At 42.0% G+C, this 1,143,387-nt stretch overlaps 7 protein-coding genes and 1 long non-coding RNA gene across 25 annotated transcripts; 4 read left to right on the plus strand and 4 right to left on the minus strand.

Moving 5' to 3' along the window:
• The first annotated feature begins 560 nt into the window (after positions 1-560).
• ankhb (ANKH inorganic pyrophosphate transport regulator b) lies at positions 561-144,022 on the plus strand. 2 transcript variants are annotated; one of them, XM_068001890.1, is made up of 13 exons: positions 561-962; positions 58,359-58,575; positions 62,861-62,979; positions 72,707-72,790; positions 74,508-74,678; positions 76,648-76,782; positions 78,361-78,453; positions 86,960-87,046; positions 121,259-121,388; positions 133,905-134,028; positions 138,662-138,761; positions 141,386-141,530; positions 142,463-144,022. In XM_068001890.1, the coding sequence occupies exons 1-12, from the start codon at positions 864-866 to the stop codon at positions 141,497-141,499; spliced, it is 1,473 nt and encodes a 490-aa protein (XP_067857991.1). In that variant the 5' UTR covers positions 561-863; the 3' UTR covers positions 141,500-141,530; positions 142,463-144,022. The 2 variants fall into 2 exon arrangements, with proteins under 2 accessions (XP_067857991.1, XP_067857990.1); XM_068001889.1 differs by having other exon boundaries at positions 141,386-144,022.
• An 18,232-nt stretch (positions 144,023-162,254) lies between these two features.
• Positions 162,255-221,440, minus strand: LOC137339377 (fap1 adhesin-like). 5 transcript variants are annotated; one of them, XM_068001891.1, is made up of 13 exons: positions 221,335-221,440; positions 220,803-220,972; positions 203,990-204,448; positions 195,143-195,355; positions 190,811-191,044; positions 189,478-189,687; positions 185,523-185,813; positions 184,199-184,278; positions 181,157-181,257; positions 178,478-178,618; positions 175,368-175,493; positions 172,462-172,731; positions 162,255-162,828 (listed from the first exon to the last, which is right to left on the minus strand). In XM_068001891.1, exons 3-13 carry the CDS (start codon positions 204,223-204,225, stop codon positions 162,634-162,636), a joined length of 2,097 nt encoding a protein of 698 aa, XP_067857992.1. In that variant the 5' UTR covers positions 204,226-204,448; positions 220,803-220,972; positions 221,335-221,440; the 3' UTR covers positions 162,255-162,633. The 5 variants fall into 5 exon arrangements, with proteins under 5 accessions (XP_067857992.1, XP_067857993.1, XP_067857995.1 ...); XM_068001892.1 differs by lacking the exon at positions 221,335-221,440 and adding an exon at positions 221,100-221,190; XM_068001894.1 differs by lacking the exon at positions 220,803-220,972 and having other exon boundaries at positions 221,335-221,421.
• LOC137339460 (uncharacterized) lies at positions 220,739-268,940 on the plus strand. 6 transcript variants are annotated; one of them, XR_010966628.1, is made up of 7 exons: positions 220,739-221,086; positions 222,786-222,850; positions 235,384-235,448; positions 239,797-240,268; positions 257,453-258,006; positions 266,199-266,317; positions 268,630-268,940. It is a non-coding gene; the product is annotated as an uncharacterized lncRNA (long non-coding RNA). The 6 variants fall into 6 exon arrangements; XR_010966626.1 differs by lacking the exons at positions 266,199-266,317; positions 268,630-268,940 and having other exon boundaries at positions 257,453-259,477; XR_010966629.1 differs by lacking the exons at positions 266,199-266,317; positions 268,630-268,940 and having other exon boundaries at positions 240,079-240,268; positions 257,453-259,477.
• On the minus strand, positions 244,745-305,591 carry LOC137339433 (inactive ubiquitin thioesterase OTULINL-like). 2 transcript variants are annotated; one of them, XM_068001897.1, is made up of 9 exons: positions 305,522-305,591; positions 275,127-275,283; positions 273,770-273,792; positions 273,576-273,667; positions 268,738-268,887; positions 266,297-266,422; positions 256,985-257,254; positions 253,241-253,437; positions 244,745-246,167 (listed from the first exon to the last, which is right to left on the minus strand). In XM_068001897.1, exons 1-8 carry the CDS (start codon positions 305,553-305,555, stop codon positions 253,258-253,260), a joined length of 1,032 nt encoding a protein of 343 aa, XP_067857998.1. In that variant the 5' UTR covers positions 305,556-305,591; the 3' UTR covers positions 244,745-246,167; positions 253,241-253,257. The 2 variants fall into 2 exon arrangements, with proteins under 2 accessions (XP_067857998.1, XP_067857997.1); XM_068001896.1 differs by lacking the exon at positions 244,745-246,167 and having other exon boundaries at positions 253,141-253,437.
• A 10,581-nt stretch (positions 305,592-316,172) lies between these two features.
• LOC137339496 (ubiquitin thioesterase otulin-like) lies at positions 316,173-356,280 on the minus strand. 5 transcript variants are annotated; one of them, XM_068001898.1, is made up of 10 exons: positions 356,143-356,274; positions 350,449-350,984; positions 346,600-346,661; positions 344,961-345,031; positions 341,828-341,959; positions 334,706-334,825; positions 332,827-333,096; positions 321,667-321,718; positions 318,218-318,296; positions 316,173-317,432 (listed from the first exon to the last, which is right to left on the minus strand). In XM_068001898.1, the coding sequence occupies exons 2-10, from the start codon at positions 350,973-350,975 to the stop codon at positions 317,426-317,428; spliced, it is 1,320 nt and encodes a 439-aa protein (XP_067857999.1). In that variant the 5' UTR covers positions 350,976-350,984; positions 356,143-356,274; the 3' UTR covers positions 316,173-317,425. The 5 variants fall into 5 exon arrangements, 3 of the variants coding, with proteins under 3 accessions (XP_067857999.1, XP_067858002.1, XP_067858003.1); XM_068001901.1 differs by lacking the exon at positions 356,143-356,274 and adding an exon at positions 352,804-352,879; XR_010966633.1 differs by lacking the exon at positions 316,173-317,432 and adding an exon at positions 322,899-323,082 and having other exon boundaries at positions 318,263-318,296.
• A 22,899-nt stretch (positions 356,281-379,179) lies between these two features.
• LOC137339542 (triple functional domain protein) lies at positions 379,180-901,605 on the minus strand. Of its 3 annotated transcripts, XM_068001903.1 has the most exons (58): positions 901,379-901,601; positions 711,135-711,209; positions 699,314-699,428; positions 687,148-687,340; positions 683,648-684,160; positions 673,910-674,032; positions 659,373-659,564; positions 648,233-648,364; positions 644,843-645,073; positions 630,528-630,650; positions 614,135-614,326; positions 605,179-605,348; positions 603,156-603,330; positions 600,103-600,138; positions 598,675-598,870; positions 596,792-596,958; positions 589,998-590,117; positions 575,164-575,355; positions 572,641-572,790; positions 570,653-570,767; positions 568,788-568,903; positions 567,168-567,290; positions 566,231-566,419; positions 566,016-566,131; positions 565,490-565,556; positions 564,610-564,719; positions 562,196-562,265; positions 556,684-556,773; positions 554,682-554,774; positions 554,219-554,330; positions 553,502-553,692; positions 551,569-551,670; positions 547,432-547,571; positions 533,773-533,872; positions 502,836-503,079; positions 437,189-437,478; positions 434,034-434,204; positions 432,586-432,681; positions 431,505-431,659; positions 430,949-431,015; positions 430,186-430,289; positions 427,922-427,991; positions 427,261-427,350; positions 425,996-426,088; positions 425,498-425,548; positions 423,401-423,478; positions 422,535-422,726; positions 421,001-421,181; positions 417,762-418,495; positions 414,225-414,472; positions 412,267-412,405; positions 409,143-409,170; positions 407,933-408,095; positions 407,713-407,834; positions 405,781-405,859; positions 403,546-403,746; positions 382,668-382,806; positions 379,180-381,098 (listed from the first exon to the last, which is right to left on the minus strand). In XM_068001903.1, exons 1-58 carry the CDS (start codon positions 901,443-901,445, stop codon positions 380,556-380,558), a joined length of 9,174 nt encoding a protein of 3,057 aa, XP_067858004.1. In that variant the 5' UTR covers positions 901,446-901,601; the 3' UTR covers positions 379,180-380,555. The 3 variants fall into 3 exon arrangements, with proteins under 3 accessions (XP_067858004.1, XP_067858005.1, XP_067858006.1); XM_068001904.1 differs by lacking the exon at positions 600,103-600,138; XM_068001905.1 differs by lacking the exons at positions 379,180-381,098; positions 382,668-382,806; positions 403,546-403,746; ... (3 more) ...; positions 409,143-409,170; positions 412,267-412,405 and adding an exon at positions 412,579-412,783 and having other exon boundaries at positions 901,379-901,605.
• A 43,294-nt stretch (positions 901,606-944,899) lies between these two features.
• Positions 944,900-994,894, plus strand: LOC137333563 (leukocyte elastase inhibitor-like). The gene is made up of 7 exons (XM_067997763.1): positions 944,900-944,960; positions 946,520-946,696; positions 967,007-967,144; positions 972,908-973,025; positions 982,972-983,114; positions 983,213-983,380; positions 993,959-994,894. Exons 2-7 carry the CDS (start codon positions 946,529-946,531, stop codon positions 994,460-994,462), a joined length of 1,239 nt encoding a protein of 412 aa, XP_067853864.1. The 5' UTR covers positions 944,900-944,960; positions 946,520-946,528; the 3' UTR covers positions 994,463-994,894.
• A 7,623-nt stretch (positions 994,895-1,002,517) lies between these two features.
• On the plus strand, positions 1,002,518-1,037,730 carry LOC137339579 (1-aminocyclopropane-1-carboxylate synthase-like protein 1). The gene is made up of 14 exons (XM_068001906.1): positions 1,002,518-1,002,769; positions 1,008,999-1,009,058; positions 1,009,290-1,009,363; positions 1,010,685-1,010,754; positions 1,012,775-1,012,841; positions 1,012,923-1,013,020; positions 1,013,117-1,013,194; positions 1,020,788-1,020,888; positions 1,022,939-1,023,022; positions 1,024,354-1,024,399; positions 1,024,670-1,024,811; positions 1,024,894-1,025,036; positions 1,028,549-1,028,702; positions 1,036,737-1,037,730. The coding sequence occupies exons 1-14, from the start codon at positions 1,002,617-1,002,619 to the stop codon at positions 1,037,003-1,037,005; spliced, it is 1,539 nt and encodes a 512-aa protein (XP_067858007.1). The 5' UTR covers positions 1,002,518-1,002,616; the 3' UTR covers positions 1,037,006-1,037,730.
• The last annotated feature ends 105,657 nt before the right edge of the window (positions 1,037,731-1,143,387 follow it).

Consider the following 1,143,387-nt stretch of genomic DNA (forward strand, 5'->3'; position numbering starts at 1 on the left):
CTGTAACCTCTCATACTCCATGTAGATATGACACACAGACTCATCCAGGCTGCAAAAGTCACAGGGAGTCCGTGAAGTGACTTAAAACTTAAGGGTCAGCACTGTTCGGTGCTACACTCTCCACCCCGATCCCCAATGGTGCAGGGGAGGACTGCTGTGTAGAAAGCCCTCCATTGAGGTCCTCGCCTCCGCTGGACAGCAAGATGGCACAGCCTAGATGGAAGATGAGGGCAAGGAAGTGGAAAGTGTGCAGAAGCAGCCAGTACAGAAAATCCCTACACGTGCATTTTTTAAAAAATGAATTTGGTTTGATTAATTTTCTTTTTTACTCAGCTGTCTTCATGAACCCCTTCCTTCCTCTCGACCCAGTTGGGCTCCTGAGCCGCTTGTATCCTACATGTAATATTGAACCAACGTTTTAATCATCTGAGCTAATAAACAGTGCGACCTTGAACCTCATACTTTACGTGTTGTCGATGAGCACTGACGTTATGAGGGAGGGGCTCTGCAGCCGTATTAGTGTCAAGGCCACGTGTTTGTGTCTCACCGCTCCCCTCCTGCTCTGGCCACTCTCAGTTTTCCTCCACTCATCATGTTCTCGGTGGATTCCCCTAGCAGCGTGACAGGGAGAGGCTTCTGTGTATGAATCACAATTGTTCCGCTCTGCTGTTGGTCGGGGTTTTTTTTCCGCCCTCTCCTTGTTTACTGCGCAGCACAATGGCAAACCCAGCAGAAACTTCTCCTCTTTTATATTGTGTGGAAAGAAAAGAGATCGTCAGCTCTTCTAATCCGGTTTGTTTCTACTGAATCCCCCGCCCCCAGTCTCACCCATCCATACATGTAGACTGCAAAAAGCAGGTACCATGGTAAAACTGACGGGGTTTCAGACCCATTATTGGCCGCTAGTGCGATTTCTCGTACCCCTGGCGATCACCAATATAGCGGTAGACCTTGGAGAACAGGTCAGTGGCTTTATTTTTAATCTGAAATGCAATTTGTGACGTACTTTATTTTCCAACGGGATTGATGGCGATGGGCTGTGAGAGCTGTCTGTTTAGTCTACGCTACTGGGCGCTTTAAGTGAGTGCACGGTGCCGTGACACTCTTAATGCATGACATTTTTTGGCAGAAAACGGACGAGACGGTGCGATTCGTAAAACGCAGGGGGATTGAGGATGGTGACCGTGATCAGCTGTTCTGGCCAGCGATCACGGCCCCCTATCTGTGGTGTGATGTATGTTCAATGTGTAGGGCTGAAGCGGAACTTGAGGAGAGGTAGCCCCAGATGATTATTCTGCTTTTTTTTTTCGTGTGCCAAGGTTTTAAAATGATAAATATGATCTATGTGCATCGAATTTGAATGCAGCGGAGTCCGGATAAAGGCGCGCGCGGATGCGAGGGTGGGATCCCAATGTATCACTTGCCGTTCCTCGCCCTTGTTGCGCAGAATTCCATATCCCGTAATAGAATGCTAATGTATCACTTGCCCCGTGTGCTCAGAGTTCCAGGTTCGGAGATGGAATGTCACCCGTTCATCACCGTTCCACACACACACACGCCTGATTGCATGTCTACATTTTAAATGTGTTGCCAGTCACTTCCAATACCTGTTAATCATACTGTCCATCAGGGTATGGCTGCAGCAGTCTGCCTTTCTGGCGACTGCTATCTTTTCTAGCTGCAGTTGAGTGAAGCATTCACCTTAATCAGGCAGATCGTATTGTGTTCGCATCATGCCGTTGATTCAGGCAGTGTTTGTTTAGTTACCGGCTCTCGTACTAAGCAAGGTACATACTGTAACAGGGTGTCAAGATTGGCGAAAGATGCCCAGCACAATGTGTGAAATTAATCTTTGCTAAAAATGTGGAACGTCTCTGTTATTGAAAAGTTAATTGTGAATTTATTAACTTCCTCTCCGCTTATGGTGAAAAGAGCCAGTGTAATTTCTCTTGAGGTAGCAGTAAGTCGTCTGTAACAGCTGCCGACACTTGTATCAATTATAGAATTCATGCTTCAGGGATGCTGCAGCTGGCCACATCACCTGGGCTAGGAAGGTGAACAAACAGCCAGGGTTTCTACTCCAGCTGTTGACCTGTGCTGGAAGTAAGCATATATGGATATCGAATGAGGACAGGGTTGGATTTGGCTATGATGCCATCAAATAGTCAAATAGTCTGTCAGCAATCAATATGAAGGCTCACACATGACAAATGGCCACTTGGGTGAAGTAGTTGAAGTCGACCAGCCCCTGTCCTCACCGACATCCATGGCTCCCCATTTCCCAATGTATTGATTTCTAAATCTTCATCTACAGATCCCTCCACAGTCTTGCCCCACCCTACTTCTGCAACTTTCTCCAGCCTTAAGTTTAAGTTTGCAACCTCTGCTCTTCTGCCTCTTGCCCATTATGTGTATTCTCACTCCACCTCAGCATTTGTAGCACAGTCTTTAACATCAAGATCCTGTGGTCTTGAATTTTTTTCCTAAATTTTTCCATTTTGTCCAACTTCAAATGCAGCATAAAACAAATCTTACTCTTCAACAACACCTTTGGTCCCCTCCCTTAACTACTGTTCATTGTCTGTTTATCTTGTCCTTTTTTTGTGGGACACTTTGCTACATTAAAGGTGCTATATATCATTTTGGAAATGAAAATCAACTGCTCTAGCCAGAGACATTTCTTATGTAGACCATTGCATACTTTGTAGGGATAACCATTCGACTAGATCAAAGAAATCTGAATGCACTTATTGCAACTGGAGTGGGCCAGACCTGAACTTGGCCTTTGTGTGAATCTTTGTCTGTTTATGATAACAGAGCATTACTGCACCCTCTAAAGAAGGCATAGGCAGTTCAGCAGCAGTAGTTGCACAAGTACAGTAATGCTTAAGTTCAGAACTTATAATTTGAAAAAAAAATCAAGAGTTGTATTATATCAAGGATTTGTCTCTGTAGTCAAATCTATGTAAGTACAAATCTAATTCTAAAAAAAAATCCATGTAAGCAAATCTCTATTAAAGAGGTGCTATTACACTACTAGGGTGTATTCTATAGGCCACCAACTAGTGGGAAGGATATAGAGGAGCAAATTTGCTGGGAAATTACAGAGAGGTGCAAAAGCTACAGAGTAGTGATAACTGGGGACTTCAACTATCTTATTATAGACTGGGCTAACAATAATAATTTAAGGGGCACAGAGTGGGAGGAATTTTTGAAATGTATTCAGGATAACTTTCTAAACCAGTACTTTTCCAGCCCAACGAGTAAGGAGGTATTGCTGGACTTGGTTCTATGGAATGAGGTGGACCAAGTGGAGCAAGTGTCAGTGGGGGAGCATTTAGGGAGCAGCGACTTTCAAAGGTTTAGAATAGCTATGGAAAAGGATGCAGGCCACTCTAAAGTAAAAATACTCAATTGGAGGAGGGCCAATTTCAATGGGATGAGAACAGATCTGGCGCAGGCAAATTGGAATCAAAGATTGGCAGGCAAAACTGTAATTGAACAGTGGGCGGCCTTTAAGGAGGAGATGGTTCGGTTACAGACTAGGCACATTCCCACGAGGCAGAAAGGTAGGGCAAATAAAGCCAGAGCTCCCTAGATGACAAAAGAGTTAGTGAGTAAGATCAAACGGAAAAAAGGGGCGTATGACAGATGTACGGTTGATAACACAAGTGAGAACCAAGCAGAATATAGAAAGTTGAGAGGAGAAGTGAAAAAGGAAATAAGAGGGGCAAAGAGAGAGGATGAGAATAGACTGACTGCCAACATAAAAGAGAATCCATAAGTCTTCTACAGGCATGTAAACAGTAAATGGGTAGTAAGAGAAGGGGTGGGGCCGATTAGGGACCATAAAGGAGATCAGCTCATGGAGGTAGAGGGTAAAGCCGAGGTACTAAATGAGTACTTTGCATTTGTCTTTACCATGGAAGAAGATGCTGCCAGAGTCTCAATAAAGGAAGATATAGTTGAGATACTGGATGGGCTAAAAATTGATAAAGAAGAGGTACTTGAAAGGCTAGCTGTACTTAAAGTAGATAAATCTCCCGGTCCGGATGGGATGCATAGGTTGCTGAGGGAAGTCAGGGTGGAAATTGTGGCGGTACTGGCCATAATCTTCCAAACATCCATAGATACTGGGGTAGAGCCAGAGGACTGGAGAATTGCAAATGTTACATCCTTGTTCAAAAAAGGGTGTAAGGATAAACCCAGCAACAATAGGCCAGTCAGTTTAACCTCAGTGGTAGGGAAAGTTTTAGAAACAATAATCTGGGACAGAATTAACAGTCACTTGGACGAGTATGGATTGATTAGGGAAAGCCAGCGTGGATTTGTTAAAGGCATATGGTGTTTAACTAACCTGATAGACTTTTTTGATGAGGTAACAGAGAGGGTAGATGAGGGCAATGCAGTTGATGTGGTGTATATGGATTTTCAAAAGGCTTTTGATAAAGTGCCGCACGGTAGGCTTATCATCAAGATTGTGGCCCATGGAATAAAGGGGGCTGTAGCAACATGGATACAGAATTGGCTAAAGGACAGGAAACAGAGAGTAGTGGTAAACGGTTATTTTTCGGATTGGCGGGAAGTGTACAGTGGTGTTCCCCAGGGGTCAGTGCTGGGACCACTGCTTTTCTTGATATATATTAATGACTTGGACTTGGATGTACAGGGCACAATTTCAAAATTTGCAGATGACACAAAGGGTGTTACAAGGGTAGTGAACAGTGAAGAGGATAGTGATTAGACTTCAAGAGGATATAGACAGGCTGGTGGCATGGGCAGACACGTGGCAGATGAAATTTAACTCAAAAATGTGAGGTGATACATTTCGGTAGGCAGAACATGGAGAGGCAATATAAACTAGAAGGCACAACTCTAAAAGGGGTACAGGAATAGAGAGATCTTGGGGTTTATGCGCACAAATTGTTGATGGTGGCAGGGCAGGTTGAGAAAGCGGTTAATAAAGCATACAGGATCCTGGGCTTTATAAATAGAGACATAGAGTATGGAAGGCATGATGAACCTTTATAAAACACTGGTTCGGCCACAACTATGTCCAGTTCTGGGCACCACACTTTAGGAAAGATGTGAAGGTCTTACATAGGGTGCAGCAGAGATTTACTAAAATGATTCCAGGGATGAGGGACTTTAGTTATAGACTGGAGAAGCTGGGTTTTTTCTTTCTTATGGAGAAGCTGGGGTTGTTCTCCTTGGAACAGAGATGGTTGCGAGGAGATTTGATAGAGGTATTCAAACTCATGAAGGGTCTAGACAAAGTAGATAGAGAGAAACTGTTCCCATTGGCGGAAGGGTAAAGGACCAGAAGACATAGATTTAAGGTAATTGGCAAAAGAACCAAAGGTGACATGAGGAGAAATCTTTTTACACAGCGAGTGGTTAGGATCTGCGATGCACTGCATGAGGGAATGGTGGAGGCAGATTCAAAAGGGAACTGGATAAGTACTTGAAAGGAAAAAATTTGCAGGGCTAAGGGGATAAGGTGGGGGAGTGGGACTAGGTGGATTGCTCTTACATACAGCTGGCGCAGACTCGATGGGCTGAATGGCCTCCTTCCATGCTGTAACCTTTCTGTGATTCTATGATTATAACCTAATTTGGTCCTGACATGGTCAGCACTGATGTAAGCATTCCGACTATAATCAAGTCAGCAGCCCCTGTACTGTAAATGAAGTTGCGATGCTGCTCTTGGATGAACAGAGAACCACTCAGAAGGTGTTTGACCAAAGAGGCTCTTTTTGAAAGCAAGCAAATGTAAGCAAAAATTGAATCGCTGGTCTTTATGGACAGACGTTGGGGATGTCATCCAGAGGAAGAGGGTGTCAATTGTGACTCTTAAACATTTTCCACCAGTGCTGTGGAATACATTCTGCAATATAAATGGTTTTAAACAGATTTTCTGCCTGTTCTAACCTACAATATATATCAAATATATCACTGAATGCTTTCCTTATTGTGTAGTCTGATGCACACACTTCATTTGTTGTTTGTGTTATGCAGTCCATTATATTAACAGTGACATTATTCTAGCAGGAGAACAGACACTGATCTTCACTGATAGCTTGATCTTTAATAGTATTTGTGGGGATGTCTCGGTGTGATTCCTTGACAGTAGAATAGTTATTTGTAAAAAAAAAGCTTATGAACTCTATAATGTATGTGGCCGCCAGACTATTAGGATCCTCATGAGAGAACATTTCAACTTTTTAAATGGTATATTACATAGAATTTACTGCACAAAAACGGGCCATCCAGCCCAACACATCTGAGCTGGTGTTTATGCTCGACACAAGCCACCTCCCACCTTACTTCATCAGCATATCAAATAAGCAGTAATATAACGCTTACCCCAGATGCGTTAAAGATTTATCAGCGCCATGTGAAATATGTTTGCACTGAGCCACAGCAGTGGCAAGCTCACAATCAATCAGTTCTTGATTTTTGCCTGCACTCTAGCTCTGCTGCACAGTCTCATACTCTTGACTCCAGGCTCAGGCCAACACTAAAATCGTGCACTGGTTCATGAGGCCTGACCTCACTATAGTATTGCTCTGTAGTCCGAATGCAAAATGAAACAAAAACAGTATTTTGCACTACTTTAAACTATTTACACAAATACTAATCTTGCAATAAATGTAGTGGATGAGTGGGTTAGATATAGAAAACGTAATTTATTGACCACAAACTGCTTGTGTCACGGTCAACAGAATTCAATCATGCTTGGAGTGCTGGTGAGTTAAACGACCAGTATCATTCAGTGGTTTATTTTCTGTAAACCGCTGGTCCCTGACATTTATCTTCCATATCCTGATTTTTGTGAGGCTATGAAATTTGGTCAACTGTTATTTTTTTTCCCGGCAACTGAATTGTTTGTATCCTTTATAAAGAGTTTATTACAGTAGTTGTTAAACCATGCTCCATTGCATACATGTAATTATGGATGGTTGGAAGGAATAATAAGGCTGCAATTTAATTGAGCATTTTGGATGATGTCAACCAGTAGATTCAATTGCAGCCTTTTATTTGCTTTCTCCCAGATTTTTTTTTAAAAATCTGATATAATAGACTTTCTGTTTGGTGAATCTAGCTAATACCTAATAAAATATTAGTGCCAAAATTCCACTGATTGAAGGCAGTTAGATTAGTTATTGTGATACTATAACTGCAAAATAATACTGCACGATTCACAAGAACTGGATTAAGAAAATTATTTTCAATTTGGGGGAAAAAGAAACTTGAGTTATTACAATAATTATAAATTGTATCATTTTTACTATTAGCGGGATGGCTAATATTACCATGGTTTATACAGGTATGTCAAATAAGTATTGTTATTTTGAAAAATCCCTAATTAATTGGTGATTGGAACAAAATGGGAAATGTTCAGCTGATTCATGAAGAACACTCCTTTTGTGTAACAGCACTGTTGTGTAAATGAGGCAGCACTGCTGCTAGTACAGAACCAGCACCAGAAGTAGTTTTCCAAGGCAGTAACACAAGCAGTCTCTAGCTTAAGGATAAGGGTCTTCAGTTATGTGGGGAGACTGGAGAAGCTGGGATTGTTCTGAAGATTAAGGGGAGATTTAATAGAGGCATTCAAAATCATGAACGGTTTTGAAAAGAGTAAATAGGGAGAAACTGTTTCCACTGGCAGAAGGATCTGTCATTAGAGGACACGGATTAAAGGTATTTGGCAAAAGAGCCAGAGGTGAAATGAGGAGAATCTTTTTAACGTAGTGTATTATGATGATCTGGAATGCACTGCCTGAAAGTGTGGTGGAAGCAGATTCAATAGTAACTTTCAAAAGGGAATTGAATAAATATTTGAAGAGGAGACAGCTGCAGGGCTATGGGGAAAGAGCAGGGGAGCGGGACTAATTGGATAGCTCTTTCAAAAAGCCGGCACAGGCACGGTAGGCCGAATGGCATCCTGTGCTGTAATATCCTATAAAAGGCTGACAATGGTAGTGCTGGCTGCCATTATTTGGGCTGTCCAGTACAGGCCAGTTTTCTCATGGCTGGCCTGCACAGGCCTTCCCTAGACACAGGCAGGGTCCGGAGCTAGAAAATGAAAATCCCAAAAGTGACTTTAGTAATTGCTCCGTTCAAGCTCGCATAAGTTCTGGTGGTGCCTATATCCTCCCTGCAATGTAAAGGGAGCAGCTTTCAAGCATGGAGTGACCCAGCCTATCGGAGAGCCAGTTCAGTCCAAAGTAGTTCATTGTGTCGTACGAAGGTGGGGTAGCATTATTATCTTTATACTTAAGTGATAGATTTGGTGCATCCTTGTGTTTGTCAAAAATTGTTCCAGCAGTTGGCAAAATATTTGGTTACGAAAAGTCGTTTGGCTCTTGCTTTGTTTATCCATCAATTTGCACCAAAAAACAATTTAAATCTTTCTCACACAGAGTTGGAGTGAATTTTGTCTCCCTGCTACAGACCTCTGAATCCCCAAATCCTTTACCTCATTCTGATTTCAATCATAAACAATTTTACAACACCAAGTTATAGTCCAGCAATTTTATTTTAAATTCACAAGCTTTCGGAGACTTCCTCCTTCCTCAGGTAAATGTTTACCTGAGGAAGGAGGAAGTCTCCGAAAGCTTGTGAATTTAAAATAAAATTGCTGGACTATAACTTGGTGTTGTAAAATTGTTTACAATTGTCAACCCCAGTCCATCACCGGCATCTCCACATCATGATTTCAATCATGTCACTCTTTGGTTCATTTAAACCAACCTCAGTGCTAATGTCTCTTACAGTTCTTACTAACTTACAGTAGATGCATAAATAAGCTTTAATTTTTTTTCACCCATCTTTTTTCAAAACATTGACCCCTTGCTGTGGCACATTTTCACAAGTGCCAGGCACCCTATGGAACCACTCTCAAGTGGCCATTCTTCATGTATGAGCCTAAACACTGAATGTCAGCAGTCCAATCTAGTTGGTTGCCAGAGGGGCCTTACAGCTGTACTCAGTCTTGTTCTTACTCAATATGCACACAGGTGCTTTCTCGGAGGTGGTCACTGGTTAGCTCCTAGGAGCAGAAACATTTTGTTTTATTTTCCCTCCCTTCTTCTGCCCCCCCACCCCACCCCACCTTTTCACCGAAGCACTTAGGCCATTTATAGTTTCCATATTGCTACTGAGATCAGTTAAAGAAGTAATGAAGACTTTATACAAAACGTTGGTTAGGCCACAATTACAGTATGGTGTGCAGGAATTGGGAATTCCATTGTAGAAAGTACATGAAAACTATAGAGTGCATACAGTATAGATTCACCAAAATGGTACCAGGGTTGAGAAACTATAATTATGGAGAGATTTGAGATACTCAAACTGTTTCCACTGGAACAAAAAGGGCTGAGGAGATTTATTCGAGATTGTTAACATTTTTACAGTGATCAACAGTTTTGATCGTCTTTCCCGATTCACCTTATTTCCTTCTGGTTGGAGAATCAGTGAAGAGGGATCAGCAACTGAAAATTATCAATAGCAATGTGAGGGCAGAGATAAAGAGCAATTTCTTTACACATAACTGTCAGCGCACGGAATGCTTTATCACAGGGAATGGTTGATGCAGTGACCATTGCATCTTTTAAGGAAAAGTTGGAAAAATATTTGATGCAGAGAAAGATACAAGGCTATAGGGAGGCAGCAGGGCAGAGGGATTAGTTTTGGATTTCTTTAGTAAAGAAACAGCATAGATATGATGGACCAAATGGCCTCCTCCTCTATTGTAAACTTCTATGGTTCTAATTAAGCACAGTCCAGAGACTGAACTTAGAACTTTTCTGGCGTGCATGTCGCACACTGCCGCAGCGTGACCTGCCTTAACTAGCCGAGCCATTGAGGGTACCAGATAACAATATGTTACAGAAGACTGGAACATGTTGAGAGATTAGGACAAAATGTAAACACAAAGTGAAGCTTAAATGGTTTATGAATGCCATCAAACCCCAGAAATGCATTGTAGCCATTGACATCTATTGCAATGTATAACATTTTTATAAAATAAAATGTACAAGACTTGCAGAGAGTGTACAATATCAAAATAATGTTAAAGCTTGCAGTGCCTGAGGAGCTTAATAATGACTGAGAAATGATCTCAAGAATGAGAGCTGAAAACATGCTAGTGTGGTAGCAAATTGGCTGTTGCTGTGATTTGGTTCATTTATAGTGCATAAAATGCTTTCACATTTGAAGGTAATAATGTATAGGTGCAGTTTCTTGTGTATGTTTTACAGTAGTGTTTCTTTTGTTTTTGGTGTTCTATTTGTGCTTTCTTGATTTCCTTGGTCCTTGCAGTGCCATAGCACTATCTGCAGTTGTTTTATATGCAGTATGCACTGTTTGTAGAGAGCATGTTCATGTATTAAAGAGTAATTATCCTTTTTTAAAAAAGTCTTCTTTTTCTCACGTCTCACGTCTCATGAATGTGCTGACTCCTGCTGGGATACTGCACCATGGGTGCTAACTGACCTCCAGTACCTCACCCATTTTGCTTTTCTTTATATGTGATCTTTGACAGTGAATGGTGGCATGATTCCAATCATGGAGCTGTGAAGGGCATCGCTTTTCAGTAGAAAAATCTGGAAACATTGGCAACTTCTTAATCATGTTTAAGACAGATTTACACTTGTCAATTTTTTATAAAAAGTTCAATCAACTGATATTTCAACAAAGGTATTTCCCCCTTCCCTATAAGTTGAATATGGCATTTGACAGAAAAATATTATTGAGACATTGTGGGAATTCTCTGTGATTTACTGACTCCTAATTTGCAGTATATCTGCAATAAGGGCACCAGAAACTAGTACAATGCCTCCCGGTGAACATCATTCAGTGTCACATCTACACTCTAAAACAACAAAAACACTAACCTGCGCGGAGAAATTTCAACTGAAAATTCCAAACAATGGGCTCGATTTTCGCACCCCCGAGCGGGTGCATTCGTGGCGGGGGGGCTCCGAAAATTGGGGATTCCTGGGGCAGGTCCGGAGCCCGGCTCCAACCCGCCCACTTGTGGGTTCCCCAGTGACGTGCTTACATGCGCGTGCAGCCCCCGCATGTGGGACTCCCAATTGAAGCCGGCGGGATGCCACTTAAGGTAATTATTTAAGTACTTCAGGTCATTTACAGATCTGATTAACATGATGTTTTAGGAGGGGTGGGATTTTCAAGTCAACTGAGGCTGTTTCCCATACTGGGGGAAACACTCCCAGTTTAAATGGACGTGTTGCAGCCATCAGCTGCAGCATCAGCTGTGGCAGCTGCAAAGGTCCATTTGACAGGTGTTGGGGGGGAGGGGAGACCCTCACTCATTGCAGGAGGCCACTCTGTCACTTGGGACAAAGTTTGGCCTCCACCACCCTCCTCCTGACAATAAAATTCACCAACTTGCACACTTACCCCGGTGTCCAGAGACATGTACCTACCTTGCGGACCTCCTCAAACGTACATCTTCCGGATGGAGGCCGCCATAGCTGCAGTCATGACCTCCTCAGAGGACGAACAGCATCACCGGCCTCACCGTCCACCTCTGACACGTGGAGCTCCACAACACAGTGCTGTGACACATCCACCTGCACAGCAGGAGGGAGGGCAACCGCAGAGGGAGATGCGTCGCAGAAGGCACTACCCTCGCCGCAGGGTCTACAGACCGAGGCTCAGCTTCCTGGACCTCTCTGAGCAGCTGTGCACACGGAGGCTCAGAGTCACTCGACGTGTAGTCATGGACATCTGCAGCCTCCTTCATGCCGAGCTGCTCCCGGCTGGCCCGAGCACCATCTTCTTACCTGTTGCTGTCAAAGTCACCACTGCCCTCAACAACTTCTCCTTCGCATCCTTCCAGGGTGCCACCGGGGACATCGCCGACGTCTCTCAGTCGTCTGCACAAAAGAGCCCTGCAAATACACCTACACCCTGCAGTGTCACAATGGGTGTCATCAGTTGTGGGTCTTCATAGTGACCCTCAGGAAAGGGCATTATTGCACAAACCAGACAAGATTTGCAAAGACGTGACAGTAGTGGTGACAATATAATATGTAATGTGAGTTGGTCAGAAATCAAATATAAGTAAAAACCATGACAAACCCTCAAACCCTTGTGCATCCCCTTCATGCTCACAACACGTTTGCCTTACGCTTCCTACTGCACATATGTGATGCATGCCCTGTGGCTGCAACACAGATGGTGGCAGGTTGAGTGAGGCTGACCGTGAAAGAGATGCATAAGAGGGTGAGTATGAGATACAGCCATGAGATTGTATGAGGATTGGGTTGAGTGGTAGTGGTGGGATGAGTGCTGGCGAGGTGAGTAAGTGCAGGTAAGATGAGGATGAGCTTTGAGTGGGTGTGAGGAGTGATGTGATCGAGTAGTGTTGGCAGTGCAGAAGGAGATGTGGGGTGGGGGCAGTGATGTGGCAGACGGAGTGTAGGGGAACGAGTGTACTCACTTCAGCTACCTACTAGGTCATTGAAGCGCCTCCTGCACTGTATGCAGGTGCGCAATATGTTGGTGGTGCTGGTGACCTCCTCTGCCACCTCGAGTCAGGCCTTGGTGGCAGAGGCAGGCCACTTCCTCCCGCCCGCTGGGGAGAAGATCTCTGTCCTCCCCCTTCCTCCTCACCCCATCCAGTAAGACCTGGAGTGAGGCATCATTAAACCTGGGAGCAGCCTTCCCCCTGGGCTGCTCCATGCTGTAATTTTGCCTGTTTTCTGCAGCCTCAGTCAGTGGAGGACTGCCCCTTTAAATAGGGCTCCTCCAGCTGACAGCCAATGCTGTGCATGCGCAGTCTGCTTGCTGCGCAGCTTTCGAGCGCGAAACCCGGAAGCAAAGGTAAGTACCTTCAATCAAGCTGCGATTGCGTGCGGAGCACCCCGATTTCACTGGGGGCGTTACCCACGTGCCCAGTCGACCCCCCCCCCCCCCCCGCTGCCAACTCGCCGCCCTCCTAATATCGGGCTCAATGTGTATTATATAAAATAACAAATGCCAAGGAGTGAATCAAATGCTATAGCCCCACTGATGATTGTAACTGGTCTGAGTGTATATAAACCTCTCAATTAGGATACCATTGAAACGACAGTATTTCATACTGTTAATTTCATAGATATGGACAGAATAGATTACTGCTATCTGAAAAAATGTACTGCAATATTTTAATCGGCCTCTTTCTGTTTTTGCTATATCATGTTTGCAGCATTCACCCAGATAGAGTTTTTTTAATCAACTGAGCCACATTAACACAAAGCTTCTAACTGTTGTCATGCACCAACTTCACTGTGATCCAGCAAACTATCTCTCAGCAGCAGGTTTGCCATTGTATATATCGGAGTTGTCATGTCACAATTTGTGAATTATTGGAAAGCGTAAGTGGAAATATGCACCACATGTTGAACCATGAGGGGTTCCCAAAGGCACTTCTTTAAAAAAAATACATATAGGAAGATATGTCTTCACTAATCGACCATGAATTAGCACAGCTCCACTGGATTGAGAAGAGAACATTTAGCAATAGACAGTTGACAGTGGGTGTGCGTCTACTCAGATGATCATTTTCCAGGTTCCAGTGTCAATGTATGATTGCTACACTGTGTTCCCACACGGAGGAACATAGGCTTTTACAAAGCTCCTTGAATGTTTTCCACTGGTATGTACTTAAAAGATGAAGTGTTTTTAATTTTTGTTATGTTGACAAACCAGCAATTTTTTTTTCTTTTAATTCATGGCTCAATAACTTTTGTTGGCTGCTGATTCTGCAACCATTTTTCCCCCAACCTCTGCCTTCCCACCCCAACCTCTGCCTTCCCACCCCCACCTCCCAATTTTCTGTCCTTCAATCCTAATGTACCCACTCATGGTGGGGTTTGGTTCCACAGGTGCCAACAACCCTTGAGTACTTCACCCATATAACCAACAGTCATGTGTGACCCTTGACCATAACCATGACAACATATCAGAGCCCAATCCTGTCCTCATCTGACATCCTCTCACAGTATCTAGCAAAGGTCACTGGGACAGAAGTGGGAGCCCTGCTACTCAACTTTGGCCAAAAGTAGCATTTGTAATGCTACCCTGATGAAGATAGTTAACTCAGCACAAATTGTGGATTGAACCTGGGACCTTCCTGATCTGCATGGCTTAGGAAAAGAAAACTTACATTTATATATTGCCTTTCATGACCTCAGGACGTCCCAAAGCACTTCACAACCAATTAAGTATTCTTTGTTGTAATGTAGGAAACGCAGCAGCCAATTTGCACACAGCAAGGTCCCACAAACAGCAATGAAATAATGATCAGATAATCTGTTTTAATGATATTGGTTGAGGGATAAGTATTGGGCAGGACACTGGGGAGAACTCGATTGGAAATAGTGTCATGGGATCTTTTAACATCCACCTGAGAGGACAGATGGGGCCTCGGTTTAACTTCTCATCCGAAAGACAGCATCTCCGACAGTGCAGCACTCCCTCTACTTCACTGGAGTGTCAGCCTGGATTATGTGCTCAAGTCTCTGGAGTGAAACTTGAACCCCACAACCTTCTGACTCAGAGGCGAGAGTGCTACCACTGAAAACGTGGCGAATATCATATAGGGCAGTGTATTTATCCACTAGGCCATAGTAGAGATTACAGCTTATATTTTGAGCCCTGTAAAACATTTCCCAATATTTTGAAAATGGGATACAGATGAAACTTTGATTAGAAAGCAGACTGAGCACTTAATAACAACCCAAATAACAGCACATGGTTGGATGCAATATTGGGAACAGAAGTGACCCAATGAATAAAGGACCTGGTGTTACAAATGATGAAGAGGATATGCTTTATTTCCCTTTTTGTTATTAGAATAGTTTGTGAAGTGAGAAATTCTTTCAATTTTCTGTTAAACATTAATTTCTTTGACTTGCAGATTATGAAAGAATGCCTGACCTCTCTATCCCCACCCGATCTCTTTCTCATATATATTTTACTATTGGGCCCCAGAGATGGAGCTGTCAGTTTTAAATCCCATTTTAATCTTGATGTACATGATATTATAGGATATTGCATTATGATGACCTATAAGAATTTGGGATCACTGATTTTTGTAATCAGCAAGTTTTGTAGAGCAGCTGATCATGTACTAGGCCCCAAGGACTGAAAATAGATCAGTTCTACTCTTCTGTTTCCATCACACCTTTTTTATATAAATCAATACTCTGCAAAAAAAAATAATGTTGAATAAGAGAAAATGTAAAGAGTGCAGTATAGCACACAGCAAGCATGTGCCTGTACAGTATAGTACATCCTCTGAATAGGAATATGCCTGATACAGAATGTTTTATTTAGGCAATTGCTGCTGTTTGACAGAAACTGAGTCTAATCAGCAGTAAAATATGTCTATGGTCAAGAACTGAAGTCAATAATTTACCTTCACCACCCCCCCCCCCCCCCCCGCCCCCCATTTTCTCCACTGAGGGCGGAGGTGCCTTTCACTGAGGTAGCAGTAGGTTTGTACTTGGTAACCAGAGGCTGTAAATCTCCCACTGAGAGCCTTTGGTGTGCAACTGCAGTATATAAAAACAGCTGAGTTCATTTGTATATAAAAAAATCTAATCATTAATTGCAAAACGTCACATTCTTCATTACATATGAATAGAATCCTGTCTATTGCTCTTGTTTCAGGGATCTACCATTTAAGTTTGGCTCTGACCTGTAAGTCACCTGTTTTATGCATGTTTTTATGTTTCCCACCCATTCCCCTTTACACTGATGCAACTTGTAGGATTTTAACTAAAATACCAAATGCAAAATAGGGAAATAGTTTGTATGCTACATTTATTTATAATCCAGATTTTAAGGTACTCTAATGCTGGATCCTCCAATTACGGTGCCCAAGAACTATGCCCCGAAAGCTGTACCCTTCCCTTTCTTCCCCTCCCCCAATGCAGGCTAATCTGGGCTGACACTCAAAGATGTACAAATTGACTAATTTTATCTAGAATCCACAGATAAATCCTGATCCACGCAGAGTACCAATCTAAGCACAGCATTTATTAGCAAACTATCATTAAGAATTCAGTTGTATTGCTGGGGATGTGTGGAATAAGAGCTAAAAGTAGAACTGTTCCTCCTCCCTGCTACCCCTGGGATTGGTTTCTTTTGATTGGGCCTGGCTATAAGCCGATTTTATAATTTATTTGTAAATTGGTATTTATTCAGTATTGACAGTTTTCATTTTTTTCCCCAAGAGAAATATGCAGCCACGTCTGTGAGACAAATCGCTAAAATATTTTTTAATGCAAAATGATGTAGCTCTACTGGTGCTGTCACTCATTTCAATAAGTGTTATAAGTAGTCACATTCCTGAGGTCAATGGATTATTTGGGAATTACAGAATAATCCAGCTGGTATATATTTTCTAAAGAATCTGAAAAAGTACATTAAAATCTCAAACTATCCCTTTAAAAATGAAAATTAGAGTTAATCGATTTCCTTTAATAAGAATAAACTGACAGATTGTAAAGTGAACTACATGCATCAGTTAAACGGTGCTGATTTGATTTCATCAGAAGAGTTCAATTACATGGTGTTTGTACTGTACTGTACTATCCTATGATTGATGAAGAGTATTCTGCAGTAAATTGATGGAAAAGGAGAGAATACTTGAGGAATGGTGTGATGCAGCATTTATTCCACGAGCAACTGATTTTCTCTGCTGTATTGCTTACTGTCAAAGTGCTCGTATTTTGAGGCCCACGAGTGCATGTTGACCCAAATTGGAATGAAAACCTTTTTTTTAATGCATGAAGGGTATGTTTTGTACTGCGTCAAAGTTCGATCAGGGATAAATCTAGACAAAATTCAGTGTGTGGAACAGTCAAGGGAAATTCAGAAATAATCCTGGAAATTCCGGGGAAACTTTGCAACCTCTGAATACTGCCAAAACCTGTTATGACCAATGCATTGAAGTCATGAGTGTGATGGTGGTCCCAGTAGCATAGTGTGTTAGTACACTGTTACCTTACCTCATAGGGCCTACTTGGTTGAATGATGGAATGCAGGTTACCTCTATGATAACCACCTCACAGACTTCCTTATACAGAGTGATTGCAGGTTAATTGAAGACCAGGCGCCTTCCAACTTAGAGAATACAATACTTGGAGGATGATTCCTGTACATCTCCAGGAGTTGGTTCCGAGGAATAATGCCACAGTCTTGGGAGAAAATTGCCTGCTTTCTGCGTTAGGAATCACGTGAGATTAGGAAAACATGATACAGGCGGAGCATAACTTGTAATTGAGAACGTAGCTGAGATTTCGGAGAAATGAACCCCTGATTAGGCTTGCATTGTTGGTCCATACAAACTGGATTATGTACACTACTGCACTTTTTTAACAAGGCATTATGGAATCGCTTCTACAAGCATGGACGATCTACCTCTGAGTTAGAAGAACTATAGGTGCAAATGATCCACTGCAGTCTTTTTTAATGCATGCATGAATGAAAGAATGGATGTAATGCCTGTCAGTGGTGTAATGGTCTGTTTATTGGATGGGTTAACTTTTCATATGTGCTTTGCAATGTGTTGTGCTAAAGGATATTCAGCTTCATTTAGACATTTCTTTATTTTCACTGCAGTTAATTATCTTGCTCCTGGGCTAAGGATTTCTCCATAATGGCCCAGAATAAATCATACCCCTTCATCCATGATTATTTTTTGCTTTTACTGTCACCGTGGTGGTATTGTGCTAATTTTAAACTATGATTACCATGGTGATCAGGATAAGTCATTGATGGCTTAATATTAAAAAAAGGCTTTAATTTGAGGAAGATGTTGAGATTTACCAGAGCATCTATTAAATCCAGAATCATTTCTTACTATCCCTCATTATCTTAAAGTTCAAACTCGTGATATTTTCATGAGAGGATTCCTCTTCTAAGAATTGATTCCTCTGATATGGAAGAGTCTTAGTTCCCTAATCTATAAACAGCGGCTTTGATTGTCTAGTGCTTCCCCGACCATTGTAGAGGGATTCATCAGGTGGCCGGTAGTGGAAAATGGGTGGGAATTCTGTCCTGTCAGAGCTGTACCCACTTTGCACCAAGATGGTAGTTTCTGAGGGGTGGGGACTCGTGGCAACGAAAGCGCTTGGCTCAAACAAGTGCCTACTTTATTTAAATATTAATTTGACTGTGTATCCATCCGACACACAATTTCCCGATGATCGGTTGTGCAGGACGTAGTTTCTAAAAGACCCTTATGAAATGGGTGTCACACAATGCTAGGGAATCAGCTGTGGCAGTAGCAGATTTTTAAGGGGCACAGGTGAGTAAATGTCATTTTTTGACTGGTTTGCTATTTTCTTTTCTGCTGGCACTTTGATTCTCATCAGCCTTTATGCCAATTGTTCTTTTTTTTTGTCTCCTGTACCATTACTGGCACCAATGCCTTTCCTAGTGGGGGATCCCCTATCTGAGAGGTTTGATCCACAGAGAGATGCCAGGCAGGTTAGATTGCATGAGAGGTGACTTTTGCCCACTACCAAGACCCTCACACACCTCAACCTACAGATAGAGGCGGCCAGACCTCACTCTGGCAGACAATTAGTGCACACAGAGTCTCCCCTTCCCAAACTGCAGATCCAATGGTGCCGCTTAAGATCTGTGAATACCTGACCAATGATAATGTTGGATCATTCCTCGGAAGCACTACAATCATAGAAATGATGATGGCGGAGTCCAGCACATGAGTGCAAAATACAAGGCTGAAGCGTTTGCAACCATCTTCAGCCAGAAGTGCTGAGTGGATGATCCATCTCTGCCTCCTCCCGATATCCCCACCATCACAGAAGCCAGTCTTCAGCCAATTTGATTCACTCCACGTGATATCAAGAAACGGCTGCGTGCACTGGATATAGCAAAGGCTATGGGCCCTGACAACATCCCACCAATAACCTGCTCACCGATGCTCAGTTTGGGTTCCGCCAGGACCACTCGGCTCCAGACCTCATTACAGCCTTGGTCCAAACATGGACAAAAGAGCTGAATTCCAGAGGTGAGGTGAGAGTGACTGCCCTTGACATCAAGGCAGCGTTTGACCGAGTGTGGCACCAAGGAGCCCTAGTAAAATTGAAGTCAATGGGAATCGGGGAAAACTCTCCAGTGGCTGGAGTCATACCTAGCACAAAGGAAGATGGTAGTGGTTGTTGGAGGCCAATCATCTCAGCCCCAGGACATTGCTGCAGGAGTTCCTCGGCAGTGTCCTAGGCACAACCATCTTCAGCTACTTCATCAATGACCTTCCCTCCATCATAAGGTCAGAAATGGGGATCTTCGCAGATGATTGCACAGTGTTCAGTTCCATTCGCAACCCTTCAAATAATGAAGCAGTCCGAGCCCGCATGCAGCAAGACCTGGACAACATCCAGGCTTGGGCTCATAAGTGGCAAGTAACATTCGTGCCAGGCAATGACCATCTCCAACAAGAGAGAGTCTAACCACCCCTCCTTGACATTCAACGGCATTACCATCGCCAAATCCCCCACCATCAACATCCTGGGGGTCACCATTGACCAGAAACTTAACTGGACCAGCCATATAAATACTGTAGCTATGAGAGCAGGTCAGAGGCTGGGTATTCTGTGGCGAGTGACTCACCTCCTGACTCCCCAAAGCCTTTCCACCATCTACAAGGCACAAGTCAGGAGTGTGTTGGAATACTCTCCACTTGCTTGGATGAGTGCAGCTCCAACAACACTCAAGAAGCTCGACACCATCCAAGATAAAGCAGCCCGCTTGATTGGCACCCCATCTACCACCCTAAACATTCACTCCTTTCACCACCGGCGCACAGTGGCTGCAGTGTGCACCATGCAAAGGATGCACTGCAGCAACTCGCCAAGGCTTCTTTGACAGCACCTCCCAAACCCACGACCTCTACCACCTAGAAGGACAAGAGCAGGAGGCACATGGGAACAACACCACCTGCACGTTCCCCTCCAAGTCACACACCATCCCGACTTGGAAATATATCGCCGTTCCTTCATCGTCGCTGGGTCAAAATCCTGGAACTCCCTTCCTAACAGCACTGTGGGAGAACCGTCACCACACGGACTGCAGCGGTTCAAGAAGGCGGCTCACCACCACCTTCTCAAGGGCAATTAGGGATGGGCAATAAATGCCGGCCTCGCCAGCGACGCCCACATCCCATGAACGAATATAAAAAAATATGATCAACAGCCAGCATAACCTGATTGGCTGCACCACCAAGTTGCATATCTGCTGGCTCTTGCACACATACCCTGCAATGACTGTGATGACCATTCATCACAGGGTCAAGATCGCGAGTCAGGACACGTGCAGCTGTCATGTAGCACAGGGCTGGCACAGCCTGTGACAATAACAGTCAGCTGCGCTCCACTTCCTTGAAGGCATGCTGCCGGGAGGCATGATCTGTGGGAATGGTGCTACAGAGAGGGCAACCCTCCATGCAACCACCTCATGCAACACCGCCTCCCCTTTAGCAGCTGTCAGGTGCTGGGCTTCTCTATCGTTTGCCCTGCACACTCATGCATGCACCTCGGATTTTCCCTTTCCTTCATTTTTGCCTGTCCTTTCTTAGTTCTCCCAGTCATCCTTGGCAAAGGCTGCTCATGGGTTGAAATGCCTTATGAGCCATTCCAAAGTCTGGCAGAAAATTTGGGCCCCTATTCTTACACTCCTCTAATTGTCTGCTCCTCTAAATTTCACTTACACCATTTTCTGCTCCCATGATCAGTGTACCCATCCAAATCTGCACCTGAAGTTGTGCATTAAGATGACTATGGAAAATTGGCTGCAAACAGTGCATTTCCATTTGATTCAGTTCAAAACCTGCAAATAACCATTCCCGTTTAAACTGTGGAAAGTCTGGGCTAGTGTGTGTATAAGCTTCTGGAAAAAAAACATTGTTACACTGAAATGTTTCAATGAGACAAATGTGAATTTATGTTCTCGTGAATTTTTCTGCTGCCAAAAGCTCTGTTGGAGGAATGCAACAAAACCATTATACTTAAAACAAAAGGGTTTTTTGTCTTGTTTTTAGTTAATTCCCTCCTTTCCACCCATTCATCTTGCTTCCTTGGCTGAGCGAGCAGGCAAATGCCCTTCTGTAAAGCCTCTCTAATCCTGCCCCCAGCACAGCTCATAGCAAGGAATGAGAAAGACTATTTGCTCCATTAAATCCATTTTGTTCCACAAACCATGCACAATCTGCTCTATTGTGAGCTCAAGTAATGCCATGAGGAAAGCTTCTGTAAATTTTTCCAGCCCTTCCCAAAATGCTTTAAAACACCAGAATATCTGCTTAATCTTGTGTCTGATCGTGTACCTGCTGGACCAATTGCCTTCCTTGGAAAAACATTTTGGTTGTCCTAGCAGTTCAGGTAATCATTATGTTCCACAGAATTTGATTATCTGTATCAGTATTTATTCTTAATTCAGAGCAGTTCCTTTGCTCAAATATAACAGGAGTAGACTGTAACGCTTATCACGTTCTCAAGACATCCCAAGGCATTTTACAACTTATGGATGACTTTTGAAGTGCACTCACTACTGTTATATGGGCAAGTGTGACAGCGAATTTGTACATAGCAAGGTTCCACAAACAGCAAATGAATGATGACCAAATAACCTCATCTCATTCTGCACCTCGAACAGTGCTGCAGATAGTCCCTCAGTACTGCACTGAAGTATCAGCCTAGATTGCATGACTTGAACCCACAGCCCTCTGACTGAAGGGAGAATGCTATCTCTGAGCCAAGCTAAGCTTTACAAGTTTTACAATTGGGGGATACTTTCACTGAACTGTCAGTAATCAGGCCAAATCTTTTTCCACCTTTACTAATGGACATTCCTTTATCGTATACATATAGATTGTGTTTCCTTTTCCACTTTGCTTAACGTTCATACTTCTGTAGCGAATTACATCTGGTCTTCCTTTGCACATCCACTTAATTTGTCCAGAACCCATTGAATGTTGCCAGTTTCTCTTGCACTTTTTCATATGTGAAAACTGATATGAAGCATCCATTTAATATTTCTGCCATTTCCTGATCCTCTAAAATACTTTCCACTTGCTCTGTTCCCTATTTGTAGTGAAATCCTAAACTTGTGTATAAAGACTTATTTATTATTTTCCTACAAATAGCAAACAGAGCAAATCTTCCCCTCTGCTCTATTTCCTTCTGATGTGGAGATGCCGGTGATGGACTGGGGTTGACAATTGTAAACAATTTTACAACACCAAGTTATAGTCCAACAATTTTATTTTTAATCCCACAAGCTTTTGGAGGCTTCCCCCTTCCACACCACCTGAGGAAGGGGGAAGCCTCCGAAAGCTTGTGGGATTAAAAATAAAATTGTTGGACTATAACTTGGTGTTGTAAAATTGTTTACTATTTCCTTCTGTTTGCTACTTGTGTCATGCTCTCTTGCTGGTATCTGCAAGTTGTCTTTCTAATGCACTCATAGAATCATAGAAATTACAGTACAGAAGGAGGCCATTAAACCCATCACACCTATGCTGTTGTTGGCTTTTCAGCAAGAGCTACCTACACTAATCCCATTTACTTGACATTTTCCTGTATCCTTTTACATTATTCTTTTCAAACACTTATCTAGTTCCATTTTAAATGATGTTATGGTCTCTGCCTAAATAGCCATTTGTGATCCTCTGAAGTATTTCCCAGTTACTCTGGGGAAGATTTCCTCTGTTCATTATTTGTAGTGAAAGCCATACATTCCATGTTCTAACAATCCTCTGTATATAAAAAAAAAGTAAACCAGTCTTCTAACTTTCCCCTTCATTCTCGGAGACAAGAAAGAACTTTCATGACTCCAAGATGTCCTAAAGCGCTTTACAGCCAACTTTAAAAACTTCTGAAATGTAGTCACTGTTGTAGGGAAATGCACAGCACGGTCCCACAAATTAAATAAATGATTAGATAATCTGTGTTAGTAATGTTGGCTGAGGGATAAATCTTTGAATAGTGTACGGAATCTACATGTCCACCTGAGAGGGCAGACGGGGCCTCAATTTATAGTCTTATCTGAAAGACGGCACCTCTGACAATGCTCCCTCAGTAGTGCACTAAAGTGTCAGCTGAGATTATCTGCTTAAGTCTCTGGAGTAGGGCTTGAACCCACAATCTTCTGACTCACAAGTGTCAGCACTTTACCGCTAAAACCTATATGAAGCACCATAGAGTGGGCTGGAGCAACTTGCTTTTCCACCTTGTGGAGAAATAGCTAACTTGTTATCAGTGCCATCACCTTCCCCTTAATGATCAAGCCAAGATTGAAAATTCACCATGCAGAGAAGCACAGGAATGAACCCCCTGTCTTATCTCCAGCACCTCTCTCTGCATTGTGATGTTTATTCAGACAGATAATTAGACTGTTCATTCAAGAAGTCAGATTGTGCCACCAATAGCCTTGAGACAAGGTTGCAAGTAATGTTTGGGTATTTGTAATGTTCACTAAATTATTCAGTTAAAACTACAAATGGGATTCTGACTTGAACTTTCAGTTATGTTATTCCAGAGTGAACAGCTGCTCTTGTACTCTATTTGTCAAATTCTCCTTGTAATAGCCCAACAGCCTAAGCCCAGCAGCCTAAACCCACCACTTATCCTTTGCTGGCGCATCTGTCAAAGGCCTACATATATAATATGCATTCCTGTCTTACCATTTCACTACAGGTTCATTTTTCAATGTTTACATCCTAATCTGTTTTGTACAGGAAAAATATATTCCCAGAATAATGTATCATCCCTTTTGAAATATGTATTTTCTGACAGATTTCTCAAAAAATAAATAATTGCACATGTAGTACCGTTCACTTGAGCTGTCTCAAAATGCTTCACACAATGAATTACTTTATGAAATGCAGTGGCTGTTATGCAGGCATGTAACACTAGATATTTCATAATATTCTTGGAATAACCCAAAAGGGCAATAATCAGAGTAATATTTATGGAAATGTTGCACAAATCCTTGAATGGTCTTACTACTGGATATGTTCTGTGTAGTCTGCTAAGGTACATACCATATGTTAATAAAAAAGCAGGTAGGCAACTCCCTTTGCAGCTCTATTATATACAGTAGATTTGAAGAAACAGAAAGTTGCTTAGGTCCTTCAACTTCAGCTCAAAATTTTTTTTGCACCATACCTTGTTGGAAGTGCAAGCTGATAACTACATGGCGAGGGCAACGGGGCATCTGGGGCCCTAGTGAATGGCGGGACCAACCATGTAAATCTTTAACCAACGAGATTTAAGGATTGAGAAAGAAACAGGAATCACGGAGAAGGAGGGTAAATTACATTGGGGGAATTAGTCAAATCAAAGAGAAACAGAGAGATGGAAAGAAAGGTTGGATTAAGAGAGAGAGGAAAAAAAGACAAAGGAAAAGTAAGAAAAAAAAATTAAAACAATGACTACATGCAGGATTGAGATTGCACCGTTATTTTTCCAGCAAGATCTGGCCCAAAAGCCTTTTCTGATTTCTGCATACCCACTGTAGCTGTTGAATAATAAATGAGTGAGATGTTAGATAGTAATTTACTTTTGAAGTTTTACTGGTATGATGAACTGTCTTTGTCTTTTAACAGCATCAATTACTGCCACATACCTGCAGACTTTTTCTTCCATAATATGTGATGTGGTTCAAGCCCCACGACAGACTTGATTACATAATGTATGCTGACATCTCAGTGCAGTACTGAGAATGCTGCATTGCTGGAGGTGCCAGCTTTTGAATGAGATGTGAAATTGAGGCCCGTCTGCCTATGGAAATAGTAGCCATGATGTGGAGATGCCGGTGATGGACTGGGGTGTACAAATGTAAGGAATCTTACAACACCAGGTTATAGTCCAACAGTTTTATTTGAAAATCACAAGCTTTCAGAGGCTTTCTCCTTCGTCAGGTGAGTGTCGAGATTCATTGAAAATTACCGCATATATAGTCATAGAACAATGCCTGGTGATTACAGATAATCTTTCCAACTGCCAGTTATCAAGGCCATCAAATTAATTGAATAGTGTTCAGACAGAGAAACCTTAGATACCCCAGACAACTGAATATACAAACGGCCAGAACCAAAGACAGAGAGGGAGAGAGAGAGAGAGAAACAGCCGAAAGGAAGAGAAAGAGAGAGAATGACCAGTTGTATTAAAAACAGATAACTTTTATTCGCTGGTGGGGTTACGTGTAGCGTGACATGAACCCAAGATCCCGGTTGAGGCCGTCCTCATGGGTGCGGAACTTGGCTATCAATTTCTGCTCGACGATTTTGCGTTGTCGTGTGTCTCGAAGGCCGCCTTGGAGAACGCTTTCCCGAAGATCGGTGGCTGAATGTCCTTGACTGCTGAAGTGTTCCCCGACTGGGAGGGAACCCTCCTGTCTGGCGATTGTTGCGCGGTGTCCATTCATCCGTTGTCGCAGTGTCTGCATGGTCTCGCCAATGTACCATGCTCCGGGGCATCCTTTCCTGCAACGTATGAGGTAGACAACGTTGGCCGAGTCACAGGAGTATGAACCATGTACCTGGTGGGTGGTGTCCTCTCGTGTGATGGTGTTATCTGTGTCGATGATCTGGCATGTCTTGCAGAGGTTGCCGTGGCAGGGTTGTGTGGTGTCGTGGACGCTGTTCTCCTGAAAGCTGGGTAATTTGCTGCAAACGATGGTCTGTTGAGGTTGGGTGGCTGTTTGAAGGCGAGTAGTGGAGGCGTGATTTAATTTTTTTTTCTTACTTTTCCTTTGTCTTTTTTTCCTCTCTCTTAATCCAACCTTTCTTTCCATCTCTCTTTCTCTTTCTGTACCTGATTTGACTAATTCCCCCAATGTAATTTACCCTCCTTTTCCGTGATTCCTGTTTCTTTCTCAATCCTTAAATCTCATTGGTTAAAGATTTACATGGTTGGTCCTGCCATTCAATTAATTTGATGGCCTTGATAACGGGCAGTTGGAAAGATTATCTGTAATCACCAGGCATTGTTCTATGACTATATATGCAGTAATTTTCAATGAATCTCGACACTCACCTGACGAAGGAGAAAGCCTCTGAAAGCTTGTGATTTTCAAATAAAACTGTTGGACTATAACCTGGTGTTGTAAGATTCCTTACATATTGAAATAGTAGATATAGTTGACACTATTCAAAGAGTGGGAAGTTCTGCCCGTGCCCCGGCCAATATGTCTCCCTCAATCAACACCACCAAAAACTAATTAGCTGGCCATTCATTCATTTGCTGTTCGTGGGATTTTGCTGTGTGCAAAATTGGCTGCTATGTTTACCTACAAAATAACAGCCATTTAACTTCAAAGTAATGCATTGGTTGTAAAGTGCTTTGGAATGTCCAGATGTCATATGACACCAGATAAATGCCCCTTTACAAGCTATAGCTCCCATTAACAAAGTCGTCATAAGAACATAAGAAATTGGAGCAGGAGTAGGCCAATCGGCCCCTCGAGCCTGCTCCGCCATTCAATAAGATCATGGCTGATCTGATCCTAACCACAAATCTAAAGAACACAAGAAGTCGGAGCAGGACCCGGCCACACAGCCCCTGGGCCCTCTCCGCCACCCACAGGGCATTGACCGATCCGAACTCAGCTTCATGTCCAATTTCCTGCCCGCTCCCCATAACCCCTAATTCCCTTTACTTCTAGAAAACTGTCTATTTCTGTTTTAAATTTATCTAATGATGTAGCTTCCACGGCTTCCTGGGGCAGCAAATTCCACAGACCTACCACCCTCTGAGTGAAGAAGTTTCTCCTCATCTCAGTTTTGAAAGAGCAGCCCCTTATTCTAAGATTATGCCCCCTAGTTCTAGTTTCACCCATCTTTGGGAACATCCTTACTGCATCCACCCGATCAAGCCCCTTCACAATCTTATATGTTTCAATAAGATCGCCTCTCATTCTTCTGAACTCCAATGAGTAGAGTCCCAATCTACTCAACCTCTCCTCATATGTCCGCCCCCTCATCCCCGGGATTAACCGAGTGAACCTTCTTTGTACTGCCTCGAGAGCAAGTATGTCTTTTCTTAAGTATGGACACCAAAACTGTATGCAGTATTCCAGGTGCGGTCTCACCAATACCTTATATAACTGCAGCAATACCGCCCTGTTTTTATATTCTATCCCCCTAGCAATAAAAGCCAACATTCCGTTGGCTTTCTTGATCACCTGCTGCACCTGCATACCAACTTTTTGATTTTCTTGCACTAGGACCCCCAGATCCCTTTGTACTGCAGTACTTTCCAGTCTCTCGCCATTAAGAAAATAACTTGCTCTCTGATTTTTCCTGCCAAAGTGCATAACCTCACATTTTCCAATATTATATTGCATCTGCCAAATCTCCGCCCACTCACCCAGCCTGTCTATATCCCCTTGCAGGTTTTTTATGTCCTCCTCACTCTCTACTTTCCCTCCCATCTTTGTATCATCTGCAAATTTTGATATGTTGCACTCGGTCCCCTCCTCCAAATCGTTAATATAGATTGTAAAGAGTTGGGGACCCAGCACCGACCCCTGTGGAACACCACTGGTTACTGGTTGCCAGTCCGAAAATGAACCATTTATCCCAACTCTCTGCTTCCTGTTCGATAACCAATCCTCCACCCATGCCAGAATATTACCCCCAATCCCGTGATTTTTTTATCTTAAGTAATAATCTTTTATGTGGCACCTTGTCGAATGCCTTCTGGAAGTCTAAATACACTACGTCCACTGGTTCCCCTTTATCCACCCTATATGTTATATCCTCGAAGAACTCAAGCAAATTTGTCAGACATGACTTCCCCTTCATAAAGCCATGCTGACTTTGTCCTATTAAATTATGCTTATCTAAATGTTCCGTTACTGTCTCCTTAATAATAGACTCCAAAATTTTACCCACCACAGATGTTAAGCTAACTGGCCTATAATTTCCAGCCTTCTGCCTACTACCCTTTTTAAATAACGGTGTTACATTAGCAGTTTTCCAATCTGCCGGGACCTCTCCTGAGTCCAGGGAATTTTGGAAAACTATCACCAAAGCATCCACAATCCCTACTGCCACTTCCCTCAAGACCCTAGGATGGAAGCCATCAGGTCCAGGGGATTTATCCGCTTTGAGTCCCATTATTTTACTGAGTACCATCTCCTGAGTGATTTTAATCGTATTTAGCTCCTCCCCCCGTAGAGTCCCCTGTTTGTCCAGTGTTGGGATATTCTTAGTGTCCTCTACTGTAAAGACTGACTTTTCATGAAATAATGGAAATGGAATTTATGAAGGGTTACCAGAAATGGGAATGATTTAATGTACGAATGATATTATGTGGCAATGCAGATAAGGTTTATGGGTTGTGTGACTAACCCTTCAGTAACACCAGATCATTTGGAAGTAGGATATAGAAAGATGCATAGTTCCCAATATAGATTTGACCCAAAAAAATAGAATTATCAGTGCTCCCTGGATTGAATCATGTTTTCCTTCCATCTGTACTTGTTGATATAGAAAAAATATTTATTAGTCATAAAACAACTTGTATTTGAGATCTTATCACATAGTAACCAGTTCACCCTTTGTTGCTATCTTGTTGAAAGAAACATGCATGATGAAAAATCGTCAGTGCTTCTAATTAAAGTAATACACTCCTGCTGCTGAATTAAAGAATGAAAATATGCTATATGATCAAAACATTACAATGAACACAATAACAAACCTTTTATCCATCTGTAAACTCATTTATAGTAGAGAAAACGTACTGGAGAAACTAATGGGCCGATAAATCCCCTGGACCTGATGGCCTACATTCTAGGGTTCTAAAAGAGGTGGCTGCAGAGATAGTGGATGCACTGGTTATGATCTTCCAAAATTCTCTAGGTTCTAGAATGGTCGCCGTAGATCGGAAGATAGCAAATGTAAACTCCTTTCAAGAAAGGAGGGAAAGAAAAAACTACAGACCGGTTAGCCTGACATCAGTCGTCGAGAAAATGTTGGAATCTATTATTAAGGAAGTAGTAGCAGGGCACTTGGAACATCATATTATAATTAGGCAGAGTCAACATGGTTTTATGAAAGGGAAATCGTGTTTGACAAATTTATTAGAGTTTTTTGAGGATGTAACTAGCAGTGTAGATAAAGGGGAACCAGTGGACGTAGTATATTTGGATTTTCAAAAGGCATTCGATAAGGTGCCAAATAAAAGATTGTTACTCAAGGTAAGGGCTCATGGGTTGGGGGTAATATATTAGCATGGATAGAGGATTGGTTAATGGTCAGAAAACAGAGAGTAAAGATAAACGGGTCATTTTCAGGTTGCCAGGCTGTAACTAGTGGGATGCCGCAAGGATCGGTGCTTGGGCTTCAGCTGTTTTCAATCTATATTAAAGACTTAGATGAAGGGACCGAGTATAATGTATCCAAGTTTGCTGACGATACAAAGCTAGGTGGGAAAGTAAGCAGTGAGGAGGACACAAAGAATCTGCAAAAGAATATAGACACGTTAACTGGACAAGAAGGTGGCAGATAGAGTATAATGTGGGGAAGTGTGAGGTTATTCACTTTGGTAGGAAGAATAGAAAAACAGAATATTTTTTTAAATGATGAGAAGCTATTAAATGTTAGTGTTCAGAGAGATTTGGGTGTCCTTGTACAAGAAACACAAAAAGTTAGCATGCAGGTACAGCAAGCAATTAGGAAGGCAAATGGAATGTTGGCCTTTATTGCAAGGGGGTTGGTGTACAAAAGTAAGGAGGCCTTGCTGCAATTATATAGGGCTTTGGTGAACCCTCACCAGGCGTACTGTGTATAGTTTTGGTCTCCTTATCTAAGGAAGGATATATTTGCCTTGGAAGCGGTGCAACAAAGGTTAACTAGATTGATTCCTGGGATGAGAGGGTTGTCCTATGAGGAGAGATTGGGCCTATAATATCTGGAGTTTAGAAGAATGAGAGGTGATCTCATTGAAACATACAAGATTATGAGGGGGCTTGATGGGGTAGATGCTGAGAGGTTGTTTCCCCTTGTTCTAGACTCTCAAACTAGGGGGCATAGTCTCAGGATAAAGGGTCAGCCATTTAAGACCGAGGTGAGGAGGAATTTCTTCACTCAGGGTTGTGAATCTTTGGAATTCTCAAATCCAGAGAGCTATGGATGCTTAGTCCTTGAGTGTATTCAAGACTGAGAGATTTTTGAACTCTAGGGGAATCAAGGGATATGGGGGTTGGGCTGGAAAGTGGAGTTGAGGTCAAAGCTCAGCCATGATCTTAATGAATGGTGGAGCAGGCTTGAGTGGCTATATGGCCTACTCCTGCTCCTTTTTCTTCTGCTTTTTTACAATACATTGGCTGTTTTTTTGCCTGCAGTTGCTAATTCCAAGTAGGCCATGCGCCTCTTTTGTCTGATGGAGTAGGACAGGCAGCTGGCTGCAGGTCTCTACCGATGCTGGTTGTAGAAAGCCTCCAGAGGTACTTGAGAGCAGCCCATTGGAGACTCCTTATCTGATTTACTTAGTCATTTCTTTCAATTAAAAGTGTTGGGATATGGAATGTGTTTTCACTATAGATTTGGTTTCACTATATCTTGCCTCACTACAAGTGGGTTCCATTGTACTTTAACTTCACGAGACGATATGGTAATTTCCTTTAGACTATTCACAACAGTGGCTGTCTATTTATTTGGACAGAGAAGCTTGCAGCAGTCCAGAGCTGTTTAATTATTACATCCACATTGTGCTAAATTGAGTGCAAAATACTATAATCTTTTCTCTTCCAACAGTTTCCTCCAGTACTCTCCTTTTGCAGCCATTGACTCCTTGCTGGGATATGGTTCCACAGGTACCTTACCCATTTTTCATGCATGTGCCTGGACAGTGATTATTGACTGGTTGACTGTTGCTGCCATCACAGTTCAGCCTGATTCTGTCCTCATCAGTCGCACTCGCACACTCCGGAGTGGGAACCCTGAACGTTCATCAGTGCGCCAACCAATTGTAGGACCCCTACCATAAGCCAGGGATTGACCCTGGAAAGTCTGGCTCTGTATCACTCGGCTAGTTGAGGCATTAAGTACCTGAGTGATAGGGTGCCCTACCGAGAGTGCGGAGGGTTCATTGAGTTGTAACATGCCAGTAATTTTGGATTTCATGTGAAGACTAGAAGTAGTCCAGCGTATTGTAGTACAGTACCCGTACTTTATAAAACCTCTAGTTTGTAGGTCGCTTTGTAACTCCTCACTTGCTTTTAATTCCTGAAGACCATTACACTTCAATCTCCTGAAGATAAGAGAAACGCTGCAATTTACCAGCACAGTACCTATATGTGGGAAATCGTGATTCTCCAATGGGAAGATGGAAGTTACAATAGTGCATATAAGACTCCCATCAAATGTGGGAGACTTGGTAGGCCTGTTGCAGAGGGAGCTGCAGCAGATAACTACCATGTCGGGATGGTCATGAGCTGGCGTGGCACCTGATATTTTACAAAATGGCAGTGACCTCTCCTCAAAGGGTGGATCAGTATTGGTTCCACTTCCTCCTAACCGAATACCACAGACATACAACACAGCAAATAGGACTGCACGTAATACATTTCAACTGTAAACTATAACTAGATAAGCTATAAACAGAATATTACCAGTAAAACCACAGGACCTCGACAAAAGTAAGGGTTTAACAGCATAATAGTGCTGGGGATGTGGCAAGCCATGATGGCAATTGGGAGCAATATTCTTCCTTTTCCTGCATCTGATTTATAATCAGATGGTTATATACAGGAGTTTTATTTTGCTTGTTTAGTAAGAAAATCAGGTTGTCTTTAAAGCAGCAGAATGTTTATTATGATGGATGGTAAGACTGGCTATTTATTGGTGTGGGTTGCAGATTTCCCTTTGGGTGGTAGAGTGTTGGTGCTGTAATCAGAAGGTATTCAACCTTGTCTAGCTTTTCCCATCTCTGAAATACTGTCTCCAGTTTATTAATGAAGAGAAAGTAAAAGAATGAAGCTGAAGGTGAACATATTTTCATAAGCTCCTGCACAACTGACTTGCTTTTAAAACCCGATCCATGCAACGTTCTCATGGGAAATATCACAGTTCACCCTTTCAGTTAACTAATTAATTCCTACAGTGCTTTAGCACCAGCAAATGTCCTAAATAAATTTCAATTACAATGTAGTGTTTTTTTCAACTCTAGTATTTTCAGTGAATTTGTGCACATTTTGCTTGCTGCTCCGGACCCGATCCCATTACTTCTAGCTCCATTTTTTTTCCCTCTTTGCCCCTCTCAAGCACTTCTTTCCCGTCTTCTCCTCTTCCTATCACCTCTTGGGTACTTTACTCCGCCCCCAATCCCCATCCCTACGCCAACCCATCACTCCCCTATCTTTCTGCTTTCCTGCCACCGTCCCAGGCTTGGATTCCCCTCGAATAAGCACACAGCCATCCTCTATGGTTCACTTGGCATGTTTTGAAGGGCCCATCGAGGGCCCCATTGCTGCTGCCTTGTGAGGCGCAACCCCAACTGCCCCATCCTCCTTTCTAGCTGACGCTGCCCAGCATGCCCACTGGGGGCTAACCTCACTAACCTCCTTCCAGACCCATTTCCGAGGCCCCGATATCCATGACTTTAATTGTGGACGATTGCTTTGATTGAAACGTGGTTCTTAGGTGCAACACTTTTTCCCCTTACTGAAGCCTCTCCACCTGTCTGTTTTCTATTGCCTGGCTATACTTTTCATCACCTGCCCCACCCAAGCTGCTGCAGTGGCAATGTGGCCCTTATCACCAACTCACACTTTGGACTTTCTCCCTACTTCTCTGGTACCACCTTCTTAGAGCACCGCAGCTTATTCCACCCTGCTTTAAAATCCTCATTGTCCATCGCTCTGCCCAAGCCCCACCCTGAGTATCTCCCCTAGATATCCTCACTCCTTTCCTCCCTCAGCTTCCGCATTGAGCAATTCCTCATCCTCGGTGATTACAGTCTCCACCTCAGCTCCCCTGCCCGCTCTCCTCTGAATTGACTTCTCTCCTGCTTTCCTAAACCTCTCCCTAAATATAAACTCTCCACCTATATTCACAGCCACCCTCTCAACCTTGTTATCTCGTGTGGCTTCCCTACTTCCATGATCTCTGATCACTTCCTTGTATTCCTCAGCACTAACATAGGTTCATACTGTGACGCAACTTTAGTTTGCAAAAAAATCAAATATCCTAAGTGCCCAACAGTACATTTCTCAAACCACATGGCTGTGTGTCTGAACAACATGTGGATTCTGAGAGACTTTTAGGCTTTACAACAGTCAGACCCACGAAGCATGAACTCTTGGCCAATGCCTAAAAATGAAACCAAATTGAAAACAAAATTAGATGTATGTATTTAAAAAATAAGATCTACAAAACAAGAAAGAAAGAAGGAAGATTGAAAATCCAAAAAGGAGTGTCTCGCTCGCTCTGTGTGTTTTGTTCATTTGTGCTCTCATATCAGCTATCCATCGTATTTAGTTCATGTTTATTTATATCGCATTTGAATACATGTGAATTTGATTAGTTTCCAGTGCTTTGGGTAGGGCAATGATGGATCTTCCAGACATCTGCTCTACCACCAGCCTCACTGAATGAATATCCCATGTATAATTATTCCAAAATAAGTTAGAAGAGTCTGTCTTTATAGAGGTAGTATTGTCTTGGGGAAATAGCAAATCTGAGTACTAAGATAATCTCTGCAAGGAAGAAAGTGTATACAAGGCATACAGCGTGGGAGACATATGGAACTGAGAAAGGAGACCCAGGGATGGAGGGACTTGCAGAAAGAGAGAGAAATAAAAATGTCAGAGAGAGCAAAAAAGAAAGAACTAACATTTAAAATAGCACCTTTTAATGTCCTCCGAACATCCCAAAGTGCTTTACAGCTAATGAAGTACTTTTGAAGTGTAGTCACTATTATAATGTTGACAGATGCAGCAAGCAATTTGCAGACAGCAAGGTCCCACAATGACATCAATGACCAGATAATTTATTTTGGTGGTATTGGTTGAGGGATAGACGTTGGCCAGGTCACCGGGATAACGCCCCTGCTCTTTTTCAACCATTTGTGGTTGGGCTGAAAACAATGGCTTCAGTCAACAAGCTGCATTTAATAAACAACAACAACAACAACAACAACTTGCATTTATATAGCACCTTTAACGTAGTAAAGCGTCCCAAGGCGCTTCACAGGAGCATTATAAGGAGATATTAGAACAGGTGACCAAAAGCTTGGTCAAAGAGGTAGGTTTTAAGCAGTGTCTTAATGGGGTAGAGAAGCAGAGAGGTTTAGGGAGGGAATTCCAGAACTTAGGGCCTAGGCAGCTGAAGGCACGGCCGCCAATGGTGGAGCAATTAAAATCGGGGATGCATAAGAGGCAAGAATTGGAGGAGCGCAGAGATCTCGGAGGGTTGTAGGGCTGGAGGAGGTTACAGAGAAGGGAGGGGCGAGGCCATGGAGGGATTAGAAAACAAGTATGAGAATTTTAAAATCGAGGTGTTCCTGGATCTGGAGCCAATGTAGATCAGCAAGCAGAGGGGTGATGGGCAAATGGGACTTGGTGCGAGTTAGGATATGGGCAGCAGAGTTTTAGATGAGGGTATGTTTGTGGAGGGTGGAAGATGGGAGGCTGGCCAGGAGAGCATTGGAATAGTCAAGTCTAGAGGTAACAAAGGCATGGATGAGGGCTGGTCTAAGAGGTAGGTTTAAAGAAGTGACTTAAGAGGTGAGAGAGGTTTATGGAGGGAATTCCAGAGCTTAGGGAGCTGAAGCACTGCCACTAATAGTGGAGTGATTAAAATTGCGCAAAGAGGCCAGAGTTGGAATAGTAGCCAGAATGTAGACAGGAATTGTTTCATTAATGTAAAACAAAAATTCCCAAGGTGCTTCACAGATGTGCAAGGAATAAAATGCTAAGCCAAAGAAAGGAAATATGTGAAGTGATGACCAAAGGCTTGGTCAAAAACATGGGGTGCCCATTGCTTTGGTGCCACACGGCCTCTCTGACATCCAAGATGGTGTCTTGGATGCGCGCACACGTTTCCAGCGTGACTTGTGCCGGACGCCATCTTGATATAGGAGCTAGTGAATGCCCAAGTACCGAATGCTGGAAGTATGCAAAGTAGGGAGAAAATGCGTGCAATCAGTGTGCAACGCCGATTTAAAGTAATAGATGCCATTTTGGACCTTAACGCTCAATTCAACGCGCAGTCTTAACCCCGACCATCTGAACGTGTCTTATAGTGCCTGAAGGAGCCCCCCACCAGCGCTATTTAAAAGGGCCATGCAGGTTAGTTGCTGGATTATTGCTTCTGGCTGCTGGTGGAGTAGAAAGTGTTTTTTGAAGCTCCCTATTCTTACTGAGAGTTCCTAGATTACATTTGAGAGTGCTTTGGCAGATACTGCCTTACGGTTCGGAAAGTTACAACTGTGGTTAAACAACATTCCTGGCAACCATGGGCGGTCTGCTAGGGCTCCTGCTGGGCATTGAGCACCATTGGGAGCACGCATAGCAGGTCAAGCTGCAAGGAGACGGATGACGAGGAGGCGCGGGCACTGAACAGGAGGCCCTACCCAATGAGGGCCTTCCAGGACCAATTCTCTTACCTCAACATGACCAAGGAGGATTGCATCCGATGCTTGAGGTTCACCAAGGAAGCCATGACAGATCTGTCAACTGGCCACAACTGCAGCCTCAGAGCAGGGCAAGGACAGCATTGCCTGTGGCTGTGAAGGTCACCGTGATGCTGAGTTTCTACGGCTCAGGATCATTTCAGGCCTCTGCTGGCGACATGTACAACATCTCGCAGTATGCAGTACTCTGCTGCATAAGGGAGGTCACAGATGCACTGCACCAGATGAGGAACAGGTTCATCACCTTCCCTCTGCACAGAGACAAGTAGAACGAGCGAGCACGGCGGTTCGCTCGCATTGCTAGCTTCCCCATGGTGCAGGGTGTCTTTGACTGCACACATATCAACTCTGACGTCTTCGTCAATCGAAAGGGCTTCCACTCCCTGAACGTGCAGCTGGTGTGTGACCACACGCATCGAATCATGGAGGTCAATGCCCGCTACCCTGGGAGCAGTCACTATGCCTTTGTCACGCGGCAGTCCAACACGCCAGCTATCTTTCACCCGACTTGGCAAGTCAAAGGCTGGCTACTGGCCGACAAGGACTAACCCCTCACGCTGTGGCTCATGACACCGGTCAGGAACCCATGCACATGTGCACAGCAGGCTTATAATGAGAGCCATGCTGCCACATGCAACATCGTGGAGCACCCAATGGCCTCCTCAAACAATGCTTCCACTGCCTGGCCCGGTCTGGAGGAGCCCTGCAGTACTCCCCTGAGCGGGTGGGCAGATTCGTGGTGGTATGCTGCATGTTGCACAACCTCACCATCGTGAGGGACCAGCCTTTGCCACTAATAATTGGAGAAGACCATGAGCCAGAGGAGGCGGAGGACGACTATGACGCAGGGGTGCAACAGGAACCGCATACCTTGTCTGCAAGGGCTCTGCATGCTCGCCTTTTCCATGCCCACTATCAATGATGTGAACTACATCCCCCAACTCACTAACAGTCCTACACTCCCCACCTTTCCGCTCCCACAAGACAATCAAATCGCCCTCCATCTGATTACACATTGGTTTCCCTCTCAGCTCATTGCATAAATAAAAACCACCACCAAATGCAAAATCAAAGTCTTATTTATCAATGAAAAAATGAAATTATGCAAACACAACAGAACTATTCACCCTTGTGCATTCCCTGAGTGCCTTTTGTTTGTGTGCCTTTACCTATCCTAGTGCTCCTACGAGGTGCTTCCCCATTGGCTGGAGCATGGGTGGTGGGAGGCTGCTGGCCTTCAATGGAGGAGTGTGCAGATGGCCTTGGAGGACGGCTTCAGACTACATCATCTCAGCATGGGCTGCAGCAGTCTGGCCTGGCTGGCCGATAGGCAACAACAGGGGCACTGGTGGAGTGAAGGGGTGGGAGCAGGAAGGCTGTCCTGAGAGAGGACAACAGGTCCGACTGCCATGGCGCCACTGCCACTCACACGGGGCGGTGCCTCAGCAAACCTGGTGATCTGCTGGAGAACAGATTGCTGGAGTGCTGTGATGCCCTGGAAGCCCGTTCCACAGTGGTCCCCAGAGCCACGATAGCAGCAGCCTGAGCTGCAAATGCAGCAGTCAGACCTTGGATGGCAGATGTTTGTGCTGCAATGGAAGCTGTGACATCACTCATCAGACGCTACATCATGGTGGGTTCCACAGGTGCGCTGATGGTGGTGACCACCCGTTCCATGTTGGAAAGGATGGGCTCCAAGCTCTGCGCAAAGCCCTGCACCAAGTTGAAGCTGGACTCCTCCATGCCCCTTCTCATTATGCGCAGACTTTCTGGCAGGCTTTCCAGTGCCCCAAGCATTTGTTGGTTTACGCCCATGAGCCGTCTTCTGTAGCCTGGCCCATCGAAGTCCTCATCTGACTCCTCTGCAGAACTAGTGAGCGACCTCGCCCTCCGGCGAGTTGGCTCCTGTGGTATCTGTTCCCATCCCCCCCCCCCCCCCCCCCCCCGCCCCAACTCCTGCGCACTTGTGCTCAGTGAATCACCACATGCCGATCCCTTCTCTAACCCAGCCTCTAAAGGATGCGCAGTGCCAGTCTCTGAGCTGGTGGAAGCAAGTGTCAGGTGGAGTGATGGTGTGGCTTCAGTGTCCCCCTCCTCCTCCTCTGGTGCCGCCACGTGTTCTTGGGTATCTGCAATGCCAAAGGGAAACAGGTTGAGTTGTGGAGTGGGGAGAGGAGCAAGTAAGACGTGAGTCAGAAAAGATTATGGGAGGAGGGAGATGTGGGAAAGGAGAAGGATCATTAGATATGCAGAGACCACCTTCATCGGGACCTCCAGTGATGGCCCACCCAATGATCCAAAGCACTGCCTCCTCTAGGGGAATGAGGATGTGTAAGCATCCCCATCCACCCTCAAGTCCCTCTTGCGGCCGGCTGTTACACGCCATCTTCTCCTGCAAGATAGAGGACAGTGTGTTAGTGAGTATCCTGCAAGATGTGTGGGTGATGTGCCTGTCGTGGTCGAATAGCTGCCTGTTTGTGTGACCTGTGAGTGGTGGTTGTGTGGCCTGCAAGTGTGGTATTATGTGCGGGTGAGATGCAGCATGCCGAGTGTAGCATTGCGTATGGATGGGCAGTGTTTGTTGGTAAGTGGGTGACGGAGAGTGTGATGCATGGAGCAGTGGTGCAGTTGGTAGGATGTGGCACTTGACACTTGAATTCACTCACCTTGACCACTCGTGTCAAATCATTTAACTTCTTTCGGCACTGCACCCACGTGTGTGGTGCAATGCTCCTGGCATTGACTTCCTGCGCCACAGCCTGCCAATGCCTGCGGAGCTGCAGTCTGGAGGGTCGCCTGCCACCCTGCGGATACATGTTGGCCCTCCTTTCATCCACCCCTTCCACCAGGGGCTCCAGTGTATCATCAGAAAAGTGTGAAGCCCTGTCTCGTGCCGGTCCTGCTATCCTTGTGGCCATCTTTCCCTTCTCCTAGTAAGCTGTGTACCTGCCATTCCTCATTCTCCGTGCAGCCTCTCAGCAGCGCGGATTGTGCTGGCTGTACGAAGATATCATGGTAAGTAGCAGGCAGCATGGGGCCATCAGGCGCGGGGATCTAGCGCATCACGGTACCCCCGCCCGAAAACGGCCCTTATCTAATTTTCCCCCCATGGTTTTTATGGAGGATCTTAAAGGAAGAGTGGGAGGTGGAGGGCTTTGGAGAGATGCTGTAGCTACGATCGGATAGGTATGAATGGAATCGAGCGAGAGCAGTCCCACCAAGTGGGATAACAGAAGGCAAGCATTAGAGGCGGATGATGTGGTCTACCTGTCAAAGGCTGCAGAGAAGACAAAGAGGGATAGTTCACCATGGCCACAGAGAATGTTGTTTTCTACTTTGGTTAGGACCATTCTGGTGGTGTAGGAGGGATGCAAACCTGATTGGCGGAGGATGACAGCAATTTTAAAAGGGAGCGGGACAGTACCTGAGAAGAGGAAACTTTTTTTTTTTAAAAATCAGCTAGCATGGGTGCCAGGAAGGGAAGCTCGGTGGTTGGCAGATTAGTGGAAATAGGCTCAAGGGCGCAGGAGATAGGTCTAGGTTTGCCAACCCTCCCGCTTATGGAGAGAGTCTCCTGAAAAACTAGAGAGACAGAAGTTCAGGGCTAGTGTTCAGAGGTCTGGGAGCTTTGGTGTGGTGAGCAGTTGGAAAGGGGGAGAAGCAGAAGAAACAGGTGAACAGAGGGTCTCTATCTTGATGCAAATAGAGTCCAGAAGCTCCTCGCACTTGTTTTAGGTGAGGATAGAGGGGGCATAGTGTTTATGGAAACGGTTGGTAGCAGAGAAAAGAAGACGGGGATTATTTTTGGTCTTCAGGATGATCATAGAGTAGCGGCAGTTTTGTTAGAGAAGAGCGAGACCTGATAGTGCTCGGCATAGTACAGCCAGGTCTGGTGATGGATAGTAAACTAGATATGCATCAGCTACGATGCAGTCTGAGCCCCTTGGACTTGAAGGGGTGACGATGCAGATCATGCCAGGGGTAACAGCTGGGATGGGAGATGGTGACTATTTTGTTGGGGACAAGTGCAACAGAGGTGGAGTGAGGGAGTGATTGAGCAAATAAAAGCTGCAGAGGTATTGTAGCGAATGTAGGGCTCAGGGCTTGGCAGTTAGTAGTTTGAAAGTGCACTTGGAAGTGACTCGGCGGAGAGTTTTCTTTCCCAGGGTATGCTCAGAAGGAAGTGGGTTGGAAGGGGATAAGAGGACCTGGGTGATGGGTGATACAAGGCAGTGGTCAGAGATGGCCTTGACAGTGATTGACACCTCGGGAGTAGAGAGACTACAAGAGATGGTGAGATTGATAGGGTGGCCATGAATATGGTAGGAGAGTTTATATGGAGCGAGAGGTTTGGAAGGACAGGAGGGCAGTTAATTCAGTGGAGATAGGGCATGGGGAGCTGAGATGGAGCTTTGGGTCATTTAATGCAGAGAGAGGAAAGGAAGGAGGATAGCTTGGTGAAAAAGTCAGGGTGGGGTTTGGGTGGATGGTAGACAACCAGGATTTTTAGAAGAGCAGGGTGAGATGATTGAAGAAGGTTCCAGAGGAGTAAAGGGAGAAACTAAGGTGTTACTTATGATTGGCACGTTGCCACTGTGGCGGTTTGGCCGGTGCAGGTGGTGGTGGTCAGATGGGGAGGCTTCAGTAAGGAACAAGATGAAACTCCTCTTAGAAACAGTGCGTTTCTCGCATGCTGATTAAGTGTTTCAGTTTTTCTTGCATGATATTTGAAAATTGATTTTCTGCACACTTGTAATAATTAAAGTAGAGTTTGAGAAATACATAGAACAGCAGAGCATTTCAGCATTCATCATATGGCTGAAGTGCTAGAAGTAATCTATCATATGCCGGTTAGGATGCAGAATGCTGCTGCAGCCTGAAGGGATTTTTAATGTGGTGAATGTTGATCCAACTAGAAGTTGGAGTCCACTAATCATAACCCATCTGAGCCAAGATGTTTGCAAAAACTTGTCAATCTGAGGCAGATGCTGTCAGGGCATGGAAGTGCAGACCATGACAATTTTGCTATTAAAATGCTCAGTAATGAAAAAAAGAACAATTGCTGCATTTTATGTACTACATAGAGAGATATATTTTCCTCTTGCGTATAACATTAAAGAAAAATTCTTTTACAAAACTGCCATTGGTTTATTTTACGAGTTTAGTAAAACTTCAACTTTATACAAAGAAAGATATACCCCATAGTAGAACGTGCAGTTTATAGTGTGTTGCGAGGCTTCATTGCACATCGAACGGTTAACATAGTCTCGGGGACTTTGAGAGCTAATTTTGAGCACCTTTACCAAATTTATCTTAACCCTGAGACTGCTTACTGTCTTGGTCACATGCAGTGCATTGCTTTATAATGTACAATAAAGCAATTTCTTACCCTTTTCCATATTTGGTTTCCTGTTTGCCGTTTTTACTTTTTTTTGCTGGCAAAGATGTTTTGGTGGAAATAAACAAAGTTGGTTGCTGCTTGCATATCATTTGATTAGGGTGTAAGTAAAACTGAAATTCATTTTACTTATTGAGGAATACCGTGAGCAAAATAAATAACTATACATTTTTAGCATTGGATGAGCAGGTATCTTCTCCATTGTGCAATCTGAAGACCTTCTTTCTTAATAGAAAGTGTTTTTTTTTAAAAAGGGCCTTGTGCTGAAAGAAATGTTTCACTGATCCTGCGCACTTCACTGTTGAGGCAATCATTCTCCCTGCCCCAGTCTCATCTCTGCCTAGCTTCCTTTTGCCTCTTTCAGTCTTATAGGAAAACAAAAAAACCTGCATTTATATAGCGCCTTTCATGACCTCAGGACTTCCGAAAGCGCTTTACCGAAAATGAAGTGCTTTTTTTTTTAAGTGTAGCCACTGTTGTAATGTAGGAAACTGGCAGCCAATTTGCGCACAGCAAGGACCCACAAATAGCAATGTGATAATCTGTCTTTCTAGGTGTCGGTTGAGGGATAAATATTGGCCATGATACAGTGGAGAACTCCCCTGCTCATCTTTGAAATAATGTCATGGGATCTTTTACGTCCACTTGCGAGAGCAGACAGGGCCTCGGTTTAACATCTCATCCAAAACATGGCACCTCCTACAGTGCAGCACTCCCTTAGTAATGCACTGGAGTACCACCCACCTCCATCATTACACTATCCAGATGTCAGGTCGTCAAGTGTTGTCCAGTATGACCCATATTCCTTGATCTATCATGCTAGTTACCCCACTTGTACCAAGTTATTTAGGCTGGTTACCTCAATGTGGATGGTCAAAGCTTGTAATAACCTATAGTACTGCTTGAGCAGAGAAGTCTCTCTTCCTCATGAGCAGCAGTTTGATGCATTGTAAAATGATGGGCATTTCACAATGTCAGACTTGTTTTTTAATAGAAGGAAGCGGATCACGGCTGACAACAAAAACCTTTTCTCAAACAGTTTACCTCAAAGTAACCATTCCTGGATCAGTTAACCAAGTTCATTTACTGTTACTCCTCATGGATTTTGTTAAAAAATCTCACTTGCTGCTTAAGGGAAACAACTCTTAAAAGAAGGATGGACTGGAGTTTTACGTATTCAGTGAGTGATGAAAGGCTGTGCAGACATGCTTTTAAAAAGCACTGAAATGGAACTATGTGACAGGTTTTGACTTTGCAAGTATTAGTCCACAGTGGGAAGAAAACCATAAGAGAAACAAAACTTCACATTGTAATCAAACAGGGCTCATCCATCTTCACATTGATATTATTTCAACCAGACTGAACCTTTTAGCTACCCATTCGATTGTGCAGGTGACAGGATGTTTGTACAGCCGGACAGCAGCTGGTTTGAGTGGAACTTTTCTGATCGATTTATAAATTGTAACAAACGGGTCAGACCACAAACATAAAAGCATCCTGGTTATGCCATCCTAATTTTTTTTTACCTTTGCAATTGCTGAAGTACTTCAGTGTTTTTTTTAAAAAAAGTTATTAAAGGGTAATAACTGGTGAAGACTGAGGAGCAGATCTAGAAAGAAGGAAAATAAAGAGCAACGGAGGTAAAAATGATATAGAAACTAGATGTTTTATATCAAAGGCTGGTGGATGACCGTTCAATCGCTGACATGGATTTAGAAGGTAGGTATGTGGAATATAAGGATTTGACAACATGGGAAATAAAGTCAGTGCTCTCATACATTATAATGTGCTACGTTATGCTACCTCATGTTCCCCATTCTTAAGTTTCTTTTTCTAGTTTCCCCATTTCTCTGTCCACTCCTTAGCCATGAGGCCAGGCAGGTAATTGTCAATGACACTCTGTAACTGGACCTTATGAAATTTGCACAAAATGGCTCTAATTGACCCATTCTTTAATTTTTTTTTCCCCTCGCCCATTTAGTCTTAGTAAGATTAAGAACCAAAACCCCAATTTTAAATCTGGACATGAGTATGCCGTTGGGGGAAGGGGCAAGCGACAAGCTCGCACAGCCGAGTCAGCGAGGGGCGCTTGCTCCATTTTAACTCCTGGGATTTGTTTTAATTTTTTAATTCAGACACCCGACCGAATGATGAGATGGTCACCGGGCGGGAGGGGGCAATCGTGCGACAGCAGGCCATCGCCGGGGACCGGAGGCAACAATCCCTGACATAAAGTGAGCGATGGGAGATGATCACATGAAGGAGAAAGGAAGCCAAGGGCAGGTTCATATTCACATATATATATTGGGTACAGCGCAGGAGAAGGCCATTGAGCCCATCGTGCCTGTGCCGGATCTTTGAAATCGCTGTCCAATTAGTCCCATTACAACAACAACTTGCATTTATATAGTGTCTTTAACATGGTAAAACGTCCCAAGGCACTTCACGGGAGCAATTATCAGACAAAAATTGACACTGAGCCACATAAGGAAATATTACAACAGATGACCAAAGATTTTATTAGTCACCTGTTCTGGGGAGGCCCCCAAGGATTCCTTATGGGTCCCAGACGAGTACTTGTGCTCCTCTTGGCCTACGTGGAAACCTTCTTTTGAATGTTCACGAGCATGGTGAGGGCCCGACACTCCTCCCGAAACATGGAAGTTAAAGTAGTGGCTGACGGGAATGTGGCGCCCGTGGGGGGTGGGGGGATGGTAAGTCCTCGTCCCCTATTTTAACCCCTTGCTGGGCGCAAGGCAGTTAAAACCAGGGCTTAAGTGTGTAGGGAATCCTCATTAAGGCTGATGTGCATGTTGTCATTAGTTTGCAAATGTCACAGTACAGAGCAAATTAATAGCTGTGAGAATATATTTCTGAAAAATTAAACTTTAATTTAATGAAGAAAAAAATATGGTGTCAGATTATTGCATCCTGGTCGTGGTTGCCAGGGTGTTACCAAGGCAACCGAGACCAGAGTTTTCTTGCTCTGTGCAGTAATGGAAACTGCTCTACGGTTCAGTAGATTTGACATTGTAAAACCCTTGTGTCATCCTGTGCATGCTACCCCAGTGGTCACAGGCTATACAGTTCGGGAGCAGTGATACATGGCAAAATTGAATGATTGGATTTTTCAGCACAGAAGAAAGCCATTCAGCACATCATTCCTGTGCCAGCTCTTTGAAAGAGCAGTCTATTTAGTCCCATTTTCCTGGCCTTTCCCCATACCCTTTCTAAATTTTTCTTCTTAAAATATTTAACTCTCCACATAGAATGAATAGGGATGTTAAGTTTCTTCCCTGAAGGATATTAGCGAGTTGGATTTCCTTGGTCATTTAGTGACCAAGATTTAGTGAATTCAATCTCACAATTTGCCATGGTGGGATTTGACCTCCTGACCGATGGGTGCTAGTTCAGTACCATAACTGTACCCATGATGTCTACAGTTTGTGCTTTTTTCTTCTTTGTTCTTAATAAAAGAATACACTGTTTTTGTTCAATCTTGTATCCAGAAACAGTAACAAACTTTAACACGTGGATAGTTTCATGTGCGGGTTAATGTTACAGTGTTAGCTTACCCATGCCTAAAATAATCATTGGCATGACTATCCCTCCCTCCTCCTCGTCTCCCTGATATAACAATGTTTTAGAAACCATTATTGTGTAGATATAGTACCTGTGACATCAGACCTCATAACCCAAGTCACCCCAGGGTACTTCTGAGTTATTTGTGCAGTGACACTTGGCAGACATCATTGCGTCCATGTCCTCTATCCATAGCGGTTAGCATTTAATTCTGGTGTGTGTGAACCATCGACAGGGCTACGGTTGTTTGTGTAATACTCACAGTTCCAATAATACCCAGCTTGGTGGGAAGTCTGGGACACCAAATCAGTCAAATGTGTACAAGAAATGATATTGCAAGTGTAGCGCATATTTTTCATGCCTGTGTTATGCATCATTTTTATTTTAACTGATACCTTCTTGAATTATATAGAATAAATGACTTAAGATATTTTTCTCCTGCTTTTATACCATGTGTCAGCATTGGTTTATAGCCAGGAAAGGAACACAAAGCCAGATGTGCATTTGATAAAATATTAACATTTTTGTCATTAAAACTAGATTATTATAAGACTTTCTTTCTTTCATTAAAGTACATCAGCCTGAAGGCCTGTGTTGTGAATTCTAGAGTTATTTTGTTGCGTTCAGCATATATTGTGCATAGAACTGTGCCTTTTATATTTTTGTTTGGCCATTTTAACACAACGTTTAGCAAAAAGGTTGTGTCTGTTGTAACTTTTGAATCATTTTAATTCAGAAGATATGTCACATCCAGAAGAGTGATATTCCAAATGTCAATGTAAGACTGATTGAATGAGTGACTGAATAGTGGTCAAGGCCACTGACTTACAATTTTTACAGGAAAATGTGATGCGCAAAACACAGAAATAAAAATACCAGAATCCCGTGTAATAAAATCAGAATGTGACTGAAAAGTCACCATAAGCAATGGCCTGGTAAAGATCATGCTCGTAATTGGAGAAATCTATCACGCCACACTGGAGGCCACAGCATACACTAGCGCTTTATTAAGCTCAGGAAAATCAGTTGAAATTGACATTTTTAAAAAAAAATTATTTCTGCAGATACTTCTCCATGAGTGTTGCACTCTCTGATATACCATTCCTTCACACATTGTTACCAACCAAACATTTTAAATAGCTTGTGTTGAAGTCCATCCCTATATGATGCATCTTATTCAAAGCTTCCAAAGAGAGCCTTATAGAGTAAGTGTGCTACATTTTGTTTGATATCCACCAGTATGTTTAGGAATTAATATCACGCACATGTCCTCATGGCTAGTTTTAAATGATCTGTTGGAGGTACAGAGTCTCAGGTCTACTGCCTTGCGTGCTCCATGTGTTTCACGACTCAACATGTATTTCTATCATAATGTACCAGATGAATACACAGGCTGCACTGTAGCGAAAAAATATCTCGTATGCCAGCTGGCTCATAAATATTTTAATTTAATCACAGTTAACAGACTTGAAATATTTTCTTCTCTTCAGAGTTATAGTATAAATGTAAAATGCCAATATTCCCCTTCCCATGGTGTATGTGTTCAAGTATAATACCTCTTATGGCTTTTCCTCTTGACTGCACACTTGCAACATAGATTATATGATGGCAGTGAAAGGCTGCTGGACTGGGGTTTTCAGTGGGCCTCTGATGTTGAGCCTCCCCCTTCTGTAGCACAAAGCCTTCATCATTCCATCTGTAAATGTTGTGTTTCTGCATAATAACAATTATTCACCCTTCCTCATTCCTGCCTGGCCTCACTAGCTCTGCTGCTGTGTTGGTTACTCTGGGAAATTGATAACTTATTGAAAGTATAATTTCATGACTTTTTTTTGGAAAATGATTGTGCAATCAATCCTTTGCACACACTGTCTTTTATGATCATGACATGCCACATCCTTCGATCACGTTCTACCATGCATGCTGCTACAAGGGGAGCCAATTTGCTGATGAATGTGAGATTACTGTGTAGTGTATATGGCAGTTGCAAGATGGGGCTCCAGTATGTCAAACGGTTTTACATGAAACTGCTTAAATCAGGCTTTTCCCACCAGCCGATCTTAACGAGTTCCCACAGTGTTACATTTGGCTACAAAAAACAGCAGTTGGGGAGCCCAGCAGCACCAGCATAAGTCTTAGCAGTATGGAAGTGTCTATTGTATAAAGGTGATATAAGACAGGCAATATAGATCTCTAGGAGAGTAGTGCATCACCTACATTTGTGCCACTGCTTGATCACCAAGTCTCTCCAGAAACTTCAAATAGGAAAGGAGATTTGCAATTAAACAATTATTTATCCCTGACTACAAAAGTTACAAACTGTAGATAACGCATCCTATTAGGATATTGACCTCACAGTGCATGTGCACAATGGGCTTTATCACCATCTGTGAAGTCTTTAATCCTTCAGTAGGACATTAGGGAGTGAAATTGAGCATTGACCGGCTGTGTGGAGACTGTTCGCAGCTGAGTGAGTTTGGTGGACTGCAAGTTGCTTTCGGAGCGCTGAGCAGCCAAACCTCGGGGTGAGCAGAAGAGTGCCCATGCATTCAGACTAAGATAATTATAAAACACTTTGGTTAACGTATTAACATATTTTAGGGAAAGGAACAGTCTATTAAGGAGGATGTACGTTGTAAATTTAGCAGAATATACATGGAAATAGAGGGAAGTGTTTAAAGTGGATTGGTTACATATTTAATCTTAAAGGGAATACTTTGCATATTCACTGAGTCAATTTCAAAAATTAGCATTTAGAGTACAAGGAAAGAAAATACCAAGAATATGAGATGTACAGATCTAGTGACCCAGGTGATAAAGGTTGTGGTTAGGAAGGAGAAACAGGAATTTGTATCTATCAAATGCAAATAAATGGATCAGCTGAAGTTTTATCATTTTTTTTAAAAAAAAGCTTGCTGATGAAATATAGGTGAGGCTTCGTAACAGGTGATTCGGTAATGAGATACATGGAAAAGGAATAAGGTTAATAGGACTGACTTAGAAATAAGGGCTGATGAGCTAATGAAAGGGGTTGGGTTTAAAACATTAGTAGTATTACATATTGGTACTAACAATATAATGGACAGAAGGTTGAAGAACTTAAAATGTTAATAAGGAGGTATGATGGATACATTTTAAAGCAAATATATTGTATCCGAGTTGCTTACAGTGTTATCTGGAGGAATGGAGAGAATGAACAGGATAATGGTGGTTATTGAAAGGAATGGCAGGGAGTGGGAATTGACTGGTGATGGATGGAAATTTTTTGGTTTGATAGAAGCTATGTAGAAAGAATGGGCTGCATGTAACCAGATGAAAAACATAGGAACAGGAGTAGGCCAATCAGCCCCTCGAGCCTATTCCGCCATTCAGTTAGATCATGGCTGATCTGCATCTTAACTCCATTTATCCACCTTGGTTCCATATCTGTTAGTACCCTCGCCTAGCACAAATCTATCAATCTCCATTTCGAAATTTTCAATTGACCTAGCCTTTTGAGGGAAGAGAGTTCCAGATTTCCACTACCCTTTGTGTGAAGAAGTGCTTCCTGACGTCACCCCTGAACTGCCTATCTCTGATTTTAATATTATGCCCCCTTGTTCTGGATTCCCCCACCAGAGGAAATAGTTTCCCCTCTCTCTACCCTATCACATCACAGAATTACATAGAATTTACTGCACAGAAACTGGCAATTCAGCCCAACTGGTCTGTGCCAATGTTTATGCTCCACACAAGCCTCCTCCCACCCTACTTCATCTAACTCTATCAGCGTATCCTTTTATACCTTTCTCCCTCATGTACTTATCTAGCTTCCCCCTTAAATGCATTTATGCTATTTGCCTCAACTACTCCATGTGGTAGCAAGTTCCACATTCTAACTACGCTCTGTCTAAAGAAGTTTCTCCTGAATTCCTTTTTGGATTTATTAGTGACAATCTTATGTTTATGACCCCTAGTTTTGGACTCCACCATGAGTGGGAACATCTTCTCTATGTCTACCCTATCAAACCCCTTTATAATTTTAAATACCTCTATTAGAACCTCCCTCAATCTTCTCCTTTCCAGAGACAAAAGCCCCAGCCTGTTCAGTCTTTCCTGCGTTTTAAAAATCCTTTGATCATCTTAAACACTTTAATTATATCATCCATTAATCTTCTATACGCAAGGGAATACAAGTCTAGTCTATGCACCTTGTGCTCATAATTTAGGCCCGGTATCATTCTGGTGAATATGCGCTGCATCCCCTCCAAGGCCGATATATCTTTCCTGAGGTGCGGTGCCCAGAATTGAATGCAGTACTCCAGATGTGGTCTAACCAGAGCTTTATATAACTGTAGCATAACAAATAATAAGGGTCTTGTCTTAGCTGTTGGTTCAGAATATGATCTAAGTAATTAGGATTTATTTAAGTAGAGAATATGAAGTGGAGAGGCAGAGAAAATGGTAAAAATGAGCAATTAGCTATTAACAGAATAAAGGAATATATGAAAATGTAGTGATGCAATTAGGATAATAGAAAATAATAAGGGTTCAATCAGAATCTGAAATGCTTTTATACTAACGCAAGAAAGAAAAAACAAGCGTGCGCTTTGCGCCTTGTCTCAAACATTTGAAATTAGGTAGTCACTGTTGTGTAGGTAGTCACCATTTTGCACACAGCAATGTCCCACAAACCGCAATGAAATGAATGACGAGTTACGCTGCTTTTGATGATGGTCAAGGGAAGCGATGTTGGCTCGAACGCGAGGAGAACTTGCTGCTCTTCGTTATGTTGATCATGAGTTCTTCTACATCTACTTAAGCCATAGGAAAAGGCAGAAGAGGCTTCAGTTTAAAGTTTCATCTGAGGGATTGCACTTCTCTGAGGTACGCTAACGTGTCAGGATACTTTCATGTACCAAAGTCCTGGAGTGGGACTTGATGCATTAGGATTGAGTTACTGAAATTTGACATGTACTCCTATATTAGAAGTGCAGACTGGAGAAAATATTAATGATATTGGTATCACAGAGACATGGCTAAGAACAGATGAGGAACAGGATATGGGATTAGGAGGTATAGAATGTTTCATAAAGTTAAACCCAACAAACAGTGGAGGTACTATGGCTAAACGAGAACATGACACTTATCGAAAGGGTGGATACAATAACAAGCAACTTGGGTAGAAATTAGTAATGATTAGCAACTGCTACCAACCCTCGGCTCACAATGAAAGGATAGATAATGAGATGTTTGGGCAAATATCTTTTTTAAAAAAAGAGCAGCAAGAATTTGTAATAATCATGGAGCATTTCAGTGTCCCAGAGGTAAACGGGCTGATTCTGTGGTCAGGTGCTCCCAGGAGGGAGAGATGATTGGGAAATTGCATGCCTGCAATGCCTGATTTTGTGTTCATTAATTTAAATAAATGGAAAATCGGGCTCTGCGGACTCTTAATTTCCCAGCCAGTGATCCTTGGGAGGGCCATTCTGCGCTAGGAGCATAAGACTGCACAATGAGCCCTTAAGTGGACAGGTCAAGTGCATCTATAGAAAGAATAAGTGCTTCTTAACATGTGAAGCAAATGCCATGCTACGTCTAGTAGTTAGCAATCCTCTAGAAATTATTAGAAAGTAGGTGAACATTTGGGATTCAGCAGTCATTGTATAGTTAGATTTGATATTGTAATGAAGGCTGAAGGCTAAAGCCAAAATCGGCTGCAATACTTTAGAAGGGCAAACGTTTGAGTATTAGGAAGATGTTGGGTAGGATCACTGGGAAACCTGAACGTGGAAGTAAAGCAACAGAAGAAAAAGATAAATATTTTAAGGATACTTTGAGATGCAAAAAGGAGATACGTTCCTGTGAAGAAAAGTAGAAAAACTAACAATGCTTAAACCATGGTGGCTTAATCAGGAGGTCAGCAATAACAAAAAAAGATACAAGGCTGCTGAGACAGAGAAGAACCTGCAGGTATAGTTCATAAGTCATTGAAGGTCCATGACCTGTGCCATGAGGCTATTGTCAACATGAATAGGTTGTTAGGATCTTTTGCCTGGGCAATTAAGCAAGAAACACAATATCCTTCCTTTTTATATAAAAAGAGAGACTTTCATTTATATAACACCTTTCATGACCTCAGGACATCCCAAATTGGCTGTAAAGTGCTTAAGTACTTTTGAAGTGTAGTCTTCAATTATGTAGGAAACACAGTAGTCAATTTGTGCACAGCATGCTTCCACAAACAGCAATCTGATAATGACCAGTTAGGTGTTGGTTCAGGCCTTGGTCATGTCACATTTAGAACACTGTCTCCAGTATTGGTCCCATCTCATGGTGGGGGATATAGAGGCCCTGGAAAAGGTTCAGAGTAGGGCCATTAGATTGATACCTGATTTAAGGGCCCTTATTTGCCAGGACAAGGTTAAACAGCTGGGGCTATTTGCTTTGGAGAAGCGTAGACTTCAAGGAAATATGATTGAGGTCTTTAAGATAATGAAAAGACTAGATTCAGTCCAAGTGAAAAGGTCATTTGAACTGGTTAAGGATGACCGGGGACAGATCTATAAGTTACAAAATCAACTAACTTGGTTAGATGCTAGGACGTACTTTTCGCAGAGTTGTCAACCTCTGGAATAAGTTGTCAGCGTGTGCAGTGAGTGCGGATTCAATGCAAGCATTCAGAAGGGAGCCGAACAAGTTCCTGAGCGTGACAAACATGTCTGCTTGTAGAAGGTTAGGGGGTCATTTGGGTTTGTGTCACTCAGTCACTGTAGTCTCATGGAGCTTGCTTGATCACCTTCAAGGACTAGAAAGGAATTTCCCAGAATTTTTCCTAAATTTGCCTAAGGTTTTTTTAACTGGTATTTTGCCCCTCCCAGGAGAATGCATGATTGCAAGAAGGATGGCTGTGATGGTGTGTGGTCATTGCATCATGCCAGGATGGGACAGGCTCGATGGAAAGGCTGGACTTTTCCTGTCTTTTTTTTCGTATGTTCGTGTGAATCTGACAGCAATTGGAACTGGAGTTATATACATGTCAATTGACGATATCTAATATTAGAGGCATCAGGAAAATAGGAAGGTAGAGGGGAGGGGGAGCAACCTACAGAAGAGATGGGAAAGACGAGCAAAAAAAAAAAAAAAAATATGCAGAGAGAAAGCCAAATCTACTAGGATATAAAATAGGAGAGAGAGTGCTATTGGAAATGTGGGTGTCCACTGCCCTCTATTTCCTGACCTCTTTCCAACTTTCGCTGTTGGTGGGCAAGGATCACCTGCTGATAGCACAGACTTAAAGGGCACTATTTTAAAAGGCTGGCAGGATGGCAGCGGGGTGGGGGTGAACGTGCGCGCAGGTAACCCAAATAATAAAAACTTAACCTTCCCCACACGGTCGCAACTTAATTGATGGCCAGTAATCTTGTTTCCGGGTTTGGTGTCCGAAAGCTGTGCAGCGGGTGGCCTGCGCACCCGCATGACCTGCTATTAGCTGGAGCATCTAGATTTAAAGGGCCATGGCTGCAATGGATTTTGCAGGAGCAAGGAGCAAGTAGACACAGTAGAGCAGCACAGGGGCAAGGCAGCTTCAAGGTTCAGCAATGCCTCACTTGAGGTGCTGCTGGTTGGTGTGAGGAGGAGGAGGGAATTATTTTACCCGGCCGACAGGAGGAAGTGCCCTGCCTCTGCCACCAAGAATTTGAGGTGGCAGAGGAGGTCACCAGCAGCAGCAACATATCCCGCACTTGGGTCCAGTGCAGGAAGTGTTTCAATGACCTAACTAGGTCAGCAAAAGTGAGTACACTTACTGATTCTCCTGCATTCCATGTTGCACATCACCCCCCCAACCCCCACATCATTATGCGCTGCCAAGACTACTCCATCTCATCACTCCTCACACCCACTTAAGGCTCATCCTCAACTTACCTGCACTTCCTGACACTTCCTCACCTCCCCATTTGTGACCCCACCACTACCACTCACCCCAGTCCTGATCCAATGTGATGTCTCTGTATCTTACTCATGCTCTGATGCACCTCTCTCACGGTCAGCCTCACCCAAAGCAATGCATTTATCGGCTGACCACTTCACCATCATTCACTCACACGACTGTACTTTCTCCCCTTCTAGAAGAGAGCGCAAAATGCACGCGAGAGGGCGAGGACTGGAGGGGGGCCGCAATTAATAGTGGTCCTCACAGAGGTGGAAGAGGAGGCCCTGGAGATCAGCCACATCCTCGAGTGCCTGTCTGTCGGGGATGCCGAGACTGGCACCCCACAAATGACTGGTGACACAACTTTAACATTCATCACTCACAACGTGAATTGATGTTAACAATGATTGGCATGTTGTACACCTCAGTATGCTCATTGCAACATGACTCATCTGTGCTGATGCTTAATTTGCCTTCTGTTCTTTTATAGGCCCTTCAACGACCGCAGTGACTGGAGAGGACGATTCCTCAGAGGAGCTCCCGGCCTCTGAGGGCGCACCGTCACATCTTAGTGAGCCATCCACCAGCGCAGATATTCACACCTTGGTGGGTCCTAGTAGTCCCCCAAAGCAATGCATTGTTAGTTGGGTTGGCACCTGGTGAGTCACCACACAGAAGTGAGCACGAGCAGACACTGGTGGCAGCGGCAGCTGAGGAGAGTCCGCGTCACTGGGCTCGCTCTTCTCCGGGCTCTGCTCAGCTGGATGCAGATACTGAGCCCCGAGGGCCATCCTTTAAAAGGAGAATGACTGAGGGTCAGCAGCACATTTGCAAGGTTCTGGAACAGGTGCCGTGCACACTCTCCGCAATAGCGCAGAAGATGGAGGAGTCCAACTCCTGCATTAGTGGAATGATGACACAGGTACAGGAGGGAATCTCTGAGGTAGTGTCACAGGGACATGAGCAACTCTCTGAGATACTGTCACACATAACTGCAGGAATGTCTGCGATGGAGAGAAGGCTAGCCTCCATTGAGTTTCAAGCACGGCTCACAAATTAGTCCATTTGAGGCCCTGACGATGGCCGTTTGGACTCGAGGTGAACAACATTCTGCCGTCTTAAACAGGCAGACAGAAACTTTACAACTGGGTTACAAGTATCATACATGTCCTCCAAACTGTTCTCCAGCAGGGTGGTAGGAGTGATATGGGCCTGGTCCAGGAGAGGGATGATGGCGAAAGGGGACATGGAAGTGGGGAAGCCACTCTAAGTGCTCCCACGTCTCACCCGTTGCCCCTCTCTCAACCAGTACCCGCAATGCTGCCTCCTCTCCAGGTGGCCGAGTCAGCCCCTGCGCACGTGCAGGTGGAGCAGTCTTTGGTGCGGCCCTCACAGGCTCCAAAACGCAGAGGGCGTAGGCCGAAAGCATCTATGCAGTCCTGGCATGGACATGAGCAACTTGCCACTACCTCTGCTGCAGCCACAGGGGATGTACCACGTAGAAGTAGTAGGAAGAGAAAGGCTAAGGTTTTGTGATCACAAATGGTATGCACAAGGGTGTTTGACAGACTCATGTTTTTCATTTATATTTGTTTTTTGATAGTCACAATAAATGTTATCATTCTCACCACTACTGCCACGTCTTGCCCATTCTTGGCTGCCTTTTGTGATACCGCCCTTTCATGTGCTTTAACATGAAAGGCGCGACTTGATGCCACCCAGTGGGTGTATGTGTAGTTGCAGGACTGTTTGTGCAAGGGAGGGAGGGGTGCTAGTGTTGGCATGCCCTTTCCAAGTGGTGTGAGGGCTGGACTGTTCTCACTTTCTGATCTTCAGAGGATCGTTCACATATGAGTGACTCCCTGGCCTCACGATCAGCCAGGTGAGCCGCTGCTCTGCCCATGGGTTCGTTCTCCTGCTCCTGCTGATGCTGCTCCTCAATGTTCATTGCAGATGTGGATGCTGGATGAGGGCATGGCATCTCCTCAATGTGGATGGCAGATGTGAATGGGGCCTCCTCCAGCGGCACTCCTCTGTGTTGCGCATGTTGTGCAGGACACAACACACTACTATAATGCAACCCACTCTCGCTGGTGGGTATTGAAGTGCTCCCCCAGAACGATCGAGGCACTGAAATCGCATCTTCAGCAGTCCTGTCACATGTTCGGTGACCGATCTGGTGGTGATGTGGCTCGTGTTTTATTGACGCTGTTGCTCACTGATGGGATTCCTCAGAGGCGACATCAGCCACGTGTACAGGGAATATCCGTTGTCCCCAAGGAGGCAGCCCTTAAGGCTGTTCAGTGCGTGGAAGAGGTCCGGGATGTTGGATTCCCTCAGAATGAAGGAATCGTGGCAGCTGCCATGGAATCTCACGCACATGTGAAGAAATCTTTTGCGGTGGTCACCAAGGAGCTGAGCGTTGATAGTGATACCCCTTTCTGTTGATAAACAGTCCTGGCTCGTGTGGAGGTGCTCGGATTGCTATATGCGTGCAATCAATTGCACCCTGTACCTGTGGGAAGCCATACAAGAGTGGAATCCTACTGCCCTCTCCGTCTGGCTGAGGTCGTCCATGGGGAAGTTGATGTATTGCGAGGCCCTGCGAAGCAAGCCGTCGGTGACTTGTCTTAGGCATTTGTGGGTAGACGACTGAGAGACCCCAGCAATGTCACCGGTGGCACCCTAGAATGATCCAGAGGCAAAGAAGTTGAGGGCAGTGGTCATTTTAATAGCGATGGGTAATGAGATGTTGCCAGGCCCAGCCGGGAGCAGCTCGGCACAAAGGAGGCTGCAGATCTCTGTGACCACCTGGTGATTCGCTCTCAGCCTCCGTATGCGCTGCTTCTCAGAGAGGTCTGTAGACCCTCTGACGAGGGTGGTGCCTCCTGTGATGTCGCTCCCTCTGTGCTCTTGTGCAGGTGCCTTTGGCGCAGCACTGTGTTGTGGAGCTGCAAGTGGTGGAGGTGCACGCCGTGCCTGGCAAGGATGGTGATATTCCTCGTCCTCTGATGTAGCAGTGAATGCAGCCATCGCGCCCCCCCCCACCCCATCCTGATGGTGTCAGTTTGAGGGGGTCCGAAAAGTTGGTAAATATGTGTAAGGAGAACAATTCTGGGTGGAAACCAAGAATTTTCAGTCTAAACACAAAGATCTCCCAGCCAAAAGTTTGTTTGAGAGAACTGAGTGCCCTGCTGCAATAACTCACCTTTTATCCCCATCTGTCAAACACAGATTTAAATGTCCATGTGGTTGCCGGCTGAAACCCGACTACTTTCCCATTGCGTGCTTCACACAGCACAGGAGACACGTTGAGGCAGCGTTGAAATCGCTTGCCTTCATTCTTAATTAGATTTATGTACATTTCAAGTACTTGAATTGCTGCTTTAAATGTCGTCCCGCTGACTTTAATTGCACTTTTCTTTCAAAATTGTGCCCATAAAGTGAACCCCTTTAAACTTTTACTTCTGTAAAAGCATTCAACGTAGTATAACAACTGTGGGAAGGGACAAGTTTATTACCAACTGCAGTACCACAATCTAGAATATATTTTTTGACTTCCTGTCAGCATTTTTCATAAATTCTTATCTCCACATTTGTAATGTAAACTTGTCACATGGAATTTGCAGCCTCCTGCCTGTGGTGGTGCTGTAGCATCTCAGTTTTACATCTCCCAGTCCCTTAGCCTGTAGTGTAGAGAAACTCCTACGCTCCAATCAACCCCACTTCTCTTTCCCAAATTATTGACCGGTTTGCTATTTAACTATAAACTATAATATTACTTAAAGCATTACTTAAAAATAAGGATAGAATATGTGGCTTTAAAATAGCAACTGAATTATATCTCTTGTTCAATTATCCCCACCCTCTAACCCTGCTTCACCTGAAGATTACATTGGTTTTGACTCCCTATGTGCTACTTCACGGGAGACCAACTAGTGAGTTTGAATTATTTAGAGTAGCTCGGTTATTTATCATGCATAGTCTATTGATATAATCTCCATATATGGTTTGTCTATTTAATATATGTTTTTCTTTACTGTACTTAAATTGTCTATGATCTATTTATTGTATCTAGCTATTCTATATATCATCTTTGTAAATATTTAGCTAGTTATCTATTCATCACATTGCAAGGAGGTCATCGGGTTTCTGAATGGTTTTGTATTTGTTAGCTTACCAGTGTGTTCTGTTGCTGTATACTATTAACACACATTTTATACAACAGTAGCACTATTTTTCTTTGGGTGGCTGACACTGTCTCTCGAAAGTTAGGACCGAGAGTTTCTCTGAATGTTGTCTGTATTTACAAGGGATTCCAGGCATGTTCTAATATTAGCAGGAGGTCCCCTACATGGAAAAATCTGAAAACCACTGTCTTAACATCCAATCTGTTTTTAATTCGGTACTCAGTTCTGATGCTTGGACCATCAAAGTCTAGATGCTAAAATCGGGATTTCAAGTTTGTCAGGGCAGCAGGGCCTTTTACTTTTAGGACTAATTTCATGTGGAGTTTTGCTCGTATGGGCCTAACCTCTATCAGGGGCCTAGGCATGAGTTTGGCTGTGAAACCACTGTCTGTGCTCCCAGTACAGCCACTTTCTGGCCCCAGTGCAGCCGTGAACAATAGCACAGGAGGTCTTTTCTCTTTTAAAAAAGAAAAGCCTGTTCCTATCCACCCAGATACTGCTGTACCTGCCCTGATATCCCACCAGCCCACCTTGACCCTCACCTGAGTGCATCATAGTGGGTTGGGCTGAGTTAGTCTATGATCTGCCCTAGCTAGTTCTCAAAGAACCCCCGGCCTATTCCCCACCCATCAGGTTAGCCTCCAGCTTGTAGCCAGCTTTCTCCCCTATTTCTGGCTCTTTTACTGTGTTTGTCAACTCTCGTTGTTATTACAGTCAGCAGATACAGCGGCAGAGCTAGTCATAAGTGCAGGAAAACAGCTTTGCATCTGGAACAGGCCTTTCCTCCATTGGTAGTCTGTACGGACTTTCCTCTATTGTTGCAATTAGCTCAATGGAAGCGATTCTGCAATATAAATTGATATCTATTTACCCCTTGTTATCTATTTTTATGAAAGAAAGACTTGCATTTATACAGCACCTTATGTCTCAAAATGAGGCGCTATATGGCCTCAGTGCTTCATTTACATTAAATGTTTTTACTTCAAAGTGTTCTTTTTAAAACCCATTAATTTCCCCCATCGCTGACCAAATCTGAACTATCCTGTACTAATTGGGTACACTGGAGGATCTGCTGGAATTTAATGCTCTATAATTCTGACCCGCTTATACTTTGTGGTGTGTATTGCACCAGCGAAATTATTGTGTAATGTTCTGCGTGATTCTCACCCTGATGGGACAAGGCAAAGATCCAGGAACTCTTCACTTGCTCTTCCATACTGATACTGTCCGCAGAGATCAGTCAACCTCGCCTTGCTCACTATCGCACAAATGTTCCATTGTTGTAACAGCAATTATTCACAGCATGTTTGAGAGCTGATTCTCGTGCTGCCTCATTTTTTGCAGGATAAAACTTTTTTTTCCCTTATGAATAGAACGTGTTGTGCAAAACAAAGTTTCAACAATGTCTTCTTTTTATCTCTTAAGTCTTTGGACCATCGCACCACAGTGTCCCTAATGTTGCTGGTGAATTATAGATTTTTCACACTCGTAGAATGCTAAAACCTATTGAATATATACTAAAAAGTACTTTTATGGATTTCATACTAATTACTTCTTTTCCACCTCCTGTCATTTCTGATTAGGCACTTAACAGGGGTATAGCAGCTGTTAAAGAGGATGCCATCGAGATGCTTGCTAGCTATGGACTGGCTTACTCCCTCATGAAGTTCTTCACTGGGCCAATGAGTGACTTTAAGAACGTGGGCCTGGTATTTGTTCACAGCAGGCGAGATAGGATCAAGGCTGTCCTCTGCATGGTCACAGCTGGTACTGTGGCTGCCACCTTTCATATTCTAATAGGTAATCTTTCATCTTCACATCTGTGACAATAATTGGAAAGTTAAGTGCATATCTGTTAATTAGTTTTGCACATAAATATCAGATATTTGAGTTTCTGTGTGCAGATACAGGACTGTCTTGCATGCTTTTAAGTTTTATTTTGAAATTTTTTTTGAAGCTTTTTATCTTCTTCATGCTCCGGGACCAGAAGTGTGTTCCCCTGCACTAGAGGCTATATTTTCCAGAACTTGAGACTGTGTAAACAAAATAATAAACAAACAAAAATGATATTGAAGGTTTATAGCTATCAGAAGAACATCAATGATAAAAAATATTTAATTTCCTGTTTTTGACCCAGGTGTGTGTGTGTCGCTCTGTCTGTGCATGTGTATGCCTGACGCTCTGTCTATCCGTGCGTGCATGTGTGTGTGTGAACATAAGAATTAGGAGCAGGAGTAGGCCATACGACCCTTCGAGCCTGCTCCGCCATTCATTCAGATCATGGCTGATCTTCTACATCAACTCCACTTTCCTGCCCGATCCCCATATCCCTTGATTCCCCTGCAGTCCAAAAATCTATCTATCTCAGCCTTGAATATACTCAACGACTCAGCATCCACAGCCCTCTGGGGTAGAGAATTCCAAAGATTCATAACCCCTGCATGAAGAAATTCCTCCTCATCTCAATCTTGAACGGCCAACCCCTTATCCTGCGACTATGTCCTCTAGTTCTAGACTCTCTAGCCAGGGGAAACAATCTCTCAGCATCTACCCTGTCAAGCCCCCTCAGAACCTTAAATGGTTCAGTGAGATAATCTCATTCTTCTAAACGCCAGAGAGTATAGGCCTATTCTACTCAACCTCGCCGCATAGGACAACCCTCTCATCCCAGGATCAATCTAGTGAACCTTTGCTACACCGACTCGAAGGCAAGTATATCCTTCCTTAGATAAGGAGACCAAAATTGTACGCAGTACTCCAGGTGAGGTCTCACCAAAGCCCAGTACAGCTCTGTGTGTGTGTGTGTGTGTGTTGCCCTGCGTGTGCGTGGGGTGGCGGGGGGATGGCGGGGGGCGCTCGCTCGCCTGCTCTTTTTCTTTCTATGTAGTGCACATGCTCGTGTGTGTGTGGCGCTCGCCTGCTCGCGCTCTCTATGTAGAGCGCATGCGCGCGCGCTGTCTGTGTGCTGTGCTCGCGCACTGTCTGTCTGTCTCAGACTTGTTCAGATTCATACTGTATCCATATCTTTCTGTTAAAAAGCTAGCTGACATATTCTAAAACTATTAATTATATTTTTCTTTAGGCTACTAAACAGTTCAATTGTTTTGCTTTACCTCATTTCTTTTTAAGCTGTGCTTTATGAATGAGTCTGTGTATTAGGATAAGACGTCATCACTTCAGAACATAGATTTTCTTTTTTAACAGGTGCAAATAAATAACCTGATTTGTAACTTGATTTGCAACACCATATATTCACTATTTAAAAGGCCCAAGCTGGCTGTTAACTAAGACCACACAAGTGGTGTGTGCACTCAGATGGTAAAATACACCACTACTATTACTACCACTAAATTCCTGTCCGTCAGCTCAGCAGCGCTGATAAATTCACTCCTCTGTTGTCAGTTCTGAACTAGCCTGGCCGCTTCAGTCACCTGTATCCATTTCTGTGACAAGTCACTCCTAACATTGTCTATCAATTGCTTCCTTGGTTTTCCTCCGCTTCTTGTTCATGTACCTCTATACAAGGCCATGAAAGGTATTCTAGCAGTTTCCATTCTTGAAACCTGTCTAAGCCCATGTTTTTTATTATATCATTCTTGATTCTTTACATCCTGGATACTCCTAGTATTCCTCTCGACAAACTCATCTCTGCTGTTAGGATCTTTTGCTCGTTAACGTTTCTCATGTTCCAACATTCAGATCCGTATAGTAATACAGCACAGTGTAGAATTATTTCACTTTGAAGATTAAAAAAAATATAAATTAAGTAGGATAAAGTCAACTGTGACATGAGAGTTAAAAGTGATAGCGGGAATTAAAATGAGTGAAGAGTCCTGATGAATCACTTCTTAGTACAATGGTTGAATCATAACATCTTAATCATCTTGTGCCCTTCAAGGGACTACAAAACTCTTATTTCTTTCAATTCTTCAGAGACAAGCTTCCTTCTGGTCTCTCAAACCCAACCAATAACTACCACCTCTTGCCTTTGGCTCTACCCTTAGTTCTCCTTCACCTAATGACACTCTTGGCCTCATCTCCTCTGAACTCTAGTGGAACCCCCACCTTCCCATATTGCTAAAACTGCCTCTAAGAATCTTGGCTTGATTTCCTCTTTTCTCTTCCTCTCAACAACTTCCATCTGGCATGGCTGGAATATCTAGGAATATCTCCCATATCTAGGAAGGCTTTCAAATTCCCCTCTCGCATTCTCAGACAGGATATCAAAAAGCTTCTCAACTGGTCTCACGAGTAGCCTCAAACTTCTTTCTCTGTCACAATCTTTTTTTTCTATTTAATCGATACTACTACAGTCACTGAACACCCTATACTTCTCTTGTTTCTTCTAAACATCAAATAATGAGATCCCTCAGATTCTTCCTCACTGTTGAAATCAAGCCCCTTTACAGTTACTCCTGCTACATCATTTTTTTCAAACATGACATAAAAACCAAGGAATTCCTTCCTCCATGAAGCACATAAGATTAGCATTGTGTCATCACTATTACTTGATTTATCCCGTCTTCCCTATTTTATCAACCTTGATGATGTCTTGCAATATGGGCTTTTCCTTCACTGAGGTTACTCAATCAAAATAAATAATATTTTAAGGAATATCTAAATACTGTTGAGCTATTGAACATGTGTAAATGGCCAGGGGCACTTTGGATCATGTTGGCAGTCAATGTCACTAACAGCCAAAGGCTCTTGTGACACAAGGCTTTTCTAACTCTCTGCACTTACGGATGTTGCCCACTAGCTTCAAAAGTATACGTCAGTTCTAAAATGCTGCTTATTACAAATTCAAATAATTTGATTTGGATAGCAAAATTAATCAATACTAAATGCAAATTGTGAGGTAATTTCAGTTCCAGGAACACTGTTACAGTTTTTTGTCTTTCCCTTAACTTTTTTTTTTCCCCCTTCTTTCTAGTTATAGTAATGCTTTCTTTAAACCGAATCTGGAACCTGTTGATGGGATATTTAAGCACAAACTATGTGAAAGAATATCACAATTATTTATAACATTATTTTCACTAATAGAACAGATGCAATTTTATTCAAATCGCACTAAATCTTCTGAAATAAGTTTTCTTGATAATTATAACCTCTCTCTCTCTCTCTCTCTCTCTCCTCTTTTTTTTCCCCCCAATCCCCCGGCCACTTTCTCCCATCTTTTGAGGAGGGAAGTTCCAGCATGGAACAACTTTCAATCACATAACCACTATAAAACAGTTGGTGGATACGTTTCTTGGGACCTGGGTTTAGATTCCATCCCAAACTAATGAGATGAAAATCTCTGCTAGTTTGAAGTGCTATAATGAGCTTGGGAAGTCTCGCCCGAGTTTCTAGTGAATGCCGATCCACAACATAAAACTGTTTATAATTCAGCATGATTTAGTACAAAATTCAGTCTTGTCAGAGAGGTCACAAGAATGGCTAGTGTGGGAAATGGAAAAATTCAGGTGGGTGAAGTAGAGGTTGGCATTTAAAGCACTGACAGTGCAGCGTACAGAGAGCTTCATTCTGCCACTGGCCACACTATTCCTGACTGATCCTGAATGTTCTAAGTAGAAAATTGTTCCATCTCACAATACTGATGTCACTTGTCTTCTCTGAGCATGAAAATTTACCCCAAAAAAGGAGCTTACTAGTCCTTGGAGGTTCTCGGTTAGGTTGCAGTTAATATTTTTGTTGATTAAAGGGCCTCTGTTGTAGTTGCAGTGTAATACAGTAAACGGAAGCTGTCCAGTTTGAATCTGCATGCTGGAATGGTATATATAGGAATGGAGCTATTGATCAATCTGTCTCCTTTCCCATGGGACGATCTTTTAGACAAAGGGGTACGTTTTCTGATACATGCCTCAGTACCAGTACATACTTGGAAGATTTATGCTACTATGTAGCTTAAGCTACTGTTTTAAGTTCATTGATGGAGTTTACTGCTGACTTACTCCTTTGAAAGGATTTTAATTTAAAATGGGGGCATGGAGAATGACCCCAGAACCTGTACAGTACCTTAGTCGGCTGCTAGTGTGACATTTGACCATGCTCAATTTTGCCCTTTTATTTTTTTTCTGTTCAGCGTATACGGATCTGGGATATTACATCATCAACAAATTACATCATGTGGATGATTCTGTGGGAAGTAAAACGAGAAAGGCCTTCCTCTACCTGGCTGCCTTCCCGATGCTGGATTCGTTGGTAAACTGAGACATGATTTTTGTTTTTTAATGAATAGTACCTGTGTTTCCTCGGCTTCTGTTTCCTGCAGTGGTGGACTAACATTGGTCCTTCATGTGATCCTGGTACCAATGATGGAAAATAGAAATGACAGATCTCCAGACGTTTTGGATTCCTTATTTTAAACTCTGCTAGAGAGAGAAAAGGAGTAAAGCGAATATCTTGGCTGTGGGTGTTTGTAAGTTACTGCTAGCTAAATATTCAGTAGCTCCACCATAACGGTTTAGTTTCCATTTTTCAAATCATCTAATTAAAACAAATTAGGGCCTGAATCACATGCAAATATCGCTTTAACCACACGCTCTACAGTGTTGCGCTAAAAATTCAAGTCTTTGTCTGACTCAAATGAAACTTTAGGGGCTCGATTTTCAAATGAAAGTCCTGGTGCATTGAGGGTGGGGAGACAGCAAAAATCGGTAAAATTCTGAGCAGGTAAGGAACCCGGATCCAACCTGCCGACTTCCACGTCTCACAGACACATCTGTGTGAGCTGGCGGGACGATCTTTAAAGAAGCAAATGTACCTCATTGAGGTACTTAAGGTTCTATATTTGTTACATAGTAGATAATCACAACGATTTTCAACTTAACTGGGCTGCTCTCCCACGGTTTCCGATTCACGCCGATAAACTAAATAAAGTAACATTTCACAAAGTTTAAAAAAATAAATAAACCTACTTTTTCAAACGATCTCGTCTGCACCACCGCCCCCCCCCCCCCCCCCCCCCCGGCTTCAATGTCTCACTTCCCCTCCACCCCTGCCCGATCTTTGTCATCACCCCCCACCCCACCCCCGCATTCTCTGTTCCAGCACCGGATGACATGTCTCTCTCTTCGCCCTCCCCCCCCACCCCCCCCCCCTCGGCGTTGTAGCTCCTATCAACAGCCAGTCTGTCAATCAGGCTGGCTGCCGAGCTCAACACCCGGAAACAAGATTAATGAGCATCAATTACCGTTCCCCACGATCGCGTGGGGGACGGTAAGATTTTATTATCTGGGTTTGCTGCACGCTCATTGACACCCCTCCTCCCCTCCCCCGCTGCCGTCCCGCCATCCAGCCCTAGGTGTCTGGATGTAAAAGTGGACAAATAGTTATGGTCTGGTGTGTGCTACAAATCTAGTCATTATGAGGAAGTCTACCTCTATAACATGGAAGAACACATCCATGCTTTGACAAGGGATGATGTAGGGCTGCATAGTTAACGATCGAAAACTATCCACAGTACCTTATTTCATTCAACTATCCAAAAAAGCGTCCTTATGCTTTTTCTGTTCAAAAATACACCAGAAAATAGGAGGTCATTTGCAGTCACCCACATTGCAGTGACGAACAGAAGTAGCCTCACAAATCATAAACCATAATTTTATTTTCTATTTGTGATATTGGCAGCAATACTAAAGGCACTAAAATCCCAACTTTCCACTTGAGCACAAAATTGTTTTTTTATATTGTAAGGCAACTTAGCATTGATCAGTGAATTCTTAAATAGGTTAATTATTATCGACTGCAACCTCTGTTCCACTCTGACACCAAGCTGTTGTGTGGTCAACAGGGCAGTCGGGAAGAATGGCCCATCCTGTAACAGGAATTTACAGATCAATTTATTTCTGTATCTGTTTTCTCTTTTTTCATTATGTAAATAATATTAGTGAGTAAGCTTTCTTTAATTTTTTTTGGGCAAGGGAGAAAATGAATTCAGTATTTCTATGTCCACAAGAAAGGCGTATTAAAGTTGTCATAACAAACATCTTTGTTACAACTTAAAAGCATTAAACATTAATATATGTGGCTGCTAAAATGTTATCATGGCTCCAATACATGTGCACACAAATCACATATGCATGTCCTTGCTCTTTTCTTTTATGCTATCCTTTTTTTCTTCCTTTTCGCTCTTTCCCCACCCTCCCACTTTTTCTCTTTCTCTCTATCTTTTTATGAGGGATACATTGGTCCTCGATGAGCCGCTTTCTCCCCCTTCCCTCCCTCTTTTTTTCTCTCCCCTTTCTCTTATTCTTCCTCTCCTCCGCCCCACTTCTCTCTCTCTCTCTCTCTCTCGTGCAAAATTATATTTGTGTTAATATTATGTTTTTTGTTTTTTTAAATTGCCCCTTTTGGGAGGTTGCGCCCGTCCCTTCCCCGTCCGCGGGAGGTTGCGCCCGTCCCTTCCCCGTTCGCGGGAGGTTGCGCCCGTCCCGTCCCTTCCCCGTCCGCGAGACAACAGCCGCTGTACAAAGCACTGGCAGGTGGGCTCTTCCCTTTATATTTTTCCATTTTGCTATCCTCTTCCCTTCCTCTTTCATGTAACCAGCACTAACCAGCATGTGATTATGTTTTCACACACCTTTCTCTGTGTCCATGTCCACATCTTAATGCATGCTTCATTTTGATTTTTAGATTATTGGCTGAGGTTATCTCTTATTCTCTGACTCTTTATTTTGCAATATAAAAGTGTTTTAAAAAATTGAAGAAAATTAAATAACAATGGCTGGAAAAATGGTTTTGTGTTAATAGGGGAGGAAATATGAAATCAGATTGAAACATAGGAACAGGAGTAGATCCTTCAGCCCCTCGAACCTGCCATTCAATTAGATCATGGCTGATCTGTATCTCAACTCCATTTACCCACCTTCGTTCCGTATCTCTTAATACCCTTCCCTAACAAACATCTTTCAATCTCAGTTTTGAAATTTTCAAATGACCTAACCTCAACAGCTTTTTGTGGAGAGAGTTCCAAATTTCCACTACCCATTGTGTGAAGAAGTGCTTCCTGACATCACCCCTGAATGGCCTAGCTCTAATTATATGGTTATGCCCCCTTGTTCTGGACTCCCCCGCCAGAGGAAATAGTATCTTTAACTTCAGTCAGGAATGTTTTGAGGTAAAGGCAGTCTGGTAAAAGCACAGTTAAGTAAAATGAGTTTGAAAATCTTCACATTGGGCAGAGCAGTATGGACTCATCCATTCAAGTACAATTTGTACAGTGGCTGCATCTGAAGGAACTACAGGTTCAAATTCAAATTGGAGGGTATGACATGATAGCTATTACTGAGACATGGCTGCAGGATGGTCAGGATTGGGAACTAAACATACCAGGTTATAAGGTCTACAGGAAAGATAGGGAAAATGGAAGAGGGGGAAGAGTAGCCTCAATGATTAGAGATGAAATCACTTCAATGATAAAGGAGGATATAACGAGAGGTAAGCAGCCAACAGAGACCTTATGGGTTGAATTGAGAAATAGGAAAGGATCTAAGACTATAGTGGGAGTTGTATATAGGAGCCCTGGCAGCAGCTCTGAAGAGGTAGATTGCATAAATGCAGAGAATAGACAAGCGTGTAAGAAAGGCATAGTGGTCATAATGGGGGCCTTTAACCTTTACATAGATTGGGAAAAGCAGACTAGCAACTGTCAGAAAGGAGGCGAATTTCTTGAGTCTGTCAGAGATAGTTTTCTACAGCAGTATGTCCTAGAGGCAACAAGGGGGCAAGCCATACTAGATTTAGTAATGAGTATTGAACCAGATTTAGTTAACAGCTTAACTGTGCGTGAACATCTATCCAATAGCGATCATAACATGATCGAGTTCCATGTAGTGTTTGAAAGGGAAAAAAGTGAATCAGCTCCTAAGATTCCAGACTTGGGTAAGGCCGACTTCAATGGGATGAGACAGAGACTGTCCACAATAAACTGGGCAAATCTGTTAATGGGTAAAACGATGAATGATCAGTGGGAAATGTTTAAAGAAACATTTAACGTGATACAGAATCGGTTTATACCCCTGAGGGGCAAGAACTCTACTTGCCAAAAAAAACCACCATGGACAACTAAAGAGGTAAGGGACAGTATAAGACATAAGGAAAGGGCATACAAAAAGGCAAAAAATGGCACAGATCCTGGCGAATGGGAAAGATACAAAGATCAACAAAGGGTCACAAAACAGATAGTAAGAGCTACAAAAAGAGAGTATGAAAAGAAACTCGCAAGGGATATCAAAACCAATACGAAGAACTTTTATAGTTATATTAGGAAAAAGAGGGTGGTCAGGAGCAGTGTTGGCCCCTTAAAAACTGAAAGTGGGGATATTGTCATTGACAATGGGGAAATGGCGGACATGTTGAATAATTACTTGGCGTCAGTATTTACAGTCGAAAAAGGGGATAGCATGCCGGAAATCCCAAGAAAACTTATATTAATCGGGGACAGGGACTCGATAAAATTAACATAAGTAAAGCAACAGTAATGAAGAAAATAATAGCACTAAAGAGTGACAAATCCCCAGGACCAGATGGTTTCCATCCCAGGGTTTTAAAGGAAGTAGATGAGCACATTGCAGATGCCCTAACTATAATCTTTCAAAGTTCTCTAGATTCAGGAACTGTCCCTCTAGATTGGAAAATTGCACATGTCACTCCACTTTTTAAGAAAGGAGAGGGAGGGAAACCGGGGAATTATAGACCAGTTAGCCTAACATCTGTTGTGGGGAAAATGCTGGAGTCTATAATTAAGGATAGGGTGACTGAACACCTCGAGAATTTTCAGTTAATCAGAGAAAGCCAGCATGGATTTGTGAAAGGTAGGTCGTGCCTGACAAACCTGATTGAATTTTTTGAAGAGGTGACTAAAGTAGTGGTCAGGGGAATGTCAATGGATGTTATTTATATGGACTTCCAGAAGGCATTTGATAAGGTCCCGCATAAGAGACTGTTAGCTAAGATAGAAGCCCATGGAATCGAGGGAAAAGTACGGACTTGGTTAGGAAGTTGGCTGAGCAAAAGGCGACAGAGAATAGGGATAATGGGTAGGTACTCACATTGGCAGGATGTGACTACTGGAGTCCCACAGGGATCTGTCTTGGGGCCTCAATTATTCACAATATTTATTAACGACTTAGATGAAGGCATAGAAAGTCTCATATCTAAGTTTGCTGATGACACAAAGATTGGTGGCATTGTAAGCAGTGTAGATGAAAACATAAAATTACAAAGCGATATTGATAGATTAGGTGAATGGGCAAAACTGTGGCAAATGGAATTCAATGTAGGCAAATGGAATTCAATGTAGACAAATGTGAGGTCATCTACTACTTTGGATCAAAAAAGGATAGAACAGGGTACCTTCTAAATGGTAACAAGTTAAAAACAGTGGATGTCCAAAGGGACTTAGGGGTTCAGGTACATAGATCATTGAAGTGTCATGAACAGGTGCAGAAAATAATCAATAAGGCTAATGGAATGCTGGCCTTTATATCTAGAGGACTAGAGTACAAGGGGGCAGAAGTTATGCTGCAGCTATACAAAACCTTGGTTAGACCGCACCTGGAGTACTGTGAGCAGTTCTGGGCACCGCACCTTCGGAAGGACATATTGGCCTTGGAGGGAGTGCAGCATAGGTTTACTAGAATGATACCCGGACTTCAAGGGTTAAGTTACGAGGAGAGATTACACAAATTGGGGTTGTATTCTCTGGAGTTTCGAAGGTTAAGGGGTGATCTGATTGAAGTTTATAAGATATTAAGGGGAAACAGGGTGGATAGAGAGAAACTATTTCCGCTGGTTGGGGATTTTAGGAGTAGGGGGCACAGTCTAAAAATTAGAGCCAGACCTTTCAGGAGCGAGATTAGAAAACATTTCTACACACAAAGGGTGGTAGAAGTTTGGAACTCTCTTCCGCAAACGGCAATTGATACTAGCTCAATTGCTAATCTGAGATAGATAGCTTTTTGGCAATCAAAGGTATTAAGGGATATGGGCCAAAGGCAGGTATATGGAGTTAGATCACAGATCAGCCATGATCTTATCAAATGGCGGAGCAGGCACGAGGGGCTGAATGGCCAACTCCTGTTCCTATGTTCCTATTTTTTAATTGACTAATAAATAAAAATAAAGAACAGCATGGCCACACTAATTGAAATAGAAGTGCTTTAGAAAAACACAGCTGCTCTGGGAAGGATAGGCCCCCAATTAAAAAATAATTTTATTGTAGGCTGTTTACAATGATCCAAACTGTGCAATGTTAAGTGCTACATGTCACGTGTGCAGTGAACGTAAAATGTGCCACATAACTGAAGTCAAACTGGCCACAGTTCAGAGGTAATGTCACAGCAAATGCAGTACTGTTAATTTTAAAAGTTCTCAGGTGGCCTGCTGGACTACTTTTAAGTTTTTAATGGTAGTAAGGGTCAACAGGACATCCTGATCTTCACTAACGTTATTCATTTCACTGCCATTCAGATCACAGTTAGCGGAACACTGCACTTGCTTTGAGGTATGTGCACGTGGTGCTCTGCTTTCCCCCATTTGAGAGCAGTAAAGAGCCATTGTATAACTCTCTGGTTCTGGCTCACTCCACTCCTAAGAAGGTACCAATGTTAGATGTCTCATTAAGGTGTAAAGGAGGCATTAGACTTGATTGTTAATCTCCAGTCCCAAGCTTCAGTCATACAGTTTAATAATTGTTTTGGCTCTAAAAAGAAAAACTTGTTTTTATACATCAAGTTATCATGTTTATCGCAAACATCTCAAAGCAAATCGCATGCAGTGAATTACGTTGAAGTGTAATTATGTAGACAAACATGTTAGCTGTTTTTGTGCACAGCAATATATCACAAATAGCAATGAGATGATTGGCCAATTAATCTGGTGGTAAAGATTGAAGGAAGGTTGTTGGCTAAGACACTGGGAGAATGCATTGTTCTTCAAACACTGCCATGGGTTCTTTAATGCCCATTGGCATCTGAATAGAGGGCACTTCTGATGTACCTTAGTCAATACTCCAGTGCAGTACTTGGATTATGAGCTCAAACACCTGGTATAGGGCTTGCTCCAGCAAACTTGTCCAAAGAAGGAATGGATGTTTAAGGCTAATCAATGTCTCACCTACTTTACATTTGTTCCTGATTAAGTTTATTTCGGCAACTTATGTCCCAGTTATATTGTATCGAATCGATTGGAATTTTAACCATGGTGAGAAGAGAGAGCCACCATTATACTTCCCACACATCACTATTTAGTTGGAAGTTTTGTACAAACCCACTCAAATGAAGGCACAGAGTGGTGTTTACTGACCTTCAACTGCTGGTGAGATTTATGATTTAAAGAAGAGACAGTTGACTTTTACGTCTACCAATAAACTTTCGAAATGGGGGTGGAATGCTCTCTTGACAATGCAGGTGGCTTGTTCCTGTAAAAATGAATCCTTCTTCAGTATTGGAATCTGGAAAAATGTCAAAGTGCTAAAAGACTAGTCAGTTTTTTTCAATCATTAAAAAAAATTGAATGGAGGCACAGAGAATGGACTCCAGGTTTGCTGCATAAAAACTCTAGCTAATTCGCAGCATTAACACCACTTCTAGGTAATCTCAGTGCTGGTGCCAGACATCTAATTCCTACTGAACTAGCAATGCTATATGGTTTAACATTAGCACAGATTGAAAGATTGTACTTCACTGATGCCCAATGTACATAATAACCAGGTATCAATAACCAGTGAGGGTAATGTGTATTTAGAGATATTATACACTGACTCTTGTCTACCTAATAATCTCTTGAAAATTACCACCTGGTAAAGTTGCATTGTCTGCATCACAATCATTAATTCTTCTGATTGGGTGCCACCATATGTAAAATAAAAGACCAATTCTCCCCCCCCCCCCCCTCCAAAAAAAACCTCTTCAGTACATCTTACAAAAAATAATAGATTCAATGCTGTAATTCCACTTCTGGCTTTAGATTGAGTTTATGATGTTTCCTGATCCCTTACTGAAATCACAGGCCACTTAATGACTCCTGATTATTTATTCCCTCTGTACACCTTTGTATGGTATAAATACTACAAAGCCACCTTTCTTTTCATTTATACTGCAATCTTCCTCACTTGCATTAAAATACAATTCAAATGTAACCACATTGACTGGATGTACTTGTCCAGGGACAGACAGAATGCATTGTACTCTATTAGTTCCAGTACACTCACAATACAGGTGCAGGGAAAATAAAACACACCTGGGGATACATTCTCCTCTGTCCGTAAAGTTTTTTTTTAAAAAATCACCTTACTGAGCAGTAGTCATAAACTAATGGCTGTTTAGTAAATAAATATTTCTTCTAATTTTACATGGGGAATATACCCCCAAATGCTTGACCCAGCCAAGGAAAGAGCTGTAATCTGTCTGTGACCCATCTTTTAATTAACATGGGCATTAAAATCCTACTGTACTTCGTTAAGCATCATTGAGGACTACTTGGAAAAATAATTTTGTGCTATGCAGGAGGATTTTTATTTAACCTTTGTGAAATGGCTGCAGCATTTCTAAAAGCAAATTTCACCAATTGTCTTACTTGACAACCAGGAGAAGTTATTATCCCATTATGCCCACTCATTGGAAGGGTGTGCAATTATATAGACAAATTAGTTCAGTTTAATGCGCTTCCCAAGTAGATTTAATCTAAATATATAAGCAGATTTGTGATGGAGCCCTGGAATTAATTACAAGACAAACGCAGCAGAGAACGCCACTGGTCTGAATTCAATGTTGTAACTGTAAGTAGAACTCTTGTTCATGCAAACAGGCACATATTTGGGAAGACTCTGTATTCTCTATTCTGCTTTGGCACTGAATCATAGCAAGACTTTTAAATGTGCCGTAGAGTCGAGAGCACTGCTCTGAAGTGACTCGCTTTTCATTCTGAGAACACGTGATGAGATGCTGTTATAACTCCAAATTTTGACTTGTGCTGACAGGATCAGTAATTGGAGCAGTTTTGGGCAAGTTTAACATTATGATATTCAGAATCTCTGGGCTTGATAGTTCTAGAGGGCAGATTTCTTACAAACTTCCACAATTTAGGAAAGATAAGTGATCTTTCCCCATCAAACAGAGTTTCATTGAGCTTTGGTATGTTTATGTAACACTTTTACAGGATTGAACACAAGATATATTTAGCTTTGTCTTTTTCCCCTGGCAGTTTCTTCTCTTGTTCCTTTGCCTATATTGGGGTATGATTTCACGGGTATTTTCTAATACCTCACCTGGCCTTTCTTCGTGTATTGGCAGGCTACTTGAATGTGGGATGTATCACAGCAAAGCTCAGTGCTGATCTCACCTGGCATTCACACGCACTGTGTACTTTCCAGCCTGGGTGTCTGAATATACATCAGGCACAAAAACTCTGACTGATTTCTTCTCCACCTCTTATTTTTCCTGAGGTCGAGTGTAGTGCACTGCCTGCTGCAGTGTTTTCCAAACAGGGGAGGGAAAACAAGGGGGAGGTTCAAGACTGGGGTAATCCATGGTGCTTCCTAGCAGCTGGCTACAGGGGGCATTGGATGAGTCCTCTCTGCTTGAGGCGGGAGGACAATAAAACGAAGAAAAGAAATACAGCAGGAAAAAGAGGGAAGTCTTGCCGCCGCCCTCCCCTCCCACCCTCACACCGCCCCCCCCCCCAAAAAAAAAGAAAACACACACAGAATTAAAAAGAATAGTTTTAATTACTTTTCCATCACTCTGAGCAGGGACAGCTTTACACAAGTGGACATTGCTCTGCCGTCACCATCAAATGGAATTGGTTCCAGCATAGTTTGAATGTATAAACCACTTTTATTTTAAAATAAAACCAGCCTGGAAACTCTGTATTACTGATATTAAATGGAACTGTTATCTGAATTCATTTATATTTAACTTTTTTTTAGGCTTGGACCCATGCTGGCATTCTACTGAAGCATAAGTACAGTTTACTGGTGGGCTGTGCCTCAGTTTCAGATGTCATTGCTCAGGTAAGATGTCATTGATTTGTGGAGAAAAGTATAAGGGTTTTAATGCTCTTATTTTGTATCTAAGCTTTTCCTGTAGAGCATTCAATACTTTGTTGCATTTTTTCATGCAATTCCTACATCGTTTTCTGATATACATGCATGGGGGGGTGGGGGTGGAGTATAGAAACAATGTATAGAAACTTCAGTGATATTTTGCTAAATAACTGTCTTAAAAATAATAATTTGTTAATTGTGTCTGAAATATGTATTCAGTCCATGATGTAATTAAAATGCTGCATGTGAGTTGTGGGACTATTGTAGACTCTGGAAACAGTAAATAGGCCAGAAAACGGGTTATTGGATATAAAATACAGGAGTCTCCTATATATGGGAATACTGGTTTTAAGGTTATCTGTAGTAAATTAATGTTTTATGTAAGATCCTTTCTGTAGAATATTGCAGTAAAATCTGTATGAAGGCATAATTGTAAATGAAGTGTAACACTTGTATTACATAAATACTGAATATAAGCTGCTATTCTTCCTCGTGGTCTTTATTTTAATGTTTTAACATATTCTAATAGGAGTTCTTAATAAAGAATGTGTTACAAATAATGCACCAGAAAAATATATAACTTCGAAATGGTGCATTAATTCAACGTACGAAGGAGGGAGAGCCAGTGTCTGGGTTATCGCACCATTCGTCCACCTCTTAAAAGGGGGTCAAGTTTAGCACAGACTGATTGAATGAGAGACGCCTCTCACACTTGTTGTAAAAATCCTAAATTACATCAATTTGGATGAAGAAGGCCAATTTGATCTTTCCAGAATATCCACCCTACCATCTTCACATTACAACATCGACCTGTTTCTTAAGAGTTCAGTGTTGTGGCCTCAACCATCCTTCCTGGCAGCCAGGTCGAGTTGTTGATCACCTTCTCTGTAACAAAATTGGTCATTGACCAAATGTGTACCCTGTCTAGCTTCCTTTGTAGAATCTTGGCTGTTGCCTCCTGATCCCACACTTCTCCCCAGCTTGGTGTTGCCTATAAGCTTAACCTCATTGAGCCTGCAATTCCAGATCTTTTAGTATACCAGTAGAGGAAGACCCTAGGGCCACCCCATTCAATATCTTCCTCCCTTTATTTCCTCTTCCCCCTCCCCCCCCCCCCCTCCCCCCCCCCCCCCCCGCCCCCCCCCCAACTACTGCCATTGTGATCATGACGGGACACAAAGAGAAAGAAAAGGGTGAAGATGGGAACCAAAGGCATGGTTGAAGACTCAGTTCTTGAAAGTAAGAAGGGAGGTAGCAAGATAGAAGCAACGGAATAGGGAGTTCCAACGTCGGCTGTTGTGGGAAGTAGGAAAATTCATACTGGTCTTCTTCTGAGGTTATGTCTAAAGCATATTGTCGTAACTGAGCAGACCCATGTTGTACCTGACCTGCAAGTGCCTGGTGTTGGTACTAATATAGAAAGTAGAAAAGTGTTTCATTCCCCAGAACTAAGCCAGTAATATTTTCTTCCTAACTTGTACTTATCAGCATTGTATCAATTGAACGTAGACTGTTACTGAAATGGCAGATTCATATAATTAATTTTACAAAGCCAATATCACAAAGGCTTTGTGGTCAAATTATTTTTGTCTCCATGTAGTCATTAATCTGTAGTTCACATTAATTTAACTATTTGCAAATCATAAGATGCTGTTTAGCTTAATCTAATTTACTTTCTTTCCAGATTGTATTTGTATCTATCTTGCTTCACAGTCATCTAGAATGTACAGAACCCCTCCTGATTCCGATTCTGGCCTTGTACATGGGAGTGATGGTCCGTTTTACCATGGTGGGCCTTGGGTACTATAAGAATGTGCATGACATCATTCCTGAAAGAAGTGGACCTGAAATGGGGGTAAATATTAAGGTCAATGAGTTAGCAACAGGGAAAGATTTTGAACAGTTTAGGATCAGTGGAGGTCGTGCGCTGTAGATTTGAGTGGCATAGCAAGTGTTAAAAATGACCTTGCATATCACTGTGAGAACCTTTGACAACATCCTCTAACTAAGCATTACAGGCACACAGCTGGAATTTCTGATATTTATAATAGGTCTGATGCTTATCCTCAGTCTTCTGCCAGTGCCAGTCTATAACTGTCCTCTGGGAGTCACAAAAGCACAGCTCAGGATGACTCACTTCCTGTGAAGAGGAGTCTAGCCTGCAAACATCACCTGACCTAAATGGTGCAGCTGGAGTCAACAACTGACATTATAGTGAAACTATTGACAAAATCTGTTTTGGGTTTATAGTGTGCCAACTGGTTGATGCATTCAAAGTGCTTAGAGGTTAGCTCTAGCATTTTATTGGCTTGTTAAAAGCGTGAAAATATCAGTTCACATAAGGTTATCCAACGTAGCTGCCTGTTAAGTCCCTTAGCCATTTTAAAACTTAGGGGCGAAAAAAACTCAATACCTATCTATCTAATAAAAATCTTGTATCTACAACTGTAAGTTCTTACTTTTATGGGGGGGGGTCCGGCCTTTAATCAAAAAGACTCGCAGGTAGTTTGTTCAAAGTATAATGGTTTTGTTAATAGTTACAATACAAGATACAATAGTGCAATTATAACACATCAAATAAGACATTAAAGAATACAACCTGACAAAAGATTCACACGACAGCTTCTGGGTGATCAAATCTGAATGACCCTGCCCATCGAGCTGTCCAGCCGTTCTGAGAATATTCTAATAACTACATGTTACGCTGTTACCTATGTGCCTATAATCACACAGTAAAATCAGCTGTGTCCCAAACAACATTGGTGTTCGCAGATCAATCAATTATTCTGTAGGCCAAACACCATCTGCTGATTCTTACACTCCCCAGGGAGATAGTAACCATGCCACCATATTTATAAACATTGAAAGTACCCTGAGACATGGCGTCTCTTAAAATCATCAACCAAGGACATTTTGAGTCAACAAGTTTGAAACAATCTCAAATACATTCAAAACAAGTCCCTAACGAAGACCTTCATGGAAAAATACTGGAACTAACAGCAACAAAAATTTGCATTTATATAGCTTCTTTTTTTAAAAAAAACATGCCGAGGCACAAGGATAAAAATTGGATGGCTAGCCAAAGAAGGAGATATTAGGAGGGGTGATGGAGATGAAATATGTCAGAAACTCAGCTTGAGGTCACAGAGGATGCCAAAATTGCGAACAGTCTGGTTCAGTCTGAGACAGTGGCTGGGGAGTGGGATGGAATCGGTGGCAATGTTAATGAGCTTGTGACGGGGGTAGAAGACACTGGCTTTAGTCATCCCATTGTTTAACCGAAGGAAATTGCAACTCATCCAAGACTGGATGTCAAAAAGCAGTTTGACACCACAGGGATGAGTAAAGGTTTTGTTGGGGACAGGGGCATCAAAGGTGGAGGTGAGCAACTAGTTGAACAAATTGATGGCTGCAGAAGTATTGTAGCAAATGGAGGGCCAAAGGTCAGGTTAGTTGGGAGTTTGAAAGTGTAGTTGTAAACGACTTGGGGAAGAGTTGCCAGAGGTGGACATGGAAGGAAGTGGGCTTGGTAAGGTGTAGGGGGATGTGGGTGGTGAGGGATACAATGACGTGGTTAGTGGTACTCTTGTCAGAAAGGAGAGATGGAAGGTGGCATTACAAGATGACGACAGGAAGGGGAGGAGAGAAGGCCCTTAGAGGGGTCAACAGAAAATAACAGTGAGATAGCAGTAATGGGCTCGGGTCAAGAGTGGCAGCCAAAATGCGCCACGACTGGACACAAAGGGAATTCAGTGCTATATGATTGCAGTGTTTGAATTTCTGCACTGTATTGAAAATGAACTTTGTTCTATTCCACATTCCAGGGAGAAGCCACAATCAAGAAGATGCTGGCTTTCTGGTGGCCTTTGGCCCTGATTCTAGCCACTCAACGAATCAGCAGACCCATAGTTAACCTGTTTGTGTCTCGTGACCTGGGAGGCAGTCCAACAGCCACTGAGGTGAGTTGTTTCAATTTAACAGAAAAACCTGTGCCACCCAGTTATTACGTTGTAAGCTCATAATTCAGATCCACAGGAACAATGTGCAAACCTAACGTAAGCACATTTCTGCCACGCCCCAGTTTGTTCATCATTTAGTGGTAATGCAACATGGAGCCTTGTATTACATGCAGGTGATTCTTAGCAGTATCTCTATCCATCTTGACTTATTGCAGATATGTGGATTCTATTGCCAATAATAGGAGACTGTTGTGTTTTTAAGAATAATCAATTCAGTTCTTTTTACCTGATACAACTAAAAACAAAGAGGAGGCGCCATGGTTCCCATTTGCAGCTAGGATGTTTTGTAGAAGTGTTTACTAAAAGGAGCACCACCTTTTATAGAAAAATAATTTTTTCAGTTTGTTTACAAGAACACATTTTTTCAAATCGCACCTTGACATTGCTTGCACATGTCACCATTGTGACAAAAATGGCGCACAGCTCCTCTGCTTCTTCTCCCTTCCCAAACTTAACAAAAAAGGATTTGTCAATCATTCTTTCATGATGGCTGTGCTCCTTTTATAAATAATTTTAAGTAGCGTTTTTGAAAGATTGGGCACCTGATATAACCAATGTGCTGACTCAAGCATTTGGTAATTTAGAACAGCACAGCTACCAGATTAATCATTTATAATTCTAGCCAGTTTGACTTGCAGCATCATGGCATTTAGAAAAAGTAGCCACTCAGACATTACCTGTGTAATTGTATTAAAGCAGTACTATAGTGAATTCTGATTAGTTCTTTGTTAATACTGCATGCTGAGGTAGAGGTCATAATATATTTTTAAATTGGATCAGTATTTCAAAATGGAGAATATAAAAGGAAATGGGAAAAGAGCAGGAAAATATGAATGGAGTAAATGGGGCCAACTGTGGTGTCTGTCACCCCTGAAAACAGGTGCAATCGCAGTGCAATGGACTGCGAAATTGGGTGGAAATCAGTTGAGCCTTATTTTGCTCGTGCTGGATTTCTTGGTCAAGTTTGGGGCAAACAGTGGAAGCTCCTGTCCAAACTAGATGGGAGCTTCATGAATATATTCAATGTAAAGTTGCATTGTTTATGCCCCAAATTGTGGGTTTTGAAACCCTGGGGAGGGGGGTGAATTTCCTTGGAGCTTCTGCCGGTTTGCCACTGGAAGTTCAATGGAAACCCTGTTTGCGCATGTAAAAAGGTCTTCCACGAAGTTATGGAGAGAGAGAGGAGCTCCAAGGAAACTCCACCCCCCCCCCCCCAACCTTATGCCTTTGCCATTTGAGATTCGACTATTCTAGCACCCTCCTTGCTGCTTCCCATTGTTCTCCCTCCATAAACTCCAACTAGTCCAACGTGCTGCTAGTGTCTCACAATAAGTCCCATTTTTCCTTGCTGACCTTCACTAGCTCCCCTTCCCCAACATATTAAATTTAAAACCCTAATCTTTGTCGATAAATACCCTTTATGTACCCTTTAACGGTATCCGGATATATGAGAAAATTATACCTACAGATTTTTGTGAATTTACTAACATTATATTTCTGTTTTCTTTTCACTTTAAGGCTGTTGCAGTTCTGACGGCAACGTATCCAGTGGGCCACATGCCTTATGGCTGGCTGACTGAGCTCCGAGCTGTTTACCCTGCTTTTGACAAGGTAATGCTGAGCATGGCAAATGTACGAACTGTCAAACAAAAAAACAAAGGGAAAAAACACATTTGTTAACACAGCAGGATACTCGAGAAGCAGGTCGAGATAAATATAGAATATGCATGTCGCTGACGTACAGATCTCACTATTTTCTAATCTGTTAATGTCATATGCACTTTTTGCTCTTATTGTATTTAACATACTATAACTGGTATCTGCTTGTAGACCTTACTCCAAATTTATTAGTCCATGTAATTTAGAAATAATATTTGCAATGATACAAATTATAATTTTTTTAAAAATTGAGTTCAGCTTTTGAAAGAGTTTTTAAGGGCTATATTTTCCTTTTGTGAATAAAGTTTAACCAAAAAATGGGTGAGCAGGTGACCAAGACCAGTGGAAAGCAGTAATGATTATTCTTATGTTTTTACTGCTACTGGAAGCCTTGCTCCCATGCAGAAATATGCTTGTGAAAGTCTGCTTGTTGAGGATTGTTAAGTCCTTGTTCGTGGACAAATGGGAATAAATACAAAAAAATTGGATTAATTACTCACTGTCAGACTGGTGAAGTAGTTTTAAGGAAGGGCAAAATTTCAAAGTTTTAATAGAGCACTGATGGAAGTAAATAGTGTGGCAGGCTTCATCCCTGCAAAATTGTTGCAGCAACCATTATTGGTTGTACAGAGGTGTTATGTGATCTCTTGACAAAAACATGTGGAAGTCAAGAATCCAACTAGCGACCAAGCGAAGATTATGCAACTGTCTTGTTATCCCAATCTTGACATATGGAGCAGACGCATGGGCTCCTACAGACTGAATGCTGTTTACGACAAATAGAGTTAGGTAGGAGAGTTTATATGGTACAAGTATTTCAGGAATGCAGAGATCAAAAGGCGCACAGCATAACCTGCTGTCTCCGAAACCATCAGACTCACACCACTGCAACTATTTGGGCCTATCTCCCGGCCATATGAGAGACTTGACATGAAGAGAACTCTGCAGCAATTAAGGTTGCCTCCAGCTTGGCACAGACCTCGAGGCCGGGCAAGAACCACTTGGACCCACATGGTTGCGCAGGACCTTGTATTTAAAAAAAAAAGCTCAACTTAGGCCTCTACACTGCGCACAAGACAGAGGAGGCTGGAAATGTCACATACGTACCAAACCTTTCCATTAGTGGAATAGGTGATCAGTAGTAGTAGTAATAGTGTAGCAGGAGTTCAAGGAGAGCGTAGCCTGGGAGCGTAGGAGAAACATTGCTCATAAAATAAATGATCCCAGGCAGTGGATCTATCAAAACAGATGCAGCTAACTGGACCTCATGGAGAAGCAGTGGATGAAATGGGTTTTGCATCTTTGTGATGCTATTTTTACACAACTTTACATACTTCACACCTCGATGGACATTTCACTATTTATACTAATAATGTGGTAATTCAGCTGCTTCAGAAGGAGTATTATTAACAAGTACATCCTAATTGGCCGCTCGGTTTTCTTTTGTTACTGCTAATGATAAAGATTGCATGAGAAATTAGGAAACTAAATGCATGTACCGGGAAACAAAGTTCATTTTGATTTGGGTTTGTTATTTTCTACAATAGAAGGACAATTAATCCTTTGTAAAAATATATATTTTTAAATGCATAAATCGCCCCTGAATTTTGAAATGTAATGTGCTGGTATGGTAAAAACTGATGGCTTATAGAGCTCAGTATTACTGACCAGTGAACCATTTTGAAGCCAATGACACAAGTTTCCAATGTCATGCATGATTCATTTTAAAAAGGAACGATTTTTATTGAAAAATAATTTAGCAAAAAACTCAATCTAGTGATGCAGTTTGCATTTATGTCCCTTTTTTATTCAAAAATTGTCATTGTGTCACCAATATATGATTAATACATAATTGAGGAAAAAGTGATGCTGCAGCTGCACCTAATTAAATAGATGCGTGCTTCTGTCTCCATGTCGATGTAATGTACCTCTCTAGATTCAATGAACAATTCTCAGTTTTGGTTGATTTTTAGTCTATCCAGTTTGAGCACGTGCATTCCTTTGGTTGTCAGTCATCAGCACTTTGTCACTCATAAGTGAGATGGCCGTGCTTAGCCAAATGATAAAAAATAGGAATCTGCCAATACCCTTTCAGCAGCCTCTGCAGTGCAATATGTCTGAACTTACTAACCTGTAGAAATTCAAGGGCTGCCATAGATTTCAATCTGAGATATTGGTTATGAAATAATGGAAGGAGCTGGACGGTCCAAATGGCCTTTTCTTGTTCATGCATAAAATAGAATTAAACATTCTTGCTAAAGACCTGTGCTGCAGTGCAGAGAGGAACTTGTTGCAATCGTTTTTCTACAGTGTTCCCCCCCCCCACACACACACAATAGTTTTTAATTAATGAAAGTTATGAATTGAGCCATTTGTGCAAAACAAAATGTACAAAATCCCAGTCTGGCTGTTGGTTCCTCATACAGGAAGTGTCGAGTGCTCTAAAACTCAGATGACCTACATACAGTTCCTATTGTCAACAGCATTGCTCAGCTGGACTCTAAAACTGTTCCTAGCTGCAATGTTTCCACTCTCCTAGTATCAGAGATTAGGATTCAGTTTCCTGTAATGACACCGAAGTAGATAGCAAGGAGGCTTATGACAAATGTACGGTTCATAATACAATAGAGAACCGGGCTGAATAGAGAAAGTACAGAGGAGATCTAAAAAAGGGAATAAGAGAATAAGGCATAGAGAGAATATGAGAATAGATTAGCGGCTAACATAAAAGGGAACCTAAAAGTCTTTTATAAACATATAAATAGTAAAAGGGTAGTCAAAGGAAGGATGGGACTGATTAGGGACAAAAAAGGAAATCTTGTGGAGGCAGAGGCCTGGCTGAGGCACTAAATGAATACTTTGCATCCGTCCTCACTAGAGAAGAGGTTGCTGCCATTTAGTAGAAAAGGAGGAGGTAGTAGCGATATTGGATATGATAAAAATAGATAAAGAGGAGGTACTTAAAAGATTGGCAGTACTCAAAGTAGAAAAGTCACCTGGTCCAGATGGGATGCATCCTAGGTTACTGAGGGAAGTAAGCGTGGAAATTGCGGTGGCTCTGGCCATAATCTTCCAATCCTCCTTAGATAAAGGGAAGGTGCCGGAGGACTGGAGGGTTGCAAATGTTACAACCCTGTTCAAAAAAGGGGAGAGGGATAAATCCCGTAATTATAGGCCAGTCAGCACAATGTCGGTGGTGACGAAACTTTTAAAGATAATAATCCAAGACAAAATAAATTGGCACTTGAAAAAGTGTGGGCTAATAAATGAAAGTCAGCACGGATTTGTTGAAGGAAAGTTGTGTTTGGCTAAATTGATTGAGTTCCTTGATGAAGTAACAGAGAGGGTTGATAAGGGTAGTGTAGTTGATATGTATATGGACTTTCAAAGGGCATTTGATAAAATACCACATAATAGACTTGTTAGCAAAATTATAGCCCATGGGATTAAATGGACAGTGGAGTGTGAATGCAAAATTGGCTAAGGGACAGAAAACAGAGAGTAGCCGTGAACGGTTGTTTTTCAGACTAGAGGGAAGTATACAGTGGTCTTCCCTAGGGGTCTGTATTAGGATCACTGCTCTTTTTGATATATATTAATGACCTGGACTTGGGTATAGAGGGTATAATTTCAAACTTTGCAGATGACACGAAACTCAGAAATGTAGTAAACAATGTGGAGGTTAGTAACAGACTTCAGGAGAACATAGACAGACTGGTGAAATGGGCAGACACATGGCAGATGAAATTTAATGCAGAGAAGTGTGAAGTAATATATTTTTGGTAGGAAGAATGAGGAGAGGCAATATAAACTAAATGGTACAATTTTAAAAAGGGTTCAGGAACAGAGAAACCTGGGGGTGCACATACACAAAGCTTTGAAGGTGGCAGGACAAGTTTGAGAAGGCTGTTGAAAAGCACATGAGATCCTGGGCTTTATTAATAGAGGCGTAGAGTACAAAAGCAAGGAAGTTAAGCTAAACTTTTATTAAATACTGATTAGGCCTCAGCTGGAGTTTTGTGTTCAATTATAGGCACCACCTGCACGTTCCCCTCCAAGTCACACACCATCCCGACTTGGAAATATATCACTGATCCTTCATCGTCGCTGGGTCAAAATCCTGGAACTCCCTTCCTAACCGCACTGTGGGAGAACCGTCACCACACGGACTGCAGCGGTTCAAGAAGGCGGCTCACCACCACCTTCTCAAGGGCAATTAGGGATGGGCAATAAATGCTGGCCTTGCCAGTGATGCCCACATCCCATGAACGAATAAAAAAAAACACACTTTAGGAGGGATGTCAAGGCCTTAGAGAGGGTGCAGAGGAGATTTACTAGAATGGTACCAGGGATGAGGGACTTCAGTTATGTATGGAACAGAGAAGGTTAAGAGGAGATTTGATAGATGTGTTCAAAATCATGAATGGTTTTGACAGAGTAAATAAGGAGAAACTGTTTCCAGTGCCAGAAGAGTTGGTAACCAGAGGACACAGTTTTAAGGTGATCGGTAAAAGAGCCAGAGGCTAAAATGAATGACTGGAGCAAAATATACCCCATAAAATTTTAATAGCAGAATTCTTACTAACCTTTCTCTTTTGTCAGTACAGCAATTTTTTTTTGCATTTATTTTTATTACTAATTTCCTTCATGTCCATACAGATGCTCTGCAGCTATTCATGCCTTAGATTTGTGTTCTTTTAAGTATGCTTTTTTTTTCCAGATCTCCTGCCAAGAACCGAGAGTCACAGATACAGCATTGATGCTGTCTGCCACATAATGCCATGATTCACACATTCTTTCTATGCCACAGTCTGTTCTTCACCCACCAAAAATGTTGCCTTCTCAATTCATTGCTGTGCTTACCAACATTTTCAGAGTCTTCTGAGCAAATTGGCTTTTTCTGTGCAGGTGTTCAAATATTTTTTCCAACAGCTACACACTACACAGCTGAATGATCCGGCATTTTGACATTTATGATGGTCAAATAGCTATCTAACTTTTTTTTATTCGTTCATGGGCTGTGGGCGTCGCTGGCGAGGCCAGCATTTATTGTCCATCCCTAATTGCCCTTGAGAAGGTGGTGGTGAGCCGCCTTCTTGAACCGCTGCAGTCCGTGTGGTGACTGTTCTCCCACAGTGCTGTTAGGAAGGGAGTTCTAGGATTTTGACCCAGCGACAATGAAGGAACTGCGATATATTTCCAAGTTGGGATGGTGTGTGACTTGGAGGGGAACGTGCAGGTGGTGTTGTTCACATGTGCCTGCTGCTCTTGTCCTTCCAGGCGGTAGAGGTCGCGGGTTTGGGAGGTGCTGTCGAAGAAGCCTTGGCGAGTTGCTGCAGTGCATCCTGTGGATGGTACACACTGCAGCCACGGTGCGCCGGTGGTGAAGGAAGTGAATGTTTAGGGTGGTGGATGGGGAGCCAATCAAACGGGCTGCTTTGTCTTGGATGGTGTCAAGCTTCTTGAGTGTTGTTGGAGCTGCAGTCATCCAGGCAAGTGGAGAGTATTCCATCACACTCCTGACTTGTGCCTTGTAGATGGTGGAAAAGCTTTGGGGAGTCAGGAGATGAGTCACTCGCCACAGAATACCCAGCCTCTGACCTGCTCTTGTAGCCACAGTATTTATATGGCTGGTCCAGTTAAGTTTCTGGTCAGTGGTGACCCCTAGGATGTTGATGGTGGGGGATTCGGCAATGGTAATACCGTTGAATGTCATGGGGAGGTGGTTAGACTCTCTCTTATTGGAGATGGTCATTGGCGCGAATGTTACTTGCCATTTATGAGCCCAAGCCTGGATGTTGTCCAGGTCTTGCTGCATGCGGGCTCGGACTGCTTCATTATCTGAGGGGTTGTGAATGGAACTGAACGCTGTGCAATCATCAGCGAACATCCCCATTTCTGACCTTATGATGGAGGGAAGGTCATTGATGAAGCAGCTGAAGATGGTTGGGCCTGGAACACTGCCCTGAGGAACTCCTGCAGCAATGTCCTGGGGCTGAGATGATTGGCCTCCAACAACCACTACCATCTTCCTTTGTGCTAGGTATGACTCCAGCCACTGGAGAGTTTTCCCCCTGATTCCCATTGACTTCAATTTTACTAGGGCTCCTTGGTGCCACACTCTGTCAAATGCTGCCTTGATGTCAAGGGCAGTCACTCTCACCTCACCTCTCGAATTCAGCTCTTTTGTCCATGTTTGGACCAAGGCTGTAATGAGGTCTGGAGCCGAGTGGTCCTGGCGGAACCCAAACTGAGCATCGGTGAGCAGGTTATTGGTGAGTAAGTGCCGCTTGATAGCACTGTCGACGACACCTTCCATCACTTTGCTGATGATTGAGAGTAGACTGATGGGGGTAATTGGCCGGATTGGATTTGTCCTGCTTTTTGTGGACAGCACATACCTGGGCAATTTTCCACATTGTCGGCTAGAGGCGCAGCTAGTTCTGGAGCACAAGTCTTCAGCACAACAACTTGGATGTTGTCTGGGCCCATAGCCGTTGCTGTATCCAGTGCACTCAGCCGTTTCTTGATATCACGAGGAGTGAATCAAATTGGCTGAAGACTGGTTTCTGTGATGGTGGTGATATCAGGAGGAGGCAGAGATGGATCATCCACTCGGCACTTCTGGCTGAAGATGGTTGCAAACGCTTCAGCCTTGTCTTTTGCACTCTCGTGCTGGACTCCGCCATCATTGAGGATGGGGATGTTTACAGAGCCTCCTCCTCCCGTTAGTTGTTTAATTGTCCACCACCATTCACGACTGGATGTGGCAGGACTGCAGAGCTTTGATCTGATCCGTTGGTTGTGGAATCACTTAGCTCTGTCTATAGCATGTTGCTTCCGCTGTTTAGCATGCATGTAGTCCTGAGTTATAGCTTCACCAGGTTGGCACCTCATTTTTAGGTACGCCTGGTGCTGCTCCTGGCATGCTCTTCTATGCTCCTCAAGGTTGATCCCCTGGCTTGTTGGTAATGGAAGAGTGAGGAATATGCCGGGCCATGATGTTGCAGATTGTGCTGGAATACAATTCTGCTGCCGATTGCCCACAGCACCTCATGGATGCCCAGTTTTGAGCTCCTAGATCTGTTCTGAATCTATCCCATTTAGCACGGTGGTAGTGCCACACGACACATTGGATGGTATCCTCAGTGCAAAGACAGGACTTCATCTCCACGAGGACTGTGCAGTGGTCACTCCTACCAATACTGTCATGGACAGATGCATTTGCGACAGGTAGATTGGTGAGGACGAGGTCAAGTAAGTTTTTCCCTCATGTTGGTTCACCACCTACCGCAGGCCCAGTCTAACAGCTATGTCCTTTAGGACTCAGCCAGCTCGGTCAGTAGTGGTGCTGCCGAGCCACTCTTGCTGATAGACATTGAAGTCCCCCACCCAGAGCACATTCTGTGCCCTTGCTACCCTCAGTGCTTCCTCCAAGTGGTGTTCAACACGGAGGAGGACTGATTTATCAGCTGAGGGAGGGCGGTAGGTGGTAATCAGCAGGAGGTTTCCTTGCCCATGTTTGACCTGATGCCATGAGATTTCATTGGGTCCATAGTCAATGTTGAGGACTCCCAGGGCCACTCTCTCCTGACTTTATATAACTGTACCGGTCGGTCTGCCCTTTCGGTGGGACAGGACATACCCAGGGATGGTGATGGAAGAGTCTGGGACGTTGGCTGAAAGGTATGATTCTGTGAGTACGGCTATGTCAGGCTGTTGCTTGACTAGTCTGTGGAACAGCTCTCCCAATTTTGGCACAAGTCCCCAGATGTTAGTGGGGAGGACTTTGCAGGGTCGACTGGGCTTGGTTTGCCGTTGTTGTGTCCAGTGCCTAGTGGTCCGATGCCAGGTGGTCTATCCGGTTTTATTCTTATTACGACTTTTTTTAGCGAGATATTACTTGGCTTGCTGGGCCATTTCAGAGGGCAATTAAGAATCAACCACATTGCTGTGGGTCTGGAGTCAAATATAGGCCAGACCGGGTAAGGACAGCAGGTTTCCTTCCCTAAAGGGCATTAGTGAACCAGATGGGTTTTGGTTTTTACGACAATCCGGTAGTTTCATGGCCACCATTACTGATACTAGTATTTTAATTCCAGATTTTATTTAATTAATTGAATTTAAATTCCCCAGCTGCCATGGCAGGATTTGAACCCTTGACTCTGGATTATTAGTCCAGGCCTCTGGATTACTAATCCAGTAACATAACCACTATGCTACTGTACTCTTGAACATTGAACAATCATTATTGCAACTGTCATGATTATCTGTTAAACTTCCATTGCCACTAACAAAATTGAATTTTCAGAATTTGCAAAAAGTAAAAGCATGTTTCCTTAACATTGATAAAAAAGGGTACTCTCCCAGTTTGTACAAGAACAGAAATTTCAAATCCTGGATTTTATTAATATAAAGTGAAGCTAGCAACTGAGATTTTTTTTAAAATTTATTACAGAACAATCCCAGCAATAAACTTGGGCACATCATCAATAAGTCACATATCAAGAGGTTTACTTTCACCTGTTTGGCTATCTCCGTCACAGTAAGTATACAAACTCCAGAATGATCTCATATTGTTCTTAACTTACTTTGATGTTGTTGGAGGCCAGTTTGATTTCCTTTAATAAATTCCATTTATCCCTGGGATTCAAACAACAGGTATGACTACTTTACGTTTCTGTTGAAACACTTGACCAGGATGTCAAAACCAGCTGTAAACTTGTCATATTTGCTGATGATGCAAAAATAGGCAGAGCAGTCGAGATGTAGGAAACAGCAAAAGATTTGCAAAGGGATTCAGGTTGATTGTGCCATTAGGCAGACAGATGATAAGTAAAATGCAACACTGATAAATGTAAAGTACTACACCATCAAAATTTGTATGACAGTGAATAGAAATTAATGGACACAGAGAACTGTGAAAGGGTCCTGGGATCATGGTAGGCAGTATCTAATGTTGTGAAGCAACTTAAAAAAATAATAGAATTCTAGCGTGTATCTATAGCAAGGACAATAGGGCATTGGCCGATAGAAGTTATGCCAAGACTTTACAATCGACTGGTTAGGCCACACTTCAAATACCATGTTCAGTTTTGGTTAGCATACCACAAGAAAAATACTTACATTAAAAGGGTACAGACAGATCACCAAGACAGATCCAAAGTGAGGCCTGTGAGGAAATATTTGCGAGGCTTTATAATCTAGAAAGAAGTTGGTCCTCATCAAAGTGTGTAAAATATTGAATGCTATAGATATGTTAAATCCAGATTATTAATTGGTAAGAAGGTAGGATCAAAGCACATAACAAATAGCAGCAGGAGTCGGTCATTCGGCCCCTCGAGCCTGCTCCGCATAGATGGAAATTAGTGGAAAAATTAATTTCAAACAAAGATCTAGAAAACATTTTGACTCAAAAAATGATAAAAGTTTGTAATAAGCTGCCAAGCAAAGTAATAAATGCAGAGACATTGGGATTATTAAAAATATCACTGAATGGAGTAATGGAAGGGTTGATGCATTAGAAGAAAGATAGAAAATAGGAGCAGGAGTAGGCCATTCGACCCTTCGAGCCTGCTCCACCATTCAGTATGATCATGGCTGATCCTCTATCTCAATATCATATTCCCACTCTCTTCCCATACCCCTTGGTCTAGAAATCTATCCATCTATCTCTTAAATATATTCAGTGACTTGGGGCCCGATTTTAGCACCTGCTCTCGGGTGCGATCTCGGCGGGGGGGGCCTCAAAAATTGCGAAATCCAGGAGCGGGACCAGATCGCGCCTCGATCCCGCCCACTTCCGGGTTCCCCGCTGACGCGCGGGCGTGCGCGCGCAGCCCCCGCTGATGGGAATCCCGCAGGCAATTAAAGCCAGCGGGATGCCACTTGACGCTATTTACTTTGCTATTTCAGGTCATTAACTGACCTGATTAAGGGACTGTGTGTGATTTTTGAGCAACATGGGACTGTTTCCTGTACTGGGCGAAACACTCCCAGCTGGAATGGACGTGTTGCAGCTGTCAGCCTGTGGCAGCTGCAAAGGTCCATTTGACAGGTTGGGGGTGGGGGGAGACCCTCACTCATTGCAGGAGGCCACTCTGTCACTTGGGACAAAGTTTGGCCTCCACCACCCTCCTCCTGACGGTCAAAGTCACCAACCTGCACACTTACCCCGGGGTCTGGAGACATGTATCTACCTTGCGGACCGCCTCAGATGTACATCTTGCGGATGGGGGCCGCCGTAGCTGCAGTTATGACCGCCTCGGAGGGCGAACAGCCTCGCCATCCACGCCGTCCACCTCTGACACGTGGAGCTCCACAACAGAGTGCTGTGACACATCCACCTGTACAGCAGGAGGGAGGGGTACAGCAGGAGGGAGGGCTACCGCAGAGAGAGATGCGTCGCAGAGGGCACTACCCTCGCCACAGGGTCCACAGACCGAGGCTCAGCCTCCTGGACCTCTCTGAGCAGCAGTGCACACGGAGGCTCAGAGTCACTCGACATGTAGCCGTGGACATCTGCAGCCTCTTTCATGCCGAGCTGCTCCTGGCTGGCCCGTGCACCATCTTCCTACCTGTCGGTGTCAAAGTCACCACTGCCCTCCTGCATCCAGTCTGTCTGGCCCTGTCAGAATTTTATATGTTTCAATGAGATCCCCTCTCATTCTTCTAAACTCGAGTGAATACAGGTCGAGTCGACCCAATCTCTCCTCATACAGCAGTCCTGCCACCCCAGAAATCAGTCTGGTGTACCTTCACTGCACTCCCTCTATGGCAAGTATATCCTTTCTTAGGTAAGGAGACCAAAACTGCACACAATACTCCAGGTGTGGTCTCACCAAGGCCCTGTATAACTGCAGTAAGATATCCTTGCTCCTGCACTCAAATCCTCTTGCAATGAATGCTAACATACCATTTACCTTCCTAACTGTTTGCTGCACCTGCATGTTTGCTTTCAGTGACTGTTGTACAAGGACACCCAGGTCCCTTTTGTACATCAACATTTCCCATTCTATCACCATTTAAATAATACTCTGCCTTTCTGTTTTTCCTTCCATTTATCCACATTATACTGCATCTGTCATGTATTTGCCCACTCACTCAACTTGTCTAAATCGCCTTGAAGTATATATGCATCCTCCTCACAACTCACGATCTCACCTAGTTTTGTGTCATCAGCAAACTTGGAAATATTACATTTGGTCCCCTCATCCAAATCATTGATATATATTGTGAATAGCTGGGGCCCAAGCACTGATCCCTGTAGTACCCCGCTAGTCACTGCCTGCAGCCCCAAAAAAGACCCATTTGTTCCTACTCTCTGTTTCCTGTCTGTTAACCAATTTTCTATCTATGCCAGTATATTACCCCCAATCCCATGTGCTTTAATTTTGCACACTAACCTTTTACTTGGGACTTTATCAAAAGCCTTCTGAAAATCCAAATACACCATATCCACTGGTTCTCCCTTATCTATTCTACCAGTTACATCCTCAAAAAACTCCAGTAGGTTTGTCAAACATAATTTCCCTTTCATAAATCCATGTTGACGTTGTCCAATCCCGTTGATATTTTCTAAGTGTCCTGTTATCACATCCTTTATAATAGGCTCTAGCACTTTCCCTACTACTGATATTAGGCTAACCGGTCTGTACTTCCCTGTTTTCTCCCTCCTTTTTTTAAATGGTGGATTTACATTTGCCACCCACTAATCTGCAGGAACTGTTCCATAATCGATAGAATTTTGGAAGATGACAACCAATGCATCCATTATTTCTATGGCTACCTCTTTTAGTACTGTGGGATGCAGATTATGAGGCCCTGGGGATTTAGAATCATAGAATCATAGAAGTTACAACATGGAAACAGGCCCTTCGGCCCAACATGTCCATGTCGCCCAGTTTATACCACACTGCTTTCAGTCCCATTAATTTCTCCAGCACTTTTTTTTACTAATACTAATTTCCTTTAATTCCTCCTTCTCACTAGTCCCTTGATTCCCTAGCATTTCTGGCAAGTTATTTGTGTCCTCATCCATGAAGACAGAACCAAAGTATTTGTTTAATTGCTCTGCCATTTCCTTGTTCCCCATTATCAATTCTCCCGTTTCTGACTGTAAGGGACCTACATTTGTCTTCACTAATCTTTTTCTTTTTACATACTTGTAGAAGCTTTTACAGTCCACTTTTATGTTCCTTGCACGTTTATTCTCATACTCTATTTTTTCCCCTCTTAATCAATCTGTTGGTCCTTTTTTGCTGAATTCTAAACTGCTTCCAATCCTCAGGCTTGCTCCTTTTTCTGGCAACTTTATATGACTCCTCTTTGGATCTAATACTATCCTTAATTTCTTTTGTTCGCTATGGTTTGGCTGCTTTTCCTTTTGTGTTTTTGCGCCAGAATGAATGTATAACAGTTGCAATTCACGCATTCATTCCTTAAATGTTAGCCATTGCCTTTCCACCGTCATGCCTTTTAATGAAGCTTCCCAATCTATCATAGCCAACTCATTCCTCATACCTTTGTAGTTTCTTTTGTTTAGATTTAGGACCCTAGTTTCGGATTGGACTACTTCATTTTCCATCTTAATGAAGAATTCTATCATGTTATGGTCACTCTTCGCTCAAGGACCCCGCACAACAAGATTATTAATTAACCCCTTCTCATTGCACAATACCCAATCTAGGATAGCCTGTTCCCTAGTTGGCTCCTCAACGTACTGGTGAGCTTCGATGGGCTGAATACCCCTTTGTCATCCCTGACTTTTATGTTCTTGATTGAACATTTTTTTAATTTAGTTTGGGATTACTAAGTGGAAATGAGTTGCCCCCGAGTAACAAAATTGAATGCAAGTTAAAACAAATGTAGCATACATCCTTTTTGATATAAAAGTCAATTTACCGTTTATACTGGTAAAGAAACAAGTGATGCAGAGCCAAAATAACTTCTGATGGAAACGCTTTTAAGTGAATGTTCTGCTCATTAAGGTGATGAATGTTGCTGCTGAAATTTTTCTATCTTCACACTCAGAATCAGCATCAAATTGTTCCAGCACAGGCATAGAAAGGTCAATATAGTTCAGAGCTCATCTACTGTGTATCAAAAACATGACAGACCAGTCTCATAAGGGAACATTTTGCTAATACAGTTATGTGGAATTTCCACTTCCCATGCTGGCCAAATCTATCCTTAAATGAGGCTGCTTAATTTTGTGAGCAAACATTCTTCACCTTCATCTTAATTAGCAGAAACTTCATTCAGACGTACTTCTATGCAATGTTATTTTGGCTCTGCAACATTAGTTTGTTTTTCCACTATGAACTGTAAATTGACTTGGCACTGGTATCTCAAAGAAGAAATTAAATCATGCTATGTGGTAGTAATGACAATACGTTAACACGCTTGTATGAAATTCCGTTGTCTTCCAGCGAAGTTATGGCAGCAGAGCAAGAGCAGCTCCGAGAAAATTCCTGGCCTGTGCCGAAGTACAGTGAAAAGAAAACTAAAAATCTAGTTTACTAGCATGTGTTGTATACTTCTCTACTTGAAGTCCAAGTGGTTACAAAGGAAGTTTGACAGGGTATCTTTCAGAATTAGATAAGACTGTCAATTAAATAACAACAACTTGCATTCATATAATGCTTTTAACGTAGAAGAACACCCTAAGGGGCTTCAGAGAAATGCAATCAGACAAAAATTGATGCCAAGCCAAAGAAGGAGATATTAGGAGGGAGTGACTAAAAGCTTGGTCAAAGAGGTGAGTTTTAAGGAGGGTCTTAAAGGAGGAGAGGGTGGTTGAGAGCTTTAGGGAGGGAATTCCAGAGCTTATGGCATAGACGACCGCCAATGGTGGGGCAAAGGGATTGGGGGACCGACAAGAGGCTCTGAGGGTTGTAGGGCTGGAGAAGTTTAGAGATGGTGAGCAGTGAGACCCTGAAGGTGTTTGGCATTGGCGGACAGGGAGTCAGTGTTGGTTAATAAGCAAGGGGTGATGGGCGAGCAGAACTTGGTGTGGGATAGGATATGGGCAGCAATGTTTTGAATGAGCTGAAGTTTATGGTTGGTGGAGGATGGGAGGCTGACCAGGAGAGCATTGGAATACTGGGGTCTAGAGATAACAACACCATGGATGATTTTTCGGCAACAGATGAGCTGAAATGGATAATGTTACGGAGGTGGAGTGGGCAGTCTCTGTGATGGGTTGGATATGGGGTCCGAAGCTTAGCCGAATAGGACGTTAAGATTGAGAACAGTTAGCTTCAGCCTGCGACAGTGGCTGGGGTGGAAAATGGCTCATCCAGGACTCGATTTCAGACAAGCATTCTGATAACACTGAGGCTATAGAAGGAGGGAGAGAGATGGAGATGATACTGGGTGTCATGGAAGCTGACTCCATGGCCTGAATTTTAACCACCCCCTGACGGGCATGAAAGGGTCAGGCGTGGGGTTAAAATCTTCTTGAAAATCAATATCCCGCTGCATTCCCAGCCTCCGTAATCTTAATGGCAGTGATTCACACCATCGATGAAGCTCCCACTAAAAGGTAAAAGCTGGCTTAAGATGCAAAAGTCATTGGCGCCAGGACATAATATTAACGTCAATCCAATGAGAGTCCCGCACTGTCTGCTGCCTGGCAGCAGAATGACGGCGGGAAGAGCAGACTGGCCAGAAGTGGCTACGGTAATTTTTAAAAATGTCCTTCTCTTTTGAACTCCTTGTGGGCCAGGAGGAGCAGCAGTGTTGCCCCCACCCTGTTCCCACGGACCCCCAGCTGTGGCATCCTCCGGCCAAATCTGGCCAGGTTTCGGGCGGGTCACCAAGTTTTATTTAAATGAGACCCTGCCGTTAAGATCGGCAGGACCTGACCTCTTCGTGTGCGCCATCCGCTACCGAGCTCGCTTACGCTGTTTCTCCACACACCTTCCCCTTTCGCCCCCCCCCCCCAGTAAAAATCAAGGCCCATGTCTTTGGATGATGTTGCCAAGGGGCAGCATGTCAATAAGGGTGGGGCCAAGGGCAGATCCTTTGTGGATTCCAGAGGTAATAGTGGGGGGGCAGGATGAGAAGCCATGTCCACCCCTACTCCACAATTTCTACCTTTTTAGCAGTTGTGCTGTAATTCCTAGAGGTATAAATAAGTGTATGTTTATAGATTTTTGTGATGTATGCAAATGTATGCTACAGCATTGTGACACTAATAAGGAATCACAAGATAATTTTTTTGCAGAGAGGTGTTGAACACTTCGTTGTCTCGTATATTACTGCAGCTTGTAGGGTAGATTTTTATGGTTTAACAATACCGATGCAGAGCTTTGTGCAAAAGGAACACTTCAGGCGAGAAGTCAGTGTATGTAATTTATGACTTGTATGATTTTCTATCTATTAGTTTTAATGAACAGAAAATCATACTGGCAGCAAATCAGGCATGCTGATCGCTGCACTTAAATTCCCGATATATATTCCCATCGCAGGATGCTCTGTGCTGAGAGCGCTATATCATAACATTTACCTCATAGCTGTATATAGGGGCATAAACCACTGGAATAACTGGCAGCAATTGTGTTGTGCAACATTATACAATAACAATCTACCAGGTGTGCATTCCTGAGAAAGTACTGAACACCATCGCTCTAGCCAACCTCTCCTTGATACAAAACCGTTGCCTGCACAGAAATTTAAATTGGATAATACCAGATTGGAAGGAAAACCAGCTCAGAGCAACTACTGATGGTGTAATCACATTACACAATGGTTGTCGTAGTGTCCGGGGTATACTGCACACCTAAATGCATGTTTTTTATGTCCTCTGAGTAAGTGACTTGTACACTTTGTGCAGATTGTAGGCTTTTTGACTCGGAACATAAACCATGAAATTGGGTTTTGTGTTAATTATGAGATTCACCCGTAAGCCCTGGGATAAACATGTTTCATAAATAACCCATTGTTGAGTGTATGGCTATGATTTACATAGACTGTTGGTTTCTTATGTTTATGCTGGCAGAGGCAGGTAGATAATGTGATGCAAAATTGTTTTGGTGGAATCAGCATGATGCTGATGTGGAATATAAGCAAACACAAAAAGGTCCTCCATGGATTTCCTAAACTATTCAATAAAAACTTTAATTAATTAACCTAGTGAACAGCTATAATAGGATGCATATAAAAAATCACATTACAGCAAGGGGCACAAGTTAGAGGTTTGACTCTCCCAGTAATATGTGGGATTCACTCTTCAAACACTCCTCCAATTATTAAAGGAATCACATAATAGACAAACAGCATCATAGCAAGAAGTTGCTGTACAATGTAGTCTGGCAAACTGTAGCATTGGGTCAGTAAATTCTGCGCGACTTTAAATACAGAGTTGAATTCCGTACCTATAAAGCATGTTTTTTTTTTGTTTTTGCTCTTTAATCTATTGGCAGAGAGGAATGAATTTCATTGGTGTGAGGCCTCTCCATGCTGCTGGGCCGATATAAATGCTGAATTATCCTAGTGGAACTGCTGACTGGTCTTGCCTGTCAGCACAGAGTGAACTAGGTGACCCCTGGTTTGTTTGTGACTTTTTTTTTGCCATTCTTTGCCACAGAATGGAGGTGGGCAGAGTAGAATGAAGCATGAGTCATGTAAGCATGAGTATGAGACTTATTTGAAACCTGCTTAGAGTGCTGGAAAATTGGAAGATCTTTTGTTGTTCTGATGAAATACAGCCCATTTTGTTTTGTCTAGAGTTCAAATCTTTTCTGAACTATATTGCAAAAGGTTACCAAGCCCTTTTCAAAATAGGTAAGCTGCCAGCAAGCTGTGTATGTTCATAGGTAATAACTACTTCGCTGCCCACTCATGATTCTGTCAAAGTAGCCTGTGGCAGTAGTCTTTGAATACAGATTTTCTCTGTTATTTTAAAGATGTATTTTTATAATACTCCTATTGTCTGTATAATTGAATGAGACATAGTTATCAAATTATACTGATTGCATACAAGAAGTGTTGCATACAAACTGTTGGTTAACGGTTAGGACTTATATAGACAGTCTTTTCTATTTACATTGGCACAGGGGGTAAAAAAAACATTGATTAAAACCTTCCAGATGCATTTTGAGCAAATCTAAATTCAGGTTTGTGCCAGTGAAGGGATTATAATTTAAAATTGCAATTAAGAGCATAATCTTATGTTCTGCTGGCCTCAGCATATTTTCAAGACCCATGTAAAGCTGGAGCAAAAGTCTCGACATTTCTAAAAGGGCTAGATTTTTTTCTCTGTCGGTCAGACAATAGTACATCAATCCCACCGGCAATATAACCACTGCAACCAATTTGAGAAATGTTTTATTCAAATGTTGGCATAGCTGACTTTCTTATAGCTACTTTTCTTCTGGATGCTGTAGTCCAGAAGACAGTTCTACCCAGGAGTAAGTAAAGGCCTCTTAATAAGAAATAAAAAATGCGAGAATGCACAGCTGGAGCTTTGCCTTGCTGAGGTGACTCTGTTGCTGTGTACTGATTAAAGGCAGCCAGGGGAATGATTGTAGTTACTGTCGAAGAGAAATAGCATCAGAAAAAAGTGGTTGCCCAATGGGAAGGTGTTAAGTGTAGGAGCTCGCAAGTGAGAGGAGTAGGCAGTTGCTGCAGTAATAGTAAATGTGAGTCCCAAATGCTGTGTTGCTCCCCAGGTCCCAGGGCAAGTGACGGACCAGTTCTGGGCTGGGAATGAGGAGCACCAACAGGCTGGCCTACACCTGAAGAGAGTTTGAAGCAGTATCCTTGGAAAGAGGTTAACTAGATCGGCGAAGGAGAGTTAAACTAATATGACAAGCGGGAGGGGAGAAAGGAGGAATTAGTAGGTTAGAAGGAGAAATGAGCTTTGATTTAGGTGTATGGATTCTAGGAGTTAGGAAAGTTGAGAGATTAAATAGGAAGGTAAATTGATGAAAAGTTGTCAAATCAAGGAATCCAAACTAAAACATATGTATATTAATGCAGAGACTATAAGAAACAAAAGTGGAGAACTAGAGTCATTCTCGCATTTTTTATTTCTTATTAAGAGGCCTTTACTTACTCCTGGGTAGAACTGTCTTCTGGACTACAGCATCCAGAAGAAAAGTAGCTATAGAAAGTCAGCTATGCCAACATTTGAATAAAACATTTCTCAAATTGGTTGCAGTGGTTATATTGCCGGTGGGATTGATGTACTATTGTCTGACCGACAGAGAAAATCATGACATAATAGCAGAACTGAAACAAGACTGTAGCTGGGTCAGGATTGGCAATTAAATATATATGGGTATAAAAACTTTCAGGAGAGATTGGGAAAGAAGGAAGGAAGGGAGGACAGGGAAGAAGTATTAATTAGTTACAATATCATAGCAATATAGTGTAAAGTTTAAATAGAGAAGTGGTCTAAGCACAATCTGTATGGAATAAATTGAGGAATATCAGGCAGTCAATCACAGTATTGGAAGTATATTATAGATTGTCAAGTGGAAAGGAAATTGAGGATGAAATTTGTTGATAAATTAGAGAAATCCATATTAACAAAAATTATAGAAGATTTCATGTATCTAAATAGATTGGCGTAGGGAATATGTCCGCAGTGAGAGAGAGGAGTTTTTTTCGCAGTGTATTCAGTTTTCTCAGTCAAATTATGTTGCTATTCATCAAGGAAGGAACCTGTTACTTTATCTTATCCTGGGAAGTGAAACAGACTAAGTAGGCTAATTAAAAGTAAGGGGACATTTGGGAAACAATGGCCGCAATATAATTAGATTCAGTGTAAGAACAGAAAAGGATAAAGAAAAGTTGAGGGCAGGAGTATTTGATTTGTAAAAAGCAAATCATAGCAAGATAAAAAGAACTTTGCCAAATTTTCCTTCCATTTAATCTTGGCAAATAGAACCAATGATCAGTAATGGGAAATATTTGAACAGGAGATGGAAATGAAAATTGGATGGGTTCTATAATGGGCAGGCTGTTCACTGCCCAAGTGGTGAAAGTGAAATTTATCCCCAAAGTGTATTCCAGTAAGGAAAAAAGGGAAGACTGAGGTTCCATGAAGGAATAGAGAGAAAATGAGCAAAAAACACAAAGTCTATGTATAGGCATATTACTGGCAAGAAGATAATTAATCCAGGGGTAGGGCTGCTAAGAGTTGAAGGAAAACTTGTAGTGGAGATTGAGGGAATGATAGTGACATTAAATAAATACCGTGCCTCAGCTTTCACAAAGGAGTTATTGGGATTGTAGAAAAGCAGCAAGCTGACGCCTTACTCCAACTCCTGACTCTTGAACATCTCTCATTGTGAGTCATGCTGAGTGGTGGACAATGAATCTGTCCCAAGCAAGCCAATTGCCACTCGAGGGGATATAAAACGCAATGAGGAGGTATGGCAAGTTATGACTAGGCTTGTAAAAGACTTTAGGAAGATTAGGATGGGTAGATAGGTGGCAGATGCAGTTCAGTATAGAAAAATGTGACCTAATAGATTTTGGAAGTAAGAACAGGGAATAGAAACACACCTTAAATGGTGAGATTTTAAATGGAGTAGAGAAACAGTGCAAATTACATGCATCATTAAAGATAGCAACAAACAGAATCCTTAGTTTTGTATCCAGAGGTATAGACTACAAGAGCAAGGAAGTCATGTTGAACTGGTATAAGGCCTTTCGTTAGGCTGAAGTTGGAGTAATAGGTGCAGCTTTGGGCATCTTGTTATAGTAAGGACATACAAGCAATGAGAAATGTACAGTTGGATTCATTAGGGTTTTCCCAGGGATGAGGGGTTACAGTTATGAAGGGAGACTTAAGTTACAGCATTTTTTATTAAAGCTGAGAAGGTTAAGGGTTGACCTAATGGAGGTCATCAAGATTATGAAGGGCTCTGATAAGATAAATAGTGATGGATTGTTTCCAGTGGTCAGTGGGACATGAGAGGGAATAAATTTAAGATGATCACAAAACAATTAGAGAAGGCTAGAAAACATCTCTTTCCAAAGAGGGTGGTTAGAATGTGGAATTATCTGTCGCAAACAGTTCTTGAAACGGAGTCTATAAATTCTTTTAAAGGAGGATTAGATAGATTTGAAAAAGAGGAATATTTAATAGTCATAGGGAATGAAGGAGCAGTAGAGTGGGATTCAATTAGTTGACTCTTGAAGAAAAACATTTGGTGTAGACTTGATTGGATGAATGTTTCTAGGGCCTCATCCACACAAATCTTATTGTTACCACTGACTCAAACCCTCCTACACCATTAGACCTATTGCCCCTTAGCTGGACCCCAGAAGTAGCTTCCTAATAAAAGTACGTGAAAGGGAGAGGAGTGTGTCATCTGTAGAAACAAGCCAGGGCCCCTGCCAACTATTTTTTAGTTTGGGTGGTAAGTTTATTAAAATATATACAACCAGTGGTTCTCAGCATTTTAATAACCAGAAACAAATACCAGCACCATAATGTTTATGCAGGAAAGTCAAACATCTGCTCCTCCATTTTTTGACATGGCTGGATTCCTCCCCATGCTCCAAAGGATAAGACTCCAGCCTGTTAGTGGGTAGTAGACTTTGAAAAATAAAAAAATGGGATTTATTAAATTATTAAATTCTATTTAAGATTTAATGTTCACTTTACACATCCAAGAACTGAACATTGGAAGAGGGTCTTTGGAATTTTTTTTGTTTTCCAATCCTTCTTTAAATGCAAAAATACATATTTTGATCTCCAATTTACTTTTGATTTCCTCTACACAATGTACAGTTCTGGGCACTGCACCTTAGAAAGGATATATTGGCCTTGAAAGGAGTGCAGTGCAGATTCACTAAAATGTTAGCAGGGCTCCAAGGGTTAAATTTATGGAGCAAATACATTAAATAGGCTTGTATTCCCTGGAATACAGAAGGTTAAGGGGTGATTTGGATGAGATTTTTAGTAATTTGAAAGGAATTGATAAGGTGGATAGAGAGAAACTTTTCCGCTGGTGGTGGCATCCAGAACAAGGGGATGTGACCTTAAAATTAGAGCCAGGCTGTTCAGAAGAAAAGTTAGGAAACACTTCTTCACACAAAGTATGGTACAAGTATGGAACTCTCTCCCACAAAAAGTGGTAGATGCTAGCTCAATTAATAATTTTAAATCTGCGGTTGATTAGATTTTTGCCAAGAGTATTAAGGGATATGGAGCCAAAGTGGGTAAATGGAGTTAGGATACAGATCAGACATGATCTCAATGAATGGCGGAACAGGCTCAAGGGGCTGAATGGCCTACTCCTTTTCCTATTGTTCCTAAAGCATAGAAAATCATTGACGTGATCCACTAACTGTTCCTGGAGTTTAAGTAGAAATACAAACTCAGTAGACAGTGGCATTACAGGAAAGTGAGACCGGGGATAGATAGAAGAGCCAGAGAACAGGGCTTTGCAGACTACAACAACAACTTGCATTTATATAGCGCCTTTAACATAGTAAAACATCCCACGGCGCTTCACAGGAGCATTATCAAAAAAAATTTAATATCAAACTCCATAAGTCGATATTAGGACAGATAACCAAAAGCTTGGTCAAAGCGGTAGGTTTTAAGGAGCATCTTAAAGGAGGAGAGAGAAGTAGAGAGGCGGAGAGTTTAGGGAGGGAATGCCAGAGCTTTGGACCTAGGCAGCTGAAGACACAGCAGCCAATGGCAGAGCGATTAAAATCGGGGATGCACAAGAGGCAAGAATTGGAGGAGCGCAGAGATCTCGGAGGGTTGTAGGGCTGGAGGTGGTTGCAGAGATAGGGAGGGATGAGGCCATGGAGGGATTTGAAAACAAGGATGAGAATTTTAAAATTGAGGCGTTCCTGGACCGGGATCCAATGTAGGTCAGCGAGCACAGGGATGATGGGTGAACGGGACTTGGTGCGAGGTAGGATATGGGCAGCAGAGTTTTGGATGAGCTCAAGTTTATGGAGGGTGGAAGTTGGAAGACCATTGGAATAGTCCAGTCTGGAAATAACAAAGGCACGAATGAGGGTTTCAGCAGCAGATGAGCTGAGGCAGGGGCGGAGACGGGCAATGTTAAGGAGGTGGAAGTAGGCTGTCTTTGTGATGGAGCGGCTATATGGTCGGAAGCTCATCTCAGGGTCAAATAGGACGCCAAGATTGCAAATGGTCTGGTTCAGCCTCACGTTGGCCAGGGAAAGGGATGGAGTCGGTGGGTAGGGAACGGAGTTTGCAGCGGGGACCAAAGACAATGGCTTCGGTCTTCCCAGTATTTCGTTGGAGGAAATTTTCGCTCGTCCGTTACTGAATGTCTGACAAGCAGATTGCTCATGAGCTGTAGTTTGACCCTCTCTGTATTAGATTTCCTCCAACTTGCACTTGGGGCTCGATTTTCGCACCCCCGAGCGGGTTCGTGGCGGGGGGCTGCGAAAATCGGGGATTCCCGGGGTGGGTCGGGAGCCTGGCTCCAACCCGCCCACTGACACGGGCACGCAGCCCCCGCATGTGGGACTCCCCTGGCAATTAAAGCCGGCGGGGTGCCACTTAAAGTAATTATTTAGGTACTTCAGGTCGTTTAGAGACCTGATTAACGTGATATTTTAGGAGGGGTGGGATTTCGCAAACAACTGGGACTGTTTCCCGTACTGGGGGAAACACTCCCAGTTCAAATGGACGCTGCAAAGGTCCATTTGACAGGTGGAGGGGGGAGACCCTCACTCATTACAGGAGGCCACTCTGTCACTTTGGACAAAGTTTGGCCTCCACCACCCTCCTCCTAACAACAAAATTCACCAACTTGCACACTTACCCCGGTGTGCAGACACATTTACCCACCTTGCAGACCCCCTCATAAGTACATATTCTGGATGGGGGCCGCCGTAGCTGCAGTCATGACCTCGGAGGACGAACAGCATCACCAGCCTTGCCGGCCGCGCCGTCCACCTCTGACACGTGGAGCCCTACCACACAGGGTTGTGACTCATCCACCTGCACAGCAGGAGGGAGGGCTACGGCAGAGAGAGATGCGTCGCAGAAGGCACTACCCTCTCCACAGGGTCTACAGACCGAGGCTCAGCTTCCTGGACCTCTCTGAGCAGCAGTGCACACGGAGGCTCAGAGTCACTCGACGTAGTCGTGGACATCTGCAGCCTCCTTCATGCCGAGCTGCTCCCGGCTGACCCAAGCACCATCTTCTTACCTGTCACTGTCAAAGTCACCACTGCCCTCAACAACTTCTCCTCCACATCCTTCCAGGGTGCCACCGGGGACATCGCCGACGTCCCTGTCGTCTGCACAAAAGAGCCCTGCAAATACACCTACACCCACTCTGCAGTGACACAATGGGTGGCATCAGTTGTGGGTCTTCATTGTGATCCTCAGGAAAGGGCTTTATTGCACAAACCAGACAAGATTCGCAAAGACGTGGCAGTAGTGGTGACAATATAATATGTAATGTGAGTTGATCAGAAATTAAATATGTTAAAAACCATGACAAACCCTCAAACACCCTTGTGCATCCCCTTCATGCTCACGACACGTTTGCCTTACGCTTCCTACTGCACATATGTGATGCATGCCCTGTGGCTGCAGCACAGGTAGTGGCAGGTTGAGTGAGGCTGACTGTGAAAGAGATGCATGAGAGGGTGAGTATGAGATCGAGCCATGAGATTGTATGAGGATTGGGTTGAGTGGTAGTGGTGGGATGAGTACTGGCGAGGTGAGTAAGTGCAGGTAAGATGAGGATGAGCTTTGAGTGGGTGTGAGGAGTGATGTGACAGAGTAGTGTTGGCAGTGCAGAAGGAGGTGTGGGGTGGGGGCGGTGATGTGGCAGACGGAGTGTAGGGGAATGAGTAAGTGTACTCACTTTGGCTGACCTACTTAGGTCATTGAAGCACCTCCTGCACTGTATGCAGGTGCGCGATATGTTGGTGGTGCAGGTGACCTCCTCTGCCACCTCGAGCCAGGCCTTCTTGGTGGCAGAGGCAGGCCGCTTCCTCCCGCCTGCCGGGAGGAAGATCTCGGTCCTCCCCCTCCTCCTCACCCCATCCAATAAGACCTGGAGTGAGGCATCATTAAACTGGGAGCAGCCTTCCCCCTGGGCTGCTCCATGTTGTAATTTTTCCTATTTCCTGCAGCATCAGTCAGTGGAGGACTGCCCCTTTAAATAGGGCTCCTCCAGCTGACAGCCAATGCTGCGTATACGCAGTCCGCCCGCTGCGCGGCTTACCAGCGCGAAACCCGGAAGCACAGGTAAGTGACTGCAATTAGCCTGCGATTGCATGCGGAGCACCCTGATTTCACTGGGTGCGTTGCCCAGTCGATCCCCGCTGTGAACCCAGCCACCCTCCTAATATCGGGCCCCTTGGTCTCCAGCCACAATTAATTGGAGCAATCTGATTTTAAATGCTATAAGGCAGGTCAGATTATTTGTATTGTTCACATATTCTATTTTAACTCCTGTAATCTGTAACCAAAATGTAGAATTAATGAGTAGTAGTAGTAATAGTAGTCAGCCAAGTGTAAATCTCTCTAACTGTGTCGCTCCTCAAGCAGGTTAAAGTTTGTGGGATATTGTGACTCATTGAGCAGGGCTCCCAGATATGTAGGCAGTTGAGCAAGATTAGAAAAAAATACACTTTTAATTGAAAAATAGCAAAAACAATGTAATATTAAGCTAATATGCTGTGAGAAAATGTTTTACTTCAACTCCTGTACTGTGGAACATAAATTATGTTTATTGTCCTGCTAAATTAGACATTTTTCAAGTAGCTCCTGCTCTACCAGATATCTTCTCAGTGTGCAGTTAGTAAAATGTCCTTTTTCACATTCTGCAGTTCCATCAGTCAGGCCAGCATCACTTCCAATTTTCTTTTGAGAAGAACATTATAGTACGTTAGCAAGGAGAAAGAGGCATTTATTTTATCCAGTGCGTTCTTCATCGTTATCCTGTTTCAATTTTAGAGTAATTTTCTCCTTTAGTTCCTTCATCTCCTGAAAGAACTTGCTTCATGCAATGGTATGGCATAAACAGACTGTTTGATCATAAAGCCAAACCCAACACTGTCCTCACCAATGTGCACACATACACACATTTTCCAGCGGTGGTGATTTGGACAGAGATCAAGTGTGCGGACTCTGGAAGATTTGTTTTCCATTCCCTAGCCGAGGCCAATTATATACCCTTTCAACCATTTCCCTGGCTGAGCTCAGCACAGGCTAGCAATTAAACCTGGCATATCCCTGGTCTGCTTGGCTCAGTACCACTTCTTTCTAATGTGAGTCATGATTCTTTCTTCTATTTTGAAAATGTTGATTAAATACAGTTACAAAAACAAGCCTGAACCTCTGAAACTGACATCACATTTCTCTCAAACCATTAAAAATATTAAAATGTGTAGGATTTTTTCATTATAAAAATATATGCAAAACATGCATGAAATCCACTGAATTATCCAAGTGGATTGTCCCATTGGTTGACTGCTGATGGCACTTGACATCTTGATAGTGTAGGGCATTAGCATCTGTCCACAATTTGATTGTGTATTTAGGCACAGATAAATACCCCTCTTGATTGGTTGGGTGTGACAGGGTGATTTGTCAATTTATTACTGATGAGCCTTGCTTAATGAGGAAAATCTAATGAATGAGACAGTTTGCTTTCTATTAGGGTGCCCTTATTACCATAACAACTCTGTTTATAAATTACGTAGGATATTCAAGTTTTCTGATTTTGTCCATATGTATGAAGCTGAGCCATGTTGTTGCCACCTTGTTATAGGCAGGAATAGTGTAGTATTTGTTCAATCTGTTATATATTGAATTTGGTACATGGGGTGCACATTTAATTAAAAACATTCATGACAGCCTTGGCAATTGACTGTAGTACCAATTATGTCTTTAGGTGGCACTGTGTTGGGAGTTTTCAATGTCAATAGTATCACACCTAACCTGCTCCACACTTGCCCAGCATTGCATCCCATAAAGCAGCATTGAATATACTGGTAGGGTTTTAAGTATCGGGTGGATGCGGTAAGGATGTTCCCAAGGATGGGTGAAACTAGAACTAGGGGGCATAATCTTAGAATAAGGGGCTGCTCTTTCAAAACTGAGATGAGGAGAAACTTCTTCACTCAGAGGGTAGTAGGTCTGTGGAATTTGCTGCCCCAGGAAGCTGTGGAAGCTACATCATTAAATAAATTTAAAACAGAAATAGACAGTTTCCTAGAAGTAAAGGGAATTAGGGGTTACGGGGAGCAGGCAGGAAATTGGACATGAATTTAGATTTGAGGTTAGGATCAGATCAGCCATGATCTTATTGAATGGCGGAGCAGGCTCGAGGGGCCGATTGGCCTACTCCTGCTCCTATTTCTTATGTTCTTATGTATTCCTGGCACAATCTTTTTTCCCCCTCAAAGCTCTTTTTTTATTTTCGCACCACTTGTTTAAAAAATTACTCTTTCAGATAACCATTTGAAGTTGAAACATATTTACTATCTTGCACATCTGATGACACTGTCACCTAAAGCTGAGTAATACTAAGCAAACTGTAAAGACCTTTTTCTCCACAACCTCAAACTGAGATAAGACAGTGAAATAACCTGAGTTAATTGTTTATCATCTGCACTCAAGAACCTAGAAACATTTGATGAACCTCCACTCCTTGATTGTATCTGCCTTCAATGCTGAACACATCCCTGGCCCCGCAGCTGCTTAAATCACACATCAAGCCACAGTACACTCTCTCGCCATTCTCCTCTCCCCCCATCCCAACTCTAAGACAGCAGGCCACCGGTTGTAGCGTGCCCCGATTCCTGCCTCCTTCCCCTTACTGCAACCTCTCTGCCGGGAATAGAACTTGTGGCTATAGGCAGGAGGAAGGGCTTTAACCCTATCCTCAGTGACCATAATTTTGCTGGCAGATGGTAGGTCAACCTTGCCTGCCATTTCCCCCCCCCCCCCCCAGCCAAACAATGCAGGACATCTGGATCTCACTGAGTAGAATTGCATGTCTTTTTGTGTGGATGCAGTCTCCTCCCCCTCTCAGAAGAATTTCTGTTCCTGAGTGGACTGCAGGCAAGCCTCCACCACCTCACTAAGCAGAATTTCAAATTTCATGGCCTGGCAGTCAGATAGCCCCCTCCCCACCCCCCCCCAAACAGAATTTCTTGTTGTGAAAGGTAGGGTTCCCCCACCCTACCACACAGATGAAAATCTGGTTGCTTCTCCCTGCTGAGAGAACTTCCCTCTCCACCATCTCCCTCCTACACCTCATCCACCTCCTTCTCCCACCCCCCTTTGTCCGCTTCCTCTTCCCCTCCTCCCTCCTTTCTTGTTTTCCCCCTCTCCTTTCCTCGTTTTTCCCCCTCCTCTCCTTTCCTCTTTTTTTTCCCCCCTCCTCTCCTTTCCTCTCTTTTTTTCCCCCCTCCTCTCCTTTCCTCTCTTTTTTTCCCCCCTCCTCTCCTCCTTTCCTCTTTTTTTTCCCCCCCTCCTCTCCTCCTTTCCTCTTTTTTTCCCCCCTCCTCTCCTCCTTTCCTTTTTTTTCCCCCCTCTCCTCTCCCCTTTCTCCCCACACTCTCTTTGCCTCTCCTTCTCCCCACCCCACCTTGAGATGTGGGCATCGCTCTCGAGGACGGCATTTATTGCCCATCTCTAGTTGCCGTTGAGAAGGCGATGGAGAGCCTCCTTCTTCAGCTGCAGTCTGTGTGGTGAAGGTGCTTCCACAATGCTGTTAGTTAGTGAATTCTAGGATTTTTGACCCAGCGATGATGAAGTATGTTACTTTTGACTATGTATACTAACAAAACAATGTTTTGTGCAGAGACAGTTCTATTTCTGTTTGGGTGGTTGATGGTGTCTTTTGGAAATTAGGACAAAGGGTCTCCACACAGAAAAAATTGAAAACCATTGCTGGATTAGCAGACAATCCTTTCATCTCTGGACCTGGGTTCAAACCAGTCCACATTAAGGGAATAACATTGTTTCTTTAAGTGCTAGTGATAAGGCTCCCTTTGTCTGGACAGTTTCAACCTAGTTTGCACTGGATTTAAGTCCACAGCACTATTGAGCAGTGTTGCACAATTTTAGTGTAACCAGAAAAATGAGTTGTTTGAGAAATGATAGAATACCAATGTAAATGTTAGAATACCTTTCTTATTCTTTGAACTATAGTTATTTTCTTCCTATAAATAAATACTCTGTCATCCAGCAAAGGAAAACACCGTGGGCCATTATCCTTTTAAGAGCCCTCGTATCGTACAGACTCATTTGGCCCATTGCCAAATAGAAATATATGCACTTGGAAATTATCTGTTTGAATGTTATTATTTCCATTTTTTTTAATAACTAATATCCAGGTTGATGATTATCTGTACAACAACGTCTCTTCAATAACAGTGGACCTAATTTTGTCAGAATTCACAAAATCCGAGGCAAAAAGCAATTGCTGCTACTCTCCACAATGAGGTTCCACATCTTATCACTCGTTTTTTGAAAATGCAGTATATGTTTGTATGGATTATAAAAAGGTGTTTGATAAGGTGATGAATAGGGTTTACGAAATGACGGTGCAAGGTATTAAAGGGAATGTGGCACTTGGCTAAAGGACAGAAGACAGAATTGTGGTTAATGGATTTTTTAAAGCTGAATAGAGTAGATTTTAATTTTCAACTTGGGGTGGAAAACTGGCAGAAGCGAATCGGCCGCCTGTTGTACGCTGTACCCATATTTCCATTCCATTGAAGTGACTAGGAAGGAAAATCGGATCGAGTGTATAACAGGTAGGTGCTCTGCTGCTGCCGGTTTTCCGCCCAACAGTGAAAGTTAAAATCTACTCTATTGGACGTAATCAGCGATGTCCCAAGGGGTCAGTAGTGGAAAATTACTTATATGTAGAAATGTACTCAATATGTAAAAAATTATCGGGATTCTGGTATAGGAGGCACAATATCAAAATTTGCGGATGGCATGCAAATAGGGAGTCTGATTAATTGAGGAGCACTGTAAGGGGCTTCAGGACGGGATAGACAGGTTAATAGATTGGGTAAATATGTGTTAAATGAAATTTAATGTGGAGAAGCATGCGGTTATGCATTTTGGAAGGAATAACGGTATTGGGAAAGGACAGGGCAGTGGGACTGATCGAATAGTCTTTCAGAGAGCCAACGGAGGTCCAGTGGGCCAAATTGGCCCTCTTCTGTTCTGTAAAATTTTATGATTCTAAATAGTGGATGTGCGTAGAATGAGTTTGCCATCAAGAAACATTTTAAGGATAGTGGAAAATGCTTTGAGTTGTCTCTCTTCTGTGCAACAGAATGTTTGGTACTATTCGTGTAGAAATTATAGCCCCAATTTTAACCCCCTATGCCCAATGAGAGTGGGATATGCGCCTCATAGCGTGTGAGGCCCTTTCCTGAGGCAGGCCTTATTGAAGTTCAAAAGTTGGGGTCTGTTGATGTCGTTCAGACCCTGACGAGATTTTTACGCATTTGGTACCTGGTGCCAGCCTCACTAGGAACACCAGGTGCCAAGGAGCAACGTGCCCAGAGGAGGGCCAGACTTTAAACATTTTTGCGGTTTCCTTGTGGGCCAGGAGGAGCAGGAGTGCTCTTCTGAGCTCTCCAAGGAAACTTTGGGCTTCCCCCTCCCTCCCTGACCGCAATCAGACCTGGAAACCCCCCTGCCCCAAATCCATTTACCTGACTGCCAGGGACCATTCCCCCGAGTTCCTGACAGTGGCCTTCTACGCTTACCCCACTCCCGATAACTGACCTCGTTATTCCCACCGGATTCAGGCAGGATTCAGGCCTGGACTATGTTAATGAAGCTTGGGAGTTAAAATTACCCAAGCCTCATGCTGTTGAGCCGGGGCGAGCCTGCTGCTCAACCTGCCAGCCCCAGGCTTGCCTCTTGCCCCAGGTTAAAATCTGGGCTTACATCCCATCTTCAGACATTGACTACACAGAAATGTGAAGTCAGACTTGCAGAGTAAAGGCCTTTGACTATGAGGTAGTTTATTAATTTAAATCTTTGAACTGTTATTAGTACAAACTGAGAACGTTAGGGGGATTCATGAGGCATGCAGCCCATAATCCCTTGTGGATAGTTCAAGATAATAACTGTCTGCTACACCATTGTTGATATGGCAAGATACCCAACTCAGTGCAAAGTGAGTGTGGTGATATGATGTGAGCCTGAGAGTGTCTGTTTAATAGCAGCTTTACACTTAACAAAAGTTGTATTTGAGTGCATTACAAATGCATTTATAACCAATATGACTGTTCAATCACTACGTGATCAACACAGTTTGCAGTAGCCCAGTTAATTCCTAGATCCAAATTTGCCTGTTTTCCTTCAAAGCAAAACATTTGAATGAGAAGCTGGAGTTATTGGGGTTATAGAGCGACACACACTGCTGACCTTTGCTCTGCATTTTTAGAACGGTTTCCATTGTTAATACTTGTCATGTTTCAGCAATGCATTATCATAGCACTGAGCTATCACTGACGTCACTTTGTGTTATGGCTACAGAACATTATATCACCGTGCTATTAATGCCAGGGCAACCATTAATCCTGCCAATGTCAGAATCTCTTTTGCATTTTTACAAAACGAAAACACGTTTGTTTTGATTAACTTTTATAAAATGAATATCATAAGTGGTTCCTTTTCCTATTTTTATTCATCTCTTTCCATTTTTTAAATGGAAGAGACAATGAAGTATGCCTTATCCTTCATAGAATTAAATCTGTTATTTACCAGTCAGGATGAGATCATAAGTGCTTTTTAAGCTGATAATATCAGTTGGATAAGAACAGATATTGCATCTAGTTATTGTGTTTCTACAAAGTCAGGCACCTGGAATATTCTCATAAAAACTGATACAGGTTCTACTTATCAGTTTCACTCCATCACTGGAGTACAATCAAACCAGAGGTTAAAAAGTAAAGAAAGCTATAGAAACCTGAAATAACAACAGAAAATTATGGAAATAGAAAGCAAGTCAGTCAACATCTGCAAGAGAAAGATGGGTTAACAGTTTGGGTAGGGCCCAATTTTAAAGTAATTAAATCTCACTTATTTGCTTTTCCCCTTCTGAGCTGGAGTTGGTGTCCCCTTGCGGAAATCGGGCGGGCGGGGCCATGGCGTGTGTACAAGACATTAGTAAGGCCACACTTGGAATACTGTGTACAGTTCTGGTCACCCTACTATAGAAAGGATATTATTAAACTAGAAAGAGTGCAGAAAAGATTTACTAGGATGCTACCGGGACTTGATGGTTTGACTTATAGGGAGAGGTTAGATAGACTGGGACTTTTTTCCCTGGAGAGTAGGAGGTTAAGGGGTGATCTTATAGAAGTCTATAAAATAATGAGGGGCATAGATGAAGTAGATAGTGAAAATCTTTTCCCAAAGGTAGGGGAGTCTATAACGAGGGGACATAGATTTAAGGTGAGAGGGGAGAGATACAAAAGGGTCCAGAGGGGCAATTTTTTCACTCAAAGGGTGGTGAGTGTCTGGAACGAGCTGCCAGAGGCAGTAGTAGAGGCGGGTACAATTTTGTCTTTTAAAAAGCATTTGGACAGTTACATGGGTAAGATGGGTATAGAGGGATATGGGCCAAGTGCAGGCAATTGGGACTAGCTTAGTGTTATAAACTGGGCGACATGGACATGTTGGGCCGAAGGGCCTGTTTCCATGTTGTAAACTTCTATGATTCTAACCCCCCGATGTCGTCGGCATGTCCCGGTCAGTCACGCATCCAAAACCACCAGGAAATGCCAGCTGGTCGGCGGGCGGGAGCGCAATGTCGGGCGGCGCTGGGGACCAAAGGAACGGTACCGAGCCCTCCAGTAATTTGCAGGGAGGGGGGTTTCAGGAGGGCCTCGTGATTGGAGAAAGGCCTAAACTTTCATTGTGGGTCCTGAAGAAGCACTCCACTCTTCCTCCACAGGACGGGCAGGGTTAAAATCACCTTTCATATTTCAAGTCTGGAATGAAAAGATGGCATTGATCCCTTTTATCCTTTTCATAGATATTTTAAAATCAGTTGATATCACCTGTCAGTAACTACAGGCTAACGTCCCCAACCTTTACAGGCTGAATATTTTGTATTTTCCTCCTATTTCAACAGCTGTTATTTTTGCAGTACAAGTTATGATTGTCGTGTATTATATCATCAGTAAAAAAACATGGGACTCTCGCTGTTCTCTCCAGGTTTGGAGCAGCAAAATTTAGTGGCTGCAGAGGATTATGAATTGCTAGAATTGCCAAATACTAATGGCACATCATTTGTTGGCAAACACTGTTTACGTCCCAGCAAAGTAGAATCAGAAACCAACTCCGAGTGCCCTTGTTTTGGTTACCTCGTCAGGTGATTTTGTACAGGTAATTTTCTGACTTTGAGCTCTTAGCATTCATTTCAAATGCTAGGAAAATCATGCGCAGCAGTTACCCAAATTTCCAATATGTGCTCTCGGTGGCTAAGGGTCCCCGCTAAAAGCACAAAGTCAGAATATTTACACCATAGTAGCATGGGATTCCTTTGTGTGAGAGAGAGAAGTGAAATATGTAGAGGCCTTTTGCACATCCTCGATTTTCATCGCTCCACCTTTAGCGGTCGTGCCTTCAGCTGCCTAGGCCCTAAGCTCTGGAATTCCCTCCCTAAACCCCACTGCCTCTCTAGCTCTCTCCTCCTTTTAAGATGCTACTTAAAACCTACCTCTTTGACCAAGTTTTTGGTCACCTGTCCTAATATCTCCTTATGTGGTTCGGTGTCAGATTTTGTTTGATAACTCTCCTGTGAAGCACCTTGGAACGTTTTACTACATTAAAGGCAACAAATAAATGCAAGTTGTTGTTGTTGATGAACTTAAACAGAAGAAAAGTCAGAGATGTGAAAATGACATTCAGCCCATTGGAGCTCATCCCTCTAGTAACCTAACTCTTTCGTTGTGGCAGCCAATAGTATTTTCAACAGCCTAATGTTTATTCCGCTGCCTGGAAGATTAGGTCAAACATTTAACATACTTTTCAGATAAACTGTGAAAAATCAGTGTGAGATGTAAAATCTAAGAGACAGGCAACAGAATTTTTTTTTAAAGTCAAAGAGACAGTTAAGGGCTGTGAGACAGAACAGGGAGAGTGAGACAAACATATAATAATGTGGGATTGATTGTATGAAAAGTGGGAAGGTACGAGGAACCATTTTTGCCTGAGAAAGGGAGGTGGGGGCAAGTGACAGCACATTTGAAGCTTGGGAAGAGTGAAGCTTGACAGAAGGGATTTTTTGTTAAAAGAAACAGAAAATCTTAGTAATGAAGATAAAAGAACGAGAAAAGGAAATTGCTTTTTAGAGGAATTTGAAACTAGAGAAAAATTAACAAATTAAAAAGTTAATTAATTTGTGACAGATGCCACAACTTTTGTGATAGTTTGATGCAATGATCCCTTGAGTTACAGCTGGTTACTGACTTTTTTAATGACCCATAAAATATGGACTTCAGATATAGTGATGCCAAAATAAAAACCTTGGTGGGGGGGAGGAATTAATCCACCCAGCCCAGCGGGAACTTTAAATGGAGCATTCAGCCACTGGAATACTACGTTAACAGCGCTGTATAAATGCACATTTTTCTTGTTGAATCCTGCTGGCCATCATTTTAGTTAGGTGACTGAAGAGCACACTGAAAGCAATAGAAGTCTCATAAACTTATGTAAATAGTGGGTCCATTACGTCAACAGAACCCCATTGCATTTTAACCCGGGCCTGAGGGAAGTTGCTGCGGCTTTCTCACCAGCTGAAGACTCATCGGCAGCTGTCGAGAGGATGAAGAGGCCCTCCAAGATAAATGGAAAACTGTCCTTTGTGGGACCAAAGGGAGCAGGTGTGCTCCTCCAGGCCCCACAAAGAAAGTCATGGCCTTCCCTGCAACAAACTCTTCCTCCTCCCTCCCCCCACCAACTGAGACCCTCTCAAAGCCGCTCCCCTGAGTTTCTTGCCTTCCATTGGTGCTGGCCGTGGCCTCTGGCTGCCTGAACCTGCACTCCTACCTACTAGCCAGCTGCTGCTTTCTGCCCATTTCGAGCAGGTAGATGACTGGAGGCATGAAGGTGATGGCTGGGAGCTAACACTTAGGCCTGTGAATGCATGTTGCACTTGCCCCACCCCTGCCCGTTTGAAACCTGCTGGGTTAAAATCAACCCCTTGGAAAAAACCTTAATGTGTGGAGTTTCGTTTCTGATTCCATTTGTAAGTACTGGAGAAACTGGTCATATTTTGCATTAAGCTGCCCGAAAGAGGCAATGCTATCAGCTCGGGCTGCTTGGGATACCTGCATATCTGGTGCCCTGTCTTTTCAAATAAGGATTGTACCATAGTCATGCTTTAGTTCAATAACAGATAATCACTTCAGGCACAGTGGGACCTACATATGATGGGCAGTTGCCTGTCACTTACAAGCACTGTTGTGAATTATTGATGCTATAGAAAGATGAAAATGGGAGAAGAGGAAAATCACCAGTTTGCTGCAGTGGAACTGCAAGTGTGTAGATCCTATTAAGACAGCAATACAGCCATGATAGCATGAAGGCGGCCACCATGGTCTTGATAAAAGTCCTGTCCAGGTCTCTTAAATTTTTATTAAATATATATTGGGCTGCAAGCATATCAGTAGGCATAATGAGAATGACATTGCTGCATAAGACTCCTGGTTTTACTTTCAGGTTGCTATAGTAGTGATTCTTCAGCCAAGGACTGTTTGAATGAATACTCCTTTAAGTTATTTACAATGAGTTTGTCCTCTTTAGGACCATCAAAACAAACAATGAGAAAGTGACTTATCCCTAAGCATAATACTATCATTTTTTGTTATGCTGCCGTCACTTCTTACAAATAGGATAATAAAATTCCCTGAGATAGGAAACAGCGGAGAATAGGATTCAAATAACGTTATCAGTCTTTCTCCGACTCTTTGAATGGCCTTCGCAATTGGAAATGGATGAGATATATGCTAAATGAAGATTGAAGCAGCTATTTCAGCTCTACGTTGATATTACACAGTCCATTTGTGAATTTACATTGTAAATGTCAAGAAGCAACAGTGTCGTCTTTACACATAGATAGTAGAATATGCTGCAGGCTGGATTGCCTCTTCAAACTGCTCATTCTCCTCACCAGTAGGAAAGATTCTACAGCATCATTTTGCACTTCCAGGACTAAGCGTTAACTGTTGATATGTCAAAGGTATTGGGCATCTGTTATGGGTAAAATTGACGGAGGAAATAATGAAGTGTGAAATATGAAAGAGGTTGTGCTTGACAAATTTGTTGGACGTTCTGTAAGTAAATAATAGACTTTGGCGGCGATAGGGTACTCAGTAGAAGTTATAGGGATAATTACAAACTTGTGCTCCTGGTGTAGAGCTTCACCCAGTCCAAGAGGGAGCAGGTATCTAGAATTCAGGCATGTGCTCCCCACAATTTTCCTTCAAATTAATGGATGGAAAATTGTGGGGAGCGCAAGCCCAAATTCCTGGCGTGCACTCCTGGTGGGTGTAACGCCATGCCCTGCACTCAAATTCATAAAATTACCGCTTAAGTACTGAGATTTTAGCGAAGCTTTTAACACAGGAGGTTGTAACAACAGGCATGGTCCTGAAGGATTGGAAGACTGCTAACATTGTACCATTGTTTAAAAAGGGAGATAAGGATAAACCTAGTAATTACAGGCCAGTCAGTCTAACCTCAGTGGTGGGCAAATTATTGGAATCAATTCTGAGGGACAGGATAAACCATCATTTAGAAAGGCACGGGTAAGTCAAGGGCAGTCAACATGGATATGTTAAGGGAAGGTCGTGTCTGACTAACTTGATTGAATTTTTTGAGGAGGTAACAAGGAGGGGCGACGAGGGTAGTGTGTTTGATGTAGTCTACATGGATTTTAGCAAGGCTTTTGACAAGGTCCCACATGGCAGACTGGTCAAAAAAGTAAAAGCCCATGGGATCCAAGGAAAAGTGGCAAAGTGGATCCAAAATTGGCTCAGTGGCAGGAAGCAAATGGTCTAGAAGGCTGTTTCCAGTGGGGTTCAGCAAGGCTCAGTACTAGGTCCCTTGCTTTTTGTGGTATATATTAATGATTTAGACTTAAATGTAGGGGGCATGATTAAGAAGTTTGCAGATGATACAAAAATTGGTTTGATAGGGAGGAGGAAAGCTGTAAACTGTAGGAAGATATTAATGGACTGGTCAGGTGGGCAGAAAAGTGGCAAATGGAATTCAGTCCAGAAAAGTGTGAGGTAATGCATTTGGGGAGGTCAAACAAGGCAAGGGAATACACAATTAATGGGAGGATACTGAAAAGTGTAGAGGAAGAGAGGGACCTTGGAGTGCATGTCCACAGATCACTGAAGGCAGCAGGACAGGTGGGTAAGGTGGTTAAGAAGGCATACGGGATACTTTCCTTTATTAGCCGAGGCATAGAATATAAGAGCAGGGAGGTTATGCTAGAACTATATAAAACACTAGTTAGGCCACAGCTTGAGTACTGCAGAAAGTTCTGGCCACCACATTATAGGATTGCACTAGAGAGGGTACGAGGATGTTGCCAGGACTGGAGAATTTTAGCTATGAGGAAAGATTAAATAGGCTGGGGTGTTTTCTTCAGCGGAGGCTGAGGGGTGATTTAATTGAGGTATATAAAATTATGAGGGGCCTAGATAGAGTGGATAGGAAGGACCTATTTCCCTTAGCAGAGAGGTCAATAACCAGGTGGCATAGATTGAAAGTGATTGGTGGAAGGATTAGAGGGGAGCTCAGGAAATAAATTTTCTCCCAGAGGGTGGTGGGGGTCTGGAACTCACTGCCTGAAAGGGTGGTAGAGGCAGAAACCCTCAACTCATTTAAAAAGTACTCGGACGTGCACTTGAGGTGCCGTGACCTACAAGGCTACAGACCAAGTGCTGGAAAGTGGGATTAGGCTGGGTCGGTCTATTTCGACTGGCATAGACACGATCGGCCGAATGGCCTCCTTTTGTGCTGTAAGTTTTCTATGTTTCTATTGTTCCACAAGATTGGAAAAAATCTAATTGGGGAGGGGTGTCTCTAAAGTGGAATGGAAATGGACTGAATCAGGGAATCAGATAAGTACAGTGCTTCCTTGATTAGCGCTCGGCCCATTATTGCTTACGATGCACATGATTTGGAAGTGGGGACAGAAGCAAAGCTAAGTTCACTACTGATACTAACCTTAGATGTGGATGGGATGCAAATAAGTGCAAACAAGCAGACTGGATATCTGAAATAAAAACAGAAAATGCTGGAAATTATACAGGTATGGTAGCATAGTGGTTATGTTACTAGACTAGTAATCCAGAGGCCTGGACTAATAATCCGGAGTCATGAGTTCAAATCCCAACATGGCAGCTGGGGAATTTAAATTCAATTAATTAAATAAAATCTGGAAAAAAAAACTATTATCAGTAATGGTAGCTATGAAACTACTGGATTGTCGTAAACACTAATGCCCTTTAGGGAAGGAAACCTGCCGTCCTTACCCGGTCTGGCCTATATGTGACTCCAAACCCACAGCAATGTGGTTGATTCTTAATCACCCTCTGAAATGGCCTAGCAAGCCACTCAGTTGTACAATCTCGCTACAAAAAAAGTCACCACACAGACTGCAGCAATTCAAGAAGGCGGCTCACCACCACCACCTCAAGGGCAATTAGGGATGGGCAACAAATGCTGGCCTTGCCAGCGACACCCACATCCCATGAACGAATTTTAAAAAATACACAAGTGAAGCAACATCTGTGGGGAAAGAAACCGAGTTAACGTTTCAGGTCAACGACCTTTTGATTTTGCTTCTGAGCAGACTGGATAGTGTTTTGGATAGATTGAGAAATTTGCCTGGCAAATGACGAGTGTTGTTTACTGTGGATAAATGCTGAATGATGAGATTGAGGAAGGGGAGTTTGTAGTGGGAGTTTAAGCTAAATGTTAGTACTCTGCAGGACACAACACAGGAGATGAATTCGGGCATTCTTAGGGATAGCTCGCTGAAACCATCAGCGTTATGGTGTAGCAGCACCAGTAAAGAGAGCAAAGAAGACATTGAGGTGTATAATAGGCAGGGTAAGAGCACTGGTCCCAGGAAGGTACTGAGATTATACAGAACATTTTTTCTGGCCTCACTTGGAGTACTGTGTACAATTCTGGTCACCATAATACAGCAGGAACATTTTGGCTTTAGAGGGGGTATGGCAAAGGTCAACTAAATCGATACCCAAGATGAGGCACATGAACTTTGAGAAGAGGCTGCAGAAATTGAGAATGTTTATACTTGTGCTCTTATTGAGGTATTCAAGATCCTTAGTATAGTCAAAATGAACCATAATAATATTTGATCATAATCACATATCATATGTTTGATATAATGGCAACCAAGGGGACACCGACTCCAGCTCAGAAGGGAAAAAGCAAATAGTTTAGATTTAATTACTTTACACCAAATGTGTGGGATGGACTGCTCAGGAAGGTGGTGGAGACAGATAATGTTGGTAAATTTAAAAGGGAGCTGGGTGGAGGGAAGTCATTGAGAGACAACGGTGAATGATATTTTTCAACTTTGGTCCATCAGGCCTGTCACATAATGGTCTTTTAAGGTCCAGTACATTCCTATTTTCTAACAATCCTAGTCTTGTGTGAAATGTTTGCTAATAGGATGAAATTATTGATCATTTATCCCAATACCCTATTTTTCTGGGTGCTCTTCTCTACTGCGGAGAGGAACGGTGGGCAGCCTGCTGTCACATTTGTTAGTGTCCCATTTGGCCAGCTGCTGGAAGGTGCAGGTTACCTGATGAGATGTTACTATCTGATATTTCTCCTCTGCACCCCCCCCCCCCTGCAAAACTCTCCCCAACCCCCAAAACAAGAGATTTTGTAGCTTCCAACAGGTACCTCCTTCCCCAGCACAGTTCAGATCTGGAACTGCACAATAGTATTGTGGAGCTGCACAATAGTACTGCAATGCACAGTGCCATGATACTAGCCCATCAATAGAATATACTTTGTGTGTAACTTAAAATCCATCTGACTGCATCCATCAGTTTTTAGTCTGTCTTTGAATATGGGAGATGATTTCATTTATTTTTAAATTCAACCAACTGCACTACTTGACCTACATTACATGCCCCTGGGCTGAAATTAAGAACTATTGCTCTGAGATACTTTACACAAAGCTCTTCCCTTATGTATTATTAAAGGCTCTTGCATAAGGTTTCTTACAAACCCACACATCCTCCAAAGGAATTGTCATTTCAGAATTTCTCTCATTCTTTCATAGAGGGCATTTCAACCATCAGCTGCTCAGCATATTGGAAAAGTGTAGAGCCTGAGCTTGTTTTGTTAGTAATTTAAAAGTCTGACATAAGGCTATATTAGTACATGCACCATGGGGTTACTTTGTATTTTAAGTGTACATTCTGATGAAGGAAAGGCCATTTTAAATTTGTGCGCTATGTAGGGTGGTTTCTGTTTTCTAGATAATTGTATCAACCTTCAGTTGTCATAAAACATCGGGACTGCTGAGTTTGGGTGCAGAATTACTGTACCATTTAAAGCCCTGAAATTATCTGATTTCTTACTTTGAATCAAAACGATAGAGAACTGTAAACAGTGCAAGGTGATGACATTCCCGAAGCGGATGAGTGCTGCAGTCAAGGTGCAGCTGGTGCACAATTGCTAATGGAAACAGTGGTTAATGATATTGCTGTACCCAATGCTGCTAAATGTATTTTATATTACACTACCTTTTTTATTGACATTACAGCCTCTGGCTGTTTTTATTAAACATCTAGGGAGTAAATTTAACCCCCAAGATCATGTGGGTTGGGGATGGGTGGGCAGTAAAAATAGTTTGTTTTTGCAGTGGGATTTCCGGGTTTAACCCAGGCGTGTTAGGATGTGCGTGCAACAGAAATCCGGAAGTCTCGTCCCCACTTAAAGCCAGCGGGCTGATATTTAAAGGGGCAATGTACCTCATTGTAATAGTTGAGGCATTTAATTTTTTTGAGTGTTAGAAATGTCAAACAAATTTTACCTTACCTGTTCTGGTTTCCTATCGCTTCTGATTCACGGCAGGTGAAAGCAGGCAAGAAGGGCTGGATCCATGAGGTGACCGCCTTTATTGCACTGCTTGTGGGCCCGGAGGAGCAGGAGTGCTTCTTCCAGGCCCAACAAGCTCACCTGGCCGACAGGAACCCCCCTCCAATTGGTGGAGCCGCCACCACCACCACCCCCCCCCCCCCCCCCCCGATTTTCTCCAAGGTACACCCAATGTCGTCCACGGCTCGCGATCTCGCTCTCCCACCCCCCCTACCCCCCTCCGATTTGCAGCTCCTTTCCCTCCCAGTCAGGCTGGCTGCCCAGCATGTGGGAAATCCGGAAGCACAAGTACTTACCTTCAGTTGAGTTGCGATCGCAGATTGCGATGCACTCACTTGACTTCCGGGTTCCCCACGCAGATGTCTATGGACGTGCTGGGTTCCTGGCTCCGAGCTAAAATCATGCCTTGGAGATCAGAAAAAGAGCCATTCAGCTGTGTACCTATTAAGTGTACAACTTTCTAACATTCTTTCCTGTTCATTTCTGTTTCTGTTACATGTGTAATTAGGTAGAGCGGGGGTGGTACATTGGGTTAGCACGTGGCCCTTTAACCTTTGAGCCTCAGTTTGAATTCAGTTGAGATTGATGGATTGAAGGACTCTTATTCTGCTGGTTCATGGCACTGGTGCCGATGAAGAGGGCCATTTAGTGCGTCTTAGCTCATCTACCCAGAAATGACAGTTTCTCCCCCCAATCACAGCATCCAACTGTTAAATGATTCCAGAATTTTTACCCCTACTACCTTGTCACTGTCCTTTGATTACTCCTTGTGCGAAGAGCTGCTCAGTATCTACTAACTTTGACTTTCACTATTTTGAACTTGCTTTACTTGTCATAGTTCAGTTTGAAATAGTGGGCTTGATATTTACTACTAGTTGGGAACGCGATTTAGAGAGTAACCAAATCATCCGGGAGGCTTGATTGATTTTAACAGCCTGGCCTCATTAGCATGCCGCTTGCGAACTTCCCGACCAAGGCGACTCGTAAGTTGGCGGGAGTCGTCTGCCCTGTAGTTAAAATTGGGCTTCTTGGAGGCCGCCGCCTCGACCCGAGGGAACAATCCCTGGCACAAGTTAAGTGCTTAGGAAGGCTGGGGAAGGATAAATCGTGGTGGGGGAGGAGCTGGAGCACAGTGTGGGAGGCCCAAGGTTTTCTTGTGGGGCCCGCAGCAACAGGAGTGCTTCTCCTCATTCACAATAAAACCTGTATTTGAAAAAAAAATGTTTTATACTAAAAATGTATACTTACCCGAGCCTCTTGTCTTGGATCTGAACTGCAACAGCTTTGGCCTGGCAGGGAAGCCACCACTGCTTCCCTACTCGGGCCTCAGGTGAAAATAGCAGTGGGGCCTCAACGATGTCTTTGGAGCCCAATCTGCACATTTAAAGAAGGGCCTGCCGGCCAGATCAGGGTGGCAACAGAGTGGGTAAATCCCCCACACCAGTTGAAATTGACTCTTTCCAATTTACATTTCCTGTACCATTTATGACCTTGTTTAGCTCTACAAGGCCGCCTCCTTTGTCGTCTCCTTTCAAGGTTGAAAAGTTAAATTTTCTCCAGTCTTTCCTCATCCCTAGAATCAAAGGATTGAGTTAGCAGTCTCGTCGCTCTTGGTTGGCATGTATGGGCATTGGAAATATCAGTGTTTTGCACTGACAACCAGGGTTTTGGGGGCCCAGTCAGTATGTCAGTTGTTGCTGACACACATCCGTGCAACCAGCCATGAGAATGACTGTTCAGGTAATTATTTTTTGTGCCTTTAACATTTGAATTTCTCCCTTCTGACTTTCATTGACTTAAGCCATAAAACAGGTGATAGCAGATTGTACACGCCGCTGGTTTTTCCTTTCCATGTAACAGCCGATCCACTACCACTCATTTTACGCCCCGACTGAAATTGCCTGTTGTGTATAACTGCCACCTAACTTACAATGCCCATGTAACTACTTGTTTTATGTGCCGGGGCCATTCTTGAGTTAGTAGGCCTGGCATAGGGTGCATAGGTAAGACAATATATATGGTCTAGATAGTAGAGAGTGAAATGCAAGAAGGATGCACAAATACTAGTGACAGTCAAGTTCCCCTGTAGTAAAACAAATATCACACTGATCCCAGAAACACAATCAATCTAATCGAACAAAGCAAGCAAAGGGGATGGTGCTTCATCCACGGGGTAAGTAAGCGCTCAGGATTGTAATCCCATGATATGCTTGGACATTTGACGGCCATCCAGTAAAGGTGAGAATGTCCCATTGCAGCTATAGAAAGCGTACACCACTTTGTTAACATGAACTTGTATATCTGCCCAGGTGTTAAAATGGATTGAATGTATTAACAATCATTTTCCCGGCGATTGTCCGAGAGCCTGCACCACTGGCGGGGCCTCGTGCAGCAGTCGGCTTATCAGAACATCGCTGCCAGTACAATACCATTTTCTGATAAGCCGCCTACTGTGTGCGAGGTCCCACCAGTGGTGTGGAGATCCTTGGAAAACTTTGACCTTAACCTGATACTTCGAGCTGAGGTTCTGAACCCGGAGATAGTTTGTGTTCAGACCATGGTGTTCAGATAACTGTTAAGCTACACTGTGATGTTTTCTAATTTGAATTTCTCCTATTTCTCCAGTTATGCTTTGTTGTGTTCTGGACTCCACATCTGTCAGAAAAAATTCTGGTTAACCTGATCGGTGTGAATTTTGCTTTTGCCGAGCTCTGCGTGGTTCCGCTCCGGATCTTCTCTTTCTTCCCTTTCCCAGGTATGAAGTTTTATTAGAAGTAATGCCTCAATATTCAAGCGATGTTGCAATTGGTTGGATACTAGGTTTCCTCACTGAATGGCACTGTATTTTTCCAGAAATACCTACAAAACAGATAAGTGCCTTGCTGTAGCCACAATAGGAGAAATGCAAGATCAGATGTAGTTACTTAGCTTCTCTTTGTATCCTTACTATTCTTGTTTAGTATTCAACAATCATGTAGACCTGCTTCACGAATGTGCAGCTTCTTCAGGATGTTGCAAGAAGAAGTTAGAATGAAAACAGGAGCTAAGGGAATTTTGAGTGTCCCACTCTATTCATGGGAACGCCTAATAGTCCTTTACCTTTGACTCTGAAAGATCATTTGGGGTTTCTCTTATGATGAGGTAGAGTCAAGAGAATCACTGAATAACAAAACAAATGTCCCACAAGTGATCTAGTTACCCCTCCCACAAGAAACAAAGGAGGTGAAATTCCTCCTGTTAATTTTACTAAAAATGTTGTTATAAATGACTATTTCAGCATAATTATTGACAGGAGAGAGTATCTTCCAAAGATTACAGTAGTTGTGACAGTTGGGTTTTGAACTGTTGGAACATTCAATGACCCACTTAAGCATATTCTGTTAATCATATGACTAATATTAAAACCCTTTGAACCATTTCAAAAAATTGAAACCATTTTTTAAGCTGGATATATACTCCCTTCCACAGAGACAGGCTAGGACCTGACAAAATTGGTAGCTTTTATTGATTGGGTTACTGGCCAGCATGAAGTAGACTTCTGACATGTGCACTTAGCAGTTCCTGGGTTACTTTGGCACCTTTTCCAATTAAAAGTTAGTTAGTGTAATGGCTGCATTTATATTGTAGGATGCAGCTAGCAGTAACCCCAACTTCAGCATCTATGCTGTAATGGAAATGAAGCAACGCCAGTGTCTTTGGAGATATGGAGCACCAGCTCAAAAGGTGTTTTTTTTTCTCCCGTTGATAAACATAAACAGCTGCTATTTTTTTTTCTGACCACTGGCAGACTGAGCCCAAAAATATAGGCTAGCAATGCAAATTTTGGTATTGTTGGCTTGTACAGATTTTCCCCTAGCCACAATGGAAGGTCTATTTCCAGAAAACAAAAATTGTGATTATGCGTTCTCTTTAAAACAAATTTTAGGTGCGCCATTGTTTTTGTGTTTTTATCTGCACTCTGGAATCTGCCTACAATGTAATTCCAAAGTACCACCAGCCAAGAATCTGAACCGCGATATAATTCCAAAGTAGCAGCAATGAAGATGAACAAAACAGCTTCTGTATAATAGGGATGTAGTGTAAGAGTTGCTGATTGTGCCAATTGAAACATAACATGACATTTAAACTCAATTTTGTCTTAAAATGCTCCTCTGAAGCACCTTGGGACGTTTTGACTATGTTAAAGGTGCTATATTAATGCAAGTTGTTGTTATTGTCCCATTGTGAAATGATTTAAAATGGCATGGTGGCTGCTATTCTGGAAAATCATGGACAGTGTGCACCCAAATTTCTGATGTGCGCTCCCCGCAGGTGATGCTGCCCACCAGGAGTGCACACTTAGAAAAGTATCACTTCTGTACTCATGGGTATAGGAAGGCTTATGCAGTGTATGAAAATGTGTTCAAATTTATTTCAATGTCGTCATGGCAGTCATAGATGTAGTCGATGCAATTTTTTTTTAACACTGATCCAGCAGATAGGAAGTGACACAGAGGCTGATTTCTACAAGTTAGTGTCTGGCCACCAGCAGCAACCATTTACATCTTGGCACCAGCTCTTAATGCCGGCAGAAACCTAGGGATAAACTGCTTTTTGAGGTGGATCTCCATTTCTTTGGAAGCAGGAGCACTGCCTGATTTATATTGCAAACCTGCTGACAAAGCTGGAGCTCCTGCTGTAAATAAATGCATTATAAATTTCTTCTCAATCCCTTGCATCCCCCTCCCCAGTCAAAGAAACACAGTTTCATTTAAATAAATGTTTAGAAAACCATTTTTGCTTCTGGGAGGGAGAGGAGTTGGAAAATTTGTGCATTATTTTCATCCCAGGTAAAAGTAAAATGATGGTGCAGTTCATTGTGCTATTTGCTAAATGCTCCAAGCCAAAACAGTGCTCCCTTTTTAAAAAAAAATTGCTGCCCAAGCTGGAGAAGAATCTGGAGGACTTCTATACACACACACACACACACACACACACACACACACCCCACATATTTTGGGAACAGATATAGATAGTAGGCTCTGCATGACTTGAGGCTCCATGGTGACACTGGCAAGAAGTCCATTTATGCTGCAGGGCAAGTGAAATGGACCATGTGCTAGTGAACTCACTGAGGAGAGCAGGTTTGAGACACTGTGGGGGCTTGAACCAGTGACCACAGCAGCATGAAATAAACATCTCAAAACGTCTGCAGCTCTACTTGCCGCAGGAGACACATTCACACTTGGGGGAAAATCCATAAACTTCTGTGAAAGAGGGAGGATTCCAAAAGAGAGAGAATGGGGTAAAAATATCCAAATAGAGGGAAAAGTTCCAGGATTCTTCCTTTTCTGTAAGAATTACAATATCATCTGTTATCTTGTTTCTTGACTGTATGATTAAGTATTTTATGTAATCTAAAGCTACTTAATCTTTTGCACCTTTTAGTTTGGCACACGGCAATCTAAATGACATGATGGCACTACCTGCAAGCCTTTAAATCAAACCTGGAAGCAAATTGTAATGCCACAGCACATTCTAAAACACCAACTTCCATCTAGTTGGAACTCAACATGTCATCACAACAATTAACAATTTGATTCCCCAGGCTTTTTGGCCAAAAGATTGATATATCCAGACTCTCTGGTCAATAACACCTTTCTCCTCATGTGTCATCAGCAGTTCTGCTTCCTGGTGCCATATGTCATCCAGTGCACTCCCCTCTGGCTCACTTTCTAACTCCCCTGGGGTGGACGTCTCTGGGCAGATGCTTGCTCGGAGAGAATGAGTGCCTGCGTGTGCTCTTAAGTGCTGGCAGGACCAGGAGCACAAGGGTTCATCATCTTTGGACACATCTAGAGGAGGAAAAGAGTGAGAGATGTTGCTGTCACTTTCAGTAGAAGGAGTGACATCAGTGTTTTATGATGTGGTTTGCTGACGGGTTATGTGAGGTACAGCAGGATGACGAGGAAGAGAAGCAGAATGTGCCTTTCCTTTGGAGCTGCTGCATTCTCCAAATCCTACAGCAGGATGCATTCTCCAAATCCTGCAGCAGGATGCTATTTCTCACCCTGCAACTGTTGAGCTCCATGTCAGTGGCATTCCTGATCAGCTCGTCCAAATATTTTATTTAAATTGACCCAAGAAGCTACGATGGGGTCACCCACTTCACTTGAGACAGGTGCAAAGTGCACTTTCCTCTACTTTCACTTGGATTTCACCCCTGCAGAAGATCTAGTTTGTTGAGTGAGCCCATGTTCACTATAATCTGAGTTGAAACTGGCCAAACCCTCAGGATCTTTCCAGCTGCCAGAGGGAAAAAGACCTTCATCCTGTTAGCTTTAACCCAGCCCCTAGAGATGAATTAAAGGAGAGTGTCACCAAGTCCCCCAGAATCATCGATGTTAATAATTCTGGGAAAAGGAAGTGGGTAAATTATGGAAAGGAAAACATATCAACAATAAGTTTAACAAATGATGACAAAAAGATGGCAAAAAAGTTTTTTTTTAATTCATAAAATATAATTGGGAAGCGATTTCCAAGAGCCTGATTTCTGTTCATTCCTCTCCTGAAGAGGTATTGTTCCATGGGTCTGTTACCTTACGGAGGTGGCTGTTCTTTATTTTTAAGCTAAGACAGTGAAAGTTGGAGGGCATCAAAGCTGAGCCCAATCCAGGCGTTGCATCACTTCCATGTATATGTATTGTTTTGCTCCTGATCCAAGGGTTGTTAAATGACAAATGCATCTGCTAACTCAGCACAAATTGACAGTCATATTCTGGTTTGTCTGATTCAGTGTTACACTGCATGTGGTAGTGCCTTTCAGATAGAAAGTGGTTGATATATTTGTCGAAAAGCTATCTATATTGATGACATAATGGGGCACATTTTCCTCATTGGGCATAAAGGATTGCCTGGGCATAGCGAGAAAAGTTGGATGGGGTGGATAGTACGTAGGTAATGGGACCTGATGTGTTTCTGCACCATGCAGCGGCCTCTGTTGATTAATGGGGTTTATCTGTGACATACTGTGTGAATACAACAACAACCTGCACTGATTTAGAAAATCAAAAGCAAAATACTGCAGATGCTGGAAATCTGAAATAAAAACAGAAAATGCTGGAGAAGCTCAGCAAGTGAGGCAGCATCTGTGGAGAAAGAAACAGAGTTAACGTTTCAGGTCAGAGACCTTTCATCAGAACTGGAAGATGTAAAGAGTTAAAGTTTTTGAGCCAGTACAGAACCAGGGAAAGGGGGGTGGAAGGGAGGGGAGGGGAGGAAAGAACAAAATGGAAGGTCTGTGATAGGATGGAGGGCAGGAGTGATTAAATGACAAAAGGGATGATGGTGCAAAGCAAGGAGAGTGGTAATGGGACAGGTTAAGAAACAAAAGATTAATCAGGAGTGGTTGTAAATGGCAGCAACAGAACCATTACCAGCACCTGCTGACCGAAAAAATGGGAGCAATGGTTATGATCTGAATTTATTGAAATCAGTGTTGAGTCCGGAAGGTTGTAAAGTGCCTAAACGAAAGATGAGGTGCTGTTCCTCAAGCTTACGTTGAGCTTCATTGGAACAGTGTAAGAGGCCAAGGACAGAGATATCACAGTGGGAATGGGAAGGGAATTAAAATGGCAGGCGACTGGCAGGTCAGTGTCACGCTTGCGGACAGAGTGGAGGTGTACAGCAAAGCGATCACCCTGTCCGTGTTTGGTCTCCCCAATGTAGAGGAGACCGCATTGTGCGCAGCGGATACAGTACACTAAGTTGAAAGAAGTACAAGTAAACCACTGTTTCACCTGGAAGGAGTGTTTGGGCCCTGGACACTGGGAAGGGAGGAGGTGAAAGGGCAGGAGTTGCAACTCCTGCGTTCGCACAGGAAGGTGCCGTGGGAAGGAAAGCGGGTATTGGGGGTGATGGAAGAGTGGACCAGGGTGTCGCGGAGGGAGCAGTCCCTTCGGAATGCTGAAAGGGGAGGGGAAGATGTGTCTGGTGTGGGATCGCGCTGGAGGTGGCAGAAATGGCAGAGGATGATACGTTGAATGTGGAGGCTGGTAGGGTGGAAGGTGAGGACAAGGGGGACCCTATCATGGTTCTGGGAGGGAAGGGAAAGGGTGAGGGCTGAAGTGCGGGAAATAGGACGGACATGGTCGAGGGCCCTGTCACCTACAGTGAAGGGGAATCCTTGCATTATTATATTTTAATTGGAGGAAATTTCTGCTCATCCAAAACTGGATGCCGGACAAACAGCGTGATGAATCAGAAACAGTGGAGTATAACACACGGAAGCAGACAGTGAAACAAAACTTTATATAGTAATTTGTGCAAAATTCATCCCAAAACAATGACAATCAGCTAGCTGACTGTTCTGTTCAGTGAGGAGCACTGTTAGCTGAACAACAGACTTTAATCTGAATAAATTGCCCCATAATCATAGAAAGGTTGCAGCACGGAAGGAGGCCATTTGGCCCATCGAGTCCGTGCCGGCTCTATGTAAGAGCAATCCAGCTAGTCCCACTTCCCCGCCCTATCCCCGTGGCCCTGCAAATTTTTTCCCCTGGTAATGGTCACAGTATTGAACAATTTTATGAATTGGTGCTCCTAACACAGAGCATCACCCACCGGGAGTGCATATTGGCTATATGGATTTGTGCACATCATACTTTTCTGTCCAATAAATTGAATGGATGGAAGATCGTGGGAATGCATACTTGAATTCTCCCTTCCACAGAGACAGGATAGGACCTGACAAAATTGGTAGCTTTTATTGATTGGGTTACTGGCCAGCATGAAGTAGACTTCTGACATGTGCACTTAGCAGTTCCTGGGTTACTTTGGCACCTTTTCCAATTAAAAGTTATGATGTGGAGATGCCGGTGATGGACTGGGGTTAACAATTGTAAACAATTTTACAACACCAAGTTATAGTCCAACGATTTTATTTTTAATCCCACAAGCTTTCGGGGGCTTTCCCCTTCCTTTCCCCTTTTCCACACCGCCTGAGGAAGGGGAAAGCCCCCGAAAGCTTGTGGGATTCAAAATAAAATCGTTGGACTATAACTTGGTGTTGTAAAATTGTTTACAATTAAAAGTTAGTTAGTGTAATGGCTGCATTTATATTGTAGGATGCAGCTAGCAGTAGCCCCAACTTCAGCGTCTATGCTGTAATGGAAATGAAGCAACGCCAGTGTCTCTGGAGATATGGAGCACCAGCTCAAGAGGTTTTTTTTTCTCCCGTTGATAAACATAAACAGCTGCTATTTTTTTTTCTGACCACTGGCAGACTGAGCCCAAAAATATAGGCTAGCAATGCAAATTTTGGCATTGTTGGCTTGTACAGATTTTCTCCTAGCCACAATGGAAGGTCTATTTCCAGAAAACAAAAATTGTGATTATGCGTTCTCTTTAAAACAAATTTTAGGTGCGCCATTGTTTTTGTGTTCTTATCTGCACTCTGGAATCTGCCTACAATGTAATTCCAAAGTACCACCAGCCAAGAATCTGAACCGCACTATAATTCCAAAGTAGCAGTAGTCAAGATGAACAAAACAGCTTCTGTATAATAGGGATGTAGTGTAAGAATTGCTGATTGTGCCAATTGAAACATAACATGACATTTAAACTCAATTTTGTCTTAAAATGCTCCTCTGAAGCACCTTGGGACGTTTCGACTATGTTAAAGGTGCTATATTAATGCAAGTTGTTGTTATTGTCCCATTGTGAAATGATTTAAAATGGCATGGTGGCTGCTATTCTGGAAAATCATGGACAGTGTGCACCCAAATTTCTGATGTGTGCTCCCCGCAGGTGATGCTGCCCACCAGGAGTGCACACTTAGAAAAGTATCACTTCTGTACTCATGGGTATAGGAAGGCTTATGCAGTGTATGAAAATGTGTTCAAATTTATTTCAATGTCGTCATGGCAGTCATAGATGTAGAGTGTTGCTTGTTCACATGTAGTCGATGCAATTTTTTTTTTAACACTGATCCAGCAGATAGGAAGTGACACAGAGGCTGATTTCTACAAGTTAGTGTCTGGCCACCAGCAGCAACCATTTACATCTTGGCACCAGCTCTTAATGCCGGCAGAAACCTAGAGATAAACTGCTTTTTGAGGTGGATCTCCATTCCTTTGGAAGCAGGAGCACTGCCTGATTTATATTGCAAACCTGCTGACAAAGCTGGAGCTCCTGCTGTAAATAAATGCATTATAAATTTCTTCTCAATCCCTCGCATCCCCCTCCCCAGTCAAAGAAACACAGTTTCATTTAAATAAATGTTTAGAAAACCATTTTTGCTTCTGGGAGGGAGAGGAGTTGGAAAATTTGTGCATTATTTTCATCCCAGGTAAAAGTAAAATGATGGTGCAGTTCATTGTGCTATTTGCTAAATGCTCCAAGCCAAAACAGTGCCCCCTTTTTAAAAAAAAAATTACTGCCCAAGCTGGAGAAGAATCTGGAGGACTTCTATATACACACACACACACACACACACACACACACACACACACACCCCACATATTTTGGGAACAGATATAGATAGTAGGCTCTGCATGACTTGAGGCTCCATGGTGACACTGGCAAGAAGTCCATTTATGCTGCAGGGCAAGTGAAATGGACCATGTGCTAGTGAACTCACTGAGGAGAGCAGGTTTGAGACACTGGGGGGGCTTGAACCAGTGACCACAGCAGCATGAAATAAACATCTCAAAACGTCTGCAGCTCTACTTGCCGCAGGAGACACATTCACACTTGGGGGAAAATCCATAAACTTCTGTGAAAGAGGGAGGATTCCAAAAGAGAGAGAATGGGGTAAAAATATCCAAATAGAGGGAAAAGTTCCAGGATTCTTCCTTTTCTGTAAGAATTACAATATCATCTGTTATCTTGTTTCTTGACTGTATGATGAAGTATTTTATGTAATCTAAAGCTACTTAATCTTTTGCACCTTTTAGTTTGGCACACGGCAATCTAAATGACATGATGGCACTACCTGCAAGCCTTTAAATCAAACCTGGAAGCAAATTGTAATGCCACAGCACATTCTAAAACACCAACTTCCATCTAGTTGGAACTCGACATGTTATCACAACAACTAACAATTTGATTTCCCAGGCTTTTTGGCCAAAAGATTGATATATCCAGACTCTCTGGTCAATAACACCTTTCTCCTCATGTGTCATCAGCAGTTCTGCTTCCTGGTGCCATATGTCATCCAGTGCACTCCCCTCTGGCTCACTTTCTAACTCCCCTGGGGTGGATGTCTCTGGGCAGATGCTTGCTCGGAGAGAATGAGTGCCTGCGTGTGCTCTTAAGTGCTGGCAGGACCAGGAGCACAAGGGTTCATCATCTTTGGACACATCTAGAGGAGGAAAAGAGTGAGAGATGTTGCTGTCACTTTCAGTAGAAGGAGTGACATCAGTGTTTTATGATGTGGTTTGCTGACGGGTTATGTGAGGTACAGCAGGATGAGGAGGAAGAGAAGCAGAATGTGCCTTTCCTTTGAAGCTGCTGCATTCTCCAAATCCTACAGCAGGATGCATTCTCCAAATCCTGCAGCAGGATGCTATTTCTCACCCTGCAACTGTTGAGCTCCATGTCAGTGGCATTCCTGATCAGCTCGTCCAAATATTTTAATTAAATTGACCCAAGAAGCTACGATGGGGTCACCCACTTCACTTGAGACAGGTGCAAAGTGCACTTTCCTCTACTTTCACTTGGATTTCACCCCTGCAGAAGATCTAGTTTGTTGAGTGAGCCCATGTTCACTATAATCTGAGTTGAAACTGGCCAAACCCTCAGGATCTTTCCAGCTGCCAGAGGGAAAAAGACCTTCATCCTGTTAGCTTTAACCCAGCCCCTAGAGATGAATTAAAGGAGAGTGTCACCAAGTCCCCCAGAATCATCGATGTTAATAATTCTGGGAAAAGGAAGTGGGTAAATTATGGAAAGGAAAACATATCAACAATAAGTTTAACAAATGACGACAAAAAGATGGCAAAAAAGTTTTTTTTTAATTCATAAAATATAATTGGGAAGCGATTTCCAAGAGCCTGATTTCTGTTCATTCCTCTCCTGAAGAGGTATTGTTCCATGGGTCTGTTACCTTACGGAGGTGGCTGTTATTTATTTTTAAGCTAAGACAGTGAAAGTTGGAGGGCATCAAAGCTGAGCCCAATCCAGGCGTTGCATCACTTCCATGTATATGTATTGTTTTGCTCCTGATCCAAGGGTTGTTAAATGACAAATGCATCTGCTAACTCAGCACAAATTGACAGTCATATTCTGGTTTGTCTGATTCAGTGTTACACAGCATGTGGTAGTGCCTTTCAGATAGAAAGTGGTTGATATATTTGTCGAAAAGCTATCTATATTGATGACATAATGGGACACATTTTCCTCATTGGGCATAAAGGATTGCCTGGGCATAGCGAGAAAAGTTGGATGGGGTGGATAGTACGTAGGTAATGGGACCTGATGTGTTTCTGCACCATGCAGCGGCCTCTATTGATTAATGGGGTTTATCTGTGACATACTGTGTGAATACAACAACAACCTGCACTGATCTAGAAAATCAAAAGCAAAATACTGCAGATGCTGGAAATCTGAAATAAAAACAGAAAATGCTGGAGAAGCTCAGCAAGTGAGGCAGCATCTGTGGAGAAAGAAACAGAGTTAACGTTTCAGGTCAGAGACCTTTCATCAGAACTGGAAGATGTAAAGAGTTAAAGTTTTTGAGCCAGTACAGAACCAGGGAAAGGGGGGTGGAAGGGAGGGGAGGGGAGGAAAGAACAAAATGGAAGGTTTGTGATAGGATGGAGGGCAGGAGTGATTAAATGACAAAAGGGATGATGGTGCAAAGCAAGGAGAGTGGTAATGGGACAGGTTAAGAAACAAAAGATTAATCAGGAGTGGTTGTAAATGGCAGCAACAGAACCATTACCAGCACCTGCTGACCGAAAAAATGGGAGCAATGGTTATGATCTGAAGTTATTGAAATCAGTGTTGAGTCCGGAAGGTTGTAAAGTGCCTAAACGAAAGATGAGGTGCTGTTCCTCAAGCTTACGTTGAGCTTCATTGGAACAGTGTAAGAGGCCAAGGACAGAGATATCACAGTGGGAATGGGAAGGGAATTAAAATGGCAGGCGACTGGCAGGTCAGTGTCACGCTTGCGGACAGAGTGGAGGTGTACAGCAAAGCGATCACCCTGTCTGTGTTTGGTCTCCCCATTGTAGAGGAGACCGCATTGTGCGCAGCGGATACAGTACACTAAGTTGAAAGAAGTACAAGTAAACCACTGTTTCACCTGGAAGGAGTGTTTGGGCCCTGGACACTGGGAAGGGAGGAGGTGAAAGGGCAGGAGTTGCAACTCCTGCGTTCGCACAGGAAGGTGCCGTGGGAAGGAAAGCGGGTATTGGGGGTGATGGAAGAGTGGACCAGGGTGTCGCGGAGGGAGCAGTCCCTTCGGAATGCTGAAAGGGGAGGGGAAGATGTGTCTGGTGTGGGATCGCGCTGGAGGTGGCAGAAATGGCAGAGGATGATACGTTGAATGTGGAGGCTGGTAGGGTGGAAGGTGAGGACAAGGGGGACCCTATCATGGTTCTGGGAGGGAAGGGAAAGGGTGAGGCCAGAAGTGCGGGAAATAGGACAGACATGGTCGAGGGCCCTGTCACCTACAGTGAAGGGGAATCCTTGCATTATTATATTTAATTGGAGGAAATTTCTGCTCATCCAAAACTTGGGATGAAATTTTGCCACGCAATGTTAGCTTGATATCGTTTAGTGCAATTCATCCCAAATGGAAGTTAAGTAACTGCCCAGGTTTGGATTATGATTTATCTAATACCATACGAGTGTATGACATGTCACTGGATTTCTGATAAACAGTCTGAATGTTTTGTTGTGTGTGATATTACTACTCAGCACTCATTAACATTCTCTGTTTCCAAAATCTTCCTCTCGAAGTGTACCATTACATATAAAGGGTAATTTTCCGACTCTGCATTACCATAAGGAGCCTTGCCTGCTGGGAGCGCGTGGCAGAAATTTGGTGCAGATTGCACACAATTCTATAACCATTTAAATATTGTCAGAAATTCATGTGTCGAACTTGCCCCAATTTCCAATATGTGGGCAAGTGAGGTCAGAAAATGACCCCCAGAGTAACAAATACATGGGAGTCTACTTAATTCAACTCTGGGTTCAAGTGATCCTCACTGACCACCTTACTGGTGGTGTTCCTGCACCATTGGCCTTGACCCTTCACCTTGGTTTCAGAATAAAAATAGACCATTTGAGCTCCACTTGCAGTTTATAATTTTACCTGAACCTCTCCCACGTTTCGCTGTAATGTTCCTAACGCTGACTTATTCGCCATTCCTCATTTAAACTTTGGCTCCATATTTTCTCGGGACCTGGGATGCATTCCTAATGTAAATCAGCCTCGAGTGCAGCAGAGGGGACCTGAAAATGCTGGGTCTCTGTCCAGAAAGCCAGCGAGGCCTGGTGGGGAGGGTGGAAGTTCTGTCCAGCCAAAACAAAGCCCCAAATGTCATTAAAAAGGTGAAGCTGATGGGATGACTTACCCTGTCGGGTTTCTACAGCTCTCATTTCCTTTCTACCCAACCATCTGGATGCCAGGAAGAACTCAGAACCCAGGTTATTGTAGGGATGGAAGTGGGGTCCACCTGGGTTTCAAGACCTGGATCCTGGCTTGGACAGGCCTGAAAACTGCCCTTAATAAGGGGGCCAATTGGCAACAATGGGGGGGATAAAAGATTTGGAGCCAGTGACACCATCTGACTTCCCAAGCGATTTGCCTGTCCTCCATTTCCGCCACCTTCCCCCCCCCCCCCCCCCCCCACAATGACCTCCATTAGGGGCCAAAGATGTGTCCATTACTTGTGCAGGCACCCACTGGCATTACCCTAATTAATTGACCTCGAATACTCTTGTGGGGTCAGGAGCAGAGCTCAGCAACAAAACAGGATTTCTGCTTCACCACTCAGCCGATGTAAAGCATCGGGTCTGCAGATTTTGCAATCCTTAATGTTACAGTAACATGCAGGATATCTGAAAAGAGCAACATAGATTAGTATATTTAGATTTTGACACGTGCTCAAAGGAAAATGTCTGTTTTGAATACACTTGCACTGACCCAAACCTCTAACAATGTTGGTGCAGAAATAGAATTTTTTTGTCTGTTTGAAACTAAAATAACGATCTGCACTCAGCAAAAATAAATATGAGGAGAGCCAATACATGTCATTAATCACTCGCTCTTTCTTCATAGTTACAATTCGAGCACATCTGACTGGCTGGCTGATGACCTTGAAGAAGACTTTTGTGCTGGCACCCAGTTCAGTGCTGAGGATAGTGCTTCTCATTACAAGTCTGATCGTTCTGCCTTATATGGGGTCAGTATCAGTCGTGGCTGTGGTTAGAATGTAATTCTTGGATGGTTGTTGACTTTGTGAAGAATGAGACATTTTCTGCTTTACATCAAGGGCCAAGTTGTCCTAGTGTCAGCCGTGGCTCAGTTGGTAGCACTCTCCTCTGAGTCAGTAGGTTGTGGGTTCAAGTCCCACTCCAGAGAATTGAGCACTAAATCTAGGCTGAAACTCCATTGCAGTACTGAGGGACTTTCGGATGAGAAACCGAGGCCCCGTCTGCCCTTTCAGGTGGATGTAAAAAATCCCATGGCACTATTTCGAAGGAGAGCAGGGGAGTTCTCCCCGGTGTCCTGGTCAATATTTATCCCTCAATCACCATCACTAAAACAGATAATCTGGTCATTATCACATTGCTATTTGAGGGACCTTGCTGTGTTTCCTACATTACAACAGTGACTACACTTCGAAAGTACTTCACTGGATATAAAGCGCTTTGGGATGTCCTGAGGTCGTGAAAGGCGCCATATAAATGTAAGTCTTTCTTTTGCTGAGGGCCACATTTGACACTATACCTTCTGCTCACTGTGCCTGACACAGCTGAGCTTACTACACATTCAGAAGAGAGATTAATGCACTGAATCACAAAAGTAGAAATTTTCAAGTACTTTTCATTTAAATCTGGCCAATTTTACTTTTTTCAATTACTCTTAAATTTGTATTTTTTTCCCTCTTACATACTGCTTGTCACATAGTGCACCCTGCAAAGAGGTTAATGAGTCTAAACTTCCTTGTTACTGGAAGTAATGTTAATACCCCTCCCTAGTTGAAGAGTTTTAACAAACAGTTCAGTTTAAAGGCACCACAACAGAATTGGAAATCTCTGCTTTTCAGTTGAATTCAAGCCCACAGATGCATTGTCTTGCGGTTAAACTGTCTGAGCCCATCTCATCGGGCCAGACCCACTGACTCAAGTAAGAGGGAAGGGCAAGCCATCTAGTCAGAGTGCACGTTATTTGAGATTAATCAGCTGGTAAACCTAACTCGTACATTCACCATTCTTAAACTAGTAATTCATTACTACATTAGTTATTGGAGGTTGAAGGAAAGTCAGGAAGGAAAAGATCAAAGTCTGCACTTCAAGCTCATATTTTTCTCGCTACAAGCATTGCCGATAGTCAGTCAGAATGGTGGAATGTTTCCAATGTCTGACTTTGATGTTGTTTTGTGTGTAGTTGCCTAACGCTTGATTAGTTGCTTTGTTGTATTAGCAAAAGAAAAGAAAAACTTATCGGGGTCAAATTACCCAAGTGCTGACCCATTGCAAGTGTGGATTAGGAAAATCTCACAGGCCCTGCTTGTGATTTTAAGATATTTGCTCACAGCTACTTGCCGCTGACAGGGACTTGGGAAATCTGTACCAAGTTATCTTTTGATACCTTAACCAATGTACTACAAGTAGACGGCAGCTGCCTGAAGATACTTTTTAATGTGTTTTTCCCCACATAAGTAAAAGTATTTATAGATATATTGCATTTATTTATTTGAGATATTGTGAAAGTTTTTTGTGCACTAGTACCATTTGCTTGTCACAAACATTGTGGGGGAAAAATTGGATAGGGGCCGTTTTTGGGCATAGGTAGCGTGATGTGCTATTACCCCCTGCCCAATGATCCCTGTGCAGGCAGGACGCAAATTTTGGCCCACCCAAGGACTCGCCTGCAAGCAGCGTTCCATTCATTTCCAGGCCTTGCATGTGGAATCAATGCGGTTTGCACTTTCCACCATCAGGGGGTGCTCAATCTCTCAAAGGGAGGATATTTCTTAGAAATTTCTTAAAGGTAGCTGGTACCTGTTATTTGCTGAAAATAACAGTCTACTGTCTTCAGAGTCTGAACCGAGATCAGACATCGCACAGGTAAAACACAGATGCAGGTCACATCCCTATGTTTACACACTACTGAGTTATGTTAAAACATTGAATTAAGGTTGCGCACTGCTAAATCCCACATCCTCCAATCTGCATGTCAGACCTCACCAATCTGCCGATCTGAGTTGGTACCGGGTCTGCGAGAGTGCGTGCATCAAGGATCTCTGCTGATGCACTAGAGACCTTGGTGCAAGAGGTGGACAGTAGGAGGGACATCCTATATCTGCAGGGGGGCGGGCAAGAGGCCCTCCAGACCTATATCCAAAAGGCAGTGGGAGGCAGCAGGGGACGAAATCAATTCCAGGCGCACAGCATCATGAACATGGATGCAGTGCAGGAAGACGTTCAATGCTTTGACATAAGTGGTCAAGGTGAGTGAGGTCAACTGTCAAGTGGTGTCTCATTCCAAGTGCACCATTCACTACACCCCCCATCACCCACATACCAATAAACTCTTTCCATCAGTACTCAACTCTTTTTCAATCAGATGCTTCCTCCCACCCTTACACATTACCACTGTTTCAAGCCGCCCACCCACAACTCACAGGCCACACACACTGGCTGCTATTCAACCATGACGGGCATATCACCCAGACACACATCCCGCTTTCTTGCAGGAGAAGGTGGTGCATTTCAGAAGGCAGCAAGTGGCAGTGGCATTTAGCCCCTCGAGCCTATTCCACCATTCAATGAGATCATGGTGGACCTGTGACCTAACTCCATATACCTGCCTTAGCCCCATATCCCTTAATACCCTTGGTTCACAGAAATCAATCAATCTCAGATTTAATATTCACAAGTGAGCTAGCATCAACTGCCGTCTGCAGAAGAGCATTTCAAATGTCTCCCACCCTTTGCTTGTAGAAGCATTTCCTAACTTCACCCCGACACGTCCTAGCTCTAAATGTTAGGCTTTGTCCCCGCGTCCTGGTATTGAAATCTAGGAGACCTCCAAAAACAGTTACAATGTCTCGGCAGCCAGATGCAATGGTCCAGCCACTAACCTGTAAATCCTGCATGGTCCCTTTAAATAGTGCTGATGAGGGCTCCTTCAGGCACTATAAGACACGTTCAGACGGTCAGGGTTAAGACTGTGCGTTGAATTGAGCGTTAAGTCCCAAAATGGTGTCTATCACTTTAAATCAGCTTTGCACACTGATTGAAGCCATTTTCTCCCTACTATACATGATTCCAGTGTTCGTTAACTGCGCCTGTGCTAACTCCTATACCAAGTTGGTGTCTGGCGTAGAACACACTGGAAATGTGCGTGCGCATCCAAGATGCCATCTTGGATGTCGGAGAGGCCGTGTAGCACCGAAACAACAGGCACTACACGGCCCAACTTAGTGCCCTATGTATCTTTAAAGGGATAAAGTACATTCTGGCTTCAATGGAATGATAAATCACCTAGCAGTCTCACTGCAAATTATTTTGTTGCAGTTGGTCTTTGGTTACATGTTGGTATATGTTGTATTATATGTTGTACTCTCCTTGCCAGCTTCCCCACCTCCACCCTCTACAAACTATCAACCCTTTTTAAGCATGCTTTAGCTCATACTCCCATAAACTTGTTGAACTCCAATGCCTTCCTGTGCCCTGATGAATTGATTTTAGACTTGTTCTTGGTTTCAAAGCTCACACCCTGCCCTTCATCATCCCTGCCATACATATACTGCTCCTTTATCACCAATCACCACAGCTGCTACATCCCCGTCCTTTGCAAGTTCTTCCCTAAATCCCTTCATCTCCCTTTCTTTGCTTTCAAAAGTCTCCTTTTTTAAAAAAAAACTTTTCTTTACCTGTTTTCAGTCCCTTTAAATTTCTGTTTTCCTTTCTTCCTCTTTCTTGACATCTGATCTTTTCTTCTGTACCATAAAGTGCTTTATCTGTGTATGAGCAGTCTATCAGAAATATAAACTGTCATAGTGCATGGCACATTGTGGTAGTGAATGAACTGTGCTGAGTAGCTTGTGTTGTGGACAGCCTTGGAGATTGATGCTCGGACCGTTTGTATATTCAGTAGTCTTGTATGCACTGTCTCTCTGTCTGATTGCCTTGACAACGGGCAGTTGGAAAGATTATCTGTAATCACCAGGCATTGTTCTCTGACTATATATGCGGTAACCTTCAAGGAATCACACACTCACCTGACGAAGGAGAAAGCCTCCAAAAGCTAGTGATTTTCAAATAAAACTGGACTATAACCTGGTGTTGTAAGATTCCTTACATTTGTCCACCCCAGTCCATCACCGACATCTCCACATCATGCTATTTTAATGGAAGATTTAACCCATTTAAAATAAGCAGATTAATGCCTCCATTAAAATAGCAGAGAGAGAGGATTTAGTACAAGCACTCATTTGACAACAGTTGCCAACAGTAATTTCTAGACTCATGAATTTCTGTTCCATAAGATGGACTGTTCACCGTGAAATAACCCCAGCCAAAAAAACTCCATCACCAAAATTATACCAGGCCTGCTTTACTTTGAAATGCCCTCTGTGATTCCTTTGAACTGTCCAGCAGAAAATAAGATAGATGATCAATAAATATAGCAATCATTGGCCTCCAGTTAATCAACTGAACAATAGTAAACCAATTTGATTATGTAAAGTTTTAGGCAGTTTTGCACCCTGTAACTGGCAGTGAAACTTCTGAATTGCTTCCTTTTCTTTTCTTTTGCAAAGATGTTGTTACATCTACTTATAAAAGTGTTTCTGTATTTCTCAGGGTCCATGGAGCTTCTTTAGGGGTTGGCTCACTTCTTGCTGGTTTCCTAGGAGAATCGGCCATGGTAGCAATAGCATCTTGTTATGTTTATCGCAATGAGGTAAGAATTTTTCCTGCAGCTCTTTTGATGGCTATTTTATTTTGATATTGTGCTCATGTGCAACCATGTGAAATTGATGGGCAGGAAAATACCAGCTGGTCCATCAAGCCTGCCCCACACCGTGATGGCCAGACCGTCATGACTAAACACTTCTTCCCTCCCCCGACCTCACACCCATGTAATCTCCTGGGAGAGGCAAAAAACAGAAAACAAAAACTGGGTCAATAAGGGAAAAAATACACTCAAATTCTTCTCCAACCCCCTCAAGTGATCAAAACCAGTCCAGGAGATAACATGGACTAAGTGTTATCTATAAAGACACGTACCTTCTATGTGATACGATCTCTGTCCCAGTCAGGAACCGGTCCAGCTTCTTCTTGAAGGCATGTAGAGAGTAAGCCTCCACCACACCAGCCGGCAATGTATTCCAGAGGCTCATTACTCTTTGGAAAAGAAGAACAGCCTAACATCCAGTCTATTCCCACTCTTCCATAGTTTAATCTCCTGTCCTCTGGTCCTCCCCAATCTGTTAAACTGGATTAATCTATCAATAGGTACGCTATCCAGCCCTTCAATTATTTTATAGACCTCTATCAGATCACCTCTAAGCCTAGGCTGCTCTAAAGTAAGTAATTGTAAACAATTTTACAACACCAAGTTATAGTCCAGCAATTTTATTTTAAATTCACAAGCTTTCGGAGGCTTCCTCCTTCCTCAGGTGAACGATGTGGAAATGAAATCCTCGAAATGAAGTCGCATTTATAATTCACAGAACAATGCTTGGTGATTACAGACAGTTTTTTCAACTGCCCGTTGCCAAGGCAATCAGTGTGCAGACAGACAGGTGTTACCTGCCAGGTCTCAGAATATACAAATCACCAAAAAAAAACAACAAACAAAAAAAAACAGAGATAGAGAGGTAGAAACATAGAAAAGACAGCAACTGACCCGTTATGTTAAAAACAGATAACATTTGTTCGCTGGTGGGGTAACGTGTAGCGTGACATGAACCCAAGATCCCGGTTGAGGCCGGGATCTAAAGTAAGTAGACAAAGGTCCTTGAGCCTATCTGAGTAGCTGAGGTTCTTTTAAGCTAGGAATCATTCTTGTAGCTCTCCTCTGGACATTTTCCAGCGACACTATATCACCCACCAAGTTGGGGGACCAAAACTGGGCACAGTACTCTAGATGCAGCCTGACCAGTGACCTGCATAGTATCAAAACGGTGTTTTGTTTTATACTGACTGGTTCTATTAATACAACCCAATACTCTGATAGCTTTAGCTACAGTTTCTCTACATTGGTCATGAACCTTTAGTGATCTGTGCACAATAACGCCTGGATCTTTTTGTCTCTCAACCTCTTTCAGTATTGTTCCCTGCAAATGATACGTGTATTCTGTGTTGGCCCTCCCAACATGCACGACACAACATTTATCTAAACTAAACGCCGTTTGTCAATATGTGGCCCACTCTTCTAGCACATCTAAATCTTTTTGGATTTGATTGCTCAAAATCTTAACCCTTGCACAGATTTTGGTGTCATCAAATTTACTTACCATACTTCCAACACCACCATCCAGGTCATTAATAAAACCCAGAAAGAGTAGCAGGTCCAGGATTGATCTCTGGGGGACACCACTAGTAACATGTCTCCTGGCTGAACCACATCTGTTAACTGCAACTTTTTGGCTGCTGGATTCGAGCCAATTCCTAATCCAGCTTTTCAAATTTCTACTAATACCCCTGTAATCTCTATGCACTACACAACTACTTTGTCCAAGAAGACAGGCTGCAAGACCTTCTTTCATGGAGGTGTACCTCAATGGCAGGCTTCCAGCAGCAAGAGGCCACCTGTTCAGCCCTTAGTCCTAATTGGGAAATGTCTGAGACTGGACAATTCAGTGCCCAACTGTTACTGTTCCAGTCTTGGGTGGTCCTGATTGCAACTGAGGGTCTAAAAAGGATGCCAAAAGAATGAAAATTTATGGAGGCTGTAGCTGAGGCCCTTAAAGCCAGGTCTAGTCCCTTGGCACTATGGTGGAGAAGGTACATTGTACAGGGCAGATTATAGATAACTAGTTTGTGTGAAATTAATATTGACAATATAGTTCAGAAAAGTAGTTAAATATACATAAATAAATGGACACAGTTACCATATGGTGGGTTTGTAATAGTGGCCATGAATCGAGCCACTGCTTGGGAGTTTGGCCCTCAAACAAAATCTATAAAGTGTCTCTGTTTTAGTTAATTGGTTAAATGGAATATAAAAAGCTGAATGAAGTACAACCTCCAATGAACAGAGGCACAGCATGTTGGGACTGCAGCCTCCTGTGGCAGAGTAGTAGGGTGCAGGTGCATGCACCTCGATTTTTCACATGGAAATTTTCTGATCTTTAGTGCAGCAGGTTACCAGCCACCTCTCTGTCTCTGTCTCTGTCCCATAGAATTGCACGGGGCCAGGCAGAGACACCAAAATCAAAATGATAAAATAGGAGAAGTAAAAAGAATGAAGTAAAATCTTATTCAGAGCATCATATTTTGCCCTCTGCAGAAGACAAACAAGTGACTGGTATCATACTGCTGGAATGTAATCTATGATGCTAAAATTGTGCTGTTCTACAGAAAAAGAAGAGAGTCCTGGATGAGCCAGCAGTTGAGGGGGAGGACTCTGCAATGAATGATTCAGTTATCCCTGAGGAAATGTCTGAGGTAGTGGAGTTGGATGAAGACGAGTGAGCAGCATTTACACACTGCAGGGATCACTATGGTACAATATAATAATGTTAAACCTCCCACCCCTTCTCCCTCTTCCATCCTCCATTTTTTTTCCCCTGGAAAGCATCTACCAACACCAAAGACAACTTTCTGATTGTGTTGGTGAATTGCTCGCACCATCAAGCAGGCTCAGAAAGGGAGGGACCTTCTTGCATGCAGTGCTGTTCCATTTCTGCTAATACATGGATGAAAGCAACTTCAAAAGAAAACATCCAGAAAGTCTTCCACGAGTTAACTTGGCTGACATCCTTCTTCCCATGATATTAGCAACACATCTGCAACCAAAGCACCTTCATCTTTTGCTGACTATACTGCCGTCCTGTTCTTCATCGATATCTTTTGATAGACTAAGGGTGTATATTTGGGATTTTAACTTTATTTAACTGCTTGAATAAGTATTATTATGTTGTTTTTTTTGTAAATTTGCAATTTAGGTTTCTAGTGACATGTTTGATTTATTGCCATAATGTTGCTGCTGAAGAGGTAGAGTTCTCAAGGCACCATAACCGCAAAGGACATAACTTTAAAAAAAACAAAAAAAAGTTGACATATCAAATTATTTTTTTACATACCAAAAAGAGTTTGATAGCAGTATTTGAGAAGAATGGTGTATATGTGGTGGTGACTTGTAAGTAAAACGGTAAACATAGGGAAATTAATATTGAAAAACACAGACATGACTTGAATTTCATAAACTCGTAATATTAAATGACACATGAGAGGACAATACTTGAAAAAAATTAGATGATATGATGGTGTGAAATTTGACAGCTTAAGTAATGTGCTCAAAAATAGTTTGTTACCCACATATAAACAAACGTGTTACATCATTTAGATACCTGTGTACTGATTCAGAGCATTGTATATTGTAAAGCAACAGGTACCATATAATTCAAATGAATTTATATTTTCTTTCCATTGCAGCTTGTCTGTTAGAGCAACGGGTTTACATGCTGAGGAATGGCTGTCTCTTACAGTTGAGGAATGTTCACACCAGGGATGTTGCAGCTCAGTGCTTGGCTGGTTTCTCTCAAGGAGTGTCACCAGCACAGACTTGTCCACAGTTGCACCATTACCCCTTTACTGCACTAAGTGACATTTCTTTTCTCTGCATATTACACCAAGGACTCTTAAAGCAGCCTAGCTTTCAATCAGTGTTCATTGGGAGACTAGTAAATGGTGCACACAATCAGATTTAGAGAAGCCAATAATTTGCATCAATCGACCTCCACCATTTGTTCCCAGTTCCAGATTGGCTGAAGGTCATCCTACAGATCACTATCTAATTTGGATCCAATCCTTCTGTTCCTTCATTTACTTCACTGATGAATAACTAGAATGAAAACATTATGCAGAAAAAAACCCTTTAATATTGATTGAGCAGTCTGAATTCAGTTCCCAGTGGGTATGGAACCACGTCAAAGAACGTTTTTTAATTTATCACTAAAAGGGCAATCTCATTCAGAGGCCACATGGTTGTTGTTATTAGAAATAGGAAAGTATCACACTGGTACAGTAGGGTGCACTCTTCTGAGATTGGGACAGAAGCACATTGTTGAGGCAGAGTAGAGGAAGCTTTACTCTGTATCTAACTTCACTACACTTGCCCAGGAAGTGCTTGATATTGCGATTGGGTGCACAAAATGGAAAGTATTCCAAATTCCAGCAGTGACTCCTTGAGCAGAAAAATTTAGGGGAAAAAAAGTTAAAATGAAAAGGATTTTAAAAAAATTTCTCACAATCACCCATTTGTAAATTAATGCAATATTGTGTGTATTAAACACTTCACAGCAGGTGCGAAGTTGATGTAATTTGGTTGGAGGCACTGCAATATTGAAATGTCTTTACTCAAGATGTTTGGTAAGCAGCTCGCCCATGCTGCAGGGTATAAAAGGGCTCGACTGGAGAGGTGTTTTGGCCAGGAGAGTGAATTTTTTTTTAAATTAGTGTAGCGTGCACTAGAAGTGGTCAAACTCTATTGTGCATTCCAAATACTTAAGGAGTTCATAATATTCTCCTGAATAACTTTCAGAAAACAAAGATTGCCCCGGCCATTTTCCTTGCATTTAACCATCACATCACATAATTATTTTAACATAACTCTTGACATTGTTGCTAAGTTGTTAGATGAGATATTTCATGTAAGTGAAGTTATGAATGTTGTGTGTAGTCGAGTGGAAACTGTCCTCTTTATTATAAATAAACTGATTATGCGACAACATGCTTTAATTCAAATCTCACCAAGCGGTGAATTGTTTAAAAATGTACAAGTTTCCATCAATTATATTTAAAGCAGTCACTTATATACTATGTTTAATATGCAAGCATAATTTTAATATACCAAATATAGAATGTTCTTTCTTTCGATATATAATGTATGTATATTTTTCCATGGTATTAATAGATTTGAATCTATTATTTTGGATTTTTGATCTTGTGCCCTTTTTTCATTTTGGCTACTATTAAAAATGATTTTTTTTCTCACCTTGATTATGTTTTCATAGTGCTATATATTAAACCCTTGACATATATAAAATAACATTCAAGATCCAAATTTCAGTCAACCTCACCAGTGGAACATGTAGTTGAAAGAAGTATGCCAACTGGGACTGCTGCAGAAAGAAACTAAGCATGTTTAGGACAGCACATGCATTGCTGAAGCTATTTGGATCATGTTCCTGACAACCCACGACATTATTGTGTAAAGCATCAACCATGATTCATGATAGTGACATTGAACATTCACTCTAATATATCAGGAGACCAGCGCCCATGTAAGGCAAGAGATGTCACTTCAGTGTCTTTTGAGTTGGGGGAAGTACAAACGCAATTGGGGGATGGGGGGATGTCTTGGTTGGGTTTATTGTTACATAAAATTAGCTAATGTGCAGCTTTATTTTGTAGATCATGATAACGTTAAAAAAAAGTTCTGTAACATTTGTTTTTGGTAAAGGAGAAAAAGCCTCCCAAGAAATTTGGGCAGCAGTGTCCACTAGTTGTACAAAAGCATGAGTCCAGCCCATTGTTAACACTTATATTAAAATAGCAGACACAGGCTACTTCTGTGATGACATTCCTAAGTGTTTATCCATTAATAATACCAATGGTAATTTCCAGGATGTAATTAGGACAATCCTGTATCCTGAGTTTGACACCTTTTGTCTCTCCTTTCCCTACCCCAAAGCAAATTTCAGCGTATTGAGAATAAACGAGCATCTGGATGACTTCTAGCCACAAGGTCACTTATGCACTACTGAGAGATTTTAAAAATAAAATACTGGATATAAGTTTACTTTAGGCAGAACATCATGATTTAAAAAAACACTTGCTAGCCGAACACACTTGAAGTTCTAGGGAGTGGGTGTTACATCAAGTTACAACGAAAATACAGCACAGAAACAGGCCATGCGGCCCAACTGGTCTATGCTGGCGTTTATGCTCCACACGAGCCTCCTCCCTCCCTACTTCATCAGTATACCCTTCTATTCCTTTTTCCCTCGTGTTTATCTAGTTCCCCCTTAAATGCATCCATGCCATTTGCCTCAACTACTCCTTGTGGTAGCGCGATCCACATTCTTACCACCCTATGGGTAAAGAAGTTTCTTCTGAATTCTGTATTGGATTTATTAGCGACTGTTTTATATTTATGATCTCTAGTTTTGGACTCACCCACCAGTGGAAACATTTTCTCTGTGTCTACCCTTTCATTATCTTAAAGACCTCAATCAGATGTAATCAATTTGACTCTCTGTTCAATTGTTCAAGACCATGCATTCCTCAAAGGAACAAACACAACATATCATAAGTAACTGGCCAGCAGAAAGTTTCTTTTTCTTCATGGTATTTCTGAATGTGTTTTCCATGGCACACATCATATGTCCAGTAAGATTCAATCCTGTAAGAGCAACTGCTCTGTTTAAAGATTGTTCCAATAGCTCACCAGGCTGTATGCCTTTGTAATCATGTCCTTCATCCTGGTCTCTGTTTCCAATTGATGACAACATAGATTTGTCGCTTTCATGTCCACTGTAGCCATTCTTGGGCTTTCAGGCTTTCTTATCAAAAGATCGGGGCGGGGGGGGGATAGTGTCTGGAAGTCTTTGCTTATCTCCCCCTGCCTTGTCCTGATGTCTCAGGTAGTGGCCAGGCTGTCAAATGCAGTTTTCTCTTTGTTCAGTATAGGTAAGAACACAAATCTCCAAGAGAAAGTTATCAATTTAATATTCTCAACTACACTTTCCTGACTTTCACTAGATTGTACACTTATACCAGATTGATATCTTTTGATTTAATTACCCATAATCACCCAGGGCAATGACTTAGAGAAATTCCCATTTGGTGGTGTAATTTCCCTGTTTCTACCTTATATTCTCAATCAATTCCTCTCATCCAATTTTACACATCCCATTATATTACCATTTTATCTCATTGATGAGCCCTAGAAGAACTTTACTGTCCAATACAATATTTACAGTCTGGTCCAATATCTTAATTTTTTTTTAATATGCTTGAATTCTTGGACTGCTTTTCATTTCCCAAAAGCAACAGACAATTCATTAATTTTCTTCTGTCACCCTTTATCCCGGGACCAGAGAGGACTCCACATATGGTTCCGTGAATGAATCTAATTATTCCTCCTGGAGTAAGGTAATCAGCAAAGGAAGCATAAAATTATGCCCAATATTTCCTTCTATAGTGTGGGGAAATATCTCCTTACACTAAGAAACTTATTTTAACTAAACGCAAAGGTTGTTGCTCAGTGAATTAAAACAGACGGCGGTGTCCTTGGAAGGGGTTAACTTTTTTTAAACAAAACGTACAACCAGGATGGTATCTCAATTTTCAAAATTGATGCCCTGTACTAAATCAGATATTGTTCTTTGATTTACAGTTACACACTAACTCCTTACACATCAATTCACACCCACCAATACTCAACACAACTCCAATCCGATCAATTCATGCTCTCCAATAGTCAAAATAACTTTATCATATATGAAAATGAATCTGTTTAATCTCATGTCTAGAATTTGAGACTCTCACATTTTTTGTAAGAACCAGAATTTGATAGGTTAGTTAACCTTAATAAATCCAATTTTAATTCAGCAATATCAAAATTAAACACAAGACAAAACAATTAAAATTATCAATATAGCATGTTACTAAAACCCAGTAAATGACATCGTCTTTCGTTTCATTCTTTCTTGAGGCGAGGCGTCTTTCCAAAAACTGAAAATACTGGAAATAACTGCTTTCACAGCTAAACAAAATCTTTGTTACATTTCACAAAAGAGGAAAATAGATAACAAGCGTTAAAATGAGCTGTAGCCCAGAACAGCGAAAAGAAAGTGTTTACAATGAGAACAGGCTCTTTAAAGAGAACAAAACAAAACTGAACTGAAAACAAAAGAACAGATCTGTAGCTTGTGAACCTCTCCCTTTCTCCTTCTTGATTCCATCATAGAACCCCATACTGTACCGACTCAAAGTCTCAAGCTCACAGTCTGTGTCCTCATCGAAGCCTGTGGTGAAGGTCCCGCCATCTTTTTGTTCTTCTTTCTTCCTCATTTTTCAACCTACTTGGTTGAATTTCAACTTCCTCTCTTAACTTCCCTAACTCCTGTGGCTGAAACAAGAAGACCCCCACTTTCCAATTCTCTTTAATTTCCTTCTCCTTCACCATTTTCATCATCTTAATCTCCATCTCACACAAAGTCTGACAGATTTTAACTAATACAATACAAGTTCCTATTTTAACTCCTCGTCCTCCTGCACAATTTGTTCCCTATTTCTCTTTCACTTCAAACATCCATTCTGTTGCCTTTTGACACGAGCCCCTTCAGGACTGTTTTAAAAACGACACTAAATCTGTTACACATTATTTGTCAAACTTCTTATCTCAGGCGCTCTCAACATCGGTTGAGCTAGCCATTCTGTCAACATTAACGTGTTAATGAACCATCACTATACTACTGGTACGTCGCAATGTCCTACATTCCCGAAGGTTCCCTTCCTTAACTGACTAGGTGATCAATCCTAGGATCTCGCTTACACCAAATATGCCAACAGCTATTTTGTGTAGTCAATTTGACTCTGGTCAATTGTTTGAGACTGACACCATATTGGTTAAAGCCATATGACTTTATTTAGCACAAGCATGAATCAATACATTACAGTATTTAAGCAATAGTTTACAAAGCACAATTGAGAATTATATTACCCCGTTGTCCTTTGGGTAGATGCCGCGACCCCGTTCCTTTATTCACGTATTCTCGTTCACCCGCCTGGTGCTTTCTTTTCTGTCTTCTACACTAACAAAGTCTCAGATCCACCCAGAAATACCCTAAAAAATGGAACTGTGGAAAATACTTCCAATCAGGTATTTTCCCCAATACTCCCCTTAATTTACCCAATCATATGGACAACACAAACTTGTCCAGATGAGACTGAGCCTTATGCCCCCCACCACCCGCCCCCTTATCTCATTCTTAGTGCAATGTTTCTCTGTCCCTGCAGTTGATGAATCATCCTGTAGGCCTTGAAGATAACAGGAGTTCCAGCTAGCTCCAACATTCCAGTATGTCTGAAGGAGTGGGGATACCGTTATGTTCCTCCTTTAATTTGCAATAACAGAATGCTTATGGCTGTTAGTCATCCTGCAGCTACAGTAAGTTAATTTGAAAACAGTCTATGTTGTGGTACAGCAGTTCTAGCTAAAGCCTTGATTATTTAACCCTTTCGAGCCTGGTTCCCCTAAATACTTTCTAAACCTATATTTCCTTACACAGGTCACCCATCAACCTTCTCTTTTCTAGAGAGAAGAACCCCAGCCTATTCAGCCTTTCCTGATAGGTATATCCTTTCAGTTCTGGTATCATCCTTGTGGATCTTTTTTGCACCCTCTCCAATGCATCTATATCCTTTCTATAATATGAAGACCAGAACTGTGCACAGTACTCCAAGTGTGGTCTAACCAAGGTTTTATACAAGTTTAACATAACTTGTCTGCTTTTAAATTCTATCCCTCTAGCAATGAATCCCAGTGCTTGGTTTGCCTTTTTATGGCCTTAATAACCTTTGTCTCTACTTTAGAGATTTGTGTATCTGTACCCCGAGGTTCCTTTGCTCCTCTATCCCATTTAGACTCTTAATATCCAAGCAGTTTGTGGCCTCCTTATTCTTCCTACCAAAATGCACTACCTCACACATATCTATATTGAAATTCATTTGCCAATTACATGCCCATTTTGCAAGTTTATTAACATCCTGTTGCATTTTGACGCATTTTTCCCTTGTATTAACTACACCCCCCAATTTGGTGTGGTCTGCAAATTTTGAAATTGTACTTCCGAATCCCAAATCCAAATTATTAATGTAAATTGTAAACAACAGTCTTCCCAGCACCGATCCCTGTGGAACATCACTTCCCACCTATTGCTAGTGCATTAGCAGCTCCCTTATGTTTGTCTCCCTAATATCTGTCCAGTGATACCTTACAGAAAGTGGCTGCTCTGTAGCTATTGAACAAATATAGCAATGTTACTACACATCTCTGGAGACAGGAGAAAAGCAGAAACAAGCAGTTTTTATTTAATATTTTACCTCCTCACTAGGAAAAATTCTGTATAGTATAATAAACTTGGGATCAAGAATTATAAAGTGATCCGTAGATGGAAAAGGAAAAGGACTTGGGTGTGATTATGATCATCTGTTGAAAATTTCCATTGTGAATCAGTACCAGCAAAACTAAAGTACAGGGTTATATCCTGAGGGGAATAGGCTATGAATATTTTTTTTTAAGTTAGCCTAATCAGTTAAGGATTCCTGATGAGGACACATTTGATGTATTCTGGATACTATGACATTGATGGGTTGAAGAGGGTTCTGAGAAGAGTGATGAGAATGAGGAGAGTCTCCGAGCTGAATTTACATTGGAGAAAAGATTGAGAGAGGACATGATCTGGATCTTCTGCTGAGATATACTGAGGTGGGTATTTGCTGTGAGCACAGAATTGGCAACAGGTTTGAGATTAACAAGCTCTAGCCGAGTATAAATTAGAAGATTGTCCCTGCTCTTCGCTAGTAGTAGAGCAGATTCCCAAGAAAAGCAGCTAATGCTGTATCCATTAACTTCTTCAGTGAGAGCTCGATAAATAAACAGGAATAAGACTGAAGTTATAGAGACTTAGACAGAGATCAAATACTCCAGTGTCTTCTGTAGAGAGAAGTTGGTCATGGTTCTATGTTTCTATTAAATAGTGATATGGGGATGCTGGCATTTTGCCTGATTTACATTTTGAGGATCAGACAGTTTTTTTTAATGCAGAACTTTCCCTAAGCTAGTCCTATGATAGGATGCATTTTATGCCTGTAGATGGAGCAGGCTTCAAGGAATGATTTCTATGCTTGCATTTCTGATATGTCACACACCACGAGAGAGATTGCAGTTTGCTTAATAAGTTTCTTGCATCTACCCTACCAATAGGTAGAATACTAATCTAGTAGAATGAATATTCCACATCTTCAATTGATAAAGTGAATTGTTTGTGATAATGAAGTTCATCACAAGTTTTGAATAATTACTGGTGTAAACTATTAGCAACATAACATTTTGGCTTATTCAGAAGTTTTGGTTTTCATTTTTGTTCTATTTTTCTTTCAACATGCATCTGTTGCTGTAGCATGTCACTGAAGCAGATTCTTCTCCAGTGCTGTGATTCTCCTGGTAATCTCTTTCTGCAAAGTAATGTCACTATTAAATTACAAAACTGGAGTACCACCAACATTTGAGACTCTGGAGTGACAGAATCTTTTAAGACTACCAATGAGTGACAAAACAACTAAAAAAAAAACTTGTAATCTTTTGATTGCAAGTAGATTCACACTTAACCACAAAACCAAAGATATTTACAGCACAGAAAGAGCCATTTGGCCCATTATGTCTGTGCCATTTTTTTGCCAGACCAATCCAAAACTAATCCCACTGCCCTACTGTTTCCCAATAGCCTTGTGTCTTCTAGCCAATTCTGGCCTCTTGTGTAACCCTGATTTTCATTGCTCCACCATTGGTGGCGATGCCTTCAGCTGCCTAGGGCCTAAGCTCTGGAATTCCCTCCCTAAACCTTTCTGGCTCTCTATCTCTCTTCCTTTAAGTCCCTCCTTAAACCCTAACACTTTGACCAAGCTTTTGTTCACCTGTCCAACTATATGTGGCTCGGTATCAAATTTTGTCTGATTATCATCTGGTTTACTCAGTCTGATTATCATCTGATACTTTTGTCTGATTATCATCTGGTTTACTTCGTGTATGTGAAAGGAAATAGTCATGTCGGGTGGATTCAAACTTGAGCTTTACACCCTGGAACTACTTAACCTAGGTACAAGGAACCCACTCTTCCATCTCAAAACATATTGAATTTTTTAGTTCTCATGAATCCCAGTTTAGATTCTTCAGGCGTTGGATCTGGCAATTGGGCTGAACCTATGGAGTATGGTGGCTTAGATTCCAATCACAAATAAAACTACTGGAAACATAATCCACTTTATACAGCAGATACATCTTACCTATAGATTTGTGTTATATAGAACAAAACCTAAACATGTCAAAAGATAATTATATACAAGCAGGAGTACCTCCACTATTTTTTTTAAAAAGGGAGCTTCTTCTAAAAGTAGGTAAGGAAAGATCAGAGAGGGTGGGGGGAAGCATTCAGCAGGAAAGAAAATGAAAGGAGTTAAAGGCCATAGAGTAACTTACCTACATTAAAAGGCAGTGGGCTAAGGATTGCTGCCATTTTAAGTTTACTAATAGGAGCTACTGTTGGTGGCATGCTGGAATGCATTAAGCCACTCGCAAAACTGCAGTGTAAACAAGATGGAGCTTGTGCCACTAAAAGCAGTGTACACCACAGGAGAGATGATTTCAATAAAGATCTCAATAGCAGAAGCAAGCAGTTGCTCGCCATTTGAGGTGGCCAGATTTTGGCTAAACAGCTCGAGTACCTACATCCACCCTGTAAACTGCCAAAGAGGTTTTATCATTGACCTGTATGGACAACTTCTAACTATTGGGGAAGATGCAGGGCCAGGTGAAATGATCACCATTTGTGGCTTTAAAATTTCCATACAAGCAATGATTTCAAAGTGGATCCAGCTGCCATAAAAGCCAGCTCACTTTTTTTGGCCAATATAATACAGCATTCACCAATGAAACTGAGGGAATTGAAGCACAGAGATAATAAAATAAGCCAGAGTAACTTGTGAGAATTAGTAATCAGTATTTGTAAATGGGAGAACGTGGGAGGTGACTGGTTTGTGCTTATTTGAAAGTTGGCAAATCTTTAACTTCCAATTATGTAAATGACAACGGTCGCATTCAAATATGATTTGCATCTTATTTCCCGAAGTTATGTCCGGTGCACACAAACTCCAATTTATTTTTCTCCCCTTTCATCTCCTGATGTTGGGTGTGCCAGATGGCATGTCAGGTGATTCAAGACACTTTATTTTGGACTATAAAAGTCCACCCAAACTTAACTAAGTATTATATTCATAGCTGGATACTAATACTATTGACACCTATTCTATTATGAGCCATAAGTAATTGCGCACTCATGACTCAGGGCACCTCGGCTGAGTCCCGTTCTCCCAAGGTGGCAGATAACTAATCTACTCCCTCTCTTTTACACAGCCGTTCTTGTTTTTACCTTTTTCAGCCGACTGTGGCGAACAGACTTCCTTCCACACGAGTAGATAGAAGTAGAGCCATAGTTACTGCAGAGGCCCCACTCTTATCTATACTTTCTCAAGGTAGTAGACTCAATTCACTCCTTTCTTTATCCAGTATTTCCTATTGTCCCTCTGCTTCTACTTTCTTAACCTTATCTTCCTATTCTGTCTGGTTTGCTCAAAAACATGTTTTCTCGTCGCTTCATGTCAGCAAAAGTCTGTCAGGCTATGTGACTGGCTGTATGTAAAGTCCCCACCACTTACAGCAGGCACCTTTGCATGAATGCGATTTGTCCACTATTCGCAATGGCCGGTATAACATGGCACAGTTGCAGGTTCCCTTTCACTCACTCTCCCGTTATACAGTACCTGCTTTCAATTTAACTGTCTCGCTACCCGTATAGTATATTGAAATCCCCTCTTTAGGGTTGCCAACTCCAGTTGGAGATCTTCCTGGAGGTTTCATCACATGACCTCCCGCCTCCATCCACCCCATCCAATCAAACAGCCTTTTCTCCCCATCTCCAATATTTTTATAACTAATAAGCAAAAATGTTCAAAGAAAATGAAAAAAAAATGTTTTAATGCCTCTATGATTTTTCTCAGTTTGCTCGCAGCAGTGTTCAGGAGGTTAATCTTTAATTCCTGGATACTCCAGGACAATCCTGGAGCGTTGGCAACCCTAGCCATGAACCAAGACCCAGCGAACAGCAAATGCCTTAGAAGTGAAATGAGCTGCAAACGGCCCCGACACCTGACTTGGGAATGCCCGATAAACATAATGGATAAAAAATTGAATGGAGAAGTGTTGAGTTTCTCAGCATTGCTGCTCACAAATCAGGAGAGAAATGAAATACAGTGGGTGGACTACTTCAAGATTAGTGAGTAAGCACAGCTGTTTCGGCCTGAAATAAACGGAGCACTCAAGACGCTATAACCGGCAACTTTAAAATTGATGTTAATGCAAATGGCTAATGGTTAGCGCATTTTGACCCATATAAGCGAGAGCCCGTTTTAAATTTGGGACGTTTTAAGTGGTGGGGACTGTACTAACTCAAACTAACCTCGCTTACCGATTATGCCTGTCTTAGCCATTTTGTCATTGTTTAATGCTAAAACATATATAGAACCACATTTATTTTCTAACACCAGTCATGAAGTCTTCCTATGCCACATACCTATCCTGCCTGAAATGATGAACACAGAGAGCAAGTTCGACAGGTGGTCAGAGATTATTACCTGCAACTTCCACGGGGCTTCTTCCCGAGTGTCCAGGCAAGTGCTCGAGAGAGCCACAGGAGTGGCCAAGGAATTAGCCCTCTCAGTTTTTATGCTTAGTAGATTAGTAATTTCTTTATTTTGTCTTCTACAGTTCCACAAACATCACTCAGTCTCCTATGTGGATTCAAGAGCCCATGTACCAGTGTAGAAAACAAGCATTAACATAGAAACATAGAAAATAGGAGCAAGATTAGGCCATTCGGCCCTTTGGGCCTGCTTCGCCATTCAAAATGATCATGGCTGATTGTCTAACTCAGTACCCTGTTCCCGCTTTTCCCCATATCCCTTGATCCCCTTAGCATTAAGAAATATATCTATCTCCTTCTTGAATATATTTAATGACTTGGCCTCCACTGCCTTCTGTGGTAGAGAATTCCACAGGTTCACCACCCTCTGAGTGAAGAAATTTCTCCTCATCCCAGTTCGAAATGGCATATACCATATCCTGAGACTCCAGCATTTTCCCCACTACTGATGTTAGGCTAACTGGTCTGTAATTCCCTGTTTTTTCTCTCTTTTTAAATAGTGGGGTTACATTTGCCACCCTCCAATTTGTAGGAACTGTTCCAGAGTCTATAGAATTTTGGAAGATGATCACCAATGCATCCACTATTTCCAGGACCACTTCCTCAAGACTACACATCAGGAGGACCACCACCAACCTCGGCCCTGTCCTTAAAGTGTGCATATTCCAGGGTCACTGAATACCGACCTGGAGCACTAATCCCGATTTCCCCCTCCATAGTCCTGTGGAAGAGAACTCAACTGTAAAACCCTTGCTGCCATCACACCAGACGTCAGTTAAGAGATTGGCAGTAAACCCTGGAGCTTCTGGTCTGCTTGGCTCTGGTTGTACTCTGGTGAGGGCGATGGTTCCTCTGGGGAGTACAGCCAGAGCCAAGTCCACGGCACCACAGGTGGCTCAGCTGTACCGGAGGGGGGGGGAGAAGAAGATCGGGAAAGCAATAGTGACAGGAGTTTCTGCGGTCGCAGATGTGATTCCAGGATGGTATGTTGCCTCCCTGATGCCAGGGTCAATGATGTGTTTTTGTTTATTCGTTCATGGGATGTGGGCATCGCTGGCAAGGCCAGCATTTATTGCCCATCCCTAATTGCCCTTGAGAAGGTGGTGGTGAGCCGCCTTCTTGAACCACTGCAGTCCGTGTGGTGAAGGTTCTCCCACAGAGCTGTTAGGAAGGGAGTTCCAGGATTTTGACCCAGCGATGATGAAGGAATGGCGATATATTTCCAAGTCGGGATGGTGTGTGACTTGGAGGGGAACGTGCAGGTGGTGTTGTTCCCATGCGCCTGCTGCTCTTGTCCTTCTAGGTGGTAGAGGTCGCGGGTTTGAGAGGTGCTGTCGAAGAAGCCTTGGCGAGTTGCTGCAGTGCATCCTGTGGATGGTGCACACTGCAGCCACTGTGCGCCGGTGGGGAAGGGAGTGACTGTTTAGGGTGGTGGATGGGGTACCAATCAAGCGGGCTGCTTTGTCCTGGATGGTGTCGAGCTTCTTGAGTGTTGTTGGAGCTGCACTCATCCAAGCAAGTGGAGAGTATTCCATCACACTCCTAACTTGTGCCTTGAAGATGGTGGAAAGGCTTTGGGGAGTCAGGAGGTGAGTCACTCGCAGCAGAATACCCAGCCTCTGACCTGCTCTCGTAGCCACAGTATTTATATAGCTGGTCCAGTTAAGTTTCTGGTCAATGGTGACCCCCAGGATGTTGATGGTGGGGGATTCGGTGATGGTAATACCATTGAATGTCAAGGGGAGGTGGTTAGACTCTCTCTTATTGGAGATGGTCATTGCCTGGCACTTGTCTGGCACGAATGTTACTTGCCACTTATGAGCCCAAGCCTGGATGTTGTCCAGGTCTTGCTGCATGCGGGCTCGGACTGCTTTATTATTTGAGGGGTTGCGAATGGAACTGAACACTGTGCAATCATCAGCGAACATCCCCATTTCTGACCTTATGATGGAGGGAAGGTCATTGATGAAGCAGCTGAAGATGGTTGGGCCTAGAACAGTGCCCTGAGGAACTCCTGCAGCAATGTCCTGGGGCTGAGATGATTGGCCTCCAACAACCACTACCATCTTCTTTTGTGCTAGGTATGACTCCAGCCACTGGAGAGTTTTCCCCCTGATTCCCATTGACTTCAATTTTACTAGGGCTCCTTGGTACCACACTCGGTCAAATGCTGCCTTGATGTCAAGTGCAGTCGCTCTCACCTCACCTCTGGAATTCAGCTCTTTTGTCCATGTTTGGACCAAGGCTGTAATGAGGTCTGGAGCCGAGTGGTCCTGGCAGAACCCAAACTGAGCATCGATGAGCAGGTTATTGGTGAATAAGTGCTGCTTGATAGCACTGTCGACGACACCTTCCATCACTTTGCTGATGATTGAGAGTAGACTGATGGGGCGGTAATTGGCCGGATTGGATTTGTCCTGCTTTTTGTGGACAGGACATACCTCGGCAATTTTCCACATTGTCGGGAGATGCCAGTGTTGTAGCTGTACTGGAACAGCTTGGCTAGAGGCGCAGCTAGTTCTGGAGCACAAGTCTTCAGCACTACAGCTGGGATGTTGTCGGGGCCCATAGCCTTTGTTGTATCCAGTGCACTCAGCCATTTCTTGATATCACGTGGAGTGAATCAAATTGGCTGAAGACTGGCTTCTGTGACGGTGGGGATATCGGGAGGAGGCCAAGATGGATCATCCACTCGGCCCTTCTGGCTGAAGATGGTTGCAAACACTATCACAGAGCAGCTGCAGAAAATTGTGAACGGGGAGGGTGAACAGCCAGAGTTCGTGGTCCATATCGGTACCAACGACATAGGTAGAAAGAGGGATGAGGTCCTGCAGGCAGATTTTAGGGAGCTGGGAAAGAGATTAACAAGCAGAATTACTACCTTTGAGGTCCTGCTTATTAATCTCTTTCCTAGCTCCCTAAAATCTGCCCGCAGGACCTCAAAGGTAGTAATCACCGGATTACTCCCAGTGCCACGCGCTAGTGAGTACAGCAATAGGAGGATAGAGCAGATGAATGCGTAGCTGGAGAGCTGGTGCAGGAGAGAGAGCTTTAGATTCCTGGGGCATTGGGATTGGTTCTGGGGGAGGAGGGACCTGTACAGGCCGGAGGGGTTGCACCTCAACAGAGCTGGGACCAATGTCCTTGCGGGGAGGTTCACTCGTGCTGTGGGGGAGGGTTTAAACTAATTTGGCAGGGGGATGGGCACCAGGATGTAGCATTGGAAAGGAGAAACAAGGTGCACAAAGGATTGGGAGAGGCTGTTAGTACTAGAGTAAGCAATAATACAGTATTAGGTGGGATCAGGCTAAGAGAGAAGGTCTAAGATAGGTTTAGAGTGCATGTGTGTAAACGCAGAAAGCGTGGTAAATAAGGTTGGGGAAATGCAGGCGCAAATAATCACATGGGAATAAGGTGTCATGCCGATAACGGAGACCTGGCTCAAAAAAGGGCAGGATTGGGTCCTAAATATTCCTGGATACAAGGTGTTCAGGAAAGAGGGGGGAGCGGCCGTATTGATTAAGGAGAATACTGCCGTGCTGGAGAGAGAGGATGTCCTTGAGGGGTCAAGGACAGAATCTATTTGGTTAGAGTTTAGCAACAGAAGAGGTATCATTTCACTATTTGAGATACTAGATGGGCTGAAAATTGTTAAAGAGGAGGTATTAGAAAGGCTGGCTGTACTTAAAGTAGATAAGTCACCCCGTCCGGTTGGGATGTATCCTAGGTTGCTGAGGGAAGTAAGGGTGGAAATTGCAGAGATACTGGCCATAATCTTCCAATCATCCTTAGATACGGGGGTGGTGCCAGAGGATTAGAGAATTGCAAATATTACAGCCTTGTTCAAAAAAGGGTGTAAGGATAAACCCAGCAACTACAGGCCAGTCAGTTTAACCTTGGTGGTGGGGAAACTTTTAGAAACAATAATCCGGGACAAAATTAACAGTCTCTTGGACAAGTGTGGATTAATTAAGGAAAGCCAGCACAGATTTGTTAAAGGCAAATCGTGTTTAACTCGCTTGATATAGTTTTTTGATGAGGTAACAGAGAGGGTAGATGAGGGCAATGCGGTTGACATATATATATATATATATATATATATATATGTATGGACTTCCAAAAGGCATTTGATAATGTGTCCCCACATAATAGGCTTGTCAGCAAAGTTGAAGCCCATGGAATAAAAGGGGCAACGGCAGCATGGATATGAAATTGGCTAAGTGACAGGCAACAGGGAGTAGTGGTGAATGATTGTTTTTCAGACTGGAGAACAGTGTACAGTGGTGTTCCCCAGGGATCGGTACTAGGACCACTGCTTTTCTTGATATATATTAATGACTTGAACTTGGGTGTACAGGGCACAATTTCAAAATTTACAGATGACACAAAACTTGGAAGTGTAATAAACATTGAGAAGGATAGTGATAGAATTCAAGAGGACATAGACAGGCTAGTGGAATGGGCAGACATGTGGCAGATGAAATTTAACACAGAAGTGCGAATTGATACATTTTAGTAGGAAGAACGAGGAGAGGAAATATAAACTAAAGGGTACAATTCTAAAAGGGGTATAGGAACAGAGGAATCTGGGGGTATATGTGCACAAATCATTGAAGGCGGCAGGGCAGGTTGAGAAAGCAGTTAAAAAGCATACGGATCCTTGGTTTTATAGAGGTATAGAGTACAAAAGCAAGGAAGTCATGATGAACCTTTATAAAACACTTGGTTCGACCACAACTGGAGTATTGTGTCCAATTCTGCGCACCGCACTTTAGGAAGGATGTGAAGGCCTTAGGGAGGGTGCAGAAAAAACTTACTAGAATGGTTCCAGGGATGAAGGACGTCAGTTACGTGGATAGACTGGAGAAGCTGGGGTTGTTCTCCTTGGAACAGGGAAGGTTGGGAGGAGATTTGATAGAGGTATTCAAAATCATGAAGGATCTAGACAGAGTAGGTAGAGAGAAACTGTTCCCATTGGCAGAAGGGTCAAGAACCAGAGGACACAGATTTAAGGTGATTGGCAAAAGAACAAATTGCAAATGAGGAAAAATATTTTACACAGCAAATGGTTAGGATCTGGAATACGCTGCCTGAGGGGGTGGTGGAGGCCGATTCAATCATGGCTTTCAAAAGGGAATTGGATAAGTACTTGAAGGGAAAAATATTGGAGGGCTATGGGGAAAGGGCGGGGGAGTGGGACTAGCTGGATTGCTCTTGCAGAAAGCAGGCACGGGATTGATGGGCCGAATGGCCTCTTTCTGTGCTGTAACCATTCTATGATTCTAAATGTCTCTGCTTTGAGACACTCCGGCTCAGAGTCCTTGAGCTGGAGTGCGAGTTAGAGACACTCTGACACATAAGGGAGGGGGAGGAATTTTGAGATAATTTTCTCCAGTGTACAGTCACACCTCAGAGGAAAGCACAGGTGCAGGAAGAGAGTGTGACTGTCAGCCAGCAGGGTAGGGGGAAACCGAGGGGAGATGGCAAAGGAGTTCCTGCAGACACTAGTCCTATCCAACAGGTACATTGCACTCGATACCTGTGAGGATAAGGAGAAAGACTGTGGGGAAGACAGCCACAATGCTGACTTAGGCACCGTGGAGCAGAGGGCTGTCCAAAGGTGGTAGGAGGAAAATAGAAATATAGTAGTTATAAGGGATTCAATAAATAGGCGGATTGATAGCATCCTCTGCAGCCACAATCAAGTGCCCCGAGGATGTGTTCCTACCTAGTACCAGGGTAAGGGATCTCTTTGCGGCTGGAAAAGGAGGGGGACGATCCAGTTGTCGTGGTCCATGTCGGGACAAGTGACATAGGGAAGAAAAGGGAGGAGGTCCTGCTGAGGGAATATCAGGAGTTAGGAGCTAAATTAAAAAGCAGGACTTCAAGGGTGATAATCTAAGTATTATCTTCTGAGCCATGTGCTAATTGGCATAGGGACAAACAGATCAGGAAGGCAAACACGTGGCTAAATGAATGGTGTGGGAAGGAGGGGTTCCATTTCATGGGACACTAGAACCAGTACTGGGACAGGACGGAGCTGTACCGTTGGGACAGGCTGCACCAGAACTGGGCTAGGACCAAAGGCCTAGTGGAAAGGATAAATAGGGTGGTAAAAAGGATTTTAAACTAATAAATATGTTTTGGTGGGGGGTGCAAGCTGAGTCAGAGACAATAGTAAAAATGATAGTTTAAAGATTTAAAAAAAGGGAAATACAGTAGAGTTCAGGTAACAGTGATAAAGATACTTCAGGTGAAGGGAATGCTAAAATAACCAAAGTAGTTACAGCAGGAGTGACAAATAAGAAATGTGTTAAGTTAAACGGTGAGAAAGTTAAACAGGCAGAAGGACAGATTAGGGTCTCTTGTCCAAACAAGAGTTTGGGCAAGAGACTTGTAAGGGATATCAAGATTAACACAAAAAGTTTTAATGAGTATATTAGAAGAAAAAGAGTAGCCTAGGGTAATGTGGGCTCTTTAAAAACAGATTTGGATAATAATGCAAATGAAAATAAGGAAGTGGCAGACTTGTTGAATAATTACTTTGTCAGTCTCCACAGTAGAGGAAGAGGATAATATACCTGACAGTCCAGGGAAACTAATAATGAATCAAGGACTGGAGCTCACTAAAGTTAACATAGGCAAGAAAACAGTATTAGAAAATATAATGCCCAGGACCCGATCGTTTCCACCCCAGGGTTAAAAGGAAGTAGGTGAGGAAATTGCAGATGCTTTAGCCATAATCTTCCAAGGCTCTTTCGATTCAGGAATTGTCCCTTTAGATTGCAAAATTGCACATGTAACTCCATTATTTAAGAAAGGCACAAGAAACTAGGAAATTATAGACCTATTAGTCTAATATCTGTTGTGGGGAATCGATAAGAGCAAGGTGACTGAGCACTGGAGAAATTTGAGCTGATTAAAGAGAGCCAACATGGATTTGTGAAGGGTAGGTCATGTCTAATAACCCTAATTGAATTTTTTGAGGCAGTAGCTAAAGCAGTAGATAAGGGAATGTTTATGGATGTAGTTTATAGGGACTTCCAGAAGGCATTCAATATGGATCCAAACAAGAGACCGTTAGCTAAAATTAAAGCTCATGGAATTGAAGGCAAATTATTGACCTGGTTAGGTGGTATAAGACAGAGAGTAGGGATAATGGGTATGTACTCAAATTGGAAGGAAGTGACTAGTGGTGTCCCACAGGGGTCTGCGCTGGGATCTCAACTATTCACTATATTTATGAATGACTTAGCTAACACAATAGAGAGCCATATATCCAAGTTTGCAAAGATTGGTGGCATAGTGAGTAGTGTAGTCAGGAACATAAAATTACAAAGAGACATTGATAGATTAAGTGAGTGGACAAGACTGTGGCAGATGGATTTCAATGCAGGTAAGTGTGAGGTCATCCATTTTGAAACAAAAAAGGCATTTTTAAAATGGTGAAAAGCTAGGAACAGTAGAGGTCCAAAGAGATTTAGGGGTCCATGTACACAGATCACTAAAATGTAGTAGTCAGGTACAAAAAATAATCAAAAAGGCTAATGGAATGTTAGCCTTTATAACTAAAGGGCTAGAATATAAAGGGGAAGAAGTTTTGCTACAGCTATACAAAGCCCTGGTTAGACCTCATCTCAGATACAGTGTACAGTTCTGGGCACCATACTTTAGAAAGGATATATTGGCCTTGGAAGGAGTGCAGATTCACCAGAAGGTTACCAGGGCTCCAAGTCTTACATTATGAGGAGAGATTACATAAACTAGGCTTGTAGTCCCTGGAATATAGAAGGTTAAGGGGTGATTTGATTGAGGTTGTTAGGATTTTGAATGAAATTGATAGGGTAAAGAGAGAAACTTTTGTATGCAAACAAATTGCTGAAACATCCAGAATAGCTTTTGTTCTTTGAAGCATGTTGGTTTAAGACATCCTGAGATAGCTTTTCAACTTAATGCCTGGGGATAAAATTGTGTGTTGCAGATCAGACACCCATTATAGAAACCGCTCGATTTCATTGCCATTGACTTCAGTGGAAATAAAAACTGGCCATTTTTTGTAACGGGCGGCTGATCTGCAACTAGTTTTACATCCCGAATGGCAAGCTGAAAATCCACCCCCAAATCTCAACTGCCCTTGGAAGGAACGCAGCACAAATTCACCAGAATGTTACCAGGGCTCCAAGAGTTAGATAATGGAGAAGAGATTACATAAGCTAAGCTTGTATTCCCTGGAACATAGAAGGTTAAGGGGTGATTTGATTGAGGGTTTTAGGATTTTGAAAGGAATGGATAGGGTAGATAGAGATAAACTTTTTCCACTGGTGGAGGAGTTTAGGACAAGGGGACATGACCTTAAAAGTCAGAGCCAGACCATTCAGGACAGAAGTTACAAAACACTTCTTCACACAAAGGGTGGAACTCTCTCCCACAAAAAGCAGTAGATGCTAGCTCAATTAATAATTTTTAGATCTGAGATTGATAGATTTTGCTAGCCAAGGGTATTAAGGGATATGGAGCCAAGGTGGGTAAATGGAGTTAGGATACTGATCAGCCATGATCTCACTGAATGGCAGAACAGGCTCGAGGGGCTGAATGGCCTACTCATGTTCCTATGTTCATTATTGTCCTTGAACTGATCAAGTACTCAAAAGTTTAAGAGTCAAATCACACACACCAACAAATGCATTTAACCAGTCACATTTATTTTTACCATACCCAAGAATCACTTATAAAGGCAGTTTCCCATTTCTGTACAGATTTAGTCATCAATAATCTTACAAAAATGTCAAAGGAAGATAAAGCAAAGTCTAGAACAGCAGATTTGTCATAAATTTATTCTGCTTGCTCCCCAGCCTACAAGTTCAGACACCCAAACTCTTATTTACAGATAAGTATTTCTTAAGCTTCAAGCCATACATCTTCCCAGCTCATGTCTGCTGCAAATCTTTTCCACAAAACCCAATCAAGAAGTTTAAAAAGATCAATCTCTGATCAAATGAAAGTTATAACCAACTCTTGCTAGATTAAGGGCAAAAGAGAGACAGTCTCATAAAATTCAGCTTATAAATAGGTCACTTCAGCATCTCCCACAGGCACATTATAATGTCTGTCATCTTCAGTTACTAGAGTAACCGTTGGCCAGTCCTCCTTATGATCATCAGGATAGAAGGTGACAAATTCATCAGTTCCAAATTTGTATAGCCTGAAAACTCTGATAGTCAACTGTAAGGAGTATCCCAGAAGAAACATTTCAACCTAAAAAAAAAGCCAGAGTGTACGTTACCTTGATAACTGTTGCTGTGCACGGCATTTATTGTCTTTGTCGAATGCTGCAGAGGCAATAACTATATATCACACACCATCAATCAATAGCTTAGTTCACAAGGCCCAATCTGATTAAAGTAGCTACTATATGTAACCTAGCCATTTCTCCAGGTTACCTATATCTACGATTCATGTGGGTGGCCCCTGTTCACCTAGAAAGTAAAATGTAGGCTCTGAACAAGTATTTACAGGTCAACTTAATGTATGGCCTATATTCTTCCTTCTGTGGACATTAGAGTTGTGGGACTGAAGTAACAGAAGTAAATTTGGAGAATTGCAAAATCACTGCAAAATTTGGAGGGGCAGTCAAGTTTAAATCCCTGCAGTCAAACCTACTAATGATACATTAACATGTCACGCATAGGAAATCTCCCAGATAAGCAGCCTAGCTCAGAGCAGAGCTATGGTCATGGGGAAGGAGAGAAATACAATAAATTAACTTTACCAGAAGGTACTTTATTGCACTGAAGAACAAACTGCAGGAACTAACAATTGAGGATAGCTCCGCACAGTCAGGAGAAATAAAATTACAAAAAGGTGGAATTTTGTGAATGTTCCTTCCTTCTCCCACCAAGCAAAAGAAAGAGTAACAGGAGGTGCTCTCTACTGTAGGGGGGGGGGGGGAAAGAGGAGAAAGAGCTGAAGATAAGAAAAAAAGGTATGGGGTGGTGGGGGAGGGAACCCAAAAATACAACTCTTATACTTTTTCCTTTCAAGGCGTCAGGCTTGGCTCTGTGGTTACATTCTTGGCTTGGAATAAGAAGGTTGTGAAGTCCAAAGACTTGAGCACATAATCTAGGCTGACACTCCAGTGCAGTATTGAGGGAGTACTGCACTGTCAGAGATACCATCTTTCATATGAGATGTAAAACTAAGGTCCCATCTGTGCTCTCAGGTGGGTGCAAATGATCTCATGACACATTGTCTTTTTTTTGAAGACCAGAGGGAGCTCTCCTGGTCCCTCAAGCAACATCACTAAACAGTTTACACGGTTGTATTGTAGGAAAACATGGCAATTTGCACACAGCAAAGTCCCACAAACAGCTGTGACATCAATTCAAATGTACTTCATTGGCCGTGAAGTGCTTTGGGACATCGTGAAGTCACGAAAAGCACCATGTAAATGCAAGTTGTTCTTTCTTTCTCAACTAAATCATACAGCAACATTGGCAAAAGGATGCAAGTGTTACCGCCCTAAACAAGCATTCACTCCCTTCACCACTGGCGCACCATGGCTGCAGTGTGTACCATCCACAGGATGCAATGCAGCAACTCGCCAAGGCTTCTTCGACAGCACCTCCTAAACACACAACCTCCACCACCTAGAAGGACAAGAGCAGCAGGCACATGGGAACAACACTACCTACACGTTCCCCTCCAAGTCACACACCATCCCGACTTGGAAATATATCGCTGTTCCTTCATAGTCACTGGGTCAAAATCCTGGAACTCCCTACTGTGGGAGAACCTTCACCATACAGACTGCAGCGGTTCAAGAAGACGGCTCACCACCACCTTCTCAAGGACAATTAGGGATGGGCAATAAATGCGGGCTATGCCAGCGACGCCCACATCCCATGAACGAATTTTTTAAAAAAGGTCCTCTGTTGTCAAAGGATACTAGTGGCAGAGAAAAGGAAAGAAACTTAGAATACTAAAAAAAAAGAATTTCCACAAGGTTCTCCCAATCTCCCGCTGTAACTTTGATGGAAGTTGTGGAGAAATGGTATGAATGACCATTTTTAAATATCGTTTTAGGGGTTCCACCAATCTCCCACCAGAGTGTGTCCATGGAAATTCCTGGCACATGTATTTATAGTACAAGGTCCATGATTGCTACAATGGAAGCCAATTCGATTCCTCTCCCCACCACAAAATAAAATATTTATATTCAGTGAGACGTGAAGAGAGATTAACAATTTACAAGAAACAATCTGCAGAGCAATTAGGGCTCAGATAATGTTAAACCACCTTGTGACATAGCTTTTCAGGCTCATGGGTTATACAATGCTAAGATCAGGTTCTTATTTTTAAAATTTCTACTTGCTTTTCTGGACTAGTGATTTCAATTGGTTGAACCTTTAAGCACCCAGTTACAAATTAAGAGGTCTGCCATAGATACCTTTGGGTTCAATGGTGTCAGTCATTCCCCTAAGTGGATCCAATGTTCCTTACATGCCATAGTCTCTCACACTGCCCATTATCTACTTACATGACAGCATTAACCCAGGGGATATAACAACGTACCCCCCCTTGACCTATAAATTCAATACCATAAATTCACACTTGCCCCCACGTGCTTATCCAATCTTTTGATAGGCAGAACTGATAAATGATCTGGGAAGCGATCATATATTTTGCAGAATACACGTGACTGAACCAAAGTAGCAATTCCAGACCTTAAAAGCATCTCATAACACAAATTAACAAAAAATATGCTACACTCTATCTAATAGAAGGGAGATTCACTTTTTGTTTTGTTTCTTTTCGGGTCAACTTCTAGCTGGGTAAGCTGACATGCGATATCTTAATTCCCTTCTTGCAGCCTTATGATAGACCTGACTGACCCTAAACATGAGTTTTTCCCTATCCTTTTCATTAATTCTGATCCCAAGAAGAATCTAACTAGACTACTCAGGCAACTACCCCCTGCTATCATCAAATGAAATCAAGTCATCTCAACCAGAATACATGTGCACAAACAAATCTCCAAAATAACTTTCATTCTCTGAAGCGTGTTGGTTTAAGACATCCTGAGATCAGATTTTCAACTTACCACCCGGGAATAAAATTGTGTGTTGCAGATCAGATACCCATTATAGAAACCACTCGCTTTTCATTTCCATTGACATCAGCGGAAATAAAAAGTGGCCATTTTCTGTAACGGGCGGCTGATCCACAACTAGTTTTACATCCCGAGTGAAAAGCTGAAAATCTAGCTCCAAATCTCAACTGGCCCTGGAAGGAACGCAGCGCAGATTCACCAGAATGTTACCAGGGCTCCATGAGTTAAATTATGAGGAGACATTACATAAACTAGGCTTGTATTCCTTAGAATATAGAAGTTTAAGGGGTGATTTGATTGAGGTTTTTAGGATTTTGAAAGGAATTGATTAAGGTAGATAGAGAGAAACTTTTTCCACTGGTGGTGGTGGGGGGGGGGGGGGGGAGTGTAGGACGAGGGGACAGAACCCTAAAGTCAGAGCCAGGGCTATTCAGGACAAAAAAGTTAGGAAATGCTTCTTCATGCAAAGAGTGGCACTCTCTCCCACAAAAAGCAGTGGATGCTAACTCAATTAATAATTTTAAATCTGAGTTCAATAGATTTTTGCTAGCCAAAAGGTATTAAGGGCGGATCAGTCATTATCTAATTGAATGGCAGAACAGGGTCAGGGCTGAATGGTCTACTCCTGTTCCTATGTTTAATTTAATCTGCGGCCCAGGTTTTCCTGGAACGGTGAGATGGGTGACCTAAATCACAAATTCTGCTGTTCAGCGCGCTGATCTCATCATTGCCAACTTACTCCATATTATTCGGCATTTCTAATTCGAATACGTCGCAGTGGGCATAGCAGCAAGTCTGAAACGGCACACAGCAGGCAGATAGCGACCAGCGTTCCCCATTACGAGCATTCTGGTGTTGGGGTAGTTCCTATTATAGATTGAGAGTCTCCACTGTATTATTAAATGAAGCAGTCATTGTGGGGGCCAAAAAATGCAACTGTTTGATTAGTTTGGATTTGACATGTCCCAACGCAAAAGGTAGGGCCAACATCTAATGGACTCGGTTATTTGTCAAGTTACCGTAATTTCTTTGGATGAAGGCATTTTGGAAGGAATGCTACCTGATTCTTTCCAAAAAAGCGCTTGTTCAGATTAATCAGGATAAAGAAGTGTTTGCCTCACCAGCAAATCCAGCATCTGAACAGTGTGTTAGATCAGCAGCCAAAGAGGTTTATTACCATGAACCAGTCCCTCTGCATAATCGGGATCGCATTTCAACTTAATGCAATACAAACAAGTCCATGGAGAGCCTTAAACTGTTCAATAACCTTGAAACACATTAAAAAGTGTGTCCAAACTGATTTAAATTTAGTTTTGACTCGGGATCACTCCTACTTTAAAGTGAAGCTTTGCGTGCAAAAGTTAAGCAGCTTTGTAACAAACATACTGAGCCCATGAGCAGTATTAATTAACGGCTTAACTAGCAGTGGCGATCAAAGTAGAGCTCAATCAGCAAAATCACAACCACCATTGATTTTATTTGGTGGGGGAGTGGAACTGATTAGAATTTGCTGTTCACTATCTCGGCGAGGGAAACGGTGGAGTGCCACAAATGGCCCAGGAAATTTTGGCACGGTGTGAATAATTGCATAATTCACCTAATCCATAATTTCTGGGACTTTTATGGTGCAAGTCAAACCCCACACCACAGATGCGCCATTCTAATGGCGCAAGTATCTCCATGAAAATCTGGGCCTACATCTCTCAGGCCTGCAAATTTAACTCCCCCTGCCACCCACAAGAAACAAGTTTAACTCAATAGTAGCATTAACACATTACAACAAATTCTCCACACTGCAGCAGTCAGAAATCGCAACAACCCACCCAATGTCCTCTACTATTTACACCACCTTAAAATACCAAACAGTTGCAATTAGACAATTAAGCTTTTTTGCCATTATAAGATCATTGCATGACTTATAGTTTCCAAACCTGTGAATATAACTAATGTTCCACAACCTGTTTACTTCCCAGGCACCAAAGATGTGAATTTATGAACATTTATGCTCCAGATTGGCAGGACACGTGATGCAAATATATTTCAGTAAGGCAAAAAAAAGCACAAATGTCAATTTAAGAAACTTGTTGCAAATTACAATACTGCCATCTGGTGTTACTGACCAGTTATTTATGGGATAGTATGGTGAAAATAGAAGCAGTTGGTGTTTCACAAACCAGTTTTAGCACCGGTTTTGGGGAAGCAGCGCTAAACCAGACTGCCAGCGCTACACTCACCCATTTGCCTTTCCATTTAGCACTGCTCCCCATCAGGCATTGGGTAAAGGTGGAGCAGAAGAATCTGGTAACAGCCCACAAGATCTACTAAAAGAGATCTCTACTGCCACCAGAATAAAGTCAGCCAGTAGGTTTATATTACTAACTACAGCCGGTGGCAATAAAATCCACACATGTGCCACAGTTTAAGTGCAAAAGCATCTTTTCTCTCTCCCCTTCTAGCAATTTTCTGAGTCCTTTCTCTCCTTTCCCCTGCTGAGATGAAAAGTTTTTTGGGGGGCGGTAGAAGTATTGTTGTGTTAATCTTCTAGATACAAAAGTAAGTTTCTACTAATTGAGGTAGATTTTAACTAATTTGCACTCCCAAGAGTTCACATCAAGAATTCAGGTTAGCAAGCCTCAGAAGATTTTCCTTCCATTAAAATTGTGGATGGAAAAACTTGTAAGCCATGTCAGGCACCACAACCAAATTCCGAATGTGTGCTTGGCAAGAGGAGCGTAAAGTCATGAAATTCCTCCGCTATTGGGTCAACTTGGTTCAGTTAGTACTCTTGCCTCTGATTAGATGCCCACACCAAGGTTTGAATTCATTATCTTGGCAGATGTTGAGTGCAGAATGAAATGTTGCTCTGTTAGTGATGGCAATCTTCAGATTAGAAATTAAACAAAGGTGCTGTCTGCCCAATCAGCTGAAGCTCGAGGTTATAAATGAAAGTCAGTAAGGATGGGATTCTGGAACGATGGGATCAAATAGGCCAAAGGGTCATCTTCATCTGAACTTAGTGATAAAAGCTCCAGTTCAGCAGAAAGCTGTTATGGGCTGGGTATTTTAGTTTTTGGCCAAGTTTTGATTAATCTTTTAAGTGCAAGAATGGGGTCAATCAATACAACGAGCAAGGTTTGCATGAAATTAGAAACAAACAATTTAGGGCTGCCAACAATCCTGGATTGTCCAGGAGTCTCCTAGAAAGGAAGATGAATCTCCTGGGCACTGCCACTAGCAACCCGAAAGAAATGTATACCTTTGTGCCTGCGTACTTCCTCCCCCAGCAAGATTATTTATTTGCGTGATTTCCCTTTGTTTTTTGGGGAATGATTTCTGTAAAGTGCGGATGCTCGGAGTTCAGTTGTAAATCTGTTAAACGCTAGATTCTTGGTGCTTTTTGTTTGAATGTCAGCTGATGTTTTAAAACAAACCTTCCCGTTAACTCCCTCGGAACAGTATGAAAGTATTGATCATAATGTGAGTCCTGTATAATAAATTATAAACTGCTCTTCCTGTACCTGCTTTCACTTTTTTTGTGTAGTGTGTATTAAGGACCATACTTTGGATCTTTTCCCACCAGCTGTCAGATTCAGCTGAGGTATTAATACAGGAAAACTTCACCACCACCCCCCCCCCCCCCCGCCCCCAAGATCAGCCCTGGTTTTCTTTAAATCAGAGCACTTAGTAGCAAAAGATTGGCAGTTCTTATAGAATGAATGTCTGCAAGAGCAGAGATTGTCTCAATTTCCATCAGGATCCATGGAGAGGTGATGCTAGTCTCCTCGACCTGGCTGAGTTAAAATTCAGCTGGCATGGGTGAAAGTGCTGTTCTGACCCACTGAGCCAGCCTGTCACGCCTGTGTCTTGTCTATAAGAACTATCTGTGCATTAGATGGCTTTGCTCTGGTATTGGGAGTTAGGGGGGAAAAGAAATACATTGTGATTTCTAGCCATAGAAAGCCTTGTGACTGACCTGCTATGAATTGGAATTTAATCTTCCTATATTACAGCAGTGATAACACTTCTAAAGTACTTAATTGTCCGTAAAGCATTTTGGGGTGTCCCAAGGTCGCAAGTTCTTTCTTTCATTCAAAACAGCATAAAATTCACTAAGTACTCTTGCTGCAGTAGATACAACATTTGAAATATGGGCATATATTGGCCAAAACAATCAGCTCTGAGCAGAGTTTGCACAGCAAGCAGTTTCTAGCCCATAGGCCTACAAAGAGTGGTATCTAAATTTTCAGATTATACCAAATTAGGAGATATAGTTAATTCTTTAGAACTGCAAAGGGATATTGATAAGGTGGGGGAATGGGCTGAAAAGTGACAGATGAAATTCAATGTCAGTAAGTGTGAAGTGATGCTTTTTGGTAATAAAATTAACAGCAGTAATTATACTCTGAATGGAACTAGGCTTGGTGCTGTGGAAGAGCAGAGGGATTTGGGGGTACAGGTTCACAGAACAGTAAAGGTAGCACCTCCAGTTGATAAGGCTGTTGAGAGGGGTAGAAATTGGACTTAGTTTTAAGGGTGTAAAACAGGTGCAACAAGGGTCAATTTCAGGGTCTAAAGTCTTGTGCCCCAAGGATGCCAATATTGGTTCAGGCCATTTTTCCTGGGTCTCTGGTGGCCACATAAAACAGGTGTTATGCTCCTTACATTTTTTAAAATTCGTTCATGGGATGTGGGCGTCGCTGGCGAGGCCAGCATTTATTGCCCATCCCTAATTGCCCTTGATAAGGTGGTGGTGAGCCGCCTTCTTGAACCGCTGCAGTCCGTGTGGTGACGGTTCTCCCACAGGGCTGTTAGGAAGGGAGTTCCAGGATTTTGACCCAGCGACGATGAAGGAACGGCGATATATTTCCAAGTCGGGATGGTGTGTGACTTGGAGGGGAACGTGCAGGTGGTGTTGTTCCCATGTGCCTGCTGTTCTTGTCCTTCTAGGTGGTAGAGGTCACGGGTTTGGGAGGTGCTGTCGAAGAAGCCTTGGCGAGTTGCTGCAGTGTATCCTGTAGATGGTGCACACTGCAGCCACAGTGCGCCGGTGGTGAAGGGAGTGAATGTTTAGGGTGGTGGATGGGGTGCCTATCAAGCGGGCTACTTTATCTTGGATGGTGTCGAGCTTTTTGAGTGTTGTTGGAGCTGCACTCATCCAAGCAAGTGGAGAGTATTCCATCACACTCCTGACTTGTGCCTTGTAGATGGTGGAAAGGCTTTGGGGAGTCAGGAGGTGAGTCACTTGCCGCAGAATACCCAGCCTCTGACCTGCTCTCGTAGCCACAGTATTTATATAGCTGGTCCAGTTAAGTTTCTGGTCAATGGTGACCCCCAGGATGTTGATGGTGGGGGATTCGGTGATGGTAATGCTGTTGAATGTCAAGGGGAGGTGGTTAGACTCTCTCTTATTGGAGATGGTCATTGCCTGGCACTTATCTGGTGCGAATGTTACTTGCCACTTATGAGCCCAAGCCTGGATGTTGTCCAGGTCTTGCTGCATGCGGGCTCGGACTGCTTCATTATTTGAGGGGTTGCGAATGGACCTGAACACTGTGCAATCATCAGCGAACATCCCCATTTCTGACCTTATGATGGAGGGAAGGTCATTGATGAAGCAGCTGAAAATGGTTGGGCCTAGGACACTGCCCTGAGGAACTCCTGCAGCAATGCCCTGGGGCTGAGATGATTGGCCTCCAACAACCACTACCATCTTCTTTTGTGCTAGGTATGACTCCAGCCACTGGAGAGTTTTCCCCCTGATTCCCATTGACTTCAATTTTACTAGGGCTCCTTGGTGCCACACTCGGTCAAATGCTGCCTTGATGTCAAGGGCAGTCACTCTCACCTCACCTCTGGAATTCAGCTCTTTTGTCCATGTTTGTTTACACATGTAAATGAGGGGCCTGGAGCCTGTTTTAGGCCCCCCTTGCAGAAATTGGATTCAACAAAAAATAAAAATTTTCAGAACATGTTGCTGGTGGAGCCAAGTGGAGCAGGAGTGCTCCCCTGACTATCGTACTTGCGATCGGCCCCTCTCCAATCGTCGCTACACCACCCCCACCCCAGGATTTAGCTTAGGGCGGGACAAGCGACCCAACATTCAGCTGTTTAAAATGGGCGAACTGACTGAGGAGGCACGACAACCACCAGCAGCTCGCTCAAATAGTATAAATGTGTCCTGAGGCCCAATATCAGGCCAGCCTCGAGGTTCAGGTGCTAACAGTACATCACTGGTTAAATGCTCAAACCAACATGGTTGACTCTTAGCTGCCCTCAGAAGTGGCCTAGCAAGCCTTCTCAAAAGAACTAGTGATTGGCAATAAATGTCAGCCGTACCAGCGAGACCAACATCCCGGGAATGAATAAATAAACTCACTTCTGGGCAGAAACCCGAATCTAGGTTTATTCAAAAGGATCATCGTTTAGGTGACCTTATATTTCCATGTGGTTTTTTTTGCCTACTAACCAGATAACACCAAAATCAGATCTACTTTCATCCATTTAGTAGTTAAATGACCAATGCCACAGTGCAACATCTATATTCAGGTTAGCAAGGGAGCCATTTTACTTTCTGTATAGCCCATGAAAAATAAGGAGACACATGAATGACATGCAAAGAATAATACCCCTGTACTTTTCAGAATGAAGTGAGCTACATTGCATTCATGAAAACGAATACTAAAGCTGAGGAGTGAAATGGTAATTTTGGACTCGCGGTGAAGCACAGCTCTTAGTCTTTGGTAGTTTATTTCAAGATTTTTGATATTGCGATCGCTTACCTGATCCAGTCCACCAGTGCAGCCAATATGATTCAAATGATTTTTCATGAAATGATAAGGGTCAGTAGAAGTATCACGAGCAAACAGCAGCCAGCAGAAAAGAGGAACTTCCCTTTCTTGCACTTTGTCACCATCAAGTTCAATGGCCTTAGCCAACATGACAATTTTCATAGCTTCATACAACCTGTATTCTTCTGTGTCACTTCTGAACACCTCTTCACAGGCAGCCTGTCGCTCTTCCAAGGAATCCATTCCACATATGTGTGTCCACTGGGGGCAGGGGGAAATAAAATCAGAAAATGTATTGATCCTGCTAATACCAGGTATTTTGTAATTCTAGCTGTCGACAACATTTGGAAATTAATGCCAGGAATTACACATGCTTTGTTTAAATTTGCACAGCCTCAGCTCTATGAATATTTAAAAAAACATGCACTATTGTTGTGTTAAAAATAAAGTTCGTATGTCCTTTAGGTCCACTGCATTACACACTTTTCCCCAAAAAACAACATTCTGCACCCAAGTCTTGCCAATACCATAACTGACAATAAGAATTGCTTGAGCCCACAGACTGAAGTGATTCACCCTACAAATTTACTTGCGTAGAAATCACTGGACTCAGTTCCGCACCTCACGTAAGTATATCAGAAATTCTTGTGTTTTTTTTAAACTTCTGGAGGGAGAGAGAGCACAAAAGAAAAAGGGAAGAGAAAGGAGAGAGGAAACCAAAAAAGTGTGAAGCAGACGTACCACTTAATGGTACGGTATGTTGAAACACCATGGCAATGACATCTTAAAACTTTAACATACGCAATAAACTAGTCCAGAAATATCTTGTATAGTTACTGAAGCATATTGCTTACAAACATGCATGGACCTAGTAAACCATACCAAAAGCATTAATCGGGCAGAACACTATAGCACTCAGTTCATCAAGATTCCTTAAAAAGCCACACAGGAAACATTTTCAGCCACAAGAGTTCCTTGCCTTAATCTGCATAACAAGCCTAGAAAAATTGGTCACCACTGGCACCACCTCAGACATGACCTGGCCCGGCCTTTACCAAGGCCTTCTGCCCTTAGCGGTCTCAGCTACCACTTGCTCCCTGCCTTGGCTGCCACTTCTTGGTCTACAAGCATCAGCATGGGAGATGCATTAATGCACAAGAACACAAAAGATGTTCAAAGAACATATCCTGCCATAAAATAACGGCAATGAACATTATGACAAAGAATCACATTTTAGCTGTGTCATTTCATTAAGCAGACCCACCCTGAAGCCAGCCACTAGAGGTGTACAACAGCTGCCTGGGCCTTATTACTTCAATTATTCCCTTCCTCCCAATGGAAAATAGAGCAAGCAAACACATCCCACCATTCTGTGGCACAAAGTATTCTACCTACTACCTACAATGATTATTTTCACCTAAAGGTTTGGTGCACAATTTACATGCATTGCAAACGGAGAAGAATTGACTAGTTCCGGGGGACCGAAAATGTAGACAGAACCTTTTTTTCCTCCAAAGAGTTGTTGTTAATAGAAGGCAAATGAAATTCCAAGAAAGTTCATTTTTAAAAAAAGGAGCCAAGAGTTTGATGAGGGGAAAGACAAATAAGTTGGTGGCAAATGATTAAGAATTGCGTGAGTGACAAATTAGCATAGTGCATTAGTTTACTGGGTCCCAACATGCCAACCATTAATGTCTCATACCAACAGTCAGCACTCCAATGGCATTCCACATTTGCAGACTAATACCAGCATCAGGAACTGCAAGAAGCAGGTGAGCAATGGAGGCAAATAAGGTGCACAATACAAAGCAGCTCAGAAATAGACCCTTTTCTGGTCCTTACTCACTTCTATTATTCTCCAATTACTTAGATATGGCTCTCTCCCCACTTAGCTACTCCTGCATCTCAACAGCTCATCAGTATCCTTAAGAGGGCAAGGGGCATTTTGTGGACCTGGTTGTTTTTTTTTAAATTAATAATTTTGGGTGCTGAATCAGATCGGTTTAGATTTATTGTCAAGGTTGACATTAAGGGAGTTAGCAAGCTGTGGGCAAACACGGACTGAAAAAACGTTTTGCTCCAGAGCTTCAAGATTTTGCTCCAGCACATCGCGGGCTGCCCACATGACCAACATGCTTCTTGTGCAAATGCTTGAATGCTGATAATCTGTTCACACGGAGAGGTTGGGGGGGGAACATGGGTTCGGCACTGGTTCAGCCCAGCATCAGCCCAGCATTTGGAAGCAGACATGCAAGGAAATTCTCAGCTAATCTTTCCTTTGAATGAGAGAGAGTTCTGTACTGCCAGACTAAAGATTTTTTCATTTCTAGCAATTAAGATTGGTTGTTACCATAAGCTGTTGCCATTGTGGGATAATTATTCCTATATTAATAGCAGCATTATGCTATGTTCTACTCACTGAGGTAGAATTTCCATGGGTGTGAAATCCCAGGGCAGCCAGGGTAAGATGGGTATAGAGGGATATGGGCCAAGTGCAGGCAATTGGGACTAGCTTAGTGGTATAAACTGGGCGACATGGACATGTTGGGCCGAAGGGCCTGTTTCCATGTTGTAAACTTCTATGATTCTAATCTCCTGCCGAAGTGACAGCGGGAGATTGGCAAAGCTCCTGTGGAAATTCCAGAGGACTACGTTTGATATTCTGATGGCACAAAAATCAAGAGTCAATTGTAACTTATAGATATTTTAAATATTTAAAGTAGTTACAACTTGTGAATTGTCAGCTTTTTTGGAGGGGTTAGGCAGCGTTTGAGTGTTTTTGGGGGTTGGCATGTGTGAGTGTGGGATGGAGAGACGAAAATAAGAAAAAAGATGGACGGTTAAAATTTTAATAATGATGAACATATGTATTATACAAACCCCCAGCAAAAATGCACCTTTTGTTTCAGCACTGCCAAATATCCCTTCAGCGTTTTTACAGGATTTTCATTCCCAGAGTCTTGAACTCCAAAATGCCACTGCTTAATCCAGGTATTGTTTTCTGCAATCAGCTTTTCTGGAATCTAGAAAATAGATAAATATTGGATTACTACAGTATCTTGCAATTAAACAATGAGCAAGTCAGCCCACTATCAAATCCATTTTATAATGAATTACACACCCTAACAAGTAACTACAGCAATGAGAGGCCATCTAGTGGTATAAACTGGAAATTTACATTCATTCTTGCGGTGACATTCAAACAAATTCCCTCTCTTCCCCCTCCTCCTCCTCCCACATGCACATCAAGGTGAAGAAATGCCAGTACTGGCAATTGGAACATTTTCCACCTAGTTCTACTGGAAGCAATCATACACTAATCAAGCCTTTTGTACAATGAAGATCAAGCGAACATAGTTTTAAATATCCATTTAGCACAGAATCCAAAGTCCCCTGTCGTTTTGGTTCAAATTGCAATTCTAGCCTGAACAACTGTTATAGAGTGAGGTTGTATCTCCTTAGTTACTTTGCATCTCACCAGCCCAGTGCGCCATTGTGATGCTAATCAGGATACTGAGAAAATAGTTTTAAAACAGAAAACCTCATCCTACTTACTTTCGTCAACAATTGTACCTCTTGGAATAAGTACAACTTCTCACAGGCTTGGAAATTATTTAATTCACTCATAACCAAGTCACTTATGTGCACAATGTCCTAAGCAAGTTGTGCAACACCACTCAAGGCAAACAAAACTAAAAAAAAAGTGTCTCAGGGATGGATCTTTTCTTCAACTCTTTCTTTTTCTCCTCCTCCTTAAGGCATACTTGTGCTGGCACAGTCAAAATAAAAAACTACAACGATATAAATCTAAAATTAAAGTTAGTGCTGCAGATGCACAACAGGTCGATCAGCATCTGAAAGAAAAATAGGTAAGTCTTAAACTCTTCCAAGTGCAACGCTACCTGAACGGGTGAAAGCTGTCCTGCTGTGCATTTCTAGCTTTTAAAAAAAATTCACAGCTGCTGGCAGCCTTCTGGTACATGGACAAACTGGCCATTTTTCACATAGAAGCTTGAATTGCAAAAAAGTCAGCAGGCTACTGAACTCCAGGGAGATATCTCAGCCAAGTCTAGTCCTGACCAAATATCCATCCACCATGAGCACATTTGCCAGCACAGATCACTGGATAACAATTAAAACTCCTTTCCTCCTTAGCCCAGGGACACAGAAACTAACTGTGGAGCATCCACCTTAACCCTAGATCAAAGGAATCAACTAATGCCAACCCAGAATCAAACCTCCATCCTTCCTGGTACATATGGCTCATACCATGATGCATTACCCTACTAAGCCATCAAGGCGTCCACTTGTTAGGGCAAAGATCAATTTCTCACACACAACTTGTACTACTTGTTAGGTGAACAATATAGCCATAGTCTTATATGACTGTCATGTGCTCAATCCCAATTCGTTAATCTCTAAATTAAGTAAATCATACATTTTGTTTTAAATATAAAAAAACGTGGGGAGAGGAGAAAGAACACACTGCCATAGCTCCCGAGGGAAGTAAATACTTTTAACAAACATGAATGGATTGAGAACAACTGACTCACCACTGCAAACATTGGTCAGTGAGCTCAAAGGTTGTTTCACTTCAAATATTTTGCATCATTAGTGAAAACAGTAGGGGAGCATTGCCTGTCAACCATCAAGCTAAAGTTCAATTTTTATAGCCAGATAGCATTCCTGACTACAGATTATCAGGAGCGACTGTTGCTCATTTCCAGCTATAGTTGACATGCAGAGAAATCCATCACCATGTTGAAGAGTCTCTGAAACAAGCTACTGATGGTAAGTGCGGGTGTTCCCAAGTTCAGAGACCTTGTGTACAGGCTGGCAGAGCCAACGCTTACAGACTACTAGAATTTAGCCAGCTAAAACCAAACAACTTACTAGCACAGAGGATCATAAGCTTTTCACTGCTCGTTCAGCCAGGACCACCCCAGTTAGGGCACTGATTTGTAGGGTTACCTGGAGTGGGGCTTGAACCCATGGCCTTCTGACTCAGATGAGAGTGCTACCACTGAGCCACATGCCTGCTCTGATTTGACTACATCAAATGCTATGAGAACCATTTGGTGGCAGAGTTGTGAGAACTCCAGATGTTATAATGGAGCCGACACTACCCCAGAATCTAGTGCACATGCTCGACACCTACCCTAGAAAGATGCCTTCTGTGCCCCATTAGCCTCCTCTATATGGGGTCGGAAAAAAAAAGTGGCAGATTCAAAAATCTTCAGAGATTCAGGATAAGTCCCAGGCCTGGATCAAAGTGAGGCTCATACACACCAGTCAGCAGGCCAGTGCACCTGCTTTTATTTGGTGTACTGACCCAGTAGAAGTTTCCCAAGTTGGAGATGAAGAAACTCCCAGCCTGGGAATAATACCCTCTGACGTGGGTAACATTTTTCAGTTCACCTGACGAAGGAGGAAGCCTCCGAAAGCTTGTGAATTTAAAATAAAATTGCTGGACTATAACTTGGTGTTGTAAAATTGTTTACAAGTGGGTAACATTGTTTGAGGTGAGCAGAGGCTCCACCCTAAACAAGGCCCCTTGGAAACTGGCAGAAGGCCCGAATCTAATTTCCAGCCCTTCCACTGCACTCTTACCAGACTCATGTCAGGACCGCACGAGAAGGACCATGGATTTTTGGCGGTGTCCCCGCCACCCCTCTCCAAAGTTTGCTCCCACATTACAAGCCAGCGAGGGTACAATTAACAGTCATCTACACCCTTTCACACAGAAACCACTACTTCATTTCAAATGAGAGAAAAATTCTGCAATTACAGGTACCATGCTGCCAAAATTAGATTCCTGCCTTCAATTAATAACTGCAGCACTTTCATACAATATGCAGCCTACTGCAACTAGCAGTCCAGGACAGAGTACTGGAAATCTGGAGCTAGCTGCAATCCTTCTTTCCTAACCCTCCCACCCACAAATATCATTTATAATGGCACACACACAAATTCAGAAAAACACATGGACACACGCACACAAAAGTACCTGGACTAGGTCATCCTGTTGCAGCCAGGAAGGAAGTTCAACATTACTCAATGCTTGAAACAATGTTGCTCTTAGGGCACAATAATTATCACCCCGAACTCTTCTTACAGAAGAGAAAATTTCACGTACAGCTTCATACGCCTGTTAAAAGAAAAACTGCATTTACAGCATCCACAAATACCTTGTAAAATTTTCACTACAGTAGTCCAAGATGAAAATTCCACTTGCATCAACAGTCAAAGCAATTGCTTTTTTCTCCCCCTTCAGATCCATTCCTGCTTTTAAAAAATAAATCTGCACTAGAAAAGAGATTACTTTATTTCAAGAATTCATTAGCAAGACCACTGGGCAACATTGTAAAGTTACTGATCCATAGCAAGAACACATACACCTACCAGAATTCCAGGAACTATAAATCTGCTGAACACAATAGCCATTGGAGGAAACATTCAAAATCATAGAAAACTAACAACTTTTAAGCAACAATAGCAAACATGCATCAGGGAAAATGCACTCAATACCCTTGGACCACCATTCTACAGGCCCATTGTGGAGTTCCCAACTATGGTCTAGCAAATTAGTGTGTTCTCTGTTATGATCACAAAATTATCAATGCATTATGGATCATGACACCCTGAGTGGATTGTTGAAAATGTTATGAAGTGGTGTATCTAGACCCCCAAAAAACTTTTCAAAGTTCCACATAAAAGGCTGCTACTTATACTTAAAACAATGGGAATTCAAGGCACAAACTGTGAATGGATAAAAACTAATCGAAGGTAGGAAACAGCAGGTTCTTGGTGGTGGTGGCGGGGGTGGGGGAGGAGAAATGGGTGATTGGGATGGTAGAGGCAGAGGTGGTGGGGGGGGGACAGAAATGCTGAGTGGAGTTCCCCAGGGATCAATAGTGGGAACCAAACTATTAAAGTTTAAATCAACACCTTGCAATCAAAAGGCTAAATGTAAACTGATCAGATGACATTAAAACGGAGAGCGCTTTGGCAGGAAAACAATTGATTCCAGAGGCAAAGGACCTACAAAACAAGTTACAATAAGTGCGTCAAGGACAATAAAATTCAACAAGAGATTGCATATGGAAAGGAAAGTGGGCAACATCTAGTACTCTATGATTGAGTTAACAAAGTGAAGTTAATAGATCTGAGGGCATCAGTAGACTCGGTGTTTAAGATATCCAATCACTGCAGATCAATCAACAAACCAAACAGAATGTTAGACTAAGCAGTAGAGTACAAGAGGAGGTCATGCTAAACCTACACAGTATACACAACACCTTGAGCAAGGTATCCAGTTTTGATCAGAGGCACAAGGGTGACTTTCAAGCCCTGAAGAAATTTCAGAGAAGAACAAGAGTGATGCCTAACATCAGACGACTAAATTAAGATGAAAGACTAGAATAGCTTGGACTAGTCAGCTTCAAAAAAGGTAACCTCACAACAGAAGCTGTTTTGTTCAGGAAGGGACAGCAACTACTGCAGATGGGAGCAGGAAATTGCAAATGGACATAGACAGATTAAGTGAGTGGGCAAAGCTATGGCAAATGGAGTTCAATGTGGGCAACTTCGGACCCAAGAGAGGTAAATCAAAGTATCTTCTAAACGTTGAGGAACTAGGAACTGTAGAGGAGCAAAGAAATTTGGGAGTCCAAGTACGTAAATCATTAAAAGCCAGTAGACAGGTACAAAAAGCGTCCCTAATGGAATGTTGGCGTTTATCTCAAGGGGACAGGAATACAAAGGGAAGGAAGTTATGCTTCAGCTGTATAAAGCACTGGTCAGACCCCATCTGTAGTACTGCGTTCAATTTTGGGCACCATCCCTCAGGAAGGATATACTGGTCTTGGAGGGGGTGCACCGCAGAGTCACCAGAATGACACCGGGCTAAGAGAGTTACATTAGGCGAACCGGTTGCATAAACTTATTCATCTATACTCAAGGGACTAGAAGCTGAGGGGTAATCTGATCGAGGAGTTTAAAATGTTAAAATGGTTTGATAGGGTAGATACGGAGAAGCTATTTCCTCTGGTGGGGAAATCAGACAAGGGGACATAATAATAGAGTTGAGGTGCAGGTCAGCCATGATCTAACTGAATGGGCTCGAGGGGCTGAATGGCCTACTCTTGTTCCAGAGATGACACAACCATCTCTGTGCTGCCAGAGATATTAATTGGTTCAGAACAGAATTGTTACCTGTAGTCCTTCAGATACATTTAATTTTTAAACTGCTGAACAAACTCCTGCCCCAGTTGAAGTCAAGCAACACAGCACAAACTGTTTTTATATTGGCAGCATATAATAATTCAAATTCTGGGAAATCCACTGCCCATGTGCCAGCTCCTGGTGTTTAAGCTGCTAAATCCAGCTTCTTTATCTTGTGGCATAGTTATAGAACCGTTTAAAAAAAACAGGTTTTCTGCCCTCCCAGAAGACAAATTAAAACACTAATATAAAAGCTTGCATTTATGCAGCACCTTATGAAAAAAGATCTCAAAATCCTTCCCACACAATTATTTACTTTTCGATTCCAATTTATTACGTCGTATTTTTGCAAGTAAGCAAGCCACTTGTATCTTACATGGACCTCAGCCAACATTAAAGTAAGAACACAAAAAAAAACTAATTTAAGAGCAAAGTTTAAAACACCGAAAGTAAAGTTATCTACCTTTATCATCAGCTGTGCTTTTGCTGTGTTTCCTTTCCACTCTCTGGTACAATATTCCAAAATGTCCATACCGGGTTCAACAGTGGACTTCTCACTTACAGCTACAGGTGGAAAATTAAGCCAAATGTAAAAAAAGTCACATTTTGCAAAATACATGAACAGTTGCCATACCAAGGCTAAATGTAATCATTTTAGTTATTAATCAAGATATAATGTATTACGGTTGTTGGAGGCCAATCATCTCAGCCCCAGGACATTGCTGCAGGAGTTCCTCAGGGCAGTATCCTAGGCCCAACCATCTTCAGCTGCTTCATCAATGACCATCCCTCAATCATAAGGTCAGAAATGGGGATTTTCGCTGATGATTGCACAGTGTTCAGTTCCATTCGCAACTCCTCAGATAATGAAGCAGTCCGTGCCCTCATGCAGTGAGACCTGGACAACATCCAGGCTTGGGCTGGTAAGTGGCAAGTAACATTCACGCCGGACAAGTGCCAGGCAATGACCATCTCCAACAAGAGAGAGTCTAACCATCTCCCCTTGACATTCAATGGCATTACCATCGCCGAATTCCCCACCATCAACATCCTGGGGATCACCATTGACCAGAAACTTAACTGGACCAGCCATATAAATACTGTGGCTAAAAGAGGTCAGAAGCTAGGTATTCTGCGGCAAGTGACTCACCTCCTGACTCCCCACAGCCTTTCCACCAACTACAAGGCACAAGTCAGGAGTGTGATGGAATACTCTCCACTTGCCTGGATGAGTGCAGCTCCAACAACACTCAAGAAGCTTGACACCATCTAGGACAAAGCAGCCCGCCTGATTGGCACCCCATCCACCATCCTAAACATTCATTCCCTCCACCACTGGCGCACTGTGGCTGCAGTGTGTACCATCTACAGGATGCACTGCAGCAACTCGCCAAGGCTTCTTCAACAGCACCTCCCAAGCAACCGCCACCACCTAGAAGGACAAGGGCAGCAGGCACATGGGAACAATACCACCTACACGTTCCCCTCCAAGTCACCCACCATCCCGACTTGGAAATATATCGCCGTTCCTTCATCGTCACTGGGTCAAAATCCTGGAACCCCCTACCCAACAGCATTGTGCAAGAACCTTCACCACACGGACTGCAGCGGTTCAAGAGGTGGCTCACCACCACTTTCTCAAGGGCAATTAAGGATGGGCAATAAATGCTGGCCTTGCCAGCATCACCCACAACCCATGAACAAATTTAAATTGGTTCAAGTCCTCCTCCAGGACTGACATCTACCTGAAAATGTGAAAAATGACCTGGTATGTCCAATCCACAAGGACGACAAATGTAACCTGGCCAATTATCATGCTAGCAGCCTCCTCCCACTTATCAGCAAATATGATGGCATTAATGATGGCTACTTCAATCAAGTGACCCTAACTCATAAATAACTTGCTTGCTGACACTTGATTCAGGTCATGCCGGAACCAGCTTCAGAACTTGACCATGCCTAGATCAAGGCTCTGACAAGAGCTCAATACAAGAGGGAGATTAACTGCCCTTGACATCAAAACAGCTTTCGACCAAGTGTGGCACCAAGGAGCCCCAGCAAAACTGAGTAAATGACTGTCAAGGAGGAAACCTTTCAGTGGCTAGAGTCATAACTGAAACAAAGGTCAAATCATCACTAACCTACATGGGTGCAACTGCAACGACACTCAAGAAGCTCGACACCATTAAAGAGAGAGCATTAGGATTAGGGTTAAATCGGCACCACTGCCACTGGACTTAAGATTCACTTCTACACCACCACTGCACTATTTATAGGGTATTTTTTATGCTGAGCTCCCTTCAATGGCAATTGTTTGTGAGCAAACCTTGGAAAGTGTTAGCAAGATATTTAACTGTGGCCAGGTTGAGGGTGGTTTGGAGGGGGGGGGGGGGGGGGGGAGGGGGGTGGAGGGGTAGGAACGACATCATACTATAGCTGAACCCAATCTTGTCCTTATCTGGTGTCCACGCATACACTCTAGCAAGTGCAGCTGGAACTAAAATTTTCCCCACCCTTAAACCAGGGACAATTACAGCAACTCTTACATCCTGGCTGAGATGAGCCAACTGAGGTCAGACTGGGAGTGAGCAAGCCTACAATCATCTTTGTATGGATCAACTACTCACTAGATAAACCAGCTGAGCCATTGGGGGATCCAACAGCAAGATTTTTGGCAAATTTAAACTGTAAAAACAAAACCTCCCAAATGAAAGCAGTGCCATACAAATCATCTCCTGGTAAAGTTACCACCTAGTTTTGGTCTGGATAGCTCTATTTTTGAAATAAAGTCTATTTTTTCCCACCCAGCGTGGAGGCATTAGGCGAAGACTGATAAGCATTTCATTGAATTACCACAAGCAAATGTAATGTGATACAGGCCTGAGTGCTCAATCTCCCCATGCCAAAATTTATTTTCAAACTGTGTCAAGCATCATGCCATGATTTAGTTACCCACCATTTGCTTTTGGCAATAGAAAAGGGGGAAGGGGAAATCTGAGGTGAGCCTCCATTACTCTGGAGCTACTTGCATTGTCTTTATATTACACTACTACTAAAGTCAGGGTTACTATCAGCAGTGCTTTAATGCAGCACAAGACTGTGGAAATGCTCTGGTGGCATTTGATATCTTGCAGCAGCAACTGCAGTCACAATTCTTTTCTTAAATTAGTCATTTTAAGCTTTGAAAAGCTACACATCCATCAGCAGAATCTTAATAGCATACTACCAAATTAATATATATTGGAGGACTATATTTTGTTACAAATAGTTAACAAAAGGGTAGAAACCATATAGGCACCAAAGCTTCACCTGGCTCTAGCAGGAGCTTGCTTGTCCATACAGTTCATATAATCATTGTAGCTCCTTAATGTCAGTATTACCTTACACTAAGAAGCCAAACTCCATAACTATCAATGCTGATTTTGGGTTCCTGATGACTTAATTGGTGGGATGGCAAAAAAGTCAGCAGCAAAACAAAAAGGGGGTAAATAAGAAACAAGATTACCTGCAAGCTGGTTTTCAGACAATAGTCTTTGAGATTTTTCTTTTTCTATCTCATCTTCATCACGGTACAGGTCTTCCTCTCTGCAAGAGAAAGATAAAATAATTTCTCTTACACAATTAGTGGCATTTCAGCACTATAGTATAAAGATACACAAATAAGCGGTATAACTAATGTGCTCCCTCCTCCTTCTAGTGTGGCATTTGGTATCTGACCAGGAGTGAGAGCACCAGGACAGGTGTCTCTGAAGAGGTGATAATGTCTTTAATGCAATGTTTTCTGTAGAATTATGAGAAACAGTGCATCTTTCATACAGCTACAATGTTTATGTGCATCAAAAAACAATTTTGCAAACTGTTTATTCCAAAAACCACGGTGAAAGAAAATCCTGTGGCTTTAAGCATATTTAACTGCTTACTGAAATCGAAGATGCTTAAAAAAAATCTTTGCAAGAATTACTACCAATTGGTATTTCTGGGATTTCATTTTTATCCCCTGCCTCTTAGAAGCTCAGTTTCTTCTGCTGTAACTTCAAAAAAAAAGGCTGTTTACAGGTCAAAAAATAAAGTGACAAAATGAATATCTAAATTAATGCACAGGGTTGCAAGCACAGCAACTGCAAGACAGACTCAACAAGTAATGCATCAATCAAACTGAACAACTAGCTATACTTACCAGCATTGAAGAAATGAAATAATCAAGGAGCTGTGTTCATAAAAGCTTGAATTATATTGTAAGCAACAACAGGGGATGAGGATATCAAAATTTGAGTAGAACAGGACAGCTTGGAGAAGAGGTTGGAACTTGTCTCGGTTACTGTTCAGTTGGAATAAAGCTCAGTCTTGTTCCAAGCTAGATTAGCACCAGCATACCTGTTGGCAGCCAAGACAGCAATATTCCAAAGTGGGAATAAAGATTAAATCACTAACATAGATAACTGGATGCCAGGCAGTATTCTACTGGACAGTGAATAAAAAAAATCTTATACATTAGAGGCCTAGGGCTAACTGTAAAACATCCAGAGTGAACACACATGTCCAATTTTCAGTAATGGTTTCTCTCTCTCTCTCTCCTGGCTGCACAGACAGACTCATTGCAGACCACTTTGGTTTGGTCTGGGGTCTTCCAAATGCTTTCATGTTAATGCAGAGTTTAGACTTTTTAAAAATTAAGTCTTTCCTGTCGTTGTTCTACTGTAAACAAAGTGTATATTGTATTTTGAACTTTGTTATTCGAAAAACTGTTTGCACCCATTTGGAGTCAATTTAGAAAATTTCTAGATTTGTAAACCAGTAAATGAAGTTATACACTAAACTTTGCAACATACCCATCAATGCATTCTTGATTGCAGCCCTTCACATTTTCATGAGTTTCTTTAGTAACAGCTTCACAAATGTTTTTTTCATTGTTGAAGAGGTTTCCTTTCAGTTCTGGCAAGTCTGGTTCTTCAGACACCCTCTCAGTCACTTTCACACATGTATCGGTGGGCTCTTCACTTTGCTGGCTATTCTCCGTTTCTTTTATTGCACAATCAGATTGTCTATTTTGCAATTTTTTGGCTCCCTCTTCATCCTCAGGCAAGACCACCTGTGTGTGGCCATGCTCCCCTTGATGACTACTGTTTTAAAAAAAGATAATCAAGGTTTACTGGAACCCTTTGAAGAAAATGCAACAGCGACTAATTTGGTACAAAACTGACTCAGGCCTGCTCCTATTATCAATACACTCTACATTGGTTGAGTTTACGAACAGCTAGTTGAGCAGTGTGCAATAAAGTATCTCAAAAAAACTAGCAGACACTTCACCTCTCCCTACATACTTCAAAAAGAATTTATTTTTTAATTTAGCACAACATTTTTTTCTCTGAAGAGTGGTCATGTTCTATTGCCATTATTTTTCTTCTAAACATAAAGTCAATGGCCCCCATTTAAAGCAAAAAGCACCAGCAGCTAGACCTAGTAAATCGTATGGCTGGACAGAAGGAGGTAAGAGAGCAGCATAGTTCTGCTAGGAGGGAGAGGAGAAAAGTAGGGGTAAAGGAAAAAAAATGAATTCATGGTATTAAAATCCTATTCAATAGATTAAACATCAGGTATTCAAGATGCTGTAAATATTAATAGTGAATCAATTTCAAATGTTGTAACCACTGCTTCTTGCTCCACATACTTGTCCTGAACTACCCCATTGGGTCAATTAGTCCAGAGACAGACCAGTGTCCATCAGAATACTTATTTACAAATTTCTGTATCACACTTTCACTTGGTCATTGTCATTTCATGAATACAAGATTTCAGCAAAATCACAACTGGACAGGTAGAGAACATACCAATCAAGTAGGAACTAAAACTACCAACAATAAAGTTCAAATCAAAAGTGAACGATCAGTAGCTACCAATAATAGAAGAGACAAACAAACCAAATCACTAATTTTTTGGAAAATCCTTTTGGCTGCCATCGTAGGACCTCCAATAAGCTGAGCACCTACTACTAAAGGAAAAAAGTCTAACATAATAGACATAAGTTACAGACATAAATTATAAAATTTACAAGAAAATGCACCTATACAATGTCATAGCACTGTTTGAAATGCCCATTTCTACCCCAAGCTGGTGCTATTGCCAAGCCTGAAGATCCTAGACCTATTACTGTTAGGTCAGGAGACTCAAGCAAGCATGCTACAGCTCCCACCATTTGTCTGCACATACAACTTGCACAAGTTTTGATTGACAGCAAAACAATTCAGAAGATGCCAGTATTTTATAAACCCTGCTCTCATTTCCAAGTGATGGAACCATAAACCCTATCCTCCTCCCATTTACAAATGACGGCAAATTCCTGACAGAAAAAGTTATTTTCAAAGCTCCAAAAATGAATGAAAGCACTGACAGTAAATTATACATAATTAAATTAGTTGTACATTTACACTCCTCTCAGTCACTTTCAGGAATACTCTTCTGGCTTGGTTTTTACTTTCATAATGCACAGGTCCAAGTGTAGATGTTTGTGGTCGCTTCTTGGCTGCATATAGTGACACCACTATTCCCGGCCAGAATGGAGATAATTGGGCAATTCCTCTGTCAATAACACCTGGAGTGACTGGGATTGATTTTAGCCGTATAATTTGTAGCATGTAATTATCCTCCACTCACTGGATTTTGCTGGAGAAATCACCCTGCTGTTACTGGGAGAAGTTGCTGTAGTTTTGGTCACGAGTTCTGTTTGCTGTAGTTCCTAGAGACTCTTTTTAAATAGACTTTGTTTGCTTTGCTGTTTTTGAGTAAATAGTCTTTGTTTGCTGTAAGTACTGCATCGCCTCCAACTCACTGGCTGACACAGTGGTGTCAATCAACACTCTGTCCCATCTTACAAAGCCTGATTAGCAATTGAACACACCGCCACTTTGTCACTATACACTCCACTGCACAAAAGAATTATGTAGCCACAATCCTACTTAAGCAGGGAAGAACTCAGACAGGTCAAGCTGCAAAAAGTCTTGAGGCAGAGTGCATCAGAGACCGCCAGTGTGTTTGCCTACCAACTCATGCATTCATTCATCCAGCCCAAGTGCTTCCTGACTGACCTGCCCAAAGTGTTCCCACACAGGCTTGGGCTGAAAAATGGCAAGTAACGTTCGTGCCACACAAGGACCATCTCCAACAAGAGAGAGTCTAACCACCTCCCCTTGACATTCAATGGTATTACCATTGCTGAATCCCCCATCATCAACATCCTTGAGGGGGGGGGGGGGAAGGGAAAGGTCACCATTGACCAGAAACTCAACTGGACCAGCCACATAAATACTGTGATTACAAGAGGTCAGAGGCTGGGTATTCTGTGCTGAGTGACTCACCTCCCGACTTCCCAAAGCCTTTCCACCATCTAAAAAGGCACAAGTCAGGAGCCTCCATTTGCCTGGATAAGTGCAGCTCCAACAACACTCAAGAAGCACACCACCACCCAAGTCAAAGCAGCCTGCTTGTTTGGCATCCCATCTACCACCTTAAACATTCATTCCCTTCACGGCCAGCGCATTGTGGCTGCAGTGTGTACCATCTACAAGATGCCCTGCAGCAACTCACCAAGGCTTCTTTGACAGCACCTCCCAAACCCGCGACCTCTACCACCTAGAAGGACAAGTGCAGCAGGCGTATGGGAACACCACCACCTGCACATTCCCCTCCAAGTCACACACCATCCTGACGTGGAAATATATAGTCATTCCTTCATCGGCGCTGGGTCAAATTCCTGAAACTCCCTTCCTAACAGCACTGTGGGAGAACCTTCACTACACGGACTGCAGCGGTTCAAGGAGATGGCTCACCACCGCCTTCTCAAGGGCAATTAGGGATGGGCAATAAATGCTGGCCTTGCCAGTGACCCCCACATCCCATGAATGAATTAAAAAAGCTTACCGCTGTATCCTGAGTACTTGTTGGCCGTTGTGCTCTCTCACCCTGTCCAAGTGCATTAGACCACAATTCCACGTAGTCTCCATAGACCGAAGTGCTCTCAACAGCCCCAACCCCATAAGTGTACCCATATCCAGCCTTCCCCTCCCTCTAGTCCTAGGTTACAGCCCTTTGCTCCCACACTCCAACCCAAATATTCCTCTTGGTTGCAGCCTTTCTCCCCCTCCAAATCTCTCTTTTTGTCCTTGACCTCAACCACCCTCGCTACAGCATCTCTCAGATAGCCTTTCCACACACCATCTCAGTATGTATTGCCTCCCAACTTCCTGCATACCCTCGGCAAAAAAAAGTTACTTAAATATGGGGTACTTCAGTAGAGGAACATACATTTGAAAGTCAGAGAGACATATTAAAGGAGGTAGGGAGGAAAGAGACAAAACAAGTCAGTGTAATAAAGCAGAGACGAGTAACAGAAGAGAATTGTGTGTCTCTGGAATGCCACAGGGGACAAATTACGCTTTTAGGTGGAATAACGCTCTGGTTACAAAATAAAGTATCCTCCAATTCACCATAACTATTGTCAAGGGAGCTTAAAATATACAATTATTGAAGTATTATAAAATTGGCCCTTCTAAAATAAAAAGAAAATAATTTTCTTTTGCCATGTGCACCTACTCAATTCTGGGGTTTGAAAAGACTTCCAAATTTTACAGCTGCTTTTTACATTTGCAGGCAAAAATTAAAATCAGAACGACAAGTCTTGAATCGTCTGCAAAATATTTCCTTGCAATACACAGTTATCTAGATAGAGAGAAAAATCTACAAAAACGTACTAAAAACTATAGTCACAGCGCTTAAACAAAGAGAACCCACCTATCGCTCAAGTCACTACCGTGAGAAAGTCTGGCTCTTTTTGCAGAATCTTCCATATCAGAAGAGTACGTTCCAGCTGTAGATTCTGTTAGCAAGCCACTCTTATGTTCTTGTGACACGGAATCCATCACCGTGCTGCTTTCATCATTTTGCACGGTCTCACTGAGAGCGCATTTCTCCCCTTGTTCAGGCTGTTCAGAAGTGTTGGACCTAGTTTTTTAGAAAGATTTCATTTAAGTTGAAGTTATTGATGGGGCTGTTTTTAAAAGGCCTATATAAATCTTCGATTGCTACACCTATTATTTTTAGAAAAATAGACACCTGTGCTAGTGTTACTGTCACTGTCTCATACACACTTAGTTATTTGGAGTTGTTTGGGTTGCTATGACCAGTTTCTCCACCTCTTTCCAAAAATTATGGGTAATCAAGAAATCAACATTACTCAACTTTGTTACTTAAGCACTGCAGGCGCCACAGTTCATAGCAATAAAAAACAAGGGCCAACGTTAATTAATTGGAAACCAATTTGGGTGTTCCATTTGGTGCTCAAAAGAAACATTTGCAAAAGTGAAGTGGAAAGAACAAGTCATCCCAAGCACATCTTGGGAAGTTATTAAAACAGCTGACCATGGCTGGCATTGCCCAACGATGATCTGCAACCTTCATACCCAAGAACTGGTATGCAGAACTCAATTCAGTTTTCTTCCAAACCTCCATGAACTAGTTTGCTGCCACAAGATGGGCCTACCTGCCAATTCACAATTAGTTTAATATTTTCTTGGAACATTAGGTAAAACTGTAGGCCCAGTTACTAGTTTTTCCCCACATGTCCAATTAAACTAAGCCTTTAGATGGCAAAACATAATCTGCATTGAAAGTGAATTTACCATTTTACACCTCTGACACTGAGCATTGTGACAGCAAGCTTAAAAATAGGCCCTGGTAGTTAACTTTAATAAAGTACTTTTTTGACTTCACAAAAGTAGCCAAAGAACAGATGGCATAATTAAACTATGATCAGCCTGCAGTATGTCCACCAGAGTGGCAGTTACCAGCATAATGTTAAGTTAAAATAACACCAAAATCAGATCAATTCTGTGGGCCTTGCAAGATGAACAAAAAGTTTGCTTGAAATATCAATAATTACTATACACAAGGGTGAGTAATTGCTGTTCAAAGTGGCTGCAAGTTTGTTAATACATAAAAGCACCGAGTGACAAGAATTGCTCAATATAGTTTTATTGAGGTTTGGAAGAATTGCACTCTTGATACGACTTCTTGATGAAGCCAAATATGCAACAAACTAAGCACATCTACATAAAATTCACTTTACCTTATACTTTCCCATGTATCAGAACCAACCCTCCGATCTTCTACATTTGCAATTCCATTCACATCAGGTGCTGGTTTGAGTTCCGATGTAACACTAGTATCCTGGACTTTGACAGCAAGTTTCTGAAAGTCACTTTCACTTTCTACTTGCTGTGCACTGGAGAGAGCATCATCCTTTTCAATCTTTACAACATCTAAGTCAGGTCCACTCTCCGTCAAAGCCTGCAGGGAGAAACTTAAAAGTCAAAACAAACAATTAGACTGTTACCCTGCAGAGTCAGACTCCAATTATACACTAGCTTCTCTTATGCAACAGATTTGCTGAAATGTTCAGCACATTTCCAGGATATGACCAGCGACAACGATCTGTAGCGCAAATCAGTATTTCAAACCACTTAGCGAGTTATACCAGATTTGGTGCAGTATTGCTGTTCCAGGATTTTGTTTAGAGAAAAAAAAATCAGACTACATACTTAAAATATCAGAACTGATGTACTATACAGATATGAGCAGATCATACAAAAGGGAGAAGAATTTGTTTGATCCTTTGTTCTTCGCAATTAAGATCTCAGATCCATAATCACTTCCCCACCTAGAGTACCCAACGAAATAGAGTGCATATATGGAGTTTCCTCTTTATTAAAAAGGACACCACAAACAGAAACAACCCCTCCCCATTCTCTCAAAAAAAAATAAAACAGACTTTGGTACAGCCCAGTGAGTATGCATGGCTGCTCAGAGCCTAGCCAGACTATTCAGTGAATTACAATAATAAAGGATGACATAAGGACCGTGGTCAGAAAGGATCCTGGCTCGGAAGATCAGGAAGTAGAATCAGTATGGGTGGAAATAAGAAATAACAACGGGCAGAAAACTCTGGTGGGAGTAGTTTATGGGGACCCTAATAGTAGCTATACCATTGGACAGAATACTAATCATGAAATGATGGGAGCTTGTAACAAAGGTAATGCAGTAATCGTGGGGGACTTTAATCTTCATACAGACTGGGCAAATCAAATTGGCAAAGGTAGTCTGGAGGACGAATTCATGGAATGCATGCGAGACGGTTTCTGAGAACAATAGGTCATGGAACAAAGCAGGGAACAGGCTATTTTAGATCATGTATGGTGTAACAAGACAGGGTTAATTAGTAATCTCATAGTAAAGGATCCTCTGGGGAACAGTGATCATAATATAATGAATTTCACATTGAGTTTAAGAGTGATGTACTTAAGTCAGAAACTAAAGTCTCAAACTTAAACAAAGCCAATTACATAGGTATGAGGGGCAAGTGGGCTAAGGTAGATTGGGAAATTAGATTAAAGGGTATGACAGTTGATAAGCAATGGCAAATATTTAAATAAATATTTCAACATTCTCAACAAATACACATTCCATTGAGAAATAAAAACTCCACGGGAAAAGTGATCCACCCCTGGCTAACTAAAGACGTTAAGGATAGCATTAGATTAAAAGAAGAGGCCTATAATATTGCCAAGAAGAGTCGTAAGCCTGAGGATTGGGACAGTTTTAGAAACCAGCAAAGGATGACCAAAAAATTGATAAAGGGAGAAAATAGAATATGAAAGTAAACTAGCAAGAAATATAGAAATGGATTGGAAGAGCTTCTACAAGTACGTAAAAAGGAAGAGAGTAGCAAAAGTAAACGTTGGTCCCTTAGAGGCTGAGACAGGAGAAATTATAGATGGGCAATCAGGAAATGGCAGATGCGTTAAACAAATATTTTGTATCTGTCTTCACAGTAGAAGACACAAAAAGCATACTAGAAATAGTGGGGAACCAAGGGGCTAATGAGAGTGAGGAACTTAAAGTAATTATCAGTAGAGGAAAAGCACTGGAGAAACTAATAGGACTAACAGCCGATAAATCCCCTGGACCTAAAAGAGATGGTTGCAGAGATAGTGGATGCATTGGTTGCGATCTTCCAAAATTCCCTTGATTCTAGGACAGTCCCAGAGGATTGGAAGGTAGCAAATGTAACCCCGCTATTCAAGAAAGGAGGGAGAAAGAAAATACGGAACTACAGGCCAGTCAGCCGGACATCAGTCATCAGGAAAATGCTGGAATCCATTATTAAGGAAGTGGTAACAGGCCACTTAGAAAATCATAATATGATTAGACAGAGTCAACATGGTTTTATGAAAGGGAAACAGTGTTTGACAAAATTATTAAGAGTTTTTTGAGGATGTAACTGGCAGGATAGATAGAGGGGAACCAGTGGATGTAGTATATTTGGATTTTCAAAAGACAGTCAATAAGGCGCCACATAAAAGGTTGTTATGTAAGATAAGGGCTCATGGGGTTGGGGACAACATATTAGCATGGATAGAGGATTGATTAACGGACAGAAAACAGAGAGTAGGGTTAAACGGGTCATTTTCAAGCTGGCAGGCTGTAACTAGTGGGATGCCGCAAGGATCGGTGCTTGGGCCTCAGCTATTGCAATCAATATTAGTGACTTAGATGAAGGGACAGAGTGTAATGTATCCAAGTTTGCTGACGATACAAAGCTAGGTGGGAAAGTAAGCTGTGAGGAGGACACAATGTGTCTGCAAAGGACTATAGACAGGTTAAGTGAGTGGGCAAGAAGGTAGCAAATGGAGTATAGTGTGGGGAAATGTGAGGTTATTCGCTTTGGTAGGAAGAATAGAAAAACAGAATATTTTTTAAATGGCGAGAAAATATTAAATGTTGGTTTTAAGAGAGACTTGGGTTTCCTCGTACAAGAAACACAAAAAGTTAGCATGCAGGTACAACAAGTAATTAGGAAGGCAAATGGCATGTTGGCCTTTATTGCAAGGGGTTGGTGTACAAGAGTAAGGAAGTCTTACTACAATTATACAGGGCTTTGGTGAGACCTCACCTGGAATGCTACGTATAGTTTTGGTCTCCTTATCTAAGGAGGGATATACTTGCCTTAGAGGTAGTGCAGTGAAGGTACACTAGATTAATTCCTACGAGGTGAGGTTGAGTAGAATGGGCCTATATTCTCTGGAGTTTAGAAGAATGAGAGGTGATCTCATTGAAACATAAGATTCTGAGGGGGCTTGACAGGATAGATGCTGAAAGGTTGTTTCCCCTGACTGGACAGTATAGAACTAGGGGGCATTGTTTCAGGATAAGGGGTCAGCCATTTAAGACTGAGATGAGGAGGAATTTCTTCACTCAGAGGGTTGTGAATCTTTGGCATTCTCCACCCCAGAGGGCTGTGGATGCTGAGTCATTGAGTATATTCAAGGCTGAGATAGATAGCTTTTTGGATTCTAGGGGAATTAAGGGATATGGGGATCGGGCATGAAAGTGGCGTTGAGGTCGAAGATCAGCGATGATCTGACTGAATGGCGGAGCAGGCTCGAGGGGCCATATGGCCTTCTCCTGCTCCTATTTCTTATGTACAGCAGCTGAATGCTGTGGACAGGAAGCATACATTTGAATAGAAAACCAAAATCCTGATCAAAAAGGCGACCAAAGAACCAACTTCCCTAGTACCAGAACTTGGCCCTATTTTCTGTGGTAAGCTACTGAACAGATTTACTTTCAAGGTATTGCTCAATAACATGGATACTCATCAGTCCAGACTGGAAGTCTGGTGCATTAGTCCTGCTTTAAAAAAGGTACGTGTGGGATGTCCATTTGTACACAAATCAAAAATCTTCATAAATTCAAATCTTCTCTCATGCACAGATATGATGTTAATAAATGCAATGCCACATGGGATTTAGGGGCAAGGGGATTTTTCTTTACCACAATGGAATTTATACTCTCCACTGAAGTCAACAACTAAGGTCATTAGTTGGCTACTTGTTGCACTTTTAATAGCGATTTCGCAAATACAGGCTCTACTTTCCCAAAATGACTAAAAATGGTACATAGATTATATATGGAGTTATTCTTTTAGGTTATTTCAGGACAATTTGTTTGGACATTAGGCTGTACTATATTTGTCATTACATACTTGCATTTTTAAGAAGTTCTAATCTAATTGCTTGATAGGTAGGCATAGCTGTGAACTGTTTGAGTATGAGCTCAAGTGAGCCACATAGTAATAAAATAGTCAAAGGAATTGGTCTTTTAAAAAAAAGTACATCAAACAACTGTTGATTTTGGACTACTGTTCCATGTAGCTGCAACATACTTTAATAGTTCTTCTAGAGCACCATGATTAACAAACTACGTTTTAGAACCAACGATTTTAGATTAATGATGAAACCGTCACATTCCCCCTCCTCCCTCCTCCCTCCTCCTCCCACACAAGTAGCTTAGACATTCTTATGGGCCTCAATGTGAGACTCTCAAAAAAGGGACAACTTACTTTACACTTTCCTGTGTTTCAAAATTGGAGCATTGATCTTGTAAGTTTGCAGTCCTTTCCAATACAGGTGGCACAATTAGTTCTGAAACTACATCAGTCTGCTGGACTGCACAAACTTGTTCCTGATGATCACTTTTTAACTGTTGTATGTTGACGTCATATTCTTCACTTTCCAAACCTGCTCTAATTACAGTTGAAGACTGTGGGGAGAAACTAAAACAAAAAGTTACTTTTAAAAGAGTTGTTAATATAGACTACTTTCCCTGAAAGATTACAATATGTCCTGGATATGTGCTTAAGAGTCATTAATATAATGCGGATATGAAATATAGCCAAAATGATATTTCCTTTTAAAAAATTACATCCGCACTCATTGCACACTTCCATTCAAAAGTATCCATATTCCACTGACCATAATCATGCACCACCATCCCAGCCCCAATAAGCAGCTATAGTTTCAATTATCCACTTCCCTTCTCAGTAATGCCACCCAATTACACTGATTGAAATAACAAATGTACAAAGAAATCCAGTTTTGTTACAATACCAACTATACTGTAGCAAGTTTCTGAAAAAAAAGATTGTAGATAGATATTTGAATGCACACTAGATTTTTGCAGCTTCGTGCTTTTTACTATTCATTTTGTCCTATGTTGAGCACCTATGAAGTGCTAGTATATGGATAAACCCAATAAATTGAAGCTGGCACGCATCAATTGCGTGATTGGGAAAGGGGAAAAAAGTTGTAGTTCACTGTCTGACAAATACACATGCATGGATGTTGGAGAAAAACAGGAATTGGCTCAGTTGTGAACACACACACACACACACTAAAGGATAGTGTAACCCAGTCAGGAAAGTTCAAAAACCGAAGGCTTTTCACTTGAAATGCCTCAATACCTAGTCATTCCTTGAGCGAGTAAGCAAAAAAAAGCTAGGATCACTAAATCTAAGTAGCACTCCCAGCTTGTATGAGGTATCTAGATCACTGCAGGGCCAAATTTTTATACTTATCTTTATGACAGAGATGGCACACCACTGGATTCACTTAGCTCCCTCACTCAGCCATACTCTTGTGCAAAGATGAGCAGAGGGCCAAAATCATCCCATCTGTGCTCAGGACACCATCAACAGACTATGAAACCACTAGCAACTGGTGCATGGCCCCAGGAGAAAGGATACATTTGACCGGCCAGATCCAGACTCAACATCTTGATCAAGATAACCATATGTACATTTCTTGGCAGCATTAAGATGGATTTCCCTTTCCCTCCCCCCACCCCCCTCCAAAATACCATGTTCCCCCCCTTCCGAAAGGTGGTGACTCATGCTGTGGTGTAGTTCACAGATATTGGCAGTCTGGAGAGAAGGGATCTTTAGAACCTAGATTCAAATATATTCTAGTTGGGATTGTCTCCTCTCTGCCAACTACAAGACTTCTATACCAAGATTTAGTTACAGTGGATACCACAACTTTCTTGACAAAGCAAGAAAGTCATAAGGATTCCTGGCACAGGAAATAATACATATTGCTGCAATCTCTCCAGGTTGAGTTTAGCAAATTTTTAAAAACCTTTCAACACGGGGAATGTTTATGAATGAGATATACAGTCAGTGTGACAGCTTGTAAATCCACTGAAACGTTTCAGTTTAATTTTCAGAGGGAAAATGTTTTTGGATGGGCAAATGTCACCCAAAGGGTGTGACGGCTGCAGGTATGTATTTGTTTGGGCTGATATAGAGTGAAGTGTCTGTGCCCATAGTATCACAGTAGGTACAGCACAGGAGGCGGCCATTTGGCCCATCGTGCCTGTGCTGGCTCTTTGAAAGAGCGATCCAATTAGTCCCATTCCCCTGCAATTTTTTTTCCCCCCTTCAAGTATTTATCCAATTTCCTTTTGAAAGTTACCAGTGAATCGGCTTCTACTACCCTATGAGGCAGTGCATTCCAGATCATTACAACTCACTGCGTAAAAAATGCTTCCTGATGACACCTCTGGCTCTTTTGCTGATCACCTTAAATCTGTGTCCTCTGGTTATCGACCCTTCTGCCACTGGAAACAGTTTCTCCTTATTTACTCTGTCAAAACCATTCATGATTTTGAACACCTCTATTAAATCTCCCCTTAATCTTCTCTGCTCTAAGGAGAACAACCTCAGCTTCTCCAGTCTCTCGACATAACTGAAGTCCCTCATCCCTGTTACCATTCTAGTAAATCTCTTCTGCACCCTATTTAAGGCCTTGACATCCTTCCTAAAAAGTGTGGTGCCCAGAATTGAACACAGTACTCCAGCTGCAGCCTATCCAGTGTTTTATAAAGGTTTAACCTAACTTCCTTGCTTTTGCATTCTATACCTCTATTAATAAAGCCTCAGGTTGACAGACAGGAAACAGAGAATAGGAATAAACGGGTCTTTTTCCAGGTGGCAAGCAGTGACTAGTGGGGTACCGCAGGGATCAGTGCTTAGGCCACAGCTATTCACAATATATAATCAATGATTTGGATGAGGGAACTAAATGTAACATTTCCAAGTTTGCGGACGACACAAAGCTGGGCTGGAATGTCAGCTGTGAGGAGGATGCAAAGAGGCTCCAATGTGATTTAGACAAGTTGGGTGAGTGGACAAGAACATGGCAGATGCAGTATAATGTGGATAAATGTGAGATTATCCACTTTGGTTGTAAAAACAGAAAGGCAGATTATCTGAATGGTGATATAGGGAAAAGGGGAGGTGTAACGAGACTTGGGTGTCCTTGTACACCAGTCGCTGAAAGCGAGCATTCAGGTGCAGCAAGCAGTTAGGAAGGCGAATGGTATATTGGCCTTAATTGCAAGAGGATGAGAGTACAGGAGCAGGGATGTCTTACTGCAGTTGTACAGGTCCTTGGTGAGACCACACCTGGAGTATTGTGTGCAGTTTTGGTCTCCTTATCTCAGGAAGGATGTCCTTGCCATGGAGGGAGTGCAATGAGGGTTTACCAGACTGATTCCTGGGATGGCAGGACTGTCGTATGAGGAGAGATTGGGTTGACTAGGCCTATATTCACTAGCGTTTAGAAGAATGAGAGGTGACCTCATCAAAACATATAAAATTCTAACAGGACTAGACAGACTAGATGCAGGGAGGATGTTTCCGATGGCTGGGGAGTCCAGAACCAGGGGTCACAGTCTCAGGATACAAAACATGCCATTTAGAACAAGCATTGTTCTGTGAATTATAAATGCGATTTCATTTCGAGGATTTCATTTCAACATCGTTCACCTGAGGAAGGAGGAATCCTCCGAAAGCTTGTGAATTTAAAATAAAATTGCTGGACTATAACTTGGTGTTGTAAAATTGTTTACATTTAGAACAGAGATGAGGAGAAATTTCTTCACTCAGAGGATGGTGAACCTGTGGAATTCTCTACCACAGAAGGCTGTGGAGGCCAAGTCACTAGATGTATTCAAGGCGGCGATAGATATATTTCTTAATGCTAAAGGGATCAAGGGATATGGGGAAAAAGCGGGAACAGGATACTGAGTTAGACGATCAGCCATGATCATTTTAAACGGCAGAGCAGGCCCGAAGGGCCGAATGGCCTACACTTGCTCCTATTTTCTATGTTTCCATGTCTCTCTGATCCTGCACTCCCTTTAAAATTGTACCACATAGTATATATTGCCTTTCCTCATTTTTCCTACCAAAATGTATTACTTCACACTTCTCTGTGATAAATTTCATCTACCATGTGTCTGCCCATTTCACCAGTCTGTCTATGTCCTCCTGAAGTCTGTTACTATCATCTACATTGTTCACTACATTTCCAAGTTTTGTGTCATCTGCAAACTTTGAAATTATACCCAAGTCCAGGTTATTAATATATATCAAAAAGAGCAGTGGTCCCAATACTGACCCCTGGGGAACACCACTATATACATCCATCCAGTCTGAAAAACAACTGTTCACCACTACTCTCTGTTTTCTGTCCCTTAGTCAATTATTGTATCCACACCACCATTGTCCCTTTAATCCCATGGGCTTTAATTGTGCTAACAAAATTTACAGCTCCTCTAGATCCATCTTTTGTTTCTCAACCTGTCCCATTACCACCCTCCTCCCTTTTGTCATTTAATCATTCCCGCCCTCCACCCTATTACCCCCCCACACCCCTATCTGGCTGTGCACTTGCTTAAAAAGTGTTCAATCTTTAACTTCTTCCAGTTCTGACGCAAGATCAGCCATCTGAAACGTTAACTCTGTTTCTTTCTCCACAGATGCTGCCTGACTTGCTGAGTATTTCCAGCCTTTTCTGTTTTTATGTATAATTTACTTACCTCAACACTCATTCCACCCCGAACTCAAGTCGAAACACAAATGAGGAGTTTTTAAAAATCCCGAGTCCCATTAAGCATTTGGAACAACTCCAGAATTGTAAAGTTCCGCGGCAATTGCTTAAAACTGTAATTATTTCAACAAGTCCACATCCCTCCCCCCCCTGCCCCGGACCAGGAACTACCAGCAACAAAACACATTGTCACCTCCACAAGTTGCATCAGGGGGCGGCACTTGGAACGCAACTCAACTCGTCACAAAAGGACCACCCGCTGATTGAAGAGCCACTTTACACACAGACTGGAGCTGGTACATCCGGGCCGCTCCAGGCCCCGCCCACAGGCCGCACGCTCCATTCCAGGCCCCGCCCACAGGCCGGCAGAAAGGAATGAGAACGACTTGCAATTTGTAACAGGGGAACTGGCCCAATATTAGAAAATCATCGTCACTCGGAAAGTTGTGCAGTTAGTCGCACCGCTAAATCAGAACCGTAGGGCACGTTTATACTGAAACTTAGGCCAACTTAACAGCTTTCTGCTTTGCAGCAAAACACATAAAAGTTACAATAGAATTGTCAGGTCCCAACCATCGCCGCCCCCACCCCCCCAATCCATTTTAAAAATATAAAAACACAGGCAAGGTAAAACCTGCAATAGGTTCCAATTCAATGCAAGATATATTGGGATATCAATTTTAACCAAAGTGCAACAGTGGTTTTTAGGTCGTGTTATAAAGAACAGTTCAGTGTACTTTGTTACCATGTATTTCCCAATAGTAACACTTGCAATCCAAATAAGAGAGTTCTGCAAGTTTTCTTCTAGATGGCCTCCCATCTTCCCCCCCCCCCCCACCCCCGTAAACTTGAGCTCATCCAAATCTCTGCTGCCGGTATCCTAACTCGCATCAACTCCCGTTCACCCATCACCTCGTGCTCGCTGACCTACATTGGCTCCCGGTCCTGCAATGCCTCAATTTTAAAATTCTCATCCTTGTTTTCAAATCCCTCCATGGCCTCACCCCTGCCTATCTCTAACCTCCTACAACCCTCAGAGATCACTGCGCTTCTCCAATTCTGGCCTCTTGCGCATCCCCGATTGTAATCACTCCACCATTGGCGGCTGAGCCTTCAGCTGCTAGGCCCCAACCTCTGGAATTCGTTCCCTAAACCTGCCTTGGGCTGTTTTACTACGTTAAAGGCGCTATACTCAATATCAAAACATTGAGGTTGCAGCTTTGACTGCTGTAAGGACTTTTTCCAGCATTGAAGGAATAAGAAACATAAGGCGTAAGCCATGCAGCTCCTTGAGCCTGATCCCCATGTCCCTTAGCGTCTCTATCTCTCTCAGCCTTGAATATACTCAATGACTGAGCATCCACGGGCCTCTGGAGTAGAGAATTCCAAAGATTCACAACCCTGTGTGAAGAAATTTGTCATCTCGGTCCTAAATGGCCAATCCCTTATCTTGAGTTTAGGACCCCTATTTCTAGACTCTCCACATCTACCCTGTCAAGCCCTCTAAGAATTTTATACGTTTCAATGAGATTACCTCTCATTCTTCTAAACTCCAGAGAATATAGGCCCACTCTACTCAACCTCTCCTCAGGACAACCCGCTCATTCCAAGAATCAATCTAGTGAACCTTTGTTGCACCCTCTCTAAGGCAAGTATATACTTCCTTAGGTAAGGAGACCAAAATTGTCCACAGTACTCCAGGTGTGGTCTCAACAGAGCCCTATATAATTGCAGCAAGACCTCCTTACTCTTATATTCCAACCCCTTTGCAATAAAGGCTAACATACCATTTGGCTTCCTAATTGCTTGCTGTACCTGCATGTCAACTTTCTGGTGATTTGTGTACAAGGACACCCAAATACCTTTGAATACTAACATTTCTTAGTCTCTCACATTTCCCCACATTGTACTCCATCTGCCACCTTCTCACCCACTCACTTAACCTGTCTATATCCCTTTGCGTCCTCCTCCCAGCTTACTTTCCCACCTAGCTTTGTATCGTCAGCAAACTTGGATACACTTGGTCCCCTCATCTTAGTCATTGATATATATTGTAAATAGTGAGGCCTAAGCATTGATCCTTGCGGCACCCCACTAGTTACAACCTACCAACCCGAAAATGACCCGTTTATTCCTACTCTCTGGTTTACGGACAGAAAACAATCCTCAATTTAGTTCTAATATATTACCCCCAATCCCATGAGCCCTGATCTTGTGTAACAACCTCTTGTGTAGCACCTTATCGAATGCCTTTTAAAAATTCAAATATACTACATCCATTGGTTCCCCCTCATCTTCCCTGCTAGTTACACCCTCAAAAAATTTTAATAGATGTCAAACACGATTTCCCTTTCATAAAACCATGTTGACACTGCCTAATCAAATGATTTACTAAGTGCCCTGTTACTACGTCCTTAATAATAGATTCTAGCATTTTCCTAATGCTAGCTAACTGGCCTGTAGTTCCCTGTTTTCTCTCTCCCTCCTTTCTTGAATAGCAGGGTTACATTTGCTACCTTCCAATCCACGGGGACAGTTCTAGAATCTAGGGAATTCTGGAAGATCAAAACCAACGCAGCCACTATTTCTTCAGCCAACTCTTAAAACCCTAGGCCATCAGGTCCAGAGGATTTGTTGGCTTTTATTCCCATTAATCTCTCCAGTACTTTTTCTTTACTAATATTAATTACTTTAAGTTCCTCACTTTCATTAGACCCTTGGTTCCTTAGTATTTCCGGTATTTTTTTTGTGCCTTCTACTGTAAAGATAGATACAAAATATTTATGTAACGTCTCTGCCATTTCCTTATTCCCAATTATAATTTCTCCTGTCTCGGCCTCTAAGGAACCAACGTTTACTTTCACAAATCTCTTTTTTTACATACTTGTAGAAGCTCTTACAATCTGTTTTTATATTTCTTGCTAGTTTACTCTCATTCAATTTTCTGGTCATCCTTTATTTCTAAAACCCTTCCAAACCTCAGGCTTACTACTCTTTTTGGCAACATTGTAAGCCTCTTCTTTTAATCTAACACTATCCTTAACCCCCCTAGTTAGCCACAGTTGCATTATTTGTCCAATGGAGTTTTTATTCTTCAAGGGAATGTATATTCGTTGAGAATTATGAATTATTTCTTTAAATATTCGCCATTGTTTAGGGGGCCTGTAAACTACTCCCACCAGTGTTTTCTGCCCCTTGTTATTTCTTATCTCCATCTATATTGATTCTACTTCCTGATCTTGAGCTAAGATCCTTTCTCACTACTGTCTTTATCTCATCCTTTATTAATCGGGGCTACCCCTCCCCCCTACTCCTTTTCCATTTTGCCTACCTTTTCTAAAACTCAAATACCCTTTATTTGGTTCCCAACCTTGGCCACCTTGCAACCACTTTAATGAGTTTGTTGCTGGCTTTGGTTAAGACAAACAAGACTGCAAACAAATCAATAGTTTACACTGACCGACAATGAAGCTTAAGCAATTTATAGTTATATAAACTCCAGGAGGTTCAGTGCATACTATACAAGCCAACTAAAAATGCCATCACTAAGTTTTGGAACTTTTAACATTAATTTCAAAGACAGACTACAACACAGTCCAAACAATGGTGCTCTTCAAAACAAATGAAGTTATTTCCCGAAGTTTCTTTACATTACACCAATGACCACACCTCAGAAGTACTTAATCGGCTGTGAATTGTTTCGGGAATGTCTTGAGGTTATGAAATGTGCTATATAAATGCAATTTCCTTCTTTCGAAGACTTAGTTTGTTAGAAAAATCTACCATTGAAGTTGTAGGAGGAATTGCAAACAGTCCATGGGATTAATTTGTACAAGTAATGATTTCTTCAAAAACTGCCGTGTTGGTATTGCAGTCATGTCACTAATGTGCACACTAATGAGCATATGGACTACACAACAGTTAGTCTTCACAACAGTGGCTACTATCAGCACAAAATGTGAAACCCTCCCAACACAAAAGATGGCAGTACAATAGATGCAATTACAATGCACTTACTGGTTTTACACCATGATGTGGAGATGCCGGTGATGGACTGGGGTGGACAAATGTAAGGAATCTTACAACACCAGGTTATAGTCCAACAGTTTTATTTAAAAATCACAAGCTTTCGTAGGCTTTCTCCTTCGTCAGGTGAATGGTTTTACACCAGTAAAGCTTTGAGAGCAGTGCAAACTGGTAGTACCAAGTTCTGAGACCTGAGTAGTGCAAGATCATCTGAGGTAGTCACATCTCAGATTCAGTGATTCAGCTGCACAGCAATGCAAGACGTAGTTACCACTTCCTGATAGCAAACCTAAAAGTTAATTCCAGCTTACAATTTAAAGGGGTTCTAATAACTGCTGCAAAGATATCACTACTGTGGTTTATAATGGAGAGCTATAACTGAGGTCATATTACTATTTTGTAAATCACAAATATAGAACAAATACCATGAAATAGTTGTGAAGCTGATGAAAAACAATGAAATCAGCAGAACTGAAAATAAAGTAATTTACCTCTTTGTCGGAACAGCACCATTATTACAAACATCTGTATTGTCAATTTTGTTTTGCAGATCTGTAGGATCCTCGCTGAGAACAGACTTCTGTAGAGATGTTGGCTGCTCGTCAACAGCACTTGCATTGGTTGGATTGACAGAACGTAATAAAGCTTCCCGTTCACTTTGTGGTACAGTTTCCTGCTTATTATGGTAGAAAATACCTCGACAACACAAAGCATTAGAATTACCCATTTTAATTTTTGTAGGACACTAATCCATGTTAGGAACTCTGTACAATGTTGAATATAGCCACCATGTAATCTTTATGGACAGTTGCCACTGCTTGCAAATTTGTTTTAATGCAACTTTAAAGAAGTGCAAGGCATACACGTGCTTGAACTAGGTGTTCACTCCTTGGTGTAAAGTTTTTTGTTAGGTATTCACCAATCCTATCAATGCTTCTATTTCTCCAGACCTACAACAGAAAAGTATTGAGTTAATAAACTAGAATTGTCATATCACATTCTTCTTTTCCTATTTGAACAGGAATTATCAATTTATAACTTGCTGAGATTTTGGTGAGGTTTGAGTTCTGCACATACACACTCAAAATATGGACAAAAGCACAACTTACACCACTAAATGCAAATTTAAATGATTTAAATGAGAGCATGGTGGTTCAGAGGGCCAATGCCAAATTTACTTTTTTGGTTGGTTTTACATGACAGGTAGTGCCCATTCTTAATGATAACTTCAACATTGCACATTTGCCCAGTTTATACTGTACTTTTGGCATTGGGTCAGCATTTAGCAGAAAGCCATACTGATCTATGAAATGTAATACAAAAGCAGCTTAAGTGATGTAGTACAGGAATTGGATGTCTTGCAGGAACTGAGTTCAAGATGTTGGTTATTGTGCTACACAAGTGCAAACCAAGGCTTAAGAGATTCTTGTGCAGGCAGAAACTTGTGGCTTTTTAAAAAAAAATAGATCATGTCTCCATTAGCTGGGGGAAGTGTAACAATATGCTATGGAGAGTGAGACACAGTATTATCTGATTTTTTTTTTTAAAAAAGGAAAACCAGGAGGAGTAACTTGCTATTCAATTAGGACGGCAGACCACAGGGAGGTGAAATTGAGAGACAAGGATTGATTCGCCACAGGACTATAGAAGCCAGCAAAGCATCCACATAGCAAACACAATGCTTGCTGGTTTCTAGAAGGGCCAATGTCCCAAGATTAGCCTTCAATATTTGTTCAGGACAAACTCCATATTGGTTGTGCTGGGAGATTGCCAATGGATACATAGAATGTACAGCACAAAAACAGGCCATTCAGCCCAACTGGTCTATGCTCCACATGAGCCTCCTCCCTCCCTGCTTCATCTAACCCTATCGGCATATCCCTCTATTCCTTTCTCCTTCATTTGTTTATCTAGCTTCTCCTTAAATACATCTATGCTATTCGCCTCAACCACTCTGTGGTAGCGAGTTCCACATTCTAACCACTCTCCAGGTAAAACAGTTTCTCCTGAATTCCCCATTGGATTTATTAGCAACTATCTTATATTTATGGCCCCTAGTTCTGGTCTCCCCTGCAAGTGGAAACATCTACCCTATAAAACCCTTTCATAATCTTAGAGACCTCTATCAGGTCACCACCTAAAGCTTCTATTTTCTAGAGAAAAGAACCTCAGCCTGTTCAATTTTTCCTGATGGGTATAACCTCTCAGTTCTGGTATCACCCTAGTAAATCTATTTTGCACCTTCTCCAGTGCCTCTATATTCTTTTTATAATATAGAGATCAGAACTGTTCACAGTACTCCAAGTGTGGTCTAACCAAGGTTCTATACAAGTTTAACATAACTTCCCTGCTTTTAAATTCTATCCTTCTGGAAATGAACCCCAGTGCTTAGATTTTTTAATAAAACTGCCTCATTAACCTGCATCGCTACTTTTAGCGATTTGTGTACTTGTATCCCCAGATCCCTCTGCTCCACTACCCCATTTAGACTCCTATTTTCCCCAGGAGTATGTGGCCTCATTTTTCCTACCAAAATGTACCACCTCACGCTACATAGTGAAATTCACACCTTTGTTGAAATTCATTTGCCAATTACACACCCATTCTGCAAGTTTATTAATGTCTTCCTGTATTTTGTCCCAGTCTGCCCAAGTATTAACTATTCCCACCCAATTTGTTGTCTTCAGAAAATTTTAAAATTGTACTTCAGATTCCAAATCATTTATGTAAATGGTGAACGGTGGCCCCATCACCGATCCTTGTGGAACACCACTTCCCACCTTTTGCCAGTCTGAGTAATTACCTTTAATCCTTACTCTCTGTTTTGTAGCCAGCTTGCTTTCCTTTCTGCTACTCATCCCCTGACTCCCCATGCTCCCCAAGTAGGGAGCAGCAGGAAAGTTAAAAGGGATTCAGCCACTTAAAAGACATGGCCACATATCTTTTGGACCAAAATAAAAAAGGCTGTAAATGTTTCCTCTGCAGAGGTCAACCTTTCCAAGTGCTATTCAAAGAAAAAAAAAAGTGACTGACAAAATAAGCGTGGAGGTAGGAACTGGAGTCCGTAGGCACGTGATATAGCAGCACAGCACCTGTACACAACTTTCCCCCCACTCTGTTCAATGGCTCGCACCAAGTTCTGTTCTCCCATCACATCTGTGCTCGCTGACCTACATTGGCTTTCGGTTCAGCAACGCTTCGATTTTAAAATTCTCATCCTGGTTTTCAAATCCCTCCATGGCCTCGCCCCTCCCTATCTCTGTAACCTCCTCCAGCCCTACAACCCTCAGATCTCTGCGCTCCTCCAATTCTTGCCTCTTGTGCATCCCTGATTTTAATCGCTGCACTTCTGACAGCCGTGCCTTCAGCTGCCAATGCTCTAAGCTCTGGAATTCCGTCTCTAAACCTCTCCAAATCTCTCCTCCTTCAAGATGCTCCTTAAAACCCACCTCTTGGACAAAGCCTGTCCTAATATCTCCCTAAGTGGCTCAGTGTCAAATTTTGTTTGATAACGCTCCTGCGAAGCACGTTAAAGGCACTATATAAATGCAAGTTGTTGCTGTTGTAGTGAAAGTGCTGCTCGATGAGGAGGGTCATCTCATTTGACACTCAAGGGTATCCTCCCCAGAAAACAAGTGCAGCATGCCTGGAAAGAGGTGGCAGAAAAAGAGAGTTGAACGAGGAGGTGACCTTGACTGACTGGCAGTGCCCATGGCGAGGCTGGCTGCAGCTCACCTTGCATCAGATAGCATAGATCTGCAACGGCCCCATGCCTACAAACCAAGTTCCTCGCAGCCATTGCCAGGAAGGTGCACCAGGGCAAAAGTGGTTGGTAACATAATGCCAGGTGTGGTCAGTCCATCATTGGTGTCTGCTGATCTCCCAAGCATGCCTGTTGCCTCATACCACTCCAACCATGAAATATTGTATTTAGAGCATATCCAAGCCTTGTCTCTCTTTCCCCTGCCAAATTATTAAATTCCCCTTCACTTGATGCCCACCATGGGATTCTTCAGCTTGCAACTATGTCTCTTATGGAATCAGAATTTTACAGCAGACAAGGGGGCTATTTGGCACACTGCAGCTATGCGGATTCTCAAAAAGTTAACTGTTTAATCCCAGTCACATTTTGAAATTTTTCCACAGAAAGGATCCGGAGAGAAAAAGTTACTTTTAATGTTAATTTTGTTTTTAAAAGCATAGTGTATTCAGACAAGTTTTTTTTTAAAAAAAGAGAAAATGGGCAGTTAACATTCTAAAAAACTAGCTATTTCCTCAGACTCTAAATAAGCAATTTATTAACTTCTCATTTATCAATAAACACCTCACACCCATTGTATTGCAATGTCTTTGATCCCCTTTTCTGTTTGCACACAAAATGTAGCCAGACCTGGGGCGGCAGGGGGGGGAGGGGGGGGAGGGGGAGGGGGGGGAGGGGGGGGAGGGGGGGAGGGGGGGAGGGAAGGAGAGAAAGAAAATGAAAAACAGTGCAGCTGTTAGTGAAAATCTACCCTCTAGTGCCACGTCACGTATACCAGCAGGCAATCATACAATCATTTGGTTATAGAATCAGTTACACCTTTACAAGAACATAAAACAGAACTTCAAATTTGGTCCAGTAATATATATTCAAGTAGCCATACTGTTAGTAATGCTAACTGTGCCATTAAAACAGGTTTAGTTTCAGACAGCAACACCATCTCACAAAAAAAATCTTCTAATTCAGAATCCAATATCTGTCCCCCATAAAGGATTTCTCTCCTCTCTCCGACTTAAAAAGAACATCTCCAACTCCCCAGTAAACTGAGCAGCATCCAGTTTGTGCCTTGGAGGTCATTCCATAAAACTTCCCAATAACATCATGCTCTGCTCCTTCTCTGATTGCTCAGTAAGCACCTACTCGTGAGACTGAATACGACTTTCTTCTTCCACCAACTGCAGCCATAAATTTTCAAACACTTTCCACAGATGCTCACAGGAGAAGCAGCAGAACCTGAAATGCTGCTGTACTCCAGTGATTCCCACCTCCACTAGCACCTGTGTCCAATCACAGGTAGATCTCTCATCGTGAGTCTGACCTTGCTCAGGCAAATTAGCTGACCCCAGAAAATACGTCATTCAACATCACAGATGCATTAGGTGGAACTGCTCTCCTGAGATTTTGCCACCACGATGGCCTAGCAAAAAGGTATCCTAGAAGATTGATAACACCATGGTATTAGTTACCAATTGGTAGGGAGGGGGTGCAGGGGAGAAAATGATTGTGGTAAAAGAGGACCCTTTGTAATTAGAAAGATGTCTTGTTGGTATAGCCAGCCCTGGAAATGTTTAGGGTTCCCGATTCAAATTCTTGTTAAACAGTATCCACTGTCGTTCTCCTAAGATCAGTATATCTACAGATCAACAATTATTTCAGATTTCATTTTGTGGATGGAATGTATTCTCCTGTATCTCTAAATAATTCTCCCACCTTTAAAATAGAGGACAAAATTCACTAGGTATTGTACAAAGCTGCTGGAAAACACAAGCATCTCCCATTAGATGGTCATGGAATATGAGCCTACTATCCTTCTTTATTTCTCTCCTCCCCTCCACTAGAAATTTAAAAGCACTTTTGAAATAAAATTTCAAAACATATTCTTACCTGGTTTTCCAAATTCCAAAATCAGATAGGATACAGAATTCAAGCGGGACAGGTCATATTTGATTTACTGATGAAAATTCATTGAAAAAACTTTGTTTAATATTAAACACTGTTGCCTCCAAAGTAGAAGTAAATAGGACAAAAATGACTGTTACTGGTGCCCCATTTTAGTCTTGGAAAGTTCCAAGCAAACATTCAAAAACCAAATAGGTGGTAACCCAAGACTAGCCACTCTTTCTTCCACACTTTGCTTTCCTACCCTTCCCCCAAATAAGAAGATTGAAAAAACATTCAATCAAAATTGAAGATAAATTTCTGATGGAATATCAACTGTCCATGTAAAAAGGGACACAAAAGTGCTGGGATGCAGAGAGATATTTGTGGGCGGATTAAACAGCAAAAACAAACAGGCATGCAAGGACCACAAGTAAGTTATGTTCGCATAGCAAGATGCTGCTTACCTCTTGCAATTCCCTGCATTAGTTAGTTAGTGTGTGGGCTGTATTATTATGGAGAGGCACAAAGTAGAGGCAAGGTGCTTCTACCCCCCACAAAAAAAAGGAAGGTGTTTGGAAAAGATAGAAAAGGCAACAAAATCAGAGCGGTAATTGTGTTCAGAAAAAAAATTGCATTTTCAACAACAACTTGTATTTATATAGCACCTTTAATGTAGTAAAAGGTCACAAGACACTTCACAGGAACATTATCAAACAAAATTTCATACTGAGCCACATAAGGAAGCACGAGGACAAAAGAGGTAGCTTCTAAGGAGTGTCTTAAAAAGGAGGAGAGGTAAAGAGGTTTTGGGAAGGAATTCCAGGGCTTAGGGCCTAGGCAGCTGAAGGCACAGCCGCCACTGGTGGAGCGATTAAAATCGGGGATACGCAAGAGGCAAGAATTGAAGGAGCGCAAAGATCGTGGAGGGTTGTAGGGCTGGAGGAGGTTACAGAGATAGGGAGGGGCGAGGCCGTGGAGGGATTTGAAAACAAGGATGAGAATTTTAAAAATCAAGGTGTTCCCAGACCGGGAGCCAATGTAGGTCAGCAAGCACAGAGGTGATGGGAGAATGGGACTTAGTGCAAGTTAGGATCCAGGCAGCAGAGTTTTGCATGAGCTCAAGTTTATGGAGGGCAGAAGATGGGAGGCCAGCCAGGAGACCATTGGAACAGGTCTGGAGGTAACAAAGGCATGGATGAGGGTTTCAGCAGATGAGCTGAGTCAGGGACAGAGACGAGCGATGTTACGGAGGTGGAAGTAGGCGGTCTTGGTGATGGAGTGGATATGTGGTCAGAAGCTCACTTCAGGGTCAAATAGGACGCCAATGTTGTGAACGGTCTGGTTCAGCCTCAGACAGTGGCCAGGGAAAGGGATGGAGTCGGTAGCTAGGGAACGGAGTTTGCAGCAGGGACCAAAGACAATGGCTTCGATCTTACCAATATTTAGCTGGAGGAAATTTTTGCTCGGACAAGCAACGTGTCAAATGAGACACAGTGGAGAGAGGTGGTTGTGAGGTAGGGCTGGGTGTCGGCAGCGTACATGTGGAATCTGATGTTGTGTTTTCGGATGACGTCGCCAAGGGACAGCACCTAGATGAGAAATAGGAGGGGGCCAAGCATAGATCCTTGAGGGACTCCAGAGGCAACGGTGCGGGAGCGGGAAGAGAAGCCATTGCAGGTGATTCTCTCGCTATAACTGGATAGATAAGAATGGAACCAGGCGAGCATAGTCCCACCCAGCTGGACGATGGAGGAAAGGTGTTGGAGGAGCATGGTGTGGTCAACCATGTCAAAGGCTGCAGACAGTTCGAGAAGGATGAGGAGGGATAGTTTACCATTGTCATTCACATAGGATGTCATTTGTGACTTTGATAAGGGCTGTTTCAGTACTGTGGCAGGAGCGGAAACCTGATTGGAGGGATTCAAACCTGGAGTTGCGGGAAAGATAGGCATGGATTTGGAGGAGACAATGCATTCAAGGACTTGAGAGGAAAAGGAGGTTGGAGATGAGGTGATAGTTTGCAAGGTATAAGTTGGTTTAAGTTAATCTAATAAATTAAAGCATGGCAGGGCAGCTCAGACCCATGGAATGCACGACCTGTGCCATGTGGGAACTCCAGGACGCTTCCCGTGTCCTGGACAACCACAGGTGCAGGAAGTGTTGTCAGCTGGTGGAGCTCGAGCTCGAGATTTCGGACCTTGAGCAGCAGCTGGCGTCACTGCAGTGCATCCGCGAGGCTGAGAGTCTCGTGGATAGCACGTTTCAGGAGGTGGTCACCCCGCAGATTAAGAAAGTGCAGGCAGAGAGGGACTGGGTGAACGCCAGACAGACAAGGAGGACCAGGTAGGTAGTGCAGGAGTCCCCTGAGGGAATTCACTCTCCAATCAGTATTCAGTTCTGGGTACTGGTGGGGGAGAGGGTTCCTCTGGGGAGTGCAGCCAGAACCAAGACCAGAGCACCATGGGTGGCTCAGCTGTACGGGGTGGGGGGGGGGGGGGGGGGGAGAAAGAGGAGGAGAAAGGTCGAGAAAACAATAGTGATAGGGGAGCAGACAGACGTTTCTGCGGCCACAAATGTGATTCCAGGATGGTATGTTGCCTCCCTGGTGCCAGGGTCATGGATGTCACTGAGCGGCTGTAGAACATTCTGAAGGGGGAGGATGATCAGCCAGAGGGTCATGGTCCATATCGGTACCAACGACATAGGTAAAAAGAGGGATGTGGTCCTGCAAGCAGAATATAAGGAGTTAGGAAATAAGTTAAAAAGCAGGACCTCAAGGGTAGTAATCACAGGATTACTCCTAGTGCCACATGCTAGTGAGTATAGGAATAGAAGAATAGACCAGATGAATGCGTGGCTGGAGGGTTGGTGCAGGAGGGAGGGATTTAGATGCCTGAGGAATTGGGACCGATTCTGGGGAAGGTGGGACCTGTACAAGTCGGACGGGTTGCACCTCAACAGATCCGGGACTAATATCCTCGCAGGGGGGTTTGCTACTGCTGTTGGGGAGGGTTTAAACTAGAGTGGCAGGGGGATGGGAACTTGAGAGGGGAGTCAGAAGAGAGTAAAGTTGAAAGCAGCGAGAGGGGAGGACACAGCGGAAATTTACAATACAAATAGTTGTTCAAGAACAAGTGAAAGGGAAAAGCATAGAGCAGTAGAAAGGTGTACTTCAGGAACTACAGATAAAGTGAAAACTAGAAGGTGTAAAGCAATTAACCCAGTATCAAAGCTGAATGACAGGCTAGGATGTGTGGCCCAACTAAGAGTTCTATATACAAACACACGGAGTATAAGGAATAAATTAAATGAACTACAGGCACAAATTCAAATTGGAGGGTATGACATGACAGCTATTACTGAGACATGGCTGCAGGATGGTCAGGATTGGGAAATAAATATACCAGGTTATAAGGTCTACAGGAGAGATAGGGAAATGGAAGAGGGGGAGGAGTAGCCTTAGTGATTAGAGATGAAATCACTTCAATGATAAAGGAGGATATAACGAGAGGTAAGCAGCCAACAGAGACCCAATGGGTTGAATTGAGAAATAGGAAAGGATCTAAGACTATAGTGGGAGCTGTGTATAGGACCCGTAGCAGCAGCTCTGAAGAGGTAGATTGTATAAATGCAGAGATTAGACAAGTGTGTAACAAAGGCATAGTGGTCTTAATGGGGACTTTAACCTTCACAGATTGGGAGAAGCCAACTAGCAACTGTCAGAAAGGTAGTGAATTTCTTGTGTGTCCGGGATAGTTTTCTACAGCAGTATGTCCTAGAGGCAACAAGGGGTCAAGCCATACTAGATTTAGTAATGAGTAATGAACCAGATTTAGTTAACAGCTTAACTGTGCGTGAACATCTATCCAATAGCGATCATAACATGATCAAGTTCCATGTAGCGTTTGAAAGGGAAAAAAGTGAATCAGCTCCTAAGATTCCAGACTTGGGTAAGGCCAACTTCAATAGGATGAGACAGAGACTGTCCACAATAAACTGGGGAAATCTGTTAATGGGTAAAACAATGAATGATCAGTGGGAAATGTTTAAAGAAACATTTAATGAGATACAGAACAGGTTTATGCCCCCGAGAGGCAAGAACTCTACTTGCCAAAAAAAACAGCCATGGACAACTAGAGGTAAGGGACAGTATAAGAAATAAGGAAAGGGCATACAAAAAGGCAAAAAATGGCACAGATCCTGGCGAATGTAAAAGATACAAAGATCAACAAAGGGTCACAAAACAGATAGTAAGAGCTACAAAAAGAGTGTATGAAAAGAAACTTGCAAGGGATATCAAAACCAATACGAAGAACTTTTATAGTTATATTAGGAAAAAGAGGGTGGTCAGGAGCAGTGTTGGCCCCTTAAAAACTGAAAGTGGGGATATTGTCATTGACAATGGGGAAATGGCAGACATGTTGAACAATTACTTTGCATCAGTATTTACAGTAGAAAAAGGGGATAGCATGCCAGAAATCCCAAGAAAACTAATACTGAATCGGGGACAGGGACTCAATAAAATTAACATAAGTAAAACAACAGTAATGAAGAAAATAATAGCACTAAAGAGAGTGACAAATCCCCAGGACCAGATGGTTTCCATCCCAGGGTTTTAAAGTTAGATGCCCTAACTATAATCTTTCAAAGTTCTCTAGATTCAGGAACCGTCCCTCTAGATTGGAAAATTGCACATGTTGCTCCGCTTTGTAAGAAAGGAGAGGAAAACCAGGGAATTATAGACCAGTTAGCCTAACATCTGTTGTGGGGAAAATGCTGGAGTCTATAATTAAGGATAGGGTGACTGAACACCTCGAAAATTTTCAGTTAATCAATCAGAGAGAGCCAGCATGGATTTGTGAAAGGTAGGTCGTGCCTGACAAACATGACTGAAATTTTTGAAGAGGTGACAAAGTAGTGGACAGGGGAATGTCAATGGATGTTATTTATATGGACTTCCAGAAGGCATTTGATAAGGTCCCACATAAGAGACTGTTAGCTAAGATAGAAGCCCATGGAATCGAGGGAAAAGTACAGACTTGGTTAGGAAGTTGGCTGAGCGAAAGGCGACAGAGAGTAGGGATAATGGGTAGGTAGTCACATTAGCAGGATGAGGCTAGTAGAGTCCCGCAGCAATGAGTCTTGGGGCCTCAATTATTCACAATATTTATTAACGACTTAGATGAAGGCATAGAAAGTCTCATATCTAAGTTTGCCGATGACACAAAGATTGGTGGCATTGTAAGCAGTGTAGATGAAAACATAAAATTACAAAGGGATATTGATAGATTAGGTGAATGGGCAAAACTGTGGCAAATGGAATTCAATGTCGACAAATGTGAGGTCATCCACTTTGGATCAAAAAAGGATAGAACAGGGTACTTTCTAAATGGTAAAAAGTTAATAACAATGGATGTCCAAAGGGACTTAGGGGTTCAGGTACATAGATCATTGAAGTGTCATGAAGAGATGCAGAAAATAATCAATAAGGCTTATGGAATGATGGCCTTTATATCTAGAGGACTAGAGTGCAAGGGGGCAGAAGTTATGCTGCAGCTATACAAAACCCTGGTTAGACCGCACCTGGAGTACTGTGAGCAGTTCTGGGCACCGCACCTTCGGAAGGACATATTGGCCTTGGAGGGAGTGCAGCGTAGGTTTACTAGAATAATACCCGGACTTCAAGGGTTAAGTTACGAGGAGAGATTACACAAATTGGGGTTGTATTCTCTAGAGTTTAGAAGGTTAAGGGGTGATCTGATCGAAGTTTAAGATATTAAGGGGAACAGATAGGGTGGATAGAGAGAAACTATTTCTGCTGGTTGGGGATTCTAGGACTAGGGGGCACAGTCTAAAAATTAGAGGCAGACCTTTCAGGAGCGAGATTAGAAAACATTTCTACACACAAAGGGTGGTAGAAGTTTGGAACTCTCTTCCGCAAACGGCAATAGATGCTAGCTCAATTGCTCATTTTAAATCTGAGATATAGCTTTTTGGCAACCAAAGGTATTAAGGGATATGGACCAAAGGCAGGTATATGGAGTTAGATCACAGATCAGCCATGATCTATTCAAATGGCAGAGCAGGCTCGAGGGGCTGAATGGCCTACTCCTGTTCCTAAGGACAGAGGGGTCAAGGATGTTTTTTTTTTAAAAGGAGGGGTGTGATGATGGCAGATTTGAAGGGGAGGGGGTCGGTACCTGAGGAGAGGAAACCATTAACAATATCAGCTAACATGGGGGCCAGGAAGGGAAGTTAAATGGTCAGCAGTTTGGTGGGAATAGGTCAAGGGAGCAGGAGGTGGGTCTCATGGTCAAGATAAGCTTGGAGAGGACATGAGAGGAGAGAAACTAGAGAAAGATGAGAGTTCAGGGGTAGGGGCAGGGGAGACCCATAGGGGAAGTTTGGCTTGGTGGGCTAGGGGAAGGGAGGGATATGGCAGAGGCAGCTGAACATTTGGTCTCAATCTTAGTGACAAAGATTTCCATGAGCGCCTCGCACTTTTCATTGGAGGTGAGGGGGGAGGGGCAGGGGAAAGGGGTTTAAGAAGACGGATTCTAGTGAAGAGAAGCCAGGGGTTATCTTTACATTCCAGGATGATCCAGGTTTTAATGGGGACAATTCAGTTCCGTGAAAAACTTCTGCTACATGTGTTAATCAGTTTACAAAATTCTAAAATATTTCTAGCCTTATCCCTCCATACCTAGCTCCTCAAAATTCAATGCAAGAGACACATCATAAGCCCTCACAAATTTCTCTATTCCAGCTCCTCACCATTTTTTTTTGCTTATTTTTATACCGGCAGTTAGTATTCCATCAATAGTTTTCAGAAATCCTTTAACTTCTGAAGGACCATGTCAGCTACCTGTAGAAAAGTCCTGCTATCATTGCAGAAAGTGTGTTTTATTAGAATGCAGCAGTGGAAATAATGTTAGTAAGTCAACAACCAAAGAAAATGGATAACCTCATGAAACTCTCTAAGGTCCAGTTACAGTTTTAAGACTTAATTTAAGTATTAGGGTGACACCAAGTGGCTGTTCCTTAAATATACCAAGCCTTTTTCCTTTTCCAGCTGGTTATTTTTCTAACAATCTTATCCAGATTTATGATCCAGTTGCTTAACCTCATTTTTCCACTTTATCATGTGGAGAGAGCCATCTTTAGCACCCGCAAAAGACACAGCTGCTAGGCGTGTTTTGGGCTGGCGGGGGACGCAGAAGTCAGCCTACCAATAAGTTTTAGGTGTCAGCTGTGCTCCAGTCAGAGTCAGAAGGTCATGGGGTCCAAGTCCCACTCCGGAATCTTGAGCACATAATCTAAGTTGCCACTTCAGTGCAGTACTGAGGCAGTGCTGTCGGAGGTGCCAACTTTTGGGTGAGACATAAAACCGAGGCCCTGTCTGTCCTTTCAGGTGGACGTAAAAGATCCTATGGCACTTTTGAAAGAACAGCAGGAGAGTGCTCCCAGTGTCCTGGCCAATATCTATCCCTCAACCAACATCACTAAAACAGATTATCTGGTCATCTACCTCATTGCTGTTTATGGGACCTTGCTGTGCGCAAATTGACTTCCGCATTTCCCTACATTACAACAGTGACTACACTTCAAAAAGTACTTAATTGTCTGTAAAGTGCTTTGGGACATCCTGAGATTGTGAAAGACTCTATATAAATCCAAGTCCTTTCTTTCTAAGCTTCTCCATCAAACGCAAATGTGCATCAGTATTTTTACTGGATATTCCCATCAAGAATCTGGATCTCCTTAAGACTGAGAGCAGTCAGATATATAACTTCTCACATACACTCTCAGTGTTACAAAAGCGCAAAGAAAAAAAACATAGTAAATACAATAGCTAAAACAGTAGCATACAGAGAAAGCTATGGTTAAATTGTACAGTGTTCAGACCATACCTAGAGTACTGCATTTAGTTCTGGTCATCAAGACACAGGGAGACATTCAAGCCCTAGAAGCAGTGCAGACAAGAACTAGGAGGTTTATCCCTGGTGCCAGAGCAGAAAGATCATGGTTAAGGAAGAACTGGGGCTTTTCACCCTGGAGAGACAACTGAAAGTTGATCTTATAGAGGTACATAAGAAAGCTACATCAAGGACACGACTCTAAATTAAAACTAAAATAAAAAGGACAAGAAGCTAAAAGTTAAAACTAGGTAGGGAAAGGCAAATTTAGGACTGATATCAGGAAGAAGTTATTCGCAGAACAATCAACACATAGAATTAATTTCCAGGTAGGGTAGCGTAGGCATTTAAAAAAAAACTGTTGACTGCTATGATATGGAGACTATAAGTTCTTCATTGATTGGTGGATTAATATGAGCTGAAAGGCCATCTTGATCAGTGTTCAGATTCCAACTAAGGATATATGTCACTGGCACTCTCATTCTCAATTAGCATTCCTGGATAGTCAGAGGACTGAAGGAAGAAGCTGGTTCAACACAAGAGCGTGAATCTTAAAAAGAATGTGATAAGTTCCCAAAATTTATAACAGTATGTGGTTGTACAAAAGCATTTTTAAAAATCCTTGAACATATGTTTGGTTTAAGGTCCATTTGCACTAAGTTTAGCATCAATATGAAGTGACTGCAGCTTCGCACCAATGCTAAAAATGGCAGCATTTATTGAGAATCAGGTCCAAACCCAAATGAAACTCTGCAACCAGGAGTCTTACACCACTTCATTTTGACAAATCTAATGTGGTGCCACACCTGGTTCACAAAGTACAGGCAGGCATTCTAACACTTTGTAAAGCGACCTGACCTTAATTTAAAGCTAAAAAAGTAGAAAGTCACTCCTCCCAATTATCAAATTCAAATTTAGAACTTTTGGAAGTCAGCTGTGCTCACATATATCCAAGATAAACAGGACAGTTAAAGCTCCAGCCAAGCAGAAGTAAAGCAACATAAAGAGGCCTGCCTGGTTGGAACCCTGGTAGCTGTGGTATAAATGCACACTTAATTTTTTTTTAAAGTTTAGTATTAGTTGTAAACTTCAATGGCATTGTAATGATTAGCGTTGAAAGTATTAAAGTAATGAAGTAAAACACTTAAATGTCATTTGTGATTAAGAGGTGGACTGGTTAAAAAAAAAAGCTAACCTCACTGTAGGCTTCCAAAATCTTGGGGATGCTGAAACCCTTGTACAGCTTTTAAAAGGACCACAAAATTTAGGATAAACAGCGATCCCCACACCTTCTGCAACATAACTTCACAGGGTTGGCAGTCACCAAGAAGGTTCAACCCTCATTAAAAATTCACTTGAAGTTGATCAGCTGTCAATGCAAGTAAATCTGCACAACTTTCCTTAAAAAGAAAGCCTGAAACTTAGTCTGTCAAACATTAAGAGGTTCTGAAGAGTACATCTGCTTCCATCCTGGCAATAGCACCAGTTCAAGCAGCAATGCAACATTTGGTTAGTCAACTATGAACTAATCTTGTGATGTGAGTGACACTGGCAAGACATGATTTATTGTCCATCACTAGCTGCCCTGTGAGCATTAGAAGTCAACTACAATTGTGTGGGACTGGTGTCACACATAGGCCAGACTGGATAGAGGTGGCAGGCTTCCTTCCCTGGAGGACATTAGTGAACCAGTTTGGTTTTTACAACAATCCAGCAACTTTCATGGTTATTTTTCCACTGCTAGCCCACAAATCATTGAATTCAATTTCACAACTTTCCACGATGGAATTTAAACTCTCAACTAATCCAACACCGTAGCCATTAGGCTATCTTACTGAATCAGTTTTTAGTGCAAAAACTAAGTGCAACATAATGGCTGATGCTTGTAGTTACCTACAACCAAAAGAAGCACTTTTTTAAAAAAAAACACCTCCACGGTATGAATCACAAACAACTTCATTGAGATTTTACTATAGCTTCACTGCCCAGTTGAGACATCCAAAATCCTGACAATTACTGCATTATTCCTAGGTATCAGTTACCATCTATTGAACACATCAGAAATTGACATCAACTAGTTAGTTATAAACTGACAAGAGTGCAGGGAATCCCTCTTTACCTCTCATTCAGCTATCACAACACTACATAGTTCCTGTAGTTGACATGCTCCAGGCCTCCACGTCGATCTCTCTTCCCTCCAACACCACTTTTAGCTGGCTAATAGGAAATGTACAACAGCAACAACTCTCCCCTCAATTTCTCTTCCTCTTAAGGAAATTGCTTAGCATAGCAGATTGAGAAGTGAAAAACACCTGTTGGCAAAAAGAGACACCTCACTTCATGGCACTAAGAGAAACCTCACTTCATCGTCACTGCGTCAAAATCCTGGAACTCCCTTCCTAACAGCACAGTGGGAGAACCTTCACCACACGGACTGCAGCGGTTCAAGGCGGCAGCTCACCACCACCTTCTCAAGGGCAATTAGGGATGGGCAATAAATGCTGGCCTTGCCAGCGACACCCACACCCCATGAACAAATAAAAAAAAGTTATTGTTCCACATGCCAAAAAGTACATTCTAAACACCAATTTAAATTAAGTTCACAATAACACATCAACAAGATACTTGGTGTTACATTCAGGCATCACATCGCCTCAATTCACCAAAGGAACACAAGAACAGGAGTAGGCCGTTCAGCTCCTCAAGCATGTTCTGCCATTCAATTAGATCATGAGCATCAAGCTTTTATTTTTTTAAATCATATTAACCTGCAATATAATCTTGAATAATTGACTTGCAAGGGGTGAAATACCGCAAAGTAATTCAACCGTTGCTAGCAAGTGCAGCTACATACTCGTTCAATATTCCTGTCGTCACTCAAATGTTTTGCAACATTCATAGCACTCATTTTTAAAAATCAACTTATAACCACCAGCTATACATTAATAATTGGTATTCCTCAATTAGCAATCACTCTTTATCCCATAATGTTTTCCATTATGGAAGAGGCAAACGGGTTTGATTTAGGACAGTGATCAATAAATGTAGAATTTAAAATGCCACATATCCATTGTGAAGACATCCCAAAGCAGTTGCAACCAGTTTCCTTGGACTAAAATTAATTATTCACCCTTCTAATTGAAGCTCGATTGTTGCCATTTATATTAGAAGTTTACAACATGGAAACAGGCCCTTCGGCCCAACATATCCATTTCGCCCAGTTTATACCACTAAGCTAGTCCCAATTGCCTGCACTTGGCCCATATCCCTCTATACCCATCTTACCCATGTAACTGTCCAAATGCTTTTTAAAAGACAAAATTGTACCCGCCTCTACTGGTGTAAATTTGATTTTTTAAAAAGGTTCAGCTGTTTGAACTCAAATTTTCAACTACCTTTCAGGTCTGACGACCACGTTATTTACAGAAGGCCAAAGATCTATCTCCATCCCAACTGCATAAAATATACATAATACCACCCACCGTACACGACCAAAGATTTAATGAATCCTTCCCCGGATTTCTGAGACACCAGCCAGCCATTGTTTACTCACTAGAATTCATGCCGACGGACATCAGGTGCCATTGCCCACATGCACTGCATTTTTCGTGGACCGGGACACCACTATAACAACCAACAGTTCAAATTGAGCATTATATTGACTCCTGGCTAGTTCCACTTGTAAAATGTACCACAATCCAGTCCCCTGGTGGTGGTGGAGCCCCCAGTTGTATTCCCCTGACCGACCTGTTAGCGGTCCTGATCAAGCCTCCTCATATCTCCGCAGGCTGTTTCAAGTAATTCATTTCTTTTATAGCGTGTTTTTTTTTTGTTAAAAGAGTTTAATCGACATCGTTCACATATTTGCATCACATTCCCCGAAGCTGCGTGTCGCCTGCGTTGCGAACTGATTCAGCCTGAAAGAACCAAGAGAGAACGAGACACCGTGTGAGTGGAAGCAGAATATTAAACTATTTCACAATCTCCCACGTTGCCAGCATTTCAGCAGCAGCACCGCCTCACATTACAAGGTATCATTCTTACCCTTTTTTTTTGTATTTAATGGTGGACACCAGTTTCGGCTTTGGAAATACCCATTGCATTCCTGGGCTTAAAACCCCCACACAAAATGGCACGGGAAGCCGTGCAGTTATACTCATCCTTTCCAGCAACAACACCCTGCCTCACCCTTTGCCGGCAAATAGACACGAAACAGCTCTTCTTCTCAGGCCTGTCCACAGTCGGACTGTTTTCATTACCTGATCCCACTAATATTCACCTTTCATGTTCTGCGTTTGCTTTTCCACTAACCACTCCTCCACATAACAGCTAAACGAACTGATCTCCATTTAAAGCATTATGGTTTCACTTTCATTTAAGTAGGTTGTTCCTGGCCTACACGGATCGTTTTCCGCTTACGTTTTATGCTTATATACAGTTAATAAAAGAATATCGCTTTGCTCGCTTTTGATTTCGTTTAAATACACACACAGCTCCAATTCAATAAGTTACTTCAAAAACGTTATTGCAGCCCAGGAAATGTCAATTCTTTGTTTGAAATGATGTTTTTATATTTTAAAGGACACTGTCACTAGAAAAGTGCTGGGCAAACTTCTGTTTTGGTCTGGGAAGAGAATGGACCTGAAAGCCATGTGCCATTTTTGTCCTGATGCCATCAGATACAAGTAGGGTTGCCAACTCTGGTTGGAGGCATTCCTGGATGTTTGATCATGTGACATTCTGACCACATGCCATCCATTCATGTGTCCCCTGTAATTGAGTATCTTTGCTTGTGATTTTGTGCCAGCAGCTGTTGTGCAAGAAGTTCTGAGAACCAGGAGCAACCCCTGACCTCCGACCCCCCTCCCCTTTGACTCCCGAGCCCCCCCGGCTCCCTGCACACAAAGCTGGTCCCGATTCTCTGTGGCGGGAGGGGGGAGTGATGTCACGGATCTGGAGGCTTCTCTGTGGAGGCAGCCGGTGTTGTCACCAGGCAGGGGTGGGGGGCCCGCCGGGGGACAGAAAATTTAAAGCACAAGATCTCCTGGGCTGATAGCAGCAGCGCCTGGGAGATCCATGCCCCATTCCGGGAGACTCCTGGGCAATCTGTGAAGGTTGGAAATCCTAGATACAAATAATATGACTGTGTTTCAAGGAGATTGATATCTTCACGTTGTATGTTTGTAAATAAATAAGAAAAAAATTGGGCATCTCAATTTTTTTTTCCTCCTCTATTAAAGGTGGTGACTCATAAATGGTAAATGTTGACCGGCTATTTGATTGCGGGTGGCATCAGTGTTAAGTCCAATGAAAATGTGAATAAGACTTCGCACTTGCCACACGTGCACTTTTCCAACAGAGGTCAGTGAATAGTTTTTCAGGAGTTGAAGCCCTGGGTAATTTTTTCCCTCCTTCCCACAGAACGCTAAGGCGAATTGTAGTCACCGTCATCCTGGCTGAGATCAGCTAACTCAGCACAGCCTAGGAATTTAAGCTGCAGCCTCCTTACTCTCTGTAGAGCCAGAAAAGGAGTACATTTATGTGCAGAGTCATTGGGGGAGTAAATGAGAAAAAGAAAATTCACCACATACCTGTTCATGAAAATGCTACCCCTTAAAAAATCTAAACTAGTGCTGGCTTGTGTGCTCCAGCATAAAACGGGACCAGTTAATTTGTTCATGTTTTCCTCTGAAGTGATGTTCTTATATTTTGTTTCTGGGTCTGTTTCAGCTCTTTGTTGGCTTTTACAGAGCAGTAACAATGTCCTTCACTGCAGTGAACACAGTTTAATATTGGTGAGTACAACCTGTTGGTTAAAGATATTATACAATCAATGTTTTGTCTATGTGCAAAACAAGAATTTAAGAAACTCAGTCACCTTTATGTGTGGATTTCATGTTCCTTTCATTTGCAACAATGTTACTAACTATAAATGTATCCTAAAGAGTGCACTGATCTAACAAGAATTATTAACAAAATCTAATATTGACATAAGTGAAAGCCTTTGACAATTATGAAGTGTCATGAGTTGGTTTATCTTGCAATGGTGACAAGTAGCAAATTGCAAAATGTTAACAAAATTGGTAATATTGTTAACTGACAAAAATTGACAATCCCTCTCTGTGTAAAAATGCCTTTTACTTAATAATCCCAATTAAGGCACGAAGTGGTTTTGTTCCAAAGTATAATGGCTTTATTAAGAAATAACAACTAGTTATTAAGAGGTTAACATACAAGAATACAACGCCAGATAGACCAATACAACCCGATACAAGTCGGTCACTCGCCAAAGCCTCGGTGTGCACCCCGATGACCTTCATAGTTATGATGTGGAGATGCCGATGATGGACTGGGGTGGACAAATGTAAGGAATCTTACAACACCAGGTTATAGTCCAACAATTTTATTTTAAAATCACAAGCTTTCGGAGATTATCTCCTTCGTCAGGTGAGTGAGTGAAAGGTTCTCAAATCGCATATCTTATATTAGACTGTGTAGGGGGTGGTGGTGTGTGTCAGCTTCACCTGACTTCTGAGCGGTCCGAATCGCTCCCACTCCCTGGGTTCTAGACCTTGGACTTATTTGGGGGTTGTGACAAAGTGCAGCAGACAACTGGTTTTGGTGCAAGAAACGTTGACCTTTATTCAAGAGAGGAAATACAACACAACAATCTTAACGCTCTAACAAAATGGGGAACACCAGTACACACGAGGGAAATTACAGTCAGAAGGATACCTCACCCCTCCCAATCCCACTGTACTAGCTAGGTTGGACTCTAAAGGACCAGGGATAATGCTCACCACACGAAACCTTGACAGTAATTCACCCAGAGGTAAGTCAGAAATAGATTGTAGAATGGAAACTTTGTGGATCTTCGGTTTTCTCCCGAGTTGGTTTTCTTTGGTCTCGGTGGCTCAATATTACCCGGTTGGTTGGTGGTAATATTCGGTTGGTTGTTTCGTAAGGCCCTTGTTGCCGCGAGGTGTCTGGCGGTCACTGGGACTGTTGCTCTGGTTTCTTCTTGTGTGTCGGCGTGCTTCTAGAGCTGCTGACCTTCCCTGTCGAACTGCTTTCCTTGTTGTCTGCTGGAAACTGCTCTTCTTTCCAGACACAGGCAGAACCAAGACAAGCAGCCCATCAGAGCCAGCAAGCCAGAGAGAGAGAGAGAGAGAGAGCTTTCACCTTGTGGATGTCTCTTTTACAATGCTCTGTTTAAACAGTTCTTAACAAGTTCTTAAGAATCTTTGATGGCCTTTTGATGGTCCCAATCATATTGCAAATTGCTTCTCCCATTGTGTCATTGTTAATTCTGATTTTTTTCTAGAGCTTGTCACACAAGGCTTCCTTTTGTATCCAACGTCCTAGGTGTTGATGGTTTTGCTTTAAAACAAAGGCATGGCCCCACCATGTCTGGAACAGTTGTCTCTTTCAATGGGAGTGATTGTCGACCCCCTGCTGTCCGTTTTGCATTAAAACAGAGACATGTCTGAAGCTCCACGGTGTGTGTTTTGTTGATTTCGTCTGGTGACCTCTCAACTATCCCTCCATTTTAGGATTATAGTCAAGTTTTCCCATACTCAGGGTTTTTTTAGGGTTTTTCTCCGAGTTTTGGGGGATCTGTGAATTTTGAGAATCTTACAGCTGGGACACGCTCACACCAATCAAAGGTGTCGTTGGTGTTCAGACAGATTAGCCACAGAAAACAGTTCTGAATACACATTGGGTCAGGTTACAAAGCCAGAGAGAGAAAGAGACCCGAAAGGCAGAGAGAGAGAGAGAGAGAGAATGTTCAGTTGTATTAAAAACAGATAACTTTTTTTTCCCCTGCTTACGTGTAGCGTGACATGAACCCAAGATCCCGGTTGAGGCCGTCCTCATGGGTGCGGAACTTAGCTATCGATTTCTGCTCAACGATTTTGCGTTGTCGTGTGTCTCGAAGGCCGCCTTGGAGAACACTTACCCGAAGATCGGTGGCTGAATGTCCTTGACTACTGAAGTGTTCCCCGACTGGGAGGGAACCCTCCTGTCTGGCGATTGTTGCGCGGTGTCCATTCATCCGTTGTCGCAGTGTCTGCATGGTCTCGCCAATGTACCATGCTCCGGGGCATCCTTTCCTGCAACGTATGAGGTAGACAACGTTGGCCGAGTCACAGGAGTATGAACCATGTACCTGGTAGATGGTGTCCTCTCGTGTGATGGTGGTATCTGTGTCGTTGATCTGGCATGTCTTGCAGAGGTTGCCGTGGCAGGGTTGTGTGGTGTCGTGGACGCTGTTCTCCTGAAAGCTGGGTAATTTGCTGCGAACGATGGTCTGTTTGAGGTTGGGTGGCTGTTTAAAGGCGAGTAGTGGAGGCGTGGGGATGGCCATAGCGAGGTGTTCGTTGTCATTGATGACATGTTGAAGGCTGTGGAGAACATGGCGTAGTTTCTCCGCTCCAGGGAAGTACTGGATGACGAAGGGTACTCTGTTGGTTGCGTCCCATGTTTGTCTTCTGAGGAGGTCTCTGCGATTCTTCGCTGTGGCCCGTCGGAACTGTCGATCGACGAGTCGAACGTCATATCCCGTTCTTACGAGGGCATCTTTCAGCGTCTGTAGGTGTCCATCGCGTTCCTCCTCATCTGAGCAGATCCTGTATATTCGTAGGGCCTGTCCATAGGGGATGGCCTCTTTGATGTGGTTAGGGTGGAAGCTGGAAAAGTGGAGCATCGTGAGGTTGTCCGTGGGCTTGCGGTAGAGTGAGGTGCTGAGGTGCCCGTCTTTGATGGAGATTTGTGTGTCCAAGAAAGAAACCGATTCTGAGGAGTAGTCCATGGTGAGTTTGATGGTGGGATGGAACTTGTTGATGTTATCATGTAGTCTCTTCAGTGATTCTTCGCCGTGGGTCCATAGGAAGAAAATGTCGTCGATGTATCTGGTGTATAGCGTTGGCTGGAGGTCCTGTGCAGTGAAGAAGTCGTGCTCGAACTTGTGCATGAAAATGTTGGCGTATTGGGGTGCGAATTTGGTCCCCATGGCTGTTCCGTGTGTTTGGGTAAAGAACAGGTTATCGAAGGTGAAGACATTGTGATCCAGGATGAAGCGGATGAGTTGTAGGATGGCGTCTGGAGATTGGCTGTTGTTGGTGTTGAGTATTGATGCTGTCGCAGCGATGCCGTCATCGTGGGGGATACTGGTGTAGAGTGCCGAGACGTCCATCGTGGTGAGAAGTGTTCCTGGTTCAACTGGTCCGTGGGTACTGAGTTTTTGTAGGAAGTCTGTAGTGTTGCGACAGAAGCTGGGGGTTCCCTATACGATGGGTTTCAGGATGCCCTCGACACATCCAGAGAGGTTCTCACACAGGGTTCCGTTGCCTGATACGATAGGACGTCCAGGTGTGTTGGCTTTGTGTATCTTTGGGAGGCAGTAGAAGTCTGCCACGAGGGGAGTACGTGGGATGAGAGCACGTAGAATGCCTTGAAGGTCTGGATCGAAGGTCTTGATCAGTTTGTTGAGCTGGTGGGTGTGTTCTTTGGTCGGATCTGCGGGTAATCGTCTGTAGTGTTCCTGGTTGTCCAGTTGTCGGTATGCTTCTTTGCAATAGTCCGTTCTGTTCTGTATGACGATGGCTCCTCCTTTGTCCGCTGGTTTGATGACGATGTTGCGGTTGGTCTTGAGAGCGTCGATGGCGTTGCGTTGTGCTCGGGTGACATTCTGGACTGTCTTGTGAGTGCGGCTAATGAATCTGGCGTTGATGCATCTCCTGACAGCTTGAGCATACATGTCAAGCTTAGGGCAGCGACCCACCGGAGGAGTCCAGTTTGACTCTTTCTTCTTCGATTGCTGTACCGCGGATCCCTCTGTCTGCTGTTCCGGATCGTTGATTGTCTCATTGGGTTCGCTTCATAGTTAGACAGAGAATTCTGACCAGTTGTCGGAAAGCACCTTTCTTATATATGTTTTAAACACAAAGAGCTCTGTAGGAGATGCCCATCAATTATCCTCCCTGTGTTATGGGGCTGCCACCTCCTTACCCTCCCTTCACATCTCAATTGTAAACAATTTTACAACACCAAGTTATAGTCCAACGATTTTATTTGAAATTTACAAGCTTTCGGAGGCTTCCTCCTTCCTCAGGTAAATGTCAGGAACTCCTCGAAGCCTACGCATTTATAAATCACAGAACAATACATGGTGATTACAGACAGTCTTTGCAACTACCCGTTGCCAAGGCAATCACCGTGTTCAGACAGAGAGGTGTTACCTACAGAACCCCCGAATATACATTCAACAAAAAAAACAAACAAACAGGAAAAAAAAACAGAGAGAGAGAGGCAGAAACATCCGGAAGGCAGAGAAAGCCAGCAAATGACCCGTTATATTAAAAACAGATAGCTTTTGTTCGCTGGTGGGCTTACGTGTAGCATGACATGAACCCAAGATCCCAGTTGAGGCCGTCCTCATGGGTGCGGAACTTGGCTATCAATTTCTGCTCGACGATTTTGCGTTGTCGTGTGTCTCGAAGGCCGCCTTGGAGTACGCTTACCCGAAGGTCGGTGGCTGAATGTCCCTGACTGCTGAAGTGTTCCCCGACTGGGAGGGAACCCTCCTGTCTGGCGATTGTTGCGCGGTGTCCGTTCATCCGTTGTCGCAGTGTCTGCATGGTCTCGCCAATGTACCATGCTCTGGGGCATCCTTTCCTGCAACGTATGAGGTAGACAACGTTGGCCGAGTCACAGGAGTATGAACCATGCACCTGGTGGGTGGTGTCCTCTCGTGTGATGGTGGTATCTGTGTCGATGATCTGGCATGTCTTGCAGAGGTTACCGTGGCAGGGTTGTGTGGTGTCGTGGACGCTGTTCTCCTGAAAGCTGGGTAATTTGCTGCGAACGATAGTCGGTTTGAGGTTGGGTGGCTGTTTAAAGGCGAGTAGTGGAGGTGTGGGGATGGCCATAGCGAGGTGTTCGTCGTCATTGGTGACATGTTGAAGGCAGCGGAGAACATGACGAAGGGTACTCTGTTGGTTGCGTCCCGTGTTAGTCTTCTGAGGAGGTCTATGCGATTTTTCGCTGTGGCCCGTCGGAACTGTCGATCGATGAGTCGAGCGTCATATCCCGTTCTTACTAGGGCGTCTTTCAGCGTCTGTAGGTGTCCATCGCGTTCCTCCTCATCTGAGCAGACCCTGTGTATTCGCAGGGCCTGTCCATAGGGGATGGCCTCTTTGACGTGGTTAGGGTGAAAGCTGGAAAAGTGGAGCATCTAACAATGTTATGCGAATGCCTTGGAATGGTGCAAAACTCCCCTTCCAGGAAGGATGCCTCCCTTTCACACTGATAACCAAAGAAGGCGCCAGTGTATAATTGCTTTGAGAAAGGTCTCGCATGACCCTTATCTCCACATCAAGGCGATAACGCCTTGTTTGATTTGTTTTACTGCTGAGAAAACAAGTCTTGAGGACATTGCCAGGTGCCATTATGTAAAGGGCCTTACTTTTGATCAAGGCTACAGAAAGCCTGTTGTGATAGAAAGCAGACAATCCTTTGTTCACAGCGAAGCACTAAACTACATACATTTGACCTAAAACCAAGTTTGTAATAATGAAGGAAGCTGGATTAAAGCTTTTCTTACACCCTCCCCTGCTGTACAGCTCTACAGGCACCATCTCTCTACAGTACCTCACCCAATTGCCCAATATTCATTTGTGAGCCTCGACAATGAGCATCGGCACATTGTCCAACTGTGGGAGGCATCACAGCCAAGCTCAGCCCAGCCTTCACCTGACATGCACATTCAGCAGTGCTTGTTGGATATGAGTTAAGAGTTGAAACTTTACCACCTTAACTCAAGGACACAGAAGCTGATTGTGGCACCCCTACTGCCTCACCAGCTGACATCAGCTAACTCAACACAGACCTGGTATTGTACCCGAGGCGTTCCTGGTGTGTGTAGCTTAGCAATTCAATGCATAAATTCACAGAGCCATTGGGGGAATGATGACAAATTTGATGAGAAAATGTAATTCTTAAGTTGTGAGTGATGTTATGATACTGTACTACATTGCTGGTTTACAGCAGACATGAAGCCAAAGTTGGTATTTTTGACACTAAATCTCAGAAATCAAATGATCATGTGGTTTCAGAAGGACAAAGTTTTGTTTATAGAGAGGTTACAGAATGTCAGAGTGACTTGGATACAATTGGAGAAGAGTCCAGAAGGTTAAAGTGTAGAATAGCTGGTGAGGTAGGATTTCAAAGCTAGAAGTGTCGAATGAGTCTTTAAGTTTAAGAACTCGAACCAGAAATAGAAAAATAGCAGTGTATTACTTGTATATAAGAGTTAAGTATCTGAGAACAAAAGCAAGGTTAGAAAGAACGAACTTGCATTTATATAACTTCTTTCATGAGCTAAGGACCTCTCAAAGCTCTTAACAGCCAATGAGGTACTTTGAAGTGTAGTCACTGTTGTAATGTAGGAAACGTGGCAGCCAATTTGCACACAGTAAGATCCCACAAACAGCAATGTGATAACGACCAAATAATCTGTTTTTTAGTGATGTTGGTTGAGGGATAAATGTCGGCCACAATAACAAGAAGTCCCTTGCTCTTCTTTGAAATAGTGCCAAGGTTAGTGCTACTGTCAGAACAGACAGCAGAATAAGTAAGAAATACTACAACAGCTTAACAGAGATTCATCGCGCTGATGTCCCGGAGGTGAGCACAAGCCTCCTGCCGATAAGTTGTCTAAGATCCAGGAATTCTTGTTAAAACTGTGATCTTATAAGCTGAACTAACTAAACTCCTAATATATCAGGTAGACTTGTTATTCAAAGCTGTTAATTTATCAGCTATACAGAGTCTAACCTAAACAAACCTTGCAGACTTTGTCAATCTAGGATTTTGAGCATAATATCAACCTTTAATAAGTAGAACCCAGCTCATGCTGAGTAGCTATGATACACAAGGATTAGCTTTGCTACCTCATATTAATTAGTTAATAATATCTACCTAAATACCTTGCGTACTTCTGTTAATATTAAAATGCTGATGTTAATAAAGAAATGTTAGTTGATTATTTTGTTGTCTAACTTCCTTTGATGACTTTGGAAGTAAGAGGTTGACTCATTCACTTAATAGTGGACTGGTCCTCTGCAGGTTGGTTGGTTGTGTAAATGTTGATACAATTTGGACCGATTAATGTAAGGTGAGCCAAATTTAGACACCTAATAATCCTTAAATGTGGACAGTAAATCTCCAGAAGGTTCTTGATGAGGAGTTAAGTACTCATCTGGTCCCTTTTTCCCTTTTTAAGGGAAGATACCTTGTAAGGTTTTTGGGTTTACTGACCACAGCATTCATCTTGCACTACTGCGGGCTTGTGGCCAAGATCTTCAGGGACACTGTTAAACTGGGATTAACTTTTTAAAAAGGTATGAATTGACTTTGATGCCTTTGTAATATACAAGCTAACTAAATAAAACTGAGTGAATTGCATTCTTGCTGAAAAATCAAAGATTGAATAGTTATCAAGTTCGTGTTTGCTGATGTGTTAGCTAAGTCAGAATCTTATTGTTAAGAGTGAAGGGTTAATCACTACAAACACCCTACCGAATTGACTATGAGAAAGAGGCGGAGCTAGTCTCAGCACAAGCTGCTTAGAGAATGAAGTCAATTTAAAGAGACAGTCCATTGAATTGATCAAATGCAATTGATTTAAATCTCAAATATAGTGCCCAACTAGAGTTTCAAATTGGATTTGTTTGATATAGTCATCATGGCTGTTGTCTCCTGAAATTTTAAAGCCATTTCATGCTGTTTAAGAAGAGTGGCCTAATAATGATACTGATGAAAAGTCTGAAAGCGGATAGACTAAACAATTGAAATAAGCTAGCACCACTTGTTGTTTTTTTATTCGTTCACGGGATGTGGGCGTCGCTGGCAAGGCCGGCATTTATTGCCCATCCCTAATTGCCCTCGAGAAGGTGGTGGTGAGCCGCCTTCTTGAACCGCTGCAGTCCGTGTGGTGACGGTTCTCCCACAGTGCTGTTAGGAAGGGAGTTCCAGGATTTTGACCCAGCGACAATGAAGGAACGGCGATATATTTCCAAGTCGGGATGGTGTGTGACTTGGAGGGGAACGTGCAGGTGGTGTTGTTCCCATGCGCCTGCTGCCCTTGTCCTTCTAGGTGGTAGAGGTCGCGGGTTTGGGAGGTGCTGTCGAAGAAGCCTTGGCGAGTTGCTGCAGTGCATCCTGTGGATGGTGCACACTGCAGCCACAGTGCGCCGGTGGTGAAGGGAGTGAATGTTTAGGGTGGTGGATGGGGTGCCAATCAAGCGGGCTGCTTTATCTTGGATGGTGTCGAGCTTCTTGAGTGTTGTTGGAGCTGCACTCATCCAGGCAAGTGGAGAGTATTCCATCACACTCCTGACTTGTGCCTTGTAGATGGTGGAAAGGCTTTGGGGAGTCAGGAGGTGAGTCACTCGCCGCAGAATACCCAGCCTCTGACCTGCTCTTGTAGCCACAGTATTTATGTGGCTGGTCCAGTTAAGTTTCTGGTCAATGGTGACCCCCAGGATGTTGATGGTGGGGGATTCGGCGATGGTAATGCCGTTGAATGTCAAGGGGAGGTGGTTAGACTCTCTCTTGTTGGAGATGGTCATTGCCTGGCACTTATCTGGCGCGAATGTTACTTGCCACTTATGAGCCCAAGCCTGGATGTTGTCCAGGTCTTGCTGCATGCAGGCTCGGACTGCTTCATTATCTGAGGGGTTGCGAATGGAACTGAACACTGTGCAGTCATCAGCGAACATCCCCATTTCTGACCTTATGATGGAGGGAAGGTCATTGATGAAGCAGCTGAAGATGGTTGGGCCTAGGACACTGCCCTGAGGAACTCCTGCAGCAATGCCCTGGGGCTGAGATGATTGGCCTCCAACAACCACTACCATCTTCCTTTGTGCCAGGTATGACTCCAGCCACTGGAGAGTTTTCCCCCTGATTCCCATTGACTTCAATTTTACTAGGGCTCCTTGGTGCCACACTCGGTCAAATGCTGCCTTGTTGCATTAATGTATTTCCACACTCAAAAGTTAAGCATAGAACTTGGAGAATATAAACAGCAGCAAGCCCAAAAGGTGTTAGAATTTCAAAACAGGAAAGCAGACTGCAGAGAAATTGAAGAGCAGTTAGCTCACAAATAAGCATATCTCCAAACGAGGGAAGCAGACTTGCAGGAAATAGCTAAAAGGAAAATAGAAATTCAGCAAATGAAACAAAGTACGATCAAGGGATCTCATAAATAGCGGAGATAGTGGCACAAGGAGTCACATGACACTCTGAGAATCAATGATTGTATGATATAAATGGCCTAAGAAATTTAAGTTCAAACAAAGGGCTCACAATATACACCATTTCTCTGAATAGTCGGGAAATGTGGCTTTTGCACTTCTATCACCAGGAAGATAATCTAACGTAATCCCTAGTGGTTATGTTGCACTGCCTCTGTTGACAGATTTGATGGAAAGTCCGTAACCACCAAGATGAGAGGGGGTAACTCCAGTTGGGCCTACTGTGGCATTCACACATTCACCATCAGATAGGTTACCCCCTGCAACTTATGCTACTCAGGCAGGACTGGTGAAATTAATGAGTGGACTCCAACCCCTGCCAGGAACAGTGACCCAAGCCAGGCCCCTCCCGTTCGTGGAACCCCCTCGTGTCAGTCAGGCCGCCTTTCGTGATTCCCGACAGTTATATGCAACAGCCAGCAGTGGCAAAACAAACAGCAACCACCGAGCAAGAGCAACATTTTTATATTTGTTTTTGGATTGTGGGTGACATTGGTACGGCAGAATTTATTGCCCCTATTGCCCAGAGGGCATTAAGAGTCAACCGCGTAATTTAGGACTGGAGTCACGTGTAGGCCAGATTGAGAAGAGGTGGCTCGTTCCCTTCTCTGAGTGAACCAGTTGGGTTTTTATGATAATCCAGTGGCTTTTGTCATCATCTTCTCTAGATGAATTTAAAGCAGAAATAGACAGTTTCCTAGAAGTAAAGGGAATTAGGGGTTACAGGGAGCAGGCAGGAAATTGGACATGAATTTAGATTTGAGGTTAGGATCAGATCAGCCATGATCTTATTGAATGGCGGAGCAGGCTCGAGGGGCCGATTGGCCTACTCCTGCTCCTATTTCTTATGTTCTTATGTTAGTGCCAACTCTTAAATGACCTGATTTATTGAATTCAGTTTCACAACTTGCCATGGTAGGATTTAAACTCATTTTGGCCCAATAACATAGCCATTACACTACCGTACAATTACATAAGGCCCTATTGCTTCTCTCCCAAGAAGCAATAGGGCCTTATGATCAAATGTGTCACATTTGTAGGTTTGACCAAAGAAGTCGGGAAACTATTTGAGAATTTGCCAGTTGTTGAATCTCAACTGGAACAGATAGGGATCACATTAGATGATAAACAGACCTTCTTTATTGCTTCTCAGTTGCCTTTGAGTTCTGGTCATGCGCAGGAACCGACCGTTGGAGCTGGTGGACTCATGAAGACTGTGTAGGTTAATGAAATGGAGCTATAGTAAGTTCAGTAAGGTAGATGATGCAAACAAGACTGGATACCACACCAGGCAAAAAAGAGGGAAAGACATAAGAATCTTTTGTGATTAAAGCGTTGTACATATTTCGCAGGAAGGGAGATAGTCCAGGGGATGATGCAGAATTTACCTGTGTTTCATAATAACATTACCTGAAATACAGGAAAAGGTCTTCTTCCACAGAGGGAAAAGTCCCAAGACTTCTGATGAGAAGTAGCCACCATAAAAAATTTTCCAAATCTGAGAAACAGAATCCACCCTTGGTGGTGGATTCTTTTTCCACCACACGTTCCCCATTATGGATAGAAGGGGAAGCTATACCCAAAAAAACAACACTGATGCAAAAGAGGGATTACCCACACAGTGTTTACTTGTCTGTGTTTGGCAATGAAAATCAGGGAGGGTTTAAACTTCCTGTACTTTTGAGGTCACCCCAAGAGCCAGCGCAGCTCAGTTCTTCTGTACATACATTACTGGCCTGTATGGCTCCTGTACTTGCCAAGAGAGATTATTGGTTATTGGTAGAGATTTGATGAATTAAAGCCATGGTATTCATATTTTTTTTTAAAAGTGGAAAACATGACTGTGCCAAAGGACCAGAATAATCTATTTTACTGGTAATCCAGCACTCCCTTGAATACACATCTGCAGGGTCTCCAACCTGCACCCCGAACACTCGCAGCCTGGCCTGAAAGTCTCAGTTCTATTTGCACTTATATTTCTTATTTGTATCTGGAAGTTTGGAAAAGGTTGTATTTAGTACTGTTTTCTCATCCTAAACAAGAATGCCTAGATCTGTTAGTATCAGCAACTTGAGATACATAGAATATAAGAAATAGGAGCAGGACTAGGCCATACGGGCTCTCGAGCCTGCTCCGCCATTCAATAAGATCATAGCTGATCTTCAATCTCAACTCCACTTTCCCGCCCGATCCCCATATCCCTTGAATCCCCTAGAGTCTAAAAATCTATCTCAGCCTTGAACATATTCAACGACTCAGCATCCACAGCCCTCTGGGGTAGAGAATTCCAAAGATTCACAACCCTCTGAGTGGAAAAAATTCCTCCTTATCTCAGTCTTAATTGGCCGACCCCTTATCCTGAGACTATGCCCCCCTAGTTCTAGACACTCCAGCCAGAGGAAACAACATCTCAGCATCGACCCTGTCAAGCCCCCTCAGAATCTTGTATGTTTCAATGAGATCGCCTCTCATTCTTCTAAACTCTAGAGAGTATAGACCCATTCTACTCCATCTCTCCTCAAAGGACAACCCTCTCATCCCAGGAATCAATCTAGAAATGAAAGGGAATGTGGATTTAAATTTTATTTGTAACCCCCTGAGGCTCCATGGTATGTATACACTTTTGTAATGCACGGAGACAAAAACTTGGTAACCCTTGACTTACAGAACCAAATTTTTATCCTCAGAAGAGGAGACTTTAATTCAGGGATCATTAAATTGAAAGGCTCTGGGGGGAATTTTTAACCCCCAAGAACTGGTATGTTGGGGGCGGGTGGGTAATTAAATTAATTGTTTTCTCAAGCACGATTGCAACCCGGCTCCAACGCGCCCATTTCCGGATTTAATGGAGCTGCGTTTGGAAGCGTGCAAGTAACCCACTGGCCGTAGTCGGGATCTTAATTAGTGAAGGTGGGCGGGTATTTATCGCAGCAATTAACGTTCCTTATGAAACGTTAATTAATCTTGTAAAAGTAATTTTCACTGACCTTTAAATTTAACGCCTCCAGCACAGGTTTCATGGGCCTCGTGAATCTCACCGGTGACAAGGAAGCAAGAAGGGCTGGATCATGAGGTAAATGCCTTTATTGAATTGCTCGTGAGCCTGGAGGAGCAGGAGTGTTTCCTCCAGCCCCAACAAGCTTACCTGCCATGATCGGACCCCTGCGATCGGCCGCCCTCCCCGATGTCCGAGACCCCCCCCCCAGTTCCCGAGACCCACCCCAGTTCCCAAGACACCTCCCCCAGTGTCCAAAACAACCCGCCCCCGCGGGGTCCAAGACCGCCCTCTCCTCCCAATGTCTGAGACCCCCCGATGACTACTTCTCACCTCCCCAATGATCACCGGTTTCCCCCACCTTTTCCCCGCCTGCCCCCCCCCCGTGTGATCACCCCCCCACCCCCCACCCCCCCGCGTGATCGCCCCCCCCCAGTGTGATCACCGCCCTGCCCCCCACCGTGTGATCACCCCCCGCCCCCCCCCGTGATCAACCCCCGTGTGATCACCCCCCCCCCGTGTGATCACCCCCCCGCACCCCCCCCGTGTGATCACCCCCCCCCCCCCCCCCCGTGTGTGATCGCCCCCCCCCCCCGGTGTGATCGCCCCCCCCCCCCCCCCGGTGTGATCGCCCCCACGTGATCACCCCCACCCCCACGTGATCACCTCCCCCGCCCACCCCCACGTGATCACCCCCCCATCCATCCAAACTCTGACTTACCTTCCATCCACTCCCCGGCTGCTTTCCCGCCCAACAGTCAGCCAGCCTGTTAATCAAGCTGGCTATCAGGCGGGTAAGCGTTTGAAAAATTTTAAAGCTGGTCCTACCACTAAATTCAGTAGGACATGCAGGAAACCCTTATTTCGAGGTCCACAAAACAACCCTCCCCCAGCCTTTCCGGCTCCAAGTTAAGATTGGGGCCTTTTTTTCAAAGAGTTTTCACAAATGCTCACTCCATTGGGAGCACATCTTGGGAAAATATGGTCACACTTCCCATGAGTTTCCATCCACTAAATTCACAGAATTGTGGGGAGTGCATCCATGATTTCCCAATATATGCTCTTAGCAGTTGCTGCTAGCATGCCTGTACTGAATTAGACATCTCTCTCAAACAGTCAATATTAAACTTTTCTACATAAGAAAAAGGAGAATATGAATCTTTTGAACTAGTGGTAACCAGAGTGACTGGGAGAAGGTTCAAAAAGATTTATGAAACAGTCAAATCACATCCTAAGATTGGTAGAAGTTCAGAAAGATATATTTAAAAAGTGCCAGATGGGTCCCCAGAGGAGAATTTCTGTGAGGTTCACTCGATCTCCTGCCATAACTTTGGTGGAACGTCAGTAGAAACCCTGGAGAAATGGCGTAAATGGCTGTTTTTAGCCACTTCTCCATGGGGGTTCCCCCAGTCTGCTACAGAAGTTATGGCAGTAGATTGGGACAACCCTCACACAAATTCATAACTCATTACTTTTACAGTATGCGATTATTGTGCAAGGAAAGGCAGTGATTTTACAAATTCTTTGGAGCAGTTGAGCTGCCCTGTGTGGATCCGTGGGATTTTACCGTTGACAGAAACAGCAGACACCATTTCAAAAATCTGATTTCCCTTGGTGCTGCTGCAAGCCTTGAAGGCCAGCAGCAGCATAAGAATTCCCACCTCTTACTTTGATTAAGTGCCAAATTTGAGGCGGTATTCCCACCTGTCAATCACCCACGAGATTCAAGTGAGTTAAACCTGGATATACAACCAACTTCAACTTAGCTCATGTGAAAGTCACACTGCCCAAATTACATTGGGGCAATCGGTTGGGGGGGGCGGTGGGGGGAGAGGGCTTTCGGCCCCGATATGTTGTGCTTAATCCTTATCAACACAGCTTCCACTTACATATACGCACTGGGGTAGATTTTGAGTTTGTGCTCAGCACACAGTTTCACGCAGAGATCAAAAGCCATGTATGATTTTCTGTCCATTGTATAAAGCATTACTTACTGAGCTCATTATTGCACTTTTACTTTTGATTGAGCCCTAGTTTTAAGGAATTGCATATTAAGAGGCAGAATAATTTTGAGATAATTAAGGGTAAAGAGAAATGACAATATGTGGATGGTCTGTCCTGTAGGATAGCATTCTATTTTAGAAAGTTAGAATTTTTTGCATTGCTGTATTACTTTATCTGCAGTTTCATTGGTTCTTTAATTTTAGTTGCTGTTATGGTCTGATTTCGCATTGCAAAAATTTTAAGATAGTCTTGCTTCCAACTCATATTTTACTTGCAGCAACCAGGTGGGCAGGATAGGAATTCCTTTCCGGGTTTCAATTTGCTCCTGGATTTGTAAGAGGAAGAGCAGATGCTCAGGGGACCAAAAAGGAAGGCGTAACTATATCTCATGTTATGTACGCATCCACCTTTATCCTAGGACTATATTTACTAGCCCCAACAACAACAGCAGCAGCAACAACTTGCATTTATATAGCTCCTTTAACGTAATAACCATGGCGCTTCACAGCAAAGATTATGAAACAAAATTTGACACCGAGCCACATAGAGATATTAGAACAGGTGACCAAAAGCTTGGTTGAAGAGGTGGGTTTTAAGGCGAGTCTTAAAAGGAGGCGCGGATAGGTTTAGGGAGAGAATTCCAGAGCTTAGGGCCTAGGCAGCTGAAGGCACTGCCACCAATGGTGGAGAGAAGAAAATCGGGGATGCGCAAGAGGCCATAACTGGAGGAGCACAGAGATCTGAGAGTTGTAGGAAGTTACAGAGCTAGGGAGGGGCAAGGCCACGGAAGAATTTGAAAACAAGGATGAAAATTTTAATCGAGACGTTGCCAGACTAGGAACCACTGTAGGTCAGAGAGCACAGGGGTGATGGCTGAATGGGACTTGGTGTGAGTTAGGATATGAGAGGGGCAGAATTTTGGATGAGCTCAAGTTTATGGAGGATGCAAGGTGGGAGGCCAGCCAGGAGAGCATTGGAATAGGTGAGTCTAGAGGTAACAAAGGCATAGTTGAGGGTTTCAGCAGTTTTTCATGGGCATGTCAGAGGAAACCTGCCTTTGGTGTCTCCATTTCACAAAACTGCCTGATAGCTATGCCATCTCCTGGATGCTAACCAGTCTTGCAGGGACAAGTTTGTTTTCCTCTGGTGAAAATGTAGTATTTCTGTAAGGAGTGCTTGTTTAAGTGATTGCACAGACCTTTCCATGGCCCCATTTGAGGCAGGGTGGTATAGGGAGCTAAGGATATGTTTAATTCCTTTCACTTTCGCAGGGCTGACAAATTATGGAGCAATGCAATGTGCTCTATTGCCAAAGACCATTTCCTTTTCAATTCTATAAGTAAATACATTCTAAAGGATTTCAATTTTTTTTGGGATATGGGAAAAACCTCCAACCACTTTGGCTATCCCGTAGCACTGAGAAGCGCTATTGATGCATCTCCACATGCACGTGCAAACATTGCCAGACTGGTGGGCCATCTCCAGGGATGCAGAGGTGCCACTGGTGCCGTGTTTACCACCACCATGCTCCCTTAATTTCTTTATCAAGGCCAGGTCATCAGAGGTAGCCTTTGGCCAATGCTTTTCCATTGTAATTCTCAAAGATCCTCCAGTAACCTGACTTAGTGTACTGGTGGAATTACCACTCTTAGCCCCCAATAAACACAGCCATGTTCTGCTGATAATTGGTCTCTCCTGGTAAAACAAAGCTAAAGGCCTTTAGTTTCTAAAGGGGTTGTCCAGCTATTTAATATACAACAAATATGAAATGCAAGCTCCAGCATGTGAAAATATCAGAAATTGCATTGTGATCCCCACAATATTCTATACTATACAGAAAATCAATTTCATGATAGGCATTCTTGGTGGATGGGACAGTGACTTTATAAAATTAGCCCTATTGTTCCATACCCATGTCTTCTTACATATAAACTTTGCCAAAATGGGCATTTCTTCCAAAGAGAAATAGAAGACATTTACATCTTTTTCAGATACTTCCAACTCAATTCTTGGTGTCAGCACTTGCAAGGTTGGTGGTCCTTTGCTATTCAGTTTCATATGTATACATGAACAAAATGATGCCCATCCTTAAAGCAGACAGGTGACTTGGATCCCAAAGTAGCCAATAATGGTTTGTGATTGAAAAGGAGGCTCTTGGAGTGAAGAAGTTCACTTTGGTCATCAATGTGGGCATATTTTTGTTCATGACTGGTTAATGTCTAAAAAGCCAAAGTCAAGGCTTACTCTTCAGTTCCTGGCATGAAGGATTACTGTGCCCGTCCTAAACAATGAAGCATCATAGGCTAAAAATAATGGTTTTCTCATGTTGTAGTGCACTAAAATTCTATTATCTAGTAGCTACTGTTTGCACTAAGAAATCCTTCATGGCATTTTCTTAAGACCGAGATTCCTTGTTTTTCAGAAGCCACGCAAAGGCTGCAAGATGGTGGAGAGGTTAGACAAAAAATTGTCTGCAATAATTTAAAAGTCCTAAGAAAGATTTCAAATCAGACATTTTTTCAGGTCTGGATACCTTTCCAGTCACCACAACTTTTCACTAGTAGGGCTCTGAATGAAGGCGTTTAAGACATGGGGTCAATTCTCCAGCTAGCACTTGGCCAAGGCTTGCAGATCTTGGACAGGAGTTACAGCCAATGTGAGTGCCAGCAAATCAAAAAACCCTGGATGTTTTTCTCTTCCTTAGCCCAAGAACGATGAAGCCAATTGTAGTACCCTACCACTGTTCCAGCTGAGATCAGCTAACTCTGCACTGACGAGGGATTGAACCTGAGAATTTCCTGGTTTGAATACCTTAATTCTACCCAGCGGTGATTTACTTACTGAGCCATTGAGGAAGCTGACTTAATAAAAGAATATCCTCCTGTAAAACCTGGGTAAATCTAGATTTTATTTGCATATTTTTAATAAGCAAAAATGTTGTATGATGTATAGATTTAACAAGTTTTGGAGTGTAAGATTCACACTAACCATGTCCTGACAGTGCCGCTGTCCTTACCTTTTGTGGTACCATCACTTTTTGCAGCCTAGCAGTCAACAGGCAGTTATTGAGTGCATTTCTCACGGCCCTGCTGTTTTGCTGTGGAATTCACCTAGCTATACCCACTTCCCAGTGTCATAACAGAAGCAACAAAAGTGGAATTTTTTTTTAACATTGCTGACTTCCCCAAAGTCATAGAAACCATTGACTGAAGCATTGATGTAAGTGGGTACAATCACAAATGAACCTATTTGGTCTAACAGAAAAGGCCTCTGTTCTATTAATAAGTCGGTGACATCTAATGTCAAGGACACCATTATGGATGTTAGTGTCAATTACAGCAGCAGCTCCCATGACTGTTTTAACCTTGCCAATTAAGGACTAGACAGGAGGGGTTTCCATAAGGAGAACTGGCTTGTGGATTATTGCTAGGCAACAGCTTTGCATGTCAGTATGCCTTTTCTTTAATTAACTATAAAGGAGCCCCAGTGTCAAACAAAAAACCTAACAAAAGGTGTCCACTTTTTCGAGGGGTATAACTAATAGAAAACAAAATCATAAAAAGAACAAAAAGGAAACTTATGCAATTTGATATCAGTATGTGTTGCTTTTAGATACTGCTAATTTCATTTTGTCAGATGATAGAGGGTGAAGAATAAAGCTGGGCCTCATGATTCCACTGCCAAATCCTCAAATAAAAGCAATAGAGAGGTATAACGGGACAGACAACACCACAAATATACTTCCACAAACAAACACTCATGGCACTTTCAAAATATATTTTTCTAGAAGGCAGATCACTTTCTAGCCTTAAGAAATTCTGCAAATCCTTTCTTGTCTGCTATGCATAGCATGTTGACATTTGTCAGATTCCATGCACATCCAGACAAAGCCTTATGAAATTCTGGAGGTGACTGCAGGGATGGAGAGAGACATTATTCTTGGAAATATACTGCTGCGTTGACTTAGGTAGAAGATGAATCACACAAAAGCAATCCCACAGAGGAAAGGCAATGAAAGAGGATAGTGTGGTCGATTTGTGTTGAACGTCACATGGACGCCTGGCGAGGGCAGTCTCTGTGCTGTGAGCAAGATGGATGTTTATTTATGTCCCAGGGCCACTCCCACCTGACCGTATCCTGCTGTGCCCCACCTCAGGTGGGTCTGTCCTGCAGGTGGGACAGGACACAACCAAGCATGGAGATGGAGGAGTCTGGGCTGTTGAAAGCAGAGGTAAAGGATCACTTCAATACAGAACAGTTTTACAAGTTGAACATTATCACAAGCTACTTGAGCCCTATAGATATCTAAAAAATTTCTTTGGTAATTATTAAAAGAAATAAAAATGTAAAAGGATTTAAAGAATACTTTATTGCTCATAGCTGATTTGTGTGTTAATTCCAACAAATACATTAATATGAATGTTTCAATCTACAGAAATCCATGAAAAATTGAATACAACTTTAAATCAGTGTTTGTAAAACAATGACATTACTCAGTTTTGTATTAGTACCAAGCTTAACTACAATCACTATAAATGACAATTTTTTAAGAAACTCGTATCATTTTGCAAAAAAACCGAGCAATTTAAAAATATCAGGAATGTGAATTTGCTTAACCACTATTACATTTATAATGCAAGACATTAATTGCTCTTTAGTCACACCTTTTTATGTTTAGCAACCTTTTTAAAAAGTAGAAGGTCCCACATTAGAAAAATATTTATATTTGCTGTAACAAAAAGCCCTAATTTATTCTCCCCTTTTATAAAGCAGACTATTCAGTGTCATATGTTTTTGACAGAAACTAGGCATTTACTGGGAAGACTGTAGTCTGATAGAGTACAGCACCACTTTACACCACTGGAAAGCTCTGCAGCTGAACAAACAAACCTGCTTATGGGCAGAAGCAAAATACTGCGGATGCTGGAAATCTGCTTAAAAGCAGTCTGGCCTGGTCAGTAGTTCAGTTCCATAAAATATACAAGGAAATCACAGTACATTTATAACATTTGCTCTTGAACAGAGCAGCTTACAATAACCCCTTTTCAAATATTATGCATTTCCTTGTTCCCAACAAACAAATTTATATTGAAGATAGTTTTAATTTACCAACATCTTATTGACTAGTAGACATTATGGAATGCATAATCTTCCACAGTTTATCAAAACTAAAACATCTTAAAACTAATAATTAATGTCTTTCATTATTGAAAGAAGTCACAGGTTTTTTTGGTTACAAAAGCCTAAGTATACAAACATATTAAATAGATACACAAAAAGATTGAATTTCAATTTCCCACCACGTATTTGTAGGACATATAACAAATCAAGTTTTACATGAAAAAGGCATAACTAATTATTTTGAAATGACTTTTGCTGCCCATTTGTTCATATTGTTATGAATTACCTGAAAGGTGCAACAGAAACAGCAACTTGCATTTATATAGCACTTTTAACGTAGTCAATCGTCCCATGATGCTTCACAGGAGCAATTAACAAACAAAATTTGACACCGAGCCACATAAGGAGATATTAGGACAAGTGTCCAAAAGCTTGGTCAAAAAGATAGGTTTGAAGGAGCGTCTTCAAGGAGAGAGAGGCAGAAAGGTTTAGGGAGGGAATTCCAGAGCTTAGGGCCTAGGCGGTCGAAGGCACGGCTGTTAACGGTGGAGCGATTAAAATCGGGGATGCGCAAGAGGCAAGTATTGGAAGAGCGCAGAGATCTTGGTGGGTTATAGGGCTGGAGGAGGTTACAGAGATAGGGAGGTGACTGTCTTGTCACCTAAATTTTCAAATACTGTATCAAGTTCTCTATCCCTCATAACTAAAAAAATGCAGCTATAAACAACATATAAATCAGCTGTGGAAACAACATTCTCCAAGTTGCCACCAAGAAGCAAAACAGTCCTATGGAAACTGAGCTTTCCACTGGTATTAATATCAGGACACCACTATACAGTATTACAATAGGATACAGCTACAAAAATATTGGTCTAAAAAGTAAATTAACAAGCTTTTTTTCCTCTCCTGGGTGGGGGGGGTGGTAAGAGGACAGGAGAGAGTAAGGAACAAATGTACCATCAGTTAGCATAAAGAAGATGAAAGGAAAAACGTGTATTTATATAGTGCCTTTCACAACCTTAGGTCATCCCAAAGAGCTTTACAGCCAATGAAATACTTTTGAAGGGCAGTCACTTCATCAAAAGCACCACATTATTTCACTCACTGTCTTGTGTAACAGTATTAAACTACTTCATAGTTGAATGAGCAATGCAACATAGGTGGCACAGTTTGTTGGTGTTCATTTTTAACATGAGAGAAACTCAAGATTGCTGTCATAGATCTCATTACAGACCAGCAATGTAACAGACTCAGAGCAGGACAAGACTGTTGGAGTTCAATATGTCCCAGTGGTTATACCCTTGTCTCAGAGGGAGAAGGACATGGGTTCAAGACACATACAATGGACTGAGCACATAATCTAGGCTGACACTTTAATGCTGTACTGAGGGAGTGCTGCATCGTCAGAAGTGCCATCTTACAGATGAGATGTTAAACTGAGAATCCTGTCTGCCTATCCAGGTGAACGTAAAATATCCTTATTTGAAGAACAGGCGAGTTCTCCTGGTGTCCTGACCAACATTTATCACTCAGTTAACACCTCCAAAAACAGATTAACTGATCATTTATTTGATTGCTATCTGAGACCTTGCTATGCACAATTTAACTGCCACCTTTGCCTACAAAAAAGTTACTACACTTAATAAGTAATTCATTGGCTGTGAGACAATTTGAAACATTCCGAGGACATGAAAGCTGCTATATAAATACAAGTTCTTTCTGTTTTTCTTGCAAATCTCCTTCAAACCAAAACTCACATCTTTACACATGTCAAAGTGAGATAGTGAGCCACAGGATTAAAATTTGTCCATTAATTACACTGTAGAACATCCTCCTGCCTTCTTTAAAAGGTGATATATACCACAGTCAGAAACTTAAATTCTGGCTGAAATTAATGATCAACTTTATTTACAAGTGAGGTAACACACAGAAGCAGTAAGACACAGCAAGTAGTGATGGCACAAGTTAATCTTTTAAAAAAAAATTACTCTTGGAATGTGGGCAACGCTAGCAAGGCCACATTTATTGCCCATTCCTAGTTGTCCTAAGGTGGTGGTGGGCCTTCTCCTTGAACCACTGCAGTACTTGTGGTAATGGTGCTCCCACAATGAAGTTAGGTGGGTTAACAGAATCAGTCCACACTTTCTCAGGACAACTAGGAATGGGCAATAAATGTGGCCTTACTAGCTTTGCCCACATTCCAAGAGTGCCATCACTGCTTGCTGTGCCTTACTGCTTCTGTGTGTTACCTCACTTGTAAATAAAGTTGATCATCTTTAGAATAGTTTTTTAATAATCTGCAGAATTTGTAGCTGAAACAGACTTTTGTAAACTGCCTAACTTGATGACCTACCATGTGATGCAACTCCTAGGTCACTTCCATGGCGTTCAACTTCATAAGTGAACTAAATGAAAGTTGATCTGTAAAGCAGTGTCTTCATGTGAAAAAATGAAGATGTCGCAGGTGTTAATGTTGAGACATTAACTATCTTCCTCTCAAGCATATCCTTCAACGGGTCAGCTACTTGAGATAATGAATTAATTTATTTCCCCTGCCCCACCCCAAGCCTGCAGACTTGCATACATTAGTTTCAAAGACAGATTACCCAGTTGCCAAGCAAACGTTGATCTAATTAGCTTCTGGCACCAAAGCAGCACAGCCAGCTCTCAGAAAAATGTAAATGAATCTGGTTAGTTTTACATATTGGCCACTCTCCAGACAACCAAAAGGATTCCCTTCAAGCTACAACTAGCTGAAACCAATTTTTAAAATCAAAATTTACATCATCATAATAAAGGTACTACAGAAATGTTCCTTATTTGATACAACCTGAAAGCTCTTTTCTTCCCCCCCACAGAGATCAACTCTCTATCCGTCCAGCCAAGAACCACCAAAAGGGGATGTGTGATGCACTAAGGCTGTTAAGCTACAGTGCACCACATATCAGTTTATTTATAAGGGCACACACCCCATGAGTATTTCAGGTGTTTATTTTGGTAGTTTACAACAACTTGCATTTCTACAGCATCTCTGATGTTAAAATCGTCACAAGGGGCTTCATAGATAGGTGTAAGGAAACAGAAACTAAGCCAGGAAGGGAGAGATTAGGAGAGATGACTGAAAACTCAGTTGAAGAGTTAGGTTTTCAGCATTTTATTTTTAACAGAGGGAGTTGGAGTGATGGAGAGGTTTGGAAAGGAAATTCCAGAGTATGAGCCAGGTGGCTGAAAGTTCTACGAAGGTTGCTATTACAGTAATAAATGTATTCCTCATGTTTGGAGTAGCTTTATTACTATATTACCATCATGTATGAATTGAAAACATACAAAATCAGTCTCCCTGAATCTGTTGACACTAATGTTTAAATGAAGTGCAGTAACTTATACCACCTGAAGGAGGAGTGTATGAGGCTTCAGTAGCTTGTGTTACATTACTAAATTTATTCCAAGTCAATATATTGTGCAAAGCTGGAATTTAGTGATATTCCACTTCTCTGGACATTCCAAGATACAGTATTGAAATCAAATGCTGGATCCACTGATAGTCCATAAAACATATGTAATATATGTCTATGCATTAAATCTGCAAGAACAGAATTAATACATAAAATTTAATCTAGGAATTTGTGCACTGCATTCACCATCTGTTATGTTTGGAGTCTTCATTCAATTCTAAGAAAAAGAGAAATTAGTTTATTTACTTGCCTTTGTAAATATCTATGAATTCAACTACACTATTACAAATCAGAATTATAGGTGAACATCTGATTTGAGAAACGTTAAACAGATGATTACCAATAATTCTATCTCTCCATTGCCACTAAAATAACATTAGTCATAAGCTTTGGATTTAGGTCACATGTTCTCCTAATGTCATAAACGACAAGGAAGGAATTTTATTTTCTGTATTGCTCCACCTATATAAATGCATATAGTATGTATACTGTAACAGAGTGAGAGAGCGACAATATTAGCCATGGGCTTTTGAGAGCTTTGTATCTGCTATAGGAGTACAGTTTTAAGAAATTGAATAAAATGTCAGAATGACCAAGACAAAGTGGTATAGCCATAAGAAATCTTTAAAGGCAACTAAGGTCAATCAGAAACGACACCCAGCCTGGAAGGATAAAAGGCAGGGAAACAGTTCAGTTAGGGGAGGTTGGAGAGGAAGGAGCCAACAGTGAAAATCTGTATGCTGGAAAGTAATTCCTGTTATTGCTTTGTTCATCTCTGCACTTAAAAGACACAGTTGCTGTGGGTGAATAAACCTCACTTGTTTTGAACATTAAGCTCTAGTCTGTGTGTCTAATTGACCACTGGATCCTGGGCCTGCTTCATCTTGTGACATTATATATATATTTCAAAAATTGTTTATTGTGTACATACATTTATCAAAAGTCTTTTATGTAGAGTATTATATACCAGTCAAACCACTCTTACTGCCAGTTGATACTACCACAATGCAAGTTAACTTTTAAAATTATTTTTATTCATTCTGGGGATATAGGTGTTGCTAGCAAGGCTAGTATTTTACTGCCCATCCCTAGTTGCCCTTGAAAAGATGGTGGTGAGCCTTCTTGAACCTCTGCAGTCCATGTAGTGAAGATGCTTCCACAGTGCTGTTAGGTAGGGAGTTCCAGGATTTTGACCAAGCAACCATGAAGGAATGGCAATATATTTCCAAATCAGGTTGGTGTGTGACTTGGAGGTGATGGTGTTCCCATTCATCTGCTGCACTTGTTCTTCTGGGTACTAGAGGTCCCTGGTTTGGGAGGTGCTACCAAAGAAGCCTTGGCGAATTGCTGAAATGCAACCTGTAGATGGTATACACTGCAGCTACGGTGCTCCAGTGGTGGAGGAAGTAAATGTTTAAGCTGGTGGATGTGGTGCTGATCAAGCGAGCCGCTTTGTCCTGGAGGGTGTCGAGCTTTTTGAGTGTTGTTGCAGCTGCTTCGACCCAGGCAAATGGAGAGTATTCCATCACACTCCTAACTTGTGCCATGTAGGTGGTGAAGAGGCTTTGGGGAGTCAGGAGGTTAGCCACTCACTGCAGAATACCCAGCCTCTGACCTGCCCTTTACATGGCTGGTCTAGTTGAGTTTTCTGGTCAATTGTGACCTCCAGGATGTTAATGGTGGGGATTCTGCAATGGGAATACCAATGAATGTTAAGGGGAGGTGTTTAGACTCTCTTCTTGAAGATGTTCATTGCCTGGCACTTGTGTGGAATGAATGTTACTTCCCACTTATCAGTCTAAGTCTAGATGTTGTCCAGATCTTGCTGCATGTGGGCATGGACTGCTTCATTATCTGAGGATTTGTGAATTGCCATTGCAATCCTTGGCGAACAGCCCCACTTCTGACCTTATGATGGAGGGAAGGTGATTGATGAAGCAGCTGAAGATGGTTGGGCCTAGGACACTGCCTTGTGGAATTCCTGCACCAAACTCCTCGGGCTGAGATGATTGGCCTCCAACAACCACTACCATCTTCCTTGGTGCCAGGCATGACTCCAGCAACAGGAGAGTTTTCCCCGATTCCCATTGATTTCATTTTTACGAGAGCTCCTTGATACCACACTCTGTCAAATGCTGCCTTGATGTCAAGGGCAGTCACTCACCTCATCTCTAGAATTCAGCTCTTTATCCATGTTTGGACCAAGGCTGTAATGAGGTCTGGAGCAAAATTGTCCTGGTGGAACCCAAACTAAGCATCGGTGAGCAGGTTATTGGTGAGTAAGTGCCGCTTGACAATTCTTTCCAATACTTTGCTGATGATTGAGCGTAGTTTGATAGGATGGCCGGATTGGATTTGGCCTGCTTTTTGTAGACAGGACATACCTGGGCAATTTTCCACATTATTGGGTAGATACCAGTGTTATAGCTGTACTGGAATAGCTTGGCTAGAGGCGTTGCTAATTCTGGAACACAGGTCTTCAGCACTGCAGTCAGGATGTTGTCAGGAACTTTCCTGTGTCCAGTGCACTCAACCGTTTCTTGATATCATGTGGAATGAATCGAATTGGCTGAAGACTAGCTTCTGTGATGGTGGGGACCTCAGGAGGAGGTAGAGATGGATCATCCACTCGGCACCTCTAGCTGAAGATGGTTGCAAACACTTCAGCCTTGTCTTTTGCACTTACGTGCTGGGCTCTGCCAGCATTAAGGATGGGGATGTTCACAGATCCTCCTCCTCCTCCCCCCGTTAGCTGATTTATTGTCCACCACCATGCTTTTGCTTTATGATGTTTCCCTCTCATACTTGATAAATATCTGAAATAATACTGTTCCAACACACTATGCAATGGGTGCAGGGATGGATTAACTGCTACATATCCCTACACAGCAGATAGAATGGGCAGATGTAGAGGAGAACTTTAATATTTAAAAATTATATAAAATTTAAAATGATACCACAAATATCAGGGACTGGTAGTTTATGCTGCAGGCTACATAACTAGCACTGCATTATCACGTCTCAAAATCTTGGTAGGCATAAAGTTGGCACAGGCACCAAAGAGAAGAGCGCAGCCTACAAAAGGGAAGTGGGATTTAGGGAGAAATTCTGTAAGGACTTCACAAACAGTCACCAAAGTCTTGAGACCAAGGTTGGGCATGCAAGCTTTGCTAAAGACACAGGGAGAGTACATAGGGAACTGAGATGAAGGAGGAAACTTTACAGAACTAAAATGCAAAGAAAGAAGCCAGTTACTTGGAACTGACAATATGAAGGGCAACCTTTTTATGACTAAGATTAACTCTGGTTGTGCACCAGGATGTAGCATTAGAAAGGAGAAACAAGGTGCACAAAGGATTGGGAGCGGGAGATAGCACTAGAGTAAGAAATAGTACGTTATTAGGTGGGATCAGACTAAGAGAGAATACGAGACGGTCTAAGATAGGTCTAGAGTGCAGGTGTGTAAATGCATGAAGTGTGGTAAATAAGGTTGGTGAGCTGCAGGCGAAAATAGTCACATGGGAATATGATGTAGTGGCAAAAGTGGAGACCTGGCTCAGAAAAGGGCAGGATTGGGTACTAAATATTCCTGGATACAAGGTGTTCAGGAAAGATAGGGAATGAAAAGAGGGGGGGTGGTGGTGTGGTGGTGGCAGTATTAAGGAGAATATTGCAATGCTAGAGAGAGAGGATGTCCATGAAGGGTGAAGGACAGAATCTATTTGGTTAGAGTTGAGAAACAACAGAGGTGCCATTACACCACTGGGTGTATTCTATAGGCCACCAACCAGTAGGAAAGATAGAGAAGCAAATTTGCAGGGAAATTACAGAGAGGTGCAAGAACTATAGACTAGTGATAGTGGGGGACTTCAACTATCCTAATATAGGCTTGTATAGTAATAGTGTAAAGGGCAAAGAGGGGGAGGAATTTCTGAAGTGTGTTCAGGAGAACTTTCTTGATCAGTATGTTTCCGGCCCAACGAGGAAGGAAACGTTGCTGGATCTAGTTCTGGGGAATGAAGTGGGTCAAGTGTCAGTGGGGGAACATTTAGGGAACAGTGATCAGAGTATCATAAGGTTTAGATTAGTTATGGAAAAGGAAAAAAAGCACTCGAGTAAAAATACTTAATTGGAGGAGGGCCAATTTCAGTGGGTTGAGAACGGATCTGGCTCGGTTAAATTGGAATCAAAGATTGGCAGGCAAAACTGCAATCGAACAACGGGCGGCCTTTAAAGAAGAGGCGGTTCGGGTACAGTCTAGGTACATTCCCACGATGGAGAAAGGTAGGGCAACCAAAGCCAAAGCTCCCTGGATGACGAAAGTGATGGAGAGTAAGAAGAAGCAGAAAAAGGGGGCGTATGACAGATGTCAGGTTGATAATACAAGTGAGAACCAGGCTGAATATAGAAAGTACAGAGAAGTGAAAAAGGAAATAAGAGGATCAAGGAGAGAGTATGAGAACTGACAGGCAGCTAACATAAAAGGGAATCCAAAAGTCTTCTAGAGGTATATAAATAGTAAACGGGTAGTAAGGAGGGGTGGGGCTGATTAGGAACCAAAAAGGAGATCTACGCATGGAGCAGAGGGTGGGGCTGAGGTACTAAATAAGTACTTTGCATCTGTCTTTATCAAGGAAGAAGATGCTGCCAAAGACACAGTAAAAGAAGAGGTAGTTGAGATACTGGATGGACTAAAAATTGTTAAAGAGGAGGTATTAGAAAGGCTGGCTGTACTTAAAGTAGATAAGTCACCCAGTCCAGATGGGATGCAACCTAGGTTGCTGAGGGAAGTAAGGGTGGAAATTGCAGAGGTGTTGGTCATAATCTTCCAAACATCCGTAGATACGGGGGTGGTGCCAGAGGACTGGAGAACTGCAAATGTTATACCCTTGTTCAAAAAAGGGTGCAAGGGTAAACCCGGCAACTACAGGCCAGTCAGTTTAACCTCGGTGATGGGGAAGCATTTAAAAACGATAATCCGGGACAAAATTAATAGTCACTTGGACAAGTATGGATTTTTTTTAAAGTTTACAACATGGAAACAGGCCCTTCGGCCCAACTTGTCCATGTCGCCCAGTTTATACCACTAAGCTAGTCCCAATTGCCTGCACTTGGCCCATATCCCTCTATACCCATCTTACCCATGTAACTGTCCAAGACAAAATTGTACCCGCCTCTACTACTGCCTCTGGCAGCTCGTTCCAGACACTCACCACCCTTTGAGAGAAAAAATTGCCCCTCTGGACCCTTTTGTATCTCTCCCCTCTCACCTTAAATCTATGCCCCCTCGTTATAGACTCCCCTACCTTTGGGAAAAGATTTTGACTATCTACCTTATCTATGCCCCTCATTATTTTATAGACTTCTATAAGATCACCCCTCAACCTCCTACTCTCCAGGGAAAAAAGTCCCAGTCTATCTAACCTCTCCCTATAAGTCAAACCATCAAGTCCCGGTAGCATCCTAGTAAATCTTTTCTGCACTCTTTCTAGTTTAATAATATCCTTTCTATAATAGGGTGACCAGAACTGTACACAGTATTCCAAGTGTGGCCTAACTAATGTCTTGTACAACTTCAACAAGACATCCCAACTCCTGTATTCAATGTTCTGACCAATGAAACCAAGCATGCCGAATGCCTTCTTCACCACCCTATCCACCTGTGACTCCACTTTCAAGGAGCTATGAACCTGTACTCCTAGATCTCTTTGTTCTATAACTCTCCCCAATGCCTACCATTAACGGAGTAGGTCCTGGCCCGATTCGATCTACCAAAATGCATCACCTCACATTTATCTAAATTAAACTCCGTCTGCCATTCATCGGCCCACTGGCCCAATTTATCAAGATCCCGTTGCAATCCCAGATAACCTTCTTCAGTGTCCACAATGCCACCAATCTTGGTGTCATCTGCAAACTTACTAACCATGCCTCCTAAATTCTCATCCAAATCATTAATATAAATAACAAATAACAGCGGATCCAGCACCGATCCCTGAGGCACACCGCTGGTCACAGGCCTCCAGTTTGAAAAACAACCCTCTACAACCACCCTCTGTCTTCTGTCGTCAAGCCAATTTTGTATCCAATTGGCAACCTCACCTTGGATCCCGTGAGATTTAACCTTATGTAACAACCTACCATGCGGTACCCTGTCAAAGGCTTTGCTAAAGTCCATGTAGACCACGTCTACTGCACAGCCCTCATCTATCTTCTTGGTTACCCCTTCAAAAAACTCAATAAATTCGTGAGACATGATTTTCCTCTGACAAAACCATACTGACTGTTCCTAATCAGTCCCTGCCTCTCCACATGCCTGTAGATCCTGTCTCTCAGAATACCCTCTAACAACTTACCCACTACAGATGTCAGGCTCACCGGTCTGTAGTTCCCAGGCTTTTCCCTGCCGCCCTTCTTGAACAAAGGCACAACATTTGCTACCCTCCACAATCTTCAGGCACCTCACCTGTAGCTGTCGATGATTCAAATATCTCTGCTAGGGGACCTGCAATTTCCTCCCTAACCTCCCATAACATCCTGGGATACATTTCATCAGGTCCCGGAGATTTATCTACCTTGATGCGCGTTAAGACTTCCAGCACCTCCCTCTCTAATATGTACACTCCTCAAGACAACACTATTTATTTCCCCAAGTTCCCTACCATCCATGCCTTTCTCAACCGTAAATACCGATGTGAAATATTCATTTAGTATCTCACCCATCTCTTGTGGTTCCGCACATAGATGACCTTGTTGATCCTTAAGAGGCCCTACTCTCTCCCTAGTTACTCTTTTGCCCTTTATGTATTTGTAGAAGCTCTTTGGATTCTCCTTTGCCTTATCTGCCAAAGCAATCTCATGTCCCCTTTTTGCCCTCCTGTAAAAAGTGATGCTTGTGAACAGTGTCTAGGCTCACACAAGTACCAGATGCTAGAAAGTCTCGGTAGAGGTGGAGGGGATGAGACAGGAGAAAGATGGCAGAAAAAGGAGGATTTTAAAAAAAAAATCGATTGGTTCACTCTTTATACAATGATCCTATATACATGTTTTTTTTAAAAACTGATTTGAATGTTTCCCATTGTTTAGATGAAGATGTGTGTCTTACAGGGTACCTTTAGGCATGCAGCATATGGCAAAACTGTATTATATGTGTGTTCAAAGAAAAGTTTTAAAAAATTAAGATGATAGGCTTTGTTGCTACAAAGGTTTGCATATAATGATTGGCACAGCTGCATTAAGCCAATATAAATACCAAAAGATATTTACAATGTAGACAAAATGTTTCCTCACAGTCTCAGTAATGTCATTCAGCTCCAGGTAATGGGAACATTGTAATGCCGATCATCCTCAGTTAGAAGGAGAACTTCATGCCATTCCCTATGGCAATCTTCAGGATAACATGATAGGAATTCTTCAGTACCATACTTGTACAGTCTGAAGGTTCTGATCTTCAAATGAAATGTGAATCCAAGGAGAAACATTTCAATCTAGAAAAGAAATAAACAAACACACAATAGAAATAATGATTTCAACTTTCAGACTGAAGATTTTATTTCAAGTAGGATCGAGATATTACCATACGACAATCATGTTCGATACCCAGCTCTTTTTCTTCACTATTTCTAAAACTAGCTGTTAAGTATTATTTTCTAAAAAATAAGTAGAAACTCAAAAGAAAATTATAAGCATTTGGGCAGGATTTTCCCCAGTTATTTCCCTCATTAGACTGAATAGTGGTGCTTGAACCAGCCAAAAATTTTGCTACTGCCTAAAAATTTTTTTAAAAAAGTTCCCTTAGTGGACACAGTTTTAGAATGATATCAACCACATTCTAACTTTACCTGTAACAGTCTACAGAAGTTAGCATATCAATACAAAATTTACTTAGTTATTAGAGAGAGCGAGCGAGCGTGAAAGCCAGTTCGATTTTTCAAATGTCTCAGGGTTTTCGCCTTTCACCTGCCACCAAGATCAGTATTTTTATTTCTCTCCTCTGTGTAAACTCCAAGTGTGTGTGTGAGAGAGAGAGCGATATGCCGTGCCTATTTAAATGATTATCTTTTTGACAGTACATTTCTGAATTACATCCAAAGGCTTTTAAATGCAGAGCTGTGACTATTGACAAAACAAAGATGCCAAAAAACTAGTGGAGATTTTCTTACAACTATAAAAACAATAGTTCTACATGTACACAGCATTTAACAGCACAGACAGGTGCGAGTGGTGGGTCAACCTGCATTTCCATTCAGTAACATGCATCTGTAAATAAAGGCTCGGCTTGAGCATACCAGGCACACAACTGGCTTAACCATCCATCGCCAGATCTGGCCAAACCACATCAAGCTCTACTGGGCCTCGGTCTCCTCAGTCTAAACCATCCAGTATTCTAGAGGGCAATGATAATCCCACCTGCTTCCTCCTTAAACTTCTCTCCCCGCACCCTCCATCCTCACCAACAGCAAGCGCAAGGAGCTCATGATTTCTTTGTTACCAAGACAGAAATCATCTGTTCTACTGCCTCCGTTGCATTCGCCTTGCCTACCAAGCCAAATCTTCCCCTTTTCCCCCCTCCTACCCTAGTCGTGAACCCCCATCTCACTAGTTTCTGCCCATCTCCCCCACTTGCCTTTCCCACTAAAAACTGACCACCCAACTCCCCTTCCTGGCCCCCTTGCTACATGACACTGTAAATGGCTCTCTCCTCAGGCACTGTCACCCTCCTGTTGTTTCCAACATAACAGTGATTACACTTCAAAAGTAATTCATTGGTTGTAAAGGTCATGAAAGGCACTATATAAATGCAAGTCTTTTTTTCTTTTCTTTCAAACCATCAACCCCCCGCCTCAAAAAAAAACCCTCTACCCCTCTGCCCTCACTACCTACCATCCCATTTCCAGCCTTCCTTCTTCCCCCCCCCCCCCCACAAAAGGTTCTTGAATGTACCACCTTCCAGATCCACGCCCAGCTCTCTCACAACTACGTTTGGATCCATCCAATCACAGTTCTGCTCTTCTCCGAGCACTGAAACAGCCAAAACCAAAAAGTCACAAATTACATTCTGCGTAATTATTACCACGGTGCATCCCTCCTCAACCTCTACGCAGCCTTCAATATAGTCGATCACATCATCCCCCTCCAATGCCTCTCCTCCACTGTCTAGCTTGATGGATTACCCTTAGTGGATTCCACTCTTACCTAGCCAATTGTAGCCAGTGCATATCCAGGAATGGCTTCTCTTCCTGCCCCCTCATCAACTCGGAAGTCCCCCAAGGATCCATCCCTAGCCGCCTCCTCATCTATATGATGCCCCTATATCATCTACAGACATGGGGTCAGCTTCCACATGAATGGGCAGTCTTGATGTAAGCACAGCAAAAGCTAGACGGATTTTCGGTGACCAGCATGGAACTGGGTGACAAGCACATATTTGTGGACCTTTTTAAAGTAAGGTTAGAGATGGGTCAATTGTTGAATGGATGGATTGAGTGTGGTTATTTTGAGGAAGGGGGCGATTTTGAAAAGGAGTGTCATTGTGCCCAAGCAAAGGGAGCCACTAACAATAGTGGCTTGCATGGAATCCAGGAGTAGTTGAGCGGTTAGACATTGAATGGATTAGGAATCAAGGAAGAAGTGAGCCTAGGAGAGGTCATGGGGGAGGGAAATATTAGAGACTGCAGAGTGAGCAGGTATCAGTGCTGGAGCGGATAAGAGTTATGGGGAGATTCGAATCAAGGAAGAGAGGATCGAGAAACAGTAACAGAGGTAGCCACGCAGACAACCTCAGTCTTAGGGATAAAAAGCCCATTAGATCATCACACTTTGTGTTGGAGGGGAGAGTGGGGGACCAAGGTAAAAGGGTTTGTGGAGGTGGTTAGTCATGAAGAAAAGCCTTGGGTTGTCTTTGGTTTCCTGAAGCGGGGAGGGGGGATTTGGCTCAAGAGAGCGAAGCACGATAATGCTTCACAGTCGAGCCAGATCTGCAAATAAATATCGAGACCAGTGTTGCTTCAGGAAATAAAAACACAAGACATCCATTCAGTACGATCTGTATCTGAGAATTCAGATTGCCAGCAAACAAGAACTTCCAGCTTTTGAAAGTGGAACTTCTGGAATGGATTAAAATGAGAAATCCTCATTATATAACACTTTCCCTAAAAACATATTTATTATTTCTTCTACCTGATAAATTTCACAGTTGAACAGCTGAAGGTAGCTTGCTAGAGACTTGCCGCGTCAGGTCCAACAACTGGAAGAGAGCCATTCTGCTGATATACATGGTATATACCTTTGGGTGGGTCTCATTGTTTCGACGGGGGATTGGCATTCCCTCCTAGTCCTGAATGCTGATCCTGATTCTCTGACATTAGAAAGGTAAGTACTAGCCAGGTGTTTTCTATTTCCCTCCCTCCACACAATGCTGCTCCCCTTCAACTAAAGAAATATAATTCAAGACTTCACCCCTTGCCCTGTATAACAGCTGTTGACCAAGCATGATAATCAGGGATGAGCAAATGCAAATACTTCTTTGACATACAAAGAACAGGCCAAGGATCGTAATGCTGGAAACAGAACCAGAGACATTCAAATCAAAAGTTAAAAAATGTTACACCTGTATGTGACATTTGATCTGCCAGAAGAACTACAAAGAGATGCGCTTATTTAGTTAATCCTTTGTAAATGATCTCCAGACCTCTAGTACTGAATGCTAATACCTCACCTTCATGCTGACTTCTGTAAATAATTATACTTGTGTATAAATCAGATCACTAAATTACCATTATGAAAAGTGTCTTACATGGCTGAGATTATTAGTCTTCTGAAGTGATGTGTGGCATGGTATTATCCATAATTATATTATCCATATCACACTATACCATAAAATGGTTGATTATTAGCCCTAAGGCACACTATCCCATTTACTGCATCATCTAAAATTGTAAGTTTTGGCTATTGGGAATGCAGATTCACCATTAGAATCTTCCATTTACATGAATAAAGAAGATTGGGAGGGTCCAAACCATAACAGCTACATACCTGCTCCAGTCCACCAGTGTCACCAACATAGTTCAGGTGGTTCATCATGAAACTTAAAGGATCAGATGAGGAATCACGGGCAAAGAAGAAACCACAAAAGCCGGGAACATCTTCTCCATTTTTTAGGTCCTCATGAAGCTCAACAACAACATGCAACATGAGAAATTTCATGGCTTCATACATCTTATACTCATTCTCCTGATCACTGAATAATTTCATACACATTTCTGTTCTTTTCTCCTGGTCTTTAATTCCATGAATGTTGATCCACTGGAACAAAATAAATAGATTTATAATCAAAGCACAACAAATTGGTTTAAACTGTGATCTACGAATCAGACTCAACTGACAAACAAAAACAAAACACTGCAGATGCTGAAAGTCTGAAATAAAAACAGAAAATGCTGGAACTGATGAAATTCTGATGAAAAGGTCATTAACCTAAAACTCTTGTTTCTCTCTCCACAGATGCTGCCTGACCTACTGAATGTTTCCAACATTTTCTGTTCAGATTCAACTAACTAACTGTGAGATGGGCACACAATCAATTAGCTTGACACAAAAGACGTTAGAAGTAAAATCAAGCTGTTGGACAGTCAAGAAATGCAGACATGAAGTAGCATTTCAAAAGATGAGATGTTAGTGCTGGGGAATGGAAGTCTTCCCATTTCAAGTCAGGTATTGTCAGCCCCGACCTCAGAACCACACTTCCTACTGTACCAGCGTGACATCTTTTCCCTTTCCCACACCAGCCATCCTGTGATGTCTCGGAGTGAGACTGCCAATTAGTTCTGAATTCGGAAGATGCTGATGCAGCAGAATCTTTTGCAGAAAGAGAGATAGAAACAACATTAAAAAAAAGGCCATTTTAGACTGCGTGTGGCATTTCAATTTCCTATAAGGTGGCCAACTAAAAGAGAAGCGAGAATCCGGGACTTGAGTCTAACTCAGATGATGACCCTGGGTCAGGAAAGAAAAACTCAAATGCATCACTAAAGAGGTCCACGGACATTAAAGAAAGGGTAGGCGTGTTTTCAGCAGTCTTAGTTGCTTGTCTGCAACTGATGTGAAGTTAATGTGGGATGTTATAGTGCTGCTTTTTGTCTGATTACACCTCTGAAGTGCCTTGGGATGTTTTTCTACATAAAAGGTGCTATATAAATGCAAGTTGTTGTTGAATTCGGGACAGATTCTTGCAAGAGGCCTTTATAGCCAGCAAACAAAAGAGATATCAATCAATCTGGCCTGGATTTGAACTCAAGTCCTAGAGGTATGAGACCAACATGTAACCCAATGCGCCATCCACTACCCCACATTTCACAATTTGCTTCGGAAAGCATTACTTAGAAAATGATGCGAAGGATGTAGTACTCAAAGTGGAAGAGGCGTGGGACCCTGGTGACATGAATCTTGGAATACTGAGGGAAGTCAGGCAGAGAATAGCAGATGTTCTGACCACTATCTTTCAAACATCCTTGGATATGGAAATTGTGCCAGAGGACTGCAGGGTTGCCAATGTAACACTTCTGTTTAAGAAGGGAGAAAAGGCTAAAAGATAACCATAAACCATATAGCCTAACATCGGTAGAGGCTATAATAGGGGATAAAATGAATACTCACTTAAGAAGCCATGGGTTAATTAAGTGCAGCCAACACAGATTTGTAAAAGGCAAGTCATATCTAACAATTTTTTTTTTTAAAAGTTCTTGAGGAAATAATGGGGTGTATTGATAAAGGAAATATATTGTACATGAATCTTCAAAAGGCATTTGATAAGGTTCTGAATGGAGGGTTGTTGATAAAATTAAGGGACACAATATTAAAGGGAATGTAGATGATGTTTTTCAAACAGCAAGTGTCCCCCAGGGTATTAGAACCATTGAACTGTACTCAGGTATATGGGGCATATCATCAAAATTTATAGACAACATAAAAATAGGCAGCATGATAAACAATGAAGAGGACTGTAAGCAACTTCAGAAGGACATAGACTAGTTAGTAGTCTGGGCAAATAGATGTCAGATTAAATGGTGAAACTTTAAAAGGAATAGAAGAGCAGAGACCCTTTGGGATACAGATACACAAATCTTTCAAACTGGGAGAAGTTGTTGATAAAGTGCTTTAAAAGAAGTAAAAACACCACTCAGGTAGGGCTTAATGTAGAATACTGCAGAAAAAAAGAGGAAGCAAGTAAGACACAGAACCGACAATGAACTACCAGGGCTGAAGAGGGAAAAAAAGGAGACAGAAGGAAATCAGTTAATGGGAAGTGAGAAAGAATTTAAATCCAAGATATCAATTAAATCATTTTAAAAAAAGAGAATTTAACGTCTTACAAGAAAGTAGTTATTTTAATAAAGTGAAAAACAGGTGCTGGGAATACTCACAATGCAAAGAAAAAATATAAAACCAATATCATACTGCATTCTATCTGGGAACTTTCAGAGAACCTCAGTTTAGAATATGGTCTATTCAAAATTATAAGTTCCATTCTTTGATTCAACTAGTTGGTAGCCTGTTGTATTTCTCATGGAAAACCTATCAGAAAATTGTATCTCTCTTTGGTGAGAGACAGTGGGCCTTCAGAATCATTTTATTTATGATTGCTGGTTAATAGATGGCACTGTCTACTGTCATAGATTTCCATGCAAGGATCTGTTCAAAAAATTCAAAACTTGGTGATCCTCTGGTTAAATAATGAACACTCCGCTACTGAAGCTACGAGGTTGGTTCAACTTATGTTTATGTTTTCCACTCATAGGGTATCCACAAAGTTCCTTCTAAACATATACATTAACCGATTAACTGGTCGATCATCTCATTGCTGTTAGTTTGACTTTGCTGGCTGCCGCATTTGCCCACAAAACATCAGTGACTACACTTCAAAAGTAATTAATTGGCTGTAAAGCACTTTGGGACATCCTGAAGATGTGAAAGGTGCTATATAAACACAAGTCCTTTCTTTCTTTGAGGATTCAATTTCCAACACCCCTGCCACCCGCTGTCCACTTGCTAAACCTCCACAATCCTGTTTTATTAAAATTGGAAGATGTAAATACCAAATTCTATGCTTGGACATAAAAACTAAACCATGGTCAAGGTTTCTCCCTTTTTAAATATAGGAATAACGTTAGCTGTCCGCCAGTCTTCTGGCACTATTCCCTTTTCTAGTGAATGTGTATATAAACATGTATACATGCATGCATACACGTATACATGCATGCATACACGTAAGCATGCATGCATACACGTAAGCATGCATGCATACACGTAAGCATGCATGCATACACGTAAGCATGCATGCATACACGTAAGCATGCATACACGTATGCATGCATACATACACGTATGCATGCATACATACACGTATACATACACGTATACAATATATGTTTATATATATATATATATATATATATATATATTTATATATTTATATGTTTATATATATATATGTTTATATATATATGTTTATATGTTTATATATATATAAAAAAAATAGTGCCATTGCTATCTCCTCCCTAACATCTTTTAATATTTGTGGATGCAATCCATCTGGATCAGGGGTCTTATCCTCCCTAAGATTGATTAGTTTATCAATTATCTCCCCCTTTCTATCTTAAATATCTTTATATCTTTTTTGATATCCTCTTCTAAATGTCCTGTCCACCTTGTTAGTCTGTCTGGTAAATACTGAGGCAAAGTAACTGTTCAATATTTCTGCCATTTCGCTGTCGTTATCTATGAATTTATCTTAGTGGCCCTAGATCTATCCTGATTTTTCTTTTGTTATTTATGTATCTGTAGAATACTTTACTATTTTGTTTTATGTTCCTTGATAATTTAATTTCATAGTTCCTCCTTGCTTGCCTAATTGTTTTTTTGACATCTTTCTTCACCTTTTTGTATTCCCTTTTGTCATCCTCTCCTTTATTGTCTATATACTTAGAGTGTGCCTTTTTCTTTAATTTCAATTTTGCCCTTATCTCTTTATTCATCCATGGTGTTTCATTATTGGTTAGTTTGTTTTTTTTTAAAAAAAGGAATATATTTCCCCTGAACTCTATTGATCACTGTTTTAAATATTTCCGATTTTACAACACCAAGTTATAGTCCAGCAATTTTATTTTAAATTCACAAGCTTTCGGAGGCTACCTCCTTCCTCAGGTGAACGATGTGGAAAATTTTCCACATCGTTCACCTGAGGAAGGAGGTAGCCTCCGAAAGCTTGTGAATTTAAAATAAAATTGCTGGACTATAACTTGGTGTTGTAAAATTGTTTACAATTAAATATTTCCCACTGCTTTTCTATCTCTGTCTGTTAATTTTTTCCCCCGTTTACCATCCCTAGTTCCATTCTCATCCCCTCAAAATTAGCTTTTTTCCCCAATCTATTACTTTGGTTTTTGTCTTACTCAATCATTATTTTAAACCTTATTATGTTATAATTGCTATTGTCTAGATGTTATAATTGCTATTGTCTAGATGTTCCCCTACACTTACTTCTCTTATCTTCTCTGGTTCATTTCCCATTACTAGATCCAGCAATGATTCCACTCTTGTTGGGCTTCTCACATTCTGGGTAAGAAAGGAGTCCTGCACACGCTGTAAAAACTCCATTCCCCTTTCCCTACCTCTTCTTGCCAGTTCATAGAGGTAGTTGAAATCTCCCATGATTATTATTCAGTGTTTTTTTTAAAACTCATTTAATAGAAACATAGAAACATAAAATAGGAGCAGGAGTAGGCCATTCGGCCCTTCGAGCTTGCTCTGCCATTCAATGTGATCATGGCTGATCCTCTATCTCAATACCATATTCCCGCTCTCTCCCCATACCCCTTGATGCCTTTTGTGTCTCGAAATCTATCTATCGCCTTCTTAAATATATTCATTGACCTCCACAGCCTCCTGTGGTAGAGAATTCCACAGGTTCACCACTCTGAGTGAAGAAATTTCTCCTCATCTCAGTCCTAAATGTCCTACTGCGTATCCTGAGACTGTGACCCCTCGTTCTGGACCCCTCCCTGCATCCAGTCTGTCTAGCCCTGTCAGAATTTTGTATGTTTCAATGAGATCCCCTCTCATTCTTCTAAACACGAGTGAATACAGGCCGAGTCGACCCAATCTCTCCTCATACGACAGTCCTGCCATCCCAGGAATCAGTCTGGTGAACCTTCGCTGCACTCAGTCGATGGCAAGTATATACTTTCTTAGGTAAGGAGACCAAAACTGCACACAGTACTCCAGGTGTGGTCTCACCAAGGCCTTCTATAACTGCAGTAAGATATCCTTGCTCCTTTACTCAAATCCTCTTGCAAAGAAGGCCAACATACCATCTGCCTTCCTAACTGCTTGCTGCACCTGCATGTTTGCTTTCAGTGACTGGTGTACAAGGACACCCAGGTCCCTTTGTACATCAACATTTCCCAATCTATCATCATTTAAATAATACTCTGCCTTTCTGTTTTTCCTTCCGAAGTGGATAACTTCACATTTATCCACATTATACTGCATCTGCCATGTATTTGCCCACTCACTCAACTTGTCTAAACCGCCCTGAAGCCTCTTTGCATCCTCCTCACAACTCACGATCTCACCTAATTTTGTGTCGTCAGCAAACTTGGAAATATTATATTTGGTTCCCTTATCCAAGTCATTGATATATATTGTGAATAGCTGGGGCCCAAGCACTGATCCCTGCGGTACCCCACTAGTCACCGCCTGCCACCCTGAAAAAGACCCATTTATTCCTACTCTGTTTCCTGTCAGTTAACCAATTTTCAATCCATGCCAATTTATTACCACCAATCCCATGTGCTTTAATTTTGCACACTAACCTCTTATGTGGGACTTTATCAAAGGCCTTCTGAAAATCCAAATAAACCACATCCACTGGTTCTCCCTTATCTATTCTACCAGTTACATCCTCAAAAAACTCCAGTAGGTTTGTCAAACATGATTTCCCTTTCATAAATTCATGTTGGCTTTGTCTAATTCCGTTGATTTGTTCTAAGGGACCTACATTTGTCTTCACTAATCTTTTTCTTTTTACATACTTGTAGAAGCTTTTACAGTCCACTTTTATGTTCCTTTATAATGGACTCTAGCATTTTCCCTACAACTCATGTTAGGCTAACCGGTCTGTAGTTCCCTGTTTTCTCTCTCCCTCCTTTTTTAAATAGTGGGGTTACATTTGCCACCCTCCAATCTGTAAGAACTGTTACATAATCTATAGAATTTTGGAGATGACAATCAATGCATCCACTATTTCCATGACTACCTCTTTTAGTACTCTGGGATGCAGATTATCAGGCCCTGGGGATTTATCGGCTTTCAGTCCCATTAATTTCTCCAGAACTATTTCTTTACTAATATCAATATGCTTTAATTCCTCCTTCTCACTAGTCCCTTGGTTCCCTAGCATTTCTGGGAAGTTATTTGTGTCCTCTTCCGTGAAGACAGAACCAAAGTATTTGTTTAATTGCTCTGCCATTTCCTTGTTCCACATTATAAATTCTCCCGTTTCTGATTGTAAGGGACCGACATCTGTCTTCACCAATCTTTTTCTTTTTACATACTTGTAGAAGCTTTTACAGTCCACTTTTATGTTCCTTGCAAGTTTACTCTCATTCTATTTTTCCCCTTTTAATCAATCTCTTGGTCCTTTTTTGCTGAATTCCAAACTGCTTCCAATCCTCAGGCTTGCTACTTTTTCTGGTAACTTTATATGACTCCTCTTTGGATCTAATACTATCCTTAATTTCTATTGTTAGCCATTGTTGGGCCACTTTTCGTTTTGTGTTTTTGCGCCAGAAAGTAATGTATAATTGTTGCAAATCATGCATTCGTTCCTTAAACATTAACAATTGCCTATCCACCGTCACGCCTATTAATGAAGCTTCCCAAACTATCACAGCCAACTCACTCCTCATACCTTCGTAGTTTCCTTTGTTTAGATTTAGGACCCTAGAAGAAAGAACTTGCATTTATACAGTGCCCATCACGACCTCAGGACGTGCCAAAGCTCTTAGAATAGATCTGCCTACATATTTCTTCCTCCACTTCCCTTCCATTATTAGGTGGTCTGTCGAATATACCTATTAACACGATCGATCCCTTTTTTCTTACCTTTTGTCTCAATCCATGTGAATTCTGTTTCTATCTTATTATTTATGTCCCTTTTTTCTATTGCCATTATGTTATCTCTAATTAGTACAGCTGCCCACCCCCTACTTCATTCCCTATCCTTACTAAATACGTTACATCCTAAGATATTTAACTGTTCTTTACATAGCCATGTTTCATTTATCCCTACTACACCTGGCTCCTCGCTACAAATTATTGTCTCCGGTTCCCCCATTTTATTTCCGATGCTGTGCACATTGCTGTACAGGCAATTTAATTTGTTTTTAATAATTGTTCCCCCTCACTTTATTTAAGTCATTTTGTACTTACATTCTAAAACTGTATTTGTTCCCTGACCATTTATATTACCCTTTTTCTTTACCTTGGTCTGACCTTTACTCTCATCTCCTATTTCCAGGAAACTATAGACCAGTTAGCTTAACGTCGGTGGTAGGAAAGATAATGGAACCTTTACTCAAAGATGTTATTAATAAAAAAATCTAGAAAATGAAAATATAAGGATAGACAGCATGGATTTCAGAAGGGAAAGTCATGCTTGACCAACCTTACTGAATTCTTTGAAGTAACAGGAAGAGTAGACAAGGTTAATGCAGTAGATGTAATATATTTGGATTTTCAAAAAGGCCTTCGATAAGGTACAGCATTGTAGACTCATGACTAAGGTCAGAACATGTGAAGTCAGGGGACAGGTAGTAGAATGGATAGTAAGCTGGCTACAAAAACAGAAAATAGGGGTTAAGGGCAGCTACTCAGACTGGCAAAAGGTGGGAAGTGTTGTTCCACAGGGATCAGTGCTGGGACCCTGTTGTTCAGAATTTATATTAACGATTTGGACTCAGGAACCGGAAATACAATTTCAAAATTTGCGGATGACACCAAATCGGGGATGTAGTTAATATAAAGGAAGAATGAGTCATAATGCAAGAGGACATTAATAAACTTGCAGAATGGGCATGTAATTGGCAAATGAATTTCAATAAGTGTGAAGTGGTGCATTTTGGTAGGAAGAATAAGGAGGCCATATATTGCATGGATAAGAGTATAAGTGGGGTAGAGAAGCAAAGGGATCTAGGAGTACAGATAAACAAATCACGAAAAGTAGTGACAGGTTAATAGGCCATAAAAAAGGCAAACCAAGCACCGGGGTTCATTTCTAGAGGGATAGAATTGAAATAGCAGAGAAGTTATGTTAAACTGGTATAGAACCTTGGATCGACCACACAGGGAGTACTGTGCACAGTTCTGGTCTCCATATTATAAAGGCATTGGAGAGGGTGCAAAAAAGATTCACAAGGATGTTACCAGAACTCTTATCAGGAAAGGCTCTTTTCTCTAGAAAAGAGAAGACAGAGTTGTGACCTGATAGAGGTCTTTAACATAATGAAAGGTTTTGATAGGGTAGAGAGAGAAAATGTTTCCACTTTTGGGAGAGTCCAAAACTAGAGGACCTAAATATAAGATAGTCACTAATAAATCCAATAGGGAATTCAGGAGAAACTTCTTTACAGAAGAGTGGTAAGGACGTGGAACACGCCATCACAATAAGTGGTTGAGGCAAATAGCATAGATGCATTTAAGGGGAAGCCAGATAAGCACGAGGAGAAAGGAATAGAAGGATATAGCGATAGGGTTAGATGAAGTAGGCTCATGTGGAGGATAAACGCCGGCATTGACCAGTTGGACCGAATGGCCTGTTTCTGTGCTGTAGACTCATTGTAACGTGTTGAGCTTTTTAAAAAGTTATTAAATGGTTAGTTGTGATACAGTTTTATTCTCTTTGTGCCACAAATCTTTCCCAAGATGATGGATTGTAGACACACTCTCAAGTCTCTGCTATCTGCTAGTTTTGCAAAAGCAGTGCATGGTGACTGGCTCTCCTACCTTCCCTCCCTGAATCTAATTGCTGCCTGAAACCTTCCACAGCACCATGGCTAAAATCAGGAATTCAGTGTTTTGGGGAACATCACAGGAGATGTTTCACATTTTACACTAGTTACTGCATACAATTGTAATACTGCTATTTGTCTCAAGAACCAGATGTGCAATTATTCTTGTTATTCCATTTCAGATGCAGAACAAATTCTTTGCACAACAGTCCTCAAGAAGCCCACCAAATTTAGATCAGTCTGATTCTGACCAATCCTTATTTCCACACAAACACTTTACCTGCACTTTAAATAATTCCAGGTACTTGCGTAATTTTCCAAATACATTATTGCCAGTATATTTCTCAGGACCAAAACAAAACAGCTGTACCCAGTTGCAGCCTTGTGTAAATACTTTTTCAGGAATCTAGAAAAGAGGTTTAACAAAAAAGATCAAATAAAAATGAACGCTTTTCTTACCATCTTTATATTTCAACTACCAATTAAATATGTTCAGACAGTGTAGGAGCCATGATTAAAAGAAAATGTCAGTTTTCAAAACAGTTGCACAGAAAATTATTTTGCTATGCTTAGATCACAAACAGGACTTAATGGATCACACCTCCCAAATGTTTATAATATGTTACTTATCAGACAGGAACAAAAATGCATGCAGTGTTTAACCTCTGGTCTAAAAGGCCTCAGGTTCAAATCCCACTTGGGGGGGGCGGGGGGGGGCTGAAATTAATGCTACTTCAGTCACAAATTTCATGAAGTTCTTAATATAGAACAGATTTCCTGATCATGTTTAAAGCCACTTTTACCTTATTCTAGTACAGTCGACTGCCAACTCATAGGTCTCAGATCACCAATGACACTCGGGTGTAAACAACCTGACTTCCACACAGCCAATATTAGCAGAGACCGACTTTTTTTTTTGTGCATCAGAACAACCATCCTGTTGTCTTACAAAACATACTGAGCCAGTTCAGTGCATCAACATACTTGCATCACAAGACAAAGTAATAAATCAAGCATGTTGACACATGGGATTAGTTCAGCATCAAATTCCTTGGCCAACACCTTGATTTTACATGCAACTGCATCATGGTGGAACATTCCCAGGCACAGCTCTTGAACCAGCCTGACAGGCCTACACAGAGACCAGATAAGGTGGCTGTATAAATGCAGGAAGGCAGTGCACAGTAGGTTGCTCCCCTGTACCAATCTCCCTGAAGTACCTTTACAAACAACAGCAGCCCATTACAAATTAACATCTCAGTTTGTTAAACTAAAGCTGTTCGAGACATTTTTTCAACCCTTACTCAAGCTGATTTATTTTATCTAGTTTGTCTGAAATCAGCAAGAGTGCTTTAAATGTAATGAAAGGTCCATCTGGTCAGTCTCAGTAAGCCAGGTAAAAACTAGGGATATCTAGTTAAAACTCAAAAATGTTCTCCTTGGTAATTTTTTTAAAAAAAAGTTGTTGGCAGGTTCAACAATTTCTTTAGTAAGATCTTTAGTGTTAATAGAAAAACAAATCAGGCCAATAATCCATTGCTCAGTTTCAGGACCTGTGAGCAGGGAGTATCCACACTGACAGCCAGATTGATGTGAAACTCACTCATCTGGTGGTGGCAATGTGATCCTGACACATCTCTAAACCCAGCAGTGTTTGTGGTAAATTAGGTTCATTAGGTGTCCAGATAATAATAAATAATAATAATAAAAAAATCTTTGACTCTCCCATGGGATTTCAATTAAATCTGCTCCATTAATAGTGCTGGTGCCCTTAAAGCCCAGGAAGCACCAAGACTTCCTCCTTTTTTGGCTGTAGCCAATAATGTGGCCGAATTGAGCTTCCTTTGTTTTAATTAGGCCTGAAAGCAACCTTGGGTCCCGGCAGATTGCAATCCGCACTAATTGCTCCTGGATTGTGCTAGCTGAGGAAGGTTTCATCGTTAAACACATAGGTCCAAAACAAAACAGGACCCGATAACAGACCAAGGCAATCATGAAAAAGAATAGGTCTCATACTGTAATGATCATGCTCATTCATTTCAGTGGTACAAATTACTGGAAACCGCAAGCCTCCATTCAAAACAAACTTCCACCTTTCTTTCTTTCTGTTTCAATGACAAGCTATGATGGAAAGGGTTTTAGGATGGTTTGACTGCTCACACAAAGTTGAACTGTTGCACTCTCCTTAGATATTTCAACATACAAGGTGACCGCTTGGTCATTCGTATCTGTGCTAATGTAATATTAATGACAATAGAACAAGCCCCCTTTCTGGGCCACCACTGTCATGACATCACCAATAAACACTAGGGGGTTCTATACAAGATTGCTCACCCCAACACTCCTAAGTGACTCTTGGCTATGCATCATGCACCATATAATGTGTGCTAGCAACAGTTGAGATTCCCTAACCACTGTGCGTACTCTGAACATTTAGGCCCAATATTGCATTCTCTTCCCCTTCTTAGCAATAGGGACAGATGGAAGAGAAGAATAAAAAGACAACATTATTTGATACTTGGGGAACAGATATGAATTTGCACAACACAAACAGAAAATTTGGTGTATGCCAAACAAAAACTCAACGTTATATATATAATTTTTTTTGTGTAGAAAAAAAAGCGTGCATTTTGGAAACGGAGACAGCCCTTCAGTTTTTCAACGGATCGAGCTGCAACAGTTGTGCACTGGCCTGTGCATCCTTTGCAAACATCAAGTTACCTTGGTTACATCCTGATCCCTCATCCACGATGGAAGGGGTATACCCTGGCTGAGAATCTGAAATAAAACTGCCCTCAGTGCACAGTAGTTATCTCCTCTGATTTTTCGCATGCGTTTAATGTTGTGCGCCAAATAAATATCTTCGTAAGCCTGGAACACAAATGGGTTCATACAATAAATATTTTACAAGTCTACTTTAAATAGTTTCATCCCCATAACCAGTTACAATATTTGTATTTTTTATATTTAGCAGCAAGATGCACCACATTAGGATTGAAATAGCACACTGAATTTAACAGCACCATATCAATGTATAATATTTGCTATAATAAGGCACCTTGGAAAGGCTATTCAACTATAAACTTGTAATTTTATCTATATACAAGTTCTTGAGTTTCCTGTATTCTAGTCACATAACATGCAACTTAGTGTCAATTTATAATCATGATGCGAATGGATTATATACTATATAATTTTCAGTTGGTTTCTCCATAATCCACAGCACAATCATTATTTACCTTCCTGATTATCTTCACCTCTATATTTTGCATATGTAACATCACTGAACGTTGCTGTTAGTTTAATGTTAGAAAGCAATTGGTTTTATTAACAGCACATTCACACGTCATAATTTTAGCAATGGCGTGAAAGCAAAACCTTTCTGCACAGACACTAAACTTGGGAGATTATTAAGGCCCCAACTGACTCCCCAAAGCAGAGCAAGACTCCCTCCTTCAGGGATTCTTTCTCCCTCAGCTTTGTTACACTGTCAGATTGGGTCTTGACACTGGGTGGAGGCTGTATTTATACTATAAGTGCAGTGTCAGTGTGAAGCAAAACCCCTTCACACTGATATTACAGTTCTAGTGTAAATGCAACATAGGAGTGGTCAGTAGCAGTGCTAAACACTGATAAAAATTGGGCAACACGTGTTCTTTCCCATACACAACTTCATAGTTTTAAAAATATTTTAGCAACCAATAGCTTCATATTCATCTTGCTGGGTGGCTCTCCCAGTTCTGTTAGTCCACTTGGTGGAACATTTTGCAGAGGGGCAGAAAAGAGAGAAAAGCATACGATAGGCATTTCCTGCTGAAGTGTCAACACATTATTAAAATCAAGTGATAGCCACTGAGACTTTTGTGCTGCAGACCATACATATTATATGTCTATCTGCATGTGCTCCGGATCAACTTTTTGCATTATAAATTGCTGTGTCCACATTTATGAAAACCGTCTATGTAAACTTGTCACGCTATAATTACATCCTCCAGCCAGTAGTGGTAATGCAGCACCTCTGTGGCAGGAGCATGTAATTGCAGCATGACAAGTTTACAGAGGCCGTTTCTATTATGAATAGGTGCTGTACTACCTTTCATTTTCAAATTTGAATGGTTAGATACTGAAAATCTAGAAAGTCCCAAAAATTCTTTCCAGGACATAAAAAAAGGCTGTTCTGTTTAAACCAAAAAGTTTGTTAGAAAATCTCAGAGAAGGAACTGACAAATTTGAAACTTCTGAAAGACAGAAAAATCGTTTTGAATTTTTAAGAAAGTTTACAATAATTAGGCTCCCACAGCAGCAAGAAATTGTAAGAAAAGTAGCACTATTAAATAGTATTTACAAAGGATTAGCTTGGTTCTTAATAGTTGTAAATCTTATTATCTACTCAAGTGGTTAGGTTAAAAGTACCTACTGTAAATATATAGGGCTCGAATTTAGCAGGCCTGCGGGTTCCCAGCGGGTGGTCCTCCGGGAGCGTCGAAAACGCGGACGGCGAAATTAGTGGGTTGCCCAAGCGATCGTAGCAGGCAACCCACTAATAGGAATCAATTACCTGCTCCTCCGGGGTCCACGGCGCTGGCCTGCGCGTCGGTCGGGCTGCGCATGCGCAGTACGATCTGTCAGCTGGAGGCTCTCTAGTTAAAGGGGCAGTCCTCCACTGACAGATGCTGCAACCAATGGAACAAATTGCAGCATGGAACAGCCCAGGGGGAAGGCTGCTCCCAGTTTAATGATACCTCACCCCAGGTATCATCAGATGGGGTGAAGAGGAGGGGGAGGACACAGATCTTCCCCCTGGCGGGCGGGAGAAAGCGGCCTGCCTCTGCCACCAAGAAGGCCTGGCTCGAGGTGGCAGAGGGGGTCACCTGCGCCACCAACATATGGCCCACCTGCATACAGTGCAGGAGGCGCTGCAATGACCGCAGTAGGTCAGCCGCAGAGAGAACATGAAGTCTTTCCCCTACACTCCGTCTGCCACAACACTGCCCCCACCCCACATCTCCTTCGGCACCGCCAACACTATTCTGTCACATCACCCTTCATACCCACTCAAACCCCATCCTCATCTTACCTCCACCTACTCACCTCGCCAGTACTCATCCTGCCATTAACACGCAACCCAATCCTCATACAATCTCATTGCTCCATCCCATACTCACCCTCCCGTGCATCTCCCTCACGGCCAGCCTCACTCAACCTGCCACCACCTGTGCTGCAGCCACAGGGCATGCATCACATATGTGCAGTAGGCAGCGTAAGGCAAACGTGTCGTCAGCATGAAGGGGATGCACAAGGGTGTCTGAGGGTTTGTCATGGGTGTTACCTATATTGAATTTCAGAGCAACAAACAGCACACATTATATTGACACCACCACTGCCATGTCTCCGCGAATCCTGTCCGTTGTGTCCAATAATGGCCGCTCCTGGGTATCACTATGAGGACCCACCACTGATGCCACCCATCGTGTTACTGCAGAGTAGGTGCAGGTGTATTTGCAGGGCTCGTCCGCGCAGACGACTGAGAGACATCGGCGGTGTAGCCGGCTGCACCCTGGAAGGATGCGGAGGAGAAGGTGTGGAGGGCAGTGGTGACTTTGACAGCGACAGGTAAGCAGTTGGTGCTGGGGCCAGCCAGGAGCAGCTCGGCATGAAAGAGGCTGCAGATCTCCACGACTACATGTCGAGCGAATCTGCGCCTCCCTGTGCACTGCTGCTCGGAGAGGTCCGGGGAGCTGCGCCTCGGTCTGTGGACCCTGTGGCGAGGGTAGTGCCCTCTGCGATGCGTCTCTCTCTGCGGTAGCCCTCCCTCCTGCTGTGCAGGTGGGCGTGCAACAACACCGTGTTGGGGGGATCCACGTCTCTGCGGCGGACGGCGTGGACTGCAAGGCTGCTGGGGCTGGTCATGCTCTTCATCCTCCGAGGGTGTCCACACACCACCCATCTGGCAGGTGTTGGTCTGAGGGGTTGTGCAGGGTAGGTGGGTGGTTCCTCGGACTAGGGCTGCGGTTTCGTGTCGGTCTGTCCTCTGGCTTGGCGGGGGGTGGTGGAGGGCAGGGGTTGCCCTATGTGACGCGGTGGCCTCCTGCGTGGGTGAGGGCTCTCCCCCGTGGAGCGCACCTTGGCACCTGCCACAGGCTGCTGGCTGCAACACGCCTGGTTGAGGAGGGACTGTTTCCCCCAGTGTGGGAAACTCACTGCCTTGAACCGAAAATCCCACACTTCCTCTTTTGACAGCTGCTTCAGCTCATTAACTGACCACAACGAGCAAGGTAAATACTCTCAAGTGGAACCCCGCTAGCTTTAATTGCCTGCGGGATTCCCACCAGCGGGGCTTACGCGCGCAGCCCCGCACGTCAGCGCGGTACCCGGAAGTGGCCGGGATTTCGTCGCGATCCGGTCACGTGACCGGATATCGGGATTTTCGGGGCCACCCCGCTGGGAACCCGCCGGAAACACGATCCCAAAATCGAGCCCATAGTATCACTATTAATTATGTACTTGTACATCTTTTGTAAAATAAAATAGGCTTGATATTTTAAAACAAATTCTGATGTGATGCTTTGCTACTTTTGAAGATTGGAATGGGTTGTTAAATGGCTGCAAAGGCGGAGGTCAGAAGTTAAAAGCAATTCCAAACTGGGTTTGCTGTTTTGTTCCCCAGACACTTTACTGAAAGCTTACCTAGCTCTCAAGGCTAGGATAGATACTCTTGAAGGCATGCAGAGTAGGGACTCACTCATAAGAGTGATCCAAGATGGAGGCAAAATAATCTAGATAAGATTAGAAAAGACCCCAAAATATAACATATGTACCTTTTAAATATATTAAAACATGTTTGTTGAATAGGCTTTTCTGTTGAAAATCTACTCATCAGGTTTTTAAAATATTTTGAAAAGTGTGTTTAGATCAGACTTGGATCTTGGTAGTTGTAAATAAAATGTTGAAAGAAACATTTCCTTTTTAGTAAAATCTCAGTGGCGAACCACTGTTATAAAATATTGGAGCCTGAGCAGCAGCCAATGCATCAACCGTTTCACTACAATGATATTTTCATATTTCAACCAAGTCACCATCAGCAGTATCGCACCTCAACTATTGCCAACCAACCCTTCCAAAAGGAAAAAGAATTGTCTGTCCACTCCATGTTTTCCTTGACAAAGGACTAACGGAGGTTTAAGCTACTAGCCAAGTAAGAGAAATTTATCGTACAAGTATTATGTAGAGGGTAGTGCAACGTTCCTTGTTGGTATTAATCCACTCTGCAAGAGGAGTTCTCAATCTCAGCTGAGCTATCTAGGGGCAGTGCTGAGTGGATGAAGAAAACTAAACAGTATAGAATTTGGAAAATAGAACTGAGAATTAATTGCTAAGTGACATTGTAGCTATGGAGTTGTGCACAGTACAGCAACATCTCAGTCGCAGATTATGTTGCAACCACCCATTTACATTGTTTCAGGGAGGCAAATACAGTCTAAACACACTTATTGTATTATTCCAAAAGACCGCATTTTAGAATAGGGGTCTCAAATGGTCATAATATGCAGTATTATTACCCTTCTCATCGTCTCAGCTTGCTTGGTATCTCCCTTCCATTCGATGTTTCCATATTGAAAAAGGTCAGTTAATGGACCAATAGCAATTTTTTCTGAACCAAAACAAGGCACAAAAATATTATTCCACTGCTTAATCTTTGGAATAAAATCATTGTAAAAATTCAAAAATATGTGATTTAGAAAAAAAAACTTACTTTTGTTTCTTATCCTAAACGGCCTGTAATGGTAAAATAAGAAAAAAAAGAGAAATCAAGCACTAATAGTTGGTTTACTCTTCAAAAAGGTGCTTACAAAACACAAAATAGTCACCATTATTTCAGTTCAATTCAAGCATATAGTGCAAAAACAAGGCACCCATGAGCTCCAGGGTGGACGAACAAGGAATCATGCTCGCAATTCCTTATATGGGAAGAGTCCGATCTCTGATATGAAGTGTAAGCCAGGCGCATCCTGAACGAAGGGGAGCCACCCTACCATAGAGGCTGGTTCAAGAACTATAGGCCTTTCTGGCCTCTCCACTGAGGCATAGTGCATTGCATGGAGAGCTTTACAAATACAGAATTCCAAAATCCATAATATCCAGTTAGCCATTAGTATACAGGCTGGTCAACAATATTTTGGTGCAGTGTATTAGTGAGCACTGTTGCCAGGAAAGCTGGCTTTCAATACTGCACATCACCAACCGGCGTTCCAATTGAATTCTTTTCAAAAACAGGGATATTTGCAACATAGAAAACTTTTCCCCAAATCCATGAGAACGTACAGAAGAGTAGTCACTTTACTGCTGATATATTTAATCTTATTAGTCTATCAAAAGTAGTCTATGACAATTACTGTAAAAACTACTGTCCTGCAAATATAAATATAATTCTTTGTTGAAAAAGCTTTTAAAAATCCTAGAATTTAATCTGATAAAATCAGCATCTGATTGATGAATCAATCTATTAATCAAAGCTGGATTATGGTTTTGTGATAAAATTATAGTGTAAATCCTGCCCATATGTCTAACATCAGCACAAACGATTATTCGTTTTCCAGATAGCCATTTGGGGTGTAACTTGAAGACAAAGTACTGTTCTTAAACTTTTCTTCCCCTCTAGATACTGGTGCCCATGGTTGGTATGTATTTTCCTGAAGGTAGAACTAAGTTTAAGGACACAAACTTACTCAAGTTACTGTTGGTGATAAAAACTTATTGTGCTGTTTTCTCGCTGTTGCCACCTGCCGTTGTAACTGGGGGGGGGTCGGCATGATTTCAGGCAGGGACCTGTTGTGTTGGTTTTGAGAACAAAAGAGGCATACAGAGCAGCGGCTAGCTACACATCAATGGCTTTCAGGAGCTGACAGTAGAGGGGTACCAGGCTAGTCTGAGAAGAGTGCTCCTGAAAAAGGTACAGCTAGCTAACCCCACCTGGAAGGGAGGGAAGAGAGAAAAAAAAATGAAGGAGAAAGAGAGCAAGAAGAAAGACAAAGAGTAACAGGAAAAAGCATTTACCTAGAACACAGCAGTTATATATGTGTAGTAACAGTAGATAAAATCAGTGCACTTACCATTTTAGAAGATATCTTACCCATGTGTAAGGGGTTCTGATAAACCACGAACTCAACAATATTGCTACTATTCCAACAATGACTGGACTCTGAAGTTTTTTCCAGGTACAGCCAATGATCCAGGAGACTGTTTGTCTCAAGGGATGTATTTTTTCCTCTGCAATGAGAAAAATAACCAACTTTAGGAGGCCTTCCCTTTATACTCAGCAAAAAGGAACAAAATCATAGTGCAAAGGTTTCAGGTTCACTAATTTCAAAACAATTTTGATCTGAAGGAGGAAGTAAGAGAAAGAAAATTAACTTGCATCTATATCGCACCTTTCATATCCTCCACATGTCCCAAAGCGTTCTACAAGCCATTGAATTACTTTTGAAGAATAATCACTGTTGCTATGTAGGCAAATGTGGCAGTTAATTTGCTCGTAAAGCCCCACAAACAGCAATGAGATAAATGGCCAGGTTATGTGTTTTCTGGTGAGGTTGGTTGAAAGATAAATGTTGGCCAGAAGAACTCTGCTGCTCCTCTTTGAATAACACCATGGGGTGTTTTACATTCACCTAAGCAGGCAGTCAGGGCCTCAGTTTAACATCTCATCTGAAAGACAGCACCTCCGACAATGCAGCTCTCCCTCGCTGAAATGTCAGTTTGATTAGATGCTGAAGTCCTAAAGCACGTCTTGAAACCATAATCTTCTAATTTGGAGGTGGGAGTAACACTTTTTTATTCTGCAATTTGAGAAAACTAAGTGAAGAGCCAAGACACTTACTCCAGGACACCACCAAGTTAAAAGGCGGAGGATAGAATATGATGGTAAAACAAGAATCAATCGGGAAATAGGCTCACTTTAATTGTTTGAACAAAATGTTCTCTTTTAGAGGCATACAGACTCAAAGTAGCATGGTACTAGATCCATCAACAAGCAACAATGGCTATTCAAGGCAACTTTTTTGAAGTGGCCAAATGGAAATTTCTTCAAGCCTCCCTGAGCATTCTCTGCAGGTAATTATGCACATCACAAACCAATTGTTAGTCTTTTTGAGTCATTACACTCAGAACAAATATTGCAAGATAGGAGCGCCCAAGCTTATTGTCTTCAAGGGACACATAGGTGCATACCATGGAAGACACATACAAAGTTCCCAGTAATTTGCATCTATCTCAAGCTGATGCTACAACAGGTGTTGTGATTTAGGACTTATCGAGCAATGAGGCACCAGTGCCAAGAACAGCCATTTCTAAACATCCAGGCGCACAGTATTCAAACAGGACATTGAGTAAGAAATACAAATATCATTAAAGAGAGTTGCTGGGCTTCGAAGGCAGAATTGCAAGATTTCGGGGTCTGCGTATGGCCCTTAGACCCCTGTTGTAAAAATCAAATAAGCAAGTGCCTCGAGTATGATATTTGAGATAAAGCCTTTCTGACAGCCACCCAGTGAAAATCATGCTTCACTTCATAAACACACACAGCTATCCAAAAGGAGGAAATCATAACATCCTGTGACAAGGTAATTAATCCTGCAGATGAGACCAAATTGTGGTAGAGTCAGGACCTTACAAGACTAAAATAGATTGCAAAAGGATGTGGGACAACTGGAGAAGATGGCCCAAGATTTTAAAACAACTCAATATAGATACACAGAATATAGTATAAGTGGGTATAGTTTAGAGGGAGGGGAACTTGGGACAGATCACTGACCACTCCCGTAAAGTTCAAACAGTGTCAGGAGGCTGTGGCCAAAGTGAACAGGGTCTGAGCTGTAATGATGTGGGTGAATGCAGTCCCAGTTTCCTCTTTCCAAATGCTTTTTTGTCGACTGTCCATCTAAGCAGTCAGTTTAAGAGCTAACTACCAGAATCTAATGGAGTGGAACTGTCCTACTTCATTGGACAATCAATAGGGAGTTAGCTTGTTCTATAAACTATTCTGTGGCAAACACAAGTGCTTACTTTTCCTCTAGTAGATGTTATATATGGCTGCTTACACTAGGCAGAAGTGTATAAACATGGACATATCACTCAAGATCACAAGATAGGATTGTATCTTAGTGAGGGGACTTCAGGTCAATTCTTCCAGAATACTGTCCCTACTGCTGCACCATTGTTAGAGAATAGGGCCCCTTCCTTCCTAATTTGGCCATTTCCTCTTGAAATGGAACAAACTGTTCTAACCACAATGGAACTGCACTCAGAATGAGCCAGATGCTATGGAAATAAAACAAAGGACAGCTTACTTAGAGAAGTGGTGAATTTAATAATGAGGTGGCATTGCAAGATATATAGGACATAGCTGCGAATTGGAAGGGAATATAAATTAAATGCTAGAGGCAGACTGAGCTGAGAAGCCGATGAACCCTCAGCAGCATATAAACCCCTGGGCAGATGAAACCTTAGCCAATGATCTGCAACCGCTTGCTTGGCAGATAGTAGACTGATTGTGGACGAGCTTATATATTTTTTTGGCTATATTGCTGTTGTGTACGTAAATTGTTCTGTTATATGCCTGCCTTTTGCTGAATTAAGATTTATGTATGTAGAGAAATCTGATGCTAAATAAACAATTAATTATTTAGACTAATCTATTTATTGGTTTGGTTAATCATACTCGAGCCTAAGGTACAAATCCCTCTCCCTGGCTAGTGAACTGCAGTCGGTTTTGCCAGAGATAGCTGTCAGTCAAGAGGTACTTGAGATAGAAGTTCTCAGGTCCCAACCCTATCTATCGTGGCAGTACTGCCCGAACTGTACCGAAAACAAACTAGGACCACAACGTTAGGGTTATAATACATTGGTAAAACCTCATTTGGACTGGCGACTTAAGCCTCTAAGATGGCAATTTAGTAAGTAAAATATTTTATTTCACAATATGTTAACAATTTAAAGAGGGATATATAAGCTTGTCTAACACCAGATTTAAGATCCCATGCCCTGACCGATAGCAAGTAAAAATTTGTGGAATTTACTTCCTTCCTTTCTCCTCTTCACTGTCTTCCTCCCCCACCACCCACCCCCCCCAACCAACTGATAAATTGGAACACTAAAAAAAAGTGGATGCTATATGAACACTAATAGAACTAGGTTTTAGTTCCCTGTTTGAGTACTGTATCGTGAAGACTCAAAATTGAACGAAACTTCCTAATTACCAAGATTCAAATAGTTATGAAAATACCTTCACAAAGTGGGGGCTGCATGTTGCATTGAGTTCATTTATTGCTCTTTCACTTTTAACAACAGGACTCAAATGCAGCCCAGGTGCATGGGATGAATAGTCCATGTAAGATGTGTTTGGAGTAAAGTCAATACATTCGAGGTCATCTCAACACAGTTCCAGTTAGGTGCAAGTCCATAGGCCAACATTAAACACAGACTTAGTTCTAAACGAGACATGTTATTCAGACAGAAGGTACCCTTTGGCTATTTCCGGGCAACTGTTTCTACATCCTGCTCGTCCTGCTTGCATCTTACTTTTTCTTCCTCTCAGCATCTGCATAACAAAAAGAAGCCCCACACATCTGAACTCTCCTTCATAGGAGATGCTCACTAACTCTCGCTCTGGTATAATTCTGGTGAATCTGTGCACCCCGAAGGCCAATGTATCTTTCCTAATGTTTGGTGCCCAAAATTGAATGTAGTACTCCAGGTGGGGTTTGACCAAGGCTCTGTACAACAATCTCACTTTTGATTTTCAACACCCTTGAGATAAAGGCCAATATTCCATTAGCCTTTTTGATTACTTTTTGTACCTGTCTACTAGTTTTTAGTGATTTGTGTACACTGACATCTAAATCCTTTTGCTCCTTCACAGTACCTAGTCTCTCACCATTAAGAAAATATTTAAATTTGTCTTTCTAGGATCCAAAGTGGATGATCTCACTTTTCCCCACATTGAACTCTGTCTGCCATAGTTTTGTCCACTCACTTAGTCTGTCTATGTCGCTTTGTAACTTCTTGCACCCGTCTATACAACCTTCTGTGCATCCTAACTCAGTGTCATCTGCAAACTTGGATATATAACTCTATTCCTTCATCCAAGTCTATCTATATATATGAAAAGCTGAAGCCCCAGTACACTTTCCTGGGGACCACTAGTCACATCCTGCCAATCAGAGAAAGTTCCTTTTATCCCTACTCTGTCTCCCACCTCACAATCAATTACTAACCCATGTCACAAGGTTACCTCTAATTCCATGTGCTCTCATTTTTGCTAATAATAGTGTAGAACCTTATCTAATGCCTTCTGGAAGTCCATATAGACAACATCCATAGACACTACCCTATCAACAACGCTAGTAAACGCCTTGAAAATTCAACTAGATTAGTCAGACATGACCTGCCATTCACAAATCCATGCTTAATCCATTTGATTAGCTGACACTTGTTCATGTGCTCAATCATTCTGTCTCTGATTCCAGTAACTTCCCCACAACTGATGTTAAACTGACTTGCTTTCTCTCTCCCTTCTGAAATAATGGAGTGACATTTGCAATTTGCTCTCAACATTTGCCAGTACAGTATTCCATGAATTATTCAGGGATGAATTTTTTTTAAAAAACATGTCATTGTTTTTGGACGACCTTCTAGAACAGAACCCAAGGTCTCTAGCTGCAACCACTGCTTACTTATCTTTGCAAAAAGCTGCCATTGCTTCTAACTCCCACACAACTAATAAAAAGAGAAGAATCCCGACTCCATCAGGTGTCCAGGAAGAAACTGTAAAATAAGTCAACTGACCTTTAACTTGCCTCTGGACTACTTACACAAAATGGTAACACTAAAATTCACCCAGCTACCTTCTGTTGGGTCACTGTTTTCTATGATGCAAAAATCCAAGATAAACCAAACAGTTGTCAAGGCTTGTGAAACTGTTCCGTACATTAACATGAAAATACCAAAGTTATATAAGTATCTAAACACTGAATGGTCTATTCCTGTACCTATGAACAAACAAGTCCCCAAGAACAATGAACTGATCTACAGAAAAACCTTTTGTTGGGGAGTTCAGAAATATGCCCCTGGGGATGTTAGGACCAATCACGGCTCCAGATCAGCTAGTCGAACAGATAGAAGATACTGCAACCTGAGATACACTGCCACCACAGATAAGGCACTTCACGAAAACTCGATGTGCTGAGAAGAGACCAAGAAGCAGTTGGTTGTGCTGAATTGGAGTAATTTTCAACAATAATCCCAATTTTAATGTGCAAGTCGCAGTAAACATTATAGGGGAACAGGGCAAGCATGATAACTTTCATATATCTCTGCAAAACGTCCATATCCCAGAGGAAGGCTAGTATAATGAATCCTGGAAAAATGTTTGTCTGGGGTCTGCATGAAATTTAGACAACAGGTTATATTTTAGGGTAGAAGCCTCAGGAGACCACATTGGAAGCTTAATCTACCCACAACTTAAAGGCTTCTGTATATAATTAAGGTTTAATTCTAGGAAACCTTATGCTGGCATACCTTCCTAATTTTTTCCATACTTGGGACGTTCCCTTTCTATTTGTAAATGCCTATATACCTACATTACATTACAACAGTGACTACACTTCAAAAGTACTTAATTGATTGAGTGTCAGCTGTGGCTCAGTAGGTTGCACTCTCGCCTCTGACGTAGAAGGTTGTGGATTCAAATCCCACTCGAGACTTTAGGACAAAAGCTGACGCTCCAACGCAGTACTGAGGGAGTACTGCATTGTGGGAGGTGCTGTCTTTCAGATGAGACGTTAAACCGAGGCCCCATTTGCTCCCACAGCACTATTTAGAAGAGGAGCAGGGGCGTTATCCCCGGTGTCCTGGTCAATATTTAGCCCTCAACCAACATCACTAAAACAGATTATCTGGTCATTATCAAATTGCTGTTTGTGGGAGCTTGCTGTGCACAAATTGGCTGCCGCATTTCCTACATTACTTCAAAAATACTTCATTGGCTGTAAAACGCTTTGGGACGTCCTGAGGTCGTGAAAAGCACTTTAGAAATGCAAGTCTTTCTATTTTCACCGGGGGGTGGGGGGTGGGCAGGCAGTGATGGGGTATACATCTATTTATTGTGCCTCAGCTGGTTCCATGGGAACCAAGCTGGCAGAGCTGGGCGTCACCAGACTCAGCACAAATATCTGGCTAGAGACTTTCCTGAGATTCTCACTAGCAACCAGCATAGAAGTCTCCTTCATACTATTGAACCTTCAGTGCAATTTAGTACTAGTACCTCTGTGCCAGGCAGTAGCACTCTGAGATGGGTGCCAAGTGATGTTGACTTGATGCTGGGTGAAATTAACTTCAGGCCAGTGTTGAATGGTGCCAGTTTTGACCTGGTATCAGATGGATGGTGCCAATTTGGACCCTGTGCCTAATCTCTTTAGTTTATCCTCAGTACCCATGGATACAGAGGCACTTCTGGTGCCAGATGTTGCAGGTAAGATACCCATGGCGTTCGATGATAACGAGGGCTCTGCACCAGTAGACCCCTAGCAAAGCCAGTCTTTCCCTCCAATCCTTTCTTTGTAGTGCTAATTTTTCTTACCCTTTTTACAGTTTTCTAGTTTATCGTGCTGCTTGCAGGTCAGGTGGAGTGCTCTGCTCTTGCAGGTACAATTAGAGATCCCGAGACAGGTAGTGCAATTATTGGTGTCATGATCTGACAGATATTTGACACACATTTCATAACCGGCGGCTACTGAGAATGGGCTATTACAATCTTTACATTGCTTGAAATCACCCATTCAAAAGTAAATTAGAAATCAGAGGTCAGAAGAGTTCCACTCCCCCCCACCGCCATCCCCCTCCACCATGTATTTTCCACTTCTCTCTTTTCCTTTTTAAAGCAGGCTAAGCAGAATTTTCAGTTGAAACAAGGGAGAAAGCTGACACTAATTCTTTCTTGTAGTCAGGTCCAAGAGTTGATGGAGTGAATGAACAATGCTAGGAGCAGCAAATTCAATGCTGAAGCTGGGGAAAAGTGAACTGACGCATGGGAGTGGTGCCTGCTTCATAAGGAGTGGGAGGAACAGCAAGCCACGTGTCAGCACTGGTGCAGATTACGTTTTGATGTTTTTCCGTGCCAAGCAGAAACAAATTGGAAGACAGCCAGGCTCCTACAGTATGTGGAATGGTGAAAAAAGGGTCATGCAATAACTCCAATCCCTTGGAGTAGAAAAAAGGCAAGAGTTCTGTGAAAGCTTCCATCATGATATGATTTGTTTGGATTTATTGCATGTCCCCCATTACACACAAATTAAAACCTAAAAAAAAGCAGGTAATGTTAGAGTCTTCAGATACTGTAACTCCATTACATAAAAGCTTTCGTTACAATGATTAAAGAATTACACTTACCATACATAGAAACATAGAAAATAGGAGCAGGAGTAGGCCATTCGGCCCTTCAAGCCTGCTCTGCCATTCAACATCATGGTTGATCCTCTATCTCAATACCATATTCCCGCTCTTTCCCCATACCCCTTGATGCCTTTTGTGTCTAGAAATCTATCTATCTCCTTCTTAAATATATTCAGTGACTTGGCCTCCACAGCCTTCTGTGGTAGAGAATTCGACATGTTCACCACCCTCAGTGAAGAAATTTCTTCTCATCTCAGTCCTAAATGTCCTACCCCGTCTCCTGAGACTGTGACCCCTCGTTCTAGACCCCTCAGCCAGGGGAAACATCCTCCCTGCATCCAGTCTGTCTAACCCTGTCAGAATTTTACATGTCTCAATGAGATCCCCTCTCATTCTTCTAAACTCTAGTAAATACAGGCCAAGTCGACCCAATCTCTCCTCATACGACAGTCCTGCCATCCCAAGAATCAGTCTGGTGAACCTTCGCTGCACTCAGTCTATGGCAAGTATATCCTTTCTTAGGTCAGGAGACCAAAACTGCACACAATACTCCAGGTGTAGTCTCACCAAGGCCTTCTATAACTGCAGTAAGATATCCTTGCTCCTGTACTCAAATCCTCTTGCAATGAAGGCCAACATACCATTTGCCTTCCTAACTGCTTGCTGCACCTGCATGTTTGCTTTCAGTGACTGGTGTACAAGGACACCCAGGTCCCTTTGTACATCAACATTCCCCAATCGATCACCATTTAAATAATACTCTGCCTTTCTATTTTTCCTTCCGAAGTGGATAACTTCACATTTATCCACATTATACTGCATCTGCCATGTATTTGCCCACTCACTCAACTTGTCTAAATCGCCTTGAAGCCTCTTTGCATCCTCCTCACAACTCACTATCCCACCTAGTTCTGTGTCGTCAGCAAACTTGGAAATATTACATTTGGTTCCATCATCCAAATCATTGATATATATTGTGAATAGCTGGGGCCCAAGCACTGATCCCTGCGGTACCCCACTAGTCACTGCCTGCCACCCCGAAAAAGACCCATTTATTCCTACTCTCTGTTTCTTGTCTGTTAACCAATTTTCAATCCATGCCAGTATATTACCCCCAATCCCATGTGCTTTAATTTTGCACACTAACCTCTTATGTGGGACTTCATCAAAGGCCTTCTGAAAATCCAAATAAACCATATCCACTGGTTCTCCCTTATCTATTCTACCCGTTACATCCTCAAAAAACTCCAATAGGTTTGTCAAACATGATTTCCCTTTCATAAATCCATGTTGACATTCGTTTTAACTTTAGTATGATTGCCTTTGACTTTCCATTCTTTAAAAATGTGTTGATAGGTATCAATTTTGTTTGGGGTTGGGAGAAAAAAAACAGGGCGAGTGGGAAAATTATGCTGATAGTGCTGAACGTAATGAATTATAACTTTCCAAAATACGCAAGTGAGTGGACCAATGGCAGATTAAATTTAATACAGACAAGTGTAAATTATTGCACATTGGAAGAAACAATAGGCAACACACATACTCCATGAACGGTTTTAAAATAATTAAGGATGAACTTTTAGTAGAATCGATACCCAACAGGTCCCATCTCTGCAGAGTAGCAATTAACAAATCAAATGAAATGTTGAACTATATAGCCAAGACAGTAAAGTCTTGGAAATTCATGCACAAACTGTATAGTGCTCTGGTCAGACTACACCTAAATACCATATCCAGTTTTGGTTACTGAGGCACATTCAACCCTGGAGGCAATTCAGAGGAGAGTCATGTGACTAATCTCTAGCAATAGAAGTTTGAGTTACGAGGGAAGACTGGAGAAACTTGAGGTTTTTTTTAAGGCTTGAGAGGAAGCATCTGAAAAGATAATCTTATTGGGATGTATGAAAAAGATACACAAAAAAAAGTTATGAAGGATAGTTTCAAAGGAAAATAGTTGTGATTCAAAGCAAACGTTGCTGTTTTCAATGGCTTCAAACTGAACATTGCCTGTACGAGTCACAGGTTCCCATTAATAAAAGGTAAACTTAGTGTTGATGATACGACTTTTTCCATCCAAAGATTGATCAACACACGGAATGGACTTCTGGGTAGAACAGCAGAGGTGAAAACCCTGAAAGCACCCAACCAATTGGGATGGGAGGACTGTATAACCTTTCTGGATGGATGAGCTAAGATGCATGGAATAACCTTTTTCTTCTGTGTCTATCTTAACAAATCAAAATACACGTTTTGAGTTCAGTCAGGATAATACATTGCCACTCCAATGTGCTGCACTACCAAATGCTAGATTGTAGAATCGTGCACACAATCACTCTCCACACAGTAGGATCCCAATCTCAGCTGTACCACGAGTAACAATTTACTAAGCAGGTGCTAGGTGATTAAATCAATAGAATCAATAAAATGGAGGCAGGCAGGCAAGGTGAAAATGTCATTCATACACAGCCTAGCAGCCAACTCAATAGTCACATTGGCAAAGGCTTGGAAGAAGCCACATAACCACTTTTACCCAGAGCCAGGCATAATGACCAAAACAAATGGAGAAAAAGATAATTTAATAAACTATGATTTTTTTAACCTTGAATGTCTTAACACTTATCTCAACCTGGTGAATTTATTACAGTCTAGAATACATTTGTTAAAAATCTTGTAAAGAAACAGAATTATGTATATGTTATTTACAATCTTACTGAAGCTTTCCAGTTGTAGTTGTGACTGCTAAGTTTTGCCAATGACTGCATGTCATATGACACAAGGAAGTTTGCATTATGCCCCTGTATCTAAGTTATAAAAGAACATGAGATTTTTTTTCTTCCTCTTGTTCCCCCCAATAACTTTCTTTCCATCCTCACCTAAAAAGGTACTGATTCCTTTCTATGACTCCTCAGGCACCAGCCATCCTCTGGTACCTCTCAAATGGCTATTTTTCTTGTGTGTGCCTAGACATTGAGCATTAGCAGGCTATTTGCCCAGCGCAGACTCAATGAGCCGAATGACCTCCTTCTGTGCTGTAACCTTTCTATGATTTAACTGTAGGATCATCACAACCAAGGCCAGTCCAGTCCTTAATGACATACAAATACTTCATCAGGGATCACTACAAAGCGATCAGCAGCAGGAACCCTGGCTAACACTTCCCTCCTGAACTCAGGGATACTCAATCTACTGCTCCAGCTGAAAGAAGCTAACTCAGTACAGATCAAGGATTGAACCTGGGACTTTCTTGGACTGTGTGGCTCAGTCACTCAATGCATTAGCCAGCTGAGTCATCAGGGAAGAGCTTTTAACTGGGAAACAATGTAATCTGATTTACAAACAATCCCAAATTGTGTTGCCAAACTCTTACTTATACAAAGTCATCCAAATTTTGCTGTAGGACCTGGACTCCTGTTTATGAATTTAATTCATGAATTAATGTCTGAAAATACCATATAACATCTGGAAAATAAATGCCTCCAAAGGCCGTTGGAGAGCAATATTTGCTTTGAATTACATTTTCCTTCCTTTGAGATAACTGTCATTTTCTGTAACCTTTTTGCTCCATGCTGTATCAGCATCAATGGATTTAAAAATAGAAACCCACAGCATTGACCTTCATTATTCATGACCTCACTTGAGACACCAATTTAGGCAATTTAAATCAGATCATGCAAATATTGACTGCTAAACGAGACTAATGACAAAATAAATGTAGATAGGCAGCCTTGCTAAATTTTCCTTCGTCCTCCACCACCCTTGAAGCATTTCACTATCATTCAGCTGAACAGCCAACACCCAGTGAAACAAGCCTCCAGATGACAATCATATTGCAATGACAAGGGCTGGCATTCAAATCCTCTTTATAGTGGCAAAAATGAGCTTTATATTAAAAAAATCTGATTCAACTCCTGCATGCTACTGAATTAATTTCTGGTCCATAAAATCAGCCAACATTGACAGCTTCATACCAAGAGTACTTTTAAGGCATGCAGAGTTCAGCCAACATAAACCAATGACTAGAGACTCCACTCCTAGATCCCTAGCACCATAACATGGTGTCCTAATGCCAACTGCACTTTCACCATTCCCCAAAGATAGGTTGTAAATTAAGTTATGGCTCCAGGTTTCAACATAAAAAGGAGTCTATAAAGGCAGCATGGTCAGGCAGGGGTTTCTTCCCATTAAATTCCCAACCTCAGCCACTGCTGTAGAGGAACGTTAAATGGAGGTCATAATGGAAGACACAACGAAAGTAACTCAAATGTCAAAATGAATTCCTAAAAACTCCAGCTGTGTCCATTGCCTAAAATATATAGTGAGGGACTTGAAGCTAAGCTTATTCTTCTGTATGATTTTTGGTACAGTAAACATGAATTACCTCCTTAAACATCAAAAAATGACAGCATAAATTTTCTAGCATGTCTCATAACCTCGGAAGGAATATACATATAACAGAAAATCAATCTCTGATGCATCTCATTTACCTTCCAAATATTCATTTTAATTCTGTTCTATAGTTTCATCAAACACTCCAAGAACTTTTCATTCCATTACATATTACATGTGCTGTAGGTACTGGACATTTTTATTCAGTCACAAAGTCACACCTTCATGACAGTGGCTAAAAAAGTACTTGTTCTCACACAGGATCAATGGGCCCTCAGCTACAAGTTCTTACTAACCGCTCACTAAGTTTCTCTTCACAAGATCACAATATAACTAAGGATGAGGAAGTTTATTCAGCCCATCTTAGCTTATCCATATACAAAAACCCAAACATTCCCCCGATTTCTGCATCCAATTGGCATTTAAATGATTCCAAATTTCCACCCCCACTACTCTGTCTGGAAGTCCATTCCATATATTAATCACTGAAGAACTTCCTTCTATCAGTCCTAAATGATTTTTTAAATAGTTTGAGCCTGCATCCCCTTGTCCTTCTCCCACAATTTAATTTTAAATATTTTTCTGGTTTTACCTTTTCTATACTATTTACCATCTTAGAACATAAGAAATGGGAGCAGGAGTAGGCCATTCAGCCCCTCAAGCCTGCTCTGCCATTTAACAAGATCATGGCTCATCTTCTACCTCAACGCCATTTTCCTGCACTATCCCCATATCCCTTGATGCCTTTAATATCTAGAAATCTATTGATCTCTGCTTTGAATGTACTCAGTGACTGAGCCTCTACAGCCCTCTGGGGTATAGAATTCCAAAGATTCATCACCCTCCGTGAAGAAATTTTTCCTCATCTCAGTCCTAAATGGCCTACTCCTTATTCTGAGACAGTGACTCCTGGTTCTCCTCAGCCAGGGGAAACATCCTCCTTGCATCTACCCTGTCGAGCCCTGTAAGAATTTTGTATGTTTCAATGAGATCACCTCTCATTCTTCTAAACTCTAGAGAATACAGGCCTAGTCTACTCAATCTCTCCTCATATGACAATCCTGCCATTCCAGGAATCAGTCTGGTGAACCTTCGTTGCATTCCCTCTATGGAAAGTATATCCTCTCTCAGGTAAGGAGACCAAAACTGTACACAATACTCCAGGTGTGGTCTCACCAAGGCCCTAATATAATTGGAGTAAGACATCTTTACTCCTATACTCAAATCCTCTTGTAACAAAGGCCAATGTATCATTTGCCTTTCTAATTGCTTGCTGTACCTGCATGTTAGCTTTCAGTGACTCATGTACAAGGACACCCAGGTTCCCTTTGAACAAAAATCAACATTTACCAATCTCTCACCATTTAAAAAAAACTCTGTATTTCTGTTTTTCCTACCAAAGTGGATAACTTCACATTTTTCCACATTATATTCCATCTGCCATGTTCTTGCCCACTCACTTAGCCTGTCTATAGCCCCTTGAAGCCTCTGTTTCCTCCTCACAACTCTCATTCCCACCTAGTTTTATGTCATCAGCAAACTTGGAAATATTACAGTTGGTCCCCTCATCCAAATCATTGATATAGATTGTGAATAGCTGGGGCCCAAGCACTGATCCCTGTGGTACCCCACTAGTCACAGTCTGCCAACCTGAAAAAGACCCGTTTATTCCTACTCTCTGTTAACCAATTCTCAATCCATGCCAGTATATTACCCCCAATTCCATGTGCTCTAACTTTGTTCACCAACCTCCTGTGTGGGACCTTATCGAAAACCTTCTGAAAATCCAAATACACCACATCCACTGGTTCCCCCTTATCTATTCTACTAGATACATCCTCAAAAGAATTCCAATAGGTTTGTCAAACATGATTGCCCTTTCATAAATCCACGTTGACTCTGCCAAATCCTATTTTTTTTTAAGTGTCCTGTTATATCACATCCTTTATAATAGATTCTAGCATTTTCCCCACTACTGATATCAGGCTAATAGGTCTGTAGTTCCCTGTTTTCTCCCTCCCTCCTTTCTTAAATAGTGGGGTTACATTTGCTACCCTCCAATCTGCAGGAACCATTCCAGAAACTATAGAATTTTGGAAGATGACAACCGATGCATCCACTATCTCTATAGCCGCCTCTTTCAAAACCCTGGGATGTAGATCATCAGGTCCTTGGGATTTATCAACTTTCAGTCCCAATAATTTCTCTAGTACTATGTTTTTACTAATACTAATTTCCTTCAGTTCATTCTCGCCAGATCCTTGGTTCTCTAGTATTTCTGGGAGGTTTTTTGTGTCTTCTTCCGTGAAAACAGACACAATATACCTCTAAGATCGCCTCTCAAACACCTCCTTTCAAATGTAATTGTAAACAATTTTACAACACCAAGTTACAGTCCAACAATTTTTATTTGAAATCTACAAGCTTTCGGAGGCTTCCTCCTTCGTCAGGTAAATGTTCAGGAGCTCCTCGAAGCCTACGCATTTATACATATAGAACAATACATGGTGTTTACAGACTGCCCCTGCAACTGCCCGTTGCCAAGGCAATCACCGTGTTCAGACAGAGAGGTGTCACCTACAGAACCCCCGAATATACATTCAACAAAAAAACAAACAGGAAAAAAAAAAGGCAGAAACATCCGGAAGGCAGAGAAAGCCAGCAAATGACCCATTATATTAAAAACAGATAGCTTTTGTTCGCTGGTGGGGTAACGTGTAGCGTGACATGAACCCAAGATCCCGGTTGAGGCCGTCCTCATGGGTGCGGAACTTGGCTATCAATTTCTGCTCGACGATTTTGCGTTGTCGTGTGTCTCGAAGGCCGCCTTGGAGAACGCTTACCCGAAGATCGGTGACTGAATGTCCCTGACTGCTGAAGTGTTCCCCGACTGGGAGGGAACCCTCCTGTCTGGCGATTGTTGCGCGGTGTCCGTTCATCCGTTGTCGCAGTGTCTGCATGGTCTCGCCAATGTACCATGTTCCGGGGCATCCTTTCCTGCAACGTATGAGGTAGACAACGTTGGCCGAGTCACAGGAGTATGAACCATGCACCTGGTGGGTGGTGTCCTCTCGTGTGATGGTGGTATCTGTGTCGATGATCTGGCATGTCTTGCAGCGGTTACCGTGGCAGGGTTGTGTGGTGTCGTGGACGCTGTTCTCCTGAAAGCTGGGTAATTTGCTGCGAACGATAGTCTGTTTGAGGTTGGGTAGCTGTTTAAAGGCGAGTAGTGGAGGTGTGGGGAAGGCCATAGCAAGGTGTTCATCGTCATTGATGACATGTTGAAGGCTGCGGAGAACATGGCATAGTTTCTCCGCTCCGGGGAAGTACTGGACGACGAAGGGTACTCTGTTGGTTGCGTCCCGTGTTAGTCTTCTGAGGAGGTCTATGCGATTTTTCGTTGTGGCCCGTCGGAACTGTCGATCGATGAGTCGAGCGTCATATCCCGTTCTTACCAGGGTGTCTTTCAGAGTCTGTAGGTGTCCATCCCGTTCCTCCTCGTCTGAGCAGACCCTGTGTATTCGCAGGGCCTGTCCATAGGGGATGGCCTCTTTGACGTGGTTAGGGTGGAAGCTGGAAAAGTGGAGCATTGTGAGATTGTCCGTGGGCTTGCGGTAGAGTGAGGTGCTGAGGTGCCCGTCTTTGATGGAGATTCGTGTGTCCAAGAAAGAAACTGATTCTGAGGAGTAGTCCATGGTGAGCTTGATGGTGGGATGGAACTTGTTGATGTTATCGTGTCGTCTCTTTAGTGATTCTTCGCCGTGGGTCCGTAGAAAGAAAATGTCGTCGATGTATCTGGTGTATAGTGTTGGTTGGAGGTCCTGTGCAGTGAAGAAGTCCTGCTCGAACTTGTGCATGAAAATGTTGGCGTATTGGGGTGCAAATTTGGTCCCCATGGCTGTTCCGTGTAAGGAGTCGAACAACACCAGGTTATAGTCCAACAGCTTTATTTGAAATCACAAGCTTTCGGAGCTTTACCTGACGAAGGAGAAAAGCTCCGAAAGCTTGTGATTTCAAATAAAGCTGTTGGACTATAACCTGGTGTTGTACGACTCCTTGCATTTGTCCACCCCAGTCCATCACCGGCATCTCCACATCATGACCTCCTTTCAAGGTTGAGGTCTAAGTTTCTCCAATCTTTCCTGATAATTCAAACCTCTTACACAAACTATCCCAGCACCATCTCCAATGCTTGAGTGTCTTCCTTATGTCTCAGTGGCCAGAACTGAACATATTACTCAAGGTGTGGTCTGACCAGAACACTATGCAGTTTGATCATGACTTCTGAATTGTATTTTACTGTGTTGTTTATATGGTCCAACATTCTTTTGGCTTTGTTGGTTGCTGCTCTGCCTTGGTTGGACACCGAGTGTCAAGTCCACCTTTCAACTTCATTCTTCGCTAAATTAGCACCATTTATGGAGCATGGGTGCCAACCATTTTTCCTTTCTACATGCAGTACTTTACACTTGCCCACATTAAATTTCATCTGCCATTGTTCTGCCCACTTACATATTTTGTTCAACTGATTTTTTTTAAACTGAGCTACCTCAAATCGTTTCTACTGCCCCTCCTAATTTGGTATCTTCTGCAAATCTGACCAATTTGCTTTGGGTTTCTGAGTTTGTCATTGACATAAATTAGAAACATTTTCTTCATTTTTCAGTCACTTTCCATAGTGCTGCTATTTTTGGTATCTAGTGACCAGCTCAGATCAATGTTAGTTGAGGCCTGGCAAGAGGTTATCTATCAGGCATGACTTTCAGCCATGGTTGGTGAGCAAAAAATAGCTTGAAGGAGTTTTATATTTGCGTGTGTGCATACGTGTTTTTTCTTTGGGGGGGGGGGGGGGGGGGGGGAGGCGGGGAGAGAGGGGCGCAGCGGCAGCAACCCAGGCTAGTTTTGTGCAGTCTGGAGGAGCACTCCTGCTCCTCCCAGCCCGAAAAAAGAGGAACTTACACTTGGGATGCTCAGCGGGCCGCCACATGATACTGGCTCCACCCAGTTCAGTCCAACAATGGTAATTGGGAGCCTATGTACGTCAGGGGCAAAAACAATTCCTGCACTGATAGCACTGTTTACTTTTGGGTAGCTCTCCGATCCCTCAGAGTTAATCAATACAGGAAATCCCCAATACAGAAAATTTTGAAAACCACTGGGTTGCTGACCAGTTGCTATCTTGAAAAACCTCCAAACTGTGGACGAACAATTAAATTCACAGTCACAAAAATACAGTCTGTTGCTGCAATGAGGCACAAAGCTAGGGTGGGTTTTAGATTCATAACTGTACTATAAATCAGAAGATGGTGGTGAAGTGCATTGCTATTCCAACATGCTGTGCAATGGAGTGGTAACACTTAGAGTTGCCATGGTCAATCTCATTTTAAAAATCACACCTCTAGGTCAAAGCTGAATTGTCCATCATAGCAACAGTTCATGGCTATCCATAGCACCTAGATTGTTGGATTACAGTGATTTTTAATTGAATAAATGTTAACCAAAGATCATGTTTACACAGTATACAAAGAATTATTCCAAGCTGAGAATATTTAATATGCGTAGGAGGCGTAACAATTTGTTGCAATGGAACAAGAGCCCTTTGAAGCACTAGGCATAACTTAGGATCAAAATAGGGAAGAGAGAGCTCAGAGCTAGATTGGGAAAGAGAGACAAGCAAGATCAGACAGGAGCTGGCATCTTTGAACCAGAGTAGCAGAACTGTGGGATAACTCAAGAAATAGGGAAGAATGGAGCTTCAAAGTCCAAGAAAGCAAGTGAAGCTTCTACAGTCTGAGAATTAATTTTTCAGTATAGTCTACTCTCTTTTCAAAGCTGCTTAATTTGAATTATTTATTAGAACTTTTTCATGCAAAAAAAATATCTCTTGTGCTGTATTATTTAATTTGCTTAATTTGAATTACTGGATAATTCATTTTTTTAAAAAAAACTTTGAATTAACAGTGGCAGACTGTAACATGATCTCAGTATCTGGCACCCAAAAGAATTTGGCTTTTAGACAAAACTGATACTTATTTGGAAAAGAATGAAGGGAAATAAAAAAAACAAAATTATTTTCAAAGATTGGCAACCCATTGCCTGAAAATGTTTACAGTTTATTCTCCAGCTTCTAGACATTACATATAACTAAATTAAATCTGTAGGCTTATTTACAATAGAAACTTTATGGTATAAATCTGATTCTGGTACATTATACATTGTCCAGCGTAAGAAAACCAAATATATTATTCCAGTGTGAAACCAAGAGAGTACACTATGTGCCCTGTTACTGGTTTGCCAATAGTAAATACAGCTCACAATGATTAACCCACCCCAAATACATGGCTTTCAGAAAACTCCGATGACGTATAGTGAGATTGCCAAATTCTGGCATCGCTATTATAATCAACCGTGCTGAGAGAACCAAACTTATATAGTACTATCTCCTGTTTTAACAAAACCTCAACACAATGGGTCTGATTTTATTGCCTCTATAAAATCACTAATGAGTTACCATAATTGTCAGGAGTGCTTGGGTTGTGCAGTTCTATTGTTCCCCAAAAATGTGGGAATCTGTGACCTTACTTAAATGTTCAGGTTCCAATTAGCATAATTGTACCTGAAGCAATATGGCAGTGGGACTACAACACTACTTACTAAAACTCTCAATAACAAGGCATTAAATTAATTTCAGATATTTTATTCCAGAGTGCTAGTGATTGCCAATGAACGTAGTAATGTTTGCTTCTTTTCTGTTCAGGCGGTGAGGAAATGGCTACTTTCAATTTTGTGGGCCATATGAAACTATTTCCTTCCTGGTGTAATCGCAACATAAAAGGTCACCAAATACACAGTTAAATCAGTACAGAAAAAATAATTTGGAAAACAAAGCCATTAAATAGCCTTATTTGCACTGTGGCATGTGGAATTTTACTTCAATGCAATACTGACTTAATGCTGTCAAATCTAGAGTCCCCCAGATGATAAGGAGCATACAGGGTAAGATAAGGCAAAAAAGGGAAGCTTATGTCAGGCACCGAGAGCTCAATACTGCAGAAAGCCTAAAGTATAGGAAGTGCAGGGGTGAAATTAAAAAGGAAATTATGAAAGCAAGGAGGAGAGGGCATGAAAAAATACTGGCAAGTAAAATTAAGGAAAACCCCAAAATGTTTTATAAATACATAAAGAGCAAGAGGATAATGAAGAGTAGGGCCTATTAAAGACCAAAAAGGTAACCTATGTGTGGAGGCAGAAGATGTGGATATGATTCTTAATGAATACTTTGCATCTGTCTTCACAAAAGAGGGGGCAATGCAGAGATTGTAGCTAAGGAGGAGGAGTGTGAAATATTGGATGGGATAAACATAGTGAGAGAGAGGAGGTATTAAGGGGATTAGCATCTTTGAAAGTAGATAAATCGCCAGGCCCAGATGAAATGTATCCCAGACTGTTAAGAGAAGCAAGGGAAGAAAAAAGCAAATGCTCTGACCATCATTTTCCAATCCTCCCTGGCTACAGGCGTGGTGCCGGACGATTGGAGGACTGCTAAAGTTGTACTTTTGTTTAAGAGAGAGAGATAGACCGAGTAATTATAGGCCAGTCGGTTTAACTTCAGTGGTGGGCAAATTATTGGAATCGATTGAGGGACAGCATAAATTGTCGTTTAGAAAAGGCATGGGTTAATCAAGGACAGTCTGCATTGATGTGTCACGGGAAGGTTGTGTCTGACTAACTTGATTGAATTTTTTGAGCCGGTAACAAGGAGAGTCGACCGGAGGAATACATTTGATGTAGTGTACATGAATTTTAGCAAGGCTTTTGCCAAGGTCCCACGTGGCAGACTGATCAAAAAAGTAAAAGCTCATGGGATCCAAGGGAAAGTGGCAAGTTGGATCCAAAATTGGCTCAGTGGCTGGAAGCAAAGGGTAATGATTGACGGGTGTTTTTGCGACTGGAAGGCTGTTGCCAGTGGGGTCCACAAGGCTCAGTACTAGGCCCCTGGCTTTTTGTGGTATATATTAATGATTTGGACTTGAATGCGGGGTGCATGATCAAGAAGTTTGCAGATGATACAAAAATTGGCTGTGTGGTTGAGTGAGGAGGAAAGCTGTAGACTGCAGGAAGATATCAATGGACTGGTCAGGTGGGCAGAAAAGTGGCAAATGGAATTCAATCCAGAGAAGTGTGAGCTACTGCGTTTGGGGAGGGCAAAGAAGGCAAGGGAGTACACAATAAATGGGAGGATACTGAGAAGTGTAGAGGAAGTGAGGGACCTAGAAGTGCATGTCCACAGATCCCTGAAGGTAGTAGGACAGGTAGATAAGATGGTTAAGAAGGCATACGGGATACTTTCCTTTATTAGCAGAGGCACAGAATATAAGAGCAAGGTGGTTATGCTGGAACTGTATAAAACATTGGTTAGGCCACAGCTTGAGTACTGCGTACAGTTCTGGTCACGACATTACAGGAAAGATGTGATTGCACTGGAGAGGGTACAGAGGAGATTTACGAGGTTGTTGCCAGGGCTGGAGAATTTTAGCTAGGAGAAAAGATTGGATAGGCTGGGGTTGTTTTCTTTGGAACAAAGGAGGCTGAGGGGAGATTTAATTGAGGTCTGTAAAATTATGATGGGACTAGATAGAGAGGGTAGGGAGGACGTATTTCCCTTAGCAGAAGGGTCAGTGACCAGGGAACATAGATTTAAAATTAGAAGATTAGAGGGGAGCTGAGGAAAAATGTTTTCACCCAGAGGGTGGTGGGGGTCTGGAACTCACTGCCTGAGAGGGCGGTAGAGGCAGAAACCCTCAACTCATTTAAAAAGTACTTCGATGAGCATTTGAAGTGCCGTGACCTACAGGGCTACGGACCAAGCTGGAAAGTGGGATTAAGCTGGATAGCTCTTTTTCGGCCAGCACGGACACGATGGGCCTAATGGCCTCCTTCTGTGGCCAAACTTTCTATGATTCTATATGAAGAGAATTTTCCCATAGAACAGCAAGTACCAGGGAGTGAGTTACAGGGTAGAAATGTCACTGACGTTTACAAACGTCTTAGCCCAATGATGACATTACTACTTTTAACATGCAAGTCTTGATCAATGCTGTAAAGTCAGTCAGTTTATTATTTACACTTTCAAGCAGATTTTTACAACCTGAAAACTTGATGATGTGACTTGTGCATACCGACTCACAAAAAGGTGCAGGATTAAATTTTAGAAATGTATAGTCAATTCAGTATGCATTATTTAAGAAAGCTCTCAATTTCCATCCCCTCACTAACACAGATGTTACTAGGACACACATTTCCTGCAGCTGGCTAACTTAGCCCCATGCCTCAGCCAATGCCATTCTTTAGTCAGTTGAGAGAAGGTGCATAATGGCCCCTTCTCAACAACTCTCCTTTAAACATTCGCTCCAGAGAGCAGTGCAGCCAAAATTAGAAACTCAGCAGAGTGAGGCACAGCAGAAGTACAAACCTATCTTTCTCCATTCCATATCACTGCGTGTTTGTACTCCAATCCACTGCAGCACACCTGTTGTAACTAGTTTATTCCAAGTTTTTTTTGCTCTGATATCCTTTGGCATTCTTGCAGCAAAGTTATGAGCTCAGCATATCATTAAAGAACACCATAATATGATAATTAGCCAAGTACTAGGATAAATATATATATCATAGGCTAACAGATGGCAGAGAGTAAGACAGTGGTAATTCAACAACGTGGCTCTATCATAAACTACACACGCAAAAGGTACAGTAGATAATAAAACAGCAGAACTCCCAAAGTTTGAATATCAAGCTTCTGACCAGCTACTGTATATTTTAAATATACAAGTTTTGAATACCATATTTTTTAAAAAAAGGTTATTCACTGATAACTGCATAGCAAGGTAGTATACTAGACATGTCAGGAGAGAGGATAGTAATGTAGGAGTGAAGGTACAGTGAAACCTGTATCAATGGACACTCCCAAAAAAAGATGTTTATTGAGAGACCCAAATAACTTGCATGGTAAAATATACAAGAGGCACACTGAAACCATGGACACTCGCAAATTATGAACTACAGACAACCTTCAATGCACCAAGTCCTTTTACAATTTGAAACACAGGTCAGTGCGAGGTGGCAGCGGGTTTTGTGAAAGAAACCGCCTTTGTGGAACGGGGAGCTCTTTCCCCAGCATCCATAGCGGCAGAGAAACCGCTCTGTCTCTGGGATCGAATGTTTGCACGGTTCAATCCCAGGGATAGAGCAGTTTCTCTGCCGCTATGGATGCTGGGTAAAGAACTTCCCATACCACAAAAGCCATTTCTTTCACAAAACCCGCTGCCGCCTCGCTCTGACCTGCATGCACTGACCTCACCAGCCTTCCAAATCAAGGAAAGCGCATGCAAACAGTGAGGGGCCATCCTTTCCTGCCCCAGCGTTGCGTCTATACACTCAGCGGCTGCCGGCAGCTCCGCTCCCCCTGGCCCTGCCATCGTCTTCTTTCCCTTGGCTTCTGATGGTGGATCCGTTTCTTTGAGGAACTTTGGTTCTGGAGAGCAAAGGTGGATGGTTGTCGTGGGTCTCTCTGCTGCTCTCTGGTATGATGGACGGGCCTGAGAGTCCCAGCTATCAGTCAAGTCTTCCTGCAGACTCATTGCTCAACCAGAAAACTGCAGTTCACTCCTACACATAATGCGACCTGTTGTGTTTTCCCTCCCAAATGTTCTCAATCCGTTCCAAGACTTGCCTTTGGAAGCTTTAATATATCAGCACAACCTGTCAATCACATTTCCCCTTTTTTTTGTCCTGTGACTGCCCTAATGCTGGTAAGTAGAACTGAGAAACGCAGTTTATTACTGAAGTTACACTCTGCTCCAAGTGAGAGTGGTTTGAAATTAAATGGGAATTTAGACTGTTAAAACTGTTAAGTTAACAGAGCTGGATGCTGGTGTGTAGGAGGGGGATTCTTAGCATCGTTGCAGTTGATTAGATGCTGATCATAATCTCAGCTGGTTCTTCAAGGTTGTTGGGGACATTTTTAAAGTTCATACAATGACCATTTTGAAAATAAAGACACCTGCAAAAAAATGGACAGCTGATGCCAGTCCCCAAGGTGTCTGTAATTTACAGGTTTCACTGTATATGCAAATCAAATAATACAACCAACCAATTTACTTCTAGCTGGATGCAAGAACATTTTATACATCACAATTTTGCTCTCCCTCCCACCCCCACCCCTCCTTTAGTCTTCCCTTCTGAAGGCATTGAATTTTGCTGGGACACAGTTCTATGGTTACTGTAACCCTCCACGACTTCACCCAAAATGGCCATTCTTCATGTTTGAGTTTTGCAGCAAGTGGCCAGCTATTCAACCACAGAGGGCCATGCTAACTGAGCCCAATACCTAAATATCCATGTTTATGGGTATCAGAAGTCTGGATCAGGTTCAGTTAAGATGTCCCTCTGTAGATGAATAGCTTGCCAACATCTTCTGGCAGGGATTCACTGACCATTGATCAGGAGCAAAAATTTTAGCTGATTTTCCCCTTTCTAACCCAGAGACGTCAAGGCCAATTGTAGTATTCCCAATGCCACCTTGAGTAAGATCAGCCAACTTAGCACATATTACAAATCAAACCTGGAATCATCATAGTCTCTTTGGATCAGTATTACAACACTGTGCATTTACTAATTAAACCATCAGGCAGCTTATATTAATTGAGTGAATGATGTAAACAGCGCAATTTGTTAGCGTGCAGTGTGGAATATACTAGACTTCATTCAGTCACAATTAATCAGATACACTGCTGGCAGTGGAGTAATAGGACTTCTACACAGGAGTGCAGATATACCCAAGGCACAGAGCCTGTTTATATATAATCGGTTTACGTGCAGATTTTATTTTCCAGCAAACTGTAAAATCCCTTTCCTTAAATGTTTAGGGGTCCTCCCTTACATTTACTATAATGTACTTCAGATATAAATTAAAAGGTAAAATGACATGAATGAGCCATTTGCAATCCATTCATGTCGTTCCTCAGCTGTCGGTGAAAACAAAAAATCAAGTCTGCAGTGTTTATATAATTTTACTGCACATGTATCAAGCGGATCAAACCTGGTCATGGAGGTAATGCTCTCATTCATTTGGTAAACTCCTGAATGGAATGCAGCTGAAATAATGATCTTGTAAAAATGAATGTAGATGAGTAGGTTGTCTATTTTATTACTGACCTCAGTCAAATGTTATCAACTCTAATTATTATCTAATTAGAGTTGATAACATGGCCCCGTTATTACCAGGGAGGCGGGTTGGCAGCGCCCAGTAAAATCGGTGGGTTCCCCACGCGATCGCGAGTAAATTGAAGCCACTTACCTTGGCTTCCAGGTTTCCCGTTGGAAACCTGCGCAGTGGGCGGACTGCGCAGCCGCATCACAGGCTGTCAGCTAGAGGAGCCCTATTTTAAGGGGCAGTCCTCCAATGCTGTTCCTGCAGCAAACAGCCAAAATCACAGCATGTAGCAGCCCAGAGGAAAGGCTGCTCCCAGGTTTAATGATGTCTTACTGGATGTGGTGAGGAGGAGGAGAAGAGAGATTTTCTACCCAGCGGACGAGAGGAAATGGCCTGCCTCTGCCACCAAGGCCTAGCTCGAGGTGGCAGGTCACCAGCACCAGCAACATATCCCGCACCTGGATGCAGTGCAGTAAGCGCTTCAATGACCTAACTAGGTCAGCCAAAGTGAGCACACTTACTCATTCTCCTACACTCCGTCTTCCACATCACCGCCCCCACCCCACAACTCCTTCTGCACTGCCAACACTACTCTATCACATCACTCCTCACACCCACTTAAACCTCATCCTCGACTTACCTGCACTTACTCATCTCCCTAGTACTCATCCCACCACTACTACTCAACCCAATCCTCATACAATCTCATGGCTCTGTCTCATACTCACCCTCTGAAGCATCTCTTTCACGGTCACCCTCACCCAACCTGCCACTACCTCTGCTGCAGCCTCAGGGGATGCATCGCGTATGAGTAGTAGGAAGTGTAAGGCAATGGTTTCGTGAGCACAATGGGGATGCACAAGGGTGTTTGACGGTTTGTCATGTTTTTTTTATTTTTATTTGATTTTGGTTCCACTCACATTAAATATTATATTGTCACCACTACTGCCACATCTCGGCCATTCTTGACTGGCTTGTGCAATAAGTCCCTTTCATGAGGTTCTCCATGAACACCCACACATGATGCCACCCATTGGGTCACCCTGCAGTGGGTGTACGTGTAGTTGCACGACTATTTTTGTGCAGGTGCCTGTGGCGCAGCACTGTGTTGTGGAGCTCCACGTGGCGGAGGTGGACAGCGTGCCTGGCGAGGCTGGTGATGTTGCTCGTCCTCGGATGAAGTGATGAATGCAGCCATGGCGCCCCCCATCCTGATGGTGTGAGTTTGAGGGGGTCCGCAAAGTAGGTAAATGTGTTTGCACAGTAGAGTTTAGGGTATAAATTAATAATTTTAAGTGGAAAGACAAAAGGAGTTGCAGCCGAAACTTTGTCTGAAGTGACAGAGTGCCCTGCTGCAATAAATGAAGTATTCCCCCCAATTGTCAAAAAATCCTTTGCATCTCCCATTGGCTGCTGGCTGAAACACGTCTGCTCCAACAGGGAGTGTTTCCTACAGCACGGGAAACACGCTGAGGATCCATGAAAATTGCACCCCTGCCAAAATCTCCTGTCAATGAGGTCTGTCAAGTACCTCAACTAGGTAAGTATTTAAATTGTCATCCCGCTGGCTTTAATTGCCGGTGGGAGTCCCGCATGCAGGAGCTGCGCGCTCACCCGAACGCATCACTGGGAAACCCGGAAGTGGGCAGGTTGGAGCCGGGCTCCGGACCCACTCCGGGATTCCCCGATTTTACGAGCCCCCCACCCCCAACGCACCCTCTCGGCCATCCTAAAATCAACCCCAATGTGTCTGGCAGTTGAATTCAGTCATTGTTGAACGTTTGATTTTTTGAAGCCGAGGAATGCAGTGTTTAAGACAAGACATATGTATCCAACAGATGGAGGTAATGATACCAATAACAAAAAATACTGGAAATACAGAGCAGAGCAGTCAAGAGAGAGAAAAGGGTCATGACATTTTGTGTGTGTATTCTTCATCAGAACCCATCTAGTGAGGGGATTACACACCAGAAACATCATAACATGTCTTTTCTCTTTACAGATGCTGACTGGTCTGTTGCGTATTTCCACCATTTTGTGTTTTTATTTTAGATTTGCACAATTGAAGTTTTTGTTTTATTTTACAAGGCAATTATATATTCATTTGATGAACACCTGGTTGGAATGTGAAGGAATAAGTTAGATCACATGCCTCTGAAACAACAATCTTAACAGGAAGAAAGATACAGTGATCTTGTAAAAGGAGTGGTGTGTCAAATTTTATGTGAACCTAGCAGCTCCCCCCTCCACGCACACAGAGTTACAAGCTGAATGAATTTGTTCTTAAAAACAAACCCCCCTTTTCATTAATTCCCCTACTGTGCCAGTACCTGGCTCAGAAGGCGAACAGATCACCCGTCCAGCAACGCGAGGTGTGGCCTAGAACGGACAATGGTCAGATATAAACAACAAAAAAAATAGTTTAAAAATTATGAAAGACTAATAAGTAAACATAGAAGTTGAGAATGCAATGCCTGTGTGATGGAATGAATTAGTTCATTGGATTTTCATCTCTTGGACCTTGGAATCCAGCACAGACTGATGGAATGAAAGTCTCCCCTCACTTGGCTGTAAGGATGAAATAAATCTGAACAATCTCAATGTTCACAAGGGACAACTGTTCACAGCTCAAAATTGCCATAATAATTCACCATAAATTGTAAATCTCACCATTGAGGCCCTAAAAAGTTATTTGTACCTTTTTTCTATTTTCCATAAGTGCCTTTCCACCATCTACAAGGCACAAGTCAGGAGTGTGATGGAACACTCTCCACTTGCCTGGATGAGTGCAGCTCCAACAACACTCAAGAAGATCGACACCATCCAGGACAAAGCAGCCCGCTTGATTGTCACCCCTTCCACCACCAGCGCACTGCGGCTGCAGTGTGTACCATCCACAGGATGCACTGCAGCAACTCGCCAAGGCTTCTTCGACAGCACCTCCCAAACCCGCGACCTCTACCATCTAGAAGGACAAGAGCAGCAGGCACATGGGAACAACACCACCTGCACGTTCCCCTCCAAGTCACACACCATCCCGACTTGGAAATATATCGCCGTTCCTTCATCGTCGCTGGGTCAAAATCCTGGAACTCCCTTCCTAACAGCACTGTGGGAGAACCTTCACCACACGGACTGCAGTGGTTCAAGGCGGCGGCTCACCACCACCTTCTCAAAGGCAATTAGGGATGGGCAATAAATTCCGGCCTCGCCAGCGACACCCACATCCCATGAACGAATAAAAAAAAAATTGGAGGTGATACTCTGAGGCTTGAGTTAAGGCACATGGGGCCGGGAGGAGTGGGGGTGCGGGGGAAGGGAGGGAGGGGAGAGAAGAGAAAAGACTTCAGGGCACCTAGCTATTCTAAAAACTTATCTGAGAGTGGGTGAAAATATATAAGTGGAAGGTGAAATGTTCCCCAACACCCCCTCAATTTGCATCACCGAATATAATGGAACAAACGCAAACAGTCATGAAAATATGGAGGAGAAGGGAAAAAAAAGTTGTGCAAATATTTTCAGGATATGTAGTTTTACAAAACCCTCCAGGGCCCTAATGCACTCTAGCACTGCAACTTTCTTCAGCTTTACATTGCAGCTTACATTCTTTAACCTACTGTTGATTCCTCCCTCCCACGTTGCCATCGGTGAACCTTCAGCCCTCACGGTCCTGCAGTCTGGAATTCCCGAAACCCCTCCACCTTGTTACCGCTCGTCCACTTTCGAAAACCTCAAAACCTACCTCATTAACCGTACCTTTGGTCACCTCTCCTAACTGGGGCTGTTTTCATTAGAAGAGGAGATTGCTTTGATAGAGGAGTTTAAAATTAAGGGATGGGACAGGGTAGATAAAAACATTCTTTTTCCAGTGACTGAGGGGTCTAGATGAGTGGACATAGATACGTCCGCCTTCTGAAGTGCCTTGGGACATTTTGCTACATTAAAAAGGTGCTAAACAAGCGCAAGTCATCGGTTGCTGTGTTTTATTTCCAGTCCAAGCACCCTTATTTAAAGTAGAGGTTATAATAGTAATACTTACTATAAAATGAAACATAGAAACATAGGAACAGGACTAGGCCATTCAGCTCCTCGTGCCTGCTCTGCCATTTGATAAGATCATGGCTGATCTGTGATCTAACTCCATATACCTGCCTTTGGCCCATATCCCTTAATACCTTTGGTTGCCAAAAAGCTATCTATCTCACATTTAAATTTAGCAATTGAGCTAGTATCAATTGCCGTTTGCGGAAGAGAGTTCCAAACTTCTACCACCCTTTGAGTGTAGAAATGTTTTCTAATCTCACTCCTGAAAGGTCTGGCTCTAATTTTTCGACTGTGCCCCCTACTCCTAGAATCCCCAACCAGCGGAAATAGTTTCTCTCTATCCACCCTATCCGTTCCCCTTAATATCTTATAAACTTCGATCAGATCACCCCTTAACCTTCGAAACTCCAGAGAATACAACCCCAATTTGTGTAATCTCTCCTCGTAACTTAACCCTAAATGAAGAGCTATCAGTGGATGAAATTCCATCCAAAAAACAGAATGCTAAATAAATAATCGCAGATATTATACAACAGGTTTACTAACCACTGCAGACTTTCTCACACCCTAAGAAAATAAAAAGTCCTGTTTTACTCATTTACATAAATTATTACTGCACATGACTTAAATATCAGTAATAAATTAAAGCATTCAAATCAACGCATACAGCGTTTATATGCAGAACATCAGGCAACTTAATAAAGTCCCTGAGGAAAAGGGGAAAGGGGAGTGGGGGAAGGTAGGATAGGGGGAAATTGGTTGAGGGCAAAGGGGTCCCTGACCACCGATCCTTGGCAGGGGGATCTGGGGGAGTTGAGGAAGGGTGAGGTGAGTGATAGCGGAGGAGGAGGGGGGGGGGGCAGAGGGGTCAGGAGACAGGGGTTGAGAGGATAGTTGAAAAAAGAAGAGATAGGGTTAAAATGAATAAATTTACATTTATATAGCATCTTTCACATCCTTTCGACATCCCAAAGTTTTTTACAGCCAATAAATATTTGAGATGTAATGTAAGCAAATGTGGCAGCTAATTTGCACACGGTAATGATATAGAGAACCAATTAATTTTTTTGCTGGTGTTGGTGAAGGATAAATATTAGCCAGGACACTGGGGAACTGCCCTTCTCTTTGAATGGTGCCATGGGATCTTTTATGTCCACCTGAACAGACACACAGGACCTCGGTTTAACATCTCGTCTGAAAGACGGCATCTCCCTCAGTACTGCACAGCTTCAGTGGAAATGAAAAGCAGGTGGTGTATATAACGGGTGGTCAATCCAATATCGCCCTGTTTACACCATTGCCAAAGTTAAAATTACACCCTATGAGTAAGTAGAAAACCAAACAACAATTTACATTTATATAGTACCTTTAATGTCCCAAAATGCTTCACAGAGGTGCAATCAAACAAATGGACACAGAGCCAAAGACAATATTAGAAGGGATGGCCAGAAGCTTGGTCAAAGAAGTGGGTTTTAAGGAGGGTCTTAAAAACTGAAGAGGCACAGGACTTTGTAAATATGGGCACTGAATACAAAAACAAAGAAGTCATGCTAAATTTTTACAAATCTCTAGGCACCACACTTTAGGATGGATGTCAAGGCCTTGGAAAGGGTACAGAGGAGGTTGACCAGGATGATACCAGGGATGAAGGACTTCAGTTATGTGGAGACTGGACAGTGTTCTCCTTATATCAGAGAAGGTTAAGGGGAAACCTAATAGAGATATTCAAAATTATGAGGGGTTTTGTTAAAGCAAGTAGGGAGAAACTGTTTCTTCCAGCAAGGGGTCAGTAACCAAAGGTCATAGATTTAAAATAATAGCAAAAGAACTAGAGGGGAATTAAAGAGAATTTTTTTCCCCCCACACAGAGGGTTGTTGTTAAGATCGGGAACACACTACCTGAAAGGGGGGTGGTGGAATCTAATTCCATAGGAACTTTCAAAAAGCAATTGGACATATACTTGAAGAGGACTAATTTGCAGGGTTATGGGGAAAAGCTTGGGTGTGGGACTAAATTGGACAGCTCTTTCAAAGAACCGGCACCAGCACGATGGGCCACATGGCCTTCTGAGCTGTAAAATTCTATGATTTACCTACTCACTGAACCTTACCCCTTCTGTCCACCGAATATCTCCCCCACCCCGCACTCAATGGACACTCCCCCTCACATACACACCCCGAATCTCAACGCTGCATGTCATCTGCTGCAAGGAAGCAACTACAAGAAACAATGCACTCAAACCCAAAAGCAACAAGGCTCGAAATACACAAGAGGAAGCGGGTTCCCCTCCAAAGCATTGCCCAGGGACACCTAGGTTGCAGAATCTACTTCGTTCACACAGCAGGGCGAAAGCTTACACGGCTGGCTAATATCACAATGCACCCTTTCCCCACTTTGAACGGAGATGCAGCATTTACCTGGCACGGTAGAGTTGGTGAGTGAAGTTCCCATCCTGCTGATTCTCGCTCCTGCAGCTTTCACTTTGAGCAACGTCTCGCGCACAACTACCGCATTCTGATAGACAGCTCAGACAGCCAATCAGCTGTCGCTGAGGGAAAGTGATGAACCAATGAGAATAAGAACAAAGGATCGGATTTAAGATTGACAGCTGTGAATACCAACTGGAGGGAGGCGTGGTGGTGGTGGTGTTCAAATGGGAACTGGGGCAGTGAGTAAGTGCAGGCAAGGTGAGGGTGTTGTGGTGGGAGTGGGAGTGGGAGTGCAGAAGGAGTTGTGTGGTGGTGGAGGTGATGTGGAAGAATGCATAAGTATACTCATTTTGGCTGACCTAGTTAGGTCATTAAAGCGCTTCCTGCACTGGACCCAGGTTCAGGAGATGTTACTGCTGCTGCTGACCTCCTCTGCCACCTTGAGCCGGGCCTTCTTGGTGGCAGAGGCAGGCCACTTCCTCCTGTCCCCTGGGAAAAACGTTTCCTTCCTCCTTCTGACCCCATCGAGCAGCACCTGGAGTGAGGAATCTGAGAACCTTGAAGCAGCCTTGCCTCTGGGCTGCTCCATGCTGCCAATTTGGTTCTTTGCTGCAGGAGGAGCATTGGAGGACTGCCCCTTTAAATAGGGCTCCTCCTGCTGACAGCCCGTGATGCAGGTGCGCAGTGCGCCCGCTGCACAGGTCTGGAACGGGAAACCCGGAAACATGTGTAAGTACCTTCAATTATAAACAATTTTACAACACCAAGTTATAGTCCAGCAATTTTATTTTAAATTCACAAGCTTTCGGAGGCTTCCTCCTTCGTCAGGTGAACGATGTATTAAATAGTTTCATAAGTAGTTTCACATCGTTCACCTGACGAAGGAGGAAGCCTCCGAAAGCTTGTGAATTTAAAATAAAATTGCTGGACTATAACTTGGTGTTGTAAAATTGTTTACAATTGTCAACCCCAGTCCATCACCGGCATCTCCACATCATACCTTCAATTAGGCTGCGATCGCCTGCGGAGCACCCCGAATTCACTGAGCGCATTATCCACACGCCCAGTCAACCCCCCCGCTGCCAACCCGCCTCCCTCCTAATATCTGGCCCATAGTCTTCCAAACATACTAATTCTGCTGAATCTGATCTCCATTTTAGAATTTAAATGATGGAAACTGCAGAATTTCAATAAGACATTGAATTGGGTCAGGCACACCTCAGACTTTGTTCTAAGACCCAAACAAATTTGAAGACACTGATTAGGTGTGCATATTCTGCTTCCAAATACTGGGCTTGAAATAGTCACTGCTATTCTTTTAACTGCTCAACACAAACTTACTCAAAATAATCCCATGAAAATAACATTTAAAAAAAAATACTGTGCACACATTAGCCTTTTTAACCATTCCCTCAAGCAGTTTTTACTCAATATCCAATGTACATCGAGAGAAAACCACCATGAAGGAGTATGTGCTACAGAAGGGTAGAAGTAGCCATAAATCCAGTATTAAATAGTTTCATAAGTAGGAACATGGTCATTGGATTCATGTGATGGACTTGTTGTCCAAAGAATAGATGGGCAATCAGTCCCAGCTATATACCTATATCAAGGATTTCAGCTCTCAGAACATATGAGTGATGCAATAAAACAGTTGTGTTCTGGCAGTAACAATACACACATTATCACGCCTGAGGGAGAGCTAAACTATGAATGTTAAACCAAAAGCCCATTTATATTATCAGAGTTATAATTCTTCAGATGGCATTTGACCTATGTCAGGAGAACTCAAACTGAATTGAATCCCTCAGGACTTCCAGTGAAGAATCTTTGAGTCAGTTCATGGGGCAGGTATTAAATTACCATGCAGTAATTACTGAGTTTAATTTAAGTACACATAAAGAAATAACTTGAATTTATATAGCACCTTTCACATCCTCAGGACATCCCAAAGCACTTCCCAACCAATTAATTACTTTTGAAGTGTAGTCCTTGTTTTATATCGGCAAACGAACAATCTCATTGCTGCTTGTGGGACCTTGATGTGTCAGTTTGCACACATCAAGGTCCCACAACCAGCAATGAGATAATGACCAATTAATCTGGGAATAAGCTTGGCCGGAACACCAGGAGACATCCCTTGCTATTCTTTGAATAGTGTCATGGGATCTTTTACATCCAACTGAGCAAGCACCCATTATCCATGGACCCATTACCTCAAACAATCTATCTGCCTGTATGTTGTCAATGATCTAAATCATTTCAAAGGCCTGAATCAGAACCCCTTTAAGTCCATGCTTCTCTACCAAATCCAAGTCTATTTCCATAGCTCAATGCACATAGACCGGGATCATCCTTGTTGCCATTCTCTGTACCTTCTCCAGAGCCAAAATATCCTCCTTGAGATGAAGGATCAAAAGAGTACAAAATGCACCAGATAAAAACTCACCAAAGCCTATATTATTCTGTTATCGTGGCCCTAGTTGCAATCGTGGCAATGCAGCCCAGCGTCTTGTTCACTTTGGTCGCACCCACCTGGCACTCGCTTGAACCTTTAGAGAACAGCCAATGATCGCCGCAAAGTTTCTCTCCCTCCCTGTCACCCTGAACCCACACCGGCCTATGCAATTCTCTATGCCTAATAATGGCACACCTCAGTGCATAACTTCATACTTAGCTACATTGAAGAACAATATTGAGCCCATTTCCCCAATCTATCCAAATCCAGTTGTAATCTATTTCTTTCTATTAAGGTCCTTACCCTACCACACAACTTAGTATCAGCTGCAGATTTATTAACCATACTATCTATACCCTGCTCTAGATAGTTAATAAACAGGAGGAGACTCAGCACAGAACCCTGGGATACCTCATTACTAATGGGAAGCAGTCCCATTTAAAACCAGCCTTTGCCTTGGGTCCTTTAATCAATTTGTTATCCATCTCATAATATCGCCTTTGACACTTTGAGAGTAATTTTAGCACAGAGCCCCTCACATGGCACTATATCAAAAGCTTTTTGGAAATTCAAGTAGAAGACATCTTTCCCTGATATACTATTCTAGTGACTTCTTCAGAAAGCTGGATCAGGTTTGTCAAACATGACCTCTGTTTTCTGAAGCCATGTTGAGTATTCCTTATCAAATCCCTATTAAGCCCAAATGTTCTGGATGATCATTAATAGCATCCTTAATGATGCTTTCCATTAATTTTCGCACCACTGTGGGTAAACTCACCATTCTGTAGTTACTAAGTTGTGATTTTATTCATTTTTAACCGAGGGCACCATGTGTGCCTTCCTCCAATCATCCACCACTTCCTCAGTTTTCAGTGAACTATTTAAAGATTTTACATGGGCATCACCAATAACCTCAGCCATTTCCTTCAGTAAACTGGACTGGGGTTGACAATTGTTTACAATTGTCAACCCCAGTCCATCACCAGCATCTCCACATCATGGAATAAATCAAATCTGGCCCCGGTGCCTAGTCCACCATGAGTCCCTGTAATATAGCCGTGGGCACATAATCTAGGCTAATGTTTCGGTGCAGTACTGAGGAACTGCTAAATTGATGGAGGTGCCATCGTTTGGATGAGATGTTAAACCGAGAACAATCTGCATGTTCAGGTGGACATAAAAGATCCCACAGCACATTTTCAAAGAAGAACGGGGAGTTCTCCGATTGTCCTGGCCAGCATTCGTTCCTCAACCAGCACCACCAAAATAGATTATTTGGCCATTCTTCTCATTGAGATATCGCAAAGTGGGAGCCAAGTTTGCCTACAAACTAATAGTGACTAGACTTCTAAAAGTAATTCATTGGTTGTGAAGCATTTTGGATGTCCTGAGAATGTGAAAGGTGCTATGTATATGCAAGTCTTTCATTTTTCTCCCTCTATACAATTGGCACCTGCACTTTTAATGGAGGATGGCTATCAACTCCAAATAAAGCCACTCTCGTTTAGGGCACTTCTTGCAGCGGGACCGCCAACTATTTTGTATCAGAGGAAACAGTGTTGTCTACATGGCTCTCTTCGGCCACTGTGAACAACTAGTTCACCTTTTGCTACTTGCCATTTCAGAGCTGCTTGTGCACTGGATTTTGTGATCCCAAGCCAAGTATGCTCAGGACAAGCTCTGTGGGCTATGCCTTTGCCATTAGTCTATTCAAAGTAGGTCCAGAGATTATATTGCAAATTTCAGCATAGCCTGCCATTTCTCAACCCCCGTGCTATGGATGTGGGTGTGCACACACCATGGGCGTATGCACACTCAAAATGTGTTCTATATCACAAAATTGGGCTACTACACTAAAATAAGATAATTGTAGAATAATTTACATGTAATTCTAAAAGGATGTTAAGTTACCTACTATAGATATAATCTTCCTCACTCATATCCATGTATAAATAGGAAATTGTTGTCATTGCACTGGAGAAAATAATCAATGCCCCTTTTGTATGTGGAGTATGAAGAAATAAAGAATGGTGTTTTATGGCACTGATCAGGAAGTTAAGGCTTTGAGAAAGAAGTAGCTATTTTTATGTGCATAAGGAAACCATGAGTTACATCATTTTCTTTTCAGTTGAATTGTTGTAACTGTTTTTTGTGTGTAACTGAGGTTCACTTCAGTACCAGCAATGATAGTTGTGAAACATAAGTATCTTCCCATTTGACATTTGGACCTCATTTCTGGAATTTCGTATGATGTATTTGGGATTCCATTTGGATGTCAGATGTGCACGCTAACTTGCTGAAACCAACATTCTTTCGGGAAACTAAATAGCCCTGTGCACGTGTATTCAGAATTTCCCATTAATCACCTCAAAGGTAGTAAAAACAACATTTTTGTGAAACTGGCAGGCATAAAAGTGCTACTATAAAAGTAATTTTCAATAACAAAAGTCCACATCCACAGCCAATAACCACAGGATATTTACATAGAATTTACAACATGGAAACAGGCCATTCGGCCCGACCATTCTGTGTTGGTTTTTATCCTTCAAACAAGCAGTTGTCCTAATCCCATATGCCCACCATGTCGGCGTACCCCTTTATTCCCTTTTCCTTCAACCACTTATCTAACCTATCCTAAAAATGTTGATACGATCTTTGTTTTAATCACTAATTCTGGTAGTACATTTCACAGCCTCAGAACTGTCTGTTAAAAAAGTCTCTCCTCTCTCTCCTAAATCTCTTACATTTAATCTTGTATCTATGTCCATTTGTTTTAGACGCCTCAATCACTGGAAACAGAATGTTTTTATCTACCCTGTCCCATCCCTTAATAATTTTAAACACCTCTATCAAAGCAATCTCCTCTGTTCTAAAGAAAACATCCCCAATTTTTCAAATCTTTCTTTACAATTGTATTTCTTCATGCAAGGCAGCATCCTAGTGAATCTGCATTTATATGGAACCAGCCTGGAGACTAATCCAGAGTCACCCAACCCTGGAAAGCATTTTACCAGCTGAGCCATGCAGTGGAACAAAGTATCAGCCCTTACTGATTTTACTGGAGCCTCTCTGGGAAACCAGATTGTCATGGTCAGTGTGTGACTGAAAGAGTTAAGTTGAAAGAGAAAAAGAAAGATAGATGCCAAGACATCCACCTTAGGACGTCCAGAAGTGCTTCACAGCCAATGAAATACTTTTGAAGTGTAGTCACTATTGTAATATAAGGAAACACAGCAGTCAATTTGCGCACAGCAAAGTCCTAATAAACAAAAATGAAATTAATAGCCAGATAATCTGTTTTCGGTGGTGTTTATTGAGGGATAAATGTTAGCCAGGCCACCAGGAGAACTCCACTGCTCTTCTTCAATTAGTGCTATGGGATCTTTTACATCTCCCTGAAAGGGCAGACAGAGTTTCAGTTTAACATCTTAAATAGAAGTCAGCACCCCCTTAGTACTACATTGAAGTATCAGATTATGTGCTCAAGTCTGTGGAGTCGGACTTGAACCCACAACCTTCTGCCTTATAGGTGAGAGTGCTATCACTGAGCCAACGCTGACACCTAATAGGGTGATAATAGGAAAAATCAGCCTGTGTGGCCAAGGCAGAAATAGTTTTGAGGGCAGTAGCAGCTTTTGAGGGTTTGTGTACAACTGGGATGGGTCCCCCACTGACTCCTCCTGGTCGGCTGTTGCTCTTGCCCCACCCACCTCCCACCAGTTTCCAACTGCAAGATATCCATATTACTGCAACGAGCCTGTAAAGTTGCTGACTGGTCTGTGCTAACTACGTGCTATCATAGGAATCAGATCCCTGCAGGAATACATAAGGCAACCATTTGTTTTTATTTCCTAGTTTTATTTTTACCTTTCTATCTTTGAGCAGCTTAACTGTTTTTAATTTTTAAAAATATAATCCAAGTAACAAAAGTTTGGTTTTCCAGTTTTTTGTTAGTTGATTTTTTTTGTCCATTATTGTGTGCTTTGTAATAGGGCCTCAGAGGGGGCCACTAGCATACAAAAGCAACCAGTCACGGGAGCTAACTGTTAAATATTGGGAGCAGCAAAGTGAGTGGCCTTCGATGAAGTGTAGCTTGGATTGGCTGCAGTGGGAGTCACTCGAGGCTGATACAATGGAGATTACCTTTAATCTGGGTTCTGACTTCTCCTTAGTGTGCACGAATGTTGAACTCAGTAGAAAAGTTCAGATTCCACAATTACAAGACAACTATGAAATATCCACTGCAACAGGTTAGTAAATCAGAGAAGATTCCCATTTGCAATTTAAAGTTATAAATTAACCAAGTTTCTAGAATACTTTGATTTGTAATCAGCTTTGAAAATTAAATTCATTGATTATAATAATGTTACAACACTTAAAAACTATTTCAGTAAAAAGTTACAGGGGAAGATTTTGCAAACCGATGTTGCCAGTGGGGAGCAGCGCTTGCAGGGAGCACATCTCGGGAAATCGTGGGGATGCAGCCTGTGAATTCTAGACGATGTGTTCCCTCTGAGTGTAGGTGTCAGCCTTGAATCAGTGGTAACACTGGGTCTCGTATCTGTCCTCGTATTTTTTCAATACTCATTTTAGTTATTTTCAATTGACTTTTATATAAATACCAGACCATTTTCCCTGTATGTGTTCTTTCTGCCTGAAAAAGCTCCCAAATTAGCCAGAAAATCAAATTCTTGCAGTACAGATCATTTTAATAATCACCAATTTAAGTCAATTATCCTACTTATTCTTTTCATGCACCCAGACAAAATAAAAGCTATCCAGATACCACCAGCTTTTAACTCTTTGCCTTAAATTATTTGTCATTTCTTTAGTTTGCATCTCTACTGTTCATGATATAATTGGTCCCCATACATAATACCACTACTGGATAACCTCCCATGTTAATTCATCAGCCTTGTTTCTATATCCCTTACCCTTAACCCAAAAAAGAACATAACTACCTTACGAACGTCATCATCTCTGTATAACTCACTGTCCACATAATTGGACAGTTAAATCCTCTATTATAATGTCTCATCAAGCTGTATTATGTCTTTACATCACCTGAACAATTTGCTTCACTTACCTTCTGTTCATTTTGGGTGTGTCTGCACTGTCATAACTTACATAATTTCATTCACCTAGGAACACAGCATTGACTTTCAAATGTATACTTGATGTGGCCTCAGGCAACTTCTGATTTTTATGCCAGTCTTCCAGTCTTTGCACTTTTGCTTCTGGTTCAGCCACTGTCATTTTAAGCTCGTCCAACATGAATTTGGAACAAACTCTTGTTAATTCTTTAATCCAACTATCTCTCTCATTTTGTATTAATCTGAATTGTCTATTTAAGTACAAATACTGCATGCTTGTAACTTACTTTCGTTTTTGACTTCTACTTCCAACATGCTGCTTCATTCCCCAGCCGGGAGGGCAGGCAGGTGATCTGCTCCTGGCTCCTTTCAAATTGGAATCTATAATTGGTTCACAGGCAACAGTGGCAAGATACAATTCCTCTGCCCCCTAATTTTGTTTTCATGTATGAAAGTCCTCAGGAGCATGATTAAGGTTGTGCAACCTGCCACTCCAAATTTTTATGTACTTCTGTACTGAATTTAGATCTAGTATGTTGCATGCACATTGACTTTTTTGGTACAAGGAAATTTGCACATATAAGTTCACCATCAATACATTTTCAGTGAACATTAGTATAAATTATGTGCATTTATAAAAGATTCTGGTAAAGAGCTTTGTTCATTTGCAGTGAGATGAACAGTAAGACAGAAATTTACAGGGACGCAATGGCTACAAAATACCTTTCTTATTAAAAATAAACTCCAGCAAAAGAACCCAAAAAGTATCTTATTAAACCACACTCACTGTTAACCAGTGTTTCGAACAGAAAACAGATCTTTCCATTTTTGAAAGCAATTACAAATTCCATGTTGAAAATGACCAATTTGTGAGTAATTACCACATAGTTTCAATTGCAATATTAAGTTGAGCAAGAGTCTTGCTTCCCCCATCCGCACATATAAAATCATTATTTTTTTAATCTCCCTTCCTCTCCATGCGTTAAATTAATAGGTCAACTCATTTATGCAATTAATCTGCTAAATTTTCCAAGAAATATTATTTTTAAAATGTGCATAACCGCTCAAATACATCTTTTGTTGAAAAACTTCTTAGTACAAAGCGAAGGCCAAACATCTGTGCTGTTTTTGGCGAGGTGGGGGTGTAATATTGGTGCATTTCAATTTTCAGGGGAGGATTTTGGGGCAGGACCGGTTGCTGTAGGTTGACACCCTGTTTTGACTCCACTGAAATTTTCCACTATGGGTGGGAGAGGGGCTAGTTTTCTCGACCTGACGCTTCACCAGCATACATATGCAAATGAGATGGATGCTGTAAGATGTTAGGATTCCTGTCATTACTGCCCCATTGAACTCTATCTAACATGACCAGATCAAAGATTTCATGAGCAGGTCTGCCTGGCAGAACTGTTGGACTATAACCTGGTGTTGTAAGATTCCTTACATTGATCCATTTAAAGCTGCTTTCTCTGTCCCACTCCACACTGGCCCTTGACAACTTGGCTGATATTGTGGAATTATCATGTGAGGGATTGGCTCTGCTGTATAACATTATGATACAGTTTTTTTTATAGAAAATATTTCATATATGCTGACAGTTTTTAAAACATTGTTTATTCACTTATGCAAATAAACCTGGAGGTTCATGAGATCCATTGTTACTACTTTAGCCCACTATCTACAAAAAGCCACTTTAATTGACTTGTCAACATTCATACAAGTCCCCTCTGGCTATCCTGTCATATTTTTAAACAGCATATTTATGGCTATCCATTTAAATTTGGCTTGTGTGGGCACAGCTGTCCCGATCAAACAGCTGAATTTGCCTACTGTGTTTATTGATTGAGTTTTCGGCTCACAGCTTTCTGTTCCAAGCTGTCACATAGTTTAAAAATATTCAACAAATGTGAAGATATTACCTTCTAAGGTATCAACATCTGCTGTGATTTGCTTTCCTCGATTTGGTACTGTATACAGATTATGGAGAGAGTTTTATTAACAATTATACTTTCAAAAACAAAATGTTGTTCCACCCCCACCACCTTCTTCCACTTTCCCTTGTACTCCCCTGAAGGTGCTGACTTTTGCTATCGTTTGGTTCCATAGGTTCTCATCACCGTCTTGGTACCTCACTCAAAAAGGCCGTTCTTCATACAAGCCCAGACCGTCAGCGTCAACCAGCAGATCAGCTGCCGAGCACAATCCTGTGCTTAACTCACGTGGGTCCAGCAGAGATTTCTGTGGAATTATTAGGAGTGAGAGCCCCTGCCTAATTTTCTCCTTCTTAGTTCATGGATGTTGGAGCCAACTGTAGCATCTCCACTGGCTGAGCCAAATTCTTTTTTTTTCTAAAAATAAGTTACTGTAATATCCACAGCAGGATAAGAAATTCAAAGTGGACCCTGTACATGGACACACACATTTACACATCCTGATTCCACATGCTGCCCAGAGTGATTGGGATTGTAAAAAGAAAATTATGATGGGGTAATTTTCTGAGATTGTACTCCTGGCTGGGAGACTTGCCCACCAACAGCATATATTGGAAATTCACACACGTGTTGTGCGTGATCTTCCTAACATTTAAATTAATAGTCAAAAAATCATGCACTATATGCTCTCAAATTTCCAAACTGCACTAGCAACAGGTAAGGCTCCCTGCTAAGAGCACAAAGTCAGAAAATTACCCCTCTAGCCCCTGAATGATGACTATGGATGTTAGATTTTTCTTATACTGTATATGCTTTGGCAATACCTTGTAATATGAGACTAATCACAGGATAATCACAGGAATGGATTAGGAGATGGTTTTCTGTGCCAGGCTTTTTGTATTGATGTAACTGCTGATGAGGAATCTGGACACAATGAGCTGTTGTATTAAGTGATTTGCTTCAACAAGCAGATTCTGTAAAAATCTCTATCAAGCGATTTATATAGTCCACTCAAGTTGATGCTGTCTGTTAGCAGACTGAGTTAGAACACACTGTTTGGCTACTGCTGAGCTTCATGCTGTTTGTCATGTGGATTTTATTTTTGTGATTTTTTTTTAAAAGAACAGTGTAACATGATAACTAGCTTACAAAGAAGATACTTTTTTGAACTTTTATTGGTTTAACAAGTAGTACAAAATATCAAATTTATATATCAGCTCAGCAAGAATACATCAAGTGCAAAACAAACTTTGTTTTAACGCACAGATAAGCAAAGCTGCTAATTACATATCATTTGGTATCATGTAAAGTGTTGTGACAGCGATCCCTATTCCCTATGTCGGCAAGATACATGCCCTGTATGTGCTTTAATGCACTGCGCTTTGGAAATGAGGTTATTATTAATCAGTTCTATTCACACTCATGTAGTGTAAACATACTGATATGACAGAGATGCAATAATATTAAAGTATCAATATAGTTGCCATTGACAAAGTAACAAAGTATAAAATGGCATGAATTTGGCTCAGTTTAGAAAAACAACTAAAGAAAAGTTTCTAACAGATGTAATAACAACACTGCAAATGTAACCAGGACAATTACTTTGCATAAATCCTTTTGCTCTAACAAGTGAATATTTAATCTAAGTATTTGGTTTACGTCATTTGTGTATCTATTTTTAAAAAAAGATATCTCAAAACACTAAAAAAATTCAAACAGAAATGTTATGGAAGATAAGAAACAACCGCAGAAATAACAACAAACTCACTGCATACATGGAAAGACAAGGATGAGGAGACACCTAATCAAAAACCACCCAGTATAATTGTCCCAGTGACTGGAAATGAGACTTGCAAAATTTAAAATGTTAGTAGCATTGTGCATCACTAGGACATTAGCAATAGCTGAAGCTTTAGTTTTACCACCGTTTTTCACACAAGTCACATGAAGAAGCTACTCAAATAGAGTCTGTTTTGTATGTTTTATTCCCTTCCCCATTTCCTATTTGCTCTTTCTTCCCCCCACCCGTTTTTTAAAGATTTTCTTCATGCCTATATTTCCAGAAATCTGGGCAGCTTTGAGTAACTGGCAATGTTGCAAATTTCAATAGGTAGTTACGTCTATTTGTATTTTGTTGCAATGTCTGTGTATTAGGCAGTCTTGATATAATTTTACCTGCTGGCACACTCATCTACTAGCGACTGCTATTTCAATGGCCAGTCTATTTTAGTATTACATGATATGCAGAGGCAAGATAAATTTAATTGATCCAAGATGAAAAACACAAAAGGCATTTTTTGACAGATTCTTAGATTTTGTTGCAAATTGATTTGAAGTGTTTTCTTGAAGCAGTACAATTCCTTGCAGTACAAAGTTGAGATAGATGTAACTGTCAGACTATTTGTAGGGACTAGTTGCTGTAAAAAATTGCAAAAATCATAACCATTCCTGAATTTCTTGATCATTAAGTTATTACATGTCATCTAACATAATTAACGCTATATCCATTAGTTCCTATGAAAGGGAGCTGGGAGTGTTTCTCCTGAGAGCTCAGCAAGTTTCATTGGTGAGCGGCTGAGCCACACTGACTGAAAGGATCCCAAGTTTGATCCTTGGGGCTCGATTTTAAAAGTAAAGAACGGGTGGGTTGGGGGCAGAGGGCATTGAAAATTGCCACCACTTCAGACCCGCCCCCAACCTGCCCATTTCCAGTTTTCAGGGGGCGGGACGAGGGGCAGGCAGCTAACCCGCTCCCAGGAGGTGGGTCGGGCCTCAAAACCTTCCAAGGAGGCTTCAAACCTCCATTTTTAACTAATTCCCGATTTCAACCCCGAGGGGCCGGGTTTCCGGGGCCTTCTGTTTTACGTCTCGTGAAAGGAGGTGAGAAGGTCTGAGACTAACAGGTAGGTACCTAGAAAGGCACAGCTTGTGGGCCCAGAAGAGCAGGAGTGGTTCCCCCAGGCACAACAAGCCTACCTGCACCGATCACGGACCCCCAACCCCGATCCTCCCCCTCTGACTCCAGATCCTCTACCCCCAAACCTCAATGATTCTGGACCCCTGCGAAGATCCCTGATCCTGCACCCCGTGACTGACCCCTGATCCCATCCCCCATTACTCACGACCCCCATACCCACCCATGCCCCTTGCCCACCCATGCACACCCCCTCCCCCCACCCAATCTATGCAAACAAAGACTTACCTGCAGACGTCCTCTCCCTGGCTGGTCTCCCATCCAACTGAGACCAGCCTGTCAATCAGCCGGTCAGTCGGACGGGAAACTGACAAAAAAAATAAAAGAAGTTCTTACATCAAAATCGTAAGAATGTCCGAGAAACCCGTACTAATGAGTTTCCCGACCTCAATTTTACCCCCCCCCCCCCCAACCTCAACCCGGCTCCATTTGAAAATTGAACCTCTGGTCTATGCTGCGCTACACTAATCTCAGCCAGTGTGGCAGTAGCTACAATCGGCGGATGGGTTAAGTAGGAGAAAAAATCATCCAGGATTCCTGTGCCTGATTGCTATCTACTGACCCCGGCTGGAAGTATGCATGTGCGGTCTTGAGGTGAGAGGACAGGATTGGCTTTAACTGTGCTGAGTTCCACAATCAAGTGGCCAACTGACTCTCGCTGTCTATGCTCATACATGAATGGGCCTGGAGTTTTCCAAATGACTATTCTAAATGCTGTTGCCTCATTGGTTAATAAATCCTGAATCTGAACAACAAGATACTGTTAGTATTGGCAACAACAACTTGAATTTATATAATGCCTTTAATGTAGAAAAATGTCCCAAGGCGATTAAAGGAGGTGTGATCAGACATAAATGAATGCCGAGACAAAATAGATATTAGAAGGGGTGATCAAAGAAGTGGGTTTCAGGGAGTGCGTTAAAGGATGAGAGAAAGGTGGGGGGTTTCATGGAGGGAATTTCAGAGAGTTGGGGCTAGATAGCTAATGACATGATCGCCAATGGTAGGGTGGGGGGCTGGGGGAATGCACAAAAGGCCAGAGTTACAGGAACAGAGGGTTTGGTGTGGGGGTGGGGGGGGGGGTTGTAGGATTGTATAGAGATAGGGAGTGAGGCCATGAAGGGATTTAAACATGAGGATGAGAACTTTAAATTTAAAGTTTTAGGAGAACAGGAGCCTATGTAGGTCAGCAAGGGCAGAGGTAATAGGTGATCAAGACTTGGTGCAAGATAGGAAACGGGGCAGCAGAGTTTAGGATCAGCTGAAGTTTATGGAGGGTGGAGGATGGGAAGCCAGTCAGGAGAGCATTGGAATAGTTGAGTCTGAAAATGACAACGGCATGGATGAGGGTTTCAGTAGCAGCTTAATATATATGCAGATTAATGGATCACAAGTAAAGTTTAAATCAACCAGGCTCCATGGCCCATTAAGCCAAAAACCTTGGACACTCCTACTATAAATGATCCATGAAGCACTATAATTACTGTGCTGTGTGACCATGGGAATGCCAGTGGTGTAATGCAAATGACCATGGCTGAATAATGTAGTTTGTAATGTTAGAATGAGATTATGGAATTTTCACTCAATTATCATTGGGGATAAAGAAGAATTATGCTTCTGAAGTATTAGCTGTAGTTATTCACCTCCCATAAGATAGGGACAATCTGTATTGGACTGAGCATGTTCTCTTTGCACTTTTCTAGTTTCGTCCTTAGTTGTCCCACACCAGAAGTCAGTCTGATTAGTTTCAGAATGTGCCCATTAGTAGTGTGTGACTTAACAAATATGTACGTATTCTTTTGTTTCAACAGTCAAATCCTCTTCCTCGCCACAACTGCTTAGTAGACACTGGAGTGAGACGAAGAGATCTGGAGAGAGTTGGGCATTGTTGTGGGTTGAGAACTTGAAGCCAGAGTGAAGGCAACACAACGGTAAGTCAACTTGTGTAATTTTTAATTCTTTGTACTGAAACAAGAGATAATTCTTTAGCATTCTGCTATTGGTTATAAGGGTTCAGAAAAGTAGCTGGAACTGTGGTTTATTAGACTTTTATTTAGTCCTTTCAAGGCATTTCAATCTTACTAAAGATAACCGTGTTTCACACCTCATTAGTTGCTTTCTGATGGCGTGACTGGCTGTGAATTTTATTTTATTTAGCAACATATCCCCGACATGCAAATAGAAGTTGAGAAATGAGACTGTGGGGATACTAGTAATATTAGAAAAAAGTCAGAGCTATTGCTAACACTGTTTAAATATGATGTGGAGATGCCGGTGATGGACTGGGGTTGACAATTGTAAACAATTTTACAACACCAAGTTATAGTCCAGCAATTTTATTTTAAATTCACAAGCTTTCGGAGGCTTCCTCCTTCGTCAGGTAAATGACGAAGGAGGAAGCCTCCGAAAGCTTGTGAATTTAAAATAAAATTGCTGGACTATAACTTGGTGTTGTAAAATTGTTTACAACTGTTTAAATATGATGTGGAGATGCCGGTGATGGACTGGGGTTGACAATTGTAAACAATTTTACAACACCAAGTTATAGCCCAGCAATTTTATTTTAAATTCACAAGCTTTCGGAGGCTTCCTCCTTCGTCAGGTGAACGATGTTCACATCGTTCACCTGACGAAGGAGGAAGCCTCCGAAAGCTTGTGAATTTAAAATAAAATTGCTGGACTATAACTTGGTGTTGTAAAATTGTTTACAACTGTTTAAATAATCAGTACAGTATACTCAATTGTGGCATACAACTGATTTTTCTACATTGTTTTATTTCATGCATTTATGTTTTATAAGCTTAAGAAGAGAATATTCAAAGTATATTTAGGGCAAAAACTAAATTTAGAATGTCATTGTATTATAATGGTGATACGGTAGTTAGTTAGACTTTCATGGTGAATTAACAATGGCAGACTTGATAATCCAGTGCCTGAGCCAAGCAGGTACACAGTATTCCAGGCACTGTTGATAATTGACCAGCCAGACTAGTTCATTGATGGTACCCAGAGGGCTAGATTTGTCACAATGGGCTCCTCCTAGTCATCTCCAGTTAACCCTACAACAACTTGCATTTATATAGCGCCTTTAACATAGTAAAATATCTCAAGGCGCTTCACAGGAGCAATTATCATACAAAATTTGACACCGAGCCACATAAGGAGATATTAAGACACGTGACCAAAAGCTTGTTAAAGAGGTAGATTTTAAGGAGAGCTTAAAAGGAGGAAAGAGATATAGAGAGGCGGAGAGCTTAGGGCCTAGGCAGCTAAAGCATGGCTGCCAATGGTGGAGCAATGAAAATCGGGGATGCACAAGAGGCCAGAATTGGAGGAATGCAGAGAACTTGGATGATTGTAGGGCTGGAGGAGGTTGCAGAAATAGGGAGGGGCGAGACCATGGAGGGATTTGAAAACAAGGATGAGATTTTTTAAATCGAGACGTTGCCGGATTGGGAACCAATGTAGGTCAGTGAGCACAGGGATGATGGGAGAGTGGGACTTGGTGCGAGTTAGGAAACGGGCAGCGGAGTTTTGAATGAGCTCAAGTTTAGGAGGGTGCAAGGTGGGAGGCCGGCCAGGATGTTTTACAGGTTTGGTTGGGAGTGGGGGGGGGGGGGGGGGGAGAAGCGCTCTTGCTCCTCCTGGCCCGCAAGCAGTACTGGAAAGGCACTTACCTGATCCATCCAGCCGTTCTCGCCTCCCTTTAGCTGCCGGGTTTCCTGAAACCTGAAAGAGGTCAAATTTGAGGCAAGCAGCCTCATTAAAATATTTAAAGGACAGACCCACCTCCAGAGAGCAGGTTAAAACAAAGTTGGAGGCGGGTTTCCCATTAAAAAATTTTTTAGCCACTACCCCACCACCCCCCCCCGTCCCCCGTTCTGGGGTGTTAAAATTACCTCAAAGTGTCAGCCTAGATTACTTGCTTATATCCTGGGGTGGGGCTTAAACCTACAACCTTGTCACTCAGAAGCAGGAGTGATACTAATGCGCAAAACTGACACTTGTAGTAGGAATAGCATACTGAGGTTGGTTTGTGGGGATTACTTGGGAATGGGCAGTGATGGGGAGAACAAATAAATACACAGAAGATATTTCAATCTGGTTTACTGTGATCACTTGCTCTTTTCTACTTGAATCAGGTCTTACGATAGCAAAATGAAGAACTGACTGCAGAGTCCTTGTATTCTGAATCTTGCTAGAAAAATACTGACATTCTAATTAAGTAAAACTGGAAAATTACATTGGTGTTTTCTTAGCAGCATTAAGTTCAAGTCATAAATAGGGTGTTTGTCTTGTAGGTCACATTCCATCAGAAATTGATACTTGATGAGGCAATTATTTGGCATCCTATCAGTATCAGCTTTGCTCAGTTGGTATAAATCCCGTCTCTAAGACAGAGTTGAGGGGTCAAACCCTGCTCCAGGACTTCAGTGCAATAGTGAAGGAGTGCTGCATTTCTAAAGGTGCTGTACTTCGAGCAACAATGAGATATTAAAACTGAGGTCCTGTCTGCCTGTTGTAGTCTACGTTAAAGATATCACAACACTATTTGAAGAGTAGGGAGTTTTCTTGTATCCTAACTAACGTTCTTTCCTCAACCAAGTAGAGTAACTGATCATTCATCTCACTGCTGTTTATGGAATCTGTGTGTGCAAAATGGCTTCCACGTTCACCTACATTGAAATCACTGTTGCTAAGTACTCATTGTACGTGAAATGCTTCAGGATGTACAAGAGATTTAATACGGGCTACATAAATACATAATCTTTCATTAAAAATGTTTTTCGTTATTAAGGTAATTAACCTTTTACATGTTGGGTTCATTAAATTTATGTGAGGCAGCCACTGTCATTCATTCCAAATAAGCATGAATTTCAAAAGAATTCAGCAGTTGCGAGAATGTCACCTGTTCATTTCATGGTAAAATACATATGACCGGCTTGCTGTCTCCAATTTGATTGCAGACATTTATTCAGTAGACGTGTAACGACAGGTTTCGATACTTGAGATTACCAGTGATCCGACTACTCCACATCAAAGCTGTCAGCAATTGTCACTTCCAAAGTGTATTTCAGAAGTTCCATTTCAGTCTAAAATAAAATGACAGTTTATAGCTATTCCATGAGTGGCAGTTCTAATCCTACTTTATCTAGTAACAGTATAAAAAACAATGTGCTGAAACATAAGCTGGATAACTAATCCTTTCATGAAAGCAGTCAACTAATGGCCTTCAAATATTATGGAGAGTGAGATTTCTCCCCATACATTTAGCTACAGTGTGTGTACACATGTACAGTGATTTCACTAGAGGGAGCCAGCGCAGCAGAAGACAAGGTGATCATGGCAACGACCATACCAGGATTGCCACAGCCCTACATGTAACCGTTGAAGAATAAAAATCTGGGGGCAAGTAGCATAAATGGTAAATACTTACCTCTAGATATGTTCCTGGTCATTTAAAAAAAAAAAATAGCTTTGTTTTCTAAATAATCCCATGTAGTCCCAGTTGGTCTCTATATTCATTCATTTCAGCAGCTGAACAGTGAAAACAACATGGTGGCCTGTATGTAAACCAAGGGGATTAGTCACAGTGGCACCACTGGCATGAAGCGAACACACTTCAAGAGGTTTACATCACTCAACGCCACTGTAAATGAAGGAGTATACAGCTCCACAGAGGAGCTGTGTAATTGGAATTAAGGAAATAAACTGTAAAATAAACAGAAATAAGGGCTAATTTCCCAATCGGACACTTTCAGTGAAGGCTGCTGGTTGGGAAATCATAGGCCTGCAGCCCTTGATTTTCTTTTCATTAATTTCAGGAAATCAGCCCTTCCCCTTTAACAATATGATTATTTCAGTATCTGTACCGTATCATTCTGAATATAAAATCATGCACTATTTTCATTTATATTATAATAATAACCCGTTGAATAGTGAAAGACCGTTTCAGCTTTCAAAATGCACAGATTCTTTCTTTCATGCTAAGAGGTAAAGTCATTAAATAGTCACTAAACAGAAGTGAGGAAATAGAACCACAAATAATTCTTGGGGAAAAGGATCAATTCTTGTTTTTGCTGTTACCGTATCAAAGAAATTCAAAAACAGTTGTAATTACATTTATATCTTTGGATGGTAGAAATCTTGGAAAATACACACATCACTACCTGCAAAAAAAAATGTTTTGTAGCACTAAAGACAATGAAATTATAAATTTCTGTTCAATTTGGACCAGAACACACCCAATTTCAATTACTGATCTGTGCTGAGTTTGCTGATCTTACCTGGGGCAATACCCTCAAACTGAATGTGTAGTGTGGACGGGCTGTCAACTTGAACCACTCAGCCAACGGACAAAGCTAAAGCCGTCTTCTCCGATCTATTTGTACCTTCCAAAAAGAAGTGACTTAACCTTACATTACTGTAATTCAGTAAAAGCAGCCTAATGGATATGGAGATACTCAGCTGTGATTACATGGTTGTATCAAAGGGTTTCAGACTAAGTCATAAACTTCCTAAACCATTTACTAACTAACTATCATCTGAAGCCAAAGATGACATTATTAAAGAAATAATTTGCATTTATATAGCACCTTTCACATCCTTAGGACATCCCAAAATGTTTCACAGCCAATGAAGTACTTGTGAAATATAGTTACAGTTGTAGTGTAGGGAAACGTGGCAGCTAATTTGCACACAGCAAGGTCCCACAAACAGCAATGAGGTAAATGGCTAGACAATCTGTTTCAGTGGTCTTGGTTGAGGGATAAATGTTGGCCAATACATCGGGGGAACTCCCCTGTTCTTCTTCGAATAGTGCCATAGGGTCTTTTATGTCCACCTGAACGAGAGACGGGGCCTCAGTTTAATGACCCATCTGAAATACTGTTGGCAGTCCAACTTAGAACTGCATTGAAGTAATATTTTACTAGTCAAAGGGTGTTTCAACTTAAGAAGATTTGGAATTAACTAAAATTTTTGCCTTAAAGTGGTTGAGTTTTTTTTTTAAAATAAAATTTGAAAATAGTTATCATTGTAGGCATTCTGTTGTCAGCTATGAAATACAAAGTGCTGGGAACGCCACAACTCAAAAACTGTGTCTAATTCACAGCTTCCAAAGATTTACTGCAGGATTTAGTGTGCTACCACGAAGACAGAACATGCACAGGTTTCCATAGTTTACAGTAACAATCCCACGCCTTAGGATTACCACACTCTATGCTTAAAATTTAAAATAAATTACTTGGATTCTGAGGCCCCCGGCATACTTAATCGCAGATAAATGTTTTTTTTCTGATTTCCATAGTTCAAATTAGCTAATGGATCAAAAATACATTACAGGTATTGATCTTACTTTTTCCAATAACTTCTGGTGCAGCTCAACCGAGAGAGAAATGCTCACTTGATGTTTGCTATTCACTATTGAATATTCATACTGGCTCTTCATTACTCCTTCAGAGTGATTACATACTGCATTCATTTTCAGAAACAGTAGAGCTTACGTGCCCAAAATACTGGCACTGATGAAGTAAGTACAACGGCTCACCACTCAGCATCCTGGATTATTTGCCCCAGTTTGTTTCTCAGTAACATGGGTGGTGAAATTCCCATGGAGCTTCTCCGGCTTATCCATCGTAACTACAGTGGAAGAGCCGCGGAAACTGCGGGAAAAAAAGGGGGAACCTCCATGGAAATTCACCCCACTATGTTCTTTGATGTTACATAAAGCAGAGAAGGCCCAGTACACAAGCAATGACATCACTACTTAGCTACATGTCATCATGTTGAATTATTTAGTCACTCATTTCTTTTGTTTCTAAAGAAAACACTGATTCAAATCCCTGACACATTCACCAGACAGCTCAGACCCTGTAAGAAACACTCAATTCATATTATTCACATGCTCTCTGATTAGCACTGCTTACGTCCTACAAAAAAACACCAGCTCTTGCTGGGATGTGTTCAAATAGGGGCTGCCCTTGAAACCTTGTCCAAGTGCCATTCTTCACGTGAGCCACTCCCAGGTTAATGCTTCATCATCTTGCTTTCTCTCCACTTACTGCTTTTCATTATTTTCTTCTCAAATTTCTTTGAACTTTAACTCGTTTGTCCTTATTTTGCAATAGCATTGGCTAAATGTTAGTTGCTTTCCATCTTATTCTCCTTCTTCCTCTATCACCCTCCATTTTTCATCTTTATCACTCGCTTCCATTCCTGGTCCTCCCAAAAATGAATTTGTATGTGCAATACAACTTCTAGAAATATAACCCCTATTGACATGAGCTGATGTTGGCCTCTTCCCATGCAGAGTTACCTGCTTAAAGCTATAGAGTGGGAGAGGAAACAGGGGTTATGGGTTGTGAAATAGGGTGTATGGCTAGGACAATTAAATATAAAGCTAGAAATATGATACATTGTAAAAGGCCTTTAACAGCTGCATCTAGAAAATTGTGTTCAGTTTTGGTCCTCCCACATGATGAAGGATATCACAACCCTGGAGAAGGTCTAGAGGAAGATCACCTGTATGATAACTAAGCGCCCCTAAGTCTAGTTATCAAGATAGGCATGGGGAACTGGAACTTTTTACACTTGAGAAGCATAGAGTTTGAGGTCTTTGTAATGATATGGGTGGGGGGTGGGGGGGGGCATAGATTCCGTTCAGAAGGATAGGTTATTTGAGTTGTATAGGAAGGGTTTTGGAAGAAGAATCATACAAAATAAGAAAACAGAGTTCGGTTTGAAGTACTTCTATTCACAGAGAGTCAGTGACCTCTGGAATTGATTGCCAGAATATATGGTGAGTATGGATGTGCTACAGGCCTTTAAAAAAGGATAGTTTCTGCGAGTGGAAGGCGTCTTGAGTTATGAAGGTAGATGATTTAGCTGTGACTATCAGTATTATATCAGTTACTGCAGTCTCCTGGAACTTGCTTGATTATCTTCAGGGATCGGCGGCGGCGGACCTGAGCGGGAGCAGAGGAGAGAGACCGAGAGCGGGGATAAAAGAGCGGCGGACCGAGGCCCGAGACCAGAGCGGCGGCGGACCTGAGCGGGAGCAGAGGAGAGAGACCGAGAGCGGGGATAAAAGAGCGGCGGACCGAGGCCCGAGACCAGAGCGGCGGCGGACCTGAGCGGGAGCAGAGGAGAGAGACCGAGAGCGGGGATATAAAGAGCGGCGGCCCGAGGCCCGAGACCAGAGCGGCGGCGGACCTGATCGGGAGCAGAGGAGAGAGACCGAGAGCGGGGATAAAAGAGCGGCGGACCGAGGCCCGAGACCAGAGCGGCGGCGGACCTGATCGGGAGCAGAGGAGAGAGACCGAGAGCGGGGATAAAAGAGCGGCGGACCGAGGCCCGAGACCAGAGAGGCGGCGGACCTGAGCGGGAGCAGAGGAGAGAGACCGAGAGCGGGGATAAAAGAGCGGCGGACCGAGGCCCGAGGCCAGAGCGGCGGCGGACCTGAGCGGGAGCAGAGGAGAGAGACCGAGAGCGGGGATAAAAGAGCGGCGGACCGAGGCCCGAGACCAGAGCGGCGGCGGACCTGAGCGGGAGCAGAGGAGAGAGACCGAGAGCGGGGATAAAAGAGCGGCGGACCGAGGCCCGAGACCAGAGTGGTGACGGACCTGAGCGGGAGCAGAGGAGAGAGACCGAGAGCGGGGATAAAAGAGCGGCGGACCGAGGCCCGAGACCAGAGCGGCGGCGGACCTGATCGGGAGCAGAGGAGAGAGACCGAGAGCGGGGATAAAAGAGCGGCGGACCGAGGCCCGAGACCAGAGCGGCGGCGGACCTGAGCGGGAGCAGAGGAGAGAGACCGAGAGCGGGGATAAAAGAACGGCGGACCGAGGCCCGAGACCAGAGCGGCGGCGGACCTGAGCGGGAGCAGAGGAGAGAGACCGAGAGCGGGGATAAAAGAGCGGCGGACCGAGGCCCGAGACCAGAGTGGTGACGGACCTGATCGGGAGCAGAGGAGAGAGACCGAGAGCGGGGATAAAAGAGCGGCGGACCGAGGCCCGAGACCAGAGCGGCGGCGGACCTGATCGGGAGCAGAGGAGAGAGACCGAGAGCGGGGATAAAAGAGCGGCGGACCGAGGCCCGAGACCAGAGCGGAGACGGACCTGATCGGATCAAAAACAACAACAGAAAACCAAGGAGTGACGTCACAGGACAGCAGGTAAGTGATTGGTTGGTGAGTATTACTGTTTTTTTTCTTCTCTAAATTAGGGCATTGGTTTAAACTAAGAGCTGGGAAACTAAGCAGCTTTTATAGCAGGTAGTTTTTTTTTAAGTGAACCTAGGTCCCTGGTATAGTTAACATTTTCAAATTTCAACGTAATTTAAAAGGGGTAACTAAGCTAAGGCAAATCATGGCAGCAGACCTCGCACCCGTGATATGCCCCTCCTGCAAGATGTGGGAAGTCATGGACACTACCAGTGTCCCTGCCGACCATGTGTGCAGGAAGTGTGTCCACCTGCAGCTACTGACCGATCGTATCTCGGAGCTGGAGCTGCGGGTGGACTCACTGTGGAGCATCCGCGATGCAGAGAAACTCATGGATAGCACGTTTAGCGAGTTGGTCACACCGCAGGTAAAGGCAGTACAGGCAGGAAGTGAATGGGTGACCATCAGGAAGAGTAAGAGGTGCAGGCAGGTAGTGCAGGGGTCCCCTGTGGCCATCCCCCTCTCAAACAGGTATACCGTTTTGGATACTGTTGTGGGAGATGGCTCACCAGGGGAAGGTGGCAGCAGCCAGGTTCATGGCACCGTGGCTGGCTCTGCTGCACAGGAGGGCAGGAAAAAGAGTGGCAGAGCTATAGTGATAGGGGACTCGATTGTAAGGGGAATAGACAGGCGTTTCTGCGGACGCAACCGAGACTCCAGGATGGTATGTTGCCTCCCTGGTGCAAGGGTCAGGGATGTCTCGGAGCGGCTGCAGAACATTCTGGAGGGGGAGGGTGAACAGCCAGTTGTCGTGATGCATATAGGTGCCAACGATATAGGCAAAAAACGGGATGAGGTCCTACAAGCTGAATTTAGGGAGTTAGGAGTTAAACTAAAAAGTAGGACCTCAAAGGTAGTAATCTCAGGATTGCTACCAGTGCCACGGGCTAGTCAGAGTAGGAATGACAGGATAGCTAGGATGAATACGTGGCTTGAGAGATGGTGCAAGAGGGAGGGATTCAAATTCCTGGGACATTGGAACCGGTTCTGGGGGAGGTGGGACCAGTACAAATTGGACGGTCTGCATCTGGGCAGGACTGGAACCAATGTCCTAGGGGGAGTGTTTGCTAGTGCTGTTGGGGAGGGTTTAAACTAAAGTGGCAGGGGGATGGGAACCGATGCAGGAAGTCAGTGGGAAGTAAAGTGGTGACAGAAACAAAAGGCAGTAAGGGAGAGTGTACAAAACATGACCGGACAAATGGTCTGAGAAAGCACGGCAAAGACCAAGGGAAGTCTAGATTAAACTGCATTTATTTCAATGCAAGATGTCTGATGGGCAAGGCAGATGAACTCAGGGCATGGATGGGTACATGGGACTGGGATGTTATAGCTATTACTGAAACATGGCTAAGGGAGGGGCAGGACTGGCAGCTAAATATTCCAGGGTACAGATGCTATAGGAAAGATAGAGCAGGAGGTAAGAGAGGAGGGGGAGTTGCGTTCTTGATTAGGGGGAACATCACGGCAGTAGTGAGAGAGGATATATCCGAGGGTTCGCCCACGGAGTCGATATGGGTAGAACTGAAAAATAAGAAGGGAGAGAGCACGTTGATAGGATTGTACTACAGACCCCCAAATAGTCAACGGGAAATTGAGGAGCAAATATGTAAGGAGATTACAGACAGCTGCAAGAAAAATAGGGTGGTAATAGTAGAGGACTTTAACTTTCCCAACATTGACTGGGACAGCCATAGCATTAGGGGCTTGGATGGAGAGAAATTTGTTGAGTGTATTCAGGAGGAATTTCTCATTCAGTATGTGGATGGCCCAACTAGAGAGGGGGCAAAACTTGACCTCCTCTTGGGAAATAAGGAAGGGCAGGTGACAGAAGTGTTAGTGAGGGATCACTTTGGGACCAGTGATCATAATTCCATTAGTTTTAAGATAGCTATGGAGAAGGATAGGTCTGGCCCAAAAGTTAAAATTCTAAATTGGGGAAAGGCCAATTTTGATGGTATTAGACAGGAACTTTCAGAAGTTGATTGGGAGAGTCTGTTGGCAGGCAAAGGGACGTCTGGTAAATGGGAGTCCTGCAAAAATGTGTTAACCAGGGTGCAGGGTAAGCACATTCCTTATAAAGTAAAGGGCAAGGCTGGTAGAAGTAGGGAACCTTGGATGACTCGGGAGATTGAGGCCCAAGTCAGAAAGAAGAAGGAGGCATATGACATGCAGAGGCAGCTGGGATCAAGTGGATCCCTTGAAGAGTATAGTGATTGCCGGAGTAGAGTTAAGACAGAAATCAGGAGGGCAAAAAGGGGACATGAGATTGCTTTGGCAGATAAGGCAAAGGTGAATCCAAAGAGCTTCTACAAATACATAAAGGGCAAAAGAGTAACTAGGGAGAAAGTAGGGCCTCTGAAGGATCAACAAGGTCATCTATGTGCGGAACCACAAGAGATGGGTGAGATCCTAAATGAATATTTTGCATCGGTATTTACGGTTGAGAAAGGCATGGATGTTAGGGAACTTGGGGAAATAAATAGTGATGTCTTGAGGAGTGTACATATTACAGAGAGGGAGGTGCTGGAAGTCTTAAAGCGCATCAAGGTGGATAAATCTCCGGGACCTGATGAAATGTATCCCAGGACGTTATGGGAGGTTAGGGAGGAAATTGCGGGTCCCCTAGCAGAGATATTTGAATCATCCACCGCTACAGGTGAGGTGCCTGAAGATTGGAGGGTAGCAAATGTTGTACCTTTGTTTAAGAAGGGCGGCAGGGAAAAGCCTGGGAACTACAGACCGGTGAGCCTGACATCTGTAGTGGGTAAGTTGTTAGAGGGTATTCTGAGAGACAGGATCTACGGGCATTTGGAGAGGCAGGGACTGATTAGGAACAGTCAGCATGGTTTTGTGAGAGGAAAATCATGTCTCACGAATTTGATTGAGTTTTTTGAAGGGGTAACCAAGAAGATAGATGAGGGCTGTGCAGTAGACGTGGTCTACATGGACTTTAGCAAAGCCTTTGACAAGGTACCGCATGGTAGGTTGTTACATAAGGTTAAATCTCACGGGATCCAAGGTGAGGTAGCCAATTGGATACAACATTGGCTTGACGACAGAAGACAGAGGGTGGGTGTAGAGGGTTGTTTTTCAAATTGGAGGCCTGTGACCAGCGGTGTGCCTCAGGGATCGGTGCTGGGTCCGCTGTTATTTGTTATTTATATTAATGATTTGGATGAGAATTTAGGAGGCATGGTTAGTAAGTTTGCAGATGACACCAAGATTGGTGGCATCGTGGACAGTGAAGAAGGTTATCTAGGATTGCAACGGGATCTTGATGAATGGCAGATGGAGTTTAATTTAGATAAATGTGAGGTGATGCATTTTGGGAGATCAAATCGGGCCAGGACCTACTCCGTTAATGGTAGGGCGTTGGGGAGAGTTATAGAACAAAGAGATCTAGGAGTACAGGTTCATAGCTCCTTGAAAGTGGAGTCACAGGTGGATAGGGTGGTGAAGAAGGCATTCAGCTTGCTTGGTTTCATTGGTCAGAACATTGAATACAGGAGTTGGGATGTCTTGTTGAAGTTGTACAAGACATTAGTTAGGCCACACTTGGAATACTGTGTACAGTTCTGGTCACCCTATTATAGAAAGGATATTATTAAACTAGAAAGAGTGCAGAAAAGATTTACTAGGATGCTGCCGGGACTTGATGGTTTGACTTATAGGGAGAGGTTAGACAGACTGGGACTTTTTTCCCTGGAGAGTAGGAGGTTGAGGGGTGATCTTATACAAGTCTATAAAATAATGAGGGGCATAGATAAGGTAGATAGTCAAAATCTTTTCCCAAAGGTAGGGGAGTCCATAACGAGGGGGCATAGATTTAAGGTGAGAGGGGAGAGATACAAAAGGGTCCAGAGGGGCAATTTTTTCACTCAAAGGGTGGTGAGTGTCTGGAACGAGCTGCCAGAGGCAGTAGTAGAGGCGGGTACAATTTTGTCTTTTAAAAAGCATTTGGACAGTTACATGGGTAAGATGGGTATAGAGGGATATGGGCCAAGTGCAGGCAATTGGGACTAGCTTAGTGGTATAAACTGGGCGACATGAACATGTTGGGCCAAAGGGCCTGTTTCCATGTTGTAAACTTCTATGATTCTATTCTATGATCAGAGGAGTTCCTTTTCCTTTCCCAGTAGATGGAGAGATTTGGGGTTGGGGGGGGGGGGGTGGAGTTGACGATGCATGAAGTTTGCACTATGTCTGGATAGGACAAGCTAGATGAACCAGTTAGTCTTTGCCTGTCCTTTTTCATATATTTCATGAGGCAGCTAGGGGCAGGCGTTGAATAGGCCTAATGCAGATCTGTTCAAAAATTGGACCCTGAGTCAGCTCTGATTATTCTTCCATATCTTCAGTAATCAGTTCAGGAAGGCAGTTAGAAGTCTACAAACAAACTCTCTCCTCTGTCCTCTCTATGTCTGTAAATTATATGCAAGATGTTGCAACCTGACAAAAGAAAAAAAAAACCTATCCCCCAACATGAGCTGAAATGGTTTTGAAAGATTATATAGAACAGAGAAGATACAGATAATTAGATTTAGAATACATATGTATGTTTTATCCAAGCTATTCCTTGCCCATCCAATTTGGTATATGATGATGCATCATTGCTTACCTCTTCAAGATTTCTGGTGTGGCCAATCAAATTTAGATGGTTGACCATTAGATAGTATGGGTAAAGTGAGGTACTCCTTGTAAACAGATGCTTACAAAATTCAGGAACATTTCTTCCATTTTCCAGGGCATTGTGAAGGTGAATGGCTTTGTACAACATTAGAAACTTCATGGCTTCATACATTCTTTGTTCAGTCTCTTCATCTTCAACCAGATCTCCACATTCATTTGCTCTTCCAGTCTCACTTTCTAAGCAACATATTGCCGTCCACTGTAAAAGGAGAAATTGTATAATTTTTCCAACCGATGTAACTGTTTATGGAGAAGTTTTTTTTTTAGTTCACGGGATGTGGGCGTCGCTGGCAAGGCCAGCATTTATTGCCCATCCCTAATTGCCAAAGAGCCAATAGGTTTTGTTTAAGTTACCTATTATCCTTTGGAATAAAGCTCAGAAGTTACTGTGCGCAAAATTATTGTACACTTAACACATTTGTATGAAATTGCTGTTTTAATAGAAGCATTATTCCATTTATTTTACTTTATTTCAATGGGTTAACACCTCTATTAAAATAGTGGATTCGGAAATTTGATACATACATGTACGGAATACTGCACGGTGTAATTTCCAAGCAGTAGTTATATTTTTTCACGTGATGTACTTTCAGTGTACGGAATGCAAAAAGCCTATTTTTTAAAATAAAAACTGTCATTAGGTAGACTGGCTAGCTATGTAGTAGTTTATCCTATTCAGAAGAGCAGAGAATCTGGCAACATCCTTGATTGGCATTTGAACATGATTTTCTGTAATAGTTGAGTTTCACTGGTTTCTAGTTTGCTTGCTGGTTGGATATCTTGTTATGGAGCAGAATTTGATGTTAATAGGGAGAAAATCTGGAACATACCTACAGCAGGAGTTGCTGGATGGCTATTATATGTGGGAATCTTGGTTAATTTCTCCTCTCCCTAGTCACAGAGATATGGAGACCAATTATGCCATCCTCATCCCTCAACCAGGCCTGCATTAAGTAATCTTGGATCTTGGGCACCATGAACGTTTGTTGTCCCCCTCCCATCCGTTAAAACACAAATGTGTAATAAAATGCCTAGAGATTAAATATCCAACTTGTGAAGAGCTGAAGAGGGGCTTCTAGAAGTTCTTACACCACATTTTCCCACCCTCCTATGAGGCCCTGATGGCATCTTCCACTCTTCCAGCTCTGTTCAGTGGCTTCTTTTACAACTTCCTGTCCTGCTGTGAGGCTCAGACAATATCTTCTACGCTTCACGCTCAGCTCATAAACCGCCTCCAGCGCTCAAACTCCAGTCACTACCTGTCATGCGTTGCAATTAACGTAACTGGCAGGCAGCGCTGTTTTAAGTTTACGGTGAGCTCTGTTCATGGGGCTCCTGGCAGAGGCCCTATATTTGGCTGGGGCCCCTGGGTACGGGTCCTGTAGGCTTGTACATTAATACAGTCCTGACCTCAACCTCACCTTCTGCTGGATCAACCAAGGACGAACACTGACTGTATCCAGGAGGATCTCTGTAGACTGGAGTGTCCAATCATCAGACTGAAGGATAGTATGAGCTCAAATAAGGAAGGAAGTGGTGAAAAACTTGGAAGAGGGCAATAAATTGTTTTAGATGATCACACTTTTTCTTCTGCACAAGTTTTTTTTTTACTTCTTTCAATTCAGACACATCTGCTGCTTTTGTTTTTTTCTTTGACCTTGTAGCTTCTTTTATTTTCCTGGCATATTACTCATTTTGAATTGCCTGCTCTCATTTGTCACCACTGTAGCTAGGTGGATGGATAGACAAGCACTTTATATAATCATAGGAAATTTTGATTTGTTGTATTATGGAATCAAAACATGCACCTTCTTCTGGAATGTTTCCAAACATATCTCCAGTTTTTCAATGGAATTTCCACAAATTTTGTGTTCCAAACACCACTGATTTATCCAGTCATAGCCTTCTTGCGACAACTTTTTGGGAATCTATGGATGTTAAAACGAAGAGTTAATTAAGTGGTTCTGTAATTCCAACAAATGTGTTCATGACATATTCACTGGGCTTCTGAAAATGTTTTTGTTTAACTCAGGTACAGTCTACTCAAGTGGAGTTGAGGTCGAAGATCAGCCATATCTTATTAAATGGCGGAGCAGGCGCAAGGGGCCATAATGCCTACTCCTGCTCCTATTTCTTATGTTCTTATCTTATTCCTTTTAATTTAAAGTTGCTTAATTCGAATTATCTGCTCTTTCAAATTGAAATTGTGGAAAAAGTGGCTCCTGTGCTTTTTTATTTAAATTCCTTAATTCAAAAGACTGGATAATTTGAATTTGACTAATAAGAGTAGACTGTACTGTATGTAATCAGCAAATTCAAATTGTGGAACAAAAAAAAAATCAACCAAGCATTTACATTGTTACAAACTGGAGAATCACCTAATAACCGTGTATTTTTTCAGTAAATCTTCATGTCAACATGAAAAGACACATACTCAAGCCTAGTGTCATAAATCTTCTTTTAAAACAACCAAATTTCCTACTGCTGATTGCTATGTGGTAATTTCTGCAGAAAGTTTGCGTGTGTCAGCTTTTGGTTGAAAATATGATCAGGTTTGTTGCACTAGACCCCAGCAAGAGTCTGTATCTTCAGAAAAGAGAGTTTAAGAAGAGAAAATTCAAATTGGGAGGGGGGAAATGGATGGGTGTTCAAAAGTATAACACTCTCAGGATGCAAATGACTGTGTAAGTTGTGCATGTTTTATTCTTGCTATTCATATCATCACATGTGTAAAACCTTCTTACGTTCTCCAAGTTAGCTGAAGTTTCCCAAACAAGGTACTTTATTTCTCCCTCCCCAACATTTTCAGAACACTTCAATGTGCAGTTTATTCATCTGTAATTTTTATTTTGTCCTTTACAAGGAGCATCTTTGTTGTGTTGTTATACCCGTGATCTCATACGCCCGCTGTTTATCATATTCCACAATCTCGTGTGAAGACCTTCCACTGTGACCCAACAACCAGTCAATTTTCATGAACAAAAACAGGATTAGAAAATTACCTGGTATGTGAAGTGAACACCCGAGATTGCATCCTCTCAACAAGATGAACCTGATCTGAAACAATGAGAGATCTTATCGGGGGGTGGATTTTTCCTGAAGATCAGATGCCTTTTTAAAAATATATATTTTTGTCCCTTTTATTGGTCTCCCTATGCCATTCACCATCTGCTGCTGAGAGGGATAGCAGCCGAGCAATCTACCCCTTGGCCTCTGCGAATATCACTCTAAAACTGGCTGCCAGGATATTCAAAAGAATAAGCTGGAGATGACTCTCTCCACGGAGCAATACCTGACCTCCTCGCAGTTCCTGTTCATGGCAAGACTGCTGTTATTGGATACACAACAACTGTAGGAATCATGGGTACAAAACCATATCTCACTAATATTTGACGTATGTATCATGCTGTCATATTTGGCTCAACTTTTGGCTGGTGATTATAACACTGGTGTATTACTAGAAAGTTACAAAACAACGATTCAAGAGTAACATCATAAATGGAAAACCAATGGAGTAAAAACAGAAAAAAAAAATGTTGCTTTGTATCTAGTGACAGCACAGTGCTAATCACTCCTTGATGAGTTATAATGCACCTTATATAAAGTTTAATCCAAAAAGAAGCAGCCCCTGTGGATCTTGCATCCTGTTTGCATAGCACCTTGTTCTGAACTAGGTTAAAAGGAAGACCAATCAACACAGCCAGAGCAGTGGAAGTAAGCAGCACCCAGCCTCAAAGCCCACGTCTAGGAGGTGGGTGCAATCACCTAGTCCACAATCAACCTCCTGCCTGCCCTCCTTCCAAAGCCATAGATATAGATTTTCTTTGACCTCGTCCCATACAATGGTGTCCAAGGACATTCAGGCTTTTTATAGGTGTTTTACACCTATTATCTATTAATGTATAAAGTATCCTCTGAATATAATGTAAATTGACTGAACCTAATCTGCAAATGTGTTAAAGTTCAAGAAACAAGCAAATGTCTGGCGAGAACAAGATTGGGTCTGGCTGTGAATAATCTGCTGACATTCCCTATCTAGGATCACATTTGAAGAATGGTCACTTAAGGAGGGCAACTGGAATTGTACATCAACCAGGAATCAAAGTCTCAAGGAGAGGAGAAAATTGGCAGAAAAAAAGAGAAAAGAAGACTGATCATACAAAATCACTGTCCATTTCATGTTCATGTTCTCTTTTGCACTAAGGAGTGGAGTGGGGAAATTCAGTGATCCTGTGCACCCAGCAGGGAAGTTGTGTTCAGAAGGAAACTGGCATCACACATATATATACACAACATTGTTGCCTATATTCTCCAACCCACGCTCCCCTTGAGCATGGTTCATTATTGGATAGGTGAGATTGCTGAATTTACCCCATGCTGAGGGATTCAAATCAGGCTATTTGTCCTGATCCAATTTTAGTCATTATGAATCAATCACATTTACTGTGGAAATACTCAGCATTAGATATTACTTTCCCTTCCACGACAAAAGCAGATAGATTTTTAGCACACTCTATTTACATGTTTGACAGCTGAAATCGAAGTACAAATTAAATTTGCAGTAGCTGTGTAAATTAGATTTAAATCAATTACAACGGTAGAACCATTCTCACCCACTAAAGTCTCCATATTTTAAACTGCCCAATTTCTGAGATAGGGCTGACGGTAGCTGCTTTTATAGCTGTTTTTACATTGGTTTCAGTGATGTGCTGCCAGCTACTGCTGTGTGGGCCTTACACAGCACCGACAGCCTTAAATTTTCCTGAATCACTCATGCCAGCAGCCAGGATGGCCCCATAAAAATAGCACAACACTAAAACCAATATAAAAGCGGCTTTTAGCACCTTACTTAAATGGGCAGATTAACTGGATCTGCTCTGCAGTTCAAATAGGACAGCTCCACTCAATCTTGCTGTGCTGCACAGATTCAATAGCTAATCCCAGATTACAGGACAGAGAGGGTATCTGAACCTTCTGAACGTGCAACATGAACAGGATTTAAATCCTCTATTTTCCACTTAGGTGATTTAAAGATGATTTCAAAAAGCATTTGATAAAGTACCACATGGTAGGCTTACTATTAAAATTGCAGCCCATGGAATAAAGGGGGCAATAGCAACATGGATATAGAATTGGCTAAGTGACAGGAAACAGAGAGTAGTGGTGAATGGTTGTTTTTCAGACTGGAGGGAGGTATACAGTGGTGTTCCCCAGGGGTCGGTGGTGGGACCACTGCTTTTCTTGATATATATTAATGACTTGGACTTGGGTACACAGGGCACAATTTCAAAATTTGCGGATGACACAAAACTTGGAAGGGTAGTTTTTTTTTTATTCGTTCACGGGATGTGGGCGTCGCTGGCAAGGCCGGCATTTATTGCCCATCCCTAATTGCCCTCGAGAAGGTGGTGGTGAGCCGCCTTCTTGAACCGCTGCAGTCCGTGTGGTGACGGTTCTCCCACAGTGCTGTTAGGAAGGGAGTTCCAGGATTTTGACCCAGCGACGATGAAGGAACGGCGATATATTTCCAAGTCGGGATGGTGTGTGACTTGGAGGGGAACGTGCAGGTGGTGTTGTTCCCATGCGCCTGCTGCCCTTGTCCTTCTAGGTGGTAGAGGTCGCGGGTTTGGGAGGTGCTGTCGAAGAAGCCTTGGCGAGTTGCTGCAGTGCATCCTGTGGATGGTGCACACTGCAGCCACAGTGCGCCGGTGGTGAAGGGAGTGAATGTTTAGGGTGGTGGATGGGGTGCCAATCAAGCGGGCTGCTTTATCTTGGATGGTGTCGAGCTTCTTGAGTGTTGTTGGAGCTGCACTCATCCAAGCAAGTGGAGAGTATTCCATCACACTCCTGACTTGTGCCTTGAAGATGGTGGAAAGGCTTTGGGGAGTCAGGAGGTGAGTCACTCGCCGCAGAATACCCAGCCTCTGACCTGCTCTCGTAGCCACAGTATTTATATGGCTGGTCCAGTTAAGTTTCTGGTCAATGGTGACCCCCAGGATGTTGATGGTGGGGGATTCGGCGATGGTAATGCCATTGAATGTCAAGGGGAGGTGGTTAGACTCTCTCTTGTTGGAGATGGTCATTGCCTGGCACTTATCTGGCGCGAATGTTACTTGCCACTTATCAGCCCAAGCCTGGATGTTGTCCAGGTCTTGCTGCATGCAGGCTCGGACTGCTTCATTATCTGAGGGGTTGCGAATGGAACTGAACACTGTGCAATCATCAGTGAACATCCCCATTTCTGACCTTATGATGGAGGGAAGGTCATTGATGAAGCAGCTGAAGATGGTTGGGCCTAGGACACTGCCCTGAGGAACTCCTGCAGCAATGCCCTGGGGCTGAGATGATTGGCCTCCAACAACCACTACCATCTTCCTTTGTGCTAGGTATGACTCCAGCCACTGGAGAGTTTTCCCCCTGATTCCCATTGACTTCAATGAGGAATTGACTTTAAGGAGGACAGCGATAGACTTCAAGAGGATATAGACACTCTGGTGGCATGGGCAGACACGTGGCAGATGAAGTTTAACGCAGAAAAATGCGAGGTGATGCATTTCAATAGGAAAAATGAGGAGAGGCAATATAAAACTAAAGGGCACAATTCTAAAAGGGATGTAGGAACAGAGGGATCTGACAGTGTATGTGCACAAATCATTGAGGGTGGCAGGACAGGTTGAGAAAGAGGTTAAAAAAGCATACGGGATCCTAGGCATTATGAATAGGCATTGAGTACAAAAGCAAGGAAGTCAAGATGAACCTTTATAAAACACTGGTTCAGCCACAACTGGAGCATTGTGTCCAGTTCTGGGCACTGCACTTTAGGAAGGATGTGAAGGACTTAGAGAAGGTGCAGAGGAAATTTACTGGAATGATTCCAGGGATGAGGGACTTAAATTACATGGATAGACTGGAGAAGCTGGGACTGTTCTCCTTGGAACAGAGAAGGTTGAGAGGAGATTTGATAGAGGTGTTCAAAAATCATGAAGGGTCTAGACAGAGTGGATAGAGAGAAACTGTTCCCATTGGCGGAAGGGTCAAGAACCAGAGGGCATAGATTTAAGGTGATTGGCAATAGAACCAAAAGGTGATATGAGGAAAAACTTTTTTTTTTTAAACACAGCGAGTGGTGAGGATCTGGAATGCACTGCCCAAGGGAGTGGTGGAGGCAGATTCAATCATGGCCTTCAAAAGGGAACTGGATAAGTACTTGAAATGAAAAAATGTTCAGGGCTACAGGGATAGGGCAGGGCAGTGGGACTAGCTGGATTGCTCATGCATAGAGCCAGCGCGGACTCAATGGGCCGACTGGCCTCCTTCCGTGCTGTAACTTTTCTATGATTCTATGAAAGACAATACAAAACTGAATACAATTTAACTTGTGAGGGTAAAACTCTGATTGGTGAAGCTCATGTATGAATGTTTAATGCACTCATACTACATTCCTGTGAGCTAGTTCGACATCTGTTTTAAATGGCTAACGCCTTGTAAAAATGGCACACAAAAGTACATACATACAAGACCAAAAGCTTCATCAAAGATGTGAGTTTGAACAAAGGTCTTATAGGAAGAGGAGGTGGTGAAAAAGTTTAGGGAAGGAATTCTAGAGCGTGGCTGAATGAGATGGAGCGCGCATTCCAGGGCCCACAACTGCTCAGCTCATCCTTCCATACAAACTACCATCCCCATCACAGTGTCCAGCTAATAACTTAGACTTGGGTGTACAGGGCACACTTTCAAAATTTGCAGATGACACAAAACTTGCAAATGTAGTAAACAGTGAGGAGGATAGTAATAGACTTCAAGAGGACATAGACAGGCTGGTGGAATGGGCGGACACATAGCAGGTGAAATTTAATGCAGAGAAGTGCAAGTGATACATTTTGGCAGGAAGAATGAGGAGAGGCAATATAAACTAAATGGTACAATTCTAAAGGGGGTGCCGGAACAAAAAGTAACTGGGGGTGTATGTGCACAAATTTTTGAAGGTGGCAGGACAGGTTGAGAAAGTGATTAAAAAAGTATACAGGGTCCTGGGCTTTATAAATAGAGGCATGCAGTATAAAAGCAATTGTAAACAATTTTACAACACCAAGTTATAGTCCAGCAATTTTATTTTAAATTCACAAGCTTTCGGAGGCTTCCTCCTTCGTCAGGTGAACGATGTGAAAATAAAAGCAAGGAAGTTACATTGAACCTTTATAAAACACTGGTTCGGCCACAACTGGAGTATTGTGTCCAATTCTGGGCACCGCCCTTTATGAACGATGTGAAGGCCTTAGAGAGGGTGCAGAAAAGATTTACTCGAATGGTTCCAGCGATGAGGGACTTCAATTACGTGGATAGACTCGAGAAGCTGGGGTTGTTCTCCTTGGAGCAGAGAAGGTTGAGAGGAGATTTGATAGAAGTGTTCAAAATCATGAAGGGTTTAGATAATGTAAATAAAGAGAAACTGTCCCCATTGGCGGAAGGGTCAAGAACCAGAGGACACAGATTTAAAGTGATTGGCAAAAGAACCAAAGGTAACATGAGGAAAAACTTTTTTACACAGCAAATAGTTATGATCTGGAATGTGCAGACTGAAAGGGTGGTGGAAGCAGATTCAATTGTGGCTTTCAAAAAGGAATTGGATAAATACTTGAAGGGAAAAAATTTGCAGGGTTATGGGGAAAGAGTGGGGGAATGGGATTTACTGGATTGCTCTTATAAAGAGCCAGCATGGGCTTGGTGGGTCCAACAGCCTCCTTCTGTACTGTAACCATTCTATGATTCTACATAGTATAAGTACATTAAGCATTCATATATGAACTTTGCCGTTCAGAAATTCTACCCCGTGCAGTTTTTTGGAAATGTATATGGTACAGACTCTAAAATGTTGTGTACACTGCACAAACCATATAGAAGGACAATTGAAACATCAGTTATTTAATTACCTTTAAAGCTTCCTCAGTCATTATCCAAGATGGGAGTCGCTTGCCTTTGATCAGTGCCTCACACATGACCAACCTCAATTGTTGATAATTATCATTCTTCAAATTTATAGAATTTAACACTGAGCTTTCAGCCTTAGAAACAAATAACAAGGTATTCAATTAAAAATAGCAACTTAAAATCCAAATGTTGGTACAAACATTACTACAAAGTAAATTCAATTGAATATCTAAACAAACATTTTCCTGCTCTCAGTTCCGGTTCAAAAATGTTGTTTTCCCCTATTTTAGGTTACCCCAATGCAATTCCCAATTTATCCCAGGTGCTGGGAAGTGAACAGCTAAACTTACTTGTGTGGAGCCACCTGACTTCTGCTCAGTGCCTGCTGAATAACACATCAGAGATTGGTAATGTACCACATGGGCATGAACCCATGTCTTGTGATAGCATGTTGGAGCATTAACAAGAACATCAACTTGCATCTATATAGCACCTTTAATGTAGAAAGGTGCTTCAGAGAGGCATAAATAAAAAAGGATGCTAAGGCAATGATGGTGGTATCAGGATGGGTGATCAAAAGCTTGGTCGAAGAGTTGGGTTTTAAGGAGAGTCTTAAAAGGGGGAAGGGGTGGATAGGCAGATGGATTTAGGAAGGGAATTCCAGAACGCGGGGGATGAGTGACTGAAAGTATGGCCTCCAATGATGCAGCGACGGTAGAAGGGTTGCACCAGAGGCTAAAGTCACAGGAATGGAGTGTTCGGGGTGGGTTGTATGGCTGGAAAGGAAAAGGAAAGGACTTGCATTTATATAGTACATCAAGCCAATTAAGTACTTTTGAAGTGTAATCACTGTTATATTGTAGGGAAACGTTGCAGCCAATTTGCACACAGCAAGGCTCCACAAACAGCAATGAATTTTAATTATATTGGTTGAGGAATATCAGCCAGGATACTGGGAGAATTCCCCTGCTCTTCTTTGAATAGTGTAATGGGTTCTTTTACATCCACCTGAGAGGGCAGACGGGGCTTCAGTTTAACATATCAGAAAGTCGGCACCTCAGACCTCAATAAATGGTCTCAACCTTAGTGACAAAGAAGTGCATAAGCTCCTCGCAATTGTTGAAAGCGAGGGTGGAGGGGGCAGGAGAGAGTGGTTTAATGAGATGATTGGTAGTGTTGAAAAGAAGCAGAGGATATCTTTGCTCTCCAGGATGATCTTGGAGTGGTGGGCGGTTTTGGCAGAGGCGAGTGAAGCCTAATAGTGCTTGATGTGGTCCAGCCAGATCTGGCGATAACAAGTGATGGATAGCTAAACCAGATGTACTCCCGATACACTCATGTCTACATTCCTTGGATTTGAGGGGTTAAGATGAAGGCCATATAGGTGGTATGACCAGAATGGGAGAGAGCAAATGTTTTTCTGAACACAAAGGCAAAATGGAGGTGAGGAAGTGACTGAGCAAATCAACAGCTGCAGAAGCATCGTGGTGAATGGAAGGCCAAAGGGTAGGCAGTTGGGAGTTTGGAAGTTTAGTTTTAAATGAGTTAGGGGACAATTAATTCTGAGGATGGTCGCAGAAGGAACTGGGGTTGGAGGGGGTAGGGGTATGTATATGGTGAGAGATACAAGGTAGTGGTCGGAGATAGCCTTGAAGAAAAGTAATCAAGACAAAGCGTAGAGAGGCCACAGAAGACACCAAGGTCAAGGGGATGGCCATGAATATGAGTTCATATAGAGGGACAGGTTTAAGAAGGACAGGAGGACAATGAAGTCAAAGGAGAGCGGGCACAGGGAAATGAGATGGAGGTTGAAATCAGAGGTTTAAGGAGTTTCTCAATATATAGGCTGAGGAAGGAGGATATTTCAGGGAAAAACTCTGGGTAGGGCTTGGAGGGGGCAGGGCGTATTAGTAGACAGGAAGAATTTTAAAGGAAAGCTGACATGGGTGGAGTAAGACGAGCTGCTTGAAGGAAGAGAAAGTACGAGGGGAGAACGGAGAGAGACTATGGTGTTATTGGTGATAAGGGCCGTGGCGGTTTGGGTGGGGGAGGTGGTGATAAGTATAGCCAGGCCAAGTTTCAGTCAAAGGCAGGACGTTAATATAATCATCCACAATAAGTTTGTGGATGGCAAGGGGTTTGTTCATGAGTGAACACATGCTCTGGGGGGAAATGCGGAGAGGGACAGTGATTGCTCCACTGGCAGAGTCCAATGGTGGATAGGATGCATGAGCTGGGAAGGACGTTGTGGCAGGGATATATGTTACCTATCTATAGTAATTGATTAATAGAGAAAATATATAGTGCTGTATATCAGCCCAGTAGCTATAATGTTAGAACACTGAGTTATCAATTACAATTAAGTCTATGATCACATTTAGGTTCTTTCAAGGTCAAGTTTACCATCTCTACTTGGTCATCAGAAGAAAAGAAAAACTGGTTTAAGAAGATCCCGTCCCATTAAATTGTACTGCCTGGTGGATTGCCAGTATTCACGAGATTCTACAGGCTGGAGTATCTCACCTTGCTCACTGAACATCGTCCTATAGCAAGAAAATTGGGTGGAGGAAGAGTGGAATTGCAAAATCATGTGACGCAAAAAGATAAATTCATCGGAGAATGAGAAAGCAGCTCTTCCTGTCAAAGGTCCAATCAATCAAGGGTTGAACTTATTTCCCCAACTTTATCCCTTTAACACAGACAGATTAAAAAAAATAGAATTTTCTTTCCTTTTTCAGGTGTTACCCATGCACTGGAACTCAGGGTATTTTATGAAGTGCCACACTTTCCAGCTCAGTTAAGTAAATGCACTACAACATACATGGAGATGTATGCACGATGTACAGTCCCAGCCTCCCAACTGAAAACAGCACGGAAAAAGTAGAAGTAGGAGAGAAACTTGAGGGGAGAAAAAACAAAGAAGGAACTGTGACATTATCTTCATAATATCCATTCATGGATAAACATGAATGAATTGGAATCATTTCTAAAGACTCTTCATACAAACATGTTACAAATATTTCCAAGTTTGCTGAGAGACCACTAAAAAGTTATGCTACTCTGCATCATACACTAAAACCTTCAAGATCATTGATTACTTGGAAAAATTCAAAACAATGTTCTTCAATACCTTACCTCCATTCTAGTAGTGCCCTCTGTACTTTCATTGCATAAAATGAGGTCACCCTTTAGACCACTGCCTAAAACTGTCAAAAATCAAAAAGAAAATATATTTTGTTATTGAATCATCATTTCATCTTTAGACTTTTTTTTACTCTTGACTTCTTTACTTCTGGTAGGAAATTTACCTGAGCACAAACACCAAGTTAAAATAAAATACAGAGAATAACAAAAGAACCAGGCCATTCAGCCCATTCCATATGAGGCAGTGTTCTGAAATCATGTGCCAGGCATTCAGCTCTGGCTTTCTCTCAGCCTATGACCATTTGAATCAACAACCAATTAGTGATCGACAAGTTTGGGCATTTTTTAAAACTGCTTTTTTCATAATTTCACAAATGTTAGAAAAGTACAGATGTGTAAAATAAAAATAGATAATTGGCAGTTCAAATGTATTACAGAAGGTGTATGTTCGCACAATTTATTTTTCAATAAATAAATAACTTTGGCAGCCGTTTGGGAAAAATCAGTATCCAGGCCCACCTCACACTGTCCCACTTGTTCTCCAAGCTAAAGGTAGCTGCATGGACAGCAGAAATCTTATGAACAGAAGGAAGAAACCAACAGGTGACAAAATACTTTCCACACAACTATTACACCATACTGGGATTGAAAATCCCTGGCTCATGATCCTGGCAATTACACTGGGAATACACCCACAGGTACCCAACAACATGGACCCCCTCAGAGTTTGCGGAGTTTTCATGGGACTGGCAGACGCCCACACCACTACAGGCACATCTTGAGCTCCCGCCATGCTGAAACTCCAGTGCTTGCCAGCATCCAGAGGTGGTGGTTGGGTTGTGGGGAGGGGGTAGAATGGTGTCCAGGGCCCCTCATATATCCTATAGACCATTTGCAACTTCCTTCAGTTTCTGTGTAAGGGAGCTGATACTGAAACTTTTGGAGAAAAAAAAATCCTAATTTTTGGGAGATCGAAGTTATTTCCTTGGACTCCCCCGGTGGGGTCCACATGTGTCCTTCTGGAGGGCAGTGTGCTTCACATGGCTCCAGTTTTATGCCGAACACCATGTGGGCCAGGGAAGCAGGATCTCTTGTCCCTGGCCCCACCCCAAACATGACTGGTATTGTAAGAGGGCAGGCAGAGATGCACTAATACAAGACCGAGCATTCGGAAAAGCAGCCCTACTATTACAGCATTATTTTTCAGCAATCTTTTATTTTATTGTGAAGAAGAGTAATGCCTCCAAATATGACTTTTAAACTTTTGTGATAAATATGACATCACAGATATCGGCATACCTCTACCCTCGATACAGATTGAGATGTACAGGACTTCCATTTTCAAGGGACAAATCTATTTTCCCCCAAATACCTGCGCAAGCAAACAGTACAAACACCCACTCAGCATGGTGGGTTAAAACAAAAGTAGCTAGTCAATGCTTATCATTAATTTTTACAACACTATGGTACAACAGGGAATCAGTCTACATACTACACTTGCTGTGGGTGCAGTCAGGCCTTATAACTTCTCACAATCAAAGCTGTGCTTTGGCATCTTCACAAAATGTAACATGCCATAACTACACATGGAGACACTACTAACAGTTACAAGTAAACATCCATTGATTACCTGATTTACTGAGCCGACTTTCCTTAATGTCATCCACACTACGGTATAGATCTTCTTCATCGCTATTGGGAAAAATAAAAGACATAAAAATCACTGCACTGAAACACATTTCATACTTGAACAACAAATATGAAAGGTGGAATCTATCTTCAAGTTCATCCATTTATCAGGTTGCAATCGAGGTCATAAATACAGTATTTCACTCACTTATAGTATACTTACTGCTTTGTTTGTACTATTTTAATCTCTTGTAGTTTGCTTCAGGTTTGTTCACAGGAAAGAACCCATTCTACCCCTCCAAAAAATAAACCCGAGCTGTGGAATGTCTATGGATCCATATTGAGAAAAGAATTTTTGAAATGTTTTAAAAATATTTCAGTAGTATCTAGGAGGAAAATATCTAGTGTAACTTCCTTTTACTAAAGTTTAAAGCAGATATTTACAAACCTCTCTGAGATTCAGATTCAATTTACATTAAATGGACTAATCAGTTTAGAAAAATATTGATCTGCAGTTCAATGATTAAGTCATACACCACATTTTTGCCCTTAGCTAGTTTGGGAGAGAATTTACATACTCTTGTGTGGGTTAGGGATGGAGCATCCACAGGAATGAGCGAGATAAAAGATGTCTGTTGAAATTTTGGAGCACAGGTATTGTAGAAGTTCTTGTGCTTACACCTTAAAAAAATTCTGCCTTTTAAAAACAGTGTGTGCCTTTGCCACAGGCACTAATATTTCCACCCCCCCCCCCCAAAAAAAAACTGTACTTAAAATGTGTGAAATTTAAACAAGTTTTACAATCCAGCATTGTTTACTGTTTGGATACTGTTGGTGTTTTCCCATGTCAACTCCTCACCATGGTAAGATTTTAAACTGGTAAAAATATAAACAATTTTACTCGCCTGAAATATCACCCAACAATTGCTACCATTCAATTCATTCTGTAACATTATTACCCATGAACTCACGAATGCCCAAATTAAAAACAGTAAATACTTGTGTGTGAGAAGCATATAAATCGCTTGCATTATTTGACAGATTCATACCAGAGTAGAATAAATTATGATCTCATCACACAAGTTGTAAACACATCAGTTATTACAGCTATCTGGTATTAATTCTTAATCCTATTATGTTAATCATTTTTTTTAGATTGAGTCGGTGTCCTTTATCTGAACCCTTGAATAATCCCTTGGAAATGGTAATCACTACTGATAATGGTTGTTACTGATGGGATTCGAGAGTAGTTATTAGGAAATGGAGATAAAGTATTTTCTCCTTCACGGCCCATGCGCTACCCAAATACAATAACAACCTACAAGTTTACTATGATGAGATAGTAAATATAAATTGACCTAGATTTTTACATTTACTGCTTTTATACCGAGGTGAAAGGACAATGTTCTAACTCACTGAATCAATCAATCCTGTTGATTATTTTTGCAATTATCCATTTTGTATTTATTTATGCCATATCCTGAAATGTTAAGTTGTGGTTTTGTTCCCTTGTACATACAAAACTGGTGTGTACATTGCTTTCCACAAGAAGGTAGAATTGAGAAAAGATCATTCAACTATTATCCAGGTTATTTTCAAAATCCAATCTCGTGACTTTTTTCAATATTTTCCCTCCCTGTATCTCACTGCTCCCTGCTGAATGAGGAATTGATCCAAAATCTTTTTATTGTTTCAGTTGAGTCAATATTTAAAGCACTGGGTGGCAGTGTGTTCCATAAACTAACAATTAAGCACATGATAAATCATTAGAAATAGCCATTCAGCCCACTCCTTCCACAGACCATGTATAATCTGCTCAAATACAAAGGCTACTTAATTTATTTAATCTCCTGGGGAACTGCTCTATAAAATTTACCCCTACCCACCAAAAGGTAGGTTGAGCAAGAACTGCAGAATATCTATCCTCACACCTCCATTCCTCAGCCCTCACTACTTGCTTTTCAAAAAATGATATTTGCAGTCTTCCAACATGGGATCATGGGGGTAATTTTCATTGTCACCCTTGGGCAGATCGCCTGCCCGTTATAGAAACTGCCCAAATTTTAATTCCAATGAAATCAATAGGAATAAAAATCTGGCGGTTTCTATAACAGGCGGCCAATCCGCAACATCAGTTTTACACCTGGGCAGCAAGTTGAAAATCTACATTTTCAAGTGTATATCTCTCTACACTTAGCCCTAAAGTGTTTTAATCTCTTGCCTTCTTGGGGGCTGTTTAATTTTTTAAACGTGTATTCCAGTTCAAGCTGAAAAACCTACTTTCATGCACATAGCAACATCTCCCAGTATTTTAAAAAACCTACATCATGTCAATGTTTGTTTATCCAATGAAAACAAGCTCAGCTTTGCTCTACATAACTTTATAGGGGGTCATTTTATGAGTCCACACTGTCAGTGGGGAATCTTGTCTGCGAGTATTGGAAACTGGAGATTTGGGCATGCACTGCCCACAATTTTCTGACCGAATTTCTGATTTACGCACCCGGTGGGCGAGGCCCCCGCCAGCAGTGTAGATTCATAAAATTATCCTCATAGAATCCCAAGTTTTAGAAGCATCCATGTTGCTTCTCCTTGAACCCTCTTTAATGGATCAATGTCATTACGAAGGCAGGGTGCCCAAATGATGCTCAATATTCCAAATTTGCCATCACTGGTGATCAAGCCACTGATTTATGATTTTCACAGAAAATGAATGGAATCATGAAATGGGATCCCAAAACACCAGTAAAAATCCCTTGGTCCTATGTAATAAAAACAGAATTTGATTTATTTGGTTATTAAATCATGATGTGGAGTGAGCCTTGGTAGCATTCCTGACTGAATCAGAAGGTGGTGGGTTCGAGCCCCACTCCAGACAGACCTATACAGCAGGGCACCAGAGCTCTGGCCTCTGAATACTGGGCTGACATCCAGTGGGGTACTCGCTTTTGACAAGCACAGAGTGGCGACCCCCCCATTGCATCTAGCCAGTCCCCCCGATCATGCTAATAGCTTGTCCACATAAAAAGGGGTCTTTATTACGGAGCATGATCTACTGGATGAAAAAACAGTGGAAAAAATGGGTTACCTCACATGTGGGCAAGAAGTAGTAGAAGCTAAATCACGATCTATGCAAGGTTAATATAACTTGTCTTGACTTAGGATCAAATACCTGGCAATGCAGCTCAGTAAATAATTAATTAATTAGCAACATGGGTACAGAATTGGCTAAGGGACAGGAAACAGAGAGTAGTGGTGAATGGTTGTTTTTCGGACTGGAGGGAGGTGTACAGTGGTGTTCCCCAGGGGTCAGTGCTGGGACCACTGCTTTTCTTGATATATATTAATGACTTGGACTTTGGTGTACAGGGCACAATTTCAAATTTTGCAGATGACACAAAACTTGGAAGGGTAGTAAACAGTGAGGAGGATAGAGTTAGATCGATAGTGTTGATCATTAAAGTGTCCAACAACTGGATACTTTCAGCTGTTGGTCATTAGCCACACCAAAATCCGTTTCCACCTTTGCTAAACCTCACAGTGTCTTTCTACATCATGATCTAAAGGTTAGCACAATCATCGGCAATGCTTATGCTAGTAATGTCCTGCATTTACAACGGCTGATCACTAGTTTCAAATCAATGGGAAAGTAACAAAAAAATAAACAAAATTGAAGAATGTAAGCTGTGTCTGACAACGGGATTGAAGCTAGAAAGAGGGGAATGTCTAATAATTCTATCCCACAATCTCTAGAAACTGGCCAAGAAATAGAAAGAAAGTATGGCAGTGAAAGGATCTGAGCACCATGTCATACAGTTGTTCTTGTACCAGTAATGCTGCTTTACAGTACCTGTCCCATTGCTTTGTGTTGCTAGTACCACCACAGGTCACATCAGCGTAGCATCCCTCATCGGTGCTTGTGTAGATATCAAGTATTTCTGTTGGGTTCCCGATATACAGTTCAGCACTCCTTAAAGAAAGATCTTCAATACGATTAACTTCAATTAAAGCATCAAGTCTATCTTCTCCATTACTGTGCTGCAGCAGATCAACAGAGCTGCTAGAAACATCCTTACTGTTTTCACTCTCTAAGATTTTCCTGTGGTTTTCAGTCTTTGTGCCACTGCCGAAATGTTCCTTTACTTCAGACATTTGTTCACAGGCACTAAAACCTCTATTAGATATGGTGTCTTCTTTAGATGTTAATCTGTCTTTGGTCAAGAGTTCTGCGTAAGTGTAATACAGGACCAATCCAGTGACTGATAGTACAATAAAATAATACAATATATAATCTATTGCACAAGCTACTGCTTGGATCCCAGTGTATATCCAATCCAGAATCTGCACGACGTATTCCATTTCCAATGTTTCCCACATTGCAAGAAGCTGTAGCAAAAAGATAAAAAAAAACTATAGTCCTGCAAAAATTAAATCATTTTCAATTAGCAAAAAAAATTAGTGGTTTTAGCACCAATTCCTTAAGCATGTGACATCACTCATCATGGCTAAAGCTATGTGGAAATACATGTTAGAATATATTAGCATATTTGAATTCTTTTTTGACAAAAAGCCACCAGCAGCAGAACTGCATTTAAATAACCCCAACATGAACACTATAAAAGGATTGTGGCAATCGAGGAGCTTGGATTAAAACCTCCCGATTCTCACTTATCCGTTTCCTCCTAATATCATCCCCCCAATGCATTGGCAATCAGCAGAAACATGAACTCATCCAACGGTCCCACAGACATGGAAGGACAACAAGTGCAGTCTGCTGAGGCAGAAAGTGGTTAGGTGTGCATGCGTGTTTTAGTTGCCCTCATCGCGAACATCAGAAACCCATAAATGGACCCCCTTGTTGGAGAACAGTAAGCTGAAACTTCCTAGCATCTGCACCTAGGATCTCTACCCCCTCACTGAACCTCACACTCAGAGTCCCCCCCGCTCCTCACTGAGAAGAAACTCCATCCTCCTTCCCCCTCCATGTTGAGGGCCCAAACTTGGACCTCTTCCAACCAATCCTCCAATGCTGAAAAGAACTTAGGAGGAGGCTGAGTAGGATCGTCCACTCAGCAATTTTGGTTGAAGACCATTACAAACACTTCAGCCTGGTCTCTTGCATTCATGTGTTGGGTTCTGCCATGGTTGGGGATGGGGCAACTCCTCCCATTAGGTACCTGATTGTCCACCACCACTGTTGTAATATGTAGTAGGGCTACAGAGCTCCAATGGTTGTAGAACTGCTTAGCTGTGTCTATAGACTGCTACTTTTGGTGTCTAGCGTGCTAGCAGCCCTGTATTATAGATTCACTAGGTAAAGGTATGCCTGGTGCTACTGTGGGCACAGCTTTCTACACTCCCCATTGAATCAGAATTGGTCTCACGGAGAATAGAGAGATCGGCCGGTAATGGCAGTTGTATACAAATCTTGTACTGAACTTGTACAATATTCGAGTACTTTACAAAAAGGTGCACCACTTTTGCTTTTGTGGGCCACAAAGTTACAGTTTATGTTTCCATTAACTTGTACACATTTCAGGTTGCGGATACTAACAGATCTTGGTATTCTGGTTTAGGATGTATCCATTAATGAAGCAACAATGTTAAAAACATTCCTAAGCAAAAGTCCAGAAGGGTCACTCTGATTGCTTGCCGCTCTTTCAAATGCTTGTGTGAGCCCAGATAACCTTTGAGAGAGATCACACATGAAGCCTTCCACGACCGGTAGGCACTGTTAATTGTTATAAATGAATTACATCAATTGATGAATGATTAAGCTCAGGTGCATGAGCAATTGGGAACTTTTTGGCTCCCATATATAAGGGAGTAGGCTTGGGGGAGAGGTGATGGATGATTTGGGTGTAATGTGAATCCCAGCAAATAAAGTTTATAGGCAACTAAAAGTCCTTCACTGTCTGGCTGTCCATTTAGAACAGGCACTGCTGGATACAGTTTACATAATTGACAATGAAAATCAGATCTTGATCTAACTAAAACATTTTGGTTTAAATAGGCCATTTGTATTTGTGGTGCCCTCCTCATGGGGACGGAACTTGTAGAGTGTGTTTTTGTCCTGGTGGCATTGGGCATACTGCTGTGCCACACTATTGGCCTTTTCAAATTAGTCCCAGAAGTCCAGACCTACAAAATCCAAACAGGACAAACCAGCAATTAAGAAATACAACTGCATGTAGGACCAAGTTACCTGGGCTTCGTGAACTGGGCTTAGAGATTCTATGGCCACTTCTGATCATGCAGTTGGGGCACTCCAACTGTTCCAAGCACCCCTGAGCTAGGGAGGGAAAAATCAGTCAGGTTTGTCATTCCTGATAAATATCTAGTGGCTCCTGCAGGAAGGTATAGAGTTTATGGATGTTGGGGGAGGACAGAATTGGATTTGATCATACTGCCACCCCCCCACCCAGAAGTCTGTTGACACTCATTCTTTAGGCTCAATAGCCACTTGAGAGGCACCAGATGGCTGCCAGTACCCATGTATAAGTCACCATCTTCAGTGCCCGAACTCACTGCCTGAAAGGTTGTTTGAGACAGAAACCCTCAACTCTTTTAAAAAGTACTTTGATGCGCGCTTGAAGTGCCGTAACCTACAGGGCGACGGACCAAAAGTGCTGGAAAGTGGGATTAAGCTGGATAGCTCTTTTTTGGCCAGCATGGACACGATGGGCTGAATGGCCTTCTTCTGTGCTGTAACTGTCTATGATACAGAAGAGGGGAGAAAAATTGGAAAATTGTAGCAAGTTGTGACCATGAGCTGCCGAATTATTTTTCTCCCCTTTTTCCTTGTCTTTCTTCTCCTCCATCTCTCTTTTTCTGTATTTCACTTTGCTTTTTCACAGCCCTCTTGGATGTGCGATTTGCTTTCTCTTGCTGTAGAGGCAGAGAAAGCAAGAGCCAACTATGGAGGCAGGTGCATCCCAGCATTTACTGCAGTAGTGAAAGCTCTTAGTTTAAAGTTTAGGGTTATAGTTTTAATAAAGGGTTTTCACTATCTTTATGATTGCTGGGTTAGCCCTACTTCCACAGAGATGTTTTGTTTTCTCTGGTCTTCCCCGCAAGTGGAAACATCTTCTCTATATCTACCCTATCAAACCCTATTATCATCATCTTAAAGACCTCTATCAGGTCACCCCTCAGCTTTCTCTTTTCTAGGGAAAAAAGCCCCAGCCTGTTCGATCTTTCCTGACAGTTCTGGTATCATTCTTGTAAAACTTTTTTGGACCTTGTCCAGTACCTCTAAATCCTTTTTATAATATGGAGATGAGAACTGTGCACAGTGTTCCATGTGTGGTCTACCCAAGGTTCTATACAAGTTTAATATAACATATTACGAGACCATAAAGGATGAGCTTGGCACCATGGAAGTTACAACGACATCGCATCCCCCACAACTCCTCCTATGCCTGTCGGATGTTCGTTTCCATTGCGCTGTGACCGTTTAATTATATTTACTATACCGCCACCACCACCAGACATTTTTTATGGATGAAAGTTTTTGTGAGGTCACACACTGCAGGCAGCAGATATCCATCTGGTTGTGTGAAGATGAGAGAGAAAAGCACAATGTGTGGGGAGATGCCTGGTTTTTGAAATAGAGATTGAAGGGAGAATTGAACCTGCATCCAACCACTCAGTGACACTGCATATTAATGTTCCAACAAACTGCATCATTTTAGACTTTTTTTACTTTACCTATTTGACTAGACAATGTAATTTCCATATTTAATAAGTTGACAATCATACTACCAAGTTAAGCTATTGCATGGTCAGTATGACCTTTGCTTTTTGCACCATTACTCTAAATTCACAAACTTTCCAAAATAGACAGGAATGTATGCACATAAAAACACAAATTAAAAAAAATACTAATCTGCAAATACTTCTTTATGCAAGAGGTTACATTAATCGTGATAGACTGAAAGCAATAACCTATATTTATAATTTTTTTTAAAGTGTATATACAAGAAATAAACATTACACAACAGGCCCCCTGGTTACTTCAGCTAGTCTGTCAAATACTTAAATGATCAAAGTGTCTGTCAACAGGATTTACAAATTCCCTGGGGGAAAATGGACAATTTAATTTAGATAAATGTGAGGTGATGCATTTTGGTAGATCGAATCGGGCCAGGACCTACTCCGTTAATGGTAGGGCGTTGGGGAGAGTTATAGAACAAAGAGATCTAGGAGTACAGATTCATAGCTCCTTGAAAGTGGAGTCACAGGTGGATAGGGTGGTGAAGAAGGCATTCGGCATGCTTGGTTTCATTGGTCAGAACATTGAATGCAGGAGTTGGGATGTCTTGTTGAAGTTGTACAGGGCATTGGTGAGGCCACACTTGGAGTACTGTGTATAGTTCTGGTCACCCTATTATAGAAAGGATATTATTAAACTAGAAAGAGTGCAGAAAAGATTTACTACGATGCTACCGGGACTTGATGGTTTGACTTACAGGGAGAGGTTAGACAGACTGGGACTTTTTTCCCTGGAGAGTAGGAGGTTAAGGGGTGATCTTATAGAAGTCTATAAAATAATGAGGGGCATAGATAAGGTCGATAGTCAAAATCTTTTCCCAAAGGTAGGGGAGTCTATAACGAGGGGGCATAGATTTAAGGTGAGAGGGGAGAGATACAAAAGGGTCCAGAGGGGCAATTTTTTCACTCAAAGGGTGGTGAGTGTCTGGAACGAGCTGCCAGAGGCAGTAGTAGAGGCGGGTACAATTTTGTCTTTTAAAAAGCATTTGGACAGTTACATGGGTAAGATGGGTATAGAGGGATATGGGCCAAGTGCAGGCAATTGGGACTAGCTTAGTGGTATAAACTGGGCGACATGGACATGTTGGGCCGAAGGGCCTGTTTCCATGTTGTAACTTCTATGATTCTATGAAATACATCCATTCTTGAGGTCTAATATTTTAGTTTAGGCTTTTCGTTTCCAACATGATCTGGGGTCCATGTGCTAACACAATATGCTAAAAAGTATCTGTGTTTAATGTAACAATCCGACCAACAAGAGGGACATGTTCATACACAGGAACGGAAGACGAGGAGGCGGAGGGTAAAGGAAAATGAAGGGACTGTTATGAACTGCAGACACTCTCGCCCAGCTTCCGGGTATCCTGTGATGGTGGGAAGTGAGTCGCCCTGTTGTTTATATACAAGAAACACATTACATTGCGCCAGAAAGGCCGGTCAGACCGGCTGGTGCGGCTCCCTCCCTGACCCAGAATGTGAGGGCTCCTCAGAAAGTGGAAATTAAATAAACTCCAATGATTCTAGTTCACTAGAAACAAATTAACAGCGGGCGGCTGCAATTCAATTCCACGTTGACGCATTTAGTGAAATAAGTGAGTTTAAAAAAAAATTCTCATCATGAAAAGTTGCTTATGGAAGAGTGGCCGGGTTAAACCAAGACCGAGCCGGAGTCTGCAATTGTTGCATTTTGAGTAAATAAGGCGAAATTCATGTTGTTTCCCTGGGGGAAAATGGACGATTTCAGCGAGTTGCCGATCGCCGGGCTCCCTACCTGTTGCTCGCGTCTCCGCTCCGCTCCGCTCTCCTCTTGGTGGCAGCGTGCAGCAGCTGTCAATCACCGCAGGAAAGGCAGGACAAAGACTGCGGGCGGTGTTCACTTTCCACTATTAATCTGAACAAGTGAAGACTCAGACAAGGGTCAAAAGCACAATATCTAGTCAGACTGACTGGAGACTCATTTAACTCCACTCCCCATAAGCTTTGGTTTGTCACAAACTCTCTTTATTCTGAAATGCTAACAACATAACTGAGGACCCCTCAACATCTTCTTCAGGGCGTATCCTATCTTTTCTCTTTAACAGATACTGACCCACCTGCTGTGTATTACCATATAGGGTTACCAACTATGGTTGGAGGTATTCCGGGAGGTTTGATCACCTGAGCTCTGATCGTGTGACACACAAATGTTACCGCATTTCTTTCTCCCTATCTCCTTCGATTCTGGTTCCATGTGAAGGTGATAACTCTGCACTGGGAGCCTCAGTCAGAGCCGATCTGTAATTGTACTTCACACATCAAATCCGTCTGGCACAGATCAACCTGAACCAAACTAAGAGATCACACAAAGGGACAGCGAGCTCAGTGTTTGGGGGCACTTCTCACAGGGCACATAAAAATTGACATTACTGTATTGATCACCACAAATTGTATCGAAGAAAAATGTGCTCTTTTTTTAAAAGGATTAATACAATTCAACTTCTTGCGAAAACCCAACTGGTTCACTAATGTCCTTCATTGAATGGAGTCTGCCACCTCCACCCTGGTCTGATTTACATGTGACTCCAGTCTCACACTATGTGGTTGAATTTTAATGCCCTCAGTAGTGGCTTAGGAAGCATCACCTTAATTTACAAAAACATTTCTGGTTTTGTTTCTCTACCAGTTTGTCTTTTTCTCTGACCTTTAAAGGGGCACTTCCTTGATGGAAAAATGCTTAGGGAGAAGAGCTGGAAGATAGTCATTTTCATCAAGTCAATGTAATAAATTACATGCAAATAAGACTGATGCATTTCATACAATTTACATAATTGCAATATATGTTTGCAAATAAAAAGCAGCTTGTCAATCACCTATTCATGAGAATAATTCTCTTTCCTGTTACTTTTGTATCTGGGGGAACAAAGGATTACATGCAGGCCAAAAACTGCAATCAATATTTGTATTAATATTATATGGCCTGAAACCAAATTAGTTTAAAAAACAGGCCCACTTTTGTGGTGTTATCTAGCTATGCATGAATACAAATTTCACTGTATGTTTATTTAACTGCAAATAAAATAAATTCTGCACCCAGTTATCTTGTGTATGATGTGTTCTGAATACTCAGCTGAAATGTTTGACAAATATATCACAAACGGTGATTAAATACAGATTGTGATCCTTGGAATGTGGTTTGTAGATCTCCATAGAATTGATAAGTCAAGGTTTCGAAAATAAATCATTAGATTTTGTCTAGAAAGGAAGTCATTTTAGAAGTGCAGTTGCTGGAGTAATATCACATATACAAGGGATCAAAATAAAATACACAGACCTACACATATTACGGCAGTGGTAAAATATAATAGATAAGCCAATCCAGAGATGGGCAATTTATTCTAAAATTGCATTATTCAGTAAATTTGAAAGGCGAGTTTGCACTGTTTCTTAATTCTTACTCTATTGGTTTTACCTGTTTGAATTCAGCAGTCCTTGAGGTTTGGGGCAAAAACAGAAAATGCTGGAAACACTCAGCAGCTCAGGTAGCATCTATTAAGAAGCAACCGGCCTCATGGGGCAGCAGTGGGCCCAGGTCAGAGCAGCATCAGGGAAAAGAGCAGGGAATTTCAGCCAATGGCAAAAGAGAGAAGCAGCACAATTAACCAGTGCGACAGCTGCGAGTAAGGCCAGTGTGAGAATTGCTTGTGGATGATCCTGCAAGGCTGGCGAGTAGTGAATTATCTGGTGTTTTGCTGTTGATCTAATGTTAGTGTAACATTGCCAGTCTCTGCTCCTGCCTCAGCCAATCTGCTGCTGAAACCGTCATCCATGCTTTTGTTATCTCCAGATTCGAATATTCCAGTGCTCTCCTCTCTGGCTTCCCATCTTCCACCCTCCGTAAACTTCAACTCATCCAAAGGTCTGCTGCCCTTATCCTGACTCGCACCAAGTCCTATTCACCCATCACCCCTGTTTTCGCTGACCTACATTGACTCTCGGTCCAGCAACGTTCAAATCCCTCCATGATCTCACCCCTCCCTATCTCTGTAACCTCCTCCAGCCCTGCAACCCTCCGAGAATCTGCGTTCCTCCAATTCTAGCCTCTTGTGCATCTCCAATTACCTTTGCCCTTCCATTGGCGGCCATGCCTTCAGCTGTCTAGGCCCTAAGCTCTGCAATTCCCTCCCTAAACCTCTCCACCTCTCTCCTCCTTTAAGATGCTCTAAAACCTCTATTACCTGTGTTAATATCTCCTTATGTGGCTCGGTGTCAAATTGGGTCTGATAATGCTCCTGTCAAGTGCCTTGCTACGTTTTACAATGTTAAAGGTGCTATATATATATGCAAATTGCTCTTAGTTTAGCCAACAATAGAGACCAGGCTTTGAAAATTATTTCTTGAGTTTACTCTCAGTGAGCATATAATTTTTTTCATGTCCATTTTCATACTGTGAATGAACTCGTATCAGTGTACCTGATGCCATTTTAGTGGGATGCACTATTGGATTATAGTTAATGAAAAGTCTTCACTCTCGGATTTCACTCTGATCGGACCAAGTAACTGCATGGAGTAAAGTTCAATGGTGTACTAGGTAATTTTTTAAAAACAAAAACAAGAAAGTGAAAGAGGAGAGAGAAAAATATAGTAGTGGAAGAGAAGAAGTGAGGCATTTTTTGCGGACTTATCACTAGACATATCCTTAGCTAAGAGGGCATAAAAAGCTGAGAATTCTTTTGGTGAGACCTAGACCAAAAACATTGGGGGCCACTGAATTAGAAAGTTTTGTTCAAATTTATTGTTGCAAATGTGTGTTTGAGCTCCCTGGGTTATGGTTTGATATAGGACCTATGGTTTTAATAGAGGACTTTCACTACCACTGAGGATTCTTGGGACATGCCCAAGAGAAACGATGGGAATAACCAGCACAGAACATTACAAATGTAAGATTGCGACTTTGAGGCATGGGTGAAGGGAGCAGAAGATCGTAATCTCATTTGAGAGAAACCTGGCAAATACAGGAGAGTTGCTGGCCCTGTTAGTATTCCAAATCAATGGATGTGTTCCCTCTTTAGTGAAGCTGAAAAGTGTAAACACTGCAACAGAAATACATATTTTGAGTGCAAAGCTCCATGCTTGCCCTTGCTTAATAGACCATCATCTCTGGGACTCTTTGGAGATTATTATTAGTCCTTTGTAACCCTCTTCAATTATAAGATTCCATTTATATTTTGGGTATATTAGCTCAGATATTTAAAAAGCCACTTGCTGTAGGTAAATGGCTACGTGAGCCCATAATTTCATTGTCCCTTTAATTAGCTAATTTGTTAAATTGTAAAGATTTTGCTTCCTGAAATGTGGCTTACACCTCAGTTGAATTTTACATAATATTTTGCTTCAGTTACTACCAGCGCTAAATAACTCAGTGTCATTAACAAAGGTCAATTTGTTAATTTTTGTTGTTAAACTGCTTTATTTGTACTGAACATTTCACTGAATGACTTCACTTACTGCCAGCAGTAAATTAACATGTAAAGAAGCGAACAATCCCATTATAACAGTTGGGTGGTAACTGCAAGTAAATCTCCTTAATGTTCACTGCCTAGACATCGTTATCATGGGACTGTATCGGTAATAGAAACATTGCAATACATGAGATGCTGTAAGAAACAGACAATCATCTCCCTAAATGATTTTAAATTGGTGCAATGATTTCAGAAGATTTTTTAGAGAAATTATATATTTGAAGTGATTAAAAGAGGTCATCTACTGACTACAGTGTGAAATAAATATCAGCATAATGTGCTGAGGAATAGCACTGCCTCGTCCCTCAAGAAGTACATTTTAAAATATAGTCTACTGTACAAAATATAAATAAGCAATGATGGAAAATAACCTTAATTAGGCTTTATTATTAAAGTGCAACATAGAATGTTACAGCACAGAAACAGGCCACTCGGCCCATCTATGATGGTGTTTTTTCTCCACATGAGCCATCTAGTCAAATCCCAATAACTGTAATCTCTCATCCCCGGTAACATTCTAACGAATCTATGCTGCACCTTTTCCATTGCTGTTATATCTTTCCTATAATGGGGTGCCCAAAACTGCACACAATACTCCAATGGCAGTCTTATCTAATGATGTGGAGATGCTGGTGATGGACTGGGGTTGACAATTGTAAACAATTTTACAACACCAAGTTATAGTCCAGCAATTTTATTTTAAATTCACAAGCTTTCGGAGACTTCCTCCTTCCTCAGGTAAATGTTCAGGAGCTCCTCGAAGCCTACGCATTTATACATATAGAACAATACATGGTGTTTACAGACTGCCCCTGCAACTGCCCGTTGCCAAGGCAATCACCGTGTTCAGACAGAGAGGTGTCACCTGCAGAACTCCCGAATACACATTCAACAAAAAAACAAACAGGAAAAAAAAAACAGAGAGAGGCAGAAACATCCGGAAGGCAGAGAAAGCCAGCAAATGACCCATTATATTAAAAACAGATAACATTTGTTCGCTGGTGGGGTAACGTGTAGCGTGACATGAACCCAAGATCCCGGTTGAGGCCGTCCTCATGGGTGCGGAACTTGGCTATCAATTTCTGCTCGACGATTTTGCGTTGTCGTGTGTCTCGAAGGCCGCCTTGGAGTACGCTTACCCGAAGGTCGGTGGATGAATGTCCATGACTGCTGAAGTGTTCCCCGACTGGGAGGGAACCCTCCTGTTTGGCGATTGTTGCGCGGTGTCCGTTCATCCGTTGTCGCAGCGTCTGCATGGTCTCGCCAATGTACCATGCTCTGGGGCATCCTTTCCTGCAACGTATGAGGTAGACAACGTTGGCCGAGTCACAGGAGTATGAACCATGCACCTGGTGGGTGGTGTCCTCTCGTGTGATGGTGGTATCTGTGTCGATGATCTGGCATGTCTTGCAGAGGTTACCGTGGCAGGGTTGTGTGGTGTCGTGGACGCTGTTCTCTTGAAAGCTAGGTAATTTGCTGCGAACGATGGTCTGTTTGAGGTTGGGTGGCTGTTTAAAGGCGAGTAGTGGAGGTGTGGGGATGGCCATAGCGAGGTGTTTGTCCTCATTGATGACATGTTGAAGGCTGCGGAGAACATGGCGTAGTTTCTCCGCTCCGGGGAAGTACTGGACGACAAAGGGTACTCTGTTGGTTGCGTCCCGTGTTAGTCTCCTGAGGAGGTCTATGCGATTTTTTGCTGTGGCCCGTCGGAACTGTCGATCGATGAGTCGAGCGTCATATCCCGTTCTTACTAGGGCGTCTTTCAGCGTCTGTAGGTGTCCATCGCGTTCCTCCTCGTCTGAGCAGACCCTGTGTATTCGCAGGGCCTGTCCATAGGGGATGGCCTCTTTGACGTGGTTAGGGTGGAAGCTGGAAAAGTGGAGCATCGTGAGGTTGTCCGTGGGCTTGCGGTAGAGTGAGGTGCTGAGGTGCCCGTCTTTGATGGAGATTCGTGTGTCCAAGAAAGAAACTGATTCTGAGGAGTAGTCCATGGTGAGCTTGATGGTGGGATGGAACTTGTTGATGTTATCGTGTAGTCTCTTTAGTGATTCCTTGCCGTGGGTCCATAGAAAGAAAATGTCGTCGATGTATCTGGTGTATAGTGTTGGTTGGAGGTCTTGTGCAGTGAAGAAGTCCTGCTCGAACTTGTGCATGAAAATGTTGGCGTATTGGGGTGCGAATTTGGTCCCCATGGCTGTTCCGTGTGTTTGGGTAAAGAACTGGTTATCGAAGGTGAAGACATTGTGATCCAGGATGAAGCGGATGAGTTGTAGGATGGCTTCCGGAGATTGGCTGTTGTTGGTGTTGAGTATTGATGCTGTCGCAGCGATGCCGTCATCGTGGGGGATACTGGTGTATAGTGCCGAGACGTCCATCGTGGTGAGAAGTGTTCCTGGTTCAACTGGTCCGTGGGTACTGAGTTTTTGTAGGAAGTCTGTAGTGTCGCGACAGAAGCTGGGGGTTCCCTGTACGATGGGTTTCAGGATGCCCTCGATGTATCAGGATGCCCTCGATGTATCCAGAGAGGTCTTATCTAAGGTGTTGTACAAGATCAACGTAAACATACCTTCTTGCTTTTGTATTCTATGCTTATGGATAACTTCACCTTTTTTATGATCTTTAACAACCTGTGCAAGGTCCTTCTGCTCCTCTCTTCCATTTAAGATCTTACCATTAAAGGTGTGTTTGCTTTCCCTATTCTTACTTTAAAAATCTATTACTCTATATTGTTCATGATGTGGAGATGCTGGTGATGGATTGGGGTTGACAAATGTAAGGAATCTTACAACACCAGGTTATAGTCCAACTGTTTTATTTGAAAATCACAAGCTTTCGGAGGCTTTCTCCTTCGTCAGGTGAGTGAGGGCTCACCTGACGAAGGAGAAAGCCTCCGAAAGCTTGTGATTTTCAAATAAAACAGTTGGACTATAAACTGGTGTTGTAAGATTCCTTACATCTATATTGTTCTATATTGAACTACATCTGGCACATATCTCCCTACCTATTCTGCAATCTTTCACAATCCTTGCCACAATTTGCCATATCCTTCAATTTGGTGTCCCTTAATTCCTAAGTTCACATCATTTATATACATAGTAAATAAAAGTAGTCCCAACACAGGCCCACTGACCACATCTTACAAGTCCAAGAAACTTCCTGTCACCCTTAACCTTTGCTTTCTTCCCCCCAATTATGTCTCTATCCTTCTGGTCATAGAGCTCTTAATTCCATGTGCAATTATCTTTACCATAAGTGGCACATTTTAATTCTTACTGCCTTTTTAACCCTATCTGTTCACTTAGTTACACTGGTACTTCATATACATCATTCAAGTGGCTATTGTTCATATATGAACACAGGCAATGAGTATCAGCAGACTATTTCACTGTGCGGTGGGGTGAGGGGGAGAACAATACAGTGAAGCCTAATCTTGACCTCACTTAAAATTCATACACATGCAATTTCTAGAGGGCGTCACCAGATAGCAATCAGGAGTGGGAACCAGGGCTGATTGCCTCCCTCCAATCTAGGAGTGCAGAGGGTAATTGTTGCACTGCTACTGCTGAATTCAATCAACTCAGCAGAAACCAAGGACTGAATCTGAGATGTTCCTGGTCAATATGGGGGGGATTTTCAATATTTTCCCATATCGGGCTGGAGTTGGGTGGAGCGATCGCACTACCCGCCTGATACCAGTAGACTGAGTCCTGAACCATTTTCAAGTACGGGCCACATTTGTATTGGGTTGGTGAGCTGCTGAGCACTCGTTGATCCAGGGGGCAGGGAATCTAATGGCTGCATAGTGGAGCCGAGCTTGAAGAAAACTGTAAACGAGGCTGGGGGGGGGGGGGGGGGGGTTAAGGCACTCTGGGGGGCTCACTGAGCAGCGGGCAGCAGATCACAGTATTTTTGTGGGACCAGGAGGGGTGTTCCTGCTCCTCCTGGTCTCACCTGAATACACAGAAATATTTTTAGTGGCTGTTTGTAGGTAGCTTCCAGTAGTCCCTTTAAGGACTGCTAGCTGGGCCTCTTAAGGCCTAGTTCCAAAGGCAGGAGCATGCGCAGCGCATGCTCCCCCCAACTTTGGTACTGAAAATTGCAAATGGGGTCGTACAGCCGGTGTAAGACCTGATTTGCATAGTTAAGTTGGCTCCCACTTACTTCGGGCAGGAGTCCATTTGCAGGCTCCCCTGAAAATTGCATCGGACAGGCCTCAGGCTGTCAAGGGGCTCCACTGGCGTACCCCGCCCCCCCACCCAATTTCTAGTGTTGACGGGGTGGGCAGCAGTTAAAAATTGCCCCCTATGCCTCAGTTTCACACTGACTCATCGGGGGAACATGAACATCAGTTTTGGTTTAAAAAATGAAGGAATAGAAACTCAAAACTAGCAACATATTAACAAGAATTCACAAGGGAAGACATGAGTAACATGCTCTTGCCAAACAAAGATAGATAAAATCAATGACTTCAATATAAATGAGATGGAAGTCCTGGACAGGCTGAAAGGGTCACAAAACAAATAAATCACCAGGGATGGATGGTAATTATCCCAGCATGCTGAAACAGGCTAGGGAAGTGCCCAATGTGGTGCCTATATTCAAAAATGTGACAAAACAGACCCATTAGTCTCACTTCCATTCTGTGTAAAATAATGGAATTGATTATCAAGAGCAAACTTGATGAATAACTGCACGTAATAACCTAGTAAACCATAGCCATGGATTCAGAAGGGGAAGACCATCCTTTTCAAAGACTTTGAGAAATTGACATCCTAGGTGGACCATATAAAACCCCATGACATAGTGTTCCTAGACTTCCAAATGGCATTTGACAAAGTACCACACAAAAGATTATTAGTCAAGCTCAAAGCTCTAGGGATTCAGGACAAACCCTGGGAATTGATAAGAAACTGGCTGAAGGGTAGAAAACAAGTACTCATTACAGGAGTTACATCGGGGTCGGGTAGTATTGAGTATGGTGCCCCTAGGCTTGGTGTTGGGACTACAACTGTTTCTCATTTACATAGAAGACCTGGACTTAGTACCTCAATGCAAACAGGTCAAATCTGCTGATGATATTAAACTAGGAGGGGCAGTGGAATCAGAGGAAGCAGCACAGAAAATACAGGACAAAATCTACCATTTGGGCAAATCAATGGCAGATGAAATTTAGTGCAAAATACTACACATAGGAAGGAAAAGTAAGTGGCACATATACTTCATGGAAAGTGTTGAAATAACTCAAGATGAAGCTGTAGGAGACCAAGGATTCTTAGTAGACTTGACACTCGACATGTCCAACCAATACAGAACAGCAATCAACAAAGCCAACAGAATGTTCAACTGTACACTTTAGATCCACCACCTGCCTTGACCAAACTATTGTGGTGGCACTGTACCCTTTTCATTAAATAACACCTTGGTCTCTCCCCCTACTACTCTGGTACCTTCCCCTTCGAGCACCTCATCTTGTTGCCCCCTTTCCTTTAAAATCCTCATTGTCCACCACTCCCCCAAGCCCCACCCTGAGTTTCTCCCCAAGACATGTATCCTCCCTGCTTTCCTTTCTCAATCTCTGCACTGAGTGATTCTTCATCCTCAGTGATTTAAATCTCTATCTCAGCTCTCTATGCTCTCTATCTTCTGAATTCACTGCCCTTCTGTTTTTCCTAAACTTCTCCCTCCATATAAACTCTCCTACCCATATTCATGTCCACCCCCTTGACCTTGCCATCTCCTGTGGCCATTCTACTGTATTGGATCCCTGTCCCTCAGCGCCTCAAATTCAATATTCTCATCCTGTGTTAAATCCCTTCATGGCCTTACCCCTCTCTAACTTCCTCCTGCGCTACAACCCCAATCCCTTGAACTCTCTGTTCCTCTGACTCTGACCTCTTGTGCATAGGAACATAGGAACAGAAGTAGACCATTCAGCCCCTCGAGCCTGTTCTGCCATTCAATTGGAGAATGGCTGTTCTGTATCTTAACTCCATTTACCCATCTTAATACCCTTGCCTAACAAAAATCTATTGATCTCAGTTTTGAAATTTTCATTTGACCTCGCCTCAACAACTTTTTGGGGAGAAAGTTTCAGATTTCCACTACCCTTTGTGTGAAGAAGTGCTTCCTGACATCACCCCTGAACAGCCTAGCTTGAGTGTAGGGCAAGCAGACATTGCTTGAAACCAGTAAGAACAAATTTAAGACATATCAGGAGATTCTTCTTCACACAAAGAGTGATCAACACTTGGGATGGATTCCCAGGTCGATTAGTGGAGGATAAAACCCTGGAACTATTTGAGAAACAATTGGATGCTGCAATGGGGAGACTGTAGGATGTTTCTGGGTGGATGAATTAAGATGGGCCATTTGGCCTTCCTTGTTCATAATAATCTTGATGTGGAGTCTGTAAACACCATTTATTATTGTTCAATATGTATAAATGCGTAGGCTTCAAGGAGATCTTGAAACATTTGCCTGAGGAAGGAGAAAATCTCCGAAAGCTTGTGAATTTAAAATAAAATTGCTGGACTATAACTTGGTGTTGTAAAATTGTTTACATAATAATCTTGTGATCTTCAATTTCTCAATTCCGTTGTATTTATTGAAAGTAATAGATACATGCTGGGGATCCATTGATTACAACACTCATGCAATGAACAGTGCAAACATCACTCATGTCATAACTCGTCATCGAATAAATATCAAATTCAATGAGTCACCATGTATACACAGTTATAGTGGAAAATCTAATCTAAGATTATGTTCCATGAACTATATTAGTCTAATAATGTATAAAAAGAATCATATATTGAGCAAGAAGGAATATCCTCGCCACCAGCATGGTTGCAGGTTTGATCCCGGATCTGTGTTGTGTAATCCGATCTCAGCCAAGGGAAGAGGGCTTACTATTGGTCTCAGCTTCCCTGGGCTATTCCTCTTGTAATTTTTCTTGTACTTAACTTGTTTATCCAACTTGGTCAATTGAATATTAAAAAAATACTGTATTCTACTGCACGACGATAATTCTGAAGCTTTATAATTGATTTCATAAAGACAGAACATTTGGGTGCAATTTATTTCAAATCCAGCAGATGGCAGCCACATTTTCCACTGCACTATGAGCATTACGTAATCTTCTAGGGCAAACAATTCTGCCTAATATATTCATCACCAGCTGTCAGATTTCAATGTTAGAATTGGCTTTAGAAAGGATATAAATATATAAGAAAAATCATGCTTTGGTGTATAGATGCACTGCCTGGTGTGGAACAAAACCATACAAATGAGGTCGATCTGGGATTCAGTCTCTGGTCTGGGCTGAGTTACCTGGTCAGCCAGGGCAGCAGTAAAGGGTGGAATAATTGACTATTGACCTCCTAGGCCAAAGGGGGTAAAATCAGTCATGGTTCCCACTCCTGATCCTGGATGTTGGGTGAGGACCAGATTGGCCACACCACACTTCACCAATGCCACTTTGAGGAGTCTGGAAGGTCTTTCTTGGTTTAAAAAGGTGGTTGCAAAACAGTAAAAAAAAATCATGGATGTTTTATGATAGATATGCAACCTTGGGGCTGGGTCTTCGAGCACCAAGATGCACCGTGGACAAATAGTTTTGATAGGTAGTATTGATACACAGGCTGTTTAAGCTGTTTTTTGGCGGTGGTTCTGACAGAGTGAACATGAGGATTCTGTAACACTAAAGGATCAGTGATTTTTTTTTACAGGTATAGGGAGATGTTGCACAGAAAAAAGATAACAGTGTGCCTTTCTTTATTGCTTTTAACGTAGTAAGATATCCCTGGCCACTTCACAGAGGTTAAAATGGACACCATGCTGTAATAGAATCATAGGAATTTACGGCACTGAAGGAGGCCATTCGGCCCATCGTGTCTGTGCTGGCCGAAAAAGCGCTATTCATCCTAATCCCACTTTCTAGTTCTTGGTCTGTAGCCTTGTAGGTTAGGGCACTTCAAGTGCATATCCAAGTACTTTTTAAATGCGATGAGGGTTTCTGCCTCTACCACCCTTTCAGGTAGTGAGTTCCAGACCCCCATCACCCTCTGGGTGAAAGAAATTCTCATCAACTCCCCTCTAATCCTTCTACCAATGACTTTAAATCTATGCCCCCTGGTTATTGACCTCTCTGCTAAGGGAAATAGGTCCTTCCTATCCATTCTATCTAGGCTCCTCATAATTTTATACACCTCAATTAAATCTCCCCTCAGTCTCCTCTGTTCCAAAGAAAATAACCCCAGCCTATCCAATCTTTCCTCATAGCTAAAATTCTCCAGTCCTGGCAACATCCACGTAAATCTCCTCTGCACCCTCTCGAATGCAATCACATCTTTCCTGTAATGTCGTGACCAGAACTCTACGCAGTACTCTAGCTGAGGCCTAACTAGTATTTTATACAGTTCTAGCATAATCTCCTAGCTCTTATATTCTATGCCTCGGCTAATAAAGGAAAATATCCCGTATGTCTTCTTAACCACCTTATCTACCTGTCCTGTTACTTTTAGGGATCTGTGGACATGCACTCCAAGGTCCCTCAGTTCCTCTATACTTCTCAGTATCCTCCCATTTATTGTGTATTCTCTTGCCTTGTTTGACCTCCCCAAATGCTTTACCTCACACTTCTCTGGATTGAATTCAATTTGTCACTAGAAGAGTTAGTGGAAGTGACTGAAGGCATGGTCAAAGAGTTAAATCTTGAGGAGGCGTTTAGATGCAGGAAGAGGTACCAAGGTGGAAAGGTTTAGGGAGAAAGTTCCAGAATATGGGGTCAAAATGGCTGAAGGTTCTGTCCTAAAGGTGAAGTAAAGGGAGGGGGAATGCAAAGGAGGCTAGAATCAGCAGAGCTGGGGGTGTGTGCACACTAATATATAGCGCTTAAGGAAGTTGAAGAGGTGAGTGGGGGTTGGAGGGAACAAGGCCATGAAAGATTTGTAAACAAGATTGAGGATTTTGAATTCAGTGTCTTGGGGGGAGGGGGCAAGGAGGTGATGGAGGTTGGAAAGGGCAGGGTTGATGTAGTGGAAGGATTTGGTGTGGGACAGGTTTGGTTGACTGGATTTTAGAAGAGTTTGAATTTATGTAGAATGGGAGACCAGTGAGTAGAGTGTTGGAGAAGTAGAACCTAGAGGTGATCAAGATGTGGATCAGGGTACAGTTGTGTAGTGTTATGTTATTGGATTAGTAATCCAGGGAACGTGAGTTCAAATCTCACCATGGCAGTTTGAGAATTTTAATTCAATTAAAAAAAAATCTGGAAATAAAAAAAACCCGATATCAGTAAAATTGACCATGAAGCAGTCAATGTCCTTTAGTGAAGGAAACCTGCTGTCCTTACCTGGTCTGGCCTATATGTGACTCCAGCCTCATACCAATGTGGTTGACTCTTAACTACTCTCTTTAGTGGCCTAGCAAGCCACTCAGTTAGGAACAGAGGAACAGGAGTAGGCCATTTAGCCCTTTGGGAAAGATCCGCCATTCAATTAGATCATGGCTGATCTGTATCTTAACTCCATTTACCCATCTTGGTTCTGTAATCCTTCATACCCTTACCTAATAAAAATTTAACAATCTCAGTTTTGAAATTTCCAATTAACCTAGCCTCAACAGCTTTCCAGGTTTCCACTACCCTTTATGTGAAAAAGTGCTTCCCGACATCAATCCTGAAAGGCCTACTTCTAATTTTAAGGTTATGCCCCCTTGTTCTGGATTCCTGCACCAGAGGAAATAGTTTCTCTCTGTCTATCCTATCAACTCCCTTAATCATCTTTAGCACCTCAATTAGATCACCCCTTAATCTTCTATACTCAAGGGAATACAAGCCTAGTCTATGCAACCAGTTCTCATATTTTAACTCTTTTAGACCCAATATCGTTCTGGTGAATCTGCGCTGCACCCCCTCCAAGGCCAACATATCCTTCCTGAGGTGTGGTGCTCAGAACTGAACACAGCACTCTAAATCGTAAATAAAGTTGTATCAAACTGCTACAAAGAATTGCAGAAGTTCAAGAAAAAGGGCACACAACCACCTTCTCAGGGCAACTTGGGATGGACAATAAATGCCGGCCTTTCCAGCAATGCCCACATCCCGAGAATGAATTTTTAAAAGATCAGATATGATGGAACCAAAATAAAGGTGAAGGATGGCAATGTTGTGGAAATGGAAATAGACAGTCTTGGTAGTAGATAGGATATATCGTTCGAAACTCAGCTGAGTCAAACAGAACACCAAGGCTGTGCATCATCAAGCTCAGCCTGAACAAACAGTTGGGGCGGGTGACAGAATCAGGCTAGAGTGTGGAGATTTTGGTGACAGCAGAACAGGGTGGCTTTGGTCTTGTTGATGTTGAAATGGAAAAAGTTCTTGCTCATTCATTACTTGATGTCAGGTAAACAACTGACCAATAAGTCAAGGGTGTCCTCTAGTAATAGAAAGGCAATGGCTTGGAGCTATTGCTGGATCCTGAAAGGGAGGAGTTGGGAGCAGAGGCTGTTTTTTTTGCCTGGCACACTTCTGTCTGCCTTATAAGGGATGCTTACTATCTAAATGAAGAGAGATTGCAGAACTCTGAGGTACAGAGGGATCTGGGTGTCCTAGTACATGAATCACAAAATGTTAGTATGCAGGTACAGCAAGTGATTAGGAAGGTAAATAGAATGTTGTCATTTATTGCAAGGGAAATGGAATATAAAAGTAGAGATGTTTTACTACAGTTGTACAGGGCATTGGTGAGACCACATTTAGAATACCGTGTGCAGTTTTGGCCTACTTAAAGAAAGGACGTAATTTCTTTGGAGGCGGTTCACAGAAGGTTCACTCGACTGATTCCAGGAATGAGGAGGTTATCTCATGAGGAAAGGTTGGACAAGTTGGGCCTGTATACATTGGAGTTTAGAAGAATGAGAGGTGATCTTACTGAAACGTACAAGATCCTGAGGGGACTAGAAGGGGTAGATGCTGAGGGGGTGTTTCCCCTTGTGGGAGAGACTAGAACTAGGGGCCACAATTAAAAATAAGGGGTCTCCCATTTAAGACGGAGATGAGGAGAAATTTTTCTCTCAGAGGGTCGTATGTCTGTGGAACTCCCTTCCCTAGAGAGTGATGAAGGCAGGGTCATTGAATATTTTTAAGGCTGAGTTAGATAGATTCCTGATTAACGTGGGAGTCAAAGGTTATAGTAGGTAGACAGGAAAGTAGGGTTGAGGTCACAATCAAATCAGCCATGATCTTATCAAATGGCAGAGCAGGCTTGAGGGGCCGAATGGCCTACTCCTGCTCTTAATTCGTATGTTTGTATGTTGAAGTAAATTCTGCCTTGTTTGAAAGGGGAACTGATACCCAGCCAAGGCAGATCAGGGTGGGGCACTCTGTTTTATGACCCCATCCTTTGAAGGTCATCCCCTAAATAGCTCACAAACTCTACTGCTGAATTTTTGAAGCTCTCAAAAGCAACATGCACCTGCTTGCAGAACAATCCTTTATCAGGAAATGGCAATTACACCAGCCTTTTCTATAGGCCTTATAGAAATCCTAAAATCTTCAGCTATGCAGAATTACAGAATACCTTAGGTTCCCTATCCAAAACTCTGACTGGTGTAGCAGCTTACCTGTCTAGACCCACATTGTATGTGTGTTAAGCTGTAACCGATTTCTAGCTATAGGCGACTGGCACAAACGTCAATCTTGGTGGTTTGTCTGTGAATAAATTTCACTTAATGAGCCTAATAGAGACCACATATATCTAAACAGCAACAACTTGCATTTACATAGTGCCTTTAACAAAGTAAAATGTCCCAAGGAGCTTCAGTGGAGCGTTATCAAACAAAATTTGACACTGAGCCACATAAGGAGATATTAGGATAGGTAACCAAAACCTTGGTCAAAAAGGTAGGTTTTAAGGAGCGTCTTAAAGGAGGAGAGGTAGAGGGGTGTAGGGAGGGAAATCCAGAGCTTAGGGCCTAGGCAGCTGAAAGCACGGCCACCAATGGTGGAGCGTTTAAAATCGGGGATGCACAAGAGGCAAAAATTGGGAACACCACCACCTGCATGTTCCCCTCCAAGTCACACACCATCCCGACTTGGAAATATATCGCCGTTCCTTCATCATCGCTGGGTCAAAATCCTGGAACTCCCTTCCTAACAGCACTGTGAGAGAACTGTCACCACACGGACTGCAACGGTTCAAAGAAGGCGGCTCACCACCACCTTCTCGAGGGCAATTGGGGATGGGCAATAAATGCCGGCCTCGCCAGTGATGCCCACATCCCATGAACGAATAAAAAAAAAATTGGAGGAGCCCAGAGATCACGGTGGGTTGTAGGGCTGGAGGAGGTTACATAGATAGGGAGGTTGCGAGGCCATGGAAGGATTTGAAAACAAGGATGAGAATTTTAAAATCGAGGCATTGCCGGACCGGGAGCCAATGTAGGTCAGCAAGCACAGGGGTGATGGGTGAGCAGGGCTTGGTGCGAGTTAGGATATGACCAGGTGGTCAGTTCTTTGGATTCTTCCCTGAAGATATTGGGGCTTTATTCTGGGGGTAGACTTCTCACAATTTGTAGTTAAAAAACAAAGGATTGTGCTGGTAGTGGTCTGGGGGAAGCCTATCATAACTAATTGTGAGTGTAAACCTGCTAAATATTTTCCAGGTAATTCTTGTCGCAGATCACATAGGCCATTTGAATAATTGAGCACGTTTCAATATTTGACCTGTAGAGATAATTAATAAGTCCATAATTACATCTTTGTTGCCCCCTGGATGTGTCTGTGGTTAGATCCCCAAATGAGAAGCAACCCTTCCATTGAACTCATCAGAGATATATAGTGATTCAGCAGCAATAGCTGCCTCCAAAAGTTATTGCTTGAGGCTACTCCTAGAACAGAATCTTTTCCTCTTCAAAGAAGCTGGGGGAAATATGCCTGTGATGCTGGATAATGATCACTGGTCTTGGCTGAGCCAATGCACTAACTAATAGTTGAAGGATGAACAGATTTGTTACAGATGTTGGAGGACTCTGTGTTCTCTCTCATTACAGCAGCAGAGATAGATTTATCGGATGTTCCTGGGAATGTTCTTTGCTAACAATATATTCCCTATCCAATTCTGAATTCCTATGAATGCAGTTGTGTGTCTATACTAAACCTGAAACAGAGGTCTCTGTACCTAAGGGAATCAAGTTTCAATATTCCTGTAGCCAGTGTTGGTATCCAATAAATTAGAAGTCTCCTGTCATGGGCAACCTTTCTAAGTGTGAAGTTTGATTCGAACTCAGTATAAGAGCTTGAGTCATTTCATGAGTTTGAATGAAACTGCGCACTTAGAAAAGCTGTCCATGATAGAAGGCAAGTATTACATCAGTTGATCATTGGGAAGTAGCCACAATATTCTGCACAGATTTTGAAACTGGGAGCTGGCATTGATTGGAAGTTGGGACTGAACAAATTGAGATTGGGCACAGTAAATCTGACTGGGATAAATTTGATGGAGTGCAGTGTGTTGATACATAAGATAGGGGTGGTGATTCTGTACGAGAAAAGCTTTACAATGTTGCAACAAAGTAAACTCAAATAAAAACGTTTCCATGGTTCCAAGCGACTACAGGTTAACTCAGGACTGTAGAACAAAACCAAAGAAATTGATATGTAATGACTTCACTCATCCTGATGAGAGATAAAGGATAGATATGGGAGAAAATGAACTGAAAGCATAGCCCAGAATGACGTTTTGTACAGAATGGAGGAGAGCGTCATTGGACTATGTATAGTGATACTTACGGGAACAATGTTCATAAATTGTTTTCCTTTGGGAGGTTAGCAATATCTTATTTGCATTTGGACATTAAAGAAATGAGAAAAAATGGAGAAATTGGAACATCTTAGTTGCAACAAAACAGGGAGGTATTGCTGCAGTTATATAGGGTATTGGTGAGACCGCACCTGGAATACTGCATACAGTTTTGGTCTCCATACTTAAGAAAAGACATACTTGCTCTCGAGGCAGTACAAAGAAGGTTCACTCGGTTAATCCCGGGGATGAGGGGGCGGACATATGAGGAGAGGTTGAGTAGATTGGGACTCTACTCATTGGAGTTCAGAAGAATGAGAGGCGATCTTATTGAAACATATAAGATTGTGAAGGGGCTTGATCGGGTGGATGCAGTAAGGATGTTCCCAAAGATGGGTGAAACTAGAACTAGGGGGCATAATCTTAGAATAAGGGGCTGCTCTTTCAAAACTGAGATGAGGAGAAACTTCTTCACTCAGAGGGTGGTAGGTCTGTGGAATTTGCTGCCCCAGGAAGCTACATCATTAGATAAATTTAAAACAGAAATAGACAGTTTTCTAGAAGTAAAGGGAATTAGGGGTTATGGGGAGCGGGCAGGAAATTGGACATGAAGCTGAGTTCGGATCGGTCAATGCCCTGTGGGTGGCGCAGAGGGCCCAGGGGCTGTGTGGCCGGGTCCTGCTCCTACTTCTTGTGTTCTTTAGATTTGTGGTTGGGATCAGATCAGCCATGATCTTATTGAATGGCGGAGCAGGCTCGAGGGGCCGATTGGCCTACTCCTGCTCCAATTTCTTATGTTCTTATGTTCTTATGTTTAGTATTTGTGAAATAAAATTCTCTATATTATGGGACTGCACAACTTCAAGAAAAAGTCTGTATGGGGCATAATAGTGGTCATTAGTGATGGAAAGTTAAAGTGAACTCACACAGATGTTATTTGACTTGATCTTGTTCTGACAGGTTTTTCCTCATGTCACCTTTGGATCTTTTGCCAATCACCTTAAATCTATGTCTTCTGGTTCTTGACCCTTCCACCAATGGAACAATTTCTCTCTACCTATTCTGTCTAGACCCTTCATGATTTTAAATACCTCTATCAAATCTCCTCTCAATCTTCTCTGTTCCAAGGAGAACCACCCCAGCTTCTCCAGTTTATCCACATAACTAAAGTCCCTCATTCCCAGAATCATTCTAGTAAATCTTTTCTGCACCCTTTCTAAGGCCTTCACATCTTTCCTAAAGTGCAGTGCCCAGAACTGGACACATTACTCCAGTTGTGGTCGAACCAATGTTTTATAAAGGTTCATCATGACTTCCATACTTTTGTACTCTATGCCTCCATTTATAAAGCCCAGGATCCCGTATGCTTTCTTAACCGCTTTCTCAACCTGCCCTGCCACCTTCAATGATTTGTGTACATATTTCCCAGATCTCCCTGTTACTACACCCCTTTTAGAATTGTGCCCTCTAGTTTATATTGCCTCTCCTCATTCTTCCTACCGAAATGTATCACTTCGCATTTTTCTGCGTTAAACTTCAGCTGCCACGTGTCTGCCCATTTCACCAGCCTGTCTATATCCTCTTGAAATCTATCATTATCCTCCTTACTGTTTACATTATTGCCAAGTTTTGTGACATCTGCACATTTTGAAATTGTGCCCTGTACACTCAAGTCCAAGTCATTAATATATATCAAGAAAAGCAATGGTCCCAGCACTGACCCCTGGGGAACACCACTGTACACCTCCCTCCAGTCCGAGAAACAACCGTTCACCACTACTCTCTGCTTCCTGTTACTTAGCCAATTTTGTAACCATGCTGCTACTGCCGCTTTTATTCCATGGTGTTCAATCATGATGACAAGTAGGACCCCTCTTCCTTCCGGTGGGTGTACTGCTCCTCTACTCAAAAGAACATGTTAGTAACAGGACACGGCAGGAAGGAAGCAGGATCGAAGGAGGTAAGTGACTCACGTTATTTTAACAGCGCCCCCGCCCCCCCAGGTTTCCAGCCAGATGGGGAGAGTTAAAATTGAGACCCTAGTATGTGTTAATATCTCGTGTTTGTTGCACCTTTCTCCCTCTACTTGCTATAAATGCACAACTAAAGTAATTTTCAAATGCATCATCTTGTCCAGCATGACTCATAGTAAAGTCAAATAAAGCCTGCATAGGATGGGTTCTTTAAAGTTCAAAACTGGCAGGAATAGTGCTGGTAACTCCACATAAACCTTGATGGATGGTTGCACAATTCAAGATTTGTCTTTCTTTGGAATCGTTTTAAAAATGATAATGATAAACGGTATGCAACATAATGAAGGTTTCGGTAGCATAGTGGTTATGTTACTGGACTAGTAATCCAGAGACCTAGACTAATAATCTGGAGTCAAGAGTTCAAATCCCGCCACGGCAGTTGGGGAATTTAAATTCAATTAATTAAATAAAATCTGGAATTAAAATGCTAGTATCAGTAATGGTGACCATGAAACTATTGGATTGTCGGAAAAACCCATTGGGTTCACTAATGTCCTTTAGGGAAGGAAAGCTGCCGTCCTCACCCGGTCTGGCCGATATGTGACTCCAGACCCACAGCAATGTGGTTGATTCTCAATTGTCCTCTGAAATGGCCTAGCCAGCCACTCAGTTGTACAATCTTGCTTAAAAAAAAGTCATAATAAGAATAAAACCGGACGGACCACTAGGCACCGGACACGCCAAAGGCAAACCAAGCCCAGTCAACCCTGCAAAGTCCTCCTCACTAACATCTGGGGACTTGTGCCAAAATTGGGAGAGCTGTCCCACAGACTAGTCAAGCAACAGCCGAACATAGCAATACTCACAGGATAATACCTGTCAGCCAACGTCCCAGACTCTTTCATCACCATCCTGTCCCACCGACAGGATAGACACACCAGAGGTGGCGGTACCGTGATATACAGTCAGGTGGTAGTGGCCCTGGGAGTTCTCAACATTGACTCTGGACCCCATGAAATCTGATGGCATCAGGTCAAGCATGGGCAAGGAAACCTCCTGCTGATTACCACCTACCGCCCCCCTTCAGCTGATGAATCAGTCCTCCTCCATGTTGAACACCACTTGGAGGAAGCACTGAAGGTAGCAAGGGCAGAATGTATTCTGGGTGGGGGATTTCAACGTTCATCACCAAGAGTGGCTTGGTAGCACCACTACTGGCCGAGTCCTGAAGGACATAGCTGTCAGACTGGGCCTGCAGCAGGTGGTGAGCGAACCAACACGAGGGAAAAACTTACTTGACCTCGGCCTCACCAATCTACCCGTCGCAAATGCATCTGTCCATGACAGTATTGGTAGGAGTGACCACCGCACAGTCCTCGTGGAGACGAAGTCCCGTCTTTGCAGTGAGGACACCATCCAACGTGTTGTGTGGCACTACCACCGTGCTAAATGGGATAGATTCAGAACAGATCTAGCAGCTCCAAACTGGGCATCCATGAGGCGCTGTGGGCCATCAGCAGCAGAATTATATTCCAGCACAATCTGTAACCTCATGACCTGGCATATTCCTCACTCTACCATTACCAACAAGCCAGGGGATCAACCCTGGTTCATTGAGGAGTGTAGAAGAACATGCCAGGAGCAGCACCAGATGTACCTAAAAATGAGGTGCCAACCTGATGAAGCTACAACACAGCCGGAAGTGCCAAGTGGATGCTCTGTAAACATCCCCATCCTCAATGCTGGCGGAGTCCAGCATGTGAGTGCAAAAGACAAGGGTGAAGCGTTTGCAACCATCTTCAGCCAGAAGTGGATGATCCATCTCGGCCTCCTCCCAATATCCCCACCATCGCAGAAGCCAGTCTTCAGCCAATTCGATTCACTCCACGTGATATCAAGAAACGGCTGAGTGCACTGGATACAGCTAAGGCTATGGGCCCTGACAACATCCCGGCTGTAGTGCTGAAGACTTGTGCTCCAGAACTAGCAGCGCCTCTAGCCAAGCTGTTCCAGTACAGCTACAACACTGGCATCTACCCGACAATGTGGAAAATTGCCCAGGTATGTCCTGTCCAAGAAAGCAGGACAAATCCAATCTGGCCAATTACCACCCCATCAGTCTACTCTCAATCATCAGCAAAGTGATGGAAGGTGTCGTCGATAGTGCTATCAAGTGGCACTTACTCACCAATAACCTGCTCACCGATGCTCAGTTTGGGTTCCGCCAGGACCACTCAGCTCCAGATGTCATTATAGCTTTGGTCCAAACATGGACAAAAGAGCTGAATTCCAGAGGTGAGGTGAGAGTGACTGCCCTGGACATCAAGGCAGCATTTGACCGAGTGTGGCACCAAGGAGCCCTAGTAAAATTGAAGTCGATGGGAATCAGGGGGAAAACTCTCCAGTGGCTGGAGTCATACCTGGCACAAAGGAAGATGGTAGTGGTTGTTGGAGGCCAATCATCTCAGCCCCAGGACGTTACTGCAGGAGTTCCTCAGGGCAGTGTCCTAGGCCCAACCATTTTCAGCTGCTTCATCAATGACCTTCCCTCCATCATAAGGTCAGAAATGGGGATGTTCGCTGATGATTGCACAGTGTTCAGTTCCATTCGCAACCCCTCAGATAATGAAGCAGTCCGGGCCCGCATGCAGCAAGACCTGGACAACATCCAGGCTTGGGCTGATAAGTGGCAAGTAACATTCATGCCAGACAATGACCATCTCCAAAAAGAGAGAGTCCAACCACCTCCCCTTGACATTCAACAGCATTACCATCGCCGAATCCCCCACCATCAACATCCTGGGGGTCAACATTGACTAGAAACTTAACTGGACCAGCCACATAAATACTGTGGCTACAAGAGCAGGTCAGAGGCTGGGTATTCTGCGGCGAGTGACTCACCTCCTGACTCCCCAAAGCCTTTCCACAACCTACAAGGCACAAGTCAGGAGTGTGATGGAATATTCTCCACTTCCCTGGATGAGTGCAGCTCCAAAAACACTCAAGAAGCTCGACAACATCCAGGACAAAGCAGCCTGCTTGACTGGCACTCCATCCACCACCCTAAACATTCACTTCCTTCACCACCGGCGCACTGTGTACCATCCACAGGATGCACTGCAGCAACTCGCAAGGCTTCTTCGACAGCACCTCCCAAACCCCCAACCTCTACCACCTAGAAGGACAAGAGCAGCAGGCGCATGGGAACAACACCACCTGCACGTTTCCCTCCAAGTCACACACCATCCCGACTTGGAAATATATCACTGTTCCTTCATCGTCGCTGGGTCAAAATCCTGGAACTCCCTTCCTAACAGCACTGTGGGAGAACTTTCACCACACGGACTGCAGCGGTTCACCACCACCTTCTCAAGGGCAATTAGGGATGGGCAATAAATGCTGGCCTCACCAGCGACGCCCACATCCCATGAAAGAATAAAAAAAAATTTCTCAGTAGCTCCAATAATACCCTCTTCTGCACTGAACCACAAGGAATGGACAAACAGAAACTGATGCAGGAGAAATAAAAATCTGTGTTGCATACATTTAATTTTAATAAACAGATGGCAGAGAAAAATATTTACAGCACATATTCGGCAAAACACTTAATGGATGCTGTACAAAAGAAATATACATGCAAAAATAGATTTCAAACTTAAAAAGGAGATGAACAGGCTATAATACATTAAAAAATAAAAATGCGAGGTTGATGTGACAATACATCCAGTTTTGAGTTCCCATTTTCCTTCTCTCGCGGATTTGTTTCTGGAGACCCTACAGTACAAGTTTATGTTTGATATAAACATACTGAATAGTTAAAAATACTGGGTTTGGTTCATTGTTTGTTCATGTTCCACAACGTCTAGATTGTGATGCAATTCCTAATAGTCAAATACTTTTCTAAAAGGTCAGCGCAATAAAGAAATCAAACGACAGTATAGTTTGCACTACGGAGTACTTGCTTTTTTTTAATATTTAGTACAGGTACAACAGAGGTCTTCATAAATAGAGTTGCATAAAATGTTAAAGCCACAACATTGCACAGGATATGAATTAAAACGTAAAATACAATGAATGCATTTACAGTACATATTCCTCCTTAACTGCTCTGCAATCTGATTGGCAGGTGCAACTCCAAAATCCCCCTCCAGAAATAAAAGAGCATTTGCGGCTTGGCTCGGGGGAGTTTGGGGGAGGGTTCCAGAATGGCAAACCAGCATTAAAAAATACAGACTGAAGGCAGATAACGGTCTTTATACAAGTAAGGCTTATATATAATCAGAGCAACACAACTTGTTTCTATTATACGCAAAAGGTCCGATGTTCAACTTGCAGCATTAAAAATTTGAGCCATATCTGGCTAAATGTAAGGGATTATAATTTAAATACATCAGTGAGGCAATTGGAAAGCTTTATGACCAGTAAAAATCAGAAGTTTCACAGGAGGCCATTTTATATTCAGTGGCTGTCTTGATTAAAATCAGTCAAGGGGGAAAACAAAATCTTGTTCTTTGTTGGCTAATTTTTAAATCACATAATTAAATGTTTCAAACTCCAGTGAGTTGAATTAAATATAATAACAATAATGATTTGTTCTCTAAGTTTTCCTAGGCGATGTGTGAAAAATGGTTTCCAGCGATCAGAAACGGAATACTGTCAAAAGAATGAGAATCCAGCTGGTTGTGCAGAGCTTGTGTAGTCCTCCCCACCAGCTTTACATTGCATGGGTGGCAATGAATCCCAAGTACTGTTTGTGCAAGGTTCCTTGGCATGCAATTCCACACAATGATACATGTATATAGCAGCTGATTTGCTGTCAGTTTTATTTCAAGTCAACAGCTGACTGGCTGAAGACACAGTCTCCAACCTTATTGGCAGGTGAAAGAGAATGAGCAAAAAATCTCCACATTAGGGTCACACTCTTGACAAGAGTCTACTTTGTAAGAAATTCTTTATACTACCAACTGGTCGAACATCATTCTGGTGTTTGCGTCGTTCAATGAATGAAGTCAGTCTTGACGTGTTTAGAGTTTCGGTATTTTTGTTAATGCCTGGCTGCAGCCAAGGCTCCTGGAGGCACACTGCAGCCAAGGGGCGTTTGTTTGGATCTCCCTGCAGTAAGAAGCAAACAAAATCTTTGGCAGCTTGACTGACCCCTCTGAAGTAGTCGTCAGGGAAGCTGAAGTCCAATCGGCAAATGTTCAAACAGGTTTCCTCTACACTCTCGTCCAAAAAAGGAGACACACCGCTAAGAAGGACGTAGGCAAGTACCCCAACACTCCATGTATCTGACGTAAGACAGGCAGAATTTCCTAAAATAATTTCTGGAGCTGCAAACTCAGGGTTTCCCAGCAACTGGTGGGTGTAATATGTTGTGGTTAGCTGCATGGCATCCCCAAAATCAGCAAGCTTGATGAGTGGTTTGGATCTGCTATGGTCCACCAGCACATTTTCTGGCTTTAAATGATAGAAACAAATAAAAGATGAGTAATAGATAACTCACTAATATAACAACTTACCATAACAAACCAGTAACAACTTACTAAAGAAATCATTTAACAACCACAAATATCTTAAAATGTCATTAGTAGCTAACAAAATAAGCAACATTGAGAGAACGGAAAAGGCAGCACACTGGATTCCCAATAAGCTGCTCCATGAAATAATAGGTTACAAGATGCAATAAAATAATACAGATGAGGTCTGAAATGGGTCTGACCCATACTATGCCTGTGCATTACATTTTCAATTATGGTAAAAATGGTGTTATTTTAGTAAATTTTACAATTGGATTACAAAATATAGTTCAGAAGTTGGTGTTTTCGGAAGGCATTTATTATTTTCCTGCTCTTTGTTTTCGCTGGACTTACTGTGTTACACACTGGGCTCAATTTTAATTCGTAAGTGCGGGTGCATTGGGGGGGCTACAAAAATCGGGGAAATGAGGAGCGGGAAATGAGCCTGGCTCCAACACGCCAACTTCTGCGTCTCACAAAGACTCATCTGGGTGCGTGTACCGTGCCCGAACCGGGAAGTCCCGCCGGCAATTAAAGCTGGCGGGACGTTATTTAAAGAAGCAAATGTAAGGTACTTTATTTCTTACATATTAGGTAGTTAAAACTATTTTCAACTTACCTGGGTGGTTTTCCCACGGCTTCCGATTCACACCTGGTTAAACCAGATGTGAGGGGCCGGATCAGGCAAAAATAAAGTAAATAAATGAAATAAAATAACATTTCACAACGTAAAAAAATAAATAAACCTACCTTTCAAACGATGTCACCTGCACCCCCTGCTCCAATGTCTCTCCGATGTTTCTGCCCCCCCTGCTCCGATGTCCCCCACACACCCCATCTCTCTTGCAGCGTCAGATGACGTCTCTTTCTCTCCCCCCACCCCTCGTTGTTGCAGCTCCTGTTGGCAGCCAGCCTGTCAATTAGGCTGGCTGCCAGGCGTGAAACCAGGAAACAAGATTAATGAGCACCAATTAACTCGCGATTGCGTGGGGAAAGGTAAATTTTTATTTTTCGAGTTTGCTGTGGGCCCATTGAACCCCCCCCCACCCCACCCCCGGTGCCATCCTGCCATCCTATTAAAATTGAGCTTCCTATCTCTGCACAAGATGGGATCCAGGCCTCTGCTATTGGCCCTCCAAAATCAGCTACCAGAAAGTGCTCAAGTGATCGCGGGAGACCCGTTTCCTGGTTTCCTTCTCTTCTTGTCAGAAGTACGTGACCTCCACCTAGTACTTTTTACAAGGCATGGCTGAGGTTGGCAACTGAAAATGTTAAGCCACATCCTACCATTCCACCACAAAGTGTGTTGGAACTCCAATGTGCCATAATACTGTGCCTTACAGAAATTTGGACACCTTACAGAAATTCAAAGTAAAAGAAATAAATATCCTTATTATTCACAACATATGTCAGTAATGACTAACAGCAGCATAGTGTGTCAGCAAGAACACATCACACTTTCTGAAATATGAATTTTACAAAGCTGTTAGAGTGGACTGATGGCACTAACCTTTATATCTAGGTGAGCTATTCTGCAGTTGTGTAGATACTGCACAGCTTCCAGAGTCTCTCTGAGGTATGATGCCACCTTCTCTTCAGTCAGATTCCCCCACTCTATTATGTAGTTGAGAAGGCGACCTTGGTCTGCTCTGAAAAATAAAAATACTAATTAATTTAATAAACACTATTTTGTAATTATGGTGATAAAATACTGTTTTTGTTTTACATTTTTTTATTTCTTTCCTCTCTTTTAAGCCTTAAAATGATACTGAGGACAGGCAATGATCTGCACTCACATCTCTATCATTGCTGCTCTTAAGCTAACCACAAGGAGATATACAAGGCTAACTAGGGTGAGCCACCTTTTAATTTTCTCCCTCACTTCCAAGATGTACCTGACCTCCTCTTAGCACCACTCACCTAGTGTGGAATTGCTACGATTGGAAGTTTGACTTGTGCAGAATTTCTAGTGTCAATCTTAGTATCATAGTTCTACTGCACAGTGTTTGTGCACTTTATTTAAAAAGTAAACAAATACTGTAACATTTTCAGGATATCAACATTAAAAAAAATGTTAAAAGGAGAAAACAAATCAACATTGAAGAAATTAATACTTTTGGCCAATCTTATACAAGCACTTAGCTCTAAAGAGGCAGTGGTGTAGAAAGTTGTTGGGGGGCATGGTCCCAGCAGTTATGTTGGGGTCGAGCCTGCTGTGGAGTTCCACCATTTATCACCGCTGAAGTTGGCGGGGTTTGAGGTCTCTATGAGTTGGCCGTTGGCTGTTTGTGGGCTGTATTTGTAGTGGCTCCTTGCGGAAGGTCCCAGAAACACCAGCTGTAGCTGGCCAGCCAGTGGTGGGGGAGGGGGTAAGGAAGAACCGGTTTAGCGTGAACAAAAGTTACCAGAACAAAATGATCCAAGGCTACGTTGGTGGTTCTTCCTTCTCAGTAAGCAAGACAGTCTCTTTAAATTAGACGGTTTCAGAGGGAAACTAATCTGACAGGTTTGTGGGTCGGAGCAGCTGGGGTGCGGGTAAGATGTGGTTTCCCACCCACAGTTTCCTACATTAAGTCTCCAACCTCAGTTCATGGGAGGGGGCATAGGAGAGACGATGGGAATTATGAGTTCCTGTTGATGAATTGTGCTTTTCTTCACGTTATATTTAACCCAAATACTGAACACTGATGGCTTCAGCACCCAGCAGATGGATTTTATTGAACTGAGGCACAAAAGAGTTAATTATTTCCATTTTACTTTATACACACGCACAAATATATGACTAAAAGTTTTCCTGAAAACCAACTGCAGATACTGAAATATGCCTTGATCTATTGCACCCCAACATGTCTCTTCAGTTTCTAAACTTCTAGCGAGGTAAAATATTTTAAACTAAGTGGTAAAAGAACAAATGAACTAGCATTTATATCGCGCATTTAATGACATCAGGATGTCTCAAAACGCTTCGCAGCTAATGAAGTACTTTTGAAGTGCAGTCATTGTTGTAATGTAGGGAAACGTGGTAGACAGCTCCTGCATAGCAAGGTCCCACAAACAGCAATGAGATAAATGACCAGATAATATAAAGTACATTTAGCTGCAGCATGCAGGAGTTACCATATTACCTCAATCACAACATGCACATTTATGGTACAAAACTAATTCAAGACTTGATTTGTTCTGTACAACTCACTTTATGACTTTTTATTGAACAGCACATATTTGTATTTATAATTTGCAAATATTTTTTCCTCATCAACTAAACACAGTGCAAATGTTAGTTAACTAGCTAACTATGTCAGAAATATAATTATTTAAAATCAGTATACATAAATGTGTTGAGAAAATTTATAGGAAAGATACACAGTAAAGTCTGATTGTGATCACTGCACTCCAACAATTGGCATCCACATCAACAGCTTGGAGGAAGATCAGCAACAGTACGCCAGATGATACCCAGGAATCAGGGATTTAACTATAGTAAACTTGGGTTATGTTCCCTAGAGATGAGGAGGTTAAGGGGTGACCTGACCGAGGAGTTTAAAACTCACCATCTAGATGCTGAGAGGTTGTTTCCCATGGCTGGGGAGTCTAGAAGTAGGAGGCATAGTCTCAGGATAAGGGGTTGGCCATTTAAGACTGAGATAAGAAGGAATTTCTTCACATAGAGGGTTGTGAATCTTTGGAATTCTCTACCCTAGGGGGCTGTGGATGCTGAGTCATTGAATATATTCAAGGCTGAGATAGATAGATTTTTGGACTCTAGGGGAATCGAGGGATATGGGGATCGGGCAGGAAAGTAGAGTTGAGGTCGAAGATCAGCCATGATCTTACTGAATGGCGGAGCAAGCTCAAGGGGCTGTATGGCCGACTCCTGTTCCTATTTCTTATGTTCTTATGTAAAACAATGAAAGGGATTGACAAGGCAGATAAGGAATGACATTTTCCTCTTTTGCATGAATCCATAATCTTAACATTTGAACTAAACCAGTTAAGAGTGAATCCAGGAATAAAATCTTCACACAAAGGGTTGTGAGAATGTGGAATGTACTGCTCCAGAATCAATTTGAGATGTTTAAAAAGGTAGATACTTGGGAAATAAGGAAATTAATGTAATTGGAGAAAGGGCAGGGGAATTGGAATTAGAAGATAAAGTGCTGCTACAGCTAATAAAATGGCAGAGCAGATTTGAAGGCCTGGATGGCTTAATCGTTGTTCCCATGTAAGAGTTACTGCTGACATAAAAATAAAATAATCCTTTCCCCAGGTGGCAGGGCAGGTAGAGAAAGCAGTTAAAAAAGCATAGGGGATCCTGGGCTTTACAAATAGAGGCATAGAGTACAAAAGCAAGGAAGTTATGAAGAACCTTTATAGAACACTGGTTCAGCCACAACTTTCTGCGACCGCAAACGTGACTCCAGGATGATATGTTGCCTCCGTGGTGCTGGGGTCAAGGATGTCACGGAGCGGCTGCAATGCATTCTGGAGGGGGAGGGTGAACAGCCAGTAGTCGTGGTCCATATCGGTACCAACGACATAGGTAAAAAAAGGATGAGGTCCTGCAAGATGAATTTAAGGAGTTAGGAGATAAATTAAAAAGCAGGATCTCAAAGGTAGTGATCTCAGGATTACTACCAGTGCCACGTGCTAGTGAGTATAGGAACAGGAGAATAGACCAGATGAATGCGTGGCTGCAGGGATGGTGTAGGAGGGAGGGATTTAGATTCCTTGGACATTGGGACCGGTTTTGGGGAAGGTGGGACCTGTACAAGCGGGACGGGTTACACCCGAGCAGGACCGGGACCGATGTCCTCGCAGGGGTGTTTGCTAGTGCTGTTGGGGAAGGTTTAAACTAGAATGGAAGGGGATGTGAACCTGAGCAGGGAGACAGAGGAGGGGGAAACAAGGATAGAAACAAAAGACAGAAAGGGAAGAAGCAATAGTGGAAGGCAGAGAAAACAAGGGCGAGAAACAAATAGGGCCATAGTGCAAAATAAAACTAAGGTGACTAGCAATCTTAAAAAGACAAGTCTAAAGGCACTGTGTCTTAATGCGCAGAGCTTTCGCAATAAGCTAGATGAATTAACAGCGCAGATAGATATTAACGGTTATGATACAGTTGCGGTTACGGAGACATGACTGCAGGGTGACCAAGGATGGGAACTGAACATCCAGGGGTACATTAATGACTTGGATATGAATGTAAAAGGTATGATCAGTAAGTTCGCTGATGATACAAAATTGGTAGGGTGGTAAATAGCGAGGAGGATAGCCTCAGTCTGCAGGACGATATAGATGGGTTGGTCAGATGGGCGGAACAGTGGCAAATGGAATTTAACCCGGAAAAGTGCGAGGTGATGCACTTTGGAGGGACTAACAAGGCAAGGGAATACACAATGAATGGGAGGACCCTAGGCAAGACAGAGGGTCAGAGGGATCTTGGTGTGCAAGTTCACAGATCCCTGAAGGCGGCGGAACAGGTAGATAAGGTGGTAAAGAAGGCATATGGGATACTTGCCTTTATTAGCCGAGGCATAGAATATAAGGGCAAGGAGGTTATGATGAAGCTGTATAAAACACTGGTTAGGCCACAGCTGGAGTACTGTGTGCAGTTCTGGTCGCCACACTACAGGAAGGATGTGATCGCTTTGGAGAGGGTGCAGAGGAGATTCACCAGGATGTTACCAGGGCTGGAGCGCTTCAGCTATGAAGAGAGACTGGGAAGATTGGGTTTGTTTTCCTTGGAGCAGAGGAGGCTGAGGGGGGACATGATTGAGGTGTACAAAATTATGAGGGGCATAGATAGGATGGATACTAAGGAGCTTTTTCCCTTAGTTGAGGGTTCTATAACAAGGGGACATAGATTCAAGGTAAAAGGTGGGAGGTTTAGAGGGGATTTGAGAAAGAACTTTTTCACCCAGAGGGTGGTTGGAGTCTGGAACTCACTGCCTGAAAGGGTTGTGGAGGCAGGAACCCTCACAACATTCAAGAAGCATTTGGATGAGCACTTGAAATGCCATAGCATACAAGGCTACGGACCAAATGCTGGAATATGGGATTAGAGTAGACAGGGCTTGATGGCCGGCGCGGACACGATGGGCCGAAGGGCCTCTATCCGTGCTGTATAACTCTATGACTCTATGATTTAGGAAGGACAGGCAAAAAGGGAAAGGAGGTGGGGTAGCATTGTGAGTAAAGGAGGAAATCAATGCAATATTGAGGAAGGATATTGGCTCAGAAAATCACGATGTGGAATCTGTATGGGTGGAGCTAAGAAACACCAAGTGGCAGAAAACGTTGGTGGGGGTTGTCTATAGGCCCCCAAACAGTAGTGGAGATGTAGGGGAGGGCATTAAACAGGAAATTAGAGACGCATGCAAGAAGGGTACAGCTATAATCATGGTGACTTTAATCTATTGTAAACAATTTTACAACACCAAGTTATAGTCCAGCAATTTTATTTTAAATTCACAAGCTTTCGGAGGCTTCCTTTTTACCTGACGAAGGAGGAAGCCTCCGAAAGCTTGTGAATTTAAAATAAAATTGCTGGACTATAACTTGGTGTTGTAAAATTGTTTACAATTGTCAACCCCAGTCCATCACCGGCATCTCCACATCATGACTTTAATCTACATATAGATTGGTCAAACCAAATTAGCAATAATACTGTGGGGGAGGAATTCCTGGAGTGTGTACGTGATGGTTTTCTAGACCAATACGTTGAGGAACCAACTAGAGAACAGGTGATCCTAGACTGGGTATTGTGCAATGAGAAAGGATTAATTAACAATCTTGTTGTGCGGGGTCCCTTAGGGAAGAGCGACCATAACATGATAGAATTCCTCATTAAGATGGAGAGTGAAGTAGTTGAATCCGAAACTAGGGTCCTGAATCTAAATAAAGGAAATTACGAAAGTATGAGGTGCGAGTTGGCTATGACAGATTGGGGAACTTTACTAAAAGGGATGATGGTGGATAGGCAATGGCTAATATTTAAAGAACGTGTGCAGGAATTACAACAATTATTCATACCTGTCTGGTGCAAAAATAAAACAGGAAAGGTGGCTCAACCGTGGCTTACAAAAGAAATTAGTGATAGTATTAGATCCAAAGGAGGAGGCATATAAAATTGCCACAAAAAGCGGCAAGCCTGAGGATTGGGAGCAGTTTAGAATTCAGCAAAGGAGGACAAAGAGATTGAAAAATAGAGTAAGAGAGTAAACTAGCAGGGAACATAAAAACTGACCGTAAAAGCTTCTATAAATATGTCGAGAAAAAGATTAGTGAAGACAAATGTAGGTCCCTTACAGTCAGAAATGGGGGAAATTATAATGGGGAACAAAGAAATGGCAGAACAATTAAACACATACTTTGGTTCTGTTTTCACAAAGGAGGACACAAATAACCTTCCAGAAATGTTAGGGGAAACAAGGGTCTAGTGAGAGGGCGGAACTGAAGGAAACCAGCATTAGTAAAAAAATAGTGCTAGGGAAATTAATGGGGCTAAAGGTTGACAAATCCCCAGGGCCTGATAATCTACATCCCAGAGTACTAAAGGAAGTGGCCCTGGAAATAGTGGATGCATTGATGATCATCTTCCAAAGTTCTATAGACTCTGGAATAGTTCCTACAGATTGGAGGATGGCAAATGTATCCCCACTATTTAAAAAAGGAGGGAGAGAAAATACAGGGAATTACAGACCAGTCAGCCTAACATCAGTAGTGGGGAAAATGCTAGAGTCTATTATAAAAGATGTGATAACAGAACACTTGGAGGGCATTAACGGGATTGGATAAAGTCAGCATGGATTTATGAAAGGGAAATCATGCTTAACAAATCTACTGGAGTTTTTTGAGCATGTAACTAGTAGGATAGGGAAGAACCAGTGGATGTGGTGTACTTGGATTTTCAAAAGGCTTTTGATAAGGTCACACACAAGAGGTTAGTGTGCAAAATTAAAGCACATGGGATTGGGGGGAATATACTGGCATGGATTGAGAATTGGTTGACAGACAGGAAACAGAGAGTAGGAATAAATGGGTCTTTTTCCGGGTGGCAGGCAGTGACTAGTGAGGTACCGTAGGGATCAGTGCTTGGGCCCCAGCTATTCACAATATATATCAATGATTTGGATGAGGGAACTAAATGTAACATTTCCAAGTGTGCAGACGACACAAAGCTGGGGTGGAATGTGAGCTGTGAGGAGGATGCAAAGAGGCTCCAATGTGATTTAGACAAGTTGAGTGAGTGGGCAAGAACATGGCAGATGCAGCATAACGTGGATAAATGTGAGGTTATCCACCCTTGGTTGTAAAAACAGAAAGGCATCTGAATGGTGATAGATTGGGAAAAGGGGAGGTGCAACGAGAGCTGGAAGTCCTTGTACACCAGTCGCTGAAAGCGAGCATTCAGGTGCAGCAAGCAGTTAGGAAGGTGAATGGTATTTTGGCCTTAATTGCAAGAGGATTTGAGCACAGGAGCAGGGATGTCTTAGTGCAGTTATACAGGGCCTTGATGAGACCACACCTGGAGTATTGTGTGCAGTTTTGGTCTCCTTATCTGAGGAAGGATGTCCTTGCCATGGAGGGAGTGCAACGAAGGTTTACCAGACTGATTCCTGGGATGGCAGGACTGACGTATGAGGAGAGGTTGGGTCAACTAGGCCTATATTCAATAGTAAACAATTTTACAACACCAAGTTATAGTCCAACAATTTTATTTGAAAATCACAAGCTTTCGGAGGCTTCCTCCTTCCTCAGGTGAATGTGGAAATGAAATCCTCGAACCTTTCGCATTTATAAGAGGATTTCATTTCCACATTCGCCTGAGGAAGGAGGAAGCCTCCGAAAGCTTGTGATTTTCAAATAAAATTGTTGGGCTATAACTTGGTGTTGTAAAATTGTTTACAATTGTCAACCCCAGTCCATCACCGGCATCTCCACATCATATATTCACGAGCGTTTAGAAGAATGAGAGGTGATCTCATCGAAACATATAAAATTTTAACAGGACTAGACAGACTAGATGCAGGGAGGATGTTCCCGATGGCTGGGGAGTCCAGAACCAGGGGTCACAGTCTCAGGATACGGGGTATGCCATTTAGAACCGAGATGAGGAGAAATTTCTTCACTCAGAGGGTGGTGAACCTGTGGAATTCTCTACCATAGAAGGCAGTGGAGACCAAGTCATTAGATGTATTCAAGAAGGAGACAGATATATTTCTTAATGCTAAAGGGATCAAGGGATATGGGGAAAAAGCTGGAACAGAGTACTGAGTTAGATGATCAGCCATGATCATTTTAAATGGTGGAGCAGGCTCGAAGGGTCGAATGGCCTACTCTTCCTCCTATTTTCTATGTTTCGAGAGTATTGTGTCCAATTCTGGGCACCACACTTTAGGAAGGATGTGAAACGTAGAAAATAGGAGCAGGAGTAGGCCATTCGGCCCTTCCAGCCTGCTCCGCCATTCAATATGATCATGGCTGATCCTCTATCTCAATACCATATTCCCGCTCTCTCCTCATACCCCTTGGTGCCTTTTGTGTCTCGAAATCTATCTAACTCCTTCTTGAATACATCTAATGACTTGGCCTCCACTGCCTTCTGTGGTAGAGAATTCCACAGGTTCACCACCCTCTGAGTGAAGAAATTTCTCCTCATCTCAGTCCTGAATGTCCTACCCCCTTTCCTGAGACTGTGACTCCTTGTTCTGGACCCCCCCCACCCCCCCCCCCCACCCCAGCCAGGGGAAACATTTTCCCTGCAACCAGTCTGTCTAGCCCTGCCAGAATTTTATATGCTTCAATGAGATCCCCTTTCTCTTCTAAACTCGAGTGAATACAGGCCGAGTCGGCCCAATCTCTCCTCATACGACAGTCCTGCCATCCCAGGAATCAGTCTGGTGAAGGCCTTAGAGAGAGTGCAGAAGAGATTTAATAGAACGATTCCAGGGATGAGGGATAGACTGGAGAGGCTGGGATTGTCTCCTTAGAGCAGAGAAGGTTGAGAGGAGAATTGATAGAAATGTTCAAAATCATGAGGGGTCGAGACAAAGAAAAACTGTTCCCATTGGCGGAAGGGTCAAGAACCAGAGGACACAGATTTAAAGTGACTGGCAAGAGAACCAAAGGCGACATGAGGAAAACCTTTTTTACGCAGCAAGTGGTTATGATCTGGAATGCACTGCCTGAGAGGGTGGTGGACGCAGATTCAATCATGGCTTTCAAAAGTGAATTGGATAAGTACTTGAAGGGAAAAAATTTGCAAGGTTACGGGGAAAGGGCGCAGGAGTGAGCCTGGATTGTTCTTGCAGAGCGACTGCATGGGTTTGATGGACCGAATGGCCTCCTTCTGTACTGTAACCATTGTATGATTCGCCACACACACTACATATATTACATATAATATGACACCAGAGAGTAAGTTTTTTGTAATCTTATCTCAAGAAGTTCAGATGATGGTCACAAACTGCTCAAACTTTGTCTACGGGGTTTATGTTATCTAAATTGCTTTATTGGATTACAGAAGTCTTGCAGTCAGCTCCCAGGTATTTATTACTCTGTATGGAACTGATAATGTATATGTTCATGTTACTCTACTTAAACCATACTTTCAAAGCCGATGCAATTTTAGGATTTTTTAAATTTAAAGGCTGTACATACATTAAAATTTATAAAATGGTCCCTGATTTTCTCCCTGATGGCACCATTAACAATTAAGTAGTTTATTCACAGATGTGCTTTTAGTAGCCCAATACTAAATCTGTATTGCTTTGTATACAGTAATATTTTTATTTTATTAAACAACCATTTGATATAAAATGTAAAACTATTAATAGCCAGACCTATCTTCTTGGAAAATAGTAGTTGCTGTTATCCAAACCATACACATATCCTTGTGATGCAGCTACCATCTGTTATTCTCACATGCCAAAGCTCAAGATGTCACTTGTGTATTCGCAACTTTGCAACAGAATAAATGCGAAGTGTATTTTGCTGATTTGCTGAACAATGTAAAATGTTATAAATCTGCACTTTTACTGGTGTCTCTCAGTTGTTCTTTGTTACCCTAATTTCTGCTTCAGAATTGCTAGAGGCAGCTGGCGCACAGACATTCATGTCATGGGACGTTTTACTACGTTAAAGGTGCTACATAACAACAACTTGCATTCATATAGGGGACTCGATTGTAAGGGGAATAGACAGGCGTTTCTGCGGACGCAACCGAGACTTCAGGATGGTATGTTGCCTCCCTGGTGCAAGGGTCAAGGATGTCTCGGAGCGGCTGCAGGACATTCTGGAGGGGGAGGGTGAACAGCCAGTTGTCGTGGTGCATATAGGTACCAACGATATAGGTAAAAAACAGGATGAGGTCCTACAAGCTGAATTTAGGGAGTTAGGAGTTAAACTAAAAAGTAGGACCTCAAAGGTAGTAATCTCAGGATTGCTACCAGTGCCACGGGCTAGTCAGAGTAGGAATGACAGGATAGCTAGGATGAATACGTGGCTTGAGAGATGGTGCAAGAGGGAGGGATTCAAATTCCTGGGACATTGGAACCGGTTCTGGGGGAGGTGGGACCAGTACAAATTGGACGGTCTGCTTCTGGGCAGGACTCGAACCAATGTCCTAGGGGGAGTGTTTGCTAGTGCTGTTGGGGAGGGTTTAAACTAAAGTGGCAGGGGGAATGGGAACCGATGCAGGAAGTCAGTGGGAAGTAAAGTGGTGACAGAAACAAAAGGCAGTAAGGGAGAGTGTACAAAACATGATCGGACAGATGGTCTGAGAAAGCAGGGCAAAGACCAAGGGAAGTCTAGATTAAACTGCATTTATTTCAATGCAAGAAGTCTGATGGGCAAGGTAGATGAACTCAGGGCATGGATGGGTACATGGGACTGGGATGTTATAGCTATTACTGAAACATGGCTAAGGGAGGGGCAGGACTGGCAGCTCAATGTTCCAGGGTACAGATGCTATAGGAAAGATAGAGCAGGAGGTAAGAGAGGAGGGGGAGTTGCGTTCTTGATTAGGGAGAACATCACGGCAGTAGTGAGAGAGGATATATCCGAGGGTTCGCCCACGGAGTCTATATGGGTAGAACTGAAAAATAAGAAGGGAGAGATCACCTTGATAGGATTGTACTACAGACCCACAAAAAAGTCAACGGGAAATTGAGGAGCAAATATGTAAGGAGATTACAGACAGCTGCAAGAAAAATAGGGTGGTAATAGTAGGGGACTTTAACTTTCCCAACATTGACTGGGACAGCCATAGCATTAGGGGCTTGGCTGGAGAGAAATTTGTTGAGTGTATTCAGGAGGAATTTCTCATTCAGTATGTGGATGGCCCAACGAGAGAGGGGGCAAAACTCGACCTCCTCTTGGGAAATAAGGAAGGGCAGGTGACAGAAGTGTTAGTGAGGGATCACTTTGGGACCAGTGATCATAATTCCATTAGTTTTAAGATAGCTATGGAGAATGATAGGTCTGGTCCAAAAGTTAAAATTCTAAATTGGGGAAAGGCCAATTTTGATGGCATTAGACAGGAAATTTCAGAAGTTGATTGGGAGAGTCTGTTGGCAGGCAAAGGGACGTCTGGTAAGTGGGAGGCTTTCAAAAGTATGTTAACCAGGGTTCAGAGTAAGCACATTCCTTATAAAGTGAAGGGCAAGGCTGGTAGAAGTAGGGAACCTTGGATGACTCGGGAGATTGAGGCCCTCGTCAGAAAGAAGAAGGAGGCATATGACATGCATAGGCAGCTGGGATCAAGTGGATCCCTTGAAGAGTATAGAGATTGCCGGAGTAGAGTTAAGACAGAAATCAGGAGGGCAAAAAGGGGACATGAGATTGCTTTGGCAGATAAGGCAAAGGAGAATCCAAAGAGCTTCTACAAATACATAAAGGGCAAAAGAGTAACTAGGGAGAGAGTAGGGCCTCTTAAGGATCAACAAGGTCATCTATGTGCGGAACCACAAGAGATGGGTGAGATCCTCAATGAATATTTCGCATCGGTATTTACGGTTGAGAAAGGCATGGATGTTAGGGAACTTGGGGAAATAAATAGTGATGTCTTGAGGAGTGTACATATTACAGAGAGGAAGGTGCTGGAAGTCATAACGCGCATCAAGGTAGATAAATCTCCGGGACCTGATGAAATGTATCCCAGGACGTTATGGGAGGTTAGGGAGGAAATAGCGGGTCCCCTAGCAGAGATATTTGAATCATCGACAGCTACAGGTGAGGTGCCTGAAGATTGGAGGGTAGCAAATGTTGTGCCTTTGTTTAAGAAGGGCGGCAGGGAAAAGCCTGGGAACTACAGACCGCTGAGCCTGACATCTGTAGTGGGTAAGTTGTTAGAGGGTATTCTGAGAGACAGGATCTACGGGCATTTGGAGAGGCAGGGACTGATTAGGAACAGTCAGCATGGTTTTGTGAGAGGAAAATCATGTCTCACAAATTTGATTGAGTTTTTTGAAGGAGTAACCAAGAAGATAGATGAGGGCTGTGCAGTAGACGTGGTTCACATGGACTTTAGCAAAGCCTTTGACAAGGTACAGCATGGTAGGCTGTTACATAAGGTTAGATCTCACGGGATCCAAGGTGAGGTAGCCAATTGGATACAAAATTGGATTGACGGCAGAAGACTGGAGGCCTGTGACCAGCGGTGTGCCTCAGGGATCGGTGCTGGGTCTGCTGTTATTTGTTATTTATATTAATGATTTGGATGAGAATTTAGGAGGCATGGTTAGTAAGTTTTTTTTTTATTCGTTCACGGGATGTGGGCGTCGCTGGCAAGGCCGGCATTTATTGCCCATCCCTAATTGCCCTCGAGAAGGTGGTGGTGAGCCGCCTTCTTGAACCGCTGCAGTCCATGTGGTGACGGTTCTCCCACAGTGCTGTTAGGAAGGGAGTTCCAGGATTTTGACACAGCGACAATGAAGGAACGGCGATATATTTCCAAGTCGGGATGGTGTGCGACTTGGAGGGGAACGTGCAGGTGGTGTTGTTCCCATGCGCCTGCTGCCCTTGTCCTTCTAGGTGGTAGAGGTCGCAGGTTTGGGAGGTGCTGTCGAAGAAGCCTTGGCGAATTGCTGCAGTGCATCCTGTGGATGGTGCACACTGCAGCCACAGTGCGCCGGTGGTGAAGGGAGTGAATGTTTAGGGTGGTGGATGGGGTGCCAATCAAGCGGGCTGCTTTATCTTGGATGGTGTCGAGCTTCTTGAGTGTTGTTGGAGCTGCACTCATCCAGGCAAGTGGAGAGTATTCCATCACACTCCTGACTTGTGCCTTGTAGATGGTGGAAAGGCTTTGGGGAGTCAGGATGTGAGTCACTCACCGCAGAATACCCAGCCTCTGACCTGCTCTCGTAGCCACAGTATTTATATGGCTGGTCCAGTTAAGTTTCTGGTCAATGGTGACCCCCAGGATGTTGATGGTGGGGGATTCGGCGATGGTAATGCCGTTGAATGTCAAGGGGAGGTGGTTAGACTCTCTCTTGTTGGAGATGGTCATTGCCTGGCACTTATCTGGCGCGAATGTTACTTGCCACTTATCAGCCCAAGCCTGGATGTTATCCAGGTCTTGCTGCATGCAGGCTCGGACTGCTTCATTATCTGAGGGGTTGCGAATGGAACTGAACACTGTGCAGTCATCAGCGAACATCCCCATTTCTGACCTTATGATGGAGGGAAGGTCATTGATGAAGCAGCTGAAGATGGTTGGGCCTAGGACACTGCCCTGAGGAACTCCTGCAGCAATGCCCTGGGGCTGAGATGATTGGCCTCCAACAACCACTACCATCTTCCTTTGTGCTAGGTATGACTCCAGCCACTGGAGAGTTTTCCCCCTGATTCCCATTGACTTCAATTTTACTAGGGCTCCTTGGTGCCACACTCGGTCAAATGCTGCCTTGATGTCAAGGGCAGTCACTCTCACCTCACCTCTGGAATTCAGCTCTTTTGTCCATGTTTGGACCAAGGCTGTAATGAGGTCTGGAGCCGAGTGGTCCTGGCGGAACCCAAACTGAGCATCGGTGAGCAGGTTATTGGTGAGTAAGTGCCGCTTGATAGCACTGTCGACGACACCTTCCATCACTTTGCTGATGATTTAGAGTAAACTGATGGGGCGGTAATTGGCCGGATTGGATTTGTCCTGCTTTTTGTGGACAGGACATACCTGGGCAATTTTCCACATTGTCGGGTGGATGCCAGTGTTGTAGCTGTACTGGAACAGCTTGGCTAGAGGCGCAGCTAGTTCTGGAGCACAAGTCTTCAGCACTACAGCTGGGATGTTGTCAGGGCCCATAGCCTTTGCTGTATCCAGTGCACTCAGCCGTTTCTTGATATCACGTGGAGTGAATCGAATTGGCCTAAGACTGGCTTCCGTGATGGTGGGAATATCGGGAGGAGGCTGAGATGGATTATCCACTCGGCACTTCTGGCTGAAGATGGTTGCAAACGCTTCAGCCTTGTCTTTTGCACTCACGTGCTGGACTCCGCCATCATTGAGAATGGGGATGTTTGCAGAGCCTCCTCCTCCCGTTAGTTGTTTAATTGTCCACCACCATTCACGACTGGATGTGGCAGGACTGCAGAGCTTTGATCTGATCCCTTGGTTGTGGAATCGCTTAGCTCTGTCTATAGCATGTTGCTTCCGCTGTTTAGCATGCATGTAGTCCTGAGTTGTAGCTTCACCAGGTTGGCACCTCATTTTTAGGTACGCCTGGTGCTGCTCCTGGCATGCTCTTTTACACTCCTCATTGAACCAGGGTTGATCCCCTGGCTTGTTGGTAATGGTAGAGTGAGGAATATGCCGGGCCATGAGGTTACAGATTGTGCTGGAATACAATTCTGCTGCTGCTGATGGCTCACAGCGCCTCATGGATGCCCAGTTTTGAGCTGCTAGATCTGTTCTGAATCTATCCCATTTCGCACGGTGGTAGTGCCACACAACACGTTGGATGGTGTCCTCAGTGCGAAGACGGGATTTCATCTCCACGAGGACTGTGCGGTGGTCACTCCTACCAATACTGTCATGGACAGATGCATTTGCGACAGGTAGATTGGTGAGGACGAGGTCAAGTAAGTTTTTCCCTCGTGTTGGTTCGCTCACCACCTGCCGCAGGCCCAGTCTAGCAGCTATGTCCTTCAGGACTCGGCCAGCTCGGTCAGTAGTGGTGCTACCGAGCCACTCTTGGTGATGGACATTGAAGTCCCCCACCCAGAGTACATTTTGTACCCTTGCTACCCTCAGTGCTTCCTCCAAGTGGTGTTCAACATGGAGGAGGACTGATTCATCAGCTGAGGGAGGACGGTAGGTGGTAATCAGCAGGAGGTTTCCTTGCCTATGTTTGACCTGAAGTTTGCAGATGACACCAAGATTGGTGGCATTGTGGACAGTGAAGAAGGTTATCTAGGATTGCAACGGGATCTTGATAAATTGGGCCAGTGGGCCGATGAATGGCAGATGGAGTTTAATTTAGGTAAATGTGAGGTGATGCATTTTGGTAGATCAAATCGGGCCAGGACCTACTCCGTTAATGGTAGGGCATTGGGGAGAGTTATAGAACAAAGAGATCTAGGAGTACAGGTTCATAGCTCCTTGAAAGTGGAGTCACAGGTGGATAGGGTGGTGAAGAAGGCATTCGGCATGCTTGGTTTCATTGGTCAGAACATTGAATATAGGAGTTGGGATGTCTTGTTGAAGTTATACAAGACATTAGTTAGGCCACACCTGGAATACTGTGTACAGTTCTGGTCACCCTATTATCGAAAGGATATTATTAAACTAGAAAGAGTGCAGAAAAGATTTACTAGGATGCTACCGGGACTTGATGGTTTGACTTATAGGGAGAGGTTGGATAGACTGAGACTTTTTTCCCTGGAGAGTAGGAGGTTAAGGGGTGATCTTATAGAAGTCTATAAAATAATGAGGGGCATAGATAAGGTCGATAGTCAAAATCTTTTCCCAAAGGTAGGGGAGTCTATAACGAGGGGGCATAGATTTAAGGTGAGAGGGGAGAGATACAAAAGGGTCCAGAGGGGCAATTTTTTCACTCAAAGGGTGGTGAGTGTCTGGAACGAGCTGCCAGAGGCAGTAGTAGAGGCGGGTACAATTTTGTCTTTTAAAAAGCATTTGGACAGTTACATGGGTAAGATGGGTATAGAGGGATATGGGCCAAGTGCAGGCAACTGGGACTAGCTTAGTGGTATAAACTGGGCGACATGGACATGTTGGGCCGAAGGGCCTGTTTCCATGTTGTAAACGTCTATGATTCTATAGCGCCCTTAACATAGCAAAATGTCCCAAGGCGCTTCACAGGAGCAATTATCGAACAAACGCAATTTAAGGGCTCATGGAGTTGGGAGTAACATATTAGCATGGATAGAAGATTGGTTAACGGACAGAAAACAGAAAGTAGGGATAAACATGTCATTTTCAGGTTGGCAGGCTATAATTAGTGGGGTACTTGGGCCTCAGCTATTTACAATCTATATTAATGATTTGGATGAAGGGACCGAATGTAATGAATCCAAGTTTGCTGATGATACAAAGCTAGGTGGGAAAGTAAGCAGTGAGGATACAAAGGGGGAAAAATTGGATAAGGGCCGTTTTTGGGCGCAGCTAGCGTGATGTGCTATTACCCCACGCCCAATGGCCTCAGCACAGGCAGGACGCAAGCTTGGGCCCACCTGAGGACTCACCTGCAATCAGCGTTCCATTCCAGGCCTTGCATGTGGAATCAATGCAATTTGCACTTTCCACCACCAGGGCAGCTCAATCTCTTAAAGGGAGGTTGTTTCTTAGAAATCTCTTATAGATAGCTGGCACCTGTTATTTGCTGAAAATAACACTCTACTGTCTGCATGGAGTCTGAAAGGAGACCAGACATCGCACACGTAAAACACAGATGCAGGTCCCATCCCTATGTTTAGACACTGATGAGTTTTGTTCAAACATTGAATAAGGGTTGCACACTACTGAATCTGCCGATCTGAGTTTGTATCAGGCCTGCGAGAGTGCATGCACCAAGGTTCTCTGCTGATGCACTAGAGGTCTCGGTGCAAGAGGTGGACGGAAGGAGGGACATCCTATATCCTCAGGGGTGGTGGGGGCAAGAGGCCCTCCAGACATTTATCCAAAAGGCAGTGGGAGGCAGCGGGGGACGAAGGAAATTCCAGGTGCACAGCATCATGAACACTGATGCAGTGCAGGAAGAAGTTCAATGCTTTGACATGAGTGGTCAAGGTGAGTGAGGTCAACTGTCAAGTGGCGTCTCCTACCAACTGCACCATTCACTACACCCCCCATCACCCACATACCAACAAACTCACTTTTTCCATCAGTACCCAACTCTTCCAACCAGATGCTTCCTCTCACCCTTACACATTACCACTGTTTCAAGCCACCCACCCACAACTCACAGGCCACACACATTGGCAGCTATTCAACCATGACAGGCACATCACCCAGACACACGTCCCGCTTTCTTGCAGGAGAAGGTGGCGCATATCAGGAGGCAGCAAGTGGCATTTAGCCCCTCGAGCCTGTTCCGCCATTCAATGAGATCATGGTGGACCTGTGACCTAACTCCATATACCCGCCTTAGCCCCATATCCTTTAATACCCTTGGTTCACAGAAATCTATCAATCTAAGATTTAACATTCACAAATGAGCTAGCATCAACTGCCATCTGCAGAAGAGCGTTCCAAACATCTCTCACCCTTTGCGTGTAGAAGCATTTCCTAACTTCACTCCTGCACGTCCTGGCTCTAAATGTTAGGCTATGTCCCCGCGTCCTAGTATTGAAGTCTAGGAGACCTCCAAAAACAGTTACAAATGTCTCGGCAGCCAGAAGCAATAATCCAGCCACTAACCTGTAAATCCAGCATGGTCCCTTTAAATAGCGCTGGTGGGGGGTCCTCCAGGCACTCTAAGACATGTTCAGATGGTCGGGGTTAAAACTGTGCATTGAGTTGAGCGTTAAGTGCCAAAATGGTGTCTAGCACTTTAAATCAGTGTTGTACACTGTTTGAAGCCATTTTCTCCCTACTTTCCATGATTCCAGCATTCGTTATCTGCGCCTGCGCTAACTCCTTTACCAAGATGGCGTCTGGCCCACGCCACGCTGGAAACGTGCATGTGCATCCAAGGCGGCATCTTGGATGTCGGAGAGGTCGTGTAGTGCTGAAACAACGGGCGCTACACGGCCCAATTTAGCGCCCAATGAGTTTGCAAAAGGATATAGACAGGTTAGGTGAGTGGGCAAGAAAGTGGCAGATGGAGTATAATGTGGGGAAATGTGAGGTTATTCACTCTGGCAGGAAGAATAGAAAAACAGAATATTTTTTAAATGGTGAGAAACTAGTAAATGTTGATGTCCAGAGAGACTTGTGTGTCCTGGTACAAGAAACACAAAAAGTTAGTATGCAGGTACAGCAGGCAATTAGGAAAGCAAATGGCATGTTGGCCTTTATTGCAAGAGGGTTGGAGTACAAGAGTATGGAAGTCTTACTACAATTGTACAGGGATCTGGTGAGACCTCACCTGGAGTACTGCGTTTAGTTTTGGTCTCCTTATCTAAGGAAGGTATACTTGCCTTAGAGGCGGTGCAAAGGAGGTTCAACTGGATTAATTCCTGGGATGAGAGAGTTATCCTATGAGGAGGGGTTGAGTAGAATGGGCCTATATTCTCTGGAGTTCAGAAGAATGAGAGGTGATCTCATTAAAACATATAAGATTCTGGGGGGGCTTGTCAGGGTAGATGCTGAGAGGTTATTTCCCCTGGTTCGAGAGTCTAGAACTAGAGGGCATAGTCTCAGGATAAGGGTTGGCCATTTAAGACTGAGATGAGGAGGAATTTCTTCACTCAGAGGGTTGTGAATCTTTGGAATTCTCTACTCCAGAGGGCTGTGGATGCTGAGTCATTGAGTATATTCAAGGCTGAGATAGATAGATTTTTGGACTCTAGGGGAATCAAGGAATATGGGGATTGGGCAGGAAAGTGGAGTTGAGGTCGAAGATCAGCCATGATCTTATTGAATAGCGGAGCAGGCTCGAGGGGCCGTATGGATTACTCCTACTCCTATTTCTTATGTTCTTAAAATTTGACACTGAGCTACATAAGGAGATATTAGGACAGGTGCCTTGGTCACAAAAGTAGATTTTAAGGAACATCTTAAAGGAGAAGAGAGAAGTAGGGAGCTGGAGAAGTTTAGGGAAGGAATTCCAGAGCTTTGGGCCTAGGCAGTTGAAGGCACAGCCACCAATGGTGGAGCGAAGAAAATCGGGGAGGTGCAACAGGCCAGAATTGGAGGAGTGCAGAGATCTCAGAGGGTTGTATGGCTGGAGGAGGTTGCAGAGATAGGGAGGGGCAAGGCAATGGAGGTATTTGATAACCAGGATGAGAATTTTAAAATCGAAACGTTTCCAGACCCGGAGCCAGTGTAGGTCAGCGGGCACAGGGGTGATTGGTGATCGGGATTTGGTGCAAGGTAGGATGGGGCAGCAGAGGTTTGGATGAGCTCAAGTTTATGGACGACGCAAGGTGGGAGGCTGGCCAGGAGAGCATTGGAATAGTCGAGTCTAGAGGTAACAAAGTCATGGATAAGGATTTCAGTTGAGGCAGGAGCAGAGACAGGTGATGTTACGGAGGTGGAAGTAGGCAGGCTTTGTGATGGACAGGATATGCAGTCAGAAGCTCAGCTCAGTGTCAAATAGGACGCCAAGGTTACGAGCGGTCTGGTTCAGCCTCAGACAGTGCAAGTTGTTATTGTTGTTGGAAGAGGCTTCTTCATATCACATCAAGGGTGCTATTCTAAATATTTCCCCCCAGACTCCCACTAACCAGTAAGTTTTAACGTATAAACCATGGTAACACGGGGCAAGTAAAAGACACTGATAATTATTAAGCTATCTCCCTTTATACAATTTAGGATTATATGTAACAAATTAGTGGAATGCACTTTCCCTTTAAACAATCCAAGTAACAGGGATCAAACACATCACCACAGATGTTACGTCTTGCTATTCACCAATTCTAGGAAGTCTACAACCATTAGAATTGATGATATTTCAATCTAATTAAGCTGTTTGGTCCTCACGCCACTCACACCCTTTGTGAATTCTACAGCTGCCAACAACATGTGTATATGAATGTTCGCAGCAGTAGAATTACTCGCAGTGAGATGGAAATAGTAAATTCAGCCATCACAATAAGCTTTCAGTATTTTTTTGGAAAATCTCAGAACCCATGAAAATTCTGGTTTTGCGGAAATTAAACATTTTTTTAGTAAGTTCTACATCTACAGAGATCCAATGATCAATCTGCTGCTGCGGCAACATGGAATTGAAAGGCTCTATTACACTCGGCTGAATTTCTGTTTCTAAACATAAAAGTTCTTCCCTGAAAATTGGCAGAAGCTTATTTCACTTAATAGCTGTACATTTAGAAATCCTAAAGGAAATGTTAATCCCACCCACGGAAGCACACAGCCTTAAAACAACATAGAAAGTACCTCCTATTACAATGGAGAATGACAAAGTACTATCTATATAACAGTGAAGCATTTTGACAAACAAAACATATGAACAGATATTGTCGAGGGGCACTCAGGAAGATTTCAGTAACCTGATTTTCCAGAGTTTATAAAATTTGTTGTTTCCTTTCACATGTTGTACTTACAGTTTGCTATAGCATTATACTTTAAAAGTATATGGCCTAGAGATTTGGCCGCACGTTTACCAGCGTTAAATGGTCTTCTGAGCCTCCAATATGGTGGGCAGGAAGCGCATACTCATCAGACTAAATCCCTTTCCTCCTCCACAGCTCCTACTCTCTCACTATTAAGAAAGTATTCTGATGTGTCTCTCTCCGATCCAAAGTGGATGACTTCACACTCCCCCAAAATGAACTCCATCTGCGATAGTTTTGCCCACTCACTTTGTCTGTCTATGTCTCTTTGCAAATTCCTGCTCCCATGTGCACAACTTACTGCATCTCCTAACTTAGTACTGTCTGCAAACTTGGATACACAACTCTCTATTCCTTCATCCAAATCATTAATCTATATGGTGAAAAACTAAGGCCCCAGTACAAATCCCTGAGGAACACCACTTGTCAAATAGAAAAGGTGGAGAGAGTTTCAAAACCCTCTTGTCAGTGGGCTTTGGCAACTCTTTCCATTAGGGCGGTAGACATAGCCTTTCATAGAAACACAGTGCTCCATTTCGGAAAAAGCTAGTGGGAGCAGAATCTCTCTAGTTTTGGAATCACAATGTGCCACTGATGATAATGTGGAGAAGATGGGTTGTCCTGATAAATTGACCCTGCAGCTTTGAAGTGAAATAGAGAAAGGAGGATACAATGGGGTTACAAGAATCATCACTTACAGTTCTAGTACGACTATGTAGTTGGTTGAAGTTTCAAAGGTATCCAGAAGGCCAATGAGCTGGGGATGCTGGAGATTCTGCATAATTCCAAGTTCATGAGTAACCTGGTCCCGTTTCATCATTTTTTTGTTGATGAACTTTGCAGCCACCTCTCGTTTAGTTCCTTTTTGGTCACATCTTTTAACCACAGAGAACCTTCCCCTGAAACAAAAACAAGTTACTGTCAATGTAATAGTCTTCCATATCTCACTAGTTATTATTCAGTTATTATTCAAATATACACATAGAAAATCATCATGTTCAACATATTTCATTAAACAACTAGAATTTAAACAGCAGTTGCAGGTATATTATAGTTCAGAGAATGTGGGTTTAAATCTTAATCCGGGATTTGAGGCCATAATCTAAGATGACACTTCAATGCAGTCTTGAGGGAGTGCTGCATTGACAGAGGTGCTCATTTTTGAATGAAACCCAGGCCCTGTCTGCCTGTTCAGGTTGACGTTAAAGATCCCATCGAATAATTCTAAGAAGAACAGGGAGTTCTTCTGGTGTCCTGGCCAACATTCATCTCATTGCTGTTTGTGGGATTTTGCTATGCACAAATTGGCTGCTATGTTTGCCTACATATATTGACTCCACTTCAAAAATTATGTGTGAAGCACTTTGAGAAGTTTCTCAGTTAAAGAGCTATATTAATGCAAGTCTTTGCTTCAGTTTAGAAAGAAAATTAGAACAAAACAGAACTACCAAGAAAACTATAACAGGCAATTTGCAACCCTGTTGTTAAAGCAGACTCTAATGAAAAAAAATCAAATACCAAAGCTTACTGCACCTTGGAATCTTCCAGCAATACCGCCATAATAGCGTAAGAACTAAATTATGTGGTTTATGTTCTGTCACATATAGGATTGAATCATGAGGTCCTTAATAGCAGGACCTGAAATATGTACACAGGGAAAAGTTTAAAACAGAGTAACTTCACTCTATTTCACTTCATAGTCAAGAATGATACAATGTAGATATTCAAAAGCTCCAGAAACTCTTGTTTACTCCACTATACTGAATAGACTAGGTTTGTATAATTTAAGATAGTAGCTCTCTAGTATTTTAATTACAATCCCATGGTGATTCCATGCTTCTCAAACAGTACACCACAAGTCACTTATTGGTCATGTGGAATAACTGAACTCAGAGGAATAAGTAACTACAGTGCTCCAGCTGATATGAATGCTCAACTATTAAAAGAAGGTTTTTTTATATATGAAAGACGCAAGCCATCACCATTTCTCATAGCTGAGGCAAAAAGACAAGGACATAGTTCATTACAATATGTATAAAGTAACATGTACTTGCTGAGTATTTATCCATCACAGCCTGTGGAATCATGTTATTAATACGAGTGATTTAGCTATCCACTTAAAAGTTTAGTTTGACACTTCTGAGATACTTTATTCTAAATGTGAATTAACTTATCTTAATATAAGTTTAATACTTTACTTTCTGAGTTTTGTGTCAACAGATTCCCTTGCATTTTCTATGCTGTACCATAGTAATTACTGAGGCCCAATGTCAACCTGGAATGCAGTCAGTTTCTAACAGAGCACACTTATTCATTTGTTTTGCTTTTGGGTGTATTTGAACTCTTTAGTGGTTTGGTAGTTTGCCAAGTGTGCTCAAATCCATACTCCCTACTAATGCTGTTAATCGCAGGTTCACTGCCCTGTGAAACAAAAGATCCATGGAGCACTTGAGTACCTTTACTGTTCTTAACTGAAATATATAGGAAGTAACCACTTATTCTACATTGCTAAAGGACACTCATAGGACTTCTAGAAATATCTTTATCACTGAAGAGTTTGCTTTTGCAATAAGTAAAAGATGGTATGCCAAGTGCTTTAATCTCTTCTTGGTAGTTCTGATTTCATTAGTTTTTTGTTAGACATGTACCTTAGCTGTTTCTGTTATTAGAGAAAGACTGTCTGGTAAATCTAAAGGATCATACATTGTAATGTTCTCATTGCCTTCTACTTATGAGTGCCTGTGACACTAATTAAATCTGAATGGTGCATCAACAAGAGTGTTTATCAGGATAAGGGAAAGGGCATCACTTACAAGAAACTGACAGTAACATATTAAATAGGACCACTGAGACTTTATATAAGACAAAATAGGATTTTGAACGTTTTTCAAAGAAATAAAAATCAATGGGAATGATGAGAATGGAAAGGTTACCTGCCAATTTCTGCTACTTCAGTGTAAGCAGAATCAAAGTTATCCTTCCAGATGACCCTTATTCCGTCACTTCCAGGTCCTGAAAGATGAAAAATGAAATCATTTATACCATTAATTCAGTGGGGGTTTGATAAATTAGTTCAATCTCTGCTTTTGAAGTGAAAGCAGCCAGAATACCAATGGATGGTTGCTGATTGCATCCATTGGCTTCAAAGAATCATGACAGCAAATCATCCTTTATTCCCTACTGTACTTTTCCACATAATGCTGTGAGACTCAATATTTGTGGGTGCTCACATGCAATGGGTACATACAGCATTTGAAGCACTTAGCTAACAGGCAGGTTGCTTTTTACCTCTTCCCGAGACCTGCTCATCATCTACTTGTTTCTGTATATCCAGTGATAACAGATTAATTACAGAACACAGTGGAGATTGAACATTTTTACAACTGTAGGTGGGAGCAGCATTATTTTACAGAGGTGCACTGGCTGGAGAGGTGGAGCTGGAGATTTGAGTGGAGTGAGTGGTGGCGAACTTGGAGGGATATAGGGTAAAAGGCTAAAAATAATGTGGCGAATAATCCAAGGGAAGTGAGAAAATAAACTGGAAAATATGTGGTAGAGGTATAGTGAGGGGGTAGATCAGAGACTGTTGTGGGTGAAAGGGAGAACAAATCAATCATTATGATTTGCAAGATCATCTCAGATTACATAGAAATACGTGGAAGTTACAACATGGAAACAAGCCACTCAGCTCAACCAGTCCGTGTTGGCATTTATCCTCCACGCAAACAAATAGTTCGAATCACATTTACTCTTCCTATTCTCATATCCCTTCAACCTCTTTTCCTTCATCTACCTATTGCCCTAGCTCACATCTAACCCTTCTACCAGCACTTTATGCCCCTGAAAAAAATTACCCCCCAGCTTCCTCTCCAACATATAGTCTAACTTGTAACTTTTTCTCGAGACTGTTGCTACTATCAACCTACTCAAAGGCTGGCAATGCTTAGCTCTTGTGCTGCTACTGCTCAGCATATGTTTTTCACCTCTGTGAAGTGCTGTATAACATTTCATTACATTAAAAACACTACATAAATACATGCCGTTATTGTCTATTATTTTCTGATTAAACCGTAGGGTTCTAATACTGCCATCAGTGTTTTTAAAAAATTCATTCTCAGGATGTAGGTATCTCCGGCAAGGCCAGCATTTATTTCCGATCCCTAGTTGCCCTGAGCAGGTGGTGGTGGGCCTTCTTCATGAACCGCAGCAATTTTATACAACTGAGTGGCTTGCTAGGCCACTTTAGAGGGAAGTTAAAAATTAACCAAGTTGGTCTGGAGTCACATATAGGCCAGACCAGGTAAGGACCGCAGGTTTCCTTCCCTAAAGACACACAAAAAAAGTTGGATTTTTACGGCATTCTGACAGCTGCATGGTCACTTTTACTGATACCAGGTTTAATTTACAGATTTTTAAAAAAACGGAATTCACATTCTGAAACTACCATGGTGAGATCTGAACTCATGTCTTCTGGGTTATTAGTCCAGGCTTCTGGATTATTAGTCTATTAACATAGCCGCTATAATACCACAGCACTATCATTATATCAATGTGGGGCATGTGGTTTAACAAGAGACCACATTTGAACTCCTGGACTTATCTACCTGGGATAAAATAAAAATAGGCAGTGGACTTGTCATTAATTCAGATAGCATTGAGAATGCAAAACTTTAGTAACAGCCAAAGGTCAATGACTAGTCAGCAATACAACGTCTGGGATATCCTGGAACAATCAATTAAAAGACCTTTTCTAATGGTGTCTCTCAAGAGAGCAATAACAAATGCCACAGAACCTTTAAGGAGAACAATTTAGATAAATTAGATTCTTACATTATCAAGAGGACAAAATATTTCAAAAATCTCACCTAGAACTCGCAGGATTGCAGAAGAGGAGGCTGATCCCACATCGTTTACAGCTACACATGTGTAAGTACCATCATCATCAGTGGTCACATTCAGTATTTTAAGTGTAGCTTCACCAGAATCACTGTAACCACCATCACATAACAAAATTATCACATTAGTTGTGAAACTATCCCGGAAATCAGCAACTTACTTTCTCGTAACAGAAGGTTTGTTCTATACCTGTACGTAATGCTGTTATGTCCATCATTGGTTAAAACACTGTGGTCTGGGGCCTTCCAAGTTATTGTAGCTTTGGGACGACCACAAACTTTGCATTTCAGGGTAACTGTCTCCCCTGACTCACATGTCACATCAGTCAGTGGGTTGATGAACTCAGGGGGAACTGAGGGGCAAAAAAGGTAGTTTACAGAATCAGTCAGTAAATATATAAGATGTGAAAGGCTGCAAGCAAGACATGAAGTACTTTACAATATAATCCTATTTCAACTGAGATATATGACTGTTCTATGGATGGCAAACTCACTTTTTTTGAATAAGGTGACCATTCACAAACCTGTAAAGTTACAACAAGCTACATTTTTCAATTAAACTGGATAGTACAACAAGAATTTGCTTGGAATTTTACAGGCTTTTATAATTCTATCCCTGTTGAAATGATGGGAATGTCCCATGTTAAGTGGCAGGAAAGGACAAGAGTCGAAGTGGTGGGGAGCACAGAGCTGACATGACAGGAGTAATGGGCAAAATTAGGCTGAAATTGGTAACAAATCTGATGAGTGTTTGCACTGCACAGCACTGCCTCTGAACTAACTGACCCAGAGATAATTTTATGGCAGAAACAAGTCAAAATGCATAATTCCCATTCATTTTGCTAACTAGAGTCTAGATTTAAGATCCACACAATCTCTGTGAGTGTGAACAAGGTAATGAATCTATCCTGGTGTAGCGATTCCCAGGTTTCAAATGCAGTTTCCCGTTAGAGATTCCTTATTGCTATGTGATTCTGACACATTACCTAAGATCATTATAAAGCCAGCCAAAAGAAAAGTGTACACTTTTGGCCCAGACTACGTCATCCAATTGAATATATGAAATGCTTCTCACTCAATTTTCAACCAAAAAACAGCTGTTAATATGTTCTACTTTCAATGACTGTTCTCAGATGTATAACTGTGGAAAAGCTCAACCTGTATATTCAGGAAAATTGCACTGTAAGAGGGAAAGAAAATGACAATAGTCTATTGTGCTGAAACGCCTCACTTCTACTCAGTACCTCCCTTGCCTGGGGAATTGTTGGCATGAACCCAAGTCTTAGAAATCCATAACATAGCACATGGGACCACCAACCTGCTGTACAAAACCCCTACCTTTAAAACAAAACTGTTTATTTGTGCTTTGTGAAATGTGAGAAGTTATTTCAATAACTCACCATCATAGATATAATTAGGGTTCAGGAGCTGAAACGAAAGAAATGAGAATTATTTAGCATAATAATTGTACTATTCATGAATTTTTCATTCCTGATGTTTTCTGTCTTCGCTTTTTAAATCTCCAAAGTTTGCTGGACTGGCAAGATCTCTCACCATTAATCTTTATTGCAGCATTTGTATTTTTCACACCTTTCACATTAATATCTGAAAAATTTTAATTTATGTAATTGCCTGAATTTGAATACCATAGACTACACTAGTTAATGGACACTGTGTTCACAGTAAAATTCATATTATGCAAAATATTTGCTTAGGTATAATTTTTGTTCATTACATAGTCTAATGGGAAACCTGCTCGGTTCTAGGAACAATCTAGACAGTGGTTACTAAGTAGTTATTACATAGAATTACATGGAATTTACAGCACAGAAACAGGCCATTCAGCCCAACCAGTTCATGCTGGTTTTTATGCTCCACACGAGCTTCCTCTCACCCTATTAGCACATTCTTCTATTCCTTTCTCCCTCATGTACTTATCTAGCTTCCCCTTAAATACATCAATGCTATTCGCCTCAACCACTCCATGTGGTAGCAAGTTCCACATTCACACCACTCTGAATAAAAGTTGATTCTCCTGAAATCCTTATTAGCCAACTTAACAGTGCATTCAGTAATGGATTACTGAATGTAAGTTCTTTAAGCAAAAGCAAAGCCAGAATTTGTATTAGCAGCATAAAAATCACAAGTCTATTTTTAAAGCAGGCTTTTCAGTAAAAACTTCAAGTTGGACCTGTTTATGTCACACATCTATATTCTGAGAATATAGAAATGGCAGTTATTCTACATGTCTTTCATTGGCACAAAGCAACTTTGCTGCATACAGATTTTATAACTTTAAACTGGTGAACAGAGCTGCATTCATGTATTTAAGCATGCATGTGAAAGAACTGTGCCCTGCCTGACTACCAAACAGTTTGAGCAAGCAGCATAATTGCTGTTTTCTTGTACTACTCTAAAAATGGCACCAATATCATAACTGTAGCAAAAGACTTGCAACTCATTCCCCAGGTTTTAGAGAAATTATCAGAATATTCTACTGTGACACTTTGTAATGACTGTTAATTAAAATATTTCAAAAGCAGATGGCATAAGTCAGTATACTTTGCATAGCCTCTTGTTATTGCAGCACCATACACCCACTGCTAAGGCAATTGTAAACAATTTTACAACACCAAGTTATAGTCCAGCAATTTTATTTTAAATTCACAAGCTTTCGGAGGCTTCCTCCTTCCTCAGGTAAACGTTTACCTGAGGAAGGAGGAAGCCTCCGAAAGCTTGTGAATTTAAAATAAAATTGCTGGACTATAACTTGGTGTTGTAAAATTGTTTACAATTGTCAACCCCAGTCCATCACCGGCATCTCCACATCACTGCTAAGGCAGTTAGTGGGTTAATGACTTTAGTTATTGGGTGCTAATGGGATATATGCTAGCTAACCAAGTAAATGCCATCAGAGATAGAAGTGGGTATATTATGGAATATTGGTACAGGTTTGATTACCCCATCTTCACTATATTCATGAAATTAGCCCCAATCTCAGGGAAAGTGGAAAACAAAGCCCAGGTGCTTGTCCACAAGGTAGGGGAAAATTGAAAAGAGTCATCCCATTGCTGCTTTCATAGATCATCTTGCTGTCAGTTCAAGAATGACAATGACAGAGGCCTGTTCATCGGTTGCCAACCTGCTTGCAGAAAGTAGGAGAGATAAAGGGGAAGCAGAGTTGTTTACCCTCATATCTGAGATCAAAAATAAAAATTAAATAAAGGATGGATGCTCCAATTAAAAGATTTCTAAATGTATGTTAAAGTAGTTCCAGAATTTTCTAAATTAACTGAAAGCTGCAACATTGTTATATTTTTATTTATATTGTAAACTGGATAAACTGCACAACAGACAACTTTTGCTATCGGTTAACGGTTGTGAGTTTAGTGAAAGTTAATGATCAGAAACATAGACCAAGGTGAAATTGGCCTGATTGATTTAATATGTGGCCAAACTTTGAAGGCAAAACAATCAGTTTTACTGAAGCCACAAATCTAGCATAAAAGCATCACTTGAAGTGATGGTCATAAAATGTTTCAAATACTACACATTACAGACGTCAAGAATCTGCATACACTTAAGTGAAATAAGGAGCTCAAGTAATATATTTGCAGTCATAACTTATTTTACATTGCTTTTCTTTTTTAACATCATGAACATCAATCATTTCCTACTGATTATAAGCATAGTTATATGGGAAACTATTTATCCGAGAAAATCAAGGCCTATTGAGTGGGTAGTGAAGAGAAAAGGATTCATTATTTGTCCAATACTCTCAATCAGATTCACAGGCAGTACAAAACATGCATACATGCAAAAAATACATACATTGAATGAAATATTAGAAGCAGATGCAGAAATATTAAAACAATTCAGCATATTTTTCATACTGATCCTGTGGAATTCAAATATTGTTGGGGACACTGGACAAGCAACAATTTCACCTGGGCCCTGCATTAGTTGAGACTAGCACAGATCATGGTCTGAGTCGTTAACCAATTAGGAGTTAGCACGTATAATGGTCAGTAAGTGGGTACATGGGCTTCACTCCTGAGTCCTAGTTGTCTAAAGCAGGCCTACTGCCTCCTTTAACTGTCTGCACCACACACAGCTGCTTTTCCCCTACTTACTTTGAAGAAATGGGAAGTTAACAGGGAAAATTAAGTTGTTTCCACATGCACTTATAGCATTTGTGCATGCATAGGAATTTTTTACTCCCACTTCACATTTCGTAGGTTAGTTACTATTTAGTCACCAAATGGGGTTGGGGAAGGTGGGGATACTGCAGCGAAGCACAGTATTGATGATTATGGAGAAGTAGAAATAGGCAATGAATGCATCTACCTCCCCCCCCCACTTAGTTATAGAAAATAAATAATTTCCTTTAACAAAGAGGAATGGACATAAAACTTTCCAGTGACAAAGTGAACACTTCAAAAGATGCTGGATGAAATATGGGCTGATACACCATTGTGGAAACTTTCCAAACAAGTACTTTCACTAATGGCTACTAGCACCTACCTTAACTGATACCTTATTGGGTAATCCTTCTCGTGACTTTCGGAAGCCGTTTTCTAGCTTTCCTTCTTTCTTGCCATCCTTATCCTTCTTTTCATTTTTCTTTCTTAAACGGAGTGCAGTGTGCCAAGATGTTGACTTTCTAATGTTGCCAAATTTCAACCCAGAGAGAGGAGAAAGAGGACAGGAGGAGGAAGAATAATACATCCCATTTTAGAAAATTAAATTAAAAAAAATACTGATAATCGGGGTACATAAAATACACACTATAATTAATAATTGTATTTACTTTGGGGTGCAGCACATTGGAGCACTAACACATCGACCCAGAGTGATGGGACGTGGGCTCTCCCACACACTGAGGCAATGACTGGAGGCTAAGCATTTCCCCTGTATAAATCAGAGAGTCATTCCCCAAGGTATTTTCATGTAGCTCCTAGCAGCCAGATTCAAAACAGCAATGACAGGTTTGGAAGCAGAACAACCGTCAGCCCTCTTTCTCTGTCACAGATAGTGTGTGCTGTGGACAAACCAAAGGGAGGCAAATGATGAATAAAAAGATGAGTTTATTGCCCCCTAAAGTACAGTAGCTTTAACCACCCCTCGCACAGTATGGTTGAACACGGCCACCAAACTAATACCGAGTGCTGCTGACAGGCTTTCTGCAGCCTCACTGATTTATGGCCAATTACGAGTATATACCAACAGTGTCTTTAACTAAATGTAGAGAACAATAACAGCTACCAGCTATTCAAATCAGGCATTTTATGAAATTTTAGTAGCTTAATGTTGGCAGTGCAGTTTCTCTCACTGAGCTTACTTTATATTCTGGGAATCAATTAAGTCACATTATAAAACTGCTGGATTGAAAATGTACAAATATATGTGCCTTTGATGATAACATTAGAGGTCTCTTGCTTAAAAGGAAAGGAAAGTCTTGGGGGAATATTTTATGTTCAAAGTACGCTCCCATTTTATATAAGCAAAGGTAATGTTTTCTTAACAGTCAAAGAGGATTGATGAAAACTTCAGGGTTTTTTCTCAACTGTAATGCAATGCACTTGCAGAACAATGTACATGAGATTCAGGACATGACACTAATTTAACAAAAATAAAATATTAAGTTTATCTATGTCACCTGGACCCCTGATTAAGTTACTGCTTTGTACGTGCACTCACATTGATCTGTGTATTGTGTGGTGTTTGGAAGATTACAGTGGCTGCACTGTGAAAATTTACAGATTACCACATTTAATTAAATTGGAACAGTAATTGTAAAAAAATAGTGACCATTTCAAAGGAGAGTATAAGTAATAATTTAGCAGTTCAAAAACAGAATTACAAGTGGACTATTATAAAGAAGAATGCAACCTAAGCACACATGAGTCAATCATATTTTTCAAAATAATCTTTGAAGTTCCCCCTTGATGACTCAGTGGGTTAATGCACCGCCAGGTGTGGTATTAAACTACATAGACCAGGAAAGTTCCAGATTCAATTCCCAGTGTGCACTGAGGTGGCTGATCGCAGTTGGGGCAGTACAAATGTCCTCAGTGTTCCTGGGTTAGAGATGGGGAAAGGGGAAATCAGTCAGGGCTCCGGATTCTGATTGGTATCCAGTCATCTCTGCTGGAAAGTGTACATGTGTGTGGACTTTGGGTAAGGTTAGGATGGAGATGACCGTAATTCTCCTGCTCCTCCCCTCCTGTGCCAATGTTGGCTGTCAAGGCTTACGCACGAGCCACTTGTATCAGGTTCCAGAAAGCTGCCAGCATCCATACAGCCATACTTCAAGAAAATTGGGAAAAAGAAAAGAATCCCTGTCCATTTTGTTATCAGATGGAAAAATCTTTTCCCTATTTTTAAATAAGACAGACTTTTTTGGATGATTCAGAAGAAACTGCCCAAGAGATTGACAATTTAGAGTTATGCAACCAAACTATAAATGAAAACAGACTAACTTTAATGTTCCTTCAGGGTTGTCTGGGATTATAATAGTTGTGTGACCTAGTACATAGCCAGGAATCCATCCTTCGGCTGCAGGGCACTGGTCAGTAGCTGCCCGAAACACCAAAAACATGTTCTGTTGGTTGCTGGCCAGGATCTGCACTACCTCGCCCTGGCAGACATTGATCTCATCCTCTTTCACGGCGGTGTAATCATGTGTTACCAGCATGGTGGAGATATTACTGCTGCTGCTACTTTCACTCTACAGGGGAGGAAAAGACAAGGTTGGAAAAATAAAATGTGTTTCTGAAGCAATTCACTTAATAATAATGTACAAATTGGTCATTTAAACGTGGTTCACAGCTTTAATTTTACAAAGAAATTGCTTCCCCTCCTTCCACCGTCAATTAAAAATTGGCTTTAAACATGAACCTGATTTTATTGGCTTTCAAAACTTCAAATAATGTGAGTAATACTCTTGTTTTTATTAAGACTTACACAAATACACAGATACAACAAACTGACAAGTAAAACATTAAAAATGGCCACAGCACATTGGAAAATATCTGTTTGGGATTCTAATACCATTAAACAATAAAGGAAAATGTTTTTATCAGAAGTTACTTCTTTTGCGGGGGGTGAGGGAGGGTGGGGGGTGTATTCGTTTCCGAATATCTACCTCTCCAATGTAACTGTAATCAGCTCCCGCAGATTGACCAGTCGAAGATTAAATCTCAGCTTTAGCAAAGATGAGAATACTCTGGAGTCTGGATTGTTTGCAAGTTTTTGGTTTCCCAATTTTGATAAATCTAAAACTAATACTTTAAGAAAAAAATGCTGCCACATCGCAGTTCATTTTAAATGTGATGAATTATTTCCCTCCTTTCTTTTTCCACCAATGTTCTTTCTTCCCTTCTTCCTCTTGAAGGGTTGACTCTTTGTTAAGGTATGGTTCCAGAGGAAGCAAACACCTCAGTTAGCTGGTACAAGTGGCCAGACTTCATGTATGAGCCTAGACAGGGTATTCAACTGTGGAGGGCATCACAGCTAAACCCAAATCTGTCCTCACTTGGTGTCCACACAGGCTCACTTCCAGCAGGAGTTGGTGGGCAGTGGCCAGGAGTAGGGACAGTGGCTTATTTCCCCTTCCCTTAACCAGAGACATGGAAGTCAATTGTATTGCTTCTAATGCTGCCCTAGCTAAGATCAACTAACTCAGAACAGACTGTGGAACAAAGCTGTGACCTTCCTGATCTGTTTGGGCTCAGTTACTCAATGTGTTAAAAACCAGGTAAGCTATTGAGGGAGCTCCTCACAACCATACGACTTCCCTACACATGAATCAAACAACTTGTGAAAGAGTGATAAGTAGCCCTTATTTTAGTAATAGCAGCACAGTTGAAGGAAACAATAAAAACATATTGACAAGTTAATGTTTCAGAAACAAGGCCTGCCAAATAAAAATGTATCCCTTCTCCATAAATGTGTGGTCGGAACAGAATTTGGAGAAGTGGCTTTCAGTTCCATTTCTAACTCTGCCCTCTATGGTATTTAGTGTTTAGTTTATCTAGTACCACTACAGGTTATTTTGAAAACTAACAGCCTGTTTCATTTATTCTATTATAAGTTTAAATCTAGTGGGGACTTGCAAGGACTCATTAATACCAATCTAGGAGCATTTACATGCATTTGACACAGTGAGGCTACTCATGGACAGAAAGCTAATGATTCAGCTGCAAATCACACATATTGTAACTGGCAAAAGGAAGGAATAATATTGTTTGTTTTCCATTGAATTCTCTCTCCTCCTTACTATGCATATTTCCTCAGTCAAGAAGGTGGGCAGGCAACCTGCTCTGAGACCTTTGCCACTACCCTTCTGTAGGTAGCTGCGAGGAAGTGAAGAAAATGGACTAGAGTGATTCACTCTCATCTCCTCTGGCAGAATTGGTCACCTCTGCTTGTCATGTATTCTTTCCTGCATCATGCCCCAATAACCCAGCTGTCATTAGGGTATTTATGGCATGTACCTGTGTCTGTGGCATAGTATATCAGTAAAATCAATTTTCTGTCCCATTGCAATGCCTGGGGTAGGAGCAGAAAAATAGGATCTTTTTTGAACAAATTCTCGTGCAAGAGAAAAACCTGCTTTAAATTTTCTTGTGTTTAATGCATGAAGTCAGGCCATTATTACTAAGAACACACACGTATCATAGCCTTTAGGGGTCATCAAAGTGGCTTCCAGAGTCTCTGACCACAGTGTTTCACAATCTCACACCCACCTACATGACAACTCAGCACCACGAGTACTCTGCACATTTTAATTGTGGATTACATAAGACCATTTTTGACATACAAAATACAACAAGAATCATTTTTTTTTAACACAACTGGTACAAAGTTGCTCCCTTAATTGAGACAGAAAAAACATACAAATTGAAACAAACAAAGATGAAGGGGGAAAAAAGAAAGTTAAAGACTAGAACATAGAAAATGGAACAGCAGAATGCCATAGTTTACATATTATTTTAGCATCTGCTAATGCAGCAAGAAGCACACGCTTTCAAGCAAATTGGATCAATACGGTGGAACTTAACATCCTATCCAAAATGCCATGCTTGGAAACTGAAGGGACATGCAATGCATAGTGAGCATGCAAGAGCTTAAATGAAATAGCTAGGCAAAAAATATAAGTAACAATGCTTTTGAGAGTTTTGTTACACTGTTCAGTGAAACATTTTCATCCTGATTATTTGCATTATAATTGATACAATGATTTCTAACTAGACGAATGATGGAAAAAGAAACAAATTTTGGAAAGACATTAGATAAAATTGCTTTTTCTTTGGAAGGGAATACTGTGTCCCACACCATAAGGCAAAGCATCACAGATTTACAAGATGTTGAAAACAAAATATGCTTGTGAAGACTTCTGTGATTTAAAAAAAATAAAATTAATCTGAGACTGTCAGTGCATTAAAACCTTCAGACGATATGGCACCTATAAGCAGTTTCAATGTCTTACATTGTAAGCTGGACAGCTTCTTGAACAGAGGACTCCATAGGTCAGCTGCAGAAACTGGGCTGAACAAGATGGGGGATGATGCACTGAATCAGCAACTGGCAATAAAAAAAAAAGTTGCAACTAGCAAATTTAAAATAGCGCTACCAGTCCAGAGAAATGCCCCGTTAATATATGCGGAATGCTGGTCTATAAGGGAAAAGGGTGAAGCTGCAGGTGTTTTTTTGCCAAAAGTTGAGTAGCTACAAGTTTGTAAGTATCTGCGTTAGCTGTTATTTGCCTTCTGCAAGGGAGGCAGTTGCAGGAGCAGTGGTTAGTAGATGTTTAGGTTGATAAGTTTTTTTTAAAAAAGATCTTGACAGGTAGACAGTCACAGCGATGAGTAGTTAGGCAAGTTTTTAAGTTTCAGAACAGAGCAGTTTTTTTGCAGAGCCAGGAGGAATTAGTACGGAGAGTGATACTGACGCACAGAAGGAGAGCGTGGGAAGGTTTTAGAGGAGCTCACAGGACAGACGTGCTCCGCTCTTACCCCGTTGCTCTGGGTGGAATGCACCGACTGCTCGCTGGTCGAGGAGCACGTGCTCATACGATCAGTGTCCTTGCTGTGCGTGGAGTGACGGTGGACCTGGCGCTGCAGGGAGTCCATGTCCCCTGGGAAGGTGAAGGAGCCGGGGCGGCTGGCAGGTGAAGCTGGGTGTGAGCTCCAGAAGGAGCCCTTAAGAACAGGACTGCTGGGAGGGAAGGGTTCTTTGCTGAAGGGAGAGGAAGGGAAGGTTGTAGACAGCGGTGAACTCAAGGGTGAAGTAGTGCCTGGCCGTTGCTTTCCTATTGTCAGAGAGCCCACATTCCCTCTTGGTGACCGGTTCTCTTCTAGACTACCTCGTAATTCCTTTAGGCTTCCATCTCCTGTGTTGGTGAGCGGTCCTAATGTTTTCCTGGGGCTCTCATGGACTTTTGTCCGAGGAATCTGTTCCAAGTCCCTTTCGCTGCCTTCTCGTTCCAGGTGCCTGTCAGATTGGCTGCAGCCAGAATCTAAGGTGCTGTTGAGTGTCGTCAGGGTAGGGTTGCGAGCAGACATACCTGTCAATCTGTCTGCCTCTGCCTGGGCCGAGGCCGCAGAGGAGACCAGGACTGGGGAATGGTGCCGGATGGGTTGGGGGATCCGAGATGGTCTGGAACGGCTTGTGCTGCTCATTCCACTACAGCTATTGGGTCCACTAGGGCCGACATGGTTCCTCTGGTACTCAATCGGAGATGTCAAAGCTGAAGCCAAAAAAAGATTAATTAGACAAATTGAACATTGTAATGTTGGGATGAATGATAAGTGTGGATTAGAGAGGTCCTCTCATGGGTCACCAATACTCAGCCATTTTCAAATATTCCCTGATTATGTGAAGGTCATACTTTTTGTGAGGATAATATCATTTGTGTCTATTATTGACATGGATTACAAAAATAGCTCATTCATGACAGGTGAAATTTGGTAATGTGTTAGCCAAATTCAATTTAAGAAGTTCAAATTGCAGAAGACTGCGTATGGAAAGAATTAAATTATTGATTTGCATCAGTATTCTTCCTATAACATTACCACAGATGAGAACACCATAGCAAATTTCCACAGGGAACGCTTATGACATCATAGTAACAGGAGTAGGCCATTCAGCCCCTCGAGCCTGCTCCACCATTCAATTGGATCATGGCTGATCTGCACCTCAATTCCATTTATCCACCGTAGCTCCATAACCGTTGATACCCTTACCTAACAAAAATTTATCGATCTCAGTCTTGAAAGCTCCAATTGTCCCAGTATCCAGAGCCTTTTGAGGAGACAGTTCCAGATTTCTACTACTTCAGCTTCATAATAGGGAATCCTCCATTATGGGATAATCACTGCAACTCACTTTAAATTAACTTATTACTAATGTAGTGCTAGTTTGTGTTTTATTACTAAATGGCATTCATTTGAATTATGATAATTGTAGTCCCAAGTACATGGTAGTACACATTTGAAAAAATCTCATCTCAGTATCAGTATCAATATGAATAGCTTCTTAAATCCAAGCTGTATTAAATGCATTTTATTTTGGATCCTTTCTTTGGACTTGTGATTAGAGCTGCTATTTTGTGCAAATTTCTTTTTAAAAAAAAATGAAGTCAGGGCATCAAGAAATTATGTCTCAGTGTCAACACCTCTCCTTTAGTCCCCCAAACCTAGGCTCAGTTTGATCAATAAGCATTTTGTGTCTCTTAGTTACTTGGCAATACACAGGCATGTGCTGTTTTCAGGGCTGGTTTTCTCTCTTTTATTAGAGCTTTCAAAGAACTTCCAAATCGAATATGCTCTGCAGTTATTATTCATGTAACTAAAAACCTAAAACAATCAAGAGATTCTAAGTTACTTAGCCAGAGTGGTATGTATTCTGATTCAATTATTCTTAATGGACTGAGAGTGGATTATCATAATTTATTTTTTTCAACTATGAATGATAGCCCCGTCTTTGGGATTCATAAAAAATGTGATCTAGGACTGATGGGAATATTTAACCAAGTGCATCAACCTCCATTCAAGTGAGGAATCATCAGAAAGTGGCAGGTCCAATAGCAGGCCAATCAAATGGAAGTAGATTTATTTATTTAAAACAAATGACAAATTTATAGCGAGCAAAATAATAGGATATGGCCATTATGGATTTTAATTCTAGAGAACACTTTTAACAGGGTTTTAATCTCAAGAAATTAAAATGTATTAAAGCGATGAATGATTCAAAGACCTTAACATAGATGTGATCATATCAGAGCTAATCAGTAGTGGGTAATGTAGGTGATTTCAAAAATTCAACACATATTTAGAACACAGCTAAAGCTGAAACATCACAGCATACCTGTGCATTCAAAATTATTTTCCACTGTTTTCTAATGCTAATCTTTCTAGTGTTAACTTGTCCTAATTCACAATATTCTCTGAATAAATTGAATATTTGTTAAATTTCAATGTTCGGAAATTATTGCGTTTTCAAATGCGTAAAAGTTCTAAAGCTGCTCTTGCTAGGAGATTCGTGGAATGCTGCGATGCAGGTTCAATCTTCCACTCTGTTAAGTTCCCAATTTCAGCCAAGTTTCTGTTGGGATATGATGACTGGAGGCTAGGTATTTCCAAATGGGAGGGAGATAACAATCGGTGAATGACTTCTTCACTTCCTGGGTGAACCTCATAGTAGCTAACTCATAGAGACCACTTCCCCTCCCCATTGGCCACAGCTGCTACAACCCTGGGGGAAATCAGGACTGAAAAACAGGGTGGGATGGGAGGAATAAGACTGAAACCACTTTCACATATTATAATTTAAAAATTAGTGTTTAACAAAAACTTTAAGCATTCTAAATTATCCACGCTTTACAAAAATATTGTAAACACCATTTATGCCTATACATATGCAGCAGATCTGTGATCTTTAAATACACTTAAATATGAAAAAGCCAGTTTAAATAAAAATCATAATCGCTATTACTTTCATAGAACCCTTGGGGGAGAGGAAGAGAAAAAAACCAGGCTATAGTTTCCAAGACAGTTGAGAACATCATTACAGCTTAGTATCAAATGATTTAATGCAGTACTGACTAAACTGACCTGACTACAGTTTTCGAATCACAATGTGGGTTATACAATTAACTAACGTAGTTGTATATGTATATGCTAGAAGAGTTAACAGGGAAGAGGAATGATATGGAGAATATTTTAAACATAACCCTAAGAAAATCTTTAAGTACCATTTAAAAAGTTGCGCTGGTTTTCCAGAATTTGGTTGATTTCATGGATCCACATTTGGCGGACTGTAGGATTTGATGCTTGTAGAATGTAGGTTTCCACACCGCCTTCAGCTGATCGTGAGGTAAGTGCAAATTTACATGGATCGTTATCCACATTCTCTTCCAGGCCAAGGCAACTCACCTGAAACACAAACCAATAAGCCCTCATGCATTAAACAGTCTGACTTCTAAGTCTAGAAGATCAAATTTCACCTACCTAAAATGCCACTTGTCAGATCATTCATACAGGGGTAATGTGTGCTTCATGCCACACTGCGAAATTGTGCAACCCCAGGCCATGATTTTCTGTCTATTAAAATGAATGGACGAAGAATCACGGGCTGTCAGTGCAGTAAGTGCTCTTGGCATGTGTTGGGAGCACAGCAGATTAATGCACTGACATTTATATCCTGTGTTGCAGGGTGAGACTATTTTTTAATGCAGTATATTTGTCTAGATTATAATCATAAAAAATCATCCCAACAATGAAGGAGAAAGCCTCCGAAAGCTTGTGATTTTCAAATAAAACTGTTGGACTATAACCTGGTGTTGTAAGATTCCTTACATTTATTCTAAACAAATGTAGAGAAAATTATTTTAAAATACAATTTTGAATCTGACAAATTTATAGAGAACAATATGCAGTCAGGAGAGATTACCAGACAGTTTTCTCATTGAAGAGTGATGCTCAAACAGTTTATAATCAATGTTTGAACCCTGAAATTAGATTAGCACCTTAATAACTCTCATGTATCTTTTTATAGTAATATATTCTATTAAGTTGGTGTAATGGTGGATATCGATGGTGAAAATGCTCCAGCTAGCTGATCCATGATCAATGAGCTCAGTGAACGATTAACAAGTGTGATGTAATCACTGCAAATTTACTGACTGATGACCAGAAAATAACAGATATTGCCAGACCTCTGCCAATGTCACTCTGTAACCAGGAGCTGGCAGGTGTATGAAAGTGGCATGGATTGATTTGTTCTCAGGTTTAATTTCCCCCCAGGGAAAGTGTCTCACCTCAGTAGCCTACTGAGATCAGGAATAGGAGAAATCCTGATAATGAGGCTAGGTCATATCATGTTGATACAGCAATACCTTGTGCTACTGAGCAAGAACATGGTTGTGATATTGCTGTCTAAAATTATTACACTATCACAATACCAGGAGTCACATGACAGTTCGTGCACAGTAACTGACCGATGACGATGTGGCAAATTTCACAGGGTGACTGACCTGTGGTTAGGTTGCATGATACATCTGCGATGACTGACCTGCTTCTTGGTGATACTATGATGAATTTAGTCACCCAAACTGGAGCCCAAATCCTTTGTAGATTTAAAGGTCAGACATCAATTGGAGCATATGCAAGATAACCGTGATTAAATTAAATCTGCCTAAATTATATACATTAAATGCATTATTCTTGGTGTATTTATAATAGCATGAAAAGGTATCACAGAACTCTACAGACAGAACATTTGATTACCTTGACACTGTTTTTGAATAAATAGCCAGGCATGGAGAAGCCTTTTTTCTTATCTAAAGGCTCGCTGAATATTGCAATCTGCTCAAACAGGAAGACTCTCCGCTCTTTACTGCGTGAAAGAAGCCCAGCATCCTGGTCTGCAACAAAGAATGTGTCCTGGAGAAGCAATCGCCCCTGGGCTATAATTTTGCCCTGAAAACAGAGGGAAAAACATAATCAACCTTTGCAATTCCATAGAAGAATTCAGTATGTCCAATATAAAGATTTAAAAATACTGTAATCATCGATGTTCTATACAACTCAAAAAGGGACCGTGTATATATCCAAAAAGGACTCTGACATATCTAACTACAATTGCTGAGATTTGCAACAAATGAATGAATTGCAAGTCTTCACTGTTTATGCTGAGATCACAAACCTATTATTTAACCATACCTTTCTTACTCATAGAGAGGAAAATTCTCATTCACACAGCAGCCAACTCTTACAGGATTTCTATGGTATATCAAAATTGATAATAAAATAAAAATTACAGCAAGGTAAGCTATTCTGTGGAGTTATAATATAATCCTGCCTTGAGCATGGCTGTACCATTATACATTATTTATGTTGTTGTGAAGTACCCAATGTCCTGAAAATGATTATACCGTTACAAAATACCAAACATTATAATATGTAATTAAAAAATCACCCATTTAAACTTATGTTATTTTTATCATTGCTGTTTTGCTTTTCATGACACCTGGGATTATACACAATAAAACAATCCACCACAGATTTAGAAAATGAAGTTAAACTATTACAAACAACAGGGGAGGCTCTCCTAAAACAGAATAACTGAGGGAAAAAAAAACTGTCAAAATTACATCAAATCCTTGCAGCCGTCCAACATTCATCATATCGTTGCATCGTTTTGGTACAACGCACATGACCTCCACAGCTTTCTATATTTAGAATACAGAGGAAAGAAAATATCAGCTTTTAACATTCTCAGTTATTATTTTTAATGCATTTTCAATAAATATATTAAAAATATATGGTCATCCTTTCATGTGTATCTTTCTTAATTGTATTGCTCTCTGATGGTTGTAAGCATATGTTATGGCCTATAAAAAGTAAAATTAGAAATCCATATGATACAAGATCTCATTGGCTTACATTACATTTTCATAAAGCCTACGCGTATAAAAATTTTTCCTCACCTTTGTTAGTGGTCTCCCAGGTCTTTATGTTCCACTTATCTCCCTCACCCTTACATGCTTCATTTCCCAATGTGACCGCAGGGAATCAAAGCAAGCAGTTCCCCAAACAGCTGTCAATGCTATTTTTAAATTGGCCCATTGCAGGCACGAGGGGTTTCCATCCTCATTCTGTGAAAGCATCATGGCCTCCATTTTATCTGGGGCATGGGCGGGAGGGAAACCCCCATGGGTAGCTCAGCGTGAGGCCCGTGCCATTTTAACTCCTGGGCCTCATTTAAATAATGCAGGACTGTCTCCCTCCCGAAACCGGTAGGACTGACGTCAGGGCTGGAGCAGGAAATTGGTTTGGGAGCCTTAGGACGGCGAGGACCCAAAAGAACGGTCCTCGGCATAAAGTTAGTGCTGGGCAAGGGCTTTAGCAGCCAAAGCCAGCATGCAGAGGAAGAGGCAAGGCCTTGGCTGGGGAGGCCCAAGGACTTGTGGGGCCAGGGGGAGCGCTCCTACTTGTCCTGGCTCAAAAGGATTTTGCACAAAAGTAATTTTCCAAAACTTACCATGGCCTCCTCTGGCCAGTTGGTGCCTCCCGGTATGGTTCGACTGTCGGGTTTGACAATGGGCGGGCCTCCCCTGACTAGTCGTTAAAATTACGTCGCGGCACTGATGACATCACTGGGCTGTGACTTTTGAATTTAAATTAGGCCTGTAGTGGGAACCTTGGCGACTTGAAAGTCGGCGAATATGAAATATCGCCGGCTGGAAACGGAGCAACCTTAGGCCGGTAAATGGACTTAGCCTAATCTTAACACCTCCCACACACCATTCTCACTGGGCGAGGCCCAGCTCTTTCACCACAGAACTTAACTGAGATTTTAAAACTCAGTCCTATCACTTCATGGAAGACAGTAGCAACATTAGTTCTTTTATTACCTTGAACAAGTGTAATCTTTTTCTGGAAAAAAGGAAAAAGATGCCACCCCAAATTATTTATCCCCCTGGTAAAAAAACAGCCATCTGTATCACACTGATTTCTAAACTAACCATGCTGCTTATGCCATGTTTAATCTTTGCTCAGTATATTTAAGATTCAACTTTCAACAGTACATGCATTTAGCCAAATATATTTATTCATTTAATGTTTTGATATTTTGCTCAGTATGCACAATGGAGAGAGAAAAAAAGTACATATACCCAATACCAAAGTAATGTGAACACTATGTTACTTGCTCGTGTGTAGTGAACCAACTAGAAAATGTTGTGAAATTTATTTTCCAAAGCCACGTACTGAATATGTCATGCGTCATCAAGATACTGACAAGCTAAGGTATCAGAATATAAAATAATAAATTTCCAAAAAAAAATGCAATTAATAAAATTCGGCTTTCACACTGCAGGTAGGCAGTGGACTAACCATCTGTAATATCTGTAGTCAACTCTGACTACACAAAGGCAAGCAGTCATGTTCATAGGGAAAGTGAAATTGTATGCCTCTCAAAAGTGTGACAGATGTAAGAGGCAGCAATGTTCACACTTTGCAACAACAAGACTTTTTTTTCTGATTACACCTCTGCGAAGCGTCTTGGAAAGTTTTTCTATTTTAAAAGTGCGATATAAATTCAAGTTGTTGCTATGTGTAGAGATTTAGATATTGCCCTAGAGTTCGAATAGTTATCTATTCAATCTGACAATGCTTCAGGTTATATATCGACAATGTTTCCATTACATGGTAATTATCAATTTTGACACTGGTGTGATTGAACAAACCTCCAGCTCTGTTGTGTCTACAGCAGCCTTCCTGGAGTATTTAAGGAAGTCCTGGGCACAGAAAAGAAACAGAATTAATCAAGGTGTATCTGCTGATCCAGAAACCTAACTTCAAATAAGTACCCCCATATTAACAAAAATTCAAGAAGAAATGTTGTAACATTATATGAACAGCTTTCCCCTCAACACAAGCAGATTGCATAACTTATTTGTCATTTTCATTGTCAACAATTATTTAAATTTATTCAGAGTTGTTACACACATTTTCCTTAATGCATTTTAATACCAGAGGATTTCTACAATTATATCAGTGGGCTGTCAACATTAATATAAAATCTTTTGGCTAATGTTATTAATATGTAAAGCCTTAATGCCGTCAAAATGTAAACTAGATTGTAGAGTCAAATCCTAGAATAACTACTGGAACTGATATAATGTGGAATGCACTGAATGTTCCATAACATTTCTTTGATTGCAGGCTTTCCATGAAGCACTTACCTTCAGCAGGAGCTGGTATTTCATTATCCGTTGCACTGGTTTTATTAGCAGGTCTGTCAGTTGCAATCGATGACCAAGCCGCTGTTTTAGGTCCTAAAGATTGTATTAAAAAATACGATTTTAATCTGATTTTTTATGGAGGTGTAATAAAGACGCTACTTTTGCTACTCATGTCTTATTCTTCTCCATCTTGGTTGCATTATATTAAGTGCCACAGATACTGGATGATTGTCTTTGGAGTCTTAAATATAACTGCAGATGTACAGTAGCGCAAACACAACCATGAAAATGTCACAGATACAATACTTGCAGCTTTTTGCAAATATTTTCATTGCCTTGAATTATAATACAAAGTATCTTCAGCATGTTAGAATGCCAACAGATGGGGCACAAGTTGGAAACCCTTGCTGGTGAGTTCCTCATCTCAGTCATGCTTCAGTGGGAAGGAAATGTCTGAGGGACAACTGCTCTGAGGCTGCTCGAGCACCTCTTAATTGCTCAGAGCAGCACTGGTAGTGGCTGGGGAGAAAGTCACAGCCACCTATTTGGCCAGAGTCAGTGGTGTGGTCTGGGGAGGAAAGGGCAAGTGAGAACAAAACAGGGGAATTTAATACTCTCAAAAGAATAAAAAGTGCAAATGTTTGTCTCAATATACAAATTACAGACTAGATATATTTCACATAAAAAAGACTTCCATTGATATAACGCCTTTCACAAAGCTCTTGACAGCTAATGAAGTACTTTGAAGTAGAGTCACAGTTGTAATGTAGGAAACGCAGCAGCCAATTTGTGCACAGCAAGGTCCCATAAATAGCAATGTGACAATGACCAGATAATCTGCTTTTAGTGATGTTTGTTGAGGGATAAATATTGGCCAAGACAATGGGGAGAACTCCCCTGCTCTTCTTTGAAATAGTGCCATGAGATCTTTTATGTCCACTTGAGAGGGCAGATGTGGCTTTGGTTTAACGTCTCATCTGAAAGACGGCACCTCCAACACTGCAGCACTCCCTCAGTACTGCACTGCACTGAAGTGTCAGCCTGGATATGTGCTCAAGTCTCTCAAGTGGGACTTGAACCCACAATCTTGACTCAGAGGTGAGAGTGCTACCAACTGAGCCATGGCAATGTCATATAAACACATTAAACTAAATCTGAGCGATTTTCAAGATCTAGCCATATCAAATAGCAAAGCTCACATCTATAATGTTTACTTAAAATCTAAAACAAAAGATTTATTGAGAACACATTTCCAAAATTCTCACCTCAAAATAGGTGTCAATATATTCAGACACTATGTGCTCAGATTTGGGCTTGTTTTGACAGTAAACTATATACATATGCAGTCTTCTCTCCTAAGTGGTTGATGGGAGATATAGAAAAAGATGTAAGCAAAAGTATTACAATAAAAGTTCATTTTTAAAAAATAGCAAAAATTACTCTTTCCTTTGCTATTCTAATTTGAGGAAATATTTTCAATTTGCATTGCATGCTGTCATTTTGGCAGGAAATCCTGCTGGCTGGTATTATCCTGTAAGTATTCACACATTATGCTTGCCCTGTTACATATTTCAGTGTGTGAGAAACACTTAGAAGAAGGAAGCTACAATTATGCCTTGTTAAAGAAAAAATCAATGGGTAAATCTATCATAGGATATCAACAGTACACTGATCTTTATGGCCTGTTGGTTATAAGTGCTTTGCCTGTAATAATGGCCTGACTTTGTGACATCAATCTGACTGTAGTAACTTGCGCTGTATGAATATAAATGCCATCAGAATCTGGAACGTTTTGTGAAGGCTGAAATAGTTTTTTTAGCCATAGTTACTATGGCAATATCAAATCTTTGCATTTTAACTATTCCTGGTTTAAAAAGGGAAGGATGGGAAGGAGAAAAAAAGGTTTTTGCAGAAAATGCAGCTTACATGTTTGACAAAGAGGGAGGCTAACTTATCAGGATCCTCAAGGCACTTCTCCAGCTCACCAAGAAAGAAGCTAAGAATCAAAAAACAAAAGAAAAAAGAAATCAATTACACAAGATATATCTTGCTAAAACACTATTGTGCCAGTCGATGCAGGTGGGAAATGTTTGCTTGCTTTTTTAAGTGAACAGGTGGAAGCTGCTCCAATAATGCTGCACTCAACAACCATAATTTAATATTTCCAAAGCTTAATATTAATCATTTGTATTTGAAATGTAACCCTGTTGTCAAATAATTTTATTTTTCTGTGGAGATCAAGTTTCTCCAACATGTAAATTGAGCTTCTATCCATGACAATGGATCCTATCTGTAAGACAACAGAAGGCTGACCAGTTCTCAGATGAGAAAGTCCAAGAATCAAGTTTTCCTCAGCCAGCAAGGAACGAAGATGATTGGTGTCTCTTCTGCTCAGGTCTGGGTAAGAAATAAGGTGGAGAGGATGTACATTTCAGGAGAATATGGACATTCCAGGAGAATATGGATCTGTCTTGACTCCTGCAACTATCTCCCGGAAATCTCTTGTTCTTAAAGAAGGGTTTTGATAGGGTGATTGAGGAAGAACTATTTCCTTTGATTGTGGAGTCAACAATAAGAGGTCATCAATTTAAAATTGTCACGAAGAGAGTTACAAGAAATTTCTTCACACAGAGAATTGTTGGAGCAAGGAATGCTTCACCATGGGGAATTGAGGCAGAGACCAGGGGAAAGGGGATAAGTATTTGAAGCAGAGGAAGATGCAGGGCCATAGGGAGAGAGCGGGACTGTGAGATTAGTTTTGGATTGCTCCAGCAAAGAGTTGGCAAAGGCATGATAGGCCGAATGGCCCCCTTCTGAGATATAGACTTAATTTCCATAAGATCTATTAATGGGCAACCTTACCTCTTGAAGATTTAAGTCTCATGGTGGAAAGTTATTATTTATGGGTGAACCTTGTCCTTGTTAAGGACATCCACTGTGACACTCAGTGCCAAGTGATATGATTGAGTGGAATGGGTTGTGATGTTTTGCTGACATCAGTTGTCATGATATTGAGGGGCGCATTGTCATCTTGTAAAATTAGGTCCCACTTGTCAGTAGATGGACTTTAAAAAAAATTAATTCATGGGCTGTGGGCTTCGCTGGCAAGATCAGCATTTATTACCTATCCCTAATTCCCGAGAAGGTGCTGGTGAGCCGCCTTCTTGAACCGCTGTAGTCCGTATGGTAAGGGTACTTCCACAGTGCTGTTAGGTAGGGAGTTCCAGGATTTTGACCCAGCAACGATGAAGGAACGGCAATATATTTCCAAGTCAGGATGGTGTGTGACTTGGAGGGGAACGTGCAGGTGGTGGCATTCCCATGCGCCTGCTGCCCTTGTCCTTCTAGGTGGTAGAGGTCACGGGTTTGGGAGGTGCTGTTGAAGAATCCTTGGCGAGTTGCTGCAGTGCATCCTGTAGATGGAACACACTGCAGCCACGGTGCACCAGTGATGGAGGGAGTGAATGTTTAAGGTGGTGGATGGGGTGCCAATCAAGCGGGCTGCTTTGTCCTGGATGATGTCGAGCTTCTTGAGTGTTGGTGGAGCTGCACTTATCCAGGCAAGTGGAGAGTATTCCATCACACTCCTAACTTGTGCCTTGTAGATGGTGGAAAGGCTTTGGGGAGTCAGGAGGTGAGTCACTCGCCGCAGAATAACCCGGTGATGAAGTCCTCCAACAGCAGGTTTGCCAATACTTGGGTTAGCAGTGATACTGAAGGAGATGGCAGCCAGGTTTACTTCCTTTCTGGATCCTGACTGTCCTTCTTGTCTAATTTTTGGCATAATGTCTCCTTTGGCACAAAAGGATCTTTTCATGCTTTGGAAAGCAGGATGTCAAGCCACTTACGAAGTGGTGAAAACTTTCCAAAGCTTTCCAATGTGCCTTGACTTGGCTGCAAAACAGACTTTTCTTCACTGAGAGAAGAATCACTAGAAGTTTTAAGTATTGGTGAACAACAAAATCTGATATCTTGGTATATTAGCGACTGCTAATATTAGATTTGAATAGGGGTGTCCTGCAAGATTAACAAAGAGAAATCTTTCACTGGCTGGTTTGAACCATGATCTGACCTAGAAGTGTTTGACACAAATTCTTGGTGCAAAGTTAATAGAAAATATTTTTTCCCCCAACATTTTCATCCCTCACTTTGATAAGCACAAAGAAATGAAAATAAATAAGTTTACATACTCTCTGTGCCAGTCGTAGATCTGATGTATGTTACCAAACACAATCTTATCTTTTCCCTTCATGTCATCAGGGACACCGTCTTCCTTCATAACTGTTATGTAGCCCTGAAAAGAAAAACAATTGCCTGAATAAAGACTCTTTGTTCTATTAAACTTCTGCCTTGAGAAGGTGTAAGCTTGTACATTTAGTTGTCATGGAAAACAATAGTGACATTCATGATTGAATTTGTGTACAAGCAATAAAATTAATTGGTGATTTACTATTGCTGTTGTTACACTGATGGTGACAATATATTTTTGGCACTTTTCATGCAGTGGTGTAGGGATGAAGCACACAAACCTACTGCCCATAACTGGGATGAGGGCAAGCTGCAATATATTTTCTGTGATTGAAAAGAGCAGATGGTCCTGTCTGCTGTTTATTACCAGAAGCAAGTGGTCAAAATTTACAACGAAAATGAAATAGATAAGAAGCATGCTTGCACCAGATGCAGCTATACTACAGCTGGTGCAAAGCAAAGCCTCTGGGAGGTTGTATCATTTAAACTGATACATTTAAGATCAAGTTGGAATGCATCAGTAGTGTTATGCTACATGTTTGCCACCTGGATAGTTAAAAACCTCACCACAGAGCTCATGCAAAATATGTTATATAATGACAGCATCTGTTGCTTTCCAAATATGGACATCATGATTCTTTAGTTATAAAGCACAGAATAAAGACATAAAACTAGTAATTTCTTACAAATCATACAGAAACACACCTCTACCACGCATCCCAGGTCCCGTACATAATCGCGCTCAGTTTCGACCAACTCCTGCAAGACATAGCTAGAAGAAAAGACACAAGATTATGAGATGTGAGCATAAACAATAAGCTATATTTGTTAAGAAAAATGTAAAGCTGCTATCTCACAACAAATATATCAATCTATCTCATATAAATAGATCATGTGTTAGCCAGAAGCATCTAAATTTAGTTTAATGAGATTATATTTTATGAAGTTATAATATGTAGATGGTATGTAAATACTTTTAAACCCAACTAATGACACTAAATAGAGAGGCTATAAAACTAAAATAAATTAAAAACAATTAAGGAATAATTCTGTTTTACCATAAATGCTCACTGCAATAATTCCAAGTGTAGTCCATATTACTAATCATAGCTTGTCTAGTAACTACTTTAATGGTTCAATCTACAAATAAACACACAAAAAATTGCCAAATCCTCTCTGATTTAGATTATGGTCTGAAACTAATTTCCCAATTCAAGAATCAATGAAAAAATGCTTTGTCGTTAATCCATAGGTGACTTACTGGCGCCTCTTTAAGGAACTAGATTTCCTTTCTTCCATTTCATCAATGGGAGAGGAGGAGGAAGTACATAGCAGAGAGTTATCAGATGGGTTGAAAGATGGACTGCTGCTGTCTGCCTGATCAACAGAGAGGGACGTTGGACGATCCTCCAGTGCCTGCATGTTTGTTTTGGGTGGGTAGAGGGGGAAAAGTATTGAGTATTTTTAATAGCTATAACATAAGGAAATATAATTAAAGAAAAAACTTAAAAAGCTTAATCCCAAAAGTCCCTTGGATTGATGACACCATATTTATCAGGTACATTTTAAAAATATCATTCTTCGGGATGTGGGTATCGCTAGCAAGGTCGACATTTATTGTCCATCTCTAACTGCCCTTGAGAATGTGGTGGTGGGCTTTCTTCTTAAACCGCTGCAGTCTATGTGGTAAAGGTACTCCCACAATTCTGTTAGGTAGGGAATTCCAGCATTTTGACCCAGCGACATTGGGTACTGAATGGAGTGGGGGATATCACACTGGCTGCCCTTTCACGTCTAAGACCTGAGTTTGAATCCAATCCTGACCAATAAGATGAAAGTCATCTCTGTCATATCGTGTGGGCAAAGGTCCACAGTACTTGTAATATGGCAGAAATTGGTGCAAATTGGGAATCACACTCTAATAAGCCATAAGGATAACTAACATGGGAAATACCAAAATTGATGATGATACAATTGGGGTTGCTCTTCTGATGTTGGGGTTATTGCATGTTTATTGAGGCAGAATAGTGAGAGATTTACTTGCATCTGTCTGTGCTGAATCAGACAGAGGGTTTAATGCTACCATGGATGCTAAACATTGAAAAATGTTCCATTTCCCAGCATGGACAATTGCACTGTGAGGAGCACAAAAAAAACTTTAAAAAATATAAATGTAAAAAAGCAAAATTTAAGCCACATTTTGCTGGTTCTCAACTTTTCGGGACCTGTTTACATCAAGGAGTGGCATATACACTGTAGGACTGCAATATTGAGCAGTAAAGAACATTTGGAAGAGTTTGCTTGAATTTTATCTGTGGTAGTAAATGGGTAGTATCTCTTACCATTTTACTTTTCACAAGTTCTTCAATAGCACTAACAAGCTCTGCTGCGCTGGGGGTCTCTGAGCTTGTGGGGCGCACTGATAGACGAGAGGAGGTCTGAGAAAGAAGATATAGAGAATGTTCACTGACAGAAGAAGGTGACTTTTGGGAACTCCTGCATTGATAGGAGCTAAAAAATAAATAAAAAGACCATTACAAAAATACTGTATTTAATCGTTTATGAAGGGTATCCAGGCATTTCTATTAAACAATTGTTGTTTTACTTTTTTTTAAAGGGGACAAGGCTCACCATTTCTGAGGCATCCTCAAAGTACATTCGGATGTATGGATTTGTTTCCAGACCAGGACTGCAGGAATTTAGGAGATCTCTGGCCTCAAAAGCAATCTGACGTCAACTTATGTCTAGTTGTATGGAATTGCATGTAGCTGGTAGAATATTGTGGGAACCAACAGTAAGGATTTCTGGGTAGGGACACTTAGCCAATCAGAGTAAAGTATAAGTACATGGCTTTTATGTGCTTCATGTACCATTAAGTGCACAACAGACTGGATTTCCACATAATGACTTTTAATAGAAAAGGAAAGGTATTTGCGACACAGGAGGTTCATTAAGCACAACAAACAACTTCCAACATTAATTCTTTTTTTTTGAAAAAAAAAGATTGATATGATTAAGTTGAACCTTGCAACAAAGCAAGCTTCACACAAATTTCGGCCAATACGGTATAGAAACAACAAAAGCAATTTAAGAACAGAAGGGCCAAGACTGGGGAAGCATAATGATTTAAATAGAAAGATAAGGAAACTGAGAAAATACAGAGACAGAACATAAATCAACATAATGCTGTGATAAGAGTACATTTAAAAAAAAGAGAAAACAAAGCAATTAGTTATAGCATATAAGTTATCTTTTCACATAATGAACAGACTTCACATGATACGCCACTATATATTAAATATTCTTCAGTAACTACAAATTTCTGTGAAGTTCTAGGTAGACTGTAGGATAATTAGTTAGGAAATGTCTAGCACTGGAAGTCAAAACTGATTTAAACTTTAGTTTTAAATACAATGAAAATAATTTCCTCTTTCATTGTATAACATTAGTCTTAACACCTAATATTCACTATTTTTGTATGCATTGTATGGTCAGAAATTGGATAATTATGTTACTGAAGGGAAATTTATTCTGATGTAGTCAGATTTCCTTTATTTGTCTACATGGTTGAAAAAAATAAATTCAAAGTGATTTTTCTATTTGTTTTACTTATGGATTTGATTTACTTTAAATTTTATGGGGAATTAAAAATAAAGAAGAATATCTTTAAAATTAAATAGTTGAATTCGAAAGTTTGATTTTTGAAAAGACGCCCGACTGGTTTACCTCAGAAATGTTACAATTAGCCTTTTGTTCATTAAATACGTAGGATGTGATGGTGATACCTTACCTTGTCATCCTGGGAGTCAGGCTGAAGGAGACTGTGTTGCTGAATTGCCATTGGAGGGGGAAGAGGCACTGCATCTGCCCCCTCTTCACCTTCCTCTTCCCCACAGCTCTGCATTCCTGAAGAAGAGGATTTCGATAGTGTACCACTGCTGAGCCCTTCATTCCGCCCCCTCTGTGGAAAAAAAAATCAGTACCAATAAAATCCTGGGTCACCAATGCAAACCTAGTTGCTAAGTGCTACATAATGAAAGCAGTTCTGCAAAAAGACATTCAAACTACATGTGCTTAAATAGTGTGGAGCTCTGTTCTGCAGGTGCAGGCATTTTTGAATTCCATTGGAATTTTTTGTCAATTTTATTAGACCAGATCGCACTAAAAATTGCAATGACATGACATCTCTCCCATTGCTGAATACTGATGTATTTTAAAATTGATAATTTCTGGCCTAACTTTTTATATTCTGAAATGAATACAGATCATTTTGACTAATTTTTCTTCTTCAACTCTAATTTTGATGATGTGGAGATGCCGGTGATGGACTGGGGTTGACAATTGTAAACAATTTTACAACACCAAGTTATAGTCCAGCTGGACTATAACTTGGTGTTGTAAAATTGTTTCTAATTTTGATGATATTGGTAAACACATTCCCTCAGTTTAAAAATGACCATCAGGTTTGTTCGATCCTATAATCCTAGAACAGAACAGGAGGCCATTTGGCCCATCGTGCCTGTGCCGACTCTTTGAAAGAGTGATCTAATTAGTCCCATTCTCCTGCTCTTTCCCCCCCTTCAAGTATTTATCCAATTCCCTTTTGAAAGCTACTACTGATTCTGCTTCCACCACCCTTTTGGGCAGTGCATTCCAGATCATAATAACTAGCTATGTAAAAAAAATTCTCCTCATCTCATCTCTGACTCTTTTGTCAATTACCTTAAATCTGTGTCCTCTGGTTACCGACCTTTCTGCCAGTGGAAACAGTTTCTCCTTAATTACTTTATCAAAACCCTTCATGATTTTGAATGCCTCTATTAAATCCCCTCATAACCTTCTTTGCTCTAAGGAGAACAATCTCAGCTTTTCTAGTTTCTCCATGTAGCTGAAATCCCTCATCCCTGCTGCCATTCTAGTAAATCTCCTCTGCATCCTCTCCAAGGCCTTGACATCCTTCTTAAAATGTGGTACCCAGAATTGGACACAATACTCCAGCTGAGGCCCATCAATGCTCTATAAAGGTCTTGCACAACCTCCCCACTTCATGCCTCCATCTACAAAGCCAAGGATCCCATGCTCCCTCAACAGCCTTATCACCTCTGCACTTTGGACTCCTATAAGACCTGTGCTTATAATGGCGTACCTCATATTGTCCTTGAGATTTTGCCTCCCAAGCTAATGCCAGCCCTATGCTGTTTCTTATTGCTAGTCTACCTTTCCTGCTTCTTGGAAATCTGCCAGGGTTCACTCTATCCCTAAGAAAGGTGACCCCTCTAATACTTACAACTACTGCTCTATTGCCCTTATATCAATGCTTTATAAAGTTATGGAATTTGTTGTTAACTCTCAAATTAACCATCACCTTGATATACCTTTCTGGAACTCTGTTCTTGAATATTTTTGGTCATTGGACATCACCAAATCTTTTGACAGGGTCTGGCACCATGCACGTCCAAACAAGTAATCTTAAGCATTCCATCAAACCTATGTTCACGACCATTTGGTTTCCTCTCAAAACTTTAGGTTGTGGCTCATCCTTCAACTTTTTTTCCCATTAGCTCGGGGGTCTCCCAGTGCTCTGTCCTTTTAGCAACCTCCTTCATTCATCATTCAAAATAATTCATTCTTCTGCTGATGATTCCACTCTACATTCATCAACTTCCTTCAGGTTGCACAAACTCAGTGATCACAAACTCTAGTTCTTCTCGCAGGAGAATGGTTGAATCACTATACGGTGACCTCATCCAAGTTCGTCGATAGGGCAATAAAAGCCTAGTTTCTTTCAATCCTTTAAACGCTTGGCTTTTTCATGGCTCAACAGCTGACCAACAGCTATCGCCTCTTATCTTTCATGGCTCTACTGTTAGTGCTTCTTTATCTATTGACACTCTTGGTCTTTCTCCTCTGACCTCACATGGAACACCCACATCTCTTCCATTGTTAGTTATCCCCAAACGAGGCTTGGTTTCCTTTTCATTCCAAACACTCATTTTTCCCTTAACAACACATAATTGTCTATGAATTCCAAGTCTGCCCAAGACATGAATACTGCTCCTATATCTGGGAGGCTCTTTTAGCATCCTAGATAGGATACAAGAAAATGATTGTTGTCTGATAGGTAATATCTGTTATTCTTTATGTATTTTATCAATACTATTATAATTAGTGGTCCTCTGAACTTTCCTGTTTTGGTCTTTCAAAGCTGCAAAGATGCCATCCTATGCACTCTTCCTCTTCTCTGCATCCCACAACGTTTAAATTGTGGCTCATCATAGAGCCTCCTATTTCAACTCATTCTTTCCTAGGATTCTAGAACTGTAGAACTTCTTATGTCACCAGTCTTTCCTTCTTTCTACAATCCTTATGCTTTTAAATTTCAAGTTTGGCATCACCTAATTACTGCTTCACAATTTACCTAATCTAATCCTTTCAATTTTGGTGCTATCCTGAACTGTGGACCTTGGCCTTTCATTTTGGTTTCTCAACTAAAAAAAAATCTCCTTTTCTTTAATGTAATTTTCTACTATTTTGAAAGTTATTCAACAGAGTGGCATGTTTCTGTTAAAGCATCAGAGAATCGTTATCAGTGCACAAAAGTAACATCACAAAATCTCTTGGAATTTTCAAAGTCTTTCATATACTTTACCAATTCTTCAACAAAAAAAGTAAACATTAACACTCAGTGATTTATACAAATAAGCTGGAAGAGAGATAGAACTCTGGAATATGATATATCTAGATAGAGTAAAACGATGCAATTAATTTTATGATGTTTCTGTTTAACTTCTGACTAGGTGAAACCTGAATGAAATTTTTTTTTTTAGTTTTAGAAAGAAGAGTTTAATTCCTTTTTGGGCTTCGGGGTATTTAAATAATGTCTGCTTTTAGCCTGCTTAAATTGGGCAAAGTTTCAACCAGATTTTCAGGCTCTCTGTTACTCACCTCATCCACAATTTCTTCCTGGGGTGTAGCAGCACTCTCATCAGAGTCTTTATGAGCCCCAGTATCGGCACTTTTCCGGACATCCCTGCTCTTTTTATGTTTGTGAGCCAGTTTCTTCACATGGCCATCTGCTTTTCCACTGCTGAGTCGCCTTACAGGGCTGGTGAGCCACTTCCTTAGAGTGTTACCAGGACGCTTTGGGCCTGGTGAGCTTTGCGTTGTATTCACAGCATGAAGTGAGGTCACTGAGGCAGGAGGACTTGCATCATTGCTGGACACTGAAAGCGAGTCTGTAGAAGATAAGCACACACAATAAAGATAACACTGGATACAGAAGTGACAAAGTATTAGATTTATTTTGGAAAGCCATTTTCTACGAACAGAATAGAATTCTACTTTAGATTCCCTCTGCTCCACTCCTTTGTAAAGGGCGTTGGCAGGCACCCATTCCCATGCCACAGCTTGTGTCACTGTCATCTTCCACATGTATGAGTGCCATTTGGCTGACCTACTTTATAATTCCCCCTTTCCTACGGGAAACATCAAGTCTACAATCAGCACTTCCCTTTGACAGTCTAGATGTGAGTAGAAATTCACAGTATTGGATGCTAAGATGGAAGTGCTAGGGTACTATAGGGATGGACTTGGGTTGAATGGCCTTTTCTCATCCTTGTCTTTTGTTATGTTCTTGTGTGGAGCGTTGTGGTAAAAATCGGGTTAAAATATAGACAATTAGATCTAAATCTTTACATATACTTTTTGTTGAACAAAACAATTAGTTGCGAGTTTATTAAAATATCCTACATTGCATCCTTTATCTAAGTTATTGCTCACACAATAACCTAGAGATTATCACGATAGTGGCAGCAACAGCTTGTAATTTCTTGAAACATGGTGCACTTGACATTTAGAATCAGAGAATCATACAGCACAGGAGGCCGCCATTCGGCCCATCATGATTGTGTCAGCTCTTTGAAAGAGCTATCCGATTAGTCTCACTCCCCTGCTCTTTCCCCATAGCCCTGCAAATTTTTCCTTTTCAAGTATATATCCAATTCCCTTTTGAAAGATAATATTAAATCTGTTTCCACCATCCTTTTAGGCAGTGCATTCCAGATCATAACAATATGCAGCGTAAAAAAAAATTCTTCTCATCTCCCCTCTGATTCTTTTGCCAATTATTTTAAATCTGTGTCCTCTGGTTATCGACCATCCTGCCAGTGGAAACAGTTTCTCCTATTTACTCTACCAAAACCCATCATAATTTTGAACACCTCTGTTAAATCTCCCCTTAACCTTCTCTGCTCTAAGGAGAACAATCCCAGCATTTAACAGTTCCCTTTGCTTACTCTTGCTGGAAAAAACATCATATTATTCTCTCACCTGTGTGTGTATTTTTGTTCTGGACTGTCTAGGTCACCTACACCACACACAAAGCGAAGATTATTTCAACAACCGCAAGACAGAAAACCTCTGTAAACTGACACAAGCAGTCCGGCGATCAATTAGCTTTCATGTTTCTGAAACACTGAAACACAAAATAATGTATTCTGGAACATTCAAAGTTGGGAAAACAGAGGGCTCATTGCATCCTCTTTCATGAGTTCATGTATAAGTGGGTGTTTAGAACACATAAATTCTTCTCTCTCTCCTCTGTCCCTTGTAGCACAAACATAATAAAGTGAAGACGAAGACTCGTCTTCACATTGAGGACACCATCCAAAGTGTTGTGTGGCACTACCACCATGCTAAATGGGATAGATTCAGAACAGATCTAGCAGCTGAAAACTGGGCATCCATGGGGTACTGCGGGCCATCAGCAGCAGAATTGTATTCCACCACAATCTGTAACCTCATGGCCCGGCATATTCCTCACTCCACCATTACCAACAAGCCAGGGGATCAATCCTGGTTCAATGAGGAGTGTAGAAGAGCATGCCAGGAGCAGCACCAGGCGTACCTAAAAATGAGGTGCCAATCTGGCGGAAGCAACATGCTATAGACAGAGCTAAGTGATTCCACAACCAACGGATCAGATCAAAGCTCTGCAGTCCTGCCACACCCAGTCGTGAATCGTGGACGACAATTAAACAACTAACGGGAGAAGGCAGCTCAATGAACATTCCCATCCTCAATGATGGCGGAGTCCAGCACGTGAGTGCAAAAGACAAGGCTGAAGCGTTTGCAACCATCTTCAGTCAGAAGTGCTGAGTGGATGATCCATCTCGGCCTCCTCCCGATATCACCACCATCACAGAAGCCAGTCTTCAGCCAATTCGATTCATTCCATGTGATATCAAGAAACGGCTGAGTGCACTGGATACAGCAAAGGCTATGGGCCCCGACAACATCCTGGCTGTAGTTCTGAAGTCTTGTGCTCCAGAATTAGCCTCGCCTCTAGCCAAACTGTTCCAGTACAGCTACAACACTGGCATCTACCCAACAATGTGGAAAAATTGCCCAGGTATGTCCTATCCACAAAAAGCAGGACAAATCCAATCCGGCTAATTACCACCCCATCAGTCTACACTCAATCATTAGCAAAGTGATGGAAGGTGTCGTCGACAGTGCTAGCAGTGGCACTTACTCATCAATAACCTGCTCACCGATGCTCAGTTTGGGTTCGGCTCTAGGCCTCATTACAGCCTTGGTCCAAACATGGACAAAAGAGCTGAATTCCAGAGGTGCGGTGAGAGCGACTGCCCTTGACATCAAGGCAGCATTTGACCGAGTGTGGCACCAAGGAGCCCTAGTAAAATTGAAGTCAATGGGAATCAGGGGGAAAACTCTCCAGTGGCTGGAGTCATACCTAGCACAAAGGAAGATGGTAGTGGTTTTTGGAGGCCATGCAACTCAGCTCCAGGACATTGCTGCAGGAGTTCCTCAGGGCAGTGTCCTAGGCCCAAACATCTTCAGTTGCTTCATCAATGACCTTCACTCCATCATAAGATCAGAAATGGGGATGTTCGCTGATGACTGCACAGTGTTCAATTCCATTCGCAACCCCTCAGATAACGAAGCAGTCTGTGCCTGCATGCAGCAAGACCTGGACAACATCCAGGCTTGGGCTGATAAGTGGCAAGTAACATTCGCGCCAGACAAGTGCCAGGCAATGACCATCTCCAACAAGAGAGAGTCTAACCACCTCCCCATGACATTCAACAGCATTACCATAGCCGAATCCCCCACCATCAACATCCTGGGGGTCACTATTGACCAGAAACTTAACTGGATCAGCCACATAAATACTGTGGCTACAAGAGCTGATCAGAGGCTGGGTATTTTGCGGCAAGTGACTCACCTCCTGACTCCCCAAAGCCTTTCCACCATCTACAAGGCACAAGTCAGGAGTATGATGGAATACTCTCCACTTGCCTGGAAGAGTGCAGCTCCAACAACACTCAAGAAGCTCAACACCATCCAGGACAAAGCAGCCCGCTTGATTGGCACCCCATCCACCTCCCTAAACATTCACTCCCTTCACCACCAGTGCACCGTGGCTGCAGTGTGTACCTTCTACAGGATGCACTGCAGCAACTCGTCAAGGCTTCTTTGACAGCACCTCCCAAACCCACGACCTCTACCACCTAGAAGGACAAGGGCAGCAGGCACATGGGAACAACACCACCGACACGCTCCTCTCCTAGTCTCACACCATCCCAATTTGGAAATATATCGCCGTTCCTTCATTGTCGCTGGGTCAAAAACCTGGAACTCCTTACTTAACAGCACTGTGGGAGAACCTTCACCGCACGGACTGCAGTGGTTCAAGGCGGCAGCTCACCACCACCTTCTCAAGGGCAATTAGAGATGGGCAATAAATGCTGGCCTTGCCAGCGACGCCCACATCTTACGAACAAATTTTTAAAAAATTCTCATTTTAATTTGCCTAGCGGTTATTTTTGTAACTTTAAGTGCTTGTTGCTACAATGGAGACTTGTTAGGTGTTTTTACTCTCAATGGTTACATTCTCAGTGAAACGGTTTACGACAATGCTTGCATGATCATTCGGGGTGGGGGGTTGGGGGATGGGGGAGAGGGGCTGTGAGAGGGAATTACATAGAATGTACAACACAGAAACAAGCCATTCAGCTCAACAAGTCCATGCTGGTGTTTATGCTCCACACGAGCCTCCGCAGTCCCTACTTCATCTAAACATATCAGCATATCCTTCTATACCTTTCTCCCTCATGTGTTTATCTAGTTTCCCCTTAAACCCTCTATGCTACTCGCCTCAATTACTTCTTGTGGTAGGAAGTTGCACATTCTAACCACTCTCTGGGTAAAGAAGTTTCTCCTGAATTCCCTATTGGATTTATTAGTGACTATCTTATATTTATAGCCCCTAGTTCTGGTCTCCCCCGCAAGTAGAAACATCTTCTCTACGTCGACCCTATCAAACCCTTTCATAATCTTAAAGACTTCTGTCAGGTCATCTGTAATTAGTAAATACAAGTTCTTTCTTTTGTATGTGAAACAACAAAGGTGAAAGAATAACATTATCCTGCAATTCAATAACTGGTGGGGAGCAATGGAATACCAGAAAATAATTCATCCAATAGCACTGGATGGATATAGTCCAGGCAATTGAATTGTGCCAATCACAATGCACTTCATTTTACAGTGGATGCAATTTGTTCAGGCAACCAAGTAAACTGGACAAAACAAATATTTTTCTTTAGCTTGTTCAGACAAACTGGCTTCAGAGCAGTGTCAGTTATTGAGGTACAGTTTTTAAATAGCTGGCCACCAAATACCACCAAAAACAGAATGACTAGCCATTCATCGCATGCTGTTTGGTGGATCAATAAGAACAAAAGTACTTGCACTGTTACACTGTATTCAATTCATTGTATTTCGCTTTGAGACCTTCTGAATAATGTGATAAGGTGCTACATAAATGCAAGTCTTATTTGTTTTGTTTTAAATAAACTCAAGCAGTGTCTGCTAATGTTCTTTGACTTGCTTACTCCTAGGAAAAGGCAGAGCTGCTGAGGTGGGCTGCACTGTATTTTGCTTGTACTACATATTAGTGAGCAAAGACATTTTAAGTACAAATAGTTTGAGTGACTGGATGGGTCAGACCATTGTTTCCAAGAGCAAAATGTTCACCAAAAATGTTATGAATAAAAGATGATGATAAATGGCCACAGCTCATCATCATGTAGATTAGCACCTGCTTTCAGTTTAAATACCGACTCACTAAGCACAGTCTATCACTCAGGAAATCATTCATGTGATGGAACCAAAGCTGAAACCTATATAGCCAGCCATGTGTCCACAAGGACCTGCAGAACAAAGAACTTTATTCTGTGATTGGAGAAGGCCTCATAAATCCTGAGTGAGCAATTAAAGACTTCCTCACTTGTAGAATATAGTTCTGACCGTTGATTTATACTGCTTACACTAACATCTTTCTAAAAAATTTGTTCTCAGGATGTGGGCAATGTTGGCAAGGCTACATTTATTAACCATCGCTAGTTACCCTGAGAAGGTGGTAGTGGACGTTCTCCTTGAATCGCTACAGTCATTGTGCTGTGGTGTCAGGTAGGGAATTCCAGGATTTTGACCCAGTGATGAAGAAGGAATGGCGATATATGTCCATGTTGGTATGTGAATTGGAGGGAAACTTGGAGAAGATGGTTCCCACGATCATGCTGCCACGAGTTGCTGTAATGTATCCTGTTGATAGTACAAATTACCAATGGTGGGGGGAATGGATATGGCGTCCAATGATGGTAATCTGATGAAATGGAATGCTTTGTCCTGGATGGTGTTGATCTTCTTGAGTATTGTTTCAGCTGCACCCATCGAGGTGAGTGTTAAGTATTCCATTACACTTCTGACTTGAACCTTGTAGATGGTGGAGAGGATGTGAGGAGTCAGGACTGAGTCATTCTTTGCAGAGTACCCACCCTCTGTGCTGTTCTTGTAGCCACATTGTAGATATGGATAATCCAGTTAAGCTTCTAATCAGTGGTGATCTCTAGAATGTTGATGGCGGTGGACTCGCTGATGATCAAGGGGAAATGGCGAGGCCTTTTCTTGTATAGAAATGGACACTGCCTGGCACTTATCAGCCCAGACCTGGGTGTTCTCCAGGTGTTGTTGTAGGCTGCTTTGTTATCAGAGGAGTTGTGAATGTAGCAAACACTGTGGAATTGCCAGCAAACAACCTCACCCCTGATCTTATGATGGAGGGAAGGTCATTGGTGAAGCAACTGAAGACGAGTGGCCGAGGACACTGCTATGAAGAATTCCTGCAGCGATGTCCTGAGGCTATGATGATTGGCCTTCAACAACCATGACCCTCTATCTGTGTGTCAGGTCTGACTCCAGTTATGGGAGGATTTTAGTTATTTGGTCAGATTCTGCAGTTAGTCTCACCTCTCCACTGGCATTCAGCTCGTGTCAATGTCTCAATCAAGGCTGAGTGGCTCTTGCGGAACCCAAACTAATCATCAGCGCGAAAGTTTTTGTGAGTAGGTGTCACTTGATAGCACGATTAATAACTCCTCCCATCACTATGCTCATGAGGAGGGAGGAGGCAACTAGAGCAGTAATTGGTTGGGTTTGATTTGTCCTGCTTTTTTGTGGATAGGACATACCTGGGAAATTTTCACATTATTGGGTAGATGCCAGTATCATATTTGCACTGGAATAGCTTGTCTGGGGAATGGGTGGCTAGTTATGGTGCACAGGACTTCAGTGTTACCTTGCTGTCAGTGCCCATTGCCTTTGCTGTGTTCAGTACACTCAGCTGCTTCTTAATATCACTTAAAGCGAACTGAATTAGCTAGACATTGGCATCTATGATGAGGAGGATCTTAGGAGGCTGAGGGGGATCGTCCATTTGTTACTTTTGGCTGAAGATGCTTGAAAACACTTCAGCCTTGACTCTAGCACCCACCATGGCTTAGAATAGGGACGTTCATGGAGCCTTCTCCTCTCATTAGTTGCCTGATTGTCCAACACCATTCTTGACTGGATGTCGCAGGGCTACAGAGCTTTGCTATACTCCATTGACTGTGGGACTGTTTAGTTCTGTGTATAGCCTTCTACTTTTGGTGTTTATCGTGCAAGTAGCCCTGCGTTGTAGGTCTCCTAGGTTAGTGCTTTATTCTAACGTATGCCTGATGCTGCTCTTGGCACATAATTTTACACTCCACATTGAGCCATGGTGATGGAGGAGTGAATGATGTGTTGAGCTATAAGGTTACAGATTGTGGTGATATGACCTACAGCCTCATGATGTCCAGTTTTGGGCTGCTGGATGTGTTCTTAGTCTGTCCAACTTAGCATGGTGGTAGTGCCACACAACACGATGGATGGTGTTCTCATCGTGATGATGAGACTTTGTCTTCACAAGAACTGTGCAAAGGTCACTTCTACTAACGCTATTATGCACAAATGTGTTTGCAACAGGTAGGTTGGTGAGAACGAGGTCATGTAGGTTATTTCCTTGTGATCTGATGCATGCCTCGTCAGGCAGGACTTGGCCAACTCAGTCAGAGGTGGTACAACTGAGCCACTCTTAGTGATGGACAGTGAAATCCCCCACTCAGAATACATTCTGTGCCCCTGCCTAAAGTTAAAATAATAGAATTTAAAAAAAAATGCCATCTCTCCTTAGATTGGTTCTATAGTTGCTGGCAGCCCTTCAATATCTTGTTCAGGAACCAAGGTCAGTTTTAATACACACTGCTACCTGATTGAGATCATCTAATTGAGCAGAGACCAATGATCAAATGTGGGATCTTCCTGGTTTGTATGACTCAGTACACATCATATAGCAATTGGATTTTTTTTACTCTTCGTACAAAGATTATTTCAGGTGGAGAGAGTGCTTAATTACAGGTTATGTGATCTTTCACTTTTCAGCAGAGATCACTGCTCATCTTAAAAAGAATAACATGCGTTAACACTAATCCATTAGTTGAGGTCCATGATAGAGTGCAATGAATCACACAGCTAGGATGAAAGTTTTGTTCCTTTATTCACTATAAAGATGAAAGCTGGTAAAAAATCTAATAAGAAAACACTGAAAATGCACAGAAAGTCAATCAACATCTGAAGATGAAAAAGGTTAAAGTTTCAACTGTAACCTATCAGAATTAGATCACACCAAATCGTTCCTGCTTTTTTCAGACATTTATTAACCTGCAATACCTTTTTAGTGCTTTGTTTTTATTTGATTTTCACATCTGCACCTTTTATCTTCTTATCCCTAATAAAAGGGTTTGGTCATTAAGCTATAGGAAATTCAAATATGTGCTTAGTCCTCATGTTTAATTACCCAGAGAAGCTGAACTCGTACATTTTTCTGTTTTGTCTTTACTGCAAGATCATACTATTTTTGTGAAATAAGAATAATTATCCAGGGAAAGATGCAAAATGAAAAAAAAATCACTGAAGGTTATATAGCTGCAAAAGTAACAAACTCGATTTGGAGAATAATTCTGCCATGCTATCACTGCATTTTTTAATCAGGATTCAAAAGTTGAAAAAAAAGTCTTTCTGGTTTAAAACTAACCCTGAAAATCTCCATGTCCAAATACAAGCTTAGCTCTAAAATGTAAATATTTGAAAGCGATTATTTAATTTACATGCTTCTTTCTCATTGTTTGCTCGATATGCTCACTCACATTGCCAACATTGGACACTACATCGTATTAGGAATAAATAAGCAGTTACATAGCATTCCCATGTAAATCACTGGGCCCGTTCCACATGGACCATGAAACTTATTTTCCTTTTGTGTAATTTAGTGACTCATCTTGTAACCGATACAGGAAGACAGCATCAGGGCTATGCTATTTTATTTGTAACACAGTGTCTGACTCCCAACTGTGGCTGCAGCAAAAGGTCACCGAGGATTTAGTGACAACATACATCTGGTTCTGTTTAAGTGAAAGGAGGGTGGGAGTAAAAAGTTCCACAGCCATTTATGCTGTCCCCCTTCCCCTCCCTTTCACATCTGGTTATTCAGTCCCCAAGCCTTAAATTGATGAAGTCACAGTTCATGCAAAGTCCACGCTGGTCAATGAGTTTTAATGACGTGAGTACTGATCACTCGCCAAAGTCATCACAGCACTTCACAATATGTGAAGCACATGAGTCCGCCTAAACTTACCCCATAACATGCGCTATTGTTGAACACAGTCAATTAATATAATTATTATTTATTTAGCGTATGTGGACTCAACATATAATTCCAGCCATCTTAGAGCATTTTCATCACCAGCTTGCAAAGCGCATGGATCGTCAGATAGTTTAGTTAGTGTGCATGATTCAACAACGTGGGACATGGTTTGTATTTGTCCGCACAGGCATTTATCATCGTCATAAAGGCCCCATAGGTGAAGATTTGAGGTGCACTGTCCTTGTCCGCTTCGAAAGCAGTTGAGAAGCACCCAACTACGGGCGGTGGAGGGGAATGGTGGGGATGCATCAGCGTTCTCATTGTACCCCCTGTGAGTAATCACTTTATCGGTGAAACTAATGATGAAACCGGCAGTCTGAATCAGAGAATCTTCAGATCCCGATCAATCAGCCAGTAATGGCAATTAAGTAATAAATCTACTGCATGGAGATAGGGAGGGGAAAGATCAGAGAAAGATAACGGTGTCACTAATTTGTAGCATTTCAGCTTGAAATACAATTCTTTGGGTAATGCTCGACTGAGCCCAGTCAGCTGAAGCAGATTTTGGCTGTTTCCCTTACTGGTGTGATATTGTTTTCTCTTCTGAGAGAGTACAATATTAAATGACCCATGTATTCAGCAATCCATTCACACGCCAATTATGGCATTGCTCAAGTCGGCTCAACTCTGGTCATCTTACACCATTTAATGCAAATACCTAAATGTCTAAGAATAGTGAGGCGAAGTTTCTAAGACTTTTAAACTTCATAGCTTTGAACCTTGAACAGTTTTGTCCCAACAGGATCACTGGCCCTTACTACTTGTGTGAAATAAAAACCAGTGGAATAGAAAGTTTTTCAGAGTTAAATTTACAGACTCTCAATCAGATTTTATCCACTGACTCTTGTTTTTCAAACTGCATCATGAGAAAGAGAGTTTTAAATAAAATCAATGTATTCCCAAAACATCCAAATAACATACCACAGCCACATCAAAAAAAGGCATCAAATGCTGTTCTTTTGTTGACTCATCAGACAGTATGTTTCAGCAATGGCTGAAGCGACCATTTCCTGGACAAGATTTTCTTTTCTCCACTCAACTAGACAAGATCGATGAAAGACTTTCAGAGAAACCTCGAGTGTGAAAGCAGTTAAGACTTGAATTCTATTTTGGCTTAGAGGCCTTGAATGTTGTCGCTTCAAGAGCTCCTCAAAGTTCCACTTTTCCACAAATAACTGCTCCTTAGTGATATTTTTATTAGATTGATTTTTTAACATGCAAATATTCACTGATATAAACATATATGCACACAAACAAAAAAACAAATCCCATAGTAATAGGTTACTTTCTGTAAAATTAATATAAATCCAAAAGAACACCAACACATCATTTGTCCTAAGTGGCAAAAGTCAATTTTAGAACTGCATTGTATGGTTTTGTTGTAACATATATATTTCTAAAATGTAGTATCTTGAAAAAGGATTACATTTTGAACTATTCTACAACTTTGTCTCTCTCTTCTTTCTCTCCTCATTACAGTAGCAGTAAAGAAGCAGTTTTTGTTTTATCCATAATTCAATGATTGGATTTGGAAAATTTTAAAAGAAACAGTGTAACAGATTCATTGGTATTTAAGGGAGAGTCAATCTTTAATTAGTTGAAAGTGGCTGTACACTTCAGTGCTCTCAGAAAGAAAGTACAGTGCTGTTCTAAAGGCTCAGTGCCACATGCTGGGGTCATGGGAGACCATGCCCTGTGGAGTTTTGCCTTTCAGCCCCACCATGTCAGTGCTTGTTCCAGACGGTGCAAGGCACTGTACAGATCACAAGTATAAAGGAAATGACTGTCACTGGGTTTAAATGCTGTTTTCAAAGAGTTTTTCTTCTTTTTAATTTCTTTTAAAGCAGCCTAAATCTCTGGTAATAACTGACTTCCTGCATATTTATTTCCAGCAGTCAGCTGTAAACTGAGCTTGCCTGAGGCTACAATCATGAATCTCTTGAGTAACCTTCAACAATACCTCAGCTTCACTGTTAAAAACCAACTTAAATCATAAGAGCCGGTACATTCTTGACTCACAATTAAGCACATATTATCAACATATATGGCCAAGTTATGATTTGGTCCAAGCATTACAGAAAAATTTTAGGGCCAATAATTAATTAATTGAATTAGCTTTCAACCAACAGAAGAAAATTCCACCAATACACCCCCTTAAGTTGCTCAAGGCATGCAAAAGATCTAGTTGCTCCAAATTTAACAAATGATAATGTCATGTCTTACCTGTGACAGAATAATTGAGTATTTTGTTTAATGGTCATGATCATCACACAGTATTTAATACTGTTTAGGAATGGCATAAATGAGTAAATATCATGCTGCTTTCTAGTGTCAGACAGATCTTCTTTCAATAACACTGATCGAGGAGAACTCTGGATGGAAGCAAAAGCCCTTGAAAGAGACATCAGACCACTTGTAGGGTCTTGAAAAACAGATTGTCATAAGAGACCCATATCTTACAAGTGATGAATGGGAAAATCAGTTATGATGATTCACACAAGCAAACAAATGTAAGTCATGCAATGTCAATGGTGCACAATTTGATTTGTTCCATGGGTGATTCACATTTCAAGTTTTAAAAGCATTTTGGAACTCAACTGCTAAGTGATAACTCAGTTGAGTAAAGAGTTACCTTTAATTTGACTACTGTAAATTATTGTGGTCCTGGATATGAAAGAAAGAAAAAGAAAAAAAGAATCTCTCACCGGTGAAGCAAACTACCAATGTTTTTTCACATCCATAAATGACTCACAACTCCCAAGTACCAGAGAATCAAGTGAGTTACGATGTTCTGGTGCAAGAGTCAAACAAAACCTGGAACTCAATGTCACCACTGAAATCTTCTGTTTATTCTACAGAGGTCAATAAACCCTAGAAGTGAGTTCAAGAGCCTGCCATGCTGTTTATGCCAAGCTCTAAAGAAATTATACTGCACTTGTGTGTTACCTTGTTTTTCACTTGTGTGAACTATCATTTTAAGCTTTGAAATATTGCTCACTTTCATAAAGAACTAAAACAATTGTTTACTTTAATCACTTCTGAATAATTTTTAAGAACACACAAGTACTATTTAATGAGTTTTTGTCATAGTTCCACCCACTCAACTCCCAAAGTATTTCAAACAGCAATTTTCTTTCAATGTACATTTTCTCTGAATTTCAAAAGTCCAGGGCCAACATTTCTCAGCGTCATGTAACGTCTTGCAATAATGGCACACTATTTAGCTACAGCTTGGCATTCAAATGTAAATTATCTTGTTGCTATGTAATTGCAGGTCAACGAAGTTCAGTTCGAGGCACACTGCATTGGAAGGTCATGGGTTTAGGTCCTGCTATGGACTTGAGCACATGAAATTAAGCTGACAGTCCAGTGCACCAGTGAGGAAATATGCCATTACCAGAGGTGCTGTACTTTGGATGAGACTAAACCGATGGCTTTGTCTGCTAGTTACTGCGATTCAGTTGGATGCTGAAGATCTCATTGCATTATTCAACAGACAGCAGTCAGTTTTCCCAGTGTCCCAGCCAATATTTCTCCCTCAACCACCACCAAAACCAGATCAACTGTGCATTTACCAATGGTTGCTCATGGTGTTTTGCTTGTACAAATTAGCTGCTACATTTGTCTTCATAACAAGTCACTCCACTTCAAAATAATACATTATATGAATTGAACTGGAATGGTTCTGAGAGACATGATAAGCCACTATATAAATACAAGTCTTTATTTTATTACTAAATTCTCTGCAAGTGTGCAACTTAATTTTTTAAAATCAAACCGACCCTTGTGTAGCAGAAAAGTAGTCATCAATCAGGCCTGACTCACTTACACATAAAATGTGCACCAACAGAGGCAAGCAATAATATACCATACCAAAATACTTCAGTGGTTATGAACATTCTCTCTCCTCCCTCCTCAACAACTTACTGCTGTTAACAGAACACAATGATATTTCATTTCATGGATGTGGTCCAAACGAATGTGTGCCAGAATTTATCAACAACTGTGTTGCTAGTTCATGATTTCTATTAATAAACCATTCAAACACACAGAGGCAAGTCCAATTACAGGGAAGAAACCTATCTTTTCAATTTTGCTCCATCAATGTTACATTTTTTAAGAAATGTCTTATATCTAAGTAATTGTGATTTTTTTTCCCCATCTTTTTAGCACAAGCGAATTTTGTTTTGAATAAAATGTCTAAGAGTAGCTTGCATCAGCACCTTGCTATGAAAATCAAGAATACTCAATCAGAATGCTTGATTAGGTTCTTCTGCAAAAGGCACAATTTGAAGATTAATATAAATTTTGGACTAACAAGTTAAACAACCAACATCTTTGTAAGAAACAGAATCCTAGACTATTATAAGAGGGCAAATCTCTATAAACTCAAATACTGAAAGGGATCCATAGATGACTAAATTAAAGGCTCAGGAAAAAGTTGCCAAAATGTTTCTGGCTCATTGAATTGACAGCGATGTATTTTTAGTCTGTGGAGTTGGGAACGGCTGCACTTTATACAACAACCTTCTGTGACTCGAAAAGTGAAAGTTGCATTAAGAGATAGAGATATATACAAAGTTAAGATTGGCAAGGCTAAGTATGGAAAAAAGAGCAAATTTATCAATAACTTGTTTTAATTTTGTGTAATATTTCCAGTATGGATAAAATGCAAGAGTCACCTTCTGTAACAAGGAGAATAGTGTATGCACCATCACATACCAACAATCCATATTAATTTAAAAAAAGAGTGCATCTGTGAAGCTCTGCTCTCCGGGATCTGACTGGTTCATGATAAATAGATGACTACCAATCTGACTGGCCTGTTCCATTAGTAGTGACCAATCGGATGCAAGACCTACATCTGGCCCTCAGCACAGCGAGAGCCTCAACCAGCTCTCCTGCTCCTGTCCGCAGCCTCTTCTCATCTCCCCCACTCAGAGCTTCACTGACTTTTTCAGGCCCCTTTTCCAACATACATCAAGAAGAGGTGGTGATTGGGGAGGCGGGAGGTTGGTTTATAGGAGAAATATGGGGAAAAGTACTTCAGCCGAGCACTAAACCGGTTACATTTTATCTGCAAGTAATGCTAGTGGCCATCACTGGTATCTTACAGAAATATGTTTATTTAATTGTTTAAATTAATAAACCTATGCTAAGACTGATGATCCTAGGTCACCTCAGGTAGCCATGCCTACAGTCTGATGGACTCTTTAAACAGAAGTTAGAAATAGAATTTGGTGGGAACAACAATAACCACCCTGCAAGATCCTTTGACCTGAAGAAATGGCTGAGATGAAGTAAATTGGAACATTTTTAAGGTACTAGCTAGATCTAAGTTGCTGTTCTACAGCTCTGCAATTAGTATACTATGATCAGGACCACTTGTTTATGGGACTGAGTGAGTCAAATTCTGTTTTAATTACATGGGATTCCAGGATTTTTAATAGTATTTCATAGAATCATAGAAAATTTACAGCACAGAAGGAGGCCGTTCAGCCCATCGTGTCCGCGCCAGCTGAAAATGAGCCACCCAGCCTAATCCCACTTTCTAGCACTTGGTCCATAGCCTTGTAGGTCACGACACTTCAGTTGCACATCCAGGTACTTTTTAAACGAGTTGAGGGTTTCTGCCTCTACCACCCTTTCAGGCAGTAAGTTCCAGACTCCTACCACCCTCTGGGTGAAAAATCTTTTCCTCAGCTCCCCTCTAATCCTTCTACCAATCACTTTAAATCAATGCCCCATGGTTATTGACCTCTCTGCTAAGGGAAATAGGTCCTTCCTATCCACTCTATCTAGGCCCCATATAATTTTATACATCTCAACTAAATCACCCCTCAGCCTTCTCTGTTCCAAAGAGAACAACCCCAGCCTGTCCAATCTTTCCTCATAGCAAAATTTCTCCAGTCCTGGCAACATCCTCGTAAATCTCCTCTGTACCCTCTCTAGTGCAATTACATCCTTCCTGTAATGTGGTGACCAGAACTGTACGCAGTTTGAGAACTGCATTCACAATTCCATCTGTTTGTCTGTGAAAAGCAAAAAACAGAGGCCTTGATTATGTACTATTACACCATAACAGTACGCAAACTTATGTACATGAAGAAATAAAACATTAGCTACATTTTTCTAAACCCTTTCTATTGTGACAACAAAACAAAAAGCAAAATTATTATAGTTTTTCCATTAATTCAAATTATAGTGCGCATAAAGAAATACGTTTACATTTAAAAAAAAATTCTACTCAAATGCTAGAAATAGGCAAAAACAAGGGATTTATCTTGAAGGCAATGGAGAAACAATTTATGATACTGTCATGATAAAACCAACAGAAATACAGCTGTGAAACATTTTTACTTCTCAAAATGCCACAGTGGAATACTGCACGATACAGCTCAGGCAGACATACGATCACGTTCGTTCTGCATAGACCAGCCTGACCACACCATAAATCTTGGATGACTGACCCTTTCCATACAGTTCAATTACTCTTGTACACAAGATACCAACCCTCCCTTCTCCCTCTACTCAAGTTTGCACTCTTTTTGGTTGGAGTACATTTCAATTTTCGTACAAGAAATGGTCATGAGGGACTAAAAAGGGAATTGGCAGACGTCCTGGATGAACAGAAAAGCACAACCATCATTCCAGCTGTCCAGTCAACTGATCAAATATTTTGTTCAATTTCATCCCACTAACTTTAATGAAAAATTTTAGTAATTAAAAACAATCTGTAAGGGATTAATGGTGGTCGACAGAAGGGAAGGGCTGAGTGTACCAATTTCAGAATTGTAGAATAGTAACTCAAGCATATGATTTATCAAGCACCCCTGCTCCTCCTGGGCCACAAGGAATATAAGAAAATATTAAAAAAACAATTTGCTCTTCTGCTGGCGGGTTCAGCCCTGCACAGGCTCCTCGACCCCGGGACTTAAAATTGCTTTGCGGTGCCAATGATGTCATCGGGCTTTGACTTTTTCATTTTCATTAGGCCACATCTGCCTGGAGCAGATGGCCTACACACTGCCGGAATACAGGTAGTTAGAATGGTGCGGGATGGGAATGAACTTGAATGCAGGTCAAGCCCCCCCGCCCCATATTATATCTAACGGCCTGCCCAGTTCACGGTGGGCGGGGTGGGTTAAAATCTGGTTTTAGGTGTGTGGGCACTTGCAGATGTAAACCTGCACCCAACACCACACTACAAAATCTAGAAGACTTCTGTATTACAGGGGGAGGATCACTACAAAGAATTCTGATTAACATTTTAGTATTGTTCACTGTTTCTCTGTTTTTTTTGGAGGTATTGAATATTTTTATTCAAATATTAAGCATCACTGACCAGGAGCAAAGATAACACTTGCAGATATAGTTATTAATCCAAGATGCTTCAGCCATATTCTAATTTTGTGTCAATTCAACTCCCCCACACCATCAGATATGTAGTTCCTTCAATCTAGTTGCCCTGTGTCATCATCATTGGCGCTCATAATTTTAAACAAAAATTCACGAAAAGAGGATCTTATCGTCTGATTATCGTTTTCAAAATTATACCCACATGTACACAAACTAGGGGCTCTCTCTTGGCGATACTCATAGTGAGTTGGGCGATAATGTTTTACGCAACGTAATGTAATAGCTCTGATAATCCACTGATTTATGGTGATTGAAAAAGTGAAATTACTTTTATTATAAAAGCATAATGGGAGCATCAGCAGTATTTTCAGGCTCAAAAATGATTACGTCCGCAGGTACAAAAAATAATCAAAAAAGCTAATGGAATGTTAGCCTTTACCTCAAAGAGATTGGAATACAAAAGTTGAGGATGCTTCAGTTGAACAGAGTCTTGGTCAGACCCCATCTGGAGTACTGCGTTCATCTTTGGGCACTGACCCTCAGGAATGGTATAATGGCCTAGGAGGGGATTAATCTGTACCTCAACTCCATTTACCCACCTTTTCTCCATATCTCTTGATACCCTTACCTAACAAAACTCTATCGATCACAATTTTGAACATTTCAATTGACTCAGTATCCACAGTGTTATAGGGGAGACAGTTCTATATTGTCTGAGTGAAAAAAAAGTTTTCTGATTTAACTCCTAACTAGCCTAGCTCTAATTTTATTATGCCTCCTTGTGCTGGATTCTGACAAAATAGTTTCTCTGTATTTACCCCATCAAATTCCGTTATCATTTAAAACACCTCAATCAGATCGCCCTTCAACTTTCCAAATGCAAGTGAATACAAACCAAGTTTATGCAACCTGTCTTTATAATTTAACTCTTTAAGCCCTGGTATCGTTCTTGTGAATCTGCACTGCATCCCCTCCAAGGCCAATATATCTTGCCTGAGGGGTGGTGACAAACTAAACACAGCCCATCCTACTTCATAATTTTCATTAAAAAAAGCTCTAATTTAAAACAGGTTAATAGGATGCATTTCATTTGTAAAATAGAATACAAGTCTTGCAGTAATATAGTCCATTACAGATGAGAGAAAAACTTGGCTTTTTTTAAAGATTCCAGCCAGCTTTGCTTGTCCTGAATTGGCTGGAGCTGAACTTCACTTGTGAGTTTTGAAATACTGTTACTTTGTTGTGAAGAAACTACCTCCAGATGTTTATCTTTGACTTTGGAACACACAGAGCTCATATTGTCTAGGAGCTCTGACTGCCTGATACTCTGCTGAATTTGGGTGTGCCCACCCAAAATTCAAAGACTTCCTGCCCTGATTCGGTCTTGCGCTTTATTGCAGTTAAGTTGCAACCCAGCCATTCGCTTGCAACTGGGTTGAATCTTAATGGAAACATGAAAGAAGTATACTTTGTCTAAATGTACAAAAATAGGAATGGCCATTTGGAAAAATGAAATAATAATTACAACAACTGCTGTGGAAAGAAAATTGCAAAAACTTTTTGCCTAGACACGAAAAATAGTCACTTGGGCAAAGTGGAAGAGAGTAATCAATGCCCAATGCCTTCGAGAGTAGCAAGTTATAGTCCAACATTTTTATTTTTAATCCCACAAGCTTTTGGAGGCTTCCCCCTTCCTCAGGTGGTGAGGAAGGGGGAAGCCTCCGAAAGCTTGTGGGATTAAAAATAAAAATGTTGGACTATAACTTGGTGTTGTAAAATTGTTTACAATTGTCAACCCCAGTCCATCACCGGCATCTCCACATCTTCGAGAGTAGCAGCAGAGGAGAGAAAAGTAGGGAAGATTTATATATACTAGAAAGTCTGCCAGGGTATTGGAGTCAGGGCTATCTGTCTCATTTAATTGGAATTATTTTGAAGAACGAGCTTCAGTGACGACAGTTGGAGGGGACAACGATTACAACAAAACTAAGGAAGGAAACAGATTCAAGCTGTTCAGATAACTGAAACTTCTGGAATTAATCAAACTGAAGAGATACTTTGAAAGCCTGTTGAAGTTGGTTAGTGGAGCCGAACTGCAGGTGGTAAATCAATGTCATGGAGCTATGCTATTGTGTGACTAATTGCTCTAATCTTGCTTTACTTTGCTCCTAGTACTGTTTCGGTAATTCATCCACCATGAAATCCAAACCTCAAATCCATGAACCTTCATAAAGAGATAATAAAAGAAAATTTAAGAAAGACATACCAGTCTTTCCTGCTACTAATTAGTCAAGTCCAACTAAATCTCTGTCAAAATTGTTTTCTTCTGTACAAAATCCCCTCCCAGTGTTGCAATGAAATACTTAAACAAATTCTACTTTTGTAGCAGATATACTACCAAAATAATGTACAAAAGCTTCAACATCACCACACTGCTTCTGTGACATCAACCAGATAGAATTTCACTCCATCCCCTTTTACTCACCGATAGTGTGTTTCTTTCAAGAACAGAAAGCGACAAGCATAAAACATGTTTTTAGAGCCTGGCTGTAATGCACCTATATGAATATATGAAAGAGGACAGGATAAGACCAGCTCATCCAATGGGCTCGTCCCATCCTGCTATGGGTAACCTTTGCACAGCATCAGTCCCATGTAAGTTGTTGTTGTCATATACTTTAAGCCCCAGTTCTCTGAAGGATCTCCTCTGAATATTTTCTAAGCCTTCTATGTGAGGGGGCCAAAACTGGACACCGTTCTCTGAATGTGGGCTGACCTAGGTCTTATACAAAGAAAATATGCATCGACATGGGAAGAACTAGGAATGAGGTTCTGCTGAGGGAGTTTGAGGAGCTAGGGTCCAAATTAATAAGCAGAATCTCAAAGGTAATAATTTCTGGATTTCTACCTGAGCCACGTGCAAATTGGCATAGGGTCAAACAGATCAGAGAGTTAAATGCATGGCTCAAAGAGTGGTGTGGGAGGCAGGGGTTTCGATTCATGGGGCACAGGCACCAGTACTGGGAAAAGAGGGAGCTGTTCCATTGGGACGGGCTCCACTTGAACCAGACTGGGATCAGTGTCTCAGTGACCGAATCGAATAACTAGGACGGTAGATAGGGCTTTAAACTAAAAAAGGAGTGTGGGGGGAGGGTTCAGGTAAGGGTAAATTTATAAATCTAAAGAGGAAAGTAAAGGACATAGAGCAGTTAGCGATTTGGGTAAAGATAAGCAGTGTGTCAGGAAGGGACAGAGTTTAACAGTGATAGTGCATCAGTGAATAAGGTCAAATCAGGGAAAAATTGTAAAAAGTTAAAATTAAAGGCGCTTTATCTGAATGCATGAAGCATTCATAACAAGATAGATGAATTAATGGCACAAATAGAGATAAATGGGTTTCATCTAGTAGCCATGACTGAGACATAGTTGGGAACTAAATATTCCAGGGTATTTGACTTTTCAAAAAGACAGACAAAATGGAAAAGGAGGGGGGCTATCCCTGATAATAAAGGATGACATGAAGACATAGTGAGAAAGGATCTTGGCTCAGATGATCAGGAAGCAGAATCGGTATGGGTGGAGATAAGAAATAACAAGGGGCAGAAAACACTGGTGGGAGTAGTTTATTAGCCCCTTAACAGTAGTTATACTGATAAACAGAGTATTAATCAAGTAATGCAATAATCATGGGGGACATTAATCTTGATATAGATTGGGCAAATCAAATTGGCAAAAGTAGTTTGGAGGACGAGTTCATGGAATGCATTCGAGACAATATCCTAAAACAATATGTCATGGAGCCAACCAAGGAACAGGCTATTTTAGATTTTGTCTTGTATAATGACTCAGGGTTAATTAGTAATCTCATAGTAACGGATCCTCTGGGGAGGAGTGATCATAATATGATAGAATTTCACACCGAGTTCAAGAATGATGTACTTACGTCCGAAGCTAGAGTCTTAAACTTAAAAAAAGCCAATTATATATGAGGGGCGAGTTGGCTACGGTTGATTGGCAAATTAGATTAAAAGATACGATGGTAGATAAGCAATGGCGAACATTTAAAGAAATATTTCATAATTCTCAACAAATATACATTCCATTGAGGAATAAAAACTCCACAGCAAACGTGATCCATCCGTGACTAACTAAAGAAGTTATGGATGGCATTAGATTAAAAGAGGCTTATAATGTTGCCAAGAAGAGTAGTAAGCCAGAAGATTGGAACAATTTTAGAAACCAGCAAAGGATGACCAAAAAATTGATAAAGTAGAAGAAAATAGAATGAGAGTAAACTAGCAAGAAAAATAAAAACAGATTGTAAGAGCTTCTGCAAGTACGTAAAAAGGAAGAGAGTAGCAAAAGTAAACGCGGGTCTCTTAGGGGCTGAGACAGAAGAAATTATAATGGAGAATAAAGAAATGGCAGAAACGTTAAACAAATATTTTGTATCTGTCTTAGAATCATAGAAAGGTTACAGCACGGAAGGAGGCCATTTGGCCCAACAAGTCCACGCCGGCTCCATGCAGGAGGAATCCAGCTAGTCCCACTTACCTACCCTTTCTCCATAGCCCTGCATATTTTTTCCTTTCAAGTACTTATCCAGTTCACTTTTGAAGGCCATGATTGAATCTGCCTCCACCAGCCCCTCAGGCGGTGCATTCCAGATCCTAACCAATCGCTGTGTAAAAATGTTTCTCCTCATGTCACCTTTGGTTCTTTTGCCAATCACCTTAAATCTATATCCTCTGGTCCTTGACCCTTTCGCCAATGGGAACAGTTTCTCTCTATCTACTCTGTCTAGACCCTTCATGATTTTGAATACCTCCATCAAATCTCCTTGCAACCACTCTGCTCCCAGAACAACCCGAGCTTCTCCAGTCTCTCCACATAACTAAAGTCCCTCATCCCTGGAATCATTCTAGTACATCTCTTCTGCACCCTTTCTAAGGCCTTCATATCTTTCCTGAAGTGCGGTGCCCAGAACTGGACACAATACTCCAGTTGTGGCTGAACCAATGTTTTATAAAGGTTCATCATGACTTCCATACTTTTGTACTCTATGCCTCTATTTGTAAAGCCCAGGATCCCGTATGCTTTTTTAACCACTTTCTCAACCTGCCCTACCACCTTCAACGATTTGCGCACATATACCCCCAGATCTCTCTGTTCCTGTACCCCTTTTAGAGTTGTGCCCTCTAGTTTATATTGCCTCTCCTCGTTCTTCCTACCGAAATGTATCACTTCGCATTTTTCTGCGTTAAATTTCATCTGCCACATGTCCGCCCATGCCACCAGCCTGTCTATATCCTCTTGAAGTCTATCACTATCCTCCTCACTGTTCACTACCCTTCCAACTGCAAATTTTGAAATTGTGCCCTGTACATCCAAGTCCAAGTCACTAATATATATCAGGAAAAGCAGTGGTCCCAGCACTGACCACTGGGGAACACCACTGTACACCTCCCTCCATTCCGAAAAACAGCCATTTAGCACTACTCTATTTCCTGTCCTGTAGCCAATTCTGCATCCATGCTGCTACTGCCCCCTTCATTCCACGGGCCACAATCTTGATGATAAGCCTACCGTGCGGCACTTTATCAAATGCCTTTTGAAAGTCCACATACACCACATCAACTGCATTGCCCTCATCTACCCTCTCTGTTACCTCACCAAATACTTTAACAAATCCGTGCTGGCTTTCCCTAATCAATCCACCCTTGTCCAAGTGACTGTTCATTCTGTCCCGGATTATCGTTTTTAAAAGTTTCCCCACCATTGAGGTTAAGCTGACTGGCCTATAGTTGCTGGGTTTATCCTTACACCCTTTTTTGAACAAGGGTGTAACATTTGCAATTCTCCAGTCCTCTGGCACCACCCCCGTATCTATGGATGTTTGGAAGATTATGGCCAGTACCTCCACAATTTCCACCCGTACTTCCCTTAGCAACCTAGGATGCATCTCATCCGGACCAGGTGACTTATCTCTTTTAAGTACAGCTTTCATGTACTTCTTCTTTATCAATTTTTAGCCCATCCAGTATCTCAACTATATCTTCCTTTTTTTAAAAATTCATTCATGGGATGTGGACGTCACTGGCAAGGCCAGCATTTATTGCTCTTCCCATTATTGTCCTTGAGAAGGTGGTGATGAGCTGCCTTCCTGAACCGCTGCAGTCTGTGTGGTGAAGGTTCTCCCACAGTGCTGTTAGGTAGGGAGTTCCAGGATTTTGACCCAGCGACCATGAAGGAACGGCGATATATTTCCAAGTTGGGATGGTGTGAGACTTGGAGGGGAACATGCAGGTGGTGTTGTTCACATGTGCCTGCTGCCCTTGTCTTTCTAGGTGGTAGAGGTCGCGGGTTTGGGAGGTGCTGTCGAAGAAGCCTTAGTGAGTTGCTGCAGTGCATCCTGTGGATGGTACACACTGCAGCCACAGTGCGCCGGTGGTGGAGGGAGTGAATGTTTAGGGTGGTGGATGGGGTGCCATTCAACCGGGCTGCTTTGTCCTGGATGGTGTTGAGCTTCTTGAGTGTTGTTGGAGCTGCACTCATCCAGGCAAGTGGAGAGTATTCCATCACACTCCTGACTTGTGCCTTGTAGATGGTGGAGAGGCTTTGGGGAGTCAGGAGGTGAGTCACTCGCCACAGAATACCCAGCCTCTGACCTGCTCTTGTAGCCACAGTATTTATGTGGCTGGTCCAGTTAAGTTTCTGGTCAATGGTGACCACCAGGATGTTGATGGTGGGGGATTCAGCGATGGTAATGCCGTTAAACGTCAAGGGGAGTCTTGTTGGAGATGGTCATTGCCTGGCACTTGTCTGGTGCGAATGTTACTTGCCACTTATCAGCCCAAACCTGGATGCTGTCCAGGTCTTGCTGCATGCAGGCACAGACTGCTTCATTATCTGAGGGGTTGCGAATGGAACTGAACACAGTGCAATCATCAGCGAACATCCCCATTTCTGACCTTATGATGGAGGAAAGGTCTATAATGAAGCAACTGAAGATGGTTGGACCTAGGACACTTTACTTTAACTCTGGCTGCATCTTCTTCCTTGGTAAAAACAGATGCAAAGTACTTATTTAGTACCTCAGCCATCCCCTCTGCCTCCATGAGTAGATCTCCTTTATGGTCCCTAATCGGCCCCACCCCTCCTGTTACTACCCGTTTACTGTTTACATGCCTGTAGAAGACTTTTGGATTCCCTTTTATGTTGGCTGCCAGTCTATTCTCATTCTCTCTCTTTGCCCCTCTTATTTCCTTTTGCACTTCCCCTTTGAACTTTCTATATTCTGCCTGGTTCTCACTTGTGTTATCAATCTGACATCTGTCATACGTCCCTTTTTTCCATTTCATCTTACTCACTATCTCTTAGGTCATCCAGGGAGCTTTGGCTTTACCTTTCTGCCTCGTGGAAATGTGCCTAGACTATACCCGAACCATCTCCTCCTTAAAGGCCGCCCATTTTTCAATTACAGTTTTGCCTGCCAATCTTTGATTCCAATTTACCTGGGCCAGATCTGTTCTCATCCCATTGCAATTGAGTATTTTTACTTTAGAGTAGTCAGTGTCCTTTTCCATAGCTATTCTAAACCTTATGATACTATGATCGTTGCTCCCTAAATGCTCCTCGCACTGACACTCCACTTGGCCGACCTCATTCCCTAGAACCAAGTCCAGCAATGCCTCCTTTCTCGTTGGGCTGGAATCGTACTAGTTAAGAAAGTTTTCCTGAACACATTTCAAAAATTTCTCCCCCTCTGTGCCCCTTATATTGTTATTGTTATCCCAATCTATATTAGGATAGTTGAAGTCACCAGTTATCACTACTCTTCACAGTAGAAGACACAAAAAAATACCCGAAATAGTGGGGAACCAAAGGTCCAATGAGAATGAGGAACTTAAAGTAATTAATATTCGTAAAGAAGCAGCACTGGAGAACTGAACGGGACAAGTCCGACAAATCCCCTGGACCTGATGGCCTACATCCTAGGATTCTAAATGAGGTGGCTGCAGAGATAGTGGATGCATTGCTTATGATCTTCCAAAATTCCCTAGATTCTAGAAAGGTCCCAGAGGATTGGAAGGTAGCAAATGTAACAGCGTTATTCAAGAAAGGAGGGAGACAGAAAACAGGGAACTACAGGCCAGTTAGCCTGACATCAGTAGTCGGGAAAATGCTAGAATCTATTATTAAGGAAGTGGTAACAGGGCACTTAGAAAATCACATTATGATTAGGCAGTCAACACGGTTTTATGAAAGGGAAATTGTGTTTGACAAATCTATTAGAGTTTTTTGAGGATGTAACCAGCAGGGAAGATAAAGGGGAACTAGTGGATATAGTATATTTGGATTTTCGAAAGGTATTCGATAAGGTTGTTATACAAGATAACATTCATATCCAAGTCTACATTAATGACTTGGATATGAATGTAAAAGGTATGATCAGTAAGTTCGCTGATGATACAAAAATTGGTAGGGTGGTAAATAGCGAGGAGGATAGCCTCAGTCTGCAGGACGATATAGATGGGTTGGTCAGATGGGCGGAACAGTGGCAAATGGAATTTAACCCGGAAAAGTGCGAGGTGATGCACTTTGGAGGGACTAACAAGGCAAGGGAATACACAATGAATGGGAGGACCCTAGGCAAGACAGAGGGTCAGAGGGATCTTGGTGTGCAAGTTCACAGATCCCTGAAGGCGGCGGAACAGGTAGATAAGGTGGTAAAGAAGGCATATGGGATACTTGCCTTTATTAGCCGAGGCATAGAATATAAGGGCAAGGAGGTTATGATGGAGCTGTATAAAACACTGGTTAGGCCACAGCTGGAGTACTGTGTGCAGTTCTGGTCGCCACACTACAGGAAGGATGTGATCGCTTTGGAGAGGGTGCAGAGGAGATTCACCAGGATGTTACCAGGGCTGGAGCGCTTCAGCTATGAAGAGAGACTGGGAAGATTGGGTTTGTTTTCCTTGGAGCAGAGGAGGCTGAGGGGGGACATGATTGAGGTGTACAAAATTATGAGGGGCATAGATAGGATGGATGCTAAGGAGCTTTTTCCCTTAGTTGAGGGTTCTATAACAAGGGGACATAGATTCAAGGTAAAAGGCGGGAGGTTTAGAGGGGATTTGAGAAAGAACTTTTTCACCCAGAGGGTGGTTGGAGTCTGGAACTCACTGCCTGAAAGGGTTGTGGAGGCAGGAACCCTCACAACATTCAAGAAGCATTTGGATGAGCACTTGAAATGCCATAGCATACAAGGCTACGGACCAAATGCTGGAATATGGGATTAGAGTAGACAGGGCTTGATGGCCGGCGCGGACACGATGGGCCGAAGGGCCTCTATCCGTGCTGTATAACTCTATGACTCTATAAGGATTCATGGGGTTGGAGGTAATATATTAGTATGGATAGAGGATTGGTTAACGGACAGAAAACAGAGAGTAGGAATAAATGGGTCATTTTCAGGTTGGCAGGCTGTAACAAGTCGGGTGCCACAAGGATCGGTGCTTGGGCCTCAGCTATTTACAATCAATATTAATGACTTAGATGAAGGGACTGAGTGTAATGTATCCAAGTTTGCTGACGATACAAGCTAGGTGGGAAAGTAAGCTGTGAGGAGGACACAGGGGGCTCAATTTTGAAATGGTAGCGGGTTGGCAGTTGGGGGGGGGGGGGGGGGGGATGGTGAAGGTGCGCGTGGCAAACCCGAATAATAAAAACTTACCTTTTCCGATGCGATCGTGATGTAATTGATGGTGATTAAAGTTGTTTCCAGGTTTTGCGCCTGGCAGCCAGCCTCATTGACAAGCTGGCTGCCGACAGGAGTTACAACGCCGGGGCAGGGGACGAGAAGGAGAGTGACATGATCCGGCGCTGAAGATCGGGGTTGGGGGTGGTGAGAGTGGGAGATCGGGAGGGGGGGAAGAGAGGGAAATCAGAGAGGGAGACATTGGGGGCTGAGAGGGACATCGGAGAGGGACATCGGATGGGGGGGTACAGGTGACATTGGTAGGTAGGTTTATTTTGTTTTTTTAACTTTGTGCAATGGTTTTTTATTTAATTTATTTTGTTTATTTTTGCCTGATCCGGCCCAGGTTTCACCGGGCATGAATCGGAAGCCGTGGCAAAGCCGCCCAGGTAAGTTTAAAATCATTTTAACTATCTACCATGTCAGAAATAAAGCACCTTAAGTACCTCAATGAGGTACATTTGGTTCTTTAACTATCATCCCGCCAGCTTTAATTGCCGGCGGGACTTCCGCATTCGTAAAGCGCGCGCACACACAGGCGCATCTGTGGGGAATCCGGAAGTCGGTGGGTTGGGGCTGGCTTCTTCACCCGCTCGGAATTTTCCTGATTTTCGCAGCGCCCCCTGCCCCCGCAATTTCATTTGAAAGTCGGGGCCAAAGAGTCTGCAAAGGATATAGGCAGGTTGAGAAGGTGGCAGATGGAATATAATGAGGGGAAATGTGAGGTTATTCACTTCAGTAGGAAGAATAGAAAAACAGAATATTTTTTAAAATGGTGAGAAACTATTAAATGTTGGTGTTCAGACGGATTTGGGTGTCCTTGTATATAAAACACAGAAAGTTAACATGCAGGTACCGCAAGCAATTAGCAAGGAAAACGGTATGTTGGCCTTTATTGCAGGGGGTTGGAGTACAAGAGTAAGGAAGCTTTGCTGTGATTGTACAGGGTTTGATGAGGCCACACCTGGAGTGCCGTGTACAGTTTTGGTCTCCTTACCTAAGGAAGGATATACTTGCCTTAGAGGCGGCGCAATGGAGGTTCACTTGATTGATTCCTGGGATGAGAAGGTTGTCCAATGGGGCCTATGCTCTCTGGAGTTTAGAGGAATGAAAGGAGATCTAATTGAAATATATAAGATTCTGAGAGGGCTTGACAGGGTAGATGTTGAGAGGCTGTTTCCCCTGGCTGGAGAGTCTAGAACTAGGGGGTCATAGTCTCAGGATAAAGGGTCGGCCATTTAGGACTGAGATGAGGAGAACTTTCTTCACTCAGACTTAAATATACTCACAGCCCTCTGGAATTCTCTGCCCCAGAGGGCTGTGAGTATATTTAAGACTGAGATCGGTAGATTTTTGGACTCTAAGGGAATCAAGGGATATGGGGATCGGGCGGGAAATTGGAGCTGAAGTCGAAGATCAACCATGATCTTATTGAATGGCGGAAAAAGCTTGAGGGGCCATATGGCCTACTCCTGCTCCTATTTCTTATGTTCTTGGGATAGTATTTCTTGTCTGAGATGTAATTGTCCTGGCAATACATTCTAATACCCTATTTTCTTTCAATAGTAACTTCACAGCACTGGTCATGGACCTTCGACGACTCATACAATATAACCCGCAGGTTCTTCAGCCCTTCAGCAAACTTGAGCTCACGACTTGCATGGTGCACACATGCTTGGAGCTGCCCCTATCCTAGTGCATAATGTTACATTTATCTATGTTAAGAAAACATCTGCCAGACACAGATCTATCCCTCCATCACATCTAGATCCACCTGGGACCCATTTTTTTCATCTAAGATCCTTATAATTGCACATATCATCATATCATCTGCAAACATGTGGCTAATTCTCCTGATGCCTTCATCCAGATTGCTGATGAAGATGGTGAAGAACAACAGCTCTAATACCGATCCCTGTGGGACTCCACTAGCGACTTGTCTTCACAGAATGTCTACTATTGATAACTATTTTCTGTCTACAGGAATGCAACCAGTTCCTTATCCAGCCCAAAATTTGCCAACATAAAAGACTAAGTAGCCTTTTGTGCGGCACTCTGTCAAAGACTTCTTTGAAAGTCTTTAAGACACAATGCCTTCCAACATCCACCAACTTTGTAAGCGCCTCAAAAAATTCAACCAAGTTGGTTGCTTCTTTTCCAGAAGCTATGCAGAGATTCTCTAATAATCCCTTCCCTTTCAAGGAGGTCATGCAGTGCATCTCTAACGATCCTTTCTAGCAACATGTTACCAAAGTCAAATTAACAGGCCAATAATTTACTGATTCAGAGTTTATTGCCCTTTTCAAATATAGCTACCACATGGGCCTCTGTCCAGTCTATGGCAAGAATTCCAGACCCCAGGGAACCATTAAATATATTACATAGAATTTACAGCACAGAAACAGGCCATTCGGCCATATGCTGATGTTTACGCTCATGAGCCTCATCTCACTCTTTTTACTTCATCTCATCCTATCAACATATCCTTCTATTCCTTTCTCCCTCATGCACTTATCTAGCTTCCCCTTAAATGCATCTAAAGGAGCAAAGGGGTTTCAGAGCACAGCCCCCCTTTATTTCAGCATCCTGGAGAGAATGCAGCCAGGGCCAGAAGCCTGATCTGTATTGAAATCACTAATTCTAGCCAAGACCAAATCTGCATCTACTTTGATGCATTTAATTTTAACACCAACCATATGTTGAATTATTAGCAATCCAGCATCATGCTCAGTAGTGAGGACTGATGCAAAACAGCCATTTAAAACCTCTGCTGTATCCTGGGATTCCACTAGAATCTGGTCTGTGGAATCTTTCAACAGCCCTTTAATGTCCTAACATAGCTGAAAAAGACCTTGCTATTGCTACCACAGCTATTCACTATCCTCTTGTCCAGTGTCCTTCTGGCTGCTCCTATAGCAGCTTTCATTGCCTTCAGCTGAGTTGGATACCTATTCCGGTGCTCCTGAGAGATATTTTCCTTAAAGCTGTAAAACTATTTCTAATCTGTTGTAGGGCATGACCATTTAGCCAATTTGGTTTTGTTTTACCATGTGCCCTTCTTTTAACCCTAAGGACATACATAGCTTTCTCCTTCAAAATAAATTTTTGAAGTATTTAAATGGAAGTATTTCATTTTACCTCAGTGCTGCTATTCCCCACCGAGTAGGGCTGCTCATTGAATTTTTCTCAAGTCATCTGTTGTCTTTGGAAATTTAGTCCTCTTAAAATCTGGTACTAGCATTACATTTTTCACAGCCTTGGTTTGGCTGATTAAGTTAAATCTAAACAGATTATGATCACCGTTACCTAGGTTAGGTTTGATACTGCATTGGGGTCACTACTAAAAGCTAAAGCTGCTTAAAGAAGGAACGGGTTTTGAATAATGGGAAATAATATTTTTTAAATAGGTTATTAAGAATAGTGGAGAGTATGTGCTGTTGTCTCGTTTTCAAAGTGCCAGTGAAAACTCTTTTCATGACCTAATGTACTTTAAACTAAGTTCGATCATAATTTCTATCAAACATTTTCCATATTTCGTGTAAATTATGTCATATTACACTCTTATTACTCCAACTGTTTTCCCTAAAAAAAATTTTTGAAGAGAATGTGTGAAGTCTGAACTTAAGCCATACAATTTAGCAGGCCAAGAATTATCCTCAGACTGTGGCATTTTCACTTTTCCATTATACTTGGTCAGTATTCAACTTTGTAAAAAAAAAACCCTCTATTTTGAGATAACTTTGACGATATATTTAAAATGCTGAGCCCTCTTTCACTCAAAAAAGGAGAGAGATTTACATTATTTTAAAAATATTTTTTTATTTTTATGACAGCCAAAAAGAAAAGCTATTAATTATGAGAGACCATTTGGCCTGGATTCAGATCTAAGTATACAAGTAACAGCATTCAATTTTTTTTTAGATTTCGTACTAAGAACTGTTTCTACATGTCATCAATCTACTATCCAGGAGCTTAGCTGCTCCCATACAGCAGAGTTAACAATGTATTTTATGCACATAAAGAGTTTTTTTTTTTGAGATTTCAGCATAGCTTTTCCATTCTGCATATTTGGAATACTGGTCTGCATTGCAACAGACAGAAAAGACATTCTTTCACTATTCTAAAGAATCAACATATCAAACCAGAGAATGGATCAATTGCCCATTGCCACCAGAAGGGCTAGAAACTTAAACAATCATTCAATCTATCATCCTATTAAAGAGATTGTTATGATGGCATTTATATCTTGTGAAGTGCACAATGTGTGTTGCATGCTTTACTATTGCAGTGCTTTGACTACAGAATCTAGAATTTGGTATGTTATGTTCCTGTTGATCACAACTGGAATTGTACCAATTTAATTTTGGAAGCTGTTTGACTGTTTTGCTTACAATAATCGCAGCTATATCTGATTTATCCAAATACTCTTTACAGGTTGACTTTTGTTTACTAGTATAGTGTTCTGTATTAAGTCCTTGATGTTTTTCAAGTTAGCTAAAGGATAATTAGTAACTGTCAGTAGTATACTTTCAAGAACCGCTGGCTACGTGACCTTTATTCTCTCCACCTTTCAACAATTTTGTGGTGAATTTCTGCGCTCTTCAAAGGGAATTTCAGCGTTGGGCAATGAACAAATTCTCTTTGATCCAAAACTGACATTTAATGCCAGCAACTGGTCAATTTTGCAGATAACACCAACTAGTAGGGGCAGCTGAATCTGAGGAGTTAGTCTGGGAACTATAAAATGAGTTAAGACAAATATTTAAGTAGGTGGAACAATGCCAGATGAACTGTACATGGGAAAAAAAAGGGCAACATAAGCATCCCACAAATGTTGAAATAGCTAAGGGTGAAGTTGAAAGATCTAGTGTTTTTAATAGACTCGATGCTCAATATGTTCAATCACTGTGGGAGTGGTGATCAACAAAATAAATAGAATATTGACGTGCTTAGCAAAAACAGTGCAGTACAAGTTGGAGGAGGTCATGCTTAAACCAAGCCACACCTAGAGCACTAAGTCCAGTTGGGTTAATGAAACGCAATGGAGATATTTAAACCTTGCAGGAAATTTGAGAGAAGAATTCTGAGACTGATCCCTATATTCAAAAGACTGAATTCTGAGAAAAGACTGGAGAAACTCAGGCTTTTCAGCTTTGAAAAACAGTGAAAAGTACAAAAAAAACTAGACCATGTTGCAGGAAAAGAGACACGTTTTCAAATCAATAAAAGGCACATTTAGGATGAAATGTCAAAAGTTCTCAATACAAGTAGTGATCAGCACATAAAATGGACTTCCAGGTAGGGTAGTAGAAGCGAATACGCTGGAAGCATTTAAGGAGCAGTTAAATGTTGTGATGTGTGGACTGTTCGATCTTTCTGGATAAATGAGCCAAGATGAGCTATTACTATGAAGATGGCTCCTGGGCTGCTAGCTCCTTACTGAGCTCCTCTCCTTTGTAACTTTATTCATGGCTATCTATTGCCATCCTCTGCCCTTCGTTCCCCACCCCTCCCCCAGTCTCCTCTCCTCCATTGCTAGAGATCCCTTGTCCCTAATAGTGGGTGCATTTTATCTCAGTCTATATTCAAATTACAAGTTTAAAGCTACCTGTACAGAGCACTTTGCCCATCCCCAGACCACGCTCGTTCTGTTTTTACTTTGCTCTTTGAAACAGATGGAATTTTGCTTACATTTGATTTCCCGGACTCCTGGACCACTCTGCTGTCAAGACTGCGCTGCTGTGTTGGACTACAATGCATGCCTAGGCTACCATCACTCTGCTATACCACTTAGTCACTTTAAATTTAAGGTAACCTGTTCCAGTCTACTGTGCCCATCCCTCAGCTTGATAAGCTGACTGTACTTCAGTGTTTTGCTAGCTTTTAACTTTATCGCTTTGTTGAGTCCTAGACAAAAAAATCCGCTTTCTCCTAGGCTGAAGTCCATTTCTCGACTGGCTTCTGGGCTTTACTGTGACCTTCACCTTCACTGCTGCTTTCTACCGAGACTGTATTCACTGCTGGACTGCCTTTATTCCAGTACCTGATTTGCTTCTACAGGCTCAGTTTTCTACTCTTCTGCTGGGAATTTCTCACCCTATGCTGAGCTAGCTCTGATCTGTTCATACTAGTTCCGATCCTGCTCTGTATTATCTAGTGTGCTCCTTACCCCCCTACAACTGTTCCACGAACCAGTTCTCTTAACTGCACTGATCCTGTGGATTTACCATTCACCCTCCCCTCGGATCCTGGACTTCACCGCTCTTAGTCCTTGGGTTTCATTCCCTCTGTTCCTTGGTCCTGAATTTCTGAATTCCCCGGTCTCTGCTGATGCACACTGCTAACACGAGGCCACTATGCATCTCTGCTGGCTCATGATCAGCTCTTCACTCTTTTTTATCCCTCTGTTTCCCCTGGACAACTTCCAGCAACGTGCCCACTGGTGTTCCAAACTGACTCCACCCTGTCGTCAAGTTAACTTCAATATGACCTCAGACTTTAACTTTGAATTCTCTCATAATGTCTCCTCCATGCGCACTATTTATAACTAGGACGTGTCTTTCCTAATCTTTGCCATTCCTGTGTAACCTGAATTCTCTTTATCCATTCATGTGTGCATTTTGGCTGCTAATACAGACCTGAGCCTATATCTTCTATCTTCCTTTTTTTTCTCTCTCCGTCAGGTCCGTCTCTTTTAACTCCTCGTCTTCCTGTCACCCAGACATGCCTCCTTTTATTTCTCCCCTCTCAGTTACTTTGCTCCCCTCAAATCCCCACCCCAACCTCTAGCCTCCTGCTGATCCCAGACTTGAATCCACCTTGGATAAGCCCAAAGCTACCTTCTGCGCCTCTCTTGGCATTCTCTGAAGGACTGATCCAGGCTTTTACCTGAATGTGGAGCCGGGAGGTGCAGGAGTGCTCCTCCTGGCTCCACATTAAAACTGCGGGATGCTGCCGGCCACCACTTGTCCCTCTTCCGATCTCCTCCCCGCCCACATTCACCGTACGTCAAGTGCCAGAGACCCACCGGCCGATCATCATCATCTTCATGACCCGTGTATTGCCTCTCGGGGCGTGTCTGGTGTCCCCAGCACGCAGATCATGTCCCAATGATGCAAGAGGACCAATTTCACGTGGTCCTCTTTCGCTTCAGTTTCGGCGGGACGGTTCATGGTCACCATTGGATTTGCGCCTGAAGTCGGGTGCAAGCTAATTTCTAGGCCAATCAGTTTGCCTCGGGTTCTATTTCTATTAATAATATTTAGGAAACATTCTGGAAGCTACCCTAATGACTCTGTGAGTAACTGCAATGTTCATAGTGGCATTGAGCCTGAATTATCAGGAAGACCCCAGGTTGGACCCTGTTTTGTGCTGAATTCTCTAATCTCATGTAGGCATGTGAGGCAATCAGGATAAGAAGGGCACCAAAATTGGCCTCAATGCTCTCAGGCCACGGAGGGATGCTAGTTGGGAATTCTGTTCCTGATCACTATTGAGTGACCTCTTCTAGAATGTGCACCTGTGTGGATGTTGGGTAAGGACAGAATCAGTTGTGAAACCCCTTCCCCCAATCTGATTGAAAGCCTTAGACAGGGTGCAGAAAAGATTTACTAGAGTCATTCCAGCGATGAGGGACTTGAGTTACGTGGATAGACTGGAGAAGCTGGGGTTGTTCTCCGTGGAACAGAGAAGGTTGAGAGGAGATTTAATAGAGGTATTTAAAATCATGAAGGGTCTTCATGAGAGAGTAGACAGACAGAAACTCAGAAACTGTTCCCAATGGCGGAAGGGTCAAGAACCAGAGGACACAGATTTAAGAAGATTGGGAAAAGAATCAAAGGTGACATGAGGAAAAACTTTTTTACACAGCAAGTAGTTAGGATCTAGAATACACTGCTGGGGGGGGGGGTGGTGGTGGAGGCAGATTCCATCATGGCTTTCAAAAGGGAACTGGATAAATACTTGAAAGGAAAAAATCTGCAGGGCTACGGGGGAGTGGGACTAGCTGGATTGCTCTTGCATAGAGCTGGCACAGACTCGATGGGCCAAAAGGCCTCCTTCCGTGCTGTAACCTTTCTATGATTCTGATCAAATAGCTGCCTTGACTCAAACATGAAGAATGGCCACTTGATTGAGGTGCCAAAAGGCTGGCTAGGTCTTCAGAATTGTACTCTAGCATGGATGATTTTTAGGAGAGGAGTGGAGAAAGGAAAAATATATTTGCAGTGGATGTTTCTGAATGAATCTGTATTCCCTGTAAGCCATCAGTTTTAACTGTCTCTGTGATCTATTAGTTTTCCTGGTAATAAAGGCAGGAATTCCTTCCTGATGCCTGTCAGCTAGAACCTGTTGTGCATCATGTGGATCTCTAAACTTTGCAGATATATTAAAAGTGCCTTTTTAGTGTTTCTTTTCCTGAAAAGATCTTTAGCTCGTTTCAAAAGAGCCATGCACTTTCTCAACAGTATCATAAGTTGCCTCAGGCAAGTTCTTAACAAGGAGGCTTTGCAAAACTCCATACATTTTAGCTGTAATTATAGGCTTCATCTTTAGTGATGTAATTATTCTTTCCCTTTGGTCCAAAATTGGGCAAGATAAAGCAAGCACCACTAAAAAAAAATCCACTTTAACCATCTCCACACTACTTTCTGCTGAAGTGAAATTTTCCCATGACAGTGGGGGAGGGAGGGAGGGAGGGGCGGGGGAGATTATCCTCCAAGCAATAGATAAACATGCTAAACTTGTACTTATAGGAATTTAGACAGTTAAATTTGTACATGAAGCTCTATAGATCCCACCTACTTGACACATAAAAACACATCCACAGAATAGCACAATAAAAGTGGATTCGTTTTGCTACAAACATCTTTGCCTCTGGCTGTGGGGTAAATATTTTTGCAACTGTTGAACCCATGATTTCTTATACCATCTGAAAATGTAGACATTCTTCAAATTGTTCCCATGGTACCTACTGTCACAGCATATTAATATATTATGTTTCTGTTCAGGCATAAGACATACCTAGCTGGTCCAAAAGGCTGTGCACACAAAACTATGAGAATTAACATAGATGGTACTTATCACTGATTCCATGTACCCGCTCTGCTATTCCTCCTGGCAGTTGTAAAAGGGCCCAGTGGAACTCATTGAATCTTCCCACATCATTACCTCCACTATCTGAATCAATTAGTTTTGTTGAGATACTGATGCATTTCCTGTGGTGTTGGTCACAAATTTGTAGGAATCAGGCTTTTATCTCTGCCAGTGCTCAGTACTTGAGAAACCCCAACTTGAGAGACAGCGCATCATGGTGGTTGTCTCTTTTTTTTAAATGGGGGTCTAGGTTTTCTTGAGCAGGAAACTTATGGCTGGTTTGTTTTGTCGAATGTGAATAGTGAGATTACCAATTAGAAAGCAGAAAAACACAAACACTTCACCAATCAGTAAGAAAAGCATTAGACAATGCACACACACATTCAACAAAAAGATAAATAAATATGAAAAACAAAATCATTTAGAGAAAAATTCAGTGAAACAGGTAGATAGACAGTAATTTTGAAGGTAATCCAGAATCAAAAGTCAGGAGAACGTAGAATTAACCTATTCTTTAAACCAAGATCAGAATCATACACAAGTCTACTTTTTGAGGATAGGTTGGTGCTTCATGGGAGTTAGTTTTCAACACGTGCTATTTATGTGTCTATGCAATTTTTTCCTCCAATTTTCTCACTTCTCATCCAACAAGGGACCAACTTATGCTGGGGTACAGTTCGATGGGTGGCAGTGGAGATCCGCCAGTGACTTGCACAAGAGTCCATTTGAATCTGGGCACATCAGTACTCATGCCCTCCTCAAACATGGGATTTGTCACAATTAAGCCCAATTCTACTGTCGCCCAGCATACTCATATGTGCATTTTCAAAAGGGGTCACTGAATAGCAATCAGAAGGGGGAACCCTGGCTATTTTTTTCTTTTCCCTGTCCCATAAGGTGCTAAAGCCAATTATAGCAACACTATGTTTGCAGCACAACCTGTGATTCAAACCTGGAATCTTCCTAGTTAGTGTGGCTCAGCGGCATTCTATATAATGCAGTTATCCAGTGAGTCTTGAATGCAACTGCAGTTTAAAAGTTGAAGGAAAAAAAATCACTAATGAAGAATTATGCCATCTTGTAATCTACAGAAAAAAGATAATCCTAATGGATAAATATCATTTTTACCACTTGTGTGTTTATTAATATAAAATCTGTTCCCTAACTTGCACTGTCAGTTATTAACGTTGTTTAAAAATAAGGGAGTGATTTACACAGTGATACAACTTCAAGGAGCTTTACCAAAATGGTTAATCTAAGACAGGGGAATGACTTATGCACAGGTACAATATATAAACCAGATCTCTGATTTCCTGAAGTCATCACTCAACTAGAACAGTTAAATATGTGACTGAAGTGGAACCTTTACAATTAATTTCTTCTATTTCATAGCGCATACACAAAGCACAGCTAATTTTATTATAAAGCTACAGAAATCGTAAATAGTTAGGGCATGGAGCTGCAGGATAAATTAAACATTCCACTGCCGAGTTATACAATACAAATTACTTTGTGCATTTGTTATCGCCGCCTTCTTTGTTACTTTGTGTAATGAATTTCTCCAGGACTATAAATATGAAGCTCTGTTTCAGCAATGGATACAGGCAATTAAATAAAATACTGCCGATAGTAAATACTGTGACTGAAGTGTCTACAAAACAAAGAGTACCTAGTTCTTTATCATAAATATTCTTTGAATGAACCAAAATGAATTTTAACTTCAGTCTGTTTAAAAAAATTAAAATAGATCCTACCACAGTGTTCATAAGAATTACTAAAAAAACACAAAAACTGTTTTAAAAAAAACTTGAGACAAGCTAAAAGTTGCTACTGACTCTTACCTAAATCAAGAATCCAGAACTTGCAGTTGCTGGAGGATCTAGGACTACAAGAAGAGTTCACTGAACAAACAGACTGCAGTGCATGGATCTCTTTTCTGCCTTTTGGCATGGTTAGGGCTCAGCAGTTGACAGCATCTAACTTAGATACATCTAGGAGATTGCACTCCTCTTCATCTTGCACTACTTCTTCAAGCTCTTCATAGAAATGCTTTAATTGTTTAACATTCTTGACCCATTGTCATGACTTCATAAAGCAGCAATTCTCTCCTGAGGGATACTATCCACTGAGTGACTCAGAGCACTGCTCTGGAGGCACAGCCTCTCATCAGGGGATAGTTATATATGCATGATTCACAGACTACCGTAATTACTTTAGTTATAGCCCCAAACTTCCTGGTTGTATTCAGCATGAAAAGCCACTAAACCAAGAAATAGGTGTAATATTTATTTATATACACAAAGTCTGACGACTCGATTAACTCTGATGTCCTGATTATATTCCATTCAAACTGCACTATGAGAGGTGTTGGTATCTGGAACCAACTTGATAAATGTAATACTTAGTTATCAGGACCAAATTGTTGTTCGATGTAAAACAGAAATTGGAAGCTTTTTTCCTCTTTTAAAAAGAATCAGCATTAAAATGTGTACCCTTTTGTTTAATTAAATCAAAAAGGTAGTGTAAATTCTTGTAATATTGAGGAAAACAGCACACTATTTTTCCTGATTAGGATGGCTTCTGGAATGTTTATAGTACACAACAAATACAAAAATAAATTGCTGCAGAGAACAGATTTGTAGTTTGGTTAGGCAAGTTTAAAAAGAGAAATGCTTCTTATTTGATCTTACTTTTGTGAGGCTTTTGTGCTGCAATAATCTGATTTAGTTAGTACTTAATTCAAGTTTGCAGGAACCCACTTTGAAAGCTCCAATGCATAACACAAATGATCTCCAAAATAAAACAACAAAATTTAGTATTTATAAAAATTGAACAGATGTTCCATTGAGCGTTATCAGCAAAACCCAGAGTAAATAGATTCTTTATTTAGCAGTCTATATTCTGCAGGCACAGGAGATGTGGAAAAAGCCAAATGGTGTCAACAGGAATATAGAGGCTGAAGTGTTCTACTCAAACATAAATTTTGTGAGTGGAATTGCTAAAGATGCTCAATTACTGTATATTAACAGCATTACTTTTGAAATTCATCTAAAACTATTTGATTCAACAAACTAATTCCATAACTGGTAACATCCTCAACTAGTCAAAGGGTCGGCTGTCCCCGGTAGAATGTTAGATTATCATTCTTGATTAATTCAGTCACAAAAAAACTTTGTCATTTTTCAGGATTATGTGGTGTATTACAACTGGAACACCAGAATTGCTGACAGATTGTCATTTTACAGGGCAAGGGAAAAAAGGCAGCCTAACGGTGCAAATGGAAACTGTAACATAACCGTACTAGCAACACTATAAAATGTTCACTACTATCATATCCTTCAGTTCACTAAATGGCCTTTAAACAAGGCTATGAACAGCAGAAATTCCTGAAGTTATTGCATTTGCATGATGCAGCAACTTTGTAGATGAATTACTCAAATCAGATATCCAGCAGCAATATAATTATTATTCAACTATTAACACTTGTTTTACCTGTGTTTAATAGACATGGTTTGGTATACATGTACTACAATTTGTAAAACACCACAAAGTTAATCTCAGCACCATTCTTTCAGAACTTAAGTGCCAAAACTGCTGCAATAACTTGGCTGCAACTCAGGATTTATTAGGGTTGAGATCCAATACCTGATCAGAAGTGGCCACTCTGAGGTCTTGCACTGTGTATGTGCAAAAGTGCAGGCCAGGTTATCCAAATCGCAGCTCAGCTTAAAGCTGAGACTGTACTTTAAGTAGTGTAAAGTAAGATGAAAAAGATGATAAAAAAAACTACAGTCTATAACTCAGAATAATTTTTTTGCCACCACAGACCTATCATTTTAACTCTGGATGGATTAAACCTATATTATTGCTTGCCATGTAGAAGGACATGCACAAATCAGTGTAATTTTATACGTTTGTCAGTTTTTGCATTAAATTCACATTAATTTGATAGGACTGAATAGGAATATTATCAAAATTATAAACTAATGTTTATGTTATGATCTTGAATGCACTGCCTGAAAGGGTAGTGGACACAGATTCAATAGTAACTTTCAAAACGGAAAAGGAAGGGGAATAAAATTGCAGGACTATGGGGGAAAGAGCAGGGAGTAGGACTAATTGGATAGGTACTTCAAAGAGCTGACACAGGCACAATTGGCCGAATGGCCTCCTTCTGCACTGTATGATTCTATGATAATCAAGAAAACAAGCATGAAGAGACAATACACAGTAGCCTCAACTGTATTGTTGTACCAGAAATGTCTCGCCTCTGATCACAATTTGCCAGTTAAATAGCTAATGCAAGCTGTAATTTTATGTTTTCTGTATCCCTATAAATTCTATTTGAATTAAGGAAATGCACTGCAGATTAGTCATAAAGTTAATAAGAAATGCCTCCAACCTCTCATTTAAACTAGCACAGATGTCTGCATCAGACCTTGGCTGCAGTGAAGGCAATTCATCTTTCACATACTGACTTGTTATGCAAAATTAAACCATACTCCCTAACAGAGACCGTCACTTGATCCCAAGCCCAAATACATAAGAAACAGCAGATCTGATTCTAGCCTGTTCTGGCTTGCTCTGCTTAAACACCATATTAACCCTTAAGGGCTGGCTGCATGCTATAGCGTCAGAAACACATTTGTTATAATGAAAAGCCAAGCGGACTTGCTGCTCATATGCTATTAACTGTCAGTGCTTTTTACCCATTCAAACCGTAATACGTTGTAGTTCGCTGCTTTCATAGCACCGCTGCATCAAAGTGCACTATACTTTAAGCCTAGGACCTTAAAATCAGTTGGTGTCAAGCCAGAGAACCAAAAGATTAGTGCTAAAATTTATCACAAAGTTCTGTTCTTTTTCTGAAATGGTTTACAGATACATACAAAAACAACTAACCTCTCAATTTGCACTAGAGACTATACTTCAAGATAAACTTAAGAGTGGATTTAATCCTGGAATAGAGTATATGGAATAAAAAGGTCGAAACATGGCACACTCATCGCAGAAGCCCGGCTCCAAAATCACATCTAGTGTTACTTGCGGTATAAAAGCATCAGTATATACGTGTGCATTTCTGGAAAATGTTGGTGTCAACCTATTATCCTGACTGCATTGCTTTGTGATGTAGATGATGATCCAAATCCTCTCTGACCTGCTCCACATGCAAGTGCCCTAAAGAGCACTGTTTTTCTATTTTTTTAAAGAAGTATTTTCATGCCTTCAGTCTCTCCCTACATCATAAACCATTTTATGGAGCAGGACAGTGGCCAGATGACTTGTTCACCAGGATATGCCTATGCTATTTTTGAGCCAGGTTGACTTGTCCTCTAACTTTTCAGTTCAAGAAAGGATCTGGACTCCACAGTGCCTGGAGACCGTCCTTTCCCAGTTGAGATTGTGAACTTGCTATTGTGGGCAGTCACATAAGGATGCACAACAGGGCTTCACATGGGAAATTACAATGATGTTTTTCATGTAACCAGAGAAGACAATATTGGAATTGGTCCATTTACAAATATCAACAAGGCTAGGAAGAGCTTGTCTGAATTACAGCTTGTTTACAGAATACCTTTTGTGGATTTCTGAGCTGAAATAACATTGCATTGGGCAACACAATGGATGTGAAACTCCAGATCTGTTCCTGATTAAAGCTCTGGAAGTTGGATTCTTTTGTAGCATAATTACCATGCTTGGCTTCACCAAGAAGTAACTTGAAAAATCTTTATTCTGCAGATCGCTGGGAAGTTTTTCTTGTCTTCAAATTGTCCAAAGAAGGGCAAGATTCATGCAAGAATTTTTTTTTGATATGAGTAGCAGTAAATAGGTAGTAAAAGGAGTGGGGCCGATTAGAGTCCATAAAGGAGATCTACTCATGGAGACAGAGGGGATGCCCAAGGTACTAAATGAGTACTTTGCATCTGTCTTTACCAAGGAAGATGCTGCCACAGTCTCAGTAAAGGAAGATATGGTTGAGATACTGGATGGGCTAAAAATTGATGAAGAGGTACTTGAAAGGCTGGCTGTACTTCAAGTAGATAAGTCACCCGGTCCGGATGGGATGCATCCTACGTTACTGAGGGAAGTAAGGGTGGAAATTACAGAGGTACTGGCCATAATCTTCCAAACATCCGTAGATACGGGGGTGGTACCAAAGGGCTGGAGAACTGCAAATGTTACATCCTTGTTCAAAAAAGGATGTAAAGATAAACCCAGCAACTACAGGCCAGTCAGTTTAACCTCAGTGGTGGGGAAACTGTTAGAAACGATAATCTGGGACAGAATTAACAGTCAGTTGGATGAGGGTGGATTGATTAGGGAAAGCCAGCATGGATTTGTTAAAGGCAAATCGTGTTTGATGAGATAATAGAGAGGGTAGATAAGGGCAACGCAGTTGAGGTGGTGTATATGGACTTTCAAAAGGCATTTGATAAAGCGCCGCAGGATAGGCTCATCATCAAGATTGTGGCCCATGGAATAAAGGGGGCAGCAGCAGCATGGATACAGATTTGGCTAAGGGACAGGAAACAGAGAGTAGTGGTGAATGGTTGTTTTTCGGACCGGAGGGAGGTGTACAGTGGTGTTCCCCAGGAGTCAGTGCTGGGACCACTGCTTTTCTTGATATATATTAATGACTTGGACTTGGGTGTACAGGGTACAATTTCCAAATCTGCAGATGACACAAAACTTGGAAGGGTAGTAAACAGTGAGGAGGATAGTGATAGACTTCAAGAGGATATAGACAGGCTGGTGGCATGGGCGGACACGTGGCAGATGAAATTTAACACAGAAAAATGCTAAGTGATACATTTCGGTAGGAAGAATGAGGAGAGGTAATATAAACTAGAGGGCACAACTATAAAAAGGGTGCAGAAACAGAGAGATCTGGGGGCATATGTGCACAAATCGATGAAGGTGACAGGGTAGGTTGAGAAAGTGGTTAAAAAAGCATACTGGATCCTGGGCTTTATATTAGAGGCATAGAGTACAAAAGTATGGAAGTGATGACGAACCTTTATAAAACACTGGTTTGGCTACAACTGGAGTACTGTGTCCAGTTCTGGGCACCGCACTTCAGGAAAGATGTGAAGGTCTTAGAAAAGGTGCAGAAGAGATTTACTAGTATGATTCCAGGGATGAGGGACTTTAGTTATGTGAATAGACTGGAGAAGTTGGAGTTGTTCTCCTTGGAACAGAGAAGATTGCGTGGAGATTTGATAGAGGTATTCAAAATCATGAAGGGTCTAGACAGAGTAGATAGAGAGAAACTGTTCCCATTGGCGGAAGGGTCAAGGAACAGAGGACAGAGATTTAAGGTGATTGGCAAAAGAATCAAAGGTGACATGAGGAAAAACTTTTTTACACAGCGAGTGGTTAGGATCTGGAATGCACTGCCTGAGGGGGTGGTGGAGGCAGATTCAATCATGGCCTTCAGAAGGGATAAGTACTTGAAAAGGAAAAATTTGCAGGGCCACGGGGAAAGGGCGGGAGAGCGGGACTAGCTGGATTGCTCTGCTCTTGCATGCAGCTGGCGCGGACTTGATGGGCTGAATGGCCTCCTTCTGTGCTGTAACCTTTTATGATTTCGATTTCTATGTCAGCAACAGTAATAAATAAATTACATTATTTTAAAAAGAGATGATCATGGCAGAAACAGGCCTGATGTTATATATTTTTTTTGCCACGACAACTTAAAGCAAGGACACAAGGCTGCGTTTTTAGTTTTTAAGGCACAGATGTGCAATGAATGGGATTGGATTTTTTGTGCCCACAATGCCAACATTACAGACAAAGATGCTGCTGTTCTAGGAGGTAGTTTTTGCTGAGTTTAGTTCTTCTGCAGCACTGAAGAGATGAAGGGTGGACCCGTCCTATAAAATTTACGTACCGCATTACTTCCTTGCATTCGCTTTGGTCAAAAACAAAGAAAGCTTTATTGGACAACTCTTCATAAAGTTTGATACAACAGACCCAGTCTTTCAACTGAGAAACCATTAGCACAACAGTGAATAATGACATTTTGGACAAGCTGACGAGGACATACACTCTGTTGGTAAGAAAACAAACCTGACAGCACCCATTTATTACTATTTCATTTAAACAGGTGAAATTTTGTGAAGTATTTGATCATCACAAAAAATAAATCTAGTATTTAAATGACAGAATGTGCTGGGATTAGGAACATTATAACCATTCTCCATTCCTCCCTCCATAACATAAGGTCATTCTGAACCACAGATTTCTTTAAATTATACAGAAAGAGCCAGTTCAAAAACAAATACACATCTTTCATGGGTGCAGACATGAAATCAAGGTAGAAACATAGGAACAGGAGTAGGCCATTCAGCCCCTCGTGCCTGCTCCGCCATTTGATAAGATCATGGCTGATCTGTGATCTAGCTCCATATACCTGCCTTTGGCCCATATCCCTTAATACCTTTGGTTGCCAAAAAGCTATCTATCTCACATTTAAATTTGGCAATTGAGCTAGTATCAATTGTCATTTGCAGAAGAGAGTTCCAAACTTCTACAACCCTTTGTGTGTAGAAATATTTTCTAATCTCACTCCTGAAAGGTCTGGCTCTAATTTTTAGACTGTGCCCCCTACTCCTAGAATCCCCAACCAGCAGAAATAGTTTCTCTCTATCCACCCTATCTGTTCCCCTTAATATCTTATAAACTTCGACCAGATCACCCCTTAACCTTCGAAACTCCAGAGAATACAACCCCAATTTGTGTAATCTCTCCTTGTAACTTAACCCTTGAAGTCCGGGTATTATTCTAGTAAACCTACGCTGCACTCCCTCCAAGGCCAAATGTTCCGAAGGTGCGGTGCCCAGAAATGCTCACAGTATTCCAGGTGCGGTCTCACCAGGGTTTTGTAAAGCTGCAGCATAACTTCTGCCCCCTTGTACTCTAGTCCTCTAGATATAAAGGCCAGCATTCCATTAGCCTTATTGATTATTTTCTGCACCTGTTCATGACACTACAATGATCTATGTACCTGAACCCCTAAGTCCTTTTGGACATCCATTGTTTTTAACTTTTTACCATTTAGAAAGTACCCTGTTCTATCCTTTTTTGATCCAAAGTGGATGACCTCACATTTGTCTACATTGAATTCCATTTGCCACAGTTTTGCCCATTCACCTAATCTATCAATATCGCTTTGTAATTTTATGTTTCCATCTACACTGCTTACAATGCCACCAATCTTTGTGTCATCGGCAAACTTAGATATGAGACTTTCTATGCTTTCATCTAAGTCGTTAATAAATATTGTGAATTATTGAGGCCCCAAGACAGATCCCTGCGGGATTCCACTAGTCACATCCTGCCAATGTGAGTACCTACCCATTATCCCTACTCTCTGTCGCCTTTCGCTCAGCCAATTTCCTAACCAAGTCCGTACTTTTCCCTCGATTCCATGGGCTTCTATCTTAGCTAACAGTCTCTTATGTGGGACCTTATCAAATGCCTTCTGGAAGTCCATATAAATAACATCCATTGACATTCCCCTGACCACTACTTTAGTCACCTCTTCAAAAAATTCAATCAGGTTTGTCAGGCACGACCTACCTTGCACAAATCCATGCTGGCTCTCTCTGATTAACTGAAAATTCTCGAGGTGTTTAGTCACCCTATCCTTAATTATAGACTCCAGCATTTTCCCCACAACAGATGTTAGGCTAACTGGTCTATAATTCCCCGGTTTCCCTCTCTCTCCTTTCTTAAAAAGCGGAGTGACATGTGCAATTTTCCAATCTAGAGGGACAGTTCCAGAATCTAGAGACGCTTTGGCAATTAGCAATTTTCAGGTACTTTTATGCTGTCATTTCAACTGAGTCTGAAAAAAACAAAGCTCAATATCCATTTTATCTGCTGGAGTGTGAGGTTTCAGAGGGGAGGGGGTAAATAAAAATGTTGTTGATTTGATTAAAGGTACAAATGTTGAGGTTCAAATTCAAATGAAAGCAGATAGCTGTACAACTGTCAGCTAACAGTTCATTTGAAAGAGAGTACACAGATATGTAGTGTGGCAAAATGTTTCGGTACATCACTTAAGGGGGAAGGAAAGTCTAGAGGGAGTACATTCTGTTCGTTGCACTTCCCATCTCTATGTGAAAAAGATTGATAAATAAACATATTAGTACTGAATTATAATTGAATATCTTGCTTGGTGTAGATCTACCAATTCAAGTTTCTTTCGTTTTAAAGCAATTTGATGCTATCAAGTATAGGAAGGGGCCACCTGCATCCCTGATCATTCCCATAAATCTCAGAACCGGACTGAGAGCTAAATACAGCCACTTGACTCCAAGGAAAAGAAACACTACTAGCTGGGTACTGCTGCACACTCAGCTGGTAGAAGATTTCTCAGAGTTGGGTGACTAGGGATCAGTTCCCAGGCATGGCCAAATTTCTGGCCCTTTCAAAACGAATGGCAGCTCTGAAGCACATGCACTTTTCCCCATAGATTAGCTCTGGAGGACAGGGGACCCAAAAAGACATGTCTCTGTCAACCAGCAATTTAATGAAATTATACTGGTAATCGTTATATATATATAACTTTAAAATTCCAATAGTGATGCTTCTTCTAAATGTTCCTCTTTAAGAAGTGAGCCTATGTGATTTTTATCCCACCTTGTGAGAAGAGCTCCAGAATCTGTGGATCAAGACTAGGTTATTACAGATAGGGCAATAATGCTACTGGGTGCTAATACAAGATTGGGCTAAGAGAAACATTCAGATTTTAACAGGGTTCAAAGCAATTGTGAAAAAACAGTCCTTCTCAGTGGAGACTTCATAGAGATAAACAGGTGTTTATTAATAATGAACTCTGCTTCTCTGTGAATTTTAATTTGCAAAGGAACAGATGGGACTCTAACGGAAATGAAATAAAACCAATGTTAAAAAATATCAGATTGTGTGAGCAGAGAAAGGGAGCATTTTAATATTTACAGAGAAAGAAATGATATAGTTGGAAGCTAAGGCAAACTGAAATGAATTAAAAAAACACACAAATTCACATGTCTAACAAAAGGATCACCGAGGCTGCCTGAATGACCTCTCACTTCTATTATTTTTATATTTTTGAATACAGGAAGGTTCACCTTAAAGACCATGGAGAGTAATTTTTGGTCTTTAGTGCTCCCACTGTAGAGCTTTGCTTGCTGAGACTGTATATTGATAATTTAGTCAAGTGCTCAACTCGGAGGCCCATACTTTTCCATCCATTAAAATTAATACAGAAGTTGTAGGTCTGCAAATGAACATGCCCCCAAATTTCCAATATATGGTCCTGGCATGCAAAGCTCTGTGTCAGGAATGTTAAAGAGGAAAATTCATCCCCATCCGTCTATAGTGTTAATTAAATTAAATGTGATTCAGAAGATCACCTGTTAAAAACATAAACCTGAACTCAATCCTAAACACGATTTCAGAGACAGGGCTTTACTTCAGTGCTCTTTTTTGTTGAATTCCAATACACTTTTAAAAATAAATTCATGACTGATTTTTTCTCTGGACACTGAAATTGACCTTGTTAAAACATTTTCACAAATGATACCACTTTTAAGGTGATTGGCAAAAGAACCAAAGGCGACATGAGGAAAAACTTTTTTACGCAGTGAGCAGTTATGATCTGGAATGCGCTGCCTGAAAGGATGGTGGAAGCAAATTTAATTGTGGCTTTCAAAAAGGAATTGGATAAATACTTGAAGGGAAAATATTTGCAGGGCTATGGGGAAAGAGTGGGGGAATGGGACTAACTAGGTTGCTCTTACAAAGAGCCGGCATGGGCTCGATGGACCGAATGGCCTCTTTCTGTGCTGTAACCGTTCTATGTTTCTATAGTTCTACTTCACAAGTCTAGGGATTTCATTTCAAAATCAAAAGTTTGAATTCAAAATCCTTGTCATAGTTTACAAATCCTTCCAAAGCCTCAGCCCCCTCTACCTCAGCAACCTCCTCCAGCCCCAGAATCCAGCTCAAGCCCTATGGTCCTTTGGTTCCAATCTCCTGTGTGCCCCTCACTCATTGCTCCTCCTTCTGTGGCACACTCCTCAGCCATCTCAATCCTACTGGTGTTAGCCATGGCTCAGTTAGTAGCATTCTCACCTCTGAGTCAGAAGGTTGTGGGTTAAAGCCCCACTGCAGAGACTTGAGCACAAAATCTAGGCTGACACTTCAGTGCAGTACTGAGGGCGTACTGCACTGTCGGAGGTGCCGTCTTTCGGATGAGACTTTAAACCGGGGCCCTGTCTGCCTTCTTAGGTGGACGTAAAAGATCCCGTGGCACTATGCGAAGAAGAGCAGGGTTGTTCTCTCTGGTGTCCCAGCCAATATTTATCCCTCAACCAACATCACTTAAAAAAGATTATCTGGTCATTATTACATTGCTGTTTGTGGCATCTTGCTGTGTGCAAATTGGCAGCCACATTTCCTACATTATAACAGTGACTACACTTCAAAAGTACTTAATTGGCTGTAAAGCACTTCGGGATGTCCTACAGTCGTGAAAGGCGCTATATAAATGCGAGTTCTTTCTTTACTCTCTGGAACTCGTCCATAAACTTCTTTGCTTGGCTACTTCTCTTCCCACCTTTGGAAACGTATCTTATTGTCTGTGCATTTAGCCACCTCTCTAACTTTCTATTCCTGCTCAGTGTCTGCATTCTTCTCTGTGAGGCACTCAGAATGTTTTATTACATTAAAGACACTATGATAAATACAGCTAGCTGTTTTCCTTAAAATAAAAATATTATTTTTGCACAGCATGCAAATATTAGGCATTCATTTTCTCTTCAGACCCTGCTTGTTATACATTTTACATAGTTGTTAAATCTGATATACAAAAGAGGGAAAGATTTATGGTGGTGTAGAATGCATAAAATTTCAAATACCTACATGTAGTTATTCATGACCAATTAGTGACTATGGTCTTTTGGGGTGGGGGGGGGGGGAGGTGGGAGAGAGGAGGAGGAAAAGGATGAGTAAATGGGATACTTGAGGTCAAGTTGGCTGCCAAATGAAACACCTGACAATGGAAGATTGGAAATGAGCCATGGCAGAGTCTGTGGCAGACTTGGTAGTCCAATACCTTTGCAAAGCAAATCCGCTGTAACTCCACGGCATTGTTGATGATTGATCAATCAGCCAGGCTTATTGAAGGTATTTCGTGCATTACAGCAGTCCCCTGGGGTCTGAAATTGTTTCCATGCAGCTCCAGATAGGCCTGCAAGTCAATGCCCCAGTGGATAGGATGGTCTAAACTGGACAAACAGTGATATACCTGTGGGAAGCTGCTCTTTTTTAGCTGGTTAAACTCCAGCAGTACCTCTGCACACCTGGAGGTTCTTAAACCCTCACCAATTTATGTTTAAATTCTCTGGGTTTCTCACAGAAATTATAGCTCAGCAAGCCATTTGGCCCATTGTGCCTGTGCTGGTGCTAGCTCTTCACCTGGAGCTTTCTACTCTAATTCAATTTACCTATAACCTTTTCAGATGCTTACCCGTTTTATACATTTTCCTTTTCAAACACTTATCCAATTCTCTTTTAAGCCTTTTGTGTGGGAAAAAAAAATTAATTTCACTCTTCTAGTGATAATCCTGAGTTTATGCCCCCTGGTTACCAATCACCAATTAGTGGGAACAGTCTTACATTATTTATCCTCTCAAAATCTTTCATAATTATAAAAACATCGATTTGATCCCTGTTAATTTTTTGTGAAGATGATTTTTTTTTTAACCTTTCTTCATAATGATAACCTCATATAGATTGAATGAACTTGCATCATATTCTTTCCATAATGGAGTGACTAGACCTGCATAAAATACACCAAATGTGACCCAACCAATATCTTATCCAAATTCAGCATCATTTTCTTGCTTTTATATTCAATGCCCCTATATATAAAACTAGAATCTCTGTTGCTTATTCTGCCTGTGTTCCCACCTTTTAAGATCTATCTATCTGCACCCCATGATCTCTGTCTACTAATAATCTTACCGCTTGGGTACATTTCCTTTCACTGTTTCTCTCACCCCCCCAAAAAAAAATATTATTACTTCATATTTCTCTAAAAGTTAGTGTCATTGTAAAGAACACTCAGCTTGTGTAAGGTTCAGGAAAGTGGGACGTGTCCTACTGGGAAGAGTTTACACTCCCTAGTAGCCAAAAAAAAATACTTAAGTGGATTTCTCTGTAGTTTGGGGACTGTTAACATTGTGATGGGATTTTGCCTGTTTCAGACACCCAGTTGATCAAAAGGAAAAATTCATATAACATTTTTTCTTTCATATTTAGTTCTGCAGCTCCATCATCATTGAATTCTTGTGATAACGACACAGACTTTACCTTCTCATCATTAGTGGCCCCTCATTACTTTGATCCAACAGTTCATACATTTCAGTAATATTTAGCAGCCGGTATTAGTTTGGTCAAAAAATATGCTTAATTTCACTTCAGTGCACATGAACATAGTCACATGTTAGCAACAGGTGTGTTTTTATATCACTAACATGAATCGAAGGGAAAGATTGTTACATAAATAAATAATTTTGCAGCTGGGTTATTTTTAATGCGAGATGCACATAAACAGTAAAAAAGCATATCATCTCTAAACAGATTGTAAATTAGCTACTTGCCAAACAAACACGTAATATTAGAGATATGGGGAGATGAAACCAAAGCTCAATATTTCAAATCCACTAGGTGAATCAAATGAAACTGCTCCAGTTACACTGAATGATTTCAGACCCATAAAAAATTATTTTTTTGTGCAAACAATCTGTAAAAATTGCTTTAATAAAATATGCTGTAACTGTGGATAGGATAGGTGCAAGTTATGATGTAAGGGCAAGCAGGAAATGTGGTAGATGAAACTGGGGGAGTTGACAGGTGCAACTAGAGGGTGGATGAGAGAAAGAGGAGATGCATTCTCAACTCTGTTGCCAGGTTGCACTAAAATCTGTCCATAACGCCTGAACTGCATCTTCTTTACCCTGACACCAATATGGAACAGATAAGCATTTGGAGGTCACATTTTAGAAAACCAAGTCTGATTAAATCTCCAACATAATACAGGCACGACACAAAACATTTTATCAATACTGTACATTAATTAAGCATATAGGTATTTACATTGTTTCCCAGAGATAAATAATGAAACTTAACTTCTGTTAATAGTTATTGAATTGGACAGTCAATATTTTGTAGATTCTTAGTCTTTGTTTCTTTCTAACTTAAATTCCAATCAATTTAGCTAAAAGACTAAAGTTTGGTCAGTTCAAAGAAGTTACTACTTTGTAAAGATGGATTTATAGCTACCAAGGAGGAGAGCTCTCTAATGCAATAGTCTGGGCACATGGTGACTAATTCAGTAATTAAAGATTACAGTGAACTAAATTCTCCATCCTTAAACCAAACTAGCAGAATTTTTTGAATAGAAAAAGAGCCCAAAGCATAGATCTGTTATAACAAGATCCAATTAAAAAGTTATTATTAATTCAGTGATCACTGGTAAGAATCTCAGTATTCAGGGTGCTATCAGACTGCAATTACACACAGATTTTGACTAAATTGTAACAAAATGGTCTTCACTGTTTGAAATATTCTGGAATCCATTTAAAGCAAATATATAAGCAGACTGTATAAAAAAATATAGTTTTTCAACTACGATAGCATAGCAAAACAATGTTTAAACCTCACATGTATGAAAGTACTATCCCCAGAGACAACAGAATAATCTCGGTAATCACTAAGACATGAATCTATCAAGGGAGTCCAACTGAAATCAGTCCCAAAGGCAGGCAACATGGACAGACTAGACAGAAACAGGAAAGGGTTTGGAAACCATGGCTGACACCTCCCTGGTTTCATTTAAGACATCATTAAAATGATTAGTTTTGCAGCTTATGGTGCTAGACGTTAATAGGCAACACATTAGTTCCACATCATGTGAACTGAATTATTGCCAAGTCCATCACATGAATGTCCAATAATGACCTAACAATCTGACTAGGTTTTTCATTGAGAAACTAATAAAGTAACTAAAATGAAACATAATAACTAGCAAGATGCAGATGTAACAAGTGCCAAACCACTGTAAAGCCAACTCAGCTATCATTTTGAATAGTTTTGTAAGTTATTTTTGCGCCCCCCCCCACCACCACCAATCGAATAGTCTCATCCCATGGTCCTATCCTAGGGCTGAGGGGTCAGGGCCATATCAATGCCCTTCTGCAATGCCATCTAGGTGGTATGTAAAAGCAACTTGGGAACTTACTGACCTGGTTTGTTATTCAATTTAGAATGGATTAAACTTCACTGTGAAACATGCTGGGCAATTTACAGGGTTTATTTGTCGTTGAAAGTGAGAATCCTTCTTTTTCGGGTATTTTAACCCCTTCGCCAGATATCATACCCACCAAGATTATGAGTAAATTACTCCCAGGCCACTGCCACTCTGAGTCTAGCTGTTAGGAGGTGTGTGAAACCTACTGGAGTAACACACATTCCTTTTTTCAAGGAAGCATCAGACTTGCTGACTCTCTAGTGAGATGTGGCTGAGTTGGGAAAAGACTACAACAGCAACAACTTGCATTTATATAGCACCTTTAAGGTAGTAAAACGTCACAAGACACTTCACAGGAGCGATTATCAAACAAAATTCAACACTGAGCCACTTAAGGAGATATCAGGACAGATGGCCAAAAGCTTGGTCAATGAGGTAGGTTTTTAAGGAGCATCTTAAAGGAGGAGAGGTAGAGAGATGGAGCCGTTTAGGGAGGGAATTCCTTATAGCCTAGGCAGCTGAAGGCACAGCCGCCACTGGCGGAGCGATTAAATCGGGGACGCGCAAGAGGCAAGAATTGGAGGAGTGCAGAGATCTCGGAGGGTTGTAGGGCTGGAGGAGGTTACAGAGGTAGGGAGGGGTGAGGCCATTGAGGAATTTGAAAACAAGGATAAGAATTTTAAAATCGAGGTGTTCCCAGACCAGGAGCCAATGTAGGTGAGCGAGCACAGGGGTGATGGGTGAACAGAACTTGGTGTGAGTTAGGATACAGGCAGCGGAGTTTTAGATGAGCTCAAGTGTATGGAGGGTGGAAGATGGGAGGCCGGCCAGGAGAGCATTGGAATAGTCGAGTCTAGAGATAACAAAGATGTGGAGATGCCGATGATGGACTGGGGTGGACAAATGTAAGGAATCTTACAACACCAGGTTATAAGTCCAACAGTTTTATTTGAAAATCATAAGCTGTCGGAGCTTACCTCCTTCGTCAGGTGAGTGATAACAAAGGCATGGATGAGGGTTTCAGCAGCAGATTAGCTGAGGCAGGGGCGTTTACGGGCGATGTTATGGAGATGGAAGTAGGCGGTCTTGGTGATGGAGCGGATATGTGGTCAGAAACTCATCTCAGGGTCAAACAGGACGCCAAGGTTGCGAACGGTTTGGTTCAGCCTCAGACGGTGGCCAGGGAGAGGGATGGAGTCAGTGGCTAGGGAACGGAGTTTGTGGCGGGGACCAAAGACAATGGGGTCAATTTTAAAATTAAATTGCGGGTGTGTTGGGGACGGGGACGGGGGTGGGGGGGGGGGGGGGGCTCCGAAAATCGTGGAAATCCTGAGCGCGTTCGAAACCCGCAGACTTCCGGATTCCCCATGATGCATCTGGGTGCACGCATACCTCCCGAATGTGGAAGTCCCACCGGCAATTAAAGCTGGCAGGATGATAGTTAAGACACCAATTTAGATACTTAAAGTACTTAATTTTGTCCACATTAAGGCAGGGGTCCGACTTTGAAACATCCTCAGCGTGTTTCCCGTGGTGTGGGAAACACTCCATGTTCTGCCAGATGTGTTTCAGCCAGCAGCCAGTTGCACATTCAAATGCTTGTTTGACAGATGGGGAGAAAAGGTGAGTTCTTGCAGCAGGGCACTCAGTTCTTTCACACAAACTTTTGGCTGCAAGATCTTTGTGTTTTCACTGAAAATTCTTACTTTCCACTCACAATTCTTCTGTTCACACATATTTAACAATTTTTCGGACCCTTTCAAACTCACACCATCAGGGGAGTGCCATGGCTGCATTCACCACTACATCTGAGGACGAGCAACATCACCAGCCTCGCCTGGCACGGCGTCCACCTCCGCCACTTGGAGCTCCACAACACAGTGCTGCGCCACAGGCACCTGCACAAGAGCACAGTGGGCAACAACAGAGAAGGGTGCCACTTGAGAAGGCCCCATCCACATCTGCCACCCACGTGGAGGAGGAGGAGGAGGAGGAGAAGGAACCCATGGGCAGAACAGCAGCTCACCTGGCTGCTCATGAGGCCAGCAAGTCACTGATATGTGAACGGTTCTCATAACATCAGAAAGTGTGAAGAGTCCAGTCGTCACACCATCTGGAAAGAGTAGCGCCCACACCAGCCCCACCCCTCCCTGCACAAAACAGTCCTGCAAATACACATACACCCACTATAAAGTGACCCACTGTAAAGTGACCCAATGGGTGACATCAAGTGTGATCATGATGAACCTCATGAAAGGGCCCTATCACAAAAGCCAGTCAAGAATGGTCAAGATGTGGCAGCAGTGGTGACAATCATAAAATTTAATGTCACTTTAATAAAAACTAAATATAAATGAAAAACATGACAGTCTGTCAAACACCCTTGTGCGTACCCTTCGCCTTTCTCTTATGATTACTTCTACGTGGTGTATCCCCTGTGGTTGTAGCAGAGGTGGTGGCAGGTTGCTCATGTTCATGCCCGGACTGCTTAGATGCTTTGGGCCTATGCCCTCTGGATTTTGGAGCCCATGAGGGCCCCTCCAAAGACTGCTCCACCTGCACCTGTGCAGGGGTCGACTCAGCCACCTGGAGAGGAGGCAGCATTGCAGGTACTAGTTGAAAGAGGGGGGCAATGGGCGAGACCTGGCAGTGCTTTGAGTGGCGTCCCCACTTCCATGCCCTTTCGCAATCATCCCTCTCCTGGATCAGGCCCATATCACTCCTACCACCCTACTGGAGAACAGTTTGGAGGACATATATGATTGCCTTGGAAGCCCAGTTGTAAAATTTCTGTCTGCCTGTTTAAGGCGGCAGAATGTTGTTCACCCCCGAGTCCGAACGGCCGTTGTCATGGCCTGAATGGACTCATTTGTGAGCCGTGCTTGAAGCTCAACGGAGGCTAGCCTTCTCTCCATCGCAGACATTCCCGCACTTACCTGTCACACTATCTCAGAGATTCGGTTACGTCCCTGTGACACTATCTCAGAGATTCCCTCCCAAACCTGTGCCACCATTCCACTCATGCAGGAGTGGACTCCTCCATCCTCTGCACTATTGTGGAGTGCGCGTGGCACCTGTTCCAATACCTCGCAAATGTGCTGCTGTCCCTCAATCATTCTCCTTTTAAAGGATGGCCCCCAGGGTTCCGCACCAGCTGAGCAGAGCCTGAACTCTCCGCAGCTGCCCCGCCACCAGTGTCTGCTCGTGCTCACGTGTGTGTGGTAACTCACCAGGTGCCAACCCAACTAACTGAGGACTAGGACCCACCGAGGTGTGAGTATCTGCGCCGGTGGATGGCTCACTAAGATGTGACTGTGCACCCTCAGAGGCCGGCAGGTCCTCTGAGGAATTGCCCTCTGCCCGTCACAGCGGCCACTGAAGGCCCAGTAAGAGAACAGAAGGCAATATTAAGCATCATCACAGATATGCCATGTTGCAATGAGCATACTGAAGTGTTGAACATGCCAAGCATTGTTAACATCAATTCATATTGTGTGTGATGAATATTAAAGTTGTGTCACCCGAATTTTGTGGGTGCCAGTCTCGGCATCCCCAACAGACTGGCACTTGAGGGTGCAGCTCATCTCCAGCGCCTCCTGCTCCGTGTCTGTGAGGACCAGCGTTTGTGGAGGCCCCCCCCCTCTCCTGTCCTCGCGTGCATTTTGTGCTCTCTTCTCCTAGAAGGGGAGAAAGAACAGATATGTGAGTGAGTGATGGTGAAGTGGCCAACCGATGAATGCATTGCTTCGGGTGAGGCTGACCGTGAAAGAGATGCATCAGAGGGTGAGTATGAGACAGGGCCATCACATTGTATGAGGATTGAGGTGAGTGGTAGTGGTGGGGTGACTAATGGGGAGGTGAGGAAGTGCTGAGGAAGTGCAGATAAGTTGAGGATGAGCCTTAAGTAGGTGTCAGGAGAGATGTGATGGAGTAGTCTTGGCAGTACAGAATGAGTTTTTGTGGGGGGGTGGGGGTGGGGGCGGTGATGTGCACCACGGAATGTAGGAGAATCAGTAAGTGTACTCACTTTTGCTGACCTAGTTAGGTCATTGAACTGCTTCCTGCACTGGATCCAGTTGTGGGAGATGTAGCTGCAGCTGGTGACCTCCTCTGCCACCTCGAGCGAGGCCTTCTTGGTGGCAGAGGCAGGGCACTTCCACCTGTCCGCGGGGTAAAACACATCCCTCCTCCTCAACCCATCCAGTAGCACCTGGAGTGAGGCATCATTAAACCTTGGAGCTGTCTTGCCCCTGTGCTGCTCCATTGTGATTTCTGGGTCTTTGCTCCAGCAAAAGCCTTTGGAGCAGTGGCCCTTTAAATAGAGCTCCTCCAGCTGACAGACCGTGAAGCAGGTGCACAGTCTGCCCGCCGCAAAGCTTTCGGACGGCAAACCCAGAAGCCATGTTAAGTGGCACCAATTGAATCGCGATCGCATGCGAAACGGACATTTTTTTATTGGGCGGGTTACCCACGCGCCCAATCACCCCGCTGCTGCCATCCCGCCTCCATTGTAATATCGGGGCCAATGGCTTTGACCTTCCCAATATTTAGTTAGAGGAAATTTTTACTCATCCAGTACTGGATGTCGGACAAGCAATATGACAAACGAGAACTATGGAGGGATTGAGAGAGGTGGCAGTGAGGCAGAGCTGGGTGTCATCAGCGTACATGTGGAACCTGACGTGGAGCACCAATGGTATATAAATAACTAAAAAAATATTTTTTGGAACCATTATTTTTGAATAGAGCACTAGCATTATGGTTAATAATTCAGAAAGTGACAATATTTCACAGCGATATACCTTAATGGATTCCCTCAGCGTCATTCTCCTTTTGTCTTATCAGGAGATAAACACATAGCTCGCAAGAAGGTCAGTACCTCAGCTTTGAAAAATGCTGAATACTTGGTATTTAGAAAAATCATCTGCTTTATTACAGGTAGTTAAAAACCCATCGCTTCCTCTCACTTCTGAAAAAGCAGTCTTTGCTTCACCAGCACTTAAAGGGGACGGCGATTCAAAGGTGAATGCTATTTGTGCAGAGTACTCTTCCATTTTACAGAAAAAAAGTCAATTATTTCCTTTGACAATTTTATACCCACTGGAGAACCTCAAATCAATTTTCCTCCTCGTCAGGCTGCTCTGGTAATATCAGTCCTGGAGCAATTCCATTAGAAACAGGGGATATAACTAGAACAGCCTTCAGCCATAGGATCTTGCGAAATCATGCCATAGACTGGGTACTCTGATCTCTTACCAGCCTAGAGAAAGACAGAGTTGAACTGAGAGCCTCTATGTGGGTAAATTCTATTGAGTATATTACTTCTTTCCTATAAAATTGGGAAGCACTTTGAACAAAAAATATTCCCCTAGACTTGTCTGTCTCTTTAAACATCAGGTAACCAATATTTGAACATTTTTTAAATGGTGAGAAGCTAGGAACCGTGGAGGAGCAGAAAGATTTAGAGTACGGTAATCACTAACAACTAGTGGACAGGTCCTAAAAATAATTAAAAAGGCTAATGGAATGTTATTTCAAGAGGGCTGGAACACAAAGGGGTGAAAGTTATGCTACAGTTGTATTAAGCTCTGGTTAGACCGCATCTGGAGTTCTGGGTACCACACCTCAGGAAGGATATATTGGCTTTGGAGTGGGTGCATCACCAATTCTCCTGAGAGATACCAGGGATAAAAGGGTTAAATTATGACGACAGGTTGCATAGACCAGGCTTGTATTTCCTTGAGTATTGAAGATTAAGCGGTGATCTAACTGAGGCGTTTAAGATGATTAAAGGATTTGATAGGGTAGATAGAAGGAAACTATTTCCTCGTGGGGGAGTCCAGAACGGGGTGGGGGGGGGCATAAACCTTCAAATTAGAGCTAGGCCGTTCAGAGTGATGTTAGGAACCAAGTTAGGTAAATGGAATTCAGATACAAATCAGCCATAATCTAGTTGAATGGTGGAACAGGCTCGAGTAACTGAATGGCCTACTCCTGTTCCTAACCTATTATCTTCTAACTTGTAAGAATCAAATTTAAATCCAGATCCTCCAAAAAAAAGGTTGGGCAGCAGTATACTGGCAGCTTATATGTGCAGTTGTGCTCTGTGTAAATATAGACCATAAATGCCTGTTTTATAACCAGCTTCACATTGCAATCAAAGTTACTCAGCTGTGCAAATACAGATGCTCATTCAGAATAACTTCGCTGTTTAAACATATGTACTTGCTGGGGAAATTAAGAGGGAAAAATGTCTTAAAACTTAGGATGTAATTAGCTTTCAGTTTTCAAGAACTGGCAGGGGAAGCAAGATTAATTCTGGAGGGAGTGTATGGGGTAAGGGGAAGAGACACATGCAATATTAGACCATGCGGAAGCAGAGCAGGAAAGATTTGCTGTGAAAAACTTTTCTCAACCTCCCCATTTTTAAGGCATTTTGTTGTCAATGATGTGGACCTTCCCAGACTGAGAGATTGGGAGGTAACCTGCTTCCAAGCTTCTGTCAAAGCTGCTTTCACCCACTAATTTCCTCTTTCTAACCGGAAACACCCAGGATACATGTCTGCTTCAGTACTGCAACACATTAAAAGTCATGCGCCACTCACATTCAGCAGAAATCTTAGTTCTGAACATCAGTGCGGTGAACAGTTTCATCTTTGCAAAAAAGCACTGATCAAAATTTTCACCATAATTTTTTTAAAATTCAGGAGCAGCTTGAGTGAAAGCAATCGGTGTTTCCTAGCTGAAAACTGTTTTTTTGTCTTTTACATTTCTCTTCAACACACCTGCTAGAACTAGAAAATGATTTAAAAAAACACTGCTTGGAACAGTATATTGGTCTGAGTTATGATGCAATCAACATGTATCTTCAAACCTCATCATATTACAGTTGTGCAAATATAAAATAAAACATTTGAATCAATTGATAACCACATGCAGACAAAATATTTAAATTGCTACAATTGATGCCCTTGGAATATTTGGTACTGCAGGGACAAGTAGTTCATGGTACAAGACAGAGTGCCTGAACTGTTAGAAGCTGTATTAGGTTACCTTGTGTGTCTCAGGAGAAATTTATCTGTGTGGGTGGATCATAATTAGGCTATAGAACACTTCACTGGTTTTAAGGGCTTTTAACCAAAATCACAGAGCTGAAAACATTTTTGAAATTCCAAGTGCTGGTTTTTGGAGTAGGATGTATGGACAGTTCCCTGGATGCTAATTTTCTAAAGGAATTGCTGTAATTATTGAAAGCCATCAACTACAGCAGTGGTATTTGTAAAATGGCCCAGGGGCCTTGTTGAAAACCCACTTTCGCTTCACTTGTGGCCCTTGCTGCTCATTGTGTCTCTGGGCCTCTATTCATGCCTATGAGATAGTCAGATTTAGTGCTATTCACTCCTTTGCAATCCAAGGAGAAAAAACAAAGTGTGCTATTAGAAAGTACAGGCTTCCCAGGATCCACTATAGATCCTATAGTTTTAAGAGAAAAGTTGATCCGGTGCTTCCAGACTACCCCCTCCCCCTGGGGTGAAGAAGTGCAGTATGCTGCAGTGCTGAGAATGGTCTTTGATAGCCTTTAATAAGATTGGCCTTTAATAAGATTGACATAAACTTATTGAAGAATACTGAATTATAGAAATAGTATTTGATTTATTTCATTTGTGAAATCTATGTATGTTCATTTCTCCTAGGATTGTGTATTATAGTTGGGGAATTAATTCTTTAACCCATCTGCCCCCACCAGCTCAATCATTGTACCAAGGGATAAGTGGTAGTGGAGGGAGGTTTGTTACTGCTGGGATTGAATCTTCAGATGTGCAAGTACTTGAATTGATAAAGCTCAAATCCAAAAATGAATTCAAACAGTCTTTAAAAATTGTAAGTACCTGGATAGGGGACGATCAGGGTAAAACAACACAAAACAGAACAATATTCCAGAGAGAAAAAAAAGTTTGTTTCCTTAGAAAATTTTCCGTCAAGAATTTCAGTTACAACACATGTTGAGTTTTCAGTTTTTCAAATTGTGAGAAAAAAAGCTTTCCCCCCCAGCAGTTACTCAGGGGATTAGTACAAAACTTTATTGAAACCAGTGAAAAGGTCAATGTAATGGCATAGGAAACTAAGGAGGAATGAGGTAATCCAAATCTCTTAAATTTACACATACAATAATGGAAACAGAAAATACGTTGGCCAAACAGTCCTTCGACAACTTTTTCAAAAATTTTAGCTATATGAGGAGCAGTACAGCTTAAATAGGAGACGTCAGATTAAAGTTTCCAAATTTAAGAAACAGCAATATTCTCAATCACCTTTATAAGTATGTTCTAATCTGTATGATTTCACATTCAATGGCATTATAGATAATGCAAACGAGGTGGGCATTTATATTATCGTTGGACTGCTCCTTTTCATCTTGGGTAGTGAAGTATCATATACCAATCCACAAAGATGCTAGCACTACTATCTTTATAATGACTGAACTGTGATTAAATAACTCATATACTCAGTGAATCACACGACATTTGTTTCTGATTAAATCCTGTATATTACAATTAAAATGCTCTTTTCTAAGACAAATGTTTGTAGATTAAAATCAAAACCATTAACAGAGAACATTTATTCCACGGCCCTTGATCGAACAATTAGAACACATATGGGGAAAATTTCCACCACTCATCTTTAATAATGAAACATAGAAAACAGGAGCAGGAGTAGGCCATTCGGCCCTTCGAGCCTGCTCCGCCATTCAGTATGATCATGGCTGATCCTCTATCTCAATACCATATTCCCACTCTCTCCCCATACCCCTTGGTGCCTTTTGTGTCTAGAAATCTATCTAGCTCCTTCTTAAATATATTCAGTGACGTGGCCTCCACAGCCTTCTGTGGTAGAGAATTCCACAGGTTCACCACCCTCTGAGTGAAGATATTTCTCCTCATCTCAGTCCTAAATGTCCTACCCCAAATCCTGAGACTGTGACCCCTCGTTCTGGACCCCCCAGCCAGGGGGAACATCCTCCCTGCATCTAGTCTGTCTAGCCCTGTCAGAATTTTATATGTTTCAATGAGATCCCCTCTCATTCTTCTAAACTCGAGTGAATACAGGCCGAGTCGACCCAATCTCTCCTCATACAACAGTCCTGCCATCCCAGGGATCAGTCTGGTGAACCTTCGCTGCACTCCCTCTATGGCAAGTATATCCTTTTTTAGGTAAGGAGACCAAAACTGCACACAGTACTCCAGGTATGGTCTCACCAAGGCCCTGTATAACTGCAGTAAGACATCCTTGCTCCTGTACTCAAATCCTCTTGCAATGAAGGCCAACATACCATTTGCCTTCCTAACTGCTTACTTGTGTTTGTGAAATCATAAACATAAGCATAAAACACACAGGGGGTGAAATTGGTCTTCGCCAGTAGCACGAAACAGGCTCGTAGTGAATCAGCAGTCCATTTAATACCTTTCCACTGACTTCAATGGAAGCCAATTCACCCCCATAAAGTCTAGCTTGTGATTACTTTGTAAATGGTAAACATCGGAAATTTGTTGCAGTAAAAACATTAAAAATGTTCAGCATAATGGTGCATATGTTCACATCCTTCTGAAAACTTCCATTCACAACTGATCTCACATTAAAGTAACAGATTTTGTTTGGCCAGCTGGGTATTTGACTTGTGCAGAAACCCACCACCATGTACTAGGAAATTCATTCATGGAAAAATGTTGTTTGCCCAATGTGGAGTGCACTCTCTCCCTTTAGGGAATCAGCCAACTTATCTAAGTCCAGACAGATTAGGCAGGTTGGCAACAGCCAAGGTTTAAGGATACCCAAGTGTGGGCAGGGGTATTGCTGGAGTTGAACCAGCTGAAACCATGCGTCTTATCAGAATGGAGCAATGTTTAAGCTTGCAAGGTTGGCTGCAGCTGTATAAGAAAAATCCTACCCCCCACCCCACCCCCGCTACCAGCTCTACCTCACTAGGTCCCATCAATGAGCCAGGCTGGCTGGTCACTTATCAATGGCTTCCTGGAGTACTGCGGACCTGGCTGGCTCAGATTATTAGATTACCGATTGTGCCACAGATGATTGACTCAATTCCAAACTTCCATCAGGCTTGCTATCTTGCAGCCATTTGTATCCCAAAAGAATCTGCTAACCTCCAGTCCCAAGGAGGATAGTTCACCATTAAAATAGAAGATAATGAAGAATAGCTGCATTTGATTCATATGGTACTTCTATCACAATTTAAAGATTTTAACTAAGTAAAGAATTCTGAGTCAGGAGTGTGAGATCTTCCACTACTTGGGTGGCCTATCTGAATGCACATTTTAGGTTTTTTTTTAAAAATGGAATTGCAGCCAGTTCCCTTCCTTTTATATTACTTGGTTGAGACTGGCAAAACTTGCCCACTGTGGCAATCACAGGTGTGTGAATGTCAATGGAGATAGGAATTTCCACTCAGTTCTCTTTAATTTGGAGGCCAATTCTCTAGTGATGCTGCTTCCAAACGGCCCACAAGAACAAATTCAACATTAGCCAGAACTGCCAACATTGGGCAAATCCCAGGTTTGACATTTTCAATTGTGACTCAAAGTATCACCTCAGCCAAAAAACAAAATATAAACCTAGTTAAAAACAGCAAGTAGTGTCACATGGGCTGCAGGACTATTATCCATACATAGTCCATCAATCTGTTTTCATTTGTTCCTCACCATAACCGTAACTTTACAGGCACCATGAAATCCACTTTCCCCTTCAAAACATTAAATCACAACAGACGTAGTCAAATATCTAATCTCCTTAGTGACCCTCCATCTAATCCCTCTCTGGGTGCTTTTTCACTCTGCCTTCTCTTCGGTTCTCTCTTATACAGTGTGCCCCTGTGCTGTTTTCTTTTGACTAGATTTATCTTTTCTTCACAGTCGTCTTCCAATTTATAAGCATGCACATTATCTTGTTCCCTGATTCTGTGCTTAAAGTAAATTGTTACCCAGGATGGAACTTCATTTCAGGAAAAAAAAATGCCACGAGAACAGTGTTTTCTTTCGGCTTGGATTTTAAAACAAGATTTAACATTTCATCTTGAATAGAAAAAGAAACAATCACATAAGCCATAAGTTAAACTGTTCTATGCCTGATACTCCAGTGGTGAATTGAAAAGCAAAATTTACTGGGAATAAATACACCACAGCGAGGATGGTGGCGAATCAGAAGCAGCACCATCAACGGCCAATAAAGGTCACAAATCATATCGCACCTACAGAGTACTTTGTATATTTGACAATACTCAAAAAGATCAAGATTAGTGAATTAAGAAAGGAAAAATAACAGTCACTTTGATAGCTTTTCATTTTGTTCCCGAGATGCTTACAGGGCTGACTGTAACTCCTTCATCTCACACTAGCATCAGGCACTGATTAGTGAATTCAAAGACTCTCTGTAGCCAAAGCAATAAGGGCCAAGCTGCTGTCTACCTGACGTACCGGGTTCAATTTTAATGCACATGAGGACATAGCCCCATGAAATAAACTCACTGTAGTTGCTGCAATGAGGAGCCAAGCTGCCATGCTACCTGATGGGAAAGAATATTTCACAGAAAATCCTACAGCGGCCCTCTGACCCAAAGGGAATTGAATTCTTTGCTTAAGCCTCTATAAAAACATCACAACAGTATCCATTTACCAGTTCCAAGGTCGTCAGTCTTAGTCTCAATGACCGAGCTGTGTGTGCTTCTTTCTTCAGCAGTGTGCCTGCAAGTGGTTAAAAAACTTGCGCGACTCATGGTATTTTGCCATTGATGCCATTTCGAATTGGGGGGGGAATATTATAATTAACTTTTACTTGTTTCCACGAGGGTCTTGGCGGAGCAGTGCAAATGGCATAAAAACTAGCATAACTCATTTACGCCATCATTTCCTGGAACTTCTGCGCTAGAATAATGGCGTACACAGTAAATGGGTCATTATTATGGCACACGTTTACAGGAAATTCAACGCCATCACATCTAGAAAGATTTTCCTGTGCATGTACACCAACCCTCCCACCTCCCGCTGTAATCTCCACATGCCCGTACAAATTTAAAGCAGGACGGTTTGTGTTTTTTGTGCAACTCTGCATTATGGTATTAAAGTCCTCCATTATAATGAAATCACGATCCTCAATAGGAATAAGATTGTTACCTTGCATGGGAGAGTTGTTAGATTTGAATTAGCACATAGTTTGTATACATTCAGCATTAACATGATGTCAGAAAGAAATACAGCAGAATCTTTATCTCCCATACTGGAAGGGCCCTCCTAACAGATAATAGAAATTAGTAATGACAATTGAGAGTCCCAAAATTACAGTGCGGATTACAGATGAGGTTTAAATGTGTTGCCTCTCCTCACCCACTTGCTTCAGTCTTCTCTAGCAGTGTTCCCTTGTGTTACTCTGCTTCAGCTGGCATGATAACAGTTGGCACTGGAAAAGCTGAACTACAAACTCAAAGTTCTCCCATGCATCCGCTTGTGAGTTCAGCCATTGGAGATGAGTTTCTGACCACATATCCTCTCCATCACCAAGACTGCCTACTTCCACCTCCGTAACATCGCCCCTAAACGTCTCTGCCTCAGCTAATCTGCTGCTGAAACCCTCATCCATGCCTTTGTTATCTCTGGACTCGACTATTCCATAGCTCTCCTGGCTGGTCTCCCATCTTCCACCCTCCATAAACTTGAGCTCATCCAAAACTCTGCTGCCCGAATCTTAACTCGTACCAAATCCCATTCTCTCATCATCCCTGTGCTCGCTCACCTACATTGGCTCCCAGTCCGGGAATGCCTCAATTTTAAAATTCTCATCCTTGTTTTCAAATCCCTCCATGGCCTCGCCCCTCCCTATCTCTGTAACCTCCTCCAGCCCTACAACTCTCTGAGATCGCTGCACTCCTCCAATTCTTGCCTCTTTCAAATCCCTGATTTTAATCACTCCACCAATGGCTGCCGTGCCTTCCACTGCCTAGGCCCTAAGCTCTGGAATTCCCTCCTTTAATGCCTCTGCCTCTCTATCTCTCTCCCCCTTTAAGACTCTGCTTAAAACCTCTCTCTTTGACCAAGCTTTTGGTCACCTGTCCTAACATTTCCTTATGTGGCTCAGTGTCAAATTTTGTTTGATAATGCTCCTGTTTTATGACGTTAAAGGCGCTATATAAATGCAAATTGTTGTTGACCCGCCACAGCCCACAGACAGAAGGGCAAAATTGCATCACCAACACCAACCATAGGCACCCACAGGTACAGAGGTGAGTGCTAACGGCAAGGTGCATACCCCTCCAGTGAAACTGTCAGTAGCTTACAATAACATCAATGTAGCTAGAACTGAGTCCATGCTGCCTTCACTACTTATCTCTGTAGATGGGATGTTAAGTGGCATAACAGGAGCAGTTTTGGCCATTCCTCTTGAGTCTGAGGGAAGTCCAATGGCTGGAGTTGCAGGTGGGAGAGCTCTGAGCCAGAAAATCAATTAATTATTTCAGTGCCAGCTAGCCTTGCCGGCAGGAGCAGAATAGAGGAGAAGAGTGAATAAGAAAAAAATGCTGGTAGCCCTGAGTACCACTTACTTCCACACCGTTCACCTGACGAAGGAGGAAGCCTCCGAAAGCTTGTGGAATTTAAAATAAATTTGTTGGGACTATAACTTGGTGTTGTAAAATTGTTTACAATTGTCAACCCCAGTCCATCACCCCAAAATGAGGATAATAGGAGTCTGGATAATTGGGGTTCCAATGTAAAGTCAAATAAATAAACACTAAATAGAAATACCTCGCATGGCTTGCTGACTCCTGAACACCTCACCTGGGTGCACCAGATTCTGAATTAATTTTTTCCTACGTAACTCATCAGCAAAGATAAACAAAATATATACAGGAATCATAATCAATGAATCCTACCTTTGTGGTTGAAAATGCCCTCCATTTCCATACTGCTACGTGAGTGTGCAATACACAGAACACTGCTGGGAACCAGTCCTTCTGCAGCAGGGGATCGATCAGTCGTCCGCACCAGGCACCAGTCTGGCTTATCATGAGGCCTCTCTAAAACCTCCACGGTCTGAGCCCGGCGAATGCTCAGCTCGTTGCTGTTGGTTGCCGAGAAATCATGGATGACGACTGTTAACTCACACCCACCGGAGAGCTGTGGAGGCGGGGTGGGGGTGGGGGGGGGGGAGAGAAGAAACACACAAGTGATGCAGCATACTGACCCTGTCAAAAATAACATCTTCCGAGATAGAAAAAACTTACAAACTCCAGAATGATCTACTACCAAAAAGCTTGATGCAACTTCATGTCTCAAAAAAAAATCTGATCCACAAAATACTTAAACATGACATAAATCAAATCACACAACTTATTTCATATAAAATCACACTAAAAGGCTCCAGTGTCAGAAAATGTTAATGAAATCATAATATTTTAAAAACATTTCTACCAGTGGATCTTGCCAGAATTGCCATCTAGGTTGAAGATAAGGCTGGCCTGTCCATGCTGGGGGTAAGGTGTGCAGAAGATGGGTCTGGGTGGAGGGATCTCATGGGTCAGTTGGTGATTCCACGCTCTCCCTCACTCACAGACTCGTGATTCATGCAAGTTCCTCACTTTGCTACCTCTGGGTCATTCGTCACCTCAAGGTGGCTTTGGCTCAGTGGTAGCACTCCTGCATGAGTCAGGAGGTTGTGGGTTGAAGTCACCACGCCAGAGACATGAGCACATAATCTAGGTTTATGTACACTTAAGGGGAGTACTGAGGCAATATCTGCACCTCCCAACAGTGCAGTAAAGATGTTAAAACAAGGTCCATTCTGCCCTCTTAGGTGGATATAAAAAATCCCAAGGCACCAATCGAAGAAGAGCAGGGGAGTTCTCCCCAGTGTCCTGGCCAATATTTATCTCTTAACAAGCATCACTAAAAAAAAATCTGATAATTATCTCAATGCTGGTTGGGGGACCTTGTTGTCCACATTTCCTATATTACAATAAGGAATTCAGGAGAAACTTCTTTACTCAGGGTGGTAAGACTATGGAACATGCTACCACATGGAGTGAATGAGATGATTAACATAGGTGCATTTAAGGGGAAGCTAGATAAGTAAATGAGGGAGAAAGGAATAGAAAGATATGTTGATAGGGTGAGATGAAGAGGGGTGGGAGGAGGCTTGTGTGGAGCATAAACCAGTTGGGCCGAATGGCCTGTTCCTGTGCTGTAAATTATATGTATTCTATGTAATACAAAAGTCACTACACTTCAAAAAAAGTACTTTATTGGTTGTAAAGCACTTTGGATGTCCTGAGGTTGCGAAAGGCACTATATAAACGGAAGATCTTTTTTTCTATGCTTGAAGAAATCGTCTCCACTTATTCATGGTTGTGAAGCCCAATCTTCTTCCTGAACTTACGCAGGTTGGAACTGGCAAGCCACTGCTATTAGGGCCAATGGTGAGCTCCTAATGATGCCTGAATTCTCAGCACTAAAAGTCTCTGCCTCCCATCGAAAGAGTCTCTCTCCCTCTTCTCTCTCCTTTCCATCCAACAGCTCAGGAGGGCAGGAGCTCAGTGGACTGAGGGAGAGGGGTCTCAGACCTGGAGCTTCAAAGCAGTGGAGAGCCCAGCGTGGGATAATCTGGACCCAGTGCTGCGAGTAGAGCCTCAGCACTCAAGTCAGTACTTCCTAGACTGGGGTGGAACATACAGCAGAGGCTGGAAGAATGGGAGGTTTGGAACTGAGGCCTGGAATGTTGGGGCCAAGAGTCATTGGTCATGGAGCAAAATAACAGTTGATAAATACTTTATCTTAGACACTCAGAGCTCACATTTAACAGTAAAAGGGATAGGGATAGATTTTGACTCTGTGCAATAATGTAAAACCGGTGACAGTGAATCGACAGCCCCTTTTACATCTCTCAGAATTTTTATTTCCATTGAAATCAAAATCTACCCATGTCTCAATCACAGCACTCAAAACAGATGGACAATCATTTAGCGTATTTTTTTCTCTCTCTAGACTGCTTTAACTACTCAGATATTATTCTTTTAATTAAATTGTACAGCTCCTTTAATAGCTCTTACAAGACGTGGTGGTATGTAGAGATTTTTGGTTTATCAGTCCAAACATATTCATTTGCGACAGTAAACGGATCTAACCTACATATCTCACGTCTCTCTATTTGCCAATCACTTCTGATGAAAACTGTGCTTCCTTGTAGATGAAGCAGACAATGATCTGTGCATGTGTGGCAGAAGTTATTTTTACAAATATACCCATTACAAATTTTGGGGTCTGTCTTATATATCATTTCAAGGGCAGAGGTGCTAGTCACTCCTGTAAGTGGTCTGAGTGTCTTTCAGCAGTATGCCTACACAGCCCAATATCTAATTATACAGTAGCATAACCCAGGGATGTAACAGTAAGATCCTGTGATCGGAACTGGATATTGTGTCTTTCTCGTGCCCTTCTCCAGACTTTCTGAGGGCGACTGAAATAATTAGTGAGAGAAGGCCATATATGAATTAAGCTGCTTTATTTTATAAATAGCAAGTGAATGCACAGAGAAACAGATGGAATCAAATTTCACCTTGATTCAACTAACTATAGAAATCTCAAGAACAAGAAAACTAACAAAAACTACACCACACTATCCTCAATAGTGGGCTCGCTTCATTTTTCTTGGTCACTCTTCTGATTCTGATCAGATGAATGGGCTGGATCTTGCTGGAAAAATAACGGCGTGCTAATGACGCACGCCATTGTTAATGTGCAAATCAGCCAGCAAATTCAGGGGATTAAGAAATATGCCATGAGTTGCCAATCTCCAGAACTTGCTGGTCGATACACGCCACTCCGCCGTTTGCTTCGCACAAATGGCATCTCGCCCTTAGCCTCCCAGTTATTTTTAAGAACTTGCTGGATTTGCACATTAATTGTCGATTAAACTCGCTACAGAAAGTCAAGTCAGATAATTAAGAGCGTAAGTACCTTTATAATGACGTGATAATTGTTAATGCAAGGCCAGTGAACCTCTTTGGCCCAGAATGGGAACAATTTGAAGTGTTCAATCTCATTCCTGCATGTAGTCAATAGTTGTTAGAGATTTTTAAAATGTTAAATTTTCTTTTCTTTTCCTTTGTCTCTTTTTTCTCTCTCTTAATCCAATCTTTCTTTCCCTCTCCATTTCTCTTTCTGTACCTGATTTGACTCTAATTCACTCTCCTTCTCCGTCATTCCTCTATCTCTTTCTCAATCCTTAAATCTCATTGGTTAAGGATATACACTGTTGGTCCCGTCGTTAACTAAGGTCCCAAATGCTCTCGCCCGTTGTTAACAGCTCGCACTTCCAGCAAGTTAAGGCACAAAAAAATTTTGAGCTGAAGGGTGCAGAAAAAAGACTACACTCTTGCTCCAGCAAGATCCAGCCCAATAAGTTTCCCCTCGCTAGGCCAGGCTTCCTCTCCAGACCAGCTGGTTGACTATGCATCCCTTTATCCTCATCTCTGCGTTCCCAGTCACAGAGAGCTGTTCCTCTGACTCCTTCACCAATCAAAAATTCACCATTAGGCCAGTCAAGAAAGCTGGCTATATCTGCTAATCTCAATCCCAAATCCTTTCCATGAAAAAAAGAAAATGATCAAAAAATCCCAAAACATGACAATACCATCAGCTGAGTTAAGGGTGGAGCTCAGAAAGTATGGCAATGATGGTTGTTTACATACATACGAGGAACCACATACCTTTGGAGTCATATACTTCAAATCAGATGCAAGTAAGATATGGTCTTTTAAACAAAAGTGTAATCTGACCAAGGTAGTGGTTACTATTTGAAGCATGGGTCTAGGGGACTAAAACCTAACTATTCATCTATGTGTTTCCAATTAAATAAAAATAATTGCTAATGTCTTATATAAGACTTCACGTAGTTATCATACCGGTTTAAATTTTGACTTCACTAGTTGTTAAGATGGCCTCACCTGTGGAAGTGGTTAAGATGGTAATATTTTTTCCTAGTATTTCAACTCTACACCTGCTCAAGACAGACTCCTGTATATTGGTACAGGAGGTGGGTTCACTTGGTGTTAGCTACACCAAGCTGTAATTAATCATTCTGCCAATTTTCTGCAATCCAATTGGTTCTTTACAAGATGCAGATCATTCAGACCACATAAAAAATTGATATTGGGAAGCACTCAATCTTTTAATACATAGAAAGATATTAAGTGTTTTGGCCCGGATTATATTTCCATGAAAGCTTTACAACAAGCAGAGATTACAGCGTATCTAAACCTAAATAAATTAAATAGGAAACGAAAAAAAGCATCCTCAATTGAATAAGCCCGTGCACTTTATTTGCATGTTTGTAACAAGACTAAAGAGCAGTGACAGTCTGATTTCTAAGAGACATTTCAATAAACATAGTCAGGGTCACATGCATAATGAGTCACAAAAAAACAAAGCATATAGAAGCCAATTCTTAAAAAAAAAGTCAGTAATACTCAAACAGCCGTTCTTGCTTCAGCAGCAATGACAGGGTATGAGAGCAGATGAGCAGTGATTCACAAAAAACATCCATGTTGTATTATTAAAGGTTTATTACCCAAGCATTATATTTTTATTGTGATTTTTGTTTTTAGCTAATATCATTTCAAAAATCAAATTTTGAAACATTGATATTGGAATGGTGGGATGGAGTGAAGGGGAAGAGAGAAAGAGCAGGAACTGTACATTTTGTGCACATATTTTTTGTCACAAAGTCAGCACACTAGAGTAGATTTTCTAAGTTCTTGCATGTGGCGATGGACCTTGTATGCCATGAGCACATATCGTAAAATTGTATTCCCACTGCATGAAGTGCTTTGAAAGATTTACCCCCATGTATGCACTAAGCTCACAGTTCCTGCTCTCAGGTCTGCCCCAGAAATGGTGTGTAAAGTCTTTGCAGAAATTGCCTAAAATGTATAAGCACATGACAATATACATAATGTAATTATCATACAAGGTCAAAATTAGTTAGCCTTTAAAAATGCATGAATTAATCAAGAATAGCCAGAAAGGATTTGTTAAAGACAAGTTGTGTTTGACAAATTTCTGAGTTTTTTGAGGAAGGGACCGATTGGACAGATGTGGGAATGCAATATGACAGTGTATGGATTTCCAAAAGGTGCTCTATAAAATATCTGACAGGTAGTTTCTTACAAAAAAATTCAGGTGTCTGGTATGAGAGGAAATGTAACGGCATGGATAGAAAATTGGCTTTCAGATAGGAAACAAAGGGTTAGGATTAATAGATGTGGCTCCTATTGGGAAATGGGTGGAAGTGGTGTATCCCAGGAGGTCAACACTACTAACAACTTGCATTTATATAGCGCCTATAACATAGGAACATATCCCAAAGCACTTCACAAAAGCGTAAGCAGTCAAAAGTTGACACCGAGCCAAAGGAGATATTAGGATGGGTGACTAAAAGCTTGGTTTTCAGAAGGATCTTAAAGGAGGAGAGATTTAGGGGGGGATTTCATAGCTTAGGGCCTAAATGGCTGAAAGTACGGCTGGCAGTGGTGGGATGAAGGAAGTGGGAGATGCACAAGAGGCCAGAGTTGGAGGAACGCAGAGTTCTTGGACGGATATAGGGCTGGAGGAGGTCACAGATAGGCAAGGCCATGGAGCGATTTGAACATGAGGACGAGCATTTTAAAATCAAGGCATCGGATGTTGGGTAAGCAGTCTGACAACACAGAGGCAGTGGAGGGGTCGGAAGAGGTGGTGAGGTACAGCTGGGTGTCGTCAGTGTACATGTGGTTTCTGACGTCATGTCTTCTGATGATGTTGCCGAGTCACTGCAGAGCTTTTGTTCTTGGTATATAAATGATTTGGACATAGGTATAGGGAGCACGATATTGAAATCTGCTGATGACACGAAAGTGGTGGGGGGTTTTGGCAAAGAGCAAGGTGCAATGCAAAAGACTTCAACGGGACATAAGCAGATTAGCAGAATAGGCAGACAGGTGGCAGATGGAATTTAATTTAGATGTGGGGTAAAACATCTTAGGCTATTTAATAAGGGGGATTAGCGATCAGATTTTGGGTGGGATAAGGAATTGGTTACATTCTTGTCGACACAAGATTGTTATCAATGGCAGTGGTGTGGCATTGGGACTGGTTACTAGTGAACTCCTGCTGGGATCGGTGTCAAGGCCATTTCATTTCACCATCTTAGTCAGTGAAGGTATTAAGTGAACTTGCATCAGTTCCCCTATGATACAAAGCTCTGTGTGGGTGTTACGGCTTTAGATGAGAAAAATGGATTCCAAGCAGATCTAGATGCAAAAGCGGGATGGGTCTATATCTGGCTGATATCATTTAACATAGATAATTGTAGTTTCATGCACGGGGCATAGTCAAGCACGTGTACGCTACGCAAAGTTGCAAGCTTATGACTGTTGAGTGGGAGAAAGACCTATGTGTTATAGTACATGAATCTGTGTAGATTCATGACCAGTACTGTGAGGCTATTGCAAAAGAAAATAGAGTGCTAGGATGTATTGCTGGGGTGGTTAAATAAAAGACAAAAAAATACTATACTGTCTTTGTTTCAGGACAAAAAATACTCTACTGTTCTTGTATAAAACCTTGGTTAGGCCTCACTGGTGATATCAGATCTGCCGACTGTTTTACACCCCACTGTATTTTCTTTTCCATTGACTTCAATGTACGGGAAGTATAACAGGCGGCCAATCTGACACTGCTAGTTTTGCGCCCCTGCCAAAGTTGAAAGTTACCTCCACTGTGTCCAGTTTTGGCCCCCTCACATAGTGGGTGATTATAGAGGCCCTGGAAAAGCTTCAGAAATGGGCCAGTGGATTGATACCAGTTTCAAGACCCTTAGTTAGGATAGGATGAGACCTGAATATAACTGCGTTAGTAACCCTGTCTTGAAAACACATGGGTTGCTATAGTAATTGATTGTTGAACCAACTAATATTAAATAATAGTTGAATGGTGTCTCAATTTTTTCCAAATATATATAACCCCAAAGTATCTCTTCTAGTCCAAGCTGTCTTCTACCCATTGAAGAGATTGATTGATTCATTCATACTATGTTGATTCATTCTATGAAACTCATTCAAAAGGCAGTCCAAATACGATTGTAAAGAAATGCGAACAAGCAAATATCTCTTATTGATGAATGATAAACTTTACCACGTATTTTGTTTATGTTCCTGATTGTGCAATGGAGAAAAAGATTATCCGCTGAAGCTTTATTTAATTGTGATTAACTTTATAGAAATTGAATGAAAGAGAGTATTCCATGGGTGAGATTATTTAAAATTCAGGGTAACCATATGATTACGTAATGACAGGAAAATGTTTGAAGGCAAAGGGGGTGAAAGTGATCCATGCCAATGAAAAAAAAATCAGGCGTGTGTAAAATGGACTGCCGATTCGCTATGAGCCCATTTCGCACTACCGCTGTAGACCAATTTCACCCCCCGAGTCTCTAATTTTCCACCACAAGTGGGCTCCTTGCGGGCTTATGGAGGATAACAAAAAAAGGAACGACGCAAAACATTTGAGAGTGGGTCCTGAAGTACGGTTTCTGACATTTACCAAGATTCCACCACAGCCTAAAAGTAACAGTGCGTATCAAGCAATACATCACATGACTGACAAGTTAAAAAAAAATGACACATCTTAAAAGATACAGGGCCTCAGATATATTTGCAATACAATTTTATTTACATACAACTTTACAGAACTTGTTTAAGATGCAAGTAACTTTGTTCTTCTCCCCTCAAAACCTCTTACTTAGTTATTTTTCATGATATATATTATTTGCACTACCACCCATGGTGGATTTGTAGTATTTCCTTAAGATACAAGTACTTAATTTGTTTTAATCTCTTCCATTCCCAGCGATATTTCTTCTCATCTGTACTTCTCAGGTGAATTTGTAGATTTTGCTAAAGCAGTTGTCAGTGTAGTACTACACCAAGGTAGTTTTCCCAAAGTCAAGTCTCCAATGACCAGCAATTTGAACAAGTGGTCATTTGCCATAGTCCAGGTCTAACTGACTGACTGATTGCAGCCACAATATCTAAGTGCAGGGTTAAAGCCTTTCTGACCCCAGTGCAAACATCAGTCAACCCATTCCAAAGTAAGACACATATTTCAAACTTTTTTAAATTTAATGTCTTAAATTGAACAAAATGTTTAAAAAAATGTTTTATTTCCCCTCCTCCTTGGACCTCATCATTATTTTTTGCAAATCTTCTGCAGAGCTGATATGAGATAGGTTGTTGTGCAAACTGGATAATCCTACAGGAAAGGTGTAAAAACTCCAATTATGGAGCTCCCGCTCTCTCTCACACACACACACACACAAACTTTGTCAACAGAAGCTAGAACTCTCTGGGACCAAGTTCCATTGGAAGGATTCAAGGTCTGGGAACAGAATGGAACTCAAACCCCTGGCTCCAGAAAGAGAGGCCTAAGTTTCTTGAATGAATGCTTTACACTCAATGGCTTAATTTATGGACAAGTTTAGTTTTTGTTCCAGAGTCATGTAATTTTTAATTTGTTCTGTGGATGTGTGCCTATTTCTCGTTTCCCTAAAATGGTTCTGAGCCTTCTCCTTGAACCCCTGCAGTCCTTGTGGTGGTGGTGCTCCCACAATGATGTCAGGTAGGGAATTCCAGGATTGTGACCCAGCAACAATGAAGGAACAGCGATATATGCCCAAGTCAGGTTGGTGTGTGACCTGGACGGGAACTTGAAGATGATGGTGTTCACATAACAGTGCTGTTATGCTTTCTCTTAGTGGTAGAGGTCATAGAGGAGGGAGATGCTGTTGAAGTAACCTTAGTGAGTATCTGCAGTGCATCCTGTAGATCGTACATATTGCAGCCAGAGTAAGCCGGTGGTGGAATGGTGAATATTGAGTCCAGTACTGGACCGCCAATCAAATGAGCTGCTCTGTCCTGGATGGTGTCGACCTTCTTGAGTGTTGTTGCGGTTGCACCTATCCAGGCGAGGTGAGTATTCCATCACACTCCTGACTTGAGACTTGTAGATGGTTGAAAGGCATTGAGGGAGGTGAGACACTTGTTGCAGAGTACCCAGTTATGTAATAATATCATAGTATAGAAATGTAATAACAACTTGCATTTATATAGCGCCTTCAATGTACAAAAATATTGCAAAGTACTTCACAAAGGTGTAATCAAAAAAATGGGCACTGAGCCAAAAGAGCAGATACCAGAAAGGATGACCAAAACTTGGTCGAAGAGGTGGGCTTTAAGAAGGGTTATAAAGGAGGAGGATGTAAGAGGCTGAGGGGAGTAGGGAGAGAATTCCATATAGAGTGGGGACTAGGCGACTGAAGGTACAGTCACCAATGATGGGGGGAGGGTTGCACAAATGGCCATAGTTGGAGGAGCAGCGTGTTCTGGGGGTAGGGGTTTGTAAGGATGGAGGAGGTCACAAGATAGGGAAGGGCAAAACCATGAAGGGATTTAAACACGAGAATGAAAATTTGAGGGACTGGGAGCCAATGTAGGCCAATAAGTCCAGGGATGATGGGTGAGTGGGACTTGGTGCGGGATAGGATACAGGCAGCAGAGTTTTGGATGAGCTGTAGTTTATGGAGGATGGACAACGGAGGTGGGGGGTGCTGGCCAGGAGAACATTGGAATAGACAAGTCTGGAGATGATAAAGACATGGATGAAAGCAATGTTATGGAGGTGAAGTAGGAGGTCTTTATGATGGATAGGATTATGGGGTCAAAAACTCAGTTCAGGGTCAAATTGAACGCCAAGGTTGTGAACAGACTCGCTTAACCTAAGAAAGTAGCTGCGGAGGGGAATAGAATTGGTGGCAAAGATACAGAATTTGTGGCAGGAGCTGAAGACAATGGCCTTGGTCTTCTCAATGTTTAAGTGGAGCAAATTGCTGCTCATTCAAGACTGGATGTTCGACAAGCAGTCTGACAACAGAGAGGCAGTGAAGGGATCAAGACAGATGTTGGAGAGTTAGACCTGGGTGCCATAAGCATACAGGTGTAAGCTGAACCCATGTCTGCAGATGATGGCTTCAAGGGGCAGCATGTAGATGAGGAAGAGATGGAGGCCAAGGATAGATCCTTGGGGAACTCCAGAGGTACAGGAGCAGAAAAAGAAGCCATTGTAGGAGATTCTCTGTCTGCAATTGTATAGGTAGTGTGGAATCAAGTGAAGGTAGTCCCATTCAACTGGACAATGGAGGAGAGGAAATGGAGGAGGATGGTGTGATTGACCATGTCAAAGGCTGCAGAGAAGTCGAGGAGGAGAAGGAGGTGGGATAATGTCCCTTGGTCAGAGACAATTTCATTTGTGACTTTGGTTAGGGCTATTTTGGTGCTGTGCCACAGGTGGAAATCTGATCGGAAATATTCAAGGCAGTTGTTTGAAAGATAGGCATGGATTTTGGAAGTGACAATAAGCTCAAGAACTTGACAGGAAAGGGAAGTTGGAGTTGGGGTTATATTTTGTAAGGATAGAGGGGCTGAGGATAGGTTTTTTAAAGTGGGGGCCTGATGACAACAATTTTGAAAAGGAGTGAGGCAGTGGGAGTCATTTAGAATTTCAGCTAGCATGGGGGCTAGGAGGGGTTGAGTGGCTAACAGTTTAATGGGAATGGAGTCAACGAAGTAGGTGGTGAGTCTCATGGGCAGGATGAGCTTAGAGAGGACACAGGGGAGGTGGGAGAGAAACTAGAGAAAGATAGGGGTCAGCTAAGGCAGTAGGGGAATCTGCAGGGAGGTTTGGCTTGGTGGGTCATGGGACGAGTAAGAAGTAGCAGAGGAAGCTGAATGATGGTCTCTATCTTAGTGATAAAGAAGTCCATGAGCTCCTTGTACTGGTTGTTGGTGAGGACTGAGGAAGTGGGGAGATGGGTTTAATGAGAAGGCAGTGGTGTAGAAAATAAGCCAGTGGTTATCTTTGATCTCCAGACTGTTCCTGAAGAAGTGGGTAGTTCTGGCAGAGGAGATTGAGGCCCGTTAGTGCTTGATGTGGTCCAGCCAGATCTGGGATGGATGGCAAACCAGTTGTGAGCCAGATACCATTAAGTCAGCACCCCTTAGACTTGAGGGAAAAAACATGGAGGCCACACCAGGGGAAATGATCAGGTGGGAGAGTGTGGGGATACAAAATGGCCATTTAAAGGAAAAAGAAAATTTGAATGGTTGATTTTGAGGTCGCTGTTTCTTTTTGATTGTTAGCTTTTTCACAGCTGCTTTCATAGCTTTATGAGTGAATGCAAATGTTTGTAAAGTGATGTACGGATTTTTAAAAAAATGATACAGTTTGTGATTAATACATTTTTAGTCAATGGGGCACTTGAGCCAATTAGCATGGTTTGCTTACCAGATTATTATTTGTCATTTTCTTTGATCATTGGGCCATTTGAACCAACCAAAACTTTATTGCCCTTCAGAGACTTTTTAGGTGAAACCTCACAGACAGATTTTCCCATACCCTATACATTTTCCATTAGATGCAATCTCAATTCTGTTGCTGCAGAGAAATAACATTTGATATAAAAAGACTTCCTGTGCTCCCAGTGACCATTAAGATCAAACTGCGTAACACCTGTACTTGCACAGTTGCCTAGCTGCACACCGATATGTGAGACACCAGAAAAACCCATAGCTCTTTAGGTTTATGCTATAATAAGAAAGGAAAAGTTCTTCACCATATGTTGCCAGTTCACTAAGTAGTAGTATGCAGAGCATTTTTGAAATGTGCTGAAGACATCTAGTGGCAGCTGAGAAGTGCTGCATCCAGTTTTTAAGAATATTTCTGTGTCAGATCATTCCGTAAATATGGCACAAATGGCTATACATAAAATCTTCAATATCTTTGCCAAGTATTAGAAAATTAATAGATAATTTTTTTGATGCTAATGTTAAAGACATACTTGTCATTGATTGAAAATTATTTGGCAAAACATCCAAACAGGTTGAGACAATTGTCACTGCATCACTTGGAACTGATAACAAGATTGGTTCCTGCCCAATGTCAGATTATCAGGGCTTTTTTCAGATTTCTTTCCCCTAACATATTCTTAGATTGTTATTATTAAAGCAATCAACAATTTGATATCTGCCAACTATATACAATTATAAGCCAAAAACAGAGGCGGTCATGCAAGACCTATTAAATATTATTCGGAAAGATCAAAATTATAGTCTTGCGATCAGTGAGCCAAAAACAGTCAATTTTATTCAGTCTTGTAGCAAAAAGTGCCATCTGGTAAGTGATACCATCACCTTAAAAGATGTAGAGATGAGAAAAGAGATGGCAGTCAAATCCTTTAGCTGGCTATATAAAATGGCAATGTTAATCTGAATGCTAATCACTAGGATCTGTCTTTATCTATTGCTGTGAGGCATGCACTTTGAAGAAAGTTTTCAGTTCAGTTTAATTGAAAGAATACTCAATATTTGTTGCTGAGGCATGGTCAAGAATAAAATCGCAAAGATAGGGATTGAATTCAGAGAAGTTATTGAGGAATGTGAGAGGATTAAATAGAAGCATGTTTCAAAAATGGCAGGTTCTCATCTAATGAGCTTGGCAACCCATAGAACACTAGAAGGAAGCCAAGGCACATAAAGCTTCCATTTCCAGCAGTCATGCAAGGAAAGCTTGAGAGATGCTATATGGATTTGTTGTTTTGGCATGATAATAGGCAAGTGGCAATCTTTAAAGGTTCTACAAGTTGTGAGTGCATGTCCCATTTCTAGGAATTTGTAATGAACAGAATTGCACCTTTAGGCTCCTCCTTGAGGTCATGCAATTACTCAATGAAACACATGTGCTCTGATAAAGTCATCTAAAAGATCCTCTTAGGGAGTTTTTATTTCCTGTCATTGACATCAATATGCTTGGACCTTTTTGAGGCTTTATTATTCCTCTTGGCTTTTGTTGAGTTTTTAAAACCACATTTTAAAAAAGATATGTAGCAGCAGCAACTTCAAAATCACAGTCACAAACATTTTTAAAGTTAATCAATAACTCACTACATTCCAGCTGTTGTAAAATTTCTGCAAAGATCACCATTCAATAACAAAGACTACTTTTAGGATTAATTTATACAGTTGTTTGGCACACCAGACTTACTATGATTGAAATAAATTGTTTGATGTCCATTACATACACCATTACAATTTCAACTTGTTTTGATGACAATATGTTGAAATGATTTTTTGGGGATCTTAAGTTTAATAATCTAATTAACTATGTTTTGAATACCTAATGGTGTTTATTCTTGACACTGTTCAGATGCGTAGCAAGAATTTGTTCAATAATACATTTTACAGGCTAACCAAAACAAAATTTTGATTCTGCAATCACAAATCACGAGTCAGAACTCTGCCTGACCATGAGCTACAATTAAATGCACACTGTAATCCTAAAACAGTATGCATAAAAAGAGATTCCTCTGTGATAGCAATCAGATAAGTAGAGGACCAGCACCATTCTCAGCTACTGCATTGCATGTATCTAACAAACTGTTGATGATGCTTGAACAAGAAAGATGCAGTCAAAATGGATTATTGATATTCATTTCAAGATGTAATAGAAAAGTCATCTTTGAAGCTACGCTACTAACAAATTGAAGCTTCTTTGTGTTTTACTAACAAACAATTATATTACATGAAAACATGACCACAAATGCTTCAGGTCATCTCCATGTTGTCCGAGTGGAATCCTGAGATTGGAAAATATGGGCCTAAAATTGATTCTAGTTGACATTTTAATGAACTCCAGGAGAACCTACACAATGATTGCTAAAGTGGATCCAACAAGATTGGAAAATTCATCTGACCAATTTGTTTGAGGCGAGTTATTTTCTATTTCCAGTGAAAGCACGCACTCAGAAGAACAGACTCGGAGAGGTACAAAGATCGGGGTGGGGTGCTGGAGGACTCATGCTGTGCAATACCACAGGAATTTCTTAGTTTGTTATAAATGATTCATTGTTCACCCTAGGATTTTATTTGTAGTTTGGTACGATGCAGTGCTCTGATTAACTGTTGAATGATAGGTATTGGATTTGGGAAAATAGACTTATAATTATGCTTAAAGTTATTAATGCTGCAATTCTCAAGAATTAAATATTTAAATTATGAAATCCAATATTTGGTGGAAATCACTGAAAAAATTTAGTACGATTGCATCAAAATGGTGGCATTGTCTTTCCAAAACGAAAGCAGCCATAATTCCTGATATACTTAGTTTCTTTTTTAAACGACTGAAGCCACCAAACGTCAGTAAGTGCCAGTGTAACCGCTTGTCTCTTGTATTTGGGGATAACATAAGGAAAGGCTGACTTGATCTTGAATATTAATTAATAAGACCATTCTTCCGACTTTGTGTGAATTAACATTAAGATGTATAATGATGAGAACAGCAGCCAAATTATTCTTCCATGAACTGTAATTCAATGTAATTTATGAGCAACCACAACTGAGCATGTCCCCATAGTAGCATGAAATGATGATGTACTTAATAAACATCAATTTTAATGCTATAGCTCTTTGCCATTTTTAAGTGAATCAATAAATGAAGAAATCATGTATATTTTCAGAGTTGTAAAGGACATTCAACACTTGAATAGCTAATCTAAGTTTCACTGTAAATAAAATTTCATCTGTAGGAAACAGAATGATAGGATATTTTATGTTGGAGGTTGCATAATGCCAGAATTACCAAGACAAAACCTCTCTCTCATTCTCATCTTGCAAGAAAAAATTATGAGATACAAGTTGCTAAAATCACTGTTTATTGATTTCAGAGGTGAAATTGCTTAATTTTATTTACCTATAAAAACTGTATAGAAAATACAGGGCTATGGTACAATACTCCAAATTCTAGGGCAAAACAATGCATTAACTTAAAGTAATTAAAAAAACAAAATTGGAATATTTAGCCAGATTATGAGAACTAAAAATGGGGAGATTCCATGTCTGTAATGATAATACAAGGAATACAAACTGAACAGCTTCCTTAGTCTTGGTTACATAAGGAAAGGAAAACCTAGAGTTTTACTTCTTGTATTTGGATTCTAGACAAGAGCTTAGTTGTCCAATGTCACTTTATATTATTCTTACCAAGTTGCAATTTGAAATTAAATAGTATTTAATCCAAATATTTAATATAAAAATAATTACAGGCAACACTATATGGGCAAGAGAGCTTTGTATATTTCCTGAAGCCTACTGTTCTTCTGTGTACTGGAAAAAAAATCCTTACTTATACTAATACTTACAGTGGCGGTGACAGAAAACCACCCAGGTAACCAATATATACCTATTTTTCAAATAGTTTTCTCACATTTTCAGCAATGACCAATCTGATTCTTAAGGTCAAACCTTTGCAGTTCACAAAAGAGAGCTGGATTCTAATACTTTATACCCATCCCATACTAAAAAAAATTGAGAAAGTTAGACAATTGTCACATTTATTTTTCCATAACAAAATTCCAAAATTTTTCATTATATTTAATCACTTGATCAAAAGACAGTAATTATTAATACTGAAAACACTAGAGATTTGATATGTAATTGTTGCTTTTAGATCCAATTGATAACCCAAAACCATCTTTGTATTGACATGCTTAGAACACTATTCAGATTATATAACATTTCTGGAACAATTTTCCCTTTATATCAAAAATACCACTAGGAAAATTGATTCGAAGAAAAGTTTGAGTGCAATCCAATTTACTTTCCTACATCTCTAACTTTGACTTGGACAAAACTGATGGATGACAACTATAAAATTAAATGAGGCAATTCAATTAAATTAAACTCAAGATAAAAGGATTCAAACAACTCTGGGTTCTGTTTTACTATTGTAAAAAAGAATGGAAAAGCTGTATGTATTTACTTTAAAAAAATCACTATGCATTTTACCTGAATATATAATAGTTGAAATTGCTTCTTTAGAATACTGCATCCATCAGTTTTCAAATCATCTTACAAAATCAAGAGTGTTTTGTTCCCATACCATTGTTATTTTTCACTTGCTCATTACAATTTGCATTTACCTCTTGGTGAATTTATTATGACCTTTGTAATGACTGAACCCCCCAATTAGAAGGTTACATTTTACTAAGTGAAAAAATGCAGCCAAGCTCACAAAGCCTTCGAATGACTCATTATTAAATTTGTGGTAAGTGTTTTCTTTTGCGCTTTGCAAAAATGTCATTATGATAAATTACTGCACTTAGGTATATATAACTCAAGTGTGTGACATTTCAGAATCCATTGCTAATTCCTAACACAGTTTCATATAGTTGACATCTGTTAAGTGTTTACCAAATAAGAATATATTCTGATTATTATGCATGGAGTGACAACCATAGGCAGCTTGAAATTATAGCAATTAATGCTTTCAATCTGTCAACTGAGCTTTTCTTATACAAGTTGATAATGCTTTATGGTGTTTAAATACAAAAGTCATCCATCACCTCAGACCATAAATTATTTAATCAACTTTCAATTTTTAATTTCAATTAATTATTAAGCTGAGAAGATGGTCACATTTAATTACTGTTGATTATTTTGTGAAGAAATGACATGATGAAATAAAAAGGCAGCAAATTTCCTTTAAACTGTGCACATCTACATTTTCACCTCCTCTCTACATTTCCCCACATTAAAGATTAAAAAAAAAGCAGATCTGAGTTTAGTACTATTTCATAATAAGACTGTAGTGCACAGTCGCCCTCTCTCCAGGTATTTACTCCTTGTTACAATATGGCTCCAAGACAGTCAGTCACCCTCTAATACCTTGCCTAAATGTCCATTACTCATGTCAGAGCGCTGGCAAGCCATTCCATCATGATGGACATTACAGTCAAGCCCAACTATGTTTTCATCCAATGTTTGCATACGCACACTTCCAACAGGGGTTGCTGGATAGGGATCAGAAGTGGGCATCTTTCCAATTTTCCCTTCCCTAATTCAAAAATGCTGCAGTAATTTGTAACACCCATACCTCTGCCCGACATAATCACTCCTGGAACTGTCTTGGTCCATGTGGCTGAACTACTCACTGCATGAACTGTACTGAAGTATTGGGGGAGCCAGCACATAGAATTTCAAAGATAATATTATAGACTCCTTCAGCCTCCTTTACTTCAGCAAAACTTTTTGGCTACTTTCCATTTTAACATTTAGGCGATCATTTTTGAGATAATTCATTTTGGTGCCCTTGCTCCCTTGGACTGCCAAGAAGTTATCTTGTTAGGTGGCACAACCAGTTCAAACTTTAGCAGTCTAGAAAAACAGACTTTGGATTAGAGAATGAATTTTAGATATGTTGGCCCCCATCTCTAGAATGGGGCATGGGTCCGCAGAAGGACAGGAGATCAGGTTTAGATTCAAAAAGAAAAATAAGTAAGGATTACCATGAAAGTTAAAATAATTAACGAAGAAAGTCTAAGGTGCCCTAGTCAACCAATGAGTTGATCTAGGCAGTGGCTGAGCCATTCACACCAGGGAGGTTTCAGCTTCAAACGCAGGTCCTTCCTGAGCTAGCTGATCTCAGCCAGGCAGTGACAGCAGTGCTACAATTGACCTCTGTAACCCAGGTTTAGGGAAGCCGAAAAAATTTATATAAAACATGCCTCTGGAGTACAACATTCCCTGAAGCTGCCACTATTCTAAGGGTTAATTTGCTGTTTTTTTGTAATTTTGTCATCTCAGTTCATTTGCCAAATGGCATGTAAAAAAAATGCTTCAGAGACATGCTCAAATTGAAAGTGGTCGCACTCCAAACACTTTATCTTGCTAACTGAAGGCAGAGCATTAAGAACAACACATGGCTCTATTTTGTTTAATAGCTTTCGGTAGAAATGAAATGCTTCAGCTTTCTTGGAGCCAGCATAATTGTGATTTGTAGTAAGCATTTTGTGCTTTAGTAGTCCCAAAATCATTTTAAATCTCATCCTGCAAAAGAAAATTGGACTTTGGGATTTCTGAGCACAGTTATACTGTAGCTACTGTATCCATTCGCAGGCCTTGTTGATACTGCCTGGCTGTGATTCTGGCATTCAGATCCAGAAAAGAAGTCTCTCCAGGCGTGCTTACACACTTGTACAGAACTCTGCTCCCAGAAGTTAAATTTTAAATGTAGTGACAGCATGGGCAGGAGGTAAGGTTATAAACTGAGGAGGTCTGACTGACTACCTCAGCAACTTGTAAACCTGATTTGACAATGTACTCGAGTTATATTCCACGCATTATCAAACCCAAGCACTGTGAGATTGCCTCAAGGCAGATCCCCATTGCTCTGCAGCAATCCTAACATTGCAATATATATGCAACTTCTGACTGTTAACTATAAATAGAGGGGAGTCTTGTAAATATTTTACCAATTATTTGTGTAGAAATCCAGGGTTACATGTTGATCAGAAATTCTGAAATAAAAATTACAAGTCTTCAATTTCATTTTCTAAGCGTAAGCTTAAATAAGACAAATGACTAAGTATCAGTCTGCTTATTTTGATGATCTCTGAGCATGATGCAAAATGAAAATATTAACCCCATAAAAATACTAACCCCAAAAAATGAAAGTAGATAACACTACATGCAAAACAGAAACCATTTTTGCAGAAATTAAGCTGAACAGAATGATATATAGCTTGACTTGTGTTACAAATCAGGCTTGGCAAATGTAGACATTTTTAAAATGGGCACCATTTGCTCCCTAAGTGCAAACTATTCATAACTTTGGATCAAAATGGATTAAAAATATTTTTCTAACCCCCTCACCCACATAACCCCGGAAGTCAATCCTCAAAGCTTAATAAAGCAACAGAAGATTTTTTATTTTATTGATGGAAAACATTTAAACTGTGCATTTTATAACAGATCATAGAGGCTTTTAAAAATAAGGTCCTTTCACAAAATACAAATTATTCTCTTTCATACTTGCTCCCATAATTGCGTAATTGCGAGAAAGTGTTCTTAATTCTCTGTACTGCTTGAGTTGTACTAAAATGAAAGTCACAGAATGTTTGCAGGAGGAAGCCTATACTAGTAGGAAAAAAGGCCAGCATTTGAACCTATATACATTAATGTTATTTCACTTCATGTTAACACCACTGAAAAAAAAATTTGAGTGCCACACAATTGAAAATTCCACCACCTGCTTGGTGTTGTGAGGGTATCATAGGACACACATGAATATTCAGAATTTTGCTTCCCAACAGGCAATTTTTTAATATTTTGGCACAGAGCAGTGAATCTCTCCCCTCTCAAAACAAAAAAAACTATCTCTGCTTAAGTTTATTAAGTTCCATGGAGCTCCAAAGGATCTCCTGAGCACTTTAAAACCCAGTTGGTTACTGCACTAATCCATGCGATGTCAACCCCAAATGCAGTGCCGCAGCTTCTGCAAGCCAATCTCACACCACTGCATTGCGGAGTCAGATCGGGGTCATACTGGTACCCACAATTTATTTTTAAATAACTTGATACAAAGTAATTATTTAAGTGAAACTGACTACCGTCAATTATACACAGACTTCCTAATCAATATTGATCCTGTTTTTCTCACCCCCAAAACACATAAGTGCTTTTTAAAAAATGCTATCCATTATTCCCTACGGTGCATTCTGCTGGAATACCTGTGGATATCTGCATGTAACAATAATGAAGGATACAAATACTAATTTTATCCCATAGAAAAAAAATCCTCTTCCATTAACTATATCACAAGTACATGAAGCAGAATGACCTTTGCTACAATTTATGACTTCTCTCCAACACACACTCTACTGGGCTTTACAATCTTTTAAAACTTTAATTGGAAGCTATGCCCAAGGTGGAAAACCAGTGCTGGGAATTGTTTTGTTGGGCTATTTGTTTTTGCACTGGCTTAAATGCAATAAATAAATAGTTAAATAAATAAAATATAAAATGCTTCACCTTTTCTTGATTTTGGCTTAGTAAGTGTACAGTTTAATTCAATGACCAACTTATGTTGAATTTATTTTTTATTCGTTCATGGGATGTGGGCGTCGCTGGCAAGGCCAGCATTTATTGCCCATCCCTAATTACCCTCGAGAAGGTGGTGGTAAGCTGCCTTCTTGACAACTGAGTGGCTTGCTAGGTCATTTCAGAGGGCGATTAAGAATCAACCACATTGCTGTGGGTCTGGAGTCACATATAGGCCAGACCGGGTAAGGGCGGCAGGTTTCCTTCCCTAAAGAACATTAGTGAACCAGATGGATTTTTACGACAATCCAGTAGTTTCATGGCCACCATTACTGATACTAGTTTTTTTAAATTCCAGATTTTATTTAATTAATTGAATTTAAATTCCCCAGGTGCCGTGGCAGGATTTGAACTCATGACAACACAGGCTTGCACAAAATTTGAATTTCACAGATTAAAAAGAATCAAATTATAAGAAAGAAAGATCAATAAAGATTTCATATTTTATTTTATAGTGCACTGATAATGTACAGTTTATTTATAAATCAAATACCAGTTGTAAAATCTATATTTTTATACTCTTGTCCATGGATGAATAAGTGTCAGTAAAATAACAAACTGGGGTTTATACAGTATAGGTAAATGTAATCCGAGCTAGCAAACTCTAGTATTAGATCACCAATTCTTGTATTCTACTTAGTGTGCCCTAATTTCTGGATTTCATGGAGAGTTCAAAATAAAGGAGCAACACATTAAATGCACTGTATAGCTTTTCATCTATCAAATGGATTCTAATATGCTGGCATTGACAATAAATCAGTCGTGTGAGGTATTTAGTCTTTAAATATCTACTAATCATTGGGTTCCCTTATTAGAATGCCCAATTAACCAGAACAATTCTGATACAGTATTAGTATGTTGTGGCAATAAGAAACTCTGCAAATGTACAATAGTAATAATTCAAAAAATGGCATATATGGCAAGAATGAAGTATCCTTTCTATAAATTAAATTAGAATTGATGGAACAGTCATATTTAAGATCGAGTGTTATGTATTGGTTACAAGATTAATTGAAGAGTTAAGCCGATGACTTGAAAGATCACAGTTGATCTATCTACCTGTGGATGGAGACACTGAATCTAGCATTGAAAGTGATATGAATATCGTAATATTGTAAAAAGAAAAAAGACTTGGATTTATATGACGTCTTTCATGACCTCGGGACGTCCCAAGCGCTTTACAGCCAATAAAGTACTTCTGAAATGTAGGAAACGCGGCAGCCAATTTGCGCACAGCAAGGTCCCACAAATAGCAATGAAATAAATGACCATACAATGTTATGAATTATAGAATTGTTACAGCACAGGAGGCAGCCATTCGGCCCATCGAACCCATGACAGCTGTTTGTAAGAGCAATCCAGTTAGTCCCATTCCCCCGCTCTTTCCCCATAGCCCTGCAAATTTTTTCCCTTCAAGTATTTATCTAATTCCTTTTTGAAAGCCACAATTGAATCTGCTTCCTCCACCCTTTCAGGCAGCGCATTCACTGCGTAAAAAAGCTTTTCCTCATGTCGCCTTTGATTCTTTTGCCAATCACCTTAAATCCGTGTCCTCTGGTCCTCGAACCTTCCGCCAATGGGAACAATTTCTCTTTATTTACTTTATCTAAACCCTTCATGATTTTGAACACTTCCATCAAATCTTCTTTTAACCTTCTCTTCTCGAAGGAGAACAACTCCAGCTTTTCCAGTCTATCCACATAACTGAAGTCCCTCATCCCTGGAACCATTCTAATAAATTTTTTCTGCACCCTCTCTCAGGCCTTTACATCCTTCCTAAAGTGTGGTGCCCAGAATTGGACACAATACTCCAGCTATGGCTGAAATATTTTTTAATGATGTTGGTTGAGGGATAAATATTGGTCCTTGCTCCCCTTCAAAATAGTGCCATGGGATCTTGTACGTCTGGGGCCTTGATTTAACATCTCATTCGAAAGATGGCACCTCCGACAGTGCAGTACTCCCTCAATACTGCACTTGGGTGTCAGCCCAGATATTGTGATCAAGTCTCTGAACCCCCAACTTTCTGACTCAGACGAGAGGGCTGCCACTGAGTCACAGCTGACACCTATCGTGTAGTCACATGACAAAAGAGTAGAACTCCTTTATGGTCAGTCCCATTTGCTGCAAAAATATTTAGTGGTATCAACAGCTAGAACAGAGAATGCAGCAAGTTCAAGTTCAGTTACAGTTATGCAGGCATTTTAACTGGAAACTGCTACATTGCTGACATTGATTCTGAAGGTAATTTGGGAGACTCTTAACATTGAAACGCATTGGGATCTTATGCTTGATATGGTTAGAATAAACTGAAATTTTCTACATGGTTTGTAAAATTATAAATTGTGAATTCAGAAGCTGTTGTTTGGAGCTGAACCGGATTGAATGGTTAAAAAAAACAAAGAAAACCTCTCAATGCACAAAATCTGAGCTCCCCATGACAGGATACCAATTTCCACCTGTGAGGTACATACTACTGCTCCTAATGAACTAGACCGCAGATTATGATTTGGATTTTCTGTGTGAGTGCAACTTCCCTATGTCAGAAGAATCATTCTCATCACACAGACACACTTCTTCAAACTGTGAAGATGTATGAATCAGTGAAAGAATATCACTATCTAAAAGCAGGAGTTATCCTTGTAACACTGTGATTCACCTACAAATTGTTACATGTTCACTCAAAATGCTATTTTTTGAAACCACTATGAATTTCATTAAATTACACAGTAAGCAAAATGAAGACACAAATTATTTCACTATAAATTGGTTCCACTATATAGTCAAAGAACAATTTATTATATTATTCAGAGTTTCCACCTAGGCTAAGATCAAAACTATTTAAATATCAAAACAATGGAGTTTCAGCTCAGTGGATTGGGACTAGTTTAGGATCATCCCAGAACAACCATCAGAAATAGAATTTTAAAAAACTTGATGAGGAGGAAATAATTTGATGATGTTACTTTCCACAATTATAGGGATTATGCTATTAATCAGGTTTTATTAAGTGGGCTCCATTGGGCACGGACTAATCTATCAGTCACTCTCTCATTAGCGTGGTCATTTTGTTTCATCAAATCATTACGGATAACCCACAGTATGAAATTTTACTTTGAATGCAATTCCATATGTTTGCAAAACTAGTTTTCTTTGAAGACACAGATAACATTTTCAGCTATATCAAGAACATATTTGTTTCACTGACAGACTACCATGATGAATTTTAGCCTGCTGAAAGAACAAAATTCTATTACAAAGTGGTAAATGGTTAAGGGTTAATATATTATCTATATCTTTGAAGGTATGCATATTGCAGGAAGTAGGGTCAACAGAAATTTCACAAATAGGAAGATATCTCAAAAGTGAAGAGGAACAAAATCAGTCGATTAGGTTGAATCATTCTCTTCCACACACAATTTTATGCAATTCCAAAGACCACATAATTATTACAGAATTATCTGACTACCGGAGTTAGATTAGGTAACATATCGATCAGCTAACAATGCTGTAAAACCAAGCATAAGAAATGAAAACCACTAGCACATTTATACATATTACTTGATATAAAGACATGCCCACCTTGGAAGTATAAACCATGGTAACTTACCCAATTTTGATGAGGCACAGCTAATGAGGTCAGAAGCTGGGTTACAGACTCCATACTTCTACTTGTACTTCCAGCTGAATTGTTTAAATCCTTCATTTTTTTGTCTTATTATTACAATTGCTTCAATGACCGATTTGCACCCACACTGGTTAGGATCTTTTGCTTATTTCGCAGCAAAGATGAACTACGTTCATGCCCGAGGGTTCTGAGCATAACAGATACTCATTTCAAATCCCTTCACCTTAAAAAGTAAGATATTAACATAACTGAAGGTTGCTGTATTAATGCAACATCCAACTGAGGGCACATACAGTCAGATGAGCACTGTGCTTCATGATTACTCTTAACTGCTGCACCAATCACTGCAGAACAGCTTTTCTAACCCTCAGCTAATGGGTCTGCATTAAAAGCAGTGATCGGGCAGTGGCTGCCTCCTGTCATTATAGGGGACTGCCTATTTAGCTTACTGTTTAGCACCAAGGACCTCCCCCCAACTATACAAAAATATTCAGCCAAATTCACCAGCAAGGGGATGGCTAAAGGAAAATCTAATGAGAGATTATGGCCCTAAGTCAGATGCAATCCTGGTGCAGCACAAGCTGCATGTGCCTAATGAGGCCATCGGCAGGATCATAGTAAATTGGTTTGCTGGCCTCATTGGGATAGTACCAGCAAGCTGCGGTCGCCATTTACAGCCCCAGAGGCAGCTCACTGGTCGCAGGGGGCAGCAAGAGCGGCCTGCTCAGATGCCAGTTGAGCTCCTCAGGAAAGCCCGGAGGTGTCGGAGAGAGGAGGGGGCAATCAGGAATGGGGCAAGCAGTGACCGGCAACAGCCCACAGATTTCACATGGAGCCAAGTAAGGAAAGTAAAAAACTTAAATTACCTTTTGGGTGGCTGCCTCCCTTTAAGGTCCGCAGGTTTGGCTGCTAAGCACCTGAAGAAACAATCACAGCATGCACGGTGCATGCTGTGGTTATTTGCAGTCCAATTTTGCAAAGGGGTCTTAAACAGACGTTAGGCCCGAAATTTGCACATGCAATGAGTTCAATGTCAGTTTCAGGCACACGCACTTTGGACGCCTACGGAAGAGCCCTAATCAACATGGCGAGCAGCACACTTCCAGTCTGGAATAAGCGCGCGCTGTGCAGCCAATCCAATTTCTAGGCCCAATTTACAAAAACAATTTGATAGTTTGAATTTTCCCCAATATTTCAAAGGTTCATACTACAAACTGCATCCCACTCCAGCAACCAGAACTGTAATGCTCCATGATGTAATCTGATAGAAAATAGGATTCCAAAAAATGTATGGCCTGCAGTGAACAGTAATCAATCAAGTGATCATAAACTATACTGCCAATACAGGAAAAAGAAATCCTTGATTTCCTTATTCTTTCATTATAGGAGAGGTATGCTCACACAGCTTCGTTCCCATCAGGTGGGTACAATATTGTAAGTCATTCCTAAGGTTGATCTGAACAGGCTGGGGCTCTTTTCTCCAGAACAGAGAAGGCTGAGGGGTGACCTGACAGAGGTCTTTAAAATTATGAAGAGGTTCAATAGGGTAGACATAGAGAAGATGCTTCCACTTGTGGGGGAGATCACTGACCAGAGCTGAGATATCTAGCTAACAAGAAAGGTAAGGTCAGCACAGACTTCACAGTTCGCCATGCCTCAACAGCTGATCACTAAGGAATGCTGTCAGTGGTCATGGATATAGTTACCACTTAACTGGTGTCCAAAGTACGTCACCCAGAGGACAACACTTTAAAAAAATTATTTTAAATGCTGTTTTCTGATCATTCGCATAGCACCCATATGCAGAATACAATGATTTTCTCTCAAGGTAGTGGAGCACTTGGAGTAGCACTGTGATTCTACAGTGCTTTCCCCAAGGGCAGACAAAACTCATTCTAAGCAGTGGCAGAGAAACTGGAGCAATGTAATCTCTGGAATCAAACTCGTGATCAATTAGTGGAAGGCAGATTTTTCTTGCAGTTTGACTCAGTTTGTTCGAACAGTCCCACCCTTCCCAAGGCTCTATATAGGAATTGTATTGGAATGGGATGGCGTATTGCGCTGTCATTTTTGGGATGAAGGTCTGAACCCAGTTGAGAGTGATGAGATGAGTATGTAATATTTTTGGTGGCTGTAACGGTCCTAAGTGAAACTGATTTATGCAGTCGCAATTCATTTTGCAGTCTGCAAAAACCGTCTCAGAATTCAACATTGGTTGGCAGTCTCACTCAAAAATATCACAAGGGTGGCGAGTTGTATCCACTTTTATTTCTTCTGCAGTCATGGTTAAGGCACAGTCTAACGTGAAGCTCTACCCTGCATCTAATCTGCTCTACCTGAGCTTGGGAGGGGGTATGAGGAGAGAGACCTTTCTGACACAAGATGCAAAAGCAGAAAGGATATTCCATTTCCTAGTACTGCCACTTAATGAAGGGTTGCAAAGGTAACAACTCTATTTAAAAAGGGAGAAAGGAATAAATCAGGTAACTATAGACTAGTCAGCCAACCATTGGTAGTGGGTATGTGGCTTGGTGTCAAATTTTGTTTGATAATGCTCCTGTGAAATGCCCTGGGACCTTTTACTACGTTAACGGTGCTATATAAATGGAAGTTGTTGTTGCTGTAAGCTTCCAGAGGTCATAATACGGGATAGAATTGGTGCTCACTTAGAAAGACCATTAAAGACAGCCAACACAGATTTAGAAAAGGCAAGTCATGTCTGACAAATGTAATAGAATGGAGGAAATAATGGTGTATTGATAAAGGAAATGCAGTGGATGTTACATATATGGATTTTCAAAAGATGTTTGATAAAGTTTCACATAGGAAGTTTGTTGATAAAATTAGGTTTACGCCTTTAAAGATAATGCAGCAAAATGGATAGAATATAGGTAATAGTTACTAGTAAAATGAATAGTGGTTAATGGATGCTTTTTAGATGAGATGGATGTAAACAATGGTGCCTCCCAGAGGGACACTGTTGGGACCATTGGCTCTATTTATCTTTTTCTCCCTCATGACATAAAAATAGGTAACATGGTTAACTGTGAAGAGGACTGTAAGCAACTTCAGGAGGACAGAGACAGGTTAGCAGAGAGCAAACACAGGCTCGATGGGATGGATAGTCTCCTTCTGTGCTGTAAGTAACATTTTATGATTCTGAGAAAATCATCAGTAAAAATGTATTGAAATTGTGAAAAATAAAACCACAGCCTCATATTTGTTATTGATAAAGGAAATAAATATATTATTTATCTGCAGTGCTGAAAATGAAGGCAGAGACAGAATAAAAGGAAAGCATTAAAAAAGCAGACAGTCTCAAGGCACAGTTTAAAAAAGAACTGAAAAGGATAACAAGATTACCAGAACAGGAGGCTGTAATTTTCAGCTTATTAATTACAGTCTTAAATTGGATCACATGCTCACAATCATGTTTTGGCATTTGTATATATCAATACAACTGGTCCGACCGAGTTAAAATCCAATGCCTCTCTCATTTATCACAAGGGAAAACATCAGAAAATATAATGAAAGGTTATCTTATATGTGCAGAGATGTGAGCAGATGTCCTTTCATCTCACAGGAAACAAAGGTGGCTGAAACTTATGATGTCGGAATCTGGAATGGCTGATTGACAATTACCATGACACAATGAAGAATTGATATGATAAATGCTTGGCTACGTGAGATAAATGCAGATCAACTTGGTAAACTACAAACATAATCTGTTTACCAACTGGCTTTGATTGAAGATTCCTATTAAAATCAAGAAACAATGGAAATAAGAGAGTTTGGCTATTTTGTGCCAAATTCTACAATGAAACCAGTAAGTATGCATTTCATGATCATTTGTTTAAAAAATGTTTTTTTTCTATTGATTAGAAAGAATTTGCATTTACAGAGTGCCGTTCACTGCTTCAATGATCTCCCAAAGCACTTTACAGTCAGTGAAGTACTTTTGAAGTGTGGTCACTGTTATTATAGGGAAATTATTATTCTTAATGTTGGGAAAACTGAAGTTATTTTTCAAAAGACAATCTACAAATAGACTCAGACATATCTACAAAGCTGGATGGAATGATATGACAGCAGGCATACTCTGTAAATCTGTGCAAGTAAAAATCATAGTGAAAATCATTCCTCCAACATATGAATCTATTTACATTTACTTCATTTTTAATGGAGATTGGATATGAAATTCCCTATTATTTTGTGATTATTGGTCACGTCAATGAATATTATTTCTTCTCTAAATAAAATAAATTCTAACCTATAGACAACTCTGTAGCACAGACTCATGGTACAATTGTGGTTTTATTGAACGGAAGCATTGAGGACGCATGTGATAAGTTGCCATGTTAGAACGTTGTTAATGATTAATAATATTTCATTCAAGAGTAGGCACATTTACAAGAATTAAAAAACTTGAGTAAAAACTACACATCTGTTTAAAATGGTCAAAGAAAAATAAACAGGCATGGAAGCCTTGGTCGCAGATGTGTTGATACTGTATCAACAGGATACCGACATGACAAATAATTGTTGGTGTGAACCAACTCCATTTTATGCCATTCTGGGTTAAACCTAGTGGAGATTTTAAGTTTTTAATGTAAACCCAGCCAAAAAGGCTATTCCCAATGCAAAACCAAAAATTTACCTCCTCCTTCCTGGTGAAGTTGGTTTAGTTGAGAGTTCTGTAGGGGAATAAATGCATTCTACTTCCTTTCTCGAAACACTGGATATCTAATAACATCTAATAACACAGCGTCGCATGGAAACAACGTTAGCATTTGCATCCTATGCAATCGAAATACTCTGCACTGCAGAAGATCCCCAAATAAAGAGGTGAATCACAGGTATAGAAAGTCAAACTGTTAAAATATTTTTCATTAATGAGGAAAACTATTAATATACAAGTTCTATAGAGATGAACAAGAAAGGGAGAGCTCTTCAAATAGAAAATAAATATTGCATGTAATAGTTTGAAATTCTGTACTTTTTAGATGAATTTTGTTAAAACTTGAAAATCAGTAAATGTCAACAAAAGTATATTTAACTTTTTGTTCTCAAAAAAAACCTCTTAACTAGAAGATTGTGTTGGCAGACTGTGTAACATCAGTTAAGCCTTTGATTTGGATTTGGAAGCACTACTCTTAACATTGTAGCACTGAAAAGCCAAAATGAATCCCTTGGGTACTACAGCTTTAACATATACTATACATAAAATATATATCTTACAAGCTAAGTATGACAGACTCAAAGATGTTTCTGATTATTTTATATTGGCCCAAATCTTGCTGGAGTGGGGCATCTTGCGGCGTGTGCCGTTAGTTATACTTTTTCCTGTACCCTTCAGCTCAAAAAAATTTTGTCCTGTAAGTGCGAGCTGAGGGAAATGGGACATCTAGGACCTCGGTGAATGACAACAGTCTATCTCCTTAACCAATGAGAATTAAGGATTGAGATAAAAACAAGAGGAACGACGGAGAAGGAGGGTGAATTAGAGTCAAATCAGGTTTAGAAAGAGAAATAAAGAGAGGGAAAGAAAGATTGAATTAAGAGAGAGAAAAAAGAGACAGAAAGGAAAAATAATAAAAATTTAAAATTAAATTAAAAAAAAAATCTCTAAGAAGAATTTACTACATACAAAAATGAGACTCAACAGTTTAATTAGTTCCCTTTCTGGGCCAGAGAGGTTGATTGGCATTGCATTAATAATTATCACATCATTAAAAGGGTACTTACACTGTTAAGTACCAGGTCTAACTTTCTGCGGCAAGTTTAATTCGAGTTTAATGTGTAAATCCAATAAGTTCTTAAAAATAATGGGGAGATTGAGGGCGAGCTGTCATTTGTGCGAGGCAAACGGCGGAGCGGTGTAAATCAACCAGCAAGTTATGGCGATTCGCAACTCATGGCATATCGCTTCTTTGTCTGAACTTGCTGGCCGATTTGCGCATTAGTTACGGTGTGCGTCGTGAACTCGGCGGTGTTTCTCCAGCGAGATTTGGGCCGTCAACACATTAGTGTTAATGAGATCTATTTCTGGCACTCAGCTGTAAAAGGATTTCCAGTGGTGTTTTCAGTTTACAGCATGCAGATTTCCTTCTTTGGAAGGTGGGTCTTGCTAAGTTTAGCCCTAAAATTTGTAGTATGACAGCAGATAAACCCTAACGTGAAGTGAAGGCGTTCATCAACTGTTGGGAGGCTTTTTGACCACAAGAGAATCACAGCAGAGCTTCATTCTGTCCTCACCCAATGTCCAGATGTAAGACTCTTCGGTATGGTTTACTGGATAAAGATCAGTAGCCAGAACCGTGATTCGTTATTTCTTTGTCTAGCCAATTATGGTGTTTCAGCCACAACTCCATCTAACTCAACACAAATCAAAGATCGAATCTGGTACTTTCCTCGTTCATATGGCTCAGCACCATACCGAACAGTAGTTCTTGTTGAATGTTCCAATCAAAAGCTTAAAGCTGTTTTCTAAAGTACTTTGATGCTTCTGAAGCTTCAGTGCCACTTTCAACTGAAACATTGGGAAATTGTGGGCCACAAGAGGGCTTAAGGAAATAAGGTGAGTGTTGGAATCAGAGGCCTGGCTTTCAACCATTTAAATATCCTTACTTCTGGTTATAGGCCAGGAAAATGAATCTATGCCCAGCCTTCTTTGTTTTCTTACAAGTAGCAGTACTTTTCTCTGTGAATAACATTGAAGGTACAAGAATGCAATCAACATAGGCAACTTTTTTTTCGACTTGCAGCTTTTCAGCATCAGCACAATAATCATGTTACATTTTTAAGTATATTTTTTGTTGTTGCAAGCAATACTTGATGCTTGTTTGCATGTAACATACGGCTCGGCCGCATCTTCCTCTTTGCAGCACATCACTGTGCAGATTCACATTAACCTTTCAAGAATTGTAGTAGCATTTTTGCAGCAAAATAAAACATTAAATAAAACTAACACATTTCAGTTTTTGGCCACAAATTCATCTATGTGTTGTTGCTGACCCTAATTTCAAATGGTAAAAAATATCCTACCCATCAGTTGACAATAGCATTTTGAATTGTGAAGACTACTACGTCTGGAGTTAATTAATGGCAATCAAGTCAAACCGTAAAAGCCTCACGTTGCTTGGCTGAACATTGCAGAATGTCACCTACCTTGTCACTGTCCAGAGTGTTCTGTGAGGTCCGTGATGCAATGGAGATCGTGTCGGGCTGACTGCTTGCATCTCCCTGACTGTCTAGTTCTTCGCCATCCCTGAATTAAAAAAAATAGTAAAACAACTCATTGTCTTTAGCATTTCAGATGAACTTTAATGCAGACTGTGGTCCTTAATTATTATAAATCTTCCATGTTACAATTTTTTTTGCTGTTGTCATAAGTTCAATTAGTAGATGAAGTTAAATCTCAATAAAATAGATCCCCAATAAAAAACATCTGTTTATAATAATGATGTTCGCCTAGGTCATCATCCCTGGCCCATTCATCTTCTCCAGCTACTGCCATCTCTAACATTACTTTCCTCTCTAAGGTCCTCAAACTTTTTTTTTTAATTCGTTCATGGGATGTGGGCGTCGCTGGCAAGGCCAGCATTTATTGCCCATCCCTAATTGCCCTTGAGAAGGTGATGGTGAGCCGCCTTCTTGAACCGCTGCAGTTCGTGTGGTGACGGTTCTCCCACAGTGCTGTTAGGAAGGGAGTTCCAGGATTTTGACCCAGCGACGATGAAGGAACGGCGATATATTTCCAAGTCGGGATGGTGTGTGACTTGGAGGGGAACGTGCAGGTGGTGTTGTTCCCATGTGCCTGCTGCTCTTGTCCTTCTAGGTGGTAGAGGTCGTGTGTTTGGGAGGTGCTGTCGAAAAAGCCTTGGCGAGTTGCTGCAGTGCATCCTGTGGATGGTACACACTGCAGTCACTGTGCACTGGTGGTGAAGGGAGTGAATGTTTAGGGTGGTGGATGGGGTGCCAATCAAGCGGGCTGCTTTGTCCTGGATGGTGTCGAGCTTCTTGAGTGTTGTTGGAGCTGCACTCATCCAGGCAAGTGGAGAGTATTCCATCACACTCCTGACTTGAGCCTTGTAGATGGTGGAAAGGCTTTGGGGAGTCAGGAGGTGACTCACTCGCCGCAGAATACCCAGCCTCTGACCAGCTCTTGTAGCCACAGTATTTATATGGCTGGTCCAGTTAAGTTTCTGGTCAATGGTGACCCCCAGGATGTTGATGGTGGGGGATTCGGCGATGGTAATGCCGTTGAATGTCAAGGGGAGGTGGTTAGACTCTCTCTTGTTGGAGATGGTCATTGCCTGGCACTTGTCTGGCGCGAATGTTACTTGCCACTTATCAGCCCAAGCCTGGATGTTGTCCAGGTCTTGCTGCATGCGGGCTCGGTCTGCTTCATTATTTGAGGGGTTGCGAATGGAACTGAACACTGCAATCATCAGCGAACATCCCCATTTCTGACCTTATGATGAGGGAAGGTCATTGATGACGCAGCTGAAGATGGTTGGGCCTAGGACACTGCCCTGAGGAACTCCTGCAGCAATGTCCTGGGGCTGAGATGATTGGCCTCCAACAATCACTACCATCTTCCTTTGCGCTAGATATGACTCCAGCCACTGGAGAGTTTCCCCCCTGATTCCCATTGACTTCAATTTTACTAGGGCTCCTTGGTGCCACACTCGGTCAACTGCTGCCTTGATGTCAAGGGCAGTCACTCTCACCTCACCTCTGGAATTCAGCTCTTTTGTCCATGTTTGGACCAAGGCTGTAATGAGGTCTGGAGCAGAGTGGTCCTGGCGGAACCCAAACTGAGCATCAGTGAGCAGGTTATTGGTGAGTAAGTGCCACTTGATAGCACTATCGACGACACCTTCCATCACTTTGCTGATGATTGAGAGTAGATTGAAGGGGCGGTAATTGGCCGGATTAGATTTGTCCTGCTTTTTGTGGACAGGACATACCTGGGCAATTTTCCACATTGTCGGGTAGATGCCAGTGTTGTAGCTGTACTGGAACAGCTTGGCTAGAGGCGCAGCTAGTTCTGGAGCACAAGTCTTCAGCACTACAACCGGGATGTTGTCGGGGCCCATAGCCTTTGCTGTATCCAGTGCACTCAGCCATTTCTTGATATCACGTGGAGTGAATCGAATTGGCTGAAGACTGGCTTCTGTGATGGTGGGGATATCGGGAGGAGGCAGAGACTTGTGCTCCATTTCCATCTCGAACAAAACTCCCCATTAGAATCCACTCAGTCCGCTTCCACCCTGCTCACAGCACTGAGACTGCCCTGACTAAACTTCCAAATGACATCCTGTGTGACTACGACTATGGTGTGTTATCCTTCCTGGTCCTTCCTGACATCTCTGTGACATACAACAAAGTTGACTATGCCTTTATTGCTACTTCTCTGTTGTCCTATTCCATTGGCCTGCCCTTAATGTTGAGCACACAATCTAGCCTAACATTTCAGTGCAATACTGAGATAGTGTTGTCGGAGGTTCTGTGTTGGATGAGATGATAAACTAATGTCCTGTCTGCCTGCTCAAGTAGGTCAAAGATCCCATGGCACTATTTTAAGAACAGGGGAGTTCTCTTATTCTCTGATCAATGTTTATTCCTCAAATAATACCAACAGAAACAGAATAACTGGTCATTTATCTCATTTCTGTTTGTGAAACATTGCTGTGCACAACTTGGCTGCCGCATTTGCATACAAAACAACAAACAATTGACTGACTGTAAAGCACTTTGGGTTGCCCATAGGACATGAAAGACACTATATAAGTGAAGGTTCTTTCTTTCCGATCATACTCTCCCAACACAGCTAGCATAACTCCAGAAGTGGCTTTTCTTTCCTTTGCATAGTCACCTCTGGAGTTCTACAAGGATCTATCCTCGATCTCCTCCTCTTCCTCATCTACATGAGGCCCTCAATGACATCATTTGTAGGCAAAGGGTCAACTTCCAAATGCTAACAACACCCAGCTCAATCACTCCATTACTAGCCTCAATCTCACCTTCACCTCTGTGCTGTCAAATTGCCTGCCAGACATGATATCAAGGATGAGAGAACATTTCCCCCAACTGAACATTGGGAAGACCAAAGGCCTTCCCTTTGGCCTCCACCATATATTCTACTCCATTGCCACTGATTCGACCTGCTAAGGTTGAATTAGGCTGTGCAAGACCATGGCACCCTGTTGAACCCAGATGGATTTTTGAACTGCCAACCTAACCATCACAAAGGTTACCTACTTCGACACCTGTCGCCTGAACGGCTCCTACTTTCACTCCTACCAACAAAATCCTTATTCATGGTTTTGCCACGTCTAGATTTAATTCCCCAACATTTTCTTTGCCTGCTTTCCAGCCTCTTCCATTCAAAAACTGCTACTTATTCAAAACTGACTCAGCTGTATCCTTTTTTTTTATTCATTCATGGGATGTGGGCGTCGCTGGCGAGGCCGGCATTTATTGCCCATCCCTAATTGCCCTTGAGAAGGTGGTGGTGAGCCGCCTTCTTGAACCGCTGCAGTCCGTATGGTGACGGTTCTCCCACAGTGCTGTTAGGAAGGGAGTTCCAGGATTTTGACCCAGCGACGATGAAGGAACGGCAATATATTTCCAAGTCGGGATGGTGTGTGACTTGGAGGGGAACATGCAGGTGGTGTTGTTTCCATGTGCCTGCTGCCCTTGTCCTTCTAGGTGGTAGAGGTTGCGGGTTTGGGAGGTGCTGTCGAAGAAGCCTTGGCGAGTTGCTGCAGTGCATCCTGTGGATGGTACACACTGCAGCCACAGTGCGCCGGTGGTGAAGGGAGTGAATGCTTAGGGTGGTGGATGGGGGGCCAATCAAGCGGACTGCTTTATCTTGGATGGTGTTGAGCTTCTTGAGTGTTGTTGGAGCTGCACTCATCCAAGCAAGTGGAGAGTATTCCATCACACTCCTGACTTGTGCCTTGTAGATGGTGGAAAGGTTTTGGGGAGTCAGGAGGTGACTCACTCGCCGCAGAATACCCAGCCTCTGACCTGCTCTCGTAGCCACAGTATTTATATGAATGGTCCAGTTTAGTTTCTGGTCAATGGTGACCCCCAGGATGTTGATGGTGGGGGATTCGGGGGATGGTAATGCCGTTGAATGTCAAGGGGAGGTGGTTGGACTCTCTCTTGTTGGAGATCGTCATTGCCTGGCACTTATCTGGCGCGAATGTTACTTGCCACTTATGAGCCCAAGCCTGGATGTTGTCCAGGTCTTGCTGCATGCGGGCTCGGTCTGCTTCATTATTTGAGGGGCTGCGAATGAAACTGATCACTGTGCAATCATCAGCGAACATCCCCATTTCTGACCTGATGATGGAGGGAAGGTCATTGATGAAGCAGCTGAAGATGGTTGGGCCTAGGACACTGCCTTGAGGAACTCCTGCAGCAATGTCCTGGGGCTGAGATGATTGGTCTCCAACAACCACTACCATCTTCCTTTGCACTAGGTATGACTCCAGCCACTGGAGAGTTTACCCTTGATTCCCATTGACTTCAATTTTACTAGGGCTCCTTGGTGCCACACTCGGTCAAATGCTGCCTTGATGTCAAAGGCAGTCACTCTCACCTCATCTCTGGAATTCAGCTCTTTTGTCCATGTTTGGACCAAGGCTGGAGCCGAGTGGTCGTGGCGAAACCCAAACTGAGCATCGGTGAGCAGGTTATTGGTGAGTAAGTGCCGCTTGATAACACTGTCGACGACACCTTCCATCACTTTGCTGATGATTGAGAGTAGACTGATGAGGCGGTAATTGGCCGGATTGGATTTGTCCTGCTTTTTGTGGACATACTATCCCATACTAAGGCTTGCGTGCCCATAACCATCATCCTTACTGATCTACACTGGTTCCCTGTATCACACTGCACTGAATTTAAAATCTTTGTTCTCATCTTCAAACCTCTCTGCGGGTTATGCTCCACCATATCTCCAACTTTGGCCTTTTGTGCATCCCTATTCCTTTTGCTCTACCATTGGTGGGGGAGCAGCGGCCATCTCGACCCTACTGTCTGGAGCTCCCCCCCCAATTATCTTCTGCTCCCTGCACCCTTCTTTGGATCTATATTTTTAAACAAGCATTCGGTCACCTCTTCTCACCATGGCTTAGAGTACAACCCTTTTTATTTTTGCCCTCTGTGAAGTGCCATGGGACACTTTTCTACATTGAAGGCGCTGTATAAATGCAAGTTGTTGTTCACTGGTATATTCTGGGAGTTTCCAAAAATCAAGACGTTTTCCTTTTAAAGTTGTAGTTAAAAATATTTTACATTTGCACACAGAATTTAAAAAAAAAGACAAATAACTGTACATGAAATAGCGATGACTTTTTGTTTACCTGCACAGAGGAAACCAACTGCAATGTAGTAATGGCCAGGACCCTGTGGCTTTGTGCGGCATAATGATTCACAGTTACTTTCTTTCATACACAAGCGTGTAGAAAAAAGTCTCTGCCACTTCCTAATCAGGCCACTGTATCTGAGATCTGCATAATTGCTAGCCAACATCATTACTAGCCAAGAAATATCCTGTCAATATGTAAATGGGCCGATTAAAATTATAAAGGCAAACATAAAAGGGAATCCAAAAGTTTTCTATAGTCATGTAAACAGTAAACGGGTAGTAAGAGGAGAGATGAGGCCAATCAGGGACCAAAAAGGAGATCTATTCATGGAGGCAGAGGGTTTGGCTGAGGTACTAGGAACATAGGAACAGGAGTAGGCCATTCAGCCCCTCTTGCCTGCTCCGCCATTTGATAAGATCATGGCTGATCTGTGATCTAACTCCATATACCCGCCTTTGGCCCATATCTCCAGATGAGTACTTTGCATCTGTCTTTACCAAGGAAGATGCTGCCAGAGACTCAGGAAAGGAAGATGTAGTTGAGATACTGGATGGGCTAAAAATTGATAAAGAGAAGGTACTAGAAAGGTATCTGTACTTAAAGTAGCTAAGTTACCCGGTCAGGATGGGATCCACCCTAGGTTGCTGAGGGAAGTAAGGGTGGAAATTGCGGAGGTACTGGCCATAATCTTCCAAACATCCGTAGCTATGGGGTGGTGCCAGAGGACTGGAGAATTGCAAACGTTACACCCTTGTTCAAAAAAGGGTGTAAGGACAAACGCAGCAACTATAGGCCAGTTAGTTTAATCTCGATGGTGGGGAAATTTTAGGAACGATAATCCGGGACAGAATTAGCAGTCACTTGGACAAGTGTGGATTGATTAGGGAAAGCCAGCACAGATTTGTTAAAGGCAAATCATGTTTAACTAACTTGATAGAGTTTTTTGATGAGGTAACAGAGAGGGTCGATGAGGGCAATGTGGTTGATGTGGAGTATATGGACTTTCAAAAGGCATTTGATAAAGTGCCGCATAATAGGCTTGTCATCAAGACTGAAGCCCATGGAATAAAGGGGGCAGTAGCAGAATGGATACAAAATTGGCTAAGTAACAGGAAACAGAGCAGTGGTGAATGGTTGTTTTTTGGACTGGAGGAAGGTGTACAGTGGTGTTCCCAGGGATCGGTACTAGGACCAGTGCTTTTCTTGATATATATTAATGACTTGGACTTGGGTGTACAGGGCACAATTTCAAAATATGCAGATGACACAAAAGTTGGAAGTGTAGTGAACAGTGAGGAGGATAGTGATAGACTTCAAGAGGATATAGACAGGCTGTGAAATGGGCGGCCACGTGGTAGATGAAATTTAACGCAGAAAAATGCAAAGTGATATTTTGGTAGGAAGGAGGAGAGGCAATATAAACTCGAGGGCACAATTCTAAAAGAGGTACAGGAACAGAGAGATCTGGCGGTATATGTGCAAAAATCGTTGAAGGTAGCAGGGCAGGTTGAGAAAGTGGTTAAAAAAGCATACAGGATTCTGGGCTTTATAAATAGAGGCATAGAGTACAAAAGCAAGGAATTTATGATGAACCTTTATAAAACACTGGCTCGACCACAACTGGAGTATTGTGTTCCATTCTGGGCACCGGACTTTAGGACAGATGTGAAGGCCTTAGAGAGGGTGCAGGAAAGATGTACTAGAATGATTCCAGGAATGAGAGACTTTAGTTACGTGGATAGACTGGAGAAGCTGGTGTTGTTCTCCTTGGAATAGAGAAGATTGAGAGGAGATTTGATAAGAGGTATTTAAAATCATAAAGGGTCTGGACAGATTAGATAGAGAGAAACTGTTCCCATTGGCGGAAGGGTCAAGAACCAGAGGAGATAGATTTAAGGCAATTGGCAAAAGAACCAAAGGTAACATGAGGAAAAACTTTTTTACAGAGCAAGTGGTTAGGATCTGGAATGCACCGCCCGAGGGGATGGTGGAGGCAGATTCAATCGTGGCTTTCAAAAGGGAACTGGATAAGTACTTGAAAGGAAAAAATTTCCAGGTCTACGGGGATAGGGCAGGGGAGTGAGACTAGCTGGATTGCTCCTGCATAGAGCTGGTGTGGACTCGATGGTCCGAATGGCCTCCTTCCATGCTGTAACCTTTCTATGATTCTATGACAGAGTAGATTGAAACAGACTGGTTTCAGTGTTTGAGGGGTCTAGAACGAGGGGACATAGATATGAGAGAACATAAATCTAAGAGGTTTAGGACAGAGAGCAGGAGAAACCTTTTCACACCAAGGGTTTAGGCTGTAAAATACACAACCAAAGTTAGCAAATGAAGTAGAGACCATGTCAACTTTTAAGAATAGATTAAATAAGTAGTTCAATGAGAGGGTGGACACATGGGATTAGAACTACTGCTCGTGTTGATAACAAACACCAATATGGATTTGTTCGACTGAATGGCCTGTTTCCATTTCTAGGTCATGAAATTTAATATGGACAAATGTAAAGAACTGGAAAAGAATAACAAGTACTCCAAGAAAAGTGTTGGAATAATTAAGGGCAAAATTGGAAGTGACCTACAGGTACTCAACATGTCCAATCACTGTGCAGCAGCAAGTAGCAAAGCAAATTGAATGCTGAAGTACGTAGCCAAAAAGTAGAGTAAAAATCAAGAGGAAATTATGTTCAAAGTTATACACAAACAGTTCAGTGCTATGATCAGACCATACTTTGAGTACTGTGTGAGTGAACCACAAGGGAGACATTCCAACTGTGAAGATGGTGCGGAGAAAAGCCATGAGATTCATATGAAGAAACATGAGCTTTTCAGTCTTCAAAGGAGAAGTCAGAGAATGTATATACAAAAGGGAAATCTGGAATACTACCAGGAGTTATTGCCTTCCGAATGCGCAAACCACAAGAGAAGTGTAACTATAAGGTCCACTGGAAGTTTATAATAGAAAAAAACCCTACAATTTTATTGGCTCGGTGTTGAAGTTGAGGGGAGATGGAAGTAATTTGCAGAAAAATAATTAATTAAATTTTAGAAATATTTTGTGGGGCACTGAAATTTTGGCCTGTATCCCGACAGGCAGGAGATCGTGTGTGTGTGTGGGGGGGGGGGGGGGGGAAGAAGTTTAAAATAACAGGATCAGGCAACCATATCCCATTCCCGCCCCTTTAAATTTTTAAAGTGCAGGTCTCGGGCCATGGACGAGGCTTCTGCAAAAGGCAGGCGGGGACCTTATGAACATACCAAAGCCTGATGACATCATCACTGCTGCAACTTAAATTTAATAAATGTAAGGAATCTTACAACACCAGGTTATAGTCCAACATGAGGGGACGCCCGACCTGTGGGATTCCCGGCAGCTGATCCAAGGCGGGAGCTGCTGGCTCCCCAAGGTAAGTGGGCTCCTTTAGCATTTATTGTGGGCCAGGAGGATCAGGAATGCTCCTCCAGGCCTCTCGAGGAAGCCTGCAGCCTCTCCCTGCCCCGTTCTCCAGCTGCCCTTCCCCCCAGCCCTCCCAATTGCCGACCTCTCCCCTCCCCTCCTGATTGCCGACCGGAGCTCCCTTCCCAATGCTGAGGACCGTCCCCAAGGGTCCCCGGCTGCGGCCTCCTGTCACTAGTCTTCTCTCCCGCCTGCCGGCCAGGCTGTCCCTTTGGCTGGCTGTGAGGTTTCACAATATGCCAATCGGCAGGGTCTTCACTTTCCCAGGCTTGCCTGGTACTTCGGTTTCCCCTGCACCCTCCCTGCCTGCCTCTTCATTAATATCGAGGCTTTTAACTCTACGATTATCCTAAAAGGATTGATTTTTAAAAAAAACTTTGTTCCAAGAAAACCAGATGTTAAAAAAATTCTACATTTTTGTACGTTATTTCTCTCTCTGAATATATTTATTTTGAGTTCTTTCTGCTGAATCCAACAAAACAACTTGAAGGGAGCAAAAGATATACCGAGATCATAGAATACAAAGGTTTGCACATAGCACTTATCCTAGGAAAAGCATTTACCTGTCCCAATGAACAGCCAATTTATTACATGGAGAAATTTCTTTACATAGAGAATGGTGAGAATGTGGAACTCACTGCCATCTACAGCGGTTGAAGCAGATAGCATTGACACATTTAAGGCGAGGCTTGATGCATACATGAAGAAGAAAATGGATGGATATGGAGGCAGGGTAGGAAGAGGTAATTAGAGTGGAAGGAGGCTCGTTTGGAGTATAAACAATGGCATTGAGTAGTTGGGCTGAATGGCCTATTTCTGTGCAGTAGATTCTAGGAACATAGGAACAGGAGTAGGCCATTCAGCTCCTCATGCCTACTACGCCATTCGATAAGATCATGGCTGATCTGTGATCTAGCTCCATATACCTGCCTTTGGCCCATATCCCCTAATACCTTTGGTTGCCAAAAAGCTATCGATCTCACATTTAAATTTAGCAATTGAGCTAGTATCAATTGCCGTTTGCGGAAGAGTTCCAAACCTCTACCATCCTTTGTGTGTAGAAATGTTTTCTAATCTCGCTCCTGAAAGGTCTGGCTCTAATTTTTAGACTTTGCACCCTACTCCTAGAATCCCCAACCAGCGGAAATAGTTTCTCTCTATCCACCCTATCCGTTCCTCTTAATATCTTATAAACTTCGATCAGATCACCCCTTAACCTTCGAAACTCCAGAGAATACAACCCCAATTTGTGTAATCTCTCCTCGTAACTTAACCCTTGAAGTCAGGGTATCATTCTAGTAAACCTATGCTGCACTCCCTCCAAGGCCAATATGTCCTTCCGAAGGTGCGGTGCCCAGAACTGCTCACAGTACTCCAGGTGCGGTCTAACCAGGGTTTTGTAAAGCTGCAGCATAACTTCTGCCCCCTTGTACTCTAGTCCTCTAGATATAAAGGCCAGCATTCCATTTGCCTTCTTGATTATTTTCTGCACCTGTTCATGACACTTCAATGATCTATGTACCTGAACCCCTAAGTCGCTTTGGACATCCACAGTTTTTAACTTTTTACCATTTAGAAAGTACCCTGTTCTATCCTTTTTTGATCCAAAGTGGATGACCTCACATTTGTCGACATTGAATTCCATTTGCCACAGTTTTGCCCATTCACCTAATCTATCAATATCGCTTTGTAATTTTATGTTTTCATCTACACTGCTTACAATGCCACCAATCTTTGTGTCATCGGCAAACTTAGATATGAGACTTTCTATGCCTTCATTTAAGTCGTTAATAAATATTGTGAATAATTGAGGCCCCAAGACAGATCCCTGCGGGACTCCACTAGTCACATCCTGCCAATGTGAATACTTACCCATTATCCCGACTCTCTGTCGCCTTTCGCTCAGCCAATTTCCTAACCAAGTCCGCATTTTTCCCTCAATTTCATGGGCTTCTAACTTAGCTAACAGTCTCTTATGTGGGACCTTATCAAATGCCTTCTGGAAGTCCATATAAATAACATCCATTGACGTTCCCCTGTCCACTACTTTAGTCACCTCTTCAAAAAATTCAATCAGGTTTGTCAGGCACGACCTACCTTGCACAAATCTGTGCTGGGTCTCCCTGATTAACTGAAAATTCTCGAGGTGTTCAGTCACCCTATCCTTAATTATAGACTCCAGCAATTTCCCCACAACAGATGTTAGGCTAACTGGTCTATAATTCCCCGGTTTCCCTCTCCCTCCTTTCTATGTGACACTTTGCAAATGAAGGGTGATATGGTGAATCTGAATTATCAAACCTAACTTAACTCCCTGTGAATCAACTCTGTTGCAAATTTAGGCTCAAGTCAACGTAAACAATTAGTTAAGCTAAAACTTAGTGCTAACATGCGAGAGCATATTTCCAACATCCCTTTTTATATTCTACCACATTGTTGATGCAAACAAACACAAGTAGTGACACAAAAGCAATGCCCGTGTGCTCATCTCTCCAATTCAAATTAAGCATTTACTGTGTCAGCAGGTTTTGGAAAATAATTCAAAGAAATCACTTAATATCCATTTGAACCAAATCACATTCTTCAGGCATAAAACAGGGGTAGCACATTCTGTTACCTTTACACTACAATATTTAAAAGTTGAATATTAATAGAATTTGAACGCTATGATGAAAATGAAACAAAAAAGAATGAACCAGAGAGAAACAGGTCTAAAGTTCAGATTCTAAGCTGTGAATCAAGATTAACCTATTTTTCTTGATTGTACAAACACTTCCAGACATCAGGAAGCGTACAAAAATACTTCTTTGTGTAATGTCAAGCCTATTATCAGGTGTTGTTGCAATCAAATTGCTCTCTAATTTGGTGGTTGCTATGGTAGTCCAATGACATTTGAGAGTGCTACAGCAGACAACATTTGCTGAAAATGTCTTTCATGAAAATGGAGAAGCGTTGTGCCATTGACATCAAAATCTTTTAAAATTTCACTTCTTTTAACAAATGCATTCTGACACTTCATGGTACATTGGGCAAAGTTCATAGCAACTCTCAAATTACAAAGCAATGTGACTGTGGCACTACTTCTGATAATAGGCTTGACATTCAATTTTTGTGCTGCTTGATGCCTGGAAGTTTATTAGTGTAATCAGAAGAAATAGGACATAGACAGAGTGGTGAAATGGGCAGATACATGGCAGATGAAATTTAACGCAGAGAAGTGTGAAGTGATACATTTTGGTAGGAAGAATGAGGAGAGGCAATATAAACTAAATGGTACAATTTTAAATGGGGTGCAGGAACAGGGAGACCTGGGGGTGCACATACACAAATCTTTGAAGGTGGCAGGACAAGTAGGTTGGTTGGTAAAACACTGGTTAGGCCTCAGCTGGAGTATTGCGTTCAATTCTGGGCACCACACCTTAGGAAGGATGTCAAGAGCTTAGAGAAGGTGCAGAAGAGATTTACTAGACTGGTACCAGGGATGAGAGACTTCAGTTATGTGGAGAGACCGGAGAAGTTGGGGTTGTTCTCCTCAGAACAGAGAAGGTTAAGGGGAGATTTGATAGAGGTGTTCTAAATCATTAACAGTTTCGATAGAGTAAATAAGGAGAAACTGTTTCCAGTGGCAGAAGGGTCGGTAACCAGAGGACACAGATTTGAGGTGATCGGCAAAAGAGTCAGAGGCGACATGAGGAAACATTTTTTTACGCAGCAAATTGTAATGATCTGGAATGCACCGCCTGAAAAGGTGATGGAAGCAGATTCAATAGTAACTTTCAAAACGGAATTGGACAAATACTGGTTGGGAAAAAATTTACAGGGCTATGGGGAAGGGGCAGGGGAATGTGACTAACTGGATAGCTCTTTCAAAGAGGCGCAATGGGCAGAACGTCCTCCTCCTGTGCTGTACCTACTATGATACATACTTGTCAGTTGGAACCTGCAGATTTTTTACAAGGCTCTGGATGTTTTCCCCTCCCCTCCTGTTATGTTGTCACACACCACTGGTCCTCAAAACTGATGGCCTCCTCTCAGTATTGGCACTAAATCAAGTGAACCAAACTGGTAATCGATTGGCACAATATGCATCTGTTTCTGTGGTAGCTTAGTTTAGTTTTTGGTGGTTAATCATCCATTCGCTTACACTGTACAGGTGAGTATGTATTTGCATTACACACAATATAGTATGTGTATCTTCAAACAGGGGGAAAATAAATACATGTATTGCCTAGCAGTCCACTCTGAAACTTAAACTAAATTTACAACAACCTAATTCCTCATCTGTCACTCCCTCACCTATGGAATTAGCTAACTTAGACATAATGCAGGTGCACAAAATAAATCAGTCAGTCAAGGGGTGACAGATTGAGTCCTGCGTGCATTGCCACCATTTACAATATAATTTTGCAGCATTATGGGAGGGCTGCTCTGCCTCATTAAAAATATATTATGACGAGAATGATAGTTTACCCTCTGTCTGATCAATTAAGCTACTATCAATGTTAATTCATTCACTAGCACTTGTTTGTGTTACAGTAAAGTAAAACTTAACTACAGCAATTATTTAGGAGCAGTTGCTGAACTTCACATTTTAACAGTTTTGAGTCAAATAATAATATAAGAGGCAGCCTTTTAGGTCAATTATCTCTGATTTATTTTGTGCACCTGCATTATGTCTGAGTTAGTTAACTCCATAGGTGAGGGAGTGACAGATGAGTAAATTAGGTTGTTGCAAATTTGGTTGTTGCTTCACTGTTCAACAAGCATATAACTAATGTGGGCATTTACATAGGAAGGCAGATCTAAATGGTGTCACAAAGATGTCTGAAAGATTACACACTCATCCCATTTCATGATTTTAAAAAATGATTTGCTTAACAGTCAATGTACACTAAATGTTGATGTTATCTTAGTTTACTAGCAAAGTGTGCAGAACTAGTACCATACTGGTGTGTGATGAAGCAATATACCAACACTCACCTCCTCCCTTTATGTTTGTGAGATGTAGGTTTGGGCAGGTGGATTGCTTCTTTCAGTGCACCTTTCAGATGAATGGTCCTTTCCTGTATAACCTCTCGTATATGTTTGATCCAATCTTGTTTATTTTCAATGCTGGAGGCCTTCATCACAAACAGTAACATTCATGACAAAGATGTACACACGAGAAAACAACAGAGGTGAAAAATTTCCTCCACACATTGTGTGTAAAGGAATTTTAAACCAGTTGTTTATAAAAGGATTTCATTTATAAATTATTTAATTACACATAGCTTAAAGAGGAAATCTTCCCCCAGGTTTTAAAATTTAAAGCTTACACATATGAACATTATTAAATACATATAAAAATTCATTAGAAAAGAGAATAGTGCCAGACAATTAATATTATTCCTATATTTAAAAAGGGAGATAGAGCAGGTCCAAAGAACTATAGACCAGTTAGCATAACGTCAGTGGTAGGAAAGATAATGGAATCTTTATTCAAAGGTATAATAGAAAAACATCTAAAAACAAAAAATATAATAAAGAATAGTCAGCACGGATTTCAAAAGGGAAGGTCATGCTCGACCAACCGTATTGATTTCTTTGAAGAAGTAACAGAAAGTGTAGATATGGGTAATGTAGTAGATGTAATATATTTGGATTTTCAAAAAGCCCTTCGATAAGATACCGCATAGTAGACTCATGACTAAGGTCAGAGCACGTGGAGTCAGGGGACAAATAGCAGAATGAATAGCAAGCTGGCTACAAAACAGAGAGCAGAGGGTAGGGATTAAAGGTAGTTTTTTAAATTCATTCATGGGATGTGGGCATTGCTGGCTAGGCCAGCATTTATTGCCCATGATTAATTGCCCTTGAGAAGGTGGTGGTGAGCCGTCTTCTTAAACTGCTGCAGTCCGTGTGGTGAAGGTTCTCCCACAGTGCTGTTAGGTAGGGAGATCCAGGATTTTGACCCAGCGATGATAAAGGAACGGCGATATATTTCCAAGTCAGGACGGTGCGTGACTTGGAGGGGAACATGCAGTTGTTCCCATGCGGCTGCTGCCCTTGTCCTTCTAGGTGGTAGAGGTTGTGGGTTTGGGAAGTGCTGTCGAAGAAGCCTTGGTGAGTTGCTGCAGTGCATCTTGTAGATGGTACAAACTGCAGCCACGGTGTGCCGGTGGCGTAGGGAGTGCATGTTTAAGGTGGTGGATGGGGTGCCAATCAAGCGGGCTGCTTTGTCCTGGATCGAGTCAAGCTTCTTGAGTGTTGTTAGAGCTGCACTCATCCAAGCAAGTGGAGAGTATTCCAACACACTCCTGACTTGTGCCTTGTCGATGGTGGAAAGGCTTTGGGGAGTCAGGAGGTGAGTCACTCGCCACAGAATACCCAGCCTCTGACCTGCTCTTGTAGCCACAATATTTATGTGGCTGGTCCAGTTTAGTTTCTAAACTATGGTCAATGGTGACTCCCAGGATGTTGATGGTGGGGGATTTGGCAATGGTAATGCCGTTGAATGTCAAGGGGAGGTGGTTATACTCTCTCTTGTTGGAGATGGTCATTGCCTGGCATTTGTCTGGCATGAATGTTACTTCCCATTTGTCAGCCCAAGCCTGGTGTTGTCCAGGTCTTGCTGTATGCGGGCACGGACTGCTTCATTATCTGAGGGGTTGCCAATGGAACTGAACATTGTGTAATCATCAGCGAACAACCCCACTTCTGACCTTATGATGGAGGGAAGGTCATTGATGAAGCAGCTGAAGATGGTTGGGCCTAGGATACTGCCCTGAGGAACTCCTGGGACTGAGATGATTGGCTTCCAACAACCACTACCATCTTCCTTTGTGCTAGGTATGATTCCAGCCACTGGAGTTTGCCCCCTGACTTCAATTTTACTAGGGCTCCTTGATGCCACACTCTGTCAAATACTGCCTTGATGTCAAGGGCAGTCACTCTCACCTCACCTCTGGAATTCAGCTCTTTTGTCCAAGTTTGAACCAAGGCTGTAACGAGGTCTGGAACCGAGTGGTCCTGGCGGAACCCAAACTGAGCATCAGTGAGCAGGTTATTGGTGAGTAAGTGTCGCTTGATAGCACTGTCCACGACACCTTCCACCACTTTGCTGATGACTGAGAGTAGATTGATGGGGCAGTAATTGGCCGGATTGTATTTGTCCTGCTTTTTATGGGCAGGACATACCTGGGCAATTTGTTGGGTAGGTGCCAGCGTTGCAGCTGCACTGGCTAGGGGTGCGACTAGTTCTGGAGCACAAGTCTTCAGCACTACAGCCGGGATGTTGTCGGGGCCCATAGCCTTGCTGTATCCAGTGCACTCAGCCGTTTCTTGATATCATGTGGAGTGAATCGAATTGATTGAAGACTGGCTTCTGTGATGTTGGGGATCTCGGGAGTAGGCCGAGATGGATTATTCACTCAGCACTTCTGGCTGAAGATGGTTGCAAACGCTTCAACCTTGTCTTTTGCACTCACGTGCCGGGCTCAGTTACTCAATCTGGAGGAAGGTGGGAAGTTAATAAACTTGCAGAATGGGTGAGTAAATGGCAAATTAATTTCAATATGAACAAGTCTGAGGTGGTGAATTATGGTAGGAGGAATAAGGAGGCCAGATACTTCTTGGAAAATAAAAGCCTAAATGGGGTAGAGGAGCAAAAGGATCTAGGGGTACAGATTCACAAATCATTAAGTAGCAACACAGGTAAACCAGGTCATAAAAAGTGCAAACAAAGCACTAGGGGTCATTTCCAGAGGGATAGAATTGAAAAGCAGAGAAGTAATGATAAACTTGTGTACAACCTTGGTTAGACTACACTTGGAGTACTGTGCACAGTTCTGGTCTCCATATTACAAAAAGGATATAGAGGCACTGGAGAGGGTGCAAAAAAGATTTACTAGGATGGTATCAGAACTGAGAGGTTATAAATATCAGGAAAGACTGAACAGGCTGGGGCTCTTTTCTCTAGAAAAGAGAAGGCTGAGGGGTGACCTAATAGAGGACTTTATAATTATGAAGGGGTTCGATAAGGTACATGTAGAGAAGATATTTCCACTTGTGGGGGCAGTCTAAAACTAGGGACCATAAATATAAGATAGTCTATGACTCTATGACTCTAAACCAGGGGTTACGGGGAGCGGGCAGGAAATTGGACATGAAGCTGAGTTCGGATCGGTCAAGGCCCTGTGGGTGGCGGAGCGGGCCCAGGGGCTGAGTGGCCGGGTCCTGCTCCTACTTCTTGTGTTCTTTAGATTTGAGGTTAGGATCAGATCAGCCATGATCTTATTGAATGGCAGAGCAGGCTTGAGGGGCCGATTGGCCTACTCCTACTCCTATTTCTTATGTTCTTATGTTCTTAAATCCAATAAGGAATTCTGGAGAATGTGAAACTCGCAAGGAGTAGTTGAGGCGACTAGCATAGATGCATTTAAGGGAAAGCTAGATAAATACATGAGGGAGAAAGGACTAGAAGGATATGCTGATAGGGATAGATGAAGTAGGTTGGGAGGAGGCTCATGCGGAGCATAAAAAACACCAACATGGACAAATTGGTCCGAATGGCCTGTTTTTGTGCTGTAGGTTTTATGTCATTTACAAAGGTTAATAAAACTAAATCGGTACAAAATTAAATGATCATTTTTTCATTATAGTAAATCAACAGACTATTATTTCATTCATTTAGTCTACTACATTACTAACTTATTGTTGAGGCCCACAATCTCAACCAACGTCTTGCCCAAAGCCCAATCTTATGAATGATGCAATACCTTGCACCATGAAGTAATGTAATTTGGTTACGCATGTGGGGTTCTTCAGATAGGGAGCTTTAGGCTTCCATCATGCCAATGTGGGCAGCTGCAAAGTGGAAGCCGGGCATTTACCAAAGAGAAAGAAATAAAAATAGGACCAACAGTTTTATTTTAAGAAGGCGCTTTCACTTGTTATATGGAAGTGGTCATAATTCTGCTTCCTGTTGCCGTTCTTTTCATGGAGAACATGAAAAGGGGATGGAACAGTGCTGAATCTCAGTCAACATCCCACAACTGAGCAGACCATGAATGGAAGTAGATTACAAATGACCTCGAGCCAACTTGTCTGAATTCTCCAAGTTCTACAAAACAAAATCACCTTTAAAACAATTTTATTGTCTGAAGTTGGAGTCCGTCCAACCCACAATGCAAACTTGCAATGATCCCCTTCAACATGTTCTGTGACTCCAAGTTCTGAGGTCTGTAAAACAGAGGAAAATATTGGCACAGTTCTCACTTGTTTTCTAACTGATAAGGCCTGCAGTGGCAAGAAATGCTTATATTTTACAGGTCTATTTTCTGCAGTATTATTGCTACAATAATTAAAGTTTTGAATGACCCCATGGCAAATAAGAAGGTCCATTTGCAAATATACAAAACTAACAAATAAAAATACCAAACAGTAATATCAAAATGTTTGCTGATTGGATGAACAAGTATACTTGCAGCATTGCTGTCCAATAATCTTCATGAAACAGCCACCAAAAATATAAGTGTTGAAGTGGGTGCACCAAAATATAAGACAATTTCATTTTTTAACTTGAAGAATATTGCAAATAATGCTTAGCAGAAGAAATATAATGCTATGTAGAGTTTATATATGGATGTGTATTTAAGATGTGGCAAATTATATTCATTACTCTGAGGGTTTGTACTGGTGTCATATTAGTCAAAAATATTCCAGAAAGCAAAATATTTACTTTGGTTTATATGGTATAATATAAAGCATTGCTTTCTACCATGCATTTCTGTGGGATGCACTGCAGATTATTACTATATGTCGCCATGTATTCAACATATATGGCATGCTGCCACTTAAATTAACTCCTGAAGGTCAATTAAGCCATGGGGTATGAAATTTCACTACTAAATTGATCCTTTTGCAGTCACAGAGTTCTCAGAGAAGGAAAATAAAGTAAAAAAAAACTGAATATATATTTAATATATCAGAATAAACAAATTTGCTGGGATTTAAAAAAAATCTTTTGTAAGAGTATTTACATTTATTTAAAATATAAATAACATACCCCAGTGTAAAAATAATTGATATATTGCACGTGTGCATTTTAGGCTGGTACAATGTAAAAAATAAATATGTAATTGTGCACCTTGAAAATCTGAGTACTTAGTTATCCATTTGACCATTTTAACAACAGGCCTATCCAATGTAATTCATTAATACTTCTAAAAATATTATCCTCTTGTTCAAATGTTTACACTCAGTACACACTGAAGCCTTGTGAAGCACGAATCGATATTAAAATTTACTGTCAGTTATTCATCCAGATAATTTTAACTTTTAAAATATGTTAACGGTGATCCTGTTTTTTGTACGATCTTTACATGACCTGAAAAATTGCATCTTATGGGACAAACGTGGAACTAACCAATAATTCTCAGGCCTGGGGGCTAACCACTTCTCATTACAGCTGTAGAGATCAAGGCTAACTTCTAGTTAAATACATATTTAGTCACCATATTATATAGTTCAACACGCGCAGGGCATTTTTAACATAAAAATAATGGAGAATATAAATCATGAGGCTGCTTTTAACTTATATAAATATATAAAAAGAAAAAGGAGAGGGTTTGCAATATATAGTGACTGTTAATGAGAATTATTAACGAAAACTAAAGGGAGGAGCCGATGGTGGGAAATATACACAACATGGGAAGATCACTTAACTTAAGACAACTTCAAGGACAGATGTCTATGATTTGTTTGAGCGCGCACGTGGCCTATGTTCTAAACTATGTGGAGGATTACAAATGAAGCAGTCTCATCCCAATAAAATAGAAAATGCTTAAAATGTACAGCTGGTTGATCAGCAAGTGAAAGAGAATGATTCATTCTATCTGAAACAATAACTTTTCACCAGAACTCAAATGTCTCCGCTCTGGTGATAGTCACACCCGAAATGCTTTCTGATCAGTCACATCCCTAACAGCACAAGACTGCATTTCCATCCTCATTCTGGAGCTCCAGCATACATAGGAACCGGGGTATACCAACTTCCATTAATTGTACTTACAAGCAGCTTATGTTTGTAGATATATTTACTCCTCCCATTTGAATCTTTGATTTCTTTGCTGAAGACGAGTGACATTTCAAAAAGGAAGAGGTGTCTCTCTCGGCCTTTGCGGATCAAAGATTTAGGATCCCACACTTGGAAGGATTCTTGGAGGATTAGCTCTCCCTGGGATTCCAGATTTTCATCAAACCCTGATAACAACAACAACTCTTTCATATTTTTTCCTCAAGATCCAATCACATGTCATTCCCATCACATTCTGAATTTGCTGAAAAGGGCCTTCTGCTTAAAATTACAAAGTAATAGTATACAAATTTGACTGATTAAATAAGTAGGTATTTACTTCAGTTTTTTTATGAATGTGCCTTTACATTAAACACAATGAACATATTACACACAGTGTAGTTACTCTTATATTTGCCTCTAAACAGCAAGGAAGTCCATTTTACTGCAGAACAGTTGCATTTCAAGGAGGAATTTTGCTATGGCTCTACATGTTTTATGTCCTTTACACAGTCAATAACTTCAAGCAGATACTATATAAAATCTGGATAAATAAGGCAACTTTCAATTATTTCACACAACTCAATTTTTGCTTTGGAGGTATTAACCAAGTAGGCATTTGAACATAAAATTAATAATATGTCATCATGTTTGGCAAGTTTCAGAAGAATTTTGAACTTTAAATCAGTGTTCAGCTGTATGTAAAGGACGCACCTTCTAGCATGCTGAGATGCATAGCATCATTGGCTCGCTTCGGCACGCTCAGCATCACCTCCAGGCCATCTTTAATTTCTCCCTTTCCTTCTTCACAACATGTCAACAGTTCCTGCAAGTTAACAAAACCATGTGGAACTCAGCTTTATTGCTGTTTAGCAACCTTCACAAAAGTAGAAAGACAGAAATTCTAAAAGAACTAGTTCCACTGAATTGATTTGTTACTTTTTTGATTTATTAAAATGTCTAGGTGTCAATATAGCCACTAAAAGTAACATGCAGAGATGATTAAATAGGGTCTTTAGTTCTGCAGTGCATTCTAATACAAGCAGAGCTGTCCATTTGTAGATGGAATATGCAGATCAATCATTCATATGAGCAATTAGAAATGTTACATTTTAAGTTCTGTAAATCTACTGGTTAGTCTTGTCTTACGACATTTCACAAGGTTACTTTCTCCTACCTTTAAAAGCAGCTGATATTTAGTTATTCTCTGTACAGGTTTGATAAGATAGGAAGAGATTGAGTTGGCCAGTCCATGACGCTGTTGTATTTCCTATTCAAAAAAAAAAGTATTTTTAAACAGCATTAATCATAAAGGGGATAACGCTGTAAATATAGAAGAAAAATGTAATAATTCCCAGTGTAAGTCAATTTCTTATGTACAAACACTCCTCACCCCCTCCAAATGTTTGATAGCTGAAAACCTGTATCGAGAAAATCTGCATTTCTGCTGGCACCCCTTCAAGAAACAGTGAGGTTTAAATTCAACAGCATTGCTCCCATTTTCCAGGCGGAAAACAGGAGCAACGATAATCAATTAAGCAGGACAGAGGCCTATGCCCGATCTACATGGGCATTTGGAGCACTGTTAAATTGGTCAGAGACTTTTTTTTTAAAAAGTAGTCCGCTACCTGAAACGAGTACAGGCCTCATTTCAATATTCAAATGAGGCTCCTGAGCACATTTCTGACCCACATTCCAAAATTTGATTAGACTAGATGGGTCTTGAGCTGCCAAACCAGCAGTCCTTAAAGGACCGCTGGTGGCCACTCAAAAAAAGGCCCCGACATTTCCTGAAACATTCTTTTTGTGGAGTCAGGAGGAGCAGGAGTGACCATTGGAGGCCAAATTTTCCCCACAAGGAAGAGGAGAAAATTAATGGGACAGTTTTCAGTTGTAAGCAGCATTATTAGGCAAGAGAGCAGGTTGCCTGCCTGTCTGCACATTTGATTGCGGTTGGTGTGTGGAGTAAGTTACAGGAATCTTACCCATAAATAAAAAAAGTCACAATCTCATGTTAAATTTTAGACAAATATTTTTTGTTATCCGTAACTGTTTAATTAAGGAATGGGTTTGCTTAAGGAATGGGAATGTCTCCATTGGACAAAACTGATATCTCTCGTCAAACTGATCAGTAAAACAATAAAACAGAGTTTTTATTCCATGAAAATGTTCTGGAGGGGGAGGGGGTGCCTAAAAGTTCTCAGATACCTTATTTAAACAAGAGTAAGCCAATTAAGCCACAATTTGGTCCACAAACACCAGAATGGAAACTTGCTGCATATAAAAGGACAAAAATAGGAAAACTCCATACTCAAGCAGGACTTCACCTAGAGATTACTGGAGAATTAAATTTGATGCTTTTACTGGTTGAGTGGAAAGTGACAAAATTCCAATCTGGCTCCCCAACTGTTGGAATTTATCCAGTGATTAGTTAAATCATTCACACCAGGAAGGTTCCCAGTCTGTGGTCAATTAGCTAATCTCAGCCGGACAATGCTAGTGGTGGGAGGAGGAGAGGTCACCTTAGAATTTTTTGTTTAGGGATAGAAAAATTTGCCAGAGTTCCATTTTCCAGCAACAACTGTTGGAAGTGCACGTCTTGATTTTGGGTGAGGATAGAATCAGGTTCAGAGTAGTGCTTGCATTGTCAAATAGCCTAACAACACTCACTGTCATAGTGTATTTATGAATAATGGGCACTTAGAAGGTTTACTGGAGGGCACAAATGGAACTATGCCTAGCAAAAAGTCAATGGCTTGAGGAGAGAAAAAGTGGCAGAGAAAGTTGGTGAGAAAATAAGTTTTGATTTTTAAAAATTCCTGTCAATTTTCTTGCACACAAAGCTTTAATAAAAATTAATGTTCTGCAATTGTGTAATACCAGAGACACTAATGATTCTTCCTGTTTCCTGCTGTAGTTATGAATTCATCATAACTGAACTGGCAGATTCAGGTGAAAGGCAGTTCAGAGATTCAAAGTTACAAACTTATCTTTACGATCCATTATTAGCTTCATTTTGAGTTTCTATCCTAATTTGTTGGATTTTTTTTTAAACCTGCAAATTAATATACAGTGGATACCGGCCATCAGGTTAGTGAAAGGAAGTTAAAATATTATTACTAAGAATAACCAGAGAATAAGGAGGGTTAAAAAACATCAAACCCATGAATAGTACTGACATCAAAGTATGCTCCTGCATGCTCCAGTATGAGCTGGGTAGAGTCTGGCTTGTTCCTGCAGTATGTTACGTACATCTGGAACTTGTCAGCCTGTTCAGAAAAAAAAAAGACAGTCACAAACCACATTCTTATTGCCTCATTAGTCAAATTCTGAAGGAATGTTAACATCTGGAGCTTCAGTTTATGTGGGAAAAATAAAATTAAACAAAAATCACTTGCTAATAACTTACTTGAGTCAACAAAACTGCAGAGACACACCTAGCATTTCAATCTAAAAACTAATGATTTTTAGTTGTGGTTTAGTGGTGAGTTAAGTGTACGGAGATAGGCAGCTGCGACGCACATCTTCATACTGGTCACCTTTTAGAGGAAATCAAGCAGCATCCTTTTGCTTGGGTGAGGACGGAAAAAGGAAAACCTCAGGATTTTTTCAAAGGCAACTTGTGCATTCCATTTTTGGAAGTTTTCTTTGCAGAAATAGAGTACATACAAGGAGAAGAGCCAGTGTTACCAATTAGCTCACACCATCCCGTTGCAGGACCACATAAATATCTCAGCAGAACATGCCAGGTTTCAGCCGTGGCTCAGTGGTAGCATTCTCGCCTCTGAGTCAGAAAGTTGTGGGTTCAAGTCCCACTCCAGAGACTTCAGCACATAATCTAGGCCGACATTTCAGTGCAGTACTGAGGGTCTGCTGTGCTATTGGAGGTGCTGTTATTCAGATGAGACGATAAACCTGTCTGCCCTCTCAGGACGTATAAATACCATGCCACTATTTCAAAGAAGAACAGGAGAGTTCTCTCCGGTGTTCTGGCTAATATTTATCCCTCAGTCAACATCATTAAGAAAAAGGAAATTATCTGGTTATCACACTGCTGTTTGTGGGACCTTGGCTGTAAAATGCATTGGGTCATCCTGAGGTCATGAAAGGCGCTTTGTAAATACAAGTCTTTCTTTTTCAGTAAACACGGCATTATATTTTCATCTATGACAGGAATTACAAAATGTAATTATGGAAAATCCATGAATTAGGTATTTGTGGTGGGGGGGGAGGGAAGGGAGAATAGAGAACATTCCATAATTGTTTTGTTTAAAAAGAAAATTAATGGCACATTGGATTGGAGCTCAACAATGTTGCCATGACATACAATGGTAACCAGTTCCCTAATGGCTTAGCGAGCAAATGTACCATCAGTGCGGTCCTGATACACACAGAACATCAATCATGTTTGATTCCTGATCCATTAGTTAATCTCAGTCAAAGCAGTAGTGGGCGAATTGTGCTGGAAAGTGTGCATGTGAACATCAGGTGAAGACAAAGGCAGACACACTTTGTCTAGCTTTACACGAGACGAATGGCCATTTGGATGAGGTATCAGAGAGCTGCTGATGCTTGTAGAAGTTAACCCAAACCATGAGTCATTGCTACAGTGGAAAAATTCATTTTGTTTTAATAAATGAGAGGATATTTGTGCCATTTGTTGGACGCCCAACCTGAATCATACTGCTCAGGGGTTGTTCAGAGCAGTGGCCAGGGACATTTGCATAGGGAAGGAGGAAAGTAAACCAGTATTGATGGAAGTCTTGAAACAGGTCTCTTTCCTGTTCTCTTGTCTGAGAAAAGTGCATAATCAAGGAAAATTACAGTATGGGAGCAGAGTGGAAAAACAGATTTCAGTATAATCACGAATATGATTTGGCAGAATGAAACAGTTTAGAATTTGCATTCCTCCACTAATCCATAGTCATATGTATTTATTTTTGCAACACAGATGTTTTCTAATAAAACTCATTTGCCTATGTTGTTTGACAGAATTTTTAGAGAAAATCTGGTCTTTCCGTTAGTCATAAACCATCAATATAACAAGTAGATTTGGATTAACATTTTAATCCGAATCTACTTGTTATATTGACATTAACATTAACATTTTTAAAGTTAATGTTAATGTATATTAACATTTTTAAAGTGCTGTTAATATATCAAACGTCCCAAAGTGCTACACAGAGGTGACAAGACACCAACCAGTAAAGGCATGGATGATCTTGAGGAAGCTTTTGAAGGGCAGAATTGAGGCAGCAAGATGGACAAATTTAGGGAGAGCGTTGCAGAATGTGGAGCCATGTACAATCCCGGAAAAGCCCATACAGCTCATCGGCCTAGATTTTCCAATTAATACTGTAATACCGACATTCACTCACTCACTTGGGCTACTGTCGGCATTACAATTAGAAAATGTGGCAATCATATCCAACAATATCTCTCATATTCCTCTATTAAATTTTTTGTCAGGTACTTTTCTAACTCTGTCATGAATCAGCCCCCACTGTCTCCCTTGGCAGTCCATCTTGTAAATTTACCACCCTCCGCATAAAGTAGTTAAATCTAAACTGTCTTTTCACGCCATCTTCTAATTTTGGGGCAATGCCTTGTTTGTGTAGAATCTGTGACTATATTAAACATACTGACGTTTATATTGTGGATACCCTTTAGGATCTTGAATAAAACATAGGTCAGCAGGGAAAAGGGACAGGGACCAGGATTTTATACAGGACAGAATACGGGCGGCTGAATTTGGAGTTAATGGAGGTTAGAAGGAGGGTTTCAGAGAAATTGAATCTAGAGGTAACAAAAGCGACACCAGACCAAAGGGATTCTAACAGGAAGTTTTGGGAGAGGTGAAAATGGAGCTAGGAGATGATGACACATTTCAAGGACCGTAGAAGAAAGGGTGGCAATTCGAGAGGACGAATGGGCCAGTAGTGTTTTTTTTGGGAAGACAGTTTTTGAAGAAAACAGGGAGGAAAGGGAGCCATTAATGATATCAGCTAGCATGAGTGGGGCGAGGGGGGCTCACTGGAGCAGGAGGTGGGTCTCATGAAGATGAGGAGCTTGGAAAGGGCAAGGGGGAGAAGGGGGTGGGAAAGAGGCTCCAGTGCAACAGGTGATTAGAACTGGAACGCTTGGGAGACTGGGGAGAAGTGGGGAGAAGTTGGGAGCAGACGAAGGAGAGTAGAGATAGTGGCATAATCATCAGCACAGATGGTCTCAATCTTGGTAATAAAGAAATCCATGAGTTCTTTGCACCTGCTTTTAAAGGTGAGGATGGAGGTGGCTGGAGAAAAGATTTTGAGCAGGTGATTGGTCATGGAGAAAAGAAACCTGGAGTTGCCCCTGCCTTCTAGAAATACCCTGGAATAGTAGGTGGTTTTGGTTAAGCAGAGCAAGGCAGTTCTTGACATGGTCAAAATTAGGTAATTACGAGTTCTGAAGAGCAACACTTAGCAGGCCTGGATATGTATAAGAGGATATACAAGTGAACTTCCATCAACTTGCCAAGCTTATTGTCCCAGCTAGAAAATGTAAATATACCAGTGCGGCAGAAGAAAATCAAAAAAGTTTTTCTGACACGCAGATCTCAAGAGTTGCGATGCAGCCATATTCATTTATGAATATTACTTGACTTTTATCATAACTGTAAGTGGCAGAAGGAAAATATTTTCCACTGCATAACGTAAGGATACAATATACACTGCGTACCACTGCATTTATTCAGCTGATACCTAGAATATCAACAACTTCTAAGAGAAAGAGTTAATGGAAAAGACTTCACAGGGTGGCATGATAGGCTGGCACCCTCCAGTACTGTGCCCAAGTGACCATTCTTCATAAGTGTTCTCCACGTTGCAAGTGTTTCCAAGCTGTTTGACTGTGACGCATCGCAGCCAAGCACAATCCTGTCATAATCTGATGACCACACGTGCAGGCCAGATGTCACTGCCAAGTGAACAGGGATGGGAACCCTGGCTGATTTTTTCTTTCCCTAGACCACAGCACTGAGGCCAATTTTAGCAATCTTATTACTGCCCTGACTGAGATTAGCCAACTCAGGAATTCCAAACCTTATTACAGCCTTGATCCAAACATGAACAAAAGAACTGAATTCCAGAGGTGAGCTGAGAGTGACTGCCCTTGACATCGAGGCAGCATTTGACTGAGTGTGGCATCAAGGAGTCATAGTAAAATTGAAGTCAATGGGAATCAGGGTGAAAACTCTTCAGTGGCTGGAATCATATCTAGCACAAAGGAAGATGGTAGTGGCTGTTGAAGACCAATCATCTCAGCCCCAGGACATTGCTGCAGGAGTTCCTCAGGGCAGTGTCCGAGGCCCAACCATCTTCTGCTGCTTCATCAATGACCTTCCCTCCATCATAAGGTCAGAAGTGGGGCTGTTCGCTGATCATTGGACAGTGTTCAGTTCGATTCGCAACCCCATCAGATAATGAAGCAGTCTATGCCCACATGCAGCAAGACCCGGACAACATCCAGGCTTGGGCTCATAAGTGGCAAGTAACATTCGTGCTAGACAAGTGCCAGGCAATGACCATCTCCAACAAGAGAGAATCTAACCACCTCCCCTTGACATTCAACGGCATTACAATCGCCGAATCCCCCACCATCAACATCCTGGGGGTCACCATTGACCAGAAACTTAACTGGACCAGCCACATAAATATTGTGGCTACAAGAGCAGGTCAGAGGCTGGGTATTCTGTGGCGAATGACTCACCTCCTGAATCCCCAAAGCCTTTTCAGCATCTACAAAGCACAAGTCAGGAATGTGATGGAATACTCTCCACTTGTCTGGATGAGTGCAGCTCCAACAACACTCAAGAAGCTTGACACCTTCCAGGACAAAGCAGCCCGCTTGATTGGGACCCCATCCACCAGCTTAAACATTCACTCCCTCTACCACTGGCACACGGTGGCTGCAGTGTGTACCATCTACAAGATGCATTGCAGCAACTCGCCAAGGCTTCTTCGACAACACCTCCCAAATCTGCGACCTCTACCACATAGAAGGACGAGGGCAGCAGGCGCTTTCGAACAACACCACCTGCATGTTCCCCTCCATGTCACACACCATCCTGACTTGGAAATATTTCGCTGTTCCTTCATCATCTCTGGGTCAAAATCCTTGAACTCCCTACCTAACAGCACTGTGGGAGAACCTTCACTACACGGACTGCAGTGGATCAAGAAGGCGGCTCACCACCACCTTCTCAAGGGCAATTAGGGATGGGCAATAAATGCTGGCCTTGCCAGTGATGCCCACATTCCATGAATGAATTTTAAAAAAAGAGTAAGGACTACTGTAGAAGGCTCAGTTATACCTGCCTTTACCAAATGAGCCTTCAAGGAGCTCCAACAAAGCATTTTAATGTATTCCGATAATAGGTGAATCTTTTGAACACCAGGATGTGTTTATTGGGAGTTGTTGGTAAGCCAATTTCCAACTGCAACACAGAATCTGGTTCACAGCTTGGTGAAAATCCAAAAATTTTTATTATGTTGACACTCAGATTTTGGTTTTAAGTGGTGGACTGCATTATCTTTGCACTGCAAAAATAAATAATTTAACTATAAAGATACGCTGCACCAACATTCTATCCTGTTGCCATAATGCTTATAATATCTGGTGCAAAGAATCTCCTGAAAGCGACACATGACTTACCCAGGTGACAAAACAATGACCCACATCTTCCGGTAGCTGTTCATACTTCTCCAGCTCTTTCAGAAATAAACTGCAAAGATATTTTGAAGCATGTCAAATCAAACAATTGAAAAGAATAGTTCCAATTACAGCTTACAATCAGGATGGTCTGCATTCAGATCAATATGATGAGGATATAATGCCAGTCATTTTACAAATGGCTTGTAAAGGGAGGTGGACAATGTTTTGATATCAAGAATTTACATTCCAATTGATACTGCACTGTTTATATATCTTCTTTAAAAAATATTCAAGGAGGTTTATTCTAAAAGGTAGAATTGGTTCACTTTTATCTATCTATCTATATAATCTATCTCTATCTATACGCTTTACTGCACTAATATACCCATTACTCAGGTTCATTACAATTTCTTGTAAACTGAGCATGGTTCCACAGGTTTGCAGACAAATTAGCTAAGCACATCCAGACCAATGGTATCATGGGATGTTCTGTCCCATTCAGCTGCAGCTATGGAAAAAGCTGTTGAAACATTCACTTTGGGAAAGCCTCAGATGAGTCATGATAAAACTGGAAATGTGGGAATGCTCAGAAATCTTCCTTGAAAGTAGTCAATAGAGAAATGCCAGAGGTAACTCAACAAAATGAAAATTAAATGCAAACACACGAATGACATTTAGAGGAAACAGAAACATCTACTAGGACAAATGTGTTACTTTAGTATCTGATTACATGTTTATGACACCACTGCCTACGTCTTATCCTGCATTAAGTCCCATTTGTTTATCACCTGCCCTCGCTGGTCTCCATTGCCTCACTATCTCCAATGAATTCAAAATCCTCATTTAAAAATCCTTCCATGGCCTCACCCTATCTTATCTCTGGTACTTCCACTAGCCCAACATTCCAGTTGGTGCCCTCTGCACTTCCAACTCTGGAATCTGTGTACCCCCTCCTTCTTTTGCTCTACCTTTTATGGCAGAACTTTCAGCCAGCTTGGCCCTGGAACACTCTCCCTTTAAACCATCTCTTTCCTTATCTTCAAAAAATCCTCAAAATCTATCCTTTAACTCTGCCATTAGTTATCTCTCCTTCTACTGCTCAGCATCAATTTCCTTCTCTGTTATATGCACTAAAGGCAAGTTGGTGTTGCATATAATTTCAAAACATGCATTTTGCACCAGCATTAAGTATTAGGTGATTTATCAATTGGGCTTTAGTTCAGGACAATGTTGAGGTTGTTTGCAATCTTAGATGTACAAAAGGAAATTTCCTTCTATTTCATTATTTTGGATTAAACCAATGTCTGATGATAGACAAACACTTGGATTACAAGCTAACCATGCTTTCAACTTGCTGGATGTTAGATGTCATAGTTTCTAAGAGCAGAAATCTATGAAAACACAGCTCTCAATTAATTTATTACCAAAAAAGAACTGAGTTTGATGAGAATGAAGCTCTACTCAAGTTTGGTGAAGTTTGCTTGGATGAGTGCAGCTCCAACAACACTCAAGAAGCTCGACACCATCCAAGATAAAGCAGCCCGCTTGATTGGCACCCCATCCACCACCCTAAACATTCACTCCCTTCACCACCGGCGCACTGTGGCTGCAGTGTGTACCATCCACAGGATGCACTGCAGCAACTCGCCAAGGCTTCTTCGACAGCACTTCCCAAACCCGCGACCTCTACCACCTAGAAGGACAAGAGCAGCAGGCACATGGGAACAACACCACCTGCACGTTCCCCTCCAAGTCACACATCATCCCGACTTGGAAATATATCGCCGTTCCTTCATTGTCGCTGGGTCAAAATCCTGGAACTCCCTTCCTAACAGCACTGTGGGAGAACCGTCACCACACGGACTGCAGCGGTTCAAGAAGGCGGCTCACCACCACCTTCTCGAGGGCAATTAGGGACGGGCAATAAATGCTGGCCTCGCCAGCGACGCCCACATCCCGTGAACGAATAAAAAAAAATCCAATAAAATCTTTAATGGGGCCTCAAGTATGTGTTCAAGTACAGAAACATTTCAAACAAATCAACTGCCACAATGGTAGTTCTAAAAGTCAATGGTGCTGAGGTGTGCTGTCACCTAGAACATTTGGAAATTATCCCGCCTGACCTCTGGCAGTTTTTCACAGCATGACTACAATCAGGAAACTCATTGAAGTAAAGTATCAAAATGACATTTCATCATTCCATGGTGGCATGCAGGCCTATTCCAATGCACTACCCTTTGACAAAGCTTTTTAAAGTGACAATTTAGTATTCTTGGATAGGCACCACAAGAACATAAATCTCTTACTTGCTCCACCTCCAGTTCCACAGAATGGGAGATTTGAAAAACAGATTGCTTCTGGTTTATGCTGCAATTTGTTCACAGAACCTGCAAGTGTAAGCTGTGCATACTTACTTATTATGGAATTCATAGATTTCCTGCATGTTACCAAATATTATATGTTCTTTATTTACAATCCCAGGTGGAATTTCATCCACACCACTGGTCATTTCCCAGAGATATGTCTAGTTTAGAAAGAGAAAAACATTTTTAAGGAGTGTACACTGAACACAGTAATTACAAGCAGTTATTTCTTTATTGAGAGTGAAGCATGATTAATTCTTTTACTATGAAGAATTTTAGAAGTTTCTAATGAAAACGGTCTCTCTCTCTCCCTCTCAAGAATGGGTTAAAGAAAACTACCTTAGATAAAGCAAAAATTATCTTCCAGCTTAAACGATAGAAGGATTACATTTTATTCTTCTCAAAGCTATATTTGATCAAGTTTAAATCATGTTGTTTTCAAAAATTCACATTTTAACAGGCATCCCTGTTGAAAACACAATATTTTCAAGTTTCTAAGCAAGATCTAGATCTCCAAATGCAGTAGTCTCTGGCTCTGACCATCAACAATTAATGGTGCCAATGGAGGACAGCCTAGTTTGTACACGGTAAGATGGACAAACGTTCAGAAGAAAAAAAACTGCTTCTGCAAAATGCCTGTAACCTTAGCCAAAAAAACATTTTGATTAGAAATTTTCAAAAATAGTGCATATTTGTTTAGTGTTTTAACTTTAACCGAACCTCTAAAAATGAAACACGAGAACAAATCTGTGCAAAACTTCACAATTTTCTAAGCTAATTTTTAATATCAACCTTATTTTTAAAAAATCATTAAATATACCAGTCACTCAATAAGTGGCAAAGACAACGGAGTCACAGGCTTTCTGCAACATAGCACATCATTTCTACAAGAGAGAAATGTGACCTATAAACAGCTATAAGAGAAACTCACTTCCAAACACTCTCGAAGATCTCGTACATACGCTTTTTCAGTTTGGATCAGTTCAGCCATGATGAATCTGAAGACAAAGGATAGATTATGTTGTCAGAGAACCACATTATAATTATTATTATTTTGCGATGATTTAAAAGTACTCTTAACCATTTCTCACCTACCCACCCTGATTTGTCAGAAACCAAATCTGTGTTTAGACTTTTAACAGTCTCAAGGTTGCATTATTTCCCCTATTATACATAACTTAAAGCGGAACAGACAACATATTTTGGGCAATAAATATTAATAATGGCGACATGTTCTATAATTTCTTCTTGATAAAATAACTGTACCATTTTACAATAAAATGTATTCATTTACAGACCTTTATCAAATGTTATTAAAATCCATGTGTCTATACCCATGACCTTAGATTGGTAAAGATGCAAAAGGAGCAGATTTTGTAAAACAATGAAATACAATTTCCTTTTCCTGCATCAGCACTGGAAAACTCAATGAAAACTTGAAAGAAATCAAAACATACTCTTTCCTGCGAGCTGATTTACGCCTTTCTTCATTGAGCTCATGGGCGGCATCACGGAGTTTCACCTCTGAACCAGGAGCACTCGCTGGGATGATATCCAATTGTAAGTCTTTGCTCTGCACATAAGTGGAGAAAAGAGTACAGGAGTTCTCTAAGCACGTGAGGAAGACAGTGAAAGTAAAAGAACAGAATATCTGGTTGTCGCATTAACTCACCGCTTTAGAGTCTGAGATCCCCAGTGCTTTTTCTAACGCTACACGATATTTCTCCATGCGAAGGGAGAAATCCCGATATCGCTTATCTACTGCTGTGACCCAATTTTTGATTTCCACTGCATGGGAGTGCCCTTTTTCACAAAAGCCATCAGCCAGCTGTATCAACAGTTTCACACGGTCTTTGGTTTGCTGTAAACAAGAACAGGAACAAATTTTAAAAGTTAGCACTGGCGTTTTCTTTTTACGAATATGCCATGACAACTCAAGCATGAACATTAAAGTTACCCTGTGTAAGAGTACCATACATTAGAGCATCGATATTATAGGCTGAGTAAAGGTGCTATTTTTATACAAGACCTTTTAAAAAGCCAAGCTGTGGGCAAGTTGTACGATACTTAGTGAACATAGCCTTGCAACTAACAGCACACTGAGTGCTGAACTAACCAAGAAAAATGAGCTAGAATTAATAAGGTATGACGATGTTACATCCTTAAACATCATTAATCTGGCAGCAATTGCACTACATTCACTAGAAAGTACAACCAGGCATAATTGCCCTTGAACCTTTCCATCATCCTAGCTTTTAAATGTTCAAAATCCTCAAATTTCCAAAATGAAATTCAGGCACTGAAAGTCTAATTTTTTAAATGGAAGTAAATTTTTCCCCAATTACATATGTGTCCCATGTAGAAACTCAGCTATCAAGGGTTTCAATACATTTATCATCATCAACAGATCAAACATCAGAACTCAAGCTATAATCTTACCCTCTGCCATGTCCTTATTCTACCTCCTATCCTGATTCGGGTTCAGCAAAAAATGGCAAACTTTTGCTAAAAATACTATAGCAACATTCAGCACAAAATAAAAATCCAGGCTTTGTTTCACGCATGGACTGAAAGTACAATATTCTTTCAAACCCAAACGTCCTGCTTACCTTTGCAGTGATTTGGAACTCTTCATGTTCTTTTAAAAGCTCTTGAGTGTGTGGGATGCTGGACCCTGTGGATGTGTGTGTGGACAGATAGAACTCCCCAGTATCATGGATCCACTCCAGAGCCTACAAGTAATTCAAGTATAATGTGTCACAAGAAGAGGCATTTACAAAAGCAAATTTACATCACATTAAAATGAGGATCAATATATACGAACTTTCACTGACTATAACATTTTTAACTTTAATTTTTCAGTCATTTTTGATTAAACACAGCAGCAGTGCAGGCCTTTTGGACATAGTTCCATCTCTTTCCACACACACTCAGCTTTATCATATTACATTCTAAACTACATAATGAGACATTGTAGCATGTATCTTGTTAGAATGTACAATATGCTCAATTCAGAAGGGTTGTGTTAAATGTGGGTGGAATATAAAGTGTGTGTGACTTTTTAAATCAATCATTCTGAATTATTACAATGTCTAATCATTGGTCTGTGACAATCTCTAATGCTTTGTTGATACATAGATTTCTCTACATTTTGGCTTAATCAGAAGAGCACAGGTTGTGTATAGTATTTTCTAGGCAAGAAGCTGATATAGGTATTTAGAGTCAGTTGCAATATTACAACTTGTAAGCTACTTACTTTGTTACAGATGTCTTCATTTAATAGTCTTGAAACTCAGCTAAGTCAAATATATAAATGTTAATAGTACAAAATTAATCTAAGTATGACTGCCACAGGATGGTGCAAATCACATCTAGATTGTGCACTTTACACCAAACATTCTTTTGCTATTTTAATGAGAGTTATAGTCCCTATTGCTAGTGGAGATGTGTACTTTCAGAGTTAGGGTTGTTTACTGGACTAAACACAATGGGTTATAGAAGTTAAAAAATACAGAAAGACAAAACCACTTACTTTCCTTTTTAGTTTGTAACATATTTCCCATACTATTTACATAATGTGAATCATGCTTTAACATAAATGTAACCTATTCTGAATTATATATATATATTTGTTTATCTGAAATGTAAATAAATCTGGGCAATCTAACCATGTGAAATAAAATATATTAGTTGATTGTCAACTATTTCACATTTCATTTTCAGGTAAAATATTTTACTGATGGGACATCGCTTTTCTCAGTGCATATTGGAAAAAGCCAAGCTATCTGCTATTTTCATGAACATTACAACTTGTTTTTTTAAGACTATGCTTTCATTGAACACCTGCCATTTCTTTAAAGTTAAATTTGTCATTGTTGACTCAGGGAAGAAAGAGGAGAAAGAAATACATTCCTCATTACTCTTTTATCCAAATTTCTATTGGCCCAGAGTTAAAATTGATTGAAAGGGTTTGAAATAAAAATGAAAAACTACAAGTTCTAGAAATTCAATAAAAAAAAAATCAGAAATTACTGAAAATACACAGGAGATCTATTAGAATATAGCAAGAGAAAAGGTAGGTTCTGATGCTTCGAGTTTGTACGCATTTTCTGTTTTTGTTTTGGAAGTGTTTCATTTGCCTTAACAGTGAAAAATTAATTCTGCTAGGAGATTGTTATTAATTCAAGTAGACTAACACACACAAAACCTCTACAAAGTACCTAACTTACCTGTTTGGCACTCCTCTCAAAGACCACATATTGCTGGCACTGGTCTAGTCTCTTCTTCCTCATGGTCCAAAAATGCAACACCCGATTCTCTCTTTGTAATAACTCGTTAAGAATGTCTGTAGCATGCAAAGATGTTACCACATTAACATTCAGAAAGTCTATATAACTACACCATTTTCAATTTGAGTTCAACTGAGAAAGGAAATCTGCAAGAGTTAACAAGCAGGCAGAGGATGGGATTAACAGTAGGGGCGAGCTACAGATGCCTAGGAAGGATAACAACTTTCATTTGTACAGAGCTCTTAATGTAGAAAAACATTCCTTCATAGAGGCACAATCAAAAATATTAAGAGGGGTCAAAGAGGCAGATTTTAAGGAGAGTGCTAATGAAGGAGGAGGAGATGGAGAGATTCAGGGAGAAAATTCCAGAGCATGGGGCCAAGGCAATGGAAGCATGTCCATCAATGATGGTATGAGGGGAAGGGAGGAAGCTGCTGAAGGGGCCAGATTCAGAGGAACGCAGAGCACGTAGGGAAGGGTTGTAGACAGGAAGTCAACACAGATGTAAAACTTTTCATTAGAGAAAGATGTTGTACCCAGGAAAAATTACTTAAATAAACATTCTCCAAAACAAATGAACATTTCAATTAATATGGGAATAAAAAGAAAAATAAACTACAAAAAGCTTACAAGGCAAAAAGGAGTGTATTCTAGGAGGAATTTTGAAGGCAGTGTGACAGCTACTTGACAAGTTAGGGACACTTAAGACAGGCAAATCTTTTGACCAGGTTGTATATATCCTAGGGTGCTGAAGATCAGGGAGGAAATTTTGGGGCATTGGTTATTGTCATGAAAGAACCATTAAGCACTGTCAAGGTTCTGCAAGACTAGATATAGTCAATAGTAATACCCAACATTAACAACAAAAAATGAATCTTTTCTAAGAGATAAACTGCAGGAGTACATGCATAGCAATGGTATTAGAAGGGGAAAATGCTGCCTGGCAAAACTCTCACTTATTTGAAGATGTTACAGATAAAATAAATAATGGCACTCCCTGGTATAGTGTATTTGGACTTTCAGATAGTTTTGGACAAAGTTACATCTCTTTTGTAGAAATGTGATAAAAATTGACAAGCTATTCTAAGTAAATTGGCACGCTATTCTAAGTGAGGTCTGATGAGTGCTTTGTACCGTCATAGCATAAGTACTGTAAATTTATAATCTACTATTCCGTTCATACATTCTAGAATTTATTAACTTTTTAAAATTGCTTTGACACACAGTGTGAACATTTAAAAGTGGTGTGTCTACTATTCCTCCCAGACCCCTTCCGAGTTTCTGTGCGAGTTCAGTTCCATTCATTGTATGTTGTATATACAATGTATATTTTGTGTTTCACATATTTTGAGCTATGTATAATACTTTGCATTTATCAGTGATAACTTTCATTTGCCAAGTGCCTGCCTAATTGAATAACCAATATAAATTCTATTTCAAATTCTTCTGCTGTATCCCCTGTCTCTACTGCAGATATTTGCATTGGAAAATACAATAAACAGATATGAAGAAATTTGTGATATGCCATAAGGAGAGAAAGATAAGTCATAATAAGCTAAATACAGTTCAGTTCTGATACACTAAACATGTCGTCAATATGTCTCCTGTCTAGATATACTAAATCTAAATAATGTCAATAATTGACTAAATTAAACGGAAAAAGTGTCGAGAATTTTTGGAAATAGTAAATATCGATCGCAGACCTTCGCCTCATGGAGATTAGCACAGGTCATTCCCTCTCTCTCTAGACCTGCAAAGCATTACATAAAGCCCCAGTCTTCCATCCGCAGTAAAAGAGGTCTTACTTTTTACTTGCTGCTCAGGTGCTTTGACATGACTCATCATTCCTGGCATGTTGACACTGTTTCTATGGAGATATTTCAGGAAAACATCAGCATTCCTCCGTGCTAAAGTGCAGGCCTGTAAGAAAAGGTTAATGAAAATTAACCAAAGAAACGAAATGATCCATATGTCACTTGCTTAGCTCAATTTGGCAAAAACACAATATTACCGTTTTCTGCCCACATGACATTTGATTACAAATTATTAAATATTGCCATGCAGTACTAATAAAATTTAACAGAGATGATTTAAAATACTGATTCACAATACCCTGAAGGAGGAGGCAACTTTGAGACCTAGGACGACAGTTGCTGGTGCTATCTAGAGGCCGGGTATGAGAACAAGTGATTGCATATCCAGGGCTTTGTGCCTACGAAGTTTGGTTTGTAGAGAGATAAGCAGGCACTGAACTAAAGCTTTGGACCTCCAACTAGTGGAACCATTTAATGGCTATTGTTTGTGTTCATGTTGTGGTCAGAAGGATGGTGGACTCTCACATTTTATGCTGAATGGTGTTACTTTTGAGGAGCTCCTCACACCTGCAGTCCACCTAGGGAGGACTTAAACCCTTGCTCAACAATTGGCCAATTAGTGACTATCTTCTGCGGCAGACTTGGTAATACCCAAGCCAGGCAGTTCCTCAGAACTCCTGGGCTCTGTTAATAGTCAACCCACCAGCTTGGCTCACTAATATAACCTGCAAGAATTGACCTGGCCTTGGTGGTTAGGATTCTTTGTTAATCTGTAGGTCAAAGTCCTTATAGGTAGAGTGGTCCCAGCTGGACAAGCAGCAGGAAGTTTACTGGGGATTTGCGCTGGTAAGCTGCGTGGTTTTAGCTAGTTATACTCCAGCTGTACCCCTGTTCGTACTTGGCTTGGCTCTACCAACCTGTACCTAAGGGTTCTGATGTAAAATATTTGCATCTCCCCTTCCAAATTTTTGAATTTTATTCATAATCATTTTGTTTGGGGTATCAGTACTTCCTCTGTTCTGTCCCAACAATGCCTCTAATGTCCTAGTGTGACATTTCTATTTCTCCTCCAGGCAAGCTTGTGGCTTCTGTGAACCCCTTGATATACAATTATTTTTGTGATAAATTTACAGCCATTGTGATTAAAATAGAAATCATAACACAGAACTGCTGAATAGCATTCAGCTTTTGCTGCACTGGCTCCACCAAGTCCCATTCAGGTGGTAGTCTGGCAGTTCAATGACATTATGTGGGTGTCAGTATAACAGCTGGAGCTTAGCAACATCCTCAAATCCAGTGTATATCATGACACATTGACACTATTCTATATCAACCTACCATGGCAAATCCAGCCCCATCAACACATAGATTTGTGCAGCAGGAAGATGTAATGTGTGTACAGCTGGGCTATTTTGCACAAAATTAGGTGCTTTGGCATTACTGGAATTCAGAAAACCACTGCACATGGGTAGGCATGTACACATGCAGTGGCATTATTTAATGCATCTTATTTGGGCATTCCATGTTCATATAACAATATTAGTCAGTCCTGGATGCACGTACATGATGTTGCCACTCAATGCATACAATGATGTCATTGGGGCAATGTGCATATATCTCAGAGTAGGAGAATTTGGACGAAAATCAGTTTTTAAGCACTCTTTCAACCCAGAAATATCCTGGAATTTATCGGTGCAAATCGGTAAAACAAAACAATTTTAAAGGTCTCTACTCATACATTAGAGACCCAATCTACATTATTAATTTCTAGAAAAGGACATTAATTTTGAAATACCCACTTTAGAACTCAAAGTGGAACTGTTGTATATAAGTATCAAATATTGTATATACCATTTACAAGCTTAGTGGATACTTTTGAAATTAGAATTGCTGGCAGAACCACAAATGCTCCGTCACATGGTGAATGTCCATTTGGAAATGACTAATAGCGCACAAATGGACACTGTGTTTCCACCTACTTTGAGAAAGGCTTCCTTTTGTTCTAGATGCTTGCTGATCATGGGTGTCACATGATCACACTCTGAATTTGGACCAAGCTTATCAATTCCTCCACACCAGTCCTCTTCTCGTTTGTACTCCTGCTCCAGACTCTCCAGAACACTGCAGACCTATGCACAGAAACCAAATAAGCAGTTGTTAATTCAAATAAAGTCTTTCACGGGAGACTGACAGCAATATAATAAAATGCCTAGATCGGTGATCTGTGACAAGCCGATGACATTTCATGGTTGCACATCTAATTTACTGACATTGCCAATATTAAAAATAAATTCTGTTTTTAACATCAGAATAGTACTCCATTATTTTGATTTCATACTAAACAAAAAGAAAACTTAATTTTATACCTTGGCCACTGTGAATATTTTCATAGTCCCGAAAGGTAATATTTTACCCTAATGAAAAGCATCAGAAGCATAAAATAGCACTTAACAGTTCACATCATATGTCACATTAAAGATTGCTTTTATCTTCAGCCCAGCAAAGGTCATACAATAAAAAGATCGCAACACTCAAGATGAAAGCTCAATTTTTCAATAACCTGGCTTCCAAGGTCAATGGATTTGGAAATTTAGGAGCCAAATCTGAAGATCCAATCCTGCTATATTTTTTATTCGAGTCTAATCTTCACACCATTATGAAACTGATGCATAAGGCTGATCAATCACAATGCAGAACCGATAAGGATAATTAATGTATACTTTGTCATCATGTCATTAGCAGGTAAGGAAAGGAGAGGTGCATAAGACTGATAGAATTCGAAGTATACATACTACAGCCGATGAATACATATTGGGCTGCCAGATTTAGTTCTCCATTTACCTCATTGGGGAAATTAGTTCATTACGAATCAAAATGATCTACTCCCCCTCTATTTTAGGTTAAAAATGTACGTGTGTGTGAGTGAGTGAGTGAGTGAGTGAGTGAGTGAGTGAGTGAGTGAGTGAGTGAGTGAGTGAGTGAGTGAGTGAGTGAGTGAGTGAGTGAGTGAGTGAGTGAGTGAGTGAGTGAGTGAGTGAGTGAGTGAGTGAGAGAGAGAGAGAACATTGAGTGAGGGCAGCATTCTGTAGTCAAGTAGCCTGCCAACATTCACTACCCTTGAAAAATAACCACTCGGAGAGCTATTGGAGCACACCTGGCAGTCATGGAACAATACTTCAGCAAGAAATCAGCACTTTAGGAAAAGAGAACAGGGCATAAAAAATGTTGGAAAATGTTGATTAAAAAGATAAATTTGAAACAAAGAGACAGGCCAACAACTCTTAGCAAACAATTCCATGTGAGCAATTTCAAGAACAAACTCAAACTTAGATCATTTCAGGCTTGGAATTTTTCCATACTGTCTTGGATCCCACCCCTTAATCTTTTCATCATCCATTCCAATTGTTTATTCACTGGAATAAAGACATTCATAGTTTGCTCCATTGTTTACCTTTATGGATCCAAGATCATCCTAAGAGAATAATAGGAATGCCTCATTAATGGTGTCATGTACAGATAATCATAGTATAACCAGATAAAAATGTGGTTCCACAGCTTATTCAAATTAGTCCTATGGCATCATTGATATTTTTAAAGCAGTCTTGTTTGCAATTTACTGAACAGCTTTAGGCAGTTTTTATTTTTTTCTTGCTAGACAAGGCACCAATGACTAACAGTCAAACATGATAATGTTTCCTTTATTTTGGCCGTCTGCCCTTCCCCATCCTCCACTACCACAAAAATGGGCAGTGAGCAGGTAACTCTTTTCTCAAGCATTTTTGACCTTGATCCAGTCCCTCAGAGTTGTGTGGGGATGACAACGGTTCGATATACTCTTCAGTGCTCCTTCTGCAGCAGACTCTCTCAATGACCCCTAACAAAATCAGAAACCCAGTACATGTACATCGAAGAAAAACCTAAATCAGATAACACCATAGAGCAATACACCAAAGTAGTCTGCCACTTGAGTACTGAACTTTCTTTTAAATTTTTTAACTATCTCCATTAAAAAAATTGCAAGGCTTTAGATGTTCATGAGTCACAGTACCAAAACCCCCCACAACTTCATCTGTGCTACCAATCCAAAGCAACTTGCCACAATAATGGAGGAGATGGAGTCAAAGTTCACATTTTATTTTAATATAATTATTAATAATTCTTCCTTTATAAAAAAGGTCAAATTTGAACTCAGGGCTGAACACATCCAAGTATTTTACTGTATTGCAGCTTTAATACAGTATCACTATAGTTTTGATGTTGCAAAGTAGGTTTGTGCCAATAGCTATAGCAACACCTTTGTTACGAGTCACATATTTATGGTATTTCATATCAATACCATTCAACCTTACTTATTACATCTGCCTGCATTCAGTGGTAATATACTATCTTGCTGAAATACCCAATTAATGAAGGACCATCACTTGTACAATGTAGCCCCACATTGAAGATTTGAGGCAAGACAAAAACCATTCTTGTACAGGCTTTTAGAATTATTCGTTTACCTGTTCTGAGGTTTTATAGAATGCAACAGAGGCATTGACAAGTTTCAACCGATCTTCCATCTTTAGCATGAGCTGTTGCCAATTGGAAGCCACCTTCTCTGCGCATTCCCGGATCATTTCCATATCATAGTGATTAGCCTGCAGCATCCCTTCTGCTTTCTGCTGCACTTGAAGTGCACTTTGATGGGTTTTCTATTACAGAGAAAAGATGGGAATGTCAGAAAATAATTTCAAATTTCAAGTTCATCCATGAACTTTCTTACACAAGTAGAACTCGGCAAGATAAAGTCATTCCAAAATTTGCTGTTGAGATTTACCTCATTTTTGAGACGTTAAAACTGACATTTTGCGGACGTGCTTTTAAATGATTATGACACAGCTTCAGTTTTGGAGAAAATTTAATAAAACTGCAAGCAATCGTTTCAAAAATGCTTCTACGTACTAACACAAAAAAATCCAAAATACCAAATTTGGTTAATATCTTGCAACTTTATGGCCTCCAAAGTATACATCCTTTTATAACTGCAGAGGGTTAGGGTCAGAACAATGGGAACTGTCAGCTGAATAACAGATTTGACCTGACCTAATTAATCATCATTATAATTAACAGTCAGAAGTGAATTTGAGCATCCTGGGTTCATGATATCTGCATACAATAGGAGCCAGGGGTCCACTTGGTGATTTGGTCTTCAGGATTGATAAAATACAATGTACAGTTTGGTCTGTTGCAATGCATAAAGTGTAGATTGATTGATAAGATTCGTCAGCATGGGGAGGGGGCTAAATTTTCATGCTGGTGGGCAGACTGTTGTCAGATGGTCCTGAAAACAAAATGTAACTATGTAATTGGCTATCCAGTGGATTTCACACATTGTATTATTAATTTTAATCAGTTGATGCCAGAATTCTGTTGCCTTTTTATCTGAAAATTTGGGAACCAAACAGACCAATCCCCCGCTACTCCCTAGATGATGAGTCAATGAGCTCCTCATTTCAGCTGTATGTCAGATGAAGATGCAAAGCAAACAAGATGACGGGCAAAAATCAGAAGGACAACACAGTGTGCTGAGAGTTCGGTACGTGTGGGAGTTGAAGGGTTAATCTCTTTAAATCTAGTGCATATTGCTTCAACTGTTTAAGGTCAATTTAAAAGTTTAAATTTCTAAGTTTCTGTCAGGCTTCAGCAGAGAGCTGCTGTAGCAAGTTAATTGGTTAGCTAGATTCAATTGGTCCCTGAAGGTGGGGCAGGCCTGACTCATCTGAGTCTCAACTGTAGAAATACAGGGGCCTGTCAGTGCGGACAGCACGGTGTGAGGACAACACAGTGTGCTGAGAGTTCGGTACGTGTGGGAGTTTGGTGAAGTGGGGGAAGGAGGTGCTGCTTTGCCTTGCTTTTCCTGCAGAGCGGTAGTGGACCTGAGAGCGGTGAGCGGCGGGAGAGAGCGAGACCAGAGCGGAGATATAAACAGCGCGGAGAGAGCGAGACCAGAGCTTACTCTGAGAGCGAGACTCTGAGACCAGCGGCAGTTCGGGGTGACGTCACCAGTCAGAAAGTGACGCGGCACAGGGGAGGCAGCTGATTGGTGAGTAGGTTCAGGTGAGTATTTCTACCATTTTACTGTAAGTAAAGTAATAAGAAAGGGAAGATCTGCAGGTTTTATAGCAGACAGTGTTTTTTTTTTAGTGAACCTAGGTCCCGAGTATAGTTAACATTTTCTAATTTCAACGTAATTTAAAAGGGGTAACTCAGCTAGGGCAAGTCATGGCAGCAGACCTCGCACCCGTGATATGCTCCTCCTGCAAGATGTGGGAAGTCATGGACACTACCAGTGTCCCTGCCGACCATGTGTGCGGGAAGTGTGTCCACCTGCAGCTACTGACCGATCGTATCTCGGAGCTGGAGCTGCGGGTGGACTCACTGTGGAGCATCCGCGATGCAGAGAAACTCGTGGATAGCACGTTTAGCGAGTTGGTCACACCGCAGGTAAAGGGTATACAGGCAGGAAGTGAATGGGTGACCACCAGGAAGAGTAAGAGATGCAGGCAGGTAGTGCAGGGGTCCCCTGTGTCCATCCCCCTCTCAAACAGATATGCCACTTTGGATGCTGTTGGGGGGGATGACTTATCAGGGGAAGGCAGCAGCAGCCAACTTCCTGGCACCACGGGTAGCTCTGCTGCACAGGCTGGGAGGAAAAAGAGTGAAAGAGCTATAGTGATAGGGGACTCAATTGTAAGGGGAATAGACAGGCGTTTCTGCGGCCGCAACCGAGACTCCAGGATGGTGTGTTGCCTCCCTGGTGCAAGGATCAAGGATGTCTCGGAGCGGCTACAGAACATTTTGGAGGGGGAGGGCGAACAGCCAGCTGTCGTGGTGCACATAGGCACCAAAGATATAGGTAAAAAAGGGGATGAGGTCCTAAAAGCAGAATATAGGGAGTTAGGAGGTAAATTAAAAAATAGGACCTCAAAGGTAGTAATCTCAGGATTGCTGCCAGTGCCACGTGCTAGTCAGAGTAGAAATAGGAGGATATTTCAAATGAATACGTGGCTAGAGGAATGGTGCAAGGGGGAGGGATTCAAATTCCTGGGACACTGGAAACGGTTCTGGGGGAGGTGGGACCAGTACAAACGGTCTGCACCTGGGCAGGGCCGGGACCGCTGTCCTAGGAGGAGTGTTTGCTAGTGCTGTTGGGGAGGGTTTAAACTAAAGTGGCAGGGGGTTGGGAACCTGAGCAGGGAGAGAGAGGAAAGCGTAACAGGAAGGGACAGAAGGTATGGAGTAATAGGTAAAGTGTTAAAAAAGGAAAAAGCAGGAACTAAGCGTCACAAAACAGATTTGAAAGTTCTTTATCTGAATGCACGTAGCATTCGTAATAAAATGGACGAGTTAACGGCACAAATAACTACGTATGGGTATGATCTTGTGGCCATTACAGAAACATGGCTGCAGGGTGACAACGACTGGGAATTAAATATGCCAGGGTATTTAACAATCAGGAAGGACAGGCAGGAAGGAAGGGGAGGTGGGGTGGCTATGTTAATAAAGGAAGGAATCACTGTAATACAGAGAAATGATATTGGGACAAAGCATCAAGATAATGAAACAGTTTGGGTGGAGATAAGGAATAATAAGGGAAAAAAAACATTAGTGGGCGTAGTATATAGGCCTCCTAATAGTTGCAACTCTGCTGGAAGAAGTATTAATCAGGAGATAGTCGGGGCATGTAATAAGGGAACAGCCATAATTATGGGGGATTTTAATTATCATATTAACTGGACAAATCAAATTGGGCAGAGCAGCCTTGAGGACGAGTTCATTGAGTGCATCAGGGATGGATTTCTTGAGCAGTATGTAACTGATCCTACAATGGGGCAGGCAACCTTGGACCTGGTCCTGTGTAATGAGTCAGGATTAATTAATAATGTCCTAGTTAAGGATCCCCTTGGAACGAGCGACCACAACATGGTTGAATTCCATATCCAATTAGAGGGTGAGAAGGTTGATTCTCAAACAAGCGTACTGAGCTTGAATAAAGGAGACTATGATGGTATGAGAGCGGAATTGATTAAAGTGGACTGGGAAAATAGATTAAAGGGTAAGACGGTACATGAGCAGTGGTGTTCATTTAGGGAGTTATTTTACAACTTTCAAAATAAATATATTCCACTGAGGAAAAAAGGGTGTAAAAGAAATGACAGCCACCCGTGGCTAAGTAAAGAAATCAAGGATAGTATCCGACTAAAAACAAGGACATATAAGGTAGCCAAACTTAGTGGGAGGATAGAAGATTGGGAATTCTTCAAAAGACAGCAAAAAGTAACTAAAGGATTGATTAAGAAAGGGAAGTTAGATTATGAAAAGAAATTAGCAAAAAATATAAAAACAGATAGCAAGAGTTTCTACAGTTATATAAAAAGAAAAAGGGTGGCTAAGGCAAACATAGGTCCCTTAGAGGATGAGACCGGGAAATTAATGGTGGGAAACATGGAGATGGCAAAAATGCTGAACAAATATTTTGTTTCAGTCTTTACAGTAGAGGACACTAAGAATATCCCAACACTGGACAAACAGGGGACTCTCGGGGGGGAGGAGCTAAATACGATTAAAATCACTCAAGAGATGGTATTCAGTAAAATAATGGGACTCAAGGCGGATAAATCCCCTGGACCTGATGGCTTCCATCCTAGGGTCTTGAGGGAAGTGGCAGTAGGGATTGTGGATGCTTTGGTGATAGTTTTCCAAAATTCCCTGGACTCAGGAGAGGTCCCGGCAGATTGGAAAACTGCTAATGTAACACCGTTATTTAAAAAGGGTAGTAGGCAGAAGGCTGGAAATTATAGGCCAGTTAGCTTAACATCTGTGGTGGGTAAAATTTTGGAGTCTATTATTAAGGAGACAGTAACGGAACATTTAGATAAGCATAATTTAATAGGACAAAGTCAGCATGGCTTTATGAAGGGGAAGTCATGTCTGACAAATTTGCTTGAGTTCTTCGAGGATATAACGTATAGGGTGGATAAAGGGAAACCAGTGGACATAGTGTATTTAGACTTCCAGAAGGCATTCGACAAGGTGCCACATAAAAGATTATTACTTAAGATAAAAAATCACGGGATTGGGGGTAATATTCTGGCATGGGTGGAGGATTGGTTATCGAACAGGAAGCAGAGAGTTGGGATAAATGGTTCATTTTCGGACTGGCAACCAGTAACCAGTGGTGTTCCACCGGGGTCGGTGCTGGGTCCCCAACTCTTTACAATCTATATTAACGATTTGGAGGAGGGGACCGAGTGCAACATATCAAAATTTGCAGATGATACAAAGATGGGAGGGAAAGTAGAGAGTGAGGAGGACATAAAAAACCTGCAAGGGGATATAGACAGGCTGGGTGAGTGGGCGGAGATTTGGCAGATGCAATATAATATTGGAAAATGTGAGGTTATGCACTTTGGCAGGAAAAATCAGAGAGCAAGTTATTTTCTTAATGGCGAGAGACTGGAAAGTACTGCAGTACAAAGGGATCTGGGGGTCCTAGTGCAAGAAAATCAAAAAGTTGGTATGCAGGTGCAGCAGGTGATCAAGAAAGCCAACGGAATGTTGGCTTTTATTGCTAGGGGGATAGAATATAAAAACAAGGAGGTATTGCTGCAGTTATATAAGGTATTGGTGAGACCGCACCTGGAATACTGCATACAGTTTTGGTCTCCATACTTAAGAAAAGACATACTTGCTCTCGAGGCAGTACAAAGAAGGTTCACTCGGTTAATCCCGGGGATGAGGGGGCGGACATATGAGGAGAGGTTGAGTAGATTGGGACTCTACTCATTGGAGTTCAGAAGAATGAGAGGCGATCTTATTGAAACATATAAGATTGTGAAGGGTCTTGATCGGGTGGATGCAGTAAGGATGTTCCCAAAGATGGGTGAAACTAGAACTAGGGGGCATAATCTTAGAATAAGGGGCTGCTCTTTCAAAACTGAGATGAGGAGAAACTTCTTCACTCAGAGGGTGGTAGGTCTGTGGAATTTGCTGCCCCAGGAAGCTGTGGAAGCTACATCATTAGATAAATTTAAAACAGAAATAGACAGTTTCCTAGAAGTAAAGGGAATTAGGGGTTATGGGGAGCGGGCAGGAAATTGGACATGAAGCTGAGTTCGGATCGGTCAATGCCCTGTGGGTGGCGGAGAGGGCCCAGGGGCTATGTGGCCGGGTCCTGCTCCGACTTCTTGTGTTCTTTAGATTTGTGGTTGGGATCAGATCAGCCATGATCTTATTGAATGGCGGAGCAGGCTCGAGGGGCCGATTGGCCTACTCCTGCTCCAATTTCTTATGTTCTTATGTTCTTATGTTCATCGATTGATGCTGTCATTCACCTCCTAGTGAGAATCCCTACGTGGTCAGTTTTCAGTAAAATATTAAAATGTCTACGTGGCAAAGAAGCAGAATGCAAAATGGTTAGAAAGGGTTAATTAGTTAGTAACTGAGATTGGTACAAGTGGCCTGGCCCTCCTGCTGGGCCATATGTTTGCGTAGTCAGCAGGCCTGCATTGTCTTATCAATGATAGGTCTTTGATGTGAGTCAAGGACTGGTCTGAATGTCTCCATGTTTATGGCAGATCAATATAGGGAACGAGCTTAGCCAAAGTTGAAAGACATTCCAGGTTGGGAGATAAGGAACAGAAGGGACAGGGAAGAACATTCCAAGTTGGAAGATGAGGAAGTTATCCCCTTTGATGTCTAACAGCAGCATGATCAGCACATGGACGATTTATGATTGGTCGGAAATAATGTAACCCCGCATGGCAACCTATGCCCGGCTTATGATTGGTGTTGACCCTCGTTAAGTATGTTCCAACCCTATTGATTTGTATAAAAACGTGTGGATTTCTGTATGTTGTTGTTCTTGCTCTGCCAGCATAGAGGGACTCTATCAGGAGTCCAAATCAATGCTGCAGACTAAGAACCCTGCTATTAAAGATGTGTTGGACTTTAAAATGTATTCGACTTCAGTTATTACTGAACCAGACTGAGGGGAAAGAATCCGGATCGTCATTTGGTGGCAGCGGTGGGATCTTAACGGTCGTTCACCGAGAGTTCGCGGAGTAAGAGGCGGATTGTCTCAGACACGGAGGAAGGAAATGGCGCCCCGATGTAAGTAGTCTTAATTTACTACGTTGGTTTTCCTCCAATCCGTCAGTCTGACGACGAATCGTCCAATCGCTAACACTCGTGTGGTGTCCTTACAAGATTCAGGTCAGTCTGGCGAATACACAGATATAGCAGGAAGAGGTCAGTGGTCGAATATCACTGAGGGGATAACTTGTAAGCGGTAGGTCAGTGGTTAATATCACTGAGGGTAGTCAGGGTTTAAGTTCCTGATGATTGGATATAAACAGGAACTAGTGATAAAACTTAGATGCCGGAAAAAAGGCTCAGGAATTAATTTGGAAAATAACAGAGGTACCTCAGCCAAAGAACTAATTGCTTTATGGAGACAGTACTGTAAAAAAAATGGATAGAATTAAGTGACTAGACAAATGTTTAAAAGACAGAGACCCGAAAAAGAAAGGTTTTGTTGTTTCAGTGTACTGTCCCTTTAAAAAGCCTGTCTTGATCAGTGTTTTTTTTGTCGGTGTTGTGGGCCACGCCCCCTTCTTACTGTGTCTTGTGTGTTTTCTTCCTTTGTGTAATGTATCTGTCTTGTCGTGTGTTTAATTCTGATACTGCTGAATTAAAATTGGAGTTATTGAGGTTAAGTGACCTATTAAATTCTGGTTCTTATAAAGTGTGGGCATGTTAAATTCCAGAGATGGGATCTTCAAAAAATTGGCATTTTGAATGTTTATTTTGTGATTGGCTGTGGTTTAAAAAGAGGTTAAAAATTAACGGGATACATTAAAAAACTATCTGGTATCATTGTGATAGGAAAAGTCAGAAAGCTGGAACAGCTCGCAGCGTTAATTATAATCACATCCACTAAAAGTATGTGAAAAAATAGTGTGCAAAAATATAGTATAAAGCAATCCACAAATGTGAGAAGTAAAAAATCAGTCAAACCTGTGTGAAGTGAAATTTTGAAGGTGGGAACTTAATCTCAAAAGGGAGAAGGATCAAGTTACTCCTACCACAAGAGCAAGTTAATATTAACCCCTTCCATCCCAAGAAGCCAGACTGTCATGCCAAGACCAGTTCAAACAGATAGAAATGACCCAGTCGGTTGAGAACTGTCTGAGGCTTGCCCAGAACACAGGTGAACATGAGGTAATAATTGGTATAGGTTATATTAGTAAAATTGTCCCAATCACTCGGAAATGCCAAAGGCTACAATTGACTGAGATAAGTTTTCATGCTACAGTGAAAAATTGATAAGAAAGGAATGTAAAACAAATCATATGAAAAGGAAGCATAGGTTAGACAATTGGAAGTCCATTACTTGAGCTATGTACTGACACAGGGTACTAAACACCTATCAGTTTTACCCTGCCACAGTATGATAAGGAAGTTTTGACAAGTTCTGGGGCTATTCAATTTTATTTGAAATTAATAGTAGAATACAAGATCTGACCAAAGAGGGGAGACCTTCCCTGACAAATTATATAACTCGCATTGAGACTGCTAAGAAAACTCAACAATTAGATCAACACCTCCTAACTCAAGTGTTAAAACAAAGAGCCACATGGAATGAAGGTGGACATCGTAAAAAGAGATAGGCAAATATGGAGACGTAAAGATCTGTGATAAGTGATATAGCAACTGCCTTTGCCTCAGTTGTTAACACCATTGATTTGACAACATTAGATCAAAAGGTCAGAGATTTAGGGTCTCGCATTAAAGATATATTAAAAGATAAATGAAAATACAGATAAGGAATTGTCTGAGGATCAAATGCTGACCATATATTTGCAACAGATAGCTACAGTGCTAGAAACACATGCCCAAACCATTAATAAATTAATCAAAGAGGAATATAACGTATCTTAGCAGGCGGCTGCTAATGATATCTGCTTAATGTGGTTACATCTTGAAAACACAGAGATTAGGACTTGGAGTTAGAAATTCCAGTCTGCAGCCCTGCGTACATCTGTATGTGGGAGAGACAGTGTTTATTTCAGACAGGCTGCGTGCTTCAGAGAGAGAGCGAGAATGGAACTAGGCAATTTCTCTCTCCTGTTTTGTTTTCTGAATTTGTTTCGGGTATAGGGATTATTCCTTTGGATAAATAAATAATAAATGAAGATTTGACAAATTAATCACTTGGGCTCTCAAGAAGAGCTGCAATGGATTTTCTGTGTTTCTTTTAAAACAGGTGACCCTGGGTTTTTTTTTGGGACCACGTGAGTGTTGATGGTGCAGGATTACCAAGAGTAGTTACAAAGTTACGGTGCAACCTTTGCTGGAGAAATTTGGTGCAGGAAACGATCCAGTGGTGTTAAAGATTTAAGACTTTAGCTGCAGACATCAGCGGATACCAAATGTCACAGCGTGGTGATATCAACCTGATTCTCTTCTTTTGAAAACATTTTGATTTGTTTTGTTTTAGCCTATTTGTTGTCTTCCGAGACAGAATGCTCGAGGTGGGGAGATATGGGAATTTCTCTAAAGTCATTGAATTGGGCATGATAAAAAAATCAATCTGGCATAAATATACAATCTAGTGGAAGTCAGGAAAGTGTAGTTGAGAATAGTAAATTGATAGCTTTCTCATGGAGATATTTGTGTCCTTGCCTATAATGAATAATGAGAAAACTACACTCAAAGCCTGGCCACTACCCTGACATCGGGACCATGCAGGGGGAGATAAGCACTCTAGACACCCCTGATCTTTTTGATAAGATAACCTGAAAACCTAAGAATGGCTACAGTGGACATAAAAGATACAAATGTATGTTGCCATCATCTGAAACTGAGACCAGGATGAAGAACATGATTACAAAGGCCTATGGCCTGGTGAGCTATTGCAACCACTCTTTAAACAAACCAGTTGCTTTTACAGGACTGAATCCTACAGGACATATGATGTGTGCCATGGAAAATGTTCGGAAATACCATGAGGATGAAGAGACTGGCCAGCAGAAAATTAATATCCAAGAACACTAAGCTCATTCCTATGAGATGCTGCTAGTATGCGGAGATACATGAAGAAGATACATTGAAGAATGAGTCTCAGACAGGCTCAGTTACTTGACAACAGCACAACAGGAAAATGGTTAATGTGGTCCAGGCGAGTGAGAAATCCTTTTAAACAAGGCACTGACACATGGTCCATAGAGAAACCAACTAATTAATGAAACAGTCAGGAAACACTGGTATCAATCAAAAGGACTGAAATTAAAGTAAAGAGGGACACAGTAATTTGGATTTCCAAAATTCAGGGTTAGGTTCCCATCAGTTAACAATAAAATTGGGAGAAACAATATTTAGAAGATATCCGCACGATGGATACAAAATTACAAGATTATGAGGGGCCCAGATAAAGTAGACAGGAAGTACCTGTTTCCCCAAGCAGAGGGTTCAAGAACTAGAGGACGTAGATTTAAGCTGATTGGCTGGAACAAAATTAAAGGGATGTGTTACTAGACATGCTGTCACTGTGTGTCCACATAGTGTTGGACACAGCCTAGAAGCACAGTGTGGGTTTAATAATACCGGTACCAATCGGGATATTAACTGTACCATGGAGGTCCTAGAGGTGGATCTAAAACCCACTTAAGTGGTATATGCCGGAGAGGGCGAATATTGTGTTACAACTAATTTGAAAACGTTTAAATATGCCAATCTAACTTGTGATATTTTAAGTCCAGAATTCTACTCCATTTCTGAAGTCCTGGTTCGGATTGGACCCGAGGAACTGGTAGAGATACATCGGCATAACCTCACCACCTTACAAGTTTCTGAGAATGTCAGAAAGGACTTAAAAGCATATCAGGACACATTTGGGTATCTGACACCCCTGTTGCCTAAATACTTGGAAGCATTGCGAATGGAGATACGCCTCTCCCATAAGGTTTATTATAACCTACAACAGGACAATAACAACATTAAGCATGACATTGACCAAATTAAAGTCACCATCTGGTGAAATGACCTCTGGAATTTGGGACTGAATATACAGATCCATCTTTGGATTAGATTAGTTTCATATGTATTAGTCGTAGTGCAGTTTGTTGTAATGTGCTTCTTGATTTTCATTGCATGTAATAAATGTAAGTAGAGGATGAAGGGTTTGGCAAAGATAGTAAAACAGAGCCTGGGTGAGAATGTCCCCATTGTCTCTGTGGTTTCAACTAAGAACACATCTTAATGGTACTGGGAGTAGCACCCGCTGGGGTAAGGTGCATGTAAAAGGGAAGACAATTATAGTTCGATAGGATTATCAGATGCTCTGCCTCTCTTCCACCCGGACTGGTGGCCAACACGAAGGGAACCTGGTTAAGATGAGGTACAGCATCTAACGGGATATTGTAGGGAGAATTTGGATTAAGGGATATAATGGGGAGGGCACCAATTCACAGGTGTAAAATGGTCTGAAAGGTACCATTCAGTCTAGTTAGGCTGGAAACAAAATATAAAGCACCATGGGATATTTGACTATGTTAGCCTTTTCAAATTAACATGAATAGGTTTAGCTGACCAAGGACATTCGCAACTTACTTGAGAGATGTTTAGAAGGAGTCTGTTCCTGAGAACAGATAAGAGTACAAAGGCGTATTGATGAAACATGTCTGTGTTCTATTGGGACTTCTCCAGTTCAAGGGCTAGTCATATTCATTGTTATAATTCTTATAGTTTATTGCTTACTTAAATGTTGCTGCGCTGCAGAACCAGTGAGCACCGTAATAATTGGTTATCATGAAATGATAAAAGGGGGGAATGAGAATCCCTACGTGGTCAGTTTTCAGTAAAATATTAAAATGTCTACGTGGCAAAGAAGCAGAATGCAAAATGGTTATAAAGGGTTAATTAGTTAGTAACTGAGATTGGTACAAGTGGCCTGGCCCTCCTGCTGGGCCATATGTTTGCGTAGTCAGCAGGCCTGCATTGTCTTATCAATGATAGGTCTTTGATGTGAGTCAAGGACTGGTCTGAATGTCTCCATGTTTATGGCAGATCAATATAGGGAACGAGCTTAGCCAAAGTTGAAAGACATTCCAGGTTGGGAGATAAGGAACAGAAGGGACAGGGAAGAACATTCCAAGTTGGAAGATGAGGAAGTTATCCCCTTTGATGTCTAACAGCAGCATGATCAGCACATGGACGATTTATGATTGGTCGGAAATAATGTAACCCCGCATGGCAACCTATGCCCGGCTTATGATTGGTGTTGACCCTCGTTAAGTATGTTCCAACCCTATTGATTTGTATAAAAACGTGTGGATTTCTGTATGTTGTTGTTCTTGCTCTGCCAGCATAGAGGGACTCTATCAGGAGTCCAAATCAATGCTGCAGACTAAGAACCCTGCTATTAAAGATGTGTTGGACTTTAAAATGTATTCGACTTCAGTTATTACTGAACCAGACTGAGGGGAAAGAATCCGGATCGTCATTAGCACTGAGATCAAAACATCCATCAGCAGAAATCTTGCAGCAGGCCATTGGTCTGCTCTCTCAGTCCAGGCTGGTGAGTACTGTGGAAAAATACAAGAAAAGGGATGGGAAGAAAAAACAAAGGAAATGACGAAGGCTCCTGTGGTGGAGATAACGTCAACTTCCAGGTGCTCTTGTTCAAGCTGTTAACAACCGCCACCACAACTGCAGAACATCAGGGTACCAGTTACTATGACCACCAACCAGTTTACTCTCCCAAACACCAGCAGCAGATCTACACTACTGAAACAAAAATAGCTTTGTTTTTACTCCTCCCTGTATTCAGCACCCGAAGCAGTTTAAGAAATTATAATTAATGTTCTTAAAAGAGAGCTTACACTGGGTACAGAGCAAATAAGAATAATCTGTTTCAGAGAAAAGGATAGAAAAACCATGAGTTAACTTACTTAATATGTATTTGACTGTAGCTTCCTTCTAAGAGTCCACAATCTAGCCACTGCATTGGACTCAATTGAATTTATGCTGCAAAATATTTATATTTCTCTTTCGCTATGGGCACTTACAAACCTGAGTTAAAATGGAATTCAATATTTATGGTTTCTCTGCTGGTAATGAATACTTTCTTTTTGATCGTTTTAAATGCGTAAGAAGTGTCCGACTAATCCTATTACATAGCCAATAGACATTTGCTGATTTTAGCATCATAGCATCAAAAGGGAAATTATACTGTGATAACAAGAAAAAGCTGCCTAGCAATATGAATCCTGTGAACGACTGCATCCCACTGAGGAGCAAATGGGGCTCAGCAGAGCTCAATTTACCTAGGGTAAAAACAGCAAAGTTTGGTACTGGTCGTAATCCCCTCACAGGTAACTGTGACAGCATGTTTACATTATTTCTGATAATTTCCCACTTGCAGGCCCCATTTTACAGCACATCTAGGCTCTGAAGGAGTGTTTTGCTCTACAGTGCCACATAATGGTTCTCAATCTTGGTAATCCTATCAGCTATCACGTGCTTCTCCACAGCAAGGAAGAGCAAAAAGGAGCTGGTCAGCCTAAACTTAGCTCACGCATTCCCTAATTGGCAGTTCCAAATAGCCCGACAGCTTTTCCAGCTCCCCTCTCGGCTGCAGTATTGGATGTGATATGAGGAGACCGATAGGGATGAAAGCAAAATACAAAATAACTTGAATCCACAAACACTACTACCCTCTTTATTTAGAGAGTTTTGCTATTAAAATAAATTAACCTAATAAAACAAGCTTCTTCATTAGCTAACTCCAGTAGCTTATTAAAATGTTGAAGTCCAATTGTTTTAATTATATCCCCAAAAGTTCCCAATAGGAATATACAAATAATTTGTTGACTCCATTTATATATTACTTAGATTTCAGATAATGCGTAAGATTTTAAATATTGAATATAAATGTAGAAAAACAGCTGTCTAATGAGAATTAGGCAAATTATTTTATCAATTGGATAATTCTTGTGACAGTGGCATTTTTATATGATTATTTTCTTTTCTGCTGCTCACCAACAACAACTTGCGTTTATATATCTTTAAATGTCCAAAGTCTTTCACAGAGGTGTTGGGAGAAACCTATGCCGAGACAAAGAGAGAGAGATTTGGGAGGGGTGATTAAAATCTTGATCAAAGAGATGGGCTTTAAGGAGGGTTTTAAAAGAAAGGAGGAAGGTGGAGGCAAAGAGGTTCGGGGATGGAATTCCAGAGACTGGGACATAGGTGACTGAAAGCACAGTCACCAACAGTGAGGCATAAGGAGAGGGAATGTACAAGAGGCTGGAGTCATAGGAATGGAGAGTTTTGGAAGGGGAGCTGGGGTAGGGGGGGGGGTGGTTTACAGAGGTAGAGAGAGGCAAGGCCATTTAAAAGCAAGGACAAATATTTAAATTTGGAATAGTCAAGTCTGGAGGTAGCAAAAGCACTAATGGCTGAAGTAGGGGCAGAGGTGGGCAATGTTACAGACATGGTAGTACATTGTCTTTGTGATGGAGAGGATAACCACCAACTCCTGCCTACCTGGGGGGGTGGATGAACAGACTCAAAGGGGGTGATTTTAAACCCCAAGAAGGGGTGGGTTGGGAGTGGGTGGGAGTTGAAAATAGTTGCTTGTTGGGTCGCAACCTTTTCGGACTTTGCATTCCCAGTGGGAAGCCTGTACTTTTACGGGCTGACATTAAACCCTGAAATAAAGCCAGCTTGCAGTCGCGACCCAAAAAACAACTATTTTCAACTCCCGCCCGACCCCAACCCACCCGTTCTGGGGTTTAAAATCACCCCCAAAGACTTTTTCCATGGCTGCCTTCACTGCTGCAGACTAAGTTAGTTGGCCTAGCTCTACTCCTCCTTCCACCCCAATATGGAGCACTTTTTTTTCTCCATAACATTCCATGTACATCCTAGCTAACTGCTACTAAAGCCACTTAGACCAAGAGAACTGAAGAGTCAAGATTGGCAATCCTGTGATTTAAGCTCAAAGCTTTCAGCTTGGGAGTCAAGCTGTGTATACTTTCAGATGTGGGCTGCCAAAACTAATAGGTCCTATTTAGGGACTTAACCATTCTTATTTGGTTTGACAGGGGTATCACTTTGAGAAAAAGATATGTAGATTATTTTGAACCATGTGTGACTGTTTGAAATACAGTATTGTTTTAGACTAGAAAAGTATCAGACTTCTACTAGTAAAATCTCTAAGTTGCTCTAAGACACAGTTAAGTTGTCCATCAGTACAATAACAGCACCTTATTGATAGAAACTGTCTTACCTCAATGGCATGTTGGAACTGCTCATGCTCACGCTGTAGCTGCTCAGCTTCCTGAAGTGAGCTAGCAGTGATGAGGCCTGCATTTAGCATGGATTCTCCATTTCGAATCCAACCCAGTACCTGCAACAATAACAAAGAAATAAACTGATGGTCTTCAGTTGTCAGCATCAGTTTCCTTTCTGAGTGAACATACATTCTCCGGCAATATAAACATCAGCTCAACAATGTCTACCAGTTCACCTGCCAACCATTGCAGCCATGGTAGTAACATGCTGAGGATTAACCAGGTCCCTTATGACTTAAAAATCAAAAGTTAAGCTTTAAGGATAAAGGTCATTGTCACAAAACCGCAGGCTAGGGCTGCTCTTAATTGCAATCTTATGAGTGCAGTATAAATTTCATGCATACCCTGACATGCACAGATTAAATTTTCATTATTCATTGAAAATATAATAAACATAAATCATTAGGATAGGATCAAATTGCAATCTGAAGCAATGAGATCTTTTCAATTTTACTCTATTGTTGCACAAGTTGTTTGGGGAAACAGCTCAATTTCTGTAACAACTAGAGATTATTAGAGGTAATTCATTATGACTATCATTTTAAGAATGGCATAAATAGATTATATAAAAATGTGTTATAGAGACTGTGAGAATCTTTTGTTTTTACGTAGTATGCGCGTTATACTTAATTTTATGGGTCCAGATTGGCATCCAGCATTCAAAAGGATGCTGATTCTTTGCAGGAGCTTTGCAGAAACTGTCATAACCAAGATATCGGATCTCCACCAGGTTGAAGAGAGGTATGAAAAAAAGCTTCCTACCCCGTAGAAGAGTTTTAAGCAACCTTGGTGGCATGCCTAAAAGGAGCTAAGTCCTCTGAGAAGCATTTAATGATATGAGCTTGTACCCACAATTCCCTAGAGAACACATTCAATCAGAGGGATACATTTCCCCAGGGATAATCACTACACCAGTCATCTAGTTCTGCTCTTGTCCACCTCTTGCTAGCCTGTTGATGGAGGTCTGTGACCACATTTCTTTCCAATCCTCTTGATCAGGTTATAGTACATGATATAAAAAGATAAAGAAAAGGAAGAGGAAAAAAATCTAAAAATAATTCTCAACAAAAATCTTAAAGCAGCAATCTACCAACTATTGCAATTAAACACTTATTTTAATGGCTCAGTTGCTGGATGCAGTGTTTGTGTGGGTACAGACTAGTTCTCGTCAACATTTTAAAAATGGATCACCAGAACAACAAACATTTCAGGTGAGCAAGTACTGGCATAATGCTGATCCTATTAAAGGAATATTCCAGGGAATATTTGCAAGCGTAAACCAAATCTACGAGAAACAATTTCTGTTGTTTACTATTTATAGTGAGTTCATAAAAGTGTTTGTTATGCATGCATTTATGATTTTGCTACAAATAGCAAGTAGCAAAAATCTTTCTGCATAGGTTTCCTTCCCCTCTCATTTTCTATCCTTCTCTTTCCTTGGTGCTGATTCCTGGTATCATTCGATGTCCACACATCCACTTTCCACTAATGCTTGTGTAACAACAACTTACATTTATATAGTGCCTTTAACATAGAAAAACGTCCCAAGGCGCTCCACAGATGCGTAATTAGACAAAAATGGATGCCGAGCCAAAGAATGAAATATTAGAAGCGGCAAGGAACAGTTTACTCAATAAGGTGGGTTTTAAGGAGGGACTTAAAGCAGTTACAGTGGAGAGTCTCCCCATTGCAAAACGCCAATGTAAGTGGGAGCATACGTTTAGAACTGTATATGACTACATGGAGTACTCCAGATAAGGGTATGAATAAGAATTAACTAGGCTTTGACACCTAAAATCAGTTACTTAGCAAAGTAAGAACTATTCTATTCAACACAAACAATCTAATTTTCCCAATTCAGGCTCATCACGTGCAGTGCATCCATTATCTGAGTTGGTAAACTGCACCTGTACCCTGGAAATGTGTTGATGCAGGTCTTGCACCACAACAGCAGACTGATGAGAAACGAAAGTAATTTGCCTTAAACTCCATTTGCTCTACAGTTAATTTGTTGTAATCCATCTATAATTACAGGAAGTGAGTAGGCAGGAACACGTGATGTTCTTTATGAGAATAAGCTTGCTGGATGGTAAACAAAGCAAACAACAGGAGAAATTATGCAGTTTTTCAAAATTACACAACCATTACCTTTAACATTTCCCTAACATCTGTGTTGCAATGCACAGGATGACTATGAAACAATCTCAGCCTTACCTGCAAGCGATGCTTTCCAATCACCTCTGCCTAAAATAAAACTCAGTGGAAGCAAATAACAAACAGACATGCTGCATTGTATCCTATTTAAAATCATTACCTCAGCTGCAGAAGGACATGGGTTAATAAACAACACTTGGAGAAAATGGGAGCTTCCTAATGTGTGTTGATCTCAATCAGCAAGTACAGCATCCAGACACTAATGCTATTAACTCATCTCTAAAACCATGTTTGCACCAGATGAAAAGATTTCTGTGGCGGTGGATCTATATTATGACAACAGCAAAATCTATTTGAATATCCTTTGCTAGAATTCATCTATTTATGTCCAAAGTAGCAAACAATATAAAAAGGTCTAGCGGTGCTACAAAGTGTTTCAGTGTCCCTAGATTAGGCAAAGAAAAACCGGCGAGGGTTCCTATTCACCTGATAATTGTTCAAAGAGCCTGCTGGAAATGTGGGCATGTGGATATAGAGAGAGTAAAGGATCAGGCTTTGCTATTAGACCCCCCAATAAAATAGTCTGTTGACATTCACTGTTTACACTTAAATAATGGCCATTTAGGAGAGGTGTCTGAGAGTGACAGGGAGAAATTGCCAGAGAAAACTGGCAAGGTTTAAGAAAATAAAAAGAAGCAATCCCAGTTTCCACTATCCCTATCTACCAGCAGTTTCTTCTTTGAAATGAAAGGGAATTTATCGATTCTTTTCCAACTATTCACTTTAACCAGACATTTCCTTTAATAGAATAATTCAATATATTATAATGTCCAATTAATGAGCAATTTCCATACTTGGCTTTTGTACCAAAAAATGCAAACATATTTTGTAATAATTCATTTAAAAAACACATAAGATTGTACAGAAAATGTTCTTCTCCAAATGAAATAGAAATATGATTAGTGTACCAGCTCATGTATGACACATATTAGATGGATTTTAAAAAAAAATTGTTCATGGGATGTAGGCATTGCTGGCACGGCCAGCATTTATTGCCCATCCCTAATTTTCCTTGAGAAGGTGGTGGTGAGCCACCTTCTTGAACCGCTGCAGTCCGTGTGATGAAGGTTCTCCCACAGTGCTGTTAGGTAGGGAGTTCCAGGATTTTGACCCAGCGACGGTGAAGGATCAGTGATATATTTCCAAGTCGGGATGGTGTGTGACTTGGAGGGGAACGTGCAGGTGGTGGTGTTCCCATGCACCTGCTGCCCTTGTCCTTCTAGGTAGTAGAGGTTGCGGGTTTGGGAGGTGCTGTCGAAGAAGCCTTGGCAAGTTGCTGCAGTGCATCCTGTGGATGGTACACACTGCAGCCACGGCGCGTCGGTGGTAAGTGAGTGAATGTTTAGGGTGGTGGATGGGGTGCCAATTAAGCGGGCTGCTTTGTCCTGGATGGTGTCGAGCTTCTTGCGTGTTGTTGGAGCTGCACTCATCCAGGCAAGTGGAGAATATTCCATCACACTCCTGACTTGTGCCTTGTAGATGGTGGAAAGGCATGGGGAGTCAGGAGGTGAGTCACTCGCAGCAGAATACCCAGCCTCTGACCTGCTCATGTCGCCACGGTATTTATGTGGCTGGTCCAGTTAAGTTTCTGGTCAATGGTGACCCCCAGGATGTTGATGGTGTGGGATTCGGCAATGGTAATGCCGTTGAATGTCAAGGGGAGGTGGTTGGACTCTCTCTTGTTGGAGATGGTCATTGCCTGGCACTTGTCTGGCACGAATGTTACTTGCCACTTATTAGCCCAAGCCTGACTGCTTCATTATCTGAGGGGTTGTGAATGGAACTGAACACTGTGCAATCATCAGCGAACATCCCCATTTCTGACCTTATGACAGAGGAAAGGTCATTGACGAAGTAGCTGAAGATGGTTGGGCCTAGGACACTGCCCTGAGGAACTCCTGAAGCAATGCCCTGGGGCTGAGAGGATTGGCCTCCAATGACCATTACCATCTTCCTTTGTGCTAGGTATGACTCCAGCCACTGGAGAGTTTTCCCATTGACTTCAATTTTATTAGGGCTCCTTGGTGCCACACTCGGTCAAATGCTGCCTTGATGTCAAGGGCAGTCACTCTCACCTTACCTCTGGAATTCAGCTCTTTTGCCCATGTTTGGACCAAGGCTGTAATGAGGTCCGGAGCCGACAGAACCCCAAACAGAGCATCGGTGAGCAGGTTATTGGTGAGTAAGTGCCGCTTGATAGCACTGTCGACGTCACCTTCCATCACTTTGCTGATGATTGAGAGTAGACTGTTGGGGCAGTAATTGGCTGGATTGGATTTGTCCTGCTTTTTGTGGACAGGACATAGCTGGGCAATTTTCCACATTGTCGGGTAGATATCAGTATTGTAGCTGTACTGGAACAGTTTGGCTAGAGGCACGGCTAGTTGTGGAGCACAAGTCTTCAGCACTACAGCCAGGATGTCGTCGGGGCCCAAAGCCTTTGCTGTATCCAGTGCACTTAGCCGTTTCTTGATATCACGTAGAGTGAATCGAATTGGCTGAAGACTGGCTTCTGTGATGGTGGGGATATTGGGAGGAGGCCGAGATGGATCATCCACTCGGCACTTCTGGCTGTGTTGTAGCTTCATCAGGTTGGCACCTCATTTTTAGGTACGCCTGGTGCTGCTCCTGGCATGCTCTTCCACACTCATTGAACCAGGGTTGATCCCCTGGCTTGTTGGTAATGGTAGAGTGAGGAATACACCATGCCATCAGGTTACAGATTGTGCTGGAATACAATTCTGCTGCTGCTGATGGTCCATAGCGCCTCATGGATGCCCAGTTTTGAGCTGATGGTTCTGTCCTCAATCTATCCCATTTAGCACGGTGATAGTGCCACACAACACGTTGGATGGAGTCCTCAGTGTGAAGACGGCACTTCACTCCTGCCAATACTGTCATGGACAGATGCATCTACGACAGGTAGATTGGTGAGGATGAGGTCAAGTAGGTTTTTCCCTCGTGTTGGTTCGCTCATCACCTGCTGCAGGCCCAGTCTGGCAGCTATGTCCTTCAGGGCTCGGCCAGCTCGGTCAGTAGTGGTGCTACCGAGCCACTCTTGGTGACGGACATTGAAGTCCCCCACCCAGAGTACATTCTGTGCCCTTGCCACCCTCAGTGCTTCCTCCAAGTGGTGCTCAACATGGAGGAGGACTGATTCATCAGCTGTGGGAGGGCGGTAGGTAGTAATCAGCAGGAGGTTTCCTTGCCCATGTTTGACCTGATGCCATGAGATTTCATGGGGTCCTGAGTCGATGTTGAGGACTCCCAGGGCCACTCCCTCCTGAATGTATACCACTGTATTGCCACCTATGATGGATCTGTCCTGCCGGTGGGACAGGGCATACCCAGGGAGGGTGATGGAAGAGTCAGGGGCGTTGGTATGACTATGTCAGGCTGTTGCTTGACTAATCTGTGGGACAGCTCTCCCAATTTTGGCACAAGTCCCCAGATGTTAGTGAGGAGGACTTTGCAGGGTCGACTTGGCTTGGTTTGCCTTTGTCGTGTCCAGTGCCCGGTGGTCCGTCCGGTTTTATTCTCACTGTGACATTCTGTAGCGAGATTGTACAACTGGAAATTGTACAAGGGTGGTGAGTGTCTGGAACGAGCTGCCAGAGGCAGTAGTAGAGGCGGGTACAATTTTGTCTTTTAAAAAGCATTTGGACAGTTACATGGGTAAGATGGGTATAGAGGGATATGGGCCAAGTGCAGGCAATTGGGACTAGCTTAGTGGTATAAACTGGGCGACATGGACATGTTGGGCCAAAGGGCCTGTTTCCATGTTGTAAACTTCTATGATTCTATGATTCTAACTGAGTGGCTTGCTAGGCCATTTCAGCGGCCGATAAAGAATCAACCACATTGCTGTGGGTCTGGAGTCACATGTAGGCCAGACCGGGTAAGGACGGCAGGTTTCCTCCCCTGAAGGGCAACAGGACGGTACTGTTCTTTCACTTGTGGGACCCAGGTTTGAATCTAGTTCAAATGGAAGAGATGAACAACTCCTCTCTCTGCTTGCTGGAAGGTCTTTCACAGAATGAGTTCAGGAAGTTTCAACCCAGCTCCTAATGACCATGGACCTGAAGTGCAAAACTGCCAACAGCTTAGCAATAAATGAGCAATCTCATTCAGACCACAAGGATGGCTGCTGTGAGAAACATGTAGTAACCTCACAGTCAATTTAAAATATACAACAGTCCAGGTTTTTAAATTTCTCATGGTGTGGGATGTTAGTGCTAAGGGACAGAAAGCATCCTTTTTCAATTATTGGTTATCTAGTGTTAGCATCATGCATTGCCAGGTCTGGTAAAACATGCTCAGATGCACAGAAAAACAACTTTTACTGCAACTTTACTGCACCCAAACATGCACCTGAAGTGGAACCTCAGAACAGCAACTCCTCCACCATCAAAGTGAGATTTCTCCCCCACATGAATGCAGCACTCTCATCTACTCATCAAAAAACAAATTCACTCACATTTTTGGCCATAATATGCAAAGCACCCTGAATGCTAACCTGTTTGACCTCAGCCTGTAGGTGCCTCAACTGCACACACTGCTCCAAGTGCCGGCGGTGCTGTTCTGCGGTGAGGTCCAGCTCCTGCTGTTTCTCATGAAGAAATTCTAGCAGGTCCTGCACACGGGTTGCCATGTCGACATCTCTGTCACAGGTTAACTCAACACCTAAAAGGTAACAGCAAATACAAGATATCATTTATTTGATTTTTTTTCCTTCCTAAACTTCTAACTTCTCTTCTCAAGGCACTGACTCCTTGCTTGGTTGCAGTATTAATTATCTAATCATTTAGCTTTCTGTTTTTTTCTACAAACTATTTAAATTGTTCTTTGACCGAGAGGAAGTTATACATAGTCTAAAGGCTTCCAAATTTTTGGCAACATCTCTTTGTAATCAGTGTTAACAGGCTCACAAGAGCGACTTGCCCTTTATTATTCTCTGATCTTGTCAAGAAGCTGCATTACTTGTTATCTATCCCAGATAATCTGGCTGAGATAAGGAATTCACTCGCTAAAACACTGGTCTTTTATGAGAAACTAATTTTCATCTGTGTCAAGCAGTACAGGTTACCATTGTGCTCACTGGAAACCCTTCAAGTTGTCTCAGCATGCACAGCTTCCAACATGCTGAGCCATGGAGTGCTGGATGTGAGTTGATACCAATAATTCATGTCAATTTCCCAGTTTCAACTGCACTTCAAGCCACTTTTCTACAGGGATGGAAATTCTGAGGGACAGGCAGCCTGGGACACTTTTCTGCACCTTCTAGTAGCCAGCTAAAAACTAGCATTAGTGGAGGCCGAGGAGGAGTTCTTCAGGCTATCCTGGCAGCTGGGAAAACACATGATACAGGGAGACTATAGAAGTGGAGAAAGCTGATAAAACATAAGAATTTAAAATAAAATGAACTTAGTTGTTTTCTTTATTAAGAAGAAGCTGAAGTCATAAACATACTGACTTAACAAGAACTTCTAATATGATCACAAAATAGCTATAAAGATCCAAAACTAGGAAACTTATCTATTTCAGAATAGACAGCTTATTCTAATGGCCCAGCTGTTACTGTACTCTCCTCTTCGTGTATAAGTTTGTATCCAAAAACAGGAATAACTTTAATAGCAAAGTTTTGACAAAAGGAAATAGACACAGAATAACACTTTACCAGGATAGGTAATACAAACCTCTATCAAAATCACGAAAACTACAAATGCACTCTTTGTATGCTGCTAAACCCTATTTCATACATTTTATACAGCAATTCTCAAAGAAAAACTGAAGTTATAAGAGTAAAAAAAAACTGTTTTGGTTAATAGAGGATGTTCCTGGCAATGTTCATGTTTCAGAATTACAATTCCAATAAAATTAGTTTACAAACATACGAAAATATTGGACAGGAAAAGACCAGCTGGTCCACGCAGCCTGTTCCACATAGTTGTGATGCCTTATGCATCATGAATAGACACTCCCTACCCATCAGGATCCATGAAATCTGCTAAGAGAGGCAAAAACTCACGGCCAATTAGGGGAAGAAAATCTGGAAAATCCCTCTGACTCCATATGGCGATCAAAACTAGTCGAGGAGATCACAATGACCATGATTTATATTACTTGGCATCTACCTCTTCTATGACGTGATCTCTGCCCCAGCCAGGAACCGATCCAGCTCTCTTTTGAAGGTTTACAGCGAATCAACACAAGCTGACAACTTGTTCCAAAGGTTAAGTATTCTCTGAGAAAAGAAGAACTGCCTGACATCTAACCTAATTATACTCTTGAGTAACTCATAAGAGTGCCCCCGGTCCTATCCAAATTATCTCATTAAATTATAGACATCAATCAAATTGCCCTGAGTTTGTAGTTCAAAACAGAATGAGTGGTGCGTACCTGAAGCCTGCACTTCATTCACGTACTGGAGCAACTCCTGCCCCTGGTGGATGACGTCAAAGGTCAAGTTGTTCATGGTTAGGGCTTTATCAGCGTGGTGCTGCAACCTCTGCTCAGCAAGGGTCAAGTCCTCGGTATCAAAGTCATTCATCTGTTGAGACAGCTCATCATTCCAAGACTCGAGGTCTGAAATGATCTGAAAGAAGCAAGCCATCATAATTTATGGAAAACCATGCTGAACTGGTGAATGAAATCTCCATTTGGAAGGAACACTTCCATGTGATGAACATCTATTTGTTACAGCTTAGTATCAAAAACTTAACAAGGTCACACAGACACTGGTTTATATACAGTGTTAATGTACAAGAATGTTACAAATAATAATGTTCTATATTAAAACAAAACAGACTAATGTACACTGAGCTTCAATACACAGCGATCTTTAGGCAAAAAGAGCGGAAAGATGCACAATTGAACTCATTTAAAAAACATCAATAACTGCGGCATTCATTTATACACTTGCTCAGTCTCACAAGTTAATCAGGCTAAAATATATTATAATCTGTCAGTTCTCAGTTGAAACAGTTTCATTTAAATTACACTAACAACATTCATTTATGAAGGTCAACACTAGGATTATCAGTCTTTCAACAAAAGCAGAATTTTCGAAGTAATCACTTCATTGTCAAGGTTTGGCTCTGCGTTTTTTAAAAATATAAAAACGTCACCTTTTATAAACTACCGTAATTTCACAAAATAACCCTCACTTCAATAGAGCCATAAACTCAACTTTCAATTCTATATATATATTTTTTAAAATCCCAAGTGTGGCCTGTAGATGCAGCTGGTCATATTTTTCCATTGGCTATCTAGTAACCCTGCAGTAAAACCATTTGGCTTGGGTCATGTACATCCTCAGCATTTCTAACTAAATTAATTTATTGGACTACACAAACATGGTGGTAAAAATAAAATTAGACATCGGAATCTAGGGATACAGAAAATAGTTGAACACAAGGGCGGTCATTTTCAACCTCATCACCTAGGCGGTAACTTGATGGAGCAGATCGCTTGCCTGTTGTAGAGTCCACCCAATTTTCATTTCATTAAAATCAATGAAATGAAAATCGAGTGGGTTCTATAAAGGGTGGGCGATCTGCTCCCCAGATTACTGCCTAGGTGGCAAAGTTGAAAAATTAACCTCTAAATGTCAAAAAGGCAAGTCATCCCAACACTACTCTATGGATTATTTTCATTACTCCATCATTCTCTATTGCTAATTCTATAAATGGACACTGACTGCTAATTCATATTTAAACAGACTCACATGTAAATACTGATTCTCTCACCCTTACAGATGAACTTCACAATCACCTGTTTACACATACAAACACAGTCCAATCCATTTCCACACTTACAAATTCTTACCTGTGAACTGTAGGGAAATTGGAACTGGCCAACCTTCTGCAAAAAAAGTCACATTTATAACCCAGACACAGGTGTAACCTAAATCACATCCAGACAAATTGACTGGTTCATTTTGCATAGCCTATGTGAGTTAATTTTGTGAAATTACGGTACTGTTCTGAAAGGCAGCACAGCTCAAATTAGACTCATCAAAAGAAATTCATTTAAAATCTTTTCTTGATTCTAGTTATTAGCATTAGTTTAGCACATGTGCAGTAATTTTGATGTGTTAAATTGTTACTATATTTCATTTTCCTTTCCAATTTTCTCCCTCCTCTGCTGGAAGTATCAATTCCTGTTGCGGTATAGTTCTTCACAAGATGGGTATCCTCCAGCATTTCACCCATTACCGCCATTCTTCATGTGTCAGAATACACAGTGAATGTTGGCAAACTATTTGACTGTAAAGGACATCAAAGCTGAGCCCAATTTTGGCCTCACCCAACATCCAAACACATGCACTTTCTAGCAAAGGTCACTGGATAGCCATTGGGAGTGAGGAGCTTAACTAATTCAGGGCATTGATGCCAATTGTAATGTTTGACTGAGATCAGCTGACTCGGCATAAACCAGAGATTGAACCTGGGATCTTCTGGTCAGGATAGCGGGATATCACATAGGGGTCAGATTTACTTATTAAGCTATTCGGAACATTACTTAATTTCTAATACCATTAAAAAATTGCCCTTTATTTGCTAAGCAATGCTATTGCTACTAGAAATATCATGCAATGTGTTCTCTTTTCCCTTGAGTTTAGAAGACAAAGCTGTAGCCATTGTTTGTTCTTGCGCAGTTAGAGCGGGAGGGGGGGGAAAAGAGTGGCAGGGGAAAAGAAAAAGGTTGTGGGTAAAACAGACATTACCCATCTTTCCTTCAGAATAAACCATTCACTGAGCAACTGCAGAAAGTAAAGGCGCACAACCTGGATGACCAGGGATGACACAGTGAGACAAAGTGCCGTGACTCTATAAAGAAAAAAGAAAACTGATGCCCTTTCTAAACTTTCTACTTATTTGTTAGCATATCCTGATTTTTACAGGAGATTACTAATTGTACATCACTACACTTACATGTATAATTCCAAAACACATTGTTGGAAATGTGCAAAATAAAATGCAATTGTAAAATGTCAGGAAGGCAGCCATGAAACAGTGTATTATTGTAATTTAGGAGCATATTAACCAGCAGCAATCTAGTGGAAATATGAACTTGACCACCAGATAAAAATCCACGCTGAAGATTCACTCTCAAAATGAAGAAAATGACTGATTGTAATTCTCTTAGTTGCTTAGCAACTGTTCATTAGCGTCCTTAAAACAGTAATCATAGAAACTCAGCTTTTAAGAATAGGCGTTGCAGATGTTATCTCATCAGTGTGAAGTGCTTTTTTTTAATGGATTAAACCATTTATCAACACATGCTCTCTCCAAGCATCCAGGCCAAGGAGCAACTTTATTGTGCTCATGAAAGATTAACTAATCACTTCTGATCGCTGCTGATCAACAGTTAGCATTTCAAGATATTATGGGGATACGGTCACTTTTAAAGTGACAAATAATTATTAAAACATATTATGATTGATCATTCATTAATCAAAAAGGTTACCAACATGGATGGAACAGTTCTTTTAAGTATCAAGATTGCTGAATCCCTTAGTTGAGTTTTTTTTAAACCATTTGTTATTTGTTGGAGCCCTTGCTGGTTGTATGTAGAAGAAAGATATGTCAAAGATCAGCTCCGGTAACAAAGCAGCTAAAATTTTAATGAACAGAATTTGTCTGCAGCTGGTTCCCCTGGTGTAAAGACATATCACTACAATTTCTTTCGGGCTGCAGCAAGGTAGTTATTTGAGGAATATATCAGAAAATAATTTTCCTAAATGTTACTGTAATTCAAACTGTGGTTTAATGTGAATCGAAATTGGATTAATTTCACATTAAAACAAGCAATGTTATTTACCCAATGTTCAATGAATTTGGGTGAAGCCCTTAAAAAAGGGCCACCAGAGTCAAATCTAAGAATTCACAAATAGGATTAATGTTTGGACTCCTTTACTTATTTGGGAGTCCAAACATATTTTTCTTCTTAAAAAAAAATCTTTGATTTACCTTTTTGTATGCATTTATTGAGTCAGGCACAGAAGGCACACATAGAGGTGGAACAGAAATAGCAGAGAAGAATTGGTGTTGTTGATTGACACATAGGGGAGGGGAAATTAAAACAGGCTGGAGATACTTGGACATTTTGACCTAGGAGAACATCTTGGCAAGCAACAGCTAACTACAGAGTAAAGATGCATTTGGGGGGGGGGGGGGGGGGGGAGTGCAGAGAAATAAAGGAACAACTACGCTTACATGTGATTTACACATGATGGGAATCATGATCAAGAATTGGGAGTCTGACAGCTGGAAGTACAGCCCGTTTTAATGTCACAATCCTTTTTAAAGTAGTTTTATTTAATTTGAAAGTTAAAATTTAAAATATTTTCATATGAGCAAAGATTGGATTTGTTTTTATTAAATACTTATTTTTCAACGTGAAGGTAAAGAAATCAATATTTCACTGAATTTATCAACTACAGTGACATCAAAACGGCACCCCAAATTGACACTCAACTAAATATTCAGGATTAACCACTTTGCAATAAAATCGACTTGAAATAAATCAAGTACTTTGAGGTGACTGTGACTGCAATCCTGTGGAGCTTTTGATCACTATATCATTTAAAGGGAGCTATGAGCACTTTATCTGGCTGGTGTGATATGACAACAACAACAAGTGTGACCTGCCAGTGCTGTGGCAAAATGCTATAAGGACATGGGTGTGTCTGTGACTCCCTGCATGAGGGCTTCCGGCCTTGTAGTGCAGGAGATGACATGCACAGCAGAGTAAATGCAATGTACTTTCCTACAAAGAGGTAGCAGCATGGAAATATCTTCCCCAAGAATTACGGAGATCAGTGAGTTAAAGCAAATATTTTAGCAAACCTATATTTTCTGCTATGTGACACCTACATCTATTGCATCCCGCTCAAATACTCGGAGCTGAAGAAAGAGATCCAGCTTGATCTTGCGCTCCTGAAAAAGATCTTCCATCTGAGCCTGGGCTTCATCCAACTGTTGAAGAACGCTCTCTATGTGATTAATGGAGCTGTTGTGTGGAGTCTTGTTGCTGGAAATGGCAGAATCCCTAATAAGAATATATGACAGTAAGGTAACTATGACATAAGGGCTGATATATTTTGCAAGCAAAAATCTTTAAATTCTTTGAAGTCATTACTTAGAAGCCAATTAAATTGTTGGACTTTCCATTTAGCATCCTATTGTCCTATTAGTAAGATATAAATACAGTAATCATATTTCAAGTGAGAAGTGCACCGTAACTTCTAAAGAAAAATACTTCTTGTTAAGATAAGTGATTTATCCGAGGCAGCTAGCTGCTCAGGTGTGGCACAATTAAATGCAGAGCAAAATTCTCATAACTCTGCCCCAATTATGTGCCTCAGCCATAACCTTATAAAAGCAGCTTCAACTGCACCAGTGTGTCATTTTTCAATTTCCCATATCAGTTGTCCTACGGCTTCTGTGACTAGGTGAGATTGCCAGTTGAGTGCAAAATTAGGGACAGTATTGAGCTCTGGGCCAATGCCCATAAAGAACTGGCTTGATACTGCCCTAACTCATTTCATGCAAGACCCTTACAGCCATGGGCCACTGACTTAAGGTGACTTAAGTCAAATTCCATTTTTATTATATAGGATTCTAGGATTTTTACCAGTGTTTGAGCCCAGAGGCACTGAGGCCAACAATGATGCCATTATTGCTGCACTGGCTGAGAACAACTAACTCAGCACAGACCAGGATCCATAAAGAATATTGCTCCTTTTAATGGTATATTTAAAATGGAAAGCATGTGCTCCTTCAGGTAACATTGTATAGTAACGGTATAGATGTAGAAAACTAATCCTTCATGTGCTTGAACATGGAAGGCATGTTGCGCAAGAGCACAGGCTTTCCATTTCAAAGGCAGTATCTTGAAAAGGAACCATGTTCTTGATGGCATTATTATTCATGAGGTACACCAGCAGCCCACATTAAGAAAAGTTTATGCTGTTATTTATGTTACAAATTTAACGAAGAAAAGTACATCATACTTCACCTGCATATTGTGCGTGTGTGAATGTATCCTCTGACTCATTTTGAGCAATGCCATAGAAATTATATTGTTCATTTGATTTTCTGGCCTTGTTCTATCCTCTTAAATTATGAGGACAGGTTGCATAGACTAGGCTTGAATTCCCTTGAATATAGAAGATCAAGGAGTGATCTATTTGAGGTGTTTAAGATGATTAAACGATTTGATAGGGTAGATAGAGAGAAACTATTAACCTCTGGTGGAAGAGTCCAGAACAAGGGGGCATAACCTTAAAATTAGAGCAAGGCCGTTCAGGGGTGATATCAGAAAATACTTCTTCACACAAAGGGTAATGGAATTCTGGAACTCTCTTCCCCCAAAAAGCTGTTGAGGCTAGGTCAATTCAACATTTCAAAACTGAGACTGATAGATTTTTGTTAGGCAAGTGTATTAAGGGTTACGGAACCAAGGCGGGTAAATGGAGTTGAGATACGGCCAGTGCATAATAAAGTTCTAGGTTTTAAGTGCATTCCAAAGATAAAAAGTGAACATTCCATTCCTCAACAATATTTTTCACTCTAATGCTACAGTTTAGTTTCAAAAAGAAAATACTTATCTTGAGAATTAAGCTGCTTTTTTTTTTACTGTCACTTGTTCAGTTCGAATTCTGGGAGTTGCTATCTTTGAGCCAACTCCCCAGTTTTGTACAGCTAGATCAGCTCCCTTATCCCAGTGACAGAAACATAAACCCAGTTTTTCGTCCATCTACAATCCTGCCACCAAGATAACAGAGCAGGATTTAGCTGTGCAAATGCAGTGAACTGGCTTCTGGACACCAGGCTTGAGGAATTTAAACTAAATGATAGTGACAAACCTAAAGTTTATAACAACTTGATTACCAACCTCAACTGCTGGATTAGGTCCTCCCCTTCTTTGATGACATTCACTGTCACTTGCAGGGTGGTCTGTTGCTGTTGCCCAAAGCGTTTGATCAAATCCTGCACTGCCTCCACAGATTCAGCATACACATCATCCAGGAGCTCCTTCTGTAAATCCTCCAGCCATGTCCAGAGCTGCAAAATAGCATACACCCACAGGCAAAACATTAACAATGTGGAATACAATAGAGGCCTGTGATTGAGAACAGGTTTGAGGAGAAAACTACTCTGCTGTACACATCTCTGTAAAACTCCAGTTGAAGTGGTTTCCTGCCACACAGGGTTAGGTTTTTTTTAATGTGTGGACTGGTGACGGTAGAATTGTGTCATCAGATTTCTAAAACAACAGACCTTTTCTGTTGTATTTCCTGCTTTTCCAGCAGCCAAGCAATCAGCACTGGCTTTCTACTAACATTTATTTGCAAAGTGATCTACAGACAGACTTTTTATAGCACCTACAATTTGTTGTTGTTTAATCAACATGTTCACCTCACGAGACTCAAGCTCAAACCTTCAACTTTAGCCATGGTTAAACTGCTGAGATTACATTGAAATGAAAACAATGTAAAGAAGGGGGAAGCTTAAGAAGAAATCTCTCAACAAATGCCCAAATCAAAATGTGAAACTCCACACTGTTCTGAAAAGCTGTTACTTAAAATGTGGGCAGGCAAGGTCACAGGATGGTGTATCAACTTGCAGCATCATGAAATGGTAGAACTCAGGCTCAATCCTTCCATTCAAGTTCCTGATAAGCTGCAGTGAAATGATAGGGATAGGAGGAGAAGGGAAGAGGATAACAAAAATTGAGAGCTTCTTCAGTGCTCTCTTAATTTCCTGCTGGCTGATGGCCAAAAGCCACATTATCTGTGATCAGGGAGAAAGGCTACTGCAACTTAATCTCATTTTTCTGGCTATCCCTAGTCACCCTAACAGATTTTTTGAGGGGGAGAGACACACCATGTTGGTTTCAAAGTGTACTAAATTACAGAAGAGTCATTTAAATAACAGAACCAGATTCAGAAGAATGAAGATACATTTTACCCTCATTTTTCTTCCCTATATTCCCGAAGGCACTTTTGCTGGGGTTCCAGTGTCACAGATGCCAATAGTCCTCTCATACTTCACCCAAGAGGCCATTTTTCATTTGCGTCAGTATCAGCAGGTTGACAGCGGAAACTCACAGCTGAGCCCAATGCTGCCCTCCAAAATCCACACATCCCCAAGATCCTTAACTGGCAGCAGTAAACTTTCAATACACTCAGTTGTTCTAATACATGTCTGCATCACATTTCTCCTCCCCTCCAACTATGTCACTCTCACATTCACATCACTTCCCTTTGTAACTGATATAAAAACAAACACCCCAGGCATCTCAACCATTGCACTGTTACATACAAATAACAGCTCCACATGCTTAGCACAACAGACACTGTGACTACAACTGTAGCAATTATTATAGAACAAAAACATGCCATTAAGCAGTTAAAGTGCATGGAACTGTAACTAAAACATCACAAAGCTGATCTAAATTGGCGGACGCCAGGCAGAGGGGCAGTTAAATGGAGCGGGGGACTTAGCCACTTCTTTCCCGCCCCGATCTAGCTGACTGTAATTTTAAATCTCGGGCCTCACCTGCCCCGGGTTTTCTCCACCACCTCCCCCGCCCCACTTTCCTTGTGCTGGTAACCGTTCTCCTGGGGCTCCAGTGGCAGCCTCCTGCCACTTGATTTTAACTGTCTGGCAGCCGTTTCCCACTGGTCAGTAGGTCGGCAAGCTACACATTAATGAGGCCTGGCTGTTAAAATTGGCTGAGCCTTCCTGCTACCGCTCTCAGACGGGCCGACAGAACGCTTTGCCGTGTCCTGCCTGGGAGATAAACTTAAACCCAACATTTCCAAGGATTTATCTAACGGGAATTGTAACTGCTTGGCAACAGCCTGCAGGTTTCAACATCGCACTTCATTTCCATCCCATCTAATACTCAATTTAGCTGTAGAATTTAAGCAAATGAGATTTATGCCATGTGACAAAAGAGTATTTCACCTAATTTTGGGGGACGAATGCAGTTTTACATATGATTCCTATTCATGAGTCATAACCTGAAGGAGTACTGCAATTTTAAAACTGAACTAAACAATATGAGTTTATTACAGATAAGATGTAATTTCACAATGCTCTGGTTCTAAGTGAGGTCACTCTTTTCCTCCTATAGGAAACGTAGCATAGAAGCTATATTCCAACAAACAAGATCTATTTATCATCACACGGTAAGTACAGGAAACTGGCACCTCTCCTTCGTGGGTGGGAACAGTCCATGGTTCTTTCACGGTGCTTCTGGATAGATACCAAAATGTACCACGATGAGGCTATGGCTTCCCATTTCAACTGACCACCTGCTTGTACAAGTTCTAACATGTGCTCTTCTTGTAATTCAAATTGAAGGTAAAGTTCAACGGGAAAGATTGACTCATACTGCATTCAGAACAATTGTCCTCAAATCAGAGCCAAATGCACTGGAATAAAAGCAAAATGTTTTATACGTATCAATATACCTGTTAATGGGAACATTTGTTCAAGGATTGAATCCTTCTTCATTATGCCAAGAAGGGGAGCAGCAAAAGAGGGGAAAGCTGTTTATGTATAACAATAACTTGCTTTTAATGTGGAAAAACATTCCAAGGTGCTTCACAGAAGTGTGATGAAAAAAATAGGAACTGTTTAGACTGAGCTTGGTCACCTGGTGTCTCACACAAGGAAATCTATTGGTGTCTTCAAACCAGACTGCTGAGAAATTTGCACAAGTAAAATTTTTATTTGCCTGATATGGAGTACCACTTGACTACTACTTATCATATTTTTGGCACTCTTTGAGCATCAACATTTTCCATTATAAATTCTTATGTCTGTATTTATAATAGAAAACGCCTGTGTAAACTTGTCATCCTGATTGTGTAATCTGGCCACTGGGTTGCCGCAATATTTTCAAAACACTATCTAAAACAATTTTCATCCACCATTTTTCTCCTTCAGTAATTGAATTTTTAAAATTTCCAAATAAGGAACCAAAATTTAAAAAATACACGTCACAATAATCTGATTAAATTTATCAATTAAATTGTCTTTTGTGTCTTTTAATAACTTTGTTAAAGTTTTTACTTGGAAGCCTCAGCCTCTCCCAAAAGCTTGGTCTTGGTCTTGATACCTTTGCCCAGAGCTACGACTTTATGAGCTAAATTTGGATTGTGCAGTTTGAGCCTGTGCAGTGTACCCAATTTTCCAGGATGCATCATTACAGTTCAGTCAGCTATACTGATGGAATTTTTTTTTGTTAGCTTCCAGGAGTTCCTGCTCAAAGGGTGTTCATAATAATTTGAAGAAAAGCTAGATGTCAAATTTCAAAATTTTTACTGAGGTTAAATTCAATTTTAAAAAAGACTGTTCGGAATACGTACCTGCTGTAGCCTTTGTTTTGTGTTCTACAAACTTAAAGCGAGAGACAGAGAAAGAAGGAGGAAGAGGAGAAAGAGCATGTCTTCTTTCATGTAATGCTGCTTCAGTTTTCAAAGAAAAACACAAATTGAATTTTGAAGCCAGTTAATTACTTCATCTGTGCTTTGTTGACTGTTAGAAAAGTTCAGTACTTACGGCTTACATCTGCGAAACGGATTCTAGTTTCTAACGTGAGAGAGAGATGCACACACAAATAGAGAGAAATGCAGTTTCTTGCCTCATTCTAATTAAACATTTTTTTCCAAGTTGAATTTTGAAAGCAAGCAGATACAAATACAGCCTGCATCCATTGGTGGCACCTTTCCCCGTGACATCATGGCATATCACCTCCAACCAAAAGGAAAGAAAAACAGAAGAAAACAGAAGAGGACAAAGAAAGAAGCAAAGAGTTAAGGGAAGAGAAGTGCAAGAGACAGAGCAGCTCACTTGACTGACCCCCATGTCACTGGATTCAATATCCACTCCCTCCACCACCGCGGCGGCGCTGTGGCTACAATATGAAAGATCGATCTACAGGACAGTCTGCAACAACACATCAAGGTTACTTCGACAACACCTATCGCCCTGCAGCTCTCCACTGAGAAGGTGGGAGCACCAACGTTGCAGAAGCACCATCACCTCTGGATTCCCCTCCAAGTCGCGTACCATCCCATCTTAACAAATAATCACCATTCCTTCATCATTGCTGGGTCAATATTCTGAAATTCCCCACTTAATACCACCATGGGAGTCACAAGAACTACAGTGGTTCAAGGAGAGGGGCCATCAGCACCTTCTCTGGGGAAGGAGGGATGGGCAATAAATGTGGCCTTGCCAGCATCGCCCACATCCCCAAGAATACATTTTTAAAAAGAGAGAGAAAACCAGAGGAGGAGAGACAAAGAGAGAAACAGCAACAAGAAAACAGCGAGAGAGAAAATGTGGAAAATTGATTAACGTATGTCTAGCTTGCATTTTATCCATCACACAGCAGAATCTCAAGAATTTTTTTTTAAAAAAGAGGATTTACAGTTGCATCGTGACCTAGGTAAGTGCCTAATGTAAAAGCTTCAAACACTGATTCCAATCCTTGGCAGAAATTATCCCAGAGAACTTAAACACAGAAGATACAATCTTCCCGCTACATGGCCTAAAGGAAAGTAGCTAGAAAACCATTAAATGCCCCCCAATAGTCCTGAAATGGGCTCACCTCTGAGAATCCACCCAGGAGCTCCAGGAAATTCCTTTCAAATAGAACATCTTTTCCCCAGGAACATCAGGGAACTTTCCGCCTGAGCAGTTGAAGAGGCACACCTCAGACCCATAGAAGATTGGAGCATAATTACTGGTCCGAGCAAAGGTTTGTTTTTATTCATTCATGGGGTGCGGGTGTCGCCGGCAAGGCCCGCATCCCTAATTGCATTTGAAAAGATGGTCGTGAGCCGCTTTCTTCAACCGCTGCAGTCCGTGTGCTGAAGGTACGTCCAGGGTGCTGTTGGGTAGGGAGTTTCAGGATTTTGACCCAGCGACGATGAAGGAACAGCGATATATTTCCAAGTCAGGAGGGCGCGTGACTTGGAGGAGAACGTGCAGGTGGTGGTGTTCCCATGGCCCTGTTGCCCTTGTCCTTCTAGGAGGTGAAGGTTTGGGAGGTGCTTTTGAAGAAGCCTTGGCAAGTTGCTGCAGTGCATCTTATAGATGGTACACACTGCAGCCAGGGTGCACCGGTGGTGAAGGGAGTGAATGTTTAAGGTGGTGGATGGGGTGCCAATCACGAGGGCTGTTTTGTCCTGGATGGTGTCGACCTTAAGTGTTGCTGGAGCTGCACTCATCCAGGCAAGTGGAGAGCATTCCATCACACTCCTGACTTGTGCCTTGTAGATGGTGGAAAGGCTTTCGGGAGTTCAGGAAGTGAGTCACTCGCCACAGAATACCCAGCCTCTGACCTGCTCTTGATGCCACTGTATTTCTGTGGCTGGTCCAGTTAAGTTTCTGATCAATGGTGACCCCCAGGATGTTGTTGGGGGATTCAGCAATGGTAATGCCGTTGAATGTTATGGGGAGGTGGCTAGACTCTCTCTAGTTGGATATGGTTATTGCCTGGCACATGTCTGGCACGAATGTTACTTTCCACTTATCAGCCCAAGCCTGGATGTTGTCCAGGTCTTGCTGCATGCGGGTACGGACTGCTTCATTATGAGGGGTTGCAAATGGAACTGAATACTGTGTAATCATCAGCGAACATCCCCACTTCTGACCTTATGTGGAGGGGAGGTCATTGATGAAGCAGCTGGACGCAGGACACTGCCCTGAGGAATTGCTGCAGCAATGTCCTGGGGCTGTGATGATTGGTCTCCAACAACCACTACCACCTTCCTTTGTGCGAGATATGAGCTCAACCACTGGAGAGTTTTCCCCCCGATTCCCACAGACTTCAATTTTACTAGGACTTCTTGATGCCACACTCTGTCAAATGCTGCCAAGAAGGGCAGTCACTCTCACCTCACCTCTGGAATTCAGCTCTTTTGTCCATGTTTGGACCAAAGCTGTAACGAGGTCTGGAGCCGAGTGGTCCGGGCAGAACCTAAACCGAGCATCGATGAGCAGGTTATTGGTGAGTAAGTGCTACTTGCTAATGATTGAGAGTAGACTGATGGGGCGGTAACTGGCCAGATTGGATTTGTCCTGCTTTTTTGTGGACAGGACATAACCTGGGCAATTTTCCACTTTGTCGGGTAGATACCAGTGTTGTAGCTGTAATGGAATAGCTTGGCTAGAGGACTGGCTAGTTCTGGAGCACAAGTCTTCAGCACTACAGCCAGGATGTTGTCGGGGTCCATAGCCTTTGCTGTATCCAGTGCACTCAGCCGTTTCTTGATATCACATGGAGTGAATCGAATTGGCTGAAGACTGGCTTCTATGATAGTGGGGATCTCGGGAGGAGGCCGAGATGGATCATTCACTCTGCAGTTCTGGCTGAAGATGGCAAACACTTCAGCCTTGTCCTTTACACTCACGTGCTGGAATCTGCCATCATTGAGGATGGCGATGCTCACGGAGCTTCCTCCTCCCACTAGTTGTTTAATTGTCCACCACCATTCACGGCTGGATGTGGCAGGACTGCAGAGCTTTGACCTGATCCGTTGGTTGTGGAATCGCTTAGCTCTGTCTACAGCATGCCGCTTCCGCTGTTTAGCATGCATGTAGTCCTGTGTTGTGGCTTCACCAGTTTGGCACCTCATTTTTAGGCAAGCCTGGTGCTGCTCCCAGCATGCTCTTCTTCACTCCTCATTGAACCAGGGTTGATCCCCTGGCTTGATGGTAGTGGTAGAGTGAGGAATATGCCGGGCTATGAAGTTACAGATTGTGGTGGAATACAATTCTGCTGCTGCTGATAGCCCACAGCGCCTCATGGATGCCCAGTTTTGAGCTGCTGGATCTGTTCTGAATCCATCTCATTTAGCACGGTGGTAGTGCCACACAACATGATGGATGGTGTCCTCAGTGTGAAGATGGGACTTCGTCGCCACAAGGAATGTGCGGCGGTCACTCCTGCCAATACTGTCATGGACAGATGCATTTGCGACAGGTAGATTGGTGAGGACGAGGTCAAGTAAGTTTTTCCCTCGTGTTGGTTCTCTTATCACCCTCCGCAGTCCCAGTCTGGCAGCTATATCATAGAATCTTGGAAGTTACGGCACAGAAGGAGGCCATTTGGCTACAGCACTTCAAGTGCACATCCAAGTTCTTTTTAAATGAGTTGAGGGTTTCTCCCTCTACCATCCTTTCAGGCAGCGAGTTCCAGACCCCCGCCACCCTCTGGGTGAAAAAAATTCTCCTCAGCTCCCTTCTAATCCTTCTACCAATTACTTTAAATCTATGTCCACTGGTCACTGACCCCTCTGCTAAGGGCCAACTCAATCAGTAGAGGTGCTACCGAGCCACTTTTGGTGATGGACATTGAAGTCCCCCACCCAGAGTACAGTCAGTGCCCTTGCTACCCTCAGTGCTTCCTCCAAGTGGTGCTCAACATGGAGTACCACCAATTCAACAGCTGAGGGAGGGTGGTAAATGGTAATCAGCAGGAAGTTTCCTTGCCCATGTTTGACCTGATGCCATGAGACTTCACGGGGTCTGGAGTCAATGTTGAGGACTCCCAGGGTCACTCCCTCCTGACCTCTGGTGGTTATGTCCTGTCACTGGGACAGGACATACCGAGGGATGGTGATGGAGGAGTCTGGGATGTTGGCTGAAAGGTATGATTCTTGGACAGTTCTCCCAATTTTGGCACAAGTCCCCATTGGTTAGTGAGGAGGACTTTGCAAGGTCGAATGGGCTTGGTTAGCTTTTGTCATGTCCGGTACCTAGTGGTCTGTCCGGTTTTATTCTTATTATGTCTTTTTGTAGTGGGATTGTACAACTGAGTGGCTTGCTAGGCCACTTCAGAGGGCAGTTAAAAATCAACCACATTACCGTGGGTCTGGAGTCACATGTTGGCCAGACCGGGTAAGGACGGCAGGTTTCCTTCCCTAAAGGACACTAGTGAACCAGATGGGTTTTTACGACAATCCAGTAGTTTCATGGTCACCATTACTGATACTAGCTTTTTATTCCAGATTTATTTTTAAATTAATTAAATTAAAAAATTTAAATTCCCCAGCTGCCATGGCAGGATTTGAACTCATGTTTCTGGATTATTCGTCCAGGCCTCTGGATTACTAGTCTAGTAACATAACCACTATACTACTGTACCCAGTACTGCTTCCCTTAGAGAGGAGACAAAGACCACAGCTGTAGTAGAGCCGATGCTCTGAATGCAGAGTGACGAGACGAACCCCGATACAAGCAGGAGGATAAATAAACAACCCTTTATCATAAGGAGCAGAAAAACTCCTCGGGCACATCAAGATATTATGAGCAGGGTGACGAGTCAACTAAGCGCCGAGTGTATAACCTCCCCTTCTCCCAATTCATCAAGGAAGATGCACAGTCATTGGACTCCCAAATTTTGAATGAGATCCCAGTAGCAATAGAAGCATCCATCGTGGGAAAGCTCCTGGCCTGGATTCTCCAAGGCAATAGTTCCCGAACTGACTGAAACTCTTCCACCATGATGCAGAGGCAAGCATTCTCCCAGAGACTTTCAAGGTAGCAACAATCAACACCAATCCACAAAAAAGGCCACGGCCCCACCTACACAGACTACAAAATGTTACGTTCCTAGTCAGCAGATTGGATGCAGTTGCCCTAGCATTACCCACGTCAGCCAAACAGGGTCACCACTCAAGACTGCAGGCGATGTTTACAGAGGCAATTTCCATCATAAATGTCACAGGAATTTCTAAAGGAAAAACTTGACAGGAAGTATGTGCAGAGATGAGACTTTGAATATATTAAATAGATGTACAATGAAAAATAAAATGTTGTCTCACCTCTTTGACATGGGTATGAAAAGAGACCGACATATCCAATAAGATCTTCCGCTGCTCCACTCTTCTCACAAAGTCCTGAATCCGATCTTCCAGTTGATGGGCTGCCTGGTAAATCTCTTCAGGGTCACACTCCCCAGTCTGAGCCAATTGCTCTGCTGCTTCCAGGAGTTTATCTGCATTGGTGTATGTGTTCTAAAGAAGAAAAGAATGTTTCTATATTTCCTGGTATCGTTCAACTGAACTATGTAATACAATATCAATGCAATAAAATGTTGCTAACTCCCAACAGGAGCTGCCGGGTTTAGTCAAAAATGATAACTTGCCATATTTAATAAGAAATGTGGTTGTTTTGGAAACTTGGAGAAAACGCAAGAACATTTGGATAGATTTTACTGAATTTACTGAAAAACTTAGTTTCCACATTAAGTACAGGAAACTTTCATCTCAGTTTAATTATGGTCTGAATGCTATATTTCCCAAGGTGCTGGCGTTCCACAGAATGATAAGGAATTTGCCAAATTACACCCTATGTAATAAGCTCCTAATCTTCATTGTGTCACGAAGGGGATGAAATGAGTGAAAGCTAGGCTCTAAGTATAGGGAGAAAGAAAACTTCTATCTGACATCTCCTAGTGATCACCCTATGGTGTTCACTCCTATGCGTGTGTGCGCACGCACGCATGCAACAAACTACACTTAGTTCATGACGGGTATTTTTTATGTTTGTGACAGACACTTTTAACATTGATCCTACTACTAAACTCACCATCAATGCAGGAGAGCTCCTTCAAATGTGCTTTATGTACTACGTTCACTACCATAACCAAACAAACAAACCAGTTGCTGGCATCTAACCAACCCACTACAGTTTAACAGCAAATCTTAGCAGGGACAAATTTCCCTACTTCAACTTTTCCAGCTAAGAAATGAAAACCATTTGTCATTGGAGGTGCATGGTGGTGAGAATCTGCACTAACTTTTGTACTGGTGTTACATGTGCAGAATTTTAAGAGTACGTTTGGAGATGTGTTGTCTTTAAATAATGATGAAGCTGTTATGCACAATCATCTCTGGCCTGCATCTTAAAAGTTAGCAGTGTGGTGTGTAAGGTACTGGACCAGAAACCCAGAAGTTGAGAGTTTAAATCCCAATATTACAAATTGTTAAACAGATTTCAACAAATCTGTTCGTTTGTGAGCTGGCAACAAAAAAGAACATGAAACTTGTTGAATTTCTGTAAAAACCCATTTGATTCTCTACTGCCCTTCCCTTCTGGAAAGGTAACTGGCCATCCCTACCCAGCCTACACGTGACTTCAGTCTCACACTGCATGGTTGAATGTTAAAACCCTCTCAAAGGGCCACTAAGCCACTCAATTATAAAACAATCTCTACCACCACCTTCTCAGAGAAACTAGGGAAAGCCAATAAATGAGCCAACATCCTGAGAACAATTTTTTTAAAAAACCTCTGTCTTCAGCCTTTAGTCACTCCCTCACAATCTTATACCTTTTCAAAACAAACTATATTAAAACTTCCAAGCACAGCTTCTCTGGTACTCTACAGCTTCAAATAGATTTTCTTTTGGATCAGAAAGTATTAAGGATTAAATTAATCTTAAGTAGGACACAGCACAGATATTGATTTCAGTCTCAGTGTTTTCATTTATTAAAAGCTCTCCACATCACATTCTTGAGATGAATCCTTCCATATATTTTACAGAATGGTTTTGTGAGATGCCAAGGATATTAAATTATCTCACTTTTAGGTTTCCATACTTAGTTTCAAAGGCCATTTGGATAGTTTCTTGTTTGATCATTATAACTGCCTGATCACTACACCCGAGGCTGTCATATACTCTTCTGCTTAAAAGTCATCTGATCTTACAAAAGTATTTCAATACTTGTGTGTGTATATATATATAGATATATATATATAGATAGATAGATAGAGCGAGCATGTTGTTGAATGTAACACAAACTGGTTACACACATGCTCCACTCACTGGCACTTTTGACGTCCTCTTTAAAACTGTAGCTAGTGCCAGTGACCTAATCATGTGTTGTTGGATACGGAGTAATCAGCTGGTATTACATTCAACCATGCACTTTGCTCACTGGCACTTTAAACATACAGAACTTTAATTTTAAATAGGAGTGTGTTTAAAGAGAGCAGATCGTGAGGAGAATAGAATATTAGCCGGTTACTGTATATTCAGCAACACACACTCCAATCACCAGCTCTCAAAGGATTTTCTGCTCCATTGTCAGGCAGATGGGTGGGAAGATTTGGGGTTCAGGTGGATGTGCAAAGAGAAGCCTGTGAGCAACTCTATGCTTTAGTTAAAAGATACTAGTCTTTGCTTTGCAAATACAACAGATTAGCAGTAATATAAAAAAGACTGTCTATGTTACGGATGTGTACTTCACTTCATCACAGCCTCTCCCTGTCTGAGCCTGAACCAGAACGTTCGCAACCTTGATGTCATATTTGACAGAGATGAGCTTCCGTCCACATATCTGCTTCATCACCAAGACCGCCTACTTCCACCTCCGTACCATTGCCCGTCTCCGCCCCAGCTCATCTGCTGCTGAAACTCTCATCCGCTGCTGAAACCCTCATCCATGCCTTTACTGCTCCAGACTCGACTACGCCAAAGCTCTCCTGACCAGCCTCCCAAATTCCACGCTCCATAAACTTGAGCTCATCCAAAACTCTGCGGCCTGTATCCCAACTTGCACCAAATCCCATTCACTTATCAACCCTGTGCTCGCTCATCTACATTGGCTCCTAGTCCAGGAACGCCACCGATTTTAAAATTCTCATTCTTGTTTTCACATCTCTCCGTGGCCTCGCCCCTCCCTATCTCTGTGACCTCCTCCAACCCTACAACCCTCCAAGATCTCTGCGCTCCTCCAATTCTTGCTTCTTGCGCTTCCCCGATTTTAATCGCTCCACTATTGGCGGCCGTGCCTTCAGCTGCCTAGGCCCTAAGGTCTGGAATTCCCTCCCTAACCCTCAGCCTTTCCGCCTCTCTCTCCTCCTTTAAGGCGTTCCTTAAAGCCTACCTCTTTGAACAAGCCCTGTCCTAATAGCTCCTTATCTGGCTCGGTGTCAAATTTTATTTGATAACACTCCTGTGAAGCGCTTTGGGACGTTTTACTATGTTAAAGGCGCTATATAAATGCAAGTTATTGTACCCTTCTAGGAAATGCACCCAAAACACAAAACGTTCTTTCCACAGATGCTGACCGATCTGTGCGTTTCCAGCTTTTTCTCTTTTTGTTTCAGCTTTCCTGCATCTGCAACAGTTTGCTTTTTACTTAGCACTAATGTACCTCTAATCAGAGTCTATTGTTTCAGCACAGGAAAGAACTTCACAGCTTGTTCACAGAATGAGCTGCAAAATTTTTTCCCATGCTGAAACCAAAGAGGGACAGCACAATTAATCTGATCAACACAACCATACCCACTGATCATTATAAACAAAAACAACCACAGAGTTTTGTCAAAGACAGTCAGATGATTACTAGAAGCAGTCATCACTTAAAAAAAAAATGAAATTTTACTATATGACATGGCTCAGACATAATGGGGCATTTGCAATAATAAAATGTGTGACTTGGACAAAACTCAGTCATTTAAAAGTATTTATGATGAAATGACATCAGTTAACAAGAACACAAAGATAAGAAAAAACTGCAAATGCCAGAAATCAAATAAATACAGAAGTTGCTGGAATTACATTTTAGCAACTGAAAAGAGAAAAGATAGGTTAATATTTCTGGTGTAGACCCTTTTTCAGTTTCCGGTATTTTCTGTTTTTAATTAAAATCATTAGCAGATTTGTTTTCTTTAGCCTCAACCAGGGGTTAATGGAAACAAATCTTCACCTTCAGTGAAATAATGATTTCTAATTCAATAAGCTGAGGCCAACCACCACCAGGTGGAGCAGTAGGAACAAAGCAAACGTTTTCAAAATTATCACTGCCTGCAAGAAAGCCATAAACTTGCTGTCACTTCAGTGGCAAGTGTGACTACTTCTAATTAGTGTCTTTATTTTAAATGCTAATTCAAATCCATGACCAACTCACTTCGGCACAAAGAGGCCTGCATCAGGATTTTGTTTTGCTGGTCAACATTTGTAAATCAGAGGAGAGAGAACAAAACAGTGGGGGAGTTTCTGGAGTGAGGGTGGGGGGGTTGGAGAAACAAAAGCACATTCCCATCTATAAGTGATTATTCTTAATCGACAAAGCAAAGTATTTTCTTCATGTAGAAATTCCAATCAAAATAAATTGAGAACTGTCACTATGGAGTGGAACGGAGGATAGTAATTTACAAACAAAAAGTTTCTTCAATTCATTTGTATATTTTTGATTTCTAAGATGGGAACAATTTGCTTCTGTGCCTTAGATGTACTTTTAGGTGCTTCTTGTAGTGCGTTATAGCACATGCAAGACTGACATTTTTATGAAAAGACCTTTAATAAGGCCTTCCACTGGCAACTTCCAATTGACTTGAATTTTTGTTAAAGAAAACAAAATGATCACAAAGCAATCACTTCACAGACACCAAAATGGCAAAGCATAAACAAAGTTTCAAAGTGAACAACATTGTAAAACTACAAACAGCTGTAACTTGACTAATATCAATTTGGCTCAGTGGTAGCACTCTCGCCTCGAGTGGCAGCTGGTGACCTTTTTTGACAGGTGAGGCACAGCTATACATGCCTAACCAAGCTATGGTGTTACCACGGCATGCACAAAGCGTTTTATTTTCTTGTCCACAGACCCACAGCAATGTCAGTCTACAATTGTCCCATTGGGATAACATTTTATTATAGTTTGACTTGTCGCCAGTCTTCACCCCTACCATAGCCCATCTGCTGTCGTAACCTTCATCCTCAATGCTTTTGTCACCTGCAGACTCCATTATTCTAATACTCTCCTGGCCGGCCTACCAGCCTCCACTCTCTTTAAACTTCAGCTGATCCAAAACTCTGCTGCCCGTATCCTAACATGCACCAAGTCCCACTCACCCGTCATCCCAGTGCTCGCTGACCTACATTGGTTCCCGGTCCCCTAATGCCTCCAATTTAAAATTCTCATCCCCTTGTTCAAACCCTTCATGGACTCGACCCCTTCCCTTTTTCTGTAGCCTCCTCCAGCCCTACAACCCTCCAAGAACTCTTGTGTTCCTCTAACTTTGGCCTCTTGTGCATCCCTAAACTCCCTTTGTCCCATCATTGTTAGCTGTGCGTTCAGCTGTATAAGCCCCAACTTTTGGAATTCCCTTCCTAAATCTCTCCACCTCTTTCTGCTCCTTTAAGAGCCCCCTTTAAAACCTATGTCTTTGCCCAAGCTTTTAGTCACCTCTCCTTATATCTCCTTATTTGGCTTGGTGTCAATTTTTTTCTGATATGTTTCTATGAAGCTTTTCTATGAGAAATGTTTTTCTCCATTAAAGGTGCAATTTAAATGCAAGTTGTTGTTGTTGTTGTTGCTGCTGCTGCTGCTGCTGCTACAGCAGAGATGGCTGCCTTCCAGTAGCCCACCTAAGTAAGCTTCTCCCCATTCTTCACGTACAAGCCTTGATGATTAGTGTTGGTGTGGTATATAATGACAGGAGCAATTCAGCTGATTGTAAACCTATCGTTCTGACAAAAAGTCATTGGCCTGAAACGTTAACCCTATGTTTCTCTCTCCACCAATGCTGAGTGTTTCCAGTATTTTCTGTTTTTATTTCAGTAATCCTATCCTTACTGGCCTACAACCAAATGCTGCTCCCAGTGGCCGTTGTTACATAACAGAAACGCTAACCTCGCCCAGGGGCATTGGGGCCGACTGCAGCATCTTCAGTGCCACTTCAGCGGAGATCAGCTAGCCCAGCACAAAGCTGGAATGAAATTGGGGATCTTCTTCGTTTGTGTAGCTCAGTATCACACTGCATACTGTCACCGCTACAGGTGAGGTGCCTGAAGATTGGAGGGTAGCAAATGTTGTGCCTTTGTTTAAGAAGGGCGGCAGGGAAAAGCCTGGGAACTACAGACCAGTGAGCCTGACATCTGTAGTGGGTAAGTTGTTAGAGGGTATTCTGAGGGACAGGATCTACAGGCATTTGGAGAGGCAGGGACTAATTAGGAACAGTCAGCATGGTTTTGTGAGAGGAAAATCATGTCTCACCAATTTGATTGAGTTTTTTGAAGGGGTAACCAAGCAGATAGATGAGGGCTGTGCAGTAGACGTGGTCTACATGGACTTCAGCAAAGCATTTGACAAGGTACCGCATGGTAGGTTGTTACATAAGGTTAAATCTCATGGGATCCAAGGTGAGGTAGCCAATTGGATACAAAATTGGCTTGACGACAGAAGACAGAGGGTGGTTGTAGAGGGTTGTTTTTCAAACTGGATGCCTGTGTCCAGTGGTGTGCCTCAGGGATCGGTGCTGGGTCCGCTGTTATTTGTTATTTATATTAATGATTTGGATGAGAATTTAGGAGGCATGGTTAGTAAGTTTGCAGATGACACCAAGATTGGTGGCATTGTGGACAGTGAAGAAGGTTATCTGGGATTGCAACGGGATCTTGATCAATTGGGCCAGTGGGCCGATGAATGGCAGATGGAGTTTAATTTAGATAAATGTGAGGTGATGCATTTTGGTAGATCGAATCGGGCCAGGACCTACTCCGTTAATGGTAGGGCGTTGGGGAGAGTTATAGAACAAAGAGATCTAGGAGTACAGATTCATAGCTCCTTGAAAGTGGAGTCACAGGTGGATAGGGTGGTGAAGAAGGCATTCGGCATGCTTGGTTTCATTGGTCAGAACATCGAATGCAGGAGTTGAGATGTCTTGTTGAAGTTGTACAGGGCATTGGTGAGGCCACACTTGGAGTACTGTGTACAGTTCTGGTCACCCTGTTATAGAAAGGATATTATTAAACTAGAAAGAGTGCAGAAAAGATTTACTAGGATGCTACCGGGACTTGATGGTTTGACTTACAGGGAGAGGTTAGACAGACTGGGACTTTTTTCCCTGGAGAGTAGGAGGTTAAGGGGTGATCTTATAGAAGTCTATAAAATAATGAGGGGCATAGATAAGGTCGATAGTCAAAATCTTTTCCCAAAGGTAGGGGAGTCTATAACGAGGGGGCATAGATTTAAGGTGAGAGGGGAGAGATAAAAAAGGGTCCAGAGGGGCAATTTTTTCACTCAAAGGGTGGTGAGTGTCTGGAACGAGCTGCCAGAGGCAGTAGTAGAGGCGGGTACAATTTTGTCTTTTAAAAAGCATTTGGACAGTTACATGGGTAAGATGGGTATAGAGGGATATGGGCCAAGTGCAAGCAATTGGGACTAGCTTAGTGGTATAAACTGGGCGACATGGACATGTTGGGCCGAAGGGCCTGTTTCCATGTTGTAACTTCTATGATTCTATGATTCTATATGAGATGTTGAACCGATGCCCCATCTGCCTTCTTAGGTGGATGTAAAAGATCCCACGGCACTATTTTGAAGAGGAGCAGGGGCATTCTCCCCAATGTCCTGGCCAACATTTATCTCCCAACCAGCATCTAAAGCAGATTATCTGGTCATTCATCTTATTTTCTGTTTGTGGGACCTTGCTGTGCGCAAATTGGCTGCCACATTACCTACATTATAACAGTGACTACACTTCAAAAGTACTTCATTGGCTGTAATGCGCTTTGGGAAGTCCTGAAGGGCGCTATATAAATGCAAGTTCTTTCTTTCTAAGATAAGAAATAGTAAAGGCAAGTCGTCACTTGTAGGAGTAGTTTTGGCCCCCAAACAGTATCCACACTGTAGGACAGGGTATACAGGAAGAAATAATGGGAGCCTGTGAGAAAGGAACAGCGATAATCATGGGTGATTTTAATCTACATATAGATTGGAAGAATCTGATCGGCAAAGGTAGCCTGGAAGATGAGTTCATAGAGTGCTTTCTGGACAGTTTCTTAGAGCAGCACGTTCCAAAGCCAACCAGACAGCAGGCTATTCTAGATCTGGTAATGTGTAATGATACAGGATGAATTAATTACCTCATTGTAAAGGAGCCTCTAGGTAGCAGTGATCACAATATGATTGAATTTCACATTCAGTTTGAGGGAGAGAAGAGTAAGTCTAAGACTAGTGTTTTAAACTTAAATAAGGGCAATTATGAGGGCATGAAGACAGAGCTGGCTAAAGTGAACTGGGAATTTAGGTTAAGGGATAGGTCAGTAGAGATGCAGTGGCAGACATTTAATTAGATATTTCATAACAATCAGCAAAGATACATTCCAGTGAGAAAGAAAGACTCCAGGGGAAGGACATACCATCCATGGCTAACTAAGGAAGTTAAAGATAGTATCAAATTGAAAGTAAAAGCATACAATTCAGAGATTAGTGGCAGGTCAGAAGATTGGACAGAATATAAAAAACAGCAAAGAATGACCAAAAGAATAAGAAGGAGGGAGAAATTAGAGTACGAGAGAAAGCTAGCTAGAAATATAAAAACAGATAGTAAGAGTTTCTATTTAAAAAGGAAAAGAGTAAGTAAAGCGAGTGTTGGTCCTCCAGAGTGAGAGTCTGGGGAATTAATAATGGAGAATAAGGAAATGGTGGATGAATTGAACAGATATTTTGCGTCCGTCTTCACTGTAGAGGATACAAATAACATGCCAACAATAATTGTGTATCGAGAGGTGAAAGGGAGGGAGGAACTTAAAATATTTACAATCACCAAGGAAAGGGTTTTGAAAAAATTATTGGAACTAAAAGCTGACAAGTCCCTAGGTCCTGACGGACTTCATCCTAGGGTCTTAAAAGTGGCTGCAGAGATAGTTGATGCATTGGTATTAATTTTCCCTAGATTCTGGAAGGGTCCCATCAGTCGAAAATAGCGTATGTAATTCCTCTATTCAAGAAAGGAGGGAGCCAGAAAGCAGGAAACTAAAGGCCAGTTAGCTTAACATGTCATAGGGAAATGCTAGAATATATTATTAAAGACGTTATAGCAGGGCACTTAGAAAATCTCAATGCAATCAGGCAGAGTCAACACGGCTTTGTGAAAGGGAAATCGTATTTGACCATATTAGAGTTCTCTGAGGAAGTAACAAGCAACGTGGATAAAGGGGATCCTGTGGATGTGGTGTACTTGGATTTCCAGAAGGCTTTGGACGAGGTGCCACATCAAAGGCTACTACACAAAAATAAGAGTTCACGGTGTAGGGGGTAACATATTAGCATGGATAAAGGATTGGTTAGCTAACAGGAAACAGAGAGGTGGCATAAATGGGTCATTTTCAGGTTGGCAAGATGTAATGAGTGGAGTGCCACAGGGATCAGTGCTGGGACCTCAACTATTTACAATCTATATCAATGACTTGGATGAAGGGACCGAATGTATGGTTGCTAAATTTGCTGATGACACAAAGGTAGGAAAGCAAGTTGTGAAGAGGACATAAAGAGTCTGCAAAGGGATATAGATAGGTTAAGTGAGTGGGCAAAAATTTGGCAGATGGGAGTATAATGTGGGAAAATGTGAATTTGTCCATTTTGGAAGGAGGAATAGAAAAGCAGTATATTATTTAACTGGCAAAAGGTTGCAGAACTCTGAGGTACAGAGGGCTCTGGGTGTCCTAGTACATGAATCACAAAAAGTTAGTATGCAGGTACAGCAAGTGATTAGGAAGGCAAATGGAATGTTGTCATTTATTGCAAGGGGAATGGAATATAAAAGTAGAGATGTTTTGGTACAGTTGTACAGGGCATTGGTGAGACCACATCTAGAATACTGTGTGCAGTTTTGGTCTCCTTATTAAAGAAAGGACATAATTGCTTTGGAGGCAGTTCAGAGAAGGTTCACTCGACGGATTTCTGGAATGAGGGAGTTATCTTATAAGGAAAGGTTAGACAAGTTGGGCCTGTATACACTGGAGTTTAGAAGAATGAGAGATGATCTTATTGAAGCATATAAAATCCTGAGGGGACTTGAAGAGGAGTAGATGCTGAGGGGAAGTTTCCCCTTGTGGGAGAGACTAGAACTAGGGGCCACAGTTTAAAAATAAGGGGTCTCCCATTTAAGACGAGATGAGAAGAAATTTTTTCTCTCAGAGGGTCGTGAGTCTGTGGAACACCCTTCGCCAGAGAGCAGTGGAGGCAGGGTCATTGAATAAGGTTGAATTAGATAGATTCCTGATTAACAAGGGAGTCAAAGGTTATAGTCGGTAGACGGGAAAGTAGGGTTGAGATCACAATCAGATCAGCCATGATCTTATCAAATAGCGGAGCAGGCTTGAGGGGCCGAATGGCCTACTCCTGCTCTTAATTCATATGTTCGTATGTTCTTCCTTTACCCACTGAGCCGCTGGTGGAACAATCATTTATTCATTGATTAAAGTAAACCATTTATGGAGGGATGAAATTAATCCGTGCGCAAGTGGTGCATTAATTGCAAGCTAAAATTTTTGCCCAAATTCTTTGTAACACACATATTTTGAGTGCTTTCTGGAACTTTGGATGGCATAAGGTGCACTAAAAATAATGAACAACTGAGTACTGAATAATTGGAAAGAATACTGCTTAACTAGCTAAACAGTCAATTGACCAGTGCCCAGTGATCTAATCCAGCTGTGAAGTGTGTAATTGCTGTAAAGAATGGATGGAGAGCACAGGTGGTATGAACTGAGATTTAGAGAAGAGGATCTGTAGATTATAGTGTACAGTGTGGGGGCACAGCAGAGGGCTCTATATGGAGTGAGGGAGAAAACAATAAGCCTTAGTGTGAAGCTGACATACAGGACCATCGCTCAGGGGGTCAACTAGAGTTACACAACAGGAGAATGGAAAATGATATTGCAAGAAATCATCAGATTTGGAAAAAAACATGCCAAGGCGAGAAAGGCTAAGAAGTGTAAATAAACCTAGCCTGTCATGTATGTAAGTCTGGAGTCAAAGTAAATGTCAGATGAGTTTGCTCGAGTGCCTTAGTATACCAAACCTGAATTTATCCTGCTGCAAGTGCAACACAAAGGGAATTAATGAACATAGTTAAGAACTGGCAAAGCAGGATTAAAAACCCAGAATGATGCAACTGATAAAGACTGAAGCCTATCTATAATTACTCACACATACAGCTGACAATTACTATGTATTCCGTCAAATCTCAAACATTCTAACAAATGTTTCAGCAGGCAAGGAAATTACATTCAGTTGCACCCCCCCTCCCCCACCCCAGAAATGACGTTTCACACCTTTGGCGCTCGCATCCCCCTTCAATAATTTCTACATTCACCGTGGGGCAAACTGTACCTATATATAGTTTAGAATTTTCCCTTACAATAAAAGTGATTAAATATTGGGTATATCCACAGCTTCAGTTACTACCAGTCCATGTCCTACTGCACATACATTACAACCCCTTGTCTTTATTTGTCATTAAGCCTATATTTACGCTGATGTTGAGTTGTCCGCTTTTCTGCAGTTGTGTCAGCTTATGCTTGTTTTCTAAGTTGGTCTGTAAGGGACTTGTTTTGATTCAATCTCAGCCAAATTCATCCAATGGGCCATAGATACAAGATTAAATGTAAGAGATTTAGAACAGCGGGGAAAGAGAAACATCTTTAAACACAGAGTTGTGAGGCTGTGGATTTCACTTCCAGGGTTAGTGTTTGAGGCAGAAACTATGTCAACATTCAAAATTAGACTGGAAAATTGGATTAAGGAAAATGGGTTGACAGGATATGGGAACAGGAAGGACAAAGGTCGAATATAACTCTACTTGCATGAAGAGTAAATGCTGACACAGATTGGTTGAGCTGAATGGCCTGTTTCTGTGTTGTAACTATGTGTTTCTATGTATTAAGCTAAATGGTTAGATGTGCTGGAACCACCTCAACCACATGTGCAAATTGCAATCTATACATGAAAAAAATTCTGGAATGTGATTTGACTGACATCAGCATCCCTTCACTACTTGGACCATGTGGCCATTCTTCATATGTGAGCCTAGACAATAAATGTAACAGGTCAGCCCAATCCTGTTCTGGTTTGATGTCTACACACCTATGTGCATAAGACCACACAACTATGCTGGTGCCTAAAATACACAAACTACTCATACGTTCCATGCGTACTCATCTTCTCATTACAGAGAAAGGCCACCTCCAACAAAAGGGCACAGAATGTAAATGGATGGAAGGACTCAGCAGTCAAAGCTCTTACACACCCTTTGAAGAGGTCACTGGCTAGAAAGCTCTAAATGGCATAAGTAGCACCTAAGCATAAAAAGAATATGTTCCTGGTTTGCGTACATATAATCACATATTTTCTGTGTAAATGTACTTCAGCAAGTGTCAAGCAGTGACGGTTTTTTGTCTGCCCATTCCATACTCCAACAGCTCCTCTTCCTTCCTTCTTACCTACCACAATCCCAGGTTTGGATACCCCTGGAATATACCCACGGCTAACCTCTGTGCCTTTCTGGGCTATCTCGGAATGGCCCCATCGAGGCACCCATCACTGCCTGCTTAAGAGCAGCACCCCAAATGCCCCATTCTCCTCTCACGCCGACCCTCCCATTCAGCATAAATGCTGGGAGCTAACCTCACCAATCTCCTTTCTGTTCTGCTCATCCCATCCACCAATGACCCCTTGGGCTCTGCCAGCATCACCCACTCTGCATTTCTCCCCCAAATTATCAATTCACTCACGAACAAGGCCATTATTATCCATAACTAAAACCTGGCGCATGGATGGCAACAACTTGCCCCTTAGCGAAGCCCCCCGCCCTGGCTACATTTTTCACCACCTGCTCCTCCCTCATCACCATGTCACAACATGGTCTTTCCCCCTTCTCCTCTGGCAGCTTCCTCTCCTTCGTGCACCTAATCCTGTTCCACTGCTCTCGTTTCTCCTTTAAAATCCTCATTGTGTAATGGGTAATGGTAGAGATCTGCTGCTGTTCAGTGCAGGTCCGGCATCACCACGGTTCCTGTTGAGTTGCTTTGCTATTCCGACTTCGTAATGTCAGTATATGAAAAGGAGGATACTTCATGAGCATGGATGAGTACACGAGTCACTTAGCTCCTTGTACAGCTGCAGATGACATCACTCAGTTGATAATGTCATGCAATAAGGGTTCTCTCCTCTACAGACTGCCATAGAGCAGTTGGCAACATCAGTAGCATCTGCAGCACTAACCTTAGGCATACAGGTGGCATGCATAGTTGACAAATCTCTCAGAATGCTGCCACTGATGGTGTTGACGTTTTGGGTCCAAAATCCAAATCATTACAGCGGTGGGTTTCAAGAGTCATGGGAGGCATAACTCAAAGAGCCATTTATGTTCAATCAGAACATTGGTCAATGTGACGATTCAAGTTCGGGACCCTGGAAATGGCACATCTTTTAAAACCCTTCATTGGCCTCTCCTGCTTTGTTGCTGATGTTAATACACTCATCAGCATGTCAGCATCTGTAACAGTGAACCACTGATCCTAGCTAAGTCTCTTGCCACTGCCTGGAAGGAGCCTGTGACAAAAAGGTTGAGTGCCATCACCACTTTTTACTCTACTGGCAGTGAGGTGCTAATGTTGCGCTTTGGGCACAGGTCTGGTTCTAGGAGATGGCATAATTCTATGGCTTCTTTGGTGAAGTGTAGCCTCCTCTCCCATTGGTCCTTGGTGAGGATGAGGTAACCCTGTTTGCAGTGGTAGATGTGCGGCCAGAGGTAGCAGTGTTCCTTTTCTAAGGCACTATATCTTCCTGGCCTTCCTTAGAGTCTCTTTGTACTTCAACATGTCAAGCAAAGGAAGATGTGTTGTTGCACCCGTACTGTGCGCATTGAAACAGTTGCAATGCTCTTTACAATGAATGCTGCTTTAAATGGTGCTGGATCCCTGCCCATTCTCTGCTGCCTTAGTGCCATCTTTATAGTAAGCTTCATTAACCTAATTTGGGCTAGAAGGCACGTATAAGCAAATCGGCATGTTCATATTTAATATGTCTTGAACAAGCCAAAAAACTATTAATGCAAGGTCTGTGTATTAACATGCATAAAACTGGTTCAGTTCCAGAAAGAATTTTAGGAGCATGGGTAAACTTGTGCAAGTACTCCATTGGTGTTAATACATCAAATTATTAAGCATTAACACACAATCAGCAAATGCATTAACACTAAAAGAGAATAATTCCCTGTTAATTAGGAAATAAAGTTGAAGTTTTCAAATAACTAGTCAATTAAAATTCCTTTTTAGATTAAAACCAAACAGCATTTTCCTACAAGAGAACCTCCAAACAGAAACCGATTCTTTGCAGTTTCTTGTCTTCATTAATCTACTGAAAAAGCTAATTTTCTGGCATTTCAAACTCTACAAATATTTGGAACATTTGAATAGTGACTTTTTTACATCCATCTTTTTTGTATGGTCAATAAATCATGTTCGTGTCCAAAAAGGAGAATCCATAGGATTTAAAAACAATGCCTTAATTAGCATTGTTGACGCCAAAATTGTTATTCTACCAATTAAATATACTGTATATAACGTTAGAGTATCCCTGCACGAGTAGCCACCTTCAGCAAAAGCAGGAAGAAATTTGGAGGGAAAAACAATAATGCCCAGGAGGAAATGGAGAGAAACAGGAATGTATGAAGAAACAGGAAGAGAGAGAGGAACAATGGGAAAACTCAAAAGAAGTGTGGCAGAGGAAACACAGAACAGTCCTCATGTAGTTCTAAAGCTTGGACTGAGTCAGAAAACAAAGTTGAGATCAAAAGATAGAGTTAATGTTAGAGAATTGTTATGACTGTGAGAAGTGATGAAGATTTGATGGAACTAATTCTATCCCACAGTAAATAATTAATGCAAACATATGTTTGTCATTAATTTTTAGTTAGATTTAGGTTGATCTGGAGTAAAGTTTTAAGCGTTACAAATTGGCTTTGCTTATGCAGTCAATGGCATCATCTAAACCCCTTGTTGACATTATTTTCTGATAATATTTCTCTCCAGAACATTCTTTACATTTTATTTTAATCTTAATTTAAAAAAAATTATTTCAACAGATTATCACCCTGGTTTCCCCATCAGAGCCAACATTTTGAATTGCGGCGATTCTGATCTTACAGTTATAGGAAATGATGGATGCAATACATTCATTAATGTCACCTAATTAATGTGGAGGAAGGTGGATCAGCTAGCTTGGGGTACATCTTAAAACAATTTTAGTACCTTCAAGATGAATGAGGGCACAATTATTAAAAAATAAATCTGGAATACTTCTCCTTTACTTGCTCTTAAATGCTGGATAATACTTTTGTTTGGCGGTCTTCACAGCGCATAAACCCACAAAGTGTTTAACCTGATTAAACTCTTTGAAACATGCTGATTTCTGAATTAAGTTTCCAAATGACATTATCTCACTGCCTAACATAATGTAGGCATTAAGTATTATTAACAGTTGGAAAACATTCCATTTGTAGTCTTTGAAAACAGCTGTAAATACCATGTTTTTGATTAATGAGGATAGTTATTTGACAACGGTTTTAGCTAATAAGAGTACATTGGTTTATCCCTTATTCTCTGCAAATTTGCAAAAAAGCACCAGCAAAGTGTCAGGGATTTGGAATTTGAGACAACTTAAATGTAATAGTGAGGCAGAATAAATGTTCTTGGTTGGGGAGGGAAGGGACACAGGCATCAGCTGCGGCTGAGAACTATTCCTTCAAATCGCTGTAAAGACCGCTAAAAATTAGCAATAAAATCCACTTCTCGTTTCTGTGCATCCACCAGTAAATTAAATAAAAATAAAATATGAAGAGTCCAAGGAAGTATAAGCAGTTGAGCTAGAGTTCAAAGAATTGATACAAAATAAACATCGCACGTGGAATCTCAAAATGTGGAGTCGGAATCTTAACCAATTCTATTAAGGAAGTGTGCAAAATAAAATAAAATTACCACTTACACCTGCACCGCCAGATGTTCAGTAGTCTCAGAGATTTGGTAGAAAAGCTGAATCAATGCAATTTATGCACGGCTAACTTCACAGGAAGACTTTTAACCGTTGACAATGTACTGAACAACCAGTTGTCAAAAAGTAAAAATACAGCAGAATTTGAGGTGGCAGAAAAAAAGTGCTGAAAATTGGAAATAAAAACAGAAAATTCTGTGACATACAGCTGTTCCATCAGCATCTCAGGGAAAAACATTTTCGTTTTTAGATGTGATTGAGCTGATGTGCATTTCCAGCATTTTTATTGTTGATTTCAGCCAACAATACTATACATCACCAACATATGGATCCTGCGCATCTCCTTGAAAAATTCAAACTCTTACCTCTTCACCCTCCAGCTTGCATGAGCAGGGATATTTCAATACAGGCTTTGCATATCCTCACCTGTGCAACTTCTTCAAAATCCTCATGTCGTTTCTGTAAGGCCCTGGCTCTATGCAGGGATTTCCCCACTCCAGTGTGTTTGCTGAGAAAGGCCTCTCCATGGTTTTCAATCCAGTCCAATACCTGCAACATTTAATGGAAGCACTATTTTGAGATCACCAAAGCAATGATCATAATATGAATTCTAGTAATGATCAATTTTTGTAATAAATGCAATCATCGATTAAGATAAACGACATTACTAGTCAGATAAATCGCCTCTCAAGTTCATCAACCACAGTTGACATGCTTTGCATTGCCACAATGAAGGGGCAAAATGATGACAATGACGACAACCAACATATAACTTCTAAAGTGTAGTCACTGTTGCCACTTACAAATATTCTTTTATAAGACTATGTGGACAATCAACATTTGTCACATCAATGAGTCACAACTCATTGATGATACTGTGATTTTTAAAGTCTGCAATCTATAATTCAGTACAGAATGCACAAAGTCTTCAATGTAGGGAGTTGCTTTATTTGGAAGAAGCTTGGAACAAATGCTGCAATATAACCATGTATCATTTCTGCTTTATTCCTCAATCATAAATTGAAAAGATAAACATTTTGATTTATAAAAAATTAAATAAAAAAGAAAAGCAAATACTATTAATTCATGTGATAGAAGATAACCACATCTGCTGAGTCCCAGTGCAAGGTCCAGGCAATCCATACAGAAGCCACTGTTAATCTGTTTATCAGGCACACCATCTAGTTAGCTTAGGTTCTCTTGTTGCACAATATCTTCTCTGTTAATTACAAAAATATTTCTCCACTGCGCACATCTGCTTTTATTCTATAGATTAAGTATTGATTTCTCAATGTTTTCTATCACTGAACGAATTATATTGCAATTTTCAAATAGTCCTTTCATAGGAACAAGAGTAGCCCATTCAGCCGCTCAAACCAGTTCCAGCATTCCATTAGGCCATATGTACCTCAACTCCATTTACCCACCTTTGCTCCACATCCATTGATACCCTTAACCAACAAAAATCTATCGATCTCAATCTTGAAAATTTCAATTGACCCAGCATCCACAAGCTTTTGGGGGAGCAAGTTCCAGATTTCCACAACTCTTTGTATGAATAGGGGTTTCTGATTTCACTCCAAAATGGAATGGCCGAGTTCTAATGTTAAGATTATTCCCCCACTAGAGGAAATAGTTTTTTTGTATCCTATCGAATCTCTATCATTTTCAAGACCTTGATTTGATCACTCCAACCATCTAAACTCAAGGGAATACAAATCATGTTTATTCAATCTGTCCTCATAATTTAACCCTTTAAGTCCTGGTATCACTCTGGTGATTCCCCTCCCAGGCCAATATATCTTTCCTGAGGTTTGATGCCCAAAAGTGAACTCAGTACGCCAGATGGGGTCTGACCAAGGCTCTGTACAACTGAAGCATAACTCCCTTCCCTTCGTATATTGCCTCCTTGAGATAAAGGCTAATATTTCATTAGCCTTTTTGAATTTATGCAATAACTTTTAGTGATCTGTGCACCTGGACACACAAATCCCTTTGTTCCTCTACAGCTCTTAGTCTCTCACCATTAGGAAAATACTCTGATCTATCTTTCTTGGATCCAAAGTGGATGACCTCACACTTTCCCATATTGAACTCCATCTGCTGTAGTTTTGCCCACTCACTTAATCTTTCTATGTCCCTCTGTAACTTCCTGCTCCTACCTACACAACTTACTATGCCTCCTAACTTAGTATCATCTGCAAACTTCGATATACAACTCTCTTTTAGGAAACATAGGAATATAGGAGCAGGACTAGGCCATTCAGCTCCTCATGCCTGCTCTGCCATTTGATAAGATCATGGCTGATCTGTGATCTAGCTCCATATACCTGCCTTTGGCCCATATCCCTTAATACCTTTGGTTGCCAAAAAGCTATCTATCTCACATTTAAATTTAGCAATTGAGCTAGTATCAATTGCCGTTTGCGGAAGAGAGTTCCAAACTTCTACCACCCTTTGTGTGTAGAAATGTTTTCTAATCTCGCTCCTGAAAGGTCTGGCTCTAATTTTTAGACTGTGCCCCCTACTCCTAGAATCCCCAACCAGCGGAAATAGTTTCTCTCTATCCACCCTATCCATTCCTCTTAATATCTTATAAACTTCGATCAGATCACCCCTTAACCTTCTAAACTCTAGAGAATACAACCCCAATTTGTGTAATCTCTCCTCGTAACTTAACCCTTGAAGTCCGGGTATCATTCTAGTAAACCTACGCTGCACTCCCTCCAAGCTCAATATGTCCTTCCGAAGGTGCGGTGCCCAGAACTGTTCACAGTATTCCAGGTGCGGTCTAACCAGGGTTTTGTATAACTGCAGCATAACTTCTGCCCCCTTGTACTCCAGTCCTCTAGATATAAAGGCCAGCATTCCATTAGCCTTATTGATTATTTTCTCCACCTGTTCATGACACTTCAATGATTTATGTACCTGAACCCCACGTCCCTTTGGACATTCACTGTTTTTAACTTTTTACCATTTAGAAAGTACCCTGTTCTATCCTTTTTTGATCCAAAGTGGATGACCTCACATTTGTCGACATTGAATTCCATTTGCCACAGTTTTGCCCATTCACCTAATCTATCAATATCCCTTTGTAATTTTATGTTTTCATCTACACTGCTTACAATGCCACCAATCTTTGTGTCATTGGCAAACTTAGATATGAGATTTTCTATGCCTTCATCTAAGTCGTTAATAAATATTGTGAATAATTGAGGCCCCAAGACAGATCCCTGCGGGACTCCACTAGTCACATCCTGCCAATGTGAATACTTACCCATTATCCCTACTCTCTGTCGCCTTTCGCTAAGCCAATTTCCTAACCAAGTCCGTACTTTTCCCTCGATTCCATGGGCTTTTATCTTAGCTAACAGTCTCATATGTGGGACCTTATCAAATGCCTTCTTTTCATTCATTGAAGTCATTAATATAAATGGTGAAAAGTTGAGGCTTCAGCTGCTTTACTCAACAATTCACTGTGATCTTTCTTGCATTTCATCTGTTTACAAATGTTAATTTCTCAAGCAAAAGTACAATGTGTCCTTCTCACACGTGTGTATCCAGTTTCACCATGCTAATTGCAAAAGTATAATCACGTAAGTTTTGCTCGAGATGGTTAAACATCTGGATGTAAAATATAGTTTTCAGAAGGGCATAAAATGGAAAGCAGGAATGCATCATAAATGTAGGAATGCTTATGAACAAAATATAGTTAATTTATGCTCTAAACCTCTAGGAACACATTTGATTGAGAGATAATGGACGTTGGTAGATGGATAATAATTCAGATGGATCAATGTGCTGAACAAGCTCTTGACTCATTCATACTGCTGGCAACCCATTTCACATCCTTGGATCAACAGCATTATATTCAGCTTCCATTAATCAGGTTAAGCTTTTGATCAACACCTAAAGTCTAATCCCCTCTGGAAGTATCTTCACCCCATTTATATTGGTATCTATAGGGTGTTTGCATTGCCAATTCTGAAAACTGGAGTCTCGCTCAAATTAAACCTGCCAGATTTATTAAATCTGGCCACCTGGAAGATCTGGTAAAATCTATCTTATTGCTATGATCAAATAATTTTATGGTGAATTTATACTACACAAAACTATTTATATTATACAGAACTATTTTGAACAAAAGTGGTTCTAAAAATGTTTCCTCCCAGTGCTGTGGAATTCACCCTGTTTACATTGTAAGTGATTTCACAGCACCACCAGCCATGCAAAAACAACTACGCAGAAGCAAACCGACGCAGTTAGAAATTTATGAAAAGCAAATTTCATTTCTTATTGATTGACATTCCCCAATGGCTGGGGAGTGTCCGTAAGCGCCAGTGATAGAAAAAGTCTTTTACTGGCCTGCATGGGCCAGCTAAATGTTCAGCCTGCCCATAGCTAAAAAAAATAGCGGCATGTGGCAACCATCTATCTAACTGCCAGCTCCTGTTCCTCATGGAATAGGAAAAAAAAATCGCTTCTCTACTCGGCCAAAGCCAGCAGCTCTGCCTCATTTAACTTGCAATTCTCCTGTAGTCAGGACTGCCACTGGTGGCAGCAATATAACGCAATGGGCCAGAATTTGCTGTCAACATAGCAATGAGGCTAATGGCGCTCACCGTTATTTATGCGCAAATGGTACAGCGACTTCAGGTGAGGGGCAGGTGCATGGTTAAAAGCCAAAATCCAAAAGTTGCTGTCCAAGGTGCACTACTCCGCTGTTAGCTTTGCGAAAACGGCATCTCGGTGTCTGCCTCACCATTAAAATGCATTGAATGGCGTGAAGTTGCTTTATTTGCGCAGTCGATACGAACTAAACTTGCTACAGAAAGTTAAGTCTTGTCCATTTCAGACTAAGTATCCTTTTAACAACGTGTTAAGTGTTAATTACTGTCAGTCAACCTCTCTGGCACTGAAAATTAACTATTACAAGTGTGGAGCCTCATTCCATCAGGTTATAATTGTTGTTGGAGATTTAAAAAATTTAAAATTTAATTTTAAAAAAAATTTTCCTTCCTATCTCTTTTTTCTCTCTCTCTCTCTTAATTCAATCTTTCTTTCCCCCTCTTTATTTCTCTTTCTGTACCTGATCTGACATTGAATTCACCCACTCTAATGTACACTTCCTTTTCAGTCCTTGCGCTGTTAATTTCACAATCCTTCAATCCGATTGGTCAAAGACATTAAAAATATCCCACTTCCAACTTACACAACAGCACTGCTGTTGACAACAACCTCAAATCTGATGGTGGTACAGTATTGTCAAGGTGGTTTTCACATTGTCTCCAGAGATAGAAAATATAAAAACACTGCCACCAAAGAATGGGTTGCGCACTAACACACCTGCACAGTCCTGGTAGTCTGAAAAGCTCCTCCCCTGAAACTGGGGAAGGTCCACAGCCAGAAACGAAAGTCACAATTTGCACTTTTTACGCAAAATTCCCTGTTGCCACCAGCGATAAGGAACCTACACCATAATATAAACGATGCGGAGTCCACAACATCAGGGGACCAACTGATATCTAGGTGTGTCTTCATAAATCCAAAACTCAGAGCTGCAGTCGGGGGTTGTGGCAAAACCTTTTCTATGCTGTTAACAATCGGAAAATTCTCCATCAGTTAAATGATGATGATTTTAGCAGTAAAATGTATCTATTCAGAAAAACAAACAAGTTTGTGTCAGTGCCTTAATGTCCTAAATAAAATATAGCTGCAGATATCTCTGGATCTACAGTATTAATATGATTTTGAACATGACATGGTTTCAGGGCTGGAGCCACAAGTAACCAAGGTATAGCAAAACAAAGCCCAATCAACTTTTCAAAAAAAAAATATTTCTAGCTAAAAATGACTATTGTCAGATTTCCCTGAGAGGTATTCCTCCGTGCACATTCAGCACGTCCTTCACCACTGAAACAACTGAAGTACTACAGCTGTGTGAAGGAAACACTGCTGCAGTTGATGGCCAAATTTACTATCCTACAGCATGTTCTCATTGCTTTGCATTTGCTTTTTGTTCTCTCTAACTCCCCCACCCCACCACCACCAGCACCATTCACCAACAGAGAGTCTGCAGGTCACTGTGCTCTGCTATTAGCCCAGCATCAGTGGCGTCCGACCTGTGCCCTAATTGGCCAATTCTTCCAGCCTAGCACAGCTTCAAACAATGTGGACAACAGTTTCACATTCTAATTAAACTGCTCCACTCCCACCATGGTCTCCTTGGCAGTATAGGGATGACATTTGCTGAGGCAGCAATTTGAGTGGGGAAAGCACTGTAGAAGTGTAATGGAGCGATTTTCAAATTCTTGATTGTTTCCCTGGATGTCGTTCCCACTGCTCCATCTTTCTTGCTGGTCTTTGAGCTCCAGGATCCTACCACAACTGCTCTCTTCTTAGCATATCCCACTACTGTTCCTCTCTCTCCCAGGTTCTACTGGTGGTCCCATCTCGTTGCATTCTGCTGCCGCTGCTCCTCTTCCTTGCCGAAACCCACCACTGTTGGTTTATCAGAAATCTCTGAGACTCGTGTTGGAGTCAAGTAGATCAATTGCTAAATGATTCGAGTTTTCACAGAAACTTCAACATAGTTGGCATCTCCCCAGCAGCATGCAGCTCTTTGGAGGTCTTTGAATGCAGCTTATTTATGCTGAAGTTTTTACCTGCTATTTTACAATTGAATAAATTATAAATTTTCAGAGGTGTGTGGGAGGAGGGTGTTACAATTTTTCTCCCTGTGGATCTGAATAAGCAGAGGGGTAGGCCAGGCATGTGATGGAAAGGAGCCAATTGCCAGCGTGTCACAGTTTTTCCTCCAGTCTTAAAACACTAAACATAACCAAAATTAATTTGGTGATTGCATAAATCTTGCAAAATTATGATGTACTGCAAAAAAGAAAAAGAACTATTGTGTTAAATATATTTTGCTGCTTTTCAAAGACACAGAAAGTGCCACAAAAATTATATTGGTGACTGTATAAATCTCAAAATACAATGTATAGCAGAAATGAAAAATAATCTTTTGGTGACTTTATAAAAAGTATAATATACTGATTACAAAAAGGTTTTCTTTATAAATATTACAAAAACTACTAAAATGAAACATTTTGATGCTTTTGCTATTATATCATTTGCAAGGTCAATCACCAGATATTGAACTTGTACAGGAACTCTCCTAATTACACCCCCATAGAATGTTTACTATGGTACTTCAGATATGTGCAGGAAGTTGATTTGAAGGTGGATATGGAAGAATGTAGGGGGCCTCAATTTCATAATATGCTAGGGCCAAACAATTCCTGAATCAAAAGCTGGCAGCCTATTCAGTGCTCCAAAAGGTTGAACATTCCCATCCTAGGAGGAGCATAAGAGAGCAAGTGTAGGTCACTCACCCTCTGATTTTGTTTATCTATCAAACATTTCTCTCTAAACAACTTGACATCGGGGAACTCTCAACCGTAAACTTCAGACATCTTCAGGTTGTGGTCCAGTACATTAGTGTGCCAATGTTGTGTGTGCCTGGGCCAGCCTGACTTCCAATAGTTTTTTTAAATGGGGAATTCACCAGTTAATACCAGTTAGGTATTATTAATTTAGGGGCAAAAATCCAATAGAGTTCCAAAAATGTTAAAAATCATGAAGGCTTTAGATAAAGTAAATAAAGAGAAACTGTTCCCAATGGCGGAAGGGCAAAGAACCAGAGGACACAGATTTAAGGTGCTTGGCAAAAGAACCAAAGGCAACATGAGGAAAAACTTTTTTATGCAGCGGATAGTTATGATCTGGAATGCGCTGCCTGAAAGAGTGGTGAAAGCAGATTCAATCGTGACTTTCAAAAAGGAATTGGATAAATACGTGAAGGGAAAAAATTTGCAGGGCTATGGGGAAAGAGTGGGACCAACTGGATTGCTCTTACAAAGAGCTGGCACAGGCTCGATGGGTCAAATGGCCTCCTTCTGTGCTGTAATCATTCTATGATTCTACGATCTAAACAAGGACAAAATAGAAGTGGTGCATTTTGCCCTCGTTAATTTTTCTCCCTCTCTCCTGAAGGCACTGACTCCTTGCTGGAGTGAGGACAAGGCTGATTTTCTCTAATCCAGAGATGCTGAGGCCAATAATAGGGCCCTTACCCCCTACCCAATTTAGATCAAATAACTTAGCACAGAGCAGGGAATCAAATATGGGACTTAGCATTACCTAGAAGTTACAACATGGAAATAGGCAATTTAGCACAACCAATTCATGTTGGTGTTTAATCTCCACAAAAGAAAATTCTCCTAATCACAAACCTTGTTCCCACATCCCTTTATCTCCTATTCCTTCATCCACTTATCCAATCTAATCTTGAATGTTGGAGTAGTTTCTGCTTCAACTACTAACCCTGGAACTGAATTCCACAGCCTCACAATTCTCTGCAAAAAGAAGTTTCTCTTGCTCTGTGTTCTATATCTCACATTTCATCTTGTATCTATCAGCCCTCATTCTAGATCCCTCAACGACTGGAAACAGTCAGCTTCTAACTACTCTGTCCCATCCTTCCATAATTTTAAATACTTCCATTCAATTGCCTCATAACCTGGTCTGCGTGGCTCAGCTGCACATTGACTAAAGGCATTCTATTTCTGATAAATAATTATATATGATCAGACCGATAGATTCTACAGTAAAAATTCAAGTAATTCATAGATCTATAAACATAGGTGAATTAAAGTCATTCAAGTGCCCTTCGTACTCCATATAATGGAGATATATAGACATGTGCATTAATTTATCTACAAGCTTCAATATCTGAAAAGGAAAGTGCTGAATTGAGTCATGAATTATTATAAATGGTTCCCATTCGCTGACGCATCATAGGATAAGATTTATGTTGATGATTGCTTTAATGGTATCCAGATCCTTCTGTTAAAGTGCTTTCTCTAATGCTTCATTTTGCAAACGCAGCATCCATAATCGCAAGCTTGCTCTTCTAGTAGGCAGCTTGTCTTAATAACATCTGACAGAAAGTGAAAACACTATATAACTAGAAGGCTTATATTCCTCATTTTGTACACAAATAGGTAAATGACTGCATGTCAAACCCTATCTTCTGCCTGCATATTTCTTTTATTGACAACAGTAAATTGCTACCATAGCCAATATGCTAGAGATCACAACTAAACTATAGTAGCCTACTGGCCAATTTGCCAATCCGTTTAGGAATGCATTCACTTAGTGTTGTTTCATTTGGAAATTAACAACCGTCTAAATTAACTGACAAAGTTCCTTCAGCTTATCTGCACAAAAGGCATAAAAGGCCAAAGCCTGTGCATATAACTAAGTGGTATTTATCAATGGAAAAGTGTGGATTTATAAGTGAAGCTTCAGCATTATGATTTCCTGAGCAAAGTGCCATCAATATAGCAATAGCATCCCAAAATGCTTCACAAACAAGATGGGGTAAGTTTACCACTGATACATGCAGTTCACTAACTCTCTGTCCTAACAAGACCTAGCAAAGTAACTGTTAAGCTGCATAATGTATTCATATGCACAGCTAAGTACAAATTATTGCCATCTACTGGCAAGAAAGTAATAGTGGTATGCAATTTGGGGAGGAAGCATTAGTTTGAAATGGAAATGTAAGAAAGCTTGGTTAAACAAAAGCTTCTTGTTCAGAACTACTATCTTATGTGTCTGATTGAAATAGTCCACAAAATAATTAGTGAGAAATTGCTAGTAACTAAAACTTAAGCTTATAGCAACCCAAAGATTTAAACAGTTCTGAACCAAATTCCAAATCCTGCATAGAAACAAGCTGAGGGAATGGAGTTCACACATCTGAAATACCTTTCATAAGCTGGGACACCATCCTAGTTTACACTAATGTTTGGTGACAGAAAGTGTAGCAAACAGAAAGTCAGTTTGGAGAATATCACTGAAGGGCCACAATTTTCAATAATGAGTAAAATGGGGTTGAGCTGACCCAATGTGCAGGCTTGCTTGGGGCGTGTAATCCCTTCCATACAATTTGAATAGGCTACAGGCACAGGGAAAGCTAGCCCAGAAAGCTTGGCCTGTGGCAGACTTGTCTGAACAGCAGAAAATCCAGTGAGGCAGCAGCTAGCCAGATCAGCACCAAAAAATGGAGAAATTGATTCAAATAACACAGCGGACTCGTATGGGCAACACTGCTCCCTTGAAGAGTTGGAGGTCCTGCTGCAGGGAATGCATCCTTCAGTAAAAGCAGAGGTGCAAGGTGCATGGAGGGAGGTTGCTGACTGATTCTATGCAGTCATCCAGGTCCCTTACATCTGGGTGCAAATGAGAATAAAGTTTACTGGTCTCAGGAGGAACGCGAAGGTAAATGCGCTCCTCGCTTTTGCATACATTTTATGTGGGCCAACCAAGTATGGTGCAAATCTACATGGTGAGATACCAATGGAACATTAATTGACTGCAAAGCCTTTCTTTGCATGTACACCATTGGATTGATATGAGAAACCCTGATGCCCACATGGGTGCCTTCTGCAACAACTCGCACTCAAGGAAAGCGTACCACCTGGTGAATGCTTCGAGTCCTGTCAGCTAATGCTTCTTTCCATGGAGAAAGTGTTGCCACTTGCAAACACAGCATCTGTCATCTGCTTGATACTGGTGTGCATCACAGGCTGCTTGATTTACCACATGTCCCTAGGGTGGCTTGGAAGGATCTGGTAACACAAAAACTTCATATTGTGGTAACCTTCACTTCCACTGAAAAGATGTCCCTGCTCCAGATACTGTCCACCTATCATCCTGCAGCAGATGGTACAAGTGTGACAGCCTGACTTGTGAAGCAGAATCAGAAGCAGTGCAGATAGTTCCCCTTCGATAACAACAACAACAACTTGCATTTATATAGCGCCTTTAATGTAGTAAAAGGGAGGGGCGAGGCCATGGAGGAATTTGAAAACGAGGATGAGAATTTTAAAATCGAGGCCTAGACCGGGAGCCAATGTAGGTCAGCGAGCACGGGGGTGATGGGAGAACGGGGCTTAGTGCGAGTTAGGACCTGGGCAGCAGAGTTTTGGATGAGCTCAAGTTTATAGAGGGTGGAAGATGGGAAGCCAGCCAGAAGAGCATTGGAATAGTTGAGTCTATTCCAGAATAGCAAGGAAACCTACTGCTGATTACCACCAACTGCCCTCCCTCAGCTGATGGATTAGTCCTCTTCCATGTTGAGCACCATTTGGAGGAAGCACTGAGGGTAGCAAGGGCACAGAATGTACTCTGGGTGGGGGACTTCAAGAGTGGCTCGGTAGCACTGGGCCTGCAGCAGGTGGTGAGCGAAACAACACGAGGGAAAAACCTGCTTGACCTCATCCGCACCAATCTACCTGTCACAGATGCATCTGTCCATGACAGTACTGGTAGGAGTAGAGACAAAGTCCTGTTTTCACACTGAGGACACCATCCAACGTGTTGTGTGGCACTACCACCGTGCTAAGTGGGATAGATTCAGAACAGATCTAGCAGCTCAAAACTGGGCATCCATGAGGCGCTGTGGGCTATCGGCAGCAGCAGAATTATATTCCATCACAACCTGTAACCTTATGGCCTGGCATATTCCTCACTCTACCATTACCAACAAGCCAGGGGATCAACCCTGGTTCAATGAGGAGTGTAGAAGAGCATACCAGGAGCAGCACCAAGCGTACTTAAAAATGAGGTGCCAACCTGATGAAGCTACAACACATGACTACATGCATGCTAAACAGCGGAAGCAACATGCTATAGACAGAGCTAAGCGATTCCACAACCAAATGATCAGATCAAAACCCTGCAGTCCTGCCACATCCAGTCGTGAATGATGGTGGACAATTAAACAACTAACGAGAGGAGGAGGCTCTGTAAACATCCCCATTCTCAACGAGAGCAGAGTCCAGCACAAGAGTGCAAAAGACAAGGCTGAAGCATTTGCAACCATCTTCAGCCAGAAGTGCCGAGTGGATGATCCATCTCGACCTCTTCCCGATATCACCACCAATACGGAAGCCAGTCTTCAGCCAATTTGATTCACTAAACGTGATATCAAGAAACAGTTGAGTGCACTGGATACAACAAAGGCTATGGGCCCCGACAACATCCCGGCTGTTGTGCTGAAGACTTGTGCTCCACAACTAGCCGTGCCTCTAGCCAAACTGTTCCAGTACAGCTACAACACTGGTATCTACCCGACAATGTGGAAAATTGCCCAGGTATCTCCTCTCCACAGAACGCAGGACAAATCCAATCTGGCCAATTACCGCCCCATCAGTCTACTCTCAATCATCAGCAAAGTGATGGAAGGAGTCGTCGACAGTGCTATCAAGCGGCACTTACTCACCAATAACCTGCTCACCGATGCTCAGTTTGGGTTCCGCCAGAACCACTTGGCTCCAGACCTCATTACAGCCTTGCTCCAAACATGGACAAAAGTGCTGAATTCCAGAGGTGAGGTCAGTGTGACTGCTCAGAGTGAGAGTGAGTAATGGTTTTAATGGGGACAAGGGCATCAAAGGTGGAGGTGATGGTGCGATTGAGCAGATCGGTAGCTGCAGAAATGTTGTGGTGAATGGAGGGCCAAAGGCTAGACAGTTGGGAATTTGAAAGTACCGTTGTAAGTGACCTGGAAGAGTGTTTTTTTCCAGGGGTAGACACAGAAGGAAGTGGGGTTGGGAGGGGCAAGGGGGATGTGGGTGGACAGGGATACAAGGAAGTGATCAGAGGTGGCCTTATCCATGATTGATACAATGGGAGTGGAGAGGCCACGTGAATGGCAAGGTTGAGAGGGAGGCAGTGAATATGGGTAGGGGAGCTTATATGGAGGGAGCGATTTAGGGATGATAGGAGGGCTGTGAACTCAGAGGAGAGAGAGCATGATGAGTTGAGATGGAGGTTGAAATCACCCAGGATGAGAAGTCATTGGGTGCAGAGGCTAAGGGAGGAAAGCAGTGAAGATATCTCGGTGAGAAACTTGGCGCGGTATTTGGGTGGGCGGTAGAGAATGAGGTTTTTAAAGGAGAGGCGAGAGGGTTGGAACAAAGGAAGAGAAGGTGCCAGAGGAGTAGGGAGACAGACCAAAGTGTGATTTGGTGATTTTTTTTAAGGGGGAAGGTATCATCACCAGTCAGCTAAGTTTCCGTCAAGGCCATGATGTCAATGCAATCATCCACAATAAGCTCGTGGAAGGCAAGGGGCCTTGTTCACAAGTCAACGGACATTCTAGAGGGAGATGCGGAGAGGGACGGTGATAGCTGATCTGCTGGCAGAGTCCACAGGGTCCTCGCTGGGAGGGATGAGTGGGATGGGAAGGTTCAGATACTGTGAAGGAGTCTAGAAATGTAGGTCCTAGGGTAGTGATGGATATGAATAGAATACCTCAGGTGTCGTCACACCTACATTTGGTGGCCCCTCATGAATCTCGTTTTTATCATTTAAAGCATCAAGCAAATTTTGAATGCCATGCTCACCATTTCATATAGTGCCATTTAATTGTCAGATATTGAAAGACAGTACTGGCAGAAAAAAAAATTAAATGGCTGAGTTCCCAGCAAAATACAATACATGGAACAAAATGCAGTAGAATTGTTTACAAAATTCAACAAAAAACACTTTTCCATACATAAGGACTTTTATTACCTTTATGAGGCCTGCTTGAGTAAGCCAGGCACCAGCATCCCTGGTGTACCCATTTCAAATAGGTGAGCAGCGTGGTTTAGGCAGTCTCTCAGCCACAGCTGGGAATTCCATCAAGACACCTCCTTTAAATAATTACTCAATGTAAAGTAGCTTCAAGCATGCCAAAAGCACAACCTCATTTATGCAGCCATCATCGCTGGATGGGAAATCAGGCATTCATGGCTATGTGCCCAATTTCCTGACCTCTGCTTGTGAGACTCCACTTTGCCGATGGAGTCTTGCAAAATTTACCCTATAAACTGAACCAAGACTTCATCACTTTGCCTCAGGCAAGCCATGTGAGGTTTAAGGGAAACACCAGAATAAGAGCCGTGTCCCCAAGTCCTCAATTTCTTCCATCATTTATGTTGCAGCTGCATCACAAACATAGACAATATTGCAGTGCAATGCAAAATAAAGGTTTGCCACATATTTTTTTAACAATGGCAGTGTTCTTTCGAACTTCAAGTTTACAGAAATTACATTGCTTGGACCCATTAGTAACTATAATTAGCCCACTGATTCACAGAAAACAACAGATTGAAGGAATTCAATTCCTAAAACACCAGTAAAATTTCTAGAATCCTACATAATAAAAAGAGAATTTAACTTATTTAATCACAACAGCCCAGTGGGCCTGCTTGTAAATTGGGAGAATTATGGAATGCAATCCCGAAAACACTGCTACAAAATCTGGAACCCCCTGCAATAAAAACTTATTTAGTCACTGTAAATCAGTGCTCTGGCTATAATTTCAACATAATGTAGAGGAATCAGTTTTCAAAACAGGAAAGGGACAATCAAAAATAAAATAATCACCTGTCTAAAAATTCCAATATGCATTAGCACACATCAGCAACCCTAACCAGGCACCAATAGACACATACCTTGTTGTTAATTGTCTGCTGACTTTCCTTTAAAAAAAATATTGAAAATGTAATGTACGAATAAAACATAACTGAGTTAGAAATGACATTCAATTCTTGAACTGCCTTTATAAGCACCCCATTCATTTAGTTTTATATCAAGTACAGCAGCAAACCTTTTGCACTCACCTGATGTACATCCTGTTGAAAAACGCAAAGCTGGAGTCGCTGGTGAAGTCGAACCTTTCGATGTTGCCAGATGTTCTCCAGCTGTCGCTGATGGTGGAGGACCTCATGAATAATGTCCAAGACATGATGAACAGCCTTTGAATAATTGGCTGTCGCCATTAATGAGTCAGCACTGCCAGGGGTCAGAGGTCGCTGGAGTTTATCCAACAGAGCCTTCCCATCTTGACTCACCTGCACAAGTTAAAACATCATAAACATGAACTAAAAACTAAATATATAAAAAACAAACTAAAATCTAAACTGATCTGAAGTGAAATCCAACTAAATCAGGAGTCACTGAAAATATATTCATGCATTTTCTAAGTTTTACAGTGACTTACTTATCTTTTATATTCAGGATTTAAAGGAACAGTATATGCATTCTTCCCTTCTTCTTCTGAAGGCAGTACATGGTGGGATACATGAAGGCAGCATTCCTCATTTGTGAGCCAAGACAATGAGTATCAGAAGGCTTTATGACCGTGGAGGGTATCACAGTTGAGTCTGGTCCTGTTTGCATCCAATGTCCATAAAGGCATACATTCCGACATGAGTCACTGGATAGTGCAAGTGTTTGTTTGATTTTTCTCTCCACAGTTCAAGTGCACTGAGGTCAATCACAGGACCCCAGCTGATGCCCCAGCAAAGACTGACTAACTCAATACAGACTGGGACTCCAATCTGGGACCTTCTAGTTTGTATTCTTAGTGGCACACCAGGTGGTGCCTTTAATAACAGGTCATCGGGGAATGATTTAATTCAATTTTCAACAAAATTTTAAACTTATCCTTGTTCTGCTTTAGGATTTTTTTTGGAAACAAGTTTTTATGTGCATTTATAAATTGTTGTGCAGCAGATTTCCAACCAAGCTGGTCCCCAAAAAAGGATACCAAGCCAAAGGAGAGATTAGGAGGGTGGAACAAAAGTTTGGTTTCAGAGATGGATTTTAAGCTGGGTCTTAAAGTAGAAGAGGTTGAGGTGTTTACGGAGACAATTCCAGAGATTGAGACCTAGCTGGCTGACAGTATCGCTGCCAATGGTGTGGCATAGGAAGGGGGAATGAACAACAGGCCAGAGTCAAAGGAATGAAGAGTTCGGGGAGTTGTAGTGTTGGAGACAGTTACAGAGGGAGGGTGAGGTGAAGCCGTGGAGGGATTTAAACACAAGGATGAGGCGTTAAGGGCGGAGGAAGGTGTTCTGGGAGCCAATGTAGATCAGTGAGGGTGGGGACATGGATAAGTGCGACTTGGTGCAGGACAGGATATGGGCAACAGAATTTTGGATGAACTGAGATTTGTGGCAGGTGAGGGTTAAAGGTTGACCAAGAGAGCGTTGGTGTAATCAAATCTGGAGGTGACAAAGACACGTACGAGGGCTTCATCAGCAGATGGGCTGAGGTCGCGGTGGATGCAGATAACGCAACAGAAGTAAAAGTAGAGTCTTCTTGATGGAGAGGATATGGGTTTGGAAGCTCAGCTCAACAACAACAACTTGCATTTATATAGTGCCTTTAACGTAGTAAAACATCCCAAGGCGCTTCACGGGAGCGTAATCAAACAAAATTTGCCACCGAGCCACATGAGATATTAGGACAGGAGACCAAAAGCTTGGTCAAAAAGGTAGGTTTTAAGGAGCGCCTTGAAGGAGGAGAGAGAGGTAGAGAGGCGAAGAGGTTTAGGGAGGGAATTCCAGAGCTTAGTGCCTAGGCAGCTGAAGGTACGGCTGCAAATGGTGGAGTGATTAAAATCGGGGATGCACAAGAGGTAAGAATTGGAGGAGTGCAGAGATTTTGGAGGGTTGTAGGGCTGGAGGAGGTTACAGAGATAAGGAGAGGGGAGGCCATGGACGGATTTGAAAACAAGGATGAGAATTTTAAAATTGAGGCATTCCCAGACAAGGAGCCAATGTAGGTCAGCGAGCACAGGGGTGATGGGTGAACGGGATATGGGCAGCAGTTAGGATACGGGCAAAGCGTCAAAGACGATGGCATGGTTGCGAACATTCTGAGACAGTGGCTAGGGAGGTGGATGGAGTCAATGGTGAGGGAATGGAGCTTGCAATGGCTGAAGATGATGGCTTTGGTCTTTCCAATATACAGCTGGAGGAAATTTTGGCTTAGACTGGATGTGGACAAGCAGTCAGATAGTAGTGCTGGGGTTGAAGCGGCAGTGGAGAAGTAGCACTACATATCAGGAAATATATGGAAGCTGCCCCACTGTTTACAAAGAGAACATCAGATATTGAAAGAACATAAGAAATAAGAGCAAGAGTAGGCCAAACAGCCCCTCGAGCCAGCTCTTCCATTCAATAAGATCATGGCTTACCTTCTACCGCAACTTCACTTTCCCGCCCTATCCCCATATCGCTTGATTCCCTTAGTGTTAAACTTTTTAGTGACAGAATTACAATATTCTACCTCAATATTCTCCCTCAACATGAAGGTATGTCTCTCTTTTAACATTTGCCTGAGGAAGGAGGAAATCTCCGAAAGCTTGTGAATTTAAAATAAAATTGCTGGACTATAACTTGGTGTTGTAAAATTGTTTACAATTCTCTTTTAACTGTAATTGTTCCTGCAAAAACTTTCATCAGAGTTAGTTTTCCTCAAAAAACTATCTCACACAATATATTATTTGCGAAAGTTGCACACAGCCTGCGAGTCTGTTCAACGGAAAGTTGACCACCTGTTAATCAATCTAATTAAAATGTAACTATCTGAGCTCTCTAACTGCCCACTGAATAAATTATATAGACTCTAACATTCCAAACTCTACTTCTGGTTTGTACTGAGAGCAGCAATAGGGTGCTCCAATTGGCTTGCATCCCCGGATTAAAGACGTGAGAAATATCTGCCAAACTTCTTGCTTTTGCCTGCTATCCAGTGGCTCCCACTGGAAAGTGCACAAGTGCAGACGTTGATCAAGAATAGGATCCAGCTCAGTTGTGATGCCCTCACAATCCAATAGGCGAACAGTTTCTGTTGACGTTTACTCATGACTACTGGAACCCAAGAAATCGCACATCAAAAGGGTAGGGAAGTCAGAAAAATATAAATAAGCATGCCATTTAATACTTCAATCTTTAAAATATTCATGCTTAAAGAGGGATTTCAAGGAGGATTATGAGCTTTCCTTGGCCCCTGATTGTTTATGCTGATTTCCACTTGTTTACGTCGGTTTTTACATTCTGGTGCATGCTAATAAATTGGTCTGGAAATTTCAGTGTAAGTACTGGTCAGCAAGATAGTCATAGAAACCTGCGTTAAATTTGCTGTAACTTGCCAGTTATGCCAGTCCAGGAAATTCCCATTTTTCTAATATCTTGTCATTTGTTCAGCATTAGTTCACTTACCTCAGAATACGCCAACGTTATTTGTTCATATAAACCTTGGTGATGATGAATGGAATCTTCCAAATCCTGTAGTTCTGAGGGAAGCTCCACCTCTCCACAGGCCTTACACCATGAATCCACATTGCTCATGTACTGGGGAATAGAAATCCACTGTTAATATAATATCTTGTTGACAGTGTTTCATCTTAACAATATTTTGTATCAAAAATAAATTATGTTAACAAATCTTCCACAGTGCTGTTCACAATAAAACAGAGGATGTGCTGTTTTATAAGGACAGAAATATTATAGCAAGTAAAACACAGTACATTCTTTTATTAAAATGTAGCTGTTCCCCTTAAAGGCTACTGAGTAAAGAAAAGGTATAATTGCTTTTAAATGATGTGGAGATCTTGAAACATTTACCTGAGGAAGGAGAAAATCTCCGAAAGCTTGTGAATTTAAAATAAAATTGCTGGACTATAACTTGGTGTTGTAAAATTGTTTACAATTGCTTTTAAATGAACATTGGGTAAGTTTATAAAGAGGTCAATTAAGAGACTGCTACTTTGTAATCTCTTGGTGGCATCATACAAATATTATTTAAAAAGCCATAGAGATCTTGGATCTGGCATTTTGTGTTCTGAGAAAGTTCCTTTGTTTCCTTGTATTTTATTTTAAATGACATAGAAATGTTAGTGCAACAGAGCAGAATATTACTAGGATATATCCCATGGCACTACTTACAGTAGGTCAGGGTGTACACTGTTTTATAAGGTTAGGAACAATATACCATGTGACATGTAGGTGTGGCCCTTTAAGAGGCTGCTGCTTTTAAGTAAACACTGGATGGGTTCATATAAATGTCAATCCTCCAGTATTTTGCACTCCTGGAGAGTTCCTTTGTTTATACTTTTCTTTGAAGTATGGCACAGAACTATTGACCCATTCCTACGAGTAATGAATCCCACTGCTCCCACCCTGTCTCCACAAAGCCCTGTATCATCATCCGCTTGAAATATTTATGCTGTTTTCCTTTAAAAGATGCAATGGTTTCTGTTTTAACTACTCCCTGAGGAAAAGCATTCCACGCTCAAACAACCCTCTGCTTTAAGATCTCCTCGCTCTCAATGACTCCCAAACTCGAGAAAATAGTCTTTTCATATTCACTATCAAAATCCTTCATAATTTTTAAAACACCTTTGTTAAATCTCCTCTTAGCCTTCTCTGCTCCAGTGGAAATAGTCCTTGTATTTCAAGTTTCTCCTCATTATTACAGTTTTCCATTCTTAACATCATCCTGCTGAATCTATGCTTTATTCTCCCTGAGGCTTTTGATGATAACCTTAAATTTATGTCCTCTAGTTTACTAGCTCGCCAATCAGTGGAAGCAGTTTTTTTTTAGGATTTACTTTATCAAAACCCCTACCAGATCTCTTAATCTTTTTTATCTCTCAAAACCAAAGCCTCATATCCTTGGTATCATCTCATTGAATCTCTTCTCGACCCTCTTCGTGGTCTTGGCATCATTCCTAAAGTAAGTTGCCCAAAACTGGACAGTGTTCTATCTGTTGCCTAACTAATAATTTGTATTGATTTAGCATTACCTCCTCACTTTTGTACTCTCTGCCCCTATATATAAAACCTAGATTCCCATATGCTCTTTTACAGCTTTATCAACATCCTCCCACGTTTAAAGATTTGTGTATCTGAAACCCTACGTCTCTCTGCTCCTCTACTCCTTTTGAAGTTATACCATTTAGTGTTAATGCCCTTTCCTTATTTTTCCTCCTAAAATGTATTACCTTCCATTTCTCATATTTTCATCTAACATCTATCTATGCCCAATCTACTAACCTATGTCCTCCTGTAGTTGTGTACAGTGCTCATCACAATTAATTATGCTCCCTGTTTTTGTGTTGTCTGCAAATTTTGTTGTTGTGTCCCCTATACCTTAGTCCAGGTCATATAATATCAATATATGTATACACATTGAGAAGAGCAATAGTCCCAATACTGACTTCTGGGGACATCACTGTTTACCTCCCACATCCATTAACTTTGATTCTCTGTTTTCTGTCCTTTGGCCAATTTCCTATCCATTCTGCTACATTCTCTTTAATTACTTAGTTATAGCAACAAGCCTCATTTCCAGCACCCTCCAAAGACCTTTTGAAAATCCATATACACAACAACCACTGCACTTCCTTTGTCAATCAACTCAGTTATTTCCTCAAAGAATTTTATTACATTTGTCTGACATGACTTGCCTTTTACAAATGCATGCTGAATATCCTTAGTTAACCCATGTCTTTCTACACGAGTATGAATTTTATCCTGTATTATGGCCTCTAGAAAATGACCTATTACCAATGTTAGGCTGACTGGTCTGTAATTACCTGGCTTATCACTTTTTCCCTTTTTGAATAGAGGTGTTACATTGGCAACCATCCAGTCATCTGGCACAACTTCTACTTCCCAAAAAGTCTGTAAGACTTTGGACAGTGCCTCTACTACTTCTTCTCTGACTTCCCTTAGCATTCTGGGATGTATACTGTCAGGGCCTTTTTCACTCGTGTTTCACCAATATTTTTCAGCGCTACTTCTTTATCTGTAGTTATCCTATCTAGTTGTCCCATCTTCTCCTCTTGTACCCTTTCATTCCCACTATCGCATGCTTCTGTGAAAAGTGAGGCAAACTGTTCATTTAGTACCATCCTTCATCCTCCATAAGATAATTTCCTCTTTTCAACTCTAATTAGCCCTATCAATTCTTTAATTATTCTTTCACTTTTTATGTGTTTATACTATTGCCAGTTTTTCTTTTTACCTTTGTCTTGTCATACTAAATGGACTTAGAAACAACAGTAAATAAAAGTAGCTTCAAGCTACTTTCAATACCAACTCCACTTCAGGCAAGTCCCTTTTCACTCTGCTCATCTCTCAAGTGCCCACTCACTTGCACGTTCTACTTAAACCCAGTAAAGTAGCAGTAAACAATCAACTAATTCAAATATAAGTACCACTTACAAAACAGCCATTCAAACTACACCCAGTCACCAATACTTTCATACCTAATTTTATTTTCATTGATTATTCACCAACACCATGGATCAGTCCCATTGCTTTTTCTACATCATCTCTAGGGGCCTCTATGTCACATCACAACTAGATGTAGTATTCCAGGTGGGACCTGACCAGAGCACTGACAACATCTTTTTCACTATTGCTACCTCACTCTATTTGGACACGGAAGTGATGGGTCAACTAACACTCCTGGTCTCTTTCAACTTTGTGTTTGGTGAGTTCTATCCCATCCATGGATAACAAGTGCCTCCTATTTTTACGTCCAAAGTCCAGTAACTTGCATTTGTGTGTATTGACCTTCTGCATTAACTGCGTTGCTGCCTTCCACCCCAATAATGCAAATAGTTCAGTGTCAGAAGTGAATCTCAGAAATGGGTGTCCCTGAACCAGGACTTGGATAAATTCTAAATACAACAGGAAAGCAAGAATTTATATCAACAAAATTGAAATTTGCACAGGTTCTCTGTAATTTCAAATTGTTTAAGACTGGCCATTTGAACTTTAATCTTGTAGCTTCATGGAGTACAGTGCAAAACGGATAAATAAATAATGATTTTGCCAAGTCATTTTATTTACTTAACTGTTCTATTCTTTTATCCATTTTAATCATTGCATCAAGTTTGGCAAGAAACTAATAATGGAATGTAAACTTGATTGCAATTACAGCACTGTAAAAATGGTCAGACTGTTGTTATTGATAACTGAAAATGTATGTATGTCATTTGCTTCATTACGATATACACATTATAGTACACCATAACAAATCCCACCCAACTAGCCATTCTCTCCTTAGGTTACTGACTCATGCTAGGATGCAGTTCCACAGGTGGTAGCAATCCTTGAGTACTTTGCCCAAGTGATCATTCTTTATGTGTGAGCTTTGGATGGTGAATTTTTGCAGGATATTCAGCTGCGGGCGTATCAAAGCCAAGCCCAGCAGAGAGCGTGACTGGGTAACTGGCCTTTAAACAAGAGAATGAGCTTTGGCAGGCTAACACTGGGATTATAAATGGACCACCAAATCCTTTTCATCTCTCCCTGTACCACACCAAGGGGTAAGTTTAGTGCACAGAGCTACTGGAGAGCTCTGACTCCATTTTCGTATGCATATACATCTTTCACTTCTGGATCTCCATCGCACACATTCCCTAAAAGAAGCAATTTGAATAGTCTGGCAAAGCAAGTAGCAAAAACATGGCCTATCTGCTATTCCTGATCTGTTTAAAAAAAGGCTTCCATGAGTGTTGGTGGTTATCTTATTTTACCATAACTTCTTCAAAATTACCAGCAAGGTGACTGTCCTTTAACAATGAAGGGCAAAGCATAGTAGTTATTTTTGGATGGCAAACCATAAGAACATCTAATTTATAATTCTGTGGTTTTATTTGTGAATTTTAATTGGGTTTGGACAATGTGTGTAAACTCTCTTTAATTTCAAAGAGCTATAACTTAAGGTGCAGCAACTACTATGCACACCATGTAATACCACCCCACCATATTCATTGCTGGGTGAATATAAGATTTCCTTTGACCTTCTGATACGGAAATTGATCAAACGGTGTTCAATAAATAGCACAACATCAGAAGAAATCACATGGATGGTGAGATGGATTTCTCCTTTTCAAATTTTCTGATGAAAAAATTTCTTCAAAAGTTAATATTTGGCTGTGTTCTATAGCACAGTTTCCTTATTGGCTCCTTCAGACCCACTATTTTAATCGTAGCAATCTGTGGCAGCAGGGGTTTAAGCTGCAATTACTGTTGCACAAAAGGGTTCTCTGAGAAAATTAACTTCACATAGCAACATTTCATAAAAATGTACAAGAAAAATTTGCTACCAGTAAGATCCAGAGACTCGAACCCGTAATCTTAAACTGACACTTCTTCCATGCAGTACCGAGGGAGTGTTGGTTTGTCGGAGGTACCGTCTTTCGGATAAGATATTAAACCGAGACCCTGTCTGCCTTCTCAGGAGGACAGAAAAGATCTCATGGCACTATTCAAAGAGAAGCAGGGGAATTCTACTGGAGTTCTGGCTAATATTCAATATTTCAATATTCTCCGACAGAAACAATTTGCATAGTCCGGCAAAGCATGTAGCAACATGATGAAATGCCCACTTGATTCTAGGCCTATCTGCTATTCATGATCTGTTAAAAAAGGCTTCCATGAGTGTTAGTGGTTATCTTATTTTACTATGACTTCAACCAACATCACTAAAGCAGATTATCTGGTCATTTGTCTCATTGCTGTTTGAGGAACTTTGCTGGCTGCAAATTTACTGGTACGACTGCCTACATTAGAACATTGACGTAATTGGCAGTGAAACGCTTTGGGATGTTGAGGTCGTGAAATGTGCTGTATAAATGCAAGTTATTTCTTACTCACTTAAGTAAACTTGAGCTCATTCAAAACTCTGCTGCCCATATCCTAACTCGTAACAAGTCCCATTCATCCATCACTCCTGAGCTTGCGGACCTACATTGGCTCCTGGTCCGGGAACGCCTCAATTTTAAAATTCTCATCCTTGTTTTCAAAGCCCTCCATGGTCTCACCCCTCCCTACGTCTGTGACCTCCTCCAGACCTACAACCCTCCGACATCTCTGCACTCCTCCAATTCTTGCCTCTTGCGCATCCCCGGTTTTAATCGCTCCACCACTGACGGTCGTACCTTCAGCAGTCTAGGTCCTAAGCTCTGGAATTCATTCCCTAAACCTTTCCGCCTCTCTCTCCTCCTTTAAGACGCTCCTTAAAATCTCCCTCTTTGACCAAGCTTTTGGTCACCTGTCCTCATATCTCCTTATGTGATTTAGTGTCAAATTTTGCTTGATAATCGCTCCTGTGAAGCACCTTGGGACATTTTACTATGTTAAAGTTGCCATATAAATGCAAGTAGTTGTTGTTAAATAGGAGAGAAAAAGGTCTCCTGCCTTAAGCGCTCAAACATGCATCGAGATATTAAATAGACAGTGCTGCCTACTAATGCAGAGAGATCATTAGCTCTTTAATTGGATTTACATGTAAAATCAAGCATTTGGATTGTATTTGCCAATAAAAAGACTATTAGATAAACATCAGTAACCTTAAAGGGAAACTCCTTACTGAACAGTATTTACTTCCGTCACATCTGCCTTTCCCTACTATATTGTTCAGTCACACATCTTACCCAAATTAGGCATTTTGAAATTTATAATGGTGGATATATAAACTTTTGATAACCTGTACTTTGAGTGCACAACCCCTAACCTTGTTGTTTACTTAAGATCTCCTCCCCCAGATTAACTTCCTAGTCAATTTTTATTTTGCCAAATCATCCTAACCCTGCACCAGTTATTTTTTTCAGGTGCTCCAATTTAAGCTCCCGATCTTTTGCTCTCCCCACAGCTTTGCCAATGCCATTCAGTAGTTAAGACTTTAGGAAGCATGGTGAATGCTGCTTGGAGTTTCCCCACACCAACATTTTAAGCACAGCAGAAAAGGTGGGTGCAAACCTACATCTTTCTAATCTTTGGAATATCTTGTTGGTACACTGAGCCACCCCACTCCCAACTCTACCTGTGGTTTTATGTACTACAACACTCCCTCACACAATAATTGCTAAGCCATTAGAGCAACATCCAGATGACAAATTCACATGTTTATCACAAATTAATTTCTGGTGGATAAATTTGGTTCTAACACACTCTCACCAAATTTTATGCAATGCAACACTCTACTATGCGAGTTCCAGTCCATTTTGATAATTGCTGAGAACTGACGAACCATGTAATCTCTGGCTTTTTAGCTTTGAAAGCAGGCGATGAGAAGATATTTCATAATGGTATCTAAAATAGTAACTGATGTAAAAAAACCAATTCCAGAGCATAACTTCAATGTAAACCATGAAAGCAGCAGAAGGGAACACAATTTCAAACTGGTAAACTCCAAATCTAAGACTGATGACAAGAAGTCATTCGTAACACAGAACGTGATTAACACTTGGAATAAACTTCCATGTAGGATTGTGGAAACGAAAACCATGGAAATATTTAAGAGACAAGTTAGATTCTGCGTAAGGGGATTGTAGGTTTATCCAGATGATGAGTTAAAATAAACAAAATGGTCCTCCTTGTCCGTATTTATCTTGCGATCAGGCCAGACCTGCAATCTTTAATGTCACTAGCCGTGCTTGTACGGTGTCAACGTACACTTTTACAGGAATCACCATATAAATCTCATCTGGCTGACTGTGGTTGATTTAGTTATTGGCTGACTGTGATTAGTTTAGTTATTAACATAAGTAGCATGGCTTTTGGCAATTGTGACCAATTAGCAAAGTGGGCTACTAAGTCAAATAAATTAGATCCTTATAATTAACAGCTACAAAGTGACAGGCTGCCATCTTAAAATCCCTTTAGCAGAATAAAACATTAGATTAATGGGGCTGTTTCTTCACTAGACAATCCCCCAAGGCGCTGCTCACAATAAGTCGAACAATACACTTTTTCATAAAGATAGAAGCGTTATTCCACCTAATGCATAATGTTATTATTATTTATTCTATTGTTATGTTAAACAATACTATGCCCCTGTCTAACCTATAAAGATCACAAATTATAATTGCTGTAAATAGGCATATTCTAATACCAATTAGTGGCTAATTCTTCTTAGGCATGTCTTGAACTTAATTAGGTTATTGTTTCTCTCTAGATTGGCAGCTGCTGGTTAATCTCTGGCTTCTCCTTAAGGCCACAAAAATCAGCAGGAAATGATTAGCTTTTTTTCTATTTTTTCATATATAAGCTTGCTAGCTGCTGCACAGAAGAAATGCCACTATTGTGTTCCAATTTCATACCGACAGCCATAAATTCAGTGCGTTTTGTTTCACGATTACATGAACCATTTTTTCACAGAAAGGATATTAAAAAAGTTAATTTTTTAAGCTAAGTGTATTATCACAGGTTTTATCACATCTAGACAAAAGCTGATTGATATGCTAAATGGAAGTTTCCCCCAAAAATTAAACCATAAGGAATGTTACCTTGTCTGGGTAATGGGGGAAAAAAAACTCAAACTCGCTGTGTTAGAAAGTTTTAGAATTACTCTTTGGCATAGCAAGAGCAAGAGATAAGACAGAAACTGGTACAGAGGCTGGCAGAGAGACTTTTTGAAACTAGGCAGCTTTGAGAGCAATCATGTTTGTTGAAGGAAAACTGTGAGGGCTTTCACTGAGGTGAAGAGGTCAGAAATGCTGGAGGATAGTTAGAAACCATCTTGCTTATGTCAAGTGAGATAAGCCACTGATGTGGACTAGTATTCTTTATTGTTTAAGTGAAAACAAAGGTGTACAGATTGAATTAAGTGAGCCCAGTGATAACGGCACTTTTATACGTTCATCTTAGTGAGACATAAAGCAAATTATTGATTCAAATTAGGCCTTGTCTCACCAAGTGTTTGCTTAGTCCACCTTCAGAGAAATTGAAGAACCACCCATGCAAGAAACACGAATGTCCAGTTCAGATCACAATGCTATCATACAAGTAGATATAGGGAAGTGTGAGTCAACTTCCATAACAGTAAGACGCTCAGCCCGCTGATGAGCACGACTTATGCCATTGAAGATGAGAAGGTATCTACAGCAGACCCAAATTTGTAACAAGATGATATATGGAAACAATCAAGGGAGAAATCATCTAGTCATAATGTCATCACACCCTGTGATCAATTTAATGTCTCAGCAGATAAATGATAATATCTCTTATCTAATAGGGGTATTAAATACCTGTTCTCGTGCAAATAAAAATAATAATTTCAATATAAGCTTTAAATGTGGAACATTTCACATCTCCAAAATTCAAAGGATTGGTGCACGGTCTTGTAGTAAATTGGAACATTTTGTACATCTTTTTCTACAAATATCATATTAATAGCACATGAACCTTGGATAACAAATAATCCAAAACAGGGAGGATCTCTGGTTAAAAAAAGAACTTACATCCAAGAGACTTACATGGTATTTAAATTTGTCCTGCTTTCTTGAACCTACTAGAGGATAATGAACTGTCACAGTGGCAGCAATACTGTGTGATCCGACTTATCATTTTAAACAATGTATATTGTGAAGCCAAACTGCAAATGATGAACCCCCGTCAAAATTTGTACATGGCTTAGAATTTGACATAGAAATCAAAATTTTTTTTTTAGAATGACATTAAGATTTTAATTGGGTCTATTGCTCGGTATTTTGATAGAGACATGGAATGGTAATGGGTAGCTACAAACTGTCAAAATTTGTAAGAATAAATATACCCCATAATTTGACAAAAGCCATTACTAACTGCTTGGCATTTACAAATTATTCCACTCTGGTGAGATTTTTATGAAACAGGAGCCACAAAGAAACCTAAAGAATTAAAGCAGAAATATATGCATTTTTCTTTTTTTTTAAAAAGTGAAATATGTCAATAAGAATATAGAATTTCATGCTAAATGAATAGCAGAATGTAACCTTAGATGTGTGCCTGGACATTTATTAACAATTTGAGACCATTACACACCATTTTGCAAGTTGTGACTATGAAGCTCAATGGTCATTCAGAGAAACAAAAATTCTCAGTGGTAACTAGTTGAGCAGAATCTATAATATGAATGCTGGATGAATTTTATCTGGCTTTTACATTCAACACAAATAGACCATGGCCATAGCAACACAAAAATCAATCACTAGGTATTCAGCTACTTTAAAAAATAATTTTTGTTACTCTCCTCTAAATATGCCACTAAGATTTGTGCATTGTAGAGAAAAAAAAACGTTTCCATTTCATTACAGCATCCCGTTTAAGTCAATGTCTCATTATCTCTAATTTTGATGTATATATTTAAAGTTAAAATTACACCAATGTGTTTTGTTGCCAACTAACAAAGGTATCCTGGCACAGGGTGTAATACCAGCTGACTGTTTCCACAGTAACAGGAAGTTATTAAAACAGACTGTGCTGGCTAGAGGCTCTGCTATACATGTTAGACTTTTAGTTTGAACATAGGCCTCCAGGCTGAACCACTGTGTCAGACTACAACTCAAAGCATGCATAACTAACTTCAGTACAATACAAAGACTGTGGTGGCATTTTTTTCCCTGAGATAAATAGTTTTAAATAGAATCCTTAGTCATGCTCTATTTTTAAAAATTAACACAAGGTAATCTTATAACTTTGGAAGCTCAACAGCTTATTCTCGTCATAACAAGAAGTGACCAGACAGGCCAATCTTGCTCACCTCTTGGTTTGAGGTTCCATTAGTTGTAGTCTGATTACGGAGTTCATTACAGAACAGATAGTAAGATCCCAATGAAAATTCAGATAAATTCTGCCAAAGAAGAGTGGGATAAAGTTCTATGTACGGTAACCACTTAAGTCCAAAGCTGTCGCAGGTAGCTGTTTTCTTTTTACATTCATTAGTTTTTAAAATACTCAAATTTACAAACGTCTTCTATGGAGCCTTAGAAGCTGAACTGTCAGGTAGCTGGGAGAAGGGTAGGAAACAGACTGCAGCTTCCAAAGACTTTTATTGAGTGTGCATAGTTAATCTGAATTGATGGAGATCATCCTGAATGACAACACCCCAATGTAGTCACTCCGTTGTTTTATGAACAAAATGCACAAACACAAAAACACCACCAGAATTTTATCAACGGCAGTTACTGTTACTGTCTTCTTTAGCCAATTCCTACAGTATAATATTTAAAAATATTTTTGAGGTAAATCACTTGAATTAGATTAATTGTTTGAGGTCCTTTGCAAGACAATTTTTTCTGTTATAGATCACACCACTGAAAAATGGACAGCAGGAGATTTGAAATTATTTTAGACAGTTACCAATAGTAGAATTTGTGACAAAACAGCTTGCTCTGGATCATATCTATTTATTACAGAAATGGGTCAAATACTGGTTTGCCCAGTTGAAATGTTCAGACTCTACAAAAAAACTACTCATAGAATAAAGCACCAAAAAAAACCAGAATGTCTAACAAGTTAATAACCTGTGATAGACTGTTCATATAAACAGCAGTTATATAGACTATGACTATTTACTGACCTGCTCGGCTTTCTGATGAAAGACAGCAGACATGTCAAGCAAAGTGCTGCGCTCATCCAGTGCTGCTGCAAATGCCTTCCACTCCAGCTCCAGTTGACTGGCAATCTGCTTGATTTGCTGAGATGCATAATGGTTAGATTCCAGTAAACGACTGGCCACTGACATGATGCGGTTGATGTTTACATATACATTCTGTGGAAAAGCACACAAAGCAAACAACTGTTGGTCTTTGTCAAATAAGCAATGTAATTTCCAAATGTTTGGCAGTTTGGATAATGGATCAGTTTTTTGTTGTGATGGTACAATAATATTACACTTTGTTAATATATTACACAAGTTAACATAACCTATTGACAATAAATTATACAAAGCAACATGGAATGAATCATCACACCTCATGAGTTTAAGAATTCCAAAAAAAGAAATTTAAATCTAATTTTCACTTTTCTTAAAACAAACGCTGAAGCAGGGATTTAAATTGTCAAAAGAAAATTATTTTTTGTTTAACTGAAATGTGCACCAAGATAGATAACAAGTTACTCAAATTTACAGCTGCAGAGCCCAAATTATGTTCAGATTAGGAGCTAAAGCAGTTTATCTGTTATAACAAGCTTCCTATGGCCATCTTTATAAAGTCAGCCGTATTTTCACAGTGATGGTCAACGTTGGGTGCGTCTGGCTAGTATAATCATGCTTGAACTTCCCCTCTGCTTTTGCCAATCACACAGCAATAACAGAGAAATAAATAGTAGAGGTCACTACGCTGCATGCACAAACTGTGCATTCCTGAAATTGGTCCCTGCTGCAAAAATTTAAATATTTCTAGAATAGCTATTACTATATAAAAATGTTTTTAACAAGCACACTTCCCTAGCTCCAAGTTGTACACTGAAAGAAATGAGCAAATTCTAGATAATATAAATTAAGAAAGATAAATTATGGTATATAACCATCTATTATCTATTAAAAATGCGAGTCGTCTCAAGATTCCAAAGGTCCTGCAACAGTAGGTAGTGCTGTAAACATAACATTACATGACAGATTGAAAATAATGGGGTATCGCCTAGCACTGTGACGGCCTCAAATGTTAACCGTAGTAATCAAGTGGTTCTGTCTCCTATTTAAAAAAAATCATGAGTACTACCTCCCAAAAACTGGCAAAACAAACGTACAGAAACGTAAAGCAACGTACATGGTCTGAATGCGATAGCACAGCCAAAAGCACAAGTGTGGATCTCTAAAATCTCAACCAAGAATCAAAGAGCTGTAATAAGAAGTGGAGGTGGAATCAAGCGAGCATAGAAAGTGCATCAGCTGTTGATGGAGCTTTATTGTGGAGGAGGAGATCAACGGTTTAAAAAAGTAAACTAAACTAGCAATGTTCCAAACAGAGCCGAAATCACAACATTAACCCCCCCCCATCCCTCACCACACTCAGCAGTCATTACACCCATACTGGATATTACCTGCCAGTCGAAATGAAAGGGAAACCAGAGCCACGAATTGTCGCACACTGGATCAGCAGAAGAATGCCAAAGATTAGTGAACTCATAAAACAGGCTAGATTAACCCCTCCCCCTCCAACACAGCATAAAGTCCAGCATTCAAATGGTAACTCAATCACCCCGAATGAACAGAATTTGCTGGGAGAGATCCACAAACCCAACACTTGCTTTTTCACCACTTCCCTTCCCGCCAGGGTCCCAAAGGGCACTCCTTCCAGGTGAAACAGCGATTTATTTGTACTTCTTCTAAACTGATATACTTTATTCACTGCTCATGATGTGGTCTCCTCTACATTGGAGAGACCAAACGCAGATTGGGTGATTGGAGGTGTTCAGCAAAGCATTCAGTCCGCAAGCATCACCCTGACCTTCCGGTCGCTTGCCATTTCAATTCTCCGTCCCGCACCCACTCTGGATCTCTGTCCTTGGCCTCCTACACTGTTTCAATGAAGCTCAACACAAGCTCGAGGAACAGCACCTCATCTTTCGATTAGGCAATTTACAGACTTCTGGCCTTAACATTGAGTTTAACAACTTTAGATCTTAACCACTGCTCCCATTATCTTGGACAGCAAGTGGTGATAATGGAGGATGGCAGCACCAGAGCCACTGGGAGAGTAGGAGGTGGGGTCTGGTGCTTGGGATGGGGATCCCGATCAGTACACAGCCGGTGGGGTGGTCCACACGCTTGGGGTTGACCCACCTTTCTCCGTCACATTCCCGGGCCATGGCAGCCTTCTCCTCTTTGCCAGATTTTCCACACTTCCCTCCGCCTCTGCTATTCTGCTGTACCATTTTACACCTCCTCTGGACCGATCTTTTGGTTTTTTTTTTACTTGTCCCATTACCACCACTTTTGCCTTGCACCACCATTCCTTTAGTCGTTTAATCACTCCTGCCCACCACCCTATCACAGACCCAATCTCTAACATTTTCCAGTTCTGATGAAAGGTCATTGACCTGAAATGTTGGGGGGAATTTTAACCCTCCATCCGCACCACCCCCCCACAATGATAGGCGGGAGAGGGTGGGAGGTTAAATGGTCAAATTTGCAAAACTCGACCCCAACTCACTGTAAACACGCCTGCTTCCGTTTTAACTACAGTGGGTTTGGGGGGCACCCGAGTAATCCTCTCTGAAGGGAGGGGCTGTGTCATTATAATATGTTAATGAGGCTCTGCAACTCAGAAATTCCTCAGAATTTAACACTGGCCAGCTGGGTTTCCCAGGGCTCGGGAAACCAGGCAGCTAAAGGGAGGCGGGAGTTACTGGATCAAGCAGTTAAGTGCTTTTTATGGCATTGCTTGTGGGCCAGGAGGAGGAGCAGCAGTGCTTTCCCCCGGCCCCTCAAGCAAATCTTCTACCGCGATTGGCCGAACCCCCCCCACCACCCACCCTCCAAACCCGCGATCTCTTCCGGTTCTCCCTCCCTCCAGATTTCCTGTTCGGCCCCACCGACCTGTGATGTTCCCGGTCTCCCCTCCCTCCAGATTACCGGTCAGTCCCCAGCTACTGCTGGCTTTCCCGCCTGGCAGCCGGCCAGCCTGTCAATCTGGCCGGCTGCTGGGTGGTATCCTGTAAATATCGTGGCCTTTAACTCTGTTTCTCTCTCCAGACGCTGCTTGACCTGCTGAGTGTTTCCAGCCTTTTCTGTTTTTAAAGCAGAGCGAGTAAGAGATACAGAAGGGTAGAGACAGGCTATGAAACAAACTAAAAAGAGAGAAAGTATCTTTGTTTATCTTTGACCCTGAGACAAGAAGAAAGTGCGTGAGAGACATACAAAAAGAGAAAATGAGAAAGCATGGAAAACAAGCAAGAAGATACAGAGCATGAGACAGAGAAAATAGAGTTGGAAACAGAGAGTTTACTGTAAAGTCAGTTACAGAGAGGAATGCATTTGAATTTTTGTTCATAAACAGTGTCACAGTAGAACAAGTAGTCTACCTAAAGTATATAAAACGACACAGCTAATTATTTGTTACATAATTTGTACATTAGTCTTTAGTAAGTACACTTGTGACATCTAATGGCAGAATGTAAGTACTGCAACATATGTTAATATACTGACAGCCCATCCCATTCCGAACTCTTACATGCTTTCTACACTATCTAATTAGAATGTCAACCACGATTGGACACTTGCACATATAGCTCAATGTAACACAGTCTTGCAGTGTTAATTATCCATTACAACACCACTCAAAATATGCTACTTTAGTTAAAAAACAAAGTTTTAAACCAAACCACAGGCAATTTGTTTGACAGTAAAATTGTTACATCAAACTTGCACCACTTTATAATTTCCTAACGAATATTTTATATTGAATTATAATTAAATAAATTTCTTCCAAAAAAACAGTAAAGCTGCCTTTTCATTTTTTGGGTTGAATGCAAAGCTATTTGTTCCATTTAAAAAAAACTGTCTATAAAATAATTACAACTTCTGGTACATATTCTTAACTGTTATAACCACTAGGAGCATATTAACTGTTATCAGGCTGTACATCTATTGACATTTCTGAAGGGCATAACTGTAGTGAAAAATTTCTGTTAAAAAGGACAACTATATATAGCTCAAAAATCAAAAATAGAGGAAAACAATTAAAAAAAACTTAATTCATTCAAGCTGTGGAACGGGTACAGTAGCATAGTGGATATGTTACTGGACTAATAAGCCAGAAGCCTGGACTAATAATCCGGAGTCATTAGTTCAAATCACGCCACGGCAGCTGGGGAGTTTAAATTCAATTAATTAAATAAAATCTGGAATAAAAAAACTAGTATCAGTAATGGTGGCCATGAAACTACTGGATTGTCGTAAAAACCCATCTGGTTCACTAATGTCCTTTAGGAAAGGAAACCTGTCGTCCTTACCCGGTCTGACCTATAAGTAACTCCAGATCCACAGCAATGTGGTTGATTCTTAATTGCCCTCTGAAATGGCCGAGCAAGCCACTGAGTTGTACAATCTCGCTTAAAAAAAAGTCATAATAAGAATAAAATCGGATGGACCACTAGGCACCGGACATGACAAAGGCAAACTAAGTCCAGTCGACCCTGCAAAGTCCTCCTCACTAACATCTGGGGACTTGTGCCAAAATTGGGAGAACTGTCCCACAGACTATTCAAGCAACAGCCTGACATAGCCATACTCACAGAATCATACCTTTTAGCCAACGTCCCGGACTCTTCCATCACCATCCTTGGGTATGTCCTGTCCCACTGGCAGGACAGACCCACTAGAGGTGGCGGTACAGTGATATACAGTCAGGATGGGGTGGCCCTGGGAGTCCTCAACATTGACTCCGGACACCATGAAACCTCATGGCATCAGGTCAAACACGGGCAAGGAAACCTCCTGCTGATTACCACCTACCGCCCTCCCTCAGCTGATGAATCAGTCCTCCTCCATGTTGAGCACCACTTGGAGGAAGCACTGAGGGTAGCAAGGGCACAGAATGTACTCTGGGTGGGGGACTTCAATGTCCATCACCAAGAGTGGCTCGGTAGCACCACTACTGACCGAGCTGGCCGAGCCCCGAAGGACACAGCTGTCAGACTGGGCCTGCGGCAGGTGGTGAGCGGACAAACACGAGGGAAAAACATACTTGACCTCGTCCTCACCAATCTACCTGTCACAGATGCATCTGTCCATGACAGTATTGGTAGGGTTGACCACCTCACAATCCTCGTGGAGACGAAGTCCCGTCTTCGCACTGAGTACATCATCCAACGTGTTGTGTGGCACTATCACCGTGCTAAATGGGATAGAATCAGAACAGATCTCGCAGCTCAAAACTGGGCATCCATGATGCGCTGTGGGCCATCAGCAGCAGCAGAATTGTATTCCAGCACAATCTGTAACCTCATGGCCCTGGATATTCCTCACTCTACCATTACCAACAAGCCAGGGGATCAACCCTGGTTCAATGAGGAGTGCAGAAGAGCATGCCAGGAGCTGCACCAGGCGTACCTAAAAATGAGGTGCCAACCTGGTGAAGCTACAACTCAGGACTACATATACAAGATAAACAGCGGAAGCAACATGCTATAGACAGAGCTAAGCGATTCCACAACCAATGGATCAGATCAAACCTCTGTAGTCCTGCCACATCCAGTCATGAATGGCGGTGGACAATTAAACAACTAACGGGAGGAGGAGGCTCTGTAAACATCCCCATCCTACATGATGGCAGAGTCCAGCATGTGAGTGCAAAAGACAAAGCTGAAGCGTTTGCAACCATCTTCAGTCAGAAGTGCCGAGTGGATGATCCATCTCGGCCTCCTCCCGATATTCCCACCATCACAGAAGCCAGTCTTCAGCCAATTTGATTCTCTAAACGTGATATCAAGAAACGGCTGACTACACTGGATACAGCAAAGGCTATGGGCCCCGACAACACCCCGGCTGTAGTGCTGGAGACTTGTGCTCCACAACTAGCCGCGCCTCTAGCCAAACTGTTCCAATACAGCTACAACACTGGCATCCACCTAACAATGTGGAAAATTGCCCGGGTATGTCCTGTCCACAAAAAACAGGACAAATCTAATCCGGCCAAGAACCGCCTCATCAGTCTACTCTCAATCATCAGCAAAGTGATGAAGGGTGTCGTCGATAGTGCTATCAAACGGCACTTACTCACCAATAACCCGCTCACCAATGCTCAATTTGGATTCCGCCAGGACCACTCTGCTCCAGACCTCATTACAGCCTTGGTCCAAACATGGACAAAAGAGCTGAATTCCAGAGGTGAGATGAGTGACTGCCCTTGACATCAAGGCAGCATTTGACCGAGTGTGGCACCAAGGAGCCCGAGTAAAATTGAAGTCAATGGGAATCAGGGGGAAAACTCTCCGGTGGCTGGAGTCATACCTAGCACAAAGGAAGATGGTAGTGATTGTTGGAGGACAATCATCTCAGCCCCAGGACATTGCTGCAGGAGTTCCTCAGAGCAGTGTCCTAGGCCCAACCATCTTCAGCTGCTTCATCAATGACCTTCCCTCCATCATAAGGTCAGAAATGGGGATGTTCGCTGATGACTGCACAGTGTTCAGTTCCATTCGCAACCCCTCAGATAATGAAGCAGACCGTGCCCGCATGCAGCAAGACCTGGATAAGTGGCAAGTAACATTCGTGCCAGACAAGTGCCAGGCAATGACCATCTCCAACGAGAGAGAGTCTAACCACCTCCCCTTGACATTCAACAGCATTGCCATCACCGAATCCCCCATCATCAACATCCTGGGGGTCACCATTGACCAGAAACTTAACTGGACCAGCCATATAAATACTGTGGCTACAAAAGCAGGTCAGAGGCTGGGTATTCTGTGGCGAGTGACTCACCTCCTGACTCCCCAATGCCTTTCCACCATCTACAAGGCACAAGTCAGGAGTGTGATGGAATACTCTCCACTTGCCTGGATGAATGCAGCTCCAACAACACTCAAGAAGCTCGACACCATCCACCACCGGCGCACTTTGGCTGCAGTGTGTACCATCCACAGGATGCACTGCAGCAGCTCGCCAAGGCTTCTTCGACAGCACCTCCCAAACACGCGACCTCTACCACCTAGAAGGACAAGGGCAGCAGGCACATGGGAACACCACCACCTGCACGTTCCCCTCCAAGTCACACACCATCCCGACTTGGAAATATATCGCCGTTCCTTCATCGTTGCTCGGTCAAAATCCTGGAACTCCCTTCCTAACAGCACTGTTGGAGAACCTTCACCACACGGACTGCAGCGATTCGAGGCAGCAGCTCACCACCACCCTATTTATAAAATTCAGGAACCGTAAGCACTTTATTTTTAAACAACTTCATCCACCCAAATTTCCTTTAAAAGATGCAATGATCTCTGCTGTGCCCATTCCCTCTGACAAAGCATTCCATTCTCAGACAACGCTCTGGGTAAAGAAATTTCTCCTGACCTCTCTCCTCATTCTCTTAGTGAGGATTTTAAATTGATGACACATCGTCACCGATCCCCCAACCAGAGGAATTCGTCTTTCCCTATTCACTACATTAAAACTCCTCTTAATTGTATAAACCATAATTAAATCTTCTCTTACCTTTTCTGCTCCAGTGAAAATAGTCCCAGCATCTCAAGCCTCTACTCATAACCATTGTTTCCCGTCCCTGACATCAACCTGGTGAATCTACAATATCTTCTTATAACGTTATGCCCAAAGCAGCACACAGCACTCTAACTGTGGCAAAACCTATGTTTTGTACAAAATTATCATTACTTCTTTACTCTTGTACTCTATGCCCCTATTTATAAAACCCCAAATGCTTTTGGCCTCTTTACTAGCTTTCTCTACTTGCACTTGCAGGGAATTATGTATTTGAACCTCTTTGGGGCCGGATAAATGGGTCTCATTGTTCAGTCATACTCTTCAGTGTCTTTCCAATGGGTATATACTGCCTTTTCCTCTTCTGAGTTCCACCAACTTTTTCAGTACTACTAGTTATTCAGTACTTCAATAGTTATTCTATCTCATTGTTCCACATCCCTTGTTCCCTTTTATTCCCAATATCACATTCTTCTGTTAAATAAAACTTGTAACAGTACTTGCTTAATATCTCTGCCATTCCTTTATCTTTCATGAGATTTCCTTTTTCATTTCTATTTGTTCCTAACCTATTTTTAACTATTCTTTCACTTTGTATGTGTCTATAATTTCCATGACAATTTTCCTTTATGTTCCCAGTCAACACATCTTCCTACCTCTTTCTCGCCTTTCTAATCTTTATTGCTCCCCTCTATATTTTCTATACTCTTTTGTATTATTATCCCAAAATTCGTTACATGCCACTTTTTAAAATCTCACTTTAATTTTATTTACTCATTCATGGATCTCCAGTTTTTGTTGTACGTGCTTTATTTCTTGTCGGACCATGTCTACTTTGTATCCTAATCATCTCCTGTTAGAAGGTTTTCCATTGTTTGTTCACTGTCTTATCTGACAATTTTTATTTCCATTTTAGCTGGCGTAGTTCTCTTTTTATCTCGTCAAATGCTCAGACCATGATTCTAATTCAACTCTACAATATAGGCAAGGTGGGATACAATACAGGATTCTCTTTCTGTTCCACAAAATAGGTATTGCATACAATCACTTTATTGCCTCTGCACCCCACTTGCTTTTTGACAAAATCTTTAGATGTAAAGTACTCTTCTCTGAAGAACTTTAAATATATATCTCCTTCCGATTTGCAAGAGTCCACTAATAGTCTCATGGAGAGCCCCAAAACAGACCTCACTAATATGTAAATGACCTGCAGGAAGGACTAATTTAATGAACCTATATCCAGTCTGGCTCCGCTAAATTCAGCAAGGAATTGCTATCTTTCTCACTCTTAGAATTTAGCACATGAAATTAAATTAGTACAGTATAATCTGCACCATTATGAACTGTACCCAATCTATTATTTTCTGATCAAATCTCAAGGTTAAATCAAGCTCAAGTCCAGAATATATATCTGATATTTATTTTAAAGTGTGAATAGTATTAACTTAATTACAAACTTTTGTCATTGTAAGCTAAAATACACAGAATGGTTTAAACGAACTTCTTTAAATTTGTCATTTGATGAGTTTTTCCTGAAAAGACTTAAAAGTCCAAACTACTGATGCCTAGTCTCTACACATACTAGGCAACAAACATTTACGGGCCCTTAGTAAAAATAACACTGCTTATTGCACGTGATAGAAATTAAATTCAACTGTGTCTTATCCAGTATGGGAGTGTACTGGAAGAAGTTTGTAAAATGTCTCCAAAAAGACACTTTCTCCATGTATAAGTACAGCAAAACATTAGAATCCAATGACAAGTCTCTGCTCCACACCCACTGTAGTTAGCTCAAGTCTAAATCTACAGGACTAGGTCTAATGAGGTTTGTGGGACAGGTTTTTACGTACTTTAACGCCTTAAAGCTGTAAAATCTAAAAACAACAGGAAATTGATTTAATTCCCAAGAGAACTTCATCTTCGATAAACTACTGCGGCACTCAGAAAATTAGTTCAACTAAACAGTGCCTTCCTATGAGTCACAGCTTTGAAATGTTTTGCTCAAACAATTGCCCTTGATTTTGCTTTTCACTGTGTAGAACCTTTGTCACACAAAACAGACACTCAGGCAATCCTAACCATTTATGTTCATGCTCTAATTTAAATATGTGCACCAGAACGTTTTTTAAAAATCAGGTTTAAAAAATCCATTTCAACAAATGTTTATTAAATGTCTTTTGTCCTAAAAATTGGGCTGGTGACAATTTATAAAAGCAACTTTCAACATTCACCTTCTAGCTATTCTTTCTTCCTCCCCAATCTAATACTCTTACTCTCCACTAACACAGTGCTTTCTTTATAGTTATAAAAATAAATCTGAAAATGCCAATTTTTAATAATACAGGAAGACACTGTAAAATAGTGTAGCCAATGTGTCAAGAGATGCTCAATAATCGTAGGGAATTTACATGTGGATTTCCTGTGACATTGCTCAGAGATAAAAATTAAATAATAGTCAATAAATAAACCAATGCTTCTTTCCCACCCCATCTTACATACATAAGTAACTAGTAATAATTCTCACATTTCTCATCAGGTATAGTGTACATTTGATTTGCTTTATATTATTTGGCTATTATCATAGCACAATATCATCATGTACTGTTATTAAGTGTTCAGATGTTAGTTCACAATTTCAATTCTCCAAGGTGTATTCTACACTTCAGCTATGCTGTTGCAAGGAGATGCCAACCAAAGCTTAGCTGTCTTCCTTTTGGGGAAGAGGGGGGATGAAAAATTGATGTGACAGCCACTCTACTGGCTGCTGTTGCATACATCCTAGTTGACAATCATAGAGCAAAAGGGACTCATCTCCTGGCTGCCCTCTCAGCAGGGAAAGGTGTATTTATCAGTGAGACCAAGAAAATGGAAGTGAAGAAAATAACAGTGAATTTATATATATATATGCATTATCTACTGATGTTGTACCTCAAGAGCAAAAACATTGAGACATCAGTCAGTACCAAACTCCATGTAACAATATGGCTCATATTTTATTCACAAAGCCAGAGCTCCTCTTGCATCATGAAGTAAAGGAAGTTAAGAGCCCTAGATCTGTCCATAATTTGCATCAGCGGTAACCCATGTCCTCCAACAGGTACATTGCTTCTGCCATGCAGAAGGCTTTTCTTCCACCCTGACGTGCTAAACCTTCCTCTATGAGAACAGCTGGGTTTAAATGTCAGTAAAAGATGGATAGGAATTCAGTAATCTAGCATCAGCGGTAAGAAACTGTACTATCAAGATTTCTTAATACCTTTTCAAAATGTTCTATACTGTTTTTAACAGCAAAATACACCAGTGATCATATTTCACTTTAAAAATATGTATTGACCAATGTTGCAAATCACTTCATTAAGAAAACATTTCAGCAGTTTATTCTAATATATCCACCTTGTTATTTAATATGCAACCACCTAGGAACTCACTCCTATTCTGTGTATAATTCTAATTTTAGTGATTCATCTAAATTTTATTTTTCAATTAAATATAAATGCAAAAGACCTTTTCCCACATAAAAATGTAACATACTAGTAGATCTTTTGTCAGCTCAAAGTTAATTTTCCTCAGCGCATTAGTGACGTTGTCGGAATAGCTTTGGAGATCTGCAGCTTCTGGAACTTCTAAGACTCCATCTAATGGTTGAAGTGTGCAGCTGCAGGTATGAGTGAAAACAGTTTGCAGAATCGATTTCTCGAGAGAAAAATCTGGCAAGTTGAGAAAAACTGTCCAGAAAGCTTGAACAAGGGTAATCATAGTAGGAGAAGCATTTTAACGGGCATTCAAAAACAGGTCGCATGGAGTGGGAGGGGGTGGCATGAACAGCCTACAGAATCGATCTCTCAGAAAAACATTCTGAAAAGTTTTGTGAATCACTTACTTCAACATAGAAAGGGGGAAAACTGAAGCAAAGAAAGATGAAAATCATGAGTAATTGTACCAAACTTACTATTATCCAGGAAGAAGGTTGGGAATGTTGGCAGTGTCCTGGAAGTTATGAGGCAGTCTGAATAGTGCTGCTGTGGGTATAGGTATGAGGATCTGCAGCTTCTGAAACTTATGATGTTGCATCTAGTGGTTTATGTGTGTAGCTGCAGAAATGACTGTGTGTGTTACAGTGGTGATGCCCAGATAAGGAGTGTGAGACATACATAGCAAATTTTATATATTATAAGTTTGTAGGGAAAACTGAACAACAATTAAATTGGTTAAGAAAGTGGACATTAATGTGTGATAAAAACCACATTCCCAAAGTCTCCATTATCTACTTAAAGTAGTAATGAATGTCCTACTGCTTTAAATTGGAGCAGTACCCATTCAGATGAAAAGCATCCAGGAATATTCATTACTAAAATAACATCCACCATAGAGTGAATTGCAGAGCTATAACTTAATCGAGGCTATAAAGATGATGTCATCAAACATACAAGCATGAATTGTAGTGTTACATTACAAGTTTTGCTTCACCCAGTAGTTTCTTATTTTTCATAGCATGTGCTACATAATGAATTTTAATTTGAATCATTTTCAGGATTTCTTGACATTTGAAAGTATCTCACTTTCAGTTCAGTGAATGGGATTCAAGGAGCTCATCGCACCGAATTATTTCACATAAGGGGACTGTACTGTTTTGTGGCATTGTGCAGGCTTATTGAAAAATATCTTGCTGTTAATTATAAGGAAATCCAATACATAGTACAGAATCTAATGGAAAACAGATGCTTATTGATTAAGAGGACATGGATAAATGATACAATTATCCTGATTCTAAACAAAGAAGCATGGCACTACTATGTCAAATTTGTTCCAGCTGCAACTGAATACAGTCACATTCCCTATGGCAGCAACTCAAAATGGTTTTACAGCCTGTCAAATATAGTTGTAGGGTGAAGCAGCTTTCACTCTATGCATCACAGCCCAACATAAAATACATTACTTCATGAAGTGAAATAGATGGCTTACGTCATGCAGAGTAACTGCAATAATTAACAAGAAATAGTATTAAATTAGATATGACTAGGTAAATCTACATTTAACCATTTTAATTAAATCAGCTGCATGCTTTTAATTTTTCAAAATGTATAAACTTAGCATATCATCTTTCCTTGTGAGAGCACAGTTTTAAAAAATACTGTTTAAAAATGTCCAATTTAAATAATTAGAGAATCATGCAGCTGGCTTCATCTCCCTTCAGATGAGCTGCAGTGAGAGTGAGCCACTCTGTCAGGGAAATGGGTCAGACTGCAAGTGCATGAGAACTTAAAGCTGCAGTAGAGGAAGGAAAGTTTAAGGGAAGTACTCATTTTGCCTTGCAAAAAATAGATACAAAAATATTTGGTGCTTTTTTTCTTTAAAAAGTCAACTGTCCATTTAGAATGGAGACCTGCCATGTTGGCAGTGTACCCAGCAGGAACATGCTTTCCTGTAATCACTGGAGCTGCAGATCAGCTCTCAGGTATGTCCAAAGATGCGGCCCAGTGGAGCTGTTCTGGATGCCTCTCAATCGATGATTTCATGGAACTGCCCGGCAGCAAAAAGACTTGACATGGCAGGTCTCCACCGAGGGCAGAAAATTATTTTTAAAAAAACAAATATTTTTGTATCCGTTATTTTTACAGAGTACATTGAACAACAAAGCATTCCCTATAGACTTTCATTGCTCATTAAACCACCCTGCTGCAAAATGGCAGTGATTGTGAGATAGCAGGATTACAACTTTATTTTTACATCCATCTTTTTGAATTAGATATTATTTGGCAGATTTTTAGTGGTGAATTGAAATGTTAAGAATTCTACTACCAATAATGTGACTATAATTTTTTTTCATACAATCTCCTTTGTGGCTTCACATGCCTTGCATTATGCATAGTTAAGAAGGCAAGCTACTCTGAAATTGGCCAGGTGACTCTCCCTACAATTTTCCTAATCTATCTATAGAGAAGCACTTGGCCACCATCTGACACCTCAGCAAAAACTTGCATTTATACAGTGCCCTTAATGTAGAAAATTTTCTAGAATCAAAGGAGATATTAGGAAGGGTGGCCAAAAGCTTGGTCAAAGATGTAGGTTTTAAGGAAGGTCTTAAAGGAGGAGAGGGAGGTGGAAAGGATTTAGGGTCGGTAGCTTAGTTCAGGGTCCAACAGGACCACTCTCAGAATCTCTATGTGGGAACACAAACCCACGTTCCTCTGTACCATCACAACCCACCTAGCAATATATTATTTATTTTTTCCACCCTTTCCCACTTCTTAGAAGGCAGTGACTTCTGCTGATCTACAGCTCCACAGACAGCAAACGCCCAACAGTACCGTAACCAAGTCATGGATCAGCTTGCAAAATTCTGTTTAACCTCATAAGTTATCAGAGCTAAGCCTAATCCTGTTTTGACCTAAAATGCACAAACATGCACTTCCAGCAGGAATTGTTGGATAGCAATAGATGAATAATCCTTAGGAACAAAAATCCAAGATAGTTTTCACCTCTGCAGCCCAGGAATGCTAAGGTTCATATTAGTGCTAAACAGCTTTGTGCACTTACACACTCAGCCACTGGGTGCTCCAACATATTATTTAATAAATACATGTAGTTTGGACAGCATAAAAGCTGGAGATCTGCATCAAAACTGTTGGCCTACAATGTGTGCCCTCCATTACCTGGGTAGAGCTCATTCATCAGCAGAGCAAGAAATCTGGCATAACACAACATCCCTCACTAAATCCCATGAATTTCTACCACATGCACTACAAGTTGCTGTCAGAATACTGCAATTTTACATTAAAAGTCCCGAAGCCAGTGAAAGTGCCTGTTTCTGAGGAAAACCAAACAAATCATTTGCCCTATTCATTGGTAAAACACATCACAGTCCTTTACCGTGCACTTCTGTTTTTGCCCACCTGAAAAGTAACAAAATATATATTGCATGAACTTTTATCTGTTTCCCATCTATAGGCCCTTACCATGCAGTTCATTGCAAAGTGATTGTGCTGTGTCTGAAGTTCCATCGCATGCTGATGAGTAGCTCCAATCTCTGTGTAGCTGTTCAAAAAGAGGCCTTTGTTGTGAGAGATCCAGTCAAACATCTGGAATAGAGGCAGAGAGAGATTTATTAGACACATTGAATCTCAATTAGCTTCATGAAACAGTTCATCACAATTGACACAGGGTTAACTTGGTAGTTATCACACACCAGTGACTGAAAACAAAAAAGGTACAGCATACAAGATGGACCAGTCTAATTTAACACAGACTACATCTCCTGTCAGCTGCATCTTTTCTTCTGTAAACTGCTTGTTTGAATAGCAACAAGCAAGAGTGCCCAGGAACTTTGGGCACTCTTATGATGGAGGTTTCGCTGCAGTACTACACATACAGCAGAATCATTCCAAAATTTGAAGGGACACCGACATCTGGCAAACTGTTTTCCAAGACAGTGAACCTGTTTAGTAAGTACAACGAAGAAATCAGTGATACAATGATGTCAATAAATTAACCGTTTAAAACAAATTTTAAAATAGGAAAATAACCTGATAACTGCATCGCGAATTCACGTTGAAGCAAATATAGCTGTACTTATCTACCAATCACTGTAGATACAGCATAACAAAATACAGATCATATTGTTGAAGGGTCTTTTTAATTCTTTGAATGACATGCATAGTTCACAGATTGTAGGAGTATAGCCTAGTTTGATGGGTTCTGGGGAAACCATGTGCTAAGCACACCCATGAAAATGTTGCAGATAAACACTGTTGCAAGCAGTCTCCTATTTCCATGTTATATGAAGCCCCAGGATCTGCAGCATTGCACAAGTTCATTTTGATTTGAAGTTAAATTGAAACTAACATGTCTGCTTGGCTCAGTTGGTAGCACTCATGCTTCAGAAGGTTGTGAATTCAAGCCCCATTCCAGGACTTGAGGGCATGTGCTAGCATGATATTTCAGTGCAATACTGAAGGAGTTCTACATTGTCAGAGGTGCTGCCTGATCAGATGGATGTTAAAGATTGATTAGCATTATTCAGCAGGCACGTATTGGTGTGTTTATGATGTCTGAATGATGCACATCAAGAACGAAGGCAACCCTACTAGCTAAGTATTCTTATGCTTCTTCTTAATTTAGCTTCCTTTACATACCATAGGTATACAATGCAGTAGGGTACAGGAGTCATTACACTAACTATTCCGACAAGTCTGCCAGAGGTATTGTGTGCTGCAACTAAATCTAAACAGTAATAATTAGAAATGTGTGAGCATTGGTCCATGTGGTAGACTTGCACGTGTTATTTATTGTAAGCTGATTGAGAGATGACTAGGAAGCACCTATGTGCTACATTTGGAAAATTATGAGATTATTGCAGAATGTAAGATTTTGGGCCTCCTGGGGATTGGAGAGGAATTCTTGACAGAGATTTCCTGAATTAACTACAGGACTCACCCTTTTGCTTCTCTCAGGATGTTTGGGGGCGGGGGGGGGACGACAACATGGAGGGAAGGATGGGGGAATATGGGGTTGAGTCCAGTACGAAGCCGGGGGTGGGGGGGGCATGTATTACCTGATCGCCTTTTCTCGTCCTGAATACATACAATAACGTCCTTATTGATTCCGAAGAGTCACTGACAGCTCAGAGTCAAATCAGTCCTGAGGTGGGCCGCGACTCCCCTGCATATTGTCTGGGGCAGGATGCCGGTTTCACCTGTTTCCTCAAGTCCACCCCCTAGTGGGAATTTTTAGAAGTCTGACAAAGGGGAATCCCCAACTGTGTGGATCACCACTTTACTGTAAACGTAAAAGTGGGTAACCCCCACATTGGGGACCTGAGAATACAAAGCCAGGATTATTTCAAGATACTTTCTTGGGTTATGGTTCAGAAGGCCTATCAATATCTGTCAGAGGGATATTTATGTTTGCTTCGATTGCTCTAGCAGGATATGTTGATAGGGTTGGGAGGGGGCTCAAATGGAGCATAAACGCCTGCATAGACCAGATGGGCCGAATGGCCTGTTTCTGTGCTGTACATTCTATGCAATTATATGTAATCTGAATGGTACCCAATGCTTACATGTGGTGTTGAGATTGCTGAGGAGGTCCCTATTTAAGGGAAGCCCCATGTTATTAGACTGATAGTAACCTTTTGGCACCTAGGGCTAGAAAAGGGCATGTGGCGCCTCTTAGTGCCAACATCATCTTATGCTGGTGAACTCCCATACAGTGCTCAACACCTTGTGGTATTGGTGTATCCTTCAGGTCAGTTAGTGTCCATTTGAGTTTGACAACACCCAAATTGGAGTGGCTGGACTACTTTGGCTTACTGTCCTCACTTACCTTGTTCTGAAAATGTTGAGAAACATGATTCTTTATGGTTGTATTTCATTAACCGCAGGCAAATTTAGCAATTCATGAAATCGTGGTAGGGTGACAAGAATTTTATGCAATGACCATGAGCAAAACAAATGTGAATAAAATATTGTGCAAAATACAATGATCAAGATCTTTGGCTGTGTTACAAACCTATTCCTTTTGGTGTAAAGCAAGTAGGCGGAGTACCAATATTAGAAATGACTGATGATAAATGTCTTCTCCAGTATCTACACAATGAAACAAAGCAGGTTTGGGCATGGTGATCATGTAGAGATCAAAGAAAGAACTTGCACTATGTAGCGCCTTTTACAACTTCAGGACGTCCCAAAGCACTTCACCACTAAAGAATTACTTTTAAAGTGTAGTCACTATTGTAATGTACAGAAACGCAGCAGCCTATTTTCACTGTGCAAACATCCACAAACAGCAATGAGATAAATGATCAGATAATCTGTTTTTTTTGGGTGGTGTTGGCTAGGACATCAGGAGAAATCCCCAGCACTCCTTTGAATAGTGCCATGGGATCAGGTGACGTAAAAAATCCCATAGCACTATTCAAAGGAATGCAGGGGATTTCTCCCAATGTTCTAGCCAACATTTATTCCTTAGAGGCTTGAACCACGACCTTCTGACTCAGAGGCAAAAGAGTGCTACCACTGAGCCAAGGCTGACACTTCACAACAGACATTCACAATCACAGTAATGATCTCTGCAGGGAGAAAAATCCTTATAATAAATATTCATACATTTCATGCACACACACATATATGTAGTTTTAAATAATTGTGGGGAGGAACTTTTGCTCTATCAAAGTGAGCATGTGCTGGAGAACAGAACAGTAATTATAATTATAGTGGATAATGCAAGATTATGCCACTAATCCTGTCCTCCTTCCAATAAATATAATTTCTACCTCATCTGGCTAAAGTTTTCACTTTAACAACAGGTCCATAGTCTTCTTTACCTGAGTGTTTACAAGGCCGAAATCTCGTTAAGGGATGCCTTAAAAGCAAAACTCTATTAGCTTCTAATCATCATTTGAACCCTGAAATGAAATGACTGATTAATACTACGTGGCCATTATTTTCTGTCACAATGTACCCGATTCTGGTTTTGTTTTTTGGGGGTGGAGGGAGGGAAGAAAACAGTGACGAGTGGTGGATCAACAGTCAGGACTCCATACAGGACAACTGATGCATGATGATGGCCTTACTGAAGAATTAAGGGCTACAATATAAACACAGTGATAATGTACAGCTGACTATTGGAACATAAGAAATAGGAGCAGGAGCAGGAGCTGGAGTAGGCCCTACGGCCCCTTGAGCCTGCTCTGCCATTCAATAGGATATGGCTGATCTTCGACCTCAACTTATTAGGAAATAATACAATCAGTATAGTAAAATTTACACACTGTAGACAGAATAGCTTCAGAAACAATTATTTCATCTTTCCCCTGGGCATTCTGCAGTCTGCTGATCAGAACACTGACTTCAGACTTTACCCATATCCTCCATTTCTTTTACAGTAGGAATTTCTGGGGATGGATCTAGTTTCAAGGAAAACAAGATGGTTCCTGAGCTGGCAGCTCCTTAATTGAGCTCCTCTCCTTTGCAATACTATCCGTGGCCATCCATTGCCATTCTTTGCCCTTTTCTCCTGCTTAAGATCCCTGGCCCCAATAATGGGCACATTTTAACCTAAACTACAAGTTCAAAACTACCTGTACAGCGCACATTGCTCATTCCCCCAACCCTGCTCATTCTGTGTTTTTACCGAACTCTTTTCGACACCTGGAAATCTGCTCAAATTTGACTTCCCAGTCTCCTGGGAGATTCCTCTGCCATCAGGAATATGCAGCTCTGCTGGACTTCAGTGGACTTCTCAGCTGTCATGACTCTGCTCCTCAGTAGTTTAAAACTTTACGATAACCTTTTCTAGCCTACAACCCAATCCCCACCCGCTGCTGTTACCTGCTGAGCTTCTGACTGTAATTCGGCTTTACTTTACTGCTGAGTGTGTCCTGGATAAAAATCCACTTTTGTTTTTCCACAGATGCTGCTTGACCTGCTGAGTATGTCCAAGCTTTTTCTGTTTTTGTTTACAGATTTCCAGCATTAGGCAGTATCTTGTTTTTTGTCTTCTGCAAATGTATTGCTACAATACTCAGCTGCCTCTAGTGGCAAACATCAATAACTAAATGTTACTGCAGGATAGTGTGTAATATAATAGGTTAACAGCATGATATAGGTAAAAAGCATCATGGGTTAATTAGTGTCGGGAGCTACAGTAAGAGAGAACAGCATGTGCCAGGGACAATGCTGAGCAAAACAGACAGCTCGAGCAAAATAAGGCAGCTGGTGTAGAAGTAATGAACTGTATTCCTGAAAAACTGGGTTGAGACAATAATCTCTTAGAGAAAACTTATATCATATGACTTTATGAGTGTATAAGTTAAAATAGTTGAGGGAGGGAGGTTAATACGGAACAGACAAGTCTAAGTATAAAGGAAAACTATTGGAAGAAACAAGAAACACAAGATGAAGTAACCTTGAGTAAGAGGTAAGAACTGGGGCCTCATGTCTAATGGTTTTGTGCCAAGATTAGCCAAATGATAGACTGAAGAGCTGGACAAATTTGGTTTGAGTCCGTTTTCAGACAAAGGGATAACACATGGTGCTAGAATTACATCATATATTATAATCAAAAATAGGTGTTATGGTAAAGGTATAAATGTAGAACGCAATGTACAGTGAAACCTGTAAATTAGGGACACCCAAGGGACTTGCATCAGTTGTCCTTTATTTGCAGGTGTCCCTATTTTCAAAATGGTCATTGTATGTACAGTAAATTATTTGGGACCATCAATGAGTGTCTCATTTTCGCAGGTGTCCCTTTCTTTGGGGGATACTTCTGATCAAGAACCGGCATGGATTGTTATCGCTCTTGGTCCCTGATGGATATCCTACTTGTAAGTATAATGGACGTATTTGTTTGCTTGTAATCACATATTTGTTCAATAAACCTTGAAAGTTAACATGTCTCTAGATTCTGAGCCTTTCTTAGGACTGCTCTGGAAGTCCTACACAGCATCAGTCCAATAGTTACAGCTCTCTTTAGTGACAAGAAACATACTGTAGGAATGCCATAAACCAAGCCAAGATTTGAACTTGGATACAGAAATGAATCCCAAAGTATGGCTAATGAAGCCCAAAAATTCAATTTTCAAAATTTTGATTTATATTTCTGTTTTTCTCTTTTTAGAGTTCCCTGTCTCCAGCAACCAATCACCCTTCTTCAGCCACTGTGAGGATAGAATAGCCTGGGCCAAGCTAACACGAGGTATTGGTCACTGCCAATTGGTGCTCCACCAATGAGTAGCAAGTTAACATGTCAATTAAAACTGTGATACAAACTACTGATTTAGGTCACTACAACAGTTGGAACATCTCCAGGAAGGAAAGTAATTCAATTCTGGAAAAGGACTATCAATCTCAGCCCACTGAGGTGCATCGCCTATTGACTGATCACTATAGAACAGCTTAAAGCCATGGAGAAGCCTTACAGGGATAAAATATCTTTTAGGGAGAAAACAGAGAAATCTAAAAATATGCACCAACTGTACTCAGGGTAAGTCGAATGATAAGCTGTTTTATAGTGACGAGGGCATTAGATCTTGCAATGCACAATTGATTATTCTGCTGCTGTGTTTAACTAGGCCTGTCTCTTTAAGACTACAAAATCTCAATATTGTACACATACTAAGGTCAACTACAGATTATATGTGATGGTGAGAGCAGTTTGCTCAGAAATTTCCAGCTCTAGGTCAGAAGACACCAGAAAAAAATGATTAGCTTTCTTTAAACAAAACATTTTGTGATAACCGGTATGGCATCTGAGATTTAATGGATTTTCTCAAAATTTTTATATAGGATACTAGCAGATCTCCCATGGCATTGTTCACAGTGAGTCAGAAGAGTGTGATGGGAAAACTCTGACATGAGAAGTGTCCCAAGAAGTACATGCTACACACAAGGCTTTTAATTTTTTATATTTATATATATACACACACATTTCAAAATAAATTCTTATGTCCAATTTTATAATGGAAACTGCTGAAGTAAACTTATCATTGCACCCACCTGCTGATGGAGGCACTGCTGCATTGTCACTGGCAGGAGAGTGTAATTAAAGCACAATAAATTTATATACACAATTTCCATTAAAAATGTGGACAAAAGAATTTATAACTCAAGTATAAAAATAAGGATAGAATGTAGGACTTTAAAATGGCGACTCAAATATGACTGCATCCTCTGATTCAATTATCTCTTGCTTTCTAACCCTGCTTCACCTGAGGATTACACTTGGTCTTAACTGTGTGCAACTCCAAGGGACATCAACTAGTAATATATTAAAACCGCTATGTGCGTCACATATTCCATCGAAAAGTCCAATGTAGACACTTCCTATGGGAAATCCCATGTTAAGATGTCCGCATGTATCCCCGTGATGCCAATAAATGGTGCTATATTAGAACGTGACGGTCACACTTGACTGTCACATTACAATCGGTATATTCTCCAGGTTGCTGATCTGTTCCTATAGATTCAGTGTAACTGTTTTTTTTAAACTGATGAGTTTTTAAAAATATTTTTAAACATTTTAACTTTTATATTTTTAAACTAAAACCTTAATTGGTAAAGGGGTAGGAGACTGAGAGTAGGGATAATGGTTATGTACTCCAATTGGCAGGATGTGACTAGCGGTGTCCCCCAGGGACCTGTATTGGGGCCTCAGCTTTTCATTATATTTATAAATTACTTAGGTGAAGGAATAGTGAGCCATATATCTAAGTTTGCTGACCACACCAAGTTAGCTGGCACAGTAAGTAGTGCAAATAGAAGCATAAAGTTGCAAAGGAACATTGATAGATTAAGTGAGTGGGCAAAACTGTGGCAGATGGAGTTCAATGTGGAAAGTGTGAGGTCACCCACTTTAGACCCAAGAAAGATAGATCAGAGTATTTTCCAAATGGTGGGAAGTTAGGAACTGTGGAGGAGCAGAGAGATTTAGGGATCCAAGTACAGAAGTCACTAAAAGCTAGTGTAGAACTACAAAAAATAATTAAAAAGTTGGCCTTTATCTCAAGGGGGCTGAAATACAAATGGGTGGAAGTTATGTTACAGTTATATAAAACTCTTAGGCCCCATTTAGAGTACTGCGTTCAGTTCTGGGCACCGCACTTCAAGAAGTATAGATTAGCCTTGGGAGGGGTGCAGAGCAGATTCACCAGAATGATACCAGGGCTAAAAGGGTTAAATTATGAAGACAGGTTGCATAGACTAGGCTTGTATTCACTTTAGTATAGAAGATTAATGGGGTGATCTATTTGAGGTGTTTAAGATAATTAAAGGAATTGATAGTTTCTCTCTATCTACCCTATTCCCTCTGGGGGGAAGAGTCCAGAACAAGGGGGCATAACCTTCAAATTAGAGCTAGGCCGTTCAAGGGTGATGTTAGGTTGCATTTCTTCACACAAAGTGAAGTGGAAATCTGGAACTCTCACCCAAAAAGCTGTTGAGGCTAGGACAATTGAAAATTTCAAATCTGAGATTGAGAGAATTTTGTTAGGCAAATGTATTAAGGGTTACGGAACCAAGGCGGGTAAATGGAGTTAAGACACAGATCACCCATGATCTAACTGAATGAATGACAGAACAGGCTTCAGGGGCTGAACGGCCTACTCCTGTTCCTATGTGCTGTTTAAATTAGTTGAAGGTTTGTTTTTCCGCCATCTCTTGCCACCACTAATAGCGCAGCGTTCTAAATTGTTAGGAATTTCCCCTTTGTGGCCTGGTTGCGGGCTGGTAGTTGGCACCCCACTGGCAGCACTCATCCCCTGCTCCAATTCCACCCCCGAGAGACCGTGGAAAAGTATACTGTTTTTATTTTCATGTATAGAAATATGTATTTTTGATTAGGATGAAAGAAATAATTTGCATTTATATGAAGCGCCCATCACACCCTCAGGGTATCCCAAAGCACTTCACAGCCAATGAATTACAACAATATCCCACAGTAACAAATGAGATTAATGACTAGTTAATCTGTTTTAATGGTGTTTAAAAGCTAATTTTTGGCCAGGACTTCAGAAGAACTCCCTTGCTCTTTTTTGAATAGTGCCTGAACAGGCAGACAGAGTCTCAGTTTAATATCTCCATCAAAAGACAGCATTCTGACAATGTAGCACCCCCTCAGTATTGCACTAGGTTATGTGCTTAAGCCCTGGAATGAGGCTTGAACCCATGACCCTCTGACTCAAAGGTCAGTGAGCCAAGCAGGCACTTAGCTGTTTGTGTGTGTGTTTCATATTTTTATAATTTGTTGCTGTCAATTTATGCCCCGCTGCCTTTGTGCGACCCAGCTGGATATTTGGTGCCCCATCTCCCAAGCAATTTTGATGAGACCCAGCCCCTAGGGTTGGCAGCGGGATATCTCCTGCACTGCTCCAATGATGTTATGTGCATCTCCCCACTTTTGTGTCTGTCCATTTCCCCATCCCCTGAAGCCTCCATCTTCGTAGATCTAATACCGCTTGTGCAAGTCCCCACCTATTGCTGTGGGTTCCTCTTTGCTATGCATGTCCCACTCTCCAATTTCTTGATTTGCGTCCCACTATTCTAAACCTCCCCGCTTTATTACACGATTATAGATTCCCCCCTAATGCATCTCTTTGCTTCCCGTTCCAGATCTTGCCCCTTGTAAATCTCTCCGCACTGATGTGCATCTCACCCCTTTCCATTTTGTGGATCTTCCAGCCCCCTTGGCCATAGTAACAGTTTCTGTCATACATTAAGTTTGGGAAAAGGTGACAGTGCTTGGCCATTGGCTGACTTCCTGATCTGGCCTTTTGATGGTGATTCAATTTTCGACCCATTTCCAACCTTCCTGCTCTTACCCTGAATATTCCAGATTCCGACTCGTCTGCGGATAATGCCACAAGCAATTTATTAATATATAAATAATAGAATTTTATTTTGGGTCTTCACCTCATGTACCTTCCTCTAGACTCCATTTTCAGTTCAACATATTTTAAAAGATTTATAAGCCTTATCAGAACTCCTTTATAGTACAGTATTCTCATAATTATTCTGAATAATCAATTAAAAAGATGCTCAACTTACACAGTTTTGATTTAAAGTACGTACAAAATAAAGTTTACATGCTAAACTGATAATATATTAATTCAAATTAAATTCATGAATCTAGGAATAACATAATCTCTCCAAGACCAACAAAGTTTGTTAATGTATCCTGAATGGTTCATTTATCCTCACCTTTTCTGCATCTTGTTCAAAGAGCCTGAGCTGAAAGCACTGATCCAGTTTCACCTTGCGTATGTGCCACATCTGATGCAGATGCTGTCTGGTTGAGTGCAGTCTGTCCAGCATACTGGACACTTTTGGTACAAGACCCTGAAAGTCTGCATTCCCTGATATGGAGTTCTTATGGGGAAAACTTTCACTGCTTTGAATCCTTTGCAGCAATTTTTGCCCTTCTAGGTCCAGCTCTTCAATGGGAGCTTTGATGACTTTCTTCTTCAGTAGCGTATGCTCATCAATCATCTTTCTAGCTCCATCCAAGTCCTGAGGGAAGTTCTTTTTGGCTAACATCTCCTGCAGCTCTTCCAATCTGGACAACATGTGTGATGCATTGCTTATGAAGTCCTCCAAGGCCACACGGATTTCAATCCACTCCTCATGGTTGTACTCCAGGCAGCCATCAAACTCAGGAGTGAGCTGGGATGGGTCAACAACTTTGGTAAGACCTTCTATGGACACCATGTTGGTCTAAAAACAGACAGAATAAAAACACGAGTTAACCTAGTCGGTTAATTATTCACTATTAAGGATTACACTTAAGTAGTGGTACACATAATATAGCCCAGGAACCACTTGCATGTCAATTTCGATTCATCCTGACAGAACTCTTGCTTTATGTTTTTCACAGCTAGGATTCAGAGCTTTTTCCTCTCCTCTATCATACAGTGAGAGAAAGCAAAGGAATATATTTAGGAGGCAGAACTATCTCAATTTCCATAGAACGTTAAAAATATGAAAACGATGACCTGCGGTTCAAAAATACTGGTCTTAAAGATTTCTCCCCACTTCGTAGGGATTGGTGGCTCAAACCCATGCCCCATGCAGTGTTTGGAGCATTCCTAAAAGTGTCCCTCAGCAAAACAGTGATTGTGATTTTGATATTGACAAAAACTTGAGAACAGACACTGCACTAAAGGTTTCATTGTTTGTAGATTATTTGTAAATCAATTAACAATCAAACATTGCAGCTGTCTATGGTTTACACGATTCTTATATATAAGGAAAGTGTCTCAACCATTGCAGTTTTTTAATTACTTAAAAACTAGTTCCCATTTTAGACTTTACCTTATGTGTACTGTGTCTTTTTGGTATGAAGCTCATAATTTATTTAATTGGAAACATCAGGCAGAGAAAAAACACACATAGATTTTAAGAGCATGGTTAAAGAGGGCTCTTTTTTTACACTGCCCAAATGCCTATGCTAGTGGATTTTTTTATGCCTTTACATTTACACACTGAACATGAAACTATTCACTAGTATGAGTCTATACCTTCAGGAGGAAGAAGATAAGTTTTTTTTTAAATGGACTGGGGCGGGGGGGGGGCGGGAGGAAATGTTATCATTGCCGGGACTAAATTCAGACTTTTTATGCTGACATCACTCCTTGATCTCCCTACAGCATTTGAGGTGGACCATAACATTTTCTTCAATTGCTTCTCCTTCATTGTTTTAGCTCCAAGGAAGTGCCCTTTTGTAGTTCCACTACTATCTATCCGAATGCAGCCAACACATCTACAGCAACAGTTTCTCTTCCTGTCTCACAGCTTCACCTCCAGAGCACTCCTAGGTTTTATACTTAGCTCCTCTCTTTTCTTCAGCTACATGCTGCCCCATGGCAACATTACCCGCAAGCAAGGTCGGTTTCCATATGTACACTGATGATACCCAGCTCTACTTTTCCATCACCTCCTCTCTCGACTGTCTCTGTGCCGCCAGACTGCCTATCCAATATCATAGATGAGCAAAGACATAACACTGGGAAGACTGAAGCCATCGTTTACGGCCCCTGCCATAAATTCCACTCTTTCATCGCTTTCTCTGGCCACTCACTCAGATTGAACCAGGCTGCCTAAAACTTCGGTGGCCTCTTTGATTCTGAATTGAGCTCTAAACACCACATCATGTCCATCACCAAATTACCTATTCATACCTGTACAGCATTACCCACCTCCATCCCTACTTCAGCCCTTGCACTGCTGAAACCCTTATCCATGCTTCTGGCACCTCTCGACTCACTTATCCCGATGCCTGTCTTTCTGGCTCCCCATCCTCCACTCTCCGCAAACTCCAAGTTGCTCAAAATGCAAGCACCTGCACCTTGTCCCACATTAAGTTCCACGTGCCCATCACCCTTTCCTCCCTGTCCTGCATTGGCTTGCTGTCCTCGAACATATTAAACTCCTCATTCTGGTTTTCAAATCACTCCATATCCTTGACTAGCCCTGTCTCTTCAACTTATATATCCCCCTGCCAAGCCCAACAGCCCATGACTCTGAAATTTTCTATGTTACTCTCTCCCGTAGGCCCATGTTTGGTGAGAGGCTTCAGCTCCTTCTCTAAAGCCCTCCGCGTCTCTACTTCTCTCTACCAGTTTCAAAGCCCCTCAAAACCCTTCTTTTCAACCAGTCTCTCAGTAACCATGCCCTCTTACCATCCTAATTTCTCCTTCCACGGCTCAACCTCCATCCCCGTTTATTTCCATTTGTGAAGGCTCATGGGACTTTTTTTTATGCTGATGGCACTAAATGCAAGTTGCTGTTACACAAATGTATGCTGCAAATGAAAATCATTGCTGTTGTCACATAGTTAACAAAAAACATTTTCATGTGACTGGGCGTCCATTAAGCATGTTGTGATGTTGTGAACTATAGTGGCTTTTGTATTGCAGCCCAGCTCTCAGAAGAGTTTGCTGACTCAGCCGTGGTCCCACGTTTAGCTTAGCTTCTAGAAACCAGTATGCAGAATAGTGGAGTCATTGACGTCACCCCAAAACAAACTACTGCATTTTACTAGCCTCAACAAGACCGATTGCAGTTAGGAAGACCTAATGAAAAACCGGTCTTCTTTGCCATGATGCTAAAAAAAAATGCAACAAGTTTACTTTGATATGGCTGCTAGCTGTAGGAGACCTATGCTGCAAGATTGTTGATTAAAGAGCAATGTAAAAGCAGCTGAAGACTGACTAAATATTGCAGTCCACCAGAAAGCACAATGAGCTGAACGTAACTTTGCCACACCAAAATACAACTGAGAAGCAGGTGCCCCTGTGATTATAAAATTTTCATCCAAAAAATCACAATCAAACTGAAAATGAGAAAGTACAATCCAGTATACTAGTACTGTCCCTAACAGCTCAAGGGACTATGTTTCTTAAACCTCCCCTAATCGTTGCTTAACCAGGTTAAACAATTATATCGCATTATGACAATAATGAGCTTGCCTTCAAAAAATGTTTTGCAACTTCAGGCATTTCCGCACATTATCGAAACGGTTTTGTTTTGTGCACAATTGTGTACAAACGACATGACTGAATCATAAAGTAAGCTTTCAAATCCTTTTATATAGGAAGGAAAAACATTAGGCTAAATGGCTTAGCCAAAAAACTCTTGCTTTAGAAGCCGAAGAACATAAAAACTGTTTTTGTTATTAGTCTAATATCTATAGCTGAAAGTACCTCAAACTCGAACTTTGAGCTCCCAAAGTTAGTTCGCTGCTTCTGCCAGAAGTTGTCTGGCTTGATGATCAGTGCAACATGAATACAGCCAGGAAATGACTCCTGTAGAATCTTCAGCAGCGGCTTAATGGAGTCCCATTTGGATCCACGCATGTCAACTATCACAGTGAACCCTCGTTTACACACCTCTTCACTGGAGAAAAGAAAAACAAGTCACATCCTAAGTAATATACATATAAATATATACAGGGAAAACCAGTAACCATGAGAAGAGCAGCAGCAAATGAAAACATACACGACATGGCTTTGGATTTTGGTGACACCCCCCCATCCCCACAACCTTCAACCAAGTATTTTGGGGGGATAGAGAATATGTATTGAATGGCTTTGTTCAAATACGTGACCTGAAGCAACTTGTACTTCCCCTCTCCCTTTTCGGTCAATTTTCTCGTTTCCTTCTCTCCTGAACTCCTTGCTGGAATATGGTTCCACAGATGCTGGGCACCCTCCATCCTCCAATACTCATCCAAGTGATTATCCTTCATGTGTGAGCCTAGGCAGTGAGCGTCAGCAGGTTATATGAGCATCACAGCAGAGTCTGATGCTGTCCTCACCAAACATCCAAATAAGCATTTCTAACAGAGGTCACTGGATAATTATTAGGAGTGGGGACCAAGTTAATTTCCCTCTTCCTCAATGCAGGGTATCAAAACAATTTCAGCATCTCCACCACCACCCTGGTTGAGATTAGTTGCTTCAGCACAGACTAGGGATCAAACATGGGGCCTTCCCATCTGTATCCTTAGATGAGGTCAAGGAGGATGAGGAGTGATAAAGCACCATGGTCACACAAAGGATGTAATTGGTGATTTAAAAAGGGCAATTTTGGTACTGTGGACAGGACAGAAACTGCATTGAAGGGATTTAAAGCACAAGTGATGGGAGAAATGGGAACGGAACTGGTTAGCTCCGTTTAAGGATTTCAGAGAGGATTTCACCTCATGGATGTGGGCTTGATCCATCCCAGATCAGCAAGATGAAAGTCGTTTCACTAAACTGGCTTTAGAGGTCCTAAATGAAATGAATTTGGCTAGTCTTAACCCAGTTTCTTATGGATACCAATCAACTGGCTCAAAATCGTAAACCTCATTCATAGTTATGACAGATACTATTTCCCATTCGTTTTGGTTCAGTTAAAAGCTCTTCCAAGGATATGGTTAAGTCACATGGTTAGGTCAGTTTAAAGGAAATGTTTCTCTACGTCCGGTTATGCTATACTTGGCTTTGGAATACTTGATGCTGGCACTGGGTGCTGAAAACAGGAAAATACCCATTGCCTTCAGCACTGACATCCTTCAATTTGATGGGCACAAAAAATTAATGAAAAATAAAACAGAAAATCCTGTACATATGCTTGTATAACATGAATGGAATTCCAGATAATGCAATGAGGTCCAACAATGCTGCTTTGTTACCAGCCGAATCTGATGTATAACTGGAAGCAAAATGCCTGCCAATTTTCCTTTCCTCACTTTGTTTCCACTCAAACCTTCTCTTACTTACCATTCCACTTCTACAGTTGGCTAAAATAATAAATGTGTTAAAACTGAATCTACAGTCCAATTTATAGTAGCTAATGAGGGGTCCAATTCATCTGAAAATTGTCAATAATGACTGGCATAAACCAGCCCCAACTTATTCAGGTCTAATTAGGGTAGTACTAAAATCTGGAAGTAGGTTCAGAACCCAAATATGCTCCACCCCACCCCAGTACAAGTTTAGGGACCTGGCGGGGGCTAATCTTGCCAATTTCCTTCCAGTCCCACTCACCCCTCCCAGCGCCGACCCTGTGGAATCTGCCAGCGAATCAGCTATTACCACCCCTGTCCACATCTCCCTCCAGAATCTCTGTTCACTTGTGAACAAGGCCGTTGCCATCCATGAGCTTATTGTGGATGACTGCATCGGCATCATGGCCTTAACAAAAACCTGGCCGACGGGTGATGACACCTTCCACCTTAATGCAGCCTCCCTGCCTGGCTACCTTCCACCAGTTGCCCCACCCAGATTGCTGTGGTGGTGGTGTGGCCCTGATCACAAAATCACACCTTGGTCTGTCCCCAACACCTATGGCACCTTCTCCTCCTTTGAATATCTCACCTTGTTCCACCCCTCTCACCTCTGCTTTAAAATCCTTGTTTTCTACCACAAACACAAGTACCACGCCAAGTTTCTCACTGAGATATCTTCACTGCTTTCCTCCCTCAGCCTCTGCACCGAAGGACTTCTCATCTTCAGTGATTTCAACCTCCATCTCAACTCATCATGCCTTCTCTCCTCTGAGTTCACTGCCCTCCTATGCTCCCTTAATCTCTCTCTCCACATAAATTCCCCAACCCATATTCCAGGCCACCCCCTCAATCGTGCCATCTCACCTGGCCCCTCTACATCCATCATGTCAATCACGGATAAGGCCATCTCTGATCACTTCCTTGTATCCCTCTCCACCAACATCCCCCTTCCCCCTCCCAACCCCACTTCCTTCTGTGTCCGCCCCTGGAAAAAGTGGGACTGCCCTCACCTGATTCCACTCTTATCTATCCAGTCGTAGTCAGAGAATCTGCTGCAATGGCCTTTCTTCCGGCCCCCACCACGTTACCTCTGGAGTACCCCAAGGATCTATCTGTGGCCCCCACCTATTTCTCATCTTCATGCTACTCCTCGGCGACATCATTCAAAGACATAGCTTCAGGTTCCACATGTACACTGACGACACCCAACTCTATCTCACCAACACCTCTCTCCACCCCTCCATTGCCTTTGTGTTGTCAGTCTGCTTATCCGATATCCAGTCCTGGTTGAGCTGCAATTAAACAATGGGAAGCCTGAAGCCATTGTCTTCAGCCCCCACCACAATCTCCATTCCCTCGCCACCAATTCCATCCCACTTCCCGGCCACTGTCTCAGGCTGAAACAGACTGTTTGCAACCTCGGCATCTTATTTAACCCGAAGCTGAGATTCCGATCCTATATCCTCTCCATCACAAAGACCACCTACTTCCACCTCTGTAATATCGCCTGCCTGCATTCCTGCCTGAGCTGAAACCCTAATCCATGCTTTTGTTACCTCCAGACTCAACTAACCAATACTCTCCTGGCCAGCCTCCTATCTTCTAATAAACTTCAGCTCATCCAAAACTCTGCTGCCTGCGTGCTAATCCACACCAAGTCCCAATCAATCATCGCCCCGAGCTCGGTGATCTATATTGGTTCCCGGTACACCAATGCCTTCAATTTAAAATTCTCATCCTTGTTTTCAAATCGTTACATGGCCTCGGCCCTCCCTATCTTTGTAAACTCCTCCAGCCATACAACCTTCTGAGAGCTCTGTGTTGCTCCAACTCTGGCCTCTTATGCATCATCCACTCTGTCCCATTACTGGTGCTCATGCCTTTGGCCGTCTAGGCCCTAAGCTCTGGAATTCCCTCTGTAAACCTCTCCACTTCTCTCCTTTAAGACCCTCCTTAAAATCCACATCTTTGACCAAGCTCCTAATATCTCTCTTTGGTTCGATGTCAATTTTTGTCCAGTTATGCTATGAAGCACATTGGGACACTTTCCTATGTTAAAGGCGTTATATAAATACATGTTGTTGTTGTTGTGGTAGTGGTAGTAGTAGTAGTAGTAAAAGGCATAGAGCTGAGAGGTGATAACATGTTTGAAGACCTCAGACAATAAAGGGAGGTTAGAGATGAGGCAGTAGTTAAAGAGGACAGATGTGTCAAGGGTAAGTTTCTTGAGATGAGGAGGCTGACAAAGTCTGTTTCGAAACAAAGAGGGGCAGAGCCTGAGGAAAGGGAACCATTAACTACGTCAGCTAGCATGGGGGCCACAAGTGGAAGTTGAGTGGGGAGGGCATGAAGGGAGCAGGAGGTGAGTCTCATGGATGAGATGAGCTTGAAGAGGACAAAAAAACTGCAAAATGAAGTGGGGTCATGGCTAAAGTCGATGTGAGGTCAGGAGGAAGGGGGGAAAACAGCTGAGGAAGCTGCACAGTTGGTCTCAATCTTAAAGGTGAAGAAATCCATGAGCTCTTGGAGAAAAGGTGTTTGAGGAAACAATCAATTAAGGACAAGGAGCATATGGATGTCCTTGCCCTCTAAGACGATGCTGGGGAAGCAGGTGGTTTTTACTGACCAGGGCATGCTAATGCTTGATGTGGTTGGGCCAAATCTGTCAATGGATGATTAGGCCAGTTGTATATGCCTCTGATTTAAGAGAGCAAAGATGAGGGCTGTAGCAGAGGGAACAGCAGGTGTCGAAGGCAGTAACTGTTTTCTAGGAACAAGGATGTTGAAGGCAAAGGCAAGGGAGCAATTTAGCGGGTTGCAACAGCAGAGGTATTGTGGCAGGTGAAGACAGGTACAGTGTCAGAGGAAAAGGAGTTGGGAATTTGAAAGTGAAAGTTGCTGTGAGTTAGGGTAGTTCTTTCCATTAGCAGATGGAAAAGGTAGTGAGATTGGAGGTGGGGATAAGGTGAGGAGATGTGAGTGATAAGTGAGAGGAAGTGGTCAGAGATAGCCTTGTCGGTGATCAAGACTTTAGGAGTGGTGAGACCACAAGAAATTATGAGGTTGAGGGGGCAACCAAGAATGTGAGTGGGGAGTTCATATTTAGGGTGAGTTCTAGGAATGCATCCTAGGTTGCTGAGGGAAGAGTGGAAATTGCGGAGGTACTGGCCATAATCTTCCAAACATCTGTAGATACGGGGGGTGGTGCCAGAAGACTGGAGAATTGCAAATGTTACACCCTTGTTCAAAAAAGGGTGTAAGGATAAACCCAGCAACTACAGGCCAGTCAGTTTAACCTCAGTGGTGGGGAAACTTTTACAAACGATAATCTGGGACAGAATTGGACAGCGGTGGATTGATTAGGGAAAGCCAGCACGGATTTGTTAAAGGCAAATCGTGTTTAACTAACTTGATTGAGTTTTTTGATGAGGTATACAGGGAGGGTAGATGAGGGCAATGCAGTTTATGCGGTGTATACGGACTTTCAAAAGGCATTTGATAAAGTGCCGCATGGTAGGCTTATCATCAAGATTGCGGCCCATGGAATAAAGGGGGCAGTAGCAACATGGATACAGAATTGGCTAAGTGACAGGAAACAGAGAGTACTGATGAACGGTTGTTTTTCACGCTGGTGGGAGGTATACCGGGGTCGGTGCTGGTACCACTGCTTGTCTTGATACAGACTAATGACTTGGACTTGGGTGTACAGGGTACAATTTCAAAATGTGCAGATGACACAAAACTTGGAAGGATAGTAAACAGTGAGGAGGATAGTGATAGACTTCAAGAGGATATAGACAGGCTAGTGACATGGGCAGACACGTGGCAGATGAAATTTAATACAGAAAAATGCAAAGTGATACATTTCAGTAGGAAGAACGAGGAGAGGCAATATAAACTACAGGACACAACTCTAAAAGGGGTACAGGAACAGAGAGATCTGGGGGTATATGTGTACAAATCGTTGAAGGTGGCAGCACAGGTTGAGAAAGAGATTAAAAAAGCATACAGGATCCTGGGCTTTATAAATAGAGGCATAGAGTACTAAATATGGAAGTCATGATGAACCTTTATAAAACACTGGTCCGGCCACAACTGGAGTACTGTGTCCAGTTCTGGGCACTGCACTTTAGGAAAGAAGTGAAGGCCTTAGAGAGGGTGCAGAAAAGATTTACTAGAATGATTCCAGGGATGAGGGACTTTAGTTACGTGGATAGACTGGAAAAGTTGGGGTTGTTCTCCTTGGAACAGAGATGGTTGCGAGGAGATTTGATAGAGGTATTCAAAATCATGAAGGGTCTAGACGGAGAGAAACTGTTCCTGTTGGCGGAAGGGTCAAGAACCAGAGGACACAGATTTACGGTGATTGGCAAAAGAACCAAAGGTAACATGTGGAAAAACTTTTTTACACAGCGAGTGGTTAGGATCTGGAATGCACTGCTCGAGGGGGTGGTGGAGGCAGATTCAATCATGGCCTTCAAAAGGGAACTGGATAAGTACTTGAAAGGAAAAAATATGCAGGGCTACGGGGATAGGGCGGGGGAGTGGGACTATCTGGATTGCTCTTGCATAGAGCCGGCGCGGACTCGATGGGCTGAGTGGCCTCCTTCCATGTTATAACCTTTCTATGATTCTATGAGATTGAGTGAGGCATGGGGCTTGGGAGGGCAACAAATGACGAGGCTTTTAAGTGAGAGGTAGCCTTCCATCACCTTCCATTCTACTGTTTCATTCAAAGAAAGTTTAGCACACCACCCAAAATTTTAAAACCGTCTTCAAAATAAATAAATACATCTTCAGAGAGTAAACAAACTGTATTCCACTCAATATGCCTGCATGGATCTGACCTTTGAACCCACATGACAGCAGTGGTTCTCAAAATAAACAAGAGTATAAACAGTGCTTTGATTGGTGATTTACTTCAGGAGCTTTCCCATCTGAGTTAACAGCCATGACCAGGAAGCTCCAGCTTGAGTCCGAGCACTGACAGGCACTTCAGTCTGCAAGTCCAATCCTCCACCAGAAATTTTGATGGAGCCCAGTCTACATACATTACTCTGAAACAAGTGGGATCCTTAATGACAGGATATACACTTTTTGGGGGAGGAGGATGAGACAGAGAAATAGACAGAAGTATAAGTGCTATGTTGAAAATGCTTTGGGTGAGTATGTTCGCAGAACTATTTAAACAGCCCTAATTTAAACAAGCTTAACAAGCACGGCATTAGTAGTTGCTATTTATATTGGCACACTAAGCAGCACCACTGTCTAACTCTAATTTTAAAGCTAACAATTAGTGCAGGCCACGGTAGGATATACTGATCTACATTACTATATTACCCTCCTTACAAAAAGGCAAGACACTATTCATATTAGATGCAGGATGTGAAAAGGCTATGATTTTCAGTACCTTTCACCAATCCACAAACCTCCTCAAAGCAAATACACAACAGTGTTCTCAAAATTTCAATTATGGGACATTCTTGGGTATCACAGAATTAAGGGAAACTGAAAAGCTGTCTTCACTATCAAAAACATAAATATTGACAAAACAGAAAACATTTTTGAGTGGGCTTCAAAAACTGTATTTGGGTCTTGGAAGGCAACATGATATTTGTGTAAGACATTTGATGTTTATCGAAAAGCAACATCTGGCAAACACTGTGATAACAATCCCAGGATATAAACCAATACTTAACTACAGTAAAATATTTCTCCAATTGTGGTATACAAAGTACACATTTATTGTATAGCTAAACATCTGAAATCTGCAGCTGGTTTCTGTTACACTTCTCAAATCTATTGATACACTAGCTATGGCCAAAATGTGAAATTTGACAAATATATCTAATTTTTAAAAAGACAATGACATTAATAATTTTCCACCATTCTTGAAAGCTTACTGTACTTCTGTTCACAAAAGGTAGAAGATGAAATTAAAATCCTTAAAAGATGAATCATGAACGCTTCTGAGAAAAATTTCAGCATGAAAGAAATACTCCAGCATACAATTTTAAATCCAAGTCAACAAGACTAACCAATGCCACAACCAACTCTGCCAAATTCCCAACTATTCAAAGCCTTGTAAAAGTGGATTTAAGCAAAACAGCAGGTAGATTGCCTATTTGGTGCAACTTTCTTTGGTGTGAGAAGAATTGGAGGATGTTGGCTGGCACATTATTTAATGGAGAAAAAGTGTGAAAAAGGCACTTCAAATGATAGTATCATCCCTGTTTGGTGTACCTTATTAAATCCAATTTGTGTCCACAGTTTTAAACATACTGAGCATTAGGGTACAAGTCATGTTTGCTTCCACACAGACTACAGCTTGGAATATTCTTTTCAATTTTACAGAGTAGAAGGTCTAACAAGTTTACAAAACAGGTCATGTGTTTTACACTAATAAAACAGCTAAAGAAGTGAATATGCAATGTGTCCACCACACTCCAATACCCATTTCATTTTTAGGGAGCGTCACCTGCCTGCAACCTATATTGTGAAGAAAATCTAGGATAAATCCTCAGTGCTCATATTTTGAAATGAACTAAACAGTCACCCAGAAAATGCATAAGTTAGAAATTTTATAAACAGGTAATAGTTATTTTCAGATTTCAAGTTTGCAGTCTCTTGGTGCCTGCCATTTGGTCTTCCACTGTGTTGTAAACAATTTCATTTCTGCTGTAAACAGACTTCATTCGTGCTCAACCAATGTAAACAGCTACAGCCTAAAGATTTACAGTACAGTGAAGCAAAATGCAACAAAAAATAATTAGTGGTGATCTGAACAGTCAACTTTCACGTTGCTGTCAAACATATACACTTATAATGTGATTTTCAATTAGCCAACTGATCTGCACAGATGGTATCACATCTCAAAATTATGTTTTAAACTATATTTTACAGTAATATGTCAACTTTGATTTCTGTTACATCACGCAATGTACTCCAACAGTTTATTCACTGCACAACTTCATTAAAAGCACACACAAAGATCACCGTTAATTATTCAGTTCATCCTTTGGAAACAACCGAAAACCAACATACCAATTCTCATTGAATAAAACAGAATTATCACAAATCCTTAGGTTTAAAAGATTAATCATGTGGTTTACATTACAGACACTGAACAATACAGAGATGTACAAATTTACAAAAGTACATTTTATATCTATGGAGAGGATTAAATGGGAAACAACAAAAACTTGCATTTAAATAGTGCCTTAATCATGGAAAACCATCCCAACATGCTTCATAGAGGACAAAAGGAGAAGGCACTAAGCTTCTGTGGGTGAGTTAGGAGAGGTGACCAAAAGCTTGGTCAAAGAGATGTGTTTTGTAAAAGCTTTTAAAGGTGGGGAGGGCAGTAAAGAGGTGGAGGGGTTGAGGGAGAGGTTGAGGGAGTGAGTTCCAAAGCGTAAGGCCACAGCTGAAGGTGGAGTGGAGAGAGAGAGAGATGCACAGGAGTCAGTGGGCAGAGGTCTCGGGAGAGACATATAGTGGGATATGGTTCCAGAGGTAAGGTGAGCAAAACAGAACCAGAAACTAAAACAGAAGAAAAAGAGAATTTTTAAATGTCATGGAATGAAAATATATCCTTATGGAAAAAAATCATAGCAAGACCTCAACCAGGAAATAAAAGGAAAGCACAAATGCTGGAGATCTGAAATAAAAACAGAAAGTGGTCAAAATGAACAGCAGGTCACTAAGCATCTGAACTCATAGATACATTAGCATTTTGAATGTGACCCTTCATCAGTTCCACACTGAAAACATTTTTTATTTGAGACCTAAATCATAATGACTTCACAAAAAGGTCAAAAATAATTCAGGCATTAAACTGAAATATTTGACAAGATGCAAGAAAACAAAAAGTAGTGAGGATTGAGTTTACAATAGTCAATTGAGAATATCCACAATGGCCATCAGGAGCAGTAAAAGGACAACAGAAAAGCTAGCTGTACATTGCAATAAGAAAGATACAAAGTAATCTTTATCTATTTAAGTAGATATATGGTTTTTAAAAAAAGATTCCAGCCTCATATCACTGATGAGGCCACATTTGGAATATTGAGAGAGGTTTTGGGCACCTGATCTTCAAAAGAACACAGACTTGTTGGGGAGCATTTGTAAAAGAAGATTCTGGGACTAAGGACCCACAGTTAGGGGGAGAAACTTACAGAGCTGAATTTGTTGTCATTGAAAAAAAATTGAGGTCAATATTTGGATTTGGAAAATGTTGATGTAAGCTATTTTGCTTGGACGATGAAGGCAGAACTAGAAGTCATAGATGGCTCGTGTTGCTGTGATGAGATCATCTGTGAAGGGTAGGCAGCCAGGGTTGAATTAGGAAGACCGAAGCATCAACTTCAGCCGACATCACAAACTCCACATCCTCGCCACTGACTCCAACCCCCTCACTGGCCAGTGTCTCAGACTGAGCCAGACACTTCACAACGCCAGCGTCCAATTTGACCCACGGCTGAGCTTTTGACCCCATATTTTCTCTATCATTAAGACTGCTTCAATCCACCTCTGTAACCTCACCTGACTTCACAACCACCTCAATCCTTTTGCCGCTGAAGTCTCCAGACTCAACTATTCCAATGCTTTCCTGGTCAGCCTCCCAATCTTCACCCCCTGTAAACTTTAGCACATCTAAAACTCTGCTGCCATATCCTATCCCACACCAAATCCTGCTCGCCTATCATCCCTTTTCTCACTGACCTACATTGGCTCCAAGTTCCCCAACACTTCAAATTAAAAAATTCTCATCCTTGTGTTTAAATCCGTCCGTGGCCTTGTTCCTCCCTATTTCTAACCTCTACCTCAAACTCTCCATTCCTCTGATTCTAGACTGTTACGTATTCTGCCTCCCTTCACCCCACTTAGGCCCCACTCACACTCTGGAATTCCCTCCCTAAACCTCTCCACTCTCCCCCATTTCCTCCTGTTAAATCTTCCTTAAAACTAATCTCTTCGACCAAGCTTTTGGTCACTATTCCTAACATCTCCTTCTACGCTCGGCATCCATTTTTTCCTTAGGCTTCTGTGAAGGTCCTTGAGACTTTTTTCTACATTAAAGGCACTGTATAAATGCAAGATGTGTTTGTTCTTGTTGCAACTGGAAAACCTCACTATCTCTACATATTTGAGTGAGCATACTGAATTTAGCATTTTGGTACTCCATCATGCATGCCACTTTCATCAGTTTAAGCAAGTCATGTTAGGTGTATTTTTGACTTGCTGTACAAGTTTTTAATGATCGGTTGGAAGTATTTTACATTTCCATATATTAGCAAGATGGCAAGAGTAATAATACAATGACATGAACCATATACTAACTGTTATGGTTAAGGAAATTAGTTCTCTGTAATTAGACATCTTAAATTCCAACCTCCTTAACTGGTTAACATCTTTCTTTCAAGGTTTAGAAATCCTTTCCTGAACACTACTTAGTCTCCTTGAAATGTCATTAGCAGTTTTAGATATTTCAGTCCTGCAGATTAAATAAAATTCCTTAATGAATTCACCAATTTTCAGCAAGACTCCCTTTCTGATTGGTTACTAGAAATGGCAAGGATTAATTATATTAATTCTATTTCCTGATTACAATTATTAATAACACCAGATATTGTGTCCTCACTTTTGAGTGACCTGAATGAATCCAAATTAGGCCAACAAAAAGTGATACAACATTTTTACATCATATGATGAATTAAAAATTCCTACAGTTTCTACAACTGGCAAAATGTGCTAAAATTAATCTATATTTATTATCCTCTATCAATATATATCTGTCAATTTTAATTCCAGGAAAATCCTTTCTTCAGCTAGGCTGTATTAAACAAATCAGAAACAAAACAGCAGAGGTTACAGTTTATTTGTAGTGTGAGCTCTGGTTGCAATTTTGAATCAAAACTGGGAATCCAAAATCAAAGATAAGAAGAGAGGAAGTAAATATGCCAAATCAGCACTCGCAGAAGTGGAGCATGATGACACGGAAGCTCTGCATCTTCTTTCTTCCATCCCTCACACACCAGCCTTAACGTAACTTACAAATATTCAGCTTTGAAACATTGTAGAACAAAAGCACCAAGTAAATAATATAAAATGCACACAATCAAGTTTCATTTTTAAAAAACTGTGGGAAATATTACTGAAGTATGCAGCACGACATTACTCATCAAATTTAGTTCTTGCACATGCACAAAGCCTTTCTAACTGCAAAAAGAGATCCCAATATCAGATTAAGAGCAAAAAAAATCAGCATCTTCAAGTTATGTAGTTGATGTCCTGTAACATATTATGCCATAGACACTTGCAATCCTATATTACCAGTCATAAGGCACTACTTTTCAATGCTATTTACTCACCATCCCTACAGTGTCTTTGACTAGCGTCAAAGTAAAATTCTACAACATATATGTTTGGTAGATTATTTATCCTTTCATTAATGGCTCACATTTTGAAGATAGTGAATTACAGAGTTCTGGAGGGAAAAAATGTGATCTCATAAGACAGATAGTTGTACTGGTATAGAATTCCTAACACAGGTATATTTTGCAAAGTAAATAAATGCAATGCATTTGTCATACCTGGGGATATTAGCTAAATATGAGATAAGCCGCCTGAGATCTTCTTGTCTTATTCTGTCATGGTTGCTGCGTGCTGGAAATGTCAAGACAGGACCTCCACGCTTATCTCGTCCACCTGGAGAAAGAAATGTTCAAGGACTGATAAAGACATGAAATTCTTCAGACTTCTCTGAAACAAGTTCCTGTAGTGAGTTTCCTTACCAATGTATTTGGAAGGAAATCGGTCTTTATACAAGGCATCAAATGTTACAAAATGACAGGTAGAAAATACCATGCACACTGCTGCAGCGACCCCAAATGGAGCAAAAAAGCGTAGTAAATACTGATTGTAGTCACTATAATACTTATAGCTCCAACAGATATGTCAGTCTGAGATGGTCATTGGACTAGGAGGCATGCAAGACTGGCCAGAAGTCCCATCCCACTTGTCATTGATAAGTGCCTAACCTCTATACAGAAGCGTCTCCGCACAGCAATGCATGGCAGACTGAAAATGTGGTTCTACAGCATTATTCTGCCTCAAGTGAAAATTTTTCATCACGTATGTGTTAAGTACCCAAATAAAGTTAGTCTCATCATCTGGTAACTACTGCAGACAATGGAGGTGAGTTTCCCCCCCCACCCCACTTTAACTGAATTTTCCGGGATAGAGTTTCAAACTCAGCAAGGCAAATACAAGTATTTGTGGTTCCCAATATTTGTACAGTCCCAATATTTGGTTAGAGTTAAGAAAAAAAAAGGTACCATTATATTACTGGGAGTATTCTATAGGCCACCAACTAGTGGGAAGGATATAGAGGAGCAAATTTGCAGGCAAATTTCAGAGAGATGCAAAAGCTATAGAGTAGTGATATATTAAGATAGTTGAAATCCCCAGTTAACAATAAGGGGCACAGAGGGGGAGGAGTTTTTGAAATATGTTCAGGATAACTTTCTTAACCAGTATGTTTCCGACCAATGAGGAAGGGGGTATTGCTGGACTTGGTTCTAGAGAATGAGATGGGCCATGTGGAGCAAGTGTCAGTGGGGGAGCATTTTGGGAGCAGCAATCACAGTATCATAAGGTTTAGAATAGCTATGGAAAAGGACATGGACCACTCTAAAGTAAAAATACTCAATTGGAGGAGGGCCAATTTCAATGGGATGAGAACTGATCTGGCCCGGATAAATTGGAATCAAAGATTGGCAGGCAAAATTGTAATTGAACAGTGGGCGGCCTTTAGGGAGGAGATGGTTCGGGTACAGTCTAGGCACATTCCAACGAGGCAGAAAGGTAGGGCAACTAAAGCCAGGGCTCCCTGGATGACAAAAGAGATAGTGAGTAAGATGAAACGGAAAAAAGGGGCATACGACAGATGTCAGGTTGATAACACAAGTGAGAACCAGACAGAATATAGAAAGTTCAGAGGGGAAGTGAAAAAGGAAATAAGAGGGGCAAAGAGAGAGTATGAGAATAGACTGGCAGCCAACATATAAGAGAATCCAAAAGTCTTCTACAGGCATGTAAACAGTAAACAGGTAGTTAGAGGAGGGATGGGGCCAATTAGGGACCATAAAGGAGATCTACTCATGGAGGCAGAGGGGATGGCTGAGGTACTAAATGAGTACTTTGCATCTGTCTTTACCAAGGAAGAAGATGCTGCCACAGTCTCAGTAAAGGAAGATATAGTTGAGATACTGAATGGGCTAAAAATTGATAAAGAAGAGGTACTTGAAAGGCTAGCTGTACTTAAAGTAGATAAGTCACCCGGTCCGGACGGGATGCATCCTAGGTTGCTGAGGGAAGTAAGGTTGGAAATTGTGGAGGTACTGGCCATAATCTTCCAAACATCCATAGATACGGGGGTAGTGCCAGAGGACCAGAGAATTGCAAATATTACACCCTTGTTCAAAAAAGGGTGTAAGGATAAACCCAGCAACTATATGCCAGTCAGTTTAACCTCGGTGGTGGGGAAACTTTTAGAAACGATAATCCGGGACAGAATTGACAGTCACTTGGACGAGGGTGGATTGATTAGGGAAAGCCGGCACGGACTTGTTAAAGGCAAATTGAGTTTAGCTAACTTAATCGAGTTTTTTCTTGAGGTAACAGAGAGGGTAGATGAGGGCAATGCAGTTGATATGGTGTATATGGACTTTCAAAAGGCATTGGATAAAGTGCCGCAGGATAGGCTTATCATCAAGATTGCAGCCCGTGGAATAAAGGGGGCAGTAGCAACATGGATACAGAATTGGCTAAGAGACAGGAAACAGAGAGTAGTGGTGCACAGTTGTTTATCGGACTGGATGGAGGTGTACAGTGGTGTTCCCCAGGGGTCTCTTACTGCAGTTATACAGGGCAGTTTTGGTCTCCTTACCTAGGAAAGGATATACTTGCCATAGAAACGGTGCAGCGAAGGTTCCCCAGACTGATTCCTGGGATGGCAGGATTGACGTATGAGGAGAGATTGGGTCGATTCGGCCTGTACTCACTCGAGTTTAGAAGAATGAGAGGGGATCTCATTGAAACATATAAAATTCTGACAGGGCGAGACAGACTGGATGCAAAGTGGATGTTTCCCCTGGTTGGGGGGTCCAGAACGAGCGGTCACAGTCTCAGAATATGGGGTAGGACATTTAGGACTGAGATGAGGAGAAATTTCTTCACTCAAGAGGGCGGTGAACCTGTAGAATTCTCTACCAGGTTGTGGAGGCCAAGTCACTGAATATATTTAAGAAGGAGCTAGATAGATTTCTAGACACAAAAGGCATCAAGGGGTACGGGGAGAGAGCGGGAATATGGTATTGAGATAGAGGATCAGCCATGATCATACTGAAGGTGGAGCAGGCTCGAAGGGCCAAATGGCCTACTCCTGCTCCTATTTTCTATATTTCTATGGGTCAGTGCTGGGACTATTGCTTTTCCTGTTTTATATTAATGACTTGGACTTGGGTGTACAGGGCACAGTTTCAAAATTTGCAGATGACACAAAACTTGGAAGGGTAGTAAACAGTGAGGAGAATAGTGATAGACTTCAAGAGGATATAGATAGGCTGGTGGCATGGGCGGACACGTAGCAGATGAAATTTAACGCAGAGAAATGCAAAGTGATATATTTCGGTAGGAAGAACGGAGAGAGGCAACATAAACTAGAGGGCACAACTCTAAAAGGGATGCAGGAACAGAGAGATCTGGGGGTATATGTGCACAAATCTTTGAAGGTGGCAGGGCAGGTTGAGAAAGCGATTAAAAAAGCATACGGGATCCTGGGCTTTATAAATAGAGGCATAGGGTACAAAAGTATGGAAGTCATGATGAACCTTTATAAAACACTGGTTCGGCCACAACTGGAGTATTGTGTCCAGTTCTGGGCACCACACTTCGGGAAAGATGTGAAGGCCTTAGAAAGGGTGCAGAAGAGATTTACTAGAATGATTCCAGGGATGATGGACCTTAGTCACGTGGACAGACTGGAGAAGTTGGGGTTGTTCTCCTTGGAACAGAGGTGGTTGCAAGGAGATTCGATAGAGGTATTTAAAATCACTAAGGGTCTAAGACGGAGTAGATGGAGAGAAACTGTTCCCATTGGCAGAAGGGTCAAGGACCAGAGGACATAGCCTTAAGGTGATTCGCAAAAGAGCCAAAAGTGACATGAGGAAAAACTTTTTTTACACGAGTGCTTAGGATCTAGAATGCACTGCCCGAGGGGGTGGTGGAGGCAGATTCAATTACGGCCTTCGAAAGTGAACTGGATAACTACTTGAAAGGAAAACATTTGCTGGGCTATGGGGAATAGTCCCAGAATCTGTTTAAAATTTTAGCTAGGTCAAAATGGACAAATTTAATTGGTTTCTGTAAACTGTTGGGCAAAAAGGGTTTACTGCCTTTCTGTATGTGAATGCACAGGGCTCCCATCTGAGGACACTACAATTTTATACTTCATTACGAATTTGCTCTTGGCTGTACAATCTTTGGATTGCCCGTTGAACTACAACTAACCAAAGTATAGATGATTTTCAAAACAGAAAATTAAGTTGTAGTTTCCTATCATATGGTTGCTTAGGACTGAACTATTTGATCAATATATGCTGATTACACCCAGTTCTACTTCTTTATCACCTCTCTCAAATCCTCCACTGCCTCTGTGCTATCAGACTGCTTATCTTGGAAAAGCTGCCATGAAAACTGGGAAACATTGTCTTTGGCCCTCACTACAAACTCCATCTCCTTCCCCAGCCACTGTCTCAGATGAACCAGATTGTTTGCAACCTCGGGATCCTATATGACCCCTAACTGAGTTACCAACCGAGTACCCTTTCTATCACAAAGACTGCCTACTACCACCTTCCTAAAATCACCTGCCTCCACCCCACCAGCCACTGAAACCTTCAGACTCGACTATTTCAATACTTTCCTGACCAGCCTCCTATCCTCCACCCACTGTAAGCTTTTGCTCATCCAAAACTCTCCTGCCCGTATCATATCCCACACTGCATCATCGACCTACGTTCACTCCACAATGCCTCAAATTTAAAAATCTCATCCTCATGTTTAAATCTCTCCATGGGCCTTGTCCCTCCCTATTTCGATAGCTTCCCTCCAGCACTACAACCATCACCCCGAAATCTCCATTCCGCTGACTCCAGCCTCTTGTAACTCCCCTCCCCCTTTCTATCATGACACCATTGCCTTCAGCTGCCTAGGCCCCGAACTCTGGAATACACTCCCTAAACCCATCTACCTCTCCACCTCCCTCCTTTAAGACTTTTCTTCAAACCCACTCTTTTTTAATCTGATCAATTCTAGCTTCTGTATAATTTTACTTGTTAATAAATAGAATTCAGCAGTTTAGCCTGAGCTGCACAGACCATCAGTGTGTTGTGCTGATTTTCTGCTGATTCAAAGGGAACAGGTGGCACCATATTCTGTTTTCAGTGTATGCTCCAAACGGGGTCACTGTGAACCCAACAGCCCGCTATCTTAGATATTTTGCGCATAAGGTCAAGTTTGAGTTCATCAGAGGTGTGGTCTTGCCTGTGAAAGCTGACACTTGTGGTGAACACAAATAAAGTATGTTAGGAAATAGCCTGAATTGCAACAGCCCGTATGATATACCCAATCCATGTGCAGAATTCTAATATATCAAACCATTTGTCATTATATGGAACTCCAAGCAAGAAATATTTCCCAGTTGCGCAGTCCAGAGAGTGCGTTCAATCCAAGGTCATAAATCGTCCTTCCTACACTAATAAGTACTTGTTAAAAGATCCTATAACAAACACTTTGTTAGATTGAGTTGCCCCATGAGTTACTAAATAAGTTTAAGGTACAGAACCTTTTCCTTTAATGAGTCTTTAAGAATTTGCCAGATTCTTCCTGAAGGACATGATTTACTTTTACAACATAATAAATGGAAGCAACACATTACCAGTGCGTCCTTAGCTACAGTGCGCCCTAAAGACCATTCTTAAGTCTGCAGTTGCCTGGGGTCACCCTTAGATGCATCTATGGGATTTTTGGTCAAACCAAATATCTTGTCAGACCACCAATAAGAATGAACCGTCAGCCTTGCTTTGTGGCTAAACGCCTGCAGATGAACATATGTGGTAACCAAAGTCTGATTGTAATTCCTCCAAGTGGCTTTGGATGTTACTACTAAAATAGGTCTCACCAGGTGCTAGCATCACTGTGTCAGTAAATTAAAGTGCTTGTTTGTCATTAACCTCAAGGGTTCCCAAGTTTCAGAGTCAACTTTATTAATAAAGTGCTGAGTGCTTACTTTTAATGTAATACTTACTTGAATAACCTTGCAGAAACAAAGTTATCTGGACAGGTATGCGTGCATATTTTTCATGGAAACTCCTAAAGTTGGTGAGGAATGATTGACGGGTCAGGTTGGCTGAAGTAATGCTTAATTTTGGTAAGTTACATTATTGAGAGAGAAGATTTTTGCCTTAAGTTTCAGAAGTCAGGCCAAGTTTGAAGGAGGAAAAAGTCTCCAAACAGAATTTTTTTTTAATGCAAGAATGTTTAGAGTATTTGAGCATTCAAGTATAATTCAGAGCATCAAACAGCTGTGCCAGTTCTCAATAGTATGCGAACAGTGTAATCTAACAGTTTTCTCAGTAATATAGGAACAGGAGTAGGCCATTCAGCCCCTCGTGCCTGCTCCGCCATTTGATAAGATCATGGCTGATCTGTGATCTAGCTCCATCTACCTGCCTTTGGCCCATATCCCTTAATACCTTTGGTTGCCAAAAAGCTATCTATCTCACATTTAAATTTAGCAATTGAGCTAGTATCAATTGCCGTTTGCGGAAGAGAGTTCCAAACTTCTACCACCCTTTGTGTGTAGAAATGTTTTCTAATCTTGCTCCTGAAAGGTCTGGCTCTAATTTTTAAGACTGTGCCCCCGACTCCTAGAATCCCCAACCAGCGGAAATAGTTTCTCTCTATCCACCCTATCCGTTCCCCTTAAGATCTTACAAACTTCGATCAGATCATCCCTTAACCTTCTAAACTCTGGAGAATACAACACCAATTTGTGTAATCTCTCCTTGTAACTTAATCCTTGAAGTCCGGGTATCATTCTAGTAAACCTCCGCTGCACTCCCTCCAAGGCCAATATGTCCTTCCGAAGGTGCGGTGCCCAGAACTGCTCACAGTACTCCAGGTGCGGTCTAACCAGGGTTTTGTATAGCTGCAGCATAACTTCTGCCGCCTTGTACTCCAGTCCTCTAGATATAAAGGCCAGCATTCCATTAGCCTTATTGATTATTTTCTGCACCTGTTCATATAGCTAGAAGAAGCAAAAATATAGTATAAATAAGGATGTGCACAGTGTTAGCTAAACATTAGGAAAAGAAACATGAAAAGCTAGAAAGAAAAAAGATTTTAAATGTCTTACTGAAGATGTATTCCAGAGGCTGGAACCAGTATAAGATGGAACTGTTCTAAATCTAGTAATTAAACTTCTACCTTATTAAAGAGATTATACATTTTTATATTAGCATCATCTAAGATATGGACAAAGGAGACGTGGTACCTATTACTTGAATAAATCAAAAAGAGATAAATTTGCCAAGCATGTAGTGTGATTGTCAAAACTCAATATTACTGTTACACTGAACCAAGCTAAGGCTATAACACTAATTCTGAACCGAACTACACTATTAATTAGAACCTAGCTAAGATTGTGTTACTTTAAGTGCAAGCATAACAATTTTTCTATTTGTGTTTAAGTTGACAATTTTATTATCCTTGACTGAAGTAGTTAAATAAAGTATGTTAATAATGTATCAAATTGTGCCTTTATATTCAGTGTTGATTATTCTTTGGTTCAGGCAACAGTTACATATGAGTTTAATCAGTGCTATAGAAACATAGAAAATAGGAGCAGGAGTAGGCCATTCGGCCCTTCCAGCCTGCTCCGCCATTCAATATGATCATGGCTGATCCTCTATCTCAGTACCATATTCCCGCTCTCTCCCCATACCCCTTGGTGTCTTTTGTGTCTAGAAATCTATCTAGATCCTTCTTAAATATATTCAGTGACTTGGCCTCCACAGCCTTCTGTGGTAGAGAATTCTACAGGTTCACCACCCTCTGAGTGAAGACATCTCATCTCAGTCCTAAATGTCCTACCCCGTATCCTGAGACTGTGACCCCTCATTCTGGACCCCCCCAACCAGGGGAAACGTCCTCCCTGCATCCAGTCTGTCTAGCCCTGTCAGAATTTTATATGTTTCAATGAGATCCCCTCTCATTCTTCTGAACGCGAGTGAATACAGGCCAAGTCGACCCAACCTCTCCTCATACGACAGTCTTGCCATCCCAGGGATCAATCTGGTGAACCTTCGCTGCACTCCTTCTATGGCAAGTATACCCTTTCTTAGGTAAGAAAACTGCACACAATACTCCAGGTACGGTCTCACCAAGGCCCTGTATAACTGCAGTAAGACATCCTACACTCAAATCCTCTTGCAATGAAGGCCAACATACCATTTACCTTCCTAACTGCTTGCTGCACCTGCATGTTTGCTTTCAGTGACTGTTGTACAAGGACACCCAGGTCCCTTTGTACACCAACATTCCCCAATCTATCACTATTTAAATAATACTCTGCCTTTCTGTTTTTCCTTCCGAAGTGGATAACTTCACATTTATCCACATTATACTGCATCTGCCATGTATTTGCCCACTCACTCAACTTATCGAATTGGCCTCGAAGCCTCTTTGCATCTTCCTCACAACCCCACCCAGTTTTATGTCGTCAGCAAACTTGGAAATATTACATTTGGTTCCCTCACCCAAATCATTGATATATATTGTGAATAGCTGGGGCCCAAGCACTGATCCCTGCGGTACCCCACTAGTCACCGCCTGCCACCCCGAAAAAGACCCATTTATTCCTACTCTCTGTTTCCTGTCTGTTAACCAATTTTCAATCCATGCCAGTACATTACCCCCAATCCCATGTGCTTTAATTTTGCACACTAACCTCTTAAGTGGGACTTTATCAAAGGCCTTCTGAAAATCCAAATAAACCACATCCACTGGTTCTCCCTTATCTATTCTAACAGATACATCCTCGAAAACTCGAGCAGGTTTGTCAAATATGATCTCCCTTTCTTAAATTCATATTGACTTTGTCTAATCCCATTGATATTTTTTAAGTGTACTGTTATCACATCCTTTATAATGCTTTGATCCTTTTGATTTGAGTTGCCTTACGTAGGATGATTCAAAAGAACTGGATATCACCGTGAAAACCCTAGAAACAAACCTAAATCCCGATCCATCATTCTTATCAACAGCCTATAGCCTTGAGTTGACTGGTTTGCATGCGAATCCCAATGAAGTCCATGAAGTATTTCATGTGAATAAAACCAACATCTTATTTTTCAAATCTTTCGTTAGAAAATTGGACATGCTCTCACCACACTACTCCGCCCACCCCCACAATCACAAACTGCCAAAATTGATGCTTTGGAGGAGGATGTCAGGTGCAAAAAAAAACTCAGATCTGATAAGATGTGTGGTCATTGCAAAATAGAAAATCTATTCATGACTAAGTAATAAAATACATAATTCTGGAACCAAAATCACCCTTCTACTGAATCTGGGTACATCAACCCAAGAGTCTATTTTTTCCAGTTGAAATTAAAAACTGTTGCAGAAGGGAAGTCAGAGGGGCAGGAGGGGAGTGAAAAGCACAGTAGATTAGAATACCCTGCCCAGCATCTCTGAATGGCTCAGTGGATAAATGCACTATGTAGTGTAATACAAAGGCCAGAAGGTCCCAGGTTCGACTCACTGAGAGATCATCTGAACTGAGTTAGATGATCTCTTGGTGCCTTTGGGTGAGGGAGTGCGAAAATCAGCCATTGTTCCCACTCCTGGATCATTACCCATGCTTCATTTCTATATGCATGGATGTCTGCTGGCAAATAAGTGGCTATCAGGTGAGGAGACTGTACACTTCAGCTGTGATTCCTTTCATTGTCAACCATCCTGCTAACACTCACTGACTAGACTGACAGATTAAAAAATGGTCACTTGGCTGAGGTACTAGTGGGCAGCCAATACCTGTGGAACCCGACCACGGCAAGAGTCAGCACCTCCAGGAGAAAAGGGAAAAAATAAATGAATAGGGAACTGGATTTAAACAATTCAGAATGATGGGATGGAAGACTCCCCTGACTAAAGGGTGTAAAGCTCCCAAGTGACACTAGTTTAAATAGCGACCTGTCGAAGCAAGTTTCTAGGCCAAAAACTCAGTGAACACAATGAAACTTTATACGACTGCAGGAAAGGATGCCTTTCTCAGGTTGAGGTAATGAAATATTGGGAGGACAGTAGAAGAATCTTCACTTCTTTTCTGCCCTGGACTTATCTTCTTTTTTTATTCGTTCATGGGATGCGGACGTCGCTGGCAAGGCCAGCATATATTGCCCACCCCTAATTGCCCTTGAGAAGGTGGTGATGAGCCGCCTTCTTGAACCACTGCAGTCCGTGTGGTGAAGGTTCTCCAACAGTGCTGTTAGGAAGGGAGTTCCAGGATTTTGACCCAGCGACGATGAAGGAACGGCGATATATTTCCAAGTCGGGATGGTGTATGACTTGGAGGGGAATATGCAAGTGGTGTTGTTCCCATGTGCCTGCTGCCCTTGTCCTTCTAGGTAGTAGAGGTCGCGTGTTTGGGAGGTGCTGCCGAAGAAGCCGTGGCGAGTTGCTGCAGTGCATCCTGTAGACGGTACATACTGCAGCCACGGTGCACCGGTAGTGAAGGGAGTGAATGTTTAGGGTGGTGGATGGGGTGCCAATCAAGCGGGCTGCTTTGTCCTGGATGGTGTTGAGCTTATTGAGTGTTGTTGGAGCTGCACTCATCCAGGTAAGTGGAGAGTATTCCATCACACTCCTGACTTGTGCCTTGTAGATGGTGGAAAGGCTTTGGGGAGTCAGGAGGTGAATCACTCGCCGCAAAATACCCAGCCTCTGACCTGCTCTTGTAGCCACAGTTTTTATGTGGCTAGTCCAGTTAAGTTTCTGGTTAATGGCGACCCCAGGATGTTGATGGTGGGGGATTCAGAGATGGTAATGCTGTTGAATGTCATGGGGAGGTGGTTGGACTCTCTCTTGTTAGAGATGGTCATTTCCTGGCACTTGTCTGGCGTGAATGTTACTTGCCACTTATCAGCCCAAACCTGGATATCGTCCAGGTCTTGCTGCATGTGGGCACGGACTGCTTCATTATCTGAGGGGTTGCAAATGGAACTGAACACTGCAATCATCAGTGAACATCCCCATTTCTGACCTTATGATGGAGGAAAGGTCATTGATGAAGCAGCTGAAGATGGTTGGGCCTAGGACACTGCCCTGAGGAACTCCGACAGCAATGTCCTGCGGCTGAGATGATTGGCCTCCAACAACCACTACCATCTTCCTTTATGCTAGGTATGACTCCAACCACTGGAGAGTTTTCCCCCTGATTCCCATTGACTTCAATTTTACTAGGGCTCCTTGGTGCCACACTCGGTCAAATGGTGTCTTGATATCAAGGGCAGTCTCTCTCCCTCACCTCTGGAATTCAGCTCTTTTGTCCATGTTTGGACTAAGACTGTAATGAGGTCCGGAGCTGAGTGGTCCTGGCGGAACCCAAACTGAGCATCGGTGAGCAGATTATTGGTGAATAAGTTTCGCTTGATAGCACTGTCGATGACACCTTCCATCACTTTGCTGATGATTGAGAGTAGACTGATGGGGCGGTAATTGGCCGGATTAGATTTGTCCTGCTTTTTGTGGACAATACCTGGGCAATTTTCCACATTGTCGGGTAGATGCCAGTGTTGTAGCTGTACTGGAACTGGCTAAAAGTGGAAAGAAATGCTCATTCACCAACATCCTGAGAAACAGAAAAATACCCATTTTTGCAGCATGTACATGACTTTTTCTGAAGTCTATTTTCAAGATCTATAATTCTACAGGCACAACTTTTGAACAATGCAATTTAAATATAGACAAAGTTGTTTAATTAGTTCAAAGTCTCACATTTCATTAGATACACTGGATCATTTGTTACAAACATTAAACTGAAATTATCATAGAGGTCGCTCTGAGAATAGGGAATTTTATCATACACTGGGAAACATTTCACAGCAGATTGTCAGCATTCAATAATCCATCTACAGCATGTATGCAAAGTAGTCAGATGTCTCATTACTCCCACTGCAACTGTAGTGCAATTAAAATGCAACCATGGCCTCATATACATATATACATATGAATGTGGATGTGAACTCTTAAAAATAAAGTTTAAAAATTGAGAACAGTCTGCCTTACCAGAGAGGAATGCAACCTTCTCCTTCAGTATTGGAAGGACTTCCATTGCCTTCATCTCATCATTTTTACGAAAACCTAAAAAGCAATTAGATTAAAATTAGTGAAAAGCCATTTCCCACAAATTTATTTCAAGTACTTAACACAAATCTAGAGAAATTCTATAGTTTACCAAATATAATTTTATATGCTACATTATTTAATACCAATTGGATATTTTTGCTCTTTTTAAATGAGAACTTTTGTAACTATTAATAGTTGCTGACACTTTGTTAAAACTATATCTCAATCCAAATAAAAGACACAATTAGTTCTGCAATAAACTAATAGCAGAAGTCAAGGCCCATGGTGAAATTAACACCCAGATTTTAACCAATGAAGCTATGCAGAAGTCTCGTGTGTTTCAGTCTTTGCGGAACAATTATTGTTCACCTTCAGTGTTTCTGCGACTTGTACACTGTATTGTTTCATTCTAACAGGAAGACTTGAAGGTTTTAGTTTTCCCCACCACCCCCCCACCAAAAGAAAACATTTGCCTGCTAATTACGATGCCTTGGCTCATTAAGCTATGAAAGTGGTGAATAGAGATGATGTGCAGTATCTTCCTTCACCTTGACATTCTCAAAACCAGTATGTCCTCCTTTCATGTCGCCCATGTCTATTTCAAAACACCTTTATATCTTTTCACTCATGTTTCTTTTCCTTTTCCCCTCCCAAATAGCGATAAGCCATTCCTATATTCCTTAACAGAGGTATGAGGCATGGAGAGTGAGATTTCATTCTCAAGAACATGACCAGGAACCAGAACCGCTGGTACTTAACCAATACAATTCTTCCACCCTTCCACACATATCATCACCCCCTCCCACACCCATCCCCCCATGTCAAAGGAGTTCTACCACCCTTGCAACTGATCGCTTTTGATCTACTCTAGGCTTGTCCAAAAAGGCGATTTAACTTGGACTGCAAGCAGAAAAGTAGGGGACACATTCTTGCAATAACTTGCAATTATATAGTGCCTTTAACATAGAAAAGCGTCCCAAGGCACCTCACAGAAGAGACAGCCAACATAGATTTGTAACGGTAGGTCATGTCCAACGAAACTAATTGAGTTTTTTGAGGAAGTAACTAAAGTAAACTAAAGACTGGGGAACGTCTATGGATGTAGTTTATACGGATTTCCAGAAGGCATTCAATAAGGTTCCACCTAACAGACTGTTAGCTAGAATTAAAGCTCCAGGAATTAAAGGCAAATTATTGACCTGGTTCGGAGATTGGTTAGGCTGTAGAAGACAGAGAGTAGGGATAATGGGTATGTATTCGAATTGGAAGGAAGACACTAGTGGTGTCCCACAAGGGTCTGTGTTGGGGCCTCAACTATTCACTATATTTATTAATGACACAATAGAGTGTCATATATCCAAGTTTGCCGACGACACAAAGATTGGTGGCATAGTAAGTAGTTAGATGGGAGCATAAAATTACAAAGAAACATTGATAGATTAAGTGAGTGGGCAAAACAGTGGCAGATGGATTTCAATGCAGGAAGTGTGAGGTCATCCATTCTGGACCAAAAAAGGATAGATCCAAGAATTTTTTAAATGGTAAATAGCTAGGAACAGTGGAGGTCCAAAGAGATTTAGGGGTCCATGTACACAGATCACTAAAACAAGTAGTCAGGTACAAAAAATAATCAAAACGGCAAATGGAATGTTAGCCTTTGTAACTAGAGGGCTAGAATTTTTTTTTTTTTTTATTCGTTCACGGGATGTGGGCGTCGCTGGCAAGGCCGGCATTTATTGCCCATCCCTAATTGCCCTCGAGAAGGTGGTGGTGAGCCGCCTTCTTGAACCGCTGCAGTCCGTGTGGTGACGGTTCTCCCACAGTGCTGTTAGGAAGGGAGTTCCAGGATTTTGACCCAGCGACAATGAAGGAACAGCGATATATTTCTAGTCGGGATGGTGTGTGACTTGGAGGGGAACGTGCAGGTGGTGTTGTTCCCATGCGCCTGATGCTCTTGTCCTTCTAGGTGGTAGAGGTCGCGGGTTTGGGAGGTGCTGTCGAAGAAGCCTTGGCGAGTTGCTGCAGTGCATCCTGTGGATGGTGCACACTGCAGCCACAGTGCGCCGGTGGTGAAGGGAGTGAATGTTTAGGGTGGTGGATGGGGTGCCAATCAAGCGGGCTGCTTTATCTTGGATGGTGTCGAGCTTCTTGAGTGTTGTTGGAGCTGCACTCATCCAGGCAAGTGGAGAGTATTCCATCACACTCCTGACTTGTGCCTTGTAGATGGTGGAAAGGCTTTGGGGAGTCAGGAGGTGAGTCACTCGCCGCAGAATACCCAGCCTCTGACCTGCTCTCGTAGCCACAGTATTTATATGGCTGGTCCAGTTAAGTTTCTGGTCAATGGTGACCCCCAGGATGTTGATGGTGGGGGATTCGGCGATGGTAACGCCGTTGAATGTCAAGGGGAGGTGGTTAGACTCTCACTTGTTGGAGATGGTCATTGCCTGGCACTTATCTGGCGCGAATGTTATTTGCCACTTATGAGCCCAAGCCTGGATGTTGTCCAGGTCTTGCTGCATGCAGGCTCGGACTGCTTCATTATCTGAGGGGTTGCGAATGGAACTGAACACTGTGCAGTCATCAGCGAACATCCCCATTTCTGACCTTATGATGGAGGGAAGGTCATTGATGAAGCAGCTGAAGATGGTTGGGCCTAGGACACTGCCCTGAGGAACTCCTGCAGCAATGCCCTGGAGCTGAGATGATTGGCCTCCAACAACCACTACCATCTTCCTTTGTGCTAGGTATGACTCCAGCCACTGGAGAGTTTTCCCCCTGATTCCCATTGACTTCAATTTTACTAGGGCTCCTTGGTGCCACACTCGGTCAAATGCTGCCTTGATGTCAAGGGCAGTCACTCTCAACTCACCTCTGGAATTCAGCTCTTTTGTCCATGTTTGGACCAAGGCTGTAATGAGGTCTGGAGCCGAGTGGTCCTGGCGGAACCCAAACTGAGCATCGGTGAGCAGGTTATTGGTGAGTAATAACCTGAGAATATAAAGGGGAGGAAGCGACAGCTATACAAAGCCCTGGTTAGACAACATCTGGAGTACTGTGTACAGATCTGGGCTCCTTAGAAAGAATATATTGGCCTTGGAAGGTGTGCAGCACAGATTCAACAGAATGTTACCAGGGTTAAATTATGAGGAGCTATTTCATAAAGTAGGCTTGTATTCCCCTGGAATATAGAAAGTTAGCAGTGATTTGATTCAGGTTTTTGGGATTTTGAAAGGAATTGATAGGGTAGATAAAGAGAAACTTTTTCCACTGGTGGGGGAGTCTAGGACAAGGGGACTTAACCTTAAAATCAGAGCCAGACCATTCAGGACAGAAGGAAACACCTCTCCATGCAAAGGGTGGTAGAAGTATGGAACACTCTCCCACAAAAAGCAGTAGATGCTAGCTCAATTGATCATTTTAAATCTGAGATTGATAGATTTTTGCTAGCCAAGGGTATTAAAGGATATGGAGCTAGGATGCAGATCATTCATGATCTCATGAAATAGCGGAACAGATTCGGGGGCTGAACAGCCTACTCCTGTTCCTATGTAATCAGACAAAAATGGGCAAAGGAGGAAATATTAGGAAAGGTGACCAAAAACTTGACCGAAGAGGTGGGTTTTAAGGAGGGTCTTAAATCTCAGGGACAAACTCGGGATGGGGCGTGGGGCTTGAGAGAGGGGATGCGGGGATGAGGATTTTGAAGGGGGTGAACAAGATGAGGTGCTCAAACAGGGAGAAGGTGCCAGGCATAACCGGAGGGGCCAACATGTGATTACATGGACTAGGTCTCAGTAGAAGCAGTTGAGTGTGACTTAAATTAATTCCTTCAAAAAGCAGTCAAATAAACACCTGGTTCACACCAAATTTGATGTTTATGGGATAGGCATAGACTGAGATAATCAAATATCCCAAAGCTCAGGTTTCAGGGGTGGAGATGTGAAGATGGACAAATGTTCTGAAGTTTACCTTGAATTCTTCTTCACAGAATTGAAATTAGATAGGTGAAATGGATTGTGTAGAGTCTGTTGGGGAAGTAGGCTTGATAAACCAAATGGCTTTTTGTTGTTCCAGCGTTTCGATGCTGTGTTATGCTATTATTTTATATATTTTGGAAAAACGGCCATTAATTAGGGTTGGTGTTTTTTTTTAAAAAAGGATATTTTTCCCAACCATCCTCATTCCTCAAGGATATTGAGTCAAGCCTCATTCCTAGGCTACGTCATATCAACAATTTCAGGTCTTCATTCACTGCCTCACTGCTCTACCCATAATCTGACACTGAAGATCTCCAGCCAAGATTTTCACAATCACTTACACAAATAAGCGAACATAAATAAATTGTTGCAACCAATCGTCGCTCTTCCGTCAAGATATGCATGTGCAAGGGTTGGTGGATATTATCTGACCAACTATTCAATTAAAAGAAATTAACTAGCAACTATATAAATGTGGAAATCTCCTTTTTTTAAACTGCTGGCGTCATATCCCACTGCAATGAATGGACAAATAACATACTCCAATGTCTCAGCAAATATTTTTTTTTTATTATTCGTTCACGGGATGTGGGCGTCGCTGGCAAGGCCAGCATTTATTGCCCATCCCTAATTGCCCTCGAGAAGGTGGTGGTGAGCCGCCTTCTTGAACCGTTGCAGTCCGTGTGGTGACGGTTCTCCCACAGTGCTGTTAGGAAGGGAGTTCCAGGATTTTGACCCAGCGACAATGAAGGAACGGCGATATATTTCTAGTCGGGATGGTGTGTGACTTGGAGGGGAACGTGCAGGTGGTGTTGTTCCCATGTGCCTGCTGCTCTTGTCCTTCTAGGTGGTAGAGGTCGCGGGTTTGGGAGGTGCTGTCGAAGAAGCCTTGGCAAGTTGCTGCAGTGCATCCTGTGGATGGTACACACTGCAGCCACAGTGCGCCGGTGGTGAAGGGAGTGAATGTTTAGTGTGGTGGATGGGGTGCCAATCAAGCGGGCTGCTTTATCTTGGATGGTGTCGAGCTTCTTGAGTGTTGTTGGAGCTGCACTCATCCAAGCAAGTGGAGAGTATTCAATCACACTCCTGACTTGTGCCTTGTAGATGGTGGAAAGGCTTTGGGGAGTCAGGAGGTGAGTCACACGCCGCAGAATACCCAGCTTCTGACCTGCTCTCATAGCCACAGTATTTATATGGCTGGTCCAGTTAAGTTTCTGGTCAATGGTGACCCCCAGGATGTTGATGGTGGGGGATTCGGTGATGGTAATGCCGTTGAATGTCAGGGGGAGGTGGTTAGACTCTCTCTTGTTAGAGATGGTCATTGCCTGGCACTTATCTGGCGCGAATGTTACTTGCCACTTATGAGCCCAAGCCTGGATGTTGTCCAGGTCTTGCTGCATGCGGGCTCGGTCTGCTTCATTATTTGAGGGGTTGCGAATGGAACTGAACACTGTGCAGTCATCAGCGAACATCCCCATTTCTGACCTTATGATGGAGGGAAGGTCATTGATGAAGCAGCTGAAGATGGTTGGGCCTAGGACACTGCCCTGAGGAACTCCTGCAGCAATGTCCTGGGGCTGAGATGATTGGCCTCCAACAATCACTGCCATCTTCCTTTGTGCTAGGTATGACTCCAGCCACTGGAGAGTTTTCCCCCTGATTCCCATTGACTTCAATTTTACGAGGGCTCCTTGGTGCCACACTCGGTCAAATGCTGCCTTGATGTCAATGGACGTCACTCTCACCTCACCTCTGGAATTCAGCTCTTTTGTCCATGTTTGGACCAACGCTGTAATGAGGTCTGGAGCAGAGTGGTCCTGGCGGAACCCAAACTGAGCATCAGTGAGCAGGTTATTGGTGAGTAAGTGCCGCTTGATAGCACTGTCGATGACACCTTCCATCACTTTGCTGATGATTGAGAGTGGACTGATGGGGCGGTAATTGGCCGGATTGGATTTGTCCTGCTTTTTGTGGACAGGACATACCTGGGCAATTTTCCACATTGTCGGGAGATGCCAGTGTTGTAGCTGTACTGGAACAGCTTGGCTAGAGGCGCAGCTCGTTCTGGAGCACAAGTCTTCAGCACTGCAGCTGGGATGTTGTCGGGGCCCATAGCCTTTGCTGTATCCAGTGCACTCAGCCATTTCTTGATATCACATGGAGTGAATCGAATTGGCCGAAGACTGGCTTCTGTGACGGTGGGGATATCGGGAGGAGGCCGAGATGGATCATCCACTCGGCACTTCTGGCTGAAGATGGTTGCAAACGCTTCAGCCTTGTCTTTTGCACTCACGTGCTTGACTCCGCCATCATTGAGGATGGGGATGTTTGCAGAGCCTCCTCCTCCCGTTAGTTGTTTAATTGTCCACCACCATTCACGACTGGATGTGGCAGGACTGCAGAGCTTTGATCTGATCGGTTGGTTGTGGAATCGCTTAGCTCTGTCTATAGCATGTTGCTTCCGCTGTTTAGCATGCATGCAGTCCTGAGTTGTAGCTTCACCAGGTTGGCACCTCATTTTTAGGTACGCCTGGTGCTGTTCCTGGCATGCTCTTCTACACTCCTCATTGAACCAGGGTTGATCCCCTGGCTTGTTGGTAATGGTAGAGTGAGGAATATGCCGGGCCATGAGGTTACAGATTGTGCTGGAATACAATTCTGCTGCTGCTGATGGCCCACAGCGCCTCATGGATGCCCAGTTTTGAGCTGCTAGATCTGTTCTGAATCTATCCCATTTAGCACGGTGGTAGTGCCACACAACACGTTGGATGGTGTCCTCAGTGCGAAGACGGGACTTCATCTCCACGAGGACTGTGCGGTGGTCACTCCTACCAATACTGTCATGGACAGGTGCATTTGCGACAGGTAGATTGGTGAGGACGAGGTCAAGTAAGTTTTTCCCTCGTGTTGGTTCGCTCACCACCTGCCGCAGGCCCAGTCTAGCAGCTATGTCCTTCAGGACTCGGCCAGCTCGGTCAGTAGTGGTGCTACCGAGCCACTCTTGGTGATGGACATTGAAGTCATCAGCAAGAGAGTAATTTTGTGAGAAGGAGTGTTTTCCTTCCTTCCATTTGAAGGAAGTAACCCTGTTTTGCACCTCTTCCAATGGACCTTGCTTTGCGATATACGATAGGCACAAACCTATGTACTACCAGTCTATCGCACATCACACTGGTGAAATGTCAGTTTGGTTCAGTGTAGGATTCTTGCCTCCGAGTCAGATGGTTGTTGGTTCAAGCCCCACCCCAGCTACATGAACACACAATCTGGGATGACACTTCAACGTCAGAGGTACTGCCTCTCAGATTAAATGTTAAACTGTGACCCCCATCTGCCTGTTCATGTGGATGTAAAAGATCCCACGACCCTATTTGAAGAGCAAAGAGTTCTGCCAGTGTGCTGGCCAACATTCATCTATCAGCTGACAACATTAAAACAGATTAACTCGTCATTTATCTCATTGCTGTTTGTGGGGTCTGGCTGCAACAACAGTGGCTGTACTTCAAAAGTAATTCATTGGTTGGAAAGTGCTCCATGGTGTCCTGAGGATGTGAAAGGCGCTATATAAATGCAAGTTCTGATTTTCTTTATTCCATTAGCACGACCAATAAACCAACAGCAACTCATTGCTTACCTCTGCCAGTAAAGCTTTCAAGAATAAAACTCGAGATGTGTTTTGTCTTTTGACGTTTTTACACAAGAGGAAGCAGCTGACGGCAGACACGTAGTCCTCCCTATCACCAGTATTCCTTTGTGTAAACAAACCAACCTGCAGTAAATCGATGGCATCGCAGACCCACAAAAATGCAAATCCATGAACTGCCACCAGGTTACGGCAGCCTGTTCCAAGAGTATAAACATGGTAGCCGGTTCTGCACATTCCAAACTGTATATTCCTTTGCAGAGTAAACGCTTGCCTTCTAGCAATAACAATCTTATTTTTCATGTTCCTGGATAACTGATCACTGATTTTAAATCACTTCATCATTTAAAACTGAGTTTATAGCTTATAACTAGCTTCCGGTAGGTTTGTATTTTTACCCCAGCTGATGGTCTGTTTTGTTGATATAGTGGTCAAACAGTATTTTGTCATCTTCACAACTGGTCTCCACCAGAAAGCAGCACTCAATGCCAAAATAAAAGAAACACCGCATGGCCATTGTTCTCCTAAGAAAATGAAAGCTGTTAAGCACCTTTCAATTCCCTGATGGGAACAGGTGCAGAACATAGAAGAACCACTAACATTTGAGCTAAAAGAATCAGACTTCACCAACAGAATGTGCATCAATGTCCAGCAGAAGCCGTAGAAAGCTGTATCAATGTACCCGCACGTTACACATGTCCACTTTAAATAGCAAAATACTGCAAATGCTGTAAATCTGAAACAAAAACAGAAAATGCTGCAAAACACTCAGGAGGTCAGAAAACATCTACAAAGAGAACAGACAAATTAAAGCCATGGGTGTAGACCCTTCACCAGTTCTGATGAAAGGTCTACACGTTAAGCGTTAACTTGCCTGTTCTCTCCACAGATGCTGTATGACCTGTTGAGTGTTTGCAACATTTTTTGTTTTTGTTTCACATTTACAGCATTTGCAATATTTTGCACATTTATAATCCAGCATTTTCTGTTTTTGTTTAGTTTCCACTTTAAAGATTTATCTGTATCAGGCTCGTAATTGATGAGTCAATGAGGCTTTGTCAAGTCTATCCATGCAGTGTCTTGACCTTTTCATCTTTTATTGTGGAAGAAAACGTAACGTTCTTTGGTCTATAATCACGGCTTTTAAAAAAAATATTTGGTTTACTACTAGAAAATACTTGTTGTATGCAACAGTATTTGAGGGTTCTTTTCTGATCTTCCCATAGTTCAGTCCCTTTCTTGCTGAAAAGACTATCACACACAATGAACTCGTGACATTCTGTGGTGGTTGGATTAATTATCATAACTCTTTCTACCAGACACATGCCAGCTGAACTTAAATTCCCTAAAGCAACACTGACAGAGGTCATTACAACAGTTAATGCAGCTTGTTCCTATTTTGTCTACAACAATTTATACACAAGCATTAAAAAATATATAATCTTCTTAGTGTTATGCTAAAGAGGACAAGCAATGCTTCAATCACCACTCACAATCCTTTGTTTGCTAATGTATAGGATATTTCACTAACACAAATGGATCCTATCCTGCAGAATATGAAGAAATTTGAATACTCAAGTGTGGAATTGCTCTGAGAGTTGCTCCAAATTACTCAATATTTCAATGTGTCAGTGATCTTGTAAAATGTTACCAAGAAACATGTTTTATTTAAAATGTTGAGTTAAAATGAACCCAGGCAATTGCAGTCCAATAAGTCTAAAATCAATAACTGGGTAAAATAATGGAAACTATTCTAAGGGATAGGCTGGAGGAGTATCTGCATAGCGATAATTTAGCAGCCTGAATTTAGAAGTGCAAGATCCTGCCTGACAAACCTTCTTGAATCCTTCGAGCACATGATAAATGCATTATTTGGATGTTGAGCAAGCTGTCGGTAAAGTTTCATGCACAGGAATTCCAATTAAACTAAAAGTCACAGGAATTCTGGGTGGATCGAGGCGGGATAAGAAGTTGGTGAAAAAAAAGAACACAGAATACTCGAGAGGTGTAATGTCAGAGTGGGCAAAGATGCTGAGTGGAATTGTGCAGGGGGCAGTGCTTGTACCCTTGTGGTTTTGAATATATATTAATGACCTGGATATCCAAATCAAACTTGCTGATGATATTAAAATAGGGAGAGCAGTAGAAGCAGAGGAAAGGGCAAAATAATTACAGAAGGATTAGATCAGTTATGCAGCTGGGCAGATAAATAGCAAATTAAGTTTAAGAGTGATAAATGTAAAGCACTGCACATCGGTCTAAAAAATAGGCATCATATTTATGCAATGAATGAAACTGAATTATCAGTTAAGAAGTGACTTGGGAGTGATATGGACTCATCACTTCCAAAGTCTAGATCTAGGCAATATACTTAGACAACTTGAAAATTTAACAGAATACTGATATATGCAGATGGTAAAGAACAAACTTGCATTTATTACACCCATCACACCCTCAGGAGACCCCAAAGTGCTTCACAGCCAATGAATTAATTTTTGAAGTTTAGACACAGTTATGTAGGCAAACGTGGCAACTAACTTGTGTACAGCAAGGTCCCACAAAAAGCAATGAGATACATGACTAGTTCATCTCGTTTTGTTGGTGTTAATTTAGGAAGGAATGTTGGCCATGACATCTAGAGAATTCCCTGTTCTTCAATTTGTTTTGTCCATCTTAACAGGTAGACGCAGATTCAGTTTGACATCTCATCCAACAGACAGCGTCTCTAACAATGCAGCATTCCCTCACTACTGCACTGAAGTGTTAGCTTAGGTTATGTCCTTAAGTCCTGGAGTAGAGTTTTAATTCAGAGGCAAGAGCGCTACCAACTGAGCCAAGTCAACAATCAACAGTAGAGCACAAGTTTTCAGCTGTTATGCTAAGGCTTCACAATGCATTAGTAAGACTAAACTGAGGTCATTTCTAGTCACCACACTACAAGGGACATGTGCATACACTGAAGAGGGTACAGAGAAGGACAAGACTGACCTCAAGTCTAAAAGGGGTGCGCTATGAGAAAAGATTGAAAAAGCTCAAGCTCTATAGTCTGGAAGAAGGCAGTTAAGGGGGGAGGGGATATCAATGAAGTATCTAAAATATTAACGATATAGATAAGGGATATCCAGAATATTAATTCAAAGTCAGTTCAATAGTCCACAGTGCATAAATTTAAAGTACCACAAGGTAAATCTAAGTACTCTATGAAGGTAAAAATTCTGGAATCATTCAAACGTTATAAAGATGCTGTAGTGGGGAACCTTAATTTATTTGGAAGGAGAATCTGGAGGTTAAATGATCTTCCTCACCTACCTTTATCTTTTCTGATTAAAAGAACTTCTTTTAATCCAAGAGTGATAAATGTTTTTGAATAATCTGCTAGGCAGTAGAGACAAAATAATTAGGGACATTCAAATCACAGTATAATGGGAGAGCTGCCTGACTAGAGTGGTAAGTTTAGCTTTATCTCACTCAACTTTTCTTAGGAGTACAACCAGTCAAATAGCTACCTAACAGTGACGTAAAAAGCTTTCCCCAACTCTCCTCCAACTGCCTATCATAACTAACTGAACATTATTATAAAAGTAGATGCCCTTGGAACAAGCATAAGAAATAATCTCTCATGCCAATAATGTTCTACCTTTGTCTGACCAAATTTAGTTGTATGAGAAACAGATGCACAGGGTAGTCTCCCGAATTACAATCCTTTCTCCTTAGCTGATTTGATTATAAAATTCACAATTATGATCTTTGCCACAATGGTTGCAATTGCACCCCGCAAATCTGTTAAAATACTTGTCCCAGGAAAAGATGATAGAATTGGGCACTATGAACACACAATGTAATAGCATCACAATGTTAAAACCTAGTAACGCCCTGATATACAAAACAACCCAGTTTTTTGCCTCATCACAGCCTTAGCAAAAGACAATGGACTAATTCAGTTACTTAGCATTTCCAAGTCACGCAACATCCATGGAAGAATCTGCATGTCTGAATATCCTTTAAATGTTTTCAGTCTTCTGGTGTTGATGAACATTGATGGCAACACTTAAGAGCCTCTCATTATAAGCCAGGAGAGCCTAACAACATCCTCCCCTGAATTTACTTTTTGATGAAGAATTCTTAACTTTTAATATGACAACCTGCAAACAGTCCGAAGCTATTACAGAAGACTCCACATGAACTCAAATTATTTACAGCCAGCAAAAAAGAAACCTGAAAAAGATCTTAAAGTAAAAATGTAAAAGTGACTTGAGCCGAGTCACTAACTACTGTTTTGCTGCTTCACTGGCGTCAATCCAATCATTGTACAAATCCACCAGCTCTGACAGAATTTACTTTTAAATCATGTTGCCAGTTTCTCTATGAACTATTGGTACTGGGGAAGCACATGCACAGAGTGGCCATGACAAATTGGGCACTATGAATACACAATAGTGTCATAATGTTAAAACCTAGTAACGCCCTGATATACAAAACATACATGGAACTGTGGTGCACAAGTGATGACATCATCAAAGAGTTTGTGCCTAGATCTAACCATCACTGGAGCAACACTTTTACACGGCACAGTTACACAGATGGAAGGCATTAGATTCGGGGCGGGGGTGGTGGTGAGAACAGTTCTTCCTGCTTACTGATCTAACATAATCCATCAGTTTTAGTTTCATCTGGCTGCTATCTGTGGGAGGCTTGGGTTGTGCGGGCCGAACCTTCAAATGATCTATGCGTTCCAACTCAATACAGACACAAAAAGAGGGCCCATGTCAGGAGTTAACTTCATTTCAATGTGAATTCTAGCATCGCTATAACCTGCTGTGAGAGTTGAAATTGAATCCAAATCCCCTTAAGCCCATCCCAGTTAAAACTGCCAAATCCAGCCATCCCACCTGCCACATCCTCTTCCAATGCTTTATTTGCTCTTTGCTCAAGCCATCTGCCAGTCTTTATTGATTACAACCCCGTAAAAGACTGAAATTTTGTGTCCATATGGATGCCTACTTAAAAAATACCTAATCATGTAGTTGCCCCATTGTAAGCATTCAATCATTTGATGCAACCACACAGACCTGAATTCCTGAGCCAGGATATTGTCTGAATATCCTTCAAATGTTATAACAATGGCATGTTCTCTTTTTGCCACTTGTTGATCTGAAGGCCCAGGAGTGTTGTGTAGCATGTGAAGTAAGGAGGAGGGGGAAATGTACCCAGGGTAGGTTAATACTCTGAATCCCAACTTCAAATATAGTACTTATAGTCTAGTAATTTCCAATTAAAAATATAAATCTAGAAGCTATTTCAAATCAAGTTATTTTGAACTTAAGAATTAGGAGCAGGAATAGGCCATATGGCCCCACGAGCCTGCTCCGCCATTCAATACGATCATGGCTGATCTTTGACCTCAACTCCACACTTTCCTGCCCAATCCCATATTCCTTGATTCCCCTGGAGTCCAAAAATCGATCTATCGCAATGACTCAGCATCCGCAGCCCTCTGGGGTAGAGAATTCCAAAGATTCAAAACCCTCTGAGTGAAGAAATTCCTCCTCATCTCAGTCTTAAATGGCTGACCCCTTATCCTGCGACTACGACCCCTAATTCGAGACTCTCCAGCTATGGGAAACAACCTCTCAGCATCTAGCCTGCCAAGGCCCCTCAGAATCTAACATGATTCAATGAGATCACCTCTCATTCTTCTAAACTCCAGAGAGTATAGGCCCATTCTACTCAACCTCCCCTCATAGGACAACCCTCTCATCCCAGGAATTAATATAGTGAACCTTCGATGCACCGCCTCTAGAGCAAGTATATCCTTCCTTAGATAAGGAGAACAAAACTATACCCAGTACTCCAGGTGCGGTCTCACCAAAGCCCTGTACAATTGTAGTTAGACTTCCTTACTCTTGTACTCCAACCCCCTTGCAATAAAAGCCAACATGCCATTTGCTTTCTTAATTGCTTGCTGTACCTGCATGCTAACTTTTTATGTTTCTTGTACCAGGACCCCAAGTCTCTCTGAACACCAACATTTAATAGTTTCTCTCCATTTAAAAATATTCCATTTTTCTATCCTTCCAACCAAAAAGTGAATAACCTCACTTTTCCCCACATTATATTCCATCTGCTACCTTCTTACCCACTCACTTACCCTGTTTGTATCCCTTTGCAAAGACTTTGCGTCCTCCTCACAGCTTACTTTCCCACCTAACTTTGTATCGTCAGCAAACTTGGATACATTACACTCAGTCCCTTTATCTAAGTTATTAATATAGATTGTAAATAGCTGAAGCCCAAGCACCTATCCTTGCGGCCACCTTCTTGCCCATTCACTTATTAAGGGTACGGTAGCAAAGTGGTTATGTTACTGGACTAGTAATCCAGAGACATGAGTTCAAATCCCGCCACAGCGGCTGGGAAATTTAAATTCAATTAATTAAATAAAATCTGGAATTTTAAAAACTAGTATCAGTAACGGTGGCCATGAACCTGTCGTCAAAAGCCCATCTGGTTCACTAATGTCCTTGAGGGAAGGAAGCCTGCTGCCCTTACCCGGTCTGGCCTATATGTGACTCCAGACCCAATGTGGTTGATTCTTAATCGCCCTGTCAAATGGCCTACCAAGCCACTCAGTTGTACAATCTCGCTACGAAAAATCATAAGAATAAAACCGGATGTTTTACCGGGCATCTGACTACTAGGCACCGGACACGACAAAGGCGAACCAAGCCCAGTCGACCCCGCAAAGTCCTTCTCACCAACAACTGGGGACTTGTGCCAAAATTGGGAGAGCTGTCCCACAGGCTAATCAAGCAACAGCCTGACATAGCCTTACTCACAGACCTTTCAGCCAATGTGCCAGACTCTTCCATCATCATCCCTGGGTATGTCCTGTCCCACCGGCAGGACAAACCCTCCAGAGGTGGCGGTACAGTGATATACAGTCAGGAAGGAGTGGCCCTGGGAGTCCTCAATATTGACTCCAGACCCCATGAATTCTCATGGCATCAAGTCAAACATGGGCAAGGAAACCTCCTGCTGATTACCACCTACCGCTCTCCCTCAGCTGATGAATCAGTCCGCCTCAATGTTGAAGCACCACTTGGAGGAAGCACTGAGGGTAGCAAGGGCACAAAATGTACACTGGGTGGCGGACTTCAATATCCATCACCAAGAGTGGCTCGGTAGCACTACTACTGACCGAGCTGGCCAAGTCCTGAAGGGCACAGCTGCCAGACTGGGCCTGCGACAGGTGGTGAGCGAACCAACACGAGGGAAAAACCTACTTGACCTCGTCCTCACCAATCTCCCTGTCGCAGGTGCATCCGGCCATGACAGTATTGGTAGGAGTGACCACCGCACAGTCCTTGTGGAGACGAAGTCCGTCTTCACAATGAGGACACCATCCAATGTGTTGTGTGGCACTACCACTGTGCTAAATGGGCTAGATTCAGAACAGATCCAGCAGCTCAAAACTGGGCATCCATGAGACGCTGTGGGGCAGCAGCAGAGTTGTATTTCAGCTCAATCTGTAACCTCATGGCCCGGCATAGTCCTCACTCTACCATTACCAACTAGCCAGGGGATCAACTCTGGTTCAATGAGGAGAGTAGAAGAGAATGCCAGGAGCAGCACCAGGCGTACCTAAAAATGAGGTGCCAACCTGGTGAAGCTACAACTCAGGACTACTTGCATGCTAGACAGCGGAAGCAACATGCTATAGACAGAACTAAGCGATTCCACAACCAACGGATCAGATCAAAGCTCTGCAGTCCTGCCACATCCAGTCGTGAATGGTGGTGGACAATTAAACAACTAACGGGAGGAGGAGGCTCTGTAAACATCCCCTTCCTCAATGATGGCAGAGTCTAGCACGTGAGCGCAAAAGACAGGGCTGACCATTTCCAACCATCTTCAGCCAGAAGTGCCGAGTAGATGATCCATCTCCACCTCCTCCCGATACCCCCACCATCACAGAAGTCAGTCTTCAGCCAATTTGATTCACTCCACGTGATATCAAGAAACGGCTGAGTGCACTGGATACAACAAAGGCTATGGGCCCCGACAACATCCCGGCTGTAGTGCTGAAGTCTTGTGCTCCAGAACTAGCCGCTCCTCCAGCCAAACTGTTCCAGCACAGCTACAACAATGGCATCTACCAGACAATGTGGAAAATTGCCCAGGTATGTCCTGTCCACAAAAAGCAGGACAAATCTAATCCGGCCAATTACCGCCCCATCAGTCTACTCTCAATCATCAGCAAAGTGATGGAAGGTGTTGTTGACAGTGCTTTCAAGCGGCACTTACTCACCAATAACCTGCTCACTGATTCGCAGTTTGGGTTCCGCCAGGACCACTCGGCTCCAGACCTCATTACAGCCTTGGTCCAAACATGGACAAAAGTGCTGAATTCCAGAGGTGAGGTGAGAGTGACGTCCCTTGACATCAAGGCAACATTTGAACGAGTGTGGCACTAAGGAGCCTTAGTAAAATTGAAGTCAATGGGAATCAGGAGGAAAACTCTCCAGTGGCTGGTGCCGTACCTAGCACAAAAAGAAGATGGTACCGATTGTTGGAGGCCAATCATCTCAGCCCCAGGACATTGTTGCAGGAGTTCCTCAGGGCAGTGTCCTAGGCCCAACTATCTTCAGCTGCTTCATCAATGACCTTCCCTCCATCATAAGGTCCGAAATGAGGATGTTCACTGATGATTGCACAGTGTTCAGTTCCATTCCCAACCCCTCAGATAATGAAGCAGTCCGTGCATGCAGCAAGACCTGGACAACATCCAGGCTTGGGTTGATAAGCGGCAAGTAACATTCGCACCAGACAAGTGCCAGGCAATGACCATCTCCAACAAGAGAGTCTAACCACTTCCCCTTGACATTCAACTGCATTACTATCGCTGAATCCCCCATCATCAACATCCCGGGGTTCACCACTAACCAGAAATTTAACTGGACCAACCACTGTGGCAACAAGAGCAGGTCAGTGGCTGGGTATTCTGCAGCGAGTGACTCACCTCCTGACTCCCCAAAGCCTTTCCGCCATCTACAAGGCACAAGTCAGGAGTGTGATGGAATACTCTCCACTTGCCTGGATGAGTGCAGCTCCAACAACACTCAAGAAGCTCGACACCATCCAGGACAAAGTAGCCCGCTTGACTGGCACCCCATCCACCACCCTAAACATTCACTCTCTTCACCACCGGCGCACCACGGCCGCAGAGTGTACCATCCACAGGATGCACTGCAGCAACTCGCCAAAGCTTCTTCGACAACACCTCTACCACCTAGAAGGACATGCGCAGCAGGCACATGGGAACAACACTACCTGCACGTTCCCCTCCAAGTCACACACCATCCCGACTTGGAAATATATCGCAGTTCCTTCATAGTCGCTGGGTCAAAATCCTGGAACTCCCTTCCTAACAGCACTGTGGGAGAACCTTCACCACATGGACTGCAGCAGTTCAAGAAGGCTGCTCACCACCAACTTCTCAAGGGCGATTAGGGATGGGCAATAAATGCTGGCCTTGCCAGCGACACCCACATCCCATGAACGAATAAAAAAAAGCCTGTCTATATCCCTTTGCAGACTCTTTGTGTCCTCCTCACAGCTTACTTTCCCATCTAGCTTTGTATCGTCTGCAAACGTGGATACATTACACTCGGTCCCTTCATTTAAGTCATGAGTATAGATTGTAAATAGCTGAGTCCCAGGCACCGATCCTTGCAGCACCCCTCAGATAATGAAGCAGTCCGTGCCGCATGCAGCAAGACCTGGACAACATCCAGGTTTGGGCTGATAAGCAACAAGTAACATTCGCGCCAGACAAGTGCCAGGCAATGGCCATCTCCAACAAGAGAGAGTCTAACCACTTCCCATTGACAGTCAACTGCATTACCATCGCTGAATCCCCCACCATCAACATCCTGGGGGTCACCATTGACCAGAAACTTAACTGGACCAGCCACATAAATACTGTGGCTGCAACAGCAGGTCAGAGGCTGGGCATTCTGCGACGAGTGACTCACCTCCTTCATCATCGCTGGGTCAAAATCCTGAAACTCCCTACCTAACACACTGTGGGAGAACCTTCACCACACGGACTGCAGCGGTTCAAGAAGGCGGCTCACCACCACCTTCTGAAGGACAATTAGGGATGGGCAATAAATGCTGACCTTGCTAGCGATGCCCACATCCCATGAACGAATAAAAAAAAACTAATTACAGCTTGCCTACATGAAAATGACTGGTTTATCCCTACTCTCTGTTTTCTGTCCGTTAACCAATCCTCTATCCATGCTAATTTGTTACCCCCAACCTCATGAACCCTTATGTTGCTAACAAACTTTTACGTGGCACCTTATTGAATGCCCTTTGAAAATCCAAATATACTACTTTCTCTACCCTGCTAGTTACAGCCTCAAAAAACTCTTAATAGATTTGTCAAACACTATTTCCCTTTCATAAAACCATGTAGACTCTGCCTAATCATATTACGATGTTCTAGATGCCCTGTTTCCTCTTCCTTAATAATGGATTCCAGAAGAACAACTTACACTTCATATATGACAGCAGTGGTAGGAGTCTAAATAACTCAAATTATTGCTATAATACTGCTTTATCAATACAAGAGACCCCAATACAGCTACACATGAATCAGCAAAAGCTGTCCTAAAGAACAAGGAAATGGGTGTGGCAGTATGGAAACCAATACTGTTGATACTGTACATTGAAAATGGATACTTTAAAAAGCTTTAGTAATATCTAAGGAGGTATTATTTGACCTGAACAAACAAGTAATGCGGGAAGAAATTGCAGTAAATCACAACCTGGCTGTACAGCTGTTCGACAAATGTAATTATTTTGTGTATATAAGAATTTTATATCAACAATGTAAGAACAAAAATAATCTTCTGAATTCTTTACTTGCTCCAAAGGTACTGTCATTTAATAAATATTTTGAAGTTCTGTGCAGTACATTTTTCAAACCCTTGTTGAAAAGCTAATAAACTTTATAGCTATTCATTTGGCGGTTATGCAAACTAAATGTCTTTAAAAAGTAATAAGTTTAAATTCCCATTTGTAGAATATAAATTGTTTTTTAATCACCTTCCTCTTCCACTTCCTTCTGTCCCCTCTGCCTCAACTATCCCATCATTCAACCATTCCCACACAGCTGGAACTATTTGGTAACAATCTCTAAACTATTTCAACTTAACACTGCACAATTCCAAACTCTTGTCAAAAGATGAATTCATTTTCCAATTCCTTGAAAAATATTTAGAAAGATTATTTTTTTAAATATACATAAAGAGCTGTACTGATGAACAATAAGCAGGTGCTTCAGTCTAATTTTCAGCAACATAATTACAGTATTGCCCAAAGGGAGAACTTCCAGCTGCATGTTCTATGGCAGGTAAACAACAGGAACACTGTTGCCTACATTCTCTGGAGGCCCAGCCGGATAAAATGAGTAATATCAATACACAAATGTGCAAAAGTAATAAATTATGAGAACAGGAACAGTAATCCAGTTATGCCACTTCGAAATAGAGGTAAGAAAGCCAAATTCAGGCAGACTAGTGTCGTGTAACAAGCATATAGTTATCAAACTTGATCAAGAGCCCAATTTTAATTTATTTTGATTTTCAAACAGAAATTGTAACAGCACTTGCCACTCCTCTCCACTCTCCACCCCCCCACCCCACCCCCCTGCCAAAAAAATCAACTTTTAAACTCTATTGATGGTGCCAGTGTAGCACTGAACCATACAAAGAAACCATGTTCAATCTGTTCAGGTTTAGGTCTGGGCTGGGCTGAGCTGAGCTAACTGATTTCAACCGGGGTGGCAGCAATGGTGCTACAATTGATCTTGCTCTTGGGCTAGGAAGGGAAAGATAATCTTCTGAATTCTTTACTTGTTCCAAATACTCCATTGGTGCCTGCTGGAAAGTGAGACAGGGAAGAGTATGTCATGCGCACATGCATTGGTTGATCGTAGGATGTGGCTGGCGGTCAAATCGCTGTCAGAGGTATTGCTGTATTTCGCAGCCTCTCTGAACTCAGTCCACCTAGGAGAAGGAGCTTATCAATTAAAATAAAAATGGCTACAATTCTTTTTTGTTGTAATTTTTTAAAATCAAAACTACAACAAAAAATGCAAATTGTACCTCTAAAGTCATACTCTGGTACAAAATTACAACCCAAAGTCAAAATGGAAAGCAGAACTGAAAGCACACTGCATTTTTGATCAAAACCAGAATGAAGGCAAGTGAATGACGAGGAGTTAGAGTCAGAACGTAAACATACATCGTGGTGCACTTATAATCTGAATAACAAGGAAGTTCATTTGTGCTAAACACAAGAGACATACCAAGCTTTGAAACTGCAATATATGCAAGATAGAAAGCACCAAATTTCAAGTGCATTAATCAGTGTGTCTTTAGGGCAGGTAAGTGGCATCAAGAACATCTCAAGCCCTATTCCAGGACTTGAGGCCAATAATGCAGTGCTGAGGGAGTGCTGATGAGACATTAAACTAAGGATTAATCTGCCTTTCCGAAGAGACATTAAACTAAGGACCAATCTGCCTCGGTCAGGTGGACATTAAAGATCCCGTGACATTATTCTAAGAAAAGCAGGGAGTTCCCTTGTCCTGACAAACACCACCCAAAAGAGATTATCTGGTAATTGACTTATTTGCTGTTTGTAGGGCTGGCTGTGCACAAATTGGGCATCACATTTGCCTACTTAACAGTGACTGCATTTCAAAAAAGTCAATTGAATATATACACATTGGGACATGATAAAGTGCTTTCTAAATGCAAGTTATTTCTTTATCCACAAGTCTGCCACTCCCAGTTGGCGAAAGGCGTTTTCATCAATCGTAAAATCAATGTCCCAAAAGGCAGCGCAACCACAGCAATATCCGATCCACAAAGCATGAAGGCGAAAGGTTCTACTGTACATTAAAAACATAAGAATGTACAGTTGGCCATACCAGCCTCCACCAATGCCTTTCCTCTGTTGTCCAGCTTGATGGGACTGCCCTCATTTGGTTCCACCCTTACCTATCTGAAATCTACAACATCTCCAACATTGGCTTCTTTTCCTCCCCTTGCACAATTACGTCTGGAATCCCCAACCTATTGTTAGCCTCTCCTCTTCCTCATTTACATGTTATCCTTGGTGACATTATCCACAGACATAGGATCATGCACATTGCTGACACCCACCTCCATTTCTCCACCACCTCTCTTAAAGCCCTCCACTGGCTCTGTGCTGTCAACTACTTGTCTCACTGTCCGTCTTGAATGAGCCACAATTTCCTCCAGTTAAACATTGGGAGGACCGAAGCCATCATCTTCAGTCTCCACCACTAACTTCATACCCTCACCACAAATGCCATGCCCCTCCCCTCTGGAAACTGTCTCCGGCTGAATCAGAATGCTCACAACCTCAGTATCTTATTCGGATAACCCCAGATCCTCTTCATCAAAAGGCTGCCTACTTCCACCACTGAAACGCAGACCAGCTACCTCAGCTCATCTGCCACCAAAACCCTTAACCATATAGCAATTTGATGGAGAGCCATCCGCAGCGAACTTGATGTCAGCCTGGCTCACTTAGTAATGCTCTCACCTCTGGGTCAGAAAGTTATGGGTTCAAGTCCACATCAGGATTTGAGCACATAATCTAGGCTGACACTGTATTGAATTACTGACTGAGTCCTGCACTGTCAGATGTCATTTTCTGGATGCCTGTTCCTATGAACATAACAATCACTTTGAGCTACTCAAAGAGAAGCATGGAGTTTTTTTCAGGATGCTATCCAATATTCTTCTCCCAACAAATATTACTAAAAATAGATTAATTTGTCATTTTTTTGTGGGATGTTGCTAATGCAGTCTGGCTACCACACTTACCAACAGTCAAAGCACTCCAAAGTATTCACAGTGTGAAGCATGTCGAGACAATGTGACACCATAATAAGGTAATTTATGTATCAATGTAATTTATTTTCTTTCAGTGTTGTGTATCTCCTAGCAGCTGCTGCAGAGTGACATTGACAAAGGTCTGGGAGGTGGTCAGCTGTTCCCCCATCTCAGCCATGAGGGGTCCAGGAAGATTAAAAACACATTAAATGATTCAGTTCCTCAGTGACTTCTGAATCCCTCTGGAATGACATTGCCCAGTTTGACTTTAAAAAAACTGCTGAAAATATATTTCTTCAATATTGATACTGAGGGACATTTTAACAAGCCAATTACTGATGCAGTACGAGCTGTTTCAGCCGGTTAGAACCAGACTATGCATGTGAACTAGATTCTAAATCTCGAAAGAGCTGGCACCATAAATAACTGTACTAGTCCACTCGTGTATGCCCTACCAATTACTGAGCCAGTATCCTCGGCACAAAACAGGGCTGACGTCATCCAGTCAAACTCAGTTACACTGCAAGACTGCAGGAAGCTGTCATGACATTTACTGCAGTAACTGCAGTAAGCACTGTCTGAGGACAGTTAAGGGATTTACAAGATCCTACAGGACTGATTACAACACTGTACAACAACCAAGTGTTTATTGACTGTGCCTCAAAACGGTTAGCACATGAACACAAAAGGTTTTCTCCTGTAGTGGGAGACAATGAGTTGTTGGCCCAGACACCAGTTGGAATTGGGCGAGGGCTCCTGTTCCTAAACAGAAATTATATTGTCCTAAATTACAGTTGTTAACACAATCAGCATTGGCCCTTTAAGAATGGGAAAAGACACATACACTGACAATTTTTTTTCACCAGAAAGATACCAGGGCTTAAAGGTATTATGAGAACAAGTTGCATAAACGTGGTTTGTATTCCCTTGAGTTTAGACAATTGAGGGTGTTCTAATCAAGGTGTTCAAAATGACAAAAGGATTTGATAGGGTAGATACAGAGAAATTATTTCCTCTGGGGGAATCCAGAACAAGGGGCCATAATTAGGAAGCATTTTTTCACTCAAAGGGTAGTGGAAATCTGGAATTCTCCCCCCCACCCCACCCCCAAGGCTGTGGTTGCTGGGTCAATTGAATATTTCAAGACAGAGATAGACAGATGTTTATTAGGTAAGGGTACATAGGAACATAGGAACAGGAGTAGGCCATTCAGCCCCTTGTGCCTGCTCCGCCATTTGGCTGATCTGTGATCAAGCTCCATATACCTGCCTTTGACCCATATCCCTTAATACCTTTGGTTGCCAAAAAGCTATCTATCTCACATTTAAATTTAGCAATTGAGCGAGTATCAATTGCCGTTTGCGGAAGAGAGTTCCAAACTTCTACCACCCTTTGTGTGTAGAAATGTTTTCTAATCTTGCTCCTGAAAGGTCTGGCTCTAATTTTTAGACTGTGCCCCCTGCTCCTAGAATCCCCAACCAGTGGAAATAGTTTCTCTCTATCCACCCTATCTGTTCCCCTTAATATCTTATAAACTTCGATCAGATCACCCCTTAACCTTCGAAACTCTAGAGAATACAACCCCAATTTGTGTAATCTCTCCTCGTAACTTAACCCTTGAAGTCTGGGTATCATTCTAGTAAACGTACGCTGCATTCCCTCCAAGGCCAATATGTCCTTCCGAAGGTGCGGTGCCCAGAACTGCTCACAGTACTCCAGGTGCGGTCTAACCAGGGTTTTGTATAGCTGCAGCATAACTTCTGCCCCTTTGTACTCTAGTCCTCTAGATATAAAGGCCAGCATTCCATTGATTATTTTCTGCACCTGTTCATGACACTTCAATGATCTATGTACCTGAACCCCTAAGTCCCTTTGGACGTCCACAGTTTTTAACTTTTTACCATTTAGAAAGTACCCTGTTCTATCCTTTTTTGATCCAAAGTGGATGACCTCACATTTGTCTACACTGAACTCCATTTGCCACAATTTTGCCCATTCACCTAATCTATCAATATCCCTTTGTAATTTTATGTTTTCATCTACACTGCTTACAATGCCACCAATCTTTGTGTCATCGGCAAACTTAAATATGAAACTTTCTATGCCTTCATCTAAGTCGTTAATAAATATTGTGAATAATTGAGGTCCCAAGAAAGATCCCTGCGGGACTCCACTAGTCACATCCTGCCAATGTGAATACTTACCCATTATCCCTACTCTCTGTCGCCTTTCGCTCAGCCAATTTCCTAACCAAGTCCGTACTTTTCCCTCGATTCCATGGGCTTCTATCTTAGCTAACAGTCTCTTATGTGGGACCTTATCAAATGCCTTCTGGAAGTCCATATAAATAACATCCATTGACATTCCCCTGTCCACTACTTTAGTCACCTCTTCAAAAAAATTCAATCAGGTTTGTCAGGCACGACCTACCTTTCACAAATCCATGCTGGCTCTCCCTGATTAACTGTAAATTCTCGAGGTGTTCAGTCACCCTATCCTTAATTATAAACTCCAGCAATTTCCCCACAACAGATGTCAGGCTAACTGGTCTATAATTCCCCGGTTTCCCTCTCTCTCCATGGTATCAAGGGATGTGGATCAAAGATAACTAAATGGATTAGGGGTACAGATCAGCCATGATCTAATTGAATGGTGGAACAGACTCGAGGGGCTGAATGGCCTACACCTGCTCGTATGTAATGGCACACACATGGGAATACACATGAACCTTTATTTAAACAAAGTTCTTAAAATGCTAAATTAAATCAGGGAGTACTGCCTTCTTGCCAGACAATCACACTTTATTTTAATGAACTGCACATTCATGGTATAATAAGTAATTTATGCTAAAATACCAAATTCACTTTCATCCCACAACAGAGATACCCCTTCATTATACAAAGAATATAGAACTGAATCAGTAGCAATGTTAACAGAATTCCTTTTGTCACTGACTATCAGCAAGGATTGGAATGTATGTACATGAATCATGAGTGACACATCATCAGATAAATAGAATAATCGGCAAACATCAGATATATCATACATCACCTTGCAGAAGGCAAATGATTCTCTCCTTTTTCTTCTTTCCTGAAAGCATCAACTCCTTTCTGTAGTACACTTCCACAGATACCACTAAGTGAGATGTCTAGAATCAAAAGATGAACACTGAAAATAAGCATGGTGTAGAAGGAATCGAATAGACTCCTCTGATGGCTCAGCTCATTAAAGTAGTGCGAACCTGAGCTGTACAGACCAGTCTGTGTTGAGTTAATCTCTCCTTTTTCAAAGTGACCATTCTTCACGTGTAAGCGTAGACAGAGAGTTGGCAGGCTATTCCGCTGTGGAGGACATCGCTCCTAAGTCCAATTCTGTTCTCATCCGAAGTACGTTCACACACACACACACACACTTCCAGCAAAGGTTGCTACCTAGCAAGGAGCAGGAACGCTGGTTAATTCTTTCCTCGGAGCACTGAGGCCAGTTGTAGCACTTCACTGCCATCCTGGATTAAATCAGATTAACTCAACACAGACTGGTCTGTATAGCTCAGCTTCACACTACCTTAACTAGCTGAGCCATCAGAGGAGTCTATTGGGCTCCTTCTACACCATGCGCATTTCAGTGTTCATCTTTTGATTCTAGACATCTCACTTAATTTACTCTGAAGATTGGCAGGGAGACAGGAGTGAAGAAAGCACAACCAACAATCTCCATCATAAAAACTTCAATGGCCTCAAGAAATGCCATTTTAAAAAAATCTTTGGCTCTTATTTTTAAGTCAGAGAGAGAAATAATAAAATCTGGAGAGTGGCTAAGTGATGGGCACTGCAGCTTTACACCTGATCAAGTGTAAGTTTTGAGGTGAGAAGCTCAATAAAGATGGAGCACACAGACAACACCATAACGAAGTTCTCCTTTGAGAAATGTTGGAAGTTTAATTTTACACAGACACACTCAGTAGAACACAACACAAAATGCAGTTACTTGTACGGAAAATCTTCAATTGGAGACAGTGCAATGTACGGTATCAGCGTTGCTTGTGAAATGCACCTGCAATTCTTCAATTGGTGAGCTCCTGACAACAGCTATGCCTAGAGGCAGTGAGCAGAGACAATGTCCTTACTCAAAGGTAAAAGAGGCAAAACTGAAGAACAAGTTCATCTGGAGTGCTCTTGTATACATCCTAGCAAATGATTTACTGCACCACACCCAAAACCAGAATCCTGGGAGTAGGTTGATTGTGACAGACTACGCAGCTGGGAAATGATGCATAGTACAGGGAGTTATTTTTTTCCAGGGTGGGATAGGGAGGAAAGAAGAATGATTTTGTTTGGTTACATGAAAGGAAGGAGGGCTAAGAAGAGTATCTGAACCACTTTCAACACCGCTGTCCAGAACTCGCCCAATTTCATGCGTCAATTGGATTAGTGGGTTCTCAGTTTATATAAATTCATTCAAGCAACTCAGCGGATGGACTTGCACAGAATAAGATGTGACCAAGGTCAAAACACTTAAACTGTACATTAAAACAGGGTGCTGACATCTGGGAAACATTTCCCTGGAACCACCCAGCCACAATGTCGCTCATGTGCGGTGGAGTCTGAATATGTTGAAAAAATCTTTGGCTCCTATTTACAAATCAGGGAGGGAAATAATAAAATGAGGCGTAGATAAGAGATGGGCACTGTAGTTATACCTGATCAAGTTCAGATTCCTGTAGGAATTTTATTAAAACTACTCGGTGCCAGGACACAAAAAAGCCATGAAGTTGAAAGGGTGTGGAACCATACGAACATGCTGTCGGCCAACTAAATTCTCCAATCAAACTGCTCCAAAATCTTCACTCAAAACAGCACCATGTTGCTGATGGGAAAGGCTTGCATTGCAGCATACACCAGACTGTTCGCAATACTTTTAGATATTATTCCATTACAAGTTAAAACATCTTGTATGTACAGACAATACTGCCATTGTGATACAGAATGCATTGCTGCATGGTCCTCTCTTTAGAAACCTGCTAAATGTTTATCAAACACTTTACCAGGCACACTGTCCTTAAAGGCCATTTTCTCAAAGTTCACATCCAAGACTTTCCTATTTAAATAAAACAGGAAGAATTTTTTTAAAAATCACCAGAAGTGATTGGAATTGTAAAATCACTATGCCTTTCTCGGTCTAATAATAAGGATCATCACATTTTTTTCCAAAAAATATACTTTATTCATAAAATTTGCAGCAAAACATACAATACAGTTGTCTTATCACATTCCAAATGTACACAATACAGACTTTACAATTTGCAGGTTAAATCAAGTACAGTTCAATGAACACACTGTACATTATTACAGTTCATGACACTCTGGGGTGTACATGACTCTTTACTATATCAATACACCTCTTTTAACACTAACCCTGACTGCTGCTCCTTCCAGCAAACTAATCACCCTCATTTTTGAGTGACTGGTAAACAACTTAGGTTTCAATGTCTTCTGAAGATAGCTGAATGACCACTATGGCTATTCATAACCACCTCAAGGTGCTCTCTCTAACAGCGTACCTGCTTTCTGCTGGTCTTACCAGAAGGCATATGGAGAAGTTGTGCTGGGTCAATTAGCATACTATCTAATCACCATGTCATAATGTCCTTCATTCTAGCAAAACTAACATTCATCACCAATATTTTTCAACAGGGTACTTAAAATTCAGCATCTAAACTGTTAATGCGTTTTCAACATTGATATAGTCACAAACAAAATACTGTGGGTGCTAGTTCATTTCTTGCAGTCACATTCATTTCTTGTCTAATTATTTAAATATAAAGCAGGCATGATGAATCACTGTCAGTATAATAATGTCAGACTCATAAGAAAGACCTTAATTTAGGCTATCCATGATCGTCATTTTCATCCAGAAGGTTAATGTTCCAAGTATGCTTTAGATATACATTTTTTTTTTAAAAACACTACTACTTTTAGGTAGCTTGAAGCAAAGACTATTTCTTGTACTCTGTAGAAGAAGTGACAATTATGGGTAGCTTTTAATTGTTTGAGCATTTGTAATATTTTTGCATCATTTGCTAAGTATTGTCCTCTTTTCATGCTAGAGTACAACTCATTGGGTGCCATCAGCCTTCTGGTACCATATCCCAGGGACGATTCTTTAAATGTAATCATAGTACATGTTCCATAGGTTATTTGCACTTTAGCCTTTCACAGATGGACCCAATCTTGCCCTCAGCCGATGTTCACACAGGTGAACTTTGCAACTGGGGTCACTTTATAGCAAGCAGGAGTGGGAACCCTTGCTGATTTTTCACCTCTCTAGCCCAGGGAAGTGAAGACAAAATGCAGTAACACAAATAACAGTATAAATAAAGAATTGAACATAGAACTATAGAATGTACAGCACAGAAACAGGCCATTCGGTCCAACTGGTCTATGCCGGTGTTCATGCTCCACACCAGCTTCCTCCCACCCTACTTCATATAATCCTATCACCATAACCATCTATTCCTTTGTCCCTCATGTACTTATCTAGCTTTCCCTTAAATGTATCCATGCCATTCACCTCAACTATTCCTTGTGGTAGCGAGTTCCACATTCTACCCACTCTCTGGGCAAAGAAGTTACCATAATATTATATCCCCATTATATATAATTTTAGTAAATTGGGTTTTGATCTGAACAATTTATTTTAATGCCTTTTTTTACTCCTCTCTATTTTTCTTTTATTTTCTTCATGTTCAGCTTTCCTGAAATGTACCCACGTGGCTGAGTAGCAAACTAATGAAATTACCAATATTTCAAAAGCTTGGGTAAAGTTTGATAGTGTAACTAAGAACATTTCAGAAGCAGAGAACGTTAGCGGTATAACAGCAAATATAATTAAAAGTTCACAAGCTGCATTTTGGAAATATTTTACTCAAAATACCATTATCTTTAAGCTTCGTATATTCATATTTTGTCTTTTCTGTAATACTTCACAATGTCAGTTCTGATTACATTTGACTAAATATCCCAACACATTACATTGCAGAAAGAACCCACCCCCCATGCATTGTGGCCAATCACTGAGCTACTGTACATTCCTGCATCACAAAACATGTCCTGTACACTATTATCACTCATTAGTCAGTTCTAAAAGACTGAATCATAAATTACCTCGACCGCATTCAACATTCCGTTTGCAGAATAAAAACTCCTGTTCACTACTTTCCCAAATTTTTTTTCGCACTGTATAATTTGAAGTTTGTGCACATCAGTAATGTACACAACGATGTCTTTGTAGAACTAATTGCTCCAGTCAGGTTTTAATAAACTGAACTTTTACTTCAGCTTTTACTCATGTTATATCCTTATTGCTCTGAGTTGGGGAAAATATATGACCGTCACATAGGCGCCTCAGTTTTCAATTTCATAGAACATTGCAATTTTCTGGGCTCACCTCCACACCAACAGACACAACAGTAGTAAGCCTGAAAGGAGTACTTGTTGGAGGAGTTGCAACGGGGTGGAAGGAGTACTGAATGGTGTGCCCCAGGGATTAGTGTAGGGACTACTACTGCTTCTAATTTAGATCAATGATTTGGACTCAGAAACCCAATACAAATTGGTCAAATTTGCAGATGATACCAAATTAGGGGGGACAGTGGAATCAGCGCAGAAAATACAAAATGAGCTGGACAAAATATGTACGTTTCTTTTTATTCATTCTCGGAAGGTAGGTGTCGCTGACAAGTCTGACGGTGTCACTGACAAGTCTGACATTTATTGCCCATCCCTAGTTGCCCTGAGGTGGGGGTGGTGATCGCCTTCTTCAATCTGTGTGATGAAGGTGCTCCGACAATGCTGTTCGGTAGGGAATTTATTCTTTGTAGCGATTTAATACAATTTGCTAGGCCATTTCAGAGGGCAGTTGAGAGTCAACTACATTGATGTGGGACTAGAGTCACATATAAACCAGACCGGGTACGGAAATCAAGTTTCCTTCCCCAAAGGATATTAGTTAATCATTTGGGTTTTTAAATCAGTCCAACAGCTTCACAGTCACATTTACTGATACCAGCTTTTTATTTTATTTAATTCAAATTCTCAAACATGGTGGGATTTGAACTCATGTCCTCTGGATTATTAGTCCAGACCTCTGAATTACTAAATTACCACACTACCGTACCCCTTGTGGGCAGAACAATGGCAGATGAAGTTCAATACAAACATATATTAGATGGAAAAATGGGTAATACATGCACTTCGTGAATGGTGTTGAAATAGCTACGAACCAAGTTGAAAAAGATAGGAGTCTTAGTAGACTTGGGGTCCAAAATATCCAACCAATGCAGAGCAGCAATCAACAAAGCCAAAAGAATGTTAAATTATGTAGCCAAAATAGTAGAGTACAAGTCAAATGCAGTAATAACCACACTGTACATTACACTGGTCAGACCACATTTCTTAGTAGCGTATCCAGTGCTGGTCACTGAGACACAAAGAAGGTTTTGAAGCCCTGGAGGTAGCGCAGAGAGGAGCCATAAAGCAAATCCCAGGTCTTAGAGGTCTCAGGAGGCCCCTTAGTCTTGAATGGACATGTCTGAGAGGTGATCTTACAGAGGTGTACAAGATTATATACAATATGGAAAAAGTAAATCTAGAAAATTACTTTAAATTAAACTGCGAGAGAAGAACAAGTTTAAACTAGCAAAAGGCAAATTTAGGACTGATATCAGGAAGTTGTTCTTCACACGGAGAAATCAGCACATGGAATGGACTTCTAGATAGAGTAGTGAAAGTGAAAACTCTGGAATCATTTAAGAACCAATTGGACGCTGCAATGAGAGGACCTCAGGGTTTATCTGGATGAATGAGCTGAGATGGGCAGAATGGCCCCCTCATCTATAATGATCTTATGACGGTGAAACAGAATCATCCTGGATACATCTGCACTGGCATGGCATCAATCTCTTCAAGCTCTCAAACATTGAGTATTCAAAAAATATTTTTTTTATAAATCATTTCTTTCCTATCATCTCTAATGGCATCCCACTACAAATCAACTTCTTTCTGACTATGTCATAGTTAGTATTATACCATATTAGCTGAGAGCAAACCCAATCTCCACTTCTCTCCATCCCACCAAAAGATAAAATTATCGCTCTACCCACTACAAGACACTTCATCTAACAACTCCTCCAAAAATCTGAAAATCTCTCCCACTGGGAGTAGGTGAATTGGAATGACATTTAAAGGGTTGACATCTGAACCCAGGTTCTGACCATGTGAGTCTGTCACTCTTCTGTTAGAGCCTTCATTTCACCTGTCATTAGTGCATATTTAATGGCTCAATGTCCCAAAGCTTTAACAGCTTCCTTCACTATTTTGCTATTTACAGACATGTAGGCATACTTGCTCTCTCTCACACACTAATACAATCATGAGTCCATCTGCAACAGATTAGTAATGGCTAATGGATGTCTCACAATGGATGTCTCACAAGATAACCGGAAACTGATAACGCTACTGAAATGCCATCTGCATAACCTCGTCCCAAATAAAGTGAAAGAGAGATTACCTCGAGAGCTGTAGAGAATGAAATCATTTCAACTTAGATTTCTCAAATTCTGGCAGACATGAAAAATTGCACACATTTTCACTTAAAGGGGCATTGTTACATTGGTGAGTTTGAGTAGGCCTAGTTTCTGAAACACAATCCTTCAAAATAACTGAGGAGAGTGATACATTGACCACTACGCAAAGTTTATGCCACAGCAAGTGCTTCATCTGCCATGCACAAACTTCTGCTATGTACATCTTGGAATCAGATCCTGTTGAAACAATTTTGAAAACTACTATCTTCTTTTAAAAAAGTGTCAGAAAGAATCAATGACACCACTGCGTTTTCCTCTGTATATAAATAAGGTGAAGATATCTTACCATGGCAACAAAAATCTAAAGGAAAGCATCCATTATAGTTACGTTATAACAAACATGAATGTCTCAGGATAATTAATAATTCCCCAAGGTTCACAGACTAGCAACTATTTTACAGAACAGAATGTGACTCCACTCTTTGTAATGCAACATACACATTTTCTTAGCCCATACGCACTAGACGATGGGCAGCAAAGGGGAGAAGATACAGAAAGCTGAACAGGAAAATTGGTGTGTAAAAGGGAGCAATTTGGCAGAACAAGTCACCATGTTAAATAGATATATACATAAACTGTGAAAACTAATCTAAGAGTAAAGCTGGTTTATATGGATCACAATGGACAGAGGTCACACTGCATATGATTTGCAGCTGTTCTGGCTACCTTGCATTCTTGTAAAAGGGTGTTAGGTACAGAGCAGATCCAGATGTAGTTCCATTGAATACTTGTGTCTTCAACAGTTTCTGGTGCACTTAGAACAAAAGCAGAGATCTCACTTGCGTACATTGTGTATGGCATTAGCATGCCAAAGCCTTACATAGGAATGGAATACAATACAGGCCAGTTAAATGGATGATTCAACAAAAATCACAATTTTGGCATTTTATTATCTAGCAGTTTCTATTAAAGGTAGCTACAAATATTGTACTTAAAATAATCTTCACATACTATAGGAGTTGGGAAACTGTAGAAGTCAACTCTTTCAGTTCATTTAACTGTTAGTTGTGTAATCAATTGCCAACCAAAGCTTATTTTAAAAAAAATGTCTGAAGCATCCAAGTTGTACAGTACCATGTCCACATTCCAGATGGGTAATATATTGAGTAATTGTTCTGCACTACTGTGTTATCTAGTGATGATGAAAATGTTTCTATTTAACATGGGACTCCTAAAGAACACATTGACATAAAAGTCATTTTACTCAGCAGTAAGACCAGACAAAAATTTAACTTTTTTTTACTGTCAAAAGAATCAACAATGCTATGCAGGAACATACATTATGCACAGCAATTCTGCAACCATCACAGACATATTCACATTAACCTTCCCCTATATGTTAAACACATATTTCTCTGCAGCATAAAATATCAGAATACAAGCCTATCGTAATTTATGTCTTTCAATCAAGAAATGGGTAATTCAGAATCCTCAAAGATAGTGATGAGATATACAACAATAAAATACCTTCTTTGCCCAAGATCACCTTCATCTGGTTTTTAAAAAGACGCAACTTCCACCACACACATGCAACTAACAGCACATCAGCATGACAAACAGGAGAGCATAGTGGTCTCAATCTCACATTCTTGCAAACAGTTCAAATGAAGAGAGAAAATTGAACCTGATAGTATGAAGTTCTCCTCCTTCTTCCCTTTATGCAAGAAATCTTAACTCAAATAGGTCATTTTGATTCCACTCAACATAATCCATGACGTATCTTCTGCTTTTACACAGCAGCAGGCCGACTTTTCCTGAGGGAGAACTCAATTTAGTTCAAACGCTGGTGCCTGTGGTGTGCTACTGATTTCAGCTGCGTCATGCACATGATCTTTAAAAATTCAACATATAACCACTAGCAAAGGGAGGTTACTCATATAGGGTTGGTTTTCCCCATCATCAGTAAATTACAACCCTAAAAAACACCAAATTATTATGGATTCAGTAGTGTAAAGGGCAATTTCTTACTGTAATTGAGGAATGTAAGCAGGATAATAATTGATGGCTACCTAATATGCGTCAAAAATATTGAGGATAGTTACAGTGAACTGAAGGGCAAAATGGTAGTTTAAGTCCATTCCTGCTATTTTGCAGGTTTTTGCTACTATTGAGCCACAAATTTGTTTTGTTAACGTTTGCGAATTTGAAAGTTAACTATGCAATGGCTGAGGGATAGGACATCTGGTCTGTACCCAAGAATGACTATGAGGCAATTTCCTGATCTTCTGAGCCAATCCTACTTCTACTGGCCAATGTAATCGGGTCATTAGATGCACACAACCTATTCTCCTAAAGAATATTAAAAGTGGTAAAAGGATGAACTTGCATTTATATAGCACCGTTCACATCCTCAGGACACCTCAAAGCACTTCACAACCAATTCATTATTTTGAAGTGTAGTCACTGTTATTTTGTAAGCAAATGCAGCACTCAATTTACGCAGATTAAAATGCCACAAATAGCAGTGAGAAAAATGACTAGGTGGCGTTGGTTGAGGGATAAATGTTGGCCAGGACACCAGAATTCCCCTGATCATTTTCAAATAGTGCCACGGGGTCTTTAACATCCACTTGAACAGGCAGATAGGAAATCGATCTCATCCGAAAGACAGCGCCTCTGACAATGCAGCAATCCCTCACTGAAGTGTCAACCTAGATCTTTGTGCTCAAGTCCGGGAAAGGGGATTGAACCTAAAACTTTCTGATTCAGTGGCAAGTGTGCCATCATTGAGCCAGGCGATACCCCTAAAGACAATGGTCTTGAATTTTTGCAGATTGTCCCAATCTCCCTCCATGACTTTGGCAAGAGATCAGCAGAACCCCAGGGAAACATCATAAACAGCTGAAAACGGCTCCTTGCACCATATCTCTTGGGGTTCTGCCAATCTCCCACCAAAGTTACAACGGGAGATCAGGACAGTCTCCATGGAAATTCAGGGTCAGTGTTTTAGTGGAGAGATTTTTTTTTTAAATCACTACTAATTTATAAGACAACTTACTCAAGCTGAGTTCAGAGGAATCATCAAATTAAATAGAAATATAAGGTCTATAATTATATCCAAAAGTTACATGTAACCCTGCCTTGAACAAACAAGTGATTTGGAGGAACATGATGTTTTGGATAACAGTAACAGAAAGCTTGAAAGGGTTGATCTTTTAAAAGGATGTTTAACCTTCAAATTTGATTTGTATAACAAAGATGGGGTCCACAGATGTGGTGATACATAATCTGTATGCCCTGAAATGCCTTACAATGAAACAAAATAGGCTCATTTGTTTTACAAGTGATGGTTAGTTAATTCAGAAGCAAGTTTCAGATTTACTTTGCAGCAGGCTGCAGGGGAGAGGAAAGAGGGCGGGTACTTTTTTTTAAACAAGTACCTTTATGTCCATTGCAAAATAAAAAGTCAAAACAAATAGCAGCAGAGTGGTACAAGTTTGGAAGCTCCAATGTACTAAGCTACACAGCAACAGAACCTTTGTTCATATCCTGCAACTCCTCAGAGTAGGACAAAAAGCAGATACTCATATGAATCACCTTTCCCCTTCCTACAAAAATTCAGCTGCCTACAGTAGCCAATGAGATTATTCTAGTATTGATCTGTGTTTTTAGTTACTGTTAATATGGCTGATACTTAACATATGCACATTAAACAGTGAATTGATACGTTATTAACATGTCGATATTTTAGTATAATTTCTTTCATGGACATTCCCTTCTTACAAATCTTACTTGCTAACATAAGTGTCTGATTATAACATCACATTATTTCACTCATGTGAAATAGCCCTATTTTGCAACCTTGCCTATGGCACTCATGAATGGGCCTTTCACGCTATCCTGCATTTATGCAAAAGCTTTAGAGCAGTGTGTTAATGCCATTCACTGTTAGTCAAATTTTGGTTTTCAAAAAAGGAATTAAAATGCAGCTGAACTGTAAAAGATAACCATCCCATTATTTACATGCGAAGAAACATACTAAGAGCTTAAAATCCCTTTCCACATCAAAATCAGGCCTAATACCCATAATTTATAGCAACACATAATGCATTTGAGTACATAAAGCCAACACATTAGAACTCACTACCACCAACAAAACAACTATAACGCCTAAATTACAGCCATGAAGTTACGCTCCCCGCAGAACCTGCAACATCAACACACTACTAAACCCAACCAAAACATCAGCCACCACCAGCTATTTTTTTTAAACAAACACTAGCCAACACATAGAACAAAATGCTTCATTGGTCTCAGTGTGATACACGTTTCTGTTATTAAAGGACTCAAGCCAAAACAATACAAGTGACAAAGTTGTATCATAGCCAAGGCCATTCATTTATGGTTTGCACAGAAAATTGAATTGGATCACAGAATATCCCATGTAATAAAAACAGAGTTTGACATGTTCAATCATCATAAACCACTGCCCCAACTATGAACACACTGGGGGTGATTTTAAACCCCAAAAACGGGTGGGTTGGGAGCGGGTGAGAGTTGAAAATAGTTGTCTTTTGGGTCACGACCGCAACCTGGCTTTACTTCCGGTTTTAACGTCGACGCATAAAAGTACAGCACTGGGAATGCAGAGCCCAAAACTTTTGCGGTTGCGACCCAAAAAAACTATTTTCAACTCCCACCCGCTCCTAACGCACCCGTTTTTGGGGTTTAAAATCACCCCCACAGTATCATAGACTACAATCCCCAGAACAGTATTAAAAATCCTGTAATCCCAAGTAATAAAAATAGTAGTAGGCTTATCAATGACCCCGATGATAGAGAGGCTGGATGCACAGTGGCTTTCACCTCTGGTTTCAGATCCAGTTCAAAACAATGAAATAAAAATCTTCCCGTGTCTACTGGCTGTATGGGTCCTATGTAAAATGACTGAACATTCTCATGGGCTCACAGCACAAAGCACCTCTTAATTCAGCACCAAGTGGCACTAAATTGACAATCTCACTCAGAGAAGCCAACAGATAGGCTAGTATAGGAAACAAATATGTCACATTGTTTCAGCAGAAACCGTTCTTCTGAGGTTGGGGCTAAAGCACATTGGCCCAGAATTTGCTGTCAAAATAACGGTGGGGCTAATGCCGCTCACCGTTACTTATGCACAAATCTCACATCAACTTCAGGCGAGCACAGGTGCGCGGTTAAACTCGGAAATCCAAAAGTTGCTGTCCGAGATGCGCTACTCCGCCGTTCGCTTTACGAAAACAGGATCTCGCTGTCTGCGTTACTATTGAAAAGCATTGCACAACGTGAAGTTCCTGTATTTGCATGGTAGATACAAACTAAACTCGCCACAGAAAATTACATTGTCATTTCAAGTCTAAGTATGCTTTTAACAACGTGATAAATGTTAATTACTGCAGTCAACCTCTATGGCACTGAAAATTAACTATTGCAAGTGTGGAGTCTCATTTCTTCAGGTTGTTGGAGATATTTTAAAAATGTAAAATTATTTTTTTACTTTTTCTTTGTCTTTTTTATCTCTCTTAATCCAATCTTTCTTTCCCTCTGTTTATTCCTCTGTTATTGATTTGACATTGAATTCACCATTCTAACTTACACTTCCTTCTCAGTCCTTGTGCTATTAATTTCATAATCCTTCAATCTGATTGGTTAGGAGATACACAGTTGCTTGCCCTGTTCACTCAGATCCCAGATGCCCTGTAGAGGGCGCCGCACTGTTTCCCTCTCTCACCTCCAGCAACTTGCGGCGAAAAATATCATCGAGGTTAAATGGGCACGAGCAAGTCTAACTAACGGCAAATTCTGGGCCTTTGTTGGAGCAGAGTGGAGGGAGCTTTACACTGCTGTAGCTAGCCTGGAAGTGCTTGATATGATACTTGGTGTCCAAAATTGAAAGTGTTCCATTAGTTAGTACCAACATCCTTCATATTGAGCTCAAAAAATATGCAATATTCACTATTATCCTCTATTTACACCATGTTCTATCAGGGGAAAAAAAAAATTACACTACACTTGCAGCCTGCATCATAACGTTCAACCATCACCTTGATTTTGCTGACTGCTCTATGTGAAACTGGTTCTAACATCTAGGAAGCGAATACATGGATGGGGAAAGGAAGGGATACTTTTAATCTAAAGACAGCACTCCCTTACTTGGCATGGAAATTTTGAATTGCACTCCTCGTCAATGTCAGCCAGCTGGCGAGGGACTTGGTAGGCCCATCAGCCAAACAGGTCTTCCTGGCTGAGGGACAACATGGTGGCTCTCCACCTTATTTGCTTTTTGGCCAGGAAAATGGAGAATATCAGGTCGCGATGTTCTTAGCACCAATTTGCATCTTTCCAGAGAGATTTAGATTTTTTTTTAAACTCTTGCCCCCTCCCAGTATTGGACTTTATAAAAAGAAATCAGCTTTTTAAAAGGAAACTTTCTTTTATACAAAATGACTTTTGTTGAAATTAAACTTGCCATCTGAACTAGTTGGAATTTTAAGTCATGTAGCTTATGGTGCACTCCTGAAAAAGACTCTAGGACTCCTCAGACAGCTTCATGAACGACACAGTTGAGGGCATTAATGGAGCCATTCACAGGTGTGTAAATAGCACAATATGCAAGGAGGTGGAATTTCAATCAAATAAGTAGGGTACAGGACGATTTAGATAATTTAGGGAATGGGCCGAGGGTGGTAGATTATCCTTCAATGTGGATAAATACAATGCGATGTATTTGGAACTGGTAACCTCCAGGCATGGCAATACAATTGAGGTGTACCTTAAGGAACAGAAGGGGTAGCTGGGGGTCATTGTGGACAAATAACTGAAGGTGTACAAGCAGTGTAACAAAGCTATTGAGAAAGCAAATAGGGTTTGAGATTGTATTGCTAGCACACTACAATATAAAACTAAGAATACTATATGTACAAGGCTTTGTACTGCTACATTTGGAGTACTGTGTCCAGTTTTGGTCCCCACATATGGCGAGAGATCTTGAGGCCCCAGAGAAGGTATAGGTGACTCAGGCTAAGAACTCTAAAATATCAAAATAGGTTCCAGAAGTTGGATCTTTTTCACTAGAAAAATGCAGGCTTAGGAGGAGATATGATTGAGGTTTTCAAAATTATGAATGGAATAGATTCTGACCAGTTGGATTGGTTACTTAGCTGCCTAGGCTCTGAGATCTGGAATTCCCTCCCTAAACATCTCTGTCACTCCACCTCTATCTCCTCTTTTAAGACACTCCTTAAAATCTATCTCTTTGACCAAGCTTTTGGTCACCTGTCCTAATGTCGTCTTCTTTGGTTCTTTTTGGCTGATTATGCTCCTGTGATAAGAAGTCTTGGGACATTTTACTACATAAAAGGCACTATATAAATGCAAGTTGTTGTTGAGATGGATAGGGATAGGAGAACTAGAGGGCATGATTATAAAATATGTAAGCAAAGAGTTAGGCTAAATGTGGAAGTATTTCTTCTCACAAAATCAACGCCCTCTGCAACAGATTACTGAAGTATGTGAAATATGGATTGCTTACAGTTCTTCAAAAGAGAATTGGACAAGTTACTGAGAGAGGAGCACATTTTAAGCTATAAAAGATAGGTTGCAGGGTAGATGGAAATAGGGACATGCTGTCTCCAGGAATTTGCTTGATTCCTTTAGTGGTTGGAAAGGAATTTCCCTAGAGTTTTTTCTTAAATTGGCCACAGGCTTTTTGTCAGTGTTTTTCCCCCTCTCCCAAGAGATTGCGTGACTAGGGGGAGCAGGCCGATGGTGCATGAGGCTACGCCATATCTGGAAGGGATTGGTTGATGGGGCAGATTGTCTTTTCCCATCAATCAATTTTATATGTACTTTACTTTCCAATCCTTGCAAGTGATAGAGGAGAAGTGTATTTGAAAATTCTCCGTCCCACTGTCAGTACAAAGCCCAGCTGAGCACTAGAAACAGGAAGTGCTCAGTTCACAAAATCCCACTAGTCTATTCAACATTCTAAAAAAAAATAGAACATCCCAATGCATTTCACAAAGAATCAACAATTTTGTGCAGCTACTCTTGTGATGTGGGTGAATACAGCGGTCGTTTTACACATAGCAAGGTCCCATAAACAGCAACGAGATGAATGACCAACTACCATTATTAATCTATGATTTTCCAAAATGATTTTTTGATTGACCAGATGCCCAAAAAATTTAACCCATACCCATAACCATACTGGCTTCATTTTATCAGTTGTTAAAACTAGAGAGATTGTTCTATCCACAAATAAGGATATTCTGCTAACTAAACACAGTAACTGTAGCCTTTTTTAAAAAAATGAAGACATTGATTTTTCTAGCAAGAATCAATAACTTTCACAAGTGCTTTCCTTCACAAATGGTACACCAGTGCTGTCAGTGTGAATCAGACGACCCTAGTTCTTGGACGGGCGATTGAAGGAATGAGGGTCTTAAGATTGATGCAGCTAGCACTGGCGGGCCATTTGTAGACTAAGGCACAAGCAAAAATGATTTAATGTGGAATAGAATGGTTAGAGTATCGGTGTGGGTAAAAGACTAAAATTAACTTCTAATGTTCGACTACGCTGCTTTATCTGAGAACACTAGGACAAGAACATCCTTTTGGAATATCTTACTTCTAAAGAAACTGAAATATATTCCAAGCAGAGGAACATCGAGGTTAATGTTGACGTTTCAAGGTTGCAAAAAGTCCCAACATACTTCAACATCAATGTGGAAAAAAGCACCTTGGAACACAAACATATTGCAATATTGAAAAAGGCTGCTGAGTGAATAGAATACTACTGTACTGCAGCTCTAGGTGGAACACCGATTTCATTGGATTTGTACTCTCTTTATAATCCTTTGACACAATATTGCCTAAAGGTTGCAATAACCTCAGTATTTTTTATGGTTTCAAGAATTTGGAATATATGGCAAATTGGCCTGAAGGTTTTGGGGCCTTCGAATTAATTATTATTTGCTTCTTGGGAGCTAGTAACTGGAAAAACAAAACCCTATCTGTGAAAACACTACTTGGATTTGTTCATCCATAAAGGTCATTATCCTAATTTGTTTTTATTTAACACCCCAGTTGTAAGTTATTAATACTACAGAAAAATATTACCAACATGTGCTAGCAAGCTACTAACAGTACAGCCCCTGGAGGAGAGCTTGGAAAGCCCTCAGAACATTTCACATGGGAAATAATCAGTTAATCAAGTACAAAAAGACATCAAAGAGAGGGGAGAGACAATCATCTTCAGAAACTAAAATATTCTCAGGAACTCAGCAATCCTGGGTTTTTCAGTTAACTGCACAGTACATTAAGAACAACTGCAAAATACAATTTTTATTAACATCAACATTGTTTTACAATTCTTATGAGTGATAAAATTTATTAAAAAGCACTGACTGAAAAACCACTGAAACACGTTTTATAAAGCTAAATTGGCAGGTGCTTGCTGGAGGCAACGCTGTCAAGAGTTATTGGCATTGTGCTCTAAAGCACTACGTGTAGAGTGGCACATGACAGAAATGACTGCACCTCAGGCATTAATGTATGCAGGCTCATCAACGACGAGCAGAAAAAAAAATTCATGCGTCTGTTCAGGGGAGAAAATGATTTCCTGGGACCCGTAGCATACCAGCATTAATTCTATTGAATTACAAATGCTGCTGCTTTAAACAGCTCTCAAGATGAAGAAGCCTGGCACCACTGGCTATCGGTATGGCAATTGTAAACAATTTTACAACACCAAGTTATAGTCCAGCAATTTTATTTTAAATTCACAAGCTTTCGGAGATTTTCTCCTTCCTCAGGCAAATGTTTCAAGATCTCCTTGAAGCCTACGCATTTATACATATTGAACAATAATAAATGGTGTTTACAGACTGCCTCTGCAACTGCCCGTTGCCAAGGCAATCACCGTGTTCAGACAGAGAGGTGTTACCTGCAGAACCTCCGAATACACATTCAATAAAAAAACAAACAGGGAAAAAAAAACAGAGAAAAAAAAACACAGAGAGAGGCAGAAACATCCGGAAGGCAGAGAGAGCCAGCAAATGACCCATTATATTAAAAACAGATAACATTTGTTCGCTGGTGGGGTAACGTGTAGCGTGACATGAACCCAAGATCCCGGTTGAGGCCGTCCTCATGGGTGCGGAACTTGGCTATCAATTTCTGCTCGACGATTTTGCGTTGTCGTGTGTCTCGAAGGCCGCCTTGGAGTACGCTTACCCGAAGGTCGGTGGATGAATGTCCATGACTGCTGAAGTGTTCCCCGACTGGGAGGGAACCCTCCTGTTTGGCGATTGTTGCGCGGTGTCCGTTCATCCGTTGTCGCAGCGTCTGCATGGTCTCGCCAATGTACCATGCTCTGGGGCATCCTTTCCTGCAACGTATGAGGTAGACAACGTTGGCTGAGTCACAGGAGTATGAACCATGCACCTGGTGGGTGGTGTCATCTCGTGTGATGGTGGTATCTGTGTCGATGATCTGGCATGTCTTGCAGAGGTTACCGTGGCAGGGTTGTGTGGCGTCGTGGACGCTGTTCTCTTGAAAGCTAGGTAGTTTGCTGCGAACGATGGTCTGTTTGAGGTTGGGTGGCTGTTTAAAGGCGAGTAGTGGAGGTGTGGGGATGGCCATAGCGAGGTGTTTGTCCTCATTGATGACATGTTGAAGGCTGCGGAGAACATGGCGTAGTTTCTCCGCTCCGGGGAAGTACTGGACGACAAAGGGTACTCTGTTGGTTGCGTCCCGTGTTAGTCTCCTGAGGAGGTCTATGCGATTTTTTGCTGTGGCCCGTCGGAACTGTCGATCGATGAGTCGAGCGTCATATCCCGTTCTTACTAGGGCGTCTTTCAGCGTCTGTAGGTGTCCATCGCGTTCCTCCTCGTCTGAGCAGACCCTGTGTATTCGCAGGGCCTGTCCATAGGGGATGGCCTCTTTGACGTGGTTAGGGTGGAAGCTGGAAAAGTGGAGCATCGTGAGGTTGTCCGTGGGCTTGCGGTAGAGTGAGGTGCTGAGGTGCCCGTCTTTGATGGAGATTCGTGTGTCCAAGAAAGAAACTGATTCTGAGGAGTAGTCCATGGTGAGCTTGATGGTGGGATGGAACTTGTTGATGTTATCGTGTAGTCTCTTTAGTGATTCCTTGCCGTGGGTCCATAGAAAGAAAATGTCGTCGATGTATCTGGTGTATAGTGTTGGTTGGAGGTCTTGTGCAGTGAAGAAGTCCTGCTCGAACTTGTGCATGAAAATGTTGGCGTATTGGGGTGCGAATTTGGTCCCCATGGCTGTTCCGTGTGTTTGGGTAAAGAACTGGTTATCGAAGGTGAAGACATTGTGATCCAGGATGAAGCGGATGAGTTGTAGGATGGCTTCCGGAGATTGGCTGTTGTTGGTGTTGAGTATTGATGCTGTCGCAGCGATGCCGTCATCGTGGGGGATACTGGTGTATAGTGCCGAGACGTCCATCGTGGTGAGAAGTGTTCCTGGTTCAACTGGTCCGTGGGTACTGAGTTTTTGTAGGAAGTCTGTAGTGTCACGACAGAAGCTGGGGGTTCCCTGTACGATGGGTTTCAGGATGCCCTCGATGTATCCAGAGAGGTTCTCACACAGGGTTCCGTTGCCTGATACGATGGGACGTCCGGGTGTGTTGGCTTTGTGTATCTTTGGGAGGCAGTAGAAGTCTCCCACGCGGGGATTACGTGGGATGAGAATGCGTAGGATGCTTTGAAGGTCTGGATCGAAGGTCTTGATCAGTTTGTTGAGCTGGTGGGTGTGTTCTTTGGTCGGATCTGCGGGTAACCGTCTGTAGTGTTCCTGGTTGTCCAGTTGTCGGTATGCTTCTTTGCAATAGTCTGTTCTGTTCTGTATGACTATGGCTCCTCCTTTGTCCGCTGGTTTGATGACGATGTTGCGGTTGGTCTTGAGAGCGTTGATGGCGTTGCGTTGTGCTCGGGTGACATTCTGGACTGTCTTCTGAGTGCGGCTGATGAATCTGGCATTGACGCATTTCCTGACAGCTTGAGCATACATGTCCAGCTGAGGGCAGCGACCCTCCGGAGGAGTCCAGTTTGACTCTTTCCTCTTCGGTTGCTGTACCGCGGATCCCTCTGTCTGCTGTTCCGGATCGTCGATTGTCTCATTGGGTTCGCTGCTGAAATCTTGGGGTTTGTGGTAGAATTCCCGGAGCCTCATTCTCCTGATGAATTCCTCTGTGTCCGCCGCGAGACTAGTGGGGTCCATTTTGGTAGTGGGGCAGAAATTGAGCCCTCGGCTGAGAACTTCGATTTCGTCTGGTTGAAGGGTGTGGTCGGATAAATTGACAATAGACTTCCCTGTGGTTGCAACCGTGGTACCAGGGGAAGCTTGGTCGTTGCTGGTGGTGATGCCGAGTTTCTCAAGCTTCCTGCTCTTGGTTTTCATGTAGGCAGCGTAGTTCCGTAGATCATCCTGGATCACAATGTCTTCACCTTCGATAACCAGTTCTTTACCCAAACACACGGAACAGCCATGGGGACCAAATTCGCACCCCAATACGCCAACATTTTCATGCACAAGTTCGAGCAGGACTTCTTCACTGCACAAGACCTCCAACCAACACTATACACCAGATACATCGACGACATTTTCTTTCTATGGACCCACGGCAAGGAATCACTAAAGAGACTACACGATAACATCAACAAGTTCCATCCCACCATCAAGCTCACCATGGACTACTCCTCAGAATCAGTTTCTTTCTTGGACACACGAATCTCCATCAAAGACGGGCACCTCAGCACCTCACTCTACCGCAAGCCCACGGACAACCTCACGATGCTCCACTTTTCCAGCTTCCACCCTAACCACGTCAAAGAGGCCATCCCCTATGGACAGGCCCTGCGAATACACAGGGTCTGCTCAGACGAGGAGGAACGCGATGGACACCTACAGACGCTGAAAGACGCCCTAGTAAGAACGGGATATGACGCTCGACTCATCGATCGACAGTTCCGACGGGCCACAGCAAAAAATCGCATAGACCTCCTCAGGAGACTAACACGGGACGCAACCAACAGAGTACCCTTTGTCGTCCAGTACTTCCCCGGAGCGGAGAAACTACGCCATGTTCTCCGCAGCCTTCAACATGTCATCAATGAGGGCAAACACCTCGCTATGGCCATCCCCACACCTCCACTACTCGCCTTTAAACAGCCACCCAACCTCAAACAGACCATCGTTCGCAGCAAACTACCTAGCTTTCAAGAGAACAGCGTCCACGACGCCACACAACCCTGCCACGGTAACCTCTGCAAGACATGCCAGATCATCGACACAGATACCACCATCACACGAGATGACACCACCCACCAGGTGCATGGTTCATACTCCTGTGACTCAGCCAACGTTGTCTACCTCATACGTTGCAGGAAAGGATGCCCCAGAGCATGGTACATTGGCGAGACCATGCAGACGCTGCGACAACGGATGAACGGACACCGCGCAACAATCGCCAAACAGGAGGGTTCCCTCCCAGTCGGGGAACACTTCAGCAGTCATGGACATTCATCCACCGACCTTCGGGTAAGCGTACTCCAAGGCGGCCTTCGAGACACACGACAACGCAAAATCGTCGAGCAGAAATTGATAGCCAAGTTCCGCACCCATGAGGACGGCCTCAACCGGGATCTTGGGTTCATGTCACGCTACACGTTACCCCACCAGCGAACAAATGTTATCTGTTTTTAATATAATGGGTCATTTGCTGGCTCTCTCTGCCTTCCGGATGTTTCTGCCTCTCTCTGTGTTTTTTTTTTTCTCTGTTTTTTTTTCCCTGTTTGTTTTTTTATTGAATGTGTATTCGGAGGTTCTGCAGGTAACACCTCTCTGTCTGAACACGGTGATTGCCTTGGCAACGGGCAGTTGCAGAGGCAGTCTGTAAACACCATTTATTATTGTTCAATATGTATAAATGCGTAGGCTTCAAGGAGATCTTGAAACATTTGCCTGAGGAAGGAGAAAATCTCCGAAAGCTTGTGAATTTAAAATAAAATTGCTGGACTATAACTTGGTGTTGTAAAATTGTTTACAATTGTCAACCCCAGTCCATCACCGGCATCTCCACATCATGACTACTATCGGTATGGCAGCCAATTACAACACTTCTAACCACATGTTCAATAGGTTGTGGAGCTGAACTGATGAAGTCATCCTCTCCCCTCTTCCCACACCTCCCCCCCAGTCCTCCAAGAGCCACAGATTCTGAGCATTATCCAATCACTCTGCAGCAAGCACAGCTATCGCCCAATGCTGTATAACTCAGTCATGCTATTACAAGTGGTCACAGCTGCAACTTGCAACACCTAATCCAGTCTGCAGAAGGAAATGCTAGCACTGCTAATTGTATACTGCCGTTAGAATGCAACAGGAGCACTCAGTGGGTCTACCAGTACAGCTGGGCACAGCACTACGTGCTTTAAACCATTAATGTTGATTTTATATTACAAAGCTGTTCCTAATTGAAGTGGTTTTACAACATACAAGGGCTCCCAGCCCTGTAGAATCCAGCCCACTTACGTTGCTAGGCATGCTCCATAGTACTAGTGGCAGCACAAAAAACAATTTTGCATTGCTGGTCTGCATTGGTGGGATGAACTTTTAGCCTTCCTGCAGCGGGACAAAAATGAGAGGTGGTGCCACTGGCAGCTTGCTGCTTGCGCTCTGCTGCCTATGGCAGCACATTGAAAAATTCCCTTAAGGTAGGTCTCCACTTCCCCAAAAGTAGGCGCACTGCTTTATATACATTGCAGAGCTGCCACCAGTGTCAGAACTGTAGTGTAAATGCAGCAGAATATTTTCAGTAACATGGATTGTTTTCCCTGAAATATCATTAATTTGATTCACATTTTTTCTCAACAATTTTCTCCCTTCCCCTGCTCTCCTGAAGGGGCAGAAACAATTTTCCCTCTCAAAACCAGGCTGCTAAAATAACCTTGCTAGGGTATGGTTCCACAGGCAGCAGTTACCCTCCAATACACTGCGCAAGTAGCCACTCATCACATGAGCTTAAACAGTGAGGAGCATCATATCAAGCCTGCACACGTATTCACTTGACCTTCATGCATTCACATTTGCAGCAGGGGTTACTGAATACTGATCAGGAGGGGGAGCTTTGGCCAATTTCCCCTTCTCTAAAACAGGGCGTTGATGCAAACTGCATTGCTCCTGGCTGCGGTCAGCTAACTCAGGCTGACGATTGAATCTGGGACTTCCTTGGTTTGTTTGGCTCAGTTACTCAGTAGCTAAGTTCTTTGAGCCATTGGCAGAAGCTGAAAATAGCATTTCTAACACTGTCGGCATTTACTGAGATTGATCTGCCGGTTGGAATGTTAGCATTGGCAGTTTTTTAAACCTCTGAATTAACTCATTTTAACACTAAATTCCACTTTGCTATCTTACTTACATTGCTTAATTCAAATTATTGGCAAATTCATTTTTTTTCTGAAAAATCCATTTTGAATTATCAGAAGACTATAGTTAAAAACACAGTTTTTGGAATTTTTACAATTTGAAACAATATATTTTGCTGATGGAAAGGACCATTAAGATTCAAGCAGATTTTTGTGTTTTGTTATGGCAGTACAAAAACAGCATTTCTGAGAACTATTTAAGCTTTACTTCACATGTTAAACACAAAGAACTCTCACAAAAATACAAAGCAAATAGGTAAAAATTAAATACCACTGATCCATTTTAAATGGGATCTAGTATAATGGTGGAATAATGCATGGATGAATTGGTACAACAGGATTAAAAACTGAATGGAGTTTTTACTTTTTAACAGGTTCCACATATACTGTATCAGATAACTTATGCTTATTTCTTCAGTTATTAATGTTTGTAGTAAAATACATGTAAATAATTGCGTAAATTCTAAAACTTTCAACCAGCAGTAGAGTGTCAACCAAGTAGACACCTGGTTAAAGTAAGCAAAAACCCTTTTATCCAGTTGACAGAGATGCTTCTCCCCCGCCCACCCACCCTAGAAACTTGTGAAAATTAGGGTCACATGGTAGTCAGCCGAATAAATCAAAGGATACTCAATACTTCATTAAAGAAATAATTTTTCCCACTAGCAACCTGTGTGAATCCTTCTCGTGTGGGTTAGATGTTATTTAACTACTTCACACCGAGTTTTCTGCTCCTACAGAGAAGTTTTAAAACCAGTTTTTACACTAAGGATGAAAATCTCTCTTTGTAAGGCATTTTCTCTCTTTCTCTGCACACTGCACCAGAAATGGTGATCCCTACCTCTGTCAGAGAGCACGCAGGTGGTTGCTCTCAGGCCTCCACTGATGTCACTTTGCAATTGGCTGCTGGAACATTCAGCAGGGCATTTGAAAAAAGTTTAAATATTTGTACCTTTTGAATTCATGATTTTGAGCTTAACAGCCACGAAATGAAATACTCTACACACTACAGATTCACATTCATCAACCTTCCTCAACCACTCAAATGGGCAACTGAATTGGTGGAGAGGGAAGCACATCTCAGTTACTCATCGGGCTGTGATGGCTAAAATATATAAGATTAAAATATTTGCTGTCAGAATCATGGACGGCAAGCAGGAAAACAGCCCTCACCTATGGACCTTAATAAATTATACAAAATGCTAAGAGCATACAGGTAACAAAAATATACCCTGCATTTTATAGACAACACCCCCTACCCTCCCCCCCCCCCACACAAACAATAAGTCCATAAGGACCAGTGCATTCTGAATAAACAAGATGAGATAAGATCTGCCAAGAACTGAGATTGAGAATCCAATTATTTTTATTAATAGGTCAGAGCCAACTTGAACTCTGTACCTATTCCCTATTCTTACGCTGAAACTAAGTGCAATATATTGTAAACAATTTTACAACACCAAGTTATAGTCCAGCAATTTTATTTTAAATTCACAAGCTTTCGGAGATTTTCTCCTTCCTCAGGCAAATGTTTCAAGATCTCCTTGAAGCCTACGCATTTATACATATTGAATAATACATGGTGTTTACAGACTGCCCCTGCAACTGCCCGTTGCCAAGGCAATCACCGTGTTCAGACAGAGAGGTGTCATCTGCAGAACCCCCGAATACACATTCAACAAAAAAACAAACAGGGAAAAAAAAACAGAGAAAAAAAAGAGAAAAAAAAACAGAGAGAGAGGCAGAAACATCCGGAAGGCAGAGAGAGCCAGCAAATGACCCATTATATTAAAAACAGATAACATTTGTTCGCTGGTGGGGTAACGTGTAGCGTGACATGAACCCAAGATCCCGGTTGAGGCCGTCCTCATGGGTGCGGAACTTGGCTATCAATTTCTGCTCGACGATTTTGCATTGTCGTGTGTCTCGAAGGCCGCCTTGGAGTACGCTTACCCGAAGGTCGGTGGATGAATGTCCATGACTGCTGAAGTGTTCCCCGACTGGGAGGGAACCATCGTTCGCAGCAAACTACCCAGCTTTCAAGAGAACAGCGTCCACGACGCCACACAACCCTGCCACGGTAACCTCTGCAAGACATGCCAGATCATCGACACAGATACCACCATCACACGAGATGACACCACCCACCAGGTGCATGGTTCATACTCCTGTGACTCGGCCAACGTTGTCTACCTCATACGTTGCAGGAAAGGATGCCCCAGAGCATGGTACATTGGCGAGACCATGCAGACGCTGCGACAACGGATGAACGGACACCGCGCAACAATCGCCAAACAGGAGGGTTCCCTCCCAGTCGGGGAACACTTCAGCAGTCATGGACATTCATCCACCGACCTTCGGGTAAGCGTACTCCAAGGCGGCCTTCGAGACACACGACAACGCAAAATCGTCGAGCAGAAATTGATAGCCAATTTCCGCACCCATGAGGACGGCCTCAACCGGGATCTTGGGTTCATGTCACGCTACACGTTACCCCACCAGCGAACAAATGTTATCTGTTTTTAATATAATGGGTCATTTGCTGGCTCTCTCTGCCTTCCGGATGTTTCTGCCTCTCTCTCTGTTTTTTTTTCTCTTTTTTTTCTCTGTTTTTTTTTCCCTGTTTGTTTTTTTGTTGAATGTGTATTCGGGGGTTCTGCAGATGACACCTCTCTGTCTGAACACGGTGATTGCCTTGGCAACGGGCAGTTGCAGGGGCAGTCTGTAAACACCATGTATTATTCAATATGTATAAATGCGTAGGCTTCAAGGAGATCTTGAAACATTTACCTGAGGAAGGAGAAAATCTCCGAAAGCTTGTGAATTTAAAATAAAATTGCTGGACTATAACTTGGTGTTGTAAAATTGTTTACAATTGTCAACCCCAGTCCATCACCGGCATCTCCACATCATGCAATATATTGATCCAACAAGGCAAATTGTAACGCTCCACATTTAAAAGCTGTCTGTTTATTTTATGCAAGGAACTTTTACACGTTTTGTTTAAGTGCCGCAAATCTTGACAAAGGATAAAAATGTGCCAACTGGACTGCGTGACAAGGGAAAGGGAAGAAAAAGGCTGAACAGGCAGGGATTTGAATCTGTACAAATGTGAAACCAACTCAGATCTGATGCATACTAGTACCAATTCAGAATGCAGGGATCAGGCCAAATACCTTGTTTCAGGGATCACATTCTCACCAATTCCAGGTGCAATTTAAACTTCTGAAACGTAGTACAACCAGTGACAAAGTAACACAATTGAGAACAGATCAATTAAATCCTTGTTCAAGAGTTTTAAAGGCTGAAAAACATAGTTACTGCAGCAATGCTTCTGTATTGGTCTTAAGTGAGGTGAGAATGGCTGCCCTTGACATCAAGGCAGCATTTGACCAAGTGTGGCACCAAGGAGCCCTAGTAAAATTGAAGTCAATGGGATTCAGGGGGAAAACTCTCCAGTGGCTGGAGTCAAACCTAGCACAAAGGAAGATGGTAGTGGCTGTTGGAGGCCAATCATCTCAGCCCCAGGACATTGCTGCAGGAGTTCCTCAGGGCAGTGTCCTAGGCCCAACCATCTTCAGCTGCTTCATCAGTGACCTTCCCTCCATCATAAGGTCAGAAATGGGGATGTTCGATGATGATTGCACAGTGTTCAGTTCCATTCGCAACCCCTCAGATAATGAAGCAGTCCGTGCCCGCATGCAGCAAGACCTGGACGACATACAGGCTTGGGCTGATAAGTGGCAAGTAACATTCGTGCCAGATAAGTGCCAAGCAATACCTATCTCCAACAAGAGAGTGTCTAACCACCTCCCCTTGACATTCAACGGCATTACGATCGCCAAATCCCCCACCATCAACATTCTGGGGGTCACCATTGACCAGAAACTTAACTGGACCAGCCATATAAATACTGTGGCAACAAGAGCAGGTCAGAGGCTGGGTATTCCACGGCAAGTGATTCACCTCCTGACTCCCCAAAGCCTTTCCACCATCTACAAGGCACAAGTCAGGAGTGTGATGGAATACTCTCCACTTGCCTGGATGAGTGCAGCTCCAACAACACTCAAGAAGCTCGACACCATCCAGGACAAAGCAGCCCACTTGATTGGCACCCATCCACCACCCTAAACATTCACTCCCTTCACCACCAGCACACCGTGGCTGCAGTGTGTACCATCCACAGGATGCACTGCAGCAACTCGCCAAGGCTTCTTCGACAGCACCTTCCAAACCCACGACTTCTACCACCTAGAAGGACGAGGGCAGCAGGCACATGGGAACAACACTACCTGCACATTCCCCCCCAAGTCACACACCATCCCAACTTGGAAATATATCGCAGTTCCTTCATCGTCGCTGGGTCAAAATCCTGGAACTCCCTACCTAACAACACTGTGGGAGAACCTTCACCACACGGACTGCAGCGGTTCAAGAAGGCGCCTCACCACCACCTTCTCAAGGGCAATTAGGGATGGGCAATAAAGGCTGGCCTTGCCAGCGACGCCCACATCCCATGAACGAATAAAAAAAAAGTATCATTTTAGATGTGGAGTCTGAGATCCATCTATAGAAATATACTGGCAGTGCATAATTACAACTTGTTTAACTAATTATGCCCAATGAATTGTATTGAAAAGCCACAGGCAATTGAAGATTACTGAAACACCATGTGGTAGTGAGAATAACTGAAGAAATGCTTTTGTTTTAAAAAAGAAATTGCATTAGAATAAAATAAATTGATAAAAAATATCTTCACTTTCTGTTATATTGGATAAAATGCATTGTGTTACTGTGGGCAATGATCTCATATACTGTAATTTTTACTCCCTCTGAAGTAACATTTCCCTGACTAATAGCTTTCATTTGTTAAGCTTCCTACTCTATAGAGATAGATATATTAGATTTTATTTGCATGCATTACTTTGGTGGGGCCTGTAAAACAATGCATAAATTCTAGGTGAAAGGCCAATATGCTGTAACACATTAAACCCTGTTTATACTTCACAGACCCAAAAGACTGAATTCAATTCAAATTAATTGAGACTTCCTGAAGTCTGTTACTGTCCTCCACATTGTTTACTACATTTCCAAGTTTCGTGTCATCTGCAAACTTTGAAATTATACCCTCTATACCCAAGTCCAGGTCATTAATATATATCAGAAAAAGCAGGCAGTGGTCCTAATACCGACCCCTGGGGAACACCACTGTATACTTCCCTCCCGTCTGAAAAACAGCCATTCACCAATACTCTCTGATTTCTGTCCCCTAGCCAATTTTGTATCCACGCCGCCACTATCCCTTTAATTCCATGGACTTTAATTTTGCTAACAAATCTATCATGTGGTACTTTATCAAATGCTTTTTGTAAGTCCAGATACACAACATCAACCACACTACCCTTATCAACCCTCTCCGTCACTTCATCGAAGAACTCAATAAAGTTAGTCAAACGCTATTGTCCTGTAACAAATCCATGCTAACTTTTCATTTTTTAGCCCACACTTTTCCAAGTGCCAATTTATTTTGTCCCGAATTATTTTCTCCAAAAGTTTTCCCACCACCGACGTTAGGCTGAGTGGCCTGTAATTGCTGGGTTTATCCCACTCCCCTTTTATTGAACAGGGGTGTAACATTTGTAATCCTCCAGTCCTCTGGCACCACACCTATATCTAAGGAGGATTAGAATCATAGAAAGGTTACAACACGGAAGGAAGCCATTCAGCTGGCTCTATGCAAGAGCAATCCCGCTAGTCCCACTACCCAGTCCTATCCCCGTAGCCCTGCAAATTTTTTCCCTTCAAGTACTTATCCAGTTCCCTTTTGAAGGGCATGATTGAATCTGCCTCCACCACCCCCTCGAGCAGTGAATTCCAGATCCTGACCACTCGCTGTGTAAAAAAGTTTTTCCTGGTGTCCCCTTTGGTTCTTTTGCCAATCGCCTTAAATCTATGCCCTCTGGTTCTTGACCCTACCGCCAATGGGAACAGTTTCTCTCTATCTACTCTGTCTAGACCCTTCATGATTTTGAATACCTCTATCAAATCTACTCGCAACCTTCTCTGTTCCAAGGAGAACAACCCCAGCTTCTCCAGTCTATCCCCGTAACTGAAGTCCCTCGTCCCTGGAATCATTCTAGCAAATCTCTTCTGCACCCTCTCTAAGGCCATCACATCTCTCCTGAAGTGCGGTGCCCAGAACTGGACACAATACTCCAGCTGTGGCCGAGCTAGTGTTTTATAAAGGTTCATCATGACTTCCTTACTTATAATGCCCAGAATCCCATATGCCTTTTTAACCGCTTTCTCAACCCACCCTGCCACCTTCAACGATTCGTGCACATATACCCCCAGATCTCTCTGTTCCTGTACCTCTTTTAGAATTGTGCCCTCTAGTTTATATTGCCAGATTGGAAGATTGTGGCCAGAGCCTCCACAATTTCCACCCTTACTTCCCTCAGTAACCTAGGATACATCCCATCTGGACCAGGTGACTTTTCTACATTGAGTACGGCCAACCTTAAGGTACCTCCGCTTGATCTGCTTTTATCCTCTCCAATGTTGCTACTACATCCTCCTTTACTGCTGCATTGGCAATATCCTCTTCTCTAGTGAAAACTGATGCGAAGTATTCATTCACTACTTCAGCCATACCCTCTGCCTCCACAAGGAGATCTCCTTTTTTGTCCCTAATCGGCCCCACCCTTCCTTTGACTACCCTTTTACTCTTTATATGTTCATAAAAGAATTTTGGGTTCCTTTTTATGTTAACCGCTAATCTATTCTCATACTCTCTTTGCCCCTCATTTTTCCTTATTTAGATCTCCTCTGCACTTTCTGTATTAGCTTAGTTCTCTGCTATTGTAGGAATCTTACATTTATCATAAGCCTCCTTTCCGTTTAATTTTATTCTTTATACCTTTAATCATACAGGGAGCTCTAGCTTTCGATGCCCTTCCTTTCCCCCTTGTGGGAATGTGTCTACTCTGTACCTGAATGATCTCCTCCTTGAAGGCCTCCCATTGTTCAAGTACTGTTTTACCTAATCATTTTTGGTTCAATCCACCTTTTTAAGTCACTGAAATTGGCTCTCCTCCAGTTAAATATTTTGACGCTTGATTGTTCCTTGTCTTTTTCCATAACTATTCTAAACCTGATGTTATTATGATCATCAAATGCTCCCCCAATGAAACATGCTCCACTTGCCCCACTTCATTCCCCAGAACTTCCTTCCTCGTTGGGCTGGAAGCACACTAATCAAGAAAGTTCTCTTGTACACATTTCAGGAATTCCTTCCCCTCTTTGCCCTTTACACTGTTACTATCCCAGTCTATAAAGGGATGATTGAAGTGCCCCATTATCACTACTCTATAATTCTTGCATCTTTCTGTAATTTGCCTATAAATTTGCTCCTCTATCTTCTTCCCACTATTTGGTGGTCTATAGTATACTGGGTGTATACCATAGACACCCAGTAGTATAATAGCTTCTCTATTGTTCCTTAATTCTAACCAAATAGATTGTCTTTGACCTCTCAACTACATCATCCCTTTCCAGGCCTGTAATAGTTTCTTTGATCAATAATGCCACCCCAAGCCCTCGTTTCTTTCCTTCCCTATCTTTCCTGAATACCTTATAGTCAGCAATCTTAAGTACCCAATCCTCCCCTTCTTTGAGCCAGATCTCTGTTATTGCCACTATGTCATAATCCCATGTGGCAACTTAAGCCTGCAGCTCACCAACATTATTTACCACACTATGTGCATTTATGCACATGCACTCCAATCTTATCTTAGATTGTCTCACGTTTGCCCCGTCTGATCCCTCCTATTTCTGAACTATTCTTTACTCTAGTGCCACTTGTCCCTCTCAGTCCTCTGTGCACCTTGTTTCTCCTCTCTAACATTTCATCCTGGTGCCCATCACCCTGCCAAATGAGTTTAATCCTCCCCTACAGCACGAGTTGCCCTTCCCACGAGGACATTGGTCCCAGCTCTGTTGAGGTGCAACCCATCCATCTTGAACAGATCCCTCCTGCTCCAGAACTGGCCCCAATGCTCCAAGAATCTGAAGCCCTCCCTCCTGCACCATTTCTCCAGCCACGCATTAACCTGTCTTATCCAACGATTCCTATACTCTCCAACACATGGCACTGGGAGTAGTTTAGAGATTACTATCTCCTGTTCCTATGTTCTTAATTAACAAACATGTCAAAATCAGCATGCAGACAGAATTACACAGCAACAAGAACTAAAAACATCTATGTGACCAGGAGCAACCAGTGGGGAAAATTAAAATAAATCACAAGGTTCACCCCTCTTCCAAAATAACTTGTTATTTCCCTTTTTACATAACTACCTTATGGGTAAACAGCACCATTATTAAAGTGGAATTATATTTTATATAAAAATGTGATAAGCACCAATCAATCATGACTAGCAAATTAGAAGTCCCCTAACTGATGGACACAAATGGAATATTTTCTCTGCTAAATGCCAGTAATTCATGATAATCAAATAATTCATGATAAGCAATAGAAAACACTTTCTTTGGCTTAGTAAAGGGTGATCTCTTGACTAGTGCCCTGTTATTTTTCACATATCAGTACTCAACGAAATTTCTTTATTGAGCCAAGAAATGTATTGGATTATTTAAAACAAAAAAAAACTAACTTCAAACACGAAAAAGCCCTAGAAGAGAAAAAGCCATTCAGCCCATTGAAGCTCACCCTTCTAAAACATTCTGGGGGGTGGGGTGTGGATGGATAAGGTCTATTATCGGGCGCAGGTAGCATCATCAGCTATTAACCTGTGCCCGATCGCCCCTGTGCAGGCAGGACCAGACTTTCGCCGGCCTGAGTACTTACCTTCAAGCAGCGTTGGAATCAGCACTGACATGAGGATTCAATTCAATTCGCACTTCCCACCAGCAGGGGCAGCTCCAATCTCTTAAAGGCAGGCTGTCTCTTAAAATCTCTTTAAGGTAGCCGGTACCTGTCAATTGCTGAAAATAACAGTCTGCTGTCTGCACGGAGTCTGAACAGTGATCAGACATTGCACACATAGAACACAGATGCAGGTCCCGTCCCCATGTTTACAAACTGCTGAGCTATAATAATACATTGAATAACGGTTGTGCATTACTAAATCCCACATCCTCCAATCTGCATGCCAGGCCTCACCAATCTGCTGATCTGAGTTGGTACCAGGCCTACGAGAGTGCATGTATCAAGGTTCTCTGCTGATGCACTAGAGGTCTCGGTGCAAGAGCTGGACAGAAGGAGGGACATCCTATATCCGCGAGGGAGGGGTGGGCAAGAGGCCTTCCAGACATATGCCCAAAAGGCAGTGGGAGACGAAGTCAATGCCAGTCGCACAGCACCATGAACATGGATGCAATGCAAGAAGTAGTTCAATGCTTTGACACGAGTGGTCAAGGTGAGTGAGGTCAACTGTCAAATGGCGTCTCCTACCAACTACACCACTAACCGCATCCACTGCTCCAAGCACTACACCCCTCATGCAATACAATGTTGGAAAATGTGAGGTTATGCACTTTGGCAGGAAAAATCGGAGAGCAAGTTATTATCTTAATGGCGAGAAACTGGAAAGTACTGCAGTACAAAGGGATCTGGGGGTCCTAGTGCAAGAAAATCAAAAAGGTTAGTATGCAGGTGCAGCAGGTGATCAAGGCGGCCAACGGAATGTTGACTTTTATTGCTAGGGGGATAGAATATAAAAACAGGGAGGTATTGCTGCAGTTATATAAGGTATTGGTGAGACCGCACCTGGAATACTGCATACAGTTTTGGTGTCCATACTTAAGAAAAAAGACATACTTGCTCTCGAGGCAGTACAAAGAAGGTTCACTCGGTTAATCCCGGGGATGAGGGGGCGGACATATGAGGAGAGGTTGAGTAGATTGGGACTCTACTCATTGGAGTGCAGAAGAATGAGAGGCGATCTTATTGAAACATATAAGATTGTGAAGGGGCTTGATTGGGTGGATGCGGTAAGGATGTTCCCAAGGATGGGTGAAACTAGAACGAGGGGGCATAATCTTAGAATAAGGGGCTGCTCTTTCAAAACTGAGATGAGGAGAAACTTCTTCACTCAGAGGGTGGTAGGTCTGTGGAATTTGCTGCCCCAGGAAGCTGTGGAAGCTACATCATTAAATAAATTTAAAACAGAAATAGACAGTTTCCTAGAAGTAAAGGGAATTAGGGGTTACGGGGAGCGGGCAGGAAATTGGACATGAATTTAGATTTGAGGTTAGGACCAGATCAGCCATGATCTTATTGAATGGCGGAGCAGGCTCGAGGGGCCGATTGGCCTACTCCTGCTCCTATTTCTTATGTTCTTATGTTCTTATCACCCACATACCAACAAACTCTTTCCATCAGTACTCAACTCTGCCAATCAAATGTTTCCTCTCACCCTTACACATTACCACTGTTACAAGCCGCCCACCCACAACTCACAGGCTACACACCCTGGCAGCTATTCACCCAGACACACGTCCCGCTTTCTCGCAGGAGAAGGTGGTCCATAACAGGAGGCAGCAAGTGACAGTGGCATTTAAAGCCCCTCGAGCCTGTTCCGCCATTCAATAAGATCATGGTTGATTTGTGACCTAACTCCATATACCCGACTTAGCCCCATAGCCATCACGCTGGAAACGTGCGTGCGCAGCCAAGACGCCATCTTAGCACTTCAGGAGGCCGCATAGCACCGAAACAATGGGCACTACACGGCCCAAGTTCTAGTCCACTCTCATATATCTTGGCACCTAAACGTATTTTGAATAATCCCAATGATTTTGCCTCTACACCTCGATTGATAGATTATTCCAAACATTTTTTTTATATCTAGTGGTAGAAAAATATGTTTATGTTCAACAATCTGTACTTGGAAGTACAAATAATTAATAAGTCTTTTATAGACTGAATTTTTACTTTAAGCTCTCTTACATTACATAGAACAACACAGAAACAGGCCTTTCGGCCCAACAGGTCCATGCCGGAATTTATGCTCCACACGAGCCTCCTCCCTCCCCACTTCATCTAACCTTATCAGCTTATACTTCTATTCCTTTCTACCTCATTTGTTTATCTAGCTTCCCCTTAAATGCATCTATGCTAGTCGCCTCAACTACTCCTGTGGTAGCGAGTTCCACATTCTAACTCTGGGTAAAGAAGTTTCTCCTGAATTCCCTATTGGATTTATTAGTGTCTATCTTATATTTATGACCCCTAATTTTGGTCTCCCCAGCAACATTTTCTCTATGTCAAACCCTTTCGTAATCTTAAAGACCTCTATCAGGTCACCCCGCAAGTCTTCTCTTTTCCAGGGAAAAGAGCCTCAGCCAGCTCAATCTTTCGTGATAGGGTATAACCTCTCAGTTCTGGTATCATCCTAGTAAATCTTTTTTGCACCTTCTCCAGTGCCTCGATATCCTTTTTATAATATGGAGACCAGAACTGTGCACAGTACGCCAAGTGTGGTCTAACCAAGGTTTCAAACAAGTTTAACATAACTTCTTTGCTTTTCAATTCTATCCCTCTAGAAATGAACCCCAATGTTTGATTCGCCTTTTTTTTGGCCTTATTAACTTGCATCGCTACTTTTAGTGATTTGTGTATCTGTACCCCCAGATCCCTCTGCTCCTCTATCCCATTTAGACTCTTATTATCCAAGCAGTATGTGGCCCCCTTATTCTTCCTACCAAAACACAATACCTCACACTTACCTATATTGAAAATCATCTGCCAATTACACACCCATTCTGCAAGGTTATTAATGTTTTCCTGTATTTTGTTGCAGTTAATTTAACTCCTCGGTACTAACTATACCCCCTAATTTGGTGTCATCAGTAGATTTTGAAATTGTACTTCCAATTCCTGAGTCCAAATCATTTATGTAAATGGTGAACAACAGTGGTCCCAGCACCGATACTTGTGGAATACCACTTCCCACCTTTTGCCAGTCTGAGCAACTACCTTTAACCCCTAATCTCTGTTATCTATTTTGTAGCCAACCTACTATCCAGTCTGCGACTTGTCCCGAGTCCACATGCTTCGACCTTCGTCACGAGTCTACTATGCGGTACCTTATCGAAGGCCTTTTGAAAATCCAAATATATTACATCTGCTACATTACCCTTGTCTACCCTTTCTGTTACTTTTTCAAAGAATTCAATAAGGTTGGTCAAGCATGACCTTCACTTTTGGAATCCGTGCTGACTATTCTTTATTATATTTTCGGTTTTCTAGATGTTTTTCTATCACATCTTTGAGTAAGGATTCCATTATCTTTCCGACCAGTGACATTAAGGTAATTGGTCTATAGTTCCCTGGACTGGTTCTATCTCCCTTTTTAAATATAGGAATCACATTAGCTGTCTGCCAGTCCTCTGGCACTATTCCCTTTTCTAATGAATTTTTTTAAAATAGTGCCCCTGCCATCTCTTCCCTAACTTCTTTTAAGATGCGTGGGTGCAATCCATTCAGACCAGGGGTTTTATCCTCTCCAAGTTTGATTAATTTATCAATTATCTCCCCCCTTTCAATCTTAAATGTCTTCTTAGATCTTCTCCTTCTAATGTCATGCCCAGCATGTTAGTCTCCCTGGTAAATACTGAGGCAAAGTAATTATTTAATATTTCTGCCATATCTCTTGAATGCATCAGAGCTCACAGTGGTATTTTGCACGAACAACATATACATTTTTTAAAGCAAAATGAGAAGCTCTCCATCGTGACTTTATTGCTGATGCAGACTCATCTGATTCTTTAGGTCATCCCACACAACTGTGTTTCCCTAATGCGTAAAGGGAGTCAAATCTTCCAAATCTTCTCCATGGTTTCTTCTCTACTCCTTCTACTTTCTCAGTTCTTATGGTTTGTTTTTTTCATATTTTTAAACTTCTTCATTTTCTTGTCCAGGCTATCATTCATTACTTGCGCTTTACCAAGCATTACATATGGATATTTCACAATTTCTCTGCACCCATAATTCAATCTCTAATAAGATTAATACGGCAATGGTCTCATTACATATTCTTGTGTAAACAATTACATAAAGCCATGGAACATCCCTACTTTAAAAAAAAAATGCAATTCTTAATGTACAGAATTTGTATATACACACACACACAAGTGCACAGGATGATTTCAAGCTGCTTCTCGAAGTCTAAATAATTGTTATGAACTGGAATGCACTGTCTGAAAGGGTGGGAGAAGCAGATTCAATAGTAACTTTCAGAAGGGAATTGGGTAAATACTTGAAGGGAAAAAATTTACAGAGGTATGGGGAAAGAGCAAAGGAGTGGGAATTGGATAGCTTTCAAGGATCCAGCATAGGCACGATGGGCCGAATGGCCTCCTCCTGTGCTGTACCCTAATACGATACTAAGAATTGATTATTGGATATTGTTCGCTGTGTGTTTTAATACCGTTACCTAATACAGAAGTTTATCGTTTAGCACGACATTATTTATCTGACTTACGTAGTATTGTGCTTTTTTAAACTCTGATCTGCCCCTCCTTAGCCATTGCAAAATAATAAATCAATTGTTTTTTTTAACAGCACTGAGAACAGATCACCGCACTCTAATTATTAGTCATATAGATTTTTTTTCCAGTATTTGAATATTACTTTGGGCATTTTCTAATCACAACTTACATATCTAGCATATGTTTGAAATAAGATCTTTTTCAATTATTTCTATTGTGATCTCATCATCGAGGCAAACTGCTGTTTTTCTGATGTTATTAGTCATACATCAAGCCCAGCTTGGGGTTTTTGATTTAAAAATTTTACCAATCATTTATTTTACTGCTCCATGTAGATTTCTGCTGCTTCCAAACACAAGTTTGCCTTCAGAAGTCTTTTTGTTGAACAATTGCCATGTATCTGTTCTTTCTGCATCTTTTATTCTTAAGGTAAATCTGCTCCAACATGTAATAGTATAGTTTATCCTTAAAATTTAAACACCTCCCTTTTACCTATTTTTGAGTGTTGATTACAAAATCAATTCTTCATTACATTGAGTTACATTTAGTCTACAGCACAGAAACAGGCCATTCGGCCCAACAGGTCTAGGCCGGCGTTTATGCGCCACACGAGCCTCCTCCCTCCCTACTTTATCTACCCCTATCAGCATACCCTTCGATTCCTTTCTCCATGTGCTTATCTAGCTTCCCCTTAAATGCATCCATGCTTTTTACCTCAACTACTCCTTGTGGTAGTGCATTCCACATTCTTATCACTCTTTGGGTAAAGAAGTTTCTCCTGAATTCCCTATTGGATTTATTAGTGATTATCTTACATTGTGACCTCTGGTTTTGGACTGCCCCACCAGCAGAAACATTTTCTCTGAGTCTACCCTATCAAATCCTTTCATTATCTTAAAGTCCTCTATCAGGTCACCTCTCAAGAGAAAAGAGCCCCAGCCTGTTCAGCCTTTCCTGATAAGTATATCCTCTCAGTTCTGGTATCATCCTTGTGAATCTTTTTTGCACCTTCTCCAATGCCTCTATATCTTTTTTATCATTAGTCTTCTTCCTCTAAACTTCTACCAGGTCGTTAACTGTCAAAGCTTATGCAAAATGCTGGACATTTTTGTTGTTGCCATCTCAGCTTACATGCAAATTTTTTTGCAATCCCCAGCATTACCTTGACCTTCACTATCACCCTACAGCAGTCCTTTAGCATATCGTACTCTAAGTTTTGATGTTCATACTATAAAGTCATACAGAATTTTGCTTTTAAATTTTCTGTTAATGCATTGAGTTATGACATTTGTATTTGGGTTTAGAAGGTGAATTGAGTTTTTATTATCATAAGTGAGTTTCAGCTATCTGTATTTGGGTTTAAATACTAGATAGAGTTTTGCCTTCAAATTGTCTTAGACACTGTATAATTTAACTCAATACTGACATTACGGTGTAGTAGATCTATTATTTCGATTCTTATCTTTACAAACAGATCTGTTCATTTGTCAAAAACAGTTCTCCCCCTTTCCCCAACCTAATTATTCAACTGCTGGAGATCAGTTGATGTAAAGGTCAGGCTGGCTCACATTGTTATTCCCCTTAAAAGCAGTCCAAAAAAGCATATATATATATTTTAGAAAAACAGAAAGTCAGTTTGCAACAAAAGAGGAATGCACTCTGTTTTCACAAGTAATTCTATTAGGAATGTGAAAACAGATTGAGAAATACATGGAGAAAGGATCCCAGTATTTACGTCAGAGCAAAGATTCCCAAACATGGGGGCACCCCCTTCCTCCACCTCAGGTCTCAGCACAACAAACTTATCGGGGGGGGGGGGGGGGGGGGGGGGGGGGGGGTGGAGGATGGGTTGGGATAAGAGTCGAAGTCCACCCGCACTGCCTCCTTCAGCAGCACATTCCCGGTGAGCTTCCTCTTATTGACACTGTGAGCAGTGCACATCCCAGCCAGTGCCAGGATCCAGGAGCCTGCCCTGTTCAAAGAGAAGCAACCTTATCAGCACAGAAACTTCTGGATAAGATGTTCTGGGTAGAAATTCCTGTTTGTTAAATCTACATTGTGCATTTTACTTTAAACATAAAACTAAGCCAGTAAGCAGATTAGTGGCTTAAGCATTTTAATGCTTGTTTTCTGTTTACTTCCATGAATCATAGAGAGATTTCAGCATGGAAGGAGGCCATTCGGCCCATTGAGTCCAGGCCGACTCAATGCAAGAGCAATCCAGCTAGTCCCACTCCCTTGCCCTATCTCCGTAGCCCTGCAAATTTTTTCCTTTCAAGTACTTACCCAGTTCCCTTTTCAAAGCCATGATTGAATCTGCCTCCACCACCCACTCTGGCAGTGCATTCCAGATCCGAACACTCGCTGTGTAAAAAAGTTTTTCCTCATGTCACCTTTGGTTGTTTTACCAATCACCTTAAATCTATGTCCTCTAGTTCTTGACCCTTCCGCCAACTGTTCCCAAATGGTAACAGTTTCTCTCTACTCTGTCTAGACCCTTCACGATTTTGAATACCTCTATCAAATTTCCTCTCAACCTTCTCTGTTCCAAGGAGAACAACCCCAGCTTCTTCAGTCTATCCACGTAACTAAATTTATTCAGTAGTATAGTACTGCTGCTGCAGTATTAATATTGCTTTCTGTCTTAAGCAATAGGTTAAGTTAGCCGAGAAAATAAAATCCTCTTGTTGTTTGAAAAAGTACTGCACTTGGAACATGAATATCCAAGGGTTGGGGTGGGTGGGGGGACAAAGCAAAAGAGAGTTTGGGAACCTCCGCTTTAGAGTACTGGCCACTTTTAAGATCAGAAAAACAAAAAATTATCTCCTGCATAATTTACAGGGAGTATACTTTATTTTTGCTCAACCTTGTCATGTGCATGCACCACATTTTAGATCCTGAAATTGTTCTAATTGAAAAGTTCCAATTACAGTAATTATCCTGCGTCAAGAATTTACTTTCAGTTTTGCAGCATCAACTTTTTTTGTAGAGGAAGAAGGGCAAATATTTAAATCAAGTCACTTTGTAATTAGTTTCACATGAAATATTACGAATGAGAATGTGATTACATCATAATTCATCTGAAAACACTGATCATGCTGAATGTGGCTCAAATCATTACTGGTGATATTAAAATAAAATTATACAATATCTTCTAGACCAGGGGCTGCAAATGTTGTGACACTTTAGCAACTCAAGGATGCACATGGGGCCCCAGATTATTAGAAACATTCAGGTGAACATTAGTCAAGTCACAAACTCTAAGACACAAACATCAACTTTGTGACTTGATTGATGTTCATTTTAATGGCAACATTAACGTCAATCCCACATCAATCGACTCCTAATTCCCCTGCCATCCATTCTCCAAATTCCAAGCTCCGACTTAGTGGGAAAAATATGCTACAGCACAGCACATGAACTCACAAAAATGTCGCTCATCAGCAAGAATGCCATTTTAACTGTTTGAACAAATAATAATCAAAAATGTGACATATGTATTGTACAAACAGATCACATTAGGTACAAGTGGTTTATGAAAAATAAACCACTCATGTCACAGACAACATAACTCGCTCTCACAGTGCTCATCAGTTATGGAGCCAGCAGCAACTGGTGGTTTACTTTCTGTAAACTATATTGTCCAACATGCACCCTGTACATATTTATGTATGTATACATGTATATACTACTATATGTAATAATGCCACTTTTGTTCTAGTAACTGCCATTTCAATAAACTTGATATGGTCAAGATAATCATTGGGAAGTCAGAATAAGAATCCCAACATGACACACTCAATTCTAATGACCCGTAATAGACATGAAAGATGGTGGATTTAGAGAAATCTGCAAGATTAAAAACAAATATGGTACACACTCCCCTTTTAAGTTTTGAAGCAATAATTATGCTTTGTCTTTCCACTGCTTTTAAACCAATTATCGCACATGTAACTTTTTGCAGCCCAGCAATTTCTGTAGGCAATTTGTAACAATTCATTGAACACCATCAGTGGATTTTCACCTGTTTATTACTACCACATCTCGTGACTCAAAGAAATATCTCAACAGCACACTAAATATTCCTGTAGAGATATCTGAAACAGATGTGTGAATCAAATATATTAGTGGTGTACTTTCATTCCATGAAACTAAAACATTTACTTACCAGTTTGCAACACTGTATTCTGTATATTAATGGAGATGGTCTCTGTTTCTCCAGAACGAATAATGGAAGAATAGTTACTAACATCTATACATAGTGCCAAGTAAAAGAAAACATGCCTCCTTATAACAGAAGGCTTACAGAGGTCAGCAAAATCAGGGTTTGCTTTTGGTCCAGAACCAACGTGACATGCTTGCAGTCAATTCAAGAAGGGCAATGAGTCCGGTCAGGACACAAAAAGTCACGAGAATTTTTCATTTGCAAAGACGCCACCCTCTAATTCCTGCTCTATACATTCACAGTCTCTCAGATTCTGCAGTCCTGCTCTTCCACACCACTCCACAAAATATTGCCAAATATTTGTTTATGTGAATGTACCACTGAACAGCTTTGTCGATGACTATGTTTAATTCACTGTAATACTAAGATACAACTTGCGAGGTAATGAAATCAGACTTTACTTGCTGCTGGAGATCCATTGTTACAAAAAAAGGCTTAAATCTATATTAAAAACTACAGTTTCTCGAAGCACTGCCTTCTTCTAAAACAACATAAACCCACGGCTTATCAAAATGGCTTCCCCCTCCCAAAAAATATTTGCTAAATCAAATAATGGTACAGCTTTAATTCTCAGACTTTGCAACTGTGATGAAAAATGCAAGTGCAAAAAAATAAAAATATATATTTTGTATTTATCAGCAATTCATTTTTTCCTATGAACCGTGTTCACCAAGCTTGCTTCAGATTGCCACCATTAGCAAAGAAAATCCAAAGTACTGCATCTGTCATTTGTTTGTAGGTTAGAGTCATCCTGTTTATCCAATAGACGTAGGCCTGTCAAATATCACTATTCAATATACAGGGACAGCACTTAGAGCAGAGTCCTGTCATACTTAAGAACCAGCCAAATTTATAATATTAAACAAGCTGTTAAAATATCAGAGCTGTATGCCTGAATTTGGGAAGACTGCTAATATTGCAATTTTCCCCCAATTTTCTACCTCTTCAATCCTTCTACTCTTGAAGGTAACACTGCAGTACATTTCCACAGGTACCAGCTGTGCTTCAATAGCCTTGTCCAGTATCTATTCTTTAGTGATTGTAAGCAGGGAGGGGGGCATCACACCGGAGCTGATCCTCATGTCCATCAACCAGGGACACTTTCTAGCAGGGGTAGCCTGATAGTTAAGAGGAGCAAAAACCTGCTGATTTTTTTTCTTCCTTAGCCCAAAGGTGCTGAAGCTAACTGCAACACTGCTGGGAATCAGTAATACTACAATTTTATTAACCTAGCAAATAAAAAGCATATAATTGGAAAATAGAAAAGTTAATCTCAAATAGAAGTGGTACTTCAGATACCCAGTCAAGATTGCTAATTTGCAAGGGCACTGGATAGACTGCAGCTGCATGTTCCCAAACATTTCCTGGGGCAGTGTACAATATAGTGACAGAATGATAGCCTTGTCAAATAAACTAAATGGGTAGAATCAAATTAGAAATTAAGTACAAAGTCAAGTAAGCAAGAATTAAGAGATGTTTAGAACTATGATAAAAGTAGAAATAGGGGGCACCCACTGTATAAGTACTGCATCCAACTAACTGACAGTTGCTATTTTCTTCAGTCTGTTACATAAAACAATTTACAATTTCTTTAAAAATTACAACAGCTGCCTCATAAAGCTGCATCTATTTTAAAAGATTTCACTGTCAGTGATCCCTTTTTAAAAAATGACCAAGAATTTTGCTTCACTGTAACATCTTTACAGACTTGTAAAGCCCAGGTTCAATTCTTCACCTGTGCTGAGTTAAGATGATCTTGGCCAGGTCAGCAGTATGGGCATTGCAATTGTCCTCAGCCTGAATGAGTTCCCTTGATCCAGTGACTTCTGCTTCAAATACATGTATGGATGCCAGCTAGAGAGAGAATCAAGCTTGACTATGATGTCTCACATGGCCAAACAGCTTGCTGACATTCCCTGTCCAGGCTCTTGCATGAAGAACGGCCACTTGAGCAATGTACTGGAGGTGTGCAGCACCCATACTCCAGAAGTAGTCAGTAACTCTAGGGAAAGAGAGGGATGAAAACTGGCAAAAAAAAAATTAGCACCCGTTTGTTTTTCTGTCTATTTTGGTTTATTGTTTTTGAATACTTGTTTAAAAACAGTGAATGCTGATGACATCATTGGGGGAACTCAACCAACTTCAGGGATTTACTGAGCTCAACAGTGCAAGTAAGCTGAATTAACGCACGGTCAAAATGACACAATTACTGAAGCACCACTGAGTTAATGATTATATTTTACAACTCCTTTATATCATTGGGCACAGTAGTTCCTTAAAGCTAATTCCCCAGTGAGGTCATTAACCTCGCCAAAGACAAAAATACCAGAAATAAGGAATGATAGTGAGTGAAGCAGCTGTGCAGAAAAGAATCCTCTTGCAGATATCAGCTTTGACCTCTGCAGCATTTCAATATCATTACACTTTTTAGTCTTAGTGAACAGATTTATGCAGATGTAGACAAGGAAGACTCCTTGCTTTCAGATGTCCCAGATTTCAATGCACTTCCATATTTATATTAGAATAAACCTCTGAAATTTAGGTTGCAATAAATCATCAAGCAATATTTAATAAACCCATACATGGTGAAATCCTCCCAGCGCAAATTCAATTTGGGTCAGATGATTTAACAATATTTTCAACAACCATATATACTATTTAGACAAATGAAATATTACAATTTATCTTCAATTTTTTTTACACACACACACACACGCAGAAAGAAAAAACTTGGGGTCAGTCTAACCTCTAAAAATATATATATGAAAATGTTAACTGTACCCTGGATTTGTCAAATAAAAACAGGTGCCTATCCATTTGTTTAGCGCCTGGCCTAATGGCTACAACAAGATTACTTAGACTTTTTTTTAAGAAACAAGCCAATGTGCAAATACAGGAAAATAGTTTAATAAAAAATGTATGATTCAACAAACTGATGTGCTGAATGTTCAATATAGTACTTACTGGAGTTTATTGAAAAGCATAAAGAATTAATGGTGTGACTTCAAATGATTCAAATCTGTCCATGACGCAATAGTGCATATGCTGGGATCGTTTACACAATAATCCAACACATTTAAATAGATTCCCATCAGATCAATTTATTCAATCATAGGAATTTTGAGATTGTGCTGTACTATTCCACACTTTCGGGAAAAGCTCATTTATCTATCATGTAGAACAATTTTTATGTGCCCCTCTTTTAAATCTCCGAGCGACGCACAATTCCCCCCTTCAAAGATCAAGCAGGTAACCTACTTCTAGGCTTCTAAATATGTCACTCTGTAACTGGTCATTAGAAGTGTAAATGAGATCAGCTCTCCCTTTGCTACTGCCTACCTGTGGGAGGGCACTCACCTCACCTCAGTGTCTGGTTTCAGATCACCATAAAAAGAAACTTGGGATTAGGTTGCCTGCTACAAAAGCAGAGATGCAAAAATAAAAAGGGAGAAAATGCATTTAAAAGGAGAATCAGCCTGAAGAAAAATATTTATTTTACTAGGTGGTTTCTCAATGAGATTACACTATCTCATCTACTTACATACATAATTTTTTCCCGGTCTTGCTGATTTACGTGCATGATTGTATACAAGATCAGGGAGTCCAAGAAAAAACCTAAATGGTGCTTGAAAGATATTTTAAGATCTAATGTTTGTATCAGTGAAAGCATTAATGCAATGTAACTAGGCAACTGCTTAAGACTTTTGTTAACTCTGAAACCTTGTATATCTGTTGCTCTCATCATTTGCTGCTATTTAAGTTTAATTCAACAGTTTTTTGTCTCTTGTGAAGATGTTGCTTGCAAGAGTAGTGAAACAAATTTTACTTTTTGCTCATCCTTTTTTATCTCTATATTTCCCTTTTCAATTAATTCTGTAATAACCCGTGTTTGGTGTTTCTCTTAAATAGTAATCACTTTTTAAAAAAATCTTTAAGAATTAACAATGTGACCAATTTGGTGGACATTGCTACACAAACAGATTTACTAACTATCCTCTCAACCCCACCACCACTCTAAACCTCACTTACTTTCTCACCTTTCAGTCGTGGAATAGGAAATCCAAACAGTCAAGCTTGTAGAAGCCATCAATACCAGTCCTTCACTGACCTCCAGGACTATTTGAGCAAGGAGGGAACAGACTGATTCTGTGATCTCATTTTCCGTTTTCCTCCCCACCCAAGAACATCCAGTTGAATCTATGATTATTATATCATGGACTTCCTCTTCCTCCACTCCCATGTGTTGATCCCCTACTTTAAAGACAGTAAGTTCCTTCCCCTGCCTGAAAAAAATCAGTGGGCTCGATTTTAGGGTCGGGTTTCCTGCGGGTTTCCAGCGGGAGGGCCCCGAAAATCCCGATATGCGGTCACGTGACCGGATCGCGCCGCGATCCCGACCACTTCCGGGTTCCCCGATGACGTGCGGGGCTGCGTGCGTGGCCCCCGCTGGTGGGAATCCCGCAGGCAATTAAAGCCAGCGGGGTTCCACTTGAGAGTACTTACCTTGCTTGTTGAGGTCAGTTAATGAGCTGAATCAGCTGTCAAAAGAGGAAGTGTGGGATTTCACCTGCATCGCAGAGTGTTTCATACACTGGGGGAAACAGTCTCTCTCCAACCAGGCGTGTTGCAGCCAGCAGCCTGTGGCAGGTGCCAAGGTGCACTCCACAGGGGAGAGCCCTCACCCACGCAGGAGGCCACCGCGTCACATAGGGCAACCCCTGCCCCCCACCACCCCCCGCCAAGCCAGAGGACAGACCGACACGAAACCGCAGCCCCAGTCCGAGGAACCACCCACCTACCCTGCACAACCCCTCAGACCAACACCTGCCAGATGGGTGGTGCGTGGACACCCTCGGAGGACGAACAGCATGACCAGCCCCAGCAGCCTCGCAGTCCACGCCGTCCGCCGCAGAGACGTGGAGCCCCCCAACACGGTGTTGTTGCACGTCCACCTGCACAGCAGGAGGGAGGGCTACCGCAGAGAGAGACGCATCGCAGAGGGCACTACCCTCGCCACAGGGTCCACAGACCGAGGCGCAGCTCCCCGGACTTCTCCGAGCAGCAGTGCACACGGAGGCGCAGATTCGCTCGACATGTAGTCGTGGAGATCTGCAGGCTCTTTCATGCCGAGCTGCTCCTGGCTGGCCCCAGCACCAACTGCTTACCTGTCGCTGTCAAAGTCACCACTGCCCTCCACAACTTCTCCTCCGCATCCTTCCAGGGTGCAGCCGGCTACATCGCCGATGTCTCTCAGTCGTCTGCGCGGAAGAGCCCTGCAAATACACCTGCACCTACTCTGCAGTAACACGATGGGTGGCATCAGTGGTGGGTCCTCATAGTGATACCCAGGAGCGGGCATTATTGGACACAACAGACAGGATTCGCAGAGACATGGCAGTGGTGGTGCCAATATAATGTGTGCTGTTTGTTGCTCTGAAATTCAATATAGGTAACACCCATGGCAAACCCTCCGACACCCTTGTGCACCCCCTTCATGCTCACGAAACATTTGCCTTACGCTGCCTACTGCACATATGTGATGCATGCCCTGTGGCTGCAGCACAGGTGGTGGCAGGTTGAGTGAGGCTGGCCGTGAGTGAGATGCACGAGAGGGTGAGTATGGGATAGAGCCATGAGATTGTATGAGGATTGGGTCGCGTGTTAGTGGCAGGATGAGTACTGGCGAGGTGAGTAAGTGGAGGTAAGATGAGGATGGGGTTTGAGTGGGTATGAGGGGTGATGTGACAGAGTAGTGTTGGCGGTGCCGAAGGAGATGTGGGGTTGGGGCAGTGTTGTGGCAGATGGAGTGTAGGGGAAAGACTTCGTGTTCTCACTGTGGCTGACCTACTGAGGTCATTGCAGCGCCTCCTGCACTGTATGCAGGTGGGCGATATGTTGGTTGTGCAGGTGACCCCCTCTGCCACCTCGAGCCAGGCCTTCTTGGTGGCAGAGGCTGGCCGCTTCCTCCCGCCCGCCGGGTGGAAGATCTCTGTCTTCGCCCTCCTCCTCACCCCATCTGATGATACCTGGGGTGAGGCATCATTAAACTGGGAGCAGCCTTCCCCCTGGGCTGCTCCATGCTGTAATTTGTTCCATTGGTTGCAGCATCTGTCAGTGGGGAACTGCCCCTTTAAATAGAGCGCCTCCAGCTGACAGATCGTACTGCGCATGCGCAGCCCGCCCGACGCGCAGACCAGCAGTGCGGACCCCGGAGGAGCAGGTAATTGATTCCTATTAGTGTGTTGCCTGCTACAATCACGCGGGCAACCCACTAATTTCACCGAGCGTGTTGACCACGCTCCCGAAACCCAACCCGCCGGAAACCCGCAGGCCTGGTAACATCGAGCCCAGTATGTTCCTATCTCTAACTTTCCTTCCTCCTTTTCAAGATATTGATGCAGCTCCTTTTTTCAGGGGGTCAAGTGATCCAACATCACCTAACCTTCACTGAGAATATGTTCCAATATTTAAATGCTGTTAAAATCTAAAATTTACCAATAACCAAATAGCACAATGGATTACGCACTCTTAAATCTTCAAGCAAATAACATGTTTGCTTTCATGTCCAGAAATGAAAGTAAACAAGATCTTGGCATGAGACTTTCAATGTCTGCAACATACTGCACAATGATATTATTACTATAGTGCCAATTATGTTTTGTTATTTTACGCACTGACTTATGTTACACCTCTTTGATGAATGTCACTCACATTGTAGTGACACGCAGAAAGGTGTTCCACCTTTAGAATTCCAGATGGAGAGAGAAACACTGCAACCTACACCTATACACCATGGACAAAAATCTCTGCTCTAGTCTGTACACAGAACTCCCATACTCTGAACATTTCCATTCCTAACTGTCAACATCTACTTCCATCTGTTTCAAATACACCAACCTCTGCTTTCCTTCAAGTTCTCTTTCCAACAGCTGGCCTAAGTGCAGCAGGGAAAGAAATCGAAAGAAAATACCTACCCCCACCACCCACCACCGCCAATTCAATCAGGCACCGTAATAAAGAGTTCAATTTCAGAGGCCGTGTTGCATTAAAGTCAAGCAAGAAAAATACTAAACAGAATTACCAAGGCAGACCCAAGATACCATAACTGTTGCGCTTTCTAGAAAGCATTCTAGAAACTCAAGTGACTGAGTAAAGCTTACTCCTCATCACAGGATATTGCACCAAGTATATCATCATGTTGTAACCAAAGAACAACTGCAATGAAAAAAAGGCAAAATACTTGTTTAGTGTGCATCACATTGGGTCAGAATTTGCTGTCAAAACAAGAGTGAGGCTAATGGCACACGCTATTATTTATGCGTAAATGATACAGCAACTTCAGGCGAGGGGCAGGTGTGCAGTTAAATACAGATATGAAAAAGCTGCTGTCCAAGTTGCAACGCTCCGCTGTTAGCTTTGCGAAAACAGCATCTCACTGTCTGCCTCAACATTGAAATGCACTGAATGGCGTGAAATTGCTGTATGTGTGCAATGGATACAAACTAAACTCGCCACAGAAAATTAAGTCTTGTCATTTCAAGTCTAAGTACCCATTTAACAACGTGATAAGTGTTAATTACTGCCAATCAACCTCTCTGGCACTGAAAGTTAACTATTACAAGTGTGGAGTCTCATTCCTTCAGGTGTTAATTGTTGGAAGTTTTAAAAATGTAAAATTTACTTAGTCTCTTTTATCTCTCTCTCTTAATCCAATCTTTCTTTTCCTCTCTATTTCTCTTTCTGTACCTGATTTGAGAATGAATTAATCCACCCTAATTTATACTTCTTTTTCAATCCTTCAATCTGATTGGTTAAGGAGATACCTAGTTGCTTGCCCTGTCCACTCAGATTCCAGATGCCCTGTTTCCCTCGCTGCAACATTATCAGCTCGCACTTTCAGCAACTTGCCATGCAAAAAATTTAAAAACCTAACCATGCAAGGGCAAGTCTAACTAATGGCAGACACCATTTGATGCCCTGCCACAGCAAATTCTGGCCCATTACCTGCACTCTTGAAGTTCATCGCCATAACAGTAATCCTCAACTCCAACATGTTTAAAGAAAATATACATTCACTTTACTCAATACTGGTCCAAAAATGGCATTATTAAAATTGAATCCAGTTGGTGCCCTGGTTGTGCTGGATCTCACCAAAAGGAAAATAAGCCTCAACTTTTGAAGCATTGAATGCATTCACAAAGTTGAATAAGTAGCTAGTCACAGTTATTGCAACTAAAAAGATTCATCATAATTAAAGAGGCCTGAACCATGGCCAAAGATATTCTGACTCTTAAATAAAGTGATAAATTCCTTTCAAAAAACAGTTTCTTGAAAAGAATATTTAGAGGTTTGCCTTAAAACAGTTTTTGATATCACACCTTATGGTGAGCTTAGTATACTTCCTCTCCACCTTCAGCAAATATCTCCCTTCTCCTCTCCTAAAGTTGTTGACTTCTTATTGACATATGGTTCCATGGGCAATGATCAACCTTTGATACCTGGCCCAAGTAGCCATTATTCATGTGCAAGCCTTGGCCGTGAGTAACTCCAGGTTATCTGCCTGTTCAGGGCATCACTGCCAGCCTAATCATGTCCTCACCAGACATCCACACAAGTGCATTTTCAACAGGCATCACTGGACGGTGATCAAGAGTTTGGAGCCTTTTTAACATAGGGGCCGCCAAGGCAAATTATAGCATCCTAGCTGAGATCAGCTAACTCAGCAGAAACTTGAAATTGAACCAAGGGCTTTTCTGGTTTCTGTAATTCAGCTACAAAATGGAGAAGTACCGAGCCAATGAGAATGCATCCAGTGCAGCTTTTCTGTCATAGTTCTCCACCGCCATTTTTCCATCATGTAATTTTATTGCTGATGCTTTCAGTACAGATTTTGCCTTTTTATAATGGCACCATATGACTGCTTTTTGTTCAAAAATAACTACAATTTCAGTCCTCATCACTCCTTCAACAACTGCTATACTTCTGTATTAAGTCTCCTACTCCAATGTATACATGCTAGATTTCCAAGCATTAGCATCTGATCACCGCAAACAAGTGATAGGCTTCTGCCAGAAACAACTGAACTTCTGTTTTTATACATTAAACAACTGGTAAGAACACTTCCTTCGGAAAACCTTAGCATTTCTTACATATAGGCAGCTGCAGTGGTCCCTGGTATTTGTTACAACCTAAAATTGGAAAGCGGTATATGCTGTAACAGTACAGGTTTCATTTACTTTTTGAAATGAATAGGTTCCTGACAGTAATAATAACTGCCAAACACTCTGCTGTGTGCTGCACATAGCGAGCAAAATTTTGGTTCACTGTAATACATAAGTGATATTACCACTGTCTCTGGAAAATTACTGTAATGAAAGATAAACTGACAATTTTAACTATTTAGTACTTAATAGCCTATATCACTTAACAAGTTCCAGAATGCAAATTGGATACATACATATAAAGGATGCATTTCAAGCAAATACTTGGACACCACAGAAGCCATTCTTAGATATGTAGCCGTGCTTTAGTAATGTGGGCACCACAATACGACACTTAAGCAACAGCTGCAACAAAATACGCCAAGTTATTTACTGTAGATCATTCAGTTGTACCAATTTAAGAATCACCACAAAGCATTGGGATATTGGATTGCAACCTGAGGTTTCTCCAGTGCTACTATAGGAGGCTCTAAACCAGAGAGATTACAAGAGGAAGAACAAATTAAAATTCAAAATCACATCTATTCTATGCTGAAAAGTTGTTACCAGACTACACCACAGTTGAGTACCACCCTCTTTATGTTCATTGCCCTTTATTTAATTCCACATTACAATCCTGAATTCTAACACTGGAAATCTGGAATATAAAAATCTTTACAGTCACTGCTCTTCATTACAGTCTTAGGTATTGATACTTTATTGAGTAAAATGATTATAATTAACCTTAGGCTAACAACCCCAGTAATTCGTTGGCACGGCCTGAAAATCTGAAAGGCGCGAAAGAAATGCAAGTTTTTCTTTCTTTCTGCCCCATTACAACGCTGAGCAACATACTGTTATACTCACTGCCCCTCATTATATTCCCTGTTACAGTTACAGGTACCAAATGCTTATTTATTGTCCCACAGTCCCAAGTTCAGTATTTCTTTACATTCTCTGCCCTCATCACATTCCCCATTACAGTTCAGATCAGCCACAATATTAAGAGATGAAAGAGAAGTTTGTGGACGGCAAAAGAAACTTAAAGCTCGTCAGATGTAAACTATATACATACACATCATTACTTATTACAGAAATCTAGCCATATAATTGCCTCAGAGGTTTTTTTTAAACTTGTTATCCTGGCTCTATGGACGTGCACATGTTGCAGCATTTTTCCCCCAAAGTCATTCAAAACAGGCATTTTAAATTGAAGGAAAATAGTTTGAGATCTTACTCCCAAACATTCTAGAATGATTGAAATATAACTTGCAGATGATTGGAGACTACTGTTTATCAATGCTGTACATTCAGATATTCTTGAGTGTTTCCATACCACAACGACATGGCCAGTTTATATCAGTACTGCATTTCCAAACATGTGCTCAAGGGCTTTAAAAAAAATCTGCCAGGCATTTCAGCCTTACAAGTCCAAAGGAGCTGGACAGAGGTCTACAATCAATCAACAGAATAACTTTTCTAAAACTACTCAATGTCCATTTTGTGGCCTATATACAGCAATTATAGGAATACTGCACTTGTCTAATGGCAGATCTCAGTGAAGTCTTATGGTACAACAATGGCTGGGAATCAGTTGCTTCTCATTCACTTCTTGTGTCCTCGGAGTTGCGTCACCAACCCACTGCAGAAACAAGCACCTCCACCTGCATTCAATCGCATGCTCCAAACTTCTAATTCAATTGCTTCCTACACATTTGAATTTGTAGAACGTCGACTGCTCACACACTCTCCAACATCAACACACCTCAACACACCTCAACCGTGACATTAACAGGGACCACCATCAGTAGTTAATGCAAAATAGATGCCTTACTGCAGTGAAGTGTGTTTCCATGCACACTTCACTGCAGTACAAAGAGGAATTTTCTCTTCATTTTAAAATCAGATTAAATAATCTCAATTGACAGAAGAATCGAGGCGCTTGATACAAATATACAATACCAACATTTTACACATTGTCAAAGTTGCTTCTAATATATTTGTACCGTACTGTCTCAATTGCTAAGACACAGCTGTATATCTCAAAGATATACATGAAAAGCTGCCTGAAAGATATCCATTTATGTACAAGCTTCTAAAACCGCACGCCATTGTAAAAAGCACAAAGAGAAAAGTATTTCACATAACACTGTAGGCTATCTTTTCACTTAGTCAAGTATTCCATTATCAGCCTTATTTACAGGCAATAAAGATTGTAAAAAGAAAGTTGACTTCATTTAATACTTTCTTTCAAACAGCAACTGTGGCTACATTCTCAAATGATGGGTCAAAGATGATGCTATTTGGTTCAATTTAACTTCACATAATTGTGGCGAGACCACCTAAAGGAATACAATAGATTCTCTCACTATTTGTGGCTTGGCCCAAGATAGTCAGGGTTAAAAAAAAAAGTGTTTGGTGTGAGTCACCCCAATCCATTCTCATATGCATCTAAGGGGGTACATTTTACTGGTCTACACTACTAGTGCATATTGGATATTTGGGCATGCATGATGCCCATGATTTTCTGACTAGAGTTTCCAAAAAGGCACTGTCAGCTGGTGAGGTTTTCCCTGCCAGTATAGACTCATGAAATTATCGCTCCAGTGTCTGTCCAGGGACAGCACCAAGAGACTTGGGATCAGATCCTGTAAACTCCCAAGGAAGATCTCAAGAGAGAAGGAAAATAAATTTTAAAACACGAGAATGAACAAAATGGGGTGAAAATAATGCAGTTGTCGAAAATAACAATGTTACTTTAAAGAAAGCAACTGAAAAGTTGCCCCTGACACTAATAGTATCCTTCTGGGAAATACAGATATTATGTTTGAGATCCACAAATAGTGCCTATATTTTCTGAACAAATGTAGGTATTTAATGCTTGACTTCTGTAATTCAATCTCTCCTACTAATGGAACAAATAAGTTCAGCAAATTTAAGTACGGTTTCCTTAATGTAACTGATTACCTTCAATTTGTGGTGGGGAAGCTGAAATTGGTCTCAATACCAATTGAAAGCATCTTAGAATTACTAGCACAGGGTGACTTTAGTGGTACAAAGACATGTTACTTGACTGCCATACAATTTTTGTCCTCACTAGAACACTTTATAAAACACATACCCTCCAGAATGCAGATGAGTACAATTTCCCAGGCCGATTCAAGCACAAAAAGCTTAATTGCAACATGAATTACGAATAACAAGAGCACTTTTTTACTTTAAACTTTTATACAAGTACTATAAACTCATGTAATTTCTGGGTTCTGTTAATCAAACTCATTAATTTCACCATGTTTAGAAAGTTCACCTTTTGTCTGAGTAATTTTGTACCGTGCAGCAATTCCACAGCCCCATGAAATACAGATGTTCAAATCTGGTTCATCAATAAATTCCACTGCAGAGGGTTAAGAACATGCAGCTGGACTGGCTGATATGTACATTTTGCTTTCAATTCTTATATTTAAAAAGTTTGCAGTAGAATCTTTAATGCCAGATCATATTTCTGGCATTCTGGATGTGCTGTGTCTTCAGATGGACAGCTGGAGGAATAAACTGTCCACTGTTGAACTAAGAATTATTGATATGGCCTGACATAAGGAGAACAGTGTGAAGGAATCTGGTTGAGCAAAAAAAAATTTCAGGCATTCAGAAATGTGGTTTTTGATACATGGCATATGTATTTAATGTAGAGGGGAATTATGGTCAGACCTGCCTGTATAGAAGGAATCTGTTACACCACTGAGTATTATTAGTGTTGCATCCATTTCTGTGGCCTCAAGAACATGCTTTAGGCCATTTCATCATGCCTACTTTAAGGAGACTGGCTCCCTTTTATGAAATCTGGAAGAGTGTCCAATTCCTTTTGCTTTATCAAATTCCCCTCATCTCCCTACTGTGGGAGAGATCTATGGATTCTGGTCCCCCTGCAGAATTTGCCCAAACTGCCTAATTCATGCGTGAACCTTTACAGAGTGTCAACAGGTTATTCAATCAGAGGGGACATCACAGTCCTCACTCAACATCCATCCATTCACATACACACCTCCAACATGGGTTGCCGGACAGCAATCAGGAGAAAAAACCTTAGCTGACCTACCCATCCTTAACACAGGAGCACAGAGACCAATGGAGGGCCCCTATCACCACCACTTTTAGATCAGTAAACTCTTCGCAGATCAGGAATCCAATCTGGGGCCTTATTGGTCCGTATGGCTCAGATACACAATAAGCCATAAGTGGAACTTTTAGCATAGTTACCGGAGTTCTCCAGTATCATTTATCATGTGCTATTCTGAGTGATTTCAACTCTGAGTCAGATATTACAATATCATAGAAAGACTACAGCATGGAAGGAGGCCATTCAGCCCATCGAGTCCGTGCTGGCTCTATGCAACAGCAATCCAGCTAGTCCCACTCCCCCGCCCTATGCCCATAGCCCTGCAAATGTTTTCGTTTCAAGTACTTATCCAGTTCCCTTTTGAAGGGCATGATTGAATCTGCCTCCACCACCCCCTCGGGCAGTGCACTCCAGATCCTAATCACTCATTGTGTAAAAATGTTTTTCCTCATATCCCCTTTGGCTCTTTTGCCAATCATCGTAAATCTATGTCCTCTGGTTCTTGACCCTTCTGCCAATGGGAACAGTTTCTCTCGATCTACTCTGTCTAGACCCTTCATGATTTTGAATACCTCTATTAAATCTCCTCGCAATCTTCTCTGTTCCAAGGAGAACAACTCCAGCTTCTCCAGTCTATCCACGTAACTGAAGTTCCTCATCCCTGGAATCATTCTGGTAAATCTTTTCTGCACCCTCTCTAAGGCCTTCACATCTTTCCTGCAGTGCGGTGCCCAGAACTGGACACAATAGTCCAGTTGTGGCCGGACCAGTGTTTTATAAAGGTTCATCATGACTTCCTTACTTTTGTACTCCATGCCTCTATTTATAAAGCCCAGGATCCCACATGCTTTTTTAACAACTTTCTCAACCTGCCCTGCCACCTGCAACAATTTGTGCACAGATACCCCAGATTTCTCTGTTCCTGTACCCCTTTTAGAATTATGCCCTGTAGTTTATATTGCCTCTTCTCGTTCTTCCTACTGAAATGTATCACTTCATATTTTTCTGCGTTAAATTTCATCTGCCACGTGTCCACCCATGCCACCAGCCTGTCTATATCCTCTTGAAGTCTATCACTATCCTCCTCACTGTTTACTACCCTTCCAAGGTTTGTGTCATCTGCAAATTTTGAAATTGTGCCCTCTACACCCAAGTCCGAGTCATTAATATATATCAAGAAAAGCAGTGGTCCCAGCACCGACTCCTGGTGAACATCACTGTACACCTCCCTCCAGGCCAAGAAACAACCGGTCACCACTACTCTCTGTTTCCTATCACTTAGTCAATTCTGTATCCATGTTGCTACTGCCCCCTTTATTCCATGGGCCGCAATCTTGATGATAAGCCTACCGTGCAGTACTTTATCAAACACCTTTTGAAAGTCCATATGCACCACGAGCTACATTGCCCTCATCTACCCTCTCTGTTACCTCATCAAAAAATTATCAGGTTAGTTAAACACGATTTGCCTTTAACAAATCCATGCTGGCTTTCCCTAATCAATCCACACTTGTCCAAGTGACTGTTAATTCTGTCCCGGATTATTGTTTCTAAAAGTTTCCCCACCACTGAGGTTAAACTGACTGGCCTATAGTTGCTGGGTTTATCCTTACACTCTTTTTTGAACAAGGGTGTAACATTTGCAATTCTCCAGTCCTCTGGCACCACCCCCTTATCTACGGATGTTTGGAAGATTATGGCCAGTACCTCCACAATTTCCACCCTTACTTCCCTTAGCAATCTAGGATGCATCCCAGTCGGACCGGGTGACTTATGCTTTTGTTCAACTAGAACTAAAATAAATTCTTAAATTCACAATTCTGTCCTTTATTATGTAGGCTTGAGGAGCATTTCTGTATTGTAAAAAAGTTAACACTGCAAGGTATAAGCACTTTCAACTCTTGCTGAACAGACTAATCTAGTCAGACTTGTTTCACTTAAACCAGAAACTATTCTACTAACATGAGTATTGCATACAAAAGTGTTGCTTTAAGAAAAAAAGATTGAGACAGAGTTGGTCGGTTCATTACCTCCTGATAAATCAACTGAAAATGATTTGTTCTTACACCTACAGAAATATTAATCCTTTCACGTAGCTGCCTTCAGGCACTCAAAACACATCGACCGTCAGAACCATATCGAGACACATCGACCATCAGCACCCTATCGAAACACTTCGATCATCAGCACCCTATCAAAACACATCGACTATCAGCACCATATCAAAACACATCGACCATCAGCACCATATCAAAACACATCGACAATCAGCACCATATCAAAACACATCGACAATCAGCACCATATTAAAACACAACGACTATCAGCATCATATCAAAAGCCCTAAAGGAAAAAATAACAATAAAACCACACTATGCAGTACACATTTTTTTTAAGTAATTATACACAGGAGAAATTTCAAGGCTACAATTTCATTTTTAGATTCAAGTCAGCTATAAAGCATTTGATTAGTTTACAACATCATCTAAACTTCTTAATCATATTACAGTGTAAGTGGCATATAGCAGAGTGATCCATGCTGGTCTGATTAATCCAGAATTTAAAAATATCTATTGTAGTCGACTTTAACGTTTCATTACTTTTTGAACTTGGCTAACTAATGGACTTCTTTTTTGACCAATCAGATGCCATGGCAATTATGGCTTAGTACAGACAGGTGCATTAGGAGGGCTTTGAGAAAGATCACAGTTCACTGGAGAGAGAAGAATTGAGATATGAGCTCCCATACTGAAAAAAAAGTTTTTATTTTAACACAAATAGAATAACAAGACAAAATGTTGGACAAAGCAAAAAAAAATCCATTATTTTTGATGCATGTGATTTGTGCTGAGGCAAGTTGTACGGTTTATCAGACTGTCCTAACAAGTTCCCTTCACTATAAGTACCTTGTAATTATTCCCAGGTATCCATTTTTCTCTATATAATGCGGTTCATCAACTGCTTTCAAAATTCATGCATTTCTGAAAATACTATGCCAAAAGTATCATAAAAGGGAATTTTGGATATGAATAAAAACGTTGCCACTTAATTAGTAACATTCTTAAATCACATATACAGGAAGATTATTATTGGTGCAAAAAAATTGCATTTATAGCGCACCTTTAATGTAGATGAGGGTTTCAGCAGCAGATGGGCTCAGGTGGACAATGTTACATAGGTGGACACAGGCAGTCTTTGTAATGGAGATATATATGGTCAGTAGTTCAGCTCAGGGTTGAAAATGACACCTATGCTGCAAACATTCTGGTTCAGCCCGAGATAGCGGCTGGGGAGAGGGATGCAGTCGGTGGCAAGGGTACGGAGTTTGTGTTGGGGGCTGAAGATGGTGGCTTTGGTTTTCCCAATATTTAGCTGGGGAAAACTGCAGCTCATCCAATACGGGATGTTGGACAGTGAAACAGCACAGAAGCAGTAGAGGGATCAAGGGAGGTGGTGGAGACAAAGAGCTGGATGTCATCAGTATACATGTGGAAGCTGATGCCCCATGTCTGCAGATGATGTTGCCAAGAGGAAGCATGTAGATGAGGAAGAGGAAGGGGCCACATTTTAGTCAAAGCCAGGATGCTAATACAATCATCCACAATAAAGGTTATGGATGGCAAAGGCCTAGTTTGGTCATGAACAGATATTCTAGAGGGAAATGTGGAGAAAGGTGGTGATTATTGATCCACTGAAAGACTGCAAGGGGGCAGTGCTGGGTGGGATGAGCAGGATGAAGGAACTTAGTGAAGTTAGCCCCCAGCGGGCAGCTGGGCAGGAAGCTTGGCAAGCAAGCAGGATGGGGTAGATGCTCATATGGAGGCAGCAACAAGGGCCCAATGGGCTCTTTGGAGAATGAAAGAGGCACAATTTTCATGCACTACTCCAATATGCCTTCAAAACTGTTTACAGTTAGTCTTTTTACTGGGTTTAATTTAGGCCAACAGAAGCTCAGGTACATTTTTTAAAGCAAATCAAACTCATTCAATGCAATGTGAATATTTTGTTCACACTTGTGCTTACTTGGGTATTTTTTTAAACCGCACCAATATGATAAGTTGTACTGCGCATTTAAAGCAGCTCAGAGTTTTAAACAATTTTTATCTTGCATTATAATGTATGTCACCATCACAACGAAGCATACGGAAAACAACAGAATTTCAATAGAGCACTTTACGCAGCCATTGTTGATTTCAAATAGGCCTTTGCTTTGGTCAACCATGAGGCTGTGTGGATAGTGATGTCAGATTTTGGTGCGCCAGCGAAGGATTTGCAAAGGATCAATTGCTGTAAAATGTTAACAGTAAGTAAAGTGATAACAGTAACTAATCATATTCACATTGGTAAACTACTTAACCACTGTGTTTCATGGTAAATTCATCAAGGAGGCATTATGGCCCAGAGCTCTTCTTCACAGTTACATATAGAATTATGACAAAATGATGGTTGGACAAACAGCTGAAATTTACATCAGTAGCACTTTTATCACTAATACATGCAATCCTAAGGAAAGTCATTTTTGTAACAAACAGATCCCCAGCCATTAATCCAAAAAACTGCCATGTTTGGAATAAGAATCAACTGACCTAAGACAAAAGCAATGCATTTCCACCAACCGCCTCTGTCTGTTGCTTGTCTGCAAGTTGGAAATAACAACATTAATTGCATCAAATTACTCATCCATCTTGGCAGCAACACTTCTACAACAACATATCACAGAGGTGAACTGAAGAATCAGTTTTAGTGCATCAGTTATGTCAAGCATTCAACAGCAACAGTGGTGAGGTTGAAGTTAGCCTGCAGATCAAACTTTGAATCTTTCACACTTGTGCTACCCATAACGTTGTACAGCACCAAAACTTCACAGTGGTTCGGGCCCACCATAGCATGCATCAGCATTCGACATATGATCTTAATGCCCCCTACTCCGCACAACTGGTAATACCATATTACAAATGTCACCAACCCTCAACAGAGTAATATTAATCCATTATTTCCAAAACTGGATGCTGGTTAACCAGTTCTTCTTTGCCAACCTGAAACCACCAGAATGAAAATATCCACGAGGACCACTGCACTGATCGCCTTAAGATAGTCAGACATACCGATAATGGTCAGATACACAACAATAGTTATTCTGCAACTGCTTTATCAACTCTCAGGCAAAAAAGGCTGGCATCATGTTTCCAAGTTTACTACAACCATATCAGCCTGTGGAATTGATTGACGTAAATTAAACATACTCAATTTTCATTTAATTAGGTTACAAATTATGTTGAAATAATTAAGAAATTGATTCTCTTATCAAACTGCTTCCACGTCTTCACAGATAAACTTAAGTGCCAAGACACAACACTGAGACTGTTGCATCCATCAATGAATGCACTGTACATTGCTACCAGGATATGGTAACCAGATGCCAATCTCCCTAAATCCAAACTGAAACACCAGCAGTACAAAAATGTGGCTAAACCACTCTCTTGGGCTAATTGGATTAATTCTCAAGGCATCAGTAAAACAATTCAACAGTCCAACTACAAAACATGGAAGGGGTATACTAACTTTCTACCAAAGTGAAAATATAACATCGTATGATTCTAATTTACATCCTTTTGGCTTTCATCCAGTCACTAGTAATCATGTGAATAAAAAGGCATAGCTCAACAAACTATTCACACTTTATAAATGTAACGCAAATCTTTCCCCACAAAGACAAATCAACTATTCCTCTCCCCTTAACCATGTTAATTTTTTTTCTGGACAATATTCAGTGAATTTCCAAATTTCAGAATTATGGCCAAATGACCCCTGGGGTTTCTGCAAAAAAAATACCTTTTGTGTTTTGCTCAAAAAGGCTGTTAAATAAAGTACCCATTTTATCATAACCATATTGTTATGTAATTCTGCGTTAATCTGATGGAGGTAACAATATTCAGGGCCAATGCTAGTTGACCAACTTCATTACAGGCGGCCTTAGAAAGAACGGCTCCTTATATCATGGAAATGTGTATAATTCATAAAGCTATAAAGAAATAAAAAATACATAATGTTGCTGAATTATCAGTGAGATAGAGTAATCATTTTAAATAAGCAGGTGCATAAATGCCCCTTTGTCACTCAAGCCATAATTAAACAATCAAATATTGTATGGATTTGTATTTTTCATGGATTATTGGATTTTTGGGGAGAGATACACATCTACAGACCACTGAACAGCACAACAAACATGGAATCTGACAGGCCAGGAGATAGTTCAGAACATTGTGTCAGTCTCGGCTGTTTGAATGATCAAAGATTACAAAATACAATATTTCGCACTATTAGAATAAAACATACTATTCACAAAATATTGTAATTACCATTTTAATTGTTTATTAGTATGCTGATCATTACACTTTTTGCAATCACCCATATTGATGTTAAAACGTCTTACAAAAATGCACAAAGCATTTAAGGTTCTAAACACACTTGTCTCATACTCCAAATATGTAAATTTGAAAAAAAATTAGCTATTCAAAACCATCTACAGCATAGTGTTTTGCCGATTATTTGGAAATGGCTTTACTGATTAATATTTTTGAGTGCTGAATGATCAGTGAAAACGTCAGAACAGGTTTTTTTGTCGTAGTATACACTTGAGTATTTCTCTGTAACTTTAGCAATGACATCATAACCGTGTGTAAAGACTGTCATCACACTAATGGCAGAATACATTGATCACTGTTGGCAAAAGAAACTTAGAATTAAAAACTTCATGTTTTAAAAATAATCAAGAACAAAGAACAAAAGGCATGGGAGTGATCTCAAGGCCATTATAAAATGCTGACTTTACCCTCATGCTTAATGGTATCTGATGCTTTTAATTAGGGGTTTGTAAACAGGTAGTAATTATTCAATATTGTATCATGCAACAAAAAAAAGATACAAAATGTCCTAGATGCTTCCTAGTGTTTTATGTGCCAGTAGCAACTGACTGCGCACAGCAATCCTTGCTGCTTGACGCATGACAATATTCACAGAAGAGGATTGATAGTTTGTGACATCATTATTGCAGACACTTAGAAAGACAATCTGCAGATGAAAACCAGAAAATTCTCTATCCTGTATTTGGTATATACTGGATGAGAAAAATCAGCTGTGGAACATTTCTTTATTCACAAAATTCTTGAAACAACTGAATAATTGCTCTTTTATTCGGCTGCTGATTTGGTGTTAAAATCCTGTGGCACTCTCAGTATTTCGTTAAAAGGTTTTCCAGCCTTCCAGATCTTTGAAATACCATGGAGACCAAATATCTTGCTGTAACACACTCATATACATTGACATTAATTCTTCTGACAGGTGATATTATAAAAGGTCACACATCACATGCCATGTATGTTAAATACATTTGAATCATTTACATTCCTGTTCAAATGAAGTCTATAACCAGAGTGGCTGAAGGAAAAAAATGAAAGGAAATTGCTATCTTTCTCCCCATCAATTTTGAACTGACCAAAACATTGGCCCCAGTGGACAAACTACTGTTCAACAGATAAATCTTGGGCTCAGCATATAAATGAGCCAAATTTCAAAGGACTGAAACAATTCTATTACTTCGAGACCTTATCAATTTTTGTGTTTTTATTATCCTTTCATAAATAAAAAAGGATTTCCTTCAGGCCTGGACTGTAAGTCAGCCAGAACATTTCAGGTGAGGTCGAAGGCCAGATTTCTACCCACTGTACAGCAGTCTCCATTTTGCAGTTGTCAAATGGCTTAGTCTGTGCCAAGCATGGAGACAGTCTGACTCCACCTCCTCCATCAAAGCACAGCTGTGGAATAGCACAGACCTCCCTTGAGGCATTTATTATTAATGAAATTCCCCAACCCACTGATCCAATGTACTGCAGACAGCTGAGGTCATTGAGACGACTAGACTGACCAGTGGCCTGATCACAGGAACAGGAAGCAACAATCAGACTAAAAACCTGGCCCAACATTAAAGTTGAAGACTGATCACCTGACTCAGAACAAAATACGGCTGTAAAGTTGAATACAGTATGGTCTATATTAATAATCTGATCCCTTTTAAAGCTCCCCTATCTGTACAATTAAACATTCTTTCAATATCTATATTACAAACAAAATGGTACAAAAATTCTGTTCTGACACTTATAAAATAGGTACAAAATAGTATCACCAGCTACCCCAAAGACTTAGTGTTCAAATGCAAAATGTCACAAAATCCAGGAAGGCAACAGACCCACAACAAACAGTGCTCAGCATCCCTGAGTTAGGAAGGGAAAAATCAGCCAGGGTTCCTGTTTCTGATCACTATGCAGCAACCCCTGCTGGAAGTGTGTGTGAGTACAATGGGCTCACCAGTATTATTCCTTCAGTCAGACAGCCTGCCAATGGCTAAATGATGGAATGAGTAAGCACTTGAGTGAGGTAATGGACAGTAACCCTTGCTTGCCCATCAATTAATTAGTGCCTTCAGAAGTGGAAGAGGGGAAGGGAGGTAAATTGGATGGAAAACAGAAGATTTTTATTTAGTTGGGGCTCAGTGCAAGGATATGGAAATCAGCACTGTCCTGAAAAAATTCTTGGCAATGTTAAGGATAGTACTGAGTTTGGAAAGGAGGATATACATAAGGAGGATATACATAAGAAAGTATGGGATGAGAAAAATTAATGCAGCCTCAAGCCTATTTCTTCCACAAACCGCTAATAATCAACCCCATCATGAAATCTATCCCAAAACTCCATAAGAAGTATGGCCACTTATGTCAGTTTTATTTAAGCTTGGCCAGTTACTTTGCAAAAATAACATTTCTATGGTCACGGCAGCATTGGAATTGGTGTATTTCATAATGTATTGTAGTCAGTGAGTAGGTTCTAAGGGCAGCCACTAATTCATTCTCTTTGCTTCTCTCCAGCACTAGCACCACCAATGCCCCCCCACCCCACCACCACCACCACCCCCCCCCCCCCAGCTACATATTTAGCCCTCAGCTATTAAAAATGTTGCAAATTTAAACAAATTCTGTCAAGAGCATTACTTTGCTGCTTTGTTCCACAGACTAGGAGACTCCATTCTAATCCCAGGCTTAATTAGCATTTGCACTCGCTTCCCCCAGACAGTAAGTCGCTGATCTCAGCTGGATCATCAAGTGCAGCAATGAACAAAGCATAGGCAAAGTGCCTCGACAACTGGTTGCACTTAAGTACCCCACCTCCCCCTTTACTGACATGCCACAGAGGGTATTGGCAGAGACTATGTAAATGTATGCAGTTATTCCATCGGGCAGGATTTAGGTTACATGGCCCTAGGAGGCAACAAAGAGAAGATTTTGGGGATAAACACTTTCCCATTCCCAGTTCCTCAAAGGAAAGTATTTAATTGTTTTAATGGCCCTACATTGGCACCATATATGAACTTTAAAGTTCGATCAATTTCTCTTCTCCAGCCCTCCTGCCTAAAAGTAAACCTAAAATAACTTTCGATGAGGAGAGGGTAAACGTAGCACTTATTAATTAGTCTTTATAATCATCTCTATTTGATAAAATTAGATTTCCACAACTTGTCAATCTGGTTAATAGTATTCCCTGAATGCACCTTTGAGCAATACTGTGAAGGGGAAGAAAAAATGTTCAATGATATGTAATCATATAAATATTCACCAAAGGCACTGGCAGATAAAGTAATTCAGTGATAGTAAAGAAAAATACCAGCACATTATGAAATTCCCTTCCCCCTACCACAGATGTACTGCTGTACCACCCCTCCCCCTTCTCCCATGGAACCTGCACAACTGCTCTTCCCATTATCCATGTAATGATATTGCCCAGCACTGTTGTACTCCATATCACAGCATAAAAGAAATTTATGTATACCAAGAATGTAATACTGCACTATAACGTGTACTCAGCAAATCAGTGCAGAAACGCAAGGTAACCAATTCATGCTTGCAGCAGAAACTCAGTGAAAAAGTAAACAATAGAAATCTAAGCCAGGCAAATGATTGTCAAAAGTCTACACAAAGCAGCACATTTACTAATGGTTATACCCCATCAAACTCACTTCGCCAGTTTGTGCTGAGTTAGCTTGTCTCAGCTGGGGCTTTAGCCGAGGTGCCATGATTGGCCTCTGTTCACCTGGCTTATCAGGTAGGTCTTCCATTCCTGATTGCTATCCTGCTAGAAAGCACATGTGTGAGTATCATGATAAGCACAGGATTGGGGTCAGCTGTGATAGACCCCCCTTTCCAGTCAAATAGTTTGCTGAAACTCACTGCCTAAGTTCACAAATTAGGCAGTGAGTCAACCCCAGTCCATCACCGGCATCTCCACATCATAAGTTCACAAATGAAGAATATCCATTTGGGCAAAGTACTACTGGACAGCAATCAGCACTGACCACACCCAGCAAAGAGTCACACCTTCAGGAGAGGAGGGGGAAAATTGGCCAAAATGTAACTAATAATTGAAAGTTTATTTAAACTGTTAGCTTATTAAAAATGAAGATGAGCTGGTGTGATTTCTTCAGTTTAAAAAAGGCAAACTTGTGGGTAGGTTAGATTAACTCAAGTACGAAAGATGGCAGGCCCCGATATTTAGTGGGGGGAAGGGGGCACGCGCTGGGAGAGGGGACGCATCGGAGGAATCGCTTGGGGGGGGGGGGGTGGGTCGGAGAGATCACTGGGGGGGTGGGTGGGTCGGAGAGATCGCTGGGGAGGGGATTCCCATTTTCCTCCTCCCCCCGACCCTCTCCCACCCATCATTGGGGGGGGGGGGGGTTAAAACTGCCCCCTAAGAGTTTAGGAAGCTAGAAAATTAGGAAATTAACATTTATCACATAAAAAACTAAACAGGTCATAATATAATGTGTATTCCTATTCACGGAATTGCCTGTACGGTATTGTCAATGCCCGGAAAACATTTTTTCAAAGATGACAACTCGTGTCAGGAGCCTGGGGCTCAATTTGAAATACTTGACTGGGTTTGGCTTTGTTGATTGTTTTTTTTGGATAAATGTCTGGTTCTCCTCAACTTGCTACAGTACCAGCTAATCGCAGCAAGCCCCTCCCTTCTTTATGCTGATGCCACCCACAAGCTCTACAGAGTTGCAATTACCCCAATCTACTCCTCATGTTCCCTTCAGCGATGCTTGGGGTCTGGATGGGTGGAGACAGAATGGGAACGAGTTCAAGTGGAGCACTCTAAGTACTACTTGGCCCGCTTGCTTGCACTCCCAACCAGAGTGACAGCCTACTCACTCACATCCCAAGTGCTTACTGGTCCAACTGCATGCTAGTCAAAGTGCTTCCCATCTGGCCTGCTGGCTTGCCTGCCCAGCCAAAAGTACTCTCTAGCCTATCAATATGTGAACAAGGCCAGCGAGGAGGAGGAGGAGGAGGAGGAGGAGGAGGAGGAAAGTAAATTAGAGCAGAAGGTGAAGGGGAAAGTGAAGAAAGGAAGGGGAGAAAGAAATGGAGGCGGAAGAGACACACAGAAGTCAAGAAAGCAGGACTGGAGTGATGGCGAAAGGGAAAGAGACACACATATAAGTGAAAGAAGAGGAAGAGCAGCAAGTGGAGGATGAGCAAGAGAGACTTTCTGGCAGACTTACCAGCACCTGTATCCTTAGCAAGAGTGGCAGACTCCTGATAGATTTTCATAGGTGCACTTTGTGTTCTGCTGTTGTATTAGGTGCCTCCTGTTCTGTGGCACTAAATGAACAAAGGCAGTTCCCTGTGTTTACATGCGGACACAAAACTGAGTATGCGTCAATTCCAGTTCCTGCCCATTCTGGGACATCATGGCTTGGCATGAAATTGGATCCTAGCATCGGATCTTCACAAATCTGCCTCTAACAAGCTTACAGGAAGAGCTGTGCCACATGGAATGCGATAACAATATAAATCAATGGTAGGAGTGCACAGAGATCTTTTAAGTGTGGATCTGTGGGAACCAAATCAATAAAGCAAAAGGGGCTTTTAATCTTCCAATCAACAATCCACCACTATGGCTCACATCATCAGTCAACATCTGAACAGTGTAATTTTGAGGATTTGAAAGCAGACTCACCTAAAATAATTAGAATAACTGTTCATCCAAGCTTGATAAAGTGCTGCATCAGATAAAGATAAATACATTAAAGATGTTTCAGCACATTTGGAAAGTTATGAGAATGTCTGAAGCAATGCTTACTTTTGGAACACAGAAGCTGAATTTCTAAAGCATCTTTGCTCCCCAAATCTCTTTTTTTTTGTCACCACAAAGACTCCTCTCAGGACTATAAAGTATTGCATCAACAGCATACTATCCAACTCCCAAAAGACTGTCAGGCATCATTTGATCTCCATGGAAGACAGAGGCTAGCCTCACAGTCAAATAGCCTGCCCACGTTCAATGGGCTCACATGTAAAGAATGCTTACTTGGGCAAGATACCAAAAGGCCAACAACATCCATGTAATCTTACTGCAGCATGAAAGGCCACATTTAGGACAGGAGGAACAAAATTTGTTTGGGCAGGGGGCAATCAAAGTGCTAATATGAAGCTGCAATCACAAACAGCTGAGCAAAGCTATGTGTGGACTTCTATGAAATTAGATCGAAGATTCTCTGCAAAAAGTACTTCCTAGCAACTAACCTAGTTCTTTGCTTTTGCAATTTACATCACCTGGTCCTCCCTATCCTATCTAGCGTGAATAGCCTATCCACTTGGACTGAGTCAAAACCTTTCATTATTTTATAAACCTCAATGAAATCTCCTCGCAGTCTACCCTTTTCTAAAATAAAAAGGGCCCAGCTCTCTCAGCCTATCCAGATAACTGAAGGTCCTTAAACTAAGGATCAATCTAGTGGCCCTCCTCTGAATCTTTTCTTCTATGTACCCCACCATGAGAGGGGAGCAAATTAACTGTGCCTGTGCAGTTCTCAGAAGCACTTCTAAATACAACATTTTTTTCCAACTAACCTCTTTTAATGAAGCAAGCTTAGCTTATAGAAAATATCTGATTTACCATTTTTATTACAAAATTAGTTTCATGTTAGATACTTCATGATTTCTATCCCGCTTCCTACACTTTGCTAAAGACCAATTTTAATTTAGAAAATAAAAAAATACAAAACCAATATATTTACAACCCATTTAGGAATCTACTGTTTTGAACAGAGACTAAACTTTAGGTGGGTTCAATGTCCAGTATTATTAACAAATTCTACCCTTCCTGACATAAAAAGCAACTGACACAATTAGCTACCGACAATGCCAGCTGACTCTGCAGAACCTGACATGTAGCAGCGTGACTTCCTGCCAGCTGCAGCACTCACAATGACACGAGTACGTGCGTTTTAGGCACACTTCACTGAGAGAGCATGGACCAATTTTTCCTCCGCATGCAACATGAGCTTTCTAACAGTTCCACAATTTGTAATGAAAAGAAAGAAACTGAAGGAAATGGGCCACAACGAGGAACTGTAAATGGAACACTGAGCAAACACTCTTCAGTCACCATTGTCTCACATTGCACAGAGGACTAACATTCAGAGAGGTTAGCTCACACAACCGTAATGATTATCCAACTGGGAAAACAAAAAAAAACAAATTTTGCACAGTAACTACCATGAATCTCAAAGCTAAACCACTAATAGCAATAATGCAAAATGTGAATCATTAAACTATAATATTCAGAGCATTAAAATATTCAATCATACCTTAAATGAGAAGGAACATTTAAGGGCTAGTGCTATGAATGTTAAGTAGTTATCTTTAGATGTGCCCCAGATGTATAGCAAAGATTAGCAAACTGAAGAAAAAAAAACAGCTCAAGCTCTGTCTTTCAAAAGGCTAATAGGACACTGCACAGGCATGTAGTATCCACCATTTACTACAAGCATTGTGCAACCAATGGCCAATGATGGGAATAACTGTCTCCTTTACTCTGGCCTATCAATGTAGTTTAAGTTACTGTTTATTTACTTCAGGATTTTAGTTTGGACAGATCATGGTTCTTGTTAATGGTGCCCTCCTTTGGGGCCAAGGCGGGGGGGGAGGGATTTGGATATGCTTGCCACGGCATTGGGCTTGCTCAGTGTCACCAATTGCCAGTCATTACAAAACAGGAATTGAGGGCAAATTATTGACCTGGTTAGGAAATTGGCTGAGTGGTAGGAGACAGAGTAGGGATAATGGACAGGTACTCAAATTGGAAGGATATGACCAGTGATGTCCCTCGGGGATCTGTGCTGGGGCCTCAACTATTCATTGTATTTATTAACGACTTAGATGACAGGATCGAGAGCCACATATCCAAGTTTGCCGATGACACAAAGATAGGCAGCATTGTAATGTCGCTGGAAGCATAAAATTACAGAGAGATATTAATAGATTAAGTGAATGGGCAAAACTGTGGCAAATGGATTTCAATGTAGGCAAGTGTAGGATCATCCACTTTGGATCTAAAATAGATAGATCAGAGTACTTTCTAAATGGTGAAAAGCTCAAAACAGTGGAGGTCCACAGAGACTTAGGAGCTCCATGTTCATAGATCATTAAAATGTCATGGACAAGTACAGAAAATAATCAAAAAGGCTAATGGAATGCTGGCCTTTATATCTAGAAGACTAGAATACAAGGAGGTAGAAGTTATGCTACAGCTATACAAAGCCCTGGTTAGACCACACCTGGAGTATTGTGTTCAGTTCTGGGCACTGCACCTTAGGAAGGATATATTAGTCTTGAAAGGAGTGCAGCGTAGATTTACTAGAACGATACCTGGACTCCAAGGGTTAAATTACGTGGGAGATTACACAAACTAGGGTTGTATTCCCTAGAATTTAGAAGGTTAAGAGGTGATTTGATGGAAGTTTTCAAGATATTAAGGGAAACTGATAGGGTAGGGAGAAACTATTTCCGCTGGTGGGGGAGTCTAGGACTAGGGGACATAGCCTAAAAATTAGAGTCAGGACTTTCAGGAGTGAAATTAGTAAACACTTCTACACGTAAAGGGTGGTAGAAGTTTGAATTCTCTTCCGCAAACGGCAGTTGATGCTAGCTCAACTGCTAATTTTAGATCTGAGATTGATAATACCTTTTGGTCAACAAAAAATCTAAGGGATATGGGGCTACGGCGGGTGTATGGAGTTAGGTCACAGATCAGCCATGTTTGCATTGAAAGGCGGAACAGGCTCGAGGGGTTAAATGGCCTACTCCTGTACCTACAGGAAACCAGTAATGTAGGAATCAGGTGTTTTATATAGATCTGTTCTACTTTTTGAATAAGGAGATAAAGAAAAAGAAATAACTTGCATTTACATAGCACCTTTCATGACCTCAGGACGTCCAAAAGTACTTCACAGCCAATGAAACACTTTTGAATTGTAGTAGTGTAGTCACTGTAGTAAGGTAGGGAAACATAGCAGCCAATTTGTACACAGCAAAGAACAAATAGGCTCATGGCCCGATTATCTGCTTTAGTGATGTTCATTAAGGGATAAATATTGGCCAGAACACTGGGAGAACACTACTGCTCTTCTTCGAAGATCAGACATCTTTTACATCCACTGGAGATGGCAGACAGGTTTTGGTTTAACGTCTCATCTGAAAGACGGCATCTCTAACAGCACAGCGGTCCCTCAGTACTGTCATCCTAGTTTATGTGCTTAAATTTCTGGTAAAAATGCACATTTTTAAAGGCATTTTACAAACAAATGAATCGTGCTTGTATGAGTAAGTACTTAATATTCATAGTAGTTACTTTTAGATGTCCCTTCCCTTTCACAATTATTTGCTATAATTGAATTTTTAAAAAATGAACCGAAATCAGCACTTATATTTTATAAAGAAACTGTTTGCTGTCATGCCTTTTTGACATCACAGACACATGATCTCAATCCAAAAGATTGCACTCTAGAATGATTGATGAGTATTTATTTTCTAAATAAATATATAAAATGGATGTGTCATTATTGACAGGCAAATAAAAAGTAATAATTTTAAATTTAGAAAATTTTCCTTTTTAGTGCCCCAGAATTAAACAGATTCCAATTTTTGTTGAAGTTACTTAATTTTGATGACTTTTATTGATTTCATAACAGTGGTTTTAAATTTAAATTTTGTTGGCAAATTTAAAGTGGTCCCATCTTCCAAACTGGCTGTTCCACTGGTAAGTGCGTATCTTTAATATTGGTCATGTTTGTCCTCGTGTTATTTCAAATGGGCAGTTCATTTGACATGTCCCGTAAAAACAGTGGAGCCATTTAAAATATAGATATATACATTTTAAACTAATAAGTTAAAAAGTAAATAAAAATAGAAAATGCTGGAAACACTCGACAGGTCAGGCAGCATCTGTGGAGACAGAAACAGAGTTAACATATCAGGTTGATGACCTTTCATCAGAATGGGAAGAAGTTAGAGATATTTAACAGTTTATAAATACAGAGCCAGGGGAAAAGGGGAGTGGGAGGAAAGAACAAAAGGAAGATCTGTGATAGAGTAGACAGCAGGAGTGAATAAATGACAAAAGGAATGATGGTGCACAGCAAAAGGGGGTGGTAATGGAACAAGTGAAGGAACAAAAGATGGGTCCGGGTGAGCTGTAAATAGCAACAGAAAAAGCATTACCAGCACCTGCTGTCTGAGAAAACAGGAGCGGTGGTTATGATCTGAAATTGCTGAACTCAATGTTGAGGCCAGATGGCTGTAAAGTGCCTAATCGAAAGATGACATGCTGTTCCTCAAGCTTGCGTTGAGCTTCATTGGAACAGTGTAGGAGGCCATGGATAGGGAGGTCAGAGTGGGAGTGGGATGAAGAATTAAAATGGCAAGCGACCGGAAGGTCAGGGTCACACTTGTGGACTGAACAGAGGTGTTCAGCAAACTGATTACCCAATCTGTGTTTGGTCTTCCCAATGTGGAAGAGACCGCATCGTGAGCAGCAAATACGGTATACGAAATTGAAAGTAGTACAAGTAAATCGCTGTTTCACCCGGAAGGAGTGTTTGGGGCCCTGGACGCTGGGAAGGGAGGAGGTGAAAGGGCAGGTGTTTCATCTCCTGCGCTTGCATGGGAAGGTACCGGGGGACGGGAAGCAGGTGTTGGGGGTGATGGAAGAGTGGACCAGGGTGTAGCGGAGGAAACGGTCCCTTCGGAATGCTGAAAGGGGAGGAAATGTGTTTGGTGGTGGCACTGCGTTGGAGGCAGTGGAAATGGCGGGGACGATCCGTTGAATGTGGAGGCGGGTGGGATGGAAGGTGAAGACAGGTGGGACCCTAGCGTGGTTCTGGGAGGAACAGGAAGGGGTGAAGACAGAAGTGCAGGAAATGGGACGGACATGGTCAAGGGCCCTGTCAATCACAGTGGAGGGGAATTCACCTAAACTGCTACTCAGAGTAAAATGTCAAAGCAAACGTTTTGCTGAACATCATACTCAATAATACGTTGATATAAAAGGCATATCAATATATCCTTTCCAGGGAAACCTAGCAACAGGTATTTAAATTCATAAAATGCCCCAATAATTGAATAGAGGAATTCTGTGTAAAGCAGTAATGCGTCTTTTAAAATTTTCCACAATGAAGAATTCATTTCACAAGTATATATTAATCGATACGGAGGAATTACAATTATGAAACTCAATCAAGGGGTGCAGGTGAATCACAAAAGGGAAGCTCAAGCGGTTTAAACCATCTGAACCATTCAATTACACTACAGTCTTGAAGCGTTTCTAGTGATTAGTTTAGAAAAAAGCCCCGTACGTAAGCCTTGTCAACGTTTTTGAAAGTTGCAGTAAGGAAACAAGGGGTTAAGAGTTTGTTCAGTATTTTGGTGGTGTTTTTTTGAGGCATCACTTAACTTATCTTGTGCACATTTCTGTGGTAAATTGATGGCTGAAAGCATCACAGGAAGACTTTCATGGAAGATGATTAGTGAAGTCATCTCTAAAGGTTTGCAGAGCGAGACAGTCTGCCACTGATTAGAGGGAGTCTGTGTGCAGAACCTGTTAGTCATACTATTTGGAAATAGTGTTCCAGCCAGCTCAACTGCATGAGGATATCTCATATGTCACTTTTATGTATAAAGAAATGCAAATCATTCCCAAAATTGATGCATCAGAGGCAGTGGAAAGCTCTAAGTTACTGTATGCGCTCAGGCAGCTATTTTATTTTTGGAAAGTTCCAAGAGGACCAGAAAGGTCAAACAAGGCTGGTGCTCAAGCACTAGCAAAAACAGAAACCTCCAGCTCCTCCGATACGGTACCGGGGAAATGCAAGACAGCAAATCATCTGAATTCCAATCCACGTCTATTCACAACTCTCCCAATGGAGAAGAAACAACTACTCATTACTTTGTCACAATTTGTCTTAGCAATAGCACTCTCATCTCTGAGTCAGAAGACTCCAGGCCTTGAATATAGAATCTAGACTGAAACTTCACTACAGTACTGAGGAATGCTGTATTTTCAGAGGTGCCGTCTTTCAGATGAGAAGTTAAAGTGAGGTCCTCTGCAGGTGGACAAAAAAATCCCATGACAATATTCCAAGAAATGCAGGGCACTCCCGGTATCCTAGCAAACATTCCTCCATAAAGCTAGATTATCTGATCAATTTATCTCATTTGCTGATACAGCCAATGACTACACTTCAAAAGTAATTAGTTGGTTGTGAAGTTCTTTGGGGCATCCAGGAGACGTGAACGGCACCATATAAATACACGTTCTTTCTTTATGAATTTAGCTTTAATATAAAACGGTATTAAAAGGGTTAAATTGTTAAATCAGCAGGCCCAAGTTGCCTACACCGCAGGATATTGAGCAAAGTTTGTGAGGAAATAATAGTGGTACTAAATCATAATTTTCCAAAATTCTCTGGAAACAGGAATTCTACCAAAGCACCAGAGGGCGGTGAATATTACACCCCTGTTCACTAAAATAGGAAAAGGATAAGACAGACCAGTTAGCCTCAGACTGGTAACAGGGAAACTGTTAGAAATCATAATTAGAAATAACATTAGTGAGCACTTAGAAAGGTATGGTCTAATCAGGAACAGTCAACATGGATTTACAAAGGTCAAGTCATGCTTGAATTCTTCAAGAATCACTGGATTGAGGGTAATATTCTGGCATGGGTGGAGGATTGGTTATCTAACAGGAAGCAGAGAGTTGGGTTAAATGGTTCATTCTCGGACTGGCAACCAGTAGCCAGTGGTGTTCCGCAGGTGTCGGTGCTGGGTCCCCCGACTCTTTACAATCTATATTAACGATTTGGAGGAGGGGACCGAGTGTAACATTTCAAAGTTTGCAGATGATACAAAGATGGGAGGGAAAGTGGAGAGTGAGGAGGACATAAAAAACCTAGAGGGGGATATAGACAGGCTGGGTGAGTGGGCGGAGATTTGGCAGATGCAATACAATATTGGAAAATGTGAGGTTATGCACTTTGGCAGGAAAAATCAGAGAGCAAGTATTATCTTAATGGCGAGAAACTGGAAAGTACTGCAGTACAAAGGGATCTGGGGGTCCTAGTGCAAGAAAATCAAAAGGTTAGTATGCAGGTGCAGCAGGTGATCAAGGCGGCCAACGGAATGTTGGCTTTTATTGCTAGGGGGATAGAATATAAAAACAGGGAGGTATTGCTGCAGTTATATAAGGTATTGGTGAGACCGCACCTGGAATACTGCATACAGTTTTGGTGTCCATACTTAAGAAAAAAGACATACTTGCTCTCGAGGCAGTACAAAGAAGGTTCACTCGGTTAATCCCGGGGATGAGGGGTGGACATATGAGGAGAGGTTGAGTAGATTGGGACTCTACTCATTGGAGTGCAGAAGAATGAGAGGCGATCTTATTGAAACATATAAGATTGTGAAGGGGCTTGATCGGGTGGATGCGGTAAGGATGTTCCCAAGGATGGGTGAAACTAGAACTAAGGGGCATAATCTTAGAATAAGGGGCTGCTCTTTCAAAACTGAGATGAGGAGAAAATTCTTCACTCAGAGGGTAGTAGGTCTGTGGAATTTGCTGCCCCAGGAAGCTGTGGAAGCTACATCATTAAATAAATTTAAAACAGAAATAGACAGTTTTCTAGAAGTAAAGGGAATTAGGGGTTACGGGGAGCGGGCAGGAAATTGGACATGAAGCTGAGTGCGGATCGGTCAAGGCCCTGTGGGTGGCGGAGCGGGCCCAGGGGCTGAGTGGCCGGGTCCTGCTCCTACTTCTTGTGTTCTTTAGATTTGAGGTTAGGATCAGGTCAGCCATGATCTTATTGAATGGCGGAGCAGGCTCGAGGGGCCGATTGGCCTACTCCTGCTCCTATTTCTTATGTTCTTATGTTAACAGTATGATTGAGTGGATGGACAAAGGGAATGCAGTGGATATATCTGGATTTCAAAGTCATTGATAAAGAGCCATACATAAAGAATTGTTACGAAGATTAAGGTCCATGGGATTAGAAGCAAGGTGGTGGCATAGATAAAGGCATGGCTGAAGAACAGAAAATAGAGTGGAATTAAATGGATTTTTCTCAGATTGGCAAGAGGTAGCTAGTGGCATCCCCCAGTCATCTCCGTTGGGACCTTTCTTGATCTCAACTTGCAAATGATTGGGACATGGACACTGGAGCAATATCAAAATGTGCTCATGATATCAAATAAAAGGACATGACAGTGCCATACTGTGAGGAAAAATGCAGAATACTATGGGAGGACGTAGGTAGATTAAAAGAGTAGATCTGAGTCAGCCTTGGCTCAGTGGTACCACTCTCTTCTCTGAATCAGAAGGTCTTGGATACAAACCCCCATGCCAAAACTTGAGCACATAATCTACAGTGAGACTTCAATGCAGTATTGAGAGACTGCTGAATTGCCAGATTGCTGTCTTTTGGATGAGACATTAAACAAAGGCCCCATCTGCCTGTTCTGGTGGGTGCAAAAGATCCCATGGCACTATTCGAAGAACAGGTGAATTCTCCCAGTATCCTGACCAACATTTATTCCTCAATCAACACCACCAAAAACATTAACTGATCATTTGTCTCATTGCTGTGTGTAGTACCTTGCTGTGTGCAAACTGTCTGCCACTTTTGCTTAAGATCAGTAACTACACTTCAAAAGTAATTAATTACTATTAATCTTTATTCCATTCTATTTGGGATGGACATGAAAGGTACTATATAAATGAAAGCTCGTAAGCAGCTGCATGGCAAAAGCAGTTCAATGAAGATAAATATAGAGTGCACATTTGGGGGTGGGGGGTGGGAGGTGGGAGGTGGGGGGTAAAAGAATGGAAATGGTAAATGTTAAGTGGTAAAAATTATCAATGGAGTGGAGGAACAGAGAGATCCAGTGGTGCAGATGCAACAAATCTTGAAAAGCAAGTGGAAAGATTTGAGGTAAATAGGATTTTGGGTTTTATATGTACAAAGGGAGGAGTTGATAATGAATATGATTAGTTGCTCAGGCTATAGTTGGGAGTATTGTATGCATTCTTACACACCCAGTTATAGGAAGGATACCTTAGAGATAAAAGAAATGCAATGTAGATTCACTAGGATGATACCAGGAATGAGAGGACAACTGGAGTCTTCAAAATTTCGGGATGTATTCACTGGAGCAGAGGTTAAGGGGAGATTTAATGGAAGTGTTTAAAATTATGAAAGGGTTGAGACAATAAAGATTACACCAACTGATCAATGAATTGGTATCAGAGGGTATAGATTTAGAATTAATAGTAGAAGCATAAAGTGGGAGGTTTTTTTTTTTAAACACAGAGTAATTAGAATAGGGAATATATTTCCACAAGTAGGCATTGAAACTGATTCAATCATGCTCAAGAGTTAATTAGGTAAAAAGTTGAAGAAAAACAGAATATGGGAAAAAGCAGGAAAATGGGATTAGAGTACATAGCTCCAGTGTGTAGCTAGCTGTGGCACAAGCAAACAGGCTGAAATGGTCATTTCCTGTGGTTAAATATCAATGATTCTAGTAAGCAGGATTCTTCTTAATTTAATATAGCACAACATTCCTTACATTTTATGAAGCAACAACATACAGGAGAAGTTAACTGGCTACATATAAGGACAAGTTCATCCCACTGGCCAGGCACACACACTTCATACACCAATATCTCACTTTCAATGGTTATGGGAGAGGGGAAAGAGGGGATTCTAGTAAGCAGGATTCTTCTTAATTTAATATAGCACAACATTCCTTACATTTTATGAAGCAACAACATACAAGAGAAGTTAACTGGCTACATATAAGGACAAGTTCATCCCACTGGCCAGGCACACACACTTCATACACCAATATCTCACTTTCAATGGTTATGGGAGAGGGGAAAGAGGGGAGGAGGGATTGTTGTAACTTATATCAACGTTAATGAACTCATCCAGAAACAGAAATAAAAGTAAAACCTTTCACTGCATGAACACTAACATTTTAGCCAGAGGTCCATATACCATGGTCCCATTCTAAACTGTGCATACCTCGCACTATTACTGATCAACAATGCTTGGTCAGCTATTGTATTGAAAATGAGACCCACTCAAATAGATACCCTGTAAATATTAACTGTCAGTTCTCGTTCGGCACTGATTCTCTGTGTGCTGTACATCAACAACGCAGAGCATGCAGAGAATGGGCGCAGGCCAAGATTTCAGTTTAGAACTGTAATTCAATGCACAATTCCATCTGGGGAGGCAACACGAACAGTGGGGTTAGAAGATGCTCAGCAAAATATGAACAAAATTTTGTTCAGTAATATTTGGTTAATATAAACAGCCAACAGATACAGACCTAAACAGGAGATAAGAGCTCTCAGAAATGAATGAAAACATTTTCAATAGAAACCAGCATGTCAGCTGTGTTCCTCTCTCATAGATCCAGATTTCTTTCTAAGCTTTTAAATTATTTTTGAGAAGGAAACCTTTTTAATGACGTACAAAAAGTAAAAATCTTCAAAACAATGCAATACTCAGAGTGCTATAGCTGGCTCCTGCTGCAAGGAGGAAATGTACTGAAGCCTTTCTGTGTATAAACATTGAATTCCCCCTCCCCCAACAAAAATAATTTAACAAGGCATATTCCAGCCATAGGCAATAACACTTTCAGGATTCCCTGCAGAGGGGCTAATAACCTCCTGTTGCAAAGCTTTAGTCTAGGCCAAAATGGAGGTTCAAAAATGTATGTTATACTCATTAATACTTTCTTCATTCCGGTCCTTTGCTAAGCATAAACTATCAATGGAGAATTTTGTTCATACAGCCGACAGGAATTTGTACAGGAAAAAATGAAATCAATAAAAAGATGACACACAAAAGTACCTTAGAGTACAAATTAAGAAATTTTACAACAAAATGCCTGCTATTAAATTAGTTAACTTGATTCAACGTTTCTCAATAGTGAGCAATAATCAAGCAAAACTGCTTAGAAAAAGGTGTTGATACAGATGTTTTGGAAATTTAGATTAGAGAGATTACACAAATTGGGGTTGTATTCTCTAGAGTTTCGAAGGTTAAGGGGTGATTTGATCGAAGTTTATAAGATATTAAGGGGAGCAGATAGGGTGGATAGAGAGAAACTATTTCCGCTGGTTGGGGATTTTAGGAGTAGGGGGCACAGTCTAAAAATTAGAGCCAGACCTTTCAGGAGCGAGATTAGAAAACACTTCTACACACAAAGGGTTGTAGAAGTTTGGAACTCTCTTCCGCAAACGGCAATTGATACTAGCTCAATTGCTAAATTTAAATGTGAGATAGATAGCTTTTTGGCAACCAAAAGTATTAAAGGATATGGGCCAAAGGCAGGTATATGGAGTTAGATCACAGATCAGCCATGATCTTATCAAATAGCGGAGCAGGCACGAGGGGCTGAATGGCCTACTCCTGTTCCTATGTTCCTAGATGCAGGAAAAGTACATTGGCAAATGGAATTACAAACTTGACATGCAATTACAAATAATACAAACAAAACAGATAAATGGAAAGGGTCCACATAAAAAACATCCATTTCACTAAACTTTAGAAACTGTAAACTATAACCTCTAAAAAGGAGTCTATTCGCAATATGTTTTCGAGAAGCCACAGTTCCTTTCAACACTTTATTTTTTGATTTTACTTGTAACTTATGCTACGTATCTGTCTCGGTTTGCGTCCCGAGGAACAGCCCGTAGAGCACAGCGTCCTGTTACCGAACTGTTAGGGATGAACCGGGAGAGATACCAATGCATCTCTCTCCACACCCTCTGTGCAAAGGGGCAGCCCATCAGGAGGTGGACTCCTCCCCGCCGCAGCCTCGAGGGCAGCTCGCGGTGGCACTAAGATTCTGTGCGTGTAGGAAGGACTGCACCGGGAAAGCCTTTTTCACCACCATCCAGGCTACATCCTGGTGCCTATTGGTCAGTTCTGGCGACGAGACGTTCTGCCAAATGGCATCGACCGTCTGTTCAGGGAAAAGCCCGATTGAGTCCACCTTCTACTTTCCTTGCAGGAATCTCAGAACTTTTCGTATTGACCACTGTCTTACGGCCTTGAAGTCGAAGGCGTTCCTTCTCAGGAACTTCTCCACCTGAGACAGGTGGGGGGGGGGGGGGGGGGGGGCCGGGGGGAAGGTCCAGCTGGACAGGACGTCCTGCAGCTGCTTGGCCAGCATGGCCAGACCCAGCCTTGTCAGTGTATTGGACAGGTAGAAACTCAGCACGTAGTGCCACTTGTGTTTGCGTACTGGGGCTCCACTCACATCCTGAGGCAGCCACACACAAAGGTATCCATCAGGATCACAGTGGCATTGGGGCGCTATTCCCCCCTTTGTCTGGGGGCTTGTACATGGTGACCCTGCGGACGTGTTGTAACTTGGTCCTCCAGACAAAGTGGAAGATAGCTCAGGTGACTATGATGGCGGAGTTGTGGGGAATGGACCTGGACCTGGCCATGTCGAGCAAGACCGCAAGTACCTCACCTTATTCCCAGGCTCCTGTCGGTTATGGAGGGGGATCGCCCCACCCACATACCAAGCTTCTGTTTGGCCTTGGCCATCCGCCCCTCCCAGTTCTTTGTGCAGGCCAGGGGCCCTCCGAACCAGATCCCCACCACCTTCAGGTAGTCGGACCTGACGGTGATGGGGACAAAGGATTGGGTTTCCCACCTGCCAAAGAACATGGTCTCGCTCTTACTTCGGTTCACTCTAACCCCAGAGGCCAGCTCGAAACGGTCTCAGATGCCCATCAGTGTGTCTAATCACCTCCCTTTGACATTCAATGGCATTACCATCGCTGAATCCTCCACCATCAACATCCTGGGGGGTCACCATTGACCAGAAACTTAACTGGACCAGCCATATAAATACTGTGACCACAAGAGGTCAGAGGCTGGGTATTCTGCGGCGTGTGACTCACCTCCTAACTCCCGAAAGCCTTTCCACCATCTATAAGGCACAAGTCAGGAGTGTGATGGAATACTCTCCACTTGCTTGGATGAGTGCAGCTCCAACAACACTCAAGAAGCTCAACACCATCCAGGACAAAGCAGTCCGCTTGATTGGCACCTCATCCACCACCCTAAACATTCACTCCCTTCACCACCGGCGCACCGTGGCTGCAGTGTGTACCATCCACAGGATGCACTGCAGCAACTCGCCAAGGCTTCTTCGACAGCACCTCCTAAACCCGTGACCTCTACCATCTAGAAGGACAAGGGCAGCAGACACATGGGAACAACACCACCTGCACGTTCCCCTCCAAGTCGCACACCATCCCGACTTGGAAATATATTGCTGTTCCTTCATCGTTGCTGGGTCAAAATCCTGGAACTCCCTTCCTGACAGCACTGTGGGAGAACCTTCACCACACGGACTGCAGCGGTTCAAGAAGGCAGCTCACCACCACCTTCTCAAGGGCAATTAGGGATGGGCAATAAATGCTGGCCTTGCCAGCGATGCCCACATCACATGAACGAATAAAGTGTAGACCGACTGCTGATCGAAGCAGAAAACAGTGACGTCGTCCACATACAGGGAGGCCTAACCTGACAGCCTCCGCTGCTTGAGATCGTCACCCCCGCAAATGGCTCGATACAACATACGAAAAAGATTGTGGAGAGAGGACAGCCCTACCTGACTCCAGATCTGATCGGAAAGCTCTCTGACTCCCACCCATTGTTGCCAAGGTGACATTTTTCACATCGTTCACCTGACGAAGGAGGAAGCCTCCGAAAGCTTGTGAATTTAAAATAAAATTGCTGGACTATAACTTGGTGTTGTAAAATTGTTTACAAAGGTGACCAGAACAGTCTAAACAAACAATGCTTCGACTATTCCAATGAACTGCAAGTCACCTCTTGTAGTGAGAGGCACACCACTTTTAACTCTTGTTTCGGGAGACCAACGTTTGTGCGTTTCTGCAGCTTTCATATACTTGTGTTGGCATATGGTCTTTGTAAGTGAGTTGGGATTTTAAATATGGAAACCCAGAGACAGCATTGGAGCATATATGTGGAACCTGCCACCCATATTTACCTAATTCAAATCAGCGCTCTCATCCAGGTGATGCTGTTGCTTCCTGGAACCATAACATGGTTAAGCATAGAACTCGGCTAGATGTCAGGAGGTATTTCTTTTCCCAGAAGGTGACTGACCTTTGGAATAAGTTGTCAGTTCATGCAATGGGTGCAGATTCGTTACAAACGTTCAAAAGGAAGCTGGACGAGTTCCAGGAGGAAGCTGATATCACTGCATACAAAAGGTAGGTGGGATCTTCGGCAACGTATCTCATGGTCATAGTTTATCTCTTGGAACATGTATTTGATATTCTTCAGGGATTGGAGAGGTATTTCCAGAATTCTTTTTTCCCCTGAACTAGCCGAGACTTTTTTCTTTTCCCAGGAGACTACATGGTTGCTGGAGGATGGAGAGTACTGGGGGTCACGCTGCCTAGTTACAACACGGCTGAATGTGACAGGCTTGATGGACCAGCTGGTCCTTTCTTCTCTGTATGTTTCATAAAAAGAACTCAAGATCAACTCTGATGTTATTTTGATTTTTGTCCTCCAAGTGAAGCACTCCAGGGTGATAGTTTAAACTGATATTAATCGAGCAGGCACTGCTATTATACTAGCCATATTAGTGTAATCTAGCATCATTTCTGCAGTATGGTACACATTTAGCAATGCTGCCAACTTATACCAATATGGGAGGAGCAGAGTTCATTGTACATATATTCTCAAACACACGCATAATGCATCTTACTCACCCCCTGCACTGTTAGGCATGTCTACTACTGATTAAAAAGAGCAACAGAGTAGGTGATCTCATGCTGTCAGGGTTTACGGTAAAATGAATATTTAAAAAAAAGAGAACTGAAATAGACCAAAAAAAGGTTTTTAAGTTTCTCTGAATTCTTTGTACCAGTCTAATTTTAAATGGTATCCTGATGGCGAGACTTCCTCTTCAATGTCATTGTACTACAGCTTTTGTTTCTTTTGCTTGCTTTATTAGTTCTTTTCCTCTGCATATTTTCCCAATAAAAATGGCGCTAAACAGGCCTGTAAAAGAGGTCAGTCTGAAATGACATCATTGCCCACCTGAGCTGTGATTAACAAAATCCAAAAGACCTTCAAAATATGTCTTCAAAGCTTATCAACTCATTCTAGTTTAACATAAAAATGCAATACAATTTACAGGAAACCACAGAAGTTACATGTTCACAGTTTAGAAAATGATTTTAGAATCCATGTCTTTTTGGGGGCAGGGAAGGGATTATAATTGATTTAAAATTTTCCACCTCAGCCTGGTTGTTAACCCTTATCCTAACTAAATGTACAGGAATGCAAAATGTTTAGTACCTCTAATGCTTGGACTAGAGCTCTAAGTATTCACAGATGTATGAACAGACAGTTCTCAGCAGGCCTTTTTCAAAAAGGAACCTAGCGTCTGATTAGAGATCATTTATTAAGTTTGAAAAAAATCTAAACACTTTTTCCAAGTTATTAAGCTGGCAAATGTAATTACTCGATGAATGGTCACAATCATTAAATAAATTCCAGGCCCAGTACTAGCACCACAGGAAGACATAAGTGCAATTGTTAAATATCAGTAAAAAGAACATTACAAAAAGTCATACCAAATAAAAATAAGGAAAATCTGACATTCATTAGGAAACAGCATGAACAGCCAATGCTTACTATCAAGGAAAGTAACCCATGATTGCTGCAATATTACAACAAAGATTGTTGCCGATTCTGTAGCAACAGAATGTGTCTGATCAGAATGTTGGGTTGTGTTGGCATCACTGCATCATCCAACTCCCCCACAAGAGATGTGAGAAATACAAAATCAGCAGCATGAGTTACTGCCGCAGATATATTACCCACCCACCTACCCTTTTGTAAATGGGATGTAGTATAAGGGAATCTTTGGGAAGTGTAACATGCAAATTTAAAAAAACCTGACTTTCCCTTTCAGTTATCCCACCAACCAGAAAACGTCACAAAGCTGAACAAAGGAAGATAGGAATTTGTGGCAAAACGGAAGGTTGCATATATCAAATCCTATTTATAACCATGTCTTAGAATCAAGCACACCTGTTATAGTAACCAAGGTGCGCTCATTTGATAGGCCCATTATCCACAATGCATAATGCAGATACCACCTGCTATCCTCTGGTTTAGAACAGTTTCATCTATGCTTAGGAGATTTACAGTTGTGCTTCATCCAAGATCATTGTATTTAACAGATGAAATATTGGATTATTAACAAAATGCTACTTGGATAATATGTTAAAAGACTACGTTACAATCTTGGAAATTCAAGTGGCTTAGTAAACTACTTAGGCTTTGCTCTCACAGTCAACATCACCCAAGCATCTTGATTAGCTCAGACCAAACCAGCTTTTATTCATCTGTACTCTAGTCTATTAAGTGAGTTTTGTCCAAACTTTTGTTCACTTATTCCTGAGGAAAAACATATATAACAAGAGACAATACACAAAAGAATATGAGTGCAAAAAGCACAATGTGGAGCACTTATTCAGAGGCATCAATAAGAACCAGTTGGAGCCCCTCCAGAATCAACAGCATCACAAACCTCTCTACTGGTTCTTTGCAAGCAGTAATAAAAACAAAACCAGTAACTGATTGTGGGGAAGGGGCAGCCATCCACACGCCATAATACTTCACCTTTGTCCCTCCTGACAGTTAACGTTTTCTAATTGATTTATTATATTTATGTTGAGATGTGCTCTCCCATTTCTAGGGTTTAACATTTGAGTATAGGTTTAGGGTTTATTAACAGGAACATGATTACCCCATAGGTTGTGCAAGTTTGTTTAAAATTACTATTAAGAGTTCAGTACTTAAAAAGAGTGAAGGTCAATTTTGAAGTAATATCAAAATCTCAGCTGTTCTAACAATACTAATGCAATAGCGTTGTCAGTTGACCTAAACATTGTAAAAGTTTGGTGGAAAAAGAAAACCAAAAAAAAGTCCCTGCATCTACAAAGCCTCTATGTAACCAGTGCACTATAGTGAACTGCTCTACAAATTATTCAATACATTTTTTGAAATCTACAACTACAAAATCCCTGTACCACTTTGTGTGTAACTAATCAATGCACACAGCAACCATGCTATCATGAGCTATATGGAGCAAAAATTGGTAAGTTTTGGGCAGTTTATTGTGTCACCAATAATAACATCTTACAAATTATGAAACATCAATATTAATAGATTTTCCCCTTCACATCCCAGTTTTCTTTTAAACTTCCTTTTTGTGTGATTTTTACGCTCTTCAAGGTGAGGGATGTTATTGCTGAGGAATGGAACACACTGCATTTTGGGCAGTGTTAGCATCAAGCACTCCCTGATCAAGAATAGCACAGTTAGATTCAAAACAAAGTCTCCTCTACTTTTCCCCAGCCGCAAAATCACAAGAACACCCTTACCGCACCAGTGTAACATTTTTCCATTTCCCATAGCAGCCATCCCTGTCGTCTCAACAAGCGAGATTGTTGATTTTTAAAACAAAATTTGTTTTTTTTTTAAAAACAGTAATGACATAATTCATGAATAAATCCAGGGTGCTTCAACTTGCCTAATTTCCTCTGTGCGTACCAATTCAGCTCTGTCACAGCGTCATGCTCAGTAACTCTTTCAAGCCACACTGCTTTTACATCATTCTTTTTTAAATTTGGATTCCAGGAACCTGGCATCCATGAGCCAGCTCCTGGCATTTATGCCACCAATACATTTTCCATAGCAAGCGCATAGACTCAATTTTGTTTAAAACTGGTGGCACAGTAAATAATGTAGATGGTAGCAGAAATTGCAATGGGGCATTAATTAACTGAGTGCGCAAAACTGTGGCAGATGGAGTTCAATGTGGAAAAGTGTGAGGTCATCCACTTTAGGCCTAAAAAAGATGGATCAGAGTATTTTCTAAAAGACGAGAAGCTAGGAACTGTGGATGAGCAGAGAAATTCTAGGGGTCCAAGTACAGAAATCAACAAATGCTAGCGGATAGATACAAAAAATAATTTAAAAGGCTAATGGAATGTTGGCCATTATCTCAAGAGGGCTGAAACACAAAGGGGTGGAATTTATGTTACAGCTGTACAGAGCTCTGTTTAGACCCCATCTGGAATAGTTATGGGCTCCGCACCTCAGGAAGGATATATTGGCCTTGGAGTGCAGATTCACCAGAGTGACACTGTGGCTAAAAGGGTTAAATTATGAGGACAAGTTGCATAGGCTAGGCTTGTATTCCCCTCAATATAGAAGATTAAGGAGTGATCTAATTGAGGTGTTAAGATGATCAAAGGATTTGATAGGGTAGAGAGAGAAACTATTTTCTCTGGTGGGGGAGTCCAGAACAAGGGGGCAGAACCTTAAAATTAGAGCTAGGCCGTTCAGGGGTGATGTCAAAAAGCACTTCTTCACACAAAGGGTAGTGGAATTCTGGAACAAAAGGCTATTGAGGCTAAGTCAACTGAAAATTTCATACTGAGATTGAATCTAATTTCTCACTGGAACAGTTGCTCCTATATGCTACACTTGTAATTTATATCTACACATCACCCAGAAAGAACTGGAAGAGCTCAGTCGTGCCTTGGTAATTACCACAACCTGGTCAAACACAAAGCAATGTTGACAAAAATATGATCTAGGAGGAGCTGCAGCATGTAGAAAACATTTATCACAATCTGTCAACACCGTATATGTGTGCACTAATGTTCATCAAAACCATCAACTTTTTTTTTACAGCAGTCAAATAAAAAGTGTCCAAATTGCCAGCTTAAAAAATTGTTGCAGCATAAAGCACAACGATGATAGAGGGTTAGAGCAAAGATATCTAGGACCATTTGTGGTTCCCAAGCCCTGCCAACCTGGCCCTTGAAGCCTAGGGAAGTCAATTCTATTTATATATCTTATTTGTCCTATTTGAATTTTGTGCACTTTTTTTAAAGCTCTGTTACCTCATTGGTGAATAAATCCAAATCAGAGCACCTAGATCAGTTAGTAACTACAGCTTGAGATATATGCAAATTAATGAGAACAAATCAATTTAGATTTCATATGTGACCCCTGATGCTCCATGGTACACTCATATACGACTCACAAAGCCTAAAATTGAACACCCCACGGCTAGAGTACACACTTCAGACTGAATGACACACCACATCAGTGAAGAAAACTATATCTGGCAAGTTGTTATTGGCTAATATCACACCACTATTTGGCTCCTGGCCAATAACACAAATATATTGAACCTGCATCACCAACTATCATAAAATATCCCAGGAGCTGTAAATGTGGAAAATAATCAGTATACTGTACTTGTCGCTCAAACAATCCAGCTTTGGAATACAGGAATTATACTGAAGAGCAATCCTGATAAGTTAATTTTGTTCTACATACAGATCATCTGCCAGTCAATTCTTTTAATCAATTTGTTTCCTGACAGGAAAAATTACTTCCATTATAATCAAGTTAATGAGCTCTTAGCGGCCTCTGTGGCCTCACTCCTCCCTATCTCTCTAACTTCCTCCATCCCTACAACCCTCAGAGCTCTGTGCACCTCCAATTATGTGCATCCCCAATTTTAATCGCTCCACCATTGGCGGCCGTACCTTCAGCTGCCTAGGCCCTAAGCTCTGGAATTTCCTCCCAAAACCTCTCTTTCCTTCTTGAAGATGCTCCTTAAAACCTCTCTCTTTGACCAAGCATAGAAACATAGGAACTGGAGTAGGTCATTTAGCTCCTCGAGCCTGTTTTTTTTTTATTCGGTCATGGGACGTGGGTGCCGCTGGCAAGGCCAGCATTTATTGCCCATCCCTAATTGCCCTTGAGAAGGTGGTGATGAACTGCCTTCTTGAACCGCTGCAGTCCATGTGGTGAAGGTTCTCCCACGGTACTGTTAGATAGGGAGTTCCAGGATTTTGAGACCCAGTGACGACGAAGGAACGGCGATATATTTCCAATTTGGGATGGCGTGTGACTCAGAGGGGAACGTGCAGGTGGTGTTGTTCCCACGTGCCTACTGCCCTTGTCCTTCTTGTAGAGGTCACAGGTTTGGGAGGTGCTGTTCTGCCATTCAGTGAGATCATGGCTGATCTGTGACCTATGACCTAACTCCATATACCTGCCTTAGCCCCATATCCCTTAATACCTTTGGTTAACAAAAATCAGTTTGTCTCAGATTTAAAATTAACAAATGAGCGAGCATCAACTGCCGTTTGCGGAAGAGAGTTCCAAACTTCTACTACTCTTTGCATGTAGAAGTGTTTCCTAACTTCACTCCTGAAAGCCCTGGCTCTAATTTTTAGGCTATGTCCCCTAGTCTTAGACTCCCCAACCAGCAGAAATAGTTTCTCTCCATCTACCTTATCAGTTCCCCTTAGAATCTTGAAAACTTTTGGTCACCTGTCCTAATATCTGCTTATCTGGCTCAGTGTCATGCTTTGTTTGATAACGCTCCTGTGAAGCGCCTTTAGGTTGTTTTACTATTTTAAAGGTGCTATATAAATGCAAGTAGTTGTTGTTATTCTTCATTCATACAGACCAGAAAGTCTGTGCTCACTTACCTGATCTCAGACAGGATGGTGATGGAGACGATACAAATAACCTCAATACCTGGTCGCTAGGAGAGAAAAAGAATCCCTGACGGAAGGAACATGTGTGGAAGTTGGTTATATGCTCACTCATAAGCAGACACACTGTCCAGGACCATAGAACAAAATGGTAACTTAATTTGGTACTGGAGGGCTTTTGTGGAACTGCACCCCAACATGAGTCACCACCTTTAAGAAAGCATGAGAGAAAACGAGATGGGGAGGAGGGAGTTCAGTGACATGAATCACTTTAATTAGTTAGACGTAGTAAGATAATTCTTGGCAAATTAAATTTGGTTTTAAGAAAAAGTGGCCGTGATCAGAAAGACAAAGAGCAAGGATAATATACTATGAGCAGTCCCATTTGCCTGTCAAGACTCCTCATCGATGAAGAAAACCTGAGGTTTTAAATTTCTGGTGAATTTCTGGAATCCCATTTGAAGAGCACGTCAAACAGTCTGCTTGCATGAGTACTCTGAGTGTTTAGCATATCATCAATGCTTCTTCATGGACATATGCAGTATGACAAAGCATACAAGTTAATATTAGCATGATACAATGTGTCATTTTAAATCAACTAGAAATTCTAGATGTCTAAAAGATCTGCCAAAACTTTTAAATATGGAATGATCAATAATTGTAACTTCACCTCAAGTCATTTAAAAAGTCAAAGTGTTTCATTGCAATCCTTTTAGGGAATCACCAAAATAAAGCTCTACAATGGCCCTTCTTCTGAGCATTCATCTGAAAAACTAAGACCTTTCACTATTTTTTTAACTCACCATTAGATGTGGATGGCCTCCCAACTGTGTTGCTACTTTCACTATATTTCCTAGGCTAAGCACTAAAATATTTCTTCAATTAGACTCAGCTCCTACCACCCCCACTGTTCACTGAAAGCAATGAGCAGCTGGGAGTGCTGGGACGTGATAGTACTCCACATTTCTGTCAGGCTGCCTGAGGGGGAAGGGGGCGCCTTACAGAGGCGTTTCCTTCTGGACAGCAAAGAAATAAAAAAAATTCAAACCAGAAGGCTCAAGCTCAATTGACAGTCTTTGCTGAGTTAGCTGATAATGGTCCTACAATTGATGTCAATGCTCTGATTTGGATCAGGGGTATCAGTCAAGCCTCCCATACCTCACTGCCGTCTAGTGACCCCCGCTGAACGTGCACGCATGCAGACATGGTCGGGTTTGGCGGTGATGCTCAAGTGGCTAAATGGCACCCTAACACACTCTTTCAAGTCTCACACATGAATAATGATGGCCACAACTGGTGCTCATGGAACCGTATCTCAGCAAGGAGTCAGCACCTTCAGAAGATGAAGGGACAAAAGAAAAGTATTCCCTGATGATTCCACAGTGTTCAGATCCATTCACAACTCCCCAGTTATAAAGCAGCCCATTCAGCCTGCAGCAGCACCTGGACAACATCCATGCTTGGGCTGACAAGTGGTAGGTTACATTCATGCTACATAAATGTCAGGTAATGACTATCTCCAACAAAAAAAAACAACCACTTTCCATGACCATCAATGGCACCACCATCCATGTGTCCCACACCATCATCTTGGGGATCACCATTTACGAGAAGTTTAACTGGATCAGCTCTATCAACATGATGGCTACAAGCGCAAAGCAGAATTTGAGTATTCTGCGATGGGCAGCTCACCTCTTGACCCTTCTGCCTCTCCAACATCTACAAAGCTCAAGTCAAGAATGTGATAGGATACTCGGCACTCATCTGGATATGTGCAGCCACAACAACACTAAAGAAGCTCAACGCCATCCAAGACAAAGCAATTCACTTGATCAGCGCCCCCACCACTGACCTTAATATCCATCACTTTCATACTGTGGCTGTAGTATGTACTATCTACAGGATACACTGGTGCAACTCACCAATCTTACTTCAACACCACCTCCTATTACCACGATCAATACTACCGAGAATGGGGAGAGCTGCAATATCATGGGAACACCTCCAAGTTCCCATCCAGATCACACATCATCCTGACTTGGATATATAATCACAGATTCTTTATCGTCAATGGGTCAAAATCCTGGAATTCCCTACCCAACACTATGACAGGACCACAGTCAGCACAAGGACTGCAACAGTTCAAGGAAAAGATGACCACCACCTTCTGAGGGCAACAAAGATGGCCTTGCCAACATCATCCACAGCCTAAGACACATAAATATAAAAGCATTGAAGAAGGCACTGCTAACAGCCGTAAAAGTTTTTAATGTTTGAACAGAGTTGACAGTTAAGATGTAAATGGTGGTACACAGACCACCAGAATTTGTTTCTTTCATGTTTAAAACATCTTTTTTTGGTGAGCTTTTCAACTTATGCTTCTATACACAGTGTTACTGCTGCAACATCACTTGTAAATTTCAGCACAGATAGGAGGTAAATTTTGCTGCTGGGTTGGATGGAGCCCAAGAGGTCTTGGCGCATTTGCTACAACTATGGTATCAAAGCACCATTAGGGACCTTGCCTCTGCTGTTTCTGGTTAACAACTTAATTAGTGACAAGCCTGCATGCAAACTTCAACTGAATGTGTACACTACACCAAATATTGCTTTAAAATTAAAATGACCATTTAAAAACATTTGAGACCATGATATTTATTGTACAAATAAATGTTTACATTTGTCCCAAAACTGAAGCTAAAAGCAATTTGCCAAATATCTGCAAAAATATGAAATCTCAAAGCATCAATCTCCAAATAATAATAAATTAGAATTATGTAGGTTATTTACCTATCTTTGGGAAGCAACTAGCTCTTGCTCTCTCTTACACACACACACACACACACACACACACACACACACACACACACTTAGTCTCACTCACTGTTCCAGAATCAACTGCTTTCAGGCTTCCATCAATTGCGTAGTGCAAGAGCAATGCGGGTGGCCCAGATTCTCCAACCCTCTAAGGAGCCACCTTGCCTTGGCTAAGATTAAGAACTTACCACATGGGTATTCAAAGTGAAAATACAGATGCTAGCATCCCAAGGAGCAGCATATTCATACACTGTACTGCACATCAGAAAGATTTTAAGGGCTACCATTTTAGATACATTGTCACCCAAAATCAAAATTATTTTTTAAAAATTGGTCAATTGGAGCATTTGCACAAAGAATTCTCAAGCTATCTCTATGAACAAAGATTGTGAGCCACAGGAATCATGAAAATGTACAAAACCTTGCCTGTTTTGCCTGACTGCATAACTTACAGTGAGATACGGTGCTGTCTAATACTTGCATTTAGATAGCACTTTACCTATTCATAACATCTCCGGCACAGGCACAATGGGCCAAATGGCCTCCTTCTGTGCTGTATCATTCGATGATCTCAAAGTGCTTCACACAATAAATTAATTTTGAAGTGCAGTGATTCTTATATAGGCAAATAAAAATTATACAAACCTGTATCAAACTAACAACCAATTAACCAGTCAAAATACCCTTGAAGTTTTAGAGGCCATATGCAAAAATATACTGGGAAACCTACAGAACTCAGATTACTAAACTGAATTATTTTGATACGATGTATATTACAATAGTTCGATAGGTTACACTCACCCAGTGAAAATGGAATGACTTAACATACTAAAGAAGCTTTACTCTGCATACACCTGGGAGATCAAGTCGATATGAATGGGATTTGTCTTGCTTGGCTTTCAACAAAGCATCCACTCCCTAAAAGCTGCACATACTTTACACACTATTATAATCTTGTACACATGCTGTACATGTGTTAAATCAGTGGCGACTCAAATCAGGTTTGTTTACCCAAGTTTGATGTTAAGTAATTTGCCACAAATCTCTTCGGGAGGTGGTGTTCCTAATACCAAAGTAATAAGAACAAACATGTGTGCACCATTTCCAAAATATATTCCAACTTAGAACACATGGCAATCTGGACAACTTCAAATATACAGCTGTTGCACAAACAGGATATCTGAGGGTGATCAACTTCCAAACATTAGGACAACTTCCAGAACAAGAATATGTTTCAGCAGATTTTCTAACAAAATTCCTGAATTCCGTAAAACTACAGCAAAGCACACCTTCCTGCACAAAACATTTTTTTGATCTGTTTCCCCCCAATTTTTTCTGTTTCCCGGGCTTCTTTCAACATTGCAAGAACCAGTGTCCGGGCCACAGACTTCTCCATATCTGCTGACCTGATATAGTAGTTCGCAAGCTGGATGTCAGGTTGCTTGTCCAGAAAGAGTGCTCCATTATAAAACCCCCACTTACAATAGCAGTCAGCTGTCAGCGTATGAAACTCAGCCTTAACTGTGGTAGGTAGCAAATCGTGGATTCAAGCCTAGAGACTGTTTATCCATCCTTGACTGCATGACATTTCAGTTCTTAGGAGCCCCTCACTTTCAAATGCTGGGTCAGGAGAAAGAATCCTCAGTGAGAGCACCAGTATGGTGAAAAAAGATGATTTCTTTATCCAAAGTACCTGAATCAAACAAGTCCCGTACAACATATGCTGGTCCATTAACTGCTACACACTTAACTCCTTTGAAGGATGCTTGGCTGGCACATCGTGGTCTCTAACCATCTACAACACAACCACATTCACCAAAATATGAAGAATCAAACCCTTGACAGAACAGAGTTGGGTGGATACTGCAGTGTAGAGAGAAAACAAGCATAAACATTAACAGGAAAGAGGTATAAATGGTGCAGTGGGGTGAGTTCAGTGGTACAGTGCTGGGATGAGTTGGGAGACATTTTTTGCACTTGCTATTTTGTTGACACAATTTTTATTTAAGCAAATTGGAAGCACAGCTGCTGAAAGAAAGCAAGCAAGAAAGAAAGAAGGGGATTTAAAATGTACTTTTTAAACAAACAGTAATGGTTGTAAAGTGCAGCATGTGTAATCCAATATTGTGTAATGAATCCTGAATTGTACTTTTTTTTAATAACTACACCAATCACTTGTATTATTATACTAATCTGGGTAATGATAACATTGACTCAGAGCAAGGTTACTAAACACTTTTTCAATTTACGTTTTTGTGAAACTTCAACATACATCAACATCTTCCCCCAAGAATATATTCATACCTTTTGCTGCTCATTAGTCAACTCCAAAGATTAAAAAAACTCCATTATTAAAATGACAAAAAAATTAAGCAGCACACACTCTCTCCTGCATCTAGGAACATGAGTAGGCCATTCAGCCCCTCGTGCCTGCTCCGCCATTTGATAAGATCATGGCTGATCTGTGATCTAACTCCATATACCTGCCTTTGGCCCATATCCCTTAATACCTTACGCATCAGAATATTGAATGTTTACCACTGCTGCACACTTGACGTGTATCTGTCTTGATATCCAAAATCACAATCAATCAATAAAATTAAGAATCCATTCTATTTCTGACCATGGTAGACTGATATATCCTATTTGCAAAAATGTTTGTGACATAGGAACAAAACAGATTATTTGATATTTACGATGACCATGATGTTATCATGAACATCTAATAAACAGATGTTCATTATAACAGTTACAGCTAGAACGCTATCATTTACTAAATATTATTTTTCAATAAAGCTGAAGCATCATAAAGGAATGCAATTCCTTTCTGTAAACATCACTCAACATTCAAATAAATAAAACAAAGTTGGGGAGTTTTATGTTAAAAAAATTAAAACTTTCATAATTTTATATCAAAAGAGATAAACTCCATAACCTAAACCTAGGCTACACACATTTCGGTAAAATACATTTTCTGAACTCCCTCAATTATTGTACAAATTTGCATCTTATTTACAAGATTTTTTTTGTTTGAGCTTCCACTAATAAACAAATGTAATGTTGCTGGCACAATGGCCATTACAAGCGGCCTGTTTATTTGGATCATTTCGCTTTAGCAGTGAACAGAAACCAAGGTTGACTGAATCATAGGTGCTCATCAAAGGAAAAATAACTGCACTTCACTACTAAGCTCCAACCAATCAGTGCACTTCAGTTGTTCTTATTTCTACAAATTATCTGGCAAAATAAGTAGAAGGTTCAAACTAGGGGAGCTCATAGATAATCAGATTATTTACGAATCTGGTACTGGACACAAATTCAACCAACATCACTAAAAAAAAAATTTGATAATTTATCTTATTGCTATTGGTGAGACATTGCTGTGCGCAAATTGTCTGGCACGTTTCCCTACATTACAACAGTAACTACACTTCAAAAAGTACTTCGTTGGCTGTAAAGTGCTTTGGGGTGTCCTGAGGTCGTGAAAGGTGCTATATAAATGCAAGTTCTTCTTTTAATTTACAATGGTGTGGAAGGTGGCAAGCCAAGGCCAGGTGACTTACCACAATGGATAGGGAAACCGAATACAGATGATCACTCTTACGGATTTCCATTCCACACACACAATAAGAAACAGTACAAGAATTCTGGAATTACATTAATTTCAAAACAAATGTTGGCTTCTAAACCTTAATAACCCTGCAACACCAAGAATGATCTAAAGATCTAACTGGTGGAAATCCTTTTACATTTCCATACAATAGTGGGAGGGTGTGTCAATCCTATTGCTTTGAAGAAAACTGAAGTGTCTTCAGGAAGGCCTATGATTTTTAAACTGAGGTGTAAACAATTCATTAGATCATTCAACATTTGATCAAAAAAGTGCTTGAGTGACTGCACTCCCTTTTTAAGATTTTTTTTCTCCAGACAAAAGCACTGGATCATATTTTAGATTCATTTTACTTTCTAATATTATAAAATTGCAAACTACAAATTTGAAACAACTGTTTACATGCACAGTTGCTTGTTGCTGCTTATTATCCAAGTTTCAACCAGTAACTGTTAAGCTATAAGAATTAGCCTCTGAATTACAGAAGTTTTTTTTTCATTTTTTATTGGGTTGCAGGAATGTACATGCAAGTTTTATTAAGCCATTATACATGTAGATGCAAAATTCATCCATATATTTTATGAAGCTATTAGACATCATGTACAGTCATATATATTTTATGTGCATTCACATAACTTTTTATGAGGTCATTGTATATTTAGGTGTCCAATCCTACAGGTTTTATGAAAGTTTACATTCCCATACATAGTTTATGAATTGACTGCACTGTGCCTCCAGGATAAATGTATTGCCACAGCCAGGGCCAATGCAGCTTGTTTGCTCCTGGGTTCTAGGGGTTAGTTAGGCTGTGGGACGGTTGGTTGATGTCAGTGACTGTCAAGTTTTTGGGTCTTTCCAAACTTTTTAATCCTAAATCATTTAGGCTCTCGTATTTTAGCTCACTCTCACAGGCGAGTCCCAGTGCCCCAGGCCTGAGGGTGTTCATCTTTACCTGGATCTCCAAGAAACCCTTTGGTAACATGCCCGAGTAAACCAACAGCAAATCCTGGTAATGGCTATGAATTGCTGGACTATCTTATGCCATCAAAAGATTTCCATTTATACTTCAAAACTGAAGACTCGCAATAGACCATGCTTAAAATATAAAAACATGGAGCAAATTTATGAACAAACAATGAACAAGCGAATAATAGTGATAATTGACTGTAGGGCTGTCACCTAAACTCCTTGGAATGGTAAAATAAAGAGATCGTAACTGTAAGGATTCTAGTAATCTTTTGTACTCAAGAAATTCTCAGGACTGCTCCAGTCTACTTACAATTCTGAACGGTTTTCAGTTCCTTCACCTTCAATAGCTCAATATAACTGCCAAACCTGAAAGATTTCAGTGCCCACATTTTCTTGAGCACGGAGGTTCATGTGTTTCTTACAGTGGCCCACAGCCAACTGACCCTATACAGAGGAAGCTCTAATTTGTATACCTGGAAATGAACAGGCCAGAGATATCCTGTGATTTGAATAGCCAGCCTCTCAGATTTAATAAAGAGCTACGCATGAAGTATAAACTGAACCAACCAGAAGTCTGTATATATTTGAAAACTGAGATTCAAAGATTCCCTCCAAAATTTGTTGCCGAGGTAACACTCTTTGCAACACTACATAAGAACTAATTTTTTGGCAGTTGTACAAAAAGTTTAAACTAAGATTTAAAATGATAGCTAGCAGGACAGCTTTAAACAACCTTCTTTTCATCACAGTGCCTCGCACTGCCAGTGAGTGGATTCCTGCACCAAGGGAGTAGTTTGTGTTGAATGAGTCTCAAAGAACGGGCTCTAGACTGCCTGGCACTGCCACAGTTTCAGACAGAGGTCAAACATGACTCATTCTGATTGGTAGAAATTTTTCAACGTCTTATTTAGTACAACATTTTGGAGCACTAACACATAACATCAGGGAGTAATAGGACATTCCTATCAAAGTTCTAATCTCAGTCACACTGATGTGAGAAGGTGGCATGCAGAGCCAAGTACTTGCCGCATGGGAGAGGGAAACCAGAGGCACAGAGTTGCTCTTGTGCAATTCCTTTCACCAGCTCATCATGGCTCTGTTAAGGACCTGGGAACAGATGGCACACCCATCCTTTCAGCTACAGCCACTACATGTGATGGAGAGAAAATATAGGGTTTTCATCCCCTGAAAAAAAAAATGACACTAACATTCTCTTTGCATTCTTCCATAGTTTCAATTGCTAGTTCAAGAAGAGGTAATAATTTCACACTTTCTTCAGGTGGTTTTTCTCCCCACCACAAATACAACATTTCCAGAATGAGAAGAATTTGTGGAGAACCCAATACAAAACCCTCCATCAATGCCACTCTATAACCAGCACTGGAACATGCCCACAAATGGCTCAGTGACCCACCCTCTGACCTCCTGTCCTACACTCAGCATTTTGATCGTCTACTTAGGAATTTGCTCTGTGAGTTCTCAGAAAGAGTTTTAATACTAAATAGCCTCTGAGTGCACAAGATTTAACAACAGATTAAATATGAATGGGAATTATATTAATTCATAATGAAGAAAAATGTAACCCTGAGCATCAATACCATCGCAATTTGAGCACTACCTTACAGTCAATTAATTTAGGATCTCACAGTTTCTGATGACAAACAACAAACTGAAGAAACAAAGTTTGACAAAATCCAACAGGACAGGAACACCTACATCATAACAGTTATAATAATGCACAAGTCAGAAAATATTTCGCCTCAAGTACCCCAACTAAAGTTCTCGCATCTTTGTACCTTGCATTTCTTTTTCATGCACAGAATGCCAAAAATCAACTATTACCAGTCACATTAGACTGCCCACCACTTACTTTCAACCACAATAGCCTGGGCAAGCAGCACACAATTTCTGCTTCACAGGCCTGATTGTTGATCACTGGATAAACCTTTTCTCATCTTCCAAATGCCTTACAGAGTTGGGATATCAATTACTTCCATATGTCCTGTTTACAGAAGAACTCTTGATGGACCCAAATGAACTAAAAGTTTATTAGTTCTACAGTTTCCAAAGACGGAACGTTAACGTGTGCTCAGTTTTATACTGCTAATTACCAGTGACTCCAGTAAAAGCTCCATTTTGGAATGATCCTGTCTACATCATTTTCTACCCATCCCAGTTTTGAAAACCCTCTGATTGTGGATCTTATGTTAATGCAATACCAGTGGTATGGCAGCACAGATATTGGCTTGGTATAATGCCAAATATAAGGGGCAGATCATAAATAAGCTTTTAACTTCATATGGCTCTCCAAACAATATCAGTAGTGCGGTGACTTCTAATCAATATAAACCTAGTTTCAGGTGTGAGTATAACAAAATTGCATCTTTACATCTCTGCCATTACCAGTGCTATGGACACCCTCCCTTCATTTGTATTTGGCTTTAAGTCTCATTACTCTGAATCACAACATTATTCTGGGAATATTCTACATCATTCTGTACACAGCATACCAAATAATCCAGTTCTTAAAAAAATATATTACTTATTAAAATAAATCTGTAATTTGTATTGCAGCAGTTAGTCATGGTGTGATCATGGAACAGGCTGGGACTCCTTTCTCCAGAAAAGAGAATTGTAAACAATTTTACAACACCAAGTTATAGTCCAGCAATTTTATTTTAAATTCACAAGCTTTCGGAGGCTTCCTCCTTCCTCAGGTGAACGATGTGAAAATGAAAACCTCGAAATGAAATCGCATTTTTGTAATTTTCTAAGAGCGATTTCGAAATGAAATCGCTCTTAGAAAAGAGAAGACTGAGAGGTGACCTGATAGAGGTCTTTAAGATAATAAAATGGTTTGATAGGGTAGACATAGAGAAAATGTTTCCACTTGTGGGGGAGTCCAAAACTAGAGGTCATAAATATAAAATAGTCGCTAATAAATCCAATAGGGAATTCAGGAGAAACTTCTTTACCCAAAAAGTGGTAAGAACGTGGAATGCGCTACCACATGGAATAGTTGAGGCAAATAGCATAGATACATTCAAGGGCAAGCTAGATAAGCACATGAGGGAGAAAGGAATAGAAGGATATGCCTGTAGGGTTGGAAGAAGAAGGGAGGGAGGAGGCCTGTGTGCAGCATAAACGCCGGCATAGACCAGTTGGGCCAAATGGCCTGTTTCTGTGCTGTAGTTTCGATGTAACTTTCTGACAATTAAATGACGACACACTGTGGCCAAGTCATTTTTGTAATATTGATTTCCCCAAACACATTTTCTAAATATAAATGAACAAGATAGTTATTAGTAGCTCAAAGCTATCATCCTTACGATAGCCTAGAAATAAAATTACAGAAAATCACAAAAATGCAATTAACCCAGTTAACTAAAGCTATACAAATAAAAATCTAAGTGCTCCAGGCAGTGTAGCATGTTGCAGCACTGACTCACCGCGCCACCCATTGGTGCGACGTGGATTTGAACCTGCAGTTACCCATGAACTGAGGAAGGAGAAAATCTCCGAAAGCTTGTGAATTTAAAATAAAATTGCTGGACTATAACTTGGTGTTGTAAAATTGTTTACAATTGTCAACCCCAGTCCATCACCGGCATCTCCACACCATACAGCTATAGCAAGGGTCAAACAAAGGCCAGATAACAGCCTTTGGCAAGAGGTGAGGGGAGGAGGGGGGAAAGAGAGAGACAGACACAGAAAATCACCTTGGGCTGCATTTTCATTCCCCCCAATTAGTCTGTTGCAAAACAGTAATGGAACAGGCCATTAAGATGCATTCTCGCTCTCCCAGCTGTGGAAGTTGCACTTCACAGAGACTATTGATAATGTAAAGGAAGCTCCCCGAGGGTACAGTATGCAGCGTGGCTATGAGCCACACATATCTGGGGTGGAAATGGAGATACTACAATTGCGCCTCAGTGCTCTTGGGCTCGGATGGGAAAATAACAAAACAGAAAATGAGCCAGGATTCCTCTTTGCTATCCAGCAACTTCTGCTGGAAAGGCTTCATGTGCTGATACGATCTGGATCAATTGTGATGCTTCCCATGCTCAGTTGAAAAGCTTACCGATACTCTGGGTAGATTTTCTTCTTTGCACTTAGGTGTAAATAATTGCCCGTGGAGAATGCAGAGAAAAAAAATTGGGCAGGACACCCATACTGGAGCCTGCCCAATTTTCTGTCCATTTAACCTAAATCTGCCTCTCATTGTCTGTAGTCACATATGAAGAATGGCACCAGAGGATGGTACCAAAGAAGTGTAAAGTGAAGAAAATTCAAGTGTTTCTTTTAAATGGATAGAAAAATGCATTTTAAATGAAAGCAAATAAATTACAACAAGGGAATTTACCTAGGCTTCAGGTTGATGCCAAATTCCCTCTGGCCTGGACATAACGCCTTCAGAAATATTCAATTTAAATTTCAGCTTAACTCACAGAACTACACAAGGGTGCATATTCTACTGAAAACATCCCCTCATGATCTCCTGGTATGAATACGACCATATCTTTGTTCTAGTCTTTGGATGCTGTATAAGCAGAATACTTGATGTGCATGAGAACAGGGAAGCATTATTGATCCTCCATCCTGATCTGATTAGTCATTCACAGCACACACACACAGTCTACATGCAGAGACAGTAATGGGGCAGTGTGACGCAGTGATGACCAACAAAGAGTCTTACTGCATAGAACTCTGCAGAATGAATAAACACTAGGTGTTTTGTACTAGTCAGATCTGCATACGGGTAATAACTGAATAGACTTAGAGAATCTTATCTCTTCTCAATGCAGCGCTGGAAGCTGTAAATCAAAATGAGAAAAAGAAAATGGAATATCTCTCCAGGTAACAATGTCCTTCAAAGAAAAGAACATTATCAAGGCACCTCACCTTGTGACCTATCTATAAGGAGCTTTTTGTCATTGGTTGAATCATAGAGATTTTCATCAATTTAATTTCAAGTTGTACTCGAGATAGAGCGCAACATGGCCTCAATTCATTGAATCTTGTTAGAAGGCTCTTTTTCATCTTTGTTTTGATCAATCCCCTGCAGTGTCTGTCTCAATAGAGAGCAAATCCTTCCAGTAAAACCTAACTCGATTAGCTATGTAAATTTCTTTGTTTTAAAATGAAATGATATCACAAACATCTCTGCTGGTTGCACCAATCTGTCACATTCATTTTTAGTACTTTTAACAAATGAAAAAAAGCTGGTACAAGCTGGATTAAACGTTCCATTTTGTTCCAAGCTTTCAACGGAACCGACATAGTTTATGCTGCTAAAATATAAATTATTTAAAAATTAGGACTAAAATCTTCAGCACTGGTAAAATGGGATGAGGCAGATTCAGCTAACAAAAATACCAGCTGTCTAGTAAGCAAAAGGCTTTGCTCAAAGCCCTTTGAGCCAATCCATAAAGATGAATCAGTCCGGCATTTTGTCCTATAAAAGGATGGTATTAACAGCAAACACTACATGAAACATTTTCTAACGCCTGGCACTGGGTTAACTTCACAGGCCCACACACGTGCACACATGCAAGGGTGGTTTAGTAAGTTCAGTATTCTATTTTTCAGGTGTATACATTACTGCTCATTAACTTCAGTATTTATTTTCAAGCTTCGTCGAAATGTAGTTTGCAAGATTTCAGTGTAGAGATTCCTCACAGATCCACAGTTCAGCTCTTACTGATTCCAAATTCCTATCATCATACCACCAGCACTGTGCATTTAACAAAATATTTTTTAACCTCTTTTAAACAATGAACGGATCAGTGCACAAAATACAACAGATATTGTTGAAGAAGAAATCTACCCCTTTTTTAAAAAAAATCCTAATTTAGGGGAGAGGCCAAAAGAAAGCAAACAGCTTTCACAGAGTGTCATCCAAAGCCATCTCCTGGCAGTCATGATGGCTCAAGACATTAGGCACAGCTTGAAAACATCTCATCAATCCACCAGCCCCCTCTTTAAAGCCCCCCACGTCAACCCACAACAGGAAACAATGCACAAATTCGCGCCAGACAAGTGCCAGGCAATGACCATCTCCAACAAGAGAGAGTCAAACCACCTCCCCTTGACATTCAACGGCATTACCATCGACGAATCCCCCACCATCAACATCCTGGGGGTCACCATTGACCAGAAACTTAACTGGACCAGGCAGATAAATACTGTGGCTACAAAAGCAGGTCAGAGGCTGGGTATTCTGTGGCGAGTGACTCACCTCCTGACTCGCCAAAGCCTTTCCACCATCTACAAGGCACAAGTCAGGAGTGTGATGGAATACTCTCCACTTGCCTAGATGAGTGCAGCTCCAACACTCAAGAAGCTCGAGGACAAAGCAGCCCGCTTAATTGGCACCCCATCCACCACCCTAAACATTCATTCCCTTCACCACCGGTGCACTATGGCTGCAGTGTGTACCATCACAGAATGCATTGCAACAACTCACCAAGGCTTCTTCGACAGCACCTCCCAAACCCGCGACCTCAACCACCTAGAAGGACAAGGGCAGCAGGCACATGGTACCACCTGCACATTCCCCTCCAAGTCACACACCATCCCAACTTGGAAATATATCGTCGTTCCTTCATCGTCGCTGCGTCAAAATCCTGGAACTCCCTACCTAACAGCAGTGTAGGAAAACCTTCACCACACAGACTGCAGCAGTTCAAGAAGGCGGCTCACCACCACCTTCTCAAGGGCAATTAGGGATGGGCAATAAATGCCAGCCTCGCCAGCGATGCCCACATCCCATGAACGAATAAAAAAAGACATAAAAAGGAAAATAACACAAAGGGGGAGAAACAATTGAACATTTCAATATCTTATTCAAAGGTTTGTCCACTAGGAATTCTCTGCTACAGTTGGAACTCTTGTAATCCTACTTGTAACAGTGTATGTGTCCACATCAAGAGGTTATTGCTTATCTTTCACATAATGCATTGAGAAAAAAAAATAGTATTTTAGCCAGGATGTGTTCTACAGCCATATTATAAAGCTCCACAATCCTGCTTAAAACTTTCCAAAGAACTCTGGCTCATGAAAAAAAATATTTTGTTTACATGCCAAAATTCTCTGGAATAGCATACCTACACAGTACAAGTTGGCTACAAATAAGCTCAGATGCACTGTATGAAGGAGAAGCAGCCTCATGGTGATGAAACAAAATCTTGCATTACAGACCGAATAGCTCCAACACAAGGATTTTTTTTAAATTTTAAAAAATATGATCCTCTAAGTTCCCCCCAACTCTTGATACTGTCAAGCCACACACCGCCTGTGGCCAATGTTAACACAAGTTTAAATAGAATATCATCAAAGAAGAAACTCTGCAGTTCTATACATACCTTTGCCACAACCCTTGCTTTACTTCCCTTACTCTTCATTTGAAGGTGGCAATTCTTGTTGGAGTATGCTACCGCATTCACCTGTAATTGTTTGGTGCTTTACCCAACTGGCCATTATTCATATGAGACCAGAGAGTGAGCATTGGCAGGCCAGTGGACCATAGGTCCATCACAGCTAAGCATAATACTGTCCTCCCTATGATGGACAAAAGGCATTTTTACCTTGAGAGTGCCACTGATTTCTCCCATTATCAATGGCATTCTTTTCCATGAAAGAGGCAATTTCTGGATTTCTGACTGCATTGTACAGGAGCAGCTAGGCAGTAATTCCCACACTGAACTACAGTGACATTTTTTTTTCATTTCCCACACATCCTCTGGCCTCTCAAAGTGAAATTGGCAATTTAGTGTCAATTATTGCTCAACTGGGGGGTAATTTTAATCTGACGGCAATTGCCGGCTAGAAACTGGACTAAACCCGGCTGGGATGAAATGTATCCCATGCTGTTAAAAGAAGCAAGGGAGGAAATAGCGGAGCACTGGCCATCATTTTCCAATCCTTCCAGGCAACAGGCGCGGTGTCAGAGGATTGGAGGACTGCTAACTTTGTACCGTTGAATAAGAAGTTTCTGGTGCAAAAACACAAAAGGAAAAGCGGCCCAACCATGGCTAACAAAAAAAATTAATGATAGTATTACATCCGAAGAGGAGTCATATAAAGTTGCCAGAAAAAGTAGCAAGCCTGAGGATTGGGAGCAGTTTAGAATTCAGCAAAAAAGAACCAAGGGATTGATTAAAAGGGGGAAAAAAAAAAAGAGTATGAGAGTAAACTTGCAAGGAACATAAAAGTGGACTGTAAAAGTTTCTATAATTATGTAAAAAGAAAAAGATTAGTGAAGACAAATGTAGGTCCCTTACAGTCAGAAGCAGGAGAATTTATAATGGGCAACAAGGAAATGGCAGAGCAATTAAACAAATACTTTGGTTCTGTCTTCATGGAAGAGGTCACAAATAACTTCCCAGAAATGTTAGGGAACCAAGGGACTAGTGAGAAGGAGGAATTAAAGGAAATTAGTATTAGTAAAAAAAAAAGTGCTGGAGAAATTAATGGGACTGAAAGTCGATAAATCCCCAGGGCCTGATAAATCTGCATCCCAGAGTACTAAAAGAGGTAGTCATGGAAATAATGGATGCATTAGTTGTCATCTTCCAAAATCCTATAGATTATGGAACAGTTCCGGCAAATTGGAGGGTGGCAAATGTAACCCCACTATTTAAAAAAGGGAGAGAGAAAACAGAACTACAGACCAGTTAGCCTAACATCAGGACTAGGGAAAATGCCAGTCAGGACACTTAGAAAATAACAGGATTAGACAAAGTCAACATGGATTTATGAAAGGGAAATCATGTTTGACAAACTTACTGGAATTTTTTGAGGATGAAACTGGTGGAATAGATAAGGGATAGGATTTATTTGGATTTTCAGAAGGCCTTTGATAAAGTCCCACATAAGAGGTTAGTGGGCAAAATTAAAGCACATGGGATTGGGGGTAATATACTGGCATGGATTGAAAATTGGTTAACAGGCAGGAAACAGAGAATAGGAATAAATGGGTCTTTTTCGGGGTGGCAGGCAGTGACTAGTGGGGTACCGCAGGGATCAGTGCTTGGGCCCCAGCTATTCACAATATATATCAATGATTTGGATGAGGGAACCAAATGTAATATTTCTAAGTTTGCTGACGACACAAAACTAGGTGGGATTGTGAGTTTTGAGGAGGATGCAAAGAGGCTTCAAGGTGATTTAGACAAGTTGACTGAGTGGGCAAATACATGGCAGATGCAGTATAATGTGGATAAATGTGAAGTTATCCACTTCGGAAGGAAAAACAGAAAGGCAGAGTATTATTTAAATGATGATAGATTGGGAAATATTGATGTACAAAGGGACCTGTGTGTCCTTGTACAACAGTCACTGAAAACAAACATGCAGGTGCAGCAAGCAGTTAGGAAGCCTTCATTGCAAGAGGATTTGAGTACAGGAGCAAGGATGTCTTACTGCAGTTATCCAGGGCCTTGGTGAGACCACACTTGGAGTATTGTGTGCAGTTTTGGTCTCCTTACCTAAGAAAGGATATACTTGCCATAGAAGGAGTGCAGCGAAGGTTCACCAGACTGATCCCTGGGATGGCAGGACTGTCGTATGAGGAGCGATTGGGTCGACTCTGCCTGTATTCACTCGAGTTTAAAAGAATGAGAGGGGATCTCATTGAAACATATAAAATTCTGACAGGGCTAGACAGACTGGATGCAGGGAGGATGTTTCCCCTGGCTGGGGGACCAGAACGAGGGGTCACAGTCTCAGGATACGGGGTAGGACATTTAGGACTGAGATGAGGAGAAATTTCTTCACTCAGAGGGTGGTGAACCTGTGGAATTCTCTACCACAGAAGGCTGTGGAGGCCAAGTCACTGAATATATTTAAGAAGGAGCTAGATAGATTTCTAGACACAAAAGGCATCAAGGGGTATGAGGAGAGAGTGGGAATATGGTATTGAGATAGAGGATCAGCGATGATCATACTGAATGGTGGAGCAGGCTGGAAGGGCCGAATGGCCTACTCCTGCTCCTATTTTCTATGTATCTATAAAGAGGGAGTAAAGTAATTACAGGCCAGTCATTCAAATCCTGGTGGTGGGCAAATTATTGGAAGTTTGCAGATTATACAAAAATTGGCTCTGTGGTTGATAGTGAGGAGGAAAGCTGTAGACTGCAAGAAGATATCAATGGACCGGTCAGGTGGGCAAAAAAGTGACAAATGAGATTCAATCTGGAGAAGTGTGAACTAACGCATTTGGGGAGGGCAAACAAGGCAAGGAAATACACAATAAATGGAGGATACTAAGAGGTGTTGAGGAACAGAGGGACCTTGGAGTGCATGTCCACAGATCCCTAAAGATAGCAGGACAGGTAGATAAGGTGGTTAAGAAAGCATACGGGATACTTTCCTTTATTAGCCAAGGCACAGACTAGAAGAGCAGGGATGTTATGCTAGAACTATATAAAACACTAGTTAGGCCACAGCTTGAGTACTGCGTACAGTTCTGGTCACCACATTACAGGAAAGATGTGATTGCACTAGAGAGTGTACAGAGGAGATTTACGAAAATGTTGCCAGGACTGGAGAATTTTGGCTGTGAGAAAAGATTGGATAGGCTAGGGTTGTTTTCTTTGGAACAGAGGAAGCTGAGGGGTGATTTAATTGAGGTGTATAAAATTATGAGGGGCCGAGATAGAGTGGACAGGAAGGATCTATTTCCCTTAGCAGAGAGGTCAATAAACAGGGGACATAGATTTGAAATAATTGGTTTGGAGCATTAGAGGGGAGCTGAGGAAAGATTTTTTGACCCAGAGGATGGTAGGGGTCTGGAACTCACTACCTGAAAGGGTGGTCTAGGCAGAAACCCTTATCACATTTAAAAAGTACTTGGATGTGCACTTGAAGTGCCATAACCTACAAGGCTACGGACCAAGTGCTGGAAAGTGGGATTAGGCTAGGTAGCTCTTTTTCAGCCGGCATAGACACGGTGGGCCGAATGGCCTCCTTCTGTGCCATAAATTTTTCTATGTTTCTAAAACTGGCCACATCCATTACATACAGGACAACTACAACCAACAGGAGGGAAGCTTTTATTCTCATCATTTGGAGCTGGCTTTGTACCCACGTCCCAATATGAATGACCATTGCCCAAGGCACTACATCAACCAATTCCTCATCATTCTGTTTGCTATTTATAACACACATGGGGTAATTAAAATTGAAATTATAAAAGGTAGAGGGAAACTTACATGAAAACTAAATTGTTCCAGTGTTCTCCAGTGACATTGTCAGGATATAGCTTATTTTTATAGTTCCATCTGTTAACAATTTTGATGTCACTACACGTTATATAGCATAGAACATCATGCATATTTCATAATAAAAATTCAGTACTCAGATAAAATATTGGAACTAGGAGAGTGCACTAAGTCTGATTACTGTAAAATTTAGTGTACAAATTGCACCTCCATGCTCTAATGTGCTCTAAACAGAGGATCATTTGTATTTGTGCATTATATAACCACACGTGAGATATATACAGGGTAACTTTATACATGATAAGCTACTATAAAGTTTGATGCATAAATTAATAGGGTACAAAACTAGTCACTTTCAAACATCCGGGACTGCAATAAGCTTTAAAACACAATATTTAATTCCCCCGTGCCAATTTTTTCCTCTAAATTGGAAAAGGAAAAGTGTTTGAAAGAATATGGGAATATGGTACGTAAATGTGATTGGGACGATTTGGTTGCGTGGAAGATAAACGTTGACACGGACTGGTTATGGCCTATTTCCATGTTTTAACTTCTATGTCTTTCTTCTCCTGTAGGCGAAGACTCCTTGCTGGGGTATAACTCAAAGGTTGCTGGCATTCTCTCAAGTAGTAATTATTCATGCAAGTCTGTGAGCGTTACCAGCTCATTCGACCTCAGGCAGCATTACAGCCAAGTCCCATCCTGTCCAATGTCTGCATATGCAAACTTCAATCAGAGGTCGCAGGATAGCAACCAGGAGCAGGAATCCTGGTAGATCTCTGCCCAACCCCAGGGGGCCGAGGCAAATTATAAAGCTCCTAATACCATCCTGGCTGAGTTCAACTAAAGTTGCTTTTATATAAACAGGTTTTGTCTTGGGAGAGTGATATGACTATACCATGGTAAACACATTTGCGATTCTAATCTACAGCCGGTCTTCCAGTAATTCCACTGCACTATGGGAGCCCGCCATTCCAAGCATGTGCAGGCTGGATGTGATATTTTGGCAAGTGCATACAAGCAGTGACATTGTGTCATGATATCACTAGAGAGAGATTAGCAACATGCATTGATGATGACATCAAGATGTTATATCATGACATTACCAAAGCATGCTGCTGCTGTTGGAGCTGCGTTTATTAACCCCAGAAAGACTGACAACAGCCAGGAAGATCTGTGTAAAGCAGGTCTTGCTGTTTCTGACTCTCAAAAAAAATCTGACAGGTTTATTTTAACTTGACCAACAACTACACAAGACTTGAGCTATGGGAGCTGGTGACCGAAGACCAACATGAGAGTGTTCAACATTTCAAAATTAACGAATATTCATTCAAAAAAAAACTGCAAGTGTTTTAGATAAAAGTTTTACAATACTGCCAGGTTCTCTGGCTTATTTTACTGCTTCGAGCCTCAAACATCACTCCATTTTACAGGTAACAAGATGATGGTCTCTAATGGAGAAAAATAGGCCACCTGTGCATTCCATTTGGTTCTGAATCAGGTAATGTTCAAACTCTTGTCCAACTGCATGGGCCATTAAGATTCTGAATTCCTTCATAGCATTCCAGACCCATTTAACTATTTCAACAATCCAAAAAGTTTTATGCAATAGGCCAGCAGTATACTCAACACTGATCGGTGATTGAATCCGGATACTTCGTTGTCTGGATAGCTCAGCTACTTATCAGATAAACTTACTGAGCCATTGAGACAACCTCGAATATTTTCAATAGAAAGCTGGTGATCAGACTCACAACGCTTACTATTAAAAACAAACTGCTATAACAAGACAGGCAATCATCATTTATTACAAACTAAATTAAAAAGCTAAAAATATCAGCAGTAGTCCTTTACTAACTTAACTGGAATTTATTTTTTTTAATGTATGCTCAACAAGGTAAGAAGTGAGAATGGGTCACATTTCCAACCCTATATAGCGTATTCCTGGGTCAGGTATAGCATGGTTAGATGCAGAGTTTAATTCCTTCCAATAGTATGCCTTAACCTGAACATTAAAAAACCAATGCCTACTACATCACTATGTTTTATTACTTACAACAGCCACCCCTGTCGCACCGCTGCATGAACTGCCAAGCTGTGGCCAGCTTTTATAATGGAAACTTGGTTGCGACCACCCAAACTCATTTTACATAGGACCCTTATCAATTACATGAACAATACTGGATAATTGGCAGTAATATAATTATCCAATCAAGTGGTTTCGATATTATAAACTATGAAACTGAAACTCGTAACAGTGCAGTCATCAGATGAACCTTCAGACTAGCTCCCTGTCAGTAATCTTCTGACAGACATCAAGTACTTTATTACACATGATGTGGAGATGCCGGTGATGGACTGGGGTTGACAATTGTAAACAATTTTACAACACCAAGTTATAGTCCAGCAATTTTATTTTAAATTCACAAGCTTTCGGAGGCTACCTCCTTCCTCGTTCACCTGAGGAAGGAGGTAGCCTCCGAAAGCTTGTGAATTTAAAATAAAATTGCTGGACTATAACTTGGTGTTGTAAAATTGTTTACAATTATTACACATGGTTCAAGAAGTCATGTGGCCTCTCCCAGCCGCAGTCCAAACCCTATGTTTCATTTGTGCCGCTGGTTAGGGCTACATATCATACAACACTTTTTTAAAAAAAGCAAATAGAACATAAAAGCAGTAATTGTAATCTCAAGAATGCTCAAAACTAGATAATAAAATTACATCCTAACTTGTTAACAATTCAAGTTAGAGTATAGCAAGTAGTGTGCTATCCTTGCATTTCAACTTGAAAATATACATATATAATGATCTGCTTCATGATACCCATGTCAAATGGTCAATGCTCAGACCCAATTCTAGTTCATTTTATTCAGAATAAATGCTTTTAGTGCCTAATGCTGTAATTGAACATGGCTGGAGAAAGCGTTTTAAATTTCAAACTTAAACATTCAATGAAATTATCTATTCAAAAAAATTGCAGGAGTTTGGATAAAGGTTTCACAATCATGCCAGGTGTTCTAGCTCATGTTACCATTGGAAGTCTCAAACCTCATTCCATTTTACAGGGAACAGGATACTGGTCTCACAGAGAAAAATGGAACACTTCTATGTACCATTTGGTGCTATAAAATTTAAACAATCAATCATAGTTCAAACTCTTGTCCAACTGCATGGACTGTTAACAGTCTGAACCTTTTCATAGCATTCTGTAGCCATTCAACTATTTCAACACTGTGTAAAATATTATTGAATAGGCCAGCAGTATAGAAATTCAAATGGACAAAAACATTGGAATTCTGATTTCCTTCATGCCTTATGTAACTTAGGGGATTACTGACAGGACTGGTACGCCAATGCACACAGTTGTAAAGCAGTGAGATGCAGCTTTGTGTTCATAACTTCCCTCACAGCAAGTTTATCAATCTCTGCTGTGTAGTCCGAAAAAGGCACAGACAGAACGCTAACTTGGGCAAGTGATAGTGTAAGAAAGGGGGCAATAAAAATTAGTCTGGGTAAGCTCCTTATCGATATTTTTAATTCAACAACAGTGCTCATGATAAGGACTTAAATTTTGCAATGGAAAGAGAAAATTACTATTGGTAACAAAGTCATCTGAAGCAAACTCAAACCTATGGACTCCATTGTCACAACGTTGCCATACAGAGTGTACAGATGCTAAAATTCTCATTGTTGCATAGCAGCAAGAGAATTGTTAACACCGAAAGACTGCCCCTTTTTCAGTCTAATGGTTTTCAATCATTATCCTCGCACAAACCAACAGCTTTTTCCTTTTCTCTCCCATTGAAAACAATGAAAACTTCAAGAAGCGATAATCTTAGTACAAAGTATAAATCTACTGTGTTCGCGCATTCCTGCTTTTAAAAAGGATGTTTTGCATCAATTTTTTTTTATTGTGCTCATCAAGAGGCACGATAGCACTATGGAATGGAACATTTTCCATTTCGCCAGCCAGTGTCAGCACCAAGCACTTCAAGGTCAAGTATAACATGGTGAAATACACCTTTACTTTATTGCAGTTAACTCCTGACACACAGGTCAGGTCAAAAGCACTGCACATACAATTTTACCAGCCTTAATTCAGCTAAAATTGCTTTGCGCTGATGGCACAATTGTAGTGTGAATGCACCATGAATCATTCTTCAGTTTTATATTCCTATTGTATTTAAACACCAAAGCACACATTTGAAAAGACCTCAACTGTGTCCAGAAAGACTGACTAGACAGCGCATAAATTTCAATCATATGGGCATCGAGCAATCTACTGCTATATTTGTTCAGAGCTGCTAGGCAATAGGATTTCCTAGCCTGAATTCATCCAGACACGACGAGAGTGTGCAATTACAATGTCAGAGAATATCATGAACTTCTGCTGCACTTTGAATAAGTTCTAAGTTGTAATTATAAAAAATAACCTGTCGGTAACTGAGCTTTACTCTCTCTCAAATTATTTGAGAGCAAGTTGAGATTTGAAAGCTTTTCAAGAGATAAAAAGCATAGTGAGCAAACAAGTCATTCCCATCATTCTGTGACAGGACAAAATTCATTCAGGACAGTTGTCTGAGCTCCATGCCTTCTCACACAAATTAAAGTTAAATTTGTATTCCTTCTTCTAGAAGATGCACTAGATCTGCCCAGAGCAACTCTGCTCTAATTTTTCTGACCTCTTTGTGGGAAGGCATGTGTCCTCTACTTGGCACAAACTGGGAGCTTATTGTATTAGGATATACTGATAGAGTTAGATGAAATAGAATGGGAGGAGGCTCGTGTGGAGCATAAGCTAGTTGAGCCAAATGGCCTGTATCTGTGCTGTAAATTCTATGTAATTCTATGTATTAGGAATCATAAGCACAAACCCATGCTCTACTATTCATGATACAGCACACTGTAACTATAATCCACTGTGGCACAGGGGCACCCCATTTATCGTATAACTTTAAATTCACCATAAAAAGTAGGTAACTGCCATTTTGCAGCTAAGAATTGTAAACCGATCAGTATTCATAAGAACATTTGGGCAGCATCTCCACCATAAATGCGTGCCCTCAGTGTATTTGTTCCATGTTACTAAACATCTTGTAAAGGAATCTAAATTAATTAGTTAGCATGTATTGTATTACATATCCTGATTTGGCATTTTAAGACACCTCAAATGGTTTAAGAAAGAAACGTCCAACCATTAAGTAGCATTTCCAGAATACCACAGTAATTACAGAATTCTTCATACTATTTTCTTCCAATAGACTCTCCAGAACACCACCATGCTAACCCAAGTACCCTGTGGTATTACCAAATAAACAGCCTCTCCAGGACAGCTTACAAAGGCCAGTGCCTCTGATGATGTTTCTGTTGCTGCTTATTTTCTAGATGGAATTTGGAATGCAACAAATTACCCCAGCTCATTTCAAAAAGTTGTCTAAACATAGGCTGCTGGCCCCAGATGACATTGCTACTGATTCCAGCCAACTTAGCTCAGTATGAACAAGCAAAATAATTCATCTTTTTTTGTTCTATCCAAGTTTGGCTACTCTTTGAATCAAAGGTTATACACCAGATTATTAATGTAATTACAAGGTCGATTCTTCTTGAAAAGCAAATGTTACATGTGTAATATCAATTCTATATTCAGTGAGGTCACTAAAAGCCAAATATTTATACTCATTGACTACTAAAGAAAAAATAGGAGGGCACATTTATCTTTCCAGTATTGCTAAATGGACGGTCAAAAGTCAATTTATAAAACACATGACTAAAAACCAATGGGAATTTCATGTTGCTTTTTCTGAATTTATGGGATTACTGTGTTCCGTTTGGACAGCGGTAAGAAATTTCTGTTACCTACAACTAGTATATGCATATACTGTATCATCCTTTCATTTTCTTCCTATATGCCTAACACTGGCAACAAGAGTATCCAGAAAAAGGTCTCAACAAAATGTTGCTAGCATGGTAAAATATATTAGATGTCTTGCCACAAATGTAATGACATCACAGCACAGATCTTATCTGGTCTAGATTATCTTGCAAAAACTATGGTTAAAAATGCCAAAGCTACATTAACCTCACACAATAAAGAGTCTCCATAGCATCTGCTGCAGCATTAACTTGAAAACTTTCCTCAAAGATCAGCAGGTGTTGCAGCAGAGACTGCAGCAAGCGGAGGTTACCTAAACATTCCAATATAGCAGTATCACTGTTTTGATAACTGGAAAAAACTATTTTGTGATCCAGTACTCTAGTCTGAAAACAAGCCAGACAATAGGTTTCTGGTATTTCTGTCACCTTCAAATTTCTTCAGTCAGTTGCCAATACAATTGAACTACTCAACTGGTTGAGCACCTCTCCAGCCACTGCAGCTGAGATCAGCTCACTCAGCACAGACTGCATATGAGTAATTGTTCAAAAGTTGTGATTGAAACTCACATTTCTGGATGCAGGCCTTCCATGATTTAGTAACTAGAGAGCAAAAGAACAAAGGAACAGTTTGAGAAATTTTATTTTTAAATGCAGTGGATTGTTAGGACAGAAACAATGGTGACAGCAGAATCTATAATCGGTTTTAATAATTGAAAAAGATTTTTTTTTAAAGTGTATGGGGAAAGGGTAGAGGAGTGGGACTAATTGAACAAGTCTTTCAGGGAGCTGGCACATGATGAGCTGAATGGCCTTTTCCTGTGGTGTAAAATGATCTGATTCTATATTGAGCACAAAATCTAGGCTGATACTCCAGTACAGTACTGAGGGAATGCTGCACTGTCGGAGATGCCGTCTTTCATATGAGACATTACAATAATAATATAAGGGGCAAAGAGGGGGAGGAATATTTTAAATGTGTTCAGGATAACTTTCTTGACCAGTACGTTTCCGACCCGATGAGGAAGGAGGCATGGCTGGACTTGGTTCTAGGGAATGAGGCGGGCCAAGTGCAGCAAGTGTCAGTGGGGGAGCATTTAGAGAAAAGTGATCATAGTATCATAAGGTTTAGAACAGCTATGTAAAAGGACAAAGACCACTCTAAAGTAAAAATACTCAACTGAAGGAGGGCCTATTTCAATGGGATGAGAACAGATCTGGCCTGGGTAAATTGGAATCAAAGATTGGCAGGCAAAACTGTAATTGAACAATGGGTGGCCTTTAAAGAGGAGATGGTTCAGATATAGTCTAGGTACATTCCCACAAGGGAGAAAGGTAGGGCAACTAAAGCCAAAGCTCCCTGGATGACAAGAGAGAGTAAGATGAAGCAGAAAAATGGGGCGTATGACAGATGTTAGGTTGATAACGCAAGTGAGAACCAGGCAGAATACAGAAAGTTCAGAGGGGCAGAGAGAGAGTATGAGAATAGACTGGCGGCCAATATAAAAGGGAATCCAAAAGTCTTCTACAGGCATGTAAACAGTAAACAGGTAGTAAGAGGAGGGGTGGGGCCAATTAGGAACTATAAAGGAGATCTACTCATGGAGGCAGAGGGGATGGCTGGGGTACTAAATGAGTATTTTGCATCTGTCTTTACCAAGGAAGAAGATACTGCCACAGTCTCAGTAAAGGGAGATATAGTTGAGATACTGGATGGGCTAAAAATTGATAAAGAAGAGATACTAGCTGACTTAAAGTAGATAAATCACCCGGTCCGGATGGGATGCATCCTAGGTTGCTGAGGGAAGTAAGGGTGGAAATTGCGTAGGTACTTGCCACAATCTTCCAAACATCCTTAGATACTGGGGTGATGCCAGAGTACTGGAGAATGCAAATGTTCAAAAAAGGGTGTAAGGATAAACCCAGCAACTACAGGCCAGTCAGTTTAACCTCGGTGGTGGGGAACCTTTTAGAAACGATAATCCGGGACAGAATTAACAGTCACTAGAATGAGTGTGGATTGATTAGGGAAAGCCAGCACAGATTTGTTAAAGACAAATCATGTTTCACTAACTTGATAGAGTTTTTTGATGAGGTAACAGAGAGGGTAAATGAGGGCAATGCAGTTGATGTGGGATATATGGACTTTCAAAAGGCGTTTGATAAAGTGCCGCATGACAGGCTTATCATCAAGATTGCGGCCAACTAAATAAAGGGGGCAGTAGCAACACGGATACAGAATTGACTAAGTGACAGGAAACAGAGAGTAGTGGTGAACGGTTGTTTTTCGGACTGGAGGGAGGTACACAGTGGTGTTCCCCAGGGGTCGGTACTGGGACCACTGCTTTTCTTAATATATATTAATGACTTGAACTTGGGTGTACAGGGCACAATTTCAAAATCTGCAGATGACACAAAACTTGGAAGGGTAGTGAACAGTGAGGAGGCTAGTGATAGACTTCAAGAGGATATAGACAGGCTGGTGGCATGGGCGGACACGTGGCAGATGAAATTTAACACAGAAAAATGCGAGGTGATACATTTCGGTAGGAAGAATCAGGAGAGGCAATATAAACTAGAGGGCACAACTCTAAAAGGGGTAAAGGACAGAGAGATCAGGGGGTATATGTACACAAATCGTTGAAGGTGGCACGGCAGGTTGAGAAAGCGGTTAAAAAAACAAACGGGATCCTGGGCTTTATGAATAGAGGCATAGAGCACAAAAGCAAGGAAGTTATGATGAACCTTTATAAAACACTGGTTCGGCCACAACTGGAGTATTGTGTCCAGTTCTGGACACATCACTTTAGGAAAGATGTGAAGGCCTAGAGAGGGTGCAGAAGAGATTTACTAGAATGATTCTAGGGATGAGGGACTTCAGTTACATGGATAGACTGGAGAAGCTGGGGTTGTTCTTCTTGGAACAGAGGTGACTGCGAGGAGATTTGATAGAAGCATTCAAAATCATGAAGGGTCTAGACAGAGTAGATAGAGAGAAACTGTTCCCATTGGCGGAAGGGTCAAGAACCAGAGGACATAGATTTAAGGTGACTGGCAAAAGAACCAAAGGTGACATGAGGAAAAACTTTTTTACACAGCGAGTGGTTAGGATCCGGAATGCACTGCCCGAGGGGGTGGTGGAGGCAGATTCAATCATGGCCTTCAAAAGGGAATGGATAAGTACTTGAAAGGAAAAAATCTGCAGGGCTATGGGGAAAAGGCGGGGGAGTGGGACGAGCTCGATTGCTCTTACATAGAGCTGGCACGGACCCGATGGGCCGAATGGCCTCCTTCCGTGCAGCAACCTTTCTAATTCTATGATTCTATAACCAATTAGGTGAGTGGGCGAGAAGGTGGCAGATGGAGTATAATGTGGGGGATATGTGATGTTCTTCATTTTGGTAAGATGAATAGAAAAACAGAATACCTTTTAAATGGTGAGAAACTATTAAATGTTGGTGTTCAGAGAGATTTGGGTGTCCTCGTACAAGAAACACAAAATCAGTGTGCAGGTACAGCAAGCAATTGGGAAAGCAAATAGAATGTTGGCCTTTATTGCAAGGGGGTTGGAATACAAGAGTAAGGAAGTCTTGCTGCAATTGTACAGGGCTTTAGTGAGACCTCACTTGGAGTACTGCGTACAGTTTTGGTCTCCTTATCTAAGGAAGGATATACTTGTCTTAGAGGCGGTGCAACAAAGCTTCACTAGATTGATTCCTGGGATGAGAGGGTTGTTCTATGAAGAGAGGTTGAGTAGAATGGGCCTATACTCTCTAGAGTTTAGAAGAATGAGAGGTGATCTCATTGAAACAAACAAGTTTCTTAGAGGGCTGACAGGGTAGATGCTGAGAGGTTGTTTCCCCTGACTGGAGAGTCTAGAACTAGGGGCGTAGTCTCAGGATAAGGGGTCGGACATTTAGGATCGAGATGAGGAGGAATTTCTTCACGCAGAGGGTTGTGAATCTTTGGAATTCTCTACCCCAGAGGGCTGTGGATGCTCAGTTGTTGAGTATATTCAAGACTGAAATCGATAGATGTTTGGACTCTCGGGGAATCAAGGGATATGGGGATCAGGCGGGAAAGTGGAGTTGAGGTCGAAGATCAGCCATGATCTGATTGAATAGCGGAGCAGGCTCGAGGGGCCGTATGGCCTACTCCTGCTCATATTTCTTATGTTCTTTTGTTCTTATGTAAACCGAGGTCCTGTCTGCCCTCTCAGCTGGTCATCATCACATTGCAAAAAGCAAAAAAACTGCAGATGCTAGAAATCTAAAACCAGTTTTGATAAAGAGCCCACATCTGAAATGTTAACTTGTCTGTTCTCTCCACCGTGCTGACTGGCCTGCTGAATGTTTCCAGCAATTTCAAGAAACGTGACTCGCTCAGGTTGACCACAAGTATGGCAGAATTTCTACACCAACATAAAAGATGCCAACATTTTTACATTTACTCAGCATACATGTATTAATGTTCCACACTTTATTTTTCTGCAAGTTTGTATCAAAATGTTCAGCATTGACCTTAACAAAATGTCATTTTGTACAGGCTGTATCAGAAAAGGTGTGGGCTTGAAAAACCACGAAAAGTCATTCAGTGCTCCAAGGGGTTAAGCAAGTAGAAATAATGCCAAATTCCCCAAATCTGACAAAACTATGGCCCAAATATCAGACTCCACTTTTAGGAACTGCTAATAGCTTGTAGCTTTGGATTGTCCCACTGGAAACATTTTGAAACATCTGTTTACAAGCCAACTTAAATTGTTCCTTAGATTCAGTGACCCAATCAATCCCAAATGTTTTAATAATCATATGAGCATTCAAATCACCCTAAATAACACATTAAACAAGACTGGTCTATGGCCAACCCAGCTCCAGCTCTCCACATGCAGTATCACCTACATTGCTGCAACTTACAACCTTAGAAATAGATCAGTGTGGTCACTGCAACAGTGGCAACTGGAAGCACAGACTTGGATCCAGGTCTGTGCGTGCATCCCTGGCCTGGACAGTAGTACGGTAACAGCTGAAAGAACCTGCAGTTTTCTATTACATTTGAGGAAGATGCAATATCTACCACTTACTTCTGTATGCTAGAAATGGCAGTCATAAGCCGGCATCGTTTGGATGCTGGAAAGCCAGCCATTGGCCCAGAAACTGCTTTAAAAAACCGGTTGCTCACCGTTGTTAGGGGCAAAATCAAGAGCAGTAAAACGCGGAAATCCAGAACTTGCTCCTCCTGGTTCGTTGGCGATATGACAGCTTCACATTAAAGTGATATCGCCAGCTGGAATCAACAGAATCAATGGACCAGCGCAAACTTGCTCTACTGCCCAGCTGGAAAGTAATTATCGCCAGGAAACAGGTATGTTGAAAAATACCAGGTCTAAAGTTTTAACAACACGGTAAGTCTTAATGACTGCCACACAACTAAAAATTAACTTTTAAAAATGTAAGTCTCATTACTCTTTATTTTAATAGTTGTTGGTCGTTAAAAAAATTTTTAAATATTAACTTTTTTTTAAACTTTTTCCTTCGGTCTCTTTTATTCGAGACAGAATAACATTTTAATGGATTATTTCTTACCCTCTCTTTTTCTCGCTGTTTATAACCGTTCTTACAAATGATTTTAGTGTGGTATCTTTCACTTCGTGGATTTTTCATTTGCAGCTTGTCAAAAATGCTGCGATCTGATTGATCGAGGGGAGAGAGTGATCCTCACGCTTCACCCATGGGTCCTAGCTTCACTGTAGCTTCACTGTAGCTAAGGCTGAGCTCTTCTCCGCTTCCTATTAGAGGAAGTGCACCCAGTAAAGACCACGGTAAGTTAGTGGGTTAGTATAAATCTATGGAGCGGCGAGCACCGCTGGTTCGCCACTCCAAGTAATTTCTGGGCCATTATAATTCAGGCAAATTGTGGATCACATATGTCTATTGAGTCTCAAAAATGTTAATCTTGTAAATGTATAATTAGCAGCATTTTATTCAAAACGTACACAGAGGGATCACGAAGTATATCAGACACAAATGGGTGTAATGAAGATGCTGTGACGTACCGAATGTTCTTTTTACGACCATCTGTAGTGGACCTTGGTGTTCAGGAACAAAAAGGTGTTAAAATTTGGACTGTAAATCACTCTACAATCCTAACAAAATACAGGAGGATCTGTAAAGTTTATCTCTGCTTTATCCCAGTAAATGACGACAGACACCAGGCTCTAGTCTTAAGTAAATAAAGGCATATGCCATTTATCTATGAGGCCCACTTATGCTTCTTCAGTACTACCCAACAAATTATTACCCTTAATCCTACCTTCCAGTCAACCCATAAATGGCTATTCCAAGACAGCATGAGTGAATGCCGCTCCAATAAGAATGATAAACTGGGGGAGAAAATGAGAGGCAGCTCCCACTGAACATTTGAGCTACCAAAGCCTCAAGCTCCACTGATACAGGGTTAGCTATGGAGCCTGCACATAATAGAGCTACATAACAGAGGTACCTGTATTATCAAAAAGTTTTCATAACCTCAGTCATTATCTAGTTTGCTGCAGGGATACAGAAGAGACAAAATTGGGCACAAGTCCACAAATACTAAGCCTTACAAATCCAAGGGAGCCCAGAGGAGTGACAATGAGTAAGGAAGAAGGATTTATACTATCAGAGTTCTATAGATTCTAGCTTGTACCTTGAACAGCTCACTTTTTACAGAATGAAATCCAGCACAACAAATTCATTCCACTGGGTGGGGGTGACATAGATTCTGCTCAGACTGTGGAAGTCTCCATGGTTACAGAATATACACTTCAGCACTACTTTGGAATGCTCAGCATTAGCATTCAAATAGCTTTTTATTGGATATATCAAAAATGAAGTCCTTGTAACTACCTTCAAAACTGCAAAGCATCTAAAATATATACAGCTTTCAGAGATAGCATATTATGTATGTATATGCATCCATATGTATTTTACAGTGCAAGGAATTCTAACATTATTCATAAACCCAAGTGCAATACTCAACAAAGTTCATTACATACAACTCCTTCACTAGCTCAAGTCTATATTAAAGGCTCTGAGTCACAAATCTTAAGATGAGAGAGTTTGGACAATGAACCAGTACCAATTTCTTCACCTACATTTGTTTCCCTTCCATAAATAAGCTGGCTAAGCTTGAAAATTGTTTACATGTTTTAGGAATAATTCAAACAAAGAAAGTGTTTCATGTTATGCCTTGAAATGATTGTACTATAACAAAGATCAAATACAAAACTGCAATTTCAAGCATATTTTTTTTTAAATACTGAGATTTTGAAAACATCTCCAAAATAAGACAACAAACAAAAAGTGAGATTTGGCATTAGGGTCTGACAACCTGAAATGGCTACGGTCGCACTAAAAGACAAAGTAACCAGAACTTCACAATGAACCCCTGTAGAGTCACACGTTGCTACTTCAATTGTTTGTCTATGCTCTGACTTGTTTCAAATCACTGCTCACTGCAATTATAACCAACTCAGAACACAAAAATCCAAACTACCAGGGATACCGAGAGCAGCGTTATCACATATTAGGATCTACAAACATTTTGGCACACACTGGAATCAGCCATGCTGAAGAAAGCAAGTATCTTACACAGAATAATCAAGATATATTCATGATTATCTTCTGCCTGGTTAGTCATTTAGTACAAGTTTCCTTTCATAACTAAGATGATCAATGATTAAAGTTCCAATTGCTAATGTCTGCTTAAAAACCTGATATACAAGGTTCTGTCTGAAGTACACAATACACTACATTCTATAAAATCTAATGAGTGTACATTACATTACTTCGGAATTTTAGATCTGATTATATTGAGAGTCCATCAATCATCAGCAATTCCCTTAGCCCCAGGAATTGATGTTCTCAGAAATCTGCATTTCAATGAGATAGCTCCACTTTCTGGTGGTTTTACCAGAGAATAAAAAGGGGAGTTACAGATCCATTTTCCAAACAGGTTGATAAGGTCAGCAGCAAATTCCGATTCTATTCATTACACAATTTTTTTTAAAAGGACAATGACTAACGGAACTTGCTCTCACAGAATAAACACACAAAACATGACTTAAGAAAAATAAGGGCTTTTTGTTCAAATTTGTACAGCAAATTAGAAAAAAACAGATCAAATATACTCAGTCTTTCAACTAAATTCTATTCAAAATGTCACCAAGTATTAAAAGTGAGCATTACAAATACAAATATATTAAAAACACTATATTTGACAAATGATTAGACATTTATCTATATGTCAGCCTATCTTGAAAAACTAAGAAGCAAAACTGTGTTCGTAGGATTACTGGTGTGTACTTTTACACAAAAGACAGTCTGATAAAGTTATTAACATGGCATTGATCTCGCCACTTATCAATTCACAAAACACCTGTCACCTTTAGCAGTTCAGCTGCTAAATATCAACAGGCATCAGGCACCACAATGAAATGTGTTATACAGCTACTTGCAGGTAGGCTGACGTCATTATGGTCAACACCTAGTCCTTCATTAACGTAATTTAGCTGCAGACCAACATTCCTCTATCAGATATTTGCAATGTCTCTGAAGAACTGCTCAACACAGTGAAACCCCAACAGAGATTATGCACATCACAAACTGTTTTCAGTGAAACTTGTTTAGACAATCATTTAATTCACATTCAAAACCAGCACAGAAATAAACACATGGAGAGGACAAAAAAACTGGAACAGGAAAGTCAATTTTTTGAAGTTAATTGAAAGATGAAATCTATCACAGTCTCTGTGATACTGTGTCATTGTGTTCCTTTGAGCATTCAGATCACAGAATCATAGACCACTGTCCATTCAACTAATCACATCCAACCAGCTGGTTCTGCCAGTAGGTTTTCCAAAAACTAATGGATCACTTGCAGCACTATTCATTGCTAGTTGAGGAATATGCTACTTCGAAATGGAAGATTACATAATTGGAAATCTGTGTGATGCCCAGCGCAGAACATAGTAAAGCCTGCTGGCTGATATGCAGGTGGGCAGTGCTCAGCACATGGTGATTAGGTGATTGCTTGAAAGGACAGTGGTCTATGGTGCTGCAATCCAACTAATCAAAAGGATTCTACACTACATCACACAAAATGTTTTTAAATACAGACAGACAAATAGATAAACTGACACACAGATTTGACCTTCCAGTTGATTTCAAAGAATGGATTTTGCTATTGCAGTGGCCCTTACTGAGGGTGTAAGTTTTTAAAAACTGGAAATATTGAGCACCACTTCACCTTATTCCACAACTGCACCTATACAATGAATTCAGAATACAGTATGGCATAATCAAATACATGTAAGCATATCCATTAATTCAGATACAGGATATCCTGCAAGATTACTTACCTCAAATTATTTCTTAAAGACTTACTTTCAGTAAAGCCTGATGGTGCAATATTGGGTCAAGGCAAATAAGATCACACAATCCTTTACTGTTTAAGACTGTCTCCCATCAGTTTCTCACTGAAAATATTCCTAATTTTTTTGAAACGACATTCAACATTCAGACACATTCCTATGAGGGAGAAAGGAAGGGCAGCCAATGCTAGGGCTCCCTGGATGACTAAAGATATAGAGATTAAAATGAAACAGAAAAAGGAGGCTTATGATAAATGTAAGAGTCATAATACAGTAGAGAATCAAGCAAGATACAGAAAGTGCGGAGGAGAATTGAAAAAGGAAATAAGAGGGGCAAAGAGAGTGTATGAGAAAATATTAGCGGGTAACATAAAAGGGAATGCTAAAGTCTTTTATAAACATATAAATAGTAAAAGGATTATCAAAGGTAGGGTGAGGCCGATTAGGGACCAAAAAAGATCTTCTTGTGGAGGCAAAGGGCAGTCTGAATACTTTACATCTGTCTTCATAAAAGAAGAGGATCTTGCCAATGTCACAGTAAAGGAGGAGGTAGTAGAGAAATTGGAAAGGATAAAAATAAAGAAAAAATTCTTAATTCTGGGCACCACACTTTTGGAAGGATGTCAAGGCCTTGGAGAGGGAGCAAAGGAGATTCACTAGAATGGTACCAGGGATGAAGGACTTCAGTTATGGGATTGTTCTCTTGGCAGCCCTCTAAGTAGAAAAGTCACTCGGTCCAGATGGGATGCATCCTAGGTTACTGAGGGAAGTAAGGGTGGAAATAGCAGAGGCTCTGGCCACAATCTTCCAATCCTCCTTGGATACGAGAGTGATGCTAGAGTACTGGAGGATTGCAAATGTTATACCCCTGTTCAAAAAAGGGGAGAGGGATAAAGCCAGCAATTACAGGCCAGTCAGCCTAACGTCAGTGGTGGGGAAACTTTGAGACAATAATCCAGAACAAAATTAATTGTCACTTGGAAATACATGGGTCAATAAATGACAGCCAACACAGGTTTGTTAAAGGCAAATTGTGTCTGACAAATTTAATTGAGTTCTTTGATGAAATAACAGAGGGTTGATGAGGTTAGTGTGGTTGATGTTGTGTATATGGACTTTCAAAAGGCATTTGATAAAGTACCACATAATGGACTTGTTAGCAAAATTGACGCCCATGGGATTAAAGGGGCAGTGGCAGCGTGGATACAAAACTGGCTAAGGGACAGAAAGCAGAGAGTGGTGGTGAACGGTTGTTTTTTTTAGACTGGAGGGAAGTACTCAGTGGTGTTGCCCAGGGGTCAGTATTAGCACCACTGCTTTTTTTGATATATATTAATGATCTGGACTTGGGTATGCAGGGCATAATTTCAAAGGTTACAGCTGACAAAACTTGGGAATGTAGTGAACTGCGAGAAGGATAGTAACTGACTTCAGGAGGACACAGACAGGCTGGTGAAGTGGGCAGACACATGGCAGATGAAATTTAATGCGGAGAGAATGAAGTAATGCATTTTGGCAGGGAGAATGGGAAAAGGCAATGGTACAATTTTGAAGGGGTTGCAGGAACAGAGAGACCTGAGGGTTTACGTACACAGATCTTTGAAGGTGGCAGGGCAAGTTGATACAGCTGTTAAAAAAACATATGGGATCCTTGGCTTTATAAATAGAGGCATAGAATACAAAAGCAAGGAAGTTAGGCTAAACCTTTATAAATCACTAGTTAGGCTTCAGCTGGAGTATTGTGTCCAATTCTGGGCACCACACTTTAGGAAGGATGTCAAGGCCTTGGAGAGGGAGCAAAGGAGATTTACTAGAATGGTACCAGGGATGAAGGACTTCAGTTATGTGGAGGGATTAGAGGGGCTGGGATTGTTCTCTTTAGAGCAGAGAAGGATGAGCGGAGATTTAATAGAGGCGTTCAAAATTATGAGGGGTTTTGATAAAGTACATAGGAAGAAACTGTTTCCATTAGCAGGAGGGCCGGTAACCAGAGGACACAGATTTAAGATAATTGGCAAAAGAACCAGAGAGGAGATGAGGAGAATTTTTTTTACGCAGCAAGTTGTTATGGTCTGGAATGCACTGACTTAAAGGGTGGTGGAAGTTTCAAACGGGAATTGGATAAATACTTGAAAAGGAAAAATTTGCAGGGCTATGGGGAGGGAGCAGGGCAGTGGGATTGATTGGTGGCTCAATCCCACAATAGGTGAATGGCTTCCTTCTGTGCTATATGATTCTGTGAACATTAGAAAGTAGTCTATAATTTGTCATAGGCCACGGCAATCATGAAACCCCCTAAACAAACTATTTTAAAAATGCACACTCCCTGTACTCTCTTCTCCCCCCCAGATTCTCCAGCTTACTTCCTGCGTGCAAAATAAATTTCTTGCCCCTACTAAACATTCTAATGTTACTGGTGGCTGATCCAAATGGACAATTTTCCCAGTGAAAGTCAGAATTAACCAATGTTTAAAAATATGTAAAATATTTATGTCGATGGGGTGCACCAGAGGCTTAATGGGCAAACTCAGTACGCCACTGAGCCATACCGATCAGGATCCCAGGTTTGTGCTGAGTTCAGTCAGTGCAGCAAAAAGTGTGTATCTGTTTTTATTTGATGAGGATGGAATAGGCACAGCCATGATACCCTACCTTTGCCTTCTTACCCTAGCTATTCTTAATCAAAAAATCAGGAGTATTTACTAAATTCCCAAAGATTCTAAACTGCCCACTTGACTCCCCACTCCCCACCCCCCCCCCCCCCCCGCCCAGTCAAAAAAGGGACTTCTATGATGGAACATTTTCATATATTACTGGTTTCTTCCAAACCATTTTTTAATTTAGAGAAAATCCAAGAGTAACAAAGCAACGTAACTGGAGGCTATACTGCACCAACATGTGTTTATAATCACCAATATTGAAGGAAATCACCAATGGCTTCCTGTGTCACAAAAAAAATCAACTTTAAGATTCTTAACCTCAAATTCAAATTCCTTCGGCCTCACCTTTCCCTACCTCTGATCTCCTCCAGCCCCATGTCCCTGAGTACACATTTTGGTCTTCCATTCCTATCCTACTTTTTGTTCCGCACACTCCTTCAGTTACCAGTATCTGCTACTCCCTCCCTCACCACCTCCATCCTGCTGCCTCCCTTCCTGCCTTCAAAAACCTACAATAGAGCCTGCTCTTCAACTGTACTTTGTAATCCTCTTCTCCCCCGCTCCATTCACTATCTGCTGCTCTGTAAAGTGCTCTGAACATTTCTGTGCTTTAGAAATTCAAGTTGTCACTGTTGGAAGCAAACATCAACATCACATGGAATGAAACAGGAGAAAAATAAAAAGTTGTTTGGGTTGGGGGTGGGGGAGGGAGAGGAGAAGAGAAATTTTGCAAGTGCTGAAATTTATTAAAGAAATATACCATTACAATTGATAGGTATTTATAAACAAATGGTTTAGTTGATCATGGGCAAGTAGTGGAGCAGGGTGCCTTAACAACATGATGTATCACTAAGCAGTAGGATCCACAATTGTATATAAGATTTCCTAAGCAGCAAGTTTCCAGTATTGGAAAACCAGTGTTTCTTATTTTGGGTCATCTGTTCCATAGACCTATGGTGCAAGGCCCACATTGGTTGTGATTTGGACTTAATTGCTTTCTTCTTCATACTTTCAAGATGTGGAGATGCCGGTGATGGACTGGGGTGGACAAATGTAAGTAATCTTACAACACCAGGTTATAGTCCAACAGTTGGACTATAACCTGGTGTTGTAAGATTACTTACATTCATACTTTCAAAACAGACATGAAATCATAATCAATCCTATTATCCATAAGCAAACTTAGTGAAATAAAATACAGTAAAGGGCATTTTCACAAGCTGATTTTACAGAATATTGTAGTCCATGATTCCCCAAAATAAGGAGTAAAATTCATTATTTGATACTCTCTCAATGGTCACTAAATTCCCCTTGAGCAACAATCTGTCAGCCATTTAAAAAAAATATATATTTTTTTTTAAATGGTATTTGCAAAATTACTTATTTGTATGATAAAGGACTTTACACGTTTGTACCATGTGGCAAGTTATTTATGCACAACATATGAATGTTATAACCCGTCACAATTCTGAGCTCATTAATATGAACTGTGAATAGCGTCTTGCTCACAAAGATATACTTAATCTGGATTATTGTCTCTTTTTACGTAGCCTTCTACTATAAACACTAGCGCATGAAGGTGTAGTTCTAAGAAAAAAAAGAGTAATGGGGACTGTTCCCAGTAAATTACCTCCAATGTATTGGTACACTGCGCAGCAGTTAGGGAACATAAAGGGGGAGAATAAGTACAGGTTAATTAGAAAAAAAGTCATAAAATAAATACCTCACTAAATTTTAAGCTTTGAAGGAAACACAACGGAAGCACTTAACGGTGATTTTTTTTTTAAAGTATAAACTTACTCTCGCTCTAAAAGATTCCATCTGGTGCCCAGCAGTGTTAGAACTAACCTGTGAAAGACATAAATATTAATTGAGATGCACAGACGGTCTATGGTGATTACTGGCCACAGAAGAAATGTAGTCATGTACAGAAGTTACTCCTAGCTCTTACCCGCTTGGAGTAGGGCTCAGCAGAAATCCTCCATATGTACTGTACAAGGTTATTTCCTTGCTTCCAACAGCTTCTAATGCTGTTAGAGTGTGTAATCACTACTCCCCTCTGACCATTAAGTAAATTAGTAATTTACTTCTGTCTACCAATTAGTAAATTTTGTGATGAAAATGTAATAAAATATAAAGCTGATGAAGGTTTATACAGCATCTGTAAAAGATCATTTTCTAAGAGACTTACCAGTTCCCCAAAGAATGCGCTTTGCTCAAGACATTCTCAACTCTAAAGAGACTGCGCTCTTCAAAAGATCAGTGTCACAGCAACTGAAACAGAGCATTTCAGAAGTTAAGGACTGATAAAATGGCTCTGTGCTGCAACATATAATATACTGGGGAAATATGTCAGTTTAGTCATTTTTACCAGGGATTTTAGGGCTCAATTAGTAAAATATTCTTTTTTTAAAAAAAAAGTCATAGGAATTGGGACTAGGTGCCATAGTAGGTTGACATGACACGGCACCCCTTCACAACTAAAGCTGGTTGAAATCTAGTCCTGAATGATGGAAAGGAAAACTTTAGCTACTTTTATACTGGTTTCATGACACTAGCTTCCGAATGCACGTTACCAGGTCAACCTAGCAGTGGGTCTTAGTGAATCTGGCAAGTTAACTTCAGCTGTACAGGGAGTCAACAGCACCGACATGGCATGAAACCGATATAAAAGTCCCCTCTCCCAACCACCTTTAAACTACATGAAATGAGTTTGAACCGTCCGAACTCAGTTCCTAAAAGGTGCAGGTGCACAGCACAAAACTCTGCATAATTCAGCACAAATTGATAGTTTGGGAGAGTCTGTGATAGTGGGAAAGGAAAACCACAATGATGCAGGTAGGAGTGCTTCTCTGAACAAGGTGAAATCAAAGCACACTGTTAGGGCAGAATGCATACAGAGAACTTTAGCTTGCATATAAAACTTGTTATACCTGACCATGAAGTGCTCAACAAAAACAACCAATGTAAGCCACAAAAGAAAATGTTCCACAGCCCTTGCATTGATAACAACTAAAGTAATGATTTAAAAATATATATTTTTTGCATGTTTAGTCATATGGAAGACCAATACAGCAATATTAAAAGACTGACAGTTGGGTGGGTTGGAAGAGAATACATGGCAGTAGTGATATTAGAAACATCTGCAAGACAGAAACCCATGCCTTTCAGTTGTGAAGTAATAAAATGCAGCACTACAGTAAGTATTTTATTCAAATGACCTATGTCCTTCAATCTTTTACGCCAATTCTCAATACATCACTTTCTAGAATGCCAGCTTTGTGTGAGTTGCTGTTTTCCATTTCCAAACTGACACCAACAAAAATGCAGGAATAAAGAGTAACATTAATCAGATACTAAATACAGAAAAATATTGATTTGCTGTTGAAACGACATTAGTCGTCATGCATTAAATGACTAACCCCATAGAGACCAAAATCCCTGTTCTTGAAAGGAAATTTCAATTCTTGCCCCCAAGATTACTGTACCTTCTTGACTCATGAAGTCATTTCTCATGATTAAAACAACCACTGCCAACAAACTTATTTTATGATTCACTTCCATTAATTAACATGAGTAACTTACCACTTTCATTACCAAATACACCACAGCTTGTTACATTCAAATGTATAATATGTGACTGGATAGTCCAGAAATAACTTGGTACATGTATTAGGGCAGGGAATACACAGTGCTATACTGAGAACAAAGCATTAGTAATGCCCATAAACCCTAAGGAACTAATTCTCTCTCCCTTCTTCTCCCAGCCCTCAGCCATTTCAGAAAACAGAAAGCAGAGACAGATGAAACTACTATACAAATTACTATACTACATAAACTACTACAGAAGAAAAGGAAATATTAGGCCTTTACTGTCATCAGGTCCCCAATACTGTCATACAAACATGTGATAAATCTCAGAGGGGAGAGAGATGAAGAGAAATAAAGCAAGGAGGAGAAACAAAGGGAGGCAGAAAAATAACAGATCCTTGGAACTGCTACTTTCACTGCACAAAGAACCAGCAAGATGCATTTTTCTCATGTATTGGGGTAAAAGTAGAAGAATCTTTGACAAGCATCCGAAATTTCTTCATTCTATCTGTCTTAAATTTCAGGCTCAAATCATTAATTAAAATGGGCGTTATTCCCACAATCAGATAATACACAAGATTTAAACTCTCAAGTTTAACCCTTTACTGGTTTTAAGGAAAAATCTCAGAGCTACATAAACACCAACCTGGTGACCATTCATATATGAAATCTTCTGCCACTTAAAATCCAGCACCTTAATCTCATAGGACAATGTGCATCAGACAGCTCTGGGATTTGGAAAGGATAAACTGCAAATTTCACCACTGCAATCCAAAGCTACAGTTAGCAAGATATACAGTATAAGAGTAAAAGAAAAGCAGTGCATTAGTATCCTTTAAAAATTGTTCCAAATTGTTATATGGTTGAGAGGCATGGATGTGCTACGGGAAACATGTGAAAGAACCTTACAAACTCCATATGCATCACCTGAGAATAAGATGGCAACACGGAAATCCTGTCAAGCCAGTACAACCAGAATCGTTGCAATGCTTAAAGTACAATTCTGATGGGTCTGCTATGTCATTCCGAAGCCAGAAAGCAGACTGTGTTCTGATGAATGACAACAAGTCCTATGGTGGCCAGAAACTGCAATACAAAGACATATTAAAAACTTTCTCACTCACCCAATAGCTTGGCAAGTTTGTCCAGTGAAAGATGAGCTGTACAGAGCAGGATAGTCCCAGGTTCAATTCCCAGACTGTGCTGAGTTAGGTAGTGCCAGTTTTAAATGGTCCTGTGTGCCTAGTTTAAGAACTGGTCAGTGTTCATACACATGATCACTATCCAGGGGCTCATGGGTAAAGAGAGCTGTGATGACCTCCTGGTCAAATAGTCCAGTGGAGGCTCATAAATAATGACCATTTAGGAAATGTACCAGAGGGCAAATGCACCCACAGAAAATTACCACAAAAGGAATCAATCCCTTCAGGGAAGGAGGGGAGAAAGAAAAACAATTTTGAAGCAAGTAATGTTCCCACTGATGATTGGGAAGTCGTGACACTCCCATCAGGCCATCCTACACTGTGGTCAATGGAAGACGACAAGATGGTTCCCAGATCCGCCTCATCATTCCCAACAAGCACACACAAGGACCTGAGAAACATCTGATGATTCACTGACCTTTGATATGCAGGACAACCAAATATATTAAAATAATGCAACTACAAAACTACATAACATCCCTTTTACCATGCAGAGTTCTATACATCTTTCACTACTGTAGAAAGTGTTAGCTGACAAAGACACTTCCTTGCTGTGTGGGGAATTTTGCTTAAGCATTGTGTGTGGGCAGGCTATTCAATCTAATCTCACCCGACTTCCAGCAACCAAGCCTGATCCTGGCCACACCCAATGTGACATCCAACAGTATTGCAAATCTGTATTGTAAAGTGCCATACTGGGCACTACTCTTACCAAGTGAGGCACCAGTGCATACATTTCTGATAATACTTCAAATTGTTGCAATTTCATCCTTATATTACACCCTTGTTGTAACGATAAGTATTAATTTCGTTATTATTCGTGTTGTCTTTTGCTTTCTTTAAAAAGGAGTTTTCATCAACAAATACATTCAAATTTGTGAGGTCTACCAACAAACCTCTATACTCAGTTTACTGTATTAAAATGGGAGAAGTAATTAAACACTGGATACATTTTTGATGTTGGTAACTGGAACCTTTTTTTTAATTCGTTCACGGGATGTGGGCGTCGCTTGCCCATCCCTAATTGCCCTTGAGAAGGTGGTGGTGAGCCGCCTTCTTGAACCGCTGCAGTCCGTGTGGTGACGGTTCTCCCACAGTGCTGTTAGGAAGGGAGTTCCAGGATTTTGACCCAGCGACAATGAAGGAACGGCGATATATTTCCAAGTCGGGATGGTGTGTGACTTGGAGGGGAACGTGCAGGTGGTGTTGTTCCCATGTGCCTGCTGCTCTTGTCCTTCTAGGTGGTAGAGGTCGCGGGTTTGGGTGGTGCTGTCGAAGAAGCCTTGGCGAGTTGCTGCAGTGCATCCTGTGGATGGTACACACTGCAGCCACAGTGCGCCGGTGGTGAAGGGAGTGAATGTTTAGGGTGATGGATGGGGTGCCAATCAAGCGGGCTGCTTTATCTTGGATGGTGTCGAGCTTCTTGACTGTTGTTGGAGCTGCACTCATCCAGGCAAGTGGAGAGTATTCCATCACACTCCTGACTTGTGCCTTGTAGATGGTGGAAAGGCTTTGGGGAGTCAGGAGGTGAGTCACTCGCCGCAGAACACCCAGCCTCTGACCTGCTCTCGTAGCCACAGTATTTATATGGCTGGTCCAGTTCAGTTTCTGGTCAATGGTGACCCCCAGGATGTTGATGGTGGGGGATTCGGCGATGGTAATGCCGTTGAATGTCAAGGGGAGGTGGTTAGACTTTCTCTTGTTGGAGATGGTCATTGCCTGGCACTTATCTGGCGCGAATGTTACTTGCCACTTATGAGCCCAAGCCTGGATGTTGTCCAGGTCTTGCTGCATGCGGGCTCGGACTGCTTCATTATCTGAGGGGTTGGGAATGGAACTGAACACTGTGCAGTCATCAGCGAACATCCCATTTCTGACCTGATGATGGAGGGAAGGTCATTGATGAAGCAGCTGAAGATGGTTGGGCCTAGGACACTGCACTGAGGAACTCCTGCAGCAATGCCCTGGGGCGGAGATGATTGGCCTCCAACAACCACTACCATCTTCCTTTGTGCCAGGTATGACTCCAGCCACTGGAGAGTTTTCCCCCTGATTCCCATGGACTTCAATTTTACTAGGGCTCCTTGGTGCCACACTCGGTCAAATGCTGCCTTGATGTCAAGGGCAGTCACTCTCACCTCACCTCTGGAATTCAGCTCTTTTGTCCATGTTTGGACCAAGGCTGTAATGAGGTCTGGAGCCGAGTGGTCCTGGCGGAACCCAAACTGAGCATCGGTGAGCAGGTTATTGGTGAGTAAGTGCCGCTTGATAGCACTGTTGACGACACCTTCCATCACTTTGCTGATGATTGAGAGTAGACTGATGGGGCGGTAATTGGCCGGATTGGATTTGTCCTGCTTTTTGTGGACAGGACATACCTGGGCAATTTTCCACATTGTCGGGTAGATGCCAGTGTTGTAGCTGTACTGGAACAGCTTGGCTAGAGGCGCAGCTAGTTCTGGAGCACAAGTCTTCAGCACTACAGCTGGGATGTTGTCGGGGCCCATAGCCTTTGCTGTATCCAGTGCACTCAGCCGTTTCTTGATATCACGTGGAGTGAATCGAATTGGCCGAAGACTGGCTTCCGTGATGGTGGGGATATCGGGAGGAGGCTGAGATGGATCATCCACTCGGCACTTCTGGCTGAAGATGGTTGCAAACGCTTCAGCCTTGTCTTTTGCACTCACGTGCTGGACTCCGCCATCATTGAGAATGGGGATGTTTGCAGAGCCTCCTCCTCCCGTTAGTTGTTTAATTGTCCACCACCATTCACGACTGGATGTGGCAGGACTGCAGAGCTTTGATCTGATCCGTTGGTTGTGGAATCGCTTAGCTCTGTCTATAGCATGTTGCTTCCGCTGTTTAGCATGCATGTAGTCCTGAGTTGTAGCTTCACCAGGTTGGCACCTCATTTTTAGGTATGCCTGGTGCTGCTCCTGGCATGCTCTTCTACACTCCTCATTGAACCAGGGTTGATCCCTTGGCTTGTTGGTAATGGTAGAGTGAGGAATATGCCGGGCCATGAGGTTACAGATTGTGGTGGAATACAATTCTGCTGCTGCTGATGGCCCACAGCGCCTCATGGATGCCCAATTTTGAGCTGCTAGATCCGTTCTGAATCTATCCCATTTAGCACGGTGGTAGTGCCACACAACACGTTGGATGGTGTCCTCAGTGCGAAGACGGGACTTCATCTCCACAAGGACTGTGCGGTGGTCACTCCTACCAATACTGTCATGGACAGATGCATTTGCGACAGGGAGATTGGTGAGGACAAGGTCAAGTAAGTTTTTCCCTCGTGTTGGTTTGCTCACCACCTGCCGCAGGCCCAGTCTAGCAGCTATGTCCTTCAGGACTCGGCCAGCTCGGTCAGTCGTGGTGCTACCGAGCCACTCTTGGTGATGGACATTGAAGTCCCCCACCCAGAGTACATTTTGTGCCCTTGCTACCCTCAGTGCTTCCTCCAAGTGGTGCTCAACATGGAGGAGGACTGATTCATCAGCTGAGGGAGGACGGTAGGTGGTAATCAGCAGGAGGTTTCCTTGCCCATGTTTGACCTGATGCCATGAGATTTCATGGGGTCCAGAGTCAATGTTGAGGACTCCCAGGGCCACTCCCTCCTGACTGTATATCACTGTACCGCCACCTCTGGTGGGTCTGTCCAGCCGGTGGGACAGGACATACCCAGGGATGGTGATGGAAGAGTCTGGGACGTTGGCTGAAAGATATGATTCTGTAAGTATGGCTATGTCAGGCTGTTGCTTGACTAGTCTGTGGGACAGCTCTCCCAATTTTGGCACAAGTCCCCAGATGTTAGTAAGGAGGACCTTGCAGGGTCGACTGGGCTTGGTGTTTTGCCGTTGTCGTGTCCGGTGCCTAGTGGTCCGATGCCGGGTGGTCCGTCCGGTTTTATTCTTATTATGACTTTTCGTAGCGAGATTTTACAACTGAGTGGCTTGCTAGGCCATTTCAGAGGGCAATTAAGAATCAACCACATTGCTGTGGGTCTGGAGTCACATATGGGCCAGACCGGGTAAGGACGGCAGGTTTCCTTCCCTAAAGGACATTAGTGAACCAGATGGGTTTTTACGACAATCCGGTAGTTTCATGGCCATCATCACTGATACTAGTATTTTAATTCCAGATTTTTATTTAATTAATTGAATTTAATTAATTGAATTTAAATTCACCAGCTGCCGTGGCGGGATTTGAACTCATGACTCTGGATTTTTTAGTCCAGGCCTCTGGATTACTAGCCCAGTAACATAACCACTATGCTACCGTACATTAGGCATTTTTATATTGCACTAGTACTGCTAGGTTCCTCAAGCTCAGTTCTCATACAACCAGCTGCAAGCCAAATATAAAAGTCGCTAAACAGGTCTAGCCAGTTTTAGCAAATACGTCAGTTTAAATAAACGACTTGTATTTTTATAGCAGCGTTCACGTATTCGGGATGTTCCAAAGCACTTTACAACTAACAAATTACTTTTGGAGCGTAGTCACTGATGTAGGCAAACATAGCAACCGATTTGCGAACTGCAAGTTGCCACAAACAGGAGTGGGCCAGTTAGCCCCTAAAGCCTGTTTACCATACAATTAAATCGTGGCTCATCTGTACCTCAACTCCAATTAGCTGCCTTGGTTCCATATCCCTTAATACCCTTACCTAACAAAAATCTTATCAATCTCAATTCTGAACTGACCCAGCCTCAGCAGCTTTTTTGGGGAGGAAAGAGTGTTCCAGAATTTCACTGCCCTTTGTGTGAAGAAATGCTTCCTGGCATCACCCCTGAATGGCCTAGCTCTAATTTTAAGGTTCTGCCCCCTTGTCCTGGACTTCCCACCAGAGGAAATAGTTTATATCTATCTACCCTATCAAATCCTTTAATCATCTTAAACACCTCAATTGGAATCACCCTTTAGTCTTCTGTACTCAAGGGAATTCAAGTCTATGCAACCTGTCCTCATAATTTAACCCTTTTAGCCCCAATATCATTCTGGTGAATCTGCACTGCACCTCCTCCAAGGCCAATATATCCTTCCTGCGGTGTGGTGCCCAGAACTGGTCACGGTATTCCAGATGCAGTCTAACCAGAGCTTTATACAACTATAACATAACTTCCACCCCGTGGTATTCCAGTTCTCTTGAGATAAAGGCTAACATTCCATTTGCCTTTTTAATTAATTTTTGTACCTGTCCACTAGCTGTTAGTGATTTCTGTACAAGGACCCCTAAATCTCTCTGCTCCTTGGCAGCTCCGAGCTTCTCAGCATTTAGAAAATAGCAATGTGGTAAATGACCAGTTAATCGGTTTTGGTGGTGTTGGTTGAGGGGTAAATGTTGATTACAACACTGGACACTGTTTATTTGCAGCCAGCTTTGTGAGCCTCAGGCATGAGGAACCTGGCAGCACTGATGCCTGAAGCTGTACTGATTGTGTACCTGAATATGAGGTGTATATCTGCTGCTCATGGCTAATTCAAACTTTCATAGTGAACATAAGTGTCACTGTATTACTATTAAATTGAAATTTTAAAAAATTAACAATGTGAAGAAAAAAATCTCCTAATGGGTTAAATTAAAAGAGAAACACAAGTGTCATGCAATATAAAAGTTCCATAAAAAAAATCAAAGGAAACTAGCTTTAGTCATCCTCCTGTTAGATTTCAAGATAAAAAGGACAGAGGAATTTTCACCTACAACTGCACTAGCGAAAGCATCACCAGTTACACAAAAACAGAAAATGTTGAAAATGCACAGCAGGTCAATCTACATTTAAAAGATCAGTTAATGATTTAGGGTGTTGCTATATATCTTTCTCTTTCAGTTGCTAACAGACCTGATGTGCATTTGCAGCAGTTTCTGTTTTTATTTCATATTTTCCGCATTTGCAATTTTCTAACTTTACACATATTGACAAAACCTACACTGAAAAAAGTTTTGTGAAAAGTCTTTTTTTCAATAATATTAAACCAGTTTAACCCTTTTCCTCATGATGCATTCAACAGTGGCTTAATAGAATTACTGTTCTAAATGGCATCCATGGAATTTCAGTACAAGAAAGACTATGTTAAGACAGGGATTCAAACTACAGAGTACTAACCCTGTGAAACCAAATGCAAATGACAGCCCTGGGTATTTAATAAATGACTTCTCTATTTACTGAATGACTCCAAGCATTTGCATATCTGACCACCCTTAATGAATTTGAATGTGCAGTTCAAACCCCTCTATAATTCCTAACAATGGCATTAACCTTATCTACACCTCATCTGGCAAACATGATGTGGAGATGCCGGTGATGGACTGGGGTTGACAATTGTAAACAATTTTACAACACCAAGTTATAGTCCAGCAATTTTATTTTAAATTCACAAGCTTTCGGAGATTTTCTCCTTCCTCAGGCAAATGTTTCAAGATCTCGATGTTTTCTACTTCTCATTGAGCTGTATAATCGATTTAGTTTAGGAGATCTTGAAACATTTGCCTGAGGAAGGAGAAAATCTCCGAAAGCTTGTGAATTTAAAATAAAATTGCTGGACTATAACTTGGTGTTGTAAAATTGTTTACAATCATCTGGCAAAAGCTACTAGCAGGACATAGCTGTTTGCAACTTGTTTACAGAAAGCTGGTCTTGGCACCAAGTTGACATTTTTAGCAAGAACCCTTCCCTTCAAATAAAGAGCTTGTTATTAACAGTAATTTGCTCCTCTCCATAACTCTAAACTGGTATAGAATGCAAACTGCAAGTTTGTCAATTAGATATCAATCTGGCAGCTCGAGCAAGAGGTGGCAATAATAACCTTATTTAAAAAGATTAATTTTGTTTGCATATATGGACACGGTTTTCTACTTCTCATTGAGCTGTATAATCGATTTAGTTTAGAGCTCAATGTACAGTATTCCATAATTAATCACATAGGTCACAATATTGAAGTAATCAAGCTATTCTGCAATTCAATTTGTGAGCAATGATGTGCATCTAGCATTGCTCACAAAAGCCTTGCCTAAAATTGCTACATAAAGTCACTAGCAACAAGTTTGGGAATTCTAACGTGGTGTTCACCGAGCCAATAAATAGTGACAGACTAGTTTGATTATTACTGTAATTTCATAGCGAACAATGGAATCTTTCATCTTTCGATTTCTCCCTTTCTCTCCTGAAGCCCTGGAAATGTGCTCGGTCGGATACAGTTCCATGGGCACTGAGAGTCCTCCACAACCTCACTCATGGACATGGCTTCATCCATGAGTGCCAGTAAGCTAAAGAGAGGGCATCACTGCTAAATTTGACCTTGTCCTCACCCAACGTTTACACAGATGCAGATTCTAGGAGGTGTTACTGGATAGTAATGAGGAGCAGGAACATTGCCTCATTTTCCAAACCCCTAGCCCAGGAGCACTAAAATCTTCCTACATTACAAGAGTGACTACACTTCAAAAGTACTTCCTTGACCGTAAAGAGATTTGGGACGTCCTGAGGTTGTAAAATGCGTTATATAAATGCAAGTCTTTTTTTCTTTTTTAACTGTAGCATAGACTAGTCAATCAAACCTGAGAGCTTCTGCTTTATAAGGCCTAGTGTTGCACCCAGTGACTCTTTAACTCCCTACATAACTGGGGGGGGGGGGGTGTGGGGAAGAGAACACTGGTCACTAATCTTTAAAACTGTCAACCAAAGTACAATTGACTAAATTTATCCTACATCAGCAATTTTCCAACATCAACTGCAAACTCCTGCGCATTAAACAGAGCATATCTAAATGTTGGGTAAGTTTCTATAATATCAATCAAGAAAGCTTAAATTAAAAATCTCCCTTCAGCAAAGATTTCAATTTTCTGGAATGATAAACCAAGCAGCAGAATCTCACATTAGGAAGCTGACCAATTTGCAAACAATTTTGGAGGAAAAGGGGAAAAAAAGGGCGTATTTAAACCCATCACACGCTTTGATATCCATGCCCACGAGCACAGCCTCCTCCTCACAAAGTTCTGTGAATTTCAGAAGCCTATAAAGGAGCAATAACATTGCAGTAATAAAACAATGCTGTAGGGTATATTATACCATCCAGATGGGTTTGCCTTCAAATAAATTCCCTCACATTGTTTCATTTCTGAAGAGAAGATCCCAAGGCATTATAACATCTAAAGACTTTAGCAGACACAGGAGCCTGTACAGAATGAATTCTGTCACTATGTGCAAACTACACGCATACATCGACAGTACAAGCTGCATCACAATTCATCAGCTCCTTTTGCAGCTACTACAGCTGACTTTGGAGACCAGCCTTCATAATACTATTAAAACACTAACTAAAATAAGGCAGAATTGAAAGCAGGCATGTTCTAAATCATTGTGAAGTTAAAAAATTCTCGACATTCAAAATTGTCTCAGATTCTCCATTAATGGGGGCCCTTTACACGTGCATTTAATCATTACTGTCCTTTCAACATAAATGGTCCCCTTCTCTTTAACTCAGGTAATGCCCTAGGCACATTTTGCTCTTATTTTCTACAGTCAGTATTCAACACTTGACCTATTGAGGATTAATCTGCTTAAAACAAGAACATAAAACAAAAAAGGTTTTCAATTTCGCTAACAAAGAAATGCTCTTTGTTATACTTTATTCCAACTCTCCTGCATGTTCAACACAGTACAAGATAATAATTATAGAAATCAGATGACAAAACATTTTGCATTCTATAAAGTACAAGGCACACCCCTCTTTTCAGCAAAATGGCCTACAGATACAACACTATAGACGCTTCTTCACTATCTTTTTTAAATAATTCTTGTCTAGGGACAGCGGACTTCATGCACCATTCTCCCCTTTGAAACATTTCTGTGTTGTGCTCTGCAGCATCCCCGATTTTCATCACTCCACCACTGACAGCTGTGCCTTCAGCTGCCTAGGCCCTAAGCTCTGGAATTCCCTCCTTAAACCTTTCCGCCTCTCTACCTCTCCTCCATTAAGATTCTCCTTAAAACCTACCTCTTTGACCAAGCTGGTATCCTTACGTGGCTCAGTGTGAAATTTTGTTTGATAATGTTCCTGTGAAGCACCTTGGGACATTTCATTACATTAAAGGCGCTATATAAATGCAGGTTGTCGTTGTCATGCAGAGAGTGGACTGTTTTGACTGAAAAACTGCTAGGGACCAGCTCACCATGTTTACTACAGGCAGCAGATCTGCAAACTGACATTTTCATGAGTCTACAATGCAGTCAGTTCACTGAACATTGAGTCATTAACAATAAAGAGTGAAGCAAATGGAGGGAAAATCTGCTGTCACATCTGACTCGTTATTTTCCCATGTTGAGCACCTGCTTCGAGCATTGATCCTGAAGATCAGTGTCTGTGATGAGATTCTTGACAGCAACCTGCCAGGCTTTACCTTCACCATGCTGGTTCACACCCGAGATGTTGCCATTCAAAGCACGAGAAAGATTCTGTGGACGAGGCTGGGATATCTCAAATATGAAATGCTCCACAGAATGATGTTCTTTATCTAGGATTACCATCCCAGCTGATCAACTTCGTTCTTGTCAATCAGAGGCTACAGTCCAAAATGTACTGATTTAGCTGTGACCCAGACTCCTTTAATATTAAAACAAAAGCAAAACACTGCGTCTGCTGGAAATCTTTAATAAAGGTAGAAAATGCTGGAAGCACTCAGCAGGTCAGGTAAAATCTGTGGAGCGTTTTAGGTCGATGACTGGATCATCATGAAGGGTCATCGACCTGAAACATCAACTCTGTTTCTCTCTCCACAGATATTGCATGACCTGCTGAGTATTCCCAGCATTTTCTCTTTTTATTCTTTTAATATTAAAGTGCCTTACTGCACCAAATTATACCGTTATCATCACACGTCTGACATCAGGGGCAGAACTATATTATGATATAAAGGAGGCAGCATGTTTGTGCCTCTGGAGGTACACGTTAGTTTTGCTCTCTGCCTCTGGAGGCAAAGCACTATCAATGGATGTTGGGTCATTTTAATCTGGCTGTGGCCAGCCTCAACGCTCAGCTCACCCCGTTCAAAAAAAGGGAGAGGGATAAACGTGGTAACTACAGGCCAGCCAGTCAGTCTAATATCCGTGGTGGGAAAACTACTAGCGAACATTGTCAAGGACAAAATTATTTCTCACTTGGAGAAGTATGGGTTAATAAGGAACAGCCAGCAAGGATTTGTTAAAGGCAAATCGTGTCTGCCTAACCTGATTGAGTTCTTTGATGAAGTATCAGAGGGTTGATGAAGGTAGTGCAACAGATGTATGTATGGACTTATTCGGAAAACAGAAGCACATGGGATTAAACGGATGGTGGTAACTTAGGTACGTAGATGGCTAAGGGATAGGAGATCAAGAGTAGAGATGAACGGATGTTTTTCTGACTAGATAAGTATGCAATGGGGCTCCAAGGGGTCGGTTTTAGGACCATTGCTTTTATTGTTATATATTAATGGCCTGGAATTGGGTATAGGGAGTTCAATTTTGAAGTTTGCGGATGATACAAAACTTGGCGAAGTAGTAAATAGTGCGGAGGACATTAGCAGACTTCAGGTGAACAAAGACAGACTGGTGAAATGGGTAGACACATGGCAGGTACAATTTAATGTGGATAGGTGTGAAATGATGTACTTTGGGAGGAACAACATGGACAGGTAGTATAATCTAAACATTACTATTTTGAAGGGGGGTGGGGTGCAAGAGCAGATGGACCTGGGGGTACATATTCATAAAACCTTTGAAGCTAACAGGGCAAGTTGATGCGGCAGTTAAGGAAGCTTATGAGATACTTGGCTTTATAAATAGGGGCATTGAATACAAAAACAAGGAAGTCATGCCAAACCTTTACCAATCATTGGTTAGGCCTCAGCTGGAGTACTGTGTACAATTCTGGGCACCACAATTTAGCAAGGATGTCAAGGCCTTAGAGAGAGTACAGAGAAGGTTCACCTCTTCAGTTATGTGGAGAGATTGGAGAAGCTGGGATTGTTCTCCTTATATCCTGGGGGTCACCATTGACCAGAAACCTAACTGGACCAGCCTACTGTGGCTACAAGAGCAGGTCAGAAGCTGGGTATTCTGCAGCGAGTGACTCACCTCCTGATTCCCCAAAGCCATTCCACCATCTACAAGGCACAAGTCAGGAGTGTGATGCAATACTCTCCACTTGCCTGGATGAGTGCAGCTCAAACAACACTCAAGAAGCCTGACATCATCCAGGACAAAGCAGCCAGCTTGATTGGCACCCCATCCACCACCCTAAACATTCACTCCCTCCACCACCAGCACACTGTGGCTGCAGTACGTACCATCCACAGGATGCACTGCAGCAACTTGCCAAGGCTTCTTCGACAGCACCTCCCAAACCCACGACCTCTACGCCTAGAAGGACAAGGGTAGCAGACACATGGGAACAACACCACCTGCATGTTCCCCTCCAAGTCACACACCATCCCAACTTGGAAATATATCGCAGTTCCTTCATCGTCGCTGGGTCAAAATCCTGGAACTCCCTACCTAACAGCACTGTGGGAGAACCTTCACCACATGGACTGCAGCGGTTCACCACCAACTTCTCAAGGGCAATTAGGGATGGACAATAAATGCTGGCCTTGCCAGCGACGCCCACATCCCATGAACGAATAAAAAAAATCAGTGAAGGTTAAAGGGAGACCTAATAGAGGTATTCAAAATTATGAGGGGTTTTGATAGAGTAAGTAGGGAGAAACTGTTTCCTCTGGCAAGTGGGTCAGCAACCAGTGGTCATGGATTTAAGGTAATTGGCAAAAGAACTGGAGGGGAAACGAGGAGAATTTTTTTCCAGACAGAGGGTTAAGATCTGGAACACAACCTCCTGAAAGGGTGGTGGAAGCAGATTCCACAGGAACTTTCAAAAGGCAATTGGACATGTACTTGAAGAGGACTAATGTGTAAGGTCATGGGGAAAAAGCTGAGGTGTGGGACTAAATTGGACAGCTCTTTCAAAAAGCGACAGGCTGAATGGTCTCCTGCTGTGCTGTAAGATTCTATGATTCTATGTTGGCCAGCAATGCAATTTTTACATCACTAACTTATACCAGACCATACCCTGACATCAAGGGAGATTCACAGTCAGAATCATAAAGTCACAAGTGACTTCTGAATAACCATGTGTGTTTCCACAAGTGCCCACACAGTAAATGGGGCAAATTTGGATATTAATAGCCCCATTATTAAACAGAACCACTGCCACTGGAAATTATTTTACAATAGAAATGGAGTATCAATCAAACCACTGAGTTGCTAACCATCTGGATCTTGCATGCCTCTATGAAACACCTCGGGTCATTTTTTTTCTAAGTTAAAGTGCTATATAAATGCAATTTGTTGTTAACATGCATTCACCTGGACTGTTCTACGCTGCACAGTGAATAAATTGTATGGAGAATCTAGCAGGAGAGATAAAACAAGGGCAAATTGGCCAGATGCAGTGGACCCAACTTGGATGTTGAATGGTACTAAATTTTAAAAAAATCTTTCCTGATGACTCAACTGGTAAGTGAATTGCCTAGTGTAGAACTGAGCCATACAGACCAAGACAGTCCCAGGTTTGATCACCAGTTAGTACCAAGTTAGCTGATCTCAGTTGTGTCAGTGGAAGAGGTACTACAAGTGACCTCAGAGCACATGGGAAAGAATGGGAAGATGAGGAAGAGAAAAAATGAATACTGCTACAATTCCTGCTTCCGATTGCTATCCAGTGAATTCTACTGGTAAGTTTGTATTTGTGGATCTCAGGTAAAGAGGAGCAGGCTTGGCTATGATGACCCACATGAACAAATAGACTGCCAATACTCACATGAAGAACGGTATTTGGATAAAGGAACTGTGGGTGACCAGCTGTACTTTCAGGAGAGAAGGTGGGGGGAGAAAAAAAAACTTGTATTTTCTAACATCTTTCCTTCTCATTCTCCTTGCCTTGGTCTTGCTTTTTTACTAGCACTATGTTTGAAATTTTCTTTCCTATTTCTATTTTCCTGAATCATTCTTTCCTGTTCTCAGCCTTTTTCTTATTCGTTCATGGGATGTGGGCGTCGCTGGCAAGGCCAGCATTTATTGCCCATCCCTAATTGCCCTGGAGAAGGTGGTGATGAGCCGCTAGGCCATTTCAGAGGGCGATTAAGAATCAACCATATTGCTGTGGGTCTGGAATCACATAGAGGTCAGACCAGGTAAGGACAGCAGGTTTCCTTCCCTAAAAGGACATTAGTGAACCAGATGGGATTTTATGAAAATCCAGTAGTTTCATGGCCACCATTACTGATACTAGTTTTTTTTTATTCCAGATTTTATTTAATTAATTGAATTTAAATTCCCCAGCTGCCGTGGCAGGATTTGAACTCATGACTCTGGATTATTAGTCCAGGCCTTTAGATTACAAGTCCAGTAACAACCACTATGCTACCGTACCCACGTTCTAAGCCTCTAATTTTTTAACCCTATTCTAGCAGTCTGAATGACAATTCCATAGGTACTGAGCACCCCTGGTACCTCAGTCAAGTAAGCCAGGGAGCACTGCAGACTATACAACAGTGGGAATGTCACAGTTAAGCATGATTCTGTCCAAACTTGGTGACCACACATGTACATTCCCAGTAGGGGGTCTCTGTATAGTATTCAAGAGTCGGAACCCTGGCTCATTCACCATCCCTAACCCAGGAGCAGAAACCCTGGTCAATTCGCCCTCCCTAACCCAGCTACACTGAAGCCAACTGAGCACCCTGACTAATTCAGCACAGTTCGGAGACCTAACCTGGGATCTTCCTCATCTGTCTGGCTCAGCTACTCACTGGCTAGACTCACTAAGCCAACCGCCTCCTCTACATTTTTCTTCAACATATTCTCTCTTCAGTTTTGCCTATGTAACAGTTACTACACTGCAAAAGTCAGTCACTGTATGATGCGCTATTAACAAATTTAAGTTGGTGCATTTTGTTTCTAGTCTCCTACTGAAATAATAATGTGAAAAATGTTTCAGTTTTATCAATAACAGCTGTGCAGAATTGGAAAACGGAAGGTGGAAGGCCAATGTTTTTCTCTTATTTTCACCTTTCGGTTGCTTGCTTATTGTTGTTTGCTCTGTTGTCCCTCAAAATAGAGAGGAAAACCCTTCTTCTAGCACTTAGTCATTTCCTTTACAAAATTCCAATCTCCCCAAAAAATTGTCTTCTTTGAACGATTGCTTTATCATTTCCTGTCTTAATCACAGCTCTCCGTCCTCTCCAAAACACAAACATCACATCTAATTGCAAGCAACATGATTCACTTCAATCTGCAAATTTTAAAAAATTACTTTTTAAAAAATAAGCGTAGGAAAGGGTGAGACAAAAATAGTAAAGGGCGTCAGAACACATGTACATCAGCAGTTGTGAAGAGATACAAATGACAAACATGTTACCAGGATAATACCAGCAAATACCATGAAATACCAATAATCAGAATAATTAAACATAATTGTTGATATCCCTTGAAACACAGAAATGTAACAGAATAGCTGCTAATTTGCTGAATATTTCTAAGTAAAATATCAAGCAAATAATGCATCATAGCTAAAGGCTAGTAGTTGATCTCAAGTTACTAATCCACTAGTTACTAAGTCATAGGAACATAGGAATATAGGAACAGGAGTAGGCCATTCAGCCCCTCATGCCTGCTCCGCCATTTGATAAGATCATGGCTGATATGTGATCTAACTCCATATACCTGCCTTTGGCCCATATCCCTTAATACCTCGGTTGCCAAAAAGCTATCTATCTCACATTTAAATTTAGCAATTGAGCTAGTATCAATTGCCGTTTGCGGAAGAGAGTTCCAAACTTCTACAACCCTTTGTGTGTAGAAATGTTTTCTAATCTCACTCCTGAAAGGTCTGGCTCTAAATTTTAGACTGTGCCCCCTACTCCTAGAATCCCGAACCAGCGGAATTAGTTTCTCTATATCCACCCTATCTGTTCCCCTTAATATCTTATAAACTTCGATCAGATCACCCCTTAACCTTCTAAGCTCTAGAGAATACAACCCCAATTTGTGTAATCTTTCCTCGTAACTTAACCCTTGAAGTCCGGGTATCATTCTAATAAACCTACGCTGCACTCCCTCCAAGGCCAATATGTCCTTCCGAAGGTGCGGTGCCCAGAACTGCTCACAGTACTCCAGGTGCGGTCTAACCAGGGTTTTGTATAGCTGCAGCATAACTTCTGCCCCCTTGTACTCCAGTCCTCTAGATATAAAGGCCAGCATTCCATTAGCATAATTGCTTATTTTCTGCACCTGTTCATGACGCTTCAATGATCTATGTATCTGTACCCCTAGGTCCCTTTGGACATCCACTGTTTTTAACGTTTTACCATTTAGAAAGTACCCTGTTCTATCCTTTTTTGATCCAAAGTGAATGACCTCACATTTGCCTACAATTAATTCTATTTGCCACAGTTTTGCCCATTCACCTAATCTATCAATATCACTTTGTAATTTTATGTTTTCATCGACACTGCTTCTCATTTTCCCTTTTGCCAGAATCAGTCAATCGGCTTTTCCCAAGTATTCTGGAGTTCAAACAAAGGTTATGTGCACAATCACCTGGAAAATAGCAATATTCGCAGTCAGGAACCAAGTAATTGGGTTAAGGTCAGTTACTAATGGAATTCTGAGAGTAATTCCACAAGTGAAGGAGATATAGAATGAAAGGAAAGCACCAATTGCATTATACAATTAGCTCCGAGGATATATAAGAAAACTGATTTTTGACTCAAAAATCTGGAAATTACTGTCATTCAGTATTTTACATAATGCACCCAAGTAAAAAAAACATAACTGGGGGCACATGTGGAAGAAAAAAATGTAACATTTGACAGAATCCATATAGATCAGCAATACAAACAGAAAATGCGCAGCAAGTTGATCAGCATCTGAAAGAGGCAAAAAGATTAACATTTTGCTTGTGTCCCTTCATCAGTATTTGATCGATCTGCTGTGCATTTCCAGCACTTATTGCTTTTATTTCAGATTTTAAGCATTCACATAAAATGCTGGACATACACAACAGGTCCATCAGCACCTGAAAAAAACAGGTTAATGTTCTTGATGTACACTCTTCACCAGTTCAGATTTCATTTCAGTTTTCCAACAATTACTGATTTTTCTTTTTACTTCAACATTTGCTGTCATTCTTTTTAACTGCTTTTACATTGTGCGAGACCCACACTAGTGCAGCCAATCCTGAAGCACAAGCCTCCCACAGTTGACTGCAAACTGAATGTAAACTGTATCTACCTCGACCATTTTAAGTCTGGCTGAAAGATAGCAGAAATGCATAAAACAAAGTGAAAAAAATAGAGGAAGTGAAATAAACCACACACAATTAACAGTAGGTGTATCTCTGGATTTCAAGCACCCTGAGGCAAGAAAATAACAAGGACATTTAAGAATAGCTATGTATCTCAAAGGCACCTGGAAATCATCCTGTTTCAGCCCTACCTTAGCAAGAAAACTCGTCATTCATGTATGCATGCTTGGACGTTGGAGTTTTGGGTGCCATGGTATAATTTAGGACAATATTCAGGTAGTTACGTCTCCACACACATGGCTACTCAATGGAGGCATCGATCCTTACTTCAAATGATGCCACTTGCCAGCATGTTCCACAGATCACTGAACAAAAAGCAAAAAATTGCAGATGCTGGAAATCTGATACAAAAATAGAAAGTGCTGGAAACAGTAGGCAGGTCAGGCAGCATGTGTGGAGAGAACAGGTGAGTTAATGCTTCGGGTGCAGACCCTTTGAGTTTTGACGTAGGGTCTGCACCCCAGACATTAACTGGTTTGTTCTCTCCACATGTGCTGCCTGACCTGAGTGTTTCCAGCATTTTCTATTCCTTTTTCCATCGATCACTCACATTTAACTCCCAATACTCTTATTTAAGCTTTTCACTTTGATGTTTCTTGGCACCAACAACAAGCTTGTGAAAAGGTAATGCCTTTCAAACACACAAGGAACATTTTGTACACTTGCTATTTGTTCAGTTATCCTGTTGTTTGTAGACACAGACAGGCTGGGGGGTGGGAAGGCAGCAGGGAAAAGAGAGAAATTAAATCAGAACGAGAACTGCTCCCAGGTTACTGTTATTTGCCTCCTAGCAATGGCCTCAAAGTGGCAAGAGTGAAAGCTTTGGAGGAGATCAGCTGAACACGTGAATGGCTAGGAAGAAAACAAAGAATTTCATACACAACAGTCAGGAATTTTAAAAATCGTAAACTAATATTATGTTACATTGCTCAGATTATCCAGATCTTTTTCTGCATCCTGAAGGCGAAACATGTAATGCATTCCACTTAAACCATCTAACAATGACAATGGCATTTTTGAGGTTACATTCATTAAAATAATGTAACCACAATACCATTACTACAGATAACTTCACATTGCAAAGCTACAAAACCAAATTCATTCTTGTTAACGCATTGCAGTTTTAATGTCCCCACCTCCACTGCAAAAATGCTCATGCTCAGGGTTGAGTGCCAATCAGCTACAACAAATTGCATTCATATAGCACCGGCAATGTAGAAAAATGTCCCAAAGCACTTCACAGGAGTCTAATTAGACAAAAATTGACACAGAGCCAAAGGAGGAGCTGTTAGGAGGGGTGACTAAAAGCTTGGTGAAAGAGGTAGATTTTAAGAAGAGACTTAAAGAACATAAGAAATAGGAGCAGGAGTAGGCCATACAGCCCCTCGAGCCTGCTCCGCCATTCAATAAGATCATAGCTGATCTTAGACCTCAACTCCACTTTCCCACCCAATCCCCATTCCCCTGGAGTCCAAAAATTTATCTATCTCAGCCTTGAACATATTCAATAACTCAGCATCCACAGCCCTCTGGGGTAGAGAATTTCAAAGATTCACAACCCTCCGAGTGAAGAAATTCCTCCTCATTTCAGTCCTGAATAGCCGACCCCTTATCCTGAGACTATGCCCTCTAGTTCTAAACTGCCCAGCCAGGGGAAACAACCTCTCAGCATCTACTCTGTCAAGCCCCCTCAGAATCTTGTATGTTTCAATGAGATCTCTAATTCTTCTAAACTCCAGAGAGTACAGGCCCATTCTACTCAATCTCTCCTCATAGGACAACCCTCTCATCCCAGGAATCAATCTAATGAACCTTCATTGCACTGCCTCTAAGGCAAGTATATCCTCCCTTAGATAAGGAGACCAAAACTGTACCCAGTACTCCAGGTGAGGTCTCACCAAAGCCCTGTACAATAATTGTAAGACTGCCTTACTCTTGTAATCCAACCCCCTTGCAATGAAGGCCAACATGCCATTTGCCTTCCCAATTGCTTGCTGTACCTGCATGTTACCTTTTTGGGTTTCTTGTAAGAGGACACCCAGATCTCTCTGAACACCAACATTTTCTCACCATTTAAAAAATATTCTGTTTTTCTATTGTTCCGACCAAAGTGAACCTCATATTTCCCCACATTATGCCACCTTCTTGCCCACTCACTTAACCTGTCGATAACCCTTTGCAGACTGTTTGTGTCCTCCTCAGAGTTTACTTTCCCATCTAGCTTTGTATCGTCAGCAAACTTGGATACATTACACTTGGTCCCTTCATTTAAGTCATTAATATAGATTGTAAATAGTTGAGGCCCAAGCTCTGATCCTTGCGGCACTCCACGAATTACAGCCTGCCAACCTACTCTCTGTTTTCTGTCCGTTGACCAATCCTCTATCCACGCTAATATATAACCCTCAACCCCATGAGCCCTTTCTTGCATAACAACCTTTCATGTGGCACCTTTTTTAAAAATTCCTTTTAAGGGATGTAGGCGTCCTTTTAAGGGATGGAGCCGCCTACATCCCTTAAATTCCTTTTAAGGGATGTAGGCGGCTCACCACCACCCTTGAAGGTGGTGGTGAGCCGCCTTCTTGAACCGCTGCAGTCCGTGTGGTGACGGTTCTCCCACAGTGCTGTTAGGAAGTGGTTCCAGGATTTTGACCCAGCGACGATGAATCCAAATACAAAAACATAGAAACATAGAAAATAGGAGCAAGAGTAGCCATTCGGCCCTTCTGGCCTGCTCCGCCATTCGAAATGATCATGGCTGATCGTCTAACTCAGTACACTGTTTCCGCTTTTTCCCCATATCCCTTGATCCCCTTAGCATTAAGAAATATATCTATCTCCTTCTTGAATATATTTAATGACTTGGCCTCCACTGCCTTCCGTGGTAGAGAATTCCACAGGTTCACCACCCTCTAAGTGAAGAAATTTCTCCTCATCTCGGTTCTAAATGGCATACCCCGTATCCTGAGGCTGTGACCCCTGGGTCTGGACTCCCCAGCCATCGGGAACTTCCTCCCTGCATCTAGTCTGTCTAGTCCTGAGAGAATTTTATGTTTCGATGAGATCACCTCTCATTCTTCTAAACTCTAGTGAATATAGGCCTAGTTGACCCAATCTCTCCTCATACGTCAGTCCTGCCATCCCAGGAATCAGTCTGGTAAACCTTCGTTGCACTCCCTCCATGGCAAGGATATCCTTCCTCAGATAAGGAGACCAAAACTGCACACAATACTCCAGATGTGATCTCACCAAGGCCCTGTATAACTGCAGTAAGACATCCCTGCTCCTGTACTCAAATCCTCTTGCAATGAAGGCCAACATATCATTCGCCTTCCTAACTGCTTGCTGCACCTGAATGCTCGCTTTCAGCAACTTTTTTTTATTCGTTCATAGAATGTGGGCGTCGCTGGCGAGGCCTGCATTTATTGCCCATCCCTAATTGCCCTCGAGAAGGTGGTGGTGAACCGCTGCAGTCCGTGTGGTGAAGGTTCTCCCACAGTGCTGTTAGGAAGGGAGTTCCAGGATTTTGACCCAGCGATGATGAAGGAACGGCGATATATTTCCAAGTCGGGATGGTGTGTGACTTGGAGGGGAACGTGCAGGTGGTGTTATTTCCATGTACCTGCTGCCCTTGTCCTTCTAGGTGGTAGAGGACGTGGGTTTGGGAGGTGCTGTCGAAGAAGCCTTGGCGAGTTGCTGCAGTGCATCCTGTGGATGGTACACACTGCAGCCACTGCGTGCTGGTGGTGAAGGGAGTGAATGTTTAGGGTGGTGGATGGGGTGCCAATCAAGCGGGCTGCTTTATCTTGGATGGTGTCGAGCTTCTTGAGTGTTGTTGGAGCTGCACTCATCCAAGCAAGTGGAGAGTATTCCATCACACTCCTGACTTGTGCCTTGTAAATGGTGGAAAGGCTTTGGGGAGTCAGGAGGTGAGTCACTCGCCACAGAATACCCAGCCTCTGACCTGCTCTTGTAGCCACAGTATTTATGTGGCTGGTCCAGTTAAGTTTCTGGTCAATGGCGACCCCCAGGATGTTGACGGTGGGGGATTCGGCAATGGTAATGCCGCTGAACGTCTCAGCGCCTCATGGACTGGTGTTCAAGGACACCAGGTTTCATTGCACCTCCCCTTTTCCCAATATATCACCATTCAGATAATAATCTGCCTTTCTGTTTTCACAACCAAAGTGGATAACCTCACATTTATCCACGTTATACTGCATCTGCCATGTTCTTGCCCACTCACCCAACTTGTCTAAATCACATTGGAGCCTCTTTGCATCCTCCTCACAGCTCACATTCCACCCCAGCTTTGAGTCGTCTGCAAACTTGGAAATGTTACATTTAGTTCCCTCATCCAAATCATTGATATAAATTGTGAATAGCTGGGGCCCAAGCACTGATCCCTGTGGTACCCCACTAGTCACTGCAAGCCACCCCGAAAAGACCCGTTTATTCCTACTGTCTGTTTCTTGTCTGTCGACCAATTCTCAATCCATGCCAGTATATTCCCCCCAATCCCATGTGCTTTAAATTTGCACATTAATCTCTTGTGTGGGACCTTATCAAAAGCCTTCTAAGAATCCAAATACACCACATCCACTGGTTCTCCCCTATCTATTCTACTAGTTACATCCTCAAAAAACTCCAGTAGATTTGTTAAGCGTGATTTCTCTTTCATAAACCCATGCTGACTTTGTCCAATCCCGTTAATGCCTTCCAAGTGTTCTGTTATCACATCTTTTATAATAGACTCCAGCATTTTCCCCACTACTGATGTTAGGCTAACTGGTCTGTAATTCCCTGTTTTTCTCTCCCTCCTTTTTTAAATAGTGGGGTTACATTTGCCACCCCCCAATCTAGGAATTGTTCCAGAGTCTATAGAATTTTGGAAGATGACCACTAATGCATCCACTATTTCCAGGGCCACTTCCTTTAGTACTCTGGGATGTAGATTATCAGGCCCTGGGGATATGTCAGCCTTTAGCCCCATTAATTTCCCTAGCACTATTTTTTTTTACTAGTACTGGTTTCCTTCAGTTCTTCCCTCTCACTAGACCCTTGGTTCCTTAACATTTCTGGGAGGTTATTTGTGTCCTCCTTTGTGAAGACAGAACCAAAGTATGTGTTTAATTGTTCTGCCATTTCTTTGTTCCCCATTATAATTTCCCCCATTTCTGACCGTAAGGGACCTACATTTGTCTTCACTAATCTTTTTCTCGACATATTTATAGAAGCTTTTACGGTCAGTTTTTATGCTCCCTGCTAGTTTACTCTCATACTCTATTTTTCCCCTCTTAATCAATCTCTTTGTCCTCATTTGCTGAATTCTAAACTGCTCCCAATCCTCAGGCTTGCCGCTTTTTCTGGCAATTTTATATGTCTCCTCTTTGGATCTAATACTACCACTAATTTCTTTTCTAAGCCACGGTTGAGCCACCTTTCCTGTTTTATTTTTGCACTAGACAGGAATGAATAATTGTTGTAATTCCTGCACACGTTGTCTAAATATTAGCCATTGCCTATCCACCATCATCCCTTTTAGTAAAGTTCCCCAATCTGTCATAGCCAACTCGCACCTCATACTTTCGTAATTTCCTTTATTTAGATTCAGAACCCTAGTTTCGGATTCAACTACTTCACTCTCCATCTTAATGAGGAATTCTATCATGTTATGGTCGCTCTTCCCTAAGGGACCCCGCACAACAAGACTGTTAATTAATCCTTTCTCATTGCACAATACCCAGTCTCAGATCGCCTGTTCTCTAGTTGGTTCTAGAAAACCATCACGTACACACTCCAGGAATTCCTCCCCCACAGTATTATTTCTAATTTGGTTTGACCAATCTATATGTAGATTAAAGTCACCCATGATTATAGTTGTACCCTTCTTGCATGCGTCTCTAATTTCCTGTTTAGTGCCCTCCCCTACATCTCCACTACTATTTGGGGGCCTATAGACAACCCCCACCAACATTTTCTGCCCCTTGGTGTTTCTTAGCTCCACCCATATAGATTCCACATCATGATTTTCCAAGCCAATATCCTTCTTCACTATTGCATTGATTTCCTCCTTTACTAACAACTCTACCCCACATCCTTTCCCTTTTTACCTGTCCTTCCCAAATATTGAATACCCCTGGATGATCAGTTCCCATCCTTGGTCACCCTGCAGCCAAGTCTCCGTAATCGTAACTATATCATAACCGTTAATATCTATCCGCGCTGTTAATTCATCTACCTTATTGCAAATGCTCTGCGCATTAAGACACAATGCCTTTATACTACATTCACCGGTTCCCCTTTATCTACCCTGCGAGTTACATTTTCAAAAAACTCCAATAAATTTGTCAAACACGATTTCCCTTTCACAAAACCAAGGAAGAGAGATGGAGAGACAGAGGTTTAGGGAGGGAATTCCAGAGCTGAAGGCATGGCGCGATGAAGGGGGAGGAGGATGTGCAAGAGGCCAGAGTTGGAGGAATGCAGTTTTCCGAGGGATGTAGAGCTAGAGGTAGTTACAGAGATAGGGAGGAATGGAGCCATGGATGGATCTGTACACAAGGATGAGAATTTTAAAAATTGGAGGCATTGGGGGACTGAGAGCCAATGTAGGTCAGCATGCACAGGGGCGATGGGTGAGCGGGACTTGGTGTGGGTTCGCATAAGGGCAGCAGAGTTTTGGATGTGCTAAAGTTTATGGAGAGTGGAGGATGGCAGGCCGGCCAGTAGAGCATTGGATTAGTCGAGTCTGGATGTAACAAAGGCCTGAATGAGGACTTCAGCAGCAGGTAAGCTGAGATGAGCGATGTTATGAGCTGGAACCTGTTATTCTTTGTGATGGAGATGATATGGGGTCGGAAGTTCAGCTTAAGATCAGAAAGGACACCGAGGTTGCAAACAGTTGTCTTCAAGGTGAGGCACTGGCCGAGGATGGCGATGGAATTGGTGGCTAGAGTATAGAGTTAGTGACAGGGACCAAAGTCAATGGCTTTGGTCTTCCCAAAGTATAACTGAAGGAAATTTTGACTCATCCAGGACATAATGTCAGACAAGCAGACTGACAACACAGAGGCAGTGGAGGCATCGAGAGGGGTGGGGGGGGGGGGGGGGGAGGTAGAGTTGGATGTCATCAGCGTACATGAGGAACCTTAGGCTACGTCTTTGGATAATGTTGCTGAGGGGTAATATGTAGACTAGGAATAGGACGGGGCCAAGGATAGATCCTTGGGGACTCCAGTAGTAATGGTGCAGGGGCTGGAAGAGAAGCCATTACTGGAGATGCTCTGGCTATGATTGGATAGGTAAGTGTGGAACCAAGCAAAGGCAGTCCCATTCAGCTGGACAATGGAGGAAAAGCGTTGGAGAAGAATGGTGTGGTTTACTGTGTTGAAGGCTGCAGAGAGATTGAGAAGCACGAGCAGGGATAGTGTACCATGGTCACAGTTGCAGAGGATGTCATTTATGAATTTGGTTAGGGCCCTTTCAATGCTGTGGCAAAGGCAGAAATCTGATTGGAGAGAGCAAAATTGGAGTTGTGGGGAAAGATGGACTTGAATTTGCGAGGCGACAACGCGTTCAAGGACTTGAGAGGAAAGGGAGATTGTAGATGGGGCCGTAGTTTCCAAGGACGCAGGGATCCAGGATGGGCTTTTTTTGAGGAGGGGGGTGATCATGGCTGTTTTAAAAGGGAAGGGAGACAGTACCCGAGAAAAGGGAACCATTTACAATGTCAGCTAGCATGGGGGCCAGGAAGGGAAGTTGGGCAGTCAGCAATTTAGTGGAAATGGGGGTCAAGAAAGCCAGGATCGAATCAGACAAGGCATGAAGGAAGATAGAAGAGAAGCCAGAGAAAGACACAAGTTCAGAACTAGGGAAGGATCCTTGGGAGAAGCTTGGCTTGGTGGGCAAGTGGAAGGTGGGGGAGAATGCAACACAGGCAGCTGAATGGATGGTCTCAATCTTAGTGACAAAGAAGTCCATGAGCTCCTCACACTTGTTGGAGGTGGGGTAGGGGAGAGGGGTTTAAGGAGATGTTCTGTAGTGGAGGAAAGAAGCTGGGGGTTATCTTTCGCATTCTTGGATGATCCTGGAGTAGGGATCAGGGTTGGCAGAGGACAGCAAGGCCTGATAATACTTGATGTGGTCATGCCAGATCTGGCGAAGGATGGCTAAGCCAGCCGTGGGCCAGATACATTCAAGATGCTTGCCCGGATGAGTGCAGCTCCAACAACACTCAAGAAGCTCAACTCCATCCAGGACAAAGCAGCCCACTTGACTGGCACCCCATCCATCACCCTAAACATTCACTCCCTTCACCACTGGTGCACTGTGGCTGCAGTGTGTACCATCCACAGGATGCACTGCAGCAACTCGCCAAGGCTTCTTCGACAGCACCTCCCAAACCCGCACCCTCTACCACCTAGAAGGACAAGGGCAGCAGGCACATGGGAACAACACCACCTGCGCATTCCCCTCCAAGTCACACATCATCCCGACTTGGAAATATATCACAGTTCCTTCATCGTCGCTGGGTCAAAATCCTGGAACTCCCTACCTAACAGCACTGTGGGAGAACCTTCACCACATGGACTGCAGCGGTTCAAGAAGGCGGCTCTCCACCACCTTCTCAAGGGCAATTAGGGATGGACAATAAATGCTGGTCTTGCCAGCGACGCCCACATCCCATGAACGAATAAAAAAAAAATTCAAGTTTGTACCACTTGGACTTGAGAGAGCAAAGAAGGGAGCTAAACCAGGAGGAATGACCAGAGGGAGAGCACACTAGGGTAAGAGGAGATTTAATCGAGGTTTTTAAAATTATGAAGGGCTTTGGTGTAGTGAATGGAGAAAGACTATTTTCTCAGATTGGGGCATCTGTGATGAGGGGTTATCAATTTAAAATTGTCAGAGAAAAGAGAGACGTTCAGAGAAATGTCTTTACACAAAGGGTTGTATGCTTTGTCACAGGCAGTGACTGAAGCAGAGATAGACAAATGTATCTTAAGCGAAAATTGGATAAATATTTGAAGCAGAGGAATGTACAGAGCTGTGGAAAAAAAGGACAGTGTGATTAGTTTTGGATTGCTCTAGCAAAGAGCTAGTACAGACAATGGGCCAAACAGTATCAGAAAAATCTGAAAGTTAAGTACCCCTTCACATGGTTTTGAGAGAATGTGATCATGGCACCATGCAGCTCCAACGGTGAGTGGAGGAGGCCAAATGAAGAACAATGTAACAACTACTATTGTTAAGTTTGAAGACATCTTTACAACATGTATGCAAAATACGATCAGTTTCTGTCAATTCAATTAATCGATTCTCAATCAGCCTGGAAGATGGTGGTTATAACCAAGTATCGAGCATAAATTCGACCACATTGGTGGCATGTCGTATTATACTGGATATAAAACTGTATTTTGCTTCTAATTTATTAGCTGGGCTGTTGATGTGTGTATTGGCAGGAAATGTAGTTCAAAAAGATCTAGTGTTCATTTGTTCAAATCCCAAAGGTACACACTTGTCAAATGATGAATTAAAAAAATACATTGCTTGTCTCAGTACTTGAATAGAACATCCCACTGTCATTGCATCAACTAAACAGTACCATGAATCTTAGATACATTAGAAAAGATAGCATTTATTTAAGTGCATTAACTGTCTTTATTAATGTATTTCATTTGTACTATAGTCTGTTTTGTTTATGCACCCCTAGAGCCATCAGGAGAATATGCATTGGAAGCCCAAATTTATTCTAGTAAATATCCATCAGAATTTTAACATGGCAGCAAGACAAAAAGATGTGCAAATTACTACAAATACACTTAACCAAGAAAACTTTGTTTTTATCGTTCCACGATGCATAAAAAATATTTTATTGAAGTACAGAAAATTTCTGTATCTTCTCTCTTCAGGACTGATCATAACTATAAACTGTAAGCAAAAAGTTATTGTTCACAGAATAACTGTCTTGGTGCTATGTTTAAGCCTGCCCTACCATTGAGGAGGCTTAGAAAAACAAAGAGGGAGAATGTAAATACTAAATATTAGTCCCTTGTTCTTCAAAAGGACATTAAATGATGTTACCTTCCAGGGGCTGCTGACAAAGGCAAACTGGATATTGAAACTGCAGTAGGAGTAGACAGAATGGCTCTTGACACTGCACATACTTATTTTTCTGAATTAGAGCATTGTGTGAATGAACTGTATTGGTCATTTTCAAATGCTAAAAAGAGAGGGCGCTGCACAATCACTAAAGCGACATTAAAAATGACAACAGCAAAATAAGAATGTAAAGATTAATAATTTTACATGAAAACCCAGGCGGTTTGGAGGAAAGGAAAAGAAAGGGATAATTTGTTTACCTTTAATTTTGGACACGCCTATCAAAAGCATGAGGTGATGCCATGACAACAGAATACTATGGTTATTTCTTTGGTTTCTTCTCTCTTCCCGCCCCCCCAATACACAACTGCTAAACACGTGTATTTTGTACAGTAAAGTAACCTGATGGAACTGTAAATCATTACAGAAAAGTGCCACCTATGTAATTAAACTTAGACTTTGCCACTCCACCAAGAGACTTTGGCAAAAATACTACAGGAGGGAGGGAACAATACGGTAACACAACACAATACTGCAACCAGAATAGAAGATCTTGCCTGTCGGGAACTAAAACTGCACTACTATTCTTACCTGGATATAATACAGACTTCAACTGGTAAACCTGCAGGCAATGAGACGTTCAATCAGATGCAACAGTGCACTGTGAGGTTGTTTATTGGAAGCTTCCAGTATCACAAGCTAACAGACGGTAACTGTATCCTTTAGTGATTATTGTGCTGGGCAGCCTCTTCAGGGCTCAGTAATCAAATAGGACAGTGGAAATTTCTACAAAACTAGTGATATCAATACTGAAACCATCTCCACCAGGTTAGATTATGGCCTAATGCAGGTTTGCACCAAGGCAATTGCACACAATTGGTGCCAAAATTAGTAGGAACGCAGGAACAGGACTAGGCCATTCAGTCCCTCGAGCCTGTTCCGCCACTGAATTAGATCATGGCTAATCTATATCTTAACTCCATCTACCCGCCTTGGTTTCGTAACCCTTAATACCCTTGCCTAACAAAAATATATCAATCTCAGTTTTGAAATTTTCAATTGACCTAGCCTCAACAGCTTTTTGGGGGAACAGTGTTTCAGATTTCCACTACCCTTTGTGAAGAAATGCTTTCTGACATCACCCCTGAATGGCTAGGCTCTAATTTTAAGGTTAGGCCCCCTTGTTCTGGACTCCCACACCAGAGGAAAAAGTTTCTCTCCATCTACCCTATCAAATCCTTTAATCATCTTAAACACCTCAATTAGATCACCTATTAATATTCTATACTAAAGGAAATACAAACCTAGTCTATGCAACCTGTCGTCATAATTTAACCCTTTTAGTCCCGGTATCATTCTGGTGAATCTGCGCTGCATCCCCTCCAAGGCCAACATATCCTTCCTGAGGTGCAGTGCCCAGAACTGAACGCAATACTCCAGATGGGATCTAACCAGAGCTCTCTACAGCTGTAACATAACTTCCACCACTTTGTATTCCAGCTCCCTTGAAATAAAGGCCAAAATTCCATTAGCCTTTTTAATTACTTTTTGTACCTGTCCACTAGCTTTTAATGAATTTTGTACTTGGACCCCTAAATCTCTCTGCTCCCCCATAGTTGCTAGCATCTCAGACAGAGAAGAAAATAGCAATGTGGTAAATGACCAGTTAATCTGTTTTGATGGTGTTGGTTGAGGGATAAATGTTGATCAAGACACAGGACACTGTTTTACATCTGACTTGCAGTCAATTTTGTGAGTCCGAGGCATGAGGATCCTGGCAGCATTAACACAAGTGTCACGCAAAGACATTTGGTACTGGAGTTCCTTAGCACATTAGAGCAGTATTTCGAGGGAAATATCCTTGCCTTTGATCAACGTTAAAAATTTCTCTAGAAGCAGCAAGTCCCAATGGAATAACAAAAGAGACATAACATAAAAAAGTAAATATCAGAAGGTGCCATTTTAGCAAAGTAACCTTGTCATTTTGAGGACTTCCAAGTTTGTTTGATTTAATGTTAAGATTTACGTTCCCTTGGCTTTGCAGGTTTTTTTTAAAATTCATTCATGGGATGAGGGCGACACTGGCAAGGCCAACATTTATTGCCCATCCCTAACTGCCCTCGAGAAGGTGGTGGTGAGCCACCTTCTTGAACCGCTGCAGTCCGTGAGGTGAAGGTACTCCCATAGTGCTGTCAGGTAAGGAGTTCCAGGATTTTGACCCAGCGACGATGAAGGAACGCCGATATATTTTCAAGTTGGGATGGTGTGTGACTTGGAGGGGAACGTGCAGATGGTGGTGTTCCCATGCACTTGCTGTCTTTGTCCTTCTAGGCAGTAGAGTTTGCGGGTTTGGGAGGTGCTGTCGTAGAGGCCTTGGCAAGTTGCTGCAGTGCATCTTATAGATGGTACACACTGCAACCACAGTGCACCAGTGGTGGAGGGAGTGAATGTTTAAGGTGGTGGATGGGGTGCCAATCAAGCGGGCTGCTTTGTCCTGGATATTGTCAAGCTTCTCCAAAGATCAAAGAAGACGGAAGGTTCTTGGCTGCAGACTTCTCCACAAGTGTTGTCAAAGACTTTATATCGTCCAGGTGATAGGAAACATATTTCAAGCAAAGCAAATGGGACACCAGTTCTGAATGGTGATAGATTGGGAAAAGGGGAGGTGCAACGAGACCTGGGTGTCCTTGTACACCAGTCGCTGAAAGCGAGCATTCAGGTACAACAAGCAGTTAGGAAGGCGAATGATATGTTGGCCTTCATTGCAAGAGGATTTGAGTACAGGAGTCTTACTGCAGTTATATAGGGCCTTGGTGAGACCACATCTGGAGTATTGTGTGCAGTTTTGGTCTCCATATCTGAGGAAGGATATCCTTGCCATGGAGGGAGTGCAACGAAGGTTTACCAGACTGATTCCCGGGATGGCAGGACTAACGTATGAGGAGAAATTTGGTCAACTAGGCCTGTATTCACTAGAGTTTAGAAGAATGAGAGGTGATCTCATCGAAACATATAAAATTGTAACAAGACTAGGCAGACTAGATGCAGGGAGGATGTTCCCGATGGATGGGGAGTCCAGAACCAGGGGTCACAGTCTCAGGATACAGGGTATGCCATTTAGAACTGAGATGAGGAGAAATTTCTTCACTTAGAGGGTGGTGAACCTGTGGAATTCTCTACCACAGAAGGCTGTGGAGGCCAAGTCACTAGATGTATTCAAGAAGGAGATAGATATATTTCTTAATGCTAAAGGGATCAAGGGATATGGTGAAAAAGCGGAAACAGTGTACTGAGTTAGACGATCTGTCATGATCATTTCAAATGGCGAAGCAGACCCGAAGGGCCAAATGGCCCACTCTTGCTCCTATTTTCTATGTTTCTAAGTTCATGTTCCCAACTGGCTCCCTCCACTGCCCTATGCAGCATTGTCAATTTCAAAAATTTGAATGCAGTTTTGGTTCACTGCCTGCTCCTTTAGAGAAAACACTTAATATTATTGCTGTAAGAAAATTACTAAACAACAAGGACTTGAAGGACAGAATTACAAAAACTGGGCAGTGCACATATAGAATTAATATCTGCAAAAAAAAAATTGCCAAAAAGGAAAATGCATCTTTAAAAGGCAAAGCAAAACACAACTGTCCACAACACAATGTGACTGTATTCAGACTCTGCTAGCTTTCATTCACGATCCCCTACAGAGAAACATCAGCAGTAGCAATCATCCAGAAATTTAAAGTTGCACTTAATACATCTGTATCCTTACAACACAGTCACATTTCTTACCTGGTTAAATATATTTGGTAATGTCAGGAAAATCTGCCTCAACACACAATCTTAAATTACAGATCTAAAACAAGTTAAAGGATCTATTCAGTCATCTCAATCAATACAGACTATTTTTGGCACTTGCTATCATATATGGTTAACAAATGCTGTACATGGAGACAGTGTCATCAAGTCACAGCAAGTCATCAAAGTATACTGTAATCACAAAGGCCTTTAGTCTTGTATTTGTACTGGAGCCCACTTTTAACTATCCTACCACATTATTATACTGCATTTGTCATAGCATGACAGATTCAGGTATCAATCTGGAAGATTCCAAACTTGAGTCAAATAAGCTATTGCACAAGTTAATTAGATGAATAAGAGTGAAGTAAGCAGCAAAATCCCTCATCTTCCATTACAACTGACCAACCATTTGAGTAAGCACACTGTAACTAAAAAAATTAGTCTCAGCTATTAGAGCACACAAGTTGAGTGTACAATATCTTTCACAATACTGAAATTGGAGCATGTGTATTTAATTCACATTTACACACCACTGAATTACTTGCTGAAATCTAACTTCCATTTCTCACTACGTGCCCAAAACTAAGTAAACCCGAACCTCTTCGGGAACAGGTTTCATGCTGATGCCAATTCAAACGTGCCAGTATTACTCAGCAGTGGAATATGGCACATATCCATTCAGATGAACTTGTGAAATCTTCCTTCTGTACCACCCACAGACTCTGCTTTCATGATGCACAAACATTTTAACTTACACATTATGAGTGCATGCAGTATTTTTTTTTAAATGAGTTGAGCTGTATCACTTATACTGTTGGACAACTCTTCTAAATCAAGCCAGATTCCACCAGGTCTTTACATACATGAAATAAAAGACCCTTTAACAGTTACCACCACTGGATTCAAGGCCAGGTTCTTAAAGGAAAAAGGCAGTATTGTAAACAATTTCCCCCTAGTGTGTTAACAGAATGCAACAACCTGGTCATCTTCAAGCGGATTATAATCCATGGTGGAGTTAACAATATGCAGCCAAATATACAGTGGAATGTGAACTGGTGCAATCCAAAATCAAGTTACAGTACAGACTTAATATGAAAGCCTAACCTGTAGCATACATTAAAATCTTCCCAGCACCATTTGGGGTTATTTTACAGTTTTATCAGCATCCGGAACCCCAACATTAGCACACAAACCAAGCACAGTTGTGGGTCATGTTATGTCACAATTTCAGTGTCTTAATCTTAAATTGAAAACACTATGTTCACTTTAAAACATTTACCAAAACCTCTGCTGTACTAATACCTTGCCTTTGTACACACATCATGGTGATCTTAATCTGACTCTCAACCATAAAAGTACATCGATCATTAAACCCACTAATTTTCTTTCTGTAGCCCACCTTTCAATAAAAGTTTTAATTATCTAGTTTTTTTTTCTAGTTACTACGGGATTCAAAGTTATTTAAAAGAAATGCACATTGCATTCAAATGGCCAGGTGAACAAATCCTAATGTCCCTTATTAGGGGCTAGCAAAATACTTTATATATAGGACTTACGGGATTTGTGAATTCAAAAACATTCAGCAGCAAATATGATCTTTTGAACCTATCCCCGTGAAACAGAATCATAGTATCACAGTAGGTACAGCACAGGAGACGACCATTCGGCCCATCATGCCTCTACCAGCTCTTTGAAAGAGCTATCCAAATAGTTCCATTCCCCTGGTTTTTCCCATAGCCCTGTAAATGTTTTCCCTTCAAGTATTTATCCAATTCTCTTTTGAAAGTTACTATCGAATCTGTTTCCACCACCCTTTCAGGCATGCACTCCAGGTCATTACAACTCGATGCTTAAAAAAATGCTTCACGTTGCCTCGGGTTCTTTTGCCGATCACTTAAATCTGTGTCCTCTGGTCACTGACCCTTCAGCCACTGGAAATAGTTTGTCCTTATTTACTCTGTCAAAACTGTTCATGATTTGAACACTTCTATCAAATCTCCCCTTAGCCTTCTCTGTTCTAAGGAGAACAACCCCAGCTTCTCCAGTCTCTCCGCATAACTGAAGTCCCTCATCCCTGGTACCATTCTAGTAAATCTCTTTTGCACCCTCTTTAAGGCCTTGACATCCTTCCTAAAGTGTGGTGCCCAGAATTGAACACAATCCTCCAACTGAGGCCTAACCAGTGTTTCATAAAGGTTTAGCAAAGCTCCCTTGCTTTTGTACCCTATGCCTCTATTAATAAAGCCCAGAATCCCATATACTTTTTTTTTAAAAACAGCCTTCTCAACTTGTCCTGCCACTTTCAAAGATTTGTGTACATACACCCCAGGTCTCACTGTTCCAGCACCCCCTTTAAAATTGTACAATTTTATTTATATTGCCACTCCTCATTCTTCCTACCAAAATGTATCACTTCACATGTCTCTGCATTAAATTTCATCTGCCACGTGTCTGCCCATTTCACCAGTCTGTCTATGTCCTCCTGAAGTCTGTTACTAACTACCACATTGTTTACTACATTTCCAAGTTTCATGTCATCTGCAAACTTTGAAATTATACCTTCTATATGCAAGTCCAAATCATTAATACATATCAAAAAAAGCAGTGGTCCTAATACCGATCCCTGGGTAACACCACTGTATACTTCCACCCAGTCTGAAAAACAACCGTTCACCACTACTGTCTGCTTTCTGTTCCCTAGCCAATTTTGTATCCACGCTGCCACTGTCCTTTTAATCCCATGGGTTTTAATTTTACTAATAACTCTATTATGTGGTACTTTATCAAATGCCTTTCTTAAGTCCACATACACACCAACCGCACTACCCTCATCAACCCTTTCATCAAAAAGCTCAATCAAGTTAGTCAAACACAATTTTCCTTTAATAAACCCAGACTTTTCCAAGTGCCAATCAAATTTGAAATATTTTTTAGCCTTAAATATTTAAAAATTCTGGATCACTACATGGATAAGACTTGCCCTTAAATATGTCACTGAAGCTAACTCGTAAATACAGCAACCAAGCTACAAGGTTTAAGTACAAATATTTTGTTTACCACATATCCACTGTGAAAAAGGGCAACTACAGGGGAAAAAAAAACTTGAACTCTTACTGCTAAATGTCAATTGGATTCAAAAATTTCCTCTAGGACACTATTTTAGACAAATTTAAAAACACAGAGCTTAGGATGAAGCTATAAAGACCCAAGTCAGGATGCCCTAAATAGGTTGATAAAGTTCTTTCCTCATTCCTTCCTGATCCTCAGTAATGCATCTAGTGTCATTATCTCACCAGCATAAATCTCTGCACATCTATGAGCAAGCATTTTTCTACTTAGAAAACAAAAAGATTTAAATGAAATTGCAATTAACAAATTTTTGAACTTCACATCATTGTAGCTGCATTGTTCAAATACGTAATGATATTAGTATAATTAGAATTCGTCAATTTATATTACAACATTGAGAAAATAATGGACAATGGAAAGGAATCCTAGCCATACAGAAACTGGGATTCTGGGTTCGGCATCCAACCAGAGAGGTGGAGAGGTGGGATTCCCTCTGACAGTTAAATTAGTGTATTTTGCAGCATTCTGAATTCAAAAAGGGTAGGAGAAAAAATAAAATATGCAGAACGAAAATTTTTACAATATTTAAATTTTGCAACCATACATTTAGCTCATTCTTGATTGTTTTTAAAAGCCACATTTCATTCACTCATACCCAGATGAAAATACAGAGTATGTTACTGCTGTCAAGGATTACATATTATACTAAATAGAACTCAATCAATGAATACTAATCTCAATTGCTACTTTTCTTCCCCCAGAAAGGGCTAAGTACAAATAAGACTGGCTTATTACACAGTCCAAACACAAACATTTGCCCAGAACATTTGGGCCAATACAGTTTCATACAGTCCCAAGAATCCAGTTTGTGAGAAATATCAACAAAGCAACAAATTAGAAACATTTCACTTATCACAAGGCTTCACCAATGTTTACAATCCATAATCAGCAGCAAACAAGAGGATCTTGTGTGGTACAACAGCAACTTGCATTTATGTAGTGCCTTTAACGTAGCAAAATGTCCCAAGGCGCTTCACAGGAGCGTTATCAAACAAAATTTGACACCGAGCTACATAAGGAGGTATTAGGACAGGTGACCAAAAGCTTGGTCAAAGAGGTAGGTTTTAAGGAGCATCTTAAAGGAGAGAGAGGTAGAGAGGCAGAGGGGTTTAGGGAGGGAATTCCAGAACTTAGGGCCTAGGCAGCTGAAGGCACGGCCGCCAATGGTGGAGCGATTAAAATCGGGGATGCGCAAGAGGCAAGAATTGCATGACAAATTAAACTGCAAGAATGAGAAACATTCAGGTGTCTGAAATGATGGTAAACTCTTGAGATTTATCTGATCCAGAAACCAAGAAAACTGAAGTGTCTGTTGAAATTATCAGAGTTCAAATGAAAGTTACTGATAAGATTATCCAGTTTATGGTGGCCCACTCTTTCAGTGAGTGCAGTGCACTGTCGAGTGCAGTAGGTTTAAAGATCTCTTCCACAGAGGTGGAGCAATTTTAGTTTTAAAAAAGTCTTCGATTTATGTTTAGATGATACGTATCTCTTAATTTAGTGAAGATAAGAAATTTCAACAGAAGCCAGATAATTCTTCATGGTACTTAACCGTTAGAAACAAAGTTATAAAATCTGATTCTCTCCTTCAGAAGATTGACCTTGACAGAGTACACAAATCAGACTTTTAGATGCTCAAACATAAAAGATTCCTGTTTATGATGGTGTATTTGTTCAACAAATGTTTTACCTCCGCACAAATATCAAGTTCTATAAGTTTCAACATATTTTGATAGCAAGACAAAAACAAGCACATGCATCCAATTTTCACCCAAGTAGCAAACACTTGTTTGTTTTCAAGTTTGTAAACATTTTATTTAGGGACCATTCACAACTGACCACTTCACCAACCTTTTAGGGCAGACGAGAGAGTAATGTTCCATTTCTACAAACATTATTCCAAAACAAATCAATTTTTGTAACATTGCAGCGAGGGTAAGGGAAAGAAGACCCCTTTGCTCCCTTCTAAAAAGGATGACAACTGCAAATGGACTCTTGAACCCAATGGAAAACACAAACCTCTCCTAACAAAGAGAAACTGATACTCATTTTAAAATTATCACTGTGGGGGAAAAAAAATCAAGGGATGTGTTTGTGGCTGGACAGACAAACCTGCAGATTCAACCGGAAACGTCAAAGATTCAGCCCTGTCCTAAGATGTTCTAACTGGTTAGCCTCCCATTTACTGCCGCGCTAAAAAATCTGTCTTCAGAACACAATGCAAAAATAAACGTGTAGAAAACCTATCTCTGGTTAGATTCAAGTCTGCTGCAGTTCCCACTATGGATCTTTAAATCCAGGCTGGTCTCTGCCATGTAAATTCCCTCCTTGATATGCATATTCTTTCCAGCTCCACTCCATACATTCCCTATACTACTACCTAATCCTTCAGTCTTCTCTCCTCCCAAATGTGTAAACAAAGTCAGCAGTTTCACAAACAAAGTCACTATGATTCTCCATGTTGCATCCTGTTGCTCTGGCCCTACTGTACTTCCCACCTCCCTGGTCACATGCTAAAAACAAATGGTCCATGTCTCTCCCGCATGTACAAAGGAGTCAAAAGTATGAGACTCTTCCCCCTCCCTCTTTACTCATTCCAGCATTTTCTCTCTCCCTCCTTTCCATTGCTTCCTTTTGTCTTCCCCTCAATTCTCCCTTTATTGCTCATTCCTCATACCCTACTATCTCCTCCTCCTCCTCTCCATTTCACCACTCTTTCCCCCTTTTTCTATCTCCCTCTTCTCAATCCTCCTCCTCCCTGCTCACTCTCCAATTCTACTTTCTCTTCCCCCACAACCCCTTTCCTCCTTTATAGAATCATAGAAAGTTATGGCACAGGAGGCTGCCATTCAGCCCATCGTGTCCATGCCAGCCGAAAAAGAGCTATCCAGCTTAATCCAACTTTCCAGCACTTGGTCCATAGCCCTGTAGGTTATGGCACTTCAAGTACTCATCCAGGTACTTTTTTAAAATGAGTTGAGGGTTTCTGCCTCTACCTCACACTTCTCTGAATTGAATTCAATTTGCCACTTTTCTGCCCACCTGACCAGTCCATTGATATCTTCCTGCAGTCTACAGCTTTCCTCCTCACTATCAACCACACAGCTAATTTTTGTATCATCTGCAAACTTCTTGATCAAGCCCCCCACATTCAAGTCCAAATCATTAATATATACCACAAAAAGCCAGGGGCCTAGTGCTGAGCCTTGCGGGGCCACAATGGAAACAGCCTTCCAGTCGCAAAAACACCCGTCAACCATTACCCTTTGCTTCCTGCCACTGAGCCAATTTTGGATCCAACTTGCCAATTTGCCTTGGATCCCATGGGCTTTTACTTTTTTTGGCCAGTCTGCCATGTGGGACCTTGTCAAAAACCGTGCTAAAATCCACGTACACTACATCAAACACGTTACCCTCATCGACTGTCCTTGTTGCCAGCTCAAAAAATTCAATCAAGTTAGTCAGACACGACCTTCCCTTAACAAATCCATGTTGACTGTCCTTGATTAACCTGTGGCTTTCTAAATGATGATTTATGCTGTCCCTCAGAATCGATTCCAATAATTTGCCCACCACCGAGGTTAGACTGACTGGCCCACAATTACTGGGTCTATCTCTTTCTCCCTTTTTAAATAATGGTTAGTTTGCCATTTCTCCCTCCTTTCTCCCATTCCAACTTACACCTTCTCTCTCTCTCTTCTAAATCTCCAATTCTTATCCTCTCCTCACTCATAACAGCCATATTGAAAAGCTCCTCCAATATTTCATTTGGTTGATTCACTGCCCGGTTTAGTACTGAGGCCAGAAGATCCCAGGTTCAATATCCTGTCTGTAGAAAGTTGGCAGATTTCTGTCAAGCCAGTAATAAGAACACTATAATTGGCCTGAGAATTCCTGGGCTAGGGAAGTAAAATATAAAACCAGTCCTTATCCTGATCACTATTCAGCGACCTGCTGAAAAGTGCACATGTGGGTATCAGGTAAAGTCAGAATTAAGCTCACTTACTGGCACTATCTAGGCTCACACATGATTTTGAGGTTAGACTCAATAATTATCCATTGAAGGATGAATTCCAAAGTTATCCCAGTTGCCCTTCTCTTCCCCTGACAGTCCCATGTTCCCTCCATTCCCCAACTTTCCTCTCTCGTGTTCCCCCTGTAGCCCCGTTTTCTTCTGTCCTGTCTCCCTCCTATCCATTCCCACCTTCCCTCTATTCCTTCTTCCCACCTCCCTCTCTTTAACCTCACCCCTTCTTCCCCATCACCTCTTTTTGCTGTCTATTCAGTTCTTCCACACTTCCCCCCCCCCCTCTCCAACTCCCGTTCGCACCTTTGTCATCCTTTCTCTATCAGCCTCCCATTCCCTTTTTCCCTCCTCCTCCTCCCCCTCCTCCATCCCCCCCCCCCTCCCCCCCCTCGATCACCCTCCTCTCCTTCTCCCTAACCCCGTCCCTTCTCATTCCCCTTTTCTTTCCTTCTATCCTCCATTTCTTGCCCCCTCTCCCCATTACTCTCTCTCTCTCTCTCGTCCATTCCCTTCTCCTCCCTCTCGGACCCCGCACTCAGTGAATCTGTCCACAATAACTCGGTACCGGCTCCCAGAGCCAGAGCCAGAGCCGGGCTGCAATCCCGCGTCTCCCAGTCACTCACCCGATCGGAAAAACGCGGCGATGTCGGCGTCTCCGGCCGCGTCCTCCGCCCCCTCTGCAGAGCTCATGTCGGCGGCGGCGGCGGGCGGCGGCCTCCACCTCCTCGGGCTGTGCGGTTACAATCCTCCCGTGAAGCGGGGATCCCGATCGGCAGCAGCAGCAACAACAACCACCACCACCCAGCAGGAGGAGGAGGGGGGGGGGGGGGAGAGAGAGAGAGAGGCGACACCGAGGGAGGGAGGGAGCGAGCGAGCGAGCGCCGCCACCTCTACCAGCTCTCCTCCATCTTGGAGCCGTGAGTCACCGTCCGGCAAACATCGGAAAACATCGGCAACTTCCGGAACTCCAGCCATTCCCCCATCCCAAGGTCACTGCTCCTCCAGCAGGAAGGAGCCGGGAAACGGCGGCGGCGGCGGCGGGCGGCGGCAGGAGAGGCAACACCAGCACCAGCACCGCGAGTCCCTGCAAGAGCACCGCACAACATGCAAACAAATACCCAGATACACACCAAGAGGCACAGAGATACAGACATTAACTATATACAAATCGATCCTTTCGCAATATTCAGAGAGATACAAACTCTCGTCGGTGTAGCGAGAGAAATAGATACACTTCACGATTTCAATACATTTTCAGTCATCAAAGATACTGACACAGAGAAAGCATTCAAAACAAAAAGGGGAATTATAAACAGAGATTGAAACATACATGGTTTACGAATTGGATACATTCACAGTAACCAAAGTCACAAATTTGTATTGTAAACAGAAATACAAAATATGCAGCTAGTTGTATTGTGCTAGAAATAGAAATAATTTACAAATTAGTTACATTCTGAATATGCAAAGATATGGACATGGATGTTATAAACAAAACATACGGATATGTTTATGGTAAAGGATGAAATATACACAATTTACTAACATGGATACATTCACAATAGCCAAGGTTACAAAAAAAGTACAATTGCACAAAGGTCCATCGAAAACAGGGGAATAGACAATATACGAATAGATGCATTCGCAATATAGGTACACAAACATACACAGTTTAAGATTTAGATGCATTCGTAATGTATACAACTGCACAATTTATTGACAGATGTATTATAAACAGATAGGGACAAACATATAAAATGTCCGAATTAGATGCATTGGCAATGTAGAGGTACAATTACGCATAAATGCAATTGCATTACACGGAAACGTACAAATGTACACAATGTATGGATTAACAATACAGGGTAGATGGATTCATAACATGCAGTGCGAAAGAGCACATTCTTTCTATTGTATTCAGAAAGAAGGAAACCTACAATTTACAGATTGACGCATTGTACACCAAGGAGATACAGCATAAACAATAAGCAGAACAATGTATACAGAGGGACGCATATACATAATAGACAGATTAAATGAATTATAGTCAGATACAGCATGCACAATATTTGCATGTATATAGAATATACAAATACAGGATGGATGCATTGAATAATGGATGGATAGACAGGTGAATGCAGTACGAATTCAAAGAAGAGTCACAAGCCTTATCTTCAGTTAATGAAATATAAGAGACTGGAGAAACTAGGACATTTCAGCCTTTGAAGGAGGTGACTGAGAGCTATATAAGGTAGCAAATGGTATAGAAAGATTTAGAAAACTATTTTAAACTAAATCATGAAAGTAGACTCCAGATCAAACCAGTAAAAGGCAAACTTCGGTTTGATGTCAAGAAATTTTTCTTCACACAAAGTGACCAACACATGGAATGGCTAGTGGAGTCAAAAATCCTGAAATCAATTAAGAAACTGTTAAATGCCATGATGGAGGACTGTAAGGCCTTTCGAGAAGGATGGGCCGAATGGCTTTCCTTATCTGAATCTACCTTCTGATCTTGTGATCTGGGTTGATACCTATGGACTATAGATAGATATGCAGAAGTACATGTTCAGTGTACAAATTCACAAAATACATACACGTTAAACAAATAGGCAAATACATATACAATAAACAAATAAAATTATAACATATAGACAGCAACAACTTGCATATATATAGCGCCTTTAATGAAGTAAAATGTCCCAAGGCATTTCTCAGGAGCATTCTCAAACAATATTTGACACAGAGTCACACAAGGAGATATTAGGATAGGTCACCAAAAGCTTGGTCAAAGATGTAAGTATAAAAAGCATATCTTAAAGAAGGAGAGAAAGGTAAAGAGGTGGAGAAGTTTAGGCAGAGAATTACAGAGCTTAGGGCCTAGGTAGCTGAAGGAATGGTCTCCAATGGTAGGGCGATTAAAACTGGGGCTGTGCAAAAGGCCTGAATTGGAGGAGCACAGAGATCTTGGAGGGTTGCAGGGCTGGAGGAGGTTACAGACATAGGGAGGGGCAAAGCCATGGAGGGATTTGAAAACAAGGATGAGAATTTTAAAATCAAGAAGTTGCCAGATGGGGAGCCAATGTAGGTCAGCAAGCACAGGGGTGATGAACGGGACTTGGTGCGAGTTAGGATACGGGCAGCAGAGTTTTGGATGAGCTCAAGTTTATGGAGGGTTCAAGATGGGAGGCCGGCCAGGACAGCATTGGAATAGTCAAGTCTAGGGGTAACATGAATGAGGGTTTCAGCAGCAAATGAGCTGAGGCAGGGACGGAGATGAGCGATATTAAGGAGGTGGAAGTAGGCAGTCGTGGTGATGGAGTGGATATGAGATTGGAAGCTCATCTCAGGGTCAAATAGGTCACTAAGGTTGCGAACGGTCTGGTTCAGCCTCAGACAGTAGCCAGGGAGAGGGAGGGAATTAGTGACGAGGGAACAGAGTTTGTGGCGGGGACCAAAGACAATGGCTTCAGTCTTCCCAATATTTAGTTGGAAGAAATCTTTGCTCATCCAATACTGGATGTCGGACAAGCAACGTGAAAAATCAGAGACAGTGGAGGGGTCGAGAGAAGCAGTGGTGAGGTACAGCTGGGTGTCGTCAGCGTACAATGAGGAACCTGACGTGTTTTTGGATGATGTCTTCGAGGGGCAGCATGTAGATGAGAAACAGGAGGGGCCAAGGATAGATCCTTGGGGGACTTCAGAGGTAACGGTGTGGGAGTGGGAAGAGAAACCATTACAGGATCCTAATTCATAATACAGATATATACACAATATACAGATATATACACAATATACAGATATACGCATGAGATAAAATAGATATACAAAAATTGCACAGATGCATATATACACAAACTTAAAAACTTTGAAAATATATGTAGCTGATAACATCATATGATAATTATCTTTTGTACGTGGGATACAGAATTCATTCCACATATTAAGATAACTACCAAATGAGAATTACCTTCCTACAGACCACTGTCACTTGAAAAGAAATCAAAGAGATCTACATTCACTCAGCACCAGTGAGCATCAATCATAACCTTAGCAACACCCTGCATGACAACTGACGTGAGCTTTATGTGACATCAGTACTACAAACAAAGCATGCTTGCACTATGCAACTAACCTAAAATAAAAATAGAACATCTTCATGCTGGATTTCAGGGTCCATGAGCGTCCTATCTGTCACCATGCCAACAAACCACATATGCTCTTACAACCCTTTATCACTGCTCCCTCATTATCCTTTCTACTCATTAAGGAAGATGCTCACATAGTGAGACTAATATATATTGCCTTTATTTGTACTACTTTGAATTACAGTATTTCACATAATAGCCCATAGCTCTCCAGATTCTTCTCTAATTTAGTTTATTGTCATTAAATGAAACAATAACTAAAATAAAATAATTCAAACCTCCCCACCATGTTGTAATAATTAGCTGGCATACATTAACTTCTTCATGCTACCCTCTTCTTATACCACTTGCCAACTGATGATGTCACATAAAACATAAAAATAATTGTTGAGAAGCATCCTGGAGTGCTACCTCACACTATTTCACTCTGCACAAGAACAAAACTCCACCATGTTAAATCAAAAGTCCATTACTGAAAAGTAAGTTTATTTTAACATTTTAAGAAAATAACATGAACTTCAAATGTATGCACCATATCAATAGGACATGAGAGCACATTGATAACTCAGTTGACAAGTTCTCTACCCAGATTGGATCTGCACAATATAGATCAGGAAGGCTCCAGGTTCAATCCCTGGTTTGCACTGAATTAGCAAGCAGGAGTAAAAGTGCTATCTCCAATGTGAGAGTAATGTCAAAGCACAAGCAAGAGGTGAGATGTGTGTGGCCTACCTTTAACCTTCTGGTGAGGTCACTGATTTTCTTCCTGCACTTGTTCTCTGGACAGTGCTTCCCACATTAAAAACATTGGTTACCTCCAGCCAAGCTCTTTGGCCCACAGTCTTGCTCACTTGACATCCATAGCAAGGAAAGAGGATCTCCCTCATCTGCTCCATTTCCCACAGCAAGTGCTCAATGCTGTCATCATCAAAGCAAGGCGGCCTGTAGTTACACAGGGATTGTCCATCAGTGACTTCTGCCATTAACCCTGCCAGAGCATGCATGGCCAGAGGAGGTCATTTGTATACCACCGGCAGGCAATTGCACCACTAGGGGCTCATCTTGGGTGTCCGTGATCCCCAAGAGGCTGTTGGGGCCACCCCCAGAAATGATAGACTGGGACCAACAGCGGCCCTCTTGACTAAAAATGTTTTAACATTTTTGTCTTACTTCCTCTTCCGGGGTTCAGGCTACAACCCAGGCTGTGGCCCTCACGAATGCCACTCCTGAAGTCACTTACTTCTGGGGTGCCATCAATATTTTCCAGACTGGGGCCATGGAAACTCCCAGGATTTGGAGTCCTCCACTCCCAGTGCCACTTCTCTACATCAATGGCCTTATTCAGAATGGGTGGAGGCTCTGCTCCAAACACAGGCCAAAGGAAATTCTTGGCCTAGTTTGTGCCCCTTCTTCCGCACCCATGCTAGAGTTGCGATGGGAGTGGATCAGAAGGCCATGGGAATTTCAGTTAAACTGCAGGCAAATGCAGTCTATTGGCAACAGAAGGCACACTCAATGTAAGTTGGCCAAACTAAGTGTGTTACACTTCTAACACCACAAGACTCCTCATAAAAAGTTACAATGAAGCAAACTTCTTCACTGATGCCAATACACTGCAGACTTTATCTCTGAGCCACTGGAATGCTACTTAATTTCTTTTTATTGTTGAAAAATCTAGCTTGGTTATGTCATCTGGGGGTTTTTCACAAAATGATAATATTCGTTACAGAACAAATGGAAACTAAGGAATTATTGGTTTGAAAAATCTATAGTTGTTAATGAGCACAGTTTTGTAACTGATGCTCTGAAATTACACTGTGGGACACTTACATATAAATGTTTAACACGTTTGTCCAAAATTAATATCTTTATATAAGTGGAGGCGTAAACCATTTATTTTATTTGGATTAATGCTTCCATTAAAATTGCACAGTGGAATTTCAGACAAATGTGTAAGCATTCATACCTTTATATAGTTTCAGAGCTTGAAACTGACTTTCCTCTCCCCGCTGGCAGTTTGCAGATGAAATAATGCAAGGATGCATTATGATGGAATCGTCATTTTTCCACGTCAGGCAGTTTTTTCTCTGCCTCTCCCAGGAGATGACATGGCTGCTGGTGGGTGGGGAACTTTGGGGATTATGGTGTTCAGTTGCTACATGACTGTATGGCACAGGCTTGATGGACTAGCCGGTCTTTTCCTGTCCATCATTTTCATATGTGTTTTCGTTGAAACTCTGTTGAGCGGGACTGCCTTCGCCTGGTTCCATTCTTACCTATCCAGTCATAGCTAGAGAATCTCCTGCAATGGTTTCTATACCCACCCCCGCACCATTACCTCTAGAGTCCCCCAAGGATCTATCCTTGGCCCCCTCCTATTTCTCATCTGCCCCTCGGCGGCATCATCTGAAAACACAACATCAAGTTCCACATGTATGCAGATAACACCCAGCTCTACCTCACCACCACTGCTCTCAACCCTTTCACTACCTCTGTGTTGTCAGGCTGCTTGTCCGACATCCAGTCCTGGATGAGCCCCATAATTTTGTCCAATTAAAAATTGGAATGACTGAAGCCATTGTTTTTGGCCCCCACCACAAACTCCATTCCATAGCCACCAATTCCATACCCCTCCCTGGCCACTGTCTCAGGTTGAACCAAACTGTTTGCAACCTCAGCATCCTATTTGACCATGACCTGAGCTTCCGATCTCATATCCTCTCCATCACCAAGACCGCCTACTCAACCTCCGACATACCGCCCATCTCTGCCTCTGCCCCTGCCTCAGCCCATCTGTGCTGAAACCCTCATCCATGCTTTTGTTACCTCCAGACTCAGCTATTCTAATGCTCTCCTGGCCAGCCTCCCATGTTCCACCTCCATAAACTCCACCTCATCCAAAACTCCGCTGCTCACATCCTGACTCACAGCAAGTCCCATCAGCTCTCTGCTCGCTGACCTAAATTGGCTCCCAGTCCACCAACACCTCAATTTTAAAATTCTCATGCTCAAGTTCAAATCCCTCCAAAGCCTCAACCCTTCCTATCTCTGTAACCTCCTTAAAAAACGCTCCTTAAAGCCTACCTCTTTGACCAAGCTATTGGTCACCTGTCCTAATATTTCCTTCTTTGGCTCAATGTAAATTTTTGTCTGATTATGCTCCTGTGAAATGCCTTGGGACATTTTACTACGTAAAGGCGCTATATAAATGCAAGTTGTTGTTGTTTTGGAGATGCCATATTGATTGCTAGCAAACATTGGGTTGCAGCTGACATGATGTCTGCTGTGACAGGAACATTTATGATGCATTCCTTCACAACCATACTCACTTTTTAAAAGGTTATATACCTGCACTTTTATGCAGAAACACATTTGGTGATTTTCTTAGTCATTTGTTTATGTGCAATCAAATGAAACGAAAAAAAAAATTTCCCTCCAAACTTCTCCCCTACTTTTCAGAAGGTAATGTTAGGATAGGTTACATAAGTCGTGCACCTTGTCCCAGTAATTACTCTTTATATGTGAGCCCAGACAGTAAACGTTGCAGTCTGTTCAATTGTGAAGAGCATTACAACCAAGCACAGCCCTGTCCTCACCCAACATCTATATAATTACACATATATTTTCTAGTAAGATCTCTGGATAGCAATCAGGGACAGGAAGGTTTGTTGATTTTTCCATTCCCCAAGTCCATGACACTGAGGCCAGTTGTAGTGTTTCCACCATTGTCCCAGTTGAGTTAATTCAGCATGATCCAGGGATTGAATCTGGGTTCTTCCTCGACACAATGCCCCAGTATCATACAACACAGTGCAGTTGCCCTCTGAGCCATCAGGCAGCAGACTAACAGCTTCTCAATTGCCCCTTAAGTCACATGATGAGTCAAGAGAACCATTTTGACTTTCAGATATATATATGCAATGCAAATGAAAAAAAAAGCTGAGACCCACTGGTGATAGTCATATGCCTCATACATAAGGGATCTTAACTGGCACTAACATGTTCACCAATCTGTTCATTTTTCTCAGTTTTCAGCTGGTTTCTAGATTGGATTTATATCTACTGTTACTCTTTACATTGCTCCTGGCGTCATTCGTCTGGTGGCACATTGTGTTTGTACTTATATGCTTTGCAATGAAGTGATAGGGCATGGGTTTGTGTCTGTAGTTCCTCACAGTATGAATCACAAGCCGACCAGAGGCTAGATGCTTCTCCACAAGGAAAGATTTTTTAGCACAACCCTGACTGCTTTTCCGCATCTTGTGATGAGCGGTTACAGATTAGGTATTGATGGAGATCAGGTCACCTCCCTGCTCTCTCAGCCTAGCATTACTTCATGGTGCGTGAGGAACAGAGGAAAGAATTTGTTATTGTTTGCCTTTTAAGAGGGGTCCTTCCTTTGGATATTTACATTCAGGTTCCCAGCAGAAATGTAACCAGCATTTTGAAGTTTGCATACAGTTATGCTCACCAACACCCACCCCTCCCCGCCACCCATTGGTTCCTTGGGCTCAAGATACCAACCTTGCAGATATCGCTGGATGTGCTGCATCAAAACCCCTGGACAAACTTGCGATGGTCAAACAATGCTCTGAATCCCTCCCTGGTGCTGTGGAGATGAAGCTGCAATAAACTTGCACAACTCTCTACATAGCAACCTGAGCTAATGTCTTGTTGTCAAAGCTCTTTTATGGCTTCAGTGTATAAATAGTTAGGAACAAGAGGAAGAATTTACAAATATTAAAGTTAGACTGAAATATAGGAGGAAGCACAGCCTATTCCCAAACAGATCAGAGATAGGACCATTCAACTCTCAACTGCATGGTAGTGCCAACTTTAGATTTATTTATTTTTCCCCTCAATTTTCAGCCCTACTCTCCTGAAGTGATTGACTCACGAGAGGGTATGGTTCTACTGTCACTGCCAGCTCCCCGGTAGCTTGTCCCATTAACCATACAGTGGGCATTACAGCTTATCCCAATCCAGTCATTAACCATAGTCTGCACAAGTGCATTTCTTATCGAGTCAATAGATAGTGACCAGGAACAGGAACCCTGGCTGATTTTCTCCTCACTAGCCCAGAGACAATTATGCAAATTGTTTTTGCCCCAGTTGCCATCCTGGTGAAACTGGTTAACTCAACATGGACCAAGAATCAAACCTGGGACCATTTGTTCTGTTTGGCAGTGTCTTCACCCACTGGGTCATTGAGAGTGTTAAAAGAAAAAAGCATGATGGAAAAGTTAAAAAAAGGTTTAATAAATTATGCGTTTGAGTCTCATCTGGCCCTGACTGTTCTTCCTGCTAGATTCACCTTCCCGCCTGCTCAGAAGAGCAGGTTAAAATGGAAGAATGCGGGAAGAGGATAAAAAAGGATCACATTAGGCAAATTAGACTACTTAGTTACAATATAATCTTCCGTTATATAGTTCTTTGATCATGTAAATACTATCAATAACCAGGAAAGGGGAAAAAAATCAGTCAGGGGTCCCACTTGTGAAGGCTATGCTGTGACCTCCTGCTGGAAAGTATGTATGTATGAAAGGAAAGACTTGCATTTAAGTAAGGCTTAATCACATTGCTCCAAAACATCTCAGAGCACTACAAGTAAAATTAATTACTTTTGAAATATAAGGAGCGATTTTAGCCTTGTCTGCCTGGCAGAAACTTAACGGGTATCAGTTCAAATTATCTGCAAGACTTATCCGCTAACGTCTCGCCCTCTTCCCACAGTCTTCCATTTTAACCTGCTCTTCTGAGCAGGCGGGAAGGTGAACCTAGCAGGAAGAACAGTCAGGGCCAGATGAGACCCAAATGGATAATTTATTAAACCTTTTTTTAACTTTTCTTTTGGGGCCAGGAGCAGCAGGAGTGCCCCCCCACCCCCGATGGTGAGGCCCTCCCAAAGCCCCCTCCTCGCGACTTACCTGAATGCTGCGGCCCACACATTTGGTCCTCATCTGTGGCCTTCTACTGCTCGATGTTCTGCTCCCGCCCGCTGGCAAGCTATTGCTTCCCGTTGGTTTCTGGTGGGCAACTGGCTGGGGGCATCACCGGGACCTCACGTTTCCGAGGTCAGGACGGTTTTCTGTGCACCTCAGCCCTTGCCCACTTGATTCCAATCCGAATAAAAATTGGGGCTATAGTGACCTCTGTTATGTGGTAAAAGACCAGTTTAGCCGTTTTTGATGGTATTGCTTGGTCTTCTCCAAATATTCTCACTGGATCTTTAAAGTCCAGTTGAACATGCAGATAGGATCTTGGTTTAACATTTCACCTGAAGGCAGAAATGTCATATTTCCTCAGTACTTCATTGTCAGCCTAGGTTATGGAGTGTAGTTTAAACCCATACCTTTCTGACCCACCAGCGACGCCCACATCCCATGAACGAGTAAAAAAAAAGATGCAAGTGTGCTGCCAACTGAGCCTTACCTCTGGACATCAGGATTGGACTTGGTTCCTCCCCTCTCGCATGGTGGAATAGTGTGCCAACAATCACTGTCTGGGCTCATAAGTGAAAAACATTGTAATTCGGGTGACATACCTGGTCAGAGGGCTGCTGTCTCCTGTATCTCAATAAGATGAGGGAGATAGTGAATGGGTGACCAACAGACAGAGGAAGAGTAGGAAGGCAGTGCAGGGGTCCCCTGCGGTCATCTCCCTCCAAAACAGGTATACCGTTTTGGATACTGTTGGCGGAGATGGCTCACCAGGGGAAGGTGGCAGTGGCCAGGTTCATGGCACCGTGGCTGGCTCTGCTGCACAGGAGGGCAGGAAAAAGAGTGGCAGAGCTATAGTGATAGGGGACTCGATTGTAAGGGGAATAGACAGGCGTTTCTGCGGACGCAACCGAGACTCCAGGATGGTATGTTGCCTCCCTGGTGCAAGGGTCAAGGATGTCTCGGAGCGGCTGCAGGACATTCTGGAGGGGGAGGGTGAACAGCCAGTTGTCGTGGTGCATATAGGCACCAACGATATAGGTAAAAAACAGGATGAGGTCCTACAAGCTGAATTTAGGGAGTTAGGAGTTAAACTAAAGAGTAGGACCTCAAAGGTAGTAATCTCAGGATTGCTACCAGTGCCACGGGCTAGTCAGAGTAGGAATGACAGGATAGCTAAGATGAATACGTGGCTTGAGAGATGGTGCAAGAGGGAGGGATTCAAATTCCTGGGCCATTGGAACCGGTTCTGGGGGAGGTGGGACCAGTACAAATTGGACGGTCTGCATCTGGGCAGGACTGGAACCAATGTCCTAGGGGGAGTGTTTGCTAGTGCTGTTGGGGAGGGTTTAAACTAATGTGGCAGGGGGATGGGAACCGATGCAGGAAGTCAGTGGGAAATAAAGTGGTGACAGAAACAAAAGGCAGTAAGGGAGAGTGTACAGAACATGACCGGACAGATGGTCTGAGAAAGCAGGGCAAAGACCAAGGGAAGACTAGATTAAACTGCATTTATTTCAATGCAAGAAGTCTGATGGGCAAGGCAGATGAACTCAGGGCATGGATGGGTACATGGGACTGGGATGTTATAGCTATTACTGAAACATGGCTAAGGGAGGGGCAGGACTGGCAGCTCAATGTTCCAGGGTACAGATGCTATAGGAAAGATAGAGCAGGAGGTAAGAGAGGAGGGGGAGTTGCGTTCTTGATTAGGGAGAACATCACGGCAGTAGTGAGAGGGGATATATCCGAGGGTTCGCCCACTGAGTCCATATGGGTAGAACTGAAAAATAAGAAGGGAGAGATCACTTTGATAGGATTGTACTACAGACCCCCAAATAGTCAACGGGAAATTGAGGAGCAAATATGTAAGGAGATTACAGACAGCTGCAAGAAAAATAGGGTGGTAATAGTAGGGGACTTTAACTTTCCCAACATTGACTGGGACAGCCATAGCATTAGGGGCTTGGATGGAGAGAAATTTGTTGAGTGTATTCAGGAGGAATTTCTCATTCAGTATGTGGATGGCCCGACTAGAGAGGGGGCAAAACTTGACCTCCTCTTGGGAAATAAGGAAGGGCAGGTGACAGAAGTGTTAGTGAGGGATCACTTTGGGACCAGTGATCATAATTCCATTAGTTTTAAGATAGCTATGGAGAAGGATAGGTCTGGCCCAAAAGTTAAAATTCTAAATTGGGGAAAGGCCAATTTTGATGGTATTAGACAGGAACTTTCAGAAGTTGATTGGGAGAGCCTGTTGGCAGGCAAAGGGACGTCTGGTAAGTGGGAGGCTTTCAAAAGTGTGTTAACCAGGGTTCAGGGTAAGCACATTCCTTATAAAGTGAAGGGCAAGGCTGGTAGAAGTAGGGAACCTTGGATGACTCGGGAGATTGAGGCACTAGTCAAAAATAAGAAGGAGGCATATGACATGCATAGGCAGCTGGGATCAAGTGGATCCCTTGAAGAGTATAGAGATTGCCGGAGTAGAGTTAAGAAAGAAATCAGGAGGGCAAAAAGGGGATATGAGATTGCTTTGGCAGATCAGGCAAAGGTGAATCCAAAGAGCTTCTACAAATACATAAAGGGCAAAAGGGTAACTAGGGAGAGAGTAGGGCCTCTTAAGGATCAACAAGGTCATCTATGTGCGGAACCACAAGAGATGGGTGAGATCCTGAATGAATATTTCACATCGGTATTTACGGTTGAGAAAGGCATGGATGTTAGGGAACTTGGGGAAATAAATAGTGATGTCTTGAGGAGTGTACATATTACAGAGAGGGAGGTGCTGGAAGTCTTAACGCGCATCAAGGTAGATAAATCTCCGGGACCTGATGAAATGTATCCCAGGACGTTATGGGAGGTTAGGGAGGAAATTGCGGGTCCCCTAGCAGAGATATTTGAATCATCCACCGCTACAGGTGAGGTGCCTGAAGATTGGAGGGTAGCAAATGTTGTGCCTTTGTTTAAGAAGGGCGGCAGGGAAAAGCCTGGGAACTACAGACCAGTGAGCCTGACATCTGTAGTGGGTAAGTTGTTAGAGGGTATTCTGAGGGACAGGATCTACAGGCATTTGGAGAGGCAGGGACTAATTAGGAACAGTCAGCATGGTTTTGTGAGAGGAAAATCATGTCTCACGAATTTGATTGAGTTTTTTGAAGGGGTAACCAAGAAGATAGATGAGGGCTGTGCAGTAGACGTGGTCTACATGGACTTCAGCAAAGCATTTGACAAGGTACCGCATGGTAGGTTGTTACATAAGGTTAAATCTCATGGGATCCAAGGTGAGGTAGCCAATTGGATACAAAATTGGCTTGACGACAGAAGACAGAGGGTGGTTGTCGAGGGTTGTTTTTCAAACTGGATGCCTGTGTCCAGCGGTGTGCCTCAGGGATCGGTGCTGGGTCCGCTGTTATTTGTTATTTATATTAATGATTTGGATGAGAATTTAGGAGGCATGGTTAGTAAGTTTGCAGATGACACCAAGATTGGTGGCATTGTGGACAGTGAAGAAGGTTATCTAGGATTGCAACGGGATCTTGATAAATTGGGCCAGTGGGCCGATGAATGGCAGATGGAGTTTAATTTAGATAAATGTGAGGTGATGCATTTTGGTAGATCGAATCGGGCCAGGACCTACTCCGTTAATGGTAGGGCGTTGGGGAGAGTTATCGAACAAAGAGATCTGGGAGTACAGATTCATAGCTCCTTGAAAGTGGAGTCACAGGTGGATAGGGTGGTGAAGAAGGCATTCAGCATGCTTGGTTTCATTGGTCAGAACATTGAATGCAGGAGTTGGGATGTCTTGTTGAAGTTGTACAGGGCATTGGTGAGGCCACACTTGGAATACTGTGTACAGTTCTGGTCACCCTATTATAGAAAGGATATTATTAAACTAGAAAGAGTGCAGAAAAGATTTACTAGGATGCTACCGGGACTTGATGGTTTGACTTACAGGGAGAGGTTAGACAGACTGGGACTTTATTCCCTGGAGAGTAGGAGGTTAAGGGGTGATCTTATAGAAGTCTATAAAATAATGAGGGGCATAGATAAGGTCGATAGTCAAAATCTTTTCCCAAAGGTAGGGGAGTCTATAACGAGGGGGCACAGATTTAAGGTGAGAGGGGAGAGATACAAAAGGATCCAGAGGGGCAATTTTTTCACTCAAAGGGTGGTGAGTGTCTGGAACGAGCTGCCAGAGGCAGTCGTAGAGGCGGGTACAATTTTGTCTTTTAAAAAGCATTTGGACAGTTACATGGGGAAGATGGGTATCGAGGGATATGGGCCAAGTGCAGGCAATTGGGACTAGCTTAGTGGTATAAACTGGGCGACATGGACATGTTGGGCCGAAGGGCCTGTTTCCATGTTGTAACTTCTATGATTCTATGATTCTATGAAGATGATAGTAGGGGTAATTTTCAACTTCGTTGCCTAGGTGGTTACCTGGTGGAGCAGATTGCCTGCCTGTTGTAGAACCTATTGTACTCCATGAATCCACTACAGTAATATCTTGTGCAGGATTTTCTATTTACAGTTGCAATCCCTGTACTTCTCTGTTTTCTGCTAAATAAACTTTAAAAAATCTTCTAATAATTTATTAAAGGATGAAAATTACAAATACTATTTTCCTATATTCCATTTGATTACAATCTATTGCAGATTTTGAAATTGAACTCATTAGCAACAAAGCGGGGTTAGTGGGGTTGGCCCCCAATGGATCCCTAAATTCCTCTCTACGAGCCGAGCATACAGACAAGGGTAAATGTTACGAATTCATATTCTGGAGTGGCGCTTTGCCCATTAAGAGAACATGTCTGCAATTCAGGCATTGAGGTCAGTGGGCCCTACAGGATTTGCCATCCATTAATTTTAATGGATGAAAAACCCTGCTGGGCCCACGGTTCTCCACACCTGAATTCCCAATATGTACTCCCTGCAGTGGAGCTCCACGGTGGGAGCACAAACTTTGTAAAATTAACTTTCAGATTCGAACACAGTGCTTTGTCTCATATGACTGTTAAAGGGCCTGTTTCATTCCCTGTGAATGTTTGGTGCATCAACACAAGGCTGTTGTCATAGTGATGCCATCTGCAGGATGTCATACTTATCACTGGTGGACCAATTGCACAGTTCTTTCCTTCAAAGCCAAACAGCTGGGGGTTTTTTTGCACAAAGAGAATAACATCAACGATAAACACTGGCATCACTAAAATAAAGTTTGCCAAAATAAAAGCAAACAATAAAAATTAAACAGATTAACTAAATAAAATTTTAAAAGGAAAAAAACATAAGTAAATGTAAAATGCATATTAAATTAAAGGTTATAAGAGAAAGGCAAACAGTTAAAAACAAAACATTTTGTATTAAAGCAAAATCTTACCCATCACATTGCAAAAGTAGGAACAAAAATACAAGACAAAAGAAAGATTTGCACTTATATGCCATCTTATCATGTCTCTCAGAAACATCTCATAGCACTTCACATACAACGAATTACTTTGAAGTGTAGTCTATGTTGTGAGGTAGGTAAACATGACACTCATTTTGCGCACAGCAAGGTCTGGCAGCGAACATTCTTTGTGCATAACAGAATTGAAAAAGAATAACAGAATTGCATTTTGCCTTTTAAAGCTTAATGGAAATAACTGTTAGGAAGGTAAAGATCATGTTATAGCTGTTATACAGGTCTGGTTCTGTTTGTGTTGTTAGCTGATCTCAGCTGGTGTGGCACAGAGGTCTTATAATTGGCCACAGTACCATTGGGCTAGGGAGCGGAAAAAAAGAATCACCTCGGGTTACTGCTCTTTGTCTCTGTCAAATGACCTGTGTTGGAAGGTTTGTTGGTATGGGCAGGTTCGAGCAGAAATGTAGGTAATGGAGTGTGTCAATGCAGTCTCATCTGTAGCCCAAACTTTGGAGCAGGCAGGGAAAAAAATAGTTGGCCTAAAATAAATGAGCATACATAGGTTGCCTGGCCAAGTTTCTTTATTGGTCCTCACTGTAAACTTGATACACAATGCAGGGCACTTTGCCAGCTGCTGATCTTCGTAAATATGCAGGCATGTTCATTTTCTTTATTTTCATTGGGCCATATTGCCATATCACAGTGCTACTAATATTGACCATTAAATGGGCCAAGTATTAAGCATCAATTATTATTCCAGTACAAGGTTCTGGAAGCATTTAGAAGGAGCATAAGGCTAGGGAGTAGGAGACACACCCCATATACTTTCACTGAGGGAAACACTGGGAAAAATATTTTAAACGCGTCTACACTCAAGGGTTAATAAAAATTGCACTGACTGATACTTGAATGTCTCCTGAAAGTTCTTTTGGTATGAGGCCAATTCAGCTTGTTAGGGAGAAATGAAGTTGCATTCATGAATGCTGCTGTGTCTAGTGGAGGGAATGCTTTGTTTGTCATGGGGTTTGATCACACGTGGGGAGTACTTTTATGCATTGGTAGGAAAAGACTATTCATAAAAAGTTTGGGCAATTAGATCTTTTCTGATGCCAGCAACAATGTCAGCAGCTGATTCAACTAGCAATTCTGCTCTCTTGTTCTCATCTTCACTCAGCTTTTCTTATCCTTGCTGCTCTGTTGTTAAACCCCTTTGCAGGGTAAAGTTGTGGAGGACACAGCAAGCAACAATAATCTTACAGGCCTTGTATGGGTTATACTATGGATCCACACTGATAGGTCCAAATAATGGAATTGCTGTTTCAGGATGCCAACGCTATGGTCCTATGACTACTATGACCCTGGTGACTACGTGGATTGCATTGTATGTTTCCTCAGCTCTTGTCCTTGTGTACTACACTGGTGTCATGAGTCAGAACTGCAAGGAATATCCTTGGCCCATTTAATGGTCAATATTAGTAGCACTGTGATATGGCAATATGGCCCAATGAAAATAAAGAAAATGTACATGCCTGCATATTTACGAAGATCAGCAGCTGGCAAAGTGCCCTGCATTGTGTATCAAGTTTACAGTGAGGACCAATAAAGAAACTTGGCCAAGCAACCTATTAAGATGTTGTCACATGTATGCTCATTTATTTTAGGCCAACTATTTTTTTCCCTGCCTGCTCCAAAGTTTGGGCTACAGATGAGACTGCATTGACACACTCCATTACCTACATTTCTGCTCAATCCTGCCCATACCAACAAACTTTCCAACACAGGTCATTTGACAGAGACAAAGAGCAGTAACCCGAGGTGATTCTTTTTTTCCGCTCCCTAGCCCAATGGTACTGTGGCCAATTATAAGACCTCTGTTGCCACACCAGCTGAGATCAGCTAACAACACAAACAGAACCAGACCTGTATAACAGCTATAACATGATCTTTACCTTCCTAACAGTTATTTCCATTAAGCTTTAAAAGGCAAAACCCAAAGTCATCCTGGGAATCTCTTTGGCCTTTCAAATAAGTCTGGTACCATTGATTGCCACAGGATGAATGAACAGGAAATCTGCCAGGAAACATGTATTCTGTGGTTGCAGACCACCTGTACATTGATGGAATGTTAGTCTTTTCTATTCATGAATGGTACAGCGTTTGGGCTAGGGCCATGTATGACCCTTCAGTTGGGTCCTTGTTGTTAGAGAGACATTGCTGTTATTGCTGTATCTCTTACCAACTACTTGTTGCTGCACTGTTTAGGTCTTGCTACACAAAGGAAGTCAATGATACCTTATACTCATGGGAATCTTATCACATAGCAGAAGTGGAGGCCCCTGTTGTTGCTGACACCTTTCCACAGGAAATGGGATGACATCGTTGATCTTGGCAAATAAATGGCACGATTTTAGCATGCCGGCGGGAACTCAGCGGATCGGTAATTAGTCGTGTGGGAAACCCGGAAATAATTTTAACGCGTCGGTTTCAGCGATCGCAACTGAATTGAAGGTACTTAATTTTGCTTCCGGGTTTTGCTTTCTATGCACTTCCTCACCTCCCCATTTGTGAACCCACCACTGCCACTCACCCCGATCCTGACGCAATGTGATGCATCTGTCTGATAGTCACCCTCTGATGCCTCTGTTTCATTGTCAACCTCACCCAAAGCAATGCATCCATCAGGTGAACATGTCACCTTCACTCACTCACACAAAATGTCAGTTTTTCTCCCCTTGTAGGAGAAGAGAGCGCAAAATGCACGGGAGAGGAGTAGAACTGGAGGCGGGCCACCACAAATAGTCCAGCTGACAGATGCAGAGGAGGAGGCCATGGACATCAGTTGGATGGTTGCATGCCTGGCTGTCAGAGATGGAGAGACTGGCAACCCGCAGATGGCTGATGACAGAACTTTAACATCCTTCACACACATGATGAATTGATGTTATCAATGATTGCCCTGTTCCAGACCTCATTGTGGTCATTGGAAAGATTATCACTTTTCCGATGAATAATGGTTTATGTTGTCTTCCTGGGCCTTCATGGATTCAAGAAGAATCATCCGTTATGGAAGAAGGTGATTTCTCAGATGAGCTCAATCCTTCTGAAGGTGCACCGTCACAGGACATCCAGCCATGCACCAGCGCAGATACTGGCACTTCGTTGGGTCCTGTTAGGCAGATAGTTGGGTTGTCACCTGGTCATTCAACACTCACGTGAGCACGGGATAGCTGTGGAGAGTCCGCGTCGGGGAACACACTCCTCTCCAAGCTCTTCTCAGCTGGACACAAATGCTAAACCCTGGGGACCATCGTTGAGATTGAGAATGATAGAGGTACAGCTGCACCATTGTGAGGTACTGGAAAATGTGCCACGCCCACTCTCCACAACACGGAGAGGATGGAGGAGTCCAACTTCATCGCTGGTGGACTGGTGGCACAGGTAAGTGTGGGAATGACTGCGATGGAGAGAATGATATCATCCATTGAGTTTCAAGCACGGCTCTCTAATGAGTCCATTCAGGCCATGACAACAGCTGTGCGGATGGTGGATGCCAACATGTCTGCCACCTTAAACAGGCAGACAGATACTTTAGCCGTGGCCTTAGAACATGGCACATTTGCTCACCAGCCTGCTGGCCAGCAGAGTGGTGGGAGTGATGTTGTGCTGGTCTGGGAGAGGGATGATGGCGAAAGGGGACATGGAAGTGGGGACTCCACTCAAAGCGCTCCCACCTCTCACCTGTTGCCGCCCCCCCCCCCCCCAAACCAGGACCTGCAATGCTGCCTCTTCTCCTGATGGCGGAGTCTGTCTCTGCAAAGGTGCAGATCGAGCAGTCTTTGGTGGGGTCCTCATGGGCTCCAAAACCCAGATGTCATAGGCCGAGAGCATTACAGCAGTCAGGGCAGGGATCTGAGCAACCTGCCACCTCTGGGGAAGCCACAGAGGATGCACCACATAGAAACAGTAGGAAAAGAAAGGCTAAGTTATTGTAACTCACCAAGGTTATGCACAAGGGTGTTTGACAAAATATATTTTTTTATTTATGTGACATTAAATGTTATAATTCTCACCACCACTGACACGTCATTATTGAGTCCCTTTTAAGAATTCACCCTTTCATGTGCTTCATCATGAATGCCAAAACATGATGCCACCAATTGGGCAAGTGTGCAATGGGTGTATGCATTATTGAAGAACAGGTTTGTGCAAATGGAAGGGGGTGGGGGTGGGGGTGGGGGGGAGTGGGGTTGTTGTTGGTGGTGGGTGTTCCAGGCGGCCTAAGTACTTCAAAGTCTTCAATTTGCGGATCTCATTATGAGAACCTGTTAGAGATGAGGGAATCCCTGGCACCATGGGTAGCAATATGCGCCTCTGCTCTGGCGATGGGTTCCCCATCTTCATTTTCCTCCTCTCCTCATCCTCATTATCCTCTTCCTCTTCTTCAATGTTGCCAACAAATGAAGATGCTTCATAAGCACATTCGACCTCCTCCACCTGTAACCCTCTCCGCTGAGTGATGTTGTGCAGGACGCAGCACACAACGATTATTCTGCACACTCTCGCTGGTGAGTATTGAAGGGATCCCCCAGACATATCCAGGCACCTGAAGCGCATCTTCAACATTCCTATGGCTTGCTCAATGACACACCTGGTGGTGATGTGGCTCTGGTTGTACCGCTGCTGTGCCTCATTGGTGGGGTTTCTCAGAGGCGTCATGAGCCACTCTGCAGGGGGTATCCCTTCTCTCCAAGGAGCCAACCCTTAAGTTTATCTTGTGTGTGGAAGAGGTCAGGGATGTTGGAATCGCGCAAAATGAAGGAATCATGGCAGCTGCCAGGGAATCTGGCGCACACCTGCAGAATTCTCTTCTGGTGGTCACACACCAGCTGTATGTTGATGGAGTGATATCCCTTTCGGTTTATGAACAATCTTGGTTCATGTGGAGGTCCTCGGATTTCTATGTGTGTGCAACTAATTGCGCTCTGCACCCGTGAGAAGCCAGCCAGAGAGTTGAAACCCATTGCCCTCTCTGTCTGGCTGATGTCGTTGAGGGGGAAGTTGATGTAGTCTTGGCAAACAAGTCATCTGCCACCTGTTGTGTACACTTGTGTGCAGACAACTGAGACACCCTGGCGAGGTCACCGGTGGCACCCTGGAAGGATCCGGAGGTGAAGAAATTGAGGGCAGTGGTGACTGTAACTGCGACAGGCAATTCATGGCCACCGGGCTCAGCTGGGAGCAGCTCTTCATGAAGGAGCGTGCAGATGTCTGTGACCACCTGCCGACTCAACCTGAGCCTGCATAGGCACTGCTCCTCAGAGAGATCCAGGAAGCTCAGCCTCTGCCTGTAGACCCTCTCACGTGGGTAGTGTCTCCTGCGACCTCAGCCCCTCCATTGATCCCCTCTCTGCTGTTCTTCAGATCCTTGTTGCACACCTCTGTCTTGTGCGCCTGCAGATCCCAGAACTGTACACTGTGTCTGCCGCGGATGGTGATGTGCTTCCTCCTCAGATGTACTGTGAAATAAATCCATTACACCCTGCATCCTGATGTTGTCAGTTTGAGAGGCTCCAAAATGTAGGTAAATTTGTCTGAACACAAAGATTCTCAGTCTCAACAAAGAAATCTCAATCCAAACACAAAGAACTCCCAGCCAAATGTTTGTCTGAGAGAATTGAGTGCCCAGCTGCAATACCTGACCTTTTATTGAGATGTGTCAATCACTGGTTTAAAGGGCCAAATGAGCTTCGGCTGCAACTCGCCTCTGTTTCAATGGTATGTTTCAGAAGCTACAGGAGACACGTTCAGGAGAAGTTAAATTCGATTCCGTTGCAGAATCCACAGAGTTAATTCTCTTAAGTCTTTCAAGTACCTGAATTGGCCCCTTAAATATCAGCCCGCTGGCTTTAACTGCTGGTGGACCTTCCAGGTATCTGTTGCACACGCGCTTGGGTCAAACCCTGAAGTGGGCACATTGGAGCCGGGATGCGGTCCCGCTCTAAAAAGCTGGTAATTTAACCTTTCACCCGCCCCCAACCCATCCATTCTTGGGGGCTAAAATTACCCCCAAAGTGTCAGTTTGCTGGTTGACACAATTGTGAACTACATATCATGCGATGTGACAGAGAATGCTCCAATTTAGGAGCCTGCCGCCTAAATTTCTAAGCAGTTATAACCTTGACAGGCATGAACAGAGACCTTCCTGTGCTGTAACAAGTCTCCAGGTCTGGCTGCAGGAGTGTGCAGAGTTCAGGGATGACGTCCTTTGGGAAATGAAGATGAAACGGGCAGGTTTCTTTAGCTAGGTCCAGTTAAGAGACCCTGGCCCAGTACATATGAGGATCTGTGTAAGGCTGTGTCTGTATGGAGTGTCTGCCCTGTCAGGCATTACTCCTCCGATCCTTGCCTTCCTTCTCCAGAAGCTGCAAGTAGGGAAGTATGCTTTTTGGAATAACATTAGCTGGAAGTTTATGAGCGCTCTAATAATTATAGATTGTGTAAAAACTCAGTGACAAATGATGCAGTACAGCTTTAGGTAGACATCAGGAAGGCTCCAACAACTTCCCTTGTTTAGCAAGACCAAAACAGTGCAGCAACAAGTAGTTGCTAAGAGATACAGCAATAACAGCAATCTCCCTTTAACAACAAGGATCCAACTGAAGGGAACAGGCCACCCGTTTTATACAGGTAGTCACTGTATCGGGTGCTACTACCACCTCCCAATCACTTTATGGGACAGTTTCTCATTTAACCAAATTAATGTGGGATGCCAATACCTGATGAGCATCAGCGTATTGGGCACCAGCCACTGTATTTACAGCCCATTGCTCTCTAAGCTCATGACAAATGGGCATTTGGATGAGTTACCAGAGGGGGCAGATTCATGAATCATCACCTTTGGGAAAGGGTGATGTAAATGGAGAGAAAATTGGAAGAAAATATACCAAAAAATTGCACAATATGAATTTTTTCAAATTGTGAACCCTTGATAATTTGTGACAAACCAGTTACTCATTTAACAGAAATTGAACGCATTATGAAACTGCCTTAATTCAGGTATCTTACTGTTTAAAATCAGAATTGTCATAATTTATTTGAGCACAAAAAACACTCACAATTAAAGCTCTTCACTTTGCAAGTTCGATTTACTCATGGCTCATTTGTCACAATACACGGACTTTGCCAACTGTTTGAAATTATGTGTCAAGGAAAGAAAAATGGAAATCTGCCATCAATTCCAAATAACAGAAGGTTGTGAGAATTCCAGCAGAAGCCACATCGCCATAATTAACATCAATATCACTGTAGCCACAATAGTTTGATTTTATATTTATTAAAGTCACAATCTAGTGCAGTTTTCATTGTTTATAAAAACAGGATTTTTCATACGTATTTTGATTCAAGTACATTTTTGTGCTATGGAGGATACAATGACAAGAGGCACAGAAACAAATGCCATATGGTACCATATGGCGTTCAAAGCCATGACAACATGTTTACAGTGCTCTATGTTGGGCAAGACAAAGCTCATGGTCCACTTTCTATGAAGCAGAGTTTGCATTCTTATAGAATTAAAGTTTGCAATTATTGGCTGATCCAGCATATCTATTATATATTAAAAGTCTTGCTTACGTGCACACTTCCTCTTCTGTAACACTTACTTCCTGCAATATTATATTCTCCTTATTACACTTCCCAACACACTTTCTGTGTCACAGTTTGTTGATTGTAGTAAGACAGTAGCAAATCAGAACTGGAGGTAGTTGAGGAGGTTTTCTGTAGGGGTTCACAAAGCAACTTTGATGCCATCGATTGCACACTGGACCTTGCTTCACAGAAGTATTTTTGAAGTGTAGTCATTGTTGTAATGTTGGGAAGTGCGGCATCTAATATGCAGACAGCAAGGTCCCACAAATGGCAATGAGATAAATTGCCAGATAATCTGTTTTAATGATGTTGGTCAAGTGATAAATATTAGCCATAAGATCCTGCAACCCTATCAAACTGAATGGCCATATCTTCCTGTGGCTTTGCTGTGATGACAAAGGTGAAGTATTCCCCAGTTCTCCTGTCAAGTGCATCAGTCATCTGATGAATGCATGCCCATACTGTTGCCTGGTTAATATTACAGAGATTGCCCATGGTTGTCTGAAATGAGTCTGCCATAAAAGTTGAATGCATTGATACTTTCATAGCCACAGAGAGAGCAGTGCAGGCTGATTACATTGGCTTCAGGTCCTCATGCAGTAGGTGGCAGAGTTGTCCTATTGCCTCTTTGGTGAAGCACCCTCTTCTTATGCATAACTCTTCAGAAAGGTCCTTATTTGACTTGCGTTGCCTATATATTCTGATGGGGTACATGCTCCTTAAATGCTGCCTGTCTGTCCTTTTCTCCATCCTGTACTGCTGCTCCTCCTCCATGATAATGGCAATTGTAAACAATTTTACAACACCAAGTTATAGTCCAACGATTTTATTTGAAATTTACAAGCTTTCGGAGGCTTTCTCCTTCCTCAGGTAAATGTCAGGAACTCCTCGAAGCCTACGCATTTATAAATCACAGAACAATACATGGTGATTACAGATAGTCTTTGCAACTGCCTGTTGCCAAGGCAATCACCGTGTTCAGACAGAGAGGTGTTACCTACAGAGCCCCCCACGATGATGGCATCGCTGCGACAGCATCAATACTCTACACCAACAACAGCCAATCTCCAGACGCCATCCTACAACTCATCAGCATCATCCTGGATCACAATGTCTTCACCTTCGATAACCAGTTCTTTAACCAAACACACGGAACAGCCATGGGGACCAAATTTGCACCCCAATACGCCAACATTTTCATGTACAAGTTCGAGCACGACTTCTTCACTGCACAGGACCTCCAACCAACGCTATACACCAGATACATCGACGACATTTTCTTTCTATGGACCCACGGCGAAGAATCACTAAAGAGACTACACGATAACATCAACAAGTTCCATCCCACCATCAAGCTCACCATGAACTACTCCTCAGAATCAGTTTCTTTCTTGGACACACGAATCTCCATCAAAGATGGGCACCTCAGCACCTCACTCTACCGCAAGCCCACGGACAACCTCACGATGCTCCACTTTTCCAGCTTCCACCCTAACCACGTCAAAGAGGCCATCCCCTATGGACAGGCCCTGCGAATACACAGGGTCTGCTCAGACGAGGAGGAACGCGATGGACACCTACAGACGCTGAAAGATGCCCTAGTAAGAACGGGATACGACGCTCGACTCATCGATCGACAGTTCCGACGGGCCACAGCGAAAAATCGCATAGACCTCCTCAGGAGACTAACACGGGACGCAACCAACAGAGTACCCTTCGTCGTCCAGTACTTCCCCGGAGCGGAGAAACTACGCCATGTTTTCCGCAGCCTTCAACATGTCATCAATGACGACGAACACCTCGCTAAGGCCATCCCCACACCTCCACTACTCGCCTTTAAACAGCCACCCAACCTCAAACAGACCATCGTTCGCAGCAAATTACCCAGCTTTCAGGAGAACAGCGTCCACGACACCACACAACCCTGCCACGGCAACCTCTGCAAGACATGCCAGATCATCAACATAGATACCACCATCACACGAGAGGACACCACCCACCAGGTGCATGGTTCATACTCCTGTGACTCGGCCAACGTTGTCTACCTCATACGTTGCAGGAAAAGATGCCCCAGAGCATGGTACATTGGCGAAACCATGCAGACGCTGCGACAATGGATGAACGGACACCGCGCAACAATCCCAGACAGGAGGGTTCCCTCCCAGTCGGGGAACACTTCAGCAGTCAGGGATATTCAGCCACTGACCTTCGGGTAAATGTACTCCAAGGCGGCCTTCGAGACACACGACAACGCAAAATCGTCGAGCAGAAATTGATAGCCAAGTTCCGCACCCATGAGGATGGCCTCAACCGAGATCTTGGGTTCATGTCACGCTACATGTAAGCCCACCAGCGAACAAAAGCAATCTGTTTTTAATATAACGGGTCATTTGCTGGCTTTCTCTGCCTTCTGGATGTTTCTGCCTCTCTCTCTCTGTTTTTTTTTCTGTTTGTTTTTTTTGACTGTATTTTCGGGGGCTCTGTAGGTAACACCTCTCTGTCTGAACACGGAGATTGCCTTGGCAACGGGCAGTTGCAAAGACTATCTGTAATCACCATGTATTGTTCTGTGATTTATAAATGCGTAGGCTTCGAGGAGTTCCTGACATTTACCTGAGGAAGGAGGAAACCTCCGAAAGCTTGTAAATTTCAAATAAAATCGTTGGACTATAACTTGGTGTTGTAAAATTGTTTACAATTATCAACCCCAGTCCATCACCGGCATCTCCACATCATGATAATGGCACACAGTGGTACATCCATAGGGAATGCCACATTTACTCCTGCAAAGCCCTCCAAGTAGGTAGGGGGGCCAAACACTTCCCAGTGGTATCACACTGTCTGAAGCAGTGAGAAGCAATTCCATGTAGGCAGAATGGCAAAACAAAATTCACTGCAAAAAGTCATTCCCAGCTGGAGAAATCACTGGGGAAACTCTCCACACTCTTCAGCCTCAGAAGCTTCTCACCGTTGTCTGTCTCAGCTGATGTTAGACGGCCTCAACCAGGATCTTGGGTTCATGTCACGCTACACGTTACCCCACCAGTGAACAAATGTTATCTGTTTTTAATACAACGGGTCATTTGCTGTCTTTTCGATGTTTCTGCCTCTCTCTCCTTTTTTTTTGGTGGTTTGTATATTCGGAGACCTTGTAGGTAACACCTGTCTGTCTGCACACTGATTGCCTTGGCAACGGGCAGTTGAAAAGACTGTAATCTGTAATCTGTAATCACCAAGTATTGTTCTGTGATTTATAAATGCGAAAGGTTCGAGGATTTCATTTCCACAATATTCACCTGAGGAAGGAGGAAGCCTCCGAAAGCTTGTGAATTTCAAATAAAATTGCTGGACTATAACTTGGTGTTGTAAAATTGTTTACAATTGTCAACCCCAGTCCATCACCGGCATCTCCACATCGATGTTAGTAACAGCTGTGCCTTATAATTCTTAGTATAAGTTACCCCGAGTTCTTTGCGGTTGTAAAAGCGGGAAGCCGTAGCTCCACTGGAACTGAGTGGGTGGATCATGGGAAGGGTCAAAACGCAAGAGGGACTTTGGGGGTTTCGATTTTGGTTTGGAAAACTGGTGTAATCAGGTTCCGCCCAGTATTCCTGCCACAAAAAGTTATCTGTGCTGATTATGTCCTGAATTTACGCCAATTTTAGCATGTAAATTCTCCCCCTGTGTATTAACCTCTAAACTGGTACATCTTGTATACCATCTTGCTGTGTATCCTCAGCTTTAGAAAAGGTAAGGGATAAAAATTAAATACATAATAGGTAAAGGAATATTTATAAAATATAGACCACCTACTCTATTTATAAATATAAGAATAATCAAGGCCACTGATTTACAGTTTTCACAGAACAATGAACATTGAAAGAAAGAAGAACTTGCATTAATGTAGTGTCTTTCACCTCCCCAGGATGTCGCAAAGTGCTTTACAGCCAATGAATTACTTTTGATGTGCTCTCATTTGTTGTTGTTGTAGGCGAATGCAGCAGCCAATTTTGCACAGCGCAAGGCTGCACACACAGCAATGAGGTGAATGACCGATGAATCTGTTTTTGATAGTGTTGGTTGAGGGATGAAAGTTAGCTAGGATGCTGGGAGAACTCCCCTCAAATAGTGCCATCTGAGAGGGTTTAACATCTCATCTTAAAGACAGCACCCCCAACAATGAAGTATTCCCTCAGTACCACACTGAAGTGCCAGCCCAAAATATATGCTGAAATGCAGGACTGGGCTTGATCCTATGACCTTCAGACTCAGAGGTAAGAGTGAAACCACTGAGCCAAGGCTGGCAGTGCAGTAATTAATCTTTAAAACTCATATCCCAGAATACCATATGATAAAAACAGAATTTGACTTCTTCAGTCACCATTAATCAGTGGCCCTGATAACACATTGGGGATAATATTAACTGTTATCACCGGGTGAAAAATTGGTGGCAGCGAATTGGCAGCTCGTTTTACACCTTGTCCGATTTTCTTTTCCTGACAAGATGAGGGGACACACCTTTCTACTTCAACTCAGAGAAACTACTGATGCATGTTGGTGTAAACTGTACATACTGAGAATCCACAGATATAGTTGGTATCTCTCTTCAGTATATTTAGTCAAAGCTTTGGCTCTGACATAGGCTGATAATTTGAAGTAAAAACATTACTGAAAGTAGTAAAAGACACAAAGCAATTTAGTAGGTAAATTAAAACCTTAATTTAAACAATGGAAATTTAATTTACTCAGGGAGGCAAAGCAGGCAATAATTTTCAACGTGTTTTGAATGAATCGATTGGTTTGCATTTTCCTTTCTTTTATTGGTAGGTTCTCTCGGATGGTCATTCAGGATTGGTAGTCTTTAGTAGTTTCTCATTAATATTCTTCTAGCCACTTTTGATTTATATGTGCTCTTTCTTTTCAGTTCTGATTTGCTGTAACTTATTTTGAGCCAAACAACCAAATGCGATAGAGAAAGTGTGTCAGGAAAAGTATGGTATGACAGGAATAAAAAACGAAAATGCTGGAAAAGCTCAGCAAGTGAGGCAGCACCTGTGGAGAAAGAAACAGAGTTAACGTTTCAGGTTGAAGACCTTTCGTCTGAACTGGAAGATTTTAAAGAGTTAAAGTTTTTAAACAAGCACAGAGCCAGGGAAAGGAGAGAGGGAGGGGAGGGGAAGGGAGGAAAGAACAAAAGGGAAGGTCTGTGATAGGGTAGAGGGCAGGAGTGATTAAATGACAAAAGGGATGATGGTGCAAAGCAAGGAAGGTGGAAATGCGACAGGTTAAGAAGCAAAAGATCGGTGTAAATGGCAACAGCAGAACCATAACCAGCAGCTGCAGTCCAATAAATAAATAGGTTATGGCCTGAAGTTATTGAAATCAATGTTGAGTCCGAAAGTTTGTAAAGTGCCTAAATGAAAGATGAGGTGCTGTTCCTCGAGCTTACGTTGAGCTTCATTGGAACAGTGTAAGAGGCAGAGGACAGAGAGGTCATAGTGGGAGTGGGACAGGGAATTAAAATGGCAAGCGACTGGCAGGTCAGAGTCACGCATGGGGTCAGTGTGGAGGTGTTCAGCAAAGCGATCACCCAGTCTGCGTTTGTTCTCCCCAACGTAGAGGAGACCACATTGTGAGCAACAAATACAGTATACTAAATTGAAAGAAGTACAAGTGAATGACTGTTTCACCTGGAAGGAGTGTTTGGAGCCATGGATAGTGGGAAGGGAGGAGATGAATGGACAGGTGTTGCATCTCCTGCGCTCGTACGGGAAGGTGCCGTGGGGAGGAGGGCGGGTGTTGGAGGTGATGGAAGAGTGGACCAGGGTGTCGCGGAGGGAGCGGTTCCTTCCGAATGCTAAAAGGGGAGGGCAGGTAAGAAGTGTTTGGTGGTGGGATCGCACTGGAGACAGCGGAAGATGATACGTTAAACGTGGAGGCTGATGGGTGGAAAGTGAGGACAAGGGGGACCCTATTATGGATCTGGGAGGGAAGAGAAGGGGCAAGGGCAGAAGTGCGGGAAATAGGATGGACATGGTCGAGGGCCCTGTCACCTACAGTGGAGGGAAATCCTCGGTTGAGGAAAAAGAAAGACATATTGGAAGCACTGGTGAGGAAGGTGGCAATGTCAGAACAGATGCGACGGAGTCGGAGAAACTGGGAGAAGGGAATAGAGTCCTTACAGGAAGCGGGGGGGGGAGGAAATGTAATCATGTCTCGAGGGGCTGTATGGCCTACTCTTGCTCCTATTTCTTATGTTCTTAAAGATAGCGGTGGGAGTCGGTGGGTTTATAATAGATATTGGCTGACAGCCTATCCCCAGAAATGGAGATAGAGAAGTCGAGGAAGGGAATGGGAAGAGTCGGACATGGACTATGTGAAGGCGAGGGAAGGGTGGAAATTGGAAGCAAAGTTGATGAAATTTTCCAGTTCGGGGCAAGAGCAGGAAACGGCACTGATACAGTCATCATTGTACCGGAAAAAGAGGTGAGGGAGGGGACCTGAGAAGGACTGGAACAAGGAATGTTCCATGTATCCCACAAAATGGCAGGCATAGCTGGGACCCATACGGGTTCCCATAGCAACACCTTTTATTTGGAGGAAGTGAGTGGAGTCAAAAGAGAAGTAAAGAAAAAAAAAGTCAAAAGAGAAGTTGTTCAGCCAGGCGGAGGAGGGTGGATGGGCCTCTGTTCAAGGACGAAGCGGAGGGCACTGTACTTGCTTAAAAACTTTAACTCTTTAACATCTTCCAGTTCTGATGAAAGGTCTTCGATCTGAAACGTTAACTGTGTTTCTTTCTCCACAGATGCTGCCTCACTTGCAGAGCTTTTCCAGCATTTTCTGTTTTTATTTCAGATTTCCAGCATCCACAGTATTTTGCTTTTGATGGTATTACAGGAAGTAAGTGTTAAACAACAGGAAGTGCATGCAGATGCAAAATGTTTAATATTATATAGATGTACATTTCTATCCAAGGTGTCAGCATTGGCTCAGTAGTAGCACTCTCACCTCTGAGTTGGAAGGTTGTGGTTTCAAGTCCTGTTCCAGAGACTTGAGCACATAATCTAGACTGACACTCCAGTGAAGTACTGAGGGAGTGCTGCACTGTCAGAGGTGCAGTCTTTCGGATAAGACATTATACTAGGACCCTGTCTTCTCTCTCAGATCTAAAAGATCTTGTGGCACTATTTGGGGAATTCTCCCAGCACCCTTGCCAATGCTTATCCCTCAATCAACATCACTATAAAAAAACACATTATCTGATCAATTATTTCATTGTTGTTTGTGGGACCTTGTTGAGGGCCAATTTATGCCATGTTTCCCTGCATTACAACAATGACTACACTTCAAAAGTCCTTCATTGTCTGTGAAGTGTTTCGGGACATCCTGAGTTCATGAAAAGAGCTATAGAAATGCAAGTTGTTTCCTCTTGTTCAGGAAGGTTACACTGTAATGACTGTTGACTAAAATAGACAGTTCTAGATTATGTTTTTGTTGGTTCGAAAACATATGTATTTTTTCAAACTATTCCCTTGTTTCATTACTATTACTTCCAAAGAACAGAATAAATTAATGACTAAGGAACACAGGTCTTCAGAATCTTGTTGCAACTAGTTTTTTAGGGTTTCTTTGGCAATGCTGCCTTCTAGTGGTGGTAGTAGTGACATTAAATTAAAATGTTCAAATAAACAAGTACTGAACTTCATTGAGAAACACAGATGGAGGTAGGGAGGGGACCTGAGTCCCTGTTGTTTTAATGGACTTATTAAAGTACCTATGGTGTTCAAAAATGGTAATTCCTTAAAGTCAGGTCAGTTTGATCCATCCCCGAATCTTAAAGTAATTTAGTATATGCATTGTTTCAAATGGAAGTGAAGCAAAATTTTGTTTTTTGCTATCCTTTCCCCAAAGAGTCATCTCACTCTGGTCTACCTGAGCCATATATGTATCTGATAAGATGATGAGCCAATCTGCTTGCAGGCTTCCACCGAACATTGTGCCATATCAAAATGGGTATCTAGAGGCAGCCACTGCACTGTGTTTATGTGGTAGATTATCTAGTGATGTTGCAACAGCTCAATCTCAAGGATAATTTCAAAATTTTAACAGTTGTACCTTTAGATATGTGAGGTTGGAATTTACTGTTGATAGCAACTGGGATGTTAATACTATTAACATTTTTGTGAATTCAGCTTAGCACTAATCAAGAGTTATCACAGGTTTGACCTACCACTGAATTTCTGGGAATGGAATGGCCATGGCAAGACTACCAACCATTCGTGGATTTCCCCCTTCTGTTATGGTGTCATTAATGTCAGGCTGGGGTGTGACCAGCTAGGGCCAATGTGGCTGTTACGCATGCTGAGACTAAAAAAAAAGGAGAGCGAGCAATTTTATAGGAGACAAGAAACAGGCAGTAGTTGGGAAAAAGTAAATGAAGGAGGAATACATCAGCTGGTTTAGGAGATTCCAGTTATTAATCTGCTACTAATTTATACTGGCAGTGCATCTGTATTTATCTGAACTCCTGTTTGCTAATGGACTGTGCATATGTAAAACATACCCAGGAAGATCTACAGCTGATCATGCAGCAGTAGTCAAAAATTATGAACTCACCATCAACTTAAAGAAAACAGAAAGCATAGGACTTAACCTACCTGGAAGCAAGTTTTTGAAAACAACTCTCAGTAATCAAGGAGTCTGTGCTCATATCAGAAAGTCCAGCTTTAGGAGAATGAAATAGGGAGTCTGGGCCAGTGTGGGATCAGGTCGTGCACTGAACATACAGTTGTGTTCTCAGCTGTCCTCTATAGTTGTGAAATATGGCAGTTTCACCGCCATCATATCAAAGAGCTTGACAGGTTTCATTTCTGCCATTTCAGATCCATCACGCATATCAAAAGCAGGAAAATTAGGAACAGGAGTAGGCCATTCGGCCCTTCGGGCCTGCTCTGCCATTCAATTAGGTCATGACTGACCATATTACTAATAGCAATTTGCTGAAACATGAACAATCAAACAATATGGAGATAAAAATTTAGGTGGACCATATTGTTCAGATAGATAATGGCAGATTTCTCAAACGTATTATGTAGATCAAGCTCAAACATGGCAAGTATTTACAAGACAGACAACATTTTAACAAAGCATATTGAAGCACAACATGGAGCTGTATGCATTGACACAAACAACTGGGAGGTGCCTGCAGCACGACTGACCAGGATGGTCTTCACTATAACACTGTCAACAGCAGCAAAAAATATTTGCGATGGAAACAGCATCAACAACAATGGCAGAAATGACCAAGAGACTGAAATGGAGAGTTATATGCGCATGTTGCGGGAAGCCCAGTGCTTCACGGATTGGCAACACAGCCATGAGCCAACCAAAAATGAACAACTTAACCTACCATTTTCAATGATCAAAAGACTACTGACCAGACTGGTTAACGTATCTGTAAACATTTGATTTTTCACCAGTGTCAGTTTTCGCCTTGGGGTGGGTCCATTTTACCTGTTGTCAAATTGGACCGTGTAAAACTGGGCAGTTCACAATGGCAATTATTGAGTGAAATTGGGATGAATTGAATTCTGTCTGCCGCTACAAATTAGGCACAAGGTGGCAGGCTATTTCAAGGACTTGTCCTCTTTCATATAACCCTATTAATGTTATTAAACATGTCAGTAGCATTAGCAGACTTAAACTCTTAAAGATCTGCTTTAAGGATTTAAAGTATACTAGCAGATATGCTGTGTCCTTGCTCACAGTAAGTTAGACAGGAGCATTATATCCTGTAATGCACAATGTATTATTGTGCTTTTAAGGCGGAACTTTGTGTATCTAGTCTGCAGCTTTAAGGCAGAGACTAAAGTTTATTGGAGGTTAATTCCCGTTGAGGACAAATGAAAGCAATTGTTTCGATTATAAATCCCTGGCTGTTCTCCAAGGTCAGAAAAATCAACAGAAAATATCTAGTTTTGCATTTGTAACAAGCGCAACATCTTAAATGTGACATAAAAAGTGTGCCGGACACATGATAGATGCAAGCTACAGATATATTTTCCCTGTTCCTTGTACAAGATCTTTTTTAAATTTCCCAATTGCTAATTTTTGTGCATCAACTTTGTGCAACTGAAAAAAGGCCCTTAAAATCCACAGGCCGCAATCCTGGTGGTTATGCCAGGATTGCACCAGCTGGTGCCCTCAATGCGCTGACTCTGCTAGTGTTTACAGGGTCATTGGGAGGCCATGTAATTTGTATAGAGCTAGCAAGCTCATGTGCCACTACAAGTGCATCTCTGGTGCCTGTCTGCCCCATGCAGTCAGAAATTCCAGCACTTGCCCATTATTGGGGAGGGCAGGTTGCCCAGTGCCCTCCTCCAAACCGCACTGAGTGTCCCTCTCGTCCTCCTGTGTAAATGAGCTAATCGTAATGTTTTTTAAAACATATTTTCATTCTTCAAGGGTCTAGACCACTCTCCTGGCCCAGACTCCCCCCCCACCATCCCCATCGGTGAGGCCCACTTCTGCCCATCTAGAGGCCAGTACACCTCATCACTGTACCGGCCTCCAGTTCTACACTGAGTCCTGACTGAGCCAGGAAGCTCCTGGCATAGGGCGCCCCTGGCCCTGAGGCCATGCCCTGACTTCATTGGTCTTGTAAGGGGTGGGCGGAGGTTCTGTCCTTTACTAGGCTGACCGTAAAATCCTGGAAACGGCAGGGATCTGATGCAACCGAGTCCCTGCTGCTTTATAGTGAGTCCGGCAGAACTCACTCCGAGGAAATTTTAGGCCAAGATGTTCAAGTTTGGAAAGTTGCAGCACGAGTTCCCTCATAGGAAGAGTTGGTAAGTTGCTGGCCAAGCCTTTGGATGAACAAAATAGAAGTGTCAAAAGCATTGCATTCACTAGTTCTGTTGCATCAGTGATTCTGCCCTCCTTCACTTTGATGCCTTCCTCAATTATAAAACAATCTCTTTTGAACTTTCTGCAGACCCAAGCCCAGTTTGAGGCAGGAGGAGACAGGCAGCAATAACAAAAGAGAGTCTCAACCAAATGCTAGAAGACATATCAGCACAACCAACCAACCATTCAAAATGAGTCCTAAGGCAAGCTCTAATAGAAGGCACACTCACTTAAAGTGCTTGAAACATCCAGTGCACAGCAGTCATTTGTACGTGCACTTCATACTATGGCCAGTTAAAACTAATACCCACAGTCTTACATCAGAAGTCAAGGATCACAGCTTAGGTGCTGCCACCTCCTGTTTGCAGATATGTTAAATGCATTGTCATTGCAACAGTGCAGAGCTGTCTTTCAAAACCTGTGCAATTGGAAAGTACAATTGCCGGAGTGCTGGGCATTTGTCTTCTGTGATGCTGCACAAAATTTGAAGTGACATGCTGCTAAGATGCATTGTAAGGCAACATTGTATAATTAAGTAGAATATAATCAGTACATAGTATTTGCAATTTTCCTATGACTAGTAAATTTCTTCTTCATCTCCTCCCAGGTTTAGTGCAAACTGTGTGGTTGACTAATTGCTATTAACCCAAGAATAAAAAAAATTAACCCTTCTAATGATGCAGGTTAGAAAATGGTGAACCAGGCACAAGTTTTGTTCAGTTTTTTCCCCATAACGTCTCCCTCTTCCATGCAGTATTTGCCAGTCAAGGGAGGTGGGCAATGGGTGAGGATATGCATCTTGTCAAAATCCTGGAACTCCCGATCTAACAGCACTGTGGGAGAACCTTCACCCCACGGACTGCAGCGGTTCAAGAAAGTGGCTCACCACCACCTTCTCAAGGGCAATTAGGGATGGGCCTGCATGTAGGTATGATGTTCCTTAAACATCCTTCTTTTTGGATGAGTACCCATGAATTCTGAGTCCCACAACTATGAAGCCAGGCCACCACTGAGGCATTTCCTCATCCATTCCCCACTCCACCGGTTCCCTCATACTCTTTGAATTACCTGGTACCACATCCTCACTGGTACTATTTAGTTCCCACTGGGTGAAAGTATCTGAGCTGGTGCATGGGAATGAAAAAAGAAGTGATGCAGAGGGTGCAAGTGAAGGGGTTGTGGCAGAGGAATATGAGGCAGGATCTTAGTTCAGGGACTCATGAGTGAGCTTGATCTTCATGTCCTGTCCCTTCTCATCATCATCCACCTTGACTACATCACCCTCATAGCCCATGAAGAAGAATGTCCTTTTTTCTTGCCCCTCCTCTTGTTCTTCTTCCTCCTCCTCATCATCATCTTCCTTCTCACCGCATCATTACTATGATGCATCTTCAGAAAAGGAGGGGATAAGCTAAGAATGGATGAACATAACTCCCTTGGGATTAAAAAGGCAGAGATGGATGTGGAAGCCAGTGGCATTGCACTGCTTCACAGAGATCCTGTGGAGACTGTGTAGGTGTGCACTCTCTAACCTAATGCTGGCATTATCTCCCATGGCTAGAGCAGAGTGTCTCCCCAGCATCTCCATGATATGCTCTTTGTAAGGGGTGAGCTCCTTAATATCAGTGATGTTCCTTCCCTGCCTCTCACGGACATTGCACACCAATATCTCCTGTCACAAGATTGAGCGAATTATGTGAAGGTTAGCAATGAGGAATGTTTTAAAGGGTCTGATGGTATCACCCTGGAGTTTTAAGATTTTGCATACAAGCAAGTGCTATTAGGGGAGATGGCGACACATACTGTAAGATCCCAAGTTACCCTTAACCAGAGTGCAGTGTGAAGGGTTAGTTGTACACCTTTCAATTTTAGAGGGTAAAGAGTGTACTGGTGTTCAGAGTGCCCAAGGAAGAAAATGGAGAGTGACCAGTGTGTTACCTTGTCTGCCTTGGTCAGATCATTGAACGTCTTGTGGCACTGGTCTGCATTTCTGGGAGCTGGTGCCATCTCCCTCCACATGGCATGAGAAACATTGTTTTTCAGCTTTTTTTTCATTCGTTCATGGGATGTGGGCATCGCTGGCAAGTCCAGCATTTATTGCCCATCCCTAATTGCCCTTGAGAAGGTGGTGGTGAGCCACCTTCTTGAACCGCTGCAGTCCGTGGGGTGAAGGTTCTCCCACAGTGCTGTTAGATAGGGAGTTCCAGGATTTTGACCCAGCGACGATGAAGGAACGACGATATATTTCCAAGTCAGGATGGTGTGTGACTTGGAGGGGAACATGCAGGTGGTGTTGTTCCCTTGTGCCTGCTGCCCTTGTCCTTCTAGGTGGTAGAAGTCGCGGGTTTGGGAGGTGCTGTCGAAGAAGCCTTGGTGAGTTGCTGCAGTTCATCCTGTGGATGGTACACACTGCAGCCATGGTGTGCCGGTAGTGAAGGGAGTGAATGTTTAGGGTGGTGGATGGGGTGCCAATGAAGCTGGCTGCTTTGTCCTGGATGATGTCAAGCTTCTTGAGTGTTGTTGGAGCTGCACTCATCCAGGCAAGTGGAGAGTATTCCATCACACTCCTGACTTGTGCCTTGTAGATGGCGGAAAGGCTTTGGGGAGTCAGGAGGTGAGTCACTCGCTGCAGAATACCCAGCCTCTGACCTGCTCCTGTAGCCACAGTATTTATATGGCTGGTCCAGTTAAGTTTCTTGGTCCAGTTAAGTTAAGCTTGCTCCCATGGAGCTTCAGCAGTCTGTCTCCTCCACTCAATCTCCTTACTGAGGGTTGGAGGTCAGTCCCATTGAATTGTGAGCTCTTCTGTTGTTCCTCTTTGCAATGCCCCTGTCCCTTCTTCGGCAGATCCTCCAGTGGAAGACATTGTTTAAAAGTGGGACAAAATCATTGCCTCCATAACAGCTACCTGACAGTCAATTCAATCAGCCAAGCACTTTCCTGCTTACCTGCTGCTGCCCCAGTTTACTGCCTGCAATCTTTAACTAGACTTGGCTTTTTAAAGGCTGCTCTTTAATCTTCAAGCGCACCCTGCACAATGCTCCTATTTTACCTGGATTTGTGCTGGAAATCCACCAATGGATTTGCAAATCAGCTGACCCATGATGTCCTGACAGATTCAGCCCTTCAGAGCATCAGCACGCACAACTCCAGACTCATTGCCACAAATCTGGTGCAACGTGCTATGTGGAATTTCAGGGCCGTCAATTCATCTTGAGAGGTAAGGAAAACAGGCGCTAGCGAATTAGCAGCCCATTTTACACCCCGCCTGATTTTCTTTTCCACTGACTTCAATACCCCAGGTGGGGTATAAAACAGGTGGCCAATTCACTATCGCCCATTTTGCACTGCTATCCAAGACAAGTTTATACCCCAGAGTCGATAAAGCAAACCTTTCAACTCACTTTTTATTAAATTTCTTCCTCCATGAGGTGTTGTAGCGGTATGCCATCATGAAGTGCCACAGCACCACAGGATACGAATTCATACAAACCTCCATGAGCTGAGTTCCTAATCTTAGCCATACTGCAATAGATGTGGAGATGCTGGTGATGGACTAGGGTGCACAAATGTAAGGAATCTTACAACACCAGGTTATAGTCCAACAGTTTTATTTGAAAATCACAAGCTTTCGGAGGCTTTCTCCTTCGTCAGGTGTGTGTGGGATTCCTTGAAAGTTACCGCATATGTAGCCAGAGAATAATGCCTGGTGATTACAGATAATCTTTCCAACTGCCCGTTATCAAGGCAATCAAAGGAATTGAATAGTGTTCAGACAGAGAGACATTAGATACAAGACTACTGAATATACAAACGGCCAGAACCAAAGACAGAGAGAGAGAGAGAAAGAGAGAGAGAGAGAGAAACATCCAAAAGGAAGAGAAAGAGAGAGAATGACCAGTTGTATTAAAAACAGATAACTTTTTTTCGCTGGTGGGGTTACGTGTAGCGTGACATGAACCCAAGATCCCGGTTGAGGCCGTCCTCATGGGTGCGGAACTTGGCTATCAATTTCTGCTCGACGATTTTGCGTTGTCGTGTGTCTCGAATGCCAAAAAAAAAGCAAGTGGAATCCTTGGTTTTGTATCTAGAGGAATAGAATACAAAAGCTGAAATATACAAGACCTTAGTTTGGTAGCAGTTGTAACAGATTTGGATGTGACACCAAATAGTAATCAATGTCTTATTTAATAATAGTTAAATAAAACATGTAAAAGTATAAAATATTCGACAACAAAGATCAAAACAATATTACCGTGTTTGATCTCTGGGCAGACTTCGTAATTAAATTGGCGACGTGGTCTTTTCAGGTTTTCCGACAGTGAGGTAGTCTTCTGATAGTCAAGTGTTCTTCTGACAGCAGTGTTGACTTCAGACAGCTAAGTGTTCTTTCTGGGTGGTATTTGCTGATTCCTCTGCCCTGAGCTCAAAAGACATTGGGTTTTTATGTCCCCTCTGCCAGGAACCTCACACCATATTTGGAACAATATTCATAAGACCCTTATAGATTAACAAAGTTGTTTATCAAAGAATTCAAGATGGTCAGCTTGTTTTAACATTAATCATCTAACCACAAGTCCTTTTGCAAGGTTGTTTTTCAAGGTGGCCAGTTTGTTTGACTGCACTTGTCTAGCTACCTTATCATTGTCCTGGTCTTATTGCTATCTATGGATTATTGTTTCACTTTTTGGGTCATTGTTCCTCTTTTACCACATAGCTGCCTTGCCTCACAATGAGGGTAACAAGGGTCAGTCACTAGTCAAAGGTTAACAGTTGTCAATTCAGCAAAATAAGCTGCAAACTCAGTAAAATACACAGCACAGCCTGCAGAGCATGATGGTTAGTAGCATTTAGAAAAAGATGTCAATTTTTCCTTATTTCTAATATTCTTACACAGTTGGAATACTGGGTAGAGTTTTGGAAACTCCGTTATACAAAGCGTATATAAGCAATAGAAAAGGTGCAGCATAGATTCACTACGATGTTACCAGCGATGATGGGTTACAGTTATGAAGAAAGCCTAGAGAAGCCAAGACTTTTTTCACTAGAAGTGAGAAAGTTGAGGGGTCATCTGATAGTGGTCTTCAAGATGGCCAAGAGTTACAATAAGGTAATTCATGATAGATTGTTTCCACTTGTTAGTAAACAAAAGGGCACAAACTTAAGAATAATCACAAAGAATTGAAGGGGAGGTCAGAAAAGAATTCTTTGCACAGAGGGTGGTTAGAACAACAATCTGTTAAACAATCCATAACTTCTATTAAAAGGGAATTACATAGTTAGTTGAAAAGGGGAGATATTAAAAGCTATGGGGAGCAAGCAGGAGAATGGGATTAGATTAGATGGCTCATGTGTAGAAGCACATCGGCATAGACTTGAGAGGCTGAATTGCATGTTTCTATGTGGTGACATTTTGTGTAACATTCTACCAGCAAAGACTAAGGAAAAGGATAAAAATGCCTTAAATAGAGTGGGAGTACGCTTACCCTTAGTGAAAAAAGTACTCCCTCTCCATTCATCTTCTCATTCCAATGTACATAAAATTCTTTCAGCAGATGTTACATAAAACATGTTCAGATTTTGACAACTGACAACATCTACCAATATATACATAAGTTACCAATTGTGGTACTTTATATGATGGAATAAAATGCAATTAAATGCAATAAAATGAATAATATGTAATGGATTTTATGGGCTGGCCATTGGCATAATTCCGTTAATGTATAAGATGTGCCATGCGTTACATTTTTCAGCCGAACATTTAACCCCTGGAAGAACTATATGAGATTATTCTAGTGCACACCTGCTAAGGGTGCTTCTGAGCAGTTGAATTTATTGTTCACAAAAAACTGCACCAACAGGAACTAAACATATTGCAGTCTGCATTTCCACATTAGTGTTACCTAGACATTACACATAACAGGGGAATTTAAATATGTAGCAACATGCATATAACATTTTTTTATGGATTAAGCATGTTTCCAATTTTACTTTTCTCAATATGTTCCCTCCTTTCCTGAAGGCAGTGATACGTACCGTCAAACCCCTGCTGTAACGTGGCTCAGAAAAAGGCTAGGACCAAGATACAGCAGGTCCTGACCTCCTTTGGGAAGTCTTGTTTGGCCATGTAAGAGAAGGGGCCTCTGCCCATCCCTTACAAGGCCAGATATAGGTGTGAGCAATTGGAAATGGAACGCTGTGGCTCCACACTGGTTCTTCACCCATTTATTGCTATATCCAATTTTGCACCAGTGCCAGAAGCACTTGTCAGTTTGCCATTTATAATATTACTAAAGGCCAGAATGATGATGTAATAGCATCCTTTACACAATTTTACAGTGTTCCCAGGGGCATATTGTTCATACATTTACATGCCCATTTAAAATGGACGTCCATGGTTGCTAGGGACTGAGTCATTTCCCAAAGTGGATTTAAACAGCCCTATATGAAAATTTGTTGGAGATAAAAGAGGGTGGGGTGGCAGTATTAGTAAAGGACTATCACAGCATCATTGTTCTCATCGCATCCCCTGTGATTAATTGATTTATTGGTGAAATTAATGATGCAACTAGCAGACCGAATCAGAGAAGATTCAGATCCCGGTCAAATCCTACAAGTTAATGTCGAGCATCTCGCAGTGACGAAGCATTCAATCATCGGCACTATCGTTATCCGCCACAAGGTTGACATAATTTGCCTTGACGAACTCCACATTGCAACATATGAAGCACGTCACTTCAATATTGATTGACTGGACTTGATACGTCATGCATTTCATGCAAAGCATGACTGAGCTACCTATGCCCGTAACAACATCTTAGATGCAACTCACGTCATATCTATTAATCATTGTGATGCCATATCGGTTGGTGGTTTCTAGATTGCCAACATTTATAAACCACTAAGTGAAACCTGGGAAAACAACCTGCTCCTTTCTCACCCAGCTTGGTGACTTTGAAAGGCTACCATACAGACTGGGGTTACTCACAATCCAACAAAAACGGTGCTTGGTCACATAGTTGGGGTTCTAGAATGACCTTGCCCTGATCTAGGAACCTAAACAGCATGGAACCTTCTGCTCAGCGAGATGGGGCTCAAAACTACTCTTCTGATATCTTCTGGGTCACATTAATCAACAGTCACCCACCACCAGCATCATGCATTGTTCTCAATGACTTTCTACACAGTCATCACCGACCATCACTTGTCGACTTCGATCAAAGTCACAAATGACATCCTCCGTGACTGTGATCAATATCCCATCTCGTCCTTCTCGACCTCTCTGCAGCCTTTGACACGATTGACCACAACATCCTCCTCCAACCCCTCTCCTCCGTTGTCCAGCTGAGTGGGACTGCCCTTGCTGGTTCCACTCTTACCTATCCAATCATAGCCAGATCATCTCTTGAAATGGCTTCTCTTCTCACCCCCGCATCGTTACATTTGGATTCCACAGAGGATCTATCCTTCACCTCCTCCTATTTCCCATCTAAGTGCTGTCCCTTGGCAACATCATCCGAAAACATGACGATAGTTTCCACATGTATGTTGACTGACACCCCGTTCTACCTCACCACCACCTCTCCACTGCCTCTGTGTTATCTGACTGCTTATACGACATCGAATCCTGGATGTGTCGTAATTTTCAGCAATTTAATATTGGGAAGACCGAAGCCTTTGCCACAATCTCTGTTCCCTAGCCACCAATTCCATCCCCATTCCAAGCCTCTGTATCAGGCTGAACCAGACTGTTCGCAACCTCAACATGCTATTTGACCCTGAGCTAAGCTCATATCCTCTCAACCATAAAGACCGCATTCTTCCACCTCTGAAACATTGGCCATCTCCACTGCTGCCTTAGCTTATCCGCTGCTGAAACCCTCATTTATGCTTTTGTTAACTCCAGACTCGACTATTCCAATTCTCTCCTATTCGGCCTCCCATCTTCCACCCTTCATAAACTTGACCTCATCCAAACCTCTGTTGCCCGCACCAAGTCTCGCTTATCCATCACTCCTGTGCTCACTGACCTACATTGGTTCTTGGTCCAGCAACGCCTCGATTTTAAAATTCTCACCCTCATGTTCAAATCTCTCCATGGCCTCGCCCCTCCCTATCTCTGTAACCTCCTCCAGCCCTCCAACCCTCCAAGATCTCTTATTTCCTCCATCTCTGGACTTTGTGCATCCCCACCCCCATCGCCCCACTATTGGCGGTGGTGCCTTCAAGTGTCTAGGTCCTAAGCTCTGGAATTCCCTTCCCAAACCTCCATCTCTCCACCTCTTTCTCCTCCTTTAAGACCCTTCTTAAAACTTACCTCTTTGACCAAGCTTTTATTTACTTGTCCTAATAGCTCCTTCTTTGGCTCAGTGTCAGTTATTTTCTGATTACGCTTCTGTGAAGAGCCTTAGGACATTTTTCTATGTTAAAGGCGCTATATAAATGCAAGTTGTTGTTGTTGTGGATTGAATGGATTGAGGCAGGGAATTATGGGAGAGACAAGTAGATGTTCAAGGACCTTGGAGAGGAAATGAGACTGTCAATAGAACAATAGCTAACAAGGCCAGAAGGATTGAGTGTGAATTTTTTGAGGAGGGGGTGATAACATCCATTTTGAAATGGAGGGGAACAGTGGTCCGAGAACAGGAAACCATTTGATTCCCTTAGTGTCCAAAAATCTATCGATCTCAGTCTTGAATATATTCAACGACTGAGCATCCACAGCCCTCTGGGGTAGAGAATTCCAAAGATTCACAACCCTCTGAGTGAAGAAATTTCTCCTCATCTCAGTCCTAAATGGTTGACCCCTTATCCTGAGACTATGACCTCTAGTTCTAGACTCTCCTGCCAGGGGAAACAGCCTCTCAGCATCTACACTGTCAAGCCCTCTAAGATTTTTATATATTTCAATGAGATCGCCTCTCATTCTTCTAAACTTCAGAGAATATAGACCCAATCTACTCAATCTCTCCTTGTAGGACAACCCTCTCATCCCAGGAATCAGGCTAGTGAACCATCGTTGAACCCCCCTCTAAGGCAAGTATACCCTTCCTTAGGTAAGGAGACCAAAACTGTACACAGTACTCCAGGTGTGGTCTCACCAGCGCCCTGTATAATTGCAGTAAGACCTCCTTACTCTTATACTCCAATCCCTTTGCAATAAAGGCTAACATACTATTTGCCTTCCTAATTGCTTGCTGTACCTGCATGTTAACTTTTTATGATTCGTGTACAAGCACACCCAAATCCCTTTGAATACCAATATTTCTTAGTCTCTCACCTTTCAAAAAAAAATTCTGCTTTTCTGTTCTTCCTACCAAAGTGGATAATTTCACATTTCCCCACATTATACTCCATTTGCCACCTTCTCGCCCACTCACTTGACCTGTCTATATCCCTTTGCAGCCTCTTTGCATCCTCCTCACAGCTTACTTTCCCACCTAGCTTTGTTTCGTCAGCAAACTTGGATGCATTACACTCAGTCCCCTCATCTAAGTCACCGATATATATTGTAAACAGCTGAGGCCCAAGCACTGATCCTTGCAGCACCAAACTAGTTGCAACCTGCAAACCCGAAAATGATTTCTACTCTCCATTTTCTGCACCATCTGCATTCCTGTTCCTATGCTGCATTAGGGAGTGGCTAGCCCAGTTTCTTTGCTTGTGAAGCTGTTTGAATTTCACTACAAAGAATAAAACATTTTCTACAGTTTGAAAATAAGAATGATAAGGGACACTTATTTGCAAAGTTCAGGTTAGCACCATTATTTTGGTGTCTTTAACATAATAGGACAAATATTAAATAATGCATCATTTAGAAAAATTCTGTTTTAAAATAAAATAATTTGGCAGGGAGGGGCATTCCCATGTAAAATATTAGTAATCTGAATGTTAATCAGACTTTTTTTCGCCAAAACTTTGCATGACTGCATAATTGATGTAGTGCATTTATGTGCAATTAATTACACAAGAAAATTAGGGAGTAAATAAAAAAGTAATGACTAAGGATAAGTTTTAGGTTTCATTGGAGATCAGTGAACTATCTCCATTATCTCATTCATGGTTAGGAAACACCCTCAGAGCGACAATACTTAAAGGCACAGGAACTAACTCAGAGCATAGGAGCATAGAAGCAGGAAAGCAGATTGTGCATCTTTTACAGGTAATTAACCACAACTTTTTTTTAGGGTAACTAATGCATTACTGTTAGGTATCTAGAGTTAGTAATGTAATAAAGAAGCATAATCTTGTAAAATAAGCAGAAGGGCAACCCAAATAGATACATGAGGGGATGCACCGAAAAATGCTTTATTTAAATCATGGTTTACATATTGTCAATGTAGGTAAATCCATTATACAATTGGAAAGAAGAAAGAAAGACTTGCATTTATACAGCACCTTTCAAGATCTCAGGATGCCCCAAAGCACTTAACAGCCAATTAAGTATTTTTGAAGTGTCAAAGTGGTCAATGTTGTAATGTAGGAAAGGACGGTAATATTGTTGATAATGATGTATTGAATATTGCGACATTTAACTAAGATGCTTGTCTCGGTTACTACATTTCATTCTTTCCTTCAGATATATAAATAAATGCATAGGTCTAGACAGTCCAGTTTACACTATTGTGCCTTACCGGTACAGCAGAGGGTCTTCTTCATGGCTATGACCTCAGCGGTTAAGATTAAACCTCATTCACACAGTGAATGACTCTGTAGTTATATGTATGGATTTGTTGAACAAGATTGTTCGCAACCTTGGCATCCTATTTGAATCTGAGATGAGTTTCCGACCCCATATCCACACCATCACCAAGACCGTTTAATTCAACCTCTGTAACATTGTCCGTCTCTGCCCCTGACTCAGCTCATTTGCTGCTGAAACCCTCATCCATGCCTTTGCAACTCTAGACCTGACTATTCCAATGCTCTCCTGGCTGGCCTCCCACCTTACACCCTCCATAAACTTGAGCTCATCCAAAACTCTGCTGCCCGTATCCTAACTCGCACCAAGTCCCGTTCACCCATCATCCCTGCGTTCGCTGAATCGTTGGTTCCCAGTCCATCAACACCATGATTTTAAAATTCTCATCCTTGTTTTCAAATCCCTTCGTGGCCTCACCCCTCCCTATCTCTGTAACCTCCTCCAGCCCTACATCCCTCCGAGATCTCTGTGCTCCTCCAATTCTGGCCACTTGCGCATCCCCAATTTTAATCATTCCACCATTGTTGGCGCAGGTACCCATAAGGAGGTGGATTGAGACTGTATTTTGTTTACAGCTGGGAGAGAGGGGAAGTGAATCTGGGCTGGATGTAAACCCAGGAGCCTAAATGTGATGGGAGATTTTTTTTTCTTCAAATAACTTCTTGTTCTTAAGGTGTTATTCCCACATTATGGTATTTTTACTTTATTCACAATTTCTCTCTATGGTTCTCTCTGTGTCACAGAGAACCCTTGGCTGAAATTATAGATGGACAACCACTCTGAAACAGTCAGTGGTAGTCATGCGAGTGCAGCCTGGGCAACTTTTTTTTCGATTTTCCTTCCCTACAGTAGGGAAGTGTCTGACGTTTGCTCAGTGCTTCTTCACAAAAGTGTGACTGAGACCAGTAACTCAGCGTCAGGGGATTGTGGGATTAAACCTGTGGTGCAGCACATCGTTGCTTCAATACACTTTGCCACCATACACCCTTATCTTTCAAACATGTCTTGTTTCCCCTTAGATTTTATCAATGGATTCTCTGACTGTTGCAAATACCAAATTTGCCTTTGATCTCTTCAAGAAGCTAAATGAAGACAAAAAAAACGAGAACATCTTCCTGTCTCCGTTAAGTATCTCAGCTGCTCTGGCCATGGTGTATCTCGGTGCTAAAGGCAACACTGCAGCTGAGATGGCTAAGGTGAGTGAGAGTTGAATACATGGTCAAATCATGAATGGGGAAATCATAGGGTAAATTTTGAAAGGCTCCACTCCTGGTATGGAGCTTTGTTGGACAGAAACATGGACCACAGAATCAGCTCTTTTGGTGTCAAGTGACTTATCAGTGACCCCCACTACCATCCGGCCATGCTCTGTGCATGGCTGGATGGTAATGGGGGTCACTGATCCTCATGACTAAGTTCGATCATTCAGACCTTTCAGCTTACAATCACTGACAAAATAATGTTGCGATGTTCCTGCTACATGTGTGCACCATGCACGGTCCCCTGAAACTTTTCGTTAAACTTGCTTTGTCTGGGATTATCAGTATGATGGTATGTGTACAGATTCTTTCAACAGTATTAAGCTGCTAGTGTTATTCACATAATTGTTCTATGTACACAAATTACTTGTATATAGTGGGTCTGGACTTCCTGGGTAGCTGCTCAGCTACCAGTCTGATGCATGCCTGACCCTATCCCAAAAATCTGAGGGCATGGGGCATTGCATATGGAGGGTGGGTGTACAGGCCATTTTCAGCACTATTGGCGAGACTGCCTTCATGGAGAGGAGGAATGTCAGAGTGGCACCTGCTGTAACATTAAGGAGACCAGCTATGTCGAGTGAAGACGATCAGAAATTGGAAAAACTTTCAGAATTTCAGTTGTTGCTTTCCTAAAGGTAATTGATCACTCTGGTCTGCTGTTGGGAAACTGGCATTTGTGGGCCCCACTTCTGCCAGGGCCTGATCCTGGTATGCTAGTCCACTTGCATCATGCAGGCGTACTTGACGAACCGGATTCTTTCCCCTCAGTCTGGTTCAGCAAGAACTGATTCGAGTACACCGTAAAGTTCAACACAACTTTAATAGCAGATCTTAGTCTGTAGCTTCAATTCAGATTCCTGAGAGAATCCGAACGATTCTAACAGAATAAGGAGACAAAAACAAAGACAAAAACTCATACCTTTATACAAATCAATAGGGGTTGGAACATCATTAACACAAGAGTCAACACCAATCATAAGCCGGGCACAGGTTGCCATGCGGGGTTACATTATTTCCGGCCAATCATAGACAATCCACGTGCTGACCATGTTGCTGTTAGACATCAAAGGGGATACTTCCTCACCTTCCAACTTGGAATGTTCTTCCCTGTTCCTTCTGTTCCTTATCTCCCAACCTGGAATGTCTTTCAACTTTGGCTAAGCTCGTTACCTATATTGATCTGCCATAAACATGGAGACATTCAGACCAGTCCTTGAATCACATCAAAGACCTATCATTGATAAGACAATGCAGGCCTGCTGACTAAGCAAACATATGGCCCAGCAGGAGGGCCAGGCCACCTGTATCAATCTCAGTTACTAACTAATTAACCCTTTCTAACCATTTTGCATTCTGCTTCTTTGCCACGTAGGCATTTTAATATTTTACCAAAAACTGACCACGTAGGGATTCTCATACTTAGCATTGGAGACAACTGAGGTGGAACTGGCAGAATTGCAGGCAGATAACATCATTCCACCAGGCCTGCCTCTGCTGGTGATATCCATACAGGGAAGGGGTGGATGGATGCAAGATTTGTCTGCCAACACGTTCAGCAGATTTTGGCCAAACTCAGTCCTTCTCTCAAATTCCAGCTCACACTTTCCGTCTGCAAGGGAGGAATTTCAAGCCCAAAATCTTCTTTTATTGGTTGTCATAGAATCATGGAATCTGACAGCACAGAAGGAGGCCATTCGACTCATTGTGCCTGAGCCAGCTCTTGGAAAGAGCTATCCAATCAGAACTACTCCCCTGCTCTTTCCCTGTGGCCTTGCAAATTTTTCATTTTCAAGTAAATATCTAATTCCCTTTTGAAAGCTACTATTGAATTTGCTTTCACCACTCTTTCAGGCTGTGCATTCCAGATCATGACAATCACCATGTAAAAAAAAATTCTTGTCATCTTCCCTCTTGTTCTTTTGTCCTCAGATAAACTGTTTTCAGCAGTAAAAGGTAGAAATTTCGCTCATCACTGTTCTTGGACAAAAGTTTTAACATTCATATGAAATTCCTCTCCAAGCCATTTTAACACAGGTATTATTCCAAAATAGTGCAGAGAGGAATTTCATACAAGCACGTTGAGAGATATAGATTTTAAAAGCCAAGAGGTAATGATGAGCCTATATAAACCTTAACAAGATCTTAATTACAGTACCGTTTGCAGTATTGAGGTCCACACTGTCGAAAGGTATTGAGGCTTTGGAGAAGGTACTAAAGGATGCTGTCTTGTATGAGGAAATACAAATACAAAGAAATACTTGAACAATTGGGTCTTTTTTCATTAGAATGGCGCAAATTACAGGGCGATATAAGAAGAGTGTTTAAAATTCTGAAAGATGAGACAGGGTAGATGGAAGCAAACTGTTTACATTGGTTGAGGGGGTCTAAAACAAGGGTCCATAGATACAGGATTAAATGTTAAGAGATTTAAACAGAGGGCAGGAGAGTTGTGAGGCTGTGAAATTCACTTCTAAGTTTAGTAGTTGTGGCAGAAACTTTGCCAACATTCAAGATTAGATAGGATAGGTAGATGGAAGAAAAAGGGATAAAGGGATATGGAAATGAGGTATGTAAATATGATTTGCACTATTTGCTTGTGTGGAGGGTAAATGCTGACATGGACAAGTTGAGCCGAACGGCCTGTTTCCGTGTTGTAACTTCAGTGTGTATGAAATGTATCCCCAATGTACTGTACTTGTGAGTACAATACGTAGTGTACATTTCACAGACATAGAATAAATATTAAAAAGAAATGTCCCAACAACAGCAGTATTTTACTTGCTGTTAAAAGGGGTTTGTGGGTTGGTCTCAGTCCAATATCAGGCACGCATCATTTATCATATCATGTGATCCATTACAATCCAAATTCAGACCGGAATCAACTCTTGAGTGTTTTTACTGAATTCTGAATCATGGGGTATAAATTCGTCTTGGCCTGTTTTACACTCCGCCCGATTTTCTTTGTCAATGGATTCACTACCGCCTGTTTTGCGCAACTGTCCCAGATGAATTTATTCCCCAATCAGTATGTCACACTTTATTCGAAAGTGCGGAGTGGAACCTTGAAGTGATGCAATGGCCGTGCCACACCTCAGTGGGCCAAGACTCTGGAAAGGAACTTGATATTTTGTAGGTGTTATGACAGCTGTTGTAAGTACATAATGAAGAAGATGGGATGGGGGAGAAATGAAACCAGATTTACCAGCACTCTACTCCGCCACCAACATTCACCAATCAATGTTGCGGGGGTAGCACTTGAATATGATGGCGGTTGCTTTAAAGTAATGTTCTAATATTCAAATACTTGCACTGTGGACCACCAAACCAGGTGTATATCCAACATAAAATTCCACCCGCAGTGCTGTGGTAAAAAGTATCAGCTATATAACAGAGCAGGAACTGACCTGACTTTTGACTTACATAACTTGTATTTGTTGCAGCTCAGCATTTCCCGAACTATTTTGGTTCTCACCCCACAGTAGTGAAAGCGAGCACTCTCGCGCTCCCCCTATAAAAGTGAACATTAGATATTTGTTGATAATTACAAAACATAAAACAAAGTTCAATAAATCACAAGTATAAAAATAAAATATACTGTTTTCTTAATGGCACTGGCTCCTACCCTACAGGTCTTTACTATAACGCAGCGTTTCCCAAACTGTGGGGCGTGCCCCCTGCGCGAAGAGGTTGGAAAAATAAAATATTTTCAGAAAAAACGATGTTGAGGTGTGTCCCAAAGTGAAAACTTCTGCCATGCTTCCTACACCCTACACGTGTAGCAGTTTGGGACACTGCCTTAACATAAGAACATAAGAAATAGGAGCAGGAGTAGGCCAATCGGCCCCTCGAGCCTGCTCCGCCATTCAATGGCTGATCTGATCCTAACCTCAAATCTAAATTCATGTCCAATTTCCTGCCCGCTCCCCGTAACCCCTAATTCCCTTTACTTCTAGGAAACTGTCTATTTCTGTTTTAAATTTATTTAATGATGTAGCTTCCACAGCTTCCTGGGGCAGCAAATTCCACAGACCTACTACCCTCTGAGTGAAGAAGTTTCTCCTCATCTCAGTTTTGAAAGAGCAGCCCCTTATTCCAAGATTATGCCCCCTCGTTCTAGTTTCACCCATCCTTGGGAACATCCTTACCGCATCCACCCGATCAAGCCCCTTCACAATCTTATATGTTTCAATAAGATCGCCTCTCATTCTTCTGAACTCAAATGAGTAGAGTCCCAATCTACTCAACCTCTCCTCATATGTCCGCCCCCTCATCCCCGGGATTAACCGAGTGAACCTTCTTTGTACTGCCTCGAGAGCAAGTATGTCTTTTCTTAAGTATGGAGACCAAAACTGTGTGCAGTATTCCAGGTGCGGTCTCACCAATACCTTTTATAACTGCAGCAATACCTCCCTGTTTTTATATTCTATCCCCCTAGCAATAAAAGCCAACATTCCGTTGGCCTTCTTGATCACCTGCTTGACCTGCATACTAACCTTTTGATTTTCTTGCACTAGGACTCCCAGATCCCTTTGTACTGCAGTACTTTCCAGTTTCTCGCCATTAAGATAATAACTTGCTCTCCGATTTTTCCTGCCAAAGTGCATAACCTCACATTTTCCAATATTGTATTGCATCTGCCAAATCTCCGCCCACTCACCCAGCCTGTCTATATCCCCTCGTAGGTTTTTTATGTCTTCCTCACTCTCCACTTTCCCTCCCATCTTTGTATCATCTGCAAACTTTGATATGTTACACTCGGTCCCCTCCTCCAAATCGTTAATATAGATTGTAAAGAGTTGGGGACCCAGCACCGACCCCTGCGGAACACCACTGGCTACTGGTTGCCAGTCCGAGAATGTACCATTTATCCCAACTCTCTGCTTCCTGTTAGATAACCAATCCTCCACCCATGCCAGAATATTACCCCCAATCCAGTGATTCATTATCTTGAGCAATAATCTTTTATGTGGCACCTTGTCGAATGCCTTCTGGAAGTCTAAATACACTACGTCCACTGGTTCCCCTTTATCCACCCTGTACGTTATGTCCTCAAAGAACTCAAGCAAATTTGTCAGACATGACTTCCCCTTCGTAAAGCCATGCTGACTTTGTCCTATTAAATTATGTTTATCCAAATGTTCCGCTACTGTCTCCTTAATAATAGACTCCAAAATTTTACCCACCACAGATGTTAGGCTAACTGGTTTATAATTTCCAGCCTTCTGCCTACTACCCTTTTTAAATAAGGGTGTTACATTAGCAGTTTTCCAATCTGCCGGAACCTTTGCCGAGTCCAGAGAATTTTGGAAAATTATTACCAAAGCATCCACAATCCCTACTGCTACTTCCCTCAAGACCCTAGGATGGAAGCCATCAGGTCCAGGGGATTTATCCGCCTTGAGTCCCATTAATTTACTGAGTACCAATTCCTTAGTGATTTTAATCGTATTTAGCTCCTCCCCCCCTAAAGCCCCCTGTTTGTCCAGTGTTGGGATATTCTTAGTGTCCTCTACCGTAAAGACTGAAACAAAATATTTGTTCAGCATTTTTGCCATCTCCATGTTTCCCACCATTAATTTCCCGGTCTCATCCTCTAAGGGACCTACGTTTGCCTTAGCCACCCTTTTTCTTTTTATATAACTGTAGAAACTCTTGCTATCTGTTTTTATATTTTTTGCTAATTTATTTTCATAATCGATCTTCCCTTTCTTAATCAATCGTTTAGTTACTTTTTGCTGTCTTCTGAAGACTTCCCAATCTTCTATCCTCCCACTAAGTTTGGCTACCTTATATGTCCTTGTTTTTAGTCGGATACTATCCTTAATTTCTTTACTTAACCACGGATGGCTGTCATTTCTTTTACACCCTTTTTTCCTCAGTGGAATATATTTTTTTTGAAAGTTGTAAAATAACTCCTTAAATGAACACCACTGTTCATGTACCGTCTAACCCTTTAAACTATTTTCCCAGTCCACTTTAATCAATTCCGCTCTCATACCATCATAGTCTCCTTTATTCAAGCTCAGTACGCTTGTTTGAGAACCAACCTTCTCACCCTCTAATTGGATATGGAATGTAACCATGTTATGGTCACTCATTCCAAGGGGATCCTTAACTAGGACATTATTAATTAATCCTGGCTCATAACACAGGACCAGGTCCAAGGTTGCTTGCCTCCTTGTAGGATCAGTTACATACTGCTCAAGAAATCCATCCCTAATACACTCAATAAACTCTTCCTCAAGGCTGCCCTGACCAATTTGACTTGTCCAGTTAATATGATAGTTAAAATCCCCCATAATTATAGCTGTTCCCTTATTACATGCCCCGACTATCTCCTGATTAATACTTCTTCCAGCAGAGTTGCAACTATTACGAGGCCTATATACTACGCCCACTAGTGTTTTTTTCCCCTTATTATTCCTTATCTCCACCCAAACTGTTTCATTATCCTGATCCTTTGTCCCAATATCTTTTCTCTGTATTACAGTGATTCCTTCCCTTAATAACATAGCCACCCCACCTCCCCTTCCTTCCTGCCTGTCCTTCCTGATTGTTAAATACCCTGGCATATTTAATTCCCAGTCATTGTCACCCTGCAGCCATGTTTCTGTAATGGCCACAAGATCATACCCATACGTCGTTATTTGTGCCGTTAACTCGTCCATTTTGTTACGAATGCTACGTGCATTCAGATAAAGAGCTTTCAAATATGTTTTGTGACACTTAGTTCCTGCTTTTTCCTTTTTTAACACTTTACCTTTTACTCCATACCTTCTGTCCCTTCCTGACACGCTTTCCTCTGTCTCCCTGCTCAGGTTCCCAACCCCCTGCCACAGCTTTGATGCTGGGTTAATCGCCTTACGCCTTTTAGTTTTCATTTTATCTGTCGTGCGTAAAGTACACTTTCTTTCCGCTGCTCAACGCTTTTCCCTTTCACTTGTTCTTGAACAACTGTTTGTACTATTTGTATTGTAGATTTCCCCTGGGTCTTCCCCTCTCTTGCTGCTCTCAACTTTATTCCCTTCTGACTCCCCGCTCAGGTTCCCATCTCCCTGCCACTCTAGTTTAAACCTTCCCCAACAGCACTGGCAATCACCCCCGCGAGGACATTGGTCCCGGTCCTGCTCGGGTGTAACCCGTCACGCTTGTACAGGTCCCACCTTCCCAGAACAGGTCCCAATGTCCCAGGAATGTAAATCTCTCCCTCCTACACCATCCCTGCAGCCACGCATTCATCCTGTCTATTCTCCTGTTCCTATACTCACTAGCACGTGGCACCGGTAGTAACCCTGAGATCACTACATTTGAAGTCCTGCTTTGATTGTGATAATCCACTCATGTGGCTGGGGAAGTCCCACAAAATGGCAATGACGTCGCTCCAGCAAATGACCAATGGGCTGTGTGTGTGGGAAACACAGAAACATAGAAACATAGAAAATAGGAGCAGGAGTAGGCCATTCGGCCCTTCGAGCCTGCTCCGCCATTTGATATGATCATGGCTGATCCTCTGTCTCAATACCATATTCCCCTTCTCTCCCCATACCTCTTGATGCCTTTTGTGTCTAGAAATCTATCTACCTCCTTCTTAAATATATTCAGTGACTTGGCCTCCACAGCCTTCTGTGGTAGAGAATTCCACAGGTTCACCACCCTCTGAGTGAAGAAATTTCTCCTCATCTCAGTCCTAAATGTCCTACCCTGCATCCTGAGAGGTCCCCTGTGGGGCAGGCCTCCCTTTGGAGCCTATCGGGCGGCACGCCCCACAGTTTGGGAAACTTAATTTTGTCATTGCTTGTAGAATATGGGAGGGGCTTTTGCCAAACTGGTTTTGGTTGAGTTTATCCTGTAAGTACCAAAATCTTTTGGGTGTGACTGCAGAAATTTGAGAGCATTTCATGCCTTTACAAGTAATCTGAAGTAAAAGGACCTTGTACAATAAAAAATATGATTGGAAATATTCAATAGCGCTAGTATTTTTAATTTGAAAATTGAAAATACTATCAAATTACCCTTGGAGTTGTTCATGACAAGTAAGAGGATACACTAATTTATTATGACAGCAGCACTGTACCATGAGACTTTCATTTTAATTAGCAGTATCTTTTAAAGTGCCAGCTCTGCCTCTCTCAACCTACTTAAGAGTGAATGAAGTGCCCAGCTGGTTACTGCAGAACACTTGGCAGTTGGTATGTGCTCGCTTAGAGGGAATCTAATCCAAGCTCTAATTTTAAACTGCATCTGCGAGTTAAATACTTGCGAACTGTGTAGTCAGCTGTTAGAGTAACTAGCTGGAAACATCCTTCAATGATCTACTGCTGAAGGTGAATTATTTAAAAGGGTGTGTACTATGGTGAGACCAGTGAAATGCATGCATACTTGGGCAGGGTGCAGGATGATTACACTTGCACCAATTGTCATTACCTCACTACACTCAAGCAGCAGACAAGAAGGTGTGGAAGGGAAGGGCTGAGAGAATGTGACAGGCAGTGGTAAGGGTGCCAGAAGGTTTAGTCAGGGAGGCAGGCAGGCACTCAGGGTGGGGCCCTAGGGCTGAAACTAACCAACTACTTCTCCAGTCTGGAACATGAGAAGTTGGTTGACGATCATTCTCTACAGCCTGTTCCTGAAGAAAACAGGAGGGTTGGTAAACATTGGGCTAAATGTTTAACTGTGGAATTAGGGTGCAACTTCCACCTGTCACAAAGATGTGCTGTTGACTTTGGATGATCTCGGAACATAGGAATAGGAGTAGCCCATTCAGCTCCTCGAGCCTGTTCCACCATTCAATTAGATCATGGCTGATCTGCATCTTAACTCCATTTCCAAACCTCAGTGTCATTTATATAATTTTGATAGGCTTCCTGGCCTTCTCAGAGAAGGCTGCCTGCAGCGGGGAGGGCCGTGATTTGGGGAGGGGGAGGGGGTGGGGATGGTTGCGGAGGGAGTAGGGGGTGTGTGGGAAGGGTGGAGATTGGCAGTGTAGCAAGGACAGCACCTTCGGTACAGCCGGGCTGAAGATAAAAAAAAATAACATTTTGAAAATCATGCCAAGACTAACTTACTAGGCTTTAACTTTAAATATCCTTCCACCGTCACCATAGCAATGCTGGATGCCAGGAATGAACAGGCAATAGTATTCTCAGGGATTACTATCTGTGCCATGCACTACGCCAGATAAGCAGGGAAAGATTAAGCACTTGAATGCATAGTTGAAAGTGGTGTGGAAAGGATGGTTTGAAGTTTGAGAGCCATTGGAACCAGTTTGGAACAAGAGATTGCTGTGTGAACTGGAAACAGTGTCTTGCATCAGGAATAGATATAATTACAGGTGTGAATGAGCTCATAGAAATCTTTGCCACTAAGATTGAGATCATCTGTTCAGCTGCCTCTGCTGCTTACCTCACTACCCTTTGCTCATTGAGCCAAACCTCCTCAAAGACTCACCCCACCCTAGCCCTGAATGCCTCTTTCTAGTTTCTCTCCTCTCTCCCCTCATGCCCTCTCTAAGTTCAGCTTGTCCTGCTCCCTCAACCCCATTCCCATTAAACTGCTGACCACCAACTTCCCATCCTGCTCGCTGACATTGTAAATTGTTCCCTCTCCTCAGGTACTGTCCCCCTCCCTTTCAAAGTCACCATCATCAACCCCCTCCTCAACAAAACAAACCCCCCTCCTCTTGACCGCTCTGTCCTTGCAAACTCCACCAGTCATTCCATCAGAGAGCTGTTTCCAAGCTGATTAGTTTTTCTCCAGAAGGGTCGGTAACCAGAGGACACAGATTTAAGGTGATTGGGAAAAGAACCAGAAGTGACACAATGAAAAAAAAAGTTATGATCTGGAATACATTACCTGAAAGGGTGGTGGAAGCAGATTCAATAATAACTTTCAAAAGGGAATTGGATAAATACTTGAAGGGAAAAAATATGCAGGGCTATGGGGAAAGAGCAGGGCTAATTGGATCGCTTTCAAAGATCCAGTACAGGCACGACGGGCCGAATGGCCTCCATCTGTGCTGCATCATTCTATGATTCTAAATGGAGTAGAGGAGCAAAGGGATCCAGGGGTACAGATACCTTTGCTCCTCTAAGTAGCAATGTAGGCTTACAAAGCCAAAAGAAGTGCAAATCAAGCATTGGGGTACATTTCTAGAGGAATAGAATTCAAAAGCAAGGGAAATTATGTTATACTTGCATCGAACCTTGGATAGACCACACTTCGAGTACTATGCACAGTTCTGGTCTCCATATAATAAGTATATGGAGGCACAGAAAAAGATTCACAAGGATGATACAAAATCTGAGAGGTTATAACTATCAGGAAAGACTGAACATGCTGGGGCTCTTTTCCTTAGAAAAGAGAGGGCTGAGGGGTGCCCTGATAGAGGTCTTTTAAGATTACGAAAGGGTTTGATAGGGTAAAACTCCCCCCATGGTGTCAGGTTCCACATATACGCTGAAGACATCCAGCTCTACCTCCCCACAACCATTCTCCACCCCTCCACTTCTTTTGTGTTGTCAGACTGCTTGTTGACTTTATGCCAGGAAGTGTGAGGATTATTTTACACTGTTGGGGGGAAGAAAGGCTCATATCATTTCTGTCATGAGGACTTTAATGTGAATATATCTCTGATAACATGTTTAACCTCATCGCATAGCACTGAAGGGATTTGATAGGGTAGACATAGAGAAGATGTTTCCACTTGCAGGGTTGACCAAAGCTAGGGGCTATAAATATAAGGTAATCGCTAATAAATTCAATAAGGAATTCAGGAGAATTTGTTTTATCCAGAGAGTGGTTAGTATGTGGAACTTGCTACCACAAGGAGTAGTTGAGGTGAATAGCATAGATGCATTTAAGGGGAAGCTAGATAGGTACACAAGGGAGAAAGGAATAAAAGGATATGCTTGTATGGTAAGATGGAGAAGGGGTGGGAGGAGGCTTGTATAGAGCTTAAACACCAGCATAGACCAGTTGGGCTGAATGGCCTGTTTCTGTGCTGTACATTCTATGTAATTCTGTGTAAAAAATTACTGCCCATCTCCAACCTTTCTTTCCTTTCTAAAGCGCTTGAACATGTTGTCACCTCCTAAGTCCGCGTCCATTTTCCTACAACCCTCTGTTTTAATCACTCAAATCAGGTTTCCGCCCAAAGAGGCCTAACCAAAGTCACAAATAGCATCTCCCATGACAGTGATTGTGGGTTACTATCCCTTCTCATCCTCCTCAACCACTCTCCTCCATTGTCCAGCTCCATGGGACTGCCTATGCTTAGTTCCACTCTTATCAATCTGATCGTAGCCACAGAATCTCCAGCAATTGGTTCTCATCCCGCCATCACATTGTTATCTCTCGAGTCCACCAAAGATCTATCCTTGGCCCCCTCCTCTTACTCATCTACATGCTGCACCTTGCCGACATCATCCACAGACATGGGATCACTTTCCACATGTACATTAATGACACTCAGCTCGACCTCTCCATCACCTCCCTCAGTCCCTTTTCTGCATCCGTATTGTCAGACTGCTTGTCCAACTTCCAGTCTTGGAGGAGCTGCAAATTTCCTTTGGTTAAATATTGGAAAGACCAAAGCACTCATCTTTGCCCCCTCCGTAAACTCTGTACCCTTACCACTGATTACACCGCCCTCCCCGGATGTTAATTTTATCCATATGCTTTATATCAATTAGTGTTCATTGTATTCAGGTGGTGTGTATCAATTGGGGACTCTCTTGTATCCATTTATAAGAGAGCTTATCTGGGGTGTAGTGTGGATAATGTGGAGCTCTGTAAATAAAGGCTTGGAAGCAACTGAAGATCAGGCTCTAGTATTCTATCCTTCATCACCTGGCTTTCCAATTTATTACATGATAGCAGAGGATGGTTGCCTAAAGGTGGAGGTTGGAAACTATGATTTTTTTTGGACATGAAAGAAACAAAACTTGAAAGCTCAGTAACCAATGTGGAAAATGGAGAAATCAAGTTTAAATCATCGAGATACGATTCCCCTCCGATGTCCTCGGAGTTTGAACCGTATGACCAGTGGAAGAATGAGGTTGATACGTGGACATGGGTTACTACTCTGCCAAAGAGGAAACAAGGCATGGCCTTGGCGTTGTCGCTTTTTGAACGAAGTAAAATCAGAAGAAAGGTATTTTAAGAGGTGGTTGCAGATCTTTTGGATAATGATGAAGGTTTTACCTTTCTAATAGAATTTCTCGATTAAATCTACAAGAAAGATAAACTGTTAAGTGCCTATGAGGCCTGGTCAGCATTTGATAGGTTTCGGAAAATGGACGGTCATTCAATGGAAGAGTATATTATGGGCTTTAACAAATTGTAGAAAAGATTGATAAAGTTCCAATTAGAAATCCCTGGATTGGTACGAGTGTTTAAATTACTAGATTGTGCTAAGGTGTCTCATATGGACAGGCAACTGGTCCTAACTGGTGTTCAGTTCTCGGAAAAGGAGACTCTTTGGATCAAATGTCTGCTGATTTAAAAAAAATTCCTGGGGAAACAATCATTCCCTTCAGCCTTCGTGGAACAAGTGGGGTCTTCTACTGTGACACAAAGAATAGAAGAATCAATGGTTTCAAAATTTTCAAGAGACCGGATGGAGGTGTGAATATGACGGAAGAATTAAAGACAGCCGGATTGTGATGAAAGCAGGTACAGCAAATCCAGTTATAGCAACAGAAGACAAAATTGGGACAATAATAACGGGCTACTGAATTTCAGGAATGCCCAAGGAAAAATCAGTAGATGCTTTAGATATGATTCTAAGTATCATTATGAGGCAAACTGCCCAGAGCGAAATGATGCATGATGAAAATAATGATGAAAATAAACAGATTATACTGGTCACAAGGAGTTTTAATCCTGTGATGAATGTAGTAGTCGCAGATTCCTTTAATTGTGCAGTGTTAGTGCATGTACTTCGACTGTTTGCGGGCAGATTGGTTAAAATATTATCTTGATTCACTAAGTAGTGAGGATCGATCCAAGATTAAGGAATATAAAAGTTCTACATGTTTTAGGTTTGGGGATGACAACATCTTGAGGTCTCTCAAGAGAGTGGTAATTCCATGTAAAATAGCTGGAGTAAGCCAATTTATAAGTATGGATGTAGTCTCTATTGAGATATCTATGCTTTTGGGGAAACCTTCCATGAAAAAGGTAAAAATGAAACTTGACATGGAACACGATGAGGCAATCATTTTTGGAAAATTGGTTGATTTGCAGTTTATTCAGTCAGGGCATTATTGTATCCCCTTACTAAAACCCAGTGTTTCTCATCAATGTGTTAGGCCAGTATTAATTGCATCAGGTGATAAGGATAAGAGAGAAAAAACCCAAATTGTCTTAAAGTTACATAGACAATTTGCCCATCCTATTTGTCAACGTTTAAAAATCTTGTTAAAAGATGCAGGTGTAGTTGATGAGGAATATATGAGTCCAATAGAAGAGATTAGTGAGAACTGTGAAATCTGTAAGAAGTATAGATGGATGCCCCCACATCTTATTGTAAGTGTTCCATTAGCACATGACTTTAATGATGTAGTTGCCATGGATCTAAAGGTATGGGACAAAGACAGAAATGTTTTCATCTTACAGTTTATTGAACTGGCTATGTGATTTAGTATTTCTACACTGATATATAGTAAGGAGAAGGTGGTTATTCTAGATGAAATAATGGAAAAATGGATAGGGACTGGACTTGGGACACCAGCAAAGTTTTTGACTGATAATGGAGATGAATTCACTAACACAGAGTTCAGAGATATGTGTGAGAATATGAATATAATTGTCACGAATACTGCAGCTGAGAGACCTTTTAGCAATAGTCTTTGTGAAAGGAATCATGCTGTGATTGATAGCATGGTGCTTAAAATTTTCGCTGATTGAACAGAATGTAAATTGTCAACTACCCTAGCATGGGCAGTTCATGCAAATAATTCTCTTCAGATGGTTGGAGGATATAGTCCTTACCAACTAGTCTATGGGCGAAATCGCGAATTACCTTCTGTTCTTTGTGATAATCCTCCTGCTCTAGAAGGTACTACAATTTGTGCCATTTTTTTTCTGAGCATTTAAATGCTTTGCATGCAGGAAGACTTTTATCAATGCTCTTAGCAAGGCTGAGGTATCAGAGGAAATTCGTGGAGCACTGAGACATCATATTGAACCACCTGAGACAGAGTTCAATTCAGGAGATTTGGTATACTATAAGAGAGGATCAGAGGGAATGGAAAGGCCCTGGTAAGGTCATAGGTCGTGATGGTAAGACAGTACTTGTCCAACATTGCAATCAAACTGTTATGGTTCATTCCTCACGATTAATTGTAATTAATTATAAAATCTCAGACTCTGAGCAGTTGATAGAAGTAAACGAGGCACCCTGTGCCTCAGATGTTCATGATTTTTTTGATGAGGTTCTTGAGGTACAGACTGAGGTAGATCAAGGGCTGGACAATGGTAATGTCAGTGATCAAGAAACACATGACAGAGCTATCACATCCATAGAACAATTACCCAAAGTGGGTACACGGGTGTCATATGTTCCCGAGGGGACTAATGAATGGAGGGATGCAACAATTTTGGGACATTCAGGCAAAGCTACTGGTGGGTTTAAACTTTGTTTGAATGTTCAGGATGATGGCCATGAGGCGAGGTCCATGGACTGGCATAATGGGGCAAAAGAGTGGAGAGTACAAAACAGAGTATAAGTGTTGATAGGGAGTCTGGAAGTGAATCTCACATCAGAAAACAATCGCGAACTAGAGAGGAAAGAGGGAGATCTCGAAGTAATAGTCCCTACAGACATAAAAGTGGAAGTAGAAGATGTAGCTTGGCTAAGTTAGACAATGAAACAAAGATCACAGAACAGTCACACAACAGAACTAGAAGCAGACGTTCTCATGATCGTGAAGTTTTGGTGGCTACCGATAAACTTGAGGATAAACGAGTGAGAGAGGCAAAACAAAGGGCATTAGATAGTTGGAAAGAATTTGGAGTTTATTCTGAGGTAACAGATAAGGGTCAACCAGCTTTGTCACAGATGGGTTTGTACTGAAAAAGTCCTTGCAGATAGAACTTATAAGGCTAAAGTGAGGATGGTAGCTAGGGGTTTTCAAGAGAAACTGAGTGATACTGATGTTCGAGTGGATTCTCCCACTGCTGGAAAGGTAATTTTAAAAGTCTATTTGGCTCTTTTGGCAACATATTCATGGGAGTGTAGGTCAAGTGATGTAAAAGACGCATTTCTGCCGGGCGATACTTTTAAGAGAGAAGCGTTTCTGAAACCAGTTCAGTTCTGTTCCAGTACAGCTACAACACTGGCATCTACCCGACAATGTGGAAAATTGCCCAGGTATGTCCTGTCCACAAAAAGCAGGACAAATCCAATCCGGCCAATTACTGCCCCATCAGTCTACTCTCAATCATCAGAAAAGTGATGGAAGGTGTCGTTGACAGTGCTGTCAAGCGGCACTTACTCACCAATAACCTGCTCACCGATGCTCAGTTTGGGTTCCGCCAGGACCACTCGGCTCCAGACCTCATTAAAGCCTTGGTCCAAACTTGGACAAAAGAGCTGAATTCCAGAGGTGAGGTGAGAGTGACTGCCCTTGACATCAAGGCAGCATTTGACTGAGTGTGGCACAAGGAGCCCAAGAAGAATTGAAGTCAATGGGAATCGGGGGAAAACTCTCCAGTGGCTGGAGTCAAACCTAGCACAAAGGAAGATGGTAGTGGTTGTTGGAGGCCAATCATCTCAGCCCCAGGACATTGCTGCAGGAGTTCCTCAGGGCAGTGTCCTAGGCCCAACCATCTTCAGCTGCTTCATCAATGACCTTCCCTCCATCATAAGGTCAGAAATGGGGATGTTCGCTGACGATTGCACAGCGTTCAGTTCTATTCGCAACCCCTCAAATAATGAAGCAGTCCGTGCCCCCATGCAGCAAGACCTGGACAACATCCAAGCTTGAGCTCATAAGTGGCAAGTAACATTCACACCAGACAAGTGCCAGGCAATGACCATCTCCAACAAGAGAGAGTCTAACCACCTCCCCTTGACATTCAACGACATTACCATTGCCGAATCCCCCACCATCAACATCCTGGGGGTCACCATTGACCAGAAACATAACTGGACCAGCCATATAAATACTGTGGCTACAAGAGCAGGTCAGAGGCTGGGTATTCTGCAGCGAGTGACTCATCTCCTGACTCCCCAAAGCCTTTCCACCATCTACAAGGCACAAGTCAGGAGTGTGATGGAATACTCTCCACTTGCCTGGATGAGTGCAGCTCCAACAACACTCAAGAAGCTTGACACCATCCAGGACAAAGCAGCCCGCTTGATTGGCACCCCATCCACCAGCCTAAACATTCACTCCCTTCACCACTGACGCACAGTGGCTGCAGTGTGTACCATCCACAGGATGCACTGCAGCAACTCGCCAAGGCTTCTTTAACAGCACCTCCCAAACCAGCGACCTCTACCACCTAGAAGGACAAGGGCAGCAGGCACATGGGAACAACACCACCTGCACATTCCCCTCCAAGTCACACACCATCCCGACTTGGAAATATATCGCCGTTCCTTCATCGTCGCTGGGTCAAAATCCTGGAACTCCCTTCATAACAGCACTGTGGGAGAACCTTCACCACATGGACTGCAGCGGTTCAAGAAGGTGGCTCACCACCACCTTCTCAAGGGCAATTAGGGATTGGCAATAAATGCTGGCCTCGCCAGTGACGCCCTCATCCCATGAACTAATAAAAAAACGCCTAAAGAGGCAGCAGATGCAGAAGTTAAACTATGGAAACTAAACAAATGCGTCTTCGGCCTGAATGATGCTTCTAGGGTATGGTATTTTTTGGTGAGATTTGTTTTGCTGAAAATAGGTAGTGTTCAATTAAAATCAGATCCCGCAATGTTTTATTGGTACCATAACGGAAAACTTTCAGGCATCTTCATGATGAATGTTGATGATTTCTTTTGGGGTGGTACTGCGGAATTTGAGAAATTCGTCATTTATAAGCTTAGAGTAGAATTTAAAATTGGGAGTCAGGCTTGTAGGGCTTTTAAATATATTGGTTTAGATATTAAGCAGAGTGGGTCTGGTATAAGTGTAAATCAACAGTCTTATTTGGTGAGTGTTACTCCCATTCCGGTGAATCATACTAGGTCATCACAGAAAGGTGATGTTAGATCTAAAGAAGACAGAGTAATTACGAAGCTGGATTGGTCAGTTGAACTGATTGTGCATTCAGACTAGACCAGATGCTAGTTTTGATGTGTTGGTGTTAAGTACTTCAATGAAACATCCCATAGTAGAGAATGTTTTAAGGGCAAATAAAACATTATGAAAATTAAATATAGATAAATGCATACTTAAGTTCCCATCCTTAGGTGACCCAAAGAAAATGAAGCTAGTTATCTTTAGCGATGCTTCACATGCTAATCTTCCTGATGGGTATTCTAGTGCAGCTGGTTCCATAGTGTTTCTTATGGGTGAGAATGGGAAATGTTGTCCTTTAGCTTGGGAAGCTAAGAAAATAAAAAGGACAGTTAAAAGTGCTCTGGCTACTGAAACACTGGCTCTTGTCGACGCAGTGGATAAGGGATTCTATTTGGCAAATATTTTGAGTGACATCCTGTACAATGGGAGTACTGAAGATAGTATACCCATTGAATGTTATGTAGACAGTTGTTCATTGTGGGATAATGTACACGCTACGAAAAATGTGAGTGAGAAAAGATTATGGATTGACCTTGCTGACTTGAAACAAATGCGGGAGAGAAAGGAAATCTCTAAAATTAAATGGGTTGATTCAAGCCATCAACTGTTGGATTGTTTTACTAAAAGAAGTACGTGTACAAAGAAATTATTTGGGGTCCTGGAGAAGGGTCGTCTCACAATGTAATGCTTTGAATAGCATAAGCTGTGCAGAGTATGGAAGCTTTTGCTTTTTGAAATTTTTGTTTGTATTGTATATATAAAGTTTAATTTTTTTATTTAAAGAAAGAGAAGGGAATCTGTTAATTGTATCCATGTGATGTATATCAATTAGTGTTAATTGTATTCAGGTGGTGCGTCCCAATTGGGGACTCTCTTGTATCTATTTATATGAGAGCTTTTCTAGGGTGTGGAGGGGGTATGGTGGATCTCCGTGAATAAAGGCTTGGAAGCAACTGAAGACCAGGCTCTAGTATTCTATCCTTCACCATCTGGCTATCCAATTTATTACACCGATGACTGTCTGAGACTGAACCAGATTATTCTCAACCTCGGCATCCTATTGAATTCCAAGCTGAGCTTTTAACCCCATATCCTCTTCATCACAAAGACCGCCTACTTCCACCTCTGCAACATCACCTTCCTCCACCCCACCTCAGCCCATCTGCTGCTGAAACCCTCATCCATGTCTTGACTGCAGAAAGCTATTCCAGTGCTATTCTGGCCCGTCTCCCATCCTCCACCCAAATCTCTGCTACTTGTATCCTATCCCGCACCAAGATTCACTTACCCATCGTCCCAGTCTTTGCTGACTTACATTGGCTCCCGGTCTCCCAGTGCCTCCAATTTAAAATTCTCATCCTTGTGTTTAAATCCCTTTATGGCCTTGTCCCTTTCTACTCCCTATCTCTGTAATCTTCTCCAGTCCTATAACCCCCATGAACTGTCTGCCCCTTTGACTCCGGCCTTCTGTGAATTCCCCCCCTCCCACATTTGCCCTACTATTGCCTTCAGCTGCCTTGGCCCTATGCTCTTGCATTCCCTCCCTAAGCCCCTCTGCTTCTCTACCTCCCTTTAGTCCTTTAAGAACCTTGTTAAAACCCACCTCTTTAACTAAGCTTTTGGTCACCCCAACTAATATCTTGTTTTTTGGCTCTGTATCCAATTTTTTGATTACATCTCTGTGAAGTACCTTGGGGTGTTTTTCCAAGTGAACAGTGCTATATACATGCATATTGTTGTTCCTATTTCTACAGGTTGGTAAATCGGTAACAAGGGGGAAATTAGAAGATTTTTTTCACACAATTGGTTTTTAGACTATGGAATACATATCATAAGTCACTATTGAAGCTGATTGAATCACCCACTAGCACGTGACCCTCGTTGGACCCTCACAGCTCGCTGGTTCCATTTAAATGAGACCAGGGCCTCAAAATGGCTTCTTTGCCACTGGAATGGCTGGGCCACCGGCACGCTCTGCCCAAAAGTTAAAATCAATTCTATAGCTATTAAGGCTTTGATTAATACACAGATTACCTGCAAAGACTCATACTGATAGATGCTGAGAGTTGTAGTTGTTGAGTCTCTTCAGCTGATGGTGATTATTCTGGGGAAAACACAGCTTATTGCCAGCAACAGCATAGCGTGGCTGGCAGACCCTGGGGCAGCTGAAGAATTTAGATTTTAAATTGCAAAATCTTGGTCATGGAGAATGTAAGTGATTGTTCTCTGATCAACTACCCTCTTTTGAGGTCTTTAAAATTTAAATTCCTTCCCTTCCTACACCATAGCAATATGGTACATCTAGTGTTACTTTGGCACAAATGAGAGCAAATATGTCTAATGATGTATCCCCGTAATTTTCACCTATTATAATACGCCTGCCCATATTTGTGCAGATGCAATGGATGTCCACCATCACTACTGGTGGCAAATCCCATAAGTGGTGCTAGGGAACAGTTTCCTGTCCTGTGGTTTTCCCCCCAGGACGCCAATGGAATTCTCGGAGAAAAACCTGCCCCCTTGTTTCCAATAGCAACTCCTCAGCTCAGTGTAGAAAGCCAACAGGATTTTCTAAAAATATTTGGAGCAGTTTGATTGGTTCCTTTTCTTTGTTTTATTGGCAAATCTTGTCACCAGAAGTGATGGCGGGCGTCCATTACATCCACCCAAATATGGGCAGGCATATTATAATGAGGTGAAAATTCAGGAATAGATCATTGGACATATTTGCTGTCATTTGTGCGTTCACATGTGCTTAGCAGTTCCTCATTGCTTTTTTTCCCCAGTTTTCCTCACATTTGATTCACATGTTCCCTCCCTCTTCAGTTGAATTGAATATCGTTCATAAATATATTTGACCTAATCAGCTGCAAGAAATTTGCATTAACACAGGTGTGATCCAATACTTCCAAACACAGGACATACAGTCAGATATATAAATTAATTTTGACTTCAGCCCTCTTGATTCTCATCTTAAATGTTATCTTCATAACAGGTTCTTCATTTTGACATGGAACGGGAGGTCCATCCACGATTCAAGGAATTGATGGCTGACATCAACAAACCTGACACGCCTTATCTGCTGAAACTGGCCAACCGTGCTTATGGAGAGGAAACATTCAAATTTCTCACAGTAAGATCAGATAGATGAAAATTAGTCACAGCCACTAGGTATAACAAGCCCTTGGGCTGAGTGGCCGGGTTCTGCTCCGAATTCTTGTGTTCTTTAGATTTGAGGCTAGGATCAGATCAGCCATGATCTTATTGAACGGCGGAGCAGGCTCAAGGGGCCGATTGGCCTACTCCTGCTCCTATTTCTTATGTTGTTATGTTCTTAAATAACTTAGAATCCATACAAAGTTAATGCAATGAAACATAAATATGAAAAATTGAAATGGAATACACAGTAGTCTAACAAGCCTTGTAAAATAACACAGATTGCAAAGATGAGGTGAACTAGTTCAGTTAGTTTTTACCACTGCAACAGCAGCTAGTGCTGCTTCCAAGGTAATTCATACTGTAAGAGTAAAAAGCTCGACATTATTTTAACCCTTCAAATATTGAATTGTATTTTGTATTTTTTTCTAATTCTATTCTTCTGTTCCTCTGAACTTTCTGACTTTGAGCCTCTGATGCTGAGCCTTCCCCGCTGGGAGTGCATCATGGAAATTCAAACACATGCTGCACATGATTTTGGGACCATTTAAACTAATGATCAGAAATTCATGCACAGCATGAGCCCAAATTTCTGGTATATGCTCCTGATGGGCAAAGCTCAAAGCACAGAGCCTGAAGGTTACTCCTTATAGACTCCTTGGGCTCAATTTTCCAGTGAAGTAGCGGGTGCATTGGCGGGGGGGGGGCTCCGAAAATCGGGGAAATCCCGTTCGGCTTCGGAGCTCGGCTCCAACCCGCAGACTTCCAGGTTCCCCATTGACGCGTTTGGGTACGCGCGCGCCTCCCGAATGCGGAAGTCCCACAGGCAATTAAAGCCGGCGGGATGATCATTTACATAGTTGTTGAGGTAGTTTAAGTACTTGGAGTACTTCATTTTCTCCACATTTTGGCAGGGGTGCGATCTTGAAGCATCCTCAGCGTGTTTCCTGTGCTGTGGGAAACGCTCCATGTTGCAACAGACATGTTTCAGCCAGCAGCCAGTGGGAGATTCAAATGCTTATTTGACAGATGGAGAGAAAAGGTCACTTATTGCAGCAGGGCACACTGTTATTTCAGACAAGGTTTTGGCTGCGAAATCTTTGTGTTTTCACTGAAAATTCTTACTTTACACTCAGAATTCTGCTGTTCAAACACATTTCCCTACTTTGCGGACCCCCTCAAACTCACACCGTCAGGATGGGGGGCATGGTGACTGCATTCACCACTACATCTGAGGTCGAGCAACATCACCAGCCTCGCCAGGTATGGTGTCCACCTCCGCCATGTGGAGCTCCACAACACAGTGCACAAGGGCACAGAGGGCAACAACAGAGAGGGGCACTGCTTGAGAAGGCCCCATCCACATCTGTCACCCACATTGAGGAGGAGGAGGTGGAGGAGGCGGAGGAGGAGGAGGAGGAACAGGAGCAGGAGCAACCCATGGGCAGAACAGCGGCAAACCTGGCTGCTTGTGAGGCCAGGGAGTCACTGTTATGTGAACGTTTCTCCTAACATCAGACAGTGTGAAGTGTCCAGTCCTCACACCACCTGGATAGAGCAGCGCCCACACCAGCACCTCCCACCCCTTCCTGCACAAAGCAGGCCTGCAACTACACAAACACCCACTGTAGAATGACCCAGTGGGTGGCATCAAGTGTCACTGTTTGTGGTGAACCTCATTAAAGGGCCCTATTACAGAAGCCAGTCAAGAATGGCCAAGACATGGCAATAGTGGTGACAATAATAATATTTAATGTGAGTTTAACATAAAGCTAATATAAATAAAAAACATGACCAACCGTCAAACAACCTTGTGCGTACCCTTCGTGCTTACAAAACCTTCGCCTTTCTCTTCTGACTACTTCTACATGGTGCATCTCCTGTGGCAGCAGCAGAGGTAGTGGCAGGCTGCCTTTGTTCATGCCCTGACCGATTAGATGCTTTGGGCCTATGCCCTCTGGGTTTTGAAGCCCGTGAGGGCCTCTCCAAAGAATGCTCCACCTGCACCTGTGCAGGGGCAGACTCGGCCACCTGGAGAAGAGGCAGCATTGCGGGTACTGGTTGACAAGGGGGCAACGGGTGAGATGTGGGGGCGTTTTGAGTGGCGTCCCCACTTCCATGTCCCGTTTTGCCATCATCCCTCCCCTGGGCCAGGCCCACATCACTCCTACCACTCTGCTGGACAACAGTTTGGAACATAAGAACATAGGAACAGGAGTAGGCCATTCAGCCCCTCGTGCCTGCTCTGCCATTTGATAAGATCATGGCTGATCTGTGATCTAACCCCATATACCTGCCTTTGGCCCATATCCCTTAATACTTTTGGTTGCCAAAAAGCTATCTATCTCAGATTTAAATTTAGCAATTGAACTAGTATCAATTGCCGTTTGCGGAAGAGAGTTCCAAACTTCTACAACCCTTTGTGTGTAGAAATGTTTTCTAATCTCACTCCTGAAAGGTCTGGCTCTAATTTTTAGACTGTGCCCCCTACTCCTAGAATCCCCAACCAGCGAAAATAGTTTCTCTCTATCCACCCTATCTGTTCCCCTTAATATCTTATAAACTTCAATCAGATCATCTCTTAACCTTCTAAACTCTAGAGAATGCAACCCCAATTTGTGTAATCTCTCCTCGTAACGTGGAGGACATGTGTGAAGACTTGTAAGACCACTGCTAGTATATCTGCCTGCCTGTTTAAGGCGGCAGAATGTTGTTCACTGTGAGTCCGAACGGCCATTGTCAGGGCCTGAATGGACTCATTTGTGAGCCGTGCTTGAAGCTCAATGGAGCCTAGCCTTCTCTCCATCACAGACCTTCCTGCACTTACCCATGACACTATCTCAGAGAGTTGCACACTTCCCTGTGACACTATCTCATTGATTCCCTCCTGTACCCTATGCCGCCATTCCACTCATGCAGGAGTTGGACTCCTCCATCCTCTGCGCGATTGTGGAGAGTGCGCGTGGCACTTGTTCCAGCACCTCGCAAATGTGCTGCTGTCTCTCGATCATTCTCCTTTTAAAGGATGGCTCCCAGGGTTCAGCATCTGCGTCCAGCTGAACAGAGCCTGGAGAGGAATGCGCCCACCAATGCGGACTCTCCACAGCGGCCTGTGCCACCAGTGTCTGCTCGTGCTCACATGTGTGTGGTAACTCACCAGGTGCCAACCCAACTAACTGAGGACTAGCACTCACCGAGGTGTGAGTATCTGCGCTGGTAGATGGCTCGCTCAAATTTGACTGTGCACCCTCAGGGGCCGGCAGGTCCTCTGAGGAATTGCCCTCTGCCACCACAGCGGTTGCTGAAGGCCCCGTAAGAGAACAGAAGGCAATATTAAGCAACATCACAGATATGTCATATTGCGATGAGGGTTTGGCTGAGCTCCAGCGCCTTTTGCTCCGCGTCTGTGAGGATGACAATTTATTGCCGCCCCCCTCCGGTCCTCACCCTCTCTTGTGCATTCTGGGCTCTCTTCTCCTATAAGGGGAGAAAGTACAGATGCGTGAGTGAGTGATGGTGATGTGGCCAACCGGTGAATGCATTGGTTTGGGTGCGGCTGACCGTGAAAGAGATGCATCAGAGGGTGAGTATGAGACAGAGCCATGACATTGTATGAGGATTGGGTTGAGTGGTAGTGGTGGGGTGAGTACTGGGGAGGTGAGGAAGTGCTGAGGAAGTGCAGGTAAGTTGAGGATGAGCCTTAAGTGGGTGTAGGGAGTGATGTGATAGAGTAGTGTTGGCAGCGCAGAATGAGTTAGGGGGTGGGGACAGTGATGTGGAAGACAGAATGTAGGAGAATGAGTAAGTGTACTCACTTTGGCTGACCTGGTTAGGTCATTGAAGCGCTTCCTGCACTGGATCCAGGTGTGGGAGATGTTGCTGCTGCTGGTGACCTCTGCCACCTCGAGCCAGGCCTTCTTGGTGGCAGAGGGCGGCCATTTCCTTCCATCCGCCGGGTAGAAGACATCCCTCCTCCTCCTCACCCCATCCAGTAGCACCTGGAGTGCGGCATCGCTGAATCTAGGAGCAGCTGCCCCTGTGCTGCTACATTGTGGTGTGTGGGCGTTTGCTCCAGGTGAAGCCATTGGAGGACTGCCCCTTTAAATATAGCTCCTCCAGCTGACAGCCTGTGATGCGTGCGCAGTCCGCCCGCAGCGCAGCTTTCGGACAGCAAACCCAGAAGCCACGTTAAGTGGCTCCAATTGACTCGCGATCGCGTGGGAAATGGACAATTTTATTGGGCGGTTTACCCATGCGCCCAATCACCCCCCCACCCCCCCGCTGCCATGTCTCTAAACAATAGAATGTAAGCTTCTCTAATCTTTCATAGTTGCTTCCCAATGAGTTGCCATGATGATTTTATTTTGACGAACTCCAACATGCCTCTCCTCTTTACCGCAGAAAGGCAAGTCTCTGGAAGGATCCTCATAGATCAAGGCTACCCACAATAGTTGTAGCTATGACACCTGTGTGCTGTCCCTGGACACCAGCTGAGCAGTGCTGCAATGAGGAACAATCAATCACTAGAGCCAACATGGAGCATAGCATAGGCAAGCTTCAGGTGCCTGGAGGCATTCTGCAGTAGATGTGGTCCTCAAGGATCGTGCTGGTGTGCTATGTGCTGCACAATGTCTCATTGCATAGAGGCCTCCTTATGCAAGACCAAGGCCCCCATGGAGAATAATGACATCAGTAAGAGCAGCAGCATCAGCCTGATGAAAGTGTAGAGGACATTCTATTGCCAGCTGCAAGAGACGTTCATGCCAGTCTGATAAAGGAGACAATCTCTTGACTATCACATCTGGTCCTTGCATGAACAGGCCTCTATCTTCCCTCCTTTCCCATCACATTTATACCATCATCTACAGACCCTTCTCTGCGTGCATCAATGCACACAGCTCCCATTTATGCACTTGATGAAAGGCGTTTCCAAAATTTTTCCAAGAACAATATGGCATGCACAATAATTTTAGTCCAATCATAGTTTTAGTTGAAAATCTGTGTGTGTGTCTACTGCTCTTACCACCATGCCTTGAATGCAGCTAGTGAGTGTGTGGCAAGTCCTAGCGTGCCTGATGGGTTTTCTCAGAGTACTTAGCTGCTGACATCCCGTTCTCTTCCCAGTCTTTGATTTTAACGTGCTGTTCTGAGCAGACGGGAAGGACACCTGCTGGAAATCAGCGGGGTCCTTATCTAAATATTTAGACCGGGCTCCGATGACATCATCAGGGCCTGACTGCGATTTTAACCATGGGCCTGAGCAGTGAAGCCATAGGGCGAACAAAAGTCCTGCCCTGCCACACTTCCAGTGGCAGGGTGGATCATCAGAATTTCGGTTTCAACATTTTTAAGTCAGGGCTTATGTTTGTGTGAGGGATGCAGTGTAGTGCAACACAAGGACTATGTGATTTAAAAAAAATCTGTTTCCCAATGGCGGCATCTATTAGATTGAGGAATACAAAATTGACCTTTAAAATTAAAATTTTTTAAAGCCAAAAGAAGTCAGTTTATAGAGGATTGTTTTTCTGGACAAAAGTAGCACATTACAAAGACAGATAATTGGCGAATATTTAGTTATTTTTCTTAAACGTGGACAAGCATTCATCCAGTTCACTCTGAATTAGAAACGACTGAATGATGGGCAAATTTACATTGTTTTGCTGTCTCTTTTTCCTAGAAGTAAACTTTCTTCCTGTTGTGTTTAAAAGATTTCTGAGCATTTGTGTTCATTCTTTCTCAGGAATTCCAAAGTTCCACCTTGAAGTTCTACGATGCAGAATTGGCTGCTGTTAATTTTGGAAGTCAGCCAGAAGGTGCCAGAAAAGAGATCAATTCTTGGGTAGAGAACAAGACCGATGGTAAGATGTATTCAACAATTCAATGCAGTTGCACTATCTACTTGAATTAAACCAGGAAAGAAGTAGCTCGCCCCTATTAAGGTCAATGGTGATCCTGAATTTGCTGAATTAACACTACTTTGATCGCCGCTGACAGTTAGACGATTACTGAATGGTGCTGGTGGGTCACGGAATGATGCTGGTGGGATCAGAATCAGTAAAGGTATTGCCCAGCAGATTGCCTCCATCTGAGGAAGTGCTTCAATTTATAATAAACTTAAAGTTTAATGTTGTCTCAATCTTGAAGGAATGCTCGTGGGTAACATTTTTACTGCCTTAAGAACATAGGAACATAGGAACAGGAGAAGGCCATTCAGCCCCTCGTGCCTGCTCCACCATTTGATAAGGTCATGGCTGATCTGTAATCTAGCTCCATATACCTGCCTTTGGCCCATATCCCTTAATACCTTTGGTTGCCAAAAAGCTATCTATCTCAGATTTAAATTTAGCAATTGAGCTAGTATCAATTGCCGTTTGCGGAAGAGAGTTCCAAACTTCTACAACCCTTTGTGTGTAGAAATGTTTTCTAATCTCACTCCTGAAAGATCTGGCTCTAATTTTTAGACTGTGTCCCCTACTCCTAGAATCCCCAATCAGCGGAAATAGTTTCTCTCTATCCATCCTATCCGTTCCCCTTAATATCTTATAAACTTCGATCAGATCATCCCTTTACCTTCGAAACTCTAGAGAATACAACCCCAATTTGTGTAATCTCTCCTCGTAACTTAACCCTTGAAGTCTGGATATCATTCTAGTAAACCTACGCTGCACTCCCTCCAAGGCCAATATGTCCTTCCGAAGGAGCGGTGCCCAGAACTGCTCACAGTACTCCAGGTGCAGTCTAACCAGGGTTTTGTATAGCTGCAGCAAAAGTTCTGCCCCCTTGTACTCCAGTCCTCTAGGTATAAAGGCCAGCATTCCATTAGCCTTATTGATTATTTTCTGCACCTGTTCATGACACTTCAATGATCTATGTACCTGAACCCCTAAGTCCCTTTGGACATCCATTGTTTTTAACTTTTTACCATTTAGAAAGTACCCTGTTCTATCCTTTTTTGATCCAAAGTGGATGACCTCACATTTGCCTAAATTGAATTCCATTTGCCACAGTTTTGCCCATTCACTTAATCTATCAATATCGCTTTGTAATTTTATGTTTTCATCTACACTGCTTACAATGCCACCAATCTTTGTGTCATCGGCAAACTTAGATATGAGACTTTCTATGCCTTCATCTAAATCGTTAATAAATATTGTGAATAATTGAGGCCCCAAGACAGATCCCTGCGGGACTCCACTAGTCACATCCCGCCAATGTGAGTACCTACCCATTATCCCTACTCTCTGTTGCCTTTCGCTCAGCCAACTTCCAAACCAAGTCCGTACTTTTCCCTCGATTCCATGGGCTTCTATCTTAGCTAACAGTCTCTTATGTGGGACCATATCAAATGCCTTCTGGAAGTCCATAAAAATAACATCCATTGACATTCCCCTGTCCACTACTTTAGTCACCTCTTCAAAAAATTCAATCAGGTTTGTCAGGCACGACCTACCTTTCACAAATCCATGCTGGCTCTCTCTGATTAACTGAAAATTCTCGAGGTGTTCAGTCACCCTATCCTTAATTATAGACTCCAGCATTTTCCCCACAACAGATGTTAGGCTAACTGGTCTATAATTCCCTGGTTTCCCTCTCTCTCCTTTCTGAAAAAACAGAGTGACATGTGCAATTTTCCAATCTAGAGGGACAGTTCCTGAATCTAGAGAACTTTGAAAGATTATAGTTAGGGCATCTGCAATCTGCTCACCTACTTCCTTTAAAACCCTGGGATGGAAACCATCTGGTCCTGGGGATTTGTCACTCTTTAGTGCTATTATTTTCTTCATTACTGTTGCTTTACTTATGTTAATTTTATCGAGTCCCTGTCCCCGATTCAATATTAGTTTTCTTGGGATTTCCGGCATGCTATCCTGTTTTTCTACTGTAAATACTGACGCAAAGTAATCGTTCAACATGTCCGCCATTTCCCCTTGTCAATGACAATATCCCCACTTTCAGTTTTTAAGGGGCCAACACTGCTCCTGACCACCCTCTTTTTCCTAATATAACTATAAAAGTTCTTCGTATTGGTTTTGATATCCCTTGCAAGTTTCTTTTCATGCTCTCTTTTTGTAGCTCTTACTATCTGTTTTGTGACCCTTTGTTGATCTATGTATCTTTCCCATTCGCCAGGATCTGTGACATTTTTTGCCTTTTTGTATGCCCTTTCCTTATGTCTTATACTGTCCCTTACCTCTTTAGTTGTCAATGGCTGTTTTTTTTGGCAAGTAGAGTTCTTGCCCCTCAGGGGTATAAACCGATTCTGTATCATGTTAAATGTTTCTTTAAACATTTCCCACTGATCATCAGTCGTTTTATCCATTATCAGATTTGCCCAGTTTACTCTGGACAGTCTCTGTCTCATCCCATTGAAGTCGGCCTTACCCAAGTCTAGAATCTTAGCAGCTGATTCACTTTTTTCCCTTTCAAACACTGCATTGAACTCGATCATGTTACGATCGCTATTGGATAGATGTTCGCGTACAGTTAAGCCGTTAACTAAATCTGGTTCATTACTCATTACTAAATCTAGTACAGCTTGCCCCCTTGTTGCCTCCAGGACATACTGCTGTAGAAAACTATCCCGGACACACTCAAGAAATTCACTACCTTTCTGACAGTTGCTAGTCTGCTTTTCCCAATCTATGTGAAGGTTAAAGTCCCCCATTAAGACCACTATGCCTTTCTTACACGCTTGTCTAATCTCTGCATTTATACAATCTAGCACTTCAGAGCTGCTGCCAGGGGTCCCATACACAATTCCCACTATAGTCTTAGATCCTTTCCTATTTCTCAATTCAACCCATAAGGTCTCTGTTGGCTGCTTACCTCTCGTTATATCCTCCTTTATCATTGAAGTGATTTCATCTCTAATCATTAAGGCTACTCCTCCCCCTCGTCCATTTTCCCTGTCTCTCCTGTAGACCGTATAACCCGGTATATTTAGTTCCCAATCCTGACCATCCTGCGGCCATGTCTCAGTAATAGCTATCATGTCATACCCTCCAATTTGAATTTGAACCTGTAGTTCATTTAATTTATTCCTTATACTCCGTGCATTTGTACATAGAACTCTTAGTTGGGCCACACACCCTAGCCTGACCTTCAGCTGGGTTAATCGCCTTACGCCTTTTAGTTTTCACTTTATCTGTATTGTCTAAAGTACACTTTCTCTCTGCTGCTCTACGCTTTTCCCTTTCACTTGTTCTTGAACAACTGTTTGTACTATTGGTATTGTAAATTTCCCCTGGGTCTTCCCCTCTCTTACTGCTCTCAACTTTACTCCCTTCTGACTCCCCGCTCAGTTTCCCATCCCCCTGCCACTCTAGTTTAAACCTTCCCCAACAGAACTAGCAAACACCCCCGCGAGGACATTGGTCCCGGTCCTGCTCGGGTGTAACCCGTCCTGCTTGTACAGGTCCCACCTTCCCCAGAACCGGTCCCAATGTCCCAGGAATGTAAATCCCTCCCTCCTACACCATCCCTGTAGCCATGCATTCATCCGGTCTATTCTCCTGTTCCTATACTCACTAGCACGTGGCACCGGTAGTAATCCTGAGATCACTACCTTTGAAGTCCTGCTTTTTAATTTTTCTCCTAACTCCTTAAATTCACCTTGCAGGACCTCATCCCTTTTTTTTACCTATGTTGTTGGTAGCGATATAGACCACGACTACTGGCTGTTCACCCTCCCCCTCCAGAATGTCCTGCAGCCGCTCCAGAACATCCTTGACCCCAGCACCAGGGAGGCAACATACCATCCTGGAGTCACGTTTGCGGCCACAGAAACACCTATCTGTTCCCCTTACAATTGAATCCCCTATCAATATAGCCCTGCCACTCTTCTTCCTCCCCTCCTGTGCAGCAGAGCCACCCGTGGTGCCACAAACTTGGCTCTTGCTGCTTTCCCCTGATAAGCAATCTCCCCCAACAGTATCCAAAGCGGTATATTTGTTTGAGAGGGAGATGATCCCAAGGGACTCCTGCTCTACCTACCTAGTCCTTTTACTCTGCCTGGCGGTCACCCATTTCCTTTCTGTCTGTGTAATCTTTACCTGCGGTGTGACCACCTCACTGAACGTGCTATCCACGATAGTCTCAGCATCACGGATGCTCCACAGCAAATCCACCCGCAGCTCCAGCTCCAAAATGCAGTTAGCCAGTAGCTGCAGCTGGACACACTTCCTGCACACATGGTCGCCAGGGACACAATAGCGTCAATGACTTCCCACATAGTGCAGGAGGAGCATATCGTGGGTGCGAGCTGTGCTGCCATGACTTGCCTTAGATTTACCCTGCGTTCACCTCTCAGATTCTCCTCCCGCTCCCAGTCTCTCCTTTTATACTGTGCTCACCTCGTGGATTCTCTGGTCTCTGTTGTGTAGTGGGGGACTGCTGTTCAGCAAGGGCCCTTGAGTATACCTTTTTAATTGAAGTGAAATTGGTGGGATTCATTTAATTTGAATTAATTAGTTAAAGGGTAAGTCATGTCAGGACAGCCCAGCCCCGTGTTATGCTCTTCCTGCTCTATGTGGGAAATCAGGGACCCTTCCGGTGTCCCTGACGACCATGTGTGCGGGAAATGTATCCAGCTGCAGCTACTGACAAACCGCATTGCGGCACTGGAGCTGCGGATGGATTCATTAAGGAGCATTCGCGATGCTGAAAACGTCGTGGATAGCACGTTTAGTGAGATGGTCACACCGCAGGTAAAGGTTGTACAGGCAGGAAGTAATTGGGTGACCACCAGGCAGAGTAAGAAGAGCAGGCAGGCAGTGCAGGGGTCCCCTGTGGCCGTCCCCCTCTCAAACAAATATACCGCTTTGGATATTGTTGAGGGGGATGACTTATCAGGGGAAGGCAGCAGCAGCCAACTTCCTGGCACCAGGGGTAGCTCTGCTGCACAGGCTGGGAGGAAAAAGAGTGGAAGAGCTATAGTGGTAGGGGATTCTATCGTAAGGGGAACAGACAGGCGTTTCTGTGGCCGTAAACGTGACTCCAGGATGGTTTGTTGCCTCCCTGGTGCCAGGGTCATGGATGTCACTGAGCGGCTACAGGGCATTCTCAAGGGGGAGGGTGAGCAGGCAGAGGTCGTGGTCCACATTGGGACCAACGACATAGGTAGGAAGGGAGATGAGGTCCTGCATCAAGAATTTAGGGAGCTAGGTAGCAGATTAAAGAGCAGGACCTCAAAGGTTGTAATCTCTGGATTACTCCCAGTGCCACGGGCTAGTGAGTATAGAAATAGGAGGATAGAACAGATGAATGCGTGGCTAAAGAGTTGGTGCAGGAGGGAGGGTTTCAGTTTCCTGGATCACTGGGCCTGCTTCTGGGGAAGGTGGGACTTGTACAAGTCGGACGGGTTGCACCTGAACCAGAGCGGGACAAATATCCTTGCGGGGAGGTTTGCTAGCACTGTTGTGGGGGGTTTAAACTAACTTGGCAGGGGGATGGGATACAGAGTGGAGCTACAATAGGGGGTAATGTGCAGCCAAATATAGAGAAAAAAACAAGTCAGCTTGGAAGACAGGGCAAATATGTGAGGGCAAGGCTGGATGGCATCTATTTTAATGCAAGGAATCTTGCGAATAAGGTGGATGAACTGAAGGTGTTGATAAACACATGGGAGTATGATATTGTTGCTGTCACAGAGACATGGTTGAGGGAGGGGCAAGACTGGCAGCTCAATATTCCGGGGTACAGAATCTTCAGGCGAGACAGAGGGGGAGGTATAAGAGGAGGGGGGGTCGCAATATTAATTAAAGAATCAATTACTGCCATAAGGAGGGATGATATATTAGCAGGTTCCTCTAATGAGGCCATATGGGTGGAGCTTAAAAACAAAAAGGGGGCAAGCACTTTGATGGGAGTGTACTATAGGCCCCCAAACAGTCAGGGGGAGATAGAGGAACAGATATGTAGGCAAATCTCAGAAAATTGTGCAAATAATAGGGTAATAATAGTGGGGGATTTCAACTTCCCCAATATTAACTGGGATACTCAGAGTGTAAAAGGCTTAGAGGGTACAAAATTCTTAACGTGCATCCAGGAGAGCTTTTTGAGCCAGCATGTAGAAAGTCCTACAAGAGAGGGGGCGGTACTGGACCTAATTCTAGGGAATGTGGCCGGCCAAGTGGAAGAAGTGCTAGTAGGTGAGCACTTTGGTGACAGTGATCATAATTCGGTGAGATTTAAGGTGGTCATGGAAAAGGACAGGGAGGGGCTGGAAATAAAGGTTCTAAATTGGGAGAAGGCCGATTTTAATAGGATAAGGCAGGATCTGGCCAAAATGGACTGGGATCAGCTGCTTGTAGGAAAATCCGCATCGGAGCAATGGGAGTCTTTCAGAAGGGAGATTGAGACCATACAATGGCAACATGTTCCCGTAAAGGTCAAGGGTGGTTCCAAGAACTCCAGGGAACCTTGGATGTCAGGGGATATACGAGAATGGATTAGGAAAAAAAGGAGGGCTTTTGGCAGATACAAAAGGCTAAAGACGGAGGAAGCCCTAGAGGAGTACAAAAAGTGCAGGGGGATACTTAAAAAAGAAATTAGGAGATCAAGGAGGGGCCATGAAATAACACTGGCGAGCAAAATAAAGGAAAATCCTAAGATGTTTTATAAGTATATTAAGGGTAAGAGGATGACTAGGGAAAAAATAGGGCCCATTAGGGACAAAAATGGCAATCTGTGTGTGGAGCCGGCAGATGTAGGAGGGGTTCTAAATGAATTCTTTGCATCTGTTTTCACTATGGAGAAGGACGATGTAGACATAGAAATACGGCAGGGGGACTGTGATATACTCGAACATGTTAACATCGAGCGGGAGGAGGTATTGGCGGTTTTAGCAGGCCTAAAAATGGATAAATCCCCAGGCCCGGACGAAATGTATCCCAGGCTACTGTGTGAGGCAAAGGAGGAGATTGCGGGGGCTCTGACACATATATTCAGAACCTCTCTGGCCACAGGGGAGGTGCCAGAGGACTGGAGAACCGCTAATGTAATACCATTATTCAAGAAGGGGAGTAGGGAAAAACTGGGGAACTACAGGCCAGTGAGCCTAACATCAGTGGTAGGAAAATTATTGGAAAAAATTCTGAAGGACAAAATTAGTCTCCACTTGGAGAAGCAAGGATTAATCAGGGATAGTCAACATGGCTTTGTCAAGGGAAGATCATGTCTGACTAATTTGATTGAATTTTTTGAGGGGGTGACTAGGCGTGTGGATGAGGGTAACGCAGTGGATGTGGTATACATGGATTTCAGTAAGGCCTTCGATAAAGTCCCCCACAGGAGACTGGTCAAGAAGGTACGAGCCCATGGAATCCAGGGTGCCTTGGCACTTTGGATACAAAACTGGCTTAGTGGCAGAAGGCAGAGGGTGATGGTCGAAGGTTGTTTTTGTGACTGGAAGCCTGTGGCCAGTGGGGTACCACAGGGATCGGTGCTGGGTCCCTTGCTGTTTGTGGTCTACATTAATGACTTGGATATGAATGTAAAAGGTATGATCAGTAAGTTCGCTGATGATACAAAGATTGGTAGGGTGGTAAATAGCGAGGAGGATAGCCTCAGTCTGCAGGACGATATAGATGGGTTGGTCAGATGGGCGGAACAGTGGCAAATGGAATTTAACCCGGAAAAGTGCGAGGTGATGCACTTTGGAGGGACTAACAAGGCAAGGGAATACACAATGAATGGGAGGACCCTAGGCAAGACAGAGGGTCAGAGGGATCTTGGTGTGCAAGTTCACAGATCCCTGAAGGCGGCGGAACAGGTAGTTAAGGTGGTAAAGAAGGCATATGGGATACTTGCCTTTATTAGCCGAGGCATAGAATATAAGAGCAAGGAGGTTATGATGGAGCTGTATAAAACACTGGTTAGGCCACAGCTGGAGTACTGTGTGCAGTTCTGGTCGCCACACTACAGGAAGGATGTGATCGCTTTGGAGAGGGTGCAGAGGAGATTCACCAGGATGTTACCAGGGCTGGAGCGCTTCAGCTATGAAGAGAGACTGGGAAGATTGGGTTTGTTTTCCTTGGAGCAGAGGAGGCTGAGGGGGGACATGATTGAGGTGTACAAAATTATGAGGGGCACAGATAGGATGGATACTAAGGAGCTTTTTCCCTTCGTTGAGGGTTCTATAACAAGGGGACATAGATTCAAGGTAAAAGGCGGGAGGTTTAGAGGGGATTTGAGAAAGAACTTTTTCACCCAGAGGGTGGTTGGAGTCTGGAACTCACTGCCTGAAAGGGTTGTGGAGGCAGGAACCCTCACAACATTCAAGAAGCATTTGGATGAGCACTTGAAATGCCATAGCATACAAGGCTACGGACCAAATGCTGGAATATGGGATTAGAGTAGACAGGGCTGATGGCCGGCGCGGACACGATGGGTCGAAGGGCCTCTCTCCGTGCTGTATAACTCTATGACTCTATGACTCTATGACCTGTGACGTTGCACAGTGGTTTTCTCTTGTTGCAGGTCTGCTGCTGCTATTATTCCCCACTCTCAGTCTTCTGCCGCTCAGGTCCGCCGCTGCTCTAAGAACTTCAATGGGCTGGAATTTACTGAAAAAATAACGGCCTCTGAATGATGCATGTGTAATTATCGTGCAAATTGTCCAGAAACTTATGGCGAGGAAGAGAAACCCTGTGAATTGCGAATCGCCACAAGTTGCTGGCCGATTTGCGCCGCTTCACTGTTAGCTTTGCAAAAACGCCACCTCGCCCTTAACCTCCCCATGAGTTTCCTGAAGCTGCTGCATTTGCACATTAGTTGCCTATTAAACTTGCCGCAGAACGTTAAGTCTAGTAATTAATGGCGTAAGTACGCTTTAGTTAATTACTGCCAATCAACCTCTCTGGCACTGCAAGTGAACAATTACAAGTGTGGAGTCTCATTCCTTCAGATAGTAAATTGTTGTTGGAGATTTTAAAAATGTTTTTTCTTACTTTTCCTTTCTGTCTCTTTTTTTCTCTCTCTTAATCCAATCTTTCTTTCCCTCTCTTTATTTCTCTTTCTGTACCTGATTTGACATTGAATTCACCCACTCTAATTCGCCTCCTTCTCAGTCCTTCCTCTGTATATTTCTCAATACTTAAATCTCGTTGGTTAAGGAGATACATGGTTGGTCCCATCGTTCACCAAGGTGCCCTGTTGCCCTCGCCGCACTGTTATCAACTCGCACTTCCAGCAACTTACACGGCTGAAGGGTGCAGGAAAATATCTAACTAACTGGGCGCGTGCTGCAATATGCCCTCCTCCAGCAAATTCTGGCCCACAGAAATCTTAAACCTCAATTAAGTCATAAAATAAGTATTTTGGCAGCCAGACATGTTTGAGTCGGTACACCGGGCATGTTCGAGCTGGTACTCAGGTAAAGGAGATTTTTAAAATATGAAGATGGGAAACCCACATGAATTGTTCAGCTCTTTTACTTTTAGGGAAAAGTAATCTGTTGCTCTGTTCTGTGTCCGGCCCCGGCATCTTGGATCTGTATCAGATATTGGCTGTGTCGCTTCTGACCCATTGCTGCGGTGTATTCAAATGAGTTCTCCAGCAAATTTTGGGGTAAGTTCGACACTGGAGGATCGGGGAGCACAACGTATGATGTTCGGGGCAAAATGCTCTGTTCCAGGAAAATCCGGGCCTATTTGATGGGTCTGAGCAAAATATAAGTCTCTGAAGGTGACTGTTCCCAAATAATTGGCTGCTGCTGTGTAATATCAGCTGCGAATATTTTTTGTTTTGAACATTATCGTGATATCTTGCTAAATTGAAGGAATTTATGTGTGTGTTTTCATTTAGGTACAATCCAAAACCTACTCTCAGTGGATACTATTACTAACGACACAAAACTTGTTCTTGTAAATGCCATCTACTTTAAAGGGAAGTGGAACAGCAAATTTAATGAAAGTAACACATATGTAAAACACTTCAGCCTGAACAAGGTATGTTGCTCCAGAGGTGAAATACTTAAGTTAGTGAAGTTTTACATTTATTGTTCTGTCAAGTTTACACTGAAGTTAATTCATATCTTTCTTCTTAGGCAGAGTCCAAGCCAGTAAATATGATGTTCCAGGAAGCAAAATTTCACCTTGGTTATATTGAGGAACTCAATACCCAGGTTCTAGAGCTCCCTTACGACCAAAATGAGCTTAGTATGATCATCCTGCTGCCCGATGGCATCAATGATAACTTTACTGGACTGGAGCAGGTAACTGAAAGAACAAAACAACAAGGAACAGGGAAGTTTACATACAATAGGAGGGATTTTAACTATCTGTGGGTTTCTGGCGGGAAACTGCTGGTTTCAGATAGTTTCCCACCCGCCCACGGCTGTTTGAGACCACGGCAATTTTAACCACTGGACCTCATTAATCACCCTCCGCCTGGAATGGAAGAGGACTTTGGAGAGGAAAGGGTCGGTAGAGATGGGGCAGTAGTTTGCAAGGACAGAGGATGGGTTTTATGAGGAGGAGGTGGTGGCAGCAGTTTGCAAAGGGAGAGGGACAGTACCTTACTGAAGGAAACCATATACAATGTCAGCTAGCATGGAGACCAGGAAGGGAAATTGCATGGCCAGCAGTTCAATGGGAATAGAGTCAAAAGATCAGGAGGTGGATTTCATGGACAAGATGAGCTCAGAGAGGAGATAGGAAAGAAGTTAGAGAAAAATGGGGGAAGTTAGAGCTAGAGGGGATGAGTCTGGAGGTTTGGATTGGTGGGACATAAGAAAGGAGGGGAAGCAGCAGAACTGAACAGGTGGTCTCTATCTTGGTGACGAGGAAATCCACGAGCTGCTTGCGCTTGTTGTGGAGGGGAGCGGGGCTTAACGACACAGTTAGTAGTAGAGAAAGGAAGCCAGGGTTTATCTTTGCTCTCCAGGATGGTCCTAGGATAGTGCACGGTATAGGCAGAGGAGAATGAGGCCTGGTACAGGCTGATGTAGCCTAGCCAGAGCTGACGATAGACAGCTAAGCCAGTTGTGGGCCAGATATGCTCCAGTCTGTGGCTTTGAACTTGAAGGAGTGAATATGGGAGCCATACTGGGGGAATGACTGAGATGGGAGATGAGAAGTTTTGCTATGAACAAGGACTTTAAAGGTGAAAGGGTGAAAGTGAGGGAGTGCTGAGCGAATCAACAACTGCGGAGGTATTGTGCTGAATGGAGGGCCAAAGAATTGGCAGTTAGAAGTTTCAAAGTGCAATTGTAAGTGGCTTGGGGATGCATTTTTTCCAGGGGGGATGCAGAAGGAAGTGGGGCTGGAAGGGAGTGAGGAATGTGGGCAGAGAGGGATTTGACGAAGTGGTTGAAGATGGCCTTGTCAGTGATTGGGACCACTGGAGTAGAGGGCCATAGAAGATGGTCCTCTACCTTAGCGATCTCCTCCGTTCTTACATTCCCACACAGGACCTCTGCTCCTCTAGCATGGAGCTACTTTTTGTCCACTGTTCCCCCACTCCCTCATTAGAGGCCGTTCATTCAGCTACAACGCTGCCGCCTCTGGAACTTCCTGTCTCGTTCCTTCTTCTTGGCAACCGTCCCTTTCAAAATCCCTCTCTTCAGCTAAGCCTTCTGAACCCCCTCTCCATTTTCCCTTTATTATTCCTGTTCAATTTATCATTTAAGACAAGAAAATGTCTTAGAAGTTCTTTTACTTTTAAGACATCTTCTTGTCTTAAATGATAAATGATGCTTTATGCGCCAGCGCATTAAGAGAAGAATCTGACCTATTTCTCTCCAAGCCACACCAAAAGGCGCGATCTTCAACTTCCACCCAAAATGAGTGCAAAGTCGACAGGGTGACTGCACAATTTTTGGGTTTGGACCTTATTTAAATGCTGCTGGTGAGCGGTGTGCAGGTTGTGGGAGGGCGGGAAATCAGCCAGCTTTCATGCTGAGCCACCCGGGAGCGGGGGGGAGGCAATCCCGGGGTGGGGAGCACTCGGAAACAAACAGGTGTACTGCTCGCCCATTTACAGACCTAGCTGAACATTGCATCAAGTGGGCTTTGGGTGTCATTGAGGCGGGGGAAGTGCTCCTCCAATTGCCAACTCCGGCTGCCCATTTTGCAGGTGAGAAATAGGCAGCCAGCAGATGAAAATCTCTGCCATGGTGTTTTTCACACACCACAATTGAGCTGGGCTCAAATTTCAAATTAGATCTACTTACAGAAATTGAACAAGCATGGCATACAGGTCTCGAATTTCCTCAGTGGTTCTGCCAGACTTCTGCCGTTACTGCAGTGAAACCGACTGGAAAATGGCAGGAAATTTTGCCTGCCTTTTACAAGGCCAATGATGTCAGTATGTGCATCTGGGGACGGGGACTTCCTGTGCTGGGAGTTAACTCCACTGAGGGGGGCCCAGGCAAAGGGAAACCCTGAAAAAATTGTCATTTAATAAAATATATTTATTGAATCACCCTCCCTTGCACGGGAGCAGAACAGGAGATGGCTACGGTCTTGGGGGAGGGTCCAGAGTAGGCTGGTTGGAACTTCAGCCTCCTATTAAACCTTGACCAGAGCTTCCGACTTCATATCTTTGTCATCACAAAAACTGTCTACTTCCACGTCCATAACATTGCCTGTCTCCACTCGTGCCTCAGCCCATTTGCTGCTGAAACCCTTATCCATGCTTTTGTCACCTCCAGACTAAACTATTCCAATGCTGTCCTGGCCAACTTCCCATCCTCCACCTAGCTCATGAAAAACTCTGCTGCCAGTATCCTAAACAACACCAAGCCCTACCCATCTATCACTCTTGTAATAAATTGGATGGCCAGGTGGTGAAGGATAGAATACTGGAGCCTGATCTTCAGTTGCTTCCAAGCCTTTATTCAAAGAGATCCAATTCACACCCTAGATAAGCTCTCATATAAATGGATACAAGAGAGTCCCCAATTGATGCATGCCACCTGAATACAATTAACACTAATTGATATAAATCATCTGGATACAATTAACAGATTCCCTTCTCTCTCTTTAAATAAAAAAATTAAACTTTATATATACAATACAAACAAAAATTTCAAAAATCAAAAACTTCCATACTCTGTACATCCATTCAAAGCATTACATTGTGAGACGACCCTTCTCCAGGACCCCAAATAATTTCTTTGTACATGTACTTCTTTTAGTAAAACAATCCGACAGCTGATGGCTTGAATCAACCCATTTAATTTTAGAGATTTCCTTTCTCTCCAGCATTTGTTTCAAGTCAGCAAGGTCAATCCATAATCTTTTCTCACTCACATTTTTCGTAGCGTGTACATTATCCCACAATGAACAACTGTCTACATAACATTCAATGGGTATACTATCTTCAGTACTCCCATTGTACAGGATGTCACTCAAAATATTTGCCAAATAGAATCCCATATCCACTGCGTCGACAAGAGCCACTGATTCAGCAGCCAGAGTACTTTTAACAGTCCTTTTTATTTTCTTAGCTTCCCAAGCTAAAGGACAACATTTCCCATTCTCACCCATAAGAAACACTATGGAACCAGCTGCACTAGAATACCCATCAGGAAGATTAGCATGTGAAGCATCGCTAAAGATAACTAGCTTCATTTTCTTTGGGTCACCTAAGGATGGGAACTTAAGTACATATTTATCTATATTTAATTTTCATAATGTTTTATTTGCCCTTAAAAGATTCTCCACTGTGGGGTGTTTCATTGAAGCACTTAACACCAACACATCAAAACTAGCATCTGGTCTAGTCTGAATGCACAACCAGTTCAACTGACCAATCCAGCTTCGTAATTACTCTGTCTTCTTTAGATCTAACATCACCTTTCTGTGATGACCTAGTATGATTCACCGGAATGGGAGTAACACTCACCAAATAAGACTGTTGATTTACACTTATACCAGACCCACTCTGCTTAATATCTAAACCAATATATTTAAAAGCCCTACAAGCCTGACTCCCAATTTTAAATTCTACTCTAAGCTTATAAATGACGAATTTCTCAAATTCCGCAGTACCACCCCAAAAGAAATCATCAACATCCATCATGAAGATGCCTGAAAGTTTTCCGTTATGGTACCAATAAAACATTGCGGGATCTGGCTTTAATTGAACACAATCTATATCTCACCGGAAAATACCATACCCTGGAAGCATCATTCAGGCCGAAGTCACATTTGTTTCGTTTCCATAGTTTAACTTCTGCATCTGCTGCCTCTTTAGGCGGTTTCAGAAACACTTCTCTCTGAAAAGTGTTGCCCTGCAGAAATGCGGCTTTTATGTCAATTGACCTACACTCCCATGAAAATGTTGCCGAAAGAGCCAAAAAGATTTTTAAGATTACCTTTCCAGCAGTGGGAGAATCGACTGGAACATCGGTATCACTCAGTTTCTCTTGAAAACCCCTAGCTACCAATCTCGCTTTAGCCTTATCAATCCCATCTACAAGGACTTTTTCAGTACAAACCCATCTATGCGACAAAGCTGGTTGACCCTTATCTGTTACCTCAGAATAAACTCCAAATTCTTTCCAACTATCTAACTCCCTTTGTTTTGCCTCTCTTACTTGTTTATCCTCAAGTTTGTCGGCAGCCACCAAAACGTCACGATCATGAGGACTTCTGCTTCTAGTTCTGTTATGTGACTGTTCTGTGGTCTTTGATTCATTTTCTTACTTAGTCAAGCTACGTCTTCTAGTTCCACTTCTATGTCTGTAGGGACTACAGTGGAGGACAAATTCCTGGAATGTATACGAGATGGTTTTCTAGATCAGTATGTTGAGGAACCAACTAGGGAACAGGCTATTTTAGATCTAGTATTGTGCATTGAGAAAGGGTTAATTAATAACCTTGTTGCAAAGGAGCCCTTGGGGAAGAGTGACCATAGTATGATAGAATTCTTCATTAAGTTTGAAAGTGATGTAGTTCAATCCGAAACTAGGGTCTTAAATCTAATCAAAGGAAACTACGAAGGTATGAGGTGCAAGTTGGCTGTGGTTGATTGGGGAACTACGTTAAAAGGTACGACGGTCGACAGGCAATGGCAAGCATTTAAAGAATTAATACATAATTTGCAACAAATATATATTCTTTTAAGGCACAAAAACTCAACAGGAAAAGTGGTCCAACCGTGGTTAACAAGAGAAATTAAAGATAGCATTAAATCAAAGAAAGAGGCATACAAAGTCACCAGAAAAAGAAGTAAGCCTGAGGATTGGGAGCATTTTAGAATTCAGCAAAGGAGGACCAAGAAATTGATAAAGAAAGGGAAAATAGAATATGAGAGTAAACTAGCGAGAAACATAAAAACGGACTGTAAAAGCTTCTATGGGTATGTAAAAAGGAAAAGTCTGGCGAAGGCAAATGTGGGTCCCTTACAGACAGAGACTGGAGAATTTATAATGGGGAATAAGGAAATGGCAGAGGAATTAAACAAATACTTTGCGTCTATCTTCATGGAAGAAGAACCTCCCAGAAATACTAGCGAACCAAGGGTCTGGCGAGAATGAGGAACTGAAAGAAATTAGTAATAGTAAAAAAATCATACTAGAGAAATTAATGGGACTGAAAATTGATAAATTCCAAGGACCTGATGACCTACATCCCAGGGTTTTGAAAGAGGTAGCTATAGAGATAGTGAATGCATTGGTTGTCACCTTCCAAAATTCTATAGATTCTGGAATGGTTCCTGCAGAATGGAAGGTAGCAAATGTAACCCCACTATTTAAGAAAGGAGGGAGAGAGAAAATAGGTAACTACAGATCTGTTAGCCTGACATCAGTAGTAGGAAAAATGCTAGAATCTATTATAAAGGATGTGATAACAGGACACTTAGAAAATAATAATAGGATTTGGCAGAGTCAACATGGATTTATGAAAGGGAAATCATATTTGACAAACCTATTGGAGTTCTTTGAGGATGTAACTAGTAAAATAGATAAGGGGGAACCAATGGATGTGGTGTATTTGGATTTTCAGAAGGCTTTTGATAAGGTCCCCCACAAGAGATTGGTGAACAAAGTTAGAGCACATGAAATTGGGGGTAATAAACTGGCATGGATTGAGAATTGGTTAACAGACAGAAAACAGAGAGCAGGAATAAACCGGTCTTTTTCAGGTTGGCAGACTGTGACTAGTGGTACTGCAGGGATCAGTGGTTGGGTCCCAGCTATTCACAATCTATATCAATGATTTGGATGAGGGGACCAAATGTAATATTTCCCAGTTTGCTGATGACACAAAACTAGGTGGGAATGTGAATTGTAGGGTGGATGCAAAGAGGCTTCAAGGGGATATAGACAGGCTAAGTGAGTGGGCAAGAACATGGGAGATGGAATACAATGTGGAAAAATGTGAAGTTATCTACTTTGGTAGGAAAAACAGAAATGCAGAGTTTTTTTTAAATGGTGAGGGATTGGGAAATGTTGATGTTCAAAGGGACCTGTGTGTCTTTGTACATGAGTCACTGAAAGCTAACATACAGGTACAGCCAGCAATTAGGAAGGCAAATGATACGTTGGCCTTTATTACAAGAGGATTTGAGTACAGGAGTAAAGATGTCTTACTGCAATTATATGGGGCCTTGGTGAGACCGCACCTGAAGTATTGTGTACAATTTTGGTCTCCTTACCTAAGAAAGGATATACTTGCCATTGAGGGAGTGCAACAAAGGTTCATCAGACCGATTCCTGGGATGGCTGGATTGTTGTATGAGGAGAGATTGAGTAGACCAGGTCTGTATTCACTTGAGTTTAGACGAATGAGAGGTGATCTCATTGAAACATACAAAATTCTTACAGGGCTCGACAGGGTAGATGCAAGGAGGATGTTTCACCTGGCTGGGGAGTCTAAAACCAGAGGTCACAGTCTCAGAATAAGGGGTAGGCCATATAGGACTGAGATGAGGAGAAATTTCTTCACTCAGACGGTTGTGAATCTTTGGAATTTTCTACCCCAGAGGGCTGTGGAGGCTCAGTCATTGACTACATTTAAAACAGAGATCAATAGATTTCTAGATAATAAAGGCATCATGGGATATGGGGATGGTGCAGGGAAATGGCGTTGAGGTAGAAGATTTTGTTTTTATTCGTTCATGGGATGTGGGCGTCGCTGGCGAGGCCAGCATTTATTGCCTATCCCTAATAGCCCTCGAGAAGGTGGTGGTGAGCCGCCTTCTTGAACCGCTGCAGTCCGTGTGGTGATGGTTCTCCCACAGTACTGTTAGGAAGGGAGTGCCAGGATTTTGACCCAGCGACAATGAAGGAACGGCGATATATTTCCAAGTCGGGATGGTGTGTGACTTGGAGGGGAACATGCAGGTGGTGTTGTTCCCATGTGCTGGCTGCTCTTGTCCTTCTAGGTGGTAGAGGTCGCAGGTTTGGGTGGTGCTGTCGAAGAAGCCTTGGCGAGTTGCTGCAGTGCATCCTGTGGATGGTACACACTGCAGCCACAGTGCGCCGGTGGTGAAGGGAGTGAATGTTTAGGGTGGTGGATGGGGTGCCTATCAAGCGGGCTGCTTTATCTTGGATGGTGTCGAGCTTCTTGAGTGTTGTTGGAGCTGCACTCATCCAAGCAAGTGGAGAGTATTCCATCACACTCCTGACTTGTGCCTTGTAGATGGTGGAAAGGCTTTGGGGAGTCAGGAGGTGAGTCACTCGCCACAGAATACCCAGCCTCTGACCTGCTCTCGTAGCCACAGTATTTATATGGCTGGTCCAGTTAATTTTCTGGTCAATGGTGACCCCCAGGATGTTGATGGTGGGGGATTTGGTGATGGTAATGCCGTTGAATGTCAAGGGGAGGTGGTTAGATTCTCTCTTGTTGGAGATGGTCATTGCCTGGCACTTATCTGGTGCAAATGTTACTTGCCACTTATGAGCCGAAGCCTGGATGTTGTCCAGGTCTTGCTGCATGTGGGCACGGACTGCTTCATTATTTGAGGGGTTGCGAATGGAACTGAATACTATGCAGTCATCAGCGAACATCCCCATTTCTGACCTTATGATGGAGGGAAGGTTATTGATGAAGCAGCTGAAGATGGTTGGGCTTAGGACACTGCCCTGAGGAACTCCTGCAGCAATGCCCTGGGGCGGAGATGATTGGCCTCCAACAACCACTACCATCTTCCTTTGTGCTAGGTATGACTCCAGCCACTGGAGAGTTTTCCCCCTGATTCCCATTGACTTCAATTTTACTAGGGCTCCTTGGTGCCACACTCGGTCAAATGCTGCCTTGATGTCAAGGGCAGTCACTCTCACCTCACCTCTGGAATTCAGCTCTTTTGTCCATGTTTGGACCAAGGCTTTAATGAGGTCTGGAGCCGAGTGGTCCTGGCGGAACCCAAACTGAGCATCGGTGAGCAGGTTATTGGTGAGTAAGTGCCGCTTGATAGCAATGTTGACGACACCTTCCATCACTTTGCTGATGATTGAGAGTAGACTGATGGGGCGGTAATTGGCCGGATTGGATTTGTCCTGCTTTTTGTGGACAGGACATACCTGGGCAATTTTCCACATTGTCGGGTAGATGCCAGTGTTGTAGCTGTACTGGAACAGCTTGGCTAGAGGCGCAGCTAGTTCTGGAGCTAGATCAGGCTTGAGGGGCTGGATGGCCTACTCCTGCTCCTATTTCTTATGTTCTTATGTTCTTACTGCAAGATCTCCCTCTTTCATCTCTAGTTTGCGATTGTTTTCTGGCGTGAGATTCACTTCCGGACTCCCTATCACTACTTGTACTCCGCTTTTGTACTCTCCACTTTTTTACCCCATTCTGCCAGTCCATGGACCTCGCCTCATGGCCATCATCTTGAACATTCAACCAAAATTTAAACCTACGAGTAGCTTAGCCTGCATGTCCCAAAATTGTTGCATCCCTCCATTGATTAGTTTCCTCGAGAACATATGTCACCCGTGTACCCACTTTGGGTAATTGTACTGTGGATGTGATAGCTCTGTCATGTTTTTCTTGATCACTGACATTACCATTGTCCAGCCCTTGATCTACCTCAGTCTGTACCTCAGGAACCTCATCAAAAAAATCATGAATATCTGAGGCACAAGGTGCCTCGTTTACTTGTATCAATTGCTTAGAGTCCGAGATTTTATAATTAATTCCAATTAATCATGAGGAATGAACCGTAACAGTTTGATTGCAATGTTGGACAAGTCCTGTCTTACCATCACGACCTATGACCTTCCCAGAGCCTTTCCATTCCCTATGACCCTCTCTTTTATAGTATATCAAATCTTCTGAATTGAACTCTGTCTCAGATGGTCTAATATGATGTCTCAGTGCTCTATGACTTTTCTCTGATACCTCAGCCTTGATAAAAGCCTGTCTCCCTGCATGCTCAGAAAAAATGGCACCTTTTGTAGTACCTTCTAGAGCAGGAGGATTATCACAAAGTACAGAAGGTCATTTGCGATTGCACCCATAGACAAGTTTGTAAGGACTGTATCCTCCAACCATCAGAAGAGAATTCAGATCTTTAAATGTTGACAAGCAGGGTGGGCAAATTGTCTATTGGAAAGGTAAAACCTTCATCAATATCCAAAAGATCTGCATCCAACTCAGAAAATACCTTACTTCTGATTTTACTTTGTTCAGAAAGCGACAATGACAAGGCCATGCCTTGTTTCCTCTTTGGCAGAGTTGTAACCCGGGTCCACATATCATCCTCATTCTTCCACTGGTCATACGGTTCAAACTACAAGAACATCGGAGGGAAATCGTACCTCGATGATTTAAACTTGATTTCTGCCATTTTCCACAATGGCCACTAGGCTTTCAAGCTTTTTTTTATGTCCAAAAAAAAATCGTAGTTTCCAACCTTCAACTTTAGGCAACCATTCTCTGCTACCATGTGATAAATTGGATAGTCAGGTGGTGAAGGATAGAATACTAGAGCCTGACCTTTAGTTGCTTCCAAACCTTTATTCACAGGGATCTATATTATCCACACTACACCCTAGATAAGCTCTCATATAAATAGATACAAGAGAGTCCCCAATTGGTATGCACCACCTGAATACAATTAACACTAATTGATATAAATTATAAGGATACAATTAACAACCCTGTCTTCATTAACCTACATTCATTCCCGGTCTCCAACAGCACAAATTTAAAATGGCTACACCCTTCTATATCTCTGTAGCCTCCTTCAGTACCACACTCTCCATTCCTCTGACTTCGGCCTCTTATAAATCCCCCACTACCGTGCCTTCAGCAGCCTCAGACCCATCTCTGGAATTCCCTCGTAAAACCTCTCTGCCTCTCAATCTCCCTATCCTCTTTTATGAGCGTTCTTAAAACCCAAGTGGAGTTGAGGTAAACGATCAGCCATGATCTCACTGAATGGCGGAGCAAGCTCGAGGGGCTGAATGGCCTACTCCTATTCCTATCTCTTATGTTCTTATGTAGGAGTTCTCTCTGAGTTTAATGGAGATTGTGTGGCTGAAAATGTTGATAGATGAAAAAGGACTATGGGTGGAGACATTAAAAGTCAGAGGTGGTAGCAGCTGATTGGACATATGAGAAATTTACTGCAGCTGGTGTGAACCTGAAGTGCTGTAAGACTACCTCGTAGTGGTGGTCCAACACTGTTTGCCTAACTTTGATTCGGGTGACTTCACGGACAAATTGTACCACACAACTTGCACTGATGCAATGACAAAACCATTTTATATTGTTGCAAAATGTGTAGTACAACTCGCCTAAAAGTGACAGTAAAGTTTCCTGATCAAAGGAAATTCTACACTACCCAGTTAAATAAACAACTTTTTATATTCATTAATTTCTTTTCCTTTTTCTAATAGCTTGAGCGGACACTCACATATGAAAAGCTGCTCAATTGGACCAACCAAGCAAACATGATGAAAATTAAGGTTGAAGTTCATATGCCCAGATTTAAGCTGGAAGATCAATTTGACCTTGAAAGCATACTCCCAGCAATGGGAATGATTGATGCCTTTGATCTGTCAAAAGCCAATTTCTCTGGACTGTCTGAAAAAAGTGGTCTTTTTTTGTCAAAGGTTATTCACAAGTCCTTTGTGGAAGTTAATGAAGAGGGTACGGAAGCAGCTGCTGCCACCGCAGCCAGCTTTTCAGTCCGAACTGCAATGTTATTGGAAACAAAATTTGTAGCTGATCATCCCTTCCTGTTTTTCATTAAACACAACAAAACCCAGAGCATTCTGTTCTTTGGCCGATTCTCTTCACCACTGGATGAGGTCAAGGAAAGTGGAGGAGCAGACAACATAATGCAGCAGGTTCAATGCTGCACACAAAAGGATGATGGGTGGAGAAAGGTCCCCTTTTGATTGAAATAAATATGTTGCACACAGTAACGCAAAAGGGCATTTCTCAGTTACCAATTGATTAATGGAGATAATCTGGCAAATGGGATGATTTAATCTGCATAAGGACATCTCATTTAACAGACTTCAGCTCCATTTGCTGTTGGTTATATTACGTGTAACAATCATAGCATTTAGGAATTCAATTTTCAATATCACCTTTAAGATGATGAAATATTTTCAGTATACTTTGCTTTCATTAAATTGGGAATTTTAATTGGTGAACTTGTATTCTTGTACAGTATACTCCTATTACTCCAGAGCCATTTTTGCCCCCAACAATTCAAATTATCCAGTAATTCAAATTAAGTAATTGAAATAAAATGGCACAGAAGGCTTTTTTGTCACTGGAAGAAATTGAATTATCCAGTAATTCAAATTAAGTGACTGAATTAACAGGAGTGAACTGTATTACATTTTCTTTATTTTTAACATATTGGTGTTTATTGGGAGAAATCACAACTGTTAGAATTTGGCACTAATTGTACTAATATTTTTCTTTCCAAAAATAAATTCCTTTAACAGTGGTCAATGTCAATGTTTGAATTTTATCCTAAGTATACTTTAAAAATATACATTAAAAAAAGATTATTGCAGTTTTTGATCTGCCGGGTGTGTTTATTACATGTAATCTTTTCAATTTGCACAAAAGTAGCCCAAAAGTTTTCTCACAGCATTGTATTCTAGCCAGGTAGTCCTAGGTTAGAGTGGTTACAGCAGCTTGTATTCATTAATGCGATAAGTCTAATCAGTTCCCAGCCAGAGAAGTGGATGAAGTAAGTGGTATCTTGCAAAGGACTTGCAAAACTTGATTGTTCCAGCTAAAATCCTGTCCCTCCCACTGACTGAACACGGAGTAACATAGACAACAAAGACAGAGAAATTTGCTGTCCATATCATCTCATTTCATGTGGCTGTAGGAAGCTGAATCTGTAAAATGGAAAAAACTTAGGGAAAGAAAACAAGGCCAGTTTTTGTCTCTGTAACATGCATTCAATCGGGCCATTTCAGAGCGGAAATGTGGGTGGAAAGCAGTTATGCTGGAACTCTAGGCACAATGTGAACCACACGAATTTCTGAATTTCAAATTCCTGGGCATCATCTAGATTGGTGAACTGCTGGCTCCAGGTTTTTTCAATCCAATCCTGCAGCATATTGAGGCCGTACAAGAAAGCAGCAGGTTCAATGCTGCATGCAAAAGGATGATGGGTGGAGAAAGGTCCTCTTTTGATTGAAATAAATATGTTGATAGATTGGAGCCCAACATCTCCATAGCAGCAGTTTGACTATTTACGAGAGATACTGTAACTGGCCCTAGGATTTCTTCCAATGAGGGCTCTCCTTGTCCTGCCCAAACTGCCATTGGGGTGGCATAGCCCATATTACCAATAACATTGTAGGAAGCTCCGGTCAGAAATAGGCGTGAGCTTCATTTTAATATTCTAATGCCAATGAAGTAACATCATTTAAACATCAATGCCATTTCCAGCCTTTACCCAGCAGGCTGCAGTGTTTCTGAGGGAGATGCTTGTGATCCAGGTGGTCCTGTACTTTCTCATGCTAGGGCATCAGATGGCCTTGCAATTGTGTCTGCCACAGCTGTTTTGGATGACTGTCCTGCCCACTTTCTGACACATCCACAGTTATTTGCATGGTGGGGCAGTGGAGAGCTGGGTGGTAGGGATGTGACGTCACCCTAAGAAACAGATGCCTCACCTGTGCCCACTCCTACCATATCCCTGCTGTTGGGCACTGCCTCAGCATGGCCAATGACCTGCGTGGGAACAAACCTCCAGGCATCAATTAAGGCAGTGAACCCCAGCTCCAGCTTTTCTCAATCCAATCCTTCAGGATGTTCAAGCTGGACAAGATAGCATGTTATAGACTGGAGCCTCTATAGTAGCAGTTTGACTACTTCTGAGGGATCTTTTCCTCTGAGAGATCTACTTGTTCTGCCCAAACTGCCATGGCAGTGGCATAGCCCTTAACATCAAGTCACACCTTGGCCTCTTCACTACTCCTCTGGTACTTTCTCTCTTTCAATCACTTCATCCTGTTCCATCCCTTCCCGCCTCACTTTCAAAATCCTTGTCATGTACCACCTTCCCAAGTCCTGCACCAACTTCCTCACCAAGACCTTCTCTCCCCCCCTTAGTCTCTGCACTGAGGTATCTTCACCCTAGGTGACTTCAACCTACAACAAAACAGCTCTAGCCCCCTCTCCTCCGACTTCTCTGCCTGCCTATCGTCGCTTAATCTCATCTTTCACGTAAACTTCCCATCCATATTCATGGTCACCCTCTTGACCTCGCCTTCTGTCATGGTCTCTCCACCCCAAGTTCTCAATCAGCAACAAGGCTATTTCCAACCACCATTCACGTTGCCTTACCTCCCCTCAATCCCACTATCCACACCATCTGTCATAGGTCCCTCACAAATTGACTCAAACTCTCAACTCCCTTTTCACTGGCCCTCCACCGGCCAAGATACTTCTGTTATTGTGGACCTGTTTAACTGTTGTCTTGCCTTGTTGCTCCAAATCAATCACCATTTCCCACTCCGCTGTTCCCCGCTACAAACCCCTACCTTCATTCCCTCAAGTCATAGGGCTGCAAACTTGAGTACACCTGGTGCACATTTGGACTAGTGAGCTATCACCAGATTTACCTTGAACATGCCAAGTATTACTGTGCCTGCTGTCTTCAACCAAAACCATATACTATTGCAGGATAAACCTGGAGGGCAATGACAACCCAAGGCTTCTGTTCTCCACAACTAGCCACCTCAAACCCTTGCCTTTGTCCCTCCACCCTCACCTCCAAGACCAAGTGGGGGACAAGCTGATGAAGCTGTAAAAGAAGCATATGGGATCCTAGGCTTTATAAATAGGGGCTTAGAATACAAAAGAAAGGAGGTAATGCTAAAAATATCCAATTAATTTGTTAGACTGCAGATTATTTTGTCCAGTTCAGGTATCCTATTTTAGGAAGGATGTTAAAGCCATGGAGAGGATGCAGAAGAGATTAACGAAGATAATAGCAGGTATGGGAAGCATTAGTTATGAGGATAGACTAGAAAAACTAGGCCTCATCATTAGAGCACAAAAGGTTAAGTAATCTGATAGAGGTGTTCAGAATTCTGAAGCGTTTTGATAAGGTAAAAAAGGGAAAATATATTCCATTGGTCAGTGAGTTTGTAACTAGAAGACATAAATTTAAAATCACCATCAAAAGAACAAAGGGATAGGTTAGAATAAATTTATTTTCACAGATGATTGTCAGAATATTGATAGATGAAAGATGATTGATAGAATATCCTACCAGAAGTTGTGGCGAAAGCAGAATCCATAGTAGTTTTTAAGAGGGAAATGGATTATTATTTGAAAAATAATTTTTTAAGGGGGTGCAATGAAGGTTCACTCGATTGATTCCTGGGATGAGAGGGTTGTCCTATGAGGAGAGACTGAATAGAATGGGCCTATATTCTCTGGAGTTTAGAAGAATGAGAGGTGATCGCATTGAAACATATAAAATTCTTAGAGGGCTTGTCAGAGTAAATGCTGAGAGGTTGTTTCCCCTGGCTGGAGAGTCTAGAACTAGGGGGTCATAGTTTCAGGATAAGGGGTCGGCCATTTAGGACCGAGATGAGAGAAAATTTCTTCACTCAGAGGGTTGTGAATCTTTGGAATTCTCTACTCAGAGGGCTGTGGATGCTCTGTCGTTGAGTCTATTCAAGACTGAGATTGATAGATTTTTGGACACTAAGGAATCAAGGTATATAGTGATAGGGTGGGGAAGTGGAGTTGAGGTAGAAGATCAGCCATGATCTTATTGAATGGCGGAGCAGGCTCGAGGGGCTGTATGGCCTATTCCTGCTCCTATTCTTTATGTTCTTATGTTCTTAAAGAGCATGGAGAAAGGGCAGGAGGATGGAACTAAGCAAATAGCTCTCAAAGAATCAATACAGGCATGATGAGCCAAATTGCTTCCTACTTCGAGGTAAAAATCTACCTTCTATGATTCTAAGAAGGGCTCATGAATTTCTTCATCTCTAAGATTAAAACCATCCATGCGTCTGTGACTGCCATTAGCTCCCCTTGCTCTTCTGCTTTGTTCCTGATATCCCACTAGACCCACAATAACTTTGGTCTTGATCCGATGCCCCTTTGCAGTTTCTCCCTTGTCTCCCTGCACATCCTCTGATTGCTTATCTCCTCCTTGACACAGACCTCCTGCTCCTCTGATTCCCTCTGTGGACACAATGCCTGAAAATCCCCTTAAGGGTGCACCAAATGAGGTCAGTAGCCAGATGGAACTGTGGGATATAATAAAAAGCTGAGCTGTGAAAGCCTGTGAGAATGAAGCATTTTCACAGAATGGTGAGATACCATCAAGGTCACAGACCAGAGATAGCTCAGAAGAAGGAGATAAACTTATAATTCCTTAACTGATAAACAAACACCAGTCCTTTGTTCTGTTGGAGACTGAGAAGTTAAGGGAGTGAATTATCAGCTGACATGTCTGGGTCCTGAGGTTACCAGCAACTGGGGAAGACACTAACATTGTTGTTTGGAGATCATTGACACCAAAAGGGGAGAACTGTTCTGACACATGTGACATTCAGATTGGTTAATGGAATGCAGGGTGGTTTCTTTGAAAATCAAGGATATATAAGAAGGCATTATGACACGCTTTCAGACCTTTAGGCTTTTTGGCTCTTAGGTTTTTAAGATTTTAATTCTTTCAAGTTTAGTTTCTTTGCTTCTTTGATTTTATCCTTCTGTTTTCTTCAACTGTTGCCCAATCTCTAACCTCTCATTGCTCTCTATGATTCCTTGAATTCTTTGTTGCCTCCCATTCTGTGCCCCTTTTGCTCAGACTGCCTGTATGACATCAAGTTTTTGTTAAGTCACAACTTCCTCTAACTAACTATCAGGAACACTGAAGCCATTGTCTCCAGTGTTAGCCATGAATTCCGCTTCTATATTATTGACTCAAACCCCTCCTTGGCCAGATGCTCAAGCTGAACCAGACAGTGCAAAACCTTGGGGCATTCTTTAACTCAAGGATCCATCTTAGAGTGCTTTACAGAGTGGTGCAGAAGAAGCAGATGCTGAACAGAAGGGAGAAAGGGAAATAGAGTGCTTGGGGAAGATAAAACTCGGTAGAAAGTGTCTCAAAGGAACTTTTGAAGTGAGCCAGGTAACAAGGTGGAGATGCTGGGGAAAGAGTTCCAGGTGGCAAGTGCATAATGGCTGAATGAATGGTTGCTGATGATGGACTCAAGGGAGAGGGGAGCAAGGAGTAGGACATTATCAAGAGAGGGAGAGGGTTCCGGGATACATAGCTGGAGGAGATTGATAAGGTACATAGAATTACATAGAATTTTACAGCGCAGAAACGGGCCATTCAGCCCAACATGTCTATGCCGGTGTTTATGCTCCACATGAGCCTCTGCCCTCCTTACTTCATCTCACCTTATCAATGTATCCTTCTATTCCTTTCTCCCTCGTGTGTTTATTTGGTTTCCCTTTAAATGCATCTACTCCTTGTAGTCATGAGTTCCATATTCTCACCACTGTCTTGGTAAAGAAGTTTCTCCTGAATTCCTTTTGAATTTATTAATGACTATCATATTTATGGCCACTAGTTTTGGACTCCCGACAAGTGGAAACATATTCTCTACATCTACCCTGTCGAACCCCTTTATAATTTTAAAGACTTCTAATAGGTCATCGATCAGCCTTCTCTTTTCTAGAGAAAAGGGCCCCAGCCTGTTCAGTCTTTCCTGATAGTTGTACCTTCTCTGTTCTGGTATCATTTTTGTAAATCTTTTTTGCACTTTCTCCAGTGCTTCTTTATCCTTTTTATAATATGGAGACCAGAACTGTGCACAGTACTCTAAGTGTGGTCTAACCAAGATTCTATATAAGTTTAACATAACTTCTTTGCTTTTCAATTCTATTACTCTAGAAATCAACTCCAGTGCTTTGTTTGCACTTTTTACAGCTTTGCAAACTTACATTGGTACTTTTAATGATTTGTGAATCTGTACCCCTAGATCCCTTTGCACCTCTGCCCCATTTAGATTCTTATTTTCCGAGGAGTATGTGGCCTCCTTATTCCTCCTACCAAAATGCATCACCTCACACTTATCTATTTTGAAATTAATCTGCCATTTACACGCACATTCCACAACGCCATGGAGGAAATTGAAGGCGATGATGAGGATTTTAAAGTCAATTTATGGGACATGGGGAGCCAGTGGAGATTAGCAAGGACATGGTGATTGGAGTGTGAGCATTTTAGCAGGTGAGGATGCAAGCCATGGTGTTTTTGATTAATTTTTTGTGGAGGTGAGGATGCTGGTAAAGAGAATGTCAGAGGAATCAAGCCTTGAAGAAGTAAAGACATGGATAAGGTTTTTAGCACAGAAGGGAAGGTGGGCGATGTTTCGGAGATGAAAGAAAGCTGGTCTTGGTAATGGAATGAATGTAGAAGAACCTGAGCGCTCATAAAAAAAATAAAGTCCAACTGGGTGCCCAATGGAAATTGTCCATTTTGTGTGTTCTTTCCTTCATGACCTTGTAGGAGATGTTTTTAGCATCCATTCATTTCAACTGGAATTAGAATTCCAGGAAAACCAGCCTCAGAGTCGATCTGGAACTATTCAACCACTCAACCAAGCCTAATGGCCAGCCGGCAGCGTTTCTTTATCAGACTGGCTCTAGAGCAGTAACGAATGGAGCTGTTCTGGAATGTAGGTGGCTCCCTTCCAAAATTATTATTACTGATATGACTCTGAAAGGAATTAGGTTGATAATGCTAGGACTCTGATGGAAAACAAGCGGAGTTTTCATAAGGAAATAACAAGTATATTGTACATAGATATAGTATACAATAAGTATATTGTACATTATAAGGGCAAGACCTTTCTTTACGTGTTGCATTATAGAATCATAGAAAGGTTACAGCATGGAAGGAGGCCATTCGGCCCATCAAGTCCACGCTGGCTCAATGCAAGAGCAATCCAGCTAGTCCCACTCCCCTGCCCTTTCCCTGTAGCCCTGCAAATATTTTCCTTTCAAGTACTTATCCAGTTCTCTTTTGATGGCTATGATTGAATCTGCCTCCACGAACCCCCCACCCTGGCAGTGCATTCCAGACACCACTCGCTGTGTAAAAGTTTTTCCTCATATCACCTTTGGTTCTTTTAAATCTATGTCTTCTGGTTCTTGACTTTTCCGTCAGTGGGAACAGTTTCTCTCTATCCACTCTGTCTAGACCCTTCATGATTTTGAATACCTCTATCAAATCTCCTCGCAACCACCTCAGTTCCAAAGAGAACTACCCCAGCTTCTCCAGTCTGTCCACGTAACTAAAGTCCCTCATCCCCAGAATCATTCTAGTAAATCTCTTCTACACCCTCATATTTCCTAAAGTGCGGTGCCCAGAACTGGACACAATACTCCAGTTATGGACGGACCAGTGTTTTATAAAGGTTCATCATGACTTCCATACTTTTGTACTCTATGCCTCTATTTATAAAGCACAGGATCCCAAATGTTTTTTTAATCGTTTTCTCAACCCGCCCTGCCACCTTCAACGATTTGTGCACATAAACCCCTGGATATCTCTGTTCCTTTTGTAGTACCCCTTTTAGAGTTGTGCCCTCTAATTTATATTGCCTAGTTTTTATTCTGGTGCATAGAATTTGGGAGCACTGCTTTTAGCATAAAATATTCCAGCCCCACTGAAGTAAACGGTCAATTTTTTTGAAAGGAAACCTCAGATCCCAAGCCATGGCTGCACCTAATTTAACTTCTCCCCTTCCCAGGGCTGCTGGCTAACGTCACACTGCCGGGCAACCAAGCCCCTCGTGGGTTATTTATAACCACCCCGAGAGCGAGAGAAGCAAAATCCTATTGGACGTCATCCTACGTGAGTCACGTACAGGCGCATCCAATGAAAAGCTGTGTCGATGACCAATCCCCGCCCCCTGACTGCCGTCAGCAGAGGCATTACGTCAGCGCATTGTGTTTTTTTTAGCTCGAGGACGGCGGTTTAATTCACCGGCTGAGCGGGGCCGTTTGCGGTTTGATCAGTTTGTTTTATTTGAATGTTTTCCGAGGCCGCCGTCTCCGTTACTCCGATGGCCGTCGACTGTTACGTCTCTCGCCGAGGGGCGCGGATCGGCCGTTACCAGGGGATACTGAGCAAGGGATTCGCCATGTACGGCAAGGACCCGTTCGACGAGCACAGTAACCCCCAGGTGAGGCCGAGTAAACCACTCGTTACCATCACTGATAGCATTGGGGTTGACCACAGGAGGCAGCGTCAAATCCTCGGCGATCGCCATCAGGACCCGCCCAGCCACGGTGCACACAGGCTGATTGTCCCGTGAATAGAAACACAGCGGCACATCCCGGCTCCCTGCATCAAAGCAGCAGCCTTTCCGCGCACACTCACTAGCATCCGGCGTTGGGTATTTCCCAATCTCTGCCTTTAAATATCTCTCTATCTCCAGCCGCCCGGGGGATGAGGTGTGCCGAGTGACCCCAATCCCGGGGAGCATCCTTAATAAGGAGGAGGATCGGCAATGAGAGAGCAGCATCTCCACCCATCCCATCCCATCACTGCAAAACATCTGCACCATCTCCACCCACCTGTCAACTGCAAAAACATCTGCACCATCTCCACCCACCTGTCAACTGCAAAAACATCTGCACCATCTCCACCCACCTGTCAACTGCAAAAACATCTGCACCATCTCCACCCACCTGTCAACTGCAAAAACATCTGCACCATCTCCACCCACCTGTCAACTGCAAAACATTGCATCATCTCCACCCACCCGTCAACTGGAAAACATTGCATCATCTTCACCCACCCGTCAACTGGAAAACATCTGCACCATCTTCACCCACCCTTCAACTGCAAAACATCTGCACCATCTCCACCCACCCGTCAACTGCAAAACATCTGCACCATCTCCACCCACCCGTCAACTGCAAAACATCTGCACCATCTCCACCCACCCGTCAACTGCAAAACATCTACTCCATCTCCACCCACCCTTCAACTGCAAAACATCTGCTCCATCTCCACCCACCCTTCAACTGCAAAACATCTGCTCCATCTCCCACCCTTCAACTGCAAACCATTTGCACCATCTCCACCCACCCTTCAACTGCAAAACATCTGCTTCAATTGCACCATCTTCATCTGCACCATCTGATCCTTTAGTTTCCCTTGTACAAGGGAAAGCAAAAAATAAGTCATGGGGAAGAATTTATTGGATTTAATATACATTTTTTAAAAATTGGTAATGGAGGAAACAATGAGACATAAGATAGACACATCTCCAGGACCTAATTGTTTCCACCCCAGGCTTTAAAAGAGTAGGTGAAGGAATTGCTGATGTGTTAGTAATAATCTTCCAAAGTTCTCTTGATTTGTGAATTGTGCCATTGGATTGGAAAATTGAAAATGTCTCCCCATTATTTAGGAAGGATGGGAAAGAGCAACCAGGTAATTACAGAACTGTCAGTCTAATGTCCGTTATGTGGATGTTACTAGAATCTTTCATTAAGGACAGAGAGACTGTGCACTTGGACAAATTTGAACTGATCAGAGAATCAGTAAGGATTTGTGAAGGGTAAGTCATGTCTGACTAATTTAGTTAAATTCTTTGAGGAGGTCATCAACCAGCTGGATAAGGGAGTGTCTATAGATGGACTTCCAGAAGGCATTTGATAAGGTACTGCACAAGAGATTATTAGCAAAAATGAAAGCACACAGAATTGGAGGCAACCTTGCGTCATGGCTTGGAATTTGGTTGGGAAGTAGGAGACAGAGAGTAGGGATAACTGGTATGTACTCTGATTGGAAGGATGTAAGAAGTGGTGTTCCCCAGGGATCTGTACTGGGCCCCCAGCTTTTCACCACATTTATCAATGACTTGGATGAAGGAATGGAGAGTTATATATCCAAGTTTGCAGATGACAATAAATTGGGAAATAGACAGATTAAGTGAGTGGGAAAAACAATGGCAGATGGAATTCAATGTGGGGAAAAGTGAGATCATCCACTTTGGATCCAGGAAAGACATGATATTTTCTAAATGGTGAGAAACTAGAAACTGGAGGAGCAAAGAGATTTGGGTGTCCAGCTATACAAATCATTTAATGCTAGTGAACAGGTACAAAAAGCAATCAAAAAGGCTGATGGAATATTGTTCTTTATCTCCAAGGGGCTGGAATACAAATGGGAGGAGGTTATACTTCAGTTGTATACAACTTTGGTCAGATCCTATCTAGAGTACTGCTTTCAGTTCTGGGCACTGCATCTCAGGAAGGATATATTGACCTTGGAGGGGTTGCAGCGCAGATTCACCAGAATTATACTGGGGCTTGAAGTGTTAAATTATGAGGACAGGTCGCATAATCTTGGCTTGTATTCCTTTGAGTATAGAAGATTAAGGGTTGATCTGATGGGGGTGTTTAAAATGATAAAAGGATTTCCTCTGGTGGGGAATCCAGAACAAGAGGGCATAATCTTAAAATTAGATCAAGGCCATTCAGGAGTGAAATCAGAAAGCACTTATTCACACAAAGGATAGTAGAAACCAGGAACTCTCTCCCCCAAAAGGCTGTGATTGCTGGGTCAGTTGAAGCTTTCAAGACTCAGATCGATAGATTTTTGTTAGGTAAGGGTAACAAGGGAGATGGAGCATAGGTGGGTAAATGGATTTGAGGTACAGATCAACCACGATCTAATTGAATGACCGAGCAGGCTCGAGGGGCTGAATGGAGCCCCTCAACTCCAACTCCAAAACAGCTGCACCATCTCCGCCCGCCCATCAACCCCAAAACATCTCCGCCCGCCCGTCAACTGCAAAACACCCCCACCCGCCCGTCAACCGCAAAACACCCCCACCCGCCCGTCAACCGCAAAACACCCCCACCGGCCCGTCAACCGCAAAACACTCCCACCGGCCCGTCAACCGCAAAACACCCCCACCGGCCCGTCAACCGCAAAACACCCCCACCGGCCCGTCAACCGCAAAACACCCCCACCCGCCCCTCAACCGCAAAACGTCCCCCACCCGCCCCTCAACCGCAAAACGTCCCCCACCCGCCCCTCAACCGCAAAACGTCCCCCACCCGCCCGTCAACCGCAGAACGTCCCCCACCCGCCCGTCAACCGCAAAACGTCCCCCACCCGCCCGTCAACCGCAAAACGTCCCCCACCCGCCCGTCAACCGCAAAACGTCCCCCACCCGCCCGTCAACCGCAAAACGTCCCCCACCCGTCCGTCAACCGCAAAGCTTCCTCACCCGCCCATCAACCGCAAACATCACCACCCACCCCATAACCGCAAAACATCCCCACTATCTCCACTTGCTCCTCAGCTGTAAAAGATGTGCATCTGCTCCTCAGCTGTAAAACATCTGCACCACCTCCACTCTGTTCCTCAGCTGCAGTAACATCTGCATGACCCTCTACCCTGTTTCTAAGCTGTTCTCTCATCCTTCTTGGCAGTGAGAGATAAGATAAAGTTTAAATAACTTTAGAAAAAGAATTTTCTGTTTCCTGTTTCCTATCAAAGTTTGAACTTTAGAGGTAATAAAGATTGGTGGAAATTTGAAATAACATACTGGAAATGCACAGCAGGTCAATTAATGTCGTAGAGAGAAAATACATTCATACTTCGAGTGGGACCATTTGTTGAAAAGATAACCTATTCTTTCTTTTTCAGATGTTTGAATTGTATAGTTTTTATCTTATTTTAGTCTCAGGAGACAGTTTAGGAGAGGAATTAAGGGAGCGCTGTCAGCAGTGGGTAAGGAAAAGAAAATGAAAACAACTTATTTTTCCTATGGTTATCTTTCCATATTGTTTAGTTTATTATTTTATCATTTGTATACAAATATTTTTATGAAGAGATTGACCCTCTAGAACAACATTACTGTGTCACTTTGGGTTTTAAAGTGCATAAAAATCATGTTTCTTTATTGCTTATGTTATGTATGTGTTGACGACACTAGTTCTTATTTGTGTAATCAGTAACTTCATACACCAGAAATAAACATGCCCTCGCAGAGAAGTTTAAATTCAATACAATTTATTTGCAACTCTGGCCTCTCGCATCCCCCACTTCCTTCTCCCCCCACCATTGGTGACCGTGTCTTCAGCCGTCTAGGCCCTAAGCTCTGGAATTTCCTCCTCAAACCTCTTCGACTCTCCTCCTTTAAGATGCTGCTTAAAACCTATCTCTTTGACGAAGCATTTAGTCACTTGTCCTAATATCTCATGTGGCTAGGTGTCAAATTTTGTCTGATTACGTTCCTGTGAAGCGCCATGGGATATTTTAAAGGTGTTCTATAAATGCAAGTTCTTAATCTGGAATATTACTTTAAATTAAACTGGGGGAAGGACAAGGGGACACAAGTTTAAATTAGTAAAGGGTAATTTTAGGACTGATATCAGGAGGTTATTCTTCACGCAGACAGTGATCAACACTTGCAACGGACTTTGGGGCAGAGTGTGGAGATGAAAACCCAGGATTCATTTAAGAAACAATTGGATGCAGCAGTGTCAATATTTGTTTGATTATGTTTCTGTGAAGCTATATAAATGCAAGTTGTACTGTACTGATTCAGAACAAATGATCAATTCCACAACTGGAGAACAGATGTGTTGTGGTGGAACTCCTCTTCCCTACATCCGTTCTAAACACAGTAGCTAGCTCAGCCATTTGTATAGTTAACTCTTGCCAATTAGATTAATGGTAATCTGTACTCAAGGATATCCTAGAGCCATTCCTGCATTCCCTTGCTATCTTAATTTTGATACAATTTAGCTACCGTTTCCTCCAACAAAGAACATCGGTTTACATACATTTCCTTGTTATCTTGAAAAACTACAATGTTCCTTCAGAATGGAACATGTTTCTCATTCTAATTAGCAATTAGTTTACACAGGCACATCTCAATTAGAAACGCCTGTTGACTACACAATTAAAATATATCATGAATTATGTGATTAGTTCACGCAGGCATTATTTAATTAAAAGGTGCTGGTGCCTGCAATAGTAAGGGGTCAAAAGTTCAGTTTAAAATTTCAATAGCTTCCATAATGCTTTGATTCAAAGTTCTTTGGACTCTATCTTGGGCAGGGTTGCATAAGAGTACAACATTATACTTACCCAGTTACCAAAATCTCATCTATTTACACATGTGACTGATGTCATGGAACATTTTTCTTTTGTCAATTGCTAGTCATCTTGTACAGTGGAAGTGCATCTGTTGATTTTTAAAGAAATATTTGGCACCCTAGTGGGCCAGTATATGGTTTATAAATACATTGTGGTAGAAAATCATTTTTTGTACAGCTAATACCATTCCACATCAATCCAGAATATATTGAGTGTTTGACTTAAGTTGTGTTAGTAGGAGAGCTGTTATATAGGTAGGTGATGAGACAAATGCCATGCTTTTCCTTTCACTTTCCCCTCTCTGGCCTGTTAACACCAGCCTCTCCTTTGAAACTAATGATTCCTGACCCCTAGAAGGATGTTGAGTATATTGTGCACTTCACCAAGTAGGAATTTGGAACATTATGGAAGATCTACTTTGCCGTTGCAGTGGGAACTAACCACAATGATATTGAAAAAATGTGGTTACTCCTACAAGTAATTCAGGAGCAGAAACTGGAGAGTCACAATGGAAGATGAATTGTTATATATTACTGAACAGAACAAAGAAATTCATCCCATGATGCCTATGCCAATTGCCAGATCCCAACACGTGCTTTGCGAAGGTTATTTTCCAAATTGCAGAACTTATGGCTGCTGGGGTTTGATTGTGATATCTGCATTTGGTAGAAAAAAATAGAAAATAATTGCAGATACCAAATATGAACCTAAGAGGTTGTGCTTTTCAGGACTATGGTGTATGTTTCACAGATAACACTATTCGTTCATGATTGAACATTGGGATAGAATTTGTTGAGGCAAGTCAAAAATAATGCTGCTCACCCACTTAAGAATGCTTTAATATGAGATGAGTAGTTACAGTCATACAACCTTGTTCACACAGGTTGGCCCCAGTCTGAATTAATTTACATTCAAAATTTAATAAGTCGAAAGCAGAGCTATAAAAATGCATATATTAACAACGCAAGCAGGGGCATCTGCACTCTCAAAACATTTTGGTAAGTTCTGCGTAAGTATATCTGGGACCTGATTCTGTATTATTCTGTCACTTTTATGTCATTGCGAAGCTAAAATTGCAGGAGAAATACACACCAAGACAAGTTGCATCTGTTTTGTTTGTGTTTTAATCTGACGTGCCAATTTATACAGTATCAGAAGTAAATAACCCTTATAGCATGATGACATTTGATGTGCTTTGCGGATCAGTGATTTGTATATATTTACATCTGCAAAAGTGTCATGAAAAACATGATTTTTGATTGTATCATTGTCTTCTCCTTTAGGGTGTTCTGAATTTGGGAACTAGTGAGAACAAACTTTGCTTTGACTTAATAGAAGAGTGGGTGAGTATGTAAAATATTGAAAAATAACTTTTCAGGTCTGAAAGTACTGGTTCTGTTCGGAATGTTTTAAGCATTGATACGTGTTTCACACCATGAAGTTAAGTTTATGTTAGAAGAATGTGTTTTTTTATGTTGACTCACCAATTTAAATTCCCCTCCCAATAAAACTTGAGACTTTTTTTTCAATTTATATTATATATTTTAATATTTTACCTCTGTGTTACCTCGAAGTTCAACAGACCTAATGGTGGAAGCTACATTGCACCTCACTTATTACAGTATTCCAACGTTCAAGGCATTGAGAGGTAAGAACGATCAGAACACTTTGGCACAATTTTAAAGGGAAAATGAACCATAAGGGAAAAAAGTACTTTTCTCTCTTATTTATATAGGCACAGATTTAAAAAACTGTTCTAATCTGTTGTGGTTAGTTACTAGTGAACATGGGGTAATTTTCAACTTTGCCAGCTAAGCAGTAACCTGGAGGAGTGGATTGACTGCCCATTATAGAACCATCCAAATTTCATTCCGTTGATTTCACTGAAACGACTATCGGACGGATTCTACAAAGGGTGGGCGATCTGCTCCACCAGGTTACTGCACAGATGCCAGAGTTAAAAATTATGCCCCCCCATGTCTTGGAGTGCTTCAAAATAAACTCTATCATCCTGAAAGCCTTCAAATGTACAAAAATTGCTGAATTTAGTTTGTACTTTACAATGCACTTTCTAATGACCCTTGTTCAGTTGAGCATATATTTTCTTTCGTTCCCTTCAACTGATTTTGAAGTTAATGCTACAAAAATGAGGGGGTGACCTTTTTAACACAAATGTCTCTTGATGCTTCAATATAGAATGCCAGTAGACCAGAATTGTGTGCTTTGGTAGGTTCAAAGCCACTACTGTAATTTCTGTACGATAGTTATTGCTGCTTGCACTTTTAGTCTTTGTTTTAACAAGCGTTTCTTATGATCCCTTCAAAACAGATTTCTTATCACTCCAGCTCACTTACAGACTTGGATAATTCTTTTAAACTTTAAATGATCTAATAGGCAGAAGAATTTCTGTCCACTGAATCTGCTAAAACGCCAATTGCATGACATTGTCATAATAACTAAAAACCATAAAATGTGGTTCATGTCATTACAATTTATGTTCTGTAGGATGTAATTCCTAATCTGGATTTAGGACAGTTAAAAGTAGAAATACACAAAATAATACCATTTCACATTAGTTCAATATATAGATTTAGCTGAAATGGGAACCCAGTAATAAATCCATGTGTGTTTGCTTGCAAGAACTGAGAGCTATGAAGGATACAATAATGTACTTCGTTGGTAGACTCTGAGTTGCATGAGATACTTGTTAGATACTTGAGTTTTTTTTCCTATCGCAGATATTTGAACATCAGCAACATTTCAGCTAACATACTGATTGTTTCTTTTTAAAGATTCAGTTTATTAGGACATCAGTATTCAAACTATAAGACATTTGGTATTAAGGGCCGTTAAGTAATTTCAGATGTGTTAGAAAAAATTCTGTTTTTCTCACTTTAGGTTGAGTAAATGTATGTTATAATGTTAGTTAACAAAAGGTGTGTGTTTTCTACATTAACTGTGTGTTTCAGTTTCAGAGAAGAAATTGCCAAATTTCTCACCGAGTATGCCAGAGCTCCAAAAGCATTGAATCCGGAGCATGTAAGGAATACCAGTGCTTGGTTTTGCCGTCCATATTTAGTTACCCTTTTAGGTTGTATTTTTGTTAGGGCATGGGAAATTACACTTGATGTTAAAATTACTAACTTATACTGTATAAGATGATGTTTCAGCGAAATAAGGAAGAGAATGAAGTCAGTTGGACCTGGGGCTTGGTGGTTTCTTCGCATTGTCTTTTTACCCTTTAACCTGTTATAGGCATAAGTGCTTGTTAGTTGATTTTTCCCGTTACTGTCTCGCAACAAAACGGTTGTTAATCTATCAGCAATAAATTCCGCTTGCTTCTGACCTGAGTGGTTATTAAACAACAAGCTTTAATAGATTGACCCGCAACAGTAATACAACTGTCTTCAGGTTACATCAAACGACAAGCAATTAATACAACCTGGTTTGTCTGCGGGCTCAGATTGATCAGATCTGACCTCCGTGGCTACCTGGAGCAGTGTACCTCCGACTGTCCTCTCGAAAGCTCTAACGTTTGGGAGGAAGCATGCCCTAGCTTTATACTATTCGTCTGTGTTGTTCTGTACATATGCATCTCTGGTCTTATCTCCTAGTCGTAAGTTAGCAACTCAAGATAAGCTGTTTTACATAACGTAGCTAATGAACTCAACCCTCATCTCTGTTTACAAATTGTTATGTTCCTCTGAGGAATGGATGGCCCTTCTTATCTGAGTACATCCCCCCTATTTGGGCTTGCATGGCCCCACCAATGTCAGTTTCCTAGCATCTACATCTCTTGTCTAGATACAGGCCATCTCTTGACCTTTGGGTGTTTTATAGTTTTGAAGTTTCAGCATTCTCTGTCTTTTACGAACTGTCTTTGTTCAAACACCGAGTCACGACTTTGCCCCCCTCTCCGACATCTGGCCTCTTGCTAAGATGCTTGGGCGCTCTATGCGAGCCTGAATATTTGACTGTTCCTAGTTTTAATATTCTTACATTGCTGACTGATACATCTGTATTAAGAATCTGCAGTTTTAATCCCAATACCTGTCCAGAAATAAATAGCATGTTTCCTGAGGGTTGATGGTGAGTTAGTCCTACGTTGTCCCCGCCATTGCTGATGCAGTGTTCAACCAAAATACAGAAGTTACGATCACTTGAAAGAAATTAAGTACATGACTGCAATTGCTTAACATTATTTTGTTCACAAGAAAGAAAAAACATTTTTTTCAACCCTAGCAGACTTCATATATTGCAATTTTTTTTCACTTACCACTGGTTCATTTTTTTTGTCTGAATTCCTCTTCTGATATGACAACCTTCAGCTACCTACGTAGTAGCTGAAAGAAAGCAATGGAATTTATGCATAAGACTAGCTTGTAGCTTGTTTTTCTACACTCACCATGTTTTTCCCATTCCTCGTGGTAGCTCCCCAATATTAGAGGGAAAAAGCAAATGGTGATTCTATTTAATAAAATAAAACATTCTGCTGCTTCTCTAATGGACAGGACAAAAACCATGATAATGTTGATTCCTGTTATCAGTAGTGGTGAAACCCAATCTATTGTCTGGTAGATGTCATCACGTGGCTCGTATGGCAGAGGTACTTGGTAAAAGTGTGGCAAAATAATAAGTTTATTGGTCATTGCATTAAATAAAATTAAAATTGTCCGCTTCCTACTTTTACTGTGGGAGTGCGTAAATTGTTTACACCTGTTAAATTGAATTTCATTGTAAAGAGGTAGAGGGCCATGCATTTGAAGCTCACTTGCATTTGTGTGGGAAATTTTGCCACTTCTCAGATGAGTTGCTGGATAGGGCACTATGCCCAAGATAGATGTTTCATCTCTAAACTTGCTTCAACTGCTACGTATACATAATTGTGAAGAAATCTTGTTCACTTAGTCATGCCCTGTAAGCTAGACGTTCTGTGGTGCTTAGGGGACTGTGAAGGAATAATATTTAAAAATAAATACTAATATACAGATTAGGTACTTTGTCAGCTGAATTTTTTTTAAATCACTGGTTTTGATTTCATTTTCTCTGCCTTTTTTAGATTGTGGTCATGAATGGATGTTGTTCTATCTTTGCGGCACTTTCTATGGTTTTATTTGACCCTGGAGGTAAGTGTAGTCATTATTTTTATTTTGCTTAGCTTGTATTTTGTTTTTACTCCAGTAAAACTAATTTTCTCTCTTTTTAAGATGGCTACCTGATTCCAACTCCATATTTTGGTGGTGTGAACCCAGATATGTGGCTATATGGAGAAGTGCAAGCTGTGCATGTACCTTTGGATAGTAAGGTATGTGAATGATATGTCTCCCTCAGCTTGTTCTTTTTTTTTTACTTAAAATTGTTGTGGGTAGATTTAAAAATTTTTAAAAATGTTTATTTCTAGATGTCAGAAGGTGAAAGTGTTCCCTTTCAGCTAACAGTGAAAAAACTTGAAGCAGCTATGCAGAAAGCAAAGGAGCAGGTACGCTTTGAAATGTTTTAGCCCCAGTTGTGTTTTTATGCCAGTAATGCTTCATGGTTACAGGTGCACAATAAAGTAGTATGGTATGATCTTCAGGAGTTGGGTTATACAGTTCAGCTAATTGCCAAACAAGCATTGCTGGTATGAGCACAATTGGCAATAAAGCTGGGCTGAAAGCTTTAAAACTGTAAAAAAAAATTATTACTGCATGTATGTTAAATTGAGACCGTTCCATTTTCTGTGCATCGTCTAAATACCACACACATAAAAGGCATTTTTTTAACCATTATAGACAAATTACGTTTCATGAACTAATTAAATGTATAATTGTCCATGCTACATATGGTCCATGATAAGAAGTGAAAAAAATGATTGCTTCATCAGTTTTGTGTAGTAAATATGTAACATGACAAAACCGATTGTTTTTTATGCCTGGAAACCTCTTTCCTAGCTCACATATTTCCTTTTGTCATCCTCCTTTATTGTTTATGTACTTGACATATGTTTTTTCTTTAAATTCAATTTTATCCTCGTCTCTTTATTTATTCAGGGCATCTCGTTCTTGCCTAGTTTGTTCTTTTTTTAGTGAAATATATTTCTTCTGAACTCTTACCGATCTCTTGTTTAGAGATTGCCCACCTCTTGTTCTACCTTTCAACATTTTTCTTTAGTTTACCTCCCTTAGCTGCATCCTCATTCGGTCATAGTTTTTTTCCTCCAATCTATTACTTTGCTCTTTGTACTATCTATATCCCTCTCGATCATTATCTTAAACCTTATTTGTATTGTGATCACTACTTTTTAGATGTTTTCCTATGCTTATTTCTCATAGTCTTGTACACACTGTAAAAACCTTCTCCGCTTTCACTCCTCCTTGCCAGTTTATTTGGGGGTAGTTGAAATCCTCCATGATTGTGGTTCAGTGTTGTTACTCATTTCATAGATTTGCCTACATATTTCTTTCTATCTCCACTTTCTTTCCACTATTTGGTTGTCTGTTGTATACCCCTAATAGTGTGACCGATCCCTTCCTATACTTAATCTCAATACATTATAGCCTGCAATATTTAACTTCCAATCCTGTTTTCTCTGCGGTCATGTTTCCATTATCCCTATTACGTCTATTTCCTCACTTCTAATTACTGCCTCCAATTGCCCCGTTTTATTGCTGATGCTCAGTAGAGTGATGTGCAGGCAATTTAATATGCTTTTATTTTTCATTACTCCTTCTTTATTCTCTTCAGGTATTTTATTACTTCCTACAACTTTTTTTGATCCGAGTGTTTATATTATCTTTATCTTTTTTTGTACTCTGACCTTTGTTCTCGTCCCTTTTTCTTATCTTTACTATTATTTCCACCTGAACCCTCAATACATTTATCACTTGAAACAAATGGTGGGGTGGGAGTAGAAAAAAGAGCAAATCTTTCTTTCTCTCCTCTTTAGTCTCCATTTACCATTATCTGACCATGAACGAGGATTGCCAACCTCCTTCTAGTCATTTATTAATACTTTTCATAAATAGACACTTGACATGATGTTGTTTAGGTTTAGTCACCATTTTCCCCTTCCCTCCCCGGGGAAAGTTCTTTCCTTTATCTGGAGAATCCGGTAATGTAGGTGTGAACCTACATTCCATTTTTTCCATGGTGCTATTTGTTGGTACAGGCTGTGCACCACACTTGTGCTTTTTGCACCTTGCATCTGGTTTTATTGGTGTGTAAAGCTGCATATGTTGTATATAACCAAGCTAATACAGTTAGCAGGAAAAAAATGTCACAGTGCTTTTTGTAGAGTTTTTAAAACAGTCTATAAATGGTATGCTATATTAATTTATGAAGACTTCTGTTGCTCCTTTATTTTTTATGGTCAGTGTAACTTTCAGCCCTGTTTTACATGTATGCAATTGTTGCTGTTGTAAATTGTTGCTTACAAAGACTTTCTTCCAAAAGAGAGCATGACCTTTTGAAGTAAAATTCTGCAGTGGAGGTACAAATTTCACAGTACAGTCTCAATTGTGTTTTTTTTTAATTAACAGTAGTAAGGAACTGCCTTGTTCAGGTCAAATATTGGTTGGCATTCAGTATCAAAAATATAGAAGCTAAGATTTGTAACTGAACTGATTTTTGATGAATGGATTTAAATAGATGTTAACATTTAGAATTTATTTTATTTTTGTACTAGGTTTTTCTCTGGGTGGGGATATTCATTTGAAATGCAGGCTTTTTGTGTTCTATATAGTTCTTTTTACAAACTGCTTCTGAAAGAGGAATTTTTTTTCATTCTATAAACTTTGAGCTTTTTAGCTGCAAAATTGAATCTCATTTTCAACAAAGCTGTTAGGAGAAAAAAAGAACTGAGCACTGGTATCAGGGTTTCTCCCACAACCTTTTAAGTATCCCAGTCAAAAACATGTTTGGTGTGTGTGTATACTATTTAAATAATTACATCCTTTCAAGTATAAGTTTAAATTAAATCAAAAGCAATTTGTTAATGCATTAAGATCTAATAAGAGGTGAGATTTGGGTATATCTGTTTATTAACACTGTAATGTAACTTTTTCCTTCATTTTGGCACTACCATATGTTGCTGAATAATTGGTCTTTATAACACAACTTACCTTATTTAAATAAACATTTTATGGTGGAAATTGAAAGAATAAATGAAAACCCCAATAACAAGCTACTCATTTTTCAAAGGAGTATGAGTCAAAGGTGCCCTGGAAGAAAATTGTTGGTAATATCTTTTAAAGTAATTTTTTCAATATTTTTCCCTTTGTATTTTATTGTTTGAAGTCTATCTCAGATAATGCAACAACAACTTACCCTTATGTAGCATCTTCAGCATAGTAAAATATTCCAAAACAATTCACAAGAGAGATGGAATTTTGGACACTGACTTGAAATTTGTGCAGGGTGGAGCTCAGGAGACTGTGAGGAGAGCCTTGGAGAAATCAAGCCTAGAGGTGATGAAGGCATCTATGGGGTTTCAGCAGTAGTGGGGATAAGGTAGGGATAGAGGTGGGTGATAGTGCCACGGTGTTGGACTGGATGTGGTGTGTGAAGCTCAGCTTGGGATCCAACAGGACACCTGAGGATGGTTATTGTTCGTTCAGTTTAGTCCAATTGCTCAGCCAATCCCGGGATGGAATAGTGGGCTTGGGTGAGGGGTTTCTGGTGAGAACCGATGAACATGGCTTTGGTTTTGCTAGTGTTCAGTTGGAAGAAAATCTGGCTTACTCATGACTAGATGTTGGATAAGTAGTCGGATAGGCAGCAACAATCAAGGAATATAAGGTGATACGGGAAAGATGGAGCTGGCTGTCGTCAGCGTACACTGAATCTGACATCATGCTTATGAAGTTGACTCAGCAGAACAAATGATCTAAATTTTGGAGGCTGTCTATGAGCTCCTTGCACATGGCATTTTGAGATGAAGAAGGTGGAAGCAGGGAGATCATAAAATGATGGTTTTTGGTGAAGAGTTCAGTCATGTTATTGGACTCTGTTGATTTGGGTTATTCTTGCTATTTGACTTACAAAAATAATCATCCTGGTAGAGAAAAGAAAGTTCTTTTAAGAACCAAAATGTGCATAGTTTACTAAGCTACCTCTCCTGTAGTTTGGAAAATTGCTTATAAAATGACATTTGTAGGGCTGCACCGATGGTTTGGTGGATAAGGCACCTGGTGTACTAAGGAGCCATTCAGATCGGGAAGGTTATAGATTCAGTCCATTGTCTGAGTTGATCTTAGTTGGCGTAGTAGAGGAATTGTTAAAGTTCTCTTGAGCCTCCCTGAAGCTAGGGAAGGATTTGGCTGCAGCTTTTGTTAAGTCTGTATTTAGCCAGCTGGAAAGAATCGCATGCATACGTAGAATAAGGACTGTATTGAACTCTATGGTAGATAACCTGCTAGGCTCAGACAAAGAATGGCCGCTTAAGTGATGGTGCCATAGACTTGTATCTCAGCTTGAGTCACTGCTTTTAGGAGAGGAGAGAAAATTGAGGAAAAGGAGTGATTAGTTGCAGCTCTCCAAAATTACTCTGTAATGTACATTAAGACATGATATCGACTTCCATGAAGGAACAACAAATTCAGATTGTAGCAGTCAGCTACCCTAAGTCAATGCCTTAATCCTTTAGAGGAATTGAATTTTAAAACCATATTGAAAGCATAGGATTAAGACATGAATTGTTGCTTTTGATTTATTTTAAGCTTCAAGCTCTTGTACATAATGACTTTCTATGAAGTAAAACTATGTTTCTCTTAAAAGGAAAAATTCTAACTAGTGCTGTATTAGAATAATTGCCTTTGATAAATGTGATCCTAGTACAAACACATTGAGTATCCTCATTTAATCAAAAATGGATTTTTCGGGGTTTGGGGGAGCGGTGTTTTCTCTTTAAGAGGGAATATTTTCAAAATAACAGTGCAGTTGTCTGAATTGCACTTATATTGGTTATGAAAATGTGATAAGTGCTGCTGTGGGTACTTGTTTTTTTTCCCCTTTAATTAATGGTTTCTTTCTTGATACTTAGGATTTGTTGTTTTTTTAAAAAAAAGGGGAGAAAATAATTTGCAAAACATGATTAAGGTTAGATTATCATCCCAGGTTTTGCTGCACTGCATAATAGAAAATGTTTTATTTTGGCCCTGACATACTGAACAATTGGTACAATGTTTAATCATCTGTGCAGTACAAATTGTTGGAGGTTTTACCTTGTATTTAGCCCAGAATAATGGGAGGAAAGTCTCTTCTGTCTGCTATCTGGAAAGGTCCTACACAAAATTAATTTGGGCATCTCCGTCCAGTTCCCAGTGGACGTGGCTCCACAATACAAAACCACCCCTAAATAAGAATCTCGTTCAGAGTCTACACGATGGTTGGTGTGGGAAATGGAAAAATATCATTCTGCTGTATTAAAGGATGCCTTTCTGAGGTTGGGACTGTAGACATTGTAGGGGAAGAGGCAAGGGAGCTTTACTCTGTCTCTAACTCTGCTCCACCTGGCCTGGGAATACTTGAGGCTGATGCTGGGTTTATGAAATGGAAATTGTTCCATTCCCCAGTATTAACCTCCCATACCTTGATGTGTGCAAAATTCACCAAAAGACATTTTTTTTGCTTTTTTTCACAGTGTAGTTTGTTCAGTTTCACAGTATCTGAACTTTAATTTTTAAAAATAGGAAGAGGTTATTTTGGTGTCTATTTGGAAAATTGGAAACCAAAAATTGAAAACTAAACTAAAATACTATATCCCAGATCATGTCTGGTTTTAAAATTTTTGCCACTGGCAATTCTTATTTGTTTGAGTTGGTTAGAGTTAGATGACTGCTTAATAACTTGAGCTGCCTTAAGTTCTTTTGGCCAGAAATGATCTTGTGTTTCCAGTTTCTTAAGTGGAAAAATTGAGTAGACGGGGCCTACATGGGCTGTGCATATCTCATTCTAACATAGTTTATTTGAGCATTAGCATCAGAACATAAGAAATTACAGGAATAGGAAAAACATTCAGCCCAACAAACCATTCATAGGAAACCTAGGTCATTATTTTTTAAGTCACTTTATTGTATTTGCTTCAATGGCCTTCTCGTAACATATTCCTTAAGTCTATTACTTTGCCTAAATTTCCTATTTACTCCTAACTTTCAAATTAGTGTTTGAAATCTTCATCAGTATGAACAATTTGTATCAATCCTATTCATATTTAGGTAAAGTAATTGGGTCACATTGAAATTCTCCAATTTTCCAATACGATTAAGCTCAACATCCTTAACCTCTCCTTGTAACTTAGATTCTCAAGACTGGGCATCATCCAGCTTCTACTACACTGCGCCCTCTCATTTCCTTCCTTTGGTTTGGTGACCGAAACTCCACGTGCGATCTTATGGAGTACCTTTATGTGATGGGTGTAAAACTCCAGAATATTGGTCAACATTGTTCAGACTTGGTCAATTGCATTTCATACATGATATTTCTCTGGTCCCAGCAGTTCAGGAACAATGATATCCCATTGATCATCTGCCTTCAGCCTTGACTGTTATTAGCACAAGATTACTGCTCTTGTTGGGACTATATTCTATATAGGGTTGATCCTGCACATTATGTGTGGAACCATGCTTGCAGGGAGTGTGGGTCAAAGATAGGTCTATAATATTGTAGCCCTGGTTTTCCAACCCGCACTTCCAGCAAGAATGGTTCCCTACTGGGAGCATGGGCTCATAGAATCATCGCTCATATCCACTATTTTGTAATTGGATGGAGGGGGAGGATGAGAAATGTAACTAGCCTTGTTTGAGATTATATTTCTAGTTTTGCAGTTGCACTCCAAGTTCATTAACCTACTTGCATCAACTTTGTTTGCCTCCTAATATTTTAAAAACCCAAATCATGTCCTTCTCAGTCTTTCCTCCAGTGGATCCAAATTCAGTTCTGTGAATGTCTTAATAGCTCTTAAGTATTGGAATTGTTTTTTCACTCTTCATCTGAGCTCTCTACAATGCATTAAGGTTCTTTTGAAGATAGAGCCCCCCAAATTGCAGTACTCTAAATCTTATCTTACCAATGAGTTATGCTATGGTCTGATAAAAGCCATATTTATGGTAGTCAGATCTGATTCTAGTGAATGTTAGACAAATTCTAAATGGCATTGAATCAGTCTGACCTAAAATATATTGAGTATTAATGCCTATATCAAAGTGGAAAAGTTGTCCAAACTGTAGACCATCATACAAAATGCTTGAATTTTTGTTTCTGTTTTCCATTTTTCCCTTCCTTCCTGAAGGCGCTGACCATTGCTAGGCCAAGTTTCCACAGGCACCAGTAGCCCCCCTATATTTCACCAAAGTGGCCATTTGTCACGTGTGAACTTAGTCAGTTATTTGGGCAAGCATGGAGCAGCCGCAACTAAATGCAATTCTACCTGCACCTAATGTCCACATGTGCACTTTCCAGCAGGAGCCACTGGACAGCAATAGGAGCAGGAATCCAGACTGTTTAATTCCCTCCCTAGCTCAAGTTTGCTGATGCTAGTTATAGCATTCTAACTATTGCCGTGCAGATTTTATTTCTGTTTTTGTTCAGTTTTAGAGCAGATTGGTTAGCACAAGGATTGGGTCACTTAAGAAATTGGAAACATAACATTTTTGTGGCCTGTTTGTATGAAATAGCCACTAATTCTAATCTTGCATAAGTGATTTATTTCATGTAATTTAAATTGTATAATCAGTGCCCCAGCTAGTTTTATTATTTTGCATGGCAGATTTTGGGGATTTTAGAGGAAACAATCTAGAAGGGAAGTCTTTAAATATGAAGGAGCTAGGTTTACAAAGCATTTATTTGCTGGGACCTAATTGATAAGGAAGCATTTATTTTTGTTTTAGAAGTGCTACACATATCTGTTCTAATTAGCTGGGGCACTGTATATCTTTCTGAAGTAGCTTAAGTATTTGTAGCACGGTTACAGATATTCATGTACAGATCATAATTTTTATTGGTGATTGTTTGCTTATCAAGGGGTGGCGACTAAGAAGACTCGCCATCCCTTTCTCACATCCTCAGCGTCTTCGACTATCAGTTTTTCTTTTTTCAGGGCATCAGAGTCAGAGCTTTAATCCTGATCAACCCTCACAATCCGTTAGGGGACATTTACCCTGAACAGTTACTGAAAGACTGTCTAGACTTTGCACACAGGTTTGAGTCCCAACACTGTTTGGGCTGCAATGTTTTCATATTGGAAATTTCAATACGAAATTAACTTTGGTAATCACCCTGCAGCACTGACCAAACTGTATTTGCATGTGGACTTAAAAAAAATTATGGACAGGCAGCTTAAAACAAAAGTTTAACTCTCTAAATTTAACTTCTTGAAGTATGAATGAAAGGATTTTGTGGTCTGTCTCACAAATCAACAAACTATTTAAGCAGCAATTCTGCTGTAGAATATGCTTGTATCTTAAATGTTCAATTAAAAGTTGAGATCAGAGTAACTCAGTGGCACAGTGTGTATGTGTTTCAACTTGCTGCATTATGGATGCAGTTTCACACCTCACATTTTCTTCACACTTGGAGTCTCTGTTCTCAGCTGAACTTTGGATACATGCCAGTAGGGAGGGAGAATTCAAGGATGAGTCACCTTGCATATCTAGCAGCTGACTCAGGAATAGTATAGATAGAGGCCTGGGAGCAGGTCACTGTCTGATCTCTAGGTTTGTGATTAGTGTGGGGGCGGGAGTATGGGGGTTGGTTGTGTAAAACAAAAGCACGATATGGAAGCTATTACAGTACTAGATTGATATAATCTGCCCTCCAGGATACCAAATGTTTTATGTGGATAGAATTGGAGCTGTGCGATGTTACTTTGTGGGGGGTGGGGGGGGGGGGAAGACACTTCTTATCCCACAGAAATTGACTTTTATTATTTAAAACTACTGCAAAGTACAAGTGCTGCATGTAAAAATGTATAAAGTGGGTGATTACTAAAGCCTTTTAGAGCATAGCCAGGCTTCCATTAATCAGTAGGAAAAAAAACATGTGTGTGTATTGCCATTTTGGCTATTCTTGAACAGCTCCTAGTGGCCACTTCAGCATGGCATTAGAGGCCTGGGTGCAGGTTCCTTGGCTAAGTTTGTGGCTGCAGTTGGTGCAAGACATGAGAAAATGGCAGGATAGAGGATGCTTACACTCTGACAAAAAGTGTGCTAGTGTATGTTTTAAATTTTTTCTTTTGGCTTGTTTAGGCCAATTATTTTTAAAAGAATCTTAATGTTTTTTTTAAGAAGAGTCTTGCGATCAATACCTTGTTATAAAACAATGTAAAAAAAATCAAAGAAACAGAACATTTGTTTTTAATTTGCTTTTAAAATGGTGGTGATCACCACATTCAGGGAACAATGATGTGTGAGAGAGAGCTGAAATAATATCGGTACAGTACTTAACTAATGAAGTTGTGTAATTTCAATTGTATATATTAATGCATGTTAGGATCAGTAGCTCATCTAAGCCAGTTCCCATGATGATGTCATTTCTCATTGTTTAAATACAAATATTCTGTCTTTAAAAAAAATCAACACATGGGGAAATAACCCTTAAATGGATTTAAGTTATGATCCTTTGTAAATGATCCCTGAGAAGTAGAGAATTTCTCTTTATAATTGTAATAGGTATTTAAGATCTTATGGTAGCTGTATACAAAATTGTATTTGGGAGGAGAAGAGCAAGATTAACAATTCACAAAACCATAGTTTAAAAAAAATGTAAGTAAAATTCATAATAGGCCGACAAATCCAAATAAAGTAAATCAGTAGAAATATATTAGGTTACTCTTTGTGGTTAGCATTCCGCATTGATGCATAAAAATACTTGAGTGCTGCTTTCTTTGGCAAAATAGATAGGTATCTAAAATGTAAACTGGCAAGACCCGACCACGTGCAAAAGGATTTTTAGTCACTTTGAATACTGACCTTGCGTTAATGTGGATGTGTGTGCGTGCGTGTGCATGCATGCGTGTGTGCATGTGTGTGAAAATGAGAGCAGGAAGACCCCAAGTGGATCCTTAAAATGGGTAAGTCAAATACTTTTGCTTTCATTCAGGATACTGAAGCACAGAGATGTTTAGGGTGTCAGGATAGGGAAAAAGGTTCAGTTTCTGACACTGGCAAACAAAGCTAATTTTAAAATACAATAGGAGCGCTAATTTATCCTTTGAATTGCCACTAACTTACTTATTTTTGCTCATTTATAGACACAAATTGCATGTAATAGTGGATGAAATTTACATGCTATCGGTGTATGATGACTTCAGCTTCACCAGTGTACTCAGCTTGAAGTAAGTTTGTGATGCATACTATGTAGTTTAGAGTTGATCCTCAACTGGAGTAGGATGGCATTTACTATAGATACAGGTTCCAAAGAATTCCCAGTGAAGAACAAGACTTCAGTCCAATTTAGCCATATAGTAATATCCTTGAGTTTAATAAAAGTAAAATTCATATGTGCTAAATAATACCAGGCTGTGCCTTGATAGTCAAATAGCTAGATTTTCTTTTTTCTTGTAGTTCACAGCTTTTCTTACGATAAATGTCTTCTGTGGTAAATAGAACCAAAGAAGTTTACAGCACAGGAGGCTAGTTGGCCCTTCTCGTTTATACCGGCTTTTTGCTCGAACAATCTAAAATAAATAATTCCACTGCCCTGCGCTCTCTCCATAGCCCGGTATCTTCCTCTGCTTCAAATGTTATTCAATTTTTCCATAAAAGGTGCAATGGTGTCTGCTTCCTGTACAAAGCACTCTATGCTCTAGCAACCATCTGCATAAAGAAATTTCTCCTAACCACTTTCCTCACTTTTAGTGACCGTTTTAAATGAATGACCTCTTGTCATGGACTTCCCAAACTCTCTCAAAACCCATCATCATTTTAAAAACCTTCTCTTAGCTTCTCTGTTCCAGTGGAATTAGTCCCAGTCTCTTGGGTCTGTCTTCGTAACTAGTTTCTTATCCCTAGCATGATCCTGGTGAATCAACACTTAATGTTATCTGGGGCTTGAATGTCCTTTCTATAATGGAATGCCCAAAACTCTCCCAATCCTTGTTTTTCCTTCAAAATTGTATTAATTATACACATTAAATTGAATCTTTCATTTTTCTATCCATTCTGCCAGCCTTGCTGTTGTCTTGAAGCATTTTAAAGTCTTTTTAGCTCTTTGCCAAGGCCCAACTTTTGTGGCTTCAGCAAATTTCGAGGTTGTGCTCCCTAGGCTGTATCCAATTCATCTAAATATAATGAGAACCAATGTGGACCCAGTACTGACCCCTTGGGTATGCCACTTCCAACCTTTCTCGAATCTGAGCAACACTTGTTTACCCTAAATCTTTTATTTCATGCCCATCAACCAGCTGTCTATTCATGCTGCTACATATCCTGTTATACAATATGCCTGAATGTTTTTAACGAGTATCTTGTGCGACTCTTATCAAATGCCTTCTGAAAATGCACATACACCACATCTACTGTGTTTCCTTTATCCAATCCTTCACTTGTTTTTAAAAAAAGAATTTATTAAATTTGTTGAACATGACTTGTCTTTAATAAATCCATGCTGGATGTTCTTAATAACCTATTTCTGAATTCCAGTAATGTTTTCTGTATATATTTACAGTCCACCAGATCCAGAGAGAATACACTTTATGTGGGGATTTAGTAAGGTACGTTGGATTTCTTTTTATAGTTTGCAGTAACTACTGAGATGCAGAAGTTCTTTTCAACAATTCCAACTTTAAAAAAAGATTGTTCTTCAAATGGTATTTTTTGGGGAGAGAGCTGGTATACTGAGCTTATTAAATTAATGTTACTGTCTGATTTAGACTGGTCATAGTTCTGAAGTTGGTAATGTTTTTATCTACACTTACTTAAGCAATATAGTTGTCTCAAGTATATAATTTCGATTCAACGTTTTATTGTCCTTCCACTTGAAGGATTTTGCCATGTGTGGGATTCGAGTTGCAGTTTTGCATACAAGGAATGAAGAGATCCGTTCTGCTCTTAATCAACTGGCCAGTTTCCATGGATGTCCAGGACCAATTCAGTACGTTTTGAGTCAGCTAATTGCTGATAGAGGTATGTAAAATGAATTTATAAAAAAACTTGTATTTTCGTTGGAAATCCATATACGCATGTAGTCTTTTGTTCTTTTGTACAGAATGGATAAATAAAACATTTCTGCCAACAAACCGAAGACGTCTGAGAGAAGCACGCCGCATTATCGTTGATGGTCTGGCTGCACTTGGGATTCAAGTTCTTCGAAGTTCAGCAGGATTATTTGTTTGGGCAGATTTTAGAAAAGTAAATATCCATGAAGATTTATTTCACTTGCTCACTTTTGGATATAAAGCTGTGCATTGAGTTGAGCGTTAAGTGCCAAAATGGTGCCTATCACTTTAAATCGGCGTTGCATTTTCTCCTTACTTTACATGTTTAGGGGTTCGGTATTTGTGCATGCGCTAATACCTATACCAAGATGGCGTCTGGCGCACGTCACGCTGGAAAAGTGCTTCTGCAGCCAAGGTGCCATCTTGGATGTTCGAGAGGCCAAGTTGCGCCATAACAACGGGCACTACACAGCTCAATTTCTCGCCCTTTGTATCTTCCTCATAGCTTACTTTCCCACCTAATTCTGTATCGTCAGCAAATTTGGATACATTACACTCGGTCCCTTCATCTAAGCCATCAATATAGATTGTAAATAGCTGAGGCCCAAGCATCGATCCTTGCGGCACCGCACTAGTTATAGATTGCCAACCTGAAAATGACCCGTTTATCCCTACTCTCTGTTTTCTGTCCGTTAACCAATCCTCTATCCATGCAAACATATTACCCCCAACCCCATGAGCCCTTATCTTGTGTAACAACCTTTTATGTGGCACCTTATCGAATGCCTTTTGACTATCTAAATATACTACATCCACTGGTTCCCCTTTATCTAGTTACATCCTCAAAAAACTCTTAATAAATTTGTCAAACACGATTTCCCTTTCATAAAACCACGTTGACTCTGCCTAATCATATTATGACTTCCTAAGTGCCCTTTTACCACTTCCTCAATAATGGATTCAAGCATTTTTCCGACGACTTGTCAGCCTAACTGGCCTGTAGTTCCCTGTTTTCTCTCTCCCTCCTTTCTTGAATAGCGGGGTTCATTTGCTACCTTCCAATCTGTTGGGACCATTCTAGAATCTAGAGAATTTTGGAAGATCACAACCAACGCATCCACTATCTCTGCAGCCACCTCTTTTAGAACCCTCGGATGTAGGCCATCAGGTCCAGGGGATTTATCGGCTTTTAGTCCCAATATTTTTCAAGTACTTTTTCTTGACTGATATTAATCACTTTAAGTTCCTCACTCCCATTAGTCCTTTGGATCCCCACTATTTCTGGTATGTTTTTTGTGTTTTCTACTGTGAAGACAGATACAAAATATTTGTTTTACGTCTCTGCCATTTCCTTATTCCCCTTTATTAATTCTCCTGTCTCAGCCTCTAAGGGACCAACGTTTACTTTTGCTACTCTTTTCTTTTTTACATACTTGTAGAAGCTCTTACAATTCATTTTTATAATACTTGCTAGTTTACTTTCATATTCTATTTTCTCCCTTTTTATCAATTTTTTGGTCATTCTTTGCTGGTTTCTAAAACTCTCCCAATCCTCAGGATTACGACTCTTTTTCGCAACATTATAGGCCTCTTCTTTTAATCTAATACTTTAGTTAGCTACGGATGAGTCACTTTTCTAGTGGAGCTTTTATTTCTCAATGAAATGTATATTCGTTGAGAATTTTTTTTATTCGTTCATGGGATGTGGGCGTCGCTGGCAAGGCCAGCATTTATTGCCCATCCCTAATTACCCTTGAGAAGGTGGTGGTGGTGAGCCGCCTTCTTGAACCGCTGCAGTCCGTGTGGTGAAGGTTCTCCCACAGTACTGTTAGGTAGGGAATTCCAGGATTTTGACCCAGCGACGATGAAGGAACGGCGATTATATTTCCAAGTCGGGATGGTGTGTGACTTGGAGGGGAACGTGCAGGTGGTGTTGTTCCCATGTGCCTGCTGCTCTTGTCCTTCAGGTGGTAGAGGTTGCGGGATTGGAAGGTGCTGCCGAAGAAGCCTTGGCGAGTTGCTGCAGTGCATCCTGTGGATGGTACACACTGCAGCCATGGTGCACCGGTGGTGAAGGGAGTGAATGTTTAGGGTGGTGGATGGGGTGCCAATCAAGCAGGCTGCTTGTTTGCCAATGTTTATCTACCGTCATACCCTTTAATCTAATTTCCTAATCTACCTTAGCCAACTCGCCCCTCATACCTATGTAATTTGCTTTATTTAAGTTTAAGACTCTAGTTTCTGACTTAAGTACATCACTCTCAGAATTTCACATTGCATTTATCATATGATCACACTTCCCCAGAGGATCCTTTACTGTGAGATTACTAATTAACCCTGTCTCATTACACAATACAAGATCTAAAATAGCCTGTTCCCTGGTTGGCTCCATGACATATTGTTCTAGGATACTGTCTTGAATGCATTCCATGAACTCGTCCTCCAGACTACCTTTGCCAATTTGATTTGTCCAGTTTATATGAAGACTCAAGTCCCCCATGATTATTACATTACCTTTGTTACAAGCTTCTATTATTTCTTGATTAATACTCTGTTCAACGGTATAGCTACTATTAGGGGGCCTATAGACCAGTGTTTTCTGCCCCTTGTTATTTCTTATTTCCACCCATACTGATTCTACTTCCTGATCTTCCAAGCCAAGATACTTTCTCACCACTGTCCTTATGTCATCCTTTATTATCAGGGCTACACCCCCTCCTTTTCCATTCTGCCTGACTTTTCAAAACGTTAAGTACCGTGGAATATTTAGTTCCCAACCTTGGTCACCTTGCAACTATGTCTCTGTAATGGCTATTAGATCAAACCCATTTATCTCTATTTGTGCCGAATTCAAACAAACATGAAATTGAAGAAGAATTCGGGCAAGGTAATGAGACTAAGTGGATAGCTCCCAGAGAGCTGGCAAAGGCATGATGGGCTGAACAGTCTCCTATGTTGTAAAAGGGGGTAGAGAAAATTAACAACATAGGAAGGGAGTGGAAGAAGAGCCCCTTGAGAACTTGAGTGGGTGAGGAGCAGAAGAGTGCCATCTTGAACTGAGGCAACAAGTTTAAAAGTACTAAAACATCAAAAGCATATGAAAAAGATAATAAACTGAGTCATGCTAAATTTATGCTAGAAGCAGTAGATAGCTTTTGATATACAGCCCATGAGGAGATGTTTGGGCACGCTCCTATAAATAGAATGATACTGAAATTCTGTCCTGGGTTTGGTTCGGTTCGGTTCCCAGTTTAGAGAGTGCATATATCCTCACAGTAGTACTGAGTTTTAGAGAAAGCTGGTGTGCCTGATATATATGGCTAGTATAACCCAGCTGACTCAACTAAGGTATCTCCAAAACTGTGACATGCGAGGTAGGTTACCTATAACAGAAAAGGTGTAAAATGTATCTTTCAGTGTGGTTGTACTTCCATGTAATTTTGTCTAGTCTCAGCTGGGATGCTAAATGAATTGAATCACAAAATTGATATCTCAGGAGAAGAAAAGTTAAGGTGTGGTGAATGGTCTGCCACTTAGCTGAGCACAGAGAACATTGATCTCTGTCTTGGAGAGATCTGCAGTTTATCTGTGGAGCCCCCAGCAGAGAGGAGAGAGTTATTAACAATATAATGAGGAGGGGGGAGGTTGTGAAAAGAAAATGTTATATTATGCTGATAAGCTGATTACTTTGAACTCTTTTTACAGTTCCTGAGAACTCAGACTTCAGAAGCTGAGATGGAACTCTGGTGGAAACTCATCGATGAAAAACTCTACATAAGCCCTGGCATAGCTTTTGACTGTTGTGAGCCTGGGTGGTTTAGATTGATGTTTTCGGACTCTGCTAACAGGATACGTTTGGGTATGCAGCACTTAAATAATATATTTGTTGCTTTTAGAACACGAGGCCTTTAAACTGCTTTTTAAAACCAAACCCATTAGCTGCCTCTTTGATAATAGTTATTAGGTCTGATATTTGACTTTTGCCTATTCTACCTCGCCTTCATTTTGTTCAATCCTATAAAGGTCATTTATTGATAATTTTCTATTTCCAGCAAAGGGTCTACATCAAAATATTAACACGCCTTTTCTCATTTCAGATGCCAATGGACCAGCACTTTGTTTTTATTTCATAATTCTAGCATTTGCAACTTTCTTCTTTTTATCCCAATAGTTTCCCTGTTTCTGGCTCCATCTGTTCTAGAAGCAGCAGGAAGGTCATTTATCTATGAACACTGACTTATCAATTGCTTTTATAAAACACTTAATGATGTAGTTTTTTGGTGCTCCTGTGCTCTGAAGAGCATTGGTGCACCTGATTTTTTTCTTTATTGGAACAGTTCCTGATGTCAGCCATTGTGTAAGGGTGGGAGAAAGGCATTAAACAGAGGTGAAATGTTTGCCTACAGAAAGCAACTTTGTCACTTCAGCAGCAGTTAGGTATTTCAGGATGTCAATTTAAAAAAAAAATTCAGCTCACTTTTAACTTGTCTATTATTATTTGTAATTATTAATTGACTAGTTGATCTGTGCCATTGCATATGGGTAGTCAAGATCAACTGCTGTCTTCAGGTCAAGCAGGGTTAGAGTGGAGGAAGACAGAGGGCAAGGAGGAGTGGGGGCAAGGAGGAGGGAGGGTAAGGAGAAGGGAGGAGAGGGAGGAGGGTAGGGTGGACTGGAGAGGTGAGGATAAGGTGGGAGAGGTTGAGGAATGGATGGGTTGACATTTTTTTGTCGCAGAGAACAATCTGTGAGTTGGGTGGGATGAAAGGAAATCTGCTAACTGTGTAAGGGAACATTTGATTTTAACAAAAGAAATAATAGCTTTTAAACTTCATTATACAACTTTGGCATGCTTAATTTGCCTACACCAGTATGACTGCTGACTGTCACAACAGAGACTCAAAACAGTAGGCTTTACAGTGACATTTGTTGGCCAGAGCATGCAACTTCATGCAGACTAAAACCTTTTAGTATTAACATATTTTGCAGCTATTATTTTGGCAGATATTGTTATGTGACATTTAGCAAAGAAACCTCTATCACTGTACCACTAACAGGTGTAACTGGTACTGCAGGTAAGTGTTGACATGTTTATAATTCATTTCCCCATTGAGATAGTATGACATTGGACTTTTTAATACGTTTTGAATTGGAATGTTGCAACCCCCTCAACGATTTAAAAAATGATAGATAAATATTTGGTAAATGCATTGTATATGCTGAACCTTGTATATGCTGAACCTGAAGTGACTAACGCAACAATTTTCCCCCTCAAAATAGAGGCTCTTGATTTGATCAGTTCTGAAATATACTTACTGAATCCTTATAAAATCAGTTCTGTTACAATATTGGGGGAGTGAATAAATTTAAATGTTGAAATGCGTTTCTTGGAGAGGAGTGTCCCTGTTAAGTATGGGAGTACTGAGGCTCATTCTTAATTGTTCACTTCTTAAAGCTCTTATTGCAAATGAAAGGTATTGGGAATTTTTGAGCACAGAGTAAAAAAGCATTTCTGTTACAATTAACAAAAAATGGAAAGAATACATTCATATTTCAGTCCAGGTACTTGGACCTAATCACAAACAATATAATCCATGTTCTGGCTGCGAGCTGCACCTGGAAATCATGTTGGTAGAGCGTCCGATTCCCTAATAAGGGGTCCCTATGGCTGTTTTGACTTTCAAATTTTGCCTGCCAGTATTGAGCAGGCTTTATAAGTCTCCAGTGGGACTATTACAGGGTTCACTTCTCATTTGAAGGCAGTAAATTGGCAGTTACCTTTTTACAAGCATAGCACCAATAATCAAATCAGTGTGGCATTGTTAATGTTTATGAAGAAGTTCATAGCCAAATAAATAGAATTTTTTTTCTGTCCTTGTTATTTTCCTCTCCTCAATTAGAGGAAGAAGTCCATGGCAAACTGCTGCAGTTGAGTTTTTAAAAATGATTATAATGGGTAAATGGACAAACCAAAGCTGTTTGGAATGTTTAAAAAGAAAAGTTTGTTGCATATATTCGAGGTTCTAAAACTTAAACTGGCCAAATTCAAGCAGTTATCTGAACCAAATTGTATACATTTATATAGTAGTGTTAATGTAGGAATTTGATACTAGGTTTGAGAGGGAAAAGCAAGAGTCACAAACCAAGATTTTAAATTTGGTAAACTTTGCAGGGATGAGACATAAATTGACCGCAGTAAACTGGCCTGTTAATGGGCAAACCTACAGACGAACAGTGGGAGGTATTCAAAGAAATATTTGGTACAATACAAAACCAGTATGGTAATGGAGAAAATAATGGGACTTAAAGTAGACAAATCTCCAGGACCTGATAGTTTCCACTCTTGGATATTAAAAGAAACAGGTGTGGAAATTGCAGTCATAATTAGTCATAATTTCCCAAAGCTGTTTAGATTTGGGAATTATGTCCTTTGATTGGAAAATTGCAAATATCATTCAATTATTTAAGACAGGAGGAAGGGAGAAACCAGGAAACTACAGACCAATCAGTTTAACATCGGTCAATTTAACGTCAGTTGTGGGTACATTACTGGAACCTTCATCATCAGGGACAGAGTGACTGAGCATTTGAACAATTATGAGCTGATCAAATGGAGTCAGCATGGATTTGTGAAGGGTAGGTCATGCCTGACTAGTCTAGTTGAATATTTTCCAGTCACTAACAAGGTGGATAGGGGAGTATCTATGGATGTTATCCATATGGACTGCCAGAAGACATTTGATAAGGTTAAGCACAAGAGAATATTAGCAAAAATTAGAACGTATGGTAATTGGTTGGGGTAGGAGATAGAGAGTAGGGATAAAGAGAATGTACTCTGATTGGCAGAATGTGATAAGTTGTGTTCCCCAGGGATCTGTACTGGGGTCTCAGCTTTTCACCATATATATCAATGACTTGGATGAAGGAATAGAGAGTTGTATATCCAAGTTTGCAGATGACACTAAATTGGGAGTCACAGTAAGTTGTGTAGGGAGCAAGAACTTAAAGGGTCATAGACAGATTAGGTGAGTAGGCAAAACGGTGGCAAATGGAGTTCAATGTGGAGAAGTGTGAGGTCATCCACTTTGGGTCCAACAAAGACAAATCACAATATTGTCTTAATGGCAAGAGACTAGAAACTGTGGAGGAGCAAAGGGACTTGGGTGTCCAGGTATACAAACCATTTAAAAGCTAGTCCACAGAAAAAAAAGTAATCAAAAAGGCTAATGGAATGTTGACTTTTATAGAATCATAGAAATTTATAACACAGAAGGAGACCATTTGGCCCATTGTGTCCGTGCCGGCCAAAAAAGAGCTAACCAGCTTAATCCCACTTTCCAGCACTTGGTCCGCAGCCCTGTAGGTTACGGCACTTCAAGTACACATTCAAGTACTTTTTAAAATGAGCTGAGGGTTTCTGCCTCTACCACTCTCTCAGGCATTGAGTTCTAGATCCCCACCACCCCCTGGGTGAAAAAAATTCTCCTCAGCTCTCCTCTAATCCTTCTACCAATTACTTCAAATCTATGTCCCTGGTTACTGACCCCTCTGCTAAGAGAAATAGGTCCTCTCCATCCACTCTATCTAGTCCAGTCATAATTTTATATACCTCAATTAAATCTCCCCTCAGCCTTCTTTGTTCCAAAGAAAACAACCCCAGCCTATCCAATCTTTCCTCATAGCCAAAATTCTCCATTCCTGTCAACATCCTTGTAAATGTCCTCTGTACCTTCTCTAGTGCAATCACACCTTCCCTGTAATGTGTTGACCAAAACTGTACGCAGTACTCAAGCTATGGTTTAACCAATGTTTTATACAGTTCTCGCATAACCTCCCTGCTCTTATATTCTATGCCTCGGCTAATAAAGGAAATCAAGAGAGTTGGAATAAAAAGGGGCAGAAGTTATGCTTCAGTTGGTCAGACTGGGTCAGACCCCATCTAGAATATTGTGTTCAGTTTTGGATTCCACACTGCAGAAAGAATATACTGGCCTTGGCGTGGGTGCAGCTCAGATTCACCAGAATGATATCGGGACTTAAAAGGATTAAATTATGAGGACAGGTTACATAAACTTGGCTTGTATTCCCTTGAGTTTAGAAGGTTCTGGTGATCTAATTGAGGTGTTTGAAATGATAAAGGGATTCATTAGGGTAGATACAGAGAATCTAATTTCTCTGGTGGGGGAACCCAGAACAAGAGGGCACAATCTTAAAATTAGAGCCATGCCATTCAGAAGTGAAATCCAGAAGCTCTTTTTTCACACAAAGGATAGTGGAAATCTGGAACTCTCTTCCCCCCCCCCCCCAAAAGGCTATGGATGCTGGGTCAGTTGAAATTTTCATCCATCGCCCCTGTGCTCGCTGACCTACATTGGCTCTCGGTCCAGCAACACTTCGAATTTAAAATTCTCATCCTTGTGTTCAAATCCCTCCATGCCCTCACCCCTCCCTATCTCTGTAACCTCCTCCAACTCTACAACCCTCCAAGAACTCCACATTCCTCCAATTCTGGAATTCCCTCCCTAAACCTCTCTGCTTCTCTACCCCCCCCCCCTCCTTCTTTAAGACCCTCCTTAAAACCCAACTCTTTGACCAAGCTTTTGGTCACCCGTCCTAATATCTCCTTTTTTGGTTTGGTGTCCATTTTTGTCTGGACTTTGATTTTGTGAAGCGCCTTGGGACATTTTTCTATGTTAAAGGCGCTATATAAATGCGAGTTATTGTCGTTGCCATCGTCATCTGACCTTATAAGATAGTATCCTAGGCAGTGGGTTATGTGTCCTATGGCAATCACTCGTCTCCCAATCGGTGATTTAGGAGCATACAAAAAAGATGGACATAAAAAGACTAGCAGGTCCATCAAGTCTGCCCCATTGAATCGTATTGCAACAAAGTAACATCATCTTTATTGCTCCCCACCCACTAGCAGCCATGTAATCTTTTGAGGCAAAAAAAACAGATTTTTAAAAACCCTAGGCCAATTTAGGGTATGGGAATTCTGGGAAATTCTTCTCCAATCTGCGAACATGATCAAAAATAAGATCCAGGAGATAAGAACATACAATGATGGAGAGGAAAAGACCCTCTGGTCCATCCAGCCTGTCCCACACAATTGTGATACCTTGTGTATCACAATATATATTGTGATACCTTGTGTATCACAATATATACAATCTCCACCCCAGCCAAACCATATGATCTCCTGGGAGAGGTGAAAAACCAGATTAAAAACCCAGACCAATTTGGGGGAAGAAAAATCTGGGAAATTCCTCTCCGACCCCCCCCCCCCACCCCCCCACCCCCCCGACCTCCAAATGGCGATCAAAACTAGTCCAGGAGATCACTCTGGCCCTGATAATTCTTTGCATTACCTACCTTTTGTAAGAGGTGATCTCCGCTCCAGCCAGAAACAGGTCCAGCTCTCACTTGAAGGAATTCAGCGAATCAGCTTCACTATTCTCTAGGAAAAGAACCACCTCCTGACATCTAACCTAGAGCTGGCCTTATACAACTTAAAATTGTGACCCTTGGTCCTCCCTTACCTATTTAATTGGAACAAACTGTCAACTCGATCACAATCTATTCCCTTCATCATTTTATAAACCTCGATCAGATCACCCCTAAGTCTGTACTTCTTTAAAGTGTAGAGTCCTAACTCTTTTAGCCTATCTTGATAACTAAGATGCTTTAAAGTGGGAATTAGTATAGTAGCCCTCATCTGCACGCTTTCCAAAGCCTCAATAACTCACTGTGAGGAGACCAAAACTGGACACAGTATTCTAATTGTGATTACTTGGTACATCACTCAACATCCCACTTACCTTTTGTACATAATGTTATCAGCCTCCTCCAGTAACTTATTCAGCTCCCTTTTGAACATATGGAGCGAATCTGCATGAATCATTAACCTATTACAAAGGTCTGTGACCCTCTGTGATATGAAAAACCTCAAGTCAGTTCAATGCTTACGTGACTTGTATGCATGACCACTTGCTGTCTCTAATTTATCTAATTCAAACAATATGTCCACACAAACACAGTCTAGTCCCATCATCATTTTAAATACTTCAATCAAGTTACCCCAAAGTCTCTGCTTTTCCAAAGTAAAAAGGCCAACTTTCTGAGCCCATTGTGAGAACCAAGGGTTTTTAAACTAGGTATCAATCTTGTGGCTCTCCTCTGAACCTCTTCCAGGGCCTCTGTCTCCCACCATGTAAGGGGACAAGAAAGGAAATCGGTATTTTAGATGGGACCTAACCAAGGTCTAGTTCAAGGACACGATGGTGCTTTTAATTTTATATTGGATTGTCCTCGCTATACATTCTAATATTTTGGTACTGGTTGTGAAACTAGAGACTCATGCATTATAACTCCTAGGTCTCTTTCCCGCTCAACAGACATCAATTCAGAACCCAGCAGGGTATGCAAATCCTTGTCATTAGCCCTACCTACATGCATAACATTATATTTATCTGCATTAAATGACACCTGCCAGACGCGGGCCCATTCCCCATCACATCTGGATGTCGATTGTAATTTTTTTCTCCAAGGATTCTGACACTGGCACAATTCTTTGTTTTTCATCTGAAAATTTGCGGACAGTACTCCCAATGCTTTAATTCACATTATTGATGTAAATCATGAAGCGTAACAGTCCTGTGGGACTCCACTAGTAACCGGTCTCCTTGCAGAGCCACTATCGTTAATGACAACCCTTTGTCTACAAGAATGCAACCAATTCCATATCCAACCCATGATTTTCCCTCCAATCCTACAGGACTCTATCTTATATAGTAACCTGTTGCATGGAACCCTGTAAAAATCTTTATGAAAATCGAAATATATAGGCCTAGAAATTTGGTCATGCTGCGCCCGCTTTACAGGTATAAAACCAGCGCCTACGCAGTCAATATGGTGGGCAGTGGACGCTACTCATTCCGTGCCGGAAATGCATCACTTGCCATATTGGTAAAAGCTCTTGTGTAGGTGTCCAGGGCGCATGCCTGAAACAGGCGTTAGGATCTTTGCATATGCAAATAGGAGAACTCGTACCTGTTTGAGGCCCCCTTTGCAAAATTGGTCAGTTCCTTCAGGTGCTTGGCAGCCAAACCAGCATTTTTTTAAAGGGATCATTAGAGGCTGCCACCTGAAAGGTAAGTTTTAACTTTTACTTAATCTTATTGTGGAGCCCGCAGCTCGCCGGTGATAAGCAAATTAATCTGGTGGACTAATTTGCCGTGGTCCACCTGCCATCCTCATTGACGCATGCAGCATGCACTGCACTGGGATCATACCCCAAACTGGGCATGATCCAATTTCTAGGTATAATGTCATGATGTGGAGATGCCGGTGATGGACTGGGGTTGACAATTGTAAACAATTTTACAACACCAAGTTATAGTCCAGCAATTTTATTTTAAATTCACAAGCTTTCGGAGATTTTCTCCTTCCTCAGGCAAAACATTTGCCTGAGGAAGGAGAAAATCTCCGAAAGCTTGTGAATTTAAAATAAAATTGCTGGACTATAACTTGGTGTTGTAAAATTGTTTACAATAGGTATAATGTCTACAGGGCTACCATCATCCATTGACCTGGTAACCTCCTCGAAGAATTCAACCAGGTTGGTAGGAAATTACCACCTTTTCCAGAAGCCATGTTGTGAAACCCTAATAATCCTTTCTCTGTCAAGGTGGTATACAGAGAGTCTCTAATGAGCCCTTCTAACAACTTTCCTGTAACTGAGGTCAAATTAATAGGCTTATAATTTTCTGATCCTGACCTGTTGCCCTTTTTTGAGGATCCTTTGGTAAATAAAGGAGCATATTTAGATAATGCAAATATGTAGGTGCCCTGACAAAAGTAGAATCTAATTTTAGGCTTTTCTAATTCACAGGGATTCAGAGGCTAAAGATGGTATTACAGGCTTATGTAATAGAAACAATTCCTATGGATGATCTGAGGGAGATGGCTCCATCTTTGGACTCTGTCGGGATATATTCAGACAGTGATTCTTCAGATGATGGAGCAGAATTGTTACAAAGAACATCAGAAGCTCATGCACAAAGGAACAAAATTGCTAATATAAAAGCAGAAAATGCTGGAAATACTCAGCAAGTCAGGCAGCATCTGTGGAGAAAGAATTTTGCTTTTGAAAATTGCTAATATGACAGCTTTCACATCTGCAACAGGATAAGGGATTGTCTACATGCATTGATAAGTTAACTATATGTTAAGAAAATATTTGGTTTAGAATGAAAGCAAATGCATGTGCTTTCTTGATGTAACTGAAAAGCTTTCTATGAAAGAATAGATCAAGATGTTTTTCTCCCCTCATTGAACAATTACTGAGTATTATTTGCTTAGGATATATTGCAGATAGAATGGAACATGTGCTAAGTTATTGATTGGTGGAGCCATATCGGTATGAATGGCAATAAATGCTAACACTTGTATGTATTTTTGGCCAGAGTAACTCAACACAATGGGGTATATTTTCCCATCAACATTGTTTTACACCAGCATTATCCTTTTTATTTTAAACTGGTTAATGCCAATGTTAAAATAGCATTTATAGGAAAATACACCCAGTGTTACTGATGTAAGCAGTCAGTTGGGTTTGATTTATTTGTAACTTTAGAATGGAATAGTTGTTTAGAAATTTTAAGATGTTTTGATTTACCTTCTTTAAATGAAGTATATGTTTTTCACTTTTAATTTTTTTTCCTCCCCAGACAAATGTCTGTGGTCTGTGCAGCAGGGATATGTAAATAATGTGAATCTAAACCAAGCAGAACCTGCTGTTCAGCATTCCGTGCTGAATTAAATCATTTGTAATTTAAGTGCTTGAAATAATAATTAAAATAGCTTTTTTTATAACCTGTTGAAAAGACTGTATTGAAACTTGCTTGTACTCTATTACAGAATTCCAAATTATTTCTTTCACAAGTATGGAACTAGAAAGGCCATTAAATGAATAGAAGATGCAGAGTTTGCACTGTTGTGGATGCTACCCAATTAATCAGCTTTTTAAAAAATACATTCTCGGGATATGGGCATCACTGATAAGGCCAGCTTTTATTACTTAACGTCGTTGCCCTTGAGAAGGTGATGGTGGGCCACCTTCTTGAACCGCTGCAGTCCATGTGATGAAAGTACTCACACAATGCTGTTAAATGGGGAGTTCCATGATTTTAATCCAGTGACAATGAAGGAATGGCGACGTGTGACTTGGAGGTGATGGTGTTCCCATGCATCTGCTGCCTTTGTCCTAGGTGGTGGAGGTCTCTGGTTTGGGAGGTGCTGCCGAAGAAGGCTTGGTGACTTGCTGCAGTGCATCCTGTAGACAGTATACACTGCAGCTATGGTACGCTGGTAGTGGAGGGAGTGGACTGGTGGATGAGATGCCAGTCGAGTGGACTGCTTTGTCCTGGAATGCGTCGAGCGTCTTGAGTGTTACAACTGCACCCATCCAGGCAAGTGGAGAGTATTCCATCACACTCTTGACTTGTGCCTTGTAGGTGGTGGAGAGGCTTTGGGGAGTCAGGAGGAGAGCCACTCGCCACAGAATACCCAGTCTATGACCTGTTTTACTAGTAGCAATGGCATTTATGTGACTGGTCGAGTTGAGTTTCTGGAAAATGGTGACTCCCAGGATGTTGATGGAGGGATTTGGTGATGATAATGCCATTGAATATCAAGGGGAAGTGGTTAGACTCTCTTGTTAGAGATGGTTATTGCATGGCACTTATGTGGTGCGAATGTTACTTGCCACTTATCAGCCCAAGCCTGGATGTTGTCCAGGTCTTGCTGCATGTGGGCATGGACTGGTTGATTGAGGAATTGCAAATGGAGCTGAAGACTAATCATTGAACTGCCCCATTTATGCTATTATAGAGGGAAGGTCATTGATGAAATAGTTGAAGGTGGTTGGGCCTAGGATGCTGCCTTGAGGAACTCCTGCAGCGATGTCCATAGGCTGAGATGATTGGCCTCCAACAACCACAACCATCTTCCTTTGTGCTACGTATGACTAGCCACTGGAGAATTTTCCCCCAGATCCCCATTGACTTCAGTTTTACTAGGGCTCCTTGGTGCCATACTCGGTCAAAAGCTGCCTTGATGTCAAGGGCAGTCACTCTCCGCTCATCTCGGGAATTCAGCTCTTGTGTCCATGCTTGGATTAAGGCTGTAATGAGATCTGGGGCTCGAATTTAGCAGGCCTGCGGGTTCCCAGCGGGTGGTCCTCCGGGAGCGTGGAAAACGCGGACGGGTAATTGTGCGCGTCCCCCACGCGATCGCGGGATAATTGGACCCATTAAGCCCTGCTTCCGGGTTCTGCGCTCCCCAGCTGCGTGCCGGCCGGCTGCGCATGCGCAGTACCGTCGACGCGATGTAGGAGCTCCAGTTAAAGGGGCAGTCTCCCAAAGCCCCTCCTGCTGCAAGCAAGAGGTCTGGGAGAATGGCTCAACAAAGGGGAAAGGCTGCGCCCCGTTTTTCAGATCTGGCACTGCAGCTGATGCTGGAGGGCGTGAGGAGGAGGAGGGAAACACTCTTCCCAGAAGATGGGCGCAAGTTCCCTGCCGCCGCAACCAGGAAGGCATGGGCAGAGGTGGCGGCGGAGGTGAGCAGCAGGGGCAACACCCCAAGGACTTGGGAGCAGTGCCGCAAGCGCTTCAATGACCTGACTAGGTCTGGCAAGGTGAGTACACCAACGCACCCTCCCACATCCCGTCCCCACCATCACGCCAAGCAGATCACAACCCCCTCCTGCACAGCCACCACTGCGCTCCATCAGCAATCCTCACAGCCACTCATTCACCATCCTCGCCGTGCACGCAAGTACCCACCGTCCCTGACCCCACCCGAACACTACCACACACCCCAATCCCCATGCAATGGGATGGGCACGTGGCCCACGCTTCCTCCCATCCGTTCCGCGCCACGCTCAACCCAACCACACCGATGCTCGATGCGTCTCACGATGCAAGACGCACCCACTCACACATCTGTGTTTTGCCTTCACAGGAGAAGAGGAGCAAGAACAACCGCGAAAGGGCACGCACCGGAGGTGGCCCGCCGCAAGTGGTGGAGCTCACCGACGCAGAGGTGGAGGCGCTCGACCTCGCCCGCACACGACATTGCCTGTCGGTGGCCAATGGCGAGTGTGTCGCTGCCGAAATGGCCGGTAAGGGAAAGCTGACACTCAACACCCATGATCGCGAGTTACCGTCTCATCACCTGCCATCAGGCGCACTGTCAAGTTGGTCCACATGCCTCAAAGTGCCCTCTGTTCTCTTGCAGGTCCGTCTTTGGGTCAAGCGAGCGTGGAGGGCGATTCCTCAGAGGACATGGCGGTCTCTGAGGGTGCATCGTCACATCAGAGCCAACCATCCACCAGCGCAGAGACACGCACCTCGGTGGGTCCCCCTCGCCAACTAGTTGGGGTAGCACTTGGTGAGTCACTGCGCACGAGTGAGCATGAGCAGACCCTGGTGGCAGGGGCAGCCGCGGAGGGTCCGCGACGGAGGGAGCACTCATCTCCAGGCTCTGCTCAGCCGGACCCAGATGCTGAACCCAGGGGGCCACCAGAGAAAAGGAGAGTCGTCGAGGGCCACCAGCTAATTGCTGAGGTGCTGGCAGAGGTGCCGCGCGCATTGTCCACAATAGCGCAGGCGATGGAGGAGTCCACCTCCTGCATGTGGGCATTGGTGGCGCAGGCACAGGAGGGTACCGGCGACACAGTGTCGCGGGTAGGTGCGGGACTGTCTGCGGTGGAGGACAGGCTGGCCTCCCTCGAGCGTCACGCACAGCTCCACTTCGAGTCCTTGCAGGCCCTCACAACGTCTGTACGGATTCAGGGTGAGCAACATTCCGACGCCACCAACAGGCTGAGGGATACACTAGGGGTGGCCTTGCAAGGCCTCACACATGCCATCCAAACTGCCGTCCAGCAGGGTGGAAGGGGTGATGTGGGCCGAGGCCAAGAGAGGGATGATGGTGACCGGGGACATGGAAGCGGGGACGCCTCTCAAGGCGTCCCCACGTCCCACCCGTCGCCCACCTCTCAACCAGTACCCGCAATGGTGCCTCCTCTCCAGGTGGCCGAGTCTGCCCCTGCCCCTGCCCCGGTGCAGGAGGAGCAGTCTGTGGAGGTGCCCTCACGGGCACCGAAACCCAGGGGCCGTCCGCCCAAAGCATCTACCCGGTCAAGGCAAGACGACGAGCAACCTGCCACTACCTCTGCTGGAGCCACAGGGGTAGCACCACGTAGGGGTTCCCGGAGAAGAATTGCAAAGGCCTTATAATCACAAAGGGAATACACCAGGGTGTTTATTATTTTGTACTTTGTTTCTTATACGATGTCACATTCCAGATATTAAATAGTCTATTCTCACCACTCCTGCCACCTCTCGTCCATTCTTCCGCGGCTTGTGCAATAGTTGCGTTCCGTGGAGGCCATCATGACGGCAAACACCTGCTGCCACCCATTGGGCACACTGCTGTGGGTGCAGGATTACTGGCAGCACTCTTCAGTGGAGGGGGCTGGTATGGCCGCTCGCCTGTGCAGGTGAGGAGATGCGAGCGCCTCGCAGTGTGTGACTCTAGGAGAACCGTTGACGTATGAGTGCGTCCCTGGCCCGGCGACCATCCCGGTGAGTCGCGGCTCGGCGCATGGGTCGTCCAACATCCTCTGGCTCCTCCTCCTCGCCCTCGCCCTCGCCCTCCTCCTCCTCCTCGCCCTCCTCCTCCTCCTCGCCCTCCTCCTCCTCCTCGCCCTCGCCTTCCTCAATGTGGGTGGCGGGTGTGGATGGGGCCTCCTCCAGCGGCACCCCTCTCTGTTGGGCCAGACAACTATGATTCATCCCACTCTGAATGGTGTGTATTGGAGCGCTCCCCCAGAACGATCAAGGCACCTGAAGCGCATCTTGAGAGGCCCTATGGTCTGCTCAATTGTAGACCTGGTAGCAGTGTGGCTGTCATTGTACCGACGCTCCGGCTCGGTGATGGGGTTCCTCAGAGGTGTCATGAGCCACGTGTGGAGGGGATACCCCTTGTCGCCGAGGAGCCAGCCGTTGCCGGCGTTGGGTGCCTGCAGGATGGGCGGGACGGCGGACTCCCTGAGGACGAAGGCATCGTGGCAGCTGCCGGGGTATCTGGCGCACACGTGTAGGAATCTCTGGCGGTGGTCACAGATGAGCTGGGCGTTCATGGAGTGATACCCCTTCCTGTTGATGAACAGCCCTGGCTCATGCGGAGGTGCCCGTATTGCGATGTGGGTGCAGTCGATTACACCCTGCACCCGTGGGAAGCCGGCCATGGCATGGAATCCAACCGCCCTCTCCATCTGGCTGCGCTCGTCCATGGCGAAGTTGATGTCGTGGGAGGCCCTGCGGAACAACCCATCGGTGACCTGCCTTATGCACTTGTGTGCAGAGGACTGACAGACCCCGGTGATGTCCCCGGTGGCACCCTGGAAGGAACCGGATGCGAAGAAGTTGAGGGCAGTGGTGACTTTGACGGCGACAGGTAAGAAGATGCTGCTTGGTCCATCAGGGAGCAGCTCGTCGTTAAGGAGGCTGCAGATGTTGGCGACTACCTGGCGATTGACTCTGAGCCTCCGTATGCACTGCTCCTCGGAGAGGTCCATGAAGCTGAGCCTCGCTCTGTAGACCCTGTGCGGAGGGTAGTGCCTCCTGCGACGCATCTCTCTCTGCGGTTGCCCTCCCTCCTGCTGTGCAGGTGGGTGTGCCGCAGCACCGTGTTGGGGGGCCCCACCTCTCCGAGGCGGACGGCGTGGACTGCGAGGCTGCTGGGGCTGGTCATCCTGTTCGTCCTCCGACGATGTCAACGCACCACCCATCTGGCAGGTGTTGGTGTGAGGGGTTGTGCAGGGTAGGTGGGTGGGTCCTCGGACTGGGGCTGCGGTTTCGTGTCGGTCTGTCCTCTGGCTTGGCGGGGGTTGGTGGAGGGCAGGGGTTGCCCTATGTGACGCGGTGGCCTCCTGCGTGGGTGAGGGCTCTCCCCCGTGGAGCGCACCTTGGCACCTGCCACAGGCTGCTGGCTGCAACACGCCTGGTTTGAAGGGTCCTGTTTCCCCCAGTGTGGGAAACTGACTGCGTTGAACCTAAAATCCCACACTTCCTCTTTTGACAGCTGCTTCAGCTCATTAACTGACCACAACGAGCAAGTTAAGTGCTCTCAAGTGGAACCCTGCTGGCTTTAATTGCCTGCGGGATTCCCACCAGCGGGGCTTTCGCGCGCAGCCCCGCTCGTCAGCGCGGTACCCGGAAGTGGCCGGGATTTCGTCCGAATCCGGTCACGTGATCGGAGATCGGGATTTTCGGGGCCCCCCCGCTGGAAACCCGCAGGTAACCCGACCCTAAAATCGAGCCCCTGGAGCCGAATGGTTCTGGCGGAACCCAAACTGGGCATCGGTGAGCAGGTTATTGCTGAGTAAGTACTGCTTGATATCACTGTTGGCGACTCCTTCCGTTACTTTATTGGTGATTGAGTCTAGGCTGATAGAGTGGTAATTGGCCGGGTTGGATTTGTTGTGCTTTTTGTGGACAGGACATACCTGGGCAATTTTCCAGTTTGTTCGGTAGATGCCAGTGTTGTAGCTGTACTGGAACAGTTTGACTAGAGGCATGGCACTGGAGCACAGTCTTCAGCATACAGTCCCGATGTTGTCGGGGCTTGTAGCCTTTGCTGTGTCCAGTGCACTCAGCCATTGATATCACGTGGAGTGAATGGCTTTGGCAGAAGACAGGCATCTGTGATGTTGGGCACCTCAGGAGGAGGCCGAGAAGGATCATCCACTCAGCACTTCTGGCTGAAGATGGTTGCGAACGATTCAGCCTGGTCTTTTGCACCCACATGCTGGGCTAGTTGATGATGGGGATGTTCATTGGGCCGCCTCTTCCCGTTAATTGTTCACCACCATATGCGACTGGTTGTGGCGGGATGGCATAGCTTTGATCTGACCCATTGGTTGTGGGATCACTTAGCTCTGTCTATCGCATGCTGCTACTGCTGTTTCGCATACATGTCCAATGTTGTACCTTCACCAGGTTGGCACCTTATTTTCAGGTGCACATGCTCTTCAACACTCATTGAACCAGGGTTAGTCCTCTGGCTTGGTGGTGGTGGAGGAGTGAGAGATATGCTGGGTTACAGATTGTGGTGGAATAGAATTCTGCTGCTGCTGATGGCCACAGTGCCTCATGGATGCCCAGTTTTGAACTGCTAGATCTGTTCTTAATCTATCCCACTTAGCATGGTGGTAGTGCCACACGACATGATGGATGGTGTCCTCAGTGTGAGGATGGGACTTGGTCTCCACAAGGACTGTGCAGTGGTCACTTCTACCAATGCATCTGCGACAGATAGATTGGTAAGGACGAGGTCAAGTAGATTATTTCCCCCGTATTGATTCTCTCACCACCTGCTGCAAGTCCAGTCTGGCGGCTATATCCTTCAGGACTCGGCCAGCATGGTCAATGACGGTACTACTGAGCCACTCTTGCTGATGGACATTGAAGTCCCCACCCAGAGTATAATCTGAGCCCTTGCTACCCTCAGTGCTTCCTCTAAGTGGTGTTCAATATGGAGGAGTATTGATTCATCAGTTGAGGGAGGATGGTAAGGTGGTATACTCAGCAGGTTTCTTTACTAATGTTTGACCTGAAGCCATGAGACTTCATGGGGCCCGGAGCCACAACTCCTCAGATAATGAAGCAGTCCGTGCCATCATAACAAGACCTGGACAATATGCAGTAACATTCGCGCAAGACAAGTGCCAGGCAATGACCATCTCCAACAAGAGAGAGTCTAACCACCTCCCTTGACATTTAATTGCATTACCATCATCGAATCCCCCACCATCAACATCCTGGGGGTCACCATTGACCAGAAACTTAACTGGACCAGCCACATAAATACTGTGGCTACAAGAGCAGGTCAGAGGCTGGGTATTCTGCGGCGAGTGACTCACCTCCTGACTTCCTAAAGCCATTCCACCATCTATAAGGCACAAGTCAGGAGTGTGATGGAATACTCTCCACTTGCCTGGATGAGTGCAGCTTCAGCAACATTCAAGAAGCTCAACACCATCCAGGACAAAGCAGCCCGCTTGATTGACACCCCATCTACCACCCTAAACATTTACTCCCTTCGCCACCGGCACACGTGGCTGCAGTGTGTACCATCCACAGGATGCACTGCAGCAACTCGCCAAGGCTTCTTTGATAGCACCTCCCAAACCCACAACCTCCACCACCTAGAACGTGAAGGGCAGCAGGCACATCGGAACAACACCACCTGCACGTTCCCCTCCAAGTCACACACCATCCCGACTTGGATTGCCGTTCCTTCATCATCGCTGGGTCAAAATCCTGGAACTCCTTACCTAATAGCACTGTGGGAGAACCTTCACCATACGGACTGCAGCAGTTCAAGCAGGCGGCTCACCACCACCTTCTCAAGGACAATTAGGGATGGGCAATAAATGCTGACCTTGCCAGCGACTCCCACATCCCATGAATGAATAAAAAAAAGTCGATGTTCAGGATTCCCACGGCCACGCCCACCCGATTATACCACCATGCCCCCACCTCTGGTGGGTCTGTACTGCCGATGGGACAGGACATACCCAGGAATGGTGACTGAGGAGTCTGGGACATCAGCTGAAATGTGTGATTCTGTGAATATGATTAAATCAGGCTGTTGCTTGACCAGTCTGTGGGACAGCTCTCCCAAATTTGGCACCAGTCCTCAGATGTTAGTGGGGAGAACTTTACAGGGTTGACTTTTGCAGGGTCACCTGGGCAGAGGGAAGCAAATGAAAAATCTCTAGATATTTCTTCCAAATTTTCAAAAGATAATTGAGTGAAAATTCCTAGATATCAATCCAATACCACTACCATTTTCAACTCTGATCAATTACATCAGCGATTTTTACAAGAAATCAGTTAGTTGTAGCTTGCTAGTTTTGCACTTATTCTCCGTCCTCTAATTGTAGTTTATGTTAAATAACATGGTTATATCTCTATTGCACAAGGTCTACAGCGGGTGCCTGGATGTGGTCATTTAACTTATCTATCGGTTCTTGGTGATTGCATGGTCATAACTTTTATTGTGGGAAGTGAGTGTGAAGCTTTATTGCAACATACTAAGATTGTGAGTTGTCAAATGCTTTTTGTTTTAGTGCTTCAAATCAGAATGTTATTACAGAGTTAATGTGGTCATCACTAAGATATCACCAATTAAATGGTATTCAAGGATCCACTCCTCATTTTTGATATAAAATAACTTTTCATAAGGCATCTTTATAAAATGTTAAAAAAACCTCAGTCATTTCAAGCTGGTATCTTCCAAACAGGAATCATGAATTTCCAAGTAATTTTAAAAAATTTATTCGTTCATGGGATGTGGGCGTCGCTGGCGAGGCCAGCATTTATTGCCCAACCCTAATTGCCCTTGAGAAGGTGGTGGTGAGCCGCCTTCTTGAATCGCTGCAGTCTGTGTGGTGACCGTTCTCCCACAGTGCTGTTAGGAAGGGAATTCCAGGATTTTGATCCAGTGACGATGAAGGAATGGTGATATATTTCCAAGTTGGGATGGTGTGTGACTTGGAGGGGAAAGTGCAGGTGGTGTTGTTCCCATGTGCCTGCTGCTCTTGTCCTTCTAGGTGGAAGAGGTCGCGGGTTTGGGAGGTGCTGCAGTGCATCCTGTGGATGGTACACACTGCAGCCACTGTGCGCCGGTGATGAAGGGAGTGAATGTTTAGGGTGGTGGATGGGGTGCCAATCAAGCGGGCTGCTTTGTCCTGGATGGTGTCAAGCTTCTTGAGTGTTGTTGGAGCTGCACTTATCCAGGCAAGTGGAGAGTATTCCATCACACTCCTGACTTGTGCCTTGTAGATGGTGGAAAGGCTTTGGGGAGTCAGGAGATGAGTCACTCGCCACAGAATACCCAGCCTCTGACCTGCTCTTGTAGCCACAGTATTTATATGGCTGGTCCAGTTAAGTTTCTGGTCAATGGTGACCCCCAGGATGTTGATGGCGGGGGATTCGGCAATGGTAATGCCATTGAATATCAAGGGGAGGTGGTTAGACTCTCTCTTGTTGGCGATGGTCATTGCCCGGCCCTTGTCTGGCGTGAATGTTACTTGCCACTTATTAGCCCAAGCCTGGATGTTGTCCAGGTCTTGCTGCATGCGGGCACGGACTGCTTCATTATCTGAGGGGTTGCCAATGGAACCGAACACTGTGCAACCATCAGTGAACATCCCCATTTCTGACCTTATGATGGAGGGAAGGTCATTGATGAAGCAGCTGAAGATGGTTGGGCCTAGGACACTGCCCTGAGGAATTTCTGCAGCAATGTCCTGGGGCTGAGATGATTGGCCTCCAACAACCATAACCATCTTCCTTTGTGCTAGGTATGACTCCAGCCACTGGAGAGTTTTCCCCCTGATTCCCATTGACTTTAATTTTACTAGGGCTCCTTGGTGCCACACTTGGTCAAATGCTGCCTTGATGTCAAGGGCAGTCACTCTCACCTCACCTCTGGAATTCAGCTCTTTTGTCCATGTTTGGACCAAGGCTGTAATGAGGTCTGGAGCCGAGTGGTGCTGGCGGAACCCAAACAGAGCATCAGTGAGTAGGTTATTGGTGAGTAAGTGCCGCTTGATAGCACTGTCGACGACACCTTCCATCACTTTGCTGATGATCGAGAGTAGGCTGATGGGGCGGTAATTGGCCGGATTGGATTTGTCCTGCTTTTTGTGGACAGGACATACCTGGGCAATTTTCTACATTGTCAGCTAGATGCCAGTGTTGTAGCTGTAATGGAACAGTTTGGCTAGAGGTGCGGCTAGTTGTGGAGCACAAGTCTTCAGCAATGCAGCTGGGATGTTGTCAGGGCCCATAGCCTTTGCTGTATCCAGTGCACTCAGCCGTTTCTTGATATCAAGTGGAGTGAATCGAATTGGCTGAAGACCGGCTTCTGTGATGGTGGGGATATCGGGAGTAGGCCGAGATGGATCATCCACTCGGCACTTCTGGCTGAAGGTGGTTGCAAATGCTTCAGCCTTGTCTTATGCACTCACGTGGTGGACTCCGCCATCATTGAGGATGGGGATGTTTACAGAGCCTCCTCCTCGCGTTAGTTGTTTAATTGTCCACCACTATTCACGACTGGATGTGGCAGGTCTGCAGAGCTTTGATCTGATCCATGTACCACGGCAAATAAATCAGCAGGAATGGAGAGAGGTGGCTGAGCAGGTCAGTGCCAGCAACATCATACCCAGGTCCTGGCTGCAGTGCCAGAAAAAATATAATGACCTTACCAGGACCACTAAAGTAAGACTCCTCTTCATAGCTCACTCTGAAAACAGCCCTGCAACACCACTTTTCCCCTAGCACTACCAATCCCTCCCCTGCTGTACAAATCTCTCCTCCAGTCACAATGAGACACTTCACTACACCTCCTTCTGGTTACACTCAACACTCAACATCTGATACTGCCCTTAAAACATAGGAACAGGAGTGGACTATTCAGCCCTTCAAGCCTGTTCTGCCATTCAAATTAGATCATGGCTGATCTGAACCTCAACTCCATTTACCTGCCTTTGATCTGGCATAAATAACATTCTGCTTTTATTTTGTTTGTCCTTGTATTCATTCTCGCATTTCTGTTACATTCTTTAATACTTCACAATGTACACAAATGTACACACTTTCTTTCATCCAATGACCGCCCCCCCCCCCCCCATTCCCCCACCAGCAAGTGTTACAGGTTATCCAACAGTGAATGGGGCCATCATATCCAACCTGTGTCATCTGGCATCAACACAGCACACTTTCAGCAGTGGTCATTGGATAGTAATAAGGAATAGAAATCCTAACCAATTTTTCTACTTCCTAGTCTGGGAATATTAGAGAACAATTATAACGTTCTTATCACCATTCTTGCTGAGAACTCAGCACAGTCAAGGGACTATTTTCAAATCTGCTCCCTTGCTCAATAGATTACTATTTTACTTCAGTCTTAACCATTGCCTTTTATTTTAACTATGTTAGAAATTATTGAGAACCACCAAAATAAATACTCGCACTGAGAAGTTCTCAAGTTCCTTCTCCATTTAGCAACTGAATTGTTGTTACTATAATAATGTAGAGATTTAACAGCAGGCATTTAACATTAATGATGTCACAGTTTCACTGTGTGCTTCTCAACAAACAATATTGAAAAGCTGAAATACAGAGATGCCATGATACTGGCATTGTTGTATTATCAATTCATTTAATAATACAGATTTTCTTGCCACCTAGTGGCCTTAAAATACTTCTATTGCAGACCATCACAACAGATGACAAAAAAAAGAGACAGAAGAGTCTAGAAATTAGTTTTGGCATAAGAAATTACACCAGGAGTCAATGGGGCAGCAAAATTCAGTGCAGCATAGGGCGCATTTCTTGATCACACTATGTTCCATTCCATATTGCTGGCCTTACAAAGAGGCTTCTGTATGCTGTTTGTGCCAGCATAATAGGCACTGACCTGGGAAAGAACCATGGGGGAAAAATTCAATAAGGCCTATTATTGGGTGTAGGCAGCTTGATGCACTATTAACCCATGCCCAATGGCCTCTGTGCAGGCAGGATGAGAGTTTTGAGAGACCTGAGGACTCACCTGCAAGCTGCGGTTGGAAATCAGCATTGACACGAGGATTCGGTGCAATTCACACTTTCCACCAACAGGGGGAGCCCCAATCTCAAAGGGAGGATGTCTCTTAAAATCTCTTAAAAGGTAGACAGTACCTGTTATCTGCTAAAAATAACAGTCTGCTCTCTGACCGGAGTCTGAACTGAGATCAGACATCGCACACATAAAACACAGATGCAGGTCCCGTCCCTGTGTTTACACAATGATGAGTTATGTTAAAACATTGAATAAAGGTTGCGCACTACTAAATCCCACATCCTCCAATCTGCATGCCAGACCTCACCAATCTGCCGATCTGAGTTAGGACCAGGCCTGCGAGAGTACGTGCACCAAGGTTCTCAGATGATGAACTGGCGGCCTCGGTGCAAGAAGTGGACAGAAGGAGGGACATCCTATATCCGGAGGGGAGGGGGGGAGGGGGGGGGGCGGGCGGATGCAAGAGGCCCTTCAGACATATGCCCAAAAGGTAGTGGGAGGCAGCAGGGGACGAAGTCAATGCCAGGTGGACAGCACCATGAACATGGATGCAGTGCAGGAAGAAGTTCAATGCTTTGACACGAGTGGTCACGGTGAATGAGGTCAACTGTCAAGTGGCACCTCCTACCAACTGCACCACTAGCTGCATCCACAGCTTCACACACGACACCTCCCATCACCCCCATAACAACAAACTCTTTCCATCAATACTCAATTCTTCCAATCAGATGCTTCCTCTCACCATTACACATTACCACTGTTGCAAGCCGCCCACCTACAACTCACAGGTCACACACACTGGCAGCTATTCAACTATGACAGGCACATCACCCAGACACATGTCCCGCTTTCTTCCAGGAGAAGATGGCGCATAACAGGAGGCAGCAATTGGCACTGGCATTTAGCCCCTCAAGCCTGTTCCGCCATTCAGTGAGATCATGACGGACCTGAGACCTAACTCCATATACCCGCATTAGCCCCATATCTCCTAATACCCTTGGTCTATCAATCTCAGATTTAGAATTCACAATTGAGGTAGCGCAACTGCCATTTGCAGAAGAGCATTCCAAACTTCTCCCACCCTTTGCGTGTAGAAGCGTTTCCTAACTTCACTCCTGCACCTCCTGGCTCTAAATTTTAGGCTATGTCCCTGGGTCCTAGTATTCAAGTACAGGAGACCTCCAAAAACAGTTACAAATGTCTCGGCAGCCAGAAGCAATAATCCAGCTACTAACCTGTAAATCGTGCATGGTCCCTTTAAATAGCGCTGGGCGGGGGGGGGGGGGTCTTCCAGGCACTCTAAGACGTGTTCAGATGGTCGTGGTTAAGACTGTGCGTTGAGTTGAGCGTTAAGTGCTAAAATGGTGTTTATCACTTTAAATCAACATTCCACACTAATTGTATCCATTTTCTCCTTACTTTACATGCTTCGGTATTTGCGCTAATACATATACCAAGGTGGCATCCGGCGCACGTCACACTGGAAATATGCATGCGCAGCCAAGACACCATCAGAGGCAGCGTAGCGCCGAAACAACGATCGCTACACGGCCCAATTTAGCGCCCATTATTTCAGAGCCTCAGCATCACAAATGCGATGCATTCCTGCTGCGCATATAATTCAGGCATTGCAGCTGAACCACCATCTGTGTATGGATTGAACAAGAAACAGCTCCTTTTCTGTGTTAGACCATCGCAAAGCACTTTACAGCCAATTAAGTACTTTTGAAGTGTAGTCACTGTTGTAATGTAGGAAACGCAGCAGCCAATTTGCACACAGCAAGGTCCCACAAACAAGAATGTGATGATGGAGTATAATGTGGGGAAATGTGAAATTATCCACTTTGGTAGGAACAGAAAAGCAGAATATTTTTTAAAAGGTGAGAGATTAAGAAATGTTGGTATTCAGAGGGATTTGGGTGTTCCTTGTACATGAATCACAGAAAGTTAACGTGCAGGCACAGCAAGCAATTAGGAAGGCATATGATATGTTAGCCTTTATTGAAAGTGGGTTGGAGTATAAGAGTAAGGAGTAAGGAGGTCTTGCTGCAATTATACAGGGCTTTGGTGAGACCACACCTGGAGCACAGTTTTAGTCTCTTTACCTAAGGAAGGATATACTCGCCTTGGAGGGGGTGCAACGAAGGTTCACTGGATTGATTCCTGGGATGAGAGGGTTGTCCTATGAGGAGAGATTGAGTCGAATGGGCCTTTATTCCCTGGAGTTTAGAAGAATGAGAGGTGATCTCATTGAAACGTATAAAGTTCTTAGAGGGCTTGACAGGGTGGTTACCCCTGGCTGGGGGTCCTGGTCGCAAGATAAGGGGGTGGCCATTTCGGACCGAGATGAGGAAAATTTCTTCAGAGGGTTGTGAATCTTTGGAATTCTTTACCCCAGAGGAATGTGGATGCTCAGTCTTTGAGTAAATTCAAGACTAAGATCGATAGATTTTTGGACACTAAGGGAATCAAGGGATACGGGGATTGGGCGAGGAAGTTGAGGTAGAAGATTAGCCATGATCTTATTGAGTGATGGAGCAGGCTCAAGGGGCCGTATGGCCTACTCCTGCTCTTAGTTCTTATGACCAGATAATCTGTTTCAGCGGTATTGGTTGAGGGATCAATATTGGCCAAGACACCGGGAAACTCCTCTGCTCTTCTTCAAAATAGTGCTATGGGATCTTTTACATCTACCTGAGAGAAGATGGAGCCTTGGTTTAACCTCTCATCCGAAAGACGGCACCTCCAACAGTGCAGTACTCCCTCAGTGCTGGACTGGAGTGTCAGCCTAGATTTTGTGCTCAAGTCTCTGGAGTGGGACTTGGACCCAAGACCCTCTGACTCAGAGGCAAGAGTGCTACCACTGAGCCACGGCTGACACCACTAAAATACACTAGATATATACTTATCACTTCTACGGTATGACATTTGTTTTCATTTCATTTCAAATTTGTTCAGAGTTTATTTTTTGATGGTCCAGTATAATTAAGCACCAGATCAAAGACTGGACATTGTGGTGGTTGAAGTGGTAGAGAGCAATGGTGGTGAAAGTATATTGGGCCACTGCATATGCACATAACTGTTACTGCATTGGATGGCACATGCACTTGAGGAAACACCTTATCTACAGGAGCCTAGCATACTACTGCCGGCTGCAAAGTTGTTTCAGCAGTGATATCTTCAGGGTCATTTGTCATGTGCCCTGCCTTGGTTGCAGATAGGCCCCTTGTTCTACAAGCTCCATAAGTAGGGCCTTGTGGATGGCAAAGTTGTTTAACATGCACCAGAGGGGTAAAGGAACTGCAGGAAATATGAACATGTACACAATGAACGTGTCAATTTTGAAAAAGAAAAAAAAGGATTTGGGTGTGATTATCAGCTGTAAGATTCCAATCAGTATGAACTGATTACCAAAATGGTTAACTAAAACTGACCAGAAACTTAACTGGACCAGCCACATATATACTGTGGCTACAAGAGCAGCTCAGAGGCTGGGTATTCTGCGGCGAGTGACTCACCTCCTGACTCCCTAAAGCCATTCCACCATCTACAAAGCAGCCCACTTGATTGGCACACCATCCACCACCCTAAACATTCACTCCCTTCTCCACCAGCGCACTGTGGTTGCAGTGTGTACCATCCACAGGATGCAATGCAGCAACTTGCCAAGGCTTCTTCGACAGCACCTCCCAAACCCGCGACCTCTACCACCTAGAAGGACAAGGGCAGCAGGCACATGGGAACAACACCACCTGCACGTTCCCCTCCAAGTCACACACCATCCCAACTTGGAAATATATCGCCGTTCCTCCATCGGCGCTGGGTCAAAATCCTGGAACTCCCTAATAGCACTGCGGGAGAACTTTCACCACACGGACTGCAGCGGTTCAAGAAGGCAGCTCACCACCACCTTCTCAAGGGCAATTAAGGATGGGCAATAAATGCTGGCTTCGCCAGCAACGCCCACATCCCATGAACAAATGAGAAAAAAGACTATTCATCATTTTGAATTTTGTACATATTCCTCTTGGGGGCGTATTATCCGAAAACACACTGTAAAAGTCACTTGAAGCTGTGTCATTTTTTAAGATCAATGATTCCTAAATGACTAATTATAATTTTTTTGATGTAGAACAAATCGGAGCTTAAAATTGATCATCTATTTGCACGTGACACATGTAATTTATTTAGGTGATCCCAACACAAAGACATTTTATTCAGCTTATCTTTGATATAAATAGTTTCTCTTGGACTGAAAGTTATATTTTCCAGTAATAGAGCTATCAGTTTTAAATAGTCATTGCTTCCTCAGCAAAATACTTGAAAACATTTGGAGCTAAGATTTCAATAAAAGTGGGGTGATGGCGGCGGGGGGAAGGGAGAGGAGAAAAAGGGATCACAGTATTATCTCGTAAAAACGGGATAGGACGCTCGACTCGTCGATCGACAGTTCCGACGGGCCACAGTGAAAAATCGCATAGACCTCCTCAGAAGACTAACACGGGACGCAACCAACAGAGTACCCTTCGTCGTCCAGTACTTCCCCGGAGCGGAGAAACTACGCCATGTTCTCCGCAGCCTTCAACACGTCATCGATGATGACGAACACCTCGCTAAGGCCATCCCCACCCTTCCACTACTCGCCTTCAAACAGCCACCCAACCTCAAACAGACCATCGTTCGCAGCAAATTACCCAGCTTTCAGGAGAACAGCGTCCACGACACCACACAACCCTGCCACGGCAACCTCTGCAAGACATGCCAGATCATCGACACAGATACCACCATCACACGAGAGGACACCACCCACCAGGTACATAGTTCATACTCCTGTGACTCGGCCAACGTTGTCTACCTCATACATTGCAGGAAAGGATGCCCCGGAGCATGGTACATTGGCGAGACCATGCAGACACTGCGACAACAGATGAATGGACACCGCGCAACAATCGCCAGACAGGAAGGTTCCCTCCCAGTCGGGGAACACTTCAGTAGTCAAGGACATTCAGCCACCGATCTTCGGGTAAGCATTCTCCAAGGCGGCCTTCGAGACACACGACAACGCAAAATCGTCGAGCAGAAATTGATAGCCAAGTTCCGCACCCATGAGGATGGCCTCAACCGGGATCTTGGGTTCATGTCACGCTACACGTAACCCCACCAGCGATAAAACGTTATCTGTTTTTAATACAACTGGTCATTCTCTCTCTTTCTCTTCCTTTCGGATGTTTCTCTCTATCTCTCTCTGTCTGTCTTTTGTTCTGGCCGTTTGTATATTCAGTGGTCCTGTATGTAACACCTCTCTGTCTGAACACTTTGATTGCCTTGACAACGGGCAGTTGGAAAGATTATCTGTAATCACCAGGTATTGTTCTCTGACTATAAATGCGGTAACGTTCAAGGAATCCCACACTTCACCTGACGAAGGAGAAAGCCTCCGAAAGCTTGTGATTTTCAAATAAAACTGTTGGACTATAACCTGGTGTTGTAAGATTCCTTACATTTGTCAACCCCAGTCCATCACCGGCATCTCCACATCATACCTCAATATCAGCATTTACATAAATTCATCTTGCAGTTTATACGACTGGTGCTAACTAGTGGACTAGTTTTGGGTTTTATTTGATGTAATGGCAATGGCTGACTTGCTATTTATTTTTCTACAAATTTTGAAAACTAGTTGCTCAAATTTGTTCAGTATTTACATGCTGTTGACAAATCAACAAAACTACTGTAATTGTTAAACCAATTGATCTCATTGATCTAATAGTACACTGGTTGGTGCCCTTACCACTAGGTCATCGGGGAAGCTCTAGATGTTAAGTTAATAGTTTTTTGACAGTACGTAAGCACCAGAGGTTAGGGGAGTTCCAGAATTGGTCCTTATTTCTTTGACAGATACTAGCCAAGAAAACAATTGGCCCTGAATTTCCACACGAGTTGTTCCGATCTCCTGCTGTAACTTTGGCGAGAAACTGGCGGGACTCCTGGAGAAAATGGTCATTTATGACTTTTCTTTGGGGTTTTACTGATCTGGTGCCAAAGATACGATGAGAGATTGTTACAACCCCAGTCGAGATTCAGGGCCAGCTATGTCTAACGGGGGAGGAGTAGGATTTATGCTGTTCTGTTCAAACTCAAAAAGGAAACCAAAATGATCAACTTTATGCTAACGAAGCCAAAGGACTTTTTCATCAAAACTAATAGTGAAGTTTATACAGTATTCTGTTTCTGCAGAAAAGGGGTTCCAATTTCCAGTTCTGACAAAAGGTCCACAGCCAAAATGTTAATCCATCTTTTCAGATGCTGACAGGCCTGCTCTGCGTTTCAAGTGTTTTCTGTTTTTATTTAGATTTCCAGCATTTGGAGTTTTTCCTTTTAGGAATAATTTTAAAGCTTTGCGCTCCCAGCAGGCGGCCTTGGTTGTTGAGTAAGAATCCCTCCCAGAAGCACAAAGTTGAAAAATTACTTTTTATGTCTCCTTATTTTCTACCACTGGGTGGCACAGATGCACTTTTTATAGGTTTCAGCAGCAGGGCAACCTCCTCCTATGGAAAGCAATCAGCTACTGCAAATGACTGGCTGAAACAATATCTGATCATCTTAGCTATATATGAGCTAACTCAGACCGTACCACAAAAATAACCCAAGTTGACCATCACATAACTTATTCATGTAAGGAATCTTACAACACCAGGTTATAGTCCAACAAATTTATTTTAAAATCACAAGCTTTTGGAGATTATCCCCTTCGTCAGATGAATGAGTGAAAAGGTTCTCAAATCGCATACCTTATACTAGGCTGGGACAGCATCACACCAATCAAAAGGTGTCGTTGTTATTCAAACAGGCCAGTCACGGAGAACAGCACGTCCCAGTACACTGGATATACATTGTGTCAATTACACAGACAGGCAGAAAGAAACCCAAAATGGCAGAGAGAGAGAGAATATTAAAAAACATAATTTTTTCCCCCCCTTTTTGCTGGTGGGGTTACGTGTAGCGTGACATGAACCCAAGATCCCGGTTGAGGCCGTCCTCATGGGTGCGGAACTTGGCTATCAACTTCTGCTCGACGATTTTGCGTTGTCGTGTGTCTCGAAGGCCGCCTTGGAGAACGCTTACCCAAAGATCCGGTGGCTGAATGTCCTTGACTGCTAAAGTGTTCCCCGACTGGAAGGGAACCCTCCTGTCTGGCGATTGTTGCGCGGTGTCCGTTCATCCGTTGTCACAGTGTCTGCATGGTCTTGCCAATGTACCATGCTCCGGGGCATCCTTTCCTGCAACGTATGAGGTAGACAACGTTGGCCGAGTCACAGGAGTATGAACCATATACCTGGTGGGTGGTGTCCTCTCGTGTGATGGTGGTATCCGTGTCGATGATCTGGCATGTCTTGCAGAGGTTGCCGTGGCAGGGTTGTGTCGTGTCGTGGACGCTGTTCTCCTGAAAACTGGGTAACTTGCTGCGAACGATGGTCTGTTTGAGGTTGGGTGGCTGTTTAAAGGCGAGTAGTGGAGGCGTGGGGATGGCCTTAGCGAGGTGCTCGTCATCATCGATGACATGTTGAAGGCTGCGGAGAACATGGTGTAGTTTCTCCGCTCCAGGGAAGTACTGGACGACGAAGGGTACTCTGTTGGTTGCGTCCCGTGTTTGTCTTCTGAGGAGGTCTATGCGATTCTTCGCTGTGGCCCGTCGGAACTGTCGATCGACGAGTCGAGCGTCATATCCCGTTCTTACGAGGGCGTCTTTCAGCGTCTGTAGGTGTCCATCGCTTTCCTCCTCGTCTGAGCAGATCCTGTGTATTCGTAGGGCCTGTCCATAGGGGATGGCCTCTTTGACATGGTTGGGGTGGAAGCTGGAAAAGTGAAGCATCGTGAGGTTGTCCGTGGGCTTGCGGTAGAGTGAGGTGCTGAGGTGCCCGTCTTTGATGGAGATTTGTGTGTCCAAGAAAGAAACCGATTCTGAGGAGTAGTCCATGGTGAGTTTGATGGTGGGATGGAACTTGTTGATGTTATCGTGTAGTCTCTTCAGTGATTCTTCACCGTGGGTCCATAGGAAGAAAATGTCGTCGATGTATCTGGTGTATAGCGTTGGTTGGAGGTCCTGTGCAGTGAAGAAGTCGTGCTCGAACTTGTGCATGAAAATGTTGGCGTATTGGGGTGCGAATTTGGTCCCCATGGCTGTTCCATGTGTTTGGGTAAAGAACTGGTTATCAAAGGTGAAGACATTGTGATCCAAGATGAAGCGGATGAGTTGTAGGATGGCGTCTGGAGATTGGCTGTTGTTGGTGTTGAGTAATAACCAGTTCTTTACCCAAACACACGGAACAGCCAACATTTTCATGCACAAGTTCGAGCACGACTTCTTCACTGCACAGGACCTCCAACCAACGCTATACACTAGATACATCGACGACATTTTCTTCCTATGGACCCACGGTGAAGAATCACTGAAGAGACTACACGATAACATCAACAAGTTCCATCCCACCATCAAACTCACCATGGACTACTCCTCAGAATCGGTTTCTTTCTTGGACACACAAATCTCCATCAAAGACGGGCACCTCAGCACCTCACTCTACCGCAAGCCCACGGACAACCTCACGATGCTTCACTTTTCCAGCTTCCACCCCAACCATGTCAAAGAGGCCATCCCCTATGGACAGGCCCTACGAATACACAGGATCTGCTCAGACGAGGAGGAACGCGATGGACACCTACAGACGCTGAAAGACGCCCTCGTAAGAACGGGATATGACGCTCGACTCGTCGATCGACAGTTCCGACGGGCCACAGCGAAGAATCGCATAGACCTCCTCAGAAGACAAACACGGGACGCAACCAACAGAGTACCCTTCGTCGTCCAGTACTTCCCTGGAGCGGAGAAACTACACCATGTTCTCCGCAGCCTTCAACATGTCATCGATGATGACGAGCACCTCGCTAAGGCCATCCCCACGCCTCCACTACTCGCCTTTAAACAGCCACCCAACCTCAAACAGACCATCGTTCGCAGCAAGTTACCCAGTTTTCAGGAGAACAGTGTCCACGACACGACACAACCCTGCCACGGCAACCTCTGCAAGACATGCCAGATCATCGACACGGATACCACCATCACACGAGAGGACATCACCCACCAGATATATGGTTCATACTCCTGTGACTCGGCCAACGTTGTCTACCTCATACGTTGCAGGAAAGGATGCCCCGGAGCATGGTACATTGGCGAGACCATGCAGACACTGTGACAACGGATGAACGGACACCGCGCAACAATCGCCAGACAGGAGGGTTCCCTCCCAGTCGGGGAACACTTTAGCAGTCAAGGACATTCAGCCACCGATCTTCGGGTAAGCGTTCTCCAAGGCGGCCTTCGAGACACACGACAACGCAAAATCGTCGAGCAGAAGTTGATAGCCAAGTTCCGCACCCATGAGGACGGCCTCAACCGGGATCTTGGGTTCATGTCACGCTACACGTAACCCCACCAGCAAAAAGGGGGGAAAAAATTATGTTTTTTAATATTCTCTCTCTCTCTCTCTCTGCCATTTTGGGTTTCTTTCTGCCTGTCTGTATAATTGACACAATGTATATCCAGTGTACTGGGACGTGCTGTTCTCCGTGACTGGCCTGTTTGAATAACAACGACACCTTTTGATTGGTGTGATGCTGACCCAGCCTAGTATAAGATATGCGATTTGAGAACCTTTTCACTCATTCATCTGACGAAGGGGATAATCTCCAAAAGCTTGTGATTTTAAAATAAATTTGTTGGACTATAACCTGGTGTTGTAAGATTCCTTACATTTGCCCACCCCAGTCCATCACCGGCATCTCCACATCATGGCTTATTTAATGTGTTATTAAACCTCACTCTACACTATCATAGACCAATTCTTCAATCAAGCAAATGGTTTTCATAAATGGGTATATTTTCATTTTAAGACTTGAGAATATTACATGCTTACCTTGCTATCTGTCCATGTGAAATCTAAACAAGGACTTCTTCAGAATACGGATGTTGTGTGAACTTTAAATTCAAGATTGAAGAGAGCTGTAAAATTGAAATCCTTTGTTCTCTGTGGGAATTGGCCAATGTCACTAATTAAACATTATCTCTAATGAGGACATTAGCAACTGTGAAGGAGAATACAACAATAGTATGTAGCACCTTTTAATATCCCAAGGTGCTTTACAGAATGATGATTGGGAGTGAACACTGTAACAGGAAGCATTAAGAAAGGGCAGAAAATTTGGCTGAAAAGATGGGTTTTGAGGATTCTTTTAAAGGTACACAGAGTGGTGAAGAGGATGAGCGGTCTATGGAAAAAGTTCCAAAGAGCAAGACTGAAAGCACTACCACCAAAGATGGGGAGAAAGGAAGGGGGCATGAATAACAGGCCTGAATTGAAGGACCAGAGCATTTAGGAAGGAGTAAATGGCAGGGGCAGTTTGCAGAATTGGAGTGTGCAAGGCCATAGAGGGATTTCTAGACAAAGACAAGTATTTTAAATTTAATACATTGAGGGATGGTCAGCCAGTGGAGGTCAGTGAGGATGGGGATGATGGGATAAATGAGACAGCATGGAACAGGACACAAGCAGCAGAATTTTGAACAGATTGGATTTTATGACAGGAGGAGCAAGGGAGGTCAGCAAGAAGGGCATTGGAGGAGACAAGACTGGAAGTGACAAAGGCATTTATAAAGTTCGGGCAGTAGACAATCTGAAGTAGGGGCAGTGGTAGCAACTTTGCAGAGGTGGAAGTAAGCAATTGTGATGATGGATAGGATGTGGGGTTTAAAGGAGAGTTTAGATAAAATATAATGCCAAGGTTTGCAAACAGTTTAGTTCAGCCTGCAGGATGATAGAATTGGTGCCAAGGAAGCAGAGCCTGTTGCAGGGGCCAAAGACAATGACTTCAGTCTTTCAGATGTTGTCTGGAGGAAATTGTGGATCTTCCAGAATTGCATGTCAGATGAGCAATCTGACAGCATGCAAGCAGTTGAAAGGTCAAAGAAAATCATAGAATGGTTACAGCACAGAAGGAGGCCATTCAGCCCACTGAGCCCGTGCTGGCTCTTTCTACAAACAATCCAAGAAGCCCCATTCCCACGCTCTTTCCCTGCAGCCCTGCAAATTTTTTTCCTTCAAGCATTTATCCAATTCTTTTTTGAAAGCCACAATTGAACCTGCTTCCACCACCCTTTCAAGCAGCGCATTCCAGATCATAACTACTCACTGCGTAAAAACGTTTTTCCTCAGGCTGCCTTTGGTTCTTTTGCCAATCACCTTAAATCTGTGTCCTCTGGTCCTCGACCCTTCCGCCAATGGGAACAGTTTCTCTTTATTTACTTTATCTAATCTCCTCTCAACCTTCTCTGCTCTAAGGAGAACAACCCCAGCTTCTCCAGTCTATCCATGAAACTCAAGTCCCTCATCCCTGGAACCATTCTAGTAAATCTTTTCTGCACCCTCACTAAGGCCTTTAAAGTGCAGTGCCCAGAATTAGACACAATGCTCCAGTTGTGGCTGAATCAGTGTTTTATAAAGGTTCAACATAACTTCTTTGCCTCTATTTATAAAGCCCAGGATCCCGTATGCTTTTTTAACTTGTCCTGCCACCTTCAAAGATTTGCACACATATACCCCCAGGTCTCTCTGTTCCTGCACCCCCTTTAGAATTGTACCATTTAGTTTATATTGTCGTTCCTCATTCTTCCTACCAAAATGTATCACTTTGCACTTCTCTGCATTAAATTTCATCTGCCATGTGTCTGCCCATTCCATCAGCCTGTCCATTTCCTCTTGAAGTCTATTACAATCTTCTTCACTGTTCACTAGACTTCCAAGTTTTGTGTCATCTGCAACTTTTGAAATTGTGTCCTGTGCACCCAAGTCCAAGTCATTAATACATATCAAGAAAAGCAGTGGTCCTAGAACCGACCCCTGGGGAACACCATTCTACACCTTCCTCCAGTCCGAAAAACAACCGTTCACCTCTACTCTCTGTTTCCTCTTACTTAGCCAATTTCGTATCCATGCTGCCACTGCCCCTTTTATTCCATGGGTTTCAATTTTGCTGACAAGCCTATTATGTGGCACTTTATCAAACGCCTTTTGAAAGTCCATATACACAACATCAACTGCATTGCCCTCATCCACCTCCTCTGTTACCTCATCAAAAAACTCAATCAAGTTAGTTCAACATGATTTGCCTTTAACAAATCCATGCTGGCTTTCCTTTATTAATCCACACTTGTCCAAGTGACTATTAATTTTGTCCTGGATTATCGTTTCTAAAAGCTTCCCCAGCACCGAGGTAAAACTGACTGGCCTGTAGTTGCCGGGTTTATCCTTACACCCTTTTTTGAACAAGGGTGTAACATTTGCAATTCTCCAGTCCTCTGGCACCACCTCTATATCTAAAGAGGATTGGAAGAGTATTGCCAGCACCTCTGCAATTTCTAACCTTACTTCCCTCAGCAACCTAGGATGCATCCCATCCGGACTGGGTGACTTATCTACTTTAAGTACAGCCAGCCTTTCTAGTATCTCCTCTTTATCAATTTTTAGCCCATCCAGTATCTCAACTACCTCCTCTCTTACAGTGACTTTGGCAGCATCTTCTTCCTTGGTAAAGACAGATGCAAAGTACTGATTTAGTACCTCTGCCATGTCCTCTTCCTCCATGTGTAGATCTCGTTTATGGTCCCTAATTGGCCCCACCCCTCCTCTTACTACTCGTTTACTGTTTGCGTGCCTATAAAAGACTTTTGGATTCCCTTTTATGTTAGCTGCCAGTCTATTCTCAGACTCTCTCTTTGCCCCTTTTATTTTCTTTTTCATTTCCCCTCTGAACTTTCTATATTCAGCCTGGTTTTCACTTGTATTATCGCTCTGAGATCAATCATACACCCCCTTTTTCTGCTTCATCTTACTCTCTACCTCTTTTGTCATCCAGGGAGTTCTGGCTTTGGTTGCCTGCCTTTCCCCCTCGTGGGAATGTACCTAGACTGAACCTGAACCATCTCCTCTTTAAAGCCCGCCCATTGTTCGATTACAGTTTTGCCTGCCAAACTTTGATTCCCAATTTACCCGGGCCAGATTTGTTCTCAACCCACTGAGATTGGCTTTCCTCCAATTAAGTATTTTTACTCTAGATTGCTCCTTGTCCTTTTCCATAACTCATCTATACCTTATGATACTATGATCACTGTTCCTTAAATGTTCCCCCACTGACACTTGCTCCACTTGACCCATCTCATTCCCCAGAACCAGATCCAGCAATGCCTCCTTCCTCGTTGGGCCAGAAATATACCTCCTGAACACACTTCAGAAATTCCTCCCCCTCTTTGCTCTTTACACTATTACTATCCCAGTCTATATTAGGATAGTTGAAGTCCCCCATTATCACTACTCTATGATTCTTGCACCTCTCTGTAATTTCCCTGCAAATTTGCACCTCTATATTCTTCCCACTAGTTGGTGGACTATAGAATACACCCATTAGTTTAATGGCACCTCCCTTGTTTCTTAATACTAACCAACCAGATTCTGTCCATGACCCCTCAAGGACATCCCTTCTCCAGCACTGCAATATTCTCCTTAATCATTACTGCCACCAACCCCTCCCACCCCTCCTTTTTTTCCTTCCTTATCTTTCCTGAACACCTTGTATCCTGGACTAAAAACAGAAAATGCTGGCCAGTTCTGATGAAGGGTCATCGACCTGAAACATTAACCCTGTTTCTTTCTCCACAGATGCTGCCTGACTGGCTGAGCATTTCCAGCATTTTCTGTTTCTATTTCAGATTTCCTGCATCTGTTGTATTTTGCTTTTGACCTTGATTCCTGGAATATTTAGTACCCAATCCTGCCCTTTTTTGCACCAGGTCTCTGTTATCGCCACTACATCATATTCCCATGTGGCTATTTGCGCCTCCAGCTCACCAACCTTATTTACCAAGCTTTGCGCATTTGCACACATGCGCTCTAAACCTATCTTAGACCTTCTCGTATTTTCTCTTAGTGTGATCCCATCTAATAATGTACTATTTTTACTCTAGTGGTATCTGTCTCTCCCTATCTTTTGTGCACCTGGTTTCTCCTTTCTAATGCTATATTCTGGTGCCCATCCCCCAGCCAAATTAGTTTAAACCCTCCCCCACAGCATTAGTGAAGCTCTCCGTGACGACATTGGTCTCAGCTCTGTTGAGGTGCAACCCAACTTGAACAGGTCCCTCCTGTCCCAGAACTGGACCCAATGCCCCAAGAGAGTAAAGCCTTCCTTCTTGCACCATATCTCTAGCCACGCATTAACCTGCCTTATCTTCCTATTTCTGTAGTCACTAGCACGTGGCACTGGGAGTAATCAAGAGATTACTACCTTTTGAGGTGCTTCTTTTTAATTTCCTCCCTAGCTCCTGAAACTCTGACCACAGGAGCGCATCCTTTTTCTTTCCTATGTCCTGGTACTCACATAGAAAGGTAGAATCATAGAAAGGTTACAGCATGGAAGGAGACCATTCGGCCCATTGAGTGGACCACATGGACCACGACTTCTGTTCCCCATCCCCCCGCAGAATGTCCTGCATCCTCTCCGTGATGTCCTTTAACCTGGCACCAGGGAGGCAACACACCATGCGGGACTCACGTCGGTGGTCACAGAACACCTGCCTGTCCCGCTGACTATTGAATCCCCTATGACTACTACATTTCTACACTTCACTGTGCCCCCCATGCGGTCCTTTGCCCCACGGTGCCATGCTCAGGACTGGACTCATTCGAGGTGTCATCACCCTCACTGGTATTCAATGCTGAATCGGTACCGATTTGAGAGTGCCACACACCCAGATGATTTCAGCACTGCAGTGGTGGATAGGAAGAGGTGGGTATCATCAATATACACGTGGAAGATAACCTTATGTCTTCAAGTGATGTCAACAAGGGGCAGCATGTAAGATTAGGAAGACAAGAGGACTGAAGATAGATCCTTGGAGAACTCCAGAGGTGACAATGTGGGGCAAGGAAGAGAAGACATGCTGGAGATGCATTCAGATAGGTAGGAATAAAACCACGTGAAGGCTGTCCCATGGAGATGGACAAATAATTAGGCATTACCCCTAGATAGAGAATAATCAATTGAATGAGGCTATTATCAACTGTAAAGAAGAACACAGCAATGTTGGACTGTTTCTTTGCTTCCAAGTCAATACTCTTAATAACAGTTCAAGCTCAGGAAACGGGTGAATTTAAAAGCAGATAATCAAATTATATTGATGGTTTTTGATAATGTGGATGGTGAATGGTAAACTACCTAAAAGGACATTTTTGAGAAGTACTTCTGCCCAAAGAACTTGAAATACATGATCCAAACCAAGCATGGAATATGAAACGACTCCAAGATCATCTTGTGCTATTGCTTCATTGAAAGAGATCATAGCCAGGGATAGACACAGCCTCATTCACTACCTTCTCCATTCTCCATTTAAGAATGATTCACAGATAGATGGAATGTCAGGGTTATCATAAGCTGCAATACTAATTAGAAATGAAAGGTCATCCTGAAGGCTACAAAATTTTGCAAAATGTAAAGTAAATTTATGATCCATGTACATAGATAACTGTCAATTTGTCAACGGACATAGCCATCCACAGCCGAGGTCAAGTTCTAGATTGGAAGGTACAGAGGATTTTTCACCCCTTCACTATATTAGCATCTGTGAGGTCAGAATCTGGAAACCAGAGTCAAAGAACTAGATTGGACATATACACTTCACGCCCAGTTGCCGTGACTGTTTCTTTCAAAATATTTTTCTCATTAGCCAACTACACTGGACTTGGGCTATTTAGTTCTGCATTGTTGGGGAAGGTGAGATAAGCAGCTTCAGTAACGTGTTTAATGAGGACAGGCTCAGGTAAGCTACACGTTTCCTCTTGTCAGACCACAAACCTAACATCCATTCTCTCTCCCAGGTGATAGCCTCCTCTACTTGGTAGTTATAATCATCAGCTTTGCAACCCAGTGCAATTCTTAGGGACCATGTAATGCAATTCTTTTCGGGGCTCAATTAACATTTTCTATTTTGAATATTTAATCTTGAATTGAGAATCTGTTTTAAAGTACCGTTTTTATTTATCATTACCTTAAGGGCATGTGGGGCAGCCAATTGCTTCATACGCTAAAATATATTTTATTTTTATTTGAAGCAAAGGCTTGTCGTAATCTACACCACCTATCACCTGTTGTTAACTCAGCTCAGACTGTATTAAAGGGAAAGGCAACATAAAAGCAGAGCAAGCTGCAGAATAATTCAGGGCATATTGTGACAATGCTGCAAGTATAGAGGAGACTAAGGATGTGAAAGAGGAATTCCGTTGTATAATTTGGCTTGATCATACCTTCCTGGCTCTGTCCAAGAAACAATATTAAAGTCACTTTCACTTCAAGCAGCTCCTTCTGTGCCAGCAGATTTTGGAAATTGAATTGGATGTTAGCAGGCCTTTGCCACTTGCAGTGAATTTGATGACTGCTATTCTGGAGCCATTCTGCTGATTTGCTTCAGTTTCTTGCTGATGAAGTGACAGCCATCAGACATGTATAATTATGTTAGTCAGTTCATTTCATTGCCGCAATTGCATCTTTTTTCAATGGAGTTGGGAGCAACCAGGGAAAACAGTTGATTTCTGTAATATTGCTGGTTCTCCTTGGGTTCTATGTGCAGTTGAAGTTTCGGCTTGTTTCTGCCAGTTTTGCGCCCAGATTTCAGCACAATCTGGGCCGAATTGGCCGAACCAGTGCACAAAAGATTGGGGAATTTAAAACGTTGGTGAGTTATGCCCAAAACCACTTGCGTTCGTGTTTTCTGCAATCTTTTACGCTGTTTCAATATTAATTTGCCTGAATCAGGCCCCGCCCACAAAACTGGTCACATTCCAGGTTGAAATTGTGAAATTGGTTTGGGAAGGCTCTTCAAATTGGGCTCATTTTCTTAGGTGCCCAGGCACTAGTAGAAACATTTTAAAAACTATTTCATATCAAAATATTTAATTTACTAAGGAGCTGACTAGAGTACACCAATGAAATTATTAAATGGTGCACTATAGTTTTTTTAAGTCATTTTCAGTGATTTTGAATCAGGTCACTCACAGGTGGAGGACTGAACACTCTTATTAAAAATGCTTATTTTTGGTGATAAACCCATTTTCAGCTGTATTAATAAAACTGCACCAGGTTACCGCTTTAAATACATCAAGGAATACCTTCTAATGGAAAAAAAGAAACAATTACGCTCTATTACGCTGTCCAATTGCGTTGGTTCATGGAAGATTTTACGTTTGTGATTATGCAGATTAACTTTAGTGTAAACTTGAAGTGTAACACAACCAGCGCAATTTCAAGTGCATTTTGGGCGCAATTTCCCAATTGCGCCCAAAGCGGAAACTCTGCTCCATATATATAGAACTAACTACCTCTTTGCTCAATAAAGTTGATTACTTAGTGCAACATGGAAAATGGCTGCTGCACAGGCATTTTAAAATCAATTAATCAAAAAAGTGAATGGAATGTTGGCTTTTATCTCGAGGGGGTTGGAATTCAAAAGTGAGGAAGTGATGCTTCAATTGTATAGAGCCTTGCTTAGACTCCATCTGGAGTACTGTGTTCAGTTTTAGGCACCGAACCTCAGGAAAGATATACTGGCCTTGGCTTCTACAACATAGAATTACCAGAAGGATACCAGGGCTTAAAGGGTTAAATTATGAGGACAGGTTGCATAAACCTTGCTTGTATTCCCTTAAGTATAGAAGGTTGAGGGGTGATAGAATCAAGTTGTTTAAAATGATAAAGGGATTCTATAGGGTAGATAAAGAGAAACTATTTCCTCTGGTGGGGGGAATCCAGAACAAGAGGGCATAGTCTTAAAATTAGAGCTAGGCTATTTAAGAGTGCAATCAGGAAGCACTTTTCCACACAGTGGAAATCTGGAACTCGTTCTCCCAAAAGATTCTGGGTCAATTGAAATTTTCAAGACTGAGATTGATAGATTTTTGTTGGTAAGGATACCAAGAAGTATGGAGCAAAGGTGGGTAAATGGAGTTGTGGTACAGATCAGCCATGATCTAATTGAATGGCAGAATAGGCTCCAGGAGCAATATAGCCTACTGTAGTTCCTATGTAGCTGCAGAGCAGGCTGTCTGCCTGAAAGCAGTATGAGTAGAGGGGCCTTTTGTGCCTAACATTTAAGAACATAAGAACATAAGGAGCAGGAGTAGGCCAATCGGCCCCTCGAGCCTGCTCCGCCATTCAATAAGATCATGGCTGATCTGATCCTAACCTCAAATTTAAATTCATGTCCAATTTCCTGCCTGCTCCCCAAACCCCTAATTCCCTTTACTTCTAGGAAACTGTCTATTTCTGTTTTAAATTTATTTAATGATGTAGCTTCCACAGCTTCCTGGGGCAGCAAATTCCACAGACCTACCACCCTCTGAGTGAAGAAGTTTCTCCTCATCTCAGTTTTGAAAGAGCAGCCCCTTATTCTAAGATTATGCCCCCTAGTTCTAGTTTCACCCATCCTTGGGAACATCCTTACCGCATCCACCCGATCAAGCCCCTTCACAATCTTATATGTTTCAATAAGATCGCCTCTCATTCTTCTGAACTCCAATGAGTAGAGTCCCAATCTACTCAATCTCTCCTCATATGTCCACCCCCTCATCCCCGGGATTAACCGAGTGAACCTTCTTTGTACTGCCTCGAGAGCAAGTATGTCTTTTCTTAAGTATGGAGACCAAAACTGTATGCAGTATTCCAGGTGCGGTCTCACCTTATATAACTGCAGTAATACCTCCCTGTTTTTATATTCTATCTCCCTAGCAATAAAAGCCAACATTCCGTTGGCCGCCTTGATCACCTGCTGCACCTGCATACTAACCTTTTGATTTTCTTGCACTAGGACCCCCAGGTCCCTTTGTACTGCAGTACTTTCCAGTTTCTCGCCATTAAGATAATAACTTGCTCTCTGATTTTTCCTGCCAAGTAACTTGCAAGTAACTTTGAGGCTTCAATTGTAAATCATTGGCCCCGCTATTTACGGGGAGGTGGGGAGGGAGTGGGAGCAACTGCCAGCGGCTAGTAAACCTGGAAATACAGGAAACGCCGAATTTAACGGCAGGACCTGATTTGAATTTTTTTCTCCATTTCCCGCCCGGCAGCTGGCCAGATTGAGAAGCTGGCTGTCTGAAGGGCGGGAAGGCCTGCTCCAGAGGGTGGGAATGAATATAATATTCGGAGGTATAGTGTTCAGAAAAGATAGAGTGGACAAAGAAGGAAGTGGTGTAGCCCATATGTCAGAAACCTGGGAGTAAAAAAGTTGCTGCAGCGAGAAGCAGAAATATACACAATGATCAACTGTTTAGACATCTTTAAATTTTTCATGTTAAAGATAACACTAAATCTATTCTATAGACCTCCAGGTCAGCACAAGAAGGAACATAGTTCACTCTATGAAGAAATAAGAAGGGTATGAGAAAACAAGAACCAATTGGATGTTGCAATAAGAAGACTTTAGTGTCTTTCTGAAGGAATGAGCTGAATGGCCTCCTTCGTCCTTAATTATCTTATAACTTAACCTAAACACTGGGAAGACCAAACCTATTTTCTTTGGCCCCCGCCACAAACTTCATATCTTTGCCACTGACTCCATCCTCCTCCTTGGCCACTTGTCTCAAATTGAACCAGAATGTTCGCAACCTTGCCATCGTGTCTTATCCTGAGCTGAACTTCTGACCCCATATCCTTTCCATCACAAAGTGCCTACTTTCACCTCTAACACCATGTAACTTGAAATCCCTCTTTATCCATTCACGTGCGCATTTTGGCTGCTGTTCCGGACCCTAAACCCATTACTTCTATATCGCTTTTTTTTCCCTCTTGGTCCTTTTTGAGCACTTCTCTCCTATTTACTCCTTTTCCTCACCCAGTCATACCACCTTCCATTTCCCCCCCCCCTCCCCAATCCTTAAAGAAACCTAGCACAACTCCTCTGCCCTTATACTCTCCTGCTGCCATGTTAGGCTTGAATACCCTTTGAATATCCAATACACAGTTGTACCCATCCATGCCTCTCGGCATCCTTCGAAAAACCTATTGAGGTTTTGTTGCCTCTTTATGAGCAGTAACCCACACTGCCCCATCCTCCTCTCTTGCTGACCTTCCCACGTGGTGAACCCACCAACCATGCCAATCTTCTTCCCATCCCACTCACCCCATCCACCACCTTGGACTTTGCTAGCAGATCAACAATCACTGCCCATCTCCGCATTTCCCTCCAGAAAGTCCATTCACTTGTGAACAAGGCCCTTGCCATTCATGACTTTATTGTGGATGATTGCATAGACATCCTGGCATTGACAGCAACTTGGCTCATGGGTGGCAATATGTTGCCCCTTACTGAAGTTTTCCCACTGGCTATACTTTCCACCACCTGTCCCATCCAAACTACCAGGGTGTTTGGGTAGAGCAGGGGGTGGAAAGTACAGCTGGTGGGCCCTTATCACCAAATCATACTTTGGTCTCTCCACCTACTCCTCTGGTCCCTTCTCCTCTTTCAAGAACCTCTTCTGTTTCACTGGTCTTGCCTCTCCTTTAAAGTCCTCATTGTCTACCACCCCAAGCCCCTCCCGGAGATCCCCCCCACTCCTTTCCTCCCTCAGCCGTTTCACCGAGTGACTCTTTAGCCTTGGTGATTTCAATCTTCATCTCAGCTCCCGTTGCCCTCTCTCCTCTGAATTCCCTGCCCTCCTGTATTTTCCTAAATCTCTCTCTCCGTATAAACTCACCTACCCATATTCACAGCCACCCCCTCTACCATGTTATCTTCCGTTCTGCTCCCTTGGTCTCAATCACAGCCAAGGTCAACTTCAACCATTTGCTTGTATCCTTCATCACCCATGTCCTCCTACTGCATTCCATCCTCCTGTCCTTTTGCATCTGTCCCTTGAAAAATCTCTCCCCTTATTCACTTACAATTACACTTTCAAACTCCCAACTATCTCGCCTTTGGCCCTCCATTTGCCATGATACTTCTGCAGCTGTCAATCTGCTCAACCACTCCCTCACATCCATCTTTAATGCCCACCCATACTGGTCATTTTCCCTGGTATGGCCTCCATCTTCACTCCCTCAAGTACAAGGAGTGCAGACTTGAGCATATCTGGCGCATGACTGGTTTAGCCATTCATGACCAGATTTGGCTGGGCCATATCAAGCCCTATCAGGGCTTATTCTCCTCTCCAAATGGTTCCGTATCCTCAGTTGCTGACCCCTTCTCGTTCAAAACCGCTGACATCAACTCCCTCCTCAATAAAAGCCACCTCAACCCCTCTGTTCCTGCAAACTACCAGTCCATCTCCAGCCTCCCTTTCCCCTCCAAAGACCTTGAATGCATTGTTGCCTCTCAAATCCGCACCCTTCTTTCTTGCATGTTTGATTCTCTGCAATCAGTTTTCCATCCCTGCCTCAGTGCTGAAATATCCCAAACTAAAGTCATAAATGACAGCCTCTGTGACCATGGTGCATCGTCCCTCCTCCTCCTCCTCCTCGACCTCTCTGCAATCTTTGACACTGTGAACCACACCATCCTCCTCCAATGCCTCTCCTCCATTGTCCAGCTCAGTGGCATGACACTTGTTTGGTTGCACTCTTACCTATCCATTCGTAGCCAAAGTATCTCCAGTAATGGCTTCTTTTCCTGCCCCTAAAGAACTGTCCTTGACTCCCTCCTCTTCATTAGCTACATGCTGCCCTTTAGCGACATCATCCACAAATATGCCCAGCTGTATCTCTCCACCTCTCCCAAACCCTCTACTGCCTCTGTGTTGTCAGATATCCGGTCTTGAATGAGCCACAACATCCTCCAGCTAAACATTGGGAAGACTGAAACCATCATCTTTGGCCCCGCCACAAACTCAGTACCCTTGTCACCGATTCAATCCTACTCCCCAGCTACTGTCTCAGGTTGAACCAGACTGTTCAGAATCTCAGTGTCCTATTCAACCCTAAGCTGAGCTCCCAATTTATATTCTCTTCAGCACAAAAGATTCCACCTATGTAATGTCACCTGCCTCTGCCCCTATCTCAGCCTATCTGTTGTTGAAACCCTCATCCATGCCTTTGTCACCTCCAGACTCAGCTATTCCAATGCTGTTTTGGCTGGCCTCCCATCCTCCACCCTCTGTAAACTTCAGCTCATCAAAAACTCTGTTGCCCATATCCTAACCCGCATCAAGTCCTGCTCACCTATCACACCTGTTCTTGCTGACCTACCTTGGCTCCCGGTCCCTCAACATCTCCAATTTTAAAATTTTCTTCCTTGTGTTTGAATTTTTTCATGGCCTCCTCCTTCCCTACCTCTGTAACCTCCTCCTGAACTCAACGTTCCTCTGACTCTGGCCTTTTGTGCATTCCCCCACTCCCTTCACCCACCATTGGCAGTCATGCCTTCAGCTGTCCAGGCTCTGTAATTCCCTGCCTAAACCCCTTCACCTCTCCACATGCCTTTACTCCTTTAAGAGCCTCCCTAAATGCTCCTTTTTTTTAACCACACCTTAGGTTACCCTTCCTAATATCTCTTTCTTTGGCTTGGAATCCATTTATTTTTGATTATGCCTTTGTGATGTGTCATGGGACGTTTTTCTACATTAAAGCTGCTACTTAAATGCAAGTTGTTGTTATAGGCAGTAGCCCAAAATTAGCTTTATCTAAACAAATGTTAATATTTTCACACTCCTTGGCCATTTTCATTTTATGTTAAGCTCTATTAGTAGGCTTCTAATTTCATTATCATTAGCCTATTCTCATTAATTAAACCATGAATTAGTATTATTATGTATATGCAGTCATTTCATTCGTCGGTTATGGATGATTTGAAAACTGACCTTATCCTGTTGACTAGGCTTTTCATATTTAATTTCTTATTCCTTGCTAATTGCAATTTTAGTTAATTGAGTTCCTTTTAATTAATGTTTTTTTCTGCAAATTAGGTACTTGAAGCAAATGACATAATAAATCATGTGCTTTTAATTCTTGTGTTTTATGAAATGCTGTTAGTAAATTAATTTGTTTCTACACAGGATGGTTTCTTTATGTCAAATTCACATTGTATTTTCTGTTATCAATTTATGAAAACTTTGATGGTAATGAGATGTGTCTGACACAAAGTGAGGAATTGTAATATCCCCGCCCCACTTGGTGGATTAAAAAGGAATAGGCATTACCGGCTCCATTCCCACTCTGGGGGATTTTATTGCCACTGTTTTTGGTGTTGGATAAGGTGCCCGGCTAAATCAGGCAGGAGCCTAGTACGTGTGTGAAAATATGGCCACCCGCTCAGTGAAAGATGCTCTGAAGACTGAAGAGACCACAAAAGGTAAGTGTTAAACTTTCCTTTGTAGGCCAGGATGAGCAGGCATGCTTCTCCAGATCCCACAAGGAAAGTCTCGGCCTCTGCTGCCGTGGGCCGCCCCCCCGCACCCACAAAACCCTGCCGACACCCCCTGCTTTGTAGTTATCTTCCAGCAGGCAGGCAGCCGGCTTCCGGGCCATATGGTCAAAGGAAAGGCTTACACAAATGCAAAGAATAATGGAGATCCTGTGGACTAGAAGTGAGATAAAGAACAGCAAAGGGATACAGAGAAAGTAAATGTTGCAAAAAGAGAATATGAGAAAAAACTTGCGAGGGATAGCAAGGATAACACAAAGTTTTTACAAGTATATTAAGAGAAAGAGGGTGGCTAAAGGTAATGTGGGCCCCTTAAAGAAAGATGCATGTGATGTTGTAATTGAAAATAAAGAAATGGCAGACTTGCGAAATAATTACTTCGTATCGGTCTTCACAGTAGAGGAAGAGGATAAAGTACCAGAGATATGAGGAAAACTAAAATTAAATCAAGGGGAGGAAACTACTAGATATAACATAATTAAATAATGGTAATGGAGAAAATAATGAGTCTGAAGATTGACAAATCTCCAGGATCTGATAGTTTCCACCCCAGGGTATTAAAAGAAATAGTTGAGGAAATTGCAGATGCTTTAGTCATGATCTTCCAAAACTCTCTTCATTCAGGAATTGTGCCCTTGGTTTGAAAAATTGCCAATATTACTCCATTAGTTAAGAAGTGTGAGGGAGACAAACCAAGAAATTATAGACCTATTATTCCTACATCTGTTGTGGGGAAGTTACTAGAATCTATTATTAGGGACAGAGTGATGGAGCACTTAGACAAATATGAACTGATTGGAGAGAGCCAGCATGGAATTGTAAAGGGTATGTCATGTCTAATGAACCTAGTTGAATTTTTTGAGGAGGTTACTAATGTGGTAGATAAGGGAGTGTTACTCATATGGATTTCCAGAAGGCATTCGATAAGGTTCCATACAAGCGACTGTTAGCAAAAATGAAAGCGCGTGGAATTGGAGGCAATTTATTGACATGAGTAGGGAATTGGTTAGGAAGTAAGAGACAGAGAGTAGGGATAATGGGTGTGTGGTTCAATTGGCAGGATGTGACTGGTGGTGTCCCCCAGGGATCTGTACTGGGGCCTCAGCTTTTCACTATATTTATCAATGACTTAGATGAAGGAATAGAGAAACGTATATCCAAGTTTGCTGACAACACTAATTTAGGTGGCACAGTAAGCAGTGTAGATGGGAGCAGAAAGTTGCAAAGGGCATTCATAGATTATTAAGTGGGCAAAACTGTGGCAGATGGAGTTTAATGTGGGTAAGTGTGAGGTAATCCACTTTGGACCTAAAAAAAATCAATCAGAATATTTTCTAAATGTTAAGAAGCTAGGAACTGTGGGGGAGCAGAGAGATTTAGGGGTCCATGTATAGAAATCACTAAGCTGGGGGACAGGTTCAAAAAATAATTTAAAAGGGGAATGGAATGTTAGCCTTTATCTCAAGGGGGCTGGAATTCAAAGGGATGGCAGTTATTTTACAGCTGTACAAAGCTCTCGTTAGACTCCATCTGGAGTACTGTGTTCAGTTCTGGGCACTGCACCTCAGGAAGGATATATTGGCCTTGGAGGGGGTGCAGTGCAGATTCATCAGAATGATACTAGGGTTGAAAGGGTTAAATTATGATGACAGATTGCAAAGACTAAGCTTGTTATTCCCTTGAGTACAGAAGATTAATGGGTGATCTAATTGAGGTGTTTAAGATTTAAAGGAGTTGATAGGGTAGATAGAGAGAAACTATTTCCTCCGGTGGGTGGGGGGTGGGGGGGGGTGAGGTCAAGAACAAGGGGGCATAACCTTAAAATTAGAGCTAGGCTGTTCAGGGGTGATGTCAGGAAGCACTTCTTCACACAAAGGGTAGTGGAAATCTGGAACTCTCTCCCCAAAAAGCTGTTGAGGTTAGGTCAATTGAAAAATTCAAAACTGAGATGGATAGATTTTTGTTAGGTAAGGGTATTAAGGGATATGGAGCAAAAATGGGTAAATGGAGTTGAGGTACAGATCAGCCATGATCTAATTGATAGACAGAACAGGCTTGAGGGGCTGAATGGCCTACTCCATTTTAGGCCCGGGAGTTAAAATAGCCCGGGACTTAAATATATGCCAGCGAGAGGTTTGATGCTTGCTCCGCTCACACTCACCTAACTGAAACCTACTTCCAGTTAAAGTCCCCCCCCACCCACTCCAGTTTCCTTTTCCCTCCATTTTGTTAAATATAGAATATAAAACTTGTCCTAAATGATCATGCTTGAATTAATATACCACTGTTATTCAAAGCATAAAGAAGGCTGACCAGATATTTTGTGTTGACAAGTATAAAGTTTATAGCATTACATAGAATTGCATAGAATGTACAGCACAGAAACAGGCCATTCGGCCCAACAGATCCATGCCGGTGTTGATGCTCCACATAAGCCTCCTCCCACCCTTCTTCATCTAACCCCATCAACATATCCTTTCTCCCTCGTGTGTTTATCTAACTTCCCCTTAAATGCATCTATGCTGGTCGTGTCAACTACTCCTATGGTAGCGAGTTCCACATTCTAACCACTCTCTGGGTAAAGAAGTTTCTCCTGAACTCCTTTTAGGATTTCTTAGTGACTATCTTATATTTATGGCCCCTAGTTCTGGTTTCCCCCACAAGTGGTAGCATCTTCACTACGTCCACCCTATCAAACCCTTTCATAACTGTAAAGAACTCTATCAGATCACTCCTCAGTCTTCTCTTTTCTAGAGAAAAGAGCACCAGCATCTTCAATCTTTCCTGATAGGTATAACCTTTCTGTTCTGGTATCATCCTAGTAAATATTTTTTGCACCTTCTGCAATGCATCTATATCCTTTTTATAATATGGAGATCAGAACTTTTCACAGTACTCCAAGTGTGGTCTAACCAAGGTTCTATACATAACTTCTCTGCTTTTCAATTCTATCCCTTTGGAAATTAACCCCAGTGCTTGGTTTGCTTTTTTTTTTAATGGCCTTATTAATCTGCGTCACTACTTTTAGTGATTGTATATCTGTAACCCCGGATCCCTCTGCTCCTCTACCCCATTTAGACTCTTATTTTCCAAGGCGTATGTGGCCTCCTTATTCTACCTACCAAAATGCACCACCTCACACTTAGCTATATTGAAATTAATTTGCCAATTACATGCCCATTCTGCAAGTTTATTAATGTCTTCCTGTATTTTGTCGCAGTCCTCAGTATTAATTATACCCCCAACTTGGTGTCATCCACAAATTTTGAAATTGCACAGAATTCCCGAGTCTAAATCGTTCATGTAAACGGTGAACAACAGTGGTCCCAGCACTGATCCTTGTGGAACACGACTTCCCACCTTTTACCAGTCTGAGTAACTACCTTTAACCCCTACTCTCTGTTTTCTGTTTTGTAGCCAGCTTGCTATCCATTCGACTACTTGTCCCCTGACTCCACCTTAGTCATGAATCTACTATGCAGTACCTTATCGAAGGCATTTTGAAAATCCAAATATATTACATCTACTTGTCTACCCTTTCTGTTACTTCTTCAAAGAATTCAGTAAGGTTGTCAAGCATGACCTTCCCTTTTTAAATCCGTGCTGATTATTTTTTATTATTTTTGGTTTCTAGATGTTTTTCTATTACATCTTTGAGTAAAGATTCCATTATCTTGCCTACCACCGACATTAAATTAACTGGTCTATAGTTTCCTGGACTTGTTCTATCTCCCTTTTTAAATATAGGAATCACATTAGCTGTCTGCCAGACCTCTGGCACTATTCCCTTTTCTAATTAATTTTTATATATATGTAATGGTGCCACTGCTATTTCTTCCCTAACTTTTAATATTTGCAGATGCAATCCATCTGGACCAGGGGTTTTATCCTCTCTAAGTTTGATTAGTTTATCAATTATCACCCCTCTTTCTATCTTAAATGTCTTTATATCTTTTTTAATCTCTTCTAATGTGCCTACCATGTTAGTCTCCCTGGTAAATACTGAGGTAAAATAATTATTTAATATTTCTGTCATTTTGCAGTCATTACCTGTGAGTTTATCATGTGTATCCCTTATTGGTCCTATCCTGATCCTGACTTTTCTTTTGTTATTTATGTGTCTGTGGAATACTTTACTATTTCTTTTATTACATCTTTCTTAACCTTTTTGAATTCCTTTTTATCATCCTCTCCTTTATTGTCTATGTACTTAGAATATGCCTTTTTCTTTAGTTTCAATTTTGCCCTTATTTCTTTATTTCTCCATAATGTGTCATTGCTGCACCAAAAGTAAAATACTGTGGATGCTGAAAATCCGAAATAAGAACAGAAGATGCTGGAAATACTCAGCAAGTTAGGCAGCATCTGTCGAGAAAGAAACAGAGTTAATGTTTCAGGTTGGTGTGTCATTATTGGCTAGTTTGTTCTTAGGATATATTTCTCCTGGACTCTCTTGATCACCGTTTTAAATGTTTCCTATTGCTGTTCTTTTTCTTTGTTTGTCAGTAAATTTTTCCAGTTTATTTCCCCTAGTTCCATTCGCATCCCCTTAAAATCAGCTTTTCCCCAATTGATTACTTTGGTCTTTGTCTTACTTATGTCCTTCTCAATCTTTATCTTGAACCTTATTATGTTGTGATCGCTATTACCTAGATGTTCCTCTACGCATACTTCTCTTATCTGTTCATTTCCCATTACTGGATCCAGCAGTGCTTCCTGTCATGTTGGGGTTTTTACATACTGGGTAAGAAAGGAGTCCTGCACACATTGTAAAAACTCCATTCCCTGTACCCCTTTACCTACCTCCTCTTGACAGTTTATTTGGGGGTGGTTAAAATCTCCCATGATTATTATTCTATGTCCTTTACTCATTTCACATATTTGCTTACATATTTCTTCCTCTGTATCCTTTCCATTATTAGGTGGTCTGTAGTATAACCCTATTAGTGTGATTGATCCCTTTTTATCTTTTATTTCAATCCATATGGATTCTGTTTCTAACCTTCTGTTAGTTATGTCCCTTTTTTCTACCGCTATTATGTTATCTCTAATTAGTACAGCTATGCTACTCCTCTTCTTCCTTTCCTATCCTTTCTGATTATGTTAAAACCTCAATATTTAGTTGCCAGTCCTGTTCTTTATGTTGCCATGTTTCAGTTATTCCTATTACATCTGGTTCCTCGCTACATGTTATTGCCTCCAGTTCCCCCATTTTATTTTGGGGGAATGTACATTGCTGTATGGGCAGTTTAATTTGTCTTTAATAGTTATTCCTTTTACTTTATTTTTAACAGTCCTTTTATACTTCTGTTTTATAACTATATTTGTTCCTTAACTGTTTATGTTATCTTTATTCCTTACCCTGGTCTGACCATCACGCTCATCTCCTGTTTCTTTTGTCTTTAGGCTTTTGTTATTGATACCAGATCCCTCCCCCCAATCTTACTAGTTTAAAGCTTATCCACTGCCCTATCTATCCTTTCTGCTAGGACCTTGGTCCCACTCCGGTTCAGGTGGAGCCCAGCAGTACAGCTCCTTTCTGTCCCAGTACTGGTGCCAATGTCATATGAAATGAACCCTTCCTTCCACTTTGCACTTTGGCAGGAAAAATCAGAGAGCAAGTTATTATCTTAATGGCGAGAAACTGGAAAGTACTGCAGTACAAAGGGATCTGGGGGTCCTAGTGCAAGAAAATCAAAAAGTTAGTATGCAGGTGCAGCAGGTGATCAAGAAGGCCAACGGAATGTTGGCTTTTATTGCTAGGGGGATAGGATATAAAAACAGGGAGGTATTGCTGCAGTTATGTAAGGTATTGGTGAGACCGCACCTGGAATACTGCATACAGTTTTGGTCTCCATACTTAAGAAAAGACATACTTGCTCTCGAGGCAGTACAAAGAAGATTGGGACTCTACTCATTTGAGTTCAGAAGAATGAGAGGCGATCTTATTGAAACATATAAGATTGTGAAGGGGCTTGATCGGGTGGATGCGGTAAGGATGTTCCCAAGGATGGGTGAAACTAGAACTAGGGGGCACAATCTTAGAATGAGGGGCTGCTCTTTCAAAACTGAGATGAGGAGAAACTTCTTCACTCAGAGGGTAGTAGGTCTGTGGAATTTGCTGCCCCAGGAAGCTGTGGAAGCTACATCATTAAATAAATTTAAAACAGAAATAGACAGTTTCCTAGAAGTAAAGGGAATTAGAGGTTACGGGGAACGGGCAGGAAATTGGACATGAATTTAGATTTGAGGTTAGGATCAGATCAGCCATGATCTTATTGAATGGCGGAGCAGGCTCGAGGGGCCAATTGGCCTACTCCTGCTCCTATTTCTTATGTTCTTATGTTCCCACACCACTCTTTCAGCCACGCATTCACCATTCTGATCTGTCTATCCCTGTGCCAATTAGCACATAACTCGAATAGTAATTCTGAGATTACCACCGGTGAGGTCCTATTTTTTTAATATACATAAGAACATAAGAAATATGAGCAGAGGTAGGCGATACGGCCCCTCAAGCCTGCTCCGCCATTCAACAAGATCATGGCTGATCTTCGACCTCAACTCCACTTTCCTGCTCTATCCCCATATCCCTTGATTCCCAATAGAGTCCAAAAATGTATCCATCTCAGCTTTGAATATATTCAGTGACTCAGCATCCACAGCCCTCTGGAGAATTCCAAAGACTCACAACTCCCTGAGTGAAGAAATTCCTCCTCATTTCAGTCTTAAATGGCTGACCCCTTATCCTGCGACTATGCCCCCTAGTTCTAGACTCGACAGCCAGGTGAAACAACCTCTCAGAATCTACCCTGTCAAGCCCCCTCAGAATCTTATATGTTTCAATAAAATCACCTCTCATTCTTCTAAATTCCAGAGAATATAGGCCCATTCTACTCAGTCTCTCCTCATAGGACAACCCTCTCATCCCAGGAATTATTTTAGTGAACCTTTGTTGCACCGCCTCTAAGGCAAGTATATCCTTCCTTTAGATAAGGAGACCAAAACTGTACACAGTACTCCAGGTGAGTTCTCACCAAAGCCCTATACAATTGTAGTAAGATTTCCTTACTCTTGTACTCCAACCCCCTTGCAATAAAATCCAACATGCCATTTTCCTTCCTAATTGCTTGCTGTACCTGCATGTTAACTTTTTGTGTTTCTTGTACCAAGACACCCAAGTCTCTCTGGACATCAACATTTAATAGTTTCTCACCATTTAAAAAATATTCTGTTTTTCTATTCTTCCTACCAAAGTGAATAACCTCACATTTCCCCACATTATACTCCAGCTGCCACCTTCTTGCCCACTCGGTTAACCTGTCTATATCCCTTTGCAGACTCTTTGGGACCGATTTTAAACCCCAAGAACGGGTGGGTTGGGGGCAGGTGGGAGATGAAAATAGTTGTTTTTTGGGATGCAACCGTAATCCGGCTTTATTTCCGGGTTTAACGTCGGCGCATAAAAGTATAGGCTTCCCACTAGGAATGCAAAATCTGAAAATTTTGCAGTTGCGACCAAAAAAACAACTATTTTCAACTCCCTCCCACCCCCAACCCACCCGTTCTTGGGGTTTAAAATCAACCCCTTTGTGTCCTGCTCACAGCTTACTTTCCCACCTAGCTTTGTATCGTCAGCAAACTTGGATACATTACACTCGGTCCCTTCATCCAAGTCATTAATATAGATTGTAAATGGCTGAGGCCCAAGCACTGATCCTTGCTGCACCCCACCAGCTCCAGCCTACCAATTTGAAAATGACCCGTTTATCCCTACTCTCTGTTTTCTGTCCATTAACCAATCCTCTATCCATACTAACCATGAGCCCTTATCTTGTGTAACAATCTTTTATGTGGCACCTTATCGAATGACTTTTGAAAATCCAAATATACTACACCTCTTTTAGAACTCTCGGATGTAGGCCATCAGGTCCAGGGGATTTATCGGCTTTTAGTCCCATTAGTTTCTCCAGTACTTTTTCTCTACTGATAATAATTACTTTAAGTTCCTCACTCTCATTAGCCCTTTGGTTCCACATTATTTCTGGAATGCATTTTGTGCCTTCTACTGTGAAGGCAGATATAAAAAAATTTTTTAATGTCTCTGCCATTTCCTGGATCCCCATTATAATTTCTCCTGTCTCAGCCTCTAGGGGACCAACATTTACTTTTGCTACTCTCTTCCTTTTTACATACATGTAGAAGCTCTTGCAATCCGTTTTTATATTTCTTGCTAGTTTACTTTCATATTCTATTTTCTCCCTTTTTATCAATTTTTTGGTTGTCCTTTGCTGGTTTCTAAAACTTTCTCAATCCTCAGGTTTACTACTCTTTTTGGCAACATTATAGGCCTCTTCTTTTAATCTAATACTATCCTTAACTTCTTTAGTTAGCCACGGGTGGATCACTTTTCCCATGGAGTTTTTATTTCTCAATGGAATGTATATTTGTTGAGAATATTGAAATATTTCTTTAAATGTTTGCCATTGCTTTTCAACCATCATAACCTTTAATTTAATTTCTCAATCTACCTTAGCCAACTTGCCCCTCATACCTATATAATTGGCTTTATTTAAGTTTAAGACTGGAATATTTAGTTTCCAATCTTGGTCACTTTGCTACCATGTCTCTGTAATAGCTATTAGATTAAACCAATTTATCACTATTTGTGCAACTAATTCATCTATCTTGGTGTGAATGCTCCGTGCATTCAGATAAAGTTTCTTTAATTTTGACTTTTTACCATTTTTTCCTGCTTTGACCTTACTTGTTGATGCTCTATTATAAACTCTCTGTCCCTTCCTGCCATACTCGCTTATTTTTACCCAAATCACTACACTGCTCTGTTGCCTTAACTTTTCTCATTAGATTTCTAAATTTCCCCTCACCTGACCGCCCCCCCCCACTCTTTTTTTAGTTTAAAGCCCTATCTACAGCCCTAGTTATTCAATTTGCCAGGACGCTGGTCTCAGCCCGGTTTAATTAGAGCCCACCCCAACGGAACAGCTTCCTCTTTTCTCAGTACTGGTGCCAGTGCTCCATGAATCGAAAGGGATTCCTTTACCCTTGCACCAGGTAGCAACACCCCCACCTGGACTCTCGATCGTGGCTGCAGTGGATGCTATCTATCCCAGAGTATACAATCCCCTATGACTACAACCTTTCTATTCGGATTTCCTCCCCCCTCCGGACTGCCTCATGCTCCACTGTGCCGTGGTTAGCATTCCTGGAATCCTCCCTGCAGCATTCATCCTTATCGTAAACAATTTTACAACACCAAGTTATAGTCCAGCAATTTTATTTTAAATTCACAAGCTTTCGGAGGCTTCCTCCTTCGTCAGGTGAACGATGTGAAAATGCTAACAGAGTGAGGACTTTCCTCACTCTGTTAGCATTTCTCATTAGATTTCTAAATTTCCCCTCACCTGACCGCCCCCCCCCCCCCCACTCTTTTTTTAGTTTAAAGCCCTATCTACAGCCCTAGTTATTCAATTTGCCAGGACGCTGGTCTCAGCCCGGTTTAATTAGAGCCCACCCCAACGGAACAGCTTCCTCTTTTCTCAGTACTGGTGCCAGTGCTCCATGAATCATCCTTATCCTCACAGGTATCAAGTACTCTGTACCAGTCAGATTGCACCAATGTCTGCGGGACTTCCTTCTCTACCTCTCCTAGGTTCCCACTACACTGCTGACCAACATCCCCCTCCCTTATGTGTCGGAGTGTCTCTAACTCGCACTCCAGCTCAAAGACTCTGAGCCGGAGTGTCTCAAGCCAGAGACATTTACTGCAGATGTGGCAATCTGGGACAGTCTTGCTGTCCACAAACTCCCACATATTACAGTCCCGACACACAGCCTGTGCTGCCATTTCTAGTTTTTATTTTATTTATTATCAGTAGTTTATTTCTATGACTAATAGAATCACTTGAGACCCAGATTATATTTAGTAAATGGATTTAGCTTGATTTTGAAATAATTAATAATTACTTATTTTATGTATTTTTTTTAATTTAAGTTTTAAAAATTGATAGCTTAGTTTATAGTTCCTTACTACTTAGCACCTCCTTCCCCCTCTTCCCCTTAATCCCACACTAACCAAATTCCCAGTTGAAAGTCCTCACTCTGTTAGCAATTCACTGCAATAGAAGTCCACTCTCTGTCCTTACCAACCTCTGTGCTCAAGCTCACTGAACTGGAAAAGTGAAGTACTTTAAGAAACCAAAATCAATTTTGTCTTTGTTTTGCAAAATCATATTTTATATCCTGTCATCTGTGCTTTTAGGCCTTGTTTTTGGAAGCTAGACCTGAAATTATCTGTAATTGCTGGTGAAGATTGGCTGTAGTAATAGCCATTATTACTTGCAGTATTCTGCAGCTCAAAGTGCTACATAATTGGGCTTCTCTGACAATGCAGCAGATAAACAGAGAAAAAATAAAGGTGTGATATACTGTCTACTACTTGTCAAAATACACACTGAAAGAGAGGGCCTGTGAAAGGCTATTCTCTCTAGACTGTTAGGGATTTTGGTAAATATTGTGCTTACATTGACATCAAGCAGCCAGTTTTCGTTTGACAAATCCCCTCCTCTAATAGCTTATAATGGTGCATTGGGAATAGTATATGCCAATTCATTAGATTTTTCACCCACAAATATATGAAGAGTAAAAAAAAAATCAAACACAGACTCTAGTTAAAGAAAAGAAAAAACTTGCATTTTAAAGTGTGTAATTTGTTTGGTTATATTTCTCCACAAAAATAATAACTTCAATGAAGTTCAGATTGTGAAACTCTTTTTAGTTAAATTGAAAGCATTAAAGTTTTGTTGAATTTTATGTTAAAGTGACATTAACATCTTATGCAGACTATGAATAACCCTGAGTCTCTCAGGCATGGGAAGTCAAACTTTATTGATTAATTTTACTGTTGATCAGATGATTGATCATGGCGGCATTTTTCGGTGCTTTATTCTTTCAGTTGTGTGACTTTGCTTTAAAAACTGAATTTTATGGGCTCAGATTTCTAAAAGTTACTCATATTCCTAGAACATTAGACTTTACTTAAAGAACTTAATCATTGCTGTTTTGTTGAGAGGCTTAGATTGGCTCCTCCTGATGGAGCCAAGGTTAATGCAATCTATGAGAAAGTAGATGGTGGTCTCCAGGCTTACTAGATTTCTGTTAAGCTCATAGTACTTGTCAACATTTGTAACTTCTGTGTTCTTCAATGCCTGTTTTTGTCCAGTGACACACAGAACCATAGATGTTTGCTATCAACTGTTTAGGTTCAATTTTAAACTTTAAATTTTTATGTTTCTGTCAGGCTTAAGCAGAAACAAACAAGCAAGGTCTCCTGCTGGAGAGCTGCTGTAGTTAGTTAATTGGTTAGCTAGATTAAACTGGTTCCTGAAACAGTAGGAGAGCAGAGCTGACTCATCTGAGTCACAAACAGTAGAAATACAGGGGCCTGTGAGTGCAACCAGCATTGAGTGCAGCGGGTGCAGAGTGAGCAACTTGAGAGTTTGGTAAGTGTGGGAGTTCGGTGAAATGGGGGAAGGAGGTGCTGCTTTGCCTTGCTTTTCCTAACATTTTCCGCAGAGCGGCGGTGGCGGACCTGAGCAGGAGCAAACCAAGAACGGGGATAAAAGCAGCAGACCTGCAATAAGAGAAAACTGCAGTGCGACGTCACAGGTGAGGCAGGTAAGTGATTGGTAATGACGGTGGGCTGAGCTTTAAGTTAACATATAGCATATAACTAAATTTTAATAACTAAACTTAATTTAATTAATCTAATTAAACAAGGTAAATAATTTGATTAACACTAAATTAATTAATTAAATAAATAAAATAATGGGAGAACAGGAGATGTGTTGCTGCTGCAATATATGGGAGCTTGTGGACATTTTTGTCCAGGGCGACTACATCTGCGATAAGGGGCTACAACTCGAGGAACTTCGGCTCTGAGTTGAGGAGCTGGAGTCCGAGCTGCGGACATTGTGAGACATCAGGGAGGGAGAAAGCTACCTGGACCTTTTGCTCCAGGAGGCAGCCATACCCCTTAGATTAAATACTTCAGAATTGACACATGGTCAGCGACAGGAGGGTGTGACTGTGAGTGAGGCAGGTACGAGGATCCAGGAGGTAGTATTGCAGCAGCCTCAGTCCCTGCGCTTGTCCAATAGATTTGAGGTTCTTGCAACCCTAGTGGACAAGTGCAGGGACTGCGGGGAGGACGAGCAAACTGACCACGGCACCGTGGTACAGGAAGCTATTCAAGTGGGGGGAGTAAAAAGGAAGGTGGTTGTAGTAGGCGACAGTATAGTTAGGGGGATAGATACTGTTCTCTGCAGCCAGGAGCATGAGTCCCGAAGGCTATGTTGCCTACCCGGTACCAGGGTTAAGATCATCTCCTCTGGGCTGGAGAATAACTTGGAGTGGGAGGGGGAGGATCCAGTTGTTGTGGTCCATGTAAGCACCAACGACATAGGTAGGACTAAGAAAAAGGTTCTGCTGAGAGAGTTTGAGCAGCTAGGGACTAAATTTAAAAGCAGAACCACAAAGGTAATAATCTCTGGATTATTACCTGAGCCACGTGCAAATTGGCATTTTAAAAAAATTTTTTTATTCGTTCACAGGATGTGGGCGTCGCTGGCAAGACTGGCATTTATTGCCCATCCCTAATTGCCCTCGAGAAGGTGGTGGTGAGCCGCCTTCTTGAACCGCTGCAGTCCGTGTGGTGACGGTTCTCCCACAGTGCTGTTAGGAAGGGAGTTCCAGGATTTTGACCCAGCGACAATGAAGGAACGGCGATATATTTCCAAGTCGGGATGGTGTGTGACTTGGAGGGGAACATGCAGGTGGTGTTGTTCCCATGCACCTGCTGCCCTTGTCCTTCTAGGTGGTAGAGGTCGCGGGTTTGGGAGGTGCTGTCGAAGAAGCCTTGGCGAGTTGCTGCAGTGCATCCTGTGTATGGTGCACACTGCAGCCACAGTGCGCCGGTGGTGAAGGGAGTGAATGTTTAGGGTGGTAGATGGGGTGCCAATCAAGTGGGCTGCTTTATCTTGGATGGTGTCGAGCTTCTTGAGTGTTGTTGGAGCTGCACTCATCCAGGCAAGTGGAGAGTATAGGGTCAATAGGATCAGGGAGATGAATGCGTGGCTCAAAGATTGGTGTGGGAGAAGTGGGTTTCGACTCGTGGGGCACTGGCACCAGTACTGGGGAAAGAGGGAGCTGTTCCGTTGGGACGGACTACACCTGAACCATGCTGGGACCAGAGTTCTAGCAAATCGAAAAACTAGAGAGGTAGATCGGGCTTTAAACTAAATAAGGTTGGGGGGGGGGGGGGTCCCGGTGGAGAGAAATCTAGAATACTAAAGAGAAAAGACAAGGAAGCAGTGCAGGAAAGTGATTGGGGTAAGGATAACCAGACTCAATTCAGGAAGGGACAGAGTGTACAAACAAAAGAGTGCACTAACAAATAGGGTCCGGGTAATAAGACAAATAGGGCCATAGTACAAAAAAATGTTCAGATGCCTAAAAATGTTAAAAAGACAAGCCTAAAGGCACTGTATCTGAATGCACGAAGCATTCGTAATAAGGTAGATGAATTAACAGCGCAAATAGATGTAAACGGATATGATATAATAGCAATGCCAGAGACATGGCTGCAGGGTGACCAAGGCTGGAAGCTGAATAGCCAAGGGTATTCGATGTTTAGGAAGGACAGGCAAAAAGGAAAAGGAGATGGGGTGGATAGTGAGCAATAGTGAGGAAGGATATTGGCTCAGAAAATCAAGATGTAGAATCAGTCTGGGTGGAGTTAAGAAGCACCAACGGGCAGAAAACACTGGTGGGAGTTGTCGAAAGGCCTCCAAACAGTAATGGTAATGTAGGGGATGGGATCAAACAGGAAATTAGAGATGCATGTAACAAGGGTACTACTGTAATCATGGGTGACTTTAATCTGCATATAGACTGGCCAAACCAAATTAGCAATAATACTGTGGAGGATGAATTCCTGGAGTGTGTACGAGATGGTTTTTTAAACCAGTACGTTGAGGAGCCAACCAGGGCACAGGCTATCCTAGATTGGGTACTGTGCAATGAGAAGGGGTTAATTATTAATCTTGTTGTGCGGGGTCTTTTGGGGAAGAGTGACCATAACATGATAAAACTCTTCATTAAGATGGAAAATGAAGTTGCCAATCCGAAACTAGGGTCCTAAATCTAAACAAAAGAAACTACGAAGGTATGAGGAGTGAGTTAGCTATGATAGTTTGGGAAGCTTCATTAAAAGGCATGACGGTGGATAGGCAATGGCTAACATTTAAGGAACGAATGCATGAATTACAACAATTATACATTCCTTTCTGGCGCAAATACACAAAAGGAAAAGCGGCCCAACCATGGCTAACAAAAGAAATTAAGGATAGTATTAGATTCAAAGAGGTGTCATATAAAGTTGCCAGAAAAAATAGCAACCTGAGGATTGGGAGCAGTTTAGAATTCAGCAAAAAAGGACCAAGAGATTGATTAAGAGAGAAAAATAGAGTATGAGAGTAAACTTGCAAGGAACATAAAAGTGGACTGTAAAAGCTTCTACAAGTATGTAAAAAGAAAAAGATTAGTGAAGACAAATGTAGGTCCCTTACAGTCAGAAACGAGAGAATTTATAATGGGGAACAGGGAAATGGCAGAGCAATTAAACAAATACTTTGGTTCTGTCTTCACAGAAGAGGACAAATTAACTTCCCAGACATGCTAAGGAACCAAGGGACTAGTGAGAAGGAGGAATTAAAGGAAATTAGTATTAGTAAATAAATAGTGCTGGAGAAATTAATGGGTCTAAAAGCCGATAAGTCCCAGGGCCTGATAATCTGCATCCCACAGTACTAAAAGAGTTAGCCATGGAAATAGTGGATGCATTAGTTGTCATTTTCCAAAATTGTATAGATTATGGAATAGTTCCTGCAGATTGGAGGGTGGCAATTGTAACCCCACTGTTTAAAAAAGGAGGGAGAGAGAAAACAGGGAACTACAGACCGGTTAGCCTAGTAGGGAAAATGCTAGAGTCTATTATAAAGGATGTGATAACAGGACACTTAGAAAATATTAACGGGATTAGACAAAGTCAATGTGGATTTATGAAAGGGAAATCATGTTTGACAAACCTACTGGAGTTTTTTGAGGATGTAACTGGTAGAATAGATAAGGGAGAACCAGTGGATATGGTTTATTTGGATTTTCAGAAGGCCTTTGATAAAGTCCCAAATAAGAGGTTAGCATGCAAAATTAAAGCACATGGGATTGGGAATAATATACTGGCATGGATTGAAAATTGGTTAACAGACTGGAAACAGAGAGTAGGAAAAAATGGGTCTTTTTCGGGGTGGCAGGCAGTGACTAGTGGGTACTGCAGGGATCAGTGCTTGGGCCCCACCTATTCACAATATATATCAATGATTTGGATGAGGGAACCAAATGTAATATTTCCAAGTTTGCTGATGACACAAAACTAGGTGGGATCATGAGTTGCGAGGAGGATGCAAAGAGGCTTCAAGGCGATTTAGACAAGTTGAGTGAGTGGGCAAATATATGGCAGATGCAGTATAATGTGGATAAATGTGAAGTTATCCACTTTGGAAGGCAGAGTATTATTTAAATGGTGATAGATTGGGGAATGTTGATGTACAAAGGGACCTGGGTGTCCTTGTACACCAGTCACTGAAAGCAAACATGCAGGTGCAGCAAGCAGTTAGGAAGGCAAATGGCATGTTGGCCTTCATTGCAAGAGGATTTGAGTACAGGAGCAAGGATGTTTAACTGCAGTTATACAGGGCCTTGGTGAGACCACACCTGGAGTATTGTGTGCAGTTTTGGTCTCCTTACCTAAGAAAGGATATACTTGCCATAGAGGGAGTGCAGCGAAGGTTCACCACACTGATCCCTGGGATGGCAGGACTGTCGTATGAGGAGCGATTGGGTCGACTCGACCTGTATTCACTCGTGTTTAAAAGAATGAGAGGGGATCTCATTGAAACATATAAAATTCTGACAGGGCTAGACAGACTGGATGCAGGGAGGATGTTTCCCCTGGCTGGGGTGCCCAGAACGAGGGATCCCAGTCTCGGGATATGGAGTAGGACATTTAGGACTGAGATGAGGAGAAATTTCTTCACTCAGAGGGTGGTGAACCTGTGGAATTCTCTACCACAGAAGGCTGTGGAGGCCAAGTCACTGAATATATTTAAGAAGGAGCTAGATAGATTTCTAGACACAAAAGACATCAAGGGGTAAGGGGAAAGAGCGGGAATATGGTATTGAGATAGAGGATTAGCCATGATCATATTGAATGGCGGAGCAGGCTGGAAGGGCTGAATGGCCTACTCCTGCTCCTATTTTCTATGTTTCTATGTTTACACCACACAAGGAGGCCCATCATGTTTCTGCTGCCTCTTTACTAGAGCAATCTAAAACTATGCCCAATGCCTTGCTCTTTCCTCATGGCTCTGTACCTCCCCCTGTTTTAAATGTTTATCTAATTTTCCTTACAAGATGCAATGGTCTCTGCCTCAACTATCCCTGTGGCAAAGCATTCCATGCTCCAACAACTCTCGGTGTAAATAAATTTCTCCAAAGCCCTCTCCTCACTCTCTTAGTGACAATTTTAAATTGATACCCCTTATCACTGACTCCCCCAATAGAGGAAATAGTCTTTCCCTATTTACTCAATCAAAAGTCTTCCTAATTCTAAAAGAACTTCTATTAAATCTCATCTTAGCCTCTCTGCTCCAGCGGAAATATTCCTAGTACAATTCGCTTCAAGTCTTTCTGTGGTCACAGCAGCCATCAGAATCAATATTGTGAGACATGTGTTCCTGTTATAATTGTCTCTAGTTGCATCAGGTCATTAAGCCATTTAATAATATATATGGGAATGAGGTGGGCCAAGTGAAGCAAGTGTCAGTGGGAGAACATTTAGGGAATTGTGATCGTAGTATCATAAGGTTTAGATTAGCTATGGAAAGAGTAAGATGAAGTAGAAAAAAAGGGGTGTATGACAGATGTCAAGTTGATAATGCAAGTGAGAACCAGGTTGAATATAATAAGTTCAGAGGGGAAGTGAAAAAGGAAATAAGAGGGGCAAAGAGAGAGTATGAGAATAGACTGGTGGCCGACATAAAAGGGAATCAAAAAGTCTTCTATAGGCATGTAAACAGTAAACAGGTAGTAAGAGGAGGGGTGGGACTGATTAGGGACCAAAAAGGAGATCTATGCTCGGAGGCAGAGAGCATGGACGAAGAACTAAATGAATAATTTGCATCTGTTTTTACCAAGGAAGATGATGCTGTCAAAGTCACAGTAAAAGAGGAGGTAATTGCATGGGCTAAAAATTGATGAAGAGACGGTACTAGAAAGGCTGGCTGTACTTAAAGTAGATAAGTCACCCAGTCCAGATGGGGTGCATCTTAGGTTGCTGGGGGAAGTAAGGGTGGAAATTGCGGAGGTGCTGGCCTTATCTTCCAATCCTCCTTAGATATGGGGGTGGTGCCAGAGGACTGGAGAATTGGAAATGTTACACCCTTGTTCAAAAAAGGGTGTAAGGATAAACCCAGCAACTACAGGCCAGTCAGTTTAACCTTGGTAGTGGGGAAACTTTTAGAAATGATAATCCGGGACAAAATTAAGAGTCACCTGGACAAGCGTGGATTAATTAAGGAAAGCCAGCACGGATTTGTTAAAGGCAAATCGTGTTTAACTTACTTGATTGAGTTTTTTGATGAGGTAACAGAGAGGGTTGATGAGGGCAATGCGGTTGATGTGGTGTATATGGACTTCCAAAAGGCGTTTGATAAAATGCCACATAATAGGCTTGTCATCAAAGTTGAACCCCATGGAAGGTAGCATGGGTACAAAATTGGTTAAGTAACAGGAAGCAGAGAGTAGTGGTGAACGGTTGTTCTTCGGACTGGAGGGAGGTATACAGTGGTATTCCCCAGGGGTTGGTACTAGGACCATTGCTTTTCTTGAGATATATTAATGACCTGGACTTGGGTGTACAGGGCACAATTTCAAAAGTTGCAGATGACACAAAACTTGGAAGGGTAGTGAACAGTGAGGAGGATAGTAATACACTTCAAAAGGACATAGACAGGCTGGTGTAATAGGCGGACACATGGCAGATGATATTTAACGCAGAAAAGTGTGAAGTGATACATTTTGGTAGGAAGAACGAGGAGGGGCAATATAAACTAAAGGGTACAATTCTAAAAGGGGTAGAGGAGCAGAGAGATCTGGGAGTATATGTGGACAAATCGTTGAAGGTGGCAGGGCAGATTGAGAAAGCGGTTAAAAAAGCATATCGGGTCCTGGGCTTTATAAATAGATGTAAGGAATCTTACAACACCAGGTTATAGTCCAACAAATTTATTTTAAAATCACAAGCTTTCGGAGATTATCTCCTTCATTCATCTGACGAAGGAGATAATCTCCGAAAGCTTGTGATTTTAAAATAAATTTGTTGGACTATAACCTGGTGTTGTAAGATTCCTTACATTTGTCCACCCCAGTCCATCACCGGCATCTCCACATCATTTATAAATAGAGGCATAGAGTAAAAAAGCAAGGAAGTCATGATGAACCTTTATAAAACACTGGTTCGGCCACAATTGGAGTATTGCGTCTAGTTCTGGGCACTGCACTTTAGGGAAGATATGAAGGCCTTGGAGGGTGCAGAAGAGATTTACTAGAATGATTCCAGGGATGAGAAACCTCAGTTACATGGATAGACTGAAGAAGCTGGGGTTGTTATCCTTGGAACATAGAAGTTTGAGAGGAGATTTGTTAGAGGTATTTAAAATCATGAAGGGTCTAGACAGAGTAGATAGAGACAAACTGTTCTCATTGGCTGAAAGGTCAAGAACCAGTGGACATGGATTTAAGGTGATTAGCAAAAGAACCAAAGGCGACAAGAGGAAAAACATTTTAACACAGCGAGTGGTTGTGATCTGGAATGCACTCCTAGAGGGGATGGTGGAGGCAGATTCAATCATGGCTTTCAAAAGGGAATTGGATAAGTACTTGAAGGGAAAAAATTTGCAGGGCTATGGGGGTGGTGATGGGTGGAACTAGCTGGGTTGCTTTTGCAGAGAGCAGGCATGGACTCGATGGGCCAAATGGCCTCATTCTATGCTTTAACCATTCTATGATTCTATGATATTTTAAAAGGACCAGAAGGAAAATGGGTGTGATTATACTTTTGGGAACAATTATCTCACTAACCATCATTTTGCAACAGTCCAAATGTGTAATTGTTATGATAAAAGCTGGAGGGCATGCCTTGGCTCAGTGATAATGTTTTTGCCTCTGAGTTCGAAGGTTGTGAGTTGAAGTCCTTGAGTACATAATCTAAGTTGACACCTCAGTGCAGTACTGAGGGACCGCTGCACTGTTGGAGGTGCTGTCTTTCAGATGATACATCAAACAAAAGCCTTATTTGTCTTCTCAGCTGGTTGTAAAAGATTCCATGGCACTAATCAAAGAAGAGCAGGGGAGTTCTCCCGATGTCCTAGGTAGCATTTATCTTTCAACCAAAACCAGATTATCTGATAATTTATCTCACTGCTGTTTGTGCAAATTGGCTGCTGCTTTTCCCTATATTACAACAGTGATTGCTCTTCAAAAGTACTTTATTGGTTGTGAGGCACTTTGGGACATCTTGAGGTCATGAAAGGCAAGTTCTTCCTTTAGTGAACTCGCATGTACAACAGCCATCTTTCATATATTTGAAATGGGCTTCTGTTTGTATGCAATTGTTTCTGGCTTGGAAGACACTAAGTTGGTCAGTAAATTTGCAGATGATACCAAAATCTGTGCAAGGGTTGACAGAGAAGAGGAGTACAATCAAATGTAAAGAGATTTAGTTGTGCTAGAGGAGTAGGCCACACTGGCAAATGGCATTTAACTTAGGTAAATGTAGTGTTATGCATGTTGGGAGGGTCAATACAGAATACACTTATCATTTGCAGGGAACAATACTGAAAGAGGTTGAGAAAGAAAAAGATCCAGGTGTTATTGTGCACAGATCACTGAAGGTTCGTGATCAATGTAGAGAAACTGTAGCTAAAGTTAACAAAGTATTGGATTGCATTAATAGAACCATTAAGCACAAATCAAAGGACACCATTCTGTCAATATAAAGCTTGCTGGATAGACTGAATCTGGAGTACTGTGCACAGTTTTGGTCCCCCCACATGGTGGGTGATATAAGTGGCCTTGGAAAAATTCAGAGGAGAGCTACGGGAATGATTTCTAGCTAAGAAGAACCGTAGCTATTCCGATAGGCTTAAGGAGCTGGGTCCATTTACTTTTTTTTATTCGTTCTTGGGATGTGGGCGTCGCTGGCAAGGCCAGCATTTATTGCCCATCCCTAATTGCCCTTAAGAAGGTTGTGGTGAGCCGCCTCCTTGAACCGCTGCAGTCCGTGTGGTGAAGGTTCTGTGCTGTTAGGTAGGGAGTGCCAGGATTTTGACCCAGCAACGATGAAGGAACAGCGATATATTTCCAAGTCTGGATGGTGTGTGACTTGGAGGGGAACGTGCAGGTGGTGTTGTTCCGATGTGCCTGCTGCCCTTGTCCTTCTAGCTGGTAGAGGTCGTGGGTTTGGGAGGTGCTGTCGAAGAAGCCTTGGCGAGTAGCTGCAGTGCATCCTGTGGATGGTGCACACTGCAGCCACAGTGCACCGGTGGTGAAGGGAGTGAATGTTTAGGGTGGTGGATGGGGTGCCAATCAAGCGGGCTACTTTGTCCTGGATGGTGTCGAACTTCTTGAGTGTTGTTGGAGCTGCACTCATCCAGGCAAGTGGAGAGTATTCCATCACACTCCTGACTTGTGCCTTGTAGATGGTGGAATGGCTTTGGGGAGTCAGGAGGTGAGTCACTCACCGCAGAATACCCCGCCTCTGACCTGCTCTTGTAGCCACAGTATTTATGTGGCTGGTCCAGTTAAGTTTCTGGTCAATGGTGACTCCCAGGATGTTGATGGTGGGGGATTCGGTGATGGTAATGCCGTTGAATGTCAAGGGGCGGTGGTTAGACTCTCTCTTGTTGGGGATGGTCATTGCCTGGCACGAATGTTACTTGCCACTTATCAACCCAAACCTGGATGTTGTCCAGGTCTTGCTGCATGCTGACACAGACTGCTTCATTATCTGAGGAGTTGCGAATGGAACTGAACACTGTGCAATCATCAGCAAACATCCCCATTTCTGACCTTATGATGGAGGGAAGGTCTTTGATGAAGCAGCTGAAGATGGTTGGGCCTAGGACACTGCCCTGAGGAACTCCTGCAGCAATGTCCTGGGGTTGATATGATTGGCCTCCAACAACCACTACCATCTTCCTTTGTGCTTGGTATGACTCCATCCACTGGAGAGTTTTCCCCCGATTCCCACTGATTTCAATTTTACTAGGGCTCCTTGGTGCCACACTTGGTCAAATGCTGCCTTGATGTCAAGGGCAGTCACTCTCACTTTAGAGCAGCGTAGACTTAGAGGCGACTTGATAGAGGTCTATAAAATAATTAAAGGGCTGGATAGTGTCCCTATTAATAGATTATTCCAGTTTAACAGATTGGGGTGGACCAGGGGACGAGTTTGAACTATGTAAGAGTAGGAATAGACTGGATGTCAGGTGGTTCTTCTTTTCTAATAGAGTAGTGAGCCTTTGGAATGCATTGCCGACTGGTGCGGTGGTGTACTGACTCTCTGCTAGCCTTCAAGAGGGAGCTGGACCGGTTCTTGACTGGGGCAGATATCACAAGATAAAGAAGATAAGTGGACTGATTTTGATCGTCTGAGGCAGGTCATAGAGGAATTTAGAAGTTAGAAAGAGCTGTGTGGGAGACCTGAGGCTAGTGAACAATGCTATTGAGTCATGAGTAGGAGAGCAGGGGGAAATTTTAACCCCAAAGAACGGGTAGATTGGTGATGGGTGGGAGGTAAAAATAACAGATTTTTGAAGTGGGACTGCAATCCATCTCCAACACGTCCAATTCTGGGTTTAACCCAGGCACGTTTGGATGCATGCACGTCCGCAACCCGGAGGTCCTGTCCCTACTTGATGCCAATGGTGGATTGTTAAAGGGGCAATGTAGCCTATTGCGGTGGTTGAGGCATTTTTTGTGGATTATAAAGGTAAACTGTATTTGATCTTATCTGCTTGGGTCTCTCATTGCTTCTTATTCTCGTCAGGTGAGAGGAGGCGAGAAGGTTCAGATCCATGAGGTGAGAGCCTTTATTCCACTGCTTGTGAACCTGGAGGAAGCAGGAGTGCTTCATCCAGACCCAACAAGCTCACCAGGCGCGATCGGACCTCTGCGATTGGCTGACCACCCACCCAATAGCTGAGGATCACCCCCCCCAAAATGGCTGACCACCTCCCTCTTCTGCGATGTCTCTGAACCCCTGCCTCCTCTGTGATGTCTCAGACCCCCCCCACTGATGTGTCCGACTTCCCCCCTCCCCGTGATGTCTCTGACCGCCCCCCCACCCTAATGTCTTCAGCCTTCTCCAACCTCCGACTGTTCTCCCGACCCGATCACCTCCCCCCTGCAATCTTCTCCAAGGTCCCCGCCCCCTCGATCTTCTCCATGACCCCCCCACTCCATGTTGTCCGTGGCCCACGATCTCGCTCTCTCTCTCTCTTTCCCCCCCCCCCCCCCCCCGACAGGCAGCCAGCCTGTCGATCCAGCTGCCTGGTGCATAGGAAACCCGGAAGAATAAATAATTACCTCAAATTGAGTTGCGATCACAGATTGCAACACACTCACTTGATGTCCGGGTTCCTCCCGCGACCATCTACCCACTCACTGGGTTCCCGTCTCTGAGTGAAAATCATGCCCCAGGAACAGGTAAGGATACTACCCAAAGACAGCCACAGTACCATCCACTGCAATGACTCATGTATAAGATAACCGTCTTGTTTGAGACCCTTAAGGGGGGACCTAGATTTGACATCTTACATGTGAATGTATAGAGGATATGCACTTGAAGACCTGTAAATTAAATAAAAAATAATCTCATGCAGCAAGCATATTCCTAGTTTACAAGAAACCTGCTATTGAACCTTATAACTAAAACATGCTCACAATCTTGGATCATAGAATGGTTACAGCACAGAAGGAGGCCATTCAGCCCATCGAGCCCATGCCAACACTTTATAAGAACAATCCAGTTAGTCCCATTCACCCGCTCTTTCCCCGTAGCCCTGCAAATTCTTTCCCTTCAAGCATTTATCCAATTCCTTTTTGAAGGCCATGATTGAATCTGCTTCCACCACTCTTTCAAGCAGCACATTCCAGATCATAACTACTTGCTGCATAAAAGTTTTTCCTCATGTCCCCTTTGTTCTTTTGCCAATCATCTTAAATCTGTGTCCTCTGGTTCTTGACTCTTCTGCCAATGGGAACAGTTTCTCTTTTTATTTACTTTATCTAAACCCTTCATGATTTTGAACACTTCCATCAAATCTCCTCTCAACCTTCTCTGCTCTAAGAAGAACAACCCCAGCTTCTCTGGTCTTTCCACGTAACTGAAGTCCCTCATCACTGGAACCATTCTAGTAATTTTTTTCTGCACCCTCTCTCTCTGCTCTAAGGAGAACAACCCCAGCTTCTCTGGTCTATCCATATAACTGAAGTCCCTCATCACTGGAACCATTCTAGTAAATTTTTTCTGCACCCTCTCGAAGGCCTTCACATCCTTTCTAAAGATCGTTGCCCAGAATAAGACAGACTATTCCAGTTGTGTCCGATCCAGTGTTTTATAAAGGTTCAACATAACTTCCTTGCTTTTGTACTCTTTGCCTCTATTTATAAAACCTTCAAACACTTGTGCACATATACCCCAGGTCTCTCTGTTCCTGCATCCCCTTTAGAATTGTACCATTTAGCTTATATTGCCCTGCCTCGTTCTTCCTGCCAAAATGTATCACTTCGCACTTCTCTGCGTTAAATTTCATCTGCCACGTGTCTGCCCATTCCACCAGCCTGACTCTGTCCTCTTGAAGTCTATCACTATCCTCCTCACTGTTTACTACATTTCCAAGTTTTGTGTCATCTGCAAATTTTGAAATTGTGCCCTGTACAGCTAAGTCCAAGTCATTAATATATATATAAAAAAAAGTGTTCCTAGTACCAAGCCCTGGGGAACACCACTGTATACCTTCCTCCAGTCCTAAAAACAACCATTCACTACTAATCTCTGTTTCCTGTCACTCAGCCAATTTCATATCCATGCTGCCACTGTTCCTTTTATACCATGGGCTTCAATTTTGCTAACAAGCCTATTATGTGGCACTTTATCAAACGCCTTTTGAAAGTCCATCTACACTACATCAACTGCATTGCCCTCTTCAATCCTTGTCTGAATTTTTGTCATCCTTATAATAGAGAAAATACCACAGTGTTGAAAATGACAATTAATTATTTTATAAATTTGCTGTGTGCTGTAGTCAATTTAATTGATCAGACAACTGAACAATATAAATATTGACATTACTGTAACTATGGAGCAAAGTAATTTTATTGCACTCACACACTTCGAGATGATTTTTTTTCTAAAAGACCTTGTCTGTTTAGATATAATGAAAGAGAATGTTGCAGATTGAGTTTTAAGACTGAAAGGTAGAAATTGCCATTGGTAATGCTTATATGAAAGATTAATGTGCTCCTATCAAATTCTTCCACTAAAATAGCAGAAAGAGGAATTTAATATTAGTGTTGTATGCACATGAAGCACTCGTGTAATAGCATCGCTGACAATTTCTACCCTTATGTTTTTCTGGATTGAGTTAACTATAGGTTTTTACTGAGTTATAAAACTACTCAATTATTATATGTATTGTTGGAGGAAAGCTCTTTTCAAAAAAAAACACAAATCTATATACCATTACTAGGAACCCTAGTTTGCAGTAAATAAGACAAATTCCATTTTTAATACTGTAAGGAAACCTCATAATCTCAATTAAATGATTCCTTGTGGTTCAGGCTCAAGCATATCGTCCAAATGCAAGTTTATTACTTAGACACTAATAGTATAATGACTATTACAGTTATACAATAAACTCATACAACCTGGTTTCCTGCAGACCCAAGGTGACCAGGTTTGGCTTCCATAGGTTGGACTTCCGACCGTCCTGTCAGCTAACTCCAAAAAGCCTGCTACTTGTCCTTACATGTCCAAAAACTTTCCCTTTTAGTGTGAGTCATCTCACATGATGCCCAGAATGTATATTGAAGTGAGGTTCCTCCAGGCATCGATGTAATGGCCATGTTGATAGTTTAATTGCTAATCAGTTTAACATGATGTCTCCTGCCTGGCATTCCAGATAGATAATGTGATGACTGGCTGGCCTCCATTGTACCAGCTAACCTCTGATATTAACACATATCCTTACCTTATAAATCACATCGAGATGTGATTGACTTTGATGGGACACAAAGCAAATGCTAACATTCCCCCCTAATGAACATTAGTTTTAAACTCTGGTTCACTTTTTTTTGTTTCTTTCCTCTCCAATCGCATTCACCTCCCAGCCTGATTACCGTGAGTCTACAAACTTACAAATCACACAGTACCAACTTATTTACTAATAATTTTGTGAATTTTGCTAATTGCATGGAAGCTCTGCTTGCTGATGGGGACCTTCCAAAAGGCCCACATAAATGGGCAAGCCTGCCGGACCTGCAGCTGATCCTCCAATCTGCGACACACGCCGCGTATATGTATCAAAGTAATAATGACAGTAATGGTCAACACAAATTGAACAACTAAGAAAGCATAAAGAGAGCATACGAGCCCAGACGGATTGCCCCACTTTATATACCACGTCCCACCATTTGTGGTCTCCTAAGGTTTTGATTCCTTTCTCGCTATATCCTGTTGCATATGAACCAAATGTTCATGCGAGGCGGCTGTATGTTGAAGGATTGGCTTCAGACTAAGAGATGGGGGGAATCGGGTGGCCGAAGTGGACCACCGACCTTACAGCTTCCTCCTGAGGGGACAGCTCCAACAGCATTTCTGTAACATTGTGCTGGTGAACTGATAATAACAGCATTCAGCTGTTTCTTGATATCACGTGGAGTGAATCGAATTGGCTGAAGATTGGCTTCTGTGATGGTGGGGATATCGAGAGGAGGCCGAGATGGATCATCCACTCGGCACTTCTGGCTGAAGATGGTTGCAAACACTTCAGCATTGACTTTTGCACATGCTGGACTCTGCTATCATTGAGGATGGGGATGTTTACAGAGCCTCCTCCTCCCTTTAGTTGTTTAATTGTCCACCACCATTCACGACTGGATGTGGCAGGACTGCAGAGCTTTGATATGATCTGTTGGTTGTGGAATCGCTTAGCTCTGTCTATAGCATGCTGCTTCCACTATTTAGCATGCATGTAGTTCTGTGTTGTAGCTTCACCAGGTTGGCACCTCATTTTTAGGTACGCCTGGTGCAGCTCCTGGCATGCTCTTCTACACTCCTCATTGAACCAGAGTTGATCCCCTGGCTTGTTGGTAATGGTAGATTGAGGAATATGCCAGGCCATGAGGTTACAGATTGTGCTGGAATACATTTCTGCTGCTGCCCCACAGCGCTTCATGGATGCCTAGTTTTGAGCTGCTAGATCTGTTCTGAATCTATCCCATTTAGCACGATGGTGTCCTCAGTGCGAAGATGGCATTTCGTCTCCACAAGGACTGTGCGGTGGTCACTCCTATCAACACTGTCATGAGAGATGCATCTGCAACAGGTAGATTGGTGAGGACGAGGTCAAGTAGGTTTTTCCCTCATGTTGGTTCGCTCACCACCTGCCACAGGCCCAGTCTGGCAGCTATATCCTTCAGGTCTCGGCCAGTAGTGGGTGCCACCGAGCCACTTTTGGTGATGGACATTGAAGTCCACCTCCAGAGTACATTCTGTGCCCTTGCTACCCTCAGTGCTTCCTCCAAGTGGTGCTCAACATGGAAGAGGACTGATTCATCAGCTGAGGGAGGGTGATAGGTGGTAATCAGCAGGAGGCTTCCTTGCCCATGTTTGACCTGATGTCATGAGATCTGGAGTCAATGTTGAGGACTCCCAGGGCCACTCCCTCCTGACTGTATATCACTGTACCACCACCCCTGCCCCTACAGGACGTACCCAGGGATGGTGATGGAAGAGTCTGGGATGTTGGCTGAAAGGTATGATTCTGTGAGTATGGCTATGTCAGGCTGTTGCTTGACTGGTCTGTGGGACAGCTCTCCCCATTTTGTGGGCCTGGAGTCACATATAGGCTAGACCGGGTAAGGACAGCAGGTTTCCTTCCCTAAAGGGTATTAGTGAACCAGATGGGCTTTTACAACAATCCGGTAATTTCAAGGCTGCCATTACTGATACTAGTTTTTTTAATTCAATTAATTGAATTTAAATTCCCCAGCTGCCATGACGGGATTTGAACTCATGAGTGCTGGATTATTAGTCCAGGCTGCTAGATTACTAATCCTGTAACATAACTACTATGATACCGTACAAGTATGGTAGCATAATGGTTATCTCTTGGGTGGGTAACAGAGTTTCCCCTTGTTTGTGAATTAGGTCCCCGCTTTTAATTTGGTCAAGAGCCCTTTTAGTTTCCTCTGCATGACTTCATCATGTTCCCACATAGTTTCAAATCTATGTTTGAATTAGTACCAGGCCATTCTTTCCATCAGGTTGTCGGGATATTTTCCCCTTATGGGGCACCCAGATGTCCCCTACAAGAGGGGGAAACATGCCAAATTGGTCTTGAAACTACTGCAACCGGATCCCCACCGCTGTTCCATTCCCGTTACAAATACATTTTACCCGAACCCCCTTCCCTTCCTCCACGTGCGCACCAATAGTTCGATTCCCATACAACACTCCTTCCATGTAACAAGGGCTTGCCACTCCCCAGCAGCAGTTCCATCGTCGAATCAGTCATTCTGCGATGTCTCTCACCCTTCTTCTCTCGTCTGATTATATTTATACCGTTTATCTTGCGGGCCATGCCCGCACCAACCCTTAATCACCACTGAGTGACGCATTTGAAACATGCCCAACTTGATTATCATATGCATCCACTCAATGATTCTCACCATCCCTGGGAAGTGATCAAACACAGTATCTGGTTACCTATCAGTTTGTTTGCTGTTTATTCTGGCCTCGTCTCCTGCCCTGTTTTGGCCAGCGTGAGGATAACCGGGTGAGGGAGAGGATCCCGGGGCCAAATAGTCACTGAACTATGCCCATGCAGGCTGGGTAATTGGACGGGGCCACAGCTCCCTGTCAGTAACGGCCATTGGTTCATCATGTGGTCACCATTCATCGGCATTATCCAGCATGATAATCTTTAAACTGTCTACTTGTCCCTTAGGTACAGGACCTTTACATGGTTTCAGCTGGTTAACATGGACCCACTGGTCCGCATTTTTCCATTTAGATCCTTGACAGTGTATTTTGTACACTTGCGGACTTAATTTGTCAACGATCGGGTAAGGACCCTCGAACTTTGGATTCCTTTTTCCCTCTTGACGATTGACCCGGGCCATCACCTGGTCTCCCACCTCATAACCTGCAGAATTGGCTGACAAACACCCAGGGGACCCTATTCTGGCCATACCGAAGATACAGGCTGCGGACAACTGCACCCACTCCAAATGGTTTTGGAGCAATTGCATTCTTTGATCCATGCGGACTCCTTCCACCTTGGGACCGGACAGACAACCAGCCACCCACACTTCTGGCAGCCGCATTCTCCTCCCAGTCATAATTTCATAGGGGCTAAACCCCGTATTTTTGGAGGGAGTTCCCCTAATAGCCATTAGAAGGAGGGGTAGCAGGCTGTCCCACTCCTTCCCTGAATCAGTGAGGGCTTTCACTAACCGATTTTCAAGGGTTCAGTTAATTTGTTCCATTATTCCTGCTGCTAGGGGGTTATACGGGATGTGGAAGAATAATTTAATCCCCAACTATTTAAGAGTTTCTTTCATCACCTGACCTGTAAAATGGGAACCTTGATCAGATTCGATATTTTCTGGCAGACCCCACCAGGTGGAAACATGCTCAATCAGGACCCTTGCAGTTTGATTTGCAGTAGCCTTGGTGACTGGGAAAACCTCTACCCATTTTGAAAAACAATCTACTACCACCAGGGCAAACGCTTTGCCCCTAGAGGTATGAGGCAGGGGTCCATTATAGTCAATATTCAGTGTTTTCCGCGCACCACTTGTTGCTTTTATGTGGCCAGTGAGACTTTGATTTTTGGGCCTGGATCGTACTGGGCACAGACAGTATACTGATCCACCACTTCATCCACCATTTGCCTTATGTTAGGCCACCAGATATTTTGGAGTATTAGACTCTCTCCCTTCTGATGTCCACTGGACATGTGTGTCCATTGGACAATTTTGTCCTGTAGAGAGTTGGGGATTATCACCTGGTTTTGGAACCGTAGTAATTGATCTGGTTCCCATGTGACATCCTCCCTGTTTTTAGGACACCCTGGGGGCCATGGCATGGTGCCCTTCTGGCTTGCCTGATTGCTTTAATCCAAGGGTCCTGGCTCTGCACTTCCACCAACGTTGGGCTATTCCGATGGGTGGACTGGTGTAGCCATGGGAGCCTTAGCCACCATCGGGGCTGCCCATTCCTCCCCACTCTCTCAGAAGTCTTTGGCCAATTCATCAGCCTTTCGGTTCTCATCTGCCAAGGGGATATTTTTAGAATGTGCTTTCACCTTCACTATGGCTACGGGATGTTGCTTGGCTAAGGACATATTGCAGTAATCCAGCCTTGGGGAGTGATTTACCATCTGCAGAGGCAAAACCTCTCTTTTCTCAGATGGGTAGATAATCGGTCAGGGATAGACAGGTAAAGTGACTATCTGTGAAGATAGTTAAAGGCTTTCCCCCTACTGGCATTTGGAGGACTTAGGCCACTGCCGCCAGTTCAGCTTGCTGTGCTGATCGGCCTCCTGCCAATTTAACCGATTTTCCTCCTGGGGTACATAAACTCCAAATCCTGGCACCGGTCCCTCTGGTGTAAGGATACTAGACCCGTCCATAAAGGAATGCATTGAGTCAGGTAGAGGTTGGGTGCCAAACGGCCCTTCACCGAGTTCTGGTATCACCAAAGTGCACTCGTGCGGTTTCTCTGGTATCAGAAGGCCAGCAGCTAAATACAAGGGGGTAACTATGTCTGACTATCAGGTTACGCTCCTGCAAACCTAACGTCCATCGCACAATCCTGTTACTGGATATTGTTCTGTCCCACAACAACCCGGACAGTAACGGTTCAGTGGGCGTATGAGCGGAGAGGAGGACCACCTCCTCCAAACCAGTAATGAATGCGAACTTGTTAGTGGCCCAATACACAGTCAGTAGGTGTTGCTCACATGCATTATACGTTTGTTCCACAGGCAGTGGGATGCATATGCCACAGGAACCAGTGTCCCATGTCTTTCCTGCAAAAGGACCGCTGACAGGGATACATCGTTGGTAGCTACCTCTATGGAGAAGGATTTCCCTGCCTCCAGAATTTTTAATGCTGGCGCACCAGCGATAACATGTTTAACCTGTACTACTGCTTGTTCCTGCAAGGGCCCCCACTCTCAGGGATCTCCTTTCCTAAGTAATGCATACAAGGGGGACGTTCGGGCCGCAAATTCCTCAATAAACATCCTATGATATCCTACCAACCTGAGGAATCATTGCAATCATGGGACATTGAGGAGTATCGGGGTACCCTTTACGACGTCTATCTTATCCTCAGCAATTTTCCTACACCCTTGCGATAGGATAATTCCCGGATAGGTTATATTGGGTTATGCTATCTGTGTATTTTTGGGGTTTAATTTCAGCCCACTCTGTGTGATCAGTGTCAACAATTCTTGGAGCAGTCTCACATGGTCCTGCATGGAGTCCGTGTGGAGTAGGATATCGTCCACATATTGGACCAGGGCCTCTCTTCGTGAAAAGCACGCCAATCGGTCTTGCAACTTTTGGTGAAAGATGGATGGGGAATTGTGGAAGCCCTGTGGCAGGCATGTCCATGTGTACTGTTAGCCTGCAGGGTAAATGCGAATTTATATTGACACGGTTCAGTGAGGGAACATAGGAACAGGAGTAGCCATTCAGCCCCTCGTGCCCGCTCTGCCATTTGATAAGATCATGGCTGATCTGTGATTTAACTCCATATACCTGTCTTTGGCCCATATCTCTTAATACTTTTGGTTGGCAAGAAGCTATTTATCTCACATTTAAAATTAGCAATTGAGCTAGTATCAATTGCAGTTTGCGGAAGAGTTCCAAACTTCTACCACCCTTTGTGATTAGAAGTGTTCTCTAATCTCACTCCTGAGGCACAGACCAAAAGCCATTTGAGTCATCCAGTACCATGAAGACATTTGATGTGGCCAAGGTACTCATTTGAGCCTTTGGGGAAGAGGCGACCGTTGGCGCCACGGCTGGGGAATGACAATTAGACTTCTCTATAATCAATCGTCAACTGCCAGGACCCAACCGGTTTCCAGACTGGTCAGACGGGGGAGTTACAGGTACTGGCCGTCTTACACAACACTCTCTGTGTTACCAAGGACTCAACGACCTGTGTCAGTGGTCTCTCTGCTTCCTTCGGGAACCGGTAGAGTCTAGCGGGCCGGATGGGATCTGGGACTTGTATATCAACTTCCCGGTCCATCCTCCCACACTCGTTCTTATGTATGGCCCAACATGTAGCCTGTTTGATCATCCCCTGAACCTCAGGCAAGTTGTGCCTGAGAAGTTGGTCGAGATGGTATTCAACCCTCATACCCACGGGCCAAATTTTCCCTTCAGGTCGGACTATTACATTCCTTCCCGTGTCCGTATTCCGCCACCACAGACACTGATTAATCATGTCTAACACAATATCAAGTTTCTGGAGCCAATCCACCCCTAATATGCCATCTGACTCCTCGCTGTGTCCCTTTTTCCAAACCAATGGGTGGCAGGTGGTCAAGGTGCCCGTGGTCAGGCTGGTTTCTATTAACTGACAGTGGTCCAACCCTCCCCCAAAGCCTCCCAGTTCTATCACCCATTTATAGGCGAATGTCTGGGAAATATCTCGCCACATGCACGTGTGAGTCGCTCAGGTATCGACCAAACAACATCTGGGAAATACCCCCCCACACTTGCAATTACATGGGGCCTGCTGTAGGGGTCCGAATGCAACTGACTCACAGACCCCTGTACCGGCGTGGCCACCAACTGTAATAGTGGACTTGGGGCATTACTTGGCCTGGGTCCTGTGACGTACACCCGCCCCACCTGCCCGGATTCCCTCATATCGTTTCAATTCCTCAATCTCTTCCCACAAACGGTCCACCTCATCGGTTCCTCTTCCTATCGGGCCCTTCGCAAAGGACCCACTAGATCCCCCTTTTGGACATTCCGTGGAAAAATGGCCCCTTTGCCCACAGTTCCAACACCCGGTGCTGACTGAGTCTGGGTTTTAGGGGAGTGCTGGACGGGGCGCCCATACCCTGGGCATCCCTCATTCCTCCATGGGGGGCGGGGGGGGTGGGGGGCAGTGGGACATTCACTCAGGGGCTGGATCACATGGATCTTTGCCTTTTGGGATTTTACTTGTTCCCACTTCCAGTTCATCCACCCCTTTACCCACTGCTCATTGTGCTTTTCTTTGGAGGGATTGTAAACATCATTGATTGCATTATATCTGTCACGCACGGCCCCATTCAGGTATTGAATCCACTGCTTTACTTTGAATCGATTGTCACTATCACGATCGTGCCCGGGAAAGCCTGCCTGACAGTGATTCCATAATCACTCTGCAAACACATTCGGGGACTCGCTGGCCTCCTGCTTGCATTTCAGCAGGCCTTTTGGGGCATTGCAATCGGACGCTGACCCATGACCAGTGGCTTTCCACACCGCCTCTTTCACTCCTCTCCAGGTCCCAGTGTCTTTCTTAACTGAGGCGGGAAGAGTCTTATACCTGTCTGGATGACACATGTGGAGTACCAATTTCACCCTTTCCCCCTCATCGCAATTTTGTAGGTCAGCTACTTGTTCTATTGCAGTTAAACTAGGACTCGGGTCCTCCCTAGGCTTAATCTGTGGGATATTCTGGGCTATCTCTTTTAATTGAAGAGCGTCAAACGATACCGTGGTGGTTCCGACAACCTCCCCTCTTGTGTCTTTCTTTGTTACCTTAAGGGGCATCATCACCCCTTTTCCCTCTAAGCCTATGCCTCCACCGGCCTCATCCAGGTAGTCCTGTGCTTCCCTTCTACGTTCATATTCCCACGCAGCCCATGCGAGGTCATTGCACTCTATCTCCCGCTGAATCTTCCTGTTCCCCAACCCGTCGTCCCAATACAGCGGACATAAGACCCCTGTCGTTGCTTTAACTGATCTTTCAATTCCCGAATCTGTTTTTGACACACCTCATGGTTGTCTCCCTTTCCTGCAATTTTCTGGTCTTCCACTTGTTGCTTAAGAACCCCTTTTAGGGCAGCACCCAGTTCATCGGTTTTACTTTGGTATCATTCCACCAGCCCCTTTTCTCCCAGCTCGGCCTCACACTACATCAATTTTCTGATCTTATCACTAATCTTCATCCGTAAATAAGATAGTGATCCGGACAGAGACTCGCAATGCTGTTTTTCATCATCTAACCTGTTCTCAATCTCACTCAACCTACTCTTATTCATCTCTGCCAATCCTTTTTGTCCTTCTAATTCTTCTTTTAATTCGGTTAGTTTCTGTGTTTGCCACAGAATCATCATGGCTTTCCAATCACGCTGTTTAATTTTCTTTTCCTTCCGTTACCTTTTGTGCAATTCTGACATCTGTCTCAGACTGTCTACCTCAGATACTAATGATTTGCAAGCTCTTAGCTTCTTGTGCACATATTTCTGAATACTACTGACTAACTCTTCAGCCATAGTGCCGCCCTCCTGTGCTCAACTTGTGACCGAGAGACTGTCCACTAATTTATTTCACTTAGTCGCAAACATCTCCCTTTTTATAACCCGAAGGGTAGTCCACCAATTTATTTCACTTGGTCGCAAACTATACCCCTTCTGTCGGAACTGTGTCCCGCAATCCAACTTAGGTTTTCTTTTCAACACTTTAACTCAAGCCCACCCAGTGATGCCAATATGTAAGGAAACCTCAAACTCAATTAAATGATTCCTTGTGGTTCAGGCTTGAGCGTATTGTCCAAATGCAAGTTTATTACTCAGACACTAATAGTATAATGACTATTACAGTTATACAATAAACTCATACAACCTGGTTTCCTACAGACCCAAGGTGACCAGGCTTGGTTTCCATTGGATGGTCGGAAATCCAACCTGTCAGCTAACTCCAAAAAGCCTGCTACTTGTTCTTATATCTTCCCCTTACATGTCCAAAAACTTTCTCTTTAGTGTGAGTCATCTCACATGATGCCCAGAATGTATATTGAAGTGAGGTTCCTCCAGACCTCGATGTAATGGCCATGTTGATAGTTTAATTGCTAATCAGTTTAACATGATGACTTCTGCCTGGCATTCCAGGTAGATAATGTGATGACTGGCTGGCTTCCATTGTACCAGCTAACCTCTGATATTAACACATATCCTTATCTTATAATCACATCAAGATGTGATTAACTTTGATGGGACACAAAGCAAATTCGAACAATTACACAGGATTTTTGGAATCATGTTCTGCAATTTCATCCATTTTTACATGAAAACAGCAAATCAGTGGCCTTGATCATTTCTGAATCAACCTATTTCTCCCCCTACTTATAACGTTTTGAACAATTTACATTTTCTACAATTCAGAAGAAGTTATAATGTTTGACAGATCAAATTATTGGTATCCAGAAACTATAGTGGATTATAACCTGGTGTAGACTGTTACTAGTTGATGAATCTAAGTCATAACAAAATATGTAGATATTCAGAAAAATCAATAGGAAAGGAGTTGATGCTATGTTTATCATATTACTAGGTCAGGCCAACATTACTCACACATGTCAGGTATCCACTATATAAAATATACAAGACTGAGAATATCCTCATAATCCAATGCATTAGAGAACTATCTCCCCCATTTCTTCTTTACTGGAAGCAAAGTTCTTCCATATGGCTTTTCGGCATGTACTTGGAAGGGGGGCATGTCACCATTTATGACTCTAGAACAGAATTATACTAGAATCAGGGGTCCTTGGCTCCATTTTGATACTGAAACCTCTCCACCTCTCTCCTTTTTAAAAAAAAGATACTCCTTAAAACCGACCTCTGACCAAGCTTTTAATCATCCATTCTATTATCTCCTTCTTTGGCTTGGCATCAATATTTGTCTGATTACACTTCTCTGAAGCGCCTTGGGACATCTTACAACATCGAAGGCATTATATAAATGCAAGTTGTTGTTGTGGTTGACTTCTTAAGTCCTGTTTCTGGGCACTAGAACACCTTGTATGGGTTTCATTTCCTCAATGTAATTTTTGGCACGCTGCTTATCATGTGCTTTAAATTACTGTTTATGCTATCTTAATACAGTTGTTAATCTCTGTAATTTCCATGTGGTAACACAGTGCAAAAAATTATATATTTTTAATATGAATGCATTAACCAGCTAGCACAGAGGAAACTACCTCATAGTTCTATTGTATAAGAGAGAATCAATAAAAGACACTAATAAAGTGAAGGAAAATAATATTATAATTATATTTTTGTGACTTTTTTTCTTACGTCAAGTATTTTTTTTACTATGTGGTGCCAAGTTTTAATTTAGGATCAGCTGGAATTTTGTGATCTTAGTCAGATTCAGATGGATTTTGAAGTGCATTCATGGTATGGGGCTAGCAAGGGAATAAGAATTGTCTTGGAATGGGATGTATTTTACTTGAGAATGTTCTAGCTGGTGTCTGTATGCTCTGATATTGTTAAACACTGCTCCCAATTCATCAGGAGTGCTGTAACGATTTATCATACACTGTAAACACTGTGGTGTTTCATTCTGCAGGTCACGTTGAATAAAGGAGACAAAGCATTTTTCTCCATTAGGTTTTTATAAATGTCAGCAACTGAAGGACTATTGCTGCTGGAAAATTTAAACAAACCAATTATGATGAAAGCTCAGAGCCTGCTATACCCACTTTGGATCAATTTTGACATCAAAACTGAGCTGCTACATAATAGTAAACTTATATTTTGGCTAGATATACAGGAGAATGCAATTAAGGTTTTTCAGAAGTGTTTGGATGAGTTATACAATTGGGCAGACAAATGGAAAATGACATTTAGTACTTACAAATGCAAAGTATTGCATATGGAAGGAAGAATGAGCAACATACGTAAACAATGAAGGGAATAGAATTATCAGAGAGACACTTTGAAAGGGACCCACGAGTGACAATATTGTCGCTTTCAATGTTAAGACAATGTTGAGAAGCAGACAGAATGTTGGGAGACATAGCCAGAACAGCAGAGTGAAACAGAAACAGAAAATGTTGGAAACAAGCAGCATCAGTGGAGAGAGCAGATTCTTTTCAAAAGATAACTTAATTTGTTATCAAACAAATGTATACGAACGTGGTCCAAAAACACTCTGTACATTGTGAGGTCATATCACAGTTCAAAGGCGCTTTGAGATACATAATTCCAGGTTGACATTAATATATTCACTTCTATCCAAAACATTAGACTTGAAAAGATGCAGGTTGTGCACAGATGGTGAATTTTGTGCTGCTTCTCCTGCTCATCTGCTGCTCAATTTGGCGGAGGAGCCGTTTTCCCAGAGTTTCTGCAGTTTACGCTGAAGTTACAGCAGGCAAGTGGGAGAACCGCCACGGAAATTCATCCCCACAGTTTCAGTTAGTATTGATGTGGAGATGCCGGTGATGGACTGGGGTTGACAATTGTAAACAATTTTACAACACCAAGTTATAGTCCAGCAATTTTATTTTAAATTCACAAGCTTTCGGAGGCTACCTCCTTCCTCAGGTGAACGATGTGGAAATGAAATCCTCGAAATGAAGTCCTCGAAATGAAGTCGAGGACTTCATTTCGAGGATTTCATTTCCACATCGTTCACCTGAGGAAGGAGGTAGCCTCCGAAAGCTTGTGAATTTAAAATAAAATTGCTGGACTATAACTCAGTTAGTATTGGCACTAATATATTGGTTTCTCTCACACATATACCTGTGAGATATATTGTTTCCAGAGGTGTTCACACTAACACATTTGGTTCTTTTGTAAACATTCAAACAGAAAAAGGATGTGACATTTAAATTCAGGCTGTCAGTATATAAATACAACGATAGAAGGACTCAGGGCTTGGCCTTCCCCCATTTTGCCCTTGTGGAAACTGCACCAAGCTTCAGAACACCCCACAGCACATAGTACTGGACTGTGGAATGTGCAAGTCTGAACAGAAAACTTAACGGCCCTGAATTTACTGCTAAAATAACAATGAATTTAATGGCGCTCGCTGGTATTAATGTGTAAATCGTCCAGCAACTTATGGCGAGGAAAAGATATCCCGTGAATTGCGAATCACCACAAGTTGCTGGCTGATTTGCACTGCTCCGCCGTTAGCTACACGAAAACGGCGGCTCGTCCTCAACCTCCCCGTAAGTTTCATGAAGTTGCTGAATGTGCACATTAATTGCCCATCAAACTCGCCGTAGAAAGTTAAAGCTAGTACTTAACAGTGTAATTGCCTTTAAAAAATGTTTTCTTATTTTTCCTTTCTGTCTCTTTCTTTCCTTCTCCTTATATCTCCTTCTGTACCTGATTTGACTAATTCACCCACTCTAATTCATCCTCTTTCTCTGTCATTCCTCTGTTTCTTTTTCAACCCTTAAATCTAATTGGTTAAGGAGATAGACTGTTGGTCCCATTGTTCACCAAGGTCCCAGATGCCCTGTTGCCCTTGCTGCGCCATTATTAGGCAGCACATCCAGCAATTTACAGGGCATAACATTTTCGAGATGTAGGGTGAGGGAAGAAGTCTAACTAATGAGGCACGCTGTGAGATGCCTCGCTCCAGCAAAATCTGGGCCAACATTTTGGGCATACTGCCCTGCATTAGAAGTGAAAAACTGAGATGAGCAAGCATTTTAATAGATTCATATCAATGTGGAACGGGAAGGGATTAAAATAAATAGAAGAAGCATTGGTGGAACCTGTTTAAAAGAAAACAGGATGACGGAGATTATCTTTAACTTCTTTCCATTGTCTGGTGTAAAGACATTAGAGAAACAAAGAATGTGTGATCAGCTAAAGCAATAGGAGGCAACTCAAAGAAGAGATCAGAAGAGAAGATGGATTGTAAGCCTATAAATGAACGGCAGGAATTTTCTCGGGGGTTCTCCTGATGGCCGTAACTTTAGTGGAAGGTCGGTGAAAACGCCAGATAAACCGGTGAACAGTGTTTCCGCTGATCTTCTGCCAAAGTTACAGCAATCCATCGGAAGAAATCCCTGAAGAAATTCCCAGCGCAGATCTGAAATGATGACAGGAGGAGCTGGCAAAACCGGGTGGGGTTTTCTGACTCTAAAAAAAGAAAAGCAGGCCAACGTCAAGGGGTAAATTTTAACTTTGAGCTGGGAAGCGAGTGGGGGCGGGAAAGGGGGGTGTGATTTTCGGGTGTGTAACCTGGAAGGTAAGTGGGTGGGTCAATCGCGACCTTAACGAGGCCAATCAATTTTACTTCTGGGTTTCGTGCCCAGCAGCTAGCCTGATTGACAGACTGGCTGACTGTCGGGCAGGAAGGCCTGCTGCAGCAGGCCACAGCTGGGGATCAGAGGGAAGGAGGGATCATGGGCCGGGGAAACAATCAGGGAGGCAGAGGAGTTCGAGGGGCCAGAAGAAGATCGGGTGGCTGGAGGTTGGGTGAAGAGTTGGAGGTAGGTGGGGGTCCACCAATGTGGGAGGGGGGGGGGGTGTGGGTGGGTCGGCCGGCCGATCGCGGGGTTCCTATCGGCCAGGTGAGCTTGTTGGGCCTAGATAAAGCATTCCTGCTTCTCCAGGCCCACAATAAAGGTACTCACCTCATGGATCCGGCCCTTCCTGCCTGCTTTCACCTGATGTGATTCGGAAGTGATGGGAAACCCAAACAGGTAAGGTTAAAATCACTTTAATTGTCCAACACACAAAATATTAAGTACCTCAAGTATCTCAATGAGGTACGTTGCCCTACTAAGTATCGGCATGCCGGCTTTAAGTGGGGGCGGGACTTCCTGGTGTCTGCTGTCCACACGCAGACAAACCTGCCTGGGTGAAACCCATAAATGGGTGAGTTGGAGCCAGGATGCGGGCCCTCACCCCTGCCTATGTGCCAAGATGCACTCAATCTGGGAACTCTGCCACTGACTGCCAAATCTGTTGAGGCTGCTTTAAAATTTTAAGAAAATGAGAAGTATTTCTTTGAGGGTCCCAAGCATGATTCCCGCCTGGACTCCCAGATAGACTCCCCTTCTGCCGTTGATCTGCCTGGTACTCCTGATCTCACCAGGCATACCTCCAATGACCCTATGAAGGGTCCCTCCAAGGGTTGGGTAAGACAGGTTATCTTGGAATCCCAAAAAACAGTCCTGAAGTTACAGCAGGAGTGTGCCGGAAGGGTTGCAGATTTGCAGCAGATTTTCAGTCCTAAAGTCCTGTTCCTGGAGCTTGTGTTAAGCTTCATTTAAACTGTAAGTTTAGGGTCAATGCAAAGTGATTTCTGCTTTGCCCTAAATCCAGCGGCACAGCCCACCATGTCTCAAATTGCTTTGGCTTGGCACTGCATGGTGACTAATTCCATTGTGGTGTCAAACATGGTTTGAAAAGTGCTCAGGGAGTCTCCCTAAACTCTTTTTTAAATTTACTTGACCTTAATTCTGATGTTTTGAGAGTGGAGAATCTCCCTTTCCCGCTTTCTAAACATTTACATTTCTAACTTTTGGGAGACAGTTTTGCCTTTGTATGTATCCAGACACACACACAGCTCTCTCATATGAAGAAGTTAAAGTTCCAGTCAGGCAGGAGCCAAGCAATGTAGGCATGATTCTGTCTGGTTGGAATCTCAACTGGAGTTACCAGTCTTTGGTTGCAGCAATGCAAATCGAACCTGGGGGCAAAAAATTTCCAGTGCCTTTCTGGTGCATTCTTTAACTTCCAATGCCAGGCTTTTCATCTTGGAGCCACCTTAATCTCAAAGAGATTGAGTCACTATTTTGCCTTCAGCTACCTAGGCCCTAAACTCTGGAGTTCTCTCACTAAACCTCTCCAACTCTTTCTCCTCCTTTAAGACCCTTCTTAAAACCTACCTCTTTGACCAAACTTTTGGCGACCTGACTTAATATCTCCTTATGTGGCTCGGTGTCAAATTTAGTTTGATAACCCTCCCGTGAAGCACCTTGGGATGTTTTACTACGTTAACGGCGCTATATAAATGCAAGTTGTTGTTGAAGACAACTCGCAAGAAAAGTTTAAGTCCTCACTAGACAGACAGTAGGTCCTGGATCTCCTCCAGAGCGACACGGTGAACAGTACAACTCACCATAAAACCTCGAGTCAATTGTCACCATCTATCTGACCACAGCATGAACACACACCATACCCGGATGAAGGGTAATTCTACTATGCAGATGTGAAGCGAGAGCAGCAGCTGCTTGCCTCTCTGGATATGTGAGTGCATGTAACACCTTCCAGCAACTGTCATGTCAAATCTCAGAGTTTCCTCCTGAGCTATACAATGAACATCTGACTTCAGTGTGGTACAAGAACCTTTGCAGGGCAGTTTGTAATATATGTTTGCCACCTTAATATCATAGAGCTTCAAGTTCACAGCTGCACATTAGGCTTAATTATCACCAACTGCTTACTCCACCTTGCAGCTTGGTCCTGGATCTTGCACATGGGCTAGAGAAAGACCTTCAGTTGCATACCTCAGAGTTCTGAACCATGAAGGCTGATGCACTAATTCTTGTCCTTTCATTATATTACACATACAGACATACAAATTACATACACTATGCAAGCTTAGTATAAGTAGATAATCCCACAAAAGAGGGATATATGTCTTATACAACACAAGCTGAACCTTTATTGTGACTTTGTTGCCAATGAAAATAGATGAGAAAGATCACAGGCTGTGTCACTCTGGCTGTTCCCTAAGCTTTGATAGAAATCGGTGCTTATGCCTATAACTTTCTGGTCTGTATTGCTTTGTGCTGTAGTGGTTGTTACTCACTGAGTAATTACTTTACATTTTTTTCATTGTAGATTTTATTTTGAAGATAAAATGTTAATTTCTATTATTTCTATCATTTCAATTTTTGGAGCAAAGTAATAGTTTTATTTTCCGATATTACAACATATGAAATGGCTAATCTCTTACTTATTATCCTTCAAAGATAATCTACCATGGATATATGTCCCATCTCAGATTACACCTGCAGTTCCCTTTTCCTCCATCACCAAACATTGGTTGGATGTTTGCTGCTTCTACAAATGTGAGAGGTATTGCCTCTGCCCGTACCATATTTCAGCTGGCCTGCTTGAGATTTGAGCCTAGAAATAACCATTGCTAATTGCAGTTTGGATTTTCACCTAACACTTTTTACTTGCAATGGGGGATATTGGAATATCATAAGAATACATTAAGTGTTCATCTGCTAATATTGCCAAGTCATTTCTAGGCTTTAATGTTTTATTGATATTTTTACAATCACATACTTGTTCAGCATTAGTTTTACAGAGGCCCCTTTAAGGAAATCTATGGCCAAAATTTTCTGACGCCCTGCATCACTGGCACTGTGTTGCATGCAGCGGGGGCCTTATCAAAAATTTGCACGCAACACATTCGCAAAAGATTTTGCCTGTTATTTGTAGAAAGTTTTGCAATCTTAAAAGTTCTAGGCAACAGCATACTTCCTGAATATCGACAGCTAATCGCCATTAAAGAAACCGTGTACCTTAAAGCTTTTTTTATTAAGACTAATTGAGCTTCAACAGCACTGGCCTCTAAGTCTCAGAATGGTGCAAGTTGCTGTCCTTGTGCTCTTTTTGAAATATGTTTCTGACAGCAAAGAGAGTAAAACAAGCTGCCCTAATTTATTGCATGGGAAATTCGTCTTGGCGGTTGTGCAAAATGGGCGGTAATGGGTCAGCTGCCTGTTATACACCACGTCCGATAGAATAACAGGCGCCCAGTTCCATTCCGCCCGTTATAGATCACGCCCAATAGAATAACAGGCGCCCAGTTCCATTCCGCCCGTTATAGATCACGCCCAATAGAATAACAGGCGCCCAGTTCCATTCCGCCCGTTATAGATCACGCCCAATAGAATAACAGGCGTCCAGTTCCATTCCGCCCATTATATACCATGTCTGATAGAATAACAGGCACCCAGTTCCATTCCGCCCGTTATAGATCACGCCCAATAGAATAACAGGTGTCCAGTTCAATTCCGCCCGTTATACACCATGTCCGATAGAATAACGGGCGGCCCGTGCCATACCACCCGTTATACGCCACGTCTGATAGAATAACGGCTGGCCATTGCTATCCTGCCCATTTTGCGAAACTGCCCGTTTTGCGCTGCTGCCAGAGATGAATTTCTAGCCGAATATTCCTTCCGTGAGATTGTACTCGATCTGGCTGTACACACAGCTCTTGTCAGATTTGTAAGTGCTGTGTCCCATATATTGCAATACTGTGAATTGGTTGTTTTTGTAAGGCACAGGTCCATTTAAGATGTGTCTGACTAATGCTCAATCATTTGAACTGTAAAAGTTACCTACCATGAATTATAGCCAATACACTTTATACATTGATAAGTACAACATATGCTATTCAACAGAAAATTGTTTACAGCACATATTTTGGGGAAATTGCTTCAGATAAGATTTGCACAGATTTGAGAGAAAGAATATTTAAAAAAATAAAATAACCAAAGTCAATGGGATGAAAGTCTGTTCTGTTGACATTTTTAGCTTTTAAAGAGGCTAATAACAGTTGCATTGGCAGATCTGTGACCAATTAGCAACCTTTCAATTTTAGACATGTTCTAAGGAGAACAGTTCTGGTTTTTGATTACATTAAGTGAAAACCTGCACTGTTTCTGTAAATTTAAATTGCACCTGAATTGAAGGTCCCATCGGGGAAATTGTCATTTTCAGCAGTGCACTTTGTAAAAGCTTCATAATTGCAATAACTACTCATGTCTGTGCACTGAAAGATTGACATTACTTACAACAATCCACAGCATATTTAGCAAGCCAATTCAGTGTTGGTTTGACATTTCTGACTGATCTTTCTTGTAATTTCTCACACTCTAAAATAGTTCCCTCCTGGATCACAGAATTAAAATGAATTACAATGCACTTTGCCAGCAATGTTTCTGACAATGTTGACTCAATACTCCTAGATTCTTTCAGGCATGAGCCTATGGTTCACATTTCTGGGTTGACGAGAGATCCTAGTCTTGCTTATGGGGCAATAGCTTGTTCTATTATAAAGGGGGTGTAGCAATGACTTTATTCTATGCATGTGATTAGGTCACCATAAGATTAAGATCATTGCTGCAACTGCTATTGCAAATTGGAATCTGTCATTGTCTAATGAGTGGTCCCAACTCTAAGTAATATTTTTTTCCTGTTGCTTCTGTGACTAATAGTTAATGTTCAAAAAGCAGGACCTGTAGGCCAACGTCTGTCAGTGCTCCATTTGTGTAGGCGACTTCCCAAACCTGAGTCCAATTTTAATGGGGCGACGTCGAGGGTGGGAACTTCATCACAGGGAGGGAGAGAAAAATGAGACACTCTGGCCTTTGTTCCACACCTCCTGGTGATTAGGTGGCTTTGGGTTGGGAGTAGGTACCTGTTTGATTTCTTGGCCAAGGAATGGTGCAGAAGCATGGGGATCAAGAGGGAGCGAATTGTAGCTAAAAAGCTGGGGTCCAAGCAGTAATGAATGTGAACTGCAATAAAGGTGCAAGTATACCACACCAGCCTTTGTTTCAGCATTTGGCTTTATCTTGTACCAAGATAATTGGTAAAAACCTAGATGTAACACTCCTTACTAGCAAAAAACAAATGAATGCTAGAAATCTGAAATAAAAACAGGAAATGCACAGCAGGTCAATCAGCTAATGTTTCTATCACTCAGCTTAATAGTAGGCTCCAGTTACTTAGTAAAGAAAGAAGTTGCTTATCTTCCGGCACTTTGGGAAAAAAATTGCAAAAAAGCTAGCTGTATCCAGCAGTAACTATCTTGCTTTCATTGCACGGTTTCAAATGGTGTACATGTGTGTTCTTACTTTCAGCAAAATACTTAACTCTAAGTGATGAGAAATATTGCTGTGGGTTACAAATCTGCCCATCAACTCTCATCCTCCTCCCATTGTTTGCTGATTGTTGATTTTATTTCACCCTGTGATGGAAAGCTGCCCATACTTCATTTTGATGGCTTTTTAAATCAATTGACTTTTACTGTCTTCATCGCTTTGGTGATAACAAGTTTCTATGGGTTTTCCAGACATTCTTTATTTCTTATAATACTCATGTTTTTGCTCTGCCTCATCCAATTTCTTCACAAAGATTATTTTGATTTGTATCGATTTCAACTAGTTTCTTTAACAAATACATTTTTAAAAAATCACTGCAACCGAAACAGTGTGTGCTTTGATTACATGTGCAGCCAATTGCGTTAAAATAGAGAAACAAAGGTTCTCCCACCACTGAGGGATATTTCACTCTGACCATTATCAACTCATTGTTTGCACAGGCACGTATGTTCTCATGAAATCTGATAATCACTTCAACCTGCCTCAAAGATATTCCTTTTCCTTGTCAAGTTTTACCAAATATATATACAAATAATTAAGGCAAGAAAATGTGTGTCTTAAGTATAGTGGCTCTTGAAGTGGTAAATCAGATGGAGAGAACAGCAGACTATTTGACAGAAGAGTGTTGGGCCTGTCACTCTCCTGTGCTTCCCTATTGATTTATTGCTAACTGAGTTATTACACTCAAAATGTGTTTGTTTTTCCTGATCATAAAAAAGGGACCATAATGACATTTTTAAGGTGGCATTGTGCAATAGTCATTTCATTTTTCAGTCTTAAAAGAAACATTATTTTCTGAAAAGATTTTTCACTATTTGTTTCTTGTGTATATTTTTCATTCGTTAGACAAGTTAGGGGAACGGGCCTCTGTGTGACTCGTGTCCTTTAATGTTGGTCAATGCAGTGTCTTCCATTTGGAGCTGAGAAACTCCAGGCAAGGGTACCTGTTAAAGGTAACAGATGAAGAAAGAGATCTGGGGATAATAGATGATCACTCATGAAGGGACCACAAGCGGTATGAGGGGGCTATATGGAAAACAAATAGGGTTTTTGGCTGTATTTCTAAGACCATTGAGTATGAAATGAAGATTACTATACTTAGACTATGGTACATCCATACTTAGATTATAGCATCCAGTTTTGGTCCACGCACATGGGTAAGTGATATCAGGCTCTGGAGAAGGTATAGGGGAGGGTGGCCAGAATGCCTTAGGGCTATTAGTTATGACGATAGGCTCCAAGACTTAGGGTTATTTGCTTTAGAGAAATGAAGATTTGCAGAGGATACGATTGAGGTTTTTAAAATGATGAAGATATTGGATAGGCTATTTGAGATGGGTAGGAATGGTTGGATGAGAAGGTAAGCATATAAAATCCATAGGCAAAGAGTTAGGTTAGATGCTGGGAATTATTTTCTTTCACTCTCCATAACAATGTATGGAAACATGTAATGGGTATAGATTCACTACAGACCTTTTAAAGGAAATTTCACAAGTCCCACTTTCCAGCACTTGGTCAGTAACCCTGTAGGTTACAGCACTTCAAGTGCACATCCAAGTACCTTTTAAATGAGTTGAGGGTTTCTGCCTCTACCACCCTTTCAGGCGGTGAGTTCCAGACCCCCACCACCCTCTGGGTGAAAAAATTTCTCCTCAGCTCCCCTCTAATCCTTCTACCATTAACTTTAAATCCATGCCCCCGGTCACTGACCCCTCTGCTAAGGGAAATAGGTCCTCCCTATCCATTCTATCTAGTCCCATCATAATTTTATATACCTCAATTAAATCTCCCCTCAGCCTCCATTGTTCCAAAGAAAACAACCCCAGCATATCCAATCTTTTCTCATAGCTAAAATTCTCCAGTCCTGGCAATATCCTTGTAAATCTCCTTTGTACCCTCTCTAGTGCAATCACTTCTTTCCTGTAATGTGGTGACCAGAACTGTACGCAGTACTCGAGCTGTGGCCTAACAAGTGTTTTATACAGTTCTAGCATAACCTCCCTGCTCAGGGTTTGAGAAGCTGGGGTTGTTCTCCTTAGAGCAGAGAAGATTAAGAAGAGATTTGATAGAGGTGTTCAAAATCATGATCGGTTTTGATAGAGTAAATAAGGAGAAACTGTTTCCAGTCGCAGAAGGGTCGGTAACCAGAGGACACAGATTTAAGGTGATTGGCAAAAAAAAAGAGGCAACCTTTTTTTATGCAGCGAGTTGTTATGATCTGGAATGCACTGCCTGAAAGTGTGGTGGAAGCAGATTCAATAGTAACTTTCAAAAGGGAGATGGATAAATACTTGGAGAAAAAATTTACAGGGCTATGAGGAAAGAACTGGGGAGTGGGACTAATTAGATGGCTTTTTCAAAAAGCCGCACGGGCACGATGGGCTGAATGACTTCCTTCTGTGCTGTAACATATACTATGAATGGAATGTGTGGCGGCTTCACTGGAATCTGCAGCAGATCAAGAGAAGTAAAAAATTTTTTTTAAATTATCTTTTTAGGATTTTTCTAGCACCGATCCTTTTCCCTGCTGTTGGGTCCTGATTATATCATCAGAACCCAACATGCATTTGCAAAAAGGACCCTACCGGCTTTGGGCAGTTATTCTCACCACTTGGTGAGTTGAGCAGATTAAAATCGTGAACCATCAGCTCCCAGTGTCTCCTGGCCAGATAAGTAACCTGGGCGATTTTAACTGCCAACCCACCCAGTTCCCGCCAGGTGGGTAGTGTTGAAATTGTCCCCTTCGTCTGAGTCAGAAGCTTGTGTGTTCAAACACCATTCCAGAGACTTAAGCTCATAATCTAGGCTGACACTTCAGAGGGAGCGCTGCACTGTTGGAGGGGCAGACTTTAGGATGAAACGTTAAGCCGAGGCCCTGTCTGCTCCCTCAGGTGGATGTAAAAGATCCCATGGCACTTTTCAAAGAAGAGCAGGTGTGGTCTCCCAGTGTCCTGGCCAACATTTATCCACCAGCAAACATCTAAAACAAATGGGCTGGTCATTTGTTTCATTGCTGTTCGTGGGAACTTGCTATGCATAAATTGGCTGCTGCGTTTGCTGCATCACAACAGTGACTACACTTCAAAAGTACTTTATTGGCTGTAAAGTGCTTTGAGACGTCCTGAGGTCATGAAAGGCACTTTATAAATGCAAGTTCTTTCTTCTCTTCTTTCCTGGTTGGAACGGGTGGGAAGTCGGCTGGGATTTAAACGAGGCCCGGGAGTTAAAACACCCTGGGCCTGATTTCTGGAGGAGCGGGTGAATTTCTAAGTCACATTGCTACATACCCATCTAAAACTGACCTGGAGTTAAAATTGGTCCTGAAGGGGTGAGAACCTTAAAGGATGCCAATAGGACAAAGCTGAGGATAAGGAGAGAATAGTTAATATGTTCCCTGAAAAATTCACTAAAGATTACAGTAACATGTCATTTGTTAATGGAAGTAGTCCATACAGATTTACAGACTGCAATATCAACAAAGCACAGCTTTAAGACAGGCTTGAAGAACACAAAATGATCAAATTCCCAGCAAGTGATGGTATTTATCCGAGGGTATTAAGGGAGTCTAGGGATAAGATTTGTGAAGTACTGACAATCATCATGAGGGAGTTGCTGAATGTTAGAGAGGCACCACTGGATTGGAAACAAGCAAATGTAGCACATATATTCAAACAAGGGGAGAAATGTAACCCAGGAAACTACAGATCCATTGGTTTAACACCAATATGTGGCAACATAATTGAATTGATTATCAGAAGCAAACTTGAGGATTACCTGTATGAGAATCATTTATTAAACAGCCAAAATGGTTTTAGAAGGCAAAGAACTTCCCTGATTAACCTTGTTGATTTATTTTGAGGAAGTGACATCCCCAATGGACAGTGAAAAATTATATGGTGTGATGTTCTTAGATTTCCAAAAAGTATTCAATAATGTTCCTCACAAAAGACTGCTACTGAAACTGAAAGCAATGGGAATTCAACATTAGTTTGGACAGAGATGGAAAGGAATCGAGTAGTCGTTGGAGGAGTGTTGTTGGGATGGGGGTGGGGGGTGGGGGGGGGGGGGGGAAGTACTGAATGGAATATTTTGGTGATGGGTGATGCCTCCTCTGCTGTTCCTAATCTACATTAATGCGAAGACTAAACTTGGGGGGAGGAAAGTAGTCAAATCAGTGGAAGCAGCCAGGGACCTACAAAAGAAATTAAATAATATGTGAAAATGGGCAAATCAGTGGTAGATGAAATTCAATACAGAAAATGTAGTATAGTGCACAGCAGAAGGAAAAATGAACGTCACACGGGGCACTGCGGATGTTGTAGAAATAGCTGCTAGTGAAGTGAAAGATGATAGCTTTGGCACTTAAGTGTTAAATCATGGTGGAGCAGCAATAAACAAAAGTAAATGGAATGCTTTGTCATATTGTTTGTCAGCTGAGTATAAGTTGAAAGATGTTATGCTAAAGCTGTACAGTGCCCTGCACAGACATCACCTTGAGTACTGTGTTGATAAAGGAAACATTAAAGGAGGTGATGCTGAGAAGAGGCTTGTGGCCAATCCATGGCATCAAAGGATTGAATTACGAGGAGAAACTGGAAAAGTAGACCTCTTTAGCCTTGAGAGGAGGTGACTTGAAAGGGGATCTTATATAAGTATAGAAGGTAAATGGCAATTGAGAACTTACTGCAAGGTATGACAGGACACTTTAAGCACATACAGCACAGAAGGCGGCCATTTGGCCCATTGTGCCTGAGCTGGGCTCTTTGAAAGAGGTATCCAATTAGTCCCACTCCCCTGTTCTTTCCCCATAGCTCTGCAATTTTCTCCCCTTCAAGTATTTATCCAATTCCCTTTTGAAAGTTACGATTGAATCTGGTTCCACTACCCTTTCAGGCCGTGCAGTCCAGATCATAACAACTCGCTGCGTATACAAAAGTGGTGTAAAAGAAACAAGACAGATGTCAGAAAGTTTAATTTTGATGTTACTCCTTTTCTTAGCCGATATTCATTATTCCACTTAATCTAACCATTTTTGCTCATTTAAGTTTAAAATGTTTACTTGATCTATTTTTTCCCCTTTGCTCCGCTATTGCCACCACACATTTCAAAGCCAAGACTAACTTTGGGGTAATTTCAACTTGCCCCCTGGGCAGAGAACTGGTGGTTGTGGATCGACCGGTCACCTGTTATACACCCCATCTGATTTACCTTTCCATTGACTTCTTGAAAGTTAAAATACCACTGTTAATAATCTCAGCTGGGGGTGTTAGAGTTGGTAAGGTTACTCTTTCTGGTTCATTGGAAACAGGTGGACTTCATTTTCACTTTCATAGTACAATGTACTATAGCTTGATAACTGAATATATAAGGCTGATAGTTTTCAGTATTGTAAAACCTGAAAGCCCAAAGAATATTTAAGAAAAATATTTTATTAATAGAAGTCCCTGAATAAATGAAAACACAAATGATCAAAGCTAAAACATTCATTCTTAAGGAAAATATGGAAATAACAGCAATTCTTCAAAGCAGTAGTCCCCTGAATATGACCTGGGAGTACGTGCAACCGTCTCCACTTCATCTGCAGCCCCCCAAAAGCTAGCTGCACCATGGAGCCACAGTCCTTCATTTGTGGCTTGCCCAGTTTACAACTGAAATTCTGTTTTGTTTCCTTTCCTTTTCTTGCTGTCCAGTTAGAGAAGGGAAAAATATAGCAACCAAAGAGTTAATGAAAAGCCCCTATTATGACTATAGGACCCAGTTCTCCTTGACCCTTCAGAGAAGTGTCATCTTCCACACAAATATTGAAATCAGGAGCTCACTGGGGAATTGCACATGCCCCATGCCCCATCATGTCATAGCACAACATGTTGAAGTATTCCTATGTGTGGCCCTTGAACAAGACACTGCTTGGGATTGTGGCCCTTGGGAATGCATTAGCGACCAATGCTTCCTTACAGGCTTGAGATGAATGCAGAAAGGAAACAGACTTTTCTAACACTTTGTGACTGATAAAGAGTAGCATGTATATATTCCCTCCTGTATTCAGAGAGTATGCTTTGTGGCATTGGAATGCACAATGTGCTCAATACAAGCAATAATAGAGCAGACTGTTTGCTGCTGTTAAGACAGCATAATTGCCACTTTTCACCGGTTAAGCTGACACATAGACTAAAATGAACATTTAGTTTTGCTGATCCAATGTCATTGCTACCTTTTGCATTTCATCATTATCTTTTAAAGCAATGGATATTTATTAAATGTCTCAAATTTGCTTCCTCAAAAAAATTGTATATTAAAAAATTAATGCTACTTGCAAAAATTCATTATATTGATATATATATATTATGGCAAATATTTCATGACTCCAGATGATGTATAAAAATAAGTATACAATAAACAGACTGCTAGTTAACTACATTAAGACCTCTGCTGTTTTGCCCCTAGTCTAGTGTGACTCACTAATCTTTTGTTAATGGCTATAGTCCTAAACAGTGGGGTAAAAATTTGTTATGGCCTGATAACAGGCACATGACTGATGGCGCGCTTCCAGCCTGCACCCCAACCATGAAGCCTGAGGTACGACAGAGATTGAGCCTCAGGCCTCATTGTAATAATAGTGAAGAGCTGCTGGCGCCTGCCATGCCTCCAGAGGCAGCTCGCCCATTTGCCGGGATCCAATTTGAGCTGCTTGCCTCCCTGGCAGCTGCCCTCAGATAAGTCCTGGGGGGGGGGGGGGGAGGAGGGGGGATGGGGGGGATGGGGGGGATGGGGAGGAGAACGGGAGGAGGTCTGAGTGGCCCACAGTAGTGCTGTGGAGCCGGGAGGAGCAGAAGTGACTCCACGTTAAGGTGAATATTAAAAAAATACTTACTTTTTTAGTGGCAGCCTCCAGTCGTCCCTTTAAGGACCTCTGATTAGGCCCATGTAGACCAGGTAATAGTAAGCGAGGCGACCCAAGTGCCTGCTTCATCCTGCGCTGCCACATTTCCTGGAAGGGTCCTGAAACAGGTGTTATGCCCCTCATTTACATATGCAAGATCCTAGCGCCTTCAGGTGGGCGTCACAAATGCCTGCGAAGACGCATTCACCAATATGGGGATGCCCGTACCCCAGGCAGATTGGGCGCGGGGCGTTGTGACCCAAAAGGCATTGTGTCCCAAAATTGGTCATTGTTGCCCCTGTTTTAGGGACACCCCCACCATGTCTTTCCAGAGAACCACTTTCACAAAGGATGGAACATGGCGCACCACAGAAAGACGGGATGTGTTTGTGATACATTTTTTTTTTAACTCTAGATATTTTTTGGGGTTTAGTGTTATCGACCACTCGCATAGTTGAGTCTTTATTCCCCCTGTCCCAGAGAACACTTTCACTTACCCAGATATCTAGGAACGTTTGTAGTGGAGTGGGCAAATTTCTGCTTGCTGTGCCGGATGTGGGAGGTATTTGTTCTCTGTCTGACTCTTTGGCCTCTTTTTGTCTCCTGGTTGCTGTTGAGATATAAAAAAAAATCGGAAATGTCTGAAAGGTGAAGTTTTGATGAAAAGAGAAGATAGAAGTGAGACAGATAGAAGGTTTTTGAGAGAGAGGTTACAAGAGTTCAGAGAGACTTGGATAAATCTGAAGGAAAATTTAGAAAGTTAAGTAAAGCATAGCTTGTGAGGTAGGATTTCCAAGCTGAGAAGTGTCAAAAGTGAGACTTTGGGGGTAATTTCCGCAGAGGTTCTCCCACTTGCCTGCTGTAACTTCAGTGGGAGAGTCGCAGAAAGTCCAGAAAAATGGAGTAAACCCAGAAATCATTGCTAAAGCTGCAAGATGATCAGCAAAAAGCAGAACTACTAGAATTGTTTTTTTTACACAGGACAATGATCTCTGAGTCCTGCTGTGAAAAATGGAATGCTTGTAGAGTATCAGACACATGCAAAGGAATGTAAACTCTCTGTGGCAGATGCCAGTATTGGCAACAGAATTCAATTCCATCCTCCACGGCACTACCAGAGATTGCTTTTCATCAATGTAGTGCATGTAAATGTCCCACATATCACACAGGGCTACAGGCAAATCAGTACCACCAATGTGCAGGCATTGACTACTGGCCTTAGGACCTGGGTAGCTGAATGGACAAATCTATATCTACCAGATTCTACTGCACCCAGGGCAGCAGCTCAGAGATTGGACAATATTCTGGTATACTTTCTCTAAATGTCTAAGGGATATTAGTGATTCCATTAGATGTGGTTTCCCACAGGTCAGTGGCTACTAATATCCTGTTCCCATATCTAGTGGGAGAGCAGGAGAGCTCTTTCAGGAAGCTGCTTTTCCTTCAGGACAGCAGCACAGAGGATAAACCTGTATTCAGTCCCCTCGGATGTCTTCACAGGTGGAAGAAAGTCAGCAGGCCAAGGCTGCAAGCAAGATGATCCCAGAGAAGCAACCTGTCACAGGTCCATCCCAAGACTCAGCAGCCCTAAGAGGACAACCACCTCTACCCCAGGGGGCTCACGGGCATGTAGGGTGGCCATCCATATCTCAGACCCCAGGCTGAAGGAGAAGTAGACCTGTCACAAGAGGAGATCATAGTGGTGAATCACAGTGAAAGTTCTGTTACAAAGTCCAACAACCTAATGGGATTATTGAAATTTGATCAATATTGATGATGTTCATGATTATTCTGAATGGTACAGGAACAGAAAAAGATATTTGTATCCTTAGGACCTTCATGTGACTTCTGCTTTTAATGAAGTAAGCTGTGCCTTAAAGGGTCGTATGGTGAAAATCAATAAAGCAACTTGGTTATTGCAGAGCTGCAATGGTAATATAGTTTCCACCACTTATAGCGGGCGTGTTGGTGTTATTGCGATTTGCCTGCCATATGCTGTGGATCGTAAAACCAAAAGCGAAGTAACCAATCTATTTTAGAAAAGCAGGAAATCTCACTTAGCAACTCCCTCTCCTAATTGTTAGCAGTTATATCCATCACTGAGGTAATCGCACTTTAATGAGGTGCAATTAAAACTGCTTGAAGACCCAACCTTGCTTGAAAACAGCAGAGCTTTTTAAATTAGTAAGTACAGGGAAAGTACTTAATGAACTGCCTGAAATAGTCGGTGCCTTTGTAATTAACTCCTGTGGAAATGGAAAATGGTTAGTGCCGTTTGCCCGATACAGGCGCTGCCCGTGCTAAGTGTAATAGGATTCCACATTACTGAAAGTATCTCAGATAAGTCTGTCTTTAACATCTCCCCTACTGCTATCTGATTCTGCTGTGTCCTCCTCATGTCAGTGCTTCTTGACCTCAGAGGGTTTGGCTTCTGACTCTGAAATTCCTGAGGAGGACAATCTCCAGGCCTTTCTGAAAAAAGTGAAATTATGGAGGATACAGCAGTCACCACAAGTCACAGAACAATACTGGAAATAGACTGGAGGGAACTCCTAGATCTATCTAGGCACCTAGATCCACCCTTCAGTATGCCTATTGCCTGTTCGATTTTAGTTCAAGTGCAGATGTGAGCCTTGCTGTAATGTTCCTCTTCTTCACTGACACTCCTTCTCAATGGTGTTAGAAGTCACAGTAGTATTGGATACCCTTTGTCTTGAAGAATCAGCCAGCACCTTGGCCTTGATTCTGAAAGAGTGCAGGGACAGTGGACTGCTGAAGGATGAATCAGTCATGGCAGCTTCCTGCTTATCGGGCATTGCCAAGTAGAAATCAGTGACTGTAGCGACACTAATTGGACATTGAGGAAGTGAAATCCCATTCAGTTCACTAATGGTGTGGGTTGATAGGGGTTTGCACATGAGTGCAATTTATTGCCACAAGCACTTTGGAAACCCAGCAAGCCAATAAAAATGAATAGCCTGCTCATCCATTTGTCTTGACACTGCATCAAAGAGGGTATTAATATCTTCTTTTATGCAAGAATGGACAGCAGTTTGACTGACCTGGCAGAAGTCACCTGTAGCCCCATGGAATGATTCAATGGCCATGGTAAGTGCTGTCCTGGTTCTTGAGGAAGTCTGCAGATCTCCCTGTAGGATGGAGCAAGCTGTAGCCTCCTGATATATAACTCGAGGGATAGATTGAATAAAGATCTTCTGGGTCAGTACAATCTAGTGACTGGATATCTGTGGGAGGGTGTGGATCTTTTTTTTCTTTCCTCAGGTTGTGGGTATTGCTGGCAAGGCTGGCATTTATTGCCCATTCCTAGTTGCCCTGAGAAGGTGGTGGTGGGTCACCTTCTTGAACTGGTTATTGAACGGCCCAAAGTCTCTATAGTGTGTTTGATACAATTAAGTGACTTGCTGGGCCACTTCAGAGGGCAGTTAAGAGTCAGCCACATTGGTGTGGGACTGGAGTCACATATAAGTCAAACCAGGTAAGGACAGCAAGTTTCTTTCCCTAAAGGACATCTGTGAAACAGTTGGGTTTTAAAGACAATCTGATAACTTCATGGTCATTTTTTTAAAATAACAATTGAAATTCTCAAACTGCTATGGTGGGCTTTGACATACATTCTCTGGATTATTAGTCCAGGCTTTCCAGATTACAAGTCCCATAATACAATACCATACCTGGATCTCCTGCAGTGTGCCATTGCCTGCTGCTCCTCCAGCATTGTGCCCTGATCTGCACATTTAAAGAAGGACCCAACTGGGTGGGTGGCTTAGCTGCCTGACCAGAAATGCAGATAAAAATCAGAAATGGCGAGATCTGGGTGGGACATTGGCGAGTAAATCACTTAAAATTAAAATTCACTCTCACATTTCTACACAATATCCCTGACTCACGAATATATGAAACAGTTATTTAACAGTAACTTAATATTGCTAAATTTGTCTCTTTGATGAGCATCTGAATTTTTTTGTTAGTGTCAAATTCTGCGACATTTGGATTGAAGTCTCATTGTGCAATGTTAACCCTACTGATGTTATAGAATTCATTTAAAGGTGTGAATTATTTTGGTTTTTCTTTTATTAAATTTCAGTGGGTGTTTTAAAATAGCTTATTGATGGTTGTGCAGGACTTTGTGGGGAAGTGCACTCAGATGCATGCTATTATTAGCTGAAGTTTCTGAAGGGTGGAGATGGAAAGAGTAACAAAGAGAGCATTTGAAAAATCAATCCTCAAGTTCAAAGCATGGATAAGGGATTTAGTAGCACTGGTCTGAGGTAGGACTTAACCAAACAATATTCTGAAGGTAGAGGAAGGCCGTCTTGATGATGAACTGGATGTGGGATTTAAGTTTAACTCTGGGTTGAATGGAATGCTGAAGTTGTGTACCATCAGGTTCAGTCTGAGTGGGCAGCCAAGGAAGTTGTTGGGGATGGAGTCAGTAGGTGCTGGTGAGACCAAACAAGATAGTTTCAGTCTAGTCAGTATTGAGCTTTAGGAAATTTCGGCTCATCCATACGTTATGCTGGACTTAGAGTAGCATTAGATATGGAAAGAAAGAAAGAACTTGCATTTATATAGCGCCTTTCATTTCATGTCTTCAAAATGTCCCAAAGTGCTTCATGGCCAATGAATTTTTTAAGTTTAGTCACAGTTGTGTAGGCAAACGCGGCGGCCAATTTGCACAGCAAGGTTCCATAGATAGCAATGAGATAAATGACCAATTAATCTGTTTTGGTGGTGTTGGTTGAGGGCTAAATGTCAGCTAGAATAATAAGAGAAAGAAAGAAAGACTTGCATTTATATAGCACCTTTCACAACCTCAGGGCATCCCAAAGAGCTTCACAGCCAATTAAGCACTTTTGAAGTGTAGTCACTGTTGTAATGTAGGAAATGTGGCAGCCAATTTGCACACAGCAAGGTCCCACAAACAGCAACATGATAATAACCAGATAATCTGTTTTTGAGGTGTTGGTTGAGTGATAAATTTTGGCCAGGACACCGGGGAGAACTCTTCTGCTCTTCTTCGAAATAGTGCCATGGGATCTTTTATGTCCACCTGAGAGGGCAGACAGGGCCTTGGTTTAATGTCTCAACCAAAAGACAGCACCTCAGACAGTGCAGCACTCCAGGAGTGCACTGGAGTGTCAGCCTAGATTTTGTGCTCAAGTCTCTGGAGTGGGACTCTGAATCCATGACCTTCTAACTCAGAGGTGAGAGTGCTACCAACTGAGCCACGGCTTGTGAATAGAAGGAGACCAACAATGGAGTCCTGGGTAAACTGGATGCGATAATTTGAGTACAGGAAGAGAAACCATTAGAGAAGATGTTGTGACTGCATTGAGACAGGCATGAGAGGGCCTACAAGAGTCCAAACTATGGAGGATGAGCTGTGTATTAGAATGGAATGACCAACAGTGCTGAACATAGCAGAGAGGTTGAGAAGGATGTATTGCATATCCATCCAGTCACAATAGTGATGGTTAGAATAGGGATACCTGGTTTTAATTTGATCAGTTCTACAATTTGAAACTATTCTCCACTTTTGTTCTACACTTGACACATCACTGAACTAACTGAAGATGTTGGAATGATATTTCATAAAGTCAATGGCCTGGATTTTAACACGGAGCTGGGAAGAGAGTGGGGAAGAAGCTTTGTGGACGCAAAACCCGGAAATGAAGTGAACGGGTCAGAATCCGCGATCGCAACTTAATTGAAGCAATAAATTTCTTCTTCCTGGTTTCACGTCGCCGAGCTGCGCGGCGGGCAGACTGCGCACCCGCATGACGCGATCAGAATTCCACTACTTAAAGGGCCAATGCAAAAAATGGATTTCAGATCAGCCATGATCTTATTGAACGGCGGAGCAGGCTCGAGGGGCCGATTGGCCTACTCCTGCTCCTATTTCTTATGTTCTTATGTAAAGGAGGAAATGATGCCATGGATTCATATAGAGCAAGGCAACACCCTGATTCACAGATGGTTCCCTTGAAATACTGCTGGTTGCAGTGAGGACCAGGAGGGAAGTAATTTACCCCACTAATGGGAGGAAGAAACCTGGTTCTACTAGCAAGAAGGCGGGGCTGGAGGTGGCTAAGGAGGTGAGCAGGAGGAGCATGGTGCCCAGGTTTTGGCTGCAGTGCCTTTAGTGATCTAACCAGGTCAGGAAAAGTGAGTACAGTTGCTGATTCACCTACATCCTGTGGTATTCAGCACCCCTCTCTCACTCTGTCTTGCCACGCGTACTCCATCACATCACTGATCACACCAACTTAAGTTTCAGCAGCACACATCCTTCACTTTCTATGCACTTCCTCACCTCCCCATGTATCCAACCACCATTGCCACTCAACTCAATCCTTATGCAATGTGATCCATCTGTCTGATAGTCAGCCTCACCCAATGCACTGCATCCATTGGGTGAATATGTGATCTTCAGTCACTCACAGGTCTGCTCTTTCCCCCCTTGTAGGAGAAGAGAGCGCAAAATGCAAAGGAGAGGGTGAAAACTGGAGGTGGCCCTCCACAAATAGTCGAGCTCACAGATGCAGAGGAGGACGGCATGGAGAGTAGTGGCAAATCTCAATTGGCGATGGAGAGGCTGGGAACACGCAGATGCCTGGTGACAGAATTTGAACATCTTTCACATACATGATGACTTTATTTCCTCAATGACTGAACTAGGACAAGACTGAATATGGTGATTGGCAAGATTGTTACTTTGCCATGACTAATTCATATCGCTTTCTTTTGTCTTCCAGGGCTTTTATGCGTACAAGAACAATCAATGGAGATTCATGACGATTCCTCGGAGGAGCTCATTCCTCCTGAGGGTGCACCGTCACAGGACATACAGCCAGGCACAGATACTCGCACTTCGGTGCATTCTCTTACATATTGTAAACAATTTTACAACACCAAGTTATAGTCCAACAATTTTATTTTTAATCCCACAAGCTTTCGGAGGCTTCCTCCTTCCTCAGTTGAACGATGTGCATGTATGTGAAAGATGTTCAAATTCTCTTACATAGTTAGTTGGGTTGTCACCTGGTGATTCACAACTCACAAGTGAGCACGAGCAGTCACTGGTGGCAGGGGTAGCTGTGGAGAGTCCGTGTCCGGGGGTGCAATCCTCTACAAGCTCTGCTCAGCTGGACACAGATGCTGAATGCGGGGGGGTCATCGTTGAGAATGAGAATGACTGAGGTACAGCTGCAATTCTGCGAGATACTGGAAAATGTGCCACGCACACTCTCCACAATAGCGGAGAGAATGGAGGAGTCCAACTCCAACAGTAGTGGATCGGTGTCCCAGGTAATTGTGAGAATATCTGATTGGAGAGAGTGGCCACCTCCATGGAGCTTTAAACATGACTCTCAAATGAGTCTATGGAGGCCATGACCACAGCCGTGCAGGAGATGTCTGCCTCCTTAAACAAGGATAGCAGATACCTTATCAGTGGCCTTACAACGCTTCATTGATGTGTACCAAGCTGCTGTCCAGCAGTGTGGTGGGAGTGATGTGGCATTGGCCCGGGAGAGGGATGATGGTGAAAGGGGACATGGAATTGAGATCTCCACTCAAAGTGCTCCCACGTCTCACCCATTGACCCCCCTCCCCCCATCAACCAGTACCCGAAATGCTGCCTCCTCTCCAAATGGCTGAGTCTGCCCCTGCAAAGGTGCAGGTTGAACAGTCTTTGGCGGGATCCTCACGGGCTCCAAAACCCAGAGGTCATACGCCAAAAAGGATCTCAGCAGTCAGGGCAGGGATCTAAGTGGTCTGCCTCTACTTCTGAAGCTACAGGGGATGCAGCATGTAGAAGCAGTAGGATGAGTAAGTTCAAGCAATTGTAGTTCACCAAGGGTATGCTCATGGGTGTTTGAATAATTAAGTTGTGACGTTTCCTTTTTTTATCTCAGCACACAAAATTTATTGATTAGCAACAATTCCACGTCTTGCCCATTATAGCGGCCCGAGTGCCAACTCATCCATTCATTTGCTTCATGGTGAATGCCAATACATGACGGTACCCATTGGGCAGATGTGCAATGGGTGTATATGTGGTTGAAAGACTGTTTTGTGCAAAAGTTGGTGGAGGTGGTGGTGGCGGTGGTGGGAGCCGGCCTGAGTGTTTCAATGTCTCTTTTTTTCCCACTCTAAGAGAACCTGCGTGGATGTTCTGGTGATGGGTGCCCCATCTTCATAATCCTCCTCCTCCTCCTTGTCCCCCTCTTCCTTTTCCTCTTCTTCAATGTTGTCGTCATCAGAGGATGATTGACGAGCGCCTTTGTTCTCCTCGACCTCTAAACCTCACAGGAAAATGATGTAAACAGCCATTTACGCCATTTCCCTCGGGCTTCACGTGTCTCCTGCTGGAGTTACGGGGGCGACCTGTAGAACCCTGGAGAATTTCAGGGCTGGTGTGTGATGCTAGAAAACTTTGAAAAGAGATAATGTAAGAAATGAGGTTTTAAAAAACAATGCCCCTCACAAGACATCATGAATTTTATTATATTTGAAATTAATTGATTTAAAAAAAAGAGCTATTATAAATGAACCATTTGTTGTGGTAGAATCTCAGTATTTATGACTGTACCATCACACCACCAATTAAGGAATACAATTCTTTAAAGCAAAATTGTTTAGTAGGAGACAATTATAATGACAATTGACAACTGTATGAATAATCTCTGGTGCCACTCAGTGTTACTGCATAAACAGCTGTGTCCTCATTCATTCATTAACATTTTTAATAGTGTTTTTAGGTTCAAAACAGTTTTATCATTTTCTTTATCAAACATACATGTGATGCAATGTTTATCACATATACCTTCCCAAAAAACAAAATTTTTTAAGCAACTGCAATTTCTTTCCATAACTTGAAAACTATTTCTTTCAAAGTGTTTTCTCCAGACTAGCCCATTATTCTTATGGTTTTCTAACCATAGATCTCCTTATACAGAATCACAAGTGCACCGAGTCCTGCTATTAGGTTAGTACTGATATTTTTTTTGCCATAAATGTACACCGCCCTGAACTTCCAGCTCAACAATATGCAGACCCAATGTTGTTATCTTCCTGCTCAGCTGTCTCCCACTTCACTTTCTTGTTAAAGGTTTTTTGTTTCCTTTATTGCTGTGAAGGACTGTGTTGCTTTATGTTTAGGATAAACAAAAGAGGGATCAGCTGTAGTACTGCATAGCAAATCCACTAAGCAAAGCAGTTTCCCTCCCCCAGTTCAGATCAGAGCACAAAACACAGTTGACTGATCTTCAGTATTCAAAAGTGATAGCAATAAGGTTTAATGTAAATGACTTTTTAAAAATTAACATTTTGAGAATTGTTGCCTGTTTCTCCTTCAATGGGAATGTATCAAAGATTTTACCAGAAGTGTCAAGATTTATTTTGTTTATCTTTCACAATTTTTTCTAATGTAGCTTTAAAAATATTCATGTTTCTTTGAAAACGATTTAAATATGTTAATGAAAAAGTATGCAAAAGACATATTTAAGAATTCCTGGGCTTAAATGACACGATTCTGGTTTGTCAGAATTTCTTGTGTGATATTAGTAGAGTATATTGAAACACTAGTAAATAACCCACCTCTACCAGCAAATGCAGATCATGTAACTACTTCAGGGAGCTGTAGAAATGGAACAGGATTGATTGAGATAAACAAATACTCCATAGGACATGATGGTTGCTATGTAGCTGGGGACAGAGACGGAGAGATGTCATCTGTGGAAGCCAGCTGGCATAAGATAATTATGGATGAGGAAGGCCATATGAATCATCCACATAGAGAGATCCCAACGATCCCCTCTCCCCCCATTATAGCATACAAATGTTTCTTAAATGATTCCAGGGTTTTTGTCTCCAATACTCTATCTAAAAGTTTATTCCATGTGTTGACCATTCTTTGTGTGAAGAAGAATTTCCTGATTTCTGCCTAAAGGTTCCCTTCTCTAATTTGAATCTGTATCCCCTAGTTCTACTCTCGCAGTTTAAAGTAATATTTTAGTTTAACTTTATCTATATCTTTGTAAGTGTGAGGTGGTGCATTTTGGTAGGAAGAATAAAGAGGTCACATTTAGCTTATATAAGAGTCTAAATGAGGTAGAGGAGAAAGGTGATCTCAGGATACAGATACACAAATCACTAAAAGTAGCAACATAGGTTAATAAGGCCATAAAAAAGGTAAACCAAGCACTAGGATTCATTTCCAGAGGGATAGGATTGAAAAGCAGAGAAGTTATAGTAAACTTGTATAGAACCTTGGTTAGACTACACTTGGAGTACTGTGCACAGTTCCGGTCTCCATATTATAAAAAGGATATAGAGGTATTGGAGAAGGTGCAAAAAAGATTCACAAGGATGATACCAGAATTGAGGGGGTACACTTATCAGGAAAGACTAAACAGGGTGGGGCTCTTTTCTTTAGAAAAGGGAAGGCTAAGGGGTGACCTGATAGAGATCTTTAAGATAATGAAAGGGTTTGATAGGGTAGACATAGAGAAAATGTTTCCACTTGTGGGGGAGTCCAAAACTAGAGGTCATAAATATAAAATAGTCGCTAATAAATCCAATAGGGAATTCAGGAGAAACCTCTTTATCCAAAGAGTAATAAGAATGTGGAATGCTTGGATGAGGCAAATAGCATAGACGTATTTAAGGGAAAGCTAGATAAGCACATGAGGGAGAAAGGAGTAGAAGTATATGCTGATAGCGGTAGATGAAGTAGGGAGGGAGGAGGCCCATGTGGAGCATATACTAGTTGGTCCGAATGGCCTGTTTCTGTGCTGTAGACTCAAATGTAACAATGTAATATCCTTAACAACTTATATAGCTTATAAAAGCACCTCTTGGATGCCTCCTTTCTATGCCCAAGTTTCTCCAGTCTTTCCTCATAACTCAGACCTCTGATACTGGGGATCAGCTTTGTGGCCCTTCCCTGCACTTCCAATACGTCAATGTCTCTCTTATTTCTTGGCAACCATAAATGGACACAATATTCATGGTGAAGTATGATTAGTGTACTATAAAGTTTGATCATATCCAAAACAATAAAATGTAAGTCAGAGGAGGCAATGTAGTTCAACATTCTATTGGCTTTGTTGATTGCTGCTTTACATTGGTTGGATATGTTTAGTGTTAAGTCTACCTTTGTCTGCATTAAATTTCATCTGCCATTGTTCTGCTGTCCAGGATAGAGTTGCGGAGATGTGGGTGCTATAGTTTGGGCTTTTCCCAACACTTTTGACTTATGTTCACAGCTAGACTGAGTCTCTTATGAACCACAATCTACATCCTTATACATATTATGCATGGGTTAGCTAATTGGGTATTGTCCTTGGGAATGTATATTATAGAAGGTTATTTGGAAGGAGCATTTGGGCAAATGGCCTTTACATTTTTTTCTTTCTTATTTAGGAATATCACACAAATAGTCTAAAACAGATACTACAAAATAATAGTAGTTATAATGCTTCTCTTTAGTCACTGCTAAAGCAAAGATCGCAGTATGACTGCGATTAAATTAGTGTCACTTCAGCGTTTTGGATCAGGTGCAGGACCACTGTGAGGTATTGGTCTCATACCATTTTGACTTCACAAATAAAATTAAAAGTTTAAAAAGAAGCCAGATTATTTGTTGCAATGCCTTTAAGTTTTTAACATTAGAAAAGAGTTGACTGTCTCCATAGGTCATTTTCACCATTACAGGGCTTACTGACAGTTTGAGCATGATGAGCAGAGAGCGATGCATGTGTTTGAGTAACTGCGCAGGGAGCTTCCCCTTGAGAAAATAGAGGTGTATGAAGTTCTAATGAAGAGTTACACCTAAGATATGAATTTTTTTTTCTTTTTGAGATACTGAGTGAACTGTTGTGCATTACCAGATTTTTTTTAAAAACCTCATTGTCATAAAGTTTATTAATATTAATTTTAGCCATTCTTATTACTAATAATTTCAATGTTACCCCTTGTGGAAGATTAAATTAAGGTAATTATTGGGGTTGTTTTTGAATTTTTCCACTCTTCGTTAAGTTTTCCCATGCCAAGCACCATGCCCCAGTCAGTAGGGTAGTAGGGTAGGCAGGCCCTCTATTCTCACAACTCTACCAACAGTGCCCTGAAAGATATTGCAACAACAAAATTAAAAGTTTTGCAAAATAATGGCATGTTTTGTGCCTACTAATAAAGATAATGATGGAAATTTAATTGTGGTTAGATTTTAAAAAAGAACATACGTGACTAGAAAAAATATAATGCAGATTGAAATGTAGGTCCTTGAAAATATACCTCTATGAAAGATTGGAGCTCATATGCATCAGTTTAAATCTAACCGCAAACATAATTTACATAAAGAAAGCTCACTGTTGTCATTAAATTTCATGGAATATTAAATCTGTTTCAAGAATGTAAGAAATGTAAGAAATGTACCCACATTAAAGAAATTTCTAAAAACACAAAGTAATTGCATCAATTATTATGATATTTTGGAAATCTTTTTAAGACCATAAGTGTTTATTTTGAAGTTTATTGTTGATTTTGGTCATTACAAGTTACCATTCTCTATTAGCTGGAAAATGAGACAAAACCTTTTATTTCAATACTGAAATCAAAGACAAGAACTGAAAAGGAAACTGGACAGCAATTACTTTACAGTAAACATTGTCAAGACACTGAAATCTGCAACATTTATTAGACCAGCAGATGAAGAATATACAGCACATAAAAAATAACTGGATATGTACACAATTCACAAGGTAAACCAAAAGTACTATACATAATTCACAACAGTGTCACATTGACAGTTTCCTTGGGTGGGCACTATCATCAAAACATTGGCAGTGCACACTTAAAAGTAAACTTGTTTGCTGCTGAATTTAAAAAGAAAAGCTATTGTTCCTCAAATAAATCTGTACATTAGCTGTTCTTCAGACTGTCCCTTTGTATTTTCTTAGGTTATGCAAAGGTAACATAATCATTTGTTACTTAAGAATGAGCTCCTTTGTTTTCCATAATTATAATTTGAGTTTGAATTTAAAGAGATGGTTGAGGTGAATCTTAAAAGATAAGCTATGTACCCTTTAATAAAAGGCAATGATGCCTTTGTTATATTGTTCCTGAAGAAAGAAAATTGTGTTATTTTTATTTAGAATTGGTAGCTGTGATTTCATGGCTTTTCTGCAACTGTCAATGGGCATAACCTTTGATGATCTCTCAGGATGTTGAACAAAGATTGGTGTGGAGAATGTATCTAAACAGTTTTAAAAAATATTAATAGCACAAGAAGAAATAAGAAAAGTGAGTTAGTTTTAGAGTTACGAAACATCCTAAATTGCAATTGGTAGGGTTGCCCTGCAGAATGGGCAAGACTGCAGGCACGACCAGGTGATCACTGCACTATTAGATGTGGCTCCAGCAGTTGAAAGACCATCTCATGACGCAGAACAAGGAGGCATGGAGCACCTCCATCCTAACTGGTGCACACGGACACCTGTAGGGAGGAGGGAGTGGCCGTGGGAGTCCTCAACATTGACTCCGGACACCATGAAATTTCATTCTATCAGGTCAAACATGGGCAAGGAAACCTCCTGCTGATTACCACCTACTGCCCTCCCTCAGATGATGAATCAGTCCTCCTCCATGTTGAGCACCACTTGGAGGAAGCACTGAGGGTAGCAAGGGCACAGAATGTACTCTGGGTGGGGGACTTCAATTTCCATCACCAAGAGTGGCTCGGTAGCACCACTGTTGACCGAGCTGGCCGAGTCCTGAAGGACATAGCTGCCAGATTGGGTCTGCGGCAGGTGGTGAGCGAACCAACACAAGGGAGGAACCTACTTGACCTCGTCCTCACCAATTTACCTGTCGCAGATGCATCTGTCCATGACAGAATTGGTAGAAGTGACCACCGCACAGTCCTCGTGGAGACAAAGTCCCGTCTTCGCACTGAGGACACCATCCAACGTGTTGTGTGGCACTATCATCGTGCTAAATGGGATAGATTCAGAACAGATCGAGCAGCTCAAAACTGGGCATCCATGAGGCGCTGTGAGCCATCAGCAGCAGGAGAATTGTATTCCAGCACAATCTGTAACCTCATGGCCTGGCATATCCCTCACTCTACCATTACCAACAAGCCAGGGGATCAATCCTGGTTCAATGAGGAGTGTAGAAGAACATGCCTGGAGCAGCACCAGGCATACCTAAAAATGAGGTGCCGACCTGGTGAAGCTAAAACACAGGACTAAATGCATGCTAAACAGTGGAAGCAGCTATAGACAGAGCTAAGCGATCCCACAACCAATGGATCAGATCAAAGATCTGCAGTCCTGCCACATCCAGTCGTGAATGGTGGTGGACAATTAAACAACTAACAGGAGGAGGAGGCTCTGCAAACATCCCCATCCTCAATGAGCGGGAGGAGTCCAGCACGTGAGTGCAAAAGACAAGGCTGAAGCATTTGCAACCATCTTCAGCCAGAAGTGCCGAATGGATGATTCATCTCGACCTCCTCCCGATATCCCCACCATCACAGAAGCCAGTCTTCAGCCAATTCGATTCACTCCACATGATGTCAAGAAATGGCTGAGTGCACTGAATACAGCAAAAGCTATGGGCCCCGACAACATCCCGGCTGTAGTGCTGAAGACTTGTGCTCTAGAACTAGCCGCGCCTCAAGCCAAACTGTTCCAGTACAGCTACAACACTGGCATCTACCCGACAATGTGGAAAATTGCCCAGGTATGTCCTGTCCACAAAAAGCAGGACAAATCCAATCTGGCCAATTAGTGCCCCATCCGTCTACTCTCAATCATCAGCAAAGTGATGGAAGGTGTCGTCAACAGTGCTATCAAGCGGCACTTACTCACCAATAACCTGCTCACCAATGCTCAGTTTGGGTTCCACAAGGACCACTCGGCTCCAGACCTCATTGCAGCCTTGGTCCAAACATGGACAAAAGAGCTGAATTCCAGAGGTGAGTTGAGAGTGACTGCCCTTAACATCAAGGCAGCATTTGATGGAGTGTGGCACCAGGGAGCCCTAGTAAAATTGAAGTCAATGGGAATTGGGGACAAAACTCGCCAGTGGCTGGAGTCATACCTAGCACAAAGGAAGATGGGAGCGGTTGTTGGAGGCCAATCTTCTCAGCCCCAGGACATTGCTGCAGGAGTTCCTCAGGGCAGTGTCCTAGGCCCAACCATCTTCAGCTGCTTCATCAGTGACCTTCCTTCCATCATAAGGTCAGAAATGGGGATGTTCGCTGATGATTGCACAGTGTTCAGTTGCATTCGCAACCCCTCAGATAATGAAGCAGCCCGTGCCCGAATGCAGCAAGATCTGGACAACATCCAGGCTTGGGCTGATTAGTGGAGAGTAACATTCATGCCAGACAAGTGCCAGGCATCTCCAGCAAGAGAGTCTAACCACCTCCCCTTGACATACCATCGTTGAATCCCCCACCATCAACATCCTGGGGGTCACCATTGACCAGAAACTTAACTGGACCAGCCACATAAATACTCTGGCTACAAGAGCAGGTCAGAGGCTGGGTATTCTGCTGCGAGTGACTCACCTCCTGACTCCCCAAAGCCTTTCCACCATCTACAAGGCACAAGTCAGGAATGTGATGGAATACTCTCCACTTGCCTGGATGAGTGCAGTTCCAACAACACTCAATAAGCTCAACACCATCCAGGACAATGCAGCCCGCTTGATTGGCTCCCCATCCACCCACCCTAAACATTCACTCCCTTCACCATTGGCACACCGTAGCTGCAGTGTGTACCATCCACAGGATGCACTGCAGCAACCCGCCAAGGCTTCTTCGACAGTACCTCCCAAACCCGTGACCTCTATCACGTAGAAGGAAAAGGGCAGCAGGTACATGGGAACAACACCACCGACATGTTCCCCTCCAAGTCACACACCATCCTGACTTGGAAATATATCACCATTCCTTCATCGTCACTGGGTCAAAATCCTGGAATTCCCTACCTAACAGCACTGTGCGAGAACCTTCACCACATGGACTGCACCGGTTCAAGAAGGCGGCTCACCACCACCTTCTCAAGGGCAATTAGGGATGGGCAATAAATACTGCCTTGCCAGCGACGCCCACATCCCATGAACGAATTAAAAAAAAGATGCATCACATATTTTCAGAAAGGGAAGCATTGGAGTAAGATATATTGAACACACATGCACCTCATAATATTAGGGGGAGTAAAATGAGTTGCTTTTATTTGAATTGTGTCCTGTGAATTATTTAGGTCTCAGAAGAGGATTAAATTGGTATCCATGTACTAGCCGTAGAGCAGAGGGCAATGGTGGGGAGAGTGGGGATAGATAGTGGATCCACTTTATTGGGAAAATGCAAACATGATTGTTCTGCCAATGCACACCAGTCACTTAAATGAAGGTCTTGGGGTTCAGCAAGCATGCCTTCAGGCTGGGATTCAGTGCTCTCCTCTGCCAATGGTTGCATCTGCACCACTTCTTCTATGGTAATGCTTCTTTGTATGGCAAAGTTGTGCAATAGGCAACAGTTTACAATGACCTTTGAGATTTTGGTGGGGCTATAGATTCCAGTGGAACATAATCCTGATGCCTGCTATTCTGTTCTTGTTTGTGGCTGTCTCATGGATGTCATGAGCCAGGGCTGAAAAGAATATCATTGATCTAGTCATGGTTTCAGAATTGTCCTACTATCTTTTTGGTAAAGTGCACTCGTCTTATGCACAACTCCTCAGAAAAGTCCTTAAATGACCTGAGCTGCCTGTATATTTTATGGGGGGGGGGGGCGATATTGCAATATCTGGTAGGCTGCATCTTCCTTAAATGCTGCCTAATTCTCCTTTGCTCCATTCCCTCCCCGATGATAATGACATACAAGGGTATGCCCATAGGGAATGCCAGACCTGGTCCTAAGAAGCCCTCACTGTGGGTATGGGTGGTGTGGGGTGGGGGTTGAAAATCTGCCCGTGGTCTGACACTATAAGAAGCTCTCAGAAACAAGTCAAGGTGTTTGTGGACAAAATGGAAAAAAAGGCTTTAAAAAGAGCATTTCCCAGCTGCAGAAATTTGTATTCAAAATCTCCAGCCTCTTCTGTTTCAGAAAATCCTCACTTCTGCCTTGATCAGCTGATCCTGGCACTGGGTGCACTTTATAAATCTCAGTCTAAATTTCCCAGAGTGTATTGTAGTTGTAAAACCAGGGAACTGGGGCACCACTGGCCCTCACTTTGACGTATACAAACGAGGTCAGTCAGGACACAGCTGTCGGATTGCGGAGAAGCTTAAAAAGTGTGAGGGAAGGTGGGAGAAGCATTTTAATGGTGGAAATCGAGCAGCTTCCACCTGATTTTCCTGTCTAAAAAAATTTCCTGCGCATTTTATACATCGCTAATGCACTGAAAATGGCAAAGATATTAATTCCTAAAGTTTGTGATTGAATGGGTAATTCTCCTGATTCATGCTCCAGGTGAGGCTGTCTTCCAGGAGTACAAAATCAGAAAATTACCTCTTGAGCACCTTTATACTGTATGTTTTCTACTTAGAACTAATGTAGTAATCGTAGCTGCTCTAATTTAGTTGCAGATTGATTTTCCCAGAGTTACTTACACATCCTGTTTTTTGTAGCCTCAAACACTCTGTGTGATGGAACTGCTGTCGAGCAGAGAATTTAGAAATGCTGATTTCTCTGATATGTTGACAATCACTCGAACCACCTCTGCATCGAACAATTTATGATCACGGGTGACATTAATGTAGGCCGTACTGCTTTTCTCTACAGTGAAGTAGCCGGATGGTTCCTAAAAATAACTGAGAAGAATTGAATATAATTTATAGTCACGGTACACTCTTGCTAAACAGCGATTGCCAGAAATTCTGAGAAACAACAAATTTATAAAGCTAACAGTCTTGTTCAACATGCTGATACTGATTGAGAAGATGACAAATCTGTATGTAAAGTAGCATACTCATTCATCTGCTTTATTGTGAAAAAGTTAGCTGCCTGGCTCAGACTGGTCTCAAATCCTGAAGACTTGTGACATAACAGTGTCTGTGTCTTTTATTACAGTGGAATCTCAATGTATTGAAGCTCAAAAAGTTGGCAAAAGACTTCGATATATCGATACTTTGAGCTATAACTGGACCTCTAGTTGGTGCCCTACTGTTCCAGGCTGCTGCATGTATGTGCAATATGTTTGAAAGAAATCCAACATCCACTATAAATGCTGTGGTAGCCAACCCTCCCATTACTTTCCGGTGCCGCTCTCCCTCTCTGCTGGTCTGCTTTCTTCAATCCCTAGTCAGTATGTGGAATGGCCAGTGCAAAGTAGGGAAACAGAACAATAATCTTTTCTAAGCCTCTGGGTTTGTCTATTTCAATTTGACAGCCTCTGTGGCAAAGAAAATGGAGAAACCCACCAGTGAGGGAACAGCACTGAGACCTGAAGTTTCCTATGCTGCTGGCCCTCCAAATTCAAACATACAAACCCAGCAACAGAGATAATAATATTCCGACTCCTGGTCTCACACTGTCCCTCACACCCCATAGGTGGGGTGTGAGGGACAGGCCACCACAGAATTTATAACTGACAAATTGGGCCAATTTTATGCACAGTACAGTATGTAAAGCAGCCTGGGATCACAGGTCAGCAGGACTGTGCCATGAGCAGGTGAACCCAATTGAGCAGAACCAGAACATTATTTTGATACTTCAAGGCTAACTTCAAAATACTGAAGTAAAATTTTATTTTAGGGACAGAGAACAGGCCAAAACTTCGACAAATCGAGTTATTCCATGTATCCAAATTTGACATTTCAAGAATCCACTATACGTCTTCCGTGCAATTTAAAACATCTACAATTTCTAATGGAACTTGTTATTTTTAATCACCTCTACAAATTAATTAACATTAAATGTGCAACAACTATAATTTCATACTTAATATTAATTTGTTTTTGATTTTGGCAGGTTCTAACATGTAAAGTGTCTTTTAAGATTAATTCTTTAAAAACACTCA

The sequence above is a fragment of the Heptranchias perlo genome, chromosome 2, assembly GCF_035084215.1.
Source record: "Heptranchias perlo isolate sHepPer1 chromosome 2, sHepPer1.hap1, whole genome shotgun sequence".
Lineage (NCBI taxonomy): Eukaryota > Metazoa > Chordata > Chondrichthyes > Hexanchiformes > Hexanchidae > Heptranchias > Heptranchias perlo.

Excerpts from the sequence above, each read along its gene's own strand:
- LOC137339542 (XM_068001903.1), bottom strand. The coding sequence starts at position 901,445 with ATGAGCTCTGCAGAGGGGGCGGAGGACGCGGCCGGAGACGCCGACATC. Across the intron at positions 684,161-687,147 it reads GCTCAAAGTTCGAGTTTGAG|ACCAACATGGTGTCCATAGA; the intron begins GTACTTTCAGCT and ends GTCTGTTTTTAG. Across the intron at positions 603,331-605,178 it reads GACCTAATCCAGCAGTTGAG|GGATTCTGCCATTTCCAGCA; the intron begins GTTGGTAATCAA and ends TATTCTTATTAG.
- LOC137339433 (XM_068001897.1), bottom strand. The coding sequence starts at position 305,555 with ATGGGAACTTCACTCACCAACTCTACCGTGCCAG. Across the intron at positions 275,284-305,521 it reads CACCAACTCTACCGTGCCAG|AGGAAAAAATACATCCCTTG; the intron begins GTAAATGCTGCA and ends TTCTCATTGCAG. Across the intron at positions 253,438-256,984 it reads ACACTGGTGGACTGGAGCAG|ATTGAAATGTTTCTCCTTGG; the intron begins GTATGTAGCTGT and ends TTTCTTTTCTAG.
- LOC137339377 (XM_068001891.1), bottom strand. The coding sequence starts at position 204,225 with ATGGGTAATTCTAATGCTTTGTGTTGTCGAGGTATTTTCTACCATAAT. Across the intron at positions 195,356-203,989 it reads GGTGCTGTTCCGACAAAGAG|TTTCTCCCCACAGTCTTCAA; the intron begins GTAAATTACTTT and ends TTTTTGTTTTAG. Across the intron at positions 175,494-178,477 it reads AACAGGATGACCTAGTCCAG|ATTCCAGAAAAGCTGATTGC; the intron begins GTACTTTTGTGT and ends TCTATTTTCTAG.
- LOC137339579 (XM_068001906.1), top strand. The coding sequence starts at position 1,002,617 with ATGTTTTCCGAGGCCGCCGTCTCCGTTACTCCGATGGCCGTCGACTGT. Across the intron at positions 1,002,770-1,008,998 it reads ACGAGCACAGTAACCCCCAG|GGTGTTCTGAATTTGGGAAC; the intron begins GTGAGGCCGAGT and ends CTTCTCCTTTAG. Across the intron at positions 1,010,755-1,012,774 it reads AAGCATTGAATCCGGAGCAT|ATTGTGGTCATGAATGGATG; the intron begins GTAAGGAATACC and ends TGCCTTTTTTAG.
- LOC137339496 (XM_068001898.1), bottom strand. The coding sequence starts at position 350,975 with ATGTGGGAAACATTGGAAATGGAATACGTCGTGCAGATTCTGGATTGG. Across the intron at positions 346,662-350,448 it reads AACACAAAGCAATGGGACAG|CGATGAAGAAGATCTATACC; the intron begins GTACTGTAAAGC and ends TTTTCCCAATAG. Across the intron at positions 333,097-334,705 it reads TGGAAACATTCCAGAAGAAG|TGGACGGCAATATGTTGCTT; the intron begins GTGCATGTTTTG and ends CTCCTTTTACAG.
- ankhb (XM_068001889.1), top strand. The coding sequence starts at position 864 with ATGGTAAAACTGACGGGGTTTCAGACCCATTATTGGCCGCTAGTGCGA. Across the intron at positions 62,980-72,706 it reads TCCCGATGCTGGATTCGTTG|GCTTGGACCCATGCTGGCAT; the intron begins GTAAACTGAGAC and ends ACTTTTTTTTAG. Across the intron at positions 74,679-76,647 it reads GAAGTGGACCTGAAATGGGG|GGAGAAGCCACAATCAAGAA; the intron begins GTAAATATTAAG and ends TCCACATTCCAG.
- LOC137333563 (XM_067997763.1), top strand. The coding sequence starts at position 946,529 with ATGGATTCTCTGACTGTTGCAAATACCAAATTTGCCTTTGATCTCTTC. Across the intron at positions 967,145-972,907 it reads AAACATTCAAATTTCTCACA|GAATTCCAAAGTTCCACCTT; the intron begins GTAAGATCAGAT and ends ATTCTTTCTCAG. Across the intron at positions 983,115-983,212 it reads AACACTTCAGCCTGAACAAG|GCAGAGTCCAAGCCAGTAAA; the intron begins GTATGTTGCTCC and ends CTTTCTTCTTAG.